At 39.3% G+C, this 1,153,433-nt stretch overlaps 4 protein-coding genes, 3 long non-coding RNA genes, 1 other non-coding gene and 1 pseudogene across 20 annotated transcripts; 5 read left to right on the top strand and 4 right to left on the bottom strand.

Annotated features, from left to right (window-relative positions):
- The first annotated feature begins 347,933 nt into the window (after nucleotides 1-347,933).
- LOC125281041 (small nuclear ribonucleoprotein E-like) lies at nucleotides 347,934-349,387 on the top strand (annotated as a pseudogene).
- Nucleotides 349,388-363,621: 14,234 nt separating this feature from the next.
- Nucleotides 363,622-403,675, bottom strand: YTHDF3 (YTH N6-methyladenosine RNA binding protein F3). 10 transcript variants are annotated; one of them, XM_048212688.2, is made up of 6 exons: nucleotides 401,698-401,860; nucleotides 401,381-401,405; nucleotides 397,879-398,024; nucleotides 395,435-395,520; nucleotides 385,135-386,733; nucleotides 363,622-366,746 (listed from the first exon to the last, which is right to left on the bottom strand). In XM_048212688.2, the coding sequence occupies exons 3-6, from the start codon at nucleotides 397,934-397,936 to the stop codon at nucleotides 366,723-366,725; spliced, it is 1,767 nt and encodes a 588-aa protein (XP_048068645.1). In that variant the 5' UTR covers nucleotides 397,937-398,024; nucleotides 401,381-401,405; nucleotides 401,698-401,860; the 3' UTR covers nucleotides 363,622-366,722. The 10 variants fall into 10 exon arrangements, with proteins under 10 accessions (XP_048068645.1, XP_048068644.1, XP_048068643.1 ...); XM_048212687.2 differs by lacking the exon at nucleotides 401,698-401,860 and adding an exon at nucleotides 401,591-401,673; XM_048212686.2 differs by lacking the exons at nucleotides 397,879-398,024; nucleotides 401,698-401,860 and adding an exon at nucleotides 403,322-403,675.
- A 30,935-nt stretch (nucleotides 403,676-434,610) lies between these two features.
- On the bottom strand, nucleotides 434,611-441,108 carry LOC130542926 (uncharacterized). Its single transcript, XR_008957843.1, has 2 exons — nucleotides 436,061-441,108; nucleotides 434,611-434,928 (listed from the first exon to the last, which is right to left on the bottom strand). It is a non-coding gene; the product is annotated as an uncharacterized LOC130542926 (long non-coding RNA).
- Nucleotides 441,109-441,225: 117 nt separating this feature from the next.
- On the top strand, nucleotides 441,226-467,299 carry TTPA (alpha tocopherol transfer protein). Of its 4 annotated transcripts, none has more exons than XM_026516425.4 (5): nucleotides 441,226-441,474; nucleotides 447,967-448,120; nucleotides 453,798-453,991; nucleotides 455,573-455,683; nucleotides 458,190-460,365. In XM_026516425.4, the coding sequence occupies exons 1-5, from the start codon at nucleotides 441,271-441,273 to the stop codon at nucleotides 458,361-458,363; spliced, it is 837 nt and encodes a 278-aa protein (XP_026372210.1). In that variant the 5' UTR covers nucleotides 441,226-441,270; the 3' UTR covers nucleotides 458,364-460,365. The 4 variants fall into 4 exon arrangements, with proteins under 4 accessions (XP_026372210.1, XP_057163975.1, XP_044246271.2 ...); XM_057307992.1 differs by having other exon boundaries at nucleotides 441,242-441,474; nucleotides 453,966-453,991; XM_044390336.3 differs by lacking the exon at nucleotides 458,190-460,365 and adding an exon at nucleotides 466,359-467,299 and having other exon boundaries at nucleotides 441,243-441,474.
- A 586-nt stretch (nucleotides 467,300-467,885) lies between these two features.
- On the top strand, nucleotides 467,886-497,100 carry GGH (gamma-glutamyl hydrolase). Its single transcript, XM_026516424.4, has 9 exons — nucleotides 467,886-475,712; nucleotides 478,767-478,881; nucleotides 483,247-483,297; nucleotides 486,252-486,336; nucleotides 488,978-489,116; nucleotides 491,601-491,707; nucleotides 491,789-491,879; nucleotides 494,856-494,993; nucleotides 496,704-497,100. Exons 1-9 carry the CDS (start codon nucleotides 475,604-475,606, stop codon nucleotides 496,823-496,825), a joined length of 957 nt encoding a protein of 318 aa, XP_026372209.2. The 5' UTR covers nucleotides 467,886-475,603; the 3' UTR covers nucleotides 496,826-497,100.
- A 5,394-nt stretch (nucleotides 497,101-502,494) lies between these two features.
- On the top strand, nucleotides 502,495-507,212 carry LOC130542925 (uncharacterized). The gene is made up of 2 exons (XR_008957842.1): nucleotides 502,495-503,322; nucleotides 505,028-507,212. It is a non-coding gene; the product is annotated as an uncharacterized LOC130542925 (long non-coding RNA).
- Nucleotides 507,213-532,556: 25,344 nt separating this feature from the next.
- NKAIN3 (sodium/potassium transporting ATPase interacting 3) lies at nucleotides 532,557-1,125,227 on the bottom strand. The gene is made up of 6 exons (XM_048212582.2): nucleotides 1,125,162-1,125,227; nucleotides 806,375-806,512; nucleotides 797,219-797,299; nucleotides 675,052-675,249; nucleotides 570,450-570,510; nucleotides 532,557-533,743 (listed from the first exon to the last, which is right to left on the bottom strand). The coding sequence occupies exons 1-6, from the start codon at nucleotides 1,125,213-1,125,215 to the stop codon at nucleotides 533,730-533,732; spliced, it is 546 nt and encodes a 181-aa protein (XP_048068539.2). The 5' UTR covers nucleotides 1,125,216-1,125,227; the 3' UTR covers nucleotides 532,557-533,729.
- Nucleotides 809,690-830,178, top strand: LOC123001980 (uncharacterized). The gene is made up of 4 exons (XR_006411409.3): nucleotides 809,690-809,997; nucleotides 814,963-815,062; nucleotides 827,446-827,628; nucleotides 828,089-830,178. It is a non-coding gene; the product is annotated as an uncharacterized LOC123001980 (long non-coding RNA).
- On the bottom strand, nucleotides 1,016,350-1,016,453 carry LOC113268183 (U6 spliceosomal RNA). The gene has a single exon (XR_003321045.2). It is a non-coding gene; the product is annotated as a U6 spliceosomal RNA (small nuclear RNA).
- Nucleotides 1,125,228-1,153,433: the final 28,206 nt, after the last annotated feature.

The following is a 1,153,433-nucleotide window of genomic DNA, read 5'->3' as shown; positions in this document are numbered from 1 at the left end:
TCAAGGGTGTGTCTTAACTGTTAGATATAAGCCCTGAAGCAAAAGTTAAAGGCATGAGTTAAGATTCACCTTCCCCATGTAATAGCTGTGATCTTCACAATTTTCTTTAACTCTATGTTTTAAATTCTTCATGTGTGAGCTGTAAATAATAATAGTACCGACCTCACGGAACCACTGAAAGAATTAAACAAGTAGAACTGTGTATAGCTCCTAATAATAGTTTATTACTCCTATTATTTTCCCTGAAATAGTGCCTAAAATTTCATACCCTTTTAAGTTTTACCTACTTTAAACTTAATTCAGAAATATCCAACTTTAAACTGTTTGTCGCACTTGGCCAACAGTTAATTGAGAGTACAATAGGTATTAGAGAAAATAACTATGGCTTCAGTGAAAGGGTGAGAGCCCCCCAAACTGCAAATTTACCACTAGAAATATATACTAGAAAATATTCATCAACTCTTACTCCCAACAACACTGTCCTCTGACACCTACTTTCCCTACTCAAGTAAAAGCATTTCTTTCCATTTGTTAATTTATAGAAGAGACATTGAACACCACTTTTATTTTTTTTCCATCTCCTGTAGACTGAGAATGGTATTTCTAGTAATATATTTATTTAGTTACACACTTATTTTTCCTATGCATATGAGTGGTCATACATCTAATTATTAGTATAAACATCGGTTTTTAAGATTATTGAACTGTTTTTTTTAATTTAATTTTTTATGTAAAGTTCAAGGATTCATTAGTTGTGTATAACACCCAGTGCACCATGCAATACGTGCCCTCCTTACTACCCATCACCAGCCTATCCCATTCCCCCACCCCCCTCCCCTCTGAGGCCCTCAGTTTGTATCTCAGAGTCCATCTCATGCTTCATTCCCCCTTCTGATTACCCCCCCTTTCTTTATCCCTTTCTTCTCCTACCGATCTTCCTAATTCTTATGTTCCATAGATGAGAGAAACCATATGATAATTGTCTTTCTCTGCTTGACTTATTCACTTAGCATTATCTCCTCCAGTGCCGTCCATGATGCAGCAAATGTTGAGAAATCGTTCTTTTTGATAGCTGAGTAATAAAGATTATTGAACTCTTAACTATGATTTTTTAAAATTTCTTATGGTTCAATCTTCTTATACCATTTCAGTATGTTTTTTAAAAAACATTTATTTATTTATTTATTTATTTATTTATTTATTTATTTATTTATTTTAGGGGGGAAGGGTAGAGGAGGAGGGAGAGGAAGAAAGAAAGAATCCCAAACTGACTCCTCCTCGCTGAGTGCAGAGCCTGACTTGGGGCCCCATCATGGAACTATTAGCAAGGCTGGATCTCACAACCCTGAGATCATGACCTGAGCCAAAACCAAGAGTCAGATGCTCAACCAACTGAGCCACCCAGGTGCCCCAACCCATTTTCGTATTTGTAAAAAAAAAAATTAAAATAAATACTGGATGGATCATGATGGTATAAGAGCATTCGTTCACTGCTCCTGCCACCTCAAATCCCTAATAACCAAAATTATACAAATATATTATATATATATATATATATATATATATATATATATATATATATATAATTTATAACAGATCTGGGGCTCTATATAAAAGACAGAATGTTAGGGGTGACCTGGGTGGCTCATTGAGTTAAACATCCAACTCTTGATTTAGGCTCAGGTCATGATCTCAGGGTCCTGGGTTGGACACCCTCATTGAGCTCCCTACTCAGTGGGGAGTCTGCTTGTCTCCCTCTCCCTCTCCCTCTCCCCCTCCCTTTGCTTACTCTCTCTCTTTCTCTTAAATAAATAAATAAAGTCTTTATACAAAATAAAGACTATTTATTTATTTGTCAGAGAGAGAGAGCACAAGCAAGGGGAGCGGCAGGCAGAGGGAGAAGCAGGCTCCCTGCTGAGCAAGGAGCCTGATGCCGGACTCACTCCCAGGACCCTGGGATCATGACCTGAGCAGAAGGCAGATGTTTCACTGACTGAGCCACCCAGGTGCCCCAATAAAAAAATCTTTAAAAAAACAAATAAAAGACTGGGCATGTTAGAATGAGAGGGAAATGCAATCATATCTATGTGGATACAAACACATATGTACATAGAGACATATAGATGTTAATGATAATCTATTTGAAAAAGGCACATCTAAACCATAGCACCAAAAGTTTAAATATAAAGATGTAGTCTATAAATAAAGAAAAGAAGTATAACAATAGTATTATCTGACATAGGAAATTCAAGGTGACAAGCATTAAACAGGAAAAAGATGAATATTTCATATTGCCAAATTGTATCATCCATTATAAATAAATAACAGTTTTGAACTTTTATGAACCTCACAGCACAGCTTTGAAATATAAAATAGAAAATAAATATAAAAGAGTAGTGGAAAAATCTACAATCATAGTTGAAGGTTTATGTACCTCTTTCAAAAGTGAACAAATCAAGTAAGAATGCAAAAAACTTGAATTATATAATTAACAATGTGATACATTTTATATAGTAGAATATAACAAACATGTAATTATGGCTGTTGTAAAGGGTTAAGAATTTTAGTGTATGAAAATAAGGTATAAAAATAAAATGAGGGGCGCCTGGGTGGCACAGCAGTTAAGCGTCTGCCTTCGGCTCAGGGCGTGATCCGAGCGTTATGGGATCGAGCCCCACATCAGGCTCCTCTGCTATGAGCCTGCTTCTTCCTCTCCCACTCCCCCTGCTGTGTTCCCTCTCTCGCTGCCTGTCTCTATCTCTGTCAAATAAATAAATAGAATCTTTATTAAAAAAATAAAATAAAAAAATAAAAATAAAATGAAAGAGCAAACACTTGTAATGTTAAATTTGAATTGTAAATAATATTAAATTATGACCTTTTCCTTTAAAAACACGTATTTCCTAGTTATGTCCATTAAAGGGCCTAAAAGCAATGACTGCTCCACAGCAGTGAGTGCTCCTCTATGCAGATTGTAGTCTATAAATACCAAGGTTCATTGGGGAAGCGTCTGGTTACAAGTCGGAAACATAAAATATAGATTTGCCTGAGCCGTCTTGTTCCAGAACTCAAGGACCCTATCATAAACTATTGAAGTTAGGTCCAAATGACAGGAACAAGCATGCAGAAAGACAGAACACATAAACACCAAAGAAAACAAAGTCCACAACTTATTGAAATCTATTGAATAGAACAACCCATGAGTTAAAAATAAAAACAAGAAAAAGAAAATGAAAACAGGAATTTATAAAGATATTTAAAAAGAGAAAGCTAAAATTAAAAAAACTCAAATTTTGAAAATGAAAAGAATTATTACAACAAAATAAAACTAGTTAATAAATGTGAAGGGGAAGATAGAATTTAAAAAAGAAGTTGACTTCTCATTTCCCGTTTTACAGTACAAAGCTTGAAAATCACCACTTCATCCTAACAATAGATAAAATGCTGAACAGACTGAAAAATCAACAATTCTTCAAGGGTCTATAAGGTCACAGGACAAACCACTGCCTCAGTATTGAAGAGGCGTAAAGGTGAAGACAGGGAGAGAGTGAAAAAAGAAAAACGCCACAGAACCAGGGCAGGGTAGGAAAACCTAAGCTAGAAGTAACAAATGGCTGGAAGTCTGGTGTGGACAAATCTGAGAGTTAAAAACTCCACAGTGGCCCAGTCCTAGAGGAACCCCCACATTTTGTGTATTTTACCCCCCAGGAGCTTGACCAGAGTCTCACAGTAAATATCAGAGAAAAATCTCCTCGTGCTTCTAGCAGGGGGAAGAGAGGAAACACCAGTTGAAGACACACCATGGCATTTTTCTTTTTAACAAGGCCTACCTTCAGGAGAAACTACTTAACCAGAGCTTAACCTGCTGAAGTATCACTGGAGCCTAACTGACCTGGGGAGGGAAATAATCAATGAGCTCAGCCTTCCATGTGGGAGAAGGAAAACACCCAAATCCAGCCTCTCCCAGGCATCCCATCCCACCTAAGGAGAGAGAAAAACTGAGAAGCACTTGTGAAGTTCACAGCCTAGATGAGGCTCCCTAAAAACTGAGACCTAATCATAGGACTGTATAACTATTCCCCTCCTCCCACACGTTACCACCACATTACCAAAGACCTATATACAGCAGTTACTTTTGCCCAGTACATGTCTGGCTATCAAGAAAAAAAATTATAAGGCAAATAAAAGACAAAAATGAAAATTGAAGAGAAAGAGCAAGCATCAGAACCAGATATGACAGGGATGCATTTTAGCAGGAATTTAAAACAACTAGGATTAATACACTAAGTGCTCTAATGAATAAAGTAGACAGCATGAAAGAACAGATAGGCAATGGAAACAGAGAGCTGGAAACCCTAAGAAAGAACCAAAAATAAATGCTAAAGACAAAAATGCTTTAACAGAAATAATGTATTTGATGGGCTTATAGTAGACTGGACACAACTAAGGAAAGAATCCCTGCGCTTGAGAATATCTCCATAGAATCTTCCATTATTGAAAATCAAAGGGAACAAAACCTGAAAGCAAACCAACAAACCCAGCAAATCCAGTGACTGTGAGACAACTACAAAGATGTAACATACACATAATGGGAATACTAGGAGAAGAAAGAGAAAAAGGAAAAGAAAAAACATTTGAAAGAGTAATGACTGAGAATTTTCCCAAATTAATGTCAAACACCAAAGCACAGGTCTAAGAAGCTTCGAAAATACCAAACGGGATAAATGCCAAAAAATCCTCAAACTAGGTATATCATTTTCAAATTACAAGAAGTCAAAGATAAAGAAAAACTATGAAAGAAGCCAGAGGAAAAACAATTCATTCACCTATAGAAAAACTAAGAAAAGAATTACACTCCACTTCTTCTCAGAAAACATGCACTCAAGAAGAGAGTGGAACAGAATATTTCAAGTGTTGAGAGAAAACACACACACACACACACACACACACACACACACACACCTAGAATTCTGTACCCTGCAAAATTATTTCTCAAAAGTAAAAGAGAAATAAAGACTTTATCAGGTAAGCAAAAAATGAAGAATTTTTTGCCAGTAGACCTGCCTTGCAAGAAATGTTAAAAGAAGTTCTTTACAAGGAAGAAAAATAATACAGGTAATAAAATTCAGATCTACATAAAAAAAGGAAGAGTATTGAAGAAGAGATAAGCGAAGGTAAAATAAAAACTTTTATTTTTCTTATTTTTAATTGATCTAATCAATAACATTTAAAAAATGATAATAGCAACAATGTATTCAATTATGTATGTTTTTATATATACACAGTTATATATGCTTGCATGTAAGTGAAAATTCATTTCATTCAACAACAATAATACAGGGGATAAGAAGGAGGAGGAATTAGGATTATTTTGTTAGTATAAGATTCTGACAATACTAGTAAAATGGCATAGTGTTATTTGAAAGTGAATTTGGATTAATTGTGAATATACATTGCAAACTCTAGAGCAAGAACTAAAAATAGGAAAAGATGAATTATAACTGATATGCTAAAAAGGGATAGAAAATGGAATGCTCAATTAAAATCAAAAGCAGAAAAAGAACAGAAGACAACAATAGAAACAAAAAATAAAGGCAACAAATAGAAAACAGTAACATATATGGTGGATATTAATCCAAATACATCAGGAATCACTTTGAATATCAATGGTCTAAAAGCACCAATGAAAAGACAGATTATCAAAATGGATCAAAAAGTAGGATCCAGCTATGTGTAGTCTACAAGGAACATACTATCTAGAGAGAAATATACAGATTAAAAGTAAGTGGATTGAAAAAATATACCATACTACCACTAATCAAAAGGAAGCAAAAGTAGCTATATTAATTTCTGACAAAGGAGACGTCAAAGGAAGGAAAGTTATAAGGGATGAAGAAGGGTATTATATAATGATAAAAGGGTTGATTTTCCAAGAAGACATAACAATCCATAATGTATATGTACCCAATAGCACAGCATCAAAGTATGTGAGGCAAAATAGACATATTGCAAGAAAAATAGAAGAATCCTCTATCATAGTTGGAGACTTCAACATCCCTGTATTACAAATGGAAAGATTTAGCAGGCAAAAAATCAATAGGGACTTAGTTGAACCAACAACACCATCAATCAACTGGTTATAATTGACATCTATTGACTACTTCATCCAACAACAGCAGAATGCACATTATTCTCAAGCTCACATAGAACAATCACCAAAAGAAACCACATTATGAGTCAAAACACACTTTAACAAATTTAAAAAAATAGAGATCAAACAGTGTCTGTTCTTAGACCACAACGAAATTAAGGCAGAAATCAGTAAGAGAAAGATAACTGGAAAATCCCAAAGGATGTAGAGATTAAACAACACACTTCTAAATAACACATGGATTGAAGAATAAGTCTCAAGAGAAATTAAAAATTTTTTGAATTAAATGAAAATGAAAACACAATATATCAAATATTAGTGGGATGCAGTGAAAGCAGTGCTTAGAGGAAAGTTTATAGCATTGGATGCACATATTAGAAAGGAAGAGGTGGGGGTAGAGGAGTGGGAATTGGAGGTAGGTGGTCAAAGGTACAAACATCCACTGATAAGATAAACAAGTACTGGAGATGTGATGTACGATATGATGGCTATATTTACCACTGCATATGATGTATTGGAAAGTTGTGAACAGTATATCCTAAGAGTTCTTATTACAGAGAACAAAACATTTTAAAAAATTCCATTTATTTTTATTGTATCTGTATCAGATGGTGGATGTTTACTAAATTTATTGTGACAATCATTTCACAATATATGTAAGTCAAGTCATTATGGTGCACACCTGATACAGTGCTTTATGCCAATTACATCTCCATAAAACTGGGGAAAAAGATGAAAGATCTAATATCAATTACCTAAGCTAATACCTTAAGAAACTATAAAAAGAAGAGCAAATTAAACCCCAAGTGAGCAGAAGAAAAGAAATAATAAAAATTAGGTCAGAAATGAATAAATTTGAAAACAGGTCATTAATAGAAAAGAATCATGAAACCAAAAGTTGGTTCTATGGTTTCACTCATTTATGGAACATAAGAAATAGGAAGATCAGTAGGAGAAGGAAGGGAAGAATGAAGGGGGGGGTAAAGAGAAGGGGGAATGAACCATGAGAGACTGTGGACTCTGGGAAACAAACTGAGGGCTTCAGAGGGGAGGAGGGTGGGGGAATGGGATAGGCCAGTGATGGGTATTAAGGAGGGCACATATTGCATGGTGCACTGGGTGTTATATGCAAATAATGAATCATGGAACATTGCATCAAAAACTGGGGATGTACTGTATGGTGACTAATATAACAAAATAAAAATTATTTTTAAAAAAGGAAACATCTGTTAATTCATCAAAAAAAAAAAAAGAAGAAGAAGAAGAAGAAAGAAAAGAAAAGAAAAGAAAAAGAAAAGAGAATAAAATATATAAACCTCTAGCCAGGATAACTAAGAAAAAAAGAGAGTAGACACAAATTACTTATATCAGAAATGAAAGAAAGAACATCATTACAGATCTTTTCAATGGACATTACAAAGTTAATAAAGGAATACTCTGAACAACTCTATGCCCACAAATATGATAACCTAGATAAATGGACCAATTCTTTGAAAGATACAATCTGACAAAAGTCACATAAGAAGGAACAAATAATCTGAATAGGCACATATCTATTAAAGAAATTGAATCAACAATTAAACTTCCAAAACAGAAAGCACCAAGTCCAGGTGGGTTCACTGGTAAATTCTACCACATATTTAAGGAAGAAATTATAACAATTCTCTACAATTTCTTTCAGAGTATAGATGCAGAGGGAATGCTTCCTAACTCATTCTGTGAGGCCTGCATTACCTTAATAACAAAACCAGGCAAAGATATAACAAGGAAACAAAACTACAGACCAATATCTCTAATGAACATGGATGCAAAAGTCCTCAACAAAATATTGAATTGAATCTAATAATTTATTTTAAAAAACTATATACCATAGTAAAGAATTATATACCATACTTGGGATTTTCCCCAGGTATGCAAGGCTGGCTCAACATTCGAAAGCAATTAATGTAATCCACCACATTAGCGGTCTACAGAAGTTTATATGGAGAGGCAAAAGATCCAGAATTGCCAACACAATATTGAAGGAAAAGAACAAAGTTAAAGAACTGGCATTACCTGACTTCAAGACTTACTATGAAGCTATAGTAATCAAGACTGTGAGTTAGGGAAAATATAGATCAATGAAACAAAAATTGATCAATAGGACAGAGCCCAGAAATAGACCTATATAAATATAGTCAACTGATCTTTGACAGAGGAACAAAAATAATACAGTGGAACAAAGTATTAATTGTGTTAAGTGAGGTAATGTCTCTGTGGTTACGTAAAAAAAAAAATCCGTATATTTTTAGAGATAATCTCTGAAGTGTGTGGAAGTTAAATAACATGACATATAATTTTCTTTTTTAAAAATTCAGCAAAAGAGGGGCATCTGGGTGGCTCAGTCAGTTAAGCATCCAACTCTTGGTTTTGGCTCAGGTCATGATCTCATAGGTTGTGAAATTTAGCCCCAAGATGGGCTCTGTGCTCAGTGGGGAGTCTGCTTGAAAATACTCTCCTCCTGTCTCTCCCCCCACATGCATACATTCAAAACATTGTCAAAACCCAATAAATCTGGACTAAATTATGTCTTTACATACCCAGATTAGAAACCAAGAAAAAGTGAACATAAATCACCTGTACAACTTGAGAATCTATTTTGTTTAATGAATAAATAAACTTGAAAAAGAATGTAAATTCTTGCAAGTTTGATCAAGAAAAAAAATGGAAAGAGAATATAAACAGGCAACATTAAAAAGTTAAAAGGCGACATGAGGCACAGGAAATTTTTTAAATTATAAAAGAATACTATAAATATATGCCAAACTTTAAAATGTAGAAAAAAATTAACGGATCTTCAAAAAACATATGTATTATTGGGGCACCTGGGTGGCACAGCGGTTAAGCGTCTGCCTTCCGCTCAGGGCGTGATCCTGGCGTTATGGGATCGAGCCCCACATCAGGCTCTTCCGCTATGAGCCTGCTTCTTCCTCTCCCACTCCCCCTGCTTGTGTTCCCTCTCTCTCTGGCTATCTCTATCTCTGTCGAATAAATAAATAAAATATTAAAAAAAAAACAACATATGTATTATAAAATTGACATACAAAGAGATAGAAAGCCAGAATAGTCCAATGACATTAGATAAATTTTAAAAGCTAGTATAACATCTTACTTTTAAAAAAGGCAACTGGCCCATGTATTTTTACATAACGACCAGGTATAACTTAGCCAAGAATACAAGGTTGTTTTATGAAGTGTTGAGCTGGAGTTGCCTTATATCAGCACATGAAAACTAAACGTTACATAATCAGTAATTCTGGGAGCCAATTGATAGCTTGAAATCAGCTATAAGGGAAGTATGTACAACATGGAAATTGGCAAATGCTGCAAATCAAGGCATTTTTCCCCCTACAGACCGTCAGTTTACTAGCACACCTGTTGACAATGTTTTGAACGAAACAAAAACTCTCAAAGGCATTCACTTCATAGAATAAAGAAAAATATTTATTATCTCAATAGATGTCAAAAATGATGGAAATCAATGCTCATCCTCCCCAAAGGTCCTTTGTAAATGTAAATTAGAAAAGTTTCCTTAATATATAAAGGATTTCTTTCAGAAAAACTTTTAAACTATGTTCAATACATCTTACTAAAAATAGAAATAAGACAATGTGTTTATCTATTACCACTCTCTAATATTTATTAGCAGTCCTAGACAATGCATTCGGAAAAGTAAAGGAAGACGATAAAGAAAAGAACATGTATAATCTTCAGACAATTAGAAAGATTTACTGATAACACATTAATACAAATGATGGAGTTCAGCAAGGTGACAAATATAAAATCACCATAGATGTTTGTTAGAAAATGCAGTTGAAAAACGTTTCAATAAAATTTTAAACTTAATAAAATTATCCAAGACCTAAGGATTTTCTGAATCTAAATATTTTCTGAATCTAAATAAATGAAAATATATACTATGCTCTGAGTAGGAAGTTAATACTGTAAAATTATAAATTCTATTCAAATTACTGGCTTTTTTGCAAGATTTTTTAATGATTCTACATGCTGACTACAATGTTCCTATGCTACAGAAACTGTGCAAGAATAACCAAGAAACTTTGACAAAGAATGATATAAAGGAACTTGTCCTAACAAAATTAATATAAACTAGTAGTTACAACAGTTTGGTATTGGTATAGCTGAAAAAAAATTAATAAGTAGAACAGACTAAAAATCACTTTATATGATATATAATTTAGTTTGTAATAAAGAACTTAAAGTTCTTTGGTTTGTCATCAAGAACTTAAAATGAGCTGAGATAAGATTGTCTATTCAATAAATATATACATAAAAATTTGCTATATTATAATGCTATAATATGCTTTATTTGCAGTAAAGTTAAGCTAGACTCATATCCTCCAATGCATACATAAATTAATTCCAGATACATTTAAGTAAAAAGCAAAGTGATAGAAAAAAAAAAATCAAGAATCATTTTCTAATCTTAAGGTAAGGAAGACAGAGATCTACCAAAGGGCTATTAGGAAAGGAACATATGTTCTCAATCTAACATGTATGGGAGTGTTAAAAGGCACTAACTTATCTTTTGCAAATTCTAATACAATGAATAAAGAGAGGGTGTTTACACAAAGCATTGCCCTCAAGCACCATTTACTTTCTCTGTATTACTAAGGAAAGGCAAAGCTAAAAATGGAAAAGACTATTCAATTCTCATCTTCCAACTCCGTATCTCTGTGAGACCAGATTTTCTTGAGGTACTTCAACACAAACAACTTATTACAATAGATTAAATGCAGAAGCAGTATGCAAATCTAGTTGTGTTTTATTAGGCTAACATTAAAGAGATTTGCAAAAATGCAGGGAAAAAAAAGAGCCGTTCTTCTCAGTAACTTTCTTGGAAAAAAGTTTATTATATATATTTATAAACACACACACAAACATGTAATGCAGTTTTTATTATTTTTAATATAGCAATAAACATATTTTAAATTTTTCTCTTTTGATTTTTAATAGACTATCAATGAATACAAACCCACATAAACAAAATCATGATAAGAGTACAAAGGGATCATTTGACCAGAAAGTTAGAGAACTACTAGTCTAAACATTCAAATTAAAAGGAAGGAATTATCAGATAAAAGCAGGACCTACCTCTATGTAGTCTTTAGGAAACCCCCTTAAATACAAAGACCTAGATTAGTTAACAGTAGAATTATAAAAAAAGATATACATGAAAACATAATATGAAAGAAAGCTAGAGTTGCTATGTTAATAACAGTCCAGATTTCAGAACAAAGAATATTATTACAAATAGAGACAAATATTTTATAATCGATAAAGGGGTTGTTTCATCAAGAAGACACAAAATAAATACTAAATGTGTTTGTACCTACCAACAAAGTGTCAAACTCTAAGAAGCAAAACTGGTAGAACTGGCAAAATAGAAAAATCCAAATTATAATTGAATAGTTAAACACTAATCTCTCAGTAATTGTTAGAATGCATAGAAATCAATAAGAATGGGACACTTGAAAAACATTATCAACCCATTTTTTCCTAAATGACATTTGGAGAGCATTCTACCTAGGAACAGAATATTTTTTCCTTTCAAATGCACATGAAACACTAAGAGCCTATTCTTTTTTTTGTTTTTAAGATTTTATTTATTTATTTGACAGAGAGAGACAGCAAGAGAGGGAACACAAGCAGGGGGAGTGGAAGAGGGAGAAGCAGGTTTCCCGCTGAGCAGGGAACCTTATGCAGGGCTCAATCCCAGGATCCAGGGATGATGACCTGAGCTGAAGGCAGACGCTTAATGGCTGAGCCACCCAGGCGCCCCACTAAGAGCATATTCTGAGCCATAAAACAGGACACAATAAATTTAAGAGAATTTAAATCATACGAAGAATTTTTGTACACTAAATAATAATTTCTGTAAAATCATACAAAGAATTAACCTAGAAATAAGTAATAGTGAGATATCTGGAAAACTTCAAAATATTTGGAAATTAAACAACATGATCTAAGTAACACATAAATTAAAGAACAAATCATACAAGAAACTAGAAAATATTTTGAATTGTCTGAAAACAAGAACTTCACATATAAATTTTTGTGGATGTAGCTCGGTGTTGTTTAGTGATTACATTATAGAATTACACTTTCATATTAGAAAAGAAAAAAAGAGATTTCAAATCGATGACCTAAGATTCTACCCTAAGGTGTTAGCAAAACAGAATAAATTAAACCCAAAGTAACGAGAAGAAACTAAGAAACACAGGGCAGAAATTAATGCAATAGAAACCAAAATAAAAGGGAAAATCTAAAGTTGCTTCGCTGAAAAGATCAACAAAATTGATAAAACTCAATAGTTAAATAACCCCCAAACAACAACAGAAAACAGTCTGATATAAAAATGAGCAGATCTAAATAAACATTTTTCCAAAAAAGACATACAAATGTCCAGCAAGTACATGAAAAGATGTTCAACATCATTAATCATCAGGGAAATGCAAATCAACCATAATGAGGTATCACCTCACACCTCTCAGAATGGCTATTATCAAAAAGACAAAAAATAACAAGTGCTGGCAAGGTAGCAGGAAAAAAGGAACCCTTGTACAATGATGGTGGGAATGTAAATTGGTGCTGTCACTATGGAAAACAGTATGAAGATTCCTCGACAAATTAAAAATGGAACCACTACATGATCCAGTGCTTGTGAGTCTTTATCAATACCACTTGTGAGTCTTTATTTAAAAAAAGAAAAGAAAAGAAAGTCCTAATTCAAAAAGATATATGCACCCCCATGTTTATTTCAACACTATAATAGCCATGATATGGAAACAGACCTAAGTGTCCATCGATGGATAAATGGAATATTATTCAGTCATAAAAAGGATGAAATCTTGTCATTTGCAACAACATAGGTGGACCTTGAAGGCATTATAATAGTGAAATAACTCAGAGAGAGAAAGACAAATACCATATGATCTTTCTTACATATGGAATTTTTAAAAAGCTAATAGATACAGAAAACAGATTAATGGTTGCCAGTGGTAGGGATGGGGGGGTGGAAGAAAGGGATAAATTATTTATTTATTTGTTTGTTTGTTTGTTTGTTTGTTTGTTTGTTTGTTTATTTATTAGAGATGGGTGGAAGAGACAGAGGGAGAGGGAAAGAGAGAATCCCAACCAGGCTCCACACCCAGTGTGGAGCCCAGTGCAGGGCTCTATCCCCTGACCCTGAAATCATGACCTAAGCTGAAGACAAGAGTTGGATGCTTAACCAACTGAGTTTCCCAAGTGTCTCTCTCTCTCACTCTCTCTCTCTCTTTTTTTTTTTTTTTTAGTTTAAATGAATGGAATTTAAAAAATAGGTAAAAGAACCTAGAAAGCGGGAGAAGGAAGGGCTTCTCACATTTAGCCCAAGTCACACTCTCTCCTCCTCGTCCAACACCTCACAGACCCTGGATTTGTGTGATATTACTGCTTCCTTGGAGCCCAGGAATCTTTGTTCAAGAGCTAGTGTTCAGGGTCAGGCATGCCCAATGCACAGTGTAGCCATTTCCTTTCAAGATACCAGGGTAAGAGTCTTGAAATCTCATGACTCCACAAAAAAGTTTGCCCACAGAGGCCTCTTCTGCCTGATGCAGGCTACATCTCTCCCCACTCTCCCCTGTTTTCCTTCCTCTCTTCACTAACACCTCAGAAATACCTGATACCATCTCTCCAATGAGCTAAGCCATTGATAGAAGACAGAAAAGGGAAGGAAGGGAGGAAGGGAGGAAGGAAGGAAGGAAGGAAGGAAGGGAGGGAGGGAGGGAGGGAGGGAGGAAGGAAGGAAGGAAGGAAGGAAGGAAGGAAGGAAGGAAGGAAGGGAGATGGGAGGGAGGAAGGAAGAAAAGATGTGATGAAATTATGCTGTGACAATTTTCCCGTTCTTACTGATTTCTAAAATCCAATGCTCTTGACTATTTGTCTGCTAAGGTGATTTCTGACTGAGCAGAAAATTCAGGTTACTGGCTTATGAGACAGATGTCTTTAGTATCATGGTCTCCAGTAGCTGGATCCCTGAGTCTGCTCATTTCCCATGGCCTTTGGACATCATTATAAAATCTTTGGGTTTCCAGGTATCTGTATATAGGACATGTCCTATATTTAATGCTGTTTATCCTGAATACCATATTGACTTTGTCAAGATGCCTTAAATGTCTGTATTCAACTTTCTTTTTTTTCCCACTACATTATAAAAATACAAAAATTAAAACTCTAATGAAACTTATCAAGAGAAAAGAAAATGCAAATTGGTGATTTCAGGAATGAAGGAGGAGATATCACTACAGGATCAGCCCTACATTAAAGAGATAACAAGGAAATACTGTGAATAACTATATGGTGATAGATTTGGCCATTTGGGTGAAATGGACAAACTTTTTCAAAGATGTAAATTACAGAAGCTAACTCAAGAAATAATAGATTATCTGAATAGCCTTTTATCTTTTAAGGAAATTGAATTTGCAGCTAAAAGAAATCTTTTTCCACAGTAAAATCTCCATACTCAGAAGACTTTACTACTGAAGTCTACCAAATATTAAAGGAAGAGATAATATTAATTCTGCACCAACCCCTTCAAAATATAGAAAAGAAAGAGACACTTCCCAATTCATCTTATGAGGTCACTTTTTCCATGATCAAAAACCAAAGACATTAAAAAACAAAACAAAACTATAGGCCCATATCCTCCTATTATATATGCAAAAACTCTTAACAAAATTTATAAAAATTACATCTAGCAATATAGACATATAAAGCACAAAATATTATGACCTATCTGGGTTTATCCAAGGAATGCAAAGTTGGTTTTACATCCCAAACTCAATGTAACTCATTATATTAATATACTAAAACAAGACCAATCATATAACCATCTCAATATGTGCTTAGAAAGCATTTGACAAAATTCAGCAACCATTCATGGTAAAAACAGCAAAACAGGAATAGAAAAGACATTCCTCAAACTGACAAAGGTATTTATATAAAAAAAAACCACTGCCAACAACAAATTTAATGGTGAAAATCCGAAAGCTTTCCTAAGATTGAGAATGAGGCAAAAATGTTTCTTCTTACCATCTCTATTAATCATCATCCTGGAGCTCCTAGACAGTGCAATAAAGAAAAATAAATAAATAAAAGGCATAAAGCTAGATAGGAAGCAGTACAACGGTCTTTATGTGTATGTGACCTGGCCATCTATGCAGGAAATCCTGAAGAATCTACAAAAAGCAAGTAGACAAGTGGATAAGGAATGACAATAATAAGGAATGTATCAGAGTTTCCCAGAGAAACACAATCAGTAGAATATGTGTGTGTGTGTGTGTGTGTGTGTGCGTGTGTGTGTGTATATATATATATATATGTATATATATAAGTATATATATATATACTTATAGGTGATAGATAAAGGTTAATATACAAAAATCACTTCCATTTCTATCTGCTAGCACAAACAACTAAAAATTGAAGTACAAATAAGAGTATCATTTAAGGGCACCTGGGTAGCGCAGTCATTAAAGCATCTGCCTTCGGCTCAGGGCATGATCCTGGCGTTCCAGGATCGAGTCCCACATCAGGCTCCTCCGCTGGGAGCCTGCTTCTTCCTCTCCCACTCCCCTTGCTGTGTTCCCTCTCTCACTGGCTGTCTCTCTGTCACATAAATAAATAAAATCTTTAAAAAAAAAAAAAAGAGTATCATTTAAAGACATCAAATACTTAGGGGCAAATTTAAGAAAGGATATGCAAAACTTGTACCGAAAACCACAAATTATTGCTGAGAAAAATTAAAGAACAGCTGAATAAATGGGCAAAAGTGGCAAATTCATGGATCGGAGGATTCTATGTTGTCAAAATATTCAAATTTATATTGTGATTCGACAAAATCTAAATCAAAATCCCAGCAGACCTTTGGAATAGAAATTTATAAAGTGATTCTAAATTTGTTAAATCATGAAGGTTTAGACTACTAAAGAAGCATTTTTGAAGAACAAAGTTGGATGACTTCTACTACCTGACTCTAGGATTTACAATAAAGCTAGTATAGTAAAGATAAGGAGGTTTTGGAAAAAGGATCACCATATGGATCAATGAACTAGAATAGAGTCTAGACTTGGACCCATACATAACCGAATGACTTTTTACAGTGTGCCAAGGTAATCCAATGAGGATAAAATAATCATTTAAATAGTATTAGAACAATTTCATATAATACGCTCAGGACAAAGTTAACCTTGACTCTTATTTAACATAAAATCCAGAAGTTAACTCAAATAGATTATAAATCAAAATGCAAAAAACATGGAGAAAATCTTCATAACTTTGGGACAAAAGCACAAATCCACGAACCATTAAAATTGATGAATTTACCCGAATTAAAAATGTTTGCTCTTCAAATAAATATTAAAAAAATAAAAGGCAAGCCATGGACCGGAAGAAAATATTTGAAAACATATATGTGATAAATAACTTGCAACAAGAATACAAAAAATAAATGAGACTATGCAAGGAATAGTTACAGACACAGATCAGTTGTTAAAGACGAGCAAAATAGTTGGGCAAACACTGCACTCAAGACAGTATATGGAATAGCAAATAAGGACATGACAAAGATATTTAACGGTCTTAGTAATTAGCGAAGTGCAAATTCAAGCCACTGCACACTCACTAGAATAGCTTTAAGATTGACAATACTAAGTGTTGGAAAGGATGAAGAATATATCAGAATTCTCCAGAGAAACATAATCAACAGGTGACATGTAGATGTATAGAAAGAGATTATTCGTCATTGGCTCTCTAAATTATGGAAGATAAATTCCACAATCTGCTCTCTGCAAGCTGGAGGCCCGGCAAAGCCATGATGTAGTTCTGGTCTAAACTGAAGGCTAAGAACCGAGAGCACTGATATGTGAGGCAGGAGAAAGTGGACGTCCCAGCTCAGAAAGTAAATTTGCCCTTTCCCTTCCTTTTCCTACTCAAGTGGCCCTCAATGGATGATACCCACCAGCCTTGGTGAGGGTGATTCTCTTTACTCAGTCTACTCATTCAAATGTTTATCTCTTCCAGAAACACTCATAGGCATACTCCCAAATAATATTTACCAGCTATCTGGACATCCCTTAGTCCAGTCAAGTTGACGCATAAAATTAAATATCACATGGAAGAACTAAAACTCTCATATGTTGCTGGTGGAAATGAAAAATGCAATAGCTTCTTTAGAAATATGTTTGGCAATTTCTTACAGTTAAACCTACACTTAGCATTTAACTCAGAAACTCCACGGCTAGAAATTTAAAGAAGAAAAATGAAAACATATGTCCACAAAAGAACTTGCCAGATGTCCATTACCTCGTGAATTCATTTGCAGTTGTGGTATATCCATACAATGGATTAGTCCCCAACTATATATATAATAAACCAAAAAGGGATTAGTGTTACATGTAACAATATAGATATTGGAAGCATTTTTCTAAATGGAAAATTCATACGCAAAAGACTCCCTATGTTATGATACCGCTTATACAACATTCTGTAACAGTCACACTTGTCCCCCAAGCACCTTTCTAATCTTCACTAGGAAATGCATCAGTTTTCCTCTTAACCTTGCAAATTCTGCTCATTATTCATTGTACAAGCCTCCACCAAAGTGTATCAATCATTCGTTTCCCATGCAACTTTTCCAAAGCTTCAGTTACAAGAATTACTTTGTTTTAGAGGGTTGTCTTCCTCTGATCTTCCTAGTAAATGGGCATTCTTCAAGGACAAAATCCCTATTGCCTTTTTATCCCCAGTATTTGGCAATGACTGATACATGATAAGACCTCAATACATGTTGAACAATACTTTCAGTTTTCTGTGTCCCAGATTTCGTTTTAGCTAGCATTTCTATAATGAAAAATAATTTGACTACGATGAACTTATTTCTATTTTAATTTATTGGTATTGTCTAATTATATCGAGTAATCAAAAGAACCAGAGAATATCTTAGCTTAAGGGTGTACACTAGAGTTTTATTATAACCAAATATTTTTCATATAAAAATGTGTTTTTTAGTAGATTTTCTCTTGGTCATTTGAACAGCCTTGTCTTCCTCTCCTTCCTCCTTTCCTTCCTTTTTTTTTTTTCTTTGTCAATGTTTCCAGCTAAGGAAATGAAATGAAGTCACATTTACATAGAGATGGGAGAGATACAGAAATCCATTTAGTGGACGCTGAGAAGATTCCACTGTATGATGAGGCTGTTGATAATTATATTTTCACAGACACATTGCCACTGATATTTAAGCAAAATACACTGAGAGGAAATGCATATAGAAACATGGCATTTCATTCCCATTTTCAAGCAAATTCCAAATTCCAAAAGCCTCCAGAATAGACCAACATGAGTTCTCATTCATTTGTTAGGCTTGATTGCTCCTGAGAAAACAGTTAAGGGTTTTGGTTTTATTTTTTAAGATATAAACATGTGTCTACCTATACAGACATAATTAAGAGAAGTGTGCGTACTTAAAATGACTTTTATAGCTTAATAAAAGATACCTTTATTTAAGGGCCTTAAGGTACAAAGTACAATAAAATAAAGAGCTAATGACAACATTTAAAATAACCAAGAGCAAAAACAAAAAAAAAAAAAAAAGGGGGGAAAGAAAGACAAAGAAGACCAAATAAATACGCAAGCAATACACACACGCACACACACTTTCAGGGACATCTATTTTAAAGGGGAATTTTAATACTAAATAGCACACATTTAGCAAAATAACATTTTCACAGTGAGAATAAGGAGGAGATCCTAAAATATGGGCTCTCCATAAGGTGCGCTCTGCTAAAACTAGTCTCCATGTGATCCATTTGCATAGAGTCTTAGACAGCAGTCTCATGGGAGGAATGGCAAGGCCACTAAGAGGAAGAGAAGACGGAGAATCCACCAACTTCAGCTTATCAGTTCAGCTATCCATTTGCCTGGACTCTGCTTGTTTGCAAGGACCTACTTCTTCAGATCGCTCCTCTCTTCTGGCCCCACACACATCTAAAATGCCATTGAATCTTTCTTCTGTGCTCCATAATGGGCTAGTTTTACCCATTTTGTATAACTCAGCCCAAAATCCTGGAATTCCAGCGTGGGGCAACCTTGAAGGGAAGGGAAGTCAGACAGAAAGCCTGTGATACTTGACTCAACAGCAAGAGTTAGACTTTACATTTCTCTAGGAACTAGAAAGAGCACATGCCCTACTTATTCACAAAGCTTCCTCAGGGAAGAATCCTAAGAAACACCAAAAATCAACACAGCGGTATTCTATAAGAAGGCTGAGGAGGGCAAAATAAACACTAACCATTACTGATAGGAAAAAATCCAAAGGAGGTGGAAATACTGACAGGGATAATCACAGATATCCCTGAATGTCTTAGAACATTCTCTTCCTCTGCCTTAACGTCCTACAAAAAAATGTTTGTAGATGTGAAGAAATTTCAAAGTAGCCCAAGAGGGCCCTTGAGATGTTTGTGTTCTTAAAAGATTTGAACTCCCAAGGCTTATGGGAGGAGTTTCTACTCTTGAGGTCTAAGTCTCCTGAGACCATTGTGTTAAGGGGATGGGGAGGCTTTTCTAAGGCCCTGAGTTCCAGTGAATATAGTCCATACCCGAAAAGGAAAAGCTGGAGCTAAGTACTTAGGATATACTCCATGAAAGGTACAGAAGATGTTTGCATTTCTTTTTTATGCTGCTCCTGCTTATCAGGAGGCAGCATTTCAAGGCAAAGGTCATGTCTATAAATTAAGAAGATGATTTGGGGAAGAGCACTTACCATATTCTTCTAAATTTTAAATGAGATAATACAGTGCTTGGCCCATAAAGAATGCTAAAGAAATGGTTTTTGCTTTTCTATTAATATCTACTGTCCATCACCTGACTTCTCCTTTTTGTACATGCTGCCTTAAGCCCCTGCCCCCCAAAATCCTGTTCCCAACACAAACCAATGTCAGAAAGACCCAACACTGGGTCTTTAGAAATAGCGGCTTCTACATTGCCCTTAATGTTGTGGATGTGGGGTGTAGATCAGCTGCAGTTACATTTTAATAGAAACGGAGGTTCGGGGCACAGATTTAATAGCAAGTCAAGGAATGTCTATAAGAGCAGCTCGCTAATTACATGTACCAAACACTATAATAACATAGCATCTATCCATCCGGGAAACGTTTCTTTACTTGCTGTTTGAAAGCAATGATTTCCATAGTTGACTTGTGTACAATTATTCCTTCAGTGACTTGAATGTCTGCTGAAAGTAGTTCAAGAGCTCAAAAGATCCTCTGTGATGTGACTACAAGGCAGGCATAGTACTTAGAATATTATAAAATTGCCTCCAGAATTCAGGTTAGCGAACATTTACCAAGTGCCCTATACAGTATCGGGTCCCTGGGTGCCAGGAAAGTAAAGACAAATAAGACAGGGTTGAGTCCCCCTTCAAGGAGCTCGGCGAGACAGACAAATAGGCAGATGACTTCAGAACCATGGGAAATCAAGTGTTACAATAGAGAAAGGGTACCTGCTCCAGCCATCCCGGGAGCAAGAGCCTGGAGAGACGACTGCCTGTAGGAGGTGACATGTGACTTGGACAGTGAGGAACACGAGCGAAGCAGAAGTCTGCGGTGGAGTGCCTGGAATGCGAGCAGGGCAGAGAGTGGAAATCAGCAGGGTCAGGAAGAGAGTGTCACGGCACGGAGAACCTTGCTCAGAACTCACACTAGAATAGGCAGGGAGCTGCTGAGAAGCTCATTCAGAGGGATGTCACCGTTAAACTTGTCTTTTACATAAATGACCAGTAATCCAGCTACACAGATTTGGCACTAAAGTCAGGAGGTTGCACGGGCCCAGGCAAAGGATAATGAAGGCCGGGGCGCCTGGGTGGCGCAGTCGTTAAGCGTCTGCCTTGGGCTCAGGGCGTGATCCCGGCGTTCTGGGATCGAGCCCCGCATTGGGCTCCTCCACTGGGAGCCTGCTTCTTCCTCTCCCATTCCTCCTGCTTGTGTTCCCTCTCTCGCTGGATGTCTCTGTCTCTGTCAAATAAATAAATAAAATCTTTAAAAAAAAAAAGGATAATAAAGGCCAAATCTAGGATAGCAGTTGTAGGCTTGGAGGAGACAAGCTGGGTTAAAAACATACAGGAGGGGCGCCTGGGTGGCACAGCGGTTAAGCGTCTGCCTTCGGCTCAGGGCGTGATCCTGGCGTTCTGGGATCGAGCCCCACATCAGGCTCCTCCGCTATGAGCCTGCTTCTTCCTCTCCCACTCCCCCTGCTTGTGTTCCCTCTCTCGCTGGCTGTCTCTGTCTCTGTCAATTAAATAAATAAAATCTTTAAAAAAAAAAAAAAATACAGGAAGTAAAATCTACAATACTGGCTTATACATTCTACATGGAAGGTAAGGTAGAGAATGAGTCACGTTCTTCACTTGAGTGAATAATGATACCAACAAACATGATGGGAGTAGAAGATCGTTCTCTTAAGCAGTAGCAGCCACACAGTGCTGAGGGGCCCGTCAGCAGGTTGACGAGGAGCGTGAGCTTTCGAGCCAGAGAGGCTGGGTTCAAATTCTATCTCCATTTTTCAGGATTTAGATTAACTTGGGAAAGTGCCTGAATCTTTCTAGTTTTCTCATCTATAGAACAAGGATGATAGTACCAATTTCATAAGACTATTTTGAGGATTATATAAGTGATTATATTTAATACGCTTAGAATAGTTTCTGGCTTACAGCAAGAGACAAACAACAACTTTATACATGTATGTGTGTGTGTATATATGTATTTGTATTTGTATATACACTCAAGGTGTATATATACACATATATATGTGTATACATATATATTTGTATATACACTCAAGTGTATATATACACATATATATGTACATATACACACATACACATATATACACACACATACACTCAAGGTGAGGAGATGAGTGGTACAGAACCCAAACAACAGGAACATTGACACTCAAGAAATAGGGGGTAAGTGGAGCATGAAATAGATGAAGAAGGAGAAAAGAAAGAGACATAATGTGGCATCAAAAAGCCCAAAGGAGTAGTGAGCAAGTGTTAGATGCTGTTGAGAGATCAAGGAAAATAAAGACAATAAAGGATTTTTAAGGCAGCAGGTAGGTATACAGTAAAATATCACTTCTCATACTCTTCTTCAGACAAGACTCTACTATGTTTGGAAGCAAAAATGAAGACTACTTCTCTCTGAGATGTTGTCACTTCTGCTTCGCCAAATCAATAAAAGGCATAAGAGCAAACTTAACTAAACTGGATCCCTACATCACTCCTCAAAACTGAGTAAATCCCATATGTGTCAAAGATAGGTATATAAAATATGAGGCCAGAATATACAAGAAATAAATTCATGAACGGTTTGTAATCTAGGGGTTAAAAAAAAGTACTATATTGAGACATGACAAAATATTCAGAACTATAGAGAAAATAATTTACAAGTTCTCTATAGAAAAAAATATTTAGAAACTAAAAAAAAAAATACGCAACTACGATATAAATATTTGTTAAGATTTGTTGGAGCAGGGGCGCCTGGGTGGCACAGCGGTTAAGCGTCTGCCTTCGGCTCAGGGCGTGATCCCGGCGTTCTGGGATTGAGCCCCACGTCAGGCTCCTCCGCTGTGAGCCTGCTTCTTCCTCTCCCACTCCCCCTGCTTGTGTTCCCTCTCTCGCTGGCTGTCTCTATCTCTGTCGAATAAATAAATAAATTCTTTAAAAAAAAAAAAAAAAGATTTGTTGGAGCAATCATAAGGCCAAGATCTCTAATATGTGAAAAATTTAACAAATATATCAGAGAAGTCCAATATCCTAGTAGAAAAATGGACAACGGACAGGAGTGAACAACTCACAAGAAATAAGAAATAAATGAACGATAAGTCTTTGAAAATATTCTCAATAATATACAGGTCAATTAAATCCATGAAATAATTCTATTTATCACCAGCCAGGTGGGCAAAGTTTAACAAGAACTAAATATCTTCTAACGTCAATGTTGTTAGAAAAAAATAGTCACTTAACATTCATTAGTATTACAGATTATTAAAACATTCTGGGGGTTAATTAGAAATAACTATTACATTTTAAGTACAAATATCAATCAATTCTCCCTACAAAATACCTGGTCAGTACTTTTCAGAACTGTTAGGGTGATGGGTAACAAGTGAAGAGTGAAAATAGTCACAGCCCTGAAGAAACAGGAAACATGATAACCGAGTGCAATTATTCTGGATTAGATTCTGGAACAACCCAACAAAATGCATTAGTAAAAACATCCTACTGAAATCTGGACTCCAGTGAATAGAGATAGTTTGTCCAATGTGCCAATATTGGTTTCGTAGTTTTTATACCTAAACATAGCTTATGATATTATCATGATAATATAAGATGTTAACTTTAGAGGAAACTGCGTGTATAATCTTTGCAACTTGTCTGTAAATCTAAAATAAGTTCAAAATAAATGGTTTGTTAAAAAAATTTCATTTAACCTGCTGGTTAATTCCATTTTTGGGAAACGTATCCTATAGAAATAGCTTAACAAGTAGGCGAAAGAAATGTGTACAAGGGCATTCATCACATTTTAATTGTGATTGGAAAAAATCCAAATGTACAAAAGGAGATTTAATAATTAAGTGAGGCCATAGCTATAAGATGGAATGTGATGCATCCATTAGAAAGGATGTTTACTAGGCTTACAAATACTGGCCAGAAAGTTGTCTATCGTATATCGTTTAAAAAAAAAAAAAGGCAAGTTGCTATACACAGATATAGGTAGAGAGAGTGATAGAAGTAATATACCTAGAGAAATTGGGTGAAATAAATATTTGGTTTTTGAGAGAGAGGAAAATGGAGGACTTTTACTTTCCACGTTTTTTGATATCTATTTTTTAAAACTTTTTCCCTCAAATATTATTACTTTAGTTATTGGGATTGCACGGTAGATAGGTTTCTTTTCAAATATTGTATTATAATGAAAAGAATCATGGAGAATTAACAATCAGAAAATAAAGGAAAATTCTAGTCTTGTCATTGGCTAGCTCTACGACACTGTGCATGTGGCTTAACTTATTTGGCCTGTCTTTTCCCAGATAAACAGCAGGAAGTGGGACTTAATCACCTCCTAGCATCTTTCCCAGACCTAAAATTCTACTAGTAGATGGTCTGGAAGATTGGGCAATCCTTCAAGACTAAGCTCTGTAGAAATTTGTGTATTTGGTCTCACAGCATCTCTGTGAGGAGGTGATACAAATTATCTTTAAGTTGATGGAGGAGGACGTATGGGATAAAAAAATGGGATATATTAACTCATTTACTCAAGGAAGTTTATGAAAGCATCATGGGACTCGTGTCCAACTCACAATGAACACAGCTGGTCTGTTGGAAATACATTGCGCTACTTGGTACATTCATCTTCTAGAAACTGGTTTTGACCAAATTACTGGACAACATCAGCCCAAGAGACTACATATGCTCTCAGAGGTTAATGGACGTTTCAAAGGCACCATGATTTCAAACTTTCTTTAAACTCTTTTATGCACTTTAATGAGTTGCTCCTAGTCAACCCTGGGCGTACTCATTACTAAGAGAATTCAAACACAGTCTTTCCATTCCTTACAATTATATATTTTTCTAAAATCTATTCAGTTATTGTAGGCAGTGTCGGTTTATCAATTACCTCTCCAAGCTGTCCATTATCTATTTTGAGAGTATAATTTGTTTCCCGCATAGAGTATGTGTTAACAGCATGATGCGTTTTACATTTGTAATTAATTTTGAACTGACAAAGAAGGTAGGAAAAATTCTCCCATAAATAAAAGTAACGAATGCAAGTATTTAAACAAAAGGTCCTAGTAATTTCCAGCAACTTAAAAAAAAAAAAAAAAAGGAAAGGAAAAAACCACACTTCGCTCTATCTTTTAAACTAAAACACCAAGATATCTTTTGTTCCTCCTTGATGATACTCTAGAGATTTTGAAATTCTAATACTAAAAAGGATAATAAATACCAGGTAGGCACACTACATTGAAACTGAGAATGAGAAATAGTTTACTTCTCAATAGCATTAATAACATCAGTTTTGTTGTACACGACTAATTGGCTAGTCCACACAAAGTTTTATCAAAAAATCGGTGTTGTAGACATAAATTCCTCCCCATGATGAAACTAAATATTTTGCTACTCATAGCACTTTTAAAATGATAGAGAGCTTGAAATTAAATTACACTAAATGCCTTTATATTTATTCGGCATTAAACCTTATTTTCCTTACTGTCATTCTGCCAGCGTGATATCATCGGAGTTGAAGAGGGAGGCTAATGCTATTTATATTACACTGCACTGTCCTCTAATTGACCTTGTTTGTGCAATGGAATGGCTGCTTTTCTCAAGCTGCCAGCCCTTTATTGCAGCATTTTGACCATGCACTAGTGGCTCTTTGTGCTGCTGCTGAGTTCAAGAATCAATACTGCATTCCCCACAGCCAATAAAGGCAGCTGACAGCATGAATTAACTGAGTGTGGCCAGTTGCATGGAGGGCCATTGTCTTTAAGGAAAATCTGGATGTGATTACCAGCCTCCATCTCCGAGTGAAGGTTTTAATGCAAAGTGCGAGGTTGCTGTAATTTAATTTTGGCCTGCTGCTCTGACACACTCCCCTTTGCCACTGCTTCATGGAATCTAAGCTATTAATGGCCGCAAACCAAAACACATACGGAGACAAAGGCAAATACTCACAGTCATGCGATAGCGGTTTCACCTGACTTGGCCATTCTTTTCTGAGAGTACTTGTATAACGGGTTCTATTTCTTCAAGCCGGGCCTTCTGCCATAGTAATAAGTCAAGTCGAAGTTAAAAATCAAACTTGTTATGATGACGGTACCTAAACGAAGTTTTCACATGCGGCAGGGTTAAAAAGTCTGCGTAAGGAATTCACTGCCTTTGATTCAACTGTCAAAATTACGGAAACATTTGTCTGCGCTCCTCACCTTCCACCCATCGCAAGGTGATTTCCATTCCCCCGCCCCCCCGCACTGAACCTATTTTCCCTTACAACAAAATCAAATGGATTCTATTCCATCTTTTTCTCCGTAGAATTTATTGTCAACTACTTCCTCCTTCATAAAACATCCTCATCTGTGGGGTTCTGTTCCCTTTGACCCTACCTTCTCAGTGTGGGTGCCCCTCTCATTTTATCCTGGGCCACCTTCTCTTCTCACTTTAATGTGGGCCCTCCATGAAAGTCCTCATCCTTCTTTATGCCCACAAACAGTTTTAATTTCCAACTACTGATTCCCAGATTATTATCTGCACCCCACACCTCTTAACAAATCTGGTGGTCCCATCTGTATTTTGAAGTCCACACATCTCAATCTAAATGTATCATCTCCTATAGGGTTTTCCCAATAAATAACCATCTGTTACGAATGCAAGAACATGGATTTTATCTTTGAATCCTTTCTTTCCTTCACCCCTACCCCCAATTAGTTAGCAAGTTCTCCCACTGAAGTCCTTAATTTCTCAACCTAGCCACCCCCTAATCTGACATTTACCTTACCCCTCCTCCTCCGGTCAGGCTCTCCAAGGCTTTCCTAACCACTCTCCAAGGCTTTCCTAACCACTCTCCCCGACCTAGGCTGGTCCTCAGCGCCCCCCCCCCCCCAGCTGAAATCTGTACTCTGCTACTAATCTTATCTTTTCCCCCAAATCAAATCTCTTCACATTACTTCTCCACTTCAAACATTTCAAAGACTTCCCACTAAGACTTTATCTCTTCGGCTTCAAGTTTTACAGTGTTTTGTCTTTTGCTTCTGCCCAATGGCATCTACCGTGGCTCCACAGCTACTAAGTCAGTGATTTAAAGACAAGGCCATGGACCATGGCAGAGACTTAGCTTGAGATCAGAACAAAGGAAAACACCTATTAGACACTTGACTGCAATCATTATCCTCCATGGCTGTAGGTATTGCCTAAGCTTCTAGAAGTGTGTTAGACAAAGGGAAAATCCACAGAATAACAAAGTGGGATTTATGTAAGCCTTTAAAAGGGGAAATGACATGTCATTTCTTGCTTTATCAAAAGACCTATATTTCTGAGAGAATTTTGGTATTGAAAACATCAGTTCTGTTTATAACAGGCAATGCTCTTGGTTGAAATTAATTCAAGCAGAGTTATTCAAGGGACTGTGTATTATACACAAACCATTTAACTTGAGCTTTAAAACGATTTTTCATGTCTGAGAATTATCAAGAAGATACCAGTTTGGATCAACACTTTCCATAAACTGGAATAAAACCTGTGGTTTCAAAGGCTTTTATTTTCAATGGAAACATTTGTGAGACTCTTAAAGGCACAGTGTCCGATCTACTCCCACTCCAAACTTCTGTTGTCATCATTAATTTTTTCAGGAGAGTTTTATTCTACCTGCATTGTCCCCAAACCGCCTAACCATTAAAAAATAATAATAATAAAGTATATAATTCTTACACCTCCCCCCCTTCCAGAAAGGCTGAAAGGAAGAAGCTGATACCATGGTTCTCCCTGAACAGGCAGCCATGAAGCAAGAAGTAGGTGTGTTGAGGGGTGCCTGGGTGGCTCAGTCGGTCAAGCATCCAACTTGATTTTGGCTGGAGTCATGATCTCAGAGCTGTGGGATCAAGCCCCACATAGGGCTCCATGCTGAGTATGGAGTTTGCTTGAGATTCTCTCTCCCTCTGTCCAAATAAATAAATAAGCAATAGGTGTGTTGAACTTCAGATAGCACGTGATGCTCTGCCCCAGATAGTTGAAGGAAAGATGTTCGTTGTTTCCCTACCCTTCTTCCTATCAGCTTTCAGCTTTCATATGCACTTCCCTGGCCAGGGAATCGTCAAGGGTTTGTGGGTTGGTAGCTCAACACTGAACACCATTTGGTCGTGTGTGACAGAACAAGAGGCAGAGAAAAGGAAAGCATGAAGAAGTCTGTGCCCTACTTCATGTCTCTCAAGGTTATGGCGTGGAAGGAGGCACAGGGTACCTCCACAGAGACAAGGTCACTGCTCTTTGTAATATTTGATGAGCTCTTGGGTAGGAGTGGAAGGGGCACTTTGTGATATATAGATACGTTCACTCTGCCATTAGGAGAAGAGGAAACTTGGCCCAAAGAGCCCAAGGAGGAACAGACAAGTACACGTCTCTTGCTCATCTTCCCTTATTACGTCAGGAGCTTCCTGGCATGGAAGCATGGACACTAGCTTTCTTGAAAAAGATGTGGACACGAAGAAGGAGAGAATGCCTCGCCCCCTCCATACTTGGGAAGGTATACTTGTATGGCTGCTCCCGCGACTTCAAAGTGACTAATTAAACCCATTAAATATCTTTGCTCTTGATTTATTTTACCTAAAATGATTTTTCTGAACAGCAAGATGATTTTTACCAAGTTTCCTTAATCAAAGGCATCATTCTCCAGATTAGATCTGTCTAAAAATATATTTCTATCAGATTTAGCATACTTTATACCTTCCTGAAATAACCCTACATTTTTAATGACGCTTGTGGCTGCCTGGCCTCTCGACCTGAGAGCAGAACGACAGCAGCCCAGTTCTTCAACGGCGTGCAAGTCTGGATGGGGAGTGGGGGAGTGGGGAGCTATCCATCAAAGCCCTTGCTATGGGCGTGCCCACCCAAATGGCTGTATGTATGTCAAAGGCTGAAAATATATAGGCTTTTGCTCTCTCTTTGGTAATGTGCAAAAGCCACGTTTACTTGTTATTCTCTTTTCTATTCCTCATCCTCAACCAAAAAGTTATGTTTCCATGAATAAGAAAATCTGGCTGCTTTTTGTTTTTTCAAGCCGAGGCTCTGAGTGAATTATCTGGCCAAAGCAAAAGGCCAGGGGGCCTTCTGGATGCTCTTGATGATATACGAGAGGCTACATGGTACCAGCTGGGGAAGCCGCAGCCAACATTGGAATAATCAAAAGTGACCTACAAGCAATAATGGCCTGTGTGACAGTCAAGAGGGGACACCAGGAAGCAGGTGGTCTATATGACAGAGGATCGATACTCCCGTAGCAGGGATAAAATAGATTCCAAATGGAAAATAAATTCGTGGAGAAAACGCACAGGAAGACAAGAGAAGGAGAGGCAAAATAAGCCAGACCTGCAGGAAACAACACAACAAAGAGAATGTGAGGGTGAGTGCGGGGCCCACAGCTGATGTGACGATGAAAACTGAATGAGAAAGGGGAGAAGACAGTCGATACGAATTTGCTTCCACAGCAAAGAAAGGGCGCGACGCGAGCCCTCAGAAGCTTCAGCTATCCAAATTAGCCAGGATCTTCTCCATTCTAATTTAACATGCTTACAAAAAAATGTCATCATTTGTAAGAAGTGTTGACAGCCTCAAAAACTTGGTTTTGTTTAGCGAGGCCTAGTTTTTAGTAAGAAAACAAGGACAACCCATATTTCATTTCTTTGAAAATATATTCCAATGAAAAGGGAGATGGATAGAGGTAAACCTAATTTGCATTATTTAGTTCAAAAGAAATGTTGCTTTGATGCCACTGTGTATATTTGCAGGGCTTCCTTGCTCTCTTGGGAGCTGGTGTGTATTAACATTCTGTTTCTCTTTTTCATTATTGCTATCACATATATTAAAACATGCGCGCGCACACATACACATGCAGTATTAGCTGATAAAGCCGTAACGGCAACCTCCAATATGAGAACTTTCTCCAGAATTCAATCCCAAACATCAATAAAACTAAATACTCTGACAAATGTTAATAAAATGTCATTACATTAAACAACAACAACAACACTGGAATTTCATGACTCTGTGTTCCCATCGCGGGTTGTGTGAATCTGAGCTTTTAGGGAGTCACACTATTCTGTAGTTGGGCCTGAACAATATTTCACATCTCGTTCAAAGGGTGGAACATTGCATTATCTACGGCATCATCTTGATTTCTTCCTTTTATTTGTTATAACCGAAACTCGCGATGCATTATTGCTCCTATGCCAGGGGAGGAGTGGGGCATCTCATTTCCTGCCTGCTTGCTGACGCTCAGGGAGGATTTTGCTCCCAACCCTGAAAGCCTATGTGGAAATCAGAAGTCAAGGACTGTGATCTTCCTAAAGAAACCGCTTTACAAATTCTCAAGCTCTTCCTGCAATGCAGCAGATGTGCTCGTTGCTGCCAAGCTCCGGCTAGCTCTCAAAAATGCTGACACCAAGCCTGAGACTCCGCAAGGGACCTAAGCGATGTTTACACAATGCCGTGAGGGTCCATGAGACGCCCTCCTTGGAGTGCCCTTCAAGTATACCTTTTTGTTCCTGCACCCCCTGCCCCCACCCCCGCATGGGGCTCCCACTGGTCTTGCTCTCCCTGTGTCTCTGTGTCCTCGGCCTGGGCTGGCAGCTCAATGAGGGCAGCTCCGTGTGCGCCTCTCACCTCCCCCACAGAGCCTGGCATACAGCAGGTGCTCCACGGTTACGTGCTGGGTGCGAATATACAGAAAGTATCACTTCGAAGAAGCCTCGTAAAAGCTGAGTCACTTCCTGAATCCGGCAGGAAGCTCTATGTTCCTAAAGGAAGATATGTCATCGAGGACAGCCGACTTCCCTTCCGCCTGGAAGGGAAGAAAAGCCCAGTGTGCCCCCGAGGCGGGTGGCATGCCCCTTCTTTCCCCTGTCTATGAAGTGGTTTCTCAGCACAGCCCTCGCTCAGAGGCTGCCCAGGGCTGGTCTTTGTTTCTGGGCTGGAATGCCTTTGCTCCCAAGGAGGACTCTCAGCCCTGGTCGGAGCCACTTCCCTGCGTCTCAGCCAGCAGGTGAGCGAGCTGCTGGGGTTGCGCTTTTTCCTCTTGACCCTAGTATTTTCACTTGGGGTGGGTAATAAGAAGTAGAGATACCTGGATTATGACAGGTATCAGCTCCAGCTCCAACTCCAAGCTCATTGCAGAGCTAACCTCCACGCCTGATTTAAGGGGGTGGAGGGGGGGAGAGAAAAAAGAAGAAGAAAGGCCTGGAGAGACTGGAGAGACGGTGAGCCCCTCCTGCCACGGCCTTCTTGCCGAGTGCCCAGCCCTGCTGGCCACGCCGCCGCGCTGCAATGTGACAGCGCGTGATTCATGGCTGTCTGCGGTCCAGCGAGCAGGGCTTTCGCTGGAGTCCGCACATCTGCCGGATCCTAAGGAGAGGCCACGTTTATCAAGGCTTTCCCTTAGGAAGATCACCAACCACTTTATGCACAATCATCTCTTCATCCAGCCCTGTCACCTGGGAAGTGGAGACTACAGGGAGCCGTAGATAAAGAGGCTGTAATGACTCTAAAATTTGGCTGGGATGTTGAGGGTTACTCTGTCCTCCAACAGAACATGCCATATGTTCTTCTGTAAGCACAAGTGACTGAATCTTTGAATTTATTCTTTATCTGAGAGATAGTTAAAATGAGTTGTCAAACACTCCAGTTCAGGACCGTATTCGAGACTCCTTTTTTTTTCCCCCCAAATGGCTCTTTGGGTAATTAGGACATTCCTAAATATATATTTTTTTAAGAAAAAAGGTCTTTATTTGCCTATTTGATATTTTTCAAATTTGACTGTCAGAGCCAATCCAGGGAGATATTTAATAGAGAGATGGCTTCCATATTATTAAACGATGCATTTAATCTCCAGCACATTTAGATAAAGATAAAGATCTTAGTCTGGAGTGAGTGGACAATGATAGCAGCCCCCACACAGAGACACACATGCATATATGCGTATGTGTGCACACCTGTGCACGCACACACACACACACTTTTATCTTTCCGAGAACGGCTACCACCTCTTCGTTTAGGCCACAGGATACATAAAAGTGAGAATTAAAGTCCTTTGTGGTTTAATAAGGAGTTAAATGAAAAGAACCAGAATTTTCCTTTTGCTCGAACCCCAACCTCTATTTGTTCATCCTATATGAGTTTTAAATGACCCCACTTCCCTAAGACTTAATTATGTTATCTCATTCTCTGTGAACCCCCTGTGAGGACCTCACTGTGGGGACTTGAAGACTTTGTGGGAAGTGTCAAACGTGTTTTATAAGGAAAACTATTTTTTACTCTTTTGAGGCTAGCAAAGATAGAAAGGAGTGCTTCTCTGTGTCGTTTTAATGTAGGAACCTCAGGATAATTCACTTAGCCAAATAAGAGAGCTTTTCTGACTTGATTTCTGTGCCTGTGTGATGTTCCCTTGAGCCCATCCACGTGCTGCTCTGTATGAATGGGTCACTGGGGAAATTTTTTCTGCCCCTTAACTTGTCGAATTCCAACCCGATTCCTGAAAAAAAAAAATTCTGAGGAAAAATTTTGGATGATATCTGCTTATCTCTGCTTTTTAAATAGAGACCAACCGAAGACTTAGCACGAGCAAGGGACTCGCAAAATAAAAATGTGGCTTTATAACAAGTTATTCGCAGTCTGAGCAACAAAATTCATCCCAGGTGAAAGCTGTTCTTTGGAGAAGTGGGTGATTTCATGGATGCCCTGAACTCAAAATGTATGAAAACATTCGGGCTTTTTGTCTAGCCACCTGGGCTGCCTTTGGATTCTGTAAAATTCGCTTTTTCTTTACTCCTAAAATATCATTTATTTTCTTCATTTAGATATTTAAAGGGAAAAAAGAAACAGATAAAAATAAGAATTACTGAAGAGGGAGCATAACAAATCATTCCCTCAACAGTGGTGGTTGGGGAGAGCAGCCTTTCACAACCACTAACTTTTCATTCTCTGAGTGAAAAACAAAAACAAAAACAAATTGGAGACATTTTCCCTTGAATGCTGCAAAATGATTTGTCTTAGAATTATCAAGGCCATTTTGTGTTCTCAGAACTATCAAACCATACTTGGTAGGAAAAACCATAACCACTAACCTATGGTAGGAAAAACCATAACCACTAACCGATTAGTAATGATATCTTAAAAAGTGAGGTAGAGACAACTAAGGAGAAAGTTTTTCTAAAAATGTCAGCATAAGAAAAGCAGGAGACTCAAAATGACCTGTCAATCTTAAAGCAAGATTTTTGAAATTATAACTTAGTAACCCTGATCTCTAGAGTTTTGCCTTTTCAATGCTAAGTGCATTGTATCTATTTTCACTTAATCTTCCTTTTTCAGAAGGTTTAAAAGATAAACTTTCTGATATAAAATTACTGAATTAGACAAATGCCATTTGTTTGATTAATGTCTCTCATAAGCAAGAACTGCATGACCTCTGCATGTTTCTGTCAGGTGTCATTTAGGCTACATTTAAATTTGAGCAGGATCAAGGAAGGATTGATTTCACTGTGATGATATGCCTTTCTTGTTTGCAGATAATTAGCGTGAAAAAATTTTTCATATATATGAAATGCCATGATAAAAGAAGAGAGAAGGAGCAGTGTCAACTCAGAGCATATTTCATTTCAAAAATAGAAAAGAATAAATTTGAAATAAGTTCCCCAAGACTTGCAAGTAGCTTTCACTCCCCTCTGTGGCATCTATTGACTTGCATTAAGTTATCAAATTTTTATTACTATGTGACCCATACGAAACCAGTTTAGGTTTGGGGATGAGTGAGCTGATCATTTAGATTAGCACAAATGTTCTTTCCCTAATGTAATATTTTAAATCACTTGTTCATTGAAATGGCTGTAGTTGATATTATTAGGTATAATCTCTCCTTTACCAGTTAGGAACGTATTTAGCCGCAAGTAACGAAGTACTGAAATATGGTAGCTTAACAAAATAGTGTTGAGTTTTTCCCACGAACGAAACAAAGCAAAACAAAACAAAACAACGAAAACAACAAGTCAAAAGGCAGGCTATGTCTGATGTGTGTTCAACAGCTCCATGATGGCAGGCTGGACCTTTCTGTCCTCTTACAGTTAAGATGGCTGCACATCTGCTTTCGAAACAGGAATAGAGGTGAAAAGAGGTGCCAACTCCGTCTGTTCTTTTTTATAAGAAAAGGAAAACCTTCCCAGGAACTATCTGAACAGACTTCTTCTTAGATTCCATTGGCAGAACTGACTCTCATGGCTGTGCCTTATGCCATGGACACTGGGAAAGCAAGGAAGATGATGGTGGTGATTGACTCTGGCCGATTACAGTCTACATCAGATTGAAGGTGGCAAAATACTTCAGCATTCTGAACAAAAGTGGAGTTCTGTTAGAAAGGAAGAAAGCAAAAGGGATGTTAAGCAGGCAATAACATTGCCCGTCCAACATCCATAAATATATATCAGTGGTTCTCTTGCCGATTGCCAAAATATGCCACCTGCTATGTGAGCTTCAGTCTTCAAACTCAAAGTCCTTGTCGCATTGCAACAGTCAGTCACATCACCTTGGTATGGAAAGAAGCAAACTTCCTACTGATTTCCACAGGGTCCTTAATCTCTATCATTAGAACTGATGCTACAGGACAGCAGGACTTCACCGAAGTACGAATAAAATCTTTTATTTCCCTACCATCATTGGAAAAGGGTCTCACGTGGGCCCGTCCATTTGCTCCTCATTTGCTCCCTCAGACAGTAAGGGGCAGGTTGTTCGGTTCAGTGCATGGCGCCCAGACCCTCATCAATGGGTACTGACAGAGCTTAATGAAAAGTTCACAGACGCTGGCATAAGACAGACCTGGGCTTGCATCGAAGTTTTGTCTCTTACTTGCCACCCGAGTGTAAGTAAGTTACCTACTCTCTTTTGACCTCATTTTCCACATCCATACACAAGCATAACCATTCTTAACTCGTCGGCAACCACAGGATGGAATGGGTTATGTGGGCAAATGTGGAGGACACGTCCTGGTGTGCTTCTCTCTCTCTCCTTTAAAAGAGAAGCCTATTATGAGAGCCAACCCAGTACTAAGGAAAAAAGCCCCTTAAGGTTTCAGTATGGGTTTTCAATCTTGTCCTTAAGCGCACGCAGAAAATCTTTCAGTCAGTCCCGGTTAGTAGAAAACAGACTACAGTTCGTAGAGGTTGGCGTGTGGAGGCTGATGAAGACAGGTACCCAGGTTGCCAGGAATGAGGGAGGAGAATTGAGCTACTGTAGGACAGTGAGTAAGTTCTAGCGTTGCAGTCGTCTGTCAAGACTTGCTTAAAATCTCTTTCTTGACATCTTCAACCCTTATGAAAGAAGTCGACCTTCCCCTGTCGAACCTCTTTCTTTCTGTCAGTTTATTTCATATTCAATCTAACCCATCAGTTTTATAATTATTTCATGTATATTATCTCCCCTCTCACCTGTAAAAATCGGATAATAGTAATAATACCTTTTCCAGGGGAATTATGTTGGGATTAAATGAGATACTGTAGGTGAAAGGGCCAAGCGCAATGCTTGACTCATTTTCCGTCCTTCAGACATACTCATTGTGTGTGAGTTCGTCTGCGTGTGTCTGTGCGTACTTTCTGACTACTTACTCATCAGAACTTTACGAAGTCATTTTCATCATTCTTGGAATAGTTTTGGGGTTTCCATAAATTTCCAACTTTCTCCATTTTATTCATTGTAGTCTTTCGGAAATCTTCCCGAGGGATAGAAGGTACTAACAGATGCTCCCACTGAATAAACATTTCCAAACCATTACATTTATATGAAAAATCCTTTCTCATCTATCTGTAAAATTTTGTCTACAGCAAAGATTGCTGAAGTTCCGTCAACGGGGAATGGACGTGATGTGACTTTTGTCTGGAAATACTCCCTAAAAACGGCAAAAGCCACTTCTCTAAAGGAAAGTTTTGATGAAGAGGCTTGCAGGGCCCAAACTGACTCTCCCATTAAAAAACGAACACCCTGCATGCCCCAGTAATTCCTCCCCAAACATTCATTTTATGATGGGTAGACACAGCCTTAATGGAAGTTAAAACTGTATTTGAGGGATTGTTTGTGAAAATTGGAGGCACATTAGGCATGAATCTCATTTATGTAGGACTAGAGAGCGCAACCATGCTACTTTCAAAGCATTAGAACAAAATCTTGTCATAAATAAAATAAAAAGTCAGACGTAGTGTTTTATAGCTAAATTGATTATGCTGATTTTGGTACCTTTCCTTTCCTGGTCCCCAAACTATTTAAGTAATAAAGTTTTAATTGCTGTACGTACCAATTAAGAGTCCTTGGCAAACTGTTTGCAAGCCAATAATAAATGATTCAAACCTATAAATAAAATGAAAATATGCTAAAATAGTAATGATAGACTGTACATACAAATAAGCACACTGGGGGCTTCCCTGCAGGAGAAAAGAAAAGCCTCCCTCTTGTCAGCATTGCCATTTTTTTATGTAGCGAGGGAAAAGGCAACGTTAGCAAACAAAAATTGCCTTTCACTTTGCCAACAAGATAAATAGAATGAAATTTCAATGAAAATGACTGGAAAATGTACATGATTGATGCTAAATTTGCAAAAATTCCAAAGATATGGGTACAGTTTGTCATCAAAAATGATGTAGAAATCTTTTTGTTTTGTCAGAAAAATTATGCAAAGAAAAAATTGCCAATTTTCCTCCTCCAGCTCTTGTCCTTGCCTCTTCTAGAATCTGTTTGCTTTTTGAAGAAAAGAGACGGGAATATTTTTACTTTAAAATCTTTTATTTTGCTAATCACTAAGAATATGTGGCAGACATGTTTCCGTGGGAGCTTTCATGAAGATAATGGGCCTGCATCTGTCCCTCACGGCGTCGGAGGAGGACCAAAGGAGGAGCCGTACATGAAAGCCCTTTGCAAACTTCAAAATGCCCCAAAATGTTCACTTTCCTTATTAGCTCAATGCCGACTTAGATACATTTAAATACTGTTTGTGGAAAGGAAAATGAGATTCTAAACTCTAAATCAAAGGGAAATTAGATAGCCTTAAAAGTGGGGATGGGAGATAAGAAAAAACAAAACATGTTTTTACTAAGATTTAGAGATCAGGCCTGTACTCAATCCTTATCTTTTATAACAAGAGCAACTCACTTTTCCCCCCCAAAGATGGGTGGAGCACAGACTCATATATCTGAGTCTTCTCTGAATGTCCAACCCTTAAAACATAGGAGGTCCAGAAACACATATTCAATGAATGAATGAATGATCACTAATGAACTAGGTACAGGGTTGAGTTCTTTTTTTTCTTTTTTTTAGCTTGCAATAGTCTATTTAATCTTTACTATTTAGGCTTATCCTCCATTTTTGATAGGAAAACTGAAACTTGGAAAGGTACTTGTCATGGGCTATGTGTACTCTTATAAGCATTTCACATAATTATATTGCTTAAACTTTGTTGCAATTCTGTGGGGTGAGTTCTATTATTCCCATTTAAAGAGAAGAAAACCAATACAGAAAGAAGTAAAATTACTTGCCCAACCAAGGGGTCCCACTAAACAGGATTCTAATCCTAGAAGTCAGACCCCAGAGATATACTTTTGTTTTTTAAAGATTTACTTATTTATTTTAGAGAAAGAGGAGGGGCAGAGGGAGAGGGAGAGAGAATCTCAGGTAGACTCCTCCTGAGTGCTGAGCCCCACACAGGGTTCGATCTCACGACACTGAGATCATGACTTGAACCGAAACCAGGAGTCTGCCACCCAGGCGCCCCCTACCCCCCACACCAGAGATACACTCTCAACGTGAATAGTACTCCGCCTTGCGTGCTGAGGCCATGCTGTAAGAATGTGGTATGAACCAGATTTTGTATCCAACTCTGCTCGACTCCGAAACTCCAAAATGATCTCTTTCCATTCTGTAACCAGAAGAGTATTTTCAAAGTTGCCAAAACAGAAGGTTGGAGTGAAAAAGAGTTGGAGGATTGGGAAGATCTTGGTAGGAAAAAAACTGAAATTGATTCTGGCAGTTTTGCTGAAGGTGCTCAGAAGCCAAGGAGGAAGGAACCACTGACATGAAGGCAACTCACCAGACCCAAGAGAGAGTCTGAATTCCATCACTTATAAGTGGGTGCCATTGAACTCTTTCATTTGATTGACCTAAGACTCAGTTCCTCAAATGAGAAACTCAAGCAACATAGTAAGACAGATGTTATGCAATTCAGTTTTTTGCCAATGTAACTAGACGTATGAACTTAGAAAGTGTCGCTGTTAGACTGGCAGTAGGGTTTCACTCTTTTATAAAAACTATTGGCTGAATTTGGACAAAAATAAACCATGCCCTGTTTGGGAAAACTGTGTTTCATCTGAAGGCTCTTCTGAAAATCAACTATATTCTTCAATTAGACCATAGAGTCAGCTTCTTATTTTTTTTAAATAAATACAAACTGCTGTAGAGTAAAGATCATGAACGATTCAATCTTTTGGTTTCTAAATCAGATACAAAGGATTATTTAAAGAAACAAGGGATTATAACAATGAAAGAGATTTCAGAAATGTGTTTAATCCAATCCTAGGTCTTTTCTCTAAATGTCTTTGAGCTGGTTCAACCATGAATCCTTTCAATCAGCTAGAATCTACTGAATACTCATTGTGTACCAACAACAATGCTAGGTACCACGTAGAGTGCTAAACTTAATTTGGATCATCTCACTACATCTACATAATAACCCTCAGGAAAGGTGTTTTTATTATTACCATTTCACAGGGAAAGAAACTGGAGCATGAAGGGGTTAAGGGACTCTCCAAGAACACAGAAGTCCTAAGTTGTCAGGCCAAGCTTACAACCAGGTGTGTATAACTCCAGAGCCCATGAGGCTAATCCCAAGCCATAGAGAAACTGTACCTGGTGCTATGTTCATTTGTAAAAGTTCATTATTTAGATATAATATTAAGTTTACAGAAAACTTGAAAGAATATGAACAGTACAAAGAACACCAGCATACCATGTATATGATTCATCTATTAAAATTTTACTCAATTGCTTTGTCATTTGCTCAACAGATACAGAAAGTAAGAAGAAAGAAAGAAAGAAAGAAAGAAAGAAAGAAAGAAAGAAAGAAAGAAAGAAAGAAAGAAGAAAGGTGAATAAATAGATGTAGATGACAAATCGATGACGTATTGATAGATCAGTAGATCCCCTGATCTATAGATTGATCAAGATTGATACAATAGGTAGGGAGATGGCTAAGTAGGGAGATGGATGGGGGGGTATGGTTGGAAATAAATTTATAGACACAGATATGTATCATTTTTTTTTCTGACTCTAGAGGATGAGCAGCGTATGTTAGGGCCCATTATCCCCATATACTTCATGTCTAATTCTCAAGAAGAGGATATTTTCTCACATAAACTACAGTACAGTTACGAACCTTAGTAAAATTAACATTGATAGGATACTATTTTCTAATCTACTGTCTGTACTCCAATTTTGTCAAGTGACCCAATAATGTCCTTCAGAGAATTTTTCTCCCTCCAGTGCAAGGTTCAGTCTGGAGTCAAGTAATGCATTTTATTATTATGTCTCTTTAGCCTATTTTAATCTAAAACATTTCCACAACCTTTCTTTGTCTTTTATGACATTGACAAGTTTGAAGGAAACAGTCCTTTTTTTACATTGAGATATTCTTCAGTTTGGGTTTATGTGATGTTTCCTTATGATTAAATTCAGCTAATGCATTCCAGGCTGGGATAATACATAAGTGACGTGTCCTCCTCAGGTTATCACGTCTGGAGGCACATCGTGTCCATCTGTCCTTCCCTGATGTTAACTTGGATCACCTAGTCAAGGTTTGTCTGATTTCACCATTAGATATTGCTACTATGCAGTTACTTATTATATAGAAACTAAATTGTATATAAATATATACATACAAATAATACTTAATATATAGCTATAATATAGTTGGCATTACATTGGTACTATTTTTCCCCTTCCAGCTATGAGCAATCTGTGCAGAGACTTAATACCATACAAATATCTTGCTTCATCACAATTTCCCTCTGGATCAATGGCTCTTGTCTGATCCAATCTTTAGCAAGATGGTTGCAAAATAGTGATTTTCTAACTCCAGCACTTCCTCCATTTTTATGAGTAGACACTTCAGATTCTAACGTAAGTAAGAACCCTGCCTTTTCCTCCATTTGTTTATTTATCTTTATTTTTGATGTGGACTTACAATTTTTTTTTCATTTTTCAATGGTTTATTACTGTACTAATTGTTTTCGTGCTCAGATTGTCTTAGATGTGGCCAGGAGGGGTCACTTAGAGTTGTTCCCATGTCCGTGTAATATGCCCCACCAGTTAATTTGGAGCAGGGGGTGAGCACTTTCTTATTTTCTAGATAACGAGATAGTCCCAATTCATCCTGTAGCTACTGTGCCCTAGCCCTGAAATCAGCCATTTCTTCCAGGAATCTTCATTCTTTTCATAGGGAATCGTACAAGGCACAAGATGCCAGTATGATAGGCTTTTTTGTTTAATCTTTTATCATTCCTTCAGGTAGAATTTCTAAAAAAAAAACTTTAAAACTCTCAGGCATCTTCCACTAGTTAGACCATGAACTCTTTCCCACGTATGTGGGACTTTCATCAGGTCTTGAAGGAGTCCTAGGATGATAATGGAGAAAAGAAAGGAATGAAGAGTTTTCTCAGTTCCTAAAATTTTCAAGTGGGAAATCCTCAACCCTGAACATAAAGAAATTATTTTTTAGAACTCTTAAGCCAAATGTATTGTGAAGAAATTTCAAAATGTGTTCATTGGAAACTAGTTTTCCAAGAGTCTCTTTGAAAAAGGCACTGTGGTCAAGTTTAGGCAATGATGGGTTACCAACCTTGCCACCCCACGTAAATTAGCAGCACATATTAGTAAGTTAACGACTCTGTTAAGTCCGGCTTTAGAGACAGCTGGCTAACAATGTTAACCCAGTGTTGCCACATTCACTGGAGCCCCCCCCCCCCCCCAGTAACACCTGTTAACATCATTCAAAGCATTATCGGAGAATGTTAATTTGCATATGTGAAGTGGATATTAAGTTGCCTTTAAGGTCTGTCCTCTTCTCCATAGGCCTCTCTATAGCTCTCAGAAATTGCTTTGCAACCAGTTACTTGCTTATCAAACAGTTCCATTTGACAAAAAGTTCCCAGAGGACAGAAATTTGTTGTTTTCAATATTTACCATTTCTGCTACAGTACCTGGTACTTAACAGGCACTCAAAAAGTGTTAAATTGAAGCATTGAATTGCCTGAGAGATATCAAATTTACTTGAAATTTTATCTGAGTTCGGAAGCTGCTCTTCACTCACCTCTATCCCCGTTCGGTGAATTATTTTTTAATTAATCTTACCCGGGAATCGTAACAATTACTCTCCTTTATGCTAGAATAGACGCCCGGTTGAAAAACAGAGCAAAGCATAAGCAACACGTGTTGAGAGTTCCTGAGTCGCTTGGAGCAGTGACATTTTAAGGGGTGTGGCCCCCACCCGCATTTCCTCGCGGAACCCCCCCCCACCCCCCCCACCCCCCCCACCCCCCCCCCCGTGACTAAGTTGAACCCATGTGCAGAGCAATGTGTCCATCACTTCGGAGTGTTCGCGCCCTCTTCCCGGTGCTGGAAGTTTCCCGGTAAATACGACTGGCAAGCCCCCTTCTCTCCTGGAGCTAGTATTCTAGTGGGTGCAGACAAATGAAAACAAAGTGAGCAAATAAACAAACAAGAAAACCCCCAGAGCCTTAACCACTTTGAAGACAATAAAACAACATAATAAGATAGAGGGTAAGCGAGTGGGGTTAAAACTTCAAGGAGAAGAAGCCAACCCTCTGAAAACCTGGAAGCTGAGACTCTCAGAGAGAGGGAATCAGCAAGTGCAAAGGCCTCGAGGCAGGACGGGGTGTGCAGGGCTGAGCACCAGAAGTGGCCCGGTGACAATGAGGCATAGGCATCACATGACATTCCCCGGCTGCGGCTGGAGACTCTTCGTAGCAGCATCTCGTGAAGGAGGCGTGCGATGAGGGAGGAATGATAAAGAAAGGTCTGAGAGCTGGGAACAGCAATAAACAAAGGAGGCAGGGTTTAAAGTTAAGTGACAGATGATAATGAACAGAGTCTAAGTGAGCAGCACGGCGGGAAAACAGCGTCTCTACCTTAGCTGCTTATACCTCAAACCTCCTGCTTCCTCTGCTTTGGCTTCTCCCTTTGTCTTCCACCGTCAATGCTTTACCTTCTGTGCTTGTCCCCCCCCCCCGCCCCCCCCCTCCCCGGCTAATCACGTCTCTCTTCTATTTCTGCTCTCCCTCTTCTCGTCACCTTTGCTTATCCCTCTGTGGGTCCTAGCTTCCCCCTCAGCTCGCGTTTCTCATTTATACTAATTTATTTGACAAACCTTCACCAAATCACTTCTATAGCCAGTCACTCTCCTCAGTACCTGAAGGAGATACTAAGATGAATTAGCTTTAGTGCTCCCTGCCCTCAAGGAACTTGCGGGCTTCAGATGAACACATTAGTCCAATGCAGTGTGTGCCATAGAAAGACATAGGCACATAGATGGCCCTTCACTGCCATAGCCCTTCTCTGCCTTAAGCAATCGTAATATAGCAAGAGTCTCCTGACATTCCTGCTTTTAGCTCTCTGCCCTAAAACCTATTTCACATGCTGCCTCAAAATTAATCTCCCTGAAACACTGCTCTTGTGAATTTTGTAGTAAGACAGAAATGGGTTCAAAATATGTCCCCCCCAAATAAAAACTAAGAGCCTTGTGGGATCCTGGATAAGATCCTGGAACAGAAAAAGAAAAAGGACCTAAGTGAAGAAACTGATGAAAGTCAAAACTGTCCACAGATTAGTTAATAGTAACCTACCCGTGTTAATTTCCTGGTTGATAGTTGCGGTATGGTACAGTAAGATGCTAATGCCAGGAGGAACGAGATGAGAGGGCTGCGGGAACTCTATGATTTTTGCAACTCTCCTGTAAGCCTAATGCTTATTAAATATATTAGTTAAATATTAGTTAACATTAGCTAGCTAATATTAGTTAATATTAGGGTTTTTTTTTTTAAGAAAGAATGCACATTATTGAAAACGATCAGGGACAGGAAAAAAAAATAGAGTATTTCTAATGACTTTGTCTTAATAGCCACTAGGTGATGAGCACAAACGTCAGGGCATGCTGCCTCTGACGAAGAAAGGGGAAACACAATCAGAGAGGCACCATGTCCTCTGCCTGGTTGTGCACACACGTGAGTTTGTTTCATGATAATTCTAAAATTGTGCATATGCATTCTATTATCCTTCTGAATATCGGTCTTGATAGTGTTAAGTAAATACACAAATTATGTATCATTCAAAAATAGATATATACTCCAACACTAGCAAGCTGTGTGACTCTGGGCAAATTACTTTGTCACTCAATTGGTTGTCATAAGGATTCAATGAAATAACGTATAAAACACTTAACATGAGCTTGGCCAATAATAAACAATAAATGTTAGCTTGCATTGTATATGGAGATATATATTTTATTATATTACACAATAGTAACAAAACTAACCATAAAGAGAGAAGAAATGCTCATCTCAAACCAGAAGTAAACCACCTTATTATCATCATTATTACTGTTAGTGCTATTATGGTGTTAAAGTAATACTAGCTAAGAATTATTGAACAAATACTATGCTTCAGAAGCTGAGCTAGTTCTAAGGGGTCCCAGGAATCCGGGTGTTTAATTCTGTAAGTGATTCTCTGCATTTTTCAGTGATCGCACTTGGAGGAAACAGCTCTGGCAGCACTATCCAACAGAAATAGTGTGCGAGGGTGTCTACATGTAGGTTTTATTATTATCCGACTACGGCGAGGCCAACAAATCAGAGAATTACTGCCATTGAAAAGGTAGTTTGTCAGAGTCACAGATCCCAAGAAGATGGGGCATGCCGTTCCGTGCGCGGGGGCCACAAGGGGAAGTACCAAGGTCAGTCAGGAGGCTGAAACAAGGGGGCAAAGCGTGGGCAAGAGCCTTTCTTGTGGTTTGCACAGGGAGGAGTAGGAGAAGTAGGGTAAGCAGTCTTAAATTCGGGTAATTTGATCAAATTTCCATGGGTTCTGGGGCATAGTGTCTATCCCTAGTTGTCTGGTACATGGCCCTGGGATGGCTAGGGCAGGTGAATAGTGGCTGGAGGATGAGAGCCCAGTAAAAAAGGCGGCTCAGGATATGGGCTCTGGACTGGTTGCTTTGCTGATAGAAGGTGCTCTCATATGCGAGTCCTTTGCTATCTCTGGAAATTGGCTAGTCCCGGAAGAGGCAGTCTCTTTAGAGTCAGCAAGGCACAGACGTCAAGCATCAAGTATAGAAACTAGAAAATGTGATTATTGAAGCGAGCCATAGGTGTCATTTTAAATTTCCTAGTAGCCATTCTTAAAGAGAAAAAAAAGATATCTTAAATACTCTCATTTCAACATGTAAGTGATGCAAAAATTATTAGTGATATTTTATGTTTTTAATATTAAATCTTGAAATCCAGTACGTATGCTGTACTTAACGCATGTGATTTTGACTAGACACGTTTCAAGTGCTCAATAGCCACATGTGGTTCGTGGCTACTCTGTTGGACAGCATGGCACTAGAGAGCCATAGAGGAATCACTGAGGTTGATGGAGACTTAAGAGAATCTCTGAGCATCTGTTGGGTGGTGGCAGCCATGTGATTCATTAAAGTGGCCTCTGTCCTCTGACCCCCAACCCCACCTCAGCATATTATCAACTCGGCTCTTGTCTTTTGCTAACCCACTCCCCTGCCCTCCCCCTCATTACCACGTCGCCCATCCCTGCTGTCACCTCCTCATTCCCTGTCTCTCCCTATTAGTCGTCTGCACTGGGTTAGACAAAGGAAAAATACCACTATGGCTTTTTTCAGGTTGCTATCATAGAAATCACTCCTCCTAGGAAGGGGCTGAGAGAGATCTTGGTGGAGAGAGCGATGCCAGAAAAACTTCCTAAGCAAGCTTAAGGTGCCAGAAAATAAAAAATAAAGGAAAGGTAACCATGGGCACTATATTAGCTGGTACAAACACAAACAACGCTCACCCGCTCACCCGACAATAAAACTTCTTACTTGGTGATTTGGATAGAAAGGAAATGAGGTAGGAGGGTTGTTTGTTTGTTTTAAAGATTTTATTTATTTATTTGACAGAGAGACAGCCAGCCAGAGAGGGAACAACAAGCAGGGGGAGTGGGAGAGGAAGAAACAGGCTCATAGTGGAGGAGCCTGATGTGGGGCTCGATCCCATAACGCTGGGATCACGCCCTGAGCCAAAGGCAGACGCTTAACGACTGTGCCACCCAGGCTCCCCGGGTTGTTTTGTTTTTAAATCTATATGTCAGTTAACCGATCACAATAGAAAAAAAAAAAAAAACTGAAAGAAGCAATTGATATTTTAAAGGGGAAACATATTTAAAAGCAAACCAACCAGTAGCTTGCTAGTCCAAAAACACCATAACTTCACCATCACGTCTGCTTTTTATTTTGATGAGATACTTTTGCCCATGATCATTTGGAAGTCGGATCAGCTCTCTGGGGAAAATCTAATACAATTCAAGCAATTTTAATGCCCAAATCAGCAAGGTCCACGTAGCGTTTCCCAACCTAGACACCATATGACAAACTAAGTTCTCCTAGACAATATTCCCTTGCTTCCAAGCTCACTCATCCTTGATCTCTATTTTTAAGGTGTAAATCTGGCACCCAGGAAAGTGAGAAATATGTAGCTTTGTCCTGAGCCAGGAATTCTGCGAATATGTCTCAGGCAAGATAATCCACAGAGCTCCACACACGCCCTGCGACCTGAGAGATGTTTCTGTCTTCACCGTTTCCTATAAATAGGGGTTGACTACTGAACTTCACAGAAAATGTCAGCGCCGGCGACATTTTCCAGGCCTAAGAATTTAGATCTACCTTAATTTCTTCTTGAAGTTTCATAAAAGATTACTCAAAATAAGGCTGCACATGGTAATGGACACGATAACTTCGACTAGCATGTGGCAACAGAAAAAAAAAAGATTCTTGTTAACATCGTTATTTTCAATCAAGTTACTCCTCGTGAACACCTCCCTGGAAGGAGAGAATGAACCTGTATTTTCAATGGTCCTGAAAAATACGCATTGCTGCTTCTTATACCGTATTAGCTGCAGTGCACGTTGGTGATAGGACAATGGGAAACAAAAAAACCCATGGCTTAGTTCTCATTCTCAATTGCTCAAGTGATCTAGAAGGGCGGGATGTTGAAAAGATTTCTCAGAAACGCGCCACATCCCTGATTTCAAATAAAATTGCTAATTTGTCTTCAAAACACCAGTTTGCACTGATGGAATATCTCTGTCTGATCAAAGGCCACCACCCAGTACAAGGTAATCATTAGGGAGACATTATTATTATTTTGCTAATTAGTCAAAAATCATTGGCTTTCCCGTGGCTTCTTCCTGCTGAGCAATCATTTTTGATCTTGCTTATGTTGACAAACACGTACACGTCACCAATTCTGCCTCATTTGTCCTTTGACAGGAGTGTTTGCTTCTTCGTGTGTAAAGAGAGGAAGACTAAGTGTGAGCAAACAGGCAACAGGAACCGTGAGATACTCAGACTCATTTTCTTGCAGATACATAAATAAATAAATAAATAAACAAACGGTGCAACGCGTTGTTTTCTAACAAACTGGCTTTTGTGTGCTCTGTCAAGTGACAACACGGATTTTCTATCCCCTAAGAACAAACCAAATCAGGAAGTGAGGAAAACTGGTGTGCTTCATATCCAGACAGGAAGCAACGGATAGCCCAGCAAAAGACTGAAAAAAATCTGATGAAATAGTCAAAGACGTGGAATGATCCTTTTCCTATTTGAATTAATAATATTTAACATACGTTCGGCTAGAAAAAGATAAAAAGGACTTTCTTGCCCCTATTTGGTTAAAGTATAAGAAAAATGTTACATTCTGTGTAAGACAGACTTTCAAATTCAGTGTGACGATCATTTGAAATTCCAATCAGGCTGCTTAGATTCTGTTGCTAAAAAAAAAAAAAAAAAAAAAAAAGAAGGCAGTATCTAAAATAAAGTATCTAATACCTACTTGAGCAAAAATATATTTGCTACTACAGAAGAATGCATCAGATTTATATGTTGCATTCGTAGCAAAATTTCATGGTTTGGGCAGCCCTGGCCAGTCAATAGGATCAAATGCTTGGTTGACTGATTATTTATGCAGAAATCATCCCTATGATAAGAAAAAAGAAGTCGACTCAAAGGTTCCAAGTAAGAGGGCATCTGTATGTGGCTAAGAGGGGAGGTCAAGACAAGAGTGGGGGAGAGGGGGTAACTGGGTATATTTTGGTTCGAATAAACTGGGGAGGTCAGCTGAATTTTCCAAGCGAAGAGCTGCGTTGAGAGCCTTGTGCTCCCAAACAGCTTCTCAGTTCTATGTTGTCCGTAATCTCAGGGGGATTAAAAATGACTTTCTTCACATGCAAAATGAAGTAACATTGCCATCCACCCAGCTATTAGGAATTAGCTTTAGGCAGACCCCAAAATTCTTAAACACGCCAGTGCAGTGGTTTCTGCATCAACATTGAAAGAAATCCTAGATTAAGTAGCTGCTGAGACGTGAGAAACGCGAGTCAAGGAAAATTCCCTCTGTGTCTTCACGTGTGTTTTTAAAGTATAGGTTCAGTGATATGGGTGTAACACATCCGTTGAATTCTCTGGTATTTTTTATTAGCCATGAAAACGCCACTTATGCGAATTCCTTTTAATTTTCCCTAAATTTTGCTCATGACTTTCATTTGTGAATATAACTTGTACTCGGGAAACAGTACCAAACTGCGTTTTTAAAACACTTTCCCTCCTATTCAAAATTAATATTTTACAGCTCACTCTGTGTATTTGTTGAGTAAGAAGCACTGAAACTTCAATAGCTTAGCCTCCTTTTTGACTAGCATCCCAACATATATTAGATTTTCCGTCAAATAAGAAAAACATTATAAAAGAAAAAATAATAATAGCCCACAGATAAATGGTTCGGCAACTTTCAAGAGGTTAAATATGCTGGTGCCTTTTTATACAGGAATTGTAAAAGGTGAGACCATTTTCTAAGTCATAGGATGTTGAAATCTGTGGAATCGAGGTGGCCTGGATGTCATGTTTTAAGTCAGAGAACAGTTATTAGGTAAAAAGAAAAAAAAAAAGTTAAATTATGGTGTTATATGAACTTTACCTCAAGTGCTTTTCTAAGCCATTTTCATAAACCAAAGCAAAGTCATGTAACAGTAAGCAAAAACAAAACACTTCCTCCTTTTGTTCACACAATTATATCTCCGGAAGATACTAAGTATAAGTTCTTAAGGTATCATTTAAGTGCTATCTCAAATGCTTTTGATTTGTGTGAAGTGATCAAGGTTGGCTTACCACACAGTTTGTACATGTATTTATTTCCTCCCCAAAATTTTGCAAGACAAACGAAGTGCCGGGGCCCTTATCTCCCTAACTGAATCTGGTTTTTTTTTTTTCCACGCATGCTTTTAGAGATAAAATTAACTCCTCAACAATAAAATGCTTTCTTCAGAATGTTTGACAACTTTACAAAGAGAAAAATCAGTATTTTATTCATTATTTGCAAATAAAATATTACAGTAAGATGCTTGTCCTCATTTTAAATGGATGCACTATATTAACAAACAGAATATTCAAGGCTTAACTCAAATGATTAAAAACTGTAGCTGTCTCATTAATATAGGATTTTAAGGTAATGGCATACGGCTCATTGGTTCTTTGTGTGAATAATGTGATCAAATGAAAGGGGGAGGGGAGGAAGTCTAAAACAGTATGGAATCATAAGTGCTGATTTCCATTGCCCATGAGGAAAATATATAGAATAGTGTCCCTACCCCCACTTTCCCCCAAAAAACGATTTTGAAATGTTGAAATACACCTTTTTGGGCTAGTGTTTGTCAACACTGATGGCTAAAACATACCTGGAGGAAAAAAACACTGTGCTTATTGGTTTGGATTATTAACAACTGACTAAGCAGTCAGTTTGTTAATTTCTCTTAAATTTCTCTTCCACTTGAATGATAAGGGTTATATTTTGATTTTGATTATAACTCTTGTATGTATATATTTGATTTTGATTATAACTCTTGTATGAGTCTCCAGGTATGATGAGAAGGGGGCACACACACACACACACACACACACGCACACGCCTACTACCTTTAATCTGTTACCTATTATCAACATATCACAGGTTTGCCCATTTGAACAGCATCTTTGTTCCAGATCCGTGAAATTATTTCACAAAGGATAGTAAGTCCCATAACAATCGTTATGTTATTAGGAGATAGATCATTTTCCAGATCCAAAAGTAAAATCACAGCGAAAAATGAATATTTCAAGCAAGAATTAAAAGTGATTTAAAAAATCTAACTCCTTACTCAAATTATTTTTTTCTCAAGTGTTTAGATCATTTCGTATCTCTCTCGAGAGTGCTGAAAATCTAGACACATGCAGCAAAGCCTTTAAACCATGTTACCTCAACACTGAATCTACCATGTGAAAAACACAGAAGTCTCACACCACGTTCATTTATGGTAATAATTTCATGCTTTGTCAGCATGTCATCTATTATCAAATTGTGGACAAATATCCAGATTAATTTGTTCAACAATAGGGCACCACTGCATTACAATAGAAGGCTTTTCTTTCTTTGTATTTCAAACCCTATAAGATGGGGCAAAAATAAACAAAAGAAATACACATGATATGTATACACGGTGTGCAATCTATGTATTTAAAGAGACAGAGTTTTTATCACATAAAGATAGCCAGTGTTTTTCCAGAAAAATTGACTCAAAGAAAACCCAAATCAATGTTCAGTAGACAATGGAACAATTAGAAGGAGTCATTTCTGAACGAGTCCCTTGCATTGCGTCTTAGGCTGTATCTTTAGGGTTAAGTGGGCAGCAGTAGAGCCTCCTGTGATCTCTGCATTCTGGAAGGCAGTTTGCTCCAGGGCCTCCACTGGCTCTTCCCTGCGCTGGGTCTCTGCCACTGCTTTGCCCTGCCTCCCTGTGTCCAACGTCAAAATCACACACAGGCAATAGGAAGAAAGCCCTCTGCTTCTGCAGTCATTGTGAGTGATGGCAGCGCACCAGCGCGATGGCGAAAGTGCCCGAGCCACAGGGCTGCCTCCAATCACTGGCAATTATCAGAGGCTCCCCGAATTCCTCCCTCTGACCCAGGCCCTGGGAGGGAGCTGCAGTGGGAAACAGAGGCATTCTCGGGAAACCGTTTCATCTTAAGATTTCTATACCGTGCATTTTTGAGCCTCTTTTTTCATGAGGATTAGAAAAATACCACCTCACATCTATTCCCAGTGAATGTCACAAATCTGTTCTCAGACTAAAGAATATCCTTTTCAAGAGAAGATGCTAAAAATCCCAAAGCTGACAGCTAATATTTTTGTTCCGTTTTAATTAAATGCCTAAAACCCTCAAGGCATCCACAGTATTCATTCTAAGAGTTATTTATCTAGATAAACTGTGTATTAGTGTAGGTGAGAGATTATCATTTTATCACATTTTATAAATTACACGTGGCTACATGCCTGCATATCTCAGTCTCTGCTTCCAGCAGACACGGTATTTCTTAAAAAACCACAAACAACATTTGATTTTTTATGCTACAGTTTTCAGAACTATGCATTATCACATTTTATTTACAATATAGGCTAGGTATGTAATAATTCTGCTGTGGAGACGCATAGCCGGATAATTGCATGCCAGCTAACCTAACCAGTCTTAAAATGCCAAAAAGACGGACTAATGCTTAAAGTTCGCGATAAGGAGCTGCATCTATTTCCACAGCCTCCACGCATTCCTAAAGGCAGATCCTGCTGTGGCCTCCTCCCTCAGCAATGCAGCAGGTGTTTGCATGTCTGCATAAGAGGCTGCAGTGTGGCAAAGTGCTTGAATCCTTTCCAGAACGAGGGCGCATTCATGATTGGTCCAATTGATCACTGCAGTCACTTGATATTACATAAAAGGTTGGTGTTGAAGCATATGGATTGGATAATAATCAGAGTTGTTCTGACATGGTCTATTTAATAATTCAAAAAGGAAAATTTGAAAATGATTCTGCACAAAGCTGCAGCGCCCGGTTGACACTTTATTTATATCAAATGCTCTTTGTGTAGTTTGTGAGCTGTGCAGATTGCCTGTTCGATGTAGTTCTTTTTCTAAAGCATCAATATTCCCAATCACCGTCAGCAAACAATCACGCACATCACCTGTCACCATGGAAGGGTCGAAGCATTCAGCTTCTCTATACACTGAGGTAGCAGAAACCAGCCCGTAGGGAAAAAAATCACCATTTGTGAATGTACCCCAAATGCAACATAGGACAGGGTTAAAGACTGGGTGAACTTGATTAGACAACCTGGAGAGAAAATACTTATTGGTAACATTCACGAGTGGTCAGAGTGGTTCTAGTTCATATATTCTTTATATCGATTCGCTTGAGAAATGCAGGGGGGAAGACAGCTGGATTAGTGATGCTAACCTCCTCTCAGGTGAGCGTGGACTGGAGCTGTTTCGGTAGGGTGGGAAAAAAGAGCCAGATGTTCATGGTTCCATAGGCTAAGCCTAAAGCCTTAAAAAGGCTCTGAGCACGAGGGGGGATAGGCAGGCAGATTTGCACACTCCGGAGGTGGGGCTTCCTCCACAATCTTTTAAGACCCCCATTGGCCAGTGCCCTTGCTGGCCACCCTTTTGGCCCCCAGGGCGCAACTGCTCTCTCACCATCTGTGGTCTTCATCTCCCATACCTGTGACATGGGACGAGCATTGTGATGTATTGCGGGCTTTCTCTCTGACTGCTCTAACCAGAGATGCTTCAGAGGGCCCGTGGAATTTTTAAAAATCTGCTTTGTAAATACGAAGTGGTAACAATTTAAGTTGTGAAAAGCAAAGCGAATTGTTACTGAAGTTCAGGAAATACATTCCCGTCTTACATGGTACTTACGTTTTCGGTCTCAGAAGCTAATCACAGTATATAGCTCCTTCACGTATATACAAGTTCACAACACACAACAGCAGCCCTGGCAAAGGTTTTGACACCATAAACAAGTACGGGTCACATGCTGCAATAACCGCGTGCTATTTTAAATGCTAGACTTGCCCCCTAATGTGTTTTCTCATTAAAAAATTATCGGAAAGATTGTAATCTTGAAGAAAAGCTGCAATCTTTAGTATGCCTTCTAATCTTTTGTATTTCGTCCTAGGAAGAATCGATGCATGAAATGCTGACACAAATCCTGCCTCAGAATGAACTAATTGAATAGCCATGGCCCATACTTCTTAGCAGCAAATCAAAATGCACTCCTAAGACACCTGGCTGTCAAAGGTAATGTTTTTCGACGTATAATATAAGTTTAAGAACACTTCCTCTTTTCTGTAAAGGAATCTAAGAAAGACAGATGACAATCAACATGTCAGAGACTTCTAAACTGAAAATAAAACAGATTAGCTGATGTAAGAAGATGGTGAAGTGTGATCACACACACTCAAAAAGGTCCACCTTTCTTGGTCTACACGTCCTTGATTTCAATCCCCAAACGAATTATAACTCATCACCATTGCTATCTGCTATAGTTAATATTTAAGATGAGATAAGACAAGGTGGGATGCCATTTAACATTCCCGAAAGTTATCGTCATTGGAAATGAGTAAGTCTGTCTGTAGCTTCAAATCATCCCAGAGAACTTCCAGGGAGAGGAGGGGAAATCTGTGGTTTTTTTTTGTTTTTTTGTTTTTTAAGATTTTATTTATTTATTTGACAGAGAGAGACAGCCAGCGAGAGAGGGAACACAAGCAGGGGGAGTGGGAGAGGAAGAAGCAGGCTCCCAGCGGAGGAGCCTGATGTGGGGCTCGATCCCAGAACGCCGGGATCACGTCCTGGGCTGAAGGCAGACACTTAACAACTAAGCCACCCAGACGCCCTGGAAATCTGTGCTTTTTAATAAAAACCTCCACTTTTTCTTGCAAGTATTCCTTACCATGATGAGGCAGTTATATTGTGCTCACATGCAAAGTTGCACTTACGGGCTTCGATTTTCCGAAGAACACTCTGTTTGAATTTAATGAACAAGAAGGTTAGGGACACATGGCATTAAGATAAATTAAGAAGGCCTCAGGCCTGAAATCGTAGGTTCAACCTTTCATTTCTGATCAACACTTTTAACTCCTGCTAAAGAGCATGTAATCAAGTGGCAATGGGGAAGGCCACAGATGAGGAGAAGGCCAGGACATCCGTGTGCACGGGACCTTTATCCTGGGATCTGAGTCCAAACATCTAGATGCTGACCAAAGGAGCTGATAGCATTCTTTCCTGGTCTACCCTCATCCATATAATTTCCTGGTCACTGATACCACCTCTGATCTGGTCTGTTCATCTCCCGTATAAATAAAACAAAGAGGCAAAAAGAAAAAAAAAAACTGCATACTTTATTTCATATTTGTAACCTAATTTCATCCTGAAAACTATTTTATAAGCATCATTAACCCCATTTTATTGATGATGAACCCGAAGCCTAGAAAGTTTAAAAAAGTTACCTGGTATCAGCCCCGATAAGGTGGGGAAGCTAAGTTTTTAACTTTGAGCTTAGAGTCCAAGTTCAGTGGCTTGTCCCCTAACTAAACCACAAATAATCAATGATAATAAATGAGCAATGCACATGTCATAAACCTGGATAATCAGCATCCTTTACTTATATAAAGGACAGTCCTCCACTCGATTATCTGTTATCTAATAATTGATTTAAATAATGATTAATAAGTACAATCATGTTGTCTATTGTGATTCATAGAACTGAGCCTCCGTCATAAAATATTAATCACAGAAATATGACGGAAGAGACAGAGGATTAGTCAAAGGCTTTCGAAGCCACCCTCCCCCAAGACAAAAGTCAACAACATGATTATTTAATGACACCATAGTATTTCTCTGTAGGAGCTTATCTCTGGGCAGACTATTGTCACTTTCCCCCACAATGCTGCTACTATTTTTAGCCTGGCTTCTAAAGGTAGAAATTTAGAGATTCCCCTGCCAATAAAGAGCTATCCCATTGCTTGCTGCTTCCGGGCCAACGAGAAGCATATGGAACAGCCCATCTGAAACCGTTTCCCATTCTCTAGCAGCCACAAGTACAGTCTCTACAAGTAAGCTGCAATGTAGTCAATATATACATTCCTGGAAATTTAAATCAAATGGGTTGGCTTTGTTTTTAGAAAATTGAACACTTTGGTATATATTGGGATCAATGACAATTTAAAGAAAAACCACTGGTGAATGCTTTTACAACCTCAAATACTGTATTAAAAAAATCAATGGAAAGAGCACAGAATTTATAGGGAGAAGATGTGGATTCAAGTTCCACTTTTGCCACTTACTCCCCGTGACCCTTAGTGAGTCACTGTCTGAATGTCAGTGGTCTCATCCCTACTTTTCCACAGGATTGCTTTACAGGTTTACGGAAACAATTTAAACTATGCATTTGCTATGCAATCTAAATCATAATCAATATTTCCTAATTTATTATTTCTGTAAACTCAGATATTTTGGCAATTATTTTCCCCCCACAGAGAAATCCAACTCTTTTGAAATGAAATCAAGTCCCCAAGATCGGAAAAAATCAAGAGGTCTCGTTTAGTCGTACCTCTCCTCTCCCATCTAAACTAACTCCCTGTTGTACTCTTTCATACTCTCTGTAATTTATCTTCACAAAGCTTACTGAAGACTCTTTTTCAAAAAAAAGAAAAGAAAGGAAAGAAAAGAAAAGAAAAGAAAGGAAAAGAAAAGAAAATTATGGACAATTGGCTTGACCCTCCAAATTCCTAGCATGTGGGAATACAGAATATCCCCATGCTTTCTGCAAATCCCAGAATATTTCATAAGTCCCAGCTTTTCTGTCTCCCTGGGCCACCTTGATTTAACCTCTCACTGATCTGGGCACAAAGGGAAGCCTTTTTATAATTTTGCCACAGATAACCTACTGTATAAAGTTTTTCTCCAGTTTAAAGGATCTCAGAGCACCTCACAGCTTTCCTTTCCTTTTTTGGTTTTATCTCCGCTAAGTGTCTTCTTCCTCCCCCTATATAGAACTACTGGTCAATTGGTGAATGGTGTCCAGTGAATGGTTCCATCTGAATCTAGTGCCTTCAGTATCCTCACTCCTCCCCACCAAGCTCCTTTCAGTATTATTCCAAATAATTAGATCCCATTCATCGAATAATTTCTAATGTCAGCTATTGACATAAACTGCTCCCTTCTTTTTATATTCAACATGATTTGTATTATTTGTTGACTGCCTCTCCGTTTGAACTATCAGCTCCATGAGGCACCATATCTGTTCTTCTCACCACTGAATTTTCTAGCACCTATATGTAAGTCTTCAGTAAATATTTGTTGATCAAAATTAATAAAGAAGTATAAATACGAACTAAAGGAGAGATAGCAAAGCAGAACACAATGCAAGTAATTATAGATTTACATCAATTTCTAATGACGTTTGCTTTAGGTGTCTATGCTTCAGAAGTAGTTTCCTCCCCATTTTCCACCCTACTTGAAGGAGGAGGACAGAGAGGAGGAGAAAGGGGAGGGGAAGGGGGAGGAGAAACAAAATAATGTAACGGTCAATACTTAAATTGCAATGGATTTTTTTTTTTTTTTGCATTGGATTTTTTAATGAAATATCTACGGTTTTCCTCAGAAAATCATTAAATGGCATTTCTATTTCACATATTTAGGTAGCTAGTCAACTTCATTATGGGCGTATGTTAATAAGGAAACCCTGAAAAAAACCAATAATTTGTTAAAGCCTTGGAATTGTTGAAAAAATATTCAGACGCTTTCAGCATTTTGTGTTAAACTTTAACAAATAGGAATGTTATTTATTGATCTGAATGTGGAAATCAATAAAATCCCTTTGAACCCTGTTATGATTTAAAGAATTTCTCAATTTCTGGTTGGAATTAAATCAAAATCTGGAATGGGTGATGTATGCCCTTTTTCTGTATATGATTAAAAAAAAAAAAAACACCTACCCCATGGCACAATAGACTTTAATATTATGGGGAAACGCATCTGTCATTTGGGCTACTTTCATTCTGATGAAATGGTTTGGGGTCAGCACACAGTTGCCAGTCCTAAATGCAAATCACCGCGTGATCCTAGCACATGGAATTACATCAGCGCTTTTGATGAGAGGACCGAATCAATACAGAGGTCAGAAGTGCACAATTGGGAGTAGAGCCGCCATCAGGAGCCGGGATTCCCCAAGATTACAATTCCCCTGACGAGACACCGCAGTGGCGAAAGCGTCCTTAATGTAGGGAGGCTACCTACCGACCATGCAGAGGACTCACTCATGAGGGTTTGTCTCTGCCCACATTCATCTCTGCGCCGACTTGATTGGATTATGTTGCAAAGTTTGCCAACAAAATGCTGACATATAAGACCAAACTTTCAGAAAATCAATACCAAATAATTGCCCGGGCCATGCTGGAAGATCAACTTATCCCGCACATTATGTACCTTCAGTTCTAGATTGTGGTAAGCCACGGAGCCGGGGGAGCTAAGCTGTATTGTGCATAAGATACTTTTATACATCATCAGGCAGCACAAATCATTTCCTTCCCCGCTGCTCAATACCCAGTGATTCCACCTCTTCTATATTCATTTTTTGTACCAGACTGATGCCCTTAAATGCTATGCTGCTGTCAGTTCTTGGGTAACCCTTCCCTGGCAGCCAAAGGGAATGTTTAGGAATGGATCTCTTTCCCCACAGTAAATGTCTTCTGGTAGTCTGATAAGTTTAAGAAATAGACCACAATATCAACCATCCTGTATTTTCTATAAATTCTGTCCTACAGAATACACTTCTCAATTTATTTTTATACCAAATGGGTAAGGGATGAGGTGAGACAGATCCGGAAGGCCTTTGTTACTGCAATGTTTCAGTGAGATGATTTCTGTCTCAAACAATATTAAAAGTCAAGGTATCAAACCAATTATAAATATAGTGTATATATTTGTTTATGCTTCAGTGGCCAGCGCTGCTCTGTTACGTAGATTAGAGCAAGAACTATACAATCCCTCTCATTCCTGAACTGAATTTTCCTTTCCCCCAATAAAAAGGAAAAAAAAAAAAAGATTTATCTTTTGGGTCATCGCTAGGAGTATCCCGTATTATTGGTTCCGAAATGTGATTTCAAGCTTAGACAACAAAGCAATGACCTGGGAAAAAGCAGCTCAGTTGCCAAATGTATGAACTGGTAATTCCTGCTCCAGACACTGTCTTTTTTATTATTGTGTTAAGAAAAATAGATAGCTGAAAATTTTTCAATAAAAATAACAGACATGCCTATTCAAAACTCCTCGGATGCTAAATTCCTGCCGACCTTGTTCATCTCAAAGATATCATATTCCCATTTATAGAAAAATCTACCACATAATATAATTTGGAGATGCAGGCATAGAACAGGAAGAAAAGCCTGGAATAAAAAGAAACTATGTCAAGGTATTTTAGCATGAAATTGGCTTGAACAGGAGGGGGACAAAAAAGAGGAGGGAGCTTATAATCACTGACGCTGGGATGCACAGTCACCTCCTTGGAAATATATTAATTTTACGTCATTGTTCCTTTGCACTTTATGACAGAAAGAAAGACCCTGTTAACATGAGTCCAGCTTCATCTTTAATCACATTAATTCAGTAACATGTTCTAATTGGAAGATGAAAGAGTAGTGCTTTATTTACATAAATATAAACGATAAATGAGCAATTTCTGACTTAAGCAAATCAATACACACAGCATTGTCATGTTGACCTCACGAGCATTGAGGTCAATAAATGTGCGAATCCTCAGAATAATATCCTATCAAAACCGGAGGCAAAGCTCCAAGTCTCCAGGGATGTTTCCATCACTCCTTTATCCTCTAGTCTGAGGCTAGCTGATGAATATGTGACAATGTTAGATAGATGGAATGCCATTTTTGAAGTGGAGAAAAAAAGAATGACCAGGCTTGGTGATCCCCTGGCTGATATCTAGCATGTATTGTTGGCTGCAGCTGGGAAAGGGTAGTTACCATGCTCTTCCTCACCAAATGAGGGAACCACAGCTGGGAGCTCTCACGCTGACGTTTCAGCTGACCATCTCGACTTGAGGACCAACAATGCAATTTAGGGACAACTGGAAACCTGGCACAAAGATGCCATAGCTACGGCAACTCACTAGAATTGGCTCTTTTGCCCCCATGTTGTGCCTTTCTGCCGGAATATGACAACCCTGTGACAAGTACGTGTTTCTTGTCCTTATTAACAACTCACAACACAATCAATCGCTTCACGTTATCTAGAATTGCTTTAAGAAATTGGTCCAGCCTAAGGTCATAAAGAGGAAATAAAAGCTACAACAATTCTAGCAGCTTGTTGGAGAAGAAAGGCAAGATTACTCTTACCTAGCTAAATCAAAATTACTCCTGTATAGCAACTCATAAATCGCTATCGAAACCATGCCATCCACAATCACCAAATATCAGAATAAAATAAAATCAACAAATACTTATTGACTAGCTATAATTCAGACTATTCATTAGAACAGAGTTTCAGGATCATTTACTCTTCGAAGGCAATTTATCATCCGATGGCAGATTAACAAAATGAGAAGACCGAGAAGGATAAAAAGATGCATGAGAACCCCCCCCCACCAAATAATAATGCGTAAGAAAAAAATGGTTATTTTATCCCTGAGGCAACTTGAAAAGGAGTTAACTTTTGAAAGCTAAAAAATTATCCAAGTAGAGAGGAAAAAAACAGCCTATATTTCTGACCACATGGAACTTACGAATTAATGGTTAATTTAAAAAAAAAAAATGGGATGCGGGAAAGTGTTCAAGAACAAATATTTTAGATGAAAAAATTTTAATATACATTTTTGAAAACACCAGATATTAAAAATATTAGGGAATTATAGTTAATTTTGCGTCCAATAATGTAATTATGGTTATTTTAATTTTTTTTTAGAGTACACATTGAAACTATAGGAAAAATAATGTCTGGAATTTACTTTAAAATAATCCAGACAGAGAGAGAAGTGAGGGATTCTGCTTATGAAACAAGATTAACCATGAGTTGTTAACTGTTAAAGGTGGTTGAAGGACCTGTGGAAGAGATTTATTACAATCTTCTCTCTACTTTGAATAGGTTTAAAATTTTGTATAATATTTACATGTATACATATAGATATATGTACACACATGTTTTAAATATGTATAAGTTATAAATGCATATGTATGTGTATTCATTTGTACATTTATAGGTATGTATATATAGTGTATATAAAAATTTGTATTTAGATAATACATTCACATTAGTAAGATCTTGAAGTACGTTTATCTCCACTGAACACTGAATACTGTTTCTCCAGCTTTTTTTGATGGAAGTCTTAATGTCTGTCATTCTTGCTGAAATGTTCGTGAGTAATTCATTCTATATTCACTTAAGGTCAGGCCGTCTGCGAGGTTTCGAAGGTACAACAATCATGGACAAGTTTTCTGCCTTCACAGAGCTTACATTCTAGAGGAGTCAGGCATTTACCGAGCGTACACACAGAAATAAGCAAGAAAACTACAGACTGTGATCAGTGCTCTGAGGGAATAAACAGAAACAAGAGAGGGAGGCATTGGGCAAAGACACTTGAAGGAGGATGGTTAGAGAGTTTCTCTTTATGAACATGACATCGGAGCCAAGTCCTGAAAGATGAGAAGAGGTCAAAGATGGAAATGTTGGCAAACATTCAAGGCAGAAGGATTAGCTCAAACAATGATCCTACAATGGGAATAAACCGGATATGTTTAAAGAACCAAAGAGGGTCAATTTGATTGGAACATAGGACTGACCACACCTGGTCTTGGATTGCATGTGCGACATGAAGGAAATAGAGGCTCTGTGTTTATTTCACATATATATCTTTATATGATTTATATTCCATATATATGTAGTATTATATATCACATATGTATATAAAACCTTATATATGCCTTACATATATTATACATAAATATAATATATAGTATATTTATATCCCTTATATGTATAAAACCTCCTAATAGAAATACGTATATCTTTTCCATCTTAAATCCAAAATATATATAATTTTATTTTTTTTAAAGATTCCATTTATGTATTTGCCAGAGAAAGGGAGAGAGAGAGGGAGAAAAAGTGCAGCACAGGCAGAGGGAGAAGCAGACTCTCTACTGAGCAGGAGCCCGATGTGGGACTCGATCCCAGGACCCTGAAATCATGACCTGAACCAAAGGCAGACGGTTAACCGACTGAGCCACCCAGGCACCGAAACTATATATAATTTTAAATTTAAAATACATTTTTATTATTACAAAGGCAATAAAAATTCATGGAGAAAAAATAGAAAAGAAGCAAAACAGGAGAAAATTAAAATAAAAAACCTATAATTTCCACGTCCAGAGTGAGCCACAATTACCACGGTATTCTTTCAATCCTTTCCTTCTATGTTTTTGGATAAAATAATGCAAAAAATAATACACATACACACTTTAATCTGATTTATTTCACTTAACAACGTAGTATGAATAGCTTCCCATCTCAACTGTTCATTACACATTGCATTGTGTGGATGATTTGTTTAACCTGTTCTCCAACATTTGGCATGTACATTATTTCTATTTTTTTCACTATTATCAGTAACACTGAGATGAACACTTACAGAAAACTCTGTGTAAATCTTTAATGATTTCCTTGTATTGCAATTCTACAAGTGGAATGGCCTGGCCAAAAACCATGCACACTGTTCAAGGCAAAATGCTTACTTTGGTGGAAGAAATATGCATCAAAAGAAAGGTGATTGTCTGCACAGTCCTCCAAACTCCTTCCTGTTCTATTCCAATTCTATCTTCAAATTTCCTCTGTCTGTTGGCTTAAATCCTCACATGGAAATGAGTCCTGCAGGATGGCGTTTAGATACAAACTCATACGGGCAGACCTTGATAGTTCTTTTAGTGAGGGGTATTGAATCCATCCTTCGCACAAAGAGATACGGTGGGGTAGGGGAGGAGGTGTTTGTTTTCTTCTCTTTTACTTAGGGACTCTAACCTATATGATAAATCTTAAATTAACTTAAATTCCAACAATTAGAATGGGAAAGAAATTTAGATTTTCCTTATTCTTATCCTTCTCCTCTGTTCAGTGGAATTTGTCAATGTCCCAGTTAAAAAATGGTGCTCAGAAAGGAAGACGACTTTATTTCCCATGACCTGAATATTGTATTTCGATTAATGCTGCCTACAATTGGAATCTTTGTCTTCATTTTGCCCTCAAAAAATGAAAAATTATTTTTTTTAACTGGTTGGCTTTCAGGTTTCTCCTAACGATTCCATCTTCTTATGATTTCTACCTCTGGGTTTACAGTACACACACTAAGCTTCCTGCCTTTGAACAATTTTGAAACATTTTGGATCTCTTTCTACAGTTAATCTTTTGTTCCTATCTCCTTTTTTTCTCTTTCTTTGCTTCTTTTCCTTTTCTGCAGCTACTGTCTTGTTTTACTTGTGTTAGATGGATAGACTGAGGGCCATGCTCTTCTGGAAAGGCAACATTGACATAATATTGGGCAGGAGGAGAGGGAGCCATCCATTCCCAAGGTTTGTTCAGGACTCTTCTTTAGGACTTGCCCGGAGAAACTTGACTTTATTCACCCCTGGTGAAGAAGCCCTAGTATCCACTTAAAAGTAGGGTACACAGGGGCGCTGGGTGGCACAGCAGTTAAGCGTCTGCCTTCGGCTCAGGGCGTGATCCCAGCGTTCTGGGTTCGAGCCCCACATTAGGCTCCTCCGCTATGAGCCTGCTTCTTCCTCTCCCACTCCCCCTGCTTGTGTTCCTTCTCTCGCTGGCTGTCTCTATCTCTGTTAAATAAATAAATAAATAATCTTTAAAAAAAAAAAAAAAGTAGGTTACACAGGGTTTGAAGAAACCCCGGAAATGGATGGCTCACTCTCTTCCTGCCCAATTTCATGTCACCTGCCTGTGCCTTTCCAGAAGAGCGTAGCCCTGAATACATGAAAAAGAGAGAGAGAGAGAGAAACAACGGACTAACTGTAGAAAGATTCCAAAATGTTTCAAAATGGTTAAATAGTGGTAAATTCAGGACTTCTAAAACAAAATGTAACATTTTGTTAGGACCGAATTATCCTAATGTTTGTCATTTGAAACAAAGTTAATTGAACTCCTCAGGCATGGATGAAGGATTTAATTATGTATTTACACGTTCCCATTCTCAACAGACTGAGTTCCTCAAATCAGGGGCTATATTTTATTGATTCTTCTTTCCCCGCCACACTGACAAGTGCCTCGCACAAAGGGTTTACCAGAAATATTTGTTGAATGGACGATTAATAAGTAAACGGATGAGTACATTTCGTGGCAGAAATCATTTGTGGTATTTATAAGGTATGAAGATTGATTTTCAAATTTGCGATTTCAGATTCAATTAATATATGTAAAAATTGTCCAACTCCACTGTCACGGTGAGCACATGACTTATTGGCACAAAGGTACCCCCTCCAGCGATCACCTTTATTTTACACAGCTTAAATGCACAAACCCATGCTTACTTTTTTGCGACTCTGTGAAGTTCTCTATAAAATTATTAACCATTGTTATACAAAATTAACGTGTTCACAATTGTCGCCTTATTACTTCAACGCTTCACTTTGAAATCCAAAAACATTGCCTCAGTATCATTTGCTATAAACCATTTGACCTTTTAAGTATGAAATACTTCTGATTTCTTATTTTCAAGTTGAAGTTTTTTTGAATAAATTACGTAGAAGCATTCTCTCTTCCTTTTTTTCCCTCAAAACTTTAGGTCATATTCAAAAAGGAAATGTAAACATTCCAATTTGCTTTTGCAATTATCTGTAAAGACTTTTAAGGACATCCTAATGATTCCGTTTTTTCTTAGGTAAAATTTTCCATTCTGTTCATTGGGATGCCCTCTGCACTTTGAAAAAGTTTTGTTTTGGTAGGCCCTTCCACCCACTCTCTGATTTTTCTTTCCTATGAAGAAACTTAGTCCCTCATAAATTTACAGCAAACTATTAATCCCTCTACCCTCTACCCTTCTTAGCTTATGAGAAGGGCTCTGCTTAGAGTGGAATATTGCCTTCTCTGTTTCCCAACTGTGAAAGTCTACCCAGGTTTGCTCTTCCAAAATCCGTGCATTTCTCCATACTCACCTCTTTTGAAAATTATAAAATCATCTCATTTTTAGTTCACACTGTCAAAGTTTCACAGCCCAAAGATGAAGGGTACAGAAGGGCATATGGTATCACTCTTCTGTAGCTCCAGGTATTACGATTAATTATTTATTAATGTTGCTCATTATTTTATTATTATGTTTATAAATATGGCTACGATTTGAAGTGTGGCCCTCTATCTTTTCCATATTTAGCTCAAGATGGTAAGTTTATAGTTCATTTATACCATCCTCACCAGGAATGTTCACAATTCTAAATACTGTTGTACGAGCTTAGTGAAATCCTACTCAACCTTGACTGCCCAGCTCACCAGGAAGCTTCCTCTGACTTCTAAGGAAATACTGATTACTGATTCTTTGTGCTGGGCAGGTGCACATCTTCATACGGCTGCTTCTGTCTTATGCAGCCTGGATGAGCTCCCTCTTCCCCCTGCGCCCAGTCCATGTGGTTCTGCTGAGCTCCTCACATTCCTTCGGCAGTTTGTGACCCTGGCCCAGGTGATCAGTGTATTCTCTCCCCATAACTTCAGATTGTTTCAGAAAGGGGCACAAGATCTAAACCAGGCCAATGTGAATTATTTCAGGAAATTTTATTAGAGCTAGTGGGAAAGATGTGCATTTTCCAATGGGATTGCTAAACTGAGGATGATAATACCCTAGAGCTGCCTAGGACTCTGTTATGAAGAGTGCCAGCTGGATGAAGAAGCCAAGACAGAGACAGAGAGAAATAGACAGCGAGTGGACAGGAGATGAGACGGAGACTAGAAGCTGACTTGCTCAGCAGCCCTGTTACTGTTACGCTTACCTATTTTGTTGTTAACGTTATTTGTTAGCAGGTGTATATTACACACCGCGCTGTGAGCTCCTTGAGAGTATCACTGATGCTCATCAGAGCTCTGAATCTGGTTTTCCTTCCACACCCTTCCTAACTAGGGTTTTTTATATGAATCACAAAACCCACACACAAAATGAGTTGACTCTTTTTTCAGTTCACCTAAAGTTGGCGTGATGGTTAATTTTACATGTCAACGCGACTGGATGATGGGGTGCTCAGACATTTGGCTAAACATTATTTCTTGGTGATATCTGCGAGGATGTTTCTGAATGAAATGAGCATATGAGTCAGTGGCTGCAGTGACGCAGTTCTCCCTTCCCAGTGTGGGTGGGCAACATCCAACACGTTGAGGGATGGAACGGAACAACAAGGCAAAGAAAATTCATCCCTCCTGGCCTGATTGCTTGAGTTGGGACATCAATCTTCTCCTGAGAATACTCGCAGCTCTCAGGTCCTGGGACTCAGTCTGAGTTACACCACCGGCTTTCTTGGGTGTCCCGCTTAAAGATGGCCGATCATGGGACTTCTCTGGCTCCATAGTGATGTGAGCCACTTCCTTATAATAAATCTCTTCCCGTATTTACATCCTATTGGTTCTGTTTCTCTGGAGAACCCTGACTAATGCAGGTTTTATATAACTAATACCATCCTAGATGCAGAGGAATAAAATTAATTCATCACATACAATGAATGCCTGAGGGCATTCAGGCTTAATTACCTCACAGACCCTTCCCCCTTGCAAAGGTCTGAATTTTTTGCTATGGTTTCTAATGACTTCTATGTTTTCATACATTAAAAAATGTTCGTTTTTCCCTATATTACCCAGATCTTGGTTCTATACTGCAGACCCCAGTAAATATATCCAGCTGGCTTTCAAATCCTATATGTGCAGTGTGAATTCATCATGCTTTTCCCCGGAAGGGCTCCTGTCCCTGGATTTTCTCTCCGGTCAATGTTATCAGAAAATGGGCAGTCATTCTCAAATACTTCTTCATCCCACAAATCTCAACAATACTTATTCCTATAGATTCTAACTCTCCAAATGTTTTTTTTTTTTAAATCTGTACTCCCCATTCAATCTCTACTGTCATTGCCTGAATTGGGCTCCTTATTTCATATTCAGATTATTTCAAAAATCTCCTAAAGTTTTCTTGCTTCCAGACTTTATTCCTTTAAACCCATCCTTCATAGCCCAACAAGACCATCTTTCTAAAATATTACTCTTCGTGTACGTGTCTTGTCTCGCCTTAGTCTCCCAGAGCCAGAGTTAGGATTCAAACCAGGTTTGGTTGTTCCAAAGCTTATCTTCCTTTATCTGTCATACTATACTTCCTGAGTTCATCGGAACAAGAGGCTCTTTGCTTGTTTGTTTGTTTCTTGTTTCAGCTGTTGTGCCCTTGGTTTAAAAAACAAATCACACACACACACACACACACACACAAAATAAAATAAAAAAATAAATAAAATAAAAAAACAAATCACAAGCAAATCACAAATTGGAAAACACAAATTGGAGTTATTCTGGTTAAATCAAGGGAGAAAATACCCAGGACCCATGCTTATCAGTCTCTTCATGACAGCCTCACATTGCCAGAATGTTTTCTGCAAATCACTGGCCCATTTTATAGATGAGCAAACTAAGTCCTGCTCTCTTCCCACTCTATCAATCTGTCTCCCTGAAGGATAACATATAAACTATTATTTTGAAGAACTCATATCATATGTTCATAAACAAGGGGAACTAATTCTTTTATTGAAACTGCTGAAAGTACTGTAATAAAGTACATCATTCTTTGGTAATGCCAAATAGTCATCCTTTTGATTCATCTGTTTGGGAAGTTTGGTTGGCACTTATCAAATTTTCCCATGTCCTAGATTTCATTATCACTTGATCTACCTAGAGCTCGCTGCTATATTACACCCCTCTGTGACAGCCTGCTTATTTGCGATGAGCTTATTTGGCCTCTGTCTATATTATTCCTTATGGATAAGTACCTCTGAAAAAGCAGAATTTGTTGTTGGCCTTCACCTCTAAATCTCCTTTGAATAATTGTGATTTTGTTGTTGTTGAGGCAGAACTGACATATACCATTATATTAGTTTCAGGTGTACGACATAATGAGACGATACTTGTATATATTACAAAATAATCACCACACTAAATCTCTAATTGTGGTTATTTTTAGAACTTTCCAGACCTTTAAGTAAACTCAACTAATTCTGCCTGATAGGTTGCATTCCACTGCATATGTCTTTAAGACCAAAAGTCTGGATCAAATATAGTTGCTGATAAGACTTGAAGTGGACTATGTTTCTGTAGAGAGATATATTTCCCACCTTGTTCCCTCTGCTCCCCAAATCCATTTTATATGCAGAGCTCTTCTTTTTTTTTTTTTTTAAGATTTTATTTATTTATTTATTTGTCAAAGAGACATAGAGAGCGTGCACAAGGAGGGGGAGCGGCAGGCAGAGGGAGAAGCAGACTCTCTGCTGAGCAAGGAGCTGGCTGCAGGACTCGATCCCAGGACCCTGGGATTATGACCTGAGCTGAAGGCAGATACTTAACCGACTGAGCCACCCAGGGGTCCCAGATGCAGAGCTCTTCTATGTTTAAAATGATCCCTGTCCAATAAAGATTTAGAACACAAATGCCAGATAGTCATGGTTTATTTGGAGGACTGAGGAATGGAAGACTAGCTCCCAGAAACACAGGACCCAGGGTTAGAAGAAGGAGATGAGGACAGGAGGCCAGGAAGGTTAGGAGCAGACTGCCTGGGAGGCAGGGAAGGTGTCCAGGAACCTTCAATCCAAGGGCAGGGAGCAAACGAGGAAGACTACAGAGTGTGGGGCCAGATTAGGCTAAAGATGGGATTAGGACCTTGGCAATGAGGATACGATTGTGAGCTGTCTCTGCTGCGTAGCCCTCCGTGGGTCACCTGCGCTGGTTTTGCACGGCATGAATGGCTAAGCATTGGTATCCTCATCTCCCTTACTCCTCCAGGGCCGTCCCATGGAAGTCATGGGCTGGGTCAGGTAGGACCACTCCCTCAGATTTGGCTATGACCACAGTCACAACATTCGTAGGTGAAATGGTTACATTTCTAGATATTACCCCAAAGCAGCCCCTCATTAAACTGATGCTTCATTCAAATTCTGGGTTCTAATGACAGTTTGTGGAGGTCTTTTTCTGACCAAAAAAGGACAATTTGGCAAATATTTTTGTTCCCATCACAAAAGTGTTATATATGACTTTATGATTTTTTCCTTCCAAAAATCACCCATGGTGAACAATATCGATCTTCTTCTTATACTGTGAGGTGGAAGACAATTCTAATACACTTTCCTCCATTACCAATATTAGCCATAATACCCCTGAAGTTAAACATGTAGGAGGTGTTGAGATAAAGAATGCAAAAAACTAGATACAAAAAATAAATTAATTAATATAAATTAAAAATGCAAAAAAAAAAAAACCCACAAAAAAAAAACCCAGTTCAAACTCTTTTTTTAGTTCTGTACCTTCAGTGTCAGTAACTACTCAGCCATAATCCCAGAGAAATAACCTGTCATCTCAGCTATTCTAAACCTCCAGGGGAGGGGTGAAGGGTCGATACAGAATGGGGGGGATTCATCCTAACCCTTGATAATATACTGTTCCGTATTTCCTGTACAAAGCTCTCACACCCAGAACTAGACTAAAAACCCACTGAAGGAAAGACAAGTCTTCACAGTGTTTGCACTGCACAAGAAATCAATACATACTTTTCGTATCAAAATTTAAATTAATTCGCCTTTTTTTTAAAGACCTACGAAAATCAAATGAGAGAGAAACCCAAGCTATAATTTAATCCAAGAGGAAGTATTCAACTTTTTTAAACCAACAAAAAGAGCATTTCAGAAAGAGGCTTGTTACTAATTATATTTTGCTGACATATGCCAATTATATTCAGCAATATTATTCTCCCAGCCTGTTGGGTCACGTAACAGCCTGAGAGAACAATGAAGCTGAATTAACAATTGCAGTGAAAGCTTTCAAGAATCTCTTACTCAATTAGATGCTGACAAATTTACCTGTAAGTCATAAAAATTTTATGAAATTTAAATAGTTTCATAAAGTGCATGTACTTCACACAGTTAACACAACAGCTCTGAGATATGGAGTCCATTTTTATATATTTATAATGTTCCTTTCTTACATTTAAGTGACTGAGTAATTACGTATTTTTTAGCCATTTTATCACATAATGTATATATTAAGTTGTCTCTGCAAGTCATTTGAAACTAATATAGAAAATGTAATTCAATGATTCAATGGCCTTCCAGTGATGTCCAGCTGTTTCATGGTTACGAACAAGTCATTTAACCTTTAGAGGTCCAGTGCTGATAGATACTGAAGCAAAGATTAATCACAAATACCAAAATTAAGCCAAAAGATAGATGTTTTTAAACACTCACAACTGATAGAAATAATAATAGTCTTATTGGGGTACTAGAAATAAGCACTGCCATATGTATTACAGTCTCGGTAAGATACAGTTTGCCTCGATGTATGACAGAATCTCTTCTCATTAAATTATGATTTTAGAAGAATATGAGAATGTTTCCAAAGCCATTGTACAGACAGAAAAGTAGAGGCACGGAGCTAGGACTGCATGCTGAAAATATCACACAGAAAGTCTCACGCAGACTGAAATGGGCTCCGAGAGTTTCTTTGGACTCTAAATTGATCTCCCCCACTTCCGTGAGGAGTTCAAAGATGACCCAAACTTTGAGAACACATAGTGACAAAAATCTTAAACAATGTAAGATCGGGATCTTACTAGCTATTCCAACCTATTTCTTTGATTGATTGATAATCTAAGTATATATGTGTGTGTATATATACACACACATACATACACGCATATATAAATGATAAACTCCTTGGGAACAAGCATTGCATTTATCTTTCTTTAAGTTACACACAGCAAAAATGTACCATGTCTAATTGAAGCAAGCTTCACTAATTCCATGTGAAAATGATGTTGGCAAACTTATAGGTACTCAGCCTATAGGCTGACTTCACTTAGCAGAAAAACTATGTGGAGCAAGACAGATTCTGACCTTCCTTAAATTTTATCTTGTAATTATTTGTCTTTTAATGTTATCAAAATTAGCCAGCCACCTTTCTGAAGATTTTCACATAGTATAAGATATTATGTTCCCAACAAGAATTATTAGAATAATATTATATATAAAGTCTTCGGAGTAGCATGGGCTTCCTTTCTAAAGTACTCTTGGGCTATACCAGAAGGAACTGAATAATTTAACAGGAAGTTTGGGTAAATCGAAGATAGCGATATTGTTTCCCTTTAAAACAAGCATATCTGTATATCCCCCAGTCTTAGAAGCCTTTGTAAGTTTTCCTTGATACTTTCAGTTTTAAGATATATATATATATATATATATATATATATATATATATATATATATGACAAGATCAACCGATTTTCTTTCTATAACCATTTCTCAAAACACAGATTCTTGCTCCTGGTTCAGAAGTCAATTAGAACATTTATGTGGGTTGTGGGTACCCTACACTTAGTCTCATTTACATGATCTCTTTGCACTCTGTTAGGTGGGAATGGCTTACGGAGCCTTTACTTGATTTTGCATATTGACCTTGACCACTGAGGTTTTAGAAAAATGCTTCTTGCTTGTGCAAGGCAGCCATTGTTTCAGCAGTTCTTCCTTTCAGCCTGGGAATGCTTAAGGTCATGAGATGTGGCCCCTTCTTTGACCCAATATCTTTGTTTGGCTTTTTCTTTTGAAATGATCTTGTGCTGACGTCCACATTTGCACTATCATCCGTTCTCTTTTTTTGCCTTTTCTTCTCTCATTCCCTCCCTCTTCTCCTTCCTTGCACATACACGCGCATGCATACGCACACAGAGGAAAATCTATATGTGTCAGACATTCAGCAAGGGAAAGACAAAGGCACTGAGTTAATTACCCATCATTTACTGCTGCTGAGAAGAGCAGATGGCAGCAGACGATATGTAAATGGCAAGGGGCAGTGAATTATTCGATTTTTTTAGATTAATCGTCGATGACAAAGGAAGTGATTACAGGCTGTGACATTTATACAAATGTATAAAGTACATCACACTAAAAAATAGAGCTTAATATTATTATGAGGATGTCAGGCATACGAACACCTATTGTCACAATACAAAGCAACAAATTTTACAAGAACCCAAGAATATGTTCTCCCTTTACCTTAAAACTTTAGGGAGTCCTAGACTCTGAAAAAAAAGGAACTCAAGTCTGAGTCTTATGAAATAGTCACTGCCCCCCAACCGCACCAACCTAAATAAGCACAAAATATAAGGAATGCACGACACAGTGGGATAATATTTATTGGAACATGAAACAAAACCGTATTGTTTGCTCACAACAGATCTGGTGCCGTACCAGTGAGTAGACTGTAAAACAGAAAAGGTGCTAATAAAATACAAGCTAGAAATAGAAATTAAAATTAAAGGTGATATTTAGCTGTGAGGCCCATTTATGTGGTGTGGAGGAAGAACAAATTAAAAGAGAAAAGGAAAAAAAAAGGATTGTGTCTTATTATATCAAAATACTACCCTATAAGGCTCGCACAGAGAAGATCTCCCAATAATTTTTTCAAGGTCAAAATGAAGAAATTTCTGGCCAAGTTTCTCTTCTAAGTAGTATACACATATGTATAAACATGAGCCCCAGAGCACAGACACACACACACACACGCACGCACACACTCTACCGCCTCTTTGCAAGAGGGAAGCATACACAGTAACCTGTACTTTCTGTTGCTTCAATAACTAATTGGTACACGAACAGATCAGATGCTCTCCTCTGCAAAGCAGAGAAACTGCCCCATCATCGAAATGCTTTCAATCACCCCGTTATTAAATCTATACGGTGCTAATATGAGAACAGAGGAAGCCATCGAGCCACACATTTGTTCCCTGAAAGCTTTCCGGTCACTGTGGTTCCGAGGCTGCCCCTTTGGATGAGAGCTTAGCTCCAAACCTCGACACAGAGAAAGGGGGAGAGTTTAGGGCACATTTATTTATACTCTTCAGAAATACTTTCAAAACACGCAACGCAAAACATCACCCAAATTACTGCTGAGTACTTCACCATTATGCATTCTTTGTTGACAATAGGGCCACTGGTGCCTGTGAGTGTGCGTACGTGTGTGTGTGTGTGTGTGTGTGTGTGTGTGTGTGTGTGTGAAGGAGAGAGAGAGAGAATGAGGGAGAGGGAGAGAGAATCATCCGAGTATGATGGGGTGGGAGCCGGGTTGGGGGAGGGGCATTATTAGTCAGCAGTAGCGCACTAGATAGACCATTTAAGTCTGCCAATCCATTCTGAATGAACGTGGGCTCAGGAATAAACTGCAGGCAGAACCAATCTGCCCTGAAGAAAAGAAAAGCATAAAATATTGCACAAAGAAAGGAGAATTTCCAGGGTGACTTTAATAGCCACCCAAACTGGCAGGTGCGCGAAGCAAACCATTAGTTGTGCATTCAGGTTTTAGAAAATATTATTGTTTTTTGTTATTTTTTTTTCATGTAGCCATACAAAGTGATACTTGCAGATGCAAATAATGCGGATTTCTGCCTTGCTGTAAACACGGTGGGGTACACGGCTCGACTACTTCCTTATTAAATTTTACCTGTGTATACATGTTACCGACATTATGGAAAGTATGTTTAAATATAGATGGTTGTTACCTTTCGTTGAAATTGAGCCTAAAATATAGCCACCTTACCCTTACTCAGCATTTCATATGTATTTTGAGACGATCATCTTTTAAAAAAAAAGATTGAAATATTAGTGAAGGTTACCCACCACCTGGAAAAGTTATGTAAATATCTGGACCCCATGACCAAAACGGACAATTGTTTTAGCAAATAATCCTAGATGTGCTCTCTCCATACTCACTCTGTCCTCTACACTTTCAGGGCACAGTGCCTACGACGTTAAGTTCATTCTTGACAAGTAAAAGTAAGCCAACCAAACAATTCCCCCTACACGTGAAGAGGGAAATATTCTAAAAGAATTTATATGTAAGAAAGAATTCTGGAAATACAGGTAAGATCTTACGATATCAAAATAGCAGCCCCATGAAGCCAACGTTGTTTGCTGCTACTGAATCTTTATTAGAAATTCTCTTGAAAGTCATCATTCATGCTCCTGACAGTCTCATTTTAAACAAAACAAAGCAAAAATTAGAAAACACATTTATCCACACTGCAAACTATATCAAAAAATTATCTTAACTTTTAAAAATACCTGAAATAACAATAAGTAATTGGGTTTGAGTCTTCTTTGTATTTTATTAGAAGTCTCTCTTCCCCAATTCATAGGGAAAAAAAAGACAAATGGAAATATAATTTCTAATCAAACTCTTCTATATAAAGTTAGGTTGCAATTGTATATATTCTGTTTTAACGAAATGTTTTGTAAATAAAAAACATGAAAAATGCTTTTATAGGCAATCAAACCCAATTTTATTTGCTTGTTAACAGACTATAGTAAGGACACATGTTATGAACATACTATTCAAAATAAACAAGGGTTTTTTTTTCTAATTAATGTTATCCGATCAAAGCATCATACATAGAAAAATCGTAGCAGGTCAAAGCCATTATAGTAAAAATAACTATATGCCTTTTGAAGAAATATAGATTATAAATACAGAATTTAGTAATAGAGTATTACATAAGAATGGATACAGAAAATAAATTCATTATATGTAGTTTATATACTAATGGTTTACCCAGAATATTAAATTATAACCTGCATGTGTATTCGAGTCCTAGAAAGAAACGTTTTGGTAGTGAATATAAGCATTTATTAAGATTCTAGTATTTCTAAATGATACTTAGAGAATATTTTAAAAGAGCAATTTGGGAATTTGAGGTAAATGTATTTTAGGAAACGTATCCAAACGTCAAAATTCTTTACTTAAATTGAATATTAGTTTGCCGTCAAAGCCTCCCTATCACCAAATGAAATAAACATTTTCAACGAGACATAATAAGAGGAGTTAAAATTGCTAAAAGCTGTCTGCTCATAGAATCTAATGAGCCTATGCATTTCAAAGAACACTGAAGGAGATCAGACAAAAATATTCCCTAGAATCAGAAGACAAAGATGTGCAGTCCAAAAGTAATTTGTTTTAGTTTATTCTTCTCTTTACTTTAAGCCTATCTTGCAAGCTTCTCCGACCTGAAAATAGAATAAAAAGCTAGGCCTAACGTGAAAAAGTAGCCTGCATAGTATGCCTAAGTAAAGAAATGTATTTCACGAGATCTTATTTTTATAAGCCTTTGTACTTCACCTTCCTAAACAGAATCACTTGTTTTTATAAAACATTTCGCTAACGTTTTGCATTTTGCGTGCATACAAACACATATTTTGTGTATTAAATATTTACAATGCATTTTACGTACATAATACATCTCCTTACGCCAACACTAAATTATTTGACAACAGCAAAGATAAAATGTCTCCAAAGAGAGAATGAATGCAGTAGCTCCTTTTTTCTTTTAAAATGTAACCGAATGAGGAAATATTAATAGTATTGCAAAGCATGGAATATCTCTAATTTGCCTACTTTCTTATTTAGAGATGGTAAATGTATTTTGCCTTTTGAAAAGAACATCAATTCAAAGAATTATGAAATTCTGCCTTGTAAGAGTAGACCTTACATTTAATCTTTGGATGATTCTTCCAGTTCAACTCAACTGACTCCATTTTTATCAGTTCTATTTTTAAGGATAATACAGAATTTACTATAGCAACCTAAACCCAAGTAGTTTTCTCTCACTTTCTTTCTTGATCTAAATCAAACCCATAGAGCCCTCTATTGGGAGGATTTCAGATTGCATGGTGTTGCTTTTATATGGAGCACAGGAAATGTTTGGAATGCTAACCTTTTTTATTTTATGCTAACAATTTTTATTTTAGAAGGCATAGGACACGAGTTTACGTGTGGCTTCCCATCACAACAAAAACCATTTTGTGCCAAAATAGTAAAATACAGAAACACAAGATACCTTTCCTCCAGAAACTCCAGTCTGTGCTGCATTAGTTCGGGGAAGGATGTTAAACTAGCGGATTCCGCTGCACTACAGTCATCGCTCAGTAAAACACTTGGATGCTGTTTCACAAAAGGGAATTAATACAGGCATCCTTTGGTTTAGCCTGTAGGCATGATCTAGAGACAAAAGACATACCCACTTGACTAGTAGTCATTTAAATAAGTGCTAGGAGTTTTTAAAGTATTGAAATATTTATGCATTAATTTGCAACAACAATATTTTCCTATATTTTAAAAGGATGCAATCCGAAGAGAAGATTCCTGAAATTTTAGGGACTGTTTTTTTTAAAATAGGAGGCTTTTTGTTTAGCACATTTTTAATTATCAAATTGAGGAAGGGTGTTGGCATACCAGGGCGCCACCTGTCCTGGACAGCTCTGGGCTCCTCTATGTGGCAAACCTCCGTCTGGGTCTCCTGTAGGGTTCTTCAACTTAGCCAGACTCCCATTTGGTTGCAACAGTGGCTGGTCTCTTATCACTTCCCACCATCCTTCTGGCTGCTACCCTGAGCTTCATCCTCGTCTCCCCGGAGAACTATCCTTGCTAATCCAACACAGCCCTGCTTCCTCCACCGGGAGCATGACACATTTAACTTCATCTCTTATAAAAATCAGTGTTGCTCTACATGCTAACGGAATGGCTTTCATGGAGAACGTGGCTGACTTCTTGGCTGGGTCAAGAAACATCTTAGCTGGCATCGAGTAACTAATTTTTTAATGCATCATTCTCATGAAATTTCCCTCAGTGCATGTGGCAGACGGCCAGAGTTGGAGAACCCTAAAAGGTTACCCGACAATTTATAGAATTTTCAATCATATGAAAATGCGTATGTTAATCATACTTTTGGCAAATTTTGGTGGGTCATCCATCTTAAGAAAAAAAAAAAAAAAACGTGCACAGTAGCCTGTCTTCTCCCAAAGACCCTCAGCTTATATAATATGGATTTAAAAAAAAAAAAAAGGCGAACTACTTCATCTCCAAAAAAGGCTTTGCTAGCCCTAGGCAAAGGGCACTAGGTCTATTTTCTTGAAAGACTCAATTATCCCAAATTATTTAAGAAGATATCAGAAAGTAGGCTTTAGAAACCTTCTCTACATGAAAGGAAATGTTGATCTTCTTACCCCTAAGCCAAACAGAAGCTTTTCTCTAATACTTATCCGAGCATACCTAGTCTGCAATAAAACTAACTTGAAAGTTTATATAATACCTGTTTATATAATACATATATATATATATATATATATATATATATTTTTTTTTTTTTTTTGAGGATGTGAAAGAAGAAACATAAGCCAGGGGAACAAAACCTAGGTAGCCATGAAAGTAAGCAATTGTCTGTAAGTCAAAATTTGGGAAGAATTTGGGAATGAGCTCAAAAAAATCAAGACTACTGCTCTGCTTATCCTTCTTGCTTTAGCTTTCGTGGGAATCCACACGGAGTAACTCGTGTGCATTTGCTACAGGCACTTATGTACATTATCTCATTCTGTAGAGGGAAAGAGAAAAGAGGATTCAACATTGGTAAATATGGGTAAAACCAATCCAAGGTTTTCAGACAATGCAGTTGGGGTGAAGAAGGTCAAAAGAGCTGAACTGCATTTCAAAAATAATTCCAAAACTAATCTATAGAATTAGAAATGGGATTTGGAGGGAAGGCCAGTTTTTCTAAACTCAAATTCATTTGCATGGTTCTCAAGAATTTTCTTTAGTCACTGCAAGATAAGGATTCCAACCAGACGGAATGGTACTCACAATTCTAACCAAAAGAAGGAGCAAAATCTTCAACCAAAATGAGACTCAAAGGATTAGTTTATATCCATCAGATGATTCTGGCCACTCGGTCTCAAATTCCTGAGCTCGGAGCATAGCCAGTGGGAAGGTGTGTTTCCCTGGTGAGCAGACTCACCCCTCCTGTCTCCTGGGTGATCAGAAGCGCAAGTCCGTGGCCCGCATTCAGCTCAGGCAAGCCCTGCGGCAATGAGACCTGCACCAGCATCTTCACATGCTTGGCTATCACCTCGATCTAGAGCTCATATTCTGAACTGATGGACCTAGATTAATCCTGTCGAATGAGTCTCTACATGGTCTGCATGCATTTTTTACTGATTAGGTTTCCTTGGTTGACTTTTAGCCTAAGAATCAAATTTCTGGGGCGCCTGGGTGGCACAGCGGTTAAGCGTCTGCCTTCGGCTCAGGGCGTGATCCTGGCGTTGTGGGATCGAGCCCCACATCAGGCTCCTCCTCTATGAGCCTGCTTCTTCCTCTCTCACTCCCCCTGCTTGTGTTCCCTCTCTCGCTGGCTGTCTCTATCTCTGTCGAATAAATAAATAAAATCTTAAAAAAAAAAATCAAATTTCTGTCATTTGCATCTTTGCACCTGAATGTCCTCATTTCAAGAAACAACACTGCCTTTGGAAGATAAAGTAAGCAGTTAAAGAATAGTGTCTCTTTGGGGACACACATTAGGCGTTTCTATGTGAGAAAGCATCACATGCTAAAAACAATTTGCCTAACGCCACCCCAAACTTCTGATACTGAGGAGCGAAGACTGCTTATCAATTACTGAAATAAGAGTCACCAGGACTTCAAAAAAAAAAAAAAAAAAAAGATTGCCAGGTATATGCACCTAGTGTCCTTGTTAAAATGTTTTGAGAATAAAATTTCTACTGGCCATAGGATCAGAACATCTGATATTAATATCTACCTGTCTTTGCATCAGGGGACAAAGGCGAGCATTTGGATGATTATATAATTAATAGGATTCTGCAAATACATATTTTAACTTCTTATTTAATCAATGGAAAAAGAAAGATTTTCATACACATACGTATTTTCAGAATCTTCTAAAATCAATTTCAGGATTGGAAAAGTTCCCTGGGTCCCTTCTCTTTCGACGAAAATATTTAGTAAAATCGCTTGAGCAAATAATCAAACCATCGACAAGATGTATAATACTATTATTTTCAACAGGCTGAATTCAACAAATTAGATCAAATTTGATAAATTTGATGAAAGTAGATAAAAAGCAAAAAATCCATTTTGAAAATTGTCTTAAAATCATAACCTTAGAAATTCCTTTATCCAAAAACAAAAACAAAACAAAACAAAAAAACCCTGAAGATTTGTTTTCTTTTACTGAGAGAATAAAAAGGCATTCAATATGGAAACCTAATTTTACATGGCAACCACATAAATCTCTAAAAATGAATAAAAATTATGTGCTAGTGTTTTCTAAGTTGGTCTATAGAAATATCCAAGGAGAGCATTACAATCTAAACTTCTTCCTTGTCTTTGTGGCCTCTAAACCAAAACAAAGTGTTCCAGGAAACACGCTCATCACCAACAGTCACAGACAGAATTCTAGAAAGAGCTGGGGACGATCCCCCTCCACCAATGAGATATGAGGGGCTCCTGATGCCAACTCTCTATGGGTTGTATTAATAGTCCTTGGAGCCTGGATTGATGTTAATTAGAATCAACTCCATGGTAAGCAGTAAACTTTCATCCAGCATTCTCACATTCCATAATTTTCTAAATTTCAGAAAAAAAATATGTCTTTGGCTGTTAAGCTATTAGGAGAATTATATGTATGAACACGAGAGCAAGGGTTTAAAGTGGGGAAGAATACACAAGGGCCAAACTTCCTGCCTCTGAGCTCGCTCGCTTTCTCTCTCCAAGCCATTCTGGCATTTTAGCAACTTTAGCTCTGTTAAAATGCTTTATGTATCTGTTCACTCCTCTCTTTAAAACCTTCGGTGATGTGAGGTCAAGGGCAGGATCCTTGGCTTGGTGTCTAACATCGGATTGCCAGATAAAATGTGGGATGCCTAGATAAATTTGAATTTCAGATAAACCACAAACATTTTTTTATAAGTGTGCAGTATTGGGGACATAATTAGACTAAAAAAATATTTGTTGTCTATCTGAAATTCACATTTAACCGGGCATCCTAAGTTTATATTTGCTAAATCTGGCACAGACCCCAGTCCCAACACTTCCTGTCAGCTAATTTTCCCCCCGTTGCAGACCTATACGCTCCAGCCGGAATAGGAGCTCTATGTTCCCGACACACCTGCACTTCCCGGACTCCACACACTTGTTTAGTGCTGTTTCTGCCCATCATGTCCTCCTATGTTCTAGTAAAACTCCACTCATCTCGAAGACCCCGTTCAGCTCGCATCATTCCCACAAACTCGGACTTGATTATTCCAGAGTGAATTCTTACAACACACCGTCTTTCACATTAATTCACTAATTCATCAACTGTGGTTTTTCTCTCATTGTTACATCTCCAACTTCGTTTAAACCCTGGATCGGGTCTTAACTTTTCTCACACCGAGGCTCAAACCCTCGAGTAGTTGAGAAGCTCCGTGAGGCTGGGTGCCTGTGAATCTTGCACATTTGCCTACTGACCCCGGAACGTTGAGCAGAGTATACTTTCAGGAAGGGAAACAGAGGTGAATACGGATGCTAGGAGGGGCTTATTATGGACTAGAAGTTGCGCATGTTCCTGGAATTCATCCTTACGACAGACTGGCATCATCTCTTTGAAGAAACAAAGGCTGTCAGAAGGGTTAAGCGTCTTGCATCCGGTACCGATAAGAGGCAGAATTTGAACCCAGGTCTGACTCCTGAGTCAGCGCCTCACCGTTTCCATCAGTGCTGTTGTCCTTTGCTGCTGCTGCTCCAGCTGCCAGCTCTGAGTTTGCTCGGGAAAGGAAAAATCTAGGCAGGGAAGCCGAGGTCAAGGAGGCGACTAAGGAACTTTGTAGGAAGCACAGATTCAGCTGGGGCGGACTCTGCCACCCTGGGAAAAGCCAGAACAGCTGGGGCAGCAAAAGAGAAAAGCCCACTGCATGGGGTGAAGAAAATGAAGTGGAAAGAAGCAGAGCTGACTCCACATTTGCTGGTAACTGAATGTTTGCAAGCAAACAGCAGTGCGGAGCCAGCCCAGGCAGAGAGGCGAGTCCCAGGCTCTCTCCCTGTAGGCTGAAACACTTGGGGGCTGGCTGCAGAGCATGGCTGCTGGAAGAAAGGAGGAGAGGAGAGAAGCAGCAGGCAAAAGCCCAAAGTTGAATTCCCAGCAGAAACTAGGCATTTATGTGCAGTAATTGCCTGTAGGTCAGTAGATTCTTAAAAAGCATGAAAGCTCCCTAAAGGTCAGTGAACATTTTTAAAAATTTCAGTGCACATTTGTGCACCATTGCATGCTTTGCTATTTTTCAGCTCCAAGCTCAGCAAGGGAGAAATGTGGTGATTCTAGGGTCTGGGAGCCTCACCCTGCCCTCTGGAAAATACCATCTACTAGATACACGATCACCCTTATCTCGGAAGGCTTATCTAGTGATAAATTTCATTTCTGCCTCCCTGCTGTTCCGAGGCCTCTGCAGTCAGCAGGAGTGAGATAAGAACAGTGGAGCTGGATTCTTTCCCTCTTGCTTTTGTGGGTTTCTGACACGGAGGTCTCGAGTTTTAACATATTTTGTGTAGTTAAATGTGAATCGTTTGGAAGAACATTCCAGAGAACGTTCACCTGCCCACTTAATAGCCTCACTAGTGAAAACTAAAAGCAAACTGTGGTTGTCAGGATAAGCAGCGATCCCCCCACAATGCCAAAGACATTATTATAAACTCGGGATCAATAGACATTACAAAGCAGTGTTGCTTTTATTTTCAGCTTTAACCTTTGAGAAAATCAAGGCTTCAGAATATCCAATCGGATCAGCACATCAGTGATTGCAGACACAGATACAATTAGGGCATACAATTAGGGTGCAGGCAAACAATTATAAATCTTCTTTGTAAGGTGCCTTGGTTTTCTATCCTGTGTGGATTATCCACACAAATAAAGCATCTCATTGTACAGACCTAATTTTTCTTAATGTATATCAAAGTGCATTTCCGGTTCACGGTTATGGGATAGTCCATGTTACATATGGAAAAACTAAAGTCGGAGCGTTTATAAACCCTAGATGTTGATTAACCTATCAGTGAGCTAGCCACGATGAGTGGCTAAAGTGGAATTAAATGCACGGGGTATAATTAATGTCAAAAGATGTAAAATCTTTGAACTCTCAACCACTGAGCAACCCTCTGCAATTGACAAGAGCTTGATGAGCCGGAGACCCCTGTCCAGCCGTAACGCTGTAACATCCCTACTGAAGACCGCTGGATTTCTGAAGCACGTAGGGTCTGGAGCACTTTCCTTCTAAGGCTGTGTTTCTGTCCACTTGTCACTATTCGTGACGACCCACAGGGTCGGACTTGGGCGATGGACCCAGGGTGCTTTGGAAATAGGACAAACTGAAGAGCCGTTGTAAGAAGCCGCGCTCCTCCGAGAAAGCTCCAGTCGGTGATCTGTTTCAGAAGCCAGACAAATCCCTCAGACATTTCAAGGGCATCCAGGTATACCGAAATACGAAATCTTGCTAATCAATGACAGCAGCCAGCCAACCACACTGGCTGGTGAGCAGCCACCGGAAGTGGAGTGATTCTCTTTGAGCTAAACTGTGAGTCAGGCGCTTGCTTGCTTTCTTGTCCTCTCTTGCTCTCCTCTTCTTTCTCAGCCCCCTCCCTCCCTCTCTTTTCACTGCTAGCACACCCACGCACACATACACACACTCTTGGGTGTCCACACCATTAAGGTCAGGTCTATGATAGAATCTAAGATCCAGAGAAATTCATTCTTTTGCCTCTTCTAGGTCAAGGTATGCCCGTGGATTATAAACATCGCAAAAAAAAAAAAAAAATACGTCTGCAGGACTAGGGGGCAAGAAGGCCTAGAGAAGCCCCTACTTACTTAATATGCTATCTTCACACACGTGAAGAGGGTAAAAGTAGGGCCTTGAAGTAAAGATGAAAGGCAGCAGCTTCGTTCATCCTAAAGAAGAGGAGGTTAAGAGGTGATCTGATTACTCTCTCAAGTACACAAAGGGCATTCTTACGAAAGTGATGGTGATTGATTGCTCTCCGTATTGGCGGAGGACCTGCCAGGACGAAATGGGCCTAAAGAGAGAGTCCAGTTAAACGTAAAGAAAAACGTGTGCAACTTTGGGTTTAGCAAATGCAGAAATGGCTGGCAGGGGGGTGTAGAGGGTTCGTTCCTGGAGCTCTTCGGAAAAAAAATAAGCCGTTATCTTCCTGGTGTCTGAATTTATGCCTGCCTGAAAGAACCAGCCCGATGGCCCCTGATTACTAATTCTAGGTGAATGGTTAGGAGATGAGAATGGGCCGTGGAAATTAAATACTATGAGAAATTATATTGGAATGCCTGCAGTATTTAGCATGTATTTGGTACTTGTTTCACAACACCAAAACCAACCCCGGGAGTGAGCTCCACGTTGTCACTCACCTGCCTTATCCATTGCATTGAACACAGCTATTCACCCCCTCCTTGAAGTCTATCCCTCACTTGGCCACTGGAACCATCTTGGCCCTCCTTCTTCCTGATTCCTCCTTTTCACCCCAGCCACTGAGGCAGAGAGACTTAGACTCAGCCCTTGGACCCTTTCTCCTCTCTGACTACACTCACCCCATAGCTGCTCTCATCCAGCCCTGTCTTTAAATACCACTTACATTTTGAAGACTGCCAAATTTATATCTCCAGCCGGACTTCTGAACTCCGAACTCATACAATCCAACTGCCCTTGGATCTGTAATAGAGAGAGAGCTAATAAAATCAAGCTCCCCATTTCCCTCCTTATCACCAAATTTTGCCCTCCCACCTTTTGGCCATCCTTTTTGTTTATTTTTTGTTTTTTGTTTGTTTGTTTGTTTGTTTGTTCTTTTTCAAGTTTTTATTTAAATTCTAGGTAGTTAACATACAGTGCAATGTTTGTTTCAGAAGTCGAGTTCAGTGATTCATCACTTACATACAACACCCAGTGCCCATCACAAGTGCCCTCCTTAACGCCCATCCCCCATCTAGTGCATCCCCTACCCACTTTCCTCCATCAACCCTTGTTCTCTATTGTTGAAAGTCTCTTAGGGTTTGCTTCCTTCCCCTTTATTTTCTTCCTTCCCATATTCTGGGCTTTTTTTCTTAAATTCCACAAATGAGTGAAATCACGTGGTATTTATTTGTCTTTCTCTGACTGACTTACTTTGTTTAGTGTGATACATGCTAGCTCCATCCATGTCGTTGCAAATGGCAAGGTTTCATTCTTTTTGATGGCTGAGTCATATTCCACATCTCCTTCCTCCATTCATCAGTGGATGGACATTTGGGCTCTCTCAGTAGTTTGGCTATGGATGATAATGCTGCTACGAACATCGGGGTGCATGTATCCCTTCGAGTCAGTATTTTTGCAGCCTTTCTGTCATCTCTTTAATGGTAACTCCCTTCTTCCAGTTGCTCAGGCCCAGGATCATGGAGTCTTTCTTATGTCTTCTCTCTTCCCCACCCACATCCAACCCATAACAAATTCTGCCAGTTACATTCTCAAAATGTGTGCGCATTTAACCCTTTCCAGTGCTACCCCCTGCTTCCAACAACCATCATCTCTTCCCTCAGGTCTTGCCACATTGTCCCAATTCATGTCTCTTCTTCCTCCTTGGCCGTCCTAGGCAGCACAGGTGATCCTTTAACAACGTGTTAGTTCATGTGACTCTTCTGGCCAAATTTTGCATTGGCTTCCAATTCATTCAGATGAAAGCCAAAGCCCTTAATGTATTTGCTGCGGCCCCAAAGGACAGAGGTGTTTGGACCACTATGACCTCACTCATCTCCAGCCTTGTCAGCCTCAGCCTCCTCACTAGTCCTCAGTCATGCCAAGCATGCTTTCACCTCAGAGTCTTTGTGCCTGCCTGGAAATTTCTTTTCTCAGACATACGCATGCTGCACTTCTTCCCTTCAGACACCTGCTCAAATGACACCGTGAGAGTGAGACCCTCCCTGACTAACCATTATAAAATGATATCCACCCCCTCAGACCTATGCCAGCTTTTCCTCTCCCCCTTGCTCTGCTTAGGAATGACCAGATCATTTACCAGCCAAAGAGATATTTATATAGCAGAAAGGAGGTACTGTTTAAAAAAAATTTTAATTGAAGTGTAATTGACTTATAACGTGTTTTCAGTTTGGGATGTAGGACACAATGATTCAGTATATTATATACCGCAAACTGACCACCACAAGACCTCTAGTCACCCATCACCTTACAGAGCTACAGGACATGTTTTTTCTTATGAGGAGTACTTTCAAGATCTACTCTCTTAGCAACTTTCCAACAGGCAATACAGTATTATTGACTATAGTCGCCATGTTGTATATTACTTCCTCATGACTTATTTATTTGATAAATGGAAGTTTGTACCTCTTGATCATTTTTACTTATTTTACACATACCCCTACCGCCCTTCCCTCCGGCAACCACCAATCTGTACTCAGCATCTATGAGTCTTGTTCTGTTGGAAAAGAGGCACTATTGATGACTACTACAGGGGACACACAAACCAGGAATTTGCCAGGCAAGCCAGGATATATGGTCCGTAGTCCCTCTCATCATCCAACATAGTATTTATTCATTCACCTGTTAGCTGTTTGACTCTCTGCAGGGCAACACACCCTCCAAGAAGTCAGGAACTTTTTGTTCATGATTATATCCAAAATAGGTGCTGAATAATGTATTGATTGAGTAGATGGCTATGGGAATAAATATTTCCTGTGCTGAACTGAGCCTATCAAAACCTGTAGGTATACCAAGAATAACAACAGATTTTAGCTAAAACTATGGAATGCTTACTAAGTATGTGCCAGCCACCATCATGACTACTGTGTGTGCATTCCCATTGAAAACTCACAGCCGTTCTCTGAGCCCCATGCTACAGACCGGAGGAGGACACTCAGAGAGGTTAAGGGTCTGCCCCTGTTCACACAGCGAGGAAGAGCTAGCGTGCACTTGACACTCAACTCTCTCCTTCTCTGAAATGACCTGGTGAACAGTCCCTCTGCCTATAGCCTGCCTCAAAATCAACCCTCCCTCTGTCCTCAGACGTGTCTTCCTAACACACACACCCCTTCTGTGTCTTTCCATTGCATTCCACAGGAAGCCCAGCCTCTTCCACCTGGCACTCAAAGCCCCCCGAGGTTGAGCGAGCCCTGCCTGCTTTTTGCACCTCATCTGATGCTACTCCACCCCCGAGCTCCTCCCACCCTGCCTGAGAACCCCAAGTCTCCACGGCAGCTGCAACTCTTGTCTTCCTCACTGTTCCCTGGACAGGGCTGGTTTGTCAGCCTCGTTCCTCTGCTAAAGCTCCTCCCCATCTTTCCTGTATCTGTCGAAGTCTGACCCCATTCCATCCTATTCGTCCCATAGTATTTCCCAAATCCCCCTGGTAAACGTCAAGTTCTCTGTCTCCCAGATCCGAGAATCCTTAGTTAAACTCATTCATTGTTTATTCCAATATGCCTTAGTGAAGCTATTTCTGTGCAGCTATTAGAAATTCACGAAGACAGGAGCCGTGCCTAATTCCTCATTGTATCCGAGCAGGGCCTAGCAGAGTGCTTGGCTCAGAGGAGGAGCTCAAATGGTATTGATTTTGCTGGATGTGCTGCGCGTGGATTGTTTAAGAAGCAGTTGGAGATGCAGAGCTGAAGCTCAAGATAGAAATTGCAAAACATTCACGTGTAAATGAAAAATACATGTGTAAGTGAAAACGAGAATTTTAAGAAAACAAGTGACGAGTGAGAAGCCTAAAGAAATGCCACATTTAAGGTAGAAGTGTAAGAAGCATGAGTAATTTTTAAGAGTGATTTGCTATTCATAATCTTATATAATATGTAAATATATACAATATTACAGAGAATTGAATGAATAAATTGCGTAATGATAGAAATCTCTTCCCTTCTCCTGGCATACCTGGGACTGATTTCTTGGCCTTGATCATTTGGTCTCCCTGCGGAGTTAGATTTCAGAGCAGACCCCATGCAGCATCAGAATTCACATGTGACAACTATGTACGCTATCCTACGTATCTCCACACGAGTGACTTTAGGGGAGAAACTACATACTTGCTGAAGGGCGATCATTGCTTTAAACCACTGTTCAGATTTGCTTGACCCACAGACCAATTTTTGGACAGAGGAAAAAGGCTGCGTCTAAAAACAATTAAAAATGAAAATTTAAATACATTTGAAATGCAGCCTCACACCAAATAAATTGAGGTCTGTGGTATATTAGCGGTCATTGACACAGCATGTCGCATTATAGACAGGATTGGGAGAAGTCCTAAAAATCTTGCAAGTGAACACATCGCATTTGCCACCTATTTGCAGATCAAACCTAAGAATAATTTTCAGATTTGGGGAAACAGACCACACGAATCTCCATTATGCCAGGACACTAAGGCAAAATTTCCAAGGATGATAAACCTGGAAATTTCCTTTAGCCTGACTTGCACCAATACCGAAGCTATAAATTACTTCACAGGCAATTATATCACTGAGCTAGTCTGTCCTCCTGCAAGGTTACCGTGAAAGTATTGTCCCGCTGATCAAGCCACGGTTTAGAGTGAGAAATGTATGTGTTTGACCAGGTTGCTGAAAGGTATGTTCAGGTACGAGCGGCCTTCTCGCCATTATCATCACAAGCACAGCCGGTGCTTTTCTCGCGTCTCTATGAAGACCCCATCGTCTGCCTTTTGTTCTATGCGTTGCTTTCATTAGGGAGCGTGTGGTAGCATTTCCCAGGTGTGTTGCCTGTACAAAGGGCATTCATTCTACCGCTGCCCAGGCATTAAAGATAAAGGACCCAAATTACAGTCGGGGCTGTGTTCATGGATAAATGAGGCAGGGAAAAGATGATTTTACTGTGCTTCTTGGGTAATCCTACCGTTAATTCCTGAGATGCTTGTATAGAAGTTTTAGCCAAGAGAGAAATAGATTGTTTCTATGCCTTGAGAGACAATGAGCAGCCCCATGAATGTTCTGCCTCCTTCCCTATATGGGAGAGCCCTTTAAAATGCTAATTTCCCAAGCCAATGCAGCCGGGATGCTATTTAGAAATGTAACTATCTGGTGGGTGTTAGGGGGTAGGATGATCTCCGCTTCCCACCCTGGAACATTCACGATAGTCCTTCCGTGACAGCCTGGAGAGTAAGAGAGGTAAATTAACAAAAGCCAGCCTGTAGTGAAAGCCTCCGGTGGTTCATGCACTGTTTGGAACGCTTTGTATTTATTAACACATGGAGATCTAATTCAGCTATCATCTCCCATTTTACAGAAGACGAAACTGAGGTGCATCACCACCGTGTAAGTGACTCAGGATTACATAGTGAACGGTAGCACCGAGACGGAAAACGCAGGTAGGGGCGCCTGGGCGGTGCAGTCGATTAAGCATCCAACTCTTGGTTTTGGCTCAGGTTGTGATCTCAGGGTCGTGGGATGGAGCCCTGCCTCGGGCTCCACACTTAGCATGGAGTCGGCTTAAGACTCTCTCGCCCTCCGCGCCTCCCCAAGCTCTGTCTGTCTCTGTCTCTCTTTCTTTCAAATAAATAAATAAATCTTTAAAAAATAAAATAAAATAAAATGCAGGTAGTCTGCTCTAGAACCTACCTGCTTAGCAATTATACTCTGAAGATACTCTGCCTCCCTACTTAGTAACGTTCCAGTGAAGACCCAGTGTGTTAATCTATGATAATAGCTATTGCTCCTTTAATAACCCATTTTAGCCCTCCTCCTTCTTCTTAGGTTACTTGAATTCTCACCTGGATCCGTAGTGAAGCACCCCGATATTTTTAAAACCTATTTCACTTTTGAAAAGGTGAAAGGACACAAAATTTGCCAGCAGTTTTGCAGATTATAGGACAATGGGTGGAAAGGTGAAGGAAGAGGAGACAAACAGATGCTAACCTTTACTAAGTGACTCTACAAATTTAAGAAAGATGTGCAAGGCTGTGTTAGTTCCGGAGGGCTGGGTGGTTAGTACCACAGGCTGGGTGGCTTCTAGAGTAGAAATGCACCGTCTCAAAGGTCTAGAGGTCAGGAGTCTGAAATCCACATGTCAGCACAGTTGGTTCCTTCTGAGGACTGACGTAGTACGGTCTGTTCCTGGCCTCTCTCCTTGGCTTGGAGATGGCCGTCTGTCCCTGTGTGTCTTCACATCATCTTCCCTTTCCGTGTGTCTTCATACCCAGATTTTCCCTTTTACAAGGACACTCGTCATACTGAATTAGGGCCCACCCCCTGGCCTCATTTTACCTGTATACCTCCCTGAAACTAGACATCTTTCATTTCTGTCTCCGAAGCATCCCCTTTCTCCTGCTGGAAATAGCACCTTGGTACGTTCCATTAGAGAACTGACCTTCCTCCATCACATGTCCTCGTTCACTGCAAATCCTGCAGGTTCTCCCACACCCAGTCAGACACAGGGTGGGCTCACGAACTCTGAACAAACCCCTGTTTCTCTTGGGTCTGAGGGTTGGAAAGATTTGATCCCTGATTTCCCAGAGTTAGTAGCCGCCCCACCACCACCACCACAGAGAGAAGCCTGAAATTTGATACTTTGAAGTGACGAGATCGAAAGATAGAAAAGCAGAACAGACCAACATGTGTAGACAGGCTGAGGTCAGAGGCTCCTTCAGACTCTGGTTTATTTACCCTGAGACTAGATCCACTCCAGCCTGTGCATGGATTGGTTCTATGCTTCAATTAATGATCCTTTTCCCTTTTTTATCCTCAAGAGAGTTTAAAGAATATTTCATTCACTTGCTATCAATAGTGGTTGGAAGTGAATAAATCCTGAGTCTCATTTTTATATATGCGATTGCAGCACAGAATTTATAATGTATGAGATACCATGATACGAAGAAACATTTCACAAGTAGAATTCATATAGTCCTATTTCAGAAACTAGTTTAAGTGTTTGGAAAGGCCATAAACTCTGTTTTCCACTTGCACCATAATCATTTTGACTTATAATTTCACACAGTAACCCCTAGAGCAAACCGTCAAGATGGTTAATTCATTTTAAGATGAAAAAGTGAAAATTAATAAAAGTAAATATGTGGCCTACTATCAAACTGCTGTTACTAATGGATAACATTTTTCATCTCATCATTATAAATCATCTTTTCGACCAGAGATCTGAACCATTCTATATAACATTTTAAATTAAACTGCATTGCATTCTCTGGAATAAAAAAAATGTCAGACCACGTTGCCAAATACAATGAAACAACTGTTCATTACATAAACATCTTTATTACCTCGTCATATTTTTCTACATTAATCTTGAGCTTATTTACCAGACTCAGGCTTTAAAAATTAGTCGTATAATCTGTACCTTAGCAAGTAAAATCAACAATATTTTCTAGTGGAATAGCATCTTCCTCCATAGCGAAAAGAAAACCAATGGCTAAAAACACCAACTTTCAAATAGTTGAAAAGATTTCGGGTAAGAAATTTTATATCTTCACTACAAACACACTTCAAATTATAGGAAATGTAGTGTATCTTCTTCCAGGAGTATTCCTCCTGCTGATGTCATAAGGAAAAAGTTATCAAATAATATCTACATACTAGGTGCAAAATGTTGTAAAAAGATTTCACCTACTTTGAGGCAGCATATAGTCTAATGGATGAGAGAAGAATAAGACATAAAGGACAAGGATCGGTTTAACTTGATTTTTTTATATTCCTACAACTGTCAATACTGCTGGTATTCAAAAAATATTTATCCAGTGGCTACATTACATAATGGATCATCCTTAACAGAAACATATTTTAAAGTGTTATGGAGTAAATAACTCATGTACACATCAGTGAAAATACAGAGAGAGACATAGTCGAAAGTTTTAGACACAGGCAGGGATATTGACGTTTGTAGGAATACATAGTGGCAGACATTGGCATAGACATAGGCACAGATAGAGACATACTTATAGAGAAGAAGATACAGATATGGGTACAGACGGAAAGATAGGGACATAAACATATAAGGTACTAGGTATTTCTAGTTTTCTGCCCAGAGTAGACATCTGTTACTTCTGTCTCTCCAGCATTCCCTTCCTCCCACAGGAAATAGCACCTCATTACCTTCCATTGGGAAACTGATCCTCCCCCACTTCAGGTTCTGGTTGGTTGCAAATCTCAGCACTTCCTCCCACACGCCAACGCGGTGTAGACTCATAAACTCTCTCCAGCACCTCTTTCCCTTGGGTCTGCGAGTTGTAAAGATGTGATCCCAGACTTCCCAAAGTTAATATCCCTCCCCACCCCCCAAAGAGAAGCTTAAAGGCTGGGATTTTGAGCACAACCCACAAAAGCCATATGGAGAGACTGAGAGATGGACAAACAGGCAGACCGAGAGACAGAAATACTTGAGTATTTCTTAAGTGTGACTTGAGTTCCACGGCATTCGTTTGTTACACCTCCCACTTTGGAGCAAAATATAGGAAAGGCAAGGGAGAGGTGATGTTTGCAATTGCCAAAACGGAACCTGGGTCTTATATGAAAGGAAAGATGTTTTTCCCAAAATTTGGATTCGAGAGTCTGCTATGAAGCATGAAAGGTGTTAAACACTGAAATGGGAGACCATGGAATTTTTTACCAAGAAGTCTTTAAAAATACACTCTCTTTTGTCTCGATGATTTATGTCTCACTTTTCTCACAATTTATCTTTCTCAATCAGACTTTAGATAAAATAAAGAACAGGATGTGAAAACGGAACTTAAAACTGTAATGAGGGAATAGGAGGCTAGATACAGAGATCCCATGCACAATTGTTCCTTCAGTGGGCTTGCTCTGGGATTCCATATCCGTGCCTACCCCTCATGAATGCTGTTTCTCCTACAAGACAGTAAGACACATGCACGACTAATTTTAAAACTGGATAAATGACCACGAGGATATCAACCTTGTAAAACACAGAAAGCAGAACTGCTTTTTAAAACAAAGAATCTTTCGCATTCGATGTTGGCTAGATCTAAATAAAGAACAAGAGAACAACCTACATAATTCACACAAATTCTCTGGATTAACCCAAGTGTTCCAGTAATTCAGGAGAGAACTCTCATCTGTGGGGGGTGGGAGCCCACATGCTCTCTGAGCCTATGCAAATAGCCTTCTTACGAAGACTGTGAGCCTTCATTTTAAGATTTAAAGGGAATCAATAATGATGCTTGTGCCTCTGCCTTTTCTACCAAATAGTGCAATGTAAAAAAAAATTGTTTTTCAGAATTAAATTAGTTTATATATGCTCATTCTTACCCCCAACTCTCTAACACTAAGTAAATTGACCAAGAGGGCAATCAGAACACAATTTAATTTTGCCAATAGTTGCTGTGGTTTGCATAGCCTTACAGAGTTGTACCTATTAAGGAAAACCAGAGATATAGATCTTCAAGATGTTTAAGTGTGAGGTAGAACTGTCATATCCGTGTCTATGGTTAGTATTTTTAAAAACATGCTTCTGGATGCTACTTGGTTTGCAAAGGAAGTTTATGTCCCTCTGCAGCCATGTCTACTGATTTATTCCCGATAATGTAAAGAAGGGATCTTTAACCTGACAAAGGCAAGTGCCAGGGTTAACCACTCCTTCAACTCCCAACTCTTCTTTCCAATCACAACACAGAAATTACCAGCAAGTATAGACTTACTTTGAGGGAGACACCAAGAGTATCGGCCTGTGTAAACTACTCATTTCTACCGGGAACCAATAACACTATTTTCATATGATAAATTGCATTATCAAAAAATGAGACATTCTCCATAACCAAGATTATTTAGGTTAGAATTTTAAGAACCTTATCTATATACGAGAAACACACACAAACTCAAGAGGGAGTATTTTGTTACCCTTCAAACTGCAGGTGCCATGTAAATATCGTTTTTAATACCACTATATATTTTATAGTCTGATACAACACACAATGGTCCTAGTCCCACGAATATTTTAGACATACTTTTGTTTATCTCACTATATTAAGATAAAAAGGAATGGAAAGATAAAACAAAACGAAATAATCTGTTAGATTTAAAGAGGTAGTAGAAAATAGTCCCATCAAAGAGAGAACCGAAGCTCCTTAAGAAATTGTCATCAAGTTGTTCCACCATGTTAATAAGCTTTCTTTCTAAACAATTTTTAAATCCTCTTCTAAAAGTCATGCCATCAGAATCATTTTCAAGTCTCCACTGAATTTTAATAAGATGCTTAAGTGTTTAAGAACACTTGGATGTTCTTAGGTAATTATTAGGATTTGAGCGAAGGTTTATCTTTGCTTTTGGGTCAAATGGAGACATATTTAAGCTGAAAATATGAATATCACATGTTGAGGGCTAGAAATCTGGGAGCAACTTCTCCCTTGAAACAACCTCACTATCCCTGCCAAAGATATCGGAAGTGGCCCGCTCAGGCTGCCAGTATACAATATACCCGAGGAGAGCAACTGACAACACTGAAGGGACTTCTGAAATGACACACAGGATCCACAGACCTCACACAAGTCCCAGGGTACAGGTCCCAGCCATCCACCAATCCATCTCCGAAACTTCCACATGGACAAAGCATTTCACAACACAACTCGAAACAACTATGAAAGTCTCATTAAATCGAGTCTAGCTCTTTATACAGTCACAGATGAGGTTTAACTAATAACAAAGATATAGCATCATAGGGCTTAAGCAAGACAAAAGTGTATTACTGTCTCAGGCAAGCAAAGTCCAGCAGAGGGTGGTTTAAGGCTGATGGATGGATTCCCCTTCTATCTTATTGCTCTGTTATTTATCTTTAGCACGTGACTTCACCTCTTTGTCTGAAAGGGCTGTTCAGTATCCAGCCCCCTTTTTACATTCTAACCTGGGAGAAGCAAGACAGTTAAAAAAAAAAAAAAAGAAAAAGAAAAAGCTTGACCCTTACCGACAAGATACTTTGGAAGTCATATATGATACTTCTGCTTATGTCTTATTGGCCAACGGGTAGTCATTTGGCCACACCAAATGGCCTCCTTCAACACACACTCAAGGACTCCTTAGAAGTGTATTCTTTGTAGAAGATAGCTGACAAAAACTCGGGGGATCCCATCGCTAAATAGAAAGAAAAGAACTAATATTGAGGGATGATTAGCAGTCTCTGTCTCCTTCTTCTCTTAAAACCCTTTAGAATTAAAAAGAAATTAAAGGGTATTATTACAAAATCAGGAAACCAGAGCCAACTTAGAAAATAAAAGGATGGAGAAAGGTCCTAAGTACAACCATTTCAAGTTTCTCACTTGGCCATCACACTACACTGTAAAACTATCTTTATAACTAAACACACAAAACCTATAACATGCTATTATGACTGATACTTTAAAAAACAAAGAATTCTTTATAAAAAAAAAACCACTCCACTGGGAATATGTGAGTAGGATAGATTTCTAAAAACTATATACCTAGAAAATTATAAACTACATACCATTAGAAAAAAAACCCACAAACACAACTAATTCTATAACTGAGAACAAGAAATTTATTGAATTACTGCTTAATGTTAGAAATTACATTTCTGTGAAAATAAGTACATTTGAATTTTATCTGTTTGGAGATCAATTTAAGATCTGAAGCAGAGAGCAGCACTGTGTTTAAACAATGGTTGAAAACTGCAATTTTTCCAGCCCTACAGTTGGCTTTCGTTAAAAAAAAAAAAAAAAAGACTCCTCAGAAGTGAATCACTTGAGCAGAAATCTTCAAGGCCTATGACGTAGTGAAATGGAACACAGTGTGGATGGCTTCATGAAAATTAACTTTGTCAATCCAGGTACGTTCTCAAATTCAGAGTTTAGAAGCCACAAATCAAAATACACATAAACCAAAGCAAATAGATATTAAGATGTTGGGGCGCCTGGGTGGCACAGCAGTTAAGCGTCTGCCTTCAGCTCAGGGCATGATCCCGGGGTTATGGGATCGAGCCCCACATCAGGCTCCTCTGCTGGGAGCCTGCTTCTTCCTCTCCCACTCCCCCTGCTTGTGTTCCCTGCTTCTTCCTCTCCCACTCCCCCTGCTTGTGTTCCCTCTCTCGCTGGCTGTCTCTATCTCTGTCGAATAAATAAATAAAATCTTTAAGAAAAAAAAAAGATGTTAGTATGGCTGAAATGTTAATTGCATGCAAAGTTAGGATCTTTCAAGATAAAACTTTCACTGAGTATTCCCTAATTTGATTTACTTCCGGTAAATGTTCCAGAGAAATACGGCCTTCCCCATCCTCCCTTCTGCATCCCCAATCCAACAAACTAACGCTCTTAGAATTATGAATAAAAATAACCCATAGAGGGAGTTAATCTGGAAATTTTGATCAAGAAGAGAAAATGTGGGACGCCTGGGTGCCTCACTCGGTTAAGCATCTGCCTTCAGCTCAAATCATGATCCCAGAGTCTTGGGATCGAGCCCTGGCATCAAGCTCCCTGCTCAGCTGGGAGTCTGCTTCTCCCTCTCCCTCTGCCTGATGCTCCCCCTGCTGGTGGGTGCGCTCGCACATGCTCTCTCGCTCTCTCTCTCAAATAAATAGATAATTCTTTAAAAAGAAGAAGAGAAAATGTGTGTGTGTGTGTGTGTGTGTGTGTGTGTGTGTGTTAGATAGCTTTTAATTTCTACACTTTCCTTTTGCTACAAAAGAAAAAGCAAAATCCATGGCAGCACCAGAAATATCTAACCTCAAACCAGATCCAGGTCAGAGCAGGTCAAGGTCCTGCAAAAAACCCTCAAAAGGAGAGCTAACAAGCAAGAATCAGAAACCATAGTAAGCACTCTATGAGTCCTTCTAAATGAAAGAAGAAAAACGTGTAGAGACTCTGCTGTTGCTATCAGTCCTTCAAGCACGAGGATAACTGTGTTGAGGAGACTTTAATAACTGGCTGTCTAGCTAAGGCGATGCATTTTGTTTCTACATTCCTATTCATCAATGAACATGTCTGGGTGACTGCTGCTAACACTGATTCACTCACTCATTTATTCCTCCAACAAATATCTACCATTTGAACATTTACAATTCAAGTCCCCAGAGAAACAACATGAATGAAACACACCCTCCTCGCCTCCATGGAAATTAAAGTTTGTGTGTGCGTGTGCGCATGCGCGCCAGTCTTAGCCAGGAAACTGACATGAGTGCTGCAAATACTATGTAAGAGGACCATGTGGAAGCTCCAAGCCCCGCAAAGGAGTCTACTCCAGGCTTGGTGGTGGTAGTGGGGCAGGGCAGGGGGATAGGAAAGACTTCTCAAGACGAGTGACGTATAAGCTGTCATCGGGAAGGTGAATAGGAAGAGTCAAAGACAAGAAGAGTGTTTCAGTTTGAGTACAGAGGAGGAGTTTGAAATAAATTTTTGGTCTGATGTTCCAGCCGGTCGATAGGGTTATTTTCCTCAGCTACTGGTAATCGAACACCGAAGGCATTATTTTCGTACATTCAACAGATATTTTCCTGGACCCTCATCTGTACTGGGCACTGTTCTGGGCAGTGGCTCTTCGCAAAAGGGAAAAGAGGGGATGAGATCCGAGGGGTTATGGATTCTGCCTCTGAAACGTTTTTGTTGATTTTGAAAGTCTTAAATTAAAAACATTAAACATTTATTTAAGGATGAAAGCATTCCATTACTATTCATTAGAGTCACTGCCTCATATTGGCACCACATTCCCCAAGAGGCAGTCAGCTATGGTGGTTATGAATATGGACCTGGGAGCCAGATTGCCTCAGTTTAAATCTTCGCTCTGTCATTTATCAGTTATGTGAGCAAGACCAGGATAATTAACCTCTCTGGAATTCAGTTTCCCCATCTGTAAAATGAGGGTAATAATAATCGTTCCTACCGCATGCCGTGGTTTGAGGATTAAATGAGTTAATACATGTAAAGCACTTAGAACAGTGTCTGCTCCATTGTAAGCAGTCAGTAAGGGTTGCATATTATTAGAGAAAAAAAAAATTCCAGTATAATCATCCTGGAGTTCAATTCACTCTACGTTACTCTGAATAAATAGCATTCTGTCAGTCTTGGTGCTTTTATATAACCTTAGACAAGTCACTTAAACATCATTAGCCAGAGTTTCCTCCTCTGCAAAGTGGGGGCAATAATACCAGCCTCACAAGATTGTCTTGAGGGTTAAATGAGATAGCAGATTGAAGGGCTTGCACGCTGCAAATTGCTATGCGATTGTTGCTTGTTGTTATTATCTTGCTCTTTTTAACCCTCGTCCCCAAATTGGTAAGTGCTTCTCTCCTTAGGAGGGAGACAAAAATGAACACACACGCATGACTTTGACATAATGCTTCCTGCTCTCCAGATAGTACAGAGTGGATAAAAACGAATGCCTCCAAATTGAGACTGGAAATCAACTTGACATCGATTTGTAAATTCAAAAGCTGATACAACGTCAGTGAGGAAGAACACTTGAAGCAATCCCTTCTTAATTTCGCTTTTGGCAAACGCTGTGTTCCGTCTCCCATGAACTGACTTCTACGTTGTTCTTTCTTCGAACAGCATTTGGACGACAGACAAATCAATGCCCAGGCAGCCCCTTACCCCAGGGCTTCATGCGAGTCCCACATCATTCCTCAATCTGAGTGCCTTCTGTATATCGGTATCCTGTAAGGCAGCTGCCCCTGCCTTTTGACACCTCATTCCAGAGAGAGCTGCTTGCAGGAGAGGACAGGGTTGGTCTGGCCAGCAAAGAATTGACTCGGGTTCACTTCGCTGCCCCACATAGCTGTTGAACACTGACCGTGTGACTGGCAAAGCATTAGCCTTTGTGTGGAGTTTGCAAAAATGAAGTCGGCGGAACTCCAAGCCCCAAGGGACTCTCAGGTTCTAGTGGGAAAGATGGACAAAAACACAAATGACACAAGTCAGAATGTGGACTAGATGCTAAAAATAAAAGTAGCAAGGACGGAGTATAGAAGCTCACAGAGAGTGATAATTTAATCTGACCGGGTCGGTGAAGATGGGATATTGAAACTTGTTTTCTGGCTTCCCGGAAGAAATGGCATCTCAGCGGGGACATGAAGAATGAGTAGGTTTCTCAAGAGGAGAAAGAGATCGGGACAAGGCCAGGTTGAGCAGCAAGGTAAGTGGTGGCGTAGAAACACGCCAGAGCAGCCTGTGTCCTTAAAACGGAGCGTAGAACAGAGAGTCTGGGCCAGAGCGTCTCTAAAGAGGGCAGGAAGGAAGAAGCATATCAAGATGAGGAAATGTTAGTCTCCAAACAGAGAAGAAGCAGGGACACTGTTTTCTGGGCAAAGTTGGGGGCTGCCGAATGGATCACACCCCCGTACACACAGGTCTGCATTTTAAAAGCTAAGTCCCAGGGCACCTGGGTGGGTCAGTGGGTTAAGCGTCTGCCTTCGGCTCAGGTCATGATCCCAGAGTCCTGGGATCAAGACCTGCATCTGGCTCCCTGCTCAGCGGGAAGCCTGCTTCTCCCTCTACCCCTCCCCCTGCTCATGCTCTCTCTGTCTCTCTCTCTCTCTCTCTCACACACACACACACACACACACACATACACTCCCTCTCTCTCTCTCAAATAAATAAATACAATCTTTAAAAAAAAAAAAAACAAAAACTAAGTCCCTCTACTCTGGACAAGAAGCACCCGAGATTCTTTCCCTTTCAGAGGAGAATCACCAACAGCAAATGGGATACTTAAGCTGCGGGCTTGGCGGTCACCTGCAGGCAGGGTGTGCCCAAATGCTACACTGTTCAGTGAGCAGTATAAACACCGCAGGACTGGGGAGCTGGGGAGACCCCAGGTCATCCTATTCACTCCCCCGGGACAGGGCTACTTCCTAGAAAACTCCTGGAGTGCCGACAGCTGATCATCAGACTCAACGCTAATGTTGCTTGATTTCTCTGGTATGTATGTAGATGTGTGTACGTTCACATTCATATTTATAAGGAGGCCTGTGGTTGCATTAGAGCATTTCATTCCTTTCATTTCAGATGAACTATGTATAAAATGGAAACAATTAATTTCAAATGCCTCAGTCCCCAAGGAGGAAGGCCAGCTTCCTCCAATCGGCCCCAAGGGAGTAGCTGGCTCCATTACTGGATTTTATAGTTTATATTGTGCTTTCCCAGCCTGTTCCCACCCCCCAAGAAGTTCTAGAATTTGCCTGTGATTTCCTGCCATCTATTCCCCAGGATTCCTTCCCAGAGGAACACACAAGAGAGTGAGGCAAGATGATAGGCAAGAAACAGATTGCTGAACTGGCTCATTCCACAGCTGTCCTATTTTTTAAAGTAGTTTAGACAAGGGAAAGGGAAGGCAGTTACAAACTAAACCACCACACAGCTTTTTATAATCCTCTGTCACACTCTCTTCAAAAGCAGGCGAAAATTAAGGTCCCCGTGATTTCAGTTGAGCCCGAGTTAGATAGGCAGATGTTGCCTGATCAATGTGTTTTAAGGATTCTGCTTTGAATTTAGAGCCTCAGAATGAGGGCTGCCTCTCTCAATAATCGATGTGGTTTTCAAGTTTATCCTATTCATTTTTGAAATTTGGAGAGGAGACATCGTTTTGATGCCTGTTTTATGGACCAGAAAATTGGTGTCCTACCCAGCCATTGCACTACTGGGTGTTTATCCCAAAGATACAGAGGTAGTGAAGAGAAGGGCCATATGCACCCCAATGTTCATAGGAGCATTGTCCACAATATCCCTTCAACAGATGACTGGATTAAGAAGTTGTGGTCCATATATACAATGGAATATTACTCAGCTATCAGAAAGAACGAATTCTCAACATCTGCTGCAACATGGACGGCACTGGAGGAGATAATGCTAAGTGAAATAAGTCAAGCAGAGAAAGACAATTTTCATATGGTTTCTCCCATCTATGGAACATAAGAACTAGGAAGATCGGTAGGGGAAGAAAGGGATAAAGAAAAAGGGGTAATCAGAAGGGGCAATGAAACATGAGAGATTATGGACTCTGAGAAACAAACTGAGGGCTTCAGAGGGGAGGGGGGTGGGGCAATGGGATAGGCTGGTGATGGGGAGTAAGGAGGGCACGTATTGCATGGTGCACTGGGTGTTATATGCAACTAATGAATCATCGAACTTTATATGGGAAATCGGGGATGTACTGTATGGTGACTAAGATAATATAATAAAAAATCATTAAAAAAAAAAAAAGAAAGAAAGAAAATTGGGGTCCTAGAGGATGGAGCCAGTCAGTAGAAGAACAGTGACAATTGGTGTTCCTTCCACCTTTCTTATTTTGTCCAAGAAATTGGCATGGTTCCAGAGAAATAAAAACATCGGCCTGGTCATAATCCACTGTGAGATCCATACATATTTATTGAGCAGCTAGTATTAGGAATTCAGGAGGACACAAAACAATGTTTTTAAAAGCCACTGTATTTCATGAACTTTTAGCCTAGATTAAGAAACAAAATATAAATTTATGAAAACTTAAATGTTAAATAACATGTGATCCAAAAATGCCCACAGGGCCTTCGTTCAGGCTTTCCCAATCACTCACATGGAATATTTTAGAAGTCTCCAGAGTGGTCCCTCTGCTATCAATACACCTCCAAGGCATAATGCCTCCACACTGATACGGAGGGGTGGTCCCATAAAACAAATTGAATCCTGCTGCTCCCATGCTTTAAAATACCTGCCCTTCCCCTACTTCCTGAAGTATGGAGGGTAGACTGCTGAGCTTCGTAGTAGGGCTCTTCACTCTGATTTCAATTTACTCCCTAACTTCCTTTCTGTGTTAGTTTCCTACTGCCGCTGTAACAAATTACCATACGCAGTGACTTGAAACAACACAGAGTCGTGATCTCGGCATTCCTTCTGGAGGTCGGAAGCCTGAAATGGGTCTTACTGGGATAAAATCAAGTGTCGGCAGGCTCTAGGGGAGAGTGTATTTCTTGTGGTTTCCAGCTTCTAGAAGCTGCCTGAGTTCCTTGGTTCATGGCCCCCTTCCATGGTCAAAGCCAGCAACAATGGCCGCGTCATTTTCACATCCCGTCACTCTGACCCTGAGCCCTCCGTCTCCTTCTTCCACACTCAAAGACCCTTGAAATTCCATTCGATTCACCCAGAAAGTCCAGGATGAAAATTTCACCCGATTTTATCAGGCAAGTCCGCTTTGAACTGTAATTCAATCTTACCACTTTTCATTCAGTCAACAAATATTTATTGCACTCCTGCCATGTGGCAATAAATCTATTATATGTTGAAAAGACAGTGATGAACAAAACAGACAAGATTTATTTTTTCATAGAGTCAGGTGGAAGATACAGAAATTAAGCAAGGAATCACACATGTGAATGTAGATTATAAGTTGTGATGATGTCCTAAGGAACAAGAAGAAGGGTACATGATAAGAGAAGCTGAGGGGGACACAGTTTGGAGTGGAAGGCTCAGGGTACCCCCTGACCTGAGACAGGAAGGAGGGTGAGCCAGGCAAAGGGAAAGCAGCAAGTATGGCAGCCAGCAGCAGGGAACTTGGCCGGAGAGGGGCTAAGCCGTAAGAGACACAGCTAGACACGTACACTGGAGCCAGACCACACTGAGGAGTCTGCACTTTGTTCCAGTACAATGAAACATCGGGTTAGTGCTTTCGGTCAGGACAAATGGGGTCCACTGGGCATTTTTAAAAACTCACCCTGAATGCTGTGTGAGCAGTGAATTGGAGGGGTCCAGACAGGGAGCAGGAATACTGGACAAGAAATATTCGGAGGAAGGGAGATGGAGACACGACTGAAGAAAGGAGAAGAGATGGGAGTGGCCTTTTAGGGCAAGCTTACTAGACTAATGTAGATTTCTGGACCATGTTAAGCACTCATTTGAAATGGTATCGATACATTTGAAGGATAACCTGTCTTCCCAGTTCATCATTTTCACCAGTGACAATCAACTGCTCAGATGTAGCCACGGGGGAGACAGATGGTTGGATTTATCCCGGTTTGGGATTTTGCCAAGAAATATCGTGGATGGAAAATATGGTGGATGAAAACTGGCAGGGCAGTTGAGGGCTTTCACAAGGAAGTGATTAGTGATTTACCACTGAATCCTCACCAGATAAGAAGGTAAGTGGAGCTGGGAGAAAATGAGAGGAAAATAGATGGTAGAAATCCATGGAATGGTGCTGCCAGGGCAGACTTCAACAAGTGAATTGGGAGGAGGCTGATGGGGGGAGAATGGGCCATTTTGTTTTGTGATTTTCAATGTAGTGCGATTCCTGATATGTCAACATCCCGAATGCAACTATGGGAGAAGATGGCCGAGATGGAAAGCAGGGAAGAGTCACTACAGATAGATGAGGAAGGAAGGGAAAGGTCATCTTTGTGGCTGTCCGTGAGATCCAGAACTCGCTACAAACAAGGGGCTGGTTACCAGGAGATTATTGGCAGACTGCACAATGAGGAGAGACAGGTGGTTTTGCCAGATGGTTTAAGGTTCAGAGGAGTAAGATGGAGTTGGATTTTTGATAAGGAGGAGCATAAATAATAACCAGAATTGGCAGTGAGGGCCGAGAAGGACACCGATCCAAGCCTCTGCGGTGAGTTATCATCATTTGAGAAAATAAACAACGAGCCCTTCCTAAGAAGACAATGTCCGTATGGACCAGCTGGGTGCCAAAGAAGGATTCAGGAGGTGGAAGCAGCTTTTATAGGAGAGTCTGGGAATATAGGGAAGGTGGCTGAGTATGGACAAGAACTCCCAAGGACAGCCGGTAAGATTCGGGGATAAAGGCAGAGAGGACGGAATCTGATGAGAGCAGTCAGAATAGACAGAGACAGAGGGTACCCTTGAATGACACGGTTTATCTGCTTATATTACCTCCTTTCCCATGAGATAGTGAGTGCTTACAGACCAAGGATTTTGTCTTATGTCTTTCTATATTTTAGAATAATACTTGCAATGTTGGGTGTTCCGTAAATGCTTGTTGAGAGAGCAACGAACAATCGCTAAATAACAGCTACAGAATATACCTTCGATGCTATTCAGAGGACATCATCCTGTGGCTTAGAAAAGCTAGAGAGGTCGTCCATGCATACTACATGATTTCAAGCAAGGATACAACTAACTGACACATGAGAAAAACTTTCGAGGGAGGAATATCTAGAATCAAAGAGAACAGAAGTATTCTCTGGTCGTCTAGATCTATTTCAGAAGCAAAGTTATTCAACAGTTATGCTAAAATTTCCACATATTTGATGAGAGGGAAAAAAAAGACACTCAGCAAATGCCAAATCTAAAATCAAGTGAAATCATCTCTTCCTCTGAAGAGACTGCGTTGGAAAGGCCTGGGGACTTACGTCTTTTTCCATCCTGGAAAGGCTGGTGCCGTTGCCCCTCATGGATGTCAGCGTCCCTTCTCAGATGGTCACGAGGTTTAGGTGAAAGTGGGTGTTCCGCACTCCTGACGGAACGCAGTGCGGCCAATGCCTCCCTGTCCCAGGCTGTAGGTTTCTCTGTCCCAGAAGACCTAACACAACATTTTGCTCATGACGATCATGCTGGTCTTGCTACTGCAGAAGCTCTTCGAGCTTGGCTTTGACCAGTGCAGACTTGACTATTTCATCTCGAAAATGAAGTGATTGCACGGAATACTTTCCAAGTTCTCTTATGGCTCTGAAATTCTGTTATTTTGAATGTATGTGAAGGAAATTCCTTATTTATCAGGAATATCTGGAGAAGCAGGGATTATCAGAGCTCCATGGAGGTCTTCACGTGATCATTTTCCAGACTAGGAACTGATTAGAAGGACCATCAGAGAATTTCATGTGGGAGGCAAGGCATGAGCAAAGATTTGAAGCCAAGAAAAATTCGTGCACAGAAAAGAGTAGATAGATCGGTATCTGAAGAGGCCTACGCGGCCCCCCAAAATTATGGGAACAGAACAGTAAAGGAAAAAGAGTGACTAGCCTAGCAATTAATTCCACTGATGTGATGTGGCGTTTAAGTTGATTTCTGAAGCAATTGGGAGCCACTGGTCATTTCTGAGAAAGAGAGTGACTTCGTGCAAAAGAAAAAACACTGAGGATGAGAAATATGGGCCCATGGGCTAAGCCCTGGGGCTGGCCAGAGAAACCTTCCTGTGTCCGGCCTCATGTGTGTCTGTCACCTCCTGCAGCCAGGCCACCTTCCTGGACGAGTAGGCAGAGGAAGGAGCGGTGACTTTGCAGAAGGTCACAGGCTAGCATCCTAGTTTCCTGCCACTTGGACTGTAGCTCTTTTCCAGTAAACCCTGCCCCCTGCCACTTTCCTCAGTGAGGCTTTTTCCCCCTTTGTTCCCATGTCTCCGAGAATAGAATGTGTCTAAATTTCATGGGTGCTGCATCCTAAGTGATCCAAATAAAGGGTTTGAAAACGGGTGCATATCACAGCTGAAAAGTGTTGTGTGTCGCCGGAAATAATAAAGGAGAGAGGCAAGAAAGGTCCTATCTTCCCTCTTCCCCCCGGAGCCTAACAGAAAACTAACAGGGATTTGGGGGAGGAGGGAGGGGGGAGTCTGCAGTCGTCTTGCTGTGCTCAATTACTATTCTAGCCACACACTGTCCCACCAGGGGAAAATGCTTCCCGCACACACACGTGTTCAGGATATCAGTGTGATGGAGCTGAGCGAGGGCCCCTCCAAACACAGTGACCATCTGCTAGGCAAAACATAGGGGTCTGACAAGCAGAAGCCATTCAGACCCGTTGTTGGGCCACATTATTACATATTTGACAAGGGTAATGAGGGGCTGTCATTAACCTTACATGACAGTTGCCACAATGACACACTAAAGCAAGGACAAAGAGCCGAACTCAGTAAAAAGGCACCTACTTCTCATTTAACCCTGGAATTATGTGACGCCATTATTCCTGACGGAGGCTGGCAGGCCTGGGGTTAATTTCCATTTCTGTGTCTGCTTGTTCTCTTTTTAAAATGTACCCCTCGTATGGCTAAGGCAACTGTTGGGAAGGCACTGCATTATTTATCACAACACACTGAGTTAGATGCAAGAACAGAAAGGGTCTCGTGGAGAAATGAACAGACAGATTTCATGAACCCCAGCGATGGCCTGAAATAAACCTTCTCGACTCTGGGATATTTAAGGTGACTCCGACCTAACTATGACATTGCTTGGAATTTTTTTTTTTTTCTGGACATTTATTGGATTTAAAGGGAAAAGATTGTTTGGGACTAGGAATACATAGTTACTACACCTTTTTTAGGCCAGGGACAAACCTAGGGGGCGGGGGCTAAGTTAAGATCATGATTTTGACAGTCACCACCTAATTTGGGGATCTGATTTCACAGAACTTATTGTCGGACGTCTTCTAAGGAGCACCCCGTGCTTTTATTATATTTTACAGAAGGGACGACCAAAATCATGAGATGTTCAGGCACTCCTGTTCGCCCCCAGACCCCGGGGCTGAAGAGGTGATAACCTCGCCGTCCGCTCGGGCTGTCTTCCTTTCCAGAGCCGTGCTAGTCCCCGTTTCTTCTTCGAAGATTCAACTTTTATGATTAAAAGGAAAGCTTAGGGGGGCGCCTGGATAGCGCAGTCGTTAAGCGTCTGCCTTCGGCTCAGGGCGTGATCTCCGTGTTCCAGGATCGAGTCCCACATCAGGCTCCTCCGCTGGGAGCCTGCTTCTTCCTCTCCCACTCCCCTGCTGTGTTCTCTCTCTCGCTGGCTGTCTCTCTGGCAAATAAATAAATAAAATCTTAAAAAAAAAAAGAAAGGAAAGCTTATTTGTTTCATTTAATTATTTAAAGCTGGCACTTCTCTGAAAGCATGCCTTCGCAAGTGCAAGTCTGCCATGCTACTCTCCACGATAGTTCTGCTTCAACGTCTTGAAAGCTGGTTCGGCATCATTGGGCCACCCAAAATGTGTCTCCTTGGTGCATCCTGTCTGCCTGACATCACAGAGCCACCAAAATGATGACAGCCAATAGGAATGCTCTAAGTTAAGAAACTGTAATTAAGATGGCACAAGCCATGAAGAGGAAAATGTTTAGTAGGAAACAGAAAGATCTAGTTTGGGTAAAAGGTCTCATAGACCACATCTATTTGCACTTAGGTACCACCTGTCTGAATGACACCAACCTGTAACTGTCCCAGAGTCTGTGACTCTCCAGAGAGTCCAAATATCTAATTATTTTGGCCTAAATTTCAATTTATCCCTCTGTCACATGTGCAAAGTAGAAAGATTGATGATCCGCTCTATATGCAAGGTGCCTGATTCTCATCTGACTCAAACCCGAGGCAATGCAATCATTTGGGCCTATGGCTGTGACCAAGGGGTCTGGGGCCTTGCTCTGTCACTAAATAGCATATGGGACACCCGAAAAGTGTCGGATTTCTCTTGACCTAATTTTCTCAGCTGTGGAGTGAGGAGATTAGATCTGATGTTATCAAGTCACCAGTTCTGTTTTGACCAAAAACTTCCAAGTCCACAGCAAAGAAAAGGTGTTTGCTGATTTTCCAGAAAGTACTATCAACTCTTTCTGAATGTACTGAATTCAACGCATACACAAGTTTAGGTAATTTGGGACCTAGGAACTAAAAAAAATGGAAAGAATAAAAGATGCCCAACACCTCTGAGATTCACATGCATCTGACATAAGAGCATAAAAGCCCCTGAAAATTCAGGGGCGCCTGGGGGCGCTCAGTCAGTTAAGCATCTGTCTTCGGCTCAGGTCATGATCTCGGGTCCTGGGATCGAACCCCCATCGGGGCGCTGCTCAGTGGGGAGTCTGCTTCTCCCCCTCTCTCTGCCCCTCCACCCCATGCTTGCTCGTGCTCTCTCTCTCTCAAATAAATAAAATCTTAAAAAAAAAAAAAAAAAGAAAGCTCCTGAAAATTCATAAACAGGCCAAGTTAGCCAAATGCATGGGCAATGGGAGTGAATGGTGGTGGAAGTGTCACATCCTGGCTGAGATAGGACTGGAGTGGGAGTGAGAAGAAGAAATCGATGCAGTGCTAATGTAAAGGCTATTCCTACACAGAGCCATCTCACAATCCTCATTATCTGCCACACAGGACTCAATAAATGAGTGAGTGAATGTACGAAAATTTTAGCATAAAAAATAGGAGGCCATATAAAACACAAACTTTCTATTTTTGATTGCGGGGCATCATCTCTTCCTTAAAAATTACCATTTAAAAGTAGGAAGATGTTTGAAAAAAGGCAAGAGAAAGGAAAAATCCCAAGCGAGCCCATCTTTACATCAACAAAATAAAATATTTTGATTTGACCTGCAAAGGTTGCTGCTATGTTAATGTCTTCCGTAGGTAAGTTGGCAGGGGTGTCTTGGTAAGAACATTGACTCAGTAAATTAACATGGTTACCGGCTTATCACAATACCCGTATGTTGAATCCTAACATTCAACCTCAATTTAAAAATCAAAAGGAAATAATTTGAAAACACTGTGAATCTAAAATCAGAACACTTCGAACATGTACTAGTCATAGTAAAAAAAATATATTAATTTTTACTACGAAGAACATTTGTTTTTACTCTTGAGTCATAATTTCATAGAGTCAAAATAAAGGGGCAGCAACTAAAGAATGAACAGAATCAAATCCCACATAGGAAACCAAACCAGCTAAGCATAACTTTTTTGTCCTTTATACAGGTGTTTATGTGTCCACAATATAATGTTTCCCAGAACGAAACTGCCAAGTTAAAAGTGTTACCTGACAGCCCGTAAAACAGAGTAATATCAGTTTCCCAAGTAGCAGATTTATAAAGAACAATTCTAATACCCTATGACAACATTATAATAAAGTTTAGCTGGTGCACTTAAAATGTGTCTCCATCTACACTACTCAATTAGATTCACATATTCCAGTTGTATGTGTATTACCTAGGGTATAGAAACAATTCATACATCGAATACTTTTCACTGTATTTCACATGTTAAAGGGGTTAACTGTGATCCTCATACTTCAAGAGTGTTAAATAAAAACAAATCCAGACTTAGGGAAGGGGATACTATTCTATCGCAGGAGGTTGGGAACTATTGCAATAGAAAGAGCATTCCAAACTTAGGGTCTATAAGCTTCTCAAAGCTAAGGCAGAAAGGGTTTTTCTTATATAAGGAGGAATGAACAAGGCTAGAAAGAACTGGATGTGGGGAAGTGGGATAGGCCGCTGGCATGACTGGAGAGCTGAGCAGGAAATAGGTTTGTGGTCAGTCAATTTGGGGGAAGGGTCATTAAGGAGGCACTGCTCCCCATTTCTTTGTTTAAGCTCAAGGGTGCGTCAAGGTCAGGCACCTGTGGAGAAGGGAGAAGGCTGGCCAGAGTTTGGTCAAGTCGAGTTGACATTGTATTTTGTCCAAATTGATGAGTGGGGACAGACAGTTAGCTAATCAATTATGAGGCAAAGAATGGGAATTTGGAAGATCTATGTCTGGCCTCGTCATTGGTAAACAAGGGTGTCATCCCGTAGCTTATCTGAGTCATACGGGGAAGGAGGGGGTTTGTTGAAGTAACCCAGGAACACAAAAGGATAGAGGTGCTTCTTTTTTTCTTTTTTTAAAATTTTCCTTGTGGTAAAATACACATAACATAAAACTTACCATATTAACCAATTTTATGTGTACACTTCAGTAGTGTGATTCACATTGTTGTGCACTCAATCTCCAGAACATTTTCATCGGGCAAAATTAAAACTTTATACCCATTAAACAACTTTCACTACCCCATTTCCCCAAGTCTCTAGCCGTCATCGTTCCACTTTCTATTTCTATGAATTTGACCACCCTAGGTATTTTAATAAGTGGAATAAGTATAGCATTGATTGTTTATAATTGGCTTATTTCACTTAGCATAATATCTTCAAGATTTATGCATATTGTAGCATGTGTCAGAAATTCCTTACTATGGAAGGCCAAATAATTTTCCATTGTATGTATATACCACTTTTGGTTCAATGGGCTCTTGGGTTGCAACCACCTTTGACTATTGTGAATAACACTGCTATGAACCCGGGTCTACAAACGTCCCTTTGAGACGCTACCTTCATCTCCTTTGGCTCTATACTCAGAAGTGAAATTCCTGGGTCATACGGTAATTCTATTTTTAATTTTTTGAGGAACTGCCATATGGTTTCCACAATGGCTGCACCATTTTACATTCCCACCAGCAGTGTGCACGAGTGTTCCGTTAGAGAGAACCAGAGCCTGATAGTAGCTAAAGTGGTAAAAACAGATTGTATTTGGGAACAATTGCAATAGGGAAAAGAGACGTCAGTATAGAACCAGGATTAATTCCAAAAATGGACAAATGGGTATTGATAGCCAAGAGGCAGGGTCGTAGTCAGTGATTGGAAGATTCCTAAGAGGAAACATAAGGGCAAGGGAGATTCCGACTAAACTGACTTGACAAGATTCTTGCTGAGATCAGACGTCACCTGGGGGGTCACTGAGGATGAGAAACTTGATCAAATATTGAGGGTGATCAGATATCAAGGGTGGGGGATTCTAAACAAGATCCTTGCTAAAAGTGAGCAATGCAAAGACAAACACAGAAGTTCAAAGGTCAGGGCTCAGTTGAGTAGAAGATTCAGAAAAGCCAATTAGAGCTTATTAGTCAAAGAAAGAGTCTGTCAGTTATAATTTCTCCATATCCTCACCAACACTTATTATTTTCTCTTTTTTGGTAGTAGCCATCCTAAAGGGTATGACATGATCTCTCACTATGGTTTGGATTTCCATTTTACTAATGTTTAATGATGTTGCACACCTTTTCATGTGCTTATTGGTCATCTGAATATCTTCTTTGGAGAAATATCTACTAAAGTCTTTAGTCCAGTCCTTAATGAGGTTGTATTTTTGTTGTTGAATTGTAGCTTTTTATATATTCTAGATATTAACCCCATATCACATATATAATTTGCAAATAATTTCTCCCATTCCATAGGTTTCCCTTTCAATATGTGGATTGTATCCTCTGATACCCGAAGTTTTTAGTTTTGACAGTTAAATTTATCTACTTTTACTTTTGTTGCCTGTGCTTTTGGTATCATAAGGGATAGGGGATTTCTTAACTATCACTGCTTTCCAGGAGCATGGGATGGAGGTAAAGTTCAATGTTATCAAAAATAAGGATCAATTTTAACCGTTATCATTTACCATGGGAAAAGATGCAGCAGAGAATCTGCAATCTCTTACTATAACCTTAATGTTCAAAGAGCAGGGTACCATGGTTCGTTGCGGTCCAACATGAAGAATCCAGGAGATCATGAAGGTAGGTTCCACTCATAACCAGTTCAAGCACCTAATGCAAACCAAGAAGAGGACAGAATCCCTGATTCTTCTCCCTGCTGCTCCTCCTGAGGGCAAGCAGCCTTTCTTTCTCAACTCTGTAGTGTCCATAGGTCAACTGTAGTTTATCCTTTTTCTCAGGAAACCTCTCTTCTCCAGAGAGTCTTTGTCCTGCCTTCCTCACCCACCTCCCACCCCAAGAACCCACCCATCTTCTCTTCTCTTTCCCAGGTTTTTAAGCATCTTATTCCACATGCCCCATCCTTCCCACACCCATGGGACTCTAGTGTTCTTTCTACCCTTTCAGCAAAGTTCAGGGAAGAATGAAGAAAAGCCCCTCTAACCCACTGGTCCTGAGGTCAAGGAAGACAATCAGACTTTTATACTCTAAAGATTGACTCTCTTTATCTCCATTTTCTATTACCTGCTAAAAGTCTCTTTTCTTAAGTCAAGAAGAGAAAGACAATTATCATATGATTTCTTTCATCTATGGAACATAAGAACTAGGAAGATCGGTAGGGGAAGAAAGGGAAGAAGAAAGGGGGGCGGGTAAACAGAAGGGGGAATGAACCATGAGAGACTATGGACTCTGGGAAACAAACTGAGGGCTTCAGAGGGGAGGGGTTGGAGGAATGGGATAGACTGGTGATGGGTAGTAAGGAGGGCACGTATTGCATGGTGCACTGGGTGTTATACGCAACTAATGAATCATCGAACTTTACATCAGAAACCAGGGATGTACTGTATGGTGACTAACATAATATAATAAAAAAACATTAAAATAAAAAAAAAAGTCTCTTTTCTTTACACAAAGCTTCTTTTTATTATTCAAATTCTATCTGTGTTCAATCCTAGGAGAAAGAACGCTATGCCCAGGAATAAGATGAGAGAATAGGAGAATGAGAAAGCCAGAAACAAACAACGAGCAAGTACTCCACCATAAATCCACTGAAGAGAAAGAAAACGAGGTCAAGAACCATGCAAGAGGTCAGGAGAAAGACAAGATCTAGGTAGGAAGCCAGGAGGTCACAAAAATTGGGGAACAAAGGAAGGTAGATGATGTGGGACATTGTCCTATGGGTAGGAGCAAAATTAATAAACCAAAGGAGAGCTCCCCAAATCTCAACTAGTTAGTTCATGTTTGAAGTAGAGACCCAGAGAAACTCAGGGAACTATATACCCATAAAGTCACCTCTAGAGTCCTATCATCAAACAGAGGCCCAAATCTTTTCCCTTTTTATTTTCCTACAATATGTCTCAGAATATTTAATTGTTCATCTAGAAAATTGAGTAATATAAAAATATGACTTTTTAAAAGATTAAGAAGTACTGAAGATACTATAAAAAAGTAAATCGGTTTTCCATCTCCAGTCCAATATCTCCTTTTATAGATTCAATCACTAGTAATAGAGTCTTGTGAATCCTTTCAGAAAAATCTGAATCCATATATCAGTATTTATGTAAAGGATATATTTGATGTATTATTTTACATCTTATTTTGCTCATCTAACAATCTTTCCTGCATCGTCATATTTTAATCTATCTGATTCTTTGAACAGCTTCTTTGGATTCCATTATATTTATCTTATTTGTTCAACCAGTCACCTATGGGATTTTCTTGTCAAAAACAGATACATCTGAAATTTGGACAGTGACAAATCGCTCTCAAAAAACCTTGTATTAGGGGCACCTGGGTGGTTCAGTCAGTTAAGTGCCTGACTTCGGCTCAGGTCATGATTTCAGGGTCCTGGGATCCAGCCCCGGGGCTCCTGGCTCAGCCAGGAGCCTGCTTCCTTGGTCTCCCTCTGCCCCTCCCCCTGCTTGTACTCTCTCTCACTCTCTCTTTCAAAAAAGAAAATCTTAAAAAAAAAAAAAATCTTACATCAGTTTGCAGTTCCACTAAAACTGTGTGAGTGATTCTTGCCCCATCCTTTGTCCTCAGAGTACAGTACTTTTTGCTTTGCATCAAAAAGCAAAAATGCAGGGATACCTGGGTGGCTCAGTAGGTTAAGCATCTGCCTTCAGCTCAGGCCATGACCCCAGGTCCTGGGATGGAGTTCCCTGCTCAGTGGGGAGCCTGCTTCTCCCTCTGCTGCTCCCCTGCTTGTGTTCTGTCTCTGTCAAATAAATAAATAAAATCTTAAAAAAAAAAGCAAAAATGCTTTGCATAAAAAGCATCTCCTAGATTTGTTTTATTATCAGTGAGGTCTTGTCTGCCCATTTTAAAATTAAGTTTTGTATTATTGATTTGTAGGAATTATTACATATTAAGAAAGTTAAGCTCCAGAATCTTATGCATATTACAAATATATTTTTTTACTGTTTTTTTATTATATTATGTTAGTCACCATACAGTACATCCCCAGTTTCCGATGTAAAGTTCGATGATTGATTAGTTGCGTATAACACCCAGTGCACCATGCAATACGTGCCCTCCTTACTACCCATCACCGGTCTATCCCATTCCCCCACTCCCCTCCCCTCTGAGGTCCTCAGTTTGTTTCTCATAGTCCATAGTCTCTCATGTTTCATTCCCCCTTCTGATTACCCCCGCTTTCTTTATCCCTTTCTTCCCCTACCGATCATCCTAGTTCTTATGTTCCATAGATGAGAGAAATCATATGATAGTTGTCTTTCTCTGCTTGACTTATTTCACTTAGCATTATCTCCTCCAGTGCCGTCCATGTTGCAGCAAATGTTGAGAATTCGTTCTTTCTGATAGCTGAGTAATATTCCAGTGTATATATGGACCACAACTTCTTAATCCAGTCATCTGTTGAAGGGCATCTCGGCTCCTTCCACGATTTAGCTATTATGGACAATGCTGCTATGAACATTGGGGCGCATATGGCCTTTCTCTTCACTACGTCTGTATCTTTGGGGTAAACACCCAGTCGTGCAATGGCTGGGTCATAGGGTAGCTCAATTTTTAACTTTTTAAGGGACCTCCACACTGTTTTCCAGAGTGGCTGTACCAACTTGCATTCCCACCAACAATGTAGGAGGGATCCCCTTTCTCCACATCCTCTCCAACAATTGTTGTTTCTTGCCTTGTCTATTTTTGCCATTCTAACTGGCGTAAGGTGGTATCTCAGTGTGGTTTTGATTTGAATTTCCCTGATGGCTAATGATTTTGAACATTTTTTCGTGTGTCTGTAGCCATTTGTATGTCTTCATTGGAAAAGTGTCTGTTCATATCTTCTGCCCATTTTTTGACAAATATATTTTCTAATTTGACTTTGTTCACAATATTTGTTCAACAAATTTTTTTTTAATTTTATTTAATTCGTATTTTATTTGTTAGACTAATGCTTTTTAAATTTTTTTCTCTTGTTTGGAAAGAGAAAGCTTTCCATTCCATTATTAAAATGTTCCTCCATTTTCTTCTAGTATTTTTACAGAATTGCTTTAGGGGATGCAGGGAGGAAACTGGGTTCAATTTTAACATTTGAATTGTTTACAAATCTGGAGTTCATTTTAAGAATAAGAATGAAGTAAACATTCAGACTTTTTCTCCTCAATGGCAACTGACTGAAATTTCAGTTGTATCGGACTAACTTACCTTGTATATTTTTACCTATCCTGGACTTCAATACTGTTTCATGGGCCTGACTATTGTGCACAGCAGTACAAAAAATATGACATGAATACATTCTTGTATTTGGCAGATTTAGCATAGCTCCATAAATTTTGTTATTTTTTTTATTTTTTTTTAAGATTTTATTTATTTATTTGACACAGATAGAGACAGCCAGCGAGAGAGGGAACACAAGCAGGGGGAGTGGGAGAGGAAGAAGCAGGCTCATAGTGGAGGAGCCTGATGTGGGGCTCGATCCCATAACGCCAGGATCACGCCCTGAGCCGAAGGCAGAGGCTTAACTGCTGTGCCACCCAGATGCCCCAATTTTGATTTCCACTTTAAAACCCTATATTTTTTTTGGTTTCTTTCATGGAGTTTAGAACTAGCTTTACTAGCTCCAAAAATAATCCCAAATTAATAAGTTTTATTAATATGATTCTACTAAATTTATAAATTAATTTACATCTTTATAATACTGAATCTTCTTATTCAAGAAACAGTTGCAGCTTTTTGTTTATTCAAGTTCTCATTTATATGTCTAAATAGAGTTTTTTAAAAAGTTTATATAGGCCCTGCATATTTCTTATTAAGCTTGTGATTAGGTATTTATCTTTGCGTGTGATATTCTAAGTGCAATGTTTTCTTTATATCGTCTCACTTGGTGGCTTGGTTCTGGAAAGCTATTGGTTTTTGTGTTAAAGAGGTAACTAGTCACATTAGTGATTTCCCTCATTTTTTCTAATTGAATTTTAGATGATTAACCCAGGCTGTCCAGAAATACAGTAGCATTGTCTATAGATAATTATAATTTCTCCTTATTTACAATTTTTGTGTCTCTGATTCTTTCACCTCTTCAAATTGTGTTGGTTGGTACTTCATGAAAAATTTTAAATGAAAGCAGTAATAGTGGGCACTGACTTGTTATTGTGTTGCTGGATTCTATTTGCTCATATTTTATAGTTGACTTTTATATCAATATTTATAAGTGAGATTGGTGTATTTTTCTTTCCTTCTCTATTTCTGACAGTTTTCTTTATGGTGTCTTAGTAAAGAGTCTTATATTTTAATGTAATTAATCTACCGATTCTTTTCTTTTGAGGCTCGTCTGATTTGTGTCTGCTTCTGAAATAGTTCTTTGTCCCCCAAACACAAAAATAGTCTTCAACGTTTTTTCCTAAAAGTTTTAGTTTCACCTTCCAGATGACATTTTTACTCTACTTAGGTTTGATTTTAGTGTATAGTACGTACCAGGCAGCTACCCAAGTTCTTTGTCTTCCAAATGGATTACTGATCATCTCACACCCTTTCTTAAATGGTCTATCTTTTCCTCATATCTGCTTTTGTCACATATCCAAGATCCATGGATGTGCCTCTCTAGGTCTTCCAATACAGGGTTGAGTAGAATCAGTGAGCGTGGGCCTCTTTACGTCATTCCTGATTTTAAAGGGAATGTGTTTGGGATGGTACCATCAAAAATGATGTCTGTCCACAGAATTTTTAAAAATAGAAGATTTGAATAAATATTTCACCAAAGAAGATACACGAATGACATATAATCACGTAAAAAGATTATCAGCATCACAGGTCATCAAGGAAATACAAATTAATATAAAGGAAGATACCCCTGTGTATCCACCGGAATGGCAAGTATCTGTCATTCACATTTGTTAGATGATCGTACGGAACACTTAGCTTCTGTTATTATTCGTATTCTTCTTGGACTTATTCTGACAACAAGAGGGATCCAATAGAGGCTACAACTGAGATATAACATGGCCATAAGTGTTTTTCTTCCAAAGATACCCTGACAGCAATGTAAAGGGTTCTGCAGTGAGTTTATCTTAGGGTTACAGAGGCTCCAAATAAGGAAGCTATGAGAAGGACTGCAAAGGGGAGAAAGAAAAGCCTGAACCATGGCATTAAGAAATAGGGGGACAGATTAAAAAGTCATTACTGAGAGAAAAATTAATAGCGTCTGGTGATAATTAGACGTAGGGCATCAGTATTCCAGAATCAACCTATGGGTAGCATTGTCTTAAAAGATCGGATATTGAAATACATAGTTCAAAATGGCAAAATTATATAAATCACATCACTCTCATATTAGGAAAAAATATTAGTGCGCTTTAGCTCCAATCAGTTTGGAAAATCCTTAAAAGATAATCCTGAAGGTGTTTTGTTTTGTTTTATCAAATGTTCAGATAAACATAATTAAATCTATCAACATTTTTTTTTCCATTTGTGGTACGGACACAATACACTTACAATCAAAATTGACATGTTGGCTCAGAATAAAATACATGAAGAAAAAGAAATTACAAGAAGCAATTTTTCAGTTCAAACAGATATGTCAGCTGTGTGCAGATACCCTAAAAATGGAATAGAAATTTCATACATTTTGAGCAGGAGGACTGGGTTTGTTTAATGTGTTTAGCATATCTTGGCAAGTTGAAAAAATATATATAAAACGTTTCTCCTTAAATTTAGTCTAAAAGACTAAGCATGTGTTTTCATAATGGGTAGTAGGGAATCATTTTTTTTTTCCTTTATCTTGGTCTTTGTCTCTGGTTCAAAATATTTGTTTCTGCTATTGAGGAAGATCTTCTAAACTGAGACAAATCTCCCCAAATCATTGTTTTTTTGCTTTTTCTTAATGTCTTCTTTGGTTCTGTATAGACAGATATCACAGTGAGGAAAAAAAGTTAGGGCTAATATAGCTTAGTACATCTTACAAATGTTTACTTGTACAGCCCAATTTGAAATACCTTTGCCCTGATCGATACTCAAAATGAAAAGCATATTGAATTACAACTAGGATTGCCCATCAACCTGCACCTCAGATAAGTGTGCTTGAATGGTAGCTGTCCCAACGCCATTACGCAGAGATCATCATCAAATTTGTCCCCAGTTGGGGTTTTTATTACTAGACGGCACCTGAGTCCTTTGGATCACTGAGCTTCTTCCACCAGAATTAGGTAAGAATCATGGAACACACAACAGACAGACTTCCATCTTCCTGGAGGGCTCAAACTGAGAACTAAATCCCCATAAAAATATTTTCTAAGTGGGGCGCCTGGGTGGCTCAGTCACTTAAGCATCCACCTTCGGCTCAGGTCGTGATCACAGGGTCCTGGGATCGAGTCCCACATGGAGCCCCCCATGGAGCCCCACATCGAGCTCTCCGCTCATCAGAGAGCCTGCTTCTCCCTCTCCCTTAGCCCCTACCCCACCTCATTCTCCCTCTCTCTCTCTCTACCTCTATTTCAAATAAAAAAATAAAAAATAAAAAAAAACTTAAAAAAATACTTTCTAAGTGAGGATGCTTCTACCAGAACCCAAAGTCCGTTATTACAGTGAGTGGTGCGTCACACATAAATACTTTTGGCTATCCCGTTGACCCACTTCTTACTCTTTGATGCATAATTAATGCTGAAGTCAGAGTTGTCACTTTCTCATACTTCCTGTTTTGCAGTTACTGGCTTTCCGAGTGGCAATTTAAAACTACCCCACCTCAATTATCATATGGTTCCTCTCATCTATGGACCATAAGAACTAGGAAGATCGGTAGGAGAAGAAAAGGATAAAGAAAGGGGGGGTAATCAGAAGGGGGAATGAAACATGAAAGACTATGGACTCTGAGAAACAAACTGAGGGCTTCGGGGGTGGGGGAATGGATGGGCTGGTGATGGGTAGTAAGGAGGGCACGTATTGCATGGTGCACTGGGTGTTATACGCAACTAATGAATCATCAAACTTTACATCGGAAACCGGGGATGTACTGTATGGTGACTAACATAATATAATTAAAAAAATTAAAAAAAATAAAAAACAAATAAAACTATCCCAGCTCAAAGTGGTAGCACCTAATTTGGAGGGAGGGGAGGGGAGTTTCTGTATCTAAAGAAAATAAGCTAAGAGCTGAATTTGCAATAGCAAGACCTGAATTTCAGCTGATTTTGACCTTGAGTCTGATAGTTACCTTCCCTGAGTCGAACTTTCTCCTCTTTTAAATGACAATTACCTTACCCTCTTCCAACACACAGAGGTTTCTTGTGAAGCACAAACAAATTAAAAATCGTGAAAGTGTTCTGAAAATTGTGAGGCATTGATCAGAGCAAGAAATGATATCAGGAGCACTTCTCCAAAAGCAGTGGTGCCTCTTGTCCTTTCGGATGAGCAACTAGACTGGCTTTTGGCCTTTGATCCAAATGGAGCTCCTCACTTTAGAAGGAGAACCGTCAAGGGTGGTTCAATCTTATTTCCTGAGGGCTTTTTGTTTTCTGATTTCATCCCGCAGAATCACGTGACGGGGTGGAATAATCCCACAAATAACCAGCCTGTACACGTACTGTATGTGTACTTCTGGACACATGGGTTAAATTCACACCCACACGAGTCCAGATGATTGTCTTAGAATGAGAAAAGTCCTTGTCGAGAAAATTTGGCCTAGATTGTTTCCATGGTGTGTTCTACTTAGAAACCCAAAGGCTTTGTGTGTGTGTGCTTGTGTCAAATGTTCTCAGGAACGGATGCTGTTGACCACCGTCTAGTTGAACATTAATTCCTTCTGCAAAACTTTCAGATAAAATATTGTTGTCCTATATGTACCACCCAATGTAGAGCCCACACCAGGCGAATGGAGTTCCCTATCCCAGGGTCATGAAATCCAGAGAAAGTACTGTCCGGCATTGATTTTCTTTTCTAAGGAATTAACTTTGTCCATTTGAAAATTGCCACTATATGAACGCTGGTTTTGGAATTTGGCCAGGATAACGGTTTTTGCAATTCATCCTCCTCCTCTTATGAAACCTGACACCTACTCTGTTAATGAATGAAATAGGTCAGAACCTGGGCATTAGCTCAGATCCAAATGCCAGAACTTCCAGTAACCCGGCGTATTCTATATTTTATCACTTAGGACTCTGATTCTGGAATTCTCACCATCAGGACATAAGAATATCTATCAAATCAGCACATGCCACTTTAACTGCAATAACTTGAGAAAGGAAAATCTCCAGGGATCACAGTCCCATGCCAAACCAGCAAAACCTATGAAGGGTATAATATCGAAGTGTCCAGGAAATCGAGGTGGATGAATTGCTTGAAAAGTTGAGTCCCAGTCTTAGTTTATGTAACTTACTTACTGTGTGACCTTTGAAAACCCACTGGCATCTCAGTCTCCAGATTTGTACAGTGGAGATAACATCCTCTGACCGCCCCACAGATTGAGGAATGTATCCAACAGGGCTTCGTGAACAGTTAAGCCCTATCTCTCCAGAAGGACAGTCTTATCGTTAATGGAAGGTCATGGTAAGAGGTGTTTTTTGCACCTGTTGGCATCTCTTCGTGATGGCTGCAGTGCTGTTGCTTTGGAAAAAGCACATCAGGAGGTGGTTTTTGTCTGCAAATTTCGAGATGTGATAATTTATCCACATCCTCATTATTCACACTCTGTATGAACATTGCTCAACGTTTCTTCACATGCTTTGCTCTGAGCTGTAAATGTGAAAAGAGGTGGAGGGCCCTCCTGACTAGTTTCCTCTGCTGTAGTGTCAAGCAACTGAACGCATAACCACAAGTTCCAGGTTTTGTCCACTGTTGTGTCTCCAGCTTCCAGAACACTGCCTGGTACAGAGAAGGCACTACGACTTTCTCAAATCAAGTAACTAATACTCCTTTCCCCGATGCCATTGATACAACCACCTCTGAAGGTCAGCTGTTCTTTGCGAGCACCCTTAAACAACATGATAACCATTGCAAATAGATGCAAAAGGCACAAAAACACCTCTTACCACGATCTTCCATTAATCATAAGGTTGTCCTTGTGGAGAGATAGAGCTTTCCTGTTTCTGAAGGGCTCCCGGATACATTGCTCATTCTGGGGAGCAGATGGAAGATGTTATCTCCATTTTACACATCTGGAGACTGAGGTTTCAGTGAGTCGATTTCAAACATCACCCAGTAGATAAGTTGTATAACTAGGACTTCTCAAGGTGGTTGGATATGTAACATCCCAAGGCTGCTGAAATTCAGGGTCTCCGAAGCAAGGGCACTTATCGCTAATTGGTTTCATAAATGTTACATATGATATGTACACATTTTTATATAATCATATGCACTTTATGTATAGTCATATTACCACTTGGTACTTAGTGGTACTTGGAAATAAGAATGCTTCTATGAACTGAAATGTTGCAGTATCTGGAAGTTCTTTCTAACAACTACTAGACAGAAAGACCTGTTAATTTCAAGCTTTATTGAGATCCTCCTGATTTGAATTTTAGTTTATTTTTTCCATCTCTTTAAGGAAATTATGCTATAAATATAATGAGATCTTTGGTGTTTGAAAATCTCACACTGCTGAATATTGTCATCTTGAATATTGCCTTTTATTGTGCAGCAGAATAAATAAGAATTTAGGTTGATTTTGTTTTGATCCCAGAATGTACACTACACTTGCCTTTGAGACTAAACCCCTTTTACTAACTTGTTTCATGGTAGTTTCTTCTGGTTTTAATACTACAACTGTATGGTATAGAAAAAAAAAGAAAAGCAAAAAACAAAAACCTTTCCTCATTAGAGAGACTTCACTGAAATGATTTTAAGTACACATTTTACTCATTGCATTTTTTATAGCCCCATGACAATTTTTGTTTTCTCTGTACTCCATCTTCTCAGATTACAAACTATAGGGTAAAAAGATATACCTTGAAGCTCCCAAACTGTGTCACCACCTAACTGTTTAGAAGCTTCAGGTCTCTCTTACCAAATGAGTATTATTGTAGCGTATTCACTACACTCGAACATTCAGAAAAAAGAACATTCGGTATGGTTTAGCAATAGAGTAAAACTTTGGAACCTTAGCTGAGGTGTTGCTGCAGTTGAAGTAAAGGAGAGCAGCACATGGCACCCCAAAATAGGCTGCTTTGACATATTGATTATTGTGAATTAAAGTAACATAAGGACTGGGATGGGCTGGTGATGGGTAGTAAGGAGGGCACGTATTGCATGGTGCACTGGGTGTTACACGCAACTAATGAATCATCGAACTTTACACCAAAAACCAGGGATATACTGTATGGTGACTAATATAATAAAAAATATTATTATTAAAAAAATAAAAAATAAATAAAGTAACGTAAGAAACACCTGGTACAAGAAGGATACTCTGACTCTCCTTCATTCCCCCCCAAAAGCAGGAAATAAATCATGCATGTGAGGGTCCCTTCCTGTACCAGAAAGGTAGAAGGCATCCTTGTTACCAAAGATGGGAATTTGAGGCTCTAGATAATTTTTACTGCTAACACTGTGAAGTCTCTAATGAGTGTGAGGGACCATAGGGACACAAAAATCATCAGACACAGTCATTGCCTCATGCCAACCATCGACTAGAAAGAAAAGAAGTACATACCCGAGTGTTTTTTGAACTGGATCTTGAAGAGAGAGAAGGTAGAAAGAGAATTTGAGAGGAAAGATATAAAATGAGCCAAAGTATTAAGGCCGAAAAGATGAGCCATGTTTGTACACAGTGTGGCCATCAGGATTTATACCATCTCCGTGACAGAGAAATCTGGCTTCTATCTGAGAACACCCAGCCACGCCTAGTGCTGGTGCCTAGCTACACAGTGACAAGAAAATCTTGCATAAAAAGAACCCAGAGCACTTGTTCAAAGCTGAGTCATAGGGATCTAAACGCTGAGAACTACTTAACTCGGCTATAATATTGGCTTTTTAGTAAAATAAAGCTGGAATTACCCAGCTGGTGTGTAGGGAAGGTCTTCCACCTGCCCAGTGAAGCCTCTCCTTAGGACGCGTGGGGAGCTTCGTTTGCTGGGAAAAGGAGGAATAGCTCCGCGCTGGCTCCAAGCTTGGTCATGATTCTGTGACTCCCCGGTCTTCTTGCACTCTCTTCTATATAAAACATCCCATTTTGCAGCGATTTTTTGGGAGCTGTATTAATGGCCTTTAGACAAACCGTGAGTTGTCCAGATCAACTGTATTTCTTCCCATCCGTGTTCTATCCAAGTAAAATTAACAACTGTCTCCTTTTCCTTTCTCTAACAGTCTGGTTAATGCTTAGCAACCAAATTTATTAATTTGTTCATGAGGCTCTTGCCCTCTGATGAAATGTGATTGCCGCCACACCAGGAGCTGTGTCTCTTCATGTCTTTATCCCCAGAGAATAGCACATAGCCCATGCACAACTCATTACGAAGTGTAACTAGTGTGTGGAACACATGTTGGAAGTTGAGGGGGGTAGGTGGGAGGTTGGGCTCCACTGGGAATCAGATCCTGCAGGACCTGACAGGCTGTGCTAAGGCATTTGTGGACCCAAGGAAAGTGATCTCAACTGTCTACGCACATCACCTCATTTCATGTTTCAGTAATGCTTTCGGGAAGACATCGTTATCATTCCTTTGTTATAAATGAAGAAGCTGAGCTTCATCAAAATTAACTTGCCCAAGTTCTCACATTAAATAAATAGAGTCCGGGCTGGAATGCAATTCTTTGAGACACCAAGCCCATGCCCTTAATGATTACTTTATATTTCAACTCCAAGAATTTTAATGCACTCTGTGATGACGGCAGGCAGGTGAGTTAACTACCCTCACACGTCAACACGGACATCATTTGAGATCACACCAAGAACCAGAATTAAGGGCTCCAGTCGTAAATCAGTAAGTTTTAGTTGCTCACTTGTTTCCAGTTGGATCCTGAAAGCAAGATCATTAGACAGACTCTAAATGCCTCTTTGTACAAATTGGTCCCAGGGCAGCAGAGGAAGCTCAATGTGTTCCCGCCTCTTTGTACATTTCCCACTGAAAACAGTACTTATGGCAGAGCCCATCAGTTGATTACATGTCTGTGAGGAGCCATAGCATCTCTCCTGACAGGAACAAAGATATAAAAGTATAAGCTTCCAAAGCCTTTCCCCTTACCCACCTTCCAAAGAAGATCCTGTTTGTGCAGCTGTGCTGATACGTGTAATAAGTTGGGAGAAGGAAAAAAAAAAACAAGAGGAATTTGATTCACGAAAGAAGAAAGGGCCTGATGTAAAAGGAGAGGAGAGCAGAAGGCGGGGAGGTGTAGGAAGTAACCAAGAGTTTTGAAGGAGAGATGGAGACAAGAGATTTGGGGAGAACAATTACCACAGCGAGTTTGTAGCAGTAGAGTTATCTAAAGAGAATATTGGGAAGACTTTGGTATTGTGTTGAGAAGTATAATCCATCATATAGCCCCTCAAGCAGAAATTTACCATGTTCTTCAATATTTTGAGGGTGGAATATGTGTCCTTCGTATGTGTCACCACAGCGATGTGGGGACTGAAGGCAGATGTAAGAGTCCATGGTCTCCCTGGACCTCACTTGTATCTGGCAGGAACTTCGGAATCTCTCATATTTTACATTTAAGGAAGCAAGTATGGATAGGTGAAAAAAATTATCCAACTTACGCATATGGTCTATTGTATTAGTTAGATAGAAATGTATGCATAAACAACCTCATTTCAAAAAGAAAATAAGAAAACTCACCAAATAATGTAGAAGTCGCAGTATAAAAGATAAGCCCATTTCCATTTCAGCATGGTGGATTAAGTATACTCCACAATCCTTCTTCCCCACACAAAGCCTTTAAAAGTGGTAGAAGAGATTTTAAAGCAAAAGTTAATTACGGGGAACAAAATTTAAATATATTTATTTATTTATTTATTTATCTAAATTATAAGTAAACGAAATATATGTGTGTTTGAAACAAGAAGAGGAACTAGGAGTGAGTAAGAAATTGAGAGGAATTCTGAAAAACAGGAAGATATAAAGCTGCAAAAAGACACAGCCATATAGGAAAGCTGCCATCCAGGATATGCCACAAAACAAAGCAAAACAAAACAAAACAGAAACATCTACTGCAAAGAGATAGAAGCAGCCCTGAGAGTATTCTGCGCTCGGGAGAGATAAAAACTCAAAACAGGAAGGGTACCAGATGGGGCATTGGTTGGATTACTCTAGAGAAAACAGTCATGTGAGTCAACTTCAGAACACACATCACAACAAGAACGATGTCTCCAAGAAGAAACTGTGAGTGTTGTAACTTGCGTTCCAGAGTGAGCGCAAAGTCTGGGTAGCATGGCCACATAAGGGAAAAATAGGGGAACACATGACCGGAAGATCATCATAAGCCTAGAGTCACAACCCATGACTCTCTCCAGGTCCTGGGAGGGGTATATCTTGTACGTCTTTCCAAGCCAGCTGTATGGCAAAGCCAGTAGGTAGCCTGTAGGAATACCAAGCACAATATGGTACCCAATAAAGATGGTAGCAGCAGGAGAGATGAAAAGAAGTAAATAAGGAAATAGGTACAGAGCAAACAAGAAAAGGAAAAAGTAGATAAAGTCAGAACTAAAGATAACACATAAAAAGAATGATATTCGATCTGCATTTGCTAGATGTGGCTCATGAATGTAGCTTTGCCACAGCCAGGACGAAACGTACTGATGTGGGGCGCCTGGGTGGCACAGCGGTTAAGCGTCTGCCTTCGGCTCAGGGCGTGATCCCGGCGTTCTGGGATCGAGCCCCACATCAGGCTCCTCTGCTATGAGCCTGCTTCTTCCTCTCCCACTCCCCCTGCTTGTGTTCCCTCTCTCGCTGGCTGTCTCTCTCTGTCAAATAAATAAATAAAATCTTTTTTTAAAAAAAAAGTACTGATGTGCTGGGTCTACTGTAACAAAGTACCACAGATTGGGTGATTTAAACAACAGACATGTATTTCTTCATAATCCTGGTGGACAGAAGTCTCAATCAAGGTGTCTGCAGGATTGGCTTCTTCCAAGCTCTTATTTTGAATTGTAAATGGCTGTCTTCTCCCTCTGTCTTCGTGTGGTATACCCTCTGTGCTTTGCTATGTCCCAATTTCTTCTTCTCATAAGGACACTAGTAATAATGGATTAAGGTCCATGCTAGTTATCTCATTTTAACCTAATAATCTCTTTAAAGACCCTATCTCCAAATATAGTCCCATCCTGAGGTACTGGGAGTTAAGACTTCGACATATGGTTCCAGGTGGGGGGGATAACAGAGCTGAGCCCATAACACAAAGGCAGAAGTATGACTATATGGTTCTCCACGTCTACAAGACAAAAATAAATCAGATGCTCAGGAAAAACAAGCTTATTCCTGCTACCAATGACAGAAAAAATACCTCATTCAGATTCTCAAAAAGAGGTTCCGGAGTACCAGGGTGAGAAATTTCTTTAGCAATAGTCTTACAGTAAATACAGTGCATTTCATAACACTGTTTCTTGTAACATTCCTCAATGTAGGTCAATGGCATAATGCTAAAATGCAGTTTATAAAAGTATATCTGCAAGCATGCAAATTCACATGATGCTCTGGCTTAATCCCAGAATAGATTTTAGAGTCTCTAGCAGAATGAATAAATGGCTTTCTTTATGGAAAACCTCCATAAATGTGTTTCTCATCCAACCTTTCAGAAGTCCAAGAGAAAGGAGTTTTAAAGTTTAACTTCCAAAAAGGAACCGGGGTCTGTGCTGCTTTCGGTGTAGACCCAAATACAGCCAGGTCACCAGAACTGTGGTGACTCGCCCTTCTAAGAAGACAGTTTTGCTTAGTGGCTTTGATCTGCTATTTTCTAGAACTGTAACATGGAGCAGATATCCACACTGTCCCATCTGGGATGTTCTATGCTATGAAATGAGGACAATAGCACACAAAGGCTAACTGAGTTATTGGGTGTAAACCACTTAGAACAGTATCTGCCCCACACTAGCACTCTATTCAGTGTGAGTTTCCCTCATTAAGAAAGCTAAAGATCTTTCAACAATAGACAGCTACCCGAAACACAGGCTTGATACAACTTCTGTGCCTTTCTACATATAATTAATGTTAAAGCAGAGATTAGGATTCAATTTTCCACCACTATATTGTACTGTGGTGGTTCTCAAAGGTGAACATTGTTAGTATCATGACATGGGAGGCTTATTAAACTCACATCGTACAGTCCCTCCCCAGAGTTTCTGGCACAGTAGGTCTGGGATGGACTCGAGATTGTACATTTCTAGAATTTCACACTCTCTACTCATGTCATGGTTCTGAATCCAGCCCCACTCAATAGCTGCTGGACCCCGCGGAAGTTATGCTGTTTCTTTTAGCTTTATTTCCTTGTCTGTAAGATAGGGATAAAGACAGTCTGTACCTAACAGCATGCCTGGGAGTGTTAGAGAGCACAGAACCCAGCATGGCCACTTCTAGATCATTTCAGACAGCTCCGGTGCACCAAGCTGCTGACTTCAGTGTTTGTGTGTAACAGAATATTTTTATTAGGATGTTCTTTCTCTCTCAGTTTTGATTTAAGCCTAGCAAACTGAGCACAGAGTGACAGATGCCAAGGACCCCACTCATTACAAAAGAGGGTGCTGGATTAACTACTCTGAACTCCTAAAGCAGATGCCCAAGCACTCTTTCTAGGTTGACTCTGCGCATCGACCCCCTTAAGGGTGTTAATCGCCTTGGGTTGAAAGACCAGAAAGTACCTGTGGCTGTGGAGGTATTTCTGAGGATTCCACAAAGCAATCTATGTGAGAAGGTAGGCATACCCGTACTTCTCCCATCTACGTATTCACCAAGCTAAAAGAATATCAACTCCAGACCACAGCAACACAAGTCAAGGGAGGCTTTTGGGGCCCCACCTCCGCTGTCTCTGACCCTGGAAGAACCAGAGTCAGTCCCAGGAGGGGCTGGTTGCCATGGAGAAGAGGAGAGCCAGACAGAGAAATCGAGAAGACGCCAGCCCAACCCGCACGTCCTCACTGCAGCTTCTTCCCATTCGCAACACCTCGAACTGGAGGAGGAAACAGCTTTAATCTCCAGTCAAGTTCTGAGTTGTCATTATTACAATAGACGAGGTAATTTTGCTACTAAAATAAGACTTCTTTTATAATTAGTACTGGAAGACTTGCTATTATTTTAAAGACTCCAGAAACACTAATGGAATTTCATCCAGGGGCAGGAAAGGCATGTTGGACTGGACAATGCGAATGAAAAACAAGCTTCTTGGAGTTGCACCCCTAACCTTTGGGGTTCTTAATGCACCCCATACATGCATACACCTATACATCCCAAGTCACCAACGCGTATTTCTTAGTTTTGAGATTTTGCTCCCTCTCACCATGCACCAGATGAGGGAGTATCTTTATTTAATGCCACTTTCAAAGAAAAGCGACACAATCATTTGGAGCAGCTCTCAGAAGTCCAAATATAGTGTCTTTAAAAATACATATTCTTCGGTGGCTATTTGAAATATTATGCAGACATAAGGAAATAAGCAAAATATGTTCTGTTTATAGTCAATAAATAGAAAAAGCCCTATTTTTTTTTTGAAGCTCTAAGAAACTTAGCCTAGTCCAGATCAGTCAACTACTGTTTTCAAGAAAAATGCTTTGTTGCCATTGGCTTGTTTCCCAGCCCCAATCAGTCCTTGTTTCTATTCGCAATCCGGGGAGATGCACATTGGCCAGAAAACATCTGAACTTCTCAATATACAGAGCAAGGTTTCTAGTCTCCTTATGCTTGACAATCACTTTTCCTGCCCATGTGTGACCCAGTGCAGGTAGTATCATGAAGGATTAAGCTATGAGAAGCTAGGATTTAGGCAGTGAGGATGTTCTTGGGAACTGATTGCTACCACATTTTTTCCTGCTGAAGAGCATTCTGCATTTTTTCATTTGTTTCTCAGACAATTTTGATTAAAAATCAAATGCTATTTGTTATTTTTAACAAAAAGCATCCATTGTAGCTCTAATTCGCCTCCAAACTAAGATACATTTGTCCGAAACATAGCATATGTTTGTCTAATTTCATAATGAAAATAACTGCTTTTCCAATGAAAAGTAGTTCACTTGGACTTCCAAAAGTAGTCCGATTAAATTAAAAATGAAACAAAACGGTTATTCTTAAACTCAATGTGTGATTTGGACAAATAGGTTTAATACTTTATCACTTCATGGAGCCCATCCCAACACTACATCAGGAGTTATCTGGTCATGAAAAAAATTCAAGGAATTTCTACTGCCTCAACATAAGTAAGAACCATTTTTTAAAGGCTCTATCCATCCTTAACCTTTCTTTCAACTTGGGCCTAATACAATGCTCTCCATCTACCAAAGAGGGGTGGGGAAGCTCGATAAATATCACAGGGGCTTACTTTACAAACAGCTAGCCTAGGGGTTATAGAGTAGAGATAAAAGCAAGAGAATTAAAACTAGAGTTCCAGTCACCGATAATGAATTTCAACTGCATAAATTCACTTCCATAATTATTTCTTAGCAAAAAAAAGATACATAAATATTCCGTAACTGTATCCAGATGTGATTATAAAATTGCATGAGAAGATGCTATGGTATGTCAGGCCAGGTTCTAATCCTGACCCTAATAACATCCGCTTGTAACACCTAGGATAGATGGCTTATCTCTGCTGAGCTTTGGAGTTAATAATAATAGCTTACCCACTGAGCAAAACCGTTGAGAGAACCCAGCCAGTTGAAGTGTGGGGTAGTTTAAAAAGAAAACAAAATCTGCCCTTGGAAACAGTCAGACTTAGACTGAGTTCCAAACCAGGCTGTGACTCTTCCAGGTGGAGACCTTGGGCAAGTCTTTTGACTTCCCTGTGTTTTTATCTCCTCATCTAAAAACAGGAGCTGGTGGTAATTTAAAATTTAGAGGGTTCTTAAAGTGATTAAATGTCACAATATAAGTGAAAGATATAATATATGATAAGGGCTCAATAAATGACAGTTGAATTTATTACTCATCTATGTGCAAATGTTTGGGAAATAGGAAGGAATTTTATATGCAAGCCATTATTATGACCACATAGTATATTCATGTAATTAGACAAAGAAGGACTCCACTCAGGGTAGCCGTACTCTTATGTGGCCTTTTACTCATCTTTTCCCATAAACTCTTCCTAGAAGGTCCATTTCTTACAACTTATAAAAATCTGTGATTCCACTTACCGTTGACCACTGAAACAATAATGTCTGCCACTAGCTTAACACCTCCTCTTACAAATAAATATGACTATTAATTTAATACAGTGTGTCATTATAAGCAAACATTTCCTCTCTCTTAGCTGCTTTCCTCACATGTTTCCAATTCAGGGAAACCTCATTTTCAAGCCACAGTGTTGCTCATACTGAACTTTGTCTCTGGCTATATTGTGGCTGACCGAGTTTCACAATCAAATGAGTAGTTATACATGAATCACATAGGCTCCTAGCCTCTAAACCAATCCTAAGAGGATGAATGATGATCACTCCCCAAAACATGTAAGAATTGGATGCTGCAAAGGAGATTTAGTGGGGACTGACAAACACAACCAAGCCAGTGCCCTTCTCCGCACTGCCTGTTACAGTAGAGAGCACTTGCAGGTTTCCCTGTGCCGGTAAAACGCTGGAAGGAGGCAGCTTTTGTAATAGGATCATTGGCTACAATGAAATGAGTCAATCTGATCAATAGAAATTGCACATGCAGCAAAGAGCTCTTAATGGATCTTAATCTCCATTAGGCTGAGTTGGAGGAAGTTGCAGGGGAAGCTGCATCACATTTCAGCCATTGATAGTAGCATCGGGGTCCATGAGCAGCTTTCAGGGAATGGGAGTATTCATCCTGGGGTGCTCTGGGACAACCATCAGTGGGATGGTGAACTCTTGCATCATCGGTGTCCCGGAAATGCTCTGGGGGATACTCTGGAGAATAGTCTCCAAGGCTTATGAAAATTTTAGCAGGAATTCATGGTGGGTCAACCAGAAGAACATTAGCACATGAAGCTTTTCTGTCATGTGTAATTAAATGTGGTTTAGAATCCCTTCGACATGATTTATAAAACCAAAAGGAACAGTTCCAAGTTTGTTACTGGAGGCCCATAATGTCTGTGCTGTGGGGAGAACAACAAGGATCAAGTTTTTCAGGAGGAGGCATACTTTGCACATGACACATAGAAATATAAAAAACCTAATGTTTGGATGCCCAGAATGTGAAACTAACTGCCTCTCAATTTAATATATAATAGGGAAAGCTCCATGTGGAAATTCGAAAGAAAAGGAAAATTGCACACAATTTAGAAGACTACCCATTGTACATGCACTTGGAAATTACAGCACAATATCTCCTAATTAATGCTGATTGAGTACTTTGATTTCAAAAATTGAAAAGCATAATACATGGACACTGCATTCCACATTCACACATTCTCCTCACAAAGTCCTTGATGTCAGAGACCAAAATAGAAAAGCCAATAGCAGATTGCTGTTTTTTTCTTACTCTAAGTAAAACTTTATGATTTTGAATTCAAAAGTCCAGGATTAATAAAAATGAAGCTGTCTTGTGCTATGGCACAAATAGTTTATCCCAAATGTTTGGGCTACTTAATTGGAAAAGTGAGGGTTGTCTCCTATACCATATCAATAATTTCCAATGCAGGTGCTTTCTTCCTCTGTGATTCTGTGACATGTCACTATTTATTCCATTATTCCAGCACTTCATCACTGCAGACCTCGCTCATTTTCATGTCGGACTCTCCACTTGATTGTGCCTAGATGAATTGTGAATCCCTTGAAAATCAGAACGTATCTTTTTATCGCATTATGCTCTCTGCCTAAAACAATGCTAATATAAAAGGAACACCCAGTACATTTTTATTGAATAAATGCAAAAACAGGAAGATATTTTATATACCATAATCTTTCTGTGAGGCATTTTGAAAATATTATTTATTTTTGAAAGGTCTGAAAGACCTTTGGAAATGTGTCAAAAGATCGTCTTGACAAAATAGGGAAAAAAGCCAGAACTGTGTATTCACCTGGGTACTTCTACAATAGGGAATACAATGACATCTATGAACTTTGCAGGTACGTTCTTTCATTGTCTTCAGTTATGAATTTTAAAAGCTGTGTCACAACATTTTAATGTCTTGGATTGTCCCATTGGTAAGTATGCTGAAAATGATTTAAAGAAAAAAAAACAAGTGGTAGCCAAATATGTTTTATTCTCTTTTTGATTGAACACAGACAGGAAAAAAAGTACATTACGTAAATCAATTATTGATGTCATAAAGATGATCTAATAATTTACATTCTTAATTTTCTTATCATTATCTATTAATCCCTTCCACCCATGGCAATTTTGAAACAGACTATCTTGTATAAAGTGTCTAGCACACACAGTAGGAACTCAATATATATTGTTGAAATAATAATGAATTGTTCCAAGAAAATAATAGAAGGAAGCAGCCGGCTTCCTTCTAGCACCATACCATAGTCTCTGGCTCCCAACACTTGAGATACCTTTCCTTTCTGTTTCAAAAATATCACTCTGACCTCCTTGGACTATCAGAATGCCTTTACCTGCCTCCAGCAACTTGCAAACATGTTTAATCATCTGGGAGTTGAGGGCAGACAGGAGAGAATGTGCTTTTGGTAATGAAATTATTGATGGTATAATACATTTCTAATAATTTTCATTTTAAATTATCTTATTATTTATTACAAAAATATGAAGGCTGAGTCAAGTGAGAATTTTCCAACTCTTTAATTAATCTACTCTACTTGATTTGATAGTACTTAACTCATCCTGTCTTTTGGGAGAAGTTTCTTCTCTCTATATAATCTCCATCATTGATAGCCTTAGATCAGCATTATTATACCATTACCTGGAAGAGGGCAAAAGAGAATTTGCCAATGTATGTCTTGGTTTAATAACTATTGATTGTCTAAAACCTAGCAAATGTAAATTCAATTTGGTATAGCCAAAAGATCTTTTAACGAACAAATTCTTTCAATTTAAAAAAAAAAAAAAGTCTTAGAGTGCAATAATTACAATAGACCCCAGTGGGAGGTTTTGGGCTCAGCTGTAAGGAGCAATTAAGTGCAGGTTCGGAGACATTGCGTGACTTTTGTGAAAGGAGTATGGAAATGCCTGTCTCTGTCGATGACTGGACAAGTCACTTCATTCAGCCATCATGGTCTCTGTGTTTTGTAGGTTCCAGGAACTGGCCCAGCTGGGAGCCTGGAACTCCATCTACTCTAAAATATCTGATCAATCACTTAACTATTAGAAAAGATGACCCCAGGAGAAGGTCTCTTATCAAGGAATCTCTTAAGAATTTATCTCGAGTAAACCCAATTTTAAAAAATTACATACTCTAATTAGCTCCAAGGGCACAATCCCTTAAGGAAGAGTATGAAATCGAGTTTGCCTTGTTTTCCAAAAGAAAAATGTTTTATCTGTTCCAAACAATAGGCTTATTGGGTTACTAGACACTCTTTTCAAAAAACGTGACAGATGATTCTAAACAAACTTTAGGACCATTTTTTTTTCCCAAAGGGAATGACTTTATGAGGAGTGAGAGAATTTTAGCCATGATTTTCGCACCGTGATCAATTTTATAGAGTGCTTTATCTCCATGAAATATCAGATGAAAGCAATTTAAGACCATTTATGAAATTTACCAATCTATGGCTACAGCAATATCGTCTAGTGGTTTTGAGCAGAGATACAGAAGTCAGAATGCCCTGGTTTGAATCCAGGATTCTTCGGTTACTAGCGTGTTAATATCTCTGTTCTTCAGTTTCCCATCGGTAAAATGAGGATAATAATAAAATACATACCTCCCCTGTTTAGAGTATAATAGATCAGATAAATTCATATGTGCAAATCGCTTAACATGGTACCTGGCAAATTATAACTACTATTCAGAATTAATTGTTATTGTTATTGTGAACAATAATGCCAATGGATACAAAAACTAGGATAGTCATGATATTAGACTCTACTGTATCTTGATATTAAAGCTAAAATCAGAATCAACAAAAATATTTTCGTAGTACATGTAAATGTCCACGTAAATGATGTTAACCAAGGTTATGTCCTAATTCCCTCCTTTTCTTACTGATTTATGTCAAACAACTTGCTATAGCTAACAGATACACCATATATATGGCCTCCCCCTTCCCTGCCACACATATATACTACAGAATGTATTTCTTTTTAAAAAATTCTGGTGATATGTTTTAATTATCATGTAAAATCAATTCACTTCCTAGCTACTTTCAGGAAATGCAAATCAGTATCAAACATCACGCATAAAAGCAAACTCACTGAATTGAAAGGCATTTCCCAACATTAATTACATTTCAATTAACTCCACCAATTTTAAGTAACTCCACACAATGCATCAATTCTTTCAACTATAAGGAAATGCCTTTTACAATTAATTTCACTCTGTCTAGTTTATCAGGATGTATTTCCTTCTCAGACAAGACGGTCTGTTGGTAACAAATGCCTTTAAAATTGTTTCGTGCTAAAATGAATCCCTTCATGTATATCGTTCAGAACTCTAGGACCGCTGCCAACTGATGGTGCGAGTGCTTGAGAAGGTTTAAGGCTCTTCTTTGAGAAAACCACTACTTTACTGCAGGTAGCGCTGGAGTCCCTGCCCATGACCAAGTGGGTAGCCTTCTGCCTAGGAGAAAATAAGAATTGGGTTTTTCAACCAAATGAGAGTATCTACTTTGCTGCCAACACTTCCGGTGCATAAAAGATATGGCTCTAGGTTAACCATAGAAGCACAAAACACCTGCTTTATATTTAAAGAAATTGATCATGATCTAACAGTAAGCTAGAAACTCACAATGGTTTACCCGAGACATCTGATATTAAAGAGAATGTTCAAATGGGCAAGCCAATTCTCCACTCTACGTTCCCTAAACTTGATCCCTATATTAACGTACATTATCAGAAAAGAAAATTACTCAGCCCCTCATGATGAATTCAATATTCTGCTAAATGACAATTTTATGTCACTACTTAAGCTTTTATAGGTCAAAACAAGAAGCACTCTTTTGGAAAGTGTTCGTAACTTTTGCAAAACCGTAATTGAAAAAAGTTTTCTGCATGTCATCAAAGTGCTTCAGAAAAGTACAACACAATGAAACCGTCCCTTTAATTTAGCTCAGGAAAATGTTGCTTTCTACAAATCAATGTATATATTTTCTTTGATCAGACAATCAATGAGAGTTATGTGCCTCAAGTGTTTCTCTGTGTGCCCTGTTAGGAAGCAACGACGTAATTCATGAAAAGTGCCACTGCTGGGCATAGTAAGCTCTCCATTACAGTCAACTCCTATTTATTAGCTGTTACTAATAATTCTAATCTTATTTGAAATGCCAAGTGACATCTCCTTTGTCTGTTGCTTTAGATGGTCTCTGTATTAATTTTATACTTAATGGTCCTGTTTTATATTATCTCATTGTATAAGCTACCTTAAAAAAGAAAAAGTGTAAGTTCAAATTAAAATTTTTAAAACAAGTAGGATTTGTGGCATTTGTGTTTGCAATGATGGCAGAGGAGTTAGTTTAAACTTACAAATTAGGGCTGATGATAGAAGTATAAATAAGACTGTGATCAAGAAGTATGTTAATTTTTCTACCACAAAGAGAAGATTTGCCCAAATTCAGCACGTACCTATAATTTTTGATTTATAGTTCGGCATGGTAAAGCCTCAGTAGGTCAAATTAATTGGGACTTATGGAGAAAGGCTAATGGAATGAATGAAAAGTTTAAACCATAGACTATATAATGTAGTTCTATTATTTTAGGAAACATGAAAGCAGAAGCCAAGTAGGTCCAAGCAGGCGGAGATGGCAGGCCAGACCAAGGTCGTGGCAGTGGGAGGGAGGGCCGAGGGCACAGGAGAGTTCCAATACACAGGGCGGGGTGCATGGGGTACAGGAGGCTGAGTGTCCTTGCTTTAAACTCTCGGACACTGTAGAAAGATGTAGGAGCACAGGCTGCTTGCAACAGAGATGGGGGCATTTCCAGGTTTCTAGGCTGGGCAAGCTGAAATACAACCTTTTAAAGACATTGCAAGAACTCCTTTTTTATTTTGCTTCCATTCCAGTCCCTGTCAATAGTCTTGAAATCATGGGCCGTGGAAGCAGGCAGGAACGCCATGGACCAGCCGGAGCTTTCATTTTGCAGCTGAGGAAACTGCCCTGGAGAACGGTTACTCAGGGCCACACGGCTGCTCAGTTAAACAGCCCGATCTTGCTATCAAGGCTTCTGCCTCTCAGTTCAGCTCCCTACACTCTGCTATCCTCCTGTGATAGGATGATATTTGTCTGGTATTATTGTGGTTTTTTGTTTTTGTTTTTTTTTAAGATTTTATTTATTTAATAGAGAGAGAGAGAGTGCGAGTGTGGGGAGGGGTGGAGGGAGAGGGAAAGAGAGCATCTCAGACTCCGCGATGAGCGTGAAGCCCCACTTGGGGTTCAATCTCACAACCCTGAGATCACGACCTGAGCTGAAATCAAGAGTAGGAAGCTCAGCCAACTGAGCCACCCAGGTGCCCCTGGTATTATTGTGGTTTTACAATGGAAAATCTCATATCCCAGGAAACCTCCCAGTCCCAAGAAACCAGGATGGTCAGTCACCCTAATGGAGATATGAATTATTATTCCTCTTCCCATAGTCTTCAAGAGTAATTTTCACGGCTCATCATGGCAAAAATTCACCATCCACTGGTGGGCCAAAACCACTCCAGAATAAAGGGTAGCCTTGACATTGAGGAGTGGTGACTTTACGTCAGCAGAGTAGTGGGGACGAGTAAGAACCTCTTCCTTTTCCAATTTCACTTGTGACAAGAACACTACTGTCAATTCCAAGTCATGAGATCAAGACACCATCTCCACCCCCTTACCCAATCATAGGAGGGCTAGCAGATCACTGGTAGAATTTTCAGAGGGTCTCTTTTTCCCAACACCATTTATAATGGTGTTTTATATATAATCTAGAAAAATGTTCCAAAAGTTACAGACAGAGTGGGGTTTGATACCAGCCGATCTTGCTCCCCGTCATCACTCCAGGAAAACATGGATTGACCTCAAGGACATGAAGCAGACAGACACATAGTCTTTAGAGAAATTAAAATATCTGCTTCCCTCCAAAGCCACCAGTAGCAAACAGCCAGCCCGCTTACACATTCCAGCTGAAGCAAAATGGAAAGCCAACTGCAAGGTAATTTGGGGCTTTCCCTGGGGAGAAACAGCACAGGCAACATCTAGAAGAGAAGACCTGTGTCGCCCAGGAGCAAGAGGCCTTCAGGCAAAAAGACTGTGATTTCCACCGCAAAGGTCTTCTGGGGCTGCTCTGCTTTGATTGGGCCCTGCCTTTCCTCACGAGTCATGCTGGCTGGCACTGTCCCCAGGCAGCCCAGCCTCTTCTTCCTCAGAGTCACTGCATCCATCAGAGACGTAGCCGCGGCAGCCACATCCCAGGCAACTCCAAGGACCTGAGCATCCACTTCAACCTTCGTGCAGAGGGTATCGGGGATTTTAATTTCAGATTATGCTGCCCTGCCTTTGTGAAAAAGAAATGCCTACTGAGAAGATAGACAATAAGAGAAATAACATGTTATCCTTGCCCCTGGATTCACCATCTCATACGAAAACCTTCCTCCTCTGGGGAGATGGCTAGGTTGTTTTTCCTTTGCCCCTGTATCCTCTTTGATTTCTTTTCAAGGGAGCTTGTGGAGGGGAAAAAAAAAGGATGTTTTTTTGAATCAATTTCATTCACATAAAGAAACCACAATATCTTACTTTTTACTTCATTTAAAAAATAAAACTCTTGGGGCGCCTGGGTGGCACAGTGGTTAAGCATCTGCCTTCAGCTCAGGGCGTGATCCCGGCGTTATGGGATCGAGCCCCACATCAGGCTCCTCCACTATGAGCCTGCTTCTTCCTCTCCCACTCCCCCTGCTTGTGTTCCCTCTCTCGCTGGCTGTCTCTATCTCTGTCGAATAAATGAATAAACTCTTTAAAAAAATAAAAATAAAAAATAAAACTCTTTTACTTAGTCTACATGAAGCGAAAGGGTATGGAACTGAGCCCTTTATATAAAAGTTGCTTTTCTTAGGAAAGTTTGTCATTCCTGGCCGTGTGTCAGTCAAGGTGCCGTACGTGCTCTGTAGACGCCTTTCAATGTCCTTTTCTGAAAGTCAGTGAGAGTCTGCAAAACACCAAAGGTGTGGATGAGCCCGGCTCAAAGTAACATAAATTATAGCTAATGCACTTTCTGTGGATTGGAAAGATGAAATTATAATTTCAATTGGAAGCAGCCTCTGGCTCCATACCCCCAGATCATAGTAAATCTCGCACCTCTGAGGCTTCCTGATTGAATCAGAGCCCCAGAGGCTGCCCGCCTTCCCCTGCTTTTGCGGACTGACTTTTCCACCGGGCACATACTGTGATAGACCAACATATTCTCACCCCTATTGGTTGAGTTTTGTGTAGTTGTTGGGGGTTTTTGTTTCACTCTGTTTTGTTTTAGGAAGTCTCTCTGGAAACAATGCTCGACTTGAAATTTGAATTTGAGCCCCGCATACTCGTAATCGCCTTGAACTTGAGCCATTCTGCATGTTAGTTTCCTATTTAGAAAAATGGCAATAGTGATATAATTATACAGGGTTCTGGAAGAACTACCACAGCACAGGTGAAAGCCTGCACGCAGGACCTCAGATATTTACGCAATGCTACAGAGGAACTCTCCACCTGAATGGTCCATGTTCTGCGTGCCTTTCACCATACTAGATCGGTAGGGCAGGGCTCAAAAACAAGACTGTGACTTCAAACAGGTCACAATCTCATGATAACTACCATCTATCAAGCACCTATTACGTGCCACATGTTGTGCTAGGTATTTCAATATGCATTGGCTTACTTCTCATAACAACACCATGAGGCAAAGATTATTATAGCCATTTCGCAGATGAGAAAATGAAGCTTGGAAAAGTTACATCAGTTCCCCAAAGTCACAAGATTAATACATGGCAATGCTGGGACTAGAATACAAGCCTGTCTGTCTTCAAACGGTCCTCCATGGCGAGCCGGGAGCACATGTAACACATGCACACATACACACCGAACTAATCATATTCCAGAATGTTCCCCACTCTCATTCAGGACTCAGAGGGTTAAAGAGAAGATGACAAAATAGCATAAACAGCTGGTTCCAAGGTGCTAGTTGCTCTTCTGTGATACCATTTTGTTTGTGCTTCTGCAGCTGTACCAGAAAGTTTTTGTTCTCGGAAGAAAATACTGAACTGAAAAGATAATTGGTATTCAAGACACACATGTTTTCTACCAGCAAATAAGAAGAAAGCACAACAGTATTCTTGAAGGATGCTGATTTTTTTGTGTTTTGCAATTCTGCATTTTCAAAAATGACATCTGTTTTGTGAGTGACTAAAAACTCTGGAGGAAGAATTTGTAAAAGGAAATAAAATTGTGTTTCTGAGCATTTTCCTCCTTACTGCCTTCAAATGATGTTTAGTTGGCCCATTTTCCCAAAAACATTGTCAAGGCAGAAGTTTTCTATTTCCTGCCCACATTTCTGACAGGTTTGAAATGATGTTCCAGTGGCAAATGTTTTAAAAGTTTCTTTTAGCACTTTTCCCCCATGTATCAAATCATTCTTTCTTTTGAGCACTCAAAAAAAATTGTGCCTTCTAGGAGCATAAATGAATATAATGCATCCCATTTATATCATACATTTCTAGAAGGAACTCAAAAGTATTTTACTGTCTTCACTTTTCCAGGCTGTTTATTTTTTGCGGATGCATCAACAAATACAAAAGTTGAAGGAGCCATTTCTTATTCATCCCCAGCTCTTTGATGTATCACTTCCTACTCCATAAATTTCCAGCCTCTACTTCACACAAATAAAAAGATGCAGTAACTCATGCAGTTTGTCAGCCAAATCCCAGGGTTAGAGAAGAATGAATATTAACTAAGGTCACCCGAGGAAGTCCCCACTGTAAATGGCACAGCGTGGGGTTGAACCCCCATTCTCCCAAACCTGTACATGGCCACGCTGCAAGCGTCACCATCCTCTTCCAAAAACATAGGACAGCTTCCAGGTTATAACTGCCAGAATCAGGGGCGCCTGGGTGGCACAGCGGTTAAGCGTCTGCCTTCGGCTCAGGGCGTGATCCCAGCATTATGGGATCGAGCCCCACATCAGGCTCCTCCGCTGGGAGCCTGCTTCTTTCTCTCCCACTCCCCCTGCTTGTGTTCCCTCTCTCGCTGGCTGTCTCTATCTCTGTCGAATAAATAAATAAAATATTAAAAAAAAAAAAAAAACCTGCCAGAATCAGCATCCCCCAAGGTGGGCAGGAGCTCCCAGACCACAGGTGCAAGTCTTTCTCCTTCTGCCTTTGCCCAAAATTTATGGAGCCACACATCACAGAGAAATGCAATCTAAATGAATCTTTGGGAACTCTCACGAGGCAGAAATTTCCCAAGATGTCCTGACGACTTAGCTCACTTTTTTCTGGCCCCATAATTCACAAACCGTAAACCCTGTTGGTACAATGCTTCTTTCGCAAAGCTTATATATGTCATTTTTGTTGTGATATCTTAGTCATAAACACTTCAACTTTCTCTGGATTTTAGGCATTGTCTAGCCAAGCTCACCTGCCTCAGTCTTTGCTTCCTGGCACAATCCGTCTGGCCCTTTGCTGTATATGGAGTTCCTGTTTCCTCTTTGGAAGTACCTAAGCAGAAAGTCCCAGGCTGCTTCATGTATAGGATGGCTCTCTCATTACAGGCCCCGAGGGACCAAAACTACAGATGAGTCTGCCAAGGGAAAAATCATATACCTTACCCCTGGCGTCAGAGTTTTCATCAGCAAAATCCAAACAGAATGCTACTCACAGGTAGAGAAATGTATGTACAAATAATAGAAGTAGCATATGGGTCAGGAAAATCATGTCTGATGATTTGTGATTGAGACCTAGTTTAGTCACCATTCTCTACCTTTTGAATAGCTTCCAGGGTCACCGGTGAGACCCTTCACATTATAATATGGCCTCTGCCAGCCCCCCATCACAAGATATGCTCCCTCACAGAGTTACTCTGCTGGAGGAACTCCTGACATTGGAAGCTCTGGTATAATGTGAAAGACAGTCCCCACATGTCCGATGTGGGGCAGGGTGGTAGGTCCCAGATTCATTTTTAAGTAGCAGTGAAGCATGGGAAAAGTTGGAATGGCCAACATGGCCTCATTCATTGTGCACACACATCACATCATCCGTAGCCTCCTTCTTTAGACAAGATACTCTCGGGGCATATAGACAAAGTCATGATTCTGATTATTTTCATTTGCTTTTTATGGTTCCCACTGTTTACATTCTATTTTTTTGCATTTTGTATAACAAAATTCTTTTCTTAGATGTTGCCAGGGGTTTCATTTATTTTCCTCCAAGAATTATCTATCTATTCTTCCATAATTACGGATTGCCACTCTTTTCAATTCACTCATTTTTTTTTTCACCCTCACTTATTATTGTGAACTTGTCCTCTTCCATATACATGTCTACTTGAACACTGACTGTGAATGGCATGATCTCTCCTCACCTTTCTAAACTTCATTGGACCCTCAAGGTCCATTTCAAATCCCAAGTTCTTCACCTCGCTGTCTGAGGTACTGACCAATGCTGATCTCTTCCACATTATCACAGCATTGACCACAACACATGAGTTTCAAGTAGATGTGTTATATTGTCCCAACTAGAAGCCTATGACCTTCCACTGGCAGTAAGCACAGACTTAGGCACAAAACAAACATTCAATAAACACTTAAACACAAATGGCTACAGAAAAATTAGAAACGTGGATACACTCAAGAAACTTTCATGTATTTGTATATTTATCCAACAATGTTTATGAAGCCCCTAAACTCCTATGGTAAGCAGAGAGGAAACAGCGACACATATGTCATAATCACTGTTCTCTAAAGATTGAGTGGGAAGAATACAACTATGAACAAAGAAGTGCCTTAATGTGCCATGATATTCTGTGTAGAAACAATTAAAGGGAGGGCACCTGGGTGGCTCAGTAGGTTAAGTGTCTGCCTTCAGCTCAGGTCATGATCCCAGGGTCCTGGGATCGAGTCCTACATCAGACTCCCTCTGCCTGCTTCTCCCTCTGCCTGCTGCTCCCCCTCTTTGTGCTCTCTCCCTCTGTCTCACACACACAAATAAATAAAATCTGAAGGAAAGAAAGAAAGAAAGAAAGAAAGAAAGAAAGAAAGAAAGAAAGAAAGAATTGGAATAGTAGGAGCACAATGTAGAGAGTGGTCAATTCTGTCCTGACTCAGGATTGAAGTGATGATTTAGCTGGATTTTGAAAAAATGACTGAGACAGAAAAGGAAAAATCCAGAGTGTTCAGCATAAAGGGAGCAGTTTGAACAAAATCAGGATAAAATATTAATAATCCACAAGGATGTTAATTCAGCAAGTATGAGATAAGGTCTAGGAGTTAGCTTCTTTAACAAGCATCCCCTGGGTAATTCTGAGGCAGGTGGACCCAGAACCACACATGGACCCAGAGAAACAACAGTTCACATTCTAGTTCTTGAAAATTTTGCTAAGAAACATTTGATGGTGGGTAAAACACCTTACTTGGCTTGATGAGGGAGAAGATCCACTCAGGTGTGGACAGGTCTCTCCTCCAAACTCCAGCTTGAGTGAACCATCCAAGATATGAACCTGGATATTACCTCTCAGTTGCTAATCCTTCGGTGACATCCCTCTGACCAAAGAATGCCCAAGGCTCTGGTGGAGCATCCCTGGCCTCACCTCTTCCGTGGCCCAGCCTCCAGTCTCACTGCTCAAACGCCACCTTACAATTATATCAAACGTCTTGCCTTCGGCTGCTGCTTATTGTTGCTATGAAGTTATTAAAATTTAAAACACATATAGAAGGCTTTCTACTGAGGGTATCCAATTAAATAAGACTATTTGTTCTTATAGAAACATAGGATCAATTTAAGTGTTAAGAGTGAAATACCAGAGCCCTTTCCTTTTGTCTATGGAATGTTAAATTGTCTCGTAAACATAGAGAAACCAACAGAGTTCAAAATTCTGAGAGGATGTTAAAAGATACCCCATGAGATAAGGAGAACATAGAAGCAAAAAGTATCCTAATCCCCCATTTCTAATAAGTATATGTACACACACATACATATATGCACGCGTGCACGCACGCACACACGCACACACACACAGATGTCTCATACCACTGGAGGGCATCCTGGAATCTGTGCATCACCAAAATATTCAGTGATAAAGACATTTTCTTCCTGGCACATTAGAGAGAGAAACTGAGACCAGACAGCTAGTAAGATAAGACACACTCTCCCTTCAGGAGCACATGCTGCTTTGGCAAACACAAATATCACTCACTCACACACACATGTACTCAAGCCTGTGCATAATTCTCTTGACAACTCCAACTTATAACATTAGCATATGAATGCCGAGGCTTACAGTGATATTCGCCCACCAAATGGAATTTATAATATAAATGCAATAAAAAGTATCTGAAAGATTACTCTTCACTCTGAATTGAGTCTATCAGAGCTTGTATGTAAAATATATGTAATATCTGTATAGAACCCAGTGTAAATATATTCTTCCTGCATGTTCCATGGAAGAAAGCTGAGATGGTTAGGACAATACTAACTTCATACCTCCTTCCCAAATAATGCATAAAATAAATGGCACCAATTCCCCAGCTTTATGCATGTGTGTCTTCCCATTTCTAATATTTCACACGTATTAGGCCAAATGTGAGTTTTTTCCAAGGTCTCTCTGTCTTCATTTTATTTTTGTTAGATGTCTTTTTCCCTGCTGCCAAGAATTATTCACAACTCCAGTAGGAAGATTTTACAATTGTATCCATAATCTACTCAAACAAGAAACAGAAATCATTAGTACATGTGGCGTGTCTTTCCCAGTAGATTATAAGCTCCTTAAAGGGAATGACATTGACTTGTTTATTTTTAAAGTCATGTCATCTTTGAAGTCATGTGCCTGCAAAAGCAATGGTTTATCATCTCATGTGATTCTGCACGTTGGCTGGTGGTTCCTGTCATGCCTTTCCCTGGGCTCACTCAAGCAGCCCCATTCATCCAGAAAGACTGGCTGAGCTGGAAGTTTCTAGCCTTACTTGCAGGTTTGGCAGTAGGTGCCACCTGTCAGCTGGGCTTTCTTCGTCCTCTTCCACGTGGCCTCCTTCCTCCAGTTGGCTAGACTTGCTCCCTTACACGCTGCCTCAAGGCAACACTGCGAGGCCTCTTACAGCCTTCCCATAGAAGACACACAGCATCACTTCCACGAAGCTTGATTGGTCAAAACAAGTTAGAAGGTACCCCAGGCACAGATGGGGGAAATAGACACCACCTTGTGGTAGGAGGACTGGCAAAATCACCTGGTGAGGGGGCAGGCATCCAGGGATAAGGGAGGCTTTGTCGCTATCCTTACAAAGAATTTTCCCACACTAACAGAGGCCTAAGACACAAATGGTAGTCAAATTTCTTTTTTTGTTTAAATCATTCATTTATGTATTCATTCACCCATTTAACAAATATAAAGTGCCTGCAATATAAAGAGTCCTTGGTGAGGCTCTGGAAATAGAGTTGGCAGCAAGCAAGAACCAGTTCCTGTTCTGGTGGAATTTATGTAGAGTCAATGAATGAGAGATTAATAGAAAAGTCATAGGCAGCTAGGTGGCGTTTGACTAGCTGGGAGGGGAGCAGCAAATTTCTACTGAAGGCAGAATAGATTACAAGAGCCAGAGGGACCTGCTCGGTTTTCAAAGTGAAAGACTCCAAGACCACCGATCAGTCAAGGTCTGATAGAAAACAGAAAGGAAGCTCAGAGGGAATTTGGGGAGAGCTAACAAAGAGACTATATTTAGTCGTAGGGGAAAAGTTAAAAGAAACATCAGGAGATAGTTAGGTATCTAAGGACAAGCAATGAGAGGAAGATATTACCTAGCCCTGAAGCAACAGAAAAAGGAAATATTTTGATTTCGGGGTGTTCTTGTTGTTGGTGGTGGTGGTGGTTTGACTGTTTGTTTTTGTTTTTTTGATAGCTATATTTCAATTGACCACTGCAAGAATACATTGCAGATATTTGCACTAGCAGAATCTTAAGAAATTCCACATCTTGCACATTTGTGTCAACTGCCAGAATTTTTTTAGTTGTATCTCTTAGGAGATCTTTATTTCTTCCATGTTATGTTTATATATATATACACATTTGTTTCTCCCAGTAGATGGTGAGCATCCTGAAATCAAAGCATGTTTTTGAAAAATTAGTCTCTGTATCTTCACAAAGCTTAGCTTGGCAGGTACTAATACTAAATATATATTTACTTAAAGAAATATGGTTAGTGTTGACCTTATCTTCACTTTTAAAAAAATTATCTTTTGAGGAAATGCTTTTACAAAAGCCAGATGAGAGTTGGAGGTGCAGAAGAGAGCACTCTTGGCAAGAGGTAGAGCCATGGACGAAACCATTGCTAGAAGAGAAATTCCAAAACACAGATATAGCAGGGTAACCTAACCTTTTCTCTCCTGCCTGCCCCTCATTGGTCAGATCCAACCAGAAGCCCAACAGTATGGAGCTCCACTCCCCTACACCTAATAAATCATGGGTTGGCCATGATACCACTACACAAAACAGAGTACAGTATAGGAAGGAGTTGGAACTTGAGAGTTACAGAAGTGATAAATTTACTATTGAAGTTGTGAGCTTAACATGCCAGCAGCCCAGTTGATTATGGACCTCCTGTAGATAGTTGAGAATATGAACCTAGAATTCAAGAGGACACAATGCAGCTAAAGACCAAGATTTGGAAATAATTAGCTTAAAACAGTTGCTAAAGCCACATGAATGTATAACATGGCCCAGACAAAATATGTAGAGAGACAAAAGAATAAAGTTAAAATTCCAGCTGTGATATAGTAAGGACATATAAATAGCGGGAGGACAGCAATAGACAACAGACAATACGCTAAGCTAGAAGAGAATCAGAGAAGAGTGAAATCTGGAAAGTCAAGTGAGAAGAGTGTTTCAAGAAGTTAATCACTAATGTCAAATGTGATCAATTAACCAGAAAAGAAATTACTGAATCTGGTCATTAGAAAGTTGTTGGTGATCTGCACACACACAAAATGTTGTCCTCTAAAAGGCTCCTGCAACTGGTATTATTGGGCTATATAAAGTTTAGATTTGTGTTCAATATATCTGTAGATGACCCCATGTTGAACAGAATTACTAGTAATTTAAATGATAGCTCAGAAGATGAAAGTAAACAGATCTTAAAACGGCCAGCTCAAGGGGAACTTGGGTGGCTCAGTCAGTTAAGCATCTGACTTCAGCTCAGGTCATGGTCTCAGGGTCCTGGGATCGAGCCCTACGTGGAGCTCTGCACTCAACGGGGAGTCTACTTGTCTCTCTCCCTATGCCCCTCTCCCTGCTCATGTTTTCTCTGTCTCTCTCTCAAATAAATAAATAAAATCTTTTAAAAAATAAAATAAAATGGCCAACTTAAAAATGCATGCATGTATACATGAGACAGCTGCAAGGCATATACACAGGTATCAAACACAAATATGTATCTATGGGAAATAAACATAAGCAAGGAAGAGAACTATTTAGATAATATATCATTTCATATCAATAAGACCATTATGGTCTTAGCTATTGCTATCATATTCTATGCTATACAGAATGATTTACGAGGATATCAACATATGACCCCTAAAAAATAACTCTCCTACTCTTAATCGATCAATGCATAACGCAGGTAAGGAAAAATAAAGTGGTTTAGCGTCAGTGAACTGCTATTATTGTCTATGCAGATTCCTGCATCGTGTAGAACACATAGGACATTTCAGATATGTCCCTCCCTCCAGCTGTACATAATCTATTTTTTCCAGATTTTCCAAAAATTTCTAGTGTAATTCTCTGCCTTCTTTGAATTTCACTCAAAATAACTTGATCTTTACAAACTTTGCGAGCTTGGAGGTTTTTTCCCTACATTTTGAAGACTCTGATGGAAAGGATAAACAGAATGAGAAATGGGAAAGAAAAGAGGAGATGCCACAGAAATGTTCTGGAGGTGCCAGATGGAGCCCTTTGCCCCTTGGAGATGTAGGCGTACTTGGCCAGAACCCCAGCTTACTCCTTGGCTGCTGGAAGTCTGATGATTGTCCCGTAATTCCAAGGTCATCTCCAGGGATCATACAAGCACCATTCTCATGGTCCATCTTGTTTCCTTTCCTAGATGCCTCTGGGCATGCAGTTCAGGCCTTACACCAGTTTCCACGGACATCTACTCCTTTCCAAGCCCTTCATCAGTTTTGGAAGAATTCATTCAAGCTGCATATGGTTGTTGGGATGGGTCACATCACAACCTCCTGCCGTCCTCTCCCTTCGTGTTCTTGCTCTCTACCTTCTCACTCAGAAGCACTTGCTGTACCCCAACCCTCTTCCTCTATATTCCTCTAGGCAGAGTTAGCACTCCCTTTCCTCTGAAATCTTAACACTAAAAGAGTGGCGCTCAGCTTCTCTCAGACTTGCTTACACAAACTCACTGAGGCTGTTCGCAGAACCCAGGCCTGAGCACTAACAGGACCAATTCTCTGTCAGAAGCAGAGAAGGTAGAGAGAACATGTCCCTTGCACGCAGCTCTTCGCCATTACGGTGCATCACAGCTGTGTGGTTACACGGCTCGCTCCAGATCACACTCTGTCCCCTGAAATGGGACAAACTCCCAGAGTGAAAATCTAACAAAAAAGAAGTTAACCTTTATAAAAAGCTTTAGACATATTCTCCACAAGCATCTTATATTAACAATCCAGAGCAATTTCTGCAAGAAATATACCTAAACTACTCGAAAATCTGGGAAGGGAAATTAAAAAGCCATGTGCTTCTTAAATTTATTTCCCAAACCCTCAAATATGTTAATGAGGCAAGAAGTGAAAAACAGCAGGTCAGGTTCCCACTTCTTCTATTGAAATGTTTTCACAATTTAACATCCTAAAAAAGGGGCATGCTAATGACTTCAAACTGGGAAATGTGCGAGTTTCTAGACTTTGGGAGAAGCTCATTAAGCCTTTAGCCTAAGAAAAAAGTTCAGTTTGGTCTCTCACGAAAACTAGACCTTTCCTTATCCTTGCCCACGTCCTGTTCTTACATGCTCCAGGAATTCTCCCTACAGTCTGTTATTTTCTCCTGTAAGCCGAGCTTGGTTTTGCTTCCCTGCTGGGCTTTTTTTTTTTTTTTTTTTAGCTTTTGTCTTTTCAAAGAGAGAGAATTGACCTCCAAGTTCACCTTGAATTCCTTATACTCTAACATTCTATCTATTAGGATTTTGGGAGAACTACGATATAAGATACGATTTTGTAAAGGTTTCTGTAAGGGTAGAAACTGCTGCTTCAGCCACATTTTGAAACATCTCATTATTATGGGAAAGAGTGAAATTATAGCAGCTAATAAGTATCTATTTGCACGAAGGCCTGTACTGTTTTTTGAAGCCCTAATCTCTTAGCTTTCTGGAAATGTAAAGTTCTTTCTTCTAATCTCTCATTGTGTTCTTAGTTGGATAATTTTCTTCCTCCCAAACATTTGTGTTCCTAAGATTGCATCCATGGACAAGTGGGCTTCTCGCTCTACACTTTATTCCTCTATAATCTTATGTAAAAGTGTGTGTATGTATATGAGACAGAGAGAGACAGAGAGAGAGAAATAAAGCTTAAAGCTCTAGGAGGTGAAAGGCTTGAGAAATAAATTTAAGAAGCATCAATTTAAAGAACTGAAGTTACATTAAGTACATTTCCTCTAAAAACAGAAAAAGAATTATATTAGAAATCAGTAACAAAATATAATATAAAAGTCCTCAAAATTTTGAAAAAATTAAAACCATGAATAAAAAAAAATAGAAAAATTCCTTGAAACTACAACTTACTAAGATTTTCAGCAAAAAGGGGATGGGAAAATCTGAATAGAACTGGTCTTATTTAAAATATCAAATCTGTAATTTGAAGAAAATTTCTACAAAGAAAACTTCAAGCCTAGATGGATGGTACATTCTTCAACATCTAAGGTAGAAAAACACCAATCATACACTGATCCAGAAAATAAAAAATGAGGAACCATTATCCGCTACATTTTACAAGGCCAGCATATATTTAATATCATAGTCTTTCAAAGGCATTTTTAAAAAGAAATATCAGAGGCCAATCTCTCTTCTGACCACATAAAAATCATTCATATTAGCAAATAAACTATAGCTATATATAAAAAAAGTTAATGTATCATGGCAAAGTGGCATTTATATCAATAATGCAAAGTTATTTTAACACCATAAAATCAGTCAATTAGCAAAAATCACCATCTTGGCAGAATAAAGAAGAAAAATCACAGTCATCTCAAAATATGCATTAAAAACATTTGGCAAAATTAAATTTCTCAGTAATTACATTAAATTTAAAAATTGAATTGAATTAAATGAAAAGAAGTCTTAGAAACTAGTGATGACATAATAATATAATAGAAACTAGTAATAACATAATATATATGATATAATAGAAAACTAACGATAATATAATAATATAATATGGAAAATACATTTCAAAAACCCAAAGATCATAATAATGATGAAATATTGAAAGCAGTCTCAATGCAATCAAGAATGAGACAATGATACCTTCTATCACTTCAGTTCAATCATTTGCTAGAGGAATTAACTAATACAATATGACCAAGAAATATATATATATATACACACAAATAATGATTTTGATTATTTATATAAATCATGATTTCAAAAAGAATAATAAAACACTAATTGTTTAAAGACAAATTATTACATATGTGGAATATCCAAAAGAATATACAGATAAACTATAAGAATTAATAAGAAAATTTAACAAAGTCACTGGGTAGAAGTTTAGTAAACAAGATATACTTGTATTTCTAAATTTTAATAATAAAAAATTAAATTTTAAAAGTGATATCATTTATATAAGCACCAAAATCATCAAGTACTTAGCAATGATTTTAATAAAATATGTGTAAAACACGTTCCCAGGAAAATAAACTTAACTGAGATAAATTAAAGAAGACCTAATTAATAGCAGAACATACATAGATTAAAGGTTCACTTTGGTAGAAATATCATATTCCTCAAATTGATCCATAGATCTCATGCAATCTGTCAAAATCCTAAAAGAACTTTTGTATGAAAATTGACAAGGTGATTGTAAATCTACATGAAAATCCAAGCAGCTAAGAATAGCAGAAATAATCTTGAATAACAAAGTTGGAAGACTTATCCTATATTAAGACTCATTATAAAGCTATAATTATTAAAATATTATGGTAATGACACAAAGGCAGACAGACCAATAGAAAAAATAGAAAACATAGAATCATATCCACATATATATAGTCACTTGGTTCATAATAAGGCCAATGAGTAAGTCCAAATAAATTTTAAAAGATTAAAATCATACAAAATATGTCTCTGACCACAATGGAATGAAATTAAAAAGCAAAAGGGGTAGAAAATTTGGGAAATTAACAAATAGATGAAAATTAAACAGCTCACTCCTTTTTTTAAAAGATTTATTTTTATTTATTTATTTATTTATTTATTTGAGAAAGAGACAGAGACAGAGAGAGTGAGCAGAAGGAGAGAGGAAGACTAACAGACTCCACACTTAGCAGGGAGCCCGAAGTGGAGCTCCAACCCAGGACCCTGAGATCATGACCTGAGCTGAAATCAAGAGTTGGATGCTTAACCAAGTGAGCCATCCAGGGGCCCCTAAATAGCACCCTCCTAAATAATCAATGGATCAAAGAAGAAATCAAAAGGAAAATTGGAAAATATTTTGAAATGAATGAAAACAATAAAACAACCTATCAAAACTTATGGGATGCAGGTGAAGTAGTGGTTAGAGAGAAATTTATAGCTGTAAATGCCTGTATTTTATTCAAAAAAGATATTGGGGCACCTAGGTGATTCAGCTGATTAAGTGTCCAGCTCTTGATTCTGCTCAGGTCATGATCTCAGGGTCAGGAGATCAAGCCCCAGGCCAAGCCCCAGGTGGAGCCCTACATTGGACACTGCACTGGGCATGAGTCTGCTTAAGATTCTCTCTTTCCCTCCTCTCTCCCTCTGCCCCTCTCCCACCCTCTTTTTCTCTCCCCTTCTAAAAAAAAAAGATCTTAAATCAACGATGTAATTTTCACCTAGAGAAACTAGAAAAAGAAAAGGAAATTAAACCAAAATCAAACAAAAGAAATACATAATAAAGAATAAAAACTAATGTAATAAATAATATGAAAACAATTGAGACGCTTAGAAAAGCCAAAAGTTGATTCTTTAAAACGGTCAACAAAATTGACAAAATATTAAATAGGTTAATCAAAATAAACAAAAGAAGATGAAAATAACTAAAATCAGGAATGATAGAGGGGACATTACTACTAATCACAGAAATAAAAAAGACCATATGGGACTACTATAAACAATTGTAAGCCAACAAATTAGACAATCTAGATGAAATGTAAGTAATCTTAGAAAGATGCAAACTACTGAAACTGAAAACAGGAGAGAAAATCTAAATAGGACTATAACAAGTAAAGACATTAAATCAGTAATTTTTTAAAAATCCACAAAGAAAAGCCCAAAACAAGAAGTCTTTGCAGGTGAATTCTACCAAATCTATAAAGAATTAATACCTTTCTTTAACAAACCTCCAAAATATAGAAAGGGAGTGAACACTTCCTAACTCATCTTGGGAGGCCAGTATGACCCTGACACTCAAACCAAAGACATCACAAGAAAAGAGAAGTATAGAATATTTTTTCATGAATATAGATATAAAAATCCTTTCTAAAATCTAAATCCAGCACCCTATAAATAGGATTATACACCATGACTAAGTGGGATTTATCCCAGGAATACAAAGTTGGTTGAACAAATCAATCAATGTATTACACTATATTAATAGGATAACAGGCTAAAATTACATAAGCATCTCAACAGACACGTGTGTGTGTGTGTGTGTGTGTGTGTGTGTGTGTGTGTGTGTAACCTAAGGAATCTATAGGGAAAAAAAACAGCAGAAGTAGTAATTGAGTTCAGCAAGGTTTCAGAATACAATGTCAATATACAAAAAGTCTATTGCATTTCTATACATTAGCACTGAACAACTGAAATTATATTAAGAAAACAATTTCATTTATAATTGCATCAAAAATATAACATACTTAGGAATAAATTTAATAAAAGAAGTACAAGGTTTACACAATGAAAACTACAAAACGTTAAAAGAAATGATTATTTTGAGGAAGATAATGAGTGACAGAGTGCATTAGGGCAGCTCTGGGTTGCTTGTAAGTTTTTAGATCTTGTTATTAATGGTTGTGACACTGGTGTATTTAATTTATAAAATTTCATTGAACTGTACACCTAAAATTTGGGTATTTTATCATATATATGTTATATTCAATTTTTAAAGGAGGTCCAAAAAAACCTAATCAAATCATATCATATTTGGTTTCTATTCTCATTTTTTTATTAGTATTATTTTTTATTAACATACAATGTATTATTTGTTTCAGGGGTACAGGTCTGTGATTCATCAGTCTTACACAACTCACAGTGCTCACCGTAGCACATAACTTCCCCAATGTCCAGCACCCAGTCACCCCATCCTTCCCACCCCCCTCCACTCCAGCAACCTTGTTTGTTTCCTGAGATTAAGAGTTTGTCTTATAATCTGTCCCCCTCTCTGGTTTCATCTTGTTTCATTTTTTCCTCTCTTTCTCTATGATCCTCTGCCTTGTTTATCAAATTCCACATATCAGTGAAATCACATGATAATTGTCTTTCTCTGATTGATTTATTTCGCTTAGCATAATATCCTCTAGTTCCATCCACGTCATTGCAAATGGCAAGATTTCATTTTTTGATGGTTGCATAATATTCCATTGTGTGTGTGTGTGTGTGTGTGTGTGTGTGTGTGTGTGTGTATATATATATATATATGTATTTACCACATCTTCTTTATCCATTCATCTGTTGATAGACATCTAGGCTCTTTCCATAGTTTGGCTATTGTGGACATTGCCGCTATAAATATTGGGGTGCACGGTGCACGTGTCCCTTCGGGTTACTACATTTGTATCTCTGGGGTAAATATCCAGTAGTGCAATTGCTGGATTGTAGGGTAGCTCTATTTTCAACTTTTTGAGGAACTTCCATACTTTTTTCCCGAGTGGCTGCACCAGCTTGCATTCCCACCAACAGTGTAAGAGGGTTCCCCTTTCTCAGCATCCTTGCCAACATCTGTCATGTCCTGACTTCTTAATTTTAGCCATTCTGACTGGTGTGAGTTATCTCATTGTGGTTTTGATTTGTATTTCCCTGATGCCAGGTGATGTTGAGCACTTTTTCATGTGTTTCTTGGCCATTTGTATGTCTTCTTTGCAGAAATGTCTGTTCATGTCTTCTGCCCATTTTGTGATTGGATTATTTGTTCTTTGAGTGTTGAGTTTGATAAGTTCCTTATAGATTTTGTATACTAGCCCTTTATCTGATATTCTGATATGTCATTTGCAAATATCTTCTCCCATTCTGTTGGTTGTCTTTTGGTTTTGTTGACTGTTCCTTTGCTGTGCAAAAGCTTTTTATCCTGATGAAGTCCCAATAGTTCATTTTTGCCCTTGCTTCTCTTGCTTTTGGTGATGTGTCTAGGAGGAAGTTGCTGCGACTGAGGTGGAAGAGGTTGCTGCCTGTGTTCTCCTCAAGGTTTTTGGATTCCTGTCTCACCTTTATGTCTTTCATTCATTTTGAGTCTATTTTTGTGTATGGTGTGAGGAAATGGTCCAGTTTCATTCTTCTGCATGTGGCTGTCCAACTTTCCCAGCCCCATTTGTTGAAGAGACTGTCATTTTTCCATTAGATTCTATTCTCATTATTAAGCATAATGCATGCAATACAAGAAAGATAAAAAAAAAACTACATTATAATGAAGATATTGAACTTCAAAAAAGAGCTAAAAATGAGTATCCAACAATGGGAAATGAGTCCAAGTGGCTGGATCTAAGTGAAATACATCTTAGAGTAATATCCTGTTAATATAATCTCTAATTGAATGACAGTGATTATGAAGGAGTTGTAGAAGACCTGAATAAGGGAGATATTCTTGTTTTCAAAAGGAAAAAAAGATAGATTCCAGGAATAATTCATTTAGAAAAGTGATATTGATCTCTATCCAAAATCAGTAACATCTTGGTCTCTAATACCATTGTGTACCAAGTAGAAACAGCTATTTTCAGAGAAATGGCTGGCCAGGACTGTAGCATGGAAGGAACAAAATGAACCTAGGATATCCTCTTAGTCCCCCAAATAAGCAAATGTTAGAACAACTAGCAGCAAAAACAAATCAGTGGGTATTTGTCACAAAGATATGAAGGAGCTCCCACTGGCCAAAACGGATAATTTAAATATCAAGATAATTAAGGATGGTAATTAATTATAGACATTGCAAAAATAAGAACTCATGAGTCTATATTGATAATTGATTAATTAATTAATTAATAGGAAGAAACAACTCTTACTTGTAGTATAATTTCAAGAACCAAAAGGTAAATGTGGTGGGTAAGGCAGAGTTAGAAAATCATCATTTAGCACCATTGGAGTAAAGATTGTTTCAGGCAAGAATTATCTATGGATGTTAAACATAGGGGAAATTTTTGAGGAGGGCCATAATATTTGCATCACCTTACAGTGTCTCCTTAAGGATTTCTAGTAGTTGCAAGGGAAAAAATAATGGCTATACAGTTACAAAATGCATAACACTTTTACCCAGTAATCAAAATTAATATACCAATGAGGCGCAGATTAGACATCATGTTCTTCCAGAATGATGCACTCAGAAAGCTACAACATCTCTTCTGTTCTAGCCCGGAATGTATAACCTGATTTCAACCATGAGAAAACATGAGGCAATCCCAAAATGAGGAAAGTCATGTTATGAAAAAGGAAAAAATGCTGAATTCTTCAAAAAAAGCCAATGTCATAAAAACCAGTGGAAAAAATTTCAGATTAAAGTAAACTAAAGAAACATAACAACTAAATGTAATACCTGATCCTAGACTGGATTCTTTAATGATGGGAAAAAACCATTAAAGGACATTATTGAGACACGTAACAGAATTGGAATATGGACAGTAGATTAGATAAACTAATGGTGACAATGTTAATTTTACTAAACTTGATAACAGTATCAATGAGAAGAAGAGAGAGATTGATGATAAATGATAAAGCAAATGAAAGCCAATGAAGTAAAACAATAAAATAGGTAAATCTGGCTAAAGAGTATATTGGCATTCTATGTTCTATTTCTATTGTTGTAACTTTTCCATGGACTTTAAATTATTTCCAAATCAAAGATGTTGAAAATTAAAAATCAAAACAAAATCTGTAATAGTTGTAGGGGAAGCTAACATGAATCCAGTGCCCTCATGTTCCAAATATTCTTTAAATATCCTTTTATTCAATGCACACAATAACATCATCCAAAAGACCTGACAAGGAGAGAAGCTTGTCCTTGGCTCTTTTTCTCAATATTTTATTTACTATCTTGGTGAATAAGTTCTCCATTTAACACTGATCAAAGTTCTTTGTGTAAAAAATTTATAGGATACACACATGCACACACATACACACACATATGATGGTTTGCATATATCGAAAATCTATCTGGGTTGATTCAAGTAATACGTAGTTTAAAATAAATAAAATTTTTAAAATTTTTGCATAGCAAAATAACTGGAAGGAATATATAATAGAATAAATAAAAATATTCATAATTATTCCAAAATTCTGCAATACTCAAACAAAAGCCTTTAAGATAAAATTTAACATTTATAAGTATAAAATCCAGTATTTTGGTTGAAGAACCAAGTTACATATTCAAGAGCAGGGGAAAAAGCTTGAAATTAGACCTCATTGAAAATAAAGAAACCTTACTTGACTATGAGCATATTAGGTGCTAATGCACATTAAACAAACAATTCCCGTATCTGCCATAAAATGAATGATATGATCTTACATAGAATTTATAAAGTATTGCAACAAGATCTAGAGAAGTAAAAATTTTCACTGTTACATGCCAGTTGTTGATTTCTGGGAGCCACATTTCAAGAAAGGCAATGCCAAACTCTGGAGTGTACACGGGATAGATGTCTAAAAACCACTTTGTTTTTTATTTTTACGAATACCAAGTATATACCCAGTGCTCAACATTTTTCTAGGAAGATTCAAGTGAACCCATAGTTCCTGCCTTCAAAGAACATCACAGTTATCTGGCATATTCCTCAATCATACTGCCCTCGTCAGGCCTCTACCCACTCAGCCCCTAAGCAGACTCAGTGCCTCTCTGGGCTCTGCTCGTACCCAGTCTAGTGTACACGGAACTCAAAGTATCCAGTTGACAATCAAGTTAGCCCACTTGGTGCTACTGCTGTAACTCCTTGCTCTTCTGTTAGAAATTAGGGTCCCTCCAGGTACAGTGACTAAGGTCCTAAGATTATTGCCTGCTAAGCAATTTCTCTAAGGCTGATGTTTGGCCTTGCATACTTTTATCTTTTAGGAGATAGAGTCTTACCTCTAAATTTGAATTCTTCTACTGGAACCTTCTCTTATTTTTTTTTCTTAAGATTTTATTTATTTATTTGTCAGAGAGATAGAGAGCACAAGCAGGGGGAGTGGCAGGCAGAGGGAGAAGTATGCTCCTTGCTAAGCAAGGAGCGCAGTGCAGGATTCCAACCTAGGATCCTGGGATCATGACCTGAGCCGAAGGCAGATGCTTAACTGACTGAGCCACCCAGGCGCCCATGGAGCCTTCTTGAGTAGTGTTAATAACCGCCTTGATAATGACCATTGGCTTGGCTTTCTGCTTAGGATCAGCTGAAGAGATTCAGTGTCCCTGTGATTGACCTACCCCTTGGGGTACCTTCTAGACCTCTTTGACAGCAGCAGCCTCTAGATCATTGTCTACCAGAAACCATGTTCTTGGCTTTGCCCCTGGAAACCCAATGGGGTGCATCAGCTCCAGGTCCCAGTGCCCTCCACATCAACCTTTTCTGCTTAAGACTTGCATTTCTCTGACAATGTAGACAGGCAACAATACAAACAATGCAGGACAGTTAGAAAGAAAGAAAATGAGGCACATTTTAATAAAGGTTTTAAGGTGTTAAAACAAATCACTGTACAATTCTAAGTAGCTCTTACCTGATTAGGGATTCAGGAAATAGTTTACAAAGGAAGTGACATTTGATCTTGGTTTTGAGGGATGAATAATGTTTATTACCAGGATTGCTGGAAGCAAGGGTGGGTCCAGATTTTGTGTGGCCTGAAACCTGTAGAAATGACAGAAGGAGGGACTCTTATAGAATGCAAAGTGACAACACAAAATTAAGTATTCACCATTCATTAAATAATAATGATTATTCATTAAGCAATCATTTAATGAGAATGAAAAAAGAAATGTCAATGAACTTTAAAAAACTGATAAGTACCGAAAACATCACAACAACCAGAAAAATAACATAATATTTATGTTAACTTACTACCTGACATTTTTTGGCTACATCCTCTTTAAATCACTTCTTCACATGATGCTAATTTTGTAATGTATTTCTAGAGAGAACAGAAAGTTCAATCTTTTATTGATTTGGTTGACCAAAATCTGTTTTTTATTACTGACAGGCTAAAAGGGTTCTTTTGATTTCATAACTCATTACTCTTAATGTCACATAAATTTTTAGTAGTATTGTCAAATTTGGGGAGATATCTGCCAACTTATTTTCTTATGAAAGACCTATTTACTGTAGTACTGCTCTAAGTTTACATCCTAAAAGCACAAGAAGTCTGATAAATTCCATTTTGTGTAAGTCCATCAAAAAAGAAAAAATGTACATATAGTGATAACTTTATATACTATATTACCATGTATATATCTGCCAAGAGAGAACTTCTGTTTTAACTATGTGAATAAGGACAACTTTTTTCTTATTTATTGCATTTGTACATTCGCTACAACTGTACATGGATGATTAAAAGAACTTCTCACGGAGTAGCTTCTAAAGGATACATTAGGATCTATAGAATATAGTTATATTGATGTACAACCTCTGACCCTGCCATTGTGTTCTGATGCTGGTGAGCAGGCCTAGTGGAAAGGAGGAGGATTTCTGCAACCCATTCCTACACTGGGTCAGCTTGCAATAACTACACTGAAATGTTGTAATAACTATACATGAAATGACTGCAAATTACATCTATATCCCACTGTACCAGTTTAAACTAAATGTATTCCTGATTCAGCTCCTGCTTAGCTCAATTCCAAAAATGTCCACAGCCATTCCAAACATGGGGAAGAAAGCAAGGTTAAATCGGAGTGGTATGATATGTTACTTTGTAAAATTTACCCCAAAAATCGTACGACCATCTGAATGTATGGCTAAGGCCCTCCCAAAGTCTTGATGGGGGTCAAGCAAGAGAAGGTCTTCAAGCTAAAGCTTCACCATTTCACAGTAAATACACCCCTGACTTCAATGCATTTTCAGGGAGAAGAAATTGATGGTTTCACCCTGAACCCTTTAATTGAGTCTATTGTTCCACCCAGAAAACTATCAGTTTTATCTAATATTTTGTTGCACTAATAGAGGCACTAATTCAGGATAAGGAGTGGTGATATCCATCATACTCATAAGAACAGTTTTGAGAACCAAACTTTAGAAGGACAACTGTTAGAATGGAGAATGTCCAGAGGACAGTAATCAAGAAGGTGTGAAGACTCAAAAGAAGAAGAGTTATTAGAACTTCAATATTTAGAATGTTTAAGAGATGACTTGGGAAGGAAATAAGACCTTTTGCAAAATGTGAAAGGGATTTTCCTATGGATGAGGAATTCAACTTGCCCTACATTCTTTGGGGCAGAAGAAGAAGCAGGAGTGGGTTAAAGACTTAGCACAAAAAATATACAAAATGTATTATTAATAATGTTTATATTGATTACATGTTGAAATAATATTTTGGGGTTATGATAATAAGTTGGGGTTAAATAACATGAATTAATTTCACATGTCTTTTTACTGTTTTAATTTGGCCACTAGAAATTTTTAAAGTACTTATATAGCTTGCAACTGTGGCTTACATCATATTACAGGCGGGTAAAACCGGTCTGTTTCAGCCCACTGAGATACTACCCAAGTCCTCAAAGCTAGTGCAAACGTACCAAGAGCTGAAGCATCCAAGCCATTGTACATCTAGGTAGTTTTTACTTGAAATTCTTTTCTTTTCTTTTCTTTTCTTTTTGCCTTTTTAAAAATTTATTTAAATTCAATTAGCCAACTTATAGTACTTCATTAGTTTCAGATTCTTTTTTTTAATTTAACACATTTACTGGTTTTATTGGTATCACTTGGCTTTTAAAATTATTTTTTATTGAAGTATAACTGACACTCAACATTATATTGGTCTCAGGGATACAACATAATGACTTGATATTTATATATATTATGAAATGATTACCCCAATAAGTCTAGTCGACATCCATCACTGCACATAGTTACAGAATTTTCTCCACATCCTTGCCAACACTTGTTATTTCTTATCATTTTAATAATAGCCAATCTAACAGGTTCAAGGCAGTATCTTACTGGTTTGTTTTGTTTTGTTTGTTTTTTGTTCATTTTTGTTTTTTTAAAGATTTCATTTATTTACTTGAGAGAGCATGAGCAGAGGGGAGAGGTAGAGGGGGAGGGAAAAACAGGCTCCTTGCTGAGCAGGGAGCCCAATGTGGGACTCTGTCCCAGGACTTTGAGATCATGACCTGAGCTGAAGGCAGACACTTAACTGAGTGAGCCATCCAGGTGCCCCAATATCTTACTGTTTTGATTTGCATTTCGCTTAAGATCAGCGATACCGAGCATTTTTTCATATTCCTGTTGACCATCTGTATGTTATTTTTTAGAAAATATCTATCAGATCCTCTGGCATTTTTAAATTGGCTTTTTTTGCTATTAAGTTGCATGAGTCCTTTACGTATATTGGATATTAACTCCTTATGAAATATATGGTTTGCAAATATTTTCTTCCATTCAGTAGGTTGCCTTTTCATTTTGTCAGTGGTTTCCTAACAACTAAAGCTGTGCAGAAGTTTTTAGTTGGTTGTTGTCCTACTTGTTTATTTTTTCTTTTATTGTCTTCATTTTTCGTATCGAATCCAAAGATCATCTCCAAGACCTATGTCAAAGAGCTTATTGCCTATGTTTTCTTCTAGGAGTTTTATGCTTTCAGTCTTACCTCAAGTCATTAATCCATTTTGAGTTAATTTTGGTGTACAGTGTAAGATACGAGTCTGGTCTCATTCCTTTTCATGTGGCTGTCCAGCTTCTCCAACATCATTTATTAGACAGATTGTCTTTCCCCTTTGTATATTCTTGGCTTCTTTGTCACAAACCAACCAGCCATATATGCATGGGTTTATCTCTAGGCTCTCTATGCTATCCCATTGATCTATGTGTCTGTTTTTATGTTAATACCACAGTGTTTTGATTAGTGTAGCTTTCTTTTTTTTTTTTAAGATTTTATTTATTTATTTGACAGAGAGAGACAGCCAGCAAGAGAGGGAACACAAGCAGGGGGAGTGGGAGAGGAAGAAGCAGGCTCATAGCGGAGGAGCCTGATGCAGGGCTCGATCCCAGAACGCTGGGATCACGCCCTGAGCCGAAGGCAGACGCTCAACGACTGAGCCACCCAGGCGCCCCAATTAGTGTAACTTTCTGACATAATTTGAAATTAGGGAGCATGATACCTCCAGCTTTGTCCTTCTTTCTCAAGATTGCCTTGGCTATTCAGGGTCTTTTGTGGTTCCAAACAAATTTTAGGATTGTTTGTTCAATTTCCATGAAAAATGCCAATGTAATTTTGGTAGGGTTTGCATTGAACCTCTAGACTGCTTTGGGTAGTAAGGACATTTCAGTAATATTAATTCTTCCAATCCATGAGCACAGAATATCTTTTCATTTATTTGTGTCTTCTTCAATGTCTTTCACCAATGTTTTATAGTTTATAGAGTACAGGTCTTTCACCTCCTTGGTTAAGCTTATTACTAGGCGTTTTATTCTTTTCAAAGCAATTGTAAATGGGATTATTTTCTTAATTTCTCTTTCTGATAGTTCATTGTTAGGGTATAGAAATACAACAGATTTCTGCATACTGAGTTTGTATACTGCAACTTTACTGACTTTTTTAGTCCTAAGAGTTTTTTGGTGGTGTCTTTGGGGTTTTCAATATATACTATCACGTCATCTGCAAATAGTGGCAATTTTACTTCTTTCTTTCCAATTGGATGACTTTTATTTCTTTTTCTTGTCTACTTGTTCTGGCTAGAACTTCCAGTACTATGTTGAATAAAAGGGGTTAAGTGGGCATCCCTGTCTTAGAGGAAACGATTTTCAGTTTTTCATCAGTGAGTGTGTGAGCTGACTAGTCCTGGATTTTTGCTTGTAGGGAGTATTTTACTTATGATTCAATATCCTTACCCATCACCAGTTTGTTCAGATTTTCTATTTCTTCATGATTCAATCTTGGAAGGTTGTATGTTTCTAGGAATTCATCTATTTCTTCTGGGCTGTCCAATTTGCTGCTGTGTAATTCCAGTAGTCTCTTATGATCGTTTGTACTTCTGTAATATCAGCTGGGATGTCTCCTCTTTCATTTCTGGCATTACTTATTTGAGCTTTCTCCTTTTTTCTTAATGAGTTGAGTCTAGATGAAGGTTAATCAATTTTATCTTTTCTAAGAACCAGCTCTCTGTTTTATTGATCTTATTTATTGTCTTTTTAGTCTATTTTATTTATTTCTGCTCCAGCTTTGTTATTTCCTTCCTTCTGCTTTGTTTGTTCTTCTTTTCTAGTCCCTTGAAATGTAAAGTTAGGTCATTTGAAATTTTTGTTTCTTGAGGTAACCATTTATCACTCAAAACTTCCCTCACAGAACTGCTCTTTCTGTATCCCATAAATTCTAGAATGTTGCATTTCCATTTTTGTCTCAAGGAATTTTTTGCTTTCACTTTCAATTTCTTCATTGACTCCTTGATTGTTCAGTAGCATGTTGTTTAGTCTCCACATAATTTGTGCATTTTCCAGTTTTCTTTTTGCAGTTGATTCCTAGTCATTCATTCCATTGTGGTGGGAAAAGATGCTTGGTATAATTTCAGTTATCTTAAAATGTTAAGACTTGTTTCGTGACCTAACATATGATCTACCCTGGAGAATGTTCCATGTACGCTTGAGAAGAATATGTGTTCTGTTGCATTTGGATAGAATATTTTGTATATATCTGTTAAGATAGTGCCTGTTCTTTGAGGTCTCAGGACAGGTTTCCCGTCAGCCCTTAGATGTGTGTTTAATTGGAAGCCTGCCCCTCAGGCTGCGGCTATGATGATAAGCTAATAGGCTTTTTTCCAGAAAGATTGTGCTCCTGAGTCTATTGTCTCTTGTTCTCTGGCTGGGCAAGGGAGGGGGTAAGGGCTTGCTGTTTAAGAACAATTTTTTCATTGGTTACTGCCCAGAGGGACTCATGAGCATAAGCTTCTCTGGCCACCAGAACCAGGTGATATAAAAGTGGTCCCTGACAGCAGCCACAAAAATCAGGGCACCAGAGAAAAGCATAAACTCCTTTCCATAAGATACTGGTGAGCTGGAGTGAGGCAGAGAGGAATACAGATTGCATTACCAGATTCCATTTCTGGAAAGCCTCTCCACAGGCCCCTTATAAGTGTGCGAAACCAGAAGTCTGCCCCTCAGAAAAACTGGGAGTGTATTGGTCTCCTGTCTGTGCAGTGGGATGGCAGTGGCAGCCTGCCCAAAACTGTCTCTCTAACTGTTACAGTCCTACGGGACCCAGGAACACAAACCCCCTGGCCTCCAGAGCCAGGTGATCGAGGGGCATTCCTTAGGTGGCAGCCTCAAAAACTGGGTGACCAGATACACAAACTGGGGTCCCAAATGACATGTAAATGATTTTCCCTGGGAGATAATGGCAATCAAGAGCAATGAGAGGGACAGAGCATGAAGATGTCACCCACTGGCTGGAGGGAAGCAGAGGGGGGAGTGCAAAGATGGTGGTTGCCACAAAAAGGGAATAAAAAGAAAAGAAAGGGGAAAAAAAGAAAAGGAAAGATGGGAGGGGAAGAGAAAAAGAAAAAAGGGAATAAAAAGAAAAAAAAAGGTAGTTTCTAGTAGCTTTAGCAAGACAGAGGGAGAGCAGGAAGATGGTGCTCACCGCCCCCCCCCCCCCGCCCCACCCCATCCTGGGAGAGTATCCCAGCAGGCCCCCCGCCCTTAGACCAATGCTTTAAAATTAGGAAATGAGTCTTTTCCACAGGAAGTCTGGGCACTTTTCAAAGGGCTGCTTCTGTGCTGGGCCCTGGGGCAGGTGAGTCAACATGTAGCCCCTTTAGGGAAACTTCTTAGTTTGCCACAACCCTGTGGGTCTCTTTCTTGCGAGCCCCGTTGGTCTCCACACTTGGCTTTTTCTTTAAAAAAGGAAAACGAGCTCCTACAGTGTTCAAAGAATCGTCCAATAAAGATATTTTACTGTCCCTTTATTCAGTAGGAATTGATGGGTCATAACAGTATGTCTGACACTGGCAGGTTTATACAGTAATCTTTTTTTTCTTATCAGCTACTTAATGAAATGAATTTCTATCATAGCATCTTTTAAATGTTAATACTCTTACAGCTGTCTTCAAAGACCTATTTTGAACTAAATATGTTATCAATCAAAATACTCATTAAAATTCGATGCAAGCTTATGTGGAGAGAGAGATTAAATCATTGAGGCATCTGGGCCTCTTATTCCACTAATGTGACCTCATTATATCGTAATTTGTTATTACAGAAATTTAATATTCTGATGCCATAGAATTGCTAAGGGTCTTCACATTTCCCTAGTTTTCATCTACCCTAATTGCAAACTTTTTAGATTATTTACTGGTTAGGTTCTTGGATATTCCCAAGATTTGTATTTCTGGCCAACTAAATGTGTAACCCAAGCAAACAGTGCCCTCTGATACTGGACATAGACGATGGCTCCAATCCCTAAGGGAACTTGAAGACAGTGTTCTCTCTGATGAGATGAAGAAATATTTTGAATCAGTGTGTCCCTCCAGCCACCATTAATACGTGTGGGTCCTGACTTTGACTCCTTTGTGTGACATACCTTATCACTGAATGGCATTGCCTTCCCTAGATGAGTGATGGAGTCAGAGCATAGAGGGTATTGCTTAGAGCATTAAGCAGTTTCTCTATCCACCTCAGAGAGAGTCCTGAGGACCAAAGAAGATAATGTGCAAAGCCCTAGTAAGTGCCTTGCCAAAGTCAGTACCAAACAAATTCTCTCCTCAACCCACCACTTTAACCTGGCCATTCAACCGAACATGTTACTTGGCTTTCTCCTGCCATTTAAGTAGAACCCAAGAAAAGCCAAAGGAAGAGATAGACCATTCTGAGTGTCAGCAATGAGGAATATAGCATTTAAAATTTTAGTCCATTTTTCATATGAAGACAATTACCAAAATATCATAATTTAGAAGCAAACTCAGAATTAAGTCTGAAAACCTTGTCATCTCTAACTTATATACCTGTATCCAACACTGTTCTCAATTACAACAAAATAGTCATTCTCCCCATCTCTGATATTTTTTCTCCCTGTTAACCTATCTCTTAAAAAAAAGAAAAAGCCAACCTTTGTGGGCCTAGTTGACATGGGTGGGAATAAATTCTGACCAGATCCCAGAACCCAGAGACTCAGGATAAGTCCCATTTACACTGTGATAGCCAGGGACACCTGGGTGACTCAGTTGGTTAAGCATCTGCCTTTGGCTCAGGTCATGATCTCAGGGTCCTGGGATCAAGTCCTGCATCGGGCTCCTTGCTCAGCAGGGAGCCCGCTTCTCCCTCTGACTGCCACTCCCCCTGCTTATGCACTCTCTCTCTCTCTCAAATAAATAAATAAAATATTTTTTTAAAAATAGATTGTGATAGCCAGTAATTAAGTAGCTTAGTTCCTAGTGATTACAGAGGAAGAATCTGTAAGAAAGACATGAGTTGCCCATCAGATCAACAGCCTCCTGGCTGCAAGTGATTTTAACACATCTTTTATGACAGATATGAGCTGTCAGGAACTAGGTATTTTCATTAAATAAGTCCCCAGTTAGATCTGTTGTCTCTTCTACTGTTATCTTTCCTTTGCACTCTATGCCGGCTACACTGGCCTTCTGCTCCTGCTTGCACAGCCACCCCCACAGTAGGGCCTTCACACACTTGTTCCCAGAGGCTACAATGCTCTGCCTCCAGATTCCCACAGGGCTCACTCCCTCACAGTCTTCAAGGTTTGGCTCAATGATCACCTGATTTTCAATGTGGCTTTTCTCGTGACCTAATTGCAAATGGAAACTCTTTCTCTGCCCAGCTCCCCCATCTACTCCTCTGTTTGATCTTCCCGAATGGCATCTGTCGCCACCCGACACACCCCATATTTCACACGCTTGTCCATTACAGCCAGCCTCCCTGGCTCCCGTGCGAGGTCCACAGCTAAGGACTTTGGATTGGCTTCTTTGTTGCCACATCTCGAGCACCTACAAGAGTATTGGGTACAAAGGATAATGAGTGAATAAATGAAGACAGTATATAGTCCTGGATTTTTGTCATTTTGTTGGAGTGCTTCGAATAAGAGTTAGTCGCGCAAAGAACATTATTTTAAAACCCATGCAGTGCATAATTTGGGCGACTTGATTTATATGTACATGTCTATTTGTAAATATGAATACACTGCAGTCTAAATTGTTGGGGTTGTTGCCGTGTGCATTCTTTAGTCACCGGAAAAACAAATGGCTGCGAATTCACATAACCTTCAGCACGACTCTGAATAACAGATGACAGACTACTTTCCCATTGTTTTATGTGAAATAATGAAAGAGAAATATGTAGCAGAAAAAGCCATTTTAGAGTGAAAAGAAATGCCCGCGTTGGCTTGGCACAACCACCATTCACAGCAGCAAGACCCCAGGAAAACAGAAATTTTAGATTGCTACGTGATGAACAGCTCCAAGGGCCTCCCAAGCAACAATGTCTGGCTCTGGTTCCCCAAAACTTCGGTTTTGGGAGATGTTACAGCCAACGAGAAACCAGCTTCAACACTACGTAAAGAAAATTAAATCCCATAAAGCAAAAGCATGACATTTCTCCTCCACAACCTCTGGTTTGTCCTCTATTATTATTTGAGAGTAAACCTTAGTGCAAAATGAAAAAAAAAAGGAGACAATTCTTTGCAGATAACTTGCAGTTCAATAACCTGATAATTATTCATTTCAGCTTAAAGCGTGCTTGTAAATATCATTTCAAATGAAGCACTGACTTGATTTTTAATCAATGAAAACTGACATTTGTTGAAAAGCCTTTCTGAATAATTACCTTGCATTCTTATTACTAAAGCGGATTTAACGGAAAATCAAAACAAACGATATTAATTACATAGTATCCTCATTATATATTAATAGGTTCAGAAACCAAACATTGAGTGTCTTATAGAGCTGGGTGTAATATTTATATGAAGCTTTCTGATGGAAGCCAGCTTAATTCTAATGCATCCATTTTAGTGCTCTGACCTTCTGTTCTCTGGAACCATGAGTTTGGTCTCAGCTAGGAGCACACATATCTGGAATCCACGGTTTGGGCTCATGCCTGAGAACCCAGAATATCACTGGACGTTGACTTTCTCATGCCAAGGGACATGAGTTGGCTGACTGATCAGACACCATCTTTTAACTCAGAGTTTTTATTAAAATACTTCTCTGGGTGATAGATTTAGAACCTAAAGTGAAAGGATCTCACTGTGTATCTGTACACTGAGACATGCTATCATCTGTATGCCCAGCAAGCAACTGGGAAGGTACAAGCAGGAGTGTGGAAATGAGAAGAATATCACAGGAGAAGGGATTTCCTTAAATCTTCCTCTCCTGGACTGGCCCTTGGACCACCAGAGCTTTTGCAATCACGTTCAGCCCCAGCTCTGGCTCCTTAGTTATAATTAGAACCCAGCAGGTGGTTTCCTAGCCGTGGAAACTTTGTAAGTTGTACAACACTTCTGAGCATCAGGTTTCTCATTTGTAAATTAAAAATAAAAATGATATTTGGTTGCTTTAAGATTAAATTAAAAAGTTGTTATGAAGATTAAATGAATAATCCATATAAAGTACAAAGCAGAGTTTCTAATGCATACTAGACTCTCAATAAATATTAGTTACTAAAATCATTATTTAAGGCCCCTTCTGGTCCTGACATTCTATGACTATTCCAGTGTAATATAGAAGTCTGATCAGACTTCTTGCATATACATATACATATACATATATATATACATGTATATATATATACACATGTGTATATATATATATGTATATATATATGTATATATATATATGTAAACCTTTTATTCTGACACACTTCTAATGCTTGAACTCGCTGCAAAACACTAACATGAGCAGAATGGGCAAATACAGAGACTTAATTAAACTTTGGACGTAGAAGTCCTCCCTATTGGAATGCAGACCACACGCAAAGCAGTGAAATTTCACCAAAGCAGGCAGTGTCCAGACAATACCATCATCCTTGAAGACGACATTTGCAAAATCAGAATCATTCATTCAGCAGAAATTGACACTGCCGGGAAGTATTTTAGGTATGAAGACTCAGCAGTGAACAAAAAGACAAGTGCATCTTGGGGAGCATATGTTCTAGTTGGGAGGGAAGAAAAAGTGGCATAGAAGGGAAAGGGGAGGTGATGCAGTGCCCTCCATCCGTCATGCAGGCTCCTGAGAGCCTTCCCTGACTTCTCCATGACTCCACTGTCCATATTAGTCAGCATTCAACTGCCACTGATTTCATTCCCTCATATAAATCCTCAATCTCCCCCTCTTCTCCAATCCTACTGACCCTTTGTTTTTCCGGTCTTTATTTTCTCTTGTTTTGGTTACAACTGTATTCTATATATTCAAAAAGCTAGAGGAATTAGGGGAGGATGAAATAAAAAGACCCAAATCAAATTTCTAAAGATGAAAATAACAATAACGGAGATGAACATAACTGATGGGATTAACAGCAGATTTGAAAATGCCGGGAAAAGTGAATTTGAAGACATAGCAATAGAAACAACTCAGTGAAACAGAGAGAAAAAAGACTGACGAAAATATGAACAGAGCACCAGTGAGCTGTGCAACACCTTCAAATGGCCTAATATAGGTGTAATTGGAGTTTTCAAGGGACAGGAAAGAGAACAGGGGACAGAAAAAAATATCTTTGAGGAGATAATGTTTAAAATCGTTCTACCCTTGATGAAAATTATATACCCACTTTTGCAAGAAACTTAACGGAACCCAAGTGTAAGAAGCATGAAGAATACTAATGACAAGGAAACTAAAGCTCAGAGCATTTACCTAATTTTCTCTCTGTTATATAACAAGCTCTGGGTCCATTCACAATGGCTGGCTTTATACATATCTTAAAGAAGTCACAGATGTGGATGGGTAGGGACTAGATAAAAAGAGGTGAAAGCAAGAAGAAAAATATTACCCAGGCATGAGGGCAGAGATGCTGCCAAAGAATCTTTAACAGAATATATGAACATTTCACACACTAAGCCAAGGTCGATAAGACCGTGTTTCCGCGGGCGATGAGCTCTACCAACCCCACTGAGCGTGAAGCCAGTACCGGGGGCCACAGCTTATAGTCCCACTTCCCTATTCTGTTGCCTGATGTCTTCAGTCTGCCTTCTTCCTCTCAGCCCTTAATATTCTGTTTCATGGGAATATTGCCTGGTTCAGTATGGATTTTTATGTTTGTTTGTTTTTCTGTGTCACTGGATTTTCTCCTGTTCAAATTTAAAAAAGAAAACAAAAATGCTTAAGAAGTGGGACATGTATCATTTCCAACGCTTGTAAGACAAAGAAGTTTATCAATTATCTTTCCTTTTACTCTTTTTGTGCTTACAAAGTAGAAATTCCAGGTACTCCTTCAGCCCTTACCATGCATACACTTGAAAATGCTTTTCTTTCATTATTTGCTTGATGAGTAGTCTTATTCATTTCTTTTTCTTAAAGGGTCTTTTAATTTCCTAGGTTGATTTTGCCTATTTTGTGATTTCATATATTTTCTTTTCTAGATAATAATAAATAAATGGAACTACTGGTAAAAATCTGAAATTAAATTTCTAATTGAGCTAAGCACACTTTTAGTCTCGCTTCCAATCTTCCCTCCCACTCCACAACTTCTAAATATGGTTTTTACTGGAGTTGAAATACTCACAATATGCTTTAGATTGTATTCGACTAACAATCATTCCACCCTATTGTGCACACACACCAATCTAGGCCTACTGGGGGTTGTAAAGATGAATGACATTGGCACTTCCCACAGGAGGTCTGTAACATAGGGACAGCGAGACAAGATTAAACTAAACAAAATCCAAGCCAAACAATGACAAGTGCTTTCATTATCAATGGGTATTCTTCTGAATAGTTTGTTCAGATATAAAACACACATACACATACACACACACTCACACACGCTGCAAGTTACAAAATCCTTGCTCTAAAGCAACTCAACATTAGTTGGAGCAGAATTCAGGCCTGGCCTCATGAAATCATGCACATTTGTCCATGTTTTCAAACAGTGTTTCTGAAGTTTTAGCCTTAACTAGCACTGCTGCGTATCACCCCTGTGACCATACGCCAAAAGCATATTACACCAAAACACAAACGAACAACGAACCTTTCCCTAGCACTGCCTTAAACCTACAAACCTCAGAAAGCTGGTCTAAGTCAGCAGGCCAAGAAAAATGAGCAACTCATAGCCAAGAAGGTTCTAATTCTGAAAATAAACCCGATTTTAAGCACTACAGGTAATCCCTGTGTGTTTCCATTCCTAACCTAATTCTTAAGAATGGTGGTCTTTAAAAAGACTCTGACACCTGCTCCTAAAAATCTGAACATAATTTGCAGCATTGAGAGAGATGTAGCTATGAAGCAGACCATCCAGGGAAAGGTAGGACAGCTTGCCTTCAAACCCCCTTCTTGACCCACTCACGTTCCTGAAAATTGCACAGACCAAATAAACAGCCGTCATGTGCACGAACCGAAGGTGCCAAGCAAGACTACTAAATTTATTTCACGACCATTCATCCTTCTCATTTTTCTAGCCAGTCCACAGGCAGATTGATAAGGCTGCCATCAGAACCCCGGGCTAAGATGGCCGAACAATCAGGGTGGCCCGGCCGCCATTCCATCTGTCAGACTGAGCCAGGAAAGGACAGGGCCTGAAGGAGCAGGGCAGAGGAGGCTGTGTGAGTGCTGTTCTCTGGCCTTGGAAAAGGAGACATGATATCAAGGGGCAAATGGATGTCTGGGGGCAAAAAAGAGGAGAGAAGCAGCTTGAGCCAAAGAACAAGCCAGGAACAATGGGGTAGCAAGGAGGTGCCTGGGGATGTATATGAGGTATTTCCTGAAGTAAAGGGAACACGAGTTGCAGGAGAAGAGCTTTATTCCAGCTCCTGAATTGTTTTATGATTTCCCTAGAAGGATTTTTCCTTTCCTCTGAACAATTCAGCATACACACTCCCCCAGGATTTTCTCCTTTCCAGCCTAACAGGAGTGTTCGGATCCTAACACTCCCGCAGTTAAAAGCTCTCTACTCTCTGCTCCAGCATCTAGGTCGGCTGTCTGTCCTTTGTTACAAGTGCTCTGCCAGCAAGAGAAAGGATTCTTTCTAGAAATAGCAAAATAGCAAAGGGATGGAAATGGAGGGAGGGAGAAGTGGGGAGAGAGAGAGAGAGAGAGGAGACAGGAGACAGAGAGAAGGAGAGGGTGGAAGGAGAGCGAAACCAGCGCAGGAAGCCCCAGCCTATTGTCGCCCGTCTTCTCGCTGGCCTTCCTGGGAGCTGCAGCTCAGGTGACAGCCTGCTGCTGGGGCCCCGGGCTACTGCTCTTCCTGCCCTTCAGACTCCCTTCACCATTGTGATGCAGTAATGAAGTAGAGCCGCCCTGTCAGACCTCATCAGCAGTCCTGCGAAGGCAGAATGAAATCACTTCTATTGACCCCCTGGCATATTTATAGGCTCTCTCTTTCTGCTGAGGCTGGTGGTTATCACCTTCCCTGCCCGCGATGTGTTTATTCAACAGCACGCTAAATCACACCCGGGTGCAAGCGAAGCATTCATCAGGAACCACAAACCCCTCTTGCAGGCTGCCAAACCCATCCAATTACTGAAGCTGGAAGGGCCTGCAAAAACCCCTTCGGCCAGGCAAGTTCTCTTGTTTGTACCCTCTAAAAATAATACCTTCTGAGCTCTGCACGCTTCCTCTGTCCAATCTGCACGCTGACTTTGAGCTAGCAGAACACTCATTTATCCGTCATTGGCTGTGGCTCCAAGTTCCCCCTTTGCTTCTTAAACAACGAGAGAGAGGTGCTGCATTGCTTTCTGGAGAGGTGGGGGAGAGCATGCGGGTACGCCTGCTACTTCTCTCTCTCGGTCTTGGCTACCTCTTCGATGTGCAAGTTCTGCAGTCCTGTTCTCCTGAAGGGCAGCTAGCATGCTGGTCCCGTGCTGCCCTCTATCTTTCTGTTTCTTGCTAAACAAGTCATTTGGAAGAAACTATTAAAATAACAAGGGAAATGATATCATTTTGGTTTAAAGTCCTGAGAACTCGATTTAGACGTGCCTTTAAAATGTTGACAGATGAAGATGGTAAATGGTTTAAAGTATGTGTCTCTTAACACAAATTAATTTAGAGCTTTGGGTTTTGGGGTTTCTTTTTCTTCTTTACCAATACTTATACTTTTTTTATTTCTCTTAATGTATCTTATTTTTCAGTTTAGAAAGAGAAGCAAAGATTAATATTATTAGACCTAGTATTTTATTCTGTAGCCGGCAATGTTTTCTGAAGCTAATTACAATGGAACATTTATGATTTAGGATTTTTTAAATTATGGGAGGCAGAGTCGAGGAACAGCAACGAAACCTATCTGGGACTTAGAAAACCTGGATCCTTGTCCCAGTTTCGCTTCTAACTAGAATTGTAACCTTGTAAGTCATTAATCACTCTGGGCTTTCGTTCCCTTATCTATGGTTCTGTCTAGAGCTAACATTTCCATACTTGCAAGCATGGCATTGAACAAAGGGAACGAAGCTAAATGATCACTTGATTAATAACCAAGCCATTTGTGAAACCTGGGGCAAAGGTTGATTGCTTCCCTTATCCCCAGAGGCTAAGGCATAATAGCGGTTGAGCACGCAGCAGTAACATACAAAGCATAATAAAAAAGTCACCTAAAGCATCAACTTTACAGGGTGGGCTGGTACATACTTCACAACTACTTCTTAAAAAACAAAACAAAACAAAAAAACACTGATCTGTAGCCTTTGCCAATTTCTGTGGTGTAAATAACTCCCATCATGTCAATTTCAAGCTACCAGCTTGATTTCACTGATAGAGGAGTCAGGGAGAAGTGCTAAAAGTGGGCTCTCCAGAGCCCTTCCAATGGTTCTCCAGCACAGCACAGGTTCCACCCCAGCAAACCACCGTGTGCTCGCCCCATCGACCTCCATCGACCACCTACTCCTATGCTCTCCAGAGATTCACGGGCCTTTGCGGGAAGAATGGTGGGATTCTACCGACAGCCTGAGACACACAGACTGAGGGTGAAGATCCTAAAGCAAAGCTTGCGTTAACAGAGAGGTTTTTTTTTTTTTAAAGATTTATTTTTTTATTTAACAGAGAGAGAGACAGCCAGCGAGAGAGGGAACACAAGCAGGGGGAGTGGGAGAGGAAGAAGCAGGCTCATAGCGGAGGAGCCTGATGTGGGGCTCGATCCCACAACGCCGGGATCACGCCCTGAGCCGAAGGCAGATGCTTAACCGCTGTGCCACCCAGGCGCTCCAACAGAGAGGTTTTGAATGCTTCTCAAAGATGTCACAGAAGGGGTTGCCTGCGTGGTTCAGTCAGTTACACACCCGACTCTTGATTTCGCTCAGGGCATGATCTCGGGGTTGTGGGATCAATCGAGCCCGGCATCGTGGAGCCTGCTTGAGGTTCTCCCTCTCCCTCTGCCCCTCCCCTGCTTTCTCTCACCAAAAAAAAAAAAAAAAGTCATAGAGATATCCCTAATGATCAAAAAGAAAAAGGAAGGGAGGGAGATCTTGTGCTTCTAGTCTTTCTGGATATATAGTCCAAAGATAGCTTAGAAGACAATTTCTTTAAAGTTTCATGTGAATTTTGCATTCTGTTTTGGACCTATCTATAACTACTTTAACATGAAAATAATATAAAAATAAGGAAATAATATGAACAATTTAAAACCAAAAAAAAGATTTTATATTAAAAGATTAAAAGATTTTATATTACCCCTAACATACCAAAATGTAAGTCAACAAAAGACTCTAAAATGAAATCACAACTGAAGCATTTTGAATGGTTTCCTCCATGAAGGAAAGAAGAGGAGAGAAAGAGGAAAGAAAGAGAAAGGAAGAGAAAAAGAGAAAAAAGACGGGAGAAGGGGAGGGAGGAAGGTATGCAAGACAAACTATACCAAAGCACTATGACATGGAAGAAGAGTTGTTTTGAAAAGAGATACCCCAGTTGTGACACCCTTCTCATGAATCACCCCTCTTCACAACAAGAAGACTCCAAATTTCGGTGCTCTTTAGCTCACTAGAAAAACAAACACTTTCTTATTTAGATGAATGCCTATTTAAGCAAAATGGGAATCAACAGAGGCCATGCTATAAAGACCACCAAGAAGGGTGTATCAAACAGGAATAAGTAGAGAGAGAGAATGATAGTGGTAATCAAGGACAGACACATGGAATTAGGAGGCGGTAACAGCCTTGGTCTTCACATCCTTAGGGGCAAAAAGTGAGAAGTAATGTAGAAGCTTCACTGCCTCAGTGGGAAAGGGAATATTTTGAAGAATTTGTACTAACGGGTCAAAAAATTCCCAAATTGGTATCAGACCATTCAGTTTGATCTCATAAATATTCATGGTGCACCTGTGAGCACAAAATCCCAAGTGGAGCAGAAATTGGTGCAGGAAAAGGGGCAGGGCATAGGAAGAGTGTTCAAAGATAAATAAAGATGTGATAAGCACTCTAAAGAAGCTAAGAATATAGCAGAGGTTGATGAACTGCTATCTAAAGTACAAGAGAGGATGACAGGTACTATAAGAGAGGTAAAAACACAGTGTTGGAGTAATAACTCCCAGTGGGGAATAAGAAAATGCACTATAACCTGTTCCTATTAAATTCGACTTTTCCCCCCTATAAGTGGTATATTGTGCTTACACAGAAATAAGGAAGTCATTTGTATTTCGAGCCGATAAACCCAGATTTACCACGTGTTTCCTTTTCTCAAGAATCATTTAGCCATGGAAAAAGGACTCTTTGCATATTGCCAGCTAAGACAATAGAAGTTTACAGGCAGCCTGCCCTTCTAAAGACCTTGCGGACCAATTCTTGGTGATGAGTTCATACAGTTGTGTGCTCTGAAGACTGGTTCACGTTATCTCGCGGTGCCGAAAGCTCTTTGCTTTCGGGTTCGAGCCGTAAGTCTAGAAAGATTCATAGAAGAGTTATTATTTCTTTTTTGCTAAGGGACATAATTCTGAACTTAACTTTAAAACTGTCAATGTCCTATTAAAATTATCTGTCATTTTAAAATGTATTTTTGCCATTTCGGTGTTTATTATATAAGGATCGAGGAGCATATGGAGATTGTTAGAGAGAACACCAGCTGGTCCACACGCTGGTTGACCTGGGGATTTTACACCCACTGTATATAACCATCAATGGCACTCAAAGCCCAACACTTCATAGAAATCTAATAAATCCGCTTAGTCACATGTGCAGCAAGACATCCAGATATTTTGAAATTTCAGGTAGCTGAATTTTAATTTTCTTCATTTATAACATTTTTTGGGGGGGAAACCACAACTAAGAGCCAAATTCCAACCATCCATAGCAGATGAATTAGCAAATTCATTAATTGTGTATCAAAACGTGTTTTGAACCAGCCTAGAAAGGTATCATAATGAAGAACATAGACTCCAGGGCCAGACTTCTTGGATTCAAACTCTGGTTTCCCCTTCTCGGGCTAGAAAGCCATGGACAGCTTACTAACCTTCTCTGAATGTTCCTACATGGTGAGGTTGTGATGATTAATAAGGAAACATCCATAATACACAGAAACCATCCTTCAACACTACGTAAGCATGAGCTATTCGTATCGTCATATCTACTTCCCTAAACATGGACCCTGCTATAGTTAGGGTATTAGTGAAACATTTGTTTATGTTTGCAGGCCTTGCAAAACTCCAAATAAACAAAATTCAGCCAATATTTTAGAGAATGACGTCTGTGATGACACTTAACGAAGTTTTCCATGTTGACCCTTGGACCCGAGGAAAAGGCAACAGAAGGGGTCATTGATAAACTTCAGGGAATCAGTGACCCCCTCAAAAAATGTTTATGCAAAAATGACTATGTCTCAATGGACATTTTTTGGAGGACATAGTCGTGGCTTTCATCAGATTGGAGAAGAGATGCAAAAGTTGACTAAAACCTCTGCATTTAAGCCAAAATACCACTCACCCTAGAATTTAAATAGAACCTAATTCAGGTATTGTCTGATTTCTCTTCTTTGCTCAGACCTAACCCCTGATCTTTATGTGCATGCCAACATTTAATGTTTGGCGGCAATTATTATATTTATACCACCTGTTTACTTTAACTTTCCATTAAAACATAAACATGCAAACTATTATCAAGCCCCATTGTAAAATTCAGGTTTACTTAACTATTTTGAACTTAACAGTTACTTTCATTTAGAATTCTTTTTTTTTTTTAAGATTTTATTTATTTATTCGACAGAGATAGAGACAGCCAGCGAGAGAGGGAACACAAGCAGGGGGAGTGGGAGAGGAAGAAGCAGGCTCATAGCGAAAGAGCCTGATGTGGGGCTCGATCCCAGAACGCCGGGATCATGCCCTGGGCCTAAGGCAGACACCTAACGACTGCGCTACCCAGGCACCCCTTCGTTTAGAATTCTTATTACTTCCCTTTCTCCATTAAATTTTTTAGAGAAGCATCCCATAAAGACATAGAGGGGTAGTAGGATAAGTGGGCTTTGGCATCAAACAAGTGCCTGGGTTCCAGTTTTCTCTCAAAGGGAAGATGGGAAACTTGCCCAAGAATGGCTCTGAGGAAGGTTGCGGAGAACATAGCATGCAAAGTACATGGCCTTCAGACACAGTAGAAATGCAAAGACGGTTTTCTTCCTCTCTCCTTCCTCTGCTAGCCCTCTATCCCTTAAGAAGAAGTATCGCAGCTTTGAAAATGGCACGCACTTACTCCACAGACATCGTCAAAATTAGCATAATCACCTCTGGTTGTATTCATTATATTCAGAAGCATATTTTCCATGGAAGAAGGAGAACTGGTAAAAAATAAATAAATAGCTTTAATGTTTAAGTGCAGGAATTTGTTCTATAATGAATTCATGTTAATAAAAAATTTAAAGTGTACATGGTGTCATAAGTTAGAAATTATTAGTGTAATATTACTGAAAATGACCACATTCTCGGCCAATTATTTTATGGGCCCTTGGTGAAAAGTTTTTACGTTTATTTTCAAATTCTCTATACATTTCATATCTTCCCCATCAGTGCTATTTTTTTTATTATTTTTTTTACAACGAGACCTTTATCACACAAACATTTTCAAAAATATTTCTAATATTTGTTGGAAAAGATACATGGAAAAGAATGCCAGCGACTCAAAGACTTATTTCTTGTTCGAAACACAACTCTTGTCTCCTTATGAATGAACTTTTAAAGTTGCCTCAAAACTCAACTCTAAAAAGAAAAACAAACCAAGGATTTTAAACTATTAACAGAATTTACTGTAATGAGACAAAGCATTCAAATCACGTTGTGATTATCACAGTGACAATAATTTTGAGTTAGCCAAAAGTAGGGTTCAGATTTCTGGTTCTTGAATTATGCAGACATGAGATTTATTGCCATTAAGAAATAAATCTGTGTCGTTTACATTTAGGGATCAGCAGTAATAGCATTTTATGGCTACCTAAGACAAGACCTGCGCATGCACGATTTTCTCATCTCACAATAAATAAGGTCCTGAGTTAAGGCACCTGGAGAGCAAAAGAAACGATAATAATGAGTCTTATGGGGATCCTCAAGGGACTAATAACTCCAGGTGGTCTTAGAAATCATGGAGAATATCCCATCAGGAGCTCTTGGGAGGAAGCCAGGGATATGCAGCTGGTACAGTGTTCAAGTCCTCTTCACAAACTGCTTCAGTATGGGGCCCTTGTCACTCCTCACGGTCGCCCTTCAGCGAGCAATAATTACATCACATTCTATAGATTATCACCCCACAAGTGATCTCTCAAATATTCTCACTAAGTGATATCTTGAAAGCAGCAGCTACCAGCTAGGAAGAGCCAAAGAGAGGGGCGACTGGTACCAGCAGAGGGCGCTGTGGGCCCCTCACCCAGCAATCCCTGTCTGTCCTTCCCTCCCCTTTCTTTCCCTGGGCTCCAAAGGGGGAAAAAAGCCTGTGGCTGCCCTTAAAAACTCAGGTGTGGGAGTAATGCCAAGCAGGAGTTCTCCTTTCAACTTTTTTGAATTCTGCTTCTGCTCTATAACAATTATATGACCTTTAGTTGGTATTCCTTAGGTCTCAGTTTTACTTTCTGTGAAACAGGGAGAAGACTCAGTTCCTAAGGTTATTGACCTGACTAAAGGCCCTAATGTATATGGTGTCCTGGGGTCAAATGCCTGCTCATGGTATGCACCCTGAGGAATGGTGGAAATGGGAATAGTTAAAATTGATGGAGGAGCTTCTCTGGGCTGGCCATTTTGTTAACTTTCTCAGCCAGCCCGAAGGGAAAGTGGAGGACCTTGTAGCTAATGGCAGGGTCCAACATTCAGACTTCAGAATTCAAAAAATAAATACGCCAACCCAGGTTTTCACTTATTCTTGAACAGATAATTAGTGAGAACTTTCTGTCTGACGGGCTGCAAGTTAGGTGATGGGGATACAAAAATTAAAAAAGAAATCCTTGCTCTCATAGTTCATAATCTAATGGGGGAGGGGTATCTATATATTCATTGCCAAGAGGGATCATATGAATAGGAGAGGAAATTATTAAATAGGAATCTCATAAAAATTATCTCACAGGTGACTCTACTTTTCTTTTCTAAATGGATTTCCTCTCCTGTTTATTACTCTGTTATTTAACACAGTACTCTGTAAGTGGCCAGCTCCACAAAATGGCATGAGCCTTAGAGGGAAGCAAGAAAATGCCAGATCCATGCCGTTTTGACCAGTCCTGGACACCGTGACGCATCCATTTTCAGCGTCTCAGAAGACTCATAAGTTTCTTCAGTTTTTATGGTGGACTAAGGATATGGGACCGGTATCGGGGAACAAGAAGTAAAAGCCCCCCACTACACAGACACTGTGGCTGTGGGAGACGCACCGCTGAGGCCCCACGGTACTGATTCAGGTATCAGAGGGAACAGAGCTAGGAAGGGAAGGATTGGGAGCGGCTTAGCTGTATTAGTGCAGGAGAGGATTGGGAAAGAGAGCCCTGCAGGCACATCCCAGTTAGAAGTCAGTCACCCCATGCCTGGAGCGCAATCTAGGGAGCCCGCCTGACCGCTCACCTATGGCTTCCCCAGCTCTGCTCCAGCCAGACTAAGGGCTTAGCCCAGAAGTTCTCCTGCAACCTCCACCCCATGCTTCTCTGAATGGGTTTGTAATGAGATACAGATCTAATGAGTAGCCATCTTTTAAAATCAAAAAGCACTTCGGCCTCATTAAACGCTTACAATTGTGTGTTATAAATGTTTACTCGGCACACCACATTGGGTCGATCCTCGGGACAAGGCAATGACCCGCCAGGAATGACACAATTTAAACTGTTTCTTAGGCCCAAGTACTGTTTGCAAAATGTGTTAGAGACTTTCTGATAAATATAAGCTGGAAAGCCAAGATAAGCCCTTGTTTATAGCATCCAAAATCTTAGCAAATATTCCAGCCTCTGAGTCATGAATTAGCAAGATTTCATTATTTTTAGGCACGCAAATGAGAGGCCCCAGGTCCTGCAGAAAACCTAAACAAGTCCTCAGAACTATGGCATTAAAAAGCCTCTCGGTATTTATAGGTATATATGTGGGGAAAGGTCAAGGCCTTGAAGAAGCACACCATCTGAAAAACAAAGTATAGAGAACATCAGCAAGTTTCTCTGAAAAGTCAGGTACTTGTTCTGCACTTTGTCCCCCAGTGAAGGAGCAATTATCTCCATCACCTATGAGGTAGCAGTGTTCTACTTGCCCTTCTAGATAGAGGGGGAAAGGTGCTGAAATATGAGGTTTATCTTTAACATCCTTCCCCTGCCCCATTTAACACCCCTTTGCCATCTCTTGGAACCCCCTGAGTCTCTAGAACTATGTTGATGCCCTGTGACCGGATCTTTTTTCTCACCTTCCTCGTGCCCACATTTTCTTCTGTCCCGTTCTGCCGAAGGATCTTAGGATACAGAGGAAGAAGAGAAGCTCTGGACTTAAGATCAGAGGTCCTGAGTTTGAGTGGCTTAACCAAAGATGGAGTCCAAGCATCACTATTTTTTAATGCTTTCCATGCACGTCGAGATCCACCCAGGCTTCAGAATTAGCCTGAAGTAAACGGATGGTGATAATATCCAGCTAGACTTCTGCTGGGAAGCAAGTACATAAAGTCCTACTTTCCATCAGTATGAGTCAACTGTGCTACCCAGCCTGAGGAATAAGTGTCGAAGGATGAATGTTAGTGCTTCATATCAGATCATTGGGAAAGCTGCCTACCTGTTAGTGAGTTTTGTGGACATTCTCAAATCTGCTACTCCGTCTACCCAGCAACTGGTCCTAATTCAGAAAACACTTGTACTACTCCTATCACCCACAGAAAGCTCAAAGAACCATTTGAGGGGTAGCTAGTCACTATATAAATTTGCCGGTATTGTGTCTTGTCAATAGGAACCAATCCAGGCAAATATATTACTGAGCGTCTTCTGGAGAACAGCTGCTTTCTCCAAATAAAGGGTAGGCTTCCAGCCAATCATGTGGATCATGTTCATTAAGAAAAACAAAATTCTCTCACCTTCACCTGCAGACTGAGCCTACTTGTTACAAATACGGCTTCGCATCCAAATGGCTTGGGACTGACTTTTGGTGCCTCACCAAAATTTACTAAATAATATTAATACCGATATCTGCGTTTGGCTTCTGGGAATCTATATCATTGAAAAGTTCTTTGTGTAAAAATGTATCATTCGGTAAATAGAATTTGGATAACTGAGAAACTCTGAGGGGAAAAAAGTAAGTTGGGTCCGTACCCCCCATATTGAAACAGGGTGAAGTTAAATGGATCACAGACTAAGAAGTAAATAAACATAACCACAGATGAACAAGAAATAAACTATGTGAGAATTATTTCAACATCTTAGAATTGAAATAGCTAGAATCTAGGAAGAGATTGATTCAACAATATAAAATACTTAAACATAGTATAAAAGCTGTTGGGATAGATGATAGGTAGTAGATAGACCGATCCGATCGATCGATCGATCGATCGATCAACCATAAGAAAAGTCAAAGGATAACAAATTGGGGGGGGGGAAGTTAATTTATATGACATTTAAAAATCTGATCTTCCTAATGTAAAGTATTCCAACAAATTATTAAGAAAAAGGCCAACAACCCAATAGAAAAATAGCAAAAGATTAGAATAGATAGTTTATAGGACAAGAATAGTAAACGGCTCATAAATAAAGCATATGAACATATTTTTTATTTTTCATAACACAAACGTAAATTAAAACTACACTGAAATGTCTTTTCACAGTTCAGAATGGAAAAAATTCCAAAGTTTGATGACACATTCTTATTGAACAAGGTGTCGAGAACTACCTTGTTCACTCATGTAGAGTGTAAATTACATATCTGTGGAGGACAAAGTAGCATTGCTATCAAAATTGAAGCGGTCGTGTCGTTTGACCTAACCACTCTCTTCTTTATAGACAGACCGTCATGCATATGAAAAGACATATGTACAATTACTTATGCGACATTGTTTGTTATAGTAAAATATTAAAAAATAACCCAAATGTCTATCAAAAGGAGTCTGGTTTATTAAATTATTGTTTATCTACTCAGTGGAGTGCTTGGTTGCCATAAAATGAGGCCCGGGAAGTTTCTTTCAGTACTGACATTTATTGATGTCTAAGAAAACAAATGAAAGTACAGCACAGTCTGTATATTATTGTACTATTTGATTTTTTTTTTAAGCCGAGGGCAGGAGCACTGATTTTTCTATCTGCTCTCTCCATTTCATAAGAGTCACTATAATGACTGCCAAAAATTTTTGTCCAATATTCCCTATCTAAACTGAAACCCCTGTAATCAATGCACATGCAAGCACGAATAAGCATGGTGCCTGATTCCAGGCAAGACCAGAATGAGCTTCCATCACTCCTCGGGTGTTCTCTAGATAAAACTGAGCCTCTGCCGATGTTGTCCAACCAAGTTCTGTGTTATTATCATCGTCTTCCCCATACCGTAGGTAAAGAGATCTCCTAAAATTGGAAAAGGAGAAAATATGTGAGCCTGAGGTAGGGAAATGCCCATACATAAGAAAAAACTTTGAATGATTAAGCAAATTGAGAGAGGGTATCTCAGCGAAAGGCAGATTCTGATTGACTACATTTGGGTTTGGGTATGAGATTGGGCATTTCTAACAAGCTCTCAGGCGATGCTGATGCTGGTAGTTCATGGATCATATTTTGAATAAATGTTATGACTGCATATTGCACACAAATATACTCATTAATGTGTACATTGAGTGTTCAACATTTTGGTCTTGAGATTTTATCATGCGGATATCTTTGATGAATTACTATATAACGACTGGAGAAATAACTTGGGAGTTTCTGATTGCCTGGGAACATATTGTTTTTTCCTTTTAAAAATAATGGATTATAAGCTCCAACTATCCAAAAACTTGTAATCCAGCAGGTTTTCAGAAATTCCTATGTGTACTCATGCATGTGTGAGTATTAGCTTCTATGTGCATAAAATAATTCCGGATGCCTCTGGAAGAATAAGAATTTTAACATCGAGTAGATGGGGAGCATAAATAATGTTCATCGGTTCAATAGTGCTCAGACTTCATTATATTTCCTTCTGTGCCCTTTGAATTTGAATCAGATAAATACATTATTTATTATTAAATAATTTTCTTAATTCCCCTCCTAAAACTGATGACCTCTTGAAGTTGAACGGAAAGAAAGGAGAATTTATGCAGGTCTAAATACACAGAAAGCTTTTCCAGGAAAGACATGGTGCTGAACTCACCCTGACCAGCTTGGGACAGCTTAAATCTACACACAGAAGCAAACAAATATGCAATGGTTGTATCATCAGTGAATGAGAGTTTTCCATTCTTCTGATAGCTTTTTCAAAAATACTTATTAAAATTATTACATAAACAGGATTTTAAAATCACTTCATATAGTAGGACACAGTAAAAAAAAAATGGTACCTGATTCACTACCTATCCATCTAGGAGGGATCCACAGGGAAAATCATTGTTTATATTTTCCCCATGATTATGTTCATACTGACAAAGAGTATGTTTATACACCTATTTATAAATTCAGGAATTTTATGTATTAACAGTCCGCTCCCTGCTGTAATAGATAAAGATTTAACTCCCTGTCACCTCTGATCTTTACCTACTATCCACTTAAAAGAGTTTTATCACTTTTTTAGGCTTTTCATAACTGTAAATAATGTTCCTTCTTTATTTCTTATCCTATCAACTAATAGGCGTCTCTTGACTCATCCCTGTGTATTATGAGAACATTCCTGTTCTTTGCCTTCCTTTTAGTTCTCTCTCCACTTTTGTCCTCCCAAATGCTGTCACCTGCTAAGGTGATAATATTTACATTCTGTTTTCAATCATAAACACACAGGCCATATTTTCTCCTAAAAGGCTTATCCTACAATTTGAAAATCCAAGGCAGCGAATATGTAATTATGACCACAATACTATTGTTCGCCTTACCCAAATAGTATAATATGATTCTTTTATTTCTTACACAGATTTTTACTCTTCCTAGAGGTCCTAATTGGTTTCATATTTTCTTTCTATTATTTTAACTTTTTCGTAATTTTAAGAACTCAAGATTTTTCCCAAATATATCCAATTTCCCCCCGTAATATCAAATCATATTTTTCCAGCATCTCTTCCTTCCCAGAGCGTTCCATTTGTTGCTGCAATTTGTATGCAGTCTGGGGTTTGCTAACACGATCATCTTCCTAATCTTCCTTTTTTTGCTGTCCTAGGTTGTATCCCCGCCACCTTAGCGGTCCTTTGACTTGAAGGGAAGCTTTTGGCCAATACAGCTCTGCAACAACCACAAGGAGACACTCTTCAGCTCAACAAGGGAACCTTGAGGAAAAGGACTAATAGCCGAAGTCAAAATACCATATTCTCCCCTCCTTTTTTGCATGTCTCCGGAGTAGGAATCTGCCTTTTCAAGAAGTTCCCCAAGTTGATCAATCAAATAAGGCAATTTGGAAGTTGATTTTAATTTAGTTATTTAATTCATGCCAGTTATGATTCATTCTGTTTCATACTGAAATATTGTGCTTTATTTTTCTTTCAAGAACTATTTGACAGACACTTTTTTGTAACAGAGAATGCTTAATCGTCAAAGGAGTTAAAATATCATACATGGACTAATGACTAAGATTTTACTCTATTTTACTCAAATGCTCTGATTCTGTTTCTTTAATAATGACCTATTCTTTCAGAGTCTACTTCTTGTGAGCCTGTAAGACAGAGTAGGGAAGGAGGTCTATGATTACTCACCAACCTGATCAACTGTTTTCTCTTTTTGACAAAGTATTGTGTCATGGTTATGTACAGCTCCTATTCCATTTAAATATCTGTGTGACAAATATTCTGCAGAGGAAAAAGAATAGGACTTGAGTAATGTGACTAATTCAGCATACATAATTCGTCAATGCTGTTAGTGCTAATTCAGGACTACAAAATTCTTAGTAGAACACGTAAAAGATGAACAGTCTGAATTTTACTTTTCTTATGCAGGTTCAGTTTACACCAAATTCTAACCTGTGATACAGAGATCAATAACTTGAAGACATTTAATGTGCAAATGGCTTATTTTATTCATTTCCATTTTTAAATTCCGACCTAGGAAGTTTAATTTGTTTATCGAGCTTACTGTCCTGTCTTGTACTCTTTTGCTCAATGAATATCTAACAAATGTTTAGTATTTGTAGTTTCCTCCTATTTACCTGGCCCAGTGGTGTGTTCTTGAAGGAATCAGAATAATTAAAATACCAAGACCTCACTCCAAGTATCTGATTAATAGAGAGATATAAGAAATGTAAATATAAAACAAAATAAAAGTATTCAAACCAGTTCATCAAGAGCTACATTGTCTGGCACAAAGAATTGGGTGGTATTTAGAGACATCTGAAGAAAAGAAAAACAAGGATCGGAGCACCCATGGAAGGCTTAGTGGACAGAGATAGGATTGTACAGTTACCTATGGGTTATTTTGATGCAAACATTTCAAGCCAATTTGTTGACAACGAAACAGAAAATTTTCTGCTGCATCTGGAACATTATTTAATTTCTTGGGTATGTTTTCTTTCTCTCTGTGTGATAGGAATAAGATAAAAAGATTAATGCTTGCTTTTGAAAGTTGACTCTAAATGTCAACATTTGCGTGTGTTTGACTTTGAATAGAGTCTACCATTCTGACTAAAGTTCATGCAAGTAAAATTCTTTATTCTTTTCAAGTAACTTGAACTCAGAAGCCATTATCATTTTAGAAGATGTGTTAATACTATCCTATGACCAATCTTACTGCAATGGAGAAAGCATCATTCGACTCAGTCTGGGCAAGCTTGTTTTAAACACTAATCCTGTAGCCAAGAATTTACAGTACAGCAATATTTCACTTAAGCAAAGAGACATTTCCTTAAAATCCTGAAAACCGTAAAGCAGAAGTATTAAGTTAAACCATATGAAACTGCCAGTTGTGCAGGTCAAAATAACAGTAATTGTATATGGTTCATTGCAGAGCATGAGACTCTATTCCATCTGGTTCTTCTGGTAGCCACTACCTAGAGACTTGTTCTCCCATCCCCAATTAAACTTCTAATGGAAAGACTACTTTTATTTCTAAAATCCTAAAATTTAAAGTTGGAGGTAGACAAATCATCTCCAGGGCAGTCAAAACACTTATCTGACCTTTTCTAAATTCCAAGAAGTTTCTTGGAAGACTCTTTGGTGGATCTCTTATGTCAGCTATGAATAACTAGCACAGCAATATGTATGTATTTGGTGTTCAATAAATGGAATGATGATGCTTTATTCTAGAACCCTTTTGGACTTTCAGATAAGAAATAAGGAAAAGAGGACAGAGAGACATGCTTGTCAGCCTTGACCCAGAGCTCTTAAGACAAAGAGGAATAATACACTGAGGTCTGTTCAAGCTTTGGCCTCTCCACAGATGATTACAACCAAGATGCCAATTAACACTAAATGTGACAGTGGCTTTTGTGACGTGGACAGCTGGCCACTCAAAGATACACAAGGACCACCTGCTCATATAACATAGGCCACCAAACAGGCACCAGATGGTGACAACATTTGAATGTTATTACTATAGTCACTTTCACCTCAGATCTCTTTGAACTGGACATTAGGAGGCAGGGCTGTAAAATTCACATTTGGTTTTTAGAACAATATGGTTCTCTGTAAATCTCACACGAATGACTTACTTGAGGCCAAAGAATCATTCCTGGGCATTGGTGGCTCAGCAGAAGTTCTATGTCGTGGCGCAACTAGAAGCAATTGGCTTAACCAAGACAGACTATACCTGCTGAGACGCCATTATGCAAAGCTTGGAGAGGAAAAAATGTAGAAAAATCAGCTATAGGAAAAGACTCGAGTGAGGTGATGGTGTTGGGGGTTGGTAAAAAAAAGTACAAAAATGGTTGTCAGAAGAGGGAAGTGCCAAAGGAGCAAGGGGAGCCAAGACATGCACATTTTTGGCTACGTATCCCAAGCCCTTGAAAATTGCTTCCAGCTGTCCAGATTTTTAAGAAAAAGCATTCTAAAAACTTTTAGACAGGCTTATTGCCCACCAAAAAAGGTATAAATACAAATTTATCAATAAATGTGCACCAGGAGGTTGAGAGAACATTCAAGAGTTTAAATCACTTCCTAAAACTGAGGGAAATGTTCTGTGAAATTGGCTGATGCCCCAAGCATGGCAGAAGAGTTATAAAGTAGCTTAGTTAACAATTCCGAAAACATAGTTTGTACTTTGATAAAGCGCCATCAGTGGTTGTGCTGCACGGGGGGTTGGAGGGGTGGGGAATGGACCTGTGATAACACCTCCAGATCCTTAGTAAAGAAAATACATTGTCTAAGGAACTAGGGATCATATGTAAATTGCCTAGCAAATTACACAATAATCAAAAGACCATACAGATTTCACTAATTTTATTTATTCTGCATTATAGACGGAGGTAGTCTACTTATCTATGAAAAAAAAATCCAATTTCCATTTCCCTAACAACTTCGATGAACCTTGTTGAAACAGCAGCCAGATGTCCAATATGATTTCCTGAATTTCAAAATGCAACTAACTTAGCAGGTGGTCCTAAGTCTCTAAATCAAACTGTTAGGGCTTTGGGGGGGAGGCTCCTAGCTCAGGAAAATGGGGTCAGTATGAGAAAGATTCTGGAAAAAAAAAAAAAAAGGTAGGAAAAGCAAAAGGAAAGAGCAAAGAAAAAATATTAGTAAGATTTGACAAATGTATTTCTCAGTATTATGTCAAACATGTTTACTGAGCTGCACAATTAATAAAAAATATTCTGTACCGGAGTCCCTAATTATTATTCCACACAGGACAGAACACCTCTTCATTATCCCTTTTTGAATTGATTGTGTACATCAAACAGTCGAGATATAAATAAAATATGCCTGCATGCATAATACCCTCACATTAAAGCTGGAGGCAATTAACCTCTGATTTCTCATTAATTAAATTAAAATAACCTTCTAAAAAATGTCTAAAATCAAAACAGATTTCTTTTAGTGTAGATTTGCCTCACAATGATGCCGGGAGCTTGTTTACTAAATTTATCACACCAATAAAAAAAAAATGCTATTTCTGTTTTTATCACAGGCTGGTCTTTGGTTTTCTCCTGAGATTCCAGTCTCATTTAGCTAAATCCGATTACAACGTCAGGGTTTTTTTGTTTTTGTTTTTCTCTCTGTCTTTAAAAATACCTGTTCTCATCAAGACTTCTTTTCCATTAAACTGTCCTAGCACCTTCTTTCTCCCCGCGCTGGACCACTATCATATAGTGGAAAGCTGGAAATTATTTGGTGAATTTGCTGAATAAGACAGTTGAAGCCCATATATGAGATACCAGGGTACATAATGGGCCTGAATATGGGGCTGCCCTCAGCATGGATGGAAATTGCTCCTAACCTCCTGTTCAGGCTCTTCCCAATTTTTCCCCTCCTTCCCTGACTCCCCAAAACACCAAGCTGTTAGTTATTTCAGATTTCCATAGTCTCCCCTCTACAGAGTATTTTCATTCTAAAATAGACATAAAAAGATACATATTACCAAGGAATACGTCCTTAATAACAGAAATTTTTGTTTTGTTTTTCTCTAAAGTCCTATGCAGATCCCCTAAAAATCTCACTGTATTAAGAGACCAAATAGCCACAAACTGCCCCCTCCTAAAGCCTGCCCACCTCAGTACACGATCAGGTGCTAAAAATTGTCTTAAACGTCACACATTGATTGGTCGATCTCTTCTCCCATATATATATTCACCCTTTTATTCATATCCTGAAAATCTGTCTGACACACTGCTTTCACATGGTAAGTCCTCAGTAAATGAGGTTGTGTTGAATTGAGTGTTAAGCCTGGATTCATTCATTTTCCCCAGATCAGATCCCTGTCTCAACCACCACAGGCTGTTAGTGGCCCCACTTGTCTTCTAGACCCCTGGATAAGAACTTTGGGACATCTTTTACTCTTTGGGCACATTTTCTTAATCCTTTTATTGATTTCCTCCAGAGATGCTATCATTTCTTCCTTCAAAAGATTGGATTACTTCCTTTTCTTTGATTCTGACCACTGCAGCCTGATATAGATACTTATTATTTTGCCCTTATAAACCCCAGCTTTCCCTAATTCTTCTCATTACCTCTGAATTATCCCTCTACAATGTGCATACCTATACTCTTTACCAACGAATCTTACCTCAGCTTAGTTTTGCCCTTGACCAACTCCTCACATACCTATGTCAGTTGCACAGCGCACATTGTCTCTTGCCTATCCAACAAATATTATCCCCTTTCCCATCTCTTCCCTGTGAGTAGAGCCCTCGATTTTGGCCCCTCCTCAGATCTAGGATTGGTCTATACCAGCCAATGGTCTAGAGGTAGGCATTTGTTCCCCGTTCTGACCAAAGAGTTCTAAAAGAAAGTCAGGGTAAAGGGATGGCAGGGTGGGATGGTGGGAGACTTCCATTCCTGAATAAAATGGCAAAGCTTCATAAGGACAAAACATTATACCTCTGTCGCTTCCTTACTGCTTGGAATATTTATACAAGGTTGTGAGGCTTAGAGCTATACCAACAGGTAATAACAGTAGATCAAAAGAAGAGAAAAACGTCAGGTCTTTGATGGCATCACTGAGTTGCTGAACCAACGCTCTAATACTTTTTGTTAAAGAATAAGAAATTTAGTATATTTAATTGAAAAAGAGCAAAAGACATCATCTTACTTATACAAGATGAATCTTCAAATGCACTATGCAAAGCATTGTTACTCAGTGCCCCAATTTGGGAGCCCACTGGCACAGAAGACCAGGAATACCCCGAATACCATGTAACTTCATGATAAATTCTTGTAGGAGATTGCTAACACATTACACAGGATTTAATGTCAGGGTACACACCATCTCGATCCAACAAAGGCATCTGAGAAATTCACTAAGCACGTATTTAAACAATTGAATCTGTCATGTGCATTCGGAGAAGTCCCTGAAGAAGAATTTGCCTGACAGGATACAATGGCATTGGAGAAGCTATTATAGTCAATTCTATGAATCAGGTACCCTGATTCCCCAAGGCAATTTTTACAAGAGCAGGTCAATGGCTTATGTTTAAAGCTTTGTTTTAAAATGATAAGAGGGATTTGAGAAAGGGTTTCCTTTTAGTTACAATACCTTTTAATACTACATTAAAATAAGATAGGTGCTATTTATACAAAGGTATCTTTTGACAGAAGAGGATTTTATGAGAAATAAATCTTAAAATGATGTATTCATCCAATTTTTACTGCAGACCATCATAAATAGAATACAGTATACTACACATAAAGAAATGATAAAGCATAAAAAGATAGAAAGTATTAAAGTAGTATGACTGAATTTTACAAATCATATATGTGATTTTTAGCCACTTCAAAGGAGTCACCTTGTAAAGCTATGCCTTTATTGCAATAATGCTCAAAATGTACTCTGCATGTATGTCCTTGATGATGACAAATTCTTAACTTCTGAAAATGGAATTGTGCTTTGGAAACAAGACAAAGTCATTAAGTCGAATGAAATTAAACTCAACTTGCCAAATGCCTTGTGCTCCTCAAAGACCAATGGAACTCAAGTCTCTTGCATGTCCTGGGTCATGTAATCCAGGCCTCACCAATGCCACACAGGAGGACGAATGCAGATCCCCTCCCATGGCTCTTGCACATCAAAGGCCTCATGCCTCCAAAATATCCTCCCAACAATCCAAGAACAGAATTCCCTCAAAGGCTAAATTGAAGATCATTCCTACTATGTCATTCAATTCATGGTCCCAAATCCCCCTCAAATTCATGAGAAAAACTTATTCCTCTTCCCTTCATTTCTCAAAGGCTCATCTAATCCTGATTCTTTCTAGTACATTAGATCTCTCATTACCACTTCAATACCACTGTACATTAGAACGCTCATTACCACCTCATGATCTGTAGGGCTCGTGCCTACGCGTCACCAGTGTCCTTAAGGATTCAGGTCCAGTATCCTCAATTCACTATTTTCACATAGTCTTTTCTTTTGTGTACCATCTCACCAAAAGAGCATCAACTCAAATCTTTTTAGCACCTACTTTACAAGAACCATGGCTGAAAGTATGTCCCACATTGTGCCAGCCCTCGGAGTCATTCAACCTCCTTCATCTCAAAGCTCCATAGCTTTCTCTACCAATGACCCTCTGACCTTAATCACACCATTAACTACTGAACATCAGCTGAAGCTTCTATTGATACTACTTAATGCTCCAAGAGCTTGAAAATAAGGGGATTATGATCGTTCTTTGATGCTACATTAAAAGGTAAACATGCCAGCTCTCTCTTTTTAAACATGTACTATCTTGAATACACCAGATAAAATTTTGGAGTTAGGGGTGGTATCTTTGCCTCTCTAAATTCTCCTCTCTACTACTCATTATCCAAAACTTGGGAAAGCAATAGATTCAGACTTGCTATGAGACCTCACTCTCTGAGTTCTTGCCATACAAAACCCAGGAACCAAATATATTAGGAGGCAAGGGAGATTTATTGGACCAGGATGGTAGAGCTTCACAGAAAGAACAAAATGGGTCACAGGTTATGCAAGACTGGATTTGTCGTAGTAACGTACTGCAAGAATCTTTAGATGAAAGGAGGGTTGGTCAGCTATAAAAGCATACAGTAGAGTGACACACAGAGCAAACAGCATGTGCAACATGCTCCCGCTAGGGGAGAGGAAGCTTTAGTCAAAGTTTTAAGTACTTCAGTTCTACAACAAACAAAAATTATGCTTAAATGGAAAGTATCCATGTCTATATACAGTACAGCCTTCTGCGTTGTCAGATTCTAACCATTCACTTTCTTGGAGCTATTTTACAACTCTTTCTGTATTGATAAGCATTCTGATTCTGTCTTGGCCAGTAGCATTTCCATTGATTTCCTTACCCTCTCACCCTTCCCCCCACCGTGGAGAAAGCCATTTCCTATCCACTTGCAATTCAATTCGTTTATTCCTAATACATTTGTACCTTTTTACTTACCTTTTACTTTCCTGGGTTGTTTCATTGAAGAAGTATTAACTCTTTAATATATATTCATTTGATATCTGTATGAAAGTCATCATTTTATCCTTAAAAAAAATCTTTAATGCTAGTTAACAAAGGCATACCTCGTTTATAGATAGATGCAAAGTGTCAGCTATCAATCGACTCAGTATTTCAAATTCTACAGGAGAGTCTATCTTCCATTATTATTATTATTTTTAAAGATTTTATTTATTTATTTGACAGAGAGACAGGCAGTGAGAGAAGGAACACAAGCAGGGGGAGTGGGAGAGGAAGAAGCAGGCTCCCAGCGGAGGAGCCTGACGTGGGGCTCGATCCCAGAACACCGGGATCACGCCCTGAGCCGAAGGCAGATGCTTAACGACTGAGCCACCCAGGCGCCCCTATCTTCCATTATTAAAGGAATATGTCAAGCTATCTTAACCTCATACAAATTAATATTTATTTTACCTAATTTCTCTGGTTATGATGTTATGTTTATCAAATGCCCATTTGATATTTTTTCCAGCTTTATTGAGATATTGACATATAACATTGTTTAAGTTTAAGGGACACTTTGAGCTGATACATTTATATATTACAAAATAATTACTACCATAGTATCAGCTAACATCTCCATACCTTTCCATAATTTTCATTTATTTCTAGTAGTGAAATTTAAGGTCTACTCTCTTAGCGACTTCCAAGTATGAAACGCAGTTTTATTAACTATAATCACCATGCTGTCCATTAGATTTCCCAGGACTTAACCATATTATATCTGGAATTTTATACCCTTTAACCAACATCTCACCATTTTCCCCATTCTCTAGCCTCTCGACGTCCACCCATGTCTTCACAAATGGCAGGATTTCCTTTTTTCCCATGGCTGAATAATATTCCATTTTACATATATAACAAGTCTTCTTTATATAGTCAGACCACTTAGGTTATTTCCATATCTTAGCTATTACGAAAAATGCTGCTATGAACATAGGGGTGCAGATCTCTTTTGGAGATCCTGTTTTCATTTCCTTTAAATACATACACAGAAGTAGGTTGCTGGATCACATGGTACCATGTTCTATTTTTAATTTTTTGAAGACTCTCCATTGTGGCTGCACCAATTTACATTCCCATCAACAGTGCACAAGTGTTTCCTTTAGTCCACATCCTCACCAACAGTTGCCATCTCTTGTCTTCTTGATTTTAGCCATTCTAACAATTAAGAGGTGATATCTCATTGTGGTTTTGATTTGCATTCCCTCACGATGACTGATGTCCAGCAATCTTTCATGCACCTGTTGGTGATTTGTATGTCTTCTTTGGGAAAATGTCTAATCAGTTCTTCTACCCATTTTTTTAATGATACGGTTGTTATTGACGTGTAGGAATTCTTTATATATTTTGAATATTAATCCCTTATTAGATCTATGATATGCAAACGTTGTCTCCCATTCTGTGGTTGCTTTTTCACTTGTTGATTATTTCTTTTGCTATGTAAATGATGTATTCCCACTAATTTAGTTTGATGTAGTCCTGCTAATTAATTTTTGCTTTTATTGTTTGTGCTTTTGGTGTCATATCCAAAAAAGTTGTTGTGAAGACCAATACCAAGAAGCTTTTTCCCTATGTCTTCTTCATAGTTCCAGGTCCTTTGATTAAGTCTTTAATCCATTTTGAGTTAATTTTTGTGAGTGGTGTGAGTCCAATTGTATTCAATATGTGGTTATTCAGTTTTCCCAACACCACTTAGAGATTGGCATTTCCCATTGAGTATTCTTAGTTCCCTCGTCAAGTATGAGGTGACTATACATGTATCCTGAATCTAGTCCATTGGTCTATATGTCTATTTTTGCAACAGTACTATACTGCTTTGATTACTAAAGCTGTATTGTTTCAGTCTCAGACTATTGATAGTGATGCTATCAGGTAGGAATGCCTGGTGCATCCCCTGGGCCTATACTACTTGTGGAGAACCCCCACTGATATTACCCTAAGCAGAATGGGCTGTGGCTGTTCCAGCCCTTGTGGTTCTAATTATAATTGCAAGATGTACCTCAGGAACAACCACCAGGGAACTTTGAAAAAATGAGGTTTATTTCTCACAAGTCCTGGAGGGTACAGGGCACACTGGGGATCACCCAACAAAGTTAAGAGGAGAGAGAGAGAGAGACAAAGAGACAGGGAGCATAGACCTGGGGTTCTATCTCTATTGGAGTCAAGGGTGAGGTGCCTAGTGTTTCAAGGGTTCACTCTTGATGAATTTAAAACATAAGAGCAGTAATTAAAATGCAGAAAAGGAAAGGCAAGCAGTTTTCTAGGCCACCTGGGACTTTCCAAAAAGGGAAATTCATGGATGGGGCAGCCTGGCTCTTTATCTAGTTGTGTAGTTGGCAGTGTGTTTATTCAAGATGGATGTCTTTGAAATGGATGCCTTAGCAATCAAAAGCTTAATGTCAGTCACTTAAATTATAATCAAAAAAGCTCATAGTTGGGCACTTAACACTGGCACAGTTTAGTACATAGTTTGAAATCAGGAAGTGTAATGCCTTCATCTTTGTTCTTTCTCAGAATTGCTTTGGTTATCTGAGGTCCTTTTTGGTTCTATACCAATTTTAGGATAGTTTTTACTATTTCTGTGGAAAATGCCTTTGGAATTTTGATAAGCATTTCATTACATCTCTAGATGGCTTTGTGTAGTGTGGACATTATAATAATATTAATTCTATTGATCCATTGACATGGGATATCTTTCCATTTGTTGGTGTCATGTTCAATTTCTTTCACCAATGTCTTATAGCTTTCCATGTACAGAGATTTTTCCTCTTCGGATAAATTTATTTCTGAATATTTATTGGTTTTGATATTATTGTGAATGGATTGTAGTCTTTATTTCTTTTTCAGATTTTTCCTTGTTAGTGTATAGAAATGCAACAGATTTTTAAATATTGATTTTGTATCCTCCAACTTCACTGAATTCATTTATTAGTTCTTAGTGTTTTGGTGGAGTCTTAAGAGTTTTCCATATATGATATCATGTCATCTGCAAATAGTGACAATTTTACCTCTTTTTCCATTTGGATGTTTTTATTTCTTTTTCTTGCTTAATTGTTCTGCCTAGGACTTCTAATACTGTGCTGAATAAAAGTGGGCATCCTTGTCTTGTTCCTGATCTTAGAGGAAAAACTTTTTACTTTTTACAACTGAATATGATGTTAGCTGTGGGCTTGTCATGTACAGACTTTATTATGTTGTAGTATGTTCCTTCTACACTCAATTTTTTGAGTGCTTTTATGGATGTTGTATTTTGTAGAGTGCTTTTTTTTGCATCTATTGAGATGATCATATGATTTTTATCTTTAGTTCTATTAATATGGTATATTACATTCATTCATTTGCATATGTGAAACATCCTTGCATCCTAGTGATGAATCTAGCTAGATTATAGTGCATGAACCTTTTAATGTGCTTTTAAATTTAGTTTGCTAATATTTTATTTAGAATTTTTGCATCTATATTCATCAGGGATATGAGCCTGTGATTTTTTTTCTTGTACTGTCTTATCTGACTTTGGTATCAAAGTCGTGCTGGCCTTATAAAATTAGTTTGGGAGTTTTTGCTCCTCTTCAACTTTTTGAAAGAGTTTGAGAAAGATTGGCATTAATTCTTCTTTAAATATTTGATAGACTTCACCAGTGAATTCATCAGAAAACAACTGATCTTGGGCTTTTATTTTGGGGAGGTTTTTGATTGCCAATTACTCATTATTTGTCCATATTTTCTACTTCTTCATGGTTCTTGGTAAGTTGTATGTTTCTAGAAATTTATCCATTTTTTCTAAGTTACACAATTTGTTGGTGTATAATTGTTTATAATAGTCTTATGGGGGTGCCTGGGTGACTCAGTCAGTTAAGCGTCTGCCTTCAGCTCAGGTAATGATCCCAAGGTCCTGAGATCAAGCCCCACATCAGGCTCCCTGCTCAGTGGGGAAGCCTGATACTCCCTCTCCCTCTGCTGCTCCCGCTTCCTGTTCTCTCTCTCTCTCTGTCAGAATAAAAAAAATTTTTTAAATAAATAAATAAAACAATCCTAAGTATTTTTTTTAAAGTCTTATGATCCTTTGTATTTCTGTGCTATCATTTATAATGTCTCCTCTTTCATTTCTGATTTTATGTATTTGAGTCTTCTCTTTTTTTCTCAGTTAATCTTGCTAAAGGCTTGTCAATTTTGTTTATCATTTTTAAAAATCTCTTAGTATCATGGATTGTTTCTATTGTTTTCTGGTCTTTATTTCATTTTTTTCTGCTCTGATCTTTATTTCCATCTTTCTGCTAACTTTGGGTTTGATTTGTCCTTCTTTTTCTAATTTCTTAGGCCATGGGTTATTTCTCTGAAATCTTTCTTTTTTCTTAATATAGGGATTTATCACTACAAACTACCCTCTTAAAACTGCTTTTGCAGCATCCCATAGGTTTCGTTATGTTGAGTTTCCATTTTCATTTTTTCCCCGATTTTTTTTATTTCCTTTTTGATTCCTTCTTTGGCCCATTGGTTGTTCAAAAGTATGTTGCTTAATTTTCATATAATTGTCAGTTTTTCAGCTTTAATCCTGTAATTGATTTCTAGTTTCATACCATCATGGTCAGAAAAGATACTTGGTACTATCTCAGTCTTTTTAATTTTCTACTACTTGTGTTATGACCTGACATGTGATCTATCTTGGAGAATGTTTTGTGTGTGTATGAGAAAAATGTGTATTTTGCTGCTTTTAGATGGAATGCTCCATTTATGTCTGTTAAGGCCATTTGGTTTAAAGTATGGTTCAAGTTCAATGTTTCCTTGTTGATTTTCTGTCTGGATGATCTCTCTATTGTTGGAAGTGGGTTAAAAACGTCCGCTTCTGTTATTGGATTGTTGTATATTTCTCTCCCTTCTGACCTGTTAGTATTTGCTTACTATATTTAGGCGCTCTGATATTGGGTTCATATATATTTACAACTGTTCTCTGTTCTTGATGAATTAATCCTTTTATCATTATATAATGACCTCCTTGTCTCTTGCTACCACTTTTGGCCTAAAGTCTATTTTGTCTGGTATAAATATAGCTATCCCTATTCTTTTTTTGTCACCACTTGCGTGGAATATCTTTCATTTCTTCACTTTAAGCCTATGTCCATTCTCAGCGCTAAAGTGAGACTCTTGGGGGTAACATATAGTTGGATCTTTTTTATTCATCTAGCCACTCTTTTGATTGGAAAATTCAATTCATCTACATTTAGAGTAAATATGAATAGGTAAAGACTTAACTAATCCCATTCTATTGTTTTCTGGCCATTTTGTGGCTCCTTGTTTCTTTCTTCTTGTCTTGTTGCCTTCCTTTGTGAACTGATGATTTTCCATAGTGGTATTCTTTGATTTCCTGCTCTTTCTCTTTTGTGAATCCACTGCAGGTTTTTGCTCTGTGGTTACCGTAAGGCTTACAATAAAGCATCTGAGAGATACAGCAGTCTATTTTACATTGATAACAACTTATCTGTGATAACATACAAAAACTCTACCTTTCTACCTTCCCCCTTAATTTTATGGCTTTGATGTCACAAACTTCTTTTTATAAAGTGTTTATTAACAAGTTGCTGTAGCTGTAGTTACTTTTAATACTCCTGTCCTTTCACCTTTATACTGAGTTAAGTGATTAACATCCCCCCCCCTTACAGAATTAGAGAATTCTGAATTTGCCTATATATTTACCTTTACCAGTAGGTTTTATATGTTCATATTGTTTCATGTTACTAATTCATTCCCTTTCATTTCAGCTTGAAAAACTCCTGTCAGCATTTCTTGTAAGGCAGTTGTAGTGGTAATGAATTTCTTCAGCTCTTGTTTGCCTGGGGAAGTCTTTATCTCTCCTTCATTTCTGAAGAACAGCTTTGCTGAGTAAAGTATTCTTGATTGGCAATTTTTTTTCTTTCAACACTTTAAATATATCATTCCATTCTCTCCTGTCCTATAAGATTTCTGCTGAGAAATCGACTGATAGCCTTATGAGGGGCTACTTTTAAGGTAGAGGGTTTTGTGTGTGTGTGTGTTTGTGGGTTTTTGTTTTGTTTTTGTTTTTGTTTTGTTGTTGTTGTTGTTTTGCTGCTTTTAAGATTCACCCTGAGCTTCTTTAACATGGACACCCAAATCAATCCCCAGATTGGAGAGTTTTCAGCCATTATTTCTTTACTTTTTTTATATTTGACATGTAATATTAAATTAGTTTCAAGTGTACAGCATTATTTCTTTAAATAGTTTCCTGTCTCCCTTTTCCAAATTTTCGTTCCTGGAACTCCAATTATTCACAAATTAGTCTTTTTTATGGTACCCCATAGATCACATGGAATTTCTACACTCTTTTTTATGTTTTTTTCTTTCTACTCTTCTGACTGACCACAGGATGGAGAGGAGGTAGAAAGGGGGGGAGGGGTGAGGCATGCAGAGCATTAGGTGTGCTCATGGGCCAGTTGGGAGGATCTGCATGGGGGGCATTCTCAGTGGCATGTGACTAGGCTTCTCTAATGGGATCCATGATGCAGTTAGGATCTGTGTCCCTTTAGTTTCCTCTGAGAGTTCTATTTGTCACTCTCCTTGCTTCTTCTTGCCTGCCAATCACATAGTCCATAATTCAGTACTCTGGATGGTGTGACAGAGAAATGGGCCCCTTTGGCAGCCTCCATACAGCTGGAAAGCTGGGTGCTCACCCACTCTTTTTCTTTCCCACAGGAGATATCATGAGCCAAAGAAGATTTTTTTTGGCCCTTCGCTGTGTCATCTGGGAGAAAAATGGCATGGATAAAGTCAAACTTCCTCTTACCCACTGCAATGCCACCAAATTTGTAATTTTTTTCTCCAGTAGAGTGCTGGAACCTCTCTGGAAAATGGGATTTACACAAAGGCTCTCTCATCTGTGACTGATGGTCTAAAAGTGTTCTCCAAGAGCTCTGAGACCATGGCCAATAGGGACTGGAGCATTTCACAGGTCAGCTGCACATTCAACAGCGGGGACTGAGGTCCATTTGCCTATTACCCAGTGTATGACTCATCTCAAATCCCTGGGCATATGGTCCTGGATCCCAGAGCTCCCTCAAAGGTATTTTTGTCCATAGATGGGTGATGAATTTTTATTATTGGGGGGGGAGACAAAAACATGGGACCTCTAAGGCTGCCATGATGCTAAAGTCACTCCTGACCACTAGATTTTAATTGGCTTTCTGTACTGATCTTCCTTTAGGAAGAGAAGGTACTGACCATACAAATATGAGTGTTTTAGTCAGTGGCAGTTATATATCTTGTTATAAATATCAAGTAAGTCTTAAGTCAAATTTAAATAGCGAGCACTCAAAACAGTTGTGAACAAAAAAGAAATAAGGGCAAGTAGTATAGTATAAAAGGAAAATCAGGGCTTTCAAATCAGACCTGAGATTAAATTCTACCTGTTCCAATTTTAAACTGTGGGACTTTAGACAAGTCACTTGATCCCTCAGAGCCCTAGCTTCCTCGTCAGCAAATGTGGATATTGTCAGAGGATTATTGGGAAAGCAAGCAATGATATATTTCTAATTCAGATATCAGTTGATGCTATGTTTCCTTTTTGTGCTATGACCTCTGGAAACACCAGTCTCTAACTTGCTCTGAGTCTCATTGGGGCTGAATTCCATGATCATCTCTCCTAAATTCTTGTTTCTACTAAACATTTTATATCTTTTATATCCTGCCTCTTGTACCACTTTTTTTTCTCTAATGGTGCCACCCCATAGGAAGCACAACACTTTCCTCTAATTTCTTCAAAGCACCACCACTCACACCAGGCATTTGTGCCAAGGAGACATGAACAAAATAACAGACTTAAAAATAAATATTAAAAATATGGTGAGCTATTATCTGTTCCCAAGCAACTCTCCTATTAAAATTGCTACCTCTACTCCCAAAATTTTCCTCATATCTCCTTCTCTAACTCCCAACCACCAAAGTTTCTGTTATATTTCTTTTGAAAATTAGTGTAATTATCTTTTCTTCTCACTCCCAAGGACATTCTTGTTATGTTCAGAGAGGCTGATTCTGAGGAGAATTTGGTGGTCAGCAGTTAAAGTAATGTTGTTTTCTTTTAGCTACATTCCCAAAATTCCTGGAAGAGCAGACATTCAATTAGTGGTAGTTATTATCATTATGTATATGGATCCCCAAGGTAATGACCTTGAAATACTATTCTCATTTGAATATATAAATTCTTTTATGTTTCTTAAAAAGCCAGTCCTGGTACTTTATGGTTACCCTTACAAATTACTATCCAGAGACCATAGAAAATAATTCAATGCTTTTGTTTTTTAGAGTACTGAAAAATAATTCACTAATGTTACATTTTTACTTATGTCCTAGCAAATGACATTTTTTCCCTTATTTTGCTTCAACAGTCACTTATTTTCCGGAGTAGATGTATTCTGCTTTGGATTTCAGAGAACCATTCCTGGGCATGCTCAAACTGTATGCCTCCTCTTGAATTACTGATACTACCCCAATGGCCAGGGTATATTATGTGATCTAGGCCTAGGAAACAGTACAATCCACTCCCTAGCCACAGATATTGGTCAGGAAATAGGTTACCAATATCAAGTGAACCAGACCAAATGAAACTTAATTCTAGGTGCTTTCAGGAAAACCAAATGTGACTCACTCCCCTAGCTTCAGGAAAAGTTGTTGGGGGATGCTGGGTGGCTCAGTTGGTTAAGCACCTGCCTTTGGCTTGGGTCATGATCCTGGGGTCCTGGGATTGAATCCTGCATTGGGCTCCTTGCTTGGCAGGGAGCCTGCTTCTCCCTCAGCCTGCCTCTCCCCCCCACCCCGCTTGTGTTCTTTCTCTAACAAATAAAATATTTGGAAAAAAAAAAGGGTGGGGGGAGAAGTTGTTGGGTAACAGTTCCTAGACATCAGCTCTCACTGGGAACTGTCTCAGTTGAGGACACAAATGCCTTAGGGCTTCCCAGGGTAGTTTGTGTTTGATAACTCATTGATGTCAGTGGTATAAAGACCCTGCCACTTTGTTTCAATTGGGGACTACCCCAAAGGTCATCTCAGGTCCTCATTTTTATTCTCCTTTTTTGTGATTGGTACCAACGTAAAACTGGAAGTCATCCTCTAGGTCTTCCTGTCCCTAACCCTCAACACCCAATGAGTGCTTCCTATGCACCAAGCCCTATAGCAAGTGCTTTGTATTGCCTACTTTATACCTCACCACTGACCTCTAAGGCGATGACTGTTCTTATCTCCACTTTACAAATAAGAAAAATCCAGTTTAGAGATATGAAGTACATTTTCAAGGTCACACAGTGAGTAAATGAAGAAAACAAATTGAGATCGACTTCTTTTTTTTTTTTTTAAGATTTTATTTATTTATTCGACAGAGATAGAGACAGCCAGCGAGAGAGGGAACACAAGCAGGGGGAGTGGGAGAGGAAGAAGCAGGCTCATAGCAGAGGAGCCTGATGTGGGGCTTGATCCCATAACGCTAGGATCACGCCCCGAGCCGAAGGCAGACGCTTAACCACTATGCCACCCAGGCGCCCCTTGAGATTGACTTCTATCTGCTCTAGGACCCACACCCTGAGCCAATTCTTTATAGTGCTTTTGCATCAAAAAAGCCAACACAGCCCTTTTTTTTTTTTTTTAACATAGTCCTATTTTTAACTTTGCAACTTTACCCAGTCACTTTTGGAGATGAATATTAATTATTTGGAGGCAATTTTTAAGTAAATGTTCTTGTTTGCTGCCGGAATGAAGATTCATTCAAGTTACCTCATGCATAGTTAACATGATACATACGCTAACTAATAATGGAGACAGCGTCTCTTGGAATCTAGAAATAGACATACAATCAGGCCTCTTGGAAAGACAGAATGGATATTTAGGAACCAAGAAACTCTAATCCCCAATTTACCTTGTTGCTTTCCAGCTAGAGTTTGTTGATGTTCACTCTAGCTCTCATCAGTTGACATGGCTCCATTTTTTCTCTATCATTTTTTTTTTCCGGGCACATCTTTCCATTTATTCTTCTTCTACTAACTCTTGTATTCCTTCCCCATATCTCTAAGTCAAATTCCTGAAGGGTGAGAACGATATACTGAGTAGAGCCTTTGAGTCAGACCTCAAATGCTGTTGGCTGCCTGTGATCGCTGCCCCTGGGTAAGTTCCAGTCCAAGAGGGTAGGGAAGATTGGACACTGTAGGTACAGGAAATGGCCACCTATGCCTAAAGACACCCTGGCAAAGGTGCCGTCAGTCAGCAACCACAGTAAAGAAGTTTTTCATTGAAGGAGACTGAGAACAGGCGGCCTCTCCAGGTTTGATCTGCCCCGTATGTTGCGGAACACTTAATGGGGAGTGAGTGCCTATGTAATTCTTTATCACTACAGCAAGACTTCTCACCCATTAGAAGAAATGACCTAGTTCTCTTTTTTGTAATCCCTACTTGTTGCTGTAGTTTCAAAGTGTGATATGGGTCAGAATTTCAAATGTGTTTCTTATGTAGGCTTATAGAATATGACCATTGAAAGGGACCATGAAAGTAATCTACTCCAGGATTTTCTTCTATGGGAAATATGACATTATGAAATAGCCTGTATTGTTTACAGATTTATTAAATGTGATCAATGTCAGAGAATAATATGATCAGATCATTGTTTTAGGAAGATGAACTGGACACTGAGGTTAATGAGATATTGAAGGAAAAGAGACCTAAAGAGAGCAGTTAGGATGTTTTGCAATAGTTTGGATGAAAGATATTAGAGTCTTACTAAGAAAGAGGCAATGGGAATCGGAGAGAAGCACAAATCAGAGACATTTGTAGAAGGTAAAAATGAAGGTGCTAATGACAATGAGATAATGAGGTGGAGTGGAATGAGTGGCAGGAGTGACAGACACTATGACATGAAGATAAGTGGTAATTTTAGGGGCTATGGTGCTTATAGTTAAGGCAAGAAGTACAGGTGGAGCAGAGGATTTTTCTGTAGGGAAAGGATGGCATCTGACACATGATTCTGAACATGTTGCATTTGAGTTTTCTTCAAGTGATCCAAGTGGAACTTTCCAGCAGGAAGTATAAATCTGGGGTTGGAGCTTAGAATAGAGATTGGAACTGGTCACATACACTTGGCAGTATATAGTCTATTCTAACCTTTCCACTCTGAATATTACTTCCAATTAAGAAAACATACCAAAAGTAATGTGAGTTTATTTCTTTCTCTGATCTACCAAATACAGGTTATCTCTTTTTTTAATTCCTTAAAACATAACAAATTGCTGAGAAAGAAAAAAAAATCCCAAAGGATTGCATACTGAATGATTTCATTTGTATAGTATTATGGGGAAAAAACAAGAAAGTACAAAATTTTAGAAATGGAGAACAGACTAATCATTGCCAGGGGTTGGGCAGGGGGTACTAGAGGGCAGAGGGTATGGCTATAATGTTTCATGATGATGGAACTATTGTGTATCTTGACTGTGGCGATAGCTCCGTCAACATACACTTGGGATAAAATTATATGTAACTAAACATACATACACATTAGTGCAAGTACAATTGGGGAAATTAGAATTAAGATTGATGGATTGACCAATGTTACTATCCTGGTGGTGATATTGTTCTATAGTTTTCAAGGTGTTACCTTTGGGGGAAACTTGGTAAAGTGTATAGGAGATCTCTGTATCATTTCTTGTCACTACAATGTGAGTCTACAATTATCTAAAAATAAAAAGTGTAATTTTAAAAAATAGTAGGTCTAGATAATGTTGAAAAAAAAATTCTCCTTATCTTTCCTCCATTTGCTTCCTTGATTCAGGAAAGGTTTGTGGCAAGCTCCTGGAAATAATTGGTTTTAAGGAGAAAGGAATGCCCCCTGAGTCTAAGAATAATTTGACCTCATTGAGAAGGAGTGAGATGTGGAAATTTGGAGAAAAAAAGAAAAGAAGAACAAAGGAAAGATTAAAGAGTCCTTAGACAGCACCAGATAATTGGGACAGGAATAAGGGATGTTTCAGCAAAGATCCAGAAGGAAAGATGATGCTTGAGGAACCAAAAGTTACATGGCACCCAAGCCATGGTCCACAGACTACTCAACCCTCTCTAAGGTGTTCACAACCCATCTTTAGCCTATGTTAGCTGTCATCACCACTAGGGGCCTATGAGGGCATCCCTCGGTAAACAGCTACCACCTTGTTCAGTGAATGTACAAAGTAATGCTTACCCATAACCTGACATTTTTTGGCCTTCTCCAAATTACCCTCCACAGTATTCCAACATATTTGTAAAGCCAAAGAAAGGAAGATAGAACTTGGACATCTAGTGAACAGTGATAACTGAAGGAGGTATTCTTCTATCTATATTTAGGGGATGACGTTAAACAGGGCCAACTTGAGACTACCACCCTCCACCCCCAGAAAGACTCAACCCAGCTCCAGTGCCTTTCTGTTTCTTTAGCAGTCATCTTAAGCCTATGGAAAGTCTGGATTTTAGTTTCCTATCATCCTTTATGTTTTTTTGTTTTGTAGGTCTCCTTTGAACATTAGTGAATTTCTTATAAAATTGGAGTTCAGCAAAGAGATTTGTATGCAGCCACGCTAGTTTCTTTATATACCTCTACCTTTTATAGTGTGTTGGGACTATGTGTATTTCGTTTTCTGAATTTCCATTTTGGGGGACTTCTACCTATCTTAAGCCACATTCTTCTCTGTAAACACCTGCCAATGAACTACACTTTCCTCTGATTTTGTTTTAATTTTATTTCCTCCACGCTAATCCATATGTAAGATTATCTTAGGAATTACCTTATTTTTTTCTCATTATGAAATATGATATGTCTTCTATTACTTCTGCATCATCAGTGAGCTCTTCCTTCCTGGTAAGCATTAGCTCCAAAGTTCTACATGTTACAACTTCTGTCTTCTTGGAGAACAAAGTCTCATCAAGGCAATTGAAGAGTTTATCAAAGCCCTGCTTTCAAGCAGAATATGGCTTTCAGCAGATGTCTGGGTAGTTCAAGTTTCTTATCACAACCAGATCATATTCCTGCACCTGTTTTATAATTTGTATGAGGAGTGCGTCATTCCCTTCTTCTAACTGCCCAGCCATCCACAGTAGTGATATCACATCTGTTTCCTTCCAGTTTACCCTTAACCAGATGTTCTCAGCTGTGTTTCCAAAATCAGGTTTATTAACTTTCTTCTGTAAAAAACTTCTTGAGATGCAATGATATTCTCCAACCATTTCTATTAGGTACATTTCTCTTGTAAATGTTTAATGTCACTTTCATTGCTGCTTATGGTATTGGTGATTCTTATGAGCACATGTGTATCAATTTGTGGTGAAATCTTTAGTTATTTTATTACTCTATGCAACAGTATGTAGGTACTTGTAACTGTAAGTGTCAATCATGACCTTTTTATTTACATTTCCCTCTGACAGTTAACAAATCCTCCTTCCTCTAAGGAGAAAGCTATGCCACAACAGCAATTCTTGATGATATCAAAATTGTACAGAGTTCTTTAGGGATATTTCTTTTCTTTCCCCTCAATTTTCACTTTTTAGAGGCCTTTCCAAGAGGTTGCTGACACTCCTGTTTAAATATGTTCTTTTCAGGCAATTGCCCAATGAGTCAGAAGAAACGGAGTTTATAAAATGCTAAGAAAAATCATTCTCATCTAAATCATTGTTCAACTTGTTTGACAGCAAGCATAGAAATTTAAATGGAAGAGAAAAAAAATCCAATTCTTCTCATGGCTCCAAGTAATTCTGAGAGGACAAATTGCATTAGATAGATGAAGCAGGAATTTTTAAATAAAAATATTTTCATTGTTTTTATCTACCCCTCCTTTTTTTCTTGCCATTTTGATATATGCTTTATGAGTGACAACATCATTGCACAAGCTCCTCACAGATGTTAATGATCCAGAATGATAAGTTTTTATTATAATCTCCTCTCATAACTTCTTCATATCTTTCCAAAAGTTACCTCGAAATGTTCTATTTCAATGATTGCTTATATAACACAAAGTGATTTGTAGAGTTCTGTTTGGGTTATTTGTATGCTTGTCTTAAACAATGTTCAAAAGAAAAAAAAAAAAAACTTTTCTGTTAGTACTCACGATACCACGACAGCTGTTTCCTTTAAGCCTGTTTTGGAGCAGTAAGAGTGAATGTTCTAAAATGACAACATTGGTAATATTCAGATAAAGGGGATTATTTGTTTCCAAAGAGGAGAATCCTCTTGGTGGCCAAAAGTCATAGTGACAAGGAAGTCAGTAGTCCAAGTAATTAGGTGGCCAGCGTATAACACCTTAGTGGTCCAAGTCACCTGTTCTCACATGTGGCCAAAGCACAAGCAGAGAGCAACAGAAAACAGCAAAGTACAAAGAACAAAAATAATATGAACGCAACCTACTTCCAGGGCGAGAGGGGAAAACAAAAGGTTTTAGTCTTCTAGGATGGAAACCTTGGTACATAACCCAACCCATTTTGAGCCAAGTCCTTTAAAGACTCTGTCCAAATAAATGTTAACCATATTAAAACCAGGATTGGAAAAGTCTTCAGAATGTCTTCTTTCATTTGGATATCTCAGGATATCTTATTCCATAAGTTTGGGTTAAGATTATCTTGAAAGGCCATCACACCTAGACACTTGGCAGACAAATAAAATCACCTGTTAACAAAGATAACATCATCTTAGCCCTTGAATTATTTCTATAAGTAATTTTTCAAACACAATGTCCAGACCAAAAAAAAAAAAAAAAAAAAAAAAAAAAAAAGCAACTAGAAAAACAGTACAAATACAAAGATACAGGACAAACTACAAAATATCAACAGAAACAAATAGAAAACAGAAAAATCAATAAGAAATTGAGATATTGGAAATGATAGGCACATTCTGTAAAATAAGTAGGTTTTCTGTGTTAAAAAATGTAAGAGACAAGCTTGAAAATTTTGGCAGGAAAAGGGAAACCATAAAAAGTGACAGAATATTTTCATCAGTAGATAAATTTAACAGCAGACGAGACATAGCGGAAAAGAGAATTAGTACATTTAAAGATATATCAGAAAAAATCTATAATTTAATATTGAGACAAAAGGATAAAAACTATAAAAGAGACAGTAAGAGACATTAAATATACTGAAAGTTGTCTAATAAATGTTTAATTGGAGTCTCCAGTGATTAGTTTTATGTATCAACCTCAACTTCGCTAGGCTATCGTATCCAGTTACTCAATCAAACACTAATGTAGGTATTGCTATGAGCATATTTTGTAAATATGGTGGACATCTCAATCAGTTGACTGTAAGTAAAAAAGATTATTGTCAATAATGTGGGTGGACCTTAACCAATCAGTTGAGAGGTCTTAAATCAAAACTAAGTTTTCCCTGCAGAAGAAGTTCTGCTTCAAGACAGCATTATCAATTCTTATCTGAGAGTTCCCAGCCTGCCAGCCTGCCCTATGGACTTCAGACTTAACAGCAGCCACAATTGCATAAGTCAATTCTTTGAAATAAATCTTTCTGTCTCTGTTTCTGTCTCTTTCTCTCTCTCTTTCTGTGTGTGTGTATATATATATAAATATTTATGCATGCCTACACATATATGTGGATATTAACATTGGAAAGCTATGTTAATTTTGACGATGCAAAACAATAATATTGTTTTGAGTATGTAAAACAATAATAATGACATATAATGTTAGTGGAATTTAAAGTATATTTTGAAGGAGAATGAAATATACAAAAAATATGACAAAGTTTATGTAGATTATAAATAGAGTATAAGTGCTCTAAGATTCTTGTATTATCTAGAAGAGTAAAAGTTTTGATTAACATTAGACTTTGATAAGTCAAGAAGACTTGTAATTTCTAGGAGTAATTACTAAAAGAATAGAAAACAAGTATATAGATTTCCAAATTTATAAGGTAAAGGTGAGAAATTGAATTATGTTTTAAAAATATTCAAGTGAAATAAAAAGAATAAAATGAAAGAAAGTTAGGACCAAAAAAATGCATAGACAGATGGTAGATTTAAACTCAACTCTACAAGTAAAGTGCATTAAATGTAACTGGATTAAAAAGCTTTTTTAAAAGACAACTCCTGTTACCTTAGATTAAGGAAAAAATAAAATGTATACTGTTTAAAAGAGACTTCTAAAGTATAAGGATATAGAAATGCTTAAAGGAAAGAATATAACAAGATATACCATGTGAACATGAACCAAAAGAAATCTTGTGTAGAATATAAGTACAGCACAAAATAAAACTTAAGGAAAAAGGCACTGGTAAAGATGAAGAAGTTCCTTTGTAATGATAAAATGTTCAATTCACCAGAAAGCTATAACAATTCTAAATCACACACATCTAATAACATAACCCCAAAATAAAACAAAAGGCAGCAGAAATGCCAGTAAATTGGTTAAATCACCATCATATTAGTGAATCTTACTATACCTCACTCAGTATTTGAAAGGAGAGGCAGACAAAAATCAATGAGAAAATAGCAAATTCGAAAAACATGATTTTAAACCTGAACTAGTGGATAATATAGAACCACCAAACTCAATAACTGCAGAATGCACTTCCTTTTCAAAAATACGTGAAACAGCTTTAGAGAAGAATACACTAGACCAGAAAGACCATCTCAACAACTTTAAAAGAATCGAAATCTCAGAGTATATTCTCTGAGCACAATGTAATTATGTTAGAAATTAATAAGCAGAAGATACTCTAAAAATCTTCCCATATGGTTTAATATAAGAAATATACTTCTAATTAACCAATGGGTCACAAAAGAAATCACAAAGATAATTAGAAAATCTTTGAATTCATGGATAACACTGCTAGTATATACCCAAACTCATGGAACTCAGAAAAGACAGAATGCAGAAGGAAAATACATATGCTTAAATGCCGATATTAGAAAAGCCTGAAATTTAGTGAGCTAAGCTTTCAGATCTATAGATAGAAAAAGAAGAGTAAATTAAACCTAAAGAAAGTAAAAAGAAGGGGAAAAAAGGCATGACCATAAATAACTGTAACAGAAAGCAAATAAATAGAGGGACCCAAGAAAAGCCCAATTTATCAACATCTTGAGAGACTGATCGTGGGGGAAAAGGGAAAACACAAAGACTATCAGGAAAGAAGAGGACGATGCTAGAGACACTAAAAATGATAATAGGAGGAAAACACAATCTTACACCAAAATTTTTCAAAATTTAGGTGAAATTGACCAGCTATTAGAAAAACACAACTTAAGAAATTGACATAAAAATAAACAGAATTTAAAACATTCCTATAAAGAAAACTTCAGGCCTAGGTGGCTTCACCAGCAAGTTATTCTAAATATTTAGGAAATAGCTCTAATCTTATAAGAAATCTTCTAGAAATCAGAAAAAGAAGGTACACTTTTCAAATAACTTCAGGAGGTCAAGATAACCTTGGTCCCAAAAAGTAGACAAGAAAGAAAAATTGCAGGCCAATCTCACTTGTGAACAGAGATTCAAATATTCTAAATAAAATATTAGCAAATTGAATCTAGCTATACAAAGAAATAATACTATACGACCAACTTTGATTTGCCCCAGTAATTCAAAGTTGTTTTAACATTAGAAAATCAATGTAATTCAGTGCATTTACTAAATATTATGAAGATTCGCAGAGAGGCAGAAAAAGTATCTGATAAAATTCAACATCTTGTCAAGATAAATATTAGCAAGTGACAAAAAATATCCAGCATTATATTTAATGGTGAAATAGTAAACATTTCTTTCTAAGATTGGGGAAGGACGACGGTGCTATTGTTATGTCTATTCAACACTATGCCAGAGATTTTAGCCAGGGCCAGAAGGCAAAGACAGAATAAAAGGGAAATGGATTAGAAAGAAACCAAACTTCCATTTTTCACGGATGATGTAAGTGTGTACAGAAAAATCCAAAAGATTCCACTGATTATTAGGACTAATAAAGATGTAGCAAGTTTCCCTGATTAGAAATCAATATACAAACATCAGCTGTGCTGGCAACTTTCTGCTTCTTTACCTAGGGAGTTGCTATATGTTCGTTTGCTTTGTAATAATTTGTCAGGCTGCACGTTTATGTGTCGTGCCCCTTTTTTTTAACCCTTACCCATTACCAGGACCTTAAAGATGCAATACTCCTAATAGGATCTACCAACTTAGTAGAGAGGAAACATGTATGTAGCCCTTGTATCCTGAAAAGCAGCAGTACCCGTAGATGAAAAGAGTTAAAACCTTCTGTAACGGACACCCGTGATGCCCACGATTTGGATTAATTCCATTCTTATTTTAATGTTCGAGTTTCTCGTTAAAGCGACAATTTCCTTTATATCATTTACAATAGACCCCGTAAAAGTATGACAGAAGCTATTTATCCACCAAAGCATGCTACTTCCCTTTAGATATTTTTCCTTAAAAGAGACTTTTACTTAACAATTCTACGTACCTAGCTTTCAACCAAAATGATCTGTATATTTTAATTGGCGCCCGATGCACTGATCTATACATTAGCCTTTACCCAAAGGCAAGGGTCACTCAGAAGGAAAGAGCCATTTGATAAACCTACATAGCAAGACATTGTCTGTATACCTGAGACTTCCTCTTAAAGACAAAGTATAACAACTTCTTTTTATTCACTGATCAATAGATAAAAATAAGTTGGATATTTATGGCACAAACAAGCACTCTTTGATTCACTTATTGCTAGTTGCACTGAACGTTGTTAAAATCCATTGGAAGCCAAAGAGCCATTAGCAGAGGGTGGCAGTCACAGCAGCCCCGTCATTGGGCCTAAAAGCAGAATAGAAAAGCAGTATCAGACCTCATGTAGGGATACAGTTTAGAACTCTGGCAAAACTCCCATGCTCCTAGGGTACCTGCTTTCTTTCACAAAAACATCATGTGCTTTAAATGCCTGAACCACTTTTCATCTAAAAAATAGCATCCACTACCGCACAGTTATTGTAATAACCTATATTATATGTTCGTTAGGCATTAAAAATACAAACACTGACATTCTTTGCCTTACCTGTTATGGCACAAGAAACCATAAACGAGTCTGTCAAGTAACAAAAGGATTTTGTTAAACATCCCAAAACTAATCTGTTATTATTCTGCCTGTCAGGGGGAAAAAAAAATCAGAAAACACAAATTCATATCATTTTCTATTAACCAACTAAAAATAGAGGATAAAATGTAACACCACTAGAAAAATGAATAAGTACTTGAAAGCCATCACATTCTATAAAGGTCTAGCTTTTGGAAACTGTAACCCTGTCATTAAATTATTTCCCCAAATCCATTCACACAGTCATGTGCTGAGTCTAAGAGGAGGAGGAAAGATCATTTTTTTCCCCAAATTTGGTATCCAGCTTTCTAAAAAAAGACAAAGGCACATTTTATCATCCTGGAAGAAGTGACTTCAGTGAAGCAGATAAAGTGTCTAATAAGGCCTAATTATCTCATGTTGTGATTCTTTTTAAATCACTTTTAACCTCAGGAAGAATTTTAATTATCTTGTATAATAAAGTCTTCCCTTATTTCACCCCCTCTAGGAGAAAAGGCATATTAAACCTTATTTTTGTCAAAAGATAAGAGCAGTATTAAGTTTAAATTGATGTCATTATGAAATATTCGATATGAGGATTACAAATTTCAACTTCAGTAATTATTCGATTGGTCACAAAAAGAGTATCATTTCCCCACCAACTCCTAGAAAGAGGCCATCATGGCTGTCAGCATGCATGCGATACACCAGGGACGGTGGGGAGAGAGAAAAATGTATTTTCTTTCCAGTAGAGTCTTGTGATTCCAAGGTTAAATTATTGAAGCAGTTTGGGAAGTACTTATTAATATGATTTTCAAAAAGTTTTCTGCTCATTATCAACTCTTTAATAAACACTTCAAAGTTTCTGTGAGCTTCCCTATTGGGAAAAATATTAATTCGTGAGTCTTCTTCCCGAACATACGCTCAGTTCTCTCGTTGGGATTCAAGAACTCAAGAAGGAAATATTATGCAAGTGTCTGCATATGGAAAGACAAAGTTGCTCTTCGTCTTTTTTCTGTTTCTCCTAAAATGCACTGCCTTCATGCTTGGCATATAACCTCTCTTCTGCAATATTTCTGGCGCGAGGCACGAGCTCTCCGACTGGGGGGGGGGGGGGGGGGAAGGGAGGCGCGTGGGGGAGGCGCTTCAGAAACAGGATGTTAATCTCTTTCTGTCCTCTTCGTTCCCAATCTATATAGTTAGCGTTGACTACATGCTAAGCATTGTGATAACCACTTTCCAACACATTTACCTCCTTTTCTTCACAACAACTCTATCCCCATCTACTAATAAAGTCATTGATCCTCATGCATGTTCAGTGGCGTTCTGGAGGTTACCTAACTAGAACTGGTGGAATTTGAATGCATCTCTGTTCCAATACAGAAACCATTCATTTAACCACCACACCGATTGTAACACAACCCTTTATTTCCACAGACAGGAAGTAGCGGCAATGTGGATATTCATGACGCCTTGGAAAAGCATGGAGTTTTTCATGCCACAGAAATACATTTGGGTGAAACTTTGAGGCAGACCATCCTCGTGTTAAAACTTATGCTGAAGAATTACATAGATGCAGAATTCAGTTAGGTAGTATTTTACTCGAAGGAACTCAAGTTCTCTTTGGCTTACTACAATAGAAGTCGATGTTTTATTCTGGTCAAATCCCATTGGCAGTATAAAGGGAGTAGGAGAGAAGAAGGTCATTTATGCATTTAGGGGCCCAAATTATCAGGGGTTCTGACATCTCACAAAGTCACCTTAGGTGCCAACCTCGAGCGTGGGGCCTTGGAAAGAATGAGTAGAGGGTTTTCTGAACCAGGCGTTATTCTGTGTCAGGCACTGTTCTCAGTATTTTACACACGTTAACCCCTTTAATAAAACCACTTATGATTAGTCATTTGCTATGATTATGTGAATAATGTTGTTCTAAACCGTGTTATTCCGTTTTGTACCGGGAAATTTAAACCGCTGCTTCCTAATCTTTTTTGAACTATTGATTTGATTAGTTCAGCCAATGCAAAGGTAAACTTCAGACAAGTTAACCTATCTAATCTGTTAAAACGCAGACTGCAGGACCCCACTCCCAGACTGTACAATTCAATAGCTCTGGGATGATGTCCAAGAATTTTCAGTTTCCCTAGGTGACACCGAGGCTATCGATATAGAAAACCAAAAGGGCTTAGCTTGCAAAGGTGTGGTAAAACCCCACATAAAGAATACGGACCCTCAGAATCTCTGGGGAATGCAAGAGAATGGCTTATAAGAAGGAGTACAACTCTGGTGCACCTGGGTGGCTCAGTTGGTTAAGCCTCTGCTTTTGGCTCAGGTCATGATCTCAGGGTCCTGGGATCAAATTCCACATCAGGCTCCCTGCTTGAGCCTAGTGGGGAGTCTTCTTCTCCCCCACCTCCCCCCTGCCCCGTGCTCTCTTTCGCTCTCTCTCACTCTCTGTCTCTCAAAATAAATAAATAAAATCTTTTTAAAAAATGAATGGGTACAACCCTGATTTTGATTAGAATCATAGAAAACAATGTCCTTGGGGACACCTGGTGGCTTAGTCAGTTAAGCAGCAGACTCCTGATTTCGGCTCAGGTCATGATCTCAGGGTCATGATATCAAGCCCCATGTCAGGCTCCACACTGGTTGTGGAGCCTGCTTAAGAGTCTCTTCCCCCACCCCCTGCGCCTGGGTGGCACAGCGGTTAAGCATCTGCCTTCGGCTCAGGGCGTGATCCTGGCGTTATGGGATCGAGCCCCACATCGGGCTCCTCCGCTATGAGCCTGCTTCTTCCTCTCCCACTCCCCCTGCTTGTGTTCCCTCTCTCGCTGGCTGTCTCTATCTCTGTCGAATAAATAAATAAAATCTTTAAAAAAAAAAAAAAGAGTCTCTTCCCCCCCCAACTCTCTCTCTAAAAAAATAAAATAAAATAAAACAACAAACAAATGACAACCATAAAAACAAACAGAAAAAAACTCTGTCCCTGGATATTTATTCTAATAAGATCTCCAAAAGTCGTGTAAACAGACAAAAGGCTTCAGCTAAAATTACATCGTTTTGAGTTTGCACATCTCCATGGAGGAAAGAGATGCTGTGTTCTGTGTGTCCTTTGTGCTTGGTGGGACTTGCCTGACCCTTTCTAAAAAGAAAACTCCGGAGATTTTAGGGCAACCTGATTTAGAGCCACCTTGATAGAGAGAAATGAGAAGGCATCCAGGAAGAGATCTCACAGGCAATCCATCTCTCTGGCCAAGAAGAAGGGCTGCTGAGATAATCATGAGAGATGGGCTCTCTGAAAGCAAGCCCCAGGAAGGCACCGCCTAGCCGACCCTCATAACGTGCGCAGGGTGGATACACGCAGAACAAGGACACCATTCCTCAACTCTGGTCTGCTTCCGACTTTGTAATTTGAGAAGAAGGCAGAACATGACATTGTGATCGATACCCCATTCCTCTTCCTCCATGGGTAATATTGCTTAGAATCCCTTCAGTGCCAGAGTCAATTTCAAGGGCCTCTACAGAACATGATTGTATCTGGGGCCTTTCAAGCTCCGACTGTGAGATTGCTTTGTAGGGCATTTTTCTAAAATAAATTGTTACATGTTTTGGTTTCTGCTTCTGATTCTCACTGCCTTTGCTAGATTGGTTATTTTAAAAGTCCTGTTTTAACCACAAATGAGCAACTCAATTCTGTCTTCCATGCAGGGAAAGAGATTATTATCGTTATACCAAAAGCTGAACTTTTCCTATTCTTCTAAGATTATGTTGGATTGTGAAGGGCAATCAGTTGCTCCCTCCTCTCTATTCCTTCCATCTGAGAAGGACCTGGCATGGACAGAGAGCCAGCGTGTCACCAGCAGCCACAGGGCCTTCTCACTAAGCTCAAATATGTAACAAATCTCTTTTAAAAAAGGAAGTTGCTCCCGGAGAGTCTCTCTGAGTGAGTGTCCTTCCATCACCAAGCATTTCTATAAGAAAAAAGGATAGCAGGGCACAAGCCGTAGGTGCCAAGGAGGAAATAGTCCGTGCTAGCAATTCTCCTGTTATCATTTCATTTACTCATTCAGCCAATGGTTATCAAAGGCCACTGTATACATCACTGTATATACCAGGATACCAGCACCGTGCTGGACTCTGGAAGTACATGAGGGAAAAGAGACACACGCATAGTCCCCGCATCTACTTTATACTCCAACAGGAAAACAAGACATTAAACGACTACGTGCATTAATGACTGATTGTGGTTGCAGTAAGGCTTGTGGGGCACTGTTACAGGCTGAGGAGCTGAGCTGGTCTTGGGAGTGGGAAACGCTTCCCTCAGGAACTGACTCCCACACCAAATCCTAAAAGAGGAGTGGAGTTCTCTCATAGGAGGAATACAAGCAGGGCAAGGACCCAAGCCCCAAATGTGGGAGCAGATTGGGGTATTTGAGGAACTAGCAGAGGGCTGTGTAACTGGGATAAAGACAGCAAGACATCCAACAGGAGATGAGGTTCCTGGGAGTTCCGGTGGGATGATCGTGGGCCCACGATTGAATGTGAAGCCTCTCCAAGCATCAAGGACGTTGTCCAGAAAAATCAAAGTGCTGTCCTCTGATCCACTTTTTTAATCCAAAGCGTCTCGTGGAGTGCTTGGCAGAAGAAGATGTTCAATGAATGTCAGTTGAATAATGAATAAATTAATCAGAAATGTAAGCATGTGTGTAAAATCTATCTTTCACATATTGGAATCTGTGCTTTGGTCCATTTGCTGCAATATTGCAAAATCATATAAGTGTCTGGGTTTCTTGAATTTGAAAAGGCAGCCTAAAATAATTATTGAATTCTGAGCCACTATTCTCTCCAGTTAATTCCCAATGTAGCATATGCACTCTTATCCAGCATTTCTGGTTCTCTGTCCAAATGAAATAAGAATATTTTCAAAAGACATATTGGAGCATTTATACCATATCAGACACCGGAAAATTCTAAAATTTTTATTTGTAAGAGCCAGAAGCGATAATAGTATCAGGAGCAGCTGAAAACAATATGGACGATGGAATGAAAGACCTCCTCCCTACAAAATTTTTCCACTCTTTACAAACATTTTTTATCCATATCTATCCCCATCTCTGAAAGCATTCAGCCAAAAACTTTAAAATTTAAAAGCAAGATGGATTTTTAGGCTGTCGATGATGTTTTCTCATCCACTTTATTCACGTTTATATTTATCCGTTTATATTACTGAGCTTAAGTTACCATCTATCAGGCTAGACCCATCTATCAGGCTAAACCCAAGAAAAGCAAAAGCAGATGTAACATATTCTTTACTGTCAACAGTGTTAGAAGGAGTCGATAGACAACAAGTATTGAAGAGTCTCAGGTAGAAAATTTGGACCTGGAGCAGTGGAAACACCCAAGAAGAAATGATCAGTTTTATCTGGAGCGGGGAGACAAGGAATCTGCTACATGAAGGTGCAGACAGGAAAGGCTCACAGGGGAGATGACATTTTCCCAAGTGTTGAAAATGTTCACCATACAACCAAGGGACATAGAGAAGGAGCATTCCGGGCAGAAGGAGCAACCAGGGCAAATGAGGGAGGAGCTGGAATGGCTTGCAACGCTCCAAGAGCTGCATGAGGTTGGGTGCAGAAGAGCACGGGGTTTGTTCCTGTCTCATCAGAAGCACTTTGTATGGAGAAGAGGGCAGCTACTGAAGATTCTGAAGCAGGGAAATGATAAAGCCAAGAATTTTATTTCCAAAAAGTCTCTCTGGAGCAGTGTAAAGAGTGGGTTGGATGGAAGTTAAGGCTAAAGATGCTTGTCTCGGCAAGAAATATTACAGAGCTAGAACTGATAAAATTAAGATGGCTTCATGAAATGTTGGTCTAAAATAAAAGGAGTGTTAATACAACTTTCATCCCATTAACACTTTGGTACCTTGGTATAGGATTATTCAAGGCTATAGTTGGCTAGACTTAGAAGTTATCTAACCTGGTGCCCTAATTTGCTGAAGAATCGGAGACCCAGAGAAGTAAAGGTCCCAGAGGTAAGCAGGGCAGAGTAGGGTCAGGTATCCTCCGTTCAGGCCAGCTCTTCTGAAGACACCTGTCTCTTCATCTCTCTCTACTTTATTAATCAATTAGTGACCAGCTGTCAAATAGCACTGCTAGGATTCTACTCTAAGGAACAATGCAAGAAATTGTTTATAATACAAACCATTGTTTCATTTTATATTTTGTACACTCACATGTTTGTATTGTTGTGCTTGCCTACTTTTTAAACTTCGAAAGAGCTCCTTTCTGTAAGACCCAATGAACAAGGACCGAACAAAAAGCAGGTATCATTAACATTTTAATGCTCATTCACATTCATCTTTCATTTCTTGGGTTGTGGTGATCTAAGGAAGTCTTTTGCTTTACAAAAATTATAAGCCTGGGGTGCCTGGGTGGCTCAGTCAGTTAAGCAACCAACTCTTAATTTAGTCTCAGTTCATGACCTCGGGGTCATGAGATCGAGCCCCACCATGCGCTCCACGCTCAGCATAAAGTCTGCTTGAGTTTCTATTTCCCTCTTCCTTTGCTCCTCCCCCACTTTCTAAAATAAATAAATAAATAAATAAATAAATAAATAAATAAATAAATAATTTTTAAAAAATGATAGGCCTGTGTTTGAAATCCAGTTCTGCCACTTGCTAGCTTTGTTATCTTTGGTAAATCACTTCATCTCTCTGCTTCAATAAAATAGGCATAATAAGAGAAGCTCTTAAATGAGTTTAATGTACTAGAACAGTGTTTGACATACGGCAAATATGTCGAATAAGAGGTAGCATTTATCGGCATGGATAAAAAGGTTTACTGGCCGTGGGGTGGTCCAAAATGGGACCCTAACAGAGACAAGGCCTAACTTTGTATTTCACCAGAGGTTTATCTCCGGCTGTTTCCAACCTTCCATGAGTCTATTAAGATGTTTCATATGATCAAGTTAAATTTGGATGAGGTGATTCTCCCACTCTCTTTGTTTGTGATTATTTTCTTCTGACTTCCTGACTCTTCAAGTGTTATCTTCTCTCATTAAGGGAATGGTGTTGTATTATTTTGCGAGAATGGTACTAAACTCACCTGAAAATATCACAAACTCTGCTGAATACTTGCTAATGATGCAGTCGAATCTCTTCAGATAATGAGAAATCCGTTCTCATATTTCCTGAGTCTACAGCCAATGCTAATTTTTATTGTTCTAATAGGAGATACCCATTTGTTCAATGACAAACAGGTACGGAGACATATTAGGTAGTTGAGATGCAGTTAGGAAAACAGAGATTTTCCTGCACTTAAGGGAATCACCATTTTATAGGGGATTTGTTCATGGCACTCCTATCCATAGAGTACCTACTGGGATGCTGGCCCTCTTCTCGGGAATGGTGCGTAGTGCTGAGTGGGATCCATACAGCCTCTGCCTTCATGGAGCCTCGGGTCTAATGAGGGATACAGAGAACAGACAGGGAAACAGAAGGCTCATAATTACAAACTGAGAAAAGGCCCCGTGGGCAAAAAGCAACCTCCCTCCTCCTCTAAGGGAACAGGTCTATGTAAATAAGGTGAGAAGAGAAAGCCACCATGAAAAAGTAATGACTAGGGGGACACCAGCCAAGGAACAGAGGAAACGATGGTCAAAATAGAAGGAACAGTATAAGTGAAGGCCCCATAATAGGAACAATTTAACTCTGTTCAAGCAGCAGAAGTAGCCCAGTGTGGCTGGAGTGAAGGCAGCACACCACCAGATGAGACTACAGAGGCAAGCAGGGACGCAACCTGCAGAACACTGTAAGCCATGGCCAAGAGTATGCACGTTAGTCTTCATGCAGCAGGAGGTCATGAAAGGATTTTAAGGAGTGTTGTGCAATTTACGTTGTTTTAAGGTTCCACTGGATGCTGATATTAGACTGGATTGGAGGGCTGAACAGTGATATAGATGGAGCCAGGGAAAGAGCTGGGATCATCAGGCAGCCCACCCCACTGCCCCTCTAGAGCTAACACTGGGAAGGTAGAGCAGAGCTGAAAAGAAGCAGAGGAGGAGGCGCCTGGGTGGCTCAGTCGGTTAAGCGTCTGCCTTCTGCTCAGGTCATGATCCCAGGGTCCTGGGATCAAGTCCCACATTGGGCTCCCTGCTCAGTGGGGAGTCTGCTTCTTCCTCTCCCTCTGCCCCTGCACCCCCATTGTGCTCTCTCTCTCTCAAATAAATAAAATCTTAAAAAAAAAAAAAAAAGAAGCAGAGGAATTCTGATTCATTTGCAAGTAGAATGTGTGATCTCACTGATGAATTAGAACGACAGGATGAAGAATAGGGCAGAATCAAGGTTGATGCCCGTGTCTCCGGCCCAGGCAAATAAGTAGATAGGGGAGAGAAGGATGGAGGATTGAGGAGGGATGAGAAAAAAAATCTGTTCATTTTTTTTATTTGGTCTTACACAGAGAGACCCTTTGTAAATAATTACCTTGTAGTAGTTAAGTCCTAATAGAGTTTCTTATCGGTAGTCCAGAAGATTGCTTTATGTACTCTGACTCACAGGGAATTAAACGTGAGGGCGGGTTGCTATCATCCCTGGATCACTCTCTTCTCTGGATAGAGGGCATCCATTACTAAATGTGTCTGGTAAAGTAACCCTAAGAGTTGCTAATATCCCAAAGGCGCTTCGCCTCCCTCCTACTTGGCTCAGTAGTAGTGTAAGCTGCCTAATAATGCAGATGAATCCTTAACAAATTACATTAGAGCATGGAATGCATAGCCATCTTAGAGTACCATGTTACACTGAAATTTTAGTTATGTGGCCACCCCAAACGATTAGCCTGACTGGGAGTAAGTGAAATGAGGAGTCTGAAAAAAGGGTCAAGGCCCCCAAAATGATTAGCCTAACCCAATCATGGCATTCAAATGGGGTGCTACTGCATTTTTTTAGTGCTACACATACCTATTTTTGGGAAACATGTAGATTCTCTCAAGAGTTTATAAATCAAGGTGACTAGATTTAGTTTAATGACAGAAGAAAGCTGTCAAAGAATTAAAATACTCTTCAATAATGTTTTCTACAGAATTATAAAATCACTTTCAAAAGAGAAACAAGTAAAAGAAATTCACAAAATGTGAAAATATAAAAGTAAGAACATATCGAAGACCACATTAGAGTAAATAACCCCTGAAAAACAAAAAAATAAAAAATAAAAGAATCAACAATAAAGGCTTTCTTTCTCTCTCTTCTGTCTCTTGATTTATTATCTACCAAGTCGGATGAAAAGTAGAAATGGTACTATTGAAGTTAAGAGGGGAAAATTATTTGGAGGACACCTCTGATGTTGTAAACAGCAGGGAATTGTCTGAGCATCAAAAATGTCTTTGGATGGCGGGTTATAAAGAGAAAGGACTTACTGGCCTTTGTGGTCCCCAAATCCTGAAACAGGTAAGTCACTAGAGCTGGGAGAGATTAGTATGGATCACAAGATAAACAGAGGGTATAAAAAAACTATATTTTTTGTGCAGCTGAGCACTGAGGGACCTGAGGACAGAGAGAGCTACCTATAGCAGAAACAATGGGAGAAGGGAGAAGGCTGCCCGCCCCCTTCCACGACGCCATGTCAGAGCACAGGCCGGGCTCCATTGCTCCAGGGCTACCTCTGTGGGAGGAAATTTCTGCTCATGCTGTGTACGTCTGAACATTTTAGATTTGGGCCACTATATAGCTATTCTATCCCCCCGGTTACTTTAAAAAATGTCACCTAAGGTATAAAGATTACAGTGGTTAGAATATTTTTGAAATATTTAACCTCTTCAAAACATAAAGTCTCAAACTTTTCATCTGGTAGAAAGTGAAGAAAACAGACTCCTGTTTTTTTCCTCTTGAGAGTAAAAGAAATTTCAACTGATTCCCCTATTTCATACTACTTGTAGTAACTACAATTTATACAAAGTTTCCCACTAAACTTAGTCAAATGCACCCACATAAGCGCTCATGTGTGTATAAATAGACATGAGGATGTGATTTATTGCGAGCAAAAATATGAAAAGAACAGATTCACCTAGCAAATAAATTAAGGGATGTCTAATCACTTTACGAAATTAACCATTACGGGAGCTCTTTAAATACTGAGTTTCTATGATGAGTTTTCACAAAATTATTAATTCATAAACATTGATTTACATAACACGCCACTGCTCTCTCAACTGCACCCACTGCACAGCACCAAGCCTTTATGATGTGAAATATACAATAAAACCTCAATTACCTATGTAATGGATTATCATCCTTTAAAAATAGCTGAACACATTTGATTTTTTCCACCACAGGTAAAATAGTAACTGTGAATATGACCAAATAACCTAGACTTTGAGAAGTGATCCAATGTCAGACTCTCTTGTTTTTTTCTTTGGTGTCATAACAAAACCACAGCCTGCTCTCTCCTGGAAATAGTGATGACAATCAATATGCCAAGTGGTTGTTCTCAGAGTGCAAATGAGATGAAACTTGGCTGGGCGCTTCTCCTCTCTCTAGAAAGACATTTTGTTTCCCGTGACGGGCACCACCTGCCCTTAACTTCCATCTGGGAGGGGAGGAGTGGGGACGGGAGTTCTACTGTTTTCCAGAGTTAAGAGTACACTGTCAGCAGGGCAGAGAAGTGAGCATCGATGGGGAGGCCACCACTGGATGGCCGTTATCAGGTCCTGTAGTGACACAAGAGCAGGGCAAAAGCAAGGACACTGACCCTCTTAGACCTAAGATGGGAAGCCAGCGGAACATCTGGCACCGCCACAGGAAAGCCAGCTGTGCCCCACAGAGCACAGACCTCCTGGGTCCTCAGCAGCAAAGGGTGTGAAGACCAGAGCAGAAGCAAGTGCAGATTCATTAGGGAGCTCTTGTGAGGACACCTGTGAGGACATCTTAAGGACACCTGGGAGGATACCTCTACAGACACCTGTGAGACCTCCCCTGGGAAACACTTGGAGGGAGACCTATTTACATCAAGGGAATTAATGGGACATCTTATGGCAATTACTTGGATTTGGGGCCTTTTCACTGAGCTATTCCCCCTTTCTGAAATGTTCTTCCAGGTAAATACATAGCTTATCTCAACTGCTTTGGGTCTCTGTTCAAATATCACCTTATCAAGAAGTATATCCATGACCACCTTTCTTAAAATAGTAGCACACACACACAGTACCCATCCTGTGCCATTACTTTCATTTTTCTAACAGACTATTACAATCTGACCTATCTAACATAAATATATTTATTATTTGACTATTTCCACTGGAAGCTCTGCAAAGCAGAAATCTGCGTTGATTTTATCTACTGTTTTATCCAGAACATAGAGTAGTGCCTGGCACAGCGTAGGCTCTCAATTATTATTTGTTAAATAAGCAAACAAATCTACCCCACACTGTGGTGTAATGGTCTCTCAGTTCTTTGTCCCGGTCTAGCTAGCTATACCAATTGTTGTATCTTAAACATTGTCATCACCCATAACCAATTGTCCCACCTCCCCATGTCTTTCTTCTACTGTCTTATTCAACACTTCCCACCATAAACACTCGACAGACTTGGTAAAATGCCATTACTTTCTTCAAACCATCAACTCTATCCCTCTATCCTTCAAACCCAGCTCTTCACTTCTGTCAGCTCAGCTTCCATAGACTATTAGTCAATAACATTTCTTGATGCTCTGTATTTCAGTTGTCCTGTCCTGCTGGCCCCCAGCCCTAGGTGACCCAGTCTCCTCTTCTTTGTGGCTGGACCCTACAGCTCAGCATTGCTGAAGAGAATCACACAACAGAGCCAATTAGCTAATTAGATTAAATTCTATCACCAACTTCACATGGGTCCTCCATACTCCCATTTTAGCCTTTTACTTTCACCACATTATATGTCCTCCTAGTTTACAGAGAAAATGGAAGCCATCATATGGAAAACCCATCATCTTTTCAATAGCAAACACACAGGCCTCCTCATATATCATATATCATATGATATCATATATCAACTTGAATCCCATTTCACTTACTTTCTGAGGAACTTATACTATCAACTATCCTTTGTATATTCCTCTTCTTCCTATGATCTTATATTAGTTTTCTAGGGTTCTGATACAGAGTACCGCAGACTGGGTGACTTCAATGACAGAAATTTGTCGTCTCACAGTCTGACGCCTAACAGTCTGAAATCAAGGTGTCAGCAGAATTGGGTTCTTCTAAGGACTATAGATTATGTTCCATGTCTTTCTTCTAGCTTCTGGTGGTTTACTGGCAATCTTCGGCACTGCTTGCTGCACTTCTGAATCATCGCCCTGATTTCTGTCTTCGTCTTCACTGGCATTCTCCTGTGTGTGTCTCTGTATCCAAATTTCCACTTTTAATAAGGACACCAGTCATTTGGATTAGGACCCACCCTACTGCAGTATGACCTCATGTTAACTAATTACATTTACAATGAACCTGTTTCCAAATAAGGTCACATTCTGAGATACTGGGGCCAGAACTTAAATATATGAATTTTGCAGGGCCCGATTCAACCCATAACAGATCTGCATCCTTCCCATTGGCTTTCAAATATGCTCAAATCTCTCCCCTTAAAAAAATTTAACAGAGCTCACATTTCATTCTGTATTTTACCCCTATCTCTGTTCTTCTCTTAACAGTCACTTTAAAAGAAAAAAAAATTGTTTTCTTTACCTGATGTCTCTATGTCTTTATTTCCCATTCTCCCCTTGATCCACTCCAAATAACCCTCCAACAGCTCCCACAAAGGTCAACACTGGCCTCCTGTAGATAACACAATGGTTATTTTTAGTCCTCAGATTACTTGCCCCCCAGAAGCATTTGACAACACCACCTTCTTAAAATAGTCTCCTCCACTGGACACTTAGCACTAGCATTGTTTTGTTTTTATCTTTCTACTCACTTTTCCACTTTCTTTGCAAACTACTCATCTTCTATGCAACCTACAAGCAAGCCCATAATCCTTGATCATGGATCCTCTCCCTTTTGTACTCTGTACTATCTTCCTAGGTGACTCCATATACCTCTGGCTTCAGTGACCTCCCAGACACAAGTAGCTGTGAATCCCATCACCTACTTGCTTCTTCTTGAATGTTCTAAACTTTTGTTGACTTCGTATTTCTGAAATTGAACATAAAATCCTCACTCCATCACCACCATTAATAGAACAGTCTTCCTCTTGTGTTCACAACAGCAATGAATTGAAGCATCACACAGCCTTGACTAAAGGACCATTTACCAAAGCTGTTGTTTCTTCCTTTAGCTTCGTGTTATCCTCCAATGAAATCATGTTTAAAATACTTAAGCATCTAGGACTATGATTTTTCAAGATGAAACATTTTACATGCAAAAGTTCATTAACTCTCATAACAATTCTATAAGGTCATTTTATCTATTCACATTTTGTAGATGAGGAAACCAGGGTTAGAGAAGTTACTAATTCCCTCAAGATCACCTAGATACCAAATAATGAAACCTTGCGTTGACCTAAATCTGGCCTGAGAATCTGAACTCCTAGCCACACTACTAAACTATGATCATAATCATAGTACGTATTGAAGTCATCAGAAGAAAGTAAAGAACCGCATTTAAACCTGGTTTTAAGGAATGAGAGAAAATATGGATAGAGAAAGAAGTGAGAATCATGCTGTCTGAGCGAAGGAAAGATTAAAGTGAACCTGATCTATGGGAGGGACAGCAGAATCCTTTCCATGGACCAGAGCCCCTGTTGAGGACTATTCTATAGCTGAAAGTATAAGTGGGGGTCATAAAATGGAACTTCTTGAATACCAGGCTGAGAAGTTAAAACTTGAACCTCTAAGCAGTAGGAAATCAAGAGAATAGCACAGTGATTTTGGAAAACGTGGGATAATACAGTCTGTTTTTGTTTCCACTGTCCTTTCTGACAGTACCCAGATCTCTCATAGCCACTTTGGGTTCAGAGGGACAGTGAGGACGTAAACTCCTCCCTTCCGAGTTATAACTGATAACTCATAGATAGGCACAGTCCTGTTATCCCAGCAACAGACATACATTAAAGGTGGTTAGGCTTTCGATACTAAATTTCTAGATCTTTCATAGGAATATGCAAATTATTTAGAAAATGTACTTTCTTCGACCTGGTTACCTCTTCTTCTCTTCTTCTGTATAGTAATTAACCTTTTTCTCCATCAAAGATCTATGCCAGAAATTTATCTGAAGAATGGACGATAGGGATGGGCACCATTGTTCTGGGAGATGGTGATGCATTTCTTATGGTGACTGCTCACACTCAGCTTTCCGAATGCCTTATTCTTACAGCAGGGCTGATGTATCAGGAGATGAACTTGTTGACCCACCACAAAACTGAGATAGGTATACCTAAATGGGACCAGGCAATTTGCTCGGGACTGGAGATAGATGGAGCAAAATGATTCCTATCTTCATAGAGCTTACTGCTTTGGGGGGGGGGGGTTGGGGAAGACAGACACTAATCATATAAACACAAACATACCAATTGATATTGATGAAGCCTCATATGACATAATTCAGTGTGACAGTTGCGTTTTATATGCCCTAGTCCCTGAGGTGCGATCTTGGAATTCCTATAGTACATGATCCATTTGCAGAAGTCCTCCAGCAAGTTATCTAATTGAGCTAAGGTTCAGGTTCCTCCTATATAAAATGGGAGCAATAAAAACAATGGGGAGTTTCATGAAGATAAGTGAGATAGTTTATGGGAAAGTGCTTAGCATTGTGCCTAATATGGACTAAATATTGGAATATGTTAGCTGTTGTTACTCTCAGGGCGGTGCTTCTTAAGAATCTGCCATCTTTCATTCTATAGGATACAGAATCTGATTAGTCAAATAGTTCTTAACTGCAGCACAATGTTTGGTGCTACCCATAAATGTTGACTAAAAATCTCTTATAGGCAAATCATTATATAACATTTTGGAAGTAGGGAAAGAAGATGGTAGCTTATTATCTAGTAAGGGAAATGGATATAGATTGATATAGACACAAATGTATCCACCATGTGGGAGCTGGACAGGCTAAGTGAAAGCTGGAGATGGAAAAAGCCAGACTGGAGATGATTCCAATTGGAACACTGGAGTGATTGTCCTATCAACAGTAGCAAGCCTTGCCTAGATCTGGAGGCGGGACAGAAGCCCAGATGGAGGCAAAAAGAGGAGTGATCAAAGGGGAAACATTTCAATTTCATCCCAGCTCCCTGCTGGGGAAAGTCTCTTAACCACTGTCACTGGGCATGGTGGGGGAGGGTGGGCACATATTTCAGGGAATGTTCTATTCAAAGCACTATGACCACGATCATCTTAAGTGTTTGATGCCAACATCCACACAGGACGCAGGTCAGAGATATGAAACAGTCCTAGCCTCAAGTGGTTAGGATTTCTTTACATCTCAGAGGTGTTGTTTAAGAGTTTTCAGCCTGAAAACTTATATCCGTCCATACCCGCATCGAATGTTCGTAACAACTTTATACACAATTGCCAAAACCTGGAAGCAACCAAGATGTCCTTCAACAAGTAAATAAAGCAGATGAAGATGAACATCCGGATGAGTGGATGAAGGCTTGGAAGGACTTTAGATGTATATTCCTAACAGGAGGACGCCAGAGTCTGAGAAGGCTATGAACTGTGTGGCTGCAGGTGGATGGCTTTCCGAGAAAGGCAAAACCATGGCGACAGTAGAAAGACCAGTGGTTGCCAGCGGTTTGGTTCAGAGATGAACAGATTGGAGCACGGGTGATTTTTAAGACAGTGAAACTATTCCATATGATACGGTCATGGTGGATACCCGTCTTTACATATTTGTTGAAGCTTACAGAACTTATAATGCCAGGAGTGAAACTTGACATCAGCTGTGGACTTTGGATGACAATGAGGTGTTCCTGCTGGTTCGTGGATGGTAACAAATGGTAACTCTGGTGGGGAGATGTTGACAGTGGAGGATGCAGAGCATGTATGGAGGATGGGGCATATCAACTTTGCTGTAAAACCAAAACTCAAAAAAAATAGTCTATTAATTGAAAAAATATCAGTGGGGGCGCCTGGGTGGCTCAGTGGTTAGGCGTCTGACTCTTTGTTTCAGCTCAGGTCATGATCTCAGAGTTGTGGGATCGAGCCCCGCATTGGGTTCCATGTTCAGCGGGAAATCGGCTTCTCCCTCCCCCTCTGCTCCCACGCACTTTCTATTATAGATAAATAAATAAAATCTTTTTAAAAAATTTTTAAAAATCTCAGTGGATGGACACCGTGTACACGGGTGATAGTTATGGAAGGCAAGCTTCTCTTTCCTTGTTCATCCCTTTCAGCGTTTCCAATTTTGCATCCTGACAATATATTACCTATTCAGTGAATAATTTCTTTACATAAAGGGACAAAAATAAATATCCACACCAATGAAATTTATTTGAGTCTACAAGTAATTAAATAGTACTTAGTCATACATCATAGATGGAAATGTGCGGAAAGCATGATTGGTGATGCCGAGGCAGCTTTGAATCATTATACCCATTTTATCACTTAGGGAAGTGACACAGGCACGTGAAGCACTTTGCTCCGAGTGACACAGCACTGTGCCAGGAACACTTTTATCTGACCAGGAAGATGCTTCCTCTTCTCTTCCTGCCATTTTGCGGCTGCTTAGTATTGTGAGGCACAGAGAATGGCAGTGCCACAGGACCTTCTAATGTATCACGAAGACAATCGAGTTAGCCCAACAGACTGTTCAAAATTAATAAACCTTAAACGAGTTATATGGTTTGGATACCTTTACCACCTAGAAATTATAATCGACCTTCATACCTGACCTCCAGCCTCTGCATCCTGGCGAAGCCGCATCATTCAGCCAGGGGAGAGGTTGAAAGGTAACATCATGAATCTTCTGGCCTCCCAGTAACACAGCAAGAGGGCACACTCCCAGGAACTGGGGGGCTTCTTAGTTCAAGTCCATATAAGGAAATAGACACTAAAAGCAAAGATGAGAGATGATGACATGGCTGATATTTATTGAGAATAACGTGTGAGTCATCGTTCAAAGCGCTGTTCAGATATTAACTCGCTTAACCCATCCAGCCACCCAGGGAAGTCGGTGCAGCTCTGGTTCTCACTTCACAGATGAGAAAATGAATGTATTCTGAGAGTGGGCATCTTGTTGAGGTCATTTAGAGATGGAGTCAATCTATGAATTCCGGGAAACTGTGTCTACTTTATAGAATCCATTTGCCCATTAGGATTTGAAAACAGAGGCCACAGCTATCAGCAGGACTCTGGCATTTGTTCCAGTGCAGAGGTCTGAGGTATTCTGGGGAAGAGGGGAAGCAACCTAAAGGTTTCATTCTGTTCAGAAGAATCGCCTTCTGGGGCAAGGAGTCTGCAGGGAGGTCTGCGTGTGGCATCGTTTCAGGATCGTGGTAGTCAAGCTGGAATCTCAGACACTAACTGGGACTAGGGTGCTACAGATGCCCAGGTCCAACCTCACGAGTAATTCTGATGATTTAGGAATCTCGAGGTGTGGTCCTCAACGAACATTAGCATCACCTGACAATTTGTTAAAAATGCAAATTCTCAGGCCCCATTCCAGATCTCTTGAATCAGAATCACATAGTGTGGCCTAAAAGTCTGTGTTTGAACAAGTACTTGGGGTGATTATGATGTATGCCAGTCTGTGAACCTCCACCCTACGGGTTCCCCATATCTGATCCCTGTCCTCTGTCCCCAGAGCACCTTATCTGACAGTAATTTTCTGTGTATCCTTAGAAGCAACCTGAGCTCTCCTAATTCCGTGGGACGCCCACCTGGGACAGTAGCGCATAAACGGGCAGGGCCCTGGGACTCTGACTTCTATTCTTTTTTCTTACTATTTCAAAGGAGAGAGAAGAGAACTTCTTTTCTTCTGAAAATGCCAAAGGCAAACTGAATCATCAAGTTGGTTGGTTTTTGTTTGTTTGTTTTGACAGAAATGAATCACTGCGGGAAAATCTTTCAAGCTTGCAGTGATTTATTCCACTCAAACCCCAAGTCATCCCAGTAGCCTTGGCCATTTCTGGCGTGGCAAAATTCCAACTAAATCAAATGGAGTACAACGCCTGCATGAGCTGATTTTTCTGACTCTCTTTCAGATTGTGGGGAAACCCAAGACACAATATCTCACACCACCTTCAGAACCTTCCCTTTTTCCCCTTGCTATGTAGACAGCAGGTTAAAAAGATGAGTAAGTGACTGTTCTAAGGATCTGTTCCACCTGCTAGGAATACAGGAAACTACAGATGCTCCTGCTGCCTCATCAAGGAAATGGCTTCTGGAATCCCAGTTCCAAAGAGGATTGTGTTCTTCACACGCCCTCTTGTGGTGACTCTGAGATAATGCAATCAGGTAAGGCCTCGGACTGTGCTCCCGTACAAGGCACATTAAGAAAATTCGAGAGCTGGGAATTCAGGATTTGGGAAGCTTGTCTTACCCTAAATTATGATTGTTTGGGGCCTTGTTGAGATCTGTAGAGCTATTCTTCCTGAGAGGATTGTGATGACATGCCCCAATTAAAGCCGTTTTGGAAAGCATAGCGAATAAATACTAGCTTTTTTATTTAAAGAATGTCTAACAGTTCAGGAGGCTGCAAGCCCAGAGAGAGTAACTATGTGGAGCTCTTAGCTGTGTTTACATGGGCAAAGCAAGGTACAAGAGAGAGTTTCTATCATTTGCAGGATTATTCAGCAGTTAAACCAAAAACGAGCTATAAAAGAAATAGGTATGTTTGTAGGTGATTGACGGACACATTCAGTGCTTATCCTGCACATCCCAGAACAAATCCCTTCCTCTTGTTGGTAGGGTTCTGAAAGCCAGCATCCTCCACGTGGCTATGCTGCCTTGAGCAGGGAGGAGGTGATGACTTTCCACAGCACCCCCAGAGAAACATGGCACTGCCCTTCCCTTAGCCCTCCTTCACCTGAAAAACGTCTTTCTCATTAACCTCGGAGAATGTAAAGCCTTTCCTGTTGATGCAGGTAAGGACAGCAGTATGATATTCCTGCCGCTCCACTTCTGGATTGAAGAAAGAAGTCTGCCTAAGGTTATCAGCTCCCCATAGAAAAACAAGATCCGATGCTCCGTGCGGTGTCTAACTAATCACCTCCACAAATGGATATTAATGAAAGTTTGATCATGGGAAGATTACATTAATTATTCAGTTTTTCTAATTGTCTAGAAATAAAAATGGGTTGTCAGAAGCTAGACAAAGATTTCCAGAACAGAGAAAGCTGGGGATGAGAGCAGGGATTAGGAAGCATGGAGGGTTTAAGACAGGGCTTCTGGACCTTGGTTTTGGGCTCTTCAGTTGGATAATCCTTTGTGGTGGGGCCGTCCATCCTGTGTGCCGTGGAATGCACACCAGCGTTCCCGGAGTTTTCCCCCTCGCTGCCCAGTGGCACCTCCCCCAGTTGGGACAATATAAAGTGTTTCCAGGCATTGCCAAATGTCCCCTGATGGCAAAAGCACTCCCGGTCGAGATCCATCGATTTACGAGGATGACGTCCGTAGCAAAATTGTTACACCTCGTGATGGTGAACTGAGGCTGCCTGACTGTGGGGGAGAGCCTCGCAGAGAGGCCTGTAGACAGAATGGGCTTTGTTAGTGAGACCGAGTCTCAGATGAAATGATGTGAATTTAAGCCTCCTTTTTCCCCCTAAACCTCAGTTTTTACATCTATAAAACTTACACAGAAGATTAATAGATTAAGATTGTCTAGTGTATAACAATGGCAGCAGATAGTGTTCAGGCCCCGTCTCCAGAAGTTTCTAGAAATAAAAGATAGCTTTTGGGGGCTAGTCTAAAAGAGCCCTGGGGGACTGGTGTGGGCGGGGTGGAAAGAGTCCTCTACTGGGGATCCTTTGTGAGTCATGTCACCCTGGCTTCCTTCTGAAGAATTATTCCTGCAACACAGGCTATGCGGGTTGAGAACAAAGTGCAATGCAGATGTGTTAGCTCTCCAGATAAATAATCTCTCTAGGGCAGCTAAGCATATAAAATCCTTCCAGAAACAGAAATATTTATAGTCCTTAAGTGTCCACTTTGGTCTCTCTTTTTCAATCAGAAAAGTGCAAAATCACCCTTTTACCATGCGGAGTAAAATCCTTACGCTTTTGTATCAAGGAATCTATTCTTGGAGAATTTGAAGCAGAAGGAACGTTTGCAATGTGATTGGTGTCTGATAAATGCCCGGTCTTGAAATAATGAAAGCTAAGTTTCCAGATGACTCCTGCAATGTTTCATGGAAACCTTAAGTGACTCGGGGAAAGTATCTTCATTGCCCTCACTGGTCCCTGCAGCTTTAATTACATCATTTGTTTTTATCTTATAGAAATTGCTGAAAAATCAAAAGATGTTCAAAATGGTTTAAAATTCCCACACATTAACAACCATGGCATCAGTAATTTCTTCGTGAACTTTATCCCACTGAAGATGAATCCTCCTTTTCCCAGAATCCCTATACCCTAATCTGGACCCGTTTTTTATTTTCTCCTTTCCCTCCAACATCCAGGACTCCTCATTGGAAAACTGGGAGAGGATTCAAATTCTCCATATTTCAACTTTGCCCATGCCACTACCACTGTCACGAATATTCTAGGTTGAACTATATGAAAATAACAGTATTTGACTTATTTTACCTACAAACATGATGAGTTCATATGGGTCCAGGCTAGAACTCTATCCCTATTTCTGTCTCTTAAATCCAATGTCATCTTCCCTGTGGAATTTTCCACGATGACCGCCTACCCTGAAACGACCTCCCCTTTCTAAAGATACCTCTTCTGCAGTAGTGCTGTCGTTGCTCACTCATTACATCACTTCCGGAGGTTTTTCCTGACGAGAGAGCGTCAATTACAGAAATCAGCTGGGAGCGCTGTGTCTGAGTCCTGACTTCTCGAAGTGGTTGCTGGGTGACCTTGGGGAAGTTACGTGGCTTTCCTAAGTCTCAGTTTCCACAGTTACAAAAAATGTCCCACGATTGATAAAATGGATTCAATATTTGACATAACGTCTATGAGGTGAGGGCTCAGTGAACAGTCATTTATAAAAATGATTGGGAGTTGTTATCAATGCATTTCTAAAGCTGGGCTTTATTTATTACAGCCTGTCCATAGTTTCTAGCATGCCATGGGTATTTGACAAACAACAGTAACAACAACAAAAATATAATAACTTATTTTTACATGGCATTGACTCTACCTGGCACTAGGCTACGTATTTTCCTCGCATTGTCTCGTGTAATCCTCACCACAGTCCCGGGAGATAGATACTGTTGTTATACCATTTTAGAGATGAGGTATTTGAGGCAAAGAGAAGTTAAATAAACAGAACATGGCCACACACAGGGGAGCCAGAGCTGGAACCTGGGTCATCTTGAACTCCACAGAGCTCATAATGTGCTGGATACCTCCCCATGGATGCCCGACATACACTGGAAAAAACTCAAAAGACTTCTTTCTACTTTAAAGAGTCCGTGATTCAAATATAATATTCTTTCGGCACTGATTGATATTTATACTTAACTAATCGATGGTCTCATTTTTTTCTTTGCCCCATTAACTGTTTGATATTTCATTTGGGTTGTAAGTAGCTATAGATTTTGTCCACATAGCCGGGCAGTACTAACTCATGGTGAAAATGAAGAGCTCAGTTCATTTCTACAACTGGCCTTCTGGGTGTGGAGTAGCGTGTGAGGCACGTAACAAATGTATATGAATATTTTATGGTCCTTAGCTAAAAGTATTCATAGCTGTATCATGTGAAAAGACTAAACAGAGTGTCTTTAGAGGGAGGGCCTCTGAAGTCTCCAACATAACTGAACTTTGAGAATCATGGCAACAAACATCACATACGTACCCGTGTGCCCAGCCAACACTGTGAGGTGCCGTGGGAGCTCGGCGAGAATACAACATGACCCTTGACCGCAAGGAACTTAGAGTCCTGTGAACATAGTAACATTCTCACGTGCGATCAGATGATAACGCCAATCAACACATTCATCCCATCAACAAATACGGATTAAGAACCAACCGCCTGCCAAGCCTGTGCTGGGAGCTGGGACAGGGATGAACAGGTTGGGTCTGGCCTTGACCCCATGAGCCGTACTATCTGGGAGAATATGTGACCGATTTGGTGGGAAAAGTAAAAAAATTATATCAGAGTTTAGAGAGTTCATTGAGGACTAGAGTAATTGGAAAAGGGCTCTGAATTGCAAGCAGGATTTGAGTTTGGTCTTCAACGAAGTCTGGTAAAATGCCACTTGGCGACTTAATTCCCAAACACAGCGATCAATACAAATGCCTAACGTCGTCTCTTCAATTTCACACTGGTGGTAGAAGACAGCCGATGACACATGATTACACTTCCAAAATCTGCATTCCTCTTCGCATCAAACTTAATAGCATTTTAAGCTTAGTGTTCTTATTTCATTTACTGAAAGAACTAAGGCAAAAAATAACCTCAAATTTGAAAACGTTCCCTGCAAAGCTTCCTATAGCACTATGTTAAAAAGCCAAAGTCCTGCACCACGGTTAAAATTGAGGTGTTTTCTTTTCAATTCAAAACCTCAATTTTCAGACCTTAATATCTTAGGCTTTTCAATCACAGGAAGTTGGTTACAGAGAGTAGTTACGGGGAAGCAGGAGACTGCTGATAGCGTACTTCCGCAGTATAACCGCTGCCTGGCATCTTTAAAATGGTTAAGTAAGCAATCCAAAGAAAAAGATGTTGAGGGTTAAATTGCTAACTCAATCGAGATGAAAGACCTGGGCAGGTCAAACTGTAGTTTTTTTCCATTTCCTTTAATACTAGCGGGTAGTGTAGGAAGCCCAGCTATTTCCTTCCCCACACGATGGTGTAGAGGCGCTCTCTCCAGTGTAATTCACATGGTATCAGGGATTATCTTTGTATCTGCAAACTAAACAAGATGAAATTATGTCAGCACAAGTCTCTGCAGACAAGATATGTCAAAAAGAAAAATTACATAATTTATATTTGCATGCCTTTGCATTTTTAATATTGTTATATTCTTTGCATTTCTAATTATATTTGCATTTTAAGTATTGAATTCATTTTTAATTTCAGGGGTAAAATGATATGAGATATAATGAGGAATGGATGGACATGGGACACTTTCAGATCCTTTCTTTGCCACAGCCATGATCAAAGGCTTCCCGTGATACCCCCAGGGACCCCAAAGACCAGTATAAGAAAACTTAAGGCCCAGCTGATTATTAATATGGTACCTCTTGCTATCGTCCAAATTATCCTTTCCCCACCACGTTAGCAGATCATACACCTGTGCCCTTGCGATGCCTCCTGGTAGGGGGTAGAGCACGCAACTCTGCCTAACCATTAAGCCTGCATATGTCAGTGGACGGGGAAGTTTTCAATATGCCACCACTGCCTCTGTGCCCTTGCTCTCTGCGGCAAGAACACCGTGTCCCAGACAGGGGCTGCTCCTTCAGCCCGGATTCAGGAATGAGGAGACACGGGGAGTGGAATTACAGATGGCCTACAGCACGGAGCAGAGCGGCAGCCAACAGCCTTTATGTAACGAGACAGAAATGAATGCTGACTTTGTGGACCCCTGAAATTCCGAAATCATTACACAGAAAACCTGACTGATACAATAAGCAGTGGTGATTATTCTATCATACTGTCATAGCATTTTTATACGACGAAAGAAAGAATAAGCAACAGGGACGTGCAGCCTACATACAGAAGGCAGAGGAAATGTACAAAAAGCAACCTACAGAAAATGCAACCTATGGAGAAAATGTTTCAAACCATCTGTTAAGGGATTAATACCCAAAATATATTAAGAACTCATACAATTCAAGAGCAGAACAAACAAACAAACAAACGATCCAATTATAAAATGGGCAGGAGACTCAAATAGACCTTCTTTTAAAGGAACACAGCCAAATGGTACATGAAAAGACACTCAGCATCACTCATCATCAGGGAAATGCACATCAAAACCACAATGAGCTATCACCTCACACCTGTTAAAATGGCTGTCATCAAGAAGACAAGAGCTTGCAAGTGTTGGTGAGGGTGTGGAAGAAAGGGAACCCTTGCGCACTGTTGGTGGGAATATAAATCGGTGCAGCCACTGTGGAAAATACTATGGAGATTGCTCCGAAAAGCAAAAATAGAACTACTCTATGATCCAGCAATCCTATTTCTGGGTATACATCCAAAGGAAACGAAAGCAGGATATCAGATGTATCTGTACTCCCATGTTCATCACAACATTATTCACAATAGCCAAGAAATGGAAACAACTGAGTGTCCATTAATGGATGAATGAATAAAGAAAACGTGATATATAGATATAGATATAGATATATAGACACATGATATAATACTATTCAGCCATAAAGAAGGAAACCCTGCCTCTTGTGACAATACAGATGGACCTTGAGAACATTTTGCTAAGTGAAATAAGTCAGAGAAAGACAAGTACTGTAGGATTTTACTTACACGTGGAATCTAAAAATGCCAAACTCATAGAAACAGAGAACACAAAGTGGTCTCCAGGGGCAGGGGGAATGGGCAGATGTTGGGGTATAAACTTCTAGGGATGGAGATGTTAACTAACCCGATTGTGGTAATCATTTTGTCACATGTGTGTCTCAAGTCATCACACTCTACGTATGAAACATACATGCTGTAAGCCAATAATACCTCCATAAATCTGGGCCGGGGAGAATGTGCTACAGAGTGATCTTCTTCCTCTAAGAGCACCCACAGAAATCAGTCATTGGCTCCTGTGTCTGCACCCACTCCACACACACACTCACTCTGAGCAATAGTCCTATCTTTCATGTCTGTCTGTCAGCCTGTAACGTGGGCTCACACTGCAAGTTGAAGAATCACGACTAAGCTGAGTGAATACACAAGTTGTACAGAGAAGCACTGGAAAAAGTGATTAAAAATGCCCATGACTTAAGTGGGCCCATTATCACCCTTCAAAGCAGTCTCAATAACGTGACTATCCATTTTAAAATAACAGATATTTCACATGTACTGCCTAATTGTGAGGACAGAATGCATTTTAAAATCTTAAACTCCTGGGGCACCTGAGTGGCTCAGTCGGTTAAGCATCTGCCTATGGCTCCGGTTATGATCCCAGAGTCCTAGGATCGAGCCCCATGTTGGGTTCCCTGCTCATTGGGGAGCCTGCTTCTCCCTCTCTCTCTGCCCCTCCCCTCTGCTCATGCTCGCTCTCTCTCTCTCAAATAAATAAATAAATCTTTAAAAAAATAAATAAATAACATAAAATCTTAAGCTCCTTTCCTCTAGCTTTAATCTACTTTCTTTGGCCCCATGATAGTGTTCCCTTCTATCAACCTTCCCGTTCACGAGGCCATTTTTAGTCCTGCCTCTCTCCATACGGATGCTCTCAACTCTTCTCAGGCAGTTCCTTCCCCTCTATGATGTCTATTTCAAGATTCCTGAGAGATTGACAACTCCTAGAAATACCACTCACCCATCTGCTTTCTTTCCCGTCTTTCATAGTGGAGCCTAAATTTTGCTCTCTCAAACACAGCTTCCTAAAGGCTGCATGACTATGACAAACCTGACATGCTTCTAGCTAGCTGACTGACTCTCATCTAAGTTTTGTGTGCCTGCCAATTGAAGGAAAAGTGCTGAAGTTGCTATGTGTGCGCATTGTGTGTCTGTGCCTACACCCAAATGTGAACTACACTTCTCTCTGGACGCTGCGGTAAGGGTGATTCGTTTTCCCTCCTTCCTCTCTTCCTCCTCTTCTCTTTCTACTTCTTTTACTCCTCCTTCGTCTTACTCTTCTTATTTGTCTCCTCCGCCTTCCCTTCCTCTCTCTCTCCCTCTTCCCCTAATTCAAACCTCACCTCTAGTTACAATTCTACCCACACTTCTGATGTTGCTTTTATTTTCTCTAGCTGGTCGGAGGGGTTCTAAGGAAGTTCTAGGAAACCCATCACCGTCAACACTTGAAAGTTTTTTATTTTCATTTCGAGTTTTCTTTTTTTCCCAGCTTTATTAAGGCATGCCTGACAAATAAAACTGTGTATGTTTAAGATATACAATATGATGTTTTGATACGTGGAAACCTTGTGAGATGATTGCCACAATCAAGCTAATTAACACATCGACCACCTCACGCAGTTATGTCTTTCGGTGGAAGCGGTGAGAGCACTCAAGGTCAATGTCAAGTTTATAATACAGTGTTACTAATGCTAGTCACCACGCTGTACATTAAATTTCAGAACTTATTCATCCCACGTAGCTGAACCTCTGTACGCTTTGATCGATATCTCCTCATTGCCCCCTCCCCTTAGCCCCTGGTAACCACCGTTCTTATAATTTTGAGATTCCACATATAAATAAGACCATAAAATATTTGTCTTTCTGTGTCGGGCTTATTTCACTTAGCACAATGCTCTTCAGGTTCATGCGTGTTGTCACAAATGGCAAGATTTCCCTCTTTCATAAGGTTTAATAATGTTACATTATATATATATATGAATAATGTTACGATATATATATATATGTATATATATATGTCACATTTTTAATCCATTCATTCATCAACAGACACTTAGGCTCTTTCCATATCTTTGCTATTACAAATAATGCTGCTATGAACATCTCTCTGAGATAGTGATTTCATTTCCTTTGTATATATGCCGAGAAGTGGGATTGCTGGATCATATGGTAGTTCTAGTTTTAATTTTTTGAGGAACCTCCATAGCGTTTTCCATAGTGGTTGCACCAATTTGCATTCTCACCAACAGTGCACAAAGGTTCCCTTCTCTCCATATCACTGCCAACACTTGGTGTCTCTTCTCTTTTTTATGAGAGTCAATAAATACTCTGCAGAATAAAACTTTGAGTAACTGATAAAAGGTACTTAAAAAGGAAAGTTGGGGTGTATCCATCTGTCAGGGCAACATCACGTGTGACCAAAAAAAGAGTATTCTAGTTGCAAACCACAATTAACCTGGTCCACTCAGAAGGGGCAGACCAAATAAGTACTTTTTATTATGATTATATATTCAAGAAGAAATTTTTTTATCAGAGTGGAAGTATCTGAATTAAAGTGTTTCTTTTTTCTGATCATACAGGATCTTCCAAACAAATCCAACATAGAGAAAGGGGAAGTCTTCTTATTTATAATCCCAACCTCCACCTATAACCACTGTTAACAATTTGGTATATACCTTGCAGGCTGACTTTCTAACCTTATCTAAATAGATAGGTCTTTTTAACAAATACTATTCAATAACTAGGCAAATGATTTGATGATTTCTAAGTCTATTTGTGAAGCAAGCTTACCTCTTATGAAGAAACAATGATATTTTGAACCACTGACAGCTCTTTTTCTTGATGTAAACAAATACTTTTTCATTGTGGTCTAAAAGATAAAGGAAATTCATGCTCTAGAGTCTGATTACCCCAGAGGGAAGTGATAAAAATCAAAGCCTTATAGGCCAATTGAGTAACAAATAAAATGGTCTGATGATCTACATTTGATAAAATAATAAAATCAAATTTTCAAAATCCACAGTATTAAGAACCAAAGAAATTGATCTTCAGAGGGAAAAGGAAAGATTCTGAGCTGTTGGAACTCTATTTGGAGAGACCTGATGTTAAAAATAAGATTTCTGGGGTGCCTGGCTGGCTCAGTTGGTAGAGCATATGACTTTTTTTCTCAGGGTTATAAGTTCGAGATCCACTTTAGGTGTAGAGATGACTTAAAAATATATATAATATTTCAAAAAAATCTGGACTTCCTTCCCATCAAAAATACACTGGAGGAGGACAAGAAATAACAATGATTTTGAAGTTTTGCAGAAGCAGAAATCGTACTCATAAGCAGTTTTGAACAGAAGTTTAATCTTTTTTTTTTTTTTAAAGATTTTATTTATTTGTGTGACAGAGAGACAGCCAGCGAGAGAGGGAACACAGCAGGGGGAGTGGGAGAGGAAGAAGCAGGCTCACAGCGGAAGAGCCTGATGTGGGACTCGATCCCGGATCGCCAGGATCACGCCCTGAGCCGAAGGCAGACGCTTTAACGACTGCGCCACCCAGGCGCCCCCAGAAGTTTAATCTTAATCAATACAAGAAGTGAATATAACAATAAAAAAGTGAAGTGAGATGACCATTTTCAGAACGGAAATATAAGGCACTGTTCTCTTCTCCTATTTGCAAGAATCTCATGTTTTCACAAACCTTACAGTTCCATGGAAAGTGTTTGGTTTACTGATTGTTTTGTACTTTAAATAGTACATGAAATGTTTTCTTACTACATTAAATTTATCTTTCATCCTAAAGAAAAAGTAGCTGTCTTTTTAGGCCTGCTTTAATCAATTTTAAAACATTAAATGTCAAATGATTGCTATGATTTTTCTATAATTTTCCCAAACTTATGGTCTCCCAGAAGTCCTTGTGTAATATGAAGTTAAGAAAACAGGTTATGGAGTCAGAACGACTCTATTAAATCCCAGTCCTGCCAATTAATATAAACAATTAACTCATGCTCCTTGTGCCTAGCGTGTTTTTTAACCTATTAAATTGATATAGAATAGTACATATTGCATAAAAGAGGATTAAATGAGATATTGTCTATGCAATGCTTAGAATAATGCCTGATACCATAAGCTAAAAATTCTTGAATTTTATGGAAATGTTTAGTGGGTAAAAAATAATGTATTTCAGCTATGGGCAGAGTGTGCAAACACAGCATTGGATATGCAATAAATTCTGTTGATTCAATATTAAGAAAACACCTGTATTGTCAAACAAACTGTTACATGGTGTTGTGGTCTTTTCCTACTTCCCCAGGCAAGATTAGAGCTCCCTCCTCAGGATTCCCTCAGCATTACAAACACGCTTTCATTATGGAACTTTTAACTATGGAGTCCTCCCAGGCAAGGACTGTCTTGTTTAGCTCCGTAACTTCAGAGCCTGGTGTAGTAACCTCTGAGGTTTAATAATCTTTCAATGAATGTTCTTTGAATGACTGAATTTCAATTACTTAAACAAAGGTTAAGACTCCCTTATAACAGAACATTTGTCAGAACAATCCCTGGCCAAACTTTGACTCATCCTGGGAGGAGGAGGGATGGCTCTGAAGAATGCTAAAATGAATATATATAAAATAAGGAAGGTTCATGAGCTATGGCCTCGGTTTTTTACTCGACAGTAATTTACTAAGTACCTATTGTGTTGGAAGTAGTCTCTACTTGTACAAGACACAAAAATAAAATAACATTTCCCTGTCCTAGGAGAACTTGTATTTGAGTGGAGAGAATAGTATTTTTATGTAGGAGCGCCTGGGTGGTTCAATCAGTTAAGTGGCAGACTCCTGATTTTGACTCAGGTCATGATTTCAGCGTCATGAGATCAAGCCCCAAGACCGGCTCTGCACTGGGAATGGATGCTGCTTAAGATTCTCTTTCTCCCGGGGCGCCTGGGTGGCACAGCGGTTAAGCATCTGCCTTCGGCTCAGGGCGTGATCCCGGCGTTATGGGATCGAGCCCCACATCAGGCTCTTCCGCTATGAGCCTGCTTCTTCCTCTCCCACTCCCCCTGCTTGTGTTCCCTCTCTCGCTGGCTGTCTCTATCTCTGTCGAATAAATAAATAAAATCTTTAAAAAAAAAAAAGATTCTCTTTCTCCCTCTGCCTCTCCCCCCAGCTCATGGTCTCTCTCTCTCTCTCTCTCTCTCTCTCTCTCAAAAAAAGAAAAAAAATGAAAAATTACATAAATCATTAAAAGTAGCATAAGATAAATGCTATATAATAAAGTTTCTTTTGAAAAGGATGGATTTTCAACTCGTGTGATAAGGTTGTACATTTGAAGGAAAGAGGTATTTAGGCTGGTTGTTGAAGGTAGGTAGGCACTCAGTGCTGAAGGTCAATGGGTAAGAAAGAAGATGGAAAAATAGCATGGCAGAAGAAGCAGGAGGGAGAAAACTGCAGATAGATGAGAATGTGAGATGAGTTTAGAAAAGTTCTAACTTCTCAACTGTGCTTGTAATGTTTGTTGAATGAATGAGGGAGGAAAGCCAGGTTCAGGGTATACTGTTGAGGAAGCTGAATGCCAGCTTGGGCTGTGTCCAGTGATTTAAAAAGATACATGTGGTGTAGTGTGGAATGGTTTGGAAGGTACGAAAGCATCTAATGTGAAAGCTCAAGTTGAGATAATTAGTGCCAAAGCAAGGAATTAAAAGGAAGAAAGGGAGATGAGAATCATTTGTGAGAGGTCAAATTACTAAGGCTTGGCAATTGACTGGATATGAGAAATCAGTGGAAAGGAGGCAAAGACGACTTTTCATCATTAGACAGTCAACCTTTGGCCAGAAGATGAAGTATTCCCTCCCTGTGACTCACACATTACCAGAAGCTTTTGATTTCCTGGAATTTTTTATGAGATTTCTAAGTCTTTCAAGAATAAATTTTTAAACCACAATTTTTACCATTTTGTTCATGTTGTAGGATCTTTGTGACAGTTTTTGAAGCAGAGACTTTCTTTTCCAACTCCTGATGTGAATTGGACCCAATGTGACCACTTCTGACTAATTGGTCTGCAAGTCTATTACCTCAGGACAATCTGTTGCTTTGACGGCAGTGAATGAATGGTTGGTTGAATGGTTTTCTGATAAATAAGAAAACTCTGGATATAGCCATACTAGTAAAAAGACTAGTTGTGCCAGTTCATGATACTGATTACAGGTTTTCCAGTGTTCAGTCCAGGCGTATGCTACTCACTGCGCCCCCTGGAAGTGGATTCTGGCACATACCCACTGAGAGATTTCTTGGCTAATTCACATAGCCCAAAGCCATGTCTCTGGGAGAGATTTCTCTTGTTAGCTATTCTCTTCAAGATCCAAATACCTATTTAAACATCTCCTCCTAGATGTCCCACAGTCATCTCAAATTCAACATGCCCAGAAGCTAATGGGTTATCCTTTACCTCAAACCTACTTATTTTCTCGTATCCTTCGGCATTTAAGACTCAGAGCCATGCTTCACCTCTCTGCCTCTCCTTTACTACATTCAGTCCATCAAGAAACCAATAAACCCTATGACTGGACCCTCCTCTTTAGTCTTATCTTACTGTCTGGGTTCCTCAACCAGGACTGAAGTCCAGAACAGAAGTCCTAGCCTGGGACTTCTGCAGTGGCCACAAACAAGTCTCTCACCCCCAGTCTGCCTCCTTGAATCCATTCACTATATTATGACCAATGATTTCTTTAAAATCGACATTTGAAAGCGTAAGATTTTACTTGAAACTTCTCAATGGCTTCTAATTTCCAAACAAATAAAAAAGTAAAATCCAAACTCTTAAATCTAGTCCTCTGTGCAGCACTTACCACATCACATTGTGACTCGTGGCTCCTTTGTCTGAGTCCTCTAACATATTAAAAGCTATTAAATATTTGTGGGATGAGAAAATGAAACAGGACTTTGTAAAGTTTTATGATATTATTTAATTCTCACAAGAACCCTGTCAGGTAAATATTGTTCTTCCTCGTCCCTGAGGAAGAAACTAAGACTCAAAGAGGATATTTACCCTGTTGAAGTAACATAGACGGTAATTGACAGAGACTGTCTTGAAGAGTAGTAAGTCTATGCAACCCCAAAACACTACAGCTCACCACATCTCCATATTGCCTTTTATTTGTGTTTGTTATCTTCTGATCTTTGTAGCTGCCCTACGTAAACCCAAAATACACCTTTCATTACCATTCGTATGTGGGCATATATATGAGTATCATTAGATTGTGAACTCCTGAAATTCAAAAGCCATTTACTTCCACAACCCAAGGACCTAGCATAATACCTTTCGTGCATGTCCTTAGTTAGTTCTTAATGAATGATTTATTAAATTTAATCAAATAATGCAATGGTGAAGATGATTTTATTGTTTTAGAAAATAATAAACCTTAAACCAATTATAAAACATAAAGTAATTTTTAAAGTACCATGTAAGTACCATTATAGATGAGACAAACAGTACATAAAGAAAAAATATTTGCTGTATGCATTTACTATTTGTAGCTCATGAATTTTAACTACCGAAGGAGACAATATGTCTCTAAAATCTTGGTATAAGTAATAGGCCAATGTTCTCAGGGCAAAATTTTCCAGTTATATTATTAATAGGATTTCACTTTGCTTTGGATTCAGATCGTCCTTGGCCAATGTCATTATTCAGTCTTTCATTCTGAATTCTCTGTACAGAAAAATTTCTTTGGGATCATAACTGCTACCAATAATGGAAACTTCCAGGTCAAGTGAAATAGTAAGTTCTAAGGGCAAATATCTCTTAAGAGGCCTCCAGTTTTCGATCAGGTGACCTTAATTCTATATTGATCAAATATATCTGTTGTAATGAGTTCTAGAAGCCATATTTTCATGATAAAATTTTTAAGAATAAAGAAAACCAGATGGTGAAGGTATCTTCATGGAAACTGACTTATCTGAGAAGAGATTAGAGAAATTGGATGTATATAGTCTGGTAATAAGATTTAGGAGAAATATTTGAAAATATGTGGTGTTTGTAGAATGTGCAGAATTACCTATCTCTTCTTCTAGAAATGGGCACTACTCTTCTCCTTTTTCCACATAGGTGGAAAAGCCATGTTCCTATGTGACACAACCCTCAAAACACAGTAGATATGGGGTGCCTGAGTGGCTCAGTCAGTTAAGCGTCCAACTTTTTTTTTTTTTTTTTTTTTTTTTTTTTTTTTTTTTTTTTTTTTTTAGAGAGGAGAGTGGAGGAGCAGAGGGAGAGGGAAAGAGAATCTTAAGCAGACTCCATGCTCAGTGCAAAGCCTGGTATGGGGCTCGATCTCACAGCCCTGAGATCATGACCTGAGCCAAAATCAAAAGTCAGACACTTAACCAACTGAGCCACTCAGGCACCCCAAGCATCTGATTCTTAATCTCAGCTGGGGTCTTGATTTCAGGATCATGAGTTCAACCCCTGTGTTGGGCTCCACGCTGGGTGTGGAGCTTACTTAAAAAAAATAGTAGATTTTTTCAGGGATAGAACTTGATCCAACCACAGCAGTCACTATCCTCTCCAGGAATTATGGGAGAGAGAGAGAGACAGAGAGCAAGCATGAGAGAGGCACAAGTTAAAGCATAGAAGAGAGACATGGAGAGAATCTTGATGATTCCAAATCATTTCTCTAGCCTAACGCATTTGTGCATTTCTGTTCTTAGTCTCCATAGGAAAACTCTGCATCCTTCTTATATTCCCCGTTTTGCTTAGGCTAGTTAAAGTAGGGTTGGGTCATCCACAAATAAAAAAGTCCACATTAATACAGTTGTGACATGGAAAAGAAAGGGACATTCTTCCTGTTTCCATAGAGAGATAAAACAAGGACCAATGTGTTGAGGTTTTGAAAAGGCATATATCAGTGAAAATACATGGAAGAAATTTATAATAGAAGAATCTGAAGAAGAAGAAAAAAAAGAAGAATTTGTAAGGGTGTTGCTGAATGAGCTTTCTGTCCTTGGAAGCAGTAAAGAAGCTGGATCTTGATCTGATACAGAAGTAGTAGAAAAGATTTCTGATTCCCAGGAAATTGGATGAGATAACCTGTGAAACCATTCCCAACAGTGATATTCCATGAGGTCTTATGAAAATAAATCATCAGTCATCTTCAAGTCCCCTGGTACCTACCTCATATATGTAACTATGTTCTATCACATGCTACTATCCCAATGTCCCTGCCCCCATCTCCAGTAGTTGAGCTCTTCTCTGTCACCATTCCAAGAGCTTGGTGCTTGGCTGAAGGGAAGGTAGCAATAATACATGTCAAGGTGGTTACGGGACCTAGAAAGGAATTGCTAACATGAGACTGGGAGACTAGTCTTACAGAGGATGGTACAGGAATTAGCCAAGAAAGGGGCTGTATATGAATGAAAAAGATGGAGGAATCACAACCTGAAGATGGCTGCAAGGATCTGTCAGTATACCTAATATTCACAGCATCTAGGCAGTGCCTGGCTCATAACAGAAGCTCAGTAAAGTCACTGAGTAAATAGATGGATGGATGGATGGATGGATGGATGGATGGATGGATGATTGAATGGACGATTGGTTGGATGGATAGATGGAGGATGGATGGATGGATGGATGAGTAAGTGAATGAACAGATAAAGCAGTCAAGAAATTTAGGTAAGAAAATATGAGAGGAACATGAGTATAAACATTAGAGTTAACTTACAGAGCTCAGCATAATCAGTTGAAAAATCACCTCATTTTTTTTAAGATTTATTTATTCATTTGAGAGAGAATGAAGGGGAGGGGCAGGTGGAGAGAGAAAGAGAATATCAAGCCGACTCCACATGAGCACAGAGCCCAACACGGGGCTCAATCCCACAACCCTGAGATCAAGGGTCAGAGGCTTAACTGACTGTACTACCCAGGTGCCCAGAGAAACCACCTCTTTAAAGTTGAATTGTGTGCATCGGGTCTAATTTGCAATTTCAAGGTTTCATTCACTTGGTTTCAGAAGTAATTTTTAAGTTCAACCACTAGCATAGAGCCCTTACTGACTTTCCAGATTCCAGATACATAAACCAAAGTATTCCCATCACAGCCACAACACAGCTCAGATTCCCTCCTTCAAAGCATCAGACTCAAGTTAACCAATGTTACTTCTCTGTCCTTCAATCTAAAGCAAATTTTAAGTGAGGGAGTAATCTCTGAACAAAACAAGAGGTTTGGAAACAATTTTGATGGTTGGAAATAAATTAAGGTGCTTAAAATGCCCATTAAAGTCAGTGAAGAGCTTGAGTCATGCTGGCAACAATATAGAAATCAGGCACTTTGGAATCTGAAAACTCTTGAGTTACATAAGTGACCTGAGAGTACTGGGAAGAGCAGCCTCCGAGTGCCTCGTTCAAATCCCTAACTGGAGCGCAGGTGCTCTGAAGATTGGATGATAACAAGCTGCTCCTTTCCCCCAACACCCCCTTTACCCTTCACATGTTCAACCTCTGTTTAAGGTATTAGATTTTTTTCTCTCTTTCTACTTTCGAACCCTTGTCTTTCACCTGCCCCATTTCTTACCTGGAAGAGTAGGTGCTCTGAATTCCATTTTAACCATGAGCATCAAGCACTGAAGGCCAAGGACAATAGGGCAGAATAATTCCTTCAACCATGAACAGCACCGTGCTAATCCTAGAGGCCAAGCCCTCCATATGCTAATTACGCTTCCTACTTATTTCTTCCTTAATTTTTTTCCTGATGATCCATTCATGTGATTTCTAAATATTATACAAGTTCTTAGGCTAATCAGGAAACATATTAGTTCCAGGGGCTGTTGGGGTGGGGGAGGGGTAGTATTTTGTTGTGTTGGATCCAGTTCACAAAAGGAATTATATTCAGAAGTCATAAAAAAAGGGAACCCATATCTTTTGGTGCTAGTAAAATATTAACTCACACACTCCCTTAGAGCCTTAACTACATAACACCTGTTTGTACCACCAACATGAACCAGCATGACTCGGGGGAGGACTAATTTTTTTTAAAGCTCCTTAAGTGGCTATGTAAGTGTCTCTGTCTTAGTCCTAGATTAGTCTGATTCTGATTATTTCCATCTAATACTACATCATTTTTCTTCCATCCACTTGACCAGCTGGTAATTTATTTATTAATACATAACCAATTCTGTGTCAAAATTCAAGCGAGAACTTTTTCAAATACGGATTTCCAGATTATTACCACGTGCTGTGACATGTACATGAAATCCTGTGTCATAAGGTGAAACTCACTAATACTGAACACAGTAACTCAAAAATCTCAGTGGCTTCACATAGTCAAGTTTATTTCTAACTCACGTCCAGTTGGTGACCAAGGTAGAGAGGAAAAAGGGTGCTCGTCTCCACACAGTCATCCAGGAACTCAGGGTCCTTCCTACTTTTTGCTCCACTATCCCTTGATACTTTGGGCTCTCCTTCTGTGTCTTGGGTTTGCCCACCAGCTGGAGGAAGAGAGAGAACAAGGGAGTTGCACATGAGGCTTTTATGGACCAGACCTGGAAGGGGTCCACTCGCTTCAGCCCACAAGCCATTTCCTATAGCCCAGCAAATGGCCTCAGCTAATACAAGGAAAGCTGGGACATGTCCTAGCTGTGTGCCCAGGAGGAAAGGAAAATGGGATTGGAAAAAAGTAGCCAGTCTTTGGCACATCCAGTTGCTGAAGAATAATGACAATCCAATTATTATTCAACATTTATTGATCACATACTCTGTACCAGTCACTGTACCAAGTACTTTACATTCACTACTTCATTAATCCTCTCAAAATACCTAAGAACTAAGTCTCCTTATTATTACCTTATTATTACTATCTTACAAATGAAGATTCTGAGGCTTAGGAGTTAAGTATTTAATCAAAGTCCCCCCATGATCCGAGATGGGATTGGAGTCCAGACGGTGTTTCTGGAGTAATATTCTGCATCTGCAATCAAGACAGCTGGTTCTTCAGCCACCTGCCCTCTAGCTCGCCTCTGCCGAGTTCCACATTTCAGCCCCATGACGACAGCATCAGTCACTTCCTGGGCCACCTTTTCCCCATCTGCTCTTGCTCTTGCTGACCAGTTTAGCTGAACTGACTACATCTTGCTTCATATTAAAAGACAATAACAGGTTTTTAGTAGGAACAGCCCCTGTCTAAGTATGCTCAGAAGCTCAGGTGGTCCTGCTTAGATAGATAGATAGATGATAGATAGATAGATAGATAGATAGATAGATAGATAGATGATAGATAATAGATAGATGATAGCTAGATAGCTAGATAGATAGATAGCCTGTGATGTAAATTGAGGGGAAAAGTGGTTCAGAGCAATTAGGAAACCACAGACATCATTCCCCCATAGATGCATCCTGTTTCTCCGTCCTGGATGCCCTTCTGCAGAGAACACATATATCTTCTGCACATCTGGTGATCAGAGATCAAAGTCCTCTCCATTTTCTATATTCCCTTTCCCTCTCTCCTCTTCCCTCTTCCCACCTCCCCAATACACACACACACACACACACACACACACACACACACCAAAGACCACAAACAAAAACAAATAAACACTCCATCTGGGGCTGGAGAAAAGATCTGCAGTATTTTTTCATCCTCCAAATTTCCAAGGTCCAAACCACATACATATGGATAACGTAGGTGCAAACATGAAAAGTAATAGAGAAGGTGATAGCATGATATTAATTCTAACTGCAACGACCTACGTCTTCTGGAATGGTTCTTAAAATATTGCAAATAGTGTGGAACCAAGGCTGAACAACAGAAATTAGAGAGGAAAGGGAAAAAGTGGTTGCAGCTTTTGAACTAATTCCCCAGCTTCCATCCTCCTCCAAATACAGACAGTGGAGCCTGAGGCCATAAGATTTCAAACCAGTTAAGTGAGCCTGGAGCGTCCTCCCAGGAGCACTGAAATTCACCGCAGGCTCAAGAGAGATCTTTAATGAATTCAGTTTTTGGACTCAAATGCAAAAGGTGAACTCACATAGGCTTCTCTAAACTTTAAGCTGTTAAACACGCAAGAACAAAAGCTCACCAAAAGCCTCTTTCAAACTGCTCTCAGCTACAAAACATTTTTCCCCCCACAAACCTGCTTTTGGAGTAATAGCCAAGGCTTCTCTGTTTAAACTCGAGACATGATTTTTAGAAGCTGCATGTTGTTGTGGAAAAACACTGGTCTCATACAGCAGGTTTTCTTGGGTGATTCTCTGTATACCATTAAAGGGAAAATGCATTAAAGCAGAATTTCAGATGGACGGATTGCAGGAGGAACCCATCATAACTGATTTAAGGAGACAACACCCTCCTAAGGCATTAGATGACACTACGCACTGAAGGGAGGAGAGAGAAAGAGAAAGCAAACCTTTGGCAGACTAGTTCTTTAGTAGGGATAAAACGCCCTGGCCGCTTAAACTACTGCCACCAAAAAACTGAAGGGATTTTCTTTTCATTAGGATGGTCAAAATGTTGAAGAAGCCACCTCGAATGGGCTTCTGATGCATTCGTAAAGATGCCCGCAGTGGCTGGCTGGGCTCTGCTCTTGCGGCGCCAAAGCCAGCTCATCCTCAGAATCCCATCCCCCGGCTCCCCACGGATCAGAGGTGCGGTGGCTAAGGACTCTGGCGGGAATCCACAGACCTGAGTCGGAATCTCAGCTCTCTCACTCACCAGCCGAATGACCTTCGGCAAGTCCCTTTAACTCGGAGTCCCCATCTGCAAAATGGGGATAAAAATAGGACCTAAATCACAAGTCAGCTGTAGCAAAAGAGATGTTTGTGTGCCTTGTGTGTGCTGCGCTTCTTAGCAAATGGAATCTAGGAGCAAAAACTTAAAGACAAATGGCATGAAACAGCGTGGGCCAGACTAGAACATACTTGCTGTGTTGGCGCCAGCCCGGAGTGCCAGGGAGCAGGGACTTCTAGACACCCGCAAGAACTGCAGTTTGGTGAGGATTAAGATGCAACTGTGGCAGTGGATGGTTTGGATCTTGTTTCTATGCGTTTCCAGTGTCTAGAATAGGGTCGAAATAGTCATTCAGTGCATGGCGAATGCATGCGTGAACGCATGCGTGAATGCACGCGTGCGTGAACGTCATTATCTTATAAATGTTCCATTAAATCTTGCTCAGCTTGCAGTAAGCCTTTCTCTGACCAGTCTGCTAACGGCTGAAACCCGGAATGTCCATCTGCTGTGGTTCTGCAGGGCCTATGGGAATCGCCAAAATATATCTGGCATCTTGGAGCAGGTCCATACATTCTCCAGAATACCAAAATCGTCTATTCGAAGAAAATGGATTGTCTGACAAACACCCAATAATTTTTTTTTTACATCAATAAATGAAGATAACAAACCGGATTTAATTAGTACCTGTGTATCTAACCTTCTCTCCCCAGCCTCCTTTGCCCCCAAGCTAGCTGAGGACACTTTTCTCATTATATTCCGGAGCTGAGGGATCTGCTGAGCTGAGCTGAACAGGCTGCCTTCTGCCGCCCCTCGTCTGCCCTCCTACAGGCCAACAGAGATTCTCTGCAAAAACCCGAGAGCTGCAATGCAGTATTTTCCTCTGGACCTTTGAAGCTGTATTAAAGATTTCAGACATACAATGAAAGCATATTTGTTTTCAGTGTTCAAGTGCCATTGAAATGGTAGTTGTTAAAGGAGGCAGATGAATTATTGCCTGCTCGGCAGTACTTCTTTGAGAGGGCCGAACATAATGGTATTTTGCTGAACTAAATTATTTTAGGTCCCCTTGAAAATCATGTAGCTCTTCCCCAGAAAGGGTCTGCTGTTAATAACTGTAACCCTTCAGTACCGATGGCAGGGACGAAAGCTGGAGAAGAAAGCTGTCCACTAAAAACACCCAGCCCCGAACCTGCCAGACCCAGAAAAAAGCAAGCTGATAAGGCCCAGCAGGGAAGTCGGAGCAAAACAATGGCAAATTGCAAGCTCCCTCTCCCTGATAAAGGTCATTTTTCTTACTGCTACTGATGCTAATCACAGGCACTGGGATTTCTCACCGGAGACGTGTATTATTCTGTGCAGCATTACTCCTGAGTCCTATCTCGCTCCTGCACATTGTGTACCCAAGGGAATGCATTCCTGTCTCACACTCCAGCACATTCTTCTTCCTCTCTCTTGCCTGTGCTCTCAGAGGCTGGCCACTCAATTCTCTGGTCTCAATATAACGAAAATCTGTCAACACCCACTAACAGAATACACCCCAGTCCCAATTCCAAGGTCCAATGTAATCTTGGAAATCAGAAGAGAGTTCTGGCTCGGGAGAAGACCTGCAGGATCAGGACTCAGGGTCCCGGGTAGAGCGCTAGAGTCCGGGGTGGGGGGGGGTGTAAGCGTGGAATGCCGGCCGTCCTTACCTGCTCTTCCCCTTTAGGAGATGGCTACGGAAAATGGAATTTGGTTCTGCACTTAGGAAGGTTGATATTCAGAACCAGTGCAAGATTCCATTAACCCACCTAACCCTTGGCGAGATAGCCAGCAATAGGAACTTGGCTTTATAAATAAGGAAATGAAACACTAACAGGTTAAGAAACATGGCCAGAACTGTATGGTGACTAACATAATATAATAAAAAAAAATTAAAAAAAAAAAAAACATGGCCAGATTAATACTAGAAACGACACTGAGCGCATGCATGTGTGCGTGTGTGCGTGCGAGTGTGTGTGCGTGTGCGCGTGCGCGCGGGAGAGAGAGAGACAGAAAGAGAGACAGAGATTTAGATCTACTGTTCTGTTACTTTTCCTTTTACCCTACATGATTTCTTTTCTCTTCCCTTCTTTTTCTTACCCTTTTATTTAAATGTATTTTTGGCTCCATCCCTTTGAATTTTACAAATTTACATACACATATATAAAAACTTTGGCTAAGACCTTTGACTCGACCAACATCTGCCCATTTCCAGAAATTCGTGCAATCTTATCAGAGTGAGAATGAGTTAAAATGTCTTCTCGAGATAGTCAGCCTTTGTTTTCTTCCTTTCCGGCTAACTTTGTTTCCCCTTTCTGTCATCTCATAACTGGTAAAACCCCAGGATGGCTCGTCATCAAATCATTAAGCCCAGTCTATGAAATTGCCACTTGGTTAGCTAACATTATCCTGCAGTCAGGGGTGAAAATGTTGAATCTTTAATTAACCTGGGCCTTTTCTGCAAGCAACTAGACTCTTTCATTCCTGCATGTTAGATTCTAACTCCTCTTCCCATAACTAATATCTAAAGAGAGGATTTTCACAAAAACCAAAGAGCTTCCTAACTAAGCTCTCTGCTCTCTTTTCATGAAATTGCTTCTGCCGTGGAAGACTTTGCATGTCCTTCCCATTAACCGTACCTGAATTAATTCATTGGAGCCCTGCGAGAGCAGCCATATAAGGCTATGAGACAGAGGGAATATAGCCCTTCACCCAGGGCACCCCTGAAATGCAATGATGGCTCAAACTAACTAGCTTGTAATAATATTGGCAAGTTTATAGGGTTCTTTTATGAGCAAGGTAATGACAATCTGAAATGGTCACCTTGACTTCTTCCCTGTCCCTCCATTCTTTAAACCCATTATTATGAGGCAAAAGACATGAAATATCTTATTCTGAGAGACATATAAATCATTTGTAGGGAGATCATAACAGAGTTCTGAGTGATGCAGCACTGGCCATCCACGCTGTGGTGGTGGAGCCCGCGGGGGAGTCGTAAAGGCACAGTCTCCCCACCGGCCACACGGATGAGGGGACCTGTGCCCTCTGCTCCGCCCTGCAGGAAGCTTCTTTACCTGGTGACACCCACTCTTCCATTGCGTTGGCGGAGCTCTGACACTGCTCTGTGGTGCATGTACTCTTGACTGCACACGAGAGTTACTCAACAGAGCCAGATCTCTGGCCCCAGCAAGTTCCCATTCAACATGCAGTTTTTGTTTGCCTCACAAGGCATATGAACCACACAAATGACATATTCTGATTTTCCCCTCCGAATCCGGATCGAAGTTTCCTATCCTGTCGTTGTCAGCAGTACTTTTTCCCTGTTAAATGTTGGATTCTGGCATTTGGGTAGCAAGTTCAACGCTGTGACTACGTCATGTTGTGCACTTCACCTTAAACGGGTTTCTCTCTCCCCACACCCTCCCAGCCATTTTGGCCAAAGAGGAGAGGGCAGGGCAAGAGTGCACCAAGAAGTTGGGCTGGAGGGGAAGTCTTTTCCAAAGAAGAAAGGGCTGGAGAATCAGGGTCTTTCTTGCCCACGTGAATATCTTGAATGAGAGAAGAGGATAAGGTTGAGAAATCAAATGAGCGTTCACACTACCCCCTCTTGAGACAGAACCCCAAACGGAGACAAAATAGAAGCATCCAGATAATTAGCAAAAGCCACAGAACATTGAGCAAGGCGATAGTACCCCGACCTGGATAGCTGTGTGTCGGGGGAGTGGAGTCCAGGAGACGGGGCAGCCACAGCCAGCCAAGGCAGAAGCAGAGTCCCAGCGCAGAGGCATAATGGGTCCCTGAGCTGCAGGCAGCGTGCCCAGCTCCTCACAGCCTGTCCAGTTCCTGCAAAAGCCCAAGTCTCCATTTGTCTTGACGAGGAATGGGTACTGTGGAGTTCCAAAAACTGCTGGGGAGACAGCAGAGGACTGAGAATCAGATTAAATAGCTTCAAGATGTGGCAATTTCAAAACCAGTAAAAACAATCAGGATCACAGTCCCTGGTAGTGAATGCCAGACCAGAGAGAAGGCCCACCGGGCAGTCAGCAAGCTTCCTTAGGAAAGCAAAAGGATCAGGCCCTCCTCACCTCCCCCTGCTGCTGCAAGATCATGGAGCCCTACGCATCCTATAAACTCGGAGGCCACCTCACCAAGGAACAGGGAGAAGAAGTGAAATATGAAAATTTAGCATCTACTCAAAGGTATGTCATCCAAAATAGACTACTTAAATCAAAGGGACAGGGTTATCCTTAATCAGAAAGTTTGACTCCTCCACTATCTAGAGAGATTAATGTGCTTCTAGGGAAGGGTAGGGATTGGGAAGCTAAATTGTGAATACATTTACTCAAATATTTAATAAACAAACAAAGCCTAAAAATATCTATTGTTGTAGGTAAGAAAATCCTGCTGTTGGGGAGCCTAGGTGGCTCAGTCGGTTAAACATCTGACCTCGCTCAGGTCATGATGTCAGGGTCTAGAAATCGAGCCCCGCGACAAGCCCCAGCACAGGGCTCAGGGCTCAGTGCTCAGTGGGGAGTCTGCTTGTCCTCTGTCCCTCGCCCAGCTTGTGCTCACATGCTCTCTCTCTCTCTCAAATAAAGTCTTAAAAAAAATAGAAAGAAAGAAAAAGAAAATCTTGTTTCCGAGTATAGGAAGACACATACAAAACCATTCATAAAAGAATCATTTGTTATTGAAAACAAAAACAAAAAACTGAAAATGACCCAAATCTCTTTCAACAGAGGAATTGATAAATAAATTGGGATAACATCACACAATGAGATACCATAAAAGAAAGTTATGTGTATCAATATGGATAAATATTGGGTCACAAACATAATATCAAGCAAGTAATGAATGTTGCAAAAGGATACCTATGCATACATAATACATCACTTATATACATACCTATGCATACATAATACATAATACATCACTTATATAAAGCTTAAAAACATGCAAAGTTATTGGTCTAACATAATAATAAGTGCAAACATTTACTATGGAGCTTCCTTTCACCAGATACTGTTCTAAGTACTTTACATATACTAAATGAGTTATTCTTTTTTTTTTTTTAAAGATTTTATTTTTTATTTATTTATTTGACAGAGCCAGCTGGCGAGAGAGGGAACACAAGCAGGGGGAGCGGGAGAGGAAGAAGCAGGCTCCCAGCGGACGAGCCTGATGTGGGGCTCGATCCCAGAACGCTGGGATCACGCCCTGAGCGGAAGGCAGACGCTTAACGACTGTGCCACCCAGGCGCCCCTAAATGAGTTATTCTTATCCCCACTTTACAGATAGGAAAACTAAGGTGCATATATAAAGAATTTAAATAACTTTTACACTGCTTAGCTGGTCAACAGGGGCCCCGGGATCATATCTAGACAGTTCTATTCCAGAGTGTATGCTGTTTACCACTACGCTTGACTGCCTCTGGTAGTCTATAAATATGAAGCAAAAATATAAAGATATACATGGAATGATAAAGTCAAAATTCAGAGTAAGTTGTTTACCTATGAGGGCAGAGAAAGCGATGCAAGGGGGCCAGGTACGCAGGCCAGGGAAAAGGGAAGCTTTCATTTTTTAGGTTTAGTGATATCCACTATCTTACCATTTATACCTTAATTTCAACATATCTGGCCTATTTTGCTATCCATTATTAGATAGCTATATTTTCTTTGCGTACCTACGTTTAATGTGAGTTAACTTGACACATTATTATACCGATGGAAACTATAGACTCTAGGTGATAATGATGTATCAATATAGTGCATCGGTTTTAACACCTGTACCATCTCTAGTGGGGTTGTTGATAATGGAGGAGGCCACGCACACGTGAGGCAGGGCGTATAAGGGAAGTCTCTACCTTCCACTCGATTTTTTTATAAACCTAAAGTGTTCTAAAAAATGAAGTCTCTTTTAAAAAATGCTGTTACTGTAGCAGCATCTTCGGGGGTACTATTGGCTTATGAATTGGGGTGCAAATGAGGTGACAGTGTCGGCAGCTGGTGAGCATCAGTTAAGATGAGTCTCGACAACTATGAGAATGATACTTGGGGATTTAAATTAAGCTGTCCTTCAGTCACCTTCAGTGACTATAGAGAGGAGAGGACAGAGTCAGAGATAGGCCCGAGGGACCTCATCAACACTCTCCAGAAGTCATGGGGGGTGGGAGGGGGGACACTGGGGGACTAGTGCAGAAAGGGTGGCCTGGAAGAGAATCAGCTCTGAGAAGTGTCTGAGCGTATGGGCACTATATTATCTGGGGACTAAATAAGCCTCCTGACCTTTTGTGGATAAGGAAAAAGAAAATTAGTGATTTTCCAGCCTTGGAAATCCTGCCAGGAGTTTTTCCATCCCAGCTTATTGATGAATCTCAATCCTGCCCCAGCCTTCACTTTGATTCAAAAAGGTTTTGGTGTGTTTTTTTTTTTAATGTTCTAAGAAATTACAGTAGCCACCCCTCCCATGGCAAAGTATGTCCACTACGATATGCATTGCTCCCTCACCTATGGAAATAAGCCAAAGCTCTTGACTTCAAGGTTTGAACAGTGTTTGCTTACAAGCTGAAGAATGTAGACTAAATGAATTTTAAAAAAGGAATGAAAGAAACAAGTAGATCATTGTATTGGCATTGTAAATGTTTTAATGTTATATTTCGTACTTTACGATAAATGGTTTGGGGGTCCATGCAAACACATACAATTTTTTTTTCTCTTGGAAAACAGGCATAACTCAAGTTTCTGCCTTCTCTGAATCCACAGAGATGTAGGAGAGCTAAGGTTCCCATTCTTTCTCACATATCTGGATTTGCTGTGCTCATAACTGCCTTCTTTGGAGCAGAAACAGAAGAGGAAGACACAGGAAAGAAGAAAAGGAGAGAAAATACAGGAAAGGAGATGTATCATCGAATAATAACATCAGGAAAAGAAGACAGATTGATTACATTGTCGCCATACTGGACACTGACAAGGAAACCAGGGCTTTGTGTCCTGCAAGTGTGATTCTACTTTTCCCAGATAATTAAGAATAGTTCTCGAAACTAATTTCATAACAGTATCAAGAAAGTTTTTATTACGTTTTTTATTTTAATTCCAGTGTAGGTACCATACACTGTTATATTAGTTTCAGGTGTACAATGTAGTGATTCAGCACTCCCATACTTTAACCTGTGCTCATCATGACAAGTGCCCTCCTTCATCCCCATCACCTATTTCCCTCATCCCCCTACCCACCACCCCTCTGGTAACCACTAGTGTGTTCTCTAGGGTTAAGAGTCTATTTCTTGGGGCTCCTGGGTGGCTCAGTCAGTTGAGCATCTGCCTTCAGCTCTGGTCATGATCCCAGGGTCCTGGGATGGAGCCCTGCATCAGGCTCCTTGCTCAGCAGATGTCTGCTTGTCCCTCTGCCCCTCCTCCTTCTTGTGCTCTCTCATTCTTTCTCAAATAAATAAATAAAATCTTTTTTTAAAAAAAGAGTCTTTTCCTTGGTTTGTCTCTCTCTCTCTCTTTTTTCCTTTGCTCGTTTGTTTCTTAAATTCCACGTATGAGGGAAATCATATGGCGTTTGTCTTACTCCAACTGACTTGAGTAAGATTTTTTAAGATGAGAAGAAGTGTACAAATGTAGAAATAAAAAGATCTGAACTCAGAAACAGCTAGATCCCTAAACAGTGGAAGGCAGGGTCTCCCAGGAAGGACTTTACCCTGTGTGCACAGCACTTCTGGGCCTTGTAATAACTGAGAAAAATCACTGTATGTGTACCTAAAAAGTCTAGGCAATAAGCTTGGGAGACTTGGCAGAGATCTTCATGACTCGGCAAGAGGGAAGTGGACGCATGAGCCTTAAGACCATGACAGGCAGGCATTGTCAGAGACAAAGTAAGTAGCAGCAAGGAAAAGTAGAACTGAAATTAGGCTTCTTCCCAATTGTTCTAGACCAGTGGTCCTCAGTCAAGGGTGATGAGCTCTCAGTGGGATATTTGTTGATGCCTGGAGGCATTTCAGTTGTCCCAGTTGAAGCAGGGAGTGGGAAGTTGGGGAATAGTTCTACTTTTCTCAGATAAGCACCCAGATCTGGCATCTAGTGGGTAGAGGCTGAGGATACGACTAAACACCCTACAGTCCCTGCCAACAAGAAAGTATCTGCTCCAAAATGTCAATAGTGTCAAGATTGAGAAACTGTGCTCTAGACTGAGCACATTCTGCAGCTCCTGTATCTTTGTGAAGGAATAGGAAAAAGTGGGTCCCAAATGACCAAGATTGAATTTCATGACAGCTCTGATGAGCAAACATCAAGCCACATTTGTAGTTTTTTTATATAAAGGGGTGACATATTTGAAGCAAATGTATTATATTGCATAATGGGAATCCCTTTCCCCATTGCTAAGAACCTTTCTAAGCATAATGTTCCCCCAACATGTATCATAGCTTCTACAGTTGGAGCAAAATGACTTTGAGAAAATGATCATCGTTATTTTGCAGCTTTGGAGAATACTCAGAACTGCCTGCGGAGTGGAGAGACCAGACCCTGCCTGTATCCAGCCACTTGGGCGTGCTCTTTGGTAGGCCAACCACATGCAGACCATGACCAGGCAGCAAGGATTTAAATCTCTAGAAAAGTGAAGAGGATTTTTTGCTTTGCCCAGGTACAGCAGGGGTATATTTCAGACATCAACCAACATCTAAGGAAGCAGAAGTGTTCTTTCGTCCTCTGCTGTAAAAAAGATGGACATGTCTTGGCAGACATTTCATGGTACCTAAAGGGGTTCTATACCAAATTCCAATGCGGGGAGCTTTCCCCAAATACCATCAAGCAATTCTTCAGGATACCAGCTGGAGTCCTACAGTTCAATTCGATTCCGACACTATCTGCCTGCAGATAGCATCAGATTCCACAGGTGAAGGACTCAGTCCCACAAGAACACCCTCCGCTTTGAATACCAATCACAAGGCCAGGTTATTACCTGTGCTTCTTGATGTGAGAAACAAAGGCAGAAGAAGAAGTATTAAATTTCCTTAATATCTACAGCCCATTGACAAGTCCTTGAAACAGGCAGAGTAATATTCCTTTAGGGACCCAACTGCCTCAACATTGATACTTTGCTAAGGGCAAAAGGCAATCTTAGCCCAACCCCCAGGACCCTGTAACTTGAACTTATAAAAATTCCTTTGAAACTTCCTTTATCTCTACCCCCCAGGATACATGTTGGCAATCTTCCCCCAAGCATATGGCCCACCAATATACACCTGAAGGGTCTCATGACTAAGGTTTTATTAGATGGTAATAAATGTCCTTTTCCCAACAATAGCTAGCCCCCTCAAGGTCCTGGAAACCTTGCTTCCAAATTCCTTAGAGACTAATGTCATCCCTAATCCCCTCCCAACTTCCAAGTATATAATGGACCACTCCTCATGACCCCATTGCAGCTCTTTCTGCCCACAGGTCCTGTCTCTGTGCTTTAATAAAATAACCTTTTTGCACCAAAGATGTCTCAAGAATTCTTTCTTGGCTATTGGCTTTGAACCCTAACATCTTTCCTACATCACTTCTGACCAATTGACTGTAAATTGGAGGTTTCAGTGACCCCCCTCCAACTCAGGATGCCTATTGCAAGTCCAGGTTGTTTCTTGCGCTTCTGACTGGCTGGCTATAAAGCAGAGGCTCACATGACGCCCTCCTAGGGTTCGACTAATTTGCTAGAGTGGCACACAGAACACAGGAAACTTGTTTACTCACTAGATTACCAGTGTGTTACAAAAGGATATAATCCAGGAATAGCCAGATGGAAGAAATGCATAGAGCAAGGTATAGAGAAAGGGCACAGAGTTCCCATATCCACCCTGAATATGCCAGTCTCTCCAAATCTCCATCTGTTGACCAGCCAGGAAGCTCTCCAAACCTTGTCCTTTTGGGGGTTTATGGTGACTTCATTACATAGGCACAATTGATTAAATCATCGGCCATTGGTGATTGAACTCAATATCCAGCCCCTCTTCCCTCCATGGATTTGGTGGGGGTGAGACTGAAGTTCAAACCCTCTAATCATATGGTTGGCTCTCCCAACAACCAGCCACCATCCTCAGGTGCAATCCAAAAGTGACCTCATTAACGTAGCCAGCCAAAGACAAATTTCTGCTCTTATCACCTAGGAAATGCCAAGGATCTTAGGAGCTCTGTGCCAGAAATGGAAACAATGACCAAATATATATTTCTTATGAATAACAATATCATAGTAACCATGAAAATAATCCACCATGAGTAATGTGAAATCTAAAGTAAGTTTGGGGGTCTTGAAAAGATCAGAGGGCTCTGGAGGAGAGGCTCTCCTGATCTAATGAGAAACAGTTTCCTAACACCCATGTCCATTGTTACCACAGATAGCTACGGCTGCTGGGTGAAAAGAAAGGGGGGAAAAGTCTAAATACGCATTTGCTAACGGACAACAGATCAAGGTGAAATTGATCATGGTCATAAGAACCACTGCTTCGTGGTAACAATCCACTGCAGATAGCCAGAAAGACATCACAGTGGGACTCTCAAACTAAAACTAAGATCCAATGTGAGAAACTCAAGCTGAGGAGAAGAATATCATTCTAAAGACTGAAAATATTACCATTAAATGGGGCCTGAGCCAAATTTTATTTGAAAACTAAAAAATATAGGGATGTGGCTTTTTCATGCCTTAAATGCCATGGAGCAAATTTATTCCACACATACAGAAATACAGACATACAAAACACACAAAATACATAGAGAAAACAAAATAACACAAATTCTCTGACCTGGAGGAATAAAGGACTTCTTAGGTATGAATTAAACTAAATTAAAGACTATCTATCTGGTTTTACAAGACAATCCTTTCATTTCTCTGTGATTTAATTTCTTCACTTCCCTTTGGGAGAAATAATAGTTTCTATTAAAAGAAAGAAGTATTATGAGAAAAGTTTATGTTTCTATGGTGCTTTTATACAGACAGCACTACATTAAAAAATTCCCTTTCATGTAAGTTCTCTAAAATGTCTACAGCACCATTTCTCCAGGAATCTTGCTGGACAGAGAAAGTAAACTGTAATTTAAACACCAAATAATGTCTGTTAAAAGACCCATCCACTTCTTAAAAACAAACATCCATTTATACCATTTATTTTATCTGAACGATTTAAACTCTAAATTATTTGGGACAATTACTCAAGTTTTAATTCCTCCTCTCTAGTCTAACATGTCAGGTATGTGACATAAAAAAGAACAATAGCTCAGGTAAGAAATAGGAAAAGTGTATCTAATTACTAAAGGTAATAGTATAATAATTTTTTTAAAAAGGGTGCAAGTTAATTGATTCTTATATTTTATTCTCTCCTCAGATTTTAGTTCATCTTTACTCTTTTATGTTTTTATAACTATAGATTGTGAATTAATCTATTTAAATGGGATAGTATTTCACAGAAAATGGACATCCTCATGAATCCCAGAACTCCTTACCAAGATGAAAGACCATGTTAATAAAACAGTATTAAATTACTCCACAACAGTAATTGCTCTGCATCCTTCCACCATAGTGAGTGGTCATAAAGGAAGATTTCTCCATACAAGTGCCCATTGCCATTTCAAAAAAATGAGACTGTTGGCTTGATTTAAAATTTGGCTGTAGGGTCTACCAGTTCTAATTAAGATGACTAAATCTTGATTTAGAAAAGAAAGAGAAAGAGGTTAAAAAAATACAGCATGTCCTAATCAAGTAAGAAGATAATTCAAAGGTCTTTATTTTGCCCATGGAAATGACTGCCAGTTGAGATATATAAAAGAAAATTTAATCAAGTTGATATAATCTAATACATAGGAACTGACTTGAGCTGCGTAATATGAAAAAGAAGTTTTTTGTGATTCAGTAATTCAACACATAATGAATACTAGATCAACAGCATCAATACCAGTAACTCCGTTCCTAAATGGATATTTTTTAATTGTCTTTAATTCTTTAGCTATTTGTATTAATCAAATAAATAAATGGTAAATCAGCAGCATGACAATGACTGCTTTTTTAGAAGCCAGAGACGTATAAAGCATAGCCACAGAGGAGGCAGACATATAGAAAGCCAAGGATACTTGGCAGTACATAAATATACACCTTAGATATATTTAAGTAAAAATTTAGCCAAGTATGTTCTATACTTGTCCACTGAACATTACAAAACATTGCTGAGAATATTAACAAAGACCTACATAAATGCAGAGAAAGGCTCTGTTTATGAATAACAAGATAACATTATTAAAATGTCAAATCTATCCAAATTGATCAACATAATACCAGTCAAAATCCCAACAGACTTTTTTGTAGAAATTGACCAGCTGATTCTAAAAATGCATATGGAAATACAAAGGATCAAAATTTGCCAAGAGATTTTGTTTGTTTGTTTTTGTTTTATTTTGTTCTAAGAATAGCCAAGTGATTTTGAGGAGGAAGAACAACATCGAGGGCTTACACATTACTTCAGAATTTCCTATAAAACTACAATAATCACAACAGTTGTAATATTGGCATAAAGGACACTCATAAAAAATCAAAGAAACAGAATAGAGAGTCCATACTAGTCCCAGATATCAGTAGCGAATTGATTTTAACAAAGTTAGCAAAATAATTATATGGAGAGATGATCATTTTTTTCAACAAACGGTGTTAGAACAATTTGATAATCATATGCAACTTTTTAAAAAATCTTGGATCTTCACCTAATATCATATATATAACTTAACTTGAAATGGAAAACTGTAAAACTTCTTAAAGGAGAAAAATCTTGCTGATCTTTGCCTAGCCAAAATTTCTTTATGATCAGAAAGTGTCAACTATAAAACAAATTTACAATTCATCATAATTAAAACTTCTGCTCTTCAAAATTCACAGTTAAGGAAATGAAAACATAGGCCACAGCCTGGGGGAAAATATTTCCAAATTCATATCCTATAAAGAGCATATCTTTGGAATTATAGAAAGAACCCTTAAAATGCAATAATAAGAGGACAGAAAATTTAATTTTTTAAATGAACAAAGATTTAGGCAAATATTTCACCAAAGATGGTATACAAATGACAAATAAGCATATGAAAAGATGCTGATTATCATTAGTTATGAAAACACATATTAAGATACCACTAACACACTCACCAGAATATCTATAGTGTAAGAGACTGATATAATCAAGTACTGGTGAGGATGTGGAGCAACTGGAACTCTCATTCATGGCTGAAAGGTACACAATTTTCAATAAACTTAAATATACACTTACCACTTAGCCCAAAATCCCACATCTAAGTAGTTAGCAAAGAGAAACAGAAAAAAAATAAAAGTCTCCCCAAATGTTCATTACAGCTTTATGCAGAATAGCTTAAAAACTGGAAATAACCAAATGTCCATCAGCTACAGAATGGAAAACATCAGTACATCATACAATGGAACACTCTTCAAGAATAAGAAGTAAAGAATACTGATAAGTTCAACAACATGGATGACTCTCAAAAACATTAGGCTAAGTGAAAAGCCAAACACCAAATAATAGCTACCTTATGATTCCATTTATATGAAATTTTAGAAAACACAAAACTATACAGAAAGAAAAAAACTCTGTGCTTTACCAGGGCTTAGTAGAAGAAAAGAATTGACTACAAATAGCCATCAGAAAATTTTAGGGTGATGGAATGTTCTATATCATGATTCTGGTGGTTGCCATATGACTACCAATTTGTCAAATCTCATAGAATTATTCACCTAACCATGAAGAATTTTATTGTATGTAATTTACATCTCAATAAAAAATATTAAAAACCTGGCAGTAATAAAATTGTATAAATTTAAAACATGGAATAAATACAGCAAAATACTAATAAATGTTAATAAATTGTTAAATATGGGTGATAGATATGAGACAGATTCATTATGCCCTCTCTGTTTCTCCGTGTTTTGCAATTTTTCTTTGTGAAAATATTTTTAATGAAGATGTTGACATGATGCAGAAAGGTACTGAAGTGAACACCAAAAGTAAAAAAAAAAAAAAAAAAAATGTCCAAGATTGTCTTACCATCAGTTATAACCACCACCACATACAGTGGATCTGGAATAAGTTTATGACCCCAGCTAAGACTGAACTGCCATATTTCTTGAAGCTACTTCCACTGCCTTTAAAAACAAAGTCTCAGGAACAAAGAGAAAACCAGGGAGTAAGACCAGTGGTGCTATTTTAACAGATTGAATAATTTCTTACTGGCTTAGATTCCTTTATTCTCTCTCTCTCTCTCTCTCTTTTTTCCAAGTGCAAAATTTGCTAAAGAAAAATTTTTTTGGTGTTTTATTTGGCTTTGGTATGTTTCTTTTTAGCATGACTATTCACAGGTTTTCTTCTTTTATTTCCTTTGTAATTGATCTGTTGGTCATCCTATTTTTAGAAAATGAAGAGGTAAAAAAGACCACGTTTCACTTCTGTCACTCTCTAAAACAGTTCTAAGAAACCAAGTAAAGCAGAGAAAATACTAAGCAGAAAATACTGTCATTTAGCAATTATTAGGAGTCTTTGTTTAAAAAGAAAAAATATTCCCCGAAACTCTATGATATATTAAAAATTCATTAAAATTAATGAGAATGCTTTTATTCTTACCTGTGAGAATCTGGTGTTTTGTTGTTTTTTTTTTTCTCAAGCATGGTTTAGAGAGAAAAATTTTTAGTCTTGCAAGTGTTCTATAAGTGTTAAGAAGTCTGGAGGGACCATATGAGAGAAAGTGAGAATGTGTAGTGCTGTGTGAAAAAAAATAAAATTGTTAAAAGTATGATGGGTAGGAAGAAGAAAAGATATCACAGTTTCTCTGCTTCTTCCTTTCTACCACAGGATTTCACTAATGTTCTCAAGTGAAACACTCTTCTGAAAGTTTAAACAAGATCAATATTTTCCTTCATGTCAAATACATAAAAACATATTTTCAAAGGCAGAATGTTTTAGTTATCTATTTGTCATGGTGGAAATGATCAATAGTTGATGTTGGGAGAAAAATCATTTTGTCCATGTTCTCAAGTAAACAACTTTCCTTTATAATAAAAAAGGAAGCCATGTTATATACAAAAAAATATTCTTTTTTGCCCTCTTTCCCTGATATAATTAATAAAAGGAAGGAAGAGAAGTTCTTCTAACTTATTAACTATGGACAGAGTTAACTTTTGCACTTTCAACAGAAGAGAAAAAATAAATGTTATTACCTGAAAAGCAAGGAGGACTAAGAGTAGCTAAAACTGAAAGGTTCTCACCTTTGTCTGTGAATTCCCATTCAATGTCATTGGATTCTGTTAGCAAATGGTTTTACTATGGTGTCTCAAACATAGTGGAAGCCCTCGGGAATTCTCTTTAGAAGTCTTTCACTTGTACGCCTGGGACTGTCAATATCTAACAAACTAGAAACTCAAGGACCAATCAGGTAACTTTTTCCCTTAACAGTAACCAACACTGCTATCTTTTACTTACCTTTTACCAAACACTGTATCACCAAGAAAGATATGGAAATTCCAACATCAGGGATTTCATATTTGTGTATATGTGCTGTCTTTTTATTTTTTATTTTTTTTTAAAGATTGTATGTATTTATTTGACAGACAGTGAGAGCACAAGCAGGGGAGCAGCGGGCAGAGGGAGAGGGAGAGGGAGAAGCAGGCTCCCCACTGAGTGGAGACCCTGGTGTGGGGCTCCATCCCAGGACCTAGGCACCCCATGCTGTCTTTTTATAGGTAAATATTTACCACATGCTAATACTACCTAGGACATTAGGGGAAAGTTACATGCAAGATACAAATTTTAAAAGTGTGCTATGGGGCGCCTGGGTGGTTCTGGTAAAGCATCTGACTCTCGATTTCGGCTCAGATCATGATCTCAGGGTCGTGAAATCGACCCCCCCCCCCCGCCTCCACCTTTGGGGTTCATGCTATAGGTGGAGGCTACTTAAGATTCTCTTCCCTCTCCTTTTCCCTCTGCCCCTCCCCACCAACTGGTGCTCTCTTTCAGGAAAAAAAAGTATGCTATCTACATATAATTTATAAGACAACAAGATAACTTACAAGATAAGACAGTTCCATCTCACACCATGATAGAAGAAAATAATTAAATACTTAGTAAGAACACTATGCAGATGGCATTGGGCTACATACTGTGTAACTTACAGGAATGTGTAAGATGTGATTTCTACCCTTTACTAAAGTACTATTTTGTTAAAGAGAAAAATCTAAAGACATAAATCTTCAGGCAGCAGTGTAAGAGGAGCCATGGGGCAAATCTGTGACTAGATGCCAAAAGGATGGTACTGATAAAGTGCAATGCTCCCTTGGAGGCAGTGATCACTGTAATCTGTGGAAAATTCTGTGAAGTGCTCAGCATAAGTCATCACTGATTGAATGTCTATGCTTTTTGAGGAGTTTTTCATACTAGGAAGGACACAGAATTCAAATTAGTCCCACTTTGGTGTGAAATCAGACTTTGCCACCCAGAATCTCAGCATTAGTAAAATAAAGATAATAATACTTCTTCATTCATTTGTTGAGGAAATTTATCAAATAGGATACTCCATGGACTCAGAGGTCATCTTCCAGGGGCAAGGCCAACAACCAGTTCTGAAGACCTTAGGAATGTACCAGGTTTGAGCAACTCAGGACTGCTGAGTTAACCCTTTCTTGTACAGCTCAATAATGGCCCCCAAATATATCCAAGCCCTAATCCCTGGAACCTGTAGATGTTATATAACAAAAGGGAGTTTGTAAATATGGTTAAGTTACCTTGAGATGAAGGGAGTATCCTGGATGATCTAGGAGGGTCTTAAATGTAACCACGAGGGTTTTGTAAGATGGAGGCAGAGGCATATTTAACTACAGAGAGACAGAGGACAATATGAAGACTAAAGCAAGATGCGAAGGCGCTGGCTTTGGAGTGAGAGGAAAGGGCCACAAGACACGTAATGCAAAGAATTCAACTAGAAAAGCAAGGAAAAAGAGTCTCAGAGGAAGCATGGCCCAGCCAACACCTTGATTTCAGTCCAATGAAACGGATTTCAAACTTCTGAGCTCCAGAATTGTAAGCCACCAAGTTGGGGCACTTTGTTACAGCAGCCATAAGAAGCTGATACGCTTGGGGATAAAACTTTGTAATGAGATCACTTTGGCATTTTAATTACCGAATCTTCTTGGAAGTCATTTTTTCATTTCATTCAGCTCTAAAAGAGTGAAATATAGCAAGATGTCAGTATATACATGAACATGCATGCACACATTTAAAATGCAAATGATCATAAGTACAAAACATTTCAAGAATTTGAAAGCCTTAAGAAATAGCAGGCAAGCTACCCTAAACCAGATGGCGAACTAATGGATTCAGCAGTTGTCCTATAAGGATATTAAATTCAAATATCAAAAGCTGTAATATCTTAAGTACTGTGACTTGAATATAAAAAATAATTGCTAACACAGAAATAAAAAAAAAAAACTGGCATCACATGAAGGGTAAGATAATCAAATGACATTGGAAATATCAGTGAACTTTACTGTGTTCCTGGTCTGAATTTCCATATTCTATAATAAACCTTAAATCTACTCAAAACATCTTTTTCTCCTGTTTTTAAGATGATAATATGATCATATTCTGCCATAGGTGATTTCCCCAGCTTTAATTAACATACATATTTACTTCTCTGTGAATGTAGACTAGGTACTTTCCAGTTCTAATTCACACACACACACACACACACACACACACACACACACACATTTTAACCATTAGATGAGGTTTTTTTTTTTCCTCTAAGTACACTGGTAAATCTTTAGAGTTTTTTTCTCACTAATCAGATTTACCTATGTATAACCACCTTAATTTTTACAATTCATTAATTTCTTTTTTTAGTCATAGGCTAAGCCAGTGAACAGTCAAGTAACCAGAATGATTTCACTGAGTTCTATTTTTATGGTCAAGATAAAAGTGTCAAATAATAATTTTTTAATTAAGTTAAAATAATAATTTTAAAGAGTTAGGAAGGATATCTATCCAATCTCTCTCATTTTTAATGTTTATGGTACTGTACTCTATAAATTGATTTTCATAATATACTATGCACATTACACAATTAGTGACTTCTGAATCATCAAATATTAAGTTATATTAGAAAAACTTTAGAATCTAGCATATTGTACCAAATTGTTTGAATATTACTAAGCCATATGTGGACTATATGTCAACAATGAAAACAGAATATTCATTTTTCCAGAACAGTCCAATTTGTGGCTATTTGTAGCCGTTCAATAAATGTTAGCTACATTTACATGCTAATATACTTTAGTAACGTACACTCTGTCAGGAACCTTACAGCCATTTCTGTCAGAGTAGATCTCAGTCTTCATTACCCACAGTTGGTTGAAACTTTATGTAATAAATTAGTAAACAAAAGCAACAAGAGATTAGGTAGGTTGACCAATTCTCCCAGCAAGTTATTACAGGGTCTACACATGGTTACAAAGCTTAATAAAAAGACTTATGCATAGTGCCAGTTTATCATGAAATACTTGAGAACATATTTCCCATTGAGCACTCTTAAGATGCACAATATTTGGTTTTTCTTTTTCCCTAAACAAAAGATGGCAGAATTTTTAATAACCTGGACAAATTCATATTTATAAAAGTCATGCATCAACTACTACAAGAGATATGTGAGTCCAAATTAAATTGAAGTGTTAATATTTGATCCAGTTAATTGGAGACCAAAGAAGATATCCAATCTAAGTAATTTAGTTTCTGTAACAGTTCTTTAATTAATTGCCAAAACTGTTAGCCAAAATATCAGATTTCCTCAATCATCTGAGTCACTGTAGCTTGGGGAACCTGGCCAGAGGTTATGGTATCCTGCAATGCTTTCCATCCTGGGTATCAAGGGAAATATAAGGGTATCTCAGAGCTCAGCTGGCAGCTCTAACTCAGACACATTGAGCCATTTCTACTGTGATTTCCATGGAAACCACTAGGAACATAACTTAGTAAACCAAGAACCAGTTATAAAGCTTCTCAGCTAAATGCACTGCAAGTTCAATGTTTGATGGTCAAAATGAGGGTCATGCAGTTACTTGAAAACGTATAACCTATATAGTGACTAAGAGGCAGATAACAATTTTATAAAACGAAATTAGTGGGGCGCCTGGGTGGCACAGTGGTTAAGCGTCTGCCTTCGGCTCAGGGCGTGATCCCGGCGTTATGGGATCGAGCCCCACATCAGGCTCCTCTGCTATGAGCCTGCTTCTTCCTCTTCCACTCCCCCTGCTTGTGTTCCCTCTCTCGCTGGCTGTCTCTCTCTCTGTCAAATAAATAAATAAAATCTTAAACAAAAAAAAAAAATTTAAAAAAATAAAAAATAAAACGAAATTAGTGAGAAGGTGGCCAAAGCCTCCCTTTTCCTATTGACTGCCTAGGCACTTGTAACCGTCCATCCCAGAGCAGGGGCTTTACAACAGCTGAACAAGTAATGGCTATAGTTTGTGTGACCATATTATGCCTTTGCATACTACTTTACTTCAAGGAAATAGTACAAATTCTTACTTCAGTTCTGAGTGCTATTATTTGCAAAATTATTTAACGTTTTAAAAAATAACTTTCCATTTACATTACTATTTCTCACTTTAAGTCAACACAACAAAGATAGAGTCCCCAGTTTGTCATAATGAAGTCTTTAAATCAAGTCTTCGTCCCTAGGTATGTTTGATTTGACAGATGCAAAGTGGACCAGGAAAATTCACACCTACATCATAGTCACTGGAGGTGACTATTTTATTCTAAAAGTATTTACTGAGCACCTACTATGTGCCATGCACTGTGCTGCATGCTAAGGATATACTAGGAGTGAGACAGGCATCATCTGTATATTCAGAGAGCTTCTAGCCTATGGTATTCCATACTTTAGGTGACCCAAACCTACTGATTATTGGACAAAAATTCAAGGAAGTAACCATGCAGATAGAAAAACTTGTCCCTGCTAGCTGGAGTTGAAAATTATCCAAGGTCCTTATCCTTCCAGTTAGCCCATAAAATATGTATTACTTGGGGTAAATAATGCTAGCTGTTAAAGTACATAAATAAACCCTGACATCTCCGTTCCTGGTTTATCTCACAGTGGGGAGGGGGGAGGGTGCTCTGTTTCATAATGTTCCATGGGATCCAGGCTACTTCCATCTTGTGGCTCCACACTCCTATCTGTTCTTGGAGTTATTACCTAGTCAATGAGTAAAGAGAGTGGGAGGATTTGACAGGCCAGACCTGGAATTTGGGCATGTGACTTCTGGTGCATTTTATTGGCTAAAACTCAATCTCATAATCATAACTAACTGCATTGAATTCTAAGAAATATAGTTACAGCTGTATGGCCCAAGGAGAAAAAACCTTTTCTACCTGTCCTCACCCACACAAATCCAAAGTTCTCTCCATTCTACCAGCACACAGGAGAAAAGAGCAAAGAACTTAATGAGAATTTTTATCAGCTAAGCCTAGCAGTGAAACATGTGACCCTTTTGGCTGGAACTCAGTTTTGGAACCACATTTAATTGTAAGGGAGCCTGAAAGTTTTAATGTAGGTGTGTGCCCAAGACTAGAATACAGGTGTTAGGGATTACTGGTCCACTCTAACAGGAAATTCCTTCCAATCATTACCAAGACAGAAGAAAAGTGTGCCCTCATTCATTCACATTCCTTTGACTGCCCCTACATGATTCTTCTTTCCAGAAAGTCCTTGCCATTCACATTTTAATTCCTCCATTTTAAATTAGAGGACTCAAAAGGAAAAATCTTGACTAGAGCAAGGTCAGTTAACTAAGCAAAAACAAACTTGTAAGTGAATTTCAGGCTTCCTAATTCATAGTCTATTTAGTTCACTTGTATTCAACATGTACTGTGCAGGTAGCACTCTGTTAACTATTCGTTATAAATAAACGGAATAAAAAATAAAGGCCTAATACTTCCCTTCAATAACATAAGCTTTTATGTATTCTTAAGCAACAAAATATTTGCACAAAAGAAAACCATATATGTAATTATTATTTAGAGAAATAAACGTGCAATTGCACATAAGGTGATGCTAGGATCAGAACATAACTCTGAGAAGGTTTGTAGACGAGAAAGAGTTGAGCAGAGTGTAATACCTCGGAAGAATTGCACTGAGTTTAAACTTAAAAACTGTAGGGTTTAGAAGAATAGAGAAAGAGAGAAGAGTTTTTAGAGATTGTATTTGAGGTGGAAGGAAAGTATGAGCAAAATTCTGTTGTGAATACAGTGAGGAGACAGGTGTGACTGAGGTGGGAATAGTGGAAGTGACTCCATTAAGATGATTCTGATATCATCACCAGAGAACCCGCAGTGGGGACTTGACCTGGCCATAGCATGCCTGTCCAGCTGCTTAAGGAATATCATTCTGGCGACAATGTGCAGAGCAGAAGGTGCAGTGAGTGACAGCCACAAACTCAGTGGACCTTTACAGAAACCGAGGAACAGGAGGATAAGAGACTGGCCTAGTGTTTTGCTTTGTTTAAGTTTTTTTTATTTATTTGGGAGAGAGAGAGAACAACTGAGGTGGGAATGTGGGGGGGTGGGAGAAGGGGGCAGAGGGAGAGGGAGAAGCAGACTTCATGCTGAGCAGGGAGCCTGACATGAGGCTCCCAGGACCCTAGGATCATGACCTGAGCCAAACGAAGGCAGACGCTTAACTGACTGAGCCACCCAGGAGACCTTGGACTAGAATAGTACTAGAGAAACTTATGAAGAAAGAGTAAGCATGGAGAAAACATCCCTTGACCACGGAATCTCACATTTATGAAACAACACATAAAAAAATACTTTAGGGGTGCCTGGGTGGACCCATCTGTTAAGCATCTGACTCTTGATTTCAGCTCAGGTCATGATCTCACAAGTCATGAGATGAAGCCCCACGTACAGCTCTGGGCATGGAATCTACTTGGGATTCTCTCTTTCCTTCTCCTTCCTCTGCCCCTCCCCTGACACTCACATTCTCTCTTTCTAAAATAAATAGATAATAAATAAATAAATAAATAAATAAATAAATAAATAAATAAAATTTAAATTTTATTGAATTAATTTAATGAAATAAATTAAAAATAAAAAAGTAAAAATAAAAAAGACTTTAAGAGGTTACAGAAAAAATGCCCAAACCAATAATTTTGGCTGACATCCCCTACATGGTGGCCCACTTCTAGCAAATCCATGCATTCACATCCTGTTTACGTTTTTGTTGTGAGGGGAAAATTATATAACACCTAAATAAGACCCCGTGTTCTCCCCTCAAAACAATTTTTTTTTTTTTTTTTTTTTTTTTTTTTTGCAAAAAGAGTAAGTAAAGCTACAAGCCTACTAAGAAATGCAAGATTATGCACATTATCTCTTACAGGCAGGCAGGGATGTTTGTTATACACTAAGGAGATATCTTCTCAAAAGAAGCAGATGTCCTTAGTTGACAATAGAAATGTAAACAGAACCTTACAGAATTTTTTCCTCATTTGGCCTATTTATTTATTTATATACTGCCTTTGCTAGAAAATAAATTCTGCTTACAGAGTTAAAATAAAACAAGATAAAGTAAAAATAGGTGATGGAATCAGGGCAAAAGAATCATAAAAGTAGGAAAAATAAGAGCCATGAGTAGTGTTGGTACATTAAAAAAAAAAAAAAAGTGTGATAAACTCTATACACTGGCTGGAAGTGAATCCAAAATTTGGTTCTGAACTTTCTGCCCAAAGCAGAATTGCTCATATGACACAGTGTTCATAACACAAAGCATTTACTCAGAAGGGGAAAAGCCATTCTTAGGTCTGAGATCCCACCCAAAATGTCTCTTGAGGACTCTCAAAAAAGAGGTAACAATTACTAGCATTTTGGGTTGGTCAGAACTCTCCACTGCAAACGATAGAAAACCCAACTCAAACTGACAGAAGCAGAAAAAGGAATTTACTGACTAGTACTGACTAAAAATCCAAGGGTGAATCTATGATTTCAGGCATTTCCAGCTGAGGGGAACTCAAAAAATGGTATGAAGATTCTTCCTGTATCTCAGCCCCACCCACAGTGTCCAAGGGCTCCTTCCCTCTTCTCTGCATGCATGCCAGCATTTGCTACCTCCTCTCGTCTTGAGGATGGCCGTTCTCACAGGTGTGCAGTAATATCTCATTGAGGTTTACTTTGCATTTCCCTGGTGACTAGTGATGTGGAGCATTTCTTCATGCACCAGCTGGCCTTTCGTATATCTTCCTTGGAGAAATATCTCTTCAGGTCCTTTGCCCATTTTTAAATTGGTTTCTTTGGAGATTTTTTACTGTTACGTTATGGGAATTCGTTGTATATTTTGGAAATTAACCAATATCTGCTAAGGACCAGATACATGGTTTGCAAATTTTTTTTTTCCATTCCATAGATAGTCCTTTCACTTTATTCTTTTTCTGTGCAGAAGCTTTTTAGTTTGGTGTAGTCCCCACTTGCTTATTTTTTATTTTGTTGCCTGTGCCTCAGGTGTCATATCCAAAATATCATTACCAAAACCTATGTCAAGGATTTTTATTCCTATATTTTCTTCTAGGAGTTTCACGCTTTCCATTTTGAGTTAATTTTTATGAGTGGTATAAGTTATGGGTCCAGTTACATTCTTTCACTTGTGAATATCCAATTATCCAAGCACCATTTATTAAAAAGACTATTTTCTTCATTGAGTATTCTTGGCTCCCTTGTCAATTATTAGGTGTCCATACATGGTTGGGTTTATTTCTGGGCTCTCAATTCTGATCCATTGGTCTATTTGTCTGTTTTTATGCCAGTACCATACTGTTTTGATGACCATAACTTTCCTTGGTTAGTCTAAGGGTTTTTCATTTGTGTATCTTTTTGAAGAATCAACTCTTAGTTAAATTTATCTTGTCTCTTGTTTTTAATTTCTTTATTTCATTCATTTCTGCTCTAATCCTTACTATTTTCTTTCTTCTAGTAACTTTGGGCTCAGTTTGTTCTTCTTCTGATTCCTACAGCATAGAGTGAGATTGTTTATTTGGGGGTCTTTCTTGCTTCTTAATGTAGGTGTTTATTGCTAAGATCTTCCCTTCCCTTTTGGAACTGCTTTTGTTGCATTTCACAAGTTCTGATATTTGTGTTTCCATTTTTGTTTGTGTCAAGAAACTTTATTTCTATTTTAATTCTTCAATCCACTGATTGTTCATGAGAGTGTTTAATTGCCAGGTATTTAACAATTTTCCAGTTTTCCTCTTGTTATCGATTTCTAGTTTCATGTCATTGTGCTCAGAAAAAATACTTGGTATGATTTCAATCTCCTTGAATTTGTTAGACTTGTTTCATGGCCTAACATATGGTCTATCCTAGAAAATGTTCCATATGCACTTGAGAAGAATATGTATTCTGCTATTGTTGGATAGAATGTTCTATATATGTCTGTTAGGTCCATTTGGTCTGTAGTACTGTTCAAATCTGCAGTTTCCTCATTGATTCACTGTTTGGATGATCTATCCATAGTTGGGAGGGGTTATTAAAGTCCCCAACTATTATTGTATTACTGTTTATTTCTTCTTTTAGCTGTTTGTTTTGCTTTATATATTTAGGTGTTCCAATGTTGAGTGCATAAATATTTATAATTGTTATATCTTCTTAATATGTTGACCACTTTATCATTTTGTAATAACTTCTTTTGTCTCTTTTTGCCATTTTTACTTTAAATTCTATTTTTACCAATATAAATATAGCTACCTCTACTTTTTGTTTTGGTTATCATTTGCTTGAAATGTCTTTTTTTTATCCCTTCCCTCTCAGTCTATGTGTGTCTATAAGGCTAAAATGAGTATCTTGTAGGCAGCATATCATTGGCACTTGTGTTTTTTCAATCTATTCAACCATTTTATATCTTTTAATTAGAGAATTTAATCCATTTACATTTAAAGTAATTCTTAATAGGTAAGGACTTATTTTTGCCATTTTTAATTGCTTTCTTCTTGTTTTGTAGATATGTTGTTCCTCATTTCTTATCCTGCTGCTTTTTTTGTGTTTGGATGTCTTTTGGTATCAGTATGCTTTGACTTCTTTATCATGCGTTTTTGTGTAATTACTAGAGGATTTTCCCTTGTGGTTACCATGAGCCTTACATAAAATATCTTAAATTTATAATACCCTATTTAAACTGACAACAATTTAACTTCAAAAGAATTTGTAAAGTTTACACTTTTACTTCTCCTCCCCCTCAGATTTTAGGTTATTGCTGTTACAATTTATACGTTTTTTATATTGTGGGCTAAATAACAGTGGGAGAACTGGGATAAGTAGCAGGCTCTGGCTTCATGGAGATTATAATCTAACATTTAGGGGCGCCTGGGTGGCACAGCGGTTAAGCGTCTGCCTTTGGCTCAGGGCGTGATCCCGGCATTATGGGATCGAGCCCCACATCAGGCTCTTCTGCTATGAGCCTGCTTCTTCCTCTCCCACTCCCCCTGCTTGTGTTCCCTCTCTCGCTGGCTGTCTCTCTCTCTGTCGAATAAATAAATAAAATCTTTAAAAATAATAATAATAATCTAACATTTATTAAAGCTAGGTCATGGGGGGTGTGAAGGTATATTTTAATGGGAGGATTCGCTTACGGCCTTCTAGAACACAGGAAGAGGGGAAGAGATAAATGTCAGTTAGGGAAAGTAGAAGTCTTCCAAGGATAACCTGAGATCGATTTTGATCCCCACATTGAAATCCAGGAACATTCCAACTCAAGAAATTGACAGGCAGAGCTTCAGAACAACACTCTCCCAGCATTACATCTATTCACCAATTGGCATCTTTGCTTTCTATTCCCACAGCCCTCAGAAACAATAACGGCTAACCAATGAAATGAGGCCCTCTGGGAACATCCAAAGAAGAATCCCTAATGGTGATATTGCTGAATCTTCTAGAGTTGAACATGGTTTTATTCGGCCATTTAAAAAAGAAAAAGGGGGAAAAAAAAAAGCCCTAAGCATCTTGTTACCATCCTCTTAATTTACACTATTATCTTCTGTATCATCTGTGACCCGTAGCATCACACTTCAAATCTTGTCAGTGCCTTGAAGCCAGACATGGACCAACAATTCTCCTGTGACTCACACCACAGGGAAAAACACCTGGCACAACCCCTCAAGGCAGGCTATGTATGGTGAAATCTCAAACGGAGACCAGATGGTTTTTGAGCACTGACTCAGCCCCCTACACAGCTCCCAGATGCCAGCAGTAGACAGCATTCTCCAATGGATACTGAGTATCTCAAGATGTGAATTCCACCTCCATCAGATGTTCCCTCGCCCCTATTCTCTTCCCTTTCTAATGCCTTCTCCATCACTTTCCATTTCCCCAGACAGAGAAATCCTTTCAAGTTCCAGAGGCTGAATGCTTTACTTTTATTAATTACGTCTAGCTCAGAGATATCTAATTTCAACCATGGTAGAAATGATCTGTAATTCTGAGCTATACATATTGAAACCTTCATAGCCACATCTGACTATTGAGCCCTTGAAATGTACAAATGAGGAACTGGCTTTTTTGTTTTATTTAATTTTAATTAATTTAAATTTAAGTAGCTACAAGGCCATGGACTAGGTAGGGGCTACCATATTGGACAGGACAAATATAGCTCTTGCCACTCAAAAACTAAGAACCTATTTCCTTCTATTCTTCCCTCTGATTCTTTCTAATTTCTTTTTGAAATAGTCTGCTGAGTAATTGGAGGAGTGAGGACATTAAGTAATATTTCAAAAATATAAGTTTATCACATTTACCCCATTGTATCCTTGCAAATGAAAGTTACTCTAATCCAGGGCATAGGTATTACTTGTCCCTGGCTGTCTAAGGTTGACTTGATAAGCCTCAGTACAGAGGTAACATTCCCGCCTCTCACAAGAGGCACTTCCTACTTCTTGCAGGAGGGCCTCTCATGATAGAAATGAAGCATTTATCAGAGTCAAAGAAGGAAGAGAGAAATTAACATCATACCCATGACTGCATCCCTCTTTTCCTGTGTGTGTGCAAGGAAGTGTTTGGACCCCATATGATTTGATGGGGTCTGGGTGGCCTGGTCTCACTGTTGTTGCCTGAGCTCTTGAATGGCTTGGAAGTTGACAATCGTGTGCCCTCAAGAGTGGTGCTGAAGGAACAATAACAAAAGTCTGAACCTGAAGAGGCCCATATGGCAGGAACAAAAGATGACTCAACAGTGACCTTCATGGACCACCTACCAGGAGCAGGTAGTTTAACAGATGCCTCGATGGATACAAATGTGGGCAGATGACAGCTGAGGACCAGATGTCTCCCCTTCCTCCAGTTCCTTAGCATCATTTAAGTTTCCAAGAAAGATGATGGAACCAAAGAGAAAAGGAGAAGTTTGAATAGGTAGAAATTAGGTTTTAACAAACCCTAAAAGATTAGCACATGACATTAAAACCTAGTTTTAGTTATAGGAAAATAAGTTTATACTTATTCCTCACCTAAGGATGGTCATGATATATTATGATGGTGATGATATTATTGTGATATGTAAATGTCTGTGTAAAAAAAAAAAAAAATATATATATATATATATATATATATATATATATATATATATATATATATATATTCCCCCCAAAAGTACCCAGTGAAAGTGGACTAAAAAGTCTACAGTATTCACAATAACCCACCTCCTCTTCAGAAACACCTAAGAGGTTACATTAGTACATTTAGTCCGAGCTGTAGCCATGAGTTCCTAAGCTTCTCCAATGAAAAGAGGTAAATTAAACTCATCCTGAAAGCCATCAATGCACAAATACTTAAAATTTTACTTGACTTGATAGAAAGGGGAGCAAATCCTTTTCTCAATCAAGTCTGAATTAGTTTTATCTACTTAAATAGAAATACAGTCTACGTTTACTATTGACATTGAATTATGTTCCTGTTACTGCCTTAGTTTAAGTATGCAGCAAGTGGCCTCTAACATGCATTATTTCCTCCCTGTCTACCTGCCTTTACTATTTGACAAAGCACATCAGAGGAAAAGTCAAAACATTAATGAGGCTTATCTTCAAGTCCTCACAGTAATGTATGTATCAGTGCCCTGGTGCAGCTTACCTAGGTCTGGCACCCACTCCACACCCGCCAGCATAACTGGAGGAGTCTATCATGAGCTAATATGTTAGCACATTTCTCTGCCCAGGGGATGCAGGATCCCTTGTACCAAAGGCCTTAGACATGAGGAGTGGCTCAGAGGGTTGGAAATACCAAGTATATCCAAAGGATACAAGAAGTCATAGAAGCTCAGTGCAGACAAAAGACCTGGACAAGAAGTCGAAACACATCGCTTCCAACCTGACACAACCACCCACTAGCTGGGAAAATTCCAGCTAGCCACTTACCTCCGTTTCCTCATCTGTGAGATGCTAGATGAACTCTAAGACCCCTTCCAGTGAAAATGCTGGATGATTCTGGTTTCATCTGTTTAAATGTGTGCATGTATGTAAATAAATTAAAATATTTTACTTCCATAATATCCTGGGCCATTTTTAAGATTTGTCTTATCAAACATCTTATAAATCCACAAGAATAAAGAATTTAGTGCTGCTGTATAAACAGGCAAACAAAATAGAATAGAAAGCACAGAAGTAAACTAAAGGATATGAGCTAAAAGCTAAATATTGTTTAATCACCAACATGTGCCAGATACTGTATCTTGTGCACTACCATTATTCGATTTATCACTTAATCCCTGCAACACGATAACTGATGTAAGAGGGTGATTTATTGAGAAAGTAATGGGTGTCTTGTTATTTGTTTTCTCTACTTGTGTGATACTCCCTGGAACAAAATCAAAAGGATGTTTTCCTTTTTCTATACCAGGAGAATAAGCAGGCCCTGTACTGCTAAATTCTAGCTAGAGGTTATCAACCACTGACCCGCAGTCCAAATTTGGATTTCAAATGTAAAACCCATTTTGTATTTTTTAAAAAATAAAAGTTAATTGTCAGTACTTTAAAATAGGGAGATCTCACATTTGAAAAAAAAATCCAAATTTTTGTCTTCTCTTAAAAAATCAGAAGACTGGGCAACACTGGGCCCTTTTTTTTTTTTTTTTAAGATTTTATTCGTCAGAGTGAGCACAAGCAGGGGGAGCAGCAGGCAGAGCAGACAGAAGGAGAAGCAAGCTCCCCACTGAGCCAGGAGCCAGGAGCCCGATGAGGGACTCGATCTCTGGACCTTGGGATCATGACCCGAGCCGAAGGCAGACGCTTAACCAACTGAGCCACCCAGGTGCCCCAACACTGGGCACTTTTGTCCAAACAGAATTAACGACACAGGAGGAGCAACTGCCCCCTTAGGCTGAGCAGTGTGGTCCGCCCTTCATCAGGCCACACCCCCTTCCCGTCCACCTCTGTGTTACCACCCAACCGGGCCCTGTGGGCATTTTCATTTGCACTTTCTGATCTGCCTACCTCCGGGTGTAAGTTACCAGCTTTTGCGGTTTCGGCTTTGAAAGAAATCAACATGGATCTCCTCAGATGGAGAGGGTATGGAAACTTTTGCGCACCCACCTGGGGCAATCTTTCGGTGTAGAACACCAGCGAATGGAAGATTACAGCTTCCACCGGGCTACGAGATCCAGACAGCTCTGGGGGAGCATATCCAAATACCAAAACCTCCTGAGGGGATCAGGGATATTATAAGCCTCAGGGCCTTACAAGCTTCGGCAAAGTCTCAGGGTGTTGCCGTCCTTGCTGCTAAAGGAATCAGACTGGCCTGAGCAAATAGGATGACAAGCCGTAAGGATCCTTATGAAGACACAGGAAATGATCAACACCTAAGAGCAGCATCATTGACTATGAGGGAAAATGGCACAGTCTCCTCCAAAAGACTCCTTTACAAAGCAGGTATGAGCAACTAGGACTTCTTTATCCTCCTGAGAACCGAGAACCGGAGAGTGTCCGCAAAGAGCAACTGATACGGAAATTTCCACTACACTGAATGAGGAGAGCTAGAGTGGGGGTGGGGATAGGGAAGAAGTTTATATTTTCAACAAGCTTCCCTGGAGATTGTGCAAGACAGACTGGTTTGGGATCCCCTGGACTAGCTGTTTACTCACTAAGGTCACTTACAGCTCAAAAATTCCATGATCCAGAGTTCTTTTGCATAAAAAGTTGCCCATAAATGGGGAAAGAATGAAGGATGTGAAAACTAGTGCATAGCACATTGGTTAATGGGGGGAATTAATAAACAAGAAATTCGTTGCCAAGGTACAGGTCCAACGTAGGAATTCTAATTTGCCAATATATTAGTGCCATCATCAAAAATTAAATCTTTAATTCACAAAATGGTATATGCCTAATAAGCTAGGCAATGACATTAAATATAGGGGGAATTGGCCATTTTGGCCCCCCAGCCTGTGTTTCCCCATCCTGGTGGTTTCTGTTTGTTTTTTTTTTTTTAATATTTTATTTATTTGTTTGAGAGAAGGAGAGAGCGCAAGAGAAAGCATAAGCATGGGGAGCAGCAGAGGGAGAGAGAAGCAGGCTCGCCACTGAGCAGGGAGCCCAACGCGGGGCTCTATCCCAAGACCCTGAGATCATGACCTGAGCAGAAGGCAGACATTTAACCAGCTGAGCCACCCAGGTGCCCTGGTATCCTGCTTACTTTTTAGGGTCTCACCTTTCCTCCAAATGGCCATAGCCGCAGAACACAGATTAATCTGCTGCAATGAGAGGTTGTTACAACAAGATAGAAGTTTATTTCTATTTTATACCATTTAAATCATATCCTATATAAGAGAAGTTATATAACATAGAAGTTATTTCTTGTGTAAGATATATAACATATAAGCTATTTCTCACTTACACATTCAAAATGGCAGCCCAGGCCTGAGTGGCAGCTCAATAGTGTTGAGCACACAGGCTCCTTCCAGTTTGGGGTTTGTTTTTTTTGTTTTTTTTTTGTTTTTTTGCTTTGCCATCTCTAGGGTATGGCCTTTGTCCACAGAAGATCTGCTTCTGGTTCATTCATTGGTTGTTAGCAAGCCTCAGTCCCTCCTCATGTGGGGCTTTTCACACAGCTGTTCACAACATGGCAGCTGGTTTCCCCCAGTGAGAGATCTAAGAGAGAGCAAGAGAAAGCACCCAAGATGGAAGTCACAATCTTTTATAACCTAATCTTAGAAGTGGCATCCCATTATTTCTGCCATATCCTACTTGTTAGAAGTGAGTCACTAAGTCTAGCCTGTACTCTGGAGGAGAGGCTGACACAGGGCATGAACACCAGCACGCAGAGATCACTGGGGCCATGTTAGAGTCTGCCTGCCACCCCATAACCATCATTCCCTACATATAAATGAATCACTATCAGAAAAGGACAAGGGGTAAAGCTTACCTAAAAAGTATGATTTCCTTTTCTTTTTTTTTTTTTTCATGAAATGGCCTAAAAATATTTAAGTGACTATTTCGCTTTCAAAGTATCAGGCAGCAATTGTCAGGCAGAACCTACCATTGCCAATTTTTTTTTTTTTTACTCTACTATAATTTTCACCGCACTGCTACAATGGCTATTTCCCATGACATTCCCGAGGATATTTTAAACGATGATAAAAAAGACAGTTATATCAATTTTTTGAATTTTATTATTATTATTATTAACAATAATAACAACCAGATGAGCAAAAAGAGGTAATGTGTCCTTTTCCCCACTTATCTTCTTTTAGTCCTCTATTATGATTTCCTTAGCTGCCATTGTAGCTTTCAAAACGCTAGTTCAATTACTGAAGTACTACCCGTTAAATTAGAAATGATGGGTTTGCCAAAGAAAGCAGCTATTATTTCGAAATAAAAAGCATAGGCAAAGATGCTGCTAACCCTCAATGAATTTTCAGAAGTCTCAAACCTTTTCAAAGCCATTGTGAACAACAGAACTAAGTTGATGCTTTTGAAATCTAACAAATTGTTAAAGGCACGAAAGTGACAACACCTGTAAATAGCTAGGTTTTCTCAATTATCTAATAAAAGAGCTCATGTGCAAACAAAGTAATGTTTAAGCATCTATATGCCAATTGTTCAAGCGTTGGAGTTCCTGTGATTTTCTATAGCTTTCATCTGAACAAGAAAGATGACGTGCCCTGCCTCACGAGGTCTGTGCACGCTCCCTGGAAGTCTACCTCTTGGGGTGGCCAAGAGGTCATTCAGGGTCAAGAAAAAAATTTTTGAATTTTATTTCAATATATAAAGGAAAGAAAGGGGCACATGTATCAGCAAGGTGCCCAGATTTCCACCTAACAAACACATTATCTCATTTAATCCAAACTTAACTGACACTTTCTCGAAGAAAACTCCCTGGATCCCCCTCTCTGAAGGCTCTCTAACATCTCTTCCACATTGTTCTCTGCCACATACTCGGTCTTCATTTCCTTCATAGCACTTATTTGAATTTTAATATGAATTTCTTTGTTTCTTTGGGTGTGTACAACACTCAATTGTAAGCTCCATGATGACGGAATCTCTACTCACACCATGAGGGCTAAGCACCTGCTGCTAGAACTGGGCAGCCTGGACTCCGCTCCTGGATACGTCAATCACCAGCTGTGTGACCTGTGCATGTTTCTAAACTTCTTTGGGCCTTACCCTTGCCATCTGTAAGATGGGAAGAGAAGTAGAGCCCTCCACCCTTTATTGTGAGGATTAAGTGAGCTAACACGTATCAGGACTTTGAAGACTGCATGCCAAACAGCAAAAGCTGTTTCAGTACAGTTGTCAATGAGTGCCAACCTCGGGGTTCAATCCATGCAGCTTTAAGGGCTAAATTCAACTCTCACAATAGTTCCACATGGTTTCTAAGTCCACACATGAGTAGCTCAAGCCTCAGAAGCCAGCCAAGATCACACACTAGTTAGTAGTCCTGGAACGTGTCTGTGGAACCCCAGGCAATCTGGAATTACCAGCCCCAAATGTCTAGTTTTCTGTTACTCCTCATGTGTGCTTGGTTTTCATTGTCCCCAGCTTTTAGTGAAGGTTTCCAGCCTCAGATTAACCGTACTATGGGGTATTAAAGGAAAAATCACTTGTGGTTGAGCCTTAGTGAAAACCAGGAGAGTGGTGCCCCCTGCTGGAGGCCTGCAAAGGGATCCTAAGGTGAGGGGATCCTGGAGGCAAAAGTTGGGGTTACAGAATCCAGGTGCTTTTCCTCAGTTGAAGGCTCTTCTCCCTTCGTGACTAGCTTAGAGGAGCTGGACCTTATTTATCAAGGATTCAGCAGTTGCCTTTCAATGTTTTTGCCAATTTTCAGGAGAGTGCTGCTGGCAGGCACTTTATCCTCATTTTACAGAAGAGATATTGTAGAGAGGCTGGAAAACTGCCCCCTCTCCCCACCCTCCCATCACACACGTGGAACAGGACTGCCATGCAAACTGATGGTCCATTTGATTCCAAAATATTTAATATCTCCAAATTTAGGAAAAGAGAAGTAATACTAGCTACCGCATTGGTTGTCGTGTACTTTAAACAAAGTCTGTACCTGGGAAGTGCCTAGCACACCCCTGGGAGCGTAACGTGCTATTTGGGGTGGGAGGGGGGGTTGTTGGCATCTCGACAGCATAGGCACTGATTCTTACAGGGTAAGGTGAGTTGACCAGACCAGCAAGAATAAGGCCCGCAAGGCATCAGTGAAGGGTCCTGTAAAGGCAGGGAACAGGAGGTTTGTTTGAGAAACAGGGCTGCCAAAGAGAAGGTAGCAAAGATTGGAATTACCCGGAGAGAACGTTTTAAGTGGAAGAGAGACATAGGCAGATTTACTTTGAAAAATATTGTCCCAGAGCACTGAGTTCCAAGGGTTGCATCAGAGGAGACGATTACAAAGACCAGGCCACAGGGGCGCCTGGGTGGCTCAGTCGTTTAAGTGTCCTACTCTTGATCTCAGCTCAGGTCTTGATCTCAAGGTCATGAGTTCAAGCCCTGTGTTGGGCTCCATGCTGGGTGTGGAGCCTACATGAGGAAAAAAAAAAAAAAAGACCAGAACACCTGAATTGTTGCTGGGCTTATAAACAGAGAGAAGGGACACAATATAAAATTTGAGGGAGTAGACTTGACAGGATTTGACTGTGCTTTGAGGGAACTACAGGGACAGAGGGTTAGGATCCTGTGTATCTAGAACGGGTGACCAAGCAGATGGACAAGCCCTTAACAGGGGAGGAGGGGGGCGTCTGGGTGGTTCAACAGGTTAAGCGTCTGCCTTCAGCTCGTCGTGATCTCAGGGTCGTGGGATCCAGCCCCATGCAGGGCTCTCTGCTCAGCGGGGAGCCTGCTTCTCCCTCTCCCTCTGCCTGCTGCTCTGCCTGCTTGCACCCTCTCTCTCTGTGTCAAATAAATAAATAAAATATTTAAAAACAACAACAACAGAGATCTAAGAGGCAGAAGGAGAATCAGGTTTCTGAGGTGGGGCAGAAAATGAAGAATTTGATCAGCGATGTAAAGCCCTTTAAGGGCAGATTTAGACAGCTCAGTCCTGTAGGACAAGAGATCAGAACTTGGACCGACATGTCTCTTCTTTCATTTGTACTGTGCGTTCCTGCAGAGCAGGACGACCGTGCCCTGCTCCCTGGGCACAGCGTCTGGGCGCCAGCATCTTGCACAGGAACTAGGTTCTCCGATACGTGCTGTTCCTTCATTCGAGGACCAGATGACCGAGGTGGCTTGTGTTTAGGGCCATGATGTGAGAACAGCGTGTACGTTTCAACACTGGAATAAAATTCAGCGCGAAGAAGCGCCCACGCCATGAGCGATACCAGGACATGAGGTGCCGTCTCACTCCCACTCAGGACACACCTGCGTTGAATCAAAAGCAGGCAGACCTGTCTAGTCAATTCAAGTTGTTATTTCTCTCCTCTATTTCTCGCCTTTTGATTTGTCGGGTGAATATAGTCGGAGTCACACAAGGTAAACCTATGATGTGAGTCCTCTCTAGAGATTCTGTTGCTCTTTAATGGATAAACTAGTCAATGGGTAATTAAATCCTCTACGCGTTTCAGGTGCTTTCCCAAATTTGCCCCAGTCGGAAGGTAAACCCTCTGTGTAAGCTGAGAAAGTGGAGTCCTACAGGCCAATGGGCCTCGGAGTTTCTTGTTTGCCTGCTCCTCGAAGGAATTTTGGAAAACTATAGGCCTGCTTGCTAATTTTCAAGTTGCGATCAAAAGTTTTTCATCATAACTTAAATAGTTGCAAAATATTATTTCCAGCATGGTGTAACTAATGATTGTTTTAAATAAAGCTATAAGATCACCCTTTAAAATGTATCCAATGGAATATAATACTCTATGACTTTGCTACTCATCCTCATCCATTTCTAAAATGTACACTAGCAAGCTCTTCTTTAATGGTGAAAATTTTTATATTATTTTATATTATTTACATTATTTTCTCCTTGAGTGCTTATTTCCATTTCACAGCCTTTGCAGAATTTTCTCCTAATGTAATCTATTGTATTCTTAGTGATATTTTTATTCTTTGATCAAAAGAATAGTGACAACAGTATGTAAACTGAAATTAAACTTACTTATTTTCTGCAACTATGTAGCTCTAAATGTTAAAGATATTTTTCTTTAAGAATGTTATCAAATTAAATATTAGTATTGATTACAATTGATCAAAACATAAGATGCATTTAAATACATTGATTTAAACATTATTAAACATAACAAGTTCCTATCCATTTCCCATTGCCACCGTAACAATTTACTACACCGTTAGCAGCTTAAAACAACCCATTTGTTATCTCACTGGTCTGTGGGTCAGAAATTCTGGTATAGGGGCACCTGGGTGGCTCAGTGGTTAAGCGTCTGCCTTCGGCTCAGGGCGTGATCCCAGTGTTCTGGGATCGAGCCCCACATCGGGTTCCTCTGCTGGGAGCCTGCTTCTTCCTCTTCCACTCCCCCTGCTTGTGTTCCCTCTCCCGCTGGCTGTCTCTCTGTCTGTCAAATAAATAAATAAAATCTTAAAAAAAGAAGAAGAAGAAGAAGAAGAAGAAGAAGAAGAAGAAGAAGGAGAAGAAGGAATTCTGATATAGTGTGGCTTGGCTGGTTTGGCTGCTCAAAGTTTCACAAGATGGAAATTAAGGCGTCGGCTGGGCTGCATTCCCTTCTGGAGGCTCCTGGGGTAAGAGGGATCCCTTTCCAGGCTCATTCAGGTTGTTGGCAAAATTCAGGTCTACGCAGCTGTAGAGTTGAGCTCTTATTTCCTTGCTGGCTGTCAGCTAGGAACCACCCCAGCTCCTAGAGGCTTTTCTCTGGGTAGTTAACCTGCCTCAGAACCAGCATCTGCACAACATACCCTTCTCACTCCCTGCATCTCTCTGCTTCCCCTTCTTTTGCTGTACCTTTCTGATACTTCTACCTTCCTCTTCTGCTTTTAAGGGTTCAAGTGATTATATTGGGACCATGAGATAATCCAGGATAATCTCTTCTATTTTAAGGTCAATGATTAATAAATTTAATTCTACAAAGTCCCTTTGGAGAGTATGTAGGTTAGTGCTTGCTTGACTAACCAGGGGTCAGGACTCTTGGGGGCACATTTTAAGAATCCTACCCACCACAGGAACTTCTCATTAGAAACACACCTGCAGTGGGATTCATGAGGCTGTTTTACTTTTTCAATTAGTCTGTGTGTTTGGGGGTGAATATCACTCGCCAGTAGGATGAGATCTAGTCAACAAGAGTTGTAGTTCTATTTTTCATTTTCAGATATGCAAGTGCTAAGAAACTTTGCCCATATATATAAGTAAATGGGAATGGAAGGAATTTTGTCATAGCAATGTAACTGAATTCTTTAAACTCCTAAATTATTCTCCAAAAATATCATCAAGTGATATATCATTTGAAGTCTTTTTTTTTAAATCCATCAACCAAAAAACCATTGAAGATCTCTTTCAATTCTGTAGAAAACAGAGAACTGAAAACCATCTGTCTTACAATAAGATTCTTTACTCAATCATCCTTATTTTCAGTTTCTGGGACTTACACCAAAAAGTATTTACAAGACTTATTGAATGGCTTTACCATGCCTATTGCTCTTTCACTTAATATATAATGGAAATAATTTTTGGCACAAATTAGTTTGGAGAGAAAGAAATGTTTTATTCCCCAGCTGTGTCTTAGTATGTAAACAATATTTTTAAATGCAAGTACTCGGGCACCTGGGTGCCTCAGTCGTTAAGCGTCTGCCTTCGCCTCAGGGCGTGATCCCAGAGTCCTGGGATCGAGCCCCACATCAGGCTCTTCCATTGGGAGCCTGCTTCTTCCTCTCCCACTCCCCCTGCCTGTGTTCCCTCTCTCGCTGGCTGTCAAATAAATAAATAAATAAATAAATCTTTTTAAAAAATAAAAAGAATAAATGCAAGTACCCAATTCCAGGGTTGGAATGTCTCTCCAAGTAACCACCTAGACAGAGCAAAGAGCAAGGTTTCTTTTATTATACATTAAGTACCAAGAAAAGACTTAGAAGTGATTTAATCATTTAAAAAAACCTAAGTTAACCCATAGTAAGTATTTTCTCTCATATTGGCAGCAATACCAATAACAAATAGATTTCTTCAACACCCCTCAAAACTCAAAAAGAATATCTAGCCCAACGGGCTAACAAGCTATTTCAAAAGCAATGTCAGCCCAGTAGAGAACTCCTGGCAGAACCGAGACAGACTTAGGAATTGGATGGGATCTATGCGATATTACCCAATCTCTTCACTGCATCCTAGAACCAAGCCAGACTTCTTCCCTTAGCCCACTTCCCAACTTACCTGTCACTTTCTCACAAATATCCCTGGGCCAGTTACCAATTTATTCCCTGCCTCATCTGCAACATCACCCTTCATTGCCTGCTTAGCGAGAACTGATAGGGATGCTTCAAGTAGTTTTTCTCCGCCGGGTGGCATGTAAGCTGTGCCAGTAGATGGCACTGGAGGGACATTACAGGAAGAAGGGGTTTTCTTTCCTGGTTGAGATGTGCTTTCTCAGCCGGTGACTTCTCCCACTCCCAGCTCCTGCACACTCCTAGAGCACTCACAGAACTTCCTCTGGCCAGTTCCTGCAGCACCCAGCAGCCGGAAGCTCCCCTTGACACTCCTTCTTCAGAAGGGTTTGTAGCAGAGTGCTACAATGAGGTAACTCCCTATCAAAAAAACGTCCTTGGTATCATAGAGAACAGATTTCTAGCTAGTTCCAGAGGGTGGGTTTCCAGCAACTTCTACCAGAGCAACACCACAGTGAATTCATGCCTTTCTCCAATAAGGACTAACTGTCCACCTGGGGGTCAGGGAGAAGCCTCTTCCTTGGGTACCCCACCTCAGCCCCAGGAGTAGTGGCTGCCCCTTTTACCTCCTACTCCTGTAGTCTTTGAGGCTCTTTACTTCTTACTAGCCAATCGTTCCTAACTCCAATTCCCTGTTATAATTAATATATATATATATATATACTTAATTCTTTACATTAAACTTTCCCTGTTCACCTTCCTGTGTCGTTCCCCTCTCCTGATTGGACCGTGATAGACCCTAAAATCAGACACCTCCAAAACTTCCCTCAGCTCAGCTAAGACAGGTATGTCTCTTTAAGACTCACAGAGGAAAAAAGTTTTTAAAATACGTTACACTTTCTCTTTTTAACAGATCACATTGTCTGAGACAAATTAATATTATTTTTAGCAAATTCCCTTATTATACAGGATGAATAATCCCAATCCATTTAACCTTTCCTCACAAGCTCTCATTCAATTCATTCAGCACATTTCATTGGTCTTTAGGGATCTCCTAGATGTGAAGAGGGATTCTGTAATCTCAGACAGACTTCCAGACATGCTGCTGTGCACTTCTGTTATAATAGTTACACGTTCACAAATTAGAAAAAGCGAGAAACATGCTGATGCAAAGGTAAAATTATTTTAACAAGTAAAAAAGGCACACTTTCTTTCATCTTTCTTTATTAAAAATGGAAGTGTGGAAAGCAGAGGGGAGAGGAAGAGAGACTACAAAATGTTAAGCAACGTAATCAAAAATAGAAAATAAGCTGGTAATGCTTAAGTAATAAAATGACAACATGGAAGTGAAAATAAGGGACTTATCGAGCTTTTACATCTAAATTCAGACTTTAAGAAAGACTTCTAGCTGCCCTTGGAATTATCTGAAGGACCTATAAAACATAGAACCCATCATTTGTATTAATCCTGCTTTTGCTATTGTCTCCTGAAAACAAGCCCAGAGAATTTTTCAATACTTCAAGGTCATATTCTATGGCAAGGGCGATAGAATTCTGCAGCCAATATAAGTCGATTCAGCAGCTGTAATAACAGGAAGCCATCTGCAGCCCTACATTTAGTATGCAAATGAGAGAAAGCAAAGGTCTAGCATGTGATACAAGATCTTAAATTGGGTACTTCTCTCTAGCTTTCTATCTGTTTTCCTCTGGTAAGATCTGATTCATTCACTCTTTTATCAAATACCAGGGGGGATACCAGACAAGAACTTGATTGATAGAACAACCTTCTTTAGCCACTGGACTCTTTCTTATCCCTTTAGTCTATTAACTCCCTTTTGGATTTACTGGCCTCCTTGAAAGACGAGGACCTGCCATTTACTTTCTCGGTTTCCACTTTCAGGTCGCTAAGCGCTGTGACTGTCTCAATGTTTTTAATGCCTCCAGCCCCATGTCCATTGCTATGCCAGCAGCTCACAGCAAATGATCTCATCTGGTTTTATGGAAACTTGAGGCCAGACAGCACTAAGCTCCTCAGTTTCCTTTCTTTTCCCTTCAACATTTGTTCTGACTTGTTCCCCTCATTCTCTGAACCTCCTCTTTCTGATCTGATCAACGACATCTATAAAAGAGAATTTTCCTAACACCTTTTAAATCAGTGTTGTACATCCATCTCCAAGCTCTCCCCCTGATGCAAGCCCTAATCAGCTCTCACTGGAACGAAGGCAATATAGATTGGTATCATCTTGTATTGATCAGTGTTCTTAGTTGCAAGTAACAGGATCTCCACATGCTGAACAGCTCACAGACTCTCCAGAAGGGACAGAGATCCAGATTGAGCTGTGCGCCCAGGAATAATACCCAACATATAAGCAGGGCTGTTCTGATAAAAGCACCAATGCCACCATCACCTGGCACATGGGAGGACTGAGGCTGAGGGTCCGGGACTCTGCAATTGCTGCTTCTGAAGAGCCAGATATGTCTGTTTCTTTACTTGTCACAATACTAGTTTCTCCATCCTTAGCCAACAGCTCAACATTGTTCAGATCCAAATGCAAGTGTCTCCCAATTGCATCTGAATAGTGAAACCAAGTTCACATGCCTGTACTCTAGCTTCAGAGGAGCCTGGGAAGGCAGACGAGAATTGAAGATTTGAAAGGTAAAATTTACAGTGTGAGAAATTACTAAAACATAGGTGGGCACTCAACAGTTTGGGCTGCCGCAGAGGCAAATGCCCACCAAACATTACTTTTTAATCCAATTTTAATATGAAATGTAATTATTTTATTCCTTTAAAAACATAACTTCATGGGTTCCCTATCACCTAAGGATTAAGTATAAGCTGCAAATATAGCATATAACCCCCTTGTATGCCTTCATCTTCCTCTCCTCTATTCATTCCTGTTATTATTTTATATTCCTAGGAAACTAAAACCCTACAAGACTTTTTTGAAAAACACACAACGTTTGTGGTTCCTGACTTCCTGTCCCTCCATTGCTTTTCTCTCTCTCAGGAGTGCTCCTTCCCTTTTCTGCCTTCAAATCCCTGCTCGGAGCACATGCCAAACTGTGGGCTGTGCGCTAGAAAAATAAAAATTATTAATGGAATTCCCATCTCAAGGGACTTAGCATGTTCAACAGACTGAATGTTTGTGTCTCCCTCAGAAGTCCTGTGTGCGACCCTCATCTCCCATGTGATGTTATTTGGAGGCGGGGCCTTTCAGAGGTGATTAGGTCATGAAGGTGGAGCTCTCATGAATGGGATTAGTGCCCTTATAAAAGAGAGTCCAGAGAGCTCCTTTGCCCCTCTGCCGTGTGAGGACACAGGAAGAAACGGGTCCTCTATGAACCAGAAAATAAATCCTCACCAGACACCAAATCTTTGGGTGCCTTGATCTTGAACTTCCAGCCGTGAGAAATACGATTTCTATCGTTTCTAAGCCCTAGTCCACGTTATAAGACTAAGCCTTTTTTTTTGTTATAAGAGCCTGAATAGACTAAGACACATGATGAGAGAGAGACATAAGCAAACAGGATGAAAACATGAAGTTATTGCTCGAGTAGCATAGTACCGCTGGCTTTCTGGCAGTTCTCTGTCGAGAGAAGCATGTGAAGCAAGAGGATGTGGTTAATCACTGCTGTTTGGGTGGCCGGGGTGAAGAGTGTCAGGAAAGGTGTGGCAAGATAGCATTTTCAAATATTACCATGCAGGGATTTTTTCTCCCTGAGATTTCCCTCCTCCCCTTTTCCCATGTAAGAACTACCTTATAGTCTTTCTGGATTTTGTTATCCAAAAGCTTAAGCTTCAAGGACTGAGGTCACAAATGAGCAATCCATCAGGTGTATGCAGCCTATGAACACAGTTTGTTTGGTTCGAGCAATCTTTTTATAAATTTAGAATTAGTTGCCAACATAAACAAATTTGGCAATTTCATATAAGACTTTACATTTCCAGCTTCTCTTGAAAGTCTGGAATTTGTGCTAACGTCAGGCCCGTATACTTTCTGGCATCAATGAGCTTGAGCTGAGTAGTGGCTGCCCCTTTAAATAGGCCCCATCCCCACCACACTTATTATCTCTTACACACACCTGTTCCGCTCTCATATTACCAACCTTATCCTGTAAGATTTGGGTTTTCAGCACAGACGCTAGAATAACTGAGAGCATTCTTGGAGGATATAAATGGGAAAAGAAGATTCTAGAGTATAAATATATAGGTAGGAGCAGGACTAGAACTTCCTACCCAATCCACACTCCATTCTAGAAAGAAGTATCACCTGACTGAGAATAGAAGAGCAGAGTGATCAGCACATCTGAGAGCCGCAAGAACGCAGCCCACTTTCATGGCCGGACTGCTAAAGAGATGCCGAGAAGGAACTTCTCTGGAAGAAGGAGGAAATATGAGAAGGCATCACCCTGGAAGACAAGGGAAAAGAGATTTTTCAAGAAGTGACCAAAAATCACAAGTGCGGAGGGAAGATCAGACAAGAATAAAATATATGTACGTGTGTCTATTGGGTCTGGTAACATGAATGCATGTATTTTCACGGCAAGGTCAGTTTCAGTGGAGGGTAGGATAGACAGCATATTGTTGTGAGCTGAGGAGCAGGGGGTCAGTGAGGAAGTGCAGCCTTTGTGTGCAGATAACACCAAGGATATTGAGCTATGCAGGGAGGAAAGAAAGGGAGCCATAGCTGGAAGGAATTTGGGAGTCAAAAGTCATCATTTTTAAGGTGGGGAGAATGGTGTAAGCTAAAAGGAGTCAAAGAGAATAGTTTGGAGATCAAGAAGAGGACTTTTCTTTGATTTCATTAAATAAACATTTCTATCACACTCATTACATGCCAACCCTCTTCTGATCACTTTACCAATATTAACTTATTTGGCCTTCATAACAACAAAGTGACATAAGTACTATTATTAACCCACTTTTTAGATAGGTAAACAAGGCATGGGCAAGTAAAGGGTTTGTCCAAGGTCACCCAAGAACTAAGTGTAAATGCTGGGATCCAGTCCCATGCCATGTCTCCAGAGCTCATGCTATCCCACTGTTGCATGCTACCTCTTGAGAGAGGCGGGGATAATCAGGCTCACTTCTGGGGAGGCAGGAAGGGGTAGACACAGAGTGCAGGTGAGGGATACACTTTGGGTAAGAAGAAGCACCCTTGTCCCATGTAACAAGAGATAAGGAAGGGGAGAAACACAGACTAAGATCATGAGATTTTCATCTGGTGACTTTTATTCCTTTTTCTCTAAAGTAAGAGATAATGCTGTTTGCTGAGAGAAAGGTGGAGGCAGAAGGCGCCTATCCGTTTGGGAAGAGTAGAAAATGGCCAGCCATTATGAACGATAGGGAGACAGCTGGCTGGAGGAACGCATAGGGTTTGCTGGCTGGCTGTGTTGAGGAAACAGCTGAGGTTGGTAACCATGAATATACACTGGTTGCAATCAAAGCGAGCTATGTTGTTTGCAGAGCCCAGGCCAAAATGAAAACAAGGGGCCCCTTGTTCAAAAGGCTTAGAAAAGTACTACTAAAGACAACTTATTTCCTTTCTTTGAGAGTCTCTGTCTTGGCCAAAGTGTTTTCATTTATCACTGGACAAGGGGATACTCACTGGAGGAGTGCAGAACCTCATAGGGCCGAGGGACCCCACCCCATGACTTGATGTGTGTGCGTGTGTAATCCACTGAGTACCTCTCACCCCTTCCCACAGGCCCATCCTGGCCTATGGCAGACTGATGACCTCCCAGAGATTAAACCTCTACTTAAGATGTTCCTGGTAATTGGATGGAGGGTGGGAGAGAGGCTCAACCCACCTAGTCACTTGTCAAATATGCCATGGCACTGCCAGCCTGGGGCAGGACAGCCATGACATAGTCACACAAGACACAACCAGGATGGAACATCTACCAAACCTCTGGGGACAGAGGGCTGGAGGGAAGGCCAGGCAGGGCCGAGGATGTCTGAGCTGGGGAGTATGCAGCCCAGAGCTGCTCCAAGAGGTGGGAAGGCTGAGAAGGGAATGCACCTAAACCCAGGTTCCAAATTCCAGACACAACAAGGTGCAGAAGGGTGGGTTTAGCATGTTTCCATTATTTTCTTTCTTAACACAGACTATGGGGGTGGAGGGAATATATGCTTGCCAACACACAGAATATTTCTGGAAGACCAAGATCTTCCTAATATAGCTGCTTCTTGTGGGTGGGACTAGGAGACCAAATATATGGAGTGAGAGGAAAAATTAGCTTGTATTTATCCCCCTTTGTATTGTTAAATCTTCTTAAAAAATAAAACAAGGGGCACCTGGGTGGCTCAGTCCATGAAGCGTCCGATTTTTGATTTCGGCTCAGGTCATGATGTCAGGGTCCCAAGACAGAGCTCCCCCGTTAGGCGCTCTGCGATAAGCATGGAGGCTGCTTAAGATTCTCTCTCTCCCTCTCCCTCTGCCCTTCCCCACCCCACCCCACCCCAGCCCCTGCTCACCCTCGTGCACGCACACTCTCTCTGTCTCATAAATAAATAAATAAATAAATAAATAAATAAATAAATAAAACTAGTCACTAAAAAGTGTGAGTGAATGGGAGGTGAGAAAATAGAGCCAATGACTCTGTAGATTTGCTATGACAAGAAGAGGGTGCTTACGCTGAGCACCAGAGGGCAAAGCATGATGGAGACTCCATCAGGATGGATGCCCACGTTGCTAACCAACGATGAAGGGCCACAATGGGAGGGATGCTAAACAGCCAGATGAAGGCAAGATGGAATGGCAGGGCAGCAAATGGGGATCACCAAGGGGGTGGCCTCAGGAGTAGAGTGAAGAATTAAGCCTTGAAAAAAGACCTCGATCTTAAACTGAAGGAAGAGACATGCACATAAGTGTAGGTTGATGCAGGAACAATCGAGGCCTAACTGTGTCACATGTTCTGTGAAGGAAGTGACAGGGGTGTCTTCTGAGAGAGGGGAGGAAGAAGGAGAGTTATCTATGCACAAACATTTCGAAAAGATTTGAAAGAAACACATCAACTTTTTAACATGGGTGGACTTGAAGGATATTTTAATTGCTTTTTTGTGCTACTTTTTCTAAATTCTCTAAAAATATCTTTTCTACATTTTTCAATAGTTTTGTCCTGACTGTGGGTGAAGAAGTCCAACAGAAATGTGGGAGTGATGACATAGATCTCACTCAGACCCTCATTTCACACCCAACTTGCCAGTTCATCCTAGGAGAAAGGGGGGCTGGTCCTGGAAGCCACGGGGCAGGTAATGACGCATGCTTGGTCTTCACCCTCCTCTGCCGAGCAGCCGTGCTCCTGCTCCAGAGCCTGCTTCTGCTCCAGGGCACTGCTGAATTCTGAACAGAGGATCTTCAGAAGAAAACTCACAAACCCACTGGAGGCATTTGTTGCATTGGAACGTCAGCCCAGGTTGAACAATGCCTCTCGCTACATATCAAAACAGCATCTCAGGAAAAGGGCTGTTGGCTTCTAGACTCAGACCAAAAACCTCTGCTGTCTCCACAGCTCCAGGAATGCATGGCATCCAGTCCCGGAGCTCCTTCTACCAGGCTGGCCTCCTCAGAAGGAATCCTAGGCTCCAAAACCAAATAACATTTAACAACACATTTTTCAATAATAACATATACACAGATGAGCCAAAACCCAAACACAACATCGCTTCCTGAGCAACTTGAAAAAGTGGAGATTGTGAAACCAGAGAAAAGACAACTTGTGGAGGCTTAGGGCCTAAGCAGCTGCAGCCCTTCAGAGATATGGGTAGGGAATGTTCTTGAGCTCAACTCCCACTCCTTCATTCCCACACCCAAAGAGCTTCCTGTATCAATAAACAGATACCTTACCTCGGGTTCATCTTGTCACATGCAGAGCAAACACTAAGGTGGGAAATAAGCCTATAAATTCTCTTCTAGTAACTCAAATGGTAACTAATCTGATCCTGTTCATCTGTGTCTCAAGTGCCTACTTGTGAAGTTCCTATCCTACTCAACAGTGATCACTTCAAATTTGCTCCACAGCATTTTCACCATAAAATCACCTTTTATCCTCAGACAATTTTGGTCAACGTAATCTACTACTAGCTTCAACAGTGAAGGAAATCCCTCAAATGAAGCCACCTTCTGGAACATTCCCAAAGAAAGATTGCAGCTGACAATATACTAATAGTAAAGGAGTCGTTGTTGAGGAGGAAATTTCTGATATGAAATTCTTGGAGATTCTGCCCAATTTTCAAATCACTTAGAAACATTAGAAAAGAATTGAAAAGTGAAAGATTTCTCTAGGGTCTTGTCATCTCATGCTGTCTCTGTGGAGTCTTAAAGCGGCTTATGGAAGGATTTGGATTGTAACATCTCTCTTTGAAATTGGCAGTGAAAAATTAGTAGTTATGCAATTCAAACAAAAAATACCTTTAAAACTTATAGGCCCTTCCAAAATTGATTGAATTTGAAGAAAAATGTGAATCTTTTTATTACCTCTGAACTCAAGGAAACTGAACTGAGTGAACGCCTATATTGAACCAAGAATAGCAGTCTATTTAAACTATATGAAATAGTTCTGATTTTCATGACTCTTAACTAAAAATTCATTTCCTTCGCTCTTAAGCCTAAATCACATTCAATTCTATTACTGTATGGGATGATTGTGACTTGAAGACTTTTATAATCTAACTTGTACTGATGACCTATATGCTCTAAAAAGCTGAGCTGCCTTTCCCTAAGAGAAATGGCAGTGGGGTTAATCAAGCTTATTTGAACAAGGGCTGCCAACTCTCAACCCCCATCCAACTTGCCTTCATACAAACCACTGGTATAAGTATTATTCTTGGGATCTCTGACCTGGATGAGACTTTAGAGATCATTCAGTACAATGTTCATCAGCTTCATGAACTGCACACACTTGAAAATGAATAATTCTTTTTCCAAATGTACAAGGTACAAAAAATAACCTCAGAGAACCAGAAGTATGTGGTTGGATATGTATAAACAGCAGGCATTTTCTGCATCTAGCATGTAGATGGAAAGAAACCGCTTGTATTTTTATTGAATTTTAAAGGGTATGTTCACAGTTGATTATTAAATTTTAAATACTGCATTGTGACCCAAGTCAAAGAAATCACTCTGCATTGCACAAATACTGTTTGTCCAAAATTGTACCGAGCAGTAGCATATAGTCCAGCGTATAAATATACAAACTAGTATGAGTTCATTCTGATATTTCTCCCAAAAAGTAATTTAAAAAAGAATATCACTTTGCCTTCTTAGAGGAAAAATGCTTGATTTCAAATGTTTGTCTTATAGTAATTTTCCTCTTTTTAATCTTTTAGATGACAAATATTGGAGAATCTCTAAAAGCTCAAGATAGAATGTCGGTAGATCATATTCCAAAGCAGTCAACAGTTTGGGCACAGTTGACCACTCACCTCCCTAAGACACCATCTTCAGGGGCACCTGGGTGGTTCAGTCAGTTTGGTTTTCAGCTCAGGTCATGATCTCATGGGTCATGAGATCGAGCTCTGTCTGGGGCTCTGCACTCAGCGGGGAGTCTGCTTGAAGATTCTCTCCCTCTGCCCCTCCCAACACTCGCAGACGTGTTCTCTCTTTCTATAAAATAAATAAAGAAATCTTAAAACACACACACACACACAAAACAAAACACACACACAAAACAAAACAAAAAGAAACAAAAAGCAATGTCTTCACTTGCCCTCCAGACACCACACTCAGTTGTTCCTGCTACCCGCTGCGCACCCCTTCACACAGGCTTTTACTAGTCCTTCTTCATCTTCTCAACATTTTTTTTTAAGATTTTATTTATTTACTTGAGAGAGAGAGAGAGAATGCGCACAAGCCAGGGGAGGGAAAGAGAAGCTCAGCAGGGAGTCTGACGTGAGGCTTGATTCTAAGACTCTGGGATCATGACCTGAACTGAAGGCAGACGCTTAACAGACTGAGCCATCCAGGTACCCATCTTCGCAACTTCTTAACACTGAAGTTCCTCAGGATTCTCCTGTGTTACTTCTCATCTCCAATTTTTCCCCCAGTGATCCCATCCAAACTCATGGCTTTGAATGACATCTATCCAGATTCATATGTGAAGCCCAGAACTCTGCCCCAAACTTCAGACTCATATATCTAACTACCAACTTGATATCTCCATTTGAATATCTGATAGACATCTCAAATCTAACATACACAGAGCTGAGCCTCAAAACCTCCTCTTCTGGAGTCATCCCTAGCTCTGTTATTGGCAATTCCACTCTTCCAGATACAAGGAAAAGACCTTGGAATTGTCTCCAACTCCTTTCTCTCTCTAATACTCCACATCCATTCTATCCACAAATTCTGTTTTCCTTCTCAATAAATACAGAAATCAACCTCACCATGTCCATCACTCCAGTCCTGGTCCAAGTGACCATCCCCGCTGCCTGGGACTATTGCAGTATCTTCCAAACCAGTCTCTCTGCTTCCACCTATTCTTGACACTGCAAGCCAAATGCTCCTTTTAATCTTATCTAGTCTTGCTAATCTGTGTCTCAAGTATCTACCTGTGACATTCCTATCCTGCTCTAATACTGAATACATCAAACTTACTTAAGTCAAATAAAATATCACCTCTGCTTAAAACCTCCCAATGATTTCTCAACTCACTCAGAGTAAGCTGCACCTTATACTGGTCCATAAGGCCTCACACAATCTGTCTGTCCATGTATATGCACATGTCCACATGCACACACACACACACACACACACACACACACCATTACTTCTCTGGTCTTATCTTCGGCTCTCCTTTTTTATTCTGCTCTTATCTATAATGGCCTCTTGACTGAGTCTCGAACATTCAAGACACACTTCTGTTGCAGGAGTCTTTTCACTAACTGTTCCTTCTGCTCATCCCCCAAATTGACGAGATGCACTCCCTCAGTTCCTTTGCGCAAGATTTACTTCCTTTTTTTCTCCTTATCACTTATCAGTTTCAAATATATTTTATAAGTTGCGTATTGAGTTTGTTTTCCTTCTCGCCCACTAGAATACAAGCTTGACGAAGGCAGAGATTTTCTGTTTTGTTCACTAGTATATCTGTACTTCCAAAGACAGTACCTAGCAGTGCTTAATAAATGATTGTCAAAGTGAATTCAAACATATGCTTTAAACAGCTGACATGATATTACACAACTTTTCATGCAGTTTTGTTTCCTTAAAATTAGATACTTTTAAAATTAAATCCTTGATTTTTGGGCACATGTGCTAAAGACTCTCCTTTCAGCTACACACTAGAAAAAAAAAGATAAATAAAGATAAGGACTAGCGATAAAAATGGTGAATATATTCTTAACTTGTTTCAATTCAATTTTATATGTCTATAGAGGTCAATGATTTGATTTTTTTCCTGACCTTGGACAGAATTTCACGTATCCATCAAAGTCTTTTTCAGCTTTAAAAAGTTTATTTCCCACTGAACAAAAGATATGAAAATATAGAGTCACTCGCTAAAACTATAATTTCATAAAAGACAGTTATAAAGATTGATACGGTTAATACGGATTGCGTTTACTTACAAATTGTGTTCCAGAAATCTGTCTGCCAATCAGTCTAATGGGATTATTGTCATTTTATTGAGTGTATATTGAATATTTGATCTTAAAAACTCATAAATTATGCTGAGCTATTATCTAAAAATCAATTATAAAATATTTGCTTATTACATTTGCTGCCTGGTACAATGGAACCAAGGGCAACAGATTTTACTGTCTGTCTCTCACATACACACATGAATGTATACACGGACACACACACAAATAGACTGAGAACTTTTGCCACAAAAGGAAAACCTTTAACTCAATTTTTGAAGAGAGTAAAGATCAGAAAATAAATTACCCATTCAAATTCGGAAGGGTAATTAGAAGTAGGATGAGACCTCTATCTGACTTTTAGTCTACTGCTCAATCCATGACTAGAAAAACCATATTTCTTTCAAGAAGAAGATGAAGAATGGATAGTGTCAGTTATACCAGAGAGAACTCAACACTGCTATGACTATTTGTCATTTACCCAGAGCTCACAAACTTAGTAGCTGTAAAATTGTAAAACAATAAAAATCTAGGGGGGTACAGTAAGAGGAGAATTTTTGGAGAATTCAGAAGTGGGAATGCAGAGAATTGATGTTTTCTTCAGGGTTGAAGAGAATATGTCAGGTAATGTTCAATCTAGAAGTTGATCTGTTGTACCCCTACAAAAAGAAGAAATTTACATAGACTAGCCTTCTTCAGCACAGGATGGGGAGAGTAACGATCCTCAGGGAAAACACTGGTGTCACTACTACAAGTGGGCATCACTGAGAAAGAACACTGAAGGAAACCAAATCTTATTTCCTGTATCATAGATGAGCTAACCCAAAGGATCAAGTGGCCAAGTCACTCACAGGAATCAAGGATCTTATTTATGCAGTATCAAGCTTTACTGATAATTTCAAAAGTACAATAGCCAAGGTACACAGACACAGCAAGTTGAATTCTGATATCCCAGTACACTCTCTAGGTTCTTACTTTTTGCAGTAGATGCACATTCTGGGTCCGAGCAATGAGTGTGCTCTCCAGGTAAAGTATTATTTTCCCTCCTGGCAGAGAGCACTCCAGGTTATATCTCTGAATAATACTCAAAAGTCATATCTGTGACATTTTCTAAGAGGACATGCCCCATAAATCCATAGATATGTTTGTTTGTCATAAGCATTCTAAATCAGAGAGGTCTTGCTAAAATATTCCATGGATAAGGACTCCCCTACTATAAAACACCATTAATGAGGTTGGTTATTAGCATTCTTACCAAGATATTATACCTGCTCACCTGTCTTCTCTCTTTCTTGGGCTTTGACAAAGATTCTCTCCTTGACTGACTCTAGTCAGCTCCTTCTGAGTGCATTTTACAACCAGGTCTTGACTTTTGGACTTCTGTATTTGTCTTCGAATTGTCCAATCTTAGCAATAATCCTGCTAAATCAGTTTAACCAGAAACAAACCATCCCCTCTCCAGCCTCCATGGGTGATTACTCTGGCCAGCTTTCAACAAGAATCCTGTGAGGTCAGTGTACCACAGTACTCCTCCTCACTCTCCATGTTTCCTCTTAGCAATTGTCTATCCACTGACCCTGGCCTCCTCCTTGGCTATAAATTCCCACTTTTCCTTGTTTTTGGAGTTGAGCCTGACCTCTCTCCTCTTCTGCGAAACTCCATTGAGTTTTTGAGGAGTCCCATCAAATAAAGTCTTCCTTACTGTCTTTAACAACTATCATGAATAATTTTTTCCCCTTAACAGCATGCACTCCCATCTTCCTATAAAGGAAGAGAGCTACATTATAGGCCATCTTCTTTCCTTCATGTTGACCTCACAGTGGCAGATTAGAAATAACAGTAACCACTGCTATGGAAACACAGTTAATAATTACCCAGTACTAAAGTTTTAACCTTAAACAAATCTAGACAAAGTGTCTGGCAATTCTTTGCAATTAGTACAAAAGTTTTGATATGAGGGAGGAACTTTCCAAAGCCAATTACTGCAAATTTGAAATGCCATCACAGATCAATAAACAACTTCCCAAAAGACAACCAAACACGTGATTTTGATAGGGCCAACACAGAGCTAATGCCCTTAGCCTATCCACAATATACTATTTGCAATTTGTGGTCTAGAAAACTAGGCTTAAGGGGCGCCTGGGTGGCTCAGTCGTTAAGCATCTGGCTTTGGCTCAGGGCATGATCCCAGCATTCTGGGATCGAGCCCCGCATTGGGGCCTGCTTCTTCCTCTCCCACTCCTCCTGCTTGTGTTCTCTCCCTCTGTCAAATAAATAAATAAAATCTTAAAAAAAAAAAAAAGAAAACTAGGCTTAAATATTTATTAAATTGTATCTATTACGTGGGTTCTATTTTTCTTAAGAAGTCTTCTCATTGTTGTTAATATGGTTCAAATTTAATGACTCCCTTCTGGAATTGTTAAGCTGAACCAGATGATTCACCAAAGCATTTCCAGTGTCAAGATTATGGTACCCAAAGTTGGTTTTAAAAAATTATGCTGTGTTGCTGCTGGAGTGTAAGGCACATTATATGCTCTCATTATTTTTTATAAAGTTCTCCCAGGTACCATAAGGAGCAAATTAAACACATAAGGACTTTGCCCTCAAGGAAATTGCAGTTTAAAAAGGTCAACAAACTGAGAAATCAGCAGAAGGACTCTTTCTACTCTGACCCAGTTGAACTGACAGATGTCATTGAAACAAATGATTAAAGCACAGAAGGACATGTTGTTCGTGAATAACGGAGACCTAAAATCCTGGTTCTGCCATCAGCTGTCTGTTGGACCCTAGCACAACACTTCCTTCTTCTGGATCTCAGCTTTATCATTCAAGAAATAAATGAAATTTGGATTAGATGATGCAGAGGCTCCTTCAAAGTCTAAATTCATGGAGGAAATACATACAATAAATAGATGAAGAGAATTAGCATTCACGATGTCGGTCCTTTGGAACATGTTATTAAGTCCCGAGAACAGAGTGCAACACAGTGTGTATTTCATTGGGAAAATTCACGTGAAACACTGCATGCAAAAATGATTTGAAGCCTTGGCCCTAGCGCCTCTATAAAAATAATATGATTGCGGCCCATATTTTGGCCCCCAGTTATTTGAATCCCATGAGTATTGGCCTTAGCTTGGTACTCGAAAGTCTATTTAGGTAAAATGTCCTACTAAGTTTTACGCCTTTAGTTTAAGTCACATACAAAAATGGCCTGTTTGTAGGAAAAGGGAACATCATTTCAAATCCTTAAAAGGGAAATTCAAAAATCTCAGAGAATGCATGCACGTTTTCCTAGCTGAACTATCTCTGTGAACGTTTGAAGGTTCACGGTTGGTGTATGTCACGTGGAATGACAGCCTGCAGATCAGGGATCTATATTCTGTAATCACAGGAGGCTCCTTCCCAAGCCTGACCAAAGCGAAAGAGGTTATTATGCTAAGTGACTAAGCCTGGCACAGAAAGATAAATGCTTGTGGTCTCACTTATACGTGGGATCTAAAAACGTTGAACTCGTAGAACCAGAGAGTAGCACGGTGGCTACCGGGGACTGGGAAACGGGGAGAGGAAGAGATGTTGGTCAAAGGGTACACACTTTCAGTTACAAGATGAAGAAATTCTAGAGGGTTAACATCTAGCATGGCGACTGTGGTTAATAATACTGCATTTCATACCTGAAATTTGCTCAGAGGGTAGATTTTGACTGTTCACACTCCACACACACGCACACACACGCACACACACGCACATGCGTGCACACACACACGCACACGCACACACGCGCACACACACGCACACACACAAGCACACAAAGGTCATTGTGAGGTAGGTGATGGATGTGTTAATTAATTTGATGGTGGTAATCATTTCACAAGTACACGTACCTCACACTGGCACCTTATACACCTTAAAAAGATACAATTTTTATTTGTCAGTTCTACCTCCATAAAGCTAGGTGGGGAAAAGAAATTATTCTTGAGGAGTTCAGATGCTAAACCTTGAAACTGGCAAAGCCTAAGCTGACTGCAGAAGTTATGTAATTTTTTTCTGAGTCTTCCATAACTCTAAAAATAAAGAGAAGGGGGGGATCTAGTTTGAGTCTTTTTTTTAAACACCTCATAATGGCAGAAACATTTGAATTTCTTAACTGGTGCACAAGAGAGAAGAAGAAACGAGATGGGTAGAGATTTAAATTCAATTCTTTTCTTCTATTGTGTGAGACAACAGCATCAACAACTGGCAATTGAGAGAAGAGATACATCATTATACTTATTTATAGCATTAACTACTTTACATTCAGCCACACAAGTGAAACTGTAAAAAAAAAATTATAAAGGGAGTATGTGGTTCTTTCATTAGCTTGTCTGTAATACTGGATTGGTCCATAAATTAATGTGTATAAGAGAACGGGGGAAAAAAAGAATTCAAAGCTCTGCCATTGTAATTACAGCTCTTTAAATATCAAAAGGCACAAAGAAAGATTCCTTTTGAAAAGCCTACCGACTCTCTTGGCAAGACACTATTAATTACTTGCATAAATCTGCAGTTTGTACACCCAGAGCTATGGGTGACATTATCACATTATCCAAGCTTTTAACAGTCCCCATTGGTCTCAGCGTGTGTTTCTGTAAATTCTTGTTTACCAAGCGATCCCTCTGCAAACTTCAGCTTCCTGCTCAGAGGGAATGAGCAGAGCTCTGGGACAACAGGTAGCTTGGAGTCCCCCATCACTGTCTATAACTCACACAATTCAATTAGAGAAACTGTACCATGTGAATTATTAAATTAGGCTGGAGATTGCCATGAGCAGTAATAATATCACAATCTTATTTAAAAACAAGACATTTAGCTTCCATAAACAAACTGCTTATAAACAAACCACATGGGCAAATGGAAAATACAGAGTGGGCCTGGGATCTAAATTAATAGTTAAAGCCCTAGAGAAAGCACTTCTAGAGAAGCAGTTATATCTTGGAAAATATTTGCCTCCAAATTTCTAGCTTTTATATATAAACTTAATCAACATTTCTCTTTTGAGCATCCATTGCAGAGAAGTTTAACAGAATTAAAATCTGGCCCATGGCTCTGTATTCTTGCAATAAATACAGACTCTGGGGAACAAACTGCTTTTGGGGGAGAGAGGGAGAGTATGTTCTCGATAAAATAAAAACCTGAATTCAAAGCAGCAAATGCGCCCTCTGCTGTGCCCAAGTGCCAGTTCTCAGCTTTAACCATGCGGAAGAACCTGGTGCCAGGTTTTTTTTTAAGGAAGATGGATTTATGACCATTTATGAATTGGTCCACATCATCTATCTGGGGAGAGAGAAGCAGGAAAAGCAGACAGCATGTCAAAATCCAAACTGCCTGAAGGACCTCAAGAGGAGGAGAAAGTAGTAGGTACTCTTCCTCATGGTCTAGTCAAGGCAAAGCCAATGTGGCAAGAGATTAGGCTTCCCTCAGGTCAGACCCTTGTAATGACTATGAGTATTGAAAATGCAAGGATTGAATTTAGAGGTGACCCCACTCTCACAGCCATTATACCCTAACGTGACACCACTTAATAATACAAGTTGTTGTGTTCCTCCTAATTACCAACAAGCCAATTAATTGTAAGACTTGGCCAACAGCCAATTCTATTGATATCGTGAAGCTTGATCATGGAACGGAATGGAAACACTTCTTTACTTCTTTTCCATACCTGGTGCTTCTAATCACATGGATAAGCACAGGAATATTTTATACTTTGGAGGTACAGGGAAAAGTCAAGAGTACACAAGGATGTGTGTCAGTAGATAAATTCATGTGGGCAGACTGACCCAATAATAGAGGCTATAAAGTAAAAATGGGTGTCATTCTAAGCAGATGTCTATATGTTTGTTAAGAACTTGCTTGGAGTATCCCAGTGTGCCCTAGATAAAGGCTGTAAAACTTGCAAAGTTTTGTAGATGTTCTATTCCAACCCTTTTTATTTTATAGACAAGGAAAGAGAGAGATAGAAAAGATATGTGACTTTTTTTTTGAAATTTTCACAAATAATCAGTGGTAGAGTTAGGATCAAACTCGGATTTATGTCCTATACAAGGATTCTTTTGCTATTACAGCTGACAGTAGAAAGTGTGAATTGGTGAATATTTATTTTCCTTAAATCTAGCTACTGCTTTTTGCTGTGGTAGCCATGATCTAGCTAAATAAATGTAAAAAGAAAAGAAGAAATAAAAAACCAAACATAAGAACAAATATCATATGGGAGTTGTTTTAAGGAATACTCTTCTGGAAGGAGGATTGCGTCACATGTTGGATCATGTCACTTTCTTACTCAGAACATTTCAACGCCCCCCTTTCATCGATTTGCTACTGGAATTCAGACTTCACTATGACCTTGAAGGATCTGCCCCCTACTCTCTTTCCAACCTTCTCACATTGCCCTTCTCCCCAGCCACTGCATTTCTAGGTCCTCAGGTTCCCTTGTGCCGGTGGCGGTCTATTATTGTCTTCATCCCTGGATCATCAGCCTCATGCCTGTCCTTATTGATCGTCGTATTATTCATGGCAGCCAGCACAGAGCCCAGCATACAGTTGATGTTCAATAATCTATGTTGAATAAATGAATGAAGTTACACATGTAAGAATTCTTGGAAATTTTCCAGGACATAAAGCACCATTAAAATATTAGGTGTTGGGGCGCCTGGGTAGCGCAGTCATTAAGCGTCTGCCTTCGGCTGAGGGCGTGATCCCTGCATTCTGGGATCGAGCCCCACATCAGGCTCCTCCGCTGGGAGCCTGCTTCTTCCTCTCCCATTCCCCCTGCTTGTGTTCCCTCTCTCGCTGGCTGTCCCTCTGTCAAATAAATAAATAAAATCTTTAAATATATATATTAGGTGTTTTTTTTATTTAATTCTTAATGCATTTGGAAACTGATTCTTACACACGGTTTCCAAAGGACAGATCTGTGGCCTATAGCTGCACACATTACATTGTACAATGACATCTGGATGAGCCAGATTAATTAAATTATCACCCAACTCCTTGTAGTAACCAACCTGAGCATCTTATCTCCACCTCTTATGCAGGAAAAAAAAGGGCCCTTTCATGTCCAGTAAGCGAAAAGAAAAAGGCATGACCGTTCACTTCCTCTAGTCTCCCATCCCTGGTTGCAGGGCAGGATGCTCTCAGATCACACACAGTCATCCTCGAGGGACAGATGTGTGTGATGGGAAATATAATGCTATCAGTCCCTCTCTGACTATAACTTGCTTTATTGAGCTGAATTTCTGTCAAGGGTCCTCTCCAGGAATCATAGAAGGGGCCTCAGGACATTATCCAAACAGAAAGCATGGGCCAACCAAGCCTTCAATCCTGATGGAGCTTTAGTCGTTGTGCAGAAATCCCACCTCATCCTCACCTTCAGAGCAGCAGAAGCTCCCTATTGGATCATCTCCCCAAAGCCCAGGAGCTGAGCTTCTCTCTCTTGTGTATGTGTGTTTATGGGAGTATGGTATGTGGAGAAAAAGTCAACTACTTTTCCCTGCTGGAGATGCCATATGGATTAAAACATTTTAACAGTTACATACATCATGTTGCTTCATGTAACATTATTTCTGCTCCGTTTTTTCAAAAGAAAACATAATTGATATCTTAAACTAAGCATTTCATTTACTCAGGTCCAAAGGATGACTATATATCTGGATGTGTGTGTATATTGATAGATATAAACACAGATAGGGAGGTGGATACATCGATATGCACTGCGAAATCTCTATGTAGGTAGATAGGTAGGTAATTACATTATATATAGTATATCATATATAGCAGCTTTTATATATATCAGGTAACATATACATATATGTCAGATAAAGTCGTATATTCTATTTGGGGAAGATAGACGAGTAAGTAAGTAGGTATATGTCAAAAGTGATAAGTGCTAAAGAGAACAGAAAAGCAAACAATGGGGTAGGAGAAAGGAGATGATGGGCTAAAACAAGGGAGAGCCAGATTGCGTGGGGTGGTCATCAGGGAGGGCCTGTACAATAGAGTAAGATTGAGTAAAGACTCTGTGGGGAACCAGTCTATTCGAATATCTGTGGAAATGACAATATATATATAGGGAACAAAAATTGTAGGGGTGCCAGGGTGGCTCAGTCAGTTAAGCGTCTGCCTTCAGCTCAGGTTATGATCCCAGGGATCGAGCCCCACATCAGGCTCCTTGCTCAGCGGGGGGCCTGCTTCTCCCTCTGCCTCTGCTGCTCCCCCTGCTTGTGCTCTCTCTCTCTCCCAGTCAATAAATTAATAAATAATCTTTTTTAAAAATTGTGATTGTACTTAGATGGAAAGCATGCTCTATTAACTGTATTTCTTATTTTCTGTGTTCTTGATGCTTCGGCATCTGGGCCCTTGCTGTTTCTGGAAAGACCAACCCTCCCAGGATTACCTTAATTCCTAGAGATAGCAAACAAGTCACCCTGGGAGCACATCTATTTCATATGCAAATGAACCAATCCAAACTCCCTACTCCCAGCCACTTTCTTTATTGGGCTTTTCCGCTCAGGGCCAGTATTTCCCTGTACTAATTATCCCAGGAGCAGGTATCAGACAACTAGGGACAGCTCCTATTCCCCAGATACCACTGAAATTATTCAAACTCGCCAATCCTAAACCTGTTTAATCTGTTTTGTTTTGCCGTTTCCGCAGAAGCCACAATAAAGGTACTTTTCTGTGCTTTTCCCTCACTCCTTCTGCCTCCTGGCTGGCCGGGTGCTTCCTCTCGGGGCCCCACATGGCATGCCAAGCCTTGTGCTTCTAGAGAACTGTGAATTAAAACTTCTTCCACCATGACAGTCATTTCTATGGGTGCATGACTTACTATCTGTCTGATTTAAACAAACCCAGGGCACCTTTTAAAACACATGCCTCGTGTGTTCAAGGAGCAGTAAGAAGGCCAATGTGGCTGGAGCCAAGTGGGTGGCGGGGATGGGGGGCAGGGAAGATAAGATGAGAGAGGGAAACAAAGAGCCCCCTCCTGCACAGTCTTAGAGACAATGACAGGAATGTTAGCTCTTCTGCTGAGTGAAATAAAGAGCCATGGAGAGATTCAGGGCAAAATGACATGATTTGATTTATATTTCAACAAGACCAATCCGGCTGCTATGTTCATTAACAGAGTGCAGGGTAGCAGTGGCAGAAGCAGGGAAATCATTTATTACAACAATCTAGGTAAGAGATGGTGGTGGCCTGGACCAGGACGGTAGTAAGAGACAACAGAAAGTGGTAGAGTTCAGGATATGACTTTTTTTTTTTTTTTTAGATTTTATTTACTTACTTGAAAGAGAGAGAGAGAGAAAGAAGGAAGGGGGGAGGGGCAGAAGTAGGCTCCCGACCAAGCAGGGAACCCAGCACAGGGCTCCATCCCAGGACTCCAAGATCAAAGGCAGATGCTTAACCAACTAAGCCACCGAGGTGCCCCCTGGATATAAGTTTTTTAAAGTAGAGTCAGTAGGATTTACTGATGGTTTGGTGTGGGGTGTGAGAGATGGAGAAAGAAGTCATAGATGACTGTAAGGTTTTTTGACACGTGAAACCATAAAAATGTAGTTTTCATTGCCTGAGATGGCAAGAACTGCAGGAGGAGCATATTTAGGGCTTGGGGAGGGGGCTGCAAATCAGGAATTTGGTTTTGGATGCGTTAGATTTGAGATGGCTATTACACAACATTAATTTTATGATTAACTACAGCAAGCAGGAATAGGTAGAAATATATCCTATTTAAAGGATGATGAAGTAATCTTCCATGTGGGGGAGGCTCGCGTGACAATATCCGTGGGTGACCCCCAGCCAATAGCCAACTAGGAACTGAGGTCTTGATCACTGTAGTCTGAAGGAATTGACACCTGCCACCAACCCCGCGAGCTTGGATACCCATCCTGATTCCTCAGTCAACCCTTGACATGAGACTCCGGTATCCACTGACACCTTTATTGCAACCTTGTGAGAAATCCTAAGTTAGAGGACCCAGCCATGCTGTGCCCAGATCCCTGACCCACAGAAACTATCAAATAATAAATGTGTATTGTTTTAAGCTGCTAATTTGGGGGTAATTTGTTATGCAGCCATAGATAGCTAATACAAGATCATTAGAATGAATGTAGATACAAGACAGAACTGGGGGTGGCCCTGGGCACACACCACTGCGTAGAGGTCAGCAAGATAAAGGGGAAGGTGCAAGGAGACCGGTAGGCTGTGAAGGGGAACAAGGAGACTGTATGACAGAGGATTCAGCAAGGAGGAGGAAATGATAACTGGTCAAGGGCTCTTGGTAAATCGGAGAAGATGAGGCCTGAGAATTTGTCCCTGGAGTTAGCGATGTTAGGATTATTACTACAGAAAACACTACATAAACAGTAGGGCAATAAACAATTGTAAACTTTAACTTCTTGGATAAAGATCGCCAAAATATCATAAATGAGGTTTCCTTGAAGTAAGATATAGTTATTTCTATTCCTGCCTGCCACAGTTGATTATAAAATTTTAATACTGGAAAAGAATTCAGGGACTTCCAACTTCAAATATCTCTTTCCTAGATGAGCACAATGAGTCAAGTGAATCACTCAAGGTCACAGAGTCAGCTGGTCAGGAATCAAAATAAGACCAAAGAGGTCTTCACCTACTGTTCTTTCTGCTGCGACACATGACCTCTTTGATTTCCTACTTCAAGGTGATGATTAAAAATCCTAAATGCTGCCTAGCAGTATTAAGTATCACTAACCTCTCTTACTCGAAGTCTAATTTATTTGCGATTTCTCATATTTAAAATTTTCTAAAAGTGTTATTAGGAAAAAGTCTGTGGGACATTTTTAAAAATTTTTTCTTATTGGTGTATAGTTTACATACATATTATATTAGTTTCAAGTGTACATGGGATATTTTTTAAACCATGGAGAGAATCAACATGTAAAAGATACAAAAATATTGATATGGGAGGTCCCAGAATTTGATTTAAAAGTTCAGTAAAGCCAAGAAGAGGATTTCAATGAAAACAAGTGTCAATGCTTCCACCGTTTTCAAGAACACTCTACAGGGGTTGTCTTTCATACATGAAATCACTTGCTTCACAACATTTTTCAGACATCGTGAATTATCTTGCTCATTTAATCATTACTGTTGCTTTCATGATGCTAAAATGGAGGCTCCCTGAGGGTGAGGATTTATGTGTCTTGCTCGCCTCTGTATCTCAGCGCATATAGTCGTTCCTGGAAACTAGCAGAAGGGAAAATACACCTGTAGGATGAATGAATGTTCACACTGCACATTAAACAAGCTGAGTGGAGGTATGTACAGCAGAGGGAAAGGCATGGACACAGGCTGGAAAGTCTAAGAGTCCCTGACATTTTTGAAGATGATGACAGTCGTGGGTCCTTGGACAGAGGTGATTAAGAGAGAGTGAAAGAAACACAGGCTGTGGGTTGAAGGGAAGCATGTGCACGTGGTCCTCGAATGGCAGGCGAACAGCTCTGGTTTCCATTCTAAGTCCTCAGGAAGCCACTGGAGATTCATGAGAGGAAAAGTAATGAACATAGTAAGACACGGATTTAGAAAGAACTTGGAATGAAAACAAGACAAAATGTTGAGACAGGAAGCAGGGAAATTTATTAGCATGCTTCGAATTATTTTTAAAAATATATCTTGAGCTACAGCAATGATCAAGACATTTGCTCCCAAGGAAATGACAGTCCAGTGGGGAGGCAGACATGTAAACAGGTCGCCCCAACACATCATAATAAATGCAATAAATGGAGAAAACCCGGAATGTGTGGATGCAAAAAAAGAGGTTCTGAGCTCAGTTAGTTGCAAGTGACATCTGCCCTGAGACATGGCAGACATATGGAAGTGTCAGAACTACACGCAGTGGCTCAGGAAGAGGGAGGAGCACAGTTCCAGAACAATGGGGCTGCTGTCTCAGAGGGGAGGAAGGATGTACAGTGGGAACAGAAAACAAGAAGCGTTGGTTGGAGGGCCTGGGTGGCTCGGTTGGTTAAGCATCCGACTCTCGGTTGGGGCGGAGGTCATGATCTCAGGGTCCTGATCTCAGGGTCATGAGATCCAGCCCCTCACGCATTAGCAAACCCCTTCCCCAGAGTCTACTTGTCTCTCTCCCTCTGTTCCTACGTCCGCTCGCCCTCCCTTTCTCTCTTTAATATAATAAATAAATCTTGAAAGAAAGAAAGAAAGAAAGAAAGAAAGAGAGAGAGAGAGAGAGAGAAAGAAAGAAAGAAAGAAAGAAAGAAAGAAAGAAAGAAAGAAAGAAAACAAGAAAGCAAGAAGGTATCAAGGGCCATCAAACTACAGGGACTCTTGGTCTTGAGATTATGACTTCGAGTTCCACATTGGGATTAGAAATTATTTAAATAAATAAATAAATCTTAACACATAAGAACCACAACATCATAAAGATTCTGTGAGTGTGAACACAGGTGGGAGACCTAGAATATTTCCAGAACCCCCTTACTCTCTGGTAGGCACTTTCCAAGGCTGTACTTCCAGCCCCACAGCCCCTCCCACACCCATCCCCAGAGGTAACTATAATTCTACTTGTCATCATCGTAGATTAGTTTTGCCTATTTTTAAATTTCACATAAGCGGAACCACACAGTAGAGTCTTTATTTTTGTCTGGGTGGTAGCGTATACATGAAATCACTTTTACGTTTAATATTTTTGTGTCATGCTATATGCATATTGTACCTCAAAGCAGTAGAGGGGGAGGAAAGGAAAAATTTAAAAATTACTCTTAGGCTGGGTCCCTCAGGTTTCCACCAGCCACTGGTTTCACAGGACGTCAACAGGGGTTACGTTTAAAAGGGGGCTCCTTGTTCAAATAAGCTTGGTAGATGCTGGGCTCAATTGAACTAAAGCCATTTTGCTGTGCGAGTCTTCTCTGAGTCTTTACTCATTAGTAAGTACTGTGAATCTTCAAAGGGATGATACATATTCAGAATTTCTCACACATTTCTTGTGGAATATCTCTCAGGACTCAGATTTTAAGCAACGCACTTTAGGAAAGTTCTCTAATCTGTACACTGTGGAAATGGATTATGTGGAATTGGAACTGGTCTGGGAGGGAGAGAACTCTCTCGGACATATTGCATTTGAGACACCGGTGGGGGAATCCATCAGGCACCAAGAGTCCAGGAAGTAGCTGAAATATAGTAATGGCATTCCAAGAGCCTCAGGCCTGGGGATGTATTTTGGACTCTGACATATGATTTATGTTTGAAAATCTGTGGGTAAACATGGATTACATCCTCTAGAAGACATGTCAGTTGAGATAGTCCCAGGACCAGGTGGGTAGCTGGACAGAGGGAAATGGACTAGAAAAGTGACAAAAAAGGACTTATGGAAGCATAGGGCTTTGTTTTGCATAAAGTTGATGCAAGAAGAGGAGGCCCCTCCTCCGAGAAACAATACGTGTTCAACGCCTTCAAGCTCATGTCTCTTCCATCTTAAGTGTTTTATGCAAAGCTCATCCGAAGAGCCAGAACTCAGAGCTCCTTCAATGTCTTTAGAGTTCCTATCACAGGGGTCAGATTTTACAAGATTCTTTACCTCGTGAGAAGAGTAGCTTAGTATCCACAATACAGCATGTACTATCTTAAGGTGTTACTGAAACAACCACACGGTTCTTGAATAAAAACACTTCTGCCAGTCTAATAACTGGCTAAGTAAAAAAAGGAGCGACAATATGAGTGTGGTTTATTTACGTTTGGTTCTCAAAAAAGACAAAGAAACTTCAATCGAATTAAATATTGTACATGCCTCGTCTACTTAATTAATTAGTTATACCAATAGTTTTATATGTTGCTTTCATTACTAGAAGATATATTAAGATTTGCACATAAAATCCAGCAAAGATGGATGTAGATAGGGAGGTAAAAGTTAAGAAAAAGGAAAAAAGAAAACTAGTCAGGAAGAGGCAGCAACGAGGTGAGAAAACCTTGCTAATATTTTATGAAAAATTTAGAAAAGCAAGATTTTGTAATACCAAAGAGACAACCAATAAAGATCTTGTTCCTTCCATCTGACTAATCTGGGAGCTGCAGAAAATGTCGTTCATTTTAACCATCTTGAAAAAAAATGATCTTATAATATTGCCATCTGTTGGCACATGACAGATACAGCATTCCAACGACGCAGATAACGAAGCAAAAATACAGAAAATTAAAGGGACAGATGTGAAAAACTCACACACTCATTTGGCTTACCATCTCACATCTGTTCTCTCAGACCTTCCCAGTATCACAAATCTAACTCCTAGATTCAATCTCTTGAAATGCTACTCTGTGCACAGCAACATGCCAATTACTGACTGAAGATCGATTCATTCCAACACATCATGTGTTTTCTCATCAATATTGGGAGTCTTCCATCCAAAACTCAGTGGCTGCTACCAAGGGAGAATCCAGGTAGGTATACATAGGTATGTATTATACTTAATTTATTTATCTGTGCTTTTAACAATTTGCTTCACTGGCATCCACGTGTTCTACATACCGTTCTAAGATTATTCATGGTTTTGCTTGGCAGAAAGATGAAAAATAGGGGTGCCTGGGTGGCTCAGTCATTGAGCGTCTGCCTTCGGCTCAGGGCGTGATCCCAGCGTTATGGGATCAAGCCCCGCATCAGGCTCCTCCTCTATGAGCCTGCTTCTTCCTCTCCCACTCCCCCTGCTTGTGTTCCCTCTCTCGCTGGCTGTCTCTATCTCTGTCGAATAAATAAATAAAATCTTAAAAAAAAAAAAAAGAAAGATGAAAAATAATAAGAATATTAACCAAGTCCTGCATAATGTGTAAATATGTTCATTTAAACATTGGATCTCTTTTATAGACTTCTAAAATTTTGAACCGTTTATTGCCTCCTCAAAAAATTTAGTTAAAAATGCAAAAAAACAAAAAACAAAATCTGTAGTCTCACCTTCTATAAGATCTCAGTGAAAAGTAAAAAAAAAAAAAAAAAAAAGAAATAAATATATAATTGTTTTACAACACTTGCCACATATTTGCTGGAGCAAACACTTTGCACCTTCACTGTTGGGGCAATGTTGTGAAGAGACATGTTCCCCAGGATAGAGTCCACAGACCACTGGGAGCCCTCGTCTGTATTCTCCCCCCACACCCCAGCTTTATGGAGCTATAATTGACATAAAACATTGTGTACATTTAAAATCAAGGCATACAACATGATGATGTGATATGTGTATATATTATGAGATGGTTACCACAATAAGATTAGTTAACACATCCGTGACCTCACAGTTGCCATTTTGTGTGTGTGGAGAGAACACTTAAGACCTACTCTCTTAGCAACTTACAAGTAGACAATATGATATTGCTAACTATAGTCACTAGGCTGTTAGATCCCCAGAATATTTACCTTAGAACTGAAGGTTTGTTCTCTTTGATCAACATCTCCCATTTCCCTCTCTCTCCAGCCCCTGGCAACCTCCATTCTACTCTCTGTTTCTATGAGTTCGTGTGTTTGTGGTTGCTGTTGTTTTTGATTCCACATAAAAATGAGATCACACACTATTTGTCCTTCTCTCTCTCTCTGTAGGACTTATTTTACTTAGCATAATGCCCTCAAGATCCATTCATGTTGTCACAAATGGCAGGATTTCCTTCTTCTTTTTTATACCACATTTTCTTTATTCATTCATCTCTCAACTGACACTTAAGTTGTCCCCCATACCTTGGCTATTATGAACAGTGCTGCAATGAACATGGGGGTGCAGACACCTCTTCCAGATAGCGTTTCCATTACTTTAGGATACACACCCAGAAGTGGGATCACTGGAACATATAATAGTTCTATTTTGAATTTTTTGAGAATCCTCCATACTGTTTTCCATAGAAGCTGAACCTGTTTACATTCCCACCAACAGAGCACAAAGATTCCCTTTCCTCCACGTCCTTGCTTAGATGTATTCTTGATAGCATGAGGATTCCTAGCAAAATATTTAAATTTTGTATCTCCATTAAACTAAGTCTTTCAAAAAGTGATAAAAGCATATTTTGAATCATATGGATAACAACCTTATAACCTAATCGGGCCAAGAAACACTGTTTTTCTTTTAAAAAGTTCTTTCATTACTAAAATTTGAGAACCTTGGTAAAGTGCTTATCTTAGCATGTTTTTATGAATGTCGGCACCACATCGCTCTACATCAAAGGCTAACGCAAAATCAACAGAAGTGAACTTAATATGGAAATCCTGCTTTTCAGCCAAATGAAGACCAAAGACATCAAAAGCTACAAGACAAAAGGCTTCACAGCGGTTCAGTTGGTAGGGAGAAAGCAGCAGAATTGAACTATCACAGGGCAGGTGGTGGAAGAGTTACACTGATTTCAAAAGCTCTTATACCTTTAGTAATCAGCACCATATTTAGCCCGAAAAGAGCAAAGCAACAATGTCACATACTATCAAACATATACTTAATTTTCAGCCTATGGAAATTTAATAACATTTAATAAAAATAACTTGCATCCATAATAGACATCTGAGAATCCCCTCTCTCCACCCCTGCCCATTTAAGGGGTTAGAGGGTCCTTAAGCTTGAGAAAAACTTGTGTCAATGTTACGGCCACAACTTTGGGATGTACCAGCCTGGGTTCCCCTGGGCTCCTGCTCTTACTAACTGTCTGACGCAACCCCTCTAAACCTGTCTTCTCATTTGTGCTATGGCAATAACCACAAGCCTCATAGTTCGTCAGGAGGATGGTGAGCCACTGCGTTTGTCTGTGTCACCATGTTTGGAACAGAAGCACAGAGCTATCCTAGAGCAAGATCTCAATACGCATTAGTTATTTCGTATTATTATTTATTCCTCACGATAAAGCTTCAAGGCAGAAGTTTGGGTTGTTGTTTTTTTTTTAAAGATTGTATTTATTTATTTGAGAGAGAGAGAAAGAGGGAAAGAGAGCATGAGGAGGGGGGAGAGGCAGAGGGAGAGGGAGAAGCAGACTCCCTGCTCAGCAGGGAGGCTCAATTCCAGGACCCTGGGATCATGACCCAAGCCGAAGGCAGATGCTTAACCAACTGAGCCACCCAGGTGCCCCAAGCCAGAAGTTATTGAGCCCATTTTCCAGGTGATGAAAGTGAGACTCAGCAATTTCTAGTAACCATGACAGAACAAAGAACTGAGGGCTGCAATTCAAGGCCAGGTCTAGCAGGTTCTGAAGCCTGTAATCTTTCTATTATACCAGACTGCTCCTTAGGAAGTGGCCCAAGAATCTCCATTCTCCGCAGCCATCAGCCAGCCCCACCTGCTAGACTTCTCCTTCTTACTAGAGTCTGGGCCAGCACTTCGGACTGTAGTGTCCCAAGGTGACCGGGACAAGCAAAGTACCAGTGATAATCTAAGCAAGTGTGGCCTCCCTGGACAAGGCAAAAGTGTTCTTTCTAATGAGACCAAAGCTCTTCTGCTCCGTCTCCTCCTCAGCCTCCTTGGGCTGCAGGAAGCCATGAGCAAAAACCTGTCGATGTCTTATCTCCCTTCCATTGGATGACCTGTGGAGATAAGCAGGCATGAACATTCAATATGTTTCCTACTTCCTGTAGGAGAATCTCCTTAGTTTTCTGTTATGATTAGAGGATTTGTTATTTCCATTACCAGAGTAAAGATAAATAGTTGTGGGTTGTTTTTGTTTTTGGAGAGACCTCTTCTATACCTTGACGTGCCCTCAAAACTCAACTTGGGAAGCTAACGGGTGGAAGAATTGGAAATATAATGAATGCGGTGGCTCACATTTCAGATGTTACACTGTCTTCTCTACACAACAGGGAAATAAAATTCTCTAGACTATCAAATGTGACAAGTCTGCAGTAACAGTCAATCCTTTTTATTTCTTGTCATTATATGTGCTCTGCAACAGTATAATATGTAATAATTGTCCATGAAATGGAAGCCTTCAGACTGACTTATTTTCAGTGAAGGGGAAATCATAGAGATTTGCAATGTGGAGTTATTAGTGGTGATGATGACGATGACGATGAGGAGGAAGAGGAGGAGGAGGCAGTATTTTTTAAATGTCCTGTTTCGATTGACCATAATTAGTGAGCAAGGACTCTAAGCCATTTTTTTTAATAAACTCTTGCAACCTTATCATTTACCTTTGTCCGATTTCTGTAGGATTCCTATTGGTGGCATGAGTCACAGTATGGATCGGGAGATTTAGACCACAAACACTCCTCTTCATTCCCATTGACACATGGAGACACTGAGGCATATCCGGGTGACAAGGCCTATGCAATGAACCCTTACTCTGACAGTATTCTACTCTCCCACAATGTCAGGATCAGCATTCTAGAAGTTAAGTTACAGCTCTATGACACACTCAGCATTTATGTCAGCCTGTGTCTCTGGCACATGTGAAGGTGCTGGGAATGGCATATGAAGGATGCAAGTCCCAAGCAGCTCACAGCAGGTTGGACCGGCCTCTGCAGTATAGTATAGTAACAGTGGGAGCTTCTGCGGGACCCATAAGAGGAAAGAATTTCCCCAAACAGTGCCATCTAAACTGCGACCTGAAAGCTGAATGGAACACGACCAGGTGAAAAGAGTCAACAGGGAGAATGTCTCCGGCAAAGACAGCATTGTGCACAAAAGCACAAAGGTGAATGAGACAGCAGGATGCCTTTGACAAAAGGTAGGTGATTCCGGATGCCTGGAGGGAGGAGCGCGGGTCGGGGGGGGGGGGGGGGGGGGGGGCGAGGAGAAGTGAGGCCTGAGAGCTAAGGAGAAGGCAAAGTCAAAGAAAGGTGGCCTCAGAAGCCTTATTAAGGAATTTGGTGTTTGGTCTAAGGGTGATTACCAACACTATCAAAAGGTCTTAAGAATGGAAGTCACATAAGTGGACTAGTGATTTAGAAATATCATTCTGCAAGTAAGGAATAGAATAGAATAGAATAGAATAGAATAGAATAGAATAGAAGAATAGAATAGATAATAGAATAGAATAGAATAGAATAGAATAGAATAGAATAGAATAGAATAGAATAGAATAGAATAGAAGGTGGCAATGAAGATGTACTGCAGTTAGGAGGCAAGTGCAAAATCCGTGTGGAAAACAAGAGTGGTCTGAATCAAAGCCCTTAGCACATTGCACACCGACTGGTTCATAAGAAATGCTCAATACGTGGTATATATCACCAATAGCACTAACACTAATGCGATGGCAAGAGAGAATGGTTTAGATGCGTTTAAGATGCAGAAATATACACCACCTCTTAATTGTCAGCTATTGGAGATGAGCAAGCGGAGAAATCGAGGAGAGCATGGGTTTCCTGCCTTGGGCAAGTACACGCACAGCTGTGGTCGTCACTATGATGGGGACGTGGGAAAAGGACCTGGCTTGAGGGTCATAGAAGCGGTTGATTTACTTGGGGGCCGTTTCAGCTTAAGGTGGGCAGTGAATATTTCTCAGCTGATTTTCCCTGTTCTCTCTTTCCTTTTCCTTTTTATTTAAACACGTCAACCACTTAAAACTGTACCAGTCGATGGCTATCCGTATATTTACAGTGTTGTGCAACCATCACCACTTTCTAACTCCAGATCATTTTCATTATCCCAAAAAGAAACCCCATGTCCATCAAACAGTCACACCCCATCCTCCCTTCCCCTCAGCCCCTGGCAGCACTAATCTGCTTTCTGAGGCTGTGGATTTTGCCTCTTCTGGATATTTCATATAAATGAAACCACAAGCAATACCTGACCTTGGTGTCTGGCGCACACAATGTTCCTGGTGGCATTACTTATAACCACCAAAAAGTGGCAGCAACCTAAATGTCCACCATCCAATGAATGAATAAACAATTTGTGGTATATCCATACCACGGAAGAGCGCGCAGCCGTGAAAAGTAATGAAATACTAGCACGTGCTCCAGCGTGGATGAAACTTGAAAATGTATGCTAAGTAAAAGAAGCCAAGTCTAGAAAACACGTATGGTTCTATGTATGCGAAATCTCCAAACAGGCAAATCTGTAAAGACAGAAAGCAGATTTGTGGTTGCCAGGGACTACGAGGAGGGGACATGGGGAGTGACTGTGTGATGAGTGTAGAGTGTCTGTTTGGGAAAGTTTTGGAACTCAGCAATGATAGCACAACATTGTAAATGCACTTAATGCCACTGAATCGTTCACTTGAAAATGGTAAACTTATTAAATAAATAAATAAATAAATAAATAAATAAATAAATAAAAGTAAGTAATGTAAGTATTACAAGTAAAATAAATAAAATGCCAAATTTATACTAGATGTATTTTACCACATTTTTTTTTTTTAATAAAAAAACAGAGGAGTGAAATCCTGATACATCTTCTGGCTTTGAAGAGCAGTAATCCCACCCCGGAAGGGAGTACAGGCACGCTTGCGGTTGAGACAGACTCTGGAGTCTAACCATCTGGATTGGAATTCTTGCATGTTCTCCTGGTTGATGTGTGACTTTGCACAATTTCTTCACCTTTCTAACTCAATCTTCCTCTATAAAGTGAGGACAATAATAGCACCTATATAAGGAGCTATTGCAAAGATTATGTGAAATAATACATGGAAAATGTTGAACACAGAGCCTGCCACATCAAATGTATTCAATAATGTGAGCTAGCCTAAAAATTATTATTAGGCCACAGCAATGGGGTTTTAGGATGGGCTTGCATAGAATGGGCCAGCAGGGTGATTCCCAGGTCGTTCTGAAATAGAGCTGAAGAAAAGCACTCTTTCCTTCTCCTGATTTGATGCTCCAAGATAAGAGCCCATCCAGCGAAAGGCCAGGAAATACTTGGTGGAACAAACCAACAGAAGCCAGGATAAGTGAGAGGGACAGGGGTAAGGTCAAGTGCACGAGAACCCCCGATTCTGGGTGCCTGAGACTTGGTCACATCATCCAATAGATTTCCTTTTGGGGCCTAAGCAAGTTCAATGTTGTTTCTGTTCAGTATGAATTTGCAACCAAAGAGTGCTAAGCAGTGTGACTGTTGACTAGTGGGGCCCAGTAGAGCATTGAAGTAGGGGTATTCACAGGCAACGGGATGGACACAAGGTTCGAAGACCCAATCTTGGATAGAAGTATGGATTTAGAAGTCATTAGCCTATAAAAAGTAACTAGATTCCTGAGAGTAAATAAGATCATCTGGAGAGAAGATACAGAGCGAAAAGCCAGGGGAGTATCATACCACAGAAGCCAAAAGAAGAAACTACTTTTAAGGGAGCTGGTCGGTAGTTAAATACTGAAGAGAAATCGAGTAAGAATAAGACTGAAAACTGTCCTTTGGATGTGCCGAGCTAAGACTCCGAGAGCCTTGAGTAGAAGCAGCTGTAGAGACGTGTAATGAAGGTTGACCTCACCAGAAGTGGAGAAGACGGATGGAGAAGACACCGAGGAGGATGGTGAAATCAGCACGGTTTTGGAGTTATTCTGTTTCTCGTGGTGGTTACGCAACTTTGGGCAAGTGGTTTAACCACACCGAGCCTCAGCCATCATAGGCTATGACATAAGCCTCAGGCACACCACACCTTCCAGGGAGGGCTTCAGAGTATTAAAGTGGACTGACGGGGGTGGTAAACCCTCCCAAGAACTTCTCAGCAATTCGTCTGTGATTTCCTAAAATCCATTTTGCCTAAGTCCAACTATGCTTCCTTACTTTAAAAAAAAAAAAAATGGTGACAAGGACTTGGGGATCTGTGGCGAGTTCTGGGAACTTAAGGGACCCTGCATTGCAATTGTCCTAAAGCCCTGACAGGAAGGAGGGGGTAGATCCCTGGTGTAGTGGAGACTGTGGTGTGTGCTGCCCAGATGCCCCTTTCAGACCGAAAGACTCACATCCCGTTGCCGAGAGCTTGGGTGGCAGGCAGCGCTCAGCTCCATCCCAACCCTGAAATTGCCCTTAGTCAAAGCGAATCCTGTGGCCAAGTCACACCCTCGCTAGGCAGTCTGCACGCAATGGCCGGCTGGGGGTTACAAAGGCCAAAGAGCCATCCCCGTGGCAGAGCGCCCCAGTGATGGGAGCCTGGGCTGAGACCGCACCACACTTCACGGCCCGCGGTCAGGCCTGCTGCCCTCACTCCGCCCCAGAGCGGTTTCTCCCCAGGAGACCTCTACCCCAAATCTCGACCCAGAGCCCACTTTGCAGGAAACCCCAACAAAGCTAGCAAATATCTGAAACATTTATGGCGGATGGGAAGGAAATGGAGGCTGACAAGCCTTGGGAGTGAGTGAGCTTCTACTCTGTCCCCCAATATTTAGGAACCCCGAGAAGAACCTCCAAGTGGTATTTTTCAAGTGCACCCTGGACCACTCTCTGGAGACTTAAACCCTAAAAATCCAGCAGCCCTTTGGAGAACCTAATACAAACTTTGTACGGAGGAAGGTGGTCAAAAGGCGCCAACTTGCAGTATAAATAAGGCCTGGGGATGTAATGTCCGGCGTGGTTACTATAAGCTAACAGTACTGGATTTTATATTTGAAAGTTGCAACAAAAATAAATCTTAAAAGTTACCATCACCAGAAAAAACACTGTAACTCTACGTGGGGATGGAGGTGAAGTAGGCTTAGTGTGGTGATCCTTTCACAATATACACATGTGTCAAATCATTATGGTGTATATCCGAAGCTACTATAATGTTATATGTGAATTATATCTCCAAAAAAAAAAAAAAAATCTGTGAAGTGAAGGGGAGTCTGTCCCCACCTGGCCCTAGTTGGGGCCACAAATCTGTGGAGTCAAGAGTGGCACTAACGGTGACAGTAGAGTCACTTAAGAGCCACCAAGAACAAGAGAGCCACCCAGCGGTCTGCCTGAGAAAGTGGGGAAGGCAGGTGAGAGTTGGGGCTTGCGGGGTGGGGCTCACATCTGGGTCCCCCCACGGCCAGGTTCAGGCGCCTTTCCTGCTCACGGGTGCCCAGACCCACGCATGACAAAGAGAGAGCCACGACAGATTGCAGTGACGTACACGAAATGAAAGTGAATTGCACAAAGCGAGGCAACTTGCTTCTACCCAAAAATTCTTTAAAAAAAAAAAAAAAGGAAAAGGAAAAGAGGGGCGCCTGGGTGGCTCCATCGGTTAAGCTTCTGTGTTTGGCTCAGGTCACCATCCCGGGATTCTGGGATCGAGTCCCATGTCAGGCTCCCTGCTCCGTGGGGAGTCTGCTTCTCCCTCTCCCTCTGCTGCTCCCCCTGCTTGTGCTCTCCCTCTCTCTCTCTCAAATCAATAAATAAAATCTTTTTTTTTTTTTTAAAGATTCTTTTGGGGGCGCCTGGGTGGCACAGCGGTTAAGCATCTGCCTTCAGCTCAGATCCCGGCGTTCTGGGATCGAGCCCCACATCGGGCTCCTCCGCTGTGAGCCTGCTTCTTCCTCTCCCACTCCCCCTGCTTGTGTTCCCTCTCTCCCTGGCTGTCTCTATCTCTGTCGAATAAATAAATAAAATCTTTAAAAAAAAAAAAAGATTCTTTAAAAAATAAATCAGCTCATTATTATTATTATTATTATTCTGAACAGTTGAAAAATAATTTACTTTTTTACTTCAGTTTTTGGGGAAAAATACAAGACTTTGGAAGGTCTTCTTTCCTCTTCTTTTATTCTTCAGCCTCACAGCCTCCTAAACTCAGCCGGCTTTCTCATCTCTCCTGCTCCTTCACCCTGTCTACTTTCCTTCTTGCCAGTGGCCCACAAACTTTTCCAAACTCCTCACGAGTTCCCCCAGTCTGTGGGTGTGTATGTGTGATTCAGGGGAGAGACGCTTTGCCTGTCTCCCCCAGTGCAGGGGACACAAGTCCCCCTTCACTTGTGCATGACAAAGGTCCTGCCTCAGAGAACCATGACAGCACTTCTGCTTCCATTCCCGTCACCCTAAACGTATTACTTTTACAGACTGTCCTCCATTTCAAAATTATATCCTCCCTTCCTTTGGGGTGATAAAATATCATCCTTTATGAAACAATGGTGACAGTAGATGGTAGGTTTGGGGGGTATTTTGTTTCTGTTTTTGTTTTTTAAAGATTTTATTTATTTATTTATTTGTGTGAGAGAGAGAGAGGCAGGTAGAGGGAGAAGCTGGTTCCCCACTGAGCAAGCAGCGCAGTGAGGGACTCGACCCCTGGATCCTGGGATCATGACCTGAGCTGAAGACGGACGCTTAACCGAGTGAGCCACCCAGGAATCCTGATGGCAGGTTTTTTTAAAAAACCTACTTGGCCAAATAAACTGTTCACAACCTTATTTCAGCCCTCAAAATTGTCTTTAAGTTTTACAAATCCGCTAAGTCCAGAAGACTGACAATCATTCTATTAAGACAATACGTATGCACCCCCGAATCTAATATAATGCTATAGATCCATGATACTTCCATGAAGAAATTTGTCAAAAAACAATATGCGGAGAAAGAACAGGATTAGAAACGTCCCAGGCAATATGTGAGGGCTCTTTGCAAACATTTGCACTCATGATCCTAATTCGGTGTTATCACCATGATGTCACCAGTGATGAAACAGGTTAGGAGAGCCTGGAGAAGTCGCTCAAGACCGCTCAGCCGGGAGGTGGCCCAACCGGACGTGGTGTGGGGCCCCCACAGCCGTGGGAACAAGACGGACGTCCTGAGTAGCAGCTGGGGTTTAGGGAAGTGGAGTGGATGGTTAGGTCCTAGAACACAGCCTATAGGACCCCCAAACGAAAAGCGAGGGGAAAGCCTGCCCTATCTGTCCTGTAAGGACAAACGGGGACATACTTCTGAGATCGAAAGCACTTGAAGAGCCTCAGATATGGAGCCAAACACAGAGAAGATTATTATCCTTAACTAACTCACCCCCTCCCCGCGCATCAGCGCGCATCCGTACGGAGGGTCGTATGAAAATTTAATCCCCTGTCCACCCAGTGCTTCTGCGTTCTCAACCTCAGAACTTCGCCTCAAGTTATCGATAGCTTTTTCTTGCTTGCTTGCTTTCTTTTTAACTGAGCTAACTCTACCACTGTATCCTGACAGTATAATTAACACTAGCCTGGGGAGAGGAATTGTTCTGCATTAAAAACTCAGTATTGTAGACAGATAGTTTCAGATCTTGCATGGCTGAGGAAGAATCAGTACACTGAGCGGGAAGTCAAGAGAAGTCAAAGAACAAAGGAGAAGGAACGCTAATGAATTCTCAGATGTGTTGGAAACCTGTTAAGTCCTGGGTTTGACACTAGACGTGGAGTTAAGTGATTTTTAATTTTTTTTAATTGTAATTTTAAATTGAATATAATCCAAGAATGCTGTCTGTCATTTTACAAAACCTCACTAATGGTTATGCACGAGGGACATATTCACTCCTACCGGAAGGATTCCCTCAGGAATCTATCTTCTAAGAGTTTGGAACAAAGGCGATCTTGCATATGCAACTACGCATCTATTTTCCTGCATGTTTTCCAAACGGAGGTGTTTGTCGGGAGGTCCACACCGACGTGCTGCAGGAGGGTCACGGGCTTGGGAGGTAGAAAGGAAGTTTAGCTAGCCTAATACCCTTGTTTAAAAGGCAAGGAAATAGGGATGTGGCAACTCTAGGGTGAAATACGAGGCCTGTGGATCTCAGGCCAGGACCCATTCGGTCTCATCACTGGACAGTTCTGTGATTCAAGAGCCCCCTTGAGACAATTATCTCAATCCATCATCTTGTAGGCTGTCCTGTCAGGTTTAGTAATAATAAAATGCTGCCCTTCATAAATCAGCAACTTCTTAATTGAATGCAACGGCATTTTCCCCAAATGATCATCTAGGAGAGTAAGAAAGAGTTAGGAAAGTATTCCCTGAACTAATATTGTGATATCTTTCTGAATTTATATGTAAATCAGTCTACAAGCTATTAATCAAAAAATGAGATCGAATATAGGAAAATGCTTGGTCAATTATTCAGAACTCCTTTAATGCGATCTATCGTTATTATCATTATTAACACTACTTCTACCATTACTGTATTTGAACTTGGTGTTGAAATATATAACAAAATAAACACTAATTCAGACTAACTGAGAGAGAACAGGCTAAATCATACACCGTTATTAAAATGTACTGTTGTTACCATGAAGTCCATGGTCTCCCTTAAGCTACTGCTGACAGAATGCAACCAAATACAGCTTTTGTCTGCTCTCCTTCGAGATAAAAACCATCTGTAGTTGACACTACACATTTACATTCTATAATTAATGGACTAGATTCCTTAGAAAAGAATTTATCCTGTTAATTATTGTAAACATGTCTATATATTAAAACCTCATTAATCCAGGCTTCCAATAATTCAGAGTTTAAGTTCATTTTCCTTATGCCAAAATGAAATACACATTTCTTCCCAGATAATGTAAAGGTATATTTCAATACGGCACAAGCTGAATTAATAAAATTTAAGCGTATAGTCTCTGGAAAGATTTTATTTGAAAGGCTTTCAAAATCCTACATTGCTGCCATCTGGTGGCCAAACCTGGTTCTCTACTATAATTTTAAAATTAAATCTATGGAGATAGGTAATAATTTGAACTCTACCAAGATGTGTATTTTGTTGCAAACTTAAAGGTATTGCCATAAAGTAAATGCGAATAGAGAAATTATAAATGCACATTTATATTGATAACATGCCCCGAAATTCTTCACTTGACTATGCTCTATAGTAGATTATTCATTACTGTATAAAGCAAGGTCCCTGCCTATGAATACACCCCCAGAACAATGAGGAAAAGTCTTTGCTAAGGCCACTTTTGTTAGTATAATATGGAGCTTAAAAATTCATGGGTTTTTCAGTTCTATTGTCATATATCCAGGCCACACAAAGTATTACGTATTAGCTAAGTGAATTTGGTAAATAACCCAGCTGCTCCATATTCTCTATGCCTTATTTCCTCATCTGAAAAAAAGGAGATAATTATACTCACCTCTCAGATTTGTCGTCAGGATTAACTGTGGATGTATAAAAAGTATCCGACACACAGTAGGCATATATTTCATGGTAGAAGTTACTAGCATGTCTGTCTTAGCAACATATATTAGACTCCAGGAGAATGCATAGCTCCTATTTGGAATGTAAGCCTGAATTTTCGGTCAGCGTCTACCTAAAGTGCAAATCAATCACCCACTTTCTACCCTACCCGTGGAAATATTTAGGAAGAATTTCTTTGCAACTACTCCTCATTCTAGGAGTTTTCCCTCTTGAAAGGCAAAATATTTCCTGGTGTTTTCAAAACAGCCAAGAATATAAGGAATTCACACTCCAGCATGGGGGAAATGGAAAATGTTCACTGAATTAACCTACTCCTTGAAATGACTTCCTTATAGGGCAAAGTTCTTGGCCCAAGGATATTCCTCCGTGGCCCAGGAAGAGGGAAATTCTGATTCTCATCATTCCCCAACTGTCTGGATATTCCAAAACAGAAGGGGGTGTCATCTGGACAGCCAGTTGCTACCCCCTGCTATGCCTTAAAAGAGGTAATTTGCTACCCAGGTGCTAGCACTGACTCACCAAGAGTTGTTTCATACGGTCCGGTTTCCCAAAGGATTTGACTCAGATGTTAGCCTTAAGTTGTTATGTCTGTATTAGTATGTTTTGTGGCAGAAAAACAGCATGAGAGGTTTTATCTTATTGATGTGGCATGCTCCAGTGACTACATAACCCCATTCAGGACAGCCTGGCCAGATTTAGCCCTCCAAACCTGCAAGTCAATGACATTCATGAAGTGTCAGATGTATGCTTGCGTGGATCGCTGTACGAGGTGATAAAGCTTAGTCAAAAACAGACAAATATAGACTTGAGCTCCATTTTCAAGAAACATAATGACCGCTGAGAGATCCCCAACAGTAACAAGAGAAATGCTAAGTAATTGTATTAATACAACGCAGAGAGCGTACATGGTTCTTTGCAACATGGAGAAGGGAGAAATCAGAGCACACTGGCACGATTCTAAGCTTTAAGTGCCTCTCATTCCCAATAAACATGATCATCAGGCACTCAGGACACTTCTGTCTGCCAGGTAACTAGCTCATCACTAGCCTACCTTTGGCCCTCCCCAAAAAGCTTCATAGCTAAATTACTTATAGGATTTTTATTGGTCACCAATTACTATGTACACGAAGCCTCTGAAACAATCCCAGTGTAATGTTCTTGTTCTAGGGGCATATAAACAGAAATTGCTTTATAAATTTCAGTTAATAAGCTTGAAAACAAACTAGAGAGGGATTAATGTACAACTCAAGTTTGTCATAATCAACCCCTAGATGCGAAAGTCTAGACAGGCAATAATAAAGATTAACAATCTTATCAGGATTATGAGGCAGCAAATTATTGGAAAAGATATCTTTGATTTATTATAGTCATCAAAGGAATTATTTCAGAGCCATAGAAAATGATGTGAGTCACATTCCAGAAGGGACAGAGTCAATTGTTAATCACTAAAATGACTTGTATCTTGGTATCTCAAAAAGTATTTGAAAACACAACAAAGAAATTAATTTGGTCTATCTCAGAAAGGAGGATATGTAGCCAAGTTATCAGTACACATTGGTGAGAGCCTGCACTACATCAGACCGCATCGTGTCTTTCAACATAATTGAATGAGTACACAGGAGTATCAGAGTAATGATAATCTATTTACACCTTAACAAAGCACTCAACACTGTTTTGTGATTAAATCCAGGAGAAGTCTGTAGATATGTGGATAACGGAGCTGAAGGTGACACAGTAACTAATTAATTGGTTTCTAGAAGGGCTTAGATAAATAACAGTACCGCCGCCTATTACCTCTTTTCTTAAGTCTCAAATGGCAGCACAGACTTTTGACGCATTCCATCTTCATAAATTAGAAGATCTGTCTCAGAGCACTTAAACGCTGAAAGCACGTGATGCCGAAAAGAGCGGATGTAGTAGGGAAATAGAGAGGGTGGGGGGAAGAGGGATTGTGGAAGCCTCTGAGCGTGGCACAGAGAATTCAGAAGGTTGGGACAGAGAAGGAGAGTCACTATCTTGGTTGATCGTCCCTTCGCCACAACCTGCGGGACCCCGTTAAGTCACACCAATACCTGAAGTTTGATCCTTCGGATTTTCGTGCCGCTCACTCTCCATGATTAGGACCATATTTTCCCCTTTGGTTACTGTAAGCATGAGAATGTAAGTCCCACTAGGGCAGAGGCATTGCATCTTTTGTCAACTGCTGTATCCCTAGTTCTCGAAAGAGTGCTCAATAAAGAGTTGTTGAATGAACGGTAAATATGATCAATACACTCACTGAAATAATCCATTTGCTGCCTACAAGGTAAATACTCCTGAATCAATAGCTTCTCTCTGCAGCAATAATAACATTTACAAATGCAAATGGAAAAAATATTCCATTCACAGAAGTGACAAAAACTATAAAGCAGTAATGATACAAGCAGAGCACACATATATGAACAGTGCAAATATTACCAAAAGACATAAAACAGAATAGTAACAAATGCAAAGATGCACCATCTTTGGATGGGAAGACAATAATGAAAATGTCAATTCTTCCAAAAGGAATAATGTCAATCAATGTAATTCTAATTAACATCCCAAAAGAAACTTTTATTCCAGTAGGATTCTCTTTAATTTCATGTGGAAGAATAAATATTCAGCACAGCCAAGAAAACTATTTTAACATCTAATGACAATGGGACATATACTATAAAGCCACTATAATAAAAATCAGTATGGTATTGACATGAAAATAGATTAAAAATAATACATCAATGAAATGAAATAGACAACCCAGAAATAGATCCTAATGTATATGAGATAAAGGATACATTAATTTCATGAGTAATGAATTCACTACTTAAGAAGCATGATGGCATAGCCAGTGCTCCATAAGGAGAAAATACAGTTAGGTGAGCGTCTATTTACACTATACAAAAAACAAACTCCAGCATAGATAAGAGTTAACTGGATAAATAAGTAAAGTGAAATAAAATAAATAAAAATGGTAGAAGAAAATGGAAGAGACTGCATATATAATCTAGGTATAGAAGTGAGAAAACCCAAAACCTGAAAGGAGGCAGGCAGGCAGGCAGGCAGGAAGGAAGGAAGGAAGGAAAGAAGGAAGGATGAAGGGAAGGAAAGAAGGGGGAAGGAAGGAGGGAAAAAGGAAAGGAAGGAAGGAGGGAAGGAGAAAAAGAAGGAGGGAAGGACTTGTATACTTTTGCAGATATGAGTATGTCTATCTATATTTATAGTTTGTTTATAACTATAGAACATTGAGTAAAACACATTTGTAAGGGGTGGGTTCTTCCTAATTTGGAGAGGAGGAAAGTAAAGGGCAAGAGGAGGCAAACAAAGAAGAGAAAAAAATTATAGCCCTAAAAAAATTATGATATCCCATTTAAGCATTTTAATAAATTATATGTATATACACACATATATATTCATATGTGCATGCATACTCATAAAGCAAAGTTTTAAATTTAGAAACTTAAAGAGAGAGAAGAAAGGAGGAAGAGAGAAGAATGGAGGGATGTAGGAGAGAAGGAGAGACAGAGACAGAAGAAATTGACATTAGCAATCATGGTACAAGTACATCACATCAACCACCGACTTGGTTTGCTAGTGACCTTGACAGTTTTCAACAGGATCAGATATGTAAACTTCAGTCCAAATGTGAGGGTATTTTTAGTTTTTGTAATTTTTCTTTTCTTTTTCCTTACTCTTCCCACATCTGCTCCTTTTCAAAACAGGAACAACCTATTGCCAATGTCAAATGTCATCTACATGGCTCAGAATTTTGGCTGCATGCAGACCTTTTAAGCTGAAATGTTTGTCCTACAGATAGATCCTCTAAGCATTTTGTGGCATGTTTGAAGTCTAAGATAATCTATTAGGTGAGAGGCTTCTCCTAAAAGCAAAACTGTCCAATTCCAAGAAAAGCTTGCTTTTGCGAAATAAGAGATTCCATGTCTTCTAAGTTATAAAACACTAGAGACTACATTTTCAAAGTAGAAGAAACAATTTCTGAAACACCTTAATAAATCTCAGTAATTGTTAGAACACCATGAAGTCAAGCAGAAAACAAAGAAGGATATCAATTTCTCAAAAGATCAAGGTCAATAGAATTGGTTTTAACAAGCATTCAGCAATTTATAATGAGATCAAACTTGTCACCAAATATCTTGGGAAAGTAATTACAATGGACATACTTGGAGGCTATGGGTTAGCATAAGGTGTCACCAAGGAATTAAGAATGATGACGATATTATAGATTTAGAGAACAATGGATGGGGAGTACAAATACCAGGGAAAGAGGTTTTAATACGGACATGAAGTCTAAAGAGTAAAATTAATATAAAACTTGAATTTAGGTTAGTATCATTCAAATAATCTATATCCACTAAAATGTTATATTCAACCCTCAAGTCATTCGACCTGCCTGCCTCATCTTTTCTCTGCTTTAGTAAGAATAGATGACCCCCCAAATACCTCAATTAATAATAATCCCTGCTTCTTTCGGTTGAGCCCCTATTCTATAAGAAGCACCCTGTACATCATATCTCATTTAAGCATCATTGCAATTTTATGAAATAAGTGTTTATTTCACCATTTCAGATGAGAAGATATAGGCTTGGAGAGGTGCAATGACTATGGCCAAGGTCAGACAGCTCATCAGTGTCAGAGCGGAGGTCCACAGTCACGGCTAACTTCTCAACCTGAGCTTTTTCTACTCCACGTCCATGGGTCTCTCGTTCAGTCTATCCTGTCCTGGAGACAGCCTAACACAGAGAACTTACCATATCCACAGCCACCGAGCTTGGAGACACTGAGGGTATTACAGGCATACATCCTTTTATTGCACTTTGCAGATTCTACATGTTTTACAGACTGAAGTTTTGTACTATTGAGCAAGTGTGTAGAGCAAAGCTATTGGCACCATTTTTGTCGAGCAAATCTATTGGCTGCATTTTTTTCAACAGCATTTGTTCGCTTCCTGTCTCTATGTCACATTCTGGTCATTCTCATAATATTGCAAACTTTTTTATTAGTATTATATTTGCTATGGTGCTCTGTGATCAGTGATTATGACTCACTCAAAGCTCAGAAGGTGGTTAATATCTTTTAGCAATAAAGTAGTTCTAATTCAGGTACGTACATTGTTTTTTAGAAATAATTCTATGGCATATTTAACAGACTACGGTATAGTGCAAACGTAACTTTTCTATGCATTGGGAAACCAAACCAAAAAAAAAAAAAAAAACTGCATTTGATTTGTTTTATTGGGATATTCACTTGGATAATGACGGTCTGGAACCCCATGCACAGTATCCCCAATGTGTGCCCATATTCACACTAGGCCAGAGTTGAAATTAACTCAACATCTGTGGGACAAACCAGAAGACACAGCTGCACATCCCATCAGCTCCTCTTCCTAGACACTCATCTAGTGTGAAGACACTCAGGCCATCTGCCCCAGTCAGGGCACACCCCACGCCCACCCAGCCACCATCAACATCCCAGACTCCCAGGACTCATAAGCAAGTGACCTCAGGAAATTAGTCATGACCCAACCCCATTTCCCTTTCTTTGGAAACATACACATCTTCTCCTCCTAAGCTCAGAAAATCTACGGGAAAAGGAGTGTTAAAGGCTAGCGGGTGTTTAAAATAAGGCTTCAGAATCTTAGCCCTGAGAACATTGTGGGCTGAAGCAGGCAGAGACTCTAGGAGTTACAGGTCTCTAGGCCGGCACTTGAACTTTCCAGCTGAGGAAACTGGGCTCGAGGAGGTGGCACGAGGTCCTTCAGTGATGCAGCCCTTGGCCACCCTTCCAACCTCATCTCATGCCCTTCCGCCATCATCCGTGCCCCCCATATAACACACAGCTCAGCGCCGGACAGCTAAGTGCAATGGGCAAGCTGCTCAACATGCCTGTATGTCCGTTTCCTTGCTTTCAAAACAGCGGCAGTTCAACTTTCTTTCAATGTATTTTTATTGAGAGTCAACAATACCAGGGACTTCCTAGCCAAACTTACAGGGTTTATATGAAGATCAATTCATTAGAATTGATTGGTGAGGCTTAAGTTCCACATAAAACTCTTAGCCTGGCGAGGGCTAAATAGTAAATTCTCCATAAATGTATGAGCTATTAATAGTACTATAATTTCCTTATCTCACCTCTACACCTTTGTACACACTGCCCTATCTGCTTGAAATGCCCTTCCCCAGCTTATTCAACTGTCAGGACTCAAAATATCATCTATTCCCTTCCTTTTCTAGGAATAGATACTGGCTTCCTTCTCCTCTAAGCTTTCTTTTTTTTTTTTTTTTCCTCTAAGCTTTCTTTGTATGCATAACAAATACAGGATTAGTATTATAATACTTTGTTCCATATCTATCTTCCCCTTTTCCTTCTGGATCCTGAGTTCCTTGAAGGCAAATGGGGATGGTGTCTTGGTCAAGTAGAAGTTCCTACAGGGTTAGCACAACAGAGAGGATGGAATAGATTCTCCAGACCTGAATACTGAAGAAGGGAGTGGCCTGCCTGAGTTTTTACAGTCAGTGGGTCATAGGACTATAGATCTCAGGTTCCCTGATGCCCTGCCTCTTGTGCTTTTCTCTCTACCGTGCGGCTCCTCTGAATCGGTGGGAAGAAGGTCACAGTGTGTTAGTTAAGGTGCTACAGACCAGCATGTGCTTCTCAGGAGGCCTACCCTGTCAGGAGACAAAGTCTACACAGTGATTTAAACAGGGGAAGTTTAATATAAAGTAATACCACACTGCGGCTTAAGGGCAATTTTATTAAGAAAGCTTAAGAAAGCTCTATCTGGTGCTCTAGCACTAAGGGACAATACCCAAGGAAAGACAAACATAAGAGGCCATCCTCTCTCCTGGCTGGGTTTCAGATCTCAGTGGAAAAGGCATAGTTGCAGCCTAGTAGATGGGCAGAGAAGTTTCCTGCTTTCCAGAGAAAGCAACCCTCTGTGATGCACGCAAGCTCTGGCTAAAGGCAGGTACACGGGTGTGCAGAGGAAGGGGGGCACCAGTGTAGGCAAGGGGTCTGGGGCACCCAATGTCTGCACTGGGAGAGCTGCAGGAGAAAACCTGAGGCAAGCCGAGGGGACTAGGGTGCCAGGGTGGACAGGGACCTGGAGAGTACAATATCTGTGGTCATTAGTCCAGCACTGCAAGATCACCAAAAGACACTGCTCTGGGGTCCTCAGACCCACACTGCAGCCACAGAATCAACACAAAAAGCCCATTCCTCCTGCACTATCCTCCCAGGTGCCCTCTATGAGAAAGCTTAATATCACACTCACTGTAGAGAAGAAATACTTAAAGTTAGCCTGTCCATTATTGCCGAGTAGGTATTGAAAGATGAATTTGGAACTGACAGGCAATAAATGGATAACTGGCACAAAGCCCAAATGGAAGTTTCAGAGTGCAATGACTGTGTATGCTAATTCTGTTAAAGTCCATGTTCACTGCCTGCCAAGAGTGAACAACAGGGTTGATCTGAATAATAATGAGATAATACAGGTAAAGGTGTAATACAAAATATGCTTCCAATTAATATTTTTACCCAGTCCCCCTAATCTTTGTTTTAAAAGTTTACTATATTAGTTACCTATTGTTATGTATCAAACCATGCCAAAACTTAGAGCTTAAAAGAAGGTGTGCTTAGGGTTGCCTGGGTGGTTCAGTAAGTTAAGTCTCCAACTCTTGATTTCGGTTCAGGTTGTGATCTCAGGGTCGAGAGTCAAGCGCCATATCAGGCTCTGTACTCTGTGTGAAATCTGCTTAAGACTCTCTTTCCCTTTGCCCTTCGCCACCACACTCTCACTCTAAAATAAATCTTTAAAAAATATATAAATAAATCTTTAAACAACAACAACAACAATGTGTACTCACTTTCTCGTAGTTTCTGTACATCAGGAATCCAGGCCCAGTCTAACTAGGAACTCTGTGTCAGAGTCTCTCACAAGGCTCAGTCAAGGTATTGTCTAGGGCTGCAGTCTCATCTAAAGGCTCAACTGGGGAAGGATTTGCTTCCGAGTTCACTGAAATGGTTATTGGCAGGACTTGGTTCATCAAGAACTGTTGGGCTGAAGGTCTCAGCTCCCTAGTGGTGATTAGCTTGAATCTGCTCAGGTCCTTCCACATGTCCCTCCTCCCCCACCTCCAGCTTTTTTCATCAGAGTGAGCACATGAGAAGAGCCAAGAGAGTGCAAACAAGACAGAAGCCAGTCTTTTATAACCCAATTATGGAAGTGGTATTACTCACCCTTGCCATATTCTACTCAATAGAAGCAAATCACCAAGTCCAGCTTACCCCAAAAGGGAGGATTGCCCACAAGCACAGGAATGCCAGGAGGTGGGACTGTTTCAAGTCCTATCAGAAGTTACCTGCTACCTTGCCTTTGCTTTTCATTTATATTTTCCTTTAAGAATATGAAATTAATACATGAAATTGCAATTGTTTTAAAATCCCTACTAGAAATCTAAATATCTTGGGGTGCCTGGCTGGCTCAGTCAGTGGAATGTAGGACTCTTGATCTTGGGGTTGTGAGTTTGAGCCCCACACTGGGTATAGAGATTACTTTAAAATAAAATCTTTAAAAGAAAAAAGAAATCTAAATATCTTATTCTGGTTGGGTAACATATTTAAGAGAGCTCTGATCATGCAGGAAGTGAACACAAAAGCCATTGCCAAAAAAAAAAAAAAAAAGCTTTACAATTGATCCGTTGGCTGCCAATCACCAATTTCCCTCAAGTTAGACAAGTGCAACCATTTGAAACAAATTATGAAATGTTTTGAGAGTAAATCTAATCCCCAAATTGATAATATATATTGCCCAGTCATACACACTTGTAAATTCTTTCTCAAAAGTTTAATTAGCCATTCTGAATTTATAGCTACCCAAAATAACTGACTACAAAGTATTATTATCATGTTGAAAGAGCATTTATTAAGGATTCGGTTATGCCTAGTACAGTGTTTATACGCATGTAAGGGTCTTACATTCTAGCATTTAAATTCTAAAAGATTTAACTCTGATATGGTAAACACAGATCTGGCAGCAGTAACAGAATCTTATGTGACACTTTCTTATCTACTCACAGCATCCTTCCAGGAACCGTGGGTATTCAGAAAGTGATATATTAAACAATTGCCAATTCAGCTCGTATTTGTGAAATGCCTATTACATTCCAGAAACAACCCTAGGCACCAGGAATATAGTGGTGAATAAGGCAAAAAACATCCTGCCCTGATAGGACTTACTCTGTAGTAAGAGAACTAGACAATAAACACATAAACAAATAAATAATATAATTATAAATGTAATAAGTGCTAGAAAGGAAATCAACACAATTATGTAATAACTGAATAACTTGTATTAGGTGGTTAAGAAAGGCCTTTTTGAGCAGGGACTATTTGACCTGAGAGCTAAAGAATGAGAATGAATTCTACTTCCAAAGAGCTAGAAAAAGTATTCCAGGTAGAAGGAAGGGTAAGTGCAAGGACACTCTGTGGCAAAGGGTTCAAGTGACTAAGAAACAGAAAAAGAGGCACTGTGCCTGGTGCTGGTGTGTGATGGTGGAGGAGAGAATATGAGATAAGCTCCCAGTGGGCAGAGGCCTCATCACGTGGGGCCATATAGGCCAAGGGGATTTTAGATTTAAGTATTAAAGTGATATATATATGATTCTATTTTTCTTTCTTTCTTTCTTTCTTTCTTTCTTTCTTTCTTTCTTTCGAGAGCAAGGGAGAGGGAGAGAGAGAATCCCCAGCAGACACTAAGTGCAGAGCCTGACACTGGACTCAATTCCAAGACCTTGAGATCACAACCCAGAGATCACGACCCGATCCGAAATCAAGAGTTGGACTCTTAACCGACTGAGCCACCCAGGCGCCCCTGATTTATATTTCTTAAATCCCCCTAGTTCCCATGTGGCAAATGGATGGTGTCTGAGTTGGCAGGACCTGTGCAGCAGCTGTCGCAGGTGGACAGGTGCCAGATGATGGTGGCTCAGGCACAAATGGGGGCAGTGGAGCTGGAAAGTGAGTGATTTCAAAAAATATGTCTGAGAGGTTCAATGGGAATGGTGAGAAAAAAGGAGGACTCAGGCAGGTCCCTAAATTTGGAGGCTGAGCATATACTAAGACTGAGCAGAAGAAGACTCTGGGCTGGGGGTGGGGGGTGAGGCACATGGCTTGTAAGGCTGGGGAACTCAACTGTAAACATGTTCAATTTGAGATGCCTATTACTCATCCGAGTGGAGATGCTAGCAGTGAGATTTTCAAGGTTATAGCTCAAGGGACCAAACTAGGCTGGAGATATCAATTCTAATATAATCAGCAAATAGGTGGTATTTCCAACCATGAAAGCCAATGAGATACCTGGAGACAGACCGTAGATGGAGAAGAAAAGAGTGGCTAGGAGCAAGCCCTGGGGTACTGAGTCATTTAGAGACTGGATAGTGGAAGATGAGGAGGAAGGGGCATCAACAAGGGAAATCAAGCAGGAGGAAATCCAGGAGCGCAGTGTCAGGGAACCCAGGAGAGGAGAGCATTTTAAGTAACAGGTGATGGGATCAAATGCAGCTGACGTCAACCCTGAGACGTGCCCTTCACATTCAGCAGGATGGAGGTTGTCGAGGACCCTGGCACTGGAAGATTCAGTGAAGAGGAAGAGATTGAAGTAAGATCTGAATAGATTGAGGAGTAAATGAAGGCTAAAAAAGTGGAGGCCACTGGTTTGAGACGTACTGGAAGTAAAAGGAAGTCTTAAATTGGTGGCATTGCTTTTAATCTCTTTGAATAATTCAGAACATCCAAGAGAGCTTCTGCAAATACTAAATGGTGACCCTATGAGTCAGGGTTCTCCAGAGAAACAGAACCAATAGGATATGCAGAGACGTGTGGAAAGAGACATATTACAAGGGATTGGCCAAACCATTATGGAGGCTAAGTCCCAAGATGTATGGTCTGCAACCTGGAGGCCCAGCAGAGCTGGTGGTGGAGTCCCAGTCCAAACCTGAAAGCCTGAGAACTAGCGGGCCCAAGGGTGTAGGTCCTGGCCTAAGTCTGAAGATCTGAGACCCAGGAAGACTGGGGTCTGACGTCAGGAGAAGATGGATGTCCCCACTCAGAGAGAGCACATTCACCCTTCCTTTGCCTTATTTGTTCTACTCGGGTCCTCAACAGATGGAGGATGTCCACCCACCATAGTGAAGATGATCTTCTTTCACTTAGTTCACAAGTTCCAAATACCTACACAGATGCATCCGCAAATCGTGTTCAACTAGCTCTCCAGACATCCCTTCGTCCAGTCAACACATAAGGTTGACCATCACAGAGTCCAAGAAATATTGTGAATAATAATATTTATTTGTCCCACGTGCCTTTATTAAGCACCTCATTAGGTGCAAATCACTGATGATTTGAAAGTAAATGATGAACAAATGTATTTTCCACCATCTAACCATTACCAGGCTCTTTAGACAGGTAGAACCCGCCTTTTCCAACACAGTGTGACGTACTGGAATAGAAGTGGTTTCCCGGATGAAGGACAACAGCTGTGCTCAGGGAGGTAAGGGAGGTGTCAATACTGACGTGATACTAACAGTAAACAATTACAGAGCGCTTACTACATGCCAGGCCCTCCTCTAAACACATTGCGGATATTGACTCATTTATTCCCGACAATTCTGTCAAGTAGGCATTGCTGTTATCCCTGTTTTACAGATGATGAAACTGAGGCTCATAGGTTTAAGTTAACTTCCCAACATCATATGCCCGGTAGATGGTAGAGCCAGGATTCAAAGCCACACAGTCCCACCTCAGATTCTGTGTTTTAACCATTACACCTCTGCTTCTCAAAGTGTGGTCCCCAGACCAGCAGCATCGGCATCATCTGAGAACGTGTTAGAAATGCTAATTTCTTCAGGTTCCACCCTACACATTTTGAATCAGAAATTGTGGGAAAGAGGGGCACCTGGGTGGCACAGCGGTTAAGCATCTGCCTTCGGCTCAGGGCGTGTTCCCAGTGTTATGGGATCGAGCCCCACATCAGGCTCCTCCGCTAGGAGCCTGCTTCTTCCTCTCCCACTCCCCCTGCTTGTGTTCCCTCTCTCACTGGCTGTCTCTCTCTCTGTCAAATAAATAAATAAAATCTTTAAAAAAAAAAAAAGGAAGAAAGAAATTGTGGGAAAGAGCCCCACAATATTTATTTTAATAAACCCTACAGGTGATTTGAAGGCACACTAAAGCTTGAGAACCATTGCACTCTATTATACTTCGTAAAAAAAGATAAACAAGTTGGCAGATAGACGAGAGTGGTCAAGTGTTTAGGAGAAGAGAGCAGCAGGTGAGAGGAAGAGAACAGAACATGACATGGAGTGGGCCAGCAGGTAGTTCCATGAACTGAACACCCTCTTGCTTCCCTTCACATCTTCTGAGCCCACCTCCTACTCCAGCCGCTGCTGCAGCATCCAATTCTGTGCAGATTTTGCCCCTCTTGGCATGGGTATAATTTGTTAGTGCCCTTTTTTCTGTGCCTCCCACTTCCTGCACTGGGGTTTCTCTGTCTCCGAGTCGTGGGACATCCATGGGAACCATCTCGACACACATACGTGCTTTGTCTGGACATGTGGGGGCATTAACCACCATGGGACCACTTCCACCTGTGGAGGAGAAAGGGAATTGGATGAATAGATGTTCCATCTCTCAATCTGTTAGCAAACATATGTCATAAGGTTCCTTCCAAAGTCCCAGGAGGATCAGGGGCCATTTGCCCACAGTGGGAGTCAAATCAATAGAAGACCCCTGTATTCGTTTTCTTTCTGTTCCATTCCTCCAGCCCCTCACTCCTATTCTCTGGGAACCTGTTCCCAAACGAGCTGCCTGCACAGAAACTTTTGTTAGCTGGATAAATGAGGCCTGGGCGAGGACAGTTTCGAACAGAGAACGAGGTGTGAGAAAGACCAGGGTGTCTACAAGAGGTGGCACAACTCCAGTATGGACACAACATGAAGCGCAAAGGAAAGCGTGGGTTGAACTGAACCTGGAGAGGAATCCCAGATCTCCTTTGGCCTTATGAACCGCTGAAGATGTTTGGCTTTATCCTCAGAGCAGCAGAAGCCTTTGAGGGTTTGAGACAGAGAGTGTCATGATCTGATTTGCATTTTTTAAAGCAGACTGGGCATATAGATTGGAGATGACCGAGAATGGAGACAGGGAGATCTGCAGAAGGCAGGAGAAATACTGCTGGTCTGGAGGAAGGCAGTGACCACTGAAATGGAGAGAAGTGGACAGAATCTAGAGATATTTAGGATGAAAACAGGAATTGGTGATTGATTAGTTGTTAGGGGGGCAAGTCTCCCAAGAATGTGAATCAGGAGATAGAAATTAGGGATTATGGGCCTGGGGTGATGTGAGAAGGAGACAGAGTAGAACTGATCATTAGGACATGCAGCTCTCAATGGGATTTTCCATTTTAGTCAAATACTCCTCTTATACCCGTGACACTAATGGTGGAAATAGCATGAGAACCCGCAAGTGTGTATTTTCCTCAAGTCACAAGAGCAAGGGAATGCTAGTGCCCCACGTGTGCCTGTAGCAAATTATTTCACTAGGTTCGCCAACTGAGGAAAAAGGAGAACCACACCGATCGCCTGCCTTGCCATGATGCTGGGGTTTTGCACCAAGTGCTTTCTTTTTCCTTTTTTTTTTTTTTTAAAGATTTTATTTATTTATTTGACAGAGAGAGAGACAGCCAGCGAGAGAGGGAACACAAGCAGGGGGAGTGGGAGAGGAAGAAGCAGGCTCATAGCGGAGGAGCCTGATGTGGGGCTTGATCCCAGAACACCCGAGAACGCTGGGATCATGCCCTGAGAATGCCGGGATCACGCCCTGAGCCGAAGGCAGAGGCTTAGCTTAACGACTGCGCCACCCAGGCGCCCCTCGCGAAGTGCTTTCTTATCCACAGTCCTGCTCTGGCCCTCCTGTGGCCAAGCCTTTCCGAACCCGGCCAGGAGCCCTACTGGGTCGCTCTACACCACAAGATGGTGCAGGCTTCTCCCCCTTCTGCGAAGGGTGGCTATTCATGGGGAGAGGGTTGTGGACAGTTTGGGTTGCACGCTGAGAGGTTCACATACATACAGAAAAGCCCTTTTGGTGCAGGATGGAATTGGGGTGCTGGGGAGCAAAAGGGCCAATTGTGAGCTGTGTCAGCTCTCTGTCCTGCCATGCTCTGATCAGAAACTCTGAGAAGTCCAAGAACTCTAAATCAGCCTTAATTTTCTAGGTCATTATGAATGTATAGTTAGCGTGGCAGGGGGATTAAAGTGTTTTCTCTTGATTTATAGCTTTTAAATATTTGGGCAAATGGCAGGTAGGTCTCTACTTGTTCTCTTACCTCAGGCCCCACAAAGATTGGGTGGACCCCATCTCCCCACAGGCCTCCCAGCTGTCCATCCCAGCAGGGGTGACTTGGGTTCTCCTAACTCCCTTAGCACGTTGGCACTTCTGCGGCCGTGGCAGCAACCTAAAGAAGTCAAGTTTTAGTCTTGCCAGATCCTGAAAATCCCCCCTGAGAAGGTGGCCTCTTTCTTGGTGAGCTGTATTCCCTGGAAAGTTGTCTCACCACCTTTGGTGCCCCGCGCAGCACAGCGATAGATTTTTAGGTCGAGGACTAGAGTTGTTTCCCAACTATCACTTGCATGAAGCCTGGAAAATCTAATTCTTTCTCTCCTAGGGAGGGAGGAGGCTCTGCTCTTTGGATTAACAGCAAGTTAAGGTAGCTCTTCCTCCCGCCCTTCCTGCAACATCAGCTTCCATTTCCCTTCCACAGCTGAGCCTGGTGTCCATCAGAGGATTCACTCTCAACTAGGAGACGCAAATTCCTTCTTGTTTTTATTGTCATTCTTATTCTCATTTCCTCTCCCTCCCTCTGCCTCCCTCCTCCTCCCATTCTCTCCCTTCCTCCCCCTCTCTCTCCTTCTCCCATTCTTTCCCTCTCTCTCTCTCCCCAACATGCACAACTCAAGAGTACCAGTCTCTCATTTCTCATGCTCTCCATCTCTTCTTCCCCCCTACTTCCCCTCATTGATTTTCCAATCCCGCTGTGACAGCTGATTTGCCCGATAAGGATTTTGACCACAGGTGACTTACCTCACTACTCACTATTTTTGTTACGTATCCCTTAAACTTCTCTACTTGCAACTTCGCAAACAAGCTTAAACTGAGTACAGACTTAGAAGATATGAAAGAGTGTCTTTAGGGTTATCTGTTTGGAAGATTGCACACATGCAATATAATATGAACTACTCAGTGGCTTCAATTCAATTTACTTATCATTGCCCCCAAACTGTTGCCCATGTTGCCAACTTAGACCTTCCCTGGTTTTTCCATTTGAAAAAAATTCAACTTTCTTTTCAGAGCTGGAGGCACAAAGCAGATACTCAAAAATGTATGCAGCATTTTGCAACTGCAAAAAGATGTACCAACGTAAGATAGCAGATCATTTCAATTCAGAGACTGAGGGGGGATGTCACATGGGAAAATCAGATTTTCACTGTGTCTTTTTCGATGAACTTGCTAACGACATCTCTGACGAGAGAGATCGCAATTGTTTCTTTATCCTTCTTTGAGAAATCATTCCTAACTCCCTAGCCAGGGGTGGGGGAGAACTGCTTCAGAAGCTAATTTGATATCTAAGTTATCCTAATTTAGCCTTTTTCTTTGAATATGGGAACGTAAGCCTACTCCAGGAACATGTATTAATGTCACATTCTCTGTCCTTCAGTTTTAGTTACATTTAAGTAAAAGTAAACATTCATTTCTTTCCCAGCTGCTGTAATCTGATAAAGAAATGTTTTCTTTGGAGTCAGGGGAACGTTAAAACTTACTGAGGTTGACAATTTCTGTTTTGGTCACATCACTGTCCATTAACATAGGTCTTGGCTTCATTGTTAAAATCCAAGACTGCTTAAGGAAATCTGACTGTCCTAAAATTATATTATATGATATATATATGTGTGTGTGTGCCTTAAAATTATATGACATATGTGTGTGCGTGTGTGGGCATGTGTGTATACATACATATATATAAAAATATATATAGTAAATGAAAAGTCCCTGATGCCCAAATATATAAGTTAAAATCTTCTCTCTACATAATATCCCATAGTTAATAGAGATGTAGGATACCAAAGAGAACCATGCCATCAGCGTTGGTAGGATTTATTCGTGTGTTGTGAACAAAGACTTAACCGAGAGTGAGTCCTCTGCCATGCACACACAGAAGGGACAATTTATGAGAGACACGTGCCCTTTGTGTATTTTATGAATTGTGGAAGGAGCCCCGAGGACCTGTTGAGCCTCCACTTAGTAGCTTGACCCCATGGGATTTCACCTGCCTTATTTCAAACAGAAGATGCTCCCAACTGTCTCTTCTTCCCTTTCACTTTTTTATGCCTCTAGATACTGAGAATCTCTTATTACTTTTCTTTTGTGTTCCCGTCATACAAATTGGAAACACTTATGCCATTGTACTATCTTATTTTTTTACATTTTCATCTTCTGTAGCAGTCTAAGATGGTACAAATTTTTTCACATAATAAGGAACAACGGGAAATACACTTTTTCAGTTTTATTGAGATATAATTGACATATAATATTGTATTTGTTTAAGGTGTATAACATAATGATTTGATATCTGTATATATGATGATATGACGACCCCAGTAAGTTTTGTGAACACCCAACACCTCACAGAGTCACACATTTTTTGTGATGAGAACTCTTAACGTCTACTCTCTTAGACGCTTTCAGATATACAATACTGTTAGCTGTAGTCATCATGCTATACATTACATCCCCAGAACTTATACATCTTATATAGGAAGCTTATGCTTTTTGATCACCTTCATCCATTTCCTCTAACCCCCACCCCCTGCCTCTAGTTACTCCTAGTCTATTCTTTATTTCTAGGAGTTTGGTTTTTTTAGACTCCGCATATAAGTGAGATCATATAGTGCTTGTCTTTCTCTATCTGACTTACCTGACTTAGCATAATACCTTCAAGGTCCATCCATGTTGTCACAAATGTCAGGAATTTCTTTTTTTATAGCCGAATAATATTCCTCTGTGTGTGTGTGTGTGTGTGTGTGTGTGTGTGTGTGTGAAGATTCTCTTTATTCATCCATCAGTGGACACAGAGGTTGTTTCCATGTCTTGGCTGTCGTAAACAATGCCTCAATGAACATAGGGGTGCAGACACCTCTTCGAGATAGTGATTTCTTTGCCTTCAGATGCGTACCCAGAGTGAAACTGTTGGGTCATATGGTAATTCTATTTTTAAATTTTTGAGGAACCTCCATACTTTTTTCCATAGTGGCTGCACCAGTTTACATTCCTGCCAGCAGTGTGTGCACAAGGGTTCCCTTTCTCCCCATCCTCACCCACAGTTGTTATCAGATGTCTTTGATGGCAGCCATTCTAAGAGGTGTGAGGTGATCTCTTGTGGTTTTGATTTTCATTTCCCTGGTGATGACTGATGTCATGCAAGTTTTCATATACCTGTTGGTAATTTGTATGTCTTCTTTGGAAAAATGTCTGGTCAGTTCCTCATATTCAATAACAATGGGAATTCTTAAACACTGCTCATAGGAGTATAAATTATTAAAACAACCTCCAAAAAAATTGACAAAATCTAGTGAGGCTGAAAATGTTCATACCCTAAAACTCAGTAATTCCATTCCTATATATGTGCCCTAAAGAAAACTCTTGTGTATTTACATGAAAACATGAATAAGAATTTTCAAAGCAATCTTATCTCTAATAGAAAAATAATATAAAGAACCTAAATATTCCATAAGAAGAGGATGGATTTTTTTATTGAATTTTATTGATGAATTGCTATGTATTCATATATTGGGATATCATGTAAAAGTAGAAATCAATGGATTACAACTACATGTACCAAATGGGTGAATTTCACAAACATAATTTTGAACTCCCTCGAAAAAGCAAGCTATAGAAGAAAAAACGCAGTATAATGCTATGTAAGTAAAGTTTATCGATATGCAAAACAATACTAATAATGAGAACCAGTAATTTCAGGAAAGTGATATCCTATTGGAAACAGGAGAAGGTGATCAAGGAAGGGTACATAGGGGGAATCAGATATACTGGTAATGTTTTCTTTTTAACCCAGGCTGTAAGCACATGTACATGAGTGTCTGTTATATTCTTTTTCTAGAAGTAATGCTACTATTTGTTGAGTGGCTACTCTGTGCAGGATACATGACCTCCACTAGGTCATATATTCAAAACCATGCAAGATAGGTATGCTTCTTTAAAGGGGAAGGAAATGCCCAGAGAGATGATTAATTTACCCTTGATTGCATACCATGTAACAGCAAAGGTGGGGTTTAAACACAAGCCCACCTCAAATCATATGCTATGCATTTTCCACTACACATCCATTGTTTTGACTGATTTTTCTTTGTGGAATTAACTGTCTTTCAATCTAAGTTTTTATGGCTGACTCTACCCATCTCTCAATGAGGGATATACACATACCCAGCCATATTCTCAGGCAGAGTAATAGATTCAGAGATGGAGAGATGACACAAGCCAGGTCAATGAAACACAATCCTGGGGCCATTATGAAATTGTTGAGAGAGACATAAGTTCATTGGATTTGCTTAAGTAATAGAAGACAGTTAAGTTAGTTGACAGTTAAGTTAGTTAAGTTGACAGTTAAGTTAGTTAAGTTAAGTTAAGTTAAGTTAAGTTAAGTTAAGTTAAGTTAAGAAGACAGTAAGTTGCTTGGTGGTTAGGATGGAGTTGCTAGGTTTGTAGGATATAAACTCAGACCACTGGTGCCCTCTTTATCCTCACTTGTGGGAAAACCCTCTTAAGAATGAAAATAACACAGAGAAAAAGAAGACAAGGGAGGAAAAGAGAGAGATTTCCAACCATACCATCTGAGACCCAGGCTGTTTACTAAATGAGCCATTTCTTACGGTTTGGTTCCTCTTTAGTTGGTCTTCTGTCACTAGCAGCCAAAAGTGTCCTAATACATCAGTTTTAGTGTGTTTTCATATAACTATGGTCATTCCCTTATACGTTGGAGAGTTATTGTTCATTCATTTGAATGTATTTTGATTGTGTTTCCTTCTCTAAACAATAAGGTCCATGAGAACAAGAATCAGGATTTATTTTGCTCACCATGGTAGTCTCAATCTTTCCCAAAACCACCAATAAGCATTTATTACATATTTGTTGAATAAATAAATAAATAAATAAGGGAGCAAGCAACCACAGAGCTCCCATCCAAGAAGCTCAATAGCAGAGATAAGCCACACAGACCGCCTGCAATACTCTACCTAATCTTTAATCATAAACAGAAACGAACAACCAAGAATCACCAGATATTTGGGGAAAACATTTCATAGAAGTCCTGGGTGAGGAAATCTATCAAAATGTAGAACTTGAGAATCAAAGTTTGAGAAAAGAACAAAAGCGAAAGACACGGCTTATTTTGGAGAGCTCAAATCATCTAATGTAAATTCTAATAACAGAAAATATGTCAAATAAGGGTGGAAGATAATCAAATAAATACAAGGAGAAAATACTGCAAAACTAAAGGAAATCTTGAAGCTTTTAATCATATGGATAAATTAGGTATAAACTTCTATCATCAATAAGAAAAAAGATAGCCACTGGGGAGGGGAGGGGAACAAAGGAAGTAAATAGCTGTTCAAGAAAATTATAGTACAGAGTCTAAAATTTTGCATGATTTTAAACTGATTTCATTCTAAGAAAATTGGGACAGAATATAAGTGTTACACACCTTGACTATGCAAAAACCACGGTATCTTTGAAGTTGGGAAGTTGAAGGAAAACAGGAGGTGTTAGCAAAGTGTAGACATGCTGACTTCCTCACTCATACAGTGGGAGTCAAGAGGAACTGCCTCAAGATGGTGTCTCAAGTATTCTTCAAATGTACACAGGTAATCAATGAGAATTAATACTGACAAAACAAAATCATAAAAATTAGAATTATAAAGATGGGACAATCTGAGTTAATTCCTTGTTTTCCAGAGTAGGAAGACAATGAGCACTGTATAAATTAATAAATCAGTTTCTAGAGATAAACATATGTAGAGTTAGAGAGGTAAACACTGACAAAGCTAAAAACAAAAATAATTAAAAGTAGTTAATTCAGGGGCGCCTGGGTGGTTCAATTGGTTAAGCATCTGCCTCTGGCTCAAGTCATGATCCCAGGGTCCTGGGATGGAGCCTTCAGGCTCTTTGCTAAGTGGGGAGTCTGCTTCTTCCTCTGCCCCTCCCCCCCACTTGTGTGCATGTGCTCTCTCGCTCTCTCAAAAAAATAAAAATCTTTAAGAAAAGAAACCCCAAAAAATAAAAAATAAAAGTGGTTAATTCAAGAAGAAGAACCGGAGGGACAGAGAATATACGAAACTTTAACTTTTCATTGATACCCTTCTGAATTGCTTGAGGTAATTTTTTCCAATGTGTAGGAATTACTTGTAAAACTTGTATTACTTGTATTTTTTCCTAAAAAAGGGAAAAAATGACCAAAACATAAAAATAAAAAATACATGATCACTGTAGACCTTTCAAAAGATAATATAATGTTTTAAGTCAGGTTTACGGTAGGATAATTTATATAAAATAAAATTCACCTTTTTGTATAAAATGTGTTGATTTTGACAAATATATAGTCATGTAGCTACCACCACAATCAAGATATAGAATATTTTGATCAATCTCAACAGTGGACCCTTCCCCAGCCCCAGCCCCAGCTCCTAGGAATCAATCATCTTATTTCTGTCCCTAAAGTTTTGCTTTTTCAGAATGTCATGTGAAATGAAATCTTCAGTAGGCAGCCTTTTGGTATTTGGTTTTTTCCATTTAGTATAATGCTTCTGAGATTTATCCATGATATTGCATATATCATAGGTTGTTCTTTTTATTGCTGAACATCTCATTACATAGATGTGTAACAATTTATCTATTCTAGCTGACGGGCAGGTGGGTTGATTTTTGACAATGATTAAGAAAGCTGCTATAAATATTTGCATATAGGTCTTTTAGTGGATATATGGATATATGTTTTCAACTCTTTCTGGCAGATGTTTATTTGAGATTGCAGAGACATATGCTAAATTTGTGATCAACTTTATAATAAACAAACTAGTTTCTAAACTGATTTTACCATTTTGCATCCTGCCAATAATGTATGAGATTTCCAGTGGTTTTACCTCCCCATCAATACTTGATATTGTCGATCTTTTTAAATTCAGCCATGCAACTAAGTATAGACAGATATCTTATTATGAATTTAACTTCTCATTTCCCGTGACTAACAATGTTAAGCATCTTTTCGTGTGTTATTGGCAACTTTTCTTTGTTCCTCCCCCCACCCACCCCCACTTGCCCATGCCCACTCTCTCTCTCTCAAATAAATTTTGAAAAAAGAAAAGTTTTATAACTTTCAACATACAAATCTTTCACATATTTTATCAGGCAGATTTTTCCTTAAGCATTTTATGATTTTGGATGCTATGACTGGAATATAAAAATACAATTGATTTTCTATTTATATTGAAATTTTATCCTGTAAACTTGTTAATACTCTTACTAGTTCTCGTACCTTTTTCTATAAGTTCTTTAGAATTTTCTGCATGGATATTCATGTCATCTGCAAATAAATAGAATTTTGCTTTTTCTTTTCCTTTTTTTTTTTTTAAGATTTTATTTGTTTATTTGACAGAGACAGAGAGAGAGCTCAAGCAGGGAGAGCAGCAGAGGGAGCTGCAGAGGGAGAGGGAGATGCAGGCTCTCCACTAAGCAGGGAGCCCAACACAGGGCTGGATCCCAGGACAGGCAGACACTTAACTGACTGAGCCACCCAGGCGCCCCAGATTTTTGCTTTTTCTTTTTCAGCCTAGAAGATTTCCGTACCTTGTTTTTGAATAATTGCATTGGTTAAGAGTCAAGCACAATCTTGAAAACAAGGGATGAGAGCAGGTAGTCTCACCTTGCTCCCAATTTTTGTGGGAAAGCATTTAGTCTTCTACCATTATCTATACTCGATAAAGGTTTATCCCAGATACCTTTTCAGGAAGTTGACAAGGTTCTTAGTTTTATAAGAGTTTTTATTAATCAGCGGGTATTGGATTTTGTCTAGTACTTTTTATGTATGTTTTGAGAGTATTACGTGATTTTCCTCTATATGGCAATTTATATTAATTACTGAATGCTATCAAATCTTACATTTCTTAGATAACCTCACTATTTCACAACCTATAATATTTATTTATTTATTTATTTATTTATTTATTTATTTATCATGGCCTCATAAATAAACTGGCAAATATTCCCTCCTCCTCAACCTGCTGAAAGGAGCTTGTGTATTTTACTGTAAATGTTGGCAGAATTAACCAGTAAAATCACAAGACCTACTTTCTCTGTTTGTCAATGATTTAAATTATGAATCTAATTTATTTTATAAATATAGGTCCCTTCATACTTTCAGTTTCTTCTTAATTCATTTTTCATAATTTTTGTCTTTCAAATAAGCCATCCATTCCATCCACATTGTCAAATTTATGAGCATAAAGATGTTAATAATATTTCTTTCTTACCTACTGAATATCTGTAAGATCTGTCATGATATCTCCTTTTTTTTTTTCTGGTTTTGGTTATTTTGGCATCATCTCTTCCTTTCTTGATTAGATTAGCTAGAGGTTTATTAATTTTATTTATTTTATGAACAACCAGTTCTTGGATTCTTTGATTTTCTCAACTGTTGTTAACTATTTCATTAATTTTCAGTCTTCCTGTTATTATTTCCTTCTTTCTTTTTACTCTACATTTAATTGTTTCTTTTTCTAGTTTCTTAAGTTGGAAGTTCAGATAACTGACTTTGAAATTATCTTCTTTTTTTAATATAAACATTTAAAACTACAAATTTTCCTCTAAAGCACTCTTCTAGCTGCATTCCATAATTTCAATAGATTTTATTTTTCATAGCATCAGTTCAAAGTGTTTTCTAGCTTTCTTTTACATGTTATCTTTGACCCACAGGTCATTAGAAGAATAATATTTACTTTCTAAATATTTGGAGATTTTTCCAAATGTTTTTTATTCTCTGTATGATTTTAATCCTTCCAAATTTGTTGAGATATTTTTATGGTTCAGTATATGAGCTATCTTGGTGAATGTTCCATGTGCACTTGAAAAAAAAAGTGTATTATAGTGTTTGTGAGTGTAGGGTTTTATAAATATAAATTAGATCAAGTTGGTTGATAGTGTTGTTCAAATCTTTATATTCTTACTGGTTTTTTTTTTTTTTTTATCTCCTTGTTCTCTAGTTACTGAGAGAAGGATATTGAAACTCCCACAATAACTATGGATTTGTCTATTTTTCTAGTTCTGTCAGTTATGGCTTTGTGTACTTTAAGGTCTCCTTCATGAACCAACATTTTTATCATTTAAAAATGTCTTTCTTGGGGTGCCTGGGTGGCTCAGTTGGTAAACATCCAACTTTTGATCTCAGCTCAGGTCTTGATCTCAGGGTCGTAAGTTCAAGGTCTGCACTGGACTCCATGGTGGGAAGGGACCCTACATTAAAAGAAGAAAGAAAGAAAGAAAGAAAGAAAGAAAGAAAGAAAGAAAGAAAGAAAGAAAGAAAGAAAGAAAGAAAGAAAGAAGAAAGAAAGAAAGAAAGAAAGAAAGAAAGAAGAAAGAAAGAAAGGAAGAAAAGAAAAAAGAAAAGAGAAGAAAAGAAAGAAAAGAAAAGAAAAAAGAAAAGAAAAGAAAAGAAAAGAAAAGAAAAGAAAAGAAAAGAAAGAAAAAGAAGTGTCTCTTTATCTCTGATACTATTCCTTTTTTGAGTCTACTTTCTCTGATTTTAATATAGGCACTCCGGTTTTCTTACAATTAGCTTTTTCATGCTATATTTTTGCCATCCTTTTCTTTTAACCTCTGTCTTTAAATATAGTGTTAAACTAGCCCTAGAATAAAGCTGATTCTTGATGCGCCCTAAGAAAGCTTAATAACAAGGCTCCAAAAATCAAGCTAACCCTGAAGTAACATCTCTAACCTGTTAACATAAAATTCAAAACATTTTTTAAAGAAGACAACAAAATCCAGGAACTCAACCACTCAAGATTACAATGGCAATTAAAATCATACCAGATATGCCAAGTAGCAGGAAAATGCGACCTACAACCAGAATACAAGTCCCCTAAGATGGCGGTGATGATGGCATGTAAGGACGTATTCAGTTACTGATGCTGCCTGTCTAGGCTCTGCAGGCCTGATCAGCCACATCATTTCATTTAGTCTTATCTCAGTAAGGACTCTTCCCAAGAATGTTCAGATGAGATACATAAATGTCCTATTTGGCTTCAGCAATGGCTTTCCAGAGCCCATAGCCTCACAGAGATATGTTTTTAATATACCCAGTCAGCCAACACTCAGGTGCCCAACCAGATAGTTATGTTGTGAGTCATGGCTCAAGAGTCAATAAAAATAAAACACACCTGGCCCTCAGGATATTGTCTATAGCAACAGCGGGTGCTCTCCATGTAGGCCATTGTGCTGACCTGACCTTATCAGAGCCGGTCTTCCAAAATTGTCTTTGGTCTAGCCAGCTGCTGCCACCCAGTAGACACCATTAGCTTTACATTTGGCTCAGCCCTGAGAAAACCAGCTGCTCTTTGCCAGAGTCTCCAATCAGCATTGTTATCAGTACTAGGGACCTCTACTTCAAGGACATCCTGGAGTTCATAGGCCCCAAGGGTAGGGCTGCTGGAACAGCCTGTTGCACTGCCTCTATTTCTGCTTGTTGCTCAAATCTCCAGCTAAAGTTGGCATATTTTCATGTTGTCTTATCTGTTTGGCTCAACAAAACGCCTAAATGAGGCAACATTGTCTCCAACCCAAACAATCAAATAAGCCACCGGGCTCCCATTTTGGTAGTGTGGGCCAGAAGGTAGATAATTTTTTCTTTCTGCCTCAGGAGTCACACTTTGCTCCCAAGAATTTGGCTGTTTTCTGTATTTAATCAGAATTAATTCCCACATTCTCATGTGAGTTAGTATGGGCTCTAAAGTCACTGCCACCTGTTCTGTATGGGGTCTATGGTGGGCAAAGTCTAAGATGGCCTCCACACACCCTGCTTCCTGGCATTCACAGCCTTGTATGATACTGTTTTTGAGTAACTTGCTTCTAAATCAATAGAATACCTCAGGATTGAGGGGATGTCACTTTGTAATTAAATTACATAATCTTATGTGACGTCCATCTTTCTAGCAGACTCTCTCCCTTGCTGGCTTCAAGAAGCAAGCTGCTCTTTGGAGAGGCCCACATGGTGAGAGCTAAGGTAGCCTCCAACAAACAACCAGTAAGGAACTGAGGCCCTCAGTTCAACAACCCTTGAGGAACTAAATTCAGCCAACAATTATGTGAACTTGGAAGCAGATACTTTCCCAGTAGATGCTCTGGAGGAGAGCCTAGCTTTGGTCAACACCTTGACTGCAGCCTCATGACGGATCCTGAGGCAGAGGATCCAGGTAAGCATACCAGATGACTGATACGAAGAAACTAAATACTGTATCTGCTATCTTAAACTACTAAATTTGTAGCAATTTGTTACCCAGAAAGAGGTAATTCATATAGGGCTTGATGCATGACGTCATCAATGCAGTGAAACAAAGGCTTTTGAATGGAGAGAGATTTACTTCATGTCTCTCTCTCTGAAGAACGTGAGAATTCACATACTCCTGTTGCGGTACCATAAAGAGGTATTGAGGCCCCAGCCAGGGAAAGGCAACTGATCTTGATCTCCTTATGCAAAAAAGGATTTTTAAAGGCATCAGCAATGCTCAAGGTGAAATTCCAGGTGGCACCAGTTTTTTACATACAATATCTGGAATAGCCAGGGCTATAATAACTGAATTCAGCGGCAATAGTCCACCATAAGTATCCAACTTTCATTTGCCCTTTCAATGACCACACTGTACTGTTGTAAAGAATTGTATCCTCAGTACTCCTGCTGCCTTTAAGTCCTTAATCATGGCTTTGAATTCCTTTATTTCTATATTATAATTCTACATTGCTTTCACTGTATAAAATGGATGGTGCCTTCTTTGTCTTCTTCCCACTACCATCTCCGGACAAACAACTCCTCTCAGTTGGGAAAACCCTCTTGTAATTTATAAGCATTTACAGTCCAAGTATGTAAAACATCAACTCGAACTGCGCATTCAGCAACGAGAGCAACAACAGCAGTGCTTTACGGTCCTTTCAGCAGCGCGATCCGGATGACTAGTTACTTCTCTCCCACATTCCACTCCTTTTTCAAATCTGGCCAATTGAATACGTGGCTCTCACTGCTCCAAAAAACCTGATAAAAGATCAGCTTCCGCTGTGGCATACCCCGGCCAGTGCCAAAAAGTGCAGAAGGTGATGGGACAGTTCATCAACCTTCAGATACTTGCAAAATAAATCTCAGATTCAGGTGTGGCTTTGTGAGCAAGTGAACATGCAGATGGAGGGCTGTAGCATTGGTTTTGAGGAGTGCATGAACCTTGTATTAGATGATGCAGAAGAGATTCATTCTAAAACCAAGTCAAGAAAACAATTGGGTTGGGGCACCTGGGTGGCTCAGTCTTTAAGATCCTGCCTTCGGCTCAGGGCGTGATCCCAGAGTCCTGGGATCGAGCCCCGCATCGGGCTCCCTGCTCCACTGGGAAGCCTGCTTCTCCCTCTCCCACTCCCCCTGCTTGTGTTCCCTCTCTCACTGGCTGTCTCTCTCTCTCTCTGTCAAATAAATAAATAAAATCTTTAAAAAAAGAAGAAGAAGAAGAAGAAGAAGAAGAAGAAGAAGAAGAAGAAGAAGAAGAAGAAGAGGAAAGAAAAAAAAGAAAACAATTGGTTTGGATTTTGCTAAAAGGAGATAATATTATCCTGCTCCAAATTGTCTCCAACTGGAAATGAGCAATAAAGTGAGAAGTTCTTGAGAAGGCCGTGTAGTTTGGTTTTTTTTTTAAGATGTCTTTTGTTGGAAGCGTAGTTCCAAAACATTTGTTCATATTGCTTTGATTACCTTTTAAGTTATTACCGGATGACAATAAATGCTGTGGCATTGTTTTCATTAAAAAAAAAGAAGAACTTGATAAGATAATCATGTGAACAACAGTAGCCAGAAGAGCCATAAAAGTTTGTACTCCCAGTCCTTTCAACCTAGGCCATTGTACCCTCAATGGAGTGTAAGATCGTCAGTTCTTTCAGAGTTTCTTCTAGGTCTAGTTCCTTTTTGGTCCCACCCTTAATCTGTCTTTTCCTTATGGGCGGTAAACCTGGACATAATATAAGGTAAAAAAGCTCCCTGACTTATTCCTTCTAGTAGCTGGAGGTTGATCACTATAGAGGAATCTGGTTCTAAAGAGGCACTTTCTGTTTCACCTGGGTGGACAACTGCCTCTTGGATTCCGCCTCCCCCAGTTTATATATAAGCCAAATTTCTCCAGCACTCATTCCATCCACCTCTTCTTTGGGAAATCCCTGTTAATCCATATCCAAATGGCCTTATTGCTGGATTCCTTTGAAGGGGTATCGTTTTTATTCTCATTCTTGGTTTTGTTTCAGATGGCAGAGACATTGCTTATTTGGGGGGATGGGAGGTATCTAACCTGGGCAATCATCACGGTCTCCTGCACAGGGACTCCAGGTACCAACAACAAAATTCATAAAATTCCCCACATTGAAGGTCAGATTTTAAGAACTCATCAGTCATTCTCTGGGTATGGGACTCATTATTAGGCTTGCCATTTTTTCCATTGTACTAACCAGTTTGGAGAAGCTATACTCTCATGCTTTGAATAGCTTATTCCATGGTATTTCCTGGAACTTCATCATCCTTAAAAAAAAGTCTCCATGAGTTGGCCATGTTGTAACATGAAACAGAAATCCAAAGGCTTTCTATGGAGCATAGAAAGATTGGGATTCCGTCCCAAGTGAATAGCTTGCATAATGGCTCGAGGCATTGGGTTACATGTGAGACAGCCTAGCTGCTGCCAGTCACCCTCTAACAACAGAACCTTTGCTGTTTTCTCATCAACTAGAAACACCTGCCAAGTCTCTAAGAGTCCCTGATGGAAAATGTTTCCTTTAGATTCTGCTCAAAACTTCAATAATTTCTTCTCCAGTTCATCTCTATCTATTGATACTTTCTCATATATAACTAAAAGATAACCATTGATACTTTTTACTCTGCCTGGCAATCCCCTTAGGCAAACTGTGTTAAAAGTATGATTTTGCTATTTACCAGCTGTGTGATAATGGGAAAAGATCTCTAGTTTGAATTTCCTCACCTCGGTAATAGGGATATTGATGCCATCCTTGCAAAGTTGTTGGGCAGGTATAGGGCGCAAAGCTCTAGCCACAAGTTCATTTGATACATTTGCTATTTTCCATTCTATCAACTTTCTGCCAAGCTTTTGTTCATGGGTAACATGGGTCATCTTTTCTCCGACCTTCAATGACAATTTCCACTTCATCCTTCCAGGCCTCACTTATAGTCTCCTTGAGTCTCTTCCAGCTCCTACCCACCCCAAAGCCAAACCCATATGTTACAAATTTTTGTGATAGGTCTCTCGTGAGGTTATAATCAGGAGGGGGTGAGGCTGAATCATTCTGAGGCTTCCCTCAGACACTGGCATGGATCCATCTTTCTCTCCATCTAGTGTCATGTGGTTTCTCCAACAGGGTAGCCAGATTTTTTGTATGGCCAATCAGGGCTCCCAAAAATGTAAAACCAGAAGCTTCTAGACCTTCTTAAGGCTTATACCTACTTAGGCACGTGTCACTTACCACTGGTAAGTGGTAAGATCCTTAGGGGACATAAAGTCTACCTCCCAATCAGGGCATGATAAAGGAACTGTGGCCATTTGTTATGACTTTCATGACTTTTTTAGGCTTGTTGGAGACACATTTTAAGAAGAATTTCCTCCCAGGTGCATGTGTGTGTGTGTGTGTGTGTGTGTGTGTGTGTGTGTATAACTTGGCATACTGGCTTGTTGGTAAAGGTTCTAGCTGTGGTCATCTGGGAGAATCATGTGACCTCTGTGCTCAGCTCTGGGCTCTTGCTAGAACAATGCATTTCATTAAGAACAGATTTTGCTATAGCTCTTTTCTGCGGGCACATTTTCACAGACTCATTTCCTGGGATAACAATCTTAGCTATCAAGAAGAGTAGACCTTTAATTTGTTCTTGGTGGTAGGGGGGAGGTTTAAAACAGAGATAAAAAACAGAAGATAACACAACACATCTCTCGCTGCTGATTAAAAAAAAAAAGTCAAAAGAAACAGAAAGTTAAAACCAAGAACACGTCCAGCCTTTGTTGTTGGAAGCAGACAGGCAGCCCTGAATTTTTACAGGGTCTATTTCTGACGTGCATTTTGCTCACCTGCAGGTGTCACCTTATCACGTTAATGCAGCACCAACTTACAGAGGCATCTTCTAAACTAGTGAGCTCCGCCAGGAGCATTTATATCTTTACGGAACAATCGAGTTGATCAGTGGCTCTTGCTACATCTAAATGCTTCTCAAGAAGCAGAAGAAAATGTTTGATTATACCTCATTAAACAAAATGACATAAAATGAGGTGCTTGGGAATATTATCAGACTTGGGCAAAAATCACGGGTTCATTCATTCATTCAAAATTTTGTGTTGACAAGCGTCTGCTGTGGGACAACAACTGCTTATGATTTCAGAATAAAACATAATAAAAAGCAGTATGGGAGAAGTGCCCTTATAAGGGGGAGCTCATAAGAGCGGGCGACACTGTTAAAATTATAAAGCCACCTACTATCTCTGATGCAGGCCAGTGATGGCCTCAGGAGCGGATAGACACTCACGCGGTCAGCAGCATGGAAACTACCTGTGCAGGTGGTTTGAGAAGGCTGAAGCTTCACTGAGAAGTCTCTGTTAACGTGCTGGTCCCAATATGGCGCCTTGGTGTCACCATCAGACTCACCTTCTAGGGAAGTCATTAGAGGACCGTTGGAAACATGTTGGCCTTTGGTATTAAGCCATAATCAAGACGGTTCATCCAAACTGCTAACTGAGAGCACAGCTTGAAGCGAATGAGACATAATTCAGGTGCAATTTGATACGACAGTGGAGAGAATGATGTCAGGGCACAGAAGAAAACCCTGGTGCAGAAAGCATTACTGCATTTATTCAACAGAGTCCAGGCTATAAGAATAGGAAGAACAGTCTCCATCCTCAAAGAAAAACACCTGTTACCTCCTGCCGAGCACCTCCGTCTGCCTGCCATCATGCTATGAGCCCTTGCATAAGTTCACACTGCCCCCAGAACAATCTTGCAATGATGGCATCAATGTTCCCAATCTACTGGTGAAGAAACTCAGGCTATAGGAGGTTAAATATCTTGCCCAATATCACATCCTTTTGCCCCAGGTATGGCTGCCACCAAAGCCTCTACTAATTCTACTGCATGAAGCAGTCTCAAGTAGAGAAGAAGACTACTAGTCAGTGGCCACGAAGGAACTCCAACTAAATCAGACCAAGGAGTTGTGAAAGGTTTCAGGGAAACACTGATGCTGGGATTCAATCTTGGAAGATCATAGATTTATTCATTTAAATTTCAATTACTTTGTTAATTATAAGTAAAAGCTCTTGGTAGCTAGTTCAAACTAAAGAACGATATAAGGCAAAGAGCAAGACCTCTCTTCTTCCCGCCCTCATACCCTGCAAGTCTCCCACCAAAGTTCAGAAGTAGCCATTGTTATGAATGTCTTGTGTATATATCCAGAAACTTTATCTATAAAATCCTTTAAAAAATCGCTTTACATTTAAATTATGTGCTAAAATTCTATGTAAATCTTCTATTTCAATTAGGTGTTAGATTTTACAACTCGTGCTACAGGTCATTCAAATCATATGTGACAGGAGTTTTTTATTTTAAAATACTCCAACATATCTCCGCTTAAGCATTCATGGCTGTAGAGTGTTTCACTGTAAGGAATTCCAGTTTATTTTTTAGATGAACAGACTCGTTCCCATTTCTTAATTATTTGTTATTAGAAATAATACTACAGGGGCGCCTGGGTAGGGCAGTCCTTAAAGCGTCTGCCTTCAGCCCAGGGCGTGATCCCGGCGTTCTGGGATCGAGCCCCACATCAGGCTCCTCCGCTGGGAGCCTGCTTCTTCCTCTCTCACTCCCCTGCTGTGTTCCCTCTCTCGCTGGCTGTCTCTCTGTCACATAAATAAATAAAATCTTAAAAAAAAAAAAAAAAGAAAGAATTCTACAAGGAGCATCCCCACATCCCCACATATTTTCTGCACTTATGCACAGAAGGAGAAATTCCTAGAAGAAGAATTCAAAGTAGCACTGAAAACATGAAGACTACGGGCTTGGAGTGGGGGTTACTCTGAGGCTGAGGACCCACTTAGGGGGTACTGGGAAACTAGGTACTGTTGAGAAGACGAAAGCTTCAAGAGCAGAAGTAGAGCATAAAAACACGGATGTGACCTAAAGAAGATTGTGGAGAAAGCCCGAAGCTTCTGCCCGTCCACGTCCTCACCACCACCCACCACGTACGACACACACGCGTGCACGCACACAGCAGCTCTGATCCGGTCGTAACCATCCCCCATTCTAATGAGGGGTTTTCATAAAATGCTGTGAATTTTAACCTTTCCACATCTCATATGCTGCCACACATAACTGAAGCTGGGCAGAGCGATAGGGATCATAAAAGCAATCCCTGGAAGTCTTTTGGAACCCAACAGAGGTCCCAGGAAGTCAGACAAATCCACAGTGTGGGACAATGAGCAGTAGAGCAGCTGACCTTGATGACCCAGAGTCACACGAAGGGAGCAGACTCATTTCTCAAATTACCACTGTAAAATCATCATTATTTTTCTTAGACTTTAGACCTTCCTTCTTTATAGGAATCCTGGGGATGGTAAGGGAATTGAAGGAGGCGGCAGATAGGAAAAAAGCTTCATTTTTTGCCCTCCCCCAAACTGCATATACACCCTCCAATGTGACGAAGGTTGTCCTGCATATTGATATTTGAGATGAGAAAACCTAAGTCAAAAATATTATAGTTTAAAGAAAAACAAAAAAAACCCTCAACCAGGGCAATGGAAAAATGTAATCAAACCTCAATAGCTCCCTCTGCTGTCATTTTGGGTAATTTTCAAAATGCTTTTGTTTTATTTTTGTTCTTTTTTGTAATTATTCACTTTGGAATCACATTAAGCTGGGTAGCATAAAAGTCAGTTGATAAAATCCTCACCACTTTGTCTGCAATTGGAAGCATCTTTCCTGTACCATAAATAATGATCATTTTATGATCAAACCTCTTCTAAATGGTAGAGGTGTTCATGTCACTGAAAGAAGTGATTACATTTCTGAATTGAAAAGTGACATATATGCTTCAATAACATGGAAACATTAATCTTTAAAAATAAGACTCATTTAAAAAATAAAATGTTTGATATTTCACTTGTGCAGATAATTTTTGGTCATGTGGAAGCCGAAAAGCCCAGGGCTTTGAGGAAGATCTACAGTTGGGTGCAAAGAAGGAAAGAAATACTAGCCAAATTAGGAAAAGAACTCGATCTTCCCCGTGTGGACAGCCAGGACGGCAGGAGGGAGAGGAGGGAGGAAGGGAGGAGGAAAGGCCTGACAGTGAGGGCTTCATGATGCCGCCAGGCACTGTGCCTCCTCATTTCATTCTCCAACAAATCTGTGTGAGAATATTTTTCATTTTACAAGAAAATGGACAGATTTATTTAATTGTTTGGTCAGTCAACAACTAAGTGAAAGGTTTGGGCTCAGATTTAGAAGTGTTTGGCTTTGAAGTGGAAACAAACTCTGAGCTTCAAGTCCTAGTTCTCTCACTCCCTGAGATCTTAGAAAAGTCAGAGCCTCCCAGCCTGTTCCTTCACCTGTAAACTGTGATTGAAACCCCTCCCAGGTCCCTTTCAGCAGTCTGAATGATCTCGAGATAAATCACTGGGTTCCCACACCTTATCTGATCCAGAGAAAATCCAATTTAAATTAGAATTGAAGGCAATTTTGGAAAAAAGGAAGAAGGAAGGAAGGAAGGAAGGAAGGAAGGAAGGAAGGAAGGAAGGAAGGAAGGGAGGGAGGAAGGAAGGAAGGAAAAAGACAGAGGCAGAGAGGGAGAGAGGCAGAGAGGAAGGAGGCAATTCTCCAAAGCGGTTAAAAAGAATAGTGAAGGTAAATGGGGATGTTATCAGGCAGCCAACTTGCTCCTTGGTAAGGAAAATGAATGTCACAAGCTTTCTTTCAAGCAATAAATAGCAACACCAACTTTCTCCTACTCCATGCATCCCCCGTTCAGAGGCAGACTTCCGTGTCCCAGGCAATGAAAGCCACCATTGCAGCAGCCATGGCGATGGTTGGCCTTCCTCAATCTAAGAACGGGCTTGGGGGAGTGAATGACTCGTTCAGCCGGCAGGTCTTGAGGACTCTCTGTTCCGGGCAGGGTTTATGGCAATAAAGAAGACAAAGTCCTTTAACCTCGTGAATGTCACACTTTTACAAAACAAAGACCATACACAAAAAGTTTTAGATAAGTTCTAGGAAGAAAATAGGAGGTAGGAGATTAGGATAACAGAGTAACTACTTCAGATATGGCGATAAGGGACTTAACTCCCTGGAAGTTACTTTAGCTGAGAAGAGAGCGAATACCCAATAGAGGCAGAGGACAGTAAACTTGGAGGTAGCCATGAACCTTAGGTTGGGGGAGGGGACAAGAAAGCCAGTGTGACTGGAGCAGTGTGACTAGGCAGAAAGGAGGCAGGGACCGCAGCGGGGATCCAGGCTGCCTAAAAACGGGAATGAAAACACTGCTGAGGAAAGTGGAGACAGCAATCACTGATTCCTGGGCAATTTCTCCGGCTCTGGTTACCACGACCTTTGCGTGGACCGTGGCCGGTTAAATCAGTGGCACTGGAAGAAGACCAGAGGCCACGGGCAGCGAGAATGCTGACTGAGTGGGAGGGCAGGGGTTAGGGCAGACAAGGAAGACCCAGGATAAAAAGAAACATTTCCCTACAGACACAAGTATCCTCATAAAAACTCCTTCGCACACTTATCAATACTAATTTCGTGGCACAAATCAAAACTAATTTTTGGTTAAACCATTCCTGTTATTTTTATAGGCAATAAAGTATCAGATAAGGTGAGGAAATATGAAGTTTAAAAAGTTCAGCGATGACTAAAAGCTATGAATCAATAGATCCTTAGTCATGAGTCTGCTGAGATGTGTTTTTGACTTTATGTTCATAGATCAAAAAGGAAAAAGACTGGCGTGCACCTGCAGGAAGGTAAGGGGGCCTGGGAGTGTGTACGGTGGGGAGTTAGCCAAGACAGAACTCGAGAAGCGATTCGACAGATCTTGTTACGGATAACCCATTCACACAGCAGAGTATGAACACCGCCAGCCCATCAACAAAGTGTGCCCCAGAGGAGTGGTGCCCCAAATGGGTCTGCAGGGCCAAATGTATATTCATAATCATACGAAGACTTTTCATCTCTCATTCTCTCAGGAGGGCGCAAGTCCAGTTTTCCAGAGGATTACATGAGAAGTGATACTGCAAAGACTGAACACAGGACAGATGAAAACCCAACTGCTTGAAAATGTTTGTTTTAACTTCCAGTATGGTGAATATCAAGAGATATAACCCACACGAACAAAAGCTCTTTGGGGTCTTTCATAATTTGTGTGTAACAGGATCCTGAGACAAAAATGTTTTGAGTACTGCTGCCCAACCTGTTAATAAATTTGACATTATTATTACATATTATGAATATTGTATATTACAAACAGGACCTTTATGGAGTTCACTGAGTACTGGGAAGTACATCCAGGTATCAAAACCATTCAAAAACCACTTTAAGGTAGTAAATAATCTGTATGTCTACTGTGGGCCTGTGTAAAGGTCCTGACTGGTGTTAAAAAAAAAAAAAAAAAATACACAATAATGCAACATCTGAGGTTTTCCTCAAAACTAGTGTAAGACCTCACTGTGAATGGAAGAGTTTCCTCACCCAACTATAAACATGAACTAAAGAAGATGGGTACCTCCATGTGAATAAAACTTGGTATTGAAGTGTCTTTTTAAAATTTGAAACTTTGAGAGGAAGCTGTTCAAAGGTCTTCTGTAAGATCTTTTTAATCCGGGTGAAAATGAATACTAATGAATACTAATGAATAAGTAGTTTATTTCTTCATTTATATGCTATAGGAAAGCATTCCATTGGTTTTTAGTTTGTTTTTAATGTGTGACCTTTCAAATATTGCCTGGACAGCGTAAACATTAACAAGCAAAATCAAAATGAAAAAACAAGCCTATCTGGAAAGCCTAGGCTCCATAATTCCAAAATAACCATTTAATGGCTGATTTCCTTTTTTTTTTTTCCCCTTATTAAAAGGAAGTAATGTGGGGAAAACCATCAGTTTATATAAGCTCTTAGAAAATGAAACATGTGCCTTTCTTTCCAAAAGAGAAGTGGTTTACTCAAGGTGGTTTCCAAGACTTGACAGGTTTTCGCGGCTGTAAATGGAGATACCAGTAACTGTTAACTGGGTGAATGTCTTCTCTCCGGCATTTCATAGAGAAAACATTTCTTACGCTTTTGATATTAGAAATAAATATGTAAGTGCTAGCACATGGTATTTTCTAAGTGGTATGAATAGTTCTTTCTCTTTATTACATTTGCGAAGATACCATAACAGCTTATCATTACACATGGACACATGTAGCCACATGCAGAAAATGGTTAACCTGTTTAATGCAGAGGGAAAAAAGTTTTTGGACTTTAAAAAGAATAATTTCGGTTAAAATCTTAAAAATGAACAGTGTTAAATAATGAAATTGAAGTTAGTTAAGAAACGGATTCATAAGGGGGCGCCTGGGTGGCACAGCGGTTAAGCGTCTGCCTTCAGCTCAGGGCGTGATCCCAGCGTTACAGGATCGAGCCCCACTTCAGGCTCCTCCACTATGAGCCTGCTTCTTCCTCTCCCACTCCCCCTGCTTGTGTTCCCTCTCTCGCTGGCTGTCTCTATCTCTGTCGAATAAATAAATAAAATCTTTAAAAAAAAAAGAAATGGATTCATAAGACGTGATACAAACTTTAAACATTTTAATTTAAAACAGACGTATACTTTAATTCACCCACTATTTGATATACGTCCAAGACTTTTTCTTTGAAAAGGAATCCGGTGATTCGAGTTCCCTGATGTCTTTCTTCTAGGAACCAGGCCTTGTCTCTAATGCATCACCTAAGATTTCCCACAGGAGTGAGAACTGAAAATACACTTGCACGCTATGTGCACACTTGCACATTTTTCTGACTTTGCTCATGAGTGTTTACAGTTTTCTGATCTATACGTAATTAGACACCTCCCCTCTGCCAGGTGTTTCCAAAGCCGTCAATTTAGTTTTCATAGAAACAAATCTTTCAGTCACATTTTATCAGTTTACATATTTAAATCTCGTAATAAAAGAAACAAGTACAACTGGAATCAACGAGTTGAGAAAGCAGCACAGGTGACTCTTGGGCAGATACACACATGGCCAAACCACAGAACAGCCACGAGATACGCGAGTGGGAGTGTGCTCCAAGCACGGGTGCTTCACAGAGGAGTACAGCAAGCCCAGGCAGAAATACTACACTTAATACCTTGGGTGGAGACCACAGCTTCAATATTAGCATGCAGCGATATTATGTTGAAGTTTTATTTGTAAAAATTTCACCCCAAGATATAATCTTTCTTTCAAATACAAATGAGAAGGGTTAAAACTGCCATCTTGTTTCGAGGATGTCAAATACCTCTTGCTTCTAAACTGCAGTACCGCCGACGAACCGCGGAGGTAACCCATCCACGTTAGTATCTCCATTCTGAATTGTTACGGTTTATAATGAAGCTCTATTTACTAATGACAAAGCGAATCTGCATATTGGCACCCACAAAATGGAGGCAGTCCCTGTGGCCAGGCCGTCAGGAAACAAACCAAGTCAGCCTGCTCTCATACCTGAAACACCTGCCGAGGAAACCCAGCACGCACCAATCACAGTCCTCCAAGTCAGCCTTAGCTAGCTCACCTGACCTAAGAAACAAGGACCTGCCAACCAGTCATGACCTATTCCCTTGTTGCCTCTTCTTGCATTCTGTAAAACTGGCACTTGCCCAAAATCCTTCAGGAAGTGTGCGCCACTGCTTGGCAGGCACCATAGTGCCCAATCCACGGATTATTTTCCCCTGAATAAAGGGCATCAAACTCATCACTAAATTGCTTTAGCTTGGTCATTGGATACTAATACACTTAAATGGTATCAATATCAAGGACTGTTTGTAACAAAGCAAAACATTTCTTCTTATGGGATTTGGCTTCAATTTTCTTCTATTGTGTACAGGTTTTCTTATGTTATTCCCCCATATTTGCTTTCCTTTTGGTCTGATTTGCCTTTCGTTCTGCCATCTGCTCTGCTCTAGCCAGATAAACTAATTTTATGTTGTTATATTTTACTTATTTAGAAAAAACATGGCTGACAGTTAAAACTCTGGAAACCAAAAAGTTGGCAAAACAAAGATAAATGATAATTTAAGCTTTATTCAGGAAGTGACTGTTCTCCGGATCTCAACAGAACATTATGAATTGAAAGTAATCAGTTTTCTACAACTTCTAAACTGCATGTAAGTAGGGAAGATTACCATGAGAAATCTCCAATGGCAATCAATAAATTCTAAATTCTCCTAAATCTCTAAATTCTAAATAAAAGAGGCTAGGACAGTTAACATGTGAAGGTTTGCCACAGGTCCAGGGATTTTGGTAAGCACTTTCTGAATGTTATGTCATTTAATCCTCCTGAAAAAAGGATCTATTTTCATTCTTTTAATTTTTTAACTGATGAGGAAATCTAGGCTTGGATCTAGTTTAGTGGACCCAGGATTCAGGGACAGGTCTGTAGGCCTCCAAAATCCATGCTCTTTGCCAGAATATTATGCAGCAGCCTCAGAAGTTATTTCAAAAGAATTCCATCAAAAGACAGATGCCAAGCTATTTAAATCACCCTTTCTTTTTAATGGAAAGAACCACTGTAACCTCACTGTTTAGCTCCTAACTCAGGGCTTTCAACCCAGCCAAATCTGAATTTGTTCAGATTTGACCATCTGTTCTTACGTATACACGTAAGATGAAGGTATTTGCCATTATCTAAATCTCCTTTATTAGTATTTATTTACTCAATCCCTTTGTTAAAATCATCATTCTATACACAGACTTAGAACTCAGGGAGCAGGTATGAGTCTCCATTGAAATTCCTCCAATATACAACTGTTCTGTTGAAAAAAAGAAGGAGAAAGTGGAAAAAGAGTTCTAAAAGGGTACAAGCAAAAAGGAAATGTATTGACACAGCCTGATGGGATGAGGCTAGGTAGTAACAAAACATATTCTTATATTCCTCTTCAAAAATACAAGGATAAGGGGGAACACAACTGCCCCCTCAAGTGTAGACTGTGATTCTTTAGAAGCACAGTACGGCAAGGAGGAAAAGAGTGACTTTACAATGGAGAAACCCAACATTACCTCGGCCAGGTGACCAAGGTCAGCATCAACAAGTGTATGTTGGGGCTATGCATCTTCGATACGATGGGATGGAAATGGCAATTTCCCTACAGGGTGTTCCCCTCCCCAAAACTCATAACCTCACTCTAATCCTAAGAAAATCACAAGATAGGGACGCCTGGGTGGCACAGCGGTTAAGCGTCTGCCTTCGGCTCAGGGCGTGATCCCGGCGTTATGGAATCGAGCCCCACATCAGGCTCCTCTGCTATGAGCCTGCTTCTTCCTCTCCCACTCTCCCTGCTTGTGTTCCCTCTCTCGCTGGCTGTCTCTATCTCTGTCAAATAATAAATAAAATCTTTAAAAAAAAAAATCACAAGATAAAACTCCAGAGAGGCATTCTAGAAAATATCTGACCAGTACTCAGCACTGTCAAGATCATCAAAAACAAGTCTGAGAAACCACCACAGCCAAGAGGAACCTACGACGACATGGCAACTAAGAGTAATGTGCTATCTTCGATGGCCCCTGGACTAGAAATGGACATTCACTAAAACTTTAAAAATCTCAAAAAGTATGACGATAATGTATCATCAAAATTGGCCTATTAATTGTAACAAACATACCATACTAATGTAAGATGTTAATAGGGGAAGCTGGGTGCAAGGTATACAGGAGCTCTGTACTGTCTTCCCAACTTTTCTGTAAAACTATCCTAAAAAAGCGTATTAAAAAAATCCATAAGGATAATGTGAAATGGCAGTATAATAGAAAAAAAAAAACACCTTGGATTTCTTTGGAACACATTCTCTTGTCTCTTTTTATCAATACTATGGAAAAGATGGGGATTTTATACCACTGAACTTCAAAAACCATTGAAGGGAAGCAGTGGTCATATTCCCATCAAATACAATGCGTAAAATCTAATTTGGGCTATTCATTACTTATATTCTAAAAATAAACAACGAGGACTATTAAAAATTATGTTGGTTTCCAAACTTATTTTCGAAAGACCTAACATTCACTATTGCTAGAATAAGTCATAGTGTACAAAGCTATTTACACCTAAATTATAGGGGTGCCTGGGTGGCTCATTCGGTTAAGCGTCTGCCTTCAGCTCAGGTCATGATCTTGGGCTCCCTGCTCAGTGGGGAGTCTGCTTCTCCCTCTGCCCTTCCTTGTACTCTCTGTCTCAAATACATAAATAAAATCTTTTTTAAAAAAATTATAAGACTTTAGAACTGCAAAGAACCTTGGATGCACTGTACACCAATCTCTTGGTAAGTGCACTGAAACAAAGGAAATTTGCTCAGTGTCAACCTACCAGTTAGAAGTGACTCAAAGTCTGGTCTTTCAATTTTCAATTCTAAGACCTTCTTCCCCTATATGATAATTCCATTCTGATTACAGACATGTCAGATAGAGCCAATCATGTTTTTAAATGGCATTCAAATACCTACATCCCTAAGTGTGTTCTATGTAAGGGGTATTCTTTTGATGGGCAAGTAGGGGGCAGGAAGGGATGAGGAACCCATCAGTGTTATAAACTTCACACATCTTCCTTGCATTCTAAGTTTTACAAAAATAGTGCTTCATTTACATTTAGTCCCAACGCTGTACAGGTAACTCAAATTAGAGTAGACAAATTCTGAACTTAGTGCAGTATTTATAAATAAACTGTATTTAAACTGCTACTATCATGTGTAGGTGACATATAGTTCTATTTCTCACTAGTACACCAAGAGGAAGGAGAAAAGAATACTCCTCAAGATGATGCAATTCCAAGTACTGTAATTAGAAAGCTTTGAGTTGGTCCATTAACTTCTGACAGCAAGAATATTTTAGTTCCTAAACTAGACTTACTACACCTAGTATCACTAAGCAAGATAAAGCCAGGCAGGTAAGAATTAGGGTCCCGACAACAAATGAGCAGCCTCGAATATAAATACGCTGATGAAATGCAAACCCTCCCTTTAGGAAAAGACCAGTAAAAAGGAGGTTTCTTATGATGCCACAGTGTGGGACACCTGGGGTGATTCTGTACAACTGTGCCCCGATCACATGCCAACAATGCTGTACGCATCTGGAAAGTTTTGACAGCACAAAACTAAACTCTCTGGTTTCCCCCATCAGAACAAGTACCTTAGATAAAGAGCCCAGCCAATAATCAATGCACCAGCCAGATTCATCACGATCTACATAAGCTCTATCTATCCCAAAGGATAACATACAGACTGTTAGAAAAGCATTCCTTGGTACCAAGAATGGGGGATTAGGGTTATTAGACAGCTGGTATTACCACTTCCTCCTATTATAGGAAAACAAATAGGCCTCTTTCTCTTTTGCTCTAAGTTTAGTAGTAAGAGCATGTAATGCAATAAGCTCACTGAAGCGGATAAAGATTAGGATAAACTGTTATCCTCCCTCTCTTTAATTCCCCCACTTAATTTAAATGGCCAACTAAAACAAGCGATACAATCTATTTGTACTCGAGAGAAACGTCAATCAGGAAATCCATAACAGCACAGACAAAAATGTTATGTTTTCTGGCAGGCAATACATACTTTTGAAGATAAAATGGAAAAAACACAGATATGAGTGAACAATTTTTATTGAAACCCTCAAAGATTAAAGAGGACCAAATGGTGAGTTTGGGTACCATAACAGAAAATCTCACCTAACTGTACCATCATTCACAGGAATGAACAAACCCAAACACGACAAAATTCAAATTCTCATGTAATTGCTACAAGTGAATGTAAATGAACTAATCATTTTATCATAACCTTTCTTTAATCATACGAAAAAGAAGGGAATTTACATGGCATAACAAAAGATATGCAAAACTTAATGAAAACACAATTCTCTTAAATTTTTCAAACTTATTTTTATAGGATGCAGAATGCACTTGAAATGATTAAATGACTTAAGCTGATTCTTTTTTATTGCAAACTGTTTTAACATCAGCTTAGCCCCCATGCATGGTATTCAAAAAGAACACAGCTTTTGAATTAGAAAGATCACTCAAGTTAAAATGAGGAATTAAGTAGTGAAATTAGGAAAAGGCTGGGGTTTCTTCCGAAAGGAATCTTCAAGTACCAATATGTATAGAGAAAGAATACTAATTTTGGTTACATTTTCCCCCTTACTGTTAAATATACAAACTATAATACCTTTCAAAATAAAATACCCACGTAAGATAACTTTAATAAGAAACATTCAAACCAGATCTTGGAAAAATATTAAGCAAGAAATTTACTGGGCCAATAATGTCTTAATTTGTGATTATTCCAACATTTGATGATGTGTCTCCTGCTGTAGAGCCCAGGTTCTCTCCCTTTTGGTCCCTACAGTTAAGAATATTTAGTTAGTTGTGCTATTGAGACAATCTGTAATAATTTCACTTACAGAAAAAACTTTCTGCCATACAATGACAGACCAAAGAGGAAGAGAAGGTAGGTGCTCTGAAGAAAACTTAAATGAGAAAAAAATTACCAATTTTGAAAAGATAAAAGTGTTTTTGTTTGTTGTTGTTGTTGTTATTGTTTTTCCCCAAAGGAATGCTGCACCCATTTCACTTAATATTAGAAATCCAGGTTAAAGGCACTGGGATGTACTCCTCACCATGAATAGACGACTCAACTACATCTGACATCAGAGTCTGCTATTGCAATCAGCCTGCTTGCGGAGTGAGTGACACTTCTTACATAGAAACCTAATGTAAATTAAACAAGTTTGAATCCACTTATAATGTAACTAGTTTTATAAAAATATTCAGAGTTGCTAATAAAGCACCAAGAAAAAGAGAACCTCAGAGAGAGGACTCAGACCCTTCCTACAAGGTCACCCCTTTACAGTTTTGTCTAATAGGACCTCCAGAGTGACAAGAATCATCTTTGACATGTCCTACCTCTATAATCTCAGGGATGTAGAACATTGCTCTGGTGACTATACCCAAATGCCAATCTTCATTATAAATAGTTAAGAGACAGGTTATAAGATTTCATGGCTTACTCTTAAAAAGGTAAAATAGGTGCAATTTTCCTTTAAGAAAGTATTTATTCTGTAATATACCACTAACATTTTGATGTTCCCTTCAGTAAGCACTGATATAACTACACTGGGACTACCCAAGAACTGTGAAGTAGCTCCGATTATCTACAAATACTGTATTTTTTCCCACTTGAATACAGTATTTGTACATTTAAGAAAACATTGTACAAAAAAATTATATAAATGAAAGCCTCAAAGAAATATCTGTCACTAAACTTTGAATCGAAGTGACCAAAGACCATAGTAAACGAAAACATTTCTAAACATGATGTAAACATAAATGGAGTAATGCAAAACATCAAGGTATTCAGATCTACTATATTGCTATTTTCACCCTTAATGTATCTTTCTACATAGTTTTCTCCTTTTGGAACAGTAATATAAGGGGCAGGACAATATCTTCATAACCTTATGCCATCAAATCAGTTAATACAGATGCGTGACACATTTAATTATACAAAATCAATTTGCTTCAAGTTACAAAATTAATGTTGATATGTAATTAATGAAAAAAATAAGATGTTAAAAAGATAACTATAAGAATACCCAGATATATGCTGTATTCCCATTTATATAGATCTGATCAATAAAACATCAACACATTCACTTAGATACTGATTTAATCCATGGATCAAGGCCATATTTTCAAAGTATTTTAAGGATGCCAGGACACTGCAAAAGCTGGAGAAAAGAGTTGAGGAACAGTATATGCTTGCTAAACAAGAACTATTTTTATTTAGCTAGTGAATACCTAGAGTAATAAATTTTTACTTCATGATAGCAATCAGGCTCGCAAACACCCAGAAATAGGAATTAAGGGTTTTAAATGTAGTTATAAAGGTCATAAAAAGTCTGATTAGACTGAGGTACATTTACTCAAAATTTTGAGATTCATTAAGTGGTAGCAAACAAAATAATTCCTCAGACAAATGCACATTTTTCAGTATACATATTATTGGGGGAAGGAGGGGAGAAGAATGTGCATTAATTGGTGAAATCCACCAAGCTGCATATCAATATTCTGTTACACCAAACAGTTTGAAGACAAGGGAAATGTTCTAATATAATTTCAGATTATGTTTCATTTGGCTAAAATAGAGCTTAAGGTTGCTTTGCCATATTAAAAGTTTACTACAATAATTTTTCACATAAACATTTAGACTCGAACTCCAGGACTAAATATGGCATGATTATTTTGCTTTTAATCTGTCAAATAGCTAAAAATTGACAATTTAAAAACTACAACAAAGAAAAAGTTGAAGCAGTGTGACTCTTACATCATTGAACCACTTCTAATGGTTAACTGTTAGTATTTAACAAATTCAAAGAGTTAATGAATCCTTGCATTCATTCAGTCTTCTGTGCCTTAGCTAGGATGCATAATTACAAAAGACAGCAGATACTGGTAAAAGCTTCAGGACAGAAAGTGCTTGACGAAGTTACAGTTCTCAAGTGTGTTTGGTGAGAGTATAAGGGCAGATGCGCTGATGAAAACCATTACAAGAAGAGTCAATTCTGTGTTAGAGTTCAAAGATGTCACCTTAAGCAGAAAAAAAGCTTTAATAACGTCTTCTTTGACTTATTAGGCATTTCCAGAGTCTACATCATTAGTGTTGTAATTCTAACAGGACATCTTCATATGGTTATTGTTTGTTTCTATTTCTCTCCTGAAAGAAAAACACAAAGAATTTTAATAAAATACTATCATTATTTAAAAATTGTAATTATTTGTACGATAATGCCCACCATCTTCATAAAAACTTCTTCAACTACTAACTGGAGTAATTAAAAAAGATTTACTACTACCTGTACACACCACAGAGGGATGGTTATCACAAAACATTTTAAAATAAAGCAATCTAAATACAAAGACCTATTTCAGGAGAGTATGGCCCTCTCCACAGCCCTACCTCCCCATGAGATTCTGTTTAAGGTGAGAATACGGAATGTCTTTTTAGGCATTTTAATGAGTTCTTAATGGTGAGGTATCAAATAGACTAAAAGGCCTCTGTAGCAATTTGAAAACTATCGGCTAGGTAGAGTTAGGAGGAAAGGAAGAGTTGCATTAAACTGCATTCAACTTGCCTTACACTGAGATTCTAGTGTTAATTAAAAAATACTCTCAATCACAAACTTCCTCTATATCACATTCCCACATTCATTATTGTAACTTTCTCGTATCAAGAAACATGATTATTTTTTAATTCCTTTAAGAAAGTGAATATCCCCTGAACAAAAGTAAGACTGAGTGATGTTTACACGATGTTTATTAACCAAATATTTATCTACAGTACTTCTGTGAAAAAAGGACGACCAGCATTGTGCATGTCTATCAAGTGAATGCACCATGTAGTTTGTTTGCACCACCTTGCTGGTTTTGTTTGTTTGTTAGTTTGTTTTTTAAAGATCTTACTTATTTGACAGAGAGAGCAGACAAGCAGGGGGAGCAGCAGGGCAGAGGGAGGAGAAACAGGCTCCCCACCAAGCAGGGAGCCCGATGCGGAGCTCGATCTCAGGACCCTGGGATCATGACCCTAGCCTAAGACAGATGCTTAACCGACTGAGCCACCCAGCTACCCCTCTAAGTTTGTACCTCTAACAAGTTCACAGGTGATCCAGACACTGCTGGTCCAGAGAACATACTCTGAAAACCACCTGTGTTTAAACAAATTATGACTCACTCTCTCTTTTTTCACTACTACCATTTTTATTTTTCCATGAGTAATACATGTTCTATAATAAATATGAATACACTTTGCAAATGGTCAAATTAGTTTCCCATCCTGTGACAGCATCAGAAAACTGTTACTTTACGTTCCAAAGAGAACGTTTAAGTTCTTTGTTACTAAATTCCTTTCTTTTTAATTTTAATTTACTCCTAGACCTTGAAGAACAGTATTTTATAAAGCTAATAAAATAAATGCCCTACTACATGATAGCTACAAATAATCTTATACACACATTATCACTGGAAGACTCTGAAATTAAACAAAATGAAAGACACAAAGCTAGCTAATTAATCATATTTCAAAAGGATAAACAAAAACAAAAATCCAACAATATAAAAAAAAGACAAAACGAGAATTTAGTACCAGGAAGAGTAGTCTTATTTTATAAAGGCCTTACGCTTTTAAAAAACCAGCCTAGGGGCGCCTGGGTGGCACAGCGGTTAAGCGTCTGCCTTCGGCTCAGGGCGTGATCCCGGCGTTCTAGGATCGAGCCCCACATCAGGCTCCTCCGCTGGGAGCCTGCTTCTTCCTCTCCCACTCCCCCTGCTTGTGTTCCCTCTCTCGCTGGCTGTCTCTACCTCTGCCAAATAAATAAATAAATAAAATCTTTAAAAAAAAAAAAAAAACAGCCTAAACATAAATTCAGTTCTAAACTGAGGGAAACAAATAGATTTGTATGAATTCTGAAGCCTGCTTTAATTAGCCAGATATAAAAAACTAGACAAATTCATCAACTCCACGAAGAGCCCCAAAAGTACAGACCAAAAAAATGGCACTATTTAAGGATATGTTAGACAAAGAACTTTAACTCAAGGGAGATGATCAGATGTATCAATGAGGATCATGTATTATTTAAATAGAAGTTAGAGACGCTATTTCAGTTTGAACAGTAATCAACTATGCACTTTGGATCAAATTTAAAATATATAAATTACACATATATTATAATAAATTTATGTATGTAATACGTAACTTCTAACTCAGTGGACAGAAAAAGAGGAAAATTTAAAAAAATCAATCCAATAGAACAGATGGGTCGGGGGTGGGGAGGGGCTTGAATGATCTAGATTTAATTAGAAAGTACAAAATAAGACAGCAGAAATACACATTTGTATCAAGCAACGAAAAAATATATGTTCATCAATGAAAACATAGCAATTCAGATGTTTCAAAAATCCAGTTATACATGATTACAAGAAAACAAAACTTAAGGACACAAAGTTAAAAGTAATGAAAAAACATAAGACAACACAAACCAAATAAAGACTGAAACAACTATATTAATACCAGATAAAACTGATTTGAAGGCAAAAACCATTGCTGGGAGATAAAACGGTCACTACATACTAAATAACAGACATTTTAAAAATAAACTAACATTAAACTAAAAACTTTACATATATTAGAAGTTGTCAGAATTATAAAGAAAATTTGACAGTCTTCTCATTATAGGAGAATTTAACACATTTCTCTAAGTAATTGGTAAAGCAGAAATAGTAAAAATATAGACTGAACATACATAATATAGAAAACTGAGGCAATTATAGGGTATACACTGAACAACCACAAAAGGCAACTATATGGCGGACTGGAAAGCAAATCTCATTAAATACCAAAGAGTCCACGTCATGCAACATCACATTTTCTGACATCAGTTTTAGAAGCAAAACAGATAAACAACAAAACACCTTACCCACATTTGGAAATTCTAAAAACACACTTCTAAAAGTCTCCCAAAAAATCACAATGGAAATTCAAAAAATTTTACATCAGTACAATGAAAATGCTTAGTCTAAGCCCCACCAAACACTTAGGAATTTACATATGCAAAACTAAAAAAAAAAAAAAAAAGGGCTGAAAAATAATGAGCTCATCATCCAACTCAATATGTTAGGAAATGAGTAATAAGTTCCCAAAAGTAGAAGGAATGAAATAAGATAGCAGTAGAAAATAATGAAACAGAAAACAAGAATAAAGAGAACCAAAGAGAATAAAAATTGGTGTTTGGGGGGGAAAGCTAGTGTTTGGGAGAAAAAAAAAAAAAAAAACCCTAACAATAGAAAAAATCTCCAGAAAGACTGATTTAAAAAGAAGATGCGTTTAATATCATGAGACTGATACAACTAAAAAGTAAAAATACTACTCATGCCAATAAGCAAAAAAAACCTTTTAAAGCAACTTCCTAAAAATATAATTTACCTGCATACAATTTACCAAATCAAACTCAAGAATAAACAGAAAACCTGAAGAGACCTGTAATAACTAAAGAACATTAACCAACAATTAAAAATCTACCCCGCACGAAAACCCACCAGGCTCATGTTTTTGTTTGTTATGTACATATGTATGCATGCATGCATGCATGTAATCTCTACACGTGACGTGGGGCTCAAACTCAAGACCCTGAGAACAAAAGTCAGCCAAGAGCCCCCAGACTCACATGGTTTTAAGACGTACATTTAACTAATTGTCCTAGAATTGATCATTCTAAACTTAACACCAACTATTCCACAGACTAGAAAAAGGGGGAATAGTTCCTGAGTATTTTGAGGTTAGCAATACTTTGATACTAACACTGTCAAGAGAAGAATGAAACAGTAACAGTCTAGTCTCACTTGTCACAAAAGGATCTCTTAAAGGCTGTTTTGCTGGTAACAGAGTGTAGAGGAGCAAAGGTGAGGACAGGAAGGCCAGTAAGGCCAGCACAGTAATAATCTAGTACAATAATAACAGCCCTTCAATGGGGATAAAAGATACAGGGCTAGTGAAGAGCTCAGATCCGGGGTATGTTTTGAAAGCAGAATCAACAAGACTTACTTACTGATATATCAACTGTGAGTAGATGCGGAGTGAGAAAAGTATCAAAAATGAGTCCCGTAACTAGAAGGGCAGTGGTGCCCTGTACACAGACAGAGAAGGTTTGGGGCAGGCAAAGAAACAGGGGAGTTATATTAGATTTCGGATGCTTATTAAACAGCTGTGAGAAGATGTCAAATAGGCAGTTTGATATATGAGTCTGGAGATAGGAGGAAAGGTCCGGGGTGGGTATACAAATTTGGAAGCCCTCAACATAGTAAACGTCCATCAAAACTCAGATCTTCCTGAATATGGTCAATACCTTGGCTTTAAGACATCAAAACCCGCATTTATGTTAACATGATCTAGAACTGAGACTGACACTGTTAATATTAAATAAGTATTTAAATATAATGAGCTATCTATGGGCATGCTATCAACCACAGACCACTAGAAATATGAGACTAAGCAATATGGAGCTATCAGTGATAACTTCTTGTGCTATTCTAAAATGGACTATATATTACACAGCTGACATTATAAACTACATGTACTGGTGTGTTGCTGGGAAGTAACACAGGGAGAAAGAAAACCCGAATTATACAAAAGGAGCCATGGTCCAGTACACCTAAAGGACTGTGTCTTCATTGATAGTTCAGAAGAAGGCATTTTAAACACACACTCTTTAGGACACAAACTTTCCAAAGTGACTCACAGAATTTTCACTTTTAATAATGACTGACAATTCAAAAGACAATTTGCAGAGGGATCCCTCCATCTCTCATTTTCCATTAACAGAGCTGGCCTCGACCAGACAGATTCAGAGATTTGAGGGCTTTTGAGTCTCTGGTATTGGGCTTCTTCCCCACCTCGAACTGAGCAGACACTGGAGACTAGTATGTGATCCGAAGGCCCAGATGCAGAAATTGGCCTGTGGAGATGAGCTCCAGGAGGAAGTGTACTTGCCAACCCATGCCTTTTTGACAGAGCATAATGGATGAGCTAAGACTTCCCTACCTACGAAACAGCGGGAAAACAAAATTTTCGTCAGTGCCCTCAGAGGGGCCGACAGCTTGCCCTTAATGCTACAAGTAAATAACTTATTTCCTTGTAATCACTGGTAGGTTTATCACTATTAGTGATATTTCAGTAACCAGACCTGAGATTACATAAGCCACAAGGGAAAAAGCAACTGTGTATGTAAGAAGCCACACCATCCAAAAAGAAAATGAGAATAAGCACTAGGAACATAAGCACAATAAAACAGAATGCTGAAAGACCCAGTGAATACCTGGAGGAAAAAAAGAGAGAATGAGAGAGAGAGAAAGCAGGCAGGCGGTCACTTGAGGCCCAAATGCAACAAACACCTTTTGTCTAGCTTAAAAATCTGACTTTCAAATTGAAAGTTTCAGTAGATTGAATTAAAGGGGAAAATGGTCACTGCCTCATTTGAGGAGTAGAAATATTAAGTCCGAGAATTACCTTGATTGCAAAGCAGGAAAGAGAGCTGGAAATCACAAAGAAAAAAATAAGAGAATTATAGGATAAATCTCAGACAAAATGAATATTCTAGAAGTAGGAAAAAGAACAGATACAAGAGCTAAATAACAACTAAAATAACAATAAAAAAATCCACAAATTCTTTAATATTCTTTCCTGCATGAGGTGGAGCTTGCTTTTCCTCCTGTAAAGTGTGGGGCTGGACATTCTGACTTGCTTCTAAGAACAGAGTATGCAAAGGGAGAAAAGGGATATTTACATTAGAGAAACCTAGCAGACACGACCTTAACCAAGTAATCAAAATTAGTATCAGTGAGTAGTAAAAGTCACCTATAGTCCTATAGTCAGATGAGAAGGACACACCACTATACAGTATTCTTCCCACAAACTCAGTCTAATCATGAGAAAGCATTAGGCAAACTGACACTGAAAGACACCGTATAAAATACCCGACCAGTAGTCTTCAAAAATGTTAAAGCCATGAGGGATGAGAAAAGACAGAGAACTGTCATAGCTTAGAGAAGACTAAGGAGACATAAAAACTAAATGCAAAACTGGTTTTCCAGATCTGGAACAAAAGAGACATCAGTGGAAAAAGTGGGGAAATCTGGAAAAAAGTCTGTAGTTAACAGTACCATACCAATGTTAATTTCTTAGTTTGGATAAACACACTAGCATTATGTAACATAGCAATATTAGGAGAAACTAGATATACAGAAACATCCTGTATTATCTCTGCAACATTTCTGTAAAATCTAAAAATTATTCAAAATAAAGTTTTAAAAAATCATAATAAAAAGTTAGAAAAATACAACTCCCAAATATATTAAATACCATGCTGCTACAGAAATATGAAATACATAAATGTTCTAAAGGGTATTGTTAATTTAATGGCTGTCCAGCTTCTCTTTTTATCGTTTATGGGATAAGTGTTAAAATCTGCCTCAAAGTTAAAACCAGTAAATTATCAGACTTCATTTTTAAATTAAAAAAAGGGGGGGGGGGATAGGCATGTTTCAAAAAAAGACAAAATTATAGATGAAGAATGACTATAGTTGAAACATACAATAGATTCACTGGAAAATTAATTACTTACCAGGAATAAAATCTACTCAGATTGGCTTACACGACTGAAAAATTTTACACTAGAGAGAAGAACAAGGGCAGTAACAGATGGATAAAACCCCCAGCTGTTCAAAAGCCTGTACATTTGTCCAGATCCATTAAAGTGCTTTAATACTGAGATAAGCTTCCGACCTGCACTGTCCCAAAAATATGATCAATCATTTTGCATTAAGAAAGCAAAAGACAAAGAATATAAAGGAAACAGACCAATTTTATACTGTAAAATAAATTCAAAATTAAAAAATCATCAAGGGAAAGGATAACGATTATGCTTTGGAGGTTCTGTTTTGAGAAGCCAATTCTTGATCCTCTGCGTGACCACACCATAATAAAAAAACTGCTTTAACAGATTCCAGTGCCCAAGTCTGCATTTACAGAATAAAGAAGCATTTCAGGTTTGAATAAGTATATGCAGTCCGATAATTTATAAACAGTTCATCTGTACCGAGGATCACGTAATTTCAAAGTGTACTAGAAAATGGAAGAGTTAAGAATTAAGTTCAAATAGTGAAAAATGGTGGAGAACAGCCATAATATGTGTTAATTTAGGTCCAAATGAGAGTAACAACATGATTCTAAGAAGTCTTGGAATTGGTACTAATTCATGTTTAGAGCTGTGATTTAATTTCGACAACACATAACATCACTCATCACACTAAATTAATTTTTTTGTTGATGTGTAGCCTTATTTTGGTTTTAGAGTCTTCACTTAATTTCACATTTAAGTCACACTATATTAAAAATAAAATCACATACAAAAATGAAGCATAAAGATCAAAAATAAAATGGTCTCTCTTTACAGACAATATGACTGTTAGGCAGAAAATCCTAAGGATGTTCTATTAGAACTAACAGGTGAATTTATGAAAGTCACAGGACACGAAATTTTTCTATAAACCAGCAATGAACAATGGAAAAAACTGATATTACAGTTACATTTACGATAGCATTAAAGAATATAAAATACTAAAAAAATTAAAAATTAAAAACTACATATGTATACTTAGAATAAATTGATCAAGAGACATGCACATGTCCCCAACACTGAAAAATACAAAACTTCACTGAGAGAAAGTGAATGTCTGTCTGTCCAAGCAGACTGAGTTCCACAAAGAAAGGGCTATTTATCTTTAGTGGCTCACTGGTAACATTTAATATTTATCTGTTGACTCAATAAGGGATTACAGTTAAGAAAAGAACATACAGGATCAAAATATATGGTGATATAGGTTGACCAGAATACAACATGTATGCTAGTTTTCTCACATAAAAAGGCGGGTCTGGGGACCCAGGAACAGAAGCTCTGAAAGCCAAACAAAGGAATCCATATGCAATTCCATTTTGGATCAGATTTTAGTCTGTTCACAATAAAATGAAAGTAATAACATTATTACATTCCAGACTTTCATTTACAAGTGGAATTGTTCACTAGTAGCTTTTTTATATCTTAGTTCTTTTATTATATATCCTATAATCTTTATTCCCTGTTATTTCAAATCCAAAAAAACCCGTCAGTATTAAATGTGTAATGTGTAAGAGTTGAAATAGCTTTCAATAAATTCAAAGTTTTCTGCCAAGAAACAGTAAAGTCAGTTTACTGCTCTCAGTAAACAGAGTGCGATATAAGTAAATTTCTAAATTAAGAAATTGCACATCAAAATTTTAAAATAAACTGTTAAGTAAATAGGAAAGGTAATTCAACAATTTAAATTACTTCCTGAAACTTAAAAAAGATATTTCATATTAACCTAAATATGTTCCTGCAGTAATCATATATTTGCTACTCACGAAAAATAAGTAACTGACATATCATTAAATTAAATGATGACTGTTCATACCATAATAGATATGAAAGAAGTATTTCCGAAAGATCTATACTTAATCCAGTAAACTACAGATAGTTCATTTACTAAACTCCTAAAATTCTTTATAAGCACTGGAACAGAATACAGCCACTATTAACTCTCCTATGGGGCAACAATATTAATCTGAGAAAAAAATAAAAACAAATCGGTATTATAAAATGTTAAATCAAAGCACCTCTTTTCCCACCTCTGGCCTACAAAGAATATTTACCAAGTTCAAAACAGAATCTACTACAATTAAAACTGTGTCATCTTTTTTTTTAACTGTATCATATTGAATATACAAAATGTCATTCAATGTTTTAACAGAGAATTTGCCACTTAAATATGCAATATAAAAGTTTATGGTATCCAGGCATCTGGCTGGCTCAGTCAGTAGAGCATGCGACTCTTAGGGTCATGAATTCAAGCCCCACATTGGGTGTGGAGCCTACTTAAAAATAAAATAAAATAAAATAAAAAGTTTATGGTATCCAGGTGCCAAAATCTACTTCCCAAAGAAATATTCTCCAAAATTTACAGTAAAGATCAAAGGAAAAGATTTTACGTACTGAATTTGTTTCTGTTAATCATAATCAACTCACTAATAAAAAGGAAGTCCATCCATTAAAAAAAAAAAGTCATCCATAAAAAAAACTTACCAAAAGGTAGTCGCGCACAGACTTTGACTCATTCTTGATCCTAAGAACTATAATTTGATTAATGGGAAAGCATTAAACTAAATGTTCTACTTGAGAAAAAGAAGTACAGAACTGCCGGGGAAATGCTTACTGTTGTCACAGGTATAGTTATTGTTGAACTGACTTCTTGTATGTTAACAAAAACTTGGTCACTCTGAGACCGACCTATCAATCTCAGATTCAAAATTATTCCCATTAAGAAAAATACTATATGAGGTACTAAAACTTACTCTTTGAAAATACCTAATATAAAATAGTATACATGACTGAAGTACATAGAAGATTCCAGAAATTAAAATCATTCAATAAGGATTTTAGTATAATTATGCCTTGCTTAATTCTACATAAACTGCAGGTTTTCATCTCTTTCTGTGCGAATAGGTAAATGCCATATTTTGGAAATTCATCTCAAAGTTACAGGCAACTGAAAATTCTAATTTCTATAGGGAGATAAGAGATATTAAACAAAAAATTTCACTTGAGATTATGTTTCTTGATCAATAAGGATTTATAAGAATGAAAGAAACTAGTAGGAGCTAAATGACTCACAATCAAGTACAACAGAAGTAAAATTTCAATAGAAGGATTTTCTGAATAGTCAAAAGTAAATTCTGCCGTGAAGACTACTTGAATTTATCTGTACATTTACACTCAGAACATTATTAGTTCTTTGTTTTCTTTCATTTTCCAATTAAACAAGGTTTATCATTAGAAGTAATACGGACAAAGAGCAAGTTAAAGTAAAAAGTAAGCTCCCCTATCCACCTCTAGCCCTTTCTATTTTAAGTTCCTCCTAATGGGTTATCCGCTATAACTTTAAGTAGCACACTAATACATCAATTTCCTGTTTTCTCAATGCAGACACTATCAATTCCCATTGTATATGATTAAGTAATTTACCACAGCAGATGGATGTTCTCCTCTTCTCCCTCTTTACACTAGAAGCCACACTCTTTTAGTTTTAGTGATTGTCTTTATGACTCTAAATAATATGCAAGGCACAATTGTTTGCTATATCATCTTTAAACAATTCTGTTACCTTCAGAAAGATGAGAAAAATACTGCATTTACTCTTCCTCAAATCTTTCCTTCCCGTTCCATCTCATACCATTTTGTTCTAACTATAATTAAATCTCTTATATGCTAGTGTCCATTTCTACAGATGGAAAAACCAAGAGGCAGCATTCATTATATAATCTGAATGATCAGTACATAGTTCCTAAATAAAAAAGAGTACAGCAATTTAAACCAATAAATAAAAACTCAAGGACATTCAAACTTTCCAGAAGGAAAGAGATTCTTCAAAGCATTTACTCATTTAACAAATTACTACTTATGTGCCAGTCGTTAGGTGCTAGGGATTCAGCAGAGAACAAAGCAAGCCCTGCTCTCACACAGCTTATGTTCCAATGAGAACATGATTAGCTAGAAATGTTATTTTCTTTTTAACTTCCTTCACTTCTCCAAGGTCAGTGGTTCCCCACTGAGGGCTTGTTTCATTTGTCAGGCTTCAAAGACCACAGTGCCAATTTAACAGACTGAGTGGAGATGCTTATATTCCTAAGATAAACTACATACAATGAAGACCTATCTGGTGCACAGTTCCCGTTGAAAGATATTTGTTCTAGTATAAGCAGTTACCAGGTGTCATCTTTCTTGAATTCCTTTTTCTGCTGAAAAACCTTTCAGGTCACTTTCTCATGAAGGGTATGTGGCGACTCCTGTACACCTGAAATCTTTATTTTGCATTTCCCCTTCAATGATATAATGCGACACTCATCTGTAAGAACATAATTCTACATACCCCATTCCCCTCCACTCTGAAATAAGATTTTCTGTATGAGTATCCAGAGTTGTAGATGGAAAAATTCTGATGATAATCTGATTCTCCTTCGTCTGTAGTAGGTAATTTGTCTTTGGCTCAGGAAGCTTAAGATTTTCTCTTTATCCTGCCTTTCGTTCTTTTCAATTTGAAATAACCCTGCTAGTTACTGAGCTTGAGCCCATTCCTTCTGAAAACATGTATCTTTTGTCTTTGGGCATTTTTCTCTAATCATTCTTCCCTTTGCTTTTCCCTATCCTCTTTCAAAACTCCTTTAGAAAGACAGCCGGCCTCTCCCCTCTTTCCATCACGTCTTTCACCTTTTATATGTATTTTTCATCTCTATTACTCCACATTTGGAAATTTCTTTGATTTGAAATTTCAGATCAACTGGATTTAAAACATGAACATTTTATTATCTGCTGCTCACTGATTTTTTTATTTTGACATTCATATTTCTCATTTCTAAGAACATTTTCTGGTTTTCTTTTTACATACGAATCCTCACAACAAATTAAATTTTGTTTTATATTTTAAATTATCTTCTGCTCCCTAAATTCTTTTAGTGAGCCCATCTTGGCTGTTCTGTCATTAAGCTTGATTTTAATCAAATATATCAAAAGTATGTGTTCAAATCTAAGAATGAAGAACTAGGCAAATACTTTGATAACTAGCATGGATTTCTCTTCAGTTTTAAGTTTCACCAATATCCCTTACTCTAAACGACAGAGCATGACTTTCTAAGTACTATATAACCTGACAGGATGTCTAGCAGACTCTTCCATTGGGTGCTTTGCTGGCAAGGTAACCTGGGGACTTCCTCCACTGTCAAAATAACCAGAAGAAAAAACAAAGAAAAAGTCGATTAAAGACCCAGTGATGAGAAGATGGAATTAGCTTCTTCAAGTCCTTGTCTTCTATCACAAGTAGGCCTAAGAACTTAATGAAAAACATAAACACACTAGAAAGAGAAATGAAAGAAAGTTACTATAACCACAGACCCAAATGCAAAATTTAAAACTAAAAACTATGCAAAACCATAGGAAAAAATCTTCCCAAACCAAGGAAAGGCAAAGATTTGGGGTCAGATTAGTATAAGCCTTCTAAAGTTGTTCTTACTATTCAAAATTGTGTGGGCTATTCTAGTTCCTCTCCCTGATCTTAGCCCAGATCTTATACTAGAAAAAAGGCATAAAGGACACTGTGGATCAACTGATAAGAGTATCGTGGTTATAAGAGAGTATCCTTATCCTTAGGAAATATACGCCATACTTTTTGGGGGTAAAGAACTATGATATATGGCGCTTACTCTCAAATTGTTAAAAAAAAAAAAAACACACATAAAGCAAACAGGGAAGAATGTTAATAGGTTAATCTGGATAAAATGCACATGAGTGTTTCACATATTATTCTTACTCTTCCAAATAAATTAAAAATTATTTCCAAACAAAAAAATGAAGGAAAAAAGATTCACATATATTGTTGCATGCTCAATCATTCCACTATATTACTAAGGCACCAATGTATTTTGGCTATTTTCCTGTTGATGAACATTTAGGTTGCTCCCAGTCTTTTTTACTATTATCTTCATTCTTGTGTGTCTCCTGGGGTATATGGAAAGTTTCTCTTAGGTTTATATCCAGGAAAACTGCTGAATTATAAAGTTTATGAAATGTTCAGCTTTATAAGAGAATACAAAACTACTTCCCCACATAGCTATTACCAATTTAATGCTCCTATCTTCAACGGCAGAAGAGATTTTGTTGATCTAGTTTCTCCAATACCTGATACCATCACATTTCTTAATTTTGCCAAATGAATGGATATAAAATATTTCCTCATTACAGTCCTGATTTGCATTTCCCTAATTATTAATAAGACAATATATTTTTATATATTTATTAGCCATATTTGTTTCCTCTTTCATGAAATGACTATCCATCTTTTGCCCATTTTTCAATTAGTTCATCTTTTTCTTAAACTGATTCACAGGAGTTCTTTACATATTCTTGATACTAATTTTTGATTAGTTATATCCAACATTCTTGCAGTGCCTCACGTCTTTCTACTTTCTTTCATCTTTTGATGAACAGATTTTTTTTTTCAAGTAGGCTCCACATCCAGAGTGGGGTTTGAACTCACAACCCATGAGTCACATGCTCTACTGACTGAGCCAAGTAGGCACCCCCTGATGAACAGATTTTAATCTAGCCAAATTTTATCAATCTTTTCTTTTATAATTAGTACTACTATGTGTCTTAAGAAATCCTACTTTACCCAAAGACCAAAGAGTATGCACCTGGGAAAATGTGACCCTCATATATCAGAAGATTTGAAGAATTTCAGCAAAATACAAGACAGATGGGGTCATGTTAAAAGAGAACACTAAACAATGACATGCAAACCTTTTTATTTCAAAAAGAAAAAAGGTATAACAAGTAAAAAGAATTCTACCAAAACACCACTAATTTGTCCCTCTTGATGGAACCAAGGAGGACCTACAACAGACAGGGAACACATCCTTTATCACGGGATGCCAACAGTATCTAAAAGCAGTTATGCTGGAAAGCTAATGTGCAAGCACAAGCTCATCTAAGAGAAAATCTACAAATAAAAGTCTATGCATTCTTCCTGGACTAGGGATACCAGCACCAGGAAGAAAACTGGGCAAAGACACATGATACCGCAAACGCTAAACAGTTAACAGGGAGAACGGTTTCCTGACATGGTGGTTTCAAACTCAAAGCAAAGTTAAATTACGGCCACTAGCACATCCATTGTACTGGTGTTCTCCCTTCTTAATCTCACAGGCCGATAAATCACTCGACTGTTAAAGTTGACAACATGATTCTCTCATCTCCATGTGTGCAGCGGGAAGAGAACGTGCAACTAACACTAAGCATTGAAAGGAAGAAAGAAGAAAACGACAACCCTGTTTTGGAGCAAATACCTGACCTGGATGATCCTCTTCCAGGTTCAGTGATGACAGAAAAAAAGTCAAAATGAGTCTTAAAATATCGTTTCACAAAAAAGGACACTAATAAAACTATAATGAATCAAACTAAAAAGCTTCTGCACAGTGAACGAAACCATCAACAAAATTAAAAGGCAGCCTACCGAATGGGAGAAGATATTGACAGACGGTCAACAGACACAAGAAAAGATGCTCAACATCACTAACCATTAGGGAAATGCAAACACAATGAGATCTCACCTCAGACCTGTCAGAATGGCTAGTATCAAAACGACAAGAGATAACAAGTATCGGTGAGGAACAGTGTTTGTGGGAATGTAAACTGGTGCAACCACTGTGGAAAACAGTATGAAGGTGCCTCAAAAAACTAAAAATAGAAATACCATACAATCCAGTAATCCCACGTCTGGGTATTTACCCAAAGAAAACAACACTACTTTGAAAATGTGTATACACTCCTATGTTTATTGCTGCAGTATTTATAACAGCCAAAATATGCAAGCAACCCAAGTGTCCATCAACAGATGAATAACTAAAAAAGATGTGGTGTGTGTATATACACACACACACACACACACACACACACACACACAATAGCACATTACTCAGCCATAAAAAAAAAAAAAAGGAAAGAAATCTTGCCATATGTGACATGGATGAACCTAGAAGGTATTATGCTAAGTGAAAGAGTCAGACAGAGAAGACAAATACCATATGATTTCACTCACTTATATGTGGAATCTAAAAAACAAAACAGAAACCGACTCATAAGTACAGAGAACGGTCCAGGACTAGGGGAGTGGGGGGATGAGGATGGGTAAAACAGGTGAAGAGGATTAAGAGGTACAAACTTCGAGTTATAAAATGTCAGAGATCAAATGTACACAACAGGAAATAGTCCATAATACTGTAATAACTTTGTATGGCGAAAGACAGTAACTATACTTACTGTGGGGAACATTTTGTAATGTATATAAGTGTCGAATCACTAAGTTATACACCTGAAACTAACACTGAATGTCAACTATACTTCAATTAAAAAAAAAAAAAAACACTGAATCCAAATCATGGCTGCCAGAGGTTAGACATGGGGGAAGAATGTAACTACAAAAGGATAGCACAAGACAGTTTTCCAGGGATGATGAAACTATTCTGTATCCTGATTATGGTAGTGGTTACACCAATCTACAAATGTGTTAAAATTCATTAACTGCCTACTCCAAAAAAGTGAATTATACTGCATGATTTTTTAAAAAAAGTTTTAAAAGGATATGTACATGAATTTATAGGAGTTTAATTTATATTCTCCAAAAACTGGAAACAACCCAGAAGTCCTTCAAAGGATGGATGGATAAACTGTGGTAAATTCACACAATGAACTGATGCTTAGTAATTAAAAGGAACAAAGAACTGATATACAAAACAATACTGATACATTGCAAAGATATCAAGCTAAGTGAAAGAAGCCAGTCTCAAAAGATTACACACTGCGTAATTTTGTTTATATGACATTATGGAAAATACCTTAAGAGACAGAGAACAGATTAATCAAAGGGGGAAGGAAGCATTTGACTCAAAGAGGCAACAAAAGGGAATTTACAATTTTACTGTATGTAAATTTTAAAAAAGAAACAAGTCTAAAAAGCACATGAGGAAGAAGTTTCAAAAATGGTAATTACTGGAAGCAGAAATAAGCTTTAAACAGTCAGCTTTGTGCTCAATAAACAAGATGGACTCCGGATCAAATAAAAAAATCAACATATGTAAGCAGGAGCTACACATAATAATGTAAGCAAACTAATACTGTCACTGAAGAATTCAAAACTTGATAAATCACAAAATCAACACAAAGCAAACCAAATTAATGACATGGAAATTCAAAACTGAAAGTCTCCAAATGCAAAGAAAAATGATAAAGAACCAACAGCACCCAAGGACAAAGATGCACTATATTTTTCAACATAACCAGAAAAAAGAAAATATAAATTAAAAATCTGGCCTATAGACAAAGGATTAAGGAATATTATTGAGGTCCATATTAAACACATTCCACATACATGTTCATATTCCAAGAATAATCTTTTGCATACACAAAACAGAAATAGCTATTTCTAAAGAAAGAAAATTTAGGCTGGCCTCAGACTTCTCCATGATATAAAACTATAAATAATGTAATATAAATATAAAACTATAAATCTAAGCCTGAATGAAAAGCCTGTGACCTAAGAATTTTATATCCAGGTAAACTGTTGTTCACATATCATGGCCAAAGAAAAGACATTTTCTTAATCTAGAAGGACTTAATATATTATAAATATTTGTATTATATAAAAATAAATCTATATACCAAATTACTCATCTTAAAAAAAATAAGTTACGTAAGATTAAAAAAAAAGGATTCAAAATAAACATGTCAAAGGTGGGTTAGACATCATCAAAAGACTAGTAATAAACCATGGAACAATTTAAATGTACAATTTTAAAGTTTAAAAATTATTAACTTTAAATCACTGTGGTATATGTGATTGTAAAACAATATGTAACTAATAAATAATTCCTGAGACAATTATACAATAAAAAAACAATAAAACTAGGACTAAATTTTCAGACTGAGTAGGGAAGAAATGTAGAAGACATACAAGGGTGACCTCTTAGTGGTGAGAGGGGAAAAAAAGTTGAGAAGCAGTTCCTTGCCATGCATCCTTTTTTCCCTGAGCAATCTCATTCCACTTTCGCAGAATCAACTATCAAGAACAGAAAGCTCCCAAATCTAACTCCCACATCTAACTGCTTAATCAGAGATTTCACTTGCCTCTATTTCTCAAAAGTAACTTACAATCAGCACATCCTAAAAGGAAAACCTGCACCCCACTTTTCATACCCCAAATCCATTTTCCTGATCCACTATTTGTAATGGCAGTTACAATATGACCATTTACTCAACCGCTGAGCTCAAAATTTCAGGAGCTCCTTTTGATCCCTTTTCCCTCGTTCTCACACATTTAATCGGAATCACTAGCATGAGAATCACCTAAGGTGTGCTCGTTAAAAGTGTACATGACCAGGTCCCTTATCAAATACAGATGACACTTGATCGACATGGATGTGATCTGTGTGGGTCTGCTTATATACAGATTTTTTCTGTCAAATACAGTCAAATACAGTACTTTCTCTTCCTGATAATTTTCTTAATACTGTTTTTCTCTAGCTTACTTCACTGTAAGACTACAGTATACAATTCATGTAACATACAACATATGTGTTAATCAACTAACTGTGTTATCGACAAGGCTTCCTGTAAACAGTAGGCTATTAACCAAGTTTTGGGTGAGTCAAAAATTATACACAAATTCCAAACTAGGAGTTTGGCACCTCTAACCTGCACATCATTCAAGGGCCATCTGTATATCAGATTTTCCTGCAGTGGGTCTTAAGAACCTCCATTTCCAAGAAGCACCTTAATAATTTAAGTGCCCTAAGGTTTGCAAACGACTGCTCTAGAATCATTATTTCAATTATTATTCACCAGTGAGGTATGTTCACAAAAATAGTTTCCTTGTCTGCACAGACCAAGAAGCCACAAGACATGTAAGTTCACACACAGAAACAAATTATTGACATTTTATAGAGCTAAGTTCTTGCTTTATCTTAATTTCTACGTAAGAGCTTTCGATAGTAACCAACATAATTAGAAAAGCTTCTAACTTTATACCTGCTGTATCTGAAAAGGAATTTAAATGTACTGTCTACAGAAAAGTCTACTAGTTGTCTACTCCACCCATTCTTTCTTTTCCTCTTAAAAAATAGGACCCCCTATTTTCTCTTGTGGTTTGGAACAGAAAACATTCCCCAGCTGGTCTTGCTCTGTGTTCCCTGTGATCAAATTCTGGCCTATATGATGCAAGCAAAAACAGTGCATAACTTCAGGAAAGTCTCCCTTAAGAGCCCCACGGAGGGCCAATAACAGAATAAGAAATCAAATTCTACAGTAAAAATCTAAAAGCCCATGCCTTCCCAACTCTAAGCTGCCTTCCCAAAGCCAAATCCTCACCATACTTTGTACAAGGGCTTTAAAAGTGTACAAATTACAAAAATGAGTCAGGAAAGAGTTTCAGGGGAAAAGTCTATTTTACTTCTCATAAATATGAAAAATAGTCAAGCATTTATTTATAAAAGCTGTTTCAAACTAACAAATTTTTGCATAAAATTAATGTTTAGAATTATTGATTAGAGTCCCTCACCAGCTCATGAGTCTGCTTAGTTTTAAATGCAGAACTTCTGGAGCTTTGATGAACTGTACAGCTAAATGACCTTTATCACTTGAGTATGAAGAACAGGCAAATTCAGAGTAAGGATGACCCTTGGGAAGAGAAAATGATGTCCATGTGCCATGAGAAGCCCCGAAGGGAGTTTGCAGGGTTCTGTTTCTTAAGCTAAGTAGTTGGTTTCCTTCAGAGTAAAGCTCCTAAACTCAGAATGTAATATTAAAAGGCATTAAAGAATACCCATCCATACACACCACCCCACTAAGAAGACCCTACACAAAAAATTACTGTACTCTTACCCTACGCATGGCTTCCTCCTCTTCTTGACGCTTTTCATAATGTGCAAAGTCATCAAAGATTGAGGTGGTATGCTTGAAAGTAGCAATTATTTTAAGCACTTGCTTAGCTTTTTCTAGGGGTACCTCTTGAGTGTCCCTTGAATTGGTAACTGGTTTGTTGTCATTATTTTCTAAGCGAATATGCCGTAATTGGTTATTGGGAACATCTTTGACAAAGATCCACTTAACTTCAAATTTGCCCTTCCACTTATCCTGAGACCAGACACCAGCATATGCATTATAGTCCACAACAGACTTCATTTCAGCCACTCCACAAAAATGTCCACTGCCATTCACACTGAAGAGTAAATAGAGTGGGCCTTTCCCATTCAGGGAACGGTAAGCTGCATCCAAACGCTTATTACCATGCTCAGTACTACACCAGATAGAGTACTTAATTGAACGGTGTATGTCATCCTCGGAATAGCTTTTAATTATAAACACACGTCCATTCTTCAGGTTCCAGTCAAAGTCTTTGGGATTATAATTGTTTATGGCCTTTAGCTTTTCCAGCACTGGATGCACTTCTACACTAGAAGGTGAAGCACTGACAGGAACAACACCTAAACCAAAGTTTTCACCGCCCACTCCATTGTTCTGGTTGAATCCAGCTCCCCTATTCCGCGGAGCTACCCAGCGATTCTGCAGCTGTTGCTGTTGCGGCTGCACTTGGTGAGGCTGGGCCTGTGGCTGAGGTCCTTGTTGCTGCTGTGGTTGTGGTGGCTGAGGCTGCTGTTGAGGCAGTTGGCTTTGCACCAATGGTGGTGGTTGAATTAATGGCTGAGGCTGCTGGATTATAGTTTGAGGAGGCAGAACTGGTTGGGTTGGTGGAGCCTTTACCACTGACCCCTTTTCATCCCAAGTTCCAATATTCATGTTGTGTTTTATAGGAGGTGGTGGCACAGCAGAACCCCCAATTCCCACATTGCCCTTGGGTTTAAGTTTCGGTTGAGGTTTGGCAGGCTTTCTGGCAATGGCAGCCCAGGAGGTTGGTTTAGGTGCTGCACTGCTAACTGGGGGCACGCTATTGGTTGCAATGCTAGTCATACCACTGCTGCTCAAGGCTGTACCTACAGTTTTTGTCACTGCAGCTGTCAGGTCACCACCAATTTTCAGTCCGGTCATGCCTTGCTCAATACTGCTAATGCCAGGCACCTTACTCAAAGTATCATTGCCAAATCCAGCCTGTCCATCTGTAATAGCTCTCCCAAGAGAACTAGGTGGATAGCCATAACTGCTACTATAAGCAGAACTTTGTGTTGATTGTCCCTGAGATCCACTTGTCCCCCATGTAGAGAAATCAGCATTACCAGGAAAAAAGTTAAATCCATGTTGACCAAGAAATGGAGGGGTATTTCCTAATGCCCCAGGTTGACTAAACACACCATCTGGTATATAATGATGTTCTCCATTACTCATTTGTCCATAGGTTGTCAGATACGGCATAGGTTGGTCTCCAGCCGTGGACCATGCTGCTTCCCCAAGAGAATATGGAAATCCAATGGACGGAGCATAGTAACTAGGCATGTATGGATCTGACATTGGTGGATAGCTGTTACTCTGGAAGACAAAAGAACATAATCAGGAGTGAAATAGCCTCTAAAGAGCAGGGGGGAAAAAAGACTGAAAGATTAAAATCAAATAGTTTTAGGTAAAAGAAAAACAGATGTACCTGTTCCAGAGAAAATTAAAATTTCAAATCCAATTTTATCAAGACAAAAATTTTCTGGTATTTTTATTTTAAAATATTTGTTATAAAATTGCAGGGGGTTTTGGGGGGGAGGAGATGGGTAGGATGGGGATAATCTTTAAGAGTCAGATCCTTTGGCACAATTTTAAAATACCATCACTTCTACAAAAATCGGAATTATAAACTCCACAGACACAAACTGATCATTTACAGCCAACTTTAAGCAGCTGATGTATCCAAAAATTTATATGCAAAGATTAAACAAACCTGGAAGCTATGCCAAATAATAGAGGAACTACAGTATACCTATCTATATGATGGAATCCAATTCAGCAATTAAATTTTGTATTTTTATTAAAATGCTCACATTGAGAAGAAAATAATGATTCAAGATTATACCTATGGCATGATCTAAATTTGCTTCTTTTGTCTTGCTCGATTTGAAAACAAATCAAAACAAAATCCTTACTATGGTTTCTTAATGGTGGGATAACAGGTGCCTCTTTTCTTTGTACTCTAATTTCCAAATTTTACCCAATAAAATCATCTTCCTGTTCAGAATTTTAATTCAGAAACATTGAGTTCCTGTATTTTTTTCCAGAATCACTGCAATTAAATTGTTTGTTTTGAATACTAACTAATCATTCATTTAGTAAGTTGCCAAAAATAAAGGCACCAAATTCTATTTAAAGAAAAGGAACCCCAACTTTGTTACTAGCCAATGTAAAAAATAAGATACTTAAAGGATTTATTTTGAAATGGGTTTCTTAGGCCAAAAACATGTCTGAGAATAGATTTTTCACTCTGGTTTAGCTGTGATTTTTAAGGTGTTGGACAGACCTTTAGAATGTATAGAATTAAGCAAAATTTAAAAATTAAGCAAATATCTAGTCAGGACAGCTAGTACTCCCCCTATAAGAGTCAATACCATTTTGAAGGCTGATTATTCACTTAATTTATACAGGCATTCTAAGTTCTCTGGAGCAAAGTATTTAAATTTTTTTTCTGTTACTGTCTTAGAACTATGCTGCCACTACTTTCCCACCCAAGAAAGTGTATCAATATAAATACATAACAGTAACATCATAGATACTACCTGGAATTCATTTGAATTTTTTTTAAGGCTTATCATTGAACACTGAGATATTATCACTATCAAGTTACTTTGACACACCTCACAACTGTTGAAATTGTCTACTGCCTATGAGAAAATTAATTTACTATTTTGTCCTTTGAAATGATTCTGATATAATTGATATGAAAATAACTTATAAGAATCAAATAAAGGTTGCATTTAAATTAATAACTGTGACATAGATTTGCTGAGTATTTCCAGCAAATCTTGGACTTAAAAACAAAAACAACTCTGTCACTTAGTACTATTTAAAGAAAAAAAAGACTCTTAAATATACTCAATATAGTTTACTATATTCAAAATGGAAAATAAATGGGTTACTGTTTACTAATTTAATTGAACATATTCTTTAACTGTATTACATAATTATTAACTACGTTTAAAAATATATTCAAAGAATGCTCACAATATTAGGATGAAGGAAATGAACATTTTTGGAAACACAACAACAGTATTGGTGTCATCACACAGACCAACATTGGAAATACTGACTGCTTAATACAAGAGAAGCCCGAGGAAAGTTCACGGTCACCAACAATGGTGATCAATGAAAAAAATCTTGAAGAAATTAGTAACGGTTAAACTTTACTAGCCATGACGATCACACACACACACACACACACACACACACACACACACACACGTGTGTGTAATCTGACCACTAAATTATTTGCTAAAAATAAAGTACTCATTGGGCTTCACAGTGACAAGGAGGTCCCTGTGACAGAAAACTCTAAAAAGCTTAATAAAAATGAACAGGTCAGCCAGCATAACATATATATAACAGATTAACATATTTTTTAAATTATCTTTTTAAATTACTAAAAAGATCCTTTTATTTATTATTTATTTCAACCAAACACAAACTGAATATCTACACTGTCAAAAATACTGATACATTCATTCTAAAAGAAAACCTACAGTTAAAGAGACACAAAACACAGGGAAGTACATAAATTCCACATGGGGGAAGAGCAAGAGAGCTGTGCTGAACAGGGAGGCAATCAGTTTCAAACTTTAATTTAGAATGCTGGCACTGAAATTTGGAATCAGATCAGGTAGAAAGTTTTTATTTTTATTTATTTATTAAAATTTATTCATTTGAGAGACAGAGCACAAGCAGTGGGAGAGGCAGAGGGAGAGGGAGAAGCAGACTCCCCTCTCAGCCGGGAGCCCAATATGGGGTTCAATCCCAGGACCTGGAGTTCATGACCTGAGCCTAAGGCAGATGTTTAACTAACTGAGCCACCCAGGCACCCCGAGGTAGAAAGTTTTTAAAGTTCATTCCTCATAGTCAAGTTTTTGCAAAATTACACTCCTAACTTAACACTGAATATTCTTATTTCACCATCACAAATGCTGAATTTTGCAGTTACCTACCAAGTTCCTAACTTCTCTACGTCCATAATAATTCAGAGGCTAGCAAACTAAAGGTCATAGAGTAAATATTTCAAGCTTTGCAAGCCAAATAATCTCTAGTTGCTGTCACTCAGTCATCTTTTTTTTTTTTTTTTTTTAAACAACCCTTTAAAAAGCTACTAGGCTTAGTGGTTTTTTTCAAAGAAAACAGGGCATAGACTGGATATGATCCCCAGGCTACAGTCTGTCCACTCTGTTTTAACTGATTATCTAATCTGTGCTAATTTCTAAAAACAGAAAGCCAATTTTCTCTGGGGAATGGGAAAACAAATTCTGCCAACTCTGTTACCTATGGGGCTGGACCAGGCCCAAAGTCTTTTGGCTATGGGGGCTTTTATTAGGTATCTTTTCAATTATTTTTTTAAATTGTAATTTTTTACTACTTCACCTGTAAATTATTGATTTTATCAAAATAGTAAGTCTAAATTACTTTAAAATGTGTTCCATTAGTCACAAGTGCTATCAAACAGACAGCTCTGGCTAATAAGCAGAGATACACTGCTATCCCTGTCTTACTATAGAGCTGTCCAGTGTTACTGCTACCACCTATACTTCTTGAGTATCTTGGGTAAATGGCTAGCTTTCTGCAGTTTATCAAACAACACTAACCATTTATTTTTACAGTTTTTTCAGTAGTTTCAGCTGAGTGAGATGTTTTTTTCCTTAGCTCCATCAAAGTACTTAACCAGCTTCTAAAGGCAATGCTTCATTTTGGGTTCTAGTAAGAACAAAGCTATAGGAAACTTTCAGAGTTTCAAAGTAAGATATGGTCAACACTTCGACCGTAACTGGAAATATTTAAAAACATGTTCTGCTAAATTTAAGACAAATTTTTAACTGCCAGCTATGTGGAATATCAATCAGAGGAATCTACCTTGGTAGTGAAGAGGAACAGAAGTTCCACTTACTGATGGAAAATAACAACTGAAGTCAGTTAAAGTGAAAATTTACTATATTCTTTAAAGATAATGCAACCTTCAAACCAAACGATGTGAAATGTTTGATGTTTCCCTCATGGTCAAAGAACTATTTAGAAGGGGAAAAATAACATCAATTATAAATACATAAAGTGATAAAAAAAAATCAATGAATAGAATGAAACACACGTGTAACAACAGATCCACAGACCCTTTACCCACAGCATAAACCTAGAACACAATCTGGACAGGCCATTTAACATAAGGTTGAAGTGAAGCCATGAGGTATCGAAACTTTAATCCCTGCCCAGGTACTTATCAGCTATGTGAAAGTAGCCAAGTTACTTAGACTGTGAATTGTTTTCTCATCTACTAAGAGGAAGTAAAGATATGGTGCCTAAGACACACTGAGTATTCAATCAACAATAGTTATATTTGTTAATACACCTTAACCTGCCCCTTCAAAATGTAAATTAATCACCAAACACATGATATAATTTCAGACCTACTCCAGATCTTAAGAGTATAAACTCATGGTATGATGATGGACTCAATTCTTTAATCTTTTACTTTCTATGTCAGTGATCTCATCAGATCATGTAACTTCTCTAACCCTGACTTTGTTGGTAAAATGGGGATATCTGCTGGTTTTATCAATTGTAAAGATTTTTAAAAATCTATCGTGATAACTACAAAGTGCTATATGGAAGTATAGGAGTAAGGCCTTTAGTTTTTGTTTTTTGTTAAGATTTTATTTATTTGTCAGAGAAAGCAAGCACACGCATGCGCACGCATGCACACACAAGCAGAGAGAGCAACAGGCAGAGGGAGAAGCAAGCCCTGTGAAGGACTGGATCCCAGGACCCTGAGATTATGACCCGAGCCGAAGACAGACGCTTGACTGACTGAGCCACCCAAGCATCCCTAGTTTTTTTAAATTTGAAACTAAAATACAGAAAAAATTAAAAGAAATTCCTTAGAATTTTAGTATCAATTATTATTTCTTAGCCTTATGATATAGAGCAATTGTTTTTCCAATATCTAGAAGAAAACTTGAACAGGAAGTTCATGATTACTGCTCTGACTTGAGACGTTTTAATACAACTCAATTATAGCTAGTCTTTCACACAGAAACTTAAGATCCATTTTTACTTTCTTTCCAAGAAAGAAGACGCTATAAATATCCCAGAAGTTCAATTAGAAAGGAAAAGGCATAATTCACCAATAAAATCACCTTTGTTCAGAGAAAAACAAAAACTGTTTTCCATTAAGAACTTGAGGTACTTCAAACTCCAGAACTTACTTCTGAATTAAAAAGTGAAGTTTAGAATACTTTCAAAGTATTCAAAGACAAAATACTTGTGTATTTTCTTTTAAAACTTTAAAAAATATTATTGTTACTTTTCAAAAAGTATACTCTACACATATCTAATCACAAGGATGTCACCAAAAAAAGTACTATACATGGTACCCAGTTAACTTAAATATTTCATCAACTGTAATTCTTTGTTCCCTATTCTAGCAGATAACCCAATCCATCAATTCAATACTTAATAAATGACTACTATGTGCCAGATACAGTGCCAGTCACTGGAGACAAAAAATGAAGAACATGGATTCTGACCTGGAACACTTCCTAGGTCTAGTGGGGAAGACACATACACCCTACAATTTGATAGGTACTGTAATGGGAGTACAAACAAAGCAAAACAAGCAGTCTAGTACAAAGAGCAGGGAAGCAAGTAACTGGGGGAATCAGAAGAGACTTCATCAAGGGATAGATATGGGAGTCTGTGTGTGTGTATACAGATCATACATACAAATACGAAGACTGAGATCATGAAAGAAAATATTCAGAAAATATTTATATTCTTAAAAAACAGTGACTCCTATTTCCTTAAGCAAATTAGATGGAGAAAGTTGACCAAAGACAAGGCAGGGAGGGAAATGGAGCAACTTTAAGGGCACTCATATAACAAACATAGGCACTGTTGTGAAGCTGTGGTAACTCTTTAACATGACACTGGCACAGCCTTGGGGGCTTTAAGAAGATTGCTGAGTGGCAATACAGGATTACTAGTTAGAAAATCACTCCAACAGGCAAAAATAATGAAAATGTGAACTAAGGGCAGTGATGGCAGGGAAAATAAATAACAAAATTCAAAATATTTTTTACTTTCTTAGTTCTCTATTCCACTTCTCTGACAAACATGGCTAGGAACTCAAACTCAAACTTCATTTTTCCAAGTTATTCTTCAAATTCGTATGTACAAATTATATGGCATCTTTAACAGTACCATTTAAACCTGAATTTTCCAATCAACTTAATCATCCGATTATTCTGAGGAACGTTAGAGAACTAATTTTAAGACCTGAAGGATGAACATTTACTTTTCAAATAACTATAAAAATTATCCCTTAAGAAACTGAGCACTAGAAAATAGAATATGCTACCACAGAAGGCCAACAACCTGTTTTAAAGTATCCCTGGATTTGATCTGAATTAGATCAAAGTATACAAAACAATTTAAATCATTAGCCCAAAAATTAAACACTTTTCCAGACAAAAGGTCTATTTTTCTACTTCATAATATTAAAATCAGATGAAGAAGTTTAATTTTAAAGACATATTACACATTTAATTGAAACATTTTTTAATTAATCATTTCAGCTAGATCAGAACAAGGAACAATAAATGCTTACATAATTTTAATATGTAACTAATTACTTGAGATATCTCACCAATAATTCCAGTTTTCACTAACCTGCTTTAAAAGGTCCATTTTTAAAAATTTTCTCTTTTAATCTCGGTGTTGTTATAAGTAACTTAAATTCTTATACAAATCATTTCTAAGACTTCAGATAATTTTCAATTTTTCTCTCGAATAAACCCAGTTTTCAACATTCTATAGTGTGAGTACTCTTTCAAAGGTAAATATGTACCCTGGTTACAGATAATTACTTTTAGTATTATAGAAAGCTAATTGCTAAAAACCTATTCATTAGTACTGACAAGGAGAGGGAGGATAGTACAGCCTTACTGGAACCAAATTTTAAAACTTCTCTTTAAATAACACATGAATATACATTCAAATATCATAAAAAAAATTTAATTAGTAGAAAGCATAAGATTTTCTACTTAAACATCACATTAAAACAAATCTTTTACAGATATTTTTGTCCCAACATAAGGAAACTTTTATGGTACGATTTAAAAATTGGGTTCACTAAATACATCTCTTTGTTCAAAAACAATGGTTTTCTGACACTGTCAAAGTTTGTTTGTTTGTTTTACAAGTGCAATCTTATGCAGCATTCCAATATATAAAACAAATAAAAAGCAAAGCATAGCTCTGGTTGCTGCAGGGGTGGGATCAAGAGTACCCTCCCCTGGTTTTCCCTAGGCAAACCTGAAGCACCTCTGTGGAATGCCAAAAAAAAAACAATCTTCTAAGCCCCTGTGACAAATAAATTATATAATATCTGTTACCAAGTAAAAAAAGAGGATTCTTACTGGTTGCAATTCCCAAACATTTACATTCCATTAAAATTCCTTGAAAACAGAGGTTGAACAAGTCAGTCAGAGGATCTTCAGAACTATATCCTTGTCTTAGAAAATCATTTTACATTATAACACATAAAGTATGAAATCAAGTAGTAAAAAAATTCAATTATTTAATATTTAAAACAATTTCCCAAACTTATCTGATTATGAAGACCTTTTCGAGAAAATATCTACTATACTTCGTAATATCAGAATTTCTAAAAAAAAAAAAAAAAAAAAAGTTGGAAACACTTCCGTAAGAGATGTTAACTGAGATTACTGTACGGGCCCAAATAACAGAATACTGAACATTTCTTTTAAAATTTGCACTGCAATTCAAAACAATGATCTTCCTATTTTTCAGTTATACATTCTTTCACAGCCTTTAAGTGGAAAGTAAATTTGTTACTAAGATCATAAAGTTAGATTATATAAGTATGAAATGAATTTTCTCATTCTTTTATGAGCAGCCAAACATTTATAGATTTTATCACCCATTTTTATTCTTTCTCATTTATTCCCTCCCCCAACACAAGGTAGGAATGTAGATCAACAGATAGAAGGGGTGGCTAATGAGAAATGACCCAGGGGTAGATCAGGCTGAACATACCATGGCTCTTCACACTCCTAAGAAAAATCCTACATACCACAAATTGGGAACTACTTCTTTTCAACTTTCCCTACAATTCTAACAGCCTGCAATGATATTTGGTTCCTTGTTCTTTTACAGTTTAAAAAAAAAAACTAGGTTAAGATTTCATGGTATATTTTTCATATATCTTTTTTTAAGCAAAACCACAAAAGCAGTTTCATTGTAGAATATTCTCTCCCAAGAAACTGGTTGATAATGAAAGTTTATTTTTTAAATTTATATTAACAAACAAATGGATGTAGAAATGGTATAAAGAGACCAAAGAGATCAAAGAATACTCTTTCATTTTTCAAAGCTTAAATCTAAATTATACCTGTATACAAACCCACACGATTAACTGTGAAAAATCCAAACACAAAAGAACCTCAAAAGTCACCAGTTTATTTGATCTGATGAAATTCTCCAAGCCTACAATACAGAAGGCAAGCGTGTTTCTAAATCTTCTATTCCCTACGTTACCTGGTTGTATTAAAACTTCAATCAAATTGGAATACCTTATAAAAGAGAAAACACTATATTTAACCAAAAATTTCAGGCATAACTAGTCCTTTTCCACAAATGTGTAGCTAATTAAACCCTGTAATTTGCTTGGGCTATGAAGATATGGCAGCGACATTAAAGATTAAATTCTTTCAAAGTTCAAAAAAAAAAAAAAAAAAGTCTAACCATACCATATAGATAATGTCCATCTTCAAATCTTTGTCTTTCACAATCTAGTTTCAGCCACCTAGAATTTCCAAAGAACTTTCCCGTACCACAAACCTACAACTGTTATTCACTATTACGCAGGCACACTAGATTAAAACATGTTATGGTTAGCCTCATTCAATTAAAATATCTATTTGAAAAATCCATTAATACTAATGTAAGTTTAATTTCCTAAATATGGGACTGTCAGACTTACCTGATTTGTCTGGCTACTTAAGTATGGCTCAAAATCATCATCATTTACAGCATCTTTTTGATGAATCGAACCGTTTTGTACTGAAACTAAAAAATATGTTTATATTAGATGTGTGGTAATTATCTTTATGAAACTGACAGAATAACCTAACATTTTCAATATTTTTCAACCAACTCAGAAAAAGTTATCCTGAGTTGTTCTTTTTATTAAAAAATCCTCTTAAAAATTTAACTTAATTTAGGTACAAATATTTATGTGCCACCAAAAACTTACAAATCTTGTATACACCCAAGATTACATAAATATAAACTATATATACACTTCCCATTACCAAAAAACATAATGTAAATATCTCAATTTCAACATTGTAGCAAGCAATTAAATTGTTGGAAGGGTTCCCTGATACTATATTGGAATCTAAAATAACCACTTCAAATAGTGTTATAGATAATCGATTACTGAATGTTCTCTATCTTTGTTAAATCTCTATATAATTTAGTACAAGAAAGGTAAATAAAGAATGAAATAACTTTCCTTCGTAACTGAAGTTAGAGTAAATGTCTTAAATGTTTCCAGTTAAAGAAAGTGGCTAAAACTCATTGAAGCAGTTATCACAGTGAATAAATTCTAAAAAATCTAAATAAAAAGGCCCCAAATTCTAAACCAAAAAATTATGAAAACTTTCACTTAAAAGTACAAACGAAGACACTAAAGATAACCATGATTATTCTTCCAACACATAAGAAAACCAAAGAAAAATTTATAATGCTGTATTTGTTCAGAGATCATTTCCAAAAATGCTTTTTAAAGTTGTTATTCTCTGAATGCTGTCTCAGAGTGCTTTTGAGCACAGACTAGAAATAAGGTCCTGGGTTTGAATCCCAAGTCTAACACTGAGAGGTGGGGTGATCTCTAATTAGTGACTCAGCCTCTCTAACTCTACTTCTCTGTTCAAGGAGCTTATTGACAGTACCTACCTCATTTCATCTGAGGATTCAAAGACCGTATTCAATAACCTTGGCTATTATTATTACATAAAATATTACAAGATCCAAGTAAGATTACAAATTACTTTAGGACCACATAAACAGAAGTTTTTACAAGGCTAAAACTTAATATGATGACACTGTCTAAATATACTATTCTACTTTTGAAACACATGTGAGATGAAAAAAGCTGAAAGTTTCTTATGGATGTTGACTAATCCCTTAAGACACAAAAACAAAAAAAAAAACGCTTTCAGTATCTGAAAATTCACTGCTTAAAAATACAGTGTCACAAAGTTATTTTAAGTCAAGGCTGGGGGCAATGGATTTAAGTTGTGTGTTCCTCTACAGCATCATTACATCTTTATTTTCCTTAATTTTCCAAGAGTTTAGATCACCAAAAATGTAGTATTACAAGCTGACAGTGGCATGGGAGCAAAGATAGGTGAAATCCCTTCATTCTTTGCCACCCACTGAGCAGCAATGATCACTCAAAGAAATGATACTGCTCTGTGAAGCCTTCAAAGTAGACCTCTTATGACACTACATTGCCCTCAAATCACAAGGGCAACATGAAGGTCACCTTGATCTTGGCTCCACTGAGGTGGTTTAACTGTATTGGTAAGGACTGCAAGACCCAGGGTTGAGCTAAATGCGCTCCTTAGAATTTAAATATGTAACAGTCACTAGTAACAAAAATAAAGAGGAGGGTACATTAGGTTATTTCTGGTGGGCTAATTATTTCACCCCCAAAGATCTAACATACTTGTTTGTCCTTTACCACTGGCTTTACCACCCCTTTATCAAAGGTGGTTATACACTGTCTCTTACCTCTGGAAAAAAAATCCTCACTACACTACTGGACTATGACACTAGTATATGTTATTATCTGAAACAGCTATCCATTTCAAAATTACAACTAATTCTTGTATTCATTAGATTCTCAGAAATTTAGTCCATGCTGCTAATACAGTAAAAAAGTACCCACTTAAAATCTATCTAAATTTATATTATGGTGCTATTCTTACTCATTTCCTCTGTTCTATTCTTTCTCTTCTAATTCTAAGATGCTGAGACTAAGAACAAAATATTCTCATGCACTAAGTAAATATACAGTCTACAATCTGTGCATAAATGATGCATAAATATGTCCAAAAAGCTCTAAAAGATTATTCAAGGAGTATGTCAATCTAAGGAAAAAATATTTAATTAAAAGTATTTCATGAATACTGACAAGCAATTTGCATTAAATTAGAATCTGAATAAGAAGCTAGCCCTTGAGTTTCAGAAGCATACCTTTCCTTAAGAAATTCAACTGTCTTAAAGACTTTAGTTTTTGAACATTACTTAATGACAATCTAATGTCTTGGAGACTGAAAGCCATTAAATAGCAAAGATATCCAAGCCAGTTCCATAGTCTGTACAAGTTCTTCAGGGAAAAAAGAACAGATGACTTACATGATTCTTCGCCTGTTTCCTCTGCTCTATGAAGCAGAGTCAAATCAAGATAGAACATGGGCCTTAGGAGCCAGGTGATTCTTTGCTCTGGTCCTGACTACATCAAGTTAGGAAAGTCAACAGATCTGTGCATCATGTTTTCCCACCTACAAAAACAGCGACAATACCATATACCCTCTATCTCCTTATAGGAATGTTTTGAGGATTAATAATAAAATGAAGCCTAAAATGACAATAAAGTGCTTTGCAATCATTTCCAGAGGGAGTGTGGGGAGAGGATACAAAAGAATACTGCCAACACACTGCATTTTCCACTATTTTTCTGAAACACTGAATACAGCCAAATTCAACCTAATTCTTTTAAACTGCAGTTTTACCCAACAATTCTGTCTCTCTGTTGGGAAGGGATGGGGGAAGAGAGGAGGGAAAGATAAATTCCTTTCCATATATTTGTCTATTTATACACTTAAGGCACAGGAGGAAGCTGGTAGCAAGGCTGCTAGGAGCACAGGATCTGACACTTTTATCTGTGGTGCCTGCAGGGAAAGGAGAGGTACCCTTTTATTCCAGCAAGCAAAAATTCTGGTTATTAATAAATAAACGTGATATAAAATCAGTTTTAAATTATGATCCAGTAAAAATTAATTAATTATGGACTAGTAGTTAAATAATTAGCCTTAAATTTCTACTATCCTTCAGTACTACCCTAGCCAAGGATAATAAAGAGTTCTAATATTTAACATAAAGAAAATCTATTAACTAAAAAGAACTCAAACTTACAAAAAAAGTAAACCTAGAATTATTACTTATACTATGAAAGCATTTTTGCCTTACAAAGAGATTGATATAGAATTCCTTTGAAACTGTAGTGCTGTTAGTGCACTTAAATCCTTTAGGATTTACAGGAAAAAACTCAGAAAATCAAAGACACTAAGACAGGTGTTAGGCTCATAGTGTCAAATGAAGATAATACAGAAAAAAAATACAGCATCTCTGAAATTAAGTCATCTGAAAAGGATTATGCTTTCAGAACTTTGACAACTCCTCAGCAACATGTATTTTTCATGTTTGAGAAGCTGGTTTAATACTCATATTCTTAGACTACTCAGGCTGTAGTTCAAGAAGAATAACTTTGCTTTCTGCTTCACAAAAGTAAACAGAATAACTGTAAAACAATTTTACTAGCTTGAAAACCAAGTCAGCTAAGGCACAGTAGTTTTTCTCAAACACACACATAGCTACTTGTGTCAGTTCACTGGAGGTGCTGCCTTCGCCTTGTAATTCTCCCTGCAGGGGCATAAAAATACAAGTGATGTATATGTGTATTTGTGCACTTGCAGCATCTACCATTTTAAAGCATCTTCAATGATTACCAATACTCTTAGGCCAGTAGAGTTTTTCCCTCCTGCCACGTCTTAGGCAACAGTCTCCCTACACCTTAAAAACAGATGAGGTGAGGAAGGCGACACCAAATCCAGCAAATAAGATGGCAACCAGAGCAGTGGACTACTGTAACTGTAATTCCTCCTAACATTCGATAGGATTTACAGCTAGAATTATCAATTTTGTTTTGTAGATAGAGGGGAAATTCTGACCAAAAGGTGCAATGTGTTCAAGCTCACTTGGCAAGTCAGTAGCCACAGGAAGTATTAGAACACAGGTCTCCTAGGAATCCCAGTCCATCGTTCTATCCATGGATAAAACTATGAACGGAACAATAAGGGTGAAAGAAAGAAAATTTCTTGGAATAAAGAGCTATCCAAACAAATACTTTGTGTGTGTCTAGATACATCTAAAAGAGGTTATGCTGATGGATCAAAAAATTTTTAACAACCCAAAAAATACTTACTTATAAATGTCAATACGCAATTACTGTCATAGATAACTTTTATCTATATCAATGATATCACTAGGACACACCTAACTGAAATGATTACATCGCAATCAAACTTACAGTAATTCAATAATGGCTTACAATGCTGTAGATGCTTTATTTTGTTTTGTCAGGCAAGTAAATACTTCATTGAACTTGCATACTTACCTTAAAGCAGGTAACACAAAACACTTAGCATTTCAAATAGCCTTGCAAAGTGCCACCTCCCCACAGATCTAGGATAAAATAATTTATGCTAGGCAATAATGACCACAGATTTCATATATCTCCAACTCTATATACTTCCTCATGAGCAGACTAGCAAAAAAAAAAAAATTAATGGATCATTCTTTTCAAATTTACAAATAAATATTTTAAAACATTTAAAATAAACAATATCAAATTCTGAGGTTTATACTTAAACAGAAAATAATTCTAAAATTAAATGTTTAACTCTAAAAATTAAAACTTCTAAATGTGTATATACGCCCCCAAAATACATCTTTAACCAAAACAAAGCAATAAATTTATGCTACCTGATACAGTGCCATTTACCTTGTATATACAAATTCTCAAGTAAACTGTACTACAACTCAAAGAAAATTAACTGAGCTGAGTACTCAGAACCTATTCTTTTCAAATTTGCAAAGGCAAATTAAAACCCTAAGAATATAAAGAGCACCAATAAAGACCTTGAACTTATATCTAAAAAGCTATTGTACATCTTATTTTCTAGGTAATACTTTACTAACTGAAATAAAAAACAGGAAGCATAATTCTATTTAGTCTAATTTCAAGCCCTATTACAAAATGTTATAAATATATAATTCACTGTAATGTTAATTGGCACAATCCCAAGAAAGCAGTTATTGTTCTATACTTACTAATGTCACATGATTAATGTCATAATGTTTCAGTCAGTTGACTGTATTGTTCCATATTAATAGACTCAAAATACACTTATTTTTTTTAAATGCTTTACTTTCAGTGGTTTTTGGTTTTTTTTTTTAACTGAAGAGTAAATCGTAGAGCCAGAGCAGAAACCTTGTTTTTTCCTTCCCAGTCCTTTCTAAAATACCAGATTGAGTCACACCTTGCAATCAGGGCTACACAGCAAGATGACATGCCTGTTCAGTTTTGATCTCTCTCATGTTACTGCCTCATTGTAACTGACTTTACTAGAACCAGTGGTTAAGAGTACAATTGTCACTAATGTGACATGGAATACAACTTGAGGTTGCATTTCCTAACATAACCCAGCAATGTCGAACAAAATGTCCACTTATCTGCACGCATTTGGAGAAATTTTTGTGGTAGAAGTTACATAATACAGATAAATTGCAAAATTAAAGAAATGTCACCACATTCATAATACCTCCTTAACTGAAATACAACTAAGAAAACTGTTTTTTGTACCACTTTGGTTTCTATAAAATAGGCTTCCAAGCAAGGAACTACCGAAGTTTTGGATAACATTTGGCTGCTCCGGTCGTGATGAATATTTCTCTAAACATACATTTCAAAACAAACGAAAAAATTGGAGCAAAAACAAACAAACAAGGCCCTGGCAAAGTTTAAAAGTGACATCAGACGAACATTAGGAAATAAGATAAAAATACTCAAACTCACCTTTATTTCCTTGCCCTTTAGGTCTCTGCGCAGCAAGACGAAAGGTGTGGTAATGAGAAGGGAAAAAAGGGGGGGGGGGAGAGAGAAAGTGTGTTAATCAAAGACATTATCAAAGACAAGTTATTTTCAACAATCCGCGTAGGAGTAAAACCCACCACATCCTCCATAGCCTCCAATTTCCCAACCACCCCCAGTCTTTAAACCTCCTACCCGCCACTCGAAATCCGTCTCCCAGAGCTCGCCCGGTCTCAGCCCCACGTCTGCCGCCCTCAGATGTGCCCTAAGGCCCCTAGGAGAGCGGTCGTTCCCCCACCCACCGCGGCTCCGCGGCCGACCGTCTCGGCCGCAGCCTCCGGGGCAGGGCGCACGCCCGGGCTCGGGCGGCAGGACCGCAGCAACTTGCGCCCAAGGCACCGTTATAGGGCCGGCAGCGGCGGCGACGGGGAGGAGCCGAAGCCCCACGCGAGGGTGGAGCTCCAGGGCTCGGGCCTTCGCCGAGCCTGAGGCCTCTGCTCCCTCACCTGATCCACGCTAGTGGCTGACATTCTTCACCGCAACCCGAGAGCTGCTGCTGCTGCCGCTGCCGCCGCCGCCGCCGCCGCCGCTTGGGCCTCTCCCCGTGCACTCACAGCAGTTGGCTGCCGCCCTCCGCCGAATGACTGATCCAGCCGCCGCCGCTGCCGCCGCTCGTCCAGAAGCCAGAAAGAGGGCCTCGCGCTCCGGGGTCCGTGAAAGGGGCCCTTCTTTTCGGCGTGCAGGTTCCTCTTCCCCCTCTCGCTCTTCGCTCCTCGGGTCCACAATGGCGGACAGACTCCCTAGTCTCACTTCCGCTCTGAGCCTCCCTGACCTTCCGCTCTCCACTCTGACGTCCCTGCTCACCTCGCTCTTCCTCCCCCACCCGCCTGCCCGCCAGCTACCGACCTTGGCTCCGCCTGCGCATCGCCACGTCACCGGAGACGGGGACCGCTGGCCGGCCCCTGGACGCATGCGCCGGGGAAGGAGTGCGCCTGTGCGGCGGCGAGCGCCACCTTCCAGGGACGCTTCAGTGGCTTCCTTCTGTGTGGCTCGCGGGATGCAGGGCGCGCGGCAGGCGGAGGCAGCGGGAAGCGGGCCCGAGCGAGATGCCCTCGCGCTCTGGGCGGGAAGTAGGCCGGGGCGGGAGACGGCGGCTGCCTGGGAGTAGAGCGGGGTCGAAGGCGTAGTGCCGGCGGCGCCCTCCTGGTGGCGGAGCGGATCTTGGTGGGTTGCAGCGTCGCAGCCACAGCCGCACCCGCCCCGGCTGAGCGAGCAACGGCGGCCGGGCCTCCGCCAGAGCCTCCTGAGGCTATCCAAGGCCACGTGGGCGGCTGGGTGAGTCAACCGCCCTCGGGACAGAGTTGCTGGGCCTACCGCACGAGCCAGCACGTGCAGCAAAAGTGGCTGGGTTAGAGTTCTGGGCACTAACGCAGAGAGGAGGTGCGCCAGCAAATGTTCATTCTCACCAAAGCCCGGGTACATGCTCAGAAAAACTCCTAATTAATCCATAAGCTCTGGAGTCAGATTTACCACCCAATTCCCGCACTTGGGTTCCCCTCCCCTAATGTTATAAAGTAATCTAGGGAAAGATACACATAGTTACAGGACGTTTTTCAATCGTAAAAGTTAGTTTCGAAAGAAACTGGTTAAGTTACTTTTTTGCAAACTGGCAAAACCAAAGCAGCCGATTTGCAACATTTTGAAAGTTCTGTTGAAATAACATCTTTGCAATAAAGGCAAAGATTCCTTGCCTAATAGGTGTGACGTGGACTCTAAAAAAATAATTTAGATGACTAAATCCTTTCTTAAAAGCCATCAGATAAGTGATAATTGAGAAAGTATAAAATTGTTGGATTATAGGATTCTTTTTGTGTTTCACGATGCAACAGTATTTTAGAAGCTCTGAGAAATAAAACTGAAACTTACCTTGAGAGTCCACTGCTTCATATAAATAACCAAGAGGCATTTTTCAGATCTGGTCAGCTTCCCAAGCTGTCTCATTTTGCCACAGGTCCCAGGGATTCAGCCGGATTTTCAGCTCAGGCTGAACACTCTTGCCACTTCTAAGACTTCTCCCACCCTTCCAGTTCTCGTTCTCAGTCTCTCCAGTCTACCCATCCTCCACTCTTTATTAGTGTGAACGAGTTTGCTGCTGCATTCTATGCGTGGGGAGAGAGTATACAAGAGGAGGCTTGTGAAATCTTGCAGGCCTTGTCCTTAATTATCTTTGTTAAAAACCATGGCTTTGGAATCCAATCTATCTGAGTTTGATTCCTGGCTGGACTAGAATTTGTTGCATAACCTTGGGAAAATTACTGAATTTTTCTAAGCCTTAGTTTCCTGATAACTAAAGTGAGGTCAGATATGTACAATTTCTGGCATAAATAAATAAATAAATAAGCTTTCAACAAGCATGGATAGTTTTGGATTTCTTTGCTAAATAATTACCAGAATGGTGGTAGTATCTTACATTCATTGAGTGTTCATTATGTGTCAAGCACTGTAATAGTTATTTAAATCTTCACATCAACTTTGTGTGTTAATTCTGTTACAAAAACTGGCACATGGTGAGGTTAAGGAACACACCCAAAATAACAACAGCTATTCACCGAGAGCCAGGATTTAAATACAGGCAGTTTGGCTCCAGAGTTTGTACTCTAGCCTCCATAAAATACCGCCTGATGACATGATGTTTGATGAGCTTCTGTCCTCTTTCATTCCTGCCCCTCAACAGTTTCCTTCCTTGCTTATTGCCCTCCCTAGCATTGAGGTCTGAACTTGCAGAACGGAGTGGTAACTACCATGAAATATAAGCCCATTTAATTTAGTATTAAATATGATTTTTTGAAGTACATCAAGGAGACTACATTTCCAATGCCTCCAGGAGTATGCAGATGAAATTTTGAAAAATGCTGCTCTAGAGTTTTGATTCTAGACAAAATTTCACTTTTCTACAGGGCCACAGGTATATCAGGCTCTTGGTTAAAAAAACAAAAACAAAAACAAAAACAACACTGTTCAAAGCTGGGGAAGGAGTGGGTAGGTTAGGTTTCAGGCCCATTTACCCATCAGCCATCTTGGTGCCTTATCCGGTGGACTTCTCTGTACAACTCTAAGCAATGGCCCTATACTTGTTCGTGACTTTTTGTATCACTTAAAATTAGGTTCAGCTGCAGGTGACATCAAGCTGAAAATAACAGGAACTTAAGCAAGAGGTCTGTTTTTCTCTCACATAAAAGAAATCTGGAGGTCGTCCAGGGCTTGGGCTATCGTCACAGTGTTAGGTATCCAGACTCCTAGCCTGTTGTCCCACCATCCTCGGGATAACCCTTCCACCTGTGAGCCAAGATGGCTGCTCAAGGTCATAATCACATTTCTACCAGCAGAAAGCAAGGTGAAGAAAGGCCTGTCTCTTTCCTTCGTGGACATTTTGAGAAATTGTATTGCCTACTTCTACCCACCTCCAACTCACTAGAACACAGTCTTGCAAAAATACCTGGTTGAAGGAAACGTGGAAACCATTCTGGGTGGCCATGTGTCAGATTCACTTCCTTACTTAGCACTAGAGTATTGTTTGTGGGCTTACAAATAAATTTTAACTGAGTAGGCATTTGCAAATACAGAATCCGGGAATAATAGGAATCAACTGTATTTAAAGTGACAAGAATAGTGATTGACACAATGTAATAAGTAAGAGTTCTTTTCTTGTAGGTGCATACTAGGATACTGGATTATTAAAATTTTATATGAATACTGTGAGTCTCTGAGTAAAATATATTAGAAAGCAATGTGTAGATTAAACAAGTATGTCATTTGTAGTTGATTAAAAGTGGTGGTTAAGTCACAGAATGTCAGACATAACCTTTTAGCCCATGGGAAAATCAGATTTAGCCTAGATGTTTTAAAGTTAACATTTTTCTCAAAAAACACACAATCCAATTAAAAATGGCCAGGGGACCTGAATAGAAATGTTTCCAAAGGAGATAAACCGATGTCTAACAGACAGATGAAAAGATGTTCAACGTCACTCATCAGGGAATGCAAATCAAAACCACAATGAGCTGTCACCTTACTCCTGTCAGAATGGCTAAAATCGAAAAGAGAAGAAATAACAGTTGGCAAGGATGTGGAGGAAAAGGATCCCTCATACACTGTTGGTAAGAATATAAATTGGTGCATCCACTACTGGGCATCTACCCCACCCAAAAACGAAAACACTCATTCAAAAAGATACACACACCCCTGTATTTATTTTAGCATTATTTACAATGGCCAAGATATGGAACTGACCTAAGTGTCCATTGATAGATGGATGGATAAGGAAGATGTGATACACGTACACACGTGCACACGCAGGAATATTACGTAACTATAAAAAAGGATGAGAGCATGCCATTTGCAACAACATGGAAGGATCTAGAGGGTATTATGCTAATACTAAGACAGAGAAAGACAAATACGATTTCACTCATGTGGAATCTCAAAAAAAAACAAATGAATAAACGCAAAGCAGAATCAGATCTATAAACAGAGGGGAAGGGGAAGAGCAACGGGAAAAATGGGTGAAGGGGAGTGGGAGGTACAGGCTTCAAGTTATGAAATGAATAAGTCACAGAAATAAAAGGCACAACATAAGGAATATAGTCAATGATATTGTAATAGTGTTGTATGATGACAGATGGTAGCTATGCTTGTGGCGAGCATAGCATAATGTATAAACTTGTTAAATCAGTATGTTGCATACCCGAAATTAATGTAACATTGCATGTTAACTATACTCAAAAATTAAAAAAAGTAAAAATACAACATTTTTGTCAAAACTAAGTCCACCATAAGTTCAAAGACTGAGTACATGTTATTAAATGTGATTTGTACTTCCTGAATCTCACATATATATCAAATAAAAGATTTTAAAAGAAAAAATATTCATTTTTAATATGAAAATGTTGAAGAATTCTAGTTCTATTTTGTTTTACAAGGGGGTTTTTTGAAATCAGAAATTTCAAATAGAAAATTTGATAACCAGTAAAATTAGATTTGGATTGTAAAAGAGTACAAAAAGACAATACTTGTTTGTAAATGTCATTCAAAAATCAGAAAAAGGGGCGCCTGGGTGGCACAGCGGTTAAGCGTCTGCCTTCGGCTCAGGGCGTGATCCCGGTGTTCTGGGATCGAGCCCCACATCAGGTTCTTCCGCTATGAGCCTGCTTCTTCCTCTCCCACTCCCCCCGCTTGTGTTCCCTCTCTCGCTGGCTGTCTCTATCTCTGTCGAATAAATAAATAAAATCTTTAAAAAAAAAAAAATCAGAAAACGCACTAGATTTTTAAAACGTTGGATGAATATGTTAATTAAATTTTATAATAGAGTGTACAAAACTCCTGAAACTGACCAAAAGACCTCTTCTTTAGTAAAAATAATACTATTTATTATTAATTGACAAATACTGAATGCTTTCTGTGATTATAGCACATCATGAATCATTTGGGGGGAAATGCAAAAAAGACATGATCCTTATACTCAAAAGAACTTGTCTAATTATGAAGATAAAATATGCCACGTTAATGCCTCCATTGGACAGTGATTTACAGTTTGCGATTTACATTCTTACAGGAGCCTCACCTCAGTCCTCTGAGGTAGGTTAGGTAGTATGTAGTTCATTTGCAAAAGGAGAAATTTAGACTTAGATCATAATAGGAGGAGATAAAATGCTAGAGCTGGAATTAGAACATAGTTTTTCAGATGATTAGGCCAGTTTTCTGAACAAGTTTTAGGCAATTTTTTGGAAAGTCCTCTGCTTTTTCCAAAATAATAAAATTAATATGCTCAGTGCCATGTAAGTTTTAGGATATCAGTAGACATCAGGAAGTGGACCTTGAAGAGTGGATAACATTTACATGGGCAGTGAAAGAGGAAAAATCTAGATGGTGGGAGCATGGCGAACAGGAGCATGAAAGCAGTAACTCAGCAGTGGTATAATGGGGGAGGAGACAAGAATCTTGGAATTGCCGACTTGTAAAGAAGTACGGATTCTCACCAAGTCTTACTCCCTCCCCTCCCCCACTCCCAATAGTACGATGGGACTAGACAAGAGAATTCTCTCCCAGGCCAATGAGAAATGAGTTGCCACTGATTTCAGCCCTGCAGGGTACATGTAGAAATAAAGTAGTTGCTCCCCCATCAACTCCAAACCAAAGCGCTCACCTCTCCCTTATGGGTATGGTGGCTCATGGGTCTCAGGCTGCAGGTGCGACAGTTGTAGAAAAGCGAAGCATCAGGTACCACAGGCTTAAGATACAGAGGGCCAGAGGGGCCAGCACAGACTGCATCTCTTTCTGCCACTGCAGAAGTGACATGGGTAACCGTTAGTGGCCCACACGTGAATACAGAATTACAGACTGTTGATAGCTGTGGAAGGGATGTTTTTTGAATTACTCATCAACACTGGTGGAACTAATAGATTTGGGGGTCACATGATTTTACACGAAATACTCAATATTGTGATCCCCATTGTTCAGGGGCAACTTGCAGAATCATCTTTTTCTTTCCAAAAGGCTTTTCTGCCTAGAATGTCCTGTCTGAGTTCCTTCAGGCTGTATAACAAAATACCACAGACTGAGTAGTTTAGAAGCAACAGAAATGTATTCCTCACAGTTCTGGAGTCTGGGAAGTCAAGATCAAGGCCTGTTTGGTCACATTCTAGTGAGGGCCCTCTTTCTGGTACATAGCTGGCACATTCTTTTTTTTTTTTTTTTTTTAAGATTTTATTTTTATTTATTTGACAGAGAGCACAAGCAGGGGGAGCAGCAGAGGAAGAGGGAAAAGCAGGCTTTCTGCTGAGCAGGGAGCCTGACAAGGGACTCGATCCCAGGACCCTGGGATCATGACCTGAACCAAGGGCAGATGAGTAACCGATGAGCCACCCAGGGGCCCCTTGGTGACACAGTCTAGCTGTGCCCTCGTTAGCAGAAGGGATGTGGGATCTCTGGGAGTGGGGGATTATCTTTTATAACAAGACTAACGTCTTTCATGAGAGCTCTGACCTCCCGAGTTAATTACCTCCAAAGAGTTCACACTTCCTCATAGCATCACAATAGGCATTAGGTTTTCGATACAAATTTTAAGGGACATGATATTCAGACAATGGCACGCCCCTCCTCACCTGTTAACATTTTCCCATTCTTCCAGATCCAACTGCTATTTTTTCTGTAACACCTTTGATATTACCAGTCAAAATCAATTGTCCCCTCCTCCAAAACCCCAGAATATCTTTTAAACAATCAACTATCATATCAGTTGGCTCATCAATACAATAAATTGAGAGCCTATTACATGGCTGATGTGTACCAGGTCATTTACATATATTATTTAATTCAGCCTTAGTGTGATATATTTCCCTTTCACACTAAAGACAACTGACGTTTGAAGATATTACATAACTTGCTTAAAGTCATTTGGGTGGTCGTACGCTGATTTATACTGTGCCAAAAAAACCTCTTAAGTTGGTTTGTAATAGTGTGACAAGAGCCCGAGTGACCATGTTTCTGAAATGAAGACTGTCTAGGAAGGCTTCCCAAGATCAAGGAGGCCACATAGAAGTGATTAAGAGGGCAGACTCTGGAGGAGGACCTCTGAGTGTGTATCCTGGCATTAGCATTTACGAGCTTTGCAGACTTGGGCTGATTTCCCTCCATCTCTGTGCTTTGCTGTTGCACCTGCCTCTTAGGGTTCTTGAAAAGATTAAACGAGAGATGATTATATGCAGTGTTCGCCACTGTCCTCCAAAGATAGTAAACATTCCGTAAGATTAGCAATTACCATTATTACCATCTTCTTGATCACCGTCATTAAATATTAAAATATACCAAGCAAGATGTGTGATAAGAGCTCCAGAATTTTACTAACAAAATCTTGGTTCATATCCCAAGAATACCTCTTCAGAATGTATCTCTTAAACAAGTATTTAACACTCTTAATGCCAGTTTCTTAATTTCTAAAATGAAGAAAAATATATTAGGGTTGTTTTGAGCGTTAAGTAAGAAATCATGTCCAAAAATATTTTTCTGAAACTGTTGAGTGTTTTTGCAACAATGGTTTTTATCATGAACTGATCTGTAAATATTTTGAGCATTTAATACACTGCTTGAGCACTTAAGTTTTAAAAAATTGCAAAATCCAAAAGTGTATGGCTAATGATGAAAAATTTGAGATATTCACATATTCACTATTATCTGTTTTTCTTCTCACTTTATGAGATGTTAATGATCAGGTGGTTAATTCTTTGTATGTAAAATGGTGACTACATTGCTTAAACTGTGACAATTCAATCTTTTTTTTTTTTTTAAGTGAACTCTAGGCCCAGCGTAGGGCTTGAACTCACAACCCTGAGATCAAGAGTCACACAGTCCACTCACTGAGCCAGCCAGGTGCCCCTGTAACAACTCAATCTTAAAGTACTTAGAACATACTTATTATGGATTGAATTGTATTCCCCAGAAGGATATGTTGAAGTCTTAACCCCCAGTACCTTAGCCAAATAGAGCCATTGCAGGTATAATTAGTTAAGAGCAGGTAGGAGTAGGGTAGACCTTTGATCCAATATGATTGGTATCCTTAGAAGAGAAACAGAGATACACGCAAGGGAAGAGCAGAGTGTGATGACAGAGGCAGAGACTGAAGTGTTGTGGCTGCAAGCCAAGGAATGGCAAGGGTTGCCAGCAAGCCACCACAAGCTAGGAAGAGGCACAGCGAGACCATGAGCCTGCTGACACCTTGTTTTTGACCTCTAGCCTCCAGAACTGTAAGACAATAAATTTCTGTTGTTTTAAGCCTCCCCCCCAATTGTGGTACTTTGTCACAGTAGCCCTACGAAACCAGTACAATACTTTATGAATCCCTTTTAAGAATATCAGATGTACTTAATTAAAAAAAAAAAATCAATTATTTTGGGGAATTAAAAAAATCGTTAAAAACTGAAAAAAATAATAAAATACTATCTTGGACCAATGCGATTCATGAATCCAGAATTCTGTGAGAGGCAATGAAAAATAAAGGGAACACATGGATTTTTCCAGTCATATGTATTTGGCTTCAAATTCTTGCCAAGCCACTGAATAGCTGTATGAACTTAAATTATTTAACACTTGCTCAATTTCCTCATTTTAAGAATGGGATCCTCATGCCTATGTCACAGGGTTATTGAGAAGCATTTGTCCAGCATCTGGGCCAAGCAGGCACTTAGCCAATATTCTTTCCGAGAAGATGCCAGGGTTTTTTCTATACAGCACCATGGTGATCGCATTTTAACTCATTCTCAGACTAAGAAATGCAAATAATCCTCAATTCCCCTTTAGTAACCCATGAGAAATATTTCATTCAGGAGTCAAGAGTTTACCTATGAATCTGAAGCCGAATACTAATTTTGCAATATTTATTAGTGTTCACCCACACCCTCTCTCTTTCATCAGCACTTCCTCCTGTCTTCTTGGTCTTTTCTCCATATTTAAGCAGCAGCTAAGCTTTCCTGTTTGTACTCAGGGAAGGAATGTGGCTGTGGGGAGTTGGGGCAATTCTCTTCTCAGCCTTTGAGTTTTAAAAGCAGAGGGGTGGGGCGCCTGGGTGGTGCAGTGCTTAAGCGTCTGCCTTCAGCTCAGGGCGTGATCCCTTCAACTCAGGGCGTGATCCCGGCGTTTTGGGATCGAGCCCCACATCAGGCTCCTCCGCTATGAGCCTGCTTCTTCCTCTCCCACTCCCCCTGCTTGTGCTCCCTCTCTTGCTGGCTGTCTCTGTCAACTAAATAAATAAAATCTTAAAAAATAAATAAATAAAAATAAATAAATAAAAGCAGAGGGGTGCCTGGGTGGCTCAGTTGGGTTGCTCAGCAGCGAGTCTGCTTCTCCCTCTCCCTCTCCCCCCCACTTGTGCTCTCTCTCTTTCCCTCTCTCTCTGTCAAATAAATAAATAAATAAATAAATAAATAAATAAATAAATAAATAAATAAAATCTTTTAAAAAAATAAATAAAAGAGGCCTAGAGATAACAAGATCCTAGTGAATAGACAAAGAGTGGAGAGATTGCATCAGCAAGAACACAGCTTCCTCTCTGTCTTCCGCAATCTCTCTGTATACCCTGCCAAACGAGAATCCCCAGGGTTGAAAGGAATTTCAGGAGTTGGAGATGAGGCATGTTGCTGGGGCCCTAGAGAAAATGTTGTCCCTGCCGAGTGACAGATGTCGCACCAGGCCAGTGGGTGTGAGAGGTCCCAGCTCCCTGGAGCTCTGTGCCTCACCTCTGGGCCAGGCTCCAGGGAGGCAACAGGGCTCAGAGGAAGCCTTACATGCCCATTGCAGTACCGAGGTAGCAGAATGAGTCCCACAGGCCCAAGGATGGTGACAGGTAGAGGAGAAAAACCCCTGCTCAAAAGAGTCATAATATAGGAAAGGGAAGTCTCCAGTGAAATCTTCTTGGACTAATTCAAAGTGGCCAGATGGGAATTGATATCTTAAGTGACTGAGGGGACAGATGATACTGCAGATAAATGAGCTTACATCTCAATACCCTGGCTTTATGCAAACATCAGAGTAACAGAGGGAAAGATACTGAATAGACCAAGACAAAACTTATGCCAACCTGGTTAAATGATGCTTTGAAATGGAAATCAAGGGGCACCTGGGTGGTTCAGTCGGTTAAGCGTCTGCCTTCGGCTCAGGTCCTGATCCCGGGTTCCTGGGATGAGTCCCTCGTGGGCTTCCCGCTCAGCAGGGAGCCTGCTTCTCCCTCTCCCTCTGCCCCTCCTCCCCACTCCTGTGCTCCCCCCTCAAATAAATAAATAAATATTTTTAAAAAAGAAAAAAATAAATAGAAATCCAATTGAATTGTAGAAATTAAGGTTCATTTCTCACACATAAGACTTTGTAGATGAAGATTTCTGGCCTAATATACCTGATTTGTAGGTTTGGCCTATATAGCTCAATTTCACTCAATTAATATTTATTGTGTGCCAGTCATGGCCAGCAGTGAAATCCAGTACGGCTAGAGTAGTGGGCATCGGGAAGAATAGCCTTTGGCTTGAAGGAAGTTTTGTTTGTTTTTTATTACAAGATTTCTTTGCTAGATAAGTTGGCTGGAAGATAATATAATGTCGCCGATTTAGATCTAAAGCAAAAGGGAAAGTTTAGCCGCTATTTAAAATAGCATTCTATCACAATGTGCCAAGTGAACTTGCAATGACTGATAGTTTTAGAGTAAAAATGTTTCACTCCCACACCCTGTGCCTATTTCTAGACATTATCTGTAGCTTTATATTGTGTCTAGATGGGAGCTCTCTGAAGGTTTTAGAGACTCTGCTCTTGTAATTATGTCACTATCTTTCACAACATTTTATGGTTTTTACAAGTATAAATGAATTCAGAACTTTAAACCACTTCCACTGGAATTCATTACATTTCAAATGTTTCTTTTGATCAGAATATGATAACGTGTGTTTACTTCTGGGTCAGCAGTCGCCAACAACACATTTATTGTGTCATATCTGCAGGGGCTGGAAATTTAGAACTTAAAATGCATTCTTGCATTAAACGGATATTATATGAGTCCTGTAATATTGCTGAATTAATGTTTTCTGTGTTTGGCTTTTGATTTGGCTCACCTGTTGTCATTGCTTTACACAGCACCCATCCTCTTCTTTCCGTTCCTGTTACTTCTATTAATTTTCCCTCTGCATTGCACAAAGAGTCAGTTTACCAAGCCCTATCTGAATCTCGCCAGTCCCACCAATCCCCCCTTCCTAGTTCAGGCGTTCATCATTTCTCGCTTCGACTAATGCATCTGAACTCCTTGCATGCTCTCTCCCATCAACCATCCTCCACCCTGCTGCCCAAGTTTCAGATCTCGTTGCCATTCCTCCCTCCTTCAAGCCCTTCTTGGTTTCCCTTCACCTAGAGCAGTCTCCAAGCTTCACCGAACCCAGAAAAACAATTTCGAGCATTCTACCTCAATACAGCCAAATTTATTTATATATTGATTCATTCATTCATTCATTCATTCATTCATTGTAAGCTCTATGCCCAATGTGAGGCTTGAATTCATAATTGAGCTCAAGAGTCCCACGTTCTACCCACTGAGCTCAAGAGTCCCACTTTCTACCCTATCTCAAGATACCCATATTCTACCTACCCACTGAGCCAGCCAGGCACCCCCCTGGTCAAATTTATTTTTGATAATTTGTATATTTGTATTATTGCACTAATATGAAGTCTAATATAAATTACATTATAAGAAGAATTTTTAAGATATAAACTAAACTACACATAAATAAAAATGGTAAGTTCTCCACACTACAGAGTACTATACTGAGCATAATCATTATGTAGATTTCTTTTTTTTTTTTTAAGATTTTATTTATTTATTTGAGGGAGAGATTGAGAGAGAGCACAAGCCAGGGGAGAGGCAGAGGGAGAGGGAGAAGCAGGCTCCCCACTGAGCAGGGAGCCCAACATGGGGCTCAATCCCAGGACCCTGAGATCATGACCTGAGCCAACGGCAGATGTTTAACCAACTGAGCCACCCAGGCGCCCCTGATTTTGTAGATTTCTATCTTCGGGTCTTCCCTCTAACTCCCACCAATTCACACACACATGTGCTCCTACCTGCTAACCTCAATACACACGTAGGATCCTCTCAACATGCCACATTCACTCTTGACTCTGTATCTTTGCATAGGTTGTTGCTTCTGCCCAGAAATCCTTGTACACTCACTTTCTCCCCAGCCCTTTCTTTGAGAAACTCCTGTTCATCCTTCAGGGCTCTCTTACATTACTATCTTCTGGGACACCTTCCTTGATCCTATTGCTTGCAGTCAGATACCTTTCTCTGTGTACCTTACCAACCTGGGCATCCCTTATGCTGCCCATGTTCCTTCCTCGTTCTTTTTTTTTTTTTTTTTAAGATTTTATTTATTTATTTGACAGAGACATCCAGCGAGAGAGGGAACACAAGCACGGGGAGTGGAGAGGAAGAAGCAGGCTCATAGCGGAGGAGCCTGATGTGGGTCTCGATCCCAGAATGCTGGGATCACGCCCTGAGCCGAAGGCAGACGCTTAACGACTGAGCCACCCAGGCGCCCCCCTTCCTCATTCTTTAAGCTCCTTGAGGATAAGGATCAGGGATTTCATTTTGATGTCGTCATTGCCTAGGACACTGCTCAGCACATAGTGTAACATTACTCTTCAGCTGGAAATAATTTGGCCAAAGGTGGTTTGGTGGAAAGCAAGCCGGACAACGTGTCGTTTCGGTCATGGGGGTGATCTTGTAACGTTTGCTGCATCTTTAAGAATTGTTGCCTATTTTGCTTTTTCTTTAACCCCAGGGGCAAGATTGTACTTTTTTTTTTTTTTAAGATTTTATTTATTTGAGAGAGAGAGAGAAAGAGAGCACGAGCAGGGGGAGGGGCATAGGGAAAAGCGGACTCCCTGCTGAGCCGGGAGGCCCAACCTAAGGCTCAATCCCAAGACCCTGGGATCATGACCTGAGCCGAAGGCAGATGCTTAACCGACTGAGCCACCCAGGCACCTCAAGACTGTACTTTTTAATACTCATTTATTTTCAACTAATTTTAACTGCTCTGCACTACTCATGATTTCAAAAATTTCATATAACCTAGATATCCAGTAATTGGTAAATTGCAAAAAGGAACACATGATATTAGATTACAGAAAAATAACACTAATGTTTTATGTAGAAGAAACTTGGAGAATAATCTAAGGTATTAATAAACGTTTTATTTCAAAAATAGGCTTGTATTATTAAAATGCTTCCTGCTCATTACAGAAAGTCAGAAACCACAAACAAGGAAATAAACAAAACAGCAGTAAAATTTCATCATCCCAGAAACAACTGCTTTGTGGAAGAGAATGGGAGGAGAGGAGAAATGTATATGAATTGATTAGTGACTGATTAGGAAAAGGGTAGGTTTGATAAGATTTTGGGAGGGAGAGAGACATAGAAGATCAAGTGAATTTGATGGGAATCTAGGAAGGATAGCTTGAAATAAATGAATTTTTTGGAAGTAGCTAACGTGATCTTCTCCTACCTCAGATTAAAGCACAATTCATTTATTTGATTTGCTAGTCCCAAATCTCAATAAATTAAGCATACATTCCCAAGCCTTTATTTCCAGTTTTATTTTCTTCTGATACTCCACTGCAGTCAAATTACTCTCCTCGGGCTTCCCCCAAATTTGTCTCTAGCATTCCCTTGACTTCACGTCTATGCACAAGTTATTTATTGTAACGAATGCCACCAATCATTGCCTGATGAAATATGTTCACCTTTCAAAGCTCATCTAGAGTGTTCTCTTCTTCATGAAGTCTTCACTTCCCACCCAACCCCGACAACCCTCCTACAAGGAATCTCTTCTCTTTGACTCTCCATAGCACTTTGCATTTTGCTGATGGCCTCTATGCTCTGGTAGTGTGGAAAGGGGGCAGAGCAGTGAATCTGCAATACATGGCAGTACTTCGTAAACTTAAAAGCATTGTACAAACGTACAATGAATCAGTCTCTTCCTCAGAACTACGTTATAAGCTTCTTTATGGCAGAGACTATATTTCATTCAACTTTTTGTCCCCATTGCCTAGCACGGAGCTTAGCACATAGTTATGTAATAAATGCTTGATAAGTAGCATATAACAGTTCTTTTTTGTCTTTCCCTTGTGCTCATTCTTCAGGAGTGGCCTTGCTTCATAAGGAAATGCTTCTTGTCTTTATTAACCCATTATCCTCAAATTTTAGAAGAGCCTCTGTAGCCTCTGATCATGAAGGCTAAGAAACTCATCTTCCCTGCTGAGTTCGTGAGCGTAGGCATATAAAGTTGTCTATTTCCAGGCATTATACTTTTGATGGGAAGGTAATGAAGAATTTTCTTGGGTCTTTAGGCTTAAACCAGTGTATGGATTTGTGTTTGGCACGGGGGAGGGACTCAACGGTCTCAGGCCTTCTATGAGGCCCTTAGAGAACCGGGAGAGCTGCCCATCCTAGAGGCCCAGATACTGGTTCTCTGTGTGGCACATTCCAGATCCCTACACTTGCTCTGAGCATCTGCTGTGTGTTCTCACATACCTGGCTTTGCAGGGCCGTCAGAAGCCTTCCCCTGCCCTAAGCTGTCCCAGAAGGCAGGGAATTTCTTCCATGCCAGCATTTCAGATCATCTTGTCCCCCGTGACCTTTATGGACAGGTGGAGTCCAGCATAAAATGAAAATGCTGCCTCTCTCATTCTACTGGCTGTTTCTAGACCATATTGGACTATCGGTCAAACCAGATAAATTTTCATTTTGAAAACCTGAGTTCTCAGGGAGGAGCGGTGGAGACAAATCACCGTTCGACACAGAATTATATTGTTGGTTTTACTCATCAGAAAATTTTCTTCCTAGATGTGCATTCATTCGTACTTACGGAAACATGTTTGTCTCTGCAGGGACCATTCCTTCAGATCAGCACACATTTGCCATGGTCTTATTTTGTGCCAGACACCCTACAAGCTCCTGAGAGTAAAGAGTTGAATGAATTGAGGCCCTTGTCTTATAGAACTTAGATACCCTTCCTTTTTTTATTTTTTTAAGATTTTATTTATTTATTTGGGAGAGAGAGAGAGAGCACGAGTGGGGTCAGGGGCAGAGGGAGAAGAAGACTCCCCACTGAGCAGGAAGCCCAAAGCGGGGCTCGATCCCAGGACTCTGGGATCACGACCTGAGCTGAAGGCAGACGCTTAACTGACTGAGCCACCCAGACGCCCCTTAGATACACTTTCTAATATGTTCGGGAGCTCACAGTCAATGGGAGGAAGGATTGCAATTCACCATGACACGTAGGACCGTGAATGCAAAGTACAACAGTAGCTCAGAGGAAAGCACTGTCACCTTAGTCTAAGGGAATCAAGGAAAGCTTCACAAATGTGTGCGTGTTTGGAAGGATAACCAGGGGTTCACCAGGCAGGTGGTAGAGGTGAGGGCATTCCAGCCCAGGGAACACTCTGTACAACTGCCCAAGGGTGTAAAGGTGCATGGCAGGTTCAGAGCACTACAGTATGTAATGTGTGAGAGCCTCAGGGGATGTGCAAGCGGAGTAGGTGGGAGACCAGGTAATATATTAGAGCTTCTGTGTAAAGAGAAATATTAACTAAATCTCTGCTGAGATGCCATTTCCCTGGCAGATTAGCAATCATCCCCAAATTCTACTCACTCTTTTGATGAGGTTGTGAGGAAATGGGTGCGTTTTCCGCTGCTGGTGGGACTGCACAGCCCCCAAGGAAGGCAATTCTGAAATAGCTATCAAAAGTACAAAACTGCAAACACACATGGCTTTTGACCCAGTAATCCTCCTTCTCATAATTTTCTAATAATATCACACACACACACACACACACACACACACACTTGCAGAACGATATTTTTTTTTTTTTAAAGATTTTATTTATTTATTTGACAGAGAGACAGCCAGCGGGAGAGGGAACACAAGCAGGGGGAGTGGGAGAGGAAGAAGCAGGCTCCCAGCGGAGGAGCCCGATGTGGGACTCGATCCCGGAACGCCGGGATCACGCCCTGAGCCCAAGGCAGACACTTAACGACTGCGCCACCCAGGCGCCCCTGCAGAACGATATTTATATATTTATATATAGGTTAGTCATTGTGGCATCATTTGCAATGCTTTTGTGATTCATCCATGTTATTGCACAGATTGACTTTCCATTCCTTCATTCCGAGTTGTATTTCATTATATATGTATATGTCTATCCATTTACCAATTAGTGAGCACGTATTTTTTTTTCCAAATTTTGTTCATTACAAATAGACATTTGCCCACTAAACTTTGTGTCATTTTCATTTCTCTAGAATAAATAGGTAGGAATGGAATTGCTGGGTGATATGGCAAGTGCATGTTTAAGTTTCTAAGAAACCACCCAACGGTTTTCCTAAGACGGCAGTATCGTTTGGCGTTGCCCCCAGCAACGTATGAGAGTTCCACTTGCTCTGTGTCCGCACCTGTTTTGGTCAGCCTATCGAAGCTTAGACATTCTAATAGCCGTGGAGAGAGCTCTCTCATTGTGGTTTACTTGGCTGTTCCTTAGCAATGAATGATGTTGAGTATCTTTTCGTATCTTTACCATTCGCATTTCTTCCTTAGTGAGGTGTCCAAATCTTTTGCCTCTTTTTGCTAGATTGTTTCCTTATTATTGACTCATACGGGTTCTTTATACATTTGAGATGTTAGTCTTTTATCAGACATGTGTTTGGGAGGCACTTTCTCCCAGTCTGTGACTTTTCTTTTTCTATTCATTGTAGTATTTTTCAGAGACCGGAAGTTTTTAATTTTTACTAAGTCTAATTTACCGTTTTGTTTTTTATGGTTCACGCTTCTTGTGTCCTAATCTTTATCTAAACCAAGGTCATAAAGCTGTTCTATGTTTTTACTATAAAAGTTTTATAATTTTAGCTCTAATATTTGGGCCTATTATCCTTTTGGAGTTAAGTATTTGTACATGGTGTGTATATATCAATCTTCAATAAAAATTTTTAAAAAAGTTTCAGCTCTGCTGACCTTTATTTTGACGTGACTTTTAGTATTTACTCCACCTAGTGGTCACTTAAAAACACGCACACGTTGAATTTGTCCATTCATATAACATCTTTATTTTTGTATTTTTTATTTTCCTTTAAGTAATCTCTACACCCAACATGGGGCTTGAACTCATGATTCTGAAATCAAGAGCACACACTCTTCTGACTAAGCCAGAAAGATGCCTTCATATAACATTTTAAATATAAATACAAAAGCAGGTTTTTCCCCCCCAAAAAGGAAGAAAAGTATTTTGAAAACAAATGTTTGGAAATAATCCTTTAATTTTATTTTGAAATAGATATAAATATATCACCTGTAAAAAGTCTCTTATCTCTGCTTACTTGGAAAACTTGAGAACAGATTTTTCTAACTTCTTTTAAATACTCCCACTTTAAAATGCCCATGGGATTCAAAGACTTTTTTTTTTTTAATTTGAAGTACAGCATCTTCCAATTACTTGTCAAGAACAGTTAATTGACATTAGGAAAGATGGATTTTTTTACTAATGATTTCCAATAAAAACTTCTGAATAAGCAGGTCAAATTGAAAAATGAGTATTAGTCTACATATCTACATATCTTTGTGATATATTCTTTTTTAAATAACCGAGTATCAAAATAAGCTGAATTTACAACTCGACTGCATTGCTATTCCATAATCCAAGGGGCCCCTGGGTGGCTCAGTTGGTTAAGCGTCTGCCTTTGGTTCAGGTCATGAACCAAAAGTTCAGGGTCCCGGGGTGGAGCCCCGCATCGGCTGCCTGCTCAGTGAGTCTTCTTCTCCCTCTGCCCCTCCCCCTGCTTGTGCTCTCTCTCTCTCACTCTTTCTCTCAAGTGAATGAATAAAATCTTTTTAAAAAAGTGATAATCCAAGGTGTAAAAAACTGATCTCAGTTGCCAAAAACATCATTAATAGTAATAGCAAAAAGGATTTTTGTACCATTAACAAAACAAAATAAAATTGTTTTTAAAGTATTTACTTCCTATTTACGTCACACCATAAAATGCTCGTGTGTATTTTAGAATATACATAATTTATAAGTATATAAATATAAAATAATTAGTTGTATCTTTGAAAAATTACTCAATCTCTCTGGGTTCCTATATTCTCACCTGTAAAATGAATGGTTTTGATTACACAATCTGTTCCACTGGCTTTAAAATTCTTTGATTTTGTAATTCTATGCCTCGAGATCCTCTTTTTGACCTGTATGTCCACATTTTTTAAATGATACCCTCATCAGCCTTCTTTCACACGCTTAAAAACATGTAAGTCCTACATTTTCTTTGGGATTCAGGCAGCTCATTTTTCCCTGCCTGAGGTCAATCCCCAAGTTATACAAGTGCCCTAGAGATTTAAAGAAGAAAAATTGTTTTTCTTTGGGGAATAATGGAGGCAGGGAGATCAGCTCTATGGCCTCGCTGCGACTGAAGCATGAGAAAGGAGTTAACTTAAGGAGGTGTAAAACAAAAACAGACGTGGGGAATGACAGAGGAATTTGCTTTGAGGAAAGAAATGATAGACCTGGAGATAGGTTGCAGATATAAGGGACTTTGCAGGAGGAAGAGTTAAAGATAATTTAGAAGATTCTAGCTTGGGAGATTAGAAGCAAGGTGATACTATGGGCAGGTTTACGAACATATTAAAATGATGCCGGTATGTGATAGGAGAACGTTGAGCTCTGTTGCAGAAGTTAAATTTGAGGTGAACTTGGCACATGCAATTATCTTTACTTTATTAGAAAATAAGTCACAGATTAGGGAAAAATGGGTTAATGTCCCTAATGAATAAAGATCAGCTACAAATCAATAGGAAAAAAAATACATGTCCAATAGAAAAATGGGCAAAGGCAGTTGCCAGGAATTCATCAAAGAAGACATTCAAATGACCAATAAGCGTGAAAAATGTTCGATCCTACAGTGTACGGAATGTGAAATTAGAATCATAATAGCCTGTTATATAGGTAATCAGGATAGGCTTTCGCCATAACCACGTTGCTTCTTTGGAGAAACTGTCCTTTTCCGTCATAGAAATGGACTTGAATGTGGTTAGAATATATTTTGAAGCTACGCCTTCTGAGCCCTGGCTTCTGGAAATGAGAACTGAGAGGCAGAGGGAGGCAGGGAGCCTGGCTGGAGCACAGCAGGCTGATGTGACAAAACAGGTGGTCCGGGAATGTGCTGAGAAGAGCTGACAATCGGAGCAATTCCTGATGATGACATCAAGTGAAAAAGATCATCTTTGGCAAATTGAAATGATAGGTCTCATTTCCAAAGATGAATAAAAAGTGAAATATATCTTCTTAAACCAGCTAACCGGGTTCATTAACATAGTCATCCCAGGGGTGCCTGGGGGGCTCAGTTTTTAAGCGTCTGCTTTCGGCTCAGGTCATGATCCCAGAGTCATGGGATCGAGTCCCGTGTTGGGCTCTCTGCTCAGAGGGGAGCCTGCTTTTCCCTCTCCCTCTGCTTGCTGCTCCCCCTACTTGCCCTCTCTCTGTCAAATAAACAAATAAAATCTTTTTAAAAAATACATGTTTTAAAAAAACCGTAGTCATCCCGACATAGCTAGAGAAGTTGAGAAAGCACCAGATAAACGTTGAAAAGCACCAAAGGTAGGGGGCACCTGGGTGGCTCAGTCAGTTAAGCATCTGCCTTTGGCTCAGGTCATGATCCAGGATCCCAGGGTCATGGGATCGAGCCCCATGTTGGGCTCCCTGCTCAGCTGGGAGCCTGCTTCTCCTTCTCCCTCTGCCCCTCCCCCTGTTTGTACTCTCTGGCTCTATCTCTCTGTCAAATAAATACATAAGATCTTTAGAAAAAAAGAAAAGCACCAAAGGTGCAGGATCTCAGGTGTATCAGTATGGAGCATAAAGTTTGTCATGTACACTCCAATTTAAGAAATAGAATTATGTTTGAAAATCCACAGGCTGCTCTAGGGACTCAGAAGAGAATGATATTAAGGGGCGCCTGGCTGGCTCACTCAGTAGAGCATGCTACTCTCAATCTCCGGGTCATGAGTTCAAGCCCCTTGTTGGGAGTAGAGTTGATTCAAACAAAAAACAAAAGAGAGAATGACGTTAAGAAAATCAAGCAAACCAGCAGAGGGCGCCTGGGTGCTCAGTCGGTTAAGCATCTGCCTTCGGCTCAGGTCAGGGAGTCTGCTTCTCCCTCTCCCTCTGCTGCGCTCTCTCTCTCTCTCTCTCTGTCAAATAAATAAATAAAATCCTTAAAAGAAAAACCAGCAAAATTTCTCTAACTCCATCTGGAATCTACAGAAAAATTAAGGGACAAAACAATGACGAAGAAACTTCATTTTACCAGCTTCACAAAAAACATTTTATGATGTTTTAATCTTTCTAAGAGTAGTACAGTTGATTTTTAGTCTCCTGTAGGCACTCTACTTTTTTTTTTTTAAAAAATTCTATTTATTTATTTGACAGACAGAGAGAGAGAGCACAAGAAGGGGGAGCAGCAGAGGCAGAGGGAGAAGCAGACGCCCCGCTGAGCAGGGAGCCCAATGAGAGGCTCGATCCCAGGACCCTTGGCATGACCTGAGCCGAGGGCAGACGCCAAACCAAGTGAGCCACGCAGGTGCCTCTGTACGCCCTATACTGATGACTATTTGTATGTCTGTAGTGAGCACCTGCTATTCTAACTGAATAAAACAGAATCCTTGAAGTGCCTCCTCCTTTTATAGGCTGAAATTTCTTTCTTTTTTTTTTCTTTTTTTCTTTTTTTGAGAGAGAGAGAGTGAGCATAAGCAGGGGGAAGGGAGGAGAGACTGAGGGAGAGAGAGAATCTTAGGCAGGCTCCGTGCTCAGCACACAGCCTGGCTTAGGGCTGGATCTCACCACCCTGAGATCATGACCCTGAGATTGTGTTCTGAACTGAAATCAAGAGTCGGTAGCGTAATGGACTGAGCCACCCCGGCGCCCCTACAGGCTGAAATTTCTGAAGCCCTGTTACCATGGTTGCTATGTTGGATGGGATCTCAGGGTGTAAAGCTCTCATTTATGTATGCTTTGGAAAGAAGTTTTTCAACAATTCTAAGGAGAATCTGAACGTAAAGTTCAATGTAATTCCTTGGACCCTCTGTCTCCTTGGAGAGACAGTGGTCTTCATCAGAAGCCACTTCGTGTTAGGCTTCTTGGTGTTCCGGGAGAACATCAGTTTTCTGAATTGTCTGACAACGCGTATGACTCTGTATTTAAATGACAACACAGAAAATCTATAGTTCAGGTAATGGTCTACAGGAATACGAACTCATCCTTTGCTGCAATGCTGTCAATGTTTTAGCTGGGAGAAGTAGTGTTTGGGGAAGACACTATGGTGGTGTGCAGCCCAGACCTGCCTGCAGGACTGAGGCACCCATTTCCCCAGCCACCCTCACTCTTGGCTGCTCATGGCTCACAGAAGCCCTGCAGGAACTGCACTTGGCAGACGTCGTTTGGCCCAAGGTTACACCATCTCTCCAGCAAGAGCCTGCAGTTACTGGTTGGGGTGGCAGTACAGGTCGCCTTCCCTCATCTCTGAACGGTGATCCAGCTCCAAAGCTCACTCTGGGATTGACTGAGGCTTCTCTCTCCAGAAGCTGCACACGGTTCAACTTCTACCAGATTTACTTCCCTGGTCCCTTAGGGGTGCTGCCCCTGAGAGCAATCTCTCACAATGCCACCCCCCCGCCCTGCCGTCCTCCCAGCAAGCATATTGCCACCTCAGCTGCTCCTTTTGGAGAGCCCAAACTAAGACATACTCCAAATATTCGTTCAGATAGATATTGTCAGCTCAATCCCTGGGCCTCGTTAGATCATGAGAGAGGAGGCTTTCTTGGTAACTTCATATTGGCCACCCTAGAACTTAAATTAAGCTGAGCTTAATTTGCTTGGAGGGGTCTTACACCTGCCTTTGTGGAGTGAGGCTGTAGAGAACAGCCCTGTGAGACTGGTCATTATTTCTACTCGAAAGTTCTTGTCATTTCTATGGTTTCATGTCTAGGGAGTTTATCCTAAGGAAATAATCTGACTTGCACACAAAGATGCAAAAGATGCATAAAGATAATGATTAGAGCAGTTTAATAAGGGATTAGTGGAAACTATATAAATATTCACCGTATATACATTAGTTAAAATTTTAAGACACATGTAACAATATAAACAGTTTAACCTCATTTTTTTAAAGCCCTAAATGTGTTCCTAGATGAAGATACCCAAAATCTGATGTGACAAGTAGGACAATAGATACAGATACAGCAATTGCCTACATAGAGGTGAAAGTTGAAGCGACATCATTCTTGCAATTCCATAAAATTATATATATTTAACACATTTTTGTTTAATTCTGGGCAGAGTTTAATAAAATGTTTATAAACTCTAAACACCTTATTGAGTTGATATAATACAATTTAATTTTTAAACAAATTCTACTAATTTGTAAAAATTCTAATTGTAATAAAGGAGTTTTTTAAAAAGGTTTATTATTTATTTATTTATTTATTTTAGAGAGAGACTGCAAGTGGGGGGAGGAGCACCGGGGGTGGGGCAGGAAGAGAGGGAGGGAGAATAAGTAGACTCCCCACTGAGTGTGGAGCAGGACGTAGGACTCGATCCCATGACTCTGAGATCATGACCTGAGCTGAAATCAAGTCAGATGTTTAACCAACTGAGCCATCCAGGCACCACAGTAATAAAGGAGTTTTAATTAGTTGTGATAGGTTAATTCTAATAATCATAAAATGAATTTCCATCATTAGTAAATGATTTTTATGTCTATTTAGTTTGTGTCAACAAACATAGGTATGGTTATATTTATTGATAATCTCTCTATGTATTAGTTATTTTATTTATACTATGTGTCATTTATTCCCATCACACTATAGAAGTCAACGTTACTCCCACTTATTGAGAAGAAACTGATCTTCAATAAATTGAGCAGTTGAGTAACTACTTCATGGAAATTCATTCCAACTCAAACTGGACGCAGTCTTTCTCAAATTTTTTGCTCTTGCTAATTAGCCACAGTATATGTTCAATTTATATCTATTTTTAGTTGATTAACTCATAAAACATAGATAAATAGTTGATAGCTTAATATAAACCAAAGAAGTGTTAAATGAAAACAGTACTACAACATAAACTCGACTTTAAAATGTAAATATATACATATGGACATAGGAAAAATGTTTGAAATGATATACATTCTTGAATGGTGAAATTGTGAATGATTTTAGTGTACTGTTCCTTATTTTGGAAAATAAATAAAATGAGTATTTCTCAGTTTGTAACTACAAAAAATGGGATTTTTTTTTTACAAATATAAAGTTGCTTCTTATTTTTAAATAAAGCATATCAGTCTCCTCGATCGCTTTAAGGAAGTGCATTTTATATTGAGTGTTTATTTATTTAAAAAGGGAGGGGGGGTGGGGAAGAAGGGCAGAGGGAGAGAGAGCGTTTTAAGCGGGCTCCATGTCCAGCACAGGGTTCCACGTGGAGCTCCCCACAGGGCTCAATCTCACAACCCTGAGATCAAGACCTGAGCCAAAAGGTTAATAGACTGAGTCACCCAGGGCCTCCTATATTGAGCTTACTTTTAAATGAACCCTCATTCACTTTACATTTTGCCTTTCCCAGACTGGTAGAAAAAGCACATTGATTTCTTCTAAAGTTCCGCTAGGTGATGCTGCAGTGGAATGAATTGCTTTTTTTTTTTTTTTTAATCCACTAGTTCTCAAACTTTTGATCCTGTTTCATAGTTGAAGGTGTGACTCCCTTCCCCAATCGATCTCTTCATCTATTAAGTATATATAATATATATTATAAAGAGACCATGGTTTATATTATCATTTAGCATAAATCAATGAATTTTTATTATATTTATATTATAAATATATATTAATATAATGTAAATATATTAAATATCTTATATAATAAAAATTTATTGATTTATGCTAAATGATAATATAAACAATGACCTCTTACACACATTAAACAGACATATATCCAACTCTGATAATTGTGAGGTCCTTGGAGATAACTGGAAGTATCTGGACCATGTTTTGTGGAGCATAATTTACAATATAGTGCTTTAAGAAATTTGGATCAGTAATTTTCCAATGACCAGCAGTTCTCAACTTACAGATATTCAGCTACAGTAATCCAAAATTATGGCACACTGATGATTACATGAATATAATTATGTATAACATTTAGAGTAGTCTTTGCAAAAATCCTAATTTTTCTGGCCCAGAGGCCCTTTTTCAATGAGGCTCAGGAAATTTCCCCCTTTGCTGTATATTTGTTCCCCAGTGATCTCTCTGGCTCATGGTTTCAGACATCATACAATTATCTCATCCTAGTATGTACTCTTCAGCTTTGTTCCTGGTAATACTATCAATAATGCAAGTGAATTTTAATGCCATTATTTGTAATATTGTGCCATCAGATGGATTTGGCAACTAAAAAGTACGTCAGATTTTATTACTTGTGAATAAATGTATGTAGTGTCTATAAAAGGCTGATGGGCTGGTAGGCTGAATCATGACTTCCAACCATCCACATCCTAATCCCTGGAAACTGTGAATGTTATCTTATATGACAAAAGGGACTTTGCAGATGTGATTAAATTAAGGGTCTTAAGATGGGGAGACTATTCTGGATTTTCAAGGTGGGCTAGATTTAATTACAGCAGTCCTCATAGGGGAGACACAGGAGGAGCCAAGGTCAGAGAAGGCCATATGACAATGGAAGCAGAGACTGGAGTGATACACTTTGAAGAGGAAGGAAGGGGTCACAGCCGAAGAACACAAGCTAGAAGCTAAAAAACACAAGGGACTAAAGGCTCAGAGCCTTCAGAGTAAAGCAGCCCTGCAAACACCTCCACTTCAGCCCAGTAAATTTGATTTTAGACTTCTGGCCTCCAGAACTGCCTGACAATAAATTTGTGTTGTTTTAAGTTAGTGGCAGTTGGTCACAATGGCAATAGGAAACTGATACATTTACATATCTGACTCTTGTTTGGCTACCTACCCCTATTGATATAGCATTGCTGTATCAAAATCCTAACCTGCCTATTTTACTGTAACACACAAATTCTAATACATTGTAAAAGTACATGCTACTTCTGGTGCATTCATTAACTAGCTCAATATTTCTGGAAGAAGGTTTAGCAACATGTATCAAGATATTTTAATATGTTCATACTCTTTGGGGCACCTGGGTGGCTAATTTGGTTGAGTGCCCGGTTCTTGATTTTGGCTCAGGTCATGATCTCAGAGATCAAGCCACTTGAGTAAGGCTCTGCCCTCAGTGAGGAGTCTGCTTGAAATTCTCTCTCTCTCCCTCCACCCCTCCCCCAGCCTATGTGCTCTCTCTCTCTCTCTCACAAATAAACAATAAATAAATAAAATCAATCTTTAAAAAAAATGTTCATACTCTTTAAGCCAGTAAGTCTAGATATCTGAAGAAATAGCCATAAATACATAGAATGACCTAGGTACAAGAATGAGTATTACAAGGACATAATAAAGATTAGAGGAGCTATTAATAAAATAGAAAAATAAAAGAGAAAACAAACAAAATAAACTGTCCACTTTCAAGAATGAATAGAATAGTGTGGCAGAAGGTCAACAAGAAAATTAAAACTTGAGCATATTATAACTCAACTAGACCAAATAGATATCTATAAAACAATCCACCCAATAACAGCAAAATACATATTCTTCTCAAGACCCCATGGAAGATTCTCCTAAATAGACCACATTTTAGTCTATAAAAAATTAAGGGATTCAATCAATAATATCAATATATCAATAAATTAAGAAGATTGAAGTCAAAGTATCTTCTCTGACCACAATGAAAGTAGAAATCAATAACAAAAGGAAAACCAGAAAATTCACAAATCTGTAGAAATTAAACCACATACATAATCCTAAATAACCAACGTGTCAAAGAGAAAAGTCATAAAGGGAATTAGGAAACACTTTGGAATGAATGAAACTAAAATACAGCATATCAAAATCCATGGAATGCTTTGAAAGCAATGCTCAGAGGGAAATTTATAGCTGTAAATGTTTACATTTAAAAAAGATCTCACATCAATAACCTAACTTTCCACCGTAAGGAACTGTTGTTCTTTCTAAAACAAAAAAGCAGCAAACTAAACTCAAAGGTGGCAGAGGGAAAAAAATCATAAAGATTTGAGTGAAGAGGGGCCTCTGGGTGGCTCAGTCAGTTAAGCATTTGACCTCAGCCCAGATCATGATCTGAGTCCTGGGATCAAGCCCCTCAGTGGGCTCCCTGCTCGGTGGAGTGTCTGCTTCTCCCTCTGCCTCTGCCCCTCCACCCTGCTCGTGCATCCTCCCTCTGTCTCAAATAAATAAATAAAATCTTAAAAAAAAAAAGGTTAGAGTGAAAATAGGAAATAGAAAAACAATAGAGAGCGTCCATGAAAATGAAAGCTGGTTCTTTGGGGGCTCTTGGCTGGCTCAGTCAGAAGAGCATGTGCCTGTTGATCTTGGGGTCATGAGTTGGAGCCCCACATTGGGCATAGAGATCACTAAAAAAATTAAAAAAAAAAAGTTCATGCCTTGAAAAGGTGAACAAAATCGACAAAAGTTTAGCTAGACTGAGAAAAAAAGAGAGAAGACTCACATTACTAAAAGCAGGAATGAAAGGGAGTAATACTACAGACATTACAGAAATAAAAAGGATTGTAGGTGAAGACTGAGGACAATTGTATGCTAACATATTAGATAACCTAGATGAAACTGACACATTCCTAGAAAGACACAAACTATCAAAACTAAAGGAAAAAGAAATCGAAAAATATGAATAGACCTAAAGTAAGTAAAAAGACTGAATTAGTAGTCAAAAAATGTCTCATGGGGCACTTGGCTGGCTCAGTCACTAGAGCAAGTGGCTCTTGATCATGAGGTCATGAGTTCAAGCCCCACTTGAGAGATTACTAAAAAAAAAAAACCACATTTTTTCCCAGTGTCTCACAAAGAAAAGCTCAGAACCCCATCCAGAACACACATTCTTCTAAGTATACACGGCACATTCTCCAGGACAAATCATATGTTAGGCCATAAAACAAGTCTAAATAAATTTAAGAAATTTGAAATCATGTCAAACATCTTTTCTGGCCATAACGGTATGAAACTAGAAATCAATTACAAGAAGAAAATTGGAAAATTCACAAACATGTGGAGATTAAACAACACATGGGTCAAAGAAGAAATGAAAAGAGAAATCAAAAAACACCTTGAGACAAATGAAAAGGGAAATACAACATACCAAAACTAACAAGATTCAGCAAAAGCAGTTCTAAGAGAGTTCATAGCTATAAATGTCTGCTTCAAGAAACAAGAAGAATCTTTACACCTCAAGGAATCAGAAAAGAGAAACAAACTAAGCCCAAAGTTAGCAGTTTTTTCTCTCTTTTTTCTTGTTTTAGATTCCACAGATAAGTGATACTATGCAGAATTTGTCTTTCTCCGTGTGACTTAGCTCACTTGGCATAATGGGCATAATGCCCTCTAGGTCTATCCATGCAAATGGCAGGATTTCTTTCTTTTTTATGGTTGAATAATATTCCATTGTATATATATATATACATATAAAATTTATACATACAAAATTTCTGTGTAGCACAAACTCGAGCAAATTCTATTCTGAAGTACTATTTGAACTTGGTTGATTTGCATAGTTGAGCTCCAGAACTAACTCAAAGGGCAAGGCTAGGTAAACACATGCCAGAGTTGGTCTTTGGATATTTACAACACTGGATAGTGTACTAAAGGCCACCACTGAATAAACAGACAGCACATGCCTGATTGCCTCATTCCTTCCAAAATCCTTACATAGTCATTTATTCCTAATAAGACAATCTCATTCCCAAGTAAGACAATCTGTATAAATGATTTTCATATAACAGAAAAATTATGTATTAACATTTATCTATGAAATGAGACAAACTGGCATTATTTGTATTCTTTTTTTTTTTAAGATTTTATTTATTTGACAGAGAGAGAGAGTACAAGCAGGGGGAGTGGCAGGGAGAGGGAGAAGCAGGCTCCCGCTGAGCAGAGAGGCGGACTCAGGGCTGGATCCCAGGACCCTGGGATCAGGACCCAAGCCAAAAGCAGACGCTTAACTGACTGAGCCACCCAGGCGCCCTATTGCATTATTTGTATTCTTAATCTGATGTTAGGTAATAACAACAAAACAGGAAATGGGCTGCTTCATATAAAAGTCCTTTCTCAATCATCACTCTGGGGCTATCATTTGTTTGTTGGGGATGGGAGATCCCTTAGGGAAGGAGTGTTAATTACTCATATCATGAGCTATATAGATGTAGCGACTTATGTTCACTTCACTTTTCCACCATACAGAAGCTCTTCCATGCAAAGACTTTTACATTTTCTAATGGATATAATGTTAGCTGTATAAATGCTGTCATTTAAGGTATTAGAGGAGAGAGCAAAATTTAGGTGGATAGACTCAGAATTTTTTTAGAGCTTTAAAGTTTATACTTACAAAGAATCTAGTCCAGTTCTCTCCTTTTTTTAGATAAGGAAGAGAGACTGAATGAGTCTCTGTCACTTAAGTTTTGAAATAAGCTGTTTGGGTTTAGTGCGTCTAAAATAAAGTCTCATATGACCTTGCACAGTGCCTAGCACACAGACGTCACTTTACAAGTATTTGTAAGAGAAATTACTGCTGCTGGAAGATGTCAGAATGATTTCTCTCAAACCGACTGCCAATGTGTATTGACATAATATATGAAGTGCTTAGAATAATCTCTGACACATAGTTAGCACGTATGTATGTAATAGAAAATCCCATTCCTCAGTTCAACATTCAGTGAGTGTGAAGGTACATGGCAGTCATCTGTTCTGCATTCCAAGGATGCTGAATCGAGGCAAACATGATTTCTCAAGGAGGCGATGAGTCGAAGTTAGGATCTCAGTGTTAGTCACCCTTTTACGATCTCTATTACTTATCGTAGTTATAATTTGCACCTGAAATTGGTGTCTTTACTAAGAGCGAGCCATGTGGGTTAAGGTTATGAGTCAGTGTTCCCAAAAGATTTCACGATTCCTTCGACACATTGTGGTTTGCAAGTATTTTCTTGTAGGTTTCTTTCATAAAGTGAGTTAAGCGTAACTTCAACAGCCAAAACCTGCCCATTATGTATCTAAAGCCTTATAGAACAGGTCTCTGTGCCTAAATGAGTCGAATTCAGGCCACCAGATATTATGTGAGTAGATGTGAACATAGGCTATTATTATAATCACTTCCTTAACTGGAGTGTATTTTAATAGGACAGAATTAAAACTATCCGCTGAGGATGTGAATTTCTGCATTTAGGCTTAAGTGGAACTTAGAAAAGCTAAATTTAGGTTTTCAAAGGTGAGATTATTGAGCAAATCTCTTTTGAATAGTTCAGAGAGCGCCATGATATCTCCTTGATCAGTATGACAGCTCCTCAAGATGCAGGACCGATATCACACCCATTTTATAGTTACAAAGTCCGTATGTGGTGGAGACACAATAGACTATCTTCAGTTAGTGATTCTCAAACTTGCTTTATCCTAAGAATCCCCTGGATGTCTGTTACAATCCAGATTTCTTCTTCTCTGGAGGTTCCGATTAATAGGTCAGGATGGAGCGGCAAATCTCTGTCTTTAACAAAACCCCAGGTAAATTGTTTCAATGTTTGGTCCAGCTTGGGAAATACAATCTTGATTACTATTTTCAAGGAGAAAAGCTGCACCGAAACTCCTATGTGGGTCAGAAATCATCAGAGCTTGCAAAACTTAGTCCACACCTAAAACTCAGCAACAGAATGTAGAACTCCCGGAGCCACCCCCAACCACTAATATCTTAAAAGACTTAATTGATTCAAGCTGTGAGGACTTGATGTCCTACCTCTTAAATAAAAGACTGCAACAGGCATGGATACTGGTAAGCAGGAGGTAAACCCCGCTTTCATTCAAGACCAGGAAGTGAACAGAATCGAAGTGCAGGTAAGGCTCGTATACTATTTTATCAAAGTTAAGATGTCATTGATTTTGAACATTTTTTCATGTGTCTGTTAGCCAGGAGGGCACATATTGCATGGTGCACTGGGTGTTATACGCAACTAATGAATCATCGAGACTTACATCGAAAACCGGGGATGTACTGTATGGTGACTAACATAATATAATAAAAAATCATTATTATAAAAAAAAATAAAATAAAATAAAAAAATAAAAAAATAAAAAGTAAAAAAAAAAAAAAGATGTCATTGATTGTAAATGGCACCAGTATTTTAAGTAAAGAAAAGAAAAGTAAAGAAAGAAAAACATCATGATACAATGCTTTTTTGATCACCCAAATACTTTATTTTGTATTTATAGAAAGGGCTTTTTTAGACTTAGAAATTTTTATCGTGTCCAGCTCCAGAACCCCTATGAATACATAAAATTGGAAATATTGTATTTCACTGAGTCTAAACCACATTTTTTTCACATTTTTACATTGCTGAAACCCAGAGGTATGTACTGATCTGTAGTGCCATAGCAATGCATCATAATTTAATGCAGCTTTACCTTTATAATATGTATATATAAAATATTGTCTTACAATATATGGCACCTTCGATTCAGTGAAAGGCGGGATTCGCAATATATTTCGGCTAACGTCTTCCTAAACTCTTTCCACCCAACGACTCTTTAATTCAGAGTCGTCCAGTCCACGTCCATGCCCTGTGGCATCAAAATGCAGCATTTGTCAAAAGAATCCATGAAAGAACTAAATTTCATTGGTTCTGGACTCTAAGCCCGGTTTACAATTAAGTAGAACTACTTTATTTTGACATTGGAAATGTTGGTAATTATAGCTGACTCACCAATGCACCCATCTCTTTTGATCTATACTCTCAGTCTTTTGGTTGACAGGGGATAAAAGGTTACTCCAATTTGTTTTTTTTTTAATGATTTTTTATTATATTATGTTAGTCACCATACAGTACATCCCCGGTTTCCGATGTAAAGTTCGATGATTCATTAGTTGCGCATAACACCCAGTGCACCATGCAATACGTGCCCTCCTTACTACCCATCACCGGTACAATTTTTTTTTTTTTAAGTAGTCTCCACACCAACATGGGGCTTCACTTCATGACCCTGAGATCTAGAGTTGAATGCTTTACCAACTGAGCCAGCCAAGAGCCCCAAGATGACACCAATTGCAGCCTCTGTGGAAAACAGTTGGGCAGTTTCTCAAAAGGCTAAACAGAGACCTATATATGACTCAGAAAGTCCACCCCTCCCTATATATCCAGAGGACCTAAAAGCAGGGACTCAAACAGATACTTAAACACCAGTGTTCATAGTAACAATAGCCAAAAAATAGAAGCAAACCAAGTGCCCATGGGCAGAAGAATGGATAAAGAAAATGTTAAGTATACACACACAATGGAATATTCATCCGTAAAAAGTAATGCGATTGTGACATATGCTACAACATGAACGGATCTTGAAAACATTATGTTGGAAAACCTGGGTGGCTCAATTGGTTAACCATGCGCCTTCGGCAAAGGTCCTGATCCTGGGGTCCGCGTAGGGCTCTTTGCTCAGAGGGGAGCCTGCTTCTCCCTCTCCCTCTGCTCCCCTACTCGTGCTCTCTTTCTTGCGCGCATGCGTCCCCTCTCTCTCTCTATCTCAAATAAATAAAATCTTAAAAAAAGGAAAACATTATGTTAGGTAAAATTAACCGGACACAGAGGGATAAATATTATGTGATTCCACTTATATGAAATACTAGAATAGACAAGTTGATAGACACAGAAAGAAGAATAGAGGTTGCCAGGGGTGGGAGAGAGGGAAGTTATTGGTTAATGCGTACAGAGTTTTGGTTGAGGATAATGAAAATAGGTTTAGGTATAGATAGTGGTGACTAGCTTGTGAATGTATTTAATGCCCCTTTATTGTAAACATAATGAATGATTAAATTGATAAATATTTCCTTATAAATATTTTACCACAGAAAAAGTTTGCACCACTCTTTTCATCTCTGGATTTGCTTCCAGGTCACTGACCCTCCACCTGCCAGTCTTCATCCTGGCCCTTTTGATGTAGGCAAGCAATGTCTACTGTATCCCAACTGTGGCCAGACTGATAGCAATTGCAGGAGGCTATTCAGATACATTCCAACTTCAGAGATGTAAAACACAGAAAAATGCATACCTCAGCAACCAACCAAGGTTCAGGGACTTGGGATTGAGTCCGGTGTCACTGTTTAAGGTCAGAAAGGACAGTAGTAAGAATAGATACTAAAAAGATCAGCCATGTACTCCTGAGATCATTCATCTGGGGACATAGAAAGCAAAGTAGCAGAACAAAATTAGCTGATTAAGATTAGTAGTCAGCTAAATTAGAGCTCAATGCCGGAGCCACAAAACAAAGAATGTGTGTAAGTGTTTTGGCACATTAGGGTAAGGGTTAGGATTAGGGTTAGGGTCTGGACAAGGATCAGGGTTCAGTTAGGGTTAGGGATAGAGTTAGTAAGATATACATTATAAATCTATATGACAATAAACAGATATTGAACAGATAATAAAATAATAAATTTATTTATTATCATAACATAAATCAATAAATAGAAAATAAATTAATTAAACAGATAAAGACAATAAACAGAAGGATGCTCATCTCTTATCCAAAATTTTTATTTACTTATGCTCTGCTTTCACATATATTCTTTGATTTGAGTCCATGTGGCAAAAATGGTCCCCATTCAGCTGGAGGAAAGCTAAGGCTTGTAGCTCAGCATCTCTTTGTAGCACATGTCTGGTAAGAAGCAGAGTCAGATTCCAGCTCTTATGTGCCTCCAACGCCCAGGGCTTCTCAGCTTTACCACGGGAAATACTGTGTCATCTGTTATCATTGAATATGAGAACCATTGTGTGATTTAGCTCTCTGAGTCCAGATGAGCAAAAGAGATACACTTGAGTAAGCAGAGATATTCTAGAATCCATCCTTGGCTGTTGGATCTTCAATTTAATTAGAGTTAATTACCATGTCCCATTAAGAGAGATCTGAATGATGACAGTGTTCCTAATATGCCAACGACTCGCGTAGGCAGATTTGTAATGCCATGAAATGGCTTTAGTCATCTTGCTCAGTGCTTACGAGCTGAGTGGCATCACGTTTCATAACAATAACCTCTTGACGCCCAATTTTCTCCTTTCTAAATAAGGATAATATTACCCACATTGTGGCACTGTTGTGAAATTAGAAGTAATGTGTGTAATATATCTAGCACAGTATCTGGGGAAATGGTAGGTATTAGTAACACTTAATATTTACTCAATGGTTTTATCTTTACTCATAAAGAGACTACATTGACCCAGTCAATTCTGTATTCAAATAATCTGCTTTCCACAATTTAAATTCATATGAAAAATAATTGCACATTTGATGCAACATAGCATGGTGGTTAAGTCTTAATTACAAATAATCTTAACTAGACTAATCACCAGCTGTGTGATGTTAGGCAAGCTACTTAACTTCTCTGTTACTCAACTTCCTCAAAAATAACATGGGAATAATAGAGTCTACCTTGTAGGATTGTGGTGAAAATAAGTGAGTTAACATTTTTTAAATTTTAGTTCCAGTATAATTAACATAAAATGTTATATTAGTTTCAGGTGTATAATATAGTGATTCAACAATTCTAAATATTACTTTTGCATGCAGCTGTTCCAGTTTTCTGAACACCGCTTGTTGAAGAAACTGTCTTTCCCATTTCATACTCTTTCCCAAATGAGTTAACATTTGTAAAGAGCTTAGAATATTGCCTGACACATAGTAGGGGTATATGTCTTTGTTTAAATAAACGAACTTTCCTATAGGCTTTAGCACGTGTCATTTTCAAATAAATGATTGACAGCAATAAGTGAGGTAATATTCCTAACAAGGGGAACAATTTTTACTTTACTAATCCACATGGTTCTTAATGCCCTGCTACAGAAAGGTATGCATGATTCAGAAATGAAGAAATGAGTACCAGTTTACACATCTCCGTAAGTGTCCAGTTCACGGATGTGGGGATCCTTGATTGATGGAGAAGCTACGTCCTTTAGGGACATTGCCTCTTCTACAGAAGGCGTATACCATGAATCTCTCCCCCAAGTCCAGCCGAGAGGTACCTGCAGCCATTGACCAGAGTAACAAAGTAAGGGGAAAGGGAAATACCTAATCATTTGAGGGTTACCGGACATTATGAAGGTAATCCCCAGAGCCCCCAAATACCACCATGGTCTCCAGTCAGAATGGGGCTTATGGAGATCAGGAGATAGATGAAGTTTTCACCTGAGTCCATTTAACAGTGGATCTGTTGAGATAGGACACGGATCCTATGGTCATTTCCCTCCTTTGCAGAATATATAATGCAGTTAAAGCTATTTAGTATCTGGCAGAATCCTCATATCGTTTACAACCCGTGGAGTAAGTGCTATTATAATAAAAAAAGCAAATAGAGGCCCTGACACTGACCACCCTGCTCCCCTTGCCCCCACTGCCATTTTTCTACTATCCTCAGGACAGTCAGACAAAAGCAGTCCCACGTCTCTAAGTGCCTGCAGAGGCTGGGCTATTGAACTTACTCCTTTAGTTAGCAAAAGCCAAATGAATACTAAAAGATGACTGCGGGTTATTGCAAACTTAATCAGGTGGGGATGCCAATTTTAGCTAAGGTTCTGGACGTGGTATCTTAACTGGAGCAAACGTTTATTTGACATAAAGAACAGGCTCTCCTGTTTTATCAGTGAAGATAATCCGATCCAGTTTACCTTTACTCAGCAAGGGATTGCGATCTCCACTGTTGTGCAAGCTCCCCTCCTTTCTTATATAATGTAGTCCAGAGATCTTGATCTTAATGTGCAAGACTGGTTAGGCAGACGGGGCTCTGATCAGAAGCAGATGGCATACTCACAGTCGACAACGTAGGAAAGCTTAATGAAGGGACTGTTTACAACAGCGAGGGGATGGGAAACACAAAGTCATTACCACCCTTAGATTTTGTACCGGGTTGAATGGTGTGAGCCCCAAATTCATGTCCTTTCTGGAATCTCAGAACGTGAACTTAGGTGGAAATAGAGTCTTTGTAGATGCGATCAAGTTAAGATGAGATCCTGCTCGTTTAGGGTAGAATCTAACCCAGTATGACTGGTGTCCTTCTGAGAAGAAAGGATCGAGACCCAAACACAGAGCGGTCGGGGAGATGGCCATGTGACTCTGGAGGCAGACACCCAGTGACACAGCTACAAAGCAGGAATACCAAAGACTTTCACAAGGACCTGACACTAGAAAGAAGCAAGAAACAGATTGTCCTTCAGAGCCTCTCAAAAAGCAACCAGTCCTGCCTACACTTGGGTTTTGGACTTCTACCTCCAGAACTGTGAGAATAAATTTCTGTCATTTCATCCACCTGGTTGTGGTACTTTGTTACAGAAGCCCAGGCGAACTAATATGGACCTGAATGGACAAGGAGCAGGTAGTTCCGGAAAGTCAGAGCGAGTAGCTGTAGGGGAAAGAAAGAGCTGCCTCAAGGGCATGGTGGCCTTCGATAAAGGGGTGCAGCCAATTTGCTGCAACCCCATGGGAAGGGAGCTGGGGGAATAAGACCTTGACCTCAAACTCTCGCCATCTCTGCTCAGTGCCTCCAGCCAAGCAGAACAGGGAGCCAGAGGGCAAGGAGCATATTGGGGAAATCAATCAGTCAGCCACATGCCACACAAATGGGAGAGAGGACTGGAGGCTGAACATCTGAGGTGGAAATGGAAAGCATTCAGCACTGGGTATTAGGTGATACTGTGGAACTCTGGCTAAAAGTTTTGGTGTAAAAAATGATATTGTGGGAAAGAAAGAAAGAAAGAAAGAAAGAAAGAAAGAAAGAAAGAAAGAAAGAAAAAAAGAAAGAAAAAAAGAAAGAAAGAAATGAATTAAGAAAGAAAGAAAGAGAGAAAAGGAAGAAAAGAAAAAAAAAGAAAAGAAAGAAAGAAAAGAGAACATGCACATTAAAGTATTTAGGACCAAAATATGATATGGAACTATTCTTTAAAATATTTCAGCTTGAGGGCACCTGGGTGGCTCAGTTGGTTAAGTGTTGGCCGTTGGCTCTGGTCATGATCCCGGAGTCCTGGGCTCGAGCCCCACATTCAGCAGGGAGTCTGCTTCTTTCTCTCCCTCTGCTTCTCCCCCCACTCATGCTCTCTCTCAAATAAATAAATAAAATCTTTAAAAAATATTTCAGCTCATTAAAAGAGTGGGAAAGGCAGACAAAACAAGATGGCAAAATGGCACTGATTGCTGAAGCCGGATGTACATTAATCTCACTACTATTCTCTCAATCTGTGAAATTTTCCATGACAAATATTACATTGAAAAATTTAAAATAAGGTTTCCCAAGCAACGTAGGCAAAAATCTGTGCTTCAGTGGAAAACTATGCACCATGTGGACTCTAGATAACACCCTCTGGATTTTCAGATTCTGATTTTATCTGAGCTATGTTGATAAATTGTATTTATAAATTTATAAACTTTACATAACTGATAGCAGTGACAAGTAAGTCTTGTCTAAGAACATGTTAATTCTGTCCTACCTGATAGAGTTTCAGTTGGCCTCCCTCCCTCACTGTGAAAGAAGTTAGTCTTGCCCCTGTTTGCACATTCATTTCAACATCTTTTATTCCATGTAAATGTATGCTGTTTTGATGTCTCCTTTGAACCTGTTCTAACATCTCCCTGGCTCCCTACTCACAAGTTAGATAAAAGCTCTAATACACGTTCACTTTTATGTCTGCTGGCGTCATAGTTTTACCCTTTTGAGAAAGTCATCTCTTAGCCGTGTAGTATTTATGTCTTTCTTGTGAAGCTGAAAGTAAAATAAACTAATTGGTATACTTATGAATGATTCTGTGTTAATGAATAATTAATTGTAAAATAATTTCAGGGTAAATTGTAAGCTAGTTGTACAAATATTAACTAACACTTCCTCCATAATTTTCTCATACCATTAATTACAAAAACCCCCTTGGAATCTTTGTACCAGAGGCCTAGATGGATTTTCAGCTCACTGAATTGAGAAATGAGTAAAGCAAGTTTGAAAACACAGATACAGAGTCACATCCCCTGAAAATTTGTGTGAAGAAATGCAAAATTTTAATACAGATCCAAGATGCATTGTTGAAAGACACAAGCACGGTCTACATTATTTAACGACAAATGATCAAGCTTGGGGGCAGGAGTCTCACCTTTTATGTCCACACCACTTCTCCAATTTCTTTTCTTTCTCTTTCCCATAACCTTGCAATCTTTTCTTCAACAGAACGAACTGCAGACACTGGAATTTCTTCACATTTTGTTACAGATATCCACGGCGACCAAGTGCCACCTCTTGAATATTTAAGGGCCATTTTTCCTGGACATCTGGGCTCCATGTTGTTTCCATTTTCACCGAGTTTCATGGCAATCCGTCGGTCACTATTCTTTTGTGTTTGTCTTATAGGAGTTCCGCAAATGCAGAAATAACACATTTGGATGCCATACTCACACATGGCACCCTTCCAAAAAAGGATACTACAGCTATGACTACCGTCTCTTGCTGAACTTTCTGCCCATTTTCAAAAAAAGCGGATGTTAATTTCTAAGAACAAATAGGAACACGTGTTGAAAAAATTTTGGAGAAGAACGTGCTGTATATATGCTCTTAATTCACTTTTAAACGATTTCAACTACCAGAGAAGACTGGCTTCCCTTGTATTTCTGTTATTCAGAGCTCTGAGTAAAGCTTTGCATGGTCTTCCCCCTCCTCACCTCTTCTGGGTGTTCATTCAAACGTCACTGCAGGTGCTATACCCCGTAACACTGATCACCATCTCTCATGCCATATTTTGTCACTTATTTATCTCGTTTATTGCCTATTTCCCTCCAGAAGAGTGAAAAGTCCCCGAAGACAGGTGTTTCTGTCTGTTTTGTTCACAGGTGTAACCTCTGCACCTTGAACAAAGCCTGGAAACAGCAGCAACTCAGTAACTATTCTTTCAACGAATGAAATGCCAGTCTCTCTCACCGCTGTCTCTTAAAGGCAAAGATTCGGCTTTGTTTGTGCAATTCTAGCATTTACCTGCCACATGGTATATATTCGGTAAGAATTACTCTCATGGATTCCCCTGGGGGACTCAGGTCAGTTCTAGGATAGCTGCAATGGGTAGAGATCAAGAAAAGCCCATTTTAACAACCTTTCTGGTTGCCACATCATCTCCCTGATTCCTCATTACTGGGGATGACTTAGTGAGGACATACATCTTTATACTGCCCATTGAAGGGCTCGACATTGTGGTGCAGGGTAATGGAGGAAGGATATGGTGTTTACAACTTTTTTTTTGTACCTGCTAGACATTCATTTGTATATGTCACAAACAGGATAAAATGCCAAGAACCGAGAAGACTGCTTGGATTTGGTGGAAGGGACCGAGAGCATTGAGTTTTTAAGGTAGCATGATGGAATGTATACTTTAGAAACCACCGTGGTAATACTGTTTGGGGTGGGAAGTCAGCTTGGAGCATTAGTAAGAGGAAGGAGGAGGGCTCAGTCATGAGTCTGCCACAGTGCCATTAAATGGTTGTCCTAAGGCTCCTTCCAGCTCCAAGATGAGAAAGAAAGGAGGAAAAGAAGAAAGAAAGGAAGAGAGGAAGAAGGAAGGAAGGAAGGAAGGAAGGAAGGAAGGAAGGAAGGGAGGGAGAGAGGGAGGTGAGAGGGAAGGAAGGGAAGGAGAGAGGGAGGGAGGTGAGAAGGAAGGAAAAACAAGGAGAGAAGGCGGAAGAGAGAGGAAAGGGAGGCAGGGAAGGGAGAAAAAGACGGAAAAACTTTTCTAGCAGAGTGTGTGTGTGTGTGTGTGTGTGTGTGTGTGTAAAACGTCCCAACTAATCACTGTCAGTGTAGGCAAACTTTCTGACATCTTCCTTTTGGCGTCCCTCACCGAAGAATGGCTCGGGTTACTACCCAGAGTTTCCAGGAGTAGCACCTTGGGGACACCACGTGGTTGCAAGCGCCGGCCCACCCACTCGCGGGTGTGAGAGGCCCGTCGCGGCCGGCGGGGCGGGCGGGGGGGTGTGCGCTGGGCAGCCGCCACCGGAGGAGGGGCCGGAGGGTGGCGCGGAGCCCGCGCTTTTCCCGGCCGCCCGCATCAGGGCGGCCGAAAGCGCGGGGCGGGCATGGCAGAGATGCGGCCGGGGCCGGCGGCGGGGCTGCAGCTCAGCGCGCTGCCCGACCACTCCCCGCTGCTGCAGCCCAGCCTGGCCGAGCTGCGGCGCCGGGCCCGGGCGGCCGGCGCTCCGCCGACGCCTCTGCCGCTCACCGACTCCTTCCTGCTGCGGTTCCTGCGCGCCCGGGACTTCGACCTCGACCTGGCCTGGCGGGTAAGCACGCTCCCCCGCTGCGTTCCCCCGCGCCGGCAGGGCTGGGGACCAGCGGCGTGGCCAGACCTCTGTGCAATCCCGAGTGACCTGCCGACCCTTGGTGGGTACGCGCCCCCCACGCACCGGGCCGCGGGCGGGGTGGCTGCAGGTGTTCTGAGAAATCCCGCGCCGGTCCTTCCAGTTTCTCTGAGTCGTGGAATTGGGAAACCTAGAAAAAGCTGGAGCGCTCTGGGGTGATGGCCCGTGTGACCCCAAACCCTGGAATTGTGCTCTAGATGAGTATCTCGAACCTATCAAGTTGGGGGGCGGGGATGCTTTTCCTGTCCGTGGCCCGAAGCCAGTGATAGAAAGCAAAGGAACAGCTGCGAAGTGGGGAACCCAGATTTATCACATCTTAGCAGATCACTCCACGTGTGGTGGGAAAAATGAAGGTCTGAAGCGAAATTCTAGCAAAATAGTGCCATTATTAATAATAATACTTAAGTGTCATGTCGGTAAAGCGGTCCAGTGTATGTTGAGCGGAAAGGTGTAGGATGAGGTGGTTCTTTTGTGTTTCCAGGCATATTATAGATGGTTGAAGAAGGGGTGGTAAGAAGACAGGATTCAAGGCAGAGGGATGTAACCTTGAGTTCTGTTACTTTGGGCTCAGCATCCTCTTCTGTTAAATAATGGTGAGACAGCCTACCTCCCTGATTGGAGGATTGAACATTAACCAGTGGAGCAGAACAGCACGTACCCAGCACAGAGCCCGACAATATAGTAAGCACTCAGCAGTTGAACCTGATCTAGCCCTTCTGCTGAGTGGCAGCCTTGGTGTCATATTGGGACGTGGGAGGCAGGAGAAGCATAATAGTGCAGAGTCGTAAAATGCCCCATTCTGAGTTTTGTTGTTGTTGTTGATTTTTATTTGAAAAAGTAAAGAGCATGGGTGGTTAAAAAAATTCAGAAACAGTAAAGAGTGCAAAGTAAGTTTCTAAAAGGAACTTTATAAAGGAAAAAAGTTCCCCACCCTAAACCTTCATTTTGCTGGTCATTTACCCAGAAGCAGTTACTGTTATCTGTTTATCTTTCTAGATCTAGTCTGTGCTCACACAGGCATATGTATGTGTTTTACATTTGGCCTTGTTTATTTATTTTTTTTGTTTTTTTGTTATTACCAAATTTATCATAGAGATCAGCCTCGTTCGGTATGTATGCATATATCTTATTCTTTTGGGGGGCTGAGTACTATTCCATTGGGTGGAATTATTAACCAGTCCCCTGTTATTAGAGGAGTTATCCTTAGCCAACGGCAATGCCCATGCATGCTGTTCATTCCTTCATTCAATGATTACTTTTTGAACTCTTACAATTTGCAAAATGCAGTAAACAAGACAAATAGGATTTCTTCTATCACCAACTGGATATTGTAGTATCTCTTTATACATTTGTCTTTGTGCAAAAATAGGAATATATCCTTATAAGTTCAACCTGTAAAGTTGCTGGATGAAGTGAGGTATGCATTTTGAGTGTTGACGAATAGAACTGTCCTTCAAAGTGTTTGCACTAATTTTATCACTTTTATATTACAAAATGGTGCCTTTTTCTCCATATCATCACCTACGCTGCAATATCAAACATTATGATCTCTGTCAACCTGCTTGGTGAGAGATTGGTTCTCATTATAATATCCATTTGTTTAATTATAAGTGAGGTTAATAATCTTTCATTTGTTTAAAATTTTTAAATTATTTTCCAGTTAACTGTTTTTACCAGTTGTTAATTTTCTTCCGTTTTGTTCACATAAAATATACATACACATTTTTTATTCATAAAATATCTTTATGTCTTAAAGAAAATAAGTCTTTTCCCTAGTTTGTGGTCTTGTGACATTGTTGTACTATTTTTTTTCTGTGCAGAATTTGAACATTTTTATGTAATCACATGTATTGATTAGATTGTTCTTTGATTGTTTCTGGGTTTTATAAGCTTCTCTCCTCTCCAAAATTTTCTCTAGTAATTTATGACTTCTCTTTTTAATATTGGAGTTGCTAACTTACTGGGATTTATTTTGATGTTAGGAATGAAATAGGAATCTGACTTTAGTTTTGTCTTATCAGATGGCTACTCAGGTGTCCCAACATCATGGGTAATAAACTAATAGTTACTCAGCAACTACTAAATATAAAGACAATCTTAGGTCCTATGAGGAATGTAGTTTAAATGAAACATTCAACATATAAATGTGTAGAGATAACTAATAATAAAAAAGTATGCGATTTACTGATTTTGTTTTAGCTGCTTTTCCCTAGTAATGTCTAAACACAAGAAGGAATAAAATTTACCTTCAGCGACTGTTACATATATATTGTTTTCTGTATTCTTTATTTTCCTGAATTGTTTTCATTTCACCATCTCCTTGAGGAATTGGCTAGCAAGACTGTCTAAATCCACTGGATAGGGATCAAGTTTCTGTCTGTGAACTCTTTGCCTAACTTTTACGCCAACTGGAAAGGAAAGGGAAAGGCTTAGAGTGTGAAACTATTTTTTTTTTCAATTTCCTCCATAAAGGCAGCTAATTCAACTCAAACTCCCTTATTTATAATGTAAAAGCCCTAAGCTTTTAGAACATGAAGAAAGCTTGATAAGCCCCTCAGTTACAATGAAATTTCTCATTATTCTAGTTTTTGTATTTGAAGTTATAGTGAATTAATGAGGTTTTTATGATTCTAAAAGCTTATGGAGTACCAAGTATTTGGGTAGACAGTGTTTGTGTGGATTATCTCATTATTTCCTTATTTTAGAAGAAGTTGAGATGCAGTTTCTAGTCCAAAATCAGGTATTAAGTGGTGGAGTAGGGATTGGAACTTGGGTTGAACTCAGCAAAGCCTGTGCTCACAAGTATACTGCACTCGCCCCTCCTGTTCAAAACAATGAACATAAAACGGCCAACTGTTAACCTCTGTCTGTCCTTCATATTCTTGTGAATTCCTGTCGTTTATAAATGACTAGTTCAGTTCCCCGTGTTTTTGCTCCATGTGGCAAATTTTTTATCCTTTAAATATTTTTATGGTTTCCCCAAAGTCTTTGAAGCTTTCAAAAACCCCTTGAGTCTTCCACTAGCTTCTTTTGTCAAATTTATCATATCACATGTCAGTTTCAATGACTCTGCTCCTGGTAGTTACTGCCCTTAAGCAAATGTGTAACTTCTCTTAGCTTAATATTCTTATCCATAAAATGGGGTCACAGTAGTTACCTCTCAGGATGGTTGTGAGAAGAATTGAAATGATGCCATTAGACCCTGTAGCGCAGCACAACTATAGTTATTTTGTTTGAAAGTAGATGAAAAATGTGAGAAACCAACTCTCTTACAAAGCATAGTTAAAACAAACCCCAGCTTTTTTACATTTATTTATTCTTAACTGTGGCAAAACAGGTGCCTTCCAGTAATGAATGTTCACTTGCTGCCAATTTTTTTGTTGCTGTGGACTTTCGATGATTTGTTTGAGAATTGCCTGGTAGCAATTTGTCATTTACGTAACTTATTAATGTCAGCCAAGTTTTGAATTTATTTATCAGCAGAAAAGTAATGATCAAAGATCCAGGTTTAGATATTTCAATTTGCAAAAGCTAAATGTCAAAGGCAGGACAGTGATTTGCACATCTTTACGAAAAAGTCAGTTTTTCAAGTATGTGAATCGGGCTGGTTTACTCGTGCATGAATGTATTATTTCATTCCACACTTGTACCTAGCACTCTGCAAAGATGAATAAGCTGAGGACCCTGCCTGTTACCTAAAAGATCCCTTTGAATGAAACTACAACTTCTTTGATTTCATGGGAAATTAAAACCGTTATTTTTATAGAGGAGCTAATATGTTGCTTCTAGCGTTTTGCTTGAATCAGAATTAAAAGGACTATTTTTGTATCTGAGGGAACTATCAAAGTAATGAGCTCTGTAACATTCTTTTAACACTTATTCTGATGCCCTCTAAGACAGGAGGAGGAAGAGAAACTCATAGACTAGAATGAATATATCAGAATCGACAATGTACCTTTTGTTCTTTCTGCTTTTGGAAATTGCTATGTAGGTCACCAATTATTTCTTTGTTGGCTAATTTAGGAACATTTTTCTTTCGTACCCTGGAGTTTTATTAACCCATGGCAACATTCTCTTTTTTAAAAGAGTTCAGAAAAGTTTGTTAAATGAAGAAATGAGAGGGAGAAAGAGAAAGTTAGAAACACAACATAAGGGAGAGAGAGAGGAGAGGGTGCAGGCGCACACGTAACTTTTTCCTCCCTTCTGTTCACCATGGTGTGGCTGTTCCTCCGGTCCCACCAGCTTTTCTCTTTCTCCGGCCCTTCCAGCCATTAACGTTGCCCCAGGTTTGGAATTTCACCCTCTACTTGGCTTTTACATTTGCATTTGTATTTTCTTTTCCATATCATTGCTACTTTGTGATCACACCTGTCAGGTTTATTCCAGTGACTCTCAAACATGAAATTCGTCCCTTCCTTTCATCTAAACTTCCATTCCCCATTGCTAGCAGACGTGCTTAAACTCAAAACAAACATATTGTTGGGGCAGCAGGGTGGCCCAGTCGGTTAAGCGTCTGACACGTGGTTTCAGCTCAGGTCTTGATCTCAGAGTCCTGAAATCGAGCCCTGCGTCAGGCTCCACGCTCAACGTGGAGTTTGCTTGAGATTCTGTTTCCTTCTCCCTCTGCCCCTCCTGCTTCTGCTCTCTCTCTCTCTCTCTCAAAATAATTAGATAAATCTTTAAAACAAAACAAAAAACCCCAAACATATTGTCATTTTACAAAAATTGAGAAAGCTAAAGATCGTGAAGAGGAAAATTAAACCATAATAAACTTTAAATGCATCATTTGATTTTCGTATTCTCCAAGTACACTAGCAATATCTGTATTACTTGTAAATGCAGAGAAATCATTATTGGTGATTCTTCTAAAATAGAAAGAAAACAGGATTCCTTCAGACCATATTTTGCCAAGACCTGCTATCCGGGAGTACTGTTCCACTGGGAATGCACACCACTATTAACGAAGTTGATTTTTCTTCTTTTTCAATTAGTAGAATGTATAGCAGTGGTATAGAGGTGTTCCTTTGTATCTTCGATTTAGCTTTTTTTTGTAGGAAAGAAAATGAAACAAAAAAAATTCTAGTTATCTTTAACATAAACCTGCACTAAAGATAATCCGATGAGCGATAAATCCAAATAACTTTCCTATCGCAACAATAGCAGTGGTAACTACCACTCATTATGCCCATGTATGCTTTACGCTTAATCCTACAAGGCAGATATGGAGGAAACAACACACAAAGGAGTTAAATATTTACCCACGATCACACAGGTGATACGTGGTAGAGTAAAGGTTTTTCTGACAAAACAGCCTGGGACTTTAACACTAACGTAGCATGGCATGGCATGTGTGATCCAGTCGTCACCAGCGGGTCGGCCCCAATGAGCGAAGGCATTTTATTCTGTTCACCGCTATAACTCAACTGCCTACCCAGCGTGTAGAACATTGGAGATGCTCCAAAAGTATTTGTAGAGCTAATTCCTTTGATTGATTTCTATTCTTCCTTATTTCAGAAAGGACTAAATGTGGATGTTTCAGTTATCTATTGCTGAGTAAAAAGTCACCCCCAGGGGCGCCTGGGTGGCACAGCGGTTAAGCGTCTGCCTTCGGCTCAGGGCGTGATCCCGGCGTTATGGGATCGAGCCCCACATCAGGCTCCTCTGCTATGAGCCTGCTTCTTCCTCTCCCACTCCCCCTGCTTGTGTTCCCTCTCTCGCTGGCTGTCTCTATCGCTGTCGAATAAATAAATAAAAAATCTTAAAAAAAAAAAAAAGTCACCCCCAAATTTGTGGCTTAAACCACAACTATTTATTTGTCTGCGATTCTCTCGTTTGGGCAGGGCTGAGTGGGGATGGCTCATCTGTGATCCACATTGCATCAGCTGGGAACGTGGCTGAGACCAGACTAAGACGGGCTCTGGTTGGTCAGTGCCTCTTTCCACACAGACTTACTATTTAGTAATTTTATTCTTATGTGGTTTCTGGGTCCCCAAAAGCAAACTCAGAAAGTCCCAGCCTTCCCAAACTAGCACAGTGTGATTTCTGACAAAGCAAAATGTAAGGCTAGCCCAGATCCCTCGGGGAAGAATCAACTGGATTCCACCTGTAATGGGATGACTGGCATGTGTCCACCAGGAGGGGAGGTATTATTGGTAGCCATCTTTGGAGACTACCAACCAGAGGAGACAAATGAAAATTACTCAACTTTGAATTTGTGATGAAGTCTTATCACCTGAGATCCTTGATGGAGGGAACTTAAATTTTACAACTAAAAAAACCCCCAAAACTACAGATTAAAATCCTGACATAATGGATGTTAGTAAGGGCCCTACATAATGCCAAGGCTTTGCCTCCATTTTTACGAGGTGCTTCCCATGTATGCTATCTGTAGACAATTTTTATTTTATTTTTCAGCTACTGAAAAACTATTATAAGTGGAGAGCAGAATGTCCAGAAATAAGTGCAGATCTGTGCCCTAGAAGTATTCTTGGCCTTCTGAAGGCTGGTTACCTTGGAGTCCTGAGAGCCAGAGATCCCACTGGCAGCAAAGTTCTTATTTACAGAATCGGTAAGTCATGTACAGCCCTGCTTTCCCTCTTCTTTCTTTTTCTTGGCTGCCATATTGAAAGCTTTATGAGTCCATATTTAAGAATTGCACTTTTCAGGTTTTAACTTAGGTTTAATGTAGACTGTAATGTCCCTCAAATACAATAAAACTGGCAATTGTGAGAAAATTAGAAACCAACGAAAATCTTGCTTCCATTCTTCCACACAGTCAGCTGTATAAAATAAGAGAGAAAGAAAACAGAATAGAGAAATACGGGGGAAAGGTGAAAAAGATCAAGGTAAAGTGTTTAGAAAATGCTTAGTAGGAAATCCAAATAAGTATTCTGAACAGTAATAAACACAAGCTCCACGAGAGCATGAATTTTGTCTGTTCTGTTCACTGTATCCTAACACTGAAACCAGGACCTAGTTCATGGTAGGTATTTATTAAATGTTTTTGGAGTGAGTGAATGGCTAGTTGGATAACGCCCAGCGCTGAGGAGCCAGGGGCTCATTCTCTGGGACAGGGGACGGTCCAGTGGGAAAGCGGCATCCCTAAGTAGTGTCAAAGACACTGTATTCCACATGCCCTCTTGTCACAGCTTCCCCTTTTCACCATTAGGCCTTCCTAGTGTTTCCTGTCGGTTGGTGACTGTCCCTTCCTTAGACCTGTGTGTGATTAAACATGGCGTGTAACAAAGAAGGACTCACGCTGCTCCCAGCATCCTCTCGTGGCCCAGCTAAAAGGACAAAGATAACCCATATTTCATGAGGAGAATCTCAGGAATTCTAATCTTACATGAAGTTTTACATCTGTAACTATCCTAGGGAACTTGAGAATATTTACAGATTTGCTTTTCCTACCTGATGATAGATAAGATGCCTGCCTGGCACTCAGCTGTTTATGATCTTGCAAGAAGGCGCTGCCTCTCATTCTTTAGGGTATCAGAACACCGACGAGAATGATCCTGGTTGTTTGCTCCAGCTAATGTGGCAGATACAGTTGTGTCAGTCATGAAGTCATTGTCCATAAAACAGACACCACAATGTCTGCCCTGTCCTTTTGTTGCCCCACCAGTGTTATAGGAAGATGACTGACGTTCCTCGGGTTCTTTAAGGGTAGAGTTGCCAGAGTAAAGATAGTATCTCTGCTTTACGTAGCCAGTAAACATAGAGTGTATGAAAATATGGTATGTCCAGTTTGAAGTTGAATTTTGGATAAACAGGGTATAATTTTTTAGTGTAAGTATGCCCCATGCATACTAAAACATTATTTGTTGTTTATCTGAAACTTAGCTTTAACAGGGCGTCTTATATTTTTATCTGGCAATGCTACCCAAAGGTCTCAGGAACATAAAACTGAAACCTGAAGGGGACCTTCTGCAATGGTCCTGGCTCTGTACTGCTTGGCTGGAGTTTCTTCACGTTTGTTCGTTAATTACCTGGAGCAAGTTAAGAAGTAAAAATGAGACCTTGATAGTGAAAAACCAAATGTGCTCCTTTGAGCATAAATACCTTAACACTGGGGACACCTGGCTGGCTCAGTCAGTGGAACATGCGACTCTTGATCTCAGGATTGTGAGTTCAAGCTCCACATTGGGTATAGACATTATTTAAAAATAAAAGCTTTACGAATAAAAAAATATATACATACATACCTTAGCACTGTAACAATTGTCTTTATTGCTTAGAGAGAGGGTTTCTTGTGGTACATTAACATTTAAGTATACTGTTTAACTAAAAGAGATTTTAAAATCAAGACAACATGGGGCGCCTGGGTGGCGCAGTCGTTAAGCGTCTGCCTTCGGCTCAGGGCGTGATCCCGGCGTTCCGGGATCAAGTCCCACATCGGGCTCCATCGCTGGGAGCCTGCTTCTTCCTCTCCCACTCCCCCTGCTGTGTTCCCTCTCTCGCTGGCTGTCTCTCTGTCACATAAATAAATAAAATCTTAAAAAAAAAAATAAAATAAAATCAAGACAACGTGTAGGTTGGGGCGCCTGGGTGGCTCAGTTAGTTAAACATCTGCCTTCAGGTCAGGTCGAGCCCCGGTTCTGGCTCCTTGCTCGGCGGGGAGCCTGCCTCTCCCTCTCCCCTCTGCCTGCGGCCTCCCTGCTTGTGCTCACTTTCTCTCTCTGTCAAATAAATACAATCTTTAAAAAAAGAAAAAGAAAAAAGAAAACACGTAGGTTAGTGATGGTCAGAATAGAAGGGCATGCATCAAATTTCCTGTGTGTTATGTAGAATGAGATGTTGCTCTAGGGTGGAAAGGGAAACCTCAGAAGAGGTTTAGGAGTAAAAGGAATGGATAAAGATTTATAAATTTCCTAAATGTAACTGAATTAATGGGAGAAATTAGAATAGGAAATCGGTGCTAGAGGTTTTCGGTAGAACATGAGCATAACCACCTTTCTCGAGGTACCATCTCTGCAGTGAAAGCAGTGAGAAAATGTACAGAGCCTTTTTCTCCAGTCCATCAGGGCAACACAAGGTGAAACTCAGTTTCTGCCATTATTAGCCTATAAGCCAGAGGATATGATTTTATGCCTTTTGAGACTACTATGCGGCAGCAGCAAAAATAAAATTTAACAGTATTAGTTTTGACTATGGCTTAGTTCTTAGGAATACAAGTTCTACAGCACATGCCCAGGTTGGAACTGCAGCTCTGCGACATTCGAGCTACGTGCGATGCTGTGTCCCTGGAACCCCATTTTCTCCTCTGTCAAACGGGCATAGTAAAAACCTATCTCACGGGGTTGCTGTGAGCATTAAATCCTGTAATACACATGAAATATAATTAGAACATTACCTGACATATAATAAGCACTCAATAAATACTAATTAAATACATGCTGGAAAAGGAATTAAGAAGTTAAGGCATGTTTTTCTTTTGCCTTAACGGAGCTTGGAGTCTAGACCAGCACTATATGATAGAATTTTCTTTGATGATGAAATTGTTCTACAATAGCCACCAGTCACATGTGGTCATTGGGCACTTGAAATGTGGCTTTTGCAACTAAGAAATTGAATCTTTAATTTAATTTAATGCTGATTAGTTTAAATTTAAATAGCCACACGTGGCTAATGGCTACCCTGTTGGACAGCATAGGTCTAGACAACTGTATTGGTGAGCTCGGAAATTTAGGCCAGTAACGGTTTTCTTGACTCAGACTTTGAATCGTTCTTGTATTTTTCACCATTGTAGCTTTCTGCCAGTGTCTGATATAGTCGAGTATATTTGAGCTGGCTTATCCATGAATTGATTACTCAAATTCTTACCAGGCAGCCGAGGCTCTTAAAAAGCAAAGGGCAATCCCATTGTGCCTTTCTGGGGATACTTCTGATTGTCTCTTTTCTATCTTTGAATTTTTCCTTGCTAGTAGACACTCCCAATCAACATTTAAAGCTATTAAGGGTCAGCCATCCAAAACAAAACTAAAACTCCTCCTCAATCCCACAAGACCCTCCAGCCTTCATCCCAGCCATCTCCCTACTCCTCATTCTCAAACATCTCAGATTAGTAATGTTCACCGCCATATTTTCACACAGTTTTTCACAATTCCTCTCAAACCACGCTGGCCTGGTTTCACTTCCACCTCTGTGCTGAAATGACCTTCACAAATCATCAGTGACCTTCTTTTCACCAAATCTAATGGACATGTTTGGTCCTGTTTTACTTGATCTCTCAACACAGCAAACCACTTCCACTTTCTTGAGATATCCTCTTCCCTTGGCTTTTCTGATGCCACATTCTCCTGACGTTTTCCTGACTTAACTGGCTGCCCCTCGAGTCTCCTTTGCTGGCACCACCTGCTCTACCACATTTTATTTTATTTTATTTTATTTTATTTTATTTTATTTTATTTTATTTTATTTTATTTTATTTTTAAAGATTTTATTTATTTGAGAGAGACAGCCAGCGAGAGAGGAAACACAAGCAGGGGGAGTGGGAGAGGAAGAAGCAGGATCCTAGCGGAGAAGCCTGATGTGGGGCTCGATCCCAGAACGCCAGGATCACGCCCTGAGCCGAAGGCAGACGCTTAACAACTGCGCCACCCAGGCGCCCCTGCTCTACCACATTTTAAATTCTGAAATTCTTTGGCGCGTTGGCCTCAGCTTCCTCTTCTTATGCTACTTTCCATATAGACCTAAGATAAGCCCTGTTGTAGACTGTCATACAAATACGAACAACTCTCAGATTTCTGTCTTCACCCCACCATCGCCTGTCCCCAGGGATCCATACCAGCAGCTCCCTATTCCAACTGTCTCCAATTGGATGTCTCTCAGGCACCATTTTTTCATGTCCAAAACTACTTATGAGCTTTTCCTCCCAAACATTTTTCTTCCACTGTTTCCAATCTCAGTAAATGGTACCACCATTCTACCCAGTTGTCCAAGCCAGAAACTTTGGTATTTTGCAACTTTACCATTACTTAATCATGAATCTTTTTTTCCCCTCTTCCTCATTTGTATCCTTAGGCACTCCATGGAACCTTCAGTATGAAGACTTGCATTTTTTTCAGCTTCGGAACATTTTTCTCTACCGTCATTCCTCTTTACCCTCTTCCCTAGGCTCTGCATTATTACCTTCCAGAACTCTAATTAGGTGGATGTTGAAACTCTGGATCTAGCTGTATGTCTCTAGCTGCATGAGTCTTTTGATGCCTACATATCAACTCTTGGCTCTTTTCAGAGAATTCCTCAGCTTGATATTCCAAACCATTATGCACTCATTGGCTGTGTCTTTTCTATTTGTCCCATCAACTGAGATTTGCTTGAATTATCATGTTTTTGTTTCCAAGATCTCAACTGAGTCTTTAAAATATTAACCTATTCTTCTAATAGCCTACATTATCCTTTTCTTCCCTCACTGACATTATTTTGTCTCTTTTTAATGTCTCTTGCTTTATTAACTGTTTGCTTAGGTTTTAGTGCCCTCGTCTATTGAGTGTGGTTCCCCTCTTCTTTGTGTGTATTTTTAAAAATGTTATAATACCTAGTGAATGTGTATCTTCTTTTAAGATCACCTGTTTGCCTGTCCATTACTGTCATTTCAGTTTGCCGTGGACTGCCCAGGGACAGTGGGGGAAGGGAGAGGATGGGAATGTCAGTAATTCTTTGTTGTTTTCCCTGGGTGTGGGCAGCTACCGGAGTGCTTCCCTGGCTCTTTTCCAAAGCCCACACTTAAACTGTTCTGGCCTGTACAGACATGACGGCTATGTGCTGTTGCCCCCAACGGGTGTCTGACACATCAGCCCGCCAGGCTGCTCTTCATCCATTTCCCTTAGCAACCTCTTTGGTTACCAAAAGGCCCTAGTTACTCTTTATAATCCTTTATCATCCAAAAGCCCTTGCTTTTCCCATTTCCAACACCTCCGAGCAGGGAGCATACCTGGGGACATTTTCATTTTTAGCAACAACCCTCTCCTGAATGTTTTGGGCTGTAGCTTCATCTGGCAGTCAAATCCAGCCTGCATTCATTCTTTTCTCCCCCACACTCTCAAAAATCTGTTCTTCACTAGGAATCTGAGGGTGGAGGGAAAAGCAGGAACATGTTTTTGGACCACCAATTTGATCCATTATTCAATCCACGATCTTTGTACATGTTTTTATTTCTACTGATCTTTTAAGTCTCAGAAGAATTACTTTCCTCCTGAAGCTTTATACTATGCTGAGACATGCTATTTTAAAATTTTTTTTAGCACAATGGGACCCAAAAGTTTTCACAGCTTACGATGTTTTTCGCGTAAGTCTAATCACATCCGAGCTTATTGTACAGGAGGTAGAAACGCAACGGAATGGTATCAAGGCTGTCTTTGATCTAGAAGGCTGGCAGTTTTCTCATGCTTTTCAAATTACCCCATCTGTAGCCAAGAAGATTGCTGCTGTTCTTACAGTAAGTGTATATTTTTAAGTCTTTGGGATTCTAATTCCAAATAATAGATTTAAATTTAGTTATATGTTCAACAAAGCAAGAAGACAGTACATTTATTAGAAAATTAAATAATTTTAAAATGATACCTAGAATTCAATAATACTAAGAGGAAGTAAAGTGTCATTCATAAAAGAAAGAATGTTGCAACAAACTGAAAATACGTTCAAATTAGTAACCACAGAATTTATGCATTTAAACAATAACATGGTAACTTTCTCTTTGTTATTAAAATTTTCTTCCTAAATTAGAAGATTGACTCAGAACAATATTTATAGCAATGGTACAATAAAATCTTACATTCTTGGTAGGTATAAATTGATACAGTTCTTTCAGAAATTAAAAGGTTTTTAAGAAGGCCATCATTTTTGATCTGGTAATTCTACTTTCAGGGACCTAGCCAACGCATAATCTGAAATACAGTAAAGACTTCATATATAATAACAATAGTAGCTTACTATGTGCCAGGTACTTTGCTAAATGTCTCAAGTGCTTTACCACTTACGGCCAAACAAGCCTATGGCTATTATTTTTCCCATTTTACAGATTAATTAACTATGTCACAAGGGTGACATAGCAATGCCCAAGCACACATATTTTGTCAGCAGTGAAGTAAGAATTCCAGTTCAGGTCATCTGAATGTAAGAGTTGTGTTTAGAACCACCATTGCCTCTGATAATATAGTTACTATAGCATCAATTTTTAAAGATGAAAGTTAGAAACAGCTTATTTGTCCAGATATAGGAAAATTATGGTATATCCATTTGATAGATCATCGCAACAATATTAAAACTCATGATATGCACAAAAATTGTATTATGTAAATGAAACAAAACAGGGTGCAAAATATTTAGAGAGTGTATTGGCAATTATGTTTAAAATAAAATTATGCATAGAAAGAACCTGGAAGGAAAAGCTCCAAACTGATAATACATCTGTAAAAGCTATGCATAGGGAAAAAAAAAAGAATTTTGCATGAAAGAAATTTGGCAGGAGAAATCTGTATGTGAACACATTTTGGGTAGAAAAATTATTGAAGTGTTTTTTTTTAATTCTTAACTTTTTAAATGTTCTACAGAAACCTGTATTACTTTGATGTGAAAGATGTATACCTGTGTCAAAAGTTTAAAAGTGTGTGCTTACTATTCCTTCAGCTTCTATGAAATTTAAATTTTTTTCTCAAAATAAGAATTAGGGGAAAATGATTAAATATAAATATCCAAATGACTCATTGGTTCCTTGAAAGAACATTTATATGTGATTGGAGAGGAGATTTTCTGTGTCTTACTTACAAAAGATGCAGGTCTTTTTAAAAATACTTTGCCTAAGCTGTAACGTGAACCTTTTTTTAGAGATCTTTCCTTAATCTAGCGACTGTGAGCTGCAAAGCAGACTATTGTGTTGATGAAATAAATAATTTCGAAAATAAAATCCCACTTTAGGTACTGCACTAAGTATAGCAGGTGTTCAGAGAAGGGACTGGTCAATAGGAATATATATTGACTTATGCTTTGTTATTAATAATTTTTTCTTTATTTTCAAAAGGATTCCTTTCCATTAAAAGTTCGTGGTATCCATTTGATAAATGAGCCAATAATTTTCCATGCTGTCTTTTCCATGATTAAACCATTCCTGACTGAAAAAATTAAGGAACGGGTAAGTAAAACATGAATTCAAGTCACTATTCTTCTGTACCAAATGTTCCAATCCTTTTTATTTAAGGATTGCATTATTACTTCTCCTCCCCACAATTAACCCAATGTTTTAAGTATTGTCTAACAAACCATTTTTATAAATTAAAATTCCTTTTTAATTTTGAAAAATCAAGTTAGGCTGCAGGGAGAAACAGCCTCTCATTCATTGATGTGGGAGTGCAAAATGGTATATTCCCTATAGAGGGCAGTGTGGTAATATCAAAATTAACAGCCTTTGCAGTTCTGGGATTTTATCCCACAGATATACCAGCACATAAACAAAATTACAGACACAAAAAGGATTCATTGCAGCAAAAGATTGGAAATCACCAACTGTTCATCATTAGGGAACTGGTTAAAGAACTATATCAATACAATGGAATACAGTAAGATTTTCATGATGTACTGTAAAGTGAGATAAAAAAATGAAGAATAGTTTTTGTAGTATGCTACCTTTTGTATAAAACGGGGAGAAATCAGAATCTCTAACTGTATTCGCATTAAAAGGATATGAAAGAAAGCAACCTAACTATATGTAATAGAGTAGAGGTGTAGACGGGGTGGATGAGGTTTGAGTAGGGACCTAGACATCTCATTGTATATCTTTTATCTTGTTTTGATTTCTAGCCATATGAATGTATTATCTGTGCAAATAAAAAAAAATAAATTATTTAAATTAGACATGCATAACTGAAAACCACAGTACTCAAGGTATGTGACTTAATGTCATGTTAGTTAAAGCAAAGAGATTTAATGGTGTTTTTTTTGTTTTGTTTTTATTTTTACCTATCCTGTGAAGCCTTATCTCAGATGACTATCTGATATCTCTTAGGATTTTTCAAGTATTAAAAATAAAATCTGAATTCCCAAGAATGGCAACCACTCTTCTTCTTCTTCTTCTTTTTTTATTTTTTTTTACTGTTGGAGGACTTTACCAATGTTTCCTCTCTTCTCTTGAATATTTGACAGAGAGAGAGGCAGCGAGAGAGGGAACACAAGCAGGGAGAGAGGGAGAAGCAGGTTTCCCACTGGGCAGGGAGCCCGATGTGGAGCTCGATCCCAGAATGCTGGGATCATGTCCTGAGCCAAAGGCTGACGCTTAACGACTGAGCCATCCAGGCACCCTGGCAACCACTCTTCTACATTAATCTGTAAAGGATAATTTGTCGAGGTTATCCAGTAAGAATTTCTATCTGTCTTCAAGAAGAACCACACCTATGAAGATGGCCACTTTTCATTCTAGTATTTTTAGGAAAGTCAATTTTGGGGGGCTCATTTTTGTCTCTCTTCAGTGTAACTTGATAATAGCTGACCACATTTTGTTTAACTCTGAAAGATCTAAAAATAAGTATTTCTATTTTGGGTTATATTCTGGACAAATAAAAATAAAAACAACAATAAACTGAACCTAATAAATAGGAGAATATGAACAAAAAAAGAAAGAAAAACTAAAAAATTGAGAAGGTAGGTGAAGAATTTCAGCGAAAGATAATTGACATGATACAGACTTCCCAAAGTAAGGAATGGGGACCCAATCCAGCCATTCTCCTCCCTTTCAACATTTTGGCAATACCCTGTGAATGTTCTTATTTGCCCCCTTCTGAGGAAATAGAATTTTTTTCTAATTAGCTGATGATATTTTAAACATTTCAGAAGAAATCAAGAATCGGGACTGTGAGGTTCCCGAGTACAGGAAACTTGTTTCATTTATCTTTGAATTCTCATATCCTAGCATATAATAGCTGCTTTTAAATGATCATTGAATGTATAGACGAACATTTTACCCTAGCAGGTGGGAAAAGGGTACTTACTTATTTTTAGCAAGATGTGCTTTTCATTGAAGGTTCTAAGTCTTTATTTTAACTTCATGACATTATATGATCACTTTTTATAGTTTAAAGTATTTGAAAATTTAAGGTTCTCAACCATCATAATTGTCTCTTAATTCTGCACTAACCAAGAGTATACATCAACTGTGCCACATAAATTGCTCCCCATATACATAGCTCCCCATATACATAGCTGTGTGCACAGATATATGCTTCTAATTCATATGAACTAATACCAGGTAGTATATTTTTATCATCTCTAGAACAGTCTCAGGATGTTAGATATTTTGCTAAGAATCACCTGTACATTAGGGAATAGAATGTATAAAATAATTTTATTTAGTTTTAAAAATCTGCTTTTGAAAGAGGACAGAATATCTTTTTATAAATCTTATGTAGTCATAGGAATATAAATACATATAAAAACAATAGGATGGTTAGACTCATAAACAGCACAACGGAAATTGAAGTATAATTCTTACATAAGCAGAGAAATAAAGGGCATAGTATCTGTACATGCTCTCCTAGCTTGAAAGTCATTAGAATGCCTTATTTTATGGTGTTGATTTTACATTAGAAACGTATCTAATCTACTGAGAGACTGAGGGCATATCTTCTAAAACATTTTGGCTATTTCAGATTCACATGCACGGCAACAATTACAAACAAAGCTTACTTCAGCATTTCCCAGACATTCTTCCTCTGGAATATGGTGGTACAGAATTCTCCATGGAGGATATTTGTCAGGAGTGGACAAATTTTATAATGAAGTCTGAAAATTATCTCAGCAGTATTTCGCAGATCAATCAATGAGAAGAAGTAATTTAATGTCAATGACTTCCTAATTATAAATACATGAGTGAGATCCTACCTGGTTATATGAATGAAAGAAAAAAAATCCTCTAAGCTAATTAACACTTGTCTAACTGATATTTTAAAATGTAAAACTCTTTAAACATGAGCAACATGGATATTTGGGAAACCTCTTGACTTTTTAAATGCATTTTCTGTATCTTTCAAGTAGTTAAATGTTAGTATACCTTATAAGCATAGAAAGGATTCCTGATTTTTATACTTGAAAGTATCTCCTAAAGTAGCTGTTTCTGAAAAATTTCATTTTCAACAAGTTATCTGACTACATTGGTTTAGTAATAAATGTATAAATAGTCCACAGAAAAGAAGTATTAGTACAAATCAATTAATGATAAAATTTATTAAAACCCATCTTAGGTGGATGTCAGATTAGATTATAATTCAGATTAAAATCTGAATACAGTTTTACAGAGTTATTTCTGTGGGCTGGCAAGATGGTTCATCTCAGGGAAGTTCTATTTCAGCATATCTGCACAATAAAAACTTTTGATTGAAAAGTCTGTATACCATAAACTATTGTATGTAGCATCTAGAGCTCTTTATGAAATTACTCTTGTTGATACAACTGATAATCGAAAATAATTTAGGAAATATTTCAGGCATAGCTGATGGTTTCTTAATACTATTTCTGCATTTTCAAATAAATCAAGAATGTAATTTTGACTTCAGTTTTTGGTTATTTTTATCATGACTACATAGAGAACTAGAAATGGAATAATATTTAATTGTCATACATGGATTCTATTTTTAATGGAACAGTAAACTACACAAAGGAAAGGAAATGTTTACATTTTAAAAATCACTGTCAGTTACACCTGGAACTTTTCAGATTATGTATGAAATAATTCTACTTTTACTATATAAATATAGTAATATTTAGAATATTCTAGCCAAATTCTGTAATTCATATTTACTTTAAAAAACCAGTAGTTAAAATGTGCTGTTTGTATTATAGTTTATGTCAAACAATATTTTGTTTATTAAGAAAGATACACTGTCAATATAGCTTTCAATTTATGACAATTTTTATAGTGTTTCATGATTTTTTAATTTTATTTTAAGCTTGAAAATAAAAAAAGGTGCAAAATCTGTTAAACATTTGTTCAGCTTAGTTGGGCTTCAACACTAATCATACAATAGTATCTTTGTGAAAGGATATATGAAGGTTGTTTTTCTTTATAAGAAAATTATTCTAATCAGGTGAGCTGATTCTTGTAATTCTCTGTACATATGTCTATGAAAAAATTGAGAGCAATTGTGAATGTTTTTAGAGAACATACTTGATTTTGAGTTGGCATTGGGAAGCTAACTTTACATTATAAATTGTTATTAAAAAATTAGATTATGACTGTTTTCTAAAAAAAATTATAAAGTCTTCCTTACAAAATCACATAATTCACAAAATTGTATAATTAGAAATAACAGCAGAATAAAATCATTGAAAAAGAACAAACAATAACAACAACGAAAAGGTCTAATTTACCCAACTTTGATTCCTCTGTAAAGGAGGTTTATATCAGGGTTCCACTTCATTTACGTTTCAGTACTTAAAACACTTTCTTATGACACAGTGAAGCACACGAATAAAGGGTAGTATTTAAAAATGTCTTTTAAATGTGACTCACTGGTGATGTTATCAAAGTAAATAGAATTAAAATACGTCAATCAACAGAAGTACATTTCATGATGGGACTTTGACTTTTTTTTTAAATGCAACAATTCACCGAAGAACATTAAAAGAACAATGTGAAATGAGCAGGCAATTTTATAAGGTGGTAAGATAAATAACTATCAAATTCTCTATTACTTTACTGTAATTGCACCAGAAGTGCCTTTTATTTATAAGGTTAACCCTAGCATGTGCTCATTGTGTTACTGAGCTGCACAATAATTTATTTGTCTTAATATTGTTCAACAGAAAATAAATCTTTCACATAAACAATAGCTGTTTCTTTTTCATTTTTAAATACAATACAAATATTAGGCGTTTGTTCTCAAAAATGGCTTTTCTTTACACAAAAGTTTAAGAAAACCTTACCACATCTGGTTGTCCATTACACAAATGCTAGTTTTTCCTCTGTAAGTTTTCATCACAGGATGGTTTTCCAGGCTGCTGAGTTCAACACTATCTTCCTCTAGTATCTTTTGCTGTGCTTAAAGGGACCACAGACTAATTTCAGGAAACTAAGCCATGCAGATTTAAGAAGTTAAAACTTCTAAGCGAAAAAAGAGTGTGCTACTTAATCAGATAATTTAATTTTGAAACAATCTCCTGTTAGCTGTGATTTTATATTATATATTTTTACTATATTTATATATAGTAAAATAATGTATATTACTATATGATATATGATACATGTTTAAATATATATGATATTTATATGTTTTTCTTACAGAAATAACAAGAAGAACTAGAGCAAATACGGTCTTTGCCGCTCATCTAAATTAAGGCTGTAGCTCACAAAACAGGTCAAACCTACAAACCAACCAAAAACTCAGTAAATTAGTAGGATGGTGTTGTCTGAAACACTGCTTACTGGCCTTATATGTTGAATTTTGCCATACTGAGATGCTGTGGAGGAACTGTAACTTGCACAGGCGGAAATAGAAATGAGGGTAATAAAATTAGGATCGGCAGCAGTACATCTCCACTGATTTTGTCAGCAAGGATACATACATCCTCCTCCTGCCCTCATAGCTAGTCCTTGCTTCACTGTTCTCTTTTCGACCCAGGTCAATCATATTAATCTATAAAATGTCTACCTTTTTTCTTTTTTTTTTTTTTTTAGATTTTATTTCTTTGTCAGAGAGAGAGAACAAGCAAGGGAAACGGCAGGCAGAGGGTAAAGCTGGCTCCCTCTGAGCAAGGAGCCCAGTGCAGGACTCGATCCCAGGACCCTGGGATCATGACCTGAGCCGAAGGCAGATGCTTAACTGACTGAGCCACCCAGGTACCCCAAATTTCTACTTTTGATAACACTGTACACTGAATTAAATAGTACAGTGAATAAAAAAACTAACTCGATGTTACCTAGAAGAGAGAAAATATATATCTAAAATAGCCAGGTAAACTGCAGTATAGTATAAGGGTCATTAGAATGGTTCCAATAGAATGCTTTGGAAGGAAAGATAATTTCCACGTGGGGTAACTGAGGATGTGTTCTTAGACGAGGTACAATTTGAAGCAGAGCCTTTAAGGCGAATTGACTGCCCTACAGAACAATGAGAACTGAGGAGAGGAAGGATATTCTAAGAAATAGCATGAGCAAAGACAGAGACGAGAAAGAATAGGCCATGTCTGAGAACAGTAAATAGCCCTATTATTTTTGGAGGGAGGGAACGGGTACAGGAGAGTAAGACTTCCCCTAGAAAGATGCCCATGAAACAAAATGTGGGAGGCCTTGAACACCTGCTGAAGGGCACTCAAACGTATGGATTATTTTGTGCCAGACAAAACTTTAGATTCACATACATTGTGTCATTCCATCTTTGCTGAAAAAAAGGCAAGTGGCATTATGCCCATTTTTACAGAAGAGAACTGAACTTTGAACGTGTCTGTTCCTGGCTCAGATTCGCAGAGCTAGTGAATGCCAGCATCAGACTGAGCTTGGCTGGCCTGGCTATAAAATCCACACCCTCCACAACACCACCATGCTCCTCATAGACCCAGTTCCACAGGCCACCAGATTCTACCAATCCTACTTGGAAATGTCTGACCCCGACCCATTTCCAAGATTAATCATCTCTCATCAGACCTGCCATAATAGCTTCCACGTTAGACTACCAGTGTCTCATTATTCTTGCCCTTACGTACCCCTTCTACCACTGCCAGACTTCTCCTTCTGCAAGATTTTATCCCCTGAACTTGGAGAGAGCAGCACTGCATGTGTGGTAAACTGCTAATTGGCATCTGAGGCCCTTTACAACCAGGCCCAACCTGTTCTTCCATCCTTACATTGCAGGACTTTGAACCCCACCTGTACTCTAGGCACTCAACCTTTTTACCACTTTGAAAATCACCCCCTCCACGCAAGACATCTCAGAATCAGTAGTAAGAGAGGGGCTGAGGGGAGGGAGGGGAAATGTGTGTATTGTGTCCTCTGAACCTTTGCTCTTACTGTTTTCTCAGCTCCATGCCCTTTCCTGTTTTCTCTGCTCATCTGCAGAGTCCTGCTCACTTGTCACATCTGGGAAAACTCTAACCTTCCAGAGAATTCCTTGCTCCTACTTGTGGATCCTCTGTGTGGAGGTCTCAGACAGTCCTTATGACACTGAATTTATAGTTGTTTACCTGCCTGTCTCCCCGCTGGAAAGTGTTAAATGCAGACAGTCTTTCTCACCTTTGTATAATCAGTATCTAACCAACGTCTAGCACAGGGTCAATACGCAATATGCAGACCTTACTGAGGGATATTTTGCATTGCAAGTCTGGGTGACAGCCACCAGGGGAACAGTCACAAGTGGGATGAAGGTCTGCTTTATGCTAAATGGAATATTGTCCACTGGGAAGTTGAGCTGTTCTCAGCAGCCTCCTTACAAACCCTCAGACTTAAGCTCCTCTCTCTACTTTTTTTCTCTCTCTCATCCTAACTGTTAGCTGTGTTACAGTGATAAGGTCCTAATTGGGCTTTATTTCTGCCTCAAACTTCAATCCATTTCTTTGTTTTAAGTATTTTAAGTAATTGGTTCTAATTTTTTAGTTGAGTTTAAACTCCACTTCTTTTAATTCTACACCCACACACATACATAGTACAGGCTGGCCTCGATGGGGTTGGTCTAGAGACTCATTAACTACAGTGGAATAAATACACCCCAGCAATTTGGCTCTCATCAGGAGCTCCCTCTCCAGTCCACAAGAGTTCTTTTGGCAGGTTACCCACAGCAGAGTTTTACCGTGCACTCTGCTCCTCTCTCAGAGCACCGCGCACTTGGGGTGGTGGGAAGGTCTGGGATGAAGAATGGTCAGGCACAGCCGCACACTGTACTCCATCTTCTTTCCCCCACTGTTCAGTCTCATCCATTGATGACTCAGACAAACCTCTTTTGAGGAACTTCAGTCCATCCTCTGAGGGTATCTGAGCCTCATTACCCGAATTCAGTATATAGATGACCTTCTCTGCTTAATGATGTTGTCAATGCCCAATATTTACTGCAAGCTCTTGCCTAAAAGGGACATAAGATCTCTAAACATAAAACAATTAATAGCCCTTAAGTGCCAGCACATGATAGCCACCCTGAAGTAAGATTTTATTCCTAAAACACTTAACATCATTATCGATTTCCCTCTCCCTAACACCAAAAGACAACTCCAAGGATTTCTACAATTAGTTGGCTATTGCCAGAATTGACTCCCTAACTTTTCTGCCATTGCCTTTCCCTTATACATCATGGTTAAAGAGATGTCCTTGACCTCTTTAATTGGGTTCCATGCCTGCAACTCAAAACCTCAAATCCTCTCCATCTTCTTCTTCCACTGTTAGAGTCCCTAATTACTGATACCCTTTCCCTTTTTTATACATGAAAGGGGTAGATACACTTTGGGGCGGGTCCTCAACCAAAACACACTATCGTTACCACCAAAACTGCTCCAAAACAAAGAAAACAACCTTGGGTTCACATTTCACAACTAAAAAAAATAAAAGCCTTACTTCAAATAGTAATCCACCTCAACAGGAAACCTTAAATCGAACGTCTTTGGAGAGGCTCACAGAAGCAGATGATGATGTAGGTGACAGAATATACCACCCCCAAAATATGCCACTTTGACGTAAGGATTATTTTGAGCTGAAGGCAACTGAGAAGAAGCAGATACAAGAAAGTTCCCCACCTTTCCCCTATTTACCTTCCCCATTTACCTAAAAATAGGACATAAATGTCCCCTTTCTTCTACCAGGAAGGACAAAAGTTAATCACTGGAGACAGCTATAGATCCTTATCAGTTGCGAGGAATCTACATAGTAAATTTTATTAGGCCTTATCTTCCACTAATTTTCCATATATTTTATTTGCCTTCCACAATTTACCACCCCTAGAAACTCAAAGTCCTCTTCCTTTGCTAAGATGCTATATAAGCCCAAGTTCTAACCAACCCTTTGAGTTACTCTTCATTGAAGTTTCTCCCACACAATGTACACTACATGAATTGTTTTTCTCTGGTTAATCTATCTTTTGTCAGAGAACCTAGCAGAGTAGAAGGGAAAAAAAAGAAATTTTCCTCCCCTATAGTAACATGAAGTAGACTGATTTCTCAAGAACAACTGTATGATACCATAAAGTGGTCAACTTCCAACCAACACACCAGAACAACATCATCCACAGGTGTTATAATCAATCCCCTCCATATTTTTTCTTTGTATTCTTCTTGTTATCCTCCTTCTATTTTTCTATTACTGACTAGTATCAAAACTTCCTTGAACCATGTCTTTCTTTTTTGCCCTTCCTACTATTCCTTCTTTCCTATTCCTTATTTACCCATATTCAGGACCCCCAAAACGTCTGGATGACTTTTACTAAACTGAGATTATTCAACCTTAATATCTTTCTTGAAATTGTTGTCTTTGTTTACCCTTTCCTCCGTTTTCCCTCAAATTCTTCTTCCTACCCTTAAAATCACCACAGCTTAGCTGTTTCCCCCACACAATGCTAGGGCATTCTTCTTATATTTTATATCAGTTAAATGAATAACCAAATCCAATCTGGACCACTTTTAGAAAAGTCATGTTTATTTCTTTGGCAATTTCACAGACAAGAATTTTCTAGATTCTAGTTTCTGTCTACATAGTTGGCTGGCCTTAAACAACATGGGCTTGAACTGCATGGGTCCACTTATGCAGATTTTTTATAGCATAATACTATAAATGTATTTTCTCTACCATATGATTTTCATAATAACATTTCCTTTTCTCTAGCTAAATTTGTGATAAGTACACAGACTATAATACACATAACACACAAAATATGTATTAATCAACTGTTTATGTTATTGATAAAGCTTCTGGTCAACAGTAGGCTATTAGTAACTAAGTTTTTGGGGAGTCAAAATTACATGAGGATTTCCAACTATGTGGAGGGTTGATACCCCATACCCCTGTGTTGTTCAAGGGTTCACTATACATCTTTTACTCTGCCAACTCTAATGACAGTACTTGCAACTATTCATCATTTTCCAAAGAAAATGTAATCTTATATCAAACAACTCCAGCATGGGTGCTGCCATCTGGAGGCACTAATGTTTTATGTATGGAAAAGTCCCAATCAGAATAGTCTCCTTATAACCATACCCTTTTCTCAGCTACAATAGAAAAGATGACACTATGACAAAAAATTGCACCATTTTCTTTGGTTATGCCAAAAGATAGCTATTTCATCTATGGAAGCAGACTATTGAGATCTCCTAGCACTGGGCAGGCTCATATTACCTAGCCAATCTTGTGAGTTTTTACCAGATATGTAGCCCAACCAAGTCTTTAAAGTATTTAAATTCCTCTTTGTCCTCTTCAATGACTATCATTGATCTGGACAGTCTACCAGTAACTGTGTTTTCTGAAAATGTGAAGGCTGACACCACAATGTTACTGTATTCTTCCTTTCTCTGCTGGTCCTGACGACACTCTTGAAAGGGAAGCCAAGAGCTTAGTAGGAGATCTTGAGGACTTGGATGCTGCATCTGACCACATATGAGCCACGTTTTTGCCTGAAGCATCTCCACTATGAGCTACTCACATCTTGGGCTGCCTGGGTGGCCCAGTCAGTTAAATATCTGCCTCAGATCCTGATCCCAGGGTCCTGGGATTGAGCCCTGCATGGGGCTCCCTGCTCAGTGGGGAGTCTACTTCTCCCTCTCTCTCTGCCCCTCCCCCTGCTCATTCTCTCTCCCTCTCTAATAAATAAAATCTTAAAAAGAAAAACTCTCACATCTTCCATGCTCTACTACAGGAGATAATCATCACTGCAAACAATGTGATAAAGAACATTGAACTTCTTGGCCAAGAATTTCAAAAGACTCAACACACGGTGCTTCACAACTGACTGGCACTCGGTCTGATCTTGGCACCCAGAGGGGAGACATGTGCTGTTGGAAGTGACTGCTGCATATGTGTTCCCCCAAATTTCTCTGACCTCTACATCATAAATAAGAACATTCAAGTTGCTAATGAAGAAATGTACTCCATTGCCAACACAGTCATGACCCCACTGTTAAAGGACTATAACACACTAATTTTCTGGAATCCACTAGACTGGTCTCAAGTCTTGTTTTCATTCCTTAATGCAATCTCTAATATTTTTTCTGCTTATTCTTGTATGTATCCCCCTGATTAAATGCTCATCTCCAGAGCCCTTCTCAGTTCTAGAACACTGTCAGAGCACAACAGGTGGTTTGGCTGTTTCTCCAAGAACAATACCAACAGGAAATGCTGACTTTGTGGACTATTTTACCGAACTTTGACCAAAATTCCACACAAATTACTCTAATCCCTAAGATTGTTTTGAGACAACCTATGTTTGACAAAGCCAACAAACACAGACTTTTCTCTTTTGTCCAAACCTGCTGACAAAGCCAGGCACAGACCCTCCAGTTTCCCACTCTTTGTCTCATTATTGATTAGCTAAGATTGGAACTATTTGTCATGATTGATTAGCTAAGATCTCTTGGTCCTCCTGAAACTTGCTAACTACAGTGGAAAATATTTCCTGTTCTGGTTTCTGAGATTTCTGCTTGCAAAATAACCCCTGACGTAAACTTCCAAAATGCCATGTGTTCACTCTATTCCCCAAAAATCTAAGGCAATGCCACCACTGAGACACTCTGGTATTCAGATCTGGGATATGCTCCAATTTGCAATAGTCAGAATAAAATAAACCTCTTTGCTTGTCCAGTTTTTGTCTCTGATGGAAGCCACCCAAATATTCTCTGATAGTTAGGAAGTGGTCTGTTTGGAATCAATGGAAGATTTCTGGGGAAGGTTGTGAGCTACCATTTTACCTCAGCTTTACTGAGCCCTTTGCTACATGAATGCTTTATACAGATACAGAGAGGAAACTGGGCCTCCTTTTGCTGACTCAGCCCTCATCCAGTTGCTGTGTTGAGAGAAATCTGACATCTGGCACAGACACACAATACAGACAACACAGCATTAATAAATAACGTAGATGTCTAGTAAAGATTCCACATAGAAATGTTAAAAAGGACAAAATTACAGATCACCCAGCAAAACCGCAATGTACCTTTGAACAGTCTTTCTCTTTTGTTTGTTGCCTCTCTCCTCTCTCCCCTCCCCACACCTTCCTTTCCTCCCTCCTCCTTACCTCCCTTCCTTTCCTCTTTTTCTCCTTCATCCCTCATTATGTCCCATCTCTGGGCTCCTTTGGGGTTTCTCTAAATCCATAACCAGCTCCCTCTCTTAGCAAAACAAAAGATCTCTTCCAGAATCCACCTTTCTTAGAAAGTATGGAAATAGGGTGGGATGGATTGGTGACAACTCTTTACCTTATTTTTGAAGTTTTAATTATAGTCTTATGTTGTTTTTTTTTTAAAAAAAGACTTTAAGTAATCTCTATACCCTATATGGGGCTTGAATTCACAACCCCAAAATCGAGAGTCAAATGCTCCACCAACTGAATCAGCCACACACCCCTAGTCTCATGCCTTAAAAAAAAAAAAAAAAAAAAAAAAGTGTGTGTGGGAGGGGGCTGGTTAGCTCATTTTAAACCTTTTTAAATTTTTTGTATTAAACATTATATATTTTCAAGTTAAAATTAATTCAGTTTTTCCTTTTTCAACCATTTTTAAACCTTTTGCTCTCATACATGTGTTCCCATTAGGTTCTGGGCAAGCTGTGTTAATTTCCTGCCATCTAGAGGATGTCATAATGAGTCAAAGGACTTTGCAAAGAAATGCCGCTTCTTCACTTTAGTGAAAAAACACTTGGTTTCAAACATTCCTATACACATTCATAGGAGAGATAGAGTAGACTCTGCAGCTAAACTCTGACCACTCTGATGCTCTCATCTTACTAAGTTCTAGGATGGTTTATTTCTCCTTCCCAGTAGTGTCATAAGAGAAAACTCCTGAGGTTTGCTCCTGTCAGCTTCCCTCTGCTCTCCTAAAAACCAAGAACTAGGTATAACAGGGTTTAGCTAAAGAAGGCTGTAGTTGTTCCTCTGGTTGGTGGTTCTAAGTCTTTGGGTCCTGTTTTCAGTAAGTAGAGCCCTACCTAGGAAGATACTAGAGAAGAGCCCTTTCTTTTGTAATTAATAAGGCATTGCCTGCCCCCAGAGATGTATATCCTGTTCTACTGAACTTACTGGTTTCACTAAAAGTAAATAGATGCCTAAGGAGTGACTTGATTCAACTTCTGGATGTATGTCACACTGCTAATACTCCTTACTTTATCCAGTTATCCCCTCTTCCTCTTTCTTCTCCTTCTCTTCTTCCTCTAGTGGCCTATTGAGTTCCTTACTGGGGCCTCACTAAGTGGACTGCTCTCCCTTTTGCACAGATAAGCTGAGATCTCCTCAAACACTCTTTGGACTAAAGAGTGAGACCAGTGTAGTTGTAATGAGACTGCTTTTTGCCACTTCCCAGTCCTACCCAAGGACTAATGCTGGAGTATTTCTTTCTATACCACTACCATTACTCTTTCAGATGTCAAGGTGTATGAAGAACAGAGGAGGGGAAGTGTTAAAACAGGGTAGTTCAGAAGAGGCTGGGCAAATTCTAGGGTGCAGCTAGACACCCATCTTTTGATAGATAAGTCATGAGTGATCTGCTGGTAGTTGATGACTGGCGACCTATATGTTATAGCATTTAGATGAGCAGCACCTAGGACTCTGCTTAGTGACAGTCAGTGGTACTTCCATCAAGTGGTCCGCAAGTATGTGTAGTCAAATATTGTTGGTGATGATTTTCTCTAGAGGCAATAAGGAATGCAAAAGTGGCCAATGACAAGAACCTACTCTGACTCTTAAGTAAAAACTAGGTTGAGAAACTCAGACTTGAATTATATTTTATAAATAATTGACGTAAAATTAGGGTGGAATATCCAGTTACCTAACACATCTATACTTAGAAATGAACAAAGGGTTGTCCCTTTTGGAGGTGGAAAAAAATATATCCCAGGCCCAGTTAGATGGGATAATGTTATTATAAATGTTTAAGAAAAACATGTTACTAATAATAAACTTTATCATTTCAAATGGTCCTTAAACAGATCTGAGGGGAAAAGGTCATTTTGGAGATTTTACTTATCACATCTAAATACAAATACAGTGGGGAGGGGGAATAAATACATACATACCAGTACAGTGGGAAGGACAAGGTATCAGTTTTGCTTGTGTTTTGTTACGTGTGTGTTAGGTCTAGTGGTCTGTTTTATTCTTTGATATTCCAGTGGTGATTTCTGTTTTGCTATCTTCCTGATTTTGAAGAAAAATTCAATGTGTTTTACTCTAGGTGACACTTTTGATTTTTGCTTTGCATTATACCGTATTAAACTTACTAAGGCTTTTGTTTAGCTGTTTTTCTTAGATAACTTACAATGCTTACAGTCTTAGGATCACACATACTAATAAAACAGGATCCTCTGATGATATTATGTCTTGCAGTTATACAAAACAATGAGGGGCACCTGGGTGGGTCAGCTGGATAGTTATCTGCCTTCAGCTCAGGTCGTGATCCTGGGGTCCTGGGATCGAGCCCCATGCTGGGCTCCCTGCCCAGCAGGGAGCCTGCTTCTGCCTCTCCTACTCCCCCTTCTTGTGCTCTCTCTCTCTGTGTCAAACAAATAAAATCTTTAAAACAACACAAGAAGACATTATTTTTCAGGCAAAATAAACAGAATTCAAAATTCTTTTTTATAGATTCCAATTCTCTGCTGAAAACTTCTTATCCATTTTACCCATATTTTTCTCCATTTTATTTAAAATTAATCATATTTTATTTAAAATAAAAGCCTTGCCTTCTAATTGCAATATCAGGATCACCTATGGGTCTTCTATTTTACTTTTCTTTTTATACTACTATTATTTCTGCTTATTTTTAAAAATACTTTATTGTATGCTAGACTTTGCATTTAACTACAGAGGCTCCAGATAATATCTTCCATTAGCAGTGATCCTTCCTTTTGTCAGATAGAGTGAAAGGCTAGTCAATCCAATCAGGTCTTATGCTGGGTTGCTAATTTAGTAAGATTCAGTCCATCTCTGGTTCATCCCCATTCTTCATGATTGTTCCTCTTGGGCTTATTGATTAATTAATTTTTGATGGAGAGAGAGAGGCATGAGAGCGGAGGGAGGGGTACAGGGAGAGGGAGAAAGAGAATCCCAAGCAGGCTCCATGCTCAGCACAGAGCCCAATGCAGGGCTCTATCTCAGGGCCTTGAGATCAGGATCTGAGCCAAAATCAAGAGTCAATCCTCAACCGACTGAGCCACCTGGTCCTCTTGGGCTTCTGATTAATACCCTGCATACTCTCTTTTTTTCTCAGCCTTGAAGTTCTACCTTTGGTAGACTTTAAACTTAGTATCCATCTTTTGCAGGTTAAAAATGTGGTAACTGCCCTGAAGCATCTATTGTGGGTTTGCTGAAGGCTCCCTCCCTCTAATGGAACTTTGTTTCCAAAGCTCTGCAAGACAAGTGAATGTCTCACTCTGCCTTTCCTACTCAGCCTTCCTCAGTTTCTGGTACCACCCCAGAATTCAGCACATGTCCCATAGGAAAATCTAACCATGTACTTTATATTTTCCAGTCTTTTTTTTTTTTTTTTGCCAGCCTATAAAACTACCAAAAAAAAAAAAAAAATGCTACTGATTTCTCTTTTCCAGCTAGGATCTATCTGCCTTATATCTATGTTAATTATACAACTTTTATCATGCCCTTTGTTCTTTTCTTAACTTCTTCTACCTGGTTGGTGAGTTTAAAATGGCACCTTTTGACTCCCACCAATACCTATACACAGTGATTTTATTTTGGTTTTTTCTTCTTCTCTCTGCTTTCCTCTCATTTTTAAACTTGCATTCTTTCTATTGGGCAGAATATATGTTTATATTCTACTCTTTGACCCATGTCCCTACTCTTATTTTAGCATTAGTACTACAATTAAATCTATTAAATGCTCACCATCAGTTATTTTGATGTATTTTCCAAGTTATCTTTTGTTTAGATGAAATTCATCTTCTAGATGGTTTTCCAGAAAAGGTGTGTGAGAACAGTTATGTGTTTCTATAGCCCTCATACTTCAGCTGCATACAGGAATCTAAGAACTTATGTGAATTTTTCTTGAAATGATGCTCCATTATTGCCTTGATTTTTATGTTGCTCTTGAAAAGTGTGAGGTCATACTAATATTCTTACCCACATAAGTAAACTGGTTATTTTGCCTAGTGGACTTCATGATTTCTTCTTTTTCCTTAATGTCCAATAGTTTTACTAGAATAAGTCTCAGAGTTGTTCATTTCAGGTCAATTTTACCATTTTTCTCTTACTTACAGTAAGTCTCTTGGGTTATAGTGATAAATTCTGCTTTTGTTTCATTGCTTTGTTTTCTTCTTCTTCCAGGACTCCGATAATACATATGTTGACTCTTATTTGCCTTCTGTTTTAAGCACTTTTTCTTAAACCTGTTTTACTTTTTTATGTCATTTTCATTCCTTTGGTTGTTTCCTCCTTTTCTTCACTTATGTTTATTAAAATTCTACTTGAATCTTTTCTGCCTTAGACAGACAGTGGTAATTTATTCTTCATTTGTGAGATGGTTCTGTCTTTTCCTTCATATTTTTCCTGAATCGGTCAACTCTTGAAGCATTCCTTCCTTTTTTGTCCACTTCTGTTCTTAGGCTGTGAACTAGACTTGATACTTACACATATACACACATATCTAATGCTTGTTTGAAAATATTTTAGTTTGGACCTTGCTCTTACAGTTTTGTTTGTTTTGAGGGATAATTTTCATTAGGTGAAATGTTATAATTTACCTTTCTTTTCATCTCAGAATAGTTTTGCATTGCATTGGTCTGATTTTTTTTTTTTTAATAAGCCTTTTGTGGACAATTTCCAACTTGAAAAGTATTTTATTGTGTCAGTATAGTGACGTGTAATTCCTTTAACAGATAATGTTTTTGTGGTGGCAGTTTTATGTATGTTGGAGTGAGGTGGGGTGTCTGGCATGACTTACTGCTTCGGTTTCTGTAGAATCCTTAATTTCTCCCCTTCTTTCTTTCCCTTCATTGCCATGTCTTTAAGGGACACTACCCACTTGTCAGTGTAGCTGATTCTTCCTCAAAAGTAATACTTTCTGAAGCTTCCACTTCTGGTCTCTTATTTTCAAGTTCCTTCTTGACAGCCAATGCTATAACTCACCAAGATGCACCTGTGTTCAATATGTTGGCCCTTAATGTTTGACATTTTCTTTCAAGGTGTGATTTTGCCTATGCTTTGTTTAATCATCCACTCCCTTTTTTCTTTTTCAAAGATTCTCTGAAGCCCTGCTTCTCCCACTCTCAGCATCTAGATGTCTTGCAGCAGTGGAGGATGTTTTTTAAAATTTGCTACTGATCAATTTTCTGATAATTGGATATTTGTGGTATCCTCTGTCTCCTATATTGCTAAAGGCTTGAATCACACGTAATTATATTTGCACTGCTTGTACATAATGTTTTTTTGAAAATGTGCGGAGAGATTCTGGTTCAGGTGGTTGACATTACGTTCTAGACCCAAGCACAATTTATCTCTGTTATCTCTTATTAAAACAGAATTTATCTTTGTTCATAAGCAGCTCCACTTCATTCATTTTCATGCTTTCTAATAGTCTATTAATTCTTCAATTCATTACCCATTCTCTTATAGGTCATTTACATTGCAGTTAATATTTAACTATTACCAAAAAAATGCTACAAAGAACATACTTATGTCTATTTCTTTGTTCACATATCCAAGCATTTCTCTAGGGTATATATGTATGTCTGAAAAGTGCTGGTTTATAGGATATGTGCATTTTTTTTTAAAGATTTTATTTGAGAGAGAGAGAGCAGGAGTGGGAGGGGCAAGCGGCAGAGGGAGAAGCAGGCCCCCCACTGAGCAGGGAACCATACACGGGTTCGGGGTTCAATTCCAGGACCCCAGGATCATGACCTGAGCCAAAGGCAGGCGCTTAACCAACTGGGCCACCCAGGCATTCCCAGAATAGGTGCATCTTCACCTTTACCAGATATTCTCTAACTGGTTTCAATAATGGTTGTAATAATTTACAATTCTACTAGCAGCGTTAAAGAATTCTCATTTTCTACACACTTAAATTATTATTTTCAAGGGTGTACATTTTTGTCAATCTGATGGATATGATGTATTATCTTAATTTACATTTCCCGGATGACTATTGAAGGTTTGGTTTGTCTTTTTATATTCTTTCCCTAGTTTTCTTTTGGGAAAACTTTTGTTTTCCTTTCTTATGTTGTCCTTTCTTATTAAGTCCTTTGTATATTCCAGAAATAAACTTTAAAAAATTCTATATTTTGTAAATATATTTTCCAAGTTTGTGCCTTATCTTTAACTTTCTTAAAGCTATACAGAAGTTTCAAAACTAGAGCACTGTCAAATCTATTATTTTTCTCCATTAACATCTGTATCTTTTCATATAATGTTTTATAAAATCCTTCTGACCACCAATGTCATGAACATGTACTACTATATTTTCTTATTGGAATATATTTTGTTTTTCACATTTACATCTTTATGTAAATGGAGTTTATTTTTGTGTAAAATGCCAGGTAATGATTTTTCCTCTGCAGATAGATACCTGTTCCAACGCCACAAATTCATATTTACCAAGGCTCTTCCTCTGTTCAATCAGGCTCAGAACCAGCTGAGAACTTAAGGCCTTTCATAACGTCTTTAACCACATCCTTTGGGCTTATCTCTCGCCACGCCCTTCTACAGTAGCATTGTTTTCCTGTCAAACCAGACTACTTATTGCATTCACTCTTCTTGAATACCAAAACTCTATTCCTGCTCTCTTCATAAGCCATGTTCTCTCTTCCTGTCTTTTCTCCTTACTAAATTATAAACTTCTTCTAAAAAAGACATTGTCCAATTCACTTTTGCCTCCTCAGTAATTAGCACTGATTAAAAAGAGTTCCAATAGTTTTCAAAGAATTTTATTCTGAATTTAATTTGGCCCTTGTAGGTGGGCACTTCCACCTAGTACAAGCCATATCTATACACCGAGATTTTCACGCAGAAGGAAAAGGTTTCTGTCTTTTACCTACCTTCCCACCAAAATATGCCTAGGGATCCTAAAGCTTTTTTTAAATTTTTAAACAGAACCCTCAAAATACTTCTAACGCCCAGGAACCAAAGTTATCATTTCTGCCCATGTGTGTAGGACAGGCAAGTCTGTGGTTGAGGCCAACAGTAAAGGGGACGCGCCCCTCTATAGGGGATGCCAGAAGCTGACCCCTCCTTGACCCACTTCGGAGGTGAGGCCGCGCGCCCGGGAACGTGTTCACATCCATTGTCCCTCCCTCTTCCCTTCGTTTCCTCCAGCTGCCTCGACCCTCAAAACAAATATTAGGATGTGGAAATTACCTCCGAAGTCACTGTCTATCCTTCCATGGAACGCTGGAGGGCCCAACTCGGCTGTCAGTATTCCTAATGACATGGTCTGGCCTTTCAAGCGGGAGCTACAGTTGGCGCAAAGTTCTCGGGAAACTTCTCGAACCTCTCACAAGCCCCGCTTGCTGCCTGGTTACAAGATTCGGTCAGGCCGGGACCCAGGCGTTCCTCTTCGAGAGCCTGGGCTCCGTTACGGGTGACCTAAGGTCACCTCCGTAGAACTGCTGAAAGGGAAGATTCCACCCACCCCAGGCCTACCTCCGGCCCACCCAGAAGTTTCCGGTGTTCTCCGCACCGGCCGCCGCTCAGAAGCAGCGGGTGGCAGAGTGAGAGCCGAGCGATGGGGCAGGAGCAGCGACTGAGTCCCCCAAACCGTCCGCTCCAGCCCCGCAGCCTGCGCGCGCACCGGAACTGCATTTCCCATAGGGCTCCGCGGCGGAGGACCGCCCGCGCCCACCGCACCCGCGCGGCCGGGAGACCGCCCACCGCGCCACTGCCGCCTCCGCCGCCGCTGCAGCAGACCTGGGTGCCCTGCCAGCTGTGCCTTTGAAAGGCGGCGGGAGGCGGCGAGCACGATGGCGAGACTGGAGCGCCTGCTGTGTGTGCTGGTCCTGGTCCTGTGCGGGGCGCCGAGCCCCGGGCTGTGCGTTCCTCGCGCCTCCACCTCGAAGAAGCCCATCATCGGTAAGAAGGCCGGGCGGGAGCCGCGGGCCTGCGGCCGGGTGTCCGTCCTTGGCCCTTCCCGCTGTTGGGTTCCAGCTGTTGCGTCCCGTCTTAGAAATACCGGAGTCCAGGGTTACGATGTGTGCCTTCATTTGTAGCACGAGTAAGAGCCGAGCCAAGACACCATTTCGATCGTGCCGAAATATAGCTGATGCCTGGTGGTTTCCTCAAATACATTTGACTCTTGAAGTTGGAAGGGAGGAGGGTGCGCTGGGAAGAATCCTGCGGATTGTTTTCTTCTTTGTACATAGCTACGAATTTCTGCTAACTCACCAGACTCTGTACATACATTATGTTTATTAAAATTTCACGGAGTGAGGGCATATTTTAAGATACAATGCATTATACGTATAAAAATCGAATTGACCAGATGATCAAGGAATTACAGTATACTTTGGATGTTGTCATCTTCAGCATCGGAGGGCAGCAGTGGCTAGTATAATCCTAGTGTATAATCCTGGTGTTAAAGTGAAGCGTGTAATTTTTCGTGTCCAACAAATTTATGTTTTAAAGAGTAAAATCAGTTTGCATTGCCAGAACAGACATTCGAGACAGGGAAGGGGAAGGCTACCCAGGAGAAATCAATCAGCTTAGAATTAAAATTTGCCAAAAGCAGTTTATGTCAGACAATTAAGATTGGCTTTATTTTAGAGGTAGTATTATGGCATTCAAACTCCTTTACCTTCTGGGAAGAGGAACATCATATTCTGTAACTAAATAGTAAGTAAATGAGGTTTTTTTCCCCCATATATATTGCTAGTGCCCAATTTTCAAATGGTTTCTGTATCAATATTTGGAACTTGGAATGCCTTATTTCATAGCTGTTTAAAATGGTGGTTAGGTTCTCCAAGGAAAATTCACTCAAAATAAAATTCTATGTAGTGTGTTGGGAATTGTGAGTACTCTGAGAGGAGGGAAAAAGGAAAAAGGGATGGGGGGGGGGGATTCTTTTCCGTTTCCTAGAAGGGGTGGTAGTCCAGGGTCAATTACAGAAACAGAGAGTGTGCTTTCAGTCACATCACTTAAGACAAAATAGTGAACTAAGGACCTACTGTGTTCAAGGCATTGAATTAGGAAGTGCAAAGAATTCAAAGAGAAGGAAACCACAAAAGTTGTGATGTGGCTTTAAATTTGGGTGGAATTTTGGTCACATTTTGAGGGACTTACAGCCTGAGCTTTTTCTCCTGGGAAAAGTGAGTATGTGGGTAAAGGGGCAGGGTGGGGGAGAAGTAGGTGGAACTTACCTATTCTAATACACTTGTCTCCTTTCTGGTACTTATGTTCACATGTCCCAAACCCTTTTTTGTGGTGCCTCACCTTGCCTGCCTTGTACCGCTCCATCTCCATTTCCTGTGACACTCCCTCATTCTTTCCCTACCACATTTCATTTTTCCTCTGTGAAGACGATCTTACTTATCCACAACAAGAAAAATCGTCTTAACAAATTTTGGCATTTGGCATGTGTTAACTGAGTGCCTGACAAATGCCAGTTTTGTGACAAGCTGGAAATAGAGAAGTGGTTAGTATAGACAGCTCTTCCTGTCATGGCCTACGGGGACAGTGAAGTGTTCCAGATGGTGAAGCAGTGAATGATACTGGCCCAGGTGTATTCTCCAGACAGACATGTATTGATATATATTGGATGCCAGTACTATGCTGGGGCTAATGTTTCAGCGGGAAGAGGCAGCCTGAGAGGTAGGTGGGGCAGAGCACACAGCATCTTGTAGAGTTTATAAAAGTTTAGTAACCCATTGAGGTTCTTAAACAAGGGGATACCCCCTCTTGATTTGTTATCACTGATCTCATTTCCTATTGTTTTCTCCCTTGCTCACACAGAGCTCTAGTCATATGGACTCCTTGAGATGTGATAGGCACACACCTGACTCAGGGCCTTTGCACTTGCTGTTCCTACACTCAGGATTCCTCTTCTTTCAGATACTTGCGTATGGTTTACTTCCTCACCTCTCTGAAGCCCTGGCTGAAATGTCATGTTCTGCCTTCTCAGGGAGGACTTGCCTGACCATCATATTTAAGAGACTTTCTTCCCCTGGATAGATGGGAACAACCCCTCCCCCTTCTCCAACACACACCTTCTTATTCTACTTTACTTTTTTTCCTTAACATTTACCACCAGTCATCAGACTTTATATTTTAACTTTTTATCTTGTTAATTATTTGACCTCTCTTCTCTTCCTCCCACACACTAGGATTAAAGCCCACAAGGGAGGGATTTTTGTTTTGTTTCCTCATGCATCTCCAGCACCTAGTTCAGTGCCTGTTATATATTATGATTCCGTAACATATTGAATAAAGAAATGAATGAATGAATGAATGAATGTGATATGGTCAGATTTCTTAACATGTGGAGAACTGGTTGGAGTTGTTGAGGATTGTTTAAGAAAGGATATAGGGAGACCTTTTAAGAAGCTATTGTAATAGTCTGAAGGGGAGGAGGCAAGATGTTGATTGCTTACATTAATTTAGTGTTGCTGATGTTGGAGAGATGTGGACAGAAGGTGTTTCCACTCTTTTGCTTTATGGTCAAGGAAACAATGTGTCTTTGAGTGTGTGGGAGAGGAGAGGCCTCCTTCTAGACTTAAGGATGTGAGATTGATTCTAGGTTTGTGAAAGAGGCTGGTGCTATTGTAAACCTGCTTTGGGGCTTATTTAGTCTCCTTGATGAGGTGAGAGAGAGGAGGCTACTTAGAACTCAGATCAGCCTCCACTGCTCTCTTCCCAAAGTCTGTGGATGTACTTACAGAAGAAGCTTTGTATTTAATTCTGTGAATTAAACAAGTACAGTGGTGGTATTTTTACTGTGAGGTGTTTCAGTTTCTGAGTAAGAGAAAAAGGAAATTGTTTGAAATTAAAACAATCTTTCCTTCCTTCCTTCCTTCCTTCCTTCCTTCCTTCCTTCCTTCCTTCCTTCCTTCCTTCCTCCCTCCCTCCCTCCCTCCCTCCCTCCCTCCCTTCCTTCCTTCCTTCCTTCCTTCCTTCCTTCCTTCCGTAATTTAGGAGTATTAATGCAAAAGTGCCGTAATAAGGACATGAGAAGCCTGGGAAAATACTATATTGCTGCATCCTATGTAAAATATCTGGAGTCTGCAGGTGCAAGAGTTGTACCAGTAAGGTATGAGCCAACATTTTTTACACTGTATAAATAAAAACTTTTATCTCAAATAATTTTTTTATCTCGAAAATTAACGTTTCCTTTGCTATGATTGCATCATTTAAATGTGGTAACATTGCTCCTGACTTTTGCCAAATCTAATGCTTAGAGTCATTAAATTATTTAAAGTATGAAACTGTCTGTATTTACAGTGCTGTTAGAGGTCTGTCAGCCATGTTAGGTAAAGAATGAGATGGTGGTTTCCTACCCCAGAAAGGTGGTAGTCATCAGACATTTGGAAAACAATGGAGTAAAAGAATCAACAACTTAACCAGCTTTATTCCATAATATTAAAACAAGGGAACACTTATGGAATGAAAGAGATTTTTAGAAGATGACTTTTAAAATACCTTCACACTGTACTTTAAAGGTTTGTAAATGACTAATACGGCAGTGTCGATTCAATATAAATTACAAGAATTGCAAATCTTAAAGGAGCTACATTACTTTTTGTGATATAATGGCCCAGTAAGACTAAAATGACATGTCATATTTGGATTGGGAAAGAATTGAATTTTTTAACAAGCACAACCTTGTAAGTATTTATGATATCTTTTCACCCCAAATTAGCATATTTTAGAATCTTCCAGCTCTCTTATCTATTCCTTTATAAGTGATTTCACACACAAAACTGTTTGCTCTGGGCAACCTGTTTATGTAATTCCACGTTTAAAAGCTACAACAAAGAAAGGTTCTGTTCAAATAAGACAATAAGAATCAAAATGCAAACATTACAACTGAGAGACTTGTACCACAAAGTGGTTTTATGTTTAGCTTCATAAGGATCATCTTCTCGCGTGATCTTTGACATTTAACTATCTCTACCCCATTTGCTTTTGACATTCATCTTTCATTTTTTTTTCGTAGCAAATCTAATTTTTCAAATGAAACCTTATTTGGAACACCGGAGTTTTAGAGCTGAAGAAGCTTAGAGTCTTCAGAACAGTGTTTCAAAGTTTTGATCACGGGAGCTCTTTCTGCACGCGTTCTTTTAGGATATCAGTGCTGATAACCTGGATGGGAGGTGGGAGAGACACAGGCAGGTAGACCAGTTCAGAGACTGTTGAGGTGGGCTAGGTGTGAAGTGACCAGGGCTTGGCTTACTTGTAGGGTCGATGGATAAATGTTCTCTCAAAGTATCAGCAAGATGTGATGACTAATGGAATGAAAGGACATAGGGAGGAATAGTCAAGAATGACAAGTTTTGAAACTGGTTAAGTTTTGAAACTCGGGAGGTTTTGAAACTGGGAAAGTTTTGAAACTGAGCAAGTTTTGAAACCTGATGACTAGCAGCGGAATGCTGATATTTATGACAGAGTCACTGAAAACGTGACTGTCAGTATGGAGGTTAATTCCCAGTGAGGGTTCGCAGAGTTCATTTTCAGGTATATTGCTTGGAAGTAGAATCATTTACTCCTATAAAACCAATGTAATACATGGCCGCTCAATTCCCAGAGTAACCTCCAAAGGAGGACCTAACACAGAATGAGAATGAAGTGGCCACACTGATAATGTTGAGTTTATTTCTGAACTTCCATGGTTCAGAAGGGAAAAGGAGGAGGATGGGAGACCTAGGCAAGATTCGGGAATAGGTAAAGAAGTTTGTTTTTGGTCTCCTGCCTTCTCAGGTGCCTGGTACCCTGAAGTTATCATAAATCCCCACGGTGGGACTAGTGGAACCCATGGAGCATCGTCCTCCTGAGAGGTAGCATGTGACAGCCCATGGGCTGCTTTTGGTTTAAAAATGTGTTTTGTTCACACAGCGTTTTAAAACAGTTCTAAACATTTACAAATCAGAAGACTTCATAAAAGTCTGAATTTCTGGCCTTCTTTTTTTTCTTTTTTTTCTTTTTTTCCCCCAAGACAATCATCTGGGGTTGACTTTAAATCAAGCTAGTGTCCACCATTGGCAATAATGCCTAATACTCCTTTTCACGCTGCTGAAACTGTGTCATCTGCCATCATCACAGACTTAAGCTGTTTTAGTTAAAGAGAGAGTAAACTATTTCATGCCCTATTGAGAAGGTCTTTGGTTTCTAGAAAGTCTGACAACATGCAAGTAATATTTGTATTCAAAGAATGTGACCTGGCCTATCTTCCCTGTCTGGTCTCTGGGGCATTGGAGTTCATGACACTTCATCTCCAACCTGCCCTCAACAAGAAAGCCCCTTAAGAGTGATTAGCAGGGTCCAAAAGTCCAGTTATGGACAACATGGGAGTTATTTATTTATTTATTTATTATTATTTTTTAAGATTTTATTTATTTGTTTGACAGAGAGACACAGCCAGCGAGAGAGGGAACATAAGCAGGGGGAGTGGGAGAGGAAGAAGCAGGCTCCCAGCAGAGCAGGGAGCCCGATGCGGGGCTCAATCCCAGGACCCTGGGATCACTCCCTGAGCTGAAGGCAGACGCTTAATGACTGAGCCACCCAGGCAGCCCCATTTATTTATTTATTTATTTATTTATTTATTTATTTATTTAGAATTAATGAGATGACTGAAACCAGGTTGCATGGCTAGCTGGTAGAAGTCCCTGGAATGTAGCTGAGTGCTCTGAATCCATTCCAATGATGATTGTCTGTCCTGGTTTAAATATCCATGGGGAAGATTCTGGGTCCTGACTGTTTGGTTCCCTTTTTATTGATCCAGTCTGGGGAGATGAGACTGGCAGAATACTGGAAATATAGACTCACTTTTGACTCTCCCTGTCACTTCCCAAGTTAGGGCCACTTGTCCATTTATCCTCCACCTAAGATAACGGTAAGCACCATTGCAATATCATCCACTACTTTATAGCTCTCCGCTGGGAGAAGTATTATGAACTTCTTTTTTTAAATTAAATTAAATTCATTAATTAATTTTTGAAAGATTTTATTTATCTGAGAGAGAGAGAGTGAGCGAGAGAGAGCACAAGCTGGGGTGAGAGGCAGGGGGAGAGGGAGAAGCAGACTCCCCAGTGAGCAGGGAGCCCAGTGCAGGGCTTGATCCCAGAACTCTGGGATCATGACCTGAGCTGAAGGCGGATGTTTGACTGAGCCACCCAGGTGCCCCTCTTTTTTTTTTTTCTTTTAAGATTTATTTATTTGAGAGAAAGAGAACAAGCATGGGGAGGGGGAAAGAGAGAGGAGGGAATCTCTAGCAGACTCCCTGCTAAGTGTGAAGCCCGGCAGGAGGGGCTTGATCTTACAACCTTGAGATCATGACCTGAGCCGAAATCAAGTCAGATGCTCAACCAACTGAGCCACCCAGGCACCCATATGAACTTCTAAATAGACCTGGACTTGCAAAACTCATTTGGACTTAGAGAAGAACCTAGCACAACAAAGCGCAGCCAAGTTCTGGGCATCACATAAGTGTATCTAATAATGGGAGAGGTGTTCTAACTCCCCCTAAAACATTCCCTGGGGCAGAAATGGACTGTGGTTGACATTTGATCATAAACCTACTTCTTTTATGGCTGATTGAGAGGGCATCATGCCTTGTTATTCTGTTATAGAAACAAGACTGCTTAATATAGGAAAGTTCTTGCAAGAATTTCATAACCATAATGCTCTCTTCTCTCCTTGCATTTTCTTGAACTTCTGGACGAGCAAACCCATTTTACTGTGACTTAACTAAATTTTCACAGATTAGTCCCATGACTTTTTTCTGGAGAAGGGGATAAAATCATCAATAACATGGTGATGTTAGGAGCTCTTAAGTGGTATTCGATAAAAGGAGCTTCAGAGTACCTGGGCGACTTAGCTTCAGAATAATTGTCTACAGTGATGTGCATGTAGCCTATCCCTAGGTCGGAACCCTTCTGACTTTTGAGTACACAGTGGTCTCCAGATCTTTGCAGTTAGTGGCACGGGTGGGATGAAGCAGAGACTTGGCATTTATATGTATTGTTTTTGTCTGCCCAAACTGCCCGTAGTTGAGGTAGGCATATTAATAAATCTCTTTATTTCATCTTTGTATAAAGCTACAGAATATCCTTATGTGTTTTTGATAGTTCTCAGCTAGCAGAGAAATTACTGGTGCCCACATCTCATGGTCTTTAATGTTTTCCATATTAACACGTACTTCACAGTATTAAATTATATGAGACCACAGAAAAACATGTTTACTTGTCTGATTAGCAAAGCAAGGATAAAAGAATTACAGTATGTGATTTTCATGTAGTCTGAACAAATACCTCTATGAAGGGAGAGAGATATTGTCTGGTATTTAAGAATTATTTTTCATTTGTCTTTTTAAAATTAATGTGGGAACTTCACTTACAGCCTTACTTTTTTCCTTAGGTTTTAGAAATGGATGTTTTGTAACTGTTTTTATTGCTTTCAGGCCTGATCTTACAAACGAGGAATATGAAAAGCTTTTCCAGTCTATTAATGGGTAAGTTGGCAGCATTGGTTTGATACAGGGAGTGAGGTGGGTGTACCTGCTTTTGCAAAAACGTACTTAGAAACATACATGTTTCTGTGTAACTATCCTATAGTGGTATAATGTTAGTCTTCCGAGTTCTTTATAGGAATTGTTTTGTTGCGAGGTGAAAAAGTCCTGCAGAAGGAAGGCAGCTTAAGAAATAAATGTTGCATTGTAGATACATTTAGGTTTTTTTTTAACGTGTGACATAATCTTTGTTCTTTTAATGCTTGTCTTAAATGTTCTGAAGCCACTTTGAATGGCAGGGTATACTGCTTGCTTAGGGTACTTAGAAGTCCTAAGTCTGAGGATAATAATCAGTTATCTTTCAGAAGATAATTTGAATAGAATTTGGAAAAAAGTTTTCTGTCCTCTGGCTTCACCACAAAAGATTTGATCGGTTAGTTCAACAGAATAAAACTTTTAATCACATGAAAAATGTTTGACATTACTCATAATTAAAGGTTAGGTAATTATAGCAATTATAAACTTTTTTAACTATCAAGTTGGCAAAGATCAGAAAATTTGTTAATATTCTGTGGTGAGGGTGTGAAGTAACAAGTATTCTCATACTTTATGGGTATGTAAGTTATATAGTTTTTTGTGGGGTAGTTTTGCAATATCTGTTGAAATTGAAATGGAATTAAAAATGCACATACCTTTGACCCAGGAAGTCTGTCAGAAGGAATTTTATTTTATAGACATATTGCCCCTGTTATGTGCAAACTTAGGCTCAAACGTACATGTAGAATTGTCTGAAATACCCCCAGTTTAGAAGCCTCCCAGTAGTCTATCAGTCGGAAATTGGGTAAAAAAAATAGACTACACGCATATAATAGAGTATTATGCACAGATTTAAAAAAATGAGGATAACAGATGCTGGTTTGGATCACTGTTGTTATGTGAACAATGTAATATTGTTATATTAAAAAAACAAGGCACGTAATGGTATTTATAGTATACTCCCATTTGCTTTTTTTTTTTTTTTTTTTTAAGGTAGGGGTGAAGAGATTAGCACAGTATAATCGATCAGGTGATGAACACACAGATTTTAAAGATATTTATTTATTTATTTATTTATTTATTTATTTATTTATTTATTTATAAAAGAGAGAGAGAGAGAGAGAGAATGCATGCCAGCGGGGGAAGAACAGAGGGGGAGGGAGAAGGAGAAACAGACTCCGTGCTGAGCATGGAGCCTACATGGGGCTCGATCCCACAACCCTGAGATCATGACCTGAGCCCAGATATCATGACCTGAGCCCAAATCACGAGACCGACGCTCAACCAACTGAGCCGCCCAGTTGGTTTTGATTGGGAGTTGGGTGGAGGGAGTCTATTTTATGATAAAGCTTTTATAAAAAGAGTTTCTTTTTTTTCCATTTTTAAAAACTGTGTTTATTACCTTTTTTTTTTTTTTTTTTAAAGCTATGAGTAAAACATTTACAGTGCCCATTATTTGCACAGACAAGATTAGTAAGTCCAGGTCAGAATATATGGTAGAACCTCAAAAATACACAAAAAATATATGCCAGAAAATGAGCTATACTGTTAAGCAACTTTGTAATCACCTTTATTGAGTCCCTATTACACAGTGGACTCCATACTGCTTTGTGGGGGGACATAGAGATGAAAAGGCAATGTCTTGCTTTTAAAGCACTTTCTCAATCTGGGAAAGACAGTCAAATTTTACTTTATGAAAGGATTTTAGCATTAAACACACCAGATTTGATCAGACATAGCTTTTTAGACACTGAGTGAAGGGAAAGGGAGACCTGCTAATGAGTCTTCATTAAGCCACTTTAATTGTAGGGTTTTCTGCATGGTTCTACCTTATAGGTTTTATGTTTTCTACTAGACTATGAAAAATTCCTCATCCTTGTCTCTCCAAGCTAATACCAAGAAGCAGAATATATTTGTTGAACAAACAATAATCTCAAAAGTGAACTTTCAGGGAACCTGGGTGGCTCAGTTGGTTAAGCATCCAACTCTTGATTTTGGCTAAGTTCATGATCTCAGGGTCATGAGATTGAGCCCTGCATTGGGCTCTGTGCTGAGCGTGGAGCCTGCTTGGGATTCTCTCTCTCCCTCTCCCTCTGCCCCTCCACCCCCGCATTGCGTGTGTGCTCTCTTGCGCCCCCTCTCTCTCTTAAAAAGTAGTGAGCTTTCATATATCTCGAATTTGTATATAAGTATTTTCAAAATTTTAATACATTTAATCCAGCTTTTGTAATCTTTTTTGAATATCTTTAGTTATTTCAAGACTTGTTATAAATTTTAAAATTAAAGTTAATTTAAAAAGTTGATATGAAAACATAGTAAATATTTTTCTGTATTTCTCCTTTATGGGTAGAGTAAAATAAAATCAAACATGACATCGCCTCTTTTCTCCCAGACTTTTTCCAGAATTGTAATTTTTTTTCAATTTTTTAATAGTCTGCATATTTTAGAAGAAATTTCAGAGTGATAATAAAAAATTAAATTCTCCTGGATATTTAATTCTAGCCTACATATATTTTTATGACCAGTTTGTTCTTTTTGATTAAAAATAATTCTCTGAGATCCAAAACCGATTCATGATTATGGGCCTGCAATTGATTTTGGCATCACTGATCCCTTGATTCAAACCTAGCTGTACCTGGAATTTTATCTTGATTTCATTTCTAGCTTTGTGTACTCACCTCCCTTCCCCCACTTATTTATCCTTAACTTATCCACACTCGATCTCAAAAATAAACTTGTTTATTGAACAAGTTTTGGAAGAATATATGCTTCTAGAAGTATGTTAACTGTGGTAGTTTACGAATGTGTAAGAGTATAAATATTATATTTTTGCCACAGTTTTCTCACTTCCCTTAGTGATATTGTTGCTTATGTGTTAAGGAAGAAGCTGTCTTAAAATAAAGTGTGTTTCTTTGTTTCAGGATCCTTTTCCCTGGAGGAAGCGTTGATCTCAAGAAGTCAGGTTATGCTCTCACAGCCAAAAAATTCTACAACTTTGCCAAACAGGTAGATATCAGTTATTGCATATTATTCCATGTGGGTTTTTGTAATTTTCCATGAGGATAATTCTTTCTTAAGCATGTGGTAATACTTCCCTCACAATTACCCTAGCCTCACCCCCCCCCCCATTATCTTTTGAGCTTCCTGTTCTTAAGCAATCCCAGCAGTGCTCACCTGTTTCCTGTGACCTTCCAAGGGAACCAGAGCCCCGCACACTGGCCCTCTCTGTTCGTGCTCATTGATAGGAACCAGGTCCTCATGCTGGCTTAGTAAGCTGTTGTTTTTTTTTTTTTTTTATGTACCAGGCATTGTTCATATGTTATTAATTCTCATCTCCTCTTGAAAGCTGCTCGTCGTCGCAACTTATTCAATCCTATTTGCCCTTTCTTCACAGTTACCCTAGACTCCACATTCAGTCACCAGGCAGATCCTTGTTATTTCTCTCCTGAGCTATGATCTTGCTGGCCCCTGTACCTCCCCCTGCCCTTAAATATTTCCCTAAAGAACAGCTTTTAGCATATGAGATACTTGTTTAAAAACTTTTAATGGCTAGGCTGTTTAATCATCTGTAGCCTTTCATTGTCTTCAGATCAAGACACAGAGGGTGTGTCCACAGCCCCACTTTTCTAGCTTTTCCTTCGGCACATAATTGAAGCCAGTTTGGTATTTCTAGCATATATTCTGTGTCCTCCTACTTTTAAATTGGCTTAGTCTGTTTCTTTCCATTCCATCACTAATTCACAACTTGGTCCATCTTCTCAGGCTAAGGTGCTACTCCCCTTCTGTAGAGGTTTCTTTCCCAACTCCAACAGGAATGGCATCCCACTCTCTCTTAACTTTTAGAGTATTTTGTTGTAGAATAGTTCAAACATTTACTTAGCTCCCACGTGGTAATATGCCAGGCTCCATGACCTTCGGGAGCTTATATTTCAGAAGACAGAATATCTTGAGATTAGTTATTCGTGTCTCAGCAGAGTTCATGGTTCTAACAGCCTTTGAGGTATTCCTCATTTCATATAATATGGTACGATGTACTGAGTACATGCTCAGTGGATTTTTTTTTTGAAAAAGTGAACAAAGCGGAAATTTTATAATGTGGGTGATTTAAAATGCATTTGGAAAATATATATAAACATCATAAAATAGTCATGTTTCCTTTTGTATCCAGGGACTCATATAACCAGCTTGCTCAATTAAAAAAAAGGAGCCACCTGGGGCGCCTGGGTGGCGCAGTCGCAGTCGTAAAGCGTCTGCCTTCGGCTCAGGGCGTGATCCTGGCGTTCTGGGATCGAGCCCCACATCAGGCTCCTCCACTGGGAGCCTGCTTCTTCCTCTTCCACTCCCCCTGCTCTCTCACTGGTTGTCTCTCTCTGTCAAATAAATAAATAAAATCTTTAAAAAAAAAAAAAAAGGAGCCACCTAACGCCTAAGAGCCAAAAGTCTACCTTTTGAAATGTAATTAGCTACTTGAAGATTTCAAAGCAAAGGAAGAAAGCTCAGCAACCTTGAACTAATTTAGCTACAGCCCCTGGGTCCACAAAGCTCTCACTGAAGAAGCCTTGAGAAGTGAAGTCTGTTAGATCTCCTCAGGCCTACTCTGCGTCCTTTGCTCTGCTAGGCTCTGCGGAGAATCCACAGAGAGTAAAAGATGTGGTCCCAGCAGGCGAGGACTTCACATTTAGTCGAGCAATGAAATTTGGTACATATGGAAACTGAGCAGTGAAACCCGCCTTTGTGTCTATTAGAAGTAAATGCAGTGTGGCCTTTCAACTTAATGCATGCAATTCTAACTTCTAAAAAGAAAATTTCCCAGACCTGCATAGAAAGTGTTAAAAATCCTACCGTAGGATAGCAAGGATAGGAATTACCGTAATTCTGTATTTTTCTCAGAAAGGAACAGAAAGAGAAAACCCTAACCACTTCCTCATTTAAGATGAGTGACTTTTAGGTTATATTTTACAATTTATGCAGGAAAATCACTGCTTTTAGAAAAGTTGCAACACTCCGTTCTGTAACCATCAGTCCATACGGATTTAATCTTTACTTAACCCGAAAAGGCAGTCACTAGAAGACTTTTCTCCGTTCATGTTCGTTGTTGTGACTCCCTTTGAAGCAGCTCGGTACGTTTGTACTTCTTCAGTTGACAACTTTTACTCTATACACAGTTATTTTACTTTTGCTTAGCCTTTTCCTTACGGACTGTTCCTTTCCTTCCAGATCATGGGTTTCCCCTGATTTAAATTTGATTAGCTGAAGGTGCTATAATGCAGCCATTACTATAAATTCCGAGATGATGAGGGAAGGACTTCAGCGTGTGTGCAAAGCAGACAGCCATCCAAAGCAGCTAGATCCGTGGAAGATGTACCAGTGGACATCTCTCCAGCATGATCTTCGATGTTTGCAGTCCCTAACTGATCCTTGTATTGCTTGGTACTTGCCTGGCAGCTGTCGGTCTCTGACTGAAACTGAGTGATTATGTAGGAGCTTGATCTGAGGAAAGAGGAAGTGATAGCCTACTTATGGATCCTGGAAAATTCTTTAGAAACATGTGCATGACTCAGGCGCCTGTCTTGTAATGACAAATCAATGTATAATCTTTGTTTGGAAAAGTTTGAAGAAGCTTAGTTTTCTCTCTCACTCTGCCTAGAGTTTTGATGATGGAGACTATTTTCCTGTGTGGGGCACTTGCCTGGGATTCGAGGAGCTTTCATATCTGATTAGTGGAAAGTCCTTATTAACTCTCACACATACGGATGGAATTACAATGCCGCTGAACTTCACTAAAGGTGAGAATTCTCTTTTTGACCTTTTATTTTTTATTTATTTTTTATTTTTTATTTTTTTAAAGATTTTATTTATTTATTCAACAGAGATAGAGACAGCCAGCGAGAGAGGGAACACAAGCAGGGGGAGTGGGAGAGGAGAAGCAGGCTCATAGCAGAGGAGCCTGATGTGGGGCTCGATCCCAGAACGCCGGGATCACGCCCTGAGCCGAAGGCAGACGCTTAACCGCTGTGGCACCCAGGCGCCCCTCTTTTTGACCTTTTAAAAAATATTACCTGGGCAGGAGGAGTAAATAGCAAATATCCAAGTCAGAAACGCTCTCAGTGTTTACTAATTTGTAGATTATTCACACAGGCTGACGATGTGAACGATGTACTGAGCTGTGAAGATGGCTTAGGAGTTTTGAGTTTGTTAACTCATTGCCTGCAGTAATATCAGGACCATGCATGATTAAGACCTCTAAAATTAGACCTGGGTTTGAGTCCTAGCTTCATCCCTTTTCCTTGGGGAATGGTTTAACCTCCCTTGACTTTATTTATTTATTTATTTTTTTAAAGACTTTATTTATTTATCGACAGAGATAGAGACAGCCAGCGAGAGAGGGAACACAAGCAGGGGGAGTGGGAGAGGAAGAAGCAGGCTCATAGCGGAGGAACCTGATGTGGGGCTCGATCCCATAATGCCGGGATCACGCCCTGAGCCGAAGACAGACGCTTAACTGCTGTGCCACCCAGGCGCCCCTAACCTCCCTCGACTTTAATTTCCTGATTTTAAAGGGTTTTCCTCTTAGGGTTGTTTGTGAAGAGTAAATAAGGTAACTGCTTTCCAGCTACTGTGTGAAGTGCTTGGAATACAACTCGCATAATGGTAGCTATGAATTATGATAGCACAGCACTTTTCCCTTGGCTGTGTACTCTGTTTTAACCCTAGCTGTGGTGTACACAATTCGATTCTGGGACTAGCCACTTGGAGTTAGTGCAGACTCCATAGTTACAGCTAATCTCCCCAATTAGTCTGCCCTTATTTCAGATACGAGCCACGAGTCACATCCCCAGGCCACCCACGCTTCTGACCAACAGGCCACAATCTTGAGGATTCCCATGACCCTTCCTGAGGTTCAGTAATTCACCAGAATGACTCACAGGACTCAGGAAAGTGCTGTGTTTGCACTAACAATTTTATTGGAAGGGATACACATAGGTTGAGGTCCCGGAGGGAATGCAGAGCTTCCGTGTCCTCTCCCTGTTGAGTCAGAGCACATCACCCTACTGGCATGTCAATGTGTTCACCAGCTGGAACACTCCCATGAGCTTTATTGTCTAGAATTTTTTATCGGGGTTTCACTGCAAAGGCAGGATTGGTTAAATCATTGGCTGTGTGGCTGAGCACAATCTCCAGTCGCCTTTCCATCCCTGGAAACCAGGCTGCCTCAGAGTCCTAACCTACTCTACTCATGTGGTTGATGTTTCTGATGATCAACCTCATCCCGAAGCTATCTAGGGGCCCCCCATGAGTCACCTTGTTGGTATTACGAAGACACTCCAATTTTCAGGAATTGCTGAGAGTTTTAGAAGCTCCCTGTCAGGAACTCAGGACAAAGACCAGGAAAATTCCTTGTTATACCGCTCTGTGTAAATAGGTAACGATTCTCATAGGTTACCCGATCTCTGAGTCCTCAGAGTTGAGTGCTGTCAAATATTCCTGTTCTCATCGGGCTTTTTGGCTGGAAAGCGGTAGTTGTTATACACAGAACCCATACAGTGCTCTACACTTTTCAGAGCTCTTTCTTGCAAGAACTCTGTGGGAAGTACATGTATTAGGTCAGACTGTTTTGGATGTATGTGGTGAAAAACCAAGTTTATGTAAAAAAGGACTAGAATCCACTGAAGTAAGGTACTTGAGTGGATTTTTATTATCTGAGGTGCAGGGATTCTCATGGAAGCCATTAGCACGCTGAATGAGAGGCTTCATTTGGGGAAAGCTGCGTCAAGGTAAATTGCTCTTTTTGGTCTATTTACTGAGTAGAGATTTCTTGGCCTTTTTAATGTTCCTTCCTACATTGTTGGTATTTTTAAACCTTTTAAATTCCAGATACCTTTGAAAATAAGTTGAAAGTTCTGGATCATTTCCTGAGAAAACAAAAATATATTCATGTGGTAAATTGTACCTGTTTTCAAGAGAACTCAAGATAAATTTTTCTGCTTACTTGATGGCTGGCCTGATAATTATCATATCAGAAGGGTTTTAGTTACTCATGTTAAAATTCTAGAAGAAAAGTACTTAATTATGGAACATATTTGAATTTGTATGTTAAACTCATTTTGTGTTTGACTAGAGTATATATGTGGAAATGATATGTTTTGCTTATCATTTAGTCACCTGATTGTATCTTAATAATGGCGCTTTTTGGGCCATAGATCAGTGACTTCAGTGGATTTTATATTTTCTGTATTTAAATTATTTCTCTTGTGCTTAAATTATTTCAGGTGCATCACAGAGCAGAATGTTCCAGAATTTTCCTGCTGACTTGTTGAAGTCATTATCAACAGAACCTCTGACTGCAAATTTCCACAAGTGGAGCCTCTCCATGATGGTATCACATTGATTAACAGTGAAATTAATGCCTTTAGATTAACTACAGAAGTAATGAGTTTGTTTTATCTTTATACTCTAGAATTTTACGATGAATGAAGAGTTAAAGAAGTTTTTCAGTGTATTAACTACAAATACAGATGGCAAGACTGAGTTTATTTCAACCATGGAAGGTATATATCATGGCACATATACACTGTATTTCACTTATGTTTATATATATTGATTTTATACTTCTCTTATAAATGAAATCATGTTACTCTGGAGAGTGAAGATAGAAGCTAGGGCATTTTGGGGGACAGGAGATGTATTTTTGTCCGTGTTCCAAATCGGTTGTGATGTACCTGGGTCATCTGGTGGATGGAGTGGTGGAGAAGGAACGTAAAGAATAAAGGGAGAGTAGAGTAAGTGGAGAGAATGACTTCTGTTTCTAGCAGTGTTGAATTATGATAGGACATGACAGTTTCTCCTCCAAACAACAACAAAAAATATGACTCATGTTCAGAAAAACAGGTTCCTAAACACAAGTTTACCCCACTACCCAAAAGTAGAGCCTTCCTATGAAACCCCTAAGCCACAACGGCACAGAGCAGAGAGTATCCCTCCACTTGCCAAAAGTTCACGTTAAGCCACTTCGGTTTTATGAAAGACCTGCACGAGTCTCTGTTTCCACTAACTGAAAGAAAGCTGAAGAGGATTTTGCTTTTATGAAGAAAAGCCGTTACTGTACTAGTGTAAGTCTTTCCTAACAGTGAAGTGGCAGAATGTAGACTTCTGGAAAGTGGAGGGATGCCTGTACATCGATGAGGTGACAGGATACTCAGGCCAAACCCTCTGGGAGTTAAGTGAAGTGCTTTTCTTAAATTGAAGTGTAGTTGACATACAGTGTCATAGTAGTTGTAGGTGTACAACGTAGGGATGGGACAGTTCTCTGTATTACGCAGTGCTCACCACAGTAAGTGTACTTATTGATCACCATACAAAATTACTGTAGTGTTATCGACTATATTCCCTGTGCTGTACCTTTCATCCCTCCCTGTGACTTACTGATTTTATAACTGGAAGTTGTAACTTTTAATCCCCTTCCCTTATGTTGTCCAACCCCCAGCCCCTTTCCCTCTGACACCTACAGTTTGTTCTCTGTATTTATGCGTCTGTTTCTGTTTTTTGTTTGTATTGCTTTTGAGATTCTACATCTGAGTGAGATCACGTGGTATTTGTCTTTCTCTGTCTGGCTTATTTCACTTAGCATCATACCCTCTTGCTCTAGCCATGTTGTCTCAAATGGCAAGAGTTCATTCTTTTTTATGGCCGAGTAATATTCCATCATATGTTTATGCCACATCTTCTTTATCCATCCATCTATCGCTGGACCCTTAGGTTGCTTCCATGTCTTGGCTTTTGTAAATGATGCAATAAGCAGAGGGGTGCATATATCTTTTCAAATTAGTGTTTCTGTTTTCTTTGTGTAAATACCCAGTAGTGGAATTACTGGATTATATGGTATTATTTGATGTTATATTATTAAGTGGAGTATTTAAACCAGCATAATTATTGAACCAGGAGAACTTGAGAGGAAGCTCAGGAACCCCCTCCACTGAAGGTACCCCATGCATCAGGACCCTCAACAAAGCCTGCCTGCAGAGCTGCGGGAGTTGCCATCTTGAACCTTGACCCTACGGGAGTGGGGGTGGTGGTAACTAAGCCTTGAGCATTCATAGTGACACGCTGGTCACCTGTGGCCTGCATTAAAACTAACTGGGAAGTTCAATAAATCTCAAGTAAAAATTATGTTTAAAGTCATCACAGACTGAGAGTGTCCCAACGTTTATGGCAGAAGCTAATATAAATAATTCTCTCTGGAGAAAACTACATTTACCCCAGATTTTAAGGGATTTCCACATTAGGAGGCTTTAATGAAAATGAGCAATTCCTGGCCAAAAAGATCACTGCTGTGCAAGGAAGCAAAGTCCTACGAATGAGAACCTACAAACAGTAGACAGTCCTTGAGTAGGGGAGAGGCCAGGGTACTGAAGCGGAGTGAACTGGAATAAAGTGGTTGTAGTTCGCATTATTCAAAGGTTGGCCTTATCACTGGCTTGCTGGCCCAGGGAAGTCAGAGGTCCAAGGGTTTATAGACAATAGCTGGGGAATTCTGGGGAAGGTTGCTCAGCCCATTGGAAAGGGAGCCGATTATTTTCTCTTTAACTGTTTCCCTCCTCTCTGTTCTGCTTCCGCGAGAGTGTTGCCATTCACCAAATCATCCTAAGGTAGAAACTTAGATGTTGTCCTTGACTGCCTGCCCTCGTTCTCCACATCTAAAAAATGTGTGCCACCTTCTGCTCCCCAGATGCTTGCAAATGTTACCTCCCTTCCCTCCAGCTTCGCCCTCTTCTATTTCTGCATTAACTACCTTCCACCTGGACTCCTCGGTAGCCTCCTAACTGTCCACAAAGCCACTTTCCAGGGAGCCTCTGATGACCCCTCTGAAACACCAGTCATGAGGTTAGGAACCATTCCACAGACAGAGGGACAGAGTTAGGCCAAGACAAACTGGCTTACATAAAAGGACACCAAAAATGTGCGTCATCGTTCATTCTCCTATGAATACATCATTATGGGAGGGGATGAAAACGCAGGATGAGGTGGGGAGAAACAGACCCATCACGGAAGAAACTTGTGTCACTAATCACACAGGCACCTGACTATTGACTGGGGTGTATTCAGAGGCTCAACTATTTTACTGTCCTCTAATTACCTACTAAAGCAAATCAAATTACGGACTGTAAAATGTTGAAAATGAGTGAAATGTGTTGTGGATGTTAACTCTGTGAACTGAAATTCTTTATTTTGTCTCTGGGAGAATGAGCACAGTTTTACTCTGACATTGTGAGTTATAAAGTTATGGTTTACATAGGATATAAAACATGACTCCGTTTTATTTATTTGAGAGAGAGAGAGAGAGAGCACACGTGCAATGGGGGGAGGAGCAGAGGGAGAGGGACAAGCAGACCCAACATGGGGCTCGATCCCACAACCCTGAGAGCTCGACCCAAGCCAAAATCAAGGGTCGGATGCTTAACCGACTGAGCCACCCAGGTGCCCCTTAGACCATTCTTAATACTTACTCGTTTGTGTTCTTCATGCAGGGTACAAGTATCCAGTATATGGTGTCCAGTGGCATCCAGAGAAAGCACCTTATGAGTGGGGGAATTTAGAAGGCATTTCCCACGCACCTAATGCTGTGAAGGCTGCATTTTACTTAGCCGAGTTCTTTGTTGCTGAAGGTAATATGTGGGTATATAATTTTATTGTCTAGTGTAGTTTTGGAGGAAATTGCCCTCATCTGAAGTTTGTTTACTCTTTTGCTCTGTAGATGTTCCGTAAGTTTAACTTTAACATAAAGTTAAATCATGCAAAAGCCCTGAAATTGAGATACTAGGCATTCAAATAAAACCAGGACAATTATTTCAGTTAATGCTACTGGACACTCTAAAGTGCTCTGAATTCTTGAACAGCAGTGTAAAGATTGAGTTCTTTTTTCTTGTTCTTTCTTTCTTATTTTTTAAAAATTTGCTTCATTCCTCTTCTTTTAGGAATAATGTTTTAATTTTAACATTCTCTGAGAATTGGATGTTATTTTTCTAAGAAAATGATATAAATTGAATATATACTCATCAGTCTGTGATTGTAAGGCTGCCTATCTACAGCTGTTGGCACATTGGAGACAGTCAATAAGCTTTTCCTCCTCTTTCATGGGGAAAACGCAGAGACATCTTCATGCTGTTATGTTTGCGGGTAAAATGGAGAATTTGGTTGTAGATGCTTAAGTTTTTTTTTTTTTTTTAGGATTTATTCATTTGAGAGAGAGAGTGGGAGGGAGGAGTAGAGGCAGAGGGAGGAAGAGAGAGAGAATCTCAAGCAGACTCCCCCCTGAGCATGGAGCCCAACGCGGGGCTCGATCCCAGGACCCCGAGACCATGATCTGAGCCAAAAGCAAGAGTTGGCCGTTCAACCGACTGGGCCACCCAGGTGCCCCTAGATGCTTACATTTTCATTGAGTGATACAGGTGTGAGACAGAGCTACGAACACAACTGCAAGGACAGGGCATCACCTTGGCCAGGCGTGAACTTCAGCATGCTCTGTTTGCGCCCTCTCTCAAGCTTGCCCAGAGTTTTCTCGACCTTCCTGCTCACACTCCTTAGGAACATACTTCCTCCTGAGTTCACTCTGGTTACGTTCAGTTGAAGGGGTCGTTTCGTGACCAAAACCCGGAACTGAAAGCTAGGTTCTGCTGTGTGCAGTATTAATCGTCGTGTGTGCGGGAATAAATGAGAATGGCAGTACGTGGACTTTGTTGCAGGGTTAGCACGTGGCGGAGCTATTTCTTTTTATCTCTATTTCCCAATATCCTGCTTTCTAAAAAAATGCCTCAAAGCCTGTGTTTATTGCGACTTGAGGATCAAGTCGAGCCTTCCCTGCTTCACGCTCCCACTTTAGCCAACTTCTTTGTGTCTGCTTGTGTGTCACATTTCTGCCTTGCCTCTCGCTTCTCCGTCGGCCTCAGCTCTGCCAGTTTCTCCGTTCTCTTTACTCTGGGAGCATGTCCTTGAAGGTAGACTGTGAAAACACCCAATATACGATTCTGTGCGGTTACTAGACGAGGCTTCCTGAGTGCTAGGTCCTTGCCCTGGTTATATTTCCATCCCTGGGCCCTGCGGCAAGTCTGGCACGCAGTAGGCCCTAGTGTTTGGATCAGCGGGGAGCGAGCCCCACACCGGATCTGGGATCTGGTGCAGGGCAGGTGTAGACGCTCGTTCGGTAGGCGATAAATCAGGTGCTCCTCTATTTGGGGGAAATCTTATAAGGCATTTCTCCTTTTTTGGTGGTATTTTCCCCGCTTAATACGGCTGACGATAGGAAGAAATGTTATAAAGTAGCCTTTTGAAAATTTTATTTTACCTTTTTAAAAATTAACACTGTCTTTTTCTTGCAGCTCGGAAAAACGGTCATCATTTTGAATCTGATGTTGAAGAGAATGAAGCGCTGATTTATCAGTTCCGTCCAGTTTATACTGGAAATATTTCTGCATTTCAGCAAAGTTATATATTTGATTGAAAGCCTGGAATGTGTTAACAGAAATTTTGAATCATTCCACGATTAAACTGTTGCAATAACTTGCTACTCATGGCAATAATGGAAAGGCACAGAGATTCCTTTTCGATGATGTTATGGGGTTCTGATTCTTCATTCGGTGTATTTGATTATTTATATCACATTCGATAATTAATCAGTAAGACAAATAAATTGCGGTGTATTTCATGGAAAAGCTTTTATCTGAAGATCAGAACAAAACAAATGGATTGAAAATACAAATATTTTTTTCTCATTGATTGATTGTGGAAATAAATACCTCCCCCTACCCACCCACCCCATCCTTGCTGAAGACCCTTTCTAAATCCTACCTCTAGTTCACTGTGAGTCCTTCTTTGAGTCTTGGGAGTACTGGGGTGTGTGTGTGAGAGAGAGTATGTGAGTGTGAGGGCGTGTGAGGCCGGGTGAGTGTGTGTGCATGAGAGTGTGTGTATATACACACATATTTCCTTTTCTGCCTTTTCAGCTTCACAGTTAAACTGCACACCTGTTGAATGCAGAGCCTGGATCTTGAACTTTCTATCTCTCACAATGTCTAACACAGTAAGCCCTCAGTAAGTACTTGTGACCACTGGGGAGTCAACTTTCTTTCCATGGAAAATAATTTGAAAGCTGCCATACATTTATTTGCATACATTTTAATACATTTCTCGATCTGTGCCTCCCTCACTGTCCCATGTACCCTCACCAACTCTGAAGTTTAGGAATTCCTTGAGGACAATGAAGCAGAAGAGAGAAGAGTTTGAGCTGTTGTTGACAGACAGTGTTTATGCCTGTGTTCTCCTCAGTCCTTCAGCGCTGCTGCTGGAGAAGTAGAAACACGGGAAACAGAGTGACTGGGCAAAGTGTTGTAGGTGAGGAATGAGTTTATGTCCAGAAGGATGAGAACAATAACCTGAAGATACTGGAGCAAGCCATAAGCTTTGGGCAAAAATCCAAACAGAACACAGAAATTGAAAGGTATTAACACACTTAGCTCACAGGACTTCAAGAGAAGTGTGACAGATTTAGTTTCTATCCAGGAGCAAAAAAATTCTGCGAAGTCTTGTCCAGTGTGCCATTGCTAGCTAAGTTCAAGTCTGTCACCTCTAGAAAAAGCGATGTGATACACTGCCAGGGCTCTTCCCAGCCCATTTGTATTGAAATATAAATCTCCTTGTCTCGGAAGTTCCCTAATAACACTTAATCCTGACTTTATCATGACTCACGAGGCCGAAGCATCCATCCTGCCGTGAAGACCAGCTTCTAATTGCTCCCAAAGGTTCTCACTGTGCTTCATTGCTGATGACCGCAAATATGAGAAAATGTAAGCCATCATTTCTTTTTTACTTAAATTCAGTTTTCCATTTTTCCTACCATGTATATTTTTTAATTTTTTATGCTAGACTCCCTTTATTCCAAGAATGGAATCACTTTCAAAGTTGACAATACTCTGCTTTTCTTGTGGCGCCACCTGCCAGAAGCCTTGGCCAAGAGGCCCCAGAGGGCAAGTGAGAAGAGCAGTCCCATCCAGACGGCAAATGTCCCTTTCTTGTCTACCTTGACTTCAGGCTGACCCAGGGCGGCTTGCTGTTGCTATGTCAATGGAGACAAGAGAGGACGGATTAGAGGTGCCTGTCGATGTTACTGAACAACAGGGAAGCCGTAGGAGGAGACAGCCAGCTGCCCCTGGAGGGCTGTCTGGCCATCCTGAGCAACCCCTGGGAAGAGTGGAGTGACCACCTTGGGTGTCAGTGATTGGAGCATGAAGGCTAAAAGATGGGTGTTGCCACCCCACCACCTTTGCATTCTGTAAACCAGAGGTGACACTGTAGTTGGAAGTTGGGTGCATAAGGGCCAATACACAGGCCCACACATGCAGCTCCAGCCCAAGGGTCAGCAGTGGATCTCCAGTAACCCACATCCCTGAGCTTGTCCTGTGCCCATCAGGAGAGTCACTTTAAATCGGTATGTCAACACCATCCTGGCCACCCAATCTCATGCAATCCTGGAAAGAAATACTGTGCTTGTGAAGTGACATTGCTGGAACTGGAGTCTGGCCACCAGACCTGGGACAATCACACAGGCGTGATTCCAAAAGCCGCTTGGGGCATCTTGTTGGCCCATGAATGGAGTAGTGTTGGACAGGACCTTGAAGGGAAGAAATGGGAGAAAGGGCCCATGCAGGCCTGCCTAGGCTCAGAGCGCCCTAATGACATGGTTCTGCCATGCCTGGCTCATCATCACGGTGGAGGCACTTATGAAAGTCTGGGGTAGGGGCGCCTGGGTGGCACAGCAGTTGAGCGTCTGCCTTCGGCTCAGGGCGTGATCCCGGCGTTATGGGATTGAGCCCCACATCAGGCTCCTCCACTATGAGCCTGCTTCTTCCTCTCCCACTCCCCCTGCTTGTGTTCCCTCTCTCGCTGGCTGTCTCTATCTCTGTCGAATAAATAAATAAAATCTTAAAAAAAAAAAAAAAAGAGTCTGGGGTATGTGCTTCCTGTGACCAGGACCCACATAAGACCAGGTTCAGGTGTGAGGTCCCTAGTCCAGACAGCACTTGGCCCTAAGCAGTCAGTCCTAGGCACTAGAAAGTGCCTTGGACAGCTTTGAGGAAGTTGTTCCGCTTGCCTGTGTCTAAGGGTGATGCTCTCTAGCTCTCTAGGGGCCCAGTGACAACTGCTGCACAAAGAAACACTAAAGAAGCATTAGGATCTGAAGTATAGATGCTACACTCCATACCATACTCACAGAAGACCCCCCCCCCCCACACACACACGGTCCCAGGACCCTTGCACTGAGCCAGTTCACGGCTCCAGTCATCTAGCCCTGTTGTGAGAGCTGATGTTTCAGCTGGACCGTCTTTGCTGCTGCTTCTGGTTTAGGGCGGCGCTTTTCAAGCTTATGTGTCTGGGGATCACCTGAGATCTTGTTAAAATGCAGATTCTGATTCAGCAGGTCTGGGGTTGGGCCTGAGGATCTGCATTCCGACCAGCTCCCAGGTGATGCCGATGCCACCGGTCAGCAGGCCACACTGAGTATCAAGACTTCTCTGCGGGCAGGAGAGGAGCGGAGACTGAAGAAACAGTGTGAACAAGGGAACATGTGGATGGGCAGAAGAAAAAGGAAGAAAGAACAAAAGGAGGAAAGATTGGGTAAGTGTGGCTTTCTTTCTGTGCATAAGAGACAGCTATTGAGGATCCTTCTCCGGCCTTCAGCTGATGTCAGCGTCCAGGGGTTTTGGGGGAACGACTACCAAAGTCATTCCCTCCGGCGTTTCCCATCCTCTTACCCACGTGAAACATCTCAAATGGAATGGGAATGTTAGACTCCAAAGAGCAGGCCATCACTCATTTCTATTCAGCCAGATATTTTTGAGTGCTCACAAGTTTCTGTAACTCGAGGCCTGACAGACGTTCTCTGAAGGGATGTTGGCTGTCTTCCTTTCCACACGCAAATCCTTGTACCTTGTCAGGCTGAGTTCCTGAGGTTGGAAGGGTCCTGCGGCTTCTCAGAGCACAGGGGTAACTCCCACTGAGGTATTCGAGCCCAGTACGTGGCACATGGTGTCTCCCTCTCATTTCCCCTGCCTTCTCTGCAGTAACGAACAGCTCTCGGACCAGGCTGGGTCTCTCTGTCCTACCCGTCAGACTGACAGGGAGACACAGCACTTTTCTCATACGGGAAGAGCTAAAAGAGTCTTCGCTCCTTAGAAACAGAAGCTTTGTTATTTATCTTGTAATTTTATCCCACTTAACAAATTTCCTTCTAAAATGAATAAAGCTTTTATTCCATATAGCATTTCCATTCTAAGAGTAGTTTAAAATGAACAGGGGTATTTTGCAGTAATGAATCAGAAACACTAGATGTCAGAAGAGAGCCAACTAACCAACGGTTTAACCACTTGTGTTTATATTCAGCCCTTTAGAATATTTTAGGAGGTTGCCAGAAACCCAAAGAAGGTGTCATAGCACAGTTATTATATTTATTTAAATACTAACGGTTTATTGAATCATTATGTTGTTTATGTCAAGTATATCTCAGTTAAAAAAACTAATGGTTGTGTAAACATAGATTTATACCTAATACTAGATATTTTATTTTCTGATCTATGAGAAGGCCTTGAAAGATGTGATAAAAAGAAAGGAAACAATTGTAAGTATCTTGTAAGGGCCAGGTAGTTTCATGTACATCAGTTTGTGGTCTATATACAAGCTTCCCAAGCCCTATTCCCCTTCTACCTTCACTGAGCAACTTTAAGGCTAAAGGAGTTTGTTTTGTTTTGCTTTGTTTTGTTTCCCCTGATGGGTAAAGAACCGGGGCTTTGTATAACAGATGCTTTTGGGGCGACCTACCCTGAAAGCACCAAATCAATGAGGAAGTACTCCCTGAACATCTACTAGACGCAAGGTCCATGTAGGAGAAGCACTTTAAACAAACATTGATGTTGGATTTTTTTTCCCCATAGACCAAAGTTCTCAACATAATGTACTCTAAATCTGGTCTTAATTTCCCTTTTGTATTTAAGGAAAAGTCATTAGTTTTTCTATTGAAGTCGTCTCTTTTTGCATACATTTAGCATATTTTAGACTTCCGATTCTCTGACATTTATTATAATTTCTCATAAACCTAATTTACAGGCAGTCTGTTTCATTATATAGATTATCTTTAGAAACTTAAATACCACTTTAACATTTTTTGCTGTAGCTCAGCATTCAAGTTAATTCATCCTGGAAATTTTTCAGAGAGAAGCTCAAAAGTTTGAGAGAAGTAGAGACTCTCAGAATGGGAGAGTACTTCGATTATCATGGTGGGCAACGAGTAGACGCTGTATTTCCATTAATGAGACTTAAACACTATTCGTTTTAGGTCAGCGGCATTATCCCTGGACTACATCGAACTGTTGGCAAATTAAAAGTCACAATTTTTTCTTCTCTGGCTTATCTGTCGTGTCTTCCAGCCAGTTTCCCAGCGGGATCAGCGTGGCAAGAGTACCAGCATCAGAGGCCAAGGGTCCAGTCACGTCTCTGTCATTCCTGTAATTTTGGGCAAATCATACACTCCCTTAGTCATGAAAATTTCTGCTCATACTCTGAGCATTCCACATCCTGTAAAATTATCCTTCAGGTTTTTCAGCCCAGAGTAGATAGACTAGATGCTTTCCTTTTTCTTTTATACTCTTCAATAATCTAAAAAAAAAAAAAAAAAAAATTAAAAAGAATCAAATTCATCCGTTTTTTATGAAGTTAAATAAGACAATAAAAGTTTTCAACTTGCGCAGTTAGGATGGCAATTTTACTTTACCAATAGTTAACACTGTGCTTTCTCTTTCAATTTTACAAAATAAATTGAAGTGAAGATGAACATTTACATTTTTTCTTCTCTAGTCAGAAGGATCTAAATGACTTGGTTCCTCTTTACTAGTCTTGACCCAGAGACAAAGGAACTAATAACTAATATATGCAATCTTTTGGTATAATTGACAGTAATGATTGGCCCCAATGTTGAGGGTAAAAGCCACATAAAACAAAGTCTGAACTAAGAATAGTGTTTAGAACAATAATAATGTAACAATGATAATAGAAAAAATTGAATTAAAAATTCTGTTATTTCCCCTGAGTGTATTGTCATGTATTTGCAAATATAATGCGTGTCCTGCTTTTGTTAACTGGGTCAAAAACATGTTTCCGTATTGCTACGTATGTGGCCATCCTAGTTGGCTGGGTCCTTGCCCTTTGGGAGGACTGGATGACCCAGCCGAGACCTAGTCTTGGCGACTAGGATTGGCCAGCGTGGGAGGTGGGTCAAGGGTCCAGACAGGGCAGGAATCCTGTTTAGTGTGGCCCAAAGTGGGGCAGTGAGGCAGATGCAAGCCCGTGTATACAGGGAGAATTGGAGAGCACAGAGCAAAAAGGCTAAGAGCAATGCAGTAACTGGAAAATGGAACGTGGAGTCAAGGGCTGCGGTAAAAAGAGCCTGAAGTGTGAGCCGGCTCCTACAGCCAGGAGAGTCCCTGATAAGCGTCCCAACTCCAGGGGGAGATTGTCATTCACCGGACGGTGTTTTGGTTGGGACACGCCTCGTCGGCAAGATCGGGTGCCAAGACTTAGTTTACTGACTGAGATACCCCATCTGTAAAAGGTGGCGGTATTTGCCTAAGTTGGGCGTGGAGGAAGTTTACCGTAAAGCCAGCACTGGCTAATACTTTAACCGCTTCTCTCCCAATGCCCAGATTGCAGACTACCCTAGAGGCCTCCTGTGTCAGATTTACTCTGGGCCACCCACCACTCTGCATTTCATACTTCCTCTCTTCTGCCTTCGCTCTGGTCTCTCCCCCCAAAAGGGTTTGATATTCAGGGTGTTTTCTTTCCGGCTCACACTTCACAGGCCTCCGGGCTGTGCGTGTCATCTGCCTGCGGTCAGTGAACCCGAGCCGAATGTCCCCAGGCACAGTGAAGACTGCCTTGCCCAGCATCCACTGGGTAAGTTAAATTCAGGGGGAAGTGGTAAGAGGCCTCGTTTTTGTCCTGCGTGTAGTCTATGATCTCCAGTGAAGCTTTATTTATTTATTTTTTCTTTTTAGATGTTACTTATTTACTTGGGGGAGAGAGAGAGCGCGCGCATGCGCGCGTGCATGCATAAGTGGGGGGGAGGGGCAGAGGGAGAGAGAATCTCAAACAGACTCCCTGCTGAGCTGAGCTGAGCCGAGCTGAGCCGAGCTGAGCACGGAGCCCCATGGGGCTCCATCTCAGGACCCTGAGATCACGATCTGAGCAGAAATCAGAGTCAGATGCCTAACCAACCGAGCCCCCGGGCGTCCCCAATGAAGCTTTAAATACCAGTGCAGCGATGACTGTATTTTAGTCCTTCCCTGCGTGCCTAGAGAGGGAGAGTGGAAGGAGGAGGCTTCCTCAGAGCCCCTAGTACCTGCCAGGGTGAGTCAGTCAAAGGTCCTTGCTGCCCTTTCCGACGGGCCAGCACTCATAATCGCTCTCGGGACGAGGTGCCCTGCAGTGGCCCGATGATGCAGCCGCGGCCTAGGGCTGGACACCACTGCTTCCCTGAGGCTGCCCGCGGGCACCTTCAGCTGCATCCCAGGCTGCCAGCGGCCCCGCTTGCACACGTCTGTGGTCTCCATGGTGCTCACCCAGTTCTCGCGGGCAGGCAAGGGGTGCAGGTCTGGGTGAAACTCACCACCTCTGGGTTGAGGGAGTGCTAACCTCGGGGATGCCAGGCGGCATCAGTTAGCTTTTACTGTATAATGACTCCCCCTTCCCCGTTGTAGTGACTTAGAATAACCATTGTATTTAACTTATGATTCCACGTGTGGTGGGCAGTCCTTTGGTCTGGCCCGGTGATGGGTTAGTACCCATGTTCCTGTCCAAGACACAAACCCTTCCAGAGCCAGCCCACAAGGCACTGGATGCATTGGGAGGGATTCATTCAATTACACGTTTGTGAACTTGTCTTTGTCCAAGTGTCGGGCCAGTTAGACACTGTGGCCTTTTCAAAACATCGAACTGTAACTGTTAAAGTCTGTTAGCCTCAAGACTGACCATCGGCCCATCAGCTACTGTTTTAAAATGTGGATTTCACTTTTTATTCAGGTATGGTGAGTTCAACAGATAGAAGACAATTGCCATTGAAAAGATAGTTTAGTACTTGTAGTTTGTAAGAGGAAGGGGATGTCATGCCATGCGGGGTCACACAGGGAAGCTCCCACGTTGGTCACAGACAGAGAGAGCAAGGGAACTGTGGGCAAGAAACTTTGTTGCAGCTTTTGCCGGAAGAACAAAGTGCAGGGCAGGGTGAGAAGGCTAAGCAGGTTTAGCCCTGGCTAGTTTGCATAATTTCAGCAGACTCGGGGTTTAGCGGTTACCCCTGGTTATGTAACGGCTGGCCCTGGGGTGATTAGGATGGGGAGCAGTGTCCTGGAGTGTAAGAGACTGATAAAGCAGGGGGGTGGTGAGGAGGGGCTGTTACCTCTAGGAATTAGCTAGCCCCAATAGCGGAGTCCTCCCCCGGTCAGGAAAGCATCAACACAGAAGCTAGAAAATGTGGTTCATACACCACCTGGGCCTTCTGTGCCTCGGCCCGGTGACTCTGTGCCTTATTCAATCTCCAAATGCCCCCAGGAAGTTCTTACCTAGGTTTCTTTTCCTATTTCCCTTCCCTTATGGTGGTGAGACTGAGGTGGCTTCTTCACAGAAACGGTAGACGTTATCCTCTGGAGTGCACAGTCCCCCACTCCTTGCCCCCTTGCTTACCAGCGGAAGCTGAAGCATCCACGGACCACCACGTCACCCAACAGCTGATCTCAGCCCGCAGTTGGTGCTCGGAATTTGGAGCCATCGTTTGAGAGTCACATCTGTCTGTTTACTGCTCCTCACTCACAGAGCCAAGGCCCAGCAGAGTTTCTCAGATTAGGACAGACAGCAATCTGCATTCCATCAACTCTATGACGGCTTGCCTGCCACCATTACTACATGGTAGAAATGGAAGGGCATGCCCCTTTCACAAGGACTATGGTTTTTGTGCTGACAACTTCCTCACTTCCTCTGATGAAATAGAAACTCTGGCTGCTGGTCAGTGTCTGCCACAGCCAAGGTCACCCAGAGGGACCTCCTGGATGCCTCTGACACATCAGGGAATGGACATTGGCCCTACCTTTTATTTTATTTTATTTTATTTTATTTTATTTTATTTTTTAAAGATTTTATTTATTTCAGAGAGAGAGAGAGAGAGAGCACGAGAGGGGGAAGGGTCAGAGGGAGACGCAGACTCCCCGCTGAGCAGAGAGCCAGATGTGGGACTCGATCCCAGGACCTGGAGATCGTGACCTGAGCCTCAGGCAGATGCTTAACCGACTGAGCCACCCAGGCCCCCCTGGCCCTACTTTTTAAATCCACATCTTCCCAAGGTACTGTGGCATCTGACATACAATGTTACCAGTGTTAAGGGACACCCCTCACTGGCTACTGAGTGGCTTCTAGAAGTCAATCAGCCTGGTCTGAGCTCCTGGTCTACTCTCCAGCAAGCCTCTGTCCCTTTTTCTTAGTGGCTCCCAGAGGTTGAGGGTGTGCCAAGACTGTCAGTGTACCAAAGGGGAGGACAGCGGTTAGCAAATAGATGCAGGTTCATTAGCAACTGGACCCTCGGACAGAGGTGGGAACATACATCGCTAAGTCCTTTCCAGGGAGAACCTGGGAGATGGACATTTCTCCTCGCTCCCTCTGTGCTCAGCCCAAGTGTATAGCCGTGGGACATCCTCCCGCACCTGTTTAAAAACTGCTTTGTTTCCTATAGCCCTTTGGGACTGGTGAATGCAAGCCCCGTGGGTAGGTGATTTAGGGGCCCATCCCTCAGTGGATGGCTGTAAATGTTGGGGCACAAGATGTGTGGACAAACTCCTTCTGGGGAGATACTGTCCACCTGGTTTTATGGTTGGAGTGAGATAAGGGCAGGTGGGGGACGTGCCTACTGGCTCTGTTGGGTCTGGGACAGACCGCATTCAGCTCCTAGATGGCTGTTAGCCGGAAGCAGGAGCCTCAGGCAGCAGCTTGCACAAAGTACGCAGTTAAATTCCTTCCAGGGAAAGACTGGACAGTCTGCATTTTGCCCGGCTCCCTCTCGGCCCAGAGCCCCGTGGACTAGCGGAGGGGACGGAGCGCACATCTGCAGGGTAACAACTGCTTCTTTGTTTGCAGTAGTCTAGTCAGACTCGCCGGGGTAAGCCCCACAGGTTTTCGGAGCGAGGTGATTTGGGGGCCCATCCCTGGGAGCCAGCCCTAGGAGTTGGGGTACTAGATGTGTCATCTAAACCTCTGGCTCCTCGGGGAGATGCTGGGAGAGGGGTTGTTCCCTCCCAACTGGATAGCACTGCGTCAGGGGTAGGGTCTGTGGCAAGAGTGTGGCTCGGGCTTTCCTGCTCACTTTGATGTGGTATTTCCTCAGTTTCCTGATGGGTAGGAGTCACTCCGCGAGCCGCGGAATTTCTCTCAGAGACACCTGCTCTGTGTAGAGCTGGAATAGGCAGTGTGTCCATGGGAGGAGGGAAGTTCAGGAGACTCTAACACTGCCATCTTGGTCCAGACCTAGATTTTTTTTCTTCAGATGTTCATTAACCTTTTTCTTAAAGTCTAGAAAGTTCTTCCATCTTTTTATTTCTACTTTCTTTTTTTCCCCCTGATTTTCTGAGGTATGATTTTTTGCCTCTGTAACCCAACTGAAGATCATTTTGGAGTGTGGTGTAGACTTACCAGCTAATTTGTTGTTCCATATTTACAAGTGGTTTTTTGGCATCATTATCAAAGAAGCATCTCTTTCCCCTTGCTTACAATGCTGTCTATGAAATATACTATGTTTTTACAAATACTGTTATCCATTGTGTATTATTTTGTTTCCTTAATTTCTGCTTATACCAGTCACACTAGTTTAATTATAAGGTCTTTGTAATATATTTCAAGGTAAGGCCAATTCTCTCTTATTGACTTTTAAAGAATTTGTTTTGACCTCTTTTTTTAAAGTTTTAATTTAAATTCCAGTTAACATATAGTCTAATATTAGTTTCAGGTGTGCATGTTATCTTTTCCTATTTATATGTTGAGATTAAATAGAGGATTATTTTGTTGGGTCCTCAAAACCCTCCCACACCCAACATGGTTTTTACCTGGAATACAATAAGTCTATAAATTAATTTGAGAAAAACTGGCATTTTTATGTTTAGCTTTTTCCGTATAGCAACATACAATGTATCTTTTATATCTCTTAATTCAGTTAAGTAGTTTCAGATACATTTCTCATTAGGATTTTTCTTATTTTGTTGTCCATTGCTATTTCTCAATGGGATTTATTCATTTACTTTCTAAATGGAAAGTTTTAAACATACATCCCATGAACTCATCAGAATAGGATGTCTTTTAAATTTTTTAACAGGTGTTCTTTTGGCGGGGATGTGGGGCTTGGAGTACTAGGATTCCACTGTTTTTTGTGGGTGACTTTGCACCTGCTCTTATTAATTGTGGTAACTATTTAATTGATTTCCAAGGGCTTATTCTATTTTATGCATCTTATATAATATATTTATACATAAATATACATAAATATATTTTATACATAAAATAATATAGTAAGATTATTAATTCCCCTTTTTCTTTTTGTACATATATACATTTTCCATGCTCTATGTGATGATTCTTTTCCAGAAATAAAGAATTGAATGCACATTTAAATTAAGGAGGGCTGAATCATTTAGATTTTGAAATGTTGCAATTAAAATAGCATGGGTAGGGTTTACAGACTTCTCCTTTATGTGAATAAAGCATTCCAAGAAGTGGCAGAGTAATCACGGTATATAATTTTCTGGAAGGCATCATCCCAAACCAGCCATTTACAGGTAGAATCAGATGTGTGTGGATTGTTGGGGCTCTGGTACTACAATTAAGCTTTTACCTTTTCTTTGCTTTCAAACAGAGAGTTCTGACAAAGGTTGTGGTGCCTTCAGGGCCTCTTGGAAACCACACAACGTGCCCTTGTGTTGAACTGTATGTGAAAGAAAGGACCATGGCTGCACTAATGAACCTGTGTCAAGATAGTACTAGTTCAGTTCCCATCACTTCTAATTAGGGCTTCCAGAATTCTCTGAACCTTGCCAGGTCTCTAGCTGGGGCCATTTTAATGTTTCCACTCCTAAGTCTGGCTGCTAATTTTGATTTCTTTTTCCTCTGTAGAATTTCCTGATTCATTATGACATAAAAGTCATTGACTTTGCCTTTCACAATAGAAGCTTTATTTTGAAAACCCTTTTTATTTTGAAATAATTTCAATCTTACAGAAAATGCAATTATTACACAAGGAATTCCCATACATCCTTCACCGAGATGACTCAATTGCTAACACTGGCCACGTTTGTATTATCATTCTCTTTTTCTGCTCTGCACGCGTGTGTGTGCACAAATGTATACGTGCACACCCACACATGCACACATTCTTTTTTTGAACCACGTGAGATTAAATTGCAGGTGTGCTGTCTTCTACCCCTAAATTCTTCAATGTATATTTCCTTGTAACAAGGATGTTCTCTTACATAATACTGTATAATTATCAACATCAACAGAACTTATTTAAAATGTTTCCATTTGTCTTGCCCAGAATCCAATCCAGAATCACATAGGGTATTCAGTTGTTGTGTCTTCTTAGTGTCCTTTAACCTATTCCTCAGTCACTGTCTTTCATGACCTTGAATTTGTGAAGACTATAAGCGAGTTATTTTGCGGAAGCTTTCTCCTAATCCTAAACCATCAACTATTTCCAAAGGTATGACCTTTAATTTACAATTGAGCCTCTGTTATCTTCATTTTCCTATCTAACCTGAAGACATTTACCTCCTACTTGTGATTAAAGAGCTCAAACGTACAAGGGCAAAAACACGGGGAGGGAATTGACATTTGCTGAGCACCTGCAAAGTCCCTGTACTGGGCAGTTGATAAACATCTCATTTCATTAGCACATCCATCCTGTAGCATAAATTATTATTATTGCTATTATGCACATTTTGCAAATGAGGAAGCAGATGCTCAGAGATTGTAACCTGCCCAGAGCCACACCGTTGGAGCTAGGACATTTTGCAGCCCAAATCCTCAATTTCATCACACTCCTTCTGAGAGGGCACTTCATCTACATTGACCTTCATCCGCACCTGGTTCTATCTAGACCCTGACTTCTGCAGGGTCTTCTAGCCTTCCGTGGAGGTTATTCATGAATTTCCTTTTTCCTCCACTGGACTGTAGCCAGCTCTGGAGGGGGAGAGACCGTAGTTATTTACTTTGTAGTCCTGTGCCTAACTCAAAGCCTAGAATGTCAGCAGTTCTTGAATGAAGATATCTGAGTGCAGAAAGCCTAAGAGGAATAAGAACCGCATCTTGTGGACTCAGCTTAAGTTTTCCATGTTCAGGACTGTGCCCACCGCCTGAGCCTGGAGCTGGATTGTCCCTCTCTCCTTAGGGAAACACCGACGTCCCTTGGCGCCAGGAAGACTTGCCCTTTTGATTCCCTCCTGACCCCGCTAGCTGTGTTTTCTTAATCTTAGTTGATTTATCCTCACCTCTCTGACCGTTATGCATTGGATTGGCCAGAGTCCCATCCTTGGACCTCGTCTCTCCTCCCTCTGCATTAACCTATTTGGTATTCTCTGGTCTCAGGGCTCTAAACACAGCATGGCTACTTTGAAATTTGTAACCTGGCCTGGATCTTTCCTGAACTTCAGACTCATTGTCACCTGCTTATTTTACATTTGCGCGTGGATGCCTCATAAGTTTCTCAAACTCAGCACGTAAAATCGAAGTCCTGGTTTTCTTTCCACTTCGGTAAATGGAAACTCCATCTTTCCTGTTGCTTGGACAGAACACTGTAGCTGCATCCCTAATTTTCTTTTTCTTTTATATCCACACACAACCCAGCAGAAAATTCTAAAAGATTTCAGGTGCTGGGATCATGATGCAGTGGTAGTTTCTTAAACACCTTTTGAATTTTTACTGAAAATTGAATAGGCTGCCAATCCTGAATTGTGCCCACTCAAAATTCATTTGTTGAAGCCCTAGCCCCCAGTGTAGTGGCATTTGGAAGACGGAGTTTGGGGAAGTAATTAGAGTTAGATGAGGTCATGAGGGTAGGGCCTTTGTGATGGAATTGATAGCTTTATAGGAAAGATATCAGAGAGCTCGCTCTCTTTATCTCTGCGCTGGGAGCACGGAGCGAGCAGCAGTGTCTAAGAGCCAGAAGAGACTTCTTGCCAGAATCTGACCATGCTGACTCCCTGATCTCAGACTTCCGGCCTCCAGAGCAGTGAGAAACAAGATTTCTGTTCTGCTGTTTAAACAGTCCAGGCTATGGTGTTTTGTTATGCAGATCAAACCAACTAATCTCAGACCAGTCTGCATAGTGAATGGAAAAAATACCCACGGAAACCACCTTTGAGAAAACTAGATGACAGAAAATCCCCCACAAGTCTTCCCTCAGAGGACAGACACGTTCAAATAGAATTTAGACATATTCAGACGTATTCAGAATTTGGAATTCAGACCTATTGTCTAAACCCCCACCAGCAATAGACAGTTAGTTGTATAGCAGGAGTGGTGGAAAATGAGAACTGAGATTCTTAGAAATGTCTAGCGAACAATCTCTTCTACAAATTCATAGCATGACACTGGAGGAAAATAACTAAAAATAGAAAATGTATTGAGCAGAATAGAAACCTGGGGCAAGGAGTAATGACGTCTAAGAGGGGGGAGGTACGGGGTAGGGAGGGGATCTCAGGAGAAGTGGATTCCAGAAGGTGCTATCAATACTGAGTGCAAACATAGGGCTGGAGGCAGAACCAGTCCCCCATCCTTTTATTTTTAATTAAAATAATCCACCACCTTATTGTCAGTTGTCCTACAGACTATCCCCCTTTCTAATTCTGTCTTTTTGTCACCTAAGATTCCTGTAAACCAGATGTTAGCTGTACATTTTGACTGGAAGCAAGATCCATTTTTTTGACAGAAATGCTGTCGATTAGTACTTGATGAGTACTGCATCCTGCATCACTCCAGGAAGGACAAAATGTCCCATAATGGTTTCCCCACTTTGCATGGCAGACGATTGATCGGTAGGTCCAGAGGTGACAACTTGATCGTTCCACTGTGAAGACCTCTGTCAACTAACTCATCTGATTGGTGACCACGGAGTCCAGCCGCCTGTCACCAGAGTGGCCAACACTATTGTGGCCCAATCCACCCCCATCTCTCACCGGGAGTATTGTGCCACTTGCCTCACTTGTCTCTGCTTCTTGCTCCCCAGTAGTCTCTTCTCCATGAAGGAGCAGAACTGATTCTTTAGAAATCTGGGCCCCCTCATGTGACTCTTCTGTTCAGAACTCTCCGCTGCTTCCTAATTCACTCAGAGTAAGAGCCAATCTTTTGCACTGGCTCCCCGAGTCTCAGGGATCAGGGCCCTACCTCATACCCACCAGCCCTGCCCTTCCTTGCTCCCTGCCAGCCACCAGCTCCGTTGGCTTCCTCTCTGTGTCTGGAGCCTGCTAAGCACGCTTCCCCACCTGGCCTTCGCGTGGATCGCTCCTTTATCTGAAACACCCTTCCCCAGAGAGTGGCCAGCTCCTGCCATGCCTTCTACTCGTCTTTCCTTCCATGTCCTTCTCAGTGAGGCCTTCCCTGATTGCTCCACATAAAACTGTAACTCTTGTCTTGGCGCTGCCTCTACCCTTTGCCTGCTTTGTCTCCACAGCATGTAAAACTACCTAATGTAATTTTATTGGATTGCTCACGGAAGTATTTTCTGCCTCCACAGCTAGAACACAGTTCACCTGAAGGCGGGGACGGTATTTTGTCCTACGCCACCGCCTGCGTGTGGCTGGCACCCCTTCAATGGCTGACGACGAGCTGTGTACTCAGGACTGAAAAGCCCCTAACCGAGTTGAACCTGAGTGGGCAGCTGAGGAGGACTGTACCTGAGGGGCAAATCACAGTATTTATTTTTTAACAGTATTCTTATGGAAATTTTGACTATACTTAACTTCTGCTTTCTGCACTCACTTCACAATGTCATCCATCCCCTGAGTGGAATCTGCCTCCACTATGAAAGGTGGTGTCCATGTGGCCTCCTTCATAAAATAAATAACAAAACCCCAGCAACTCGAAGGTCTTGAAAGCCTCTGACCACAATTAGGAAGCAAGTGCAGGTGTCTCTGGTCTCAAGCATCAAATATACTGAAGAGATGTGCTGGGCAAATAGTCCCCATTTTCATAATCCAACCCCCCAAACACGAAGCTTCCTTGCTCCCAACTCAAACTGCTTGTCCGCATGGCACCACCCAGAGAAAACACTGTAAATCTGACTCTCTGAAGCACTGCTGAGTCACACAGGTCTTCAGCTGAAGTTTTCATTTTACTCTTTCATGAGGCCGCGGAGGAGGGGACGAGTGCCTTGCCACAAATTCACTAAGATTTCCTGCCGCCCTCTGTTGACTTTGTTCATTTTGAAAGGAACGGGGTCACCCCATCTCCTTGACTTTCTGCCTTGCCAGGCTCTCACGGACCTTGCCTTCTCCCTCCTTCTCTCGGCCTTGTCCCCACTCCCCTTTTTTCCATGGGTCTCATGCCATTTCCAACGTAGATCAGCGTAGCTTCTGTTTTTGTTTTTCTCAGCAACCAGCCTACTTCCACATCCAGCACCAGGAACGGCGCGAAGTGGCTGGGCAGCCCCGTCCACGCGGACATTGTCTGCATGGCCTTGTGAGCCCCCCCTCCTGCGCTGTCTGGCTTCTTAGCCGTGTCTCATTCCCCTGGCTCCTGCCCTGCAGCCTGCCCCCCTTGAATGAACTCCTGAGGAGTGTAGAGGACAAACGTCTGAAATGCCTACTTCCCACGATTAAGCCTGCCGTGCCCACCTAATTGTGCTTTATTTGTTTAATATTAAAATGCTCTCAGATCTACATAGGCCATCTGCTTTCCCTCCACATCCACTGAGCCCTGATGCATTAAGCATCTGTAACTCTTTTTCTCTCTATGCCATTAAAGATGGGAATGTGCTAATGTAAATACCAATCAGAAATCTTGAGTCATTTTTCAAACTTTCCAATCACGCTGTTTGCTGTATTATTATTCTGGATTAGTCTACTTTAGATACCATTTTACAGGATCATCAAAGTCCTGCTCCAATATTGAGATCCCAAATGACAGATTTAATGGCCTTCGTTAACACCCCAATGATGTCGGCTTAATTTTATGGTTCACCTGTTTTTGCTGTTTACTTTCCTGAGCTTCCGCCAAGCTGAAGAAACCGTGTGAAAACAGAATCTCATTGTCCATGAAAGAAAATGCGACCTTCCTTAGAAGGCAGAAAACCTGGATTCACCTATGGTGGCAACTGAAAGGGACTCTGCACGTGGGGGTGGGGGAAATGTCGACCGCACAGCTCCTACGCTTCTCCCAGCTGATGCCCTCGTCACTCTGGCTCCAACGACATGCTTCTGCCCTTGACTGTTACAGCTCAGATGAGGAGCTCTGGCACTTCTGGTTTAAGATCAAAATATTTTGTTTATATGCTTTCAACTTGACTTTTCCTGAACAGATTATAGAAGGGAAGTCTAAAAAGTCTTTTCCTTGGTCGATGTCCCCAGGGCCATACCAGCCCATCTCAGTTACCCTGAGAGGACCAGGGTAACTGATTTCTTCATAAACCCTCAGACACATTCTGTACTTAGACAAATACTGTCATGATTCCCCCTTTTCCCTTTCCAGACATGGCAGCACTGCACGCACGTCTGCCACTGGCCCTTTTCCTTGTTCTGTCCTGGAAATTCTCCAGCACAGAATTCCCCACAATGACCCATTGTATGGTTACACCATAATTTAGTTAGCCGCTTTCCTGCTGAGAGCCATTGGGTTGTTTCTTATCTTTTTTTACTCCCAAAATGCTTCAGTAAAAAACAATGAATAACTTTTTGGCACATATGTGAAATCTGTAAGACAACTTTCTAGAAACGGTTGGGTCAAAGGGCAGGTGCATCTTTAATGTTAACAGATAATGTCAAATTTACACTGATAGATTTCCAATCTATACCCTCCCCACAAGTAATGAATGTAGTTGACAAATGTTTACAAAAGGCTTGGGAATAATGAAAAGGAAATAAACCTAGTGGCCTGAAGTTAGAAAGTACGTTTATGAGATAGGGCTTATTCATCTTTAGTTTGTGATCCATTGGAGGGATGCTTTGCTTCCTAGCTCTCAACCTGCTGGACAGAGCAGAAACTCTCAGGGAGCTGGGGGCGTTGTCTTCTTCTCCCTCACCTGCCTCACATCCTCCCACCTCACTGAGCCAGGACGAAACACAGATGCTTTAGGTATTGCAACTCAGGGAACAGAACACCCGGTACTTTTCCCATCTCTACTGAGCATGGTCATCGAAAAGACATGACCGCCAATTGACTCATGAGCTGGACCCAGGCACTCGGAGACTCCCTCACCCCCTTCTCTGTTCTTGGAGTGTGGGTTCCACTTGCCTTTACCGTTCCCAGAGGCTGCTCCGAGGACATGGCCTTGAGACGGTGATGCGGTGTTGAAAACGCCTTCATGGTGTCCATGATTGAGCCCACTTAGGGTCTCCTTATAAACTTAAGATTCGGCATGCAGGTGCAGGGGTCCATTCGTCTCGCTGGCACCTCAGATAAGCCTCGTATGTAAGTTCTCTTTGCCTATTAAACTTGCCACCAACCAACCCGGAGTGGTCTGCCACATTCTTCAGTCTCTCCTTGCCCTCTGGTATGGCCGCCGGTTTTAAATTGCACCTGGGAAGCTCCTGACGGGGTTGCAAACCAGCAAGCTCCATCCCCCCAGTACCAACACCTGGCTCAACTAGAACTCAAGAGCCAGAGACTGAGCATGAGGAGTGGGCAGGTAGCAGAAAGACTGAGGAGACCGAGGGGTCAAGAAGGTAGAAAAGGGAGAAAGGACAAGGGAAAGACACTTGTCCCAGGAGTGAGAGACTCTGTGGTGCCCCTAGAGCATGGTATGGGTGGCAGCATTTGCTCTCCTTGACTCTGGTTTTTGTAGGATGTGTGGAAAGATCCAGGTTAGGACAGGTAATTCTATGGGAGCTTAAAGTTTGAGGACAATTTGTACTGCTTTCAATCTTCTAATTTCCTTAAATATTGCTAAAGTTCTAATACAAATTCCCATTACAGTGAAAAAAATACTAAACAAAACTATTTGTAATAAAAGATAGTTGTGGCAGAGTTTGCTATGCTCACCATATTCTATTCCCTTTCCTTTCTGGGCCAGAGCTAGATTCCATTTTTCTGCTTTCCTTACTACTTAGTGGGGTTCTGTGACTCTGCTCTGGCCTGAGGAACATGGGCAGACGTGATATGTACCATTTCCAGGCATGGTGTCTAACACCCTTCCCCTCCAACCCCATGAAATCACTTCTACAGTCTTTTTTCCTCCCTTTAAAAAAGAAAAAAAGATTTATTAATTTATTTTAGAGAGAGAGAAAGAGAAAGGGAATGCGGGGGGGGGGGCAAAGGGAGAGGGAGAGAGAATCTCACTCAAGCAGACTCCTCCCTCAGCACAGAGCCCTACGTGGGGCTCGATCTCATGACCCTAAGATCAGGACCCTGAGATCAGGACCTGAGCCCAAACCAAGAGTTGGGCATTTAACCAATTGTGCCACCTAGGCACCCCCTTTTTCCTCCTATTTGTACAGCTGGAAACGAAAGATTCCAAAGTCTTAGACCACTTCTGGCTTTAGTAAAGCCAGAACACAGGGTGAGCTCAGGGCCCCGAAATCTGCTTGATAAGAACAAGTCAGGAAAGCCTAAGGTTTATGCCCTCACTAACTAGCTATTCTCTCCTTGGATTGGTCTCTGCTGGCAGGCTGCTGTCCCATCCAGGTACTTCCAAGTCCCCCTATGCTTCTGAGTAAGAAGGCACAGAAATAGGAGTAGGATTCAACTTCCTTATATAGCTTTTCCCAATTTTATTTTAAATAAAAATCTTGCCCTCAATTAGCAGAAGAGGTCAGATAATTCTTGGTGAAACTGTTTGAAATATAAACACAAAACAGAAATTTACTCTGTATTCTAGAATGTACTTCTGGGTGTATTAAACACTGTGCCAGTTGGCCTTCAGCCCTTGGACCCCGAGGCTTACAGCTGAAGTGAGTCCTGGCTCTAAGAACAACTAGTTGGCCTTTGGCTTGGACTGGGAAAGAGGAGGAAAGGGAGTGTTGCCAGGGGCAGAATGGGTGGGGAAGCCCAGCATTCCTAGGGCACTTGCTAATCCGTCCACACCTGTGTTATCTGCATTAAATGTATTTTCTCACTTAACAACCAAATGGGATAGATGTCGATCTCCTTTTATCGACAAGGAAGCTCAGACTCTGAGAAACTTCACTGACTCAAGGACACGGAATTAATGAGTGGTGGAAGTGGAGACTAAAAGAACATGTGTGGGGGTGTCCCAAGTATCAGAAATGCAGAAAGGTTAGAGGTGGGAGGAAGGAAAGTCAGAGAAGGAGCCCCTCCCCTCCAGCGACCCACCCTGTTTCCCCTGAAGGTGTTTGCTCTGTAACAAAGCCTGCAAGTCAAGGAAATTGCGTTAGCCATTTTTATTCTCCAGGACACTTTGCCCCTTAAGGAATTTTGTTCAATCAAAGAGCTTTGAAAAGACTGCAGTCACTGAAGATACCCAGTCTCTTTTATTTCTCATCACCAAAATGACAAAGACAGAATCAGGCACCATTAGTTATGATGTTTCAGTCCACACAGGTCTTCATTAGAGCCCTTAAACATAACCATTTAAGAAGACATCAGCTTTGGGGGAAAACACTTTTTGAAAGCAAACTTAATGAAGTCATTTCTATATAATCTGGAAGCAGAAATGTCTCTTATGATTGAATTTTTATTTGCAACATATTGACTAATGTCGGGATTATTATGTGTCACAGCGAGCTGAACAGGCACGTACTTCGCTCCGAGTTGGCGTACGTGTATTCTCAAAGGAGTAAAATGGCAAAGACGGAGGGATGAAATTAAATTACGGTTCTACTTAAGTAAGAGGAATAGTGTAATGTCCATGTTCTTTGCCAACAATTTTAGTTTCCCAGGATGCATGCTCTTCCTAGTATTTGCTGGTATTTGTTGCCCAAAGAGGTACCATGGGAGGTAATTTGATTTATCTACGGTCAATCAAGGCCCAAGGCCCCCTGGTGGTTTTCCAGTGAATAAAATCTCAACATTCATTGATTTACAAGGCTCTCAATCTGGTGACTACTTCTTACTTCCCACTTCTCAATTATTTGTCATACCTCCCATCCACACTCGCTGTACTCCAACCATGGAGATTCTGTAATTGTGTCTACCTCTTTCCCATCTCATGAGAAATCAGAGGTGTTACCTGGTCACACTATCGAAGCTAGGACCTCATTCCACGTCCACTTACTTTCCATCCCATTGTTCTGTTTATGTTTTAGTGGCATGTAAGCACAATCTGAATTTATTCTTTATTTGTTTCTTGTACACATATCATGTGATTATTGGACTTGTCTTTGCTCACCAAGATGTGGTGAGCTCCATGACAGCTGCTAGAGGCCATGTTCCTGGGAATTTTCTTCAGATTTTAGGTAATTTTATGATGGCAAGTGACTAATGGTTAGCATTTCTTTACCTTCTCTGCTAAGAAGTATAACTTACGAGACAAAACACTAGTAATTGTTAACTGAAGTCCCATATAATTGAAGAAACGATCTGACTGGTTCTCCAAGCCTAACCTTTCAAGACACAAAGAATCAACATGTAAAAGCTTTGAATGGAAGAGTTGCATCTGTTTAGCTTGAGGTGAACCCCGGTGTCCGGCAGAGTCTCACACATTATAGACATTTAATAACTACTTGTTGAAAAATTGAATGAATAAAACTGCAGGTAGGATCATTCTACTTGGTGAAACTGGGGGATCTTGGAGGATGAAAGAAGTGCCAGAACACTGAAAATGGGCAATCGATGTGAGAATTCTCAAAAAGTGGGAGAAGGTAGATTTCAAAAGTCATAAAGTGATGAAGTTAGTGGAAATCCCGAATAAGACTTGACTTAGAATATCTGACAAAAACTGACTGTGGTCTTTAAGAACTAATTCTCAAAGAACACCTCAGGTCAGACATATTGTTTCTTTTTAGTGAAATTAATGGATTAGACTACACTGGAGAGATGAAGGGAATGATGACTCTGGATTTCAGAAGGGTACTCTACCTAAAATCCTGGATCACATCAGATTCTGAGGAGGCACCTGAGGCCCAACTGATGAGAAAAATGTGATAATTTGGCTACAATCACTTTCTAACTCGTCTTATTCAACAATTTGTAGTCTCTGAATAAAAAGATGCTTGAACATATGTAGGTCACATGAATCTGAGAAGCATGACTGATAGTTCAGTTAAAAAAGTCAAGATTCAGGGGCGCCTGGGTGGCGCAGTTGTTAAGCGTCTGCCTTCGGCTCAGGGCATGATCCTGGCGTTCCGGGATCGAGCCCCACATCAGGCTCCTCCACTAGGAGCCTGCTTCTTCCTCTCCCACTCCCCCTGCTTGTGTTCCCTCTCTTGCTGGCTGTCTCTCTCTGTCTAATAAATAAATAAATCTTTTTAAAAAATCAGAATTCAAAATCAGATCATTATACTGAAATGATCAGCTAAATCTAACAAAATTAACTTTAAAGGAATTCATTTTAAGTACCTAAAATTGAGTCTAGTAAACCCCTTGCACAGATGCTGGGTAGGGAGTTTTCACTTAACAGTAGTAGCATAAGTGGGGAAACCCCAACCCTACGGCTCTAGGTGATGGAGGAATTAATGGAAGTGAACAGGGCACTGTGACTGCCAAAAAGCTAATGTGATTCATATTATAAAGCACTTAGAAAACTCACAATGTGGTAAGTGTAGTTAGGGTTTGACGTGTAATTATGGAAGTGGGACCACAGTTCTTAGTGCATAGAGAGACCAGTGCTGCTTGATAGATTCAGAATCTTCCACCTAGTGAGGACTCCATAATTATATGTTAATTGGGTTTTTAATGGGACAACATTTGACTTAGGTCTTGAAGATTGAGTAAAATATATCTAGCATTCCAGACAATCTGAGCATTCTACAGGCAGAAAAAGGGCTCCCAAATAATAGGGCATGCAAAAGCAGGAGGAATGTTTGGACAAAAGCATGAAGGAGACTTACATACGGGGTGTGAAAAAGAGAATAGTAGTAAAGAGACGAGGCTGACAATGTAGGTTGGGTCAGATAATGGAAGATCTTCTATACCAAGCTAAGGATTTTGGATCTGATTCTTTATCCTGTTTCAAGATTTTAAGCAGGATGATAAAACAAAGCTCAGAGTTGTCATTTTTAGAAATCTTTTGAAAGCAGAGTTTTTAGGGAAAGGTGGAGGGTCTAAATCTCAGTAGGAGCCTATTTAATTAAGAAATGATGAGGGCCAGGACTGAGGCAGTGGCTTTGGGATTGGAGAGGAGGGGCTAAGAAAGGATATTCAGGTTACTCTGATACAGGTAAAACAATGGAAGAAAAAATAAAATTTGATAAATGGTTAGAGTAGGGAAAGAATATATGCTAGTCTGTTGTTTAAATTCATAGCCATGATTAGATTATGGAGTCCTCACTAGGTGGAAGATTCTGATTCCTATTAGGAATGTCTAATATAATTTCTATTTGCTCAGCTGGGCATAGACATTCAAAAGCCCATTTGAGGGAAAAGGCAATAAGATTCACAATTTCCATTTTTCTTCATTTTGCTTGTAAGTACATGGGTGCTCTGACACTGTATTTCAATCTTTTTGATATATTGATAAGTTTTTAAGTTGTGTGCTCGCATCATGAAGGGTAGGATTTGGACTAGACCACTGAAACCAGCATCCCCCCTAAAAAATATACTCTGTTTTAGAATTACCAATAATAATAATAATAATAATAATTGCAAAAGTAGAGTGGATACATGACCCCACCATCCCTCTCCCTCTTTTTTCTGGGATGAACCCACTGTGGGGTGCTAGGCAGTCAGTTCAAGACAAACTCTTTCACTGTCGTGATCTGGGGACAGAGTTCCAGTGTGCACGTGTCCGGCCAGATGTTAAGTATTCTGTTAACTAATAGAAATAGCAGTATTCCCTTCATCTCCATCGAGATGACTCTGATGTTAAGGAGATTTTGCTCCCTGGTTGGGGTGCGGCGGAGGGCATTTCTCGCGACCTGACCCGGAAGCAGTGCGGAAATCTGTGTGCAAGGGTGAGTGGGAGCGAGGAGCTAGAAGGCAGGAGTTTAAGAAGAGAGGGGTGCACGGAGTCTGCCCTGTGAGGGTGGATTCAGAATGACTCGAGGCTCACGGGAATCTGAGATGCACTTTTCGGCTTTTTCTTTTCTGGAATGTAACCCTTTTATTGATCATCAAACCTTAATCAAATATATTCGGTTTAATGAAAAGTAAAGGTTTGTTTTAGCTTTCCTTGGGAAATAGAAAGAGAGCCCACATTCTGGTATGGGAAGAGGTTTGCCAGGAGTACGCTGCAGGACAAGAGGCAGTTAGGAGAAAGTTCCAGTCATCGGCAGAGTGGCCCGGAGCAGTGTCTGTGGTGAGCCTACACCTTGGTGGCTTTGCAGACCATCTGAACCCTCACAGGATGCTTGGAAATTCCTGGGGAGAAGACTTGGGTTTCCTAGAGTCACATGGCCTGCGACAGCTTTTCCTTGAAACCAGAACGAAGAGACATTCAGGATGCATTCCTTTCCCAATTTTACTACAATAAATACACACTGTAACAGGGAAAAAGTTATTAAAAACAGTAGTCATCTTTTACTTCAATGTACATTTTTATTCATACTTGAAAAGAGTAGTCTATTTTACTGCTAACTTATTGTAAATGTACCCAGAATCAAAGGGTCCATAGAGACATAAAAAAATGTGTGTAGTTTCTATTAAATAACACTTTCTGGTCACTTTAGAATATGAGTATAATATACAGGTATTATATGCACAAAAATGTAAAAAGGAATTGTGAAAACAAGTCTTGTTACCAGTTTATATAAGAAAAAAGACATTCATTTTACACAGGCTACCGACATCATCTACGATGGTTCCTAACAGGATTTGACTTGTTCAATTAATTCACCTGGTAGCTCAAAAATCCGTAGAAAAGAAGTTAATTTACAGTGAAGTCACTACACAGTGTTGGGGGCAGTAGAAATTCATATTGGTACAAAATATTCAAGATTTTTACATTAAGTTGCAGTGTCAAGATTGTGATACATTGAGGCTGGCAAGTGATCTAAGAATTGTTCGAGACTGAAACTTTTTTTTTTTCCAAATGACTTCTGCTGGTAAAAATGTTAAAGGTTAAAAATATGTAGAAATAGACAGGGGGTGCAATGTCCTTGTCTTCCTGGTTCCTTAACCAGCAGATCCTTGCCTTTGAAATAGAAGGAAATGCTTTAGGTACTTCCAATATTCTCCACAAGATGGCGGAGTTGGTATTACAGATGTGAGAGCTAACTTTCTTAACCATTGGTCACCGCAACCAAGAGACTTAAAGTCATTCTCACCGATTAAATACTGCTATCGTGCTTTCAATAATAGTAGTGGTATAGTAGGAGTTGTTGCAGTAAAATAATAATAACATCCAGTTTGTTAGAAACAGGATTAAGGAAACGATCGCGTGGTGCATAATCTCTGTAATTATGCCATAGTTGCATGGGGACTGCATTTAGCTTTGCTTTTGCTCCTTTAGTGAGTTCGCTTACCTGTCTGCTCTGATTTTTATTTAAAACACCGACCCCTCGAACAAGGCCCCAGGGCACCACTCTCAGATCACCCCGGATGGAACAAGAAAATGTCTGTTGATATCACTCAAGCAAGTAGTGGCCATGATTGCTTTTGACTGCTGGGAGCTGTGGACTTGCTCCCTTTCATACAAATTCAGACGTCCCTCAGACTCGCTTCGGTTTGCCTGAAATGAGTGACCGCAGTTCTGGAATTTGCTGCTCAGGTCCTGAGCAATCAGGGGCTCATTTTGTCAATGTGCTCTTTCATAAAATTGCAACAACAACAACAAAATGTGGCGTGCGCCTGCCCCAGTGAATGGGGCGGTCTGTGGCCTCATGAGATCTCAAGATCATGGAGCGAACAGGTGTCTTTTCTGGAAACTGAACCCAAGGAAGGCCACTTCCTGACCACCTGAAAGCGATTGGGATTTCTTTTTTAAACTTTTCAAGGCGAAATTGTGTATTTGATTTGTTTTGCTCACTCCCGGCGGCTTTTTGCGCAAAGTGGATGCTAGCTAAGCGCTTGTGGAAACACAGGGAGAAAGGAAGGTTGCAAAAGGCTCTCTTTCCCCTTGAATCCTGGGGACTCTGGATTCAGAGGAAAGAAAGCCCCAGCACCTCCCATGGGGGCCTGGCTATGCAGTGCTAGCAGGTGTTGCTTTAGGAGTGTGAGGTTAGGGCGCCTGGGGGGCTCAGTCGGTTAAGCGTCTGCCTTCAGCTCAGGTCATGATCCTGGGTCCTGGGGTCAAGTCCTGCCTGGGGCTCCCTGCTCAGCGGGGAGCCTGCGTCTCCCTCTGCCCCTCCCCCTGCTCCTGTGCTCTGTCTCTCTCTTTCTCACAAAAACAAACAAACAAACAAACAAACAAACAAACAAATCTAAAAAGGAGTGTGAAGTTAACACTCCTCTTGACAACTGGATTGTAAGCTTCTTGCCAGAAAACTCTCTGATCTGATTTTGCTAGGGCCCGCACACCTCACCCCTCGAAGGTGCTCAGCAGGAGTGATTTGAAGGAAAGAACCAGCAGCCTCCGGTTGCCGTCAGTGGGTACTGGCCCATGATGTGGCCCGAAGGGGGTCATCTGACGCTGTCTCACCCGTGCGGCTGTTGAACCAAATGCTAGTACGGCAACTACCTGCAGAGACACTTCAAGACCAAGAGTGTCCTCTGAGTGCAGTCAGTTGTACACACCGAGGAGCTAATTGGAATTGTCCGCGAGTGAAGAAGAAACTACACACCCCAGGGTGATATGCACGGCCACTATCAAGAGAGACAGTTGCTGTTCTGGAACGCTGGCAGGCCAAGAATGCTGCAGGACGCACGTTCGTTTTGGTGAACGTGGGCAGGAGAAAGGAAAAAGCGCGCCACATTCGTGCTCTCTTCAAAGGCTTCCTTTTTCTGTGAAACACCCCAGGACTTTGATATCCTTGCCACTGACAAAAAGCAAGGCATTCTACCGGAAGAGACAATTTGGCAGCGGCGAGGTGGAGGAAAATTGATCAAAGGGGAGAATTCCAGAGAACGAATACCAACGCCCACAGTGTTGAAAATCGATTTGCTTGTTTCCAGAGATGTCTTCTCACTAGCACGTGGCTCCTTCCGTAGGACATTCAGGGAATGTCTTTGGTATTACAGACACTTTAGCCTTTTAAATACCCAGCAGTCCTCATTTCAGCGGTTCCAACTGTGAGTTTTCCAGAGTGAAATTTACATACCTAATTTTTAGAAAAAACCGTCGTGACCCCCAGGCCAACACACAATGTGAGGTTAGGCGGGGCACAGCAGCGCCCCATTTAAAGGGCTCCCACTCAGACCGTAGACACTGAGATCCATATGATGCTCTGAAACATGTGTCAGGTGACGGCAGTAAAATGCTATACTTACACAAAACGAAAGGGAAGTATCCTGAGTAAGGGGTTCCTGTTCCGAATTCCCAAGAAATATTTTTATTGATAAAATAAAAATATCATATGGACCATCATATGATTAAAGAGCAATGCAATGTTGCCCACAGACGCTGCTAAGTGTATTCGTTCTCACCTTAGAGGTCCCCAGACAACTGTGCTCTAGATTTTCATAGTGTTCTGTGTCTGTTCTTTCAGACAGAGTACATTACATGAGCATCAGTGTGTGTGCTTATTTTTTTTTTTTAAGATTTTATTTATTTATGTGACAGAGAGACAGCCAGCGAGAGAGGGAACACAAGCAGGGGGAGTGGGAGAGGAAGAAGCAGGCTCCCAGCGGAGGAGCCCGATGTGGGGCTCGATCCCATAACGCCGGGATCACGCCCTGAGCCGAAGGCAGACGCCTAACGACTGCGCCACCCAGGCGCCCCAGGCTTATTTTATACATAGCTCTCTTTTTAATTTTCGGCCTATGATCGATTATGTGATTGAAATCTAGGCCATTAAGGTAATTAGAGTTGTGTATAAATTAAGAGTAACTAGGAATTAAATAAAAGGTTGAAGAGCTTTTCTATGGAAAAAACACAGGAGTCTCAGAGTGTGGATTTTATAAAATTTACCGGGATAGTCAGAAAGCTTTTTCCTTTGTTTCTTGGTTCTCTGTTCTGCTGTGGGTAGATGAGGTTGCCAGGAAGCAGAGTTCTTGTCACATAAAGGGAGTCTCAGAAAAATTTGAAAGGTAAGCACAAGTGAGAAGACATTTTTTTCCCCCCTGTCTTTTTACCTACAATGGCAGAAATTCCTTAGTGTGTTCAGATCGGAAGGTCTCAGTGGGAGTTCTCACCTATACATTTCTGCCACAGGATAAGAAATAACTCTGTTATTCTGAGGCAGGCATTTTGCTTTAGGAACTGAATTGGAAATTAATACTTTTCACTTTGGATTTTCTCCCTAAGGACTTAAAAGTATTTTGAAGTGTTAGCACCCAAATTCCCTTTGAGTCAGACAGGAGGAAATTGAAATATCTATGTCTTTAAAAGAAAACGTGACATAGTTTTCCTGCAGTTATCAGTGGCGTTAATGATACTCTGTGCCGCTAGCATTTCTCGAATGGCATCTCAGATGTGCAGGGAAACTTTAATGAACACTCTCTATTTTTTTTAAGGGGTAGTAATTATCATGCAGCCCCATATTTATCCCTATGGAAATGTGAAACTCAGGCAGCATAAAATCAAGGAGGGTTGATGGCCATGGGCCCTGAAACAAATGAGGAAAGAATAAAACGCGATCTGGACTTGGCCTTTTCGACCCTCCCCCCCAAACTTCCTTCTTGACAAAGATTAATGGGACAGATGTGACTCAAGCTCAGAGACTTTAGAGCAAAGCCTTTGCCAGCCTAGGAGCACAAAAAAGCTTCACAAAGGGCCAGGAGATTTTGATTTCTGGGTGAACTTTAGATATTTGAGTTCTATAGTCAATGGCCTTCCTCTGTGATCTTAAAAAAATCCAAAGATCAATCAATTGATTTTTTAAAAAATGCACCGCACTAAACAAATGGTTTAAAAATAATAAATAGAGTGGAATTAACGAGCTTTGCCTGGCCTATAAAAACAAAGTAAGTATGCCACATGAATTGTCCCACATTTCATTCTGTAAAGTTATTGAACTTGGTGCTCCATACATTATATTTTGCCTAAAAATGTCTTGCAGAGAAATCTCTTCTTACTTGGAGTGATGGCGAAAGTGAAAAGCTATAGAAGAACCTAAATAAATATTTGTAGGTTTTGGTTGAATGAATGGGTTAAATGTGAGAGTTTATAATAATAAAAATGCCAGACAATGCAAAGAGAAGCCTGCACAGCACAAGGCAAGTTCTGATGAGGAAATGGGGGAGCTAATTAACAGCCACACTTACCCGCTATCTGTATTATTATTGGAACGCGATGGGAATCATCACAATGATTAGGTTGTTGGTTTCATATGACATAGGTGACCCAAGTCAACTATTTTGTACAACTGCATTCAATGACTGCTATTTTAGGTTTGAAATAGATTTAAGAAGCCAGAGGGGGAAGAGAGTAATTCCCTTTCAAGAAAGAGGCTTAGCAGAAGTGAAACTCCACAAGGCAGTTAAAACGCAACTCCAAGCAATGATTTGCAAAATCACTTCCTCATGAACAAAAGTCTTTGGAAGACACTGATGCCAGTAGGTTTGCTGATTGACCAAAAGATCGTGAGAAGGCTTGATAAGGTCAGATGGAACTATGTTTAAACCATAAGTAAAGAAAGAAGAAGGCAGGCAGGACTGAACTATTCTGCTCTTTGGGAAGCAATGAGCAGGGATCCGAGGTCTGGGATTTTTTGTTTGTCCTGAGAAGCCAAAAAGGCAAGAAGAAAGTCCATCGGCAGGGGACTTTCTGATGCTCAGATCCAAGCAGAGGGAAGGTGGCATGGGAGGAGCCAACAGCAGGTGTCTTCGTCAGCGGTCCTGAGACTGAGACTTGAAGACAAGGTGAAAAAATTCATCAGACTGCAATCAACAGCCAATGCTTAGTTCATCAGGGCTTGTGACAGCGGGTGGCCACCAATGATAGAGTAAAGAAGGCAGGACTGAGACCTTGCAGAGCAGACCCAATGGGACATGGGACATGGGACAAGCCACTGCAGCTACCAGTCTGTCTTTTCATCTGTAACCTGAATCACTGAGGTCCTTTCTACTGCGCAACTTGATCCTGTACCAGGCATCTTGTTTCTTGCTCTAGGCATCTTATTTCTTTTAACTTTCATTCCTTAAAATAATCTCGTGCAGTTCATTGTTAAGGGAAGTGGGTCATACGGCACGTTTTAGCAAAGTGATTGTTTCGGAAAGGGTATGCTCGAGGGTGGAAGTTTGTGGGTAGAAGCATGTGTACTACACAAGTCAGTCAATTCATCTTCCCTCGATCATTAGTGACAGCTGCCCAGTTTTCAGGCAGTGGGTGTTAGGGGACTAGAACACTCTTCAGTGACTGAAATCACTTCAGAGGACATTGTTGAATAAGTAGTGTCCGGAAGATTTCTCTGACTCTGTCTTTCTCTCTGTCTTTTTCTGCCTCCAACCCCACCCCAGCTTAGGAGGGATGTATGATAAATTGTAATTACGCAATTTTTATGATTTCCCTCAATTGTACTTTTTCTTAGAGAAAAACACTATCAAGTAGTTTAAAATACTCATTCCGCTCTAACCAATATGTTCTTGAAAAATAGATGAAGGGAAACACAGGTCTAGCTTTTATGGAGAGAAAATAACCAAAAAAAAAAAAAAAAAAAGGAAGGATTATATACTTTTCATCTATATATCCTTTCCACCTTCCTAAGCATCAATGTCCATACATAGTTGTTGAATTGAATAAAAAGAAAATAATGACACTACTAACCAATTCAGAAGGAAAGACGTTGCTAAAATAAAATAGTGGAAGAGTTATGACCATAGAAGAAAAAACTTCTTTTCACAGCACAATAGTGAGGACCAAGCAAAATAGTAGATTGGCTTTTGGATTTTAAATTTATTTTCCAGAAAAGGAAAGCTAAAATATACTCTGCAGAATTATGGAAAGTATAGAAGGATCTTGAGTCATAGATTTATTTTTTTTTCTTTCTAGGAAGAAAGGCAGAAAGATGAGGTAGAAATTTTCATTTAACAGAGTCAGTGATTACTTTCTCACAGTACTGAAGTATGTATGTATTTTTTCAATTATGTATTATAATTAAAGTAAATGAAAATATTATTCCAAAAAATCACAAGAACTAATTTGAATTCAGCGTGGCAGAGACTGCTAAGCACTCTTCAATATATATTTCCCTTCCTTACTAAGAAAGAAGCCCCTAATTTTCAGGTAGGCACAAGGCTACCAAGAATAAAGACTATAATTCCTAGCTTTCCTTGCAGCTAAATTTAGGGTGGACTAAGTTTTGGCTAATGGAATATAAGCAGAAGTAGATGTGCAACTTCTAAGACATGCCCTTAAATGAAAGAAACACGTTTCTCTGTCCCTTTTTCCTCCATTTTGGCTGGAATACAAAAGCAATGGCTGGCACTTTAGCAGCCATTTTGAGTCGTGTTAGAGCTTGAGAATGACGGGACACAGAATGAAGCAACGAGAATGAACCTGGGTCCTTGTCTCTAGGGACTCCAAGTCCAGCTCTTTGCTGACTATTTCCAGAATTTTGAAATATGAAGAGGTATAGAACTCTCTCTGGTTATCTGGTTTAAGCCTTTCTTTCTCCCTTTCTTTCTTTCTTTCTTTCTTTCTTTCTTTCTTTCTTTCTTTCTTTCTTTCCTCTTTCTTTCTTTCTTTCTTTCTTTCTTTCTTTCTTTCTTTCTTTCTTTCTTTCTTTCTTCTTTCCTTCCTTTCTCTTTCTTTCTTTCTTTCTTTCTTTCTTTCTTTCTTTCTTTCTTTCTTTCTTTCTTTCTTTCTTTCTTCTTTTCCTTCCTTCCTTCCTTCCTTCCTTCCTTCCTTCCTTCATCACTTGCCTGTAAATATAATCCTAACTAGGGGTGCCTGGGTGGCACAGTCGTTAAGTGTCTGCCTTTGGCTCAGGGCGTGATCCTAGTGTTCTGGGATCGAGCTCCGCATCAGGCTCTTTTGCTGGGAGCCTGCTTCTTCCTCTCCCACTCCCCCTGCTTGTGTTCCTGCTTGTGTTCCCTCTCTCGCTGGCTGTCTCTGTCAAATAAACAAATAAAATCTTTTAAAAAAAATATAATCCTAACTATTACAGACTGATGAGGTCATCTGCCAAAGCAAGTTCTATGAGAATAACTAGATAGATCATTGGTTTCTTCAAACTTTTTTTTTTTTAAACCTAACTCTGGAGAGGAAAGAAAAAGCATGCCCTCAATGGAAAATAGTTCACTGTTTTTAGTTACTCAAAGAAACAAGCACAACAGCCCTGAGTGAAAAACTGACATGTCCCAATCCAAATTAGGTAGACTTTCAATTTTGGATTCTTCCTTCTTTCCTTTCTCCCTCCCTTTCTTTCTCTTTCTTTTCCCCTTTCCTCCCTCCCTTTTCTCTTTCCTACCTCATTTTGTTTTCTTCTTTTTACTTAATTTAGCTCTCAAGTTCAAGCCAGAGCCTATTTTAGATTCTTTGAATATTTCATATTTTTGAAATGTTTAGCACTTAACATGATTCTTGCCTTTATATGATTGCAGGTCCAAGAAAGATGATTCATTTTTCATCTGACACCAAATTTTTCTAGAAATATTGATATTTAAGAAAGTTTATCCACCTTCTAGAAATGGCTTTTCTCCCCCTTAGCCCTCAATAAGGAAATTAAGCTTCTTTAGGATGAAAAGAGAGAAACTACACACAGATTCTGAAATTTTTGAGAATTTTGATTTTTGGAGAGTTCTTTATTAATAAATACATTCTTCTAATAATTAAGATATACCTACTCCCTTTCTGCATTGCACATTATGCAATTATGTATTTCTTTTGCAATGATTTCTTTTTTCAGTTCTACTTTTGGACATGACATCCTTCGGTTGTGGGCCTGTTTATCATGAATATTTGAACAGGGTTCACAGACGCTTTCACAAACCTATCCGGCAAAGCCTGCAGATGACTCTTAAATGGGAAGGAAATAAGAAAAACAGACATTCAAGATTTCTAAGTTTAAAGAGATCAATTATTTGTATTTTTTCCTACTTAATTCAGTTATTCCCTGAAAGCAGCTGCTACCTTGAGCTAAAATGTCAAGTTAGAACATTCTCATCCTAGTCAACTGTGAAAGTTCTCCTAGTTAGGTACTCAAGTAACTCAGAAATGATAAGCCAGAATATTCCCCCATAGTGAGTCCCCATTTTGGGAGAGTATACATTTTTGAATTAGGCCTAAAAGGAAGATGTTTATTTTTGGCAAGATGCCTCTCTAATTTGCAAAGTTTGAAAGGAGCAGTTTTGGTTTTTATTGGCTTCTCAAATTAGCAGCGTCATGATGGTTTTCCTCAGCTTTGCAACACACACTTGAGCTGGTTCTAGTGAATACAAATTCCCCTCAGTCATGGGTGTCCCATTCATTAAGCGAGACAAATGGCAGCCTTGCTCTATTTTGTTAGATTCCAGCCTCTGGAACTGGCTACCTTCTTTAGTTAGGTCTATGGGAAATAGCAGGGCTTATTTTTCTGAAGGAAAAGAAGAAGAAGTCACTATTTTGCTAGGGCAAGATGTCAAGTTATCTTCAAAACAAGTAAGTCAAAAGCCTCTCAGTTTTTGAGTGGTATGAACATGTTTTTGCTTCAGGAATACATACCCTCATGTTATATGGCAGGTGAAAGTCTTAGGATACTTGGGGGTGTATTAGCTTAGATCTTTTCCTCAGAGATGTTTGAGATTTCTCTGATGTAGACTCTTCTACAACCGAAGATGTTTTCTGTCTCCTGGGGATTCTGAAACAGCCTCCCATGCCCCGTAACTCCCCTGCTCAACTTTTGCTTCCAGTCTTCATGACTTTTGCAGTCATGCAGTGTGACTGGAAGCTGAAAGAAATAGAAGGTAGACTGGAAAGCAGCCCAGCTGCCTGTGGCTTCACACAACGTCAACAGAAGACACTTAAGAAAGGCGAAGTCGTTGTCGACACAAGACAGAAGATGGGGCAGGGCTCACCAAGGTTTCATAAGACACAATGCCAAAGTGGTTCAAAGAGGGAAAACAACATCGGTTTTCACTTGCCCAGGATCACTTCTGAGGAGGACTCTTGAACTTGGGGCTGCACCATCTCTCAGGATGCCGAGATTCTGGCAAACGGGTGCAGGCTCAGAAGCGCATTCATTTTCCCTTACTCCGCTCAGACACACATTGCATATGGAGAAGCCAAGATTTGGCACGAATGGAGACATAGTGACCACGTCTGTTGAAAGCCCCACTGTATAACGTGCAGTGCTGGATGGATTCCCTAAAACGGGAGGCAAGAATTGCAAGAACTGAAGGCACTCACTCCCAAGGAACAGCGACCGTGACAGTCCCGCGTGGAAAGACCCAGATCAAGGATGACTGCTGAGCGTTACTGCAAAGCTCAGCACTTCTTTTCATCCCTTTGTTGTAGGGAAGCAGAACCTCTAAGGAGCAGGCAGCAGAGGAGAGGTAGGGAGGAGAAGAGTGGGGAGGAGAGGAGATCAATCTAACTTGTCTCTGATGAGAGGTAATTCTCTGGAACTTAGAATTGTCATTACGGATGGCTGGGATACCATATTAAGTAGTTACCTATATTGAAAATCCATAGAAAAATCACTAATGTAAGGATTTCCTCCTCAAATCTGTCACCTGCCGTGACACAAGGTGTAGGACTCTCCAGGGCATTTTGCCAGTATGTACACCCTTACACGAAGCTAGCACAGCAACAAAAGCTAGTATGCTGCAGGTTTGTGAAAGTTACCTGGGTATTGTTTGTGCATGGGGGGGGGGCAATAAAATGACAGTTTAAAATACTCATGTATTAATCTTATTCTCCTGTCTTCCTGACTTTCTATGTTTTTGATATTGTATTAGCTTTATGCATAAGAATCATATGTATTAATCTTGAAATATAAAAGTAATTTTTTTAATTAGGAAATGCAATTTTCAGTCTTCGGTATTTCCAATTGTTCAAATATGGCACTATTTCCAAGCCACTTTTTAGGAAACTTAGAAGATGTGGGTGTTTTCAAGGGTTTTTCCTAGCACGTGGTGGTACAGCAAGAGCTCCAGCAGGGTCCAACAGTATTACAACAATAACTGCCTCTTTCGATGGAGGGGTGCTTCACAGTTTATAGGATCTGGTTCTCACCTCACCCTTGGGAGGTAGGGATGATAGTTCTACCTTACAGATGAGGAAAACTCCAAGGCCAAGATGTGCAGTACTGTCCAAGGCCACGGTGGTGGGCCTGGGACCCAAACCCTACCATTTGCCCTCCAATCCCCTTCTTTGGCCATAGCTCTTGCTCCTCTGTATATACGCAGGACTCTAGACAAGGCCACCAAATCCCCTAGGCTACAGATCCCTCAGCTGTGCAAGGTGGCTTGGATTTGATCATCTCTGGACAAGGCCACCAAATCCCCTAGGCTACAGATCCCTCAGCAATCCAAGGTGGTTTGGATTTGATCATCTCCGAGGTCCCTGTGAACTCCTCTACATTTTGAATCTGGGTTTATTCAGTAGAATGAAAAATGATGGGATTCAGTGTGCCTCGCCTGACTAAAGGGGCACAATCCAAAGGCTAGTGACTATGATACGCTTCCAGAATGCCACAGTGGTTGTCATGAACTGGGAGGAGCCAGAGTAGACTTTGTTGTATTAGTTCTGATTCTTAACAGAGTCTCATAAAATATATGGACTCCAAAAAGACAGGAAAAAAAGAACCTCTATCCGCATACAGATATTTGCATGTGATTTTAGATGGCTAGAGACTGACTTCTTAGAGATGTGTGGGCTAGGTTAACAACTTTCGGATTGAATAGTGCACATGTACACAATTCTGTGGCCTATGGGTGGCCTCATGTTGGTTGCTATACAAAGTGAGTAAAACTTATTTGGATCTCGGAGATAGAAATTGAAAGATACAAGAGGAAAAACTGTGATGGGCTTTCGAAACAGTCTTTTTTTCTACGGAAAATTATGTTTCCCACATTACTTTCTTGGTTATTGGGATGGAGCAGGAGAAAGAAAAAGTGTAGTAGAACAAATGTAAATATCTTTTTAAGAAGCATTTATAGAGAGTTCCATACAAGTTTAAAGCTCCCTTTGGATATCTTAAGAGCAACATTCCTGATTGCAGATTTATGGATGTGATTTCTGTCTTCCAAGCCCACAAGCTGTAGGTTTCGGTGGGACACCAATGTCAGAACAGGGATCAAGAATAGAAAATATGAACATCAGAGATACCCATATACCCTCCCAAAGAGGAAAGGTGTTCTACTAATCACGTAACCCTTCCATACCCCCATGATATGTAATTTCCAGAACACAGGAAGAACAAGATAACATGCATGAGTCTGAAAATTTAGACTGACATAATGGTATTCCGCATTTAGGAAAGTTGAAAACAAAGGAGGACTACATGTTTTGTCTTGTGGTGTTGAAAAAATGACCCATGGTCAGTCTGAAAGCCAGATCCACCGTTCCTACCCATTTATCTAGCTGTCACAACGTCTAACTTCATGTTAGCCCCCCATAATGTCTGTTAATGCAAACCCCATCAGGCACAGGATAACTGCAGTCATCAGCAACATGGACTGAACACCTCAATACAAAAACCAGTATTTCTTTTAGAATAGACTGTAGAAGGTTTTCATGAAATTTTTTCATTTTGCATGCCTTACATTAAATATCGTTAAAAAAATGAAAAACCAATTTTTTAAATAATTTACAAGTATTCATATAAGAAGAAAATGACTTAAAAAATACCCACCCGATCACCTACAACTCATCTAAGCACAATGCTAATAATACATAGGCTGTGACCAAAGAACTCGGTGATCCGTGGGGAAGTAGGGAGGCGCAGTCCGTCCTCTGGGAGGAAGTGAGACGTGTCAATGCAGAGAGGTGCTCTCAGTGGTGCTTGGCTTCCTAAGTCATGTTCAGCAGCCGTGTTTCAGAGTCAGTGTCATTACTTATTTCGACCTAAAACAGAAAACATGAATTGCTTTAAAGAACTTCAAAATGGAAAACTGAATTTCCTTTCTATTCGTCCAGGCTTTCAAAATGCAAAATAGTTGCTGGGTGTTCCTCATGCGGTCTGTGTATATGACGGTAGCAATAAGAAAGCCCAAAAAACCCCACTCTTCAGATTAGGGTATGCAATCAGGTATAAAAATTGTAATAAAGGATTGCCTTCCTGGAAGACAGTGCCAACCCCGTAGCAATGGAGGACTGATTGTCTCGGGGTGAAGATGACATGTAGTAGTACGTCTCCAGGCTGCTAGGTACATCCCCAGCCTAATCTTTCCACGGCATCCTGTTGGTTGACAGCTCAAGAATCATCCTCGTCTGGCTTTCATACCGCTGATCTGTGTCCCTACATACATCCCATGCTGTGATGGTTAATTTTGTGTGTCAACTTGGGTAGGCTATGACACCCAGATCTTTGGTCAAACACCAACCTAAGTGTGGCTGTGAAAGTATTTTTTAAAGATGAGAATCACATTGAAATCAGTAGACACTAGGTAAAGCAGATTATCCTCCCTACTGTGGGTGGGTCTTATTCAGTCCCTTAAGAACAAAGACTGAGGTGACCTCAGGAAGAAGGAATTCTGCCTCTGGACCGCCTTTGGATTTGAGACTGTAACATCCACTGTTCCCCGGGTCTCTGGTCTGCAAACTTGCCCTGCACTTGTTGGATTTGCCTGCCCCATTATCCCGTGAGCCAATTTCTTAAAATCTCTCTGCACGCACGCACGCACGCACCCACGCATGCACGTGCACACAAGCACCCTATTGGCTCTGTTTCTCTGGAATACGCACTCCCATCTCTAGTTACTCTTGTCTACTGATTCTGAATCTATACTAGGGAGTAAGCCTTTGGAAGGTGGAGGTTCGGGCTTATGCATCTTCCCACAATATCAACCCCAACACACTGGGTGCCACGTAGTCGGCACTTAATAAAGATTAGTTGAATACTTTTGCTCTCTGAAAAAAGTCTTAGCTGATCCAAATCCTGTTCATCCTCAGGGTTCGGGTGACGTTTCTTCTCCCCTGCAAAGTCTTGTACTTCCACCTCAGCTAGGCTGCTTTCTCACCCCGCTAATAACAACTCTTCCGCTGTCCGCTCTACCCCCTGTGGACCTAATGGCATTCAACTTCACAATTAATTTGGCTCTGGTTGTTTCACTCAGATGCGTAAGTTTCCTCCCTCCAACTAAATGATAAGCATCCTGCCAGTAGAGGCTGTGTTTTGCATTTACTTTATAGCCCCATCTAGCAATTCTCTTCCATTAACTCAGTTCAATGACTCTTTCCATGGCCCAGAATAGACTTTTTGGGTCATCACTTGAAATAGCTGAAAAAAACTTCCCACTTTCCAGCTTTACTTTTTGGTAGCCACTCTCCTCCGTGTAACTTCTGTTTCCTCTTGCACACCTCAAGAGTTGGAGTCCTTTTAGTTCTCTCCCCATCTTCCTATCATATTTTCTCTGCTCCTCTATTGCCCTACATTCTGGAAGACTTAGAGCCTACATGCCTTCCCCTTTCATCCCATTGTATTTTTTTTTTTTTTTTTTTTAGAATTTATTTACTTATTTGACAGAGAGATAGAGAGAGCCAGAGAGCACAAAGAGCGGAATGGCAGAGGGAGAGGGAGAGGGAGAAACAGACATCCCGCTGAGCAAGGAGCCCAATTCGGGGCTCGATCCCAGGACCCTGAGATCATGACCTGAGCCAAAGGCAGACGCTTAACCTATGAGCCACCCAGGTGCCCCTACCTCATTGCAATTTAACAGGAATTGAAACTGAAAGATAAAGAGATGAGATTATAATGGTGGAATTTTTATAGTTTTATACAGTGTCTTAGTTAGGAGGGAGAGTCAAAGTCCTAAAGTTTATTCATCCATCCAACAGGTGAATCTCTTCTAGAATGAGAATAAGGCAGTAGGAGAAGGTACTTTTGTTTGTTAGTGGTAGTACTGATGGGAGTTTGGGGGAAGTTTTAGCTGTACCCACCACATTTATCTTTTGTGGTTAGATTGAACTAATTCTATTATTCTTGTATTTTCTACACTTTCAGTCCAAGATCAAGCTTGACCTTGTGCCAAGACACTTCATATGCGGTGTTGGGTCTTCTCATTGTGTCACATCTGGAGACACATAATGTCTAGTTGTCACTCTTTTAATGGTGCTATGATTGATCGGTGAGTCTGGGTAGAACAGTGTGAGTTTTGGGAACTTTAAGATCATATCTTTATGTTTTTCTTCAGATGTTCATAGGTTTGTTAGTAGTTACCTGAGGGTACCTACCCTTAAGGCAGAATAAAATCAAGTAATAACATAGTGATGTTATTTCAAAGTGTGTCTTCTGAGAGGCCTGTCATTGTATCTTTTTCTATTGCTTTCCTAAGTCTCTCTGTATTACTTCTGGGGTGTGTGTGTGTGTGTAATATATCTGTGTATTCTGTCTTCTTTCCTATGTCTTGTTTCTTCCCAGAACCTGTCATAATGTGGGATTATAAGTATTTCTTGATGCAAATATAAAATAAAACAAAATATGTTTTTAACATAAACTTTGGTTTGTGTTCATTGCATTTAATTTTAACGTCAGGATATTTTCTTTTGGAAACAGTCAAGATGAAGTTATTTTTCTCATGTTGATTAATTTGGGGAAGAGAGTGCTCCACGTCTCCATATCACAGGGTAAATCTATTTTCTTGCTGTTAACATCTACGACAGGTACTGAGAAGATTCCTGAGCATTCTTGGAAAGACAGGAATTGACTGTTTCCCTGAAGGGCACCAATCAGATGTGAGTTGTCTCATTTTGGAAAAGGCTTCACGTGGTTCACAAGGCAATGTGAAAACCAGGTTCCACAAGGTTCTGGAGGCAGTGAGTGAGGTCACATGTCAAATGAGAAGGTCTCATTGATCCCGGTGAGGCCCAGGGCAGATGACTGACCATGGGTCACGGTCATGGCAGACCCTCTTTGCGTGTTCTGGCTGCACTGTTGGTGGCATCATTCCTTCCCAGCAAGAACAGTGATGCGTGAACTCGCTAGCCTAGTGACAGGTCTGAACCATATAAACACAGCCATTTCACTGCTACATGGTCAGATGGCCACACATTAGCATACGTTCTTACATAGTTCCTAAAATGAATTAGTCATTCCCTGTGATGGAAGTTATTAATACCAGTGACAGAGGAAAAGTGCTCAGAAGAGAGGAAGAGCACGAAGCCCAAAGCACTGCCCCTTTGTGCTAAGTAAGGCAGGCACGCAGGGAAGCCCGGCTCTCCTCTGGGACAACGAAGAAGGGGCTGAGCGCATTACAAGTCGTTGCGCTCTGCATTCTTGAGACTGCCGGGAAAGTGGATGCCTGCGTGAGTGCCCACCATTTCCAGGGACTGATGGAAGCCCTTAAGCAACAGAACTCTACACTCAGTAGTGGGAAGGGTGAGCAGCCCTCAGTTTGAGCAGATTATGGACACCTTGCGCTACATGCCACAGGGGACAGACAGCACAGATAGAGAAATACGGAGGTGTGGAGGACGATCAAGGACAAATGAAGAGAGTTGTCATTTTATTAGTCTTGAGGTGCTTGGTCGAGAAAGAGAGGAGTAATAGAGTAGGTGCAGGTTGTAGACTCCAGGTTCCTCCAGCTGGAGGTAACTGGTGGTAACTGGCTTGTTTGTTTGTTTGTTTGTTTGTTTTTGAGAGAGAGAGCTTGCTCATGGGGGAGGGTAGGAAGGAGCAGAGGGAGAGAGAGAATCTTAAGCAGGGTCCATGGGGCTCCACTTGGGGCTAGATCTCAGGACCCTGAGATTATGACCTGAGATGAAATCAAGAGTTGGAGCCTAAACCCCAACTGAGCCACCCAGGTTTCCCTGGGGGTTACTGGTTTTTAAATCAGTGACCTCCCCACCTCCTACACACGCACATACACGCACCTCTCTCTTGTTCTCCTAGCTGGCTCTTCATCTAGGTGCTGTAGGCCCAAAATGGTCTGGCACCGACTTACAGAGCTGCTGGTACAAAGCAGCTTTTCTCAGGGAAGAGAGGGTGGGTGCGACGGCCTCCGCCCTGTCCAGCAGCCAGTCGTCAGAGGCCAGTTTCCTCTGGGCTTGGACATCAGAGGCAGAGACCAGGCAGTGAAGGTGCAGGTGGGTGCTGACTGGAGAGCCCGCCTGAAATGGGAATTAGCCTCGTTTCTCTTCTCGTACTTCGTTGCAGGAGACGACACTCCATCAGCGGCGGCCACCCAGCAGGTGACAACTTTGGTGAAGAAAAATTAGTCTCCAGCCAAGGCAATCAGACAAGTCAAGATTCCAGAGAAAAGTCAAGTTCTCGTTTAGAAACCTTAGAAAAAGATTAGCTGGACGTGGGGGAAGAAGCTTTTTCATCCAGTCTTTCTTAACGGCAGTCCTGGGGCATCTTCCTCATGGGACTTTCTAATGCCATCAGATATCTCTGTCTCTATTGTCGAGTACAGTTCTGAAATTCCGCTGCTGTCTTTCTTTGACGAAGTACCCTGGTCTAATTATTTCTATCTGAAGAATTACTGCCACATAGAGTGTAATTTTCCCACTACCCAATTGCTAACCATTTTGATTTTGACAAACTTTAATTTAGTTGCTCACTAGGATGTTCCCTGAAATTCTGTATCTCTTTCATAGCTGCATGGGCTTTTTGCCAAGCAATTTTTCCGCTTGAGAGGTAAATCTGCTTTTATTAGCCCTCTCCTCTTGGTGTTACTGCAGCCTCCACGATCAGCCTCTTCTCGGTAGGTGCCGTCTTCAAAGCCACCACTGACCACGTGGCTCTCTGCTCCAAAGACAAGAGCAAGCCTTGCTCTTTCCCCTCAGGAAAAGTGGTACAGTGTGTGGTGGCAGTGATGGAGGGGGTCCTGGCAGGGACACAGGCCCTACTTATTTGAGAGTTATAGCTCCCTCACTGATGGCTGTGCCAAGACGATGGACCCTAATGCAGGCTACCCCTGACCTGAGTGTCACATATCCCAAAGCGAGACCCAGACAACATCCACTGAAAGCATCTCTATAGCATCTTTACATTTTTAATTTTTTTTTTAGATTTTATTTGTTTATTTGAGAGAAAGCACAAGTGGCGGGGGGTGGGTGCAGCAGAGGGAGAGGGAGAAGCAGGCTCTCTGCTGAGCAGGGAGCCCAACTCCAGCTCCATCCCAGGACCCCGGGATCATGACCTGAGCAGAAAGCAGACGCTTAACCGACTGAGTCACGCAGGCACCTCTCTAATTTTTTTTTTTTTTTTTACTGGTACTTCACCAGTGCCAGGCTGATGACCCCACCCCACCCCCTCATAGTGTGTGTGTGTGGCTTAGGGAACACCCAAGGCCCCCCACTTATTCTATACCTCTCATGGCTCTTCCCTGTGCCAGAACAGAGTCAGGCTCAACAGGATCTGGCTCAACAGGTCTTCTTTCCCCACTGATTCCACCAAGCCTGGCCCCTTGGCTGTGGTTTCACTGGGTAGTAGGTAGGGATAGTGGGAATCTTGTTTGCCTCTATAGCTTTTTTTTTTTTTATTCAAGTATAATTAATACCCAGTGTTATATTAGTTTCAGGGGTACAATATAGTGATTCAACAATTCTATACATTACTCAGAGCTCATCATAAGTGTACTTCCTTTGTCTATTTCACTCATCCCTCCACCCACCTCCCCACTGGTAACCATCAGTTTGTTCTCTGCATTTGAATCTTTTTTTTTTTTTTTTGGTCTCTTTTTTCTTTGTTCATTTGTTTGTCCCTTAAATTCCACATATGAATGAGATCATATGGTATTTGTCTTTCTCTGTCTTATTTCACTTAGCATCATACCCTCTAGGTCCACCCATGTTGTTGCAAATGGCAGGATCTCATTCTTTGTTATGGCTGGCATCTCACAGCGTTAGGTATGAGGAGAGAGGTTGTTTAGATCGCAGAGCCATGGCTGCTGAGGATCCCTGCAACCCCACCAGGAGCCATTGAGATTCCTGCTCTACTGAAGCATCTGCTTCCTCATAGGCTTGCTCAGTTTATATGACAACTACGGCAAACACTAGATTGGATAGTCATGAATTTCAACTTCACCCTCTGTAGAATGGCCAAGCAAATTCTCCTCCATGCAGGGGACGCCCATTCTCTTCTGCTTTCAATGAACTCCTTATCATCTTTCCTAAGTCAGCTCAGGCATCATCCCCTAGCCGATCTCCCGCCCCTGCAAGTGAGACGTAACCATTCTCCCTTCTGCAAAAAAATTGCCTTGGGGACATTGTTTTTCACCTACTCATTGCTATGTAGGTCTCCTGTCCTAGATCATTGGCTGCCAGAGGTCAAAGCTCCAGTATTGCTCATCTTTCTATCTCTGGCACCTAGCACAAGGTCTAGGACGCACATGATAAGTAACAGAGAAAGAGGTGTAAATAAAACTCAACTAATTTACTTAATCAGGCCTTCTTGATAGCTTGATATCATTATTTTAAAAAGAGACAAAACATGGGAGACCAACTCCATATGTAAAATGCCTTCTCCTGTCGCATCACCCCCAACACACACATTCACACACGATCTGACTGTGGGCACACGAAAGGTATGTTTTATGATTAGGAGCAATGACACGATCAAACACGAGAATGAAGGCTTCCTGTACAAATCGGCAGTGTTACCTGTCAATGGAATATGTGCTTGAAACTACCTCTCCAGAGTCGAAAGCCACCCTTCCACATATGACTACTTGGGAGCATGCTCAGGATTCTCCTGATTCCCTTAATAAAGCGGCTTCCTCATAAAACCTGGCTTTGTACTCCGTGGAGATTCAAGGGACTTAATGAAAGTTAGAAACCAGCATTCCCTCCCCTGTCTGACAAGTTATACAGAAGACTGGCCTGTTCTCCAACCTGTTGCTGGGTGGTGATACGGCATCACTGAGCTGGGCACAACAGAATCCAATATGATGACCTTATTAAAAGAAATCAAGCAGGCTGACTGATGCCAACTGGATAAACTGCAGTATTTGCATACCTGTGGGGAGCGCACATATTGACCTCTTCCATTGTTTCATGCATGGTGATTTGAATTCAGGTTTAGTTTGATCTTTCAGATTCCTGCTCCTTTCATGGTTGAAAGGCTTTCCATAGTCATCTGACAGTATTTTGCATAATCTGTCAAAGCAGGAACTTGTTCTTTTGCTTTCTGCAGCCTGAAGTTTATGTTACATTCAGCTAAAAAGGCGTGAGAGTTCATCAGTGAACAGGGCAGTTGAGAAAACCCTTTGAGGAGGCAGTAGAGCTGATCAGAGCCTTTCAGGTAATCTCACGGGCACGTTTCATGTACTCTTTTTTTTTTTTTTTTTTTAATGATTTTTTATTATATTATGTTTGTCACCATACAGTACATCCCCGGTTTCCGATGTAAGGCTCAATGATTCATTAGTTCTGTATAACACACAGTGCACCATGCAATACGTGCCCTCTTTACTACCCATCACCGGTCTATCCCATTCCCCCACCCCCCTCCCCTCTGAAGTCCTCAGTTTGTTTCTCATAGTCCATAGTCTCTCATGTTTCATTCCCCCTTCTGATTACCCCCCCTTTCTTTATCCCTTTCTTCCCCTACTGATCATCCTAGTTCTTATGTTCCATAGATGAGAGAAATCATATGATAGTTGTCTTTCTCTGCTTGACTTATTTCACTTAGCATTATCTCCTCCAGTGCCGTCCATGTTGTAGCAAATGTTGAGAACTCGTTCTTTCTGATAGCTGAGTAATATTCCATCGTATATATGGACCACAACTTCTTAATCCAGTCATCTGTTGAAGGGCATCTCGGCTCCTTCCACGATTTAGCTATTGTGGACATTGCTGCTATGAACATTGGGGCGCATATGGCCCTTCTCTTCACTACGTCTGTATCTTTGGGGTAAATACCCAGTAGTGCAATGGCTGGATCATAGGGTAGCTCAATTTTTAACTTTTTAAGGGACCTCCACACGGTTTTCCAGAGTGGCTGTACCAACTTGCATTCCCACCAACAATGTAGGAGGGATCCCCTTTCTCCACATCCTCTCCAACAATTGTTGTTTCTTGCCTTGTCTATTTTTGCCATTCTAACTGGCGTAAGGTGGTATCTCAGTGTGGTTTTGATTTGAATTTCCTTGATGGCTAATGATTTTGAACATTTTTTCATGTGTCTGTTAGCCATTTGTATGTCTTCATTGGAAAAGTGTCTGTTCATATCTTCTGCCCATTTTTTGATTTGTTTATTTGTTTCTCGTGTATTGAGTTTCAGAAGTTCTTTGTAGATCTTGGATACCAGTCCTTTATCTGTAGTGTCATTTGCAAATATATTCTCCCATTCCGTGGGCTGCCTCTTAGTTTTTCTGACTGTTTCCTTGGCTGTGCAGAAACTTTTAATCTTGATGAAGTCCCATAAATTCATTTTATCTTTTGTTTCTCTTGCCTTTGGGGATGTGTCATGAAAAAGGTTGCTTTGGCCGATGTCGTAGAGGTTGTTGCCTATGTTCTCCTCTAGAATTTTGATGGATTCCTGTCTCACATCGAGGTCTTTCATCCATTTGGAGTTTATTTTTGTGTATGGTGTGAGATAGTGGTCAAGTTTCATTCTCTTGCATGTAGCTGTCCAATTTTCCCAGCACCATTTATTGAAGAGACTGTCTTTTTCCCACCGGATGTTTTTTCCTGCTTTATCAAATATTAGTTGCCCAAAGAGCCGAGGGTCCATTTCTGGGCTCTCTATTCTGTTCCACGTTTCATGTACTCTTGATTCACAGAGATAGGAGAGACGTTAGGGAACACAGATGGCAGTCACTTGTCCCTGGGCCATGCCAGAGAACACTGTGAGGTACGTGGATACACGTGCCATTCAAAAAGGGAGATTCCATTATCAACATTAATCAATTGCAATTTTAATAATATTCCTTAATGGAAAGATCTTTCTTACATCTGACCAACATTTTTCGTATTGCAGTTTCCTCTGCTGAGTTATTTTTTCACAGTGGAGATGAAAGAACTCATTCATCACCTTCTTTATTACATAACAAATGCATATTAGACTCTCCTAGCCCCTACGAGGCATTATTTCCATCCCTTTCTCACTTCCAATGCACTGATCATCTTTATTATTGTCACAATCTCTGCCAAGTTCCCCAGATCCACAAATATCAACTTTTGGAACACATCATTCACAAGCACTCAGTAGCATGAGTAATGAGGTGGTGACTGCTTAGTCCCGGAGTGTTATATAAGGTGAATGATTTTCCAAATTGGATTTGCTTTAAGAAACCAACATTTATTTAAACATCTATCATGTGACAGGCACAGTGCTGATTTGTGTAGCTTGTGAGCTATGTTTCCCTTAGATCATTCTGCCAGAATAAAATTAATTCAGCCTGGAGTGGTTGGAGGAGCCAATGCAGGCTTCTCAAGGCTGGGAGTGGGGGGGCTACAGATGTGGGCAGGAACCACTATGGCAAAGAGTCAGCAGATGAAGGCTTTCGTGTGTGTTTCTTACACCAGTGGCTATTTGACATAATTTCCTTTATCACCACAGAATTGCAGAACATTGAGTTGGAAGAATAGGAAGGTCATCTGGACAAGTCCACAACATCAGACATGGTGACAGCTTATCAATGAGAATAGATCTCAGCTCCACCCCTTATTACTAGTGGGACTTTGGGAAATTTATCTAATCTCTATGTATCTCTGTTTCCTTTATTATGAATTGGGACTACTAATTAGTACATTCCGGTATTTCCGTGAGCGCTAAGCAAGACAATCCATGCCAAGTGCATAGCACGTGATAGCTATAATTTTATACAGTTGTTTGTTACTTAGAATTTTCTAGGAATGGAGTCACTGTATCTATTTTCTTGCTTTCTAGTATTTTATCAATCAGGTGACCATGATTCCTTCCTTATACTCAACTGGAATCTGTTCAGGTTAAGGTGTTTTTTGTTGTAGTTGTTGACTTGCTTCCGTGTCCTCTAGGAATAGTCAAATATTGAGAACTAGGCACAGCCATAGGCGATTTTACATATACTATTCATACATTATCCCATTGAGTCCATCCTCCCTCCTCTGCCTGTGAAACCATATTACAGGTGGGAGAACCAAGTCTCAGGGGCACCAAGGAAGGGCCCTGAGACCACAAACATAAAGCCTGGGTTCTAACCTAATCTTTCTCCCCTTTTCCCTCTGTAATGTGGCCTCCAAGTTACATATCTAGTTTCTCTTCTACAGACTATATTATCCTTTTTTCCCCCAATTTGGCAATCAACCTCTGATAAGAAAAATAAAATAAAAATACTGTTTTAGAAACATAAACCATGTTAACTATTTTAAATTATTTTTGGAATGAATAATAATAATGATGATGTTGGGTTACATGTAAAAGGTGTGGTTTAAATATGAGTGGAAAATTAAACCAATGATTAGTAGTAACAGGTCCAAATTATTTCAGGTTTGGTTAGTTTTGACCAAGTTAGAAGGATTAATATTTTCCATCTCATCACACCTTTACTTACAGGTTAACAGGCTTTAACTCAACATGATCCTGGTAGTAGGAGTGTGCATCAAGTCCGCCTATGAAATCAACTGAAAATATAACACAGCCCGATGTGAATAAATGTGTAAATAAAAACACACATAATACTAGGTGTTTAAAACAGAGCACATAAAAATAATATCAACAAAAATTCTTTCTACCACAAATGGAAAAATGTGTACTTAATATAAAAGGCTGCTAAAAATAAGATCAATGGTCAAAAAACAGGGAACTTTTAACAAACACGTAAAGAACTTGGGATCTTATGGACTACAAAATCAAAGTTGTTATTGACTTCAGTGAAAAATGAAGTAACATTAAATAAAATTAGATTTTAAATAATGTGTTTGTCCTTAGGCGTACGGGTATGCCCTTTCCCCCATATATCAGAAGATACCCCTTCTTGTCTTGTTGCCAGAATCCAATTTTTTTCTTAAGAATATTTATCGCATCATTAGAAAGACCTTTGAGAAGTCACATGAACTATGTCCATGCCTTTTGTCCTCGAGCCATCCTTGACAAATAGGCATCTTTTTTTTGCAAAGAAGGTTTCGTCTCTTCTCTGGTTGCATGGTCTGTATAGAATCACTACGCTGGTGACATTCATTCTAATTTCTTTCTGGTTTGATCACAGCTTCCATATTTCTTTTCCAATCATAATGTCCAGAGCTAATCTTAGTTCATGTCTCTTGTTCTTTTTTTTTTTTTTTTTGGTAATCTATTAAAAATAATAATTATATCAAACTTCAGTTATAACACTTTAAGATTAAAAGCACATAGGCATATTGGGACACTGAACTCCCAGTGAGTGAGTGTGTATTTAGGTACACAATACGTGAATATTATATCATATCTTCAGCTCAAGACACGCATGTCAGTGACCTGTGATTTAGAGAGGAATGACTTAGCCTACAAGTTCTATTGAAGCATTGACCTACTCTAGGTCTAGTCATTCTGTCAGTCCCTGACCTGCTGTATCCTTTTACCTCGATTGAAGAAGTTGAGGTAAGGCTGGGTCAGTCAAAGCTTCACCAGATCACTGTGTAGATGTGAGCTTTGGAGTCCCACGGGATACACAACAACCAGGTGGCGGGGACCATTTCCAGGCAATCCCCTTGGAGACTAGAGGAACCTGAAGCCCATCCTTTTCCTACCAGGTCACATAAGTTACCCGGACACTATGTTAGGGAGAGAAACAGTGAAAGAGGAATCAATCTGAGACACTGAAAAGATGTTCCCAGAGAGAATAAGCAGTGCCTAGGGACCATTTAAATGGTCAGATTAGACAGAATTTTTATCAGATTAGATATGTAATCAAACATCTACTTCTTCATCTTGCTGACCAATGGGTGGGAAATTAGGAGGAAAATCACACTGATTAAAAGTTGAATAAGCATGTGATTACGAATTTTAACTTTTCAAAGTTAAAGGGGGTGTTAAAAATAAACAATATTATAAATATATACATTGGTGAATAAAATAATTCAATTGAAAAATTATCTTCAAAATAAAATTTTTTATAATATAAAGAAAGCATATATCTGTATGCTTTATTTTTTCCCCAAAGATTGATTTATTTATTTTTGGGAGAGAGAGAGAGTGAGTGGGAGGAGGGGCAGAAGAAGAAGGAGAGAATCTCAAGCAGACTCCCTGCTGAGCATGGAGCCCACTGCAGGGCTGGGTCCCAGGACCCTGAGATCATGACCTGAGCAGAAACCATTAACTGACTGAGCCACCCAGGGGCCCCTGATATCTATATGCTTTAAAGCAAAACAAAAAGAAAACTTTCTTATGTTGATCATTTGAACATTAAAATGTAACATTAACAGAATCGTTATTTTTGGTATAGATTCACGTCCTACTATGAATCTACTCCTTAGCCATCTCTGTCTCTAATACACCAGTTCACCAGAATATACGTACACTATATATTTTTTCTTTATTATTTTCATAGATTTATTTATAATCTTATTCAAATTTTTTTACACTTAGTAAAGTTGAAATTGTTGATACCTTACTCAACTCTGTAAATCATAGCATTTTTAACTACGGAAGTACACTCCATATGAGGCTCTGGTAATCTCCAAGCAAGTCTGCTAAGGAGTGTGTATGTGTACTGTTATTTAGCCCAAATACCCCCCCAGGTACTGTTATTTTACCTTCATTTAGTGTGTCTGTGCCAAACTTTCTATAAGACAGCAAAATATAAATTGTACCTATTAGTGATTTTTTAAAATCAAATATAAATGCCGCAACATTTTTAGGCCTTCTCACAAATCAGCTTCTTTTCATTTTGGTGCAGAATATAAATTCTTCCGATTAAAAACAGTAGCTCTGTCAAAAGGGTGTTTTCTCAAGTCTTTTCTCAAGTCTTTTCTCGACTTGAGAATTTCAAAAGGAAATTATAAAATTGAAAAATTAGATCTTGCATAACATTGGAGTTCTCATTATTTCATTTGCCTGGTTCTCTTCCTTTGGTGAGCATACATTTCAATGTTCTCCTTTTTATAAGCTCTCAATTACTGCCATTTACTGAAAGCTTCAAAGGATGATTTTGGGGGTGCTTCACTTGTTGAATGATTCAATTTAAATTTCTCAACTGACCTTGAAAGCAATGCAGCTGAAATGTAGAAGACTCATTTATAAAAACGCCCACAACTATTGTAGGAAAATTAGATCGATTAACAAAGTATTTCTTTAAAGGCTGAAATGTTCTTAACTCTGATGGATGAAGAGAAGCAAAGACAGAAAATGTATTCTGCCATCCCGAAGTTCTTTTTGTTTGTTTTCAACATCAAGCTCATTACCAAAATGTTTTTAAGTAAATGCAAATCAAAACCACAATGAGACGCTATGTTATACCCACTAAGATGCCAGAATGAAAATATCAGATAATAACGAATGTTGGTGAGGATGTAGAGAAATTAACACCCTCGCACATGACTGGTTGGAATGTAAATGGTGCCGTCACCTTGGAAAACAGTTAATCAGTTCCTAAAATGGTTAAACAGAATTACCATATGACCCAGTAGTTCCATGCCTAGGTACAGACCCAAGAGAAGTGGAAACACAGGTCCTCACAAAAATTTGTACATAGATGTTCATAGCAGCATTGTTCATAATATCCAAATACTGAAAAAAATATTCTAGGTTATTTACTCTACTGTGTGCATATGCAAACATATATATGTAATATATGTTATAATATTGCACACATAATATTATATTATATATATTGTGTATTATATATACATTTATATCTACATATAAATTTTGAAAACTAGAGTTTCTATTTTCATTGGTAAAACACTGCAGCTTCATCGGGAGCCATATACACTTCTGGGTGTCCTCCACTAACCTGACCTAGTGGCTGTGGGCTGGTGCACGTCCACCTGGCACTGGAAGGAGTTAGCTGTCTCTGTGACTCCCGTCCAAGCACCTACCTTTTTAGTCATTGATCTATCTACATGCTGTCCTTGAAAGAAAGGTCCTAGTTGCACTGTATCCTTAAAGATCTGGGGAGAGGATGAGGGGTGGGGTTGGTTTTCTTACACGTTTAACCATGTGTTAAAAGGAGAATTCCACTCGTTGCACTTGTGTCTCACACATCTTGAGGAGACAATGGCGGAAGCGTGGTGTGCTATCAGTTTACCCACCCTAGATTGTCCTAATACAATTATTAATGATAATATTTCACTTGAAAACCAAAACATCTAGGACAAAGCCTAAACTAGACAGGATGCCAGGACAACGTGTATTAACAAGGACTGTTTCAGCCAAACGAGGACACATGGTCACCCAAGCGGATGGCACAATAAATAAGTTACACTTTCTCTGCATGTCAGAATTCTAGTGTGAGGTAAATTTTTCAAATCTCTAAAATTAAATAGCGCATATTGGTAAAACTTAAATTATCAAGCTTCCGGAACTAGACAAGACCTCAAAAAAAAAAAAATGTAACTATTAAGGAAGAATTATTGAAAAGTAGGTAATTAAAAAAAAAAGGAAAGTACTTAAGAAATTGAAAACATCAAGAATCCTTTATGGATGGAATGCAATGTGGGTTTTTTGGCAACAGAAACCTACAAGTCCATGAGATGATGGTGTTCCTATATAAAAATTAGGTTTTGTGTTTTTTTTTTTTTTTTTGTATATATATCAACACTTGTCATTTGCTGGAGCAGGAAGATAGTTCAAGTAAAGGAGTAAATTGGAGCATAAATGGAGGGTGAGTGTACAGACTCTGAAAGCTTTCTTTTTTTTTATTCCTAATGATGTCAAATTCTTTTAAAAAATGAAGATTTTTTTTTTTTTAAAGACGACTTCACAAAAAACTTGAAAGACCTTCAGCTTTTAAGTTTTCCAGAAGGGAGTCATATTATATGATTAAGCAAGTAAAGCAACTATGCATTCCGAAATTCATTTTCATGAGAAAGATGTAAGAAGATGCTGAATTAAGGAATTTTTCTAGTAGAAATAAGATGAATTTCAATAAAACACGAGAAGGAACAAAAAACGCATAGACAGGTTTACAGAGGTATTGGAACAAGAGGATTAGAAAGGAAACATCCACGAAATCTGTAGTTATTACAGCGAGAACACCATACGGGGATCTTTGGGAGAAGGGTGACTGGCCACAGAAGAGGTGGGAAAGACAGAAGGAAGGAAGCGTGTGGAGGCAGGGGGTGGGAGTGGGGGAAACAGTCTGCTGGGCGACCTGAAGGCAATGAAGTTGAATTCTGTATACTCTGTATTAAAAGTCTTGAAATGGAGAACAAAACCCAGCACAATGAAGAGTTGGCATCAGCTGTCCAGAAAAGTCAGTTAGGCAACGCCTCGCTCTCTTCACGCTTTCTCGGAAACTGAGGTGTTACTCTAAAAGATCCCACAGGGAGAGCCTGCAGCCAGGAAACCCCATTGTTCGCAGTCCTTTCAAATATATTTCCTGTGCCAACTTCCAACAGCACAGCCAAGCAACTTCTTGGAAGAAATTATGCTATTTGTAACCAAATATCTTTGTGGTTACTTTAGCCATTCCACATCCCTGATGAGGATTCTCTCTGACCTGAAGGAATTACAAATCTACTCTAGCATCTCACAGTACAGATCTGGAGCTGTTCTCCACCTGTAAAAGATACACGACCAATTGCAATTTTCGATCTGACTACAGGAAACTTTTTGTCATAAATGAAGTTTCCAATAGGTAACTCAGTGCTACTGACTCGGTTCCTCACTCAGACACTGCAAACCGGATTGACTTTATACATCTGAGGCAGCAAGCACATTTATATAGATATAAACGAAAGCAATGCCATTTCCAGGGAGAGCGCAAGCGATCATCCGTGCCCCAGGTTTAACAATATTCACCAAATAATTACCTGAATATAGGTGTTTTGTTTCTGAACCAACTAAGCTGCATGCTGCCTTGTCACTGAGTAAAGAAACTCCGAGGCCCTGGAACGTTGCCTTTAGCTCAGAGCGAAGAAAAGACTCAGGAAGATGAGAACCAATTAACATATTTATTCCGAGCTTGCTTCCTGGTCTATCATTGTTCCTGCTATTTAGGTAGCAGACTGCTCTAATAAACATTGATTGTACAAGTTGCCAGGAATCAAGTCTCAAGGAAGCATTGCTCAGGCCTTCAAGAACTCAAATATTGGGACTGTTGCATTGTGGTTTCCTTGTTCTGTGATATGAATTCATAAGAGAAAAGCCAGGGGAGAGGCTTGACACCAACTGAGTTCACGCAGACAGGATTTTGCAGCACCCCGCAGATAATGAGGGCTTTTAGGAAAGACCAGTGATTTCAGGGGAGCTGGCCACGAAACTCTGCCTGTGCTGCTAGGGAACGAGCTACTTTGCAGCATCACGGATCTGCTGTCATCTGCTGTCTGCACACCCTGAGCTTTCAGAGGGCATGCTGTGCTGGGCCAAATTGCAGGCCGCGGTCGGGCTATGCACAGCGCCATGATGGGTGTGTGCTGGGCACAGTGACTACACTGTGAATGCCCAGAGGGGGTGGCTGGGGCTCTGCTGCTGCCTGCCCCAGATGGCTTTATGAACCTGACACATGATAACCAAATGCAAGCTTGATGGCTATTCCTTGTTCTTCTCTTCATGGTGCAGGGAGTTTAAAATGTCTTCCACCTTTCGGAAAGCACACGTAACTCAAAAAAGGAAGCACCTGGGCCCACTGAGGTGCTCAAGGATAAGTCAGCTTTGGGCCGGAAGAGCAGAGTCCTCAGTCCTAGAGGTTGGGCTGTCCGGATCAGAGTGTTTCAACACGTTTACCTCCTCCTGCCTGGTAACAGCCATGCGAAATGGGCTCTTTTCATTTCTGTCTTGTCCCCCTGGGTCTCAAGTACTGACATGGAGAACCGATATCACTGGCATTGTCACTGCTGGCAGTTTGGTCTGGAAAACACTGGGAGCTGTCACTGGGAGATTGTGGAGAGTCTGGAAGCAAGCCCGAGTCTGTCCAGGACTTACAGCCCCTCCTTGTCCTAGGGAGGGGGAGGGGAAGCACTAAGAGGCCGGTAGTCTTCAGCTGGGGAGTGCACGCCCAGATGTACAGACTTTGCAAATGGTGTGCAGTTTCAGGGGCTCATTCCAAGAGGCTTAATTCCAAAATGTACGTGTCCTGAGAAAGTTCCTGAGGCCGTTCTGGCTCCTGGTTCCCTCATCCCAGACAATTGTCTTCTTTCCACTTTACAATGGAAAGTATTTCTGTCAGCCATCCGGAATCTTATCTTGGTGAGCTACCCTGGAGGGTAAGAATCATTCTCCAGGTCACTGAACAAAATGGCTGTTTTAATATCACATGATGATATAGCTACTAATGACAAGGTGGGAGGCTCCATTTTGTTTTTTTTGCTTTCAAAATAAATTTTGTAATAAATTTTAGTACTTTAAAAACATGTTTTAATGCTAGATCACTATGTACTTTTTCACATATATCTTCAGCCACTCTAGCTATAATTTCACTCCTCCCTACTTGTCTTTCCTTCTCCCCTGATTTATTTTCTCTTTTGTGCTTATCACTATTTGCCATGCTATATTCTATATTTTGCTTAAAAAAATCTTATTTGTTGTCTGACTCCCTTGCTACAACTTAAGCTTTATGAGATAAGAATTTTTGTCTGATCTTGTCTGATTTTGTTCACTGCTATATACTCAGGGCCTAACATGGTGCCTGGTACAAGGCAGGCAGAAGCAAGGAATTAAAATAATTGAATGACTTCGCTGTAACCAAAGTCCTTCCATTCTCATATTTTTCCTGTGTGCAAGGTTTCCATAAATACAACACTAGCACCACATACTGAAATGATGTGAGGTAGGCTATCTCATCCTAGCGATAACTGATATTCTCCATGAATACATGGACCAGCTGAAAAACAAACCCCACTCCATTTCATTAAGAGGTACTCTTCCACTAAATGTTTCATTTTGTGTTCAAGTTTTTCTTTGGATGGGGATAATTGCAATTATTGGCTATCAACATGACTGAGCAAGTGGAAACGTATTACACGTATTGATGAATACTTTCATGTTTGCTTAATCATGTTGGTAGGCAATAACTGTAAGTATCACCCCATCCGAAGACAAACTTTAACACTTAAAATATGGTCCCAGGAAAAAATTAAATTTTTATTTATAGGAATAAATCTAAAACATCTACAAGTCCTTTATACTGAATACAACAAAACATATTGAAGGAAATTAAAGGTGTCTTAAACAAATGGAAGAATAGAAAACATTCATGGATTGTGAAACTCCATGCTATAAAGATATAATTTGATCTGTGGCTCAGTTAATCGATGGATTCAAAGCAATCCCGAAAAAACTCTCAGCAGTTTAATCAAAATGCTTATCCTAAAATGTACATGAAAAGGCAGACTCAACTCAAGACGAGTTAAGACAATCTGAAATGAGAACAAGCCATGAAATTTCCTAATTTAGGACTTGAGACTGATAACGGGGCTATACAAATTAAGAAATTGTATTCATCAAAAAATAACATCTATTGAAAATAGAATTTCAATCTATAAACAATTCTTCATTGCAAAGATGTACAATAGGATAAGAAAATTTTAGGGATAAACACATTAAGACAGAATTCTATGGGTCAAGTGGAATGGAGGTACAAGTTCCAAAAGGAACTGGAACAATTTAAAATTTCAACTTAATTAAAGTTTGTTTACATACTTTTTATTTAATTTTTGAAAATTTTTTGAAAATTTTTTTCAGAGAGAGGAAGGGGCAGAGGGAGAGGGAGAGAGAGAATCTTAAGCGGGCTTCATGCCCAGTGTGGAGCCTGATGTGGGGCTTGATCTCACCACCCTGAGATCATGACCTGGGTCAAAATTCAGAGTCAGATGCTTAATCGACTGAGCCACCCACGCACCCCAGCTACTTTTTAAAGGGATGATTATGATATTAAATTGCTGTGCCATTTAGATTCCATAGGATACATTCAAAAGAGTAATGCCTCCGTTTTATTATTAAATATTGTGATTTGTAACGTGTCAATTTATCTAAGATGGAATTTCCTGAATTCCCCTCTTTCTATGGTTCTGAGCTGGGGTTGGCTACAAGAGACCTTTGTGTGAGATATGGAAGACATAAGGGAAGCCACAGTTATTGTGCTCCGGAAGTTGATCTAGGGCCCCAGGCTCTACTGTGGGTTATACACAGACTGCTGACAGCCAAGAGGGAGACCTGGTGAACAGTCGAGACTACAGTGGGATTGCTGCACAATTGAGTGGATGCTCAGCCCTGCCTCTCACGGCTGGCCCCACCATATCAACCTTCACCTCAGAATCTGGGCTGGAAGAAGAGCCCTCCCTGAGCTCCTCTCTGAGGTGGCTGAGAAATTACTGAAATGGCTGCATTTTCTTGGATGTGCCTACCACGAGGAAGAAATGCGAAGTCTGGTTTTGTGAAAATCAGAAAGTCACATTTTTGTCACATCGTTTGGGGGGGAGAGCATAGGGAAGAAGTTTGTTTTCACGGTGTTGTAGTATTTGAATTGGATCTTGAGATTCCGTTATTCTAATGATAAGTTTTGCATATTTAGTGTTCTGTGCTGAATAAAAAAAGACAATTGATTTGGAGCAAGATCATTGGATGCATTACATTATATATGACTCCTTGTCTCCACTTAAATTTTAATAGGCTAGCCCATTATTTTTCTCCACCGTGTGCAAGTAATTTATATTCCCACTCAATATTTAAACATGAATGCTCTGGTTTTAGTCTAGTGAGTGGCCAATGTCTCTTTCTTTACCTATTTATGAGGAATTTGCTTGTTGCCCTTGTTGGAAAGAAAAGCATAATTGCATGTTGGAAAGCATATGGACTCTGGTACTTGAAATATCTAGGTCAGATATTAGTTTCACTTCTTACAGGTTAGGTGAGTTGGGAAAAACCTCAGTGAAGTCTTCTATAAGATAAGAACAGCGACTGCCTCACCGTGTGGTTGCCCTAGATGAGACAGTGGCCGTGGAAAGCTGCACTCAGAAAGCATGCAGCACGCGACACGCAGTTACTGATGCTATTTTCACATTTATCTTATTCTGATGAGACATTCTCATCAAAGTATTGCTTTCTGAAATTCCAGAAGCTTCGTTTAGCTTAGGATAACAATGATTTGTGAGAATTCCAGCATTCTCTTCCCCTTATTCTCCAGAAGAGTGTCTGTCCTTGAGGAACGCACCTTGAATTTGTGTCTAGTTTGATTTTCTCCTATTTGGAAAGAGTGGCCAGTTTAAGGAGGGCAAAGCGGTTAGTCGTTTTCTTTGAACTTTTTTTTTTTTTTTTTTTTTTTAATTCTGGAAAGGTACTCTTCCCTGCATAAAGACCTGGTGCAAGAAAGGAAATAGCGCTCATTGGAAGTGGAAGAGGTGGAGTTAAGCATCATCTGGGAGCATAGCTCTCCCCCTCTCCCCAAGTTCGCTGCTGAGTAGTCCCCGAGGGTGGATCCGGGGCACTGGGCCCGCCCAGCGCACACGTGACCATCTCCATCCCCATTGGTTTAGCTTTCCACGGGCGTTGCTTTTATTCTCTCCTCCCTTCCCCCACCGGCCCTGCACCGCAGTAGCACAAAACCTGACGGGAGCCTTCTCTTTTTTTGAGTATTTCAAGTCACTGCGCGGGATTCTTTGTAGATAATATACCCCCTTGGTGCAAAGTGCACAAAGCGACTTTTTCATAATGTGTTCAGCGTTACTCCTTTAGATGCAGTGATATGCTTATTCTAGTCATTCTGTAAGGATCCCATGGCCCGTCTTTAGTATTTCGTCTTTGATTCTTCTGCGGGGGATATTAGTTGCGGTGTCCCTACAGGGTGCTCTGATAATAATCATCTATTACCGCGTTTTCTCGCCTCGCTCTTAGTTGCAAGAGCGGTGCCATCTTTGTAAAATGCCTGGGAGGCGTCCACTTCCGCCAGCCTACCCTCTCAACACAGGCACACGTGTTTTAGTTTTGTTTTTCTCATATTTTGAAAGAAAGCAGATAGGTTTTTTTTTCTTTCCCTTTCTTCCTTTCGGCTTCATCTTTAATAACACATTTTCTATTCTCTTTTAAAGTGACTCAGCTCTTTCAAAGCCATAAAAATCGCGCTTTGTTTTGCTAGGGTAGATCCACTCTTAACCCTTCAGTTAATCTTAGTTGGATGGAATGGCTGCTCACTGTTCTCCACTATTGTTTGGCTTTCCTGAAGGCCTTTTCCAAGTTTTGTAATTTTTTGATCACTGTTCAGAATCACTGGAGACTGAAGGCCTCCATGTCACTACTGCTGGGCTCCTTCGGAGCAACGTTTTACTCCAGGGAAAACAAGATAAAAAAGAAAATCCTGAAACACCTCCCCTTTTCATTTGTATTTGGCTGCCTTTCTAGCTTCTGTTGCTCTCCTGGGTCTAGATCTCGGGAATCAGATGTTCCCATAATCAGTGCTGACAGTTGCTTCCCACTTTGAGATAATTTCTAAATAATGGAATAATGAATTTCTAAAATCACTGTGGGGTCAATAAAGTAGCATGGAATGGCTGAGAGGAAAACTAATGCTCAAAAAGGTAAGGGCTAAAAACAGTTCTAAGAATTTGTCTAAACAGTTATAACTTTTTCCCTATGTAATTAATTTTTTCTTAGTTATCCAGTTTTTTTCCCCAATATATTTTTTTAAAGTTTCTTTTTTAAACGATTTAATTTTTATTTATTCGACAGAGATAGAGACAGCCAGCGAGAGAGGGAACACAAGCAGGGGGAGTGGGAGAGGAAGAAGCAGGCTCCCAGTGGAGGAGCCTGACGTGGGGCTCGATCCCAGAACGCCGGGATCATGCCCTGAGCCGAAGGCAGACGCTTAAGGACTGTGCTACCCAGGCGCCCCTCCCCAATATATTTTTATCATTTGCATTTAAATCTAGCCAATCAAGTCACTAAAACCTGTTGACTTTGAAGCCTCTCTGTAATTCCTTTTTATTGTCTTCTCCTACAATTCTGGACATTTCCCCTTGAATATTATTATTTTTTAATGGCCTCTATTATTACTTTTGGTTCTCCTTGTCCTAGGACAATATCTATCCAAAAAAATGCCATTTCTTCTGAGAACGTTTTTTATAAATCCTTTCCTCTTTCTTTGAATTACTGTTCAAAGGAAATTGAATCTGATCATATTCTTCTCAAGATTAAACCCATTTATTGATTCCATATCATCTAGCAGACCATCCCACCGGGTGGGACCTGGGTAGGTACAGATATGACAAGATGTCAATTCCCTAATTCCCTGGTGTGTGTGTGTGTGTGTGTGTGTGTGTGTGTGTGTGTGTGTGTATAGCTTGGGCCCGTCATTTCTTGCTGGGAGAAAAGTGATTTATTTACCACAGAGTGCCCAATAAATGTTAGCTTTCTCTATGAGTGCTGAAATCTGAAATAGTTTCGGAATTGCTGATGTAAGACAGAATTCCAAGTCCCTCAAAGCTGACCCCACCATTCACTTGGTAAACTGAACATACCCAATTAATCATCACTTCTTGCATAATTCAGGTTTTCCCTAGGTCTTCTCTAATATTCTATGGTTTTCCCAAGCTTTTTTGATATATTTCCCCCTGTATTTAAGATGTATTTTCTTTGTTTCCTCTCTGGTGATATAATATTCTTCATTCAAGACCGTGTTCACATGGTCTGAGTAGCCATGCTTGGTGCTCTGAGACACAATTAGCTTCTGATTACTTTTTCTGTGCATGTGATTTACTTTAAAGAGATCATTATCTGCACTTGACTGTTCTGTAATTATTTACATGTTTGGCTCACTTATTAGAACATAAAAATCTCTTAGGAAAGGGACCAAGTCTTGTTTCATCTATGTATCCTTGTGGTTTAACACACAGAAGTCTTTCAATAACTGTTTCTTGAGTGGATGAATCAATAAAGAATTAGCTATTTAACCTTGACTAAGCTTTAAAATTAAACAATAATGTGCTGAGTCTGGACTATAAATATTTTTGGATCTTGACAGGTCAGTGACCTTGGAACAAGAAGAGATATGAGAGAATTGAAGAATCCGATTAAAGATACTTAAAAGTCTACAAGAATTAGTAACCCACCTAGAATACAGAGTGAGCACAGAATTCTATCAGGTGTTATGGTTGGAAGAAGTACGTAGAAATCGGTACATGGGGAAGTACATGGATGTCTGTCGAGTCACACAGAAAGATATTAAAATGTCTTAAAGAATTAGCATGTATAAAACCAACCAAAAAGAGACTCTTAATAGGAGCAAAGTCTTCTGTATACCGAAATCTAATGTCATCTGAGTCCTGGTGTTGCGGGCTGCTATACTAATCACATTTGAAGGGTATAGAATGAGAACTCCTCTTGTTCTAGCAACTAGTAGAAAAGAGCCCCATAAATCCGTTAGTGGAATTTAGGTCCTGCTTGCCAGCTGAAAATCCCTCAGCAAGCAGTTAGCAAACTCAAATTGTTTGAGATGCGTATTTATTGGAGAAATGCATTTCTAACACTAGGAATTGACTACACAGAGAGAATGGAAGCCAATTCCACAGTTTTAAAACTCTTTTATAAAGTACAGTTTAGGATTTTGTAATCCTTGGGATAATCTGTGTCTACTTGGTATGTACAGTCTTTGTGATTCTTAACAGAATCAGACAGATTATGTTAGGTCTGGGGGATTCACCGTGTAAAACCAATTCAAATTTTGAATTGGGTAATTAATTTTACACTTGTGATTTTAGGTTGAAAGACATGGGAAAACTTTGTTAAATTTGTGTAGTAATTTAAAAAATTGGAGGTTCAATATATGTATAGGCTTATTTTATTACATTTATTAGATCTGTTGGACTAGCTTAAAAACTAGTGAGTGTTTTGTTTATCAGGGTGAATATTTGAAGGGCTTCAAAAGAATGAGAATTATAATGAATTCATGAATTCAGGTTAAATGTTTAAAGGGCTTTAGTTTAAATTGTAAATGGAACAGATTATTTAAAGGAATTTAGAATACTGAATTTAAGTAGATCAAATAGCAATTGAAAGTCCAATGGAAGATTATCTAACCTTACATACAAATGAAATTCTGATACATGCTACAATATGGATAAACCTTGAAAATATTATGGTAAATGAAATAAGTCAGACACAAAAAAGACAAATACTCTAAGATTCCATCTATATGAATTACCTAGAATAGGTAAATACACAGAGACAGAAAGTAAATAGGTAAACACAGAGAGACAGAATAGAGGTTACCAGAGGCTGGGGGGAGAGGGAGATGAGGAGTCATTACTAATGGGGACAGAGCTCCTCTTCAAATGATGAAAAAGTTCTGGAAATGCATATTGGGGATGCTTGCACAACATTGTGAATGTATTTATTGCCACTTAATTGTACACATAAATATGTGTCAAATGGTTAATTTTATATTATGTATATTTTACCACTATGGAAAGAAATAAAAATAATCCCCCCAAAGTCATTGTTAAAATGTACTAGATTTATAAATGGAATAGTGAAAGTTCTATGTAGCATTTAGAGCTTAAGAAAAACCAGGTTTTAAAAATGTCACTTTAAATATTTTATTTATTTATTTGTCGGAGAGAGAGAGGGAGAGAAACAGAACACAAGCAGGGGTCGTGACAAGCTGAGGGAGAAGCAGATTCCCCTTTGAGCAAGGAGACTGGTGCGGGACTCGATCCCAGGACCTTGGGATCACGACCTGAGTCGAAGGCAGCTGCTTAACCGACTGAGCCACCCAGGCGTCCCAAAAATGTAGCCACTTTAATAAATTGCAGAGTGATTTTAACCCTGAACTGATATAGATAGAATTTCCTGTACAGAAAATCTCCCCTCACGGACATCAGATAATGCACAGTGACGAAGTCCTAAAGAAACTTTGGCCTTCACCTGTTTTCTTACATCTTTGTTGTCTCAGAAGGAAAACTCAATCAGTGTGACATCTTGGCTTTAACTTTAGGACTAGTAACTAAAAGTCTTTATTTTCCTTAAATAAGAAAAAAAAACCAGCCTTAATTTACTTTTTCAAATAAACATGTTGGTGAATAAATAGAAAATGGGGCAAATATAGAACAAAGGAAAAGAAAACAAAACTGAAGTCCAAGCTGTGTGTTGTTTTTTTCTCCTAACATGTAAAAAATGGTATGCTTTTGGTCATTTTCACCATAGCCTTTCTGCTCAACACAGGGTTTAAAACCAAGTCCCTGATACAATCTGCCTTCTAATTCACTAGTCTTTTCAGAGTCAGCCAGCCAGGGGAGTCCAGATTTCCTTTTGACCTTTGAGAGCATCCAGTTTGCAACTAGTACTGCGGTCAAAGCAGTACTTTAATTGGAAGCCTCTTCCCGGAAGTGACTCCGTCTGCACCTGCTACTCCTTCTGCCCGGAATGCACAGCTTCCGTTTTATCCTCTAGGTCTCAGCTTCGGTGTCGTCTCCTCCACAGGACTCTTCCAGGCACACGGGAGGCACTGGCGTTTTGTGGAATACCTGAAATGTTCTACTCCTCTCTTTGGTGGTAGAACTCCTGCCTGTTTCTACTTCGGGGTTTCCACCCTTGGGAACCCTGACCATACCCTTTTGGCTGCTTCTCAGTGCCTCGTGCCTCAAAGGCACTCATCACCCTCTTCTCAGTTTGCATGGCCAACTCTCCTTCTCCAAGCAATGACTGACCCAGGTCCCTTCAACACTGTAGCTGCACCATTTTAAACACGTGGCTTCCCGAGCATCTGTGTTTGTCTGTATCTAACAGGTAGAAACGGGAAAAGCATGAAGAACCACACGTAAAAGTTGTTCAGGGGCCAGGCCTAGAAGTGGGCATATCCCTTCTGTTCACCTTTCACGATCTAGAATTCAATTTCATGGGACACCTGACTGCAGGAAAGTGGAGATGCAGTCAGTCCAGCTATGGGCTAGAACAAACCAGTGGGTCTAGTGAGTAGTTGGCCAGTCTCTGGCACAAGCTTGTACACAGCTGTGACGGCGTTTGTGAAGGTGGTATTCAATGTGTAAGGGCTGGGGAACGTGACAAGCCTTGCAGTTGGTTGAACTCTATACGGCAAAGAAAGAGGTTCTCTGGCGACACTATTAACTCTAATGTAGAGTTTCTGTTCTTACTATCAAAGAGAGAGCAAGAACAAGAGCACAGGAGAGAGAGACAGAGAGGGAGAGAGATAGACAGCGAGAGAGAGAATGCTCCCGTTTCCTTCTGTGAGAAAAAAAGGTGGACAGAACTTATAGTCTGGTTAGGTATAATTTATAATTGATTTACTTTGCACCTCATACAACTCAGAAGAAGAAACAAGTTCTCTTACTGCTCTCCTGCTTTATTTTCACACGGGCATTCAAGTTATAGGAATGCTCCCAAATACCTCACTTAGTTTCCAGTCCCAAATACTGCTCCCAGAAGGAACACTAAATTCCTTTTGTCTTAGTCAATAAAGTACTTAGTAAAAGCACATGAAGATGAGCGCTGCTTACGCGCCCGTTATTGTTCGTTACTGGGATGACATTTCTTTAAAGGAATTATAAAATCAGACTTCCATTAAATATTTGGTCCAAGAATGTAGCTCTTGAGAATTGATGCGCCATTTTGTTATCTAAAAGGGATAAACATCTGTTTTATTGTTTGGTCTTACTTTAAAATGCTTCTTTTTATCGTCTGATCTTACTTAAAATGCTTCAGTGTAACAGTGGGAGTAGAAGCTATTACTGGGGATGGCAAGTTAACATTTTAAGGACTCAGTGATAAGTCATCCCTCCAAAACTAGCCAGGGTAAGTACTCACTCAAAATGTGTTGCCTGCGTCTGCATCAGAAATCTGCTTCATTTGCATAAGAACATTAGAAGTAATTTTTTTTTGAAGATTTTATTTATTTATTTGACAGAGAGAGAGACAGCCAGCGAGAGAGGGAACACAAGCAGGGGGAGTGAGAGAGGAAGAAGCAGGCTCATAGCGGAGGAGCCTGATGTGGGGCTTGATCCCATAACACCGGGATCACGCCCTGAGCCGAAGGCAGACGCTTAACCGCTGTGCCACCCAGGCGCCCCTAGAAGTAATTTTTAATTGCTAAGATCAGTGCTGTTCAAGAGATGGAATTGCCGGGGCGCCTGGGTGGCTCAGTGGTTAAGCGTCTGCCTTCGGCTCAGGGCGTGATCCCGGCGTTATGAGATCGAGCCCCACGTCAGGCTCTTCCGCTAGGAGCCTGCTTCTTCCTCTCCCACTCCCCCTGTTGTGTTCCCTCTCTCGCTGGCTGTCCCTCTCTCTGTCGAATGAATAAATAAAATCTTAAAAAAAAAAAAAAAGAGAGATGGAATTGCCTGGCAAAACTCAAGAGGTGGGAGAACCAGAAGAGAAAATTTTCAAGGAGGGAGCAGTCAACAGTGACCAAAGCCATCAATTATAATGAAGCTTGATTAGATCTAAGTGAATTTGACAATTAAGAGGTCATTGCCGGTCTCTGAGTGAGTGTTTTCAGTAATAATGTAGGACAGGAGGCCTGACAACAGCAGCCTGACAGTGAATAGGTGAGAAAGTGAACACTGTAAGTCTGGACTACTTTGTAGAAAAGTCTGAACGTGGAGGGGAGAAGCACGAGAGATGGGAAAGCTAGCTACGGGGGCGGAGCAGGGTAATTTCTCTCTGTGTGTTTTTTTAAATTTTGTGACTTTATTCATAAGCTAAGGAAAAAGATCCAGCAAGAGGAAGAAACGGAGCAGGGAGAGGTGAGAAAAAGAGAGAGTCATAGAAGGGGGTGGTGGGGTGGGGGAGCAGAATGAGAGAGTGAGAGGGTGAGAGAGAGAAGGAATAATTAATGGAACGAGGTGTCGGACTATGTGGGAGGGAATGAAGCTCTTTCTCTGTCAGGAAGAAAATAATCATGGGTAAATATAGACAGTCCTGAATGGGAGAGAGACTCCAGGAATTTCTAGGGACTCCTGTCTGCTTAGCTTTCATTTTCTTTGTGACAGAGCCTTAGCGGTAGAGTGTTTGTGTTGAGTGTTGGGCAGAGGAGGACAAGGGTGCTGGGAATCATGTCACCTCTCTGGGCTTCATGTCCTCATCCCTGAAGTGAGGGTAGGGAGCTGGAAGAGCGCGGTTTTAAGGGAACTGGAGAAGGTGCTGACTCGGAATGAGCGACAGGTGGCATTGTGAAGATGCCTCAGGGCCAGTGGATGCGGCCTTGTCGCTCTCTGTAGTGTCAGGGCGGTTTAGGAATAGAGGCAGAGAAAGGAGGGATCCTGTACTCCCTGAGACGCGCTGGGGGTGAGGATATTGAATTTAAAATTAATATGGAGACAGGAAGCCCTGTCAGAACGCTGTCGGTTGCTCATCTCCCTGGGCTCCTAAATTTTCCCACTAATAATCCAGAATAAAACCATTGCACAGGATCCGCCTACAATTCTTACAGCCCATTTTTTTTCCTCCTCATTGTGCCCTTAGGGGGCCGGGAGGGTATGGATTTTTTTTTTTTTTTTTTTTTTTTTTACTTCTGACTCTGCTCGTTCATCATCACATCTGGTTCCCAAATCCCTCATCTTCCATTCTGTTCCATCTGGATGGCAGATCCCGCATTCTTCTTTCTCGACTTCAGGGCATGTCACACACAGTGGGCTGCTGGGTGACAGTGAGAACCTGGGAGCTCCAACCTGTCTGAAACAGGCCTGTAGAGAGATGTGATTGTGCCTTCCCGAGGGCGGCAGGTGTTTGTGTAGAGGGCTTGCTTTAAGGGGTAAGGCTGACGCTTCCCACACCATGGACTATTAATCTGATGCAGAGAGATCAGGACGTTTTCAAGAGCTGCTGGTATTTACCATTTGTAAATGAATGTAAAAAATGTGATGCATTTGATTGCATCCTGAGATAATCACCCAGCTTGGACCTCTTCCATAGAGCTGCACTGTTAGAGCCCCGAGTGCCTTTGGGATCCCCTCCGAGGTGATTCGAGTGGTTGATGTGAACAGAGCTAGATATTGGCAGAGTGAGAACCGCCTTCGTTTAATTTCTAACATCCCGTTTCAAGTGGAAACATGGCACATTAAAACCTGCTCTGGGGTAGTAGGTGTTCTTTGCTTGCTGGTATCAGCTTTCCGACAAGTAGCCAATGAAAATTTCCAGGAAATGTAAGTGCACAAGCCATTTATACCTTATTGTGAATTAATGAGATTTTTTTCTATCGTGAGTGGAATGGGTAATTTAAATTCTCGTAAGATGTGAGGAAAGAGATATGAGAGATAACATAAAGACATGGGGCTATGTACAACAAATACATGCATGACAAATACACCCTGGTTTCCTATGACGTTCCAGGTTTTGAACCAGGGTCCTGGGATCCTAGGGTAAGTAAGCCATGACCCCCAGCTACAAGTGGGGAATGTGGTTAATGAAGACATAGCTTGAGCACAGATTCAGAGATGGGCTTAGGGTCCACTGAGGCATGGGGAAGAACGTGTCCTTGGGAAGAATTTTAAAAAACATGTGTTTGGGGGCGCCTGGGTGGCTCAGTCGTTAAGCATCTGCCTTCGGCTCAGGGCATGATCCCAGCATTCTGGGATCGAGCCCCACATCGGGCTCCTCTGCTGGGAGCCTGCTTCTTCCTCTCCCACTGCCCCTGCTTGTGTTCCCTCTCTAGCTGGCGGTCTCTCTCTGTCAAAGAAATAAATAAAATCTTTTAAAAAAACCAAAAAACAAAAAACAAAAAAAAAACATGTGTTTGGGGGCCGCCTGGGTGATGCAGTCGGTTGAGCATCCGACTTTTGGTTTTTGGCTTAGGTCATGATCTCAGGGTTGTGAGATTGAGCCCCATATCGGGCTCTGAGCTGAATGCGCAGTCTGCTTGAATTTCTCTCTTCCTCTCCCTCTGCCCTTCCCCCTTACACACATACTCTCTTTCTCTAAAATAAATGAATAAATCTTTAAAAACAAACAAACATGTGGGGGCTGTTAGCTACTTGAAGGGAGGTGACAATGTCTCAGGTGAGGGAAGCATGAAGGAGTTCGCCCAAGTCTCTAGCTTATGTCAGGATTGGTCATTCATACACATGGAGACAGAGATTAGAGAAGGAAATCCTTTCTCCCTCATCTCTGCCAATGGAAATCCCAAACATTGAGTCCATTTGTTCATACTTATTCATTCAACACTCATTCATGATCTTTTGTATAGAATGGCCATCATGTCAGGAAATGGGCTGGACCTGGGGATATCATGATGGAAAAATTCCAGTTATGTTAAATGTTTCCAAGGAAGAGGTACAGTATGCAATGCAGGCGTCTAACAATCTACCACGGGCGCCCTCATCTAGCCTGGGGAGAGTGAGAGAAAAATGGCCACACTTCGGAACGGATAGTTAAGCTGAGATGTGCAGGATGCATGTGGGTTAGTGAGTCAACAGAGGGAGGAGCCCTCTCTGAAAGACTTTGGTGGATTTAGGAAAACAGATGTGGCTGGAGATGAGGAGATTAGAAAAGACGGCTGTGGATAGCCCCCTGTTAGGCTGAATTATAAGAGTCCTGGTTTAGTGAAATAGGCCACAGTCTCGGCTCTACTTCATGGTGAGTTTAGTACTGACTTTGGAGCTGGTTGCCCCTGTGGAGAGTTCCTACTTGATTTACTGGTTTGGGTATTTGGACATTTATGATATTCTTCTTGAGGGATACTGTCTTTCTTTTTTTTTAGCTTTATTGAGGTATAATTGGCTAATAAAATTGTGATATATTTAAAGTTTAATACATGGTGATTTGATATATGCATACACTGGGAAAGGATTTTCCTTGTTGAGTTAATTAATGCATCCATTATGGAGAGGAACTGTGTTGATAACCTACCCAGGGCCTGGAATTCTGTCTCTGATCCACAGCACTGCAGCTAGGATCCAAGTTTGTGCTGCCCGACCTTTCCATGTGTGGTGCTGGCTGAAGTCACCACCCTGTTGGGTCCAACTTTTTGATAGTGAGTCTGTTCCCTTGGCCAGATTTAGTCGTTGAATTCATTCTGTGAGTGCAGCTACCTTCCAAGTCCCTATTGCCTCTGTGATACTGTGTCCAGGAATTGACAAACTCAAGCTCTTGCTCTGACGTGGTAGAGCGGAGGCTTAATCCATTTCCCTGTATCTTGACCTTCAAAATTACTAAAAATCATCCAATTTTGTTAAAGAGATGCAGGCCGCCATTTGCCAGACATAAATATTTGTAAATTCATCAGGCATCTCACTCGATTCTAAACGTAAGGCAGTATCATTTCATCAAATCTGAGAATCCTGGGGTTTTGAAATCCATTTTCAAAAATGAGTTGCTAGGCCAAAAGAATTAAGCAATATAAATTCAGCCATCATTTCTTTATGGGATGCTATGTGCAAGGCACTTTTTAGGCTCTAGGATTAAATCAGGGGACAAAATAATGATCTTGACCTCACAGATCATTTATTCTAGTAGGAAGATTAGCTAGTAATTCTGTAGCTATTTGATAAAGTCTTCTCATCAAATTAGGGGAGATGCTTCAGGCTCTAAATCTAAACTGAGGTGAGGTTAGTTAGATGCAACCCACCGAATAGCTACCCAAGAAATTTATCCTCCCTGAGAATCAGTAGGTTCTTCATGGCTTATTGGATAGATGCTCTGACTCCTTTGAGATGTTGGCTATGGCTAAAGGATCATACCTGCATTTCTGTTTCTGACTCAGCAAATTCTCCTGTTCCTCTACTTCAAATGTCTATGTATTGCAAGGCTCACAAGACAATGGATAGTTTTCTATTCTGAGGATCATCCATCCTCTGCTGCTTTCTCTCCTTCCTCTGGTGCCTGACCTTGGGCTCACTCTCCTTCTCTAAGGCTTCTGCAAACATTACAGAGCCAGGAAGGGATACTGGGAAGTTAACATCCAAACTACCCAAGTGCCCTCCCATTAGCTTCTTTAGTAAATTCTTAGGAGGAGAGAGGGGTTGTGAAAATAAGTAAAGGAAACCTCAGTTAAAAGGGAACCAGGCTCCATGCTCAGCAGGGAGTCTGCTTGAGACTCTATCTCTCCCTCTCCCTTTGCCCCTCCCCCCTTTCTAAAATAAACAAATCTTAAAAAATAAAAAAATTGGGGTGCCTGGGTGGTGCAGTTGGTTAAGTCTCTGACTCTTGGTGTTGGCCCAGGTCCCGATCTCAGGGTCGTGAGATCAAATCCACTGGCTCCATGCTCAGTGCAGCGTCTGCTTGAGACTTTCTCCCCCTCTGATGCCGCCCCACCCACCCCTCTCTCAAAATCAATAAATCAATACATTTTTAAAATGGAACAGGGAAGCGCTGAAGGGGGAACTCTCACACAAGTACCAGGCTGTGTAATCAGCAGGAAGAAGAAGGTAAGAATTATCTTGACAAAGGATGACATTTTTCACATAGGACTTTCATCTTTCACTTTTAAGAAAAAGAAGGAAACCCCTCCCTGCCCCAGCAAAGCACTAACCACCGCTTATAGCTAATGAGAAACGCCACAACTTTGTACTCTTTTTTGTTGTTCTCCAGTGAACTTTTGTTTAAAAAATTTCCTCCTACAGGGGCGCCTGGGTGGCTCAGTCATTAAGCGTCTGCCTTTGGCTAAGGTCATGATCCCAGCGTTGTGGGATCAAGCCCCGCATTGGGCTCCCTGCTCAGTGGGAAGACTGCTTCTCCCTCTCCCACTCCCCCTGCTTGTGTTCTCTCTCTCGTTGTGTCTCTCTCTGTCAAATAAATAAATAAAATCTTAAAAAAAAATAAATTTAATTTAATTAAAAAAAATTTCCTCCTACAACATAATAACAGCCGACTTTCTCTTTCTCTCTTTGGACTTGCCTGTGGTTCCCCATAGTTCACTTGTCCCAAATTGCAATTCCGCCACTATTGCTGAAAAAACGAATTTTGCTGATAACTAACTATTTTATTTTTAAGGTAGAAGGGGTTATTTATTTCCAATTCACATCATTGCTACGGTAATATCACCTTATACTCTTAAAAGGAGTTTATGGGCAGACAGCAAATACTGAAAGAAGCCTCAAGGACAGTAGAGTATGGAATGTTTTTCCAAGAGTCATGCTTCCTTCCAATGAAAAGTTGCCCAAAAGTATACTAGCAAGGGTCAAATGGTTGCATAAAGAGTCATTTTGAGCTTTTCAACATAAATTATTGAACCTGCATCTGGGGGAGATTCATTTCCTTTACAAAAACTAACTCTCAGGTTGTCAATATACTTTTCTCTGACTATTCAACGTGTGCAACCCAGACTGGTCTTCGTGAGACCAAACAGATGTCCCAGGTGCAAGTTGCAAACTACTATCAGAAGCAGTCATGCTAGCAATAGATCCTCACAAGAAGCCTGGTAATATTTATATAAGTTAATACTATTTTTCAGCATCTTTTGCCTTGCCTACACACTTCCCCGAATTAAAAACATTCTTACTCGTAAGTGTGACAAGATCGTAACAAGCCTACAAGTTCATTTTCAGCAGCAGATGATCCGCAAACAAGATGCCGACAGGTTGTTACGATTACAGATTCCAAATATCGGGGTCTCACAAAAGTGTTCGTAGAGATTGATAGATATTAAAAAAAGAAATAAAAATGAAACGAGAGATATAAATAGGCTTCTTCATTGGAAAGAGTGATGGGAAGTTCTGACCCCATCAAACTGTATTCTTCCCTGTGTGAGCTTTTTATTTCATTGTCTTTGACCTGCAATCAGAGTCTTTCTAAGAGATATAGTTAGCAGAAGAGGCCAAGAGGTAACTAAGAAGATGCGTGGCTGGAAATAAATGTTTCCTCAAGCATTTATTACCCTTCAGAAGTGTCCATCAGCTGAAACGTTAGTCCCATAGAACCACTTAGGCAGTGCAGAGGAGAGGGCGGGTAGCTGTTATTAATTTTTAAGGCTGGCAGACAGCTTTCAGTCCAAGAACAAGGCTTAACTTTGCATTCTGAATAATGCAGAGATTTTCATTAGTTAGAATAGGAATTGAAATGATAAATGATACATTGTCTGCCAAAATACTGTGACATTACATTATATATTTGCAGTTACCTTTCAGAATCAGCTTCCCAGAAGTATACTTAGACAAATTGGAAAGCTACCAGCATTGCTTTCTTACTGTAGGTTTACATTTTGAAAAAAAACAATCAAAAGACACCTCTTTTTGATTGCGGTCGGTAATGTCGTATCCAAGGGCAGTGCATTATTGCACCTGAAAGCTAGGTGTTGGCACAAATTGTACTAGTCTATGAGATCATTGCAGTTGGTTTCCAGACTTTTTTTTTGCTCACATCTGCCTTCTGAAGACCCTGGGACAATTTAATTACAACTGCACTTTTGATTTCTACTTCTTTCAATAAAAAATGTAAAATTACACTCTCTTGAGAACTATCAGACTAAAAGGTTTGTGATTGCTTTTCCCTGTGGTCTTTCTTCCAGTAGACCATCATGTCAAGTCAGTCTAGGGCATACTTATTTTGTTTTGAGCACTCACCCAAGACTTTTTCTGGCTCTGTTTTGTTTGAATTGATGGTAACACAACTGCTATATCCAGATGTCTCTCGGTAACTTAATGTATGGCCCTCATAACAAACACTAGAATTAAACCATTAATAGCATAGGCTTCTAGCAGCTGCTTGAATGTCGGTTTGATGGGCATTCAGATAGCTGATTCAGAGATTTCTATAGAGAAACTTAAGCTAATTAAAGACACCGAGTTCAATGGAACTACGATATCTGCCAGTAGCAATACAATCCATATCCACCAACATTATTACTTTAAAAGAAGACTGATAGAAGGTCAAAATCATTTATGCAATGTAGATGAGCCCTTTTTTTTGCATGTCAGTTTGTATTTCCAAGTTTTGCTTAAAATTACAAGCCTCAAGGAAAAGTCCTTTATATATTTATTCTAATAGAGAAAACACTATTGATTAATCTGCCTTTTCTCAAACAGTAAGGTAGGCTGGAGCCTGAACACCATCTGAGAGCCTCCAAGTTCAGCGAGGAGGACAGGAAACAGGCGCTTTTGGTACCTACTCAAACGTACTTTATAAGGGATTCAGCTGGGATTTATCACGCAGTGTATTATTTTTTTGGAAGTATTTATTCTAATAATTCCTTTAGGTCATGTTTTCGGAACTCACAGCGTGTCTCAGCTGTGAGTTGGAAGCATGCTGCTGATTTTATGTGCATTAACTTTGTCAGACTGGGGAGCTACTAATGGAACTCCTGAAAATACACATTCTGACGTTAACCGCATAGTGGGAAGTGCTGTCATTACAACAACACTTTTGAAATGTCAGAAACTTTCTGGTTCATCTAGTATTAAAAAAAAAAATACCCCAAAGTCAGCGTAAAAGATAGGATGCACTATGTTCACACATTTTCACTACCTGAGAGTTTGATCTCAGGGTCCCGTATTTCTTCCAGTTGGTTAAATAAATCTTCATTGTCAACTGGATTCCAGGTCATATATTGTGACTGCATCTATTTGGTGGGAAGCATGCATCAGACTCTTTTGGAGTTGTGTTCTAGAAAGAAGTTATCTTGGGGCGCCTGGGTGGCACAGCGGTTAAGTGTCTGCCTTCGGGTCAGAGCGTGATCCTGGCGTTATGAGATCGAGCCCCACATCAGGCTCCTCTGCTATGAGCCTGCTTCTTCCTCTCCCACTCCCCCTGCTTGTGTTCCCTCTCTCTCTGGCTGTCTCTATCTCTGTTAAATAAATAAATAAAATCTTAAAAAAAAAAAAAAAAAGAAAGAAGTTATCCTGGCTAGCTGGACACTCATCCTCATTTTTTTAAAGGGTCAACTTTATAACCCAGACAGTAACGGAAATGATATAACTGAACCTTTGAGATGGGTGGGTGTGATTTGTTTATGTAATAATGATTTATTTAAAAAAATAAATTAAAATTTTCTTTAGTGTCACATGAGCTCCTAACAGTTGCTCCAAGACATGCCGTATCCATCAGCAGGCTTTTGGCATATGTCGTTAAATCTCTGCCCACGTAACTTCAGGTCATTTCTGTCTTTTATTTCTTTGGCGGTATTCTGCTGAAACATGACTACTTAGCTTTTTAGCATCCCGTTAGTTATTTTACAGCATTTCTTTTTTTAAATTTTTTTCTTTTTACATCTCACCTTGAAGGTTGTCATTTTTAGTTTTGTGGAGCGTTCTATGTAATTCACATTGATACAGTTCTTGCTATGATGTGCTGTATTGATGTTATTGCTATTAGTCAGATTTTAAAATTCTGCAGTAGCATACTTAAGGTTGATCATGGATAAAACAATCCCGATTTTCTATTCAGCATTATGTTTAGATCTCCGAAGAAAAGTTACTAAGAACATGGCATGACAGCAATCTGTAGACCTCCACGACTCTGGGCCTCCAAACACACTACTGGGACTGAGAGTTTCAAGTCCTAGGGCCGTCTTCTTTGTGTGCAGTTCTGTTCGCAAACGTTTGATTGGAACTTCACCACGCTGCATTCAGGCTTTTTAAATTCCAACTATGAAAGCTTTCCTAGTCCTGTAATGACTAGCTTTGGAAGCTATCCCTCACCCAAAATAAACCCACAGGTAGCTATAATAGTACTTACAGGTGTCCTCTTCTTCCATAAAAATACTGATCACGTAACAGGCATACACAAAACCAACCAACTGCAAAAGAGAAAAAAAAAAAAAACTTTAAGAATCGATGTCAAATGTCCAAAATGGAAGAGCCTATCTGATCCAATAAATAAAGATAAAGAATACATAGTAATGATGTCTATGAATCTAAATAGGAAAAAAAATCATGTGTTTAAATGCTAGCTGTGATTTTAAAGAGCTTTTCCATTTCTACTTAGCTGCAATAACTTTCTAAAACAGTACACAGGAATAGGAAACAGTCTCTAGATATTTGACTTAGATTTTGACTTGGGGTTTATAGTTCTCGTACTTTAAAATCACTGCAGATTATTCAGAATATATATTTTTAAGTTTGGATGATTTAGAGAGCAATTTGTAGCAGCATTCATTATTACTACAAGTATTTTAATATTTAATAGCCATAAAAGGAATCAAAATATGTGAATTGTAAATTAAATACCAATCATCTACCTAATTATTTGAAATGCTCAGAGAATATAAATCCTATTTAAATACTAAGTTGTTTTATTAATTATATCATAAGAAAACGCATTACCTTTGAGGTCATTAATCATATAACGATGCTGAAGAGATAATTTATACTTTGGATACTAGTGGTTGAATACATGCAGGTGCCAGAGTGTAGGCTTTCTAGCTTTTCATATTGTTTTCTGTACTTATTACACTGAGAAGGTAATTCTTATTTTATGGAGCTAGAGACACCGCAATTCTTTGAGGACAAAATTGTCAATGCATCTCGTCTAGTCTAAAATTACTCTGAGTACTTTGATGAAAAATAGATACCTAGATAGTGGTTATACAGTCGTGTTCTGACTTTCTCTTTGTTGTTAAAGTCTATCCCCTCCTCCCTGTTACAAAGTAATGTTTGGAAAGGAAACTTTTTCGATAGTCCCAGTGTCAAAGACTGGAGTTGCCAATGAACAATCGCTCTAGTGTTTGTGACTAGCCTGCAGACTAAGAACCTGAATTTGGACTTGACCTCCAGACTGCTTAAACTGGGCAGGTTGAGGTGTTAGCTCTTCTTCACTTGCTGACACAGATTTCCTCTCACTCTTTCAGGAAAATGCAGAGGGACTGGTGAGCTAAGAGGGCTAGAACATAGATGTTCGAACCAAGGAAGAGATGACCAAAGAGCATCTGTTGCTGCTTGATGGTCCCTTCATCAACTAGACTGTTGGAATGTTGCTTCTCCAGCTTGCTCAGCGCCTCATAGGAGTTGTGGTTCAGTTTGCTCATTTCCCTGTAGAAAATGTCCCTCCACTTGGAAATGTTTTGGAAGATGGCCACAGCCAATAAGACTATTATACAGAATAGGCAGCACCTTTAGTGGTTCCTGGTGCAGATCTTTAAACACAATCTGGGCTTTGATGAACTAACTCTTTCTCAGCCTTGGCCATACTGCCTTCATCTTTCTTCTCGACATTCTGCATCACCTCCAGGTCGTGCAGGGCACTATCACTGTCTATGAGTTTCCAACCCACTTGGTGGTTCATTCCTTCATCTTGCTGAATGGGGCTACATAGTTTTCCATGGTCCTCAAAGCCTGGTCAGCTCATTTCTCTTCATAATCTTCCCAAAGGAGGTCATTATTCCCTACAGTGGTCATCGGACTCTCATGCCAGTCCCACTCATGCTGTAGATCTCCTGCGGGCTTTCTGACATTCCCTTTGAGGTTTCGTGAATCACTTGACTGCACTAAGGGTGTTCTTCACATCCTTATGTAACTTGTGGCCTTCTGCTAGATTACTGGTTTATTATAAAAGGACATAACTCAGGAATAGCCAGGTGGAAGTGACACATGGGGCAAGGTGTGGGGGAAAAGTGCAGAGCTTTCACGCCCTTTCGAGTGCTCCACTTTCCACAAATCCCTAAGTGCTCACCAGTCTGGAAGGTTTTATAAAGACAAAAGAGAGCAAGCTCACCTGAATAATTTTTTCAGAAATGTATTCTTTTTTGCACAAGTTTTATTATCTTATATTTCTTCCTTGTAGTTTTAGGACTACAGATTATGCTAAAAACATTGGGTTAACTGTGTTTTCTGGAAAGATTTATTGTCCATGTACTGAAGAGAACTGGCCAATATATTTACTTCTTTTCCAAATGAGTCTTTTGACTGAGGAAAGTAAGATCAGGGTCTTAATTATAGTTACAGCTCACTATCTTTCCCCATTCAGTGAAATTTTTGTTACTGAGAAATGGGAGACACCCAGTTTTAAAGAACAGATAAATGTATAGCAACAGAAAATTTGTCAAATTCAATTATTCACTAATGGAGCTTAATAATATCTTGATAGATGACACAAAAGGAATTTTGGCTATGTAATTGAAATATACGGTACCATTAGCTGGAAACAGTAAGATAAATACATGCCATACTAGAAATATTAGCTCATTCTCAAGGCCCTCAAACAGAAATTGCCAGCCTTAATCTCAGTAATATAACAAATGAATTAATTAACACATATCCTTTTACTTTTGCTTTATTGATGGGCACACTAATAAAATATTTATTCCAAAAATTACTTTTGCTATCGTGATTAACCAAACTGCTGCTTAATTAATAATGTTATTCCCATGAGAACCTGTCTAGACATCATGTTAATCACCAATTTGTTGATGGCTGAGTGTTGTGGAGTTCTTGGTTTCCCAGAATATGAGTTGAAATAGTCCCTGTGGCTTTCTGTTTATCTCTAAGAAATGGAATAACATGCATTCATGCCAACAGCAAAGACACAAACTAAATAATACCAGGATAGTCCTGATTATGTCTGCTTTTAATAAAGTTTTGAAGGACTCAGTAATTTTAAAGACACTTCTCTTCCAGTAAAGCCATCCATTTCTATAGTTAGAACATGTAAATGATTTTCTCCTATGTACTGTAAATTCTGACTGCATAAATTCCATCTTTTTTGATATAGTAAAAATGAATGCAAATAACATAAGACTAGATTCCAACACCACTTCTTGTGTAAGAGTTTGAGTAGGTTTTGCAAGTACGATTTGTATATGCAATCGATTTGTTTTGGCCTGCAGGCCTTGTGTAAGGATTGGCAGGATTTGGTTTCACACATGTAGACATTAGGACGACAGCCACTGGCTGTGTGTCCTGCTAGTTGTGGATCTTAGTAAGAATGTAACAGAGAAATGAGTCATCTCTAAAAGCATGTCTTAAGGGATCACTCGAAGGAACTCAGAAGAGCTTGTACAGGCCCTGGCTTAGGGTAAAAATATCAGTGGATTTGAGGGAAGCTAAAAGGATCCGTGATCAAAAATAGCTCCCCAACTACTTTCCTAAATTTCCCAGCATTCACATCAACATTTAAGCATTAAAGTTTAAGAGATCCCTTAAGGAATGACAGAAGTTTCTCTATATCGTACTGGGCTCTAAAATGCTCTTTGTTAGCTGATTTTTCCTCAAGTCCAAAATGATTCTATAAAGGTCTTGGCCAAAGCCATCTATAGGAGGCAGGTAGAGGCTGACACACTTCATTCTGTGTAGAGCTTTATCCTTATGTAAGTCATTAAGTTGGACATTTGCAAGTAGGAAGTTTCTTTTTTTTTTTTTTTAAAGATTTTATTTATTTATTTGACAGAGATAGAGACAGCCAGCGAGAGAGGGAACACAAGCAGGGGGAGTGGGAGAGAAAGAAGCAGGCTCATAGTGGAGGAGCCTGACGTGGGGCTCGATCCTGCAACGCCGGGATCACGCCCTGAGCCGAAGGCAGATGCTTAACCGCTGTGCCACCCAGGCGCCCCAAGTAGGAAGTTTCTATATGTAATTTATTTGGGTTAAGGTGTTAAGTTGCTTATAAAAGAAAGCCGAGCTACCTAATATCAAGAACTGTGCAGGGTTTGGGATTTTACTCTACAAGCTAACAAGTTAGCCTGTTACTGTTTCATGGATGCTGGGTCAGAGACAAAGGACTTTATTATTCATAGCTCAGTAGCCAGCATGCACTTCATATCTCTGCGGCATTCCCCTTGGGCCATGATGGACCCCTGCACACATAATGGGTTCTGTTACAGGAGAGGAGCATTGAGCTACTCTTATAGCAAGGGGAAGCAAGCTTACTCTTTGTTGGGGTGGGATGGGAGAGCAGTTACCTCGTTCCTAAAGGTTGTTTGCTGAAAACACAATCCTGAGAAATTGCTCAGGTAAAGAGTGATTATAAATTTGGAGGTTATCAGTGTATCTATAGATGGTATTTAAAGCTCTATGACTGGATTAGAACACTAAGGAAATGAGTGAAATTAGAGAAGGGGGTTAAAGGATGAAGTCCTGGAACATTATGACATTTAGGGTTTGGGGAGAAGTCAAGAAGCCAGAAAGAGACAGAAAAGGCTTGACCAGAGAAGTACAATGACATAAGAAAGCAAGGGTGGGGCGTCTGGGTGACTCAGTTAAGCATCCAACGCTTGATTTCGGCTCAGGTCATGATCTCAGGGTTATGAGATTGAGCCCTACATCGGGCTCCACACTGGGTATGGAGCCTGCTTAAGATTCTCTCTCTTTCCCTCTCCCTCCCCCCCAAAGAAACCAAGGGCAATCAACCATGCCAAAGGTCTCTGGTAGGTCAAGGACAAGGAGCACTGAGCCTTGATCACTGGATTGGGTAGTGTGGAGCACATGGGTGACCTTGATGGAAGTTGTTTTGGTGAAAGATAGGGCAAAAATGTGACTAGAGTAGGTTCAAGAGAAAATAGGATGTCCACAATTCTTTCTAGGCATTTTGGAAAAGGAGAATAGAGAAAGGAACAGTAGCTGGAAAAAGATGTGAGGTCCATGTGGGTTTTTGTTTGTTTGTTTTAATTTTAGTTTTTTTTTTTTAAAGGTGGACATTAATACAGCACGTTTATATTCCAAGGGGAATAAGCTTTTCCTTAAATCATGGTTCACAATTTGGGGTAATGGAGAACAAAGATTATTTGCCTGTCCAAGCACACATCATTTTATCTGCTTCCAAGCCCTCTATAATCCTGCCTCAACTTGGCTTTGAGGGTTTATATCCCCCACTATTCTCTGCCATGAGCTGTGCTCCAACTCCCTGGGCACACCCTATTCTTTGCTCGCCCATGACCCCCTAACCCATTCTCACATCTCTGCTTGCACAGACCCTCTCATTCTTTAAGCTCTGTTGCAAATGTCACTTTCTTTGATCTCTCCAGTGGTTACACCTCTACTCTGAACCATCTCAGGACTTTGTTCTTATATCTCTAATGGCAGTTCCCAGTACTGCTTTGTGTCAGAGCTTTGTATCCATTTGTTCTCTTCCCAGTAGGTCCTTGAAGGCAGGACCCCTCTGAGAGAGCTGATGCCAAGTCCACATCCTCAGAGTCCTGCCCTGGTTCCTTCAGAAAGAAGATCTGCTCCTTCCACTACATCAGCACAGCCTCGTGTTCTTTGATGAAGGCCCATTTTATTGATTTGCATGTCTGTCTTGACTGCCAGGATCTTTCAAGGTGAGAACATTTTTCTCAACTTGACTTTGCATTTCTGAAAGTTAGTATTTTGCCTTGTACAAAGAAGGTACTTATTAAATGTTTTTGAACAAGTCAATGATGAGAAGTATGTATGTCAAAGCAAAGTGTGGGAGGGAAACCAGTATGGCTGGAACGAAGTAGATGAATTTCAGAATCCCAGCACATGAGCAACCCTGAAATTCCCACATGGGTCACCTTGTCACTTAGTTAAAGTAAAACCAGCTCTGCTCGTGTGCTCCTGCACCTGTTACCTTGATTTGATAGGTTCCATAGATGTTTCTGCTTTGCTGTGATAATGTCTGGGTCATGCAATAAACATGAGAACAAGCCAATGATAGTACCATCTTAGATGAATGAAACATAAATGTCTAGAAAGAAAAGGATTATTAAGCTCTTTTCACTTATGAGTTAACTCTTGGTTGGGTTTACATGATACCAAACAGTTCAAGTATACTGAAAGTAGCTAATGTGGTCCTGAATACACACTACTTCCTTCACTGGGGAAAGGAGAAAGAATATGACCAAGTAAGAATTTTTCAGCCACTTGATTGAAGTGATACAGTGGTTTTCATGAAGGATGAATGCTTCAACTCTCACAGCAAGCCTGACTTCAGCATGCCCTGGTGTCATGTCACAGTGACAGACAACAGAATGTCCAGACACATAACACATGGTTGGTTAGCAATCTGAGAATCTTCTGACTCTCTTCTGGAAGGGGTGGAGGTTCAATTTGTGCCATGGCTCACCGTCAGTGTTGGGCTGGACAGCAGGCATATCCTTCCTTCCTAGGGAGTGATCAAAACACCCGAGACTGAAGAACAGGCAGCTGGTGGACAGTTTCATCTCACAGTGCTGTGTGGACACATTTCTTTGTCTATGACTCCCGGGAGGGCCTTTTCGTGCAACTGTCACCCACGCCCATCTGTTTTCCCTTGCGTGCCCAGCAGAACAGAAGTCTAGGATCTTGGGATGCTCGAGGGAAGAAGTCATAGGAGGGACTGGCTTTTTATTTATGTGGATCTCTCTGGGTGGAGTGTGAATCCTAGTGAGTCCTAACCTATTTGTTTTTAGGTAAGCTGCTCCTACTTTTCCTTCAGGAATCCAGAATTAGAGTTATGTCTGTTTATGGAAGTGTCCTATGCCAATTGAAGCCTGAAATTATTTGAAGACATTTGGTTCAATCTCCTAAGAGTCCCACTGGCACGCTGGGCTCCAAATGAATCAATGAATATGGAAATAAGTTGTTTTCTCCACGATGACCATAAAAATGCACAACAGCAACAGCATCGCATTTATTTGGGCTTTGGGGATTTATTGCCTTTACGTGTATGGGAAGCACTCGTGTAGACAGTCAAAATGGAAAACAAATGGGTTGCTGGCTTCTACCAAGGAAGATAAGCCTTTTAATGACATGCTTTTGTAATGCAGACACTCTGCACAAGCCAGCTCAGCAATATCGTAGAGGACACAAATGTTACTCTGATTCACAAAGAGCCTTGTTGTTAGTGTATTTCTGGGGGCAAGTTTTTGAGGAATAAGAGCATTGTTTAAACAAACAAACAAACAAACAAACAAACAAACAAATGTACCTATTAAAGGAGATCATTTTATCAAAGGACTTTTCCAAGTGTTCATTGCCCAATTCAGTAATGCTTCAATGGTATCATGTGAATAGTTGGGTAGGGTTATAGTACCCGAGTGTTACGAGGTAATTTGAAGAAAAATGCTTTTATTAAGGAAAATTTCATCTGGTTTTTAGCTGTTTTATGATCCTAAATGTAAACTAACTCAGAATTTTTAAATATGTAAAGATTCTCTTAAATGTAGTTTGGTGATAAAGAGTTGTTTTTACGGTAGGGTCAGAATGTGATCGGTGAGGTCCCCGGGGGAGCATATATGTCTTCGTGGCTACGTGGACTTTTAAATAAGCCAGGGTACACAGAGCTCTGCCTCTGCACACCCGACCTTTTAAATGGAGTCAGGCTCAGGAAACTGGAGTAAGAGCTGGGCTTGGGCAGGAGCCCTCCCCTCCCCCTGTGTCCACTCAGACTGGCCTCAGACTTGCTTGTTAAACCTTCTGTCCCCCTTTCTCATCTTGAGCTGCTGACTTCACTCTCCAACAACCCAAACCTCTTGTTCTTAGGACTCATTTTGAATCTTCCGTCTGGCTTATCAGAGCATATTGAGTCTTTTTGTACCCTTTTCATGTTGGGGTACCCTCAGTGTCTCAGGAGAGATATTTCTACAAATGCAACCTCAGATCCAGCTTGCCACTGGACCACACAGCCCAACAGTGGGATATCTGCCTCCAAATAGACATATGTTGAGAACTGAGATGCCTCCCCGCCCTCCCCCCCCCTGCACATTCACTGCAAGGCAGTAGACAGCAGAGCAATGGTGCTCTAAGCCGCATGCTTAGGCAGTCAGGCACTGCCCAATAGGCGTACAGGTCTGTATGTCCAGCCACTGCTTGTCTGCTTCTCACTGAGGGGCTGGCCCAGCCAGCAATGAAGCTATTGAGGGGACATTGACAGATGACAATGTCTGGATCCCTGTCTATTGTGGACATTACTCCTGCCATCCAGCAACACTTACATAACCTCAACAGACTGCTTAGCCCACTGTTGCAAATGGAAATGTATGTGGGTATACAGAGTTTATAGATCTTAACACAGCCATTTTTCTGCTCCTATGTGACTGTGGAATTTGACGGGAGAAATTCTGCGATATGGAAACTAGCTTCTCTGTAATTAAACAAGGTTTTTGTTTGAGGGACATAGCTGACTACCCCACCTAGTGAAATGTGGCAGACCCACTTGGCTGAATTAGCAGACAGAGGCAATTCCACCTAACTCTACCTCCTTGAACATCATCAGAATGAGTCTGATGATGCTGTGGCCCAGATCTGAGGCAGTTCCAGGGAGTTCTGTGTGAGCAACTGGCCACAGCACTGAGGAATATCGGCCTTTGTAACTAATGGACATTTGAGTAAAGCCAGATGCATAGCCCATACTTATCACTGCTACAGCAGTGCACTGACCCTCCACTTGGGGTCAAGGGTGGGAGAGTATCCCATGTCATGGACCACCTGACCTCCACTAATTGTCCCTGTTAAATGAATGCTGAGGACTACCATTTTGCTTGTGTGGTATTCCGGCACACTCCTTGGTTCTGAGCCTCTGTACCTCTTCTCTCCTGACTGCTGGAACAACTTCATCTTGGTCCTGGGACTAATGATGCTCTCAGCAGCAGGGATTCAAGGAGTTCCTTCTAACACCTGGGGAATCAATGAGGCCATTCTTGCTGGTAGACTTGCTCTGATGCATTTAGGTCTAAGGATGGGTTTCAGCCTTGTTCCTGGGAGCCAATGCTTACCTTACAGTTGACAGTTATGGTGTCAAGAGTCTAGTTTCTGGTTGAAGAGATCTCAGTTCAAATTTTGGCTTTAGCATTGCTACCCAAGTGACCTTGGGCATGGTATTTAACCTCTCTGAGCCTCAGTTTTCTTGTGTATAAAATAGGGCTAATGATCATATTACTTCATTGATTATCACATGTGAGGATTACTAAGATGATGGATATCCACTGCTTACTAGAGGGCTTAGCTGGACACTCTTCTGGGCACTATATGTTCATTAATTCGTTAAACCCTTACATCTCTAGGAGCTAAGTTCTTTATTAACTCCATTCTATAGATGAGAAAATTGCGGCATAGAGGTTAATTATCTTGTTCCCAAATCACTTAGGTAGGAAGTGACACTCTGGCTCTTTAGCCCAGGATGTTAACCCCTCTCCTTACTGCTGTTCTGTATGTAGTTCTTCCATAGCTCAAAGCTGCATTTATTTAGCAAAACAGTTACAACCTCTTTTATTAGCATAATTCCCAAGAAGAAAGTATTATTTTTCATAGTAATCTTTACATAGAATTAAGCGCTATCCACCTATCTACTTAACACATTACTCACCATATACTGTGTATTTTTTAAATGATAGTTTCAACTTTCAAAAGCAAATTAAAAAATCAATGGAAAGGAGGAGTTTTTCCCTAATGACACCCATTTTCTTGTTGCTCAAACTAAGAGTTCCTTTCTTAATATGGTTTTGGAATGATCCTAGAACTATATGGCAGTGATATTTTCTTTCAAGTACTAGTGCCTGTATGGGTCCAGGCAAATTCATTAGTCCTGTATTTTGTGATTACTAAATGCTTTGTTGAAATTCAGATGCATCATGTATTTGAGGCCAGGCATAGCCTAGAAATCATGACCAAAAAGGAAGCAAGGTTAATTCACTCTGACTTATTCTTAGAGAGTTTATGTTGACCTCCAACGGTTCTAGCATGTTTATGATTTCCAGTCACTAAATAATGTTTTTAATAATCTATTCCATTTTGAGGTGGTGAAAGAATGGTATTAAGTTTTCTGCTCCATAATTTGTGGCATTCATATTTTGTTAAAGTGGGACAGTTGCCTGAGTCAAAGAAGGAAAACATAAACACCTGGTAACAATCTTGGTTCTCTATCGTTGATGAAAACCAGTTGTATGACTTCTGGAAAATGGGAATATCTCTGTGTTTTACAAGCCACACCCAAGGTGTTACAACCTAAATATCTCAAATAGAGCCATGAACTACCAGTGTGGGGCAGTGCAAACTGGTTGTGGGTTCTCATGGGAACAGCTGTGTTTCCCTAGTGCCATAGCCTGCTCTCAGCAACCTTCATTGTTCCAAGTTGGTCCTTTCAGGGTAGACATCTCAGGCGTAATTGCCAACCTCCACTGAAGTGAAGAATGTTCCAACCTAACCAAGTTCCAGAAAGGGACTCCAGAAGGAATTTGTGGGTTGGAGTGTTCTCAGAAAAGATATCTGGGCTGGGTAAGGAGGGTCAGACTGAAATAAAGCAGTTTAAAAACTATTTTTTCAACTTTTTTTTTTTTTTTTTTGGTTTAAAATATTTTACTTTAGGAGCCAGTGAAATTTCTAGATGCTTTAAAGGATCTAATTTATACTTTAAAAAATCTCTGTAGACCTACTATACTTACAAAAATCCTAAAAAAATAGGTTATACTATTTATGTAGTTGTGAGTGAAATGAAATGGCACTTCTGCTTCTATTTCAGTTGACATTATGTCTATTGATTTCCTGTTTTAGTTCCGCTTCATCAGTAATCAGCCTGAAACCGTTCTGCTGAATGGACAACCCAGGAGGAAGAGATTGGTTCAGTGGTAGTTAGAGCTGGGTCTCCCTACTCTGACCTGAAAGGTAGCAACTGTGTGGGAAGAAGCTCTGGTGCCATGTAAACTCAGTGGGAGAGAATGGTGTTCAATGAGCTTTAAAAATATGGCATCTTAAGATGGCATTCAAGGTCCCCCAGGCTATCTCCTTAAGAATCATTACAGAAAGTGTATGTTCCCTACGAAGTTTGATAGCTTTCTATTTTTCTACATGGTGGGAGGCGAGCTGAGAGAATGATCTCATTCATTATACAGAATTCTAGAGAATATCTGGATAGGCATATATTATACCGGTGCTTTTATAGTAATAATCTGATACTTCAAGACAGATTATATCCGCTTACATATCATGATGCATGTTGCTATCTCATTAGAAGAAGAGACCTACGGAACAATTTGTAGCCACATTTTGAGTATCTACTGGGGGCTAGGTACTTAGTGCTAAATTCTTGGTAACTTAATTTTCACAACATATTTGTGAGGTGAATATTATTATCTCTCTTTTGTGAATGAGGAACCCAAGGATCTGAATAACTTGTTTCCAGTTACATAGCTGGTTAGCAGTAGAATCAGGAATCAACCACAAATCTTTAGTCTACAAAGGCCTATGCTTTTGACACAGTTCAGACTGGGCAAGATCCACACTCACTGGGCAAGATCTGAGAAGATGATGATGGTGGTTGTATTAGAGGTTCCCCATTGGCAGAGGCAAGTCACTTCATACTGTGCTCCCTACAGCCATAGACCCCCCTTCCTTCTTGCTCAGTGACAGACTACACTAAGCCCCAACCCGTATCACTTTCGCTTCTCTTTTTTTTTTTTGCCCCTGTTCTTGGGTCACAAAATAAAGTAGAACTCTAATGCTCAGGCCCTACAAATAAATTACATCGAACTGATTCAGCTGCACCTTTGGCTTTCATCTCCCTTCTCAAATTTACCCTTGGCCTCAGCCTTAGCTTTGGCTTCATTTACTCGGAAATTCTGTCTTCATCTCTAACTCAGGATCTTCAGGGATTCTTCTAGATGGCATCAAATCCTGACAGCCACTAGACTCCCTAAAGCCATCTTGGCAAATAGGTTTATCTTATTCATTGATGGGTTCCCATCTCTTCAGATGAAGAGAATACATTGATAGATTGTTCCATAAGCTTTTCCTACAATAAAAATCTTTCATTTTATGAAAGTTCCACATTTAGCTCAACACATTCCTTAATATTGCCTATTACTTTGTTGAGTGTAAGACTGTTAAAGTAGACCAATTAATCTATCCACAGACACAACTTGTATTTTCTTTCTATATTTTTCCATCATACCTTCTTGATGTGTCTGAGGATAAGGAATCTTTCCTCTTTATGATAATGCCCCTTCACTAATGTTGCTTTCTTATCATGATTTTCAAAGATCTTTCTTTTGCTCTTTGGAGTTTGTCTGCAGTATCTTCTTTTCACAGGCTCTCCCTTGTGCCTTCAAAAACGTTTAGTTCCCCCTTATCTTACAAAAATGTCACTTAACTCTGTTATGTCTTACAGCTTCTTCCTTCCCCCCACAAATTTCTGAAATGAATGTTTTTATCAGCTGCCTCCTTTCCTTTGCTTTGCATTTCTTCCCTAATTCACTGCAATTTGGCTTCTGGCCCTACTTTTCTGCTGAGATTGCTCTTTTAAAGGTTAACAGCCTACATTTTGTCAAATCTAATGGCCTTTTCATCCATCCAAATTCACGTAGTATTGGCACTGCACTCCAACTTGATTGTAAGTGTTAGGTCTGCCAGCCTCCCACATCTCCATCCCTGCTGGGCCCACTTAATCCACCGCTGTTTTTCAGCCTGGCCACAGCATCCACAAGCAATTCTTACTCTGGCAGTAGAGGACCAAAAGACTCTAGGTCAATAGTGGGACTCAGTGACAAGTCACTCTTTGACACTACCAGCATGGTCCTTGTCGGTGTTATGTTGATACCTCCTTGGGTAAAAGAGAACAAGCAGGGGCAGTCCAGGCTTGGCACAAACTTAGGATGAGAAAAATCTGCCTGGGATCTGGGGGGGGGGGAAGAACCAAAACCAACTTCAGGAGAGGATCAAAGTCATCTCTGATCCTGACTATTGTCACTAGCCAAGGTTGTCCCGAATCAAGAAAGCAAAGAAGGCCAGGATCCAGGCTTTGGGGTGATGATACCATCTCAGAGCTCTTGGTTTGAAGGATTAAAAACCGGTGAGACCCATTAAGGAAGAGTTAAGGAAACTGGAAGCAAGAAAAGCTCCATGAGAAAAGGGGGTCTAGAAACTAGGGAGAGGGGCAACTGGAATTGAAAGCCACCTTCCTTCCAGTTTAGGAGAGAAGGGGTAGGAATTGGAGGAAGGAACCCGAACTGGTGACTGATGCCGTAATTAGGAAAAGATTAGTAAGTTTACAGTTGACACTCACACTGGCTATTGTTTAAATAGGGTTCTTATCAGATATCCATCTTAGGACATGGAATTGCTTCCAGACCTTAACACCTACTTGGGAGAGGGCTCCTAACATACTACCAAGCTTGGTTGTCTCTAAGCTTCCATCTCTAAGAAGGATGGAAGTTATGCACTGCTTTCAAACTCAAACGCACATACATATTTTCTGGGATCTTGTTCAACCGCAAATTCTGAATCTCGTAGATTGAAGGTGGAGCCTCAGCTTCTGCATTTCTAGCAAGCTCCACCGATCCTGTTGGTTTGCAGACTGCTCTTTGAGCAGCAAGGAGTGGAAGAAGCAACTGTTATTATGAGCAGCTGGGGTCAGGCAGAACCTGTCTTTCAGAGGAATCAGCTCCAGGTTCTGTCCTTTGGCATTGGGTCCTGCTAAAATCTAATAAATGCAGTGGGTGGAATCAGAAGTAATGTGGGTATTTATAATACGCCACCACTTGTTTAAAAAATGTGGGAGAAGAGAATACATATGCCTATCGGCTTATATGTTGTAGTAGATTGCTAGTTGCCTATTCCATGTTTATTCTTCCTTTATTCTTTACCAGCAGAACCCCAATGTTTGGGAGTGGCAACGTGCCCAGCTTAAAATCTCTGTCCTCAGAAAGCTAGTCAATTAGATGTGGTATGGGACTTTTAAATCTCTTTAAAAGGAGTTGGCTTCTGGGAGGCATGCCCTTTTGTTCTTCCTTCTTTTTGGCTGGAATGTTGATGTGATTGATTTCACTTTAGCCACCATATTGTGACCATGAACGGCCTTTCAGGATGAAAATTGTGTCCCAAGAATAATAAGGAAGAAAGATAAAGAGCCCGAGTCTTTGATGAACATGGAGCCACCATTATAGGCCTGCTGTGCCTGCCTCCAGATTCCTTTTGGAGGACATAAAAAGAAATCTCTACTTCTAAATAACCGTTATTTGGGCTTTTAAAAAATATGTAGCTAAATTCAATTACTCACTGGTACTGTATGCACATAGTATTTCTCAGAAGGTTATCTGAGAACTGATATCAGCTGTTGCCTCTTGGGAGGGAAACTGGTAATACCCTGGGTTAGGGGCTGGGAGGGAAATTTAAATTTTATAGCATCCCCTTCTGTCCTTTTTGGAGTTTTTATGCCAAGAACATAGCCATAACAAACAGTCACAAATAACAATACACAAACAATAAATAACTACAACAGAACACAACCCAAAGAGCAGACAAGCGAAACATGAGTAATAGGAGAATCTTGATTTCCTGCGAGTGTTCAAGAAAAACACACTTTGAATTTCCAATGCCTGTTTTCACATCCTTTGAGTGAAATTTTCTTTTCATTAAAGATGAAAGTGGACCCAGCTGTATTAAGTGAATTTAATCAGATATTTGTACATGAATGGAAATTAGCATGCAGAGTTGACATTCAACTCAACTCGGATTTTCTTTTTTGCTTTCTGCGGAATTTTACATCAGGATCACTATGCAAATTGTTAAGTTCCAGAATTTTTACCACTGAAATGAGATCTCCAAGATTTTGAATTCATATTTGTGATCAGTAACAAATGAATCATAGCTGAGGAAGAAATGTATTTTAGAAGTTTGTGTCTTTGCTGGGTCTTCATATAATTGAGTTAATCTAGTTAATGAGGTGTTAAAATTTCATTGGTAGTGTCATTTTATGGCAAATATCACAGGAGACACAAATCTTTCTGTGTGCTCAGAATGCATTTAATCAAGATCATTCAAGAATCTTCTGCTCAAACATCTCCATTTGCTTTCCAAGACTTTGTTTTACTATGAAGTCAATCTTCTTTCTCCTTTAGCTAGGAAAAATTTTTCTTCTTTCACCCAACCATTCCATGCTTTCTCATCATTCCTACCTTTGATCATGGATCTTTCCAGTGTCTGGATGACCCCCTCCCTTTTTACCTTTCTGGTTGTATGTATCTTTATGTGCACACATGAGTGCATACACCCACATTAAGCGAGTGATTCGGACCATGCCACTAAATGCCACAGGCTTCTCCAATCCACACTGACTCACTAGAGTAAACATCACAAACTGGTGTCCTTTGTCTACACCCAGCCCACAGATATACTCCATTTGGTTCATATATCATTTCCTTAAAATGTTAAGATGGTTGCTAAAAATAAAACATGATTTTGGAAGATCACATTAGACGATGTCACAAAAAATGTCAAATATCTAGTCTCCCTTAAAAAACTGGAAAAAAAAAACTGGATGTGAAGTTCTGCATATCAATAGTCAGCTCAAACTGACCAGCTGCTGCTCTTTAAAACAGAGAAGTCTACAGGTTTCTGGAATCTTCATACCCTATTTCCTGGCCTCTCAGCCATTTGAGTCTTTCCCCTTATTGTATGGGCATGGGGATACTGAATGTAGGGCATGGAAGCATGAGTCGGGAGGTGAGGTGAGGAAATTGACCCGAGTACAAAATTCTATGCAAAACTTTGCAAGTATCTGCATTTGTCTGGAGGAAGAGTCCATTGCCTCAAGCACATTGAGAACTATGAAATGCTTGTATGCAGAGCCCTGCGCTGACTGTCTACAGTTGTGCGAAATGGTCCCACAATTTATTGTCCTCTTAGCAAGCCAACTATTTACACTAACGTACACTTCTTTAAAAAGATTTGTTTATTTATTTAAGAGAGAGAGAGAATGTGTGAGTGAGGGGAGGAGAAGAGGAAGAGGGAGAGAATCTCAAGCAGACTCCCCACTGAGCCTGGAGCCCAGCGCAGTGCTTGACCCCAGGACCCTGAGATCATGACTTGAGCCAAAATCAAGAGTCAGACACTTAACTGACTGAATGACCCAGGAGCCCCTCTAATGTACACTTTCAACATGGACTAGAGTATTAGGGTTCTCCCCAACTTTATTTCGTAGGTCAGGAAACTGGCCCAAAGAGCTAGTTATCACCACACATCTCATTACCACTTCTTTAGTATTTTATGCCTGTATGCCTGTCTTTTCTAAATTAATGACAGGCTTCTGGAGGAAAGGGTATCATCTTATTTATTTCTGGAAGTAAACAGGAAAAAAATACATATATATATAAATATAAATATAAGTAAAAACAAAAATAAATAAATAAATAAATATTTATATATATAAGTACCTAAATAATATTTTATCAAATCAAACCACAGCAGTTTTGATACAAGAGTACCTTTCTTTCTTACTCTTCATACTTGAGATTTTGTTTGCTTTACATTTCATTTCACTTGAAATAGTGACAAACCTGGCTTTGTTTATTTCTTTCCTTTGGCAGTATATTTGTATCTATATTTTCAAGTATATGATTTGAGCATCTCACTAGGGGGCTAATAAGCACAGCCTGGAGAGTGTAAAGATAAATCTTATTCACACTTCATTAGATCAAGAAACATCATCTCACGTCAGTTAATACGACGACAGTTTTTAAAATGTCTGCCTTCTTACCCCCATGGTGCTAATGTGAAAAGAAGTTCATCTAAGACTAGTATCAGAGCAGATTTAGAAAGAGATTTCGCAGATGTCGTGTGAAATGCTAACCTTTCTACATTAGGCTCTGACTAGAAAATAATGTTATTTTGAGTACTCTGCTGCACTCCTTTCCTTTGTTTTTGTTTTGTTTTGTTTTAAATTCTGAGAGATTTTGCTTTACACAATACCTAGAGATGTCACCGCTCAGAAAAGTAATTAAACAATTGTGCAGCAAAGAACTATTAAAATATATTTAACCCTTGTTAAAAAGGACAAAAGCAACCCAAGGACTCTATTGTACCCTCTACCTCACACGTATTCATCAGTCCCACTCTTGGTATTTGTGCTTTTACTAGCAGTTTTAATCCTGTGACTAGAAGGAATTTAAGCCTTATTCCACTTACTGAGGGATTCCCAAATAATTTTCAGCAGGGGTTTCTTGGACATCCCTTCTCTGCTCATTTCATCCACCTAATAATATTTATTGTGTGAGGGCAGAAGGGGGAATGGAGAGAGAAGGAAGAGGAAGAAGAAGGGGAAGAAGGAGGAGGATGAGGAGCAAGAGTGGGAAGCAAAGAGAAAGGGAAGGAGAGAGGGAGGAAGTCCCAGTCTACACTCTTATAAAGAATTTATTTACATTTTAGAAATAATGAAGTCTCCATGTAGATCACTAAATTAAGGAGAGCATTTCGCCTCTGCTCAAAAGGCTCAATCAGCACAGTGTTTCAGTAATTAATAGTGAAGTCCAACTGGCTCTACTTGTCTCCGACTTCTACCCTCTCCCCTGCTCTCTGGCCTCCGGAGGAGTCCTGTGTCACCTTTCTTGCCCCTTGCTCCTTTTCAGATATTCTCAGATGCCTCACTGACATGAAAGAGTAAAATCACAGCCTCTCGTAGTCTTCAAAGGATGAACTATTAAAGGGATGAAACCATCGAACCACCTTAAAAGGACAAAAGTTGTGAAATGGCACATCAGCCAGCGGCTGGAGAAGGGCTTTCTCTAGGCACGAGAGAGGCGGCGTGCGTGGCAGACATGGCACCCGGAGAAGGTGACACCCACTTCTCTTCCGGGTGAGCAGGCCAGCCCTGCTGGGAGGGGCCCTGAAATCCCGTCCCACTTGTTGCCGAGGGGCCGCAGGTGAGCGTGCAAGCTTGCACACGTTGAGAGCACAGACACCCAGGGGGTGCTCCGGTGACAGCAGAAGAAGAAAACTCAGCTCACGAGTTTGGAATGATAATTCTTCATGTTTGAATACATGTCACGCTTGGTTGCTTCTTCTATATTACTGCCGAAAGGACACGGGGGAAACTAAGCACTTCAATTGGGGGCAGAAAATTACCTTCCAACAAATTAGAAAACAGCTCATGGAACATAAATCAGTTAAAAGGAAAAAACTGGCCTGAAGAGCTCAAATGTTTACCTGCATCCTGCGTGTAGGAGGTGGGCTTGAATGAGGAAATTACCTACATGATATATCCTTTTATCATTGTTCAAATGACCTGACAAAAGGAAAACCAGAAACAAAGAATTACCAATGCTCATTTGCCAACTATCTGTTTGGTGGTCAGTATCCTTATTTGCTGTCAGAGCCTAAAAATGTTTCAATAATCCCCTTTGGAGGGCAGGGTTTTGCAACGTTTAGTAAATGTTGGCCTATCTTTTCAAGGCGCCTATTAAAACATTTTGATGCTGCTTCAGATCAACTGACTGAAGAAGGGTACTGTGGATTCCAACAGCCAGAACTGTCAGCTAAGCTGACGACCTATTCAGCTAAAGAGCATGAATAAAATAAATTGGCCATTGCAATGCACCACACTTTACTTGGGAAGGTTTGATTAATTTGTTAGAGTGGGTCACAGAACTCAGGGAAACATTTTACGTACTCAATTATTGATTTATTATAAAAGGTATAACTCAGGAACAGCCAGATAGAAGAGATGTCAGGGCAAGGTATGTGGGGAGGGGCTGCGGATCTTCACACCCTCTCTGAGTGAGGCACTCTCTCCACAGCTCCATGAGTTCAAAAACCTGGAAATTTTGTGAGCCTTATCCTTTTGGGGCTTTATGGAGGCTTTATTACATAGGCATAAGTGATGAAATCATTGATCGTTGACATTGATTCCACCTCCAGCCCCTCTCCCCACCACAGAGGCCAGGGACATGGGACTGAAAGTTCCCACCCTCGAATCACATGGTTGGTTGTCCTGGCAAACAGCCCCTGCCATTAGTGTGGTCCTAAAGTCACCTTATTAATACAATAAAAGACACTTATTTGTCTTCTCACCTGGGAAATTCCAAGGGTTTTTAGAAGCTCTGTGCCAGAAACAGGATAAAGACTAAATACGCTTAATCTATTTTTCTTATTATAAATCACAGTATCACAGTCTCTAAATGATGTATTACTGTACTTGTTTTTCTTGCTTTTCAAGAACCAAATTCCCCTTCTCCTTGGGTATTTTTTAATCGTTAAGAAAGATATTTATATAGAGAGCAAACTGATGGTCTCCAGAGAGGAGGTGGGTGAGAAGATGAGCAAAATAGATAAATGGGATTAAGAGGTACCAACTTCCAGTTATAAAATAAATAAGCCACGGAGATGAAAAGTATAGTATAGGGAATATAGTCAATAATGTTGTAATGATATTGTATAGTGACGCGGTGACTAACTTATTGTGGTGAGCACTGAGTAATATATAGAATTGTCGAATCAATGTGCTGTACATGTGAAAGTAACGTAACATTGTATATCAATTATAGTTTCACAAAAAATGATATTTATACAAAAGTGAGTATCAGAACTCCATAATGGTTAGATTTTACCAATAAGAAGTGATGGCTCTCTCCTAGATAGAACCACAGGATTAACTATTGGCATCTCTAGTTGTCACCATCACATGGTGCATTATTGGTGGCATTTGGAAGGACCTCTTCCAGTATTCAACAGAATTTTAAATTTTTATCATGCAGTCACTTTATCTTATTGTTCTTTGGGCCTAGTCCATTGCTGGCACACAACATTTGTCTAATAAACTCATTGAATAAACTAAAATATTGAATATAGTTTTTGGAACCTCTCAAATAAGGGCAACAAAGTTTAAAAAGGTCCATTCAAAATTTGCTTGTTGGGGAAGGAATAGACAAATGCATCAGTGGAGCAGAATAGAGAGCCCAGAAATAGTCCCACACAAACATGGTTAACTGGCCTAATATAATACAACGGAATGAAGATAGTGTTTTGAACAGATGGTGCTGGAACAACTGGACATCCACATGCAAAAACATTGAAAAACCATTCCTTAAAATTAACTCAAAATAGATCATAGACCTAAGTGTAAAGCATAAAGCTATAAAATTCCCAGAAGATAACAGAAGAGAAAATCTAGGTGACCTTGAATATGGTGATGTCTTTTTAGATATAACACCAAAGGCACAGTCCATCAGAGAAATAATTGATAAGATGGACTTCATTAAAATTAAAAACTTAGGCTCTGCAAAAGACACTGTAAAGAGAATGAGTAAACAAGCCACTGACTTGTGAAGAAAATATTTCTTCAGATTTCCTCAGACTAGTGGAGAAAATATTTGCAAAAGAAATGTCCTATACAGGACTGTTATCCAAAGTACATGAAAAAAACTCTGAAAATTTAGCAATCAGAAAATGAGCAAGGGGGCCAAAGACCTGAAGAGACATCTCACAAGAGAAGATACTCAGATGGCAAATAAGCATATGCAAAGATGGTCAAGAGCACGTCATTAGGGAATTGCAAGGTAAAGCAACAATGAATAGCACTACCCATCTACTAGAATGGCCAAAGTCCGGAACACTGACAACACCAAATACTTGCAAGGATATAAAGCAACAGGAATTCTCACTCATCGACAGGGAGAATGCAAAATGGCACACTTTGGAAACAGTTTGGCAATTTTTTATAAACCTAAAGGTATTCCTCACTATTTGATTCAGCAGTCATACTCATTGGTATTTACTCAAGGGAGCCGATAACGTATGTCCACATAAAAACTTGTACGTGGATGTTTATAGCAGCTTAATCAGTAATTGCCAAAACCTGGGAGCAACCAAGATGCCCTTCAGTAGGTGAAAGGGTAAATAAACTGTGGTCCATCCAGACAATGGAATATTATTCAGTGCTAAAAATAAGTAAGTTATGAAAACCACAAAAAGAGATGAAGGAACCTTAAATGTGTATTACTGAGTGAAAGAAACCAATTTGAAAGGCTATATACCATATAATTCCAACAACATGACATTCTGGGAAATGTGAAACATTTTGGAACGTAGAACGATCAGTAGTTGCTGGGGATTAGTGGGGGAAGGAAGGACGAATAGACTAAACACAGAGGGGTTTTAGCGCAATGAAACGATTCTGCATGATACTCTAATGGTGGATACATGCCATTATACATTTGTTAAAATTCACAGAAGGTACAACGCCAAGAGTGAACTTCAAGGTACACTGTGAACCTAGTATGATCGCGATGTGCCAATGTAGGCTCATTGACTGATACAAATGTACCACTTTGGTGTGATTTTTCTTTTTTTAAATGATAAATTGATTTTTAGAGCATTTTTAGGTTCACAGCAACCTTGAGAGGGTAGGACAGAGAGTTCTCATATACCACCAATGTGGGATTTTGATCATCAGGGAAGCTCTGCATATGAGGGGCAGGGGGTGTAGGGGAAATGTCTGTACCTTCCCTTCAATTTTGCTGGGAACCTAAACAAACTCTAAGGAAATCAGCTTTATTAAAACAACAACCTCATAGAAAGATCATATTTGTGGTTACCAGAGGCAATGGGGGTGGGGTGGGGGGGAATACTGGAGGAGGGTGGTCAAAAGGTATGAACTTTCATTGATAAGATAAGTACATACTGGGGATGTAATGTGCAGCATGGCGACTAGAGTTAACACTGCTGTGCGATATATTTGAACATTGCTAAGAGAGCAGATCCTAAAAGTTCTCATCACAAGGACAGAAACAATTTTGGGGAGATTTAGATGAAATGCTGGATGTTAATTCTTATTGATTGTTGCAATCATTTCACAATATACAAAAATCAAGTTATTATGTCATGCCCATTAAAACTATATGGTGCTGTATGTTAATTATATCTCAATAAAACTGAGAGAAAAAATATAGTCTATTTTAATAAAAAGGTGAGTATGTTACATAAATTAAACATACAGATTAAACCAAATATAGCAACAATTTTCAATGTGAAAGCTCTTATTGAATTTGAAATTAACAGTCTAGCCCCAGCACCTATACCCTTAGCCACGCCCCCTTCCTTCCAGTACTCAGTAGACTTGGGGCTCTGTCAGGTGACAGGTAGGACAAGGCAGCTAGGAACAGGGGTCTCCAATCAGAAGGCTGTATGGGGAGGATCCCATATCAGCTACATCCTGTTCTGTCTTCATCATAAAATGGAGGAATATGGTAAATGGGGCTTGTGTGCATAAAACCATATGTAAATCTTCAAAAATTCCTGATTTGAAAGACAATAATAGATCAGTGTATTCAAATCTAAGTATGCTAACTGAAGGACTCTCTTCATCTTTAACTGTGTTCCTTTACCTCCTTTCACCCCAAAACTCTGTTATAAAATAACCGGTCCCTTCACTCCATGCTAAATTCTGGGCTCAGATCTGGCAGGAAGATGGGACGCTGGATTTTAAATGAATATTCTCTTTGTCATGGAGTTGATTGTGGGGCTTTTGAGGAAGGATCTCCATCCACTGATGTCTTGGACAATCTGGTTGGAGGCACTGTAAGATCTCACGGACCCGTGTGAACTTGGTCCCTTTGTTTCACGTGGAGAGGACTAGCATGGTGGTAAAATGTCCAGACCCCTGGGAGTCCTGTCCCAGCTTTGGCACTTATTAGATGTGTGATCCTTGGCAAGCGTCTCCCCATCTCTGTGTCTGGGTCCTCCTCTACAAAGTGAGAGTTATAATATCTAGCCCTTGAATGGAATTTCTGTTGGATTGAAGGGATTTTCATTAGCAACATGGTTAGGTAGTGTCGGGCAGGCAGTAAGCATTACATACGTGTGCTAAGGTAGGGACTGGAGGTCCAGGCCCCGTGAGAAGTCTCCAGAGTTGAAGGAACTTCTGTGACCTCTACTTGTGGATAGGATTCTCGGGGGGCTGAATTTGACCTGAAACCAAAGTGCGCCCCTATAAAGGGCCGCTGACCTCCGCAGGAAACAGTTCTTTCTTCTAGGTGGGACCATGGCCTAAGCAGGCAGGGTGGGGCTGTTCACAGGGGCATACCAAGCACTGAACTCCCTTATCTGGGATCTCTGTAGACGGTTCCTTTCCTTATGCCTCCCGTTCAAGGACAACCACAACAGCAGAGATAGAGTTCTCTTACAGAGAAGGATGAACTGAGGATCTGGTAACTTGAGGCACTTCAGTGGGTAACGCATCCCCCGGAGGCCACCAGCGAGACTCTTGCGTAACTGGCCACCCGCCAAATTACACATTGAGGTTTTGCTTTTTCTGAGATACACTAACTGATAAGAAAAGGATTATTTGATTAATCAAAGAGTTATCACGGATGGAATTTTGTAGGACGAATTCTTTCACAGACGGAAATGTAACCCTAACAAAGCAATGTATTCTTCTCCTTAAACGTCTGATCTGTTTATTGCCTTATGAAAAATCCTCTCAACGTTCTAGAACTCGGGAAAAATCAGAAAAAAAATGGGAAGCTTAATACGAAACAAGTTGTTGCACATATCTGAACCGTGGCTGAAATGCAACGTGTTCCATTAGAATTCTTTATATCTCTCTATATGTTGAGACTGCCATTTAACAGAAAAAGAAGGCTTTTTCCATTTATCCATTGAGAAAATGAAGGATACTGTGTTGTCCATATAAAAGTATCAAATTTTGGTAGGACCAAATAACTTATCATTTTAGTATTAGAAATTTTAACTAGAGAGTGAGGATTCCGATTCTAGGTCCAAATCCAATATGTGTTACTTCCGGCCTGACCACAGGCTATTGTAAAGTCTTACTTAGCAGGACTCATGGGAAAGCTGCCCTCGCACACTAGACTTTGTGCATGCCAGTGCATGTCTGTTTCTGAAGGGAGTTGCAAGCAAGAATCAGGCTTGAGATCACACACACACACACACACACACACACACATACCACAGTCTCTTGCCCTCCCCCCCTTAGGTGCCCCCCTTTGGAGGCCTAATGATTAGGCAGCTCCCAGTGGAGGCCTTTCTCAGTTGCTTCTGTTGAGACCACATTATGGGGGAGAGGGGCCTTGAAGATCTTTTTCTCTGCTCTGATTCGATATTCAGTACTTTTCCCACTTCCTCCCCCTGGCCCCCAGGTCTATAAAATGGCAGGAGTCTTTAATTTGGGGTTCCCTTAGCAGTGAGATGATTCCTCCCATCCCATTTACACCAAATACCACTGACCTTCACACAGGTCCCCTTCTGTGGGGAAAAACTGAACCCTGGGGGAACCAACACCCTCTTTCTGAGTTCTAGCTTAGACTATCACAGTAGGTGAATGAAGGCTTGACTGTTACTACCTAATTGACCACTTAATTGGGGCTCAGCCCAGTCCAGCTCTCTTGACTAGGAGTACATGTGGCCTCTGGTTTTCACTCCTCCCCCTCTGAGAAATACGCCCTCTGTCCACTATGCCATTTGGCAGGGATATCCCTTTCCTACTCATTTAAAAAACAAATGCACACAATGGTACCTCAGTGTCCAAACAAAGCGGTCGGTTCTGTTCCCTCCTGCTTGGGCGGGAAAGGGACCTGGACACGAGTGTCGGTGTGGACGTTCCTGTGTTTGCATTTGCAGCTGTGCTGCTGTGAGGAGACCCATGTGTTGTGCAGGAACCTCCCGTTCCGTAGATGCCACCAGGGTTTCCTGGCTTCTCAGACATGGAGGATGCCCGGCTCCAAACTGAGGCGAGCCCTAAGTCCTCCCTGACTTCAGCCACTCCCCACTCTTATACTCCCTGGGGCGGGGTGGGGGGGGATTCTCCCTGGGCCTTGGCCCAGGAAAGGACAGCCCAGGCCCTGCCTCCAACTGTTGCCAAGAGCATCGGCCGCCCCAGAGCCGGGTTTTCCTTCCACCGTGAGGTCTGGGGAATAACATTTTCTTCATCTCATTATGCTTATTTGCTGAGCTCTATCTGGCCACTGCTTGAAAGGAAAAAAAAAAAAAAAAAGTAAATATTAAGCCATTAGGGTAAAGCGAGTCTTCTGTTGCCTTTAACATCTAAAATCATTCTAGAGCAGAGCTACACCAGAAAAATGCCCTCTGAGGAAATGTGTTAAAAACAAAAGCCGGTCTTTGATTCCAGTTTTCTCAATATGAATTTTTGTTGGGCTTAAGAAGACCAATTGAAAAAGAAACCTCTGCCTGCAAGCACTTTTCCAAAGCTGAAGGGGAATAGTAGACGGCTTTGTTTAGTGATTTCCGTTCTTTCTAATCTCAAATGAATGTACATTCCTTTTAAAAATCCTATTTAAATTCTGATCTTTTTTTTTACCTTGTTGTCTTAAAATAAGTCTCTATTCTTCCTTTTATCTCTTTTAAATTTGACGGATTCTGCTTGATTTCAGTTTCCCGGATGTATTCTACTTAGTTTATTCCTCTGGTTAGATATCATTCATCGTTCTCCTAAATTAATTTGCCCACTGGAAAAACACCACCAACACACAATAACTTTCTTTTCCTTTCTTAAAAATATTGTTTAGAAACATTAAAAATCTTCTCTTTAGAACAGGCATCTCTTTTCCAAACGTTCTTGGCCACGGCCATTTCAGAGGACATGCAGACCACTTTCCCAGCCTATCATTTTCATGATCGGGCTTATATTTCTCTTGTCCTTTATCCCCATCAACAGAGCCTGTGGTCAGAAAGCTAGAGAGGCAAGGAGAAAAGATCTAACCTTAGATCTTTTTATTTTTGCTTCAATCTTTGTACTTTTCTCCCCACCCACCACTGTGAACAGCGGTGGGAAGAGTCTGAATACTGATTCGGGAGATGTCTTCGTCCAGCCGTAGGTCCATCCCTTGACATCTATTGGAAGGTTTTGGAAATGCTACGCGTGATGCCATCATAAGGCAGGGCACCCAGTGACAGCCGTCCTACTCAGCACTCACTCAAGTATTTAGAAGCTGAGCCTATCCAGCTTTATAAATGTCGGATGCATGCAGTTTTCCCTTACTATGTTTTTTCAGAATATGGGAGTTGAGTCGCGGTGTTCAGAAGTAAATATTCACATACATGATAACACTGCCATTATCACAAAAGGGTCCCAAAGCTTGGGGAGGATGCAGGGCACTGGAGGGATTGGAGTCCCAGCACCGTGGGATCATCAGAACATTAGTTTATTCTGAAACTAAACCAGGTCTGGGGTTAATCCAAGCAAAAATTCTCTTTTGTCTAAAACATCTTGCTGCTTCAGGTATAAATTACTTCTGCCTGAATTATTGAGATAAATGTCTCCTTGGTCCATTTCCCTTTGCTAGTATAGTCCTAGCTTATAATGGAAGCAAGTGCCAGGTCATGAGGAAAAAAATGAAATGAACCGAGAATGAATGAAAAGGAAACATGAAAAGAAAAAAAAAAAGGCTCTAACACTGGTATGATAAAATGACTTTTGCGGTCATTAAAGCTGAAGTTCCGATGCTGCACCGTACAGGGTTATTTAAAACTGTTGTAAAGCTCAAGTATTTGTAATTTGGCTTTTTATTCTACCAAGAGCATCTGTTTCCTTTTCTACCAGCCACACTTTCCTACTTTCTCCTTTAAAGATGTTTTTCAAACTGGTCTTTTAACACATCTAGTCAGATCCAGTATATTCTTTTCAGGATGATATGAGAATAGCGTACAAGGTTTCTGTCAGTTTAATGATTCAGTTGTTGGTTTGCTGATATGTCTTAAAGCCATTTCCTCTTACACAGCCGGATGCACTACAGTCCTCTGTGCATGTGGTTGTGAATGTCTGTACATAGTCTCAGTGTAAATACACTTGTACATATACACCCAGGGGATCCATTGCATTCTGGGAAATCGCTCACAGAAAAGCTTTCCAGTCTCCGTTCTTAGACTGCTAGCGAAGGATAGTTATTAACAATAGGAAATATGTTACTTTAAATATCTAAATTAAACAACGGGCTATTGGATTTGCCATCATTAACTAATGTTTCTTACTATGAGGCAGAGTACTTTAGTATGAAATTTATGGCGGCGACTCACTATCCCTGGTCTGTAAGGGTTTCCTTCCTAGGTTGACTGTGCGGTCACAGGCTACCCGGAGGAGAGCAGTCAGGGATGTGGGGTCTATATTAGCCGAGGCTGCACGTTCCCATGGGAGCAAAGCTTTGAGCAAGGGCAGGCTCCAGCAAGCCCGTTCTTACTTCTCTCCTATCTCCCGCTTTCTTGCGGGACTTTCTGGTGTGTGTGTGTCTTATTTTGGTTAAGGACTTGGTGTGTTTATCCATAAATAATGATGACAACGACTATCAGGTGTTGATTACACACTTTGTGCCAGGCACTATGTTGAGGTCTTTATACATGATCTCAGTTCTTAAAATCATCTCATGAAGAAACTACTGCCATACTCATTTTGTAAATAAGAAACCGAACCATGGGGACACTAATTAAATCGGCGGATGGAACACGGTGTAGAAATGGAATATCAGAATTTGAACTCAGAGATGTATGACTAAAAACCATGGCTTTAACCATTAGACTATTCTGCCTCCTTCCCCAATTTAAAAAAAAAAGAAGAAGCGGCCCTGTAATTACTCTTCCTTTGCTTTATGTCTTCCTTCGTTTCACAATGAGACGAATCTACCTTCTTATTCTTTCATTCATTTCAACTTATTTTAGAATATGGAGATAAGGCTGCTGACTCAAACCTGTCCATGGATTCATCCTAAAATGATTCACAATATTACACACTGATTAAATGCCAAAGCACTAAACAAAATAGCAACATAGTTTATTAGGAATGTGTGCGATGAAGGACTGAAGTATCTAGATTCTCCAGTGTCTTCTCGCACATACACACACATATGCTGGCACGCACACGAGGACACACATACAAACACGCACATACACAAAACATATGCACACACATACATTGACACAAGCATAGACACTTAAATCTAGGATTTACCACGTCTGTATCATGGGATGAAAAAGTAAACCACTGGTAAGCTCTTTTTAGTTTATGAAAAGAATAAGTCCTACTGCTGTTCTTCCTAATCTGAGACCCCAACGCTCCGCTTGTATTATCTACCTTCTCTGTGAAATATTCTTATTCTTTACAGCCTCTGTGTTATTTCTTGTGTCTTTATTCTTTCCATTTCTTCAAGTCATTGATTTGTGTCCTATCTCTCCTAAAAGCTATATGTCACTCTCTATATATTCCAAGTCCAAAATGATTTTCAGTAACCTTTAAAAACTCTTGGGTGTATTTTATTCATAATTAGGAATTTTTCATAATTTTTGGCACCATTTTGTGTGAAGGAAAAGAAACTCAGATATTATAATAAATGCTAAATATTTCCTTTCTTTTTTCTCTGAAAACATCTTAAATTATTTCTCAATTGCACCCTGTATGTCAGATTTTAAATATTTGATCATCTTTTCAGTAACTCAGCTTTCTTTAATCTCCTTAATTTTCAAGTTTAAAATATTTTAATTTTTACTTTGTCTTAACTACAAAGAACTGTTACTTCCTATGTGACTTTGTTATGATTTCAATCATTGGTTTCATAGTGTGTGTGTATGTATATATATTCAAATTATTTACCATCTTCTTTTTAAAACTGAACTGCTTTATACTTTGTCTCTCTCTTTTTTAGGATTTTATATATGTATTTATTTATTTATTTATTTATAGAGAAAGCACACATGTGCAAGTCGGGGGAGGGACAGAGAGGGAGAGAGAGAGAGAGAGAATCTCAAGCAGACCCCACACTGAGCGCAGAGCCCAATGCGGGGCCTGATCCCAGGACCCTGAGCTCATGACCTGAGCTGAAATCAAGAGCTGGACCCTCAACCAACGGAGCCGCCCAGGGGCCTCTACACTCTGTTACTTTCATGAAAAGCTTTTTCTTCCCTTTGACTATGTTTTACATGACACATTGGATTTGTCATATAAACAGGAAGCCAAATCATTTTCTTTAACTGCCTTAAAATACAGAGGGACAGCTGTCTAGTTTTATTCATATTGTCTTTGTAATTGGATTCCTGATAGCCTATTCACTTTTTGGCTATCGGTGTCAATAACCAAACTGAACCGCAGATCGAACAGATTGTAGCAAATACAATATGGTCTGTAGAAACTTAGTTAGGACAGGCACAACTTTACAATGCAAAGAAACAATGGGGGCCCTAAATACACCATGTGGGCATCAAGAGATTCATTTGCTTCACATGCGTCACCAGAGAATAAGTGAAGGAAGCCACCATGTCAGCTCCTTCATTTCACATTGACATGAATCTACCTTCTTAGTTCTTTCATTCATTTGAGGTTATTTTAGAATATGGAGATAAGGCTGCTGATTCAAAACTGTCCATGGATTCATCCTAAAATGATTCACAATATCAAACATTGATTAATTGCCAAACTACGAATCAAAATAGCAATATCGTTTATTAGTAACAAGCACGCTAATATCCTAATATAATCACAAATTACAAGACAGCATTAGAGTTATACTATTTGGAAAGAATGAATGTGGCATTTCTTTTGTAAGGCAGTCACTAAATTGACTCCCTTAAATAATACAATGAGTTTTCACAATATTTTGAAAATGACAAACTGAAAACATGTATCAGGTTGTTCTCATACTGGTCTAATAGACACCCGTGAACTCCTTGTGGGTCATAACCCAGGGAAATGTCCCTTACTCTGATCTTACTCTTGGCTCATCTAGGCAGATGTAGTATGAGACAGAGTTAGAAGGACAAGGGATTTTGTGGCACCAGGGTGGCTCAGTGGGTTAAGCAGCCCACTCTTGATTTCAGCTCAAGTCATGATCTCAGGGTCCTGGGATCGAGTCCCACCTTGGGCTCTGTGTTCAGTGGGGAGTCTACTTGAGGACTTTCTCTCTCCCCCTCCCTCTGCCACTCCTTCCGCTTGTACTTTCTTTCTCTAAAATAAATGCCTAAATCTTAAAAAAAGAAAAAAAAAAAAAAGAAGGGCAAGGAAGTTGAGTTCATAGGGAGGCAAGGGGAACTGCAATCCCAGCAGATTAATTGTGAAAATGGAGCTCTGACAGCCAACAGGAAATAGTGAAGGGTGGGGAGTGCACATCATGGTTCCTGGCAAGGCAAGGGGGAAAGGAGCCATCTACACAGTCAGGCGTCATGGCAGAGTGCAAAGGTCCATCAAAGAAGAAGCTGAGACACTAGCTTTGGTCCAAGGAAGGGGGGGGGATGAAGTTGCAAGAAGGCTGAAGCCCAAGGTAAGCATCCCAGATAGTTTTCAGGGAAAGAGAAGCTCGGAACAAGATCTGAAGCAAGTTTCTTGTCTTTGCAGGAAGCCCAAAGATTCACCCAACCAAACCTACCCTAGCATCCATCAAAGTTGCTCTTGTTCCCCAATATCAGGAATATGCTATCATCTGCTCAGAAGACCTCTGTGTCTACGTGTGTGGCCAGGCTGTGTCTGACCAAATTTGAGCCTCCCACAGTGGGGCTGGGGTGTCACCTTGCATAGCACAACAATCTCTGCTATTCCCCAGCGACCCCAAATAACTGCTTTCTCTGGGCTGTTTATGTGGATTAAAATATTGAGTGGGAAGCTCTATATGCAATTCAGTGCCATAAGAGGAGAAATGGGAAACCTGAGATGAACCATGATGTTACCTGGAGCTGAATTTTGTATTCCTGGGACAATTTTTGGAACCCCCCCAAAAGTTTGGTGAAGTTGGCTTCCTACCACCTTTGTAGCCGGGTAGTCCAATGTAGGAATGCAATGGACAGATGGATCTGGTTTCCTATCTCAAGGACTTTGCTGGAGTTTATTTACTGTTACATTGCATCTTCCAGATGCGTTTGCTCCCTTGCCTTAGAATGGCCTAGGGGCAGAGGGCAGTTGGTGCTGAAAAGTAATGAAGGTAAAATCGGTGATTAATACATCGAGGGATATTCTGGGGCGCAAGATGGGTGTATTTGAAGAAGCTGGCCTGATTTTCTCTGACTGATGGTGAACACTGAAGGTGTGGCCCTAAGCAGAGTGTATTCTGCAATCTATGATGCTTGCTTTGAAAATGTGGATTTGTCCCAGTGTGATTGATCTAGTAGGGTAAAATGTGAACATAATACAGATCCTGCTTTTGCTTGTGCACGACTTTGTCCGTGAGAAATAGCAGGTAAATGCAGAAAACTGCACCCCATGGAACGGAGTTGTGCAGGAATACACAAAATCAAAGTGCACACACGAACACACCTCAAAATCTACCAGCTACCTTGGTTTCCCACGTGCATTATAAGCCAAGCTCAGCCCCTTTGTAGGGTTACAATTGCCCATCAAATTTCAGACAGTTTTCTTCCACCTCTTCACAAGAACTCAGAAGCTGCAGCCCTTCTGTCATCAGCAGGTAAACTGCACATCCTTTTCAAGGGAAAAGAGCATACTTTAACTAGAGTATGTATGCATTTCTTGACCACCTCATATGTGCAAAACTGTGCTACTCCTTTTAACAGCTTCCTAGTTTTTATGACACTGTTAAGTTTTTGAGTTGTTCCCTGACCCCATTTTCTTCATAAGCCTTGTGGTTTTTCTTGCATGACTTTTAAGGGACACATATGTCCGTTTAGAGCAGAACTGATGGCACATTCGGTTTGTCCACTAATAGGATTGAGATGGATTATGAAGGTCTGGAAAAGATATTTGTGATTGCATCCTGGGATTCTGGTAGAAGATTCCTTCCAGGCCATCATTCTTCTTGATGGCATAAATATAGATTTCTCAGTAGCCACAGAATGAGGATATTTTCCTAGCGCTCTCGCAAGGAACTTGATAGAAACCAATGTGCCTAAAGAGTAATTCAGACACAGGACGGACGGGATGGAGGGGGATGATTTGGGTTCTGGGGCCCTCACTGAGGGGCTAGCAGGTGCTCCTATCTACTTTTTGCTGCTCCAAGTTGAATGAGAGACAGTCTGGCCGGGGCTGAAAGATGGGCAAATTCTGCCCGTATTGCAGGCAATTGAATAGCTGGGGGCCTTTGGAAATTAAAATGTAGAGGGTTTAGAACTGGCTTTCTGGCTCTGTGATTTGGGAAGGTCCTGGATCTGGCAGCAAGAGGAAAGAAGAGGGCCAGTAAATAAATCTGTTCTTGGCTGACTTGTGCATGTCATTGAGGTTCTGCCCGTTTGTGCTAATGGCTAATGGGAGGTTTGGCTCCCATAAGAAAGTGCCATGAACATTTTGTGAATTGGTAGAGAGGGTTTGACGGAAAATACCTCGCTCTCTAAAGCGATACAGTGAGACTCTACAGAAATGATATTCAGACAGAGACAGTTCCATTACAATCTTCCCTGTGGGCTTCATAGCCTTTCCTGTGCTCCCTCCCAGGATTTATTTTCTATAGCAAAAACGAGTCTGGGTTAAGACTGACTTAATGTTAAATTGGGATATGCAAAACTTAACTCTTTTATTTTTTACTCTTTCTAGCTTTATTGAGATATACTCAACATATAATGCTGTGTAAGTTTAAGGTGTACAATGTGATGATTGTAAAGCTTAACTCTTGCTAGACCTCTGACAGCTACTGACATATTTGATTGTTGCATACTCATTGTGTTGCAACAGTGATTTTTCAAACTGTGTTTTGTGCAGCTCAGGGTGTTTTGGAGGCATGTCAAGAGAGAAGAGGGAGGAAGGGAAGGGAGAGGAAGGTGTAGGGCATAAAGGCCCCTCACCCCATTCAAGGTAAGCAGATCCACCCTTCATGTTTTATAATTGAGATTTGTTAATGGTTGAATTGTGTTCCCCCAGAAGACGTGAAAGTCTTAACCCTTAGTGCCTGTCAATGTGATCTTATTTGGAAATAGGCTCTTTGCAGATGATTAAAGTGAATCCTTAGAATGATCCCTAATCCAATATGACTGGTGCTTTTATAAAAAGAGGGAAATTTGGATACAAGAGAGACACACACAGGGAGGATGCCATCTGAAGATGAAGGTAGAGATCAGTACTCCTACAAGCCAAGGTATGCCAGAGACTGTCAGCTAACACCAGAAGCCAGGACAGAGCCACATAATAGATTCTCCCTCACTGCCTTCAGCAGGAAACAACCCTGCTGATACCTTGATTTCGAACTTCTAGCCTCCAGAACTGTGACATAATACATTTTGGTTGGATAAGCTACCCCCTTTATGGTACTATGTTATAGCAGCCTTAGGAAACTAATACAGGATTCTTAGTGAAATTTCATTTGTTGGGGCGCCTGGGTGGCTCGGTTGTTAAGTGTCTGCCTTTGGCTCAGGGCATGATCCTGGCATTCTGGGATTGATCCCCGCCTCAGGCTCTTCCTCTGGGAGCCTGCTTCTTCCTCTCCCACTCCCCCTGCTTGTCTCTCTCTCACTGGCTGTCTCTGTGTCAAATAAATAAATAAAATCTTTACCAAAAAAAAAAAAATTTCATTTGTTTAAAAAAAAAAGCACAGAGAGTTCTCAGGTTAAACTTATTTGAAAATTACTGAGTTAGACAGAGATGGGCCAAGTGGAGAACTGTGGACACTTCCAATACCGAGTCATACCATTCAAAGGACAGGAGATCTCAGAGTGCCAAGATTCTACTGAAGAAAGGCAAAGACGTACTTTCTGACATGGGTATCTAATTGGTGTTTTCATAATGGGGCTTATATCGTACAGTTTAGAAAAGTCATGAGAAGAGAAATAAAAAATATCCTGAACAAGTTATGCAATAGCCCAGTGTAATCATGATCAGAAGAGGCTGAACAGGGGCACCTGGCTGGCACAGCGGTTAAGCGTCTGCCTTCGGCTCAGGGCGTGATCCCAGCGTTATGGGATCGAGCCCCACATCAGGCTCCTCTGCTATGAGCCTGCTTCTTCCTCTCCCACTCCCCCTGCTTGTGTTCCCTCTCTCGCTGGCTGTCTCTATCTCTGTTAAATAAATAAATAAAATCTTTAAAAAAAAAAAGAAGAGGCTGAACAGCCTTCAGGTATATTCACAGTGGTCATAAGAAGTTCAAAATAGGGTCTTTTGTCTTTTTTTCATGACTATGACTAGTTACATGTTCTCAGGAATCCCTGTTTGGTATAAACTGTGGTTCACCTGTGCTAATACAGCAAGCCAGGAGTCAGTGGGAAGGTATTGATTTTGGATAATGATTTTATTTAACACCTGGTACTCATTGCACAGGTGTGCATCCTTGCTTCTCTTCTCGACAAGGCGGAGAGACAGTTGATGGGCAGACGGGGCCCTACTGTAGATTTCTTTCATTAAATTCTCCATGGGATGCCATCTTGGACTGATCATGAATACACGTTCCTGGCGGAAGATCAATAGCTCAGGCAGAGGGGTAGAAAGCAGACGGGGTTTTGGTTTAAAAAGTCTAAATATATTTTAGAGCTCTAGAATTTCTGTGTTAGGAGTGGCGCATTTTGTGTTATTTTGTACTCTAGTATATAGGCTTGCTGCTGGAAGCGATAACAAAAGCAGCGGAAGCTAACCTTGGCTTTCAATGATTTCAAGTGATTCTGGACAAGCCCCTGCATCCCTGGAATTATGAGGTCGTGAGAAACCAGGTAGTATCCAGGAATGAATATCTTTGATGACATTCAAAATTATTAGTGCGCCCAGAACCTCTTGCAGCACTGGCCAGAGGACTGAGATTGTCTTTGGATGTTGGGTTTGTGGTGTTGTCACCCAGCCAAAGGAATTACTCAGTGATTACACAGCACTCTATGTGTGTGAATATGGACATCTGTTGAATAATGGTCTATGTCCATATTGAAGTAAAGCAGCACTTTGAGGATACCCAGGGAATGAGGTTTCCAATTCTGTTGTGTATGCCCCAATTATCCACTCCAGTACCCACAGACATCATCACTGGCCAGGGCACACATTTATGCTGAGCCCAGAATTCTACACACAGCTATCTAGGCATTCACTACCAAAAGATGAGTTGCCACGCAAGATGAAACCTGCCTGCCTTGCCTATATTAGGCCTTGAGTAGGCATTTGGCATAATGCTTACTGCCAGTCCTAAAATGAGGCCAGACTGGTGGCCCAGTTCTAGGAAAGCTCCAATGTCCCCGTAGAAGAAAAATCACCTGGGTGGAAGTATCTAGATTCATGTCTTGAGTGTATGGATTGAGGGCTGTCTACCTGTTGGCTGTGAGCCATATGCAAGAACACAAGTCATCTTGGACAGTCAACCACTCCTAGTTAACACCTGCAACCCAGAATCAAGCATTTGGCCTCAGACCACTCTGCATCAGAAAGAGAAATTCACCTGACAGTACTGAGCTGTCGACTAGTAGGTTCTTGACCTGAAATCCACAGGCAAGTAAATGTGGGCAAGCACCACTGAATGTCCCCAGGGCTTGCTCAAACACCCGTAGGGTCTGACCAGGAATTTGGTCAGCAGGAAGAAGCAGGCGTGAACCCACCACAATGAGTTAGGGACTCCTGCCGCTAGATCTCTTAGCCCCTGGGACTGGGCCAGGTTCTCACACGGGATGTAGGCCAAGTTCTTGATCACCTGTGAGGATAAGTTATCTGCAACGATAAAGTAGAAACAAGGGAGGAAAAGCAAGTTGGCACTTACAGAGTCTGGCAGTTTGCAGACACTATCTTATTAATCTTCTCAACAGCCCCATGAGATAGGGAGTTTTATTTCATTTTACAGATAAGGAAAGTGAAGCTCAGAGGGGCTGTGTATTCTCCTGAGGTCACAAGTAGGAAGCAGCGGCAGTGAGACCACCTTTGGGTCTGCCCAGAATTTCTCTTCCCTCCTTACGGCATCAGCTTCGACCGCACCACTGGCCGATGCCAGGAAAGAAGCCACATCTCTCATTTCACATTATTGTGCTTCTTGAAAAATTTAAGAAGCTTCTTATCATTGTTTCAGGTGCCTACTCCACAGCCAGCATTTAAACGGATTGATGAAACACCATCGTCCACCTATCCAAACTTAGACTCTGCTGTCTGTAATACTCCTGACATTTCTGAGGTCATCTCTCTTTCTCCCCTCAACACACAGACGGGTCTGGCTCCGGGATTCAAAATGAAACTGCAAAATGGCAACAAATGTCAAGTGTAACAGTGATTCTTTCAGACAAAGCACCAAGAGAGCAAAGCTATTAAAAATTTCATTCTCTCTGCCCTTCCATTTACCGGGCTGCATCCTCTATGTTACTAAAATCAGCACCCTTGGAAGAAATATCTCACACCGCTGCCTGGGACACAGCGCTGTTTCTGCAAATGTGAATTGAAGTGGAGTAAGACCCACAAAGAGCTTGTTTAGGACTGGTAATTGGTAAGAAAGATCTAGCAAATCCTGCATTATTACTTCTAAAGAAAGGGGGCAGGAATGGGAAAAAGAGGAGCTCATTATCTTTAAAGGAATTTAAACTTATATGTATATTTATATGATTTCCATTACATATAAAGAGCCTTCCCAGTAAGTATTATTGTACTGCAAGGACGGGTATAGAAAACGTTAACTGGAGTTAGAAATTCTTGCTACAGCAAGAAAATTATGGAAAAAATACAGCAAGAAAATTATGCTTTCTTATATAAATTTGACATGTCATCATTGGCATCGTCATCTCATAAAGGATGCATACTAAAACCTAATTAAACCAGACCAATGATTAATGATTTAATTTATGCTCAAAACATTGCAAAAGACTGATACTATTTTTTAAGTTTTGGATTTAAATATGTGACTCAAATCAACTCTTTATCTTTAAAAATGGAAAAGCTGGACCCCTTGTCACATTTCTTATGCTCTGGATAAATCTTACCCTGGTTGTCTAGTCATTGATTTCTAAGAAAATTCATTTGTCAAAGCTCTTTTGGTTCATGCCGCCCTGTTACACATTCATCATGTCCTGGGCTAAAAGCACGCAGGCTCTCTCTCCTTGCCCTTTACACATCACTTTAGTGTTTTTGATCTTTCTTCTTCTTTGATAGCTGTGTGATCATGTACGGATTCCTAAAAACTCAAGTACTGAGTGAGATTTTTCCGTCTTCTGGGTTACCGACAAGTTTGGAAAGCTGACATCCTGAACTCACTCTCTACCTGCTAAAAGGATTGGAGACGCTGGTTCGTTGTGTTGATAAGAATCATAAAGCAGACGTATTTTAATTAAATACAGTAACAGAGCACAGAAAACAAGGTGAATGTTATAGTTAGAAAATTAAATCAAATATGGTAGCATATTGGGGTATGTAGTGAATTGAACCTGTCTTTTCCCTGGGTGACTCTTTTTTGTCTTTAAAAAAAAAAAAAAAACCACCATACTGTCCAATCCCTGCTGAAATACTGCCCGTTTCCTCTTACTCCCAGGCCTGTGCTAGAATACCATGCCTGATTAGCACACACGTCTGGGTCTGTGTAGCCTATTACGTGAATGTCTGCTTAACACTTTCCTTTCTCTCAGGGGCGCCTGGGTGGCTCAGTCGTTAAGCGTCTGCCTTCGGCTCAGGGCGTGATCCTGGCGTTCTGGGATCGAGCCCCACATCCGGCTTCTCCGCTAGGAGCCTGCTTCTTCCTCTCCCACTCCCCCTGCTTGTGTTCCCTCTCTCGCGTGGCTGTCTCTCTCTCTGTCAAATAAATAAATAAAATCTTAAAAAAACAAAACAAAACAAAACTTTCCTTTCTCTGATTTTATTTTGCATCTTCGGGGGTAACCATGACAGCAAAGGTAATAAATACAAATGCAACCTCATTTACTTAGGAAGTGTTTGATCCTGACCCGATACTCTTTCATCATTCACTCCGCCCATGTCCAGTACTTCTCCTGTGCAGGATTCAGACTCAGGCCCCAGAGAATGTTGCATGCAAAAGCCCCGAATCTCTTTTGTGCAAGGTCTTGTTTGGGGAAGGTGTGCTGGGGGCTGGGGCAGGGAGAACAGACACAGGGCAAGGAGTGAGCTCTGTTAGGTATAGGATTGCTTTCTCACTAAAGCAGCAGGTCTGTAACAAATCTATATTATGAAGAAGATTTATAAAACATGTGACCAGTGCGGGAAAGAGAGAATTGAAAATATGTCAGCACTAAAGGCATCCCTAACGCCGGACATCTGCCTCTATACTAACTAGAAACAAAACAAAACAAAATAACGACAACAACAACAAAAAACCCCAAAACTGAGCACATGACAAAATACTCCCCTTTCATTTCAAATCATATCCAAATATGTTTTAGGTCTAGGAAGCTATTCTTCAATGATTTATGATTGTGTACAATGTACTTGGTGGGTAAAACAGGCATTATTTCATCTAAATTTCCTTTCAGATGTGGGACATAAAGGTTAAGTGGCGCTGGAGGGCTTAGAGCACCATAAGAGTGGCATAGATAGTGTTTTCTTGCTGGGTAATGACAGTGTAATTCATGGACTTTCAGGGCCACTATGATTCCTCAATTGTCCAGGGCCAATTCTTCTGCCCCCTGACACAGAGGCAGTGACCCATGTCTACGGGAAGGCCAAGTGGGGACCATCAACCAGCGAGGAACGCGCTCCTTTCACCGGTAATTCTTCGTCATTCTTATCTTTTGCCCCACTCTCCCCCCCCACCCCCAACTTCAAGAAGATCACATTCAATTCCAGCGCATCAGCATTTAGTACTGATGAAATAAACGCAGAACAGAGAACCTCACGTGTTCCCATTTGGGTCCGGCTGGAAACCCCTGATAATACTGAAGTTGGAGGGAATTTAAATAGGATCTAGCAAGGGTCATGAAGCGAGAATCTTCTTATGAAACAAAAACGTCCTCCACCCCCTTCTTGGCTTAAAAATAAACATTTTCTTTTAGCCTGATGTCACATTTTGTTTTAAGTGCTGCCCTAAAGCTTAAGTAAGTCTCCCGAATGCACGCAGTGAATCTGAAGTTTTCGGAACGGAATCTGGAATCCCTACTGTCCCCAGAAATAAATCATCTTTGGCCATGAGAACAGACAGTTTCTACGGAGTTCGTTTATTCTGTGGATACATGCCCTTTCTGCGCAGGTTTACATTCAATAATCCTGGAGAGCTCCGCCACTACGCCTTCTCTAAATAATGGAATCCTTTCTTTTAAAAGCTCAAGGCAGAGAGGCAAATAAGTTGAGCTGCAAAAAAAAATCTTTCATGCTCAAAATGCCCTGTCATATCAGCCAGGCCAACGAGCTGCGTGTTTGGGGCACTTAAGATCATATCTCAGCTCCCGCCCTGGCAGTTACTGCTACGACACTATGACTTGGGCATACAAATAGCTTTTTATTGTGAAGTTGCAAAGTGCCTCGAATCACTTCTTAGTTATAGGTTTTAGGACCTTTCCCATAAAGTTTTGGACCCCTGACGACCCATGAGATCGTCCTGGAGCTTTCTCACTTCTCGAATGGCCTTTCGTTGGCTTGGAGAGGAGAGGTCAGGCATTAGTATAAACCGCTGCACAGTAGAGAAGGGGAGGCCGTGCCCCGAGTGCCCTCTTTTACAGGGAAGCTCATTGCAGAAGGAGACAGGTCAGAAACAAATCCTGGAAAGACACTTGATGCATTTCCTTTCGCTGCCGTAGAAAAATATCAGAAATGTAGGCACCTAGAGCTACACAAATGTGTTATCTTACAGTTCTGGAAGTCAAAAGTCCCCGCGGATGCTGCAGGAGAATCCCTTTCCTTGTTTTTTCTGGCTTCTAGATGCAGCCTGTGTTCCTTGCCTCGGGCCCCCTTCCGTCTTTAAGGCTAGCAAGGGCAGGCTGAATTCTCCCGTCTCCTGTCTCTGACTCACTTTTCGGCTCCCCTCTTCCATTTTTAAACACCTCTGTGATTATCTTGGGCTCATTTGCAGAATCTAGGACAATGTCCTCATCTCAAGGTCCTTAATCTTATTCACATCTGCAAAATCCCTCGTGACACATAAGGTAACAGTCCAACAGGTTCTGGGGATTAGGACGTGCACATCTCTGGGGGTGGGGAGGCTCTTAGGCTACTGACCAGGAATGCCTGGCTGCAGTAGACATGTGAACTCTCCAGTTACCTCCTCGGTTTGAAAGTCACTGGGGGAAATGTGAGAGAGTAACACAAGCAAGAATATGCACAGCGGTCCCTGAGGTGCTCTCATGATGAGATGCTGTTCATACCTGCTCAGGTGATCGCTTTCACTAAGTCATATATTCAATACAGGCTTTCCTTTCTTTGTCATCATTGTATTTTTTCTTTTATGTGGGTTGAGTTGCCAACTTTTTAACATTCCTATGGGGACTGAAAAGGTGTGTACTCCTGTTAAAATGGTTCGAGAAATCGCCCCAGTAGTATTTGCCTCACTTGGAATTATAAACTGTGTTTGTGGAACTTCTTTCATCCTGGAAGGTCAGTCAGCATCGGGACAGCACAGCTACCATCAATCTGACTCTCTTAGGCAATCTGGCCCTCTGGAGGTCTCCTCACAGAAACATTTTTTAACACTAAAAAATGGAGAAAGCAGGGTAAAAGGACAGGAGTAAGAAAGAAAGTCTTACTTTCCCTTTCACTGCGTTTTCTGACTGTCCAGATTTAAACAAAGCATCCCCTAGAGAAAAGGTAAAAACCATGTTTTACAATGAAAAATTAATTTGTTAGAAAGCCTGGTGGATCTGTCTACGGTGGAACTGAGCAAATTATTTAAACAATGGTATACGCATTATAGACTCTAAGTATATAACAAGGTCATTAAATAAGTCAACATTCCTTTGGGATTTTTCTTTTCCATATGAAATTAGCAATTGAAGGATAATGCGGGTTGGGGAAGATGTGTAGCCAGAAACGTTTTTCCCCCAAGTGATTAACATTAAGGCTTGGCTTAGATTTACAAAAGCCATTCATTCATTCATTCATTCATTCATTCAAAAATTCTTATTGAATGCCTACTAAGAGCAATGCTATGGAGGGAGGGATGGATGTATAAGTGAATATATAAGCATGAAAATAAAATCCATCCCTATTCTCTGTATAGTTTATAATCTAAAGAGAAAATACTGTAACTTGTGTGTGATTCCTGGGTGCAGTGAAGACATTTTATAAATGTTTTTGATTTTCCACAATTTGAAACCCACTTCTGATTTCATTTATCTGATCCTTACCAAGTCATCCAAAGGAGGTCTCTGAAAAAGATTTATTTCCTTTTATTTATAAATTTAAAAGCCTAAAACATCACCACTTCAGATACAAATATCTTTTTTTTTTTTTACTCATTTGCAAGAGACTTTTTCACAAACTCAAATCCATACGATAGAGCCACAAGATAATATATAAGGCTCTGTTGGTGGTATCAAAGTCTGTTTGTTAATATAGGCAAAGAGCCCTAAAATCTTTAAGTAGGATAATCTGTCAGGCTTAGCCTATTCTAGGTTGGTTAAAAAAAAAAAAGGAAATCGAGAAATTGAGAGTGTGCATGAATAAGGGAGCTAAAGTTAATGAAAGACAAATAATTCTTTGGAAGAAGGAAAGAAGTAGAGACAAAAACAATATGACATATAGATTGCTTCTCTGTTGTCTTTCTGCCTGTTAGGGAAATGGGAGCAGATATGTTTCAGAAGGGGCATGAGAGTATATCAGAAACACTGCTTTCTGTGTTGTTCAGGTGTGGAACCCAATTCTTAACAACCTTTGTGCTCAGGAGCAAGGAGAAGCCCCCGGCGCACACTGAAATGTCTCCCTTAGTTATCCAAAGCTAAGAATGTTAATAAAAAGTCACTCATTTTCTTTCCAGTAGAAGAGCCCAAGTTATCCTGGTGACCCCAGGAATACAAATATCATTGTCTGGTTCCAGCTGAAGGACTCCAACACATATTTATATTTTACTGGAATGACTAGAAATTAGTGTCTCAAATGCTAAGGAGTTTGTTTCCTTGGATATAATTACTGTGTAATTTTTTAAATTATATTTTGTGTAAATTGAAATAAATATGTGATGGTTTTTCTAGCTCTTACACCTAAGAATTGTATCCTAAAATGCAAGATGTTCCATATGTATAGTCAATAGCTCCCCCAACAATCAATACCCCCTTCTGCTAGTTCTAGAGAAGGGACCGTCTCTGTTTAAAAAACTTATGGAGACCATGCTTGAGAGCAGAACAACATTCACACATCTAAGACGATGATTATGATGAAATAATTTGAATTCTCCTAGCTATATGATTTCACTTGTTTGCGGCTTCCATATCTTAAGTTCCCTCCAAATCCACAAATCCCTTTCTAAATGTCCCAGCTGTCTCCACTGGTGTTCAGAGAAGCATTCCCAACAGTGCCATCCCTACACATTTCGATACCATCACACACTCTAAGTCCTAGGATTTAACTGATTCCGCCCTCCACATTTTATTTTCCTAATAAGTTTTCACAAGTCAAGAGGGCTTATCTTTACTCTTATCACTCTCATTACCTCTTAGGATGTACTCTGCACATAGTAGACATATAATAAACACTTAAAAACTACATAGCCAAAGACATTTGAAGATTAAGTCCAAGGATTCCCTTTGGAGGGGGGACATACTGGGTCATGTTCAAGGGAAATTGCTTTTGTAATTCAAATTGTTTTTTGCACAAGAGACAAAGTAAATTAGCTCAGGGTCTTTTGTTTCTCATTAACTCCAAAGCATGTTGAATTTAGAAAAATAATGTGAGGGGCACCTGGGTGGTTCAGTTGGTTAAATGTCTGCCTTCGGCTCAGGTCATGATTCTGGAGTCGCCCGTTAGAGTCTCTCCCTGCTCAGCAGGGAGTCTGCTTCTCCCTCTCCCTCTGCTCCTCCTCCAGCCCGTGATCTCTCTCTCTCTCGCTCACTCTCTCTCTCTCTCTCAAATAAATAAATGAAATATTTAAAAAAAATAATATATTATTTAATAGTACATCATATTTTGTCAGATCTAGTGACTCTGAAAGTTATTATAAAGTAGGAGACAGATGGAAAAGACAAAATCCGAGCTACAGATTTCAAACAATAAGACATTCTTTGGTCACCAAAAATGCCACTACGTTTAAGTATTATAATACAATGCCATACACGTTGCCTTCGTATTCAGAATAAAAAATTTTCCACTGAATAATTAAAAATCACTTCGAGATAATTCTAAAATCTTACTGTGGTTTTCAGACAAGGGGAGGGAAGTCTTTCAATTGCCTGATACTGACTGTGGGAGTCTCTCCTATGGATCTGTTTTACCAAATACACAGCTCAGTTCGGCAGTTGTGATCATTATTAAGTCATTAGTCACTGATTTGAAAATATCATGAAGTAACGTTTTAACCTGAAATAGAGATGGTGTCAGCCTCCCTATTTCACAAAGATGCACAGAATCAGTCAACTTCACACATCTTCAATAAATTGCAATTTTGTGAAGACAAAAAGAAGATAACATTCATTAAAAATAAATGCCAGTTCATTATACACAATGTCATTTACAAGGTCCTAACACTGAGGAATCTGGCTACTCCTTGCTAATATTTTCTAAGAAAACAAATAATGGAACCTCACAGGAATGTCAAACAGAGGCAGGACTATGAGTCTAGTCTTTTCTGTGAGCGAATTTAACAGAAATTGCATTTACTCCCTTTAGTGATAAATGTACCTATCACACTTCAACTTCCCAGGCAAGCTTGTTTTTTGTTTATTAAAAGGTTTAGATTTCGCTCTCTGCTTGACTTTACAGATATTTGTGTCTCTAGCTCCCTGAATTGACTAAATTCTGCCTTAAGTTGCCATGCTGGCTCCCGAGTCTTGTTTCTTACTTTTCTCTGGACGCTGACTCATGCCAGAGTCTTCTTCTCATCATGGACATTTTAACAGAGATGTGGAAGCCATCGGAGGCATATGAGGCAGACCCAGAGAGAGGCCTCTGCCCGAGCTCCGTTGGTGAGCGGGATCTGCCCATTTCCCAGCCCCTGCTCCATGCTGGTGACTTTGTTTCTTTTCTGATCTCATGGCTCTCAGAAAATTCCTTGCAACTTTTTTTTTTTTAATTAATTTATTTATTTGAGAGAGAGAGAGGGAGAGAGGGAGAGGGAGAAGCAGGCTCCCCACTGAACAGGAAGCCCCATGAAGGGCTTGATCCCAGGACCCTGAGATCATGACCTGAGTCAAAGGCAGATGCTTAACCGACTGAGCCACCCAGGTGCCCTGAATCTTGCTTCTTTTTTAAGAAATTCTTTTTCTAGGTTTATTAAGTAATAATTGACATATATCACCATGTAAGTTAAAGGTGGAAAGCATGATGGTGTGATTTACATATATTGTGCAATGATTACCCTAATATGTTTAGTTGACATCCATCATCTTATACAGATAAAATGAAAAGAAAAGAAAAAAAATTTTGTCCTTGTGATAACTCTTAGGTTTTACTCCCTTAACAACTTTCACATACATCACACAGCAGTACTAGCTATAGCCCTTATGTTGTACGTTACATCCCTACGACTTATTTATCTTATCCCTGGAAGTTGGTACCTTTTGACCACCTTCTTCCAATTCCTCCTCCTCCATCTAAAAGGGAATCTTGAAGATGGTCAGAGAAGGCCACCCTAACATTATGCAATTCAAAGTCTTAAAACTTGTGGATAAATGATAAGATTATATCTAATAAATTTGCTGAGTTTTCTTATAATTTGCTGTTATAGGGAATTATGTATTGTATTAGAAATCTAAAACAAAAAGATATTTTATATTAAAACATTTATTCCAGACATGGGGATTGAGTGGGAATTTTATACCTTATTTCCTAGCACAATGTTTTTAGTAATACCATTACTTTTATACTTGTATGTACAGCTAATTTTATGGTTGTATTAAGCTATGAAAGTGAGCATATGTTCAAAAAAAAAAAAAAGTGGTAACAGAGACCCTAAGAAACAAAGGAATTAATTTAACTTTAGAAGGATTTAAGGTAAATTACCTTAATCAAGTCCTTGTTACCTGCAGGGATCTGTATGCAGTGTGTTCACATTTATTATTTGGTTATTTAATCCCTTAGTTAATGCTATTTACTGTTTACATCAACCCTTGAGTTTTAGTGTTAAAACTCAGGTTTAATTCTAGTCCATTTGCTTTACTTTCTTGAGTACAGAGGGAAACTTTTTGGATTTGATTATTTCTTAATGGGAGAAATCAGGAATAATTAAATATAAATCTTAGACACTACTTGATAAGTAATCACCAGAAGGTCAAAGAACATTCAACTATGTTGTTCTAGATGATTTATAGCCATGGCAAAACAAAAACAACAACAAAAGGAAAAAAAAAAAACAAGAAAAATACTGGTTTGTGAAGGTGTATCTAGGAATCTTCTATGTTCTGTTGTCAATCTTAGATCTTTTCCATTTCTGTCTTTTGGAGGCTACTTTGAACAACTTGAAGTTCAAATATATATCCTGGATCTTCTTTTGATAGCCTTTGTTTTTAGTGATTGTAACACAATGATGATTTCTTCAATTTACTCATTTTCTACTTTATTTCAAAGTCAACTTGAAGCAGTTGTGGCAATTAAAAAAAAAAAACTCTTTCATTTTGTGGTGGAAGGTGGGAAGCATATTTTCCAGGAGTCTACTTTAGGCACAAATAGCTTTAATAAACAAAAAATGAGTAGCTAAAAAAATAGATGATTATAGTCTTTTAAGTGGTTTTTCCACATATATATTTATTTATGAAAGCACTAAATTAAGCTATAGGAGAAAGATTTAAAAATTAGCCTTGTTATCTTGCCTCCATATTAAGTCATCCTTATTTGTCAAAAATCATAAAAATCACAAGACTTACACATCCTATTAATATAATGTGGCTACTTAATAAATGTCAGTGCTCCTACCCCTTCTTTGCAATACACCTGTCTTACTAATTCTTATTTTCATATCCATGTAGAATCTATGCTCCGCTGAGCTCTATTTTGTCTGGTAGAGCCAGCTTACTTCGAGGACCTCTCTACCTGGTTTTCTTATAGTAATTTTTCTTTCTCTGTTGAATTTCTTCATCTTTTCTGGTGGTGACGTGTGACATCACCTCCCTGGTTAAGCTATTTCCAGTTAATCGTTTCAGGGTGTCTGAAACGCTGGGGGTCAAATATCAGGATGCACAAGAATCACACGGGCAGCTTGTTAAAAATGAGGGTTTCTGCAGCCATTGCACTACTGGGTGTTTACCCCAAAGATACAGACGTAGTGAAGAGAAGGGCCATATGCACCCCAATGTTCATAGCAGCATTGTCCACAATAGCCAAAGCGTGGAAGGAACTGAGATGCCCTTCAACAGATGACTGGATTAAGAAGATGTAGTCCATATATACAATGGAATATTACTCAGCTATCAGAAAGAACGAGTTCTCAACATTTGCTGCAACATGGACGGCACTGGAGGAGATAATGCTAAGTGAAATAAGTCAAGCAGAGAAAGACAATTATCATATGATTTCTCTCATCTATGGAGCATAAGAACTAGGAAGATCGGTAGGGGAAGAAAGGGATAAAGAAAGGGGGGGTAATCAGAAGGGGGAATGAAACATGAGAGACTATGGACTATGAGAAACAAACTGAGGGCCTCAGAGGGGAGGGGGTGGGGGAATGGGATAGACTGGTGATGGGTAGTAAGGAGGGCACGCATTGCATGGTGCACTGGGTGTTATACGCAACTAATGAATCATCGAACTTTACATCAGAAACCGGGGATGTACTGTATGGTGACTAACATAATATAATAAAAAAAACATTTAAAAAATTAAATTAAATTAAAATAACAGAAAGAAACCTTGGAATGATACTAAATTTAGTTAATTAATGGGCAGTCATTAGATACTGGGTCATTTCTAAGATGGAATATTAAAACACTGATTACTAAACATAAAAAATGTGGGTTTCTGAATCCCCGTTTCAAGAAATTCTTGTTCAATGGGTTTGGTAAGAGATGGCAGCGGGTGTGGGGGGGGTGCTTTTCTCACAAAACTTCAGACAATTTGGTGCACGTCGTTGAGGGTGACACACTAATACTCTGCAAGGAGACAATGACTCTTGACTCTGAGGACTACTTTCTCTGAGGAAATCTTTCAGTTATCTATTATTATATAACAGACAACCCAACACTTTGTAGCTTTAAACAACCATAGCAATTAATTTTGCTCATGAATCTGCAAGTTGGGCAGGGATTGGTGGTAATGCCTTAATCTGTCCACATGATGTCAGCTGAGGTGGTCTGCTTGGAGCTGGGTATCCACTTCCAACATGGCTCACTCATACGGTTGGCAAGTTGTTGCTGGTTGTTGCCTGGGAGGTCAGCGAGAAGGCTGTTAGTTAAGAGCCTTGGTTTCTTTCTACATGGGATTGTCCATGATGTTGCCTGGGCTTCCTCACAGCGTGGCGACTGGGTTCTAAGACTGATTGTTCCAAGAGGAAGTAAGTAGAAGCTTTCAGTCTCTTCAGACCTGGCCCCAGAAACAGGCAGAGAATAATTTCCTCTGTACTGCATTTGTCAAAGCAGTGAGAGAGCTCTCTCAGATTCGAAGAGAGGCGACAAAGATCCAGCTCTCAATGGGATAAGTATGAAAGAATTTTTGACTGCTTTAAGTGTGTTACAGTAACGTCATAATTTCAGATTATGATCACTAAAAGGGAATTTAGAGGTAATTTAGTCTACTGGCTTCCAAGTTAAGGATGAACGATGAGGCATTGGAGTACGAAGAGAAAATATTCCAACTTTATTATATTTTTCTCATTATTTATTTTGGTGTTTATCGTATAATAAAATGGATGACTTATTATTATTATTTTTGCTTTTGGTATATAGTTTTATGAATTTTAATACCTGTATAGCTTTGGATAGCCACCACTGTAACCAGGATATAGAACAGTTTTATCACCTCAAAATACTCTCTCATGCTATCTCTTTATAATCACGTACCTACCCTGCCTGTAACTGCTGGCAAACACTGATTAATTTTCCTTAACAACAGTTTTGTCCTTTCAAGAATGTCAAATAAATGAAATAACGGAGTATGTTACCTTTTGGGACTGGCTTTTCACAATGTTTTTGGGATTCATTTATGTTGTTGCATTTGTCGATATTTTGTTCTTTTTTATTACTGAGTAGCATTGCATTGTATGAATATACAGGTTGGCTTAGTCACCTGCTGAAGGACATTTGGATTGGCTCCAGCTTTTAGCTCTCATAAATAAAGCTGCTATGAACATTCACATATAGAACTTCATTATGTTTAAACTCATACTTTAAAAAGATATACTTGTGAAGTGTGTTTTAAATGGTGAATAATACAGTGATACAGTAATGATGTTTATAATTTGTATGTAAGTTGTGTATGAGTTCTCATTAACTCAATAAATGTGCTCAAAAAGTCTGGAAACTGTTGCTAATGATTGAAGCTGTGTGATAAATACATGGGCTTTATTACACTGTGCTTTCTACTTTTATCTATTTTAAAATTTGCATAATATAAATTTTTAAAAGGTTCATAGACCTCTATCTGACTCCCCCTCCCCCCCAACTAATGTAACAGGTGTAGTGTTGAGTCTTGAGGGTATTACTAGACATAGGAGCAAATGGCAAAAACACACCCAGTTCTTCTGCCTCTTTCCAATGTGTCATTAAGCTGATTTAGGTGAAATGGCAAATTACATAAAAATTTTAAGTGAACTACACATATTCTCATATTCTAGCATTTAGTAACCACATATTTGGAAGAATTGTTGGATACTTCAAAAAAAATCACATTAGGAGAACAAATCAAGGTCAGCAATGCTGCTCTTGTTTGGTCTTTGTTCTTTTATTTTCCCCTGGCACACTAGACATGTGTATTGCAGAGAAAGCAAATTACTAGGCTGTGAGAACTGAAAGTCCTCACTCTCTCTGCCTAGTGTGTAAACAGATCCTATTTCTTCTTAGCCATTTGTTACTAATGTCAGCACTCAGTAGAAAAACAACTTATAAAAACTTTCGTATGGTTACAATTTTGCAACACTGATGCAAAGAAACTTAATTTGTCAGAAACCAGCATGGGCCAAGCTGCTACTAGTTGTCATTGGCCCTTTGGTTTGGGCTGGGAAATTTTTAATTTACTATTATTGTTATGCATTTATCAATTATTTTCCTCTGTAAAAAGAAAATTAAATTACCCAGTCCTGCTTAGCCTGGCTAAAACCTGATAGACCATAGAGTTCTTTCCATCCCATACTCCTAGACCTTGATGGCCCATCAGAAGTAAAGGGGAAAGACTGACACCAAGGATATAAATTTGCATTCAAAACAACGTAGAAACCCAGATTTGAAAGAAGTGACTACAGTTTGTTACAATTTAGCAGGTCTCGGCTATTTAAGTCCTCACTTCCTCTGTTTTCTGAGCTACGGTATAAGGAGAACATTGCATTTCCAATAAATAATGTATAATTAATTAGCATTTCCAAAAGCATAGACCCCTTCACATATAATTGTCTTCCCTCTACCAAAACAGCAGGTACTAATGAGATCAGGTTTTTATCTTGAAGCAATCAGTTCCTGTTATTTGGCAATTATGGAGTGCTTAGGGAATGGAACTCAATTTCTCTGGGTTCATCCATTTAAAATCAACCTTGTTACAATGGAAGGGATAGAATTCTTCTAGATGGGAAATCTTATTTAACAAAGAGAAAAAAGGACACACACTCTAGGGAATTTTAATATGTACCATCTTAAAGAACTTAATAATTCTTTTTTTTTTAAAGATTTTATTTATTTATTTGACAGAGAGAGAGGCAGCAAGAAAGGGAACACAAGCAGGGGGAGTGGGAGAGGGAAGCAGGCTTCCCGATGAGCAGGGAGCCTGATGCGGGCTCGATCCCAGAATGGTGGGATCATGACCTGAGCCGAAGGCAGACGCTTAACTACTGAGCCACCCAGGTGCCCCAAGAACTTAATAATTCTGAACTCGAGAGGCTGTTCAAGATGACAGTATAGGAAGATCGTGAGCTCCCTTCCTCCCATAACACAAGCATCCACAGCTATGTATGAAATAGCTCCCTCTGAAAAGGACCTGAAACAGAGCTGAACGGCCCCTCACAATAAAGGAGAAAGGAGCCGCACCAAGGGTAGAAGAGGCGGAGCTATGGTCTTACCAAAGCTCCCACTCCCAGCACAGTGACCTACAGGTGGGAGAGAATCTCACAAATTCAAAGTTTCTCCCTGAGAAGTGAGGGATTTGTGCCCCACATCAGGCACCTCAACCCTTGGGAACTGAACCATAGTGATGAGCCCCCAAAATGTCTCTCTTTGAAAACCAATGGGACTTAGGCCTAGGAGAACCATAGGGCTACAGGGAATGGAAATGTTACTCTTAAAACACTCCCACACAGACCCACTTGCCTGGGACCCAGCACAAAAGCAGCAATTTGAAAAACACCTAGACCATATGTGAAGACTCATTCTAACCTTAAAGCATCTACAAGACGGCAGGAGCCTATTAGGACTCTCTTCAGGGACAGGGGTCAAAAGAATTCAGAATTATTAAGTTCTCTAAGGTGGTACGTATTAAAATTCCCTTAGAGCATGTGTCCTTTTTTTTTCTAACTTTGTTAAATAAGATTTCCCATCTAGAAGAATTCTATCCTTCCCATTGTAACAAGGTTAATTTTAAATGGATAAATGCTGAGAAACAAACTGAGGGCTTCAGAGGGAGGGGGGTGGGGGAATGGGATAGGCTGGTGATGCGTAGTAAGGAGGGCACGTATTGCATGGTGCACTGGGTGTTATACGCAACTAATGAATCATCGAACTTTACATCAAATAAATAAATAAAATAAAATAAAATGTACAAATATTTACCATAAAAAAAATAAATGGATGAACCCAGAGAAGTTGAGTCCAGAAGTGACATATGAAGAGCTCCCCAGATAATTCTCATAGGTAGCCAGGTTTGGAAATCATATTGCTGTAAAGGGTGGGGTGACAGAATATGGTCACTTCTAGAATGAAGGGATAAAGAAGTTTTGGTATATATACTCTGAAATATTACTCAGCCACAAAAAAGAACAAAATCTTGCCATTTGTGACAACACGGATGGACCTTGAGGGTAAGTGAAATAAGTCAGATAGAGAAAGACAAATACTGTATGATTTCACTTCTATGTGAAATCCAAAGATAAAACAAACAAAGCAAAATGAAACTCATAAAGACAGGGAACAGATTGGTGGTTGCAAGAAAGGAGGCGGGTTGGGAGGTAGGCAAAATGGGTGAAAAGGGGGGTCGAAAGGTACAGTCTTTGAGTCAGAAAATAAGTCATGGAGATGCAATATACAGCATGGTGACTACTGTCAATAATATTCTATTACAAATTTGAAAGATGTTAAGAAAGCATATCTCAAAAGCTCCCATCACAGGAGAGTTTTTTGGTAACTATGTACGGTAACGGATGGTATCTAGATTTATGGCGGTGATCATTTTGCAGCGTATACAAATGTTGAATCATATTATACTCCTGAGACTGTTATAATGTATATTAGTTATACTTTAACAACAAAATATTTTTTTTAAAGAATTCAGTCAAATGAGTGGACTAATGGCCTACAGAACTTAAAAATAGTGCTTCTGAATTAAAAAAACAGAGAAGTCAGTAAAGCATTCTGATCATATTTTTGAGTATGGTTCTGTCTGCTATTGCAATAAATATTTAGTGTTATTAAGCAAATTTAAATGAATCAAAGTTTCTTCACTTTAATTTTTTGAACTCCATTTTTAAGTTCATACACCCACATGCCCCCATTGTTAGAGATAAGTAAACTCTTTTTTTTTTTTTTAATGATTTTTTATTATATTATGTTAGTCACCATACAGTACATCCCCGGTTTCCGGTGTAAGGCTCGATGATTCATTAGTTGTGTATAACACCCAGTGCACCATGCAATACGTGCCCTCCTTACTACCCATCACCAGTCTATCCCATTCCCCCACCCCCCTCCCCTCTAGAGATAAGTAAACTCTTATTGCAAATACTTATTTTATTTATGCCCTTAAGCCCGCAAATAGCTCTCAAGTTCTTTCCAATGATCTATTGTTTTCTTAAGTTAGGAAATGAGACTCAAGTACCACAGATCCTTGAAGTGCAGTATCTATCTAGGCAACTCCAGCATGATGATTAGAGATGAACACACCGGGGGTCAGAACTGGTGGCACAGTGAGGACCGGCGAGGGAGAGGCCTGAACCAGGAGCATGAATTTTGATATTGAATGAAGCATTTGTTATAAATCATCCTCAAGGATGTTCTTGATATGGCATGTAAAGTATATAGTTTTCATTGTTTTTCAAGGCATGGCTGCAGCTGTGTCCTTCGTCTCTCATTGCAGACCTCTCTGTGACGGATGGCGCTGCCCAAAACTGACTGGCAGGCAGGGGCCATAAATTGTCACTACAGCCACTTCACCCTCTGGGGTAATACCAAGAAGCGACCACGCTCTATCCCCTCACCCTTTATAGCAATATGATTTCCAAACCTGGCTACATGTGAAGATTACTCGGGGAGCTCATCATATGCAGCTTTCTGGACCTTGTTTCATACCCAGTCAATGACGAGCTCCAGAGAGTGGGACTCAGGAATCTTTTAAAACATCCCTGGGTAAATCTGATTGTCAGCCTGCGGAGCGACCATCGTTTCACTCAGTTTGTTCAACTGGTTCGAATAGAGGTATGTATCAAGGGAACACACACACACACACACACACACGTTGTCATGACCAATTAACCAACTGGTTCATTTAGTCTCATGGGTTTTATCTCATGGTAGTACCTGGGCACTTTTGGAAGCAGACTGTAGAGATTACAGAGATAACAAAAATATTCCCAGTTTCTCCATAATAGCTCAATTGGATATACACATTGTATTATGGATTTTTCCAACTTCTGTTGAATCTGTAACAAGAGACACTTTGATCTTTACCTAAACATATATCTAGTAACACTGAACAATATTTGGCAGTTATGAGTAAAGTTACCTGATGAGTTGATAAAGTTTGTCTATTATTTTGGGGGAAAAATCTAAGTCCTAAGGTGTTCTTCAATGTCTCCTTAGACTTGGTAACACTGAGACTCATGAATTGTTCCATTCATTGGAGGACAGAGTGTAAGGCAGGGGATGGATATCTATGAACTTGGTTCTAAGCTTAGGTCTTTGTTTTGTCAGCTGGGAGACCTTAGAAAGTCATGATCTCCTTTCTTGATTTTTCTCCCATTTGGGATCATCTCCAAAGTTTCTTTGGGCTCTAGGTTCTGTGATGATAACCATTTATGAAGCCATTGCTGGTGTGGTTTGAGCCATTATCCTCCTGGTGTTTAACATTTAGGCAGGGTGACATGAGCCCTCCATGAAATGATAAGCGGCATGCAGCGTAAGAAGTAACTGGGACTGTGTAGGGCAGCATTCTTCAAGGGCATAGGGTGGGTTGATGAGGGAAGGCTTGTGATAGGTAGGTAGAACTGGGTCAGGGCCAGAGAGAAGAGGATTTAAATAGGCAAAAAAGAGTGGAAAGGGCATTCCGGGTCAAATGGGAAGCATGAAAAGTTGGAATATACATGCACTGAGCTCAAGCTTTCCAGCCCCCACGAAAGACAGACTAAATGTCCCCATGAAGTAAAACTCCCTCTTCTGCTTTCCCAAAGGTCATTGCAATGACCATTATTATAGTCTATTTATAGACTATTTATGTCCATTTATAACTATTTTTTTCCTGTGTTTTTCCCCCTTAGTCTATAGGATCATTTCCCATTCACCTTTGTATTGCCAAGACACAGCAGACATCTTGGAGCCAATAGATTGAGTATCTGATATAGATCTGTTACAGTAATGGACAGCGGAAAGAGTAAGAAGACTGGGAGGTAAGGCTGGTGTGGTGAATGTCGTGGCACATCACTCAGGCTCCCCATGAGGGACCATGTACTCATCCCCCAACTGTCGGGAGTGTTAATGTTTGTCCACTCAATCACTTTCTGGAGACTGCTCTCGGCTGAAGGTCAGGTCCTAGATCCTTCTCACCCTAGGTCAGTTTCCCTCCCCACAAAGGGCCCGTATCCAATGGCTGGTCAACGCAGGACCATAAAACCTAAATCTCTTTCCCTCAAAGCGAACAATTTTGAAGGGCTGTCACCTCGCAGGAGCTCCCTGTGGGATTGCTTGATGTCTTTGTTGAGTCTGCACTGCAGTTCAATTCTCCCATCTGTTCAGCCCTGCCTCCTTCACCTCCTTCTGGTGATCATCCTAAGGGCACGCTCCATTACATTTCTGGTATGCAAATTTCCACCTCAGAGTCTGTTTCTCGCACAATTCAATCTAAGACAGCTGGTGTGGCAGTTTAATTTTGGGTACGAGAGAGGATAAGGTTGGAACAACCCTGCTTTGAGCCCAAATGACACCTTTATGAGAATTAGGAGTTGCCCCTACTCATATGTCGGGAATTTGCTGTCCTAAATATACAAACCTACAGTGATTGTAAAGTAGAAGGCACTCCCAGTTAATCAGTGCTTCACAATTGAGATACACAATGGAAATTGGCAGCCTTGAAATGGAAAGATAGGTTTGTACCAGATTAGGAAGCACTTTCCTAATCAATCTGTGGATTTTATCTTCTTAATACCACACTCTACATTCCAGGGCTTTACTGCTTTTAAACCAAGTTTAAGTAATGATTCTTTTCACAGATGCTATGTGTGAATTTTCTCTCAGCCTCCAACTCCATAACATCCTTGAAATAGATCCCGGCGAGTTTCTCTGTTCAGTATTATATGTAATTTACCTGTATTCAGCATTACAGTGTCAAGGGGGAAATGATCTCTGGTTTCTCATGTATTCATGTATTTGTTCACTGGGAAACATCTTCAGTAGAAGGGAAAGCCTCCTAAATATGGTCCCTGAGACTTCTCAGGCTAAACATGACATAGTAAGTTGAATACTTGGCCTAAGAACGGCAAGTATAATATAATACCAGCACCGCACCCACCCTCCCTGCCATGTCTGTGCAGAAAATGAGAGCTGAGGACCATTTCCCAAGTTTGATTCCAATGTAAGTCTTCCTTAAATTCGCCTGGATTCGTTAATTTAGGCATACGGGTATTCTACAGTACTTTCCTTACAGCGCTAAACCGCACAGAGCAAGCATGTACGTTATGGACAAATCAAATTGTTAAAGTCAGATGTTTTAAAGATTCATTAGCATAGAATTTACCTCATATTAATGCTTTCATTGAAAGCATTTCATTGAAATGCTCTTGTCATACTGAAAAATCTTCCAACCGCTTTCTATTTTTGTATTTTTATCAATAGAATTTTTCTTTTAATGCCTTTTACTCAGAATCCTTCAAATATTCCATCCCATTCCAGTGAAAGGAAATAAATTATGCCCTACCATCAAGAAGATAAAATCAGTAATAGAACAACCACTATAGATCAGCTGGTACCTTTTTCTTTTGACAATATGCTTCGTTTCGATAACAGAAGGATTTGGCCACCTTGCTCAACCCAATTTAAACTTCACACAGGGTCGTATACTAGTAATGAGAAACTGGATTTTCACAGTTGCATCCTGGAGGGAATTTTTTTCCAGTCCGAATCTGAAGCTTGGGTCATCAGCCTCTGTACACTGGCTTTGCGATAGCCAGGCTATAGATGCATTGCCTCAAAAGGTACAGCCTTGGTGGGTTCCTTTCCTAATGTGCAGGAAATAAGAAATTCACTATTATCCTAACGTCCCCTTTTGAGTGACACAAATGCAAAGACCTAGCATAGTGACTTACTCAGGAATCTCCTACCCATTGTATCCTCCAAATGAGATGAATATGGAACCTCAAGAAGGATATTTTTAGTAAGCAAATATATTATTTATAATCTCAACTAATGTTTAAATTTATGTGCTGAAGTTGTGGATTAAAACACATAGGTTATGTGTCCTTCACTTTAATATGAGATTTAGAAATTCATGACCACTTCAAAAACAATGACATGTTTCAAAATGTGATAGGAAACAGTCTCATCTCCAATTCTGTTTCTTGCTCAAAAAGCCCTCTTTATTCTTACAATGATGGAAAACACCAGCCAGTCATAAAGTGCTCTTTCTCCTTCTAAGATGGCAATCTTTTTGGGCAGAAACTTTTTCTAGTGATGAGAAAGACGTTTGAGTAGTAAAGCTGAACTTGGGTAGGGAGACAAGACTTCAATCTAGCAAAAGAGGAAATAAAAAAAAAAAATAAACAAAAGAGAAAATGAAATCCACTACTGCCCTGTCTCTCTTATGTGAAGTGTAAAAATTTGCCATAGATGATCACCTGTGGCAGCTAGATATTTGAGAGTTGACTCTGGAGGTAAAAAATAAAATGAAACATGGACTATCAATAAAGAGAGGAAAGACATTCTACTGGGCAATAATTGGTATAATTCTTAGCTCAACTGTCATTTTATAGAAGCCAAAACCTCACACTCTGTGGCTCATTATTACAAAAGATAATTTAGGCTTTGAATTTTGCAGGTGTCTCAGGGTAAAATGTAATCAGCATTAATTAAAGTACTTCTGCTTATAATTATGCCTCTGCCAGGTTCAGGAGAACAAAAACTACCATAAAACAAATACTGCAAAAATAGCTAAAAATAAAGGCTCTGTAGATTCAGATTGCTTCAGATCATTTAGCTAAATGTGCACACTCGTGTTGATGTTTGTTTACTCAGCATTTCTTCTTCATGGATGGTTACAGCTCGCCGATATGGTATTCTTCCATAATCAAGCCTTTCCTCAATCTCACCGATCCCATGAAGCTTTACTGAAATTGGTAACATTTTCCCACTGTTCATCTCTGCCCATTGCTTTTTAACCTGCAGCTCCTTCATTCCCCACATTTTCCTTGTGGGTTCATCTGGGTTCTGCCTTTGATCTTGTCTTGTTCTACCTTTTTCCCCTGGGCATACCTTTTACCCCAACGAAGGAGAACTAACATGTAGTCCTAAGCTGTCATCCTCAGCTTCGTGTGAATGTCCTGTAGACCTTTCAAGTGAACATGTCTAACACCATCTTCATGTCCTCCTTCCCCAAACCTGCTCGAAGTTCCATATTCCAACCTCGGCTAGTGATGTCATTACTGAGCTTCTTCCTCCTCTCTCTTCTTCCACTGAGCTTCAAATCTTAATTAAATCTGTCTTAGACAAAGCATTTGCTTCCATTCCTAATGCCATGGTGTAATTCCGGCTCTCATCATCTCTTGTCTGGACCATTTCAGAAGCTTCCTCTTTTTGATGTTTCTGTTGCCAGATCATTCCGCCATTATTGCACACTCCATATTACTATCTGAGATGCTTACAAAACAAATACAACTCTCTTATTCCCCTATTTCAAATCTGCATTCGTTCTCTTTTGCTTATATGATTAAATACAAATTTGTAAGTTAGGAAAAATTTGTGAGTTAGCAAATGCCCAGTACTGTTTTCCTTGCCTGGAATGACTTCCCCTTTCTTCCCTCATCTAGCAGGCTTTTTTTTTTTTTTTCTTTTAAGGGAGAGCAGAGGGGGCAGAGGGAGAGGGAGAGAAAGAGAATTTTAAGCAGGCTTCACGCCCAGTGTGGAGCCCAACTTGGGGCTCTATCCCATGGTCCTGAGATCATGACCTGAGCTGAGATCAAGAGTCAGACACTTAACCAACTGAGCCACCCAGGTGCCCCATCATCTAGCAGCTTTTAAAAATAAAATTTGTTTACTGAGACTGTTTGACGTTTATTTTTAAAATAATTTTTCATTTTTTGAAAACCTTTGGGTAGAAAGTTTTCAAATCCTATTCTCAGAGTCAAAAGTATGGGCTTACAATTTCAGAGCTGACAAAAACATCATTTGTAAGTCCAATAGCAATGACGACAAAGAGCTCTTTCCCCTAGTATTTTTCTCTGGAAAAAAAAACAACTCATCTTTATCCAATCCACAGAGGAAACACAAATAGGGCCAATAAATTCTTATTCTCCCTGATGCCATGGCCGATACCTATTTGGAATACAAAAGACCATGACCCAGAAAAAAATATTACTACTGTGACTGAAAAATTAATCAATGCTGTCTGTGATTCAGAATAAATTAAAATGAAGATTAGGTGTTAAATGTTCTGAAGCTGTTATGTAAAATGTTGATGATTAAGGAATATATTTTACTTTTTATTATGGAAATTCCCAAACATAGACTTAGCATATGGAGAATAGTATAAATGAATTTCCATTCACGGATCAACAGTTGGCAACTTTGTCAATTTTGCGTCATCTATCATCCACAATTTTATTTTCTGGAGTATTTTAAGGTAAATTGCAGTCATTATTACCTTTTATTTGTGAATGCTTCAATTTGTAACTCTGAATTAAGGATTATTATAAACTTAATTGCAAATCAGTATATTACCCAACAAAATTAGTAATAATTCCTTAACTACCATTATTATTAAGACATTCTATTTTTATCCATATCAATTTATCATTAAACATTTAACAATCCCTTACTATCCCATCTAATCTGTTTTCATATTCCTTTGTTTTCATATTTCTTTTTATATTTACTTGGTATGTTTCTTCCTTTTTTTTTTTTTTTAGTAAGCTCCACACCCAGTGTAGAGTCCAATACGAAGCTTGAACTCACAACCCTGCGATCAAGACCTGCGCTGAGATCAAGAGTCAGTCGCTTAACTGATTGAACCACCCAGGTGTACCCCATTGGTATGTTTCTTCGGCATCATTTAATCTATAACAATTCCCCCAATTCCCTTTTTGTTTACATCACCTATTTGTTGAAGTGTTAGGCCACTTATCCCATAAAATTTGTCATATTTTGAAAATCTCTACTTATTCTTTAAGATTGAACTCATATGTTTGCTCTGGGGTGCTGTCACTGACTCCCAAAGACAGATTTTCCAACCTCTGAGCTCCTGCAGCACTAAGCGCATGGAATCATCAGGTTGTTGTTCAGGTGTTTATAAGTCTTTCTTTCCCAACAGATTAGAAGGCCCTTGAACACAGGAGCATAATTTTATTCACCTTTGTATTTCTAGGGCTTAAAGTCAAACATGACACACAAATGGTGCTTCATAACTTTTTGCTAAGTAAATGGGCAAATGAATAAGTAAGACAGAAGACAGGTTGTACTTGGAGAAAGAAGTTGGCACAGGAATGTGATTATTAGAAAGGGAGATAAGGTAAAATTTAGTTAATACTGTCCATTCTTTGTAGGGCGTATCATTTATTTCTATGCCAGACTGCCTAATTCTTTCATGAAAATGATGAAAAGAAAAACAATCTACCATTTGTAAGACTTTATAATCCCAGAAGGGTTTTTTACTTTTTGAAATAATTATATTCATATAGGAAAATGCAAAAATAGTACATTGAGTCCGAGGAACTCTATATCCAATTCCCCCCCATGACCTCGTATGTAACTGCTATAAATATCAAAATAAGAAACACTGTTTATTAGAGACCATATTCAGTTTTCTCCAGTATTTACATGAACTTATCATGTTGGTGTATGTGTGTGTGTGTGTGAAAATCTATGTAATTTGGTAGAACCCTAGTTTTGATGAAAGATTTACCTCCAAGTTTAAAATTATTTGAATCATAAAGTCACGCGAAAAAATAGTTCAGATTTTGGTGCAATTGGTACAGTTCACCTTCTCGTTTCAAATATTTAACAATAAAATATAAAGAGAGAGAATTAAAAAATGATAGTTATGGTTCTAAAGATGAGTTAAGTACATGCAAAATCAGCAATAGGAAAGAAACAACAATGATGAATGAAGAGGAAACCACAGGCTTGCTAGTCTCTGGTGTGGGAGCAAGCAGGGGCTGTGAGGATTTTGTTCTCCAGAGATAAACGTGGATAAGGACTTTCCACAAACTGCCAGGGACAGGCTCACTGAAGTTTCCCCCTTATGCATGTGAAACTGGGGTATGGCTGAGGGCTGGCCGCCTGAAGACGCAGCTTCACAAGAAGCTCCCAGACGCCCTGGGGAGGTGAGAGGAAAAACACTCATCTTCATAATAGGCACCAACCAAGATGCCTGGTGCTCTGTGTCTTGATCTGTGATCCCCTCAGCCTCAGAGAGGGAGAGTGCTGAAATTCACTCTAAAACCTGATCTTCAACTGAAAGCCTAGGGTCAGTGATGGGGACAGGGACAAGGAGTTGCTGACCAAAGGCTGAACCTGCAGAGCGTGAAGCTCAGAGAAGAAAGAAAAACAAAAACTTCCCACTCAAAATGAGTTCACCAATGAAAATTCTAGAATATATGGACATCGTTATCTAAGAAATATGGAAAACAAAACAACAATAGGAACATGAATTTATTTCAAATTCTTAAAAAACTATGAGCCTAACAAAAGCTTTAAACCATGTACATTTAAGATACTCAAGAAGGTGACTGAAAAAACATCCATTGAGGGGCACCTGGGTGGTTCAATCAGTTAAGCATCTGCCTTCTTTTTTTTTTTTTTAATGTTTTTAAATTATATTATGTTAGTCACCCTACAGTACATCCCTGGTTTCTGATGCAAAGTTCGATGATTCATTAGTTGCGTATAACACCCAGTGCACCATGCAATATGTGCCCTCCTTACTACCCATCACCAGTCTATCCCATTCCCCCACCCCCCTCCCCTCTGAAGCCCTCAGTTTATTTCTCAGAGTCCATAGTCTCTCATGCTTCATTCCCCCTTCTGATTACCCCCCTTTCTTTCTTCCTTCTGCTCAGATCATGATCCTGGGGTCCTGGGATGGAGCCCTGCGTTGGGCTCCCTGCTTGCTCAGCTGGGAATCTGCTTCTTCCTCTCCCTCTGCCCCTCCCCCTCTCTCAAATAAATGAATAAAACCTTAAAAAAGAAAAATGATCCATTGAAAAAGAAGAAAAAATTATAAAAAATAATCATGCAGAGATAAAAGGAAGGATAGTTAGATTAGGGAAACAAAGATTTTAAAAACTAAAAAAAAAAAAAAAATCCAGCCATCGAAATAACTATCAATAAATGAGATCGTTTCTATATTGGAAGAAGGGAGAAAGAGAAGGAAGGAAGGAGAAAAGAAGAGAGCGAGAGAGAGAGTTAAGAAACAAATAAGATAGAACAAAGGCTCCAAAAAACATCTGCTTGTGGTTCTAGAAAAAGGGATTAGAATGAATAAGAAATAAGTAATTTTTAAGAGATAATGGAAATATTTACAGAACTGAAGAAAAATGACTTGTCACATCAAAATTCTACTCTAAATATTGATCAAAGTAAATAAAAATAAATCCAGACCCACACACTCTGAAGATAAAGAAACTTAACAGCTATCAGAGGAAAAATGAAAAATTACCTACAAAGTAATTAGACTTACAGCAGATCTCTTATTACCAAATATTGATACCAGAACCAGTGAAAAATAGCTTAAAACTGTTTAGAAAAAAATTTTCAGACAGCATCCCTAAAACTTTATATTTAAATATTTCGAGCTTATGCAAAAGTAGAGTCAATCTAAAATTGTGTATTCAGCTAAACAAGCATATAAGATTGAGCACGAAGAAAAATGTTTTTGAACATAGAAGGACTAAGGAAATTCACCACCCAAGACCCTCACCTCATAAACAAAACAACTATTAAAGGCAGTGTATCAGCAAGAAGAAAAATGAACTCTGAGAGAAGAGGTAAGTTTCAAGGAAAGGTGATGAACACAGAAACTGATATATCAATAATTTTAAGCAACTATTAATAATGTGAAAAGAGACCAACCAAGGGGCACCTGGGTGGCTCAGTCAGTTAAGCGTCAGACTCTTGATTTCAGCTCAGGTCAGGATCTCAGGGTTGTGAGATTGAGCCCCGAGTCTCATTCCACAATGGGCATGGAGACTGCCTAAGATTCCCTCTCTCGCTCTCTCTCTGCCCCTCCCCCTGCACTGTGCATGCATGCATAATTGCTCGCTCTCTCTCTCTTAAAAAAAAAAGGCCAACCAAAACTTGCGTGTATAATTGAAACAGGTAAAACAAAAACTATAGGGAAAAATAACAAGATAGAGGATACTCATTGTGTGGTTAAAGCTGTGGTGTGGCCTTCCTCAAGGAGGAGAATGGACAGAATGAATACGTTTAGACTGTTAAAAAATGCATATTCGATATATATGTTAAAAATTGAGGGTAACAAAAGGCATGTAGATTGGAAAGGAAAAAAATAAAACTGTTCCCTTTTGCATATTACATAATTGAATGTACTAATAATGAACATGTGGGAATCCAAATTTGAAAACATAATACATTTACTCCAAAGAAAATTAAATACTTAGGTATAAACTCAACAAAACATGCACAGAGATCTGTATTCTGTAAATTACAAAATGCTGAGGAAAGAAATCAAAGCAGCTCTAAATAAGGGATGAGACAAATTACGCTCATACAGACATGCCATTGGAAGACCCAACAAAGAAAGATATAATTTCTCCCCAAATTGATCCATAGAGTTAATGCTATTCCTACCGAGATCCTACCAATGATTCTGCAGACATGGACAAACCTATTCTAAAAATTATACAGAAATGCACAGGCCCCAGAATAGGTAAAATACTCCTGGAAAAGAATAAGGTGAGAGGAATCTCTCTACCTTATATTAAGTTCTTCTCCGCAGCTGTACTAATCAAGACAGTGTGGTATTGATGGAGAGATTGATATATAAGTTAGTGGAACAGGGTAGAAAATCCAGAAAAAGAGTCACACAAATATGCCCAACGGATTTTTCACAAAGATTCTAAAGCAGTTCAATTGAGGGAGATAGCCTTTGTTCAGATGGTGCTGGAAATACAGGACATGGGCAAAAAATCAATCTACCTTATCCAAAAATTAACTCAACATGGATTGTACTCTAGTGTAAAATATAAAACTATAAAGCTTTTAGAAAAAAAGCACAGGAAAAAGCCTTTGGAGTCTATGGCTAGGCAAACGCTTCTTAGACTTGACACTAAATGTATGATCCATGAAAGGAAAGACTGATAAATTGGACCTCATGAACATAAAAGCTCTGCTCTGTGAAAGACCCTTTTAAGAGGATGAAATGACAATGTTCCAGACTGGGAGAAAATATTTGCAAGCCACATATTCAACAAAGAAGCCAGTATCTAGAATATATAAAGAACTGTCAAAATGCAACAGTAAAAAAAGCAAACAATCCAATTAAAAAGGAGCAAAAGACACGAAGAGACATTTTACTCAAGAAGATATATGGATGGCAAATATGCACATGCAAGATTATTCAGTCATTAGTTATTATAAAAGGAATGCAAAATAAAATTACAACGAGATCTCATTACATATCTGTAAGAATGGCTAGAACAAAAATAGTGACAACTCTAAATGCTGGTAAGGCTATAGAGAAACGAGATCACATACACATTGTTGGTGGGAGTGTACAATGATACAGCCACTCTGGAAAAGTTTGGTAGTTCCATTTAAAACTATGTATGCACGTACTGAAGAGAAGGGCCATATGCACCCCGATGTTCATAGCAGCATTGTCCACAATAGCCAAAGCGTGGAAGGAGCCGAGATGCCCTTCAACAGATGACTGGATTAAGAAGCTGTGGTCCATATATACAATGGAATATTACTCAGCTATCAGAAAGAACGAGTTCTCAACATTTGCTACAACATGGACAGCACTGGAGGAGATAATACTAAGTGAAATAAGTCAAGCAGAGAACGACAATTATCATATGATTTCTCTCATCTATGGAACATAAGAACTAGGAAGATCAGTAGGGGAAGAAAGGGATAAAGAAAGGGGGGGCAATCAGAAAGGGGAATGAAACATGAGAGACTATGGACTCTGAGAAACAAACTGAGGGCCTCAGAGGGGAAGGGGGTGGGGGAATGGGATAGACTGGTGATGGGTAGTAAGGAGGGCACGTATTGCATGGTACACTGGGTGTTACACGCAACTAATGAATCATCGAACTTTACATCAGAAACCAGGAATGTACTGTATGGGGACTAACATAATATAATAAAAAATCATTTAAAAAAAAGATAAAAAAAAACCTATGTATGCAACTCCTATACAACCTAGCAATTACACTCTTGAGCATCTATCCCAGAGAAATGAAAACTTATGTTTATACAAAACCCTGTACACAAATGTTCATAACCGCTTTATTTGTAATAGCCAAAAACTGCAAACAATTCAGATGTCTTTCCACGGGCAAGTGGTTAAGCCAACTGTGGTGTACCCTTATCAAAGAATACTATCAGCACAGCAGTAAAAAAGAATAATTGTTATATGCAACCACTTGGATAAATCTACAGGGAATTATGTCCTGTGAAAAAGAGCCAATCCCAAAACTTTTTACACTGGATGCGTCCATTTACATAACATTTTTGGAATAGCAATGTAGAAATGGAGACTACATTAGTGATTGCCAGAGATCAGCGATGAGATGGAAGAGATAGGTAGGAAAAGAGAAAAGGGATGTGGGTTATAATAGAAAGAATCCTTGTGATGGAATTGTTCTGTATCTTGACTCTAACAATGTAAATACCCTGGTTGTGATATACTGTACTGTAGTTTTGCAAGATACAGCTACCATTGGGGGAAACTAGGTAAAGGTATACAGGCTCTCTCTTTGTAATTTCTTACAATTGTGTGTAAATCTATACTTAAAATAAAAGTCTAATTTAAAAAAAGTAAAAAAAAAAAAAACCACACAAGTATTTGTGCAGTTCCCAAGTGAGCAGCAAACATATCCCTGCATACATACACACATACGTGCACACATATATAAGACCAAGAATATTTGAAACTATCGATTTGACAGAAATCAGGAAAGGAGAAAAAAGAAAGCAAAAATCAGTATCGACCTACCTACTTACACACATATATACTTATATGCATACACACATACTATGGTGAATAAAAACATAAAATAAAAAGATGAACGTTTGTCCAATAAATAAGAATGTATTGAACTCACATATTAAAAGACAGACACATCCTTCAGGTTTTACATCTTATAAATGAGAAAACTGAAGCCAATGGAGCCTAAGTGACTTGTGGGTGTTCTCAGAGCAAATTGGATACAGGGGCCAGAGTGAAACCCAGTCCCCCTAATTCCCATGCTTGCATGCTATAAATAAAAAAAATTTTACCCCAGAAATGACCTACTCCACCAAATATATCCCATTAGACTTGCTGGCGTGCCTTGCGATATCCTCAAATCATAAAAGAAGTGGAATGTGCCTGAAAACTGAATTACATTTTTCTCCAGAGTGAAGACTCTTCTGTATTTCAAAGGTCATTTATTTTTCAATTTTGCCATTTTTCAATTTCTCAACATGTGGCTCAGGGAACCTACCCTGAATCTAAAACTCGTGCGCATGATTACTCAGGCAAGCAGCTGAGTTCCTACCGTTTAGCTCTTGAAAACAGATTTGCTTCCCCAGCCCTTAGCGCCAGGTTGGGGGTTTTTGATCCTTGAGCTCGGGGGGCTGACTTCCACTTTGGGCCCCGTGTGGAAGACAAAATCATAAATTATGTGATCATTAAATGAGAATAACCAAGGGCTCTTATCTTAATTCATATTCTTCTATTTCCTTTCACCGTCATAAAAATAAGTGCAAGGATACAAATAATATTATTAATTCTAGAGGCAACTATACTGGTTTTGAATTAGAAGACCTATGTTTGCATTCATCAATGCCATTTCTTAGCTGTGTGACCAAGAGTAAATTATTTGGCCACCCAGACTTTGGTTTCTTCATCGATAAAAATGTATAGCTATTAAAATTTCCTGATTATGAGCCTCAGTGAGATAAGAAAGCCTCTGGCCTTCAAAGAGTATTTAAATTTGAATTAAAAAACTGAATTATTTGGAAAAGACTTAATTATAGCAGTGGTGGAACTATTTAATTACTCTAAAATTGTTTTTCCATGAAAATCTCAAGTCAGGTATTTTCTTCACACGTCCATGTTTCTGGGAATGCTTCCCCAACTAGTGTGACTAACAACATCAGACAGTTACAGTAGAGGCCAGAAGACAAAGTGCTGGGGTAATAGCTGTCGACCCGGAGTACGCATCCAGCCAAACCACTAAAGACATTCAGACCAACAAAGCCAGACTTAGCTGTTGACCACACTTCCAGAATAGACTGAATGAAGCCAGCAAAGGGAGCGGTATGTGAGGGGTAACAGTGACCAAAGCAATGGATAAGCATGTGGAAACATCAAAATAAACAGTTGCTATAAGAATATAAGATAACTAAATAAGGCACACCTAAAATACGAGACCAAATGAAAGAAGGATGATGGGAATCAAAATGTACAGAACTTTATGTCCTTTGTGTGTTCAAAAGGAAGATGAAAATATAAGTTGTTTAGACCTTTATAGCAAGTAGGTGTGTAATACTTTAAAGGTAACCATGGAAAGACCAGAAATCGGTATACAACTGTAACTAGCAGAAGAGAAATGAAGAGACTAAAGGATATTGATGAATCTCATGGAGAGCAGGAAAGAAGATAAGAAGCAAGGAAGAAGCATGGTGAACAGAAGAAACAAAATGAGAAATTTTAAAAAATCTATAATCGATATGCTATCCATCAGTTAGATAAGAACGTGAGCAGTAGGGTGCTCATCGACTTTAGGGTAACGGGCACGTCTGAGGAAGGATGCAGAAAGCCAATGCCAATGTGCTTTAGTGATATCCATGAAGTGTTATCTAGACTTCCTGTGCTGACGACTTCGTAATGTATGCAAATACTGAATCACTATGTTGTGGACCCGAAACTAAGACAATACTGTATGTCCATTATTCTCCAATTAAAAAAATATGTGAAATAAAAATAGCAAAATGTTAATATTTGTTCAATTTGGGTACAAGAGTATCTGTTATATTATTTTCTATTAATTTGAAATACGGGGCAATAAAAAACCCATAATTTATATCTGTTCACAAGGGCATATGTGTGTACAGGTTAACCAAAGAAAATCTATCCTTTGTTATAAAAAAAAGTTTAATAAACAAAATACTAGTTTACAGTACAGTGAAAGCATAATATGTAATTTGGGGTAAGTTCTAGCGATGGTTTTGGATAGGGTAATCGGTGTACCATTTGCTTGTCAACTATCCTCCATTCTGCCCCATTCCCTCCATCCTTCAGAGGCCAGGCATTAGCTTCTCAGGGCATTTCTGCTTGGTCTGATGTAGACAACTGGAAATAAGCAAGATACGGGACTGGTGATTTTTGAAAGGTAGGACAGCTTTCCCAAAATTCTCCACAGTGAATTGATGGAGGAGTAAATCCCCAGAAGGCCTTGCAGTGCATGTCTTTTGATATATGTCATGATTTTCAAGTCAGTATACTGGGAATCCTTTTAGGAACAGACCTGAGATTTTATAACAAAAGTCGAAACTAAGATAAAATTCCATCACAGTAGGTAAGTGGTGGAACTTGGTGTTTGCTGAGTGAAGTTTGGTCTTATTCCATAGTCCTAGAGATTTCAACCATAAACACAGCCTAGTACAGGGCCCCACACAAACTCCATCAGACATGCAGATTATATGATTACACATTATGGATGTGTAATTGCCAAAATCAATTACTGACACATACCAAATAATAATAATCTGGTTATGTGTACAGTGGAGCCAAGTAAACGTTAAGTGGGAAGTAGACTGACATTTTTTGGGGTCCACTGGTTCCCAGTTTTTGCAGTCTTCCTTCTTACCACATTCTCTCCCTTAGATCCCCACATGCAGTTCTGCTCCATTCCTGGTCCCCACATCAACTTAAACTTGAGGAAAGGAACATTTAAGCAGCCCTAATTCCAACCTTGAAGCCATTCTGCTAACCAAGCCCTTATGTGTGACTAGATCTCCAGCCTCCTCTGGTAGCTGCCTTAATCTTCTTTCTGAGTCCCCACCTGGTCACCTGCCTGTACCCTAGGCCAGGGGTCCTGTCACCTCTTCCAATGCATTGGAGTCCGCTTCTTACATCCCGATTAGCGGCTGGGCCACTCCACCTGGTAGATACATTTTCTTAATGTCTCCTTTCAACAGTTCTGGGACTCCTCCTACTTCTAAATTCTCAGTTGCTAAGTGCATTAGCTTTCTGGGGATGCTAAGACAGAGGACCGCATGGAGCAGCTTAGACAACAGAAATTCATTGTCCCACAGTTATGGAGGCTATGAGCCCGAGATCAAGGCATCTGCAGGGGGCACCTGGGTGGCTCAGTCAGTTAAACGCCTGCCTTCAGCTCAGGTCATGATCCCAGGGTCCTGGGATGGAGCCCCATGTTGGGCTCTCTGCTCAGCTGGGAGCCTGCCTCTTCCTCTCCCTCTGCCTGCTGCTCTGCCTGCTTGTGCATACTTTCTCTCTCTCTCTCTCAAATAAATAAATAAATAAATAAATAAACTCTTAAAAAAAAAAAAAAAGCACATCTGTAAGGCCACACTCCCTTTGAAGTCATAGGGAAGGTTCTGTTCCAGGCCTTTCTCCTACTTCATGGTGGTTCTTTGCCTTGAGGCAACTTAACTCCATTTTTCACATGATGTTTTCCCGTGTCCAGCTCTGTCTCCAAGCTCCTCCCTTTTATAATAGCACCAGTGACACGGGACTAGGGGCCCACACTATTCCAGTTTGATCTCATCTTAACTAATTACATCTGTACAGCTCTATTTCCAATTAAGGCCATATTCTGAGGTACTGCTGGTTAAGACTTCAATGCATGAAGTTTTGGAGGACACAATTCAACCCATAACACTATGGTATCTAGAACTTATTGAGACACTGTTATTCATCTTTAAATCTGTTCGTTCATTCCTTTCTTCATTTTTCATTTAACTGATATTTGTTGAAAGCTCAACATATGGCAGACAGACATTCTTTCAGGCATTAGAAGAAACAAGGAATGGGTGCGAAGGAGCTCACTGTCTGTCAGGAGACACAAGTGTGTACAAAGAAAGAGATCCTTCATTACAATTTAAAAAGGATGAACCATTTTTCCCAAGACTTTTTTTTTTTTTAACTGGTAATGACCTGCCTGATTTTGATAGAACCATTGGTCTAATTAACATGTCTCCAAATTTCTTCAAAGTACCTGTTACTAAATTTCCCTATGATCAAGGTGTCTATTACATTGTTTTCACCACTTGTTACTTGTAAACTGTATGTTCCTGAACTTTGGGTAGACAAGAGGGTTCATGTATTTAAGTTTCAGGGTCTGGCAAATCCCGTTACTGTGCTATGAAAGTGATTTCTGATAAAGGAAAAAAAAATGTTTTGCCTTTTCCGGAGAATCAATTAAAGAGCGAGTCCAATGAAAATACAGCAGAAACAAGAGGCAGAGGATATTTTCGTCCAAGTTCTGCTGCGTCACGGTGGCACTTTCTGTCTCTAAACAAATGTCACTGGAGAGCACTCCATGTTCTCCTTCAACACCCCCAAGTGACCTTAGAAACTCTTCTTTTGCTGGGAGGACCAGGAAGTGCTAATGGCTTGCTTCCAGAATAACAGCCTGTCCAGCCCAATGGCTTTCAGTTCTTATTGGGTTCAGTGTGTGTGTGTGTGTGTGTGTGGACATGTGTGAAATAAAAACCGATTTTCTCTCATCATGAGAATTATGCTTCCTTTCTAATAAATTCGATGACAAAGTGCTCAGTAACTTGGATATATTTGCTACTCTGCCCAGTACAAGATAGGCTAGGACTGGGGCCCCTGGCTTGGCTGATCCCTTGAGATTTAAGTAGTAAGAGAAAATACTCTGCCAGGCCAGATCTCGGGATACATTCAGACCTCACCGGCCTGCGTGTGTGGAACTCAGGTTGGCTGCCTGCACTCAGGTAAGAGCTGAGCGTATTCACACAGCATAACCATCTAGTCAACCCGAGCAGCCGGGTCCACTTTGCAGAGATGAAGGGCGGTATCCGTCATCCACTGTGAACTTGAAAATTACCAGTCACATCTAGCTTGCCGAGCCTCAAACTAAAGGCGAACAATTAAATACAGTCATGCTACTGCCCAAACCAATACACCTTTTGAAATGGTCTTTGATCTGGGTATTTGGAGGATTTATAAGGAATCATAAATGTCAGGGTTAGGTCATTTTTATTTATTTATTTATTTATTTTTAAGATTTATTTATTTATTTATTCGACAGAGATAGAGACAGCCAGCGAGAGAGGGGACACAAGCAGGGGGAGTGGGAGAGGAAGAAGCAGGCTCATAGCGGAGGAGCCTGATGTGGGGCTCGATCCCAGAACGCCGGGATCACGCCCTGAGCCGAAGGCAGACGCTTAACCGCTGTGCCATCCAGGTGCCCCTCTAGGATTAGGTCATTTTTAAACATACACACGCACGCACACACACAAGCATATATCGTATATGTTTACATAATTATATATGTATATAAATTTATATGTATATATAAATTTAAAAATGCAATTAACAAAAGATATTTCAACCAGAAGCAGCATTTGCTGATGTAGTTAAACTGAATTCATACAGTATCGATTTTCTGGGCCTAAGGATATTTTAGGTGATTAATATTAACATGAGGTGGAGTGAAATATACACTGAACACACCTTTTCAAACATTTACAATGTTCCAAGCCCCTATCTACATTAGCTAATTGAATTTTTGAAAATGAAGCATTAGTAAGTTATTAGTTTCCTTTTAATTGCACTTTAGAGGTGAGAAGAACCTAAGACTTAGGGAAGTTTAGGACTTTTAGCTGAAGGTTCTATAGCTAGTAAATTCTGGCACAGAGATCTAAACTTAAGGCCACCTAATTCTAAAATGGGTAGGTGCCTTTTCCACCACATAACACTGCTTTAAAATCTCTGTTTATAAGACTTTTCAACGTGAGGTCCACGAATACCCAAGAGGTGTGTGGATGGAGTTCAGAGTCCCATGAACTGGGAGGGAAAACATTACATCTTCCTTTTCACCAAGCTCAAACTGAATTTTAGCATTTATTTCAATTATAAATATCTGCAACAAACTTTAGAAGTCTTGTTTGTTTGGTTGTACTCTTATGATAGGGAAAGAATAGGACTAAGATTTGAATATCAGACAGGGAACAGCAAGAGGGTGACCTCCTTGGTCATTGGAATCCAGGTTATACATATGTGTAGCCTCTACATAAGTGGGGTTCACCCAGTTCTGAGAATCAGAATTAACTTTAGAGTTTTTTAAATATACAAATTCCTGGGGGCACCTGGGTGGCTCAGTTAATTAAGCTTCTGACTCATAATTTCAGCTCAGGTTAGGATCTCAGGGTTGTGGGATTGAGCCCTGTATGGGGCTCCACACTGGGCATGGAGCCTGCTTAAGATTCTCTCTCTCCTTTTCCCTCTGCCCCTCTACCCTCCCACTTGTGTGGGTGCTCTCTCTCTGAAAATAAATAAATAAATAAATAAATAAATAAATAAATAAATAATAAATAAATAACATTTCTAAATATACAAATTTCTGGACCTTGCTCTCCAAGAATTTTGAGATTGTTGGTCTTAAGGTAAGTTCTGGTCATCTGCACTGTGATATATGCACAGAAAGTACACAGTTGTGCCCTGAAGGGGGCGGATGGGTGGATGGCTGGATGGGTGCATAATTAAATAATGCACAAGAAGGAAAAATAGTGAAAAGAAGCAGCAGAACCAAGAGACAGTGAGACTACTGGCCCCAGCTACATGTCCTCAAGGTCACACCTGGCTTTCTCCGTCTCTCCCCCTGCAGTTCCTGTGTTAGGGACCCACCCTGTGTTTCCACCCAGCTGGACTCCTTTTTAATGCTTAACAACAAATTATATACAGTACCTTAGAGATGTAGGCAACTATCAGGAAGTCTCCCCTCTCTGGTCACCCTCCGGATAAATTAAAAAAAAAAAAATGTAGGACATGAAGGGGAAAGAAACCGAGGCTAATATAAAAAAAAACCCTCCGATGTTGATCATGCAGGAAGCTACTGGAAATCTCTGTACCTTCCTCTCGATTCTGCTGTGAAACTTAAACTGCTATAAAATATAAAGTTAAAAACAAAACCAAAAAACGCTCCAGTTCCCCTGCTCACCACCTTTCAATTTCCCTTCCCAACGCCTCACCTCAACAAACACCTTAACAGATTAAGAACAGTATTTTAGGTCGATTTGGTGGGGGAGGAGGGCTATGGATTTTCCCCGAAAGTAGCTTCAAGGTTGAGGACTATGTTGTAAGTACCGTTCCTGAGCTCCATTTTTGCCTGATGGCATTTTATTTATTAGGGTATTTATTAGTGACAGTTGAATGGATTTTTCTTGTACTTATATACCACATCGGAAGTGAAAAAGGAATTTTCTATGACATTTGTCTCATGCTCTATTTGATATTTATTGGACCCAGACTAGAATCTACACATGTTAAAAATAATCACCTCATTATGAGGCCATTTATTGCTAGTCAAGCCACCTTACTTCCTGTGGAGAAATACATGCTACGTGCGTGAAGGCTACTAATGGTGGCAAAAAAAGACATAAGGGATGATGAGAAGGGAGTAAAGTGGTTGTCAGTACTGCAGCCCACTTGTTTTCCTAGTAGCTGCTGGCATTGTCAGAAAGGCTTTTTATTCTAAAAACCAGAAAGCAGATATTCAAGTATGTCTAATGTGGGTAAGTAGAAAAGGAATGGCTGTCAGCGATCGCTTATACACTCAAAAGGATTGAGTTAATATAACAGGGTATCATGCTGTTGCTTCTTAATTAGTGATTTTTTCCTCTCCCTTGGGCCCAAACTCTAACAATGCAAGGAATTATTTAACCCCGAAATCTCAAGAATGATGAGGATTATGGGTATTCTGGGTAATCATACTGAGGATGCATTCTTAGATATTCTTGAAGCTGAAAGCAAAATGTGAGAGAGTGGGTCCTCTTGGACCTCAGGAACTGAGTCAGGGGTTCTCACCCTGACCTCACCGGGGGACGTGATCAGTACTGCTCAGGCTCGTGAGGCATGCCTGACACATCCTCCTCGGGGGAAGTATCCCCACCCACACCTCCTTCCGCTGAGCAGCCGTGTACTTCCTATGGTCACAGATAATTGACCTGGAGAGCGTAGTGGATTCACAAAGTGATAGCTGGCTAATATCGCCAGAGACCTATAGCCTAGCACCGGAAGGTGAACTAGGCCAATGAGATTCATCTCTCAGAATTTCAAAACATGTGTACATCGTCAGTTGATGGAGAAAGCTGAGGCCAAAGGGTTATGATTTGAAGGAGGGCTGGGGTGTCCTGTCCACAGGAAGTTGAAGGCATGAAGGAGCAGAAGCTGCAAGTACACCAAGGAAATCAATCCATCGAGAAGGAAAAGAGGAATAGATCAACAGAAAGAACGGTGATGCTAGGTTGAGGGCAGAGTGGAGGTTATTTCTGTTTATCTTCCATGATCTTCAGCTGAGTCTAGGTCTTTTTCTTCATCTCCTGGGAGAGCTGTTCTTGCTTCCTCTCCGTAAACCATCCTTTACCAAAAAACGTTAAGTGGGCCTCCTTTACTCAGGAGCAAATGTGTCAGGTTAGACAAACAGACTTCAAAATGCCAAGCTCAGGGCTCCACAGTTGAATTTTAGAAGTCTGAGTCTCTGAAATTCCAATATTTGACTCTTTTGATTTATAAAATGTCAATTTCATGTGGTTCAACTTGACACGGTGTCTTACGCAGACCACCCTGGGCCTGCATGGAGAAGGGGGCCCAGCACTTTCACTCCTTCACCTCTCCCTCGTTTTCCTACTGAATCGTAGTAAAGTCAGTACACTTCTCTGAACCATGCTTTTCATGCCTCCATAAAATTGTTTATGCCATTCCGTCTGACTTGAATGCTATTCCCCAGCTTTTCTACCCGTTAATTCCTACTCATCTTTTTTTCTTTTAAATTCCAGTATAATTAACACCCAGTGTTATATTAGTTTCAGGTGTATAATACAGTGATTCAACAATTCTATACATTACTCAGAACTCATCAAGGGAAGTGTACTCTTCATCCCCTTCACCTCTTTCATCCATCCCCCACCTTCCTCCCTTCCGGTGACAACCACCAGTTTGTTCTCTTCATTTAAGAGTCTGTTTTTTGGTTTGTCTCTTTGTTGCTTTGTTCGTTTGTTTTATTCCTTAAATTCCACATAAGAATTAAATCATATGGTATTTGTCTTTCTCTGACTAACTTATTTCATTAGCATTATGCCCTTTAGCTTCACTCATGTTGTTGCAAATGGCAAGATTTCATTCTTTTTTATGGCTCAGTAATATTCCCTTATTTATATATACCACATCTTCTTTATCTGTTCGTCTTTCGATGGACACTTGGGTTACTTCCATATCTTGCCTATTGTAAATAATGCTGCAATAAACATAGGAGGGCAGACATCTATTCATTTTTTAGACATTTTAAATACTAGTACATCTGTGAACTCCTTGATTTCACCAGATTCAATAGATCCCTTCTTCGTCCGCTCTTCCTTCATATCTGGTACTTTAACTCTACATTAACAAGTACCACACTCCACTCCTCTTACCTGCTGGAAGTCTGTCTAAAAGGCTACCTCAAAGGCCATGGTCCTTTAGAGCAAGGACCACTTGTTTTTTTTTCTCCCATCTCTGACACAATCCAATATTGGGTAAATGTGTGCTTTTAATTTTTAATCTAAGACCCCAGAATTTTGGAAAATGATTCTAAACAACACAAAAAATCAAAAATCAAAAGGCACTCATCGTGTCTAACCTCACAGACATCATACTCTACCGCTTACATGGAGAATGAGATAAACTTGGAAAAAAGAACTAAATGCCAATATTTTAGGCTCTAGATACACTTACATCCAATATTTCTACTCAAATAATTGTTAAACATGCTACTTCAATTATAAGCAAGAAAATAAATAGTCTGACTTTTGGAATAACAACTCAATTTCCTTGTAAGTGTATCCTTCTTCCATCGGGAGTTTGAAAATAATTTAAATTAACCTGTTAATTTATTCTGAAATCCATTGAAAATATTGGTTTGGAATGAACTCTGTGGGTAGAGACATGAACTTTTTTTAAGTAAGAAGAGAAGTTAATAATCAGACTTGTATTTACAAACATATGGAGAATAGCCCAAAGAGGGAGAAACTATATGCAGGAAGACCAGTTAAGGAATCATTCAGAGTCAAAATTAAGGCAGTGGCTGTGGAGACAGAGAAAGATAAAAGAGGGAGAGATATTTAGGAGTATTCACAGTAAAGCCACCAAATTTTCATTTACATAGGTCAATATACTCTCAAATATACTTTCAAAGCCTTTTAGTAAGATAATGCTGTTAATTTTTCTGGAATCCGTGTTCTGAATACGGACAACAGTTTTCTCATAACTATCATTGTATGAGTGAAAGGTAAAACACCTACTTAGAATGAGCTAATTCTCACACATGAGGAATGGCCATTTACACTGTTGGGAGTACTCCATTAATGGAAGATGTCATAATGTCCACCGCAATTGCTAGGGAACTGGGGATATATGGACAGTACGAAGAATTATTCCTTTGGGTAAGGCTTTATCTATTTTCTAGAAAGTTAGACATTCATGTTTTGCTGATAAACAACAACATAACTGAAATAAATCAGGGTATATGTAGAGCTCATTCTAAGGGATCCGGTATACGTAATACGTCAGTCTACATGCTGAAGATTTTTTTTTCTAGCCCTTGAGGTATAGAGTCAAAGGAAATTCAACAATATTTAAGTAACATGGAGGATTTTGATTCTCAAAACAACCTAAGTTGTTAGTTAGTATGTTTGAAAAACCCTACATAATGACACAATTTAAAATTTTAGTTTAAATTGTGGACTGATTCTCAATTCAGTACCAAGTGATTTGCAAAATTACCCACCTAGTTGCTCAGGACAGAAAATCTGCTATCGTGATTGATTCCTTTCTTTTTTCTTCCCTACATCCAAACAAACATTAAGATCTATTCATCCTGCACTCTATGTGGTCTTTCCATCCCCGCTGCCATGTGGAAGATTGTAAAAATGGCTACCATGCTTTGCAGCTCATCTCATTAAGAGGTGGAATCTATTTCCCTATCCCTTGGATCTAAATGGGCTTTGTGACTCACTTTAACCAAGAGAATGCTGCAGAAGTGAGGCTGGAGGAACTCCGAAGGCTGGGGCTCAAGAGACCTTTCAGCTTTTGCTAGCATGGTCTCGGAACCATATGATTCCAGGAAAAGATGTCCCATTTAATCCTCACAATAACATAATTATATAATTATAATTACATAATAGTAGGTACTACTATTATCCCCACTGTAAAGATGAGGAACCAGGAGCATACAGAGGCTAAGTAATTTGGCTGAGATTGTAGAGCAATTATTGGTAATATAAGCTAATCATTGTGTAGGATTCAAACCCAGACCCTCTGACTCTAGAACTTGCACTCTTAACCAGCACACACTTAGGCAGAGATAATTGCTCAGTTAACCAGGGACAGGTAGAATCTCCTTGCTATTGGTGACAAGAGGAGTATGCACCCATCATTTTGGGTAACATTATCAGACTTGCAATTACTTGTTCAAAAGTTTTCTTTCTCAATAGCTTGTAAGCACAATGAGAGCAGGACCATGCCTGTCTTATCCTCTGTGTATCTCCAGAAAGGTATCAGACACATAGCAGATGTTTAAGAAGGAAAAATACTACTTCCCTTTTATAATTCCTGCATTAACAATCTGGATCTTCAAATTCATCAGTAGCCCTTGAGCCTCCCCTTCGACTGTCAATAGAAATGTCCATGTACCACACACACACACACAGCCTGGAGACAATGAACCCATCACTCACTGCCTACTGGTAATCATTATTATTATTATTATTTTAAGATTTTATTTATGTAGTTGAGAGAGAGAGAGAGCACGAGCAGGGGAGGGCCAGAGGCAGAAGCAGACTCCCTGCTGAGCGTGGAGCCCAATGTGGGGCTCGAGGCGGGGCTCAATCCATGGACCCTGAGATCATGATCTGAACCAAAGTCAGACGCTTAAGTTCAACCATCTGAGCCCCCCAGAGGCCCCTTCTGGTGCTCATCATTACACCAACACAGCCAGAGAAACAAGCGGTGTATTGATGGGCAGTTTTGAGAAGGTACCATAACTTTTTCAAAAAAGAAGATGGTAGTATTTATTCATTGTTTTCCTTGTTGTTCTGGCTGCAAAGTTCATAATTAAGTATCATGCTTAGTTATTATAGATTTTTAACTTTTTTTTTTAAATAAGGGGATGGTAGTATTTATTCATTGAGGTTTCCTTTTTGTTCTCGTTACAAAGAAAGTTCACAATTAAGCATCCCACTTACTTATTGTAGATTTTCTCAGCCAGCAGATTTTGATCTCTTTCTCTACTTTCCTCACTTATTTTTTATTATTTTCTTTGTTATATCAATAGCTGTTTTGGTCTTTTTATTTTGAGGCTTTTATTATTTGCTGCCTAAATCTTGTAGGGAGTAGACAGGATATGAAAAGATCTGCAAAACGAAAAGTGATATATTTTTATTTTTGGTTATTTGACACATACAGCGTACAGAACCAGGCATGGATAGATTTATTACTTAGGTGATGCCATACCTTTTGAAGAAAGAATCGGTTTATTTCTTCCCAGCCACAGTGGAAGAATAACATTATGTAACACACAGAGATACAGAATCATCTCAAGGAAAGTGTGTTTTCTGCCCCCTGTTCTTTCTTCTTTTGTTCTTGTGTTTAGTCTATTCAGAAAGAATTGATCCTTATTCCCAGCCATTCAAGGTTAAATCTGTTAATCCATGAGTTCCGTATTGTCCTGCTTCGGGTCAGAGTAGGGAGCAGCTGTGGGTTTGATCACTCCCCCGCGGAAGCATATGCTCACAATTGCCCCCCAGGAGCATGCCTCCAACTGCACCCACAGCGTTCCCCTGTGCCAAGCTCAGTCTAGCCTCTAACATATTAAGTAACCAAATCATCAGGGTTTCATACTTCACTGGCACTGTGCAGGTTAACAGACCTTTTTCAAAGGGTAAAAGCTTATGCTGCTTTCTTTAGTTCAGCAATAAATATTTATAGGATTACCAGCCCATTGTAAATGGGATAACCAAATGCTTTCTAATGCAAAACTGCTGGCCGCTTATCTAGCTGTTGGACAGAATGCAATTACAGGACCAATTCTCTTTTTTGTGCCCTTCTGTTACTGCTCCCTGGATCACCAATGATAGACCCTCTGTAGGTGTTTTTTTTTGTAACTTTTCCAAGCCTTCTGTTAACAAGGTTAGATATATCAGCTATCCCCATAAGTACTGGAATAAACAGTATTCTGCTAATGTCCTGATATAAAAATGATTTTTTTACTAACAGAAAATCTCCCTTAAAATCATCTACAGCTAATTATGTCTTTGTTTCCAGTACAAGGCAATGCCTTCGATGATCTGTGTACAATGATATTATATGTAATGCCTACCATTTATATGACACTCCTCTCCTAGGAGTTCCATACATCTTATGAATCTTGAGCTAATTTATTTTTATGAGCATGCTGGTGCTTGTGACATCATTACCAGCTAAAATTTATTGAATGCATATTATGCGCCAAACACTGAGCTTAGCTCCTCACATGTATAATCTCCAAGCCTTGCAATAACCCAGTAAAAAAGACACCATTACTGTCTTTACTTTACAGATGGAGGAGTAGAACTTCTGTGTTGCCCAGAATATGGTAGTACTAGAATTTCAATCCAAGTAGGTGTCTCTCTACCACAGATGAACAACTGATGTGATGAGGATGAATTGATTCTCACAGGATCCAGAAGCCAAAACTATGTATCTTTAAACAAGTAATTCAACATGCATTCTTCTATATGAGTGCTTGAGGAGTAAAGCAGGACTCAGCCCTTCTCTGTGATTGCATCTGACACCACCTGTCCTGGGAAGCAGGTGGCAATCTCCTGGGAGTATCGGATGAACCCGGGTTTTACTGCAAAATTCTAATCATATCCTAGTGCCGCTCCCCCACGATACAAAACTGGAGCGTTCTTAAAACAATTATTCCAGGTGGGATAAAAACAATTCAGTACGATACTGTTAAATGTGACTGTTCTTCATTTATTCATTCCAAAAACATTTATAATAACAGGAGGTTTTAATTATGATTTTCATGTCTAATGTAAGCAGCTCCGCAAAAGTACTTGATTTTATAGCATCGATCTCTTTTCCCTGTGTATACATTTGGAGAGACCGAAGCTTCTCTAGTGAGTTTGGGAGCATTTGAATTCAGTCATTTTGTCTTTATGCGGGAGCAGTTTGGAGGCGGGGTTGAGAGAGACAGCCTGCCTGCAGGAAGACTACATTGTCTCCTCTTGCCTACTTACTGCAATACTGGTCCCTGGTTGTCCAGCCGTGAGGGTGCCTAATTTGGGAAGGAGGGATTAGGAAGCCCATTCGGTTGCCTATCTTAAAAAGCCATGCTCTTCAATTGGGTTTTTGAGGAATAAAGCTCAAATCCTGATTTCCATTGTCTGTTTCCTAAACCTTTTTCCTGCTTAATTTTATCTTTATTTTTGTTTTTTGTTTTTGTTTATTCCTGCTTGATTTTAAATTCAAAAAGAAAGGAGTGATATATTGTCTCTTAAAAGTTCTCTACAAAGATGATAATATCCTCTATTCACTGCATTATTTTTTCATACAGATTTTATTTATTTATTTGAGGGAGGGAGGGAGAGAGAGAGAGAGAGTGTACAAGCCGGTGGAAGGGCAGAGGGAGAGGGAGAAGCAGACTCCCCGCTGAGCAGGGAGCCTCAATCCCAGGACCCTGGGATCATGACCTGAGCCGAAGGCAGAAACTGAACCAACTGAGCCACCCAGATGCCCCTATTCACTGCATTATTAATTACAGCAGGGAAAAAAAGCAAGAAAAGACTGGAATTTTAGATATTAACTAATTTTGCGTTTCTGGGATAACCCCCCCCCTTGGTCAGAGTGTATATTTTTGTTAAAAAAAAAATGCCTTTATTGAAATAGGATTCACGTAGCATACAATTCACCCATTAAAAGTGTACAATTCGGTGAATTTTATTATATTCACAGAGCTGTGCAACTATCACCATGATCTAATTTTAGAACATTCACATCATTCCAAAAAGAAACTCATACCCATTAGTAGGCACCTCTCATTCCTCCCCCACCTCCCCCTCCACCAGCCTCAGGTGACCACTAATCTACTTTATGTCTCCATAGATTTGCCTATTACGGATATTTCTCGTAAACAGAATCATACAATAAGGTAGTCTTTTGTGACTGGCTTCTTTCACTTGGCGTGATGTTTTTGAGGTTAATCCATGTTGTAGCTTCATATCCTGGATGGATATTATGGTTGCTTCTACTTTTTTGATTATTATAAATAAGACTGCTATGAACAGTCGTGTACAAGCTTTTGTGTGGATGAATGTTTTCATTTTTCTTGGGTATATACCTAGGAGGGAAATTGTTGGTTTATATGGAAACTTCATTATTTTTTTTAATGATTTTTTATTATATTATGTTAGTCACCATACAGTACATCCCCGGTTTATATGGAAACTTTATATTTAATCTTACGAGGAACTATGAGACTATTTTCCAAAGCAGCTGTACATTTTGCAACCCTACCAGCAGTGTATGAGGGTTCCAATGTCTCCACATCTTCACCAATGTTTGTTATTGCCTATCTTTTTATTATAACCATATTAGTAGGTGCAAAGTGATTATCTCATTGTGGTTTTCTTTTAGAAATAGTACCTTTTATATTTTGCTAGATTCAGCATGCCAGTCTCTGATGAAAGATTTATGTGTCTACATAACATACTGGTTTGTAGTTTTCTTGTGATGTTTTTGCGTGGTTTTGGTGTCTTAAAAGTAGACTAATACAAGGAGTTGAGAAGTGTTCTTTCCTGTTCTATTTTCTGAAAAAGTTTGTGAAAGATTGCTATTATATATTTTTACAATATCTGACAGAATTCACCAATGAAGCTATCTGGGTTTCAATTTTTCTTTTTTGGGCAAAATTTTCTTTTCCTTCTTTCTTTCTTTCTTTCTTTCTGGTTTTGTTTTTGTTTTTTTTTTTTTGTTTTTTTTTTTTTAGAGGGTGGGAGAGAAGGGGTGGATTGGCAAAGGGACAAGGAGGGAGAGAATCTTAAGCAGGCTCCATGCCCAGTGTGGAGCCCCATACAGGGCTCAATCCCACAACCCTGAGATCCTGACCTGAGCTGAAATCAAGAGTTGGATGCTTAACTGACTGAGCCACTCAGATGACCCTGGGCAATTTCTAATTACTAATTCATTTTCTCTATTTCCTCATGGTTGGCCTATTCAGGTTTTATTAACTCTTCTTGAGTCAGTTTTAGTAATTTGCACATTTCATGTAAGTTATCTAAATTGTTTCCATGAAGTTGTTCATGGTACTCTCTTATAATCCTTTTACTTTCTGTAGGGTCAATAGGGAAGTCCCTTCTTTTATTTCTCATTTTGGTCACTGATGCCTTCTTTCATTTTTTTCCTGGTCAATCTAGCTAAAGGTTCATCAGTTTTGTAGATCTTTTTAAAGTGCCAAGCTTTGGTTATTTTGATTTGCTCTAATATTTTTCTATTTTTTATTTTATTATTTATGCTTTGATCTTTGTTATTGCATTATTTTTGTTTGCTTTGGGGTAGTTTGTTCTTCCTTTTCTAGCCTAAGTTGATCACTAAGATTATTTATTTGAAAATATTCATCATTTCTGATGTGCTCAGTTATAGGCATAAATTTCCCTCTAATAACTGCTGGCTGTGTTCCATAAAGTTTATTATGTGGCCTTTGTTTCCATTCAGTTCAATTTTCTTATGGTCAGAGAACATACTTTGAATAACTTCAATTCTTTTAAATTTATTGAGACTTGTTTTATGGCCTAGCATATGGGCTGTCTTGAAGAATGTTCCATGTGCTCTTAGAAAGAATGTGTAGCCTGTTGTTAGGCAGAGTGGTCTATAAATAGTCAGTTAGGTCAAATTGGTTGCTAGTGTTGTGCAGGTCTTCCAGATCCTTGCTGATTCTCCATTTATTTAATAATTATTTGTGAGTAAGGAACTGAAATATCCAACTATATTTGTAAATTTTCTATGTATCCTTTCAATTCTTTGGGATTTTACATATGTCTTTTGGGTTCTGTTGTTAGGTGTGTATATATTGTCTTGTTGTATGATCCTTTTATCATTATGAATCCCCTCATTTGTAATTATATCTCTTTTCCTAAAGTCTATTTTTTTCTGATATTAATTATAGTTCTATTCCTATTCCTATTTGGATGAAATATCTTTTTCTATCATTACTTTCAACTAATTCGTGTCTTAATCTAAACTGTGTCCTTTGTAGACAGGGTACAGTTGGATGTTGCTCTTTAAAAAAAGAAAATCTATTCTGACAGTGTCTGTCTTTTCAATGACATTCACATTTATTACAATTATCTACATGCTTGGATTTACATCTGTAATTTTTCCATTTATTTTCCATATGTTCTGTGTCTTTTTTGTTTCTTTTTTCCTCCTTTAGACCTTCTTTTGTATTAAACAAATATCTGTTTACTGTTCTTATTGTATCATCTAAATTTCTCTATTGACTTTTTACTATATTTTAAAAGTGATTTTGTTTTATTTATTTATTTATTTCTTAAAGATTTTATTTTATTTTTTTTTGATATAGAGAGAGAGGCAGCAAGAGAGGGAACACAAGCAGGGGGAGGGGGAGAGGAAGAAGCAGGCTTCCTGCTGAGCAGGGAGCCCGATGCGGGGCTCGATCCCAGAATGCTAGGATCATGACCTGAGCCGAAGGCAGATGCTTAATGACTGAGCCACCCAGGTGCCCCTAAAAGTGATTTTGTTTTTAAAAAAGCATTACAATATGCATTTTTATCATAGTCTAATTAATCTCCAGGATAATATTGGCTTAATTCTGGTAAACTATAGAAACTTTGCTCCAATAAAGTTTTATTTCCTTTTCCTGTTTTCTGCTATTGTTATATGCTACATGCATATATATTAGAAACCTAACAATACAGTGCTATATTGTTTTATAGAATCTTTTATCTTTTAAATATATTGTGGGGGAAAAAGAGAGGAAATATGTTACGGCCATTTTTTATACTTGGTCACATATTTACCACTTCTGGTGCTCTTCATTTCTTCATTTTTTTTTTAAAGATTTTTTATTTATTTATTTGACAGAGAGAGAGACAGCCAGCGAGAGAGGGAACACAAGCAGGGAGAGTGGGAGAGGAAGAAGCAGGCTCATAGTGGAGGAGCCTGATGTGGGACTTGATCCCAGAACGCCGGGATCACGCCCTGAGCCGAAGGCAGACGCTTAACCGCTGTGCCACCCAGGCGCCCCTTCATTTCTTCATTTTAATTCAGTTTACACTCTGGTGTTTTTTTCTTTCAGCCTGGAAGAATTTTCTTTAGTCTTTCTTATAAGACAAGCCAATTAGCAACAAATTCTGTCAGTCTTTTTTTATCTGGGAGTATATTTTATTTTTGCTTTTCACTTTCATTTTGTTGAAAAGAGAATTTTTGGTTGGTCATTTTTTACTTTCAGCACTTTAAATGCATCATTTCATTGTCTTCTGGCCTTCATTGCTTCTGATGAGAAGTCAGCTGTTGATTTTTATCATGATGTCTTTGTATGTGATGAGTTCTTTTTCTTTTACTGCTTTCCAGACTTTGTCTTTGATTTTCAACAGTTTGGCTACGATGCATCTAGGTGTGGATTTCCTTACGTTAATTGTTTGTCCTACTTCAGGATTCATTCAGCTTCTTGGATCTGTGGATTTATTTTTTCATGAAATTTGGAAAGCTGTGTGTTATTATTTCTTCAAAATAATTTTTTGCCACTGTTTCTGTCATCTACGCTTCTAGGATCCCAATTACATTTATGTTCTTTTGTTGCCTCCAGATCTCACAGAACCATTCTTTTCTTTAATTTCCCTCCCTCTGTTCATCAGAATGGATAATTTCTATTTCTCTTTCTTCAAGTTTAATGATTCTTTCTCCTACTTGCAAATTTGTGATTGAACCCATTTAGTGAATTTTTCATTTCAGCTACTGTAACTTTCCATTATTAAATATCCATTTGGTTTTTTCCATATTTTCTATTTCCTTATTGAGACTTCCTATTGTTGATTCGTTGCTATCATATTTTCATTCAATAATTTAAATATGACTTCCTTTAACTTTGAACATTTTTATAAGTAGTGCCTTGAAAAATCTGTCTGCTAATATAGTATCTGAGCCCACTCCAGACAATTTCTATTGACTATTTTTTTCCCCATGAGCTATGGGTCACACTTTCCTGTTTCTTTGCATGTTGCACTTTTTTGTTGTTGTCGAAAACTGGACATTTTAGATATTACATCATAGCAACTCTGGATTCTGCTTTTTATCCCCTGTGGGTTGTTAGTTTATTTTGTTTTATTTTAAGATAACGTGTCTGGGTTTAATCTTGTTCTTATATGACTTGGTATGTAACTGCTAAGGTTTTCTCTGCCTAGTTAAAGAAAAAAGTCCTATTATGTTTTTTATACTGGGATCCTAGAGGTCACTACTATGTCTACAATAGCCTAGCAGTTGATTAATAACTGATGAGAGGTTTGCTTCAACACCTAATACTAGTAAATCTTCTCCCCTCTGCCGATGCATCTATGTGTGGGTTACAGAGTACACTCAAAATTTAGGCAATTTTCAAATCTTCCCTGACTGTCATTTACTTCCATACCCTTTAGGTCTTTCTTCCATATGTGTGCAATCACCCAGTCAGCCAGTTATGCTTGGAGAGCTTTGCGCCTGCTTGATTCAATCCTGCAGATGTACTGCCTCCCAGTTTTATATAACAAAATAATCAGGGGGGTGACATCTCATCACCATAAATGTAATGTATCATGGGATGGACATCTCATCATCTCGCCATACTCCTTTGGTTAGAAACAAGTCCCAGGCACTGTCCACACTCAAGGAGAGGCAATCATGCCAGGGCATAAATACCAAGAGGAGAAAGTTACCGAGGGTCATCTTGCGATGCATCTATCACATTGATAAAAGTCATTGGGGACCTCAGAGATTACATATTCTATGGTAGGAAACTAGAAAGGTACAAAATAGGAGGATTTTCAGGGGATGACTGAATCTCTAAACTGTATAGAAGAACCACCTTAACTCTTTGAATACACTAGGCTATTGATGATGAGATTTTAGAAATTTTGGTTTGGATGGCATAGAGAAGGCTCATTGCATTAGGGGAAAAGAAAAACTATAGAATGTTAAAGGTGATTATCTTTTAAGTGGGAGGAAGCAGTACAATGACTTATTGAAGAAAAAAACGAGATAAGATCAAATCTCTGGCTTCTTAAGATTATCTCTCTAATACTTTCTTAGGCTGAGACTGTTTTGACCAACTCTTTTAGGAAAAATTAGCCTGTTAATTTGTTGGTGAATATGTTTTTTCATACTGTATTAACCGAATTGAATGAATTGAATTAACTGAATGTTTTGGATGTTATGTAGACAGAATTTTTATCTGGATGTTGATATGAACTGAAACAGGACAAATATGGATGTTGAAAGGGCCCTGAAATGCTTTAGCACCAATTGATTTTTTTGAATTAGATTCATTACCCCACAATTTATTACTTCTTAAGTTGCTTATCTGGATAATCAGGGCATATTATTGTGTCTACAAAACCTGGATGCTTTAATTAGTGCCTGTCATGAGCTGGTCTTATTTAACTTCTCCTTAGGAAACTTATTTGCAATAAAAATCTTTCCCTAGACAAGGAAAAAATTCCATCTGATCACTAAACTAAAATGTGGATTTTTGGGGTCAGTGATGAAATCTAAGTTGAAATAATATGAAATGAAAAAAGAGTCAGTTTGGGACAGACCTATGTGTTGTTTTTTTTTTTTTCAAGAATGTCAATATCCTGAAATGTAAGGAATTCCAACTAAAAAGACACGTTATCATGGATGCCCACAATTTGCAATGAATATGTTAGAATCACAGACGATAATAGTGTTTTAAACTATGACTCTGTCTTAAAAGATGTGAATTCTATTTGATCATAAAAGCAAGCATCAAGAACTTGAAACTTGACATCTTCGTGACATACTTACGTAGTAATTCGCAGCATTCTACTTATTTTATGTTTGCATTTAAGAGGGATATTAAATTTCTTGGTACTTCTTTAAGGATACTAATGACAAAGAAGCTATTTCCCCTACTGTTACAACCAGTCTGTCTTCATGAAGCCTGAGTTGGAGCAGGTAATATTGGAATACACTCTGTTGTTTGCCAAAAATGGACTCGGAACTTCCGTTCCCTTTTGACAACTGTCCTCTTTTTGGCCCGAAGTCCATGTCCATTTCCCAAGATTGAACTCTTGGCAGGAGAAAACATCCCTGCTGGATAACCCTAACTTCTCTCCAGGTCACACCTTATGGGGGTGGAGGGAGTTTTCTAGGTCCAAAACAGAAATCTATCCCTTGCCTGTAGTTTTACAAGAAAGGCATGGAGCCAGGTTATGTATTAGATATAAAAAGATCATAGCTAATAAATCTGCAACGGTTGCTAATGCAAATATAGGATCCTGTCAGCAAAGCACCAAAGTGCCTGTGATGTCCTATGAGATAAGATGGTGAAAGATACACTGGATGGTAATCTTCAGTAACAAACCAGAAGAGCTGGATGTGAATGAGGAGTAGATAATCTGTCATATTCAGGAGTAGAACTAGTGCCAATAGATGGAAGTTTCAAGATGATGGATCTTGGATCCACAGGCAATCATTTTTAACACTTAGAACAGCCCAATAACGGATGGGGCAGCCTAGAGGGATAATGAGCTGCACATTCAAGAAAAGGCTGCATCACCTTTTGTCAGGAAAGCCACAGACCAGCACTGACCAATAGAAATGTAATGTGAGCTGCATATATGATTTTAAATTGTCTAGTGGCCACATCAAAAAAAAAAAAAAAAGAAGTAAGTTAAATTAATTTTAATTATATATTCTATTTAACGCAATATATCCAAAATACTTTTATTTGCAATGTGTAATCAATATAGAAAAATTATCAATGGGATATTTTGTATTTTTTTTATGTACAAAGTCTTCAAAATCCAGTGTGTATATTAATTACACTTACAACACATCTCAGTTTGCACCTGCCACATTTCATTTGCCTCATGACGATTGCCTACGACATTGCATAGGACAGCTGTAGACCATGAGGAAGACTGGCTTACATGGCTTCAAAGATCCCTTTCAGTGAAAAATTCTGAAGTTTTAAATAATGAGGCAGTAAACACTCAGAAGTTAAGATACTGTTGAGGCATTCAAAAATGTTATGGGAAAATGGTACAGGCAGGAGAAACTCTACTGAAAATAACTTAAGCAAAAAAGATAATTTATCGACATGTAATTGAAAAGTCCGTGGGTAGGGCTGGTTTGGGTTAGGACTCAATTCAGAATTAGTATGTCTGCCTGTGTTCCTCTGTGTCTGTATATCTTTCCTTTTTTACAGATCTGTTTTTCTCCCAGATAGGCCCTGTCCACACAATGGCTATTGCATCTGCAAATCCCAGCTCTCCCAATTCAGCAACCGCAGAAGGAAAAAATTTATATTTCCTGAAAGTTGAGATTTGTACAGCTGAGTCTCAGAAATAAGCTTACGTGACTATCTGTGACCCAGTCACTGGGTCCAGGGGAAGGAATATGCTGATTGAAGATTCTTGGGATTCCTGTTTTACCCTGGAGCCGGAGGGCAGTGGAGTCAGCCCTGCCCTCACCTTCGCCCACCTTCACCGTGCAGAGGGAAAGAGTGGATGTGTGGCTAACTACAGGGCAAGGGAGGTGCTGCCACGGAAAGTTAAGGATCTGGAAGCTGGCAGACAAAGACAATAGACGTCTGCTCTTCCTACTGTAGTGTGTGCTGTTATCCTCTACTCCCTGCTTCCTGGGCCCACCCGTGAGTTACACTGAAACTTCAGTGGGACAGTTCTCCTGCACACTGACTCCATGATGCTTGGTTTGGGAGATTTCTCTGGTCCCAAGACAGCTTGCTCACACCCTGGGCTGGGCATCCCAGAATGTCAGGGGTTTAACGTCCCTAGGGAGGCACTCAACTTGGGAGGATGGGGACACACACAGAACTGAGGCGGAGGCTCTCCGAGACCCTGAGCCTTGAGCTCATAGTAATAACTTGTTCAACATCCCCCTCTTTACTAGATCTTCACATTCCTTTCTACCTGTGCTTCCTTGGGATCACCTAACTCAACTATCTGCATAGTTAGAAGCCCTGTTTCAGTTCAGGGAAACTAGATCATCTCCCACATCGGAATTTCAAAGAGGATTTGAAATGTCTGTTACATCTAATTGGAAGTCATTTCTGAAGGCAATCTCTGTTAGAAGATCAAAACCCAGAAGCTGTCAACCATGTATCTTTTGGAGCCAGAGTAGTACCTGGTTTCAAATCTCAGTTCTACCATGGGTTACCTGGGTGACCTTGGGCAAGGTGTAGAGTATTTTCTTCCCTTACTTTCCTTATTTGAAAAATGGGGATAATAATAGAATTGCTAAGAAGATCAAATAACTTAATATTTATAAAGTGTGTAGAACAAAGACTATACATAATAGTTATCACATAATTATTTGTTCACTCTTTCCCTTGATGCTATTCTTTCTAATCACCAGCAATCATCAGTGTAAGACCGTACACCTGTTATACTGAGATAGAGAATCTACCTAGTTTAGTGGTAGGCCAAAAGTAAATCATCAATTAATATTTGTTGTTGATAATTACTATGGCAATAAAACAAACAATAAGATTCAAGTCACTTGCAAAGTAGTACTGAACAGTTTAGAAATAAATATTTTGGCCTGACTCAGTTGTCTTAGTCCATTCAAACTGCTATAATAAAATCCCACCGATGGGGTAGCCAATAACAAAAGTTTGATTTCTTACAGTTCTAGAGGCTGGAAAGTCCAAGATCAAGGTGCCAGTGTGGTTGGGTGAGAGCTCTCTTCCTTGTTCGTTGCCAACCCCTCACTATGTCCTCACATAGTGGAAGGGGCTAAGGATCTTTCTTCTGGAGCCTCTTTTACAATGCACTAATGCCATTTATGAGGGCTCCATTCATATGGCTTACGCACCTCTGAAGGCCCCACCTCCTGATACCATCATTTTTGCAGGTTAGAATTTCAACATAAAAATTTGGGGGGACACAAACATTCAGACCATAGCATTAGTGAAATTTCAACTGTATTTCCAAGTGTATTATAAAAATAAGACATATTATTAGTTGAACGTAAGCACTAACCTTACAGAAATAAACCCTGGGCTGAAATGAAATATAAAATACCGACTTTACTGTAAGAGATGAAAAAGTTTCACTTAATGGCCATTAAATATACATAGTTACATACTGATAATTTAATTAACTTCTTGTCATATAAAAGTCATTGGATTTTTATTAAGTCCTTTCTTACAATGTAGCTCCTATACAAATATAAATTGACTCAATGGTCAAGAAAGATAATCAAAATTGAATATACCATGTCTACTCCAGGAAAGAAAGAGTCAAATGAGAACACACTTCTGGATTAGAAGCAGGTGAATTTTGCCTAAGCACAGTCTTTCCATCAATCTGAATGTTATAGAGGCTGAAGGAAGTATTGACAGGTTGAGAAGGTGTTCTAGGTTAAGAAACTGAAATCTCCTTATAAATTGAATCTCCACTGATTTTCCTCTTTGTTTTTCATGCAGTCGCAGAACCCAGCATGGTTTCATATTCACATGTAGGCACAGAAAGTCTTCCAAAGCCTCACCTGAAAGAATTACCTGGTAGTTTTGGTTTTGTTCTGATGATTTACTCCATTAACAAGAATAATTGGATATTAATAATAATTGGAATCGAATTTGTTTCCTCTGTCCAGTACATGTAGGACACAAAAATCTTGCAATTTGAAGATTTGGACTTACACAAGGTAGTGAAATAACTGAACAAGATTTGCAAGTTGATGCTTTAGAACTTTAATATCTTTCCAAAGCATACATGAAAAGATGTATTTAGTCTATATTACCTTTTGTTTTATGTATTAAAGAAGTATCCTCATTAAGCATAGTAGTTTTGGGATACATAAGAACCAAGTTTGATGTCCCCTTCCCAGTCACTGACCACAGGACCTTGGACAAGATATTTATTTTACGTCACAGTTTCTTCATCTGTAACAAGAAATCATAAAGCCTACCTTTCATTATTCTTGAGAAGATAATGCAAGATAACACTTTACAAGAAGATGCCAAGGCACAGAATGTATACCCAGGCATGATACCTGCGATTCTTTTTAATATTAACAGTGACTTTAAAATCCTTTATAGCTAAGCATATGACACAGTTTTCTATTTATTTGGATTAGTTTAGCTTATTATTGAAAGCTTTGTGTATCCTAAAGATTTTAATTGTTCATGTTTCATTGTCTACAGGGCTTCCTGATTATCTTTGCTACTAAGTAATAATTATGCAATGCAAATATTTGCTTGAATTTTACATAAATCCATTTTAAATGAAAGAGCTATTCACATCGATCGTTTAAATAAAGAGCACCACCTTCCCCATAGCTTTTTTGCTCTCAGTTTTACATGTAGTCAAACGTAAATGGCCAGTACTGCACTAATTGCTTAAAACAGCATTATAAAATGATAATTTTAAACCATTAGAATGGCAGGATTTTTCAATCTGAGAAGGCATACCTTCTACTTCTAAATGGTGCTTCTTTTAGGCTGACTGTTTTTAAGTTTCACCATATAGCTAGAAATATTCCTGTAATTATTAAAACTATTTTAACAAATAATCTGTGTTTGATTGCTATTGTTTTACATGTCAAGCAGAGATAAAAGCTACCAGTGGAGCAAGATTCCCACACTTGGCTCAGGAACCAGAAGCATTATCTACCCTATTGTTCAAATCCAAACTGTAAGCTCCGTCCCTATTTCTTCCTTTTCCTCACATGCTACTTGCTCTCATCCTGCAAGAACTATCTGGGCATTTCTACTTCCACAGCCACTACTCAAGTTCAAGTCACCATCCTCTCTCAGGTGGTCTATTGGAATAGCCAAGAAATTGTCTTATTTTCTTCCATTCTTATTCTTCAATCCATTCTTCAAACAGCTCCAGGGTTGCTTTCCTAAACATAGATCATATCACTCTCCTGGTTGAAACACAGTAGTATCTTGCCAGTGTCTTATAATGCAACTTGAATTCTATACCATGTCTTCTCTAACTCCTATCTACTACTCTCATTTCATCTCTCACCACTCACTCACTGGCTTTCTAGGCTCTGGCCATGTGTACAGTTCTGGTTTCTGGAATATTCCTAGCCCCACTCTAATTGACTTCATTCGTATCTCAGCTCAAATGCCGCTTACTAAGAGACACCTTCTCTGGCTACTCTGAAAAGTATTGACTAAACCAATTTGATCATTTATAATCATTAAGTCCTTTTTGGGTAAATACTTAGAGGAAGTCAAGGGCCAGAGTTTTTTTCTCTTCCACAATCTTGCTACCAGAAAGCAAGCAAGTCTCAGTATAAACTTTGGCACAACATTTATTATCAAAGAACACAAAATCAGTCACAAAACCTGTCCTACAAGTTCAAAGTCCCAGCTCTCTATCCCTTTGGGCATCTGAAAGCTGATATTTGCTTGCCGGCCAATCTTCCCTAGTAGGCTGAATGATACCACGGGAGGACCACATAAATTCCACTTTGTTTGGTTTATCTCCATCCTTTCCTCCCCAAGGCTCCTAGCACAGTGCTTTGTATAGAAGAGGGGGCTTACTGAGTATGTTTTTCTGAATGAATGATATACTGCTTGTTTTCATTTAGAAATAACACAAAAAATGACAAAAGATGTCCTTTATGGAATTTGTACAAAATTTGGTCTTCTAAAAGGAGAGCGTAAATGTTTTTGAATTAATTTTTATTATTATGAAAGCTACTTTTTCTTTTTACCTAATAATTAATCCTACCTAGGGCTAAAGATGAAATATCTGCCAACAGCTGAATTACATTAAATCACCCTAAGTAAAGCATCAATAAAATTAGCTTTCTTGCTTCTAATATCTCCATAAGCTCAAGTCACAATGTTTGCTTTGATTAATTATTAAACACATCTCAGATTTTCTATATAATGGTTTTTGTGCTAGATGTGATTTCTAATTAAGCTTTGCATTTCTCTGATGAAATTGTATTTAAGTCTACCAAATGTCATAACTCAGTTTTGCATTTAATAATCAATGATTAGCAGATTATCTGAAACCAGTAGGGCAGTAATAATTTAGGAAAACCTGCAAACATGTCTGGGATAATCATGAGTATCTGGGCCTTGTGAGACTTAATTCTGTTGTTTGGAAATGGTATGGAATTTGTGGTTTGAGACACAAAAGTCTGTGATAACTGATTAACATACAGCATAAAATCCAATCCTACACATACTATTAAGGAGAATGCTATGGTATAAGAAGAATATAAACTTTAAATGCATACATGTTTTAGGTTGTTAAAACCCCAGATGCTGTGTACAAGTGACAGATATTCGTATTAGATTTATGTAAGACCAAACATCTATAAGAACCGAGAATTGCTATCGGTAATGTGAATGTTTCCAAAACATGGATATATATGTAGAGAAAATATACGGTAGATTGCACCAAATTCCATCAGTGAGCAGGTGAGGGGTTTATATATTTAGGTTGTATTTCTGAAAATTTTGCTTACTATTGTACATGTGTTATAACAGACGAAAATACTGAAAGTAAATATATGATAGAGTATTATTCAGCCATAAAAAGGAATATAGTTCTTCTACATGCTCCATGAGTGAACTTTGAAAACATTCAGAGTGAAAGGAGCCAGACACACAAAACCACATATTACATGATTTCATTTATATGGAATGATCAGAATAGGCAAATCCAGAAAGAAAGTAGAGTAGTTATTGCTCACGACTGGGGAGAAAGAAAGGGTAGGTGGTAAAAGCTGAAGAGTCAAGCTTTCTTTCGAAGGTGATGAATATGTTCCGAAATTGACCACAGTGATGGCTGCCGTATCTGTGAACATACCGAAAACTACTGAACCGTATGTTTTCAATGGGTAGATTGTATGATATGTGAATCATATTTCAGTAAAGGCTTAAAAACATGTATGCACATTTCATGGAATGCCTGGGTGGCTCAGTCAGTTAAGTGTCTGTCTTCGGCTCAGGTCATGATCCCAGGGTCCTGGGATCGAGTCCCACATTGGGCTCCTTGCTTAATGGTGAGCCTGCCGCCCCCCCCCCCGCTTGTGCTCTCTCTTTGTCTCTGTTTCTCTCTCTGACAAATAAATACATAAATAAAATCTTTAAAAAAATAAAAAAGTACACTGCAAAGACATGAATAACAAGGAAGACATTACTTAAAATTACAGTTCACCAGACAAGCACTTTCAAACCCAAGCGATTCTACTGACCAGGTATACTCCTGGTTCCTGAACACAAATGTCTCTGCCAAAACATTTTTAGTATTGTTGACACGGCAGCTCTTCCCCCACAACCATAAACTCTTCCCAGTATTTTGATGGTCCAATAAATGATTCCTTTACGGAACTCTGAATGAATTGCTGACTCAGTTTTCTGAGGATGGAACCGAATATAGAGACCAAAGATGGTATACAAGGAGTAACTAATATAAATACTAACACTTCTAGGTGGCACTTGGAAATTGCTGACATTTTGGCACAGACAGAAACCATCTATTTCATATAAAAATGGATTTGCTGGGAAAGAGTGATTCTGGGCAGAGTTTAGGGCAGTAGAGATTGACTATGATTTCTTTCCTCTTGGTAGCACCTAGAAAGCCCCAGGAAGTGAGCAACAAAGAAAGGAGTCTGAAATACTTAGCATTTTATAAGTGTTGAAATCTTCCTTTTCTTTCTTTTTTTTTTTTTTTAACAATAAAAAGGTGGTTAAGAGACATTTTCGAGGCACTTGGGTGGTTCAGTTGGTTAAGCATCCTACTCTTGGTTTTGGCTCAGGTCAAGATCTCAGGGACCTAAAATAGAGCCTCAGGTCAGGCTCCACACTCCCTGAGTCCACTTGAGATTCTCACCCTCTCTCTCCCCTCTCTGCTCCTCCCCTCAAGCTCTTTCTCTAAAATAAATAAATAAAATCTTAAAAAAAGACATTTTCAAGGATGAAGAAAACATTTTGAACTACTCACTTTATAAATCTTGTAACTATTGGATAATTATTAATTGGTCTCTTTTACTTTAAAATACTGGAGCTGTCAATAACCCATCAACACAAGAGGAGTTTCACGGCCTTACAGCTCCGAAAGAGAGTTTACCACTGACCTCAGCAAAAGGCTGTAGGGAAATTGGAGGCTCTTTTTCCAATGTCATAAGGAAGCATGACAAAGTAGTTAAGACCATGGACTCTGGATTCCATCTGTCTGGGTCTGAGGTCAGCTTCACTCACTACAAGCTATGCGACCTTGGGAAAATTACTTAATTTCTCTGTGTGTCTCAGCTTCCACACTTGAAAAATGAATAAAATAATACTTTCTTCTTGGGTTGTTTTAAAGATTAAATGAGTTCATATTTGCAAAGTACTCAGGGGAGCTCCAAACATATTGGGAGCTTGTTAAATAAATGTAAATGTTAACACAGAAATAAAACAACAACAACAAAAACCCCTCTTTTCACTCTATTTACATTTTTGGAGGCATATAATTGATAGCAACTGGAACTTATTTCAAAGTTTATCTTTTGACTTGCATTCTTACACTGTGTGAGCATATGTTACTGAATTAGGAAAAGTATTATCTGCTCCTGTCACAGGGCCATTTACTCTAAGCAGACAGAACAGATCCATACAGCCTTTTGAGGATGAAGATTCTGCAGGATACCTTGTGGTCTCATGCTACTTTTCACCCTAGTGTGTTTTCATTGATCTTTAAGCTGAATGTGTCTGATATGAAGGGCAGAAAACAGTGATGAATGCTGACATGACTGGGTAGATGGAAATGCAAACAGAATGGGGATGATGGAAAAGCCATTCTCAGAGTATTCTGGGCCCCAGCTGCAACCACGGGGACAACCTCCAAAGTTAAAGAATGAGACTCATCACCTATCAGATATGAAGGAGAATATGTTGACAGGGAGGATTCAAGACAATATGTGTGGGGCCCCTGGGTGGATCAGCTGGGTAAGTAACTGCCTTCGGCCCAGGTCATGATCCCAGGGTCCTGGGATTGAGCCCTGCAGGGGCTGCTTGCTCAGCAGGGAGTCTTCTTCTCCCTCTCCTTCTGCCTGCTGCTCCCCCTGCTTGTTCTCTGTCTGTCAAATAAATAAATTAAATTAAAAAAAAAAAGACAATATGTGTGTATAATTATCTCCAAGGAGAGATAGGTAAGGTGAGTTTTAAAGATCTCTTCCAGGTTTAGAGATTAAAATTTGTTTATGAGTTTTAAAAAATAAAGTCCTTAAAAAATCTATCTCTAACTCTATGCATGTATGTCTGTTTTTATGTATGTCTGTTTCTATCTATCTATCTATCTATCTATCTATCTATCTATCATCTATCATCTATCCATCTATCTATCTATCTGTTGTTAAATAGTTAACATGAGTATATGGATCTATTTGTCAGCAAATAACTAATGCTAAAAATTGAAAAAGAACCTTAAGTTGCATATTCATTATTATTGACCTCAGAACTGAGCAGTCCACTAAAACTGAATAACTTATAATAACTCTAGATTTAAGAGTGCCTCCCAATAATCAGGTAAATATTATGAGATTTAGAAATGTTTAATGATCTAAGAAAAATAACCATGACATCTTTTCCAGTCTTCTATACAAATCATGGGACGATTAAACAGTATGTTAAAAACGTGACACAATATCTAAAAACATTTTGGGAGAACACACATAATTCCATGTCTGTGTTTTGCATCTTACCTCTTTTCCTTGAAAGCTTATTTAAATCATAAATTCCTTTCCATGTTTTAATATAAAACTTTATATAAAATTACCGTAGTTATTGCTATCTATCGAATGATCACATTGATGTACGGTAAATTGTTATACTGTCTTGAGCAGGATACGTTTAGACACACCTCGGTTTGCTATCATAAATGACAATGAGTAGAACATCATTCAGGCAGCTCTCTGTTTCTGTCGAATTATGTTCTTAGGAGAAATTCCACTGAGTGAGCTTAAGAGGCCAAAAGGTACAGACATTTTAATGGGCCTTGCAATAAAGAATGCCTTTACCAATAAGTTAGTAAAAATTTACTTTAATGTTATGTGTTATTGTTTTTAAAGTTGTTCAATTAGTGTAAGTTTAATTTGCACATATCTAGTTACTATTAAGAAGAATCCTATTTTACACCTTCATTTGCAGTTTGGATTTTCTCTTACGTCCTTACATTTGTTCATATTCTTCACTGACTTAATGATTAAATTTAATTATTTTTATTATTCATTTAAATGACTTCATCATATGTTATTGATAATGATCCTTTGCTTATCATATGTGATATAAATATGACTTTTATCTTTTTGTGCCTTCTTCAATGTCTTTCAAGAGTGATTTGTAGTTTCTAGAATATAGATCCTTTACGTCTCTGGTTAAGTTAATTCCAAGATAACGTATGATTTTTGGTGCTATTAGTAAATGGAATGGATTCCCTAATTTCTTTTTCTTCAGTCTCATTGTTCGTGTATAGAAATGCAACTGATTTCTGAGCATTGATTTTGTATCCCGCCACATTACTGAATTGCTCTATAACTTCTAATAGTTTGGGAGTGGATTCTTTTGGGTTTTCCATATAGAGTATCATGTCATCTGTGAAGAGAGACAGTTTGACTTCTTCTTTGCCGTTTTGGATACCTTTTATCCCTTTTAGTTGTCTGATTGCTGTTGCAAGGACTTCTAGTACTATGTTGAATAATAGTGGTGAGAGTGGGCATCCTTGTCGTGTTCCTGATCTTAAGGGAAAGGCTTCCAGCTTTTCCCCATTGAGAATGATATTTGCTGTAGGCTTTTCATAGATGGCTTTTATGAGATTGAGGAATGTACCCTCTATCCCTACACTCTGAAGGGTATTAATCAGGAAAGGATGCTGTATTTTGTCAAATACTTTTTCTGCATCTATTGAGAGGATCATATGATTTTTGGCTTTTTTCTTGTTGATATAATCTATCACACTGATCGATTTGTGAATGGTGAACCACCCTTGCATCCCAGGGATGAATCCCACTTGGTCCCAGAAATGGACCCTCAGCTCTTTGGCCAACTAATCTTTGATAAAGCAGGAAAAAACACCTAGTGGAAAAAAGACAGTCTCTTCAATAAATGGTGCTGGGAAAATTGGACAGCTACATGCAAAAGAATAAAACTTGACCACTCTCTCGCACCATACACAAAGATAAACTCCAAATGGATGAAAGACCTCGATGTGAGACAGGAATCCATCAAAATTCTAGAGGAGAACATAGGCAGCAACCTCTACGACATCGGCCAAAGCAACCTTTTCCATGACACATCTCCAAAGGCAAGAGAAACAAAAGATAAAATGAACTTGTGGGACTTCATCAAGATAAAAACCTTCTGCACAGCCAAGGAAACAGTCAAAAAAACTAAGAGGCAGCCCACGGAATGGGAGAATATATTTGCAAATGACATTACAGATAAAAGACTGGTATCCAAGATCTATAGAGAACTTCTCAAACTCAATACACAAGAAACAAATAAACAAATCATAAAATGGGCAGAAGATATGAACAGACACTTTTCCAATGAAGACATACAAATGGCTAACAGACACATGAAAAAATGTTCAAAATCATTAGCCATCAGGGAAATTCAAATCAAAACCACACTAAGATACCACCTTACGCCAGTTAGAATGGCAAAAATGGACAAGGCAAGAAACAACAAATGTTGGAGAGGATGTGGAGAAAGGGGATCCCTCCTACATTGTTGGTGGGAATGCAAGTTGCTACAGTTGGTACTCTGGAAAACAGTGTAGAGGTCCCTTAAAAAAGCTAAAATTGAGTTATCCTATAATCCAGCAATTGCACTAGTGGGTATTTACCCCAAAGATGCAGACGTAGTGAAGAGAAGGGCCATATGCACCCCAATGTTCATAGCAGCATTGTCCACAATAGCTAAATCTTGGATGGAGCCGAGATGCCCTTCAACAGATGACTGGATTAAGAAGATGTGGTCAATATATACAATGGAATATTACTCAGCTATCAAAAAGAACGAGTTCTCAACATTTGCTGCAACATGGACGGCACTGGAGGAGATAATGCTAAGTGAAATAAGTCAAGCAGAGAAAGACAATTATCATATGGTTTCTCTCATCTATGGAACATAAGAACTAGGAAGATCGGTAGGGGAAGAAAGGGATAAAGAAAGGGGGGTAATCAGAAGGAGGAATGAAGCATGAGAGACTATGGACTCTGAGAAACAAACTGAGGGCTTCAGAGGAGAGGGTGTGGGGCAATGGGATAGACTGGTGATGGGTAGTAAGGAGGGCACGTATTGCATGGTGCACTGGGTGTTATACGCAACTAATGAATCATCGAACTTTACATCGGAAACCGGGGATGTACTGTATGGTGACTAATATAATATAATAAAAAATATGATTATAATAAAAAAAGAAAAAAAAGAAAAAAACAAACAAATCTGACTTTTAGTTACTTGTTTCATTTTAGTTTTGTAGGATTTCATATTCAGGTGTTTGATAATTAAATGAGTAAAATGTAACACTGTAGAATGAAATTAACTGGTGATGGAGGTTCTTTCAATCAGAAACATTTTATCTATATTCTCTAGTGGCAAAAGGAAAGCTTATTTTGGTTTGTAGTATTTAATTTCATATATATGTTTCTTCTTGAAATCTGTGGAGTTAAATTTCCAGAATGGAAATCCAATTTGAAAATATGTACAGTATCGTGCTTGGAATTTAACTGGACATAATTTTACATTTTCACCCGAAACCGTTTTGATGTTCTCCTTAATGGGAGCAAAGTAACTAAGCTAGCGAAGGCCCTTCCAAATAATACCTGGTGTGGAAGAGCACATTCACAGGGAGAGTTACGGCCTTGGAGCGGACTGACTTTCCTTTTCCCTGCACCTGGGCACTCTCCCCAATCCAAAGAAATAACATCTGCATCAGAAATAACTTGGAAACGTGTTGGTTGGATAGGTTTTCTTTACCAAATGGTATGAAACAAAATTAAGACATAGCCCCAGTGAATTATATTCAATGTTTAAAAGTTATGCACTTTGTGTTTTGTAAAACTAAAATCCAGAAAATGTACACAGTTTACTCAACAACTCTGAATGAGTAGCACTCTGAGTTAGGTGCAGCCGTAGGCATTAGGATACGGGGTAAACAAGGAGTCAAAGCCACAGTGTTTAGGAACTTGCTACTGGCCTTTCACTTGCTACTTCAATCATCGTTTCACGAAGATAATTCTGAAATTTGTCATGAAAATATGAAATTCATTCAGTCAGCCAAATGCTCTCGAGAGGCATGGGTAGAAAAGAACTCTAGGAAACCAGAATAAAGAAAATAAATATATATTAAATAAATGTTCCATCCTCAGAATAAAAATTCATGAGTGAGTATCTTATGAAGATCATAGAAATGCCATTTTTCATGCAGGAAATGGATGTCAGGTGTGGGATTAAAGACCTAAGAGTTCAATAGATACAGCTCACCAGGATGGAGACTTTGGCCTTTGAAGAAGGACCAACCCAGACAGGAGAGGGACAGGCACGGAGCAAGTGTAGGAGGACCATCAGTAATAGGCATACAAAGCTAACACTTACTGAGTGCCTCTGTGTCACGCACTGTGCAGTACATTCCCTTCATTTCCCGGATGAAGTTCACTCTGGCTCCTGGTTTTTGTCAGTGCATTTGTTCCTGCCATTTTTGGCCAGGGGATTCTTCCTTTTGTGTTTACCCACTTCAGACTTTGGAATCTCTTGTTTGTTGGCCATTTAGTCATTCACCAAATAGTCATGTGCCATCACTCTGCTAGCACTGTGACTTACAGAAATGAACAAGTAAAAAAGGCACAACTCTAGCCTTCAAGGGGCTTTCGTCCTGGTAGACAGACCGGAGACTCAGTGATTATGAAACTGCTCTCACAGAAGGCTGCCTAGTAGAGGTTGGGGGTGAGTGAGCCGGGCAGGTTTAGGAAATGTTCTCAGTGACATGTGCACACAGTTATTTAGTGTAAGACTGTGCATGGTAGATATATAACATATAACTATGATACATAATTGATATGTTATACCATGTGTTATATAGTATGTTAGCTTTGTTCTAGACATCCGTGTTCTAGACATCCAACATCATTGCATTTGGATGAGGTTAATAGTTCAAATGTCCATCAATAGGGGGCATTAAATAAACAATGAACCACTGATGTGTTAATAGGGAAGTAGCTCCAAAAAATATAATAAGTAGAAAGAAGGAAGGCCTCATAAGAGTGCACGTCATATGCTGTTTTTGTGGGGGACTTAGAAGATAGACCTTTTCTTGAATTTCATATAGACACTTCAGAATCATGTGCATAGCATTAAAAACAAACAAGACAAAGGGGTTGCCCATTGGGGAGCGGAGATGGGGAAACCAGGCAAAGGGGTGCACAAGCCCAAGAGGGAGTATTTTCTCTGTACACATTTTTATGTTTTTGGACTAAGTGAATGTATTATCTATTTAAAAAATTAGCTTGACATGTCCTGAAACTTTTGAGGGAAAGGTATCTACTAGTGGACTGTGGCCAGGTGGCTGGAGAGCTGAGGGTGGTGTGAGACGTAGGAGGGTGGGGTGGAGAGCCATTCCAAGCACCGCGTTGCAGGTTGGGAGACCTGCCGTGCTTGCGAACCTGTCATGCTCTGTGAAGATGGCAGGTGGGCTTCTTCTGGGGAGCGTTGGGAGGTGAGGGTGGAAATCAGACAGGGGCAGGTCCCGAGGTCCTCATGTGACAAGATATGAATTCAGATTTCATCTTGAAGGTAATTGGAATCTTTGGCTGGTGAGTGAGTGATCACATTGGCACTTTGTAATCATCCCCCCGGGAGAAAGTCCACGTTTGATGGTGGGTGAGGCAGAACTGGGGCCGGGAAGACTATCTAGGAAGCTACTGGCCACCCTTCTGGTAGAAATGATGAGCCTATGAACCTAGGGCAGGGGCAGTGCTCACAGAGAGGAGGGACTAACATCATCCCACAGTTTGATCCTGACTACCGCCCTTGACTTGTCATCTCTACGGATGTGATTTTGTTCCTCCCCTCATACTGTCCACAGTTTTTCTTTGGATTCTACCCTGGAGTTCAAGCTGGTGATCTGACAATTTGCTCCTGCAAATTGGCTTCGGTGAGATCAGGGCCACAGGAACCCCCTCTCTGCCTTCCACTGTCCCTCTCCCACTCACCCTGGGTGCCGGTGAGGGAAGCCCAGACAGGAAGCTGCTGTGGAAAGACAGCAGGCTGACCCAGGGAAGCTCCCATGCTGGGGACAGTTGAGCCAGGCACGTGGTCCCACAGGGGATCCCAGGCCATTGCCATCTTTCCGAATTCTACTTTTTTTATGGTTGCTGTTGTTGGTTTTTTCTGTCAAGCTTGTATATAGTTCCTATAGATGGTTATGACCGGGACTTCATTTTTTCCAATTCCAAGCTCTGCTCTCAGGTGGGACAATACAGGCAGGATTCATCAGCAGAGCAGAGCTGTATCCATGGGTAAATCATTCAAATACTTTCCTCTCACTTTGCCAGAGAGCTGCTGCCTTCGAACCCCGGAACCTCCCTCCATAATCCTGCCCATCTCCATTGTCCTTCTAGATCTCTCTGTTCCTCTATCAATGACAGGGGTCCCCCCACTGCAGCAGGGCCTCCAGGGCACTGCCCCATCTCAAAGCTCTTTATCTGTTTGCCAAGTTGTTGCCCATACAGCACGAGCTGTTAAATATTGCAACCATCACCCCTTGTTTCAGGAATAAGACAGACATCTCAGCACATGCTAGGCAACTGCTACAGCAAGTGTCCCCAAGTCATCACACTAAAGATTGCAATTCTAATAATTATAAACATATTTATATGAAATAAGTGGAAAATATAGAAAGCCCACATAACCACACAATAATAAATAATTTCACAGCTCTGAAATAATTTCAGGCTATATTCTATTTTAATATAAAAAGATAAAATATTGGAAATCTTATCTCACAGGTGTATTATCCGAGAAAAGTCAGAGATCGGCAACTAATCCTTTTATTGCTGGAAGGCTGAATAGTATAGTCAGGACTATATATGCAGGTGGACAGTTTTGAATGTTCTCTAAACAGCTATGTCAAGGAATTAATTTATAACTGACAAGTACTTTATGTTGCCACTTAAAGTACTCCTTGCCACTTAAAGTTTCTCCTTAGTGTATGTTTTTAGATGCCAATTCAGCCCCTTATCAAATAAATGCTGTAATCTTGCCATTCATTTGATATGGAGAAATGACTTCTTGATTCCATACTATTCTGCTACATTATAAATAATTTGAACATTATGCTATCATTCCACAAAATGGTTTAGCAATTTACTATGAATAATATTTTAAAAGGAGGCAGACCTGTCCAGATATGAAACATTCTAGAAAAAAGCTTCAAAATTAAAAAAAAGAATAAGAACCTTTAGAATCTAGTATATAATAATAGAGTACTTGTGTACCTTAAAATAGACTGAAAATTTTTAAGAGAAAACTTGCCTCCATATTTTTTTTTTAAAACAATGACTTAAACATACATATTTGCCATGGTTTCATATGTAACTGCTAGGAGATTAAAGAATGACCAGAAAATAGGAAAAGACTAATAAGCATCTGTTGACAATTGGCAATATAAAGAAAGCAAGAATAATCAGATTCCCCATTACATCCCAGAAAGAAAATTCCTAAGTATTCAGGCCCAACCTCTTTCTATTTTTTATCCAGTGCAGAATTTGCTTTTCATTGAACTAGAACCCTAAACAATCTTTGACTTTTTATTCTAATCTTTAGTCTTTCTAGAACATTATTTTTCAAATGTGCTCTAAAACACTTCTTTAAAACTTGAATATGCAGGTTAAAGAACAATAATTCATACATTATACAAGTGAGGTAAGACCACTACGTTGGTGGCCCCAAATGAGACATGGCTCCTGGTATTGTCACTTTTTATAGCCACCCCCCACATTTGGCTTGGGCTTGGTCATATGACTTGCTCTAGAAAACGTTATTCAAGCACAGGCTGGATAAATGCTTACATGTTGGGCTTCTCTCGGAAACTAGCTGCCTTGTAAGAAAGCCTGTCAAGCTTCTGCAAAAAGACAAGCTGGAGGAGGAGGAGACTGCGGAGGAGACTGTGGTCTAACAGCCAGCACCAGACATTTGAGTGAGGCCTTCTCAGATATTCTAGTCCCAGCGAAGCTCCTGGTTGAAAGGTTCAAATGAGTGACCCTGGACGATACGAGGTGGAGCAGAAGAACTACTCAGCTGAACCCTGCCCAAACTCCTGACCCACAGAACCCTAAGCAATACATTTATATTGCTCAAAATAATTCCATTTTGCAGTGGTCTGCTATGCAGCAGTAGAGAACAGATATAGTAAGTGATAGTAAGGATTTTTCAACCTTCTTTCTAGAAATAATTCCAAGGTACATTCTTCACTGACATACATCTCTTATATTTCTGTTGTCTATTTATTCACTATTGAGCCTGTATCTTTTTTTCTGACTCTACCTCTAACCAGTTGGACAGAAGGACTGAGATGGATGGTTGGTTTATTTAAAAAGTGTGATTGAAAATGGCTTTATCATATACTGACTCAAACAACATGCCAAGTCCTTGCTGGATCTCAAAGGAACACCATTCTTGATACTGGTATATATCTTAAGTTAATGCCACTCCACACTGTAATCAAATTGTAGGTGGGACAATCTGGTAGAGAAAAAGAAACAGATTCCCAGCACATAAACCTTATGTGGTCCATTCAAGCCATTCCTTCTCTCTGCTCCTTTATATGGAATTATATCTCGACACCCAATTTTAGGCACTACAATGTGGAAAACTCTTTGGAGAGATTTGTTTTCTTAAGGATTTATTATTTGAAATATGAGGCTTAGTAGATTGAGCTAACCATTGAGTGTGTTTGCATCCTTGTTTCTCTGGAACTAATGCACATTAGTTAAAGAATGCTTCAGAAGTAGAAGTAGTAGCAGAAGTGCAAGTAGAAGGGCCCAGTGTAGAGAATGTACAAGGCTACTTCTAGGGGACAGTGATGCTATTTCATTGAATGGTGTGTATTGTGTCTCAAGTTAGAAACTATAGCAACTAACTTGTTCTAAAACAAAGTGTCTGGATACCAAGAGGAAAGGATGCAGCCCCATTAAGTACAGCTGATGTTAGCATACTTGCTGCTATTTCCATTGTTTAAAGGATGGTCTCCATGTGCTTGTTTCAGGCTTTATCTATCAGATGGGTGTGGACAGAGGTTTACTTACAAAATGCCAATAAGGAAGAGTCTAGATCAGACAATAATTCAAATGTGCTACTTACAGAGAGGAGTATCTGGACAGCACTGTGGATGACCTCTAGGTACTGGAAGTCAACAATGCAGCCCGTGACGGAGACGTATGTGTAATCGTCCATCATCCCATGGGCTGACGGAGGCAGCACTCTTCGGACACAGCCAGGCCCATGTTCCCGCCACCATGACCGGTGTACAGAAATGTTGAATGTCATCAGATCTGTATCCTAGGTGGGCAGGAGACAAGAGAGCAAAAGGAGACAATCCTATCATATCACATCTTTGATTTTCAACCTTAGGAAGAATTCAGGATAACTGGGTGATGGGAATGAAGGAGGGCATGTGAGCACTGGGTGTTGTATGCAACTGAAGAATTATTGAACACTACATCTGAAACTAATGAGGTACTATATGTCAGCTAATCGAATTTAAATAAAAAAAAAGAAAAAAGTAAAAAAAAAAGGAAGAATTCAGGATGAACAAAATTGTTGAAATGAGTTAAATTTCAAGTGAAAAATAACAAAAGACAGAACCACAAAGGCTGTGTATACCATATGCCCAAGCTATTGAATTATAATTGTTTAATACAGAGTCAAAATCCTTTGAAGAGTAACATTTTAAGGCTAGCACACATCAAAAATCCAGAGACGAAACCCAATACATATGTTCGTTTTAAAAATTATTTTGTGCATTTTGAAACTTTTTGTCTGCATTTTCTCGTTCAGCAGCAGCAACATCACCATCATGGGCTAACATTTCATGAGTGCTTTTTGCATCGTAGACATTGTTCTATGCATTTTTCATATTTATATCTCTTTTAATGTTCATGTAGGTACTATTACTAACCCGATTTATAGTAGGCTGAATAATAGTCTTCCTGAAAGACATTCATGTCCTACTCCCTGGAACCTGTAAATTTTACCTTCTTTGGATTATCTGAATGGGCCTTAAATGCAATCATATGTATCTTTATGAGAGCAAGTCCGAGGGAGAGCAGACACAAGGAAGAAGAGGAGAAGGCAGAAGGTGGAGTGATGTGGCCACAAACCTAGGAAAGCTGGCAACCACTAAGAGGTGAAAGAGACAAGGAAGGATTATCCTCTAGAGCTCCAGAGGGAGCATGGCCCTGTCAACACCTTGATTTCTGACTAATGAAACTGATTTCAGACTTCCGGCCTCCAGAACTGTGCGAATAAGTCTCTGTTGTTTAAGACCTCACGTTTGTGGTATCTTGTTATAGAGCAGCCATAAGAAACTAACACAGGTAAGGAAAATAAGTCACAGAGAGGTACAATAGATTGCCCGATATAATGAATAAATTAAATACATTGCTTATTCAATGAGAGACCCAAAACTTGATCCTCTACAGTCTGTACTTTGAGCTATGAAGTTGTACTATCCCTTTAGCGACTCTGTTCTCCCTCCCAAACCCTTACAATTCTTCATACCCTGAAGGGAGCAGGCTCCCTCCTCCTCAATTGTTTCCAGAAAATACCACTGATAGCCAGAGAGGAAAGAACAAAGAAGACAATCTTTGACATTTCCATATCAAAATAAGCTTTCTGAGCTCTTAGCAGAGACAACAGCCCAGGTGTTTAATCCTTAAAAGATGCCTTTTAGTATTTTGGGGGAATGTCAGCCTGGTACCTCAAAGAAGATCGTACTGTTTTTGCCATAACAATAGATTCAAAAGAATAGATGAGGAGCCAGGCTCTCCACTCCCGAAAAACCTAAAAATTGTAGCTGCACAAGGGGAGCCAGAAGGAGGAAGCGCGATGACGGAGAGAGGACCAGAGGACCAGGACACTGCACCTTCCAGGAAGCCACAGGGACAGGAGGGGGTCAGCTTTTGTTTATTTCCCAGCCACTCTGGCCCCTAGTGCCAAGGGGACATGATGGTCTTTGCCCAGAAGCCCAGGGGCTGTCCAGTAATCGCACAACACAAACAACACTCATCCCTACCTCAGTGGAATGAGGACAGTCCCTGCCTCAACGCCATAAGGCAATTCTAAGGGCGGGACATTGATTCTGGCACTCTAGAAACACAGGGGCAGCTGGTGTGAAATGGAAAGCCCTTGAACTTCTGTGTGGTGGGGCTGAAAACAACCAGTGTGAGGGTTCCCTGAGCAAGGACAGTGAGCAAACCCTCCGCTGTTATTCTCCGCTGTATATGAACAGGAATCATGAGGCAAGAAATGTCCAGTTCATGAGAGGGGGCAAAGTTACTCTGCAGTTTTAGGTTTTTCTCAACTCAAGGAATTCACATTGCGATACAGCAGGGACTGAGCTCAGGTCCCCTCACCCCTGACCGCAAAATCCGGCATTCCTTGAGAGCGGAAACTCTATATACTTCCTGAGGAGCGCATCTTGCAGGAATGAGGAAGTAGGATGGTCACCAAAGGAGGGACTCCACTGTGAAGACTGGTGAAGATCAAACCAGTCTGCGCCAAGGTGGACCCCAGCGCTAACCTTTCACCTGCCTTCCCCTCCCTCTTAAAAATCAAGCCCAGGAGTGGAGATTTAACACGCTAATTAGACACATGACACATGAAGCAGCATGACCTGCAAGTGCGCAGGCGCCAAGAAATTCCCATCTTTACGTGCTTGGACGTCAGTCCTTTCTGGTCTCAGCTCCTTTAAAAAGTTTCCGGGCACTTGTTCTGAAAGCCAGTCTGAAAGACCCCTTTGCTTTCTGCTGTCTCCCTGGTGATGGGGCATAAGCCGCAGTAAAGAGCTTTGCCTGGAACTCCTGCGTGGCCTCTGGTCAATTTCTGTTGCTTGGAGAGCCCAAGGACCCTAGTCGGTAACCAAACTACTATTGGAAGTATGCCTCCGACTATATCGCTATTAAAATATTTTGCATCTTTTTTTTTTTCCTTTTTTGGGTTGTTGATTTGTTACACGTATCATTCAGTTACCTTCACAGTTACAGCACTTTATTGATAATAAAACATTTTACTTTTTTTTTTTTTTTTTTTTTTTTTTTGGTTCTTGGTTTGCTACATGTATCATTTGCAGTGCCCTCTGAAGGGAGAATATTATAGAAAAATAATTGCTTTAGCTAGTGAATTCAGTTTAACAGAAGGCAATTTACCTGCAGGCAAACTGCACACTGACTGCTCCCTTTCCTGACCATCAGATTTAATCTCTTACAGTTAGTTCTGATCACCAACCGAAAAACTATTATTTCCTGTTTTAATAGAATTCATTAGGTTCCGGATGAACTTGCATGATCTCAAGAGTCATAGCAATTTCTACTCTTTAAGCATTCTTACCCAGTGGCCTTTTCTATTGCTGGACTCTAAATTCCTTTCAATATGACTTGGACTAAAATTTGTATTACACAAATAAAACAAAAGTGAATTTATGAACTCATGATACATATTTGTTACACTCATAAAATCCCTCTGTGTAGTTCTCACTTAATTTGTTGGCACTATAAATATTTATACACTGTACTGTTTTTTGCAATGGCTGTATTAAAATTTGAATGAGAACATCAGTAGTATCAAATTATACTTAAAGTTCAAACTTCTAACTTTGATTTGGTATAAAATTGTATTGCAAGTTTATGTCTGATTTCAATCCCCTTCAGTAGCTAGATTTCAAACAGTTCAAAAAAAACCCTTAACACATGATAACTCAATTTCCTATATGAGGCACATCAGAGGAAATGCAGCACAGAAAACTATAACAATGTTCTTTATAAAGAAAAATAAATACAGAAGATCACTTAGGCTGTTGAAGCGTTTTGTCACCACTTCAAAGCCCGTAGTTTTGAAATACATGGGTTAGTGCTAAACCGTGGATCAACAGAGGGATCTTTAACATAATTTCAAGTAGCTCAAATGCCATTTCTCTTTTAGTTCTTGGAGTTAGAATATTACATGCTAATTGAGGCACACCATGGTTAAGAAAATTGGCGACTGGTATCTTTGTCATTTTCTTTAGAATTTAAAAGATATAAACAACGATATTTGTATTTATGCAAGTGTAAGTAATTACCAAAGGACCGTTTTGGGGGAACAAAGAGGAAGAAAGCAAGGAGGGAGAAGAAAACCATGAAATCAAAGCAGAAGGGCTTGGGAGGCATAAGGACAGCCTGGAGAGAGAGAGAGCACGTCAAGGCTAACAGAAGAGAGAATCAGGGAAAGTGGTAAGGCCATAGGCTCAAAGCCTGGTATAAAAGGACCACTGAATTTGATGACTGGTTGGGTAGGGGGAGCTTATAAAGTGCAATACCAGGAGAGTACTGGGAGTGAAAAACCGGATTACAAGGAATGGATGGGACTGAGAAGAGAGAATTTGGTGTATTTTTTCATGAAGTTTGTGAGTCCAAGTAGTGAGAACATAGGACGGTGGCTTCAAGGGTGAGCAAGGAGCACATGATCAATGCATGGAGAACTACATGGTAGCTCTGTCTGCTCACACGCACCAAGTTATGACTTTGAGGACAATCATTCCAGAATACCTGCTTTCCCCTAATATCTATTTAAGCAAATACTAGATGTTTAAAAGTTCTTTCATCTCTCTAGTGTGAATTCCAAACTTGTTCTCTTTTTCTTCAAATACTTGAATTAAACAAAAAAAAGGAATTTCCAGAATTCTTTGAAATATTGTTCATTAGCTGTGTGGGTGGACATGCCTGCCTGCATCCCATTGACAGCAAGTGCACCCACAGTACTGAATCGGCTCAATAGTCACTTCTTTCATAGAATACCACTATTTAATTTCTTATTAATCAAGGAGCTAGTCTCTGTCTTATTCCTCTATGTATTTGTAATCATCTGCTTTTTTTTTTTTTTTTTTTTGGTGTGTGTCTAATTCAACTTTAGCTAATCCTCTCTACTTCTAGAAATGGATTCTCAACTGCTAATAATCTTTTTTTTTTCTCTGTTTCCTTAGTTGTGGCTCAAAGAGTCATTGAATCCACATTTATACGGTTATCTACTTTCTCTGTTTTTATTCTCTCTTATCATAAGCCAGCCCATCTGGAAGTGAGCACGCATTTAACAAAATAGATTTTGCTCAATTTTAAAGTTAGCATTGGGTTTATATTTATATAACAGAATTCATGTCAGTTGAAACTGTTTTGAAATACTTGTTCATCTAGACAAGTTAAAACAACTTTCTCCCATTCCAGATTTTTTTTTTCACCAAGGTACTAAACATTTCAGAGGCTACTGCAGATCCATAGAATAAACAGTGCTTGGTAGTGACGTGTGTGCTTAGAGCACATCAGACAAAGATTTGGAACCAGTTCAGAGATATCAACAATTATATGTTATTTTCCTTACAGATAGGCTTAAAAGATATTCAAGCTTCCATCGGGAAGTGTTTGTCATTTGCTGTTGCTTTCTTAAAGAATCCTTAGTACAAGCCATGAACAAGTCATCATCCCATAGGTTACGCCATGGTTCTGAATATAAAGAGCGGTCTGCACCTATAAATACAGAGAACAAAGTGATGGTTGCCAGAGGGTGGTGGTGGGGGGTGAGCAATATGGGAGGGGAGGAGTGGGAGGTACAGGCTTCCAGTTATGAAATGAATTAAGTCACAGGAATAAAAGGCACAGCATAAAGAATACAGTCAATGATATTGTAATAGTGCTATCTGGTGACAACCGGTAGCTATACTTGTGGTGAGCACAGCGTAACGTATAAGTTTGTCCAATCACTATAAACTAATGTAATATTGTGTATCAACTATACTCAAATTAAAAAAAACTAAAAGAAAAGAGCAGTCTGCAGAGTAAGCAGCCATTGATCACTTTGACTTCCTGTTTCCCATCCCTACAACTAGGTATTACTGGGATTTTTCAATTCTGTACCATTGGTCACAGGCCAAAGGCAGGGCTAAAAGTAATCAAGCCTTTTGTTTTCATTTGGGGGCTTAATTCTCTGGATTGAACTGTTACAGGAAGCAATGAAGTCTCATCTATCCATTCAGCAGTTTATGGAGTTGCTGAGTTCTGCATGAGGGTGTAAGATTGAACATAAGAGATCTTATCCTTGCCCTCATGGAACATACATTCTAGTGGAGAAGACAGGTAATAAAAGTAGGCAAAAATAAGTATACGTTGTAAAAACTAATATAAAAGAGATGATGTGCTGGAGAGTAGCTAGGATGTGGGATGGGGTTACTTAATACAAGGTGGCCAGAGAAAGCTTCTCCAAAAGTGGGTATTTGGGCTCAGACCTGTTAGATGAGTTTGCAGAGATCACGTGATGGCAAAATGGTTTCAGAACTCCAGGTACTGACTGAAGGATCCTACAGCTGGAGGGAAGCTGAGGTGAGGAAAAAAGTGGTATGTAGTACGTGTGTGTGTACATGTGAGTGTGATCTCTGTCCATTGAAATGACCTAGAAAACAACGTCATGCCAGTAGCAACAAACACCTCTGGTTCACACTCCCCAGTAATAAGACCCAAGCTTATTCCCTGGAGAAATGGTAAATCCAGCGTTCGTACAAGGAAGGAACAAGGAGAGTGTGAAATATATTTTGTGCTAGAAATCAAGACAATTTTCAAAAATTGATGTCATGTTAAAAGGATGTAGGAACCAAAATGAAGGGTCTGTCTGTCTGAAGTTGTAATGATTTGAGCATTAGAATCATGACTGAGCCCAACCAAACACATTGAATCAATGAAAATCTGTGACTCAATAATGATCAAAAAGGAAAGACAGAAAAACTCATTGTTAATACTTAAAGCAGCTACTTTAACAAAACCTCTGTGCTTTCTGCTCAATTTTGCTGTTAACTGCTCTAAAAAAATGTCTGTGAATTATAAAAAATAACCGCACTTGAAAAATGAGTAATTAAAGAGAAAAAATTAAGCATTTATTTTGCCTTTTTCCAGTAGGAATTCTGTATCAAGTTAACCAAGCTGGTGAAATAAAGCTGTACATTACTGATGAGTGTCAGGCAATAAATATAGAAAAAATAAAAGAATTAGAATTTTTTTGTTGGGGTGCCTGGGTGGCGCAGTCGTTAAGCATCTGCCTTCTGCTCAGGGTGTGATCCCGGGGTTCTGGGATCGAGCCCCACATCAGGCTTTTCCACTGGGAGCCTGCTTCGCCCTCTCCCACTCCCCCTGCTTGTGTTCCCTCTCCTGATGGCTGTCTCTGTCAAATAAATAAAATCTTTAAAAAAAAAATTTTTTTTGCCAATTTTAACAAAAGTGATTCTTGTAGGAATTAGCAATTGGTTATTTAAAAAATTAAGTAAATAGTTAATCCACATAGTGCCAAAGAACATAATATAGATTTCTTTTTAGTCTCAAACAATACTTACAGAATAATAATAACAATAAAACTATCACATTTCAGAAATTATGAAATGTACATAAAATTATATTCGGGGAAAAATTTATAGCATTAAATGTTTATAGTAAAGAAGAGAGGTTGAAAATAAATGAGCTAAGCATCCAGTTTAAAATTGTTAAAAGAAAAACAAGTTAAAACTAAAAACGTTAGAAGAAAAGATGACTAGACACAGATTTAATTAACAAACATTTGTTATGTTCTATGTTCTTCTGGGATCTGGATTAATCCATGAACAAAACAGACAAAAAAGTCTTGCTCCATTGGAGCTCACATTCTTGTATGGGAAGACAGATCATAAATATAACAAAAAATAGAGTACATTTCATGTTTGAAGATGAGTGGTATTTAAAAAGAGTAGAATAAGGACACAGAAATATCTAACAGTAGAAGCTAATTAGAAACAAATCAAAGATCCAACAGAAAGGAGCAACAAAGTACAAATTTGATTCTTTGAAAATCTATAAAATCAACAAGTCTGGGGGCACCTGGGTGGCACAGCGGTTGGGCGTCTGCCTTCGGCTCAGGGCGTGATCCTGGCGTTATGGGATCGAGCCCCACATCAGGCTCCTCCGCTATGAGCCTGCTTCTTCCTCTCCCACTCCCCCTGCTTGTGTTCCCTCTCTCGCTGGCTGTCTCTATCTCTGTCAAATAAATAAATAAAATCTTTAAAAAAAAAATCAACAAGTCTGATCAGCTTAATATGACTTGTTATTGTCCAGGTGTGGCTTGGTGGCCACTCATATGCAGGATTATCACCAGTCTTTAAAAGAATAGTGTGGCAGCATCGAAAGTTTCAGATGGGAATGCCTCTTGATTCTGCAATTTTACCCCTCTGCCTTTATCCTAGCTCACATATCCGGCTGCATATATATGAATGTTCTTAGCAGCGTTGTTTGCAGCAGCAAAAAGAACAACCTAGCCTGTCAGAAATATAAACTGGTATTCATGCAATCACATGCTACATAAAGTAGAAATAAATTAAGCTTATGTAGATAAAAACGATGGTTCTCTTGAACATAATGTTGACAAAAAGAATCAACTTGTGGAGAAAATATTGTATGACCTCAGTTATATAAAGTTTAAAAAGTTGCACAATAATACTATGTATTTTTTAGGAATGCACATATATATAGTAATACTTTAAATAAATAGGCAAATAAAGAAATAAATGGAGAATACAGAGTGAAAAAAGGGACCAGGGAAACAGTAAACAAGAAGGGTTTAACTGTGTTGGAAAAGTTTTGTCTTTATTTCATTGGTGATAACATGAGTATTTGTTGACTATTTGATTACTCGTTATTAGGTATTACATACTGCTTGAAGATAAAAATTTTAAAAATATCCTTCCATTTCTCTCCATTCCAGGTGCCACTCTCCTAGACTGGCCAACCACTGTTTCTCTGGGACAATGGCAATGACCTCTAAATACAACTCCTGGCATCTCTATTTTTCCTCAAATTTATTTTCTTTATTACAGCCAGAATAATATTGTTTAAACCCAAATGTGTTGATGTCATAGTTGCTTAAAACACCTCAAGGGTAACAACAATTGCTGGAGAGGATGTGGAGAAAGGGGATCTCTCCTACATTGTTGGTGGGAATGCAAGTTGGTACAGCCACTCTGGAAAACAGTGTGGAGGTCCCTTAAAAAGTTAAAAATTGAGCTACCCTATGACCCAGCCATTGCACTACTGGGTATTTACCCCAAAGATACAGACGTAGTGAAGAGAAGGGCCATATGCACCCCAGTGTTCATAGCAGCATTGTCCACAATAGCTAAATCGTGGAAGGAGCCGAGATGCCCTTCAACAGATGACTGGATTAAGAAGATGTGGTCCATATATACAATGGAATATTACTCAGCTATCAGAAAGAACGAGTTCTCAACATTTGCTGCAACATGGCACTGGAGGAGATAATGCTAAGTGAAATAAGTCAAGCAGAGAAAGACAATTATATGATTTCTCTCATCTATGGAACATAAGAACTAGGAAGATCGGTAGGGGAAGAAAGGGATAAAGAAAGGGGGGGTAATCAGAAGGGGGAATGAAGCATGAGAGACTATGGACTCTGAGAAACAAACTGAGGGCCTCAGAGGGGAGGGGCGTGGGGGAATGGGATAGGCTGGTGATGGGTAGTAAGGAGGGCACGTATTGCATGGTGCACTGGGTGTTATACGAAACTAATGAATCATCGAACTTTACATCGGAAACCGGGGATGTACTGTATGGTGACTAACATAATATAATAAAAAAAACATTAAAAAAAAAATCTCAAGGGTTTCCCACTGCCTGAAGATAAAAGGTTAACTCCCTGAGAATTGTTTATCTCCCCGCCTCTAATCACTCCTGCAGACTCCTTGTTGACCTTGCTATCCTGATCTGCTCCCCATTCCCCAACTGCATCGCTCTGTCTGACCTGTTGGTCTTCACACACCCTGTTCCCTTACCATAGAAGATAGTTTTTAACTCTCACCTTCCATCTGCTTTCCTGCCCCTGCAATCAACCCTGCCCCAACCTGGGTACCTGGCCAACTCCCATTTATTTTTAGGTTTCAGCAGAGATCTCACTTCCTCTGGAAAATCATCCCTGACCCCTGAAGAGTCTGGGCAATAGAACTCTGCTATGCGCTCCCAAGTGTCCAGTTCTGCCACCTACTTTTATATCTTTCTTTGGATAGTGAAGACTCATTCTTTTTTTTATGATCAATTTTCTGATTCACCTGTGAGATTATAAATCAACTATAATGAGCACTGTTTTCCCATGCCAAGCTTATAATAACAGCTCAATATATATATTAATATATATCTTTTTTAATCAAAAGAATGAACAAATCTAAGTCTAGGTTTGTTTTTTTTTTTAAAGGTTTTATTTATTTATTTGACAGAGAGAGACAGCCAACGAGAGAGGGAACACAAGCAGGGGAGTGGGAGAGGAAGAAGCAGGCTCCCAGAGTAGCAGGGAGCCCAATGCAGGGCTCCATCCCAGGACCCTGGGATCACGCCCCGAGCGGAAGGCAGATGCTTAACAACTGAGCCACCCAGGCGCCCCACTGCTAGGTTTTTGAGTCACAATTTCCGTTGAGAATTGAGAAAAGAAAAAATTGTGGTTAAAATTCTGGTTGAAAAACCAGAAAGCAACTGCACATCCATCAAAGTGCCTCTTATGTTGCTTGTGGGAGTGTGAATTTGTGCAGCCTCTTTGGACAGAGTTTTGTACTCCCACTGAAGCTAGACATGTGTATGCCTTATGACCCAGTGTTCCCACTCCCGAGTATGTAGCCAGGAGAGATGAATGTACACACCCACCAAAGACCTGTACAAGAACCTCAGCATCTTTTTACGGCCAAAGTCTGAAAGCGCCCCAAATGTCCATCAACGGTAGGATAGATAAATAAATGTGGTATGTTCGTACGCCGGAACCTGCACAACGACCAAAAAGAATGAACTGTTGATCCGCACAAGGACATAGTGAAATCTCACGGACATGATGTTGAGTGAAGGAGATCAGGCTCGATAGAGCATATACCATATGATTCCATTTTTATGAGGTCCTAAGAAAGGCAGGACTGAGCCGTGGTGATGGAGATTGGAATAGTGAGCACAGGTAGGGTGGCAGGGGTGGTGGTTTGTCTCTAAAGCTGGAAATTACATGGTGTTGGAAAACCATGCAATTTGTTCTAAAGCTTCACAACCTTTCCTTTTTTTTCTTTTTTTATGGTTTTTTAAATCACTTTTTTAAAATAAATTTTATTTTATTAGTCACCATACAGTACCTCCCCAGTTTTTGATGCAATGTTCCATGATTCATTATTTGCATATCAGACCCGGTGTACCATGCAATATGTGCACAACCTTTATTTTCTATACAAGAAAGTTGGAGTTGCACGGTTTTTCGAATGTATACTTCCCTGTTTCATTCATTTTGGAACTGACATGAGACTTATCAAATGCATTTCTTTCTTTTTAAAAGATTTATTTCTTTATGAGAGAGAGAGAGAGTATGTGCGCACAAGTGGGGGGAGAAGCAGAGGGAAAGAATCTCAAGCAGACTCCTTGCTGAGCATGGAACACAACACAGGGCTTGATCTCAAGACCCTGAGATCATGACCTGAGCCAAATCAAGAGTCGGACGTCCAATTGAGTGAGCCACCCAGGCACCCCTCTAAGGCATTTCTTAAGAAAGGTAAGTGTGCAGAGGATCAGCAATCTTTCTCATGTGTGATTAAAATAATTGAGACATTGTGCAAAAAGTAGGAGGAAAAGAACCAGAACCATCTGCCTTCTGCTCAGGTCATGGTCGCAGGATCCTGGGATCAGTCCCATATTAGGCTCCTTGCTCAGCGGGAGCCTGCTTCTCCCTCTGTCCCTCCTTCCCCCTCCCCGCTTGTGCTCTCTGTTCTCTCTCAAATAAATAAATAAAATCTTAAAAAAAAAAAGAACCATGGCCAAAGACTTAATTTCCCTCCTTTAATTAGTTTATGTGTGCCCTTTGATGCTATTAGAAGGAATTAAACAAAAACTTGCAGTTTCCTAATAATGACTGAAGAAATCATTACTCTTGCAGCCTTGAATAGGAGTGGGGGGAATACGGTGAGAAGTTAACGACCTGCAATTTGCAAGAGAACTTCCGTTTTTCTTTCCAATGTCAAGCTCCCCATTTGTATTTAATTTTTAGTTGTCTGTTTATTAGCCATATCATATATTCATGTATATTGGTTTGTCTACTTTCGATGTGCATCAAGTCCGTTGGGCAGAACCAGGGATGTCCCTGTAAAAACAGCCCTCCAAAAGCTTCAAAGGACTTAAGCACTGAAAACATTTCAAATATCAATTATTTGTGAAGGTATAATGTACATTCACAGATATTGACATTTGTGGTATGTAATTGCTGCACCTGACTACACTAACAGATGATCTTTTAAAAATAAGTATACCTTGCATTTGTAATCTATGGATTTTAAACACCTGTAGTTTACTTAGTTAATTACTAAGCTCATTCAACACATCTGGCTTCTCTGTCTTTGTGTTAATCAATAATTATTTGATTACAATGTTATGCCTTTTATGCTAATCAGGATTTTGAGACCATAAAAATGTGCTACCTTTGTGCTTCATGCTGGCACTAATGCGTTATATTTATAGTGTGGTGTATTCATAATTCATGCGTGCATATGCCTGTATGCACACATTTTATTTCATTTGTGCAACAGAAAATTTTCTTTTCAATCTGTTCTTTCTCTCTCTTTCTTTCCTTTCTTCCTTCCTTTCTTTCTTTCTATTTCTTTCCTTCTTTCTTTCTTTCTTTCTTTCTTTCTTTCTTTCTTTCTTTCTTTCTTTCTTTCTTTCTTTCCTTCTTTCGCAAAGTTTGCCACCTGAAAAGAATACCCTTACTTATTTTTCAATTGTGGTAGGAAAAATTCTTCATTTGAGAAAAAAATAGATATTTGTTTTAATGTGATGAATTCTTTCTGAAAAATAGAAGGAAAAGTCATGTAGTCCTTTTAGTTGTTCCCTTTTTGAAAGGTATTTGGATAGATAGAACAATATCAGTATTTCTGACCCATGAATGTGGCTGCTGGTGTGGTTTAAAACCCTCTACAAAAGAAGAATATTTTTCTTAATTGCTTCCTTTGCTGAAATAATTGTGAAGGCTGGAAAGAGGTCTGATTAATTGCAAACTTGGATGTGGTAAAAACCTCTCTGGCAGGTTCTTATCTATCACCATCAATCTCAAGTTACACAGTAACCGTCTTGGATGCCTTGCAAGAAGCAGGCTCTTGGGATATGCAAGTTTCCGAGACAGGGACTTAAATACAACTCTGGGTGGATATTCACTGTGGCAGAGGGATGTCTGTTAACCCATTCTTATTGCTTGACTCCACGTTAGGGTCTTTAGAGTTCCATACAAATCCTGGTGCGTATATGTGTGTGGAAGTGTCATGTACTGTACTGTGGGGAGGGTCTGAACGGAGAATAAAAGCCCACCTCTGCCCACTTATAGCTATTTTCATTTCAAAATATTGTTTCCCTCCATGTCTCCCTAGATCCTTTGATATGACTACATGTCATCGTACCAAATTTGGACATGCCTCATGCCAACAACAGTTCTATGCCGTTCATCTAAACAGGATTAAGTTATCACCAGCCAGATATTCCACAAGTGCATAAAGTCCAGTGGCCATAAAGGAGTTACCTAAATAATGCACATTGTTTCATTTTATTACTATTTAATTCTTTTGGGAATAATGCTGTTTAAGATCATTTTCTTTTTTTTTTTTTACCCCATGGCTGAGTCATGGAAGTGTCTGTCCTGAGGTTCTAAAGAGCCCAGAGTGCTTCTAAAACATTAATTAATTCATATTAGAAAGCAAATTCCTACTAGCAGTGATTAAGCCCAATAATTTTAATTGCCCTCAATGAAGTAAAGATCACTCTTAGCTCTCCTTAAAGTTGCATTTGAAGTTTCCAGAGAATATTTCATTTTTTCAATTTGTTAATCGTGGGAGATATAGACATTTTTGTTTTTCTGTACAGATAGCAGCTACTTTTAAATCAAAACATCCAACTTGTCCGAGAGCGTACTTAATTACATTTTCTCTGAGTACATTCTATTATACAAAGTCGAAGGCTTCCTGTCCTTCCCAATTCTGCCTGCGCCCACCAAACAATCCTCCTACCGGGAGCTGGAACTACCTCCATGGGGGGACTTGCCAGCTCGAGTCTGCAGGGGTGCTGGGTGGTTGCGGTGCCTCCCTCTGCAACGACTACAGGAGGAACGGTATGAGGCCACGAGTGTCTGGCTATGCTTGCCCTCCTTCCCTTCTGTCTAAATACAAAGAGCTGTCAAACAGTGTAGGTTTTTTCCTACGAACACAAGAATTTCACTATACTTATGGATCATTATAAATTTAACAGTCTTATTAGGTCACAAGATTTTCTCTGAGAATGAATGCATACATTTTCCCTCGCTCAGCTCTTCAACAGCAAGACTGTTTACAATCATTGTTCTCTACCCATCAGATGGCACAACATTTCATACTTTCTGAATTAGCGCTTTCGGATCTAAAATCTCTCGTCTGTATTATTTAGATTGCACGATGAAGTTATTTGGAAGTATTTTCATTCAGAGCCATTTAGGCAGCCATTACGTGACTCACCCAGTCTGCTGTATTTTTCCTGTAAGAACGATGCCTCGAGTACCTTGTCAACCAATGGTAAGGTCTGACGGCATCTTCTTTGTTATTTGAGGATAAGGATTGTGCGTCAGGAGCTTTTGTGCACACGGGAAGGCCAAGGTTTGGAGGAGTGGAGGCTGGTGCAATCAGTAATCTGAATATGCCTGCGCCATCTCTGTGGCTGGAAAAAACCCCCAATCACCCGCCAAGGGTCCAACTCTTTTTCTCGGAGTCTGGGAATTAAATATACAGTTTTTGAGGAAGTCTAGCCCTTTCAAAGTTCGTTCGGAGACTTTTCAGAAACCGATCAAACAGATCTTTCTACTGTCACACCTGTCATTCCTTTAAAAGTCTGTTTCCTCAGTGAAGGGCACTGTCTCTAAGGGCTGTGTGTGGTGGAGGAAGAAGCAGCATTTGCACCACGAGCCTAGTCAGCGAGGCTGGAAAGGCACAGGTGGCCTGGCATTCTAATCAGTCTCGCCGGTAAGAAAAAGAAAACAAAATCTCTATCTGGGTAGCAGGCTATTGGCTGACTTTTTTTTTTTTTTTCTAAACCTTTAATCAGAGGAGAATTGAAATAGAAAGGACACCTGCCTTCTCTCTCTGTCTTTCAGGAGTTGAATTTTCATGGATGTGTTTAACATTCTCTAATATCGGGCCATGTGCTGGGTAGCCTGTAATTCTTTAGGCAAGTTACATAAAATTTCAATTGCAATTTAAAAGCCCAGGTAGTTCCCTTATATTTTAAGCTTGAGGCAATCTTCAGCAAAGAATTACGCTAGCTGCTACATCTGCCTCTGTTTGGGGAACGTTAAACATTTAAATGTCCGGCTTCTAGCTGTGACTCTGATAAGGTATCTGTTACCCCAGCCCATGAAGAAAGGGCTTGGAATTGGTGAACATGTGTGACATAAATGCTGAAAGGACAGAAATCTTCCCAACAATCCTCTGTCCGTGACGTCACGGTATATCAGAGACCAGTATAAGCTATTATGCGGAGAAGGGAAAGGTCAGATACACAATACATACCAGAGGCATTTTAGGAAAGGATGGGCCAACATCACATAACTCAGAGGAAGTGCAATTAAATAAAAGGTTGCTAAAAAGATAGCAGCCATCTTTTCTTTCCTTTTTTTTTTTTTTTTTTTTAAGATTTATTTATTTATTTGAGAAAGAGGGGTGCAAGGGGCAGAAAGAGAGAGAGAATCCTGAAGAAGACCCCCTCCCCAGCATGGAGCCTGATGTGGGGCTTGATCTCATGACCCTGAGGTCATGACCTGAGCTGAAATCAAGAGCCGGATGCTTAACCAACTGAGCCACCCAGGCCCCCCAGCAGCCACCTTTCCTAGTGGGCATAGTAACATGGGGAGAACAACTTCTTTCCTCTTCTCCACTTGATCAGCATCTGAACAGTAGCTTCTCTTCCAGCCATCCACCAGATGGGACCGATTTGCTGTAAGAAGCCACATAACTTGATGGTGTGGGCCATCTTGGCTTTGGGGAGTAGTGTGTGGAAAAAGGACTAGAATGAAAAGGGGAGAGGAAAAAAATGCTGCCATTGTCAGTGAAAGATCAACTGGTTGGGCCCAGGAGGAAAGAGAATTTTATGGGGATCTTCAGGAATCAACAAGTCAGAGCCATACATTAGATAAAATTAATGAAAGAACTTAAATTACAAGATAATAAATAATTCCACTGAGAATTTGTGTAGCTATTTAACGATTCATAGTATTCCTTGGTTATTTATTTGACTCATGACCATGAATACTACTCTCAAATTCAGAGAGCTTATAATAGAATACACTATACAATGCATATTTATTTATTAACATTTAGAAATAAAGACATTCCCATCACTTAATGCAAATGTATAAATGTGTTAGGGCCACCACTTCATCCTAAAATACCAAGAATTGTTATCGAAAACATTCTGGGCCATTTATATAATGATTCTCAGTATTGATTAAAGAAGGTTCTACTTTGGGGATATATAAATTACAGCTTCTTAGTTTGATAAAAACTTAATTTGGTCATAACTACACATAACATGAAGGCTTTGGTTCAGTGTTTGTGTGTGAATTGTAATAAGTCTTTGCTGGGTCAGTTCTTGCATTTAATAGAAATGTATACAGGGGATTAAAGAGAGAGCCAACAACCCACAGCGTTAGCGCTGGTGATGGTCAAAACTTACCTGTCAGGCAGAGTGTAAGCTAAATGGATTATCTGTGAACATTTTGCTAAGACTGAGAACCAACTCAGATGCTCTGAGTAAACAACAAACAAACAAGATCTCAGCTGACCATAGGACAATGATTCCTAAGACTAGCTCATCCCAGAACTTTTCGAGGATTCTTGTTGTGGACTAAAATCTCAAAAGTTCATTCCCAAGAAAATCTAACCAGGCTCCTAATCCACACAGAGTTGCTGGTGAACAGAATTAGAGAACATTTGTTTTTTAGGCTAGTTGCTTCTGATGGTTCTTAGATTTTTAACGATGTGATGGCAGATGCTCCGTGCCTTTCTTCCTCACCCGTGCTCCCAGCTCTCCATCCTTCCACACACACCTCTCGTCTCACAAGTAGGAAAAACAGAAAGACACAGAGAAGACTCTAGGGAGTTCAAGCTAAATAGGAGAGAGGAGGGAAAGAGAGATTCCAAACAAGCCTTCTGTAATCTGTTTCCATATCACACACAGGTTAAACATAGCATTGCAGAAATTCTGAGGACCTTCCAGTCCATGCCTAACATTTAACCTTAAAAGCAATCATAACGTTGTGGTCTTTCTGGTCTTCTGAGATGGGAGTGACAGCAGCAGGACCTACCCAATGACATTTGTCTTGTTTTTGTCCAGCCTTGGACATAGCCAGTCCATAGCCAAGAGTACACATACTCTTTTCTGCTAAAGTGAGTCTGGCTTTGTAATGAGAGTGCTCCATGAACTCAGCATCCTAGCTGCACCAAGAAGCAGATCGCTGGGTCAATGGAAAAATGGTCACTACTGGCATATCTATGTGTCTCCATCTCACTCTTTGGTCTGTTCCACACTGTAGTATATGTATTTTTCTGTGGTTGTCTTGCCTGCTAATTTTGTTTCTCAAGAGCTGACCTGGATTCATTTTTATATACACAGTAGCTAACACAGGGCTAAACATACAGTGGGTATATAATAAATGTTCATTGATGAATTATTGGTTCTTAAATAAAATAAATAAGATGCATACTTTAAAATCAAGTGGTCAATTTCTTATGTATTAAGGAGTTAACCATAAAATAGAAACTATAAAAGCCTTAGAGAAAACAAACACAAATATTTATCTTAAGGTGAAAAAGGACTATACAAACAAAAACAGCAAAGAAAGAAAATGATGAAGTATAGATTCGAAAAATTCGCATTTGATGACAGCTGATGAGAAGGATAGGCACTGGAATTGAGAGCTGACTACTCCCACCTGTGTTTTGCTAAGCTTCTTTGAAAAATGGTTTTGCCACAATTGAGTTTTTTCAACCACACTGTTAAAAGGAACAATATTCCCGTAAACAACGCTATGTTTACACAGATAAATTGGTTTAATGCATTAAGGAAAAATGCTACATGAATTAAACAAGATGCATTAAAATGTTTTTTAAAAACTTACCAACAAATAATTGGTTTGACTGTATGTTTTCAGAGTTCAGTCAATTAACCTGGGGTCCTTTAGGTGTGGTCCCAGGATTAAAGTACTAGGGAATTATTTAGTTGTAAAATATGGACAGTTTACAGCTCCACAAAGATGTAACAGGAAATGATTTATTTACCAGAGTCTTTTTTGCTCAGATTGTTTTACAAGTAGTATGCCATACTAACCAAGAAAATCCACAATTAGATGTTAAGTTTCCTAAGCAATAATTGAGAAAAAGTCAAGCTCTGAAAAAACTATAAACATCGTTGTTATACCTTTAAATTTTGCCACCTGAGTCACCATCACAAAGATTTTGGGGGGTAAATTATCGTTTGTCTAGTAAAATTAAAAGGTCCGAAATTCTATTTACAAAGCCTATTTTCTGTATTCATACAGAAACACATATTTATAAGAAAGTAACAAAACTAAATACTTAATAAGAATTTTAATCTGTGTATATAAATATTGGACACTTGAAAAATTAACTTGACTAATTTAGAATTCAAAGTTAGCACTTGATCAAATTAGCTGGATAACGATTATCATTATTTGGCATCACAAAGATATAACTTTAATTATAATAAAGCACATAACATACAACAAAACACACAACCTTTTTTTAAAGACTCGTATTCTGATGTCAATCATATTAGGCAGAAATCACTAATTCACGAAGCCAAGAGTAAAGTGTAGGCATGCCAAAAAATCACTTTTCAAATTTGAGAAGTTAATGCGTTCTAAGGAATATTCTAATGCTTCCAGGAAAATTACTCAGTGAAGTATGTTGAAAATACAATAAAATACTTTCGCTAGAAAATGAATATTCTTTGTATAGACAAGTATGACTACTTGGCAATGGTCATAGGATAACTGAAGTGTGGTCTCTTCACATTTCATATTCTGAGTGCGGAACTATTTTTAGCTGAAGTCAAACCTCCATTTGTAGTAAAATTCAGTACTACCTCCTGAAATGTTCTTTTGCTATAGCAAATTTTAAAGTAGCATTGGAGCTCTGATCATTTAACTGTGGCTCTAGCCTCCTTACTAACTTTGGGTATCTGATACAGCACCAGCAGCAGGTTCATTTCCAGGTAAATTTGGTCGGGATTCTAGAGATGAGTCCTAATACTTCCTATTCTCTATGTTTGTTTTTTTGTTTTTTGTTTTTTGTGTTTCCCAAAGAATTCCAGTCTCCAGGCCAAAGGGAGCAGCTCCCCACGTATCTCTTAGTGTCTGGATGCCACCTCTTTAGAATGATATTAATCTCTATGCCACAGATTCATGTATTTTTTAATCTGCTTCAAGAACGAAAAGGATGTAATGGCCCATTAGGAAACATTAAATCCTGATCATTTTGTTAATGCTCTCACTAATACGTGTTCTATAAAGTTGCTCACTTTTGTAACTAAGATTCTAGTGTCGTGGGTTAATGAGCCACACAGCTTCTAATGTTGTACATCTGCCATTAATCCATTATCGGAAAAGGACTGATCTATGGCCCTAGCAGATGGATCAGAAGTCCTGTAGGGGTAAATTAGCCCCCATCCTTTACTGCTGCGTCTTACAGATTTACGGAGCATTTTCACATCCTATCGCATTTGCTTCCTAAAACCATTCTCTGAAGTCAGGAGGCTACTGTATTATTATTCTCTTTTGTTTCAAGAGCCTGGCAGGGAAGCACAGCCTCCCCTCTAACTTTGACCAAAAGAGGACTGTGGGAGGGGTGTCTTACTGGGAAGGTCGTTGGCTGGCCCACTGCAGCTTCCGGAGGGTCTCAGGAAGGGAGGGAGAGGACGTACAAGGTCAGTGAACCCTCAGTGACCTAGTCCTGATTGCTGAATTAGGAGTCAGTGTTTCCACCAAACGGCAGTTACACGACAGAGGAGCGAGGCACACTGAGGAGCTGATCTGCTACTTGCCTACTCCCTTATGTCTTACGACAAGTTGTTTGGTGCACCAAGGCTAACAGCTTCCATATCATACTCACAGGAGATGAGGTCGGTTGCTGAGACCCCTTCCTTTGCACCTGTTACCGCAGGGCCCCGTGCCTCAGGGGGAGTGGACTCTCCCCTCCACTCGGAAGTGCCCTGGCTGTTGGGCTAAGGGTGAACCCATTATCCTATCTGGTGACTCTTTCAGGAAAAGGCTTGAAACCCAACTTCCGCTGGCAGATATGAGAGAAAATCAGTTACAAGGACTAAGAATTTTCTCTGTATCTAAGGGCACACCATCATTTCTCTTTCTGAACATTGTCATAACAGCATAAAAAGAAAAACCAGCAATGACAATAACAGCTAACACATAGGTAACACTTACAATGTGCCAGCCACGGTTCTCAGCACTTAAAATATTGTAACCGACTTAATCCTTGCAACAACCCCGGGGTAAGTGCTGTCACGCTGCCGACTTTGAAGACGAGCAAACAGGCACCGGGTTATGAAGCCTGGACTACTTCCCGTCCTCAACCAACACGGCAACGTTGTCATTCTCAGATACATTTGAATATACTTGGGTTTATTTTCAGATCGTTTCAATAGCTGGCTTTAATTGATTAAGGGCCAGACCAGATTTTGGAAGGACTGACGTGGCAAAACAGAGACACGGTAATAACCTGGGTCCCTGATGACATTAGCTCATCAACCAGCCTTGAAGCCTGTTCTACCTCTGGACTTTGGCATGCAAGATGCTGGATGTCCTTCCCATCTGTAGTGCTTGAGTCCGAGTTTCTGTTACTTCAGGCATAAACTTTCCCAAGTGATCCAAGAGTCCTACCTTAACACCAATAATGGATGCAGCTACTTGTGTCTGAATTTGGGCCTTGGGATTTGGGGTCGGTTATTCTTTTCCTTCCAAGGGAAAGCATCCTTTCCCTTTTTCCTTTGTAAAAAGGGAATGATAGGGACACCTGAGTGGCTCAGTCAGTTAAGCGTCTGCCTTGGGCTCAGGTCATGATTCCGGGGTCCTGGGATCCAGCCAGACCTCAGGCTCCCTGCTCAGTGGTGAGTCTGCTTCTCCCTCTGCCACTCACCCCACTCCGGTGCTCTCTCTCAAAGAAATAAATCTTAAAAATAAAAGAAGGGCATGATAGCAGCATTACTTCCTCTGTGTGGTGAGGCTCACACGATATAATATATACAAAGCACTTTAAACAGTGCCCCAAGTGGAGTTTGTATTCACTAACATGTAGCGAATATTAGTGATTTTAAATATTATTATCACTTTATTACATTTTATTATAAAGCCTTGACATTTTTCTAATCTGTAAAACATGAATAACAATAAATTTATAGGCCTGTTATGAGATACAATGAAAAACTCATACAAGGTGTTTAGCAGAATATCTGACATATGGAAGATGTTCAACAAATTTTTGGTATTTTTCTCTCCAATTAATTTTTTATTTTAATCAAAATAAATTTACATGTACATATGTACATATGGTGTAGAAGAGAAAACAATGCTAACATCTTATAATGAAAAAAGTGGTCCTTTGTATTTTATGAGTTAAATCAATCAAAACTTTATTTTTCCTAAAAAAAATTATATACATTAAAAAATAATGCTGTCATCTTTTGTTTAAAGGTTTACTCCTTCAATAAACCAGTCTGAATATACAAACTTCATACTTTTTATTTTATAAATGAAAACCAATTACGGCATGTGCAAGCTTTTACATAAGAAACGCCATGCTATTATATAAGCAATTGGTCTCTTTCTAAAATGAAAAATGGAGACACGTCTGGAAAATTATATTGCTTGCTGATCCATAAAGTTGTATAGATCAAATATCCAAGTATAAAAATTAAATATCTAATACTATACGTCTAAGGAAATAGTATACTATCTGGAAAAACTGAAACCCCGATCTATCCAAATCTAGTGGTTTAATTCTGGTTGCACGACATATTAATAATAGCAACCTGATTCTAAAAAGATTCCAAATACATTACAATTAACTTTCTAGCCCTCTCAGAAACTGATGAAACTTTATACAGAGGCAATAAACTAAAACCCCATTTGCATTATTAAATTTCGTAATAGAATGAGGGATTCTATATATCAAAGTCATATTTAGTGACACATACAAATCATAGAACTGTTCACTTCAATCTGTTCTTGATTTGGGAGCTAACAAATCTTAACCTATAAAATTCAGTTGGGGGACATTCGTAGTAATTGAATGATATCCAATTTATAATAGACGTGCTGTGTAACAAAATGCCAACATGAATCTCAGTGATTATTAGTGACATTGTGCTTTCTCAATAAATATTTGTTGACTAGATAAGAACACAGGAGTAGATAAAGTGCCCATTCACAATGTTGTTAACTCTTTCCAATACAGATTTTTAAAAAACTTGTGGGCTATCTATATGTCGCATCATTGTAGGGGAACAGATATACTTAGTTTTATTAATTTCAAATATATTAATCTCTAGTATGTGAAAGTGCTGTAGTACTATGTTTTGGATGTGTTCAAAGTATTCAAATACCAGTTTAGTGTCTACTATGTGCACAACATTGGTATATGCTATGAAAAAGTCAAAAATAAAAATGATACTATCATGGTCTCTTTTTAAGATAGGGTGCTGAAAACACACTTACAAAAACAACGGTAAAGGGTCGCCTGGGTGGCTCTATCGGTTAAGGGGCTGACTTTTGCTCAGATCATGATCTCAGGGTCCTGGGACTGAGCCCCATGATGGGCTCCATGCTCAGCAGAGAGTCTGCTTGAGGATATTCTCTCTCTCCCTCCCCCCTCCTCCACCTCAAATAAATAAAATAAAATCGTTTAAAAAAATCAAGAGTAAAGAGATCTATTTTAAAGACACCACAAGGATGGGAAAACATGAGAGGAGGCAAGGGCACACAGTTTTGAAAGGTGGAAGTCAATGGATGAGCAGGGACTGACTGCAGTAGGAAAGATAGGGAGAGACTCAAGTTAGACTGGCAGAACCATGAAAAGCATCTGTTTTTTCAGGAGAGGAGGCAATGGGGGATGGTTCTGAAGTCAGGCAGGCTGGGTGCAATCTGTTTGAGAACTAGTTAGACCTCTGATGTCTTCTGCTCCTCACTGCTATGTGCCCCACCCTCCCCCAAAGTTTGGAGATGTATTCCCTAGAGAGGGAACGCAGAGGATCAAGGACCATGAGCAAGCAAACTTGACACACAGTTGAGGGCATATTTGCCATGCCGTGCTGACAACATGGAGATTAAGGACCAGAGGCATAAAAAATGAATGCAAAGACCCCTGGCCCCTGCCCCTAAGATTCTGGCTCCCAGATCCTTCACCTCTAGATACAAACTGGAAGATTCTTCCCTGAAGAACTTATCTATTCCAAAGCAGAAAAGACAAAGACATTGGTACCTGGAATTCCCCAACAAATGGTCCACACAGTCAATTTACAGTGGCTCAGAATTGAGGAGCTCCATAATGGGCTCAGTGTGGCCAGTTAGGCTTTAAACCCTCCTTCAATCGTGCGCAGAAAGCCAAGGACGAGTAAAACCTGAGAAAAGACTTTCAAAGATGAAGACTCAAATGAACAAACAGGGGGAAAAAAACAACCTGAGAAAGTAAAATAACTTTGAGGAAGCAGATTATGTAGGGAGAAAAAAAAATACTTAAAAAAAACCCCCAAACTATTAGGAACATGTACAAACAATTAGGATGCTGTTATTGCAGAGCATTCAAATTTAAAAAGAGCATTTGACACAGGAAACATAATAGCATTGTGAAAATTTGATGGAAGGACTGGAAGACAACATTTTAAGAAATCTCCCTGAAAAGTAGAGTGAAAGGACAAAGAGATGGAAAATAGAGAAAATCAAGAAAGTTGGCAGACTAGCCCAGAATATCCAATGTCTGAGTGATACAAATGCCCATGAGAAATTCAGGACACGGAACATGGAGGGGAGAAAATTATCAACAAATGATTTGACAATATTTCTGTAAAATATAGGTCTAAGGTTTCTTAAGAAACCTAAGAAAGAGAGGTTCTGCTAAGTATTCAGGGTGAGATGCCTTGTTTGTGAAGAGCTTCTCCTTTCCCAGAACTCAACTATTACCAGGTCTGGTGATGCCCTAAAGGGCTTTCAGAATCCCACAAGCCAGACCATGATTTAACTCTCTCAGTGCCTTGAAATACAAAGGACTAAATGCTGAAACTCTGAATGATAATTTGATTAAAAAATAGAAAGCACTGTAAGAAAAATCCCTGGACAGTATCATATGTTTAATAAGCATGTTAAAAATAAATGGGGGGAGGAATTTCTCCATAACGTCCTATTTATACAACTTTTTAGAACATTCATTATTCATGTAAAACTGTGATGTACCTTCTGGGCTATTAACTTCTATAAAAAGGGTATTTCATGGCTCTGAATTGAGCCAGTTGTTGTCAGTGAAAAAATGGATTATTTTTACGGTCTCTCATTCCATTTGACCAAATCATTGTTCTCAGCAATAAATGAGCCATACAATCTGTTCTTTAGAACTTTCAGACCCTTTCACTTTGAATTCAAAATAAAACTTTTCCTAAACAAAGAATTAAAACAAGAGTAGCAAGGATAATCCCTGTTTAAGTTCTTAGATTCCTTCCATTCATCATCTATGCACTCAACAATTACTTAATTCATCCTTACTTTTGCAAGTTACGCTCTAGCTGCTAACGCTCTACAGGAATGAATGAGAATCCTTGGTCAAGATGGTGGTTTGAACAAATATATATACTTTAGTTTCCTCTTCAAACCTCATTAAAATATAAGTAAGAGTTTTTTTTTTCTAATCAATTTTATTTTATCATTCTTAAATTGAAGTATAATTGACATATAACATTATTAGTTTCAGATGTACAACATAATGAGTCGGTTTTGTATGTATTGTGAAATGATCACCACAATAAGTCTAATTAACATCCATCACCATACATACAAGTTACAAATTTTATTTCTTGTGATGAGAACTTTTAAGATCTACTCTCTCAAGAAAAGTGGGTAGGCGTACAAGGATGAAGTTAGGCTGTACTTCCAGGTGGCCTGGAAGATTCTCCTCTGGGATATCTGATCACCTGGAAAGTCAAATGAAATCTATCAGGCTAATATGAAGGAGAGAGCCAAGAAGAGTCACTGTGTGTGTTGAAAGTTTTGAAGCAATCCCTCTCCCAACTTTTAAAAATAAGGATCATTAGACATTTGAATAAAGCCCCTAAGATGGGGGACAGAGACTATAGACTATAGCAAACAAGGAAAAAAATGAAGTAGTTGGAAGAAACGAACACCCTAATGGCAAAGACAGTTCTCTTTCTCCAGCAAAGACTATCATTTCTATCCACAGGAAGCAGAGAGGAAATATCGAAACTACAAAGTAAAATTAAGATTTTGTAGAAAAGGGAGCATTTAGGGGGAAATGGTCTTTAGGGCACTTATGGTGTAAACGAAAAGCTCATTTAGAAATGTTTGAAAATGAAATCAAAGTTCTTCAGAAACTGGAAAGTTTAGAAAGTTCAGGAAATTAAAAGTATCTGTACTTTACCACATGTTTCTTCTCTGAATACCATTTTTATAGTCATAATAGAAACAATAAAATAAGATAAAACAAGATGTAACAAAATTCACTTTGTGAATTTTTAAGAGTGGATGTGAAAACCTATACTCAGTGATTGTCTTGCTGAAATGGTCTGTTGATCTTAAAATCCAAATTAGAGAATGATATTGTTAAAAGGAAAGTGGGAATTTGTTTCAGAGCATACCTTGTGCACAAGATGACCAAAATGGTGGATATTAGGAAATTAAGCAACTGGAAGACTTAGTTAACTGTGGTTTTAGGTAATATATTTTTAACAAATCAAAGTAATGAATGTACATACTGCTTGCAAGGTAGAAGCAATTAAATTTAGTAGCTCTGTCATGGAACAATACCCCTGTCCCCCAAGCTCCCAAAATAATGAGCTCCTTTGGAATATATTATCCTAATGGTACTCATTCTCATGATGTTACAGAATGAAAGGAGTGAAATATTGCTGCAAATGGAGGCAATCAATGCTGACAATTTGATTCAGTGCAGCATAATTCCCTGTGGTTTTATTTTTAATTCTTGTGTTATTATGTGGCTTCATTGAAGTTTACATTGATATGTGGTGGTGTCTTAATAGCTGTTAAATTTGACTCAGAAATAAAAAATGAAACAATCAGCCCAAATTTCCCAGAACAAAATTCCGGACACAAAACTTTAAATATTGTTAAGTGGGTTCTACAATGACAGAACTATTTACAAGACAAATAGAAAATCAAACCATCTAGCATTTTCAAAAATGGATCTGTAAATAAGGATAGAACATGGTTGACAATGGACAAGAGTCATTAAAATAAAGTGCTGGTCCCTGACCTCTAAACTGCAAAATGTAAACCATCTAGAAAGCTTCAAAAACCATGTTTAGCTCAGTCATTGGTGTTCATCCTTGGTATTACAAATAAAATAATTATTAGTTTGATCAGGAAATGAATTTTCCACAGGGATTTTGTCTTTCTATGCATACTATCTGCCGAAGAATCTAACTTTAAAGGTCATAATAATCAAAGATTTGCTTCTAAAATGTCCACAATTTCCAATTCAAAATATTTTCCCGATGCATTTGACACCCACCCTTTTGTTAAGCATTTAATTGTATGCTCTCCTGTCTTAAGCTGAACGATTTCTGAGTGGAATGATGCCAATAATATTGGTTTAGAAATTGTATCTTTATGGCAAATATAATAGACAGCTGATACATTCAAATTCGAAAACGAGCACACGCATCCATAGCAGAACTGAAAATGGCATAGTTTTATTGGATAGTCTATATTCACTCAAGTTCTACGCTTCTGGGTTACAGGCCTTCATGGGCAAAGACTTGGGTGGATTATCCAGAAGAACAAGTTATGGCCACTGACCTAAAGATGTTTCTAATCGAGGCATGAAGACAAGCACGTAAGGAATTACATCTTCAAAGAACAGAAACAGCTCCGTGAGTCACGTAAGCACACGTGGTGGCTGGCAGCCCACTGGGCTCATGACTGGAATTTGAAGAAAAAGATGCAGCAGTGGCTGGACGCAGCTCTGTGCCTCCCGCGCCGTGGGGGCAAGGGGAGACGGCTGCACTCAGCTCTGTGAGCTAGTGCTTTGGAACCGCAACAGAAACATCAAGTCCAAATGGACATACAGGGAGAGGCTTCCAGGAAGAGGCGGCGTTTGGAATTGGAAAGCTGTGCACATCTCAATTAGCAGAGAAGCCTAGGAAGTACAGTCTGCTTCTCACGCTGGCCCGTCTCCAAATGATGGCTACAGGGTACCAGAGACTCATTTTGAAGAAAGCTAATCTGACTAGCTGAGATGATTATACCCTTCACATGAGTTTTCCACGTAGGACCCTGCTGCATATGCCTCCACAAGCGTGGCGTCCCTCATTCGCTCAACGCTGAAAATAGGACTGGACTTTTATTTCGACATAGACTGAGCATCGGGGTGGTAATAAATCACCGATCTGATCTGGGGGAGTGTCACTTGATTTGCATTTAACTGGCCGCCAAATTTTTCAGCTGTCCGTCCATTTGAGGGACCCCCTGTGTTTCCACAACCCATAAAACATGTAATGACTAAATCTGAGATTTTTCTAATTGAGAGTTAGAAAGCATGACTAAAGGATCTGTGGCCGCAGTAAACGGTTGGATACAGGCAAATGGTTAGTTATGTGTAGTAGAGAGGTGAACATCAGACACTGCACCAAACTAAGACGCCATTGGTCTCATGCCATGTTTTGAAATGCCCAGATGGCCAAATCCTAACATCTATTGCATCAGAGCAGGATTATGAATCAAAATGAGAGAAAAGATTCTGGGGCCAAAAAGTGGTTATAGTACAGTGATAAAAAGCTTACAACCTAAGCAACACACAGGGATTAATAAAAGGTAAATCTGGCTGGATTTAATGCTGACCTTCAACAAAATAATTTACTTTTTAGCAACCACAGATGGGTTTATAAGAGAAAAGACCAGTATGTATAATTTTACGGCTAAGATAAAGGATCAAAATGCAAACATAATATTTAGAACCAATTTGTTTCTGGCCAAGAGCACCGTGGAGCAGTTAGGGTCCATAAAGTAAACAGATGGAAGACAATTGTGTAAAAATATAATATTTTTCACTTTGGAAAATACGGTCTGATGATGATTTATTTTATTTTGCCTGTAACGGAGAAAGTTGAGCAGCTTCAAACTATGTCTGTTGCAGACTCGATCAACACCACAGAAAACAACAAAACAGTTAATTGTTGTTAAAAAAGGTGCTAAGATAAAAATTAAAAAAAAAACTGAGTAAACACAACACGTATTTCAGATCATGTATTGGAGCTTTTTCTTTTCTTTCTTTCTTTCTTTTTTTTTTTTGGGAAGAAGAGAGAGTCCCAAGCAGACTCCACACCCAGCATGGAGCCCAACTCAAGGCTTGATGCCACGACCTTGAGATCACGACCGAAACCGAAATCAAGAGTTTGGACGCTTAACCGACTGAGCCACCCAGGTGCCCGTGGATTGCAGCTTTTTAATATACACCTGTTATTTTTGTATCTCCATTTTCTTTGCCAAAGGTGATGATCAAGAGGTGATTCAAGGTTTAAATAATACATGTCTATCAAGTTGACCATTCTGATTGAATTAGGGGATGAATGGCAAAAGAGATTATATTTCTGGGAGTCTGCACAGTATTGCGTAGTTCATAAAACACTTCCACATTTGAGCGAAATTATCCTGAGGCAGTTCTGGAAAATACCATTTCTCCATTTTTCAGCTGAGGAAGCTGCAATGCCGAGTTGTAACGACCTGCCCCAAAGCACCCACGTTTAAGCTGCAGACCCAAGATCAGCTTGGTCTTCGGGTTCCTTGTCTAGTGCTCCTCCTTTTACTCTGTGCAGCTTCTCTGAATTATCAAGCCAATTCAAACCAAAACAGCTGCCCAGAGAGTTCTTCCCCCTTTCCCCCAACAAGCACGCCCTCAAGTTGACTGTGTTAGCATGGCAGAGAAGTAGCCTAAACTACTTAGCATTCCGGCTTTCAATTAAATAACCAAGTTAAAAAAATATATTGCTCCAAAAATATCAAGATTCTAAGTCATAATTCATAGGCTACATGTTTTTCCAGTCTGCATAGGGGATAGCTTCGAGTAGCATAAAATACTGTGAATTTACCTTTTCGTGGTATTCTACCACAAAACCACAGTTCCTCACTAAATAATCACAATTTCAGGAATGATAGTAACAGCCAAACGTAAAGATCTTCCTTTAACAATACCAAATGATGGATGGGACAGGGTGAATAAGCAATGGAAGAAGGCGGTTAAGGCTTTTGAAGATCTTACGTTGAAATAAGTTCTCACAAAGGTAGGAAAGTAAATGGAAGAGAAGCAGATATTTAGAAGCATTTGTTATGCAGGTTTTCCCAATTAGTTACAGCAGCGATCATTTAATCAGAGTTTCTATAGTATCAAAAGCAGTTTATTTCATTAGCATTAATTCCATTTTGAAGGGCACTGCCAATTAAAGATGTTTTTAATTGATCATCATTCATGGTTTAGTATAGATTCTCAATGTAATTGATTTGGGATGAAAAGTATAATTATAGAGAAATCTGGCAAAGCGCTTTATAATAATGCAGCATATCATACTAATTTTCTTGAACTTATTTGACCTTTCTTGAATAGCTTTTGTAGGGTTATATCAAATTAATTTTCTAATTTTCAAAAAGCAGGAAGTGAAATCATGTAAATTACTGATGTGTATCTTGAAAAACATTTTAGGATACATTATTAAGAAATGATGTGTAAATATCATGAGGCAGGCCACAAGGAATCCAGCATGTGTGTAATGGCAATAACATAGGATTTCTTTGATAGGGGTAGTAGAGGGTACATGCAAAGAAATGGTTGTTTAGGACTTGATCTTAAGTTGGCAAAATCTAAAGCACCCATATTCTATTTCTTTTCTTTTTTTTTTTTTTCCAAAGATCTTGTTTATTTGTCAGAGAGATAGAGAGAGAGTACAAACAGGGGGAGCGGCAGGCAGAGGGAGAAGTAGGATCCCAGCTGAGCAAAGAGCCCGATGTGGGACTCCATCCCAGGACCCCAGGATCATGATCTGAGCAGAAGGCAGATGCTTAACCCACTGAGCCACCCAGGCGTCTCACCCATATTCTATTTCTTAAGGTGGAGAAAAATTTGAGCAACAGTTAAGTGGCTTAGAGACTACTTACATCATAATACCCCAATGGTGCTTATTAATAAATTGATGTCAATCACAAGGGAGGTTTCCAGGGGACTGCTGCAGGGGTCCACCTCTTCCTCTGTTCTCTTCAGTATTTTTCCAATTACTTACATTTCTTAAGTAAAGAAATAGAGGGCATCCTACCCCCAACTACTAGTTGAAGTTAACTTTATAGTTAGTAAATATACTGTGTCAAAATTGTCTTGACATGATGTACCAAAGGCTGAAATCTACCAAATTGCTATTTAATTGGAGAAATATAAGATTCTACACTTGGTTGTACACAGTGAGAAATATGCAGCCTAAGAGTCTTAGGGATTAAATTTAATAGGAACTCCATATGAGTCATTACCATAGCCTCAAAAAAAGCAAACATGACCTGAGGCTGAATTAATAACAGCAAAACATCTAAGAGCAAGAGAATGGTCGTGCTCTGCCCTGTGTGCTAGGAGCACTTAATTTGGGGTGTCTCTCTTCAAGGGGAAATGGAAGAAGGGACTCAGATGATGGACAAACTTGAACATACGTCAGTTATAGAACAGTTCAGTAATTACCCTGCTTCAGAATAGACTAAGCACTTGAGTGGAGCATGAAAACTCTCTTTAAATATTTGAAGGTCTGTAATTTAGAAGCAAAGTTTAAGAAAAGTACTTAAACTTTTTTCCTTCTAATGGACGTGATCACACTAAAACAATACTATTCTATTGACTCCACTTGTGAAAAATGGAAACCTTTTTTTCACAGTTTTAATTCATCCTTTCTACTTTCTTTCCATTTCCCAGTCTATATTGATTTAATGTGTAATTTTAGATCTAACAAATGATTATTTTATTACATTATTTTGGGTGTTTGAGATATATCAGTGAACAAAAGAGACAAGATCCTTGCCCTTAAGGACCATATATTCTAGCGTGGGATAGATGCTAGACGTTGAGAGGAAGAGAAAGGCAAACAACAAAAAATAAAATATGTAAGCTAAGTACTAAGTATGTTGGAAAAAGACAAAATATGGAGTTCACTGGGGGTGGAGGAAGTTTGCAATTTTAAACAAGGAGATATGAGGGTATCTCACTGAGAAAGGGACACCTGAGAAATAATTCAAGGGAAGGCAGAGAGCCATGAGAACAACTCATGGAAGAGAACACCAGGCAGAGGAAACAGCATGGGCAAAGGCCCTGAGGCAGGCATCTTTCCAGCAGGACCACAAGGAGGTGAGTGTGGCTGGAGGAGAGTGGGCGAGAAGTAAGCCAAAGGATGGGATAGAGAGGCAATGGGGAGGTTTGGGGTGGGGGGTGTTTCTGTAGATCATGCAGGACCTGTAGGCTTCTGTAAGGACTTGGCTCTTATTCTAAGTAGAATAAGGAGCCATGCAGAGTACTGAGAGGTGGGCTGCCATGATCAGACCTATGTTTTAAAAGGATCACTCTGGATACAGTTTTGAAAATAGACAGTAGAGGGGCCAGCATGAAGGGATTCAGGCCAAGTCTCTTCCACTTATTTCCTAGTAGAGTAAAAAGGGAAGCAATTTAGAAATGTCATTTTGCATTTATCATATACTTTATTTTTGAGTTTTACTAGGAAAAAAGTAATAGAGCATATCACAGAAAAATCATTGAATTATATGACCGGAAGAAACCTTGAGAAATAATCTATTCCATCTTGCCTCAATCAGATAGTATTCCTACAAATGACTTCAGACATATATGAATCTGCTTTATGTTAAAACACTTCTAGTAAAAGAAATTTCACAGCTCCATATAATCCACACTCTAAAGCTTCACAGATGTCTCTTTTGAAAATTTCTTCCCTATGTCAAATTAGAATTCTTTGTTTTGTAAATTACAATCTCCTCCCCCCCTTCCTCCCTTCCTCCCTCGATTCCTTCCTCCCTTGATTCCTTCCTTCCTTCCTTCCTTTAATTCTTTCTTTCTTCCTAAATGGAACTGAGAACAAAGAGTACTAAATGTCAAATCAAGAATCCAGGTTTCTAATCACATAGGATTCTAATCACACTGGCATACAGTATAACCTTTGTCAGATCACTCTGTCTCTCTGTATAAATTAACAGATGTAGCCCTTCCTTTAGCTCCTAGGAAGAAATGAGCTCTATAAATCCAAGATATAATTAGAATCATTGTTGGTATTATTCTCTTCTCATCAGAAATGGAGAATTAATCCAGTCCCATAGTAGGATTTTAACTCAGCAAGATGGTGCATGTTGCCTATAGATATGAAATCTTCAGGGAGCATTAAGTCATTAATTCTGAGTTGGGAGGGGACACTCTGAATTCACCAAAAGCTTTTAATCCAGATTTAGATCCATTCTTACTCTATTACAATGAGTGACCTTTAAGGAAAAAATTCTGACAGCAATTTAAAAGAAGTTTAACAGAACAGTTCAAAACAGCTAACATAGATTCCCTTGAAAAACATACTTTAGGTGTTAAAGCACGAGATTAGGTATTTGATGGAGTGAAAATTCACTAGAAGAGTATTAAAAATTAAAAATCATGTTGTACACCTGAAACTAATGTAACATTGTATGTCAACTATACTCAAATAAAATAATAAAAAATAACAGTGTCAAAACAAAAAAATTAAAAAATATGATAAGATAAAAATTAAAAATCAGTAGCTCAGGTTTTCAATTTAAACCCTTTATATGTGTGCATGTGTTTGTATATATTTGTACACACATATATTATACAAACATATATATCAAAAATTTATATATATTTGTTTATATATATAACGTTTAGTATTACTTTCATTTGGAACCATTCTTTTAAAGAGCTAGGAAACAAAACACTTGATTTTTAAAAATTTGAATATCATGTGGTCTCCAATGTCAGAGAACAGTGGCAGAAACTGCGGCATTGACCGTGATTACTCTGTGTTTTTTGGACAGGGTCATGCAGTCAGCAGTAACGAGTCTGCACTCTCCTGAGTTCTGCTTTCAAATCTAAGATGAAAACAAAGAAGCCACATGCCAGCAAGAGCCAACATTGTGCACAGCATAAAGTCCATGCCGACCATATCTGAAATGGAATTCTCCAGCTTCCGTCCTTCTTTCCCAAGACTTCTTATTAAAATCATTCCGTCTTAGCTCCAGGCTCAATTTTGGATTTATTGTCAATTATTCTTTCTGCCCTTTCAAGCTTCACTGAGGACTGTGGATTCCATTTTCACAGATGCCCAATATTCTTCTTTGCTCTATGTCTATTGGCAATTTCCTATTTCACCTCATTATTGTTATCACCAGTCTGGATTATCTCAATAACCTCCTAACTGGCCCCTTGCATTTGGCTTCCTCTCTAATTCATTCTCCATGCCGTTCCCGTCTGTACTTACTTTCCTAAAGCTTTCCTCTTATTATCTGTTCATCAAGTCTCACTGAACTATTGCCAGATGCCATTTACTGTATTAAGTGCTGGTGGTGTGAAGGTAAATCAGACCTGGTCCCTTCACTTGTGGAAATTATAATTAAGTTTGGCAGAGAGATATATAGTTAAATAATTTGAATACAGTATGATTAATGAAACATCATGAGTATGTACAAAGTGTTATGGAAATGAGAGGAAGAGATCAAGGCTGCCTAAGTGGAGAGGGATTAGGAAGGTCTTCAGACGGGAGAAGGTGATATGAAATCTATATATTGAGGCATAGGTGGACTTACACGAGGCAGACACTAGGCAAAAGGTAATTAGAGGCAGGGAGAACAATATTTGCAGGGACAGGGATGATACGAAATATAGCAAGTTTGAAAATCTCTTTCAGTCTTGCGATAGCATAATATGTGTGTTAAGAAAGGCAGGATATTCCATTGTATATATGGACCACATCTTCTTAATCCAGTCATCTGTTGAAGGGCATCTCGGCTCCTTCCACAATTTAGCTATTGTGAACAATGCTGCTATGAACATTGGGGTGCATATGGCCCTTCTCTTACATTGTAGGGAGTCAATTATGAAACGCTGCAGGGAGATAAGATGTTTAACTTAAATATCATTTGGTCGAGATACATGATGACATCAATGAAATCATCTTCCCACTAAAACAAGGTGAGCTGAATTATCTCTGTCCTTTTTAGATAACTTGGAGAATCAAGGAACCACAGTCACCACTAATAAGATGAGTCTTTTAATACTAACAGTATAGTAGGAAATGTAACTGACAGGACCTAAGACTAAATGTGAGAGCAGAAAGACAGAGAGAAAGGGGGAGAGAGGATGTTCAGGTCTTTCCTGAGCGTCTGGCTCATGCATCTGAATGGATAATAGTGGTCCTTAATAAAAGAATACACAAGAGAATGAGAATCATAAAAGGGAAGACAGTGAGATTCACTTTGAAACCAGTTGAGTTGAAAATGCATGGACTTTCCAGGATGTAGTTAGATAAATGAGTCCAGAGCTCAGGAGAGAGTCTGGGAGGGGAATAGATCTGAGAATCATCAATATGGCATTAGTGAAAATTAATGAAGGAATGAACTTGCTGAGGGGCAATTTTTGAATGAGAAGACAAGGCCAAAGATGGAATGTTAGGTGGCCCCAAATTAGGGGATGACACGGAAAGAAAGCTAATAAATAAAATGGAGGAATAAACATTAGATGAATCAGTAAACTAGGAAAGAGTAGCTCTCATTAAACTCACAGGAGGAGAGAGTTTTAAGAATAAGGGAATGGTGATCAGCGTTAAACTGCAAACAAGCAATCTTCTGCTGTAATTCTTTGTGCCTTCAATTGATCATAGAGCAAAGCTCTACTTCTTGGTGTGGAATGGAAATCCCTCCCAAACCTCATTTCTAGTCTTCTTTCCCACAAAGCCTCAGGGTTCTTCTGTGCTTGCAAACACAAAATCTTTGTTCTAATAGCAGTTCTCTCTGCACTTTCTGTAATATGCTTTGTGCTTCTTTCCTATTTTTTCTTACACTTGGAAGCATTCTTACCTGCTACCTGTGCCACTTGGGCTCCAACTTATCCTTGAGGTTTGTGGTGGCTTGATTGCAAAAATGGCCCCTGTCTCCATGCCCCTTGTGACATGACTTTGCAAATCCTTCTATCAAGAGGTGGAGTTGGGGCACCTGGGTAGCTCAGTCGGTCAAACGCCCGACTCTTGGTTGATCACAGATGCATGGGCATTTCTTTTTACTTTTCCTTTTTAAAAATTTTTATTTATTTATTCGAGAGAGAGAGTGGACACACAAGTGGGAGGAGGAGCAGAGGGAGAGGGACAAGCAGGCTCTGTGCTGAGTGTAGAGCCTGACACAGGGCTCGATCCTGAGACTGTGAAATCAAGAGTCAGATGCGTAACCGACAGAGCCACCCAGGCTCCCAGGTGCACGCATATTTCTAACTGTACCAGAAGACCTCCTGAGTGACCTTAAGACTCATGAGCAATAACAATTTTTTATTATTGTAAGCCCCTGTGTTTTCATATGACTTGTTATGCAGCAATAGCTAACTGACAGCGCGGTCTAGCTTGTATCTCGTCAATGCCATGAACTGCGCCTTGATGAAGCTTGCCAGTAAAACAATATAAAACACAAAAGCAGAGCAACCTCTTTTCTTTCACAGAGGCAAGTGACCTGAGATGAGGCAACAGAGGCAGACAGAACCCAGAGCATACAGGGCCGGATGGGCCTTATTAAGAATTTCAGATTTTAACACCATCAAATATACAAAAAAATTTTTTCCTTCTCCCTCGGATTAAAAACTGAAAAACCACCACCAATAACAAAATCTTAAAATTATGTTTAAATTTAAAAAGTTTGGAAATCTTGGGACCACTGGAAATGTATGTGAAAACACGCAAGAGCCCTCCGTTTCCTTTAACTTGGGCCAGCATGTTGTGAGAGCCCCCACCATCGGGCTGAGCCTCGACTCCCGCCCTCTCCTCCTGCCCCCTGCTTGCTGTCTAAGCCATGCATCTGCAACAGCACTTAGAATCAGAGACAATGGAATGAGCACATCTCACCCTCTTGCTCAGGTTGTATTCCAGAGCAGAGGCACTTAAGATCCTCCAAGTTTCATTTGAGTCAGCCTCTCTCCCATAACACCTGCTTCAGTGCTGAAAGCACTTCCACGGAGGAGATAATGGGTAATGCATGATAAAGCAGCACAGGTTGCTACTTAGCTTCAAGCACTTAGAAAAACATTGAACTACGTACTCGAAACTGTGGATCGCTAACATGTTTTTAAAGGCCTCTGGAAGTTGGACAACTTGATCCTGTATTCTGGGTGGCAAGGGTTGTGCGTCTGATACCCTCGTGCATTAGAGCAGGGGAACAAATCGTTACCTTCGTAATTCAGTCCCTGGCTTCTAGTTAGGATCCCGAGCATGAGGGAACACAGTGGAAATTGGTGAAGCAGTTAACAACTGCAGTGTCGCCCTCCCCCTGCCCTCGTAGACCCTGTGCAGTGAGGCTCATGACTTTGCACTTTCCCACAGTGCAGCTTTATTCAGATGAACTCAGGCCGCTGCCTCAACAGTGGAACATTTTGCTTGAGTGAAATGTGTGCACCTGTCAGGGAAAGCCTTACAGGCTCTGTAGACTGAGACACTGGCTGGGCGTATCTCTGTCACAATGCTAGGGTTCCTACCTACCCAGCTTCTGGACAACTGTCTACTTGTTAGCCCAGCCAGCCAGGCAGACTGAGACGGAGACAGAAACTTCCATAGAGGCGCCGATGTTGAATACCTTGTGCTGTTCAGTGATGAATTTGGAAAACTTCCCAGATTGTACATCTGTCTTGGCGTAATACCTCATACTTCAGAGAAGGAGGCTTTCAAGGGAGACAGTGAGAACAACCACATCTATTCACAGGGGGAGGGTGACATTCCTTCCTTCTTTCAGGGACAAGTGCCTGCCTTGTTACGCTCTGCCCCCGTTGTTGTAGCTGCTGGTGAATGTGTGTAGTCCGGAAGTGCCCACTTGGCACACCAGCCCCGCCGGGGTGAGTCCTGGGATTGGTGCACAGCCCAGCCAGCTCACCCGAGAGGAGCTACTTAGGGAGGGTGGGGTGCGCTAACAGGGACACTAGGCGATGAACGCAGCAAGGCCAGAGAGCCTTTGGCGCTCTTATCCTTCTCATCGACTTGTGTTATCTGTTTTTCCTTTTTTGTTTTTGTTTGCTTGCTTGTTTTGCACCATGCTAGTCAAGTAGCCAGATGCCAGTGAGCCTCTTTTGGTAATACCTGAGGACACAGAGGTTCAAGGTTTCATCATTTTCCCTAGAGAGCACACAGGCCCAAACTGGTACCTTGTAAATCTCTTCTCCGGGATGGTCATCCTACTCCATGATGAAATCTCATATTTATATTCAGATGTACGTAATTTCAGGGTCCAAGAGACAAAGATACAGAAGAGGGAATGCTGGTAGGGGCATAGGAATTCTGGGCACCTGGGTGGGATTAGTAAAAATATCTGACCACTCTTTACAGTGCATTCTGATGAAAAGGTCTAGCGAGTTCCAATGAGGTCCATTTTATAAAGAAAGAGAATCTTTTAAGAATAACACATAATCCACTGAGGTTTTAAAAGCAGGTTTATCAGGATGACAGTGATTGTGGAATGTACATTAATGGGACAAAAGGTCTAGATTAATTGTTTGGGAATTTCTAATGAGGTCAAATCCATGCCTGCCGGAAAGTCAAAATGTACAGCAATATGCAAGCATAAGTTCTTAAAATCAGAAGGAAATGAACAATGTGAGATGAAGTCAAACTGACGACTTCAATGCTGGAATGTGCAGGAGGAGGCAGGGAAGGGACGTGGTCTGTGGGTGCTGTGTTCTATGAAAGCACGTATCCAGGTAGACAAAAAATGCATGAGACTAGAGACATGTGGTCCAGGGATCTATTTAGAAGGGCTGATACACAAGCATGTTTAGTTACTTTACAACTGCAGTGGGTCTAGTGATGAGAGGAGATTTAGAAACTCTATCTAGAGATCCTATAACTTTGAAATAAGTTCCCCAAAGGAAATAGAGCACAGTTTCTCTTAAAACTTGACTCTCCCCTCAACATTATAGAAGCAAATATAATAGCAAATAAAAATTGGTATCAGAATATGCAAACTATGAAAGGAATGCGTGTGTTTGCCATTGCTATTTTACATTTGAAAGAGACTTAAAACCTTTATGGGGCGCCTGGGTGGCACAGCGGTTAAGCGTCTGCCTTCGGCTCAGGGCGTGATCCTGGTGTTATGGGATCGAGCCCCACATCAGGCTCCTCCACTATGAGCCTGCTTCTTCCTCTCCCACTCCCCCTGATTGTGTTCCCTCTCTCGCTGGCTGTCTCCATCTCTGTCGAATAAATAAATAAAATCTTAAAAAAAAAAAACTTTATTATTAGCCTCAAGGTTAATTTAAGAAAGGACCTTTCAATGTTCCCTAGTTTGATAGAAAATGTAAGCCATCCTGTAACTATGCTATCTGAAGAATGAGTGAAAACATTGGAACGCTTATTCTTGAGATAAAAAGACTTTGTAGGGGGAGGTGTTACATTATGCTTCCTTGTGTGCATGTATGTGTGTGTGCACGCACGTGTGTACGGACAGGTGTGTAACAGAAAGTGAACTTGCTCTTCAGGTTTCCTTTGTATGTGTCCTCTTAGTACCCTGGTGTTTTCTTTCATAGCACTTTTTTTTTTTAAGATTTTATTTGTTTATTTGAGAGAGGGAGTGAGGACAAGCAGGGGGAGTGGTCAAGGGAGAGGGAGAAGCAGACTCCCCCCTGAGCAGGGAGCCTACTTGGGATCCTGTCCTGAGCTAAAGATGGACGCTTAACAGACTGAGGCACCCAGGTGCCCCCCTTTCATAGCATTTCTAACATTTGTAATTTGTAATTACTTTGGATATACTCTATCTCCGTTAGACAAAGTATATATTTGTTTTATTCTCTGCTCTATTATCAGGATCTATTCTAGGTTTTGCAACAAGGAAAATGCTAAATCAGTATTTTATGAGTGAATGAGTGAGTGATTCTGGACCATTACTGGACAGGAATAATATTTAGCAAACACCTACAGTGACAAAACAAATGCTATACCAGGTATTTATACATATTTATAACATTTCATCTTCCCTAGGATTCCGAAAGACAGATTATCAACTCTATTTTGCAGATGAAGAAGCGGAAGCTTAGAGAGACTATCTGAGCTATCTCTATCTGTTTAGGTCTAAGACCAATGTTCCTTGGACCGTGATGGACATCCTCTCCAGCCCATAATGGAAACAGATGCCAACTCAATGTAAGGATGGACTTGCTAAGACGTCTGACAGTTCTGGAATGCACTCTCTTATGAGGAGCTGAATTATCCATCAGTGGAATTATGGAGTCTGTTTGACCCTCTGTCAGGAACATATAATAGAGAAGATGCAAAAGGAGATAGAATTAGAAACCTGTAGGGTTCCTCTCAATGCTAAAACTTTAATTTACTGGGTAGCCAGATGCTGAAGTGGCAGAATAATACGGTTCTTCCCCTCTCTTGGTATTTCCCCCTTTTGCTCTTCCTTTTAAAGCAGATGGTTGCTATTGTGCTTGTTGCCCCAGGAGGAGCATATTCAGAACAACAGTCAGAAGGTCTGCTGTCTTTCGGCTTTTCGGTTATAGAAGTCTATGCCTTCAAGGGAAGCTGGAGGGTCAGGGGCACAGACAAAATTTTGAAGAGAAAGATCAAAACAGAAAGCAGGGCTTCCCCACCAGTTTGAAAAAGATAATCTGGACTGATGAATGAGAATTGGTTGAAGGACAGAGGAGCTAATGGTCAGCAAGGGGCTTCGTAGAAAGAGATACTCTTTAGCACCCTTCCTGGGTAGAGCCATGTGGTTGTACAATTATTCCAGAAAGGGTCAGAGGGGCTTGAGAGTACAAGGGACCATGCCTATTTTTAGGTAAAACCCTGTGGACCTGGCCAAATGTTGTCTGGAAGGAATATCTAGGCATAGAGAGCTGGAGACAGTACCAGGTGACCCCAGGATTAAAGGGACACATCCTGACCCAGAGCCTTGGCTTTCAAGAGCCTCCCCAAGCTCAGACACAAATCTGGGGAGGGTACAGAACAAAGGCACTGGAATAGGGGCCTTGAGGATTTGTTCTGAAGACTAATCAAACCAAAGACTGAAGATGTCTTCTTAATCTCTTACGTGTCATTCCTTTGTTTTTCTGCTGCTTTTATATTGTTGAAAACACACACACTCCTCCAATGAGAATAGTTTAATGTGTGTATTCCAAATAATCCAGATGTGATCTTGTGATGGAACTCACACTTTAATGGGGTTGACTTGTGTGTTTTGAGAGACTGTCCATTTTGTATTAATCATTTTGCATTAATTCTCCTAGTCTTAAAGAAGAAAGATAGAAAGCAAAAAACTTCCTTAAGTTTGGAGCCTTATATAGCATTATAGACTTCTGTCCCCCACTCTCCCAGAGGAGATGGTTCGGTGAAGTGGCAGAAGTGGTCGATACCATCTTTCTCTTCCTTTCTCTAATAACATGCTTTTTCTGTAGGTTGTACAGAGTTGGGCATGTCAGTCAGGGTCCTTTGTGAAACAGACACTGGAAGTTTTGAGAGATTTAACGAGGGGAAATGCCTGTGAAGGAGAAGGCGTAGAGAGAAATCCGTGGGGGAATTTCAGTCCACAATGCCAACGTGACACCTTGGAAGGCAGAGAGGAAAGGAGGAGTATTGGAGGGGAAGGGCTTCGGACTCCACACCGTGCCTCTCTGACAGAGGCTGACAAGGAGCACCCTGGTGGAGTGAATTATTGACAGAGAGCAGAGATTTATTTTTATACCCCAATATATCATTTCACAATAAACTGGTTGCTCATGATTGTTATTTACCCTTTATGGGGTTAATAATACCTATTCTCCTGTTGCGTGAGAATTTGACCTTTGGCAAGTCTCTAGCTCTGTTCTACTGGTTACTTGGTAAAGATGATATGTGCCAACTCCATTATGAAGCCATATTTAGTGTGGTAAAAAGTGACCCACGATTGACACATTACACCTGGACTGGGATTATCCATTATAAATGCTGGTGAAAAGCCATACTTTTTGGCTTTCCCAAGTAAGCGCCATGTCCCTAATGGAGACTCTAGAATACGTATGGAGGTGATACAAAAGATGTGGGCTCTCCTGATGTATGAGGCTTTTAAGTTAGTGTGGCTCCTGGACCTGTTTGATGTTTCAAGAAGACTCAAGGAAGAGGAATATTGACGTTGCCCTGCTGGCAAGCTATGGTTCCTGCCTGCATCCTTCTGGGTGCTGGTGCCAAGGGTGGTCTATGATGGAGTCTCAATGTTTTGTTGAACCTAAGAAGACTGTCTATGGATGCTGCTTGAAAAAAATTGCAGCCATGAAGAAAATAACTGGGAGAATATCTGTAAGCACCACTATCTATGTCTTTAGAGTATCCTTGAGGATCCATCAACTGCTCAGTGGTCTACCATCATTCCCAATGGGGCAGAAATTCTCCCTTCTCCTCAACTTCCTCTCTACACATCAACATTTTCTTATGTGAATTCCTAAACGTTCTTTTCTTTTTTCTCCCCCCTCCATGTTAATTGCCATTTTTAATAAAAATTGCTAATATTTTTCGGGAGCTGACTACATTCCAGATACTCTTCTTAAGCACTTTACCAACATCATTTCATTTCACTTAATCCTTACAAAAAAACTTGAGGTGGTTTGATAATCCCCATATGAAGACTAAGATAGGTTTAAGTAACTTCTCGAGATCATGCAATTATTAAGCCATATATCTTAATTTATAATTTAAGCATGTCATCTAGGAAGTGATTTAAGGTCATATTCCAATGATACAGAAGAATATTTAACTTTCCCTTCAGTAGCTTATAAACTTATTTATAAACTTATTTACAGAACAAATACATAAAGATGCATGTTCTCAAATTACTTTTTTGAAAGTCCATCTCCCCAACTTCCACTCCCATTATCACTTTTAGTGGAAAAGAAAAAAAAATCCATATGATGTGTTTTTCTTACTGTATTCCAAAATTTTCTTACTGTATCTTAATGACAAGCTACAATTGGAAAGGTGGAAGAAATTAAAAATAGAAAGCCTATGGTTGTGACAATAAAAGATAACTGAGTATCAACTCTTAAGCCTAAAATACTCTAGAGGAGGCTGTAATCCCTGAAGGAAGGTCAACTACATGACACTGAGACCTTTTCCTTAGGAAGGGAAGGGGAATGTGGAAGTTTTATGTGCTGGAATCTCCCATTCAAATAATCTCAAAGTTCTTCCTAAGACAAAGCTGATCCAATCGAGGTATCATTTAGTAATCCTGCAATTACATATGCAATTTTGAAAGTAGCAGCATTTTCTCACTTTTATTTTATTTATTTATTTTTTTCGTTTTATTACTTTTAAAGTGGGTATTCAGAGCAAGTATGGGTCATTGGGAAATGGTCTGCATTGACTATCTTAACTGGTTGTTCTTACCAAGTGTGATGATTCAGGTATGGCACGCCACATTTCAGGATCAAGGGGCTCAATAGTCACCAAAAAAGCTTTTCTCCTTTGCTAAAATCATTCTAATTCTAACTTCATATTTGATAAGTTTGCATTTCGTTGCTACTGTTTCGAAAAAGTTTGGGAGATATCTCCAATATATATGCTGTTATTTAATTTATTAAAAATATTTACTTGTATTTCTAACATTCATTTAAAGTCTCAATTACTGCAATATGAGACAAAATTGGTTATAATTGAATAAAATTAGCAAGGAAAATTTATATAATTAAATGGATAATTATTTACCTGGAGTAACTGAATATAAACATACGGCGAAGCATTTTTATAAAGAGACAGACATATAAAAAAACCCAGCCGTCAAAAGTTTTAGCTCAAACCACACATTATACACTACTTTACTAAATTTCAGGGTTCAAGAGATCAAAATATCCTACCACAAAACTTCAGAGTTCTACAGAATATGCCCAGTGAAATAAATAATCAAGTCCCTCCCATGCTTTGATGCTCTCAGACCTCTCCATCTGCTTCATCTCCCTGATCTCTCCCCCCAGCTGAAGACAGTTCCCTGCTTTTAAGATCTGTTATTTATTTGACAGAGAGAGAGGGAAAGATCACAAGCCAGGGGGAGAGGCAGAAGGAGAAGTAGACTTGCCATCGAGCAGGGAGCCCGCTGCAGGGCTCGATCCCAGGACCCTGAGATCATGACGTGAGCCTAAGGCAGACGCTTAACAAACCGAGCTGCCCATTGACCCCAGTTCCCTGCTTTTAAAGGCTCATGTCATTAACTAGGACCCACCAGCATCATCTGCCTATTTCAAGGTCCCTAACCTTCATTACATCTGCAATGTCCCTTTTGCCAAGTAAGGTAGCATATTCACAGGTTCCAGGGATTAGACCATGTCCACCTTTGGGACTATTCTGCTTCCTATGCTGTTGAGAGTTGGTCATCTCTGTCCTGTTGGGTCTTACCCCTACCAGATGCCTCTAACGTCCACCTGCAGACTCTGGATGTGTCCCCTGGCTTTTGCTTATTTCTGTATGGAAAGCCTACAATGACTGTTTCCAGAAATAGCCTCTTTCCAAGATCCCTATTCTTAGTGAATTCTTGAATTGATGCTTCTGTCAGCTTTATGCTGCCCTTGCCATTCTGACAGATGATCTTTTGCCTGCCACTTGCCTGGATGTTGGAATATCTGATTTTCTCTGTCTTCTGTCCTCTCCTGGTTGATCAGCATGGTTTCTAAACTTGTCAGTGCCCACCTGGGATCTCCAGGTCTTTTTGGAGGATCTCAAGTCTTTCCATGGTTTCTCTGGTTCTGCCTCTTCAGTACTATGAAGCATTGTTGTTCTTATCTTTAATATTTATTAAGAGCTATCACTAGGTCTGGAATGTTACTAAATTGTGCTCTCTGTGTTCCAGCATTTATTCACTAGAAATATGACACGTTTATTAGCTACGGCTTAAGCTAGTATCAATGTGTTATATGATAAATCAAAATTATCTTTCAAAAACTCAAAATTATCTTTCAAAAATCTATATGACTAGGTTAATAGAAAAAAATGTTTGTATTGCCTGGATCGACTGTTTGCTAGACATTTTTGAGACGTTACCGAATTATGATATAATTACATGGATGCTATTGTTAACGCCTGAAATGAATGGGCTTTAAAATATTCATCTTGGTAATTTGAGTCACTTTAATAAATGAACTGTATTAATATTGTACTAAACTAATAAGCTGCTTGGTAATTGGTTATTAGGCAACCGGAAGCTAACTGTGGGGATTGAGTGGAACTGAGCAGTTACTATCAAAACTCTTCCTGGGCTATTTCAAATATTATGTGAGTGCATGAGCTCAAATTACAAATGTTTATCTTCTGTCTATTGCATGCAATGCACTGCGGTACAAATGAGACAGACGCGGATTCTTCCCCCAAGACACTCACAGCCCATTAGAGGAGGTTAGCAGGTATTTCAATACCTGGAATTCAAGGTAAAAAGTAATGAATGTCCTACCAAAGGCACAGATGAAGCATTATAGAAACTGAGAAGAGAGGGAAAAATGACTCTGCTATCAAGAAACATATCTAGTACCTAGTCTAGGATAGACATTTAATAAATATTGAATGTATCAAGCCTCTCATTTGATTTGAATTTTGATATATTTAGACTCACAAAGAGGGTGAGACCAGCAGTCTATCAAATGAGGAAATGCAAACCAAAGGGCAAAGAGAGTGGAAATCCTCATGTTACTGCATTTACCACTGTCCTTTAGATCTCTGTCAACAAGGTCACTCTCCACCACATTCTTCTTATCCTGGTTTCTATTTCCCAGTTTCACCCTCCCTCTCACCCTCCCTGGCCGGCACACATGCACACGCAAAATCTTATCTATTCCACAGCAGAAATAAATTGTTGGCCACTCTCCTCTTTCTATTCCCATCATCAGCACCCATCCCTCACACCTGGTCTATTGCAGTAACTTCCCAAATGGTGTCCGTGTCTTTAGTGTTTTGTGGCGCCCCCCCCCCCAAAACTCCTCACTGACATTTAAATTCCTCAAGGTACAACTCTGAACATGTCACTCGCTGCACCAAAACTAATATTTCTGGAATATAGTCTGATCTTTACGCTGGCTGTCAAAGGCTCTGTGATCTGATTAGATCCATGGTCCTCTTGGCTTTTACCCCAGATGTCTACACAATCCTTCTCCTGTAGCCTAGCTGGACTATTTGCTGTTCATTGCCTTCCTGTTCTGCTCACATGCCTCCCTATTTTGAGGATGCCTTTTCTCACTGACATTACCTATCGCTTCCTATATGAGGAACCTCACACATCCTTAAAAATTCACCCTTTTAGCTACTATAAAGCTCCTTAACTTGTTCTCCTCTCTGGAAGTAATTTTTTTCCACTCGTTTCGATCCATCCTAACTTCTTCTGCACTTTTCCTATATCCCATTTCATACTGTCTCACAGTAGAGTTAAAACTACCCTTCAAGCTCCTTGGGGAAAGAACATGTAATTTTTTTCATTTTATATCCTCACAACGGTTCCTTAACAAATGATCAGTAATGGTCTAATGAATGGATTGTTGTCATGTGGTCCCTTCCTGTTTTATTTCTCTGCAGAACATTTACTTGCTACTTGCTACTTTCTAGTGGGATGGTTGAGTAGTTGAATTTCCAAACACCAAAAAGTAGGTTTTATTTGAGAGACTTTAAATCTTTTTCATCCCTGAAACCTTATTGCCTAGGATAATGTCCAGCATGTCTTAGGCACTCACCCAATAAGTGTTGAATAAATAAATGAATGAATAAAGCTAAAAATTTAAGAAATAGTGTTGGTGTCTTCATACATAAAACAGCTTTATTTAGTGACTCATAATCACTTTGATATGTCAGAAAGACACTTTCAAAGTATTTGTGGGCCTAATATTCTTATATTTCCAGGAATCTTGTCATACTTTTCATTGACATATAGGAGGCATAGAATTCTTTACAGTTATATGGAACACGGACATTTTAAGTTGAGTTTTCTCAGTGAGGCTGAAATTTGGGAGATAGGAGAGCTCAGTAATTATCTGCTAATGTTTCCTACTGCTTGAAAAATTCTAACAGGTTAATTGCTAACACGCTCCTTTATTATTCTCAACAATAAGACACTCCCCTATGGTAGAGAGATTGCTAGAGAGTACACTTATAATCCTTACTGAAATGATAAAGTCTGAAAAATGGTAAAAGTTACTTTCTGTTGGTAGGTGTAAGCGATGGAGTTCTTAGACTCTAATCTCGGACAGACTTGGGCTTGAATGTTGGTTCAGACAATACTAGCTGTGTGAACTTGAACAATTTATTCCAACTCTTGTCTGTACAATGGGGTAGCAATGGCACCAATTTTAGAGGGCTGTGGTGGGGATTAAGTGAGATGCTACTTAGACGTACTAATGGAAACGTGCATTTCTTAAATGCCCTCTGTTGGCTAGATGCTCAATGTGAATTGCCCCCGCTCAGTCCTCACATTAGCCCTTTAGAGTCAGTGCTACTAGTTTGCTTATTTTTCAGATCGATAAATCGAGGCACAAAAAGTTGCCTGAGACATAGTAAATCCTTCATAAATATATAGCTAACATGTTTATTTGCATTGATCGATATATACTATCAGCATATATTTAATCAAACTACTTGAATCAAATGATCTATTTTTGGTATATATCATTGGATTAAAATATATGTGACTCGTAATAACGAATGCTTAATGAGCATTACATTGCACCTGATGCTTTGTTAATACTATATGTGGCCATCTAATTTAATCCTCACTGTCTGCCTATTGATGCGATATTCCTCCTGTTTTGCAGGTAAAGAAACCGAGGTTTAAAAAGGTTAAGCCATATGTCACAAAGGTAGAAATCGGTTGAGTTAATATTTAAACCCAGGCTGTCTGATTCCAGAGCTGGTCTGCCATGACTACAGAGCCTCCAGCCTAGCATCTCACATCTCTAGAAGTTTCATACAAACACATAAAAAGGAATGGAGTCAATGGAGAGCAGGGTCTTGAGAGTAGTACTGTGGGTATGTTAGTTTCCTATGGCTGGTATAACAAATCATCAGGGATTAGGTGGCCTGAAACAATTGGAACTTATTCTTTCACAGTTTTAGGAGCCAGATGTCGAAATTAAGGTGTTGGCAAGTTTGCACTCGCTCCAGAGGCCTGGATGATGATCCAGTCCTTGCCAATTGTGGTTTCTGGTGGCTGCTGACATTCCGTGGCTTGTGGCTGCCTCACTAGAGCCTTCAGGACCAATGTCTTCAAATTTCTTTCTGCTCTGTGTTCACGTTGCTTTCTCCTCTGTATGTGTCTAATTTCCCTCTGTCTGTTTCATTTAAGGACATGTGTGATGGCATTTAAGGCCTGGATAATGTCCCATCTCAAGACCCTTAACTTAATCACACCGGCAAAGACTTTACCATATAAGGTAACATTCAAAAGTTTCAGGGATTGGGGCGCCTAGGTGGCTCAGTCGGTTAAGCACCTGCCTTTGGTTCAGGTCATAATCTCAGGGTCCTGGGATCGAGCCTCATGTCAGGCTCCCTGCTCATGGGGGAGTCTGCTTTTCCCTTTCCCTCTGCCTGCTGCTCCCCCTGCTTGTTCTCTCTCTCTCTCTCTCCACCACTGCCCCCGTCAAATAAATAAAGTCTTAAAAAAAAATTTCAGGGATTACACCTGGCATCTATGGGGCCTCCCGCTAATGTGGGGAATATTTACCGAATCCATTAATCCATTGGTTGTGACACTCTATTATTTATGTGCCAAGAGTGGGAAAAATACCCGACATGGTCAGTCCACTAGGAGACCCTCTAACATGATATAGTCCTTGTCTGCATTTTAGATAGATATAGAAGACTATATCTTCTGCATAGAAACAATTCAGAAAAAGAAAGCCACCACACAGAAAAAGAGGGGCATCTTGCCTGCCTCAAGCTTGGCCACGTCTGGGCACTCTAATGGGTAAGCCCTAGAAACGTGTGAGTGATTCGTAACGGAAAGTGATTAGTATCCCTGTGGCTTCAAGACCAGCACATCCATGGGGGCTGTAGCTTACACCACTAACCTTTCTTTTATAAATTATCCCAGGAAATGAGAACATTCAGAATCCTAAAGGAGCTGGCCTTATATCAGGTAAACTTATAAGAATCAATGGGCCCTAAAGACACAGGAGGGGAGGGGCACCTGGGTGGCTCAGTTGGTTGAGCGTCTGACTCTTGATTTCAGCTCAGGTCATGATCTCAGGGTCCTGAGATTGAGCCTGTGGTCAAGCCCCGAGTTGGGCTCTGGGCTTAGCAGGTAGTCTGCTTTAGGATTCTCTCTCTCCTTTCTCTCTGCACCTCCTCCCACTTACGGGTGCTCTCTCTCTCTACCTCTCTAAAATAAATAAATAAATCTTAAAAAAAAAAAAAAAAAAGACACAGAAGGGATTGTAGTCCATGGGGCAGTTCAGCCCCTAATGACCAGTGCACTCTTGTTGTCTCCCCTGGGCCAGATGACTCTCAGTGCAGACCTTGCCCAGGAATTACTTTCTCTGGAAGGAAGAAGCATAGCCCAGGGTTATGCCCCCTTTGCATATCCAGTGCTCCATTCGGGATGGACTACTGGGAGGGTTTATCCCAGCTTCAGAGCTCACCCCAGAGTGGTATGAGGCCTCTACCAGAAGTGCATCCCTCTCAGTGTCTCTCTGCTAATCCTGCTTCCCCCCCTTTCTTACAGGTCTCAAGAGCACACCTCAGTGGCCCTGCAGCAGGTAATGTCCACCTCAGGGTCTGTTTCCTGCAGAATCGTACCTACTAGATATTTGAAAAATACAAAAACACACAAACCACCAAACCACCAAACCAAAATACAAAAGTCCCAGGATCTGTCCAGATGTGCACCCGATTTAAGGGCTGTTTTACTGTGAACTACCCCAAAATTGGGTTACAGATATATAAACCATGTCCAACTCAGCTGTAAAGGTAGAGATAATTCTAGTTTTTAAAACCTTTCGGTAATTTAACTGGACCCACAAGAGTGTGTACTTTTAAGTACCCGTTCTGTTCTCATCTAACAGACATGTCCTTTGGAGATATGGGTACAAATTCCCATCCTTCCACTTACTAAATACACATCCTTGCACAAGTGACTTATTCTCTCTGAGCTTCTGTACAGTGGGGACCAATGTTGCCCAGCTACTTCAAAACACTGTTGTGAACATTAAGTTACATACCCTCCCTGCACAACCCCAGCACTCTGCCTGGCATGGAAGAGGCAATTTATGAATGTTAGTTCCTCTTCCAGTTCCCATGAGGGTACCTGAAAACCTCTCATGCTTGTAGTCTTCTTGAGAGAATAAGTGCAATAGAACAGCAGGAAATGTATCCTTTGTGGGTGAATACTTTACATAAATAAAGCTAATATACAGAGTAATAGGAAAATGAATCCTCTCTTTCCTAATTTGAAAACAAACTCAAAATCTCAGAGTCCCTGTGTTATTACTAGAAGGCATGGTTGGCCTGACTGTGCTATAGACCACAGTCATATACAGATCATGTAGAGATATGATGCCAGGGGGATCTGATGAGCCCGAGATGACATGCCCCTCTGCTTCCATGGGAACCCCCCACCGGGCCTTCCTTCCTTCTTTCCTTCCTGGCATGCCCTTGTCTGGTGGTCCTGAGGTACAGCCAGCAGCTTTTGATGAGGGAGGGAGGGGACAATAGCCAATGGCCCCAGTTCACTTCCTTTCTAGCCCCTGCTGGAATTTTAGAATCCCTGACCTTTGAAGTCCACATAGCCCTTCCACAGGTGCCTAGCACACCACAGTGAGGGTGGTTTAAACCTGGCTGCTCTTCCAGGAAGGAAAGTCTACCCCACTCTCGATCTTTCCTATCGCCTATCATCACGGCAGGGCCTTCATGAATTTTGGATGGATTTCTCAGGGCTTAGTCAAAAGAAAAATGCATATACTCTGAATAGAAAGGTTTTAAGGAAAAAGTATTAAATTCGATTTGTAATAATTTAATTATTTTTGTAAATAGGTATCAAGGTGATTTGGAAATATGGGTATATTGATCATGAAAAAGAGAACCGAATTTAGTGATATTTTGCAGTGCATACGGCATATGAAAATTTAATAGAATCGACACAAGAGAAAGATCTTGGTATAGATAGAAAAAGAATCACTTCTCAGTTTTACGGTGCCACACAGGTTACAAAGCTTTTTTGCATATATTATGTCCATGGTAATTGTTTAAGATAGGTAGGCTATGTATTCTTAACCTCATTGCACAGACGAACAAATTGAAACTCAGAAACATTAATGTGAAAAAAAGATTAACTTCGTCACTCCCAGACAAAAGCTGGTCAAAGACCACACTGCTCCTTGGCACTTCAGGAAGCCTGTCTCGAAGCTGTGTGTGCAAGCCTGCATGTTCTAAAGTAAGATTGGGGGAGGAGGGTACGGAGCTGAGAACTGGACCCCAGCACCTTCCCCCACACCGGCTTTTTGTAATTGGCCACAGTCTCATGAAAGATACAGTAGAAGCTTTGTTCTACGCTCTGAAGTAACAATGTTAAAGGATGCTAACAATCCCACCGCCTCTTCCCCTCACATAGTCTCTCATTGGGTTATCTTCCACAGCTGAACTCATTTCCCATTTACTGCGGGGCACCTCTACCTGCATTTCTGGCTGGTGCTTTATTATTTTTTTTCTATTTTTCTTGTTAATTAATTTTTTTAAAATATTTTTTTATTATATTATGTTAGTCACCATACAGTACATCCCTGGTTTTTGACGTAAAGTTCGATGATTCATTAGTTGCGTATAACACCCAGTGCACCATGCAATACGTGCCCTCCTTACTACCCATCCACCAGCCTATCCCATTCCCCCACCCCCTTCCCCTCTAAAGCCCTCAGTTGGTTTCCCAGAGTCCATAGTCTCTCATGCTTCACTCCCCCCTCTGATTACCCCCCCTTCTTTATCCCTTACTTCTGCTACCGATCTTCCTAGTTCTTATGTTTCTGGCTGGTGCTTTAAAACAATCGTGTCCAAATGGAATTTGCTATCATTCCCCTCAAAATCTACCCTTCTACATGTTAAACAAATTAATAGCAAGGCACAAGACTAATTGCAGTTAAAATAGTTAATCCTTTGCTTCTTTGTCATCTGTTACCTTTGTGTTTCTTTTTCTTTTTAAATTTATATTTGAAAGTGACAGAGAGAGAGAGAGAGAGAGAGAGAATGCATGAGTGAGGAGGGGCAGAAGGAGAGGGAGAAAGAGTGTGAAACAGACTGCCCTGAGCGCAGAGCCCGACACAGGGTTCAATCCCACAACCGTGAGATCATGACCTAAGCCGACAGCAAGAGTCAGACGCTTCACAGACTGAGCCACCCAGGTGCCCCTACCTTCTGTGTTTCTGATGGCAGCGACACCACTGTGTGTCCCCCAACCCAAGCATAATAGTTGGAGACATTCATATGATGAATCTAAATCGGGGCAGTGCTAGGCGCAAGGAGTTTCCTTCAGAGAGGGAGACGGACACATGGACAAAATTAACAACAAGGTAGATGTCTATAAGAAAGGAGTGAAACGATAAACAAGGTAGCAATTATGTCTGCTTCTGATGAAACAAGCAATGGCTTCCCAAAGGAGGGACGGCTCAGCTGGTTCTTGCCCCTGTGTTCACTAGGTAGGGGGGCGGATTCCAGGTGAAGACACAGCATGAGCCGCGGCACGGGCCACAAAGAGCCTAGCGCGTTTAGGGAGTTTTGAGTTCTTCCCTAAGTCTGGGTGAGGCCAGAGGGACACGTAGGGGTCTGCACGTGCTTGCTAAGTGGGATGGATGTTATCCTGCAGACCAGCGGTCAGCCCTGGCTGAACAACAGAATCACATGGAGGGCTTTTCATAAACAAATGTCCCCCGCCCAAATCCTCTACCACCCCCCACTCAAGAGATTGGTTTAATCCCGCCACTGAAGCCTTGGCATTAATTATTTTTCTAGTGCCAGAGGTGATTCACAGGTAATTTCTAGATTTTAAGCAAGAGCACAACACACTGAGATAACTGGCTCCCTTGCTGCTGTGGAGGTTATTTGAGGAGGGCAAGACCCTAGGTAAACACTCCGAGGTTTACTTCGGCTCTTCCAATTTTGTGGTCCCTCCTTTTTTATACTGGGCAAGTCATTAAGATTGAGCCTCTGGCTTTCTTGAGCCAAATCTCCATTTATTTTGTTTTCATGATTGTGCCCTGGTTCGGCACTTCATTATTTTTTACTTGATGTATTTCGGGATACTTAGCAGGTGAGTCCCTATACTTTCTCTTTACTCAAGTCGAATCTATTCTAGACACCCACATTAATCTTCTTAAACTTGTGAATTTGAACGTATCATTTCTCTGCTCAGAAACCTTCAATGGATCCCTATTGCTTAATGAATTTTGTAAACTTCTCAGTCTGACAGTGGAAGTCTTCACCTCAGCTCAATGGTGCTGTTTTCTATTCCTTCAATATACTATTTACTTTTTTTTTCCAAGTAAAAGACATCTCCCTAATCTCTGTTTACAAAAATTTCTCTCACATTTCTTCCAAGTTTGGCTTATATGTTACCTCTTCTTTAAAGTGTCTCTCAATTGCCCAACCTCCTTGCAGATTTCATAGTATCCTTTTGACAAAAGTATATAATTTTCTAACATCTTCTCTGTAACTATCATCTAACGTCTAACATGCTTTCAGATCAAATAGTTATTAATACTGGTGCATAATTTGCCTCATTGAAAATAAAGATGGTGTCTTGGTCATCATTATACATTACTATATATTCTTCTCTATAGGAATTTGCCCACTCCAGGCACAGAATAAATAAAATAAATTAATAACTTATAAATAATTTGCAATAAAACTTGAAATAATGAATTAAGAATTTTCATTGTTTCTAGGTATAAGAATTCTGCTTTTTAACAGTACTAATAATAAAGTTAAAAATGAACTGAGGAAAACGCAAGACTCATCTTATTCTCCCATACTAGTTACACATGGAAAGACCACAGATAATGGAATCAGGCAAATATGAAGTTGAATTCCACCTCATTATTTACCAGTTGTTTGACCTTGAGAACGTTGCTAGATCTCTTTGATGTTTGGTGTCTTTTTCTATAAAATTAGACTTGTGGCACCCGGACCGCATGGGTATACAATGTATAAATAGTATAACATAGGGCACGTGTGATAACCAGTGTATACTAGATACTCAAGTATTCTCTCCATCTGTATCTATTAAATTAATAAATTCTATCAAAGACTAGTAAAGATTCACTTACTTGGTATATAGGAGCAAAAATCAAGATATGCCCTATAGAATTAAACTCTAAAACTGATACATAATGATCCAAGATACATGAATATATTTTAAAGAAACAGAGTGGTTCCTGGATTAAAAAAAAAAAGACTTAATTAAAGATTCATATTTACCTAAAAAAATAATGAATCATTCAGAAAAGGTATTGATGGCCAAAAAGCATAGAAAAGGGGAAGGCCGTGGGGCAACCCTGGTTCATGTCTGTCTAAGTCCTAGTACATGGTCAAGGATTTACCTACTCCAACCTGGTCAGGAGAAGTAGGCATCTGAACAGTGGGAACAGACATAGCTACACACCACTAAATACCTGAATTGTAAAACTAACCACACCTCTTCTGTCTCCATATATATTAGACAACCTCTTAATAATAATTTAGCTTTCCCTATAGCTTGCTTTAGACAAGTACCTGGGCACTTTGAAAAAATGATCTCTTTTCGAGTTTGGAATCTTATGAGTTCTTTCACTGTGGATCACTGTTTCTTAGTCCAATATCTCTAAGACACTCACAAGGTCAACATTCTAAGACATTCGGGTCCATTACACATTGAGGAGACCACCCTATTCTGAAGCATCTTTGTGTCACTTCACATCTCAGAGCCTCGGAACACAGATAAATGGTGATGGATGAGCTTTTCACCACGTATCTACATATAGTTCCTGTTCCTAATTTATAATGGAAATATAAGCGAGGATGTCTGGACTCTTGTTGATTGCCTAACTGTGTCTTTTCCCCCCTTTCCCCTTTCCAATAGCTTATTCGTGTGGTTTTGGAGAAGCTGAGCCCACCATTGCTCTGGGATGGAGCACGTGATCCAGATAGGTCAATCAGAACATTCCATGACTCTGGCTATAGTGATTGGTTTGTGGCGGGCATGTGAGCTAATCCAGTTTAGTCAGACTGAATCTCAGGTCTTCTTGGAATTGTGAGACAAAGGTGTGTGACTTTCTTCTCATCCAGAGGGTATGGAGGGTATGGCTGTCAGGCCAGGGACTGCAGTGGCCATTCTTTTTCTATAAGGAGGGTAGCTGTCTAGAATAAAACGCCATAGGAAGAGGGAAAACTAAGAAAAATTGAAAGAAGCAGAGTCAGAACCCCAGCAATAATATCATAATCCCAAGAATCAAACTGTATCTAAAGCCTGACTCATGTGTGATATCCCAGTGACATAAGCCAATGAAGTCTTTCTTCTTCTTTAGGTCAGTTGAGTTCAGTTTTATGTTACTTGCAAAACGAAGGGCCCTAACGTAGAAAAGTACCCTAGTACATCATCATAAATAATTTTTATTTTCTCAATTTTAAAATGATAATCCTGAAAAGAATACATAAAACTCTAAAGCAAATAGCTTCCTGGTATTAATATGTTACAGAACAATTCATACTTTCATTCTTTCAAAATGATTCTACCACACTTACCCACCTTTCTGATGTCATGAGGAAAAGATGGTTATGGTGCTTACGTACCTGTATTCTCAAGTCCGTAAGATCCGAGCACTAAATTTTCAGTTTTAAGCAGCTGAATATTAAGTTGTTAAGAGCACCTGGAGGATATAACAGAGTTCTTGGGCATGAGTGGATTTTTTTTAAAGTATTTTTTGTCAGGCAGCTTCTCAAAAAGCTCAGCTCATCAAGAGATGTAGGATGTGTTCACATCTGCTCTCATGCTGGGTGACCCTTCTCCCACATAAACTGAGAAGTTTCACGTGTATGAGGATGAAGGCAGCATACTAAAACATTCCAGAAGAGATGAGGATGTAGAAGAAAGCAGCATGAATTGATTGCAAGTCACTAAATACCGCTCTCCTTGTACATGACAACATCCACCAGCTTCTCTTTCTTCACACAAATAATTGTTAATGCTCAATGTTCACGGACTGCGACAAATACATACCCCACTAGGGTTTTGTTTATCTGCTTTTTAAAAATGGATTCAGAATCATGGCATCAATGTCATTAAGCTTCCTGGTTATAAGCAAGAGAAAGCAATTCTAGCTTCTTGAGTAAAATAGTTATTTGGAAGAATATTAGTATTTGTGCATAAGCGGAGGTGGGTCTTCACAGAAATGGTGGGAGAACAGAGATAGTCTTAGAAACAGGTGGAAATTAAGGAAGCTACCGAGGGACAAAGCCTAGGGAATAGGAACCCTAGTTCCCCTATTTTAACCTCATCAGGCCCCCCCCATTGGGATTAAAAAATTGTAATAATTCTTTCTCTCAAGGTTTCACTTGTTTGTTTTAAAGTTCCAGAAGAGAATTCCTTTGGTCATCTGCTTGCCCAGGAAAGAGAGGATCTGGTTTCTTTAGCTTGTCTAAGGGGGAAATGACTCAATCACCTTCCTAACAGAACCATATATAACGGCAGAAGGTCTATTTCCAAAAAAAGAGAGGACAACGTTGTGGTCAACCAAAGCAGCACACATTTTCATAATAGTATCTACAGATTCAGGAATCTTGAGGGAAATTCCTGCCTCCTAGATAGACACAGAATGCCAAAGGAGTTAACAGCATGGTAACTGCTTTGTGCTTTGTGTCAGAAGTCTAAAGCACTGGGTCTCGTAATATATATCTCAAGGATAAAATGCCAACATTCTTCAAGGCACAAAAACTGAATAGAGGCAATTCCTTAGAGGAAATGTTTATTGGTTAGATGTTCTTTCTATTGCAGATAGAGGAAAATACCTGTTGTTCTGCCATTTAAAGAGATTGAGCCCCTAAAATCACACACACATAATACAGAATGGCTCTCCTGAAAGAAAATGCCTGACTTCTTTAATCCTTGAGCAAGAAATGGGGTAGAATTATTTTTGCACATCTTCGCTCTCTATGTCTCTCTTCAGCAAAGATAGTTTACTTTTTAGTGTATAGTGCAGAACCTGATTTTAATTGTGTTGCTTTTGCTGGTTTGAGTTATTTAAGGCTAGCCAAAACTCCACAGATCGCATTTGTAGACTGGACAAAAAGCACCGGCAGTTTGCTTCCGTTAGAATTGAGTAGCACAAAACTAGTGGTAAGAAGAGGAGAGGAAAATATATCATTGTTTTTTATCAAGTGACTCTCCAGTAGCTGATTTCCTTAACATGCAGGAAAACATACAGAAGGAGAAGCAATCACATTTTCCTTGAGTACAGCTCCTTGTGAATGTAATGCACTAATGCAATATCTAAATACTCAAGTGAGTTTCTGACAGTCCCATCCATCACAATACAACTCTCACCACGTCACCAAAGCACAGCCATTCTAATGAGCCAAAGGGAACGAAAGGTGAATAGATCGTGAAGCCACTTATGTTATTGGTCCATAACTTTGCAATGTATGCCTTTTGCTCTCCATTTTCTTTTGTTGTGTAGTCATGATTGCACAGGCTAGCGTGATTACATACTACGTACAACTTCATCTGATGAGATGAATTTTCCTAAAATGGAAGAAAAAAGGGATTTAGAAAAGTATCATTTCGGTCCTCTTGGAAGCAGACCCTGAGACAAAGCTAAGAGTGGAAAAGGTTTGTTAAAGGTTAATGTCTAAATATAAAAGAGGAAGGAAGCAGAACTGAGCAGGGAAAGCCTTCAGACTGAAATGCAGATCTCATAAAATTTGAGCCAACTGAATAAGGGAGATCTAAAGCAAGAATTTCCCGCTGGAGTTTTGCATTCGGCAGAAATGAGCGGAGCTAGTATCCCAGTCATGCTCAGTCATTACAGGGGGCTGCTGGGTGAGTGAGACCCTCACTCGAAAGATGAAGCAAACTTTGCAGAACACTGTCAGCTTACAGTACTCATTGTGGATAAACAGCAAGTGCTTTCTTGAAGGGAATTTGGAATGGAAAGCCTTCCTAATTGTCAGAGAACAGGAAATGGTTCCTCTAGAATTAGATACTGGTTTACTTCCAGAATAAGCATCACATACTGACTTTGCCATTTTTATGATTGCTGTCAAGGTGCACAATCCTAACTTTGTAGGCAGAGGGAGTGAAAAGGTAAGCCATTAATTATAACAACTATTCTATTAAAGGAAAGCATTTATGATTCACTGTAAACCAACTAAAAATTACAAAAATATTGTCTTAGTTTAGGCTGTTATAATATTTTAGAATATTATAGACTGGGAGCCTTAAACAACAAATATTTATTTCTCGGGATTCTAGAGGTGGGAAATACAAGATCAAGATGCCAAGAGATCCTATGTGTGGTGAGGACACTCTCCCTAGTTTGTAGTTGGCTGTCTTCTTGTATCCTCCCATGGGCAAGGGCAGACAGAGATCATCTCTCTCCAATCTCTTCTTATAAGGGCACTAATCCCATCATGAAGGCTCCACTCATCATCACTAATCACCTCCCAAAGGCCCCATCTCCAAATACCATCACACTGAGGATTTAGGATTCAACATATGCATTGTGGGAACAATGCATTCAGCCCACAGCAAAAATATTTTTAAAATGAAGAAATTACAGGTAAACAGAAAAATTTAAATATATAATTAAGAATCTCTCTTTTCCTCACCTTTCCTTTCACTGGTCTATTTTTAATAGTCAGCGTTTTCTGGTATGGACTTAGTCGTTTCTGTTCCAGATGTGTTATTAAAAGTTAATAGACTAATGTGGGGAATCTTGAATAAACAAATTGTTACCTAACATATCATCTAGAAAGACACCATGCATAGCGCAATGGAAGTAACACTGGGAAGAAGTGAGAAGACTTCAGCTCTGGTCTTGAATTCTCCTCTGACAGTTAATATTTATGTTCTATGTTTCAAAAAAATCATTTACTTCCTATTGATGATTTCATCAATTGTGGATTTTATCTTATCAGTATTATAGTAGACAACACCAAAAGCTTTCAAAAGTCTTTAGAGATACCCTCCATTCATTCAACAAGTATTTACTGAGTGCAGAACCCAGGCAAGGCACTGTCCCAGGCACCCAAGATACAAAGTGAAGTCCACCATAGTCTCTTGGAGTTTTTGCTCTAGTGGGGAAGAAAATGCAACTACAATTTGTGAGAGATGTAAGTGCTGTGAAGAAAGATGAGGCACGCCTATAGAAAGCGAATGCCCGTATGATTGTGTATGTGTGTGTGAGGATGGGGGCTTGGATTGCAGTGGTCCAGGTCATCCTCTAAAGGAGAAGCCGTTGCGGCAGAAATCTAGATTACATGTAATGCAAAGCCAGACAGAACATCAAGGGTAAAACTCTAGGGCAGGAACGAGCTGAACTTCTTGGAGGAACGCTATAAAGGTACGTGTGGATGGATTATTGTGAAAGAGGCTGGTCGCAGAACTGAGGTGGGTAAGAAAGGGCAGATCTTCCAGGAAGTAAAGTCCAGGCAAAGAGTTTGAGGTTCATTCGAAGGCTGAAGGGAAGTCCCTGATATTTTTAGGTAGGATGACCTGATAAGAAGTAACTTTTAGAAAGGTGACTCTGGCTGCTGTGGGGAAATCACCTGTAGGGTGGCAGGAGAGGAAGCCAGAAGCCAGGCATTAATTAGCCTGAGTGAGCAATGAAGGTGATTCAGACAGTAAAGGTGGTCATCGGTCCATTTCACAACACATTGTGATTGTAGCATTGTCTGGAATTGCTGGTGGATTGGATGTAGGGTGTGAGGGTAGGAGATGGATCAGGAATGACTTCTAATCTGAGCCACTGCCTAAATAGGAGCTCAAACCTGCTAGCAGGCATTAGGCAAAAATCAGGAGTGACTGCCTTCTGTGGGTTCAGCCTAATTTTTGGTTCCATTAACATGCGCAGTGAGTGGGGATTTCAGGTTGTGGAAAAGGGTATGCTGTCCTTCATTTTTCACTCATTACTTTATTCTCTACTCACTACCAACACAGGATTGATTCTTATGTGAATTGAAATTTTTGTATATCTTGGGGCGCCTGGGTGGCTCAGTCGTTAAGCGTCTGCCTTCGGCTCAGGGCGTGATCCTGGCGTTCTGGGATCGAGCCCCACGTTGGGCTCCCTGCTCTGCTGGGAGCCTGCTTCTTCCTCTCCCACTCCCCCTGCTTGTGTTCCCTCTCTCGCTGGCTGTCTTTCTCTCTGTCAAATAAATAAATAAAATCTTAAAAAAAAAAATTTTTTTTTGTATATCTTGATTGATCCTCTTTTGGGGGAAGTGGAAGGGGAGGAATTTAGCCCATAATTGGGCACCTGCATCAGAAGAGGGGCTTTCTAATCCTCCCTGCAACCTTGCTCAGGATAGGAATGACTGGCAGTGATGATACCCAATCAAATCTAATACCTCATTGTGTGGGTTGAAGAGTACATCCTTTCCTGCTTTTTGGTACAATAAGAAAGCAAAGGCTGGCACAATTTTTAGATAAGGGTTTTCTCACAGGAATTTGGCAGCATTATTATGTTCTATTTGACATAATGTAAAGACAGAAATAGTAGCAGGACTTCCTTCAGAACCATAACCGAGACAGGGAGACGATCAGTTTTTTTTTCTGGCCTGAAGCTTGAAGAACTTAGATCTTCAAGGTAAGAAACAAATAATTGTAGATACGAAAATCAGAATGAGAAATTATATATATGAGAAAAGAACTGCAAAAAGATAATGATTTAAAGCTGATAAGATCATAGACATCACATAATATAACCAAATAACATAATATTTTTAATAAATGATTGCCTGACACCACTCTGTAATAATTTCCTCTACTTTTGGTTGCATATACTTTGATTGCATTAACACAAAGCAAAAATTATATCATTTTTTAAAGAAAGAGTAATGATAATTCTGTTTCACTCTGGCATGGTTGATGAAACTTTAAAAAAATTTGTAGTTGGGATGCCATAAACATATGTCTTCTCACACAGATGTATTCACTGATTGGAGAAGTACATCCTACAAAGACCAAATTCTGATTAATTCTATTTCTTATCATTTTTATTTAAAAAAAATCCTATGTTTTAATGATTGAAACCATTTTGAAAGACCAGCTTTGGACTCTGTATACTTCAAACACGAGTCTTCTCTACTCATGGACATTTGGCGTCAGGCGCAGACAGCTCTGTATCACGGCACAGCCCTGGCCCTGCCCCTTTGTGTCAGGATGCTGGAGAAGAAGGCACAGCAGGCTGTCAGGTTTCTTGGAAGCCATTCCCACACTAGGAGGCTACACTAAGAATTATCTATGAAACTCTTACTGTACTCCATTAGACTAACTCTGAGTATATTCTCCACTTAATTTCTCCATAACCAAATGGCCAAAATGCCGTGCCCACTCCAATGCCATCCAGTCACCAGGAATGTGACAAAATTGGAAAAGAAAGAGTTGTCTTAAAAAATATATATTTATTTATTTATCTATTTGACAGAGAGAGAGAGCACACGCAGGGGGAGTGGTAGAGGGAGAGGGAGAAGCAGCTCCCTGCTGAGCAAAGGGCCCGACGTGGAGCTCGATCCCAGGACCCTGAGATCATGACCTCAGCTGAAGGCAGACGCTTAACTGACTGAGCCACCCAGGTGCCCCAGGAGAGAGTTGTCTTAAACAGTTTGAACAAATTACCTCAACAAATTTTGTTAAAACGTCGTGTGAACACAACGCCAGGACCCCTTGCAGCACCTTGGAAGAGGTGTGTGCAGTGAGGTGCCCTGGAACCTGAGCTTCGTTTTGTCTGCGGCAAATCCTCTTTGGGTCAAGAGTCACAATTTGGCCTGTCCTTTGTTGTAATTTGATGAGAGAGAGAAATCATAACTAAGTAAGTGGTAATCTAAAAGGAGTTTCAGATTCATAGAAGGGAAATTTGTTCAAGGATCTCTTGTGCACATTTAGGGGTGCCTGGGTGGCTCAGGTTATGATCTCAAGGGTTCTGCCCAGCAGGGAGTCTGCTTCTCACGCTGCCTCTGCCCCTCCCCCCACCCTGCTTGTGCTCTCTTTCTCTCAAATAAATAAAATCTTTAAAAAAAAGAAGAGTAAGGGGGAAAGAAAGGATCCGTTTTTATGGCATGTTTGACGCCAGTGCCTCTCGAACTCCCACGTGCATGTGAATTTTGAGGATCTTGTTAGAACGCAGACCTTGACTGAACCCTTCTGGGTCAGTATCTGAGATTCTGCATCTCTAACAAGTTCCTAGGTGTTCGTAGTGCCGGTTTTAGGATCACATGTGTCACAAGACCTCAGCAGTAGTTCAAGTGGTGATTTCAGGTCTGCAAAATTAAAAAGGAGACTCGACGTTTAGAAGGAGATTTTGAGTGTCATCAGTACGAGATCACCCAAGTAATAAAGCTAATCAGAGACAAGAAAAAAGCCTGGGACCGAACTTTTGGGCCCAGCGATGGTTAGAGCAGCCTTTCTCAACTGGAGCTCCTCATCTCAACCACAGAACACAGGAAATGATTTCAGTGGCTGTTTTCTCCATCCCAAGGGTGGCACCTAACTAACCCATTCTTGATGGATAAGGGAGAGGTAAGGTCAGTGGCTGTTGGCCATCAGGGATTTGTCTCTGGGAACTCTGGCTGAGAAAGGCTGAATTAAAATGAAGGAAAAGAAGAAATGGTTCGTCACAGTAGACTCAAATTGGCAAGGAAGTTCCAGTAATAGCAGGGGCTCAGGGCTTCATCACATTCAGTAAGAAAAGTGTGTGGAAAATGAGGGAGTGAGCCACAGCATGGAGAGTTATTAAAGGGTCAAATAAAATGAGGATAGATTATTGGTTATTACCCTCTCCTCCCACAAGACAGGTTGTGTTGACTTTGGCAAGAACAGTTTCAGAGAGAGGGAGATGGAAGGTTTGTTCGAGTGGGTTCAAAAGAGAACAGAATGGAAGGAAGGATAAATGGTGACTATAAGCACTGTTCCTTATAGAGCGGAGAAATGGGCTGTAGCTGGACTTCAAACAGGAAAGAGCTGGGTAAATTTTTTTTTGGTTAAGAACGGAAGCTATTATAGCATTTTTTGTATGCTAATCAAAATGTTCTAGTAGAGAGGAAAAAATGAGGATTCTGAAGTGCGAAGTGGCAATCTTAGTAGTAAAAACTTCTATGAGGATGAAGGAGATAGGATCTACCAGGAGAAGGAGGAATGGGCCTTATAGAAGAGCATGGAATATGTAACAGGAGGGGGGGCAGAATGTATGGGCTCAAGTTTAGGGCCCAGATATATCAAGAGACATAGGGAAAATATCAGTAGAGGACAGATATCTTCGCCAAGACCTAAATAATTCCACTCCGCAACACTCATCAGGGCCATGCGTGCAGCTCCATACCACTACAAAGATTGTACTGTTCCCATTCATTCATTCAGCAAACACTCATGGAGGACTGACGATCTGGGTGTCAAGCACTGTTGTTTACTATGATTGGCTGGATTTTCCTGCAGAGCCTTTTTTCCTCCTCCGCTATTAATGTCTTACCACACTCACTGAGTCTGTTTTGTGAGTTTATTGGAAAAGAGTAGGTAGATAATATTACATAGAAAACATAAGGTGCTTAAGATGCAGGAGCCCAAGTTCCATATCATTGTAGTAAACCATTCCCTGCGTGAGTGGATAAGCCTAGAATTGTCAGGAGTGTGTGACACTTTGTAATTGGGATATCTGGAAGTAGTCGTAAATGTCATAATCTCCCCCTGTCCCAGCACCTTCTAACTCCCAGACACTCTGGTTAGCAAAGTCTTGGACAGGGCTCCTGAGTGGCTCAGTCAGTTAAGCGTCTGCCTTCGTTCGGCTCAGGTCATGATCCCAAGATCCTGGGATCCAACCCCATGGCCAGCTCCCTGCTCAGTGGGGAGTTTGCTTCTCCCTCTCCTTAAGCCCCTCCCCCTGCTTTCTCCCTCTCTCATAAATAAATAAAATCTTAAAAAAAAAAAAAAAAAAGAAAGTCTGGGACACCCTTGACTCTTCCTTCATTTGCTTACTAAATTATCTCCTCCCATCCCATACTGTCAACTGAAGTTTACCGATGTCTCTCGTACAGACCCCTCGTTTTCATTTCTACACTGACCTCTGCATCAAATCCCCTCAGAATTTACTGCCCGAATTTCTGTGATAGCCAGCTAATTGGTCTTTCTGCTGCTTCAAACAGCTCCTTACTCTGTCTCCTAAATCACAGGCCAGACCCCACCATTCCCCTTTTCAGAAACTGCCATTTAAAACAAAGCCGGAACTGAATGGGGCATTTGGAGCCTCCGAGTCTGACATTTGCAACTTCCTTCCTTCCTCCATCCATCAAATCACCCTCTGCTTGAACCACACAGGGCTACTTGTCCTTCGTGCCCTCTCTCATACCCTCTTCACATCTTTTATTCTGGTTTTTGAGTCTGAAAAAGAACACTTACTTTGGCCTTCAAATTATTGCAAGGACTCATCAGAAATTCTACGTTCATGGCAAAGCCTTCTGAACTATTTCAAGTCATAATGCATCGCCCTTTGTTCTACATGCCCTCGTAAGCTGGCGTACCCAGCTGCTGCAGTACTTACTCATGTCTTGTGTGGGAGATGCATGCTTTCTTCATGCTTATTTCCCATACTCGATGATCAATTCCTTGCAGAGAAGGACAGGGCAGTATGAACTGCCTCCCAACCCCATTCACGCATCTCTCAAAATGCTATGTACAGAGTAGGTGTTCAAAGAATTGAGCATGAATGTATCAACCAACTAATCTATTAAGTATTTCATAAAAAGTGAAATAAAAAAAATAAACTTTGAGCCATTCACCAGGTTGTAAGTGCTACGAGGGCAGAACCTTGTATAAACTTTTTTATTCCCAGCACGAAGAACTCAACTCAATGAAAATCTGTTGTATGAATAATTCAAAAGGTTCTAGGATCACTGTATAGCAAGCCCATCTGATGGTTAAGGGTAAAGGATGACTCCAGTGAGAGAAGTAATAAAACAAGAATAACTTCTAAACAAAAGGGGAAAAACAATAGAACTGTGGAGTCCGTCACAGCGGGATCAGCCATGATTGGGATGTTCAAGGGAAATATGCTTTCAAAAAAAAGCTGAGAAGGATGCGGTGGACATCATCCCTTACCCAGAGGGGGTTACAGGCACGATGAGAATGTTGATAGCAAACCTGAGTTGTGATGTTTTTGTGCATAGTTTCAGACTGTCTGGAGAGACTGCCGGGCAAGGCTATGATTTGTAGTAACCACAGGAAGTAAGTGTGGTAGCTCCGTGCACCTGGGCAGGAAGGGGGCTGGGTTAGTGCTCCTCAGCCAGCCTGGGCTCTTGTGTAGAACAGAAGAGGCCAGAAATTACTGTTTCCTGTGAGGTAAGGGATGGCCATGAGATCTGGGAGTCACCGAGGGGTTCATTTTAGCACGGGCTAAGTGACCCTGAACCCGAGTGCTGACGGATGGGCCTCTCAGGATGCACAAATGACCTTGGCTGGAGAGAGGCCTGCTCAGGAGCGGGGTGCTGGGCTCCCCAGGAGCATGGCCTGACTGAGTGAAAGTACTGAGAGATACACCAACCAAGGCTGGAGCAGAAACACAGGCAGACTCTACAGTTAACACTGGATCTACCCCATCTCGGCAGAGATCAGGCAGAGGACAGCCAGAGCCAAAGAGCTGGTGCAGGGGGACCAGCCCAAGACCTCACGTGAGGCCAGGGACCCTTTTCCCCATCCCGACATCAGGAGGACCGGAAGCTGTCACTTCCGGGAAGCCAGCCACCATGTGGGGAAGGTGCAGGGGAGAGTGAGGAGGAGCAGGTCTGTTGGGAGTGAGCACATCCATGGCCTGTTCACCCAAAAGACATGCTCTAGACTGAAACTGACTGGGGACTGCTCATCTACACCTCCCCCACCTTCTTGGCCCAGCCCCGGGAAGCAGAGGTTGCTAAGCAGGCACAGGTCAGCCAGAGAAAATAAAAACATGCTATTTTGTTTTTATGGAATCCAGTGTGTTAAACAGCAATCTGTCAGCTTGGAGGTCCAGGGGCTCTGAGAAGGGCAGCTTCATCCAGAAACCAAGGGGTGGCCTGTGGCTGAGACAGAAAAGGGCATCGCGGTCCTCAGCATTCATGGTGGCCCAAGGAGAATGGAGCCTGACCGGGAAGGGCTGGGGAGACAGAAAACAGCCAAGGCTCCAGACCGCAGCATGAGCTCGCCGACCCAGGGAGTAGAGCTAACGGGCCTGGAGGAGGGTATCTGTGCTTTGAATCTGCTTTCAACTCACTGAATAATGGAAGTGTGTTTGTGTTCGGATTCTCCATTTGGGGCGTCAACTGTCCTAAATTGCCTGGGCGGACTATCTGAAGATGCACTAGGAGGCTGTTAGAAGTACTTTAAGCACCACAACCCATGCTCTTCTGAAGTATTCAGTGAGGATGTTCCCTTGGCAGAAGGGGGTGGGGCGAGGCTGCATAACCAGGGAGAGGACAGGGTCCTGATGCCCAGAGGGCCTTGTAGACAGCTCTCCACCCAAGCTGACTGGCCAGGCAGCTGCTCTCACTCTGTCAGTCATCCTTCTTCCTTTGGCAAGCAGCATGGACACAGAGGGTGTGGAGGAGGACTTCAGGAGATGGTTCTGCACAGTGTTGGAATGACTGTTTACTATTGTCCATGGTACGCCCATACCCAGAAATGGGTTAAGACACTGACCCTTTAGTTTCTAACTATCTGTGACAGATTTCTTTTCTTTCGAATCAAAGACAGCTGATCACATTTTGCCTTTTGTCCTGGGCTATCTGATCTACCTTCAATCCTTTCACTAGTAGCTTTGGTATCATATTTGCTGATGCATTAAAACTGCCATAATGTCATCCAGTGGAGTCTTCCAGGTCATTATCTCTACTAATGTCAGACCAAACATAATTGGGGTCTTCAGTTTCCTTAGAAAGGAAAAAAAAAAAAAAGCAAGGTCTAATTTTTAAATGTATAATTCACATGTGGCTACTTCCTCACTATCCATATACTTAATTATAGATTATAAAACTAATTATGTGTTCTGTGGTGTTTTCTTCCGAATCGGATCCCAATATCCTACATTAATCTTCACTACATCTTTGTGAGGTGTGGCCATAAGATCAATTATCTTCCTTTAATAGAAAGAAGAGAAGGGAAGTGGTTTGCCCAAGGTCACTTGCCAAATCAGTGCTGGGACCTGGCATAAAGCCCGGTCCCATGATTCCTGCTCCTCTGTTCCATCCAGGAAACCCTTGCTGCCCCGAAACCATGACACTGAGGCAGTCCTGGCTCCAGTTCAGCGAAGCAGGCCGACATTCCCCCAAGGTGTCTGGCTAGCCAGAGAGGGTGCAGCCCACTGCATGGCCGGATCTATTCTAACCTACACCAGAAAGCAGCACAGACTAGATGGATTACGGGATGACGAAGAAGCAGTCCGCCATCTCCATCCAGTGCGACAGACCACACTGGAGCACCTCAGTCTCATAAACCCCTCCTCGTCACAGTGACAGCAAAAGCAGAGGTGCAATGTTCCAGACAGACACATTAATCTATTAAAAAATCGAGAGTTTAATACATGCAGGGCCCTAAGGTATTTCTCAGGTCTCATCCCGTTTAATCTTTACAAAGCTTTGGGAGGTACATATAATTATCCTGACACGTGGCTGGTAAGTGCCGGAGCCAGGATCTGAACTCAAGACTCAAGGTGTCCTCCACTGTTAGAGCAGACGCAGCAGGAAGGTGGGTCCTTATGGAGCGGGTCGGTGCTGCTCATGGAGACGGGAGACACAAACCCAAGTAAGTCTCTCAGAAGACGGCTCACTAGGGACCAGGAGATGGAGCGGAATGTGTCTCTGTGTTACCTCTTGGCTGTGGTGCTAATTTAACTTTGTGACCTTGGCATAGTCAAGCCCAGTGTCAAAGTGATTCCGTGGAGATACACATGATTTCTGTCTGGATGGACACTTGGCGGGCGGAAAATGAATTCCATGGGGAGCAGGGGTTTCCAAGTGGGTTGGGTCTCTTACTTTTTAATCACTTTTTTCTTCTTATCACTACTCCATTTTAAGAGCCTTGAATAACCCCCGCATTCCAGATATACACTCCAGTATAAATATGCAGAACATTCTGACACTTAAAAATACGTCCATAGCAAAGTAGGACAGGTTAGAATTACAGTGTAGCCTGTAGGCATAAGGGAGAGAAATGAGTAGGTAATACTTCACTTCCTGAAGTTGCAAGGAATAGTTTACCAGCCAATTGCTGCAGAGGGAGGATAAAATTACTATCCAGATCAACAAATGCATAGACTAGAAAACAAATAAATTATTTCAACACTCTTTCAAAAACCCATGTTTTATCGATGATAAATCACTGAGTGGAAAGGAAGTTATGAAGACTGTACTTATTTTAAAGACTCAATATCTTCATGGTGTGATATATTCATTTATTCAAAAGTGCACCATCAAATTATCTGAATGGGTAAGCCTCATTTACATATAATATGCCAACCAGTGATAAATTAGAACTCTGAACATCCATTGCCTCAGTTCCCCAATGATAAACTCCACTAATTTCTTCCCGGGTAAAGCAAACAAATAAACAAAACAACTCATTCCAAAGTTTAGAAGAAGCTTACATCCTCACAACTAAATACAATTTTCCCAAAAGTTGTTGCGTTACGTTTATGACACTCATCTCACAACTGTCACAGGGCTGGGGATCCGAGAAGCATCCTTTCACACACAGGAGATAGAGAGATTGTCACAAGTTGAGTCCCAAGGCAATGCCATGGAACAGGATCTTTACAGCGTGATTTCTTGATTTTGTAAGAAGACACACTCGAAATGTACCCAGAGCACATTCAAATTTAATTCCAAAGCTAAACAGAAGTGCTCGGGATTATTCATGCCTTGGCTGCCCTTCATTAATGCAAATAATTAAAAGAGGACCGTAAACAGAGAGGCACATGGGCTGCTGAGATAAACCAAGAGATCTGCATTAGCTTCCGTCATTCTGATCTCCTTTGTCCTTTTGGTTATTTGGAAGTTTACAGAGCTTTCTCTCTTTGTCCCACTGAATGCCTGCTGAGGGACAGGGTAAGACTGCTTTATCCCCATTCCTAAAGTGAGGAACCCCAAACTCTGAGATGCAGACCTGGCCAAGGTCACCCTACAATGGGCAGAGAACAGAATCGATGTCAGCGCTCCTGTATCTTCTGGCAGACCTCTTCCTACCGTAGCATCGCCGTGTAACGTTGCACAGAAGGCACGTGCAGTTGGCACCCTTCATTCATTCAGCAAGTACATACCGAGAGGTCATTGTGTGTGTGTGGCGGGAGGGGGGGGAGTTTTAGGCGCTGCGGATAGAATGATGAACAACATAAAAATCCTGCGACATGGAAACCACGAAGGTTTATTCTTTTTCTTCTTTCAGCTTTCTAGTAGGAGCAGGAACAATTAGGGGCTGGGCTTTGAACACAAAAGGTGAGAAGGGGAGGCTTACTCGCTTCTGCGTGAGAGTCCTGGTTTCCTGTTAGTGAGAACTGGCTGTGGGCACAGAGCGGGATATGCTTTGCTTGTTATATAATGCATATGTAAAATGGACCCAAATGAATATAATTAAATGTAAGATATTGACCAACCAGTCTGTTAAAGTGAGTGTCATTCAGTACATGTAATACACATTATTTCAGTTTCTAAAATGGATTCTGACATCTTAAGAGGCTTCACTGTACACCCATGAAATATTTACAAAACTGTTCTGAGCAGCTGATAAATAACAGCAACTTCAGACATGCTTAGATGGCTATTTGGAAAGATAGCATTCCATACATAAGCAGTGTTTTTAAACAGTATGAAAGCTGAAATGTCTTAGATACAGTTTCTAGCCTGAACAAAATAGCCAAAACAATGAAGACGATAGCTTCATATACTGAAAATGGACTTTTCTAATGCTTGAGTTTAGAAAACACAAATATCCTCTTATCTGAAAAGGATTCATTTACACAAATGGGTTTTTTACAAAATCTTCAGTTATTGGTAATGGTAACATGTAGTCACTTCCCTCGTCTTTCCTTGTTTGCGGGTTTCTTTACCTGCCCTGAAGAGTCTTAGCTGGAGGCAACCTCAGAAATACAGACACCGTTACAGGCTTCTCCTTAAAATAAGGAAAACACTGGTAGGGGCCATGGTTACAAAAGAGCTGATAGGAATAATGAGGACTATATTTAGCTGGGGGATTAGGGGAGTGATTGGAATTAGACATTTTAGAGTAACCACAAAAACTGAAAAACAGTTCTCCGAATTCACAAATTCAGAGCCTGAAATAACTTATGCTTTGGGGAAGCACAATTTTTAAATATAAATACAGGTTACAAAGTGCTTGGTAATCTAATTTATGAGCTCTAATTTATCAGGCTGGTTGCCCTAAGCCACACAAGAACTCCCAACATAGGATTCTCTAATTCTACCCACCTCACTTACTTCATTTCATTAGTTTGCTAAATGTTTCCTGATGTATAAAATAGCGGCGGCTGAAAATCTGCAAGCCACAGAAATATTCTCAAGCTTAGAAACCTATGCCAATTTGAAAGGCTGTGATCTAAACAAGTTGCTGAATCAGATTTTCTAAATTGGAAAATGGGGAGCGTAATGGGGAATCAATGGTAGCCAAGGTTCAGAATGGTAGCAAACTCAGCTCCAGATAGGAGCTGCTGCTTTTCCTGACAGCAAGGCCACCGCTCAGGGAAAGCAGCCTGTCACCTCTTCTCTCAGCTGCCACCTGTTCTCTGAGTTCTGCCTCCTGAAGCCGTCCCTCTGGGCTTTCTGGGAGACGGGGCCAGGAGAGCTGACCAGAGCAGAAGATTTTTGTTTCATTTTATTTGCAGATTCCAAGGAAATGGGGCTTATTTTATTTCCGACACCATTTTTCCAAAAGAGCAATTATTTCAGTGTTCCTAACTTCCCATGCCCAATATTTGCTCACGATCAATCTCCGTTCTTCTCACTTTATACACACCACGGGGCATCTCTTTCATACCCATGTTTACAATCCCCTGTTGTCTAGGATGCCAAGGTATACATGCCTATCTCTGCCCTAAACCCTACTTCCTGTTGCCTAGGAGACATCTCCGTCTGGACGCTTCACGTCCAAAGGGGACATCTTCATCTTCCTCTAGCAGCTGCTCTTTCTGCCGTATGTTTGTTGTTGCATTCTCGCAAACAGATTGCCGTCGACACAGTAGTCTAAGCTAGAAATCCGAGCGTCATTCTCTCACACCTTGTCTCACCAAAGTCTATATTGACTCTGCCTATTTTTTAAAAAAATATGGATATATTCTGTCCTTTCCTCTTTGTCCATGCTTATTGTAACTTTTAAATACCTTGCTCGTACCACTGCAACCTCTTAAATGGTCTCCTTCTGGTGTTTCTTCCCTTTAATCTATTCTGGGCCCTGAAGCCAAAGCTATTTTTCTAAAATTCAAATTCACCCTCCTGCTTAAAATACTCCAAGGACAACCTACGACGTGGAGTAGTGACCGTCAATATTTTAGACAGGAAAAATTTCCTCCTTCTGCATTGAAAGCCCATCCAAGGGGTGGAAGTGGACTATTCCGGCTGAAGCAGAAGAGGTGAGTCCCGGACCCTTTATGGCTCCGACTCACCCCCTTCCCCTCTCCAGGCACCTTTGACTTGTCACCATAGCCTTCCATCCCTCTTGTTACCTCCTCATTCTGATTCTTACCGTCTCTCCCCACCACCAGCACCTGCACCTCCAAGTTTATTTGCATCACATCTGAACTTCGAAGAAAAGAGTGACTGTGAATATAGGATAGAATATAGCTGTCCGTGCCATGTGCTTTCCCCTGCTTTGCTGTGAGCTCAGCCTGAGAGCAGCAATCATCCTGGGATCTCTCCTCCCGGAGTGATCAGGGCATCCCCGTTACCTCTCTCCAGTTTGAAGGATCCTATTTCTTATTTCTTATGAGTTGCTCTTTTGGATTTTTGTTTTTGGTTGCCCTTTGTTTTCTTGTTGGATGGAACAAAGCCTCCAGTGTTTTATGAGGAAAAGTGAGTGTGTGTGTGATCAATTTTTGCAGATATTGCTTGTCTAAAAATGTCTGTTTTATACTCTTGCTTGACTGGTAGTTTGGCTTGCTCTGTATTTTAAATAGGAAAGACTTTTCCTTCTAGTCTCCCATTTCTGGAGCTTTTTTTCTCCCTTGTCCTCTAGCTTTCACTATGCCTACAAAAATATAAAGTCGTCCAAATTTTTGATCTTTTGTATTTGGTGTGTGCTTTTTTTTTTTTTCCTCTAGAAGCTTATGGCATCTCCTAATTGTACCCAACTGCTCTGAAATTCAGTGACGCGCCTTCCTGTGGATTCATTTCAGCCATACAGATTTTCAGTCTGACGACTAATGTGCTACTGTCCTCGGATTTTTTCTTGAATTGTTTCACTGATCTCCGTCCTCGGCCCTTTTCTCAAGGCCAAATTATCTGGATGTTGGAGTTGGACTTCAACTATTCCTCTAACTGTATCTTCTCTATGTTCCTTTTCTTTGCCTTCCATTCTTCTTTCTAGGGAAGAAATTTTGTCCATTCTTATTGGGTTCTTTATTTCTGCTATACAATTTTTAGTTTCCAAGAACTCAGTTTTGTTTTCTGCAATGTTTTAAGCATTCTGTTCTCATTTTGGTGTTGACAAATCTTTTCTTATTTCTCTTAGAATGTTAACAATAGGGTTTTTCTTGGGGCACCGGGGTGGCTCAGTCGGTAAAGTGTCTGTCTTAGGCTGAGGTCATGATCCCAGGGCCCTGCTCAGTGGGGAGCCTGTTTCTCCCTCTCCCTCTGCTCATGCTCTCTCTCTCTCTCAAATAAATAAAATCTTTATACAAAATAGGGTTTTTCTCCCTTTTGTTTACTTTTTTGTTTTTGTTTTTGAGTGGGCCACCGTCTATGGTTTGCTAAGTTTGTTTTATTTCTGCCTTGTTTTGGTCACTGTCCTGCATTTTAAAGACTTTCTTTAGGCACCTGTAATCCCTTGGACGTCTAATCATGATTAAGAGTGAGAGGTCAGGGGCGCCTGGGTGGCACAGCGGTTAAGCATCTGCCTTCGGCTCAGGGCGTGATCCCGGCGTTATGGGATCGAGCCCCACATCAGGCTCCTCCGCTATGAGCCTGCTTCTTCCTCTCCCACTCCCCCTGCTTGTGTTCCCTCTCTCGCTGGCTGTCTCTATTTCTGTCTAATAAATAAATAAAATCTTTAAAAAAAAAAAAAAGAGTGAGAGGTCAAAACAACGATTAAAACCGTTGAGGCCATAGGGAGGCCTTGTCCATTGGGAGCTTCTCTAAAGGGTGATTTGGTTTGTATGTGTTCCCAACCCGGACATCATAACAATTCTCATAAAAGAAGACTGAACTGTGTATCTTGGTCATATAGGCAACAGGTCAAACTCCAGCCTACTCCCCGGAAGTACAGGGCTCGTGGAGCCCTCTGCAGCGCTAACCAACCATACTCACTTCCGGATTTAGTTCAGTCTCTTCTTTGGTAAAACCTGCTTTGAAGCCATCCTGCCTCTAAGTCCCAGACAAAATTAATTGCATCCTTCTTGGTACTTTCAGGATACCTTGCATATTTCTTTATTTTAGAACCTATCAGGTTGTCATAACTTGCTTATGTCTTGTTTTTATTTCCTTGAAGTAAGTAGCTAGGTCTTTTTCGACTTTTAACCCCCTAGACCTGGACTAATACCTACTATGAAGTGAACTGTTTCCCTTCCCCAAATTCATATGTTAAAGCCCTGCCCCTCAATGTGAACGTATTTTGAGATACAATGTTTCCTTTGGGAGACAATTAAGTTTGGAGGAGGTCATGAGATTGAGGTCTCATGATGGAATTAGCATTCTTACAAGAACAGACACCCGAGAGCTCGCTGTCTGTCACATGAGGCCACAGCAGAGAGGCTGGCTGTTAGCCAGAAAGAGGGCTCTCATCAGAACCCAACCATGCTGGCACCTTGATCTCAGCCTTCCCGGCTTCAGAACTGTGAGAAAATAAATTTCTGTTCTTTAACATACCCAGCATATGGGATTTAGTTACAGCAGCCTACGCTAACTAATACAGCACCTAACGCATAAAAGAATCCCATAACAATCCTGAATAAGCCAAAATGGGACTATTGTCCTGGATATAAACTCATAATGGCAATAGGGAATGTCGTTTCATGTGCCAAGAAGAATATCACATTCCCACTTTCCTGGGTTCTGTTCCTTTTAGCATCTCTTTATAAATGCATAGGAGTTCAGAGCATGGTTTCAGTATCAGACCCAAGTTTTAACCTGATTCTGACACTTCCCAGTGTAGGACTATGAGCACATTCTTTAGTTTTCTATGGTTGTTTCCTTCTCTGTGAAAGGGAAAAAAATAAGCTTGTCTAACTAAAAGAGTTGTTTTGAGAATTAAACATACAGTGCTTAGAAGAACTCTGGCAGAAATTATTTTCTCAAAAAGTGGTAGTTGTAATACTCAACCACAGACACCATTATGCTACAGGGGTTCTAACCAGTGAAATCAGTGAATTGGCATATCTCAGATTTACTCCAAATAATCTGCCTCTTTAAAACCTCCTCAGAAACATTTTTGCTAAGTGTCTCCGTGAAAAGGAGAGTAGATATTTTTCATGCTTTGTTTTTGTTCTAACGTTTTGAGAATGAGAAGCTTTTCTTGCCCTTCCAGAAAATGATATGTTTCTTCTGAAAACAAATGATTGGTTCCACCTGTCTGGTGGTGCCTCAGCTAAGCTGCAGGATGGCTCACTAGCTTAAGGACAGCCTTTAGGTACCAAATTAACTGGTCTAAATTCTAACTTCTCTAAGCCGGTCTAAATTCTAAGTTCTCTTAAAAGATAGTTTGGATGATTTCTTTAATATTGAAGGCCAAAAGGTCTAAATGGAGATAATTCCATATAAAGTATTGAATGACATTATTGAGCTTCTCTGAAAATTGCCAAGTAAGATTTCTCCTAAAGCTTCCACAAGGGAGACAATCATTTGCTAATGAGACTTAATGAGGTGAATATTAGAGAGTTATGCAAATTGCTCCAATATGAGTCTTGAAAATTGTTATTCTTCTTTGATTCCTTGGGTATCTCTCTTTAGCAATTCAACCACAAAGAGGTGATTTTAAAAAAGATGTGACACCTTTTTTATCATGCAAATATAATGCAAAATGTGTAAAAATTAAATTATAATTTATAGGTTGAAGACAAAAAGATGTATCAGTGTTATTCTAAAAAAAAGATCCACTTCTCCCAATAGGGAATAATCTTGCAATGCATTCTCTTTCCCTTTCAAAAAAGAAGTTTTGCTTTTTGCAGGTACTGGTGGGAAATCAGAATTATATTCAAATGAAGGATCATTTAAAAATATACATCTTTTAGGCATTCTCTGAATCTTTAAAACAGTTTGAAAGGTTTAATTAAGAGCCTGTGAAAGATTAAAACAAAGCATTCCTGTTAGGACCAGATGGCTTCACTGGTAAATTCTACAAACATTCAAAGAAGAATTAATACCAATCCTTCTGAAACTCTTCCAAAAAATTGAAGAGGAGGGAATGCTTCCAAACTCATTTTACAAGGCCAGCATTACCCAATACCAAAACCAGACAAAGACACCACAAGAAAAGAAAATTACAGGCCAATATCCCTGATGAATATGGATGCAAAAATCGTTTAAAAATCTTAGCAAACCAAATTCAACAACACATTAAAAGAATCGTACATTGGGATCAAGTGGGATTTAGCCCACGGATGCAAGGATGGTTCAACATCTGCAAATCAATAAATGTGATATATCACATTAACAAAATGAAGGCTCAAAATCATACAGTCATCTCAATAGATGCAGAAAGCATTTGATAAAATTTAACATCCATTTATGATAAAAGCTGTCAACAAAGTTGGTATGGAGGGAATGTAACTCAATGTGATAAAGGCCATATATGACAAGCTCACAGCTATTATCATACCCAATGATGAAAAGCTAAAAGCTTTTCCATTAAGGTCAGGAACAGGACAAGGATGCCTACTTTCACTACTTTTCTTCAACATAGTATTGGAAGTCCTAGTCAGAGAGCAAGAAAAAGAAATAAGTCATTCAAATTGAGAAGGAAGAAGTGAAACTGTCACTACTTTGAGGGCAACATGATTTTATATATAGAAAACCCTAAAGACTCCACTAGAAAACCCTAAAGACTCCACCAGAAAACTGTTAGAAGTAATAAATGAATTCAGTATAGTTGCAGGATGCAAAAATCAATACAAAACCTATTGTGTTTCTACACACAAGCTATCAGAAAGAGAAATTAAGAAAACAATCCCATATACAATTGCATTAAAAAGTATAAAATACCCAGGAATACATTCTTTTAAGATTTTATTAATTTAAATGTGACAGAGAGACAGCCAGCGAGAGAGGGAACACAAGCAGGGGGAGTGGGAGAGGAAGAAGCAGGCTCCCAGCGGAGAAGCCCGATGTGGGACTCGATCCCGGAACACCAGGATCACGCCCTGAGCCGAAGGCAGACGCTTAACGACTGCACTACCCAGGCGCCCCAGGAATACATTTAACAAAGGAGGTGAAAAACCCATACACTGAAAACTATAAGACATTGATGAAAGAAATTGAAGAAGACAGAAATAAATGAAGATATTCCATGCTCATGGATTGAAATAATTAATATTGTTAAAATGTGCATACTACTCAAAGCAATCTACAGATTCATTGTGATCCCTACCAAAATTCCAATGGTATTTTTCACAGAAATAAAACAAACAATCCTAAAACTTGTATGGAACCACAAAAAACTTCAAAGAGCCAAAGAAATCTTGAGAAAGAAGAACAAAGCTGGAGGCATCATGCTCCCTGATTTCAAAGTATGACAGAAAGCTACGGTAATCAAAACAATATGACTGGCATAAAAACAGACCCACAGATCAATGGGACGGAACAGAGAGCCCAGAAAATAACCCATGAATATATGGGCAGTTAATCTATGACAAAAGAGGGAAGAATTTACAAAGGGGAAAGAACAGTCTCTTTAATAAATGGCATTAATAAAACTAGACAGCCACACGCAAAAGAATGTATCTAGATTGCTATTGTATACCATATACAAAAATTAACTCAAAATAGATTAAAGTTTTGAATATATGACATGAAACCATAAAACTCCCGGAAGAAAAGATAAGTTGTTAGCTCCTTGACATCATTAATAATTTTTTTTTAGCTCTGACTCTGAAAGCAAAGCCAACAAAAGCAAAACCAACAAGTGGAATTACATCAAACACATGGCAAAGGAAACTACCAACAAAAATAAAGAGGCAACCTACTCAATGGGAGAAAATAAGGGGTTAATATCCAAAATACATTAAAAGCTCATACAAGAGCAAAACAAAACCAAACAAAACCAAACAAAATAAAACCCCCCAAAAAACAAAAACAAAAAAACCCAATCCAATTAAAAAACGAGCAGAGGACCTGAATAGACATTTTTCCAAAGGAGTCATATAGATGGCCAATGGATACGTGAAAAGATGTTCAACGTCATTGATAGTTATCAAGGGAATGCAAATCAAAACCCCAATGAGATACCACCTCACACCTATTAGAATGGGTATCATCAAAACGACAAGAAATGACAAGTGTTGATGAGAATGTGGAAAAAAGGGAAACTTTGTGTATTGGTGGGAACATAAATCAGTGTAGCCGCTATGGAAAACAGTACGCAGATTCTCAAAAAATTCAAAACAGAATGACCATATGATCTAGCAATTCCACTTTCGGGTATTTATCTGAAAACACGAATTCAAATAGATGTATGAACCTCCATGTTCACTGCAGCATTATTTACAATGGCCAAGATATGGAAACAACTGAAGTGCCCATTGATGTATGAATGAATAAAGCAGATATATAATGGAATAATTACTCAATCATAAAAAAGAGTGGAATCTTGCCATTTGTGATGGCATGGATGGACCTTGAGAGCATTATGCTAAGTGAAACAAGCCAGAGAGAAAGATAAATACTGTATGATTTCACTTGTATGTGGAATCTAAAAAAACAAAGAGAAACAAACAAACAAAAAGAACCACCCCCCCACACAAAACAAAATCAAATCAAAACAAAACAAACAAAAAAGTTAAGCTCATAGATACAGAGAACAGATTAGTGGTTGCCAGAGGAAAGGGGTGATGGGTGGGTAAAATGGGTGAAGGTGATCAGAAAATACAAACTTCCAGTTATAAAATAAATAAGTCCTGGGCATGTAAAGTACAGCATGGTGACTATAGTTAATAATACTGTATTGCATATTTGAAAGTTGCTAAGAGAGTAAATCTTAAAAGTTCTTCTAAGAAAAAAATTGTAACTATGTATGGTGATGGATGGGAACTAGACTTATACCGCAGTGATCATTTTGCAGTGTATACAAATATCGAATCATTATGCTGTACACCTGAAACTAATATAATGTTACATGCCAATTAAACCTCAATTAAAAAAGAGAACCTGTATCAAAGATGTTAAAAAGGAACCAAAAAAGCATTCCTCTCAGAAAATCTTGTTGCAATTGAAAGGCAATGAAGATATTTCATATAAAGAAAATATTGCTTCAGCCAGTATAAAATCACGATGTATTATGTTTCTATAACATCCTCAATAGTGCTTATACAAATCTTATATTTTCTGTATGCCTAAAAATATGTTAAAAAACATGTTGCAATGGGACTGACACTGACTTCCATGATAATGAGAAGAATAAGCAAATCAGTGGCAGGCATCTGAGCATAGCCTGTGGTCAACGTGCACACACCATACTCTGGTCCTTAACTGGTGATTACTGGAAGCACAGAATTCAATACCAACATGCTGTACACTGGTGTGAAATTAGTTATGGAAAATATCTCTTCATTTAATTTGCCTTACCCATGAGATGAGATCCATGGAAACATATCCCAACCTCAAAGAAGTCATAATCAAGTCACAAAGAATAAGACATAAAAAGACAGAAACATATTCAACTAACAGTAGTAAAGGCAGACTTTCTGCTCTGAAAAAACAAACAAACAAAACCAAACAAACATAAGTGAAATTCCCTGATAGATACTTGGGAATGTGGTCTTACACTGCATGATTTAACTGATGCTAGGATATTTAAGTAATTTTGGAATTATTCACCCGTTAGTAGGGTATATGAAGATAGATGGAGCAAACCATGTCTGGTGGCCCAAAGATCAGTTATGGGGGTGTTATTCTAGTCTCAGCCAGAGGTAGTGAGCATCTAAATTTTGTAATATATTTTAAACAGGAAAAAAAGAGTAGATGGGAGAAACACTGAAGGAAAATTGAGGCTGTGGAGACAGATCTCTTATGAGTCCATGGAAATATGAGAGTTGTGGTGTAGCAAAGAACTACACAGAATTTATATAAATATTTCTACTTCCATCGTCACTAGGATGACCAGATGTCGGAATCAAAATGTAATTTTACTGGGGCATCAGAAGGACAGAAGGACACTGGTTTCTGTCAGACTCTAGATTGAGTGACTCCTGTGGGCTGCTCCTTGCTCAGGTAGCTCGGGCATCTTGAATGGACCCTTGTTCAATAAAAACCCACTACGTACTTGGCATGATGTTAAGTACTTGGGGAAAATAGAAAATTAAAATCAAATCTATGTATTATCATGGAGACTTCATAATTGTTTAAAACAGATAGGGCTCTATCTGGGCTCTGGAAACACTGAAGAGTCCCCCACTCCTACCCTGGGTGATGTAGCACACCTGTTTCCTAGATGAAGTCCAGAACGACATGGCGCCAAGATGCCAAGATTGCTTGCAGATGTCATTTCTGCTTTCTGCCATGGGTTCTCTAAACATTGAGTTTGACATTCTCCATCCTTTCACAAGTAAGTGAAACTGTGTGTGTGTGTGTTTTAAGATTTTATTTATTTATTTTAGAGAGAGAGTGAGCAAGCTCATGGTAGGAGGGGCGGAGGGAGAGGGAGAGAGAATCTCAAGCAGACTCCACGCTGAGTGCAAAGCCCAAGGTGGGGCTTGATCTCATGACCCCAAGATCATGACCTGAGCTGAAATCAAGAGTCGGATGCTTAACTGACTGCCACCCAGGCGCCCCTGAAACTGTGTTTTAAGCATTAAGAGCATGAACGAAAAGGCAGTAAGAATGTCCCTGAATTCTGCCAGAGCTGCTACGCTGAAACCACGCTCACTGAAGGTATCAACAACCTTTGTCATTCAATCTAATGAATATCTTTGGTTCTGTAGTAATCGGTTATATTTTGGTTACAAATGGCAGAAAAGCAACTCAAAGTGAATTAAGGGGAAAAAAAGGATTTTCTTTCTCACAACATTTAAAAGTCCAGGCTTCCAGTTCTTTTCCAGTAATTCCAGTGAAATTTCTGGAATGGAGTCCCATTGGCCTGTTTTCCTCACAGACCATCCCTGTGCTCGGATGTAAACTATTGTTTACATCTGAGAACCCCTGGATGGGGTTCATTCAACCCATACCAAGTAAATCAGGAGTAGAGAAGGCATGGTTCCCACAGGAAAACTGACTCAGTTTATGTGCTATCCCAAATTGTTTCAGGTCATCGGTTGCTTGTTCTGATTCCTCACTGAAGAAAAACCTTTGAGACTCATATCATTCTATCATTTACAAAATTCCACCTACTAATGACATGGCTTCATCTCTTGGCACCACTTCCTGTCTCAGTGTTTCCCAGAGGTACTGACTCGGCTGTGGCCAAACCTTCATCACGTCCGTTACTAAGGGCACTAGAAGCTCCAGCACTGAGGCTTGACTGAACCCATGGAGGCTCTAACTCCCCCAGGGGCTGCCTAGAAGGGCCAAGGGAGTTAACACCCTAAAAGGCACATTTTGATCAAAGAGAAGCAAGAAATGGAAGGAACTGGAAGACAAATTGCATGTTATTTCGCAGCCTTACAGACTGGTAGCAAGGGGACTAGTCTATAGGGTCTCTCTGGGGATGTCTCCCCTGACTAAGCATCGGGTTGTTTTCATGTGAAGCTGAGAAGGTAATGTACCACCACCTGTTTGCTTTCCTGCCTTTCCTACCTCGCTACTATTTTTCTCTTATTCTTACTGCCCCGCTATGGCACACTCTCACCCAATAAAGGGTAGCATGTGGCTTTACTTTGGGCTTTGGTTCTTAGGAAAAAAACCTGGGCTAAGATACAAGTCCATCTTGGATCAACGCACACTTAAACGGTGCTCCTTACGTTTCTTCCTAGGTCACTTCTTGTAGCACACACTTTTCTGAGGGGACACCACCCACTCCCATGATTTCAATCACCAATTGCAGTCTGACTCCCAGACCTCCATCTATATCCTGGGCTTCTCTTCTGAGCTCTAGTTCCATGAACCCAGCTCTTTCTGGACATCTCTCCATGCTAGGCTCACAAGAATCCCAACTCAACATGCCCCAAACTTATGCACGTGCCAAACCCAACCTGTTCTTCCCTTGACACTTCCTCTCTTAGTGAATGGCACCACCATACCCCCAGCTGTCTAAATCAGACACCTGGCATCCTTGATCTCTCGCTCTCCTTTATGCTTCACTATTCACATCCAGCCTCTCACCAGGCTTTGACGATTCTATCTTCTGCTTCTTTTTTTCTAATACTTTTTTTTTAAGTAGGCTCCATGCGCATTGTGGAGCCCAACGTGGGGTCCAAACTCACGACCCTGAGATTAAGACCTGAGCTGATATCAAGAGTAGGACACTTAACCGACTAAGCCATCCAGGCACCCTGACAACTCTATCTTCTAAATACCTTCAGCCACATCAACTTCATTCCCTCTTCCCTCCATGACTTCTCCAAGTCATCTTCTTACTTGCCCACATTCCTCCAGTCCATTTTCTACAAAGCAGTCCCTTTATTTTTTTTATCTTTTCCAGCTTTATTGAGATATGATTGGCATGTAACATTGTGTGAGTTTAAGGTGTACAATGTGTTGATCTGATACTTACATATTGTAAATGGTTACCAGGAATTGGTGGGTTGGGGGAGAATGGGGAGATGTTATCTAAGAGTGCAAACATCCAGTTATGAGTAAGAGCAGTCTTTGAGGTCCTTTAAAACATCAATCTCAAAGGCTTTCTGTTATTTCAGGTAAAACTTCCTTAGTGTGGAGTCCTGCGACCTTTATGCCCTATGCTCTAGCTTTTTCTCCAGGTCCATTTCTTGCCTCTCAGCCATCTAGGGCACTTAGGCTTTAACCCTACTGAATTTTTATTTTCTCATGGCTCCAGGTTGTATCTCACCTCTGAGTCTTCACTGAAAGACTGCTTCAAACTGCCTTCCCTCTCTTCTTCATCTAGCTAACCTCTCCTCATCCTTCAGATTTCAGCCTACATAGCACTTCTTCCAGGAAGCCCTTCTTTATCTCCACCCTTTGCCCCAGTCCAGGTCAGCGCTTACTGCCAAAGCCCCCACTGCACCTGCTCATTTGCTCTCACAGCACTTAGAGTGCTGAATCAGACATGCCATTTAATTCTGCTTTCTATACGGGGTCAGGTCTTCTGTCTACTTTGCTCATAATTGCTTTCTTCCGAAGCTGGCACAGTGACTGGTTTAAAAATACTCCTAATGCCTGAATACCTTTACTAGTAGTTTTGCTACCTAGCTTTTTGTTTCGTGTCAAGTCCCAGAATATCCAGAGTTCTCTCCTCGGAGTTTTAAACCACTGTTGTATGCAGTCCTGCCTTTGCAGACTCTTCGAACAGCTTTCCTTGCAGAATCTCAAGTGATGGGATTAGAATGACTTCTATCTGGCACATTGACTTTAAGGTAGAATTTATCACTGACTAGTTCTACGAAAAAAACACCCCATACGTGTGAATGCAATTGCTATTATGTGTTTCAAAGTTTGTCTCCTTTCTGGCTTACAGAGTTAAAAAAACAAAACAAAACAAAAACAAAAAACAACCCAGTCTTTAAGAACTGATTTCATGGCAAGTGAGTAAATTAAGAGTAAATGGCTTGCCAGAGACCAAGTGCAGGGAGCTGGGACTCCAAGTCACCTTTTTCTTCATTTCTGTCTCTTTGAGCTCAGCCTTTTTATTCATTTATGCTTCTTGTTCGCTATTTTTCCCCAGTGGCTATGTGGGAGTTTTTCTTTGGTGATTGTCCTAACCTACTGTACCCTTAGAAATAGTTTCTGATCATCATAATTTTTGCTCGTGTGTATTTTTATTTTCTCCTCTGCTACTTTACGTGATCACAAGCACTATTTCCATTATACATTTTTGCTCTGTTTACGGTTTATTATCTGTTGAATAGAAGTTGCTGATGGCAATTTTTAGGGTTATAAAATGTAATATGGGCTCATATCATAAATGGGACTTTTAAAATGGAATAGATTTCCAAAGAAATCAACTTTATGTAAAAGCTACGCCTGTTGAAAATGGGTAAATACAATGGCTTATTATAAACATTAGGAACATATAAATTAACCTCCACATTTCGGTTTTATGTTCAGAACAAGCTATTACAGGCTAAATAAGGACATTTATGTCTAAGCATACTATCTTCTGCACTAGTTTTTTTAGTGTCTTAAATGACTTGTTTTGAGTTGGGTGAAGGAATAAAAGGCTCTACAAGCACGGATTGAAAATCTAACCCTGTGTACTGCTTTGCAGTATTGTATGTAAAAGTGTATATAATAATCGTACATTATTACTAGGAGTGGATTAGGTCTCTAAAAAAATCTCATCTTTTAAGCCTTATTTTATTTAAACCATGAATTGAGTGCAGCACGGGGGTTGTGAGGATAAAGCTTCTAGTAGATCTGTGACTAACGAGGTCTACTCAGTCAATAAGTCTGCATCCACTTTCCTAACAGGAGGAGAGAAATACCTTTGAATTTTTGGCCACTGCAACTGCTGTTTATCTATATGTCTCAGATGCTCCATCCCAGATGTTTTTGATATGTATTTCAAAGTAATAAGTTTCAAGATTTAATTATAAGACAGAAAGCAGCTATTTAAGGACAGAACTATTTTTGGAAAGTAGAATGTGAATTTCATGTAAATGAGTCCTCAGATTAACTAGGAAATACTTCTGAAAGTAGTTTTGGGGGCTAAACAATTGAGAACTTGAGCCTCCGGTGATTTGCATCACAAAACAACCCTAATGACCACAGCCCTGATTGAGAATGTAAACGCCAGAAAACCATTAATTGTCTAAAGCAAAGCTAGCGCTCAGCGGTAATGATGCCCTTTTGCATCTAATACCCCAGAAAAATTCTACTTTAGAAATGCCAGCCTTTGGGCTGTCAGAAAGCCATCTCTTCGTATAAATTTAGTTAATTCTTTTCTCTTCAATCCAGTGTAATCTTTCATTAAAAGTGTGAGTGGATTTTAAATGTACCCTGTGTCTGCGGTTGTGCAATCGTTTTACTTCGTGATTATTTTAAGGATATTTATCCTCATTCACATTTAAATAAAATATCAGAAAAACCAAGTATTCTCTACTGGTACCCCTTTCCCAAAGCAGCATGAGTTCATCACATTTATCCCAAGAGGAATAAACACTGTCATTCATTCATATATTTGCTGGTAGGACTTTCCTTAAAAACTAAAAAAGATTAGAGCAAAAATTTGCAGATTCAGCTTCACCCCAGAAATGTCCTTATTTTTGTGCCCTGAACAAAGTCTGTGACCTGAAACCACTGAGGAGTGTCTCACTGTTCAGCAGTCACCCAACCTCTCTTCTCACACCGCCTGGCTTCTCTTACCCACTGCTCCTAATTAGCATTGAAATGAGCCATCAAGAGTCTGCTGTGATTTGGCTTGGGGGAATGATAACCTAATCAACCAAAGTTAAAGACCTTTCCTAAAAAGTTGTATTTGTTGTGATTCCCTTCTGGGTGTTCCTTTAACCTACCTAAGGCGAAAATGCAACAAAACTCACATTTTTTAAATCATATAGCCATGATGGTATGCCTGTATACAGAACTCCGGGACTGACTGTGGATAACTGCATGAATGATTAGTTATGCAAACAAATTAATCAGCAATCAGTTATTACTCATCTGTTTTGTGCTTGGCGCTCTGGACAACAAAGAAGGAAGACCTTCCAAATGCACATTAATTTCTGAGGAACCATTTAAAAAGCCAAAAAATTTCAGAAAGAAAATGCCAAAATCAATACTTATAATCGATATGCAACCATTACTTAGCTTTCTGTCATAACCAAAAATAACTGATGTATAGCTGTCCTTTCCATAGACTTCATGATATGAACATCTGATTCACTGAATTTAAAAAGCTTCCTGAAAGTCCTAATTCTGAATTTCTAGGAAATTTGGGATATAGGCATATAAAGATATAAGGATAAACAGACATATTCACCAGGGATTTATTCTTCTGGTGTTCTAAAAATGTCATTTTGAAGGATTTTTCTGTTTCCTAGAAAAGGAAAAATGTAATGTGGCTATAATAATAATAAAAAAATGTAGCTCTGCTCCTTAAGCAGAATGTTGTGCCTATGTGCATGAAGATTCCTCACTAGAGATAAGGACAGAAACGTTTGACATTTGTATCAACGAGAGTCCCAAAAGGAAAGAGTTCGCACACTTACATCAAGGTATTTTGAGAAGGTCTTTATTTGCTAAGGGAATAATTGCAAAGACAGTGTCACGAGGTTTGGGAACTAAAAAAGACAGGTGTGCAAGGACCTGCACCAGTGGGAACCCTGCAGGTGTTGCCCCCGAGCCCCAAAGAGACCAGGGGAGCCAGATGTCAGCCAGGGGGAAAGGCCATGTGGAATATCTGCCTGAAGTGAAGGGACACCCCCAGCCTGAGATGACCTCACAGTGAGGAGCCCAGGAGATGAAAATCCCCAACCTCATTCTTCTTCCTCCCATTGTCTACAGCATCTCCTTTGCCAAAACCAATCAGAACACACACAGAGTCCATATAAATGTAGTCTCAGCGTGCACAAGACAGAGAAGAGTAAAAAGTGGAACTGGGAAGCCAAATGGAAGATATCTGGCATTACATTGGAGGAAACTTTGTATCTCCATGACTCGTCTATTATAACAATAAGAGATCTAACAATTTATGTATAAAGACAGGAAGAGTTCTTTCTCAACAGATTGAAAGGCATGCTTAGCAATATTTGGAATGCTGAAGAGAAAAATTCCATGGGTGGATGTGAAGCAACAAGGCAAATGACCCAACAGCACATACAATGGGCTCTCAGAAGCAGTGTTCATTTGGGGAGCAGTTGTGCAGATCCACTTTTGTCCCCTGCATATGGAAATTCCGCGGTGCCCTCAGATTTGGGGAGGAGACCCTTGCCTTGGTTCTGGGTTTGGTTATGAAAAAGCACAACTGGCAAGTGTTTTGTGCCAGTCTGAGCCTATGCTTAGTAATGTAGTTGACTAGAAATGCCTGGGGGTGGGTACTCACCTGGACCCCGAGATCTTCCCATAAATATCTCCCCTTCCCAAACCAGTGTTTGGACTGGACAGACCCTTGCGTTTCTTATTGTGGTTGCAAGATGCCCTACAGTAACAACCATCGGGACACTTTGAAGAAATAAAGGTTTGCTAATTACAAGACCTAGAAATTACAATGCATGCCTGGGGTCTCTGGGAGACAGCAAGCTCGCGTGCCTGGGCTGGGGCTTCTTTTACTGGGGTTTCACGGGCCACTCTTTATCGGTGAATTTAAAGCAGGAGAGAGAACTGAGAGTACAGGAGGAGAAATGACACATTGTCCAAAGGATCTGGAAATCACTGAGGTCTCCAAAACAATGGTACTGCAGTGAGGGGGGTGGCCTGGCTCTGTACCTAGTTTGTGGCTGGTAACAACTTTGTCTCTGAAATGGATGCCTCACCTATCAAAGCTTAAGTCAGGCACCTGAATTACAAAAAAGGAAAAGAAAACCCAACTCTTTATTTCGGGCTTTACGGGCTTTATGCTACAGAAGCCAACTGCTGCTTTCCTAGCCTGGTCAGGCAAGACTCTTGCAGCTCACGCGATACGGGGGTCCTTGGCCTAATTCCCCATGTCACCATCCCACCAGGACTGATTGCCTTGCATATTCTAGCCAGTTTTCTTGGTGTTTTGCGGGATGCTTCTCCTCTGGGAGACCAGCCTGCAGGGAACCAATCTTGGACAAGTTAACCCTTCCCTCTGTAGGGAATATTTTTGTGTGTTAACATCCTAGCTGATCATCTATTATTTTTATTCCTACCATATCAAAGTTTTAAAGTAGTATTTAGCTTTGTAGAATCATATTGGATATACCAGGATTTAAAAATCTTTTTTTTTTTTTTAAGATTTTATTTATTTATTTGACAGAGATAGAGACAGCCAGCGAGAGAGGGAACACAAGCAGGGGGAGTGGGAGAGGAAGAAGCAGGCTCATAGTGGAAGAGCCTGATGTGGGGCTCGATCCCATAACGCCGGGATCACGCCCTGAGCCGAAGGCAGGCGCTTAACCGCTGTGCCACCCAGGCGCCCCAGGATTTAAAAATCTTAATGTGCATTTAAATCACAGTATTCACTTTAATTGGATGAACTTGATTATTTCATTTTCCTGGTGTTAAGTTACCTTAAACAAAGAAGAGGGGCTGAATGAGATGATCTCAAAAGAATTTTTTTAGGACTAGCATTCTTTGGTCATTTCCATTTATCTCTGGAACACAGAAGAATACTCTTAAAACTTCTGAAGGCAACCATTCTGTGCTTACTAATGTATGCATTTCAGATACCGCCAGGATATATATTTTTTAATTTTATTCTATCTTGTTATCATAGACCATCAGCCTCTTTTTATATTCAGTAACAGATCTTTGTGTTTACAATATGTCAGCCTATGCATTAATTGAGGAAAACGGGTGATGGAGGCTTTCTAAGTCAGCTTCAGGTAGGGATAGTATAAAAAAGGAGGGAGGGATGTGCTTACAGGAAGCTCATCACTATTTGATTTACATTTAACATGACTTTCAATACTTTTCAATAAAGTAAACTGCCTACTTTCTCTGCAGGAAAAGGGACGAAGGGGGAAAGCCACTAAAGAAAAGAGATTAACAATTTTTTTAGATAATTATTAGGTGTGAATTCAGCAAGATACATTTGCTTCACCAGAAAAAAAAAAAAGAGAGAGAGAGAAGGCGTGTAAATTCACTATTTACTTTGTTTACATAGTGCATTATATTGTTTGGCATTGTAGCAATAGATCTAGAAAGAGGAAATGAAATCATGAAGATGAGACTGTCCTTTGAGAACCTGGAAATCGGAGTTCACCACCCACATTGATCCAACTTGAAATAAAATCGCAAGGCTTTTGAATAACACTGTTGCAGTTTTCCTGAAAGTCATGTGTCTCGCACACCACTTATCAAAAATCTACAAAGAGCAAATGTGCTACAAAGTATTAATGCATCACTGACAGCATTTTTGTTATTGTGAAAAGGGATTTCCTGTTTAATTTCTTAAATGCAATTTACATGCAAGAGTCAGCCTATATAAAACAAGAGCTCAGCTTTCCTGACAATTATCACAAAACCTATGTGCTGCTTAGGTCTGTATTTACCCCCCTGAAATATAGTAGCAGAGCATGCTTTTATTTATGAGTAAAATCAAAGCAATTATTGAAGTTTTTATTTTTTGCCAAGTTTTCCATCAGCACAACTACATAACGTTATTTGGAAGCATCTCATATCCTATAGAAGAGTACTTGGCACACTTTGGTGGCTTAGGAATCATCTGAGCACCTTTTTAAAGTGCAGATTCTGTTTCAATAGGTCTTCAATAGGCGGGCACAAGATCTGCATTTCTAATAGGCTCTCTGGTAATGCTGAGGCTGACACAAGGACCACTCATTGAAAAGCAAAGATCTAAGAAAAAAAATAAAATGAAGTATTTCTTTTCTATTCCTAGGGCAGAGTCTGTGACTTTTGCTACCATAATGCTGAGCGTCAGAAATTACTGAGATTAAAGAATCTGAGCCCCCCCAAATGTGATTGAGAAGGTCTGGCCCTAGTTTCCAGCTGCAAAGAAAGAAATTAGAAACAGACATCTCACGCTGGTGCTCACTCTGGCTCCAGACCAGACGAAGAACAGAGGGCATATTTAAAGGGCTGTGGAACTTAGACTCACTCTGGGGTGCTTGCAGGAGTGCCATTGGAACCCCTTAGTGATATGTGGCGTAAGCCAGCCCTGTGTTCACCAGGATGAGTGATAAGTGTGTGCAATCATTTATGTAAACATCTATGTTAGTCAGTGCAGGGCAAAGGAAAGAAGGACTAGAAATATTTACTGAAGTGTTCCATTCAGATTATTCAGTCTTAAATTCCACAAATGTTTATGAGGTACCTACTTGCCAGGACTCTAAAGTATACCCTGGAGAAGATACCAAGTAATGCCACCCCAGGATTCTACTTCTGAGAAACTTGTGAACGATTTGGGAAAATATGATTTTCACATATGAAATGGTTTCTTGGTCACTAATAACGTGATGCACTATAGCCTAAATGCCAAATTAGAGATAAGGACTAAAGTTATGACTACAAATTTCAAACAAAGACTAGGTGAAGCCTAGGAATCCTACCATACTTCCCTAGTACAAATCATTCCAAGATAATGACTGACTTAGTTTTCTCTCTATGTCCAAAGCCCCTTTCCTTATTCTCAGCTATGACCTCCCCCATTCTTTATTGATAAAAAGGTAATTCATCAGAAAAGGACCAATTTACTTTCCCATCACCAAATTAACGGAAACTTACACTCTGTACCCATGTTCTTCTCCTCTCCTCTTTTTGCATAGTCCTGCTCCTGCCTCTCTACTTTTATCACCTCTAGTCCACTCAAGGATTTTGCTCTTGCAATTTCCCCTCTCTCTTTTGCAAGGTCAACTTCTTCCAGCTAGAACCATTACCATTGACTTGCAAATATGCCTTAATATTGCCTAGACTTAGGGAAAAGAAAAAAAAAAGGTCCATTGATACTATAGCTTCTTCTGGTCACTGCCTTATTTTTCAGCTCATTTTCAGTACAATTTTTTGAAGAGAGTTTTTCCTTTTTTACTTTCTCATCTACACCCTGTGAGTGGGATTCTTGCTTTCAAACCCTCCAAGTGAGCTTTGTTTCTTCTCTGTCCATCCACATGGGTTTTCTTTTGCCAGAGCAGGTAGCAGATTTTCTGTCCTTATCTCATTGGAATTTCTGGTAGCATTTGACATGGTCAATCACCTCTCTTCTTCTAGAAGCACCTTCTTCTCTTGGCCTCCATATCGATATTTAAGAAAATATCGAAACGAAGACGTTTCGCCTGTGACTCACTGGAAGCTTCTTCCTGATGTAACCTCCAGATTTTGGAGATTCCCCTGGGCTCAAGGCTTGTTTCCTTCTCTCTATCTGCACTAAGTCTCACTGATTTCCATGATTTTAAGTCACCTTAAAGGGCATAGTGTCAGGATTCGAGATGTTCTTCTGTAATTCTGAGATGTGAGAAGAGAGCTGAAATAGTACAATGTAGAGAACATACTTGCAGACTTCTCCAGGGCCATCTTCCAGGAAACGCAGAGGCAAGGCAGTCTCAGCTGGTTTAATAGCCTTTAGCGTTAAGAGCTAACTGGCAAGGGCAAAGAATGAGGCAGAAGTTCCCTTTGAGAACAGCCCAAGGTTTGTGAACCACCCAACCTCCTTCATGCAGTTTTGGAACTTCGCGAACTATCCATCCCTGCACTTACAGGATGCTGGTAGTTGCACAGGGAAGCTGCATCAAGGTTCAGGGAAGGAAAAGAGGGCATATGGTTGTGAGATCAGGGTTGAATCAATAGCATTAGGAATGGATGGGCTTTTGTTCTGAGCTCTAAACTGGGGCAAGAGTATCAAGTTAAGTCTTGAGAAAAAGAGACAAGATCAGCTATATTAATAAGTGTTGCCATTTTTGGCATTTGGGTGTATATGGGCTTATAGCTCTGTACCTGAGTACAGTTAGTCTGCTCATTAAATCTACTCCAAGGGGCACATAGACCTTCAGGTAAGAAGGCCATCTTGGCAAATTGGTGGATGGGCATTATGGCTACAGAAGACTTTGAAAAGTGGATATAAGTTGATGACATATATCCTACTTTATCTCTAGCTTTGTTTAACTCTCTGTGTCTCTCATTTCCCATTACTGCTTCCTACCACCAGCCCCTGATTTGTAGTGTATCACTTTCATATTTGGAAAACCTGGTCTATGGCCGAGGATTAGTAGGAAGAATGGAGAAAAGCAGGGTTTTTTGTTTGTTTGTTTGTTTGTTTTGTTGTTTTTGTTTTCTTTATTAATAATGGTGAGAAAAATACTGGAGATGGGTTTTTATTCAAAGTCAATCTTCCTTCTACCATTATGGTTTTATAAAAATTTTATTAGGAGGTTACAGCCTTATTAGGATGGGTCAATAATTTTTTTTTTTTTTGCTAAGGTTTTTGACTAGGAATCAGACACTCTAAAAACATTCATATTTTGACAAAGCCCTATTTCCAAGACTTTAACATATTTCCATAAAGTAGAACGCGTAATTAGTATACCACTGGATTGAAGTGAATCTACTGGCTATTCCTTTTGGACCGAGTAAAGAACTGCCATCATTATTTTTCTACACCTTTCCAGGATGGTGTTTATAACGTGTGATAGACAGAAGGGGTCAACCTACAATGGATGGCATACTTCATGGAAACCTGACCCTTATATTTTCCCATGTGTTCTTGTTCCTCATCTTCCCTTGTTGGCCCTCACTCTCTTATGCAAGACAGAGGGACCCTGCCCCCAGACCCCTGACACTGGAGGTGTCCAGCCCACTGCTGGGAGGACTCTTTCTGCTGTACTATTTGTACCATCATGATGCATCTTGATTCTCCAGAACGAGTTAACGATAAATGTCCAGGAATTATAGTATTTCCCTCTTGCAGGACAAAGTTGGCCTAGAAGTTCATTTAGGGTCTTCTAATATTGGCTCCAAAAGACTGAGAATTCCTTGTGATGAAACACTAAATGCAGATAACAACATTCCCCGAAGAAGCCCACTAATTGCTTGGTTTCATTATTTTGTTTCTGCACAGGAAACTCCAAGCTGAGAGAGCGTCTCATTTCTCAGCAGTAATGTGATTAGTGTCTTCCTCCTGAAGTTTTCCTGTGGGGCAGGAAAAGAGCAGAAATCACCTGGTCCGGCAGGATTTGCCAAGATGGGAAGCTTATTTGCATGCACACAGGTCCTGTGTTTCTCCCACAGATTGCTTGGTCCATATAACAAAGGAATATTGCTATGAATTCTGAGCAGCCTCAGGGGTGCTCTTCAAAGACTCTAGGCATTGAAAAGGAAGGAAAGGTCTTTTGCTTAAATACTGAACTTCATTAATTAGAGGAAAACATTTGTTTCATGCCTGGTTATGTCTGGCATTAACTTTTGCTATTTAAAATGTTTTTGTACTGTAGTCATAAGCTTGAAACCATACTTTCCCCAAACATACTAAATTCACATTTCTTAGAGAAACATTGACAGGTGTACAAAATTTAAAGATCTATATTTTTATGTAAAATGAGGAACTTCATTCAATATAAAGAAGCAAAAAATTCAATTTTTAAACAATTACAAACAGGAGAGAATAGAATTTATCATGATGAAATGAGAATTGCTAACTATTGTGTGTTTTCAACTATCAATTTATCATCACTAATTACTATCATTACAGAGTATGAGCATAAGATTAATGGGGATTTCTGAGTTCTCTAATGAGGTCCTTTGTAGCAAAATTTATACCAGTGACATGATTTCCTTTTGTTTAGGATATCAGGATAATTAGTTCTGTTCTCTAATTATGAGGAAAGTCCTAAATAGAGACAAAAGTTTCATCAATGAAAGTATGTCCACTGCATTTCACAAACAAATGATTAGTCTCAAAGAAGTTCAGATTGAGACCTTTTTGTTGTTGTTGGGACTTGCCACGGACATGAATTGTTTGGAAATTTGTATTTAAAAAATTAATTGGGGGGGGGGGCACAGGGAGAGGGAGAGAGAGAATCTTAAGCAGCCTCCATGCCCAGCAAGGAGCCTGATGCAGGGCTTGATCCCACAACCCTGAGATCCTGACATGAGTGGAAATCAAGAGTCGGATGATTAACTGACTGAACCACTCAGGTGTCCTGGAGATTTGTGTTTTAAAATGTACTATTTATTACGGTAAATTTTACCTTACAAGGGTATAAGGGTATAAAGAGAGACTTACTTTAGTGTCCATTTCAAACAACTGTAAATAAAGTGTCCTAGGGAAATTCTAACAGGAGCTATTGCTATAACATAACATGCAGGCATGTGTGTGTGTGTGTGTGTGTGTGCGTGTGCGTGTGTGTTCATGCGTGTGCATGTGTGTGTGCATGCGTGTGTGCGTGCATGTGCGTGCATGTGTGTGCGTGTGTGCGTGCGTGTGTCTTCATTGGCTAAACCATGTCTATAATTTTTAGAAGCTCTTTCTTTAAAGACACTCATAGAGACTTTTTTACCATGAGTCTATGCAGACACATCCTTGCCCCTTCACAGCTCGGTCCCTTCCCTCCCAACTGTCACTGGCCTATCCCTACCAGGGACCACCATCTTTTCATTTCTCAGAGGTACCGTCCCTACTTTCTTTGGACAGTATTTGTAGAGAAGTAGAGCACTTCTCAATGTGGTTACATTTCTAATTCCTTCATTTCAGTTAAATTGAACATAACATTCCTAAATCCACTCCTGCACCCCCCCCCCGACTTTTTTGTAGAGAGGAGGGAGAGTCTCATCTCTGTAAGTAAATTCTCAGCACTCCTGCCCCTTACTGCCTGCATTAGTTGCACTCTTGAAGATGCTGAAAGAGAGAAGCGGCAAAGTAACCACGAATGACAGGCACCCCTGTAAGGAGACTCACGCCTTTTGTGTATCCTCCCACATTCAGATTAGCTAGGCGCCAAGTCTGATTGGGTTCGACCATGTGAGGTTCCTGCCGGCACCCCTGCCATTCTGGGCAGACACATCTGACTTCAGTCACATGCCTCTCTCTACTGTGGGCCACTGACACCGTTCCTCTGAGCTACTGTGCAGATTAGAGAGAATATATGCCAAGACCTGACATTCGGTCGGTGATCGCTGTTATTATTATTATCTTATTGCCCAATGGGTCTTTCCCACTGCAAGAAACACGGGATATGAGACACGAGGCAGGCTGCAGATGCAGATATGAAACCCTCATCTGTGCTCTAAGGACTACCGACACAGTAGGTGTGGCAGGGATTTGGAAGTTCAGGCCTCGGCGGTGGTAGGAGACGGAGTGGTCCATAGGCACACAGATGAAACAGTCATACGGAAAATCAGGGGAAGAGAAATACTTTTATTTTCATGCTTTCAAAATATTCTGAAATTACCATGCTCTTAAGAAGCCTGTTTGGACTGCCTTTTTCCCATTTTATAAGATGCAGAAACTGAGGCTCGGAGGGGTGAGGGAACTAGCTCAGTCATGCAGCTATCAGGAGGCTGAGTGACCATCAGGAGTCCGGAGTAGCAGGCTCGCAGGCCCTTGCTCTTATCCTGCCCTTTGAAGCTTCCACACAGACAATCACAGAGCCGCGCTGCTCTGCTCCCGCAGCCAAGGACCATTCTGTCTCCGATCCTAGGACACACGCTGCAGAATAAGGTGCAGAGAGAGCATCGACCCATGGTAGGAAAAATCTGGCATATTTTTTATTAATTTTCCTTGAAATCTGGGTATGAATTTATTCTCTCATTCTGTGAAATACACAATCCTTCAGGACCATTAAAACCTAACTCTGAATTAAACATACTTATAAATCAACTGTCTTAAAGGCTTACACATTTTCTACTTCAACCCCAGGAAAATGTCAGTTTCCTGCCCAGAACTGAGAGGAGAAAACAATGTAAAGTTTATGCTCACATTTGTGAAAGTTTCCTTGCTATTTTCATTTTATACCCTGGCTCAGCATTTTTCAGTTATGTTCCCTGAAGGGTTAGTAGGTGCCTCACCTTAAAAAACCAAAAAACCAAAAAAAAAAAAAAAGTTAGCAGATTATATTAGAAATATAGAAATGTTATGGGTGCCTGGGTGGCTCAGTCAGTTAAACGTCTGCCTTCGGCTCAGGTCATGATCCCGGGGTCCTGGGATTGAGCCCAGAGTGGGGTTCCCTGCTTAGCAGGGACTCTGCTTCTCCCTCTCCCTCTCTTCCTCCGTGCACTCGCCCTCCCTCTGTGCACTCTCTCTCTCTCTCTCTCCAATAAATAAATAATAAATTTAAAAATCCTAAAAAAAGAAATATAGAAATGTTATATCAAAAAATACAGAGAGATGTATGAAACTACTAAACCAGTCTACATGGTTGCTTTACTTAAGTGATAATGTACTGTAAGTAAAGGAATGTCGGGGCGCCAGGGCGGCACAGTTGTTTAAGTGTCTGACTCTTGGTTTTGGCTCAGGTCCTGATCTCAGGGTTGTGAGATCGAGCCCCGCATCAGGCTCCACACTCAGTGCGGACTTGATATGAGATTCTCTCTCCTTCTCTCTCTGCCCCTCCCTCTTGTGCTCTCTCTCTCAAAATAAATAAATCTTAAGAAAAAAAAAGAAAAGGAATGTCATAGCTGAGAAAAGAAGGTAGCTACTGAGAGACCATTCCATGAAGGCAAGCACAAGGGTCCCCCTGGGTGTGACACATCGGCAACATTTCAGCATCTACAAGCGACACTGGGCTTATCTTTTCAGAGTTCACTCAGCCACTGACAATGTGTCATGTCAACACAATGTAACAGCATCCGATAGTTTCTGACGCTGAATCTGTGCCAGACATTGAGAGAGGCGCCATGACTAAGATGTCAATAAGATTGTACCCACCTTTAAGCCGCTTAAAACCCAGGCAGACAGGCTCTCAAACCAACTGTGCATGCACGCTTAATGCACAGATGTGAAGATAGCAGAAAGGAGAGGGGCCCTGGGAGTTCACGAGAGACAGATCTTTAGCAGAAAGGATGGTGGGGGAGCTGGTGCTGGACCCAGATTGTGAAGCGAAGGGGTTAGCTAGGCATCAGAGGGAGGAGGAATGTTCCAGATAGGTGAGAGTACAGAGAAGTCCCTGGAAACTAAAATTAGTTTGAAACAGATGGAGTGAAAAATACCTGCGAGGGAAGGTCAAGAGAAGAAAGTGGAAAATATAGCCAAGACCAGTTCGTGAGGGATTTGGAGTATCTTGTTTATTGTTTGACTTTCTTCTAAAAGCTGTGAAAACCACTGAAAAGTTACAAATACAGGAGTGACATAATTGGATTTTTATTTTTGGAAAATTATTCTAGCATCAGGATGTTGTAGGATTGGGAGACAGGGGAGGGTATCAAACAATTTTCCATATTTCTGGGTGAAGCATTGGGTGAAGGGTGGCATCCCCCACTAAGGTGCAGAATATCAGAGAAGGAGCAGGATGTGGGGAGGGGAACGCAAGGTCAGCCTCTGACATGGGAGGCATTGAGCAACAGCTATGGAGGATGAAATGTCCAGGCATAGCTAGAGATACCTGTGCAGAGGTCAGTAAAGATGGTCATGGGTCCAAAAGAAAGTTGAAAAGAGTGTGGTCAAAATTTTCCAATGCTACGGAAAATTCTAGTACAGAGGGACTGACAGGTGCCGACTTGAACTGGCAGAGAAAGGTCATTCGTGACTCTTGAGAGAGTAGCTCCTTCGGAATGGTAAAGACCCCTCCTTCTGGGGAGTGAACAGGTTTTGGAAGCAGAGACTAACAATAGATTTGTCCTTCTAGAAACTTGGCTGTCAAAAGAGAGATACAGGGAAGGCTCTAGAGGCAAGCTGCCTTGCTCTTAATATTGGAGAGGAGGTTTGAGCTTGTAATGTGATAAAAAGAAACACCCAGCATTGTGTGTGAGGGGAGGGGGTGAAGAATAAAAATACATGAAAGAAAGAGGCAATCTCTAGAGGCAATAGAAGGTGTTGGGTGGCAGCACATCTCTTCCTCTGAGTCAGAGAGAAGGCAAGCTGAGGCAAGTCACGACGGCTCGCCCCTATTTCCACTCTGAAATAACAAGTAGTGTCATGCGTAGAGCTGGGGAACAAGGAGGGTCAGGTCAGCGACTAGGACCAAGTGAGGGAGATGGAGCTGTTGGGGGGGGGGGAGTATGTACGGTGTTCTAGGTACACCTTGTCACAGTTTTGGTGACTTGCTGAATATCGAGAAATCTTTTTATTTATTTATTTTTAAAAAATTTGTTTTCGGGTCAAATCTTCCATCAGCCTTTAAGAACCAAAGCTTCATTATTACATGATTATGAAGTGCTACTTTTAATGAAGAGTTTCAGCTCTCCAGCACTAATTAGGTTAAATCCCATTATAACTGTCTGCTGTATGGTTTACAACTCATTTCACTGCAGAACATCATTTATATTCAACTGGAAGAAAGTCTCCATCCGATAGTATGTTTTTACAGTCAGACTCTACCTCTTGCTTAAACAATTATCTAATGTAATTACATTAGAATTACTAGTGTGTACCTTTTTTTTTTTTAAAGACTTTATTTATTTGTCAGTGAGAGAGAGGGAGACAGAGAGAGCACAAGCAGGGGGAGCGGCAGGCAGAGGAAGAAGGAGGCTCCACGCCAAGCAAGGAGCCCCATGCTCCCATGGTCCTGAGCCCCACGTGGCGCTTAACCAACAGAGCCACCCAGGTGTCCCTAGTATGTATCTTCTTAAGATTCCAAAATGAGGGGCATCGGGCTCCCTGCTCAGCGGGAAGTCTGCTTCTCCCTCTGCCCCTTACCCTGTACATGCTCTCTCTCTCTCTCTCAAATAAATAAATAAATAAATAAATAAATAAATAAATAAATAATCTTTTACAAAAAAAAAAAAAGCCTCCAAAATGAATCAAACTCTTGGATATAGATCCAAGATATGTAAATTTCATAAACTCAAACTCATGTCTAATGAATAGGAGTGAAGTTGAAATACTTTGATTAGTTTTTTCCAGTCCAAAGGAGCATCTATTTCCCCCAAATTTCTGGATCCATCACAGTCTAACACTTAGAATTTTTTTTTACTGAGTGATAATGAATTTATATTGAACTATTTATTCTGTCAATTCCCTCAATCAATGAGAAACATTTCTTAATCTACTGAGTCTAAGTATATTGTTGCATAATAATAATGCCTAACATTTACTGAGTATCTACTATGTGCCAGCATTGCTTTAGGTGACTTTTCTATTATCTCATTTAACATTCTCAGCAATTTTTATGAAGTAGGCATTATTATTAATGTAAGATCATGAGGACGAGGATATTTTTCCATTGTGTTTGCTGCCTACAACAGTATCTGGTGAAGAGTAGGCATGTAAAACGCATTTATTCAATAAATAAAACTCCATTTGACAGATGAGGAAACTGAGTCACAGAGGTGCAAAATAACTGGTCTTACTCCCTAAGGTGCAAATTAACTGAACAACTATAAGAAAGACACTTCAAATAGGTTAGTGGTGAGGATGACATATGTTCATATTTGTGAGTTGATGGAATAGGGCCTGGAGCAAACTAAATAATGTCCGGGGAATTTGCCGGCATTACTAGAAGTATCAATTTACTTTTGTGTCTTTCTCTCATGATCAGAAAAGCCTTATTTATTTTTCTACCCAGAGGCCAGTGTGTTACATACATTAGGTAGTTCACAAATATGTGAAAAAATGTTTTCAAGATATTTCTGAGAGCTTAATGAATTGTTCTAATAAAAGTAAAATGAATTTAAGTCATTTATTCAATATTCATTCAACAAGTATGTATGAAGGACTACCATATTCTAGGTGTTCTGCTGGGTGTTAGGAATACAATGTTGGGGGCACCTGGGTGGCTTAGTCAGTTAAGCATCTGCCTTTGGCTCAGGTCATAATCCCAGGACCCTGGGATTGAGCCCCCGCATCGGGGTCCCTGCTCACTGGGGAGTTGGCTTCTCCCTCTCCCTCTGCTCCTCCCCTGCTCATGCTCTCTCTCGTGCTCGCTCTCGCGAATGAATAAAATCTTAAAAAAAAAAGAATAAAATGCTGAAGAAAAACAGAAAAAGACAGTCCCTGTCCTCACGGAAGTTGCAGTCTTGGGAGGGGGAGAGACACCAATACATGTTTTCTTTTTTTATAGTCTTGAATAGGAAATGATCCAAAGCATGACTTATGCATGTGAAATCTATAAAAACTTCTTGATAAATTGGAACATAAACTAAAGTGGTAACAGTGATTAAAGGCGTGACCTATGCAAAAACATTAAGAACAGAGCAAATGTATAGATTGGAGATAAATAATACTGAGAGGAAAGGGTAACTATTTAGTAATATCTCGAACAGAGTAACAGAACTGGCTAGAAGAATTAAAGTGATTGAGCATTGCATAATAAGAAATAACATTACACAATCTAAAAATGAAACGTTTAGATTGGAAGTGGAAAAAAAACCTGGTAATGATAAAATTGGTTAGATAATGGGATAATTTGTCAAGAAACATCCTATTTTCAAATACAGGTGATGACAAAATGTGTAAAATTTGCTAAGCAAAGCACGTGTAAACCCAGCGGGGAAAACATTAGCACATCAATAATGTATTTCGTTGTGCCTAACATATACAAGCACTTAATTCTGTATTGAGATAATGACACTTCAGCATCTCACTGACACAAGCTTGGATAGAGGCCCAGTCTCGTCTCCAGGCCCCCTGAGTCGTGAGACGTTTCCCGAAGCTGATGTGCGAGATGGCTTGATAGTTTTGATCATGCCCTTTGACCTCTGTGGGCTTCAGCGACCCCAGCTGTGAAGCAGGGTAATGATTTAATTCACAGTGAAGAAAACGATAAGTAGGGGCGCCTGGGTGGCACAGCGGTTAAGCGTCTGCCTTCGGCTCAGGGCGTGGTCCCGGCGTTATGGGATCGAGCCCCACATCAGGCTCTTCCGCTATGAGCCTGTTTCTTCCTCTCCCACTCCCCCTGCTTGTGTTCCCTCTCTCGCTGGCTGTCTCTATCTCTGTCAAATAAATAAATAAAATCTTAAAAAAAAAAAAAAACGATAAGTAGCATTTATAGAGAACCCGCACTGCTTCTGAGCGCAAGGTGCTTTTACAGATGCCCGCTGCTCTGACAAGAACGGACCCCGTCTTTGTGGGATCCAGAAGCTCGTCTCTGTGTGCATCGTTAGTCAGGGGCAGAACCGGGAATGACCTTTCTGACTCCAGCATCCACCTGCTGTCCTCTGAGCCCTGTTACTGCCTACAAAATTGGTCTTTTCTTGAAACCTCCACAAAACCAGCAACCTAAAGACGGCAAAAATGCACCCTGTCCAGTGCTCTATTTTGCCTCAGAGTTATGCCTTTTTCACGTGAAAAGGGGTTTTTTAAACTTCAAAGGGGTCGTGAAAAGGGAAGTTGCTAGAATTTGCTGCAATCACCACGTCTCGCTCTTGATGAGCGGTGACGTCAGGATTGGCATCGCAGCGTGTGACCCAAGCCGATCCTACCATCTTTCTCTCTGGACCCCTTCCTGAGTACTCTATGCTCTAAGAAATACTTCTTGCCCCATCATCCTATCCCTAGCACAGAACGTGCTCCCACCATCTGGCCTCCCTGGTCCCGGCCACGTCTAAGAGGAAAGCAGCCTCACTGCCTCCTGAAGAAATTCACAATAGCCTACAATGACTGTTAGAGCAACCCCACCCTCCTAGGACATATATAGTGGAGGAATAAAAGCTAGCATTGCACAGAACACTACTGCTCACAAAGCTATTTAAAGCATATTTAATTCTGCGAGGTGCTGTTATCCATATTTTTCAAACAGGGAACCTACGTTTGAGAGAGTATAATTAGCACAAGAGTCATTCTGCTATTAAGTGGTGAAGCCATAGTGTAAACGCAGAACTTCTCACTCATGATTGCATATCCTGTCCGTCATCTCTCACAGCTGTTTGCAGACATTGTTTTTTTTTGTTTTTGGTTTTGGTTTTTGAGAAGGAAGAGGATTAACTTTTTCCTTGTCCCCTTCCTAGTTCTGGCCACCAGCACACCCTTCCTTTCGAGCCATGGCATGTACAAGTCATGCAGTTAGTGATTTGGCAAATGCATTAAAAACCTTGCTAAATATTCTCTTGTATTTCACTGACCCGTTGAACAGAGTTCATTGCTAAATTTGGCAACTTAGAGGCAAGAGCGGATGATTTACGGTCTGAAATTAGCATGTAAGCCCTATAGGAAGGTGTTTTCAACAAAAGTGCATTATTTTTTCATCGTTTCATTTAATGTTCGGTGGGTACTGTTTTTGGCACTTTGCATACATTGCCTCATTTAATATGTATGGCCCCCCCCAGGATGAACAGAGCTATTACTATGTGCATGTTATAGATGGGAAGACTGAGGCACACACAGCTAGGTAACCTGCCCGAGAGCGAGCAGATGAAGCTGGGATGCAAAAGTTCAGGAGTGTGTCCCCAGAGTCCCTGCCTTAGACCTGATGCCCCACTGCCTCCCATGGATCTCCTCTCTCCCCCTGCGCATTGCTGCAGAGGTTGGTGTTGACGACAGTCCTGGAAGCTATGTCCAGATAGCCTGAAGACAGCCATGATCTTGTATTTCTGATATTTTCCCAGCATCTGTGCCCAACAGGCAACTTGATGTGTTTGCTCAGTGGGAACCATCTCTGGAATCTTCATTAATCTGAATTCAACCTCCTTAGTCTTGGGAATGATTGAACCCAGCATAAAACACGAGTTTATGTCAGGAGAAATAGATCCATCTCCGCATTCCCATCAGAATGAGGCTTTTCTCCATGGAAATCAATGGAAGTTGAGTGTCCTGAAGAGTCTGCCTGAGATGTGCTAAGAGTAGAATCACTTCCTTCTTACTGTGGAAGGGAAGAGGCTTCCGGTCGTGGCTACGTCCCAGTAGGGAGGATGGGGCTGGGAGCTAATAAACACAGAAATATCACAAGGGCTTATGAGCTGGAAAGTTAGCCTTCTCAAAAATTAAGTAATACACAAGTATAGGACTCATGAACTGTGATCCTTCTGCAAATTAGTTAAACTCTCAGCACCCCTAATTCCTTATCATAGGGTTGCTGTTCGGGTTATATTGTGTTAACTTCTGTAAAAATGTTTGTAACAGTGTTGGACATTCGTGTAGCGAGTGTTCAGTAACTGTGACTTCTCCTTGTTGCTGACTCTCCCGAGTAGATCACAGGAAGCGAGGGACAACAGTGATTATGTCTCGAAAGAGACCCATAAAAGGAGAATGAGGGAGGATATGGCAATTTCCAGTTCTTTCTCGCTCTTCAACTTCGATGTCGCATGCTACCTCTTCTTTGGAGGCCTTCTCAATTCCTGACGCAAACTGGTCCTCCTCCTGCAGGTCATATGCTTTATTTATTTCTCTGTCAGATTAATTCTCACATTCATCACACTCTGATGTGGCAGGAACTACTACTGTCCCCATTTTCAGATGAGGAACCTGAGGTGTGATGTTCAGCAATCTGCTTCTGTCACAGAGTTGCTAAGCGGTGGAGACAAGACTCAAATGGAGCCAAAATGTAATCACTGGATTTACATAACTCAGGGTACTCCAGTGCTTAATTGGTTTTTGAATCAGAAAAATCTGAGTGGGAGTCCAGGTTTCAGCATTTATTATCCATATGAGCTTGGGCATACTCTAGTTTCTTGACCTGTTCAATGTGAATAATGGCGCTTACCTCTTGGGACAAGTGGGGATTAAGTGAGATGGCATTTATGGAGAACCAGAAGAGACTTAATTAACTGAAGCTTTTACTAGAATTATCTACCACTACCAGACCTTGATCCCAGCTTTATATCCCCAGCAACAGGGTCCAGCATGTCACAGGCATGGATGGATGGATGGATGGGACATGAAGGATTAAGTTGGATTGAGAAAAGTATACTCTGAAATGCCACATCAAAGCAATATTATATATCAGTTATTTTAACATAAATAATGTTATTTAATGCAAATATATTCCTTACTGGACATTTTGCGCATAAAGTAATGAAAGTAGGAGAAATCCTACAAACATAAAAGTTACATAGTCATAATTTTTATAAATGGCTATATTGATTAACATTTCTAGATATTTAAACAATGTATAAATGCATGATTTTTTTCTAATCATAATGTCCCATTTGCACTCACATTACATTGCCTAGAAACACCTATTCATTATGTTACTGAAAAATCTCACCATCAGCCATTGATACACCATAACATTTTTATTATGACTATTGTTCTTCAAATAAGTACCCTGTCACTTGGCATATGCTGATCATTCATATAAATTTAAAGTGGTGAGAATTTTTTTTCTGGTATCACTCATCTCAGAGGAGAACAAGAACATCCTAAATCATCTGCCAGGCCTATGACAAAAGGGGCACTTTATGACCTGGCTCCTGTCTAGAAGTTTCCCTCATTGCTGGTGGTTTTGAGAAACATTCCATTGCTATTACCCAAACAGAAATATGGTGATTTTTCTTTCCCTAAAGCTAATGGCCTTGGGTAATAGACTTTCTCTTTCTTTCTATCTCTGTGTCTCCAGAGAGACATGTTTTTTTTTTGGGTTTCCCCCCCCCTCTCCTGGAGGCTTCAGGCCCTTGAAGTGTTTATAGCCGATAATATGTTTCCTCGATGCCATCATTCTGTTGTATATGTTTTATTTAAAAAAGAAATATTGGGGCGCCTGGGTAGTGCAGTTGTTAAGCGTCTGTCTTTGGCTCAGGGCGTGATCCTGGTGTTATGGGATCGAGCCCCACATCAGGCTCCTCCGCTGGAGGCCTGCTTCTTCCTGTCCCACTCACCCTGCTTGTGTTCCCTATCTGGCTGGCTGTCTCTCTGTCAAATAAATAAATAAAATCTTTAAAAAAAAATAAATAAATAAATAAATAAATAAAATAAAAAAGAAATATTGACTCTGAGACATTTCCATTGGCCCCCAAACATATTAGTCATTACAATTATGAGGTCAATAAGGGGAGACAGGTAAAAAAAAAAAAAGGATATCTATAAATTCCCATAATCCCAGATCCATGAATTTTCCCCATTTCTCTTCTCCAGGATGTGCTCTGTCTGATTAATCCTTCTGTCCTCTCTTGAGTCTTCTTCTGATTCTGCCTCATAGCTTGCTAATCTAAATGGCACTTTTAGAGATTATTATCCTCCTAATCTAGACATCTATATTAGATGTATCTGGATTATAAACAAATACATGTATGCTGTTTTATTCAAAGCTATTATATATTTAATTAAGGAGGGAAATGCCATAGTGTTAGATACACAAATTTCATTTCTAGGGAAGAGTTTCCTGATTTTAGGTTGTTTGATAATGGTTGAATGCACTCACCGACATTAGCACTAGGTTGATACACTTGCAATCAGAAAGAGAATAACAACTGTAAAGAAAGAAGAGGATGAGGAGAGGGTTTAGTGGATCACAGACTTTAAAATAGCTCAGCAAAAAGAGTGAGGGGTGAGAAGTGCCAGGATGAACGTCATTCTGGACTAGACCTTTGGAGAATTGGAAAAAGCAGACTGCCAGGAAGTTAGGTCAGTTTGAGTTCCCTTGTCTCAAGCTGGTTCCAATGGACCATAGTTTATCCTCAGTTAATATCTAATTATGCCACTTTTCTCCTAGCCTCACTTCACCCATGAATTTCTTGGTTTAAAAAAAAAAAAAAGGAAAAAGAAAAAATTTCTCCTGCTGTGAACATATTAATTCAATCCCACATAAGGAATAAAATTACAGCTAACTTAATCAACTCAAAATGAATCACAGACTTAAATATAAAACTTAAAACTGATTTAAAAAGTAAGAAAAATTTCAGAATCTAGGGCTAAGCAAAGAGTTCTTACACTTGACTCCAAAAGTATTATTTATAAAAAGAAAAACTGAAAAATTGGATCTCATCAAAATTTAAAATGTTTGCTCTGCTACAGAGCAAACAGAGTCTGCTGAAGGGGAAGGAAAGACAAGCTACAGATGAGGAGAAAATGCCGCAAACCACATGTGACAAAGGACTCATATCGAGACTATATAGAGAAGTATCAAAACTTAATATTAAAAAAATCAATAATCCAGGGGCACCTGGGTGGCGCAGTCGTTAAGCGTCTGCCTTTGGCTCGGGGCGTGATCCCGGTGTTCTGGGATCGAGCCCCACATCAGGCTCCTCTGCTAGGAGCCTGCTTCTTCCTCTCCCACTCCCCCTGCTTGTGTTCCCTCTCTCACTGGCGGTCTCTCTCTCTGTCAACTAAATAAATAAAATCTTAAAAAAAAAATCAATAATCCAATTAGAAAATGAGCAAAAGACATGAAGAGATATTTCACCAATGGCAAATAATCACATGGAAAGATATTCAACATCATCAGCCATTAAGGAAATACAAATTAAAATCACAATGAGAAATCACTATGCACCTATCAGAATGGCTAAAGTAAATAAAAGTGACAACACCAAGTGCTGACAAGGATGCAGAGAAACTGGATCATTCATACACCGGTGGTGGTACCGTCTCTGCAGAAATCAGTTTGGCAGTTTTCCATGAAACTGAGCATACAACTACCAAATGATCCAGCAATTACATACTTGGGCATTTATCTCAGGGAAATGAAAACTTACATTTACACAAAATCTGTATACAAATGTTCACAGCAGCTTCATAATAGCCAAGAGATGGAAAAAACCCAGATGTTCTTCAGTGGGTGGCTCGTTAAACAAACTATGGTATATCCACATCATGGAACAAATACTCAGCAGTTAAAAGGAATGAACTATTGATATGTGTAATAACTCTGATGAATCTCTAGAGAGTTATGCTGAAAAAGAGCTAATCCCTAAAGGTTATGGATGGTATGATTCCATTCATATAACATTCTTGAAATGACAAAATTAGAGACATAGAGAATATATTAGTGGTTTCCAGAGGTTAAGGACTAGGGGCAAGTATGTGTCTATAGAAAGGTAACCCAAGGGATCCTGCGGTGATGGAAGTAGTCTGTCTCTTGAGCATATCGATGTAAATATTCTGGTTGTGATACTGTACTCTATAGTTTTGCATGATGCTACCATTGTGGCACCCGGGCAAAGGGTGTACTGACTCTCTGCATTGTTTCTTACAACCCCATGCGAATCCACAAAAGTTTAAAAAGTTTAATTAAAAATTGCTTTTCAAGGGATATTTATTATGTAGGGAAGTGCTCTTACAACCCGTGAAAAAGCAAAATACGAAACTATATTTAAGTAATGACAAATTTAGAGAGTGTATATACTTACCTATATACTATGTATATACACGCATACACACACACAAAATCTGTATCTATTGCTGAGCTCAACGAATGGGAATACTACAATACTATGAGTGATGGGGGAAGAACGGAAGATAGGTTTTTTCCTTCGACATACTTCTCAGTTTTTAAAAAATGTTTCTATGTTACCTTTATAATCTGCAACAATGCAACAAAACAGGTTAGGCCCTGGCCACCCATCCAACTCATACTTCACAACTCCAGACCTTTTCTAGTAGGGTGCCAGAAAAAATGGTAAATTATTGAAAACCTGGATCTGATATTAAATAAATTATCCTTTCCTACTCTCCAAACTGATGACTTTTATAATTAATGGGCTAAATTAACTGCAAATCTTCAAGTCAGTAATATTAATTAAAAAGAAGACATGTAAATGACCTTCTGAAAAGGACTTATCTCTTAATTTGCCCACAAATGAGCACTTGCCATTACTTCTTAATCAATACCAGGAAGCAGGCTGGAATTAATGCGTGGCTTCTTCGTTTCAGCCACTTTTAAGAGCACTCAGGATCACCACATGCAGACTGTTCAAGGCCAACCCTATATTTCCCTTTAATTTACCTGACCTTTCAGGCAGTGAGTGAATTTAAGGCCTTTCTAGGCTTGGCCTGAGTAACTGGCAACTTTCATTACTTTAATCATGGACCAAAAGCTTTGGGAAATGTCAGCCTTTTCTATGCCATTGTTCAATATGTTAATAAGATCATTAACATCTTCTTTTGCAGAGAAAAGGACCTGATACATACAGAAAATGGTAGGAGGTTGTAGGTGGAAGGGGATGAATAAAACTTTTTTTTATTTCTAGGAGAAAAGAAGAGTTCTTTTCTCACTATCTTTTCCCTCTCATAAATAGTGGCTAGCAGGTTCTAAAACTGACACTTATGAGCGAATGCAGTTGCCTCTTTTGGGGAGATCTGGGTCTCCAGTCAGCATATAAGGTGAAAATCAAGTTTAATGTATTGCAGATTATTCCTGGCATCCCTTAAATTGTCCAGAAAGGACCTTCCTAATACATACTTATGTATAACACAGCCCTGTAGGTCTTCTTTTCACAGCTAGCCTTCAATTAATTCACTCTTCTTTCTCAAGAATGTTGTTGACTGTGTTCTTTTGCACATCTTTTTTTTTTTTTTAAGATTTTATTTATTTATTCGACAGAGATAGAGACAGCCAGCGAGAGAGGGAACACAAGCAGGGGGAGTGGGAGAGGAAGAAGCAGGCTCATAGCAGAAGAGCCTGATGTGGGGCTCCATCCCAGATCCCCGGGATCACGCCCTGAGCCGAAGGCAGATGCCCAATCGCTGTGCCACCCAGGCGCCCCTCTTTTGCACATCTTAACAAGCATTTTGCTAGCTTGCCAATAGTCAGAGAGACCCTCAAAATCCCTGGCATGTTCTTTCCGTAGGTCTTACTGATACCCATTGGCTGTTTCAGGCTTGAATGCTTCCATTCCCTTGATAATGTAAGTGGCCCGATATGAGAATTGCCATGTTGAATTCAGCTAAGGTAAATAAATACTTGTACCACATGACTGCACTACAACGAAGAGGTAAGGGTGAGTCCGAATATCGGCCCACGACAGCATCATCTTTACATGAAATCACTGGTTACATTTTACGGCTTAACTTAGTGTGGGATTTCTCCACCTTGGAACCTGAGGTCTAACAAACAGCATCAGTGCTGTATCAGAAAGCTTATTAACTCAACAGCAACACTGTAGAAAGACGTGTAAGGATATTTATTTGATTTCTTACTTTTTTTTTTAATGAAGGAAAAAACAATGCAAATTAAATAAATAAATGGGAAAAAGAAAAAAAAGGAAAGCCACCTCAATGAATTGTCCATTGCAAGGGAGGTCATCATAAGACTCTACCTGCTTTCAGACACAGCTAGATGGACGGGACAGTAGTTTTGAACGGGCTCAGCATTAAAATATCCCTCCTGTCCTTCTCATGGCTGGGCTGACTGCCAAGGCAGCTCCTAGATTCTGAGAAGTCAATGATGGCTCCAACCCAACCCTGCATCACTTCCCGGAAAACATCCATGAACTGGTGTCCGATATTTTAAGTTTGACCCTCTCTTTAGCCATTCATTGTGTGTGTGTTCACCAGACATTTTAATGTTCCCAGAGGTATGATTTCCTCATCTGCCCAACGGGGCGGGAAGACTCCTAGGGCAACATGGGGAGAGCTGCTGTAAAAGTTCGAGAAGTTCCGTGCAGATGTTACAAGGAGGATAACCAATGAAGACAGCAAGTGAGGCAGCAGAGGTTTTGAATCCTGATTACAGGACTGTGAAAAAATAATTTTTCAGATAATTCAGAGCCAAAGACTTTCTGAAATCTAAAAACATGAACGTTGATCTACGGTCTTTGATGACTGAATTCACAAGATGACTATGCCAAGTCTTGTCATCATTTTCTGTTAGGTAGCCCTGGTGTCAGCTGTTGGGACAGGGTTTTGTTTATTCATAAATCTCTCTTGTCTTCAGCTTTCAGGCTGCTTCGAGAAGACAGACCACTCCTTAGCGGTGGGGGAGGAAAAGGAAGTATGAGAATAGTAATATGTTTGCTCTGTTTTTTGTTTTTTGTTTTTGTTTTTTCCCTTCTATGTTGTGTTTCTCTTACCTAACAGAGGTAGCTGTCAATAATGGATATTAGATCTTAGTCTGAGAGACAGCATCCCAGGATTAAAAAGTACATTTTCCAGATTTCAGTTGTCTGACCAGGGGTAAATTATGTACTGCCTATAATCCTTCCACTTTCTTCTCTATGTCAGGGGAAAGGCCACTTTCTTTGGGAGATTGATGTCAGGGTGAAAAGAGCCACCTCTGAGAACTTGCCTGGTATGCAGTGGAACTTTTCACCCTAGCCTCTTTCTTTCTTCTGACCTGCTTCAAGCCCTTTGCACTGAGAGACGGGGTCTTTGCAAGGAAGGTGAGCTCTGTGTTATAGGAGTCCTCAGCCACACTCTGATTTACTCACTGTTGCTATCTTACAGGTGAGAAACTACAGCTCCCAGGCATCACATGGAGCAGGGACAGAATTTAAAGGTCTCTCATACACCACCTCTGATCCATCAGCAAATTCTGTGAGCTCTGCTTTCCCATTGCATTTCAAATCTGGTTACTCTCCCCTTGATCACTGTTACCACCCTAGCCCGAGCCACCTTCCTGTCTGACCTGGACCACCACAACCATTTCTCCATGGGTCCTCTTGCTTCCACTCTTGTCCCCTGCACAGCAGTTGCACTGATTTTTGACTCTCTGATTCTACTGTGCTCAACCTTCCACTGGGTTCCCATTACATTTGGACCAAAACCAAATCCTTATCATGGCGGATGAGATTCCCACAGGATCGTGCCACTGCACTGCCCAGCTCTCCAGACACATGGCCTGACCTCCTCACTTTGTTCATGGCATTATGGGGACACAACACAGCATCCTGCTGTTTCTTGTGCATGCCGAGCATGCTTCTATCTTGGGGACCTGGCGTTCTCCCATATGTTTCTATGGCTTCTCCCACCATCCATTCCCATGAAGTTACTCTCTATCCTCTTATCCTGCCCTTTTGGCCCCTTGATAGCACTTAGCACAACAAGCTATTATATCATATATTTGTTTGCTTATATATCCTGGCTCTTAAACTAGAATATAAACTATGTGAGAGCAAGTTCCTCTCATCTTCCAGATATATCCTCAGCAACTACACTAATATCTGGCACAGAGCAGATGTTCAATGAATTTGTTGAACGAAAGTGTCAGATTGCAAAGCTGAGAAAAGAAAATGTTTAAGGAAGTTGGACCTTATTTTAAAGAAAATCTCTGAAAAGATTATCTCTGAAAAACATGTAGAAAATGAACAGTTTCCAGTAAGCTCCGTGCCTTTGGCACACTTATCCCAGCATTATTTCTTGCTTTACATACGTGACAGTGTTTTGATGACTGTTGTCATGTTTTGTAAAGCCCCTTGAGCTACTTGAAGGCAAATGCAGACTCATAATAAACCACCTCTCTGTTTGGTATTCATAATAACGTACATGAGGCTTTTGATGATTTACTGAAAAATAAAGTGGAGAGTTTCTAAAGGTAAAGAAATAGGTCAAATTAAAATCATTATAGTCCGATCCAAGCAGCAAGAGGTCTTAGCATGTAAACTCATCACAAGTTAGGCCTCAGAAATTCACTTCTTGATGGTTTGAACAAAGGTGAAAGCCTCCTACCTTCAAGGCATTCTGTTAGACTGCTACCATTATTCTACTCTAACCTAATCTTTTCGTCAAACAAATAAAATTCTGATTTTGTTGTTGACAACACAGTTACCTCTAAATAAGTCAAGATTTTTTCCCTACTGGAGCATATCTTTTCTTACATTAAAAATGCCATAGACAAAGAATGAATAATAAAACTATATGATTTAATTGGTGAGACCTACCCAAGGCCAAAATTATATAAATCATTTAAAACTTTCTTCCCGAAATATTTATGAATACAATTTTACTTTTATGATAAGTTTAAGGAAATTAGATTCCAAGTTTACATGACTTAATTATAGATGCTCATAATATATAAAGGAGAATATTTTGGAAAAGTTGAATGTGACTGTCTTTTGCTGTTCCAAATCTATACTTCTAAAACTATCATGGAAAGGAACACATGTTTGCCTAAAATGCTTTTCTACTGCCTTTGATAGCAAAACAATAAATTTGCTCAGCCACTTTAGAGCTGTCAGTCTTCAGCGTGATGTTTTAAATGTAATCCATTCATGTGGACTTTCATTTTATTGATTTTTTAATATTAAAAAAAAACTGCTGGGCAAAGTCAGAGTTATAGTCTAAATCGACTAAACAGTTCAATGTATGGCTGCTATAGTAATGTTCTGGCATTTTGTATTTTGCCTTTACTATTTGACATGGAAAACAGAAATAAACTTACCACACGGTCATCTTTTTCACTCCTTTTGGGAAAAAGATAATGTGGGAAAAAATTTATTGAAGCAACAAATAGGAGCTGCCATCAGGTTGTAACGGGGTTTACAGACCCAGTCAGAGGGGCAAATAGAGAACACAGAAGAAAAAACGTAGTTGTCTCAGTTTTCAGACTGATTTTATTGCTAACAATGACACACATAGGAAGTCTTGCCTTGTTTCTCATATGGAAAGCTAAACTCTTTTTTAAAAAAGTTAATTATTGACATAAATGATTCCAGAATAGGAATTCCAGTTACAACTCTGATTTGCAAGGTTTAAGCTTGCTAGGAACCCTTGGAGAATTTGAAAAATTAATGTAAACACTAAGAATAAATTTCAAAATATATCAAAAGACCATTTTTTTGGGTTGAGCTCCCAAAACGACCAATCATGCGTTATATTTTATCACGTTTAAACTATGAGACACTACTTCGTGGAAATTCTTCCTATAGAAATCATCCTTCAGGATACTTGAGAGTTTCAAATTCCTCTGGAAGCAAAGACTACCTTCATTTCACTTTTTTACAAGTTCTAATATGAAGAAATTATTGTTACTGACTTAATCCCCAAAGGGTAAAGAAGGGGAAAGAAATTACAGTAATAAAAAGGAGATTTTCCTTTAATCGGCTTCTTATGAAGAACTGTAAAGCAAACTCCTGGTACAGGCTGAAGATGATTATACCTCCCAGATGGCACAGGACTGAAGAAATATATGGACAACGATTTCTTCTCCAAGAAATAAAGGCCCATCACCAAGCTTTCTCCTGGACGAGCCAGTGCATTAGAGCACTGACTGAGTCATGCAAAGGTGCTTAATGGTTCCGAGAGAAGCATCACCCTCTCTGACAGGGCTCATTTGCATACGTCGGGTTAATCCCAGCAGGAGGTGTGCATTCAGGGGTCTCCCAGAGCAGAAACCTAGAGATTCTTAGATAAAAGCAGTTCTTTACTAAACTTTATAACCTCATTCCAAACTCCAGTTGTCAGTTAACAGCTTTCAGGATGACATCTTAAATCAAGAAAATGTCACACGTGTACAGTAACTGGCCTAATCTTTTCTGTAAATTGCTGCCTGTGGTTTTCAAAAACATAGTAAATTGCTGGCAATTGACAATGTGTCTCCCCTGCAAGGCTAACTTCACTTCTGCACAGTTAACAAATCAGGCTTAAATTATTCATCAGATCACCCAATGTCTAGGCTCTTCTGACTGTCATTGATTAGGGACCAGTAGCCTGCCTGCCTTTTTATATTGAAGAGAAATTCACGTTCCCTGCATATACGATTAATTGCATGCAGGAAATAGTAATACTCTTTGTCTCACTTAGTATCTCAGTTAATGGTGAGCACAACTCACTGCACAACCAGCATTTCTTTTTTTTTTTTTAAAGACTTTATTTATTTATTCGACAGAGATAGAGGCAGCCAGCGAGAGAGGGAACACAAGCAGGGGGAATGGGAGAGGAAGAAGCAGGCTCCCAGCGGAGGAGCCTGATGCGGGGCTCGATCCCATAACGCCGGGATCACGCCCTGAGCCAAAGGAAGACGCTTAACCGCTGTGCCACCCAGGCACCCCACAACCAGCATTTCTGCTTCCTATGCTGTCCTGAAGCAGGACAGAATATTTTCTCACACTAATACTTAAAATAGCCTTAATAACCCCTTATACTTCCAATATACTGAGGAAGTGTTTTCTCTAGTAATTCTATCATTACAGGGCAGGAAAAAAATGATGAGTTATATGTGCAAACTAAAACATCAGATGGACCACTTAGGAATGATGACATCAAACCATTGTCCATTGTTCTGGAAACAGGGTAAAATCAACTCCCCAGACAGCTCAATCGAATTGAATTTTTGCTAAAATAAATGTGGGGATAGAGTGCTTGTTTGGAAAAGGGGTCTTAATTCAACACCATTTGTCTTTCAGCAGAAGACATGGGATTTTTCAGGAAGCATATTTACCCTTCCTTGAAATACTTTTTGAATCAGTACTGGCTCTAAACTAAATAGTGCAGTTGTGCAGTGTGGAGGTCTGATATTTGAGGAACACGTTTTTCTACTAATGCACAGGGAAATTAACTTCATATCATCTTCAAGGGATTCCCAACAGCCTGGCATTTTCTCCTGACTACGCCTGCCTGGACAGATATTGCCAGTAGTCACGGTCTGTAACTTGCTAGCTCCCTTGTTTACAGCATGTCCCTACAAGACCACCTCCCAAAGGTAGTGACCTTGGCTCTGATGCCTGTAATTCCACGGAGTTGTCTCACCAACGTCCAATGGTCAGAAGAGAGACAGAGAAAAGAGTGTGGGATGGAGGTGGGTGGATAGATGCAAATTCATTTCAGGAGATTTTTAAAACTCAAAGCATGTTTTTCACCTATGGTATGTCAGTAACAGCCTCTGTGTTGGTGAAGGTCAGCTTAGTACTTGTAATGCTCTTCTTCACTGAGTGGGTCCAATCCTCATCCCATCTTCCTTAGGAAACCTTCTCTGATCCTGGTGAAGCCTATATTCCCTGCTCTGTTTCCCTGCTCTTTTTCCTTCATGATCATAATAGTGATTACATTTTCTTGTTGTTACTCATTTACTGTCTGTCTTTCCTACAACACAGAACATTTTATGAGGGCAAGAACTGAATATAGCCCTAGTGCCTGGCACAGTGTTTTGAACTAAGTAAAAACTACGTAAAATTATCTGTAGACTTACATGTGATTAGTTAGACATTATTTTCAGCTGTATATATCAAGCCCCAAAACACATTTTCTATTATAAAAGAATTCTGGTCATAGGCAGCTCAGGGTAGTATGAAAACTCCAGAGTTGTTAGATTCCCAAGGCTCCTTTTTACTTTTTATTCTATTTTTCTCATTCATGGTTAACATCCTCAGGGTCACCTCGTAGTCCAAGATGGCTACCACCACTGTGCTAGCAGAATAATGGCCCCCAAATATCTCCCTGTCCTATCCTTGGTACCTATGAATATGGTAACTTTCATGGCAAAAGGGCTTTGCAGATGTGATCGAAGTGAAGGACCTTGATATGCTGAGATTAACCTGTGTTATCCAGGTGGGCCTAATCTAATCACATGGTGCTTAACAGTTGAGAACTTTTCCTGGCAGCCAAAAATCAGAGAGGTGTCGAAATGAGAAGGATTCGAACTGCCATTGCTGAGTTTGACAATGGAAGATGCGACGTTGGCAGCCTCTAGAGACTGGAAAAGAGGACAAAAAGATTCTCTCCTAGGGCTTCCAGACAGGACCTTCCTACTAAAGAGCATGTCATTACAAGAATTTCTGAATTGTCATTCTGTTAGTGCTCCCTGCATCAAGAGAAAGCAAAACATACCTCCCTTCCCACTTCTCATCTTTGACACTAATCTCCTGGCCAATTGTTTTTTTCACATCTTCTCCTATATATCTGGTTTGATTTCCTTATTGTTCTGAGCCAGGGATCCAGAACTCTTGTGCCATGGCAGCGGGTAGGATAACACTGGGTTTCCAGTGGCTGCCATGACAAATTGATGCACAGATACTTTTAGGGCCACTTGTGTGCTGTGTGTATGTGTGTGTGTGTGTGTGTGTGTGTGTGTGTGTGTGTTTAAAGATTTTATCTATTTATTTGACAGAGAGAGAGAGCACAAGTGGGGGGGGAGGCAGAGAGAGAGGGAAGCAGACTCCCCACTGGTCAGGGAGCCCAATGTGGGCTCGATCCCAGGACCCTGGGATCATGACCTGAGCAGAAGGCAGCCGCTTAACTGACTGAACCACCCAGGCGCCCCTAGGGCCATTTGTGTTTAAGACCCCAGTTGGTCTGAGGCTTCAGGCCCATAATTCCTCATACCATCACAGCACAAGAGAAACTTTGTCTGTGCAAAGAGAACATTTTAGATATTATTGCTGTTATCTGTGATGTCCCCCTACAGGTTACATAGGAGAATTTGATACAAAGCGTGTAAATGACTTGTGATTGCCTTCATCTGAGAGTTGAGTAATTGTTATCACAGGCTCCTCTGTTTGTATGGGGCCCTTGAGCTTAATGTTCATTAGTTATAATTTGGCTGTGGGGTGTTCTTTTATTTTATAAAACTAACCACGGTATATGCTGCTATTCTGGTTTTTCAAAAAGTAAATATATGCAAGTAATCAGGCTCTCTTCTTAGTCTTGTGAACACTGAAAATGTCACCTGAAATTCTTCATCACCAGGATTGTACTCTTAATTGACATTTCATAACAAAGAGATTGTGTCTTCAAAACAAACTAATTAACATCACAGCAAGAAATTCCACGATCTTAATGGCATTTACTCATGTTCTATTCATTCTACACATTGTTCTAAAATGGTCTTATGTTCAACTGCCTGCATCAAAAATTCTGCAGTAGCTACTTTAAATTGTCTTTACAAACAGAGCAAAGCATTTGCATATAAGCTATAAAGTGTGGTTTCTCTGCAGCACCGAAGTGTTCTTGACGATAATGTTTATCTGGAAATTCAGCAAGCATGGTCAACACAGAATGGCCTAACTTACGTAACCCGTGGCTTAACAAATTACATCTATTAGAATAATTATGGATTTATTGAAAATAAATATTATTTAGGGGCACCTGGGTGGCTCAGGTCATGATCCTGGGGTTCTGGGTTGGAGCCCTGTGTCAGGCTCCCTGCTCAGCCCAGAGGCTGCTTCTCCCTTCTGCCCTCCCTCCCCAACCCCCACCCCCTGCTCTCTCCCTCTCTCAAATGAATAAATAAAATCATTTAAAAAATAAAAATCATTTAATCAAATTTAAGGAGAATTAGGCATATTTGAAGATTGTCACATCGGCAGAGGCTGCTAAGAAGCTGGAAAGACTAAGGCCAGCATGAGGTCAGAATCTCTACGACCTCCACCATCAGCTATAGGATGGTGATGGAAGCAGTTGACTACTTCCTGTCTGCTCTCCCAGAGGAACAGAGTCACAAGAAGGGAGGAGAGAGGGGTATGTGAAGGCCTTAAGACGGTCAGCTCTGGTGAGCGCTCAGCAGTTTGAATCAGACATGATACTAATGTTTAATGACCAAACCTATTACAGAATCCATACACAAGGTAATAGGGAATGGAAATAGCATTTGAGACAAAATAGTTAAGAGATAGTTCACTCTAAAGAAATAATCCAATGAGTTGAGATAATAAACTAGCTATACAGGTACCACATTCACCTTTCTTTAAAAATTGATGTCAGGAATATTTTCATTGTAAGAAGATGAATAAACTATAAAATACAAAGAAAAAAAAACAAAACAAAACTTCTGTGTAGTTTTCCAATTATATTTGCCTGGGCCTTGTTCAATACAGTTACTCTAGTCATACAGCAATAGAGCTACTGTTGATAGAATAATACATCTATCTGATTTTGGGGGGAAAAAACCTATTTGAACCTCTACAGAAGGGCATAAGATTATCACACAAATTTCTGATTCAAAACTCCTACCACCCCCCACCCCCGCAGCATTTATTTAGCAGTAAAGTTTCTATATGTCATTGGATTCTAACATAGGGGCAAATTATATTTTTAGAGCAAATATTTTAAAACACTTGCATTTGATGAAATTTATGAAAAATAAAGTACTAAGTTTAAACTGGGTTATAATTTTCTTTATATAGAAAAGAAGGGAACAACCATGATTTTCCCATATAAAGAAGGGCCCTGAAGATGCTATTTTAAGAAGTTGTGTTCACTTAGATCTATGCCGAAGGAAAAAGTATAGCTTAAATCTTTTGGGATAAGAAATGTATAACTATATTTATGCTGTTCTGCTATTTAAAAAAAAAACATAGTTGTATTATTTTGGAGAAAAAGGGTTTAGACATAAAAGATGAATGAAACACAAGGAACCAAACATAAAAATAAACATTTGCAAGTCTTTGGGTCTTATATCAATTTAATGCCTGGAAGCAGATTGTGATGGTTCTTCCTTTATTAGTCCTTAATAACTGGGTAGATAGCCGCCACCACTTCCATCTTCCCCTACCCCAGTCAATATTACAGACAAAAACATTCTTTCTGGATAGCAGGATATGTATATAACAATATATTCAGATCCTGAAATACTTTGTTATTCTAGTGAGCTGAAAGAGTTTATGCATTTTCCCAAAGTGTCTCATTGATATAGATATGACATTTACTTCCTGATAGAGTAAACAGGATACCATTCTTGTAGTTCCAAATGTAGGCCTAGTTTTGCTGGGTTTCTAGGATGCTCTTGTATCGTTTGCTGCTACATGATTCTCAAATAAAGATATTTCGTGCCCTAGCTTCACCCCTCTATAAACATCCTATTTCAAGATTCCTTTTGAAAAATATCCAGGTAGGAAGAGATCATGAAAAGGAAAAGATAAACATAAGTCCAATATTCACTGTTAGATTCAGTAAGTTGCATTTTTATTTAAATAAAAAAAGAAATATACTATACATCATTGATTTAGTTTGTAACTGTCATCCAAAAAAGAATTCTTCGAGACAAAAATATTTAGACTGTTTATAAGAAGTAATGGATGGATTGTAAACAGCTGAAGGAAAGCGAAGTTCTGTTTCCTAAGCAATTGCTTCTGTACATAACTCTGAATTGATTTGAAAAGTTTTCTACTTGAAAGTGCCTGTCCAAAGCCACAGTTAGTGGAAGAATTCAACCTTGAAGGAAAATGAATCTTGAGTAAGAAAGAGAATTTTTTCAGTGAGTACAGAGGAACAATTCAGGCTAGGTAATAAGAACGAGCCTTGAAAAGAAGAATTATCTCATTGATCTTGCCTGGCCGCTCAGGTGAAATATTCAACTGAAGAATCTCACAAGAGAAGAGGACCCTTATGTATGAAATGGTGACAAGTTTAAGTCAAAAAAAAAAAAAAAAAAAAAGAAAAAAAGAAAAAAGAACAGAGAGAGTGCTATTATTGCCATTGGGGGAAATGGCTTAAATTTTCTTAAGAATCAAAATATCTATAAATAAGGTCACACTGGGAAAAGTACAGTTATTAAAACATGATATAGAAGGGGGAAAAATGAAGGTAGGTTTCCTTTTGTGTGAAGGCAATGTAAAGCACCCATAGGGAGTAGAAATCAGCAAGGATTGGTCTCTCTCTCTCCCCCACCCCTAGTTTATAAGTTTTTGAAAGGCCCCTTGATCAAAGCAGCCGATGAATAAGATATTTATAGAACTTGTTTATATTTATTTTTCTGTCTAAATTATGCTCTTGCACAGTCATGCACATTCTGAATTCTATGAAAATGGGACACACTCAAAATTCTCTAGGGTCACAATGTGTATGTTTCACACACCTTTCGAGAAAAGGTGATTAGAAGAAATATTAGCTGGATCGTGGAACTTGACATCAAAAACTAGGGATGTACTGTATGGTGGCTAACATAATATAATAAAAAGTTATTATTAAAAAAAAAGAATATTAGCTGGAAGTTTGTACCTTTAGAGTAAGCAGGAACATTGCATAAGACATTAGCTTAAATTCCTTTGGCGTTAAAAAGAAAGTACACCTTGATTTCTCAACGTCTCTTATTTTTCAGTCTCTTTGAATGTAGCAAATGGATTGAGTTTTCATATTTACATTCTGAATGGATTCCTAGGGAGGAAAAAATGATTTCAAGTCTTGCAACCTCCAAAGAAGCAAAAATAACTTATTAATTGTGCCCTGGGTGATCTTAAACTGTGGCAGAAAAACAGCCTTAGAGACTTCCGAAGATGCATAAAGTTCTCCCAGGGGGAACAGTAGGAACACCAGGAGAATCTAGCTGCAGAAGTATTTCAGAAAAGCCATTTACATGTTGAAGGAAAGGATTTAATTAATAGTGTTACAGCTGTGAAGTTAATATGCAGATCGGAGGTCCTACCACAAGGGACTGTTACATATTTTTTAAACAAGTCACTCAGTCCTACATTTTTTCCTGTTACAGCTCTTGCATAGTAATAAATATATGTCCTGAAGGTTTCAGGATGAGAATCATGATATCTGCTAATTTCTTCAATAATAATAAAGATGATGATGTCGATGGCAATTATGAGAACCACTATTTACTGAAAGCTCGCTCTCTGCCAAGATCCTTTCTAAGTCCTTCATAGGCATCATCTTATTTAATTCTTTCAACAATTCTGTAAAATTACTGCTGTGGTTTTCCTCCAAAGGAAACTGAGGCTCCAGGAGATTATATAAATGCAGACCTGTAACCATCCCTGACCTCACCATACATGTACCCATTTCCTTAAAAACAATACAGCCATTTCCTTCAAGTTCTGGAAGATCTGAGGAGAATCAGGACCCTCAAGACCAGTGACAAACACATGATGCAGGGCTGACTGCAGATGAGGTGAAAAGGAAAGGAGTATCTGGATGTGGGGATCAAGAATCCCCATAACAGGCCAAATGTATAATTGTTTATGCCCACAATAATGTGCACTAATAGTTAATAAGAATGATTACGTGGTTCCCGTCACTGGAATATCACCAAATAGAGATATTGTGGAAATTAATCTGAATCCAGTTTTGGCAAAAGATCTGTTATTTTAGAATGGATATTTTGGGCACTTGGAGGGCCAAAGGAGACTTCTATTAATCTATCCAAGTGGGTAATGCCAAGAAATGCCTTCACGAACTAGCAAGAAATAGAGAGAGCTCTAAAAAAGTACATACCAGCATATATGGACAAGGAATTTCTAATAAGAACTGGAGTCCAACCTCAAAGGATCGCAGAGGTGCTTGGGTTTGTCAAGCGTCCTTAACTCTGCTCGAGTTTTCAGAATAAATTTCCTACAGATTGCAACTGAGGCTAAACTGTGGCTACCCAGGGAAATGTTACCCGCCTTTGAGACAGTTAATAGAAGGAGAACAAAAGAAAATCTTTAGGATGCTCACTTTGGAGTCATCTATCCTTTTAACGACCTAGAATACTTGGTTGATTGCCTAATAGCATTTGAATGCATAATAAAATGAGTGACTGGGACTAGTATATCCATCGTTTTTAACCTTGCACCCAAAGAAATGAGAAAGAAAAAACCCTTGACAGGCATACTGATATTAGAAAAGCAGTTACAAAAAGCAGTTCACAAAAGTAGCCTTGTGCAGCGGAGGGAAAACAGGCCAGTATGGAACAAACGACTGCTATTATTATTTTCTTATCACTTCATAGGGTTGTTTTGAAGCTTACCTGAGTTACCATAAATGATGTGCTTAAAACAATGCTTCATACCCAACAAGCGTTGATTACTACTACCATTTGTTGGCAAACTGATCCCATTTTTATATGTCACAGAGACTTAGCATGGTTAAATGATTTGCCTAAGGGCCGGTAGTTAGTAAGTACTAAAGACAAGATTCGAGTGAAAGAATTAGGATTTGATATTCAGTTTTCTTTTAGCACACCATGATACCAATTCCAAAGGACAAATTTCTTCTGGTCTAATTTTTTTTTTCCAAAAAATCGATTTATATGGAAGAAAATAGAAGAGAATTACTACCCAGCACAGTAACAATTTAAAAAGACCATCCAAATTACAAGATACAAAATGCCATGGTTTGAAAAATGCTATACTTAACTTATTATTCTCAATTGTTATAGTCATAAAATTTGCAATTTAAAATTACTTTATAACCTACGTGTTACAGAAGATAACTAGGCGCTGATTTAAGTACTTTTTTCTGTCTTAAAAATTAGAGGTAAAATGTGATTAACGGCACAGATACTAAAGGTCGGTGCTTGTGCATTTGTATAAAAGTCAGTATTAGAAATGTCATTTTTGGCTCCCGTACACATTTGCCAATGTGAGAAAATGATGACAAGTCCTAATTATAAAGTTATGATAGCGTAGAATAAAGAGTAACCACCTCTGGAGGTTCCGGGGAAAATCCTTCAGGGATTTTTGCTGCTCAGCTGAATCAAACATTCTTTGTTACCCTATGGACTTCAATGGAGCCTAACAATTCTAAGAGTCTGTGCTGGTCAATGCAAATTTTCTAAGATCTGAAACCGCAAATGTTAGTAGAAGATCAGTATGTTACTTAGAAGTTTTCAGATGACAATACGATAGAATAAGTTAGCACACATAGAGTTGATAATGAGAAATCTAAAAAAAGAAAAAAAAACAAAACAACAACAAAACTATAGCTTTCTTATTCTTTTTGTAATTACACTGTTCCATTTCTTCTCTATGATTTCTACAAGTAAAAATTGTGCTGGTTTATGAGAAAAATGTATGCGAAACACAGCTAGAAACGTTACCCAAAATGCTCTTACATTGGGATGGCAATCAAAACCTGGTTCTGCAGGAGCCACAGTGGAAATTGTGTGATCTGCTGACATTAGTTGTAGGCAGACAGAAATGAGGCTGGTAACGTGTAACATGTAACATGTAGCAGGAGGATGTAACATGGTAACACATTGCATTAAGACAACTCTCTTCTGTCTGAGCAGAATTTCAAGATGCACTTAGTTCTTAGTAAATGTATCTCCACTTACACATATAAGGCTTTCAACCTTTGTCAAACTTCTTTTTTTTTCCAGAATTAATACTGAAGCAAAGACAGCAACTCGCTATTCATATTTATTACATTAACATTTTCATTAATCTCCATTTCCGCTTTAAATTACAAGAATGTTCAAAACCACTTTTCACTTAACATTTGGGGCTGTTGTCACTGTGACATTAGGCCTTTTTAAACTGGACACGAGGCTATACTGGAAGCTGAGCTCCACTACAATTTAACAAACTGAACCATAAAGCCATAGTTTTGTAGTTCCATTAAATGAACACGCTCCCAAGATCATTCTATCCTGATCAGTATCCGAACTTATTTTTGGTGACTAAGTAACATTTGTAATGTTACTTAGATTACCGTCTCTCTCCCCCCCATACACACACACACACACACACACACACACACACACACACACTATATATATATATAGTATGTATATATATAGTATGTATATATATAGTATGTATATATATATAGTATGTATATATATATACACACACATATATAGTCATAATAATTATTTATTAGTGTCCTCTTTATAAAGTGTGCTTTAAAAGCATGATAAACTTACCTTAGAGAGTCCACCTACTTCCAAATAAAAGCAGATAATGAACACATTCCAGGTGACCCAGAGGGCAGTCCATACTGTGTACTAGAGAGAAAGGGGGCAAGGCGGAGAAAGAGAAGAAAAAATGTAGAGATGAAAGGCACGTATACTAAATAAATCAATAATAAAAATGTCAATAAGTCTAAGTCTTCTGGGAAGAAGCAGGGCGCGCTCAGAAAAGAGTGCTCCTTATGAGGTCCCCTAAGATCTAGAAATTAAAAATCCAATAGTTTCTTTGGCTTTCAGTAGATGCCAATAAAGCTAGATTTATTTTTAAAGTGCTTTGCTGGCTTGCAGATAAAGTTAAATCCAAGTGCTGACTTGATTTCTGTTTTCTGAGTATTAGCTTTTCCAGAGAATATAATTATGCAAATTTTCTGTGGGTTATCTATCTTTTAGTTATAATATTAACCAGTCAAATTTTTAGGAATGTTAGTCAAAACTCAGCACTTCCATATCTCTGAATGAAGATCATGTTTGAAAATGGATGTTTGGAGTAAAATTAACAAACTTTCCTGTTGAACTATTTTTATGAGTGGAGTGTGTATGCCTCCAATGCACTCATATAAAATATTTTTAAAAAACACAAGAATTAAGAAATAGGGTTAAGAATGAGCAAATAAATGACAGATTTCCATAATGGGAAAATGCCTTCCAATCACATCCAAGGGGCTCTAAACACGCTCACCTTATGGATTAATTGGTTTTATTAGTGTCTTATGTATTAGGAAATGCCTTCCTTGAGAGTATTGGTCAGTGTGAATTAAGGTAGCCTTAGATCAAAACTCATCAGTGGAGAGGGTCTTAGGGCACAACGCACCCAGTCACTGATGAAGAAACTGAGATATAGAACTGACGTATGGAATAGTTTGGCTGACTGAGGACGGAATTTATGCTGGGAACGCAATACAACAGTTTTCTCATTCATTTTACTCAACCACAAAAATCTATGAATTCTTAAGTTCTTAAACAGACATACTAATTAAGTCACTGCTTTTTGTCAGTCAAATTAAAATAATGATTGAAATCACTTCATTAGCTTATTCTATGCTGTCTCAAATAATAAGATTATGAATTTTAAACACTGTGTAAAATAGCCATGTTCCTATTGGAAACCTTATCAGAAGATTTCAACCATTCATAAAATTTAATTTACATTTTGTGTCTTTCTGTCACTTATGATTTTTAAAAGGCTTTCAATATAATCTCATGTAGGTGCGAAGTTCTATAACTGGTTATATTTGATGTCACATTATACATCTTGTTTCTTTCTGGAGAGGGGTTTTGCTTTTGTTATGTTATTAAGAATAATGCAGTTATAATTATGAGTTAAGGCTTCAAAATCACTGGAAATTTAGAGTAGCTGGCAAATACATTAAAGCATTAACACAAATTAAAATATACAGTGAGGCTTTTGGTACTTGTAGATATTGTTGATGCTGCCAGTATGTTCTGTTAGTAAAGTCTTCTGGTATGAATGGAGTTAGACAGTTTTAGAAACGTGCCAAGTGACTTGAAATACACTTTTTATAAACCACAAAATATTCCCATGAATAATGAAAATAGCTAACCTTCATCTTAACGTATACTTTTTGCAAACTGATCAAGTCACAATAACCACAACAAATTTTAAAGCTGTTGCTAATTTAAGATGGCATCTGGTATCTGACATTTTTCATTCTAAATTAATCTAATTATGAGTCTATTAGAATGAGAGAGTAGTGTAGACCACTAAATCATGAGAAAAAAGCCAATGATAAAGGTGAAGGAAAGGCCATAAAAGAAAGTAAGACTAACATAAGGAAATAAGGAAAAGTAATTGCAAAACCATACGATTCTTAATTATTAGGACCGCGAACTTAAATGCTTAAGTATTCTTTTAGAAAAGACCATCCACTCCTTGTTACAACAAATGCCTAATAAAACAAATCTGTTTAAAAATCACAGCACAGACTCCGTGACTGACGTGTATTCATGCCACTTGTGAACTTTCAGAAATAAAATTATCAGGCTGAGCAGGTTCCGCGTGTCAGCTGCTAAATTCCTAACAATAAGATGAGTTATTACTCTGCTGCTTTCTATGTTCCTAGTACTGTGTTAAGCACTTTCTATGTTCCTGGTACTGTGCTAAGTACCTGATACAGATCAAGTTATTCAGCCATCACACTAAACCAAGCAAGAGAGTAATCATTTGGTCACCTACGTAGTGTCACAGCTGGGCAAGGAACTCTAATGATGTGACTCCAGAGATGAGATGCTTAAGTATTACGTCATAAGCTTCATTTGAAAAGATCTTAGACAAAGGACCACGGAATAATTTAAAAGTTAATACTCCATCAAATTTTGCAACTAAAATATCAAATGACCAATTCACCAAATTACCAGTTTTCCAAAAATTAGTTTCATTTATATAATTCTGCAACTGGCAATGTATTTGAATAACAATTTCTTTTGTACTTTGCAACTAATGTGTTATGCGTGATATGAATGTTATGGTTTTTTAAAAGCAATATCGTAAGCTTCTTTCTTCTGATATATGGGTTTGTTGAGGACAAAAATTATTTGTATGACTGAATTTTGGACTGTTGTGAGATGAAAACTATATAGCTCAAACTGCACTGGAGACACAAGTCTGTACATAGAGATCTAGGGAAAGAAATCTCTAGCAATACAAACACATCCACAGGCATTTATCTATGCAGGAAGCATTAGGACAACATATGCATTCTTTTCCTTCAAGATTTATTTATTTCTTTGAAAGAGAGAGAGTGCACATACACACATGGGGGAGGGGCGGAGGGAGAGAATCTTCAAGTAGACTCCCCGCTGAGTGCAGAGCCAGACATGGGACTCTGTCCCATGACCTATGAGACCAGGACCTGAGCTGAAACCACGAGTCGGACATTCAACCTACTGAGCCACCCACGTGCCCTAATACATGTATTCTTTTTGACATGGGTCATTTTATTTATAATTCAACTGAAATAAGAATTACAAGAGATGACTCCATATTTAAGAAATACCTTTGGAACAATGAATCATGGAGCATCACATCAAAAGCTAATGATATACTGTATGGTGACTAATATATCATAATAATAAATAAAAAAAAAGAAATACCTTTTGGCTATCATGGAGCATGCCTATATGCTCATATCCAGATACATACACCTGCAGTATAGAAAACAACTTCCCAATATATATAAAAAATTACTCTGTATAATTAGCTATCTACCTATTTACTTGTTGTACTTTGCTTATGTTCAGTAGACATATTTTAAATCCTAATTTGCATAGATAAAGCCTATAAGATGAAAAAAAATGTCTGTGTGTTCTAAGTAGCTTCCTGAATATTTCATGGTTTTACAAAGATATTTCAGTGTTTTTTAATTGAAATGAATTTTGGAAGTCTTGCAGTCTATTTCTCATTGAGCAATTAGTCTATAACATGAATTATCTTTACTTCCTGAACTTGTTTTCGAATTACCAGAAAGGCCATTTATCATTTATTCACAAGTGCATCAATCAGATACGGTATTATGCACAATATGTTAGACTTAAAATTTTAAAAAAGTAGGCTTCTTGCTCACTCACTGTTCTAACAGTTTCTGGAGTCTAGTATTTATTTCCAGAAGAACTTTAAGAGAGTAATGTGCTATCCCCTTTATTTTAATGGCTAAAAAAGCAGAGTGAAAGCAAAAAAAAAAAAAAAAAAAAAAGATATATTGAACAGTTCAATCATTTACCAAGCACTTACTCTGTGTTAGGTTATGTTAAGCAAATCGCATACATTACATAATATAATTCTTAAAGACAATCTGAGTCAGATTTTTACATAGGAAGTTGACCATGGTACAAATAAAGCAAATTAATGTCCCAAGTCTTCACACCTAGTAATTGGTGGAGGGGATTTAATATAGGACCAATTAAATGGAAAATGGACACTCTTAACTGTCACGCTGAGTGGAAGCTCAGGAAGGAGGTTTATGATGACATAGCAGGGAAATTTTCCTGTAACAATTCAAATTACACAAGTTCTTAATTGTTTGCCCATGAGCTTTTGCATAAAAGTTCCAATAACTAAACTGTGGACCTAGAAAATTAACGTGTTTTTTTTTTTTTAATTTTTAAAAGCAGTTTTGAGTTAATTTCCAAAGTTGGTATTTATTCCAAAAATTTAAATTGGCTAATGCCTTTGCATTTAAATTAATTTAAAACTGCTTAATCAGATTACTGCCCATGAAATAATAAAGATTCAAACAATTCTAGGCAAGAATCTCATTTTGGAATTTCTACATAAGATTTAAAATATTTGATATAGGAGGAAACAGGAGGAAACAGTTGATTCTAGAATACTACTTTATGCTTCTGCTTCATTTGGTCTGCAGTCAAAGAAACACAAAAGGTGCATTCAAACCCTACAACTGACCTTGGTATCCACTAATATATATCTATATCTATATATCTATATATATTACACCTTGCACCTATCTATATCTATATATCTATATATATTACACCTTGCACCTATCTATATCTATATATCTATATATATTACACCTTGCACCTATCTATATCTATATATCTATATATATTACACCTTGCACCTAAGCTAAAATAAATTTCAATCAGTAAAAAGTACCAGATGACAAAATTGTTTTGGTGTTCTAAAAGTAAGTATAGCAGTAACAAATTGCACCTTATCAGCAGCGATAGTATCCAGAGTGGAATTACTATTCTTTTGTTTTGTGACTTGGCTGCATTTTTCTAATAGTCTTTGCTATAGGACCTCCTCAAATATAGTGGCCAGAGTCCACAACATTCTATTTCTTGGAAAAAAAAAAATGAGTAGTAAGTCAGCCAATGGTAGTAGGTGCAGGCAGAGCAGGACATATCATGTAAATTCTCTACTGAGCTCAGATTGAGGTCAACAAGGCAGTAAGGCCAGTTTCTCTTATTGAACTATTGTAGGTGTGCTCTGAGATAAGAAATCACTGTCCAGTCCATCCTATAAAATAATTTCATCCAATACCTTTAATTCATTTATTCTTTGTTCGTCAAGTATTATGCATCTTTAAAGCTCCATGCATACCAGGAGAGACCTAGAATATAGCAATGGGTAGGAGCAATGAGCCCGCCAGGAGGACACGGGTGAATGGAGCGAGACAGGCTAGAAGTGAAGTATAGTTATAGCTGTGCGGAGTGCTAGGGTGGAAGGTGTCACCAGGATCCACGGGAGCAGAGAGGAGGAGGCATTTATCCTGGAGCGGGGTGCTCAGGCAAGTCTCCTAAGAGGTGACCATTCAGTGGAAGCATTATTAAGAGTCTTCTGAGAGGTAAGGAGAATAGGGCACTCCATGTAGAAAGTAGTGTGTGCAAACAGAGGAGGCAAGAAACAGCATGTGGTCTTTGGAAAACACAACAGTTGAGCATAGCTGGTCCGAGGTAGGGGAGTGGGGCAGGCAGAAAGGACAAGAAGAAGTAAGCAAAGGAACAGTCTCTACGAGCGTTGATTTTCCACACTAGGAAGTTAGAAGTTTGCCAATAGACCTTGGAGAGCTTATTTTGCGTGGTCCTTTACCATACCCATTTTCATAAGCATGATTAATTCTTTAAATTCAGCTGTGATAAACCCAGTTTGTTGTCAGAAATGGCAGTAACTCACCATCTGTGTTTTAGTGCTCTAAAATGTGTGTTACTTTGAAATGGATTAAATTTAACCGGCATTATTGATGATTGTTTCAGCCAACAAAGGAGGCTAATACTAAGAATACTGCAGGTGCGTTGGAGAGAAAATCTCCTGCAATCAAAAAGCTCTTTCCCTGCTCAGTACAAGTCAGAATGAATTTCTGATCCAGGACTCCTCCCACTGCCACTGAAAAGTTGGTGCCTCCCGGGGCACACCTCGATTAACCTGACATATGCCGTATTTGTTTTCTAACTTTTTCATACTAGAACTAATCCCAGGCCACCAGTGGTGGATTCAATCCAAAGCATTCACAGAAACAACTCAGGGATGAACTGCCTGCGTACGGTGTGAAGAAGGTAACACGGCCCAGCCACCCTCCCAACAACAACATCATCTTCCCATTAAAGGCACTCCTTGTGGACAGATTTCCCATGCTTGCGGATTAATGACTCTTCCACCATTTCTCCCAAGTGGACAATTCATACCCATGTTAGAACAAGAGGTACTCTGGAATTCCACACAGGTAAAAGTATTCTGTGAGGCTGAGGCGGCGGGGCAGGATCATTTTCAATATCAAAATTTATACCAGCAAAGCCACCATATCATCTGGAATCTGGTGGTGAAGCAAAGTATAATAATCATGATAAATCAGCTTCGTAAACCTAATAATAAGAGGTGAGGCAGGTATACATCCAGTTCTGCCACTTAACCACCTGGGTTCCTGGGGTAGGTCACTTAACCTTTCCTTGTCTGTAAAATTCAGGATGCTAACACACACCCATGGGTATTTGTGAAAATTAAACCCAACGACATCTTTGGTATAGAGGGCTTTCCCACCAATTCATTGCTTTCTTTCTCTCCCTGTCCTGGGATATAGTCTTAAATAAGACAGCAAACAAACAAACAAACAAACAAACAAAAATGGTAGAAATTTGATTGGCATCTGAATTAAAAGAGAAAATCAACATGAATGAAAACATGGATTGTTTGTCCAATAGATTTTTCTTGAAGATTCTTAAAGATCTAAATCCACCTCCTCCTATGCACAAGATGGAAGAAGGGAGTGAGGGAAGCAAAGACAAGACACCAGAGAAAGAAGTGACGCCAGTTCTATCGTGAATGGACTCTGAACGAATAAGGAACTACATGGGGAAAACAGTAAGTATTTACTGAGCATCTATTACATTCCATGTTCTCAAAGAACTCTGGCCAGTGTGAAGACTGGAAGGAGTGCGAACAAATTATAAGGCATGCTCAAGACACAGAATAGGAGTTCTACTATTCAAGGGCTTGGTAGAAAGGAAGTGTGCTCCAGAGACAGAAAACACTGCTGGAGCTCAAATATACAAGGCAAGGCTATAAGGGCAAGAGGCTGGAGAAGCAGGTAGGAGGAGGGTGCAGGAAGCTGAAGTGTGCAAACTCTGCTCTTTCATGGCCTGTGCTCTGGCCCATCACCCTTCCCATGCCCCTTTCACAGTCCTTTCAGCGCCTCCAGAGATCCCCCGTCTGTATTTGATCACCAACATAGACCACACTTGACACAATGACAAAGAGATGCCAGAAACCTAATAAATTGGGTTTGAATGAATAAGTTAATGAAGAAAAGGAGGGAGAAAGTTAAGAAAGAAGGAAGGTAGGGGTGCCTGGCTGGCTCAGTCAGAAAAGCGTGTGACTTGATCTCAAGATCATGAGTTTGAGCCCCGTGTAGGGTGTAGAGATTACTTAAATAAATACAATTAAAAAAAGAAGAAGAAAGTAGGGAAGAAGGGAGCAGAGAGAAGGAAGGAAGGGAGGCAGGGAGGACAGACTGATTGTGAGGTCTGTGCTTGGTCAGGTGGTCAGCCAAGGATATGCTTAGATTTTCTCCTGTTAAGAGCTAGCAAAGAGTTTTACGCCAGTGATTTAGGAAAGATGCAAAGGACACGCTGGGAGGAAGGAAGGCTGAGAGCAGGCAGGAAGTCCATATCCCAGAAAGAGAAGGCAGAGGCCTCAACCAAGGCAGTAACTGTGTGAGAGTGTGTAGAGCTAGTGTGGAGAGGGCGCAATCACCAGGGCTCGGTAATGTCACTGATGGGTACCAACAGCTTCATTCCAGAGAGGCCACTGGTTTCACAGCCACCTGGCATTTGGGGCTTCTGCGGAACACCAACGTCATAAAATAAAAAGTCTCTAGTGAGTAAAAGTGCTGTGTTTAAAACAACAAACTAGAAGACAGAATCCAATGTAATAGTTTGGTACTATGCATATTGCAGCATTTTATGCTACAAGTCCAACTCCACGAGGCACCCTTCTAGCAGACTATACAGTGCCTTAGCAGCAGCTGCCTTGCGGAGAAGAAGAGCAAAGCAGAAATTGCTTAGCCCCTGCAGCTGGCTGAGTGAGATCAACCTCTCCTAACGCCTCAGGGCAGCCATTTTGAGTGCAGAGTCAGCTGTGGGCCAATTACATTCACCTCTGTGATATGGGGAAAGATTTAAAAAAAAGCCAATTTTGAGATTCAAAATAGAGAATTCATGCATTCACAGAAAGATGTGTAGCTTTATTCTTTCCATGGTTGTGCCTGGATTAAATCAAAATTGAAAGATGCCATACGTTTAAGTCTATGGTTTTCTTCTAGTAAGGCAATGCCACTTCATTGCAAGAAAATACTCACTAATCTTACTGAACACTACATATTTATTTAGGCTCAATGAGTATTTTAGGTATGTTATTCCTAGCTACAATCACTTATATAGGCTTATTTCCCAAAACCTTATACATGTAGCCTAAAATACTGCCTTCTTTTTATAGAAAACTAATTACTGTGAATAACTTCCATTCAATTGTGGAACACAGTACACACTTCATTAAACTGTCCTGCAATGGAGGGTGTGCTGACCATGTTTGGTATAGTTGGAGTATGGAATTAACATTTCAAATTTATCTTAACAAAATGGAGACATGTTCAAAGTATGAAATACATTACGGATGAGTACTAACTAACCTTCAGTACATGTATTTGTAATGTCCTAAATCAACTAAAATTAAATTATATTATTGTTATCAGTTAGTAAACAATTATGGATATGAAGGTTTGCTGACATTACTGTGGAAATGACAGTTAATGCACATTTATGTCTCGTCATGACATCTAGACCACAGCCAGACTTCCTACTCTATCCAAACCCTGTTTTAAATCTCCTTGTGAAACGTGCATTCAGTTACACGGTGTGTCGGACTATGTGTCTCACACTTACACTCATGTTGCTTTGCTCTCACTGTAAAGATACACTGAGTCATTTTTCTCAGATTATCATCTCCGAACAGAATTCAATACCTAAAGGCTCGAACAGCAATGCCACATCATATCCAAGGGAACAACTTACAATATTTCATTAATCTTCTTTCAGTAATTTTGTAGCACTTAGAGACAGGATAAAAATAAAACTTACCACCACAATATATCGAGGTCTGTACTGAATGGTTCCAAATAAACCCAATATGACGACTATTATATGGAGAAAATTTCCAAGAATTGGTGCCCACTGGAAGCCAAGGAAGTCAAAGATTTGCCTCTCCAATGCTGAGAGCTAAAATAAAGCGAAGAGAGTCCGTTAGTGTCTAATCCAAGCATCGTCACACCATTTTAATACTTATCTCATGCCTAGAGAAGTCTGCATATTCAATTTCAATCACACTTATGGACATCATCATCACTAGAGTTGTGACACCCCTTTCATGTACTGTTTCATGCAGCTTCTCTCGGAAAGTATGCTAAAGTAACTTTGAGGCTGGAAAGTACAAATAGACTTTAAACCTATCTGGAGAGCTTGACATATACTCCTTAAATCATTTTCTCAGTAGAAAATCCAGGCAGATCATTTAGAGTATCATATTCTATGACATAAGTTCATTATTTTTTAAAAGATTTTATTTATTCATTTATTTGAGAGAGAGAACACAAGTGGGGGGGGAGGGGTAGAGGAAGAAGCAGACTCCCCGCTGAGGGGGAAGCCCAACATGGGGCTCCATCTCAGGACTCTGAGATCATGACCTGAGCCAAAGACAGCCGCTTAACCAACTGAGCCACCCAGATACCCTGAGTTGCTCATTTTTCAAAAGATTTTATTTATTCATTTGAGAGAGAGAGCACAGAAGAAGGGGGGAGGGGCAGTGGGAGAGGAACAAGCAGACTTCTCACTGAGCGGGAGCCTGATGTGACTACAGTCCTAGGATCATGACCTGAGTCTGAAGGCAGTCGCTTAGCTGACTAAGCCACCCAGATGCCCCCTAAGTCCATCATTTTTCAAGTAAAATGATTGGCTTAGTATAACATACTTGGACAAAATAACTACAGGCTTGAATGCTAGAACTAGTATGGCTTTGGGAAACAACAACAACAACAACAACAACAACAACAACAATCCAAATCTACTCATCCCTGCTGTCTTGTAAGAAACATAAATTACCAAATACGTTTGGTTTCTTTGCTTTCATTAGGCCATCATTGATGACAATGACTAACGACTTTTTTCAAAATGAAGCTTACTGATTTATTTAGCTCTGGGCTCACGGCTCCCATGTAAAGCTAAGTTAAATAATTCCTTTGGATCATATTTTATTGAGATCATATACCTATATGAAAGTTCATCCTAGATTAGGCAAAATCCAATTTGAATACAGAAATAAAAATTATGGTACCATTACAATTTCAGACATGCAACAGTTTATTGTATTTGCATTATATACAATTATATTTTAATCAATTATACAATGTATTAAAACATACACTTAAATAATTCCTGTATGATTGATGAAACAGATGAATTTCATATAGTCCAGTGAATGCCAATAATGTCGTTATCATACTAAAGTGATATTTATTGTATTCTGTATCTAAAATTTTATAGTTCCACCTGCTGTATTTGGACACTAATTTTATACATTTCAGGCATTTTTCTAGATTTACTTTGATAAAATAGTAATTCTAATAAAATGATTCAACGATTAGCTATGTTGATGGCACTAGGAACCACAGATTTGAAATGAAAATGGTACCCTAGGTATTTCTCCAGTTATGTGGCAGGTGTATGCCTGAATAGCTTTAATTTCCTTGGACATAAAGAAATGTCCTCCAACCAGAAAGCTGAATTTACCTTGGTTAAAATTCACCTTCAGCAAGCTGTGGAGCAGAAGGGAAACGAGCAAACGCCTAAAGACAACCACACCAGAACCACATTCGTTTCATGGGCATTTACTGATCATCAAGTGATCTGTCACCATCCCCTGCTCGCACAAATGAGAGGATGCACAGAAATGGCTAAAATGCAAAATAATCAGAGCAAGGTAAGAAGCAGCACCATGTTTTCAATCCCCTGTTTGTCTGTTCAGGACTCTAATTAGTTCCCTGGAACCTTCCCCTAAAAATGCAGTATTTTATTTATTGGCCCATCAGCGATGTAAATATGCAGTTTTTTATGTCCAAACAGGATGGATGTGCTCAGATAAAAAAGAAAGCCTGAAGAGCAGCTGCAGGCAATTTATTCTGAAAAGCAACCCTATTTGAAAGCTGTCGCGCATCACAAAAACCTTTAAAGTGAACTTTTCAAACAGAGAAAAATCCATTTTCTTTTCTGTCAGAAGATGCATGGATAGCATTCTCTTTTATGATATTAAAGAAAACACACATAATGAAAGAGAAGCTGAATTAACACCACTTATTAGAAAATCTGCTTTCTTTCCTGGAGACACTATATCTATTAAATTTATTCTCTGATAACTAACTTAAAAATGGATTCATGGTGGCTTGAAATAAGAGCACAAATGTAAGGTCAGAAAAAAATCTAAACGGGGAGGGGATCATATCAAGGATTAAAAGAGAGGCAGCTTTAACAACTATTCAAACCATGAAAAGTAGGTTTCAGTAGTTGACCCTGAACAACATGGGTTTGAACTGCACGGGTTCTTACATGAGGATTTGTTTCGGTAAGTACGGTATGGCACTGTAAATGTATTTGCTCTTATGATTTTCTTAATAACATTTTCTTTACTCTAGCTTACATTATTGTAAGAACACAACATATAATACGTAAAACATACAAAATATGTGTTAACTGACTGCTTCTGTTATTGTAAGCCTTCCGATCAATGGTAGGCTCTTGGTAGTTCAATTTTGGGGGAGTCAAAATTATATTTGGATTTTCAACTGTGTAGGGGATTGGTGTTCCTATCCCCCATGTTGTTCAAGGGTCAACTGTGTTGTACTTTAAAAAGTCAACTAACAACAAAAAGCCCTTCCAAAATAAACAAAACACCATTGCATTTTTTTACTTGACTATTTGATCTAACTTCCATGTTAAGCTATTTTGTCATTTAGTTTATAGGCAAATATCTTCTCTCTAAATGTCATAATCTCTGGAGACACCACTTATTGCCTTAGAGCTTGACATTAATAATAATGACCCAGAGCCAGTAAATGAAGTTCAAAGAGATCCAGGTTCCTTTGTTCACCCAGAGAGGATGAATTTATTTTAGAAATATCACCGTCAGAATGGTTCTCATCAATGGAGCAGGTCCGGGAGTGCAGACTGGGTGCATCTCTTCCCAAATCCATGGTCAGTGACCTCAAGTTGGGAACTTGACGTCAACCATTATGGGAATATGTACAACATGGACATTGGGAAAAATCAGGTTTTGTTTGTTATGAGGATCTAGGGTTAAACATTAACTGTGCACCACTGAATACAGCACCTAGAAAACAGTGTTCTGATTCAGAAAGGTAGTGAAAGGAAGTGATCAAATGTGCAATGTAGCATGAACAGAAAAGCACCCAGCCCTGATGAGTGTAGAAGAATGAAGGACTCAAAGATAGTAATGGCAGAGATGCCACAGCAAAGAAGGGAATGACTGAGACATTTGAAGAATTTGAGGCATCAATAAAGGTAGAGAATTCAAGAAAATATAAAGGCAAAAAGACACTCCAGAGAAAGCAAAAAACCAAACAGTCACCAGTGTAAAACAGGAAGCAGTGATCTAAAGAACAAATGAAATCATTTCTGAGTGGAACGTAAAGTAGGTAAGACTCTGGAAGCTATAAGAATATGATGAAAAAGGTTAGGTTTCTTTTTCTAATAAGATAAAAAATAAATGCAATCAGAATCTTTATAAAATGGAAGGTAAGACAGGAGGGAGGGAAAGAAAGAAGGAAGGAAGGGAGGGAGGAAGGGAGGGAGGGAAGGAGGAAGGATGGAAGGGAGGGAGGGAGGGAGGGCGGGAGGGCGGGCTGGAGGAAAGAAGACCAAATCAGTGATGCAAGGAATGGTTCAAAGATACCAAGCAAATTAGAATGGGGAGTTATTTTGAATGTAAATATGAATAAGCTATTCATTCTCCTTGACTGGCAGGGAGATTGGACCATTGGAACTATAGGAGAGAAATGTAACCCTAGTTCATACTTGGGGCTGCATGAATAATAGTCCATACTCATTATAATGTAATAATAATGTAATAATGTGTAAATGTAAATAAATGTAAATGTTGCTTACTGGATTATAGCTTTCAGAATCAAATTGTAGAAAGTTTGGAAGTCTTCATTATGGTTATGGAACAAAATGTAAGTGCGATTTGACCATATAAAGCATATTTAACAAGAGTTGGGAAAGGCTTAATGTTCTGCATGTATGGCAACGGGCATGGAGTGTGCTTTAAAGTTCTTTCTGTAGGGTTAGGTATTTCCTTTTACCAGGCTCCAAGGTGGGAATATTCCCTATAAATCTATGAATCATTAACTGCAACCCACATTAACCACACACACCGATAGCTCAAGAAATATTTCTGCTTCCTTATTTTATGCTCATACAAATAGGAGTACCTTTAAAATACAGTAACTTTCTTATTAATCCATATATTATATTTAATGATTCACATGGTATTTTGCTTAATTGCTCGTAATTATTACGGATCGTGAAAATTAATTTATACTTAATTAAAGAGCTGTAAAAAGTCCAGGCGACCAAACATTTCCCTGGGCATTTACCTAGGCTGGGTCTACACAATAAGCTTCTGCCCAAACAAAAGCTGGGTTAGGATGTTCATTCTTAAGGAGTGAGTACCCTTGGAGATTCAACTTCTCAGGAAGAAAAGTGAGCTGGCGTTTGCTCCCATTCCCCTTGGACTTTTCCCCTGATCACTGGAGGCAGACACAATAAAAAAGATCAAAACGGGGTTTTTCATGTTGGCAGAATCATAAGAAAGCATTTGATCAATCCATAGTTTCATAGAAGACTGTGAAATTAAAGCATATTGTATGACTGATATTCTCTCTGTATAACCTCTAGCCTAGGGATTCATGAAGTCAGTATTTTATAACCATGAAGGATCCAATCTTTCCTTAAAGTGGGACTTTAAAAGCTCTAATTAACATTCCTATTAGCTAAATTGATATATCTCAGGGCATTTCAAGTAAGTTTTGAGTTACTAGAGTAGGTTTCTTTATGTCTAGAAAATCCATGTAGCCCTCCTCTCTACCACCATCATCCTTGCTTCCTTTGCTCTAAAATCTCATGGCTACTCAACTCCCAGAGGACTTTTCATGCTTGGAGGTGATAATGCCCAACTTGTACGCTCACAGACCTGTCCTAGGCCAAATTACGGTCTTATATTTCAAGCTATACTTTGTGGATATTTTTCATGGCTTTAAAAAAGAATCAATAGCATTTATATCATATTCTGTCTCAGAGCCATGTCACAAAGAGTTCTAACAACTTGGAGATTTACCACTATGCTAAAGCAGATGCTACTCCAGAGAAGTTTCTATGTGTTTGCAGACAGGTAACCAAGCCTTAGGAGGTACACAAACTTCTAGTGGATCCAAGAATTCTAGATACAGCCTGCTCGTGATTTTGTTCATCCAATAAAGACAGGAATAATGTTAAGGGCCTCACAATTTCTGCCTGGTTTTGTATTATCTTCGGTAGGGGTAGATGGCAAAGGTTAATCCATTGAATCCAGAAAACAACCATTTAGTGAAATCAAGTTTAATATATCACCTCCTTTTTCTGTTGCTTGATTTTTGGTACCCTCTCCAGTGGCTGAATAGCCATTAGTGTTTATGTAGCTTGATGTGGTGGAACCGTGAATGCTAGAGGGAGTATTTTCTTTAATGCCAGGTGTGACTGTTTAAGTTGTTCCTCGAACTAACTTTACTAGGACTTCTCACAAACCTTCTTGCACCCATAGGAAGCTTTCTTCCCAGAAAAACTCATTGAAATAGTATTAAAATTCAAAACTTGTATTGTAGGTATTAGGATTTTGATGTAAATAAACAGAGTTTTAAGTCCACAGAAGTAGCTAGAAAGCTCTAGCAACAAGGAATAATGGAAAGGAAGGGATAACTATTTCCAGTACATATAGTAAGATACATATCATATATCTCAGTACTATCCTATTTGGAATGAAAATATTATGAATAAGCCTTTATTCTTTGCCTAGCTAAAACCATTTTCATGTCAATAATGAGGAAAATTACTTGGGCTATGTGATATTTAATGATCAATAGCAATATTCAGCACTCACGTAGCAGTTTTTATTTTCAAGTCACTCTATTAACCAAATTCAAGATACTCTGACTTTTTCAAGAAGAATTAATTGAAAAGAGAATTGGTAGTAGTTGGTCTTTCTAGAGTTCATAGTATGCTTTGAATGGCAGGCATTACAAAAACCACATGATACCCGATCATATATGAAATTATTAATGAAATGTAATGCAGAAAGACTGGAGAGAGAAGCATAAAATGTTTCAAAAATACTTTTAATCTAATCATAAGAATGTCATTGGTGATTTCTTTTTAAATTTAGTTTTTTGAACCTGAAACCAATGATTTTTTTCTTTCATGTAAATTCATTCATTTGTTCAGTATGTACCACTTCACAATTGCTAGGACATAGGCTCTAAGGGTATAAGGATAAACGGCAGAAGTCTTGGACTGGAGAAGTAGTTCCTACTCTAGTGGGGAAGAAAGACACAGATCAAGTAATTATAATAAAACATATATACTGTGGTACAACAGTGTTCAAAGAGCTATAGGAACACATGGAAAAGTGTTTTAACCTCTGCCTGGTGTGACCAGCATGTTTAAGACATCTCTACAAAAAAGGTGGCTATTGAGCATGGTTCCCAAAGAATGGTCAAAATTTTTCAAGCAAAGAAGAGTCGGGGCAATTAAATTAACAACGAAAAAGCATAATGAAAGAGCAATGAATTAAAGCAATCAATTAAATAATTAAACAATTTGTTAAATTAATTGAAGAATAATGAAAGCAAAGGGTACAGCAGAGCATTTCAGAGGGCCATAAAATGTCAATTTTAGTTCCACTACATTTATGTCCACTTTCAGAAATTTATCTTAATTGGACAAGTTGAGGCAACATTGCATAGTGTTAGGTACACAGACTCTTGAAACAGACCGGCTGGTTTCATAATCCTGACTCTGTCACTAATTAACATGTGATCCTGGGCAATATACTTAAATTCTCTGTGTCATGGCTCCTCATCTGCAAAATGATAGAATCTATTTCATCATGTTGTTTTGTAGACTGAATGAGTTAATATTTATATAAGACGCTTATATATGTGCCTGGTGTACATGTATACACACACATATCACACACACGTGTGTAACATGTGTGTGTGTGTATATATATGTACATATTTGCTCATATAAGGATGTTCACAAAAATGATGTTCATAATGAAGGGGGATAGAAAACTACGTGTTCAATATTATGAGATATTAAAAGTATATGTTGATAAAGTGAACCACTACGTATCCATACAAAAGAACGTAGATCAATATGTATGGATTTAAAAAAAAACTGATCATAATATATTACGTAGGACAAAATCATGTGTACATATGACATTCTACTTGATAAAAAGAAACATATCTAGTCATTCAATCAACATATTTTGAGACCCTACTAGGCATATGAAATGCTTGTGTAGCTATCCATGTAAATCTGTGTGTAGAAACGTACAACATTAAATCCACCTGTCCAAATTGTAACCGAGTAGTAGAATCTTGGTCATTTAAACATTATTGCTATCGAAGGTTTTCTAAAAATTTTACTCAACAAACTTGGATTACTTAAGAAGAAGATTTGTGCTTTCTCCCACCATCTCTCTCTCTCCCACTCTCTATCTCTCTTCCCCTCTCATTCTATGTCAGTGTACACATGCCTTTTACCTTAATCCACACTATGAGATACATTTTACATCGACAGCATACATACTGAAACAAAACATCAAGAAGCAATGTTTAATCTTATGCATGCCGTAGTCTGGTCTATTCTATTGTGTCTCATTAGCAGTGCAAGTCTAAACCAACTAAATTGATTTCCAGCCTACCAGTTGGCCAAGAATTGTAGTTTGCTAACACTGGTATAGCACACATGCTGTGGAAGGTGCTTCATCAGGGGACGATGAAGAGCAAGGTGTGCCTGGCTAAAGAGTTTGTGATTTCCCTTGTTAAGAGGCCATTAAAGGTTTTATCTCATGCATAAAGGAGTTTCATAAAGAGTCTGATGCTTTAGAAAACCCCTCTATCAGAGGTTTGAAAGTGTTTTTATCCTGTTTTGTAATGGGAGTAGGGAGGTAATGGGGGTAAAGATAAAACTTGGATTGAAGGTGGGGCACATGGTGGAAGGTATTGCAATTTTCACATGAGAGATGATGGAACCCTGAACAAGAAGTAAGACAAGGGAAATCAGAACAGAGACAGTGTGGAAATATTCAAGAATGAGAATTTAATGGCCACTTATATGGGAGAGGTGAAAGATAACCCAGGTCAACTTGGCTTACATCTTTGCTCTGACCAAAGAAAAGTGGCTGGGTGGACACTGTTACAATTATTGAAAGTGAGGAAGAAAATTACAGTTTTGAAGCTGATGTGTTTTAATTACTTACAGATCTTACAGAGAATCAGATGACATATTCCAACTGTGGTCTTTCCCTATCCCTTTTCCTTTTTTTTTTTTTTTCAAAGACGGATTACAACCTAGTGTGGATGGTCCACTGGTCGATCATGCCCACTGATACTACCTCAAAGCAAGGAACTGAGAACTTTGCCACTGAACTCAATACAGGTATGGAGATCCCCTCTTCTCTATCAGAATGTGCACAAAAGTCGATTTAGGTTAAGCCAAAAATAATTTGAATAACTGAAATAATAGTAAGAATTGGGCAAAAAACATGCTCTAAGGAAACCTAGTACCTACTAAAAATAACTTCTGGGTTACCTACTGTTAGGGATTTTTTAAAACACTACCCTTCTTATATCAACCCAGTTAGCTTAGCTAAATATACAAAATTTCAAGCTCCGGGGTATAATTATAAGAAACGAGCTTCTTATAATTAAGTAAACTTTTAAAATGCTTTGGCAGCAAACATTTTTAAAAGGATTCTTATATTTACCGATAGGTTCTTTTATTAAAAAAAAAGATTTTTATTTATTTGAGGGAGAGCAAGATCAAGAGAGATGACAGAGGGAGAGGGAGAAGCAGACTCACCACTGAGCAGGGAGCCAGACACAGGACTTGATCCCAGGACCCCGAGATCGTGACCTGAGCCAAAGGCAGACGCTTAACCGGCCACCCAGGCACCCCTTTACCAATAGATTCTTATCTGGAGAGTGGTTTTCATACTTGTTTTCTAGCGTTGCAGACACTGATACAGATGCAAGACAAACCCATGCCATGAAGAAACTAGGGGGAGGATATTCTCGTTCTTTCTTTCACATGAAGTCAATACTCTGAGTAAGAATTCCACAAAAATTAGCCAGAAGAGATTAATCTGTTAGTATTTGTTCAAGGATGTCCCTTGACCTCTGAACAGTGTGATTTCATCATTGGATTCAGCGGCTAAGTATCCTTCCCCTGCCAGAAATTATCCCACAGCCTAACTCCTCCAATTTTGCCAAGCAGAAGCTGACCTTAAAAAATGCAGTTCCAGTCCATGAATAGCTCAAGCTAGGAATAAGGCAACTATTTTAGCAAAAGCCCAAAGTGTCAATTTGTTACAGAACAGTGATTGAAGATTGAATTTCAATCCTCCATGGAGCCATAATGGATCCAAGAACACTAAAGTTGAACCCCCTAGGCTGGGTGACCTATACAATCCCACAAACAGCTGGCAGGAACATGCCTGCCGTGGCATTTAAGAGTCCCATGGAGGTTTTACTTAAATGGCAACCCAGCACGAGAAGCCAGAAGAGAGGGTTATGGGCCAAACGTTTCTTTAAGGGCCTTTGCGCATTTTTATTTGTAGTAGAGACCACCTGCAAGAAAGCTTTCTTTAAAGAATTCCTTTAAAGTATACATTTTCAGCAAGAAGTAGATTTTTCATTTAGGAATGAAATTAAATGTTTCTTCTTTAGAAAACAATATAGGAAAAAGAACTTGAACATGTCAAAGCATCGATGCTATAGAGAAGCTATTCTCATTTGAAAATTAGAGTGTACAATGAACATTTAAGCAATAAACAGTTGATGGTGTTAAAGTAGGTTAACGCTATCAACTGTTTCTTTTTCTTACTACGGTTCTCTTTGCTTTTCTCCTGTTCTTCTGAACGCACTATGTAGCAGCTGCTTGAGTATCCTGCTGCTGTCCATATTCTGGGAAGGGTGCTGGTAGGTTCTGCAAACTGCTGACAGTGGAACATATCCTTGGTGGTAGAACTAGTGAAAACCTCAGACAACAGACAACGTTTGTTGTCTGTCTTCTTTACAGCTATTACTGCCCAATAGCTATGACCTAATTTGGTGAGATGGTCTTCATTAACTTGATATGGGTGTCTTTCATCTTCAAAGTTTCAGGGGACAAACTGATTTAACCACTTTTTAACCATGCTCATACTTTTTGGACATAAAGATGTTTCTCAAAGAATCAGCGAAGCTTGATCAGCCTCTTAGTGCCCAGGGTTTTAGATTGTAAGTGTACGAACAGACTAAATAAAACAGAACCTGTCCTATGATCTGTCTTCTAGGCCCCTTAATAGTGACAGGGGTTGAGTAAATGATAATTTTATGCACTCTGATGCAGCTATGCCGACCATACAGAGATAAATTTCCAACATCTTGAGCTTTTATCTCAGCCCCACTCATTCCCTTGCTTCTACTGAGGATCCATATTTGTAAAGTTCTTTGAAGGAATAATGCTTTTCCCCACCATTTATGTACAGTTAACATAATTACTATTCCATACTGGGCCTTAACATGTTATTATTACAGAACATATTTGTGATACTTTGACCTTTGTCTCAAAGAGTTTTATATTTTAAAATAAAAGGACTATTGTTTTTACAAATCTATTTCCATTTCTGATAAAGTTAGGGGAAAAAGAGAGAGCTAATATTTGCCTGTCACCGACTGTATGGTAGCTATTACATTTTGTATCATATACCTTATAGTATTCCCTCTGAAGAGGGTATTTTTGCTTTCATTTTACACAGATTTAAGGGGCCACTAATACACTCGAGAATCAACGTGAGAACCTAGCTCAGTCAGGCTCCAGAGTCCAGATATTTTACACCACATGGCCTTGCCCTGAAGGTTTATATTAATTACTACATGGCTTAACTATTTCATTAAATATATATATACAGTTTATAAAGTGTACAGACATTTTCTCATTTGTGTCTGCTTCATGAATTTATTTTCTAATCTGTGGTAGCAAGGTTGTATGAATAAATACAATAATTTCTAGGAAGTAATTCAACAAAACAGGTAAGATTTTTCTCTTGAAGGAAGATGGAGGAGGCATACTTTTCTGTATGTTAAGTACATCTACAAACCTGAGACATCACATTTTAAACAAACGTAAGACCCTAAAAAGTGGAGAGAAGAAGGTAGATCAGTTAGCAATCTGAGGAATGATGAGATAGATGGTGATTTCCCTGGGTTTTCTTTTTGCTGCCTATACCCCAGACTTGGAATTACAAAGCTGGTAAGTCAGAAATGCCAGTGGGTGCAGATAAAAAAAGTCCTTGAAAACTTGTTCTCTCTAGCCCAAGGACCATGAAAAGGGCAGTGCTAGCTCAGTAAGAGAGAAAAAGTTGGGGCAATAACCACTCTACTCCAGTCAAACACCACACACACACACACACACACACACACACACACACAAAGTGCAGCCGCTCCCTCAGTGATGCCAAGAAAGCTGAATGAGAAGCCTATAATTCTGCCCTAGTGAAAATGTAATAAGGCAAGAATGGTGTCAGAGAGTACAAATAGAGAGTTGAGACTTTCATCCCTGCCAGCCAATAATGGGTGCTCTCCACCCTGGAGTGACCCTGCTGACCACATGGGGAGCTAGAACTTCTACTCTTACCTGGCAGTGATGAGGCATCTCTCCCTTTGAAAAGTAGTGGAGAATTTGGGCTTTCACCCATGCCCAGAGTTAATGAGGGTATTCCTACCATGGTGCCAGTGGAGATGAAACTCCCATTCACACCTAGCAGTAAAGTGGTATCAGTGGTCTGAAAGAGAAATCTGTATTTCCACTTCCACCTGGAGGTTGCCCCACCCTCTTCTCTTGCTGGAGCAGCATCACCAAAAAGACAGTTAAAACAGAAGGTTTAAATAAGATCCAGAGTCTCATAACATAATATAAAGTTATCCAGGTTTTAAAGTCACTTGTCATACCAAGAACCAGGAAGACCTGTGAAAAAAGACAAATAATAGATGCCAACACCAAGAACAGAGAGATGTTAAAGTTATCTGACAAAGACTTTAAAGCAACCATGTTAAAACGATTCAATAAGCAATTATAAGCATATTTGAAACAAATGAAAAATTAGAAAACCTCAGCAAAAAATAGAAATTCTCAGCAAAGAAATAGGAGATATAAAGAACAAAATGGAAATTTCAGGACTCAAAATATAATAAATAAAACAAAAAGCTCAGTGAATGAGCTCAACAACAGAAAGGAGAGGACAGAGGAAAGAAGCAATAGAATGGAAACTAGAACAATAAAAATTACTCAGTTTGAAAACCATAGAGAAAACAGATTGAAAGAAAAATGACCAGAGACTCAAGAGCCTGTGAAACTATAATAAAATATTTAATATCTCTGTCACTGGACTCCCCAGTGGAGTGGACAAGGAGGGTGAGACTGAGAAAACATTTGATGAAGTAACGGCCGAAAACTTCTCAAAGCTAGCATGAGAAATAAACCTAGAGATTGAACAGGTTGAGTGAATCTCAACCAGAATAAATCCAAAGAAATCCATGACAAGATGCATCATAATTAAACTTCTGAAAACTAAAGACAGGTAAATTATCTTGACAGCAGCCAGAGTAAAACAACACTTAAATTATAGGGGAAAATAATTTTAACAACTCATTTAACACAAGAAATGATGGAAGCCAGAACAAAGTAGCACAATACTTTCCAAATACTGAAAGAAAAAGAACTGTCAACTGAAAATCTCATACCCAGCAACAATACCCATCAGGAATTTGTGGAAATCAAGACATTTTCAGAAAAAGAATAATCAAGAAAATTTGTCATCAGCAGACTTACCCTAAAATATTGGCTAAAGGAAGCTCTCTAAACAGAAAGAAAATGATCAAAGAAGGAATCTTGAAACATCAGGAAAGAAGAAAGAACACAATAAGCAGAAATACCAGTAAATAGAATAGGCCTTCTTTCTCCTCTTGAACTTTCTAAAGTATATTTGATGATTGAAGCAAAATTTATAACATGGTTGTGGTTCCAAATATATGTGGAAGAGATATTTAAAATAATTATATTATTAAAGGGTAGGGTAAAGGGGGAAAAAATGAGGTCAGGTTTTTATACTTACCTGAACTGGTAAAATGATGACACCAATAGATAAATTATGTCATCCCAAGAGAATCCACTAAAAAAGCCCTACATAGAGATATACTAAATGACACAATGGATAAATCAAAATTGAATTCCAAAAAATGTCCAAGTAACCCACAGGAAGTGAGGAAAAGAAAACAGAGAAATGAAAAAAAGTGATAAACAAAATACAAAATAAAATGTTAGAATTTCAATCCTTAATATATTAAGAATCACATTAAATGTAAACGGTCTAAATATATCAATTAAAAGACAGAAACTGGCAAAGTGGATTAAGAAACATGACCCATCTGCATATCATCAATTAAAAACTTACTTCGAATAAATGACATAAGTATATAACTGGCCTTATTTTTTCCAATTCAAACTGAGAATCTTTGTCTTTTAACTCAAGCATTTTGTCCAATTATATTTAGTGTGATTAATGATATGTTTGTATTGATTTTATTATCCTGGTTTTGTATTTATTTTTCTTGCCATTTCTACGCTTCTTTTTTCTACTTTTTTTCTTTTGGAATGATCGTTTTTTTCCCTTTCTATTTTCTCCCCTTATTAGTTTCAAGTGCATAGACTTTACTTCTTTATTTAAACAATTACACTAGACTTCTTAGCATATACATATATAAGTTATCAATGTCTACAGTTAATCATTATCTTTCTCTTCTTCCCAAACAATGCAATGGTGTTAGAATACTATAATTCCCAAAATAACAATTTTTATGTATAGTTTTCTATATTGACATTATTATTATTATTATTATTATAGTATTATTATTATTGTTTTATTCAGTCAATGTTTGTATCTGATTTTTCCATATATATATATCATCTTCCTCTTCATCAATTATTCTTGTCTCTAAGACTCTTTCTCTGGAAAAAGTTATTTTTTTCTCTGAAAAAAATACTTTCAATTTGTTAAATGAGGGCATCTTGGTGGCAAACTTGTTCCCATCTTCTTCACCTGAAAGTATATTTATTTCATTCAAATACTTAAAAACAATGTCAATTAAGTATATTTCACTTTCTGCACATTAAAAAAATATGCTGGATCACAGTTGTGCTAGTAAGAAGTGAGCTAATTACTTTTCCTCTGAACACAATGTCTCCTTCCTGCTCCACCCACAGATTTCAAAATCTATGTTCTTGAAGTTTGATGATGGATTATAATGTCTCTTTGTTTGGGTATCTTTTAATTTATCTTTCTTGGTAACTTTTGGTTTTCCAGCTTCTGATGATTGGTGTTTTTCATCAGTTCTGAAAACTTCTCAGCTAAAATTCTCTTCAAATACTTACACTTGTCCTATTCTGTTTCTCTTTTTTTTTCTACCAGAACTCCATACAGGCACATAGAACTCATTACATCTTCCTCTTCCTCTTCTACATTTCCTAACTCTTGTTTTTTTCTACTGCATTCTGTATAATATCCTCAAAAATATTTTCCCATTCATCATTTCCCCCATTATTTTGAATTTTCTAAACTCATCCATTGAGTTTTTAAAAATTAATATTATATATTTTTATTTCTGTTAATTGTATATGGTTCTTTTTTCAAAGATGCTCATTTTGCTCTTTCCATACATCACATCTGTCTTTGACTTCTTTGAGGATATTAATTTTTACTTATTTCATATTCTACCTCTGATATCTTTGTGGGTTTAATTTAGCTTGCTTATTCCAGTTTGCTTTTTCTATTGCTTTACAGGTATGATGCCTTGGTTCTCTGTATATTCTGAATTGTTGATTTTGAGTCTAGTTCCTGGGAACTTTACCTGTGGGAAATTTTGTTATTTGTTTTGAAAGTAGATAACCTCCAAAAGGATTTTTATTTGCTTTTGGATTTTCATTTGTATTTGCCAGGTGACTTGAGACACTAATAGCTTCCTACTATTTGAATTTAAATTCTTTGCTTATAGATTTTCTGGATCACCCAAGAGGTGTGAATTTAGCTTACAAACCCATGTGAGGACTAATCTACTTTTATGAACATTCAGGACAAATTTTTATGTTTTTCCATGTAGTACCAGGATTGGAAGCAGACAATTTTACTTCTCTTTGGGTGGGTGGGGCTTGGATCTGGTTCTCACCTTCACTTTGAAACTGTAGCTTTTTGGGGTTCCAGCTCTATGAAAAGTTTCTTCTATTAAACTCCTAGCTTCGGTGGTCCTTAGAGATTAATCTCATTTTCACTGTTCTTTGAGTCTTGGAAACTGAAGCTCAGGTTTAGAAAAACTTAGTTTCTTGTTAGTTCATTAATGCAATTAAAACATTTTTAAATCTGGCATTTACAGTTGTTTCTAATAGCAGTGATGTTCAGGAAAATTATTCTATCCTGTTGCCAGAAATAAGTCTTCCAAAGATGTTTCTGATCTCAAGTATTATATTGCCTCTATTACATGTTCCTCTTATGGAATTACAAAGAAAAACGTCTTATTTTAAGGAAACAAAATTCTGCTGGTATGTTTTATTAGGACACTACTGACATAGGTCATCTTTTTGTTTTGAGACAAAGTGGAAAATTGCACTCATCTAGTTCTCCAGCAAGTGGTTTTTACTGTTTCATACCATACATTAGGACAAATAAAAGTAGAAGTCTTCTTTTATAACAGTGATTAAGATCTGATTTTTCATTATTAAGCTATGTGTTTTTAGAAACTCATGGATCAGACTGTGTTAAGTATAAAAAATACTGCATGTTCTTTCTTATTACATAAACATTAAAGGGCAAAACTGTAGCGTGAGATATAAGGTTTCAGTAATCCAGGGCTGGGGTCAGCTGATGTTTTTATCAGGTAGCATACATACAAGGAATATAGCAGTGTTTTGCATCTGGTGGCTGTATGATAAATATTTGTCAAATAATATTCTCTTCAGAGAAAGGATAATTTTTTTTTTTTGCAGTGAAAATATTCAGTGGGCAATCTTGCTTTAAATCATGATAGATGTAAATAAAATGGGTATTTACATGAGTTGACTAAAATAAGGGCAATGGTTTGACAGGTGAAGTGGGGCAGTATATTATTTTAACTTGGGACATAAGGGAAATAAGGAGACAAATAATACGATGATTTTAATGGTATATTTTTGCATGAACATGATCAAATGGTAATGGAAGTCTTCAAGACATACACATGACGTTCTTTCCTGAACTGTTGAATTCTATATAACCTTTACATGGAAGGAGATTTGGGGATCTTATTTCTTTGTCTCCACCACAACCACCACCATCTGTTTTTCCTCTTATAGCTATCTCTCCATGGCAACACATATTGATTTACCAGCATGATTGCAATTGTATGGCCAACTTTATGGAACCCTGTCCTGGCAACCACGAACCCTGCAATTTTCTCTTTCTACCTTTGCATTCAGAGTCACCTTCTGGTGGCTGTGTTGCTGCATTTTAGGGCACACCACATAGAGGGGAGAGGTGGTGTTTTTTAGTCAAAGGGGCTTTTTATCTCAGCAGCCATCTCAGGGCCAGAACTTCTCCAGCAGTTCTTTTGTGGAAGTTAAGGCCTGACTGGCAACTGCAAGTGTACATACTTGTCAACAGCATTAACTGAGATTTTAACATATCAAACCAGACAAAAGAGAAGCAGGGCAGCTGGCATCAAGTTCAGAAATAGCATGTTTCTTTTTCCTTTGTTCTGCACAGTGCCATTCAGAATACAGCTTAATGAGAACTGGATGCTTCTTTAGTCACTGAATATTAACAGCCATAGTAACGGAAAATGTGAATGAACTGCTTATCAAGACTGGACTCTCGTTCATCTTTATGGTTCAACTAAGAAGAGCATGCAGGCGTTACATTATGACAGATTGCCAATACAAAGGAATCATTAAACTCTCCGGAGTCCGCATACTGTTTTTATTCTAGTAACTACTAAGTTAATCAAAATAAGTCTTCTTTAAATAAATGAGAAAAAGAAGGCATCTGTGGAAAGTAAAATGTAGGACATATTAGAAATGAATATGATATGTGAATGCAGCTCAGTGTTCAACAAAGTCCTTGCTCTTTATTTCCTCAGTGATTGTACATCTGTTGCACCATAATATTTAGAACATGTTGAAATCAATAGTTGGATGTTGAATACATGAATTTTGTCCTGGATCAAGGCATAAGAAACTCAATAGAAATACCCACATCCTCAACCACTTTGGTATTTTGCACGTGGTAAGACTTGATTAAACACATTGGCAAAGGACTGTGATCAAAAGTTCGTTCTTCGACCCAAATGGAGTAAAGGTAGACTGAATGTTTCCAAGAGAGAGGTGACTCAAGCCAAAGATGCAGGATCAAATAAAATGTACATAGCTAGCAAGATCTCTGATGTAAGGTTTATCTACCAATATTTCAAGAGTAAGCATGTTTGACACATTTCCCATCTGACTTCTGCATGCAAAAGTCTTCTTGCAGAAAGTCCTGGCACTGTGATTGCTTGGTTTTTACAGTGATATACCCCTGTTGTCTCTGAATGCAACTCAAATTACAAACTCATTTCCAAAGATCCTAAAACACCTGTTGGAACATAATAGCTTTTTGTCCTCTCTGACCTTTGCAGGCTGAGTTAAAAATCTGTAAGTCAGTAGCCAGCCTTTTTCCAGCACCACACACTCAAACAATACGATACTAATTTCTCTCGTTTTTAAAGAGTCTTCCTTATTTTTCTCTTTTATATAATTGCTAAGGCACAGACAAGCACTATTTTCACAGCTCCTTTGTTTTCCCTCTTCAGCATAATTCAGTTGCACTGATATTTCAAATGAAGCTAGTTTGTAGGTAACCAACAAGAGTAACGAATACCAAAAACTCTCTGGTGGCAAAACTTTCTGTTCAAATTACAGAAGTCCTAACGAAAAAGATACCAAACTCAAGTGAAGTTGGGGAGTATAGAGACTCAACTTTTGCACTTGCGTCTGCCAATTCATCCCATTACCCCCTATCCACTAGGGAGGAGAGCATTTGAAAAGTACTAATGGAGATGATGAAATTTTATTTACACATTCCAGAGTAGCCACCAATAGTTTTCTCTTCCTCAAATCATTATTCACTATGGGACTTTGCAGCAACAATTCAATATAAAAATGTTTTCTTCTCTACTCTTTGTGAAGGACTGAGTATGGGACAGAGTCCATCCAAAGTTCACAGTTAAGTTGAGGAAATAGGCAAATAAATCAGCCATACAAATACTGTGGAACAGTGGAGGGGAGGAAAAAAGAGCAGCACGATGACATCAGGATCCCAGCAGATCTCCAAAGTGCTTCTGGGACTCCAAGGTCAGGTTTTATAAACATAATAAGGAATTTATATCATTCTCCTTGCACCAACCAAAGACATGTCTGATCTGTTCTTCTATATTCTCCCCCCTCCCCACTTCTGATACAAAGGCAATCCTGTTCTAAGAATATGTACAATCTCTTACAATGTATAGCACACCTAATTTTCTAGGAACACCAAAGTCCTTTTATCTGTATAAAATGCAATGCTCATTTGGCCTCAGAGAAGTTTAATAAATATTTTTCCTTGAGCATCTTACTCTTTTGAAATCATTTCTACTCTCCAATTTTGGATAAACACTGTTTGAGCATTTTAAACTGTGTTTCATTATAGAGGATGTTTCAAATTCAAACTTCAATGCAGTCATTGTCAATGATGTTCTAGGAACCAATCTAGGCAATACCAAAAGATTTTTAAACAGAGAAATCATTATTTTCCTAAAAGGGTTGAAAACTTAGTAGGGATGAAAAGTCAAGTTCCCAAATGACAAAGCAGAATGAGATAAATGACGGAAGAGAGGTGTAAACCAAATGCTGTGCTAGTTCAAAGGAGAAGATGCAATTAAGATTCTTGAGTGTTGTCCAACATTTTTTCAAAAGGAAAAGAGGAGATGGTAGGAAAATAAAGAGGTGAACAAGTTTTAAAGGCCATGGTTTGGCAGCAAATAGTGAAGCAAAGGAGAAAGAGAAATATTTATCAACAAAAGTGACATGATTGAAGATTCTAGTGAAAGGGTAGTCAAATTGGACATGCAAACTATAATTATAAGTTTCTTATCATTTGTTGGTCTTCAACACTATTTCTTATCTCACTAGGAATAGCATTTGTTCATTCTTTAATTCACATATTCATTCTTTCAAAGAACTATATGGAGGGATCTGCTAGGCTCCAGAGGTACAAAGGGGAGCAAAAGGAGAGTGGTGTGCACCTCTCAAAACATGAGGATGTCATAACATATGTGTACAGGTGTGAGCGCATGGGTGCATTTGGATATGCAAATATAAACTCAAATATCTGAATAAAAATGAATTTGAAGACATTTATCTAGAAGTGCAGATCATTTAAGGGAGGAAAAAGACGGATGAAGAAAGAAAGAGAGAGAAACTGATAGAGGGAGAAGGCTGGGAGAGAGACAAGAAGTGTGTCCACCTACAGAAGAGAAAAGTTTCCATAAGCCAGTTTAAGAAAAAGAATTTGTCTTCTGCCATTACTCAAACTATTTCAATAAGGACTCATGCTGTCAATTTCTAGGCCGAAATTTTACTTCTCAGTAAAAATGCAAAAAGTTAACATGACCTTCCCAGCTGCTAGCTGATTTTACCTGATAACATCACTTTCAAATTTAACAGTTGTAGGCAGAAAGATGAAGGAACATACCTGTTATTGAGGCTAGATTTTACACAAGATGAAAACAAAGGCATGATTTTATCTTTTTTTTTTAATAGATGATTTATTTATTCGTCAGAAAGAGAAAGCGCACAAGCAGGGGGAGTGGCAGATGGAGGGAGAAGCAGGCTCCCCGCTGAGCAAGGAGCCTGATGCAGGACTCAATCTCAGGACCCCAGGATCATGGCCTGAGCTGAAGGCAGATGCTTAACTGACTGAGCCACCCAGGCATCCCAAAGGCACGATTTTAAATTAGAAAAAAATAACTTATGTAGTACAGAAGCCAAAAGAAGTGCAGTGGGGGAAAACACTACCCAATTGATTTAAGCATGTGAGAGTTTGGCTACACTCCATTTGATCAGGTGAATTCCTGACAGCCTATCATTCATTTTGCTGAGTGTCTGGATGAGGAAAGGATAAAATGAACAGGACAAGAGCTCTTCCATAAGGGCCCTGTGAGTTCCATCAAATTTTAGGGAATACTATAGAGTTTACAAGTAAAATGAAAGCATTAACATAATCTATAAAAATTTATTCACTCTTATAGTTAAATGTTTTCAAAATCTGTCTTTAATTTCTCTAAAGGGAGTCTTAGGTAGAGTGGGATTTTACAATTAAGTACATGGAGGGAAGCAAGAATGATGTCTAATGATAAGTAAAATATAACTCATTGTGGTTTCTTATATATAATTTATTGAAAACTGTAATATAAAAAAGGCATACTTTTAAGATGAAATTAACTCATCCATAATTAGCCTACTGTTTCCATTTTCCCATGTTCCTTTGTGTTATTTATTCATTATTTATATATTAAAAATTGTAAACACACAAAAAATGCATTGTTGCATCCAGTTTTTTTTCACTTAACATAATAATATAAAAATTTCATGCTGTTAGGGTTGCTGCAATTATTATTTCCTGAGGTACATTTTATTCCCCTGGATTGATATGCCATCATTTACTTTATATATTTATTCCGAAGGATTTTTTTTTCACTAGCATTCACTGAGCACTTGCAGGTGCCTGGTCCTGTGTGTGGTGGGTGGACACAGGAATGAACGAGTGCATGGCTAGTCCTTGGCCTTGGAGCAATGTGAGAACCCCACACTGAGGGAGCCATAGTGCTGTGAAGGCGGTAACCCTGGGCTTCCCTGAGACCCAACAGGTGAGTCACAGACTTGAAGCTGTGAAACACTGTTTCTTCAACATTACCATTTTTTCCTTTTAAAGATTTTATTATTTATTTGAGAGAGAGAGTACAAGAGAGGGAGGGAGAGCACGAGGAGGGGGAAGGGGCTGAGCAGGTTGCTGGACACAGGGCTCAATCCCAGGACCCCAGGATCATGACCTGAGCCAAAGGCAGATGCTTAACACACAGCCACCCAGGCGCCCCAGCATTACCATTCTTAACAAACATCCCCGCCTACTGTACTTACAGGTCAGCAAATTGTGAAATGTTTCAAGCAGTAAAATATTGACTATATTCAGTTCATTTATTAAAGCTCATCGCTAACTCTAGCGACTTTACTTTGTGACCTCATAAGGAATGAAGGAACTTTCAGACAAACTATGTTAATCATCTTTTTTTCATTGTAACAATTGGATTTCTGTTCACTCATGTGCAGGTGAGGGCTTGGAAGGGGAAGTTCCCTCAAGATGAACAACCCAAGGGATCACAGATGGATAGAGGTGTGTTTCTATCTTCAGCCACAATGAAAAGATTCAGAATGGAAGATTGCATTTACTCCAAGTGTGGGCTGCAGACCAGCAGCATCAGCAGCCCCCAGGAGCTGGGAGTACTGTAGAACCCTGGGCCTCACCAAGCCCAGCAGAAAAGGAACCCAGAACCCGTATCTGTACACGATCCCCAGGGACTTGTGTGCACATTCAAATTTGAGAAGCAGTGCCAACTTTGCGTGGACTGCATGCCATGGTGCCTGCCAACCCACGTGACAATGGAAACAACAACCCAGGATTCTCCTTGAAGCCTGAAGCTCAGTCATAGCCCATCTCTCACACATGTATTTGCTTGCTATCCTCTGGAAGAGCAATTTCTTGACCTGTGGACCGTAACCGAACTTGTGGCCGGGGCCATTTTAAGTAATGGTCATTTTACCAGCATTTTAAAGCAGAGTCAAACAATAGAAATGTACTTACTAACATCGTGGAATAGAGATTACTATTTCTCCTCACCGTCAGCCTACTGGCCTCTGAGTTTGCCCTTTTGATCAGAAGTGAAGAAGCAGGGAGAAGCCCTTGAGAGTCAACTAAAGCTGCCATAAGCCAGGACCTTATTGTTGCTAATTATTAGTGATTTTCCTCCTTACACAATGTTCTTTTAGTTACCTTCACTTTTGACAAACTCATACAGGAGAAAATTGAATCTGGAGGGCTGGAGAGAAGGAGATATGGTATCGGCGTTAACCGGTCAGGAGCTGCAAGAGGGAAATGCAGCCATGATCTCTCTAAGGACGGGGATGAAATCACCATGCTTCTAATGTAAGAAAATTTAGGCAGCTCGGATCAAGCACAGGTCACCAGGGACACTATCAAGTCATTCAAAATTTATGTGGTTGTAGCAACTGCTGGTGTCTTTTTTGGGCACAGTTGTAACTCATTAATGGCCTCATCCTCATCTGATTTCTTCAAGTGAGTACCTCAATCCATCTTTTAGACCTTAGACATCAGTCATGAAAAGGGTTGTGTCTGATGAAGGCTCAGCTGCACTAGGTCTTCAAAAACCCACTTCCTCCCTGGCAGCACACATCATATAATAGAATATTCATTGTTCACACAAAACCATATGCTGCATTGTCATGAATCCCATCATTCAATATTTAAAGCTGCAGTGGGTCCCCTGACACGCTCTCTCAGAATCCTGGGGATGGCATGCTAAGTGTAATGGCAAGATTTAAACATCTACTATTTCTTTTATTACTCTTTCCAATATTTTTAAGGCTTATGTTTCAATAGAAGTGAAATTATATAAAATATTTCACACAGAGGCAATCCAGAGACTTCTGATTTAAAATCGTGTCTGGTTCATACTTATGACATGACCTTTCCAAATTCACACAATGAGAATGATGAAGACACTAAGACAGTGAAAATTCAGAAAAGTGCAACACAAGCAAAGGGCTAATTGCAGGATCTGGAAGAAATCATCACTGATGTAACAAAAGGTACAATAAGTACCCACTTGTGCTTTGTCATTTGGAAACCAAGCAAAGCAGCAATTCTGTATATAGGTACCTAGACGTCACTTCTCCCCATCATTTCAGTATCTCATTATGTGCTGCTGTGACCAGGAATGCAAGATTCATAGCTACTCTGCTCTTTTAGGCAGCCAACGTACCACATCAGCTTTGCTCCCATAAGTAAGTTTTCCTACATTCATTCCAACTGCGATCCCCCAAAAATGGCCGGGATTGTAGTATGATTGGTCTGATGAAGGTCTTTTGACTCTTTTGCTCCGATTCTGAGATGGATATGGGCACACACACAATGCATTAATCTACTAGACAGAAGGAGAACACTGTAGACAGAAGGACAAGCCCTGGAAGCAGTGCATGCTGGGGAATGCAGCTTTCCTACATAGATTGCCAACAATCAGCAGCAAACAGCCTGTCTGCCTGCAAAAAATTCAGTCTGCAGGGATGCCTCAAGTCCAAGAAACATGTATTCAAATAAAAATTAGTATTTTGTACTGCTCAAATTGTCAAAACATTTAAAGATCGACAATATTCAGTATTGGTGGTGGTGTGAATAGTTAGGCATATTTATATATTATTGGAGTAACTCATACTGCCTTTTTCGGAAGGCAATTGGACCTTCCACTAATATTAAATATTTTTATGTCCTTTGGTAGAATAATTCTACTTTTAGGACTCTACCTGACTGAAAAGACTATTGTGTACACATATGAAAAATGGTTTGTGTGCAGATACATACAACAGTGTCGTATATAATAGTAAGAAACAATTGGGGTGCCTGGGTGGCTCAGTTGCTTCAATGTCTGACTCATGATTTCAGCTCAGGGTCCTGGGATGGAGCCCCGAGGCGGGGTTTACACTCAGTGAGGAGTTGGCTTCAGGATTTTCTCTCTCCCTCTGCCCCTTGGCTTACTTGCACACTCTTTCTCTCACTTTATCTAAAATAAATAAATATATCTTTAAAAAATATAGATAACAGAGAGTTATGGAACAGATAATTAAAATTCCCTTTTTAGCCCTATTTTTCTCTGCAATTCTTCAAGGTTCAGCTTTGTTTAAAGTTTGTTGCATATTTTCCGCCATCTTTGTATGAATTAAACTATTTACAACATTTATATAAAGCACATTTCCTAAGATCCAAAGATACTAACATAAATAGGTATATATACCAGCCTTTAATATTTCTTACTTAAATAAAATTACATCACACATACTATTCTACAACTTGCTTTTTAAATTTGGTCATTTACAATAAGCACATCTTCTATCTCAGTGAATGTAAATGGATCTCATTCATTTTAATGACCTCATGGCTTGATACACAATAATTTATGCAAAAACCCCCAATTGACAAATACTTAATATTATTTATAGTTTCCCTTTTTTGGGGGGGAGGGGCAGAGGGAGAAGGAGAATCTTTAGCAGGCTCCATCCCCAGTGTGGATCAAGAGTCAGCGGCTTAACCGACTGAGCCACCCAGGCACCCCTCTGTCATCTATATTTTTAAATGAGCATTTATTACTTTTGTGAATACATGTATTTTTTTAATGAGACCTTGAAGAACTATATAAGTATAAAGTTTTAAGGTGGTTTTATCTGAATTGTCAGATTCTGGATCTAAATTCTTATGTGTTTCTGTATTTTCTAAATACTTTATAGTGAAAAATTACTGCAATCACAGAGATTATTATCTTTTAAATTTAGTATGTCAATGTTGTTTCTATCGTCATAGTAAAGAGAAAAAATAACTTGAAAAAAAGCACAGAAATATTAACAGTAACCTCCTTTGGTTAGTGACATCCCAGATAATTTTTAAAATTTCACAGCACTTTAAAAATTGTCTATATGTAATACTTTTGCACCAATAAAAAAATTTAAAAAATAAATAAATGAGAACCTTCCCAATCCTGGGAGATGCAGACCAAAATAGTTATATACTGCCAAACATCTAAAATAGAAGGTATGTGAAAAATGGGAAAAAAGATTAAGTACAGGAAACCAGTCTGAAGTTTCCAGTTTCCTATGTACCCAAGATGTTACATATTGCCAAAGATTTGGCCAAACTATCCAATTAATAAGCTTACATAAAGCATATAAAGATTAGCATTTTCTCTGGGTGGGGTCTCATGAACTACCACACTCTAGACCAATGGATAGACATTTGGGGGCATTTTAGGCATCCGTGCTCAAATCCCTTCTGTGATTCCACTAATTCCAATGGGATTCTACAATGTGATTGACAGTGTCTCCTATGGGGACCTCACAGGGGTCACATCAAAGCTACTAAGCCTCATAGCGCCATCACCAAACCACTATTTATGTAGAAACTGAAGGCATAAGCGTGTAGAGTGAAATTTTTATGAAGTCATTTACAGGTGCCTTCTGGAAGGGGCATAGAAGGAAAATGAGTGATCTCTAAATTCTCTCCAGACACTAAATGGGTTATCTAGGAGCAGGGTGACCCAAAGGAAGGCTAGGAGCCTGGAATGCTGGGAAAAACCACCAGGCAACAAACTGGTCCAGAAAAATGAGATGAGTGGAACAGGCAGTGTCACCAGCAGTCTCAAGCAACACGGTGATTTGCCTACAGAAGGAAGTTAAGTCGACAGCCACGCACGAACAGCGTATTCTCTAATGCGTGTCTTTGCTGAAAAGATCACCCCTTCAAGTAGAAGTCAACTTCCAGACAGACTGTGAATGCTGAGAAAAATAACTTGCATGTTTAACAACACACGAAATAGTATGCAAAGTAGCTGAGTTGTATACATGTAGTGAAAACAAACAAAAGCCAAGGAGACAGAAGGACACATAAGGAACACTTCACTGTGCATTGAGGGTTTCTTCTAAAGTTTGGTAGTGGCTGTATGGCTATGCACAACATAACACGTAACACACAACACAACACATCTTTAACACAAAAGATACCAAAAATTTTAAAAAGCAACTGAGAAAAGACTACGCAGAAGGGAGCAATTTCTACAACAATTAGAAATAACCCAAACCTATCATTTATACTCTTAGACATACAGGAATCACATTTATAAAGCAAGGATAGGATGCTATAAGGAAGAAACTCTCTTAACACAAAAAAAACTTTTGGAAATTTAAAAATATAGCGGTAATAGAAAACTTGCTAAGGAAGATAAATTTGAAAAATATCTCAGAAAATAGAATTAACTATAGGAAAATAGAAGAAAAAGAATGAGAGATACAATATCTAAATAATAAGAGTTCCCAAAGAAACAACAGAGAAAACAAGGTAATTTAATAAAATTTCTCAGAGCTCAAAATAAAAATTTCCGGATAAACAATCCTCCTCCCCAACCAAGGGCCCGGCAAAGTGGATGGAAATTACCCTAACAAGCTACATCATCGTGACATTTCACAACACTGGCTACAGAAAAAAAAGGTTTTATTTTTCGTTTTCTTTTCTTTTCCTTTTTTTTGGGGGGGTAGACTATAAGCACATACAAAGGACTTAGAATCACAATGGCATTGGCCTTCAGCTTCATTCATGTTGTTGCAGACGGCAAGAATTCCTTCTTTGTAAAAGCTGGATAGTACTACTCCATGCATGTATCACTTTCTCTTTATTCATTCATCTATGGACAGACATTTAGGAAGTTTCCATTACCTTGGCTATTGTGAATATTGCTGTTATATACATGGGAGTGCAGTATTGCTTTGAGATTCTGATTTTTATTTTCATGGGGTATATACAGAGAAGTGGGATTGTTGGATCATAAGGTAGCTCTGTATTTAATTTTTTTGAAGAAATTATATTATTTTCCTGTAATGGCTGTACCAATTTCTGTACTGTACACTTGAAATCTGCTACAAGGGTAGATCTTAAGTGTTCTTAACACACACACACACACACACACACACACACACACACGGTAACTATGTGAGGTGATGAATGTGTTGATTAGCTTAATTGTGATTATTTCACAATGTATATAATATATTAAAACATCAAGTTGTATGCCTTAAATATATACAATTTTTATGTCAATTATACTTCAATAACGTTAAAGAAGAAAAGAACAGCATTGGACTTCTTGATTCAACACAGAAAGCTGGAGAATAATGGACTAATGCCTTCAAAATTTGGAGGGAAAACAATTTTGAACCTAGAATTCTGTACCTATTGAAACTCTTCCTTAGGCAGGAGTTTTTAGGCTTTTTAATTTTTTAAGCAGACTCCACACCCAACGTGGGGCTTGAACTCATGATCAAGAGTTGCATGTTCTCCTGACTGAGCCAGCCAGGCGCCGCCTATTTAAACTCTTAATTGAATGTTAGCCTGGAATAAAATGCCTTTATTAAGTCTTCAAAAAATTGCTTCTTTCCCTCTGTTTCTCAGGAATCTACTAGAGAAAGTGCTCTAACATAATAAAGAGTAAACCAAAAAATGTAACACATATTTAGACAATAGGGGATTCCATACAGAAGACAAAAAAAATCCCAAACACCCAAAATGATGGTTGAGGGGTTCTTCAGATGACAGATGAAAAGCAGGCCCAGAAAGGACCCACACTGGAGGGTTATGAGGGAGATGTCTTTGAAAAGATAAAACTGATAGAATAAGAATGTGTTTGAACATATTGACACACACTACGGAGGAGAGTTGGGGGGGTTAATAAGGGACAAACATATGGAAAATTAGTAACCAAAAAGATAAGATTATAAGAATGAAAATCTAATTGTAGAAACTACATGGCTCAGTTGTGAATAGTGCTTATATAATCATGTTAATACTGAATATTGATCTACCCCAAAATTGTGATTTATTTATACTGGCTTAGTGGTAGGAGAAAATTATGGGGATCAGAGGGGTTTGAGAGTGGTGGGGAATAAAGGAAAAATGTGAAATCTCCTTCTTTCACTACGAACGTTTATTTGCTAATCGCATAAAGCTAAAAAGTCAGGAAGAAGCAGCTTAAGCATGTTATTGAGTGATTTGGAGGTAAATATCAAAGAAATAACCAGAAAATTTTTACACTGTTTCCTTTTGAGAGCAGGAATTAGGAAGGGGGGCAGGCATGAGATGGATACTTTTGTTAAAATAGTTGATTGTTAAATTATATGAATACAAATTCGATAAAAAAATTAATAAAATGCCATAATATTGGCAAGAATGTTATTGTTCTTCTTGACTGAAAGCTGACACATTTGGTGACACAAAATGAAGCCATGCACAGGCCGTTTGTCGCCTTTTGTTGTGAATCTGATTGACTGAAATATACAACACACATTAGAATGTTTACTTTAGAGAGAAGTGGAAAAAATGCACCCAAGTTGTTTGATGTCTTTGTGTGATTGATCGAAAGAAGCCCTTTGAATCTTTTTAAGATCTGCACACAGTACATCTCTAATTTTGGTGATTTGTAGGAAGAGTCTATGGCGATTGGCCAATTTCATACAGCTGTAAAGCTGAAATAAGTTTCTACACTCGTTTTCTGCCAGTTTTACAACTGACTTTTCAGATGTTCCAGGCAAAGCCTTTTGCTTCCCTTCAGTGTTTTGGTACTCTATGACTCTGCCGAGTTATCGTTCCAGGAATTAATTCTTCATGGTGTCACATCTGTAGAGTGATGTTACTTGTTTTTTGCTCAAGTTCAAAAGGAATTCATGATTGATTCTGATAGTTCCAGAGGCAATGGAAGAATGACACACACATTTCAGGGCACAGACACAGGAATCATGGGTAGAGAGTATCAAGCTTAAACTAGAAGTTGGGGCCCTACTTATGTTGTTTATTCATTTGCCAAACATCCACTGAATGCCTCTCGCGAGCCCCCCACTGTGCTATGAGCTTAGAGGACAGAAGAGAGTGGTAGTAGGTAAACAAGCAAACATTTAATGTGTACAAGAGTATAAAGGAAAATGGAAGAGGCTAAGGGGATAAAGAGCTCAGGGAGCTGCTAGTGTTCATTTCATCACCTGCTCAAATGAACTTGCATCCATTTAATTTCTTAAAATTAGTATAAATAGAGAGATCCAGTAGGGTTCAAGGTAATAGGGAAAACTAGAAAAAGTACTATGTAACATAGGAGAACATACTGACGGCACAAGAACACAACAGTCTGCAGTAAATTCCACTTAGACCGCTAAGGCTGAAATCAGATTTAGTGCTATGGGACACCGAAATGTGTCACGAGTAGAAAAATCTTTATAATTCCAAAGAGAATATTTTGTGGCTGAAATTAACTATTGTCAATTTTATGGTGGTCAACACTCTGAAACCATTTTCTTTTGCAACTGTGTTCTAAGATGTATTTTGTGATGAAAAAAAAAAAAAGAGGGCAACTGTAAAGCCACTTCATAATAAGAACTACCTTCCCAAATGACATGTTTAGAGAGTAAGCCAGACCTACAATTTTCCACAGCTCCTCAGGGCCCTGTTTTCATTCCCTTTCTCCCTGTGCTCGGACTGCTTTCTGTCAAGGGAAGCAGCTCCTGGCAGAGACTCAGGACTTGGGGAGACTGGGCTGTAATCACAGTTGCCATCGCTACGGAGGAACAACGCAAAGATGACAAAGCTCTGTCCTTGAACTTGGCTTCTCTGAGGCTGTGTCAAGAAGTAAACATTATCCTGCCCAAGTTTCTGCAAAGGCAGTGTTGAGCAGGAGTCCCTTTCAAAAGCAACCTGATCAGAGTGACCCAGAAGGCAGAAATCGACTTTCCAAGTCACCTGCTCTACTTTGCACTTGAGTAGGCTCTTGCATGTTTTCAAACAAGGTTTATTTTCAGAGATTCCTTAAAAAAAAAAAAAGTCACAACTAGTCTCTATAAAACTACACATTAATGCTCAAAGGAATTACTGATTGAGAGCTGATGGATGAAAAACACGAAGACAGAAGAGGGCGTTGCTGGATACAACAAGAAACATTAGGGCAAATGGCCAAGGGGTAACGAAGTCAAATGACAAAAAGGAGTATCTTCCTGGGAAGTGAGGCCGGAGAGGCATTTATTTCTAATTAAAGCCATTTCATCACTCGTGGCACTTTAGGTTATGCTGAACAACTTACAACAGTGGCAGCACCAAGGCTGAGATGTTTTAGAATCCCAAGAACTTCATTTGACTTCTCCTCCATCCACCACAAACAGAGAACGACAACAGTAGAAGAATATATATAAAATATAAATAAAGGCTTCTTCTTAAAAACTTTGCCAGAACACCCTGGGTCACATGGTTGTATTTACTTGACCAACACGGCTTCAGAACAAATTCCTTATCTCTTCCAACTAGCTTGTCGTCCCAGAGCTCCACCTATCAAGAGATTCTGGAGTAGACTCTGCTTGGTTAAAACAACGAATTCCATGATGAATTCTTTCTAAGTCTGTTTGCCAGCAGCATTTTGTCCTCATTCCAAATGTGCCCTACCCAGAATTTATTCCAAAGTCAAGGCACGAGGTGACTCTTCCTCTTTTCTTTCTTTCCTGCTATGTGCTTCTCATCGAAACCACATTAGACTATATGTTGCCATGTATGCCTGTTCTTTCTCCTTAAGGAGACAGAGCTGGGTTCCGATGATTACTGCTGTCTTGAGAATCTTCTCTCTCCCAACAGCGAGGCAGAGCTCAGCAATACTGAGCCAACGAATCACAGTTCTCCCTCCATGAGTGTCAGGAATATCGTGGGAACGGAGGCTGGGGAGGGTTTGTACCGTATCTACGATGCCTTGAAGTTTGGGAAAGATGAGGGGAGGTTTACCGCCAGTGTTCCAGTATAATTTAAGAGAATCTAAGCAAGCCACCTCTCTCAACTCTGCTTCAGTTGTTGAAAGCATTTAATTCAGGCAACAAGAAGGAAATAGGTACTGTTTCAAGAGGGTTCTACAGGTTCTTCCAGAGACAGATTCAAGGCCACGGAACCTGTTCCTGTCATGTATCTTCAGGCCTTCTTAAATGTGTCCACGGATCCACCACAAGGAACATCCGGGAAACATGCACTGCTGTTTTACTGCTCCCCTTATCCAATTCCTACAGAGAATATACTAAAAGCAAATGCAATTCAGCAAATCCAATCGATTAAGTTCTATCTCCCGTGGAGAGAAAGGACATATACAAGTATCATTGTTAAATTAATGCCTGACATGCCCATAATAGGTGTTTAATAACTGTTCTATATGCTTAACGCCGTAAACATATTTTTTCCCCAGATGTAATAGAGAAAGCAAGTGGGTCATGCCACCCTTTTCTTCTTCAGCTAGAGGCCTGGCATCGTGGGAGTTTGTAGCCTTGCTTTTCTGAAGGTATTAGCAGGATAAAGTGAATTTCACTCTTAAAAATGTTACAAACATTCTTTATCTATGTCCCAAATGGCTCCACTTACAGTAATGTTTAATTATTCAAAAAATACTTAGGGTCATTTCCTTGAAATTTAAAAAATTTTAATGCATGTCCAAGGGAAATTAAAGATTTTTATATATATATAAATATTTATATATGTATAAATATATATATAATATATATATAAATCTTTAATTTATATATATAAATATTTATATATATATAAATATATATTTTATATATATATATAAATCTTTAATTTCCCTTGGACATGCATTAAACTTTTTTAAATTTCAAGGATATATATATATATACGACTCATATATATGTCTATTTATATATGTATACACATATTATATGACATAGATCATATGGCATGTATTTGTATATGACTGAGACAGGGCATATACTGTGGCATATGCTGCTAGTAAGATGAACAGTATAAGATAAACAATATATGGGTTCAACTCAGTGCTCATCTGTTAGCTCTACCAATTTTGGATGCAAAAAGGAATCACTTAGTGTTGAACCGAATGGTGGTAATGACTCCATAAAGACAGTCCAGTTCCAAGTTTTATAAATAATGCTACTCATAAACAAAGCATACGCACAAATCAGTTCGAATTCCAATATCCATCCGCAGTGGGTAGAGTGTTATTTGTCCAGCTCTGTTTCACAAGAAGCTGCTTAGGAACACTTCCTTTGGGACCCTTCTGTGGTACTTCCAGAAAATCAGAAAATACACAAAGAAAAAAAAACAATAAATGGAACGTTATCCCATTTTTGCCATGCAGAAAGAAATTTGTTTTTTTTTTTCCTGGCAGGAAGTGGCAGCCATGTGGAAAGGTAGAGGTCTCTGTTAGACCAGTGGTTCTCAAACTGTAGTCCAGAAGCGGCAGCATCAACAAATATAAACTCTTCTAAATTGTTAGAAATGGAAATGCCGGGGCCCAACCCCAGATCTACAGAAGAGAATCCTTGGGTGGGGCCCGGCACTCTGTTTTTGCAAGCCCTCCAGGTAATTTCAACACAGGCTACAGTATAAAAACCACTTTTAGGTTATCAATAAGAAACAGCCAATGACTTTCAAAGTTCACATATGAGACTTACCCCATGTTGTTTTTTGGGGGGAAAGATATATATATATATAATTATGATCAAAGTTACATAATGTCTCACTACAATGGGTGGGTGTGATTTCATAATTCAGCAATTCCTCTGCGAAAGAGAAATTTACTACAGACTCAGCCCAGAGGGGGAACTGTTCTTTCTATTTATTAGCATCCCTTTGGGCTGGTATGTATGTCCTTCAGACAGGCTTAGATGTTCTATGTCACCTCACCTGGTTCTCACAAACCTTCAAAGGACACAACTCAACTCTTCTCCAAAACACAGCTGCTAGCCAGCCTTCCTGTGCATACTGATTAGGACACATGCATTGGAACTAACCTACTGAGGCAAAGAGCTTTCATTTCATGACCACGGTGCTTAATAAAGAATGGCAGATCTAAGGCAAGAAAACCATCAGAGAGTACAGGGAGCCTCAGAAAACTTAGCAGCTGGGCAAAGCTCAGCTCATCCTTCCCGTTTGCATGAAGTTGCCATGGTGATGATGATGCACTGGAAGCCTGGGGCAATCACTACCTGGGACTCTTAGGGCCCTCTGTGGACTCCACATTCTCCAGTGGACTCCACTTCTCAATTTCAGTCTGCTTCCTTTCTTTCATGTCTGACAGCTTACAAGTTTGGATGATACTGTAGAATAACTATTATTACAACTTCGTTTTCCATAAATCCATGGTGGAGGACTTCTATTTACTCAGAGTCTGGAGAGAAAAGACTTTAAAAATCCAGGCATAATTACCATTCCTGTGAATATAATATGAACGACCAGTTTATACATATTGACTTTTCCTCCCTCTATAACTAATGATCAAGCTCTCAAGGAAAAGGGAGAGCAATTTAAAGAGTTTAAGAAGCTAGTAAAAACCATCTACAAATGAAAGAAGCAGCAGAAGTAAAGGGGAGACCTTTACTGGGGTTTCAAAGTGAAGAGAACTGCCTCCCAAATGTAATTCATGTTCCTCAAAGAATGTTCTCCCAGTCCAAGAATCCTGAAATGCTGATTTGTGAGGTAGGATTGGATGATGACCACTTAAAGGCCCTCCAGCCATGGGACTAATTGATTCCAAGCCACATTTAGAATAAGAGAATTCTTTTTGGTGTCATCATATGGACTCCCAATCTAATTTCTTCACATTTTTCTATTGCCGTTGGGTTCAACTATAAGATAATCTCCTGGAAGGTATCAAGTATTAATAGCTTTAGTCACGACTAGCTAAAATTCCATCCTTTTACATTTTTTCCCTTGAGACAATAACACTTTAACAGAGTACTTCCTTAAGTTATATTTTCAGTGAGGCCTCTCCTAATCAAACTATAAGTTATAACTCCCTTCCTAAATTCCTTCTTTATTTTTCTGTTTTCCTGTTTTCTTTTCCTCTACGGCACATATCATCATTCCAAGATTATATATTTTTTGTGTTTATTTGATTTATTTTCTGTTTGTCCCCACTAGAATGTCAGGGATTTTTACTTGGCCAACTGTGTATTCAAGTGTCCAGAGAAGTGAGCGATACAAGTCGGGCAATGAAGGATCTGTTGAATGAGTGAATGATGAATATTCCAGGAGATAACGTCTTCTAGATCCCAAACGTTGACTCACCAATGCCGGATGTAAAGCATCACAGCCAACACTGATATGGGATGTGGAGTAGAATTTTTCACACATACCCTCAAATCTCACTACCTCAGTCAATTTGTAAACTTTACGTAGAATGAGAAGTCTCCAGAAGGTTCTAGGGAGAGCTACCACTAATGTTGTCTTAGACTACATTAATAAACTTTCTCATGGAGTGGAATTGAAAGGCAGAGCAAAATCACAAAGTGACTGAAATCATACTGCCTTCTAATCAGACTTATCTACAAAAAATATTTCCAATATGGTGTTCTTCCAGAGACTGCTGAAATGCTGACACAAACAAACATAGGACAAAGCCATGTATCATCACAAAATAAATGCAAAATGCTGAACCTGTCTTCCAGGGACACTAATTCTTAAAGAGATTAGCTTCCCAGCTCTATGAATACGTGGATAATTATAGCATCATGTTTATTATGCTGTAGCTAGCAATGCACTCGTTCATTATAATTCAGTTTTCCTCTCTCCGTTGGGGATGCAGTACAAATATAGATGTTATATCTTGGACCGGCTCATGAAGGCACGAAGCCTCAGTATGGGGGATTGAGAGGGTGTGCGTGATGGAACCAGATCACAGCTTTGGCATCAGTACATCTTGGTCTCTCTGCTGGGCCTCGATGGTGTCTCCTGGCACCATGAGGTTACCTTAACCTTCAGTTAACAGTCACAATCAATGTGATGACATGGTACATGTTAGAGGATCATCTCATTTCTCATGGATGTCACTGACACACTATAGTTTAATAGAGCCCCTGGCCAAACTGAGCTGAGCTTGAAAAAGAAAGCATCAGACTGGGAGCTTTAACCCAAGAACAGATGCCAGATTTAGTCAAAAGAACGTGTCCAGTGGGGCTCACAAGGAGATTCTAATCACAATGTGATTTCCCAGACTCAAGGACGTGAGGTGTATTGAGCCCCTACTTCATTACTGTCATCTGAGGGAACCGGGCAGTCATGATAACACTTGGCAGGCAGCTGGACACATGGGGATGATCCAGATTTCCTCTTCCCCAGGAGGGAGCATGCTTTTGTACGGCTGAGAGCTCCATTCACACAGGAAGGGAGGCAGTGGCGCTGTTGTTCTGCAGTACGGCGTCGGGCTATTGCCCTTCAACCCACCTGCTCATCTCTAATCAAACCAGACACCACCTGCACACGGTGTGGGGAGAAAAAACCCACCAGCTGTTTTATTTTTTGTTGTTTTGTTTTGTTTTTACTTCAGATCATCTCCAAGTCAATGCATCTTAAACTATTTTGTGGGTTGATTTACTCCTTCATTCCTTTACCCAGAAAAAAATCTGTCAGCCACCTACTCTGCACCAGACAGTGGGCTGGGGCTACAAAAGAAAAGAGATCATGATCCCTGTTCTTCAAGTACCCAGTCTTGGGAAAACCTACCCAGTGAGCATAGCAGCATAGCGTCACTGTGATTAAAAAACACAAAGTCCCAGTGGGCTGGGAGTGCAGGGAGGGAGCAACTGATCCTATCTAAGCATAGAAGGAAATAACTTAGGAAGGAGAGGCAGAATTCCGATGTCGCTTTAAAGTATCAGTAAGTTAATACCAACCCATGAGACGTGTTAGGTATACGTAGCAGAGTGTGGTGTGCTGAACACAAGTAGAAGGGGACAGAGAGAACCAAAGGCACCTACCGTTCATGATCATTTAACCTTTATGACTTACTAAAAAGATGTGAGGTACCATCAGAACTCTGGTCAGCTGTGGATGTGGCCAGGGGATTTTGCTACCGTGATCCAGAGAGACACACACGTGTACAGGCTCCAGCGCTTTTGTCTCTGGACCCCTGACTCTGGTCCTCACAACTATGTCATCAGTGAGGAAGGCTGATGTGGCAGGGAGACAGAACTTAGGGCTAGGACGCAGACCTGGATTCCCAAAGTGCAGCATCCAATTTAACACACAGGTCCAGGAGCCTGCTGGAACATTCTCTGGGGACAGAGAATGGCAGATGTCATTTTTGCGCTCTCCCTTTGTTGTGATCCAGAGCACCAGTATCTCCCAGAAGGAAGCTTTTACACATCTGGTGCCCTGATCTGGGGGGCTGCCACCCAGGGCTGCCTCTTGACTGCCTGATTCTGGAGTCCAGAAAAACTTGTGTACACCAGGTGTGTATTCCTGGGGCTGTAATAATTGGTGTCACCTAGAAAGGCAGTCATACCCCTGTGTGGTTCCCTGAGCCAGAGGACGCCTCTACCTTGTCTGGCTCTGGCAGCCAGCGTTGCTTATGCTTGTGGGTCCCACTGGATTGTAACCAACAGAGAAAGAGTTCTTAAAACAGCTACCACACCCAGGGCACAACAAGAAGTAAAGACCCAGGAGCCTGGTTTTTCTATGAAGGAGGACTTTTAGTGAAGCAGCATGGCTGCAGGCCTCTAATTAAACACATAGCTAGGAGTTGAGTGTAATCCTTTCCAGAGAGCTTAGCGTGGCCACTGCCTTCCTACTCTCCCTCTGCCACATTCCAGAACACCAGTGGCTCCTGGAGGGCAGTTTTACACATGGCTGGTACCCTCGTCTTTATGTCCAGCCCTCCAGTGTTTGCAGCTCTACCCAGGGGACACCCCTTGGTCATCTAGCTCTGGTGGCAGGGAGGCTTGCTTTCCCGGGTCCCACAGGACTGTGGCAATTGGAGAGATGGTTCTTGGGAGGCTGCCACCAGCAGGGCACTGGGCAGACAGCAGACTGAGGCACACCCCTCAGTCTTTCTGTGAAGGAGGCCTCTTTGCCTGTCTCGGAGCTGCAGGTTTGGTACACATCTAGTGACTACGCAAGTTCTCTCAGGGAATGTAGACTGTGAACGCCATCTTCGACCTGATCCAGCTCACCAGAGCCTCCCAGGAAAGAGCTTATACACTATCTGGAGCCCTAAGTTTTGTGACTGCCACCCAGGGAAGACCATCAGATGACCTGGCCAGCAGGGCTTATGCTTGTGATCTCACAGAACTGTATATATTTGCATGCTTTTAAAAGCTGTTGCCTAAGGGTCTGGCTTCTGAACAGCCTGAATCTAGGTGCTGACTGAGATCCTTCCTTTAGGGACACTGGCAAGTCTTGGCACACCCTCAACTACTGGGAGCTATTAAAATACAATAGGCTGCATGGGTAAGCACAAAAGTTTGAGAGACAACAAAGAGCTGGGGCAGGGTTGAATGACAAGGCTCATCCCCTACACAAGATCACTCCTCCAACAATACGAGAGATGGTTGTTTCATCTACTACATAGAACTAATGCAGAAGAAATAGGAGTACGAGCAAAATGAGAAACAGATGAATATGTTCAAATGAAAGAACAAAGTAAAACCTCTGAAAAAACCTTAACGTAATGGAGGTAAGTAATTTATCTGATAAAGAGTTCCAAAGTAATGGTTATAAAGATGTTGATCAAACTGGAGAGAAGAATGGATGCACACAGTGAGAACTTCAATAAAGAGATGGGAAATACAAGAAAGTACCAAGCAGAAGTCAAAGAGCTGAAGAATACAATAACTAAACTGAGAACGACACAAGTAGGGTTCGACAGCAGACTGGATGGAGCAGAAGAAAGGATTAAAGATAAGGCAGTGTGACTCACCCAATCAGAGCAGCAAATAGGAAAAAAAAAAAGTGAAGGTGATGTAAGGGACTTTTTGGACAACACCAAGCAGACTAACATTCGCATTGGAGGAGTCCCAGAAGAATAAAGAAAGGGGTAAAAATCTTGTTTGAGAAATAATGGATAAAAACTTCCTTAACCTGGGGAAAGAAACAAGACATACAGATCCAGGAAGCCCCGAGGGTTCCAAAGAAGATGAACCCAAAGAGACCTACAGCAAGGCACACCGTTATTAAAATGTTAAAGACAGGAGAGAATATTAAAAGCAGCAAGAGAAAAAATAGCTTGTTACATATAATGGAACCTCGTAAATTATCAGGAGATTTTTCAGCAGAACCCTTGCCATAAGCCAGTGGTGTGATATATTCAAAATGCTAAAAGACAAAACTCCCAACCAAAAATACTCTACTCAGCAAAGTTATCATTCAGAATTGAAGAGTTTTCTGAACAAGGAGAAGCAAAAAGAGTTCATCACCACTCAGCTAACTATACATGAAATGTTACAGGGACTTCTTTAAGCTGGAAAGAAAGATGATTGGTAATAAGAAAGCATATGAAAAAACAAATCTCACTGGAAAGGTAAATATATAGTAAAAGTATGGATTAATCACTTACAAAGCTAGTATGAAAGTTCAAAAACAAATGTAGTAAGAATAACTATGATTATAATAATTAAAGGATTACATGAGTAAAATAAGATTCAAAAAAATTTGACAAAATTCAACATCCATTTATGATAAAATCTCTCAACAAAGTGGGGATAGAAGGAATGTACCTCAACATAATAAAAGCCATATGACAAGCCCAGAGCTAACATCACACCCAACAGTGAAGAGCTTTAAAGCCTTTCCTCTCAGATCAGGAACAAGACAAGGATAATGCTCTTGCCACTTCTATTCAACATAGTATTAGAAGTCCTAGCCAGAGTGATCAGGCAAGAAAAGAAATACAAGACATCCAAATTGGAAAAGAAGAAGAACTGTCACTAATTGCAGATGATATGATATTATAAACAGAAAACTCTAAGACTCCATCAAAAAACTGTTAGAACTAATAAATAAATTCAGTACAGTTGTGGGATACATATCAATACACAAAAATCTATTGTGTTTCTATATACTAATAATAATCTATCGGAAAAAGAAATAAACAAACTTATAATTACATCAAAAATAAAATATCTAGAAATAAATTTAACCAAGGAGATGAAAGGCCTTTATATTGAAAACTAAAGACTGAGAACTACAATTAATGAAAGAAACCGAAGAAGACACAATAAATGGAAAGATATTCCATGTTCATGGGCTGGAAGAATCAATATTGTTAAAATGTCCATACTGTCCAAAGCAATCTACAGATTTAGGCAATTCCTATCAAAATTCCAATGGCAATTTTTCAAAGAAATGGAACAAATAATTCTAAAATTTGTACAGAATGACAACAAAAACAAAAACAAAACAAAACAAAACCCTCTAAATAGCCAAAGCAACCTAGAGAAAGAAGAACAAAGCTGGAGGCCTCACTCTCCCTGATTTCAAATGATATTACAATATAGTAATCAAAACAGCATGGTAGTGGCATAAAAACACACACATTGATCCGTGGAACAAAAGTAAACCCATACACATATGATCAATTAATTACAACACAGGTGCCAAGAATATACAATGGAGAAAGGACAGTCTCTTTAATAAATGGTGCTGGGAAAACTGGACAGCTACATGTGAAATAATGAAATTTGTCCACCATCTTACATCACAAAAATTAACTCAAAATGGATTAAAGATTTGAATGTAAGACCTGAAACCATAAAACTCTTAGAAGAAAATTCTTAGAAGCAGTAGCTCCTTGAAATAGATCTTGGTGATGATTTTTTAGAAAAATCTGACACCAAAAGCAAAAGCAATAAAAGGAAAAATGAATAAATGGAGTACATCACACTAAAAAGATTCTACATAGTGAAGAAAATCATCAGCAAAATGAAAAGACAACTTACCCAGTAGGAGAAAATATTTACAAATAATATGTCTGTTAAGGTCTAATATCTAAAATACATAAAGAACTCAAACAACTCCACAGCAAACAACAACAACAACAATAACAACAACAACAACAAAACGGGCAGAATATCTGAATATACATTTTTCCAAAGAAAGCATACAGATGGTGAACAACTTCATAGAAAGATGCTCATCATCATTAATCATCAGGGAAATGCAAATCAAAACCGTATTGAGAGATCACCTCCACCTGTTAGAGTGTCTATTATCAAAAAGACTAGAAATAACCAGTGTTGGCTAGGATGCGGAGAAAAGAGGACCCTTGTGCACTGCTGGTGGGAATGTAAATTAGTGCAGCCACTATGGAAAACAGCATAGAGGTTCCTCAAAAAATTACAAATAGAACTACCATATGATCCAACAATTCCATTTTTGGGTATTTATCCAAAGGAAACAAAATCACTGTCCCAAAGAGATATCTGTACTCCCTGGTTCATTGTGACCACTATTTAAAATAGCCAAGATGTGGAAACAACCTAAGTATTATTAACGGATGAGTGAATAAAGAAATCATGGAATATATATATATATATATAATTAAATAATATTCAGCCATAAAAAATAATGAAATCTTTCTATTTGTGACAACATGGATGGATCTCAAGGGCATTATGCTGAAAGAAGAAAGAAGAGAAAGACAAATGCCATATCATCTCTCTTATTATGTGGAATCCAAAAAGGAGAACAGATTGGTGGTTACCAAAGGTAGTGGGTGGGAGAATGGGAGAAATGGGCAAAAGGGGTAAAATTTTCCTAAAAACTTAAAAGAGAATAAAATAAGGACTGGTTAACTCTGTTCAGAATTCAAATAGCAGGGGCGCCTGGGTGGCATTGTTAAGTGTCTGCCTCTGGCTCAGGGTGTGATCTCAGGGTCCTGGAATCGAGCCCCACATCAGGCTCCGTGCTCTGCTGGTAGCCTGCTTCTTCCTTTCCCACTCTCCCTGCTTGTGTTCCCTCTCTTGCTGGCTGTCTCTCTTTCTATCAAATAAATAAATAAAATCTTAAAAAAAAAAGAATTCAAATAGCAGTATAAATATACTATTTAGAGTTACCTAGTACATTTTAAAAAAATCAGCTTAAAAAGTTGAAGGTGGTTGCCTTTGTGGAGCAGAGAGGGGTTAGGTTTTTTTAGTAAGGCTTTAGGTTAAAAGTCTTTATTTATATGCCAGGCCTTCTGGAAGACACTACAGACCAGTCCCTGTCATCATGGCTACTAGAGTTTATGAGTGCTTCACTGTGATAGAAAAATAAAACTTCAAAAATGCTCTAAAAATAAAACAGAGTGGGCAGTTTCTTAATCAATACATTTTAAAAAGTAAATATAATAAGACACAAAAATTACAAAGCTGTTTGAAGGTAATGTCTCAAAACTAAGTTCATCTAGAAAGGTGCAATGGGGTGGAGATACACTAAACAAAACAAAACAAGGTAATTTTCCTTTTTCCTTTGTTTTCATTCTTCTATCTTGTATCTGACTTTGCAAGGCACTTGGAATTCTAACAACACACTCAGAAAAGAAGCAGCCTCTCTGGGGTCTAGCATTCTGAGGAACATGCTTATCAAGATGTGGCAGATATATTTCCCAAATTAAGAAAAAATTATCCAATTACAAAATGACTTAAATGTAATAGAAAATCCCCAATATTTAAGGGATGTGAATATAAGGGTCTAATCTCTCAATACACATTTTCTGTTTATATGACATAAGACTCATTCATTTTTATTTCTGTGCATGGTGACTTATTTTAATTTTAAAGGTTTTAAGTTCTAATCTTCAGGGATAGAAGACAGACCCGAAATATGAGGAATAACCTACCTGTAGAAACAGGAAGTGTAATATGGAGATTTTCTTCTTTTATATCATTCTCAATAGCAGTTACCTCCTGAACAAAATGTGCTAACTCACGTTGTAAGAGTTACTTTTTTATCTCCAATTGCTTTGTAAATATGTCAAATTTCAGGTTACTCAGGAACGTCTACCATTGTTTCTTGCTTTTGAAAATATTAAAAGCCCACTGTAGGTTGATCTCAACTCCAACATCTTATAAAAAAGCCCAAGGATCTGAATGTAAGAGCACGAATACCAGCACTAGAAAATCAAGATTACTTGTTAGATTTGATAAACTTTCAAAATACATCCTACTCTATTCGTACTGTGTAGACATTCCACTTGATAAAGTGCCATATTTAAAGTAGAGCACTTTAAATACTTGATGTATTTTTTTTAAGATTTTATTTATTTATTTGAGAGAAAGAGACAGAGCACAAGCAGGGGGAGCGGCAGAGAGAGAGGGAGGAGCAGGCTCTCCGTTGAGCAGGGAGCTCAATGAGGGTCTCAATCCCAGGACCCTGGGATCATGACCTGAGCAGAAGGCAGATGCTTAACTGACTGAGCCACCCAGGCACCCCTTGATGCCTTTTTCTATTTGATACACTAAACTTTTTCCTGCCCCAGTTTCCTTGGTATTGGGGAGTGGCAAAGGAGTTAAAAGATGAATGTATTTCTTCTAGTGATTTGGCACATACAGCCTGATGGACCAAGATGTACAAAATTTTTCATGAAATTTTGCGTTTGCTCTCACAATAACTGGAAGTACTATGGATTTATGAAAATAGCAAACTTCATATGTTAAAATAAGGAGAGAAGGATAAAGATACAGTCACATCTATTGGCACACTCTGTTGTATTTTGTTTTTTAAAGTAAGACCATAAGGCAAGAATGCAAAGAAAAAAAAGAAACCTCAAAAAACAAGAAAATGAAGAAACAGTAAACCTCATGGTGATGCTGAACCGAGTGGATCTGACCATTCCATTTGCTTAGCTTTAACCAAAGGTCCAGTCCTTTGATTGAGGAGTCATTTGGCTGAGACTGAAATGGGAGATTCTAGTCCCCAGGTGGGGAGGTTGATTGGATGGGATTGTCATGTATCCAACTCATGAGCTCCTCTATCTCTGGTTTGGGGAGATTCTATAAAGGGATTCCAGTCTGGGGATCGGAAAGACTGAGGTTTACCTCTTAGAGACACTGGTGTGATCATACATGGAAATGCCAGATGTGGGTGGAGGGGCAATGAGGTTAATGCTTGATACAGAGGCAAGATCCCCAACATTGGTTCATCTGGGGGAGTACGTGTCAAGAAACATGTGGCTGGGGGATGCAGGACAGTGTCTTCAGGGACTTCCATTGCTGTTGTTGTTGAACTACAGATGACTATGGGCCAAGCCTTAACCAAGTGGGTAGAAAGAACTGTGAAGCGTTTATCAAGGGACAGTGTCTGCCCATTACTAACTATAAAGCCCTAGGAAGGGCTGAAGGCTCTGGGTTTTTACTTCTCATTTCTAACATGAAGCCCATTTTAGACCTAATGTTCCATGGTTCTATATTTACACAAGATCCTGGCATTTTTGTTTTCCTCATCAAGTCAAGTCTGGAGATCAATAACGCTAAATAACACTAAATACTCCTTTGTGAATATCTTAGAAACTGATCTGGTTTCTGGGAAGTTTGTGTCAAGTATAACAAAGAAAACAAACAATCCATTAGTTAAAATGTTGCCCTGTATATGAGCAGATATATAATAATCAGAGGAAATCCAGGTCAACCTCTACTCCAAGGCAGAATTCTATTTCAAAATGTTCATGATTAAGCAATAGCCAGCTTCTTGGTGTGATGGAAAATTTGTTGGAGGGGCCATTCCACTTTTGGAATGCTTTAAGTTAGAAAGTACTTATGTATTGGAGCTGAACTCTGGTTCTCTGCAGAATCCAAAGATATTTTTTCCCTCATTCTATCCTCTGTAGTCATCCTTCTTATAATTGTATTTGTCTCGCACACTGAATATTGTGATTATTTATGCCCCTCTTCCTCTTCCTCTGCTCATTCACTCAAATTCTCATTCTTTCAGCCCTTCTCTCATTCCATAGGTCCCCAGGCTTTTATGCTGCAGGTTGCCCCCTCTGTTCCACTCTTAGGATCAATGCCTCTCACACAATGTAGCCAGACACAATCTTCAGATGGGGTACGGGACATTAAACCGGAGTATGACCTATAAATTGAGCACAAAAGGAGGGTGTTTTAAAAGTCACACTGTACCTTGTGCCTGTTAAAATTGCCAGTTATTTAATGTGAATTGCTGTTTGTTTCCAATCCAAAAGTTTAACATGAGACACATTCATTTCACTAATTACACACGACTGTCATTCATTCACCCTGTGTCAGAGCAGAGTTACATTCCCTGCATATCTTTGAATTCATAGATAAGAAAATATAATTGTGGTTCTATCAATAATGAACTCAAATTTTTGAAATTAGGTAAGAAGACCAATAGCAACAATCTTATAAACATCTAAAAAAGTTTTAATGTAGACTTTAATTGCTTTAGAAGCTTTATATAGTTGATTTAACCTTCACGAGACAGCTGATAAAATCTTAATATGACTATTTGGAGAAAGTTATTAATATCTAAATGATCTCATCTCATTTTCTCTATTTTTATTTTACCTGTGAATTATTTCAAATACATATAATGTACTCATGACTATATTCATACCTAAATTCCTTTTCTTTTTTGAGGCAGAAAGCATTGCAGCTAATGTCCCATTCATAGCCCTTTCCCTGTTTGTCCTTTCTAGAGGTAAACACTACATTAAGTTGGTGTCCATCATTCCTATGTATATTTTTACATTTTACTATATATTCATGTATATATATATATAAACCGTATATAATATTCTTTGTTTTAAACAGTTATATAAGTGGTATCATGGTGTATGTATCTTTTTGCAACTTTCCTTCTTTTTTCAGTATTAGGTTCCCAGTTTCATTCATGTTGACATAGGTATATCTAGATCATTCCTTTTGACCTATCTATTGTAAATTTCTAAACAATTAGCCAGTTTAATTAGCAAACCTCTCATGGAAAGGTCACCTGATTGCATACAATTTCTCCCCATTATAGCCAGTATACTCTTCGGTATATGTGTGAGAATTTTCATAGGGTCTATCCTTCGAAGTGGGAATTGTGAAGTCAGACGATGTACGTGTATCCAACTCTCTAAGTATTTTCAAATTCCTTTCCAAATGGTTATATTCATGTTCAAAAAGAAAAGATATTGTTCTATATGAAGATAAGACAAAATTTTCCTTTTGTTGAACAAAAAGTGAAATGTTTGTGAAGGGGTTCTGGACAAATCTCGAAATATGCCACTTTGGCATGAGGATTATTTTGAGTTAAAAGCAACCAAAACCCAGCAGGTTCATGGCAAGCTCTATACTTTCCTCTCAATTTCCTAAATTTACATTGGAAAGGGGGGCTTTTACTGGGAGGGAAAGGAGCTATTAACAAAGATTGCTTTTTATCTAAGAAACATCTTCAGAATAGAGCCTCCATTGTCTTCTAACCTTTTCCTCTCACTATCCTGCTAAATGCCTTCCCCACATTTGTGCCCCAGACTCCTACCTCTCTCCTTAGCTCAGGATGTCAGTCTCATTTTGCCTTACCTTATTGGGAATCTCTTATGCTTATATGGATTCCCCTTATGTAAGTCATTAACCATGGAATTCTTCTGTTAATATTTCTCTTGTCAATTTAATTCTTAAATCAGCCACAAGAATTCTGAGGGGTAAGAGGCAAGTTTTTCCTCCTCAACCCCCTACAATGTTCAATAAACCTAAAGGCTAGTTTAAGGAAACAGTGAAAAAAATAATTTTAAAAGGTAGGTTCAAACCCTATGACATTTGGAATGTAGGTGAGGTTTGGTAGGCTGAGGTCCAGAGTCGATGACCAAGAAAGAATTCTTGAGATATCTTTGGTGCAAAATGGTGGTTTTATTAAAGCACAGAGACAGGACCCATGGGCAGAAAGAGCTGTTGCACCTAGGTTTTGAGGGGTGGCTGATTATATACTGGGAACTGGGGGAAGTAAGAAAAAGGGAGGTTTTCAAAAGAACTTTCATATGCTAAAGAGGACCTATAAGATGATGGAGGCCTTGCCACTGTCAAGTTAAGGTTGTTTTTCCCTCTAGTAAGGAGTTAACATTAAGACAGTTGGCAGCTTCCTGGAGGAACTTTATACTCCACCTGCCTCAAGTATTTGTCAATGGGCTGCAGATTATCAGGACATTTATTTTTATCTACATTTCCTTCTGGAAGTTATGTTACTGATAAGAATGTTTTTTTCTTGCAAACCACTAAGACATTTGTAAACTGAGGGAGACTCATTTCTTGCAGGACTATCATCTCTATAAGTTAGCCATTTGTTTTTCCTTGCCTTTTCTTGAGCGCAGCAAGAGTGTCTGAAGAATGTCACCCACACATCCCACCTGGGAGTAGGGTGGGGAGAGTTGTCTGGTGTCAGCCTGTGTGTTGTCCTCAGCTTGTCTTCTGCTCCCTCATCAGCACTATTTGGTCAAATGTATGCACCAAGGAACATTATAAGAAAAGGTTTTATGAAATTCTCCTCTATAGTTACTACAGGGAGAAATGCTCTTCTAACTATTGTCCATTGTATCATATAATGGCTCTTTTGTAGATGCAATGGGAAAGATGTCTTTGGGGAGACTGGGTGGCTCAGCCAGTTAAGCATCTGACTTCAGCTCAGGTCATGATCTCAGGGTCTTGGGGTTGAGCCCCACATCGGGCTCCCTGCTCAGTGGAGGGTCTGCCTCTGCCCTTCCCCCTACTTGTGCTCTCTCTGTCTCTCTGTCTCTCTCTCAAATAAATAAAGTCTTGAAAAAAAAAGAAAAAGAAAAAGAAAGAAAGAAAGATGTGTTTGTGGGGACTGTAAAAAACCCCGTACTTCTTGACATCCGGTTTTATTTGACTGTCTATACCCTGTAAATTTTATAAGTATTGTTATTTTCTCTTTGCTTTGACCACTGGAAGCTTTGACCACACAACCAAGTGTGTGACTGCCATTGGCAACAGTGCGAAACAGAGCAACAGAATAAACTCCTGCTTGGCACAGTTTTCTTTTCCTACTCATACCCTCTCTCCAACCAAATTTCCCAATGAATTTATTTCATGTAGTGATAATACTAGTGTTTTTATAAGCTGCCTCAAACCCCTTTTGGAGTGAAGTGAGGTATATAAGAACAAATTAGTAAATAAAAGAAAGAAAAAGTGAGAAAAATAAGTCTATATTATCAGTTTTGACTACAGTCTCAATCTGAAGCTCCAGTCTTGCTTTTTAAACTACCTTCTGAACATTTCCAGTTAAATGAGCTACAACTGACTCAAACTCTCAAATAAAACCTCACAAAATAGCTTCCTCTTTCTGATACCCCTTCAAAAATGCTTTATTGATCACTTTTCATAATAAAAGTAAGTATGCGTATTAATATTAATGGTAGGCTAGTGGAGAAAGATTCCACCTCCATAATTTGTTCGTCCCTTCACAACCTTACCTGTAAAATATTATTACCTAATATAGAAATTTGGATTTTTCTTGGTCTCATTTCAAGCGTAAATTATAGATTATTTAGCATGTGTTCTAAGTGTTGGGTGTGCTGTGTATCCTATGCCCAACACCAGGAATACAAAGTGAGGTGGACACAACACTTGCCCTCAAAGAAGGAAATCTCAGCATCATCTCTGATTCTTCTTCACCTGACATATATAGTCACCAAATGTAACTGATTCTTCTTTTGTATTATTTTGTGGGATCCCTGTTCTATTCTTGGACAACCCCTACACTTTGTGGTTCTTTCATCTCATTCTTAGACCATTGTGTTCTCTTCCTCATTAATTTCTCCAATCCTAGGCCCCCAATCCTGTCATCTTTCTTGCTGTCCACTGCCGTCAGATTAATATTCTCCAAATATCTCTTGGCCATCTCTCTTCTTCTTCAGGTAGCTCCACTCTCCCATCTTACCCCTAGGCCCGTCTGGCAACTTTCTGCAAGCACCAGTTCAACTTCTGCCTCTCCTGTTTCTACAGTTATTCTCCCATGACCCACTGCTCCCATTCCAAGGCAGGACACCTCTCCTGGTTCAGAGAGAATGGAGAAGTTTCAGGTTCCTGTTATTCCCCCCAAACCCCACCCTCCACCATGTGCAACACGTCCACTTCTTTCATTTACCTATCCCTCATTTCCTTCTTCTCAACTCTGAGTAAATTGTGCTCATTTATTCCTGTTGACTCCTAAGTCAGTATAGATAATATGTGTTTTGGCAAACTCTATGTTTGCAGTCCTGACAAGCAGAAGAAACAACGGTGCTAGATTCCTATTTGAGAAAGAAACAGAGAAGATTGGTAATTATGGTGTGGTTACACCCATGGAAAGAGCATGTTTACCATGGAAAACTGTCTTCCGTGAGTAATTTATGAAGAAAACATTAAGAACTGACCTAACTTAAATACAGAGATTTACTTAATGAGTCTTGAAACCACTCACTTGGGTCAAGTCTAATAGTAAAATAATGTAATTAAATTTTTAATGGAGAAAATATGGGCTGGAAAAATAAATTAAATATAATTTTCAATTATTTATATGGTGAAAGACAGCAGGAACTTTTCCAATGAAAGTTTTGATATAAACCCCTCTAATCGGCACCAAATCCTATTCCATTCCAAAGAAGAGCTAGAAGCTGGTATGGAAAAAAGAAGAGAAAAAGGTGATTACTCACTCCATGGACCGCTCTGTCAGATTTACAAGGAACAAGAGGTCCTTCTGTTGTGATCTTTTCCTCTACTTATGCAATTGCCTCCTCCTCCTCCCACTACTCAGTATTTGTTTTTTCTTTTGAAATGTCAATTTTGAAAAGGTTACAATTCACTCTTAAGTATGTAGCCCTTAGTAAGCCTTTGAAAAAAATGTAATCAGCTCTCCTTAGGGGGTTCTGTGGCAGAATTCTTGGTACACAACTCCCCATTAAAGCTAATCTGAGTGTAGTTGATGGCTCACAGCAGGAATTATAAAGCTGTTAGTAATTGAGGAAATTTATATGGAATCATTTACCTTTTGAGGGTCTCTCCACACTACCCCCCACCACAGTAGCCCCTGTAAAGGATGAGGTGACAGAGCAATAGATGGTTCTCTGTGGGCTCTTTGCTATGGACCCTTCAGCAAAATCAACCCTTAAGTGCAATTAATACATCATTAATACAACCATATACATCACCCAACTAATGCAGCTATTAAACCAGAGTATCTCAAGAACTCTTCAAAGGCCTGAATTCATTTTATAAAATCTCAAGATATACTCAGTAGTGAGAGCAAACAAGTCACCAACATGGGATGGACAGAGTGCTCTTCAGAATAAAGAGTGAGGGGCGCCTGGGTGGTGCAGTCGGTTAAGCGTCTGAAACTTGGTTTCGGCTCAGGTCATGATCTCATGGGCCAAGGGATCAAGCCCCATTTTGGGCTCTAGGCTCCATGGGGAGTCTGCTCGGGATTCTTTCTCTCTTCCTCTCCCTCCCCCTCTGTCTCTCACCCTCCCCTCTCAAACAAATAAATCTTTAAAAAAAATACTAAAGAGTGAAAATAGTACAACTGTTCAGTTTAAAACCTTAGCAAAGAAAGCACGACAAATTTGAAAATTCTGGATAGCTACCTTAGAAGGGTGGGGTATGCCTGGAGATTTCAAATAATTGAAGAATGCCATGAGGGTTAATTGATGTCAGTGGTGCAAGGCTGAGGAAACCACTCACTGTGGATTGAAGGTGAATAATTTGTTCCATCCAGGGTTATTTTCTGAATGACCTATGCTGATTCCCATCAGCAGATAGAATTAGTTATCACTGCCAATGTGTCCCTTCAGGGCCTGCTCATTTTTCAATTCACTGCCATTTGGTTGAGTTATTCCCTAAATGAATCAATCACTAATACATAATTAGATCTAATGACAGCATAAATCTCTGTAGTGGAAAACTTTGGAGATGACAATGTGAATCTTTAGACAATTTGGAGATACAGCATGTTTGTTATTCTTTAAACCATTTAAGCCTTGACTGAAAATCTTGGTCAAAATATATTAGCCAGAATTTTTTTGTTGTTGGGTTTCGTGTGATGAACTTAAGACTTCTTTTGTTCATCTTTCTTTGTTTCTCATATACATACACTGCAACTCTTCTAGAGTATTAGGTTTATCAATGCCACTGACATAAAAGGCCTTGTCATCAGCCCAATGTTATAGGGGATATGACATCAAAGTAACTATTGTTACTGTAAGGCCAGATCATCATCCTTGAGGACCAAAAAGTCACAGAGGAGAAATCCCTTGTGGCTCTGCTAAAACTCATAAAACAATGGACTATAAAATATGCTGGATTTTCTAATTCACCCTTGTCTCTGTGAGGCTTGGGAAAGTCCTGGCTCCAGGATGGCGCTGTTGGTATCATAGCCAGAACTCATTGTTTTCTCTTATCCTGCTCTGTACATGCTCCGAAGTGCAGAAAACATACATTTAAGTGTGAAACATACTTGCTATTGATGCATTCCTCCCTACACTCTTCCCACATTCAGAGCCCTGGTACTTTTGAGGTCCTGACAAAACCCAGAGATCCTCCACTGTGATAACTCATGGAAACGTTGTGCATGCCTACGGTGTGGACCTTCCCCTGTTCCTTTTCCTGCCCCAGGGAAATACTTCCCAGTTCTAAACGTTTTGATTTCTGGTATGCAGCAGCGAATATCAGTGTGCTATTTAATTACTGTCTCTCTCACAGGTTTGCCTAGCTGTTCTCTTCTCACCAAACTGCCTTAACATTTTGCATCTGTTTAGGTAAGTCAAATATTGAGGAACGTGTTCAATACTGGGAAACTTGGTCGCTATGTTATGGTCCGAGTGCCAGCATCCCCAGCCCTCTCTCATCAAACAGTAGTTAAATGAATACACGTTCCATGTATGAATATGATGGGATCTAGCCTCAGAGCAAATCCTAGGCTGCTGCCTGTTTAGACTCCTTAATTTTTAATTCCTCTCAGCTCCAGGAGAGGACTAGAGTCTCCATGCAACAGTAATGTCCTTGCCATCATTGCTTCCTAACAACTGTCTCATCCAGAGAAATCATGCCTAATCCCAGCCAAAACATTGAGAACTTTCAGTTTCATATTGAAAATGTTTTCAAAACAATTATAACATCTAAGAATTCAGACTTCCCTGGACTAAGAAGTAAAACGATTTAGGGAAAACCTTCACTAAATCTTCTCCAGGAATAAAGATTGTGATGACATCAGCCAGAGGTGTTTTCCAGTTTCTAGAATCATTCTTTTTTGAACTGGCAAATCCTAAGTACTCTGGATTAATGAATCTTCAGAGATAAACTAGAACTGATGTTGAGGCGCATTGGATGCTTCAATCTAGGTCCAGATCCAAGATGCTCGTTTTGTCCATGATTCAGCTACACTACCAATAATTAAAGCTACCCAAGATCATTTCCACGTGGGATCAATGGGCTGACTCTGCATTTAATTCAACATGGATGTGTCCTTGGCCTCAGCAGTCTTTTGCAGACCATTTAAATGAGTTGTGTGTGTGTGTGCCCCTCAGAGACACATGTGGGATTTGCTGTCAATGGACCGTGAGCACACTTTTGGCCATGGAAAGTCTCCTCCACCACTCCAGAACTTTCCTAATTTCAGAGCTGAGCACTTGCTCCATTACTGACACATTCCCAGGCAAGAAAAATAAAAGTTAGAAAACTCTATAAAACCAGTCATGTAATCACATGGATTAATTGTTCTTCCAACAGCAACACTTAAAAACAGCTGGCGTGTGGCCTCTTTGCCGACGGGTTATCCCAGAATCAGAGAATCAGAGCAGGAAGAGAGACCTTGAGAGAACATTGATGCAATCCCTTGGTCCTTCTGGAAGCCTGCAACTAAATCATCCCAGACAGAGGTACATTTGCCCGAATTTTAATGAGCTCTGGGGACAGCGCTCTCATGGCTTCCTATTCAGAGTAGGAAAAAATCTTTTCTCACTGCTAAATAATCTCTCCCTTTAGAACTGAAGTCTATTCATTATGTCTGGCTGTGGTCTGAGCTGGAGAAGGGCTTCTCTAACAATTCCTATATCACACATTCTCCACAGGAAAGGAAGCTGCTTCCTACCTTGTGGATCATATTCCCCCCAAACTTTGAAAATATTAATTTTTTTTTGGTGACATACATTTGTTTCTCAAAGTTATCTCTATTTCTCCTTAGCTCTTATCTCTAGAGTTAAATATTATTTTCCAGCAAAGTCTAACCAGATCTGAGTAAAATAAAAAAGTCTCTAGGCTGTCCACCGTGGTAGCCACCAGTCATAGGTGTGCTTGAAATATGGCTAGTATGACTGAGAAATTGAATTTTAAATTTTATTTGATTGTACGAAATTTAAGTTTAGATCTAAAGACTGGTATTTGCTAGTGTTTGGAAGATGTTAAGTATGTTTGGGACATCTTGGTTTTGCGCATCTACTTTTTCGAATGTAAATTTTATGATATAAATAATGTTCAAGTATTGCTGATGAAAATTTAACACCCGCTTTGAGATGTCTTTTAGTGTATAATGCACACAGGATTTTGAAGACTTAATATAAAGAGAAAAATTTAAGTATCTCATTAATATTTTCATATTGATTACATGTTGAAATTATAATATTTTGGATATACTGGGTGCTACAGACTGAATGGTTCTGTACTTTCCCCAGAAAAATTCTTATGTTGAAACCCATGTGATGGTATTTGGAGGTAGGACCTCTAAGAGGTAATTAGGGCCTGAGGGTGGAGCCCTCACCAGGACCCAATCATGCTGACACCCTGACCTGGACTTTCCAGCCTCAAAACTGTGAGCGACGTTCATTGTTGAAGCCACCCAGTCTACGGTATTGTGTTATGACAGCCGAACTAAGACACTGGGTTAAACAAAATATGTTATCAAAGCTAATTTTACCTTTTTAAAAAAACGATTCTTATAACTCATCACAATCCTGAAAAGAATCCCTTAATGGGCATTCTATCCCTTATGATATCACCCCTCAAAAACATCATAAATCTGACACGGGATAAAAGGCTGAGAGAGGGGGCGCCTGGGTGGCTCAGTCGTTAAGTGTCTGCCTTCGGCTCAGGGCGTGATCCCGGCGCTCTGGGATCGAGCCCCACATCAGGCTCCTCCGCTGGGAGCCTGCTTCTTCCTCTCCCACTCCCCCTGCTTGTGTTCCCTCTCTCGCTGGCTGTCTCTCTCTGTCAATTAAATAAATAAAATCTTAAAAAAAAAAAAAAAGGCTGAGAGAGGAAAGGAAGGAAGTTGGAACGGCAGGATTTTACATGTGGCACCACAAGGCCATGATTAGAAGCAGCCCCAGGAAAAGAATTTAAGGACTTCTACATGGTCTTAGCACTCCAACTAGTTACAAAATTAAATGTCTAATGTACACAAGCATGTCAACTGGAAGGGTTTTTTTTCTTTTGTTTTGTATTGTTTGTTTCAGACCTTGCATAAGATTATGCATACGACTGATGGGAAGTGGGAGTCTGCATAAAAAGGGAAAATGCAGCAAAAGAAATTTTACAAGTCCTCAGGATGTGTGGCTGGTCTCAGAAGGCCTCAGACAGGCCCATCTGCACAGGGTTATGCTGGGTTACATATGGTATGATGAGTGTGTACAAGTTTGTGGCTTGAGACTTGTATTCCAAGGCCAAACTCAAAGACATAAGAGGTCTTGGCAATGTGAAAATTTAGGAAACTATTTGGATTGCAACTGGGTATAAAAATATTAGCAGCATTATAACTTGGAAATAATTTATTAAAATGTTACCTCATAGATTAGAGCTGAGAAAGGGTCCATTGCCAGACCCAACTCTGTCCAGGAGGAGAGATGATCGTGCAGAGATGCCCACAGGAAGCTGATTTGGGGGGTCAGTGTTCACTTCTATCACCTTAAGTTAAAAGCTGGTTTTTATTTCCTTTTGGAACCCCCCTCAGGTGTCTTTTAATTGTACTAAAAGAACATTTTATGTGTGTACCCCCTGTGATCATAAGCATTAATATTTTATATGTTCTCATGGATTCTGATCTTCTAAGAAAGTAACATGTAATGACCGGCAGATTTTCTTTGATGTGAAGCGTATTCGTGACAGCACCATTTTAAGGGTCAGAAAAGTAAATCTGGCCTGTTTGGACAGAGCACCCAGGAGGATGAACACAGAAGACATGAGATGCCTGTTTCCAGATCTTTTAATGAATCATCATGAGAATTTTAGCAAGTTAACTTTCCCCTCCACCTTTTCCTCAACAATTTGAAACACCGGCCTCTTGTTTTTTCATTTTTTTAAAATATGCAAACACCGACAGGAATGTAACCACACTGCAACCAGAAGTTCCCTGAGGGCTTGGATTGTGTCTCCAACTTCTGGGTGTCCTAAGTCCTGCTGTGTACATGACCTGGCACAAAGTCGACATGAAATATTGTGGGATGTATTTCTTTGCCCTTATGTGTCTGAAAAGTATGTCCACCTTGCACATTGTTAACGCTATTAAATATTAGAACTTGAATGTTAAATGACTCTGAGAGATTGCCTAGTAAATCCCTTCATGGGAAAACTCACAAAGCTGAGACCCAGGCATTAATGTCACTTCTAAATCCTGTAGCTAGTTAGCAGAAAACTGCAGCAAAAGAATCCAGGTCATGGAAAGATTTGCTTCTTTATGCTGTCTTAGCAATAGCTGAGATTATTTAGGTAGACATTTATGAACAACTCGAACTCACAGACAAAATATTTCAGAGTCCACTTTTTGGTCTCTCCTTTTAAGTTTAAAGAGTCATGGAATGGGTGTCTGGGTAGTTCAGTCGGTTAAGCATCTGCCTGTGGCTCTGGTCATGAGCCCAGAGTCCTCGGATCAAGTCCTGCATCAGGCTTTCTGCTCGGCGGGGCGCCTGCTTCTCCCTCTGTCTCTGCCTGCCACTCTGCCTATTTGTGCTCTCTCTCTCTGTGTCAAATAAATAAAATCTTAACAAAAAAAAAAAAAGTCATGGTGTAAGAAAGTAATTTTTACTGTGTTTTTAGAAAAACGATTTTCAAGCTTTTGATGCCTAATGTTCTTGATGCCAAAAGTTAAAACCAAATGTTTATAACATGATGAAATCATATATCCTTAATATCCAGCATCACTTAGCATTTACTGTGTGCCAGGAACTGTGCCACACTCTTCACATACATTATCGCATTTGATCTTTCAACATCCCAAGGAGGTAGGCTCTAGTACTGTTAGTACTTTGCAATGAAGGAACTGATGCGCAGGGTAGTTACGTAATAGGCCAAAGTCAAACATTAATCTACTTCAATGATGAAGTCAATTGGGCATCTGTAGGTGCTGAAATACACTTGATCCTTCAACATCTGCTCTCACAATCAACTCATTTGCCTGAAAATAACCAGTTAGTGGAGCTCACGCTGTGATTACCATGCCATTTGAAGTGGGAGATATAGGCATAGATGGATATGAAAACAGATATAGTTATACACACACACGTAGACATAGATATATTTTCCTGGATAGTTTTCATTTCTAATGAAATTCTGAAAAGCAAACATTAAAGACAGACCCAGGTGCCTGGGTGGTTAAGCATCTGCTTTCGGCTCAGGTCAAGATCTTAGGGGTCCTGGGATCCAGCTCCACATTGGGCTCTCTGCTCAGCAGCGAGTTTGCTTCCCCCCCACATCCCGCTCATGCTCTCTTTTTCAAATAAATAAATAAAGTCTTTAATTAAAAAAAACATTAAAGACAGATCCCTTGTTTTAATGTATTGTTGGATTTGGTTTGCTAACATTTTGTTGAGGATTTTTGCATCTATATTTACCAGAGATATTGGCCTGTAGTTTTCTTTTTTGCAGTGTCTTTTCCAATTTTGTTTTCAGGGTAATTCTGGTTTGTAGAATGAACCTAGAAACTTTCCTTCATCTTTATTCACCACAGTCAAATGGGATTTATTCCAGGGATGCAAGGGTGGTTCGATATTCACAAATCAATCAATGTGATACATCACATTAACAAGAGAAAGGATAAAAACCATATGGATCATCTCAATAAATGCAGAAAAAACATTTGGCAAAGTACACCACCAATTCAGGATAAAAATTGTCAACAAAATAGGTTTCAAGGGAACATACTGCAACATAATTGGAACCATATATGAAAAACTCACAGCCAACATCATACTTAATGATGAAAAACTGAGAGCCTTTCCTCTAAGATCAGGAAGAGGACAAGGATGTCTGTTTGCGCCACTTTTTTTCAACATAGCACCAGAAGTCCTAGCCACAGCAGACAAGCAAAAGAACTAAAGACATCCATATTGGTAAGGAAGAAGTAAAACTTATTATTTGCAGACGACATGATAAATACATAGAAAACCCTAAAGACTCCACCAAAAACTACTAGAACTAATAAATGAATTCAGTAATATCACAGGATACAAAATTAATATACAGAAATCTTTCTGTACACTAATAATGAGGTAACAAAAAAAGAAATTAAGAAAACAGTCATACTTACAATTGCATCAAAAATAATAAAATACTGACGAAAAAACTTAACCCAGAAGTTGGAAGATCTGTATTCCAAAAACTATAAAACACTGACAAAAGAAATTGAAGACAACACAAACAAATGGAAAGATATTCCATGCTCATGGATTGGAAGAACCAATATAGTTAAAATGTTCATACTACCGAAAGCAATTACAGATTTAATGCTATCCCTCTCAAAATACCAACAATGTTTTCTACAGAACTAGAACAAATAATCCTAAAACTTGTATGGAACCATAAAAGATCCCAAATAGCCACAACAATCTTGAGAATGAAGAACAAAGCTGGAGGTATCACAATCCCAGATTTCAAGGGATATTACAAAGCTGTAATTAGCAAAATAGTATGATACTGGCACAAAAATAGATATAGATCAATGGAACAGAATAGAGAACCCAGAAATAAACCCAAATCTGTATGGTCGATTAGCCTACACCAAAGGAGGCAAGAATATACAATGGGGGAAATGATAATCTCTTCCACAAATGGTGCTGGGAAAACTGGACAGCTACATGCAAAAGAAGGAAACTGGACTACTTTCTTACACCACACACAAACATAAACTGAAAAAGGATTAAAGACTTAAATTTGAGACCTGAAACCATAAAAATCCCAGAAGAAAAGATAGGTAGTGATTTCTTAGACATCAGCCATAGAAACATTTTTCTATGTATGTCTCCTTAGGCAAGGAAAACAAAAGTAAAATTAAACTATTGGCCCTACATCAAAATAAAAAGCCTCTGCACAGCGAAGGAAACCATCCACAAAATGACAAGACACGACTGAATGAGAGAAGATACTTGCAAATGATGTATCTGATAAGGGGATAATATCTAAAATACATAAAGAACTCATTAAGCTCAACATCAAGAAAACAAATAAGCTGATTAAAATGGGCAGAGAACCTGAGTAGATGTTTTCCCAAAGAAGACATACAAATTCCCAACAGACACATGAAAAGATGCTCAACATCACTCATCATCAGGGAAATGCAAATCATAACGACAATGAGATATCACCTCACACATGTCAGAATGGCTAGAAACAAAAAGAGAAGATATAACAAGTGTTGGTACGTATGTAGAGAAAAAGGAACCTTCGTGCACTCTTGGGGTGAGAATGCAACCTGGTTCCACCGCTGTGGAAAACAGTACGGAGGTGCCTCAAAAAATTAAAAATAGAATTACCATGTGATTCAGTAATTCTACTGCTGGGTATCTACCTAAAGAAAATGAAGACACTAATTTGAAAAGATATATGCACCTCTATGTTTATTGCGCATTTTTTACAATAGGCAAGATATGGAAGCAACCAAGATGTCCATTCATAGATGAATGGATAAAGAAGATATGGTATGTACATATAATATGGAACATTACTCAGCCATAAAAAATGAAATCTTATCATTTGCAGTAATATGGGTGGATCTAGAGGGTATAATGCTGGATGAAAGTAGACAGAGCAAGACAAATACCATATGATTTTACTCATGTGTGGAAGTTAAGAAGCAAAAACAAATAAACAAAGAAAAAAGAGACAAACAGAAAAACAGATTCTTAAATACAAAGAACAAACTGATGGTTGCCAGAGGAGAGGTAGGTGGGGGGGATGGGTGAAATAGATGAAAAGGATTAAGAGTACTATACTTATTGTGATGGGCACTGAGAAATGTATAGAATTGTTGAATCTTTATATTGCACACCTGCAACTAATATAGCTTTGTATGGTAATTATACTTCAAAAAATAATAGATCCATTGTAAACAAACTATTGATCAGAGTATCTCAGGAGAATTTAAATCCATGGTCTTAAGAGAACAAAGTGTATGCATCACAAGATGCTAGTGCCAGAAGGAAACATGAAGGGCATCTGGATATGGATGAGGATATTTATTTGCTTTTACTTTCCTGGTCACGCATATTGTGTGGTAGAAAATACTAGTGTTCGCCCATATCCCATTCTTCATGTGACATTAAACTTCCTTGCTTCTTTGTAGTTGGACGCCAGTTCTGGACAATGGTCAGTGAGTAAAAATTAAATGTGTCACTTTCATCCAAAGCACCTAATTACTGATGAAAGGCCATATCATATTCTTTTTCTCTTCAATGTCAATGAAATGCTGTGAGCTTCCAGATTATGTGGCTCGAGGATGGGGAAGACTTCATTTGCCTGGATCACCACAAAACTGTATGGAGAGTGACTGTCTTGGAGAATTACTTAAACCTGTAGCAGACTTTGCTTGGTAAGAAATAAATCTTCAGAAGTTAGGGATATTTATTACTACAGTGATAAATTTAGACTATTCTTTTTTTTTTTAAAGATTTTATTTATTTATTTGACAGAGATAGAGACAGCCAGCAAGAGAGGGAATGCAAGCAGGGGGAGTGGGAGAGGAAGAAGCACGCTCATAGCAGAGGAGCCTGATGTGGGGCTCGATCCCATAACGCCGGGATCACGCCCTGAGCCAAAGGCAGACGCTTAACCGCTGTGCCACGCAGGCGCCCCAAATTTAGACTATTCTTAATACCCGCTGCAGTTTTGAGAGTACATTGCATAGAAAAACCACTGTCCTTGTGACAAAGCATTAATTTATTTTATGCTTAAGCAAGAACAGTATTACTGCCACAATCTAAAAGTCATAACCAACCTGTGCAATCAGAGGAAAGAAATGACTACAACAAATCACTCATTTGTTCAATCAATATTTATGTGCAAATTTTGTTTTAAAAAATACTCTTATATAATTAATTTTGGCATTAAAATAGAACTTAATGATGGATTAAATGGGATGGTAAAAAAACAGGATAGAATAGGTTGAAAATCAGTAAAGGATTTATGGCCAGTTGTCTGGAAGGAGCTGAAAGTGGTACCAACTCTTAAAATGTAGAAGACCAAAGGGGGAGGCGTTTTGAGTGTGAGGTAAAGATCAAATTCTCAGTTGGGTACACAGGAAGTTTAAAAAGAGATTTCCATAATGTAAGTGTCAGCGTGGCAGCTGGGTACATATATAGGGCTTATTCTCAAAAGAAAGTCTGGAACTGCTGATACAGCTTTATAATAACAGTAAAATTAGCAAATATCTAGGAATTAACTGAACCAACTACTGATAAGATTTGTATAGACTATATTTTTAACACTCTGTTAGAGAATGTCAACCATATTTACATAAAAAGGAGAAATATACTTTGTTAATGGATGGATGGTTTCATACTTTAAAGATCTTCATCTTTCTCAAGTTTATCTGTAAATTTGAGCATTGCCAAATTAAATTTGCAGAGGAAGCTTTTTGAAGATATTGGACAATTAACTTCAAAGTAATGTGAATCCTAGGTTTCTTTGACAAAGAAGAGCAAAAACAAGGATCTTCCCTTATCATACATGAGGACATATTTCAAAGTTGTAGTAATAAACAGAGGTGTGGTGCTGGTGTGGGATAACTATATCGGCATACATGCAAAAAATATTGCATAACTGCATTAATTTGATATATAATCATACCGGCACCACTAATCAATGAGAAAATGGAAGATTGTTTAGCAGAAGGTATTGGGAGAAAACTTGCTTACCAATTAAAGAAAAAAAAAAAACCCTCTGAATCCTAACTTTAAACCACATGGAGGTAGGTGGCAGGTCAAGATGGATAAGAAAGGTAATCATGATTAGAAATGGATTGTAAGTGGTGGGACTATAAGGTTAATGCAAGAATAAATAGAAGAACATTTTGCGACTCCTAAATATACAAACTGTATGTTCCTGCCAAAATTGAAGGACTTGAGTACATCTGAACTTTGACTTTTTTAAAAAAGATTGCATTTATTTATTTATTTGAGAGAGAGAGAACCAGTGGTGGGGAGGGGCAGAGGAAGAGAGAGAAGCAATCTCCCCACTGATCAGGGAGCCTGACTTGGGACTCGATCCCAGAACCCTGAGATCAAGACCTGAGCCAAAGGCAGACGCTTAACCAACTGAGCCACCCAAACACCTCTAAATTTTGACTTTTTGTTTAGCAGGAGGTGCCTTAGACAGAGTTGACAGATCATAGACTGGAAAAGAATTACAATGTCCAAAATAAGCAAGGGGTGATATCTTCAAAATGTAAGAAAACTCCTGCAAATCAAGAAGAGGGTAGGAGGCTCAACAGAAAAGCAAGCAAGAAATATAAATAGGCAACTCAGAGTGAAGTCCAAATGGTTAGCACATACATGAAGAACTGTTCAGGTTCACTAGCAATTTAATAAATGTAAATTAAAACAAGATATGTCTTGACTTCCATCAGAAAGACAAAAATGAGAAAACCCAAATAATATCAAGTGCTGGTGAAGATGTGTGGAAACAAAAACTCTTGCAGAGTTATGGTGAAAGTATAAATTAATAAAACCTTTCTGGAAAACAATCTGGCAGGACTTAATGAAACTGATTTTTTGTGTAACTTAGAACTGTTCCGGATGGATATGAACACACACACCACACACACACATTCACTGCCCTCATGACAAAAGAGAATATGCATAAAAGTACTATAGTATTGTTTATGGCACGGAAGAGGTAGAGGTGGTTTAGGAGAGGGGAAGTAAAACACGGAGGGTTCATGCTATGGGACTCAGAAACATGTTAGAGGTACATATAACAACTTAAATAGATTTTTTTTTAAAGATTTTATTTATTTATTCGACAGAGATAGAGACAGCCAGCGAGAGAGGGAACACAAGCAGGGGGAGTGGGAGAGAAGAAGCAGGCTCACAGCAGAGGAGCCTGATGTGGGGCTCGATCCATAACGCCGGGATCACGCCCTGAGCTGAAGGCAGACGCTTAACCGCTGTGCCACCCAGGCACCCCCTTAAATAGATTTTTTAAAATAGTGATGACTATAAAACAAATGTTAAAATCAAAATGACCCTGTAACACGATTTTGTTTTCTTTAGATTTAGCGTAATTTTGCTTTCTTGAAAATATGCACAGACAAAAACAATATTGCAGTGATATAACCCTATGCAACAGTACAATTCAAGGATACTACATATAAAAAAGAAACTGAGCTGTTATTCTTAGTAAATCTATAACCTGGCATATAATTTAAGTTATACTTAACCAGGTAGAGAAGGCCTGACTCTATATATCTTCACTACACAAACACAATTTCTGATGACATGTAGAGAAACTTATGTGTAATGTTAACTATATTCCAATAGGGAAATCTGGTTTAGAAAAGCAATACTTAAAAGTCTAGAATGCAGAAATACAAATGGACATGTACTGTTGTATCCTCACCATAACTATTCTCATGCCTTATCTCTAGAAAATCTGAGTAAAGAGTCTGTTGCTAAGTTTGAGCTGAAGTGACAGAACGCAACCTTGCAGGTGTGTTGCCTGAATCCTGCACTACATTTTATTGCAGTAAATGGCCTCGTATACTCTTCTCCTAGCAAGGTGTGAGACATCTATTAATTATATAATGCATCACCACTATGTACATACATGAGGCTAAGCAGGGCCTCTGTCTTCTAGGAATGCAAATTCTTCGACAAGGGATTTATTTATTTATTTATTATTTTTAAAATATTTATTTATTTATTTTAGAGACAGCGAGCATGAGTGGGTAGGGCAGTGGGAGAGGGAGAGAGAGAATCCCAAGCAGACTCCATGCTGAGCCCTACACGGGGCTCAATCTCATGACCATGAGGTCACAACCTGAGCCGAAACCAAGGGTCATATGCCCAACCGACTGTGCCACCCCAGCGCCCCAACAAGAGATTTATTTTTATCTAATAATTGTATTCCAAAGGAAATCTACATGATGCTTACTGAGCTGTCCAATTCAGTTTCTTTTGACATTATTTATATATATATATATATATATATTTTTTTTTTCCTTCACAAATGGATTTTACGATGCCAGTAGGAAAGCAAATAGTGTGATAAACTCATTTACGTAAGGAGTTTCCCATACACCCTGCTGCCATATTTTTTTGTGGTTATTTTGTTTGTGTCTAAATACTTCTTAGGAAGGTAGTCATTTATCACTTGCTGGTAATGTATGATCTGTTCAGGCGAAATGAAAACATGATAAATAAAAGTTTTCCTGATCAGAAAGGAAAGCCAAGGTGAGGCTGAAACTGAGGGTTTACCTGAGCTTACACCTGTGGTTACATACACAGACTCTCCATGTGAGAGGAATGGTTTTGTTTGTAGCAGCAGCTCGGATACCAACAGTCCAACACACAGTTTGTTCATTGCAAATGAAGATTTCCCAGTATCAGTAACTGTGGTGTGGACACTGCCCTCTAGGACTTGGGTTTGTGGGAGTCCTGTGAAGTGCCTGTTCCCCCAGTGCAGCTTCTAGATGAAAGGATGAGCAAGCATAAAAGTGGAATTTGAGATCAAGGGAGGTGTTTCAGAGGACTAAAACCCAAAATAAGTTTCAGCCTCAAACAGAGCTGACTATAAAGTCGAAAAAGAAGTAAGAGGGTTCTAAAACACCAACTCCTTTAAAACCAGGGAAATCATGGTCACATATTGGAGGGGTCCTATTTCCTTGGTCTCATCACAGGAGGCAGAAATGAGACCATGTTTCCAGGCCTTCAATAATTATTGAAAAGAAAAGACTGGGGTAAAAGAAATGGGTTAGGAGGATGACAGAAGTACTAGGTGACAGTATCAGGGATTAGCTAACCAGGGCAATAAACTCCCTACCAACCCACAATCTCCCATTGATAGCCATAAATTCATTAGCCCGATATTCACAATCATTCATTTACTAAATCAATTGGTAAGTCCATTGATAATTTTAGTAATTTTCTTGGAAAGGAACTCTCCGTGGTCCTGGGGATATCATGTTAAATAAAGATTATCTCAGTTCTCTAGAATTTCAGGGTATAAAATAGAAAGTCAATTCACTCATTCATTTTTGCTAAGAGAAACTGTATTGAACGTCTACTCCATGTTAGGCACCATGCAAGACCCTGGGACTATAAGCCTGAGTAAAATAGTCCCAACTGACACTTTCACAGAGATTACTATTTAGATTGAAAAAGAGATGTTATTTAACTAACCATAAAAACAATTCCATGGTCATGAATAAAGATAAGCACAGTGAATGAGGGAGACACGGCTCCCTGAAGATGTGGACCAGAATGCTAAGAAAGGCTTCCTCAGGGAAGAAGTTCTCGAGTCGCGATCAGATAGTGGAGTAGGAGTTAGTTTGGTGAAGGTGGGGGACATAATATTCCAAGCAAAGGAAAGAAAATTTGTAAAGATTCTGTGAAGGGAGGAGACGGCATGGCATTTTTGAGCAAATGACAGAAGGCCAGTGGGATTTTGATGGAGAGAGCAAGAGGGAGATAAATGTACGTGAAAGTGGAAGAGAGAGACCCCTTGTCAGGCTTTGTGTGAAATAGAAGGATCTTTGTCTCCTAAAAATAACAAGAATCTTTTGGAAGGTTTTAAGCAGTGAATAGTCATCATACTATTTTTGTTTGGAAAGATCTTTTTTTTTCTTCAGACTAAAGCACAGTTTGGAGAACAGCCAAAAGGATGCAACGAGATTAATAAGATTTCTCCAGTGAGGTGGATGGAAGCTCATAGTGGTCTGGAGTGGGCAGGTTACAATGGCCTTGGAGAGACGTAGAGAGTCATTGGTGACTGAGTCAATGACTCAATATGGTTAGATAAATCCCTCAAAAAGTGTGTTGAAGGAACAGGGACCCAGAGGGGAGACACAGTAATCAAACTGCAGGAAAGCATCCAGAAATAAATGCCTCTTAATTGAAGTCTTGAATAAGGAATTACGTCTTGAATGAAACCAAGGAGAGGATGTGGTATTCTACCACCTGTGGGAAGCATGGGGGGAGATGTAGAGGTAGACCAGGGAGGAAAGCACAATCAATAGTTTATGCTGGAAGCTTGCGAGCGTAAGTATAGGCCTGGTAAGTCCATGTGGTTCTTTCAGAAGGGGTGAGTCAAAGACAGAAACTGGCCAGAAACCTCGGGGTACCACCATTTATGTGGGAATCACAGAGTGGGCACCAGGAAACTGCACTGAGAAGGAGTAGCTGGTTTTGTAGGAGGAGAACACAGGAGAAGGGCTGACACACAGAAGAAAGGTGCGTTAAGAGTCAAACTCCAAGAAGAGGTCAAGTAAGAAGACAAAAAACTGGATGTTAGCAACATGGGGCTTCTCCTTAATATGGCCCCCAAATATTACCCATCGCAATCCTCACTATACTGTGAAAGTTCAACTTTTAAGCCCTTTTCTTCTCTCCTCCTCTTCCTCATTTTTTCTTTTACCTTTTCTTCTTATTTTTCTTCCTGTCCTTCTCCCCCTTTCTTCATCTTCCTCCTCTTCTTCCTCCTCTTCGCTAACAAACCTTGTTTTTGGAAGGGACTCAGTCACAATTGGTCTAACACATAGTAAATCCACTGCCTTCCCCATGATTAGCCTGGAGATGGATTTGAGACTCAGTCCCAACATGAGTTGTCAGGGCAAACTGGCAAAGAGCCAACGTGCTCAGGATGATGGAGTGGAACAGGAGAAGCCTGGGCGCCTGATGACACAGCAGATCCTAGGACCGACTACCTGCAGACTCTTTGGTGAATAAACCCTGAAGGTCCTTTCAGGTTAAGCTAGTTTAGCCCTGTTTGTTATTGTTCCATCTGAAAACATTTCTAACAGAGATATTACCTAACTATTCACTCTTCCCTATACAAACTCCATTGTGTGTTCACTTTTCCCTTTATTCATTCTGATTCCTCTGCCAGGAGTTTCTTTACTGAACCTTCATATGACCCAAATCAACCCAACTTTCAAGTATCACTTTCATTATGTGCTTTTCTCTCTTCTTCCAGTCCTAAGGAATTTTTCCACTTCTCACCCCTCAACCATCTATCTCCCTTGCTCTAAATCTCTTTGACTATTTAAAACATAAGTATTTATGCACATGTCCTATATCTCTTGCTGGATCTTAATTTGCTCAAGGGCAAGATGTGTGTCCAAATTATTTTAATTTCTCAGTGCTTAATACAACATTTTGTTCAGGAGAGGCCCTTAATAAATTGAGCTACTTAATAAAATGTCTAAAAGCTTTGATGTACATGAAGCTAGTAATAGAGATATATGGAAAATGTAACATTTAGGAGAGTTATGATAAGAAAAAAAGCTCCTGGTAGAATAATCAAAGTCAGAGGAAGAGTTCATAGCAACTGCAGACACGGTTTCATGGCAAACGGCATATTACTGGAACTGTGGACCCGTATCTCAGGGCAATCTAGTGATCATAGTACACTTCTGGCACTTGGATCCTTATGGTGCTTCGAGATAAGAATGCAACCACTGCTGATTTCATTAATAGCCCATAGATCAGGTATCCCACAACACGGCTGTTTTTGTTAAGCCAGGGACATGCAACATTGGCAATAAAGGACGGTTTAGCCTATGGAGAACAGACATCAGTGAAAGTGACAGATAAAGGAACAAGGGCCACAAATCTCATTGGGTAGGACCCTTTACCTGGACAGATGGCACGGTGGGTGGTCAACCTGATTCTGAGATGGTGAAGCAGGGTCTGTGGTACAAACTACGAGGTGAGGTGAGGATACAAATAAATGTGTCTATAAATGCCATTCTCAGCCTTTGACAAAGCTTTCCTTGACAAAAACCCAGTGCACTCCCTTCTTCTACTGCCTTTGATCAGTGTCTTAGTGTCACAGATACAGTTCACGCCGATCTTGCACACATTTCTGCAGAGTCCTTTAGCTGTCCTTCCCTCTTTCTGGGTGTTTTGCTCTCCTAACAAGGCTGCAAGCTACACTCCCACAGAGAAAGCCACCTCCTCACTAAAGATAGTACCCAACTGTGCATACAGAAGTGTGGGAGGAGGAGTGAAGGGATTCCAAAAAGATCCTTTCTTAAAAGTCTATTGAATTGCCAAGGGGCAAGAGGGGGCATTGGGGTACTGATAATGGCAATCTTTTCTCTTTTTCTAGGTGTTTTTTTTTATCGGTGTGTTACATCCTATGATACACTTCCAATTGGTGTGTATTTCTGTATGTACATTATACTTCAACAAAATTTCAACTTAAAAAAAAACTTATTTAAAAAGCCATGCTGAGAAATCTCTATTCTGAAAGAAAACTCATAAGAAAACCCACAGGATGACGAGGGTCTGGATGAGAGGTGAGGACAGTGAGGCACTGAATCACCACCATTGTAGAATATTGTTATCTTGGAAGAATGTCTTGGAGCTGGCCAAACATTTAGAATCACATTATTTTGGGGGGTCCTCCCAATAAACCCATGAAATAGGCACATCTAACTGGTCCCCAGCACATGAGGGGCTTTGGCTCCAACCATGGTTGCAAGAGCCACAGCCTAAACTGACAGTGGACAGGACATTTGTGAAGTGTAGCAAAGGGAGATCAGTGGTTGTGTCTTGGCTTGAGTGAGCTAGAAAGTAAAAGAGTATCCAAAAGATGGTGTCTAAGGTAGAGGATGGAGGTGCGAGAAGCAACACTAAAGCAGTGTTAAAGACAGGAAATGCCTTATAAGTAACCAAACCCAATTCTTCAGTTGTGAAGGCTTGTCATGGAAAATTCAGGTTTACCATCTGAAGACTGCCTTCCTCTTCCTTGTGCTTCCTCTGCATTTGTGGGGAGACCTCACTGCCCTCTAACCAAAACCTCCAAGTTTTCAATGACTATCTAAGGAGGAGGCATAAACGGAACGATTTCGTAGAAATAATAATGTATTACCTTCCCTATGGAAGCCCAATCACTAAGTTATGACAGATGTCTGTTTTAGCTGAGCCCTGAGAAACAACACACCACGATGTTTTTCATCACTTTTTATACTGTGGAACTACAACACAGCACCTTCAGGCACCAAAGCATGAGCTCACAGAACCTCTCTGAAGGTCACCTGCTGCCACCTCAGCCCCATCTCTTGATATGTCCTTTCTGCAAGCCCTACTCTATCACTGGCCCTTGCAGTGGGCAGTGTGGTATAAGGATGGCTACTTTTACAGATCCCACATGGAAAAGCTTTTATTCTGCTGAATAATTTGTTCCAACTGTGGGATGTGGAAGCACGTTTATAACGGAAAGGAAGAGATGGTCATATTAATGATGTCTCTTCTATCCAGACTGGGACACTAAAAAAGAAAGAAAGAAAAAGAGATAGATGACAGCTTCGTGGCTTCAACCAGTGGTGTATAATTTCTAAATGTGGAAGAAGATGATAGTATTCAGCAGAAAGCCTTGTAAGGAACTGGGAGTAGGCATCGACCTGAGATATGTCATGGACAACTGTAGTATGAGACACTGATCTGACAGGCATGTCAATCATTTCTACCTGATTCAAATTGGGTTGACCGGGAAGAATACCATCAAACAACTGGGGACTAGGGAGAAAAATTGAAACATTATTCTCTTATTCTAATAATAAGTATGTACTGAATCTCTACTGTGTGCAGAACTAGATGGATGCTGAAGTACTAATTATACTGGTTTTAGATAAATCGTAGTGAGGAACTCATAATGTGCAAGGAGCATTGTACGCTTTGTTCACATTCCAGACTCAAATTGGAAATCTTCATCCATCTGGTTGTATCCACCGTATCCAAGACGATTTCAATTTTGTAAAGTGAAACTGACAAACACATAATAGAAATATGTTTTTTCTAACCACTCATACATTTTGGAAAACAATGGGAAGTTATTCACACAGTGCAAAATTATCTTTATTCAGAAGATCACGTAAGCAGTGTGTTCACAATCAAAAACATTTTACCTTAACAATGAAAACCAGTCATTTCTGCAAGAGCTTCCCAGCCTTGGTAGGTATTTTTATTGCTGCATTTTGCTTCTATCAAAGACGCTTTTAACCCATTATCCATCCTAAATCAGGTGTAGAGTAAGGAAGGACAAAGCATTAGAAAGAGAAGGGGGAGGAGGGGAGGGGCCTTCAATCGTCCTTGTAAGAAATCAGATTCAGACACAATCACCCCAGACATCCTCTTCTGATTTCTAACCTTGCAAAGTAGGAGAAAAATGTATGTGGTCTAGTCACACATGCACACATATCCCTACATAATTAGCCATGGATTCTACGGAAATTAAACTTTTGTTGTTGTTTTAAGGAAAGGGTCCAGAATTACATCATGTGCTTTGCTCCCCTGAACAGAGAGTTGGGAAGTCATGATCTCCAGTGTAGATTAGAACATGCCAGTAAATGGTATGGCCCTAAGAATAACAGTTCCCAAAATGTTCTCACACTAATCCTCAAATTATTGGATATATTACCTTTATGACAAAAGGGACTTTGCAGATGTGATTAAATTAAGGAGGTTAAAATGAGAAGATTATCCTAGATTACCTTAGTTGTGCCCAATCTAGTCACATGGGTCCTTAAAAGCAGAGGATCTTATCTGGCATAGTCACAGGGAGATGTGGCTTTGCAATAATGACCAGAGAGTTGCAAGATCACTGGCTTTAAAAATGGGGAGCACAAGCCAACGAATGTGGGTGACCTCTTAAGTTGGAAAGGACAACGAAATAGATTCTACCCAAGAGTTTCCATAAAGGAACCCAGTCCTGCCACCTCGACTATTAGTCTAGTGAGACTCGATGGAACGTCTAACCTACAGAACCATAAGAAAATAAATGTGGTTGTTTTAAGCCATTGTCTTGTGGTAATTTGTTACAGTAGCAATAGGAAACTAATACTATGGACTGGCAGATACAGGTTTCTTAGTGCCAGTATCTCAAACGAACGCACAAACCCATTTTGACTGTGATGTCAGTGATACTATTGGCTATGGGTGTGGCTATATTTGGTGAAAAGACTGACAAACTCAGACAACAGTGCTTGATTTCAACAACCATTTAACAGGTCCCTACAATACAGTGGGGGATAGTTAATTGCTTTTCAATATTTTGACTTAATTAACAGACATATAAAGCTATGCTCCTATTTTTATGATGAAAGCATTGTTGAGGCCCTTATCTTTTGTCTCACTCAACAAGCCCTACATTAATGTCCCAAATGGGAAATTTCTCTCAAAGTTTAGAACCAGGAGAAACTTTGCACTTCATGATGAACTGGCTGTATGTATTCCTTTGTGACTATGTCAAGTATGTGACTTATTCCTGTAAATTTTGGGGAGTAGGAGCCAGAGCTGTCTTGCTCTTAGCTGCCTTCCAATACCTAGTGCTATACACAAGTGATTCACCCCAAAATTATTTGTGAAGTGAATGAATTAATGACTAAATCTTGGCTAGCAAGTGGTTCAGAGCTAGGTTTCATGCACTGCTATAGAAATTGCCTTTATTGCTGTACTGACATTATTTTTGGCACAATTGCTTTTCTTGGTTCTTCTTTTCCCATTTTTATTTATTTTTTCTAGTTTTATTACATTTGTCTTGTTTGCTCTCAAAGGATTTAGCTTGTAGGGAAAACGAACACTTGCATACTAATTACAATAGAATAAAAAAACACTAAATAGACATTCAAGTATTACAGGACCAAAAGGAAGAAGTGGCTAAAAGTAACATGCATTTTGTTTGAGGAGGAAGGGCATTCCAAAGCGAAGGAATGCCATTAACCTAGATAATTCTTTGGGGAATACTAAATCATCTAGTGTTACTAGAGCATAAACTAATAGGAGAGGAATCTGCAAAAGACAGTAGGAATAACAGTGTAAAGGACAATGACAGGTAAGCCAAGGCAACAGGAGCCACCGAAGCAGTTTGAGAAGACTAACCTGTTCATTGCTGTGTTTCAGGAAAACAGCACAAAACAAAACAAAACTCTGATGGCAAGATGATGGATGCTTTGGAGAAATGAGAAACTGAAAGCAGAGAAATCAATTTGAATGTTCCTGCAATAATCCAGGTAACAAATAATAAGGACCAAGACACAGGTAGCTGGGGATGGATTCAGGGGAACCTACACAAGTGGGAAGAACATGACATGACCAGTGATTGAATGCAAAGACTGGGACGAGGGGAAGAGAAAATGGCCATGAGATGATTACACAGGTCATGCTCCCTATGCTGTTCTTCACAGTCCAATTTCCTACTTTGGATATGTTGAATTTGGAAAGCCAGAAGAACATCCATGCCCAGCAAGCTGATGCAAATGTGCATGTGGTGGCTGGGAGAATAATCGATGGACACAAATTTCAAGTCATCTGAGGGTAGATGATTCCTGCGTGTCTGAGGTAATTTGGGGAGGATGCAGGGGGGCAGAGAAGACCAAGAATTTTACACTTAAAGGGCAGGTGGAGAACGAGAAGTCAGAAGGGGAAACTGCGAAGAAGTAGAATGAGAAGGAAGACAGGAAAGAGAAGAGTATAGTGTTACATAAGTTAAGAGGGGGGATGTCAAGAAGCAATGGGTGGTCAGCTGGAATAAACTAGAAAAATTACAGGAGGGTGAGAAACGGGAAGGGGCCGCTGAATTTTGCAAAACGAAATTCATTAGAGACTTTCAAAGGGCAGCATGATGTCAATCATCAGGTATTGACCGACCCCAGAAGCAAGACTGTAGGTAGGGCTGAATGGGAAGGAGTAGTGAAGAAACGGAGCCTGTTCTTTTTTTTTTTTTTTAAGATTTTATTTATTTGACAGAGATAGAGACAGCCAGCGAGTGAGGGAACACAAGCAGGGGGAGTGGGAGAGGAAGAAGCAGGCTCATAGCGGAGGAGCCTGATGTGGGGCTCGATCCCATAACGCCGGGATCACACCCTGAGCCGAAGGCAGACACTTAACCTCTGTGCCACCCAGGCGCCCCCGGAGCCTGTTCTTTATGGCATTTACAATGACAGGATGACTAGCGATGGGACAGAGAATGAAGGAACAAGAAGAAAAGACAAAGTATTTTTTTTTTCTGTATATTTAAGTGTCTATAGGAAGGCTTATGGGGTATAACAATGCAGTGGAGAGCGAAGAATATAAATACATAAGAGAGATTCTCCTCACTGCCTTGGTAGATCTGGAGGCGGTGTGAGGGACGCATTAGTGCTGGGCCACATCCCCTTGATGGCCACCTGCTGTGACCACATGGGCTGCTACAGGACGGACTGCAGACAGAGCTCTGGGCAGCTCTTTGGCACGTTGAGAAAATCGGGACCACTTTAAACTCTCTTTAATGTAAGCATAATATCCAACTAGGTTATATCAGTATTTAAAATGCATCCACTGAGGAAAAATGCTGTATTCCAGACATGACTCATTACTTAGCATAGTTATATAGTTAGTAAATACCAAGGATAGTCACTCAAGTTTATGATTTTTTTTTTTTTTGCATACATAGAGTAGCAGTGATTCGAACACTTACCCACAGTACAGGGAAGTCTAGTGCCTTATGCTTGCTACAGAAATTGAGTTCAGCTTTTACATGGGCAACCACAAGACAAATATTCAGAGTACTATAGGAAGAATCTCCATGAAGGTCTAGGCCCATGCTGTACAGAATACACAAGAGTAATAATGTCCGTTTTGCATAATGGCTGGACATAAAGGGTGGAGAGAGTAGAACAGAGCTCGAGAGCAACAAAAGCTTTGGAACAGGGGCGCCTGGGTGGCACAGCGGTTAAGCGTCTGCCTTCGGCTCAGGGCATGATCCCGGCGTTATGGGATCGAGCCCCACATCAGGCTCCTCCGCTAGGAGCCTGCTTCTTCCTCTCCCACTCCCCTGCTGTATTCCCTCTCTCGCTGGCTGTCTCTATCTCTGTCAAATAAATAAATAAAATCTTTAAAAAAAAAAAACAAAAACAAAAACAAAAGCTTTGGAACCAACAACAAACATGAGAAATGAAGAGACGTGAAAAGACATGAATAAACAGAAAGCTCTGTAACTCAGAGGGAATTGAGAAAGCAAATGAAAGATAGCCAAAGATGCATGTCAGCCCTGAGGAGAAAGACAAAAGGAGCAAAATCAATGTGGCATCCTAGGTTACTCTGTCCCTAGAAGAGGGATTTTAAAAAGAGAAAGAAGAGGCAGATTGAGGAGGATTTGGTAGTGTTATGGGGGTGGGACCTCTGAAGCCACTCACCCTATTCTTTCATACATCTAATATTTTTCATACTGTATGCATAAAACAATACCAGGGGATTTAGAAAGAATACAGTTGTTCTTTGCAGTTAGTTAGGCATCTGCCTTCGGCTCAGGTCATGATCTTAGGGTCCTGGGATCAGGTCCCACATCGGGCTCAGCGGGGAGCCTGCTTTCTCCCTCTCCCTCTGTGATCTCTCTTGCTTTCGATCTCTCTCAAATAAATAAATAAAATCTTAAAAATAATAAAATAAATGCTCTTTACCTTTCTGAAATTCTCAGCTCAATCTAGTCAGAAAAAGTAAAGAAATAACATAAGTGGAATAACTGGAAAAAAAGGAACATGCGTAAGAATATGTGCATATGTGTACATTAGCATAGCAAAAGAATAATCACTATATTCTCAAATTTTTTGAAACATTGAAATGCTTTGCTTTTGTATAGCAACCACATACGGCATAGCAAACCCCAGTTCATCCCTCAGGACAGCCATGAGCCATTGCTCCCTGCTGCCAGGATGAACATGGATCTGACCACATTCCCTTCCTGGTGCCTTTCGGTCTTCTGCCTTCTCTGGCTCTTGCTGATGACCTCCATCTCCCTCCCAGCAATATCCTACTCCCTCCCTGTCAAAACCCATCTCCCTCCACACTGATATTAAATACAGCCCATTCTTCAAGGTCCAACTCCAGTGTCATTTCCTTGACCAAATCCCCCTCAGTTGCTGCTCCCCTCAGTTTAGTCCTTTCTACTGGTATGCGATGCCACAGAGGTAACATCTAATTGTTTCCTGATCATTTCTGATCTTTTAGGTTAAAGTCTGACATTTTTCTCCTGGGATTTAAGCCTTGGTAGCATTTGTCCCTGGTTAAGAAAGACATGATAAATGTCATTATCTAAAGCTTTCAACTGCTGACATAAATCTCCAAGAGAGCTGACAAGATTCAAAGAGCAGAAAACCAGAAGTACACTATTTAGGTTCAAATTCAGACTCTGACACCAACTCACTGTATACTCTAAAACAGGACATTAACTTCACTGGGCCTCAGACCACTCATATGCAAAATACCAGGGTTGAGGATTATAGAGTTCACTGTCACTCTGCAATGCCAAGGCCCCGCGACCTTGCACAGTCAGTGACAGGCAGTCTACATGCTCAGACCCATCCAAACACACTTACATCAAGTGTTTCCTGAAGTTGGTGTCAACCTGAAAGTGTTAGGTCTGATCTTCCTCTTGAAATAAATCATTAGTTCTCCCCTCCCATTATCAGTTCTTAGAGCATGCTTCAACCATGACAAGACATAATAAAAGGGAAGATTAAGTGGTGAACTGAAAAATCCTTACAGTGACAAGGACACAAAAAGAAAAGAAAGAGGGGAGAAAAAACCTAGCTGCAGCATTTTTTTTTTTTTTTTGCAATCCTTGTTTATTTTAGTTTTCAAGGTTTTATTTGTAGGATGACCGGCTTACATCCTTAAAATTATAGTGCCTAAATTATTAATAAAGGGAAATAGTCCTAATCTTGTTATTAACTCACCTTGATTAAGGTACCTATTTATAGTGACTTTCATTCCCTTGGGGGACAGGATGCTGTATCCTTTGCTGCTTCATTTCCCCTCTACAATGGTACATGAAACATCATTTTTCCCCTAAATTGCCATAAATAAAATTTAATTTTTTCTGGAGACTTTAATCCAATGAACACCTCTTGAATAAATCCAATGAACACCATGAGGATTGCAAGGTTGGGTTTGGGAATCATTCCGATGGCGTTCTGTCCTAGACAGGGAGCAAAAAGTTCAGAAAATAGTTTCTATCTTCAAAAGTGTGATACTCGATGACTTTTACCGAGGTCTTGCCATGGGACAGAGAATACCTTTACATACTTACAGCAGTCCTCCGTGGGGGCGCTGCTGTTACCCACACCTTGATTGTGTTTAGGACAATCACAAAGCATAGTCTTACAAGTACTACAGAGCTATGTATCAAAAAGGAATCCCTTTGTGGCTCTAGAGAATCTGAGTTGATGAAAGTGGGAGAACATAGACTAGAAAGGATTACAGTTGGAAATCAACTTCCTCCAGAGGTGACATTTGAGTCACTCTTGAAACTGTTAATAGATATAAATAAATGGTATTAAGGGGAAAGGATGCTGCAGAAAAAAATAGTGTATGGCGAGGCAAGTCTTATCCTAATAATTATCACATCTGTCCTTCGTTCCACGTCAGTCATCACCATTGCATTGCAAGATCCATCAACTCTGAGACTCTCAGTCTTGCTTATAGCTACAATCCCAAGTCCTAGGAAATAGCAATGTGAGTTGAATGAAGGAAAAGACATGTGTTGCTTAGATTTAATTCAGTTTTCTATTCATCCTGTGTCTAGGTGTGTGAGTGCAACTTTATAGTTCCTCCCTAAAACAGTAGAGTGAACTTTACTACTCTGCTATGGACTGAATGTTGGTGTCCACCCAAAACTCATTAACATCCCCAATGTGATGATATCTAGAGGTGGGGCGTTTGGGAGATAATTAGATTTAGATTAGGTACTGAGGGTGGGACCCTCATGAGTGAGATTAGTGACCTTATAAGAAGTAAGATCTCTCTCTCCAGGCACAGGCATGGAGCAAAGGACATGTGAGCACACAGTAAGAAGGCAGCTATTTACAAGCCAGAAAGAGGGCTCTGACCAGGAACTGAATCTGCTTATGCCTTGATCGTGGAGTTCCCAGCTTCCAGAACTAAGGAACGAATGTCTGTTGTTGAAGCCACCCAGTCTGTGGTATTTTGCTATGGCAGTCTAAGCTGACCAGGACATACTCATTGACGTTGGACTTGGCCATGTAATTTGCTTTGGCCAACAAGATTATCTTCTGTGATCCAAGCGGAGACTTGAAAAGCGCTTGCCTTGTCCCTTGTGCTTCTGCCAACACCACAAGGGACATGCAGCAGAGAGCATACAATGGTAGAGCGTGAGAGCTGAGGAGGAAGCTGGGCTAATATAACAAAGTTGAAGCAGTATGGCACTCAATGTGTTAGGGATTGGAGCTGTAGGTAAGAGTGAGGTGAGGGGAAAGCAGTTGAGGCATAGTCTTCATAATCAAATGTAAAACTTTACATTTCAGTAGGGAGTCTGAGGAGAAAAGTAATCCCATTATAAACTGTTTACAATGGCCAATGGCATTGGGTGAGATAAGCAGAAACCAAATACCATGATGATAAAGCCTTCTTCAGACAAAGTCTGTCTGCACTGCTCCATGACAAGGGTTGCAATGTTATTTTTATGTCACTTTTTTTGACAAAGCAACCACAGATTTTGTTTTACAATGTGTTATAGAACAGGCCTGACCCACCTTCCTTACTTATGATGGTAGACTCCACTCATAATCCCGTTACACACACATACTGGCAATGTTCTAAAAGCCCCCAAAAAGAAATGAAGCAACAAGAGAAGATCTGAATTCATGAATGCCAAGTAAAGTAACTTAGTTGCTTTCTCCTTAACTACTCAGCCACTTCAGTGATAGGCGCCAACAGGCTTACTGATGTTAATCCTAAGATTTTTGTATTTTATAGCTAATAAGCCCAAGCTGATAAGGGCCAGAAACAGCCTGAAGAAATTCATAAACTAAATTCTCTAAGACTGGGAACCCACAGAGCCATAAATGTCCAAGGGCATTGGAATCAAAACCCCAATAGCATAGCATAGGACTCCTGGACTTCAAGATCAAGTTCAAAATTTGGCTGCCAGTGTATGTTATCAGGGATGTTGTGGGCCTCTACTAGATACTTAGAATTGGCCTCCTGACACTCCCAATTGGAACTGGCTTCTTTCAAACAGAATGAAAGTCTCTAGTATGGCCTCATTGAAAATAAGTCTGGAACCAAGGGGAGACTTAGAGGAAGGAAGTGAATTGGAGGATTAGCAGAGGGTTTTCTACTCCCACAGCAAGAGTTTATTCTAAATTAAACTGCCTGCAAGGCAGTAGACACCTTTACAACTATAGCCAGGAGCTTGATAAGAAAATTCATGGTATATCTTGAAGTCATTGCCCACATATCTTGCATTTCAGAGAACATTGCTTCAATTATCATTATTTGTTTTTATTGCTGAAGCAGAACATATATCCTATCTTCCACTATTTAGTTTCAAGTCTGAAACTGAGACAGATAGTCTATGTTTAGTTCATTTTTCTATAATTTGACATTCTCTTTCCTTCAAATTCTGTATTTTTATAACTGAAAACTAATTATATATTTTGGTAGTTTTTTTCCTCTTTGAAATAGCAGGCAGAAAGCATTTCAAATACTTAAATCTGGTCAAGGTAAGAAATAAAGAATTTATTTTAGCCTTAAACTTCTTTTCCAGATTATCAACTCTTCAGTTAGCAGCTGTATCATTAGGGAAATGTCTTCTTCTCCTTTTTTTTAAGACCTTGAACTCCAATGCCTTCTTAATTGTGAAACTCATTAAATGTTCAGAAATGGCATTATTCTCTAAAGCTCATACCCATTAAGCACAGCACACCCATTGTAGTTATTAAGATACTAGGGAACCACTGCATCGGTAAGGCGGCAAGAAAATAGGAGGCCACAGACCATAATTAAAACATTCCCACAAAGAAACTAATTGCATAAACAATACAGAGCAAATGAAACTTCTGTTCCCAAAAAGAGGAACTAAAGTCAGTCCAATCTACTCTATCACATCACAAAACCCCTTTGAGCTCTACTTTGAAAGAGGGTCTGTAGTAGCCTTTCAGAACTCTCCCCATGTTCCCCCATATCATGGAAATCTACCCTTCATATTATCTGCGTTGTGAGGTCTGCTGAATAAACGTATGTGTGAATCAAAATGAATGAATGGATGAGTACAAGCTTTGAACAAGCAATACTAGCGTAACTTCCCACTAAACTTCTTTCAGCAGTTTTACGTCAAGCAGGATCAGTGGCAGAATGGTGGTCTGTGGAATCCCTTTCTCTATAGCGCTGCTCCTTTGACAGGGGTTCTGTCCGTCCCGGATCACCCAGCAAGCGCAACCTGCACAAGCCTTGATACTCAGTGCTTTCAACACCATTCAGACAGGACTGAGGTAAAGACCAGAAACTCACTGGAATTATTGAAACATGTGACTTTTCCCCATAAGGTAAATCTCTAATGAGAATATTGGCTCTATCAGCTCTTTATGCCCAGTGGAAGGCAATAAAAGAAGATATCATTAGTAGTCTAGTTTAAAATAGCTGATTTCTTCTTGTATGTATTTACGGTTTTCTGCCTTTCCTTTTATGTTTACACATTAGCAATAAGCACATCATTAGAAGCTGTTAAATTAATAAGGCATGATGATTTTAATAAAAGCATATGGCACAGATTATCCTTACACATAAAAGGTGTCCACACTTGGTGTCTGGTTACTAGACTCAAAACTCCCTGCTTAGACCAATTTAATGAAACAAACATTGACTTCATTGTACTGCGAACTCTGGGCTGGTGTCAGCACAGCTGGGGCTCCTTGGCAAGGAGCTTTCTGGTGGGAAGGAGCAGGCTTAGAAGTCAGCCCTTGTGCTAACTTATTAGCCTTGTGACCTTGGGCAAGTTATCTTGCCCTTATGAATCTCAGTTCTCTTACACTTAAGGTAGGATTCTTAGCTCATTGAACTATGAAGATGTTAAATTAGGTAATGTGGATAAATGGCTTAGCACAGTACAAGTCAATAAATGATTAAGATATCTGTACTTTGGGTGCTTCAGTTAACTCTCTGTAGTTCAGTGTTCTTTCTTTTTTTTAATTTTTTTCATCTATTAAAAAAATCTAAGATGCTTCTTATCCATAAAAGTATATTTTTAATATATTTTTGCATATTCTTTGCTTAATTATCTCCCAAGAACAGATAGCACTCCTACTTTTATGTCCCCCTTAACACTGGCACCATCGATCAAATGAATTTGCTGGAAAAAAAGTAGCCCAAAAAACAGGAGCCTGTGTAATTCTCAAACATGGTGCTGGTTTTTAACATTTCTTTACATTCTGTACACATTTACTTATTTCTAATTCTCAGCTATAGATTTGTTTTCCTTTGCTGGGATTGTGAAAATTTTTTGACTATATAATCATGCTCTTATTCTATCTATTTCAATCTCTGATTTAAACATATTCTTACTTTTTTAAAAAAGATTTTATTTATTTATTTGACAGAGAGAGAGGGAGAGAGAGAGAGAGTGCTCACGCAAGTGCACAAGTGGGGGGGGGAGCAGAGGGAGAGAGAGAGAAGCAGACTCCCTACTGGATCCCAGGACCCCAGGACCATGACCTGAGCCAAAGGCAGGCAGAGGCATGACTGACTGAGCCACCCAGGTGCTATTCTTACTTTTTGATTCCAAAATATTTAATAAGGATTTGTATGACTTACATGTAATTGGCCGTGAAACAGTTATAGCAAAACTGCTGTGCAGCAAGCAAACAAAACAACTACAGCTACTGTAGCAAAATATGATAATGGATAGTGAGAGATAAGAGGTAACCATAAAATAAAGAGTTTCTGATAATGGAGGGACAGATTTCCAAGGAGCCCTTAGACCATACCTTGCTCTTGCCCTCCAAAATTGCTACTAATTAAATTACTGATAGTATTTTCTGTTATTCACATGCAGCTGCAAAAAGCATAACTGCAAAATCGGTAGAAATTTGTACTTCCAACATTTTCACAGATTTGTGAAGTAACAAGTCAGAACATTTGAGCTAGCTATGACAATAGAACAACAGTGGGAAGGTATGTGCTCAGAGTAAAATTTGAGCGATTGCAAATAGAGTCAGCTAACATCTTGAAATTAGTATGTTAGCTCAGATACAAAGAAGAAAACAATCCAATATGGTGGGTCATGGGCCATTCATACAGATGTGTGTGTGTATATATATATCTGGTAAGATAAGAAGAAAACCAGGACCAAAGAAGTCTTCCTCTATTCCTGAGACACTGGTTCTTAGATTTGAGGTAGGCTTTGGGCATCTATTATTTACGAAGTTTCAGAGGTAATCCAGATACAACATCAAGACCAAATGGTATCAAATCCCATCATTATATTCACTAGACAAATACTACACTCTTCACTTCTGGAGAGAAGCAACTGCATCACATTTTTTGTTGAACACCATCATGGACCATTAGATCTACTAAAATACTTGGCATGGCCCTCTCTTCATTCTCTCCTTCTTAGCTGAACTTCTTGGAAAAGCTTTCTACAATTCTCTATGTTTCCCTTCACTCACCCTTCTTGATTCAAACTATTGGAATCCATTGTCTATATTCACAGCTTCAATTAAACTGTTCTCATTAGGGTCATTAGTGACCTCCTAAATGAAAAACTCTAATGACTGTTTTAATTCCCAATTTTCTTGGCTTCTTCCCTCAGAAGTAAATGACATTATTGACTACACCCCTTTTAAAACAGTCAGTCTTTTATCTCTTCTTTTGGCCTCTTCCATGGGCTTCTCGTTCTCTTCCTGCAGCTTAACATTTGGTGTTCTCCAGCATTCTATTCTCAATTCCCCTCTCTTCCCACTCTAGATGCTTTCCCAACTAATCAAGAATATGGTGATAATGCTCAGATAATTCTCATTGACCTTGTTACTTCCTACAGTCACTCAAATAGGACTCAATGTCCAAGATAAAATTATCTCCACCGTCCTTGCCCTCCTACAAATGACACCTGCTCTTTTTCCTCTATTTATATGATTTTCAATGCTTTTAAAATTTTATAGAGGCTGCAGTAAACTGCTAGTATCTGTCTGTGTCATTAAATTCCTAGAGGCCTTTATTTGTGTTTCCCTCTATCAAGCAAAAGGAGAAAAGTCTAGAGTAAGTCTTTCAAAAAATAATTCAGATGTAGTAGTTTGAGAAAGCAAAGGAAGCCCCTACACTCAGTTACTTCTGAAACATTTAATGTATAAATAGGAATAGTAAAGTGATCTAGGCATAATAACAAAGGAGACCACATGGAGAGAAGCTAGAACAACAGTTGACCACTGATCTGTGGGATCAATTTGTGGTGTGCCTGCAATTTCAATTGTCTGGTATGATGTAGAGAAAACCATACACTGTCGATGGACATGATAAGGGGTCCCTCTCTTAAGAGAAAGTATGGTGCAATTACTAATAAATCTTTCTACACAATTTGAGAGGCATGATCTGATGACTTTCTTTGGACACTTACTATTTCTTCTTCCTTGTGGCACAATAAGTAGGGGATATGTAAGTGTTCTTAAACAGTAAACAATTGCCCACTAAAGATACTTGTTGGTTCTTGGTAAGAAGTTCAGAGAATGAGAAAGAGTATAATGTGTTGCGAATCCACAGTTCCAAGGGAATACTATTAGCTACTATTTATTGTTTATTTTATGCTGGCCCTACACATGTATTATCTCTTGATTCTTACAACAACCCTTGAAAGAAAGGTATTATTATTCCACATTTACATTAAAAAGTAATGTAAATGAGCTTCTGAGAAGTTAAAAAGAACTTGTCCAAGGTCAGGCAACTAGATATGATTCACCAAGACACAATTCCAGCGCAGGTCTGTTTGACTCCAAAGCCCTTGCTCTTTCAACTATGACTTGATAACACTGCTTCTCCCACATGATATCAGCATTATGATTTGATTAACGGTCTGAGCCTTCCTTTTGCACCTATGGGTCAGCTTTACACTTTATTTATTTAAAGATTTTATTTATCTATTTGAGGGAGAGAGCTCAAGTGTGGGGAGAGGCAGAAGGAGAGAGAGAGAGGAAGAAGCAGACTCCCCGTAGATCAGGGAGCCGGATGCATGAGCTGAGCCGAAGGCAGCCGCTTAGCCGACTGAGCCCCTAACTTTATACTTTATGAAGTATCCACCCCCGCGCCCCTAACTTTATACTTTATGAAGTACATGTAAACATTCATGGATTTCTGTTTTTAAGTGAGTTAATACATTCCCACATTCCTAAACTTGGCTTCTACAATTGTGAGGCCCAGAGAAGCAAATCTGCAATGCATCATGGGCCATCCTAAAGGGCAGGCAAGGGCACAAGTGGAATTCCTTCTCTCATGGAAGCCTTGCTCTGTGTTTAAGGCATTTGAACTGTAGAATCAGGCCACCGAGATTATCTAGAATAACCTCTCTTAAAGTCAACTGATTATGGACTTTAAATACACCCATAAAAAACACCATCACAGTAACACCAAGATTAGTGTTTGAATAACTAGGGAGCATACCCAGCCAAACGGACATATCAGAAAGGTTACCACAGCTACTATTACTACTTTGATTATATTACTTTACATGTTTCCAAATTATTTAACATCTGATTCCCAAAACAACTCTGAGAAAATGGGATTAGGGTTTATTGTGCCCAATTTATAGAACAGAAAACCAAGGTCCAGATGACAAATTTATCTAGGATCACAAAGCAGAAAACAATGGAGTTAGACCTGAAGCCAGACCTCTGGTGTCTACTCTTGGCAGTACCCCGATAGAGGTCATGCTCTAACTATTCATGGAAGGCACCAGGCAGCATTAAGGAAGGGATGATGTCAGAATTTCATTTTGCAAGGTAGGAAATTCTGTCTCAGATAACACTTACAAGTTATTTTAAATTCAGTGTATCATATACTTGGTTTATTGATTACCTTGTTGATATCTCTTATGAGCAAAGAACATAATGAAAACAAAATGCAGACTCCAAGCTCTTTTGAATATGCTAAATGTTTTGTCTTCATTTTTCAAACTTGCTATTTCTTAGAACCTAGCTACAGTGGAGTTTGGATTTTAGAAGTTCTCTATTATTCAAATATTAAAAGCAAGTCATAGGGGAGCCTACAAAGTTCTTCAGAAACCTTCTAGTTCTCATATACTCAGACACCTTCCTATAAAACATGTTACAATTCATTGATGAGGTTAATATGTTTCTATAATTTAAGCTTTACATAATTTTAAATATTTCAGGTGATAGTTTTTAATTTAATGCTTTTAATGTATAATTCAATTTAAGACCTAAAGAAATATAGGTTTAACTTTTAAAATTTCAAATAAATAAATTGATGATTAAGTCATATATTTAATAGTAACAATCATAACTAGCATTTATTGAACTCTTAGCACATCTGCCATTCTGCCAGGGTACTTCTATATGAAGTGTCATTTATTCTACCCAGCAAAGTTAGGTGGCAGCTTCAGTTTAGAGGAATGTCAAGGATACACAGGTGCTAAGTGGAAGAGCCACAGTATAAATTAAGATCTAACTAACTTCGGGGCTCACTAGCTAATTACCTCTCAGGTTAGTGCAGCCCTACACATATTCCTCAACATCTCAAGTTTTATAAAGATTTTGTATTGCTCATAGTAGTTGATTATTCTTTATCTTCTATTAGCAGCAGCCCCATCAGGTATCCTTAGCTGCCTCTTCTGATCCCATTATCCCAGGATAATAACGAGCCTACACACTCATGTTTACCATAAGCCTTGCATGAAATAAAAGGAGAACAGGACTCCCTGCAAATAACATATTAGTCACTACCTCACTTATTCACTCATTCATAATAGGTATTTACCAAAATGAAGTGCTACCCATTCAGGTGGTAATAGTATAGATGAAAAAGAAAGAAATTTCTGCTTTCAAAGAACTCGTTTATTGGGATGGGGCAAAGGAACAATTATATAAAGCGATAAGTGTTATGATAAAGAGGCATACGGGTGCTGTGAAATCCTGGGGAAGGTGACATTTAGCTCATCCCTGAAAGATAAGTCAGGATTAGGAAGAGGAAAGAAGGAATGACTTTAAAGCACATAGAATGTAATCAGAAGGGGGAATGAAGCATGAGAGACTATGGACTCTGAGAAACAAACTGAGGGCTTCAGAGGGGAGGGGGGTGGGGGAATGGGATAGACCGGTGATGGGTAGTAAGGAGGGCACGTATTGCATGGTGCACTGGGTGTTATACGCAACTAATGAATCGTTGAACTTTGCGTCAGAAACCAGGGATGTACTGTATGGTGACTAACATAATAAAAAAACATAAAAATAAAATAATAAAAAAAAATAAAAAATAAAAATAAAGCACATAGAACAGTATGCATAGTGGCACCACGATAAGGTAGAGTCTGAAACACTTCCAGAACCCTGAGATGTTCTCTGGGCGTAAGCAAGAAAAAGCAGGTAATGAGGTAGTGTCTTTGTGCTCTGAGGAGGCTGGACTAAAACTTGGTTGGGTTATTGCTAAATTTATTGCAGCACTGGATTCCCTTCAGCCAAAGTGATCTAACTTTATAAATTTCAGTTTAAAGATGCGATGCTTGAGCTTATAAAAATGCAAGTTAGATTTTAAAATAAAACAAAGCCAACAAGGAGATGGACCAATAAATCTCCCTAGTGGTCCAGTAGCCTTCTAGAAATCTCACAAGTTACAAAGTGAAGTTCTCACATTTATTGATCACATCAAGACTCCTCGAGGATGGACAGATATGTATCATTTTTCTGTTATATTCCCCCAAACTCTATTCGTACATGTAATTTGTAGCAGGCAATGGAACTGGCCTAAACGCAGCTGTTACAAAGAATGACAATGGGCACATTTTAAGAGAATGTGATAGATTTACAGAATGTGTGGTCATAATGGAATTGAATGACACTACGATTAATAGCTTAAGAATAATCCCCTTCTACCAAGTCATTATTTGTTGAATTGTCACATGTAGTTTGTGATCATATCTGACAATGCAGATAATCAAAACTCTTGAAAAAAATAAAATTTCAAATGAGAGTATCACTGAAACAATAAGGCAGTAAAGTCACCAATGAGCCAACATGGAAATGGAATTGTCTCTCAATAGCATACCATCTCTATATGAATTAAAACATGGTATGTGCCTTTACCTCTAGAAATATACCATTTCTTTGAGATTCCTATTTAAAGAGGAGTGAATTTTCATTTTCCAAAGCCGGCCCCTCAATTTGTCCATGTCTAGAGCTCACTTATCTCTTTGCCTCCGTGTGTAGGATTTCCTCAAGGCTTGTCCAAACTCTGTCATCCATGTCCAAATGCATTCCTATCCTTTTCCCATTGAGAAAACCCAATAATTCTGAGTTTTTTATGATTACAAAAGAAGTACAGATTCTTTCATTTCCTTAGCACTACCTGTGCCTTCACAAGCTCGCCAATGCACCAGAGCCAATGACTGCCAGAGCTGTGTGGTGAGTGCAAGGAGGCTAATTAACACATTTTATGATATTTTCAACGTGTAGGCCTTTATCTTCATTATGTGAACTCTCTGATCTGGTGTGGTCTGGAACTCAGGAATTCTGGTTAAGAGTCTAATGGAAAGAAAGAGACAGTAAAGGGGTGAAGGATTCAGGCTGGGTCTGCATGAGATGACTAATTCCATCAGCCTCCTCGCCCCCATTCTGTTGCACCATCAGGTAGCCAAACAGTAGCAAGGGAACTCCCCAAACTGTTATCCTCCCTATTTTAAATGACCCTCCCCCCCATTCCTTTCATTCTTCCCCTTTGCAGCTTGTCCTCAGAAAAAGGATGTGGAATGAGGTTGTTGCCACTCACCTTTTATAGAGCCTTAAGAAAATCACAAGCAGTAATAAGAATAACAGGAGAACTGCCCTGGGAAGACTAATAATGTCTTTCTCACTTTTCCACTCCATGGTGTGTGCAAGAGTTTTCTCTATGTGTGTTTGTGAAACTGTAATAAAGGATATTACTTCTTCACATTGCCTTAGGTCAAAGATACCACATCAAAAATCAAATGCAAGCGAGCAAGACATCCTACTCAGCTTGTGGTTAGCTGTCCCAGAGATGAAACTTGCTTTCAAGCTTAATTTGAGCAATATTTCCAATTACCATGAGGAGATGTTCCAAATACCTAAAAAGTTAGCTATTGGAGCACCAAATGTTCAAATGAAAGAATTTACACAAAGAATATTTAAAAGAAAAATGAGAAGGAGGAGAAGAAGGAGGAAATGTGGTGGGGGGGAGGAGGAAGAGGAGGAGGAGAGGAAGAAAAAGAAAGAAACCCTATGACCCTAAGCAAAGCAGACAATGAACTAACTCCTTATATGACTTTCCATCTTTGAGATAAATACCAACTTATTGCAACCCTCTTTTTCTTGACTTCAATGTCTACCTCTCCCTCTTCAAACTCTCTTATCTCACAACATCATTCCATCCATTTAGTCTGATTCTCCTCTTGTCTTTCTCAGTCTCCTTGCTGGATCATTGAATCTTCCTCTCCAATGTTGGTGCCTGCCCAGGACTCTGTCCTCAGCAGTTTCGCTTTCTGCTTTGCGTGTCTTGTGTGATTTAATCCTCTCCCATAGCTTTATTTCCCACATTTTCTTTCATCTCCAGGCCTGATCTTACTCTTCATCTGACACTCTCATTTGCAACTATTTCCTAATTAACAGGGACTTATTGTCATCACTCAGCCCTGCCCCGTACCCATAGTTCCCAAATCAGCTAATGCATTATCAATCACTTGCTCACTCAGCTAGAACACTTCCTTTCAGGCTTCCGATCTGATCTGTCATTAAATCTCAGTAGTTGACCTCCAGAATCATTCTCAAACACATTTTCTCTTCTCTTTTGACCAGGGTCATCACCCTATTTAGATTTTACTCTCTTCTCCCTGAATAAATTCTATAGCCTCTTAATGGATCTCCCTAGCTCCCCACGCTCATTGTTCCACCTTATCTTCAAAACTGCTGCTCTGCAGACACAGGATTATGTCCCCATAAGTCCACTGTCCTCTTGGCTCTACACACTTAGAGAATAAAGCCCAGGCTCCTCAAGCATGGAATAAAAAGGTCCTCAAAAAACTGACCCTGATACATACATTTAATCTCTATTACCTTCCTCCTAGTTTAGCAGATGATGAAGATAGCACCCAACGAGCATCTACTGAATGAATACATAAATGAATGATTTTTTTTAGAACGGGATATAGCATATTTGTGCTATAAAAATGTTATTTTCCTCTCAATGTAAGTGGAAACAAATAAAAATCATCTAACACATCTGACCTGAAATAATACACACAGACCCCATGTAGCTTTCCAAAGCCCCTTAGGAATGGGTATTAAGAAAATACACCTGATTTTATGCATGGATTCTCATGCCCACTATTGCCAATGCTCTCTCTAGGACTTTTGCCCCCATTCTGATGCCGTGAGGACAGAACAAGCAAGTATAAGTTGCCCCGGCGTGCATAAGCTATGAAAAAGGACTTGCCCCTCGGATAATCATGGTCATGTCTCCTTCTGGCTTAGGGGCACTGCCCAGTCAGGACTATTCAGTTCCTGTTGGGTCAACAAAAATAAGTAGATAATTCACACATAATGTTATAAGTTCGATGAAAGGGTGGCACACAGGATGCGTTTGTTAATGGCTGGATGAAGGGCTGCTGTCACTAAGTCCACAGCCCAGTGAATACCTGCCCACTCCTGAATGGAGTCCCTGCCGGCCTCATTGCTGATGCAGCCCAAGCAAAGGTGTGCCTGGCTGGCGATGCCTGGAGGTCCCATACTGGCTCCTGTGTGCTGTACTTACAGCTGTATGAGGAAGTGAGGCTGAAGACCAAGGTTTCCCCACTCTGGGTCCCTTAGCTACATCTGAGAGGAGTGGAAATACCTTACAAAATGATAAGGAAGGAAACAGACTCCTATTTATCATTAAGGATAAACTAGAGCATATTTTTTCCATTCTCCCCACCCCACCCCACCCCACCCCCACTTCTCTCTCTCTCTCTGCCATAAAAAGCACTTCATTTTTGGTCAAGCAAATTGTCCTGCATTGCCAAGCCTGTGAGTGGAAATCTGAGATTTGAAATTAGATCCAGCTCAGAGTAAATGCCATGCCGCCTCCCTATTAAAAATCATAACAAAGAGCTAGCTATGATGGAGATCTGTGTAGGGCCAAGATCCCACACAGCAGAACACAGGATTAGTTCAACTAGTGGGGAATGAGGAATGGGGCAGGAAGACTTTCATTGGGAAGTCTGAATAATCGTGGAAAATGAGTAGACGTTCCTTAAGTGGATGAGTCAGGGGGCAGTGGGAGCTAGAGTAGGAAGAAGGCTGGGCATGAGGTATCCTGGGAAGAGGGAGACTCATGGAGACACGGAAACACTGAGAGTGTGACAAAAGCATGTTGTGGGAGATGAGATGTGATAAGAGATCAGCCCAGTGAGGAAAACAGGAGTCCATCAGAGAGTGCCAGGAAGGAACATAGACTTTTTACCCCAGTGCACGGGAAACCAGCAAATGGTCTTCCAGAGGAGGGCAGTACTTGCAGATTCGACTATGTGCTGGATATGTCAATAAGTTTCTGGATCATCCCTTCACTTCATGTGTCTATTAACAGGTTTCTTTGCTAGTAACTGTGTCTGTGAGGTGAAGGATAGATTTTGGGAGGGGTTGAATTGTAACAGAGGGATCAATTAGTACACTACCAGGAGAAGGCATGCTCCTGACTTAGGTAGTAGGTATGGGGATGGAGAAGAGGGGACACTTGAAAGTGTTGGGAAGTCAGACTCTAGGTGCTATGGACTGAATTTTTGTGTCCCTCTCCCAAATTCATTTTTGAAACCCTAAATGCCCAATGTGATGGTATTTAGAGGTAGGGCCTTTGAGAGGTAATTAAGGTTAGATTCAATCATGAGAGTGGGGCCCTCCTGATGGTACTAATGCCTTTATAAAAAGAGGGAGAGACTTGAGGTTTTTCCACATGCACATACCAAGGAAAAACCATAATGAGAAGACAGCAGTGTGCAAATCAGGAAGGCGGCCCTCACCAGACATAGAACCTGGCAGAACCTTGATCTTGGACTTCCCAGCTTCCAGAACTGTGAGAAACACATGCCTGTGGTTTAAGCAGCTCAGTCTACGGTATTTTGGTATAGGAGCCTGGGCTGTCTTAGACACTAAGATAAAAATGTGTGAAAGGGAGTGCAAAACAAGAGGACAGAAAACTGCAAGGGAGGAAGAAAAGTTTTGTGTAGGAATGGAAATTATCATTCTAAAAGTGACAATGGGGAAATAGAATCCTGAAGGCCTCTGGGGTCCATAACACCTTTGAATGAAGAGAAACAACACAAGCATTCTCAGGGGAGAAAAGTCAATTACACTGTGGATCACCCAGGATTTTATGGGCTAGTGGGCTGGTGTGGGTCCCCGACCACCATTCACAGCACAGACTCATTCACTGATACATTCTGAGGTTCGAATAAATGAGATGTTCAATTGAGTGGAATCTAGCTCTGCGTAATACAGGATTTTATTGCATCCAATATTTAATTGTATCTCAAAGCACAGGATGATTTCTTTGGTTAGTGGACCTATTGTCTTATATTCTGACAAATCATAAGGAAACAATACGGTAAGTTTTCAGCTTTAGTTATTTCTGCAGATTTCTAGATGACCTATAAATTTTCATTTGTTTTTATTCCATCAGTTATTAATCAACTGACATTTACTAAATGCTACCATGGAACTGCTCTGTGCTAGTTGATGGGGATTTAAACATGACCAAGAACTTAGTTACGGCTCTCAAGCAGCTCATGGTTCTAGTTGAGGTAAAAGAAATAAATTGTTAATATATAATGGGTTAAGCCCAATAACAGAGTCACACACAGGAATTTTTATGTCTATATGGGATGGATACATCACCCAACCTAGAGTCTTCTTAGAGAAACTGTCACCTGGGAGGTGTCTTAATAGATGAGTAAGAATTGGCTGAACAGTGGGAGGAATAAAAGGGAGAGGGCCTGAATGTCAGAAGCAGTGAGCTACATGCAAGGAATTAAGGCAATTAAGTGTTGCTGGAGCAGCAAGTATGAGAGGAAGAATGGCAGCAAAGGATAATTTGAACAATTATTAACATCATCGTGAATATCTGAATCAAGGGACAATTTAGCATTACCTGGCACAAAATCAATCAAAAATATGAAATGACAAATATATCATGATTATAAATATGAAAAGCATGAGAGATATTGGGTTTTTAAATGTCTCTGGCCAGCCATTCAGACTTTAGAGTCGCTGTCAGTCCAGGCAGGTGGGGCTGTTCAAGTTTTCTTGGAATGAGTGACTTCTCTGTCAGCGTCCTTTCTCCTGCCTCTTTGCAGGTCCCTGGGGAATGATTCTATTCTGATCACTTCTCAGTTTTGTCTCCAGAAATTCTGCACTCTATAGACACTGAGAAAAAACACTCCTGCTCTGATTTCTCCCCCCACCATCTCAGTGCCTACTGCTCACCCCTCCTCAGTGGGCTCTACAAGTCCATGATTTTGGGGTCTAGCTTCAAAGAAAGCTTCTTCAAAAGTTATTCAAGAATTTTTTTTTTTCTGGGTACAGTTCAGAACTGTTCTTTATTTAAATAGAAACACAGGGCTTTTCTCAACAAGCCCTGAGGCATTCCTCCTGTAGGAACATTTTGAAAGTGTCTTGAGCTGACTTTTTCTCTCTTTGGAGGACTTTGGGAAATCCCAATTCTCTGTCCTCTATTGTTTATATCTAAAAAGGAATGATAACATAATTACTTCTTCTCCAACTGTATCCTGAAAACACTATCACATGGCAAACTATCAGGGATTTTATTCCCATTTAAGTTCCTGTGAAGAGAGAGGTTATATAAAAACCAAATGTTTCTTTAAAAAAAAAATCTTTGGTTCAAAATTAAATTAAATTAAATTCTAGAATATTCTGGGAAGCAGCCAGGATCATTCTCATTGTCTCTCTTCATTCCCATTCCTTTACCTTGCTCCCTTGCTTCCTTGTTATTTAGAATACCACTGCCAGTAATGGACACACAATTATGCTGACTGAACTTGCACCGAATGAAGTTTGTTCAAGTAACATTTCTAAGGTTGATTTACTTCTGGAAGTGAATTCTGGGCCTTTAAGTTTATCTCTTAATTCTTCTTCTAGGAGCAATAAACTTCAGGATCAGAGAAATAATACACATATAGTGTCTCCTCCCTCACCTTTGAATAAGATTTTTGTTGAGAGCATCCACTGCTTCCAGAACCATCTAAGTCTCTATGGGCACACCCCTCTACTCAGGAACCAAAACTGATCTCTTATTCTCAAGATTGAGGACAATTTGGGGTGAGTCCAGACCTGACAAGATGCTGCTGGCAGTCCAATGGTGACTGAGGCCATCTTATCCAAGACAATACGAACATTGTGGAAAGAGTGGGGATGTGGGTTCAAAATTCTACCACTTGAAAGCTATGTGAGTCTAGGCAACATGATTTCTCTCTGCATCACTTGCCTCAGCTGAAGAATCTGGAGAATAGTGTCTGTCTCACAGGGTTATTTTGAGGATTAAATGAGACAATCTATGTAGAACCTGGGATGGAACAGATGCCTAATAAATTATAGTTCTAAAGATAGTGATAATAATAATGGAATTAATCCATCAAGATTGAAGTCACTTCCTGCTAAAACACTTACATCCTAGAATTATGAGACTCCTCATATTCAGTGAACAATCAGCTTAAGTAACACATCAAGTTCAATACAACATGTTCTGGTCTCACTCTGGAAAACAGTGTGGAGGTCCCTTAAAAAGTTAAAAATTGAGCTACCCTATGATCCAGCAATTGCACTACTGGGTATTTACCCCAAAGATACAGACGTAGTGAAGAGAAGGGCCATATGCACCCCAATGTTCAGGGCAGCATTGTCCACAATAGCTAAATCGTGGAAGGAGCCGAGATGCCCTTCAACAGATGACTGGATTAAGAAGATGTGGTCAATATATACAACGGAATATTACTCAGCAATCAGAAAGAATGAGTTCTCAACATTTGCTGCAACATGGACGGCAGTGGAGGAGATAATGCTAAGTGAAATAAGTCAAGCAGAGAAAGACAATTATCATATGGTTGCACTCATCTATGGAACATAAGAAGTAGGAAGATCGGTAAGAGAAGAAAGGGATAAAGAAAGGGGGGGTAATCAGAAGGGGGAATGAAGCATGAGGACTATGGACTCTGAGAAACAAACTGAGGGCTTCAGAGGGGAGGGGGTGGGGGAATGGGATAGGCTGGTTATGGGTAGTAAGGAGGGCATGTATTGCATGGTGCACTGGGTGTTATACGCAACTAATGAATCATGGAACTTCACATAAAAAACCAGGGATGTACTGTATGGTGACTAACATAATATAATAAAAAATATTATTATTAAAAAAAACAAAAAACAAAAACATGTTCTGGTCTCTTACGACTCTGGAGGCTTGTCCCTGCTGATCACACTGGAGACACAGTAAGGAAACAGACCCAGCAGATTAACAGACGAAGTGGTGGAGACCCCGGCTAAGGCCAGATTTGCCTGATCCCGGGGTCTCTGTAGTAAATCTCCCTACTGTGAGCTCTATGTGTCAGGGTGCTGAGTTCCATGAGAAACCTCATTGCCTAGCATAGTGCCCAGAATACTGCTACATCCAACATGCTGCCTTGCAAGTCATAGGAATATGAATTGGCCAATGTTATTTTCAATGCTGGCTGCACTTCAGAATTATTTGGGGAGCTTTACAAAAATACTAATAAGCAGGCCCCATCTTCACCCCTCCACCCCTAATATGCTGACTTATTTGGTATGATATATGATTCAGTAAATAAGTATTTTTTAAACCCTTTTCAGGTTGAGAAGCACTGTGGAAAAGGACTACTTTACTTATATTCATAGTAAAGATCATTAATAATAGTGATGATAATATTAATATTTATATGTATTGAATGTTTACTTCATGATACTTACTATGCTAAGTGCATGGTTATACAAATTGGTGGTAGATTCATGATAGGAAGTTGGGTCTGAATGACAATTTTTAACTGGTACCATGTTTGTATCTGGTATTAATCTTATATTTGATGGGCCATCTATAGAGCATAGGTGAATATCAGCATGCTGTATGACTTTATTTTCTTCCAAGGTAATGTACAGTCTATGTTAGCAGTGGCAACCAGAGCCTGTCTTGACTTTTTATAAAGGTATCAAAAGGTGGTATTGAAAGCATGCAGAGACTCTGGACCTGTATAGCATTAGTTCAAATACTGGCCCTACCATTAGTCAGCTGAACACCCGGTTCTGCTAGTTACATTTGCTTAACCTCTCTGTTTCTCAGTTTTCCCATTAGTGAAATGGGAATAATAATAGTAATAATAATAATAATAATAATAATAATAGGACCTTATAGAGTTCATTGTAGAGGATTAAATTGCTATACATATATAATGCTTATAATAGAGTCTGGCATATGGTGAAAGCTATATATGTTTTTTGGTTTTGTTTTTTTCATTGTATACCTAATTGAGGCAATGACCAGTGGTGAGTATTTCAAGAATTTCAGGAAGCCTGTCCAAGGAGACACTTTGGAATGCTTGCTTAACTCTTTGCCATGTTTCTAGGATCATGCTACATTTGTGGCAATTCAGTTCTGCATCTCTGGCACACACAGTGAATTACATGTGTTAGTGACTCTCGGTGGGAGTGATACTACCTTCTAAAGAGAATTTTGGAATGTGTGGAGACATTTTTACTTTTTTTTTTTTTTTTAAAGATTTTATTTATTTATTTGACAGAGATAGAGACAGCCAGCGAGAGAGGGAACACAAGCAGGGGGAGTGGGAGAGGAAGAAGCAGGCTCATAGTGGAGGAGCCTGATGTGGGGCTCGATCCCGGAACGCCGGGATCATGCCCTGAGCCGAAGGCAGACGCTTAACCGCTGTGCCACCCAGGCGCCCCTGACTTTTTTAAGGTTTCTTTATTTATTTTAGAGAGAAAGAGAGAGCGCGCATGGGGGGGGGGGAGCAGAGGGAGAAGGAGAGAGAAACTCAAGCAGACTCTGCTCTGAGCACAGAGCTCTGATGTGGCGCCTGATCTCACCACCCTGAGATCATGACATGAGCCAAAAACAAGAGTGGACGCTCAAATGACTGCACTACCCAGGTGCCCCACGTGTGGAAGCATTTTTATTGTCACAAGGAAAGGTGGAACCCTACTCATACATAGTGGGTGACAGCCAAGGTTGGTCATGTTCCCCTCAAGGGCGAACTACCCCCCTTCAAAATGCAGTAACATCCCCGTGATGAACATTTTGGAGGCAATATACAGTCCAGAGTGATGTGCATAAGCAAGAATTTAATGAGAAAGTCAGAGAGACATGGACAATTGTAAGATTCCTGTAACTTTGAAAAGGAGATGAAAGGTAGAATATTTGGAGAGTGAAAACCCATGAAAATCCAGTTTTGCTAGACAAGAGAGGGGTGCTTCAGGGCGAGAGTATAATAAAGACTGCAACACAACAATGGTTAGTCTGGAAATTCAGGGCCCCAGGCTGTAGGTAGGATACATTCTTTAAAAAGCTATGCTATAATTACTGTGTTGGAATATTTAAGCTTATGAACAAAGAATAGACAGGAAAAAGTAAAAATAAGTGTTACTCTAACAAGCAAGTGTTAGAGTAATAGGACTATGTATGACTTTTCTTTCTTTTAAGAATAAAAACATTGTGGAACATCCATAAAATGAAAAATGGATAGGCATATAATGACTTTCTAACCATGGTGGTGAGGATGAAACTAGTGTTAAAAATAGACACTCTTAGATAGGCGAGGAACCCAAAAATGAAGATAATAGCCTCCCCCTTTTTTTAAAAAAATTGTTTTTTGAAGTTTTACGTCCAAATTTTGTATTTTCGACTTGGCCTTTTAATTAATTGAATGCATTTTTTCTTTATCTTTGCATATATGAGAGCTTTTAGAGTTTATGATTCTTTAGAGAATTAGGTGACCCCTCTTGATTTCATAATTCACATAGTAATGACAGTTAATTTAGGGTTGCTGAGTACATCTGTGAGTACTTTACTTCTCAATTTCAAATTCAACTTTTTTTTTTTAGAGAAGACATTATCTGATTAAGAGAGGGTCTGGCCTGACTATGAATCTTGTGAAATTTAAACATTTTTCTAGTTATAGCCTGCTTTCATTTCTAAATTATTATTTATAGGTTCTAAACTGGCTTTTTATCATGAGAAAATATCACCCTCCCTCAGGGCCAATAAAAAACACTCTGCATAGATTTTATCCTTTTTAACTTGGTATTATACAGTGCTAAAGATAATATAAAGGCACACATGAAACCCCAACATTTCTATAATTTTGATTTGTTTCATTCGCATTGTTTTCTTCTGTGGCTATATTTTCCTGTATGTGTTACTCTGTAAAATATGATCACGTTTTGACATGTCTGTACCTTTAATCGAATTACTTTTGGAATGAAACCTAGAACTCTCTTTTCAAACATATCGGGATTTTTCTATCTTTTATTTGAAGTGGCATTTTCTTCTCCTGGAAGTAACTTACTATTCTAATGTTTACTACATTTTCACCTATTGTCCCTTTTGTGCCTAACTTTTTATGTGGGCATTTTTTGCTTTCCCTAAAGCACACAGTATATGGATTCACTTTATAAACTATCTTTTTTTCAGGTCTCAGAAGCATCTTAGGTATAAGATAGAATGATCACAAAAACCTGATTATTTCCAATCCTTTTCCTTATTATATTACCCACAAAGTACAATAAAGGAGAACATTCCTCCATTTACCTTCTCTGCTTATCAATTTCCAGTCCAATGAAAAGTATGATGTTGAGGGCTTTTTTTTTTTTTTTAAGAGTTTTCCATTTTAGATGCCTCTGTTATAAAAATAATCTTATTTATGTATTTTCAGTTGAGCTCATAGAAGTTAGTTTGTTTCCTAGGTACAAAATAGTTTCTATTTTTTTCTAATATTTCTTTAATCTCCTCTATTTTATAGGTGGGCCTGTTCTCAGAATGTCCTAGTTCTCAGAATGTCATTCCTCTTTTTCTCCATTTCTGGCCTGCACCCACATGAGTTCTTGTCTGGTTGATTATCTTTCAATACGAGTCACAACAATTGTTTTTGTTTTACTGCTGAATCCCTCTTTTCCATTTTCTTTCTCTGTGGGACTTTCTACATCCTAAGATATGCATCTCCTAAAAGCCCCTTTCTTACAATAAAGCAAGTACCCTTGTCTCCAAGAAAAACTATTTGTCTCACCCAAGGAAGCTCAATATATGCAAGTATAAAAGAGAAAGCCTTAAGAAACCATCCTGTTGGGGAAATTGTTTCCTGGGCTCTATGGCCAGGATGAGAGAGCAGCAGTGCCCTTTGAGAGCCATGAAATCAATGAAAATCACAGCCTGTACAGTTCTTTCCCCCAGGTGCCTCTGCAGTGGCCTGCACAGAGATAGCCCACAGTTCTCCATTCATCCCAGCACCAGGGGAACATTTCTCACTGCCCCGGGAAACAGAATGTGCTGTTGTCCCTGTCCTTGGCGAAAGACTCCAAAAGATGCCTCTGTGTGTGTGTGTGTGTGTGTGTGTGTGTGTGTGTGTGTGAGAGAGAGAGAGAGAGAGAGAGAGAGAGAGAGAGAGAGAGGGAATGTAAATCTAAGCCCATCCTTGCCCTCATTCCAGTACTAGCAAGGAGCCTGTACTCTCACGCTGCTCAGTTCCATGTATATTTCCCCACATGATTGATACTCTGTACAGTTTTAACCAGCTGTTTCCTCCCGGCATGAACATTTCCTGCTTTCCCCTCTGCCTGGGAGATCTGTGATAGTTTCCTGATTGCTCTTGCACGTTTTCTATGTTTTCCCCAATCAAAGCTGCCTCTACATTTGCAGTCAAACCTCATTTCTTTCAAAGTCATAGCCTACTCCCTCTCCTCCTGTTTCCCCTTGTCTTGATGTAGCAATTCATTTTAAAATTCCTGTGGCCACTTTAGAGTGTCAGAGAGAAGCAGGATCTTATTTATGAAACAAGAGACAGAGACAAACAGATAAAAGTCAATAAATAAATACCCCCATAAAGGTGTATGTGGAGGAGGGTACAATGGCTTTTGAATTACCATAGAAACAAACAGATACTAACTGTGCAACATGCACAGGCTTCTAACAATCCTTTAATAGCAAACAAAACATGGTTTTTCTACGCTTCCACAGTAATAGTTTTATAAATGTGGACACTCCACTTTTCTAAATTCCATCTGAATAAGACGAACAATTTATTATCCTGCCATTTGGCTCTCTGTTTCAGATATGTATTCCTCGGTGACAACAATCCCATAAAATAAGTGACACGGTTATAAAATTCTAAGCCTCTTACTTGCTTGTGGAAGAGAGCAATGAAATGCTTCAAACTGGTCCCAGTATAATCCTAAGGCGAACTCTTAGCCATAAACTATGATGATGATAATAATTAACACCTAGTGACTATTTACCACGTGCCAGGTATTTTTCCAAGTAATCGACTTCTTCTGTTTCATTTTATTCTCATCACAACCTCATGAAAAACGCGCTTCGGAGAGGGGACTTGAGGTTCATGAGTTTGAGAAACTTGCTCCAGTTCAGAAAGACAGGAAGCCACGTTTGACCACTTCACACTCCACGGCTCTCGTTTGTAACCACCTACATTTTATATTAATTAGCTAAAATGTTTATTCATATCCTTTAGCGAAAATCTTAAATTTTAAATCAATGTGAGTTTCCCCGGGCCCTTAGATGCACGACCCTGGGGGAGCCCATCGCAAACAATGCAATGCAAGGTGCACCTCAGGAGCGGGGCTGTGCCAGAACCCGGGATGTACCATTCATGTCCATGAGACTATCCTCACTACTGAAGAACAAGATCTTTGTGAACTTCCTGGATTTCACAAAGAGGCCAAATGAAATGGATTTGGTGAGAAAAGAGCAGGATTACGGATGTGGTTGTCAAACTTTGGTGTTGTCTTAAAATCATCTGTGGGAGTTGTTACACATGCAGACATTTGAGGCTACCAGCAGGCATTTGGTTTCAGTGAACTCAGAGGATCCCACCACCCCAAATTTAACAAACAGCAGATAGAAAAAAAGGGCTGATGGGGCGCCTGGGTGGCACGGCGGTTGGGCGTCTGCCTTCGGCTCAGGGCGTGATCCCGGCATTGTGGGATTGAGCCCCACATCAGGCTCCTCTGCTATGAGCCTGCTTCTTCCTCTCCCACTCCCCCTGCTTGTGTTCCCTCTCTCGCTGGCTGTCTCTGTCGAATAAATAAATAAAATCTTCAAAAAAAAAAAAAAAAAGAAAAAAAGGGCTGATACAGACAAGCTTACTTTGGGCATGATGAAATATTTTTAAGTTAGGTTATGGTAATGATCGCAAAACTCTGTAAATACACGAAAAATATTGAGTTGTCCTCTTTAAATGGGTGAGCTATAGGGCATGTAAGTTGGATCTCAATAACAGTGGTGAAAAAAGTCATGAGCAAAAATGACCACAGACTCACACAGGGCTCACAAGGAACAGGGTTGGGATGGATCATTTCTCTGAGCTGGAAGTATCATGGTTTTTTCATTCACTCTGAATAATTACAGTACTTTATGACAAAGAGATCTCCAAAGGGACACGTGGTCTCTGTTCTCTTTTTGGTCCTTTCTATTCTTTGTTCCTGTTTCCATTTTGTATTTTTTTTCCCTGAAGAGGAGTGATATAAACAAGAATGTTTTCCTGTTTTCTCTACTGGCTTTTTAGCTTTTCCTCTTTTTATTATTTTTATAACAGTTGCTCTAGGAATTTTAATATGTGTTCTTAATTTACCATGATCAACCCTGAATTAATATTATAGGTTTTCACATACAATGTATATTTATATACACTGTATGTACATACAATGGATTTAGATATTTTAATTGAATTTTTTAAAATTTAAGATAGAAAATAATCTTTTATATTCACTCCTTTTAAAAAAATCCTTATCAAGGTTCTTTATTTGTTATTGTAGATCTGAATTTCCATCTGGCACCATCTCCCTTCAGACTGAAAAACTCTCTTTAGCATTTTTGATAGTATGAATCTGTCAGCAACCATTTCTCTCATCTTTTGTTTACCTGACAATATTTTTATTTAGCCATAATTTTTAGAATATATTTTTCCTGTGTGCAAAATACTAGGTTGAGAGGATTTAGTTTTTCATTTTAGCACTTCAAAGGTTTTGTTCTATTTTTTTCTTTTTGCCTTTATTGTTTCTTATACTGTCATATTTATTGGTCTTTTTTTCTGGCCGTAAGATCATGAGGTCTTTTCCATTTTCCACCCCAGCTTCCAGTTTCTGCTTACTCAGTGCAATTCCCAAAGAGGGAATTACTAGACAAAGAGGATTACCTTTGTGTTTGGGGTGGCATGAGATTCAAATACAGATTTGCCCAACATGTGCTGGTTTCTACTAGTCAGAGCTAAGACAGTCCTTTAGCTGCTGGTCTCCTCCAAGCTCCCTGATCCCAGCCTAGAAATTGGCCTCACCTCCATCCACTTCTCCCTCTAGTGTTTTCTTTAACATTTATTTGTAACCCACAACTCTTCAAGATATTTAGGAAAAACTAGGATTGTTTTTGTTTGTATGTTGCATGGTAATTTCAGATTTTTATCACCTGAAAGGAGATACATCCTTTTGTATCGAAACTGGAAGTGGAACTCCTCTCTGTTTCTAAGGGGCTTAAGACCTGACTGAAGACATACAACAGAACTAGATTGGAAATGTCATTGATAAGTGAATGATAAAGACAATTAATCTCCCAAGAGTTCAGAGTATGAATTAGGGTTGCCAGATACAATATAGCACATCCAGTTAAACTTCAATTTCAGATATGCAAAGAATAAATTTTTAGTTAAAGTATATTCCAAATATTCCATGGGATACAGTTATTTTGAAAAATATTCCTCATTTATCTGAAATTCAAATTAAACTAGACATTCTGTATTTTTCCTAAATTTGTCCCTAAGAGGGAGGGGCCACTAGTAGGGAGGGAAGTCTGTAGAAGCAAGTAAAAATTAAGTCAGGCTCTTAAGGCAGGACTGAGATGTTCAAAAATTACCACATAATGTGTATGCAGATAAGTCATGGGAGAAATGATCAGAGAAATATGTCAAGTTCAAAACCCTTGAGGATTCTGAATGCCAATCTAAGAAGAATGGGCTCTATTTTGCTGGCAAAGATGAATAAGAAAGACTCTCTGTAAGTCTCTCATTTTTGACCTCTTTAAAGGTAACAGTAGCTATAAGAATCAATTTTATGGTATAGGTCGTCCACAGCAAAGCCCTTTTCAGATTTTATAGGGCTTTTTGCTTCAATAAGATCCCATTTTCCTTTTTATGTTTTTCCTTAGGTTTTACAGTCTTCCTTTGTTCGGGTATAAGAAATGATGATGGCTCTACCTCCAGGATGTGAAACAAATAAGACTTTCTATTTCTGCCAAATAAATGAAAATCTAGATCGTGTAGAAATTGACAAATGCCAAACAATAGACTTTTAACCATGTTTATTTGAAGCAACTTGCTGTACTTCAGTGCACAATTACAAATCATCTTTCAAGCTCTTCAGAATCTCAGACCTGCCAAGAGCTAATTAACTGCTCTGACGGTGGGAAGATGTGGCAACATAAGGCACAGTTTCTGAATGACTGTAAGGTATTTAATTTGAATAAAAGGAGAATTAAAGAGCAGCAGTGAGCAGGAGTGGTAGCAGACACAGAATGCCTGTATTAAAGATTCTTATTTGATTTCAAAATCATCCACTGGAAACTCATATTGGGATGCCTGTTTTGAAGTGTCAGACTGCCTTACAGAGCAGAGAACAGTGACAGAAGCAGTGATTGTGAGTCTGGGTTGGTGCAGCTCTCCCGGAAGAGATGGACATGTCCTCCTGGAGTACCTTTCCTCTCTTCTGACCAGGGGTCCGAACATGCTCAGTGCTGAGTATCATGGTCAGAACAGCAAGCTATCCTTAACGTGTAACGGAATCAGGGGACTGCTGCGTCCCAACCGATTTGAGGAATACACACATAATCTAATAAATACCCTCGTCACTAATTTGCAACTGTTCTCAGTCACTGTACAATCTAACACTTCACCCCATCCCTACTCTCTGGTCTGAGAAAACAGCAGCAGAGATGGGATTTTTGTCTTAGATCCCTTCTGCGTGGGCACTTCGGATGGGGTCAGTGGAAGTCTTCTGGCTGCTTCTCTTTGTCTCCTTCCTATTTTACTCTCATTACACTCTCCTTATTGGCAGAGAGGAAAAGATCTTCTTTTAAGAGGCCAAGAACTTTTGCATGTTATTTCATTTGACGCTGACAAGAATAACATCCAGGGAAGGGTTAACTGCTACTTCCGAGGTAAAGAAACTGAGTCTCAGAAAGCTTTCATGTCTCGTCCATCATGCAAAGTCACTGACTCCAGCCACACTGGCTTCCCACCTTAGCACACAGTCTCAACCACACAGACTTGCCTGTCTTGTATTCTTCAACTCCAGTTTTCTTTATAACTAATCCCTGATTCAGTTCTGATTTCATGTGGACTTAAAGGCCCCTGTAACTTCCTTCCCACTCAGAGGTTGAGTCCTGTTTGTAACTGAGTCTACCTCATCCCAGGAATGAGGCTGAGTCATCCTTATCAGGTCATGTGTGAGTCAGCTCCCTGAATTCCCAAGATTTCTAGGCGCTTGCCCTGGTTCCAGCCCTCATCCTGAGTGAGTTAAAGGACAAGGTGCTACTTAGGTTGATAGCCATGTGAATCCTTCTGTTATGTAGGGATTTGATCATCTTTCATAACTAGTTATCCAACTCATATGTACCTCTTCCCACAGGAGGCAGTTGACTGTATGCATATAGGATTTTTTACTAATAGCTCTAATGCTTTTATGGTACACACACGATTTTCCTCTTCTAAATAATAACAACGTTTCATAGAACTTAATTTTAACAGAACTTACAAAACATTGCAAGCATATTTAAAAGTGTAAGAAAAATACAGTATCTTCATAATTATCTAACCAAGATTGAACAGATGTTAACATATTGCAATTTCTTCCAGATCATTTTTTAAAGAAATATAATGTTACAGATATTGTTAAAATGTTACTTCTATCCCTTTCCCCTTCCTCCCTAGAAGCCTTCTCCCCTGAAGTTGGTGTGGATCATTTCCACGCATGTTTTTGAACTTCTGTAATATGAATAAATTCACCCGTAAGCAATATGCTTGTGAGTTTCAAAGATTTAAATAATTGGAATCCAGCTGCACATATCTTTTTTACAATTTGTTTTTCCCACTTTTTATGGGTGTCTATCCTAGAGAAACTAGACGAGCTCGCTCAAGGAGCTATGTCTAAGAATTTTCACTGAATCATTGGATGCTAGTAAAACAAAAAATGAAAACAATCTAATTGTTCCTCTCTTGTGCGATGTTTACAGAAATGTGATTTGTGTAATGGAATCCGAAAAATGTTATCCAGCAGTTAAAATGGATCAACAAGATCTACACATATTTATAGAACTTAAATTCCTTTAAAAAAAAAAAAACGCATTTAGGCCAAGGAAAGCAATGAATATAAAGTGTGTTTTTACAATAGCAGGTTTCCATTTGCTTCTTTTTAAGATTGATCCCTCGATAATATAAAATATTGAACGATTGAGTATGTAAAGATTCTTAGTGTTATCACTGGTGCCAAAAAAACCCCAAAAAACAAAACAAGACAAAAAACCCAAAAACAAATGTTTCAGTGTTTTCTTCATCTAAACCTCTGGTCTGTCTTCAGCTCGTGTGCTGAACCCTGCAATGCAGGTAGTGGAAAGATGCAGAATTTTGACACTAAATTAAGTCATCATGTTAGCAAACTCCCATTCAGTCCCTGTCATAGACTCCACTGAAAACTCAGGATAAAGGCAGATACGTTTATGTTTCATTCTTAAAAAAATTGTTCCCATCTGCTCTATTTGTGTATGGCAATCAGATCAGTGATTCTTTTCAGAGACTTGGTCTTTCCTGCTATCTGATTTTATCAAGTTAGTTCTGAAGACTTTAGATAACTCATTTGTATGCAGGCCAGAATTTCCAAATTGGCAGCTCTAACTACCACAGCATTCGAACCGCCATATATAGATGACAGTAAATTACTTTCAGTATTACCTCCAGACTATTAAAGCTATAGTGGTATGAGAATAATGCATGTGTGCATATTGCTACCGTCAGTAGGTACCCAATCAATAAAACAATATTGCTCAGTATTTCAGCAGAGCAGAGGTCTGATAAGGTAATGGTAGCTTGAAATATGTTAATATATTTAGTAAAACCTCCGTTAGAGGAGATGAGGCTGCTGTGAACTGAGAGAGCTGCAAAGCATGCTGGGACCTGGGCTGCTGAGAGCTTGGATTCTGCTAAGGGAACTTTGTTGGGTTGAGCCTGGAAGGGAGGTCATGTGTGAGTCAGACAGCAAGTACAGAGCCATCCACCTGAGTTGGTGAGGCCAAGCGGCAATTCTCTGACCTGCCAGGATAGGTCAGGGCCTCCTGTTGTAGGCTTTTTTTGTGTATTGCAATCTTCCTTGGTGAGCTTACCACAACACTAAGAAAGCAATTTTTTTGTAAAATTATGTGATTAAGGTTTCTTTCCTCTGCCAGATGCTTAGATGGATGGAAGGGACTGTGCCTGATTTATTATATATCCCCAGCACCAAGCAAAACTCTGTGAACACATTTATTTCATAATAGAGTCATAAAAATAGTCAACAGGATGTGAGGAGAAGCATCCCAATGGAGAGGTCTTACTGGGCACCAGTCCTGAGAAGGCAGGTCTTCTCTATGTACCCACCCCACCCGTGACCACTCCAGTGGGAACAGATCAGTAATTCCAGAGGAGCAAAAAGTAGGAACTCAGAGAACAGGTCTGGATCTAGGCCATTTGATTCCTATTCAACTCCATGATTCACCTGCTTTGTGACTTTAAGCAAGTTACTTAACTTCCCTAAGCCTCTGACTTCTCATTTATAAAATAAATACATTGTTTTCAAGGATGAGATAATCCAGGGCATTGCTTATATAGTACTTGCCGAAAACATGACTGATATTATGACCATTATTATTCAAGATTAGAATCCATCCCTAAGAAATGAGTGTTGATAAAAAATAAGAAGGCATGATAAAAAATAAGAGGGTTCCAGCAATTGGTGCTGGTTTAGCATGGGATTCCAGTCTCAGGGATTGCAGTCTCAGGTGGAATCACTAGCATATTTTAGAAAACAATCTAGATTTATGATCCAGGTCAACACAGAGGTTGGAGAAGGACGAAGTTCTAGGCCTTCAGGGCTTGAGGAAAACTAACAGAACACTGGGTTGGACGAGAATAAGCTTGATTATTGAAAGGAAGGCAGAAATCCAACAGATCTCCACTAGATGTTGGGATTACAGCTGCCTTACTTAGAATTAGTTGATCCAATCTTGAGAAGCTGGCAAAGACAGAGGAAACAAGTCAGGAGTTGACAATTCATTCTGGTGGTGGAAATTACTATAGAAAGGCTTATCCAGAGGCATAGATAAGACATCAAGCAGAACTAAGGACTTTTAAGGACATAAGAAAAGGGGAGTAGTGTCCATATATTTATTATAAATTTATTGAAATAGAAGCAGAACAAAATAGAAATCAATGTGGATAAATAGTGGATTTAGATTATTTTTGACTTTTGGCAACTGGTTTTCCATGTAATGAAACACTGTGCAAGCACAGTGAAGAAATTTAAAAAGAAACACTGAGAACTCTCTTCCTGTCCAGGAATTGCCAATATATGGCACAGCTGAACCATTTCTGAATTCTGTGTCCCTGGCCAACCTCAAGGAGTAATCTGCATTCTTCCCCAGTGAGCCCACATATGGCCTCAAGACACTTCTTAATAGAGCACAGAAACCTCTTCTAACCCATTTCGTTTGGCACAAAGAGAGGACCTACTTGCCTTCCCTGATCTAGATTAATCCTTCATTACTTAAATGAGAAAACAGGCCTAATGAAGCCAAACCACCTTTCTCTTAAAATCTCCGAGCCGGCCCCTGTACCTCTCCTGGGTTAACATATTCCCCTACTCTTTTCATGATCCTTATCTCTATTCAATTAACAGTTACACAAAATACCTTTAGACAAAATATCAAATACTAAATATACTCATTTTTCAAGTGATCTTTCTTGAATTCACATGACTAGTTGTTCATAGACGTAAGACTCTGGGCAAATACTAAGTCCTTGTGGCGAATCCACTGGCCATGTTAAACAAAATGGGAGAAATGTTGAGTAAGCTCAAAAATACAAACTTGTTTCAATGGAAGAGACATAGCATTTGAGCATCATGGTGACTTTCCTCGATGTAAAGAAAGTCACAGACAAAGAAGACATGAACTCAACCTACTTTAGCAGGTTTTTTTTTTTTTTTTTTAAAGATTTTGCTTATTTATGGGGCACCTGGGTGGCTCAGTTGCTAAGCGTCTGCCTTCGGCTCAGGACCTGATCCCAGGGTTCTGGGATCGAGCCCCACATCAAGCTCCCTGTTCTGCTGGGAGCCTGACTCTTCCTCTCCCACTCCCCCTGCTTGTGTTCCCTCTCTCACTGGCTCTCTCTCTCTCTGTCAAATAAATAAATAAAATCTTTAAAAAAAAGATTTTACTTATTTATTTGAGAAAGAGAGAGAGAGACAGACAGAGATAGTGAGAGAGAGCACAGGCAGGAAGGAGAGGGAGAAACAGACTCCCGCTGAGCAGGGGCCCAATGTGGGGCTCCATCCCAAGACCCTGGGATCATGACCTCAGCTGAAGGCAGATGCTTAACTGACTGAACCACCCAGGCACCCCTACTTTAGCAGTTTTTAAGAGAGATCTGGACCATCCAGATCAGCTTCCCTCAGTCCTGTAAATTCTCAACAGTAAAAATTGTACTTAATGAAATGGCTTATGCTTTATTGCTTTATATGCTTCCATATTAACTTCAGGTAAATTTATGACAGAGACAATGTACTTTTGTGTCACGTACTTAGAAACACTTATTATATACACTGATCAAAAAGCAACACTGATTTACAAGGTGTTTCAAGATTATTAAACCGGTTACAGGAGTTTAGAGTGCATGTATCTTTGTTCTCATAAAGTTGCTGATCATGCCTGTGATTTCGTTGCTACAAAATTCTTGGTTAGACATTTCCAATATTTTATTTTCTAGGGATATATATGATCTCATTGTTTTGATACAGTTTCTAAGAAATACTGAAAGTAATGTGAATAAAGCACTGCCTAGAATTTCTGTCTTATGGGGGCTAGGGAAGTAAGGAAGGAAGAGACAGCTTTTCAGACAGAAGTAACAAGAGCAAGTGCAAAGGCCCCGAGGCAGGAATGTGTTAGGCACCTTTTAGGAATCAAAATGCATCTCCTGTGGCTACTGCACAGTAGAGCTGGAGAGCAAGGAGATAACAGAAGGGAGAAGTCAGGGCTAGGTCACATAGGGTTTTAAAGACTATGGTTAAAAGTTGGATTTGAATTTAAGCCCCATGGAGAGTCATTGAGGGAGTAAAGCAAACAAATGCAGGATTTTATTAAAATCCTTTTAAAATGATGGTATCTTTTTTCTTTGAGTTAGTGTTATTTAAACAAGCAACTTAACTAGATTCTGGATAGGGACCGTTTCTGTTTCTCTGACACCTCCACATTGTCCAGTTCACAACAAGCTCAGAATAAATGTTTAGTAAATAAATTAGATCAGATGGCTTATTGAATGGAGACATGAATACAGGAATAATGGTCAATATGGATAGAGTTCAAAACACATACTGAAACAATTCTGGCCGCATTTAAGTAGGAACAGGAAAAAGACTATTTTTTATTTTTATTTTTTTAGGAAAAAGACTTTAAAATAGTATGCGTTTATGATTTATTGTTGGAGATGTAATTAGTTTCTGATTTTTTTTCCTTCTTCAAAAGTTTGTTTATTCTGTAGTTGTTGTTGTGTTAGCGTTCTTGTTTTATTTAAGTATTTTCTTGCTGATTAGCATGCATTTATGTTGCCAGGATAATTAGGTTGAATTACATCAATTTGGAGAGGTTAAATTCTAGTAATTATACATTTGCAACTTACAATTAGAGTATAAATCTGATGATGGTATATTACTTGCAATGCATATGATAATGGCAATTTAAGAAAGATGTTGTAAACTTAGAATTCTGGATACTATTGACTTAAGCAATCCATTTAGTCTATAAAAATGTTTAAGTTCAATATTCTAAAAAAAGAAAGCTGTAAATTGACGCTTTCCCATTTTATAGTTGAACATACTATATTGTATCAGTCTTTAAAATGTTTTCCAAATAGGCAGAAAGCCATTTAGGAAACTGCATTAGAAAACAGAAATTCTTCCTACATGCTAAACCCAGTATGTTGAAATATCCATTCCATGTTCATGTATGAATTATAGTGCCAGATGTTTTCACAAACAAATTTTAAGTTGCACTATTAAATAGCTTGGTGATAGATCATTTACGGTATATCTCTGTTTCAAGGCTTAAATAACTAAATTATATACTGATACCAAGAAAGATTCCTCCTCTGACGCTTTTCAGTGTCAGCAAGGAATAACTGGGAAGTTTAGTTGATAATAACAATTTTGCTTTCCAAAAATGGTTATACCCAAAGGTCCTCCTACCCATCATAGGGGGACGTTCCTTATATTAGAAGATTTAGAATAATATCGTTAGGATATATCTGTGAACATCTTCAAATGGAATATTCTAACTAGCATTTAAGAGCTACTCTTCAGCATTACATTTCTAACAAGCATTAAAATGTTGCTGAACAAAACAGGACAAAATAAAGGCCCACATATTAATTGAATTTTTGTTATTTTATGAATCAAATAATATTAATTGTTGTCTTTTTAACTCGCTTCTATGACTCCAAACACATACACATCCATGTATATTTATACCTAAAGAGATGATACATTAATAGTTATTAGATAAACTATGCTACTATCAAGAGTAATTCTACTGACTTCATGATCTAAGAGAAACTGAGGGATGCACCAGGTTTCTGAGTTTTAATGTGATAATATTTTCTAAACTCTGCACCTATGATTTATTTATTTTTGAATAAACTTAATTTTGGAATAACTGAAGATGTACAGGAGGGTTGCAAAGATAGTATAGAAAGTTCCTGTAAATCCCTCACTCAGTTTCCCATTGGTAACATCTTACTTTTTGTCCTGGAATATGGAGATATATACCTACAAATACACACAAGGCACAGGAAAGATTATATATAAAATGAAAGCAGTTAGTGAAAAAGATTCAGCTTTCAGGGCAAGGAAAATGAGCAAATTGCCAAGAGTTAATAGGGTTTTCCATGTTGGGACACAGTTTTTTATTACCACAAAATGCAGTCCAAGGGCTTGAGTTTTAATACCAAATCTGCATTCAACAGACCCTTGGTGCATTTTAGGATACATCTGCTAATTTCTATGACAGAAGATATACAATATTATAATGTAGAACATACCAGAGACTTTTGTGTTTCTGCTAAGTAGCTATGTGTTGCAAGATGAATTACATAGATTTTTAACATTCACCAAGTTGCGTAACATCATTGCTAGTTGCTAATAAGCCTTGTATTGTGTCTAAAATAGATTCAAAATTTGCTGGATTCTATTAAACTCAGTTTTAATGGACCAAACTTACTTTCATTGCACATTTTGTTGTTTCTTCCTACATAGAAACATTTATTAGCTCTGAGTAGAAATAACAAACTGAATAGAAATGCCAGCCCTCCATTTAAGGAGCTCGAAATGTAAAAGGAGACGGAAAGGAAGAGCAAACAAGATTTCGTAAAAGACCAAATACGAGAAGTGGTATACGAGTTGAGCCTACAAAATGCAGTGGGAACTCTGAGAACACACGTAGCTGGAAAAAGCAGCCTTTAGACTGTGGGGATGACTAGAATGTTTTGAGTACCCTGTAATATGAGAAAAGGTCATTCTGTGAACAGAAAATGTTATGAACCAAGGTTTGCAAAGCTGGCATATGGAGTACATATGCTCTGGGAAGAAGCTAGTTGTCAAGTGGATGGTCAATGCTTTAGAAGACCTTCCATCTGACAAACGCATATTGTTCTACAAAGGCAAAGACTTGGAAAACCATCTGTCTCCGCTGCTTTTCTAAATCAAGATGACCAGCAGGACATGCTCTCTTCCTGTCCTTCATGATGACAGCTGATTCAGGATCTGGAGCTAAATTACCAACAGCCATCATTCACATCATCAGAGGGTTGGGTCAATAACTTCCAAACCCAACCACACATCACTCTCTGGTCTCCTTTCCACGGGCAGGTATGTTTTGACATGTTTGTATTTTTAAAATGCTTCATTCCTTTTGTATAAACATTACTCCATTTATCATGTACATTTACACACACACCCTCTCTATAACTTTTCTTACTCCCTAGGTTTGGCAAGTAAATCTTTGTAGAGATAGCATTAGGAGTAAATAATCCAGTCAAATGGCTGAATTTAAGACACAGGCTCTTTCAGAAGCAGCAGCGTCAACTAAGCAGCTGAATAACATGGAGAGATTAATCTTGACAGAGTCAGACTTGCAGATACTCAGACAGGAAGATGATGATATGCTTTGAGTTGTCTATTGTATGTTGTTATTTTTGTTTCATGTAAAACTAGAGCATTTGAAGACCAGATAAAACTGGACTAATACACTAACCATTCCCCTCTGGGACCTACCTGGTAGACACAATCCAAACAAAAGAGACAGAAAATCTGTAGGTGATCAATAGCGAGCCTATTACAGTGTAGTGGCTTAGCTAATTTGGCTACATGCCTATCTTATCCACTTGAAAAAGACTTGAACAAATCCTCCCTGACAAAAAAAAATTAAACGAGTATAAGCAGATTAATGACCACGGTAAGAAAAAGTAATTTATGATATATGACAGACTCAAATGGTTTCTGGTTATATCCACATATGCCTAATTTAATATAGTAAGAACTATTGGTGTAAATTTGAATCAATGGTAAAGTGTGCTTAAATCACGACTTACTCAATATTTTTTATCAATCATTATCAACCTAGAAAAAAGAACTCACAGCTAGAAAAATGGGAAAATAGATTTTCAAATGAAATTAGGAAGTGTCTTGAAAAGAAGAAAAATAAAAGTTACAAACCATAAGTGGAAATCATTGTGTGCTCAATCACATTAATGCCATACGATCATATATCTCCATAAAGCTGAAATCAAACAAAACAGAATCACACGAACCACGCTATCCCCTCCAAAAGTCCACACGATCATAGATGGAGAGGATTTAGAAGTCAGCATGTCTACCCCCCACCAGATTGAAAGAATCTGCTCTATCACCCATCACTGCAAGTGGATTATCTCATCTCAGAAAATACTAGTGGCAGAGAACTTGATACTTTGCAAGATAGCTCTCTCTGTTCATGTGTAAACATTCTACATTAATTTTAAGTCCCCCTGAACCAAAACATTTATTAGTAGTACCAGAACTCCATGTTAAACCTGAGTAACATAAAATAAAAGAAATAGAAATAAAATATTTGTTCCATTTAAGGACCTTCCAAATATTTGGAGATGACTTTATCCCTCTCCAGCATAGTCCTGTCTCCATAAACAATCCCAATCTTCAACAAAGCAGGAAAGAATATCCAACGGAAAAAAGACAGTTTCTTCAACAAATGGTGTTGGAGAAATTGGACAGCCACATGTAGAAAAATGAAACTGGACCATTTTCTTACACCATACACCAAAATAAACTCAAAACTGATGAAAGACCCAAATGTGAGATAGGAATCCATCAAAATCTTAGAGGAGAACACAGGCAGCAACCTCTCTGACCTTGGCCACAGCAACTTCTTGCTAGACATGTCTCCAAAGGCAAGGGAAACAAAAGCAAAAATGAACTATTGGGATTTCATCAAGATAAAAAGCTTTTGCACAGCAAAGGAAACAGTCAACAAAACCAAACAAATGTCTTATCAGTTAAAGGGCTAGTATCCTAGAGCTATAAAGAGCTTATTAAACTCAACACCCAAAAAACTAAAAATCCATCAAAAAGTGGGCAGAAGATATGAAAAGACATTTCTTCAAAGAAGACATACAAATGGCCAACAGACATATGAAAAAATGTTCAACATCGCTTGACATCAGGGAAATACAAATCAAAACCACAATGAGATACCACCTCACACCAGTCAGAATGGCTAAAATTAACAACAAATGTTGGTGAGGATGCAGAGAAATGGAAACCCTCTTACACTGCTGGTGGGAATGCAAGCTGGTACAGCTGCTCTGGAAAACAGTATGGAGGTTCCCCAAAAAGGTAAAAATAGAACTACCTTATGACCCAGCAATTGTACTACTAGGTATTTACCCAAAGGATACAAACATAGTGATCTGAAGGGGCACACGGACCCCAGTGTTTATAGCAGCAATATTCACGATAGCCAAACTGTGGAAAGAGCCTAGATGTCCACCGACAGATGAATGGATAAAGAAGATATGGTATATATATATATACAGTGGAATATTACTCAGCCATAAAAAAATGAAATCTTACCATTTGCAACAATATGGATAGAACTATGGGGTATTATGCTAAGTGAAATAAGTTAATCAGAGAAAGACAATTATCATAGGATTTCACTCATATGTGAAATTTAAGAAACAAAACAGAGGATCATAGGGGAAGGGAGAGAAAAATAAAATCAGATGAAATCACAGAGGAAGACAAACCATAAGAGATTTAACTATGGGAAACAAACTGAGGGTTGCTGGAGAGGAGGTGGGTGGGGGGATGGTATAGCTGGGTGATGGGTATTAAGGAGGGCACGTGATGTGGTGAGCACTGGGTGTTATATGCAACTAATGAATCACTGAACCCTACCTCTGAAACTAATAACACACTATGTGTTGATTAAATGAATTTAAATAAACAAAACAAAACAAACAAACAAAAAACAATCCCAATTCAAACACTTCCCATGTGCATGGTTTCCTCGACTTGCATGATTTTGGTTGCCATCTTCATTCAGTTAATAAATATTAATTGAGTATTGAGGATATGCTGATGGATAGAACAACATAGTACCTGCACTCGTGGAGCTTAAAGTCTACCAAGAAAGGCAAATGCTTTAAACCAGGTAATTGAAAATGTGATGTGGGTTACAAAGCAGCAGGTCATGGATATTATTCAATTATTTAAAAGTAATGCCTTGCGGGGCCTGTGTGGCTCAATCGGTTGAGCGGCTGCCTTCGGCTCAGGTCATGATCCTGGAGTCCTGGGATTGAGCCCCACATCCGGGCTCCCTGCTCAGCGGGGAGTCTGCTTCTCCCTCACCTTCTGCCCCTCCCCCCTCTCGTGCTCTCTCTTTCTCAAATAAATAAATAAAATCTTTAAAAAAAGGGAGTGCCTTGATCTGTATGTAAAACTCCAAGAATTGTTTTAACGAAGGCAAGGTACATTAGGATGATTTATTACCTTGATCCAATTTATGATTCTTTTAATTTGGCCAAGATTGAAATAACTCAGAAATCACAGAGCAGAATGGGAAACAGTCACACTAAAGCTGAGGTAAATCAACATTTTGGCATCCAGTTCAGAGCAACTGCTGACTTCTATCACTACACCATGGTTCTCCAGGTTAAAAGTATAAACTATCTTGAGGAAGACTTCCGAAGGAAACCACCTGATTCAATTAGTGAAGTGCCCTGTTCAGACGACCAATGTGCATATCAGGAACAGGGTTCTCCTAGAGGTAAAAAGAAGTTCGATCCCCTTCCATTTCTTAAGCTTCTCCGTGTGTTAAAAACAATGAAGAATAGCGAAAAAGAAATCCTCAAGTTAAACTATTTTCTGCTAACAAGCTAGCCATTTTAAATCCATATAAAGATTACTGAATGTGTAATCATATTTCCTGGGGACATCGCCCATAATTTCCTCCAAATTCATCCTGTCCGGACATAGATGTCCCTTTTTGTGCATTTGTGCTGTATTTTCCCGAGTATGGTGAATGAGTTGCATTATTGCAACGAGTGGATCACGTTGTAGTCTTCAGATTTGTTAACTGCTAATCAAGGTGTCCTAGAAAATAAACAGGTAAGGAAAAAGTAGTTTGCTGATTAACAGGTAGTGTCCTGCTAAAGTAGGTGCGTAATCTTCAGGCCGCTTTAGCTCTTCCGGTCTCGGGTATTTTGCCTAGCAAGTGCGATGTCATTTCTGAAGCTTTGTAGGTTGCTTCTAGCTTTAATGTCCAATGAGTCTGAATACTGCTGAATTAAGCGTATTAGATTAATTTCCTATCACTATCTCCATCATGCACAGAAAAGAAACCCTTTGGTAATTAGGAGACTAACCAAAAGATTAAAAAAACACCAATTTTTTAAAAGTCTCAAGAAACTTGACTACAGATGATGTTAAGTATAATCTATTTCCACTGTTCGAAACAATCAGTTCTTACGATTCTATAAAATGTTTTTATGGCAGATTTGAGCATAGATCGTCCAATCAAATATCTATGAAACAGCATGAGACTAGAAACAGATAACTCACATGGTGTTTATTACCCCTCTGCATGTTCTGGATGAGTTGTCCAGCGAGCTAAGTTAACTGCTATTTGGAATGTTCTGAGAGTAATAATCAATGCAGAAAAATGTCAGATGACAAGGATGTTGGGATTTTATCATGCATCACTCTGACATTTGTTTGAACCCAATTTTTGTTTTGTGAACTCAATAACTTCTACTTAACTTCTTGCCTACCCTTAAGTGTTTTTACCTTTCTTTGTAAATTATCAGATACAAGTGGTGACCTAGCTGGCCCAAGGTCAGCTGAAATATCTAATACCTACCACTTTGGAGAAAAAGGGAATTGCTAATGTTATTCTGGGTCTCCAAATGTATATGAGAGTGTGAGTGTGTGTGTCTCTGTGTGTCTGTGTGTGTATAAATAATGTGCTCAAAACGAGATTGGTGAGGAAAATACACAGAACTCAAATGTCTTTTTCAAATACTGTTTAGAAATATTTATGCCCTTCAGATAGTAGCAATGTCCATGTTACTTAGAAAATATATGGCAAATTTCAGTTTGCTTGTCTTCTCAAAAATCGCACAAGAAAACATGTACTTCTGAGAATGAGAGCCTGATTTCTACGTAAATTGTCTATCTACCTACCTAATCTATAAATCTATAATCATATATTATGCATGATTTGGGTAATCATCTAAATAGTTACAGATTGATTTGGGGAATCCTCTGAGGCTCATCACATCGCTCTCTTTGATATTCATGTTGGAATGGCCATTGGATTTTTTCAGCACCTGGGACTGTTTTCAAAAGAGAAGTGAGGGTGAACACATCCAATGGTGAGCACTTGATTTTTAGTTAATTGTGTTTTATGATAGGTATATGCTGCTTTAAAATTACTGTCACCAGAGCTATGGATGACAGCTGCCTCTTCTCCAATCAAATGTAATCCAAACTAATTTAATGAAATTAAATTATTAAATTAATTAATCATCTCCACCTTACTCTTTTACAAGGTTGCAGTGACATGCTTTCAAAGTATATGACATTCTTCCAAATAACTATAATTATTTAAGAATTGGATCAAAATTTCTTCTGCAGGGATTCAAGGTTCTAGTTTCTGATCCTGAGCTATATTGTAGATATATGAAAAGAGAACATGGCAGAGATTAGTAGCCAAGACTCTGCAGCTACTACTGGGTTCCATTTCCTGGCTCTGTAGTTCACTTGCTGTGTGGCTTAGACAGGCTAACTCAACCTTTCTGAGCCTCAGTTCTTCACTGGTAAAGTGTAGGTAATAACAGTATCCCCTCGTTGGGTTGTTTTAAAGGTGAAATTAGTCATTATTTAAAATGCTTAATGCAATGTCTATGCATAGGAAACCCCTACACATGCACACACACACACACACTCACACACACACACACGCGTGTGCGTGCGTGTGTGTTTGTTATAGTTATTATCTCCATATTGATTAAGTGGCATTTACTTTGGGGAAGCAGACCTAAGGCAACTATTGGCCTGTTGTAGAATATTTAAGATGTCTGAAATATAACTGGGGCAGGATCCCAGCACTTGTTCCCGTAATTCTTCTGGGTCTGGGAAAGCCATACTTTTTGTCCTTGTCCTACTTTCCTACCTTACCTGTCCTCTGACACCAAGTATCATCCTTGGTTCACATTACTGAATACTTCTAAAATAGTGTAGATGTTAAGACCATATTAAAAATAAGTAGCCATTTATTTGCTTTGAATATTGGAGATTAGGATTCAGGTTAATTCAAACACCATTCCCTTCAAACATCATTCAGATGATTTTAACAAATCTAGATGCTTTTTTTTTTCTTGTGTTCTTACCAGTCCTTAAATAAGTTTCTAGCAAACAGTGAAGGCACTCTAGAACTTTCATTAGCTCACTCAACCATAAGAGCAGCAAAAAGATCTTCGTTCAAACTAAATATTGCAATGTTATCAATGACAACACTAAAACTTGGTTATCTGATTGATGAAGACAGTGACCTTGCAGATTTATTGGAATTTTATAGTACAGATTGATACACTAGGGTAAGTTTTTAGTCTCAGTTTATTTGTAAGGTTATAACATTCTGCATGAATTAACAAGATGGCAAAGTGGAGGGCAAGAAATGATTGAAATAAAGTTTGAGAATAGCAAATCAGTCACCAAACACACATTATAATTACTACCCCCTCCAAGATACAGGGAACAATAAAACGCACTAGTAACCTCAATACAAAGAATATTGAACATAAAAATATATCATTTTGCTTTTCCCCGAGGCTCTGGTTTGAGATATTGTGGATACACATTTATCTTCTTGCTAAGATTCACTTGGGTCAAAGCCATCAAATCCACTACTGACAGATCACAAACCCGGTAAGGAAGGACCACATGTGGTGGCTTTCCTTGTGGTCTATGCCATGTACTGTTTTAATGCGGCTTATTAAATTTCAGTAAAGACAAGTTCTTTCTGACAATTCAATAAGGCATAAACTCATCAAGAAGTAAAGGGAGTAGATGGGGGGTGCTTGGGGATTGTTCTCTTTCCACACTATAAACATACCTCTCAGTATTTTAGTACTGAAAACTCACTGATTCTGAAGACAGAATTCTATCTCTTTCAATCATGTACACATGACCCAAAGGCTGTAAAAGACAGGAAAAGAAAAAAAAAAAAACAGAACTTAAGGGCATTTCAAAATTTATTGTTCGCTTTATGATAGAGCTCCATGAAATTGAAGGAAAGAGCAACAGTAGCTATACTTGACATAAATGGACAAATCTTACCTAAAAGCCCAGAATACGGCCATGTGTGTGAAATAGATCACCTTGACAGTCCTGAGTGCTTCATGGGTTCTAAATATTTTATGCCTTCCCCATTCATTAATGCTTCCAGTCAAATACAGATATAGAGAGAAATACAGTGGGTTGACATTCTAGAAGTCAGACGCATTTAATAGACTATAGATAGAATAAGCCTGCTTTCTAAACTTAGGCTTGCTTCAGTCACTTAGAATCTCAACAAAGTATTTGTAAACGCAATACTGTGCAATCCTGGAAAAGTATGCAGACTGGTGGATCCTGGAACTTTTTAAGTCCGCCTTCTAAAGGCCAGTTGTTTTTCACTTAAATGAAGCTGTCTAACCCCACATAAGAAAAGCATTCGAGATTTCTGGTGTGCTTTAAATATGCAGACTTCCTTCCAAAGATCACATTGTAGACATTTTCCCATGGTAAACATTCGAGTTAGCAAACATAAATCCTATAAAAGAAAAAAGACCACATAGTTTGAAAATCCTAAGATAACATTTGCTTCTTCAACAGCCATTGATAAGGCAGTGTATGCTCCAACTAGAACTGTGTTCTCCCTGGTAACAGAACCAAAGAGAGAAAGCAAGCTGGAAAGGTACCTTAAATGGTGAAGATCTTCTGTGCATTTAAAAAATCCATACTGTACCATATCCCTTATAACATTAAAAATTGATCTAGACTCTAGTTCAATGGCTCTTCTTTCCCAAAAAACTCTGAGATTCTTGTGACAATCTCCTTCTACATCTTCTGTCGTTGACTTGCAGAACTGCCTCCCCTAGCTCTGCTGTCCTTTTTCTTCAGTTTTTCTGTCTGTTTTAAAAATACCCTTAAAAATATCGATATTAAAAGAATTAAGTGAACTATAAGGTAATACGTATTGTACAATCTTAGTTGTATAAAAGGAGAGACACTGGCAGAGAGAAGACTTTTTCTCAATTGTGAGTGGCTTTTTCTTTCATTTTTCGGCATTTCCTGTTTTTTAAGATTTCTTTAAAAAAATTTTAAGTACTCTCTACACCCAACGCGGGGCTCAAACTCACAACCCTAAAATCAAGAGTCACATGCTCTACCTACTGAGCCAGGCAGGTGGCCCTCTGCATTCTTTTTTCATTTCCTAAAACTTCTAAAATGTATTGGTATTGTTTTTATCATTCTAAAAGTAAACATTAGTATAGGCTTTTAATTCATCATCCACATATCTGAAATCTGAAAATGAAGTTTTTCATGATTTTAGCACTCCTTCCTTTGGCAGCACAACCTGACCTGACCTAGCAAGAAACTATTTACAGCCTTTATCCACCTTGCCAGAATTCTGGGCTATTACTCTGCAGAAATACTAATGTGCTTGATTATGGAGTTCTGTCTCAGACTCCACTGGGTTTTTATGAAATTTATAGTCTATGTGTCACATTTCTAAAACGTGGAAAGTTTTGAATTCTGAAACACATCTCACCCTAAGCATTTCAGATGAGGAATTGTGGACCTTTAATAAAGTAAAAAAAAAAAAAAAAAAGATCTTTCATGAAGCCTAAATACTATATATTGAGATGGTCATGATCCAATGCCACTGAGAGCTCAGATATGACCTACTAGACGTTTTGTTACATGATGAAATAGGTCATAATAAAGAAGATGTAAACAACCATTCATTTTTTAGAGTGCTGTGCTAAGTTCTATTTGCAATAAGCTCCTTACCTTTGAAAGTCCTCTCAATTTTGAAAATGCTATAATTGGACATTTTCTTATCTGATGCCCCTTTATAGGAGGTTCACCTAGGGAGGCTGGACAAAAAGTACTATTCCTAAGAGCTAATGTTCAGAAACACAAAGGCATCAATCCTGCTAATAATCAGCAAATTCAAGTTAGACAAGCTCTTCTGATTCCTGTAATCCTGTGTTTTGTTTTGTTTTCCAGCATACCATGCTGCCTTAAAATCTTGGATAGAAGCTTTTCTTTTTTTTAAAGTTTGGGTTTTTTAAAGGACTTTTCCCATCCTTCTAAGTAGACACTATGAGGCAGAACAAACACTAAGAGTGCTGAGGTCAAACCAACAACGATCGAGTTCTGCCTCCCCCGCTTAGGAGACGCTGACCTTGAATAAATTATTGAGCCTCTCTGAACCAGCTTCTCATCCCCAAAATGGAAGTCATTACGGGTAAACTTTACAAAATTCTAGTATATAGGCTGTCAGTGAATACACGATCCCCACTAGCTTTGATTTTCCAAAATAGTATCTGGTAACTCAGAAAGTTAAATGATATTTTATTTTAGATGACAATCTGCTTTTCTTTGTTTGTTTTTATCCATCAAATTTTAGGGCTGGTTAGTCTTTGGAAATCCATATTTATTAAGTTGAACTTCAAAGACTACCACCAGTTTTGAGAAAAATAATCTCATTTTCGTGTATGTACGAATGGCTGGATTATTGCACAACTCAGTCACTTATTTACAAGTTGAGTTTTAAAAACTGTCTGTTCTCTTCAACTGTCTTTCTCAATGGTCAAATTGTCATCCTATATGTGTTACATAAATGAGTTTTTTTTAGCATTAAGTTTGATTTAGAAATTGAGAAACTTTTATATATGTATATATTACATTATATATAATACATATTATATATATAAATAAATAGGCAATATGAAATATATATTGTGTGTGTGTATATATATATATATATATATATATGGAGAAAGAGAAAGAGACAGAGAAAGGCCGAGACAGAGAGACAGAGACACACAGAGTGAGTCCACTACATAATTTCCTAAAACGTTTTGAGTGTATAAACAAGTGAGGAAAGCATTTACATATGTGTTTTTCATTTATCAATAAGGCCTCATGAATACATAGGACAACTTATTTAAAAAGGGATAACTGGGGCTAAGTAAGCAGGAACTCCTGGAGATAAAGACTCCGGAGGAGCCAATAGCTGCCATGAAACACAGCACAAAGACAAGTGCACAAGAAGAGGTATAAAAAGCAGCTAGTGCAGATCAAGGGCATGCTACAACTATCGAATTTCAGCGAGAGGCCTTGGAGAGCATCTGTAGTGACATCGAGGTGCTCAAGAACATGGACTCTTCTGCCAAGGCCGCGAAGCCTGCCCAGGACAACGCAGACACTGATAGGTTGAAGAGTTGATGTAGGGCATTGCTGACCAGCAAGAACTTGCAGAGGAGATTTCAATAGCTAGTTCAAAACCTGTAGGATTTGGAGAAGAGTTGGATGAAGATGAGCTCCTGGCAGAATTAGCTCTAGAACAGGAGGAACTAGACAAGAATGTGCTGTAAATCAGTGGACCCGCAACAGTCCCTCTAGCAAATGTTCCTGCTCTAACCTTAACATCAAATCCCACCTGCCTGCACCACGTCCTGTCTGCCCCGCATATGCACACGCCTGCCTGCTGCACAGGCCTCCGGAGTCTGGCTGGCCCCCGCCGGCACTGGACCAGTTCAATAGATCCAGCCCAGTTCTCCAATTCCTTCATGTCATCCTCGTCCTCTTCCTCCTTCTTGGTGGGCTCTTGAATCTCCCTCCAAAGCGGCAGGGCCGCATCACTGCTCACTCTCTGTAGAGCATGGTCTGCACCCAGCCAGACAGGGATGGGGAGGGGGGAGGAGAAGGGAGAAGGGTGGGGAGGATGGGAGGTGCCTGCTGTTTCTAATGTGGAATTTCTGTAAAATAAACTGTACCTGCAAATCCAGCATTGAGTTCTGGACTACACTAACTCTACTGCTGAACCTCAAAGGAAAGGGTCTACCGTTTGGAGTTGAAATGATCTGAAAATGTAGATGTCCTGAAAAATGTCCTTTTAAGTCAGTTGACTTGTGGCACATCTCTTTGTAAAGTTCGTATGGGACTGGCAGAGAAGTCATTTTTTGAAAGCCATAGGCTTTTCCCTGTCCTTAGCTGTAATAAAGCATCTGATTTTGCTTTCCTAGAGAGCTGTATTTCTGTCCATCACCTCTGTACTGGCTCCTATATTTACCAACCTGCACGCCCCTCTCTCTTACTCCCCTGGTCTTTTGGAGCTTGTGACACTAATTTGGAAAGGATGGTGTTCTCTTGAGAGCAAGTGAGACTGCAGAGTTAAATTCCGGCTATACAGTTTTCTAACATAGCTCTAAGGTCCTTGTTGTTGTTTGTGATAACTGATAGATAACTCGTTAGAAACATGTGCATATATTTATATTCAGATGAAATTATGGTTTGCACTGTCTATTAAATATCTCAATCAATTTTCATAAAAAAGGATAATTTGGAGATTAAGTCAAACAATAACTTGAAATATTTATAAAATAAAAATTTCTAAGAAAGTCAACAATATTGTGTATGTCCCAGTATAAAATGACCATGATACACAGATATTTACTTTGACTAATACTTGGAAAGCTACTTAAACTAGTTTGCTAAAAATAACGTTATTTAGAGATCATCTTGTAATATGAGAGACTTAGCAGAACTTAACTATAGGATGTCCTTTGTTTCTGTGAAAATTTTTATTAAAAAAACTCACCCTGGATGTAAATGTGGCATGTCATAGAGAAAAGATAGTTATATTATCTTATATATAATAACTATCAAATATAAGCAATTTATTAATAATAAGTTTATCCACTTATTAATAGATTCAAAAAAGCAATTCACAACTTTCTCCTATCTTTATCCAATAATGGTTTCTATATGAAATAAAATTTATAAAACCTCATGTCTTTTTTTTTTAAAGATTTTATTTATTCATTTGACACAGAGAGAGAGACAGCCAGCGAGAGAGGGAGCACAAGCAGGGGGAGTGGGAGAGGAAGAAGCAGGCTCCCAGTGGAAGAGCCCGATGTGGGGCTCGATCCCAGAACTCCAGGATCACGCCCTGAGCTGAAGGCAGACGGTTAAGGACTAAGCCACCCAGGTGCCCCTAAAACTTCATGTCTTAATTAGATTCTGAAATTCAAAATTTTGAGAAGTCTAGGTTGACTTTTTCCCTTATGTTAACTTATCAAGATTATTTCCTTTCATTAGGAATAATAAGGCCTAATACTTTCCAACCCTCGAACAAACAGTATTAACCCAGAGTAATTCCACCAATGAATTAGAGATGGCTGGATTTGATTATCTTATTTCCATTTGACTCGGAAGACTCGTCATATAGATATAATCAGGATTCCCTCCCTATATTCTGGACATTTAAAGGGGGGGAACCAAATTGGCTATGAGGATCAATGGATCACTGCAATGTCTGAATTTCTGCTTCTGATGAATGAAGGAAAAAGTCATGAGAGCCAGACATTATTCATTACTTTTAAAAAACAATCATTAGACCTTTATTATGTGCATCAGTTAGCTGTGTCCATGTTAGAGAATGAAAAAAACCAAAAGTACAAGATTCTTTTATATTGTGTCCTATTATTCTTTTCTCATGGAGAGTATTTGGGTTGACTATTGACAAAAGTGCTAGCAATGGAAAACAACAGACACCTAGACATATCTGTTTGATGTCAACTCTATTAATAATCATCACTTCCTCAAATAATAAAGAATTTATAAGTGGTTAACTCAAAGGAAATAGATGAATTTGACTTTATTTCAGTAAATAGAATCCTAATGGTTTAGCATTACTAACCATTCCTAATAGACCTCACTTTCCAATGAGAGTAAGTAAAATAATTCCATTTTATATTACTAGTCACTGGTAATAGAAACTAAAGATTCTATTCAACTACCTCTCAAAAGATGAGAGGACTACATGGCCTGGTTTGCTTGAGACAGTCCTCATTAATGCCTATTTTCTCTGGGTAATATTAATCATAATATTTTCTGTTGTCATCCTGGTTTGAAGGATAAATTATATAGTCTTCTTAACTATAATTGATACTCACAAAATACTTCAAAAATCTCACCAGGAATGGCACCTCAGTAATACAAAACATTAGATTTCTCATGTCTTGTCAATTTGCATTAATGCCAAAAGATATATTTTTTTAGATACCCAAATCATATGCATAAAAAGATAGCCTTTCACACTAATGTTTATAGTAGCATTATTAACAATAGCCAAAAGGTAGAAACAACCCAAATGTCCATCAACAGATGAATGGATGAACAAAATGCAGTATATATGTGTGTGTGTATATATATATATATACACACACACAACAGAATATTATTTGGCCTTAAAAAGGAAGAAAATCTGACACATGCAACAACCTGGATAGACCTTAAAGACATTAGGCTAAGTGAATAAACCAGATTACCTAGAATAATCAAATTAACAAATATCGATAGTAGAGTAGAGGTTACCAGGGGCTAGGGAGAGAGAGGAATAGAGAGTTACTGTTTACAGTGTACAGAGCTTCAATTTGGAATGATGAAAAACTACTGGAGGTTGATAGTGGTTGAACAATAATGTGAATGTATTTAATGCCACTGCAATGCATATTTAAAAGTACCTAAAATAGTAAATTTTATATTAGGTACATTTCACCACAATTTTAAAAAGGCATGTATTAAATGTAGGTGAAGGGATTAAAAGGTACAAACTTTCAGTTATAAAATAAATAAGTCATGGGGACCTAGTGTATAGGATGGGGAATACATTCAGTAAGACAGTAATAATTTTGTATGGTGACAGATGGTAACTAGATTTATCATGGGGATCATTTTGTAATGTCTAAAAAAATCGAATCACTATCATGTACACCTGAAACCAACAGAATATTGTATGTCAATTATATTTCAATTTTAAAAAATAAAGAAAACAATGCAAGTCTTTTTAATTTTGACATGTTTTAATAATATATTGTTTTTATTGAAAACCAGTAAAAGCTAACCATGTGTCAATATCTTGATGCCACACAAGGAATTTTGACAATACTAGCTGTATCTCAAGTGCCATAATCATATGCCTAAGATCTCTTCTTTATGCTATTATTAAGAAAGACTCTACGATCATTTTACATAAACTTTTGTCAGCTGAATCAGCAACCATCAAAAACATTTTGTTAGTTTCACCTAAACTTCTTTGACTTAAGGTCAATCTTAATATCAGCAATCATAATGAACACATATGAGCATTTTAACTCAGACCAGAACAGAACTTTCTCAGGATATTTAGTTTTAGTTACTGCCTGTAAGTTACCAATTGCTGTTGCAAAATCTCATCACCTTCTTGCCACCCTGAATTGCTGTCACAACATTTCGTTTACTCATCTCTTTAAAGGTACGTTGTAATCTATGGTTTTCAGTTTCTTGCTTAGCAAGCACTATCTATCGGCCTGAAATACTCTGGAGTCTATAATTTTCCTCTATTGTAGTTTCTTACCATTAGACTCAGAAGAAATAGCTAACTTGCCAGACCCCACACTTCAATATGAATGGTTGTTTCAGTTCCCATTTTGAGGGTATATTTTTACTGGGTAAGAGAAAACTATATGGAAGACTAGAGAAAGGACTGCAGAGGCCAAAGACTAGGAGGGCCAGTATAAAATGGGACTGCCACTATCCCTAGCCTCTATTTTAATCTGCTTCCTCTGTTTCATTCCTCGATTCCTTGGTACCTCCCCAACTTCTACTGCCTCTTCTCAGCTCTTGTAATTGTATAATAGAGCAAGGAAAGCAAAAATAAGAAAATGCCCTCAGGAACCAGCTGCTCCAGATTCAAATCTCAGCCCTAGCATTTACTTTGTGACCTTGGACAACTTCTTTAACCTCTCTGGAGCTCAATTTTTTTTTGTTGTTTGTTTGTTTATAAAAAAAAGTAGATATAATAACATCACTTACTTCTGAGGGTATACGTAAAGTGCTTAAAGTAATGCTTGGCATATTGCTAGAAATCAAATATTATTAACTCTATTTCCTTTATCACTTGATAATCCCATACCCAGTCTTCATGAAAAATAACAACTCAAGCTCCAAATATTCCAAATAACTCAATGATTGAGTATAAGCCCTGAGTAGCTGGTCTTTCTCATTCCCTTTATTATATTTTTATGGTTATTGAGAAGAATATATCTATTTTATCCCTCTGAATATATTACGATGGTTAATAGTACAGTATAAGGGTGCTGGTAGAGTCAGAATGCGAGTGTTTTAATCCTTGTTCCATTACTCATTTGGTTGCATGAATGTGAACAAGCTACTTAATCTTTTGATGCAGAGTGTCCTAATGGGTAGAATAAGAATACTTTTAATATTTATCTTGTAGGTTTGTTGTGTGTATTAAAACAATTATCCCAATCCCTATCAAATAATGCCTGATGAAAAAGTATCTCTATAAACTGAAAACATGAATAAGCAAGGAAACCTTCATAAGAGGAAACAGAAATAATAGAGGAAAGACACAATAATTTTTAATAAGCATAAGAAGTATCCTCAAAGATATAAGAAGGATAATTAAAAACAAGAGGTAAAAATAAACATTTTAAAGGAGGAACTAACTGGAGATAACAGGTGTGAAAATATAACAGTGAAAATAAAGACCTAATTTGAGAAGTTGGATGGCAAAGGAACACAGCTGAAAATGGTCAGGCGATGGAATTACGGTAGAAAGCATCAGGAGGTCAAAGAGAGGGAAAGAAAAGGACTATGGAGGGGAAAATACGTATGTCTACACTATAAAAAAAAAGTCAGAAAATAAGAAAAAAATAATTGAGGGGAGACAATATATTTAAACATATTAATTAATAATCAGCAATTTTCCAGAATTAAAGAAAGATATAAAACCTTCTCAAAATGGCTCACAGAATGACAGATTAGATAAGAAAATAATCCAAACAAGTTATATTATAGTAAATTTAAATAATACCACAAAAAGAAAATTCTAAAAGATTCCAGGCAGAACATTACCAACAAAAAGAAAAAAAAATAATTCAAATTGACATTGTACTACAAAATAGCAATAATGTAGATAAGAAATATACAAATTATATTTAAAGCATTGAAGAAAAATGAAGCTTAAAATTTGCAGGGTTAAAATTAGTCATTCTTAAGTATACCACATCTGAGAATTTCTTCCACAGCAAAATACTGTTTAAAGCCTTGAAGAAGGTAAACCAACAAGAAGAGAAATAAATTCAAAAAGGTACTAAAAAATATGGAAAATAAGGATGAATGAATAAATAAAGTTTACTATGGTCTATATAAAAATTTGATCCATCTACCAAGGAAGAAAATTATATCCATAAATATCCAACAATAACTTATTCAAACTATAATATCCAATACAGTAGGCAGTGGCCATATATGGATATTTAAACTAAACTAAATTAAATTAAATTAAATTAAAAATTCAGTTTCTCCCCCAGTCATAGCAGCCATACTTTGAGTGTTCAACAGACGTGTCTAGTGGCTAGCACAATTATAGAATGTTTCCATCATCACAGAAAGTTCGGTTCTACAGTGCTGCTGTAGATAATATGCAACATGGTGATTAAAGGTGATAGCTGGGAGGGTTAATAGAGGGAAGAGAGTGTCTCAGGATATATATCTCTTCCAGGGGAAGATGTACATAATGATATATGCAAGATATTGATATGGTAAAAGAACTATAAATACATTATATTAGGTCTAATTAACAGAAAGGTAAAAAGCAAATATATAATTTCTACAACTAAGAAATTCTATCACTTCAAAGAAAGAAAAAGAATTTTGTATGTAATAGAAAAATCTGATCTAATAGAAATAAATTATAACTAAAATTACAATAAATATAAATGGATAAAACTATTTAATAGTGACTCTCTAGGGGTGTCTGCCTTCCACTCAGGTCATGATCCCAGGGTCCTAGGATCAAGCCCTGCATCGGGCTCCTTGCTCAGCAGGGAGCCTGCTTCTCCTTCTCCCTCTACCACTCCCCCTGCTTGTTCTCTCTCTCTGTCAAATAAATAAATAAAATCTTTAAAAAAAATAGTGACTCTCTGATGGGATGCTTAAGAAATTGATTTAACAATATTATATTACCTATAAGAGCTACACATTTGTGACAAAAAGATGCAGAAAGAATTAAAAATAAAGTGAGAAGAGAAGGAAATGATAAAATAAGAAAATAATATGAACTAATTGACAATTGTAGTGGTAATTAAAGTAACGGACAAAATGGAATTTAAGACAAAAAGTAAATCAAAAGCAACAATGAAGGACAATGTATACTACTAGAAAAAATCATAGGTGAAAGGTCCTAATATCTTAAATATGTATGTATTTGTCTACATTGATATAAAACTGCATCAATTATCACATACATAGGAAAAATTAATGAACAACTGTAAATGAGATTCTGAAGATAACTCTCTCAGAAACTGATAGGTAAAGATAAAAGAATAAGAAAATGTCTAGAACTCTTGAATAAGATGATTCATAAGCTTAAATTAACAGATACATACATAATTTTATACCAATCAGAATAAATTTATTTTAAATATGTACGGAACATGCACAAAAGTCAATGCTGAAATTACTCTCAAAGAAAACCTCAGTAAACTTCAAAGAATTGATATCATACACATAATATTCACTAATCATAGGAATTAGAAATCAATGAAAATAACTAAAAACTGTACATATCTGTAACTAAGACCTAAAATGGTAACAGTATGGGAAATTAGAAACAGTTTAAAGCTAAACGACAAAAAAAACCCCTACACATTGACAAACGTGGGACACAGCTAACAAGGGACACAGAAAAATTGCAGCTTTAAATGGATTTATCTAAAATAAAAGGAAATGGAAACACATGAGTTAAGAAACAAGAAGAGGAAAAGACAATAAAGCCAAAGAAATAAAAAGAAAATAAAATTAAAGTCAGCAATCAGTGACATAACCAAGAATCACTAACAATTCAAGGAGATGAACAAACAAAACTGATTTTTTGAAAATACTGAAAGTTAGACAAATTTCTTTTACTACTTTTTTCAAATGTAGATGGGAGGTGAAAAGATCTAAGTAAACAAATCAAGAAAAGAAATGGTTCCAGATATAAGAGCTTAAACTAAGCTCTTAAAATAACCTTCATCCATATGCCAATAACTATAATAGTCTTTTTAAAAAGATATATTTCTAGGAAAATACAAAATGTCAAAACTGGTCATATTGGTCTAATGAATATGACAGTGACTATTGAAAAACTGAAATACGAATTAAACATTTTCTTTCCACCAAAAAAGATCCAAGGCTCAAACAATTTTACAAAGAATTCTTCCAAACTTTTAAGGGACAAATAATACAAATTGGATAATGAAGAAAAAAAGAATTTGCATAGACATTTCTCAAGTGTGAAAGAAAATCCAAATTAAATAAATTAGCTCCTCTACATCAATTTAACAAAAATAACACATTACGTATAAGTAGGATTTAATTTAGGGATACAAGCATGTTTTACCAACAGAACATCCATCAATTCAATTCATTAAACTGAATTAATGAGAAAAAATATACGATTTTCTTAGATAAAAGGTATTTAATGAAATTCAGTATCAAAATAAAAATTCTGAGAAAAGTAAATTTTAAGGGAAATTCCTTAACTTGATAAAGGCAGTGTACCAAAAGCCAACACAAACATAATGGGCTAACTTTGGTACATTTTTTTTCCTGGTCTTATTGACATAACATTGATATAAAGTACTATATAAGTTTACAGTGTACAGCATAATGACTTGACTTACATATATCATGAAACAATTATCACGAGTTTAGTTACCATCCATTATCTCATATACAAAAAAAAAAGAAAAAAGGAAAAGAAAAAAACTGTTTTCTTATGATGGAAACTCTTCAGATTCACTCTCCTGACAATTTTCATAAATATGTAGCACTGGTGCATATTTTTTAAAAGAGGAAATGAGGCAAAGGTGTTCTTTATTAATTTTATTTTATTTTACCTTATTTTATTTTGTTATTTGTTACTACATAGTACTGATGGTCCTAAAAAGTGAAATAAGATAAAATAAAGAAGGAAAAGGATTGGAAAAGAAAGAGATAAAATAGTTATTATTGACCAATATATTTTTCATCTACAAGGAAAATCCAATAGAATTAACAGATAAATTCTTAAAAATAATGAGACAGTTCTGGAAAGTTGTCGGATATGAGATCAACTTAAAAAAATTCTTCTACACCAGGGATAACCATGTAGAAAATAAAATAGAAAGTAAGATATTGACTAGGAAAAAGACAAAATATGTAGGAATTAGTGCAGTTGTAGTATAATGAATGCATAAGACATTATAGAGAAAAATTTTTATTTTAAAACTTTACTTATTAACCCTACTAACAGATATAAAAGACCCAAATAAATGGAGAGGTATACTCTGTTCACTAAGAGACAACATTGTAAACATATTATCTCCTTTTTAAAAAAGATTTTATTTATTTGAGAGAGAGAAAGAGAGAGAAAGCATGAAGAGGGGAGGAGTAGAGGGAAAGGGAGAAGCAGACTCCCTGCTGAGCAGGGAGCCTAATGTGGGACTCGATCCTAGGACCCTGGGATCATGACCTGAGCCGAAGGCAGACGCTTAACCGACTGAGCCGCCCAGGCACCCCGTAAATATATAAACTCTATTAAACACATTTATAATGAGGACTTGGGGGAAGTGACTTACCTAATCAGATAGGAACACATACCAAGAAGAAGCAAAATAAACACAAAACAAAATACCACAGCTATAGTGAGTAAAAATAGTAGGGAGCTTAATTCTTTCTTATTATCAGTTAGATTGTGTGCTACTTTAAAAAAGAAAGAAAGAAAGAAAGAAAGCACAGCCCTTTGCTTGAACCCATGAGGCCTAAACTATAGATTATCTGTATTTAAAACTGTAAATGTAATGACAAAAGGTAAAAACAAAGTAGAAACAACAGAAAACAGATAAACCAAGCTTAGCGTGTTGACTAATTATCACCAGATGAAGCCTTCAAAATGGAGGAGGATGTGCGGCAGCACGAGAGGACCTATTTCAGCCTTGGGGATGACGTTGAGAGCAAAATGTGAAAAAGTCATGGAAGTTCTGAAATCAGTCAGGATATTCGAAATCGAGGTTTTATGCAAACATTTATTGCCTCACCCTTAATACACTCTTGCAATAGCCCCCAAACTGATCTGCCCGCCTGTGGCACCCCACGGCCAGATTAATCTTTCTGGAACGTGGCATGTCAAGAGAGTAAAAAATGTCTGAGGGTGAAGATATGTCATTGCCATCTTTATTGCACAGTCCTTAGGTCTCTCTTGATGTAAAAAAGAAAGGAGAGACAGTGTAGCCATGAGAAATTTACTGAAGAGCCAGGGAGCGAGCATGAACGTGAACGCAGGCGGCAGGGTGACCAGCTGGCAGAAAAATGAAACCAGCCAGTATGAAGATGAAAGAGACCAGCAGGCAATGAGAGGAGATGGGAAAGGACTGAACGAAGAGCAGAGCTAGACTATGGCTTAGGACAACAGGAGGGAACCTTATTTTCTAAAACTGCGCAAAAGTGACACACTTGTCAATGTATTGGCTAAACGGATTCCTGACGCATCCACTGAAAACTGCTGCCTTGTCAGCTGCACATTTTCTCTGAATCTTCACCAGCTTTTCATCCCCAGTGGAGGCTGAACAAGGATCCTTTGATTGACATTAATTTCTGAACAAGACCAAAGAAGTCATAAAATTCACACCTGAAGGGCACCTTTAGTTTGGGTTGGATTCTGTCCTTGGTATTTATCTTCTGGGTCCGTTCAGTGTTCAGTATGGAAGGTAACTGAGAAGCCTGCCAAATCGATATTCGAGATAATGATGTTTTCCTAATTCAAGAACTGCCCTGACCTTGGAATGGCAGAAGGGAGTAAACAAAATGCCCGTTTTAGGAAAGGCAGAGCATTCCATCCTGGTTACAAAGAAGAAGGCAGAATTTGCTGAAAAAGTGGGTCCCGAACGTCTTTCCATTAAATCATCATCCAAATGTAAGCAAAAAAGCCGTTCCTCCCATATTAAGAATATCTGCTCCCCAACAGAGTAAGCGATACAACAAAAACAGTAAGCCAGGATCGGAATAGTTAATTCAAAGCAGTAAAGTACAATGCTTGCCCAACACAAGCACACGCTCATAACTTAGCAGCAAACAAACAAACAAGCATGCTTCTCTGTTGAGAGCACCTCCTGTTTGGTGGCAATGGTTGTTCAATGCAAATGAACAGAGGAAACTGTGAAAAGAGAACATCTTTGAGAACATCTGTCAGCGAGTGTTCCGAACACTCAGCACTTGAATCCATGTGGCTAAGTACAAATGGTAATGAGTCTGCATTAGATTGGAGAGAGTACGAAGACTGCCAAGTCTGACACCCAGAGTAACTCCAGGGGGAACAATCTGTGTGCTGGATACAGTTTTTTTTTTTGTTTTGTTTTGTTTTTTTTTTTAAATTCAGGATGAATGCTGAAGCGCGGAGACACTTGAAGGAAATCTATTCGTTAGCCAAGATGCTGGTGTTTTTAATTTGCTTTCTTGCTTCCAGGCTCAAATACCTGCTAAGTTTGATCTTCTTAAGAAGTGAAAGCACGGGCTGGCTGGAATCAAAATTATGCTAATGGACAAGCTGGAGCTGCATGGGAATTGTCCTAACAGCTTCCTACAATGTGACGCCTCCCTTTCAATTTGTGATTTGCCACTTGTGCTTCACAGAGCCTTCTTGGAAGTCGCGGGAAGCGTCCATATGTCAGAACCCGGAAGACATGGGTGCTAACCCTGGTGTCTGCCCTCCCCAACCCCGCTGTGCCAATGGGGACCATAGCCAGAGTCATCGTCTGCCTCTAACATCAGATACATCACTCTCCCCTGCTTAAAATCTTGCAAGAACTACCTAGTGGCCCTTGAATAAAGCCTAACATCCTTAACTGACTTGGCCTGGAAGGTCCTGCATGACTGGCCTGCCTCCCTCTTTGCCCTACTCTGTGCCACACCCCTGACTGCTTCTATGCTTCGGCTGCACTGGCCCTTTTCACTCCCCAACACCGGCAACGCTCTGGCACCCAAGGATCTGCAACTTCGGGGATACTGGCACTGCTAAGCACAGAGAGTGGCATTTTCATGGTGGCTGCTCCTGATGCTGTCCTCAAGGGCATCTTTGAGAAGTGGAACTTGAGGAGAGAGACCATATGGTAGGGTGCCCAAGGTGATTCCGGGTGACAGACTGGTCTGAGAGCTGAGACACTCACTGGTGTACCCAGAAGCCGCAAAAGGCAGGAAGTGGGGCTCACAGCAACTGCAACTGAGAGTAAATGTAAATGTCACTCTATTTGTGAACACAGCTTGCATTTGATTTGAGCACACCGATTCCCCATACAAAGGACAGCTAAAGAAGGAAAGAACAAAAATTAATTGTATTCTTTTCCTCCATATAAGGATGGGACCATGACCCGTGGAAAGAAATATAAGAAAACGTAGACTTGTCAAAAGAAGCACAGAAAAAGGGGCTCGAAAGAAGAGTGGGGGGCAGCAAGCAGTGATGCCTATATTCCCCCCACCACATCCCTGCTCATGGGATCCACAGGACCTTTTCAAATGAGGGAGTATTATAAAATTATAAAAATAATTAATATGTTCATTACAGAAAATTTGGAAAATTGGAAACACAGGAAGATAAAAAAAGTATCACCCAAGATCCGTGCACAGAAGACCAAATAATGTTAAACCTCTGCTGTATTTTCCTCCAGACTTTTTTGACATACGTAGTTTTTACAATTATGTTTAGATTTTTACATAGCTGACAATTTACCCCTTTTGCAGCACTTTCCCAAGCTATCCTAAATTCTTCCTAATCTTGAATTTAAATGCCTATATTGGTTCCATCAGGAAGATGGACCATCACATTCTTATCTAAGCTTCCTACTTGGATATTAAAGACCCTTCCAGTTTTACACGTATATAAATATTCACTGTGGCAATTACTTCTGTTGTCAGACATCTCTAAGTTCACAGTTTCTAAACATGAACGGAGGACTTCCAAAATGTTGTCTTCACTACACTCAGTGGTTTCCATAACTTAAGAGTTTCACAGACTCTTCCTTGCACAGGAAGACAGGAGTTCTTACCCTGTAGCACATATAAGGCATTTTAAGTCATTGCTAGAAGTGACAGAAAAACACTGCCCAGTCATCAATCAACACTTCAGGATGTCCACATTCACAGGTAAAATGGAGACTATGTATAAATAAAACATGTCAATATTCTGCTATCTGTGTATATCTTTAAGCCTGCGAGAGTTTATTTTGCAAAGCAAATTTAATTTTTCTTTCTTTAACTAAGAGTGTTAGAGTTATGATGACTCTTTAAGGGAAATTGTACTTATTTTCTGGTTTCAGTGGTTATTCTGAGTGATAGTATAGGTCATTCATGGTCTCATACTTTTTCATATGCGTTTAGCCCCTCGATGCCAAAAGAAAGCTATTCTACTTCTGCCCATACTAATAATCTTGCAAATTTCACATCCCATAATAGCAATTTATAATCATACATCTCCCCTTTCTGACTCATTTACCTCTATTTTAATCTCATGAAATGAAAATTAAAATGATTAGGAAAACAATAGATTGAAGAATCTAAAACAATCTTTCATTTACTTTGGCACATGTTATTTAGATTGAAATGTAATTACTAATTCATTTTATTATGCAATCCCCCCCTTTTGGTGTATCTCACACATCAAAATTACATTTTTTTTTCACTTTGCAGGGATCGTAATTCCTTAATTCTGTCTGTGCAAAGTCTGCTGCATTTGAGAAGCATGAAAAATGCAAACTGTCAGGGCAAATGGCATCTGTTTCATAGCCTATGACATCACCATTCACCCTGCAAGGTAGAGTTCTGATTCTGTATTATTTCTGCGGAAAGCTATTTGACATTTATATCATTGTTGTTTTAGGAACTGGATCAACATATGATAACTTCTTTTTTCTTGTTTTATTTATAATGATTTTTTATTTTATTATGTTAGTCACCATACAGTACATCCCCGGTTTTCGATGTAAGGCTCGATGATTCATTAGTTGCGTATAACACCCAGTGCACTATGCAATACGTGCCCTCCTTACTACCCATCACCAGCCTATCCCATTCCCCCACCCCCTCCCCTCTGAGGCCCTCAGTTTGTTTCTCATAGTCCATAGTCTCTCATGTTTCATTCCCCCTTCTGATTACCCCCCTTTCTTTATCCCTTTCTTCCCCTACTGATCATTCTAGTTCTTATGTTCCATAGATGAGAGAAATCATATGATAGTTGTCTTTCTCTGCTTGACTTATTTCACTTAGCATAATCTCCTCCAGTCCCATCCATGTTGCTGCAAATGTTGAGAACTCGTTCTTTCTGATAGCTGAGTAATATTCCATTGTATATATGGACCACAACTTCTTAATCCAGTCATCTGTTGAAGGGCATCTCGGCTCCTTCCACGATTTAGCTATTGTGGACATTGCTGCTATGAACAACGTATGATAACTTCTAATTAAGCGAACAAAACTAAAGATATCTGAAAAAGAAGAGTGTCTCCAATTTCTTTGTGTTAATATAATTGCGCTATTGTGTATTTAACAACTAATAACAAAAAAGATGAGGATTGGAATCTATCAATAGTTAAGTACAGTTTCTACATTCATTAAGCTGGTGTTCACAGCTGTTTTATAACCACTTAATCTGACAAGAAAGAATGTAATGGTTTTATTCTGCCTCATTCCAAATATCCATATTAAATACTACTTAAATAAATAAAAGATGTCTGCGCAGTTTAGAGTCTTCTCAGAAAATACCTTCAATGTACAATTCTTAGCTCTGAATTCAACTCCATTCAGGAACAGGAAAAACTTCACCTGACTGCCTTAATTAGAATACAGCTAGTAAGACTCTAGGTGCAATATGAGTGAAAAGAGACTTTAACAGAACTCTTTTTGACACTTTAAAATCTTCATTCATTACTGAGGATGGGAAGATACTGACTCTTCCATGAACCCTCTGGTGACCGTGAGATACATAATAACCGAAGGGCAACCTGACAATCGTTACACTATAGTTTTTATATGTACATATGCACTGACCTAACAATTCCCCTTTGGGAATTTATTTTGAAGGAAAACAAAAAATCAAAGGCAAGTGAAAAGATTTAAGAATATTTATTTCAGCGTATCTTTATGAGATTAATACACTGGGAATAAAATAGATGATGATAACATATGTTAAAGAATTACAGTATGTTCATATAAAGGCATGCTGTGCATAATATTTAATGACTAGGGTAAGCACTGTCATAACATTTTTTAAAAAACATTTTATTTATTTGTTTGTTTGTTTGTTTATAGAGTGAAAGTGAGTGTGAGTGGGGAGGGGTAGAGGGAGAGGGAGAGAGAATCTCAAGCAGGCTCCCGCCCAGTGCAGAGCCAGGCTGGGAGCTCCGTCTCAGGACCCTGAGATCATGACCTGAATGGAAATCAAGAGTTGGACACTGAACTGACTGAGCCACCCAGGCACCCCCTGTCATTACATTTGGAATGAAAAAGGACCACAGAACAGTTTTTGTAGGATGATACGAAGTTTTAAAAACCTATACTTGCTTAGATGTACATCTTAGAAAAAAATCCCTAAAATAATGTACATCAAAATATCATTATTTATCACCAGAGAGGTATTTGTATGTTTTAAATATTTTTTCTATTTTCTACATTTCAAATGAAAGTGTATTACTCTGTAATCTTTATTAACACTACCTATTAACTTCTAGTCAGTTTAAGGCGGTGAAAAGCGGTGAACTATACCTTTGGGCCATGTATATATAGTTATATACATGGACACAACTAATAAAAAATTAGCATAATTATTTTTAGCAACAACACCTTTTCAATGGGAGTTTGTAAAGACTGAAATTATTTCTTTTACTTCATACACCTACTTAAGTTGGCATTTTTATTTTATATACGATCCATTTGCCCAGCAGTCCAATCCCCATGCCCCTCACATTGTAACTCTGTCAGCATGTGGAGTTGGTAAGCGTACACACAAAGCAAGCTGTGTTGGGAGAGATTTTATTGTGTCTACAGCCTTCAGTTGTCAGAATCTGATGTCGCTGTGAATCACGAACTGCTTATTAGGCCCCCAGGAGGAATTGCCTTTAACCATCAAAAAGCCTAGCCCTGAGGTCCAATCGAGTCTTCACACTTTCGGTAGCTAAAGGTAGACCACAGAAAACCCCCAGCAAACCCTAGGGTAGAATTTCAGAGCCTGAGCTGGCTTACCTCAACAGCTCTAGAGGTATTAGCGATGACTAGAAATTTGTCAATTTATCAAAAATCCCCACTTTATTTTCATCCTCTTTTCCTCTCCTCCCCTCTTCCTCCCTGCCCCCGTGCTTCATCTTTCCATCCACTGGCCAGAGCTCAGTGCCTTCCAGCACTCTCCTGGCTAATGTCTGCTGTTGGGAAAGGGAGCATATCATGATATGAAAGAATGATTGATGTATCTCAAAGCTCCTTCAGTGTTAACAGATGTTCTGTGAAAAATCGGGCAAGAGAGAGGTGTTCAAGGTCAGCTTGTTTATTTTTTAACCACAGGATTTCTAAGCTCCTAATACACATGGGTATAGTTGATTTTCAAGAGAGGTCTACAAACTGAATGCTTTCCAATTTTAATCATCACGAAACCCTTTTCATCACAAAACATATCCAGGACTCACACTTTTCAAAAAGGCATTTTACAAAATCTTTGCCTAAATCCAGTGGTATTTCTTTTGAGGTAGAGTTTGGAGCCTTTATAGAAAGAAATGACTTGATTATGATGTAATTTCTTTCATTACCTATTATCAGGTGTAGGAGCAGAGAGTTGGGGGAAAAGAAGTGGCCCTTCCTTAGACATCACTGGGTCTTTATCTTAACATAGCCCTGGTTCTGATAAAGCAGAACGCCCCTGCTACCCAGCAGGACCTGAAAAGCAGTTGGCCATATTCCTAGCTACCTCCTGTGTCACTGCACCCAGGAATTGTTCCCTCATCGCTCTCAATGGGAGTAAGGCCCCCATCTTTTGAACTCTTATCCCACATTTTGCCCTCTTCTTTGTTTCATTGTGCTCTCTCTCTCTCTCCCCCCCGCCCCAACTCTCTCACCTTGTGCAATACGAGAGCAGAGTCCTTGACTGACCCACGTTGGTAGCATTCCCAGCATCCTGCGAAATGTCTTTCACATCACAGAACAAATGTCCCAGGATGAAGGACGATTTCTCTGACTCCCATAAGAAGAATAGAGCTCTTCTTCTATAATGTCAATACAAATCTCTATCAGAGCACTAATCCCAGACTGCGATCTAGTATTTTATGTTTATTTCCTTCACTAGCTCTTGTCCTACTCGTCTTGGTGTGCGAACAGGAAGCTCACATGGACTATGAGCTCCATGAAGACGGACAGTGCACCTGTCTTGCTTGTACCTGTATCACCAGGACTCAGCAAAGACTCTCGCACTTGGTGAGTGCTCAATAAAATATGCTGGAAGAATGGACTGTAGGCTGGAAATCAAATGCACGGAAGGCTGACAAGATCTTAAAGGTCTGATTCCACGCCTTCGCTTGACTTTCATGGTCATTAAAGACTTAGTTTCAAAAACCAAAGAAGGGAGAAGCTATAGATACTTCAGCCAAGGAAATTTCCATCTCCTTTGAGTCCACTTAATTCAATTAATTAAACTGAATGTCAATGAAATTTAAAGTAATAACCCCCAAATTTGGGACTTGGTTAAAGAAAAATCCCCATTATCTTATTAAGAAAAAGTGTAATAGATATCTACATTCCCATTTCTGAGAGAGCTTTTTAAAAATGGATTCACTGGACATAGGGCTTAAGAAATCACTATAAAATGCCAATAAAGTTACCAAATCTGTGTGAAGACAGCATTTGCTGTAATTTTGCCTATATTTTTCTAGTAATTTAAGAGATGAATATGCAAGACTCTCTTTTTATTTTACTAATATCTGTAAATACTCTGTCTTTTGCATTTTAAGCCTTTATTTTTTAAAGCAGCCAAATTGAGAGGAAGGTACAGAGATCTCTCACGTACCCCTTGTCCCCACACATGCATAGCCTCCCCCATTAGCAATATACTCTACCAGGGTAGTACATTTGTTACAACTGGTGAACTTATTGTTTTCTTTCTTTCTTTTTTTTTTTTTTAAAGATTTTATTTATTTATTTGAGAGAGAGAATGAGCAGTGGGGAGGGACAGAGGGAGAGAGAGAAAGAGAGAGGAAGAAGCAGACTCCCTGCTGAGCAGGAAGCCTGATGCAGGGCTTGATCCAAGGACCTGGAGATCATGACCTGAGCCAAAGGCAGCTGCTTCACTGACTGGACCACCCAGGAAGCCCTGGTTTTTTGTTTTTTGTTTTTCTTTCTTAACCAAAATCTATGAGTTGATCATTCTGGTTTCTCACCTCCTACCAAGAGACTGTCAAGAGACTGAATTAATAAACTGAATATTTTAGAAGAAACTGATGCTTCTGGTCAGAGATGCCACAAATTTGTGGTTTGAAATTTAGCAGGAAATGCCCTTTAATGCCACTACATTTTTAGCTGTATTGAACTGAAATCATTAAAATTTTATTTGAATAAAGAAATGTCAGGGTGCCTGGCTGGCTCAGTTGGTGAGAGCATGCAACTCTTGATCTTAGGGTTGTGAGTTCAAGCCCCACATTGGGACTATAGCTTACTTCAAAAGAAAGGAAGGAAGGAAGGAAGGAAGGAAGGAAGGAAGGAAGGAAGGGAGGAAGGAATTAAAAAAAAGAAATGCCAAGATAGCTAAATTACTTTAAAAGGGCCACAACATTTATTAAACTTTCACTAATATAAAACGCTTTGTCAAAGTAATTAATTAAGGATGATTCCATTTGGCATTGAGAGGGCAACAAACTACTCTGATGGCTAGTGAGCTGTCATATGCTCTGAATAAGACAGATTCACTTCCCTGGCTCTGAATGGACCAAGTCACTGGAAGAGACACCGGTGCTCAGGTGTAAGGGACAATGCTGAGAGCTAATCCAATACTAAGAATTGCTTTGGGATCAAGAGGACTGAGGTAGTGTAAAATTCATGGCCATCTTCTAAACGACAAGTCAGATTCCAAGAGACAAACAACCTCTAGTTCTTAGACTCATTACTGTGTGCTCAGGGTGAGAGATAAGCAAACGTTTGGAGCAAATATTAAATCTATATTCAAAATTCAATTCACATGGTACAGGCTAAAGGGCTTAAGCCAGGATGCATTCTCTGTTAGATAATGCATTATGCTTCAGATAGGCGATTTCCCTTGACAGGGTGTTCAAGAAAGATCAAAGACGGCATGGAAAAAGATAATGTGCAATATTATGACAGACGTCAAATATCATGCGAATTCTGTCACAGATTAATTGGATGCAGAAGCCCTTAAGTCACATCAATATCACAGAGGGTTTTCCTGGGTCACAAATTTAGACCATTCTACAGTCCTCCCTTCTAACATAGAAGTAGTTCATTAAAATGATTGTCTATTTGGAAGGAAATAATTTCCCTATCGCTTGAAGTTCCTCCAAGTGATAAAAGAGCGATTAGGCTAAGTTTTTCCTTGACTGGAAAGGCAGTACTCAGCTAGGAAATTAAATAAAACCACTTCTGCAGGGATTTCTCATCTCCGATGATTTCAGAATTGTGAAGAGCCATCATAATGAGCCCATTTTCCCTTAGTTTTTTTTACAACATCAGAGACCTTCTTTGTGCATTTCTATGGATTATTTTGAGTGTTCTGGTTATCTTTTAAGGACGAGCAAACTGAGGAGACTATAAAAATGAAATGATCAAATTAGAAGCTTTTTGAGGTTAAACCCGTGCAGTCAACTGTTTGGTTCTCGATTCCTATTACTTATTTTATTTCTTTTGCTAAAACTGATTTTCTCTCATATACTTAAATATCTAAGAGGTTATGACATAGGATAACTATATGTCAGTTACAGTTTAATTGGGTAGATATAGTTCTTAGAGCAAGTTAATTAACTTTTTATATGCCTTTCTTTTGGTTGTTCCTAGAGCATCTCAAGCAGATAATTAAGCATTCTCTAAGGCACTTTTACAGTCCTTGTTACCATCGATTGCTAACAAGACTTAGCAGAAAATAAATCACCTTTTTTTTAAGGTTACCTGAAAACATTTAAAAAATCCTTTGTTATTTTAGAATACAAGAAAATCAATTACTACAGCAATAACGCTTTTCAGATACAAGCCCTGGGTAAGAACAAACACAAAGATACTATTTGTTTCATTTTGTGATAGTTTAATCTAGTTGTTAAAAGATACCTGAAATTATGATTGTTTCCCACATTCCCCTCTCTGAATTCACAATTACAAATACAATATTGGTTTATTGTGGGTCATCTATCTTAGTCAATTTAACATAAATCAGCTCAACCAGACCTCTGGGCAAATAAAAGAATAAGGCCGACAAAGAAAATGCTATTAATTCGTTTATTTTGAATGTAAGCTATAGTTAACTTGAGAAGTGGACATACAAGTGACAAACCCATCAGGTGCATGTTAGTTCTTCATGATCTTTGTTAAATACACTTAGAGAATTAGTTTTCAGGTTTTCAGAACATCCACTTTCAAAGAATACAGCATGATTAATGGTTAGAACTAAAGTAACCCAACCAGGAACCACAGGAATCACTCTTTGATTCAGACTGTCTTTGGATGTGACATAAGAAAACTCACCTAATGAAAGGAAGAATGATTTCCACGTAGCATTCAGATAAAATGCGAAGTCAGAAACATATTTGTAAAATGTTAAGAATGCATTCTATCTCCCTATCGTTCTCACACAAATGTTATCCTAAATCATACTGCTATGCCATTCCTCAGGAAGCCAGATTCATTCCCCTGGCACTCATTTTGTCCCATATGTTTGTGGTGCTGGCTTCCCTCTTCAGGGTCTACAGAGACCCTACCGATTATTCGATTATCGGTAGCCACATGGACTTCCATTCCTTCCATAATTCTTTCCTGGCTGCTCCTTGCCTAAGTGAAGTCCCCTACTCTGCAGAGGCCTCCTTCATCATACATTCTTACTGGTCGTACCACAGAGGAAGGAACTTACTCATAACTCTATTGTATGTGCTTTCACTGCTAGGGGTTGATTTTCATAATTCATTTACAGCCTTATCGTATTTTTAATTTAAGGCAGTTTCTTTAATCTACCCTCTTACTTCAGAAAAACACCTACTCTTAAATGCAGAGTTTCTATTTTGGCTTCTTTTAAGGACACACTAAGAATAGATGCATGGCGCTTGAGTGGATCCTTCAGTGAAGCTTCTGACCCTTGGTTTTGGCTCAGGTCATGATCTCAGGGTCTTGAGAGCACAGAGCCTGCTTGTCCTTCTCCCTCCCCCTCTGTCCCACCCTCTTTCTCAAATAAATAAATATTTTTTTAAATTTAAAAAACAAAAAGAATAAATGCAGTTACCAGTGCAGCCGTAGCATCCAGACTAGAGTGTACTGGATGTGATAATCATGCTCACATGGAACATCGATGTCTTCTAATCCCCAGTTGTATTCATAAACAAAGATGGCGGAAGACACATTTTCACTGTACCTATCGGTGGGTCCAATGTTAGCAATAAATGGGTTCTTCTGAGAAAACACATAGAAAACATGATTCTAGGAGTCAGAACTGAAAGCAGCAAGCTCTGCACACAGAGATGTTCTCTGTGCATAGAAAAAAATACTGATAAGTCATCTCTGTTATTAATGACATTCTTAGCTAATGGTTGTTTTGTACCTGGTAATTATCAGTATCACAACACACATTACCTCAATTCTTCTTCAAAAAATTCTTTAAAGTATTATCTATACCTTAGGGGAGGAAACTGAAGCTGTCCCAGCCAGCAGCTACTAGAGCAAGGATCTGAGACCACATTATAGCCTCAGAGGCTTTTTCCCATTGTCACGGTGTCTTTTGGCTACTCTTCCACTAGATGATAGCAGAACCTTGTAGAAATCTGGAGAGAGCTAGGATATTTCCAGTTTTTGAGGATCTTGGAATATTTTATTTCAGTGCCAAAAAACAAAACAAAACAATAACAACAAAAAACCCAACCCACTAGATTTCCAAAAATTATAATATGTTTGAACTTACATTTATTATATTAATAATTTTGACATAAAAATAAGCTCATCTGAAGACAACATCAAAAGTGTATATTTACAGCTCCCCTGGATTAATAAATAGCTAGGCTAAATGGCCATCCTGACCTCCCTTTGTTGATTGATAGCAACACTACCAGTAGCTCCCATCAAGGACAAGGGTGCAAATCACCTCTACACACACTACCTTCTACAAAAGTCTCAAGCTCAGGAGGATCTTTATCATCTACAGGTGCTTTCTGACGTTCCCATATGATTTGTCTTACCCATGCTCCCACCTGTCTACACAGTGGTCAAGCTAACTGGCATGAGCAGATTATAATTTTTTCTTACCAAAGTCACTAGCTTTTGAAATAACATCTTAACAAGGGTACATTAAAAAAAAAAAAAAAACAGAGCAAAACAACAAACAAACAAACAAACTGGAAAGCAAACCATGGAAAACTAAAGTCAGAAACTTCTTCAGTATTTCTTCTATGGAACGTCTCTATGAAATATTCACTCGAGGTTGTTTTACTAAAGCTCTTAATTACTCAATCATAAACAAAGAACCGAGAAGATAGAGCAAGTTTGGGAAAGTACCACAGCACACAAACTCTCCTAGGAGGAAATAGCCAGTCAGAAGTGCTGTATTGCAAAGGAAATGTGTTTTTAAAAGATCATACTGCCATATGCAAAAGGCCATCTTACAGTTAAAGGTGTCTGTCACCATGGCAATGACTAGTAGCCACTACTGATTTTTCATACACACCCCTTCACTTTAAGATTACATTGTCTGACCATCAAAGAAGTGGATTCTTACTTTAAATTCATATACTGAAATAATTAGCTTTTAAAAAAATTACAGCTCAGTTCACTGATTGGTGGAGCTTTTCTTTAGGAAGGTTCACTTCAAGAAGTTAACAAGGACTTCTTAACAAATGTCCATGATCAAATTTTCCATAAATGCCTTTATCCTCATGAAAATGGAAACTGGGGTAATGAAGTCACTGTGGATTCACTGTTCTCATCATTATCCTCTCAAAATGGACAAGACTTTCAGTTTAGACCTCAGAGACTTGAACAGATATTGACCTGACATTCTCAACCTAATGATTAAATGGTCTTGATGATTTCTCATAATAATGTCAGTAAATTTGGGGAGAATGTGAAAGACTTGTGACTGTTAGAATCAATCAATTAATCGATGAAAGCAGATGAGATGTTAATTGCTATTTTCTATTCTGACAAATATCCTAATTTTTCATAAAAGTAAAACATCTGAGTACCCAAAGTCTATGTCACCATATACTATAACAGCAGATTTTCAAATAATATGGTGTAGGATAAGCAGACATGTATTGTTGAGGCTGTGACACTAGAACAAAACAATCTACTCAAGAAAGCATGTCTTTGACACTCAAGGTCACACTGAATGCCAAGACTTGTATTTTGAAGAAAACCAGCATACCTTCAAAGACCAACTGGTGCATTCATTCATCATTCTTTTTCAAATGACTTTTCAAGTCAAATTACACTCTCAGAATATTTAAAGGTTTATTTTTATGATTAAACTTACCAGGAAAAACAACAAAAAGTGGGGAAAAAAAGAATGTATCTTATCCATTGACTCCAAACCAAATCAATAGCAGACTTACAGCGTCAGTCTTTTTAAACTGCATATAGCATGACCATTATTTAACTACAAAGTCTATATAACCAAATTTATTCACTCATATTTTCAAAAGAGCCTGTCTAGAGCGGTGCTGCCCAAAGGACATATTATGTAAGTTGCATGTGAAATTTATATTTTTCTTTGCGATACACTAAAAAAATTTTAAAAATAGATGGAATTAATTTTAATCATACACTTTACTTAATCCAATGTATCCAAAATATTAATTGAACATCAGAAATAAACACAAATTGTAAAGGAAATATTTCATTATCTTTTTGTTCTCAGTCTTTGAAATCTCGTCTGAATTTGAAACGTAGAGCTCATCTTAATTCAGAGCAGCCACATTTAAAGTGCTCAAAAGCCACATGTGACTCATACTTATTAAACAGTGCAGTCTAGAGTAATTTTTCCCTTCCTGGGAGACCGAGTTAAAAAATACGTAGGGAACCCTCTGCATTAGCGCTCAAAATTCACATTGAGGAAGCAGAGGGTGTGGTTTCTATTCAAAAGCAGAGAAGATAAGAAACAACAGCTAGAGAACTACTCCCACAAAGCCAGTGTTCACCTAGATACAATGATAGGGAATGCTTCATGCCACCGCATGTCCTGACAAGATGTGAAGGTGTCCGTGTTTACTGAAAAAGGAAACTTTAGTGTAAATATGGAAATGTCAGTATAAAAATCATACGTTAGAAAAAGTCATGGGGAGCTAAATTTGCCAGCTGTGAAAAAGTATGTGATTTGGATGGAAATAGGAATACCTCTTGAGAAAGGCAATGCTAATTTCAGGTTGATATAGGATTGGGGGAATTGAGAAAAAGAATTAAAAAAGTCACTGCCGAAAAATAATCTTAACATTATTTCTAAATTGGATAGACCTGGTTAAGTGAGGAAAGTATAAAGTGCTGAAGACAGCTCTGTGATGGTAAAGCTGTGAAGAATAAGAATACCAGTGAGACAGGCATACAAGTTCATGTTAATTTGAGAAAGATGGATAGCTTTAAATTTAGACAGCATATATATGTGTGTGTGTGTGTATGCATGTATGTGCGTGTGTATATATATATACACATATATGTATTACATCTACATCTATATTTATAATATGAATGTTATGTTATATAAATAAATGGCCTTAGATTTTTAAAAGGCACATATGCTGCTGGAAATGAAGAACCTGAGACAGCACAAATGGGGAATAAAGCTTACATTAACTAGAAAATTCCATGAGTAAAGTACCATGCCTATTTTTCCCTGAGTTAACTAGCTGACCACTAAAACATTCAGGCTGCCCGTCCATACTTTCTCTTAGGAAGAGGAAGTCAGGGCAGTAATAAATTTTCTAGTCTCTTTGCATTTATTTGAGGCCATGTGACTTTTTCTGGCTAATGGATGTGAATATACATGACTGGTGTCACTTCCCAGCTGCCGTGGTTAAAGAGCCTCCACGCTCTCATATTCTCATCTCAGTAAGCTTGGAGATGGCAGTGCCACAGGTTAGCAGGAGCAGGGTGTCTTGCAACACTCCTTGGGTGACAGCTCCCCCATGGAGCCACCGGATCAGTAATACCTGAAATGGGCTTTGCACAAGTGACAAGTTTTTATTTGATGAAATCATTGAGATTTAGTAATTGGTTTCTTTTTTAAAAAAACATTTTTTATTTAAATTCAATTAATTAACAGATAATGTATTATTGGTTTCAGAGGTACAGGCCTGTGATTCATCAGTCTTATATAATAAGCTGTGCTCGTTACATCACGTGCCCTCCTTAATGCCCGTCACCCAGTTACCCCATTCCCCAATCCCCTCCCTTCCAGCAACCCCCAGTTTGTTTCCTATGATTAAGAGTCTCTTATGATTTGTATCCCTCTCTGATTTCATCTTGTTTCATTTTTTTCCTCTCTTCCCCTATGATCCTCTGTTTTGTTTTTTAAATTCCACATATCAGTGAGATCATATGATAATTGTCTTTCTCTGATTGACTTACTTCGCTTAGCATAATACCCTCTAGTTCCATCCACATTGTTGCAAACGGCTAGATTTCATTTTTGATGGCTGCATAATATTCCATTGTACATATGTACCACATCTTCTTTATCCATCGACAGATGAATGGATAGTGATTGATCTCTTATGACAAGTTTGCCATTTTTAAAAAATGAGCTTAATTTTTTAACTGTTCTATTTCCATTGCCTAGCACAATACATAAAAAACGTAACAAGTAAGAAATCAATATTTCCGTTTTAGCCTTACATGTAGCTGTGGTAGAGATGTCTATGTCAGAGATGGAAAATAAAGTTAACACCTGTACAAACTCTGGTCAACTGTTCACTGCTCCCTCAAGCCCTGTGTTGAAAAATGTCTGAGATAACATTCAGTTTCAATGAGACAGAGTATGTGATTGATTAGTAATGTCTTACATGAATACAAGATGGGAATGGTGGAACATGTGCACGTGTTTGCCATTTGTGATTTTCTAAGTCACCCCAGTAGGATCCTCAAAACCAAGTTAAAAAGGTAAGCCTTCTGCAAAGTGTCAAGCAAACTTGGAAAGCTGAAATTTTGTTCTTAAATTCTTCTCACAGTCACTAGGAACCTCACTTGCTTGACCTTGCATTCAGAATACTTTCTGCATTCCAATTTTGCCACAGGACACAGTGGTCATTACAAAGGGGAAGACTCATAATCTTAAAAATCAATTAAAGTGTTGTTCATTCAAACGACATTGTTTTGCTAGGAAAGGCAGCAGATGAGAAACCATTCTTATCATAACAGAACATTTAAAAAGTCTTGCTCCTTTAGATATTTAATGATGTATGTCATTCAACAATCAAAGTAAACAAAATATTAACTTTACTGCATGACATTTTACCCCCAAACAAAATAACACAATATATCTTAGTTTTCTCTAGTTCTTTGTTATGTTTGTTATCTGAGTGTTATGGGTAAGACTGGGATAAAGAGCTCCTCATATTCTTGGCCTACCCGAATAGCAATACCTCTAAAACCTCAGCTATAGTAACAGACACTGTTGTTTTAAATGCAGGCCCTTTTCTGCACCACTCTGTGTACTAGTGATGAACTAGAGTTCTACAGGTTTCAGTTTGTCTCCCAGCTTCCCCACATCCTAACTAGAAGCCTTCATAGCCACATTTTATTCAATTAATCTGTTTCTCAGTTTTTCCCATATAAAAAAATGGGACAACAGGACCTCCGTCCTGGGGTTCTCATAAGGATTACATTATATAAATATAAAGAATACTGTAAGCATTCAACGCATATTTGCTCCCAACAGGTGAGGAAATGCACCCTGGTTTGCTGTGGAGGGCAGATTCACATTGCCAGGCAGGTGCAGAGAGAGAGAGGGAGATGGATTCCCACTGAGAGCCAAGCTCTCCCACAGCCTTTTCAGCAGATATAGAAAAATAAACTCCACGCCAGGCAAATGATGTGTGGTGTTCTCCAAAGAGGCTACTTCCCCAAAGAGAAAAGCCATGGGGGTTAGAGTCTCCTTCACCACCCAGGACATACACAGTTAGACTTCAGTTCAGGAATGCTAAGTCACTGCAGGCATGGGGAAACAGATATTCTCAGGAACCATTTATGGGAGTAAAACTTGGGATAAATTTTCCAAAAGACATTTTGCTCCCTAACTACGCAACTGAGGTGGAGCTGAAGGGATCGTGGAGGAGTTGATCTCACGGCCATGTTGCATCTCTTTCCTACTTGCAATATCTGCCTGGCCGGGCTGCAGCCAGAGTTTAGCACCAAAAGGCACAAGAAAGTTGACACTCTCTGCTTATGACCAGGCAGCTGGAGGTGTGGAACTGAGGACAGGAGAACGATCCATCTCCTGGTAGAGACTGTCCTTCCAGGCACCTGGCCCCTCTGGTTTGCAATCCCCAACCCTGTGTGCTGTGCTTTTTCAGCCGTAGAGGCTAAGATGGATGCCTGACCGTGTTGAAAGGATTGTTGGCCGTGTTTAAGACCCACATAGTCGTCTGATGAAGTGATAAAGAAGGTCTGTCTTTTGATGTTTATGTTATTTCTAAGTAGCATAGCTGTTTAATCTCTGAACTCAGTTGAATAAAAAGCAGACATTACACAAAACCCTAGCTTAGTAAAATTTTAAGGATCATACTATAATAAAATCCACTGAAATATTTTGAAAAAACTAATTTATGGTTATGTATGTAAAGACATCTGAAAGGTGACCTATTCCTATTTTAGCCTGTTTTTATAAACTGTGCAGATAATGTTTTTCTTCTTAAAATTTGGTTTACTATCAATGTAAACAGTGGGGTAATCTTCATTAATGTAAATCTTCAAACTCACTAATCCAAAAGATACCCATCTGAATGGTGATTTGGATAGTTTCTGACAGTTTCATGAAGCTTAAGCCTGTAAAACTCTACACACTTATTTTTTAAAGGCTAAATAAATTCCGAATGTTATACCACTTCCGTACCTCCTTTATTATCGATATGCTTAAGGCCAATAGCTTCAAAAGGAAATAAGAAATTTTCACAAAAAAATTATTTTTCAAAACTAGGCTTTATTACTCTAACACTTAAACATTAAAATGTGTAACATGGAAATCCAATTACATTTTGAAATGAATGTCTGGCTTTAGAATACAAATCACCTATGCAATTGGAACTCCCCTGTGAAGTTGGGTGTAATTGTATGTGCTGAGGCATGGGTTCAGGTGGACATAGCAGTAGCCCATCGCTTGATGGAAGGCATATAACTGGGACTGGGCCTCAGCAGATCCAAAGAGCAAGAGCAAATATGAATAAGGTAACCTGAACTTCATGTTACCTACTTGACCTACCAAGATCTCTCCTCCACTCACACTTCTGGCCTCATGTGAGATTCCCTACCACCAAATGATGGAGGAGGAAAGAACTCTGGCCTGGATCATATTTGATATGTTGGTGCTAGCTAAAAGCTGACTGTTGATGGATTGTAGCTCCACTCAAGTTGTGCCCTAAAAATGTAGTAGGAAGGGAAATGTTTTCAGGTGACATGTTTGTGGGTTACAGAACTAGCCATCTACTTTATATGTAACTAGAAGTGTCTTTAATTATAGATATGCACGTATTCCTTGGGAAGGTAGGAAATGTCCTGGCTGATTGGTCATGAGCCTCAATGGAGCAGGACTAGAAAACCAGGACTAGAAAACTAGACATCTGAGGAGGTAATCTATAGTTGGATCCATAGGAATGATCAAATTCTGCATCATATATTAATGTCCCTTGGAAAGTGCCTACCAATGTGGAAGCTCTAAACAACCAGAAGGATTCATCGTATAAATTCCAGCCAGAATTTCTTCTTGATTATCTCAGGGTTATCCCAAGTATGAGCAGAATGGCCCTGATGACAGAGACAAAGGGCATGAATAAACGTAACAGCACAGACCCCCTCTCTAGAAGACTGATCGAGATTGCCACTGCTGAATGCCCAAGCCTAACAGCACCAAAAACTTACCCTGAGCCCTCTCTATGACACCATTACATGGGAATACCATCTGGCCTTTATCAGCAAGTCAATTACATCAGACGTCTTCCACCCTGGAGAATGAGGACTTGTTTTTCCCCAAAGTAACAACTCTTCCATATTTCTTCCCTGGCTGTAGAAATTTTGGAAGTATGACTTTCCAAATAGGTACGTGAACTGTCAATGTGGTTTTGCAAATAGCATTGCCTCTCTTAAAGAAACCTATTTAAAAGAAGAAGAAGAAGAAGAAGAAGAAGAAGAAGAAGAAGAAGAAGAAGAAGAAGAAGAAGAAGAGGTGTACCAATCATGACATGCACACTGGATTCATGTACACAGTCACCAAGAAGCAGTCAGCTTATAAACATGACTACTGAATGGCCTGATGACGTCTCAAATAAAGTCCAAGCTTAAAACCAATACCTTGTGGGGTTGAAGTGCTGACCTCCAGGACACAGGACATTCACTGAATCGACTGCCAATATATACTCCCATGTCCCCATGAGCTAGACTACTTGGGTCCTGAAGCCATGGTATAGAGTAGAATTGGCCCTTTTTTACTATCACTCCTAGTCACCCACTTGTAGAATACATGCTTCCCAACCCTGCAGCTTTAGAGATCCTAAATCCCGGTAGGGAAATGCTTCTGCTAAGGAACATATTAAGGTACCACTGAACTTGGAGTCACAACCTCCTGATTCACACTGTGCTCCTCATCCAGTGGATCCACAAGCAAATAAAGGAGCCGCTAGTACTGGTGGAATAAATATTCATGATTACCATGAAAAGTCAGGGTTGTGGCTACACAGTGGGGCCGGGGGGGAGCAGGTCTGATACCCAAGGGATCCCATAGGACATATCTTCGTACTTCTATGACCAGTTTGGAGAGTAAATTAGAAAATGTAGTGGCCATTACCCCCAAAACACCAAAGAAAAAGTAGCAGCAAAAGAAAGAAGGGAGATATAGACAGCTCTGAAATGAAGATTAAGGTCACCCCATCAGGCAAGTCACCCGGACCAGCCAAAGAGTTGTGCAAAAGTGAGGGAAATCTAGAATGCATGGTGGAGAAAGGAGGCAATAAATACCAATCAAGGCTTCAAGACCAGCTACAGAAACAGAAACTCTAGCTGATTTCACTAGCCGACTTGCCGTAAGCTTTTCAGAGAGCACAGCTGGCTACCATCTTAAAGCACATCCTGTGACTTGATTGAACTGATTCTTTCTCTCTCTGGGAAGAAGTGAGGGCCATTTGCTTTTTCTCATTTTATTATGGCAGCCACATCCAGTGGAGGGCACTGAAGTAGCTGAATAGTGCCAAGGGTAGATTGTATCAGACTCCTCCTCTTAGTCACCTTTTCACATCTTCCCGACCTCATCAGCTCCTTGTTCCAACTTGTATGACCTCTGACCATCCTCATGCAGGCATAGCTACACAGTGCCTCAACTTCTGCCCACGTACGTGCCTCTCACCTCCCACGCTCACACATGCATACCCTTGGAGTGCAAAGGAGATAATACCCATGGAATAAAATCTAAAGCAACGGAAATGGGAGATAACTGATACATTCTTCCCACTTCCTCCCCACCGCTGGATGGCCCCCAAATTCTGTCAATACACCGTGAGGAACAAAGTTCCTGGATGAGACAGTCAGTTTCACTTGGCAACAAGCTTGATAACTCATGTCACAGACAGAGCTGGAACTGGGGTAAGGTGGGTGAAGCACTTGCTTTGGATGAAAAATTTAAGAGGACCTCAAAATCTCAGTACTGAACATACAGAATATTTTTAAGTAATTTTTTTTAAAACTCAAAATTAATTTAAAAAATCAATGATGAGCAAAATAGAAGAATTTTAAATAAAGCCAGATCTCCTACTCCTTTCCCTCCTTCCCTCCTTCATTCTCCCTCTTCTTCGCTCATTCTTTCTGGATCGTATTCCCTCATACAATACCAGCCATCAGCCCTCTTTGTCAAGTTCTGCTTTCTGGAAAGAAAGATCTGACAATTCTTATAAAAGGAATATGTCCAAAGGGAGGGCTACTGGAGGACCATCTAGGGATAATGAGTAAAATGCCCTTTGAGGAGAAAAGAAAGAGAAAGAAAAGGCAATGGAAGCAGATGGTGACACACGAGAAAGCACTGAAGGACCCCTCACATTCATAAACCAAGAGAGAAGCAATCCTTGACTTTTTTTGAACGAGAGAAGACAACAGGCTCAATAGTACTGGTGGATCCTTGGCGGGCAGGAACTGCAGCTTTCTGGAGGGTGAGGAGCAAGAAGGAGGCCTTGTGGGTCCCAGAATGCTCCTAGAAAAGCTAAAGCCCCGTCCTAAGGTCATGGCCTGAGGTGCGGCAGCAATGGGATGGAGGGAAGGAGTCTCACCTCTTCTTGGGTATGAATTCTTCATGACATTATTATACTGAGCCATTTGTAGCAGCAAAAGGAAGAAGGGAGTTTCCATAATTTATAGACTGTAATCAAAATGTCCTTGAGGAATATACATAAACACCCACAAATGCCTCACTGCAAAACTGAGGCTTGAAATCATCTGTGATGTAACCTACAATAAAAACTGAAAGGTTTTGGAAGAGTAGATTCTAAGTAGAGTTAATATTAGAATATTGTATTAGCTTTTCATGTATCACTAATCACTACATTACAAAATAAAAATATGGCTGGCCAAGATGCTCAGCAACTTCATGACTCTACAAAGTTGATCATGCTGATGTTGATGATAATGATGAAGAAACATCATGTATTTAGTGTTGCTATGATCCAGATTTTTCTGATTCTCTGTCTCTGTCTTTCTGTCACACACACACACACACACATAACCTATCATCTCAAGTTTCACAAGCTAAAGAGGCAGAAATAGATAATATTTCTAAGTAATTCCTAATTCACAGATGAGTCAACTGGGATTTAGACAGGTGAGATATTTGCCTAAGATTCAACCCCAAACCTGTGAGATTCCAAACACTTGGTCCTAATGACACTACATATGAACACTACACGTTGCATCATTGACTTGAAAGTATTCTGGCTAAATGCCCTCCTCAGTGTCCAAATTTCCACTCTGATAGTATTTACAAGTCATTAATGCTAAAATAATACCTGTATATCATTTGTTTCCTAACGTTCCCTGATATTTCATGTTATCTTTAACTGAAAGCAGGTAACATTTCATACATTGTACTTAAATATTGACCGCTGGCTAAGGTCCTCATTCAAAAGGAACAATCAGCGATTTCATGGAATACAGTTCTTTTTAGGCATGTTCACATCCTCTGAAGGCTTTGTAAGGCCAGTTGAAGAGGTATTTATTGTGCTTCATTGAATCCAGTTTGCCAAAAATCACTAGCAGAGTAAAATCATTGTTCATGTTTCCTTGACTGCTCTTATCAAATCTTCAGAGTCTCTGCCACGTGCAGTACAATTGTTGCTAATAGCCGTACCGCACATTTTGTTAAGTGATTACACCTGGGAATAAAGCATCATAAGAACAATATCACTGAATAATTTTTCTCCCCATTTTCTCCCACCCTCACCATTACTCAGTTTAAATGGCAAATGATAGAAATATGTCAGAGCTTATTTAACTCTCAGTATAGCCAGGAAGGATAGTCCTAGGCTTTTTTTTTTTTTTTGTATTTTAAATCTTTGTATAAATGATTTTTAGAAGTAATAGCAAAATGATCATATCAACTTTATTATAACATATACTAATTTAAACAAAAAACCTTTTTCCATACAATTTTTCCTAGTTTTGAGGTATAGATATGTATACATCTGTGTGTGTGTGTGTGTATATATATACACATATATGCATATGTGCATATATATATACATACACATATATATGTAAAAGTAAAACTATATATAAAAGTAAAAGTTATGCTGCAACATAGGCACCAGTAAACTCTAATTCCAAATGTTAAATACATCATTAATCCATAATACAGCTTATCAAAACTTCATTTTTCTTGCCTTTGTATTGTCGAATGTAATTCTCTTGAAAACTTTCAAAGTTTATTAATTTTGGTTGTGATCCATCCAATGGATTCTTTTATGTCTACATAATCTAGTTCCTTTTCACTATCTCTGTATATATACCAGATCTATCGAATCATAAGTTTAAGGATATATTTCCCTCCACACCCAGAAATCTGTGAAATATTAGAGGGATTCCCATTCAAATTGGAACAAAATTTGGCAGATAGATATTTGGAAGATAGATTATTAATCACTTTTTTGGAAGTTCTGGCCAATGTTTGAAGACTTATAACAGAAATAACAGATCAAGTTTCATTAAAGGAAAAAATAGAATGTGTAATCAAGATGATTGAGAACTATTTCAATTAGCATGATGATTCAGTAAAGTGTCATGTAAAAGATGGATGCATCAGTAACATTTCTTGCTAGAGTTATATTAGGAAAATATTTGATTCCCCATAGTAATAAAAATATAAAATATTAAAAATTATTATAAAAGAAATCTGCTTGATGTACATTTTTAAAAACTGTAAGATTTCAATAAGACACTAAAGAATATAGACCCATGCCTATAAATAAAAAGGCAGAATATTACAAAATCAACCAACCCCTCCAGTTTGCTTAACATTTTAATACAATCCCAAACAAAAGCAAATTAGCTGTTTAAAACTTTGACCAAACAAATCTAAGAGAACAAATAAGAAAAGCTAAGAAAATGTTTGAAGTGTCAACTACCAAACAAATATTTATTATTCCATTAAGATAGAAAACCTAGAGTGTGAGACTCAAGCAAAATCTAAAGAACAAGAGTGATAGGCAAAATATTTGATAGCGATGTGATAGTCACTCCAAACATTCTGAATGGATCTTGCTAGAATACTCCATACTCACATATCCTGGCTGAAAATCAGTCTGGGAGAGGGCAACAAAATAGAACTGACAATCTTTAAAGAGATGCTAGGCTGCAGAAGAACATAACACATAAATTTTCAATATAATGTCAAATAAATTATTTTTCAAATTAGTAAAGAAAAACCACTAATTTTTCATTAAAAAAGCCTCAAGTTAGATATTTCTTTTCTTAGCATTTCCAAAAAACCAAAACCAAAAAGCCAACAAACAAAAACTTCTGCAGATAAAAATAGAATTACAAGTGAAAGTTAATTCTTGAAATTCTACAGTATTGATTAATGTAATCCTGAGGAATGGGGAAACTTCCTAAGTATAAGAGCAATAAAATTGTCATTGTGCGTTTTCACCACATAACCCTTTGTAAGCCTCCAATAAATCAAAATCATTATAAAAATACATGAAGAAATGAATGTGATGAATACTAATTTAACAAGAATCTTACCAAAAAACTAATCCAATGGAAAAATTAGCAGAGGGCACTAACGTGGAATTCAAAGAAGAAAGTTTATAAATGTATGAAAAAATGTCAACCTCCGGAATAATCAAGCACATTGTAAATTTAAGATTCTTTGTGTGTCACAGGAAGAGCATCCTTCAAAACTGTTCTTCTCTTTTCTCTCAATTACTCATTTCTAGCTGGGTCTAGAATAGGCCAAAATAAACGCTATATTTTCCAATTTCTCTAGCACGTTTGGCCAGGTGACTCAGTGCTGATTAATAAGCTATGTGCAGAAGTTTTAAAGCAAATTCTGCACTGTATCCTTGAAGGGAAGGAAAGCTCTGCCTCCCCTTTCTTCTTTTCACTTCCCTCCATCATGCTTTTTGGAACATGGTGATTATGGTGATGTACTATCTTAGACCAAGTGGATGGCGGTAAAATGCTGTGGTGGAGAAGCATAATTACAATAGAAATTGGAAAACATTGTGAAGAACCCAACTACCAGATATGAGCCCCCTCATATGAGCCTACCTCTAGACCTTTGAGTAAGAGTAAAACCAACGTCTACCTTATCTACACCACATTTAGTGTCTGCTAAATGCGATTGATCCTTAAAAAATGCTCAATGTTTTTTTCATCTTTTGTAGTGCCACTATTTTTAAAAGTGATTACATTTAATATTGGTGACAGTAAGTGAGACGTGTATACTCATACTTTGCAGGTAGGAGCAGTCAAAGTTTGTGTGAGTGGTGCAGTGCACATTGCTATTAACATAAATGCACAAATATACTTATTGGTCCTAGACACACATATATACTTGTACAGTCTTTAAAATGATTTTTTGAAAGTGTTTATCAAGAGTCTTAAGAGACCGTGGTTCCACTGGGGAAATCTATTGTGATGAATAATGTAATGAATACCTAGAGCTATGTTCAAAGTTTCATTATCTTAAAAAAAATGGGAAACAATCAAAATATCTAAAAAAGATAATAAACTATGGTACATATGATACATATATGGCCTCATAAATAGTATGATAAATATGGTACATAAATTATGTACCATAAAACATGGTACATAAACTATGATACATAAAAATTTATGGTAGATAAATATATGATAGACTATAATATAGCCACTACACATTATATTTTTGAAAACTGTTACTGGATAATAAATTCAATACAATGTTAAGTTAATAAAAAAAAAACCTATCTCTGTGATCCCATTTTTTTTGCAAGTAAGAAAAATGCACACACACATATATACACATAGAAAAAGGGAGGACTATATGAAAATATTAATTAATTATCTCTGAGTGGTGATATTACCTGTGCCTTTTATTTTTTCTCTGTTAATATCTCCTATCATTTCCTTTTTTCTGTAATAACCATGTACTATCTTGAAAATCAGTAAAAAGCAATATTTAAAAATCGTTCCAGTTGAAACCTGCATAGAGAAACTATTGTAAATGTTTCATCTTAATATATCTAGCTTATTACAAACATTTGAACTTATTCAATGGCATGTTCTGAATATTTATGTCTCCCAAAATTCATATGTTGAAATCCACCCCTCAAAATGATAGTGTTAGAAGGTGGGGTCTATAGCGGCGCCTGGGTGGCTCAGTTGTTAAGCTTCTGCCTTTGGCTCAGGGCATGATCCCAGCGTTATGGGATCGAGCCCCACATCAGGCTCCTCCACTGGGAGCCTGCTTTTCCCTCTCCCACTCCCCCTGCTTGTGTTCCCTCTCTCGCTGGCTGTCTCTCTCTGTCAAATAAATAAACAAAAATCTTTAAAAAAAAAAAAAAAAAAGAAGGTGGGGCCTATAGGAGGTGCTTAAGTATTGAGGGTGGAGTCCTCGTGATCGGGATTAGTGTTCTTATAAAAGAGACCCCATAGAGCTCCCGTACCTTTCCAGCATCTGAAGACACAGAGAAAAGGTGCCGTCTATGAAACAGAAAATGGGTTCTCACCAGACACCAAATCTGCCAGCACCTTGATCTTGGACTTCCAGTCTCCAGAACTGTGAGAAATGAATTTCTGTTTTTTTATAAGCTACTTAGTTTGTGATATTTTTGCTATAGTATCCTGAATGTACTAAGATAGTCTGTGATTACAGCATCAGCCATGTGGTTAACTAAATTATGATAAAGGAAACTGTTTGTATCTTACTGACAACAAAAAATAATTGGAACACCACTTGAGACTTATTCTAAATGAATATTTTTCATTGACCTTTTCCCAGAAAAATACACATGGAAAAATAAAGTGGTCTATTTTATTTGCATGATCACATACAAATTTAGGAAAAATATAATTCCCCTTTACAGATGTAGAGTTAAAGAATAAATACTAGGAAGAAGAAAATTCTTAAATATTTATTGTGCTTAAAGGTCTTTGTCTAAATTAGTGGAAATTCGTTAAAAATATTTTTAAATTTAAAAATGTGTACAAATACGATATTTTAAAATATAAGACTTTAACATTATAGTTACAAGTTCTATCACAGGGCCAGTGTTTGAGCAAAGTTTAGAGCCCAGAAACTGGGGAACAACAGTCTTAGAATATAAATTAATGCTGTTTTAAAGTGAGAGTGACTAAAGCATCCTATTTTTCTTTTGTTTTAAGGAAATATTTAGCTTTTATCGTGAATAACTTACAATTTTAATTTCCTGTGTTTGGGAAAAAAATCTTGGGCATCATATAAATTTTATGTGTTTCTTAAATTTATGCAGGGTCTCTCTTAAGGGTTTGCATATGGTCTATACATTGCAGTAGACACTAATTCTAGTAAAGTACAGCCTTCTACATTTTAAGATGTTGAAAATATATTCAATGAAATTATTTACATACCTTAAATATTTAAAAGTTGCCCTTATCAGGTCAATAAGCATTTACTGAATACCTTGTATGTATTCAGCCAACTGTTAGGCATTGAGGATAGAGACTAAGTATAAGACATGACTTCCCTAAGAAAGACTCTGGAACTATATTTCATTAAACATTATTGGTAACTAATATAAATCATCCTTGGTTATACTGCAGTGAGCAATATTGATCAAAGAACTTATTAGAGAAAGGAGACTCATAAATTTCAAACAATTGGATACTGGTTCAAAATAATTTACAGTCAAGCGATAACTTTGTATGGTATAAATTATTAATACTTTGTTAGTTAAGATAAGGGAGAAATTAAGGAGCTTATAGAGAGACAAAAAGTCATCAAGAACATGTGAATTTAGACTTAAAACATGGGCAAGATTAAGGCAGAGAAAAAAGGGAGGAGGTTATAGTTAGGAAAAACAGAAAAGAAATGGCAAAGAAGTTGGGTGATCCATGATTTAGAAGAACAGATGAAAGAGTGAAAGAGTTGTAATTATAAATATATAAATATATATAACCTGATCTATAGGATTACTTCAACCAGTAGGGAATATTCAAAGGCAGGCTGGAAGCAGCCATGAGCTAATTATAATTAACCTGAGGGTGGGAAAAATCAATAGGCAATTGGGCCAGAGAAACGAAACTGAGGCCACAGCAGACACACCACATACACTAAACAGAAAAAGCCAAAATTAAGGTTAGGGAGTAACTTTAGGAAAGAAGAAGAAAAGGCTATAAAGTTCTTATTCTTCTGTGACCAAATTAAAATTAATAATTGTGGCCAGCAGACTCTCAAATGGCTCCCCAAGTCCCAGCCTTCTATAGTCATACCTTTGTGTAATCCCCTGCCCTTGACTACAGTCTAGCTTAGTGACTTGCTCCTAACCAACAGCATATGGCAAAAGGAATGGGAAATCATTTTTGTGAGTCCCATACATAAGATTTTGACTTCTGTCCTCTTAGCAGACTCTTTTCCTTGCTTGCGTTAATGAAGCAAGTGCCATGTTTGGGAGGCTCACACGACGAGAATCTGAGGGTGGCCTCAAGGCAACAGCCAACTAGGAACTGAGTCCCATGTCCAACAGCCTCTGAGGAACTGAAACTCTGCCAACAACCTCACGAGCATGGAAACAGATCCTCTGTATGCCTTCAGATGAGACCTTAGCCCAGGGTGGCATCTTGTGAAAGATTCCTCACCTACGCTCTGAGATAACAAATGTGTATGGTTTTCAGCCACTGAGTTTTACAGGTTATGGAAACAGTAAATAACGAATAAGTGTATGTATTTTTTTCCTTGCCATTCCCTCTCCTTGTCCACTAAAGACAAACATAGCTTTAGTTTCTTCTCCTTTCCCAACTTCTGAGAAAAGTCCAACCACTGTTGGAATTATTCTTTCAAAGTTGTGTTCAGAAACAAGAAGAAAGAGTGAGGGACTAAAGAACAAGAAAAAAGTGCAGAACTGAATAAGGGAAGAGGGTATTTCTGGGGTGTAAGGGGTTAAAAGGAGAGATGTGAGGTATCAGGTAAGAGGAACTCAGATTTTAAAAAAAGGAAAACATACAGGAAATACTAGTTATCTGTCATTCTCTTTTGGCGGTGGGCTGTGTAATTTTCATCATGGGCACTTCTCTGACACTGGACCACATGGCTTGTGACATCAACAGGGTGAAAGAATGCATCCTCTACTTTTCACTGTGGTATTTGCTGCAAGTAAAGTGAAGGCTCGTCCATGTGGCTGTTGGGTTCCTTCATGACCCTAATCTTCAAGGGGTTTCACAGAGCTTCTGTCTTCCCAAATGCATGTATGTGGAGTCACTCTGAAGCTGCTTTTTCAACCCACTCCATTCAAGGACTCCATTCAACCCAGTCCATCCTCCAGTCTTTAGCATGTTTCCATGTTAAGGAGGGGAGGGAATGGAGCTATGAAGGAAAGTTCCCAGTGAAATAGGAGACAGGACTTGATATAAAAGAGTGGTAATGCAACCACTCTTATAAATGTACCAACATTTGGGGCGCCTGGGTGGCTCAGTCAGTTAAGTGGCTGCCTTCGGCTCACGTCATGATCCCAGGGTCCTGGAATCGAGCCCTGGATTGGACTCCCTGCTCTGCCGGGAGCCTGCTTCTCCTTTTCCTGCTCCCCCTGCTTGTAATCTCTCTCTCTCTCTTTCTCTCTCTCTGTCAAATAAATAAATAATCTTTATAAATGTAGGAACATTTTATAAGAAGTACAGACATTAATCTTCAAGTATAAAAAATATTGTTATCACTATAGGTCACCAAAGTTCTGTCCAAGGTAGATAATAATAAAGTAACAAACACTTTTGAGTACTAATTATATGCCAGGTTTCTAAGCGATTTACATATATGAACTCCTGTGATTCCCACACTAATATATGAAGAAAGTTTCTACTATTACCCCTGTTTTATAGATCAGGAAAGAGGCAGAGAGCTGCTACAAGCATCAGCTTACAAAACTACTAACAGGCAGGTTAAAACTTTAATTTAAAGTTTAATGTGAGTCTTTGTCCTTAATAAACACTAATAAATACTGATTAACCAATGATAATTCTGGAGACAGTCCCACAAGCAGAGCCTTACACTAGTAAATTTTAGGAGAAACTTATATAATGTGTATTTGGAAGTTTCAGGTATTAACATTTCCCTTATAATTATTGCAGACATAATTATTACAAGTGAAATATCTTTGCAGGCTTCTAAAACCCAAGTTTTTCTTTATGAATGATTCTTTAATTAAAACAACAAAATTCAGTCGAAGTGTTGGTAAAGTCCCTTTTTTCAATCACCTTTCACCTTCAATCTATTCTAAAGTCTTGCCAACTCTATCTCCTCCTAGATCCTGAATCCAGTCATTTCTCGTTGCTAACCTAGTCAAAGCCATACATCTATCTTGTCTGGACTGCTGTAACAGCCCTCTTCCCAACTTCTCTGTTTCTGCTTTCATCTCCCTATTTTTCATTCTCTAAGTAACAACAAGAGTGATTTTATTAAAGCAAAAATCAGATCATGCTCAGAATTCTCCAAAGGTTTCCAAAAGCAATTCACATGAAATCAAAACACGGTGCCATGACCTGTAACATCCCAATTGAACTATCTCCTGCCCACTCTCTGACCTCATGACCTGTTTTGTCATTCTGCTCCAGTGACTGGCTGGCTTTTGTCCTTTGACTATGCTTAGCTTATATATCTCAGGGCCTTTGCACAAGCTATTACTGCTTACTAGAATGCCCTATATTCACAGCCTCACATGGCTATCTCCTTTATATAAGGAGCAGCTCTAATTAAAGCCTGTGAGCATCTTACCTTCCTTTTGATTTATTTCTTGATAGCATTAACCACTCTGAATTTATCTTGTCTTGACTGTCCCTTACTATATCCACGAGGAAGGAACTTTAATTTACTATTGTATTCCCCATGCCTACAACAATGAGTAGCTTTTAGGAGATGTTCAACATATAACTATTAAATGGGTAAGTAAATGAATGAATGAATAATTAATACAGGCCAGTAATAGTGTTAGCAGTTGGGAATTCAGAAGTAAGTAAAAAGACACAATATCTGGCCTCAACTCTCAGGATCTACTTATTTTTTCCCTAAGGAAGTAAAGGGTGAAGTGAAATGTAGGGAGGAGTCAGCCAGGTGGAGAGTGTAGGAAAAAGCTTTCCAGGAACATAGACTATAAAACACCAAGGCCCAGAGTTAAAAAGAAGCTGAGCCTGTTGTAACACTGTAAGAGAAGCAGCAATATGGCCATCTTGGGGACAGAGAAACCAGATTTGAGGCTAGAGGGTAGATCCCCCAGGGCTGCATAAGTCTCGTGAAGAGTGTGGACATTCTTATAAGGAAATGTAGAGCTCTAGATGGGTTTTACTTTGGGAACTGATATTATCAAATTAGAGACAAAATCTTGGAACCTGAATTCAGCCAGTTGGACCTAAGCGACATTTTCAATTACATTTTAATAGAAATAAAAAACGTAACCTCATGGAGTGATGCTGTGGGTTAAGGGTAGGGAGGTTTAGTGCTGAACGGGAGAATTGTATGGTCAAACTTACTCCCTGAATGAATGATATAATCACTCAATGTTAGTCAGAGAGGTAAGTGGAGTGTCAAATGTAAATCTTTCTTTACATATATTTTTTTTTCTTTAAAGTCTTTTCACAAAGCTCAGAAGCACATTCTTCCCCCCGCCCCACCGCCCCGGGTAGGACTATTTCAGTTATAAATTAGTCCCAATTTTTATATTGTGCCTTTATAAAAAGGGCTCAGTATTATTTTTTCTCTTTTGTTCAGGGGAAATGTAATTCAGACATGCTAAACCATATTTCAGAAAAGAACATCAGCATGATTCTGTCAGACCGTTCATTCCTTCAGAATTTTCAGGAATTATATTTTATTCTTGGGTATTTTTACTTTTAGATATTTTTACTTTGTCTTCTCTTTGCATAAACCACATATTTCTCTGAGACGAATATTTTAGAATATAAATATGCAACATTTGTCCATTCTTCACTTTTTTCCTCCTTCTTTTAACAGTACTTATAGAACTCCTACCACGTACAAGATGCTGTGAGCATAGGCATATCAAGTAGAGAGATCATGATTATTTCAAAAGAAAATCAAAACTAAGATTTGAGAATCTGTAAAATTGATCCAGATAACTCACATGTTTTGGAAAGTGTTTATAATCGAGTTGCCCATCTTTACAAGTATATTAATTAAATAACTTGATTCTTTTTTTCAAATTCAGTTTTGTAAGCCCAACTGACTGAACTATAACACATACACATGTTAGGGAGTAGAATCACCTGGAAGCTCTTCCAGCGGTAGCTGGCAGCTGGGGCTGGCCCTTGATTGTGCCATCAGCACTTTGCACAGTGCCCGGCACATAGCAGGCACTGAATATTTACTGAATAGCATAGGTTAAAATTGATCTTTGGCTGTTAGACTTTACTCTTTGAAATTTACTTGTTTCTTTATTTTTTAAGATTTTATTTATTTATTTGACAGAGAGAGAAAGAGAGAGCCCAAGTAGGCAGAGCGACAGGCAAAGGGAGAGGGAGAAGCAGGCTCTCCACGGAGCAGGGAGCCCGATGAGGGACTCGATCCCAGGACGCTGGGATCATGATCTGAGCTGAAGGCAGATGCTTAATCGACTGAGTCACCCAGGCGCCCCTGTAATTTATTTATTTAAACGTCTGTGAGATTTAACACTGAAACTGACTCCGTATTAAGGATGCCCACATACAAGTTAGCAATGTGCACTACTTGCAAAATGAACTTGTGTGCCCTTTTCCGTTTGCGGCTGCATCCTATTCGGTTTTTCTCTCACCTATACTGTGATTCCCCAATGACCAGCTTTTGAAAAACAAGACTGCTCATGTTTGTACGTGAATAATTTATTCACATTTTTTCCACCCACCAATTGTACTGACACTGAAATGTGGTATAATCTCAGGCATATTGTTATTAATATTAAAGCCGTGTAAAACCAGGGCAGAAGTCTGTTTTGCATTAGTAAATGTCCTTATCAATGCAAAATATTTTCACATTACCAAAATTAGCAATGCAAAAATGCAAATATGGTTCTCCAAGGATTGAAGAACTTGAGTTCACTGGAATGCAGGTATTTCTGGGACTCCTGTAAAACTTTTGTTGAATATACTGACCTAGCACATTTGTAAACTTTGAAGCGATCATTCTATTTCTGGTTTAGCGACTGTGAAGATTAATTAAATCACACTTGAAAATACAGAAAATATCTATAATTTTTTTTCTTCATTTACCTCCCTAAATAATTGAAAAAGAAACAGCCAACTTAAAGCTGTATTTATAGAGATAATATCATAGGGTTACTAAAGAGAGAGAAACCAAAATAACTTTTAATATTAATATTTGCAATTGCATTTCCCAAAAAGCTTTAGATAAATAATGAAATGTGGATTCCAAGACAACATTCAGGGTATATGTGTACAATAATTTATTTTACTATAAAAGGCACATAAACAGGAATACAGTTGGTGCTTACATTAATCAATCTACACTTTTGAAAATCCTTATTTTAGATTTGTGCAAATAACTCTAGCTTAGATTCCCTTTCGAATTTGAAAGCAAACTATTGCACAATTAGAAATATTCCTGTGGGATTTTTTTCTCATGTACTTGCCCTTATACAAGGAGAAATTGACTAAAAAGATAAGCATTTATAACCAAGAAAATCTAAAGCCAGATTTATCACAGTTGTTAGTGAGAGGTTTTGTTGGCTCATGATCTGATCTTGTCTATTTAAATTGTTTGAGTCTGCATTCAGTTTAGGCCACATGGCTAATGCCACTCTCCTTGTCTTTGCTATCTACTTCCCTGTCACTTCCCTCCTTTACTGAAGAATCTACTACTGGTCCTTAGACTTTGTCTCCACCCAAGTCCTGCCACCATCTAGGCGATTTCAGGGACTGTGGAACGACCCACTTGACGAGATGGTTCTATGGACCATGATCTCCTTTTCCATCCTTGGGCCCTCCTGCTGCAATGGCCACCAGAACGCCCACAGCTCGGTGACTATGCCACCAGGAACTCACGCTCTTCTTATCCATGGCTTTCTCCACATCTCTACAGTTGATACTTCCAGTCACTGTCCACAGAAGAGTTAATTTGTAGAAAAGATAGCATCCACCATAGAGGACCTCTCCCGACTGTCCAGCCTTAATTATGAGCTCCCTTTCCCCCTCACTTCTGAATGAACAGAAGAAATCTCGCTCCTCTCATCTGAGACTAACCTGCTGCTTCTGCTTGGGGTCCCATCCCCTCCTATGTGTTCAGAATCTTATCCTATATATTACTCCCCTCTCTCCTATACCATTGGCTGGCTTTGCTATATTAGAACTTTTTTCTCAGCTTCTGACAATGCTAAAAAAGCTCTTATATCTATGAGACAGTTCTTATATTACTTGAAACACCTTACATGATACGCCTATGCTTACTTTCTCTAGTTCTTCACATCCTTTGCATTCTGCAAGTCACTGAAATTGGATTTTCTACATCGTTCATTTAGACCATCAACAGATATTGATTGAGAGCTGTCTGTGGACAAAGCACGAACTGGGTGCTGGAATACAGCAATTCATGAGACACACGCCTTCCCAGTCGAGCAGAATCTTACAGGAAACCCCTTTCAGAGATCACATACGCCATTTATATTTTCTTCAACACTTACCATATTTTCCATTCTCCCTTTTTATACAATCATCACTTGTCTAAATAAATTTCAAAAATGAATATATGTTTCTTAAGTTCATCTTCTGAAAAAAAGTAATTTAAATTTCTCCAGGCAATAGGAAGAAAAAATAAAGTTGAGGAGCTTTATCCCATATAAACTACGGCTATGATTTCTATTATTAACCTGCACAACGAACTCTGATCTTCAAGAAGATGCATTAGAAATCACTGAGAAATCAAAATAAACAAATAATAAATAAAACAACATAGTAATTGTTCCTTCTGCTAACCGTGACCATACTTCAGTTTATTTCTCCAAGGCACCATGACCAAATTACTACTTAGGTGAAATTTAAGAATTTGAAATAATTTTCCTTTTGAATTTTGTGACATATTTGTTTTAATTGTCACCATTCCTGTCTGGAAATCTTTACATGACTATTATATTCCTACAGGTTTGTCATTTCCTTGATATCAGAGATTCGACAGTTCATGTGAAATCTGCCTGCGCACTGGAAGGGCAGGACCCTTGAGGAACGCTGAAAGCTCTAGCTTCAAAGGCTCCTCATTTATGTGGTGGTCTAGATTCGCCCTTATGTTTACTTAATCTCCATGGATATGCAGGAAATGATATATAAGGATGGAATGTCATTTCAATTTGCATCCATCTGCACAAATCGAGGGCAGTATAATTCTCACCATTCAACTCTGCAACCATTATCCTGTTTCCCCAAACTTTCTAGGTTATGTGTTTCCCACACGCGAGATCTTTCTGCTTCCATCGCTGCCTTCCTATTTGCCCTTCCTCCTGCCTCTGCACAGTAGCAATGAGACAGCTGACCTGAAGGATGCTGGCAGACACCCCATAACCGGCTAGAGATCAATGATATGACTGTAAACCAGGATCTGTAGATAACTGTAGGTAACTGAGAGTTAGCTTTATATAAAATTTATCATCTATTTGCCAAGGACTGAGGGCGCAGGTAGTGTGATCTAGTGTATAGAGAACTAATTGGGAGTCGAGAGACCCTGATTCCACTCTGAGTTCCATTAGAGCTGTGCTCAGTGACTCAGAGCAATTTTCCACATCACTCTATTTCAATTGTCCTCCCTGTAAATTGGATATACTACTTATCACCTACAACCCTCCACAGAATTTGAAGATCTGAATGAGTTATTGCCCAGAGCAGTTTGTGCTCCTGAGGAAAAAGAACTACATACTTCATGATAGAAATGCTTTAATTTAAACAAAATATCTCTGATACTATCATATCCTCGCTCTGCAAAAACAACAAAGTGTGAATTTTAGAAGCTCTGTGTTTTTTTTAAGGAAATAGGTAATTAAAGGTACAGATGGGATGATAAAGTTTATTTTCTACTTTAATTACATGTCAAGATGGTAGTAAAGATCAGTATCTTCAGAACAACAAGGCCAGTGGCATCCATGTGAAACTCTAAAATTCTGAAAATGGTAAAGGATGCCACTCTTCATAGAAATGGCATTCTTTTTTTAAATTTTTTATTATGTTATGTTAGTCACCATACAGTACAGAATTAGTTTTTGATGTAATGTTCCACGATTCATTGTTTGCGTATAATACCCAGTGCTCCAGGCAATACATGCCCTCCTTAATACCCATCACCGGGCTAGAAATGGCATTCATGAGCTGGGAGTTTTAAGATGAATCCTCTAGAACAATCCAAAGAATATCTCCAATAGCTTCAAACAGGAAACAATCTAAATGTCCATCAAGCGGTGAGCAGAGAAACAAAAGGGTATATTCATACAATGGAATAACACTCTTGAATAAAAAATACTCATTCATTTATTGACTGAGTAAATTGAAGAATTCATTGGGTGAACTGGTGATGTTACACTGGCCCAGAATCATTTTCATTGCTCTCAGCAAGCAGAGGACTAACTAAAGAGCTCTTCAACCAGAAGAGAATACTGGCCTGCATGATGACACTAGAGAATTCCTACCCACCATCACCCAGTGCCTCATCTCAACAAGTAAATAAGAAAGTACAAAATCCAACAGAGCTTCATCACAGCCTGACATGCACCACATATGGAATTCACTAAAGTCACTCCAAAACGCATACGAATGTGTCACATGAGTAAGGAACTCTTTCCATTTTCTTATTTGTCGCATTTCCATTCTTAGCACAGTGCTAGATAACAACAAAAACAACAACAATAATAATAATAATAGGTGAATGACTGATGGTACACACCTTTGAACTCCATGTCTTTATCCCAGATCCAGCCCAGATTCCTAGTTTTTTCATTTTGTTGAGATTTCTTGCCAAAGCATCTGACATACTCCTGTATTTCTCATGTACTTCTCCTTAATTCTATGTACTATATACCATTTAGCCTTTAAAAATAGATGTTGAAATGCTCGAACCAATAAATTCAGGAGTTAAATTTTCAGCAAGATGGGAAAAAACAATTTAATTCATTTAATAACTCTCATTAGCAGATTCCGTTAATTTTACTTCAAGAACATATTTCTCAACTGTTCTGTAGTAGTCCTCAAGTCCTCACTTCACTCCTGACAATGGTAAAAACACCTCTTGAGTGGCCTTTCTGACTCTCATATTGACCCTTTACAAGGATTCTTTACAAACAGGCCAGGGTAGTCCTTTAAAATGTGTATCAGATTATGTCACTCTTCTGGTCAATGACTCTCAAGGACTTGGGTCATTTAGAATCAAATACAACCTTGACCTTATGCAATTGAGTCCCTGCCAATCTCATTTCTCTTTGCACAAAACTCTTAAGCCACTGGCATTCTTTCTCTTTTTCCAAGTCAGTACACCCATTGTAGCCTCAGCACCTTTGCATTATCTGTCCCCTCTGGAGTATCTAATGAATACTGAATTAAATGCACAAACTATGGATTAATAGAAGAATTTTAACCAAGAAAAGCAAATCTGGCAAATTCTGGAGTCTATCTGACTCCAGAGGAAGAATCTGTATTCTTCCTCTGATTGCAATGAAATCTTTCTTACCGTGTATGTCCTTTAGTTTCCTCACATGTAAAATTGGGATTATAAAATCTACCTTATAGGGACAACACATTCCAGATACTTTATAAAGGACTTAATACAAAGTAGGTTGTCAATAAATTGTTAATACCATAAATCAAAATATAATTTATACCCTTAAGACAATAAAACAAAAAGTGAAATTTCTATTTTTAAATAATAATAATAATAATATCCAGGACACATAAATGATGTTGCAGTTTTAACTTGAAGAGTCTGCTCCAGGGGAGTTGAACAGAAATACAATGTGAGCCGCATAGTAATTTCAAATCTCCTCGTAGGACATTAAAAAGGTAAAAAAAAATAGGTAAAATTAATTTTAATAATATATTTTATTTAACTCAATATATTATCATTTCAACATCTAATCAATATAAAAATTGTTAATGAGATCGTTTCCATTCTTTTTTCATACTAAGGCTCTAAAATCTGATATGTGTTTTATCTCAATTTGGATACTAAATTTTCCCTCTTTAGAGAATATAGGTCTACCAAAACAGTAAAGCTATGATTGATAGAAAAAATATTTCATCTGATTGGTTTTAAATTGAAATTTGAGATAATTAAGATCCACTAAAATAAAAAATTCAGTCCCTTAGTCTCACTAGTCAAATTTCAAGTATTCAATAGCCACACAAGGCTAGTGGCTGCGATTTTAGGCAGTACAGACTTAGTCCATAGAGTCTTATCTTTTTCAGTAGAAGTGTATTTTCTCTCCTTATCACACCACACACTGTTAGGTCTCTACTACGTACACATTTAGTTCCAATCATTCTCCCCCATTGAACAGAAAGGAGACAGCAGATAAATTAGCTTAATCTATCGTGACCTTTCAGATTATGTGTTTTAAGTGTAGGTGTTGGCTGCTCAATTCAAAATGCTTGTACTCTAAATATGGAGAGGAATGAAATTAGGGGTCCCTGTGATTTTATTCTGATAATCACCTCCTGCCTCAGCCTTCTTCAGGCTCTTCACCCCAAATGAAGCCCCCAGTGAGTGCCACCTGCACTGAGCAAATCTGCCTGGGCCTTCTGGGGACCAGAAATCTACCCCTGGAATAACAGAGTGATCTTCTCCAAAAGGGGACACCTTTATACATTTCAACTTCTCTTATAATCTGAGGTTTCAGAGGTGATTCTCACAGCAATGAATGAAATTTCAGCAATGTTTCAATAATGCATCTTTTTTTCAAGTAAGCATTTTACTAAGAACAGGAAGATGAAAGACGTGCCACATCTTAAAGAAATGAAGCAAAAATATTCATGTATGTGTAAGAGTTGTAAAATATTAACTGATAAGTTATTTATATTTGTTCATAAAAATTGTCCTCTCCCATGAGCATGGCCCATCCGCTATTCAAATGAGACCCTGAACCTGAGATGTAGATCCTCAGAGAAAGAGAGAATGCAAATGCGACCAAATTTTAACTCTTGTCCTAAAATAAGCCTCAAGACCCATAGCAAATAATTGCTTAGGCCTTTTTGAATCTCCAAAATATTAAGAACATGAAGGATTTAAGAGTAGGTGAGAATTCACGTTGACCGAAGAACCTCATTTCCTGCTCAGAGAGAGAAAGTTCTGCCAGCCGTGGTGTGGATAGTTTGTATGAATTTTTCCTATCCTCACATGAAGAGGTGGATGCTATTTTCCCTTCTGAATCTGAGCTAGTTTCATGTTTGCTTTGACCAAGATGGCTACGAGTTGCATGTAGACAGCCTGGTAGCTTGAGCTTTTACTCACTTCGACCCTGAGTGGTCATGGAAAGCAGTTGAGCTTTCTATATAAAGAGAGGTACAGCCAGGCCTCTCATCTGTTCCAGACATCCTAACTGAGGCACCAGATATGTGGGTAAATTGACCTTGGGTCCACCAGCCTGACTTCAGGCTCCATATGCCCACAGTCACTTAAATGAGCTCAGGTAAAACCAGCAGAAAACAGGCTGAGCTTGCTTATTGATGGACGAATAAATGGGTTGTTTTAAGCCACTAATTTGGAGTGGTTTGTTATGCAGCAGTAGGTAACTGATACAAGCGGGCAGTGAGTATAAGCAGGCAAGAGGTTTATCAATGACAGAGGATTCTGAGAAGGGATCTTGAATCTTACCAGTCCCCTAGGAAAAGTCCAAGTGTGAGGTGAGAAGGAGAATTAAAGAAGTCCTGTGTAGATCTTCCTTTTGAAGAAGACGAGTCTAATTGGTGATGAGACCTCTGTTTGATTTCTGGGTGAAGACTAAAACAATAAGTGTCCTAAGAAAGACTCCAGAAACAGAGTAGTGAAGCATCATTCTAGAAGAAACAATGTGAGCTATCTCCAGCAGTGGATGCAGTAAAGATAGGGCAGCTTAGCAAAGACTAGCAGCTCCAAGATACCATTCTGAATATCAACAGAGGATGTTGGATGACCACAGACCAGATGTCCCTCTCCCTGAGGGCCCTGAGCCACAGTCCCAAGCCTCCACACTGGAATTTAGATGCCATCAGACAGAGGAGTGGGGGTGGTTTGAGAACTCAGAACTGGCTGAGTTTAAACTTTGAATTAATCAAAAATTGCTAAATTTGCCAGTTTTATCCAATTAGATTAAACTGTCCACATCAGAGGGAATAGGGACCTGGATTCTGAAGTTTAACATTTGCAAAAAACACTGTTGCATTCTTGGCCACGTGAATCTGTGACTACAACATATATGTTGTCTTTATCTCTAGTTTATGAATTCTTTACCACTGCTCCTACGTTACAGATTAATCTATAATTTTTATAAGATCTGAAACATAGCATCTTTTCATCCATAGCAATTAAGGAGTATGTTTTGGCAGTAGAACATTACCAATATATTTTATTGGTAATTTTCAGCCTCTGGAGTAATAATATTCCTTAACTTCTATATACTTTAACGGTTTTACATTATATTATAAAAAATACACAAAGTTAGAGACTATTGTGGTCCATTCTGTTGTTAGAATGTGTTAGCGTGTGTATGTGTGTGTGTGTTTGCATGTTTGTGCTTTCCTATAAACACCAAGGTCTTATTTTGGTGTTGCCCATCTAGTTGTGACTGTGGCATAAATGCATCATTTAGGTAATTGTTAATGGTTTTATGACCTTCTGTAACTGGTAAGTTTTATAACATCTTTTTTTGATAAGCCTCTGTGATACTAGTAAAGTTTGAATCCTTGAATTCCTAATCATTATTTTAAAAATGGAAAGACAATTACCAAAAATAGTAACGTCTAATTTACAAAGATGCTTTTCTTATCCAAAACCTATTCATTGGACCAAATGATGCCATAAAGAAAGAATTTCCAATGAAGCAAAGAATTTCTTCAAACACCGATGATGGAATATCAAGTGATATTATAAATAAGAACAACATTGGTTCCTTCAAGAAAATCGTGAGTGTGTATTACCCTGGTGTCACTTCCTAGCTAAATAATGCTTAATTTACATTTTCTATGAACTATGAACACAGATTCTACTGAAACAGAATATGGGGTCCTGCACTGCAATTACCTTTCTTAACCTTTTCCTTAACCTTTTATGCCAATAAATCAACACTTCTGCACATTGTCAACGTGAAGATTTGTGCTGCTATTGAGTTCAGGAGACTGACTGACCATGCAGAATATGAAATCGGGTTTTCTTATCTCTAAGTCATACATTTTATTTTTAGTATTTCTGAAGAGAGTCATTAGAATATTTTTATTTAAATCTAATCTACTGCTTCTAAAGATGACAACACCTATGAAATATGATGATGGAAATGGAAAGACAATTACCAAAAATAGTTGCTTCTCCGTTCATCTTACCAAATAGATGCAATACTTTGACAGTTAATCAACATGGTTGTTGTTGGTTTTTGCTTTTTTTTTTTTTTTTCCTGCTGCTATATCTATCCTGTTCCTGGATGACCTATTAATTTTAATGGCTTGCTGGACTCCCATTTAATGGTTCAATGAATATAATACATTTGTGCTTTTCTTTGCATAATGAAGTGGCCAAGAAAGCAAGATAACTTTTGAAGTTTATGTAGCTAGAGTTTCCCCCAAACAATTCAAATGTTTAAACTTCCCATTATAATTAATAGTAAAACTTATCTAAGTTCTATCCTTAAACTTGCAAACTCGCTCTAAAAGTGAACTCCGCTCCACTACAAAAATGTCCATCCAATTATACATATTTTTAAAAAGTTATACTTAGCAAAATGCTCTTTACAAATCTGCAATAAACTTATTTCTCCATGTTACATGTTTATTTAGTTCTGAATTGCTCTGGAATCATGGAATAATTGCCAATAAACTTGTCTACTGTGCAGAGTGGAAATATTCAGCAATAACAATTTTCAAAAATATGGACCTGTCCTACAAACTTTCTCACATGCTTATTTTATTAGAATGTTGAAATACTTGGCAGCTTTGGTATTTTATCAATCTTAATTTTTTTCCTACTAAATACATTCGTAGGGCTTTAAGTAGAACTTTATCATGTTGTCTAGTGGATGTTTTGTCGTGGTTGTTGTTACTAGGAAAGGGTCAGAGATTAATGTGCCAAACAAAAATCATCTCATATGGGACAGAATGAGCCATATAACAATTTCACTTTATAAAACATGAAAAAATGGTTGTGGTGTTTTTGATACTATATAGTCTTCCCAAATGAATCTAATATTCTTCACACACACACCTTCATATTGCATTCAGTAATATAAGTTTTAAAAATCTAACCTAGTATTTCACATTTCCTATTGTAATCTGCCAAGTATATCTCAAAGATTGGCACTTGCTTTCATTTTTCCTGTTGCTTTATTTTCACTAATATCTATTTTGAAGTCATACTTATATGCATTTCACTTCTTATCCACAGGATATCCTAACATTGTTTTATTCCATTTCAAAGTATCTTTTCTATTCTTCCTTCACTGTGTCCAAATTACTTTTCTGCATATTAAACGTTGCTTGTCCTTGCCTTCATTCTCCCATCTCTTACCTGACACCAGGTATAATCTTAACACATACTTTTTTTATGTAATGTTATCCTATGGTTGTGACCTTATTTTACACCCTGAATTTGATCTTTATTTCCATCAACCAAATTACTGCCGTTTCATTTAAGACCATTCTAAAGGACTGTATTAAATAAAGTCATCCCTTTGACCAGTAAGATTGTGACAGAGATGCGGACCCAACAGAGCACCCAGGAAGGTTCCCAGGGTGCCAAGCATAAAAGGTATAGGCATCTGCACAGGCGACTGTTGGTTCTAGTACTGACTGGAAGTTGATCCCCGCAAAGGCTAGAAAAGCAAATCAGGCTCTCTTTAGATTGAACGAAATTTCATTATACTCAAGCAAACAACAACAGTAACAAAAAATAAGACAAAATAACATTATCTAGGGGCACCTGAGTGGCTCAGTTGGTTGAGTATCTGCCTTCGGCTTAGGTCATGATCCTAGGGTTCTGGAATCAGGCCCCGCATTGGGCTCCCTGCTCAGCGGGGAACCTGCTTCTCCCTCTGCCTCTGTATGCTCCTCCCCCTGCTTGTGCTCTCTCTCTCACTAGCTCTCTCTCTGTGTCAAATAAATAAACAAAATCTTTTTAAAAATTATCTAAGATAAGTCATTACTATTACTGTACAACAAATTGTACTAAACTGGTGCAGAAACTTAATTGCATTACCCTCAACTACGAAACTATATCAGGAAGCCACCTAATAAAGAGTTACTCTGTTTTGCATCAGCTCTCCTTGAAACCCACCTGTACCTATTTCTACATCCAGATATGCTACACAAATATACTCAGAGTTTCCAGTTTTTGTAAATCTGTGTAATATAAGATATTGGGAAGAGGAATGAGATAATTATTCAGCAACATCACACCCTTTCTGTACCCTAAAGAGAGGGCAGCTGAGAGAATTCCCGAGCATGCGCACCTGAGGCCTGCCCTGGGATGGCTGGAAGGGACACTATTGCCAGGCCGCCTCGTTTCCTCCTTGGCCTTAATATGGAAGCGCTGGGGGAGGCCATTTCTACCTTTACTTCTCTCACTTTCTCTTGTCGACAGGAAAAGAATCCATGTGGGTTAAGAGCCTGGAATCTTTGGGCCATGCTTCTCTATCAGGTGGAATTTAGGTGTTAAAGCGCAGGATCTTGTCTGTGGTGATATTCTGGATCTTGTTCTTCTGTGGATGAAATGTGTGCCGGTGGAGGGCAGAGGGGCTGTTTCCAGTTTCCATGGAGCAATGGTCCCTGCCCCCTGCCACCCCCAATCCACTGCCTCACCTGAAATACTTTCAGTTACGGTGTCTGTCCTTCCCAATTTCTCTACCTGCGGCTGAGCAGATGAGGCCGACATGAGCTGCTACCTGGAGGGCCTGCTCTGTCCAGTTGCACCAGAGAGGTCTGTATTTTGGGGGTACAAGTCTGGCCCACTAAGAAAGCTGATAACCGGGTTTCTTTCTTGACGACAGTGTTTGGTCAGCTAGAGATGTTGTTACAACAGCAAGGACTACCGTCTGGAAAGGGATGGCACACCTTATTCCCAACACCACTCAGTGGCTGTCTCTGACAACAGTCAGATCTGGCTTAAATCCCACATTGGAGACAAGGTAATTGGGAACATTGGGCAATCTCACTAAGCTCTGGTGTCTTTATTTTAAAATTAAGATAATGCAACCTTGATGGTTATTTTAAAAATTAATCTAGATCATGACTGTAAAGTGCCTAAAGTAGAACTTGGTGTGCAATCTAGTGGCCAAGCTTTGATAAAAGTAGCTAATTAGGTATGAACTGAACTTAGTGCACTTAATGCTTGAAGATTTTCCCCAACTACCTAAGTTTCTTTGTGACCATGTATTATTTTGTTGGGCCTGAATAAGCAATGACCAAGTATGACAAACAAATTTTTTTCTTAGATTATTTTCCCAAAATTATGAAGTAAATTCATGCCCCACATATAATGTTCAACTATTAAATTGAAAGTGGCTATATTTATAAATGAACAAAGACAAGGCAATCTAACAGGCTTTAGATGTTAGAGATAATCAATACAAATTATTAATCTGAAAAAGAAAACAATTTTGGGGTCCTAAGATATACATTTATAAAAACCGAGGCATTTCATCCTTCACAAGAACATTTGTAATATAAATGTTGATTCACAGGAAGCTAGTATCAAATATTTTTATGGTGCCAAATTAGTAAATTAGAGTCTATGTAACTACTGACAAACAAACATTGGGAGAAAGCATTAAATATTTTTAAAAGTCAGTATTCTAGGGTAATAGGTAATAATTTACTCTGATATCCCCCAATATCAATCAATAACAAGGCAAATGACTTAAATTTACCCAGGCTAAAAACACCATGGCCTATGGGAGGACTTTTGGAAAATATTTGTTTTATTTATATAAAAGAGAAATCTTTTTGTATGCAACAAGATGCGATTAGCTGAGTTACTGTTTCTCCTTTCTCAAGATAAGACAGAAAAACACACTGAACAGTATGTTTAAAATTATAATTACTTATCAGTCTCGCTACAGACAGACAGGATATTAGAGGTGAGAATTACTGCAGATTTAATCTAGCTCAATACCTTCATTATATCAATAAAGATGGTGGGTAAGTGACTTTCCCAAAGTGCTATCACAGCACCAAGACATGTGCCAAATGGGACGAGTATTATCACAACAGACGGGCTTTTGCATTTTCCTCCTACTAACTGGAGTAAGATTATCCTTAAGAGGAACAGAGGTGAGAATGTGCAAATATGATCCATTTATTCACACGTGTACTCCATAAAATAAAGGGTTCTTTCTGAACGTAAGCACCAAATTGTTGAAGGTAAGATGAATCGTTTCACATGGTAGGTTTAATAAAGGCTGCAGAACTAAGCTGATAGTGACGGACTCAATCAGAGATGGTAAATGGCAGCCTGCATGGGGAATGCACCATAAGCACACTTGTATTTGATCGGCTCCATGTTTGGGACATTTGCCTCAGCAGACAATTAAATAAATGTAATATACCAGCTTTATTGAAAAATGACAAGGGCTCTTACAGCATGCGGCCCAGGGTCGCATGTGGCAACATTCATCTAGAAGTAAATAGTGGTCAATGACTGCCTGTTCGATGGGACAAGAACTCCTCCATTTACTACAGAATCTACCATTTCTGTTGTTTTCCACTCAGTTCAATGACGTTATCTGCCTGGCCTGGCCTAGGTGGGGACTTGTGACCATCTATAAAGATGATCGTATCAATGAATAGAAAACTTTACTATAAGCAATATGACCTTTTGTGACATCCCAAATCTTGCGAAGTGTAATCTGTTATCATGTACACGGGATGCATGGTTTACTGTCTCTGTTCCTCTTTCTCATGTATTGATTTGGAGTTTCCAAGTGCACTATTTCACTTGATCCTCACAATAACATGTGAAGTGAATGACAGTAGTTTTAAAAGTCACATTTTACAGACGAGAGAACTGAGACACACCAAGTTTAAGTAACTCTCATGAGGCAACTCAGTAAATGGCAGAGCTGGGGTTCAAACTCTGGTCTTCTAAGACCATCCAACGGGTTTTCAACTACATCGTGTTGCCTTACCATATCAACCATTGGAATTATACTGTGTATCTTAATATACAAAATAAATTTTGCTTTTAACTTGTTCCCCAATAGCCACATTAAGTCAGAGAGCAAGAGTTATCATATTATAAATTCATTCATTTATTATTTTTATTATTCATATTTACCACTTATTTTAAAAATTAGATATAAATCAAATAACTAATGCAAAATAACACTGAGGTGGTAGAACAATCAGAAACCAGCATTCTTTGTTGGAAGAGATCATGTCCTTTATACCCTAGTGTTTTTTGCCTAACAATAACCTTGCCGGATAACCCAGGGATAATCACACCTACTGATTATCAGTGGTGGGGCTTTATTAGGAGCTTTTCATCTAAAATGAAAAAAATAATTTTAATTTTTGAAACAATCCTATGAGGTGGGTGTTATTCTAACTACTTTAAAGATGAGTCAACTGAAATTTGAAATGAGTAATAAGCAAGTTACCTGATTTTATGCAACTTGAAATGTGACTGTCACATATCCTTTCAAAAAGTGGCGTCTCTTTCTCCACACCACAACCCTGGGGCTTGGCCAAGTGATTTTCCTTGGTCCACAGAATAGTAGCAAATTAGATGTCAGCAGAGGATGGGAAATGCTTAATGCAAGCAAGGGCCAGTGCACAGATATTATCCCGTCCACAGATTTGGAACACGGAGGACTCCATGTGAATGAACCCAAGCTGATGTAGGAGAGATCGTGTCGATGAGAACCGAGGCTCACTAGCCGATAGGCTGGTGACCACTAGTCCTAGGTGGAGGCGTTCCTAAACTGCCGAATGGATAAACTATGGTAGATGTACAAATCCGGTTTATCCATGTTGATACACACAGCAAGCTGTGTGAATCTCAAATGCATTATGCTAAGTGAAAGAAGCCAGACCAAAAAGGCCATGTATTGGAGATTCCATTTATATGTCATTCTGGAAAAGGCAAAGGTATAAAGACAGAGAACATATCAGTAGTTTCCAGAGATTAGGAGTAGGAGAGGGTTTGACTACAAAGGAATAGCATAGGGAATCTGGAGGGATAATGGAACTATTCTGTATATTGATTGTGGTTATAGTTTTAGGACACTATGCATTTGTCAAAACTCATAGAACTATAATAAAAACAAGTGAATTTTATGCATGCAAACTAAAACAAAAATTAAAAAATTCCCTCTGTCCATGTTAACTGTGAAGTTGTGCAGAATTGATGGGAGTGGAACTTAAGAAGGACCTGGTTATTTGGATTCTGGCTGTGTTCTTTACTATCTGAGTGACTTAAGTAAATACCCTAATGTCTCTGAGACTCAGTTTATAGTATGTAAAATGGAAATAATAATAAGCACCTTACACTTCGATGTCCTCATCTGTGAAATGAAGCAAGTTATACTCTTCAGAGTCATGGTTGAGATTTAAATGAGATAATGTCTGCAGAAAGTTTGGCACAAAGTGCTCAATAGAAGAAAAGGATGATGGTAGAGATGCCCATGATAATGATGATGATGATGATGATGATGACGATGACGAAAATGATAATCTATGTCGGGGGGGCACTATTTGGGGAAAATTTATGCCTCTAGGAAACTGATAAGGTTCTCAATGTTCTGATTCTAAATTTATGTTATGCCATATATACCTCCTAAAAGATCCTTGCATCCCATGGGTAATGAGACTTTCAACAAATGGAGGCTTCCAAGATGAAATTCAGCACATACACATTAGGTACCTCCTTTATACAAAACCCTGTCAAACAGATGTTCCATGCAGTAATTGCACTTATAATATCTAAAAGATCTCTTACAACCAACTACAATGATATGTTATAGATTTATCCTTGATTTAGGAGGTCCCACTGTAACCCTACTTGTTACCCCTGACTCAGTCATCCTTTGAAATCTGTAGGCTCTAAGCTCTAAAGTCTCGTGGTATTCTGGAGTCTCTGTATCTATGACTATGACTATTTAGTGAAAGCTATTTATATTATTTTGGTTTCCTTGTCTATATCAAATCCTTAAAATAAAAAAAAATCATCTAAAATCCCTGAATCTTTGGATGATTCATGCTCAAAATACTAGACAAGGTGCCAGCTCACATCTGAATGCAGTGCAATCCCAAGAGATCGATAGCAATCCTTCACTGTTGGGGGCAAAGAGTGGTCACAGACCCCCTTGTCCTCCCTAAACAAACAACTTCTTAGCTTAGGATTGATGGAGTTTAACCAGAAGGAAGAAGAGAGAAAGGTCAACCTGCACATGCAGATGGGTAAAAATTCTATGTTCACGTCTAGAAGGAAACTCATGAATATGTATATGTTGATATTAATATTAAACCAGCTATCATATACTGGAAAGAGCACTAAGCTAGGAGTCAGAAGAACTGGGCTCTAGTCCTGGCTGCAGACCAAAGTCTCCCCATCCCATCTATCAGAGCCACAGGCTAGAGTAAATCCGTTTAATCCAACTATTTACATGACTGGCCATTTTATCTACTTTGGGCACAGCAAAGGGAAATGACATGCCTCACGTTGCTAAACAAAACCTTATTTCCATGTTTTATTTAATTTATAAAAAATTTCCCCTTTAATTTAAAGAAAGCACCATCCTAATGAAACAGTACTTTTTAACCCAAAGGATTAGATGTTTGACTCCTGGGGGTAGTGAAGGAAACAGTTAAAGGGCATCCTCGTATCAAGTGGTTTCATGCATGATGGAAGCTTTAGGCAAAGAGTAAAATTTTAGCTTGAATTTGATTGGAAACATAAAAATTTCTTGGTGAATGGGGAAGAAAACTGATTCTTGGTATTCTTAAAGGTCCTCATATAAAGAAGTAGGTAAAAATTTTGACTACAGGAAAAATTATCAATGCCAAAGGGAAGAAAAAGCAAACTAATTAAAGTTCCAAACATTCAGAAGTAATAAAGGGTCTTGGATAAATATGGAAATAGTACTTTATTCACCTTTATGATTCTAGAAAAAATAATATGAGTAAAGCATGGTTAATTTATGTTTTTAATTGCAAAACCAAGTAATTGATATTTTTAAAAACAGGGATTCTCGAAAGTAGACCACAATGGGATTTTTTCAATAGGCCCCATAAGAAGTAAATTATAAAGTCCCCATCTGTGCCTCAGAGGGAAAAAAAATCCATTACCATTTGCTCTTTATTGGCATTATACTTCTTCAAAATGGCTTACAACCGAGCTTATATTTCACACATGAACGTTTGATTGAGCTCACCTATTGTGATCTGCTTTAAGTGCCCACATTTTTAGTAGCAGCCGTGGATTGTGAAAACCCAGGCTTTTATAATGTTTTAAAATAATTGAGGGAGCTTTCCCTTTGTTTTGCTCTCACTTTATCTCCCTTGAATGTTAAACAGAAATTACTCAAGTTGGGAAACTCAGGGGTTGAAAATGGAAGTTGCTTACCTCACAGATTTCAGACTGCCTTTCCCACCTGTTTCTTGTGACAAGGCTTCCCTGAGACCAGCACGGGGCTACTCAGCCCTGCTCACTGTCCCCTCCCTCAAGGCCCTGACACAGGCACATGCTCAGCGATGGGGGCCTTAGGGACTTGGGTGCTGATGAAGCTTGCTGGCAACTGGGGCATCACCCGCTGGATTTGTCTTGATAAGCCAGAAGATGTTGCTATCCCTGGAATGCTCTAGCCCATACTCGCATTGTTATCTCACAGGAGAAAGAGATGGAAAGCTCGTTATAGGAAAGCGGCAGCCAGGAGGAATAGCAACAGCTAGACTTATGGCAAAAGAGAAGTCTAGAGACAAGCGGTAGTCCCGGTTATTCTCCTGAGGCATGAGAGTGAGTGCATTTACCCTTTGAAAGTGCAAAGTATGTATTCACTTAAAAATCTTCGCACGACATCCTCGCTCATATCAAAGGCCATGTTGTCTATTCTCATTCTTCAGGCAAAAGCCTATGTAAGCCATTTCAAACAAAGACATTTTATCATGTTTTAAAATCATGTTAACATACTCGTTGCCAAACTCCTTTGTCGATCCATTTTACTACTTAACAAGCTTAGCTGCCAGAAAATGTTTCCTAAATACAGTTAACTCCCTCAGACAGTAAGATTGAATGGCAGGGAGGTCTGTGCAGATTCAAGTCCCAGCTCTACTCCGATGAGCCTACCTGAGTCTCATTACTTTCATCTATACAATGAAATTGCCAGCCATGGCGATAATCATGTCAAGGTTCCTAGCGGGGAATCTGTGCCATGTTGGAGATGACCCATGTTAAGAGTTCCTAGCGGGGAATCTGTGCCAAAGGAGATACAGGTCATCTCTACCCATGTTACAGAGTCTACCACTTGATATTTTCTAATCTATAGAGGCAGTAATAGAGAAAGCACATTAACACCCTTTGTGGACTTGAAAATAAGCACCATTTTCAGCCTTGTCTTTTCTGATCCCTGAAATGTACAGTCTTTTAAAAATTAGAACTACAATGTGCTTAACAATCAAACAAAATTTTTTAAAAGAAGTTGCTATTATACCAAAAATGGTTCTGAAAAACAAAGCATTTAAAAGAAAAATAAGTCTGTAATAATTGTTAAATGCCTAAATAAGGGAATTTGGGGGGCTTATTTTGAAGGAAGAATAAAGACAAAAATGTGTTTCTATGTGTGAAATTAGGTATTTGTATATGGGGGTACGAGAAACAGAGACAAAAGAGAAGGATTTTTTTAAAAGAGCATACATGTTCTCAGCAATCAACATTTTTTTAATAGTGGAAATGAAAATTTGTTCCTAATTAAATGCTAATTAGATAGTAAAATGTGTTTTTATTCTATTGTTAATTTTCCATTACATTAACCTCCTCATCAAAACTTATGCTTACATAACTAAAGTTTTCTAATGACAGAACTTCATGAAAAAAGTTTAGAATGCTTCATCTGCATAAAATGTAGGTCTTTCTACTGGGTTATTTCACGCTTTATAGAGAAAAAATATATATACATAAAGTAATTAAGCATAAAGTGACTATTGTGACTCAAGCGAGTATCTTCCACAGACCCCATTCTAGGTAAGGCAGTAAGATGAGATATAAATTCACCAACATCTAGAGAAAAAAATGTTTTTATATTTTTTATTTAAATTATCCAGAGCTACATCCGAAATGTATTTTTACAGAAAGAACAGGGTCTGAACATATTTCAGTATTTGAAAGAACCATAATATGGTCCCCTTTCTCCTTTCAGATACAATGCCTGACTTCCCTGTCAGCTTCTGAAGAGCAGAGGCTCTTAGTTACCTTCTAATTCCCAACATCTCGTGGGAGCTTAGCACGTGGTTGGCGCACAGTAAATGTGTCAAGAACCAAACAGGTCCCACAAGCCTCTTCACTGTTTTCCAGTACAGCTTGGGCATTTTCCCATTGACATTTATGCTCCCATGATTTTTTCAACCAGAAAAGGACTTCATCCTTTTTTCTTTTTCTCTGCCCATTTCAACTCAATCTGTTGTTAAGGATGAACTCAAGTACCGCCTCACTCCTAAAGGTGGCCATCCAAACTGTTTCTGACCATCCACTGGCGGCACTCACTCTTCCTTCAGGAAGTAACTGTGACAACCAGGTCTGGATTCGTAGCTCCACACCACAGTGCAGGGGATGTCAGGACCCTTCTAATGAGGCCGCAGGCTGGACATCTGAGTCTACAAGCAAGACTTAGAGGCAGTAATCACAGCTTTACATGTGAAAACATGAGTCTGCTCCTAGACCATCCACAGAGAACACGTTATGGGAGTGTCACAGATGGGCCGAGATGCAGGGTGTCTCGGGCAACGGCAGGCCCCTGAAGAAAGGAATGTATCACTCGGGAGTCTCTATTTAGAAAACCTGATTTTCAAAGCGAAGGGATTTCAGTTACTCGGGGATGCTAGTGACTAGAGATGGCAACAAGGTGTGACAAGACAGGAACACAGCAGATGGAGATGCAATTTGGGCCTAGACCCTTCAGGAGTCACCATGAAGAGGATACATTCAGGGCGAAGGTAATAAAAGAGGCTAAAGAGGGGCGCCTGGATGACTTAGTCGGTTAAGCATCGGCCTTCAGCGGGGCCTGGGATTGAGTCCTGCATCGGGCTCCCTGCTCAGTGGAGAGCTTGTTTCTCCCTCTCCCTCGACTGCGCCGCCTGCATGTGTGCTCTCTCTCTCTCTGTCAAATAATAAAATAAAATAAAATAAAATAAAATAAAATAAAATAAAATAAAATAAAATAAAATAAAAAGAGGCTAAAGGGTTTAGGACATCAGGGAAGGCCTTTCTGCAGAGATGAACACTTTCTGAATTCCATGTTAGAGGTTAGTTGTTAGTTGTTAATACCTCATTATATGTCACGTGCAGAGTGTCCATGAATATGGAACACTTAGATCCCAGAGTAAAGCGAGAGAAGTTGCAGCCTCTTATAGTGACGTTCTCTTTGATAGGGAAGTCCTCGTGGCCCGATGCACTGCGCCTTCATAGGTCTCAACAGCGACAGTGTTACATTTTGTATTTTATCTGAGTGATTTTCATTAGTGGCAGGGATCATGTCTGTCTCCTTTGCTGTGTTCCCAGCACCTAACATAGTGCCCGACATCAAGTAAGAACTTCGTGCGTGGACTTAAGCAAACACAATGTCACAGAAAGAATCGGCCAAAGCCGCTACAGACAAAAATGACACAAAACAGCAGCAGCCACATACATGGACCGAAGTCTTGTCAAAAATAAATCCTGAGAAATTATTGTTGGTAGTTTTTTTCCTAATTAGAGTTTTAAGAATGCCTGTGAGTCACCAATTTTAACATTGTCAAAGACTCTCTCTGGAACTGCTTGGCCTTTATCCCAAGTAGCCTCTCCAGGCAGCAGGATATGTTCTGAATGTACTTCGCTTATGAAATCCCAGTCTCTCTAATCAGTGATTAGGTAGGTAGGATTGACACTGGACAGTCCTAAATATAGCACAATTGTGCTCCTATGAATCCATCACCAGCTGAAACTCGATGCCTGAATGAAGGACTCTTGGGCTCACATCTACGGAGTAGCCCGGACAATCTCTGACTCTCCAATCTGAGCTCTCGCCATGGCACGCCACCTGGAATCACTGTCAAGGCGTGGGGTTCACACTCGCTCATGTCGGGGGCATGCCAGCTATGGGTTTCAAACGTGTTTTCAAAGGAAAACTCTGCAGCACTTGTCAATGTTAACACATAGCCTTTGTGCTGTACTTCCCAGTGTTCATAGACCTGACATAATTGATCTTCACATTGCGTGAAGAACAGAGGCCCGATCATACTGCTCCCATTTTGTAGGCGACAGAGACAAATGTCTGGGCTGAAAAATACTGGCTGAAGATCAAGCAGCTTGTGGGTGAAGACGCCTGTCTGGCTAATTCAAAATGTACAAGATTGACTTTGATTTCAACGTTGAGAATCATCAATTTGTTTCAAATTATGCATCTCAATTAAAGGAGCTGGGATGATTTAATTTGGGGAGGGGGAACAGAGCATTTACACATGGGAAATACCGAAAATAGAATACTCAAAGGATTAACAAACCCGCAAATAAAGGAAACAAACATCGGGTAGGGACGCCTGGGTGGCTCAGTCAGTTAAGCATCTGCCTTTGGCTCGGGTCATGATCCCAGGGTGCTGGGATCGAGTCCCACATCGGGCTGCTTGCTCAGTGGGGAGCCTGCTTCTCCCTCTGCTCCTCCCCCTGCTTGTGCTCAATCTCTCTCTCTATCTCTCTCTGACAAATAAATAAAATCTAAAAACAACAACAACAAAACCATTGTGTAAGTGTTGTTGCAAGACCGGGTAGCTCTCTTTTTGTGCATGTAGGCTTTAGCTGTGATTATTTTTTCCTGAAGTTCGACGTTCAAATCGTCCACTTCACCCAAATAAATGGAACAGGGAGATTCTGTAGCACTGCCGTCCAGGTCTTTACACACTATCTGTCACATGTAATATGCTGCCACATGTGATATGCTGTAACATTGCAGACTAAAGTTAGGTCGAAACTTCTAACTTTACTAACATATTTGCTTGAGGTTCCACTGACTGGGGTTTTGCCAGATGCCTTTCAACCCTCCAAATCCACTTCCCACCCCCGCCTCCAAGACTGTGTCATTTGCCAGGACTTCCTTTGCTAGTAGAAACTGAAGCTTTAAAGTCAAACCATTGCATCAACGTGCAATTTGCCACTCATCTCATGGTTCAAACTCATAGCTGAAAACTAGCAGCAACCCGCCTAGGGGGAAAACACTCATTTTGCTAAAGCTGCCAAACAATCCTTCTTGGCCAGGACTCCCGAATTCTCAGGCACCTGAGGGATTGCATTGCTCCTGGGGAAACCAAGGCGTAGTTTTAACTTCATCTGTCAATTTGGGCTTACCAGATTTAGACTGTGATTGTCGATATTAATGAATTAAGACTCAGACTCTGTCGAAATCTGTGGTCTAGTCACGAAAATATTCTATGGAAATTTTAGTGACTAGCACTAGCCAAAGTTGTTTTCTTCCAAAGAAGGCCACTGATACCATTCTCATTGTGAGTACGTATTGTATTGTAAGCTGGTGGCTTTCTGAGGTCAAGAAGTATGATTCCTACAGAGGGCATTGGGAATCAAGTCTACAACTTATTGAAGTGACAATGAACACCTTTGTGATAAGAAAGTGCCTTTGTCTATGGACTGCAATTAATGACAACTCATTTCCTCAGTGCAATAAAGTGTAACCTACATCTTCATTTAAGTAAGTTTTTTATTTGCTTTGCTTGCCTTGCAACTTTACATCAAATGATCCGTTATTTCCACTGTGAAAGTTCTTCCTGGGAACGAAACTGAAAGTCTGAAATAACTTATCCAAAAGTCTTGGTTTAGAAGGGTTCTAAATTTCCAAACTGGCAGAATACAATAAGACATGGGAGCAAAATAGATTAGTATAATCTCTGCCTTCTCAATGAGAATAAAGGGTCCAAAAAATATTGCTAAGTAGGTGAGATTTCGGATAGTTACTCTAAGAACTCTAGTAATGCTTATGAAATCATATTGATTTTTAAGGTAAAGATAGGAGAATTTCAATATAGAAATCTTAAAAGTAAATCTGGCCAGAAGAATTTTCTAATCCATATTTTATCTACTTAATGATAGAACAGTCAACATAAGACTTCTTTATTTTTCAAAATTCATCTACAATTCTACAGCCTTTTAGAGTAACTTCTATTTATCTGGACCAAAAAGGGGTAATATCTGAGATAAAATACCACACCTTACACAACTGGCATTTAATTATCACAAATAGCTCCATACTGACTTTCTATTTTAGAAAGATATTTTAGAATAACCTAGGGTTATTTTCTTAAGCTAATTTTCTAGAAGTAGAATTTTTGAGTCCAAGGAAATGTATGAATTCTATAATTTTTAAAAAATATTTTGCTAAATTGCTTTCCAGAAATTGCTTGCCCTAACGGCAAGCATAAGAATGTTTATTTTCCTAAACAAAATCAATAATAGAAACTATAATTTTTTAAAATCCTTTCAAAAAGTGGGAAAGGGAATTACTAAAAGGTATACTTTAAGATCAAAAGGTGAAGGGCAGGGGCGCCTGGGTGGCACAGCGGTTAAAGCGTCTGCCTTCAGCTCAGGGCGTGATCCCGGCGTTCTGGGATCGAGCCCCACATCAGGCTCCTCCGCTATGAGACTGCTTCTTCCTCTCCCACTCCCCCTGCTTGTGTTCCCTCTCTCACTGGCTGTCTCTATCTCTGTCAAATAAATAAATAAAATCTTAAAAAAAAAAAAAAAAAAGGTGAAGGGTAATGAAAGGCAGAGATAGAAAAGAGGTCATAGTTACCATTTTACCCTCCTGCATCAGAAGTTTGGCTGTTTTGACTTTCAATTCTGAAGAAAGTGGAGGGAAGTCATCTAAGTAGAGATAAAAATGCAATGAAATGCTCTGCCCCATTTTAGCTAGTCTTCAGGATTACTCAGTAGTCTCTGGAAAGTCCCACAGGGCTTTCAGATCCCACAACACTATCAAAAATATTTAAGTACTTACTCAGAAACCCAAAAGTCAGGGGAAATTTACATGAAAGACACCTTTTCAAGCAATCGATGAATTATGCCTGCTTACTGAAAGATCTGTGAGAAAAAAAAGTATATGCACAAATACGTTGCAGAGGGGAGGAGAGAATAAAATATATATTATTAAATTTTTCCTTTGCTTACTTTCAGCATGTTTAAAAGCAGCACTGTGTTTTTAGATGCTTAGGACAGCAACAGTGATTTCTTAGGTCTAATAGGTACCAGCAGTCCAGGAGGTAAATAAATAGAGTATAGGACCATGACTTTTCTATATTTTAACCACATCAGTACAAATTGTTTGGATCATCCGAAAAGCCTTATTTATACTCAAATCAAACTACAACTGGACCACTGTGGAAAGGCAACAGGCTTTGGAGACACACATCACAGGCAACACAGCACAGCTGGGAATGCAGCATTCACACTTTCTGAGATTTAGAAAGCCTTTCTTTTCATGTATTCCAACTTCTACCAGAATTTCCCAGCTGGGTCATGTCAAAACTAAAATCCTATCAATGCCGAGTCAATTGCCCTTCTCGGAAACTTCATGCCAGTAAAGTCTACTTTAGTTTCTAATACTAGATCACCTCTTTCTCACAATCACTGATAAGATTCCGTAGATCTGTCCTTCCAGGGTTTAGATAGACTAATAAGTCTTAGAACATACTCAATGTTACTAGGAATGACTTTTTAAATGATTACACACACACACACACACACACACACACACACACACAGAGAGACACACGCTCTTAACTCTATTTTTATACCTAGCCTACAAATACAAATTGATATATTCTTTCATTTTTATTGGCTTTTTTGTTAATTTGAATACCCTTTGAAGCCACATATTTTCCATTTTTAAATTTGAGGCATAAAAACCATTTTATTGGACATTTCTGTAAATAGTGTTAAATGCAGGGAGTGAGCTCATTTCTGCCATAATCCAGATATAGAATATTCCCATTACCCCCGCAAAATTCCTTTTTGCTCCTTTGTAATAAAACCTCTCTTGCCCCTGGCAATCACTTTTCCTATAGCTTTACTTTTTCCAGAATATTTTATAAACAGAGTGATATAATATGTAGTCCAGTTTCTTTTACTTAGCATAGTGTATTTGAGATTCGCCCATTTTGTGCATGTCAGTGGTTCATTGCTTTATATTGCTGAACAGTATTTCATTTTTGTGGACATACCATCATTTATTTATCCATTCCAAAATTGAAGGGTATTTTATAATTTTTATAATTTTATAGGTCTCCCTTTCTTTTTCATTAAGAAGATTTAAGGTTATATGGTCAAGTTTTCCATTTTTAGATCTTTGACTCCCTCTTAAACTATGCTCCTTTTTAGAGCCTCTGGCTTGAGATTTTATTTATCTTCGAATTTTTTTCCATCTTCTGATATAGCTCATATTTCATTCTCATACTGTGAATCTGAAGGTAGTATCACTTCCTTCAAAGGTTACCTCACTTCCACATTTAAAGCTTATTTTTCTTCAAATAAATGCACACTCATAAAAGGGTGTGCTTGAGTTCCCAGTAACAGAGCCTGTTTGAACCTATGACTGCATCCTTAAAAAATCAGGCATTGGGAAATGGAAAGATGTTTGATTTTACCTGTACATCTAGGCAAACACCTGCGACTTCTTTCTTTCACAGAAAGGACATAGGACAAGAATTCCTTCAGTCTTCCCTTACTACTGAAAATTTTTCATCGTGCCATAATGAAAGTAAATGCTAGCTATTGTTTTGAAAATAAATGTCTTCATGCAAATCGGTTTTAATAAAATATTAACTATAGCTTCTACTTGACAGAGTGTTACCCAAGGTGATCTATCTCTGCCTTTATGTGTGTTCTGCTCTTTTGTAAATACTTCATAGAGTTGTGATTTTATTAGGTTGTAATTGGTTGCCATCTTTGCAAAACAACCTGGAAACATTAAAAAAAAAAAAAAAGAATCAAAAACACTATTTCAGGATGAAGTCAGAATATAAACAAGCATATGAAACTCAAATTATATCAAAACTATAAGAAAGTATACCCTAGTTAAATAACATCTATTGCTCCAACTACTTAATTTTAACATAAAACATGTGATGTGAATATCCACGAGCACAAAAAATATCCAAAGGTATTCATTCAGCTGACAGCTTTCTCCTTCAAGCAGAAAATCATGTATTTGTTAGAAACATAAATGGGAAATATATTACTACAAAGTTCAGAGAAAATAATGAACTAACATTCTTTAAAAAAGAACATTACTAAGAGAAATCAAGATGAATCTATTTATGGCATTGTGTATCTTTTTAGAGAAATGATAGTAAAAATTAATGTCTTCTGTGTATGACTAAATATTATTTAAAGTATAAATCTGCATATAACCCAAAATACATCTTTTTTCCCTTTTTTAAGCAAACACTCATACACATAGAGGCAAAAGACTCACATGCATAACTACAGTATTCTTAAATTCCTTGTTATAATCTCCAGCTGATCAATATTGTTTATCTCAATCCCACAAAATCTAATCATAGTGAAAGGCATTTTATGTTGACTGATTAAACCAGGACTAAGTTATATTCTGACACACGTTTCTATCATTAAATATTAGAAAATAGGAAAAAAGGCAAAACAGAAAAGCAACAACATTTTGATAAGTCCTTGTCAAAGAAGGGAAAGACAGCCTAGTCTACAAGAAATGAGGGAGAGGCAAATAACTGAAAATAATTTCCAGTTACCACGAGTAAATTTTAGAAGTTTCTTTACCATTCTCACTAGTGCACAGAAAGCAGAATAGGCTGAAATTAAAAACAACAGAATGTAATAAAATGGAGATGTATGAAATAAGGAATGAATTCGAGTGTATTAAAATTACTACAAAATGCAAAACCAGAATTAAAATCCACATTGGAGGGCAGAAATTTACATTTCAGAAAATGCACTAAAAAAACGGGAGCACGTGGAAAGTTCTCCCAGAATTCAGAAGAAAAGCTGAAGATATTAAAACAAGAATACCACCAGAAGTATGGAGAGCAGAAAATATATGTCTAACCTGTGGCTTACAGTCATCCCTGGGGAAGGTGCAATAACTGAAGCAGAAGTCATAATACAAGAAAATGGAACTAAGTCTTTGATTCAAGAAATTTCCTTAAAGTTCTTACTATGCATATAATCACAAATTTCATTCCAGCCAAGAAACCCAGAAAGTGACATATATGTAGTGACATATATGTATCTTGAAAGGACAAAGAAAGGAAGAAGAAGAAGGAGGAGGAGGAGGAGGAGGGGGAGGTGACGGAGGAGGAGGAGAAGAATCTTGAAGGAGAAGAAGAAAGAGGAGGAGAAGAAGAAAGAGGAAGAGGAGGAGAAGAAGAAGAAGAAGAAAGACAAAGGGAAGAGGAGGGATGGGAGAACAGGAGAGAGACAAGGAAAGAGAGAGAGAAATAGGAAAACAGGGTATTAAGGAGGGTACGTATTGCGTGCAGCACTGGGTGTTATACGTAAACAATGAACCATGGAACACTACAACAAAAACTAATGATGTACTGTATGGTGACTAACATAACATAATAAAAAAAAATCACAACGACGAAATGTGTTGCCTGGGTTTGGCTCTCCTGGGACATTAAATTCAAAGGACGAAAGCATAATGTTGACAGAACTTTGTGAATAAGAACAAGAACTTAGTGACATGTCAGCGCCATCGCTATTGGTGTAGTAAAGCAACAGAGGGGTTAAAACCAAGCTCTGCTAAGGCTCAGGACGTACCACATTTCTGCACTCATGTTTACGAATGGTCTTTAAGATTTACTACAGTCAGTCTTGAACAGAAACACATTTACAACTCAGGGCTCAGATAAGACTGGACTGGTGAATCCACCTTCACTGGGTTTAAATCTCAAAGGAAAAAATCCCATAGTGTTTTGTGCAGGGGGCCACTGGACTTTGCACCATTCCTGCAGCTTTTCTTCTGGCTCTGTTCCACTCCCCGTCACAGGAAATGAGTTTCTTAAACTGCATTCATGCTCACAGTTCAAACAGAATGTTTTGCAATTTTAATGATTATTTCATACAATAGGTGGTGTTCATTATTCCATTCTTGGTAATATTCTTTAAATAACAATACCGAACATGAAGCTAGACTAATCAAAACATTCTTTTCTTCCTTTCATAAAAGCCAAGTTGTTAAAAGTAATCAACACTGTCACAGTACTTGAGAAACTTTTTTTTGGCATATCTGAAACCTATTGAATGGCATATGTCATTTTTTTTTTATGGTGCAGACTAATAATTCACCCAGAAACAAATATTTTCTAACTTATCTTCCATCCAGAACATGAATTAATTCTGTTTAAAATCAATATATGATGTACAGTCATAACTATGAATAACAATATTCAAAAAGAAATGAGATAGTGAGGAATTGTATGAAGATAGAAAATGCAAGTAGTAGATATCCATAAACAATGAAGCCATAAGTAATCTTTTTCTTCCTGAATTTTCTTTTTCCAATTTTTTAATGAGTGCCCTTTCACTGAATATTTTTGCAAAACATATAAAGCGAATTTGCAAATGTTCAAGCTCACACAGATAGATGCAAATCAAATCAATGAGATATCACTTCATGGTCAAAAGAGAAGCAAAACCTTATGGTCAGAGAGCACCGAGATAGCAGAGCAATATGCACTCTGGTATCCTGCAGGGAGGAATGCAAATTGCAACATTAGGGTTTGGTAAAGCCGAAGATTTGTGCTTAGGCTGTGTTTTATCCATTTCACTCCTATAAGCTTTGAGAAACTCTTGCAGCATGTGTATAGGGGATACATATACAGGCTCACTGTATGTGTGTGTGTGTGTGTGTGTGTGTGTGTGCATGTATAGACACACAAATATATATACACACACAGACTCTCTCTCTCTATATATATATATAGGCTCGTGCCGGAGTTTGTAAGAATAAAAACTGGAAACAACATAAATGTCCATTCTTCTGTATAGCATACTGTAAAGAAATTAAAATAAGTGAACTAGAGCTGCATGTGTCAATAAGGATAAATCTCAAAAACATTAGATTCAGCAGAAAAAACAATAATAGTGTGATATCGCTATATTTAAATTTTATGTACTGATATTTAAATAAAGCTTAAATATGCAAAACAATACCATGTTGTTTATAGGTCCATAAATATAAAGTATAAAAAGAGTATTGGGAAAAATAAGCACCAAATGTTGCAATGCGGAGGACAGGAGAGAATGGGATTGGCAAGAGATACACAGGTGTTTGGGTTTTTTTCTCTATATTTTTCTGCATGCTTGAAATGTATCAAAATAATTATAATGCCTTATAAAAGATCAAATATTTTGAATTTAAACAACCCTCTCAATTATAAAAAGAAGTAAAGTGGTTTGAAAACCAAAGTATCTAGATTCAGATTTTTAGGTGCTGCCTCTCTTGATTCTTCATCCTCTGAGATCTTTAAAGAGTTACAAATCAGTCCTTGTTGGAGCTGATCTTTTAACAAACCACCTTTAGGCTCTACTGATTCGTCTTGAAGAACAGCTTGGACAATGCCTCTGCAAAGAAAGATGTTTAACACAAGTATATTTTAATTGATCGAAGCAAGAAAAGCTTAAGTGAACTATGGAATTGAAATATCCATAGGTAATAAAATCGATTAGAATGGGAAGAATAGAAGAGCAAAATTACCTGTAATGATTTGGAAATTCCATGGAGGAAAGGACTGTATGAAAATGCCGAAGTCTATCATGTAAGCTGCTACCCTTAAAAATAAATAAAATCTAAACTCTGGATTCCATTCAATGTCTAAAATTACAAGGAGCTAGATGTAGGCCAACAATTTTAGTAAATGAGAGCACTAGCTTTGCTAAATTCTTCATGATCACATTCTGTATTTTTAAGAACTTTCCAAGTTAGAGAAGTTGAATTATTTGGGGGAAAAAATTACAAAGTTTTTACAATCACCTTTAAGGCATTGCTATAAGTCTCAATTTGCTAATTGACTTTTTGTATTTTAATAGGTTTGAATCTATTAATATACATGTTAAGCAATGCCCTAATTTGTTTTAGTGCTTTCATTTAATGGAACTACAACAGAGCACGTATAGAAAACTATTCATTCACTAATTAACATGCCTAATAAACATTCACTTTTCCCTTATACTTCAATAGGTTTTAAAGAAAAGCCTATGTGAAAAATTTTAAAGTCACATAAACCTCCAGACAGAGAAGGAAAATCAAATGAGAAATATCCTCTGGGTAACTATTCCCCATTATTATGTTACACTGCATCATTCCACATAGGTTTTTTCAGGATTTCTAATCTGTATTGAAAAATAGAAAGGCATTAAGAACTGATTAAACACCTTTCTCATTTCAGACTAGCAATTCATTTCTTCTGCTGGAAAAAGAAACTCTCTTTCAAATAGAACTGGTTTTTGAGATACTAGATTCACCAATAGAATTTATGATAAATGTTGGCTTGCTCAGGGGTTAGCTTGTGGGACAGACACAAAATTATTTCCCTCTAATCCCTGGCATTTTTGTGTGATCATTCCAGGTAGAAATGGTATCTCCTTCCTCCGATATAAGACACTTGAAACATACAGCTTTGTAATGTAATGTTTTGAATAATAGATTTTATCTATGCCAATAATAATCATTAACATTTGAGTAGCGTTTTAGAATATATGGTCACATGGCTGATGGCATGTTTATTCAATGGGGCAGTACTGCGGTTTCACTCAACTCTTCAAGGAAAAGAACAGCTACAAGGACAACATCAAGGTCCAGGAAGACTGAATGTTCATGGCTCCAGACAGTTAGGTAGCCACCCACTGTTCCCAGTGTAAGGGCTCACGCAAGGTGAAATCTGAACTGCAGCTGACAAAGCTAGAAGATATTCCAGAAAAGGATCTCCAACCATAAGACCCTGGCCATCATCATGCTGACTCATTGCCAAGAGAATCCAAAGTCCCAAAAGATGCCCTAAGTGTGCACAGAGGGAGTCACAAGAGAAGAATGGGATCAGTATCACGAGGCCTGAGCTACAGGGCACTACCATCTGTAGAACAGTCCCAGTTATTACTGTTTCTTTCAGAGATTTACTGCCCTCTCTACATATTTTTACTCACGCTCTTTCCTGTCCTCCCACACTATTCCTTTATCTCACTCTACCTTGTGATGCCCTCCATTTTTTTTTTTTTTTTGTACTGTATGATTTCTGCTCTGCAGTTTCTCCTGCTTCATGGGTTGCTGTACCCAACTGGGAAACTGTCCTTGCCTGTGATACACAGGGACAGCAGCTGCTGTTTCCTCACCAAGTGTTATCTGTGCTCATTTTTCCTGGTGCTACAGTCCATTCTCCTTGCTTCTGGAATTGACAGAGAAGACTGGGAATTACCTGGCGAGAGCTGATAGGCCCATGTCCAGCTCTTTAAAAGCCAGAAACCATTGTGATCATTTGAGCTATGAGGAACAGTCTGAGCTCGTCCCTCATTCCTGCCCCCGGCTTCTATTCTGTTTTCCAAATTCATTTCCTATTACTTGAGAGTAATTCTTTTTTTTCTTTAAGATTTTATTTATTTGAGAGAAAGAGAGAGCACAAGTAGGAGGTGCAGAGGGAGAGGGAGAAGGAGAAGTAGACTCCCCACTGCATAGGAAGCCTGACTCGGGGCTCGATCCCAGGACTGTGGGATTATGACCTGAGCCAAAGGAAGATGCTTAACCGACGGAGCCACCCAGGTACCCCTGTTTGAGAGTAATTCTAACAGCACACTACTTGCTTAGCTGTTGGTGCTCATTCATTCACCCACTCACTCAATATTTTCTGAAATTCTTTGCTGTCTCAGATGCTACCCTAGGTGCTAGAGAGAATCTCAACCATCAAGAACTACAGGTGATCCTTGAACAACACAGGTTTGAGCCACATGGGTATACTTACATGTGGATTTTTTACAGTACAATACTGTACATGATTTCCTTAATAACATTTTCTTTTCTCTAGCTTACTTTATTGTAAGAATATAGTACATAATACATATAACACAATATATGTGTTAGTCAACTGTTTATGTTTTTGGTAAGGCTTCCTGTAAACAGTCGTCTATTAGTAGTTAAGTTCTGGGGGAGTCAAAAGTTATATGTGGATTTTAGACTGTGGCGGGGAGGGGTTGGTGCCCCTACCCCTTGTGCTACTCAAGAGTCAATTGTATAGAGTCTAGTTGGGGAAAACAGACCAAAAGGATAAGTTACAGTGGATTATGAAGGTGACCAGAGAAGGTAGTACAGTCCATCTTGGAGGGCCTAGAAATGCCTCTTAGAGGAAGAGACATGGAAGCTAAGACCTAAAGAAAGAATGAGACTTAACAAGGTGAAAGGAGAGGAAGTGAACACTGTGGGAAGAGGAAACCATACATACAAAGACAGAAACATGCACAAGATTGTTCATTATTGCAACTGCTGTGAATGGCAGAGGAAATTTTATTTTTAAATACTTAACTCCTCACTACTCACTTTACTTTACATCAATTAAAAATAAATAAGTACATACTTATATTAAGAATATGAATCATTAAGCACATACTTGTATTAAGAATATGAGTCATTAAGTACAGCATTTAACAAAATCATGGACCTGCAAGGATTTTCACTAATTCACTTGTCTCAACTCCCTAAAAATTTTGAGTTAGTAACCGTTATTCTCTGTTTAAAGCTACAGCAAGAAAGAAAATGGGCCACTGGAGGCTAGATAAATAACTTTTTAACTTCATTCATTCATTTAGTCTTTGCACAAATATTTAAGGAGTTGCTACTATTGCCAAGCACTTCTTTCACGAGGCTTACTATGCTAGTGGAGGGAAGAAAAGACTAATAGTAAAAAGTAAACAACCAAATAAATCATGTAGTACTTCAGATACGAACATGAAAGGTAGAGAAGAGCCAATGATCCACAAACTTAAGAGCAAGTTACATAAAAAAATTCATTTACTAAAAATGCCATTGAAATCAAACCAAACACTACAAATTCTTTCTAATAAATGGCCTTAGTTATAATTTCCTTTACAACTTACTAAATGACCACAAGTCACAGATTTCACTTTCTAGAATTGCATTTAGTTTATTAGGGGTAACAAACAATTACATTACCCTGCTGAGAAGAGACTTCTTCTAAGGGTTATGCGCTCTGGCTGGTCTCTACCAGCTCCAGCCCTTGTCCTGCAATTTTCTAACTGGATGAGTTTCAACAGGTTATCTAACCTTCTAAGAACCTCGTTATTTTTTTAGGATATGAAAGTATAAATTATAATAAACTTAGTATAAATGTGTTGGGTTGTTTTGAGGCTTCATATGAGTTAATTCACATTAAATGAGCTAATTAATGTTAAGCTCTTAGAACAGTGCTTAGCCCATTCTGAACACGTTAGCTACCTGCATTAATATCCATTAAGAGAGCAGTAGACTCTTGCTGCTCAGAACCACCATGACGTTTATGAACTACATATTTCTGCCTTCCTATGCTTTCAATAGCTATCGTGAAAGAGCTATTCACTGTGCCAAATGATAAAAAGCTGGTTTTCTTTCAGGAACCCCGCCTGATTACGTCCCGATTGAAATGTTCTTTGATCTGAAATAATCAGGGGGTTAAGCAAGTTGCTTGGGAACCTCCATCAGTGAGTGGTCCATCCATGTGGAGATCCCACACGTAGACATGCAGATGCTCCCACAATGAACCACAGCTACTCAGTGGGATAGTTACCCTGCAACTCCATAATCCAGACAGACAGCTCTATCTTTCCCTGGCAGCCCTCCCCCTGGGTCATTGAACAGTGTGGAACCTGGAAAGAGCTCCAGCACAAGTGCAGTGAGGCTGCGTTATGCTCAGGTGAGTTTTCTGATGTGGCAGGCAGAGTAGCGGCATGGGTCACTGAGAAATGTCGAACGCAGCTGATGTTACTGGGCATTAAAGAGCTTGACCCCAGGACTGTTCCTCCTTTGCCATTCAATATGGTGATAGCTCTGGACTCAAGCTCTGTCCTCTCAAGCAGGAATGTTATCAACAAGTCCCATTTACCTTTCACACAGGGAAACAGAATGAAGGCATCCTTGGGTCCCCCATTGCTTCCCGCAAGACAGTAGGGCAGTGGCATCTTTAGAGAAAAGAGTGAGATGTGTGTGCATGACAAAAATCACGTGTTACCCACAGCAGGAGTATTAGTGAGAGTTTATAAGTGGGGAAGATGCTGGCTGCCACTCTTCTGGTTTCTGAGAGAAGATGTTCTGACTCTTGCCTCATCTTTATTACTCCCCCAGCTGTGGAGTTGGGGAACAGCCAGTTGGTGGATGACAGCAACTGGTCCTCTCAGCTGGGTGGAACATGGGGAAATTGGTCTCTGTCCTCCTCCCTTGGACCAAAGAGAGGCAGCAATCGTGGGTAAGTGTCTCTGCTCTGCAGACTTGACTCTCCCCTCTGATGCAGTGGTCCATGGTCTAGCCTGGAGACCATGAAATGTTCGTATATCCACCTAACTTACCAACAGATAGAAGCTACAAGCTCCAGTCCTCTTTGTCAGTTAAAAAACAAAAAGTGATATTTTTATCTCCATCTGCCTGTGCCTATGTCTTATTTCCAAACTAGGTCAACAGAAATGATAATATTTATTGATCACTTCAAATTCCAATACTTAGTTCTTCAAGAAAATTAATTTTTAAATGGAAGAATATTATCTAAAGTACATGGGAATTAGTAAAGAACTTTAAAAGCATGGCTAAGAAAGTGGAATCTTTCTCTTTTTTTAAAAGATTTTTTTATTTATTCATTTGAGAGAGAGAACGAGTGAGAGCACAAGCAGGGGGAGGGTTAGAGGGAGAGGGAAAAATGGGCTCCCCGCTGAGCAGGGTGCCCGACACAGGGTTCAATCCCAGGACCCCAGGATCATGACCTGAGCCCAAGGCAGACGCTTAACCGGCTGAGCCACCCAGCTGCTCCGAAAGCGGAATCTTTCTTAGTGCAAGATGTATTTGCTCTATAGTTTTTGCTTGTTTTTGTTTGTTTGTTTCCTTAACCTATACAAATCAGTGAAAAATAAGACAATCACATGTAAGTTACCGTTTTATATTTACTAACAATTTGAGAATATAAACGGAATGAAACTATTTACTCAACCAATCGGCCTTATAACTTCAAGCACGACTCTTCAGCAACGCAAGTGCCGAAGACGTCTTTTCCTTAATTCCCTGTGAAGGACAACTTGTACGTGCCGATCTTGAGGCGCACCTGTGTGAAGAGGTGCTGGCTTCAGCAGTGCTCATCTCTCACAAATTACATATTCCACTACTCATATCTAAGAGGAAATGTTTAATTTTTTGAACTAATGCATAAAAAATGCAAACGCGAGCTCATTTATAGCTACACTTAACGTATAATGGAATAAAACTTCTTCTTTTGGCTTACGTAGCATTTTGTACCTTATCAACCACCATTAAAATGCATTAAATGGCTCTAATAATGATGCGCAATTGACCTGCCCAGTACTTCAGCATTCCTAATCATGTCTAATTTCTGTCCGAAAATGAAGAACAGCCTAATTATCAAACTACCAACTTCAGGTCCTTTGAGTATTAAAAAAAAAAAGTCAAAGAACATTAATTAGCTTCCACTCTCAATCTTAAAAACTTATGTACTTCTTGGTGAAACCATCAGTTACATAATCCCAGCCTTTCCTCCATATGTGTACCTGCGATATTAACAACGCTTAGGCTTGAGAAGTTGATATGCTGTATGCTGGTTTTCCAACCATTATTTCCATAGTATGAATCAGTAACGTATTCCAATAGGTTTACTCTTAAAATACCAACCCAAATAAGAAAACTAACATTCAATGAGTCCTTTGAAATATATGTGATATCTACAAAGAACGAATAGCCTGATGATGTCTGTTTCAAAGAAAACGACTAGGTGATACATTACCATCTAAGAACAATTATAAATGTATAGTAGAACTAAAATAATACAACTTATTTGCACTTTAAGAGGTTACACTATACCTCAATTTCTGAGGAAATCAAACCCTCTTTTTCTTGTAAACTCTGCTGACAGTGACTAGATTTGGGAGTTCAAGGGAAACAGAACAGGTGAGTCAAGAAGGAAGGATGGAGAGAGGAGGGCAGCCCTTGGACCATGTTTAGTAGGAGTTCAGGCCTTATTTATAAGCTTGCATTGTCCTATGTGCCTTTCTTAGAGAAATAACAGATGTTTTGCCAAACAAAAGAATTTGATTATTGAATAATTTGAGAATATAACATTATTTGGGAAAAGAAAGAAATATCTTTATTCCAGGACTTCAAAGAACCTTTAATATGCAAATGAACATTTGCCAACAATAAGAGTTTTGAATATACTCTACAGAATTTCTAATTTTCTTTTTCACTATAAACTGTTTTTTTAAGAGAACATTTCTTTATAGAACTTGATATCAAAAAATGCACTGTAGGCATGTTTAGTTAAATGGGAGACATTTAGAGATTTTAATCTTAGGACTGACATGGTTTGATTTGCATTTACGACAGGTGACTCTGATGGCTGGGAGAAAAAGAATGCCAGGTGATCATGGAGCCTGTCATGACAAAACGAGCAAGGTCAGAACAAAGCCATAGTAGTTATGAAAAGAGAAGCAGAAAAACTAGCATATATCCAAGAGAAAAATTTTACCAGGACTCTTAGTTTGATAAGGGAGTAGATCAAAAGTGACTCCCAAATTTGAAGTTAAATGACTAGGCGAACATAGATGCCAACAATCACAACGAGAATGACGGAGAAGCAACAGCATAATCAAATACACAAACACATGGAAATTATGGTTTGGAAAGTTCTTTCGCATTATTTTACCCAACACTCCTAACAATGCTAAGACATAAGCAGTATACACAGTTTTCCTATTTTAATAAGCAAAATAGGATCAAAACAGTAAATTACTCAACTAAAATAAGCTAATACCACATGTATAATTAGATGAGGATTCCCCTCCATCCCTCAAATCAACTCTAAGTAAAGTGGAATCCTTCCTACATTCAAGTTCTTAGAAAATCTGTCATGGTTCAGGGCACTTCATAACTAACTGTCTTTTGAAGGAACCTCATTAGCCTGAAATGTTCTCAACCAATTCTATTTGAGTTCTTTTTGGAGCTCAGGTGAATGAATTGAGAGACATGGGGGGGGGGGGCAAGAAATACAACCTGGATGTGGGATTAATGCTCAGGGTTATGTCCTCATACCTGCCAATGTTGGAAGTTACCATACTCAAAAGTTTCAAAATACTGCTTTGAGAAGGGGTAGATTGCTTTCTTACATTTTAGAGATCGTGCCATACCTACAACACAGATGGAAAAAAATTTACCTAATATATTTATGGTTTAAGATAAATGTTATAGCGACATCATTGAAAAAACCAGAAACTATTCAATTTTAAAGGACTTACACGAATGTGGAAATAACAGTTCTAAAAAATTACATTAAGTAATCCCAAAGTGACTCTAAATGTTGAAGATGCATGCAAAGAATTTGAATGACATTGTTTCCGGATGTGTGAGAAAAAGCATTTAACTAATACACCATATAATTGCGTATGTGATTTGAAGTATGTATAAGTAATTAAAATTTTAATTTAAGTATTATAAATAAGCCGTAGCCTTTCACCTACATCTCTAAGAGTTATACTTTTAGACTGGCCAAAAATATTAGTTCTTCTTACTCAGAAAGTGGGAGAATCACCTTCTGTGATGAGCTGCCTTCTATTCAGGCTTATTTGACATTTGGGTGCTGTCCCATTCTTTACTACCACCACTGTTTCCATTGACTCAAGAGACACCTGATCAAATCCTATCAAAACTGAAATTGGGAAGCCAATATTGACCTTAAAGCACAGGAGGCAGTAAAGCAATGTGGAATCAGAAATGACATATCCAGTACTGGCTCTCTAAATCTTGTCATGAAGATTTCAAAGGTTGCTTCTGAAATTGGAAGCAGCAAGGCTTCCAGAAAATGAAAAGCTATATGTTCTAAAAATGCTGTTGTGACTTGGGTGTTTATGGGGAAATAGTAGAGTGGTGTGAAAAGAGGCCTAGCCTTGAAGACAGCTGTGTGGCCTTCTGTAAGTGGCTCACCTCTGTCGGGAGAGAATTCTTCATGGATCTCTCACATTTGTGCATATCTTGGCAGTGAGGCATCGACTGCCCTTTATTCTGGGCTGTGTTTTCAAAGATGTTTGGATAGCAAATAGCCTTGGAAGATAAAGACAGTGTCTCCTTCCAGAGAAAAGGGCAGGCATATTTACTCCCCAGGATAATAAAGATAAATCTTCTTGCGGAGGGAAGGGAAGACATGCTTTCTACCCTCTTGAAAAGATTCAGAGTCCTTAAGCTCAGGGCTCTTCTGTAATGCAACCCACCATGTGTGAACGTGTCAGATGGTCTTCTCTACGCTCCCCTGTGGGTCCTACGGCTGATTGGGAGCACAGGTAATGACAGATTGGCTACTGTCATTCCTGTGTGTCATAAATTGTCTTTCACCTCTGACCCAGGAGTCTTGGGTCTTCCACTGGCATCCATAGAGCTGTGACAAGCTAACTTGCTAATTTGCAAATACTCTGAAATCTCAGATCCTTCACATTTCATGAAATTTTCTACATTCCCTCCTTCACTTGTCTCAATACAAACAGCCTGGGCTAGATAGGATCTTTAGTTCTCTTTGCAGCTTGATGAGTACGTGTAATTGATATTAGCAATAGAGATATCCTTGGCAAAAATGGTTCTTAGGTTTTGAGCTTTTATTATTTAATAATTCTTAGAAGTGCTTTTCCAAAAAAAATTCCATGTGTCTAATGTTTTGAGTTATACATGTTTCCTCTTTCCTAAAAAACAAACAAACAAAACAATGACCTGATGCTTTGCATTTACTTTTCAAAACAAAATCTGTTCTATTCAGTTAAAACCTCAGCTCTTGACTGAGCTGTAATCAATCTCCTCTCAAATCCCTCATGCACACTCACTTCCTTAAGAAGCCATTCAATTATAGCTTTAGTTTTGAAGGTTCTCCCAGAACCTGAAAATGTCTATTAACATCATACCTTTGAAATCTTAAAGCAGTTGGTCTATTTTATATCTAAATTTTGTCTTTGTGGCTATTTCAATCCCAGTGATATTAACCATGAGAAATTGTCACTCTTCACTTTTGGTAAGAAAAAGTATTCACTGATGTTTGACAAAATTTCTCTATAAAAGTAGGAAATTTATTCAGTCATTAAAATGTATTTATTAAATTCCTACTATGTGCCAGGAACTATAAAAGATATGATATAGAAATTAATAAAACATAATTACTGCCTTCATAAAGTGTCCAATAGAGGAGTCTGTAATCCGCTGATATATCTTATAGCCTTAATTTCCTTAGAAAACAGACAATATACCATTCATAGTTTAAAATTTTTTTTGAATAATCACTGAATGAATGAATACATGAATATTGAATGAATAAATACAAGTATGCTAACTGAGGGGAATCCAGGCTATGCATCAAATATATGCTTTGGCGGCTGGGGGATTTCTGAAACTATTTCAGATCACAGTACTAATGAAAAGTCATTCCTTGCAAGGAACTGGAATTTAAATTCTAATTGCATTAAAATCCCTCGGCTAATACTTCTTACTAAGAGTGCACATAGAAACTATTGAACTACACTTAAACTAACCCTGTCCCAGGGTTGACTACTTTTTTTTCCCTTGTGTAAAGGAGGCAGACATTCACCTAAGGATATATACCAAGGCACAACTAACCCTTGTCATGGGTCTTATTTATACTGATGCCACACGCCTACCTGGTCCTGGGTGGAAACCGAGGCTTTGTAGGTTTTGATCTTAAAGTCACAAACTACACTACATTCAGGGAGTGGGCTGTTGATTTAATTAAGAAAGCAGTTGGACTCCTGTTCTTCCGACTGCTACAGACTCCCAAGCTATCTGTCTACCTGCCTGGACCGAGAATGGGAAATCTGGGTCCCTGTACCTAGAATAATTATGATTCAGTGGGCCCATGTAAGGGGTTAAATCCTTGAGATTTTTATCATTAATTCATTCACTCCACAATCATTAATGTGGTGCCTGTACTACGGGAGCCACAGGCTAGGAAGGAAAGCAGTGGCAGTGCCCCCAAGGTGTCTTGGTGGCCCTGCGGGATCCAAAGAGCAGGGAGAAGAACGTGTGTCCACCAGGAACGGGAACAGTACGTGCAATGTCCTCGTGGTGGTTGGGAGTTCAGATAATGTTCAGACTATTTGAAATAAAGTCATGTCAAGTGAGAAAAGCAACTGCCTTCTATCTGATTCTTCAAGATCTAGATCAAATGTCAGTTGTTGTCAATGCTGGGAGGGGTAAGGGCCATTTAAGAAGATGATGTTCAGCTTAATTCTTTTCCCTCAGAGAATCCTCCAAAGCGTCTGCCTGGCTCGTCCATTTTTTAGCCTCCTTGTCTGCACATCTTTGTCATTTAACTCACTTACTCCACAACTTCCGGGGAGACAGAGAAGACATTGCCTCTCCTGACAAAGCACTTAAAGTTTAATAAATAGGTTGGAATCAGCATAAGTGAATAAAATGAGATCTGTGTTATGAGAGAAATGTGTGTAGGATGCAGAAGGGAATTGCCATTTCTATCAGGGGTTGCTGGAAAGGCTTTAGAGATTTTGATGACAGCACTGAGAGGAGGGGGTGCTCACTGCACAGGCAAGGAGATAAGGACCACCTGCCAAAGCTCAGCAGCAAGGAGGCTCACAATAGAAGCATCTCAGCATCTGGCCCCACTCTTACCTGACTTCCCTAAACATCCCTGGTCTGATACGAAGTCTGACTTGGTCCAGTAGCATAATTCTCTCTTCTCATTTGTCCTCTGTCCTATTCTTAGCTGACTCTTTGGTGTCAGTCCATCTCCCTGGTCTTTGAACAACCCACCAGCTTCATCCCTATTTTTCAACCATAATTTTACTGACACAGCCCAGGAGGAAAATCTCTGTCTCTATCTTGGAACACGACTTCTGCAACCCTGTCTTCCATAGGTGTCCTGGATACCCACATAGTATCTCAAAATAAAAATATCATCACTTTTTATTAAAGCTACTTCCTCCCAGAATCATCAATTCTGAAGAGTTGTAGGGAACTTTTCAGTACATTAGCTCAACAGAAATTAACATTTAATGGGCATTTGGTAAACCACAAAATGGATTGTTCTGGGCAATTTCATATTTATCATATTACTTGGTCGATCAAACATCTCTTCAATTTAGGAACTATATATTTTATAAATCAGATGCCTGAGAAGGGAGAAATTATAACTTGTCCAAAGTCACACACAGCTAGTAAGTGACTGGGCCAGGATTGTACCTCCAGTTTCTGCAGCTGTAAGACACTTCTCAAGAAAAAAAAAAAAAAAAAAACTTTATCTCTGTATCTAAATCTGTCTCTGTCTCTATATATCCTGCCTCTGCTTGATCATTGTCAGTGATGAAGAGCTCATTATTCTCTAAGGCAACATATTTTGATATTTTTATGATGATTAAAATATACATGACATATTCCATATTCATTGCTAAAAAGAAATGAGCTATCAAGCAATGAAAAGACATGAAGGATCCCTAAGTGCATATTACTAAGTGAAAGAATGCAATCTGATAAGGCTACATACTGTATGATTCCGACTATATGACTGTCTGAAAAAGGCAAAACTATGGAGACAACAAAAAGATCAGTGGTTCCTGTGGTAGGGAGGAAGAGATGAATAGGCAGAGCACAGAGGACTTTCAGGGTATAAATACTCTATACGGCATTATAGTAATGAATGTATATCATTGTACATTCGTCCAAACCCATAGAATGTACTATAGCAAGAGTGAACCCTAAGGTAAACTATTAACCTTGGGTGATTATGATGTGTCAGTGCAGATTTATCCTCAGTAAAAAAATGCACCACGATAATACGATAATGCATGGGGGCAGGAGTTATGTGGAAAATCTCTATACCTTCCTCTCAGTTTTGTTGTAAATCTAAAACTGCTCTAAACACTAAAAAACAAATAAAATATTTTAAAAATCAAATACACAAAATGTACCAACTGAACCATTTTTAAGCATACAGTTCAATGGCAGTAAGTATTTCACATTGCTACACAAATATCATCAATGTCTATCTCCAGAACTTTCTCATCTTCCCAAACTAAAACTCTGCACCCATTAAATAGTAACTTCACATTCTCTTCTCTCCTCCCAGCCTGTGGTTACCCCATTCTGCTTTTATCTCTGTGAATGTGACTACTCTAGGTACCCCATGTCAGTCAAGTCATATAGTATGTGTCCTTTTGTCTCTCGATTGTCTCCTTTCACATGTTTTCGGGGTTCATCCTTGCTGTAGAAGTGTCAGGACTTCATTTTTTAAAGGATTATTTCCCAGTATTCCGTTGCACAGATATACCACATTTTGTTTATCCGTTCATCTGTCAGTGGACATTTGGGTTGTTCCCATCTTTGGGCTATTGTGAAGACTGCTGCTACGAACATATGAACCTCAAGATCTCACTTTTCAATTCTTTTGGTATACTCCCAGAAGTGCAACTGTTATATGCCAATTCTAAGTTTATGTGTATGTGTGTGTGTGTTTGAGGAACTGTCATATTGTTTTCCAAAGCAGCTGTCCCATTTTACATCCCCACGAGAGTTCCAAACATATTTTGGACCATGCTGAGTTAAATGTAAATATTAATTTGTCAAGAGAAGTAGAGATCTTGCCAGAACACAACTTCAACTCTCAAAGTTGTAAGGAGGTTGAGAGCAAGTGTGTCTTCAGACCCTGGGAGAAACGGGAGGTAGGCAAGGGCCAGGGATTCACCTGGAGAGGGTCCTGATATATCTAGGTTCACTCTTTGATACTGGCACAGGTGGAACAGTAAGTTATCTTCTAGATGGAAATGGCCTGAGAGACCACATTCTTTTCAGGCTCCCATGGACTGCAGGGACTTCAATAGCCTGGTAAATAAGCCTGACCTGCTTCCTTTTCCCAGATAGACCTTAACTAGCTTTTCTGTGTGTTTGACCCTGGGCTATGCCAATCACATATTTAGCTTTAGTGTTTGTGCAGACACCAAATTTCAACCTCTGCTTCTCCAATCACACCTTTCTCTTTTTCTCAGCTGACCTAGATTTTATGTTTAGAACCACCTTTATCCACTAAATGTATCTAGACCTCTACCAGTTGAACAAATTGCAGTCTGTCTTCTCTACCACCATGTGCAGTTCTAATCTTTATCTGTCTGGTTAGGTTTTTGCCCAAACCTAGGCTTCAACTTTCCTGAATCCATCTCCTTCTCCAATTTCAGCTATCTCATCTCCCTGCCTCCCTAAAGGAGAAAAGCTTGCTCCAACACTCCTTACTGGGAAAAAGTATTTTTTTTAAATCCCATTGTGGGGCACCTGGGTGGCTTGGTTGGTTAAGTGTCAAATCTTAGTTTTGGCTCAGGGCATGATCTCGGGGTCCTAGGATTAAGCCCCATGTCAGGCTCTATGCTCAGTGGGGAGTCTGCTTGAGAAGTCTCTCTCTTTCCCACTCCCTCCGCCCCTCCCCCCAATCTTGCCCTCTCTGTCTCTTTCTCTCTCTCTCTCTCTCTCTCTCTCAAGTAAATAAATAAATCTTTATAAAAATCCCATTGCTATATATCCATAAGAAGACACATGGCCCTCCAGGTATCTGGGGAGACTAATTACCACCTTGTACACACAGCTTCAGTTGCACCATTAAGTATGACAGAAGAAATACAATGATGTATTTTGAGAAATAAAAATGAGAAATACTGAGAAATAGTTTAAAACTCAGGAAATATTCAGACTCACTCTTTGTCCATATGGAGTTACTTATCAAATGATTACTACTAGAATTAGATACTCTAGGTCAGGTGTGTTTGAATAATAACCTGTTCAAGTTGAAGGATCATGCAGCCAGGTAAATAGAAGAGACCATCACTTCTGCTAAACTAAAACTGAAAATCTGAACGTAGAGGGGACTTATCTGAAACCCGTATAACAGGGACACTTCCTGTCCCTGTTGAATGGGACAGAGAGGCTTTGGCTCATATTCATTAGTCAGTTCTACTTCTTGGGAGAGCAATGAGTAGGTCAAATTATTTTCCTTGTACTGGAATATAATCATCATGCTTAATCATTTCCAGACGAATATCCTCCAACTGTTTCAACAGTTTCTCATATGACGTGGTTTTCAGTCTCCTCAGGTGAGGACATTCGCATTTATTAGGGTCTGTCTTAAAGCTCACAGCTCAAAAGGAAGCTGCATGCTCCAGATGAGCATGCTCAGTGAAGAGTTCTGTTCATCTCAGCACTGCATGGCTGTAGAGCAAGCTGAGATCGTGTTGGCTATTTTTAGGAGCCAGAGACACAAGTGGCTCCCATAAAAACTGTGAGCAACCACGAGAAACTGAAACCACTGACCATTTGTACATTAATGCTGTTAATATATATTGCCCCCTCCAGAGCCAGATAGATAGACAGATGGATGATAGAAATCATCTCGTCTGTTTCTTTCTGTCATGCAAGCCAACAGAAACATTTTCAACTTTGGTAATGTCGCTAAATTCATCTACAATGCCTAAAGCCTGTCATCTATAAACCTGAGAAGCAGGCTTTTTGGGATTAATAACCCTACAAAAGAGAAAACATTGTTTAAGTAGGATGACTTGTTTTTAGTGAACCCATAAGATGTCCTAGTGATTACTATATTCTTTTCAAAATACTCATCTTATGCCCACTGTTTATTAGTCCTTGCTGGAGATTAATAGTACAATATTCTATATAGTTGCATGAGTTTATCTTCTCCTCAATTTTAGAAATAAGGATTAAGACTGATTATCTCTGACAATGCAGTTAGTTCATAGACAAAATGATTGTGAAATATATATATACTGACAGTGAATCTAAGATCATATCTTCAAACCCTTTTAAGACCTTAGACTTTTTCTATTTGAGATTTGACTTAAACAACTAGGTACTTTCTCACTGTCTGATCTCTTATGTGAATGGTCAAGAGTCTCTTCCTTCTGATTTAAAGTTCATTCTCTTAAACAAAATGGAAGTAATGAAGAATGGGTAGTTCTTGCTTTCTCGTTGTAATTTATGCTTAACTATCCCAGAAATGAGCCTATCACATCCTTCTTCTTATCCTTGCTTCAATTATCTTTGCAAAATTATTTCTTAAAATTTTTAACATTTTTCAAAACAACATCCCATTTTAGGTCTTAGATTGTTTGGCATTACTTTTAAATGTTTATTCTTCTTCTTTCAGAATCTTCAGTTATGCACCTTTTCTTTGCTCTTTTTATATGCATCTCCTTTCAAAATGCGGATTTATTATTGCCACAGAAATGTTTACTTTTTCATCTGCATTAGGATCATTTGTAATTGTATAGTCAGGATTTGCCTTTTGAAAGTGTCTTATCCATTCTTAGAGAATCTCTCTTTTCAGAATCTTTGAACATGGAAATGAATCTTTCTTGTAAACTTTTCTGATATCTTCTTTAGAAAAGGCAAGATTCACATCTGGAAATGATCAACATTTTCTTTTCTCTCCACTGTGACTTCTAAGTAATAGCATCATGGGCTCCTGAGGTTCCCACAGATCTAAAGCACCAATATATTTTCCCGTTTGGATAAAATGAATTCAACAAAAGCTCCTATTTTCCTTCATAGAAATGTCACTTTAAGTTATATAGGACATAGACAATCGAACACTCTGCTTTTAGTGAACTGAGCTAACAGTAGATGTCTTCACATTAAAGCCTTCAATTACTACTCTATCTTCCAGGACCAATTTACAGTTTGTAATGGAAAGCATCACTTGTAACTCTCTCTATCCAAAGCAGGTGTTTGAACTGGTTCTTCAAGAATGTAGGCCATTGTCACTTCTCTCAATGTCCCCAGTTTCCCTACTGTATACTATCATTCATTACTAGAATTTTTAGTTTGACCATAATAAATGAAAGATAAACGGGATGTTTTAGCATTCTTTTGCTTGTAGAATAAAACTGCTGAAAAGTTACTGTGCCCATTTCAAATTACACTCGGAATTGTTGTGTGATGGTCACTGAATTATTGTACCCTGTGATTTCTCTGAATCATGGAGAGCCCGGCTTAAGTCTTACGGTCTGCAGTGGCCCTGGTGATTCCTGAGTGAACAGCTAACGTGGCATAACGTGACTCAGATCCATCTTTCTGGTGGCATGTGGAATCCAGCCCCCATAACATCAAAGCAGAAACCTCTGGCAGACCCAGCAATAGCCAAGTCTTGACATTTCCTTACCTTCTGAAGCAAAATTGAAGAACTAATCATCCCCTTCACACAAGATTTACTCACTTATTCTGTACCTGGATGATTTTAAAGCCTCTGAAATGTATATATGATTATTTCCAAGGTTATTTTAATGCAAGAAAATAAAACTCATTAATAGGTAAATAAATTTTAAAAATCGTCGAAATTTCATATAGCCTATATGGTACATGACACAATTTCAAATTTCTTAGTTTTAACAGTGACTCACTGCCTATTTAGCATGCTGGAAAACTGACTTCACTCAGCACATAAACGCAACTGAATTGCAGGATAAAAAATACAGCAATTAGAAACTATAAAGTACCTATTAGATCATGCAGGTCACCCTTTCCCATTGCCAGTTCATAAAGAAAAGCAAAATATAGAGTAGAGACAACACAATGCACCATTCTCTACTAAAAGCCTATGTATAAATATTAAACTCTCTAGCTGAAAAAAAAAAATCGAAGCAGAGGGCAATCTACTGTTCTCATTTTAAAATACCATTTAATGGTTCTACCTCCTAGTGTATAGAACTTTGAAATACCACAAGACATGAGTATTGTTGTGATAACAGTAATTCAAACTATAGATATCTAGACACATGATGCATATTTACATGCTTATGTATAATACATATACATGATGAACTTACATCAGTATAGTTGCCATTTACATCAACTGTTCTAAATTGGAGTCACAGAGATTGGACTACTTGACATTTACTGTTCCTCAACTCAAACTCACCTCAAAAAGTGCTTTATTTATTTGGTTTTCAGAGAAGTCCATCAAGATCCGGCTCAAGGATTATGATGCCCAGAAGCCATTACAACACCCTCGACCCACCAGCTTGGTTGTCAAATGTATTTCTGAATCTCAACAATCAATCCATACTTCCATGTCAAAATGAAATGCCTTTTCAAGTTTCTTTTTTTCTTATCCTAAACTTATTGATATATTCCCTAATATTAGTAACATTAACTTCAAAAATAATAAGCAACACTTGAGTAGTGGTTATACATTGACCATAATGACTCTAATTTCATCTATGAAAAATCAAACTGTGGTCTCTATACCAGAGCAATTTTGCATTCATTTCAAAAGTCTAGTTCCTATAAACAGCACACTAAGTACGGCTTTTAAACTTTTGCTAAACAAGGGAATGTTCAATGTGACAACAGAATAATAATAGAAGTTTCATGAAAAGATTTAAGAAAGGAGAATCTGTAGAGAATCACTAATCCACGAAGGTATACAGTAAGAGAGGGAAAAAGTAACAATAAAACTATGAAAGAGCCAGGAAGCAATTAAGAAAATGGCATTGGTAAGTCCTTACATAGCAATAATTATCTAAATGTAAATGGAATGAACTATCCAATCAAAAGTCACAGAGTGGCTGGATAAATTTAAAAAACAAGGGAACAGCAACAACAAAAACCCCACAAAACCCAACTACATGTTGCCTAAAAGAGACTGACTTCAGCTTTAAGGACACATCTAGGCCCAAACCGACAGAATGGAAAAAGATATTCCATGCAAGTGGAAAAAAAGTAGGGGTACCTATACCTATATCAGACAAAATAAACACAACCAACAATGGTAACACAAAAAAGAAGGTCATTATCTAATGACAAAGGGGTCAAGTCATCAGGAAGGTATAATAATTGTACATATATACACACCCACTGTTGGGGCACCTAAATATGTGATGCAAATACTAACAAACAGGAGAGGGGCGCCTGGGAGGCTCAGTTGGTTGAACGTCCCACTCGTGATTTCGGCTCAGGTTGTGATCTCATGGGTCATGACACTGAGCCCTGAGTCATGCTCTGCGCTCAGCAGGAGTATGCTTGAAGATTCTCTTCCTCTTCCCCTCCCCCAACTCACATGCATGCACATGCACTCTCTCCCTAAAATAAATAAATAAATAAATAAATAAATAAATAAATAAATAAATAAATCTTAGAAAAAAAAGAAATGGGAGAAACAGACAACAACACAATAATAGTAAGGAATTCCAATACCTGCCTTTTGGCATTAGATGTAATCACTTAGACAGAAAAGCAACAAAACAACATTGAACAAAGCTGGAGTCATTGCACTGTCTGATTTCCTTTTTTAAAAAACTATGGAACACTTCATGAATTTGCGTGTCAACTTTGCGCATGCGTCATGCTAATTTCTGTATGGTTCCAATTTTAGTATATGTGCTGCCAAAGCAAGCACTACACTTGCTGATTTCAAACTGTATTACAAAGCTATAGTAATCAAAAGCAGTGTGGTACTGGCATAAAATCAGGCAAAGACCAATGGAACAGAATCAAGAGCTCAGAAACAAACTCTCACATATAGTCAATTAATATTTGACAGGGAAGCCAAGGTTACTCAAAGGGGGAAGGCTAGTCTCTTCAATAAATGGTGTTGGGAAAACTGGATAATTATATGGAAAGAAATGAAATTAGACCCTAATCTTACAACAATTACAAAAATTAACACAAAATAGATTAAAGACTTAAGCATGACACCTGAAACCATAAAATTCCTAGAAGTAAACATAAGGGGAAAAATGCCCCTTCACATTGGTCTTGGCAGTGGTTTATTTATTTATTTATTTGTTTGTTTGTTTGTTTGTTTGTTTGTTATCACACCAAAAGCACAAGCAACTAAAGCAAAAAGCAACAAGTGCGACTACAACAAACTAAAAGAGCTTTTTCACAGCCAAAGAAACAATGAAATGAAAAAGCAAACTACAGAATGGAAGAAAATTTTTGGAAATGATACACTTGCAAACCATATATCTGATAGAAGGTAAATACCCTAAATATATAAAGAACTCACCCAACTCATTAACAAAAAAAGCAATCCGATTACAAATGGGATGAGGAGCCAAATAAACATTTTTCCAAAGAAGACATTCAAATGACAATAGGTACATGAAAAGATGTTCAACATCACTAATCACCAGGGAAATGCAAACCAAAACCACACTGAGATGGCACTTCACACTGTTAGAATGGCTATGATCAAGAACATAAAAGATAGGGGCACCTGGGTGGCTCAGCAGGTTAAGAGTCTGCCTTTGGCTCAGGTCATGATCCCAGGAGCCTGGGATTGAGCCCTGCCTCAGGCTCCCTGCTCAGTGGGAAGTCTGCTTCTCCCTCTCTCTCTGCCTGCTGCTCCCCCTGCTTCTGCTCACTCTCTCTTCCTCACTTTCTCTCTCTCAAATAAATAGATAAAATCTTTTTTAAAAGAACATAAAAGACAAGTATTGATGAGGATGTAGAGAAATGGCATTGTTGATGGGAATGTAAATTGGTACAGACACTATTAAAAAAAACAAAAAACAGTATGGCAGTGCTGAAAAAAATTAAAAATATAACCACCATATTATCCTACAAACCAGCTTCTGGGTATATGTATTCAAAGGAAATGAAAATAAGATAATGAAGAGATATCTGCCCACCCATGTTTGTTGCTGTATTATTCATATCGCCAAGATATAGAAAGAATCTAAGTGTCCATCAAGAGATAAATAAATATGTCTCACACACATACGTGCAAATATTATTCAATCATGAGAAAAAAAAGAAAATCCTGTCATTTTCAACAACATGGATGGACCTTAAGGGCATTATGCTAAGTCAGGTAAATCAGACAAAGAAACCAATACTCTACGATATCATCCATATGTGGGATCAAAAAAAAAAATCCCTGAAATCTCAAAAACAGAGTAGAGTGGTGGTTACCAGGGGCTGGAGGGTGGGTAACAGGGGGCACTGGGGAAATGTTGGTCAATGGGTACAAACTTGCAGCAAGATGAGTAAGCTCTGGGGATCTCATGCACAGCAATGTGAGTATAGTTAACTCTACCGTATCACAGACTTGAAAGTTCCTAAAAGTTGAAAGTTCCCTCCACAAAACAGAAATGGAAATTATGTGACCTGTGTGTGACCTGATGGAGGTGTTAGGTAATGCTATGGTGGTAATGCTACTGCAATATACAAGTGTAGCAAAACAACAGGTTGTACACCTTAAACTGACAAAAAGTTATGTCAATTGTATCAAAAGAAAGAAAGAAACTAACTAACTAATGGTAGGTAGGAAGCCAAGCGTCTAGAAAATAGCCTAGAGTGACAGTGCGGGTAGGTTACCAGGATGACGAGGCTCAAGGACCCTGTGTTGACATAGGTACACACCAGTCTGGGTCAAGGATACCGACTTAGAATGTTCTTCTTTCCTTCCTTCTCCAAGACCAGAAGGGAATGAGTATTGGTTCAATCTGGGATTAGAACAGGTATCCTTGACTTGGTGTCCACGAAGGGATCTTGGCTAGAATTCTGGGATTCTGTCAACTTAAATGAGAAAATAATATATTTTTATTTTCACTAATACCTAATTGAAATTTATCATTACCTTAAACTACTGAATGTAGGCAACAAACTAGAATAGTATTAGGTTGCCAATAAAAATGACAATATTTTAATTTTATGTCACATTATACTTACTGCAGATATTTCAAACATTGGTCATGCTTCTCAGCATTTTGGAATTACAGAAGTTAGTAGGCCCTCTGATAAAGCTTGTTGTTTAATGTAGTAATAAAGAACTACATACACTCCTGCCACATTTTAAAAAACATTTTGATAATTGTTATTTCAATATCTTTGATTTCCTTTGTCATCCGTTGTGTTTCATTTTATACATTTAAAAATACTATTTTGAGAAACAATTCATTGGCTTCAAAAGATTGCCAAAGTAGTCCTTGGGAAAAAAGGTAACAAACTCTGAGTTATATGGTGTGGGAGGGACAGACAGCTGGAGTGACTCTTACCCTCTGAGCCTAGGGGAAGAGGTTTTGGTCAAGGATAAAAGTGAGAGGATGCTCTTGGAGCTGCTAGGACTCAAGGGTAGGACTTAAGACCACCCATTACTGTTGGAGTTGGAGTCTATTCCAGAGTGGTCCTAGGCCTGCCTGGAAAATGGAGCTGGAAGGACTTGAGTCCCAGGAGAAAAAGTAAGGAGGGTTTATGATGGTAGTTTTATATATATGTATATAAATATATATATACATATATATATGTATATATATATATGAGAATCATGTTTTATTAGAAAAATAACTTTTCACCTGAGTAAATAAGAAAATTTATATGAAAATAATAACTATTCAAATAATGCGGACTTTATGTCAGGCAGTGTTCAATGCAGTTTATAAATATTAGCTTCTTTAACCCTTACAACAATCCTATACAGTAGGCACTATTATTATCCCCATTTTGCAGATAAAGAGAGGAGGCAAAGTGAAGTTAAGTCCGTTGCCCAGAGTAGTCCAAGTGCTATGTCACAAAACCAGAATTTGAATGCAATGAATCAGCTGGGACTATGGACTACGTACCCTGAGGCAGGCTGCAACGTGATTTTCTAAAGGATTGATAATAACTACCAATGTTATTTGTTTGTCCTCTGCAATAATAATGATAATAAAGGAAATATGGTATATACCAGCTAGAAATAACGTTCTCTGCTTGTATTTTCCACTCTGAGTTCTTCTCATCAGATGTCCTTTCTATAACTATATTCTCAGTTTCTCCTCCCAATGCCTATTATTGGAATATTGGCAGTTATATGAAAGTATGCCTTGCTCCATTTTTAAAAAAAATTTTTTATTATATTGTTAGTCACCATACAGTACATCCCTGGTTTCTGATGTAAAGTTCGATGATTCATTAGTTGCGTATAACACCCAGTGCACCATGCAATACGTGCCCTCCTTACTACCCATCACCAGCCTATCCCATTCCCCCACCCCCCTCCCCTCTGAAGCCCTCAGTTTGCTTCTCAGAGTCCATAGTCTGTCATGCTTCATTCCCCCTTCTGATTAGCCCCCTTTCTTTATCCCTTTCTTCCCCTACCGATCATCCTAGTTCTTATGTTCCATAGATGAGAGAAATCATATGATAATTGTCTTTCTCTGCTTGACTTATTTCTCTTAGCATTATCTCCTCCAGTGCCGTCCATGTTGCAGCAAATGTTGCTCCATTTTCCTAACATCTACCATGACTCCCATTGGATTCTAAAGCAAATCTTAAACTCTAAAGGGCAGCTCTCACTGTGACTGATGGCTTCACCCAACTTTTGACATTATTAATATACTCTTTTCAGAGACTACTACAAAGAGTGCAGACAGCTGTGCCATGCTGGCGGAGGCTGTGGTGGTGGTGATGACCCCTCGTCCATTCAGTGCACCAGTGAGGGAGCAGCCCTGTAACGCGGTGTCACCAGATGAGAAATATCAAGAGCTGTGAGTGTGCCTTTGTGCCCAAGTCTCAGGCTTCTCCACTGGGCGGATGGAGGGGGAGGGCTGACGGGGGGGGGGGGGGGCAACATGATGCCCCGCTGTTTGTGACTAGGTAATATTCAAATGCATTAATGGATTCAGAAAGCAAGAACCCAAACACTTTTGTGACAGAGGAAGAGGTTGATGCAAAAGGTTTCTACTACATTGGTCTTTGTGGATACAGTCTGTATGCAAAAGGAAACACAAATCTGTCCCAGATTTCATTTGATTGTAAATATACAGGCATTCATACAAGACTGAACAGTTCTGAGTGCCAATAAAATAATATACTTCCAAATTTCTAAACAAAGAAAATTAAACAATTTTAATTTTTTTATTTTTTTGCTTGAGAGTTAAGAGGTGTGCTTAAACTTTTGAAATTTGGGCCAAAGCTATACAGTGAAAGATAGACAGACATCTCTTTCACTTCAACCCTTCTTTTACACAAATACTGGAAAGAGCTATTCTTTACTTTTCTCTATTGGGAAAAAATAGAGATATGAATGTTTCCCAATAATGATATAGTGGATTGAAATTTGGACTGAGAGTTGGAGAACCTGAATTATAGTCTTGACTTTGTCCCTAAGCATTTTTTTCTGAATAATTTATAGTTCAATAGCTTTCAAAAGACATTTGTGGAGTGACTTGCAATAAAAATGTGCATACAAAAAAAAAATAAGAGAATTGAATAGGAAATCAGAAACAACAGAATAAAAAGGGAGAAAATTTCTATAATCTGGTTCATCTAACTCTGAGGATCCTGGACACAAAGTGAAAAAGGGAAACGTGATGAACCTCACAGGTATCATTATTGACAAAAGAAGTAATTTCTGTTTTTGCTTTGCTTCCTGGCTCTAAATTTTGGAAAGAACTTCTTTCTGTTGGATTATTAGACAAAAAAGGTATCAAGTTAGACTCTTCTTTGGAAAATGCAAAAACTCTGGAGCAAGGTTAAAGGTATTTTATTGAATTGTACTCGGATGAAGGCAATTTCTTTGGAGAGTGAATCCACGTAGTTTATGTCAATTGCTTTTGAGGTTCTACCTTGACCGAAGGAGTCACCAAGCTCTGTTACCTCTCTTTCCTCTTAGTAAAATAGGGATTTTGATTAGATGAGCTCTAAGGTTCCTTCTAACTCACAAGTTCAGTAATTTCTAGGATTAATTTCATTTAGATTTTCTATTACTGTTAACATGCTATTCAAGCCCAGATGCCCCAAATGTAAGGATTTCCATCCCCTTCCTTTTGTCATAAAAGTAACATTATAAATATACTTGGAACCAAATTATGTGCTTTAAAGTAAGAGGCAGGGTATACCATAGTTACCCAAAAAACAATCCCTGTTGAATTTATAAGTGAATACAAATATTTCAAAGTTCCCACTGTCACTTTTTTTACCTTGTCTTTAAAGGTCTCAGATTAATTAATGGCTAACAAGTGAGTTGTCTGTATGTCCTGTGAATTCTAAAATAAGCAACACAGAAATCTTGCTGTAGCCAATAGTTCAAGGAGTACTCTAATAGCACCAAAGTACGTGCAGCGGGTTCTAGATAAATAAAAATGTCATTATTTTAATGGGTAGCAAAGGGAAGCAGAATATGCCATCCCCAAAATACGCCTCTTTGACACATTGGCTATTTCGAGCTGGTTATTTTTTAAAAACAGACAAACAGGAAAAGCACTTAAAATGGAATGCAAGTTATCCTTTTGTAAGGGGCGTTTATGTTTATAAGGGAAATCATTTTTAAGGATATCTCCTTCTCTGTACTGGAAGAGAAGAATGACTCTAAATCTCTAGAAACTCTTATCAATGGAGAAGGCATGGACTTAAATCTGCATAACAACATTACCCCTGTTCACAGTATTTTTTCTAATAACCTTCCAAGACTGACTCCCCACCCTCCACATCTTATTTTGTCTTTAGGTGAAGTTATTGGACCATTTTGGAGAGTTACTCAGTTTTCCTAGGTACCTCCCCTGTACACAGGAGGAATACTGGTTTTAAACTTCTGTTTGCTTTCCTCCTGTGAGTCTGTCTTTTATTATACGGGTATTTCGGCCAAGAACCAAGAAAGGTAGAGGAAAAGGATATTTCCTCCCCTACAGTTTAAGAGGAATAAGGTTAGTGTTCTCTCTGGTTCAATCTCCACACAGCAGTCAAACTGAGCTTCTTAAAACATAAATTGGAACTCACTGTCTCCTGCAGAAGCACCTGAATAGCTTCCTCTTGGGCTAAAGGAAAAAAACATTCCATAGTCCTTACTGCGGCCTAGGAGGCCCATTAGATGGGTCCCGGCCACCTGCCTCACACTCCCATCTCCTACAACTACTTAGCCTGACTGACTAGGCTTCGCTCACTCTGGGGTTTCAGTTCCCACATACAGCAACCACATCCCAACCCTGGAACCTCCACCAACTCCCTGGAATGCCCTTCCCAATGGTCTAATCACAGGCAGCTCCTTCTCATGCTTTCGTCCCTGCTTAACCGTCACCTGTTCAGTGAGGTCCACCCTGACCACTCTTTGTCAAGAGCTGATTCCAACATTCTCAATTTCTGCTTATGTTTGTTCCTTTCATATAATCCATCCCAAATCACAGTTATTTTCCCTGTTCACTTGTTTTCTTCTATCTGTCCTTGCAGAATGGAAGTTCCATGATGGCAGATTTGTGAGCTCCTGTCTACTGTTGCATTTCAAGCACTGAGTAAACTCCTGTTTAGTGCATAACTCAGGAAAGGCTACATTGTATAATTGCCATAAATGATCCTATAATCAAATTCTTTTCATGGTCATTTTCCCCATATTTGTTCCTAGTTCAAATCCTTAACATGAATATACAGTTTCTACACAAACTAGAAAAATTACAAACTTTCCTTATCATAAAATGTGATGACTTCTACAAGGACATAATGTTATTTTCACAACCTACCAAAGTTAACAAAGTTTTATGGCTCCTTCAAACTACTGTCTTATCAGAGTAGCTCAGAATTAGCAGACACATCATTGGCAGAGAATCAAATAACATATATCAAAAAATACTCAGCATATGCTTTGTCAGAGAGGCCATTGGGCAAAGAATTGGTGTGAGAAGTTCTTTCATATTTCCCATTAAATCAATTCCCAGATCTTCCTGTAAGAATAAATTTTAACAATAAGTTATTGTGCAACTGTGACCCACAAGACTCTTTGTCCTCTGCTGCTTCTAGAAAGTTATTTTTCAAACTACAGATTATGAAATCAAACTGCAGTTGTGGGGGCACCTGGTGGCTCAGTTAGGTAAGCATCTGACTTTGGCTCAGGTCATGATCTCTAGATCCTGGAATTGAGCCCCGCATTGGGCTCCCCACGGCGGGGGGAGTCTGCTTGTCCCTCTCCCTCTGCACCCAACCCCCAACACATGTTCTCTCTCTCTCTGTGTCAAGTAAAGAAACAAAACCTTTTTTAAAAAGTTTTAAAAAAAATCTGCAGTTGTGAAATCAATTCAGGGGACAATGGCAAGAAGTTCTAAAAATTAAATACAATAGAAAAAATAGAAAATGGAAAATATCAAAGTACACTGCAAAGAAGTAGAAAAACAGTCATTTGAAGAAACTTGTTTTGTATTTGAGTGTATATGAGTGTGTGTGCGTGTTGTGCATCTTTATTCTGGGTGACAATGTAAATCACAGGTTCCAGTTAAAAACAAGTTGAAAACCACTATACTGGTCAGTAAGAGAGAGAAAGCAAGAGCTAGTGACTACCTGTAAAACACATGTATATATCCAGATTTGTAATACTCCTATAAGGGTACTAATGGGTTTTGGGACACTCTACCCTAAAATATGGTATCTTAGCATATTAAGCTGAAGGAGTTTGCAAAACCAGCAGAAGCAGGTCAGTGTGACCCTCCCCCAACCTTTCTCCCCTGAATCAGGTCCTAAAACTCTTGTATTAGAGATGCCCTCCTTCTATTCCAGAAAAGGAACATCCTTATCCTATAAAAGAAGCTTTGCTGAATTTCCCCTAGTTTACTACATTAATGTAATTTCTACATGACTGCCGACCCTTCATTAAACACTGAACAAAACTTCAGAGCTAACTGTTTCTTTAGGTCTTCATTTCCTTTTGAAGGCTCCCATGTCACATAAAACTTATATTAAATAAATCTGTATGTATTTTTCCTGTTATCTTCCTTTGGCAGTTTAATTTTCAGACCCAGACAGGGATTTTGAGAGAGTCGAGGAAAGCTTTTTCCTTACTCGCAGACTTTGTTCCCGTCCTTGATACATTTCATTCTGCTTTGCATTTTATTATTGTTTTCATATCTGTGCCCAATTATAATGTAAACATTTTGAGGGTAGGAAGATGTCTCATACATCAGTGAATTAAATTAAGGTCACCCCCTCAACACTCCACTCTCAGAAATAGACAGAACACCCTGGCAAAAACTAAGCAAAGAATCAAAGGCTTTGAATGCCATACTCGACGAGTTGGACCTCTTAGATATATATAGAACACTACACCCCAGAACCAAAGAATACTCATTCTATTCTAATGCCCATGGAACATTTTCAAGAATAGACCATGTTCTGGGACACAAAACAGGTCTCAGCCGATACCAAAAGATTGAAATTATCCCCTGCATATTCTCAGACCACAACGCTCTGAAATTGGAACTCAACCACAAGGAAAAATTTGGAAGAAACTCAAACACTTGGAGACTAAGAACCATCCTGCTCAGGAATGACTCGATAAACCAGGAAATCAAAAATCAAATTAAACAATTTATGGAGACCAATGAGAATGAAAATACAACAGTCCAAAACCTATGGGATACTGCAAAGGCAGTCCTAAGGGGGAAATACATAGCCATCCAAGCCTCACTCAAAAGAATAGAAAAATCTAAAATGCAGTTTTTATATTCTCACCTCAAGAAGCTGGAACAGCAACAGAGGGACAGGCCTAATCCACGCACAAGGAAGCAGTTGACCAAAATTAAAGCTGAAATCAATCAAGCAGAAACCAGAAGTACAGTAGAGCAGATCAACAGGACTAGAAGCTGGTTCTTGGAGAGAATCAATAAAATTGACAGACCACTGGCAAGACTTATCCAAAAGAAAAGAGAAAGGACCCAGATTATTAAAATTATGAATGAAAAAGGAGAGGTCACGACGAACACCATTGAAATTGGAAGGATTATTAGAAATTTTTATCAACAGCTATATGCCAATAAACTAAGCAATCTGGAAGAGATGGAATCCTTCCTGGAAACCTATAAACTACCAAGATTGAAACCGGAAGAAATTGATTCCTTAAACAGGCCAATTAATTATGAAGAAATTGAGTCAGTGATAAACAACCTTCCAAATAACAAAACTCCAGGCCCAGATGGTTTTCCTGGGGAATTCTACCAAACATTCAAAGAAGAAATAATACCTATTCTCCTAAAGCTATTTCAAAAAATAGAAACAGAAGGAAAGCTACCAAACTCATTCTATGAGGCCAATATTACCTTGATCCCCAAACCAGGCAAAGACCCCCTCAAAAAGGAGAATTACAGACCGATTTCCCTAATGTATATGGACGCCAAAATCCTCAACAAGATACTTGCTAATAGAATCCAACAGTTCATTAAAAGGATTATCCACCACAATCAAGTGGGATTCATACCTGGGATGCAAGCGTGGTTCAATATTCGCAAATCAATCAGCGTGATACATCATATCAACAAGAAAAGACTCAAGAACCATATGATCCTCTCAATCGATGCCGAAAAAGCATTTGACAAAATACAGCATCCTTTCCTGATTAAAACCCTTCAGAGTGTAGGAATAGAAGGTACATTTCTCAATCTCATAAAAGCCATCTATGAAAAGCCTACTGCAAATATTATTCTTAATGGGGAAAAGCTGGAAGCCTTTCCCTTAAGATCAGGAACACGACAAGGATGCCCACTCTCGCCACTATTATTCAACATAGTACTAGAAGTCCTTGCAACAGCAATCAGACAACAAAAAGGGATCAAAGGTATTCAAATCGGCAAAGAAGAAGTCAAAATGTCTCTCTTCGCAGACGACATGATACTCTATATGGAAAACCCAAAAGAAGCCACTCCCAAACTATTAGAAGTTATAGAGCAATTCAGTAACGTGGCGGGATACAAAATCAATGCTCAGAAATCAGTTGCATTTCTGTACACGAATAACGAGAACGAAGAAAGAGAAATCAGGGAATCCATCCCATTTACAATAGCACCAAAAACCATACGTTACCTTGGAATTAACTTAACCAGAGACATAAAGGACCTTTATTCTAGAAACTATAAATCACTCTTAAAAGACATTGAGGAAGACATAAAAAGATGGAAAGATATTCCATGCTCATGGATCGGAAGAATTAACATAGTTAAAATGTCCATGCTACCCAGAGCAATCTACACTTTCAATGCTATCCCGATCAAAATACCGAGGACATTTTTCAAAGAACTGGAACAAATAGTCCTTAAATTTGTATGGAACCAGAAAAAACCCCGAATCTCCAAGGAACTGTTGAAAAGGAAAAACAAAGCTGGGGGCATCACAATGCCGGATTTCGAGCTGTACTACAAAGCTGTGATCACAAAGACAGCATGGTACTGGCACAAAAACAGACACATAGACCAATGGAACAGAATAGAGAGCCCAGAAATGGACCCTCAGCTCTTTGGGCAACTAATATTTGATAAAGCAGGAAAAAACATCCGGTGGGAAAAAGACAGTCTCTTCAATAAATGGTGCTGGGAAAATTGGACAGCTACATGCAAGAGAATGAAACTTGACCACTATCTCACACCATACACAAAAATAAACTCCAAATGGATGAAAGACCTCGATGTGAGACAGGAATCCATCAGAATTCTAGAGGAGAACATAGGCAGCAACCTCTACGACATCGGCCAAAGCAACCTTTTTCATGATACATCCCCAAAGGCAAGAGAAACAAAAGATAAAATGAATTTATGGGACTTCATCAAGATTAAAAGTTTCTGCACAGCCAAGGAAACAGTCAGAAAAACTAAGAGGCAGCCCACGGAATGGGAGAAGATATTTGCAAATGACACTACAGATAAAGGACTGGTATCCAAGATCTACAAAGAACTTCTCAAACTCAATACATGAGAAACAAATAAACAAATCAAAAAATGGGCAGAAGATATGAACAGACACTTTTCCAATGAAGACATACAAATGGCTAACAGACACATGAAAAAATGTTCAAAATCATTAGCCATCAAGGAAATTCAAATCAAAACCACACTGAGATACCACCTTACGCCAGTTAGAATGGCAAAAATAGACAAGGCAAGAAACAACAATTGTTGGAGAGGATGTGGAGAAAGGGGATCCCTCCTACATTGTTGGTGGGAATGCAAGTTGGTACAGCCACTCTGGAAAACAGTGTGGAGGTCCCTTAAAAAGTTAAAAATTGAGCTACCCTATGATCCAGCCATTGCACTACTGGGTGTTTACCCCAAAGATACAGACGTAGTGAAGAGAAGGGCCATATGCACCCCAATGTTCATAGCAGCAATGTCCACAATAGCTAAATCGTGGAAGGAGCCGAGATGCCCTGCAACAGATGACTGGATTAAGAAGTTGTGGTCCATATATACAATGGAATATTACTCAGCAATCAGAAAGAACGAGTTCTCAACATTTGCTACAACATGGACGGCACTGGAGGAGATAATGCTTAGTGAAATAAGTCAAGCAGAGAAAGACAACTATCATATGATTTCTCTCATCTATGGAACATAAGAACTAGAATGATCAGTAGGGGAAGAAAGGGATAAAGAAAGGGGGGGTAATCAGAAGGGGGAATGAAACATGAGAGACTATGGACTATGAGAAACAAACTGAGGGCTACAGAGGGGAGGGGTGTGGGGGAATGGGATTGACCGGTGATGGGTAGTAAGGAGGGCACATATTGCATGGTGCACTGGGTGTTATACACAACTAATGAATCATCGAGCCTTACATCGAAAACCGGGGATGTACTGTATGGTGACTAACATAATATAATAAAAAATCATTATTAAAAATAAAATAAAATAAAATAAATTTAAAATACAAAATAAATAAATAAATAAATAAATAAATAAATAAATAAATAAATAAAAAATAAATTAAGGTCACCCATTATGTTGGATTAAATATGGTCACAAGTTACCTGACACTATTTCCATTAAGAGAGTCCATTAAGGGTCATGTCTTTTCCTTTTCAATCTGGGAGGGGTAGCCTGATTGCACTGACCAATGAAAATGGCACAAATGATGACATGGTGCAAGTTTCTAAGCTTAAACCTCACAAGGCTGGCAGCTTCTGCTTCCTGTCTTTTGGAGCACTCACTCTTGGAGCCTAAACTTCCATGTGAGCATTTAGACTACCACCCCAGAGGAACCATGGAGAGAGGCCCTGTGTCTACCTAGAGAGAGAAAGAAGGTCTAGTGAGCCTGTCCTTCTAGCTTTCTTCATGTGTGAAGCCATCTTGGGTCTTATAGATTAAGCAGTCACAAACTCTGGCCCATAGGGCAGCTGCTTAATTTTATAAATAAAACTTTATTAGAACACGGCCACAGTCATTTATTTACATATTGTCTGTAGCTCCTTGCACATTATAACCACGGAGCTGACTAGCTGTCATAGACAGTATGTCCCACTGTTTTCTACCTGGCCCTTCCCACAAAGTGCTGATCTGCTTCTAGGCCCCTCCAAAGGACTACAAATGATCCCAGCTAGAGCAGAACAACCTCTCAGCCAAGCTCTGCCTGTAGTTCTAATCCACAAAAATCACAAAGTCTAATAAAACGGTTATTGTTTTAAGCCACTTGTTGTAGGGTAGATTTTTATGCAACAGTAGGAAACTGGAACAGAATTCATTACCTGGTAGTGTCGTGTTGTATAAACCCTGTGACATGTGTCAATGGCTTTGGAATCAGGCAGTGAACAGAAGTTGAGAGGGCCTCAAGGAGACTGTTAGTGGAAAGGACTTTAAAGAAACTGTTAGTAAAAGCTGCAAGGGCCTTGAAAGAACTGTTGGTGATACCTTGAGGGTCGGTGAAAATAGGTCACTGGAAGCTGGAGAATATGGGATACTTTCTCTGTATTGGCGGAAAATTTGGCATGAGTGTTGCCTGTGATACTGAAGAAAATGGAAAAGGGACCTAATGAATTTGAGGACCCGGCAGAGAAGACCAATGGGAAAAACAGAGGAAGTGCCAACTGGCTTCTAACGGCTAAACGTGAAATACGAGAAGAACAATGAGCTAACGGAGGAATGACTGAGTTTGTGAGCAGATTGAGAGGAAATATAAAGAAGTCAGGGCAGGCTGTGTGTGAAAAAAGAAACCGTCTTTCATCCCAGTCTCCACTAGCAATGGACGTCTGTGCAAAGTCAGAAGTGGCCTCAAGACAAAGGCTAAACCCAACTACTGTGTGGCCGTGGGGTAAATATTCTAGAGGGCTTCTAAGGACTTTAAGGGTTGGACATCTTAGACCCTCTCTGCTAGAAAAGAGGGCCTTTGTGAATCTTAACATACGCATGGTATACCCTTTCAACTAAACAAAATGGCTTCTTTGTATAATTTGCCACATTTCAAGGACTATATCAAAAACAACATGTGTGGGGGTTTTGATTGGTCAATTGGATTATCTGATACACAGGAGCCCTATAAAAGCTTCTTACGGAAAAGGAGGGTTGACCCAATGGGCAGAACCAAGAGCCACCACAATCACTTCTAGGGGAAGAAGGCTAGACCCTAATCAAGGAACCAGTGACTGGCATCTGGTTGGATGTCTAAATCAGTGTAGAACAGTAACTGCTATGTGCCTCCCACTTTCTCCTTTTTGAAGAGGAGAACCTAAGGTTATGCTATCCCTATCTGGCCATTATATAGTGGAAGGAGGGCAGATCAATTCTCCCAATAGTTCACATGTCTTCAGGCTGAGAGGAAACATACTCAGAGACCTTCATTCAGACATGGCTTTGATTTTATCATCAGCTTTTTAAATTCAAGGCAATGTTGAAATGACATGAAATTTTTTAATGTGGGAGGAATCTAAGTAATCTGTGGTCAGAAGTTAGACCACAGTCCTTCCATAGAGAGTCATCCTTCTCCACCTTAAATTTTGGGGTGCTCTGAGACTATACTGACCAAAAGAATAGGGTGGAAGCTTTACTGACCCAATTTTTGGACCTGGCCCTTAAAAGACTAAAAGTTTCTAGTTCCTGTCACTTGGGTTACTTACTCTTAGAGCCCTAAACTGCCACATAAAATGTTCTCAGAAAGCAGGTGGAAAGGTCCTGAATCCACAGTCTCCTGGCTGGGAATAAAAGTCATCTCTGACCCTCTGGCAGAGCCACTAGCTGGATATCACCATTGATATCACATAGAAAAGAATTCCCCAGCCAAATCCTGCCCAAGTTTTGACCCACAAAATCTTGAGATATAATAAAATAATTGTGGTTTTAAGGCACTAAGTTTTGGGGTAATTTGTTATACAGCAGTAGATAATAAACACACATTTCATACCGGAACTAAAAATACACACATTTTCAATATACCTAATCTCCTAAATCACCGAGTTGGGAAAAGTTTGATCTCTGTTATGGACTGAATTAAGGTCTCCCAAAAAGATATCTTGAAGCCCAAACTCTTAGAACTTGTGAATCTGACATTTAGAAACAAGGTCTTTCCAGATGTAATTAGATTTTGGTTAAGTCATGCTAGATGAGGGTGTACCTTATTCCAATGACTGGTGTCCTTATAGGAAGAAGACAGAGGCAGTGACTGGAATGCATCTGCAAGCCACCAGAAGCAAAGAACGAATCCTCCCCTAGAGGCTTCAGAGTGAATAAGCCCTGCCAACACCTTGATTTGGGACTTCTAGCCTCCGGAACGGTGAGAGAATAAATTTCTATTATTTTAAGACACTTGGTTACTTCATTATTGCATCACTGAGTGAACACGACATAGTCTCCTACAGGTGGTAGCATTAAGAGTAGAATTTACATGTCTGTTACAAACACTGCTGATGACATACAACACATCTTTTGGATTACCAGTACTGGGTAATAATCTTCACATGGCCTTACATTTCTAAATTCCAAATACTTGGGATGATTCTCCATTGTGCCAATGCTCTTTTTTAATGCAGATTCGTAAAGGCACAGGACTGGAGTGTTCCAGGCCTCTGGTCCTCCTGGCCCTTCAAATCCACTTAATGGCTTATAGACTTTACACCTGAAGAAAGGCCAGAGCCATAAAAAAGGATTAAAAAAATCCAATGAGGCAATGCCATTACTTGTCAGCAGTTTGGTGATGGATAACTGTAATTACTCTCTAAAATGGGATTTAGAAGTTTTCTACGGCTTTTAGTTACTCTTTCTTAATACTTTCAGATAATGATACTTGGGCCCAAAGCCATAGGTAGAGCATTTAATGATATACATTTGTGTCTCTATCAATGTTTCAGGATACCTATCACTCTAAAAACAGAAGGGAAGTTTTCACTGCTTATTTTCGGGTATGATAAGATGTATACATGTTAATAAAAATGATACATCAAGTTGATGCTTAGTAAATTCTCTTCCAAAATGGTTGTTTACATGTGACTTCAGGAAAAGACCGGATAAATGTGACTATCACAAGATTTCAGTAAGGGCATCGCAGTATTTCTTTTTTGACATTAAACCTCACTTAAGTAGCTCCTGGTACACCTCTGCAGAATGCCGAATTATTGCCCTTTTATTATTAAAAATGCATGTCATATTTCTAGATTGCATTCATTAGGCCAATGGGACATGCACTATAATAAGCTAGTACCAGATTCACCTGAGCTATAAATATAAATAATAACTACATGATAATCTTCTGATGTACAGCCAAGAATCATTTAATTTCTGGAGTCATAAAAAAGTGAAATGAACCACAAGTTCAAAAATGCCAATGCGTACTTGAAGGAAATATCCTTTAGAGACAAGTAGCTCTAGCTTTTCAATGCAATAAAAAAAATTATTTCTTACGGGAAAAGTTGATGGTAAAAGGATGTATTTCTATGCTAGTGCAATGGGAAACCTGAAAATATTTTTCAGTATTAGTTTATGCATTTTCAAACACCATCTTGTAAATTGTGCTAGAAAAAATTTTTATAAAGAAACTAATAAACAAAAACAAAAACAGAAACCAGATGTCATACCAAGTAGAAGGAGCGATAGGAGACCTAGGTTCATCTGGCAGCTCATTCACAGGTCAGTAGGGCTGCTTGCCACGTAACCTGCTCAGACTTCAGGCTCCTTATATGAATGAAATGATATTATTACCAATATCACCGAAACATCATGATGAACATTTTTTAAAGTGTATGGAAAATTTCCTTGTAAACTGCAAAGCATTATGCAGCTGTTATGTTATTCATTAGTCTAATTGAGAAAGTAACTCCAAATTACAAATGTTCATGTACATTCTCTCTAGCTTGAGGCTTTGAAATTTAGGTTTCAATCTGGTTTATGCTTAATTCTTTGTGATGCTGAGTTTTTGTTTGTGCTCACAATATAAACTCAGAACATACCAAACCAAGTTACTTATGAACAATGGATATTTAGAATAGGAACAATTCGCTCTCCTGGAATTCTAAAGCATAAGCCGTTAAAACCTTCTCATTGACCTTTAACAAAGTCTGTTAAGCAGAAACAAGGGGTTAAGAATGTAATGGACTGAAAGACATTTTATTTCTGAAGCATTTATGATTCACATGTTCCCTTCTCAAAGTCTTTTTAACAGCCCTGACGGAAGGCTCCATTGAAGTTTCAGCTGGAATGCAGACAGGTTGAAGGGTGCAGAAGTAAAAAGGCTTGCTATTAGAACCCAAATGGAAGTAACTCCTTAATTGTTCCCTTCACACTCACATCATGATCAGTCAGAGCATGTTTCTGCCCAGGTCATCCAGCTGGGGAGATCCCCCTGACTTCAAAAAATGCTCGGGGAAGACAACAGCTGAATCAATACCTGAAATAAAGTCACGAGTGGATTTAAAAAAAAAAAAAAAAAGGATTTTTTTTTTCTACCATTCTAGAAGTACTCCTATAAAGCACTGCTTAATTGGTCTTTCACGAACAAAGACAAAGATACACAATAACCTGTCAGTCCAGGAACTAAATAAATTAGTTGCTGAACGTTGAGTTGGGAGATGTTTGCCCCTACGGCTCATTAATTCACTTTCCAGTTCATTCAGGATAAAAATCAAACTTGTTCCTACAGCTGATAAGAAAGACTCACTCCAGCTTTCCCAACTCTTAGAGAAGAACAAAGACTCCTTACGCTTAGCACTTGCTTCTTTGGATCATATCGTTCAGAAATGCAAGCGGAATGTTTGGATGCAATGTTCCTTCCAGCCACTCAGCCATTTCATAGACATTTAGTGTTTAATTTATGCCAGATGCTGTGCTGACAGTACCAGGCTCATGAGGGATGGTTCCTGCCTTCAAGGAGTTTACCCACCAATACAGGAGACTGCTGTGACCCACAGACTATTATATAGTGGGATGAGAGCCAGCCTAGATGGGAATCAGAGAGGTCAGCTTAGGAATTCAAGGAGAGGTAACACGTGATCTGAGTCTCCATTGACATAGAGGAGTTAGCTGGGGAAAGAAGAAAAGGGGATCCAGTCAGAGGGGAACACAGGTTGGAAGGGGCATACAGGACCCCAGTAGTTTATAGGGTTGTGCATAGGGCTTTGGAAGGGGGAGAAAGAGTGGGACAAGAGGAGACTAGAGATGTTAACAACCAGAGCCTGGACTGTGACCTCAGTGATAAAGGGAACCAGTGAAACACGTTTGAGCATGAAGGAGATTGCTCACATTAGCGTGTGTGCCTGAGTGTGTATGTGTGTGTGTGTGTGTGTGATCGTACACACAAGTATGTGTGTGTTTCAATGGCTCTAGCAAGAGCACAGATAATTAAAGAAGGTATAGCAGGTGCCTGGGTGGCTCAGTTGGTTAAGCGACTGCCTTCAGCTCAGGTCATGATCCTAGGGTCCTGGGATCGAGTCCCACATTGGGCTCCCCCTGCTCTGCAGGGAGCCTGCTTCTCCCTCTCCCTCTGCCTTCTGCTCCCCTGCTCGTGCGCACACGCACTCTCTCTCTTTCTCTGTCAAATAAATAAATAAAATCTTTAAAAAAATAAAGAAGGTATAGCTAGGGGCAGAACTGTGAGGAAGTCTTCACAATAACTGAGGGAAGAGATATAAGGGTTTACTTAACACTACTTAATAGGGAAAGAAGGAAAAAGGAATATTTCAGGCATTCAGAAACAAATAAAATCTAGTTGCTAACTGGATACAGTTGCAAGGAAAAGGGAGCTGTTTTCCAGGATTTCCAGGTTTCCATCCGGGCAACTGGGTCTTCAGTGGTGTGTATCACTGAGAGAGCTGTTCTAGACGAGGAGCGGGTGAGAGTTAGGTTTCCTGGGTTCTTTGTACAGAAAGTGAAAAACAAATATGCCTAATTATATATGTCAGCCTCAAATTCTGCCAGTTGTAACCTATCGATATGCCTCAAAGCCAACCTTCTCTCGTCCCCCTGCACTAACCTCTATCAAGGAACTCCCACCACTACTTCCTGTTACTGTGCCAGCATCTCCTTGTCTCTGGACTTACCCTGCCTTGTACTCCCAGCCATAGCCAAGCTCCTCCCTAAAGATCTTCTGCGGCTGTCCTCGAACTTAGGGACCGAAGTCAAACTCCTTCCTGTAGCTTCCATTCTCCTCAATGGTTACCTCCTCACATCTCCATCCTCATTTTTCATCATTCTCCATTGCCCGCTCCATGAACCCTATCCCTGGGAACTACTCTACGTGCTTCTCTCTGCCCTGGGCCTTGGCTCATCCTCTCCTTTCTGTCTGGAACATTGTGCCTCTCCTTCTCCAAGCTTCCCTCTGGTTTCTTCCTAGTCCTCATCCTTCCAGCCTCAGATGAGGCATCAGTTCTTCAGCTGCTCCTGGCCTCCAAGACAGAGGTGCTGTTTCCGTATGCCCTCATTGTACCTAACTTCAGTTTAGCAGTAAATCAGCACATCACTAGTTTTGCTGAAGTAGAAGCCTCTTGAAGGCAGGGACACTGTCTTGCTCATCTATGTGCCTCTGTATTAGTTTACTTATTGCTGTGTAAAAAACTGACTCCTATTTATCAGGGTAAAAGAATAAACAATTATTTATCTCATAGTCCCTGCAAGCCAGGAATTCTAGAGCAGTTTTCCTAGGTGGTGCTGGCATATGGCCCCTCTTGAGGCTGCAACCAACTGCAATTTGACTGGGTTTGAGGATCCACAGGGCAGGCGACTCACATGACTGTTGGTGGAGACTAAGGTCTCTCACCACATGGGCCACTCCACAGAGCTGCGGGCGATATGGTTTCCCGGACAGAGATCAAAGAGATAAAAAAGCCCAAGACAGAAGCTACAGTTTTTATTATCTAATCTCAGAAGTGACATGTCATGATTTTTACGATAGTCTATTAGTCACACAGGCCAATTCTGGTGCAACGTGGGAGGGGACTTACTCAAGGGCATGAGTAGCAGGAGGCAGGAATCACTGGGGAGCTCACAGTCTCCAGTGCATAGTGGTGCAATTAGCCCTAGACGTCCTAATGGATATCTGAGAATTAATTAATAAATCAACGAATGAATAAAAAGTAAACACGTTTATGCAAAGTTTTGCGTTAATCACTCTGGAGAATTTAAAGATATAAAAATGGATTTATTATCTTTTAGATATATTTTTCTGCTAAAAAAAGTATACCATAATCTCTGGATTGTTAAGGTCTTCTTTTGCATAAGCTATCTGGAGCAATGAGGACTGGTGTAACAGCATATGGTGATTTATTCCCAGAAGGCTGAGCAGACAGGAAAGCTCTGTGAGATAATATCTACATCATCTCTTTACATCTTGGAAAGAAAAAATATATATATTGCTACCCATAGATTCTCATGCTTTACTTGTAACAGGTCTTGTCTCATTATGGGTATTTTGATACATTTAAGCTGATTAAAAAGCAAAGGAAAACAATGTCTGAAATAGCAGGTCCATTAAGCAAGAAAATGAGAACCATAAACAATGCAAAGGATATTAAACTATCTTACCTTTCATTGGACTTGTGAATTCTATAGAAGGTAATGCTGAGCTTAGTGAGATGTAATTCAAAAGCTGGATTATTATAATAATAGGTTTGTCTACTGACACTATTTTCTATCTATTCTGCATCAAATGTCATTTAAGTGTTCTAATAAATTTTTAGCCCAGAGGCACAATTGGTGATCACTTCTTTATCTGCCTATAAATAAAATAAGCTGGATGGCTGGTAATAGGTAGATCAATATACAATGCAACATTGTAATATGACGGTAATGTACTAAGAACTGAGCCAATAAGAAAAAAAATCATTATTTAGGTAATTGCTTCTAAATAGCAAACATTCAAAATAGAAAGTTATGCAAGGAAATCTAAAAACTTGCTGAAACAAAAGAAGACATAAATAAATGGAAAGATGTCCATGAATTGGAAGACTTAATATTGTTAAAATGTCACTATTTCCCAAAGTGACCTACTTGGTCAATGTAATCTTTATCAAAATCTCAATGACTTTTTTTGCAGAAGTAGAAAAATCCATACTAAAATTCATTTGGAATCTGAAAAGACCCTGAATAGCCAAAATAATCTTAAAAAAGAACAAAGTTGGAAGACTCATACTTCCTGATTTTAAACCTTACTACAAACCTACAGTAATCAAAATAGTGTGGGACTGGCATAAAGACAGTCATAGAATAAAATAGAGTCCAGAAATAAACTCTCACATTTATGGTCAAATGATTTTCAATAAAGTGCCAAGTGCATATAATGGGGGAAAAGACAGCCTTTTCAACAATGACGCTGGGTAAACTGAATATCCACATACAAAAGAATGAAGTTGAACCCTCACATCATACCATATACAAAAATTAACTCAAGTAGATCAAAGACTGGGGCTCCTGGCTGGCTCAGTCAGTAGAGCATGTGACTCTTGTTCTCGAAGTTGTAAGTTAGAGCCCCACAGTGGGTATAGAGATTACGTAAAAAAAAAAAAATCTTAAAAATATGTATCAAAGACCTAAATGTAAGAGCTAAAAATACAAAACTCTTAGAAGAAAACATGGGGCAAAAAGGCTTTACTGGATTTAGCAATGATTACTTAGATATGACACAAAAAGCACAGGCAACTGAAAAACATAGATAAATTGGCTTCATGAAAACTTAAAACTTTTGTGCATCAAAGGACACAATCAACAGAGTGAAAAGGCAAGCCATATCATGGGAGATAATACTCGCAAACCAAATATCCGATAATGGATTGATAAGAGGAATATATAGAAAACTCCTAAAACTCAACAACAAAAAAAGAACCCAATACAAAAATGAGCAAAGAATTTGAATAGACATTTCTCCAAGGAAGGTATACAAAGGTCGATGAGCACTTGGAAATATGCTCAACATCAATCACCATCAGGGAAATGCAAATCCAAACCACAATATCACCTCTCATCTCTTAGGATGGCTGCTATAAAAGAAAGAAAAAAGAAAAAGAGAGAAAGGAAGGGAAGGGAAGGGAAGAAAAGAAAAGAGAAAACAAGTGTTGGCCAAAATGTTGAGAAACTGGAACCATTGTGGACTGTTGGTAGGAATGTAAAATGGCATGGCTGCTTGGAAAACAAGCTGACAATTCCTCAAAAAATTAAAAATAAATTTGCCATATGACCCAGCAATTCCATTTCTAGGTATATACCCAAAACAACTGAAAGCCAGGTCTCAAGGAAGTATTTGTACACCTGTTCATTGCAGCATTATTCACAACCAACAGGTAAGACACAGAAGCAACCCAAGTGTCAATCGACAGATGAATGAATAGTTGAATGAATGAATAAGGAATGAATACATTCCTTAAAAAAGAAAGGAAGTTGTAACATATGCTACTACATAGATAAACCTTGAGGACATTATTCTAAATGAAAAAAAGCCAGTCACCAAAAAAACAAATACTGTATCATTCCACTTATAAGAGATACCTAGAGCAGTCAAAATCATAGGGACAAAAAGTGAAATGGTGGTTGCCAAGGGAATGGAGGGGTGGAGAGTTATTGTTTAATAAGTAGAGTTTCAGTTTTGCAAGATGGAAAGAATTCTGAAGATGGACGGTGGTCATGGTTGCACAACAATACAAATGTATTTAACACCACCAAACTACACGTTGAAAAATGATTAAGATGGTAAATTTTATGTTACGTGTATTTTACCACATTAAAAAGAATTGAAAAAAACATCCAGAAAGAAAGAAAAAAAGGCAACAGGTGGGATCTGTGTAGTGATGGAAATGTCTGTACCTTGACTCCGTCAATGTCAATAACCTGATTGTGATACTGTACTGTAGTTTTGCAGGATGTTACCATTGGAGGAAACTGGGTAAACTATGGATGGGACACTATGTATTATTTCTTACAATTGTGAGTGTACAATGATCTCAAAATAAAAATTTTAGTTTACATACAAAGAAAATCCTTACAATTAGTAGTTAATGTTATTGGGTATTAATATACACATAAGTGATTTAATTTTCACTCTTTCATTCAACAAGTATTTATTCGGCTATCATGTGCTGATCCTTATGGATCTTATGTTATTATTTAAATAAATTATAGTTGTCATAAGACGAAGACTAAAATTCCCATGACTTCCCTACAAGTAAGGGCATGGATAACACAGTAATGCTATATTTAATAAATGATATTTTGTGTTCAGAAAATAGGTTGTGTAATAGAAGATAAATTATTAAAAGGCTGCATTATATAGAATGAATACTGTCAGCAAACTTTTCCAAGATTAAAAGTACATACATTTAGTTTTTTTTAACCAAGTCCATCTGAATTCATTTTCATGGGAAAGTTAAAATACCCATTGTATCTGTATACTTTAATAACTAGGGGGCTAGGGGAGAGAAAACCTGCAAGATGACATTTCTTTTTATATACTATCTTTTTCTCTAGACCAGTAAAGGACATAAAAGTCCAAGATGCCCAAGCTTCAGCCAAGAAAGAGAATAACCAATTTGCTACTTTGGACTATCAGCAAAATGGAAAGCTACATTTCATCTTCACGAGTGGGATGCTGTGACTTATCAAACTGTTAATCTTCAAAGATCCCATTCTTTTACCAGGGAGCAGTCAAAGTGGTTTAAATGTGCCTTGTTGTTCTGTTGACTGGTTGGGAATTTAGTGCTTTCTTTCTGCTTTTTCTGGCATTTTTTTTTTTTTTTTTTGGCTTCACATAAGGCCATTCAAAGGAGACTGCCTCTTAAAGTTTTAGTTCTCTTGTGTAATGAATGTTTCCCGGAAAAAAAAAAAAAAACGCATTAGAATGCAACGCTGTGTGTCAACTTATACTCAAAACATAATAATAATAATACACCATGAAACAATTGATAAAATAGCCCATCTCCAGCATACATGTTATTAATTCAACACATTTTTTTTGTCATCAAATCAATCTCAGTTTTTAATTACTGGTAGAAAGGTTAGTTTGAATAAGAACTAGGAAGATTGGTAGGGGAATAAAGGGATAAGGAGGGGTAATTGGAAGGGGGAATGAAGCATGAGAGACTATGGTCTCTGAGAAACAAACTGAGGGCTTCAGAGGGGAGGGGGGTGGGGGAATGGGATCGACTGGTGATGGGTAGTAAGGAGGGCACGTATTGCATGGTGCACTGGGTGTTATACGCAACTAATGAATCATGGAACTTTACATCAGAAACCAGGGATGTACTGTATGGTGACTAATATAATATAATAAAAAAACATTAAAAAAAAGAAAGGGTAGTTTGAATCTGAGAGAGAAGGAGAGTATGCAATCAGATTTTTAATGTAATTTTATTACACACAAGTATATTTTTTAGATTATAAAAGATTAGAATGTAAAAGTTTCCATTTAGAGACCCAGCTAGATCTGTTTAATAAAGGTTTATAGCCTTTATTTTTTGGAGCAGTTTTAGTTTTATAGAAATACGAGCAGAAATTACAGAGTTCTCATGTATACCTTCACCTTCCCCCCACTCAGTTTTCCCTACTACTAAAATCTTGCATTAGTGTGGTATGCTTGTTATAGTGGATGAGTCTGTTATTGATGCTTTATTGTTAACTAAAGTCCATGGTTTATATTAGGGATCACTCTTGACGTACAATCTATGATTTCTGAAACATGTATGATGACATTATATCATACAGACTTGCTTTGTTGCCCTAAAAATCCCGCGCTCCTCCTATCCATCCTGCCCTCCCAATCCCCAAAAGTCTGGCAACCACTGATGTTTTTTACTATGTCCATAGTTTTGTCTTAGCCAAAATGTCATATAGTTGGAATCATTATAGTTTGTAGCCTTTACAAATTGGCTTTTTTCACTCAACACGTATTTAAGGTTCCTCCACATCTTTTAGTGTTTTAATATTTCATTTTTTATTGTTAAATAATATTCCATCATACAGATGTGATATAGTTCATCGGTGTGCCTACAGAAGGATACCTTGGTTACTACCAAGTTTTGGAAATTAAGAATAAGGCTGCTAAAAACATTTGTGTACATGTAGGTTTTGTGTACACCTAAGTTTCTTTTTCTTTTTTTTAATTACGTTCAGTTAGCAAACATATAGTACATCATCAGTTTTTGATGTCGTGTTCAACGATTCATTAGTTGCGTATAATACCCAGTGCTCATCACAACACATGCCCTCCTTCATACCCATCACCCAGCTACCCCGTAAGTTTTTAATTCATTTGGTTAAATACAAGGACCATGATTGCTGAGTCATTTGGTAAGAAAATGTCTTGTTTTTTAAGAAACCACCAAACTGTCTTCCAAAGTGACTGTGCCATTTTGCATTCCCATCACTAATGAACGAGAGTTTATGTTCCATACCCTCGTTAGCATTTCATGTTATCACTCTTTTGGATTTAACCATTCGAACAGACATGTAGTTTTCCTTTCCTTTCTTTTTAATTGAAATATAATTGACATACAATGTTATATTAGTTTTAGGCATACAACATACTGATCTGACAACTTTATACATTACTCAATGATTATCATAAGTATAATCACCACCTGTTACCATACAACATCATGACAATATTATTGACTATATTCCCTATGCTGTACTTTTCATCTCTGTGACATATTCATTTTAAAATTGGAAGTTCATATTTCTTTTTTTTAATATTTTTTTATTATATTATGTTAGTCACCATACAGTACATCCCTGGTTTTTGATGTAAAGTTCAATGATTCATTAGTTGCGTATAACACTCAGTGCACCACGCAATACGTGCCCTCCTTACTACCTATCACCAGTCTATCCCATTCCCCCACCCCCCTCCCCTCTGAAGCCCACAGTTTGTTTCTCAGAGTCCATAATCTCTCATGCTTCATTCCCCTGGGGGGGGGCGGTAATTGGAAGTTCATATTTCTTTTTCTTTTTTTTTTTTAAAGATTTTATTTATTTATTTGACAGAGATAGAGACAGCCAGCGAGAGAGGGAACACAAGCAGGGGGAGTGGGAGAGGGAGAAGCAGGCTCATAGCGGAGGAGCCTGATGTGGGGCTCGATCCCGGAACGCCAGGATCACGCCCTGAGCCGAAGGCAGACGCTTAACGACTGTGCCACCCAGGCGCCCCTGGAAATTCATATTTCTTAATCCCCTTTATCTATTTTGCCCATCCCTTCACCCTTCTCCCCTTTACCAACCACCAGTTTTTCTCCATATTCAAGAGTATCTGTTCATTTTGTTTTTTATATTCCACATATAAGTGAAATCATATGGCATTTGTCTTTCTGTCTGACTTATTTAACCTCATATACATGTATCCATACACATCATAAATGACAAGGTCTCATTTGTTTTTATGGTTGGTTAATATCCCATTGTATGAATACACCACCTTCCCTTTATTCACTTCACCTACTGATGGACACTTGGGTTGCTTCCATATCTTGACTATTGTAAGTAATGCTGCAATAAACATAGGGGAGCATATAACTTTTTGAATTAGTGTTTTTATTTTCTTTCGGTAAATACCTAGCAGTGGAATTACTGAAACATAAGGTATCTCTATTTTTAATTTTCTGAGGAAACTCCATACTGTTTTCCACAGTGGCTGCACCAATTACATTCTCACCAATGTGCACATGGGTTCCCTTTTCTCCACATCCTCCCAACATTTGTAATTTCTTGTCTTTTTAATACAAGGTATTCTGACTAGTGTGAGGTGATATCTCACTGTGGTTTTGATTTGCACTTCCCTCATGATTAATGATGTTGAATATCTTTTCATGTGTCTGCTGGCCATCTGTATGCCTTCTTTGAAAACATGTCTTTTCAAGTCCTCTTCCCATTTTTTCATTGGATTGTTTGTGGGTTTTTTGGTGTTGAGTTGTATACGTTCTCTATATATTTTGGATATTAACCTGCTATCAAATATATCATTTGCAAATATTTTCTCCCATTCACTAGATTGCTTTTTTGTTTTGTTGGCAGTTTCCTTTTCTGTGCAAAAGCTTTTTATTTTGATATAGTCCCAGTGGTTTAACTTTGCTTTTGTTTTCGTTGCCCGAGGAGACATATCCATAATATGTTGCTAAGAGCGATGCCCAAGAGATTACTGCTTATGTTTCTTTTTAGGAGTTTTATGGCTTCACTTTTTTAAAAGATTTTATTTATTTATTTATTTATTTATTTATTTATTTATTTATTTGAGAGAGAGGGGGAGAGCACAAGCGGTGGGGAGGGCCAGAGGGAGAGGGAGAAGCAGACTCCTTGCTGAGCAGGGAGCCTGACACAGGGCTCAATCCCAAGACCCTGAGATCATGACCTGAGCCGAAGGCAGCCACTTAACTGACTGAGTCACCCTGGTGCCCCAGTTTTATGGTTTCAGGTCTCACATTTAGGTCTTTAATCCCTTTTGAGTTTATTTTTGTGTATGGTGTAAGAAAGTGGTCCAGTTTCGTTCTTTTGCATGTGGCTGTCCAGTTTTCCCAACACCATTTACTAAAGAGACTGCCTTTTCCCCATTGTATATTCCTGCCTCCTTTGTCATAGATTAATTGACCATATAGATGTAGGTTTATTTTTGGGCTGTGTATCCTATTGCATTGATCTATGCATTTGTTTTTGTGCCAGTACAATATACAGTTTCTTTTGTTTTTTCTTTGTTTGTTTTTAAGATCTTTTATTATGTTCAGTTAGCCACTGTATAGTACATCATTACTTTTTGATGTAGTGTTCAATGATTCATTAGTTGTGTATAACACCCAGTGCTCATCACAACACTTGCCTTTCTTAATACCCATCACCCTGTAACACATCCCCCCACCTCCCTCCCCTCTGAAACCCTCAGTTTGTTTCCCGGGGTCCATAGTCTCTCATGGTTCATCTCCCTCTCCGATTTCTCCCCCTTCAGTTTCCCCTCCTTCCCCTATGGTCCTCCATGCTATCGCTTATGTTCCACATATGAGTGAAACCATATGGTAATTGTCTTTCTCTGCTTGACTTACTTCACTTAGCATCTACTGTTTTGATTACTATAGCTTTGTAGTATCTCTTGAAATCTAGGATTGTGATACCTCCAGCTTTGTTCTTTCTCAAGATTGCTTTGTCTATTCAGGGTCTTTTGTGGTTCCATACAAATTTTGAGATTATTTGTTCTAGTTCTGTGAAAAATGCTCTTGGTATTTTGATAGGGATATTGCATTAAATCTATAGATTGCTTTGGGTCGTATGGACATTTTAACAATATTAATTCTTCTAATCAATGAGCATAGAAGATCTTTCCATTTGTTTATGTTGTTTTCAATTTCTTTCATCAATGTCTTACAGTTTTCAGAGTATAGGCCTTTCACCCCTTTGGGTAAATTTATATAGGCATGTAGTTTTGATGTGAAATTTCTTGATGACATATGATGCTGGGCATCTTTTTATATGCTTATTGGCTATCTTTATAACATCTCTGGTGAAGTGTCTGTTCAGATCTTGTGTCCTTTTTTAAATTGGATCATTTGTTTTCTTATTGTTGAATTTTAAGAGTTCTTTGTATATTTTAGATAACAATCCTTCATAATATATATATTTTAGATATATTTTCTCCCCATCTATGATATGATCCATTTTTTTAAGATTTATATTCCTTATTTGAGAGAGACAGAGAGAGAGATGATAGCATGGGGGGGAGGGGTGAAGGGAGAGGGAGTGAGAGAATCTCAAGCAGACTCCCCTCTGAGTGTGGAGCCTGATACAGGGCTCGATCCTATGATCCTGAGATCATGACTTGAGTGGAAATCAAGAGTTGGATGCTGAACTGACCCATTTTTAGTGCTTAATTAATTTTCTCATTCACCTTTATAAGATCTTCAAAATTTATAATAGGTCCATCATATCGTATTTATTCAGCATATGTTTGCAGATGCTCATTTAAAGTGCTTTCCCCCTATAATATGGGTTTGCAGGGAAAAAAAAAAACTTGTTTTGAAACATTCAAATATTCTGTAGTAATTATTGAGAAAAAAATATTAATATATCTCCATCCACTCTCCATAAACAAAATTTGAGTTTGCTTATAACAGAGGGAAGCTTGATGAAAATACATCAATCTGCTCTTAAGACTGCCACTCATTTCCCAGTGTTACTGGCATTTCAGTTGAGAAAACTCATCTTTTTATAATTGGTCATCACTGCCAGTGCAAAAAGATTTACACTATTACACTGCTGCACTAGACCAAGATGGCCGCATCTTTGATCTCTGCCCTTCTCCAAGTTAATATGCTTCTTTCAGATATATATTTATATTTTACTTTCAGGTATATTTTATATTTTAGATATTGGAAGCAGGGATACCCTCTTATTCTAATTGCCCAAGATAAACAACCTTTAAAAAATAGTTCCCTTGCTAAATCAACCCCAGTGAAGTATTACGGACATTTGGTTGACTCCAACAGCATTAAAGATCATCCATCCTTAGCATTTGCAACAAATCCTAAAGGATCCCTAAGGCTACCCTGGAAATTGAGGTCAAGACATTTCATAGGTGGGTCCTTGGCTGAAAGTGCTCTGAATATGTGTAACAGAAATCTATAAAGTAATAATATGTGTGATATTATGTTCACATTACCATCTGTATTTGTAGTAGAACTCTGGAAATGGACTATGCAAGAGCTTTCTATGAATTCCATTTTCAACAATATTTCTCTTTCTAGTTTCTTTTTTAAACAGTAATAGGCAGCTAAGCAGTGGTTGTTACTTCAATCACAGGTGCCAAAACAGATTTGCTGTCCTTGCCAGAAAAAGGAAATGTGTCCTATATGATGACTGTGTCTTCTAAAATCTATTAAGTCTTCTTTTGTGATCTATTGACACCAAACACCAGGCCATTCTATCCCCAGTAAAGTCCTCCAAGCTGAGCACAGCCAGTGAAAGCAAGCAAGCTGGGCAAATCATGTCACCCGCATATTTCACGAGATAGGGCTCTCAAGATTTAATCTCCTGTAACAAAGAATTTTCCTTCACAAGAGAATTTTGGGTTTAGGGTTCATGATTATAGAGCCTTGTCACATGAGCGTTTGCTAGCATGAAATACAGTGTAAACTGCATATTAAAAATATCTGCTGTAAAGGACTCAGTGTTTTGATTATTGGCAAATATATTATTTGACAAGACATAATCATCATAGGGGTACCTCAAATGGACAGAATTCTCTTCCACTAAAGACTGCCTATCAAAGAAAATTCCAAATCCTAATGTAACATAACTGAGGAATGGAGGGGGTGCTAATCATTAGATTCCACTTCTGCTGAGGAGGAAGATGTATGTCATACAGGCTAGCATCACAATTAAAGCCAGGTCATGATTACAGAAAGGAGAATCCCTTTCACGAGGAAAGATCGGCTTCCTATCAATAGAGTTAATGCTGCCTAACAGGAAACCAGTAATCTAAAGTCAATGACAGGAGTCTGGTTTCATTTTTCTTTTTTTTAGGATTTTATTTATTTATCTGACAGAGAGAGAGATGGCCAGCAAGAGAGGGGAACACAAGCAGGGGGAGTGGGAGAGGAAGAAGCAAACTCCCAGGGGAGCAGGGAGCCCGATGCGGGGCTCGATCCCAGGACCTTGGGATCATGACCTGAGCCAAAGGCAGACACTTAACGGCTGAGTCACCCAGGCGCCCCAGGAGTCTGGTTTCTTCACATATCTTGGGGCTGTCATTATAGCAAGACAAAGGCCTTTTCACTTGCTCCCTGCAATGAGCCCTGTAAGACCTGACTGAAGGCTTGGATGATGGCACACCCAAGTGACACTGACCGCCATTACAGCCAGACTGTGACTGTGGAACACGTCAGCAGAATGACAGTTTAACACAGCAGGAGAATTTTCTGGGGTGCTATGAAAAATTGAAAGAGCTAAAATGTGCCTAGTAATTTAGGAATTAAAATTTTTTTATCTAGTTGTGTTTTCTACACTTTATTCAAAATTGTATTAAATGCAGAATATTATAAATCTTCCCTTAATTTATAAACTTATTTTAAGTGCCTGCATGGGAACTTGAGAGAGATAATTTCTCAGATGGATTCACCCACTAAAGGATGCTTTAATCAGTCTAACAGAGAGAGAAAAGTAACATAAACAATTCTGATAACAATGTGTGCACACATTTGCTTGCAGTTCCCTTTAACTAAAAACATTGCTGTGGCCCGCTCTTGGGCCACAGATGGGGTTTATCTTTTTGACAGCACTATCTCCAGTGCTTTATACACAGTAGCCCCCTGAAATATTTTGTGAATGAATAAATAAATAAATGCCAGAGCACAGAAATTCAGAACCACAACCACTTGATAGTTGGTCTGAACATGGGCTTTTGTGCACTGTGAACAGGTGGGTTAATGTCTATCTCCTTCTACTGAAGGTGCTGGAATCCTTAGTCATACAGTTTCTGAAAGGACAGGCTTTTACGCTTTTTGGAACCTGTGAGTGAAATATGTAGAAATTCCCCAAAATAGAAAAACCTCTTTATGCATTCAGCCCTTTGTGACTATCATTCCCATCAGTAATATCTACTCTTTCCCCTTGAGCTCCTTATAATTAATACTAGCTTTTTCAAAATTGCTGACATTTATGCCTTGAGCACTCGCTCTTCCAAAGAAATATTCTGACTTACATCATGGGGAAGTTTATACATCAGTTGTGTATCGATACCTGTGCTATCATTTTTCGCAGCTTTCAGAATAAAGGGAAGGAAAATCGGAATGCTAAATAAAATTCTGCGAAAAAAAGCTTTTTTTCTCAAAGACACAAGTTTCATTGTTTAAATGACTTATAGCAATGAGAAAACTTCATTCAATCTGTAGAACTGATTTCCTGAAGGAAAAGGCCCAATTATCTATTTAATCAATAATAGGGAGGACTTGAGAAAGTTTACACAAACTTGTGTTTTTGCAACAGTTTCAAGGGTCTAAGCCACACAGCCATAATTAGCTTGTAAAAGACGCAGAGAAAAAGTGTTTGTTTCTTGGCTGGAAACAGTAGCTGGTAAGAGGATTGGGGGGGAGGGCTAGAAGTAGCTAATTTAAACTCGGTATGTTCCCAAGTCAGCTCATTGCTCACCTGACATTTATTTTCATACAGCCCTCCTTATTCTGTCAACTATTCTCTCCTGAAAACTGGAGACAGAAACACATATGACGATTCAGTAGACTTGAATACTCAGCTTCAAATCTTCAGATTTCTTCCAGTAGTTTCTTGGGGATGGCAGTCTTTGTGTTTATAAACTCAGAACATCTCCCATAACCTAGCAGACCTTTTAAAGTGCACATGCAAAGGAAACATTGGGGAAATAGTGAGGAAGGTGGGGTTCTAGTACAGTTACCTCCTCTTTCTTTGCCAGAGTTGATCCTATTTAGGTTGTGATGAAGAAGTTCCAAATGGGAGACAGGTCATTCAATCCATGGACACCCAGAATCTATAGCGATCATCAACAGTTTTCTGGGAGGGAGGGGCAGAAGGTGAGGGAGGGAGAATCTCACACAGACTCCATGCTGACTATGGAGCCCAACGCAGGGCTCTATCTTAAGATTGTGAGATCGCGACCTGAGCTGATATCAAGAGTCGGACACTCAACCAACTGAGCCACCCAGATGCCCTCAACATTATTTGTTTATATAACCTCAATGTTTTTTCCTCCAAACTCTCACCTATTTCTATGGATCTGACATCTAAAAAGATTAAGAAATTGCAAAAGATGTAATTGTCATTGTACTGTAATTAAATACTTTAAAGTATTTAAAATTAAAATTGCTGAGACTCTTAACTATAGGAAACAAACTGAGGGTTGCTGGAAGGGAGGTGAGTGGGGGATGGGGTAACTGGGTGATGGGCCTTAAGGAGGGCACATGATATAATGAGGACTGGGTGTTACACGCAACTGGTGAATCACTAAACTCTACCTCTGAAACTAATAATACATTTTATGTTTATTAATTGAATTTAAATGAAATAAAATTAAAAATAAAATAAAATTGCTATATTACTCTTCTAAATATATCCGTTGAGGGGTGCCTGGGTGGCTCAGTCGTTATGTGTCTACCTTCAGCTCAGCTGAAGGAGTCCTGGGATCAAGCCCCACATCGGGCTCCTCCGCTGGGAGCCTCCTTCTTCCTCTCCCACTCCCCCTGCCTGTGTTCCCTCTCTCGCTGGCTGTCTCTCTCTGTCAAATAAATAAAATCTTTAAATAAATAAATAAATAAACAAATAAATAAATAAATCCATTTAATCTAAATATTATAGTGAACCTAACATCATCTATTTCAAAAGACATAAACAATCTTATCTTTAAGGATCAGAAATTTTACATAGCTTCTTTCTCTATTTGAACTCATAGTGACATTTCACATGCCCCTAAAAATTTAATTTTCATGCATATTTTTTTCTGAAAACATTTGTTCAATCTATTCTACTTCTCTGCAAAAATCTGTCTATAAATAAGATTTTCATTTTCTGTCACTATGTATTATGCTTTCTCTCAATACTAACATCACTATTTTGAACGTTCCTTTCTTTGGTCCTCCAATGATTTTTACCTCTTGGAACCACACACTATAATAAATTAGTTAAACACAATAAAATTAGGGATGGGTAGGGGTGCCTGCGTGGCTCAGTGAGTTAAGCATCTGTCTTCATCTTGGGCTCCCTGCTCAGCAGAGAATCTGTTTCCCTCTCACTCTTCCTCTGTGTGATTTCTTTTTCTCTCTCTCTCTCTCCCTCCCTCCTGCAAATAAATAAATAAATAAAATCTTTAAAAAAGATAACCAAATAAAAAAACAGGGATGGGAAAGAGTTAAGCCTTTATTTTGCAGAATGGGAGAATGAAATTTGAGAATGAGAACATGGGAAAGGGAGCCCATTTCAGCCACAGGCATATTTCAGGTAGAACAATTTTATGAAGGACTACATGGAAGTTGAGAATTTGGAAACTTCTCCTCCTAAAAGTCTCCATGAGAAGGTATGCCTCAAGCAGTCTTCATATGTCCTGGGCGGCATGCACATCCCCACATGAAAACCACTAAGATAAATGCTCACTGGCACCAAGGATCTCAAACGGACTTGAGGCAGTCTGGAAAAATGCCTTAGATAAAAGAGTGACCCAGACAAGTACAACTTCTTAGATGCAGCCCCCACATTTATTCCTCCTTGCCTCATCAGCCTATAAGTCATCGAGATAGCCTCACAGAGTGGTGGGCTCCTCTCCTACTTCTTGGTTTCCCATGGGATGCAGTCTCAGGCACTGAAATGATCATGGAGTTGGGAGTCCGATAGACAGGAGTTGGAAGCATAGAACTGCCACCTATATCAGAATGAACTTCAAACTACTCACATCCCCAGGCTCCAGGTAAGTGATCAAAGCCTGCATCCAAGCAATGATTCTTCAGGGGCTGAGATTTCAGGTACGACTCAGTCGTGAGATGAATTTGAGGGACAGGAATTGTGCTGTGTTGGTTTTTTCTGACTGTGGGTGTTGGGTGGTCTTGATTATGACTCTAGATTGGCTGTTGAAATCCTCCAGGCCTGGAGAGAAACAGTCCCACCTTCAGAGTGGTCTTGGAGTCACCACCATTGCCCCACCCACTCCCAGCTTCACGGCAAGGTCTGTAGCAGGGGAGTCACTCCCTGGTGGAAGCTGGGTCTCATGCATACAGCTTAGCTCCATTTCAGATGACAGCAGACTCTGGCTCTGTGCAAATCTTATTACACCAACCATTAAGGATGGGCGAACAGAACCAGCTCCTCTGCTTAGTCAGTGGTTCATTAGATCCTCTAGGTAAAGGCAATACCCACTTTTACTTTATTTGACCCTGAGAATCTTATAGACTAACCAGCTTACAAGCTAATAATTTTTTTTTTTTAAAGGAGGAAGACCCAGGGCACCTACCTGGGTCAGTCAGTTAAGGTCTGATTCGATTTCTGCTCAGGTCATGATCTCAGGATCCTAAGACTAAGCCTGGAGTCGGGCTCCCCACACAGCGGGGATTGTGCTTAGGACTTTTTCTCTCCCTTTCCCTCTGCCCCTCCCCACCCATTCCTCTCTAATATAAATAAATAAATTTTTTAAAAAATAAATAAAAAGAGGAAGTCCCATGTACTCTAGTATCTACCATAGTGTAGTAATACTTGCATAATGGGAATATTTTCTTTTTTTCTTCTTTTTTTAAATTAAATTTAATGTATTTATTTGACAGAGAGAGAGACAGCCAGTGAGAGAGGGAACACAAGCAGGGGGAGTGGGAGAGGAAGAAGCAGGCTCCCAGTGGAGGAGCCTGATGCGAGGATCGATCCCACAATACTGGGATCACGCCCTGAGCGGAAGGCAGACGCTTAACAACTGAGCCACCCAGAAGCCCCAGTGGGAATATTTTCTAAATACTTTCTAAACATACTAAGACCTCACACAAAGTTGTTCTTTTCCATAATTTAAGAATTCATATCTATAATTTGCTTTGTAATGTTTTAAACATAGGGGTTTTCCCTGTCCTTGAGCTCTTTTTCTCATCAAATGGTTTTAAAAGATCAAGTTTCAATTCTTAAAAAAGTAGCCAAATGTTTGCTCTTACCAACCTCATCTACTCTCTTCTTTAAGTCTTTAAGGACATTTTTTTTTTTTAAGTTTAACTCTAACTTAAAGTTTCCCTTCCCTTTTAGCCTATAATCATCTCTCACACTAAGGTATTTTATAAGAGTCAGTATAAAGAAGGCAATCTGAAAAAAAATATAACCTATTTTATTTTATGAATACAACAAACAAGTTATACTACTAGATCACCAGTCTGACATGGTATCAATAATAATCTTCTGTTTTATAAAAATTGCCTTTAGAATTTTTTCTTCATAGAGCCCCCGGGTGGTTCCGTTGATTAAGCATCTGACTCTTGGTTTCGGCTCAGGTCATGATCTCAGGGTCCTGAGACTGAGCCCTGCGTCGGGCTCCACACTAAGCACAGAGTCTGCTTGAAATTCTGTCTCCCTCTGCTCCACCCTTCCCTCTAAAATAAATAAATAACTTTTTTAAAAAAGAATTTTTTCTTCATGTATGAAGGTTTATGAAATTAATTTATAATTGAGGTATAATGCAAGATATATAGTTCCAAGCAGAACCATGGGACACAGAAAAATTTCAGGAATATTCCATTTTGTCTAATTTGGGGTACATAGCTTAAATTTGCTTGGTCTTTTTGGACATCTTCTGATATGTCAAAAATTTCATATAAACAACCAAGATGGCTTCGAAAAAACTAAGTCCTTCTTGCCTCCTGCTAAATCATGATACAGAACATATCTCTATTGCCAACAATACAAAAAATCTCAACGACCAATACTTACCTACATTCAACCAAAAAGCATACAAATATACAACTAGAAAGGTCTGAAGTCTCATGGTTGGTTCTCTGGAGGTAACAAACGCAAGGCTTTGGGAGGTTAAAGGTAGTAATTTAGAAGACGTGCAGCTCCTTGCTTTTCAAGCCCTCCTAAATGTGACTTGTATGCACATTTTCAAAATAGGAAATATTCAGACAGAGCAGCTTTCTATCACGATAAACATAAGATGCTTCTTAAAAGCACACATGACTTAGCAATTCAAATGAAATTTTTTCAGCCATTTGTAACATTTTTTTAATGTTACACTTGCAACTTCTTGAATCATGATTAAACAAATTTGTTTCAATTTGGACATACAAGGTATGGGCAGATATTATTTTTTTAATTCAAAATCCAAAGTAAAATAAATACCACATTCATAAAACAAAGCAACTTTTGGTATATAACTTGAGCACAGGTTCATAATGGATGCATATTTTGAGTTACGGAATTATGTCATCTTTTTTTCTTTAGATAAAACAGGATGTCTTCTAGCCAGTCTGAATCTCACTAATTTTCAAGATAACTTGAGGCTAATAACAATGCCTTTTAAAATTTCAATACATACTTACATAGATGCTTCGCTTTTCCAAGAGGGAAGCAAAAGAATATGTATTTTATTATGATGGTAAACAAAGTACCTCCTCCTATTTGTCAGTGGGCCATACACGTGGACTTTAGCTATGAAATACAAGATTTCTCAGCAGATCTGAAAGTTCTGTTCCCAAATCTCTTTATGCACTTGCTTATTACCCCACTTCTGCTAATGGTACCTTCCTTTTTACAGAAGTTGCCTTATCACCTGGACTCAAGTACTCTGCATTCCATGACGCCTGCTTCTCGTTTGTTGCCCATAGTCAATCGATTGCCAAGTTCTACTGATTCCATTTCCATCATGTCCCTTGAGGACGGCCTTTCATATAGAATACAATCATTCCAGTTGACCATTCTCATACCTCTTCCAAAGATGTGGCAGTATACCCATAAATGTCCTCCTGTGTCCAGACTTGCTCTTGGCAGAATAATCTTCCTCAACTACAGCTCTTCATCATTGCCTTCTCTGACAAACCTTCCAAGTCTTTACATGGCCGTACAAATTGACTTGCAATTCCTTACCTTGAATTCAGGCTCTCACGAGTCCCTGACTCAGCTGTCTCAACATCCACGCTTGCGTGAGCTTCAATGAGATACGTATCGTCGCCCACAAACACCAAGTCTTGAGCCACCATATCATCCTCAGACACGAAGCGTGAGGAAAGCTGGCTGTCTGAGGAGTCTGTCAGGTAAACAAGCCTTACAGGTATAGCTGACTAGACCACACCAGGCTATACCCAGAAAAAAAAAAAAGTGAAAAATTAAAAATGTATAATTTTCTTTAAATAATTTTCAGAATAACTGGCTTCTCCCACAGCTATTTGAGGAAACTGCTTTTGGCTCTGGCTTCAACCTAGCTATCCAGCCAAGCCTGCCCTACCTGTTCACCCTAGACCACAGCTCCTAACTCAGTGCTATGTTCTCCTGACCAGCTACTGAGTGTACTGTCCTTCGCTGAGGGAATGTCCTCTCTAAGCCTTAGCACCTCAGTCAGTTCTGACCAGCTCTGTCTGCCTTGCCCTCTCTCGTCCACACCCCTACCTTAATCACACTGCCCTGATTTCTCTCCATTCCACTTAGATTCAGTTTCTAGAGTCTTGCCCTACAACCTAACAACAGTCACCTTAATCCCAGAATACCTCAGCTACAAGTGCTGTCTCCTTTGGCTTACAAAAACATTTTGTACAATTCACATAAGATTTCTCCCGTTCTGCCTACAGTTGTTTTTTCTTATATTTCCTACATGTTTAATATCACAACCTAAAGCCAAGCCTTCTGCTTTTTTGCATCTTCCACAAAATAGTGCTTGCACACAAGGGAAGTGTAATCCATACTTGTGGAGTTACACTGAATTCATGCCACAAATGAAAAATATGTTTAATCTTTTACTGCATATTTGATTATGTGTCTCTTTCTTCCTATAAGATTATACAGTTTTTGTATTTCTAGAATACAAAACCGTGTTTGGCACACAGTGGTGCTCAAACAAATGCATGTAAGGAAGTAAAGAAGAAAAATAGATAAGAAATGAAAGAAAAAAGAGAGGGGGAAGAAAAAAAGAAAAGATAGGAAAAAACGGAGAGAAAAAGATGAGAGAACATATTCATACATAGAATTTTGACTTGTTAGTCTCCACTGAATTTCAGAACAATAAAACTATTTGCGCAGCATTTTTAATAGAAAAGAGTTAGACCATAAGGAAAAAACCAGCTGTTCGTTTCTTTTAAAACGATCAGGTTAAGAGGCCATTAAAAATGGAATCACCTGCGGGGTGGTAAGTTTCTCACCAGAAGCCCCCTGCTTAGCCATACCCAAGGTCTCTGGAGCAGCAGCAGAAAGACAAGGACAGGCCCCTCAGCTCCACAGGCTCAGAAACATGAGCACGCAACAGCAGTGAATCACTTCTCCGGAGGGTATTCAAATTACCAGGCTCGCAAAAACCCAAGCGGTAGATTAGAATGCAACTTGACTCTTCTGAAGTACGGGGAGGAATAAAACTGTAGCAGAACTGATGAGGGCACGCCCCACAGACGCTCTCCCTGTTCATATTTCTTGGTGAGCACTGGGAGCAGAACCAGGCAAGTTCTAGGATTTGAAAGGGTAATAGAGGGCGCCTGGGTGGCTCAGTCGTTGAGCATCTGTCTCCGGCTCAGGGCGTGATCCCGGGGTTCTGGGATCGAGCCCCACATCGGGCTCCACTGCTTCCAGCCTGCTTCTTCCTCTCCCACTCCCCCTGCTTGTGTTCCCTCTCTCACTAGCTGTCTTTCTCTTTGTCAAATAAATAAATAAATTTAAAAAAAAAAAGGGTAAGAGCCTTGAGGCTAGCACAGTTCGAGGTGTCGATCTGCTCAGGGGTCGGTCATTCATCCTGAACATGAAATTCTATTATCTGGCTCTTTGGCCAAACCTATCACTTCACTAAAGCTATCAGTTATTGAATGATCTGTGTCAAAGTTTGACACTCTGACTCCCTCTTCTATGCTCTATTGCCAATCCATACCTGCCTCTGCCCCTCCCCCCACCCCCACTGCCTTCTCATGATTGACACCCTTCTCATGATTGACACATCCTTTCTTTAGCAAATGAATATATTCAGTCAGATGTTTCTCTGACTGGGAAAAACTCTCATTAAGGTTTTCACAGCTCAGCTCTTACTTCTTGTATTCTGCATTAATAGTTTACCTTTCTGAGCTGTTTTATTGTTCTTAATTCTAAATATGGGAGATACCTAATCATTACCCACCCGCCATGTATGGTACAAGCCAAACAAGTCCTTTCAGGAACTCCTTCAAGAACTTTCAAGGTTGGGGCGCCTGGGTGGCACAGCAGTTAAGCGTCTGCCTTTGGCTCAGGGCCTGATCCCGGCATTATGGGATCGAGCCCCACATCAGGCTCCTCTGCTATGAGCCTGCTTCTTCCTCTCCCACTCCCCTGCTGTGTTCCCTCTCTCGCTGGCTGTCTCTATCTCTGTCAAATCAATAAATAAAATCTTAAAAAAAAAAAAAAAAAGAACTTTCAAGGTAGTGAAAAAGCACAAACTTCCAATTATACCATAAATCAGGCCTGGGGATGAAATGTACAGCCTGATGACTATAGTTAATAATACTGTCTTGTATATTTGAAAGTCGCTAAGAGAGTGGATCTTACAAGTTCTCATCACGAGGGAAAAAGTGTGTCCCTGTGTGTGGTGCTGGATGGTAACTAGACTTACTGTGGTGATCATTTCACAGTACCTACAAATATCAAATTACTATGTCAGACACCTGAAAATAACATCATATGTCAATTATATCTCAATAAAAATAACTCCTTGGCAAAATACTATAAAATTTAATTCTCTGTATATTAAAATTCAGTAACACAAAGAGTAAGAAAAAATGAGTTACTTACTTAAAACAGTAAGAAATATAACAAATACAAAGAAAAAAAGTACAAGCAGGGACAAATTAACGAGAGGTAGACACTGCATCTTTCAACACTGAAACAGGTTAAAACTTATCAATGGAAAGGAAGCTCAATCACAGTCTTTGATCACAGACCAAAATTCCAAGAGTGATATGAGTAGTTCAAGAAAGCTGAACAGATTGAAGTGCTGGGCTAGGAAGCGTCACCATCCCTAGTTCTTGTGTTACTCCCAGTTGTGGCCAAACTTATCACCAGAACTCAGGGCAATGTCTGGGCCATTAGATAGCAGAGTACAGGGGTTCAAGGATCACAGGCCAAACTCTCCATTTGTCAAAGTGACACATGACAATGAATCAAGGTCCTCAAACCCAATAATATATCCAAGGACCACAAGTTCTTAGAACCCAAAAGGGGTTCTAAGTAGGCAACAACCTTTCATTCTTTTTCATCCATGACTACATATTAGTGCCCAAGGACAAAGAAGGAGGGCCTGGGGAAACCACCATGCTTAGACCTTGGGGAGATTTATAGGACAATGGACAGGCATTTTAAAGGAACACACAGGGGCGCCTGGGTGGCTCAGTCCTTCAGCATCTGCCTTCGGCTCAGGGAGTGATCCCAGAGTCCTGGGATCGAGCCCCACATCAGGCTCCTCCACTGGGAGCCTGCTTCTTCCTCTCCCACTCCCCCTGCTTGTGTTCCCTCTCTCACTGGCTGCCTCTCTCTCTGTCAAATAAATAAATAAAATCTTTAAAAAACTAAAATAAATAAAATAAAGGAACACACAGAGGAGAAGGAATGGTGTCCATTGTCTCTGAAAGGAAATCGAAAGTTATTTATCTTAAAAAAAAAAAAAAGTGGCCTTCCTGTATGTTAACTCACAAATTTAAATTAAAAAAAAGCAAATAAAATAGAAATAAATAAATAAAAAATAGTGGCCTCTAAGAGTACATTTGTCAATGAGAAACAACGAAGTCAGTGGGCACTTTGTGAAGATTTACTGGTACATGTCTATCCTAATTAATACCCAACCATATTCTGCATTAAGGTGAGTTTTTAAGGCTGTTGCAGCTTTTGTAATATCCTCTTGTCACATTACCATCTGTATAAATTATGAAATTTCTTAGCTCAAATTCTATTTTCTCCTAAAACCCAATTTCTGCTAAATGATCTATAACCATTAAAGCTTTCAAGTCATATTTAAAAGAAAGATCTGTTCTCAAAACAGTTACCAACAATTAAAACAGCAATAAAATGGATGGGCAACTCTGAGGATTAAAAGGTAAGAAAATACTTCTTTAGGATTTGTATCATCAAGGGTAAGACATGTTACAGTAAATATAATGCTAAGAATAGTCACTGTTTGTGGAGAAGCTATTCCGTGCCAGGCAATGTGCTATTTCCCTATATTTTGCTCTTTCCACCACACCTGAGACCTTCCAAAGCAAGGTTTGGTCCACCCAAAAATAAATTTTCCTATGCCTTTGGAGTAGCTTCTGCCGACCTATGAACTTTACCATGAACATCCATGTGTCAAGGACACGATCACAGATCACAGCAGGATGCTGTCACACTAGTCAAGCTGAACAGAGGCAGATACTTTTCTCTGGTATCCAATGGTGCTTAAACTCCTGACATGTTAAACAATTAAATCATAGGGTATTAGTCCTGGAGTGTTTAAGTTATCAGCCCAGGACATAGCAACAGAATGAGACTAAGTCTCTCATACCTGCTGGCTCTCAATTTCTTTGTTCTTTCTTCATTCTACTTGCATCCTTAGATTTCATCAAATATGTGTTAAGTGTCTACGTGTACTGAAATTGTAACAACTTTTGCAAGCTACACTGGTTATTTTTATTCTATGCACCTAGAATTCTATAACATTAAAATTAAGACATTAGGCCTTGAGTTTTAGGCGCTATATGTCTTTTATTAATCGGACAATATTTTCAATATCTATTTTGAAAGATTCTGCAATCCTAGCAACTTGGAATTTGAAGTTATCTTATTTTTCATACTGAAATTTTTGAGAAATAAGTTGATTCCTACCTAAGATGTATTATTTCCAATTTGAGAAAAAGTAACAGAGTGCCTCTCAGTGCTACTCTTTGGTAAGTCAACTATATTTTCTCATAGCTTCCAAAATATGTATGTAAATCCCTTCACCACATTAAGCTACGTTTTCCAACAGGGTCCTCATTTTAAGGCAATCTTTTTTGCAAAATTAGCATTATCTGGTCTGGATAAAGCTCACTTGGGCACCCTGAAGAACAGTTAGGTGTTAGCAAACCATTTTGGGGGGAAATTTTTATCAAAAATGCATGGGATAGGAAATGAGCGTGCTAAAAATGAGATCCTCAGTGATTGGCTGTATTTCTAGAGTCCTGTGATGACTTCAGCAAATTAGAACAGGGAGCTTAGCTCACACGCTGAAGCACTCCCAGGGTTATTAGGCTCATCCAGGCATCGTTCCACAGTTTCACACATTTCATTTTAATTGTTAGAGAATCAGTGACTGAAGAGCACAGCTCTTTCCAAAAGAAACAGTAAATCGACCAGTGAAGAACACATTTTCCCAATCGTCCTGGCTCTATTTGAATTCTAGACCTTGTTTTTAAAAGTCTCCAGAAGTCCAGAATCATGACCAGGGAACAAAAATGTTACATCGTACACTCACTCCACCCATTAGAGTTGGGTATGCAGCTCAAGTAAACTTGTCAAGATGCCGGTGTTCTGGGGGCGCCTGGGTGGCACAGCGGTTAAGCGTCTGCCTTCGGCTCAGGGCGTGATCCCTGCGTTGTGGGATCGAGCCCCACATCAGGCTCCTCCGCTATGAGCCTGCTTCTTCCTCTCCCACTCCCCCTGCTTGTGTTCCCTCTCTCGCTGGCTGTCTCTATCTCTGTCGAATAAATAAATAAAATCTTTAAAAAAAAAAAAAAAAAAAAAAAAAGATGCCGGTGTTCTGAAAAGGCACACGTGGGAGGAGTTAACAGCCCAAACCTTTACAGATCACTGTTGTTAAGAGAAACCCCAGGACATGATTCTTTTGACAAAGATGCCCTCGATAATAGTTTATCATCATCACATAAAGTCCTACCATCATTGTTTTTCCCTTATGCATTTGGTTACTAATAATATGCTTTTGTTACTAAGACGGAAATAAGCCCCTGCAGCGTGTTCTTTGGTGATCTCCTGTTAGTTTTCCTCACCTCTGCGACAATGTAGAGGATAAGAGTTACCTCATGGTGCAGCAAAATATTCATGGAGTAGCTTCTATGTGCCTGGCTCTATGACAAAAGCCAGAAATCACTGTCAAACCTCCAACGGACATATTCACATGCCTTAGGGTCAACTAACCTGAATAGTCTATAACTATAACAAAGCATAAGGTCAGTTAAAATGATATTTTAAAATTAATGTTTACAGTTTCCTTGTTACTGATACAACTTCTTTAAAAAAAAAAAAAGCTCAAGAGAAACAGCCTTTGTCTAATGAACTTTAATTATTTTTCTGTATAGCACCAAGAAATAATGCCTCCTCTTTGAAATCCTGACCTGTAAATTTCCCTTTGATAAAAAGGACTGCGAAAGAAGCTGGGAACCCAGCTGAGGTAAGAAGAAAGGGTGGCTTTTATTCATGTGGTTTAGGGAAGCAGAAGAGTCTAATGAGCAAGAATAGAGAAGTGCTTTCTTTCTAATGAATAGGTAACCCACATGAATGCCCTTGGTTTACCCATTTGGCGAACCTGAAATAGAAAACACTGCCAAGCCGTGCCTCAATGAATAGCTTCATTCGAGAATTCTGAACATGTCAAGGGGGCAGTGCTAGATGGGCATGTTTTTATTCATCTTGGAAGCCTTGTAGGGTAATTAGGGAAGTGGGAACACTCGGATTGAGTAAGGAGTGGCATTCAGGCTATTTTTGGGACAGCCTGTGGCAGCAGCTGCTGAAAACCAAGAATTTTCTAAAGGGTACAGGGGATAGGATAACACTCAGTAGGGCTGCTGTAGATGAAATCCAAAGTTTAAGGCCCTGTTGACATCCGTGGTTTGATTTCAACTTTGGTTTTGTGCCAGGTAACCCTCATATTTACTTCCAATATATGCCATTCCTTTATATGCCATTGTTCTTTTAAAAGACTGACTCAGATCGGAAGGACTGAGTTTGGAGTTTTGTTTGTGTCATATTAAGACCAACAGTAACCACAGTGTGTGTGTGTGTGTGTGTGTGTGTGTGTGTGTGTATTGATGAGACAGAGAAAGAGAGAAGGAGGGGGCAGATAGAAAGGCAGAGTCAGAAACAGAAAAATCTGAGTATGTTCCCATTTACCTTCCCAAGTTGAACAGCTTTAGTTCATCTCATGTGTAGCTTGGGGCATGACAAGGTCCAATGAGGTGACTAAATCCTTTTTTTTTTTAAGATTTTATTTATTTATTTATTTGAGATAGAGAGAGAGTGAGAGAGAGAACATAAGCTGACGGACAGAGGGAGGGAAAAGCAGGCTCCCCACTGAGCAGGGAGTCTGACACGGGGCTTGATACCAGGACTCTGGGATCATGACCTGAGCCAAAGGCAGACGCTTAACCGACTGAGCCACCCAGGAACACCTAGGTGACTAAATCCAGATTCTGCTCTTTCCCTGGAACTTATTGAGACGCTGTTAGTTGCAAGAAGGCCGATATCTCCTGGGAGAGGTAATCAGAGAGCTGTCAGGTGGTGGGGGGTATGTACTCCTCATGAGGGTAGCATCCACGCCACTTGCAGCTTGGCGCTGGTTGGGGGCATGTGTACAAACACTAGAACAGGACAGTGACAGGGAGTACCACCGTGATAGGGAGTACCACAAGGTGCCCTTCACAGCATGCCAGAAGAGTCCAGTGCGGGAAGCTGGAATCGTAGACCTGTACAGAGAAGCTCTAAGAGTTGCAACCCCTGCAGGCCGAGCTATATGACCCTGGCACTTAAGCCAGTTGTCTTTTTGTCCAACAAGTGTAGCCATATACTTCAGCATGTCGGGGCTATAATTAGAGGTCTGTGGACCAGTGATACGAACTATAAGGAACCTGCCAAATGCTGGCCGTCCCTAGAAAGATTCCTGCTCACTGCTTGTGCTGTACTCCACACCCTGTATATGTCCCTCTGGTGGTTCTCATCTCCCTGAATGGACCAACTTGTTTATTGGCTTCTCTTCCCTATCACCTGTGAGCTCAGTGAAGATACGGATTGATATTCTTCTTTGTATAACTTCAATACATGGCGTGACACGCGGTACACATGGCCATGCATCATGCACCAACCATTTTGTGGAATGAATGAATGATTGAAGAGTAAATCAGATTTCCTTCCTCCTAAACACTTCAGTCTCCAAAGAGTAAATGATGCCTTAGAGAACCAGAGGAAAAGATCAATGCACAGTTTGAAAAGAGATGTGTAGTGATAAGAGTGTGGAGTCAGACCCATGAGCTCAAATCTCCCACCACCCCTAGCGATGCGATCTGGTACTATGTACATAACTTCTCTGTGTCTCATTTTACTAATCTATAAAACACCTATGTTAGAGAATTAATTGACATCTTAGGTAAAATTAACCAAACACCTTGTACAATATCTGGCCCATAGGAGGCACATAATGTGTAAAGGCTATTATTTACAAGATGCCTGAGGACAATGGAGGAGAAATATATCAGAGGAAACATGTTTTGTGTCTGAGTCTCCATGGTCCAGTGGCACAAGGTTATTCCTTTGGGACCATTACTGACCTAGACCAAATGGCCAGGCTCTAGAGCCAAAGGACAGTAACCCACTAAATCACTTTTACATGGGGAAGATTAAAGCCAAGTGCTGTGTAGAAAAAACTGCAGTGGGCCTCACTACAAGAATTAAAGGGCAGTGTCTAGGAATATTTGCAGCCTTCTCAGCCTGTGCTCCTTCAAATGTATTTTGCAAATACTAAGGTGATCCCAAATTTCATACAACTCAGGATTAAAGTGGCAAGCATTATATATATATATAAAATATTTTATATATATATAGTGTGTATATATATATATAGTGTGTGTGTATATATATATATATATATATATATATATATATATATATATAGTATTATTCTAAATCACTAAATCACATATGCACTGATTTGTCTAATCACTGAGTTATTACTCCTACACTATTGGTGGGCCATAGTACTCAGTGTGAGCAACATAAGAAAGAATAAGCCACATCTATCTTCAATGCGCCCCCAGTACTAGAAAAACAAAAACAAAAGCAGGTTTACAGTTTATAACTCTGCAGTCTTATGGACTGATGGCGGGTTGATGGCGGCCATGCTGTTTTTCCTTCAAGTCTCAGTAGAAACATCACTTCCTCTGGGAAGCCTTCCTCGTTCCCTATAACCCACCAAACCAGTCTGGGTCCTTCTTATTCCCACAAAGCCTTGATGTTTCTCCTTTGCATCCTGAACCACATCCTGCTTCTCCAGGCTCAATCTTTGCCACTTGACTAGAGATTCCATGAGGTTAAGTTCCAGGTGCCTGGAAACAGCTGCTCAGTAACTGTTGAGTAAATATGAGATGACAGTCAGGACAGGCAAGTCAATGGATGCAGAGGAGTGTCAAGTAGGACCGAGACGTCAGCACTGCAAAATGCTCCAGGGAGTTCAAATCAGACCAGAAGAAAAAGAAAACTCAAAGTGTCTATGGCCTTTGTTGGTAAGGAAGCATTTGTTACAGCCAGCTTTAGAAGAATGACAGGTAAAAGAAGACTGCATTTATTCAAGAAGCAAATAAAAGTGGAGGAAGAAGAGAGGGCAAGTGGAGACAGATTTTAAGAACACATATATTAACAACTAGAAGGAATCAGGTGAAGGAGGCAGCAGAAAAAGGAAGAGGCTGAAAACATACCCGAGAGAAACCATTAAGAAGTAAAAATGCAAGCCACACATGGGAAGAAATATTTGTAACATAAATACTAATAGATTTATATCCAGAATCCATAAAAATATCAATTAATTTTTTTTAAATTGAAAAATTGGCAAAGGGCTTGAACAGGCATCATACAAGTGGGAATTGAAACGGTCAACAGGTATACAAAAAAGGTGCTTAACAATGCTGACATTAGGGAAAGGCACTTTAAAACAAGACACCACTATGACCCTACCAGAAAGGAAGGGATAAGGACTATGAATATAGATGTATCTAGAGGTCTGAAAATGAGCATTTATGGTAACTCAGGCCTGTCTTTTATTCAGTATGAGAAAGGCTGTTAGTGACGTAAGTACTTAAAGTGATCCATTAAGATCTGGAATAATCATTCTGAGGAATGTGAATGCATGCTCTTTGGAATAAGAATATAATTCTCGTAATAGTTCCATGGGCCCAGCTAAATTGTAGACTCAAAACATGTATCAGCAACAATCTATACAACATGTCATTTTCTTCACATTGTTCAAAAACCCGAGTGCAGGTGGACGACTAGACTGACACAGGGCTAATGATTTGTAGGGTAGCTACAGCAGATTGGTAAAGGGCATTGAAACAACTGACGGAAGAACAGCTGAACTGGAGATTCATGGTTAAGGAGAAAAGGTAAACATCCCAAGGTGAGCAAGAAAATTGGAAGGGAAGAATTGATAAGGGATGGGACACGGATATCTCAGTGAGGTTGAGAAGCAGGGTTGGTGGGAGCTGGGATCCAGGGAACAGAGTATGAGACTGTACAGGTCAGGGAGTTCCCGGTGACACTCAAGATATGGTTGAGAGCCAGGATGACCATCGGGAGTGGAGTTATTCCCTGGAGAAGGGTTTCTTTGGCTTCTTTCATAAAATAAGAATTTGAGCCTTCCAGGGGTTCCGGGGAGAAGTGCGGTGAGGACTGGGGCAGCCAGCCCCAATGGCTCTGACACTTGTTCACCTGTAAGAATTACTCAATGACTCCTGCTGCCACAGGCCTTGACAGCTTCTCCCCCTCACAACTCTGGGTCAAGTGAGGATGCTTAATTTAATCATATCTGGCTCTGTTGGGACCAGTTCTAAAATATTAAGACTTTATTAAAGACTCAGTGAGACAAAGGGAAATTGGTAGAGTAATACGAAAACCAGATATTCTTTTTTTCTTTTGTTGTTTTGTTTCGTTTATGAATATGACTTATGCATGCAGCTTGGGGTTCTCTACATGAAGATCTTGCTGTCTAGTTCCCTGCTCCCAGCAAGTCAGTTAGGCTCTCTACACCTCGGTTCCCTCACCTTAAAATATGATGGCTGAATTGAGCCTTTCATACCTACTTCACAGGACTTGCGAGAATCAACTTCATGAGTTCAAAAGCGTAGAAGCTTTTATCATTATATATGTGCTTTGTTACTGCTAATTTATATTACATCTCATTAAAATATTCTCGTAAAGTATAATCCTTACTTTAAATTGTGATCTTGACTTTTACTTCCTGGAAGACATGGTAGGTAAGCTCTAATTTTACCTAGCACATATCAAGCGATAAAAACTCGGTTTTCCTGCAATTTACACACGGTTCCCAAATTGCAAGCCTCAGGTCATCCATCCTCCCCAACTCCCAGGGGGAAAGTGACAGGAGCGCTCAAGCTGAAAGGCTCCTACTGGAGAAATAAGTCCTCCAGAAATGTGGCTGTGGCTATGGTCACCATCATCATTGTCACCATTGTTAGTCAGAGCCTAGAGTTACAGCTAGCGCGTTTAAAAGACGAGCCATCAATCCTGACCACAGTCAGATAGAAAAAGTGCCGAGACTAACTCCCTTGGACCTGAAGTGGGACAAGGGGAACAGGACCTCAGTGGGCAGCACTTTAAGAAGCTATAATTCTTAATGATTCCCCAAGTGCACCAATGAGTATTTTAAATGGCTGAGTCAACAAAAATGAAGAGTAGTAGCCTAATTTCGTATTCCTTAGGACTCAAAAGCCTAACTAATGGAACATCAAAGCTTTTATCCCTCTCAATATCTAGTTCATCTCTTTAAACCAGTATTTCAGTGTGAGCTTGTGATTTCAAGTTTTCCCTTTCAACCTGCATGGTTTTGGAAAATCTGTCACTGGACATCGAAGTAATCGAGGCCAAGAATCATGAATCACCACTCTTCTCCCTATTTGATTGGCATATTTCATTGCAAAATACGCTAAAGAGGTGTACTTCTGACACACACCATTTCTTTGCTAAGAAATGTCTATTAAAAAAGAAGGAAACACAATTCCTTGAAAGTCAACCAGCGGAAAGGTCTATTTGCAGTAATGTATATATAAATGTGCCCACTCCGGTATATTAAACATTATAGGAAATAATGGCAACTATATCATTAACATATATAGATTTCCAATATGTCTTGCTTGAACAGTACAAGATCCAGATAGTTGTTTATGTAAAGAAAAATTTTCCCCGTTCCTGAAGCCATGATATGTATTTTTAGTGCGTCTTGTCTTCCCCTGAAAGGGAGAGCAATCACAACACGTAAGACCACACCAGGCCCACTGAACACATGCGCATGTCATGTCTAAAGTAGATAATTTAACTACTTGTCCACTCACTACACAAATACTTTTCTGGCTTTCACACTCCATCACTCTAGGATCATCACACTGCCACCGTCCTGTCCAGGGTGTGTCCAGAGCAGGCAATCAGTAAATACTTGCGACATGAATAAAAGTATGTGCAGAGTTTCTTTTTTCTTTATTTCGCTATTAGAGAGTTCTAGCCCTGTCCTCCTTCTATTTAATTAGAACTTGGTTTTGTAAAATCTTATCTCCTGGCTTCCTACTCTGAATTCATTCTTCCTTTCTACCTCCCAAACTGCCTCCTGGACTTAGCCTCTTCCTGACTGGCCACTCTATCATTTAAAAAACTCAGGCTCCCTTATGTAGTTTCCAGATTAATTTGCATTCCCATAAAGTTCAACCCAACTCCTTGGCCCTACAGACAACACCCAGCGCCTACTGCCAAGCACCCAAAGGGACCCCATAATATGAGAGAGACACGAAGAGGAAAGAGGTATAGAATAGGTGGAGATTATGCTAAGTGAAATAAGTCAAGCAGAGAAAGACAATTATCATACAGTTTCACTCATTTATGGAACATAAGAAATAGCAGGGAGATCGGTAGGAGAAGGAAGGGAAGAATGAAGGGGGGGTAAACAGAAGGAGGAATGAACCATGAGAGACTGTGGACTCTGGGAAACAAACTGAGGGCTTCAGAGGGAAGGGAGGTGGGAGACTGGGAGAGGCCGGTGATGGATATTAAGGAGGGCACGTATTGTACGGAGCACGGGGTGTTATACACAAACAATGAATCATGGAACACTACATCAAAAACTAAGGATGTACTGTATGGCGAATAACATACTAAAAAAATTAAAAATTAAAAAAAAATTAAGATTTTAAAAAAAAAGAATAGGTGGAGCCAGACTTCATTTCTACAGTTCTATTTGGTGCAGATGAGCTAAATGATACTGAGGATATAGGACAGCGGACAATAAAGCAAAAAACAGATTGTGGTGATGGTTCTCACGCAAGAGATTAAATGGGTCCACACTGGAAGCTGCCTCTGAGAGAAGCATGCTAGGTATGTAAAAAGAAAGACAAAAAAGGACACTCACAATTACCAGATTTTCCACCGACGGCACTCTATGAGAAACATTAGCTCAAATGAAAAACAAAATAATTACCCTCTTAGTGCTAAAAATAACACCTTACATCATCCACTCCTAAAGATATCACTTGTATTTTCTTGTGTAATAAAAATATCTATTTCAAATTGATAGTTAACATGTTAATCAAGTGGAAAATATTATATTGATGTGTACAGTATAACTTTTGAGAATAAAAATAATTATAAAGATGTTATGATTTTTTCTTTGCTTTTTATTTTTCAAGTACAGGAACTTGCTCACATTCTTATTTGTAAGCTTTCTAAGCTTCTTCTTAATGTAGAAACTATAAAATGATGACAATGAAAGTTTTCTAATAGAGGAAAGTTGTTTTACTTAACTTTACTTACAGGGTGTTTTCCCTGTAGTCTTCATGCCACTTCCTTAATGCAAATTTCATAATGTGTGTGTATTCCCTTCTTGTGTTTTAAGACTTTTTTTTTAACCTCATAATAAGACTGCACCAAGTTTGTGTCTTGCCTTCTCATTTATTGTTTTGCATCAAGCACTTTTGTTTGTGGCTACCTATGTTTTTTACCATTATTTTAAAATGCTGCCTATTTTTCTATGAAGAAAATGTCCTATAATTTATTCGAGTATTCCTTTTATTGTTGGAGAGCTGTCTTATTTTCATTTTTTAAGAAATGTCAAAATGAACAGTTTTGGCATTCACTTATTAAGTTTTAAAAATTCTCATTATTTTTTTGAACTCAGTATAAAGATACCTTCATTATACTGTTGCAAATCTTAATCTTTTGACTTTTTAATTTTCACCACACAATTTTTACTCTTCATGTAGTCACAGATCCTTTCTTTTGTGATTTCCCAATCTTAAAAAAATACAGAATTATCTTCCTGCAGAAACTGACAGCTTAAGGAAAGGTTTTACGTGGATCTTTCCCTAAATTTCTAATCAGTCCCACAATACCACTTATTAAATGATCCTCCTCCATCTTCATTTTTTTGTAATGCTTCTTTTAGTACTTACTAAATTCCAAAATATAAAGAAATATTTCTAGGAAACCTGTTCTGTTTCAGAGCTCTATTTTTGTGCCCAAACCAGAAAAGTCTGTGTATAAATTAATTTGTTTTTTAATATGTCTAAACTAGCTTAAATAACATTTCACATTTTTTTCCCTTTACATTTTACTACTGTTTACTTCAAGCGAACTTCAGAATAATTTCTTTCTGGGGCACCTGGGTGGCTCACTCGCTCAGGTCATGATCCTAGGGTCCTGGGATGCAGCCCCACATTGGGCTCTCTGCTCAGTGGGGAGCCTTCTCCCTCTCCCCCTGCCACTCCCCCTTCTTGTTCACACACTCTCTCTCTCTGTGTCAAATAAATAAATAAAATCTTTTAAAAAAAGAAAAATTTCTTTGAATTTACAGAATTTCCTCTTTGAGATTATGTTTTAATTTCCTTAAACGTATGAAGTAGATTACAGAGAATTCATACTTTTTATATATTTAAGATTTGCAAAATAGAGCAATGACCAGTCTCCTTGTGTACTGAAATCTTTATTCTTTATAAGGTTTGGTAGTCTTCTATTTGTAGACCTTCACCATTTCTGTGAAGTTTACTACGATTATAACTATAATATACTTTATTTTCTTATAGTACACCCTCTTTTCCACTATAATTTATATTTCATAATGATTCCTATATTAAAGAAGCTTCAAAATCTGGATGAGGAAAAAATAAAGTACACATATAAGAATCATATTAATGATTCAATGATCCAAAAATGCTCAGAGCACTTTCTGACCCCATCTCACACTCTCTGCCCCACCAGAATCGTTCCTTGCTAGCTGACTTCTCTAAACGTTTTAAACTATTTATATGAAAAAGGTATTTTGCCGTTTTCCCCATCTGATGTCAAGCACTAAAATTAGGATAAATTCTAGAAATTATGATAAAGAGACTTATTTTAACTAAATAGGATTTTTTAACTTTTATTTATCCCAACTATAATATTTTTATTTCATGACTTCATTTATTTTTAATTACTAGAACCATATATTTTGAGGCTGGTAATAATAGGTTAAAGTTGACCATTATTTTTATTTTTTTTTATAATTAGAAATAAAACTTTTTACTGAAGTCTTTGTTTTTCCATTTGAGTGGATAAGCTCATTACGATCCATACCTAACTTTATTAATTATGTTCCCCAGATAGAGATAAGTGATATAGCAGTAGGATTATAATTTCATTTGTTGCTTCTCTTTTAATTTAATTTTGTTTATACATCTGTTCCAAAAGGGTTCTTCTCGTCTATTTTGAATTAAAATAATATAATTATGTTTCAGGTTATTATAACTTCTTTTTTTTTCTCATTTTTATGGCATAGTCACTTCTCAGGAGGGCTTCCCCCCATCCCTGCCAACCCACATACACACAGACGCCACAGCCACTACCACACATACAAGATAGGGTCCAAGTGGGTGATACAAATGTTGTTTCCAGTCAACAGCAGAAACCTGTTACAGCTACTACAGGAGGTGAACGTCATTTAGCCACTCAGATCCTACCAGTGAAAGGGAAGTGACTCTTTTTCTGATTATGCATTTCAACACAGATAGCACCACCATTCCTCAAATCTCTACTTCACAATTTCCACACTCATGCTCAAAGTAGCACATCTTTTAGCTTAGAATATGCCCCCAAATTGATAACAAAGTAGTGTTTCATTTTAACTCAAGAAAAATGTGGCAAAAGCCATAAAATAAAGGCTTTCTACATCCACATATTGTTCAATTAGTGTCATATTTCTAAGAGGAACTAAAAACCCTTCTTTTAATACACCATCTACGAACATTTACGGCCTAGAGTATTTCATAGATTTTGTTTTGAATTACCATTAATTCCTAAATTCACAAAATGTGTCTCTAAAATGATCTTGAATATAGATCTTATCTATACATCAACAAGGGTAATGATAAAATACAATTCATTTAAGCTAAACCTTTCTGTGAAGGCAGAAAAAGACCTTCTGCACTTGTAACCCCAAGTTCTCTGCCCAAGGAGTTTGACTCCAGCAAGATGACCGGACACTCAGTCGCCCTGGGAGACAGACCTGTGTAAACTGGGGAAGAGCACTTCAAAGACTGTGGTCAGGGGTTGTCCTTGTGGCCACGTCCCGGAACTCCTGCGTGTGGCTCCATTTCCTGTAACACAGGCCCACGACAGGGCTTCATCTGGGCACCTGTCACCCTGATGCCCTGCCCCACAGAATGCAGAGTCAGCGTAAGTGGTTATGGATAAGAAGGGAGGTTCTTCTCTTCCCCAAGTGTGTTCAGCGTTAATGCCAAAAAGCAAACCAAACTGAACTAAATCGAAACAAAACAAAACAAAAAAACGAACGCATAAAGATGGAAAATCATAGAATTGTAACATACTTCCCACAAATCCCCAAACATTTTATTAACAAGAGAGAAATGACCAAATCAAACACTTATTCGACTTTGGTAGCAATTTAATGTTAGTAAATAAACGCTGACTCCTTAGCTGTATGAGACGGGCGTGGGTTCCTCAACTTGGAGAAGCTATGTTTTAGAAATACAGGAAAACATTCTCTTCTCGTCCCTAAACTTTTCCTCATTCATTCATGCATTTGACAAGTACTTACTGAGTACCCACTCTGTCGCCAGGACTCTGTGAGTGTTAGGGATCTCGTGGTGAGAGAGCAGCAGTCCCCTGCACACATGGATTGCGCATGGTCCTGGAGGTTCATGCAGCCCACTGAATAAATAGGTAGCTAAAGTTAGGAAAATGCCATGAAGGACAATAACAAGGTTAGAAAGTAAATGAAGGTCTCTCTAGAAAAAGTGACATTACGCTGATCCCTAAACACAAAGAATGGGGTAAACCTACACAGTTTACTTAGGAAGAGAAGCATGTGGGAAGGCTCTGGGTAGAAAGAGCATGGGAATTTTCAGGACAGAAAAAAGGCCATTGTGGCTGCAGCCAAGCAGACAGAGGGAGGTCAGGCCAGCAGGAGGTCAGGCTATAGGGGAAGGCAGGGGTCACACAATCTCTGTTATAGCCTAGGGCTTAGCATCTTAATTGGGGTAGGAAGTTGTTGGCAGAATCCAATCTGAGCTATTCTGTGAAAGAGCACCATGGCTGCCAAATGGAGAATAAGAGGAGGTAGAACAGTCTATTTAGCAGATGCTAGCAGTGGTCTAGCAAGGGGTGGTGGCTTTTCACAGGCTACCAATGGTCATGGCAATGGAGTAAAGCAAATACATTCAAGAGCCGTTGGGAGATGGAACCTAAAAGATTTGCTGATGGATCAGGTATGAGAGACGGGGGGGAGTGTGAGGCTCTCGGGTTTCTGTCATGAGCAACTGGATGGGAACAGGTGCCAGAGATGGAAAAATTGGCCAAGGACATTGACATGGGTGACTGGGAGGGGATCAAGGGCTACACTTTGGGATTCTTACATCAGGGAGGCCAGCGAGGAAGTGGACAGCTAACAGGCTGCAGGGATCAGGAAGGGTTGGGCCAGGGGAGTGAATTTAGGATGCCAAGGGCACGTGAAGAGAAGACAGCAGGTGACAAGAGACGAAGTAAGAGAGAAGGCTGCCTCCGGGACTGATCCTTGCCATATGATCATATGCAGACATCGTATACAGAGATCTTGCAAGGAGAGAAAGTGAAAAAGAGGACCATGGAAGTTAGTCAAAGTAGGGAGTTCAAGGAAAGTGGTCAGGCGCAGCAAAATGAAGAATGAAAGGTGAATATTAGACTTTGCAATAAGAAAGCCATTTCAGTAGAATATCAGGAGTGGAAACCATTGTATGTGGGTTGAAGAGTAAACAGGAAGAAAGTGAAGGTAAGTGTCAAAATACGTAGAGAGAGATTTTTAGAAGAATATCCTAAAAATATTCTTATAATATAGAACGTAGGACATTGTGGGTTTTTTTAATGGGATTTAAAAGGCATATTTATACATTAAGAGGAATGAAAAAGTAGAAAAGGAGAGAATTGGAGAGAAAACACACCCACCTGAGAAACCAGAAGCTATGGATCCAGAATAGACAAGCCACCCTTGGAAAGGTGAGCTCAGAGGTAAAGAGGGGGAAAATACAGCGATAGATGGTGGGGAGATGGGGGACATGGTGGTCTCTGTTTTCTCACTTGGTAAATGTATGGAATGTGTGAGGGTAGAGGATAGGGCAGAAGGATGAGACAGAAAAGTCGAGAAGGTTTGCAGAAGGTGGACAAGGCATGGAAGTCACCGCAGTTTGGGAACCCACAGAAAGATTGAACACTGTGGTGAAATGGGTGAGAGGAAATTTATACCGGCACCAACATGCTCAGTTTCCTGCAGCCCCCTCTCTTTCCTCTCTAAAGTAACAGCATTTATCACCCATCCAGGCACTGGACAGGAATGCTGGGGGTCATCCTGACCCTCCCTCCACATGAGCTTCTCATCAGCCCTACGCATTCAAACTCCAAACCTTCCAGTCCCATGGCCGTTGAACTTGTTCAGGCTCTCAACATTGCCCACACAGACAAGTGCTGTAACTTTCAGCTTCCCACCCTCTAGGCTCTCTTCTCTCCTGACATCTCTCCCCAACCCCACTACTTTACTCATCACAGCCCTTGGAGCTGTTCACTGCAACACTGGCTTATTTCTATACCCCTTTGTTGCCCTTTTCTCCTGGAATTCCCTTTCTCCTTCTGGGCAAAGTTAATTTACTCCCTCATTTCCAATCCTTGTGCTTCTGTGTCCAGCTCCTCATTAGAGTGTGTGTTCCTCAAAAAAAAAGATCGAATGTTCACCTCTGTGTCACCAATGTCCAGCAGACAGGACCAGCTACAAAATTTGTGGCAAAATCAATGTAATTTGAAAATACAGGCCCCTTGTTAAACAATTATTCAGAATCTCAAAATGGCAACTGCCAAGCATTAAAGTAAGCGCAGTGCCTGGACAGCCACACAAGCTGGAGCCATGAAGCCAGCCCTGCAAGCCAAGGGCCTGAAACATAGTGTGTTCAAGGAACATGCATACAGAACTTAAGGAGAGCTAAATGCATTTAGATATAACTCCCCATCGAGCAAGGTGGTATTACGATACATAGAGCCCTAGATTTGATTTTGATACAAACTGGCTGTCTGATCTTAGATAACTTTTTTGATCTTTATTTCCGAATCTCTAAAATGAGAAGATTGTATTAGACAGCTTCTTACCCATACTTTAAAAATTCTAGAATCCATAAATGTGCTTGGGTCTCAACTCATTTGACAAGCTCTCCTGCTAGCAAAGGAAAAGAAGGAGGAAGAAGAAGAGAAACAGAAGAAAAACAAGAAGATGAAGAAGATATGAATAAATTTCAGAATACCGAGGTGATCTCTTTATTTATAAACTCAGTATCTGTTAGGAGCTTTAAGGGTCCCATTCGAACAACAACAATGAGAATTTTAAATGAATATTTAGTTATAAACTTGTAATTAAACAAGAAGGTTCAAAAGTTGAGGCTCAACCAGAAGTAAACTCACACTTATGTGGTCAATTAACGTATGACAAGGGAGGTAAGAATATCCAATAGAGAAAAGACAGTCTCTTCAATAAATGATGCTGGGAAAACTGGACAGCTGCAGGCAAAAGAGTGAAACTGGACCGCTGTCTTATGCCATACACAAAAATAAACTCAAAACAGATTAAACCTAAATGTGAGACCTAAAGCCATAAAACTCCTATAAGAAAACATACACAGTAATCACTTTGACATCAGCCTTTTGTAGACATGTTTCCTCGGGCAGGGGAAACAAAAGCAAAAATAAACTATTGGGACCACACCAAAATAAAAAGCTTTTTCACAGTGAAGGAAACCATCAACAAAACAAAAGGCAACGTACTCAATAGGAGAAGATGTTTTAAATGATATATCTGATAAGGGGTTAATTCCAAAATACATAAAGAATTTATACAACTCAACACCAAAAAAATGAATAATGTGATTAAACATGGGCCGAGGACCTGAATAGACATTTTTCAAAGACATACAGATGGCCAACAGATACATGAAAACATACCCAACGTTACTAATCACCAAGGAAAATGATGAAAAAATAATAATAATAAATTTTTTAAAAAACAACAATGGCATATCACTTTACACCTGTCAGAATGACTAGAGTAAAAAGATAAGAAATAACAAGTGTTGGCGAGTATATGGAGAAAAATACTGGTGCAGACACTGTGGAAAACACTATGGAGGTTCTTCAAAGAATTAAAAATAGAACTATATGAACCCGTAGTTCCACTGCTGAGTATTTGCCCAAAGAAAACAAAAACACTAATTCTTAAAGACATAGGCACCCCTTTGTTTATTGCAGCATTACTTACAATAGTCAAGATATGGAAGCAACCTAAGTGTCCATTGCTGGGTGAATGGATAAAGATGTGGTATAGACATACAATGGAATATTACCCACCATAAAGAAATAATGAGGTCTTGCCATTTGCAACAACATGGATGGACCAGGGGGTATTATGCTAGAGGAAACAAGTCAGACAGAGAAAAACAAATACGATATGATTTCACTTATATGAGGAACATAAAAAACAAGATGAATTAAACAGAGAAGCAGAAACAAATCCATAAATACAGAGAACAAACTGATGGTTGGTGGGGGGAAGAAGGTGAGGGGATGGGCAAAATGAGTGAAAGGGAAAAAGGGGAAAAGGCTGCTGGTTATGGACTGATTAAATCACGAGGATGAAAGGTACAGTACAGGGAATCCAGTCCACAGAACTGTAATAGCATTGTATTGTGACAGCTCTACCTGTGAGCACAGCACAACATGGAGTTGTCAAATCACTATGTTATATACCTGAAACAACATAACGACGTGTGTCGACTATACTTCCATTAAAAACACACAAACAAAACAATGAGGCTCAGGCAGACAAAAGAGAAGATAGAGGCATGACTTCCGTTGGGCAATATTCTGGTTTTCTGAATGCTTTCGATGAGCTTCACAGGGTGGCAGGCCTTGTAAATTCAAAGACAAACAATTCCATGTCCTGAACTCCAGAAATTTGTAATCTGGATTTCTGCACATCTGAACAGACATGGTTTCCCTCCCCAGGCCTCATATTGAAAGATGAATGTTTGGGCTCTCTGTATCCACTTACCAGTAAGGAAAAGAACAATGCAATTCTATGGTTAAAAGCATGGAAGCCAGTACAGCGCTTGGGTTAAGGGCTCAGGCTGTGGAAATCAAATAGCCACTCCTTGTCTTGAACAAGCTACATATTAACCAGAAGCCTTAGGTGTTGAGGCGGTAAATATCTGTACCTTCCTTTGGGAACTAGTTTAAAAACTGAGTGAGAAAAAGACTGCAAACGTACATTGCACCAAACACATGTTAGTTCATATTTTTCCTGTATCCACTAGGCACACATAAATTAATAATCATAGAGAAACTATTTGAAAAACTCACTCGACATACTCTTAAGATCTACTTCGTATGTGATGCATGACCTGGGTTGGCCAGCTAGATTATCTTGTGCACAATAATTAAACCAATTTCTGTTCTCTTGGCCTAATCATACTAGCTTTCTGGGTTAATTTCATAATGTTCTATTCTATTTTACATAGAGCTAGATTTAATTAAAAGAAAATTCGGAAAAAGGTTTTTTTCTTTCTTAAACTATTCTCAATGTATTTTGAGCAAAATATGACCCTCAAAAGTATCTTCAATTTCCCTAATAAATCTTTCTCACCAATATCAGTTTACACCCACATAAAATAAAGAGTAGCCATTCGTGAAATTTTAACTAAAGTAATAACTATATAAACAAATCTTAAAAACTTAAAACTATTTCTTATCTTCCAATTTTGGTTTATTCCCACCCCCTCAAAAAAAAAACCAAAAACAAACCAAACACTTTTAAAACGAAAACTGACTGGCTCTAATAAAATAATACCCTCTCCAGTCCCAGCATTTGACTCAGGAAAAAAATATCTCTGTAACAGTACTGAGGGCTGACAGGCAACATCAGACATCTTTTAGTAGAAAGTGCTCTTAGGACATATGTGGTTTTTAAAATTTATTTTTCACATTGAAGAAAGTCTATAAAGATTAATATTTCTAAATATTTAGGGAGCCAAAAAATGAAAAAAAAAATTATCACTAGCTGTGTTATATTCTAAACGCTTCCAAATTTTCAATGAAAGAGATAAGAAATTAAATATTTCTCACTGTCCGTAAGGGACACTCATTAACGCTGAAAAAATATTTTTCCCCAACAATCCTATTTAAATGTATGATACACTCTGGTTGGGTTATTCTCATGAAAATAAAAGATGGGCAGGTTGAAGATGCAAGTTGATGATTATTAGCTTGTTTTTAAATTCAAAAATATCTTTATGAAGCTATTTTAATAAACTCCAAAGGATTTTGTAATTATTTTGTTCCACTGTTTACAATGATAAATAGTATTTAATTTTGTTAACATCAAATACTGTTTGAGATAAGAAACAGATTAGTGGGTGGGGAGATTAATCATTTTATTGTAATAGAATCCGGCGGGAGTAGTCTTGTGACTGAATAGGAGAAAATCCATCATAGTTACTTTACTTCAAAAGGAATCTTGACGTGAGCGAAGTACAAATTCAATCTAGAAAGACTTCGAAAAAGGTAGACGAAAGGGATTTTATTTTTCAACGTATGATGCTATTGTAACAGCTCACAAATATTTAGATACTTTCTAGTTCCCCTAATTGACGAACATCTGTGGACAGGTGGGCTTTCTATAGCAATTGGACACCAAAAGAACGTATTTATTTTTCTCCTCTGGATGCAGATTTGCAAATTTACAAGTCTAACACAGTTTCTCCAACACTCAACTGTGAAAATTCAAGTTTTCAATCACTTGAAAAAACTCTTGTCCTTTCTTCATTTCTTGTGAAGATGTTAATCGCAGTAACTGTGGAATATCTTTAATTTTTTACTCCAGTAAATATGTTATATCCATCCCTGAATATGAGATGATGAACTCAAAGATTTCCAAACACAGCCACATGGAATTTCTTTTAAATGCTTATTTGGGATAGCACTTTCAAAGTTCCCATCACATTCAATTCCCTTACAAATTAGTGATGGTTCATGATGAAACGGGTTGTAGATAGTTCACACTGATACATTTAATTTAGTCAGTCAAACGCTTTTCCAGCAGTTGTGTTCACACGGCTGCCTCCTGTAAGTTATTCAGAACTCTTCCTATTTCTCCTTTTCCCACCTTTAATTGTATCCCAGCAGGAAATAAGAGCAAGTTTCTCAGCCTCCATTTCTCCAATTTCTCCATGAAGGAGTCCTCATATGTCTTTGTGTTTCCATAAAAAGTATTCTTTTCTCCAAACATAAAAAATATTTCTAGCCCCAAATGGAATTTTACAAATCACAGGAAACATTAAGACAAGGCGATTTTGCTCTAGTTTAAAGCTGGGGTGCTTTCTGAAATGACTTGATGTCGTCTTGCAGATCAACCAAAAATATGTACTAGCTTCCTCCCCCGATGTGCAAGCTGGTCTTGGCTAGAGCAGAACATTTACATTGGGTGTGAGGTTACTAGGAGTGTGACTCCATGGAAGCACAGATTTGCCTGTCTTGGTCACTGCTGTATCCTCAGTACATAGAGGTTTGATGGCCCAAAGTAACTACTCAATAAACATTGCGGAATATATAAGTAAATAAAATTAATTGAAAAAGTCTTGACAAAATGCATTTAAAAACTGTGACAAATTTTACTTTATGTCTAGTAGACTAACCAACCAAACAAAGAGGGTAGCTAGAAAGACAGAATTGTGCTCTAAAAATCTTACACAGAGAATTACGGGAACATGGAAATGAAAGTGCAGCTCCCTTACCCTCCCTTCCAATACGGCAGCTTCCCCAGAGCCTACGGTTTCTGGGTTTGTGGGCAGTGAGGGAGGGCTTGGGCTATTCTAAGGTCTATGAAAATGGCTGGTAGAAAATTTTATCCCCGTTCTCAGGCAGAAATCAGCATTAAGAAGCATGAGTTGGGCCCATAGAGACCTATAGACCCCTAAGGGAAGAGTGACATCAGCTCCCCACAAGAGGACCACACTGTCCTGGCCTTTTGAGGAGGAACAAGTAGCTGAACCAGTGGGCTGAGAGCCCCAACTCCTGAAGCAGTGAGATTTCAAGGAGACTTGGGATATGGGGAATAGGAAAGCTCCTTCCAGGGAGGAGAATGGCCAAAATGCTTCAACATTTCCTTTCCTTCATTTACAGAAAACTAATTTGGGATTTCTGAATAATGAGCAAAGAAAATGAGCACAACCACACATACACACAACCAGACCCATTGAAGAGGGTCCAGTGGCAGAAACAGGAATATACACCCAGTGAAATAGAGTTCCTGGAAAAGACAGCAAAATGTCATAAAAAACTAAAAGCACTAAAAAGATTCAGGAGCACCACAAAGATGTGATTCAGCTAATAAAGATCATTTCTAATTTGACGTCCAGTAGATGAATAGAAGGGGAGTATGGTTGTTTGAGACCCAATTTAGACCCACAGATCAACTGAAAAAAATACATAAAGTTTTAAAAAATTACTAATACACACACACACACACGCACTGTTTATATCCATATAAATATCACACACTCACAGACACACGCACACAGAGACTAGAGAATAGATACAGAAGATTTAACCTAAAAAAATAAAGAGTTTCAGAAGGAGAAAAAGAAACAGTGAGGAGAGTCATACTAATTAAACAAATGATGGAAATACAATTTCTTAATCTAAGAATGAAAACAAGAGAAAAGAGATCAGGCAAATTCTGGTGAAAATGTCTTAAACTTCAAAAATAGGGAATATCTTACAATGTTCCAGGCAGATAAAATAAGCCACCTACAAAGGACACAATATAAGAGTGTCATCTGACTATGTTTTCAACTATATAGTCTCAAGTCGGTGGAATACCCTTTACTATCTACTGAAATGAGAGAAGGGAACTCAAAATCTGATACCATGAATGTGTCACAGTGAAAGGAAGATATTGGAGAACAGCCGGATTCAGGTAATACATCAACCACACTCTTTACTGGAGAAAAATATTTAAGTCCATTTAAGGGGATAACAAATGAAAGAGAATAGAGATGTAAAATTGGGGTAACAGAGGAAAGCAGCCCCCGATATGCGGTAGCTCAGAACCAGGTCTTGGCATACTCACATTGAACATAAGCAATCTCACGGCACATGAGCATCAGACAAAGCCCTTCTGTCCTTGATGGTCATGTCAAAAACAAGACTGCTCTGTAATCATGTCTGAACGCAGACCAAAATATGAACACTGTCCAAACTCGAAAATAGCAGACGTCTTCCTTTCCCAGCTAAAACCAATGATGTCTGCCACTCTACCAATTACAGCTGTGGCTTCACTCACACCTACCTCCCCCCTTGAAGATATGAGTTATTAAGATGCCCAATCATTGAACTACACCTGCTCCTTGCAGTATCCAACCTACTTCCTTAAACCATCCCCCAAATCCCTAAACATAAACCCGAATTCTGTAAATCCTTTCTATCATCCTCTAAGGCTCCCCATGGTTTCATACAGCAGCAGCTGCCTCGTCTCACAAACAATAAATTCAACTTGCTCCACTACAGGTGTATTCCTGGTGGTCTTCAGCTGAGTGACATTGACACTGAGGATAAAGAGAAGAGGAAACAGTGGTGAGCAAGGCACTCTCCCCTTTATAAAAATGGGTGAAGATGAGCTGACCGAGAATTTGTAAAAAACAAAACCAAAACCCTAATAAATAACCTTGAATTTGAAGAGATACACTGCAGGGGAAAGTCGATTAGGGTAGAATTAAGAGCACCAGACCATTTCAGTAAACCCTAGAATTGTTGAGGGTCGGAAGACCGGTGTACCTCAAGGTAGAGAAAACTGGAAAAGTAAAAGCAATGCAAATGATCTTATGAGGAGGGCAAGCAGAGGAAAAGGATAACTTTATAACAAACATATTTTCATTTATTCAACAGCTATGCATTGATTGCCTTACTGTATACAAGTTATTTTTCCAAGTGCTCCAGGTACAATAAATGAAGCCATACAGTTTTTGCCCTTGTGGAGCTTTTATTGTATTAGGGAAAGACAGTAAATAAAATATATACAGCATGGGTTTTCATATGGTAAAGATGTCTGAAGAAAACTAAGACTGGATAAGGAAGCAGAACATGATGGGAGATGCTCTTGTAAATACTCTGTCGAAGAAACAATCCCGCAGAGACCTGAACAGAGTCAGGAAGCACCACACATACCTTGGGCAGTTTAGCAAGACAGAAGGAAAAGTGAGAGTAAATGTTCCTGAATTGAGGTTATTATTCCTGTGTTGTTGTTGTTGTTAAGATTTTATCTCTTTATTTGAGAAAGAGAGAGAGCACAAGTGGGGAGAGGGGCAAAGGGAAAAGGGCAGAGAGAGACAGACTCCCCACTGGGCAGGGAGCCCGAAGCGGGGCTCCATCCCAGGACCCTGGGATCATGACCTGAGCTGAAGGCAGACACTTAACCACTTGAGCCACCCAGGCGCCCCTCTTGCTGTGTTTTATAACAGCCAGCAGCCTAGTGAGGCTGGAGCACAGTGACAATGGGGAAAGGCGACAAGATGAGAGAGAAGCCAGGGACCAGATCATGCAGGATTTTGGATTTTGAACAAATAGAGCATTTTCTTACAGAACAAGAAATCATGCATTCAGCAGCTACATTGGTTCAGTCACCCAGAATCTCAGCCAAGCTGTTTTTTTTTTTAATGTTTTTTTATTGTATTATGTTAGTCACCATACAGTACATCCCTGGTTTTTGATGTAAAGTTCCATGATTCATTAGTTGCGTATAACACCCAGTGCACCATGCAATACGTGCCCTCCTTACTACCCATCACCAGTCTATCCCATTCCCCCACCCTCCTCCCCTCTGAAGCCCTCAGTTTGTTTCCCAGAGTCCATAGTCTCTCATGCTTCATTCCCCCTTCTGATTAGCCAAGCTGATTCTACCCTTTCTCTTCCTCCACCCTTAGAACACTGACTCCTCGTTGTCTTCATTCTCCATTACCTCCCTGCGGACAGGGCTGCTGCAGCTCTTGGAATCACGTCCTCACACTGGAGCCAAGCAGGAATGAAGGCACAATTATAAAAGCTTTCTCTCCTGAAGATCTGTGGGGTTTTCTTCTTTTTTTAATCAGAAAAGGATTCTTCTTAGGTCTCATTGATGAGACTATGCCACACACTTGGATTTAGAGCGAGCTCTGACCAAAGGAAATGGGATGGCAATTATGGTAATTACTTTAGGGGTAAGACTAACCATCCCTAGGAATGGGCTCTTAGAGGCCACGCTTTTCCAGATGAAGATATAAGTTGGAGTTCTACTAGCAAGATAATAAGGGTGAAGAAGGAATGGCTATGGAGTAAGCAACCGAAAAGTCTGCTACCAAAATCCATATCTACAAATTCAAGCAAGGAAATTCATGTGTCACATCACATTTTTCAAATGCTAAGGAAGCATTTGAAGAAAACCCTCAAATTAGCGTTTAATCCCAATGAAACTGCAGTGTAAAATCAGAAGGGAAGATTTTACAAAAACCAAGAGAAGTTATTATCCTCAACTTTAACTCAGTATTGTCTTTATCTCATTTGAAATGAGAGAACTGAAAGCAATGGCCACTATTTCATTTTTATTTCATAGTCTTAGAGGTTCTAGTGAATGCAATAAATCATGAAAATTAAATAATCTATTTAAATGTTTAGAAAAAATAAAATATAAAACTGCCTCTTTTTCTGATAACATCAGAAAACATAAGATATTCTACTATGAAGTAACTGGTAGAATTAATATAAAATTTGGGGAAGGTGCTGGGATACAAGATAAATGTACCAAAATCAATAGGTTTTCTCTATTCAAAAGATGCACTTGGAAATGTAAATCAGACTATATTTTATCCTCAATGGGTAAAAAAAAAAATAGAAAAACACCATAAAATGTTAAGGAATACATTTAGCAAGAAAGACAGGAATTCTATGAAAAAAAATGAAAATCTTATTGATGGGAACCAATGGAAAGATATAATTTTTTTCTTGGATGGAAAGATTTAATATGACATGCACACACTCACACACACACTAAGTCTTCTAATACATAAATTTAATCTAGTTTTTATTAAAATCCAGCAGCCAGGATGTTTTTACTAGATAAGGGGATCTTAAATTTTATATGAAAGCATTCAATAATGTCTTTTTAAAAGCTGTGAAATAGAAGCATATGAATAATCCCCAAAGAAATGTGTTAATATTCTTATTTTTATAGATCACAATACTGAAGCTCAGAAGTTATTATGCTGTCCAGGGTTACATTGTTAGTCAGTGAACCAGGACTCAAACTCAAGTCAGCCTAACTCCAAAGCACATATTATTGTCATGGAGTCACACTGAGTCTGTAATTATTAGGATGATTGCCTGACACACCTATCAGCTTCACTAATGCATTTTTGTTGGAAATTAAACCATTTTATTAAATAATTTTGTTGGATATAAGAATAAGAGTCAGAGACTAATCTTACCCTTTTTTAAATTTACTCATTTAATTTGCTAATTACTACTAAGTCAAGTTTATTATTTATTATGTCATTATGTATAATAAATTATAACAAATAAAAGTTTATTTACTCATATGAGCCAGGCATCTACTATATTCCCCATGTCCTAGGCGAGGACATATTCCTTTATATACTGTGCTGATTTGGTCTGCAAGGGCCTACTGGTGATATTGAGATGAACAAAAAACAAATTCAAGGAAAGAAACCATTCTATTGAAGGCTTTGCGTCCTTTCCTTGCAAACCAACCCTGGTCTTGCTAGACCTCCTAAAGTCTGAGGAGGAACAGGGGCCACATGGATTTCCAGGACAGAAAAGTAATCCAAGGATCCATTTAAAAGTTCACTCCCAACAAACTGACACAAATATTGGAACATGCCCCCAAAGGGGAAAATGTACATGTTTGTGTGTTTGGGGAAGGGTAGAAGCTTTGGGTCCTCTCAAGAATCTAAACTATGCAATTCATAGATTATTTTGACTCAATATCTATAGGAAAATTTCAGAATAGAAAGACATATCTGTTAATGAACTCCTACTGAGCAAAGTGCTTAATGTTCATAATTTTATTATGATATATTTTGTGCAATTCAATTAGAAATGATTGAGGAAAGTTCCTTTTTGTCAAAGCTCTTCAAATAAATTCACTTCAACAAATATTTTCTGAGTATCCATTAAAAGCAAGGCACTGGACTATATAATAAAAGCTGATTAAAATATTGTTCTCAGGGAATTTACAATCTCATGTGTAGAACAGAAATAATGGGATGGTACCAAAGACACTATGGAAGCACAAATCATGTGGAAAGATTGATTTTACTAAGACGATTCAAGGAGGAACTATATAAATTGGGACTGGAAGTCCTTTTTTTAAAATATATTTAACATTTTTAAAAATTCCATCATAGTTAACATACAGTGTTATATTAGTTTCAGGTATACAATATACTGATTCAACAATTCTATACATCACACAGTGGTCACCATGACAAGTGCAGTCCTTAATCCCCATCACCTATTTAACCCATCCCCCCACCCATCTCCCCTCTAGTCACCATCTACTTGTTTTCTATAGGTCAGAGCCTGTTTCTTGGCTCTCTTTTTTTGCCTTTGTTCATTTGTTTTGTTTCTTAAATTCCACATATGAGTGAAATAATATGGTTTTCATCTTTCTCCGACTGACTTATTTTATTAGCATTATACGCTAGCTCCATCCGTGTCATTGCAAATAGCAAGATTTTAATCTTTTTGATGGCCAAATAATATTCCATTGTATTACCACATCTTCTTTATCCATTCATCTATGGATGGACACTTCGGCTGCTTCCATAATTTGGCTATTGTAAATAACGCTGCTATAAAGATAGCAGTGTGGGACTGGTAGTCATTGATAGGCTACTGACAGGTAAGGATGGGAAGAAGAGAAAGAAGTCACTAGGCGAGGAAACACACAGAGACCGGAAAGTACAGGGTATGCCGAGGCTGAGGCAGGCCGACATGGATGGAGGACAAACAGCTGGGAGGAGACGTGTGTGCTTCACAGGGGTGGTGGGCAGGGAGACAGCATGGGGAGACTGGGTAAAGGGAAACAGAGAAAGCAAGGTTAGAACTGGATAGTGAAAGGCGCATGCCAAGAATTTATACTTCCTCTTTAGGCTATGGAGATCCAGCAACAATTTTTTAACAGGTTGTGAGGGAATAATCTAGGAATTTCTCTGTCCCACTTGAAATACATGGAGACTGCCCTTTCATTCTTTCCTATGTTTTCTGAAAAGAGATCTGTAAGGAATTTAGAAATATTCCATAGGGGTGCCTGGGTGGCATAGCGGTTAAGCGTCTGCCTTCGGCTCAGGGCGTGATCCTGGCGTTATGGGATCGAGCCCCACATCAGGCTCTTCTGCTATGAGCCTGTTTCTTCCTCTCCCACTCCCCCTGCTTGTGTTCCCTCTCTCGCTGGCTGTCTCTGTCGAATAAATAAGTAAAATCTTTAAAAAAAAAAAAAAGAAATATTCCATAATAAATTTTCTAAAAACAAATAAACAATAGTAGAAAACATATGTCCAAGTATCTATAGTCTAAGTGCAGACAAAGGCCACTGACTCGTTTTCCATTAGCTCCCCCACGAAAGCTCCCTTGAAGCTCCATCTTGTACTGAATTGAACTGGCTTCTCTCCAGGTACGAACACAAATCAGGCTCGTACTCTGCCCACCACTGAATGCCAACGGTGCCTCCTCATGTTGGGATTGTTTCTGTAAATCAGACACCAAGACTAGCTGGGCTACTGGTACTTGCTAGGGAATCACGAACTGCTTGGCACTGGGAACTTGCCAAGAATACTAATATGTGAAAGTGATAGTTTAACAGGAATCCATTCATTTCAATTATACAAGTCCTATTATATTAAATTGGAATATAAATAGCAGATTCCTAGACAGCATTATCTCTGGTCCACAGAGGATCCTGGCATTGAAATACTGTGTAGTATTGTGCCTTCCACCTTAGATAGTATGGAAATAAGAACTATGCACTTTAAAATATTTCTTCTTTTATATAAATAGAAAAAAAAAAAAGCACAAAGATACTGACCACTGTGTTTCACCACTTCTTTATATTTGGCCTGCTAAGATAAAGCTTATATTCTTTTACCTTCAAACTAAGGCTTATACTCTGTTCTGTCAGAAACTGAATCCTGAACAATTTATTACAAAGGGAATACTGTGCTGAATTTAGGAAGCTCGAAGTCAAATTAACGGCCCAATGATAAGATTCTGTTGCATTCAGACATCTGGTATGATCACTTCCTTCCTAGAAACCATGTCTGCTCTATTTTAAAATTCAATTTGATTTAACAAACATTTACTGAGTATCTACAATATACCAAGCACTAGGCTAGACATTTGGGACGCAGATATAAGTAAGTATCTTATCTTGCACTTTAAAAAGATATGTAAGCTACCGCAAGTCCAGTAAATGGAAGAACGTACATCATAAATAAATATGCCCGCATGCATAATACACATTCAATTTTCTAGGAGAAAAGTTATGTCTAATTTAGCCTTTCTTTTTCTTTCTTTTCCCCCAATATACAAGTATAGTAAATTGAGTTGATAAATCATGTAAAGCTCTAAATAAAGAAAAACTGCAATTGCTTTCAGGCTTCCTGGTTCAGGTATTTCTGTAGCAATGTGCGTTACCTCAGTCTATCGACTCCAGAGAAGGGACTGAACAGGGATGGAATCTAACGGCCCTTGGGTGCCGAGTGGCATCCAAAATTCAGGAAATGGCATCCAGAATGGGCGGGGGGGGGGGGGGGCTGGGTGGCTCAGTCAGTGAAGCGTCTGCCTTCAGCTCCTGGGATCGAGTCCCACCTCGGGCTCCTTGCTTAGCAGGGTGCCTGCTTCTCTCTCTGCCTGCCGCTCCCCCTGCTTGTGCCCACTTTTTCTCGCTCTCTGACAAATAAATAAAATCTTGGGGGAAAAAAGAAAGAAAAAATGGGCAGTGGGGTCAATAACCGTTGTGCTAGCACAGAATGCTCTGAGAGCCACACCGAAGGCAACTCAAAATCCTAATGCAGAGCCCAGCGAGGGACAGGAGAGGACAGACCAGAGCACAGCACAGGGCCCAGGACGGGGCTCAGGGAACCTCCGAGGACTCTGCTCCACACAACATAATCTGCTCCGGCCTCGGCTGGTTATAGGTTCAGCCCCTTAGACTGCAATTCTCATTCCAGGGACGCCTTAAAAGAACATGAGAGCGCCTCATAATGAGATATACAAAAGCCAGCATTTCCAAAAAGGAGCTGACATTATCTTTGTAGGTGAGGTGCACAATACACATTTGTGTATTCTCCTGACTCTTCTCTGTCATAAAATATATAACAGAGCAGAAGTAATATTTTGCCAAGATTTTATAGCCGGCAACCTCAGATCAATGGCTTCGAAGGCATGCAGTCTCAATTTTACAGTGACTTTCTCTTCTCCAGTGAATACCTGTATTTTGGGGGCTTCCGCATTGGTGAAGCCTGGGATATATCAGGGGAAAGATTAAAGAAGAGATTTTATAATGAGTATTGAAGGATCCTAGAAGAGTGTCCAGAAATAGCCGTATACTTGAAATTACAGAGTCATTCTAGTGTACTCCTGGACCAATGCTCTAAAATACTGCTTTGCCACTTTTCACTAAAGAGAATCTGAACACGGAAAGGTCAGTGTTCCCCACCAGCTTGCTCACAGATATGCATGTATGTCTACACCACTCAACTGGGATGTCACTGAGGCCATCTACACTACACTTACCTAGGAATTCTGACTGACTTGTATTTAGGTAATTATATGTGAGACTTTCCAGTTTCAGAGTTTAATTTTGCATCTCACTTACACCATGTTTTACCCCTTTTTTCCTATTGAAATTCTCCCCACTGTGCTTTATTGCTGCTGGATCTTGAACGAGCCATGCACTCTGAAACTAAGTACCACAAGTGTCTACCATTTTAACCAGAACAGCAAGGACGACAGCAAGCACTACGGTAAGCGGAAGAGAGGAATGGCCACCACTGCCACCACTGTGTTCCCCTAAATCCTAGTCACAGGGGTGACAATGGCCAAAAAATAGACAATGTCCCAGAGTTCCACAGTTTTCTGAGCCAGCCAGCACCAGTGCCATGTGGCCCACCCTGCCCCCCAGCGGAGACCCCCTTCTCAAACCCACTCAGGGTTGCCTGTCCTCTGGGGAGCACATTCAGAGATAGAGGAGGCAGGTGGCTTTCTGGGCTGTGCAATGTCAAGGCCTAAGAAAGGAAACGTTGAAGAAGGAGTTCAGAGTTCCTAGCAAGGCAAGCAGGGAGGCATTTCAGCTTTTCCATGAACAAGAAAAGTATTTCCAAACTTTCATTTTTACGTATCACCATCATAATCCCTGCCACTTTCGGGCTCTCTGTTGTATGATTTCCCTTTAAATCAATCCATAGTAAAAAACACGGAAATGTATTCCTGAAGGAATCAAAGAGTTTCATGGGCCTATTATATTTATTTCTAAAGTATGTAAAACAGAAAATGTTTACAATAAAGTGTTTGTCCAGGGATCACCTAAAATGTCGACTATAAGAAGTCACGGCTTGAAATTAAGAATTTTCCAACCTGTAACCACACTTGCAAGTTTTTTGTTTTTAAGATTTTATTTATTTATTTATTTACTTATTTGAGAGAGAGAGAGAGAGAGGGGGAGAGAGAGCGAGAGCACACAAGCAGGGAGAGCAGCAGAGGGAGAGGGAGAAGCAGACTCCCTCCCCGCTGAGCAGGGAGCCGGACAGGGGGTTGGATCCAGAATCCCAAGATCATGACCTGAACTGAAGGCAGACAGTTAACAGACTGAGCCACGCAGGCACCACCCCCCCACTTGCAAGTTTTAAGCAGAAATATAGTCGGTTTATTTGGAAACTCAGTCAGCAAAAGCATTCCAGACGATTGGTTTGAGGAAGCTATGTAATGAGCACAGCTTCTGTTTGGTGCGGGTTCAGCAGCTCTGGTTAGTGCCCCCTCATGGGCTCTCCTCGTGCTCTTGCAACCTGCAGAGCCGCTAAGGCAGCCCAGGCATCTTCCTCACACAGGTCTGCACCCAGGACCACTCTGCCAAACTCTCTGCCTAGTCAACAAAGTATCTGAAACTCTAGCGGGGGTCCTGTGTGTGTTCCCTATAGCCAGAAATCCTCAGAATAGGATCCTCAGATCAAAAGACAAGGAAAATCAGACCTTGAAAGGAAAATAGTCTAATTACCTGTTCTCAGGAGTCCATGGGAAATTTATTAGCAATCAATTGGCCATTACAGAGAATGGACATAATGGTTAACAAGATGGAAGAAACGGTCTCTGCACTAACACGGCTTTTAATGAAAGGACAAAATGCAGAACTGACTTAAAGAGTGCTGACAGTATAAGGTCTGTAGCCATGAAAACGAGGCACTAGGAAAGCTAATTAGCAGGTAACTGTGCAACACACAAAAACAATTTTTCTTCAATGGGAAACACCAGAAACATTCAGACCTTTACCATATTGAAAGGGAATCTACAACTGAATCTTGAACATCTTTTTGTTTGGAGAAACATTTACACACAGTGAAATGCAAAGATCTTATTTATACAATTCAATGAGTTTTGACAAACGTATACACTGGTTTAGCCAACAACCCAGCGGAGATCCAGAAACTTCACCATTCGGAAAAGTTCTCACTTGCCGCCCTCCCCTCAACTTCTCTTCCTCTTCCCCCAGCCACAAGGAACTGCAATTCTGGTTTCTATCACAATAAAAGTTCTTAAACTTCAAATATACACTTTATAAAGCAAGCACTTCCATGTTTCCTTCTAGAAATTTCTGTCTGGTTTCTTTCTCTTAATATAATATTTCTGAAACTCATATTATTGGGTGTATCCATAGTTTATTCTCTTTGGTGCATAAGACCACAATTCATTTATTCATTCTTCTATCAAAGGACATTTGGGTGTCTCCAGTTTGGGAATATTATGAATAAAATAACTACAAAAACTGTGAGCAATCTTTTGAGATATCTTTTTATTTTTCCTGGGTAAATACCAAGGTGTAGAATTCTGGAGTGGAATAAGTATATGTTTATGTTTCCAAGAAACTGCCAGATTTTCAAAGCATTTGTACCATCTTATATCCTGATGTGTGAGGGTTTCAGTTGTTCCACATCCTCACCACCCTTGCATTGCTTGTCTTTTAGCATTAGCTATTCTTTTTTTTTTTTTAAAGATTTTATTTATTTATTTGAGAGACAGAACAAGAGAGAGCATGAGCAGAGGGAGGGGGAGAAGGGGAGGTAGGGGAAGAGGCAGAGGGAGAAGCAGACTCCCTACTGAGCAGGGAGCCCAGTGCGGGGCTCCATGTGGGGCTTGATCCCAGGACCCCAGGATCATGACCTGAGCCGAAGACAGACACTTAGCAGACTGAGTCACCCAGGGGCCCTAGCATTAGCTATTCTAGAGGATACAAAACAGGATTTTGTTGTGATTTTAACTCCCATCTTCCTGATGAAGAATAACTGGGAGTATTTTTCATATGCTTATTTGTCATTTGCATATGTTCTTGTGTAAGTATCTCTTCAAGCCTTTTGCCCATCTTTAAATTGGGCTATTTCTTTTAATTATTGGTTTCATTAGTTCTTAAAATATTCTAAATACATGTCCCTTGTCAGGAAGGTATAATGCAAATATTTTCTGCAGTGTCTTATCTTTTCATTTGCAAACTTTGTCTTTCGATGAACATTTTTTCATTTGATGAACTACCATTTATCAATTTTTTTCTTTAAAGTTAATGCTTTTGTATATTGTCTTTGCCTGTTCCAAGGTCGCAATGCTATTCTCCCATGTTTTCTTCTAGAAAATTACAAGTTCAGCTGTTATGTTTATGTCTATGATACATTTCAAATTAATTTTCGTGAATGGAATGAAATAGGGGTCAAAAGTCATATTTTCCCATATGTCTATCCAGTGTTTCAACACCATCTATGGGAAAGATTTTTTTTTACTCCATTCAATTGCCTTAGTGCCTTTGTCAAAAATTAATAGACCAGCTACATGTGAATTTATTGCATACTTTTTATGTTCCTTTAATCTGTGTGTCTATTTTTAGCCAAGCCACACTGCCTTGATTATTGTAGGTTTATAGCAAATCTTGAATTCAGGTAGTATGAGTCCTCTAACTTCGTTCTTCTTTATCATGATTGCTTTGTATTTATGGGTCCTTTACATTCCCCATATACATTTTAGAATCAGCTTATCAATTTGTTTAAAAAATTAAGATTTTTTATTAGGATTGTGTTGAATCTATATTTTGCAGTTTTTGAATATATTGTTTGATAAATAACAGTCATGTTCATTTGGCTTAAAATGTGGTTTAACTCTTTTACATCCTTATTGACTATCTTTTTGTCTGATTTTCCTACTGATTACTAAGAGTTGTTAAAATTGCTGATTATGAATTTATCTAATTTTCCCTCTAGTGCTGGTGGTTTTGCTTAATATATCTTGAAACAATGTTAATAATTGAATTCACATTAAGGGGGCATCTGGGTGACTCACTCTGTCAAGCATCTGCCTTCAGTTCAGGTCATGATCCTAGGGTCCTGGGATAGAGACCCGTATGGGGCTCTCTACTCAGCAGGGAGTCTGCTTCTCCCTTTCCCTCTGTACTGCTCTGACTACTTGTGTTCTCTCTCTGTCAAATAAATAAATAAATAAATAAATAAATAAATAAACAAATAAATAAAATCTGAATGCACATTAAGATTGTTTTGAATCAACCCTTTTATAGTTATAAAAACTTTCCCCCTTTGTAACTGGAAATACTTTTTTCTGATTTCCATTATGTCTAATATTCATAAAGCACAATAGCTTTTTGATGTTTGTTGTTGGCATAGTGCATCTATCTTTATCTTCGATTTTTTATTTTTTAATGTTTTCATTGTATTGTGATATAATTGCCATACCACATTTTATAAATTTAAGTAATGATTTGACATGATACATTGTGAAATGATTATCACAATAAGTTTAGTTGACACCCATCATCTCATATAGATAAACACACATACACAAGTGTTTCTTTTTCTTGTGATGAGAACTTTTAGGATTTACTCTCTCAGTAGCTTTCAAATATACCAGAAAGCAGTATGATGTATCTATACATCCACTTAAATTTTTTTATTTGCATATTCAAATAGTTGGCGCACTAATGTTACATTAGTTTCAGGTGTACAACATAGTGATTCAACATCTTTGCATGTTATGTTATGTCACCACAAGTGTAGCTACCATCTGTCACCATACAACACTATTACAGGACCATTGGCTATATTCCCTATGCTGTGCCTTTTACTCCTATGACTTACTCATTCTATAACTGGAAGCCTAGACCTCCCACTCCTCTTCACCTATTTCACCCATCCCCTCTCCCTCTTTCCTCTGGCAAACATCAGTTTGTTCTCTGTATTTATAGGTCTGATTCTGCTTTTTGATTGTTTGTTTATTCATTTGTTTTGTTTTTTAGATTCCACATACAAGTGAAATCATACGGTATTTGTCTTGTCTTTCTCGATCTGACTTATTTCACTTAGCATATGCCCTCTGGATCCATCCATGTTGTTGTTGCAAATAGCAAGATCTCATCTTTTTTAATGCCTGCATAATATTCTGTGTGTGTGTGTGCACGCATGCACGTGTGTACACATCTTTCTCCATTCATCAATCTCCCATCTTTGATTTTTTTTTTAAGTAAGCTCTACACCAACATGGGGCTCGAACTCACCACCCTATGATCAAGAGTTGCATGCATACGGACTGAGCCAGCCAAGCACTCCTCCCTCCTTTGATTTTTAATTGCATATATCAAGGTTTTGATTTTTTATCCAGTCTGACAATATATAGCTTTTAACTGGAGTATTTAATCAATGTATTTGATGCAATCATTAATGTGTTGAAATTTTCTATGGCATCATAACGTATTTGTTCATTTGTCAGTTATGATTTTTATATAATTATTCCTCTTCTCTTTAGGTTTACTTTTGGGTCGTTTTCTTTTATTTTCTCTGTTGGTTCAAAGCGACACCTCTTTGAACTATCTTTCATATTTTTTGTAGGGATTATAAATGCATCCTTTATTTATCACAGTCTACTTAAAAATTAATTTCTACTTCATGTAAAATATAAGAATCTTATTGCAATATAATTCCATTTATTCATACCATTTCTAGTTCATATATTTTACATATATATGTGTTATAATACTCATAATGCAAAGCCATTATTTTTATTTTTGTTTTTAAGGAAATAAATTAAAAATATTTATCTAGAGATTTATAATTTCTAATGCTATTCTTTCCTATTTGTGAATCTGATTTTCTCTCTGTTATCATTTCTCTCAAGCTTCAAGAGTTTCCTTTAGCATTTCTTGTAGTGCAGTTCTGATGGCAACAGATTGCTTTAGATTTTGTTTATCTGAAGATTATTTTTATTTTACCATGACTTTTCAAAGACATTTTTAACTTAGTATAGTATACTAAGTTATCAAGTGACACTTTCTTCTTCCAAAACTTTAAAGATGACATCCACTGTCTTTCTGGCCTTCACTGTTCCTGATGAAATATTAGCCATAATTCATATAGTATACATATATTCCCTATACCTAATGTGTCTTTTTGTGTTTTTCTGGCATCTTGGAAGACTTTATCTTAGGTAATCAACAGTTCGATTATAACATGTAGTTCTCTTTGTATTTATTTTCTTGGGGTTTACTAATTTCTTGAATTTGTAAGTTTATTTTTCTTCATGACATTGGGAAACTTCCATCATTTCTTCTTCAAGTATTATTTCTTTCTCCATCCCCTTCTCTCTGTCAATTTTTATTGCTCCACATGTCACTGAGATTCATTCATTTTTTTTACAGTACTTTATCCCTTTCCTTAGGGTTTTACAACTTTTATTGGCTTTTCTTTAAGTTCACCAGTTCTTTTCTCTTAATGAGCAATCTGCTAGTAAGCCCATTAGAGGAATTTTTCATTTCTGATGTATTACTTAAAAGTTTCAGAATTTCTGCTTGGTTCTTTTTTTACTTTCAGTTTCTCTCCTGAGCTCTATTCATACATCATTGACATGTTTTCCTTTAAATATTCCTGGACATATTTATAGTAGAGTTTTTAAAGTCCTTGTCTGTTCCTTCCAATACTCTGATCAAACAGAAGACTGTTTCTATTGTCTACATTTCCTCTAAATTCTAGATCACCTTTTTATTTATTTTGCTGGTTCTATCTAATATGTATATATTTTTATTCTGGCCATCATGGAGTCAAGTCATGTGGAGTCTGAATTACACTGTCCTCCTTTAAAGGACATTGGTATTTGTTAAACTAATGGCAGCATCTCTGTATCCTGCCAGGAATGGTTTTATGCTTTATATAGCAGGTCTATTTTGTTTTATTCCCTATTTGTTTTATTTTATTTAGAGTGTAATGACTCTTACTCCTGAACATGGCTTTTGGTGGTACTAATTGCCTGAACAGTGGTGAGGGAGGCTTCTTTACTCTGCTCCACAAGAAATCCAGTGGCTCCCAGGACTGCAGAACATCATCTCTATGTTCATCTCTTGGTCCTGCAGCAGCCTCGTAGGGCTGGGCTTCACCGAGCCTTACTCTGAGCATATGTGGCCCAGAGGGTCTTGAGACATAACCACACCAACTCCTTTGTTCCACTGTCTCTCTCTCTACATTCTGCTCCACAAATTTCAGTCCTGATCCCCAGTACCTGTCTCCTCCTATCAGCAAGACCACTGCTATCGGGAAAGGCTCCTGTTTCACCTTCAGAAAGCACCCTACAGTGTCTCTCTTCTCTCAAGGTCACAGTCCTGCACTGAGTAGTATCTAACACCTGAAGACCATTGCCTCATCTGTTTTGCCCAGTGTTATAGTTGTTTATGTCAAAAGAGTAATTCAATATCAGTCACTTCATCTTCCAGAAGCAGAAGTCTACAGATAATTAAAGCAGGATTTTAAAAATAAATAAAAGTGAACTTTATTCAAGGACATATCCTAAGCCCATGTTAACTTATCTTAATCCTTTCCATAAAACAAAAAAGATTTAAATCCCCTTGTTTTGGATTTCTAATTGGGGAAATAGCTTTATATAAATAAATTTCATCTCAATTTTAAAGATGACCAGATATTAGATGGTTTCAGAGAAGAAGATAAATTTTAATACCATGCAAGCTATGTCACATAAAAGGCAATGACTCATCTTCCCTTCCAGGGAAAGAGGTCAGTCATCACCCACAACCCACAGCCCACAGAGGGAGAGTTTGCAACGCTAGACTGCCCAGAAGGGTCAGAAGTCTGAGTGACTGATATAGCCATCATCAATAACACTCGTCCACTTACACTTCTATACATTGTCACAAACCCGCCCAGGTCTAAATTTAATTTTGGAGAAAACCAGATGCTCAAAAATACAAATCTCTTTCTGTTCAGTTACAAACAAGTAATTATATAGGTTCAGAAAATACCCTAAGAAAGCGATATCTTATGTATAAAATATTCCATTCAATACTGTTTTGCAGATTCATTAAAAACTTAGCTGAAATACACTTATTCTTTAATAACAAATTTACATTCGATAGTATTTATCCTTGATTTTCAAAAGTAATTAGTTTTGGGGCATTTTTTTGAAAAGTGTATTCTATACATCATTATTAAAATTGAAATTCAATGATCAATAAAATTTAACTATTAACAATTAATTAAATTATGCAAATCAGGAGCAAAATATACAAGTCAAAGATCAAAAGAATAGTATCTTATGTGGTAAAAGTATGGAGTACTAAGAAAAATAAAAATCAGAAAAATAGTGAGAAAATGTGCATTTATTCACCATTGAAAAGAAACTGTAGAAATATTAGTTGAATTCTAAAAAGAATCAAGGGACACCTGGGTGGGCCAACTGGTTAACTCTCTGATTTCAGCTCAGGTCCTGATCTCAAGATCATAGGATTGAGCCCTACATCGGGCTCTGAGCTCACCAGGGAGTCTGCTTCACTTCTCCCTTTCCATCTCTCCCTACCTCCACTCGTGCTTGCTCTCTCTTTCTCTCAAATAAATAAAATCTTTAAAAAAATAAGAGTCAAAATAATTATTTTATTGTGATCATTGACTTAAACAACTCAAAACTATTCCTACTGAAGAAAGCATTGAAAATTGCCATTCCCACTAATTTAATCATCACTGCTAGTAATTATAAATTCCTAGCCTTTTAATTTTAACCTTCCTTAGCACTCTATGGAATAGTGCCTGAAATAAACAGATGAACTAATAACTTGGGAAATATGCCAATCTAATACACACGCACAAAAACGTAATTTTAATAGACAAAGCTGAATATATAGGTAAATGCAAAATTAATATGAAGCATATGTATCCCGCATAGTACATCATCTCTAATTCTTATAAGTGGTCCTTAGGATAGAGCTTGAAGTCATGTGAAGTACAATAATTGCTTTATTTCTAGTCCAGTGATGTTGCTTAGCAATGTAGAGCTTTATCACCACCACTCTAAAATACTTCTCCTCAATTACTAACTTAAGAAATAAAAATCACGTATTGCATGGTGCACTGGGGGTTATACACAAGTAATGAATCATGGAACTTCACATCAAAAACTAGGGATGTACTGTATGGTGATTAACATAGTATAATAAAAAATTATTATAAAAAATTGAAATGAGTTCAATAAACATGAATGTAATTTATTTTAATATATGTAATTTTTAACTTTTAACTTCAAAATAAATTGTCAACATTTTTAAAGCCAAAAAAAAAAAAAAAGAAATAAAAATCAGACCTGGCATAATAGACCTACACTAGTAACCTGCCATGCTCTTCAATCTGAATTTTTTTCCCTACATTTCCAACCAATTGGGTCCTACTTAAACTCAGGAGAAAGATACCCCGAGTTTATACCCAGCTAAGGTATAGCCTTGAATAGGTATTTTTCTTCAGTATCTAAGATGTTGTGGAAAATTCCAACAAAATAAATGGTAAGCTTCCAGTTCAGAAGAGTAAAGATTGTTCAATATATTTTCTCGATTTCAACATTAAAATAAATACAAGGCTCACATTATGGTAATAGTCACAGAAATCACTTTATGCTAATAGAATCGTATTCAAAAATTTATATACTACAAAAAATGTATACCATGATTCACTGAATTATACTAAATAATACTTTATATAAGTTACAAAAGATTCTTCTACTCCTTTAACATAAATAATATTTGACCATGTTTCAAAGCACTTAGATTTACTCTTATTAGTTCTTCACAAAAACTGGTCTTTAAACTGGAAAAGACAAGACTCTATGGTTTAAAAAAGAAGAAATTAAAGTAACTATCTGACAACTGATGTAGGAGGCTTACCACTTAAGGAAAATGGCAGAGGAAATTCAGAGAAAGTCTCAGGCCCAGCTGAATTTTACCAGTGCTGAATCCCAGAGTTATATGATCACTGCTGGACTTCAGGAATCATAGATCCTAGACAGCACCCTACCTCACCAATGATGAGTGAAGGGTAGTAACAAAGAGTCTCTCTTTGAAAACTCTAGCCACGTTCCTCTGAACTTGCTTCTTGCATAGGCCCATCACTGTGACCTAAAAAGACTTAAACAAACACTAACATAGTTCCTAAGAGCTCTAGATCACATCCCTAGGTTGAGCCTAGCCCTCCTCAGCGTGCCCACCTGAGAAAACTCAAGGCTGACCAAAGAGTTTACTGTCTGTTCCAGGCAACACGTGAAGACACGTGTCTCCCAGTCTCTGTGGAAGGAGTGGAGCTCAACTTCCACACGTGCCAGTTGGCAAACGCAGAAGGGGTTCACAAGGACCGAACCCCCAGTTCCCACTTTTTGTAATTCTTCACTTCCCTGACTGTACAAAGCCTCTGCTCACCCCCCTCCCTTTTCCCTCATTCTCCCTTTAAAATGCCCCATCGCGGGGCGCCTGGGTGGCTCAGTCGGTTAAGCATCTGCTTTCTACTCAAGTCATGATCCTGGGGTCCTGGGGTCCTGGGGTCCTGGGATTGAGGCCCGCATCGGGCTCCCTGTGCTTGCTCCCTCTCTCAAGTAAATAAATAAAATCTTTAAAAATAAATAAAAATAAAAAAATAATAAAATGCCCCATCGCCTCTGTATAAACTGAACTTGAATTCCACTCACACTACAACTCAACAACTTAAACAATAGTTATTACCAATTAAAATCTGTTCTCACCACTTTACCTAGCATCAGGGTTTGTTTATCTTTGACAGTATAAGTAACCACAGGCACACTTGCAATCTCAAGAGCCCTGATCTACCACAACTTCCAAAAAATTCCTTTTTTCAAATGGGACACAATTCGGTCTCAGAGTAACAGTTGAGTGCTGTGCGTGTGTGTGTGTATGCGTGTATACAAGTTGTCATCAGGAAAAAAAGTAGAGGGTTTCCTAGCTTTTATATTTCATTCCTCACATAGATAAAGAGCTCCTATGGCTACCATTCCTCAGCCACCTGTACCACATAAATTCCTGGCTTATTTATAACAGGTAGTTGAAACAGAAAAAGAATACCTTGTTAAAAATATTCTTAGACATTCTTAGATAATCTGTGACTAAACCTCTTTGAAATGTTTACAGGATGTCTAGTGGAGGTCAGCACTTGGCCCTAATGTCCTTGAGAAGGGCAGGAGGGAGCTGGGACCACTGTTAACTCCTTCCTTCCCACCTAGGGCACTACTGGGTCCATAACTATGACCTCAGGACCACAGTCCAATATTTGTGTCATCACGCTATACATTTGGGCTAATATCTTAAAAAGGGCAGGTACAGGGGCCAGACTGGTAAGATTTACAACTCTTCTTGGCAAACTGCACGAATATATGAGTAAACAGATGATTTACTAAAAGTCAGTTTTCTATGAACAATATTAATTTTGTTGGCATTAATAGAGTGGCATGTAAGAACTTGTCATAGACATACATCTTGATTTCAGGGAGAAAATACAGTACAGACAATCCCCCTTTGATTCTTACGAAGAAAAGAGCAAGTTATATTACTGCATAATATAACTGTGGTGTAGTTTCATGAATTAGTGATGGTTAAACTATGGTAACCAAACATAGTTATTGCTCAGACCACTGATCATTTTAAGCTAAAAAACTAGTTATGTGGTAGACAGCCACTTTTAGGCTTTATTTTGTTTAAGGTGTCTTTGTTTTGGTTTGGAGAATAACTAGTTAAAGTATAGATGTATGTATTAGGTGACCCAAAGTGAAAAAGAGTTTAAATTTTTATTGGATAACCAGAACTGAAATAATTAAAATTCAAGAGGTTCTCAGCTGGTTGGAACGACTGGCTGAAACCAATACAATAATAAGAACAGACATAATAAGAAAGTACTACGTTTGGATTTTAACCAAATAATTCTTTAAGTACAGAACAAGGGTTGGCAAACTGTGCCCATGAGCCAAATCTATCCCCCGCACCTGTTTTTGTAAATAAAATTTAATGGAGACAAAACCACACCCATTCACTTATAGACTGTCTATGGCTGCTTTTAAGCTACAATGGGTGGTTGAGTTGTTGGAAGAGAGAGTGACTGGCCTACCAAGACTGAAGGATTTTTTTCTGAATGTTATCTGTCCCACAAGGTACTTGTTGGTACCCAATTTGGATACTTAACCCAGTGATGACTTTTGCGCCTCTAAACTTCCTCTCCGAGAACTTAGACGGAGACTCAGTGCTCCTCAGTGGGATGCTGTTTAGTATTTGAGACAAGAATTCCTCACTGCGCAGGCCTCCCTGTTCACTGAAGGGCATTCACGTCTCTGCTCTTTGACAACCCCTACGTGCCTGTAGCCCTCACACACCCCACCACTCCCAATACCGTGATAACCAAAATGTCCTCGCTCAAGTCCAAAGGCCCTAGGTAAGCAGAAGGATGTACCACTGTCCTGGGTGAAGAACCAAGCTGCGATGATAATGTTGTTGGAATTCCAAAGAAAAAATATTGACTGTTCTGAATATAGGATCCACTTCCACTCCAAGTCTATCGATTCATTCCCTCCTTCATTCACGTGTGCAACAAATACTTAGTGAGCCCCTCTTACACACAACACACTATGATCCTAGTACTTCATCTGAGGCTGGCTGGCGGGCGGACTTTTCCCCATGGTTTAAACCACCCGTCACTGCCTCTATCATTAGCCACATCTTTTTATGAATTGCTTGGCTGAACTATGCAAGTCGAGCAACACTTCCAACCCAGCAATCCTACCTCGAACCACAGCGGGGAGGCAAATTGCCTCTGGCTCACCACAGATCCTTGTGGACTTTCGCTAAGTGTTGTGGAGAATAAAGTGAAGAAACATGACAGCAGAAATCAATTCTTTGTTCTCAGAAGAAAGGGATTATGGTAGATGACCTCTAAAGTATAATTTTTCAAAAAAAGGTAAAAGATTCTGAATCCTTTCGCATGCTATCACACCAATGGAACCCTTAGTATCCTAAACAAAATGAAAATATAGCTCTTGATCCTCTTTACTACATGGAAAACGTAGCATTAAGAAAGCATTATGTTATTGGCTTGATAAAGGATAATTGAAATTCTTAGCTCATATTACCCTGCAAACCTCCTAAAACTACCAGTCCAGAGTTGGGGTTTATTTAGATACTTCAGCTCTTAGCATACCCTGATACTTCACCACAGACAACAAAACCAAGCTATCCTCAATTCTCTCCCTGAGTCAGTCCTATGTAGAGCTTTCTTTCTAAAATTCCCAATTTCTGGGCCTGCCACAAATCTCAGGCATAAAGACAATAGTAAGAACAGACAAGTCATAGAGTTTATTGCAATAAAAAAAAAAAAAAACTCATTTGTGGCCCTATCTTGCTGTCACGAACTATTCTGTTGAAAGTTTAGGTCACAGTAAATCTTATTTATGCTACATTCCAATCCAGGTAGAAATAGATCCAGTCTGATTTATAATTTCAATCTTTGACTCTCTGTATTGTTTTTAAGTAAAATTAAAACAGCCTTGTAAGTACTTTGAAATTTTGGGGGGAGACAGAATATTCTAAATATCTTTCATGTTCAGCACTAGGAATATATGAAGAATGTGTATCTTCTTATGACATCTAAAAATATCAGTTATGTTTTTAATCTTTTCAGAAGAATAATAAATTATTTCACAAGACACCCCAATTTTTGACATAGCCACCCTCATAATTGCAATACAAATAATATATGTTTTCAAGGTAAACATTTGATACTTGAGTTACCAAATAATGGAAAAAGCATGAAGACCTCCAGATGAGCTAAAATAAAATAAATTCATTCAATTGTTTTCATTAGTTGTACTTCAACATAAATTATTACTTTTATTTCACTTAACCTAAACTGCATGGAAATTTTTAGAAGATAGATGGACTTATTTTACCCCAAGTGTTTTTATAACTTCTCATGAAATGGTGAATCTGATAAGAATATTTAATTATACATTATGTACATGCTAGAGTTTTCTTCCAAAGGCAGTGTTAGCAACATTAATGAGCATCATCAAATGTCATGCATGTCAAAGTTGTTGACCTGAACTAACTTACAATTCAGTATAATTGACAATAAATGGCTGTGAGAGGAAAAGCACACCTCAAGGTGGACACACATAGCTTGATAAATGCTAAAATCTTCAGTGGTAATAAAATCCACATATTCAGGCATTAAACACGAATGTTCCAAAGCTTATTTTCACAGCGCTATCAACTTTGCTATGCTGCATGCATTAACTAGAACAGAGTATCACCTGCAGAAAGGAACATGGTCAAAGATAATTAGGATCATATGTCCAGATCTGCAGTAGAATGGGGGAAAAAATGGACTGCTCCAGAGATATACCATCTAACTTATCTCAAAAGCAATTTTCTAGGGAATTGGAATATGAAAAGCTATAGGATTGAGAGAAAACCCCATAAACTGAGCAATTTTCAGCTTACCAAAGAGTTTTGTTGTAAAGAACTGTTTGAAGGTTCGTTGTTTGGCATCCTTTCGGGTTCAGAATGGTTTCTGAAAGCCCAGCAAAGCCTAGGTAAGCTACGGTGCTGCTGATATATAGTATTGACATATTAGTAAAGTCTCAAGCTATACTTATCCACCAGGCACAAGAGTTTTATTGAGCAATGGTCTTCTAGACTGCAGAATTACAGAAAATACCTCCATCTGCGTATTAGGGCCAACCTGTGAAAAGAGAGGGGGCCTCTGACTCTCGGGGCAGCAACTGACAGTGACTGATGTTGTATGGGGGAGGGTGCTTTTCAGACAGCAGCAGAACAAGTTCTCTCTGAAGGTAAGAAAGTATAGACCCATGTGCCAGAGAGCACTCGGAAATGTTTAGTTCACACTACCTACTTAAAAGACAGCATCGCTTGGGGCGCCTGGGTGGCTCAGTAGGTTAAGCACCTGCCTTTGGCTCAGGTCATGATCCCAGGGTCCGAGGATGGAGCCCCACATGGGACTCCCTGCTCAGCGGGGAGTCTGCCTCTCCCTCTCCCTCTGCCCCTATCCCTGCTTGTGCGCTCTCTCTTGTTCACTCTTGCAAATAAATAAATAAAATCTTAAAAATAAATAAATAAATAAATAAATAAATAAATAAATAAATAAGGGCATCACTCAAGTCAGTCCTGGGTCAGCCCTTCCCAGATTTCTGAAGTCATATACACTGCCTGTTCACCCTATGGCATCAAACAAAACTAGCCTTTGCAGCACAGTAGAAAGAACCTGGGTGGAGACATTCAGGATTCCCAGCTCTGCTCTACCTCCCAGGGATGTGACCTTGGGCAAGGTGCTTAACCTCTCTCTCTTTCATTTTCCCTATCTGTAAAACAGAGTAACATTGGCTGTGTACAGGGTAGTTGTACAAAATACGAAGAATCACATAAAATACCTAACATGATAGGCATTCTATCAACTGGAGCTATTATTATACTTCTCCACTCACTAAAATATTCTCAGTGGTTGTGACAATTTCTGATAATGTTAGGTCTTTAGAGAAATGTGCAGAACAGCCATTCCCTAGTCCTTCTTGCTGACAGAACCCCAGCTCTGTTCATGCAGCGAGGTGTCCTGCCTAGAGAGTGGGTCATGCTGGACTGGGCCTTGCACAGTTCTGCAGGGATTGATTGAGGAGGGGCAAGTGACCCAAATCTCGTCAAGTAAACATGGGGGGAAATCTGGAAAATTCTCTTTCTAGATGAAAAGAGAGCTACAAGAGAGGAAAGGCTCTTTTCCATCTATCCCTTTCTTGTCTGAGATGAGTATTTTCATGGGAAAACATAAGACTTGGAACCACGGAAAGCATATCGTAACCAGGTAGAAGAAAGGGAATCCCAGAAACACCAACTTTGAGCCCTAACATTGCTGAACTGGGAAGCCAACCCCAGCAACTATTTCCCTCTATATTTCTTGTTATGTAAGATTTATTAAGAAACACTCAGTGTCGGGGAGCCTGGGTGGCTCAGTCGGTTAAACGGCTGCCTTCGGCTCAGGTCAAGATCCCAGGGTCCTGGGATCCAGCCCCGCATCGGGCTCCCTGTTCAGTGGGGAGCCTGCTTTTCCCTCTCCCTCTGCCTGCCACTCCCCCTGCTTATGCTCTCTCTCTTTCTCTCTGACAAATAATAAATAAAATCTTAAAAAAAGAAAAGAAGGGAAGAGAAGAGAAGAGAAGAGAAGAGAAGAGAAGAGAAAGAAAGAACTCTCAGTGTCTAAACGTGTCTTCTCAAACACTCTATAACACAGGAACTGCTTGTTTTTGTTTTTGTTTTAATTTTCAATCAGTTGAAGACAAAAACAAATTCTCAGGATAATGATCAGACACTCGAACATCACTATAAATTCAAATTGCTATGAATATCTCTAAATGCTTACTTAATTACTTTTTCCTTACAGATCAGAAATGAAGTTTGTGGGCTGGTAGCAGTCTATGGATCACACTTTGCATAGCACTGTTTTAAGCAACTTTTACTTGTGTGTTTTGTTTTGTGTAACCAAAAGCATCTTGATGTTATAGGAAACAATAATTCATTTATCCAGAATTCAACAGACATCCATTGAGCAGCTCCTATGTGTAAATCAGGGTAGAGGCACTACGAGGAATTCAAAAACAAGTGGAACAGAAATCTTCCATCCTTACAATAGGGGGAAAGACATACAAATAATAAAAAATAAACTAAAAAGTGATAACAATCTGGAACGTTGGCACAGACTAATACTTTAGAGAAGACAACCATTTCCAAATATAAAACAGACTCATGTTAGGGTAGCATATTATCTGCCCAGAGAAAAGTGACAAATAGGGGAAAATATACAAAACTGCCAATATTTGACCTAAAAACACTGAAATTCCATTGAAATTTCACCAGAGTTCACTGACTTAGTAATCTATTAAAAAGTAAACAAATGGGTTCCATGTAAGGAAAAATGCTGTGCAAGAAAATCGAACTGATTCATTTGCTCTATTGCTGCAATTTTGAATAATCTACACAAGCCAAAATTTCAATTGTGGAACACAAAAAGAAAGTTCTGTTTGTTATCTGTTATAACTCAGAAAACAGAGTTACTATACTTTTGAAAATAACACAACGTAGTAAAAATGTTTGCTTTACATATAATTATTGTACAATGGCAGTGATGGAGGCAGCCTGCTTCTTCAATGGAATATGTATTATAATTCTCAAGAGTTCCCTAAAAGTCACACTATGTAGATTAACTCTTTCATGCTGTTTCCCTTTGAACATGTCTGAAGTTTTGATAATATATATTTAAAATAATCGTTTTTATTTTGTATGTGTGTATATTTCTTAAATGCATGTGCCCTCATTTAATGAGCAGGTATGCATGTGAAGAGAAAAGTCTTAATTTTTTAAATTTGGAAACTTCCTATGAAGAATTTTAATTAGGAATTATTTTTAATTTTAATAAATAAAAATAAATAATCTAAGTTTTAATAAATCAACCACTTCACACTTTCTAAATAAGTGGCTTTAAGAGTCATTTCAGGAGGAGAACCACCTTCCCAAATAAAGTCTTAGTTAGACTTCAGTATTTTACAAAACATAAAATGTTAACTGCTCTGCTGAAATGTTCATAGTCTTTATGTCTTACAAAGTAAGATCAGGAGTGGAGTCCAGGGCCCCTTGATTGGGATTCCCTTATCACTCCCCTCTGAGCCAAGAGGCACCAAAACCCCTCAGGACATTTTAGCATATGTGTGAAGAGGCATATTGCTGCTACAGCATTTTTTTTTTAATGTTCACACCTATTATTAGCTCTATCAGAGAAGATATGGTAGACTTCGTTCTAGAAAACTCCATCGCTTATTACTATTTCTCTTTCTTTTAGCTATTGCTAGTGTTCCATGTGGCTTGACCTTCTACTTTGTTCACAATACTGTGCATAAATTATTTACTCATGACCATATCAATCAGTTAATCTTATCCAAATTGGTTGACACTGAGCCACCATCCTGCACACTTGTTTCAGCGTGACTTCCTTCTGGAAGCCTCCCTGGGTGCCCTGCTCTTAACGTGGGTTTGATGCCTATTCACAGCCCCAGAGTTTAGTTCTGTATCATACATAGCACATTACATTGATATTATCTATTTACTTAATTGTCTCCAGTCATAAGACTATAAACTCCTCAGGATAAGGATGACTTTTTTTCTTTTTTTACAAAGTTTTATTTATTTAAGTAATCTTTACACCCAACATGGGGCTCGAACTTACAACCCCAAGATCAAGAGTCACATGTTCTGACTGAGCCAGCCAGGCACCCCTGATTTTTAATTCTTCTCATAGACAGACACACATTAAGTATGGAAAATAGTAAATAAAAATTATTTCAAACATTTTCTTAGGTCATGTTAATATTAACCACAATCTTACTACAAACATTAGCTAAAAACAGATGTGTAACAATTACTCATGTTATAATCCTCTGTGCTTCAGACATTTACCGTAACTAAACTATGTTTCATCATTATACGCCCCACTCCATGAGAGGCCAACTATGTGTGCCCTCTTCAGCCAGTGCCTGGTACTGTGCAGAGCACATGAGTAGCCCCAGTAATTATACCTGAATAAAGTCACGAATAGATCAATAGATGCTTGGGAGAATGAATGAATGTAATGGCTTCTGAAATTTGGTTCAGATCTATCTAATCAAATTTGCTGTTGTGATTTCATAGATGAGGCCCTAAAAAGCCTCACGAACAATCTTGTTGGTAGAAATGAGTTAATTTTAGGTGCTACAAGAATATCAAATGGGAATAATAATGTCCAAAAGTAAATTGGCACTCAGGAATAATATGTAACATTATAAAATATATTATTAGCCCTTCAAACTCCCTTTTTTCTACACAAAGTTAATAGAAGGTAGAAAACAAATATAAGATAGGAAAGGCAGAAGGAAGGAAAAAGAGAAGAATAGATGAAGAAAGAAGAGAGGGAGGAGAGAGAAAGAAAGACTGAGCTCCTTTTGAAGTAAAAGAGAACTCAATTTAAAGCAGTTCTGTGGGGCATGGAATATCCTGAGAAATATGTCCCCAGGGTGCTGTTAATTTTCCCTGTGGTCATATATGATAATGCAGGAATTACACTGCATATCTGAATCCACAGACTTTCAGATAACTTAAAATCTTAAGCCAAACTGATCGGGAAGGCAGTATGCGATATTAAAAGTTTGGAATTGTTTCAAATTTCCTTGTGCCTCCAAATCTAAATCCACCTAATTATAGTTTTTATGCCACATACTGCAAACCTGTACTGAAAAAAATGCAACCAAAAAAGTTTCACCAACGTAGAGCCTCCCAGAGACTAATATATAGAGTGTAAAGTTTAAGTGTTAATAAAAAAAGAGGGGGAACTGACTCAATGACATCATTAAAATATAAAATATGCTTTATATTATAGTTAAGTGAAACCACACAATTAAAATTTACAATTTTAAAAATAAGCAAATGTCAAAAATGTTTGCTTTTGCAAGTGGAATATACCTATTAAATGCCTATAAACATTTACTGAAAGATTCTTGTTTTATCTTTCTGCCTCAATAATGGCTTATGATGGTAATTTTTATGTGTCAATTTGACAGGGCTAAGGGATGCCCAGATAGTTGATAAAACATTATTTCTCTACAGGCTAATATCCCTAATGAATACAGATGCAAAAATCCTCAATAAAATACTAGCAAACAAATTCAGCAGCACATTAAAAGGATCATTCACCATGATCAAACAGGATTTATCCCTGAGATGCAAGGATGTTTCAAAACATGCAAATCAATCAATGTGATAAATCACATTAATAGAATGAAGGAAAAGAATCCAATGATCATTTCGATAGATGCAGAAAGAGCATTTGACAAAATGCAGCATTCATTTATGATAAAGACTCTTAACAAATTAGTCAAAGAAGGAACAGATCTTAACATAATAAAGCCCATACATGACAAGCCCACAACTAACATCATACTCAATGGTAAAAAGTTGAAAGCTTTCCATTTCAGATCAGGAACAAGAAAAGGCTGCCCATTCTCACCACTCCCATTCAACATAGTACTGGAAGTCCTAGCTAGAGCAATCAGGCAAGAAAACGAAATAAGATACCAGAATTAAAAAGAAAGAAGTAAAATTATCTCTACTTGCAGTTGATATGATTTTATATAGAGAAAATCCCAAAGATTCAACCAAAAAGCTGTTAGATCAATGAATTCAGTAAAGTTGCAGGATACAAAATTAACATAAAAATCAGTAGTATTTTTATATATTAACAATAAATCGTCTGAAAAAGAAATAAAGAAATCAATCCCATTTACAATAGCATCAAAAACAATAAAATACTTGAGAATAAATTTAACGAAGGTTAAAAGTCTGTATTCTGAAAAAAAAATTGATGAAAGAAATTGAAAGACAATTAAATGGAAAGGTATCCTGTGTTCACGGATTGAAAGAATTGATAGTTACAATATTAATACTACCAAAAGTCATCTATAGTTTCAGTGCAATCCCTTTCAAGATTCCAATAGCATTTGTTACAGAGGTAGAAAAAAACACTCCTAAAATTTATATGGAACCACAAAAGCCCCTAAATACCCAAAGAATTCTTAAGAAAGAAAAACAAAGCCGGAGGCATCACTTCCTGATTTCATGCCATACTATAAAGCTACAGTCATCAAAACAGTACAGTACTGGCATGAAAACAACCAGATCAATGGAACAGAATCAACAGCACAGAAATAAACCCAAGCTATATATATGGTCAGCTAAATTTGACGAGGGAACCAAAAATACTCAATGAAGAATGGATATTCACATATTAAAAAAAAAAAAAGAAAGAAACTAGACACTATCTCATGCCACTCACAAAAATTAACTGGAAATGGATTAAAGACCTAAATATAAGACCTGAAACCATGAAACTCTTAGAAGAAAACACAGAAATAAAGTTCCTTGATATGGGTCTTGGTAATGATTTTGGAAATAGGACACCTAAAGTACATGCAACAAGATAAAAAATAAATAAATGGGAGTGATCAAACTAAAAAGCTTCCATACACCAAAAAAAAAAAATCATTAGCAAAGTAAAAAGACAACCAATGGAATGTGAAAAAAATATTTGCAAATCATATAGCTGATAAGGGATTAACATTCAAAATATATAAAGTTGTATATATATAACTCAATAGCAAAAAAATCCCCCCCACACACAAAAAAAACCGTATAATCCAACCAAAAATGGACAAAGGACTTGAACACACATTTTGCCAAAGAAGATATAGGAAAGAGGCCAAAGTACATGAAAAGATGCTCAACATCACTAGCCATTAGGGAAATGCAAATGAAAATCACAATGAAATATCATCTCACACCTGCTAGAATGGCCATCATCAAAAATACAAGAAATAATAAATGCTGGCATAGATGTGGAGAAAAGGAACACTTGTGCACTGTTGGAGGGATTGTAAATTGGTACAGCCACTAGACAAAACAGTATGGAGGATCCTCCAAAAGTTAAAAAAGACTATCATGTGATCCAACAACTCCACTTCTGGGAATATATCCAAAAGAAATGAAAACACTAACTGGAAAAGATATCTGCACCCCCATGTTCATAGCTGCATATTCACAATAACTACGGCATGGAAACAACCTAAATGTTCACTGGTAGATGAATGGATAAAGAAGCTGCGATATATATATGAATATTAGTCCACAAAAATAAGGGAGTTCTACCATTTGCAACAACACGGTTGGATCTTGAAGGCATTAGGCTAAGTAAGATAAGTCAGACATAGAATATTGTATGGTCTCACTTACATGCGGAATCTTTAAAAAAAAAAAAAATCTCCTAGAACAGAAATCAGTTACTGGAGGTGGGGGGTGGCCGGAGCGGGGATTGGAGGAAGTGGGCCAAAAGGTACAAATTTCCAGTGGTGAGTACTAGCGATGCAAGGTACAGCATGATGACTTCAGCTAACCCTGCTATATGACAGCTAAGAAAGTTGTTTAGAGTATAATCCTTAGAGTTCTAACCACAAGGACATTTTTTTTCTTTTTTCTCTTTTCTTTTTTTCTCTTTTTATCGTATCTATATGACAGGATGGATGTTAGCTGAACCTACTGTGATAACCAGTTCACAATATATGTGAATCAAAACATCGTGTTGTATACCTTAAACAATGATGTGTATTTCTCAACAAAACTGGGGGGGAAATCCACATTATTTCTAGGTGTGCCTGTGAGGGTGTTTTGGGGAAAAGATTAGCATTTGAATCAGTAGCATTTGAATCAGTAAAGTAAATCGCCCTCAGGAATGCCGGTGGGCATCAGCAAATCTGTTGAGGGCCAAATAAAGCAAGTGGGCAGAAGGGAGAATTTACTCTCTTTTCATGGCACATCCATCTTCTCCTGCCTTTGGATATCAGCCCTTGTGGTTCTGAAGACTTCAGACTCAGACTGAATTATACCACCAGGTTTCCTGGTCCTCCAGCTTGCAGACAGCAGATGGTGGGACTTCTCAGCCTCCATTACCATATAAACCAATTCCTACAATAAATCTCCATATATATATATATATATATAATAGGATACCTATCTATCACATTGAGGGAACTGACTAATATAAGCTGTGTCTATCTTTTTAGATATAAGTAGCCCCAATCTACTCTATTCTTCAAATATTCGTAGAGATATTGTTCAAAACCTCCTTCCACAGCTTCACAACATACGTTCAGACAAAAGTGCCTGCCATTTTGCAGAAGAGAGTAATTATAGAGTAGTCGCTGCCGTGGCTTTATACACACACAGACACACACACACATACACACACACACACACACACACACGCATACATCTATAGCAAATGGAATAGTAGAAAGAAACATGCATTTACTCTCAAAGTCTAGGTAGTAATTTTAAACAATGATTCGAGAAGTAGACAGTTAAGAATTGGTCACTTACACGCCTAAATTAACGTCAAACTCATTTTCTGTAATGGTACCTTTTATGCACCTGTTTTTATCTGCCATGTGCTGCCATAAGGTACAAGTTTCTGATATCACTTTTCTCTTTTTGTCAAGAAAGGGACTGTGTTGGAAAATGACACATGGCTCCTCTCTCAGCCATATGGGTGGAAAAGGCCAGATCATAAAACACTGTTCCAGGTGGCCTCTGAAAGTCTCCATAAGAGTGTCACATCCACAAAAATACAACTGAGGAGAGAATTCATGGGGTGACGCCAGCAGACGGTGGTCACAGGAGCAGTGGCACAGGCACTGCTTTGTTGTAATTTTATCATTACAATGGAGAGCCGAACAGATCAAGCTGCCGCTGGGGTTTGCAGAGTGAGGGTGGTCTGCAATGACAATTGGTATATAACCTCCGCGTCTGCATCTTTCATGGCGGTCAGAGACTGATGCAGGAAGCACAGGCAAAGGATGTAACTAAATATGGTGCTAAGTTATTGCATCTCATTACATCGATAGGCCCAGGCCAATAACATAGGGTGGGACCTATATTAGGGACCACCAAGAAAGCTCAGGAACCAAGTGGGGAAGCAGCAACACGTGGTGCGTTTGGGAAGGTCATCTTTGACTGATAAGTCATCTTGCTATATTGTTGCCATGCATTCTTTCTGCTTCTAAGAAAAACAGATGTTGAAGTATATGAGTTAAAGTCTCATCACAACCAGGATGCCTGGGTGGCTCAGTTGGTTAAGCGTCTGCCTTCAGCTCAGGTCATGATCCCAGAGTCCTGGGATCGAATCCCGCATCAGGTTCCTTGCTCAGTGGGGAGCTTGCTTCTCCCTCTGACTGCCGCTCCCCCTGTTTGTGCTCTCTCCCTCTCTCTTTCTCTAACAAATAAATAAATAAAATCTTTAAAAAAAAAAAAGTCTTATTGGCAACCACCTGAAGAGCTGAAGATGACATATGTACTACTCTGTCAACGTTGGCTCAATAACTAGGGCGGGTCAGAATATAAACAGCAGGACAATGATTCCAGGGATGAAGAAAACGGGGGGGAGGGGTGTGTGTGGATATTTTCCTTTCAACATTCTGAGACAGCATCTTGTTATACCAACAATCCACCATTAAGCTAAATAATCTGAATTCCTTCATTTTTCCTTCTGAAATGTTTCCAAATTAGCATTCCCTTTAAAATTGGCTATACATTTCTCAAAATACTTCACTATGAAAACATGAAACTCTCACATTCTTTTGTTTAAATATATCTGATAAATGTTGACAAGAGTGAATGGCTACATATCATGTTTATATTTATGCATTCCAATATTCAATGCTCATTCAATTTTTGTCTGTAGCTTATTACTGTTAAGATCTTTATCTCCAGGACTTTCTTGCAAATTGTTCTCATTGCATATAATGGACTTTAGACATGAGTATGTAGTTTAGTCCCACCAAAAGCATCATTTCCCCTATACATGAACCTAATAGAAGAAAATAAGCCTGATTATCAGAAACTCCCCGAAATGTTCAATGATTTTTATCCCTTAGGCTTACACAGATAAAGATGATAAAATTTGCCATGACTTACTGCACTATCTTTTAACTCACATTTAGTTCAATTTGGACAACCTGTTTCTTTTTTCTCCTTTTCTTTCTTTTTTTAAAGGATTTTATTTACTCATTTGACAGAGAGAGAGACAGCGAGACAGCGAGAGAGAGAGAACACAGGGGGAGTGGACTCGCCGTCGAGTGGGAAGCCCGACATGGGGCTCGATCCCAGGACCCCAGAATCATGACCTGAACCAAAGACAGACGCCCAACAACTGAGCCACCCAGGCGCCCCTGGACAACCTGTTTCTAATGTCATCTGACTCTGCTGCTATCTTGGGGTAAGTTAGATCACATTAAATGTTCTTACAGAGCTAATCCTACCACCTCATTGTGATTGTCCCTACACGATCAATCTCCAGCGCTCCAGAACACCTTGGAGAAAACCGTGGCTACACAGCAGCTAACCATCCATTAGCATAATTCCGATGCCTGTGGGATAAGAGTTCTCCATTGCTTTTCCTTTTGCTTTGAGTCATGGAAAGCACGTGGGCATTGCAGGTGTTGCTTAACGCAAATCTCAATTTCAGATTATCTCTTAGTTAAATATAATGCAAAATACAGAATGACCAAAGAAGTGTATTTCTTTTTATAAATAGAGCTTTAACTACCCTAATGCCCTAAGGGCATTAAAAACCTTTCCTTGGTAGAATGGCCATTAATCAACATTTCAAAATCAAATCGAATTTTATAATGACTAAAAATATTATAAAGTTCACATGTCTGAAATATGTTTAAAAATAATTATCTCATCAGTTTTGATATGGTCCTCTAAACTATGAGAATCATATTATTTCCTCAGTATAATGTGACAAAAATAAAGCATCTTGAATTAGACTCCATGCATAGTTTTTTCAACTATCAAGTGGGTTTGTCATTGAAAAATGTATGAAGAAAATCGATATCCTGTACTTTGTATTGTCTTAAAAGAAAATCAAGGTACTACTTATATCTTAAAACAAATTCCCCAAAACCTCCACCGTCCAATAAAAATATAATCAGTGGAGAAGGAGTTAAAAAGTATGTATACAAATATTTTAGGACTAGTCAAGCAAACATATTAATAATAGATGACCAATGCTCCTCTGCATGATGGAGTCTGTGAAATGTTACAAAACGTTAAGTCTCCTACTTGTGAAATGCTTCAACAGAACCCTGTGTATGAAGGACAGATCCCCGAGGACGACTCCATCTGTATTTCCAACCACAGCTCTCTGTTCAGATGAAAAGACTGTTAGAGGATCCTTGCAGGCTTCCTAATTGTTCAGAGGCTTCATCTAATGATTCTCTAATTGGCCCTGCATTTAAGACTCTCAGTCAATGGCGTGGCTGTAACATTGAGATCTTTGACAGTCATACACTCCAAGGCCAAGAAGAAGTTTCCCATCAGAGAGAGAAAAACAAAATGTGTCTTAAACTCTCATGGAGAGAAAGGATATTTGTGAGTAGATGTCCCGATGGTATTAGAAAGTTATATCTGGACAGTGAAAGCATTTCAGAAGTGGTTTACCTGTTGAAGAAAATAGAGCATGCAAAAATTGTGGAATATCTGGTCTGCAGAACACTTGCATTTCATTCTTTTGTTTTAGGATAAAATGGGGTGCCTCCTGAGGGACTCCAAATACAGTTATCAATCATGAGGAAGCTACCGTCTACGAACAGAAGCAGAAGGGAAATAAAAACTGTTTCAAAGAGTTACACTGTCTCTTCTTATTACTTAAATCACCTGGATCACATTTTTAAAATTACATTTTATGTAAAGAAATTGCTTGCTTAAATAATTAGTCTTTCCAGCAGGTTTGGCCTGAGCCCAAAAAAATGACTCTCTTAATCCAGTCATAAGGTAACACACATAGAATTTTGTTACCCACATTTCTGCATTTCTAATGGTTTAAGCCATAGCTTAACAATTTCATATACTCCTTAATCTCTCCGTGTTTCAGTTTGCTCATCTGGAAATGGGAATATATTAATTATCTGCCTATGGAGATGTTAAAAGAATGAAACAAGGAAACTGAGGTGCAATAGGGTTTTGTTCCAACTGGTGACAATGCTTACTTTTAAAAAAATAGCTTTTAGAGGCGCCTGGGTGGCTCAGTCGTTGAGCCTCTGCCTTCAGCTCAGGGCGTGATCCCGGCGTTCTGGAATCGAGTCCCACATCAGGCTCCTTTGCTGGGAGCCTGCTTCTTCCTCTCCCACTCCCCCTGCTTGTGTTCCCTCTCTCGCTGGCTGTCTCTCTCTCACTCAAATAAATAAATAAAATCTTTAAAAAATAAAAAAAAATAAAAATAGCTTTTAGTAAAAATAATTAAGTAAAAAATAAATAATATCTTTCAGTGTGTTCTCAAATAAATCACCTTCAGACAGCCTCCTTCAAGAATGACTATTGAGGATTTCAACTGGGGAGAACAGAAAACTGAAGCCCATCCCAAGCCAGGAAGAACCAGATGTGATGCAAGAAGGTATTTTGATCTTTTTGCCATTGATTAGTTGGCATCCCTGTGGAAGGAGCTAATTAGAACCAATAACATAGACAGGTGGCCAAGCTGGGCCTTAGAGTAAGTCCTCCATCACTCATGGGAGTCGATTAACATGCATTAGGCAGAAATGGCTTTCCCTGGTAAGTGAGGGATTCTAGAGCGTAGTCGGTCACCTAGAAATGAAATTTAGGAATCATTATCAATTCTGGATCATGGAGTCGCAAATCAGTTATCAACTACAATGCACAGGGAGGTCCGAAAGCTATTACACAAAAGGAGTTAATATTGGAACTTCTGAAAATAAAAAACTCCTCCATTATGTTTAAACAATTTTACAGATGCACTCAAAGCAATAAATAAAACATTTAGGTTAGGAAATATACTTTCTATTCATGCATTAATTAGTTACATTAAGGGCTTATAAATCAGTCCCTCCTTGTACAAGAAAATTGGCTTTCTTCCGAGGAAAGCCCCTGCCTGGTAGCACGCTGGTAAATGTTTAATATCTGCCTCTGAGGGGTGGCGGGAGGGCCTGAGTTGTGGTGTTTGTGTATTTTCTTGATGTAAATACTTCCACCATAATAGATTTCTAGCTACCAATATGCTCTCACTAGTTGGAGAGTTGGAAACACGCCGCTCTATAGAATGTCTACCGCACAGACACAATGGATAGCACAGTTAACAGTACGATGCAGTAAATAATCAGGAAGGTTGAGTTTTAATTTAATTTAATTTAAAATGTATACAACTAATTTTTAACAGAGGCTGGGTTTCACAATTGGCTCGCAGACTTTCTAGAAATGTACCAGTGAACGCTCCCCAGCTGGTACAAGCCAGCTCCAGTACCTCACTGCCTCCATCTGCTATTCCTCATCCACATAAAAGGCACATGTATAGAAGAGAAGTTAGAAATCAAAGCACAAGAAATTCAGTTTAAACACAGGGGCGCCTGGGTGGCTCAACTGGTCAAGCCTCTGCCTTCAGCTTGGGTCGTGACCTCAGGGTCCTGGGATCGAGTCTCACTTCTGGCTCCCTGCTCAGTGGGGAGCCTGCTTCTCCCTCTCTGCCTGCTGATCCCCCTGCTTGTGCTCTCTCTCTGTCAAATAAATAAATAAAATCTCTAAGAACAAAAAACCAAAAGGATGACTTTGCTAACAGTAAAAATTTCCATTCTCAGAGATTTAAGAATCACCAGGAGAGTCTTCAGCATTCAGGTGTCAGGCAGAGCTCTGCCATGGTGTTAAAGACAGTTCTAGATAATTTCTTGAGCTCCCTGCAAATCTAAGATACATTACCTTACATCAACCACCACTTGCAAGAGATCCCTCATCAAGAATTTATATTTTAAATACAAATTGATAAAGAGTTGCCATTAACGAGAATTTTCTATTTCCCGTTATCTTAATTATGATCAGTTACAGCTAGTTATCAGTGCAGGAAACATAACCTAAGTTTAGAGCATTCTTCTTCGTACCTTAATTAACCGATTTAACCAATCAACCTCTATTGCCTAGGGCTTCCCACATGCAAGCACTTATCATATTACATATTAATCAATAGCAAAGTACAGCCTTGTCTCTAATTACTGGAATCGAGAGAAACCGTCAGAAATATATTTACGACTTATCATCACATCCATTGACCTCATATCTCTTACGAGAATCTGATAGCTAAAATCCTATTCCAATACCTCTTGTTAATAAAGGAATTGGGTATCCGTAGGACAGCATTCATAATGCAAGTACCCATGAAGGGAGTGGAGAGAAGAAACTCAAACACTTAATTCTACTTTATAATTCTGAAATACAATTAATCAGGAAAACCATTCTAAAGAATGGTCCTCTATGCAGAAAAGAAAAGAAAAGAAAAGAAAAAACCTAGAAAAAAAGAATAAGATCAATAACACTGCCATGATCTTGCCCTGCTTCCCTTAATAAGGGACCATCTAATTCTGATCATCAGAACCCTTGTCAGCACCTCTGACCCCTGCTGCCCACTGGCCTTCACGCTTCTATCTCTTTCTCAATAGACAGATGCTTCTCTTCCAAATCAAGGAACGAGGGATTCTCTCACTAGCACCAAACACAACGGCAATCTACTCGTTCAAAATTTTCACCTTTTCTATGGCATCGAGTAAGACACAATGCTTTCACAAGAATTGTTTATGCCCGTCTTAAAATATCTGTTCTCCAATTCCCTATCTAGACCATAAGATAAAAATGTTCTATCGAAGGGATTTAGGGCCTGTGTCCTATTTTAGTTTAGTATGTTTGCAAAATGTACCAAATCAAAAATGTAAATGAGTTTCCGCAATGTGTCATTTGCTTGTACTACCATTTAACTGGCATTTTGAATACTAATCATTGATAAAGTGTTTTCTTTTAGTCTAATGTTATATTCTGTTGTAAATGCATGAAGATTCACACACATTAATACCAATTAGTGTTAATGGGGATTAAAAGCATGAATTTTTGATGCACCCAAGAAAGTCCACTCGAATGTTATCAACCATTTGCCAAATAGTCTCCCTAAAATTGACATTCAGAACACCGCCAAAATGACGTTAGAAAATCTCGCCTTTTAATGTTAAAATTGCCTTCAAGGGTAACATAAGAAGTATTACAAGAAAATCAAAATAAGCAATTAAAAAGTAATCATCTGCGGTTGTCTTTTTCATCCAGTCATTGTTGTTTAAACTACCGAAAGTCCTAACGTACCCATTAACCAGCTTTGCTTTCAAAACAATTAACATACTTATTCTCCTATTCCATATCACCTCCACAATGACAGTAGGCAGCTAACCCTAAAAAGGCCAACCTGGAAGTCGTCCAACTCTGCGGCCCCATGTCAGGGCTCCCCTAGCGGCAAGCAGAACGCAGCTCAACACAGTGCGCGAAGCAGGCGACCTTCCATTAAGGCTCCGCTCTCTCAAATACAAATACGCTCTGCTTCCTGTCTTCCTGGACTCTTCAGTTGTGCTGGTCATCTGTTTGCTCCATTTTTTTTTCTTCCTAGCACTATTATTGTTCCATTTGGACACTGGGGCCTTGGGAGAAAAGAAGGGACATTCTTCTACTTGTTTGTCATCTTGTTTTAAAAGCCCTCAAATTTTGTGTTTTCTGTTCTGGCTTTTGTTTTTATCTTTAATAAGTCATTGTTACTAAGTAACAATTGAATCCTGCTACTTTGAGCAAACATACTTCACCTGATAGAAACAAATGCTTAAGAAAACAGTCAAAATATACAGATACAGATCTATTCTTTTTTCTGCTCACGCATGCAAGCTCTTGCAAAGAAACGAGGCCAAGTTTATATTAATGTGCATTTTGTCACTAATACCCAAATCTTAAGTAATGTTAAGTCAAAATTTCTTATGTTGAAAGTATTTGAAATTCTTCCTTACGTAATCAGGATAATTGTTCAAATTTTTATTAATACCCAAAATATACATTGTAAAATTTCTGACAGAATGGTGAAAAAGATGAACAAAGTAGATGATTTTTCTTTAAGTACAAAGCACTAACGACGTTCTGAGAATAGAAAGTAATTTATTTCTCCAAATCTTATGATAACGATTATCCTCTTAGGGGAAAACAAAACAAAACAAACAAACTAGGCAAAACCAAAATCCAAATGGAAGTGATCAGAATGAAAATGATTTCATTAAAATCGGGGAAGATTTCTAAAAAATCAATAGCACTTGACATTTTAAGAAGAATAAAGTCAGACAAGTATATGCAAATATTTCCATTTTGGTGCACTTTGCTCATTTCCATTTTCTCAGTTTTACAACTTTGAGTCCTGTTTCTGGTTCTCTTCCCATCTATCCTCGCACTCTCTCTCTTGACTAATCTCATCCAGGGCTTTAAACACCAATATTGCTCATGATTCTCAATTCTGAATATTCGGTCCAGCCTTACCCTCTGCGTTCCAGGCTCATAAACCTCACAGTCAGCTGGCTCTAGGCATTAGAATCTCAAAGTGTCTAAAACAGAACCTTTATGCCTCCAGAAAAACACCCCTGCTCCACCTCCACCCCCACAACACCCAATTCTCACACTTTCCGTAAAAAGCACCAATTATATTGTGTTATACAAGACGTGTAGATCAGCGAGTCCTAGGCTTCCTACCTCCTAACTCATGTCTCAAGTCCATCCTCTCCCCATCTGTTCTGTTATGACATGTGCCTGACTCGCATTATCTCTTGCTCAGAATAACAGAAGAGCATCCTGTCTCCCATTTCCTCTGGTTTCCCTCTAATCTGTTCTCTACTCAGCAGCGAGAGTATTTTGAAATGTAAGTCAGATGATGGCATGACTCTGTTTAAAATGCTCCAATGGATCCACATCGCTCCTTAAACAAAGTCAGGTGTTGAAGCATGTGGCCAATGTCATCTCGTAGCATGCCCTCTCTCCTACTGCACCCTAGCCACGCCGGACTCCTGTGCACCTAGGAACATACCAGCTCTGTTAAAACTGGAGACTCTGCCCATTTGGTTTCCTCTGCTGAGAACGGTTCCCTTCTCTTTGTATGACAAATTCCTGGTTATTCTTTCAGACTCAGCTTCTAAATTCTGGGAAGTTGTCCTGACCACCCCATCTAAGAAGTACACTTTTCATCTCTTTAATGACATTTGACAACATCTGTGATTAGACAGTCTTTGTTTACATATTTATTGACAGCCCTTCAGCCCTCGGATATAATTCACACTGGTATGCCCTGTGCTTAGGGACTCCATGAATATTTGTTGAATATTGTTGATTATTTCAAGTCCACTAAGGAGAGAACAAAGTAAAGAGAGTGCAGACTTGAATGTGAACCCTGGTTCCAGCTGTATGGTTCTGGGCATGTTACTCAAACTCTTTTTGCCTTATTTTCTAAACCTCTAAAATGAGTGGTGGTGAGAACTGTATGATTTCATAGGTACAAAGTACCTAGAACAATGTCTGGCACATTAAAAAAATTCAATAAAGTTTAGCTCTTCATTTCTGCATTAATTTATTCTCCAAATATTTACTGAGTGTTTACCCTTTATAGGGTAGAGTGGAAGATTCTGTGAGTAAATTAAAGTCTTTGCCCTTTGTGCACTTAAAAGCCAGTAAAAGAATTAGGACATACACAAAGAAACACAAATTTATTCCCTAAGAAAATAAAAAAAATAAACAAAAGATCAGTATTAGTTGGCTAGGGCCGTCATAATACAACAGCACTAACTGAGTGACTTAAACCACAGAAATTGTATGGTCTCACCATTCTGGAAGCTAGATATGTAGAGGCTAGACTGCTATCGAGGTTTTGGCAGGGTTGTTTCCTTCCGAGGGCCAGGGGAGAGAATCTCTTCCATGCCTCTGTCCTAGCTTCTGGTGGCTGGCTGGCAAACTTTGGCTTGTAGAACCATCACTTTAACCTCTGCCTTCCTCTTCGTAGGGCATTCTTCCTCTGTCCATACCTGTGTCCAAGTTTCCTCCTTCTATGAGGACACCAGTCATATGGATTAGGGGGCCCGCTCTACTCCAATATGACTTCATCTAACTAATTACATCTTCAATGACCCTTTTTCCAAGTAAGATCAGATTCTAAATTACCAGAGGTGAAGACTTCAAAATAAAAATTGGCGGGGGAGGGGGGGCACACAATTCAACCCATAACAAGACCATAAGAATAGAATATCTCGGGGTGCCTCGGTGGCACAGAGGTTAAACGTCTGCCTTCGGCTCAGGGCGTGATCCTGGCGTTATGGGATCGAGCCCCATGTCAGGCTCCTCCGCTATGAGCCTGCTTCTTCCTCTCCCACTCCCCCTGCTTGTGTTCCCTCTCTCGCTGGCTCTCTCTATCTCTAATAAATAAATAAAATCTTAAAAAAAAAAAAAAAAGAATAGAATATCTCCCAAGTGAATTCAATACTCTGAATGTATACTTAAATAACAAGATAACAAGAGAGCTATAAATGGATCTGGGTTTGTAAAAAAAAAAAAAATGCTAATGCAGAATATTTTAAGGATTTCAACGGCAACCATGTTATAACTCCAGTCTCATTATTAGGCATAATTTTATTTCCCTAACCTTTCCTCAGTTTCATAAAAGGAACCAGAGTTTTTCAACATAGAAAAAGAATGGAAATTAAATGATTAAGAATTCTATTTCACAGGAGAAAAGAAAGAGCTGATAAAATGAAAAAAAAATGTTAAAGCAAAAGTATCAGTATATTTACAGAGTAAAATAAATGTTTCTCTGCAACCAGGGCCAAATATGTAGGCCAGATGAGTGCTACATTTCACAAAACTAAGTTTAAAACATGTTACCACAAGGACACCATCATCATCCAGACACCTCTCAACACATTTTACCTCAGCATTACCGTGTCACAGGCGGTGACAAGATAGCTCGAATGCGGTATGGAGAGAAAGTTAACTTGGTTTTCACTGTGAGAAAAAAAAAATAACAAAAACACTAGTTTTCTTTAATTTGAGAGGATGTTCCCTAAAATAAAAACATACAGCCTATGAAGGTGTTCAAAGCTGTATATTTTCTGTAAATCTTCTAAAGGTTTCTGTTACTATAGATACGTAAAGTGAAACTTTTGAATTTTGTTCCAGTGATTATTAGGCCTAAAAGGCACATGGCTGTCACCCTTCCGTAAAGTGATGCAGGGAGCAATAAATCTCCTCTGGTTATACAACATCCAGGGACAAAAAACTCTGTTGAATGTGTCTTCAAGTCACCTCTGTGATATGAGGAAAATGTCTTGAGCTCGGTGGGAACAATCTCTGCCAACCTAATCAGTTCAACCCTTCAGTGGGGCCACCATGAGAGGTGGCTCGGAAGTGGCATGTGGCGTCAATTGTACACTTTCAAAAATGCAGTTAAGACTTCTTTCAATGTGGCGACTAAAAATAATGTACTAAAAGCCTATGATCAGGTGTTTCTTTTTATTTCCAGATTACACATACATGATAATAGAATACACATCATTCGAAAACGAGCAAAATGAAAAGTAGCCTTACAAAAAAATATATTTAAAAGTTCGTAGGTGACTTGATGAATCCGTTACACAGCGGTGAATGGCTTTTTCAGAAAGGATTTATTGGCACAGTTTTCTATGGATGTGCACTCAGGCTTTTCAGATTCTCTTTAAATTCATTTGGCAGAATTAAGAACAGGAATGTAAAATCTGGGGCAAACGCTCACATTTGCTCAGGGGTAGAAGCATGGAGAAAAAGTAACGATGGGAGATGACCAAGAGAAAGAAGAAAGTAGAAAGAATGAGATTTTGCAAAGCAAAGCTCACCCAAATACAGTAGCCTGTAAATGAGTTCTCTCCAATTCTTATTCCCAACCTGATGTTTCACTCTGGAGTGGGGTTTGGAGGAAATGCGAATGAGATAATAAAAACCTTCCCTTGTTTCTTTAACTTTCAGAGGGAGCTAATGTGCCATCTTTTAATGACCTGCGCAGTTACTCCTAGTCATTAGCATGTAGATTCTTTTCAGCAAATGTGTTCTCCACATGCCATTCCCCTCTCAACACCCACTCTTATTTACTGCTTCATAACCTCCAACTTCCAACAGTTGGTGTCAGCAGGGAAAAAAAAAATGAAAGGGAAAAAAAATGACAGCTGGTTTCAGTGGAAAGAACACCAGATCTTTTTACCCGGTTTTTACCGGTTTTACCCAGTGGCATGTTGGAGTAGGCTTATTACGGCTCAGAGAGTCAGTTACATCTTTATGATTTTGGGAGCCAGTTGTTAAGTAGAGTCATTATTAACAATTAAATGACATAAGCTTGAATTTAAGTAAATAATACGAAAACAGAGGTACTAAATATTTAAAACGCATCCCTTCCTATTCTCCTGTGTTTTACTTTTGCCATGCTTTTGAGCTTACTTATGCCTATTTTATCTGTATGCGAGAAATACTATGTAACGGTATACCAAGGTGGGAATATTTACACCACAGAAATTGGCAAATGCTAAAAATCAGTGTGTAACTCTGTTCTGTTGATGATCCAGGCTTAAGAAAGCCATGGAGAATGTTTTCCAATGACACGTATTAAACCTAAAATGTGTCATGTCATTATCCTGTCAATAGCACACAAAATAATTGAGGAAATCTTCCAGCATGTGAAAATGATTACCCAACTCAGCAAAGAATCTGCTGAAGGAGGTCATTGAGAGGACATGACTGCCAGTTGACCCTTGAGCTGGACCAGGACTAGCCAAGCCTCCTTACGCCTTCCCCCGTCCTTGGAATATACATCTTGCCCACTGTGGGAGTCATTTCAAGGACACAGCCTTGAGAAAGCAGTGTGCTGTTCAGACCTGAGATGATATACACGAGTGAACCCAGTGAAGGACTCTGTTTAAACTTGTAAGATTCTAGTCAGCAGGGGCAACGATCTAGTCATTTTGCAGCAACTTCGAATGTAAATTACCTTGCTTATGAAATCTGGCACCTACCAATCTGGAATGGCCTGCCTCTTTCTTCAGTCTCTCCTCCTTCAGTCTCTGTGTATGGGGGCCAGTTCTGAATTTCACTCCAGAGGTTTCTGAGGTTGTGAACCAACACCACATCACTGATGGAGTGAAATTCCGATACTGGCTTCCTTGTTTCACTTTCCTATTATTCCTCAAAGTAAATAAAAACATCATCCAGCATTCATGTCAGAACTATAGAACCAAGCATTTACCAAATTCAACAAAAAGATTCTGCCAGCATTAAACTGGTTATATAAAATTTACGGTAAAGAACATTACAATTATTATTATTATTATTATTATTAGTCAGGTGAGTGCTATACATTCTTTAAATATGTTATATATAAGGTATTATACAATACCATAAGGTAATAATATATGTAATATAACACATACTTGTTTTGTTTGATATCCAATTATTAAACGTTTACCATCACTCATCTCTACTATGAGAAAACTATTGATTTGGAAAAGTTGTTGAACTCTGAATATCACCTTCCTTATCTGCCAACTAGTGATATGAGTGCCTTCCTCAGAGGATAATTTTAGGAGTAAAATAAAATAGTTTATGCTAAAACCCTGTATGGATTGCAAATGTTAATTACTATCAAACATTCAGCAAATATAGTTCAGCTCCTGATATGAGCTCTCTTAAGAATTCTCAAGTTTTGCAAAGATGAATAATGTTTAATCCTTCTCCTCAGGTTGCTTACAGTCTAGAGATGAGAGATATAGGTAAATAAAATAATATAAGAAGATGAAATGTGATCCAACAGAGGAAAAAGCAAAGTGCTATGCAATTCAAGGAAAAGAAGTGAGTGATTTTACCTGGAGCGCCAGGGAGGACTTCATAGAGAAGGTAGAATTATGAGATAAGTTTTGAAGAATAATTTGCATTTGTACCAGTTGAGATGCTGTATGTGAAAAGTGGAGGCATTCCAGGCTGATAGATGAAACACCAAACATACTATCATCACATATATTATAATACCAACTAAGAAGATCATAATTGTATTGATAAACCCACTGCATCAAAAACCCTTACCTGCTATTTCCATGTACAACAGAAAGAATTATGCCATTGTACATTATACAAGCCAGTGTTCCTGATGACAATCTTGCATATTCAAGAGTTGACTAAATATTTATTCAGTTATTCCAACTTATAAGCCATGTTCATTTCTAATAACCAAAGTGTAAATTATCCCATGACCTTCTTAGGGAAAGAAAACATTCATGTCCAGGTGATTTTTAAAATTATTTTTCAAGAAACTCCTCTGTATAATATGTCCTACTTAACAGGACTGAAGGGACTAGCCTATAGACTTAAGGAAAACTTGCCACTGATTGCAAGTCTATAAATACATAAATTATGCACATATTATGTAAACAACGAAGAATGGGTCTAAAGTGAGGTTTTAAGGGAAGAGTGGAACACTGAGGCAAGAGAAAAGTGAAACCTTTTAATACATTCATGGGGACAAGGACTAACTATTAAAGAAAGAGCATTATTTCATCTCTCAGTTAATGAGTCTTACAAGGGTTGACACTCAGTAAAGTTCACTGAAAAGCTTTTCCCCTTGCTAGTCAAAATACGCTAGTTAGTGTTTGTGACTTTAAAAAACAACACTTGGAAGAAAGCTTGGCAGAACAGCTACAGAATTTAAGTGTAAAAGGAGAAGATGTCTATGAATCTCACACACACGAAAGTCTGACACGATGGGTCTGTAGCCTTCACGTCAAGTGACTATGGAAGAGACCACAGGGCCAATCTAGGTCCCCATCGGACATATGTTAGAAAAGCATTCCCCACCCCCCACTGAAATGAAAGCCTTTTCCCCCTTCACTCTGGATCCTTCACCTCCCAGTACGTGCACTCCCTTGGCAAGCCACCGTGCCAACGGAGCCTTTCACTCGTCCTCTCCCTGATGACAACTGTCAGTCTGTCGCTGTCTGAACAAGCAACCTTTCAACAAAATCTAAACGGAAATTGGAAGCGCAGGGGCTGGAATGCTCTGTTTAAAACCACACAGCCAGACTTCCCGCTTGGAGATCCAAGACTCCTCAACCACCACCTTTCAAACTGCGGAAGGTAAGAGCCACCCTAGCCTTAACTAAGAGTTCAAGCTGTTTCTGTCTCCTCAGAACCTGAGCACTCGCAAGCACCTTCTAATTAAACAACGTTACTGGAAATCATCCCCAAAAGAAAGAGCCCACGAGCCCTGGGGAAACTTCAGCAGGAGAGCGGAGGGTGCTAAAGCCTCTGGTCCAACCGGAGGGGCGGGGAAATCGCGCACTCTCCCGCGCCTCGGCAGCGGCCCCCGGACCTCCAGGCGACGCCCGCTGGGTGCGCGGTGACCCCCAGAGCGTGGGGCCAGGAGGGAGACCGCGCCTTCCCGCCAGGCAAGGGCGACCGGCTGAGCGCCCGGGGCGGGAGGGCAGTGCGAGTCGGGGAGGCGAGGAGGCGGGGGCCGGCGGGAGCGCCAAGCTCACACACCCGCCCAGCGCCAGGAGGTCCGGGTCCGAGGGTCCGCGGAGGGGTCCGGGGAGGCCAGTCCCGGGGCAGGCGCGGGTCCCGGGACCGGGGCGCGCGGGGCACTCACCAGCTGCAGCGCGCAGAGGCAGATGAGCGAGCAGCGCCCGGTGCAGCAGCCCATGGTGCCGGCGGCGTCCAAGCGGCGCGCGCGGGGAGAGATCTGCGTCCTCCGGCGCCGCTGCTCCCCACTCCGGAGCAGCCCCCGCCCGGCGCTCGCCCGGCCCGGCCCAGGCTCGCCCGCCCCGCGGCCGGCACTCGCGGCTCTTGGGATCTGGGCTAGCGCACCGCCTTTGTTAGTTTCCCGGGCGGGCAGAGGTCAGTCCTGCGCGCTCGACCCGAGCGTCTGGCGGGGTCCCTGTCTCCCACTGTGCAGGTCTGCTTCTTGGGGAGGGGGAGCCGGGCGGGCGGGCGGGGCGGGGGGCGGAAGGGAGGCTACAGATGGTGAGTGGGTGGAAGTCTGTTTAGGGGAGGGGAGTATGAGGAGGTGGGCGTCTGAAAAGTGGAGTGGGCTGTCTGGGTTGGGGTGTGTGTGTGTGTGTGTGTGTGTGGTGGGAGGCGATGAATGAAAGGGAGTGCCACTGAGGAGGCTCGGTCTGGCTTGTTAGGAGTCTTTGGAGAGAGAGGCAGAGGGAGAGAGAATGAGAATGAGGATGAATATGAATGAGCGTGAATGAGGGCGGCTGTGCTGGTGGAGACCTTTGGCGCTGGTGTAACTGGGGAGACCCGGGCTGGGCTTTCTCTCTGGGGCTTGTGCTGGGGGCTGGGAGGGCGGTCGGAGGCGTGTGTAGAGGAGGGGACTGGGTTTTGTTGAGCTGCCCCAGAGGTGGAGAGGGTGGCAGTTGAGACCGCTTGGTGTCCGGGGAAGCGGGTCCCAGAGGCGAGAAGCCACGGGCGGGCGAGCGCCGCGCAGCGCCGGGCGGAGCTCCGAGACCGCGGGGCTGAGAGCTCGGGCGCCCGGAGAGGAGGGGACGGGCGCTGCGCTGGCGAGTCTCCTCCGCCCGACGCTGGGAGCGCAGCTCCGGGGTCCCGCGGTCCGGGTCGCTCCTGCCCGCCGCTGTCGGTTGCTCAGAGGGCGCCCCTGCTGGAGCCTGGGAGCCAAAGTTGGAGCGAGTTGGTGTGGCGAGAGGCGAGGCGGCGGCAGCGCACAGCAGCGCGGGCCGGGAACGTGGGGGGAAGCGGGACGCCGCGAGGAGCCCTGGTTTAGGTTTCCAGCTAAGGGCTCTTGGAAATTGCCGCCAGGCAGGAGAGAAGAAAAGGCGAGAAAGAAGAGGATGCGAGGCTTTTTCGAGGAATGGAGACTATTTCCGGGATGAGGATATGATTTCCCCTCGGAGAAAATGACATTGTTTGAGAAGGGCTTGGCAATAAGACCTCGTCCCGGAGAGTTAAAATCCCGGACTAACTCTCCATGAATCCCAAGGAGACTCTCTGGCTCTAGCTCACCTAATAGAAGAGAGCCGAGGAGGTCTGTAGAGGGTCAAATTTCATCGGGGCTCGATGTCAAATTTCATGCGCACATTTGTTGTACCTGGTGGAACTACGCGAGCCGCTCGAACAAGCTGGAAGAGCGGAGAGCAAGCCTCCGGGCCATTTGTCACAGAAGAGGCTTTCTTCAGAACTTGGCACAGAAACCCCGTTTCTAACCTACTGCTGCCCTCCTGGGTCCTTCGTGGTAGGTTAGCAGGAAAAGGAGAGATCTTTGCATTTTTAAAACATTCACTCTACACATGGAAACTATGCTCGGGTCATTGCTTCAGGCATTAAAGGGAGTTATGGGGTTTTTGTTTTGTTTTGTTTTGCAATTAACTGCCTTTTTTTTTTTCTGAACTGTTCCTCCAGGACCTATGTTTGTAACTGAAAACAGTTATAGTTCCCAGAAAAATCCTTGCATGGTAACTTTGAAATTTTAGTAGGTACACACAAATAACCTCAGGATTTGGGTCCACAAAAGGGCCGAAACCATTCATTGTTTAGGTTTTGCTTCTGTCCATTATCATAGAGAAGGGAAAAATGAAGTCAGAAGCCTTTGTCATTGTTGCTGTTATTGTTGACCCAGTCTTTAAGACATCAAGCGATCAAGGATCAACATTTCTTGTATACACAATAAATGTAACCATCAAGATTTATAAGGAATGAAAAAAATAGGGAAAAATGGACCCTGACAAATAAATAATGTAGCAAATCTTAGAGGACAGTGCAGAAAGTTTCAGGAATCAACCCCTCTGACAGCCGTAGGAGGCAGCTGAAGAAGCAGAGGACATGAACAAGTCTATCTACAACTTCCAGAAATTAGCAGTCTCTTCATCTCCAGCGACTGTGATGGATGATGATAATAAACATAATGACCCTTCCTTCTCTCCACATTACATGTGTTTGCCTAATATACATTTTTTTCATTTTATTTACTTATTTAGGAAATATGAAATTTGCAGCTAGCATGCACTGGGTCCTTGCCAGGCACCAGTCTAAGTGCTTTATGTATATTCACTTACTTAATCCTCGCGAGAGCTAGGAGATCGGTGCACTACCTTGGGCATCCCCAGGAAAAAGATGTGGTAATCTGACTGAAGAGCTCCTTGATTTATGCATTCACCGCTGCCTCTGAAACTTAGGACCCAAGCAACACCTGCACTGGAGCCAACCACTCTCTAGAAAGTAGGTATAATAATTTGCACTGACCCCACCTCCAGAGTCAGTGCCACCCGTGCAATGTCCTTTCCTTGACCAAGACAGTCTTCCAGTAACTTTCCCTTTCCCACTGCCCTCTCTACTGATAGACCCAGACTGGAGTTTCTTCACTGAATCCTTTAAGACAGTTGAAAATGCATTTGGTTTTCAAAGAGAGGAAGAGGGAAGAAGCAAAGATAAGACAATGTAGTAACAAGTCTAGAAATAGTGTGAAGCTACCTTTATTTGTCTCTGCAGTCTCTTACTCTCATTTTCTAAACTGAACTGCGTCATGAACTAAAAATCTTCCTCCCTTCTTTCGTTTCCTTCCTTCCTCAATTCCACCCTCAAATATGTCTTACTCACTTCATTTCTACACTGCTCATTATGTCAAGGGCCATGCTGGTTGCCAGGTTCGCAAAGGTAAATGATACACTCCCTCCCTTCTTCCTAATGCTTGGTGGTGGGAAGGGAGAGCAGATGGGTAAATGGAGTAGAGCCCACTCTGAGAAAAGTTGGCACCGAGTGCTATCACTGAGTTTTCTTTCTGTGAGGGTAAGAGAAGGTTTAAAAGAAGAATTGCCTGTCTCTTGGGGCGAGGGGAGAAGAAGACCTTAGCAAATCACAGAGCAATGGAAAGGGCGAGGTCTAGAGAGGATTGTGGGTAAACTGACTGAGGAGGAAATGATAATCTAAGTAGAACAGCTAATCTAGTATGTGGCTGGTGATACCACTTCCTAGCTATAGAATCTCAGAGAAGTCCCTTTGTTTCCCTCAGGCTAACTTGCCTATAGAGAGTGGGCATGATGGTGTGACTTGCCCCACAGGACTAAACCTTCTGTTGTTTTTTCTCTTCCATCCACATGTGTCTTGCACCTTCGCCTCAGGCAGGTCTCAGCCTCCTGTCACATCCCAGAGAGGCCTCACTGACCACACTGTCTGAAATAACACTCTAGTCACTCCACTGCATTTTCATTCAACACAATGATTGGCTTACTTTATAACTTCCTGTCTCCTCCACTCAAAAATAATGTTAATTTATAATAATGGATATTTTTAGCATCATACTTCCCACATCGTGTATACACATATATTTATATATGTATATATTTATATATACATAAATGTAGTATATAGTAAATACTAAACAAATGTGTGTGTGTATATATATATATACGCGTACAGGACATTCTAGTCTGTATCTTTTTCTTTCCTCTTTTTTTAATTTCTCCGTTTCTTACTAAAATCCCCTCCTTTTCTTTTGGTTGTTGGTTTTTTTTTAATTTACTTAAGTAATCTCTACATCCAACGTGGTGCTCAAACTCATGACCTGAGATCAAGAGTTACATGCTTTTCTGAATGAGCCAGCCAGGCAGGTGCCCCTAATAAAATTTCTTTTGAGAGACTCTACTCCCATCTCCCTTAAAGTCCAGAGAGAATCAAATTGCCTATACCAAGAGTAAGAGGACTGGGTGGAAGAGAGCACATCTAGAGACCAGACCTAGAACGTAAATTTCTAAATTTCATAGGACTTTCAAACACAGTTGATCCTTGAACAACTCAAGGGTTGGGGCGCTGAGCCCCCACACAGTCAAAAATCCAAGTATAACTTTTTCAAGATTTATTTACTTATTTATTTATTTGAGAGAGAGGGGGAGAGAGCAAGTGCACAAGTGGGGGGAGGGGCACAGCGAGGGAATCTTTAAGAAGATTCCACTCTGAGCTCAGAGCCCTGTCAGGGCTTGATCTCGGGACCCTGAGATAATGACCTGAGCCGAAACCAAGAGTCAGATGTTTAAGCAACTGAGCCACACAGGCGCCCCAACTTTTGACTCTTAATAGCCCCCTGTTGATCAGAAGCCTTAGTGATAATATAAATAGTTGGTTAACACATAGTTTGTATGTGATATGTATTATATACTGTATTCTTACAGTGAAGTAAGCTAGAGAAAAGAAAATGTCATTAAGAAAACATAAAGGAGGAGAAAATACATACGCAGTACTGTACTGTAAAGAATCCATGTGTAAGCAGATCCCCACGGTTGAAACTCGTGTTGTTCAAGGGTCAAATGTACAAGGATTGGAGACATGAGCATGAAGGAATTCAACTGCCTCCTTGATGATTTCACTTTTTTTTTAAGGCTTCTAGTTCTGCATTTTTGTTCGACTGAGATAACGTACTCTGCTCAAGCATTTTTCTATCTCCACTGAGATAAGTTCCTAAATGTGCCACGAAATATGTGCTTTTTCTTTAGCACCTGCTTGATGTCGGGCCTCTCCTTTGGCACGTTCTTGGAGCAAGCAAATTATAATCGTCTACACCTCTTCCTACAACCGGCTTAACTTCATGATTAGAATAGACACTAATGCTAACTGACAGACACTGTACTAACAGTATGGCTGCTCAGTTTGAGCAAAGATCAGGTTTACACTGGAGCAAAATTGGGAGACACACGTGTGCAGGGCTCGAAGCATGGTTGTGAAGGCTTCGGTACATTTGTGCTGCTCAGTGCCTGTTGAGTTAGGAGTGATCCGTGTTATGCACAGCAGTGAAGTCCCAGAATGTTGAGGGCGAGGGTAGAGGAGGCAGTTATCATTTCAATATTCCTTTTCTCCCTGAGGAGAGAGATACTTATTGCTATTGTAAGCACTTTACATCACAGCACTTAAAAGTGATCCCCCAAGGGCTGTTCTATTGGGAGGTGAGGCGAGAAAGAAGTGGGAGATGGATATGTGGTATGGGAGTTTTGAAGGCCACTGGAAAGCCTGGAGGAGGCAAGAATTATGAAAGAGAAAGAGTAAGGAAATTCCTTTGGTATATTTTGCTTCAAGGAATGTTGGTAATAACTAGTTTTAAAATGTGAAAGGGCCAACCAAACACCATCTTTTTGATTTCCTTTTGGGTTAAAAAATAAGCCTCAATTAATATTTATCTATCCTAACTCTTCAGCGGCCTAACAACACTGATCGTGTTGTTGCTATTATCATAATTAGTATTGCAGTGATATGCATTTAGAGTTTTTCTAATGTCATGCACCGAGCAGCCCCGACGGACACCGACAAGTTCAAGCTTTTCTCACCATTTAATTTACTGCGGAGTATTGGCAACTATTGTTGATTTCTATGCAACAAACATTACTGCATGCCTATTATGTCAGAGTCCTCCAATTGGAGACAAACACTTCCTTCCTACCATTAACATTTGCTCTCCTGCCCTGTTTTTCTCAAGGTTCCAGAAGATCAGATCAGATCTCTCTGCACAGTGGCTTAGCTAGACCCCTAACAATTGGCAATAACAAAGGAAGAGAAAAGGTAGCATACCTCAGAGTACAAAGAAAACATTAATACAATGTCTTAGCAAATCCAGACGCCGTCCACACATTTCTGTATGTATGTATACACGTGTGCGTACATCTATCTGCCTGTATATCTATTAGATTGCATTAAGTGTTCCAAAGTAAAGAAAAGGCTTTTTTTCTTTTTTTCTCTCATTTTTAGGAGGGCCAATAAAAAGCAGACTATGAAACGGATTATTCCCATGGGCCAACAAAGGAAGTCAACAACAACAAAAAGACGTTCTTCTCCATTGCAGTACCATATATGGAGAGAATTTGTTTCCAAGATAATGAACCCTTACAGTTTCCTCACATCTGTCCGTTTTAAGGATCAGTCCTATAATATCATAGAATGCTTATGTATGATGGTAACATTAAGGAAAACATATGAGATCTTTCCAATTTACTTGGGCACCTTTTTTCTAAGTCTAAGATTATTCCATGGCCAGTGATGAGGACTTCTCCCACTTGTGTCGAGTCCCCCGCCCAGGAGTCTAAGATCATTCCAAAATAAATCATTAAAACTAAGAAACAGTCACATACAATGTGTTACACACATAGAGTAGGGCATACGCAGTACTGAACAGGTTGTCCGTCAGAAATGTAAAACCTAACACAAAGTACATTAGCTCATGCTAATGGGGGGCAAATTCTTTTTTAGTAAGATATGAATGATGGATTTTTTATTTGTCCATGTCCAATTTAATATGCATCTAAAATCCCTCAACATTATACCAGTGCACATAAATATACATTTGTGTTATTTTTATTTTTTTACTTTTATTTATTTATTTATTTATTTATTTATTTATTTTAAGATTTTATTTATTTATTTGACAGACAGAGACAGCCAGTGAGAGAGGGAACACAAGCAGGGGGAGCAGGAGAGGAAGAAGCAGGCTCCCAGCAGAGGAGCCTGATGCGGGGCTGGATCGCAGAACGCCAGGATCACGCCCTGAGCCGAAGGCAGACGCTTAACCGCTGTGCCAACCAGGCGCCCCACATTTGTGTTATTTTTAAAATCAGCGATACAACTTTACAATTCACATTGAACCAGCTTTTGTTTTTTCCCATGCATTTTTTTAAAAAGATTTTATTTATTTATTTGACAGAGAGAGAGAGATTGCACAAGCAGGGGGAGTGGCAGGCAGAGGGAAAGGGAGAAGCAGGCTCCCCACAGAACAGGGAGCCCAAACTGGGCTCAATCCCAGGACCCTGAGATCATGATGTGAGCCGAAGGCAGATGCTTAACTGACTGAGCCACCCAGGAGCCCATTTCCCGTGTATTTTTATTTAAGAACTCTAGACATTTTTAAACAACAAAGATAGCAAAATCATGCAATTTCCCTTTATTTTTTGAATGGCAAGATAAGAAAATATAAGTGGTAGTGAGCAAAAATGAATAGCCATTATTAAGATCACTGTGATATTCTGAGGCAGTCTTAAAAATCAGGACTGGTGTTCAAGGCCAATTAGCATAGATTCCCTTTGCATTCACTAGGTCCCAAATGTGCCTTCAGTAAGGACATGGTCTCACCTGAAAGAGATGCAAATCACCACAGAAGAAAAAGAAAAAAGAAAAAAAGAAAAAAGAAAAAAAATTATATATATATATATGTATATATGTATATATATCCCCAATCACCACAGGAGGGCATATTTTATTATACAGTGTCCTTTTCCCTTAGGTCTGCCTAGTACGTTTTCCACAGTGTGTGTATACTGAGTGGTGGTAAGGAGCTGACAGATTTTGAGTACATGTAAATATAGTAGAGTTCAGTTTTGAATGTAAGTCATATATAAAAATGAATTGATTAAAATTAACAGTAGAAGTCCAGTTTGTGGTTATACACAACCCTGAGCACCCATTTCCTCAGGTTTGTGGCCACATCACTGGTGCAGGGACAGAGCGGGAAACGCACACAAGTAGTTTTCCCAAGCAGTACATGCCGTGTAGAAAAAGCCTTGTTAAGATGGCATTTATAGGGGTTTATAATAGACACGCTGGCTGTCTCAGTGCCCCCGCTTTACCCTCCCATTTCAGTGCACACGGCTCCAACTTCCTCCTGGCAGCGCCAATACTTCACATACAACGCAGGCTGCACTTCCGGAAACACCACCTCCCAGGAGCAACTCTGGGACCCCGACTGATAGAAGTTGGTATGTAAATACCTTAGCTGCCTGGGAGCTAAGATGATGGCGCGGTTCATACTCTATACCATTTCCGAGTCCCCCAGCTTCCCGGCCCATGGGAATAATCCGTTTCATAGTCTGCTTTTTATGGGCCCTTCCCCTTGGTTTCACATCCAAACTCCCCTGCTGTGGTTTCCAGGAATTATCTCCCAAACAACCTGCCTGCACCTGTATTGAATTCTCGTCCAAGGGTCTGCTTCCGTAAAAGCCCAAACTAAGAAGTGACAGTCTCCTAGTCTTCCATTCTTGGCACCAGCATCTGGAACAAATAATCAGTAGGAGTCAATCCCATTTTTTTATACGTGAAAACAATTTGAAGGATTCTTCAAATCCTGATTTTATAAAGATTAAAGAAAAGACTGGCAGGTAATGATTTCACCCACAACATAGGATCAGAACTGCATATAATTCATGCTCATTAAACCAAGCATCACAATATACCACAGAGAGATTTTACAGTGGGAGTGCTGACATGAATTTCTTATTTCCCCCTCGCTAAGGGTTAGAAACACTCTTAGCAAGAGGTGACTATAAAAACTCTCTGTTTTGGTTGCATCTGCGTTTCTCTTCCAGCACTGGTGGGCTATCCCAAGCCTGCTTCTAGACATTCTGTATCATCATGATCTCCAAAGAGGAATCTTGCCCTCATGCCAAATATTCTCAGTCGCTGCTTGTGTGAAGTTCAAATTTCATTTTCAATACAAAGTTATTATCATTTGTTTTCAGAAAAAGTTGCTTCTGAGAAGAGTTTTCTCCTGCTTGCCTCTCATCAGTCCCGTATATCTCCAATGAGGGCTTCTCTATCTGGCAGAGTTCAGTTCTGTCTGTGAGTTCTAATTTGGAAGAGGACGGGAGCCTTTATGTCTCTACTCCTTTTGGCAGGAAGGATAACTTCCAGATGGTGTCTTACTTTGAAATGGAAGCAGAAACATACACCTGTATACTTGCTATCATATCAACTCAGAGGCTTTGCTGCTTTACTATTTAATTCCAGTCATGTGATGACATACTGATGAACGAGCTGGGTTTTCTTCCTTACGTCTCATGGATAACAGACACTTCCAAGGTTGAAAGATGGAGAGAGAGGCCCGTCTCAGCTGCAGTTAAACTTGAACCTTCGGGGACACATGTCAATGCACATTAGAAATAAAAAAGCTGCCGGAAGAACAATGTTGTCATGGTTCTTCTGCCATAAATGCATACAATCAATGATTGTGCTTGCCTGACAGTCTCCGCAGAGTGAACCGCCTCTTAAACTGAGCATGATCCCATGTTAATGTCTTGCTCAGATTTATAATTCTAAGGTGCTATTATATCTTTTAATTCACTTGGTTCTCAAAATAACCGGAGGTACCTAGAATAAGGGACTGATGCAGCCAGTCAGTGATGGCTCTCTCTTTTACTGCCTTATAGTCCTTGCCTACCATCAGCAAAGCACGTGTGGGCTCTACAAGGTAAGACAAGACATATTAGCTGCTATCATAAATCCTAGATCTCAGTGGCTTTACACAGCACAAGTTTATCTCTCCCTCACACAAATGTTCCTTCTTGATGGGGAAGACTTTCCACGCATCAGCCAGTGACTGGGGTCCTTCCAGTCGTGGGGCGCCACCCTCCTCCCATTCAGGTGACTGAGCAGGAAAGCCTAAGAAAATGGAGATTTGCATGTGGGAGGTTTGTAAGGGCCAGACCTGGAAAAGAATACACCATTTCTAGGCTCATTCTTTGGTCAATACTCAGCCACGGTCAAGTGCAAGGGAGGATGGGGAAGGTAATCTAACTCTAGGACCCAGAGGAAAAGAAGCAGGATTTGGAGAACACACAGTATTCTTTGCCAAATATAATATGCTGCTTCTAGATTCCCCATTTTGTCCTGTAATCCCCTCTACTTAGAATATTCCCTTCCCTTCTTGCACTTTCCTTCTCTAGACAACATCCGCCCATCATGGTAGCTGAAGTCAGATGTTGCCTCCTCTGAGAAGCCTTCCTTGATATACTCATTTCCATCCCCAATGTATATAAGGTGCCTATTTTCTTGTTCCCTTTCTACTCTTAACTGTCCTCTGTTACTGACTTACATCAGCTCCATTAACGTTTTCTGTCTTTGGATAGTGCATGTTAGTGACGATAAATATTTGCTGAGCTACCGAAGGAATGGAGCCCATCATTTCTCCTGCTAGGACATGTTCTCTAGTGGCACCAAATCGTAATCCTCTAACAGGTAATACGATTGACTTCATGAAAGTCACCTGTAGAACTGTTACATCTAGTCCCTCAGTCCTAACTACCCTCCCCACTACCGACCCCCTCCAAGTGATCATTCCTCCTCCCCTTTCCCTTGGGGCGGAGTATACCTCCCAACCTCACTGCCTTGGGCTTCACCGTGTGACTTGTTTTGACCACCGGAATGCGGGCAGAAGTGAGGATGGGTCAATCCAAAACTGGGCTTTAAGGACCATCACACGGTTTCATTCATCTTGCTTCTGCCTTCAGCCATGAAAAGAGCAGCCTCAGACGGCTACTGTTCCTTAGCCTACGTTCCACAATGAGAGACATGTGGAGCAAAGCTGAACCCAAGCCCAACCCAGCCCAGCTGACTTGCACACCTTTGAGCAAGAAAAAAGTTGTTCTATGCAGCCTAGCTTTTAACATTGTTTGTTACAGTGTTACTGAAGCAAAAGATAACTAATAAACTCTCCCAACCGAATTCTTTTATAATTAGTCAGAGTGGGGCCTAGAAATCTGCATTTTTAAAAAACCTCCGGGGTCATTTGGATGCTCAGGCAGCCACGTGTAGAAACTACCGTGCACACTAGTGTCCTCCTCAACAGGAGAAAAACCCGATACTGAAGCCCATGGGGAAGGTCATCCTTACAGACTTTACTGTCAGCCATTTTCCCAATCCCATGCCAGGGAACACGACTTCACATGGAATCCCAGAAGTTCTCGAATGGCCGCTGAACGCAAACCCTGCTGCAGTGGGGGACTGAGGAGGCAGAAGGAACCGGAAGTGGGTACAGCTGTACCCTTCCAACCCCCGTGTGGGCAAGAGTGCTGTATAAGCCTGTGTAGGATGTAGGCTGGTGTGTTTTTCCCTCAGCCTGAATTCACTGTTCCATCACAGTATTAAAATAGGCCAGATTACTAAATCTTATATGATCAGTTTATTCTCTCTAATCATTAGGTAATATAATTTAGAGGCAAAATAATTATGTTCTGCATATAGACTTGCAATAAGAGATATGGTTAACTGTGACTAACGTAATTACTATTTCATGTCTACAAGGTTTTTTTTCACTTATAAGTCTGGCATGTAGGATGCTATTACCGACCATTTTTTTAAAAGATGCTTAGATGATTTTTTTATGCTTTTTTGCCCTCTTAATTCACCACATTCCAGTTCTCTAGTTATATGTTCTCTGTCCATGATTTGAGGATTTGCTTTAGGCCCTAAAGACTCTGACTCCATGATAGCTGTGCTTATATGCTGTGATTTAATAAGTGACAGGAATTTGACTTTTGCTATTTCCTTGACACAGGAGGGAAGGTGTAGGGGGATGAAACCTGTTTAACTCTGTAAATACTATGTCTTATTTCCTTATATTATGGTAGAAAAGGAAAAGGAGGCAGTCACAAGAACACTGAGAAATTTGTCACATCCATGAATCCCATTAGGTCAGGAGATTAAAATACTTTTTTAAGATAGTTGGCAGTAACGATCATATCAAATACAGAGCTGTAATCCCAAAGGACAGGCCGATTATGCCCAAATCCTCCAGAACTCCTTTGGAGTGTCACAGGCAGCAATCCTGGCTCATTCTTTGTGCTGCCTTGCTCCTTAGAGTTCCTCATTTTATAAACATCCCTTGAATGAGTGGATGGGCAAATGGACAGTGGTGGAGAGGGATTTCTGCTGAGCAAAAATGGGAATCAGCGAGGATACAAATCCAAGAAGCTAGTTATGTGGTTAAACAAACATTTGCTGCCAGGAGCTTCTGCCTTTTGTCCCTGTGCAGGGAAGGGGTCATGCTCACACCCACTGCCTGGGGCCACTTGAGATGACCCAGCAGGTAAGTCTTCTAGACCAGCCTGTCACTCTCTCAAACACTGGCTGGCCCCATTCCTGATCCAAGTGCTTTAGAAGCTTTTTGTCTGCTGTTATCTTTTGTATGGACAGTACTGAATATTTTACAGTATCAGTGGTGTTTTTGGCAAATCCTATTTTCTATATAGCCTCTAAAAGACAGGCATAAAGATGATTTAATTTTATATTTACACATGCTTACATCTTATGCTAGGAAATAACATTCTGCATTGAAATTAAAGCAGTTTATGTAAAATGATGAAGTTACTAAGTATTTGTAAGCAAACTGAGAGGAAGTTTCATCAAAATGCTTTGCAAAGGGATAGTGGAGAAAAAAAAGCACAGTCTTCTTATCATAACCAACATAGGAACTTGCTTGGAATCTGTGTAAATTTAACTTATTCTGCAGAAGATAGGAGTGGGTCCTCTGAACTTAACCTAAAGAAGACAGGCAGTTTGTTTTCTCACAGGTTTGCTTGGTCAAAGGCACAGGAATTCAGGCAAACTTTCCTCTCACCACTACGGAGTCTAAGTCAGAGGATGAGGGTAAAGGTAAATATAACAAATATTCTCAAGTGCATCGCCATCATTTTAAGCAAAGACATCATTAGACAATCAAAAAAAAAAAAAAAAAGGAGGGGGAGGTGCATGGCTTAGTCCTCATATTACAAAGCACATGACAATACTAATTTTGATACTGAATGAGAAAGGAAAACTCTGGGCACTCCAAGCCAGATTGTAACTACAAGTTTGGCTGCAATCTTAATGTTGCTTATCTTTCAATGCCTGGAGCAAAAGCCTAGCTAATGATGCCCAGCAGCTCTGCCCAGAAGACAGCCTATTTCTAAGACATTTGGCAAAAGAGGGTCTGGATTTTTCTCCCTAGTCGAAAGTCATCACAAAGTTCTCAGTTCAGGGATGCAAGTTTCACCAAGGCCGACCAGGCTGAATTTTGCTTTCCCAACAGGAAATTAGAAACGCCATTGTCTTCAGGACTTCCTTTGGGAATCCAAGGACTTGAATAGGCTAAATCTGGGCCACTTACCCAATCCTAACTATCACTCCTTCCTAATACAAGACACCAAACCTGCTGCAAGCTGCAAATCTGGTTTCCTCTCCTTCCATGCCTCTTTCTGAGACGGAGACACAGTGACCCAAGAGACAGAACAGGAGCTTTGCAAACGGACACATCTGAATTTGACTCCTTTCTTCCACTGCCTGGCTGTGAGAGGGGCCCCTTTAATAGCTATGGTGGCCTACAAATCCCATTGTTCGCCTTGAGTCTCTGTTTCTTCAGAATCTCTCTTCGACACTGGATACTTCTAACCATGCCTTCTTTCACTGGTTTCTTCTGCATGGGAGAGCATTCTTTTCTAGTATGATCCAACACAGTGTTCCTAAAACTAATGTCATGACAACAGTGCTAGGTCACACAGTTCCTGACGCTATGCAGCAAACCAAGCACTGTAATAGCTGTTGGGGAATACAAACTTGCCCTCGCCCTGTAAGAGCTTACGTTCTGGAAGGGGAAGTAAGACTACAAAGAAACAATTGCAAACCTCGGAACATGTAAGTGGTAGTAGTAATCCAGTAGTAGTAGCATTAGTAGTAAAAGACTAGTAGGAAGAGATAATTAGTGACTGGATTATTAAACTTCTGGAATGCCTGAATGAGTAGCATAAGCCTTAATTTACAGGTCAGTTCTTAAACATGCTTTATTATGTACCATTATCAGTCAAAAACACCTGACAACATACGCAATCTTCATTATTCACACAATTGATATATGCAAATTCAGCTAAAATGTATTTGTAACCCCAAGTCAACACCCAGCACTGCTGCAGTCCTTTGTGGACACGTGCGGAGCAGGGGAGAAATTTAAATGCCTGAAGCGCAGGTTGCCAACTGAAAGCAAGCAACTGGATGCTTTGCCTTTTCGTGTCAGTTCTTGTACTGTAAACAAGTGTGTTTTTCATAGTTTATCTTAGTGCCATATTGTTGCTCTTTCATGCCTCTTGCTGGGGCTTTTGCTGTCTGAAATGGCCCCCAAGCATAGTGCTGGACTGCTTTCTAGAATCCCTGAGCACTAGAAGGCCGTGATGTGCCCTATGGAGAAAATACATGTGTTAGACAAGCTTGGTTCGGGTGTAAGTTATAGTGCTGTTGGCTAAACTGAAAGTTAACGATTCAACAATTTATATTACATAAAGTGTCTTTAAAGAGAAGCACACATAAAAACCTGTTTTATCAGTAGAATTGTTTCAGCTGGGTGCATACGGACAGATTTTAATGACTTGATGTAGATAATTCAATTATTTTTCCATGTGCAGTTGACTATTAAGTCAAAATAAACATATCTTTGAATAAAATTTTTTGGTGTAGTCTAACTGCAGCGGGACCCTGCAATTTCACCAGTTGTTACTTCCATAATACATGCTTTATAAGGTCACCATCCTAAACCATTTTCCCATTGGCAATTTTATCAGGTATTTATTCTCTGTTGTGCAATTTCTATTAGTGACTGCATTGTGAAATCCCGGCACTGTCTGCTGGAGTCTATATAGGAAACAAGACTCTGCTATCCTCAACAGAAGTCAGAGAGACCAAGGAGGAGACTTTCAAAAAGGAGGGACATAGTGGTAGCATAAAATGACAAAGAAGGCCAATATTGCAGTTGGAAGACTAGACAGCACCCTTAGCAAGATCAATTTCTACTGAGTGCTAGATACAGAAGGTGGCCTAGGTCATTCCAAAGATGAGGGAATGCTGGCTGATATAAAGGTCCAGATCATAATCAGGGGAGGAAGGGAGAAAAACGTTGATTGGGAATGGACATAGTTAGACATCAAGTGGTCAAAGAACTCTGCCTCCCTGAAAATGACAGGAATTGGAATAAGAACCAAAAAAAAAAAAAAAAAAAAAAAAATCCATGAACCAAGTACTAAAGTTCTTCCTAAATGTAGAAGAGTAACCCAGAGAGCAAAGATCATAGAGAAATGGAAGGAAAGGTGGTATTAGGTCCTGGTGCTATGGACTTCAGTACATTTTTATTTAAGAACAGAACAGTAATTATTTGAAAAGACTTTGGGCAGACTGCTCTAGGTTGAGAAATTGGCCATAATACGGGACCAGGGAGCAGCTCCCACCTTCCAGGAAATCTTTTTTTTTTAACCTATTTTTTTAATTAAGATTTTTATTTTAATTCCAGTATAGTTAAAATACAGTTGTCTTTTAGTTTTAGGTGTACAATAGAGTGATTGAACACTTCCATACATCACTCAGTGCTCATCACAACAAGTGCACCCCTTCATCCCCACCTGTTTAACGCATCCTCCCACCCTCCTCCCGTCCTGTAAACCATCAGTTTGTTCTCTATACCTAATGGTCTCTTTCTTGATTTGTTTCTCCCACTCTTTTTTCCTTTATCCATTTGTTTCTTAAATTCCACATGAGTGAAGTAATATGGTATTAGGTTTTCTCTGACTTATTTCAGTTAGCATTATACCATCTAGATTCATTCATGCTGTTGCAAATAGCAAGATTTCATTCCCTTCTATAGCTCAATAATATTCCGTTGCATATATATATATATATATATATATATATATATATATATATATATATGATATCTTCTTTATCCATTCATCTTTCAATGGACATTTGGGCTGCTACCATAATCTGGCTATTGTAAATAATGCTGCAACAAATATAGCGGTGCATGCATCCATTTGAATTAGTATTTTTGTATTTTGGGTAAATACCCAGTAGTGCAATTCCTGGATTGCAGGATAGTTCTATTTTTAACTTTTTAAGGAAAATACAGACTGTTTTCACAGTGGCTTCTCCAGTTTGCATTCCCACCAACAGTGCAAAAAGTTTCGTTTTCTCCACATTCTCACCAACACTTGTTGTTTCCTGTGTTTTTGATTTCAGCCACGCTGATTGATGGGAGGTGATATCTCACTGTGGTTTGGATTTGGATTTGATGTTGAGCATCTTCTCATGTGTCTGTGGGCCATCTGGATGTCTTCTTTGGAAAAATGTCAATTCATGTCTTCTGCCCAATTTTAACTGGATCAATTTTTTTCGGTGTTAAGTTATATCAGTTTTTTTTATATTTTCGATACTAACTCTTTATCAGTGATGTCATTGGCAAATATCTTCTCCCATTCAGTAGGTGTCTTTTAGTTTTGTTGATTGTTTCCTTCTCTGTGCAGAAGCTTTTAATTCTGATATAGTCCCAATCCTTTATTTTTGCTTCTATTTCCTTTGCTTCAGGAGATGTACCTAGAAAAATGGTACTATGGCCAGTGTCAAAGACATTATTGTCTGTGCTCTCTCCTAGATTTTTATGGTTTCAGGTATCACATTGAGGTCTTTAATTCACTTTGGGTTCACTTTGGGGGTTTTTTGTGTGTGTATGGTATACGAAAGTGGTCCCATTTCATTCTTTTTCATGTAGCTATCCAGTTTTCCCAACACCATTTGTTAGAGACCGACTTTTCCCCACTGTATATCCTTTCCTCTTTTGTTGAAAATTAATTGACCATATAATTGTGGGCTTATTTCTGGGTTTTCTATTCTGTTCCATTGACCTATGTGTCTGTTTTGTGCCAGGACCACACTGCCTTGATGACTACAGCTTTGTAATATAACTTGAAGTCTGAATTGTGATACCCCCATTTTATCTTTTTCAAGACTGCTTGGATATTTGGAATGTTTTGTGGTTCCATACAGATTTTAGGATTGTTTGTTCCAGTTCTGTGAAAAATGCTGTTGGTATTTTGATAGGGATTGTGTTAAATCTATAGATTGCTTTGGGTAGTATGGACATTTTAACCATATTTGTTCTTTCAACTCATGTTTCTTTCCATTTCTTTGTGTTGCCTTCAATTTCTCCCATCAGTGTTTTATAGTTTTCAGAGTATAGGTCTTTTACCTCTTTGGTTAAATTTACCCCTAAGTATTTTATTATTTTTGGTGCAGTTGTAAATGGGATGTTTTTGTAATTTCTCTTTGTGCTGTGACAAAAATGAACGTATAGAAATGCGACAGATTTCTGTACATTGATTTTATATCCTGCAACTTTACTAAATGTTCACTGCTCTATGAAGTCTTATCTAACTGTTCCTCTCCTTCCCAAGCTTCACCATACTCCTCCTTCTGGCCTCAAAGTTCCCAGAGTACTTTAACCAAATTGAAGTTGATCTGGGGGAATGGGTGCAAGACAGATTTGGATAGAATAAAATAGAATTAATGTACCCTGAGATCCCTAAAGATGTGTTTAATGTCCATGTCTAATGGAGAAAGCATTAGCAAAGTCTGATTGTAAATAAACATGTAAACATGTACGTGTGGCAAAAGAGAGCCAGCAATGTGTTGTGGTAAAACCTCCAGACTCCTGTAGTCTGGGCTCAAATCCTGCTCTACCAGGGATTAGCTCCATGGAGTTGAGAAACAGATTACTTCTGTTTCCTTTTCTGTAAAGTGAGACTCATAATAAGGGTATTCAACACAGAAGTATTATGAGAATTATATGAGTAAATTAACATAAAGCCATTGGAATGGCCCCAGGCCCATGGTGAATGTGCAGTATGAGGGAGGTATTATTTTGATTAGTACAGTTTTTTTTTTAATTCTCTTGATTTTAATTGAAAATTGATGTTGATTTTGGTTACATAATTGATTTTGGTTTTCCTTTTTTTGTTGTTCATTATTTTATACTTTTGTTTTTCTCTTTCTTTTGGGAATAATTCAAGAAATAAAAAGTAAAGAAAATCGTTAGGGAACACTTTAATTATTCCCTAAGTTTAATATAGCTCATGCTTCTTGTCAAATTATGACTTGATTTTTTTTACACTTAACAACACATACACACATAATAATTTAAGTATAATTTTAATTAGTTATCTAAGAACTTATCTCATTGTATTCTACCAATAATCCCTGAAAAAGAGAGTTCTAGAAAGTATTTTTAAATAAGTAAGGAAAAACAGGAATATGCTTAGACAGCATATTTAAATTAACATGAAACTCTCCTTTCTCTTACCAGTTCTTGCTCTTACAAATCTGGAAATTATTTTAGACAGGGATTCTTTACTTGCACTTATTAGAATCATGTTGGAATGTAAATACTAGTAGCTTTTCAGATGAAACTGCAAAGTGAAATGTATTCTGTGCTTTGGTGAACCTTTACTCCACTCTTAAAATAAAATAGCAAGTGGAAAATTTTAAGACTTGAGGTCTATTTATTAACAGGCTGCTTAGGACAGCATTTGTACTGTCCTTTCCTGGAAATCTTACTAACTCAACACTAGCCAATCCATCATAGCCACACAAAGGAGATGATGAAAAGCATGCCTGTCTCCTGCACTTAAAATTGAAATTAGCCTGATTGGATTGCACAAAGAGTCGTCTTGCAGTCAGCCCTGGTTGACTTCAAAGGATTCACAGACATGGAAGAATAAAAAAAAACCCAAAGCCAAAAAGAATTGAGTATCTGGCACAAATAATGTCATTTTTTACTTAAAGCTTAAAACAAAGAGCAAACAAAACAAAACAGAAAACATCAACGACTACAACAAAAACCATACTGTTACCAGTTAATTTTAAAACGACATTGATGTGATTAGTCTAATTACTTGTCACTTAATAGCTACAGGTGGCTCTAAATGTTACAACTCAAGTTTAAGTCAGTTTATGTAACTTAGAAAATACATCTTGCTTTGTAAGTGAAGAAAATAAATAATATTCCTGGAATTCTGCTATGCTTGTTGACCGTTTACAGTGTTGTGGCAAATATAAATGTGTGCAGGACCGGTGGGAAGTGTGATATGGAAGCGTCTGGGTGGGGAAATTGCTGAACTGGGGAGGACAGTCTTATTTAAAAGGCAGTCATTACTCAGCAGCATCCAATTGTTGCCTTGCAGGGAACAAGATCAGCATCGCCCGCTCTTGAAGACTGTCAAGAGAAGGCTGAAAACTGGATTTTTATGTGATATCTCCCAATTTTTTGACAGTTGCAATTAATTAAAAATTTAAACACTGTGCAGGCTAACAAATGAGTCCTATTTATCACATTTCATAGAGAAATCAAGGTACAAGGGTGTTTGGAGCAAAAGATGAAAAGTTCGGGTTGTTCAAAAATTAATAACTACAAGAAATCTCTGCTTCCTCTAGGTTGGAAGAGTGACAATGTCATCCTGAGGTCAGTGGCAGGTGCCTCAAGGTTTCAGATGTCCAAGTCCAGCTTCCTAAGCAGGTGCCTAGGAAACTTACACTTCCGGGGACGGGCCATTATTGCAGTCCTTGGCACTACCATGAGGACTCTCACATCAGTGACTCCGGCTGTGGCGAATATTGTTATTACTTCCTGAATTATTCCCATTGCTGCCCCTGTGGGGGACCCTGCAGCGCTGCTGCTGCTGCTGAAAGCAATGTTGTTAGTACTTCCAGAATGGTTGCCACTGTGGCATTTTTATGCCTGCAGCCACCACTGGAGATAGCTTCAGACACTGGGAGCAGAAAGAGAGTCACTTCCCCCTCTAGCTGTGTGGTTTTCAGTCCATTTCCCCCAGGCAGATGACACAGAAATGCCATGCCAACTTCTTTAAGAGTATAGATACAAAATTCTCCTGAAAATGTGAGAAAACGGAGTTGACCAGTATGTATGTGCACACGCGTGTGTGTGCGTGTGTGTGAATGGATAGATTAGATAGATAGATAGATAGATAGATAGATAGATAGATAGATATCTCAGCAATACAGAATATGGCATTACTTTTATTCAGGAATGCAGGAATACTTTAACAATAGAAAGTCTTTTAATGTCATTTACCACATTAACAGATTGAAGGAGGGAAACCATAGGATCATCTCAGAAGATGCAAGAAAAAATATATGAGAAATCCAACATCCATGTATATTAAAAGCTTCATACCAAAGTAGGAATAGAAGACAAACTTTTTAACTTGATACGTTTATCCATAACAAAACCATCAATGCTATTGTGTTTAATGTTGAAACATAATCAACATTTTCTACAAAAGCTAAGAAAAGGAAAGAGCCATCTGATGACACTGCCTGCACTTATCACTGTTCTGGAGATCCTGGCCAGTGCAGTAAGACAAGACAAAGAAATGTCATAAAAACAGAAAATGACATAAATTATTATTGTTTGGAAATGTTAAAATTCCCCATAGAGAATCTGTAGTTAACACTATTCAAATCAACAAAGATTTTTTTTTTAAGATTTTATTTATTTATTTGTCAGAGAGAGAGACAGCACAAGCAGGGGGGGAGTGACAGGCAGAAGGAGAAGCAGGCTCCCCACTGAGCAAGGAGCCCAATGCGGGACTCAATGCCAGGACCCTGGGATCATGACCTGAGCCGAAGGCAGACGCCCAACCAGCTGAGCCACCTAGGTGTCCCTCAACACATTTTTTTTATATATAAAATAGAAGTAAAAAAAATCAATGAAGTTGTTATAAAACAACAGTAACCAATTAGAAAACATTATTTTTAAAATGTAACATTTATAACGTCTCTGCTACAACTCAGGGTAGTGTAACATACTTGACTCCTAACCCAAATTCACAATGCTGCTTCTTATTACAGGACCTTCTTTTTCAACAAAGTGGTTCGGTAAATGGTTGGAAAGGTGGCAGTTGTGCGGATTCTGGTAAATGCTGCTTCATCAGTGTAGAACTACCTACCATGGACAACCACAATCCACCTTAAGGAGACTGCGAACACTGAAGATGGGGTGCTCCCTTCCCCAAAATTGATCACTATATATACTTGTTAATTAAGTAAATGAATACTGTTTCAATTATCAAGTCGAATACTTTCAAAGGGGGGAGAGAAGAACATTTTTTTAAAACAATCTCAAATTTTTGTCCAGATTCACCTTGCATTTTGTAGGTTCAAGCACTGTATAACACCAGCTCATTTTAGTCACTGTTGGTACCATAACCCATTTAGAAATACAGAACGTCTTTGTAAGCACATGAGTAATTAACCAAACAATAGACAATACATCAGCCAATTATTCTAGGGCATAAGCTTATCTTGGAAGGAAATCTGATCATTAGAGAGTTTTGGATCACTTCCCCTCCCCACTATTTTAGGAGTATCAAACTAATTCCCCCATGAAATTTAATGTACTATGATAATCTGATTCAATAAAGGAATAGCACCCCTATGCCATTTCTAATGAAAATTAATTTTCCTGTCGAAATGTCAGAATTCATACCCACAACCTCTATGAACTAAAATAAATAAACTAATAACAAATAGTTAAAGGCGAAAACTGAAATAGCGTTATCAAAGGGGTTAAATGCTAATGATTTCCCCTTAATAAATAAAAATTTTTTGTATATTTTCCTAAGAATAAATTCATCAAGGAAAATAGAGCATATTAACACAGGAGAAACACTCAAATGGAATAAATGAATTTCTTTTCCTCTTTTGAATAAAATAACTGTTAAATAAATAACCGATACATCAAGTTAGATACATGGGAAAAAAGAATGTGATTAAACAGCTTCTCATTTGGGTGCACTGTTTACGTATTCAGCCCTGATGATAATGCACTCCAACACAATCGATCACTGATTTTAATTTCCTTTATTGTGTTACAGACAGATGAAAAGGAAAGAATTAAATGAAGGAGTTGTTTAGCCAGGCTGTGCACCATCTCCCTATCCAGATGGCACACACATCCTGTGTTCTTTGCAACATGAGTTTGGCTACAGCAGCAATGCGCACCCCAGCCCAGCCCATGCAGTTCGCAAAGCACTTTCCTAGGAGATGGCATGAGAAACAACTTATCTCCTTACTCTTTATGTATGCAAGGGACCATAAAGCAGTAAGAGTCATTTTCATGAATCACGTAACAAGAAAACAGTCTCAAACTCCATATATATTACATGTTCTAGAAATTACAAGATCAATAATGGATGCTTTTGACACTACTAGGGACTCAACGATCAAGGGTGTCTTTGCTAGTACTTTTCAGTATAATAGGGTTGGCAATTCCTGTTTTTTCTCTTTTTTTCTCTCTCTTTTAAACTGTACAAACATTAATCAGAATGTATAATATAAGGTGAAAAAATTATGTAGAGAGAATAATAATTATTTTTTTCTTTATTGAGTATTTTCTACAGGAGTAGAGTGAAATCTAAGAAATGATCTGTAATGAAAACTCAAATTTCTTAAGCTTTATGTCCAAGGAGACTACAGCATTTTAAAAGCGCTTTATTCTGCATCCAGTTTTACTAGTCAAGCACCATCAGTTCTGAAGGCTTTAGCTTGAGAAATTGTTTCTTCAAGGGACTTCCTCAAAATGCTTGACTTTTTCCGGAAATTCATACCTACACCCTCTTAACTTGAACATCTGTCAGTACAACCGGGTAAAAAAGTAAAGTATATAGTAACTAAAACATGGATCTAAACAAGGATCCCTTTTCCCAGACAACCTTCTCCTATACTCAAAGGCAAGCCCTCCCTTCTGGGGCCCAAGTTCTCTACCTCTCATACAGCACTAAATATCCAAATATTTGTTTCTACGTATCTTTTCCAGTTGACTGTGTGCTCTTCCCAGGATCCAGCCACTACCTCTCTATCCCTGTGTCCCCCGAGGGCCAAGCACAGTACCTGGTATTCTGAGTTCAATAAAGTGAAAAGGATAGTTGAGAAATCCCCCTATTAACAGAAAAGCCACTTTTGTATCCCTTATCATTAAGGTCTAGGGATATTTCTCAATAGTTCAGGGCACACTTAAAACATTTCATGCTGTTCTGTGTTTTTTTATGCGATGATCACCCATCAGGTGGGGCCCGACACAGGAGACACAGGAGACACAGGAGACACAGGAGAGATTGGGAAGACTAAGGTTTTTATGCTCATGGGTGCAGGCATAGCATGAGGGACCATCTGGGAAGACGCAGGGTGGTGAGGAGGCAGAAAGCAGGACAGACATAGTGAAGAGAAGGGCCATATGCACCCCAATGTTCATAGCAGCATTGTCCACAATAGCTAAATCGTGGAAGGAACCGAGATGCCCTTCAACAGATGACTGGATTAAGAAGTTGTGGTCCAGGGGTACCTGGGTGGCTCAGTCGTTAAGCGTCTGCCTTCGGCTCAGGGCGTGATCCCGGCATTCTGGGATCGAGCCCCACATCAGGCTCCTCCTCTGGGAGCCTGCTTCTTCCTCTCCTACTCCCCCTGCTTGTGTTCCCTCTCTCGCTGGCTGTCTCTCTGTCAAATAAATAAATGAAATATTTAAAAAAAAAGAAGTTGTGGTCCATATATACAATGGAATATTACTCAGCTATCAGAAAGAACGAGTTCTCAACATTTGCTACAACATGGACAGCACTGGAGGAGATAATGCTAAGTGAAATAAGTCAAGCAGAGAAAGACAATTATATCATTTCTCTCATCTGTGGAACATAAGAACTAGGAAGATCGGTAGGGGAAGAAAGGGATAAAGAAAGGGGGGGTAATCAGAAGGAGGACTGAAGCATGAGAGACTATGGACTATGAGAAACAAACTGAGGGCTTCAGAGGGGAGGGGGGTGGGAGAATGGGATAGACCGGTGATGCACGTATTGCATGGTGCACTGGGTGTTACACGCAACTAATCAATCATCGAACTTTACATCAGAAACCAGGGATGTACTGTACGGTGACTGACATAATATAATAAAAAAACATTAAAAAATAAAGAAGATACTATAAAATTTCACTATAGGAAATATCATGGATGTAAAACAAACCTGCACAAGAATTTACCAGAATGACTATAAAGAAATGAAAATGAAATAAATACACATACCTGGCCCCGCAAAAAAAAAGAAAAAGAAAGCAGGAGCAGGGAAGCTAGGGTTAGACCCTTCATTGGGAGTTCCAGGGGAAAGGCAAGGCAGGGCGGGTAAACGGTTTAGGACTGGCTGTTTGAATAATTTCCAATAGGTTCCTTAGCTTTAGGGGTGGTCCCTAATTGCCCAGGACCTGGTGCTGGTGTGATTAAGGCAGAGGCATATTGGAGAGGTTGGGCGCACCAACCTGAGACAGGAGGTGGGGCTCTGGATTGGTTACTTTGCATGTAAAAGACACGCTTTGGCCTGGACTCCGTAGCTTCAGGAGCTGCAGTCTCTCCCCAGCCAGAAAGGTTGTTAAGATGCCAGAACATCTTATACAGAAATATAAAGAATATACAGAAGCCCCTCCAAATATAACCAATACACATCCTGATGGAAAGGCTCATGTAAGCCTGGAAGCAGGAAAGTCATGGTCTCTCGTTACTTTCAAGGTCACAGGCACTTTTTTGCACTACAGCCCACCTTTCCTTGCCTTGCCCAGGATGAAACCTCCTGGTGTTCTCTCACTTATTCTCCATCTCCATTTAATGAGAATAGCAGGGGCGGAGTGGGGCACGGTCTTGGAAGTGGGGAAGGTGATTTATCAGCCATGCTGAGATTCGGCACGGGTGCGTTATATGGTAGAGAGATGGGCTATTTGAGAGGTGAGGCTTTCTCTTCATCTTGTTGAATTCATAGCTCCTTTTTTTTTTTTCTTTCAGAATCACTGGCAAAGCGCTAATGTATAGAACCCTGTGAATTGGGCTGACTTCATCCTAAAATCACTGTGGGGTCCAGGTCCCAGACCACCAGCAGCAAAGACAATGGAGCCAGTAGAGGTGCTTTCTCCATTTTGGCTTCTCTGTGAGCTTTTCACCAGTCCATCCATGAGGCTTTTTTCTAGCCCCCAGGACTTTCTTCTCTAACACAGGTCACCCAGTGCAGGGACCTACTCCTGCCCCCAACCACCAGCTTGGTCAACGGCTTCCAAAGCAGTCGCAAGCCGGATGACCATTCCATGCACAGGCACTTGCAACCCACCCCATGCTTATTTTCTGCTATGTTGCTGCTATCACTGTTGGACCTTGCACTCCCCGAAACCCCTGTTGATAGACAATATGCGGTCCCTGGCACACAAATATTCTCTTTAGTGTAATGTCTCAGGTAGGAGAACCCAGTCACACTAAGTTTCCTCTTTGGGGATATTGTGGGACATCAGTTATTATTTCTGGATTGTTACAAAAAGTGTGTTTGTCTATTGAAAGGGATTATAACGTAGAATGATTGTCTTCCCGAGTACTGCAATCTTCGTTTTTGATCCAAAAAAAGTTACTCTATATCAAACTGGAAGGGAGAGTAAAAAATAAAGGCCCACAAACAGATTATTTCCTCTCTTCTTCTGGAACATTTATAAAAGCCTCCAGCCTGAAAATGCTTTCCCTGAAGCTGTTTGTCTGAGCCCGTACCTGTGAGGTCAGAATTTGGTGTACGCCATTCAAACTTGACTCCAGTTTAAACTCTAGGGCATTGAAAATGTAATCCAAAGAGGATTAATCCTAAAAATTATAACTTTTAGGAAGTAAAACCACCATGAAAAATTAAAATCCACTTCTGTGTCTATAAAAGAGCACAGACTTCCCACCACTTACCCTTCAAGGACAAATGACAGGAAAACAAACAGCCGCGTCCAAGGTCACAGGTACCTTCTCCATCCTCACCATGGACGCTGGACACCAGGTTTAGAATGGGACTGAAACCTATTCAATCAATAATAATAATCATAAAAAGTGTGTCCCTAGAACTCCATGGAACTACTTTCCATAAATTTTCACTTAATGGGATTGAACTGCGAGTGGTTCCGAGGCATTCGTAGTGTTCTCATTGTCATGTGGGGGACGCAGTGCAAGAAGCCCCCTTAAACATCAGACCTCAAGGTCAAGGAGAGGAGAACACTGCCTTTGTGTTTCCTCCCATCCTGAAACACTGTGCTAAGTGGCCGCACTGATGGAAGGCAAGAAACAAAGATCCAAAGCAGCGGGCATCGTCCCCGGAAGAACAAGGCAGAACATGGAATACAACCCATATAAAATGTATCCGAAGGAAAAAGACAAAAAGCTCTTTTCTCTGGACATAAATAAAGAGACTAAAAAAGCCAGCAGAGAAAAAGTGTACACACGATGGAAGACCGTCCGTAATGGGTGGCTTCTTACCCATGTATTTTTGTCAGTGATACGCTACTCTTTGATTCGGGATGCCACAGTTGGAACCGAATTAAAAGTAAGACCGTGTATAAAAAGAAAGGTGACAAAAACGTTAAGCAGAATGATCAAACTACTTTCATCAAAGTAGAGGCGTGATGATTGCTTTAAATCACCATCTCTGACCTGATAAAGATTATGCCTTTATTCCTTTTCTACCTCACAAATTGATTTGAAAAACAATGAAGCACTGTGGGTGAAGCCCTTCTCTCCTTAAATAACGACTGTAGTCGGAGGGGAGATGATGGTCGAAGGAGGAAGTCTTCTTTTCAGAGCTGAGCGGGTTTGAACCAGTGACTTCATCTGAGCCTCCAGCTGCCTGGGTCCGGAGGATACTCTCCTACCTGGCCCTCATCTCCTAGGAAGCAGCAGAGTTACCCACCGCAATTCTCAGACCTGAGTGTTTGATCTCCCCACCAGATCGAAGCTGCCACTCTCAGCTCTCTTTCGGGAGATAACATCAAGAATCGTTTGTGCATCCTCACCCCCAAAATTGAAAATTAGTTAACTATGTCACTCCACCTGAAAGCGAAAAGTCACGGCATTCAATTTGCCGTGGTTTAGAATGTTGAAAAGATAAAACCTCTCTGTGTCCCTGGTTATCCAAAAGAAAAAAAAAAAAAAAACACAGATAAATTGCAACTGAGTAGTACTGGCGTGTCAAGCCTCAAAAGTGCCGGGTTGTTTATATTTTCTGCAATGCTCTTAACACTAAATTAGGAAAGATACTAAATAGCATTGGAACTGACAGACTGTAGAAAGTGATATCAACAAAACTGCTCAGAAATAGAAGGAAGTCTTAGCTTTAAACGTCAAGTCCAAATTGATCTGTAGATAGAGAAAGATTCCCTCCTGGAAAAAAAAAAAATTGCAGCCAAATGCTCATCAATAGAGACAAAAGATGAGCTTGGCAAACTCATTATAGTGCCAGTGAAGCTGTTTGATAAACCACAGGACAGAGACAAAGCTCTCTGTTAAAAGAGCAGTCTGAGGCTCTCCACTCAACCTGCCAACCGCAGCTAACATGAACATCTCTTAACAAGAAATGTGCAGGGGTGGGAAAAATGAAGGAGCGATTCACTGAATGAGACAGAAAGCTCCAGATCAGTCAAAGGCATTGCCTGAAACGCCTGGACTTGGTTAGAAGCCAAAGCCCAATGATGCAGGAAAAACATCTGCAATCAACTGCTCAGAAGAGATCAACATTCAGCACACCCCAGACTTAGCTACCTACTCGTTTAAAATTCTACACATCTGGGGCAGGGCAAGACTGAACAACGAGCTGGGCCAAATGTCATTCATGGGAGAAGTAATGAGTGCTGAATATCGGAACAACCATCTCTTCCTGCCTGACTCAAAACGTCCTTGCAGATTAAGCTTTGTTCAGATCATCTGGGACTTTGCATGGGGTCTAGATGGGTAGGCCTGCACACTTTGCTCAGAATGAGTCCCAGTCTGCTGGGCTCGACAAATGTTACTCTAAGCTATTGAGAGGATTTGAGCCAGGAATAATATGTGCTCAAAGATGCAAAATGGGATAGGACTGCTTTGAAAAGAGCTAGGCTTGTGACCACCGTAGAGATGCTCCCTTCTAGAGAACCTCCCGAGAGCCTCCTGCAGAGGACTGACAGCCTCCAGCTGCTACACTTCAGAGGACTCAGCATGCATGCTGAGGCCCTGCTTCTCCCTCCTGCTCCCATCGGTGCCGCAGCAGGGCAGAGCCACGAGAGCAGGCCACCTAGCCTCGTGTGGGAGTCCTCTGACAGGCCATCTTTGCTTGGGGACCTCCTATCAGTGTGGTGAGATATCTCAGAACTGCATGGTGGTCTGAGGCCCTTCCCACCCAACCCTTCCATTCCCTTCTCGTCTCACAAGGGACCACCCCTAAAGGCTCTTTTCTCCTGTGCCTATTCCCTCCCTGTCTCCTTCCTGACGTTT

The sequence above is a fragment of the Ursus arctos genome, unplaced genomic scaffold, assembly GCF_023065955.2.
Source record: "Ursus arctos isolate Adak ecotype North America unplaced genomic scaffold, UrsArc2.0 scaffold_6, whole genome shotgun sequence".
NCBI lineage: Eukaryota > Metazoa > Chordata > Mammalia > Carnivora > Ursidae > Ursus > Ursus arctos.
This window is presented reverse-complemented; position numbering and strand designations above follow the sequence as displayed.

What these genes read in the sequence shown, in the direction of transcription:
- YTHDF3 (XM_048212686.2), bottom strand. Translation starts at nt 403,396, where the DNA reads ATGAGACAGCTTGGGAAGCTGACCAGATCTGAAAAATGCCTCTTGGTT. An exon ending in TGAAGCAGTGGACTCTCAAG is followed by an intron (nt 401,406 to 403,321) that starts GTAAGTTTCAGT and finishes CTTGCTGCGCAG; the next exon opens with AGACCTAAAGGGCAAGGAAA. An exon ending in TAAAGGGCAAGGAAATAAAG is followed by an intron (nt 395,521 to 401,380) that starts GTGAGTTTGAGT and finishes CATATTTTTTAG; the next exon opens with TTTCAGTACAAAACGGTTCG.
- TTPA (XM_026516425.4), top strand. Translation starts at nt 441,271, where the DNA reads ATGGCAGAGATGCGGCCGGGGCCGGCGGCGGGGCTGCAGCTCAGCGCG. An exon ending in AGTTCTTATTTACAGAATCG is followed by an intron (nt 448,121 to 453,797) that starts GTAAGTCATGTA and finishes AATTTTTTTTAG; the next exon opens with CACAATGGGACCCAAAAGTT. An exon ending in CTGAAAAAATTAAGGAACGG is followed by an intron (nt 455,684 to 458,189) that starts GTAAGTAAAACA and finishes TGGCTATTTCAG; the next exon opens with ATTCACATGCACGGCAACAA.
- GGH (XM_026516424.4), top strand. Translation starts at nt 475,604, where the DNA reads ATGGCGAGACTGGAGCGCCTGCTGTGTGTGCTGGTCCTGGTCCTGTGC. An exon ending in TCTACAACTTTGCCAAACAG is followed by an intron (nt 486,337 to 488,977) that starts GTAGATATCAGT and finishes CACTCTGCCTAG; the next exon opens with AGTTTTGATGATGGAGACTA. An exon ending in GCCGCTGAACTTCACTAAAG is followed by an intron (nt 489,117 to 491,600) that starts GTGAGAATTCTC and finishes AAATTATTTCAG; the next exon opens with GTGCATCACAGAGCAGAATG.
- NKAIN3 (XM_048212582.2), bottom strand. Translation starts at nt 1,125,215, where the DNA reads ATGGGCTGCTGCACCGGGCGCTGCTCGCTCATCTGCCTCTGCGCGCTG. An exon ending in AAGTAGGTGGACTCTCTAAG is followed by an intron (nt 675,250 to 797,218) that starts GTAAGTTTATCA and finishes CTGCCCACCTAG; the next exon opens with GATACAGATCTGATGACATT. An exon ending in CTGTCCAGATACTCCTCTCT is followed by an intron (nt 570,511 to 675,051) that starts GTAAGTAGCACA and finishes TCTCTTTTGCAG; the next exon opens with TTGGTTGGTTTTGTGTATGC.